At 39.5% G+C, this 956189-nt stretch overlaps 6 protein-coding genes and 2 long non-coding RNA genes across 17 annotated transcripts; 2 read left to right on the forward strand and 6 right to left on the reverse strand.

Moving 5' to 3' along the window:
- Window positions 1-13786: 13786 nt before the first annotated feature.
- Window positions 13787-15769, reverse strand: MAP1LC3C (microtubule associated protein 1 light chain 3 gamma). The gene is made up of 4 exons (XM_009092871.4): window positions 15686-15769; window positions 15543-15598; window positions 15329-15435; window positions 13787-14331 (listed from the first exon to the last, which is right to left on the reverse strand). Exons 1-4 carry the CDS (start codon window positions 15741-15743, stop codon window positions 14121-14123), a joined length of 432 nt encoding a protein of 143 aa, XP_009091119.3. The 5' UTR covers window positions 15744-15769; the 3' UTR covers window positions 13787-14120.
- Window positions 15770-38836: 23067 nt separating this feature from the next.
- PPIL4 (peptidylprolyl isomerase like 4) lies at window positions 38837-57292 on the forward strand. Its single transcript, XM_009092872.4, has 13 exons — window positions 38837-38983; window positions 39459-39526; window positions 39612-39676; window positions 41434-41551; window positions 43175-43317; window positions 43692-43788; window positions 45197-45313; window positions 46248-46372; window positions 48458-48524; window positions 49421-49532; window positions 51050-51146; window positions 51786-51924; window positions 57017-57292. The coding sequence occupies exons 1-13, from the start codon at window positions 38914-38916 to the stop codon at window positions 57236-57238; spliced, it is 1440 nt and encodes a 479-aa protein (XP_009091120.1). The 5' UTR covers window positions 38837-38913; the 3' UTR covers window positions 57239-57292.
- Window positions 57293-63850: 6558 nt separating this feature from the next.
- ZC3H12D (zinc finger CCCH-type containing 12D) lies at window positions 63851-78636 on the forward strand. Its single transcript, XM_018917106.3, has 6 exons — window positions 63851-63930; window positions 67607-68063; window positions 72360-72499; window positions 73501-73735; window positions 74364-74470; window positions 75146-78636. The coding sequence occupies exons 2-6, from the start codon at window positions 67693-67695 to the stop codon at window positions 76120-76122; spliced, it is 1830 nt and encodes a 609-aa protein (XP_018772651.2). The 5' UTR covers window positions 63851-63930; window positions 67607-67692; the 3' UTR covers window positions 76123-78636.
- A 13200-nt stretch (window positions 78637-91836) lies between these two features.
- TAB2 (TGF-beta activated kinase 1 (MAP3K7) binding protein 2) lies at window positions 91837-152893 on the reverse strand. Its single transcript, XM_050972374.1, has 7 exons — window positions 152472-152893; window positions 111595-111784; window positions 104793-106305; window positions 97982-98142; window positions 97263-97356; window positions 95974-96054; window positions 91837-93799 (listed from the first exon to the last, which is right to left on the reverse strand). Exons 2-7 carry the CDS (start codon window positions 111694-111696, stop codon window positions 93654-93656), a joined length of 2097 nt encoding a protein of 698 aa, XP_050828331.1. The 5' UTR covers window positions 111697-111784; window positions 152472-152893; the 3' UTR covers window positions 91837-93653.
- An 18988-nt stretch (window positions 152894-171881) lies between these two features.
- Window positions 171882-196152, reverse strand: LOC127059472 (uncharacterized). The gene is made up of 3 exons (XR_007777368.1): window positions 196070-196152; window positions 172311-172407; window positions 171882-172031 (listed from the first exon to the last, which is right to left on the reverse strand). It is a non-coding gene; the product is annotated as an uncharacterized LOC127059472 (long non-coding RNA).
- A 22505-nt stretch (window positions 196153-218657) lies between these two features.
- UST (uronyl 2-sulfotransferase) lies at window positions 218658-371146 on the reverse strand. Its single transcript, XM_030236339.2, has 8 exons — window positions 370494-371146; window positions 315603-315646; window positions 298876-299031; window positions 291545-291624; window positions 275480-275633; window positions 251364-251461; window positions 249116-249273; window positions 218658-221777 (listed from the first exon to the last, which is right to left on the reverse strand). The coding sequence occupies exons 1-8, from the start codon at window positions 370747-370749 to the stop codon at window positions 221494-221496; spliced, it is 1230 nt and encodes a 409-aa protein (XP_030092199.2). The 5' UTR covers window positions 370750-371146; the 3' UTR covers window positions 218658-221493.
- Window positions 371147-376965: 5819 nt separating this feature from the next.
- Window positions 376966-392736, reverse strand: LOC127059394 (uncharacterized). The gene is made up of 3 exons (XR_007777143.1): window positions 392528-392736; window positions 381025-381270; window positions 376966-377293 (listed from the first exon to the last, which is right to left on the reverse strand). It is a non-coding gene; the product is annotated as an uncharacterized LOC127059394 (long non-coding RNA).
- A 15159-nt stretch (window positions 392737-407895) lies between these two features.
- LOC103818534 (SAM and SH3 domain-containing protein 1) lies at window positions 407896-937966 on the reverse strand. 10 transcript variants are annotated; one of them, XM_030235969.2, is made up of 21 exons: window positions 597558-597680; window positions 549202-549308; window positions 506136-506264; window positions 469725-469775; window positions 469555-469604; window positions 458229-458269; window positions 456870-456956; window positions 455476-455588; window positions 453781-453882; window positions 439538-439670; window positions 435118-435464; window positions 430994-431065; window positions 428485-428628; window positions 426223-426358; window positions 425182-425351; window positions 423879-424088; window positions 423027-423177; window positions 420386-420499; window positions 413607-414745; window positions 412908-413039; window positions 407896-412092 (listed from the first exon to the last, which is right to left on the reverse strand). In XM_030235969.2, the coding sequence occupies exons 2-21, from the start codon at window positions 549202-549204 to the stop codon at window positions 411832-411834; spliced, it is 3585 nt and encodes a 1194-aa protein (XP_030091829.1). In that variant the 5' UTR covers window positions 549205-549308; window positions 597558-597680; the 3' UTR covers window positions 407896-411831. The 10 variants fall into 10 exon arrangements, with proteins under 10 accessions (XP_030091829.1, XP_050828965.1, XP_050828964.1 ...); XM_050973008.1 differs by lacking the exons at window positions 549202-549308; window positions 597558-597680 and adding an exon at window positions 937381-937966 and having other exon boundaries at window positions 456870-456947; XM_050973007.1 differs by lacking the exons at window positions 549202-549308; window positions 597558-597680 and adding an exon at window positions 937381-937966.
- Window positions 937967-956189: the final 18223 nt, after the last annotated feature.

Here is a 956189-nt window from a genome sequence, read left to right on the forward strand (position 1 = left end):
AGCAAAGGACAATATTGTGGAGATGTGCAGCCCCAGTTATATTTTCCCATGCAAAGTTATACAGCTATAATTAAGCACTAAGAGACTATAGTACTAGATGCCTGAGAAAGTTCTATTTTTGAGGTGTTTCAAAAAAAAACCAGCCAAACTTGCTGAATTTGTTTCATGTTTGCCCAGTACTAGGTGTAATAGACCACTGACCTCTGGTGAGTATTTGAAAAACAAAATCTTTCAAATTCTGCTAGGAAAATCTCATTAAGATCTGTTCCAAATCCTCTTCAAAAAATACAGCACAGTTTAAGGCAATACAAAGTAAGAGATGGGGAGGTGTTGCCAATGATTAGAATTAATATTTAGACTGCACGGGTCTAGAGCATTCACTAAGACTATTTTCGTAACCAAATATAAATACTAAATAACATGTTGCTACATGTAAGGTTTTAGAGCCAGTTGTGAAATCCAATTAACAGGTGTTCAATTGCCTTTCATGAAGCAGTGTTTCAGTATAAAAGTACAGAGCACTTTATTTTGCACAGTAAATCAGAGCTTACCTCCTGATTTGCTGGCATGCCTTGTAGTAAAGGAAAGGACATATTTACAAACAAATCTACACCTGAAACCAGCTTTCACAAGGAATGACTCTGAACATACATCTTCAGCTGAACTGTTCAAAAAGCTCCCACCAACTATCACCAATTTTAAGCCAAATAAAGCAGTTCTGAAGTACAAACATTTTATGCAGAATGTGTAAAGTGCTTCTTCCACTCTCCTTGACACTCTCCAGTAGCAAGGAGACTGTTTTGGGCACCATACTTGAAGAAAAATGTAGACACCCTGGAGACAGTCCAGAGAGAAGTAAAAAGAATGAGCAACAGTCTAAAGGCAGTATGAGGGAGGGTGGAAGGAGTTGGCATTGTTTAGTCTAGAGTAGGGAGAACTAAGGAAAGATGGGATGTCAGCCCATAAACAGTGAACACTGTTTCTGCAAAACAGAAAATATCAACTATAGACTGGGAACCAAGCAATGAAAAGTAAACAGCAGGAGAGCTTCAATCTTGTGGCTAGAGTAACTTTCCTTAAATAAATTGGTTTAACGCTTAATAAAGTTTTTTGGCTACATTTCATTTTCAGTTTAAAAATTAAGTACTGGTATCTGCAAAGATGTAAAGCACAAGTAAACTCTATATAAGCTGTAACTTCTAGGCCAATTCAGAAGCCTTAACAATAAACTTTCTAGGGTGTCTAGAAGATTGTTTTGTTAAACAAGTGCCTGCAGTAAGTCATGCCCACTTAGCATGACAGGATGCTAGTTGCTGAATGCAACAGAATTGAACAAATTAGTGCAAAGTTTATAAGTAGCTGGACTCTAATTTCATTTGGGTTTTTATTTCATTTTTCAGACCAGCAAGAACTGGTTTCCTGGGGTAAAAGTGGTTCCATCCCAATTTTTAATAGAATTATTTTCTTCTTGTGGACCACTGAAAAGAGGTATTAACTTTGCTCACAGTTGGTGTAGTTAATTTTGTGTAAGACCTGACCCTCTTTCTATTCTGAGTCAATAATGTTTCCAGAATTGAAAAGTGGCTTTAGCACTTCTAAACCAGCTGTTCTGAATCTTTTCATGGTTAATGAGGAAACTGGTTTTCCCTTTTTGTATCAATCTTCTTTAATTCTGAATGTTTTGGACCTGAGTTTTCAGCCCTGTCTTCTTGCTTCATTCCTACTCCTTTCTAGGGATCTAAATAATAAATTCACTAAGTAAACCAGAACATTACATCTAGATATGCACATTGAAAAATCATAAAACTAAAGGATATTTTAGGCTCATATCCTTCTGAACTGAAGCATGGAACTTTATACTTCTTGAGTGGGGAGGAGTAGTTATATCACTCACATTTATTTTATTTGTGGTTCTAGAGACCTGGTAGCTTGGAAGAGACCATTTACCAGTGTTTTGCAAATGCATCATCTAGTCAGAAAAGAGGACCAACCTGGGCTCCCCTTCCCAGAAGGCTACTAGAAGTCATCAGATAGAGTAACTTCCTCTACCTGCCTATCACAATTGTATTTTACTTTACTTTTACTTTATATAGTTTTCTGGAGTACTTGCCTCCTTGATGGAATACATAAACATACAGCTGTCACATACAACTGTGGTGAGAATAAATTCTGAGTTGCAGTCATTTATTGAGACCCATTTCATAGGTCTCAATAAGAGATCTCAAAGCAAGAAAGGTCAACAGTACTGTCTTTTTTTTAAAAGAAATAGAAACTACTTTGACTGGCTTGGAGGATTAGCCAATGTTCTCCTATCAGACAGTGAGAGAGTTAAAAATAGCACATAGATACTTTAAATGACAGTTCTGCACTGCAACAAGGAGACATCATTCCTGAAATCACCTGAAAGCAATGAAACTTTATTATAAGACTACTACTGTGAGCTTCTGCAGTGGGTCACAGATGATCAGAAAGGAATAGTATAAACATACAAGCCCAGAAATGTCAATTCATAAGGTTGACTATAAACTTAAAATCAGCTTTTAGGAGATCTAGTAATCTGCCTCTTGATTTATTTTAAGTTCTGCACCAGAAAAGCTAAACAAGGGGAGTTGAATAATAGGGATATGTAAAAAAAGAGGAGCAATGTCCAGCCAATTAGAACTCACCTCTAATTCCAAGAAAAAACATTAATCTCATTACCCTTCCCAACTGGCCCTGCTTGCATATAAACAGGTGATAAAACAAAATTCTTTGAGAGCAGCTACATTTCAGCTGGAAAGCAAAGATGCACGTTTGTTCTGTACAATACTAAATGAACAGACAGCACAAGAATGCATCAGTGCAGTGAGTTATACGTCTAAGCCTCCATTGTCTGGAGTATAACTTATAAAGCTGCTTCTGCACTTGAGACATGTGCCTAATATAGCTGTGGGTGAGAGTGTCTGAACATTCCTCAGCTGTGCCTGCAGCAGGAGGAGTGCAAAAATGTTGAATCTCCCACATTTATAGCTGTTGTGAAATGCTGGCATGCTCTAGCAATCAGCATTAATACTTGAGTTTGTTTTGTGGATTTCTTATTTAAATTGTTTGAAGAACTTAAATCTCCTATATGTGATGTGTATTTAGATGTGAGCTTGCTTGTGTCTGTATGAATGTTGGAGATTAAGAGGCTGAACTAGGAGTTTTCTACAGCTCTTAAATATTTGTGGGTCAGCCTTTAAATATTGCACATGTGTAATTAACTTCTCTAGTGCTGCCTTCCTGGGCAGCTGCAGGCTGTACAAATGTAGGTTATATGTGGGTACAAAAACAGATATTATACAGTTGTTTCTATGATGCCACTGAATTCACACATTCCAGAGTTTAATCATCAAGATAAATATTATAACTTAATGAAAATGAAAACAGAGATGACTTCTGAAGCGAGGCACTGCAGTGTATTTTCATGTATGTGATAAACTATTTCAAAGAAATCACTAGCCAGTGAAATCACTCAGTTGGCTCCATTTGTCCTTTTACAAATATAGATTTGGTGTTGTGCACTGAGAAGTCTATTCCAGTTGTGCTGCATGAGAATCCATTATTTATAATGGATTTTTAGGGGGAGGTTTTTTCCAGGACAGATTAAATACTTGGACTTCAGGACTGTGGGAAACCACACATCAGTTGCAATGAACGTCTGTTGTTTAATTCAGGTATTGGCCTGTATCCTGGGGAGTGCAGCATTTGGGAACTTTGAATGTCATTCAAAGCTACCTTAGAACCTGACTTGACTGGACCAGAGATTCTGGCTCACAAAGTGTCTGTGCAGCTTGTGGAAGGTAAAATAATCCCTGAAAAGCATTGTAGAAAAGATAATTGGTGGGGTCTTATTTGTATCTATATATGTGGCCCACTGAAGGTGAATATTTGCTGGAAAATATTAACATCTGGCAGATTTATTTTCAGTCAGAAATGTATCTTATTTTTCTTTGTGACTGTTTTTTTTCAAACAAAACCTTACTGTTTTCAATTGTTAAGTGTTTGAAATTTGCAAGAAATTTTGCTTTGAACAATTCACAATAAAGCTGGACATTTCAGAAAACATTTAGGAAAGGTAATTTATACTGGGTAACAAGGGAGAGTAAATGCTCAAGCTAATGCATTCTATCAATGTTATTTAGCATGCCTATGAAGGAGAACTCTAAAAAATGACCTTTTGCCTCAGCTCGACCAGATTGCAAATGACTGGCCTCATTAATCCAGAATGCTAAGTTAGCCTTTGTTCCAAACTCCCTCTGATGCACAGGAAGATATCCTTGGCCTTTGTTATGTGGTTACTTTAATCTCCCAGATGTCTGCACTGCTGCCAGAAAAGATTGGCCTTGTTTTTTCTTCTCTCCAGTAACCCATTGCCTTTTGCCTGCTGGTTTCCATGTCCCACCTCTAGTGTGTACCAGCAGCCTTTTGAATCAGGCCAAAGAACATTATTTGTTTGAAAACTGGTCTCAAGGTAGCAAAAAAAAATCAGTATGCTGACATACAATGGTCATACATTCATCTGCTGGACTGAAGAACCCATTATCAATTCTTCCTGCCTAAACTATTAAGGAGAGAAAATTATTTTTAAAGAGAATTTTAGCCATCTCTTATCCATAGGTAAAGTAGGTGGGCTTTTTTCCCAATGCCTGAATCATTCTCTTGACAATTTTTTGAACTTTCTCCAAGTTGCAACATTGAACCTGAATTGTACCTACTAGAATGAGTGTAGCAGCAGTCATTCCATTGCCAGGTACAGAAGTAAAGTTAAAATTCTTCTCCCTGTACACATATCAAAAGGATTGTATTAGCCTTTTTTTATGACTGGCAATACATGGTGGCTACTGTATGAATATTCTCATATTTTTCTACAAGACAAGGCCCAGCAGCATCTCCTGTAGTTACAGCTGTAGTTGGATTTTATACAACTGTTCTGTTACAACTGTATGTGCTCACCTTCACAGTACCCACTAGCAGTGATCTGACCTTCACTTTTTATCACTGTCTGTTGCCCTGCAAAATATTAACAGTGAGATAGTTCTCAGTCATTGTTTCTCTAATTGTAATTGTGCCGTTGTGTTTCTTTTGAACACATAGAATCCAGATACAGAGCCTCCATGTTTCAGATGAAGAACAATATGGGCAGGTGGGCAGTGTCTAAAAAGCTCCTTTCTAATACATGAGTAATCCATGGCACAGGGGCATTGACATTCTTCCCCTTCCTTTTCAAAGAGCCTTTCATTTATGAGGAATGTCATGTCCCTTTCTGAGCATTTTCTTCTTGAGGCTAAACAACCTCAGTTTGTGCAACTTTTGTCATACTAATTTTCTCCTCCTCATCAATAATCCTTGAATTCTCAAGTGGTTCATATTCCTCTTAGTGTGCAGTGCCTAAACTATACACATATTTCAGATGAAGCCCTGCTGTTGTTGAGTACAGCACAGAACAGGCACATTTCACCCATTTTGCAGGCTCTACTCTTGGTTAGAAATCTCGGTGTTGTGTTTGCTTTTCTCACAACAGCATGAGTGTGTTGACTTCTGCTTAGTTTGTGATCAGTACGTCCCATGGGCTCTTTTAAGAAGAAATGCCACCAGCCACTTATTTTCCACCCTATATTTATGCAGCTGATAATTGTCCTAATGTAGGGGTTTACATTTATCTCTCTTGAATAGTACCCAGGCAGTGATGATAGCCTTCTTCATCTCTTGATTGTTCCAGTAAGAACTTTGCCAACATTTTTGTGTTTCTTATTGCAAAACCCACAAGATACTCAGGACTAGCTATTCTATGGAATTTTTTTGCCTTTGGATTCATATCTTTATTTATTTAGGAGGCATAGTGAGTAAGGGTGTTAGATAAGCACCAGCTCTATTAGCAAGTAGTTTGTATGTGGACAAGGAGACAAGAGAAGAAACTTCTCAATTTGTGGGGTAAACTCTATAAATTCTGATTTGTTTAACCAGAGATTAAATGCAGATGTGAAGCAAACAGCATTAAGAAGAAAAAGGCAGGAGCTGACATTGGTTAAACCTTTGTATAATTCCATGACGTCAAGTAGATGATTAGAATTTCAGTCAGGAGAAAGACCTCCAGCATGTATGGATTTCCTTTGTGTTCCCTTGCAGTGCATTTATGACTTCTCGTGCAAAGTCATCAAAGAATTAGATATAAACAAAACATCACTTCTTAGTACTTTGAAGAAATAAGTTTATACAGTGTTTAGCTCACACTTAATAAGCAAAAATAAATAACTCTTCAGCAATTTATGCTGGAGCCAAAACTGGTTCTGAGCAGTCCTGAGAATATGGCAGAAATAAGAAAATGTGTGTAAGTAAAAGTATCATTAAAGGTGAGTCAAAGCACTGTTTATATATCACAAATACTTTTACTGATAAGTTAAGCAGTTGGGTTTAGTAGCTGATTAAATTTAGCATGTTTGCTTCAAAATACAAAAAACACCAGGATTTGTTTTGACCTCACTTCTACAGTTTTGGAATCACTGTTAAACTACTCTTTATTTAAATTTAGTAAACCAAAACTGGGACAAAATGTGCTTTGAGCACTGAAATGGGTCTGAGCCTTGAATTTTAGCCTGCTCTAGATGCAGGGGTTTTGTTAATCTCTGATTCATTTCCTCTAGTAACCCAGAAGCAGACAAGAATAGCTTTGAAGCACCTATTTTTTATTGTTTGTATAATATACCATTGCTCAAAAAAATCAGAGTTATTGATTAAGGTTGTGTAGCAGACTTCAGTGTGACTTTGATAATCACAGAAATATAAGAAACACTATTCATGGACCTAGTCACAGGGTCAGAAAATACAAGTATAGAGAAAAATTCTGTCCTTTCCAAAGGATTTTATTTTCAAATTTCCTAATACTCGCCCTGCAACCTTGACTCCCTATAGCATTAATCTCATAAAAACTGAGGGTTTGTAAACAGATTTCCAGAAGTGTAGGCCCTACATCAAAGTGAGAAGATATATACACACAGCCCTGAAGGATTCAGTTTGTAGTATGACTGTCTTTTTGAAATTCATTTTGACTGTAACATCCTCCAAAGAGTTTCCCAGCAATAACCTACTGAGCTTCACAGTCCATGATAAACAGGTGATGTACTCTTGCTCTTCAGTTTGCTAACATACTGAAGGCATCCTTGATTTAGTGTTTTTTTACTTCAGTAAGATCATAAAACCTAGTCCAACCAGAATTGTGTGTATCTCATTTATATGTAACAAAAACATATCCAAAAACCCCACAAAACACAAAAAAATCTGTGCTGAGAATTAGCAGAAAGTTCCACCTGATTTTAAAATGAGACATCTAAAATGGAATAACCCCTCTTTTGGCTTTTCAGGGTTACCTGAATGCCTCTTGGCACACGTATTGCAAGTTTTTATGGCAGTTACACAGGTATCATTAACAGTCAAAAAGCTTTTTTTTTTTTAATTCATCTTTTCTCCCATATAATATAAACTGAGATTTGGCTTTTCCCTTCTTAACAAACCAGCTTAAGTAAAATTAATTTGATGGGGAAAAATAGTTTAGTTTGAATCAGGAAACAAGACACATGGCAAAAGTGTATTTTGAAGAAAAACTTGACAGAAACGTAAACATAAAATCTTTCATGTCTGCTAGGGTGCTTGACCTTTCCTTCTCTCCATTTGCTGTGGATATGTGCTTCCTCTCATGAATTGTAACATGTAGCTTTAGCTCTGCAGCCTTTATGGCTCCAGCCACTAATTTCAGTGCCTGTCCCAGCTTCTACTGGAATTGCTTCATTTATTTTATAGAGTTTTGCCTAATGTTCCACTAGTAAAACTGCAGCCTCTCACAGATCCTGCAGTTGCATAGTTTATTTTCAGAAAGAGAAGGTAGGCTGGGAGTTTACTTTGAGAGCTGGGTTCAAGCCCCATACCCCACACCTCTGCTGTCACTCTGGGCTTTACCTGCAGAGGCCCTAGCTTCTGGCAGCAGAAGTTGATTTGCTGTGCTGGGTCCTTGGAGACAGGAGCTACTGGGAGTGCACAGTGTGGAGTTTGTGGCTCAGCCTCTTCAGGGAGAAAAAGGAATCCTAGCAGGGTCTCCACAGTTCTTTATCCATTGAGGTATAAGGATAAGGAATATAAGGCTTCTCTATGAAGCACATGACAATAATCTTGCTCAGCACTTCCCTTGTGGACAAGCTGCCTTGGATGTCAGAAACAAAGGAAACCTTTCTGAAAGGAAGGGTATTTGTGTAAGAAGGCCTGACATAGACTAGCCTGCAGACCCATATAATCTTCAAGGTCTACCTATATCAGCAGCAGTTCCACCCCTCAGTTTCTTGTGACAACCCTCCTCTGCACCAAACCCCTCCTGAAAACTGTCACCTCTCACCAGCCTGCAAGGCATGGCATCCTGCTTCTTTGCCAAAATCATCTGGATGAGCTGGGACATGAAATTAAGCTGCTACATTAACCCATCTTGTTGTACCTCTAGCAAAAATGCTTCCATTGGTGAGCAAGGCTAACCCACACAGCTGTTCTTCAGCTGACTCAAGAAATTCTGTCTCAACAAAATTCACTGGAAGGGGGGATTACTCAAATAGCAGTAATGGCTGCAGCCATCTCATTTAAACTGCTGCTCCAGCCCTGACAGAGGCTTAGAGAGCTGAGTGACTGAGGCACAGCCAAATTTTGTGGATTCAATGTAGACTGAATTACAATAGCAGAACAGCTATGAATTATCATGCAAGTTTGTTACATGGCAAGTAAGGTCATATTATTTATAATTTTCAGCAATCTTGGAACCTGTACCCAGGTTCTGCTAGCACAGAAGGCCTGGTCCCTTTCCAAAGAAAGAATGGGAACAAAGTCAGTATGCAAGAGGATGGCTGAAAGAACTGAGGTTTAAACCAAAGCCAGCTGCCTCCTAGGAAAATGCAGTTTCTCCTGAAGCCTCTCTTGACAATTTTGACAGGTTTATAGCAGAGCCAATATCATTTCCAACAGCAAAATTATCTATTATAACCCTTGCAATGCTTGGGTTACCCTGACAGTCTAGACAGCACAGATGTGTCTGCACTAAGCTGGTGATTCTGCCCTCACCTGCAGCACAGCAGCTGTTTTTTCTATCGATGGCTCTTTTATTTTGTAGGTGACTAATGCATCAAGCTGCTGGAAAATGAGTTAATCTTCCTCAGCCACTCAGCATTCAAATATGCAGTTCACATCTCTATCTGATTTTTTAATTTTTGAGCACAAATGCAGCATTTCTGAGGAGAAGGATCAGACAGAGACCATACTACTATCCATCACTTGACATGAAGTTTTTAAGTTCTCAGAGTAAGGGCCAAGTTGCCTTGTGAAGTAGTGCCAGCACCAAGAATAGAATTTCTTTATTTGCCATGTCTGCCTTTCAGCACCATTCTGTGTGGTTTTTTTCCGTTGACAGAGTTCACGTTTTGTTCAGGAAAAGGCTATATCCACTCTCCATTTGTGAGCATGTGTTTCTTTCTCATAAGTTCTCTTTGTAAGCTAATGGGTGTAATAGTTGCCTTAGTGAGTTCACACTGAGGCACAGGCTTTCCAGGCAGTCACAGGCAGGCTTGTGAAGAGTACATGGTTGCAGCTGCTTTGGGTGGGAGCACTGATATGCATGCTTAAACCCCCTGGCTCACTCCTTCCTCTTTCCTCACCCACTGGTTAGCTGACCTAAAAATTTCCCTAGAAATCCATGTGTCAGGCTGTAAAGTCTTGGCTCTGTTTTTGAGAATGAGAAATAAATTTTAGGTCTACTTAGGCATGTCTTAGTCAACAGGATCAAGGACCATGCAATCAATAGCATTTCTGACATAAAACAGGTTTGAGCTGAAGGTCTGATTAAGATCGAGACCATGCTGTTATATACAGAAAGAAAGTAAAGGCAGGGTCTTGAAATATTTGCAAAAATAAACACCAGCAGCCAAGCCCACCCTGCAACAAATCATAGGCAGCCTCATAAAGGCCCTTTACAGTCCCTGACAGACATGATGTAAGTGCTGAGTGGCCCAAGCAGCCCCTCCTCAGTCCCTGCCTGCCTGCCCTGGAAGCTCCATGTGTACCCAGGCAGGCACACTCCCTCCCTCCTGAGGGGAAAGGACAGTGCTGCTTTTTGAACTCTGGCATTGAGACTTGTCCTGTGTTCTTCAAAACCCACCTGCACTGCCCCAGTTGTGTGCCACAGGTACATTACATTCACAAGGGAGGTACCACATCAAATACAGGAGGCAGGGAGTTGTATGACTTTCTGGGGACAAGCTTTAAGGGCATTACTAATTTTGTTAAAATTATACTCATGTCCCTCTAAACTGCCAGACTGTTATTTATCATAGGACCCAACTGCCCTTACATGTTGTGGACTGTACAGGAACAAGTAGTAGCTAACTTAAACTCCTAAGAAGCAATCTAAAATCATCAGGGGAGAGAACTGGGTAGAGCTAACGCTATAAAGCAACAAAGCACTTAAGGAAAGCTAAAGAAACTAAGCACATATTTATAGGCAGAAGTCTGGTTTGGGGGTGTGGGGATTCTTTGGTTTGGTTTTTATTGGATTGGTTTTTTTAATTCTCTCTCTCTTACAGGTTTATTCAAAACTATGAAAAAAAGGGGCTATTTTAAGATTCAGGAGATTTGTCTCAAAATATTTCTGGAACAGTGTTTCTTGAGGGAAGTATGTATGCCATTACTAGTTTTGTATATTGGCACTGTGACATATGAAATCACATTTCTCAATCACCCTCAGGGATCTCTTGGAGGTTTTCCATAGAAACCCTTCCACTCTCCCCTGTTCTACTTCAGAGTGCATAGGTTAAAATGCATGTTTTTAAAAAAATGTGTTTTCTGTCCTGCTTAGGTTTTTTTATTTTCTCCCTATAATTTCTCTACAGGCTTTCTTGAAAGAAGAATATAGCGGGGCAATTTGATGCTGAAGGTAAAATATTCTGTCCTTTTATCTCATTTTACCTTCTTAATTTACTGTACTTTACTGAAACAAAGAAACTTATTTGCAACAGAGGATACCATCTGTCACTTAGTGTGTGTAAAATATTAAAATATTTTTATCCTGAAACTACCACCATCTGGAAATAGTTAGCATGGGAAAACAATAAAAAGCCCATCTAAGTTCACAAGTGTTATTGCCTTGAACAAGAAGATTAGTGTTCCCATTCATTTATTCTACCAAAACATAACATTAAGTCATGTTTAAATCCAAACAGTTTGCAAAGCTCGTGATGTTGCTTATGTGTGCTAAAGCCCAGGCTGAGGTTATCATGTTTGCCTTGCAGCAACAGATGTCAATTTGCACTCCATAAAGCATTGTGCACAGGTTGTAGGTGGCTGCAGGACATACTTCCCTCAAGGACCACTGTTCCAGAAGGCCCTCATACCACTCTGATATTCCATATCCTTCAGGCTGGTTTGGTTTATATTTGAAGTCAGAGCACTGAGCATCTTCTGGGATTGAGCTGGTAGTCTATGGAAGAAACAGAAATATCCTCAGAATGTTTTCTGTTCTCTGGTGGATATCTTTGATATTAATGAACACTAGTCCATATCATGAAGATAAAACTTTTAAAAATAAACGGCATCTCTGCCGTCTCTTTTTACATTAGTGGCACATTGGAAAGAAGTATAAAATCTGCTTAACACAGCATTGTGTCCTTCATTTAAAAAAAAAAATGCCTGTTTCTAATCAGTAAGTATTTGCTTGAGTAAATATTAGCTCTTCAAACAGCAGCTACATTGGAAGTAGCTGCAGCTATCTCAGCTGCACATGCCAGTCAGAGAAAAGTTTTTTCTCTTTGCTTGTTTTCTAATCCTTGTTCTTTGCACTACAAGAGAGAATAGGTTAAATTCAAACCTTCTAATCATACCAAGGCAATTCCACAAGCAAGACAACAGAATTATTTGGGCATGTACCTCCTAGTTTATTCTTTTAAGACTTCATAAAAACTGTCTTTGATAGTTAATATCCTAACTTCTTCAACATCTGATAGAAAAGCAAGTCTATTGCTATTACCCAATGATGCTTTCCCAATACACAGGACGTCTTTCTAGGTTCATCAGGCCAGTTGAAACAAGTTTATAATGATGCTCTTTACCTGCAACTGACCTTCTCCTTGTGCAACTTTTTTGGCTGGATCTGTGACTCAGCCTGTAGACACCATAGCCTAATGTTATTAAATGCTGGAGGGATCAACACCTACACCTCAGCCACTACATAACAAACCAAAGAAAGCTGGCTGTCAGACAAAATTGTTCCAGCCAAGAAACTAATGCTTGTCTCTTCATGCACCAAGTATCACAGGACAGGAAGACAGAGGAGCCATTGAAGCAAAATATTAGCCCAACTCTGGACTGCCAAGAGAGCTTAAACACAGAAAGTCTCCCTTGCTCCTCCCATCCCAAGGGTCCCACAGCTGTTCAGCATTTCTGTGTGGTGCTGCTGCCAAGCAGGTGTCTCTGCTTCCCTGAAGGGTTGGTGACAAATGACTATTCAATTTCTGCAATGGAAACTGTTCCATTACGAGTATAAGTGAAATATATCCAAGCAACTGATTCTGGGATCCCAAAGCCCACATGTTTTTATAACCAATACCAACATAGCCTTATCCTTTCCAAAGGTCAGTTCAATGATTTCTTTGTTCCTCAGCTCATGAAACATGAGTTGGCAAACATCACTCCACTACAGCAGGTACTCCTCTATAACCCCTGGTTTAGAGGCTCAAACCCAGGTCTGCTCAGAACTTCATGTTCAAGAGATTATTAATGCAAGGGAACCACTGCAAAAGGCTTACACACACATTCCTTCCTTATGCATAACTTAAATACTGTCAACACTTCTTTCTTTGCAGTCTAGTTATTCCTACATTAATAATTCTGCAGTTTAGTACTGAACAGAAGAATTGCATCATATTGTAACAATTTGACCAATCCTAAACTGAGGCTGCCAGAGGCTGATTAATAAACTGCAAACTGACAGATTTTTTAATTACCTGGTGTTTTTAGTTGATCATGCATGATCAGAGCATTTCCAGCTTTCCAACACATTCCTCACATACAGGGAAGACAGCTTGAGCTGTACTTCAGAATAAGGCTCATACATGTTTAAGTATGAGTAACCAAGCCTGTATATTAAGATGAATCCACATATTACTACATGGTATTTTTGATATTTTCAACATTTTCCAGAAACACTGGAATATCTCTTAATCACAAGGTACATGACTTGGCTCTGTTGTTGAGGAAAAGCTCACTGAAGTCCTTCAGGGTACCTGACCAGCAGGTGCTTGTAGGGGATGGATATGACCATAGAGTAACCATGCTAGCAAAATTCAGCAGCAATAAAATAACTTTTGGAACTTGATTATCCTTCAAGTCCTACGATCTGCATTTCAGTTAATGCTGACTAGCAATCAGGTTGTTTATTTAAACAAATAGTTATCTATATCACGGACAGTGTTTTCTGTAAAAGCTGACAGTTTATTCCAGTGTTAAACTTAGCACTGCTCTGGCACAACTATTAATCTCACAGCCCAGATGAATGAACCTTAATGAACTTTTCACAGCTATGGTTTTGTTCATGGGTGACACAACTTAAATTTTGATATTTCATTGAGTAGCTGTGCAAGCAGTGTTTCATTTAAAAGGCATTGAGCTCAAATTCCCAGAATTATTATAGGATCTTCTCCTAGAAAAAATTTTCCATCTTTCCCCAGATTAAAAGTAACATTCAACTCAGTACTTAAAAGGTTCTTTATTTTTCTCTTAGACTTAGGCTTTCAGGAAACCTTAAAAATCAGTTTCACAACAAACACTGATATTGCAAAGCAGTAGAGGTGCAGTTCAAAAGAAAAAAAACCTAACCCATAGTGTCTTCAATATAAAAATATATATCCAAATTATTACCTAGGGAAAGTGTACCACCATTTCTGTCTTAAGCTGGTCCTGCCAGCTTTTGGGTCATAACTCCCACTACAGAGCTCAAGAGCTCACACTGGAAGGAGCATCTCAGAGGTTCGTGTCACAGGCATGATTCAGAGCAAACTGCTTTGCTGCAGCATATGAACCAAATCTTAGATTTTCTGAAAGCATTCCACAGTTTTCCCTTGGACAGTGGGTAATAAGCATCCAAACATCTCCTGGGAAGCATAGGTCATATACACAAAGCCATCTTCATCTTTGTAGTCCCTGTACACTTCTGCCATTGTCAAGGACATACTGGCTAGGCTTTTGTTGTTCACCAGCAGATAGAAAGCTTGTGTAGCTGTCAGAGCCATCCTGCTTCTAATTGAAAAAGAGACGAGAAAAAGAGGATTAAACATTAGCAAGTTGAATATGGTTTCAAATTCAGTCTATGACATACATTAAACAGAGCAGTTGCATGAAGTAGGTACAAAAAATGCTGCGTAAAGTTATTATATGATTTAATGTCTTAATCAGCAGGAGGTTAACTGGAAGCTCAAAGGCCTGTGCTCTGAGGTAAGGCTTACAAGGCTACACCAAAGGTGCTACTGAGCATGGGCTTAGAGTTCCCAGTTACCAAGGAAAAATGTGAATAGAAACCAAAAGCTTCCACAGTGCAGATTTTGTAAAGGATTCCAGCTCCAGTCTGTTACACTTACTGTCTACCTTCAAAAAACAAGTCCTTTTCAGAGACATTACATGCAAGGATTACAATCTAGTTTGTCCAAGAGCCAAAAGCCTCTTTTACAGAAGTTACAATCTAGAAAGATCTTTTTCTATACTTTAAAAGGTGTGCTGAAAAACATAGCTTTCACATTTTTTCAGAAAATACCACTGAATATTTTGTGTGACTTCTTTGCTGTAATGTTTCATAAAGAACAATTCAGCAGCACATTTCATTTCACTCCCATTCAAGAGCTGCTCTGAACTTGAGAAAATTCAGCTAGGTGCAGTAAGAGAGCAAGGCAGTGACAGTCATAAGCAGAACAAGATCACAGAGCCCCAGTACCCATTCCATGAGGCAGGAAGAGAGCAGAACAAGAGTCTTATATAGTCTTTTTTCACTACAGTTAGGGAGAAGGGAGAGGACTGTGAACCCAAAAAAGACCACATTTTTCCCAGTACTACACCTGTGAAAACATCTGTTGATTGTCTTCGAACACTTGCAAGAGAAGGAAGCCATTACATTACTAACACCCTTATCCTACTACCCACTGAAGGAAGCAAGATGTCCCAAACAACACACTAGGAAATGCCTCCTTGGGGAACAGCAGCCAAGCCCAGGTGCAGCTCCAACCCACCAGTATCCACTACCCACCTGATGATGGTTATGAACTGTGCCATGGTCAGCTCCTCGGGAACCAGAAACTTGGTTTTGTCCAAGAGAGGAAGGTATTTCTCTTTATGGTATCTCTCAACAATTACCTGTTTTAATTAGAGTCATACTTAGCAACACCTAAAATATCCAGGTCCCTTGCCCTCCCCTCACACGCTTCTTTTCTTAAAGAGTGGATAACAAACCAGAGATTTACCGGGATTTTTGTCGGGAACTTGGCTCGGATCCCCGCTACTTCTTCTCGCCGGGTGGCTGCGGGGCAGAGGAGAGAAGAGAAGCGTTACGTGTGCGCGCAGCCCCTCCGACCCGCGCAGCCCTGCGCGCCCCCGCCGCCCCTACCGAGACTCTTCCTGAGCTTGAAGGGCCGATCCGGCTGCGCCCCGGCTGCCGCCCGCATCCTCCCGCCTCGGGGCCGCCGCTGCGCCCGCCGCGCCCGCGCCTCGCACGGACCGGGACCGCCCCGCCCCGCCCGACAGCGGCGCCGCAGCCAACGGGAGAGGCCGATCCCGCCTTTCCCGGCTGTCCCACAGCTCCCGCTGCGCGCTGCAGCCCTGGGGATACCCGTGCTGCGAGGTGTTCTGGCTGCCGGGAGGTGCGGTGATTCGTGAGGGGTCTTTGGCTGCCCTGCCCAGTGGTTTAGGGGTGCAGCTCAAGGCTGGACTGCCCCCAGCTCTCTTGCCTTTGCACATGGCCAGCCTTCTTCATACCGACAAAACCGCTTTCGAACGATGTCTTTGGTTTTAACAGAGAACGAGACAGCCTACCCCACGTACGCAAAAAACTCCAAAAACCAAAACCAAAAAACCACACCCCCATCCAAAACCCAACCACCCGCCCCTGTCATTTTTCGTCTCCTCAGGCTACCAGACTGCTTATTTTCTGAATGACTTGAGAGCTGAGTTTTAGCTGTGGTTTTGTCTCTGAGGCACAGTTGTGATTTTGAGGGGCTTCAAGCAGACTTCAAGTCCATCCGTTTGGTAAATATGATCGGACAGGTTCCTTGCCTTTTGGATTGCTGGTTCACCTGCGTTTACTTCAGCTGTCAAGATGGCTTTGCAGACGAACATGGCTCAGCAAGGAGTAGAGTTGACTCCAGTCTGACGGTTGTGTTTATAATTCATCTCAGTGGGGGTCTGGAACTGATCCTCATTACTTGTTTGCTTTACTTATCCCTTTAAAAGATAGGAATTTTCGTTTTATTTGATCTATCATTCTGATCATTATCTAGTTGATGTGGCACTTAGGGACATGGTTTAGTGGTGGATTTGACAGTGCTAGTTAATGGATGGACTCGAACATCTTACAGGTCTTTTCCAATTTAGATTCTATTCTTTTACCAGGCTAAGGGCAACTGGAATTTGCAAATTTTTACGAGTTACAGTTTATAATCTATGGCAAAGTCAATGACTGTCACCCAATTTTGAAAAGGAACATCTTTATTAAAGTATGTGTGCACTATCTATGCATGTGTCAGGTTTTTCAACCAGCCTCTCCAGAACACAGTTTCCAGTAGCTGCAGTCCTCTATGCTGCTGAGCTGTCCCTTTCTCTTGATCTGGAAGAGATAGTCACAGCACAAGCTCCCCCACGTGGCAGCACAAATTTTATTTTGCAGAGTAGCAAAATAAATAGAGTGGGTTTGAGGGACTTATAAGCAAGAGCTCTGAACTTTGAGAAAGGCTTTGAGCCTATGCTGGAAAGGTTTGGGTACAGCTCATCCCTATGATTTGATCTTTGCATGAGGGCAGTTAAGCCTAGGGTTTGGCTTGAGTAGCTGGGTCTAGCTTAAGGTCTTTTGAGTAGAGATGAGGCGACAGACTGAGGAAGTTGGAGTGAAGGAGGATGTGTGCCACAGAATTGACATAGTGCCATAGCTCAGTATGGTGAATTGTATTTAAGAAGATGAAGGAGAACAGGAATAATTTGAGGAGTAAAGAAATAGCATGGACAGCACAGGAACAAAACCTGTAGGAGACAGGAGGATGTGGGGAGACCACAGAGTGTTTCTTTGGAGCTGTGGTCAAGCAGGGGCTTTCCAAAGCTGTTCAGGAAGTGTATCAGTTCTTCCACACCCTTGTTCTGGTTTCTGCCCAGTAGATTCAGTAGAAAGATCCGTGATCCTCTTTGTGTAGAGAAGAGGGAACCTGCTACACCAGTGCTCTGCTTCCTTCCTTCCACAACCTCTCACTGCAGGTGAAGTACAAAAGTGTGGCTCCACCCAGGTATCAGCATCCCTGCTCGCAGGGAGAGGTGGTTTCTCTTCATGTTCATACACTCCTATGGCAGCATCTAGAGAGGAAATGAATACCTGATAAGAAGACGAATTCCCAGCAAGCCTGGTGATCATTTATGGCTGTAATAGTTGTGAGAGCTAAAAGTGAGCAAAAACCCAGGCTTTAATTAGCATGTGCTAACTAATAATGTAATAATTTTCAGGAGGTAGAGAGAATGGGATGTTGAATGTGTCTGCATAACACCTACACTTGCTTCTGCAGTGAAATACCCAGTTTCAGACCTAAATGTGGAATCTATTCCTTCGTACATCCTTTCCCTTGGAAGTTCTTCTTGCATGCACATAATTAATGAACTGATAGAATAATTTTGTGTAGAGAATAGAATACTCAGAGGATCCTATTGATACCGAAATAGAAGGATGAAAGGGAATTATTATTCTATTTCTACCTGCTTGAATGTCCAAAGCCAACACTTACAGGCATCCTGTAAGTGCCTGAACATTAAAGAACAGACTCAGAGTTCTGTATCTTATCTAGTCCAGTTTCATTGCCATATTCACAGCCTCTTCCAAAACCCAAGGTCTGCAGCTGTGTAGCTGAATTCTCATGTGTCCACTGTCTCCACATTGAAGTGATCTGCTCTGCAAGTGCTCTCAAACATTCCAACGTGTCCCAGGGACTCAACATCTTAGCCAAAAGCAGGCATCTACTTTTTGCAAGTGCTGTGAGACTTGCACTGCTTGCATCTGGATCCGTGAGCTACTGTGGAGGTAAGGATCAAGCTATCTGTAGACTAACAATTTAAATATGAATGATACAGAGCTAGAGGGACTGAGATTTATTTATTTAAGCAACCTAACTGAACAGGAAGAGAAGCTGCAGCATGATGTTCTTAGGGGAAAAATGTGACTTCGCAAAATGAGGGCTTATTTGTCACACTGTGAAGTTCTACAGTATAATGCATACTTATCATAAATACATGTTTCCATGAGGGCTGTAAGTGAACCATGAGGCTGTAAGTGAAAATACTCAGGAGCTTTTGAAGAGCCCTCAAGCAGTCAGGCTCAGCCAACCAATTTAATGGGTTTTAAAAGAGACATCCTAAATATTTGCACACTTCCTGAGCACAGGTAGTTGCAGATGGGGAATCCTTCGCTTCCTTCTTCTCTTCTGCAATTCTGAATCTGTCTATATCTCCTCCTGTGACACAGAAGCAAGCCCCCTCTTGTGGATAAGCCTGAAGTAATGTGTGCCAGTAACTAAAGTTCTGAATTCATAACTCTTTATATCAAAAAGCTAGCTGGAGTATTATTATGTTTAAGGGGATGCTTAGTACTCTTAGTATCTCTGATTTTGGTCCAAACTCACCCACTAATAATACTTAGATTATAAATTTGTCTCAAAATGCTGAGATAAGTTCAAAGATCAGCAGTGGTATTTCTCAGTTGATTGGCTAGGGTTTGTAACTACTTCTGGCTCTTTTTCTTTGTCTCTTGATTTTTTAACCCTTATATTGAACCTAGATCATAACTCTGATGATTTTTTGGTGTAGCCACAGGGATTATTATTATTATGAAATTATTTATGTTACTTTTAAACCAGAGATTACATGACTGTTTTGTACCAGAGCTTGAGGTTTTGATTTTAAAATGTCTCTTCTGCAAAAGAAACTTCAGTTAGACTCAATAATTGTCTCTTATCTGTACCTGTATGCCTGGTGGTCAGCTCATTGTGATGGAATAGTTTCTTTAAGCTAGTATTTGGATTCAAGTGCACCAGTTGTACTTTTCTCGAGTGCTCTGTCTTTCAAGATTTTTTAAATCACTCTTAATATTAATTAATTAAAATTTTAACCATACTGAAAGAGCTGAGCTCTGGTGGGGTATCCTCAGTAGTGTTAAAGTACTTTCACATGTACATGCTCCTGGTTTAGCATTTTAAATTTTACAAGAATTTGAGACCTACATTCTCAGTATTGAGAAGAAGAATTTGAGTCCTAAATTCTCAGTATTTTTCATTGCTCAAATTGGTGATTCTGGCTAGACATAAAGCCAAAAATAAATCAGTGCCTCCTTTTGAGAAAAGCTGGTGTGAGCTGCCAACCTGTTGGTCAAGGTCCCTTCAGGTACATCTTTGACTTTCTGTTTCCTGCTGTACCAGTGGTTCACTGGCTTTTTGCCCTACAGGGGCTGAACTCAAGGTCTAAGCAAATGTTAAAAAGAGAAAAACATTATTGGATCTTCCTTTCCTATCATCTGGTCTCTTGTTATCCATAGTAAGATGCAATGTTTATACTTTCTGTCTACAGAAAAAACAGAATTGACATTGTTGTTACTAGGTTGATGTTTCCTTGATCATCTCCTTGAGAAACTAAAGCAGTGTTCTTCTTATGGACTGAAATTATGGCACACAATATCTTTCTTATCTTGTTGTGTCTGCTGTTTAATGTGGTAGAACATTTGCACTCTGGTTTGCTGGTTTTATTAATGCTCCTACTATGAGTACAGGTCTTGGTGCTGGTGCCTTGGTGAGAAGTAACACCATCACTTGCTCTGCAAATATGGATATAAAACTTACTCTTTGTCCAAATATGATCATAATATTGTTTGAAGTGGTTTTTCTTCCACATAGGGCTTTAAAGTATTTTGTCCAGCATAGTTCAGTTCTTTTCAGATAGGATGTTTTTGGCTTTTATGTCCAGACTTTTCCTGGCCTCCCTGTTGGTGCTCCCAAGAATGTGTCAGACAATGCCAAAAGTATCCATTGAGTTTTGGTTTGTAGATACTGGAAACTGGTTTCTGTTTTAGCCTCAAAAAAGGGTGTTATAAATGACAGGCAGTAGAGGGTTTTAAAAATAGCTTCAACATGTCACTGTGAAGCTGGCAGCTTTGTTGTTTGATCCTTCTGACAGAAGGGTCAGGAGAGTCAAGCTCTCTGTCAGGATTGAAAGCCTCATCAGATCAGGAGAGCAGTGCCAGAGTTTCCAGGAGTGAACGGAACTCCTTGGATACCTCTTTTCTCAGGTAGATGTGTAAGAGGCCTGATCCCTACTGGGAAATTCTTAAGTTCTGTCCTTAATGAAAATGTGGACTCTTAAAGTACCCCCATTTAGGGACTCAGAAACTGTGGCTCACAGGACTTGAAGTCCCTTTTAAATTATTTCACCAGAAATGTCTAAGGCTTAGACAGGTCCAAATCCAAACACTGCAGAAAAAAAAAAGTCTAAGTATAAAGGAAAGATTAGATTCCTTCTCTGCAGTGTCAAGACTGTTACTTTGTTTCAGAAACCTGTTTTAGGGAATTTTTAAAGTTATTAGGAAAAATGCCAAGTATGTAAAAGAGAGGGATGTTGCTCAGCTATTTTTGAAGAGGGACCCCCAGATAACTATTCTTGGTGGCTCTACTGAGCCACCTACTCTACTTCTGTAATCTTAAACAAGTCCTGGGAGGCTGGCCAAGTCCCTGAGCCATATCACATACTTGGCTGCATAACAAATGCATTGCAGAGCTCAGCTCATACTCGTGTGCTATGAGCGAGGCTCTGGAGAAGTGCGAACAATTTATTGGATATAAAAATGCTGACAAGTGCTGTGGACTGATATGGGATTACTGTAAATCATAGCCCAAACATGTACATTAGCAGATACTCAAAATTGTCTGCTTCAGGTGTCTAACTGGGGATGATGAGGTCCAGAGCCCTGTTTTCTTAGGTTCTGTGTATGGCCAGTGGAGAGAGGGAGAGAGAAACTCTTCCATTTGGAAAGCAGGTGCTGTTCACTACCTGTATGCTTTCAGGTTCCCTATCCTCTTTCAAACAGCATCTTGAGAAGCAATGCAATGCCAGTTTCACAGTGCAGCTGACAAGAGCCGAGGTCAGGAGTAGATCTACAATTTTTACTGTTGGTGACTCTGGCCATGCAGTGGCTGCCAGCACCAGAGAATGGCCTCTGCCCTGACACCTCAATGTTTGTAAGGGAGACTCTCAGGCAATGGGAAATACTGCTGAAGAGGATTTTTTCCATGTTTTAAATTAAAGATTAGGTAAAGCAGATCTGAGATCTGATGAAAGTCTCATCCTATAAAAAGACACAGATGAACAGGGTAGATGTGGTGGCTGGCAATTGTGGAATATTGAATGGCTCCTGTTGGTTACCTCAGGGAGTCCATGCAGAAGGATCAAATGACTCCGAGTATTGGTTTCTGGGTCGCTCAGACCCAGGTTTCTGATATGGATCATTCATGCCCCCAATATCTCATATCAGTTTGTCTGTGACGAAGACCTTTGGAGCAAATCCATGGGATAGTGTCACTTTGGTTTCTACAGTGCTCAAGTACCATAACGGAGGACAAGCACCAAGTGTACATTTTCCTCTAGTTTTAAAGAGGACTTCTCAAACACAAGGTTGAACCACACTTAGAAAATAATGGTCCAGAGGGAGACACCGGAGTTGCCCACAAGTTGTTGTGGACAAGTGTTATGTCCATGGACCCTCCTGACAAATGCAAATCCTCTCCCCTCACATGCACACTTGGATGTTTGCACCAGCATGATTGATGTTTCATGCTGCTACCTAAGTCTCTTGGGCTCAGCAGTAAGATGTGTTCATGTCTGAAACTATCTCTGCTTGCAGGGCGGGGGTTTTCATTCAAACAAAACAACTCCAACATGGCTGTGATCAGACTGCAGAAGGTCACATTAAGCTTTTAGACAGCAAATCAAGAATTGCCCCTGTTATTCTTTTTCAATACATCTTTAAATATTTAATCAGGTGCTTTTCTGAGTTTACAGAATTCTCTCCTTCAAAGAGCTTTTCCTTTTTCCATTAGTTCTTCATATACTGGCTTTCACATCTATCTGTGAGAACAGTGTCTTGCTACACTGAATTATGTCGAATATTATCCTGAAATATAAATACTGAAGTGTATTTCCTTTTATCACTCAGAGCTTATTGGGAAACCAAGCTAGCTTTGCAACAGCTGAGGCATTTATTTCCATCACTTTTTACTGTGGAAAATCAAACCAAATTACTCAGACTCACTCTTGTCCCCATTCCTTACGTAGCATTGACTCCATGCAACTGTTAAGTGCAAAACCTGAAAATAAATGTTTTATTAACATAAGAACTCTTCCTGCCCTTTAAATTTCAGTATCCCCTGTGACCTGAGTTAATTCTGTTCTTGTATTTTCTTTATTGTAAGATGAGAAGCTCTAATCACATCAGACATTGCAGATTTTTTGTGTGCATACTTGTATATATAGATATTTGTTATTATACATAATTCTAAGTACATACTTATACACACAGATATATATAGATAGACATATAGGTATATATTTCTATATATATGTGTGTGTATGTTATTTCTTCTTTTCCACTGACAATATAAAGTCAGATACACACAGTGGATTAAATAAGTTGCTATGGAAGTAAATGATACTAAATGATTAAACAGCCCAGCTGTCTGTGGTCAAATGCAGCATCTCGCCAAACACTTCTCCAAAATAAAAATTCTTCCAAGGCATGATTTATAATTTAGACCTGTAAAAAGGTTTCCTGGATAGCATTTTTTTCCCATGTGTAATGTGGTTTTAAATCTACATTCTGATCCAACTTTCTGCAGTTGTCTCTGAAATGGGCTTGGTGACAGATGGTGGCAAACCGCCTAAAGATGAGTAGATATTTTGACTGTCTAACATTCATCTCCAGAGTGGTGAGTTAGTGTCTAGAATGGTAATGTCACAAAGAGGAAGTGGGCTGAGAGAGTTGCTAATCAAGAATTACTTGTGCTGGACTCACAGAAAAAAAGCTAGGCAGCCAACTGCCCAGGCTGATTCTTCTTATTCCATGAAGATTTACATCTCTATTTAGGAGAGGTTTTGTTCCAGCAGAACATCTTTTGAAGTTTTTTTTTACCTGAACAAGAGCAGGGTCCATGTCCTGTGCACATTTATTCCCACTGGTGAGGATACCGATACGTGAAACTGCCTTCCCTCTCTCGGGCCAACACAACCTCCAGTGCAGTGCAGTTTGGTAACTGGTGAAGATATTCTTACCACTACACTCCATTGACCTGGACATCTTGCCACTTTTGTATGGCTCTTTTTTTTTCAGTTTCCCATAACTGCCAGTACAGGAAACTAACCTTGGCCAGTTCCAGCCCATTGTGAGCTGGCATTCTGGCACCAGGCAGTGATCCTCAGAAAAAGATACTTTTGTCTACCAGTGAAGAATTAGCACAAGAAGGGCTTGCCTTATGTGAAAACTGAACTTTGAGACTGGATTAACTTCCTAATATCACTGTATCACAGTCAACCTGGATGCCTTTGGAGCCCCTTTCACTTCTGATGGGGTTTTCCACAATATCTACAAAAAAGAGGCGCCAAATTTCTCATTTGTACGTAGTGCAATGATTAGCACAGTACTACTTTGTCCTCATTTGGAATACACTTAATCTCTTGAAATCGAAAGAGAAAGAAGTAGATATTATTATTTACTATGCTCAGAATTGAGGCTATCCTATGAGTATTCTCTCTAGAAGAATGATCTTGAGATGTCAGTTTCTCCATTAAAAGATATAGCTGCATGTTATGACATGTGCATGTGCTTTTACATTATGGACTAGGTAATTTTTGTCTGATTGTTTTGAATAATGAATAAATTCAAGGAGATTGAAATCTATTCAGACACCTAATAATGATACAAGGGCAAAATTCATCAAGGTAAAGGTTTACCGTGTGTTATTTTCTGTGTTTCAGAGAACTGTGTAAATTGCACACACCAGTGAGTCTCCTGGCTGACCTACAGTCCCTTCTGTGCAGATGCCATGTTGGTGTCTCTCTCCCTCCTCTGCCTCAGGTCTCTTGCTGGTGGCAGCATGTGATCTTCATGCAGCATCACCGACATCTCAGTCCAGTTGCCTTCCAGTTTGTGGCTGTGGCCAGTATCAGTGGCCACCTGTAGCCAGCACTGCCTTTGAACCATGTCTTCACTACCCACCAAAGTTGAGAACACACTATGGGGCTAAATGGACCTTGGGTGTGACCCAAACATTTTTGACCTAACATTACTAAAATGTCTATGGGAGCACATGAGAACATGAAATTATACTTGTCAACTCTCTGCCATTTGAAGTGCAATAATTTCCTGAGCCAGGGATAGCAGTTAATACCCTCAGACATCTCTCTATGGCTCTGTCCAATACCATTTTTTATTATGCTGGTATAAACTTAAGTATTTGCAAAAACCTGCTAGCAATGATGCCTACAACTTAGCTACATGTGGTATGAGGAACCACTTCCACTTGTTTATTCTGAACCTTCTGGTTTTTAGTAGTTTAATCCAATGAGCCTTCATTGTGGTTATTAAGGAAAGGACAATCATCCCTTGTTCACCCAGTCTGACATACCACTCATCTTTGTAAATGTTCCTCCAGTGTGAAAATAAAACACTGATTTTATTCTCGGAAATTACAGTTGAAACCAAATATTTTTTACCCTGGATGATCAAATTAAGCAACAAGAAATGACCTACCTTTATGAAGCTTGCCCTGCTCTTTAGCTTCCAGATAAGACTGTTGATTTAGGTACAAGTTGTTGTTCCTGTTTTCTAAATTTGAGTGTCCAAGTTATAAGAGTTTTGCATACTGTTTGATTGACCTTTCAGGGTTATTTAAAAAAAAAAGAACATGGGAGGTTGTGGTTTTCACAATCAGCACTGACTCAGGCACATGAAAAGCAAGTCTGCAGAGGGAGAAGGAAGAATTTTTCATATAAGACGTTTTCTCACTTTAAACATACTGGAACAGACTGTAATGAAAACTCAAAAAACTTCAGTCAGCCTCTGGCTTTCTGCAAACCTACAGGGGACATTTGTGTTTGCTTGATAGGCAGAAAATAATTTAGAGGCTGGGAGTTTATTCCCTGGAGTTACTGAACTTCCAGAAAGATATGAACAAAATGTGAGCGTGTTCCAGAATGATTTGGACTTCAAGCATACAGTGAGTAATATTTTTTTCAACGAGAAAAGTGGAGTAAGACGTCTTCCTACATGAAGGTCTTTAAAGGACAGAGTCTTTAAAGGACACAGAACATTTTTTGCACAATACAGGATATCAGATGCAAGTTCAAGCAATCCAGGATATATGTGCTGCAGCCCAAGGTTCAGATATGGTTTATTCAGGATAATTGCCCAGTAGGATAGCTGTCCCTTTCTAGAGTGCACTGGAAAATCTAAAAGTACTAGAAGTATCATCTTGTAAGTTTTCTGAGTACCTCTGCCAAGATTACAAATACCTTGAATTTTCCCTGGCTTCACAGTCAGCAATCTGCTAAACCTCAATCTCATGCCTATGAGTAATACTCTTACCCGAGAGCTGGACTCCTAATTAAATCAAAAAATCCCTTATATCTCCAAAATAATATAGCTGAATGACCGCCTGTTACAGAATTATATATGTTGATAATGGTTTTAATTCATGGGGGGAGGTATTACTTGTATTTTCTTCTTGTTAGTGTCAGCTGAGTGCTAAAGACCCCTCTTGTGCTGGGTGCAAAACATACTCTGTACAAAAGGAACATCTTGCCATAGTTTCCACCTGAGCAGTGGAGAAGTTTGTTGTGTTTGTAAGGGGCAAAAGAAACAGTAAGATATCTGGGCACTGCCTCATATGGGACAGTGGTTTTGGAGTGCAGCCAGCTGAAGCTCAGCCACTCTCAAAACATCACACTTGAAGAGAGACCAGAAAAAGAGTCCTGACACTCAAGTATGTTGTGGGAGTTTCCATAAATTGAAACTTCAATTCCCATTGTTCTTGGTGCTATCAAGACTGCACAAATGGTTCTGTACCCACTGCCTTTCTCCTTTGTGTTGCGAAAATCCGTGCCTTACACAGAGCTTCCAGATGAAAAGATTAGGTTTAAAGTTTCCTCACTGAACAAATTTTATTTTATAGAGTCCATGTTTAAGAGTCTAAAATTTCTTGCACTTGGTGAACTTTTGCTGAATGTCCAGAATCCTGAAGTAACCCCAGAGCCATCCCATGGGAGACAAGCCAAGGAGTCAGGGAGTCTGGGAAGCCCCAGCCTTCAGTGATGCTGATACCTGGCTCGGCTGTTGGTAATAGAGGGAGCTTAGTTGAGCCGTTCCAGTGTCTGAGCAGCTTCCTGCTGACTGGAAAGAATAAAAAGATTTCATCTAATTCAGACTGAAACCAAATTCTGAAAAAATGAAGTTTCCAGTTAGGAGGAAACCCCCTTTCCTGGCTGTCCTCCGTTCTAATTTGGATGACTTCATTCTCTTATCTAAACTCAGGATGCTTGTGCTTCTTGACTTTGGAGTTTCTGTACACAAAGGAAACATATAAAGGTAGTGGATTATAATGATTGATCTAATGAGAAGCACAGAAGGGAATTACCTACATTTAAATTCCTAATGTTTCCCAATACTGTTTCTCTCTAAATAAGTGGATAAATCAGACTAGGTTTTAACAGATGGTGTTACATATAGCTCCAGAAATGAATAATCTGACTAGTGTAGTTGGAAGGGAATTTACTCTGTCAAAGTCTAGACTGGCTTTTAAATCAACAGATCTATAGTTATATATCTATAAAATATGTAGGCCAGGAGCAAAAGTTAGGTCTATCCCTCTCACATCAAATGTAACACAGGCAATAAATTTTTCACCTGTTTTTTCCCACACTTATAGCAGCCATTCCTAGAGCAGGAGGAGGCTCCTGCAAAGTGGTGAGGGTGGCTCTTGTGGGAGAGGACAGAGGCCTTCCACACACCAGGGGAGGAGGAACTGTTGCAGGTAGAAACAGCTTGGCTCCTGGCCAAAAGGGAGAACTCAGAATCTGCAATGGTTGCTAAGTTCAGCAACTTTATCATCCTGTGATTGAAAATGAAGGACTCTTCCTTCAGGATGCTTATTAGAGCTCCCAACAAAGGTAATGTGCTCCCGTGTGTTTTGGTAACAGGACTGAGACGAAGGATTTTGATGAAGCACACTACCACCCACTAGAATTAATAAGCACATGGAATACCAAACTCAAATAATTTAGGCATTGGTTCTGTGTTGCACTGTAATTGCTGAATCATCAGTTGTATGTGCTGTTCACAATACCTTGTAATTCTTACTCCGCTATCTCCACATTCCACAATCTTTTGGGATCTGTCATTCTCTTCTTCTCTGGATGTAACCTACTTACCACTCTCCTCTTGCTCCATCAACCTCTTCACCCTTTGAATACTATTGTTTATGTATTGAATAGTAGATATGCTACATATTCAATTATATCCTTATGAATTATTCTTCCATTTTATTCCATGTTGTTATATGATGCTTTTTTTCCTGGCTATTCCAGATAAAACATTTTGTACAGGTGTTCCCTTTAGCCAGGGGCACTTGGATTTGAAAGGTCCTCCATCAAGACTCAACAAACATAGGTTAATCCCACTGTCACAACCTCTACATGAGCTCAATTTCCATGAAAGAAACCAGAGCAAGACAGAAATGAGGGGCAACAACTTAAAGAAGATGTAGCATCTTTTTATTACTTGAATGACTCGACATGCCAAAAACAGTCTGTGTTCTGTGCAATGACATAATGTAATAAAATGAATGTAATCTGCAAAGGAAATTACATGGCAGCAGAAAATATTGAAAAGCAGTCACAATAACAGTTCAGGGTAATGAGAACCACTAATAACACCGGTATAACTGAAACTTCTCAATAGCAGTCCAGCAAGTAGAAGCATTTGTATAAAACAGCCAAAAATTAAATATTTTGCTAGGTATTTGATCTTATTTGATTTCTGGAACACATGTTGAGAAATTATAACATGTATAAATGGAGAAACACCATAAAAATTTGATTAATTTGATTATCCTAAGGGTCGGCCTTGGCATATTTACTGGAAAGGAAATTTTAGGAGAAATGGCAGCTAATACTAGTTTTATTACTTTCATTTGAGTACTGGCACAAAGGAAAAAAAAACTTAATCCAGGAGTTGTACCTGTGCTTTTTTAATATATTCTTTTGAGAGTTTTGCTCTACCTGACCATGAAATATTTCACAAGAAGACACAGTATATTTTCATGCATGCTGAGGGTACACCAATGATGCTCCCAATCAGACACAACAAAAACAGACCATTCTCAAAGATCTTGGAAAGGCTGGGTGATGATGGCTTAAAATCCAGCTGAGAGAAATGGAAGGTTAGTGCTGGATATGAGATAATAAGCAGATTGAGGAGAAATGCTGATTTATTATTGATCATTACTCATCAGTAACAACTTGAAAAAAGGTATACTAAAATGATACAGGATTCTGGAAATTTATGCCCAGTCTACCTGCTGAAAAAATTTTAAGAGCTTTCTTGTAGAAAAATACAAAATGGACACAAGAGGTGAATCTGAACTGAGAGCTTGAAAATGTCAGTGATTAGAGAAAGCAAACACATATTCCCAGAGGCTCTGATGATACCAGGCAAAACTGCCAAATACTTCTAAGCAAAGCCATAGGGCAAGACTTTCTCAAAAGCAGGTCAATGACTATAAACACATGGCTTGTGCTTCTGGCACCTTCACTTGAAATGAAGAGCAATGCTCAGAACAGAAAGAGCCCAGCACGGGTAGAAGAGCTTCCTGTTTCTGCCTACAAGACACACGTTGGCACAGACAGACTGCAAACCATTGCTATCAGTAAGAGCTCAGCAGGCACTTTTTCTATTTTCCATTGCAGCTTTATGAGTGCCAAAGAGAAGGCAGTCAAAAAAGACTTCAGCAGTAGCTGGCATTTAATCTGCAGGTTTTGGAGAAAGTCCTCAGGTGGGGTGTGCAGGGAGGGGTGAAGCACCCAATCCTGACACTTTAGAAGCAGCTGTGGTGAGGTTCTCTAACAGAAATTTTATGTCATAGGGTTAAATGCTCAAAAAATTAGGAATTTATACTAATGCTCTGTCATAAATACTTCAAGGTGAAGTATACCCTATATTTGTGTACAGAGAGGTATGTATGGCACTTCCCTCAGTTCTCTGTCATAATGGTTACTTTTCAAGTCCAGAAGGTTTGGCAGTCAACTTCCTAAGCTCAGAGGCACTTAGCCTGTTGAGAACAACTTTTACACCTTTAACAAGACCAAATTTCTTTCTTATTTCCTTGTCTTCATCCCGACACGATTTTTCGTAATTTCTTTTTTGCAAGTCTTCTTTGGATGGGAATGCAGTCTTGCTGAGGAACTGAAATGGGAAAGAGTAGAACTTGACTATCAGGAAGTGAGTGTGGAGTAGTCATTTTCTTCCCACCCCAGTTTATTTTCATAGCATTTTTTCTACAGTGTCACATATCCTGGGCATGTGGCTTTGCAAGAATAATTTAATTCAGGAGGGATCTTGCATGCCAGCCCTGCTCTATTCTTTCATTGTTACTTTAAAAAATTATCATGATGGTACTCATCACCTGTTTTCAAAAACCCAACCTTCTCCCTTGGGAAATATCTTGCTATTATATTAAATTTTGCCCTACTGTTCTCTAAATAGCAATGGACCACAATGCTTTTGTTCTGTTCAAACACTAGAAAAATCTTGGTATAACTCAAGACGTACTTTTTTCTCAGCATTATGTAATTATATTTTTTTAAAACAGTGAAGTCTTATAGGCCTGCAAGCCTTAATGTGATTTCCTCTACAGTGATCTTATCCGCTGGACTTCTGTTTAAATTCCCCAGAAAAACTGAAAAAGAACAGATCACTCATCTTGCACAGCCTGCTATCAATATTCTGAATACTGCACTTTGCATTCAGCTATGTCTAACAGGAGAGCAATTTACTGTTCATACACAGAGGCTCACCTGATCATCATGGGTTACCACCTGCTGCCTTTTCCCAGCAAGACAGGAGCACTCCTCGGGCTGAGAGATTGTAGTCCTCTTGTGTGAAGAGAAATGTATTTCATTTGATGTTTTCTTTTGGGCTGGGGGGGTAGCACAGGCTGTAAGACATTTCATGTTCTGTGTCACAGCATCCTCTCTCAACAGCAGTGGATGTGAATCTTGGAATGTTAGCTTACGGACAGAACGACATGTAACGAGCCAAACTATGGTCTTCATAAACAACATATGGTGGCCAGATATTTTCATTTCTGCTGCCAGGTCTTCATGCCTCATTACATATAGAAAGTAGACTTGACAATTATAGATCATTAGAGCATGTCCCTTAAAGAGAGGAATTTCCAGTTGCTCTCCAATAGGACTAACAGATGAAAGTGGTAACATAAAATCCTTATTCTTGATATTGGTGAGTGACTTTAAAATTTCCGAAACAGCATTGTTAGATGATTTTACAATAAGAGGATAGAATCTTGCTGTTTTTCCATCTGGCTCTTCTTGCACAAGCTCTTTCACTGGGGTTATTTGGGAACATGTCTCATCTTCAGTTACATCAGGACTAGAACAGGGTCTTGTTAAGTCTGGGCTGCTTGGAATTAAAGACTTTGAAAAATTGTGCCAGAAGGATATGGAACCCTCTTGCATCTTTATTACTGGCCATATGTAAATTACAGATTGTGTTTCTGTAGCTTGCCTTGCTTCAGAGACCCTTCTCGCTGCAGCTACAAGGAGTTTCTGTAGTTTAGATGGGAAAAAAGATAGTGGTATTGATGTGACTTTGGCATGATGTGGTATCTCTAGATCAGGTTTTAAAATCTTTGCCTGAGGTTCTTCAGTAACTTTAAGAGGATCAGAGATTTCAGAAGCAGATACTCTGTCTTCTTGGTTAGCATGACTTAGTGAGAAACCTCTTTGCAGAGAGGGCCTTGCAGCTAAGTTTTCATTACTTTGAGTCTTAAAATCAGTTGAGAACTTTCCTCTGCCAACAGAGGTCATTACACTATTTCCTAGCATGTTGACATCTTCTTTGCTGCTCATTTGCTGATCCTCTCCCAGCAGGGCAGGTGTAGCCCTGGCATCCTCCTCCTAGTGAGCGCTGTGGTTTGACTCAGTGGGCTCTGTTTGGACAGATAAGCTCTTGTGAGGGGCAGTTGTACACGTTGGAAAGGCTTCTGGAGGAAAGAGAATGCAAAAGGACTTTCAGCAGGTCTCATCTATTTTCACCTCTTTCCTGAAGGGCTTCACTTGTGCAGCCTGGCATGCTTACAATACAAGTGGACAGAAATTAACATGTGATTACATGATTGTAAATGCACACGGAGATTTTTCTTCATTACCTCTAAGAAAATTAATAAACAGGAACATATTTGTAATGTAAGTATTAAATACAGCACATCTAGCCAGTAGAATTTTTCTGCAATAGCAATTTGCTGTCAGATACTTCCAATCTTGACTTAAGTTGGCAGTGAGTTTCTGCTTGATTCTATAGGAATTTACCCAATACTGCAAGCTGCTGGTGGACAGGATCTCTTTGGTTTAGATGCAGCACTCCCTCATGTCAGAAGATACAATCTTCTTAGACACACCACCATTGAAATCAACGCACATCTTTAATAAAAATGGTCTTAACCAAAGGCCTTTACAATCAGTTCTGTACTTTACTTGCAGAATGCTTTGACTTCAGCAGTCAACCCCAGCCTACCCTACTCTCGGCTGCAGCAGAATCAGACCCAGTAGCTTTGTCATGGCTTATAATAAAGATGTAAAATAATAAAAAAACCCAAGTTCAGATGTTTATCTGATACATATTACAATCTTCTAAGCACCAGTGAAACTGTAAAATGCTAAACAATAATAAAAACTTAGTTGAATGTACAGGAGAAGGAAACATGAAATTTAAATTTGTAAATTTGAGAGAAATCAACAAATTAATTTGAATTAACTGCTGTTTCTCAGTGGTTATATTTTCCTAGGAATAACCTACTCATCACTACAGACTTGATTTTGTAGAAAGGAAACATACACACTCACGTTATTTGCATGTCTATCACACAACTCTAAGGTGTTTTTTAGCCTTCCTAACCATTTAAAACCACAGTGAGTTTCACCTCCATAACTGAAGAGGTTCTACTACTTAAATTACAAAAAAAAAAATGTAATAAAGACAAGGTCAGCCAACTTCTGCTTAGGATCAGGAAAATTAAATTTTCTGAGTCCTTTTATCTAGCAAAAATGAATAAACTGAAAATTAAAATGACATTCTGTCCTCATCTAGTCCATATGTCCTGCATTTATGATGCATCCATCAAGATGTAATCACCCAGTTCCAGGACTCTAATCAAGAATAATCAGAAATAATTGTATCAATTGCCAGCAAGTTATTTGAATAATCAATCGTACATATAGGATGAGTAAGGAGGCCTTCTGTAGAGCAGACTCTAAATCAATTCCTTTGCTTTATCTGATGAGCGGGGTCTTTTTTGTTCTGCTTTTTCACTTCTGATGTTAGGGGTTTTTTACTACATCCAGCACTGCAGTGTGATAAAGCTAGGGCCAATCTTCTGATCTAGAAAGTCTTTTAGCATCTTAAAAAATGGAAAGTCTCAGAAACCTAGAGACACACCAATTAAACTAAAATTAAAAAAAAAAAAAAGAAGAAAAAAAGAAAAAAGGTTTGTATTTTTGAGCTAGAAAAATCCTAGTTAATTGTGAAGCCAGGTGAAAAAGAGGCAAATATCACTGCAGAAGAGAAAGTCTCTGATTCCCAGAAGTCACAGGTCAACTGTGAAAGCTCTGAACTGATTGATGAGGTGATGGAGCTCATCTAATATAGTCTCCAACTTTGATGAATAATGTACTGTACCTTACAGTGCACATCTTAATGTACAGTACTGACCTTGGTTGTGTCATTTTGTCAGTCCTTAAGAGTTTAAGATATTAACCCTTGTGTCATGGGTCTCAAGGTTCCAAATAAAACTGAAAAAATAATTACTATATTTACATGCCTTAAAATGTCCTTATTTACACACAAAAAAAAATCTGAAAGAAATCTTTCTTCTTCCACCTTAAAAGCTGCAGCCTGCCAAGCAGAATTTCACGCTTACGAGCCTAGCAACACAGATTTCCCTATTACTTCGATTTATGGATATAAACCTTTTCCATCTGAAGTGGTCTCACAATCTCCTTTTTATGACTGAGGCTCACCATTGCCCTATCTTCACCAGAGATGAAGACAGCAAAGAGTCTCAAGAGTAAATGAGTAAAATTCACATTTCACATTTCCTTATTTTTTATAAAAACGTGTCATGCACATGCAAGGGGCTCTTCTAGCCCAGGCCCTACCCCTGATGGCAGCCAAAAGCGAGGGCCACACACATGGTGACAATTTCCTGGGTGCCCCCAGGCTCTGAGAGTGGGAGGCACAGGGCCCTCCCAAGCCAGCAAGGCTCTCTCCATGGGTTTCCTGCTGGCACCAGGCCCTGCTGTAACACCCTCGGTTTTCCCACCAGCTTTGACCCCACAGTGGTGCCCATGGGACTTTGTCTGGGCTCCCAGTGTGGGGTCAAGCCTGGCTCTCAGCAGGACAACCAGGGTGGGCTGGAGGAATGGAACAGGGGGCTGAGGTTGAGTTACCATTACAGCCAGAGCACAGGCACCGGGCTGGAAGTGCAGCCTCCAACTGCAGCAGCAGCTGCTGTGGCAACTGCCAAAACTGCAGAGAGCCTTCCAGAACCTTCCACGGGCTGCTGGACACCTCCTGCATTAACTCGGGGGGTGGGGGGGGGGGGAGGGGCGGGAAAGAAGTGGGCAGGAGACAAAGAGACCACTCACCCAGCCTTTCATGTGACAAGAGAGAAAGTTTATTCCCCAGCCCCGCCTTATAAAGCGAGTTTGGAAAGCCCAGTCTGAATACTTTCATTGGTCTGATCCCTCCGCCCCTTCAGGCCCCGGCCAGTGAAATGCCTGCAGCCTTGGGAGCGATGGGACTGGGCGAGGGCCCTGCCCATCAGCCCAGGGGCTGGGTAACTCACACAGTGCTAGCAGGCCTGGGCTGTGATACATGGCTTCATCTCACCCTTCTGCCTTCATAAAAATTGTCATCTGCTCTCTGTCACCCATCTGCAAGGGCCCTTTGCAAACAGGGGGGCAGAAGACAGCAGGGGGATGATTTCCACTGGAGCTGCAGCATTCACATCCAGGATCTGGCAGGCAAGAGCCCAGGTTAGCATTGGTCACAGGCTTATCGCTTACAGGTTACAACTTCCCTCTAAAACCAAGAAACTACTTAACTTTTAAACCATTTATCCCTTAGAGAAAAACCCAACTACTAGAGAAAACAATCTGTAAACAGAAAAACAGTTTGTAAACAGGAAACATAATTTGTAAACAAATCAAGCCCTTATGTGAACTGACTCTTCAAGAGTCCTGGACTTCCATGGGATAGGTCCTTGTGGTGTTTGTTAAGGGACATCAGGATAAGCAGACATCTCCAGCATGTTCCAGTGTCCATTGAAACACATTTATCATAGGTTTAGGCAGTTTATTATCCGTAGGATTATTGTGCTGTTAGATGATTGGTCAAAAGACATGAGAACGTAAAACTACCTAAGACTTTAAGGGGGGGAGTGTACATTTTTCCCAATGTACACTCCCCAACCTTTTTCCCCTTTTTTATTTTGTATTAAGAACTAAAAATAGGAACAAAAACATGGACTTTGAACAGTATTAATAAAGTAGGTGGTTGCTGAGGGGGTCTCTTTTTCACTGTGAGGACTTGAAGGAACCTCTTCCAGACAAGGCTTTCTCATTCATCTCAAAGGAAAAAAGGTTTAACTTTTGTAAAGTTTGTCTACTAATATATTTTTCTTAGAGGTTTTCTGTATTTTTTTAAAAAAACAAGCTTGTGGTAATATCTAGTGTAAACCAAAATTTTTAACACAAACAACTTATGAATGATTGAAGAAATATAGATATTTTAATTTTCTAGTTAATATGGTAACATTGCAAGCGATATTAACAAATGACTTTCAGGTTTTTGGGTTTTTTAAATGATGACAGGTGGCAAATTCTCAGTTTAAAAGAATTTTGTGACTGAAATGTGCTTGTGATATTTCTAAGTTAATGCTCTATGTATTCTTTAGTGGATCTAGAATGTTAGGATGATTATATTCTTTGAATCTTCCTGGTCAATCTAGATATACTAGAAGTAGAAATACAACGAGAAAATATATTAAAATACGTTCTAGCATCTCTTTAGTGCACTGTAGCCTATGTCTGAGACAGAAGCGTAATATTTTCTTACTAACTGTCACAGACTCAGTTATCAGAGGCTTATTAATTTTTGTTTTAGCTAGCATAAACAACAATAATAAATATTGTACTGTAAGTTCTAGGACATACTTCTGTCTTGGATTGGAAAGACAGGTGTCTGCTAAGGAAGGTAGGAGCCTCCCCTGAACTGGCAACTGTAAACCGCCTCCCTCCGAATTGTTATAAATTTGAAATTAAGGGGGGCTGTCAGGCAAAGATATGGGAGCAGAAATAACAGCTCTTTATTAGGGAAGAAAATAAAAATAAAATAAACAATGCAGTAGACCAAAACAACACTGACAGAGTCAGAATACGACCTGACACCTTGCTGGTCAGGGTGTTTGTAGCAGTCCAACTGGAATTATGGCTGCAGTCCTCCTGGAGTGGCAGATGTTCTGTTGGAGCAGTGATCCTGTAGAAGGATGCAGTCTGCCTCTGAAGATCCAGTGCAAAAGGCAGCTGCTCCTCTGGGAATCCAGTGGAAAGGCTGTTCTAGTGCCCCAAAATCGCAGATTATATCCAGTCAGGAATGCTTGCTTCCTCCCTCTGGGCAGAGCATCTCACAATGGGTTGCAGTAATTTTTATCAGTCATGCAGTGACATTCAATGGCCCATTAAGAGCAGATGTCTCCCCAGAGGGAGGATTGGTTTGTGGAAGAGATAAAAAAAACTGCCCAATTAACAGAAGGTAACTGCCACGCCTCTAACAGATGGCAAACAGAATACACATTGCCTTGCAATCTAGCACAACTTAGGCTGTTGTGCAATTTTGTAACCCTTGTGTGACACTCCTTCAATATTTTTACCCTTAGCACAAGTTATTAGTCTGTTAGAGTCTGTGGAATATGAGAACCTTTCAGAGGGGGACTGTTAAGATTAGTTGGGGTTTGAAAAACTTGGTCTTTGTTTCCTTTTTCACTGCCCGCATGCTGGTTTCTTGGTGAGAGTGGCCCTCTCTTAGCTGCTGTGGGATGGCTGTGCCACGTGGTCGGCACCATCTTTTCAGGACAGCTTGGTTGCTGTTATTCCCACAGCTCCGCATCCGAACACATCTTTTTCCACTGCTTTTTGCTGGTGGGCCCCTGCAGGTGCTTTTCCCATGCTCTGCTTCTGGGTCTGGTGTCTGCAGCTCTTCTCAGGGGTCAGGGATGGCAGCTCTCCCTATGGCTCACCAAACGTGCCCCCACCTTTCCTAGGGGAGCACTGGAGGTTCTGTCTGAGCCCTTCCCAATGCACAGCCTGACCACAGGTTCTTGCATGGTCCACAGGTCCTTCAGATGTCCCTGTCCTTGTCCTCCCACCAGGGCTCGGTGGCTCTGGAAGGGAAGGCATTAGCAGCCCCAAGCCTCCCTCCTGGCCTTTCCTGAGCACCGTTTCCCTTGCATTGCCAGGCAATGCTCAGGAATGAAGGCAAAAACAAGCCCTGGGGCCAAGGTGAGCAACGAAACTCTGTCCCTGGCACACCTGCCCCTCTGTTGTGGCCCAGCTCAGCCCAGCCCTTGAGGAACCTGGGTGACAGCCCATCATCGCTTTCTCTGTGGCCAAGGAGGCTGCAAACGAGGTGTCCCTTACCTGCTCACAGCTTGAACAGGGGACAGAAGGTTTCAATATCAACCCCCTATCTGGCTTTTTCACACTGATTTGGGAATATGACCCACCATGTTAGATAATGAATAGATGTTAGACTTTATATTGATTTTTTTTTTTTTTTTTGCCTGCACAACAGTTTTATTTAAATGCCTAGCAAAAAATATCAAATTTATTTCAGTGGGTTCTGGATCAAGTCCTAGCCTATCAAACACTTGCTTATAACACACTGTTTATTTATCAGCTTCAGATGCTGAGCTTGACATATAAATATGATATATACTGGACCGATTTTGAAAATAGGTGGTTTTCTTCAGCTTGGGACACACCTGTTTGGAAACAGTGCATAGCCTCCAAGGGGAAACTTGAATAGGAAAAGGCAAGCACCCCTGTACAGCCTAAGAGAGTAAACTATGACCACATGTAGCACCACAACAAAGAACACCACGCAGATATGCTTGTGGGCGGGCAAGGCAGCAGCTAAAGTCTGCACATGCCTCAGAAAAATGTGGGTTTGTAGTATTTCCCGCGAGCAGCTATGCCCTGCCAGCATGCTGGAACGCATCAGCCGTGTCAGATGGCAGCTCTGTGGGTGTGAGGTGCCCTGCACAGCTCCTCAGTGTGTCAGCACATCCTCCTGAGCCTCTGCTGTCAGGGTTCTTCCACCACCCTGGGCTCCAGGGCCCCTGAGGTGCTCAGTTCAACAACAAGCTGGCAGTGTCCCTGTTCTTGTAATGTGTGGCTGTTAGCAGGCTGTGGCACAAGAGACTGAGTGGACTGCCTGCACTCCTCGAGCAAGATTTCTGGGGCCTTACAGCAGCCTAGAAGGGCACTAAGTAAAGCAGATGCTTGGGAAGCTCTATCTAGTGAACTGGAATTCACTTAATCTCATTATTTCTATGCACCTTCCATAACTGAACAGATGGATTACATTAAAATATCTTCCTTTTTAGATTATTCCACTTACAGCAGTCCTTAGCTGATCCTCATTGATCAGCAGCTCATTGAGCTGCTCCTCACTGATTTTACAGTCACTAACTAGATGCGTCATGGTCACCAGCTGTGTGAGGAAGACGGGGGAATTATGTCTCTCAGCATTAATGTCTGATGTCTCTCAGCTTGGGTCTGCCAGGTTTTCAAGATTGTAAGTCCAGCTTCTCGTGCTCGGGCACAACAGTTCAGAACGACTCGGTAGCTTACAAGGGGATGGGCCGGGCTAAGGACCGCCCAGGGAGATGGTGGATTCCCCATCCACGAGGGTGTTTACGGGACGACTGCGTGTGCCTTATCTCTCAGCGCGGACTCGATCTCAGAGGGAGGTCTTTTCCAACCGGATTGTTCTGTCAGAAAGTATACCAGGATCTCACAGATCAAAGAACAGCCTGCCTTAATTTTTTACACATTCCATATTTTCCACCGCGCGCGCCCTCAGGACTGCGGGCTCGGCCCGTCCCGCCCCTGAGGGATCCCCCGCGGGGTCCTCCGCGCCGCCAGAGGGCGCGCCGAGCGCGGGGCCGGAGCCGAGCGGGCCGGGCTGTACCGTGTGCAGCCATGGCGGTGCTGCTGGAGACCACGGTGGGCGACCTGGTCATCGACCTGTACACGGAGGAGCGGCCCCGCGGTACGAGCCGAGCCCGCCGGCACTGGTTTTCCTTGGCCCCGCCGGTACCGGGCTCGCCCCTGACCCCCCGGCACCGGCTTTCCCTTGCGCGGGCGGGTGGCGGCCTCGCTGGGGACAGAGGCCGGGGAGTGCAGTCAGCGCTTTGCGGCCGCAAATGTAGTATCTGCTAAATCGAAGGGCTACCGTGAGCTTCTTTCTCAAATGTTTGAAAATAAACGGGGGAGGGGGGAAGAAAGTATGTTCCATAACCAACCGTGTTTAGGGCTCTTGGAATCGCCGGAGATGGTTTGTAGGAGGGGAGGAAGTGTTATGCCTCTTTCGAGCATTTCTGTCAGCGTTTATAGGTTGTACCCTGATAAGTCTCGGTGCAGTCTGCTCCAAAACCACTTTTCAGCACGTTAAACTAGGGCTCTGTTATATCTATTCTTATTGTATCTGGAGTTTCCTTTGTAAATGTTGGTATGATTTCTTGCAGCTTGTCTGAATTTCCTGAAGCTCTGCAAAGTCAAATACTACAATTATTGTCTTATTTATAATGTACAGGTGAGTATTCTCAATTCCTTGTTTTTTGGTTGGTCTAAATTCACAAACATGAAAGCAATATCTTATGTATTCTCCTTTGTGACAGAGGGATTTTATTATACAAACTGGTGACCCCATGGGAACTGGTCGTGGAGGGGAATCCATATTTTGGTAAGTGTTTATGTATAAAAATGATACATATGTATGTATATATCTATATATATATATATATATATCTCAACAAAGAATTTGTGTAACGGAGAAGGAGTTCCAGTTAGATTGTCTTCAGCTTTCTTGGGGCAGAATTGCTGGTGAGAAATAAAAATGTTGATGCATAAGCTTCTTTGGTTTTCATACTTAAAAACTTTTTAAATTTCTATGCTGCCTTTGGCCATCCATTGCTTTTTTTCTTGGACATTGTTCTGTCTCTGACCTTAGAAGTGAAGTTACAGGTAGCAACTTGTACATACATTTCTGTCTAAAAGCTGGCAAATAACTATGTTCAATAGGAAAAGTATCATGACCAAATGCTCTGTAGAAGACAGAATCAATTAGCATTGTGAATACATTTAATATTATAACAAAATGTACTAAATTGAGCATGAGTGGAGCATAGAGGCTATGCTTGATTTCCTCTTTGTATAAGAAAGTGATCTCCTTACTTGAGCTTGTTTTAGCCACATAGGATGTTTATAAGGAAATTGCTTTTCTTAGTTGTTAGGAAGTTTTCAGTGGTCATGGAGACAAGAGCTGAAGAAATCATTCAAACAGCTACAATGGAGTTAAAGTGCGTGTGTTCTATATGATTCATTTGAAATAGTTATTAAAAGTAGAATTAAAGTTACAGAGCAAAACTGACTACTGGGGAGATGCTGGGGAACACAATATACTGCAATAAAAGAGTTCACTTGACAGAGACAGTGTTTCTAGAGTAGTGTTTGCTTTTGTAAGTCAGTCTGTCAGAGACTCTTAAATACAAAACCTGGAACTCATGGATCCATGAATCACCACTCCAGGGGTCCTGGAAGCAGTGTACCTGTGCTAAGCAGATGCAAGTCTAGGTAGGTAAACTTGCCAGGCTTGCCTGTCTCTGCACACAAGTAAATTAAGTTTATTTTGATATGATTCAAGTCTCCTAAGAATTACTGGTATGGCAAATTGTACAGTGTGATGAGAGAGTGTCAGATCCTGTCTGGCAATAGCATGGAGAATGTCAGTTTGTCTTTTGTATCTGTTTACAGCAGGTAGAAAACTCCATTCCATGGAACTGGAGTTTCTGTTCTTGCAGGCAAAGTTTAATTTGAATCCTCTTAGCACCTGCTTAGCAGAATGAGTTTAAACACAGCACTGTCCTTACATTTGGGCAAATATGGTTATTGATCATGCAGCCATCATGGAATGAGACAAAATAGTGATAGCAGGGTTAGACATAAAAAATTAATAAGAATGCAAAAATTTGCTATGTCCTGTATATCCCAGATTACTGTATGTAGTCTTGTCTGTATGATGATTTTTGCTTTTCTGTTTTTCTTGGGAGATAATTTTTTGATGGAAATAACTGCATTTCTTCAGTGTGGAATAACTTATTTTTGCAGAACCTACTTAAAATGTATAGTTCCTTCATGCATCAGAAAAATGTTATAAACTGTACTTAAAAATATGTAAGTATACCCTTCCCATCCCCAAAAAAGGCTCTGTGAAATGGCCAGAGAAAAATCTGTTGTTCTTTGTAATATAAACTGTGGAAGTGTACAGGTCCATAAATATGCTCATGGGTGCAATGTAAAATATAGGTTTATTTGAAGGCCTAATATAAATGTGAAATGTAAAATTTTTTGAGATGTTGTTTACAGTTTTAAAATGTTTGGTTAGCTCACTTTTTAAAATTCCTTTTTCTTGTTACATATATGTTATATTTGTTTTTTTAGTCAACTGTATGGTGATCAAGCCAGATTTTTTGAGGCAGAAAAGGTGCCAAGAATCAAGCACAAGAAGAAGGGAACTGTGTCAATGGTGAACAATGGCAGTGATCAGCATGGATCACAGGTCAGCACTATGTTAATACTTTGATGTGATTTTGCTACTGTATAAAATGGTCAGGAAAGAAAATTTCTGTAGTTATACGGAAGCAAAAATTAAGGAAACTGAGTTTTGAAATAATGTTGATATTTTCTGGTTATGACTTTGTGTTAGTTTGGAAATTGAAATCCTATCACAGTTTCTCCTGTATGGTTACTTGAAAGTGCAGTTTTACCCCAGTGCTGGTATAAAAACAGTTTTTGAAAGTGGTCTTGTTCTGTTTGCTGTTCATGTGCACAAAGATTTTGCTATAGGTAATTCTTGTTACTTATTTTGTAAGGTTTTTTTTAAAGCTCATAGAACACTATTATTTCTGAACTATTACTATTTTAGGTGCATTGTCACTTCTATGAATTAAAATGCCTCACTTTTAATATCCATATATATAATTTTTAAAAAGAGGGAGTTTTGAAAATAAGAACAATTCAAAAAAAAGGTAGGGTTTTATTTGAGCTAGAGCTTGTAAAATATACAGGTAATTATGGTGCTTCCCTGCATTGTATATATAAAATGGCATGGTTGGGGTGTGTAGGAAAAAGAGATGACATTTGAATTTATATTTAAGATGCAGCCTGCTAGTGTATGTGCAGGCACGTGAGAATGAATGCTGATCCCAGGAACGTTATTGCAGCTTCTTCCTTGGAAAAGAAAAATTCCAGAAAGCATCTCCATGGAGTTGCCTTACAAGTATAGTGTAGCTTAGTGTAATCTTTACCACTTACTAACCAGCCTTAACTGTGTTGTAGAGAGAATGAGGAGTGGGATGTTACCAGTCTGACTGTAAGGTGTGGGTGCAGCAGCTGTGTTCTGTTATTTGTGCATATCTGCCTCTTCCTCCCTCCTCCATTACCAAGTGCCCTCTATAATTTGTTACTAAATTCTCAGCTGGTATAAACTTTCATAGTTTCATTTTTGCCTTAAGGTGAAAGATCTGATTTGTTATAAGATACAGTGCCAGTTCGAGTTGATCTAAGTCAGTGTATGTTAGTTCTTCTCTCAATGCTACTGCATCCTGTTTTTCAGGAGACAAGGGTTTGTGGGAAGAAAGGAAAAAAGTCTGGATAGAATAGGTAAAGATAGTAGGTAAAGGTAGTACTATGAGAGTTAGGTAAAGATAGTGCTAGGGAGTTTTTGCCAAATTTTTGAAAAAGTACCTGCTGAATGCTGCTTGGTGAGCAGGTGATTTGAGCTCAGCTCACAAGGGGTAGCCTCGCTCTTTCTGTCCTCTCCTTTCATCAGCTGTGATGATGAAAGGAGAGGACAGATGATCAACCTTTGCTGGTCTTGCTCACCAGACCTCCCCAGCAGAGATCTCTCTGCTCCTCCAGTGCCCTTGTGCCTGATTACCAATTCACAGAAGGGTCCTGTGAGCTGCACCCACAGGCTTCTGCGGAGAGAGATTTCCTCAGGCAGTGGCTGTGAGCTGTACATTGGCTCACCATGTTCTCATAGCAATCTTCTACAAAAAGTGGGAAGAAGTTTTTTTATCCCCCCACTGAATTTTGTGAGAGTGTGTTAATGTAAAAAAAAAAAAAAAAAAAACCAGAATTTTTCTATTTACTGTTTCTAATTTTGTATCTTCTTTTGTAGTTCCTCATTACCACAGGGGAAAACCTGGATTACCTTGATGGTGTACATACAGTGTTTGGAGAAGTGACAGAAGGCATGGATGTATTGAAGACAATTAATGAAACCTTTGTAGATAAGGATTTTATCCCATATCAAGATATCAGGTGTGACTGCTTTTAACTTTACATTTTCAGGAATACTCTACTATTGAATGAATTTACTTCTTTTGGAAACTAGATGAATATCATGATGTCAGGTGACCTGTATGTGCTATCTTAAATGCTTCCCACCCCCAACCCTAACGCCCCCCCCTCAGTATTAGTGGCAAAATCAACAAGTGCTAAATAAACAAGTATGTACAAAAATATTTAGCCATGTTGCCCTTCCAAAAGCATCAGTGCTAGAATTTACAAGCACACAGGATATTTGGCTGTTTGGGATACAACTGAGATTCAGTGGGGCTGGTTTGCTGTTAGTTGGGTAAACCAAGTTTTACTTGCATGTAACCAGTGCTGATCTTGACTTTGTTTTCTCTAAGGATAAATCATACAGTAATTTTAGATGATCCCTTTGATGACCCACCTGGCTTGTGTGTTCCTGATCGCTCACCAGAACCTACAAAGGAACAGCTCGATGTGAGTGTTGGAGGAAATAATTTTAAAAGTTTATCTAAATTAGTGTCCAGCACAGATTTGGCCAAAATAAGAAATCAGTCTTCAAGATTTTATGTCTCAAATCTGTGTCCTATAGGAGCTACACTTTTTTTCATGCAGGAAGTTCTTCTACTGCCAGCTTGAGTTCTGATATGTCAAATGCTTGTCAGTTATTTGGGGCTACTGCTGTGCTTAATCAAATACAGCTCCTTAACCTTACAAGAGAAGGATAAAAGCATGACTTGGGTGCTCTCCTCTGTGGCTCCAGTGGAGTTGTGTTTGAAAGCTGAATTTTAGATTTCTGTTTACAGTGTAGATAAGCAGAACGTTCAGAATATTCAACTCTAGTATTACTGGTTTTCTGTATACTTCTACTGGTAGAAGAAAAAATATAACTAACATTTATTAATGTTAAAGTGATTGCTGCTGTTTTCCTTTTAAATGTGAATAGGTTGTGTTTCAGTGGAAGTAATCTTGGTCATTCTTAGAGTTACATGTGCAGGCACACATACTGCTGTGGGCTATTTGTTCAAACAGAAGGAATTTTATAAAAAATAATTGCAGTTATTAATAATTTACTCATGGTATGCAGTTACGGAAATTGTATGTGAGATTATTCCCTTGTATGGAAACAGTTGTTTCTAGTAAAAAATAAATTAACTAGAGAAAATATTGTTTATTTTTAACCTTAATAGATACAATTACAAGATTGAAATTAGGGTTTCGTAGTATGTGTGCACAGTGGTTGATCTCTGATGTACCTACAGATCTGTAAAGAATAAGGTATTTAATGGCTCTCTGGCAGCAGCATAGAGATGTGAAGACTTGTACTGAGGTTTTTTTGGTTCATAGCCTGTCTGAGGATGCACCTTTTAGCATAGAAATGTCTGTAAGAAAGGCAGCATTCTAGAGATGCTGGTGAGGAGAATAAAATAAACTTCAAGTCCTGCCTAGGTATAGATGTATAAAAAAAATATATTATTGTGCTGTGCTCTATTTAACGTCTTGCTAGACACAACAAATATTTGCAGTGTTCCTTACCTTCATTTGTGGCAGGAGTTACCTGGATGAGTTGACACTTGTGAGATGTTGAGTGGGTGGGTATATAGAAAAGAATTTAGAATACCTCACTGAATATGGTTCAGACTAGTCACAGAAGTCTAGAAATAGTTCACAGTGCCTGAAATATGAGGATAACATGTTCTCTTTTTTTCCTTTGTTCTAGTCTAAGTGGGAAGAACAGAATGAAGGCCCAGTTCTGCAGACAGTGCTTAAGCATTTTTCATGTCCTGAGTGGGGAGGGAAGAGGTTGTCCAAGTAATAGTTGGAAAGTGAGAAAGAGTTTTTGGCCATGGCTTGGTAATAAATAGCCTTTTCCTTCATTTTTCAGAGTGGCAGAATAGGAGCAGATGAAGAAATTGATGACATGAAAGGACGGACTGCAGATGAAATAGAGGAATTTCAGGCAGAAAAAGAAGCAAAAACTCGTGCAATTCTTTTGGAAATGGTGAACATCTTTCTGTATTTACCTTTTACATCTTATTCCTGTGTGTGTGCGTGTTATTAAGTCTGGGAGGATGTGCACTATTTATTTTGAAATTACCTATCTGGTGATGATGTAATGTTTCAGAATCTGCTATTAAATATCTGTTGTACAGTGGAAGGATTGAGCATGAGCACTCATGTTGTGGTTTTCTGATAAAACCAGTGATACTTCATTGTCAGAGTGGGCCAGTGGAGGCTTTCTAAAAGCTTGCTAGAAATTCATCCAATTAAAAAATGTAACAGACACAGTATGCTGCTGGAATACCTGCAGTCCTGGAAAAGTTTTATCATGTGTGGGAGAGAGTTGAGCTAATATGTTATAAACTCCTGTCAGTGCATACAGTGGTAAACTCCATAGTAACAAAAATTGTAAACATGCTTAACAGGCTTTGAAGTCCTTTTTTTTTTTTTTTTTTTTTTTTTTTAAGAAAAAAGGAAAAGTAAATAAAAAATACACATCATTGAAAGATGAGTGAATCCATCCCACTTCCTTACAACTACCAAATTCAAATTTATGGTGAACAGTTTGCAGCAGAGACTTATTCCAAGATCAAGCCAGATCTGACCACAATGTTGCAGAAGATTTGTAGGGACAAGAAGGGTGAACTTCCACCTTTTGAAACTGTCTGGTTTTATGCTAAGAACATAAAAAGCACAGTAGAACGTAAATGTGAACGTTCATGAAGTCCAGCAGTGGAATTGCAAATAAATAATAAATTTTAGGTGCTATAGGAAACACCTTTTTTTTGTGACACTGAGTAGCAAAAATATTTAATAAAGTTTTGGTTTTGTGATAGGAATATGAGATCACATAAAAAAAACGTGTTTCCAGTGTGCTGTGCTACCTACAGAGAGCTTTAGGCCAAAGTGATGAATGTCTTCTTTCTGTCTCCCAGGTGGGAGACTTGCCAGATGCAGACATCAAGCCACCAGAAAATGTGCTTTTTGTTTGTAAACTGAATCCTGTGACCACAGGTGAAGACCTGGAGATAATATTTTCACGATTTGGTCCCATTAAAAGGTAATTATGATAAAAGAGAAAACCTTCTTGGTTGAAATGGTACTTGATTCCTCCCAGTCTGTTTAGGTTTGGCTGTAAAGGAGAAGTCTGGTGAGAGGAGATTTATGCTCTGTTTGGATAGAGTCCACAACAATGAGGATACAAAGGCAAATCTAGCTAGATAAATATCCTGTCCCCAGGAGTGGTTTTAAGGAAAGCCTAAGGAAGTGTAGGAACCAAGAAGGCAAGTGGCACTTCTCTTTGCCCCTGTCCTCTCACTCCCTTCAGCAGTTTTTATGTCAGATGCTCAATGAGCTGGATGGAGTCTCTGGGTTTTTCTTTTCTTTGGGAGTATTTGTGGTTTGGGATAAAGCACCAAACATCTGTTGCATCTGATACACTTCTTGTAGGGTGTTCCTCATTCCTGCTGCCCTTCTCAGTTTTGATCTTGGCTTCTAGTAGTTTCAGCTGATTCCTCCTAGTACTGCTATCAAAAGACCAGATGGGCAGTGAAATCTGCTTTCCTACACTCCTCTATCCTACACCCCAAAGTTGTTTTTTTTTCCTTGCCAAGAGCACTAAGCTACATATTCATGCTTCTTCATAGCAGAGACTTAATTACCTTGTTTTGCTTTTCTTGTCCTTTTCCTGTTCTTTTGTTTTCATCTCAAGATGACAGAATCCAAACTGCACACAGTTTTGAGGAAATTGCAGATTTATAGTGGAACAGTTTTGTTCTCTTAACTCCCTTTCTAGTGAATGCTAAAGTTGTTTCTTTCATTGGGGTTTTGTGGTTATTTTTTTTTACAATATACAGTTAAGGTTTAACCCCCGCTAATCTTGTTGCATGTTTATCGATGCAGAGATGTTCCTTATGCCCTTTCTGCTTACTTTCCCCAAAAGCCTTTGGTTCAGGAGATTATTAGAATTTGCAGAGGGATTTCAAAAGACTTCATGGAATGGATCATCATCATCACCACACATGAGCATATTGACTCTGTTAGAGCACTTCACTTAAGTTTATTCAGGTGGTCTGGAGTAGGCCCTGTGTATTGAGATGGATGCTAAGTTTGTTCTGCTTGGAATTTCTAGCAGTCTGTGCAGTACTGGCACACAGGTCTGCAGGCTTCCAGATCCTAAACTACACTGTCTCTATGTGGGGGTGAAATTGGCATTGTGTGCCATTCTTACTACTCCAGCATGATTTCTCTATGCCGTAAGGATTTCTAATTTTTTGTACCTCTGTCAGAGTTGTCACTCTTCTGCAGTCCTTCCACTTTCAGATAGGTTCTCTGAATAATCTATGAAGGAGGGTTCTTGCACAAAATCATTCTGCTTTCTGCTGCAAAGAATTCCTGTAGTTTGTCTGAATAGCCTTACAGTTTATTTTTTTCTTTCCCCCCCAGAGATTCTTTTTTCTTTCAGCCTTGATCATCTTTTGATTGTGGATCCTGATTTGTCACTTTCTCTCTACATTGTTCTCACCTTAATGCCACATATCCTGCCCTTGTTCCTGTGTGCCCTCCTCCAGCATCCTGTAGTCAGAATTCTTACATCCAGTACAAGACTTGTGCAATACTGATACAATACTCTATTCTTCCCATGTGCCCTACTTACTTAATACTTTCAGGCTTCTTATTTTGCCCAGTGACCTTCATGATAAAAAGTTGAGCTGCTGAAGAGGTGCTTGCTAAGAAGAGAAAGTTTGTCACAGGATATTTGTTTAAACTTTTGCTTAAAATGACAGAGAAAACAGAATGTGAAATTTCTGGTCTTGCATTAGTGAAAAGCAAAAAATTAAAAATAAGCAGTAATGTTGGAAAATATGTTTTGTTTCACTGATTAGAAATTAATCTCTAGTTTTGTGCTTCATGGTAACCACGTGTGAGTTCAGTATAATTGCTCAAAGCAATGTCTCATGCATTTTTTTCTTGCAGTAGGGGGTCTCAGGTGTTTTAATACCTTCAAGGTGTTTAGGTTTTTTGTGGGTTGAGGTTTTTTGGGTTATTTTTTCAACACTTACTCTCCTTTTTAAGCAGTGCTTTCCTACCCTACATTTTTTTGCTCCAACAGTGTTGACATTTTAATTTCCTGTCATTTTTTCAGTTGTGAAGTGATCAGAGACTGGAAGACTGGTGAATCTCTTTGTTATGCTTTCATTGAGTTTGAAAAGGTATGGGTTTTAGATATAAACTGTATGTAGATCCTGCTTGTAAAAGCCCCTTTTTGGGATACTTCCATTTAGGAAAAACACTGACATCTTCAAGTGTGGAATAGCTAATATTTTCTCTTACTGAGAGAAAGTATAACTTATTATGAAAGTTGTAGGTCCGAAATGAGGCAAGCATGTAAGTCTGTCTCTGTTTGAGCAGCCAGTACAAAAATGTGCTTAGACTGTCCTGAAACCAGTGGGAGGGGATCAGGCCCTTTTTCTCCCCAGAAAAAGGGATTAAGTCTTGGAAGAGTTAAAGAAAGGAATGCTAGGAGCATGCAGCATAAAGAAAGGAGGGTGTAGGGAATAAGATGGATCCATGTGCCATGGTACAATCCATGGTACATGTGTCATGGATCCATGTGTACCAACGGTTTTCTCTTCTGGGCTTGTAAATGATGCCCACTGTATCAACACACTGCCCTTACTGTGAGATGGATGGCAATAGTTCTCTTGGTGGTGCATAGCTTTATGTGTCCTGGTGTCTCTCATCTGTGAGGACAACACTGGAAAATGGTCTCACATTTCTTTAGATTACTTATGTAGTTAAAATGGAACTTTTATCAGTTGTTCCGTTTTCCTTTTTTTTTTCTTGAATGTATTACATGTGCCAAACATGTAGCTGGATTGGCAGTTTTTTAAAATACTGAAATGAACTGAAGAATTGGGAATTGAAATGCTGATATTCAGAGAAAGCATAACTATTTCTTTTGAAATGATGCAATTCAAGAACTATGATGCTTTAGGGAATTTCAGAAAGAAATGTATGCCACTAAGCAGTTGAATTTGTGTTTGAGCTTTTCTGTGAATATTCCTATAAAATAATCATGACTCAAGATTTTCCTGGTTCATATCAGGAGGAAGACTGTGAGAAAGCCTACTTCAAAATGGACAATGTGCTGATAGATGACAGACGGATACACGTGGATTTTAGCCAGTCTGTTGCAAAGATTAAATGGAAGGGAAAAGGTAGGTATATTTGCAATTCTTTGATCCTCGGAACTTAATAAGCCATGACTTCTAAACTAAGCATTATATAAAGAGTTAGGAGTTTAAGTCATCTCATCTTCAAGCATATAAATGTTCCTGGTACTGTAATAAATAGAGCAAAGACAGTTGTTAGTTCTTCCCTTCATTTGTTTCATGAGAAAAAGTAGAAGGGCTTCCTTCTGTTATATTAACATTGCATTACCACTCATTGCCTTTTTAGCCAATGTAATTTTGCCACTAAACATTTTTTTTCATCTCAAATTTGGACAGTGATATTTTTTTTTTGGTATATATTATTTACTAGCAAAATAATATGCCAATACATTGTTATTTTCTAGTTTCTTTATTCACTGTATGACAGCCAGGTGCATACAAGAAAAAGTCAGTTTTCAGGCCAGGGATTTCTGCTCTTCACCTCCTGTAGGTCCAACATACTGCATGACAGATTGTATGTTACAAAAACCCAGTTTCAGGAGTTTGAGGATATTTTGGGAGGAAAAGGGTGGTAGAAGAGGTGGATGCAGTGGTTATTTGAATACTGGGGGCACGAGAAAAATACTGCAGTTAGAGTGGTGTCTGTGCATTGCATTGTTGACGTTCTTGTGTGTGATCTTATAAAAATGCAGTCAGCTCTCTGTTGGTGTGCAGTTTCTGCAGGTAGGGTTGTGCCATGAACACTGAAATGGTGGAACTTGTCCTGCACAGAGCTGAGATGACTCTGTATTCTGTCTATACCGGGTGCCGTAGTGCATCCTGTATTGACTGCCTGTGTGGGGAACTTTACCTGAGCTCTAAATTGTCCAAAATACTGGAAAGCTAACTGTAATGTCGTCTTGTGCTTGTATGGTTCCCAAAGAATGACCTTCCATCCTCGGTGGTGGTTTCTGGACTGGCCAGTGAGCGTTGCAGTTTTAAGCGTGGCCGTGAGAGGGCAGCACGGTGCCGTAGTTCGTTGATCCGTGCATTGGTGCTTCAGTGAGTGGAAGCTAAATCCATCATGTCCCTCTTTAAATCTGGACGTGAACATTTTTTGTCATAGTCTTCCGTTTGAATTCTTGAGCTGTAGCTGTCTCAGAGGTTTCCCTCTGTGCAGACCAGAGCAAAAAATCATTTAATAATGAGAACAGTCTGTGGGCTTTCATGGTAACAGAATTTTAAGTAGTGTGATATAGGACCTGTAATAGAAGTGAGACTAAGCCAGTTGCTGAATCCTGCTTTGTGATCCTCTTTATGTGTTGTCTCCACTGGACATGAATGAGCAGAAAGCTGGCTGTTGTTTAATAGAATCTGCAAGCAAGAGAAGGGCAGAACATTACAACTTGTCCTGCTCTCTTCTACTCTATCATGCAGATGTCAGTGTTTCTGGAACTGTAGCCTGCTCTGGAGCTCTCTGTGGTTATAAAGAGCTCCTAAATCATCATCAGACCTTAATGATAGTTGTGGGTGTTGGTTGTATTTGTGGTTAGGGTGAAATGAACATATTTTTTTGTGGACAGGTGGGCGGTATACCAAAGAAGATTTCAAGGACTATGAGAAGGAACGTGACAAACCTTCGAAATTTGCCCTGAAAGAAAAGATAAAACCAAAGCAAGAGTATCCTTTTCTGGTCAAAGGTACTTTTTGAATTAAGTAGAATTTATGAAAACAGCCTGGAAAAAACTTCTTATTTTTAAAGCTTGCCAAAATGGATGTTTCCCTTCTAGCTCATATAACCATTTGGTGTTTGAGATGGAATTTAATATTTTGTGGTTTTCACTTTGGTGAATTTAGTCAAATCAAAATGTGCTGTTTCACTTCCATGTTGTATGCAGGTGAATAAGGTTCCTAGTCCACAGCCCTGGAATGACATATGGCATAACAGAGATCTTAAGTATTTTCAGAGAGGACCTTCTGCATCCGAAATGAGACCATTCTAGTAATTAAATCATTCTCTATTATAGTTTGCTTGTGGTTAGCATGAGAGAAAGCAACATAGGTTGTTCAGATATCCATAGGTAGAAAAGAAAGGAGAAAGCAGCCTAGCTGTCTTGTTTGACAGGACAGACTTCTGTCATTTTAGCACAGCAGCTGATTTTTTTTTTTCAATGTGTACAACTGTGTTCTGACTGAACTATGTCTTTGTTAAGTCTTGGTAAACTCTTGTTAGATAAACAGGGCTTTGCTTCCCAGGCTGTTGTGTTCTGCTCCTTACTGATATTGGGAAACAGATCTGTCCTTAACCAGCACCATCAGTGCTAAGTATGACCTTGTGCTGGATGAAGATGTAGAAGAGTCTCACACAAGTCAGTCACACTTGGCTAAAAAACAGAAAAAGAAAAAGCACCACCACTCTGAAGATGAAGATGATGACAAGAGGACCAAAAAATCTAAGGTACTTGACTCTTCATGCATTAACTTTATACCTGTTCATTGTTTTCCTCATAAAAGAAGCCAGGAAGAGAGTGTGATATTGAATAAGGACACGGCGTGCAAAGTCCTGTGTAACATACAGCAGCTATAAACTTACAGAAGGCTGATGTTAATATTTGATTATGAAAGAGGGTTTCCTCATGGACTTTTGTAGCTTGGCAGGCCTAGATGGTTTTTTGCCAAAACATCGTGAAGAGGCAGTGTAGCCTCTCGTAAAGTAGGGGATCTTCAGCACTTTGAACTGGTTGTTCACATATTGCTAGTCATAAAGTAGTAGTTAATCATATTTCATGACTGTAGATTATGTCTCATTTTCTTGCCAGACCATAATATGTTGGACCTTTCCTATGTGGAGTTGGGAGAACAATTACATTATCTTTACATTATCTTTTTGTATTTGTCCTTAACTGTTTTGGAAGTGTTTGTGTAAAATCTGCATGTAGGTTTGCTTGCATCTGGAATGTGCAAGCCTATGGGGCTGTGGAGGACAGCACCAGGAGACAGTAATTCTGTCATTCATTAGTTCCACTGCAGCCTGTCAGGACAGCATTCCCACATTTCTGTGAGCTTGGGATGCTGAAGATACAGTGTTTTGTGGAAACAAAGTCTGCAGTGAGAAAGTGGTGTGTTAACCACCACTGAAGTGAGCATTAGGAAGAATTGAGCTAAGCTGGAAAAGAAAAAAGAACAGACCCCAGGATTTTAACAGTGCAAACTTTATGAGTGAGAACAAAGCTGTCTCTAGCATCTTTGCAGAAAGTGAAAAAGTTTCAGCCACAGTAAATAAGGCTATTTTCCCATCCTGAGTTTTGAGTACACAAAAGCATACATGATTCTGTTGTTATGCATCACTTCTTGCTGAGATGCTTGAAAATTGTTTTTCTCATGAGCATCAGCAATTGAAATCTTTCAGTGCCAGCAGTGAGCCCTATTGCTCATTCATGAACCCAGTCTTTTTGTCACTGCACTAATTCAGTCAGGTTCCTTTGAGTGGAGGGGAGGGGCTTGTTCAGGTAAGTGAAGTCCTGACTGCAGTGTGCGCATACAAGAGGTGTAAACTAATGTTGGTTTAGACTTTCTCCTGTCTGATTGAAAATGTTGCTTTAGATTTCTTGAAACAGGTATTTTTGGTGGCAGTCTTTGTTCCTGATGGTTCAGGAGCTGCACCCATGGAACTGGGCTGGTTATGCATTATCAGCAGAGAACATTTTAAAATCATTTAGAAGCCTTCACCCCTGCAGGTGGCACAAGTGCTGGCAGCAGTAGGTTTTTACATCTGTTCTAATTGTTGTAAATGGATCGTGAGATTTCATAGCACAGAAACATGAATGAGAACAGAGGGATTCTTAGTGCTATTTTCAAGTTCTGGAATAGAACATATTCTAATGCTTGTCTATGTGATCTCCTCTGTGTTTATGTGTATCTTTTCGTGATTTAGTCACCTGCTCCTGATGTGGTTTGTTCTTGTAATCTGCTGCTGCTGGGTTCTGGTGTCTTCTTTCCCACAGCTTTCTTCTCTTAGTCACCTTTACCCATTTTTCTGTAAGTAGTTTAGCTTTCTTAGGCTCAAAATCACAGATGGAGGCATACTTCTATTCTCTGATGGCAAGCATCACAATTCCCTATTGGAGCTGGGAAAATTAATTTCTGGGAAGAATTTTTCTCTCTGGATTTGAATGTCCTCGTCATTGTGTACTGTACAGTATGCATATAGTTAGCAGTATGTACTCAGTCTCACACAGACTCAGTGTTTTGGGCATGCCCTCCCTAGTGAAATCTGCAGCTAGCTTAGGTGACAAATCCTGCTTAGCATATACAAAATTTTAGTTTTGTTTTATTTTTTACTATTCATACTTCGGGCATAATATGTGAAACTAAGGGGAATCAGGCATGTTCCTGAGGTGGAATATATTCAGGGAGAATATTGAGTCCAACACAAAGCATAGCAGCATGGAAACTTTTTAGTGAATGCCTATATTCTAGTGAATGCCTATTTGCCTATATTTTTAGTACAGGCAAAACATTCTCCCTTTACCCTATTTTGTGAATCGCTGAATGGATTTGAGGTAAGAACTTTAAAATGAAACAGCAGCAAACCTTCCACAACTCATCAGCCAAAGACCACAGTAGCCATGCTTCATACAGAAACTTCCACCATGAGTCCATAGTGTGGCAGAGATTTTAATTAAGAGAGATATGGGGCTTATAATGGGAAGTTCTGGCAACTGGAGCTGCAGTTTGTGCTATCAGCTCTAGCTATGACTTGAAGGGGTTTTATTTTCTCAATAGTTTCCATGATGTTGAGTTGTTTTTCTGTTCTCTTGCTGGTGTTACTTTTTTTCTTTAGTATATTTTGACTCATCCTTTTCTTAGTCTGATACCCATTTCCTGAATCTTCAGCCTCTGTGTTGATGTTTCAAGAATATATTTTTGAGTCTTGTGCTGTTTGACTTCATTCCAGTGGGTAGAAGAGGTAGAGTGCTGTGGCTTGCTTTTAGTAAGTAACAGGATGTGGGTCTGGGGCAGGAGGGTGGACTGTCATGTGGGTTTGTGAATAGGATTTGGTAGAGTTTTTTTGAATACAGGACATACTTCCGCCTGAGATCTCTATTATGACTTTGTTCACCTTCCAGTTTTCTCTGTTTTCTCTTGGATTTTATTTTTTAAGAGAACTGGATCTGTGAGGCCTATCCAGTAGATTTTTGCAAGACATAGGGACTTCCCTATTTCAGATTTCTGTAGTGCATGGTTTTGGCAGAGGTACTGATTTTTCTGGTTTTGATTTCCTGCTTTTACTGCTTATTGGACACTGTTCCCTTCATATTCAGGGTCAAGTTTTATCAAAATCTGCCCCCAGAAAAGGCTCTCTCTATTTGTTTGCTCCTTTTAACCTTTAACTACTGTGTTTAATGTATTGAAGAGATGGCATATGCATTTTACTTCCGTGGCCAGGATATTTCTGGCTATTTCACCTGGGACTGCTGTTTAGCCAGTTACTATTTTTGGCAAAATCAGCCATGAACTTCCAGAGAAGCATCTTTCCCTCTTTCCTTATTTCCTTCCTCATGTGTGTTCCAGCACAGTGCTGGATTTAGAATTGGGGTGATCATCACTTACTCATTGACTGATGAGAGGCTGTGATCCTGCATTGATATAAAAGTTTCAGCAGCAAGAGAGAGCCTGTTTTTAAGTACAAATCTTTTTCTTCCAAGGCATGTTTTTGACTTTTGGGCATAAAAATTTGGTTTCAAAATACCATTATTTTTAGTAATTTAGTGTGTTTTAAAAACTGACGTTTTTCCATGCCAAAGACTTTAAAATGAAAAATCTTATAAAAGGGGAAATGTAACTTATGCTAGCAAGAAATAAAGATGCAATTCATTCTATTAATTCAAATTGCACTTTTTTTCCTTTACATTGTGATCATATTAGCTACTCTGGTGACTTTGTTGTGTCACTTTCAGACTTGTCCCGAACACCTTTACCTTAAATGCTTTTGTGAAGGTCACTGTTGGCATTTAACTCAATGCTTGTATGACTTCTAATCCTTTCAGCAAGTTGTCCTTTTCTGTGGCATTCAGCTTGGGCCATTTATCTGTAGTTTGAAATGTTTACTAACCTGTTCCCTGTCCCCACTTGGCCAGTAGCCTTGTCTCCAGTGTTTACGTGGTTCAGCTGAGTGCTGCCCGGCTTTTCTCCTGTTTCTCCCATGTTCTGGGAGGAAACTCCACCAACAAACCAGTTAGAAGGCAGCCATACACCAAGCCCACCATTTGGTTTTCTGGCCATTATTTTTTGTCTTGCTCCTGTCTGCCCCTCCCCTAGCATGTCCATTGTCTGATGTTTACTCAGAACTTGTCACAGAGGGGCTTGAAACCTATTGCCTTTTTCAAACATACGAAGAGTGAGGATTTTGGGTACAAGAGTAGTAGTATGGCTCTGCATCATTTTGAGAGTAGATGGACAAAATTCTTACAAGTAGCTGGAAGCATCACTGAGACTCTTTGGTGGATCCAGATTTTAAAATCTGTACTGAAATAAAGTCCAGTAAAGATGTGGACTAGGCATTTGGCCACCAGTGAGGTTACTGTACCCAGCAGTAGCAGAATGTTTTTGTTACAGATCAAACCTGTGATTATTCGTGTGTCTGTTTATCCAGAGGGTTTGTGTTGCTTATTGTAACCCCAATACTTTCAGCATTATCAATGTCATTCTAAAGGTGGTGTTTGCTCTGGGAACCACCCCAGTCACTGACTTTCTCCATAAAATCTCTGTTTAGAGTTTTTTCACCATTCTTTTAAATAAATGAAGTTTGCTTGTTGATACATGGAGTGTAGGTTTTAACCATACAGTTGTGAAGGCTGCTGTCATGGTACATCCTAAGAAAAATTATACCTGAAATGAGGAAAGAAATACTGTGTGATTTAATGCAGACATTCTTCTTAATTCATATCGATCTGTGCTTAACTGTATTATTAATAAAATCCCATAAAATTGTATCTCTCTGTTGGCACATGTAGTGATATTAAACTGTCAGGTTGTTCATTTTGCTGAAGCCTAGAATTTAGGCCATTAAGAATTTTTACAGGTAGGTCTTAAAATATGTTATGCATCTGCATAGCACTGGAATGCCTGTTGTGCTTGAACCAAAACTTATGGAAATATTTGGATTGCTTAGGTAAAAAAATCAGAAATCTAAATCTAGCTTACAGACATGTTTGATGCTTGTGAAGAGTTTGAAAATATCCATCTGAATGGAATCCCAGATGTAACCAGTTTTGCTAAAGCTCCTTAGGCAGTACAAGAAGCATACCTGACAGCCATGCTTTTTTCCATAAACACTGTCAGAAACCTGTAAACTTACTTCTTCAGATGGTTTCAGTGGGGTATTTTTGTGTTACCTTCTTCAAATCACCATGGATGTGAATCTCTTTAAGGTACTACCAGCTGTAGCTAAGGAACCAGCCATGCTCAAGTTTTCTCTAGCTCTCTTGGTGCCTCTGTGTGTTTTCCCCTCTCGTTTGTAACTGCATTTTTTCCAACTCCTTTGTTAGGACTCTGACCGGAAGCATGAAGACCGCTGCAGGGAGAGGACCAAGATTGAGAAGAAGGACAGGCATCGGAGCCGCAGCCATTCTCAGGAGAGAGATTACTCTTACAGCAGACAAAAAGACAAATACAGAGAAGACAGCCGAGGAAGAGACTGGGATAAAAAAGCAGACAGAAGCAGAAGTCCTAAGAAATCAAAAGACAAAGAGAGGTCCAAGTACAGATGAAGGACAAGGAAAATACAGAGGGGAACTAAAATAATAAATTTAACTTTTTTCTTTTGTGATAGTGTTTTTTCTGTCATACTTATTGTAGTGTCTGACTGCAATATGCAGTAAGATTTTACAGCTTGATACCCTTCATTGGAACATGCTAATTCTAAAATTCAAGGTGAATCACTGCAAATTACTCTGCCCTGAAGTGCCTGTGGCTGGATAGAGTATTTCAGTGGACTGTGAAGAAAGATAACTTCTTACTGATTATCTGGGAAGGCAGATATTTAAGGAACATAATCAGCTGAAACTATCCCATGGCAGAAAATTCTGACTAGGCAGGGCAGGCGGGATGGTTGCAATCTCCAGACCTAAGCTGAGCAGAGATGCTGAGGGTATTTAATACAGGACTGTGCTTTCCAGCACCATTTGCCCTTTGCTTTGGTAAAAACAAAGCTGGAGTCCAACATCTTTGGTGCTTGTTGTAATTAGAAAACAGAACAAAAAAACCCCCACCTTCCTGTAATGTTGAAAATAACATAGAAAATGCTGTAGCAGAAGCAGCTTCTTCACTTTGACGTAGCTGAGGCCTGTTTGAAGGGGAATGCCTCATGCTTCGAGGCTCTTTGTTCCTTAGCCGAAGGCTTAGAAACCAGCTCCTCAGGGTTTTCTATTGGATTCCTTTACTTGCAACAGCTTAAAAATGTGATGTAGACTCTAAATTGTTTTATTATATGGATTTCAGTAAGTTTAAGTTTGAGACCTATTTTGATGTCTTGCATTATAGTTCCTTAGTTCTTTGTAGTCTTGAGCTTGAGTCCAAGACTTAAAGTGGGCTTGACCAAATACAGGAAGTGTACTTGGCTAAGAAGCTGCCTCATGATGAAACTCTTACTTTTGTGTCCTTCAAAGCTCAGAACTAGAAATCCTGGGCTTCCATAACTGTCTCCTGGCAAAACGTTTCTAACTGCCTGAGACCCTGCAGGGGCTGATGCCATCCTTGCAGAGTCTGAGCAAGAGCCCTCTGTCCCAGAGGAGAGGTAAAAGGGAAGCCTGTTGCTGGAAGTCTCCCGGGGGATCTGGGGCTGAGGACTGCTCACTATTCCTGTCAAGAAAATTTCTGCCTTCTGTCTGGGCATAACAAGACTCCAAGGAACTGTACTAGGTCAGGTGATGGTACCTTTGGAGTAGTGCTATGGAGGCAGTAGGTTGTCTCGAGCTCCTTCCTGCTCTTGTCCTGCTCTGTTAAAGAAACAAGGATTGCACTGTCCTACTGTTCTCAGTCCTGCTGTCCTCCATACAACATTTTTAACTTGGAAGAAGCACTGGCCAGATTTGACAAGGATGTGGAGATAGTGAGGCAGTTGTGTTCTTGCTTTCTTTAGGAAATGGCAGTCATAGAAACAAACTAAAGCTTCCAGCTGGAGAGAATGCTGGATTCTTGCTGAACATCACAGGTCCTCTTGTTTGAGCGTTGTGACTTAACATTACAGAGTTTCAGCAGCCATTCCTAGGCTTCAGCTAGCCCTCAACCACCTGTAGAACAGAGAGGACTTACCAGTGTTTAGAAACAAACACCCTATTTCAGGTGAATGTGCTCACTTTTCTACAGCAGAAATGGCTTTTCTTTTATTTGCAGCAGATAAATCCTTAACACCTGAAAGTTTAAATAAGTAGTATATGGAAGTAAATAGTCCATTTTCATTGTTGGCCAAAGAGTCTTCAGAACTAAGGGTTAAAAAATCAATGCATCCAAAAGGTTTCGAGTTTCTGATTTTCAGTATGCCTTGGTGCTGTTAAAAATGCACAGTACCTTCAGATTAGTGAAATTACCCGTTTGTATTTTTTAGGAGGAAGCTTTCAAATGTGGATGTTCAAAAATAAGGTGATATTAATAGGTGATTAAATGACAGTATAGAAGCTCCCAATTTGGGGGCAAGTACTTAATTTTAGGGCTGCATTTCTAGGCTAGTCTGCTGACACTGGAGGGGTCACAGTTCACCTGGCACATAGACAGCAAAGCACTTGGGTTAGATGGGATTTACTCCTCCTGTCATTGGAAATTATGGTCGTGTACATGTGGTTCTCCTGGGAATGGCACGAACAAGCTGGAACCACAAACATTTCCTACTGTACCTGTCCAGCCAGAGGTGTTGGAGTGGATAGGACTTTATTATCTGGGAGCTGAAGAGTTGACTTGTTTTAATCTAATGAGAAGTCACACTTCCCTGTCATTTTCTTTTCGTCAGTGCTTTCTCCAGCCTCAGTTTTGTTATTGACCTTTGGTGCTTGTGGTAGTTGAAAAACAGAACCAAAAACCTTCTTCCATGATGTTGAAAGTAGCATTGAAAGTGTAGCAGAAGCATCAACTTCTTCACTTTGACTTAGCTGATGCTTGTTTGAAGGGGAACACCTCATGTTTTAGGGCTCTGTTCAGTGGTTAAAGGCTTAAAAACCAGCTCCTCAGAGTTTTCTATGGGATTCCTTTACCTACAACAGCTTAAAAACGTGATGTAGACTCTAAACGGTTTTATTCTGTGGATTTGAGTAAGTTTGTTACTATTTTGCTCTCACATGTTGAAGTTTTTTAATTCTTGGTAGATCCCTTGAGTTTGAGTCCTAGACTAGGAGTGGACTTGGCCAAAACCATGTTATGAATAGGATCTGGTAGCAGAGCACTGAAGGCAAGTGAGAGGGAGGGTAGGTTGCAACAGAGATCTCTCTAATCTCATGGACCTCACACAAGTCAGAGGAAGTAGCATAAATGTTGTGTCCAAGTGGTTGGCATTGCAGGATGGGAGTTACCCAAACCTGGTCGTGATACCCCTGGACTCTCTGGAGATAAAGCTCTACCTGCTTCCTTCCACTTGTCAAAACCACACCCAACCCTAACAACCACACAAGCAAACCAAACCAAATTCTCCCCCACTCCCCTCATCTATTAGTTATTTGGACAAGCATTTTTAAATTTTCCAAGAAGTTTAGAACAGTTTCTGATTCTGTTGCTGCTGTTATCTTTGTCCTTCTCAACCTGCTGTAGCCTGATTTTTTTTCATGTAAAACTTGTATGTTATTAGCAACAGGATTACAGGTTTTGCTTTTAAGCTTCCTGGAGCGTGGGTAATGTCTCTCCTTTTCTATCAGTCACCTATTGCACACAGAGGAGGTGCAAGCAATTTGAAAAATGTTAAATTTCCATCAGATTTGTGTAAATACTTGCTTCAGGGTGGTATTTTTGTGTAAAACGCTTGGTCTGGCCACTGATGGAATGTGCTTTTTCTCAGTGAGCAAGCCACTATCACCTTGGTTAAATGTGGTAGCTGTGTTAAAAGGTACCAGCAAACTGTGTGTTGGTTTAGGTCTTATGAGCTTACAATAAATCATTGAAGCTGAAAGACAGTTCCAAGAGCCCTCTGAAATCTCAACCTGAACGGCAGTAAACTTTTGAACTTGAAACTTGTTTGGGACTTTCTGACTCTGTAAAAGGTACTTTTTTATTTTAAGTCCGGTGGAAAACAACTTGACTCATAGCAGTATCTTGTTATATAAAAGGAGGAAAAATAGATATTTTAGGCCAGCCAAGTAGGGATCCTGCTACATCAGACATTGTGGATGGGGTTGCAATTTTCCAAGAAGTTACCATTGTTTGCATTATTGGAATTGGTTTTCCTGTTTTTTGTTCTCTCTGTTCTGTGGTCAGATGGAGTGCTTGCTACAGTGGCAGAGTTTTGGGGAAGCAGGAAAGGTGGTCATTTTGGCAAACATGTAGACATACCTCTTCTAAAGATAGTGGCTTTCTGCCAGTGTGAATACAAGATTGTCTGTCAGGAACTGAGCTGGTACTCTAGTAGGACCTGCTAAGTTAGTGATGCAGGCTTTTGGGGTGAACACCTGTCTCCAAGTCAAAATTTTCAGTGTCTCCAACAGGGAAAGAAGTTCACTGGCAGAAAACATCCAGATTTCTCCCAATTGTAAAAAATTGTAATTAAAATCAGGAGCATAGCTTATAGCTATGCTTATACTGCTGAGAGAGCTTGGCTTGAGGGTCTGACCTGAGCCTTCCTGAAGGGAGCAGGGAAATACTCTCACTTGAAGCAGGATGGAGAATATATTAGTTCCACAATTATTAAAAATATTCCTGGCAATAGATCTACATTTGATTTAGCACATGCTTTATTCTGGCTGTGTTCTGCTGGTTAGGGGCTAAAGAATTTCCACTGTGTTGCTGTGGCCACATGCTTGTTTGGTAGACAGCAGGTAAACTTTTCAGATGAGGAAGAGGCTGATAATGTTTCTCTCTTGTGCTGATGCAATAGTGAGTGTTTCCTTTAGCAAAGCAAATACTTCACTGAGGTGTGTAGACCAAAACACCTGAGGTGTTCCACCAGTTTCAAGAGAGTGGTTTTTCCATGCAGGAGTCTAACATCACCAGGAAAGAGGTTTTGCACAGGGAGCCTTCTTCAAAGTCGTGCTTGGTTTACTCCGTAGCCTCCAGGAGCAGCTGCAGCAAGGCTGCTTGTTGAGGTTTGAGGTGATTCTTTGAGGTTGATGGTGATTCTTTCTGGTAAAGGTCTAGTTGTTACACTGATCAGTAAATCCTCAGTCCTCAGCACTGAAACATCCATTGGTGGGGAGATCTTCCCCTCTGAAAACTTCTCCTGCTGCAGCTCTTTCCCTCTTCAGCATAACAATGGCCTTGAGCAGCAATAAATCTGCTGGGAAAACTCAGCATGCTTGTCAGCACAAGGGAGCACAGCAGAGAAAGGAAACGTCTACAAAGCCACAGCCTTTGATGCTCAAACGTGTGTCTGTGCTGCTGAGTGAAAGGGTGTGAGGCCATCTGAAAAGTTGAGTTATTTCTCATGGTCTTCTCTCTGGTAGCTGGTGATCACCTCAGTAAACAGGTTTCAGGAACTAGCAGAGGGTCTTCCTGGCTGCTTTCAATTTGAATGATGTTGAAATCTTTTGCTCATGGCTTTTTGCAGTAGATGGGCATGGTCATTTCAATAGAAATGAGATTCCTTTTATCTAACTGGCTTATCTTTTCTTTTTATAATTTCTAGTTTGTTCCTATTCAGGTGGTAAAACCCCCATTTTACTGAGAAGTAGGGGTTAAAATACCACACAGTGCAGTGTGCTTTGCTCTGTTGCCTGCCTGGGTTAAAAATAATGCAGCAACTTTCTTTCCAGTAGTACTGCTAGTGGAGGTCTTGTGATGAGGCGTGGGGTGTTATGAAAGCTTAAATGGAGCAGAGAAGATCCCTCCTCTCCAGGGATGTTTGGAGTTTAGGTTGCACTTGATGATCTCAAAGGTCTTTTCCAGCCTAGTTCATGCTGTGATTCTGGGTCCAAGGAGTGAGGAGTCAAAGGTTGTTCTGCTCTCGCAGCTGTTCTGGGCAGCAGGGAGCTAGCATGTTTCTTTAGTTGTGGCTCTAGGAACACTTCCCTGTTTCTGTAGCCTTAACCTGCCCAGCTTTGTGGGTTAGAGGAAGTGTTGTGCCAGAAGTAGGATGGAGGCTGTGTCCTGCCCCTTTATCCTGTGACTGCCTGAGCCCTGCTTTACACAACAGCAGGGCATCCTGGCTCCCAGAGGGTTTCCAGGAGTCTGGGTGTGATGTAAAGGTGCAACCATCACTTGGAAAAAGCGAGGGTGAGGCTTGCAGCAGTGAGCAAACACTCTGGGTTAAACAGGATACCACTACAAAGGCTTTGGCCACCCTGCTTACTCCCACAAAGTGTGCAGGGAGTGGGATTTCTGACTGGGAAAGGTCAACCCTGCTCTGGTGCGTTGCCTTCTGACAGTGGCAGAGGTTCTCTCCTGCCACAGCACGGCACCCCAGCCATCCCTCAGGGCAGAGGGCACTGCACATGCAAGAGCTGTCTGAAGCATCCAAAAGGTCCCAGAGGATGACTCCTCTTAGAGTCTCCAACCCATCTTGCTACCTAAAATTGGATTTTGGGTGTATTTCTTCACAATTTCTTCACAGTGAGGTAAGGAAAAAGCAGAGGAACACCTCAGGTTTCCATGAAGTGCCTGTCAGACTTTGCTGTGGATAGGCTGAGCATCTCTGAAGCAGTGTTTCAGTTGAGGCACCAGCAGGCTAAAGGGGGTTGTTTGGATTTTGATATTTCATTGAAACGTCCCAGAGCAGGTTCCTTCAGATATGGAAATGTTTGAATGAGCCTTTGCAGTATCAGGTGCTAAGCAAAATGTTGATTTTTTAAAAAGTATTTTTCCCACATTTCCCCAGAGGTCAGGAATTTGCCAGATGCATGGGAATGAGGCTATGCTAACTTGGCCCAGCAACCCTGGTGGAAAATTTTTCACTTGACCCGGAATTCATATGCAATGTTCTCACTGCCCAGTGTTCTGCATCCCTGCTGGAGTGAGTCTGACTAATTTTTGCCTGTGACTCAGAACAGAGATGTGTTGGGAACCTCTTCTATTTTTTTATTTTTCCTTTTGAAAACTGAAGTGAAAGTTTATCAAACTATGGTTATATGAGAGCATGGCTGGCCAAATGAGGAAGTAAAACCTTCCTATAAAATGAGTTCTGCTCACTGCACTTATTTGCCTCAGTTACATCAGCCTTACCTCTAAATACAAGCTGGTGACTTCCTGGTGAGCCTGGTTCTGCTCTGAATCCAGCTTCTGGCTGGAGGATGGTGGGACAGCACTTCTGGGCCACAGAAAGAACAGCTGCCAGGTAAGGTACAGAGCAAGAGGGATTACCTGTGGGCACAGCTCACTCCCTGGGGAATTTGGCTTCATTATTTTTAGCAAACTGGGCAGGGAATGTGGGGAAGAAAAAGGCAAATATTTTCTTAGTCATCAAGACAACAAATGTCTGGTGTTGCTGTGAAGAGTTTATGAAGAGTTATGTGCATCTTTCATTTGTGAAAATAAAAATTCTTACTTTTCTGAAGGTAGAGCAGCCCCACCACATGGCAGGGCTCCAATGGGCTGTGAGTCTTAGGTGGTTTGCAGTGTCATTCTCAGGGGTGAAGGAGGGACAGGGGCCAAGTGGTCCAGCCCTGAGGTGTGAGGGGCAGCCCTGTGGTGGCAGGGAGCTGTAGCTGTGCTCCCTGTGCTGCTTGGCATACACATGAACTTTAGAGAAGACCTTATCCTGCTCTGCCTTGACCAGGTTGTCTGAGTCCCCTCTGCCTCTGCTTGGGCAGAGCAGGCCTTTGAGGGGGCTTTGAAGAGCCCTGTGAGTCAAATCGGTCTTTACTGGGGCTCTGTGCCCTGAGGCTGCTGGAGGTGCTGCTCTGACTGGTCAGAAGAGGAGCAAATACCTGAGGGAAGGAAAAATTATTCTCTAAAGTCATTCAAGATGTAGTCAACCAGTTCTTTGGAAAAGTGCTCTCAATTATAATTTTCTAATCTTAAAATTGAAATAGAATTTTGGAAATCTGACTGAAGCCATTTCTTCTCTGTCTCTGTGTGTGTGTGTGTGTGTGTGTAAGAGGAGTCACAAGAACACAGAGAGAGTGCTTTTTGAGTTAGAACATAGGATGGGCACACCATTATCTATGGATAAATTATTCTATGAAATGAGAAGATTTTGGCTTTCAGTGAGTGAAAACAAAACCAGATTCCAGTGGGATCAGCTGAGATGAAGGGAGGAAAGTGGCAGGAGGAAGTTGAGGCAGTTTGCAAATGAAGGTCATAATGTTTATAAATGGAATTTCACAACCTGTTTGTGATAGCAAAATCTGGACTCTGTGATACACGATTTCTCCTCTTGTCCTGTTTTTTATGCTGGTTATAAGCAGCCAGCTACATGCTGGACTTGGGCACACTTCTGACTGTTTACTAATGTGTAAGCCAGGGATTTTATTGCCCTTTAATTCCCCCTTGGGAAGCGTGACCTCAATGTTTTCTGTGACCAAGGCTTCCATCTCAGTTTTTCCAAATTATCCTCTCTGTGGTGAAAACCCTGCAGTGCCTGTGTCACCCATTTATGATGTTTGGCCACACTGCAGCAGAAATCCAGTGGTTAAATTTGCAGAATTATCATTCTGCTGCTGATGGCTGATACTGCATCCCATCAAGCCCAGACACCCACCCGGAGCTCAGCGCTTCCCAGGATCTCCAGGCCAGAAGGATTCACTGCTTGCACAGAGGGACCAAGCCTTGCAAAAAGAAACAAAGTGTGCAGACATGGACCACGGGCTTGGTGCTGCCTGGGATGGAGCTAGGAATGTGTTGTGTGAACAACTTTCATCCAGCACCTGCTCATGTGTCCTGGAGGCTGCAGGGTGGATGTGGCCTCTGCCCCCTCTGCAGCTGGTAAAATTCTAAAGGATTGAATTGAACCTCATTTCAGGTGAAATCCAGGACAAACATCCATGCAACACAATGTGGTGCTAACATGGGAAATTGTTCTGATAGTAAAAGATAAGGGGGAGAAAAAAGAAAAAAACCATCAGAGTAGACAGAAATACAGGTCTGAAAATAATAGTAATGGCAATCAAATATGTGGTAAATCTTTTCATCTGAAGACATAGTAAGAAAAGTTTTAATTAGCAATTATTTATTTTTGAAAGTCTAGGCATTTAAAAAAAAGGAAGTAGCACACTTTCAGTGTTTGTAGACCCCTAACTGCATACCTGGAAGTAGGTGTGACTGTGGTGCTAGCCCAGATGTGACTGCATCTGCTTTATTTTGTTACATTGATGTATTTTAGCTCAGACAGTAGCTGTTCCAAAGATGAGAAAACATTTCAATAATGAAAAAGCACTTTAATTTTCATTTTTAGTCAATGAATTAAAAACAAGGATTAGATGTAAAAAAAAGTTACAGAGTGCACTGTGAGGAAAACAGTCACTCACACAGACTAAAATAAGCAATGCTTTAGTTTAGATGGAAAAATGCACATGGCAACTGTTTTCCCCTGGCAGTTATAACATATTTAAAATATGCTTTATTTTATTGATGATGTTCATCATTTTTAATCGAGTGCCAGATTTCTCCCAGAGAATTGCTGAAATTTATAAAGCTACACAGAAAAGTAAAAATCAAAGTTTCACTAGGTGAAGTTATAACTAATTATCATGTTTTCCTGCTGAACTAATCAGTTTTAAATTAACTGAACCCAGCATGGATTTCTTCCCCACAGCCTGAGAAGGCTCTTATGCCTTAGGGAGGAGCTTCTCTCCGAACCCTCTCCCAGATCCTTGCTTCCAGTACCTCCATGCCTTCTCCCACATGGTTGCAGCCTCTGGCTCCTGGGGTGGCTCCTGCTGGGCAGGCAGTGGCTGGCAGGCTGGGAAGGGCAGCTGGGATGTGGTTCTGGCTCTGGGCTCAGCACGGAGGTGGTTGTTTGGTCAGTTAAATCTGGATCTGACTGCAGTCACAAAGGGGGGACAGCCACCCTTACATCCCTCGGGTGGGTAGAAGAACCAGACACAGCTTTTAACCAGGGAGCACCAGTAATTTCAGCTTTGTGACAAGAGATGCTTCAGTGCATACAAGCCAACCATGGCTGAAGGTGTTGGGCTTGACAGAGGAGTGGTCACCCTGTATGTTCTCCTGTGTCACCCTTGCTGGGCTTGGGCAGCTCTGGGTATCCCTGACTGTGCTGCCCATCACCTTCATTCACTGGGTAGACCAGAAATTTACGTGGAGATTATGAAATTGCTTTTTGCTACTTTTGCACACTCATTTCTGAATTACCTTGCACTAAACGTAAGTGAAATTGAAGCCGCTTTCTGGATCACCTGCTTCTGACTGCTTTCAGAAAAACAATCTGCTTCTTTGAAACTAAAGCCCTCACCAAAATAGCAAGTAACAGGAAAAGAGTAGTCAGGCATCATTAGAACTGATGAGTGACAGAATTTCAGAATTTATGTCCGTATACACACAGACAGACATGTAGTAGGAAAGAGGAAACTATAAAAAAAATAAATCTATTTCCAGATACTTTGCAAACAGCCGGTTTCCTTAAATCACTGGATGAAATTTGGCTATACTTGTTAAGTTGCTATGGCATCTGAGCCCGTCCAGTAAAACTTGACAGATATTTATCTGGGGCTGAGAAACCACCCAGCAAATTGAAAATCCCCTTTGTGTCATTTCCTGTGAGATAAGTCTGAAGAACCAACTCACGCATGCAGCCTGCGCACAGGCAGCCTGGCACAGCTCACCAAGTCAAGTGACACCTGTCTGACATAATATTTGGAGAGTGACGAACATCGCATGGGACACTCTGGTGCTTTTATAATTAAGAGCACACCAGAAAAATGCTTTAATGCTGAGAGAAGGCTGGACAGTCTCCTCAGAGAGAAGAGCTAATCTGCTGGTCTCTGCTGTGCACTAGGCAAAGGACTGAGATAATTGCATGTTCTTCCTTAATGCTTGTGTTTTGTTGTTGCTAGTCTTTCCCTCCCTGAAGCTGATGCCTGTGGGACACAGCTGGGAAGAGAGGAGCATCAGGCTTAAAGGAACATAAGTGCTTGCTAAAATGGCACTGGCCAGTTCAGTTTCTAGCAAAGCAGCACCACCACACTCCAGAAAAGTTTCTGCAGCAGGGGTGGAAGCGCACCAGAGCAAGATGGATTTTTTCTGCAAGCTGGGCTATGGTAAGCAGGACATCTGCAAAGTGCTGGAGAACCTGGGCCAAGAGGCCCTGGAGGACGATGTGCTGAAAGAGCTGATTCGGATGGGGAGCAAACCTCAGGCTCTGGAGAAGCAGGCTCAGCCTTCCCAGCTAAAGCTGGTAGCCCGTGGATCGTGCAGCACCACAGCGGGGCTGAAGTGGCTTGGAGAAGATGAGAGTGATTCTTCTGATTCCCTGAGGCCCATTGTGATCGATGGCAGCAATGTGGCCATGAGGTAAGCTCGTTTCCTGACAGGCACCTCTCCTCCTCTGAAGCTCTTGACTTTTAAAACTGATGGCTTGAAGTGTGTTTTTCCTTCAGGTGCATCGATGCATTTGGACTATTGCTTATTCCTGTTCTTTGGCTGATGCACAGCTTTTCAGGAGCTGCTGGCTCAATGCCCATGAATATGCACATCACATGCAAATACTGGCTCGATCTGCATTCTGACCTTCCCTAAGGCAAACTCTGCCCACTCTTTGTGGCAGTGTCTCTCCCTTGGAGCTCACCACCCTTTCCAAATGGGCACCTAGGATTTCTAAACCTGAGATGTTTCCTGGAAAAATCCAATGAACAGACAGACAGACCACCCAACAAATCTAAGGAGAGGGGAAATAAAGTCAGGTGACTGTGGTTTCTAACAATATCACACTTTTACTGCTTTGTTTTGTTAGTAAACTCCAAAAGTAAATGGAAGCCAAATCGAAAACCCACAAAAATTATACAAGCTGGGAACATTTCCAGGCTTGTATAACTTTTGTTGGTTTTTGATTTGGCTTCCATTTTAGGTAAATATCAGGGAATTGATAGTTGGCTTGTATGGAATAGATTCATTTCCCCCTCAGTCACTCTGTTTCTGGGAAACGCCGCATCAAGCCATGCTGGCCAATCACATTTCCTGAGCACAGCCCTGGCTCTGTGAAGGTGCTCTTACAGATGGGGAGCCTGGCATGTCCCTGTGGATGGGATGTCCCAAGGCAGCAGCGAGCTGGCCCCTGTTTATCCAAGCAATATGGAGCCAGGATGCACTGGCTATCCATCTGTTTTCTCTGTTAACTTCCCTGTCTGCTCAGCAGGGCCAAGCCCATCCCTGCAGGCTGGGACAGGGCAAAGGAAGGCTTCCTCCTTCTCTTGGCTGTCTGTGAGATGAGGTGACACCACATCCCCACCGGTTAGAGAGAAAAGTGGCCAAGCACATCCAGAACAACCGGAGACTAAGCAGATTATGCCATCTTGTGGGTGAAGGGAGAAATCCCAGACAAACTAAGAGGTTCCCTGCTCAAGGCAGCTCGCTAGGAGTGGGAAATGCACAACAGGGCAAAATTGTTTGGCCTTGTCTGGGCCATGGGCTTGGTAGCCAGGTGTTAGAATCTGCCCTGCTTTGCCTCTTCACCCAAGCCCCTCCTCAGGGGCTCTTTCTTGCCTCTGCAAAAAAACTCAGTGGGCACCCACTGAGGCAGTGTGGCTGAGCTGATCCCCCACCCTGTCACTGTGCTGGGGTCAGCTTTACCCATGGTGAGCCACGGGCTCTGTTCTCAGCTCTCCTGGCACAGCAGCCTTAAGTTTCAGAAAGGCAGAGGTTTTACAGCTCCTCTCAGAGATCCCAAACTCTGCCTTGACATCGAGTCTGTGGATGGTGGAGGAGACTGTTGAGATGTCAGTTCAGCTGGTACTGAAAGGGAGCAGCTGCTTTCCTCTCCTGGATGCCTTTCAACGTGGTGCTGAATGGCTTTGGCTGGTGGGGTAGTCCTGGTCAGTGCTTTCAGTATCCTTGCTTTAATTTCTCTGCTTTGCTGCTGACTGACAGAGAAGGACTGTTTGCAGATGTCAGGGGAAAGGGTTGTTAGGTTCCCTTGCTGGAGAAAACTCCATCATCATCAATACCAACAACCGCAGAAGTGCAGCAGAAGCAGAAATTTAAGAATTAAACAATTGAGAAGTTAGAGCTCCAAGGGGCAGCTGTCTGTGTGGGGAAAAATATCTCGAGCATTTATGTTTATATCTCAGGATTGCTGTTCCTGGGGCATTTTGGAGTTGGCACTGAGGGCCCACTGTGGAGTGCAAGGTTTTGAGAAGGATGGATATGCCCCAGGGTAATAAAGCAACTGGCTGGGCAGTCTCCAACCATCAGTCAGGGAAGCTGAATGGAAAAGGACCCTGCCTTCAACCAGTCTCACTCATCAGGCACCTCAGTACCCCGGTATTTCCATCAGGTGTAATGAGAAATCTCACCACCAGCCAGCCTGTCCATGGGAAGCTGAGCAAGACTGGTGGAAAAAATAAATGGAGTTGTATTAATAGAAAAAGGGAAGTGTCATAACCATATTCTCTGCACACTGCTATCTCCTCTAGTGCTTGCACTCCCACCTGGTTTTAAAGCTGTGGTAGCTACAGAGGCCCCTTCCCAGCCTTTCTGACAAAGCTTTGGCTGAGGTTGTGTCATGACCGCGTGGAGAGGGGCCATTTGCAGTTTTCAAAAGAAGTTGATTTGCCTAAACTAGCTGTCACAGGAGTTGGAATGGCACAAATTAAAAAGGATGCTGATGATGGATTAACTGCTGGAGTCACAGAGATGCCAAACTGCTGCTCCATCTCCTGAGAGATGGGCCCTGCAGATCTGTGACCCAAGCACAGTGTACCCTGCTGCTGGCAAGGGGCAGAGATGAGACTGAGTTATGACAGATCATGGATGGGTTATGGTCCATGGACTCCTGGGTTCTGTGGGGAAGGCAGGAGCCAGAGTGTGCCCACCCAGGGAGGATGGGGAGCTCCGAGAGCCCTGTTCCATTGCACAGCAGTCACTGCTGTTCCGTGGGGACCTGCAGCCCCCACACGTGCACAGACTGCTCAGGTGCTCCACAGGTCTGGCTGCAGCTGTACAGCAGCAGCTGGATAGGCTGATCATGCTGAGCAGCAGTTCCAGGTGCCTCACTTTCCTTGCTCCACTCAGACTTTTGGCTGACCCACTTATGCTGGAATACTTCACTTTCTGCACAGGATTATCCATACAAGTTGCCAATATTTAAGAAAGATGTTGCTGAACTTTGTTTGAGTCATGGCATCAAAGAAGTATCTAGACTGCCTTTTAAAGGCAGTTGTCTGAAAAAGTCACTCAAACTTCCAATTCAACAGTCCAGATGATGTTATGAATATCCTGGAATGATCCTATCCTTTAAAACCATTCTAAAATGGAGATTAGCTGTGCCAAGCACATCAGACCATTTGTATTGATAAGAGTTTTGGATGATTTCCTATTGCCTTGGTAGGTCTTAATAGGCAGCCAGGTTTCTTCCTACAAATTGTGCTATTTTTCATCTGTGGTGACCATTTCAGGACAGAAATTTTTATTGGATGTAAAACCAGCTTTGGTTATGAGGCTGGTGTAGACAGACCCTAGAGATTAATCCCTAGGAGGGTGGTAGGACACTCATTTAAGACTGTGCCTTGACTGGTCTGTCAGTGCAGGGGGGTGGAGCAGCCAAGAGAGTCGTTCCCAAGGGCCTTTTGCAGAGGTGAAAGCCTGAGTGAGACTGGCAATTTCATGCAGAAAGGTCAAAGGACAAGGATGAGCATTCTGTAGGTACTGTGAAGGCATTTATCCACTTGGGACTTTGTGTACAGTTCATTTCAGTTTCCCTCTTAGGGAGGCAGTTCCCAAGCTACCTTCCTTTACACATACACTGTGCTGTAGTCAAATTTCAGATAAGTGAATGCCAAGCAGTAGGAACTTTCAGGGAAGGTGGGGCATTTAGAAGGATGTCACCCCCAGATGTTTTCCTTGAGGTTATTTTCTGTCTGATGCGGCATACTGGATTCTTCAGAAGTCACCTTGCTGGCACTCCTAGAACACTTGTCTTAGGGCTTTCCTACCTCTCTGTGCAATGAAGAAAATATCCATCAACTAGAGCAAGGCAAAAGTGGGCCTGAGATGCCTCTGGCTATCTCCACTGATGTCTTGTCCCTTTTTTGTTCTCTACATTTCCTATCCTGCCTCTTACAGTTTTTCTTCCCCTTTATTTTGTCTCATGTTTCCAAAAAAGATCACCTGCGATCATACCTGCAGCCACTTCAGCCATTAAAATCTCCAATGGCCCTGTTACCACAGAAGAAAATTCCCAGATTTTGTTTCTCACAGGAGCCTCATGGGTTTCTGCTTGTGCAGGAAGAAACTCTCAGCCCTCAAACCTTTTTCAGGCAAGGCATGCCAAGTGTTTGACAAGGCTTAAGATCTTGTTGGTACTTTAGAACTTAAGTCCATCCAGATACAGATGGAAGGAATAGGCTTGGGTCACAGAAATGGGGGATAGGACACCTCTGTTTTTAAGCATCCAAACTGTTTCAGATAAATCTTTGGCTCTGCTGGAGGAGCTGTTTGGATCTGTCCCACCAGGACACCCTGCCAGTTGTTTTCTTGGAAGCTGGTGAATGACACAAAAGCTGTTTATTTTGCCTTTTTCATTACTGGCTCAGTTCAAGAAAACTCTAAGCTTGATGAAAGCTTTGCCTCATCATCCTCTCTCTTTCTTTACAGCCATGGAAACAAGGAGGTGTTCTCCTGCTGGGGGATCCAGCTGGCAGTGGATTGGTTTCGAGAGAGGGGGCACACCTACATCAAGGTTTTTGTCCCGCTCTGGAGAAAGGAGCCCCCTCGACAAGACAGCCCCATCGCAGGTGGGTCACATCCTGGTGGAATTTGGCAGCCATTAGGTGCAGTTTGGAGAGAGGGGCTGTGTGAAGAACCCAGTACAGTTGTTTTTCCTGTAAAAAGCACAGAGCAAGTTGTGTATCAGGCTTCCCTAACTTAAATGAGTCATTAATTCATTGCCCCATTCAGTGCTCCTGGCGAGCAGCTCAGACTGCTTACAAGGCTTTGTTACACTGCTTTAAACCTTCTGCTTAACAAGCACAAGGTGCTGCCAAGCTGGGTTAAAGAAGGAGTTTGTCAGCTTGCAATGAGTCTATGGAGCCTTTGAGGCCTGCCAGGAGACAGTGATGTTCATTAGTGGATGACTATTATCTGTCAGCCTGCTACCCAACACAGAGGGTGCGTGGGCTCCCCTTCCAGGAGAAGAAAATGCATCAGCAGAAGTCTGTGGAGGGGAGTGAGACTCGGTTTGTAGAGAAATATTTTGTCTGGGAATCAGCCAGGTTTGGGCCAGCAGCCTGGTGTCTGCAGATGAGGTGGATGTGCCTTCCTGCAGAGAAGGAATGGCAAGAGGTCAGAGTGTCCTCAACAGCAGCAAAAGAGGTTTATTTATGTATTTTATCACACAAGTTTTATCTATCTCCATGTGAAGCTTACATCAGGGCTGGTTATGAGCCTTCTGGCATCTAGCAGGGTAAGAAGGGCACTGCAGGGATTCAGTATCAGACTCTGCTGTAGAATTCAAGGCATTCTTTTACAGATAAGACTTAAAAATCAAAAAAGGGTGTCTCAAAATTTACAGGTGAGGTAAAACCTCTTTGTAAAAGACCTAATTTTCAAGTTGCCAAATAACCACTGTTAGATATCACTACATCTGAAAATTTCACCATGAGTTTCCTAAAGTGCTGAAGTATCTTTATATTCCTGTGGGTTTCTAGCAGACATTTGAGACCTGGCCATAATTAGTTAATTTGTTTCTCTTTCATTTTTTGCTTCCCTCCTCTACTTCTGCCAATCCCCTCACCAGATCAGCACATCCTTGAGGAGCTGGAGAAGCAATCTATCCTGGTGTACACCCCCTCCCGGAAGGTGAAGGGCAAGCGGGTGGTTTGCTATGACGATCGCTACATAGTGAAAGTGGCTTACGAGAGGGACGGAGTCATTGTTTCCAATGACCACTACCGGGACCTCCAGAACGAAAACCCCGAGTGGAAATGGTTCATCGAGCAGCGACTACTCATGTACTCCTTTGTCAGTAACAGGTAGGAGATGATGGTGTTATAGAGTTTAAACATTATGGGCCAAGTCACCTCCAGCATCAGAGCACCTCCCATCAGCAGCAGAATTCATGAGCCTTTTTATGAAAGGAATTTACAGCAGCTTTTCTTATCTCGTTTCTTGAGTGTCCAACTCCCTCAGCTTTGGTCTTAAAACCTCCCATGTCACTCTTCTGTGAACATTTCTACTTGAATGGCAGCATTAATGACCAGGTTTCCTTCTTTCCAGTCCAGTTTGTGATGTTGAACCAAGGGCTGGTATCTTTTAATTTCTGTTTCCTATGAGAAGCAGAATTAAATCCATGAGAGTATTTTTACTTCACCTACACGACAAAATAGGACTTTTCCCTTTGTTTCTGCAGCTGTAGCTTGCTAGAAGAGACAAGAAGCTGGTCTCTCTGGCCCTTCACCATCCCTGCTGAGAGAAGGTTTTCATTCTTCTACACGCCTGCGAGGCTGAGCTGAGTGCTCCTCAGTGTGTTCATACTAACCTCTCTTCTCTCCTGAGTTTCCTAATAGCTGAGGTGTCCAGGGGAATCACACTTCCCTGAGAGGGAACAGCCATGTGCTCACAGCCATGTGCTCCCATCCAAGGCTTCTTTTACTTTTCCAGGTTTATGCCTCCAGACGATCCATTAGGTCGGCACGGACCCACCTTAAGTAACTTCCTCAGCAAAAAGCCAGTGCTTCCTGAGAAAAAATGGCAGCCTTGCCCTTATGGTGGGTTTCTCCCCGTCCTGTGAGCTGCCCCTTGCTTCCCAGCAGTGCTCTCCCTCGGCTAGGGGCCGCTGCAATGTGCTGTCCTGCTTTGTGTGGTGAGCTCTTGGCTTGGAGCTGCTCTGAGGTGTGATGCTTTTCCCCCTCCTGCTTGAGTGGCTGCAGCCTCAGCAAAAGCAGCAGATGTTTCTGGCTCCTCCATCCTTGCCTGCACACAGCACCCCCGGGCACTTGGCTGTGCTGGCTGTCCTGCCCACACACACTTCTCACCTGGTGGAGTGGATTCTGCTGCAGCACTTGGGAATGGCCATCCAAACACTTTCCCTCTCTCCCCACCCGACAGTCCCCAGCAACATGCAGGTTTCTCAGAGGTAAGTCCCTATGCCATTTTTTAAAGCCACCTTCTGCAGCAGCAGGCCTCCCAGCCCGCTGAGTGCAGGAACTGAAACATGAATATCAGACACTTCCAAAATAGCTGAGACTTCCTTTCACTGCTGCTTCACCCTGCTATTAATATCAGCAATATTTAAATCTGGAGTCAACAGTACTGAGTTTGAAAATAGTACTTCCTCTTTTTTCTGCCTTTGTCACACCCAGCTCTGGGGAGAAGCGATGTGTGCATTAATTGAGGTTGGTGCTAGTGACAGCTTCCTGTCTGATTTGCTTTTATCTTTTCAGGTAAAAAATGCACCTATGGCAATAAATGCAAATTTTACCATCCAGAGAGACAACATCAAGCTCAGCTTTCGGTTGCTGATGAGCTCAGGGCCAAAACAAAGGTCCCGCTAGCCCTGGGGAAAGAGGAGGAGAGGTGTCAGTGCTCCCCGTGCGATGCCTGCACGGAAACTCTGCGGGAAGCCAGAGGCTGCTCCGGGCCCTCCTGCTGCCCGGGCCGCTCCCAGGGCAACTGCTCGGAGCAGACATTCCGTGCATGGGCCAGCAGTGCCGGCTCTGACCTGCGGCTGGACCGGCGCTTGCCGCAGCCGGAGCCGCTCCTGGAGAAGATGTCAGCAGTGTCCATCCGTGAGGACACCTACGGCTGCAGCTGGTCCCGATGCACCGCTCGGGACAGGGCGGTCGCGGACAGCCCCCAGCCCTGCTCCGCCCTCAGGCACAAACTGCTGTCGCTTCATCCCCCTCAGGGCTTGCAGCGCCCCGGCTCTCCCAGGTGCCCTTTCCAGCGAGGAGCGCTCCCGGCCGTGCCAGGCGCGATGTGCCCGGAGCGCAGCTGGGCTCGGGAGCGCCCAGGTGTGCACGGAGCGGGCCACGGGAGCCGTTCCTTCCCTCTCGGCGCTCAGCACGAACAGGCCCTGGAGAGCCAGCCCCGCCTTTTGCTGCAGTGCCCAGCTCTGTGCCCTGCCCGGCTGGCCCCGCTCGGCGATTCCCAGCCCCAGCGCTGTGTGCCCAGCCAGCCCCCGGGGCAGCCCCCGCAGCTGGAGCGCAGCAACAGAACGGGGTTGTTCCAGACAGCCCATGCCTACCCCAATGCCTCTTACAGGGACTACTGGCCCACCCCAGCTGCAAGGCCACCCTCTGCCCAGCAAATAAACATCCACAGGGAGCTGTGCTCCCCTTATCCTTACAGTGGGATGAGCCAGGTCATAACTCTGTACCCCAGTATCCAGGATAAGGGGACTGGAGCTCCTCCCCTGTGAAGACAGGCTCAGGAAGTTGGGGCTGTTCAGCCTGGAGAAGTTTGCATGGAGACCTCATAAAAACCTTCCAGGATCTGAAGAGAGCCTACAAGGAAGCCAGAGAGGGACACTTAATCAGGAACTCCAGTGACAGTACACAGGGGGATGGCCTCAAACTGAGACAGGGTTGGTTTAGATTAGATTTTAGGATGAAATTCTTAATTGTGTGAGTGTTGAGACAGAGCTTGCACAGAGAAATTGTGAATGCCCCATCCCTGGAAGTGTTTAAGGCCAGGCTGGGTGGGGCTCTGTGCAATCTGGTCTGGTGAAAGGTGTCCCTGCCCCTGGCAGCAGGGGTGTTGGAACTGCATGATCTTTTGTGTCCCTTCCAACTCAAACAATTCTGTGATTCTATGATATTGCCTGCTGGGCTTTAATGATTCAAAGACACAGAAACTTGTGAAACCTCCAGAGCAAACCATTCCCAATCAGCACAAGTCCCAGGGCAAGAAGATGCTGAGGCTTAACTAACTGAGGCTTATTCTGAGGCTTAACTACCTGTTTTTAGAGGGTGTTATGGCAAGGATTACAGCTGCTCCAGGAATACAAGTACAAGATCCAGTCTAGGCAAAGCTGTCATCCACAGCAATGGGATTGCATTCCACCTCCCCTGAAAGAGAACAGGAGGGCTCAGGGTTAGTGGGCGGTCAGCATTTGAAGCTCACTGGTGCCTGGATTGAGGATGGCACAGGTTTTCATTAATGCCCTGAAACACTGGATGTGTTTTTAGAGTCCTAACCTACGGTTCGACTTCTGTAAAAGAGCTGTGCTTGCTCAGCCAGCACAGGAGGTGATTTGGCCTGATCCCCCAGCACAGGGCTGTGCTCTCTGCTAGAAGGCATCTCTGGGTCCCTGTCATCACCTGATTCAAGCCCAACCTGCTGCCAGCAAGCTTTCAGAGCAACACCTCGTGCTTCTAAAGCCATGCTGAGCACACACAGAACCCCCAGCAGAGGGGCTGGAAGTGCACCAGAGCACCTGAAGGAAGACACAGGTACATTTCTCAGAAAAGGGACATACAGAGCATAAATAAAATATATCTTCAATGTAAGTCCTGGTGTGGACTGAGGGCTTGGGGCTGGTAATTTAAAAAATCCAGAAGTCCAGATGATGCTAAAGAGGAAAAAAAAAAAAAAAGGTTGAAAGTGTCTCCTGTGTTGAACAAGGAAGCTATTGTTGACTTAACTCTCAATTACCAAATGTGGCCCCATGATGCAATTACACAGTAAACCATGTTCTGTTAGGACATGTTTGATTTTCAGTAAGCTGTAAAGCTGCTAATCTCTGCATTATTCCACCGAATGCTTCAGGTTCAATTCAATTAGTAAGGTTGATCCTGAAGGCTTTTTGGCACTATACCAAAGTTGAAGTATGTCAGTATGACATGTTTTAAAAATGTTTTAACACATTATAAAATGTTCATCTGTAACACTTTGTTCTCAATAATGTCTTCATTTTCTGGGTTTTACTTACGTGGTGGGGTTTTTTTTGTTGTTATTTTGTTTAGGTTTTGGTTTTGTTTTCTTTTTCCCCAGTCCCAGTCATCTTAGAAGTGATGCTTCAATATTCAGGTGGGATTTTCAAGCTCTCTGACCCTGCAGTATCTCATTTCTCTGAAGTGCAGGGCTGTTAGTTCCATGCAGGAATTAAATGCAGTCCTCAATGAGAAGTTGGAATTCTGTTGCTTTTGCAAACGTAGCAGTAATTTACTCTTAGTGACATTATCACATGATGAATTTTTTGAAAGCTGTGATAGTTTGACTTGTTTCCCTCTGGAAACCACCACTAGTTTTTGGTTTATTGGGTTTTTTTTTTAGATGATGGTGTTTGAAGAATCTGCAGAAAATAAGTATACTGTGTCTGTTCAATTTCTTATGCCCCTGTGGCTGGCTCCAAGAACTAGCAATTTGGATTTTGGAGGTATGATTTATGTTCACAGAACATGACTGTTTTTTCCATATGTCCTATGGATTGTCAGAATGGCTTATAAATTTATCCACTACATATTACATAAGGATTAGAAGTTCTAACAAACCAGAAGTTAAAACAAAACTATGGAAAAAAATTCTCTGTGACATGCCTCAAAAAATATTGGAGACAAAGTGTGATGCTGAGTGGAAAAATGCCTTCCACCCAAACAAAGCAAGTCCCAGATGGCAGCATCCAGAAAACACACACACAGCAATGGAGCAGGATGTAACTGTACGTGTCAACATTAATTTTCATGTCTGGCATGTTACATATTTCAATACACAAAGCATTTAAAAATCCATGGAAAAATTGGCACACTGCCTTTACATGGTGCCCTCGGCTTGCTGGAGATGTGCATGAACTTTTCTCCTCTTCCTTTGAGGATGCACAGGAATTTGGTGGTTGTCCAAAACCCTCTCAATGTTTAATTTTTTTTCCTTTTAATTTCTGTCATATTTACTGAGAAATCTTTTTGTAAAATACATAGAATGTGGACTCTGCTGAGAAAGTGTCTGAGAAAATAAATCAGACTTTGGTGCTAAACAGAACTTGATTTCTCTTGGCTCTTGCTCTCACCAGAGGGTTTTTTCTCATGGGGATTTTGTTGGAAGGGCAGCTCAGCAGCAGAGCTGTGTCACTGCCTGAGAGGAACTCTGCTGCTGGCCAGGACCCCACAGAAAGCAGGGAGTGCTTCCCTGTTCCACCACAGCACAAGCACATGGGGCTCAGGAGCTCCTGCTGCAGGGCCTTTTGCCCTTTCCAAAGCAGGGATTTCTATTTGCCTTTGTCAGCCCCTGGAGCAAGGGAAAGGGCTGAGAACAGAAAGGAGGCGGCAGCTCTTGGACAGAGGGCTAAGAGGCTGTTGCTATTTGGTATCTCTGCTGAGATGCATTTGAGGCCAGCTCTCACTGCCAAGTTGCAAATGAGCCCATAAATCTTAACAGGCTCAGAAAGCCCTTGATGTTCTTTGCTTTTTGGTTGTCAAGACTCTTTTAGAAGAAGCTGGAAGCACTGAGAGCAATCTTCTGGGAGATGGGCTGCTTTCCCAAGGGAGATTTACAGAGTTGCCAAGTTCATTTTAAGAAAAAAAGTCAAGAAAAAAAAAAGGCAAAAAAAAAAAAAAAAAAACCAAAAAAAAACCCAAACCAAAGCCAGAGAAAAAAAATCCTCTTACTTTCTCTACACTCAGCCTTCCCAAAAAGGCAGAAAGCCAGAGACACCCTCCCTTGCAAAGGGCTGGGGAATTAAACACAAATATTTCACTGACAAGTCTTGGGTCAGCCCTGCAATAGCTCCTCAGCATAAGAAGGGGGAAGGAGGGTGCTCTTTGCAGTCCTGGGCACCTCAACACACCTCCCACCACCTCTGCTAAAGTACAGAACCCTCTCCTTCACAGAGCATGGGTGACAAGCCTGCTAATGGGGGGAGCTGAGGTACCATAAGAATTAATGCCACAAAACAGTTTTTAAGCAGATACTCTTGCTGGGTATCAAACACTTGTATTTGCCAATAATTCTGAAAAGTTTTGATAATGTTTTAACTCAGTTCCCACAAGAGATGGCACATTTTATAAACAAATATTTGAACAAATATTGAATCACAAAAACTAAATAGAACATGGCTTCTCTCTGCCTTAAGAAGTGTTGGGAAGAAGAAGGCCTGTATTTCACCAAGTGTGACAGACCTTTGCACTCACTCATGGACACACAAGACTGCTGTAGGATCTATCTCCCATGCACGGGGGGGACTGGGATGCTTTGAACTCTCAAGAAGAGTTTAATATTACATCATCATTAGCATTATTGAGAAAGTGCAATGACTTGCAATTGATAGCAAAGGGATTTTTTTATAGTATTTTAGCCACATCCCTTCTCCACCCCCAGCTGGGCTCGCTGTCTTGCAGTCTTGCAGCAGGCTCAGAGGAGCTCTTCCGTGGGATGTGTTGATGTGCTGACTTTGCAAACGCAGCCCAAAGGACACGGCAGTGGAGCAGAGCAGGGAGAGAAGGCAGCCCATGTGAGGCAGTGAGCCACAGAGTCAGGACAACCCCTGCAGGGCTGGCAGGGCTTGGAGTGCAGTCAGGAAACTGGATGATGTGCATGAATGGTGGCATCAGGATTGTTCACCCTAACCACACTGCCAGCTCCTCCTCTTTCCCTGAGGCAAACTGTTTCCTCATCTTCCCTTTCCCCTCCCATCCTTGTTGGGCTCAGGTTTTCCATTGCACCTACAATTCCCTAGTTTGGGCATTGAAGGGAATTACTAACACTGCTGTTACAGAAGGGAATTACTGATACTTCCATACAGAAGACAAAGGGGCATCAGCACACTTGATGGCAGAAGAAAAACATAAACTAAGAGCAGGCAGCAAAATATGGATGGCATAAAAAAATGCCACACTGGACAAACAAGTAGATTTTCTCAGAAAAAGAACAAGATTACAATTAATTCCAATTAATTAAATACAATGAATGAATAGTAGAGCCTGAAGAAGCAAGTACTGAATGTCACATATGGTAGGATGAACCTTGGAAAGGACCTGCTGTGCAAAGTAAGACTGAAAATGTGCTTGCCCCCCATCTGCACATTTGCAAGACAGAGCAAAGCAGGCCCAGCTCTCCTGTGGTTCTCAGCTTGCTGAATTTAGAATCTGTAATTTAATATCTGCAGAGACTCCAAACAACTGAGAAAAGTGCTAAATAAGAAGCAGCATCAGCTGTAGTAACCAAATGAGCTACAACACTGAACACAAAGTCAAGACAAAGATAACTTCACTGTCTGGTGATTTTGTTTCAAGATTTGACTTCATTTTACTACAGGAATTAAAGTTCTCCTGGCATGGTTGGGAGGAGAGCTGTGCAGAGACCAGAACTGACTGCCTACAAGGACTAAAGAACAGCCAAGGCTTGCCAAGGGGGCAGCAGGAGAAGCCCAGAGGAATGTGATGGCTTTTACCACTTGAACTGGTAAACAGCAAAATGCACTTCATTAAATAATACTACATTCTCCAGCTACAGGGAAATCTAAATCTTAAGAAGTGCCATGATGCCCTGGCAAAGATTGCAGTTCCCCCCCCCCCCCCCGCAACTGCTCCAAAAGTGGTGCTAAGGAAAATTTAGCAGGGAAGCAGATTTGTTATTGCCAAAATATACACAGCCATTGGCAGACAATTAGAAGCTTTACTCAAAACCATCATCAGAATGAGAAATACTGAGTTCTCCCCACAGGAGGTCCTGTTAGGAAGAGGCTGAAGCGAATACAGAAGCTTGTAAAAATGTTATTTCCAGCAGGGAAACATTCTCAGAGAACTTCAGCATCTGCATATCCTTTTGTTCATAACGTAATGTATGACATGTGGTGGATTTGGAGCCCTGGCTTCACTTAAAGAAGCAGATGGAAGATCTTTAAATCTCTGGAGCATCTTCCCTAGGTCATATTTAAGCCTTGCAGAAGGTGAAAAAAAACGAATACCAGTTTAAATTGAAGTAAAATAAACAATATTATAGAAAAAAAGGCAGAGAATCCAATTTTCTACATCAGTAGAAAAAATAATCAAGTTATTTCTTTTATTTCTGTTCATCTTCTATGATATTGATAAGCAACTGGGAATGGTATTTGGGAGACACTGGTTTAGGTCAGCCTCTGCATTTTGCTCTTTGATGTTGTAATGTTTGAATTTGCCCACAGCCAAATGGAAGCCTCTAGGGACGTCCCGCAGCCGACATCCCGAAGGCGCGCACCGATAACCTATTTCCAGAAAACAGGGCGGCCAAGGCCGCCACAAGGTGTCAATGTGGCAGCACTAGGAGCAGGATTTGCTGCTCCGAGGCCGCTTTGACACACGGCGGGTGCCGTGCGCTCGGGGAAATCCCGGCAGCAGGAGCTGCCCTGGGAGCAGCGGGAGCAGCGCCGGGCCCCTCACGCCGCAGGCTCCGCGGGACGGGCTCGGCTCTGCTGGGCGCCCGCGCTGAGCCGGGAGGGAGCCGGCCTGAGAGGCTTCCCCAGGCTGAAAGAAACCACGGCTGAGGCTCGATCTGCCCGGCCAAGCCAGTCCTGCTGCCTCCCGCGACCTGGAACAAGCGGCGCGGGCATTTTACAAGATCTACCCTTTATTCCATCTCTTTATTCTCCCCTCACCTGCAGTTCAGGCTGTGGCTGCCCTGCCATCGGCCGCTCAGGATTTATCTTGGCCGGGGCCCAGGCGCTGCTGCCAGGCTTTCCTTTCAGGGCAGCAGCCCTGGGAAAGTCACTCGGGGTTAAGTTTAGAGTTCCAGGTTGGCACATTCTTAACGCAAGCCAAAAATAAGTGTGAATGGGGATCAATTTTATGAATTTGCTGAGCTGCCAATTATATTTTAAAGCTGAAATCTGAAACTAGGTTTGCCAGTGGATAAGTATCACAGCCAATCCTTAGGCAGAAATTAATTGAAAAAATACTCTGCAAGCCCAGATAGCCTTGCCTTACAAACGTTATCTCCCATGTCTTTCCAGGTGGACCTTGGACACTGGCAGCCAGTCAGAACACAGGGGATTTTAACTAAGTTTATTTTCTTGTATGTGTCAATCAGCAGTTAGGTGGATATGCAACAAATATTCCCAGCATGTGACTGTAAGGCAGCATTGGGGGAGAGGGGGGTGCAGGGGGAACTTTCTCCCGAAACGAACCAGCACAAGCTCCTACTGCTTTCCTTTTATACCTTCTTTCCTTGCATTTTTGGGGAGCAGGGTCACCACAGCCGTACAGTTACCCAAAGCCAGGCAGTTGGGTTGTGCACCTACATCTCAAACAGAACTGAAAATAAAATTCTCCACTCGCCAGGCAGAGGCTGGATGTGCAACTCAGCACTTGGAGCCGTGAGCTCACAGCCATCTGAAACCTGCCTGCAGCCTTGTTTCTAAGCTCCTTGCCAGAGGCACAAATAACCCTGTGGGTCCAGCTGTCACATCAACAGCGGAGCAGCAAAACTGGCTTGAAGGCAGGATTTCCTGATGGAACCTCTATTTGTCCACAAGCCAGCAGATGATTCCCAATACTGTGCCACACTCCATTTCATTTACTCAGGCCTGCTTGAAAGGCTTCATTTGTGGTGCCAAGCTCGTGGTTTTCAGGGCTCAATACAGCTTTGAATGCAGTTTATCCCATTTCAAGGCGGATTTACATCAGAGCCATTAGCACTGATATTACAAAAGTTACACATGCTTTCTAAACTCTGCCATATGTAAAATAATCTGTGAAAAACAGAAGACATCTCCATCCTTCTTGAACAACTTCTAAAGCAAATCTTCCAGAGGACACAGACAAATTTATGATGTACAAAATGTATAGGTCTTATTTATAAAATATATATATGCATAATAAAATTTTATTATTAAAATATGTGAAATAATGTATAAACAGGATGTTCCATTGTATTGACACTAAACTGCAATCCAAAAGGACCCACCTCAAGTGCTGCGTGCAGTTTTGGTCACCACAATATAAAAAAGGCATAGAGCTATGAGAAAGCATCCAAAGAAGGGCCATGAAGGGCCTCCAAGGGCATCCAAGAAGGGCCTCCCAAAGAAGGGAGGATGGTGAAGGGTCTGAGAGGAAGCCGTATGAGGAGCAGCTGAGGCCATTTGTTCTGTTCAGCCCGGAGGAGACTGAGGGGAGACCTTGCTGTAATCTTCAACAGCCTCACAAGGCAAAGCAGAGGGACAGGCACTGATCTCTTCACTCTTGAGACCAGCGACAGGACCTGAGAAAACAGCCTGAAGCTGCGTCAGGGGAGGCTTAGGTTGGATATCAGGAAAAGGTTCATCACCCAGAGGGTGCTTGGGCACTGGAAGAGGCTCTCCAGGGAAGTGGCCACAGCACCAAGCCTGACAGAATTCAAGAATTTGGACAATGCTCTCAGGCACAAGGTATGTCCTGTGCAGGGCCAGGAGCAGACTCGATTCTGATATTTCCCTTCCAACTCAGCATATTTATGATTTTAAACACTGAGGCTTCTCCTGGAGCATCCCCAGGGTGCTGCCATGGCCCAGCCTGGAAACACTGCCCTGCAGTACACAGCCTCTGAGGCGCAGGGTAACCTGCCCTGAGAGCAAAGGCTTCCTCAGGCTGGCCTTGACATGGTTCAGAAGGAAGCAAGAAGCACCAGCTTTGCTCCTGCCTGCCTAGGGAGCAAACACTTTACAGTGGGTTAAGTGTACAATAAAACCTTGCCAGCTCAGGGGTGACTCAGCAGCTCATGTGCATTGCATCAAGCCCTGCATGATCAAACACACTAGCAGGGAAGTCAAGAGAAAGTGAGGAAACACTTGGTTTAGGAGCTACCTGTGGGTATAATGTGGTATAACCCCTCACAGCACTGCAGCAGGCTTATCTCCTCCTGACTGGAAAGTGCTAAAAGGGCAGGCAAAGCAAACTCCATTGACCCAGGTACTGGAGGCTTGTGAAAAAACATCTGGAAAAGGTCAGCAAGCGTGCTGGCTCATGTTACTGCTAAAGGACATGCAGAGAGAGCTAACTGTGCCTGTGTCCTGACAGCTGGCAGACATCTCTCAAAACACCACATGAAAACAGACAGAGGCAGCCAACAAAACCTGCAGGTATGGAGCAGCTTTTGTAGCTAAACACACAACAGGAGGGCTTGGGGTAGGGGAAATCCCACACAAAGCAAGCCGCGTCAAACATGAGTGACGGCTGATGCTTTAGAGGATCACACAGAGGTTGCTAACAGATGAATAATGACTGACAAAACAAGGCTCTGAGCAATCTAATTTACGCCACCTACCTCAAGTCCTCAGCCACAGCTTTTTCACTGGTCTGTTTTATTCATTGGTCTTTATAAGGTTGGGTTTAAATGCTTTTACTCTTAAAATGAAAATAAAAACAATTAGGTCATGGCAGTAACAGCAGGAGCCAATTGTGATGTTAAATGAGCTGTGTTACCTTCCTGAGACTCATCTGGAGTCATAAAACCAAAATTCAGAAAAAAGTATTAATCACTGCTTGCCAACGTCTTCCTTTTGGCCACAGAAGTGAAAGCCCTTCCACACTAGGCAGGAAACAGCAGCTGTGACCAAACGATGGGCAATGCCAAGATCAGCCATTCCCTGTCAGCCCTAGGGGTGTGCCATTCCGGTGCCAGAACACAGGATTCATAGCTCATTAACAGCTCCACAGAGAATGGGAGCATCCTGGAGTGTAGCCCTGTAAACCAGTAACAAGGACACCTCCAGCTGGGGGTGATGCAATCCCTGCTCTGAAGCATTACTAATGCATTTTGTCTCAGTTTCATGAGATGAATTTCACATGTGAAATGAAAAGATACCAAGCTGAAATCACCACATGGCAGCCCACCACCTTCTGGGCCAGTACTATGACTAATACAACTGTTTCAAAATCCAAGAGAAAAGCATGCTTGCCCTGGGGTGGCAGGCTGATGAACAGGTGAGGTCTAGATGCTGACTCAAGCCTTGAACTCAAGCACTGTGTGCAATCAGGTATCAGTAGGTTCAACCCTGCTAACAAATACAGGGATTGGTCCAGGAAAAGAACAGAAAATTAAATGAAAGAGAATGAAAACCAACATGAAGCAATAGATCAGGAGATGGATGACACTTTTCTATGCAACTACGTAAGACATACCTTTGCATGCCACCTACGTTATATCCACTTTGAACTTGGCTGGGCTCGAAGTCAGAATGCAAGTTTCCAACCAAGGTATCACAAGCTACAGCCATGCCTGACAGTTGTGTTGGGAGCAAATAGTAAACAATGTCAGCAGCAAAGTATCTCTCTCCATCATTCAACCCTACTGTTTTTTTCAGGAAGCACTGAGAACTGGGACATGTGACAATTGCCTTGAAAAATGATGAAGCCTTGTTTCCTCGGAGCAAACTCCACACCTGCAGTGTGGAGCTTGGTGGCCACGGCTGTGGGGCTGGCAGAAAAACACTTCCTGGTGAGATCCATCAGCACAGCTGTAGGGTCCATCAACAGACAGAAATTCAGCTCCTGGCCATGCTAGCTGGCTGTTTTTTCTCATTTAGTCCAGTGTCAGGGCCAGAAGTGAAGGTCATGGGGGCAGAACGGTGGCCAGGCAGGCCAGCACTGGTTTCCTTAGGGCTTCAGAAAGTTTAGGCCATTTAATTTTAAAGCACCAAGCTCAGCAGGAAAAGTCCACATTACTAATTATTATGAAAGAGGGAAAGTTTTTGTTATGTCCTTCACCTCAAAAAACACTAACAAGACATTTTCTTTCTCACATACAGGGCAGCTGTGCCAAGGATTATGAAGAGTTCCCAAAGCCAAGCATCATGCTGCCTTTCCCTCACCCCCTGAAGCCCAGCAGCAGCTCAGCTGGAGTGACACAGTAAGATTTTCTACTGAATGGCCTCACTTCTTCGAAACCTCAATACTCAGGAATATGCATAGTAGAAAAGATGTACGCACCTCCAAATGCTTCCTCAATTGCAGCAGAATTGCACGACAAGCACTGCAAGAGGCCAGACTGCTGCTGTGGATCAGACAATGACCGGCACAACTTTCTCCAAGGCACCAAACAAGTCTGTGACAGTGCATCAAACTACAAGCCATCAAGTTTCAAGCTGGGCATCCAGTGACAGCCTCCAACATCCTCTCTATGACAGCAAATATGAACTATAGACATTGGATACCAAAAGGTTTTTCTTGCTGGCAGAAAAGATGCCACATGACAATCTTTTCATAATTGTGTCAGGTATCTCTGTCAGAAGACAGTAAATTCTTTCCTCAGGTTATGTTTAAATTTTATTTCTGGCCCTGTAACACAGAGGGAAGAGAAAGGCTCATAAAAAAACCCCCAAAAGATAAATCCTATTTCTAACCCAAATTTGCACTGTAGCTACAGGATAGTTGCACCAAAACATAGGAAACTTGGCCTGAGTGGTTGTTCAAGTTTCTAATTGGAGATGGAGAAAAGGAAAACTGAAAAGACAGAGGCAGAGATGAAGGCACAGCAAATAGCAAAATCCTGGGGTCACATTCTGCACACTGCCAAGGCACAAGAACAGAGCATCTTTTAGAAGCTGAGCCAGTGACACAGCAATATTGCTGAGAAGGAAAAACCAAGGGCCAGGCTGGATTGGGCTTTGAGCATCCTGGTCTAGTGGAAGTTGTCCCTGCTCATGGCAGGGGAGTTGGAACTAGATGAGCTTTAAGGTCCCTTCAACCCAAACCATTCCAAGATTCTGCAATACCTTTGGCCAAATGCCTTTTAAGGCCTAAATGGTATTTCATGCTTTTTCACTACTGTCCAGAGGCTCATACTCAGCACCAGCCCCAGAGCAGTGGGATGGAACACAATGCACCCAAACATGTCCTCCTTCCAAACAGCAGCTCCCCAGATGGAGCAACAGTAGCTCTCCATGACAACAAAGTAAGACACAAAACAAGGACAAATAAGAGCAAAGCTGCAAAAAGATTCTGTAAAAAAAATAAATCCATCCATCCTACATCCAATTTTGTTCTACACAGGATACCTGTGAAATAGCAAATATTAAAAATAATTTAAAAAGCCAAAATAACAATCAAAAACGGGCCAACTCAACATTTACAGCTAACTATGAAGTACAGAGCTGCTACCATGAATAAGTAAAATGTAAATGAAATATTTTTTTATATCAGTTGATGAGACATTAGTATGTTCAAACATTGCTTTGCTTGTAATCTTCTGTCAACATAAAACTGCTAAAAAATCAATTCTTTAAATAAAGTTTTTGAGACAATAACTTTTGTAATCAAGTTTTCATTACAGACACACATTCATTCTCTCCTCTGAATCATGTTTCCTGCCACCTCAGAAGAGCGATCAATATTTGTTAACCTCTTTCAAACTCACTTCTAGCTTTACCACTCGAATTAGGAACCACTTTTATGGGTTCACTCTTGCAGTAAAATGGTACAAAGGTAACCCAGAATTAATGATGCACGGGCTGCTCTTTCGAGAGTACAAAGTGTCTCTTTTAAGGAATCAGTGTCCAACATCCAAAACCACGGAACAGCCTCTTTTACAAGCAGACACCTCTTCCCTTTTGTGGGTAAGCAGCTGTGTGTGTACCAGCCAGATGAAGAACTCCAGGGACTCGCTTCCAACTGTCCTTTCCTCAGGAAAATGTTGTGAATGTTTCCTTGGCACATAATGAAATGTGGCAAGTGCAAGACCTCAGTACACAATGGAGACATGGCTGTCCTGTCAGCAGATACACAGTGGTGACACCAGCACTTCTCTCGTGTAATATCTCAAGTTCCTGACTCCAACAAACCCTATCCAGCTTTGAGGCCTTCTGCTTGCCACATTTTATTTTGCATCTTGCAGTTAGGTGCAGGGAAAGCAACACCACCTGTTTCTGTATATGGAGAACAAAGGGCACAGCATTCCTCAGTCCATTTCTTTGATGTCTCCAACACCGCATTCTTTAATCTTGGACCTTCAATCACTTGCAAGGGGAACCTGAATTTAGGTAAAGTTTATAGGCATTATAAACTGATAAGGTCTGCTGATACCTACTAATACTAAAAGCACATTAAAATGGTTAATATGTAGCATCTCCATTTGTTACCACATCAGCTACATCAAAACTATTTCAGCACCATGCTCCTGTAAACAGTGTGGAAAAAAAACAGAATTCAAAGCTGTAACAATGCACCCCCTTAAAAAGTGGAACTGGTTTTAAAAGTGACTTCAAATGCTCTAGAAGTACCCAAATTGAGACGTTATTTTTCACCTTTAAAATCTCCAATCACATGCAATATGATAGGGTTTTATTATTTTAAATGAACTTGCAAATCATAGGCAGTTTGAACCCCTGTAGATAATCAATCATTTTGGCTCAATGTCCTCTGTAAGTACACATGGGTATCTGCAAATCAAATCAATGAAGAGAACACGACACTGCGGAAAATAATCAGCTGAACGCATGCCTGCAGCAGCACTGCACTGGCTGAAGATTATTGTATTTTGATTAAATATTAAAAGACATTTGCATTTGTGATGAAAGCATAATTATATGCACTGCTGGAAATTAACATGCATGAAGTCTTGATTGAAGCAAGAATTTCTGACACTTTTACTCAGCGCTGCCTCTGAAGACAGCACTGTTTGAGCTCTACTGTAGATGCCATCCATACAGAACTCCTCAAAGAAAAAAACTAATTAAAACTAAAGAATCATACCAAAAAGTCAAAATTGAGTCTGATCATATAATTTTCAATGTTCACCACTACTCCCAATTGCTCCTATAGCACTTAAGCTTGTTATAAAACCTAAAGCTCCCAAACATTTCATACTAACTCTTCCTGTTCTCTCTCTGTACTTTTAAAGCAGTTTACACAAAATATGAACCTCAAAAGGTGTTCTGGACTACATAAAATCAAAGATTGTTCCTCAAAATTAGCAATAAAAGAGCTATTCAAGCAATCAGGATTGAAAAAGGAATGCAGTGTAATTATTCCACTATGTGCCACTGAAAGTAATCTAAAGTTTAATTTGTATTTGCTGTTCAACTTATCAGGGCACTTTTAACAAACATATCAAATGATTTTCTTGCTAAGGTTAGAATTAAACATAAGTAATAACTGCTGCACATTCACAAGCCGCACTACATATTCTGTTAACTGTACTGAAAAGTTTCTGCCACTGCTTTGCAGCAATACTCCCATTTTAGAACACCAAAGGAGTATTGAAAAGAGTAAATAGTAGATTTCAATAGATGACTTTTCTCTAATATCTCTTCTACACTTTTAATCAAAGACTTTTAATCAAGTCTTCCTTTAATTTGTGTCCAGGCTCCAATATACATTCAAGTGAGAGGAATTTGACTGAAGGAATACAGTACTGATAAGGACACTTTTCCCCCAGTCATCTACAAAACATACTGAAGGTAGATATTTCAAGATCACAAAACTGATTAAATTCATATAAATTAAGCAAATAGACAGGCATGAATACTGACCACACAGTTTTAAAGCCAATCTATCATTGACTTGAGACTGAAGATACTGAATCTCACAATTAAACTGAATTTCATGGGTGCCACACCTGGCCACACTCCTGGACAAAAGAACAGCTCTACTGATTGCAGACAGCACAAGACAAATGTTTTTTCCAATATATTTAGAAAGTAGCAAGGTGAACTGAAGTCAGTTCCACAGATCTCATGTCACACAGCAGTCCAGTCAGTACTAGCTCTGTTTACTTGCTACATTTCCAAAGTTATCCCAATTCTCAAATTTGACCAAGTGATAATCTTAAGCATTCACAAAAAATAAACAGGAGTATCTCTGAAAGCCAGGAAGGGTACTCCCTTCTTGCCCATATGTACTTTTTTTTACAGAGATCCCTGACAAACAGTACAAGAAAGTAAAAAATCATAAATCAGCATCTAAGATAAAGTACTGATGTCAAAACACAAAGTTTAACCTTGCTGCAAGTATTTATTTTTTTATGTTCCATGAGGAAAAAAAATCCAGCAGTGAAATCTAGTTCTACTTCATCCTTCAAACTGAAACCCATAATGACACACTGCATTGATATGCCACTATCCAATGATATACATGACCTGAAGTACACAAAGAACATAAAACTCTTGAAGGGGAAGGTAAAAGTCTGGAAGAGACACTGGAGACATCATTTCTCTTACCCCCCTGTTTTAGGATAAGTTACTGAAAAGGCTATCCAATACAAACTCATGTCGTGCAGATGGCTCTGCACGCCTAGCTGGAGCAAGGAGGTAAGTATTTTTTTTTTTTCCCTTCAGAAAATAAACACTCAAATTCAGGGAAAAGATTAATTATGTATTTCATAGAATGAGGAGGATTCCATCTCACCTTTTTCTCCAAATATGCTCTTTTCAGCCCTCAGCTGACTGGCGTTTCCTTTATAAATTCAGTTGCCCCCCTCACTCCAACCACTACTTCTCATATTGCAGATTATGGCACACTACTAGAATAATACGCATTAAGGATTTTTTTTTTCCTGGATCAGTAGCTTTTTTTTTTTTTTGCTAAATCCGTTTATAGATGTCTCCTGAAGGCCTTTTATACAGCATCAGTATGTCTCAGGAAAGCTCAACTCCACATAACAAATATCTGCTTCAACAGGGTCCATGTGGGAAAGACAAGTCAAGGAACACTCCACATTTCACAGCATTTATATCCACAGCACCAAGATACAGTTTAACCATATTCATCCTTAAACTGTGCTTATATCAACATAAATTTCTCATCTGTCACCACAAAGCAGTTGCCCATTTTGATTTAGAAAAACATTTAAAAAATCATAAACCCCAGAAGCAGGAAGTAAAAAGGGACTGTGTCTAGCTTATTGCTTCATGAATAAATGAGTGGGTCTTTGGTCAGTAAACAATCTCACCAGTGCAAATTTATGAAATACATTCCTTATGCTCCACTGAATTGGAATTAAACAGAGTAATGCATGGCAAGAGAGACAAGGTTCAACAAAACAAAGGCTTAAATAAAAACTCTGGTCATAAGAAATCAGCCTACTTTTAATACTGTTAATGCTTATTGTTCCGTTGAGTATTCTGTTGCTCCATTGCATGGAAAAAGCAAACAAATCACAAAAGAAAACATTAGAATATATTTTTTTTTAATTTTTATAAATAACTTATCTGTTACAAAGGCAGTTTACCCAGCTAAATCACAAAACCATCAACTCAAGATATCCAAATTAGGTTTTATTAATAAACAGGTAAAAACTGATTTGTCAATCTTCACATAGAACTGCAGATGAAGCTGAAAAATAAGGCCTCATTTTATAAACAAAATGCATTGAATGCAATTGCTTTGGGTCTACTGCCTAATTACCTGGGATCGACATTTTCTTCCCACATAAAAAAAATTGCAAAGCCTTCAAAACAAAGGCCTCTGTGCATTCACATAGATCACTTGTAAAACCCCTAATAAGTGTCCACTGGCGGATGTTTACAGTGGGTGACAGTCTACTTTGTCTCTTGCTACATGGTTAGCACTCCCTCCAGCCTCACGCTAAGTGCTGCTGCTACATAATTCTTTGTGTGCCGACTTTCATGCATATTGTACTGGAATTCCATTTTCTTGATCTCGGTTACATACATCCCCGATCATGTGAGTATTTTCCTTAAAAAAATAGATCATCAAAATAAAAGAGATGCTTGAGGTTGCTTCAGTGTTCAAGTCTGTTTGATTTCTCTTTTCCAGCCTTTATTTCAGTTGTCCTAAATATTGCTATCCTTGTTTTCTATAAATATGAGACTTCACCACAAAGTCAGGTTTAGAAACTGGCTGCCAAAACAGGAAAGCATTTAAAGTCCTTGAACAAAGCCGTACGATGCTGCTGCTGTTGATTTTGGCACTTTATGTACTTCCCCAATGAATCTCTCTTCAGGAGTCTGCAAGACACCCAGCAGATGAAGCAAGCTTAACTCGGATGCTGATCTGTTGGTGGGTTGAAAGTTTCCTAGTATAAAGTTTCCTCACACCAGACAAAATGCTCCCTTTGTGTCACCCACCGTAAAACTCAGTGTACAGAGTGAACTATATGCATAACTCTTCCAACTTTTCCTGCACTTTTACCACGCTGCATCTGCAGGTCTTCACAGATCATCAGCATTTACAAGAGCAATGTACAGAACGAGCAGAGGAAAGCTATTTTGTGCATAGTTTTTTTACTAATGCTCTTTTTTTAAGGCATTGTTTCTCTCAGATAAAAGCTTAAAAAAAGGGACATGATCGTGCTTAATCACTTAAAGGAAAAAAAAAAGAAAGTTAACAAAAAGACTATTACACTATACATACAGAAGTACAAGAAAATAATAAAGGTGAGGAAAAGAAATCACTTAAAGCAGGCTCTAGAGCTATGTACAGTAGGAAAAGCTTTGGGGTATTTCACTGTGTGTATTGTACAGACAACGCATGCAGTTTTTCCTTTTCATCTTTAGATGTGATTGTACTGATTTCTGGCTTCACAGAGATGTTTTCAGGGAAGACAAGGCAAAGAGTACCACTGATTTGTGAAGTTCTTCCCTTTATCAAAGGCACTATGTGGCAGCAAACAGTTTAAATATTTAAACCTTGTTCCTTTTAAGATCTCCTCTGTGCATGTAGTGTTTCACTGAAAGCTCTGAAAACAAAAACACTAGCACTCTATTCCTTTCCCCTGTCAAAATTCAGTAGTGACATTGGGGCAGAGAAGAGGATGGGCAACACCCAGGCACTGAACACGGTGTGTGTTACTGGTAATACTGTACATGGTTCAGGCAGCTGGCGAGTCTCTCAGCAGACTGACCTTCAGCCGATCAGTGTCAGCTGCCTGTGACACAACTCTGAGGTATTGCTTGCTCTGTGGGCTGACATTTAACAATAGCAAAACACCATCTCGTCACACTTTCCATTTTATAAAATCCTATGCATAAATGCTTTTTTTGCCCCCATATGCCTGGACAATTCCTTGTACGTTTGCTATGGTTTTAGGGAAGGTAATGGGCCTGTTGGCTCAGAAATGCCTGGGCATTTCACACTGTTCACAGCGATTTAAGGCCGGATGATTTAAAAAAGTACAGGCGGTACAACTCCACTGAGCTCCCTCATCTTCATCTGTGTCTGGAACAGTCTTTGGTGTTTTCACAATGGACCTCTGATCTGTGACATGGAAGAGATAAGATGAAATAAGCAGTTACTAACAGAAAACAGCATGAAAAGAATTTTGAGATTTTTTTTTTTCTGGTAACTGAGAACTATCTTGTTCCTCTGAGAACAGCATAGTTATTAAAAGTGACAGAAGCAGCTTTTTACCATCCCCTTGACTACAGCTTCATTGTAGGTCAGCCAAAAGGCTCAAGGTAAAACTACAAAAATCAAATTTCCCATCCCCTAACTCTGCTTTCTTCCCTCAGTTCAAAGCTACAGCATAAAAAGGAGATAAAATTTGCAAATTAATCAGCATGGGAAACATGGACAAGATTTAAAAGTCTGAGGTCTAGGAAGTGGTCTAAAATTCATTATGACAAGAAGTATGTGCTTTGTAACCCTTTGATATGTCAAACAATTTGATTCTAGAAAGAAGGTAGCAGTTCTTCAAGCCAGCTCAGCAAGCAGATGTACTGAAGAAAAACCATTGCCTGGCTCTGTCACGCTACAGAGTAATCATCCCTGCTATACCAACACATTTTTTTGCATGATGTGTTAGACCGTAATCTTCAAGTATTTTAGAAGAGAAAAGAAGAAGAGAGAAAAGGAATTAAAAGGATGAAAAGAGAGATGAGTGACTTCAAGGGTTCCCCAGTCTAGGCAACTGCAAAATCCTTTCAGCCCATTATTTTATCTGGAAAACATCTCATCAGCAACGGCAATTGCTGCAAAATGACAAGAGCGCCATAAGTACAACAGTACTGATCACAGTTATAAGAATTATTTTTGTTCTTTTGTGAACAGCAGTAATTCTGTTTTAAGTCAAAGTCTACATGATAGCTAAATTGAAGCTAAAAATGAAATTAAAGATAATGAAGAACAAAGATACAGCGGTGATACTTAAAAAAAAAAAGAAGGAAAGAAAGATAATTGATAGAGGGACTTTAGAGCTTTATAAACCAATCAGGGTAAATTTTGTATTTTCAAGACAGATTGAATGAAATACTTAAATTTGTGAGTTCCTAAAAGGTAAGCGAATAGAAATGTTGACAACTACTCATAGAAAATTAATTTTTCTTCTTTGATAGGTTAGTTTTTATTTATCATAAAAGGAACTACATAATTGACAGAACCTAAAAGTTCTACATGGTTCAGTTGTAAAATGTGTCTAATAGGAATGTGTATGGATTTAACTTTACTCCGAATTTTCACTACCAGCTCAGGTAGTGGAAGGATAAAAAGTGCTTTTTAAAGCATGAAAAAGAGTATCAGTTTGGAAATGTTGCAAAAGATCTGCAGGACACAAAGTTCAATTTATCTAGACCATTTTACAATGCCAAACTGTCAGAAATCTCCAAGATGAGATTCTGTAACAACAGTTACTGCACACTCCATGGACAATTAACCAAACACATCTATATTATGTGGAGAACTTCCAGGACAGAAAGACTGCACAGAAACACCTGTGGATTATCTCCATGTTTCATGAAGTGGTCTGCCTAAAGTCAAAGTACAATGATGTTCCAAACAAGCTGAATTCATTCTCTGCTTTATATAAAACACAACAGGTAATTGTTCTGCTCTGTTTGACACCCTGAGAGGGAAAAAAAACAAGTAATGTGGACACTAATGATAAGTAGAATGCTTAAGAGTGGCTAATACTCAGCAATACTGACTGCCCTACTGCTCTGCATTACTTTCCTGTCCAACCAGCTAAAACTATATTTACCAATAGTCAGAAGAGGCTTTAATGTAACTTGTTGCTACAAATTCTACAGTAATCATGAATTCCAGTGAGGGTGACCAACCTGAGTTGTTACTACATCTCAGTAAATTTACTCTTTGCTATGGATAATGGCGAAGTAATGTGAGTTTCACTGGTCCCTAAGCAATGCTCATTTTTAGAAAAAGGTGGATGCTTCTATTACATAAACTGCTTTACAATATATTATCCATTCTTTAACATAACCCATTTAATATACTTCTCTTTCCTGAATATATGAATAGAGAGGAAACAAGAGCAAACAGAAGCATACTTACTGCCAATACAAATAAAATGCAAGGTCTGTATGCTTTTGAAGTAATCTATTTCATAATCAACACTTAAACAAGACTTGTAAATTAGAACTTGATATTAGATACAAACCAGGTATTTGTATCAAATCCAAATTTTATCAATACAATACCTTTGGGTTTTGGTGGCACGGGACCAAGAAATCCAATATTATCGTAAAAATTATGAATAGCGCTGGGATTAAAATGTGGTCCTAAAAATAAAAAAAAAAAAAGTGCAGCAGTTTAAAAAAATAAACTTGAGTAGGGAGGCATATAATTTTTTTCTGGCAGTAATTCTGTAACAATACTATTATTCACTTATCACCTTTTATATCAAAGTGTCAACACAGACCTAAGTGAGGTATTGGTGATTTCAACAATACACTTTAATAAACTTATTGCCTAAAATATGCAATATAAAATAAAGTCAGAGACAAGATCTAGCAAACTAAACTCCTTTAAAGGTATCTTTTTCTGCTACTCTTTAAGATTATTTTGTTAGTCAATCTTATCTGACTTTTTCTAAACTGTAACTACACTCAGAGATATCTTACCTACTATACAGTCTATCATACATGCTTAGAATTAAAAGCCAAGAGGAAGTTCTAAAAGCAATTTATCTATTTAAGGTCAGGTTCTCAGTGTAGCATTACATTCAGCACACCTGTCTGCCTTCTCCTGAACTGCAGGTACACTTCTGAAGCACAACTTTTGTGGCTCCTGTCCCAGCTGATCTAACAGCTCACTGCTTCTGGAAGTGTGAAGCATCAATTCCTTCCCTCTCACTATCTCAGTTCTCCCTTCCTGTGCCTCTCCCTCACATCAGCTATAGCAAGCTTTTCCAGCAATGCAAGTTTTAGCTTGGCTTGTGAACAGAATCAGCTCTGCAAAGGGTCTAAAAAACTAATACAGAGCCAGAGCTCAGTAATTAGCAAGAGAGAAAAGGAGGAAGTGAGAGGCTTTTTTGTTGGCAGTTCTTGAACTGGCTCAGCTGTCTCATAATTTCACCCCCGGGACCAAAGGCTGTGTGTCCCTGCAGACAAGGAAAGCAGAGAGCACACTAGAAGTTATAACCACATTTTATATTTTCTAGCTTGAGAGGCTAAATACAGACAGAGGTGGAAGACAGAAGAGAGAGATGAACACATATGTATAGATGTAGCATTCAAAAAACTTACTCTCTTTCTTTGATACTCAGATAATCAGATTTGTATGAAACAGGACTGTGGAATTAGGAAAATCATATGGCCAACAAAAACAACAGGCTTTAAAGATAGTTACTACCATGGTTTCACTCAAACTAATGTGATGATGTTTCAAAAAGTGTGTATATCCATCATTTATGACATGAACCTTTTTGAAACATGTGGACAGTGAAAAAAAAATCAACATTTACAGTTACTAATGTACTAAGACATACCTCTTGCTTGAAAAAGATCAATCTCTTTGGTTAGGCAATCTATGTCTATCTGCAGCTGTCTGTTACAACTTCTTAACTGTTGCATTTCTTCCAGCTGAAAAAATAAATCTGCCTGTTAGACTAATTTTCCCAGTTTATGAACACTTATCATTCACGCACAGGTAGACAACATTTAATTATTTTAGAAATTATGATAAAAGAATCTTCCCTAATGACCACCTTTCTTTTAATTCAAGCATAATCTTAGAAAAAGCTTCCAGACCTACTGAATAGTTCTCTCTCATCAGACTTCAGAGAGGACTGAACTCCAATCTTCAGACAGGGCACAGCCAGTGGTCTGGTCCACCAGATCAATGGATGACCATCTAGCACTGAAAACTGGTGCATTAATTGGTTTCTTTGAGCTCAGTATATGCACCAAGACCAAAAAGTACTTGGTGTGATGACAGTGTGAGTATTAACTTGTAAGGACTATCACATCAAACCTTTAGTGACGGCCTTTAAAAGCAATTCTTCAAAAAGCAATTAGCAAGCTTCAAGGCTGTGGTTAAATGATACATTTTTAGTCCTTATTCTAAACTCCACTGTTCACCAGCTTAATTCTAACTATACTGTCTGTTCCTAGTATATTGTCAATAGATGAACAAGTCTTCCTTCAATTTATTGTGACAGACCACACTTGTGGTTTAGGTTTATACCCTACAGACGTTTCAACTTACTGATGGAATTTGTGAAACAGAATTCGATCTTTTCAGGCGCCTTCGTGTTAGATTATTCTCCATTTCATTGACCTCTGATTTTAGTTTATCCAACTTTTTCTTTTGAACCTCAAGTTCTCGTTGAAGTCGCTCCATCCTGGCCTTCTGGTGTACCAGTAAAGCTGCAATACATAAAGTCCCATTTTATCTACTTTATTATCCTTCACATGGCAACATCAGATTAAGATGCAAGTTAGTACTCTTTTTGGAAAAAATAGAAAAAAACACTACTACAGACTGCTTTTCCAATTTCCTCACAAGAAAATCTCTGCCATAAGACAGAAATTGCTGCATTTTTGCAAACAGCACAAGCTAACTACAGAAAAGCAAATATGAGGAAGCCATAAAATGTAATAAATGGCCATGCAAAATTTAACTGTAATCATAAAAACCTACAAGACTAACTACCCAAAGGCAGGAACAAATACTTCTGTGTGTATTCATCTTATCCACTGTAAAACAGGTAGCATGAAGAGGATTTCAGACAACTGCAATATGGAGCACTACATATGCTTATTACAATTAGGATTGGATCCAGTGTTCATCATAGTACGAACCATCAAGTGAAACCAAACTAGAAATAAGCACACCACCAGCAAACTGATATTTGTCAAAAGCTGGACTGTATGCCACTTTACCCATAAATTATGGTGCAGAACCATTAGCTCAGCTTCTAATTTCTAACAATGGTTATTATTTATAAAGCAAAAGGCACAAGGAGACCTAATTTGGAAACAATGAAGTCAGCAAAACTTCACAATTGCAAACCACAGGTTTTTAAAGGCATAAAGAAACTAAGTAGCAGATGACACAAACTGATGCAATCTAATGATTTAACTTCACTGAAGGCAGTTTTACTATTAAATATCATCACAAAAGCAGATATCACTGCTCAAATTAATAACCACCTTCTATAAAAATGTATTCAATTAAATAAACCAAAGAATCATTTTAACTTCTGCACAGCCATTCATTCATTCATCCATTAAACTAGTAATTCTTATAAACTGTGATCATTTTCACAGACTATAAATACTTTTATATCATCCTGGAAATTATAAAGAAGTAGCAATAACAAGATATTTTAAAAAGATTGAATTTGCCTCAAAGTCTTTGAACCAAACTCTAGCTGGAACATGATGTTTAATTCCTCACAATTTCTCCAGGTACCAAAAAATTAGAAGCACTCAAATCTGGTTGCCTAGGTTTCCCAAATAGTAGCAGAGGGAAAAAAAAAACCACATCAAAAAGATGGAATGCTTCACATCTCTGGCAAGCAGAACTGTCTTCTCCTGCAGATCCTGCCTGCTCATTCATTCATTCACACATTGCATTTTGTCTTCCACAGGTTCTTTAAAAGGAGGAACCATGCCAAACTATTTTTGAACAGTGTTACAGACTGTACTGAGATCAAGCCTAGGGTTTGAGTCACAAATGTGCACAAAGCATTGAAATGACACCTAGCTTCTGCTACGTTTTATTCAAATCACAGAAGTTTTCATGAACAGACACCTTTACTCTGGGTCACAGTAGTTGCACTGCAGTAAAAATTGCAGATGTGCTCATATGTAAAATAAAAATGCAGTAACTGAAATCTCAGTATAAAGATTTTGTTGAAGACTTGGAATTATCAGGTAAGTAATCTCAACAGACAGCCTCTCCTCTTGAAAAGCCTTTTACATACAGCGAATAAAGCTGCAAGTCTAAAGAAAGAAAATCAAAGACTAGTTTGCCTCTACTCTGGTGGAGAGTGTACAAGCCCTTTTTCTTCCTACATTTTATTTCCACTTTTAGACAGACTTTTCTGTTTTCATTACCTTGGTAAGCCTGCTGAGGCAACACAGCCATGCTCTACTGCCCAGACCCAGAACTCTTCAAACCTGTCAAATGGTGGATGCAGGCTGCAGGCAAGTAGCCAGTGCTGCTGGATGTGGCAGGTGAGGAGCATTGTTACCATAATAATAGGTTGTATGCATGGCATGGCATGGCCTCAAGAGTTCAATTATGACCAAAACTTTGCCTGTGCATCCCTCATCTCCTTTTCTAAGCTACTCTTGTAAAGGAAAAGAACCCAGGATTTCTCATTTTGATGTTCTCCCACCTGTGAGATTTAGAAATTCAGCTGCTAGTATGGACCTGTACAAGGAGGAGGACCTGTACAAGGCACTGATGAATGCCCCCAGCATTACTACAAGCTTTTCATTTTCATGTCATGTCTGGAAAGTCATGCATTTTATTCTCCTAGGAATACTTTGGGACTACCATCTCACAATTTCAAATCCCAACAGGTTTTAAAAACACACATTAAAAACTACCATTGTGATTAAAGAAGAATCACTTGATACCACTGTGCTATTCTTTTACTATTAAAAGTAACTTTGATAAGGAACTTGAAAGAGATTGCTGTAAGTGGAGACTTTCATATATAATTTGGTAATTTTGCTTTAATACCAATTTAGTAGCTGCAGGAAAACAATGGTGGGGGGAAGACAAAACCCTCCCTTTATTTCAGGGTCGCGTTTATGAATGGAAAGTGGCAATTTAAGTATTCAGCTCCCTCTAGTGTTGCTCAGAGCAACTGAAAACGTTCAGAAAAACACTGCAGTTCAACTTCCTAATTAAGTGCAAACAGGGTATTTGGCACATTTAGTTTTTTACACTTCTGCACGTTTAAATTCAGCAGAGTGCAGTACACTTCAATGCTCTGGCAGATGCCACTGTTTCCTCTGACATCCAAAGTGCACATTTTTCACATAAAAGCTGTATATCATTATAATTACAGGAAGGAGCATAAAAGTCTGGAGGACAAAAATTGACTGTTCCTCTCCCAGAGACCTTCTTAGTTGGGCACTAAATATACCTTTAAGTTTGCAAATGTATGCATAATTGTTTTATCAAAGACTATGTGAATTTTAACATTAAGAGTGTATTTTATTATTTTAAGTGTTTCTAAGATAAATTCTAATCTAGGAATACAACAATTTAACCCTATAGACCTAAGCATTTTTAAAATCTAATTTGTCAGATATGGAGGGGATTTCTGGCAATGCAATTACAGTGTGGCAGGAGATTCATGGGAGTCCCAAAACACACTTATGCTTGCGCATGTTTTCTAAACCTGTATTTGAAACTGCACAGAATTCAGTCATCTGATATGCAACTTCAATAGTTCAAACTGATTTCTTTTGTTCTCTCTTTTCAATAATCTCTTCACCTAATTTTTTAAAAAGAACATCAATGAAGAGTGGGACCTGATATACAGAGCCAAATATAAGGTGGTATTTTTTCTCAGACCACATGATGCAATGGGCTCAGAGCCCCCTGGTGCACAGGCCACAGCTGTATATATTCAAGTCTTTTTTCTTAAACATCTACAAGGACTGCCTAAGAATGAAAAAAAGTTGTTTCCTGCAGCTTTATTTATTTTTAAGTTTTAAAAAGCTTTAAGAAACCAAAGCAAGACCTGTGCAAAATATTATTTTTACTAATCTAGTTTATAAATTAATTTATTTACATTAAAAACACGGTGGCAAGAATTGCTAAGCAAACATGTATCCACCTATGTATCTATAGTTGCTACCAATGATTCACTCAACTTTGTACACCATTCTCTTTCAAGTTAAAGAAAATAATAAAAAAACATCAGGCAGTCAAAGCTGTGTAATATTAAACCTAAGGACTTAAGTTCCCTAGGAAGAAAACATCTACCTAGTGATTTTATTACACAGTTATGGATTTTCTTGATGGGATGCATTCCCATTATACAGATGGAAAGCTATCTGCAGAATGAGCAACTATTAAATAACTACTCATCATATGACATGCATACAGAGCATACATCACAAAAATGTATCTGAGAATTTTCAATTTCTAATAAGATTCCAATTTTTCATCCATAAGAAACATTATACTAACCTAAATTATTTATTGAAATCCCACTTAGTTACTACATATTATTAAAACTAATTTTAAATTGTAATCTCTACTAAGTAAGGGGAATACTCCTGCACATTGACAGAAGTGATACTGAACACATAAAAATGCATCTTCTTTTGGCTGTCCTTCTGGGCATGCATCTAGCATTACTCTTCTCACAGAACCATGAATTCTTACTGACTTCAACAGCGGACACATGCACTCAACACTTCCACAAGTGAGTCCTTCAGTATCTCAGACTAGAATCCTAGAAAATGAGAAATATCCCCCAGCAACCAGTTCTGAAAAGTGAGTTTCTCAGGATCACAGAGTCAGTGCCAGAGATACAACCAAGCATTCCAGGGAAATGACATTGATCTTATCTGAGCAGTACCCACTCCTTTACACATTCCTCCAGGTTTGGCAGAAAATAAGACAGATCTGGGGCAGCTTTCTACTACCTACTTCAACTTTCTTGGGAGGGAAACAAGAAAAATTATGGAAGGAGACTAAGATGCCTACACACACTGCAATTAAGTAAAGCTTCTTTGATGGCAAGCAGCAGCATTTACAAAGAAGTCCAACACATCTGTTCTCCTGGATTGGACCATGTATATAAATGTAAAATAAATAAAAAGAGCAAAGGAAATTTCATTTGACATCAAAGCAATTCCATCTTCCACCCCAAGGTTTCTTTTTCCCCAAAGCCAGTTTCAGTTCTCCCTGCCAAGATAAGGAGCATTCTGGCAGAAACAGAAAAGCTGAGGAAAATACATTTTTCTCTAATCATGGCCAGAGAAACAACTCATCTTCTCTGGCTAAAATTAAAATGAAACAAGCACCTTGCATGGAAGGATTCTGGCAGTCTGGCTAAATCATAAGCAGTTTAAGAATACAGAAAACATCAAGTAACTCAAATGCCTTTTTGTATGTAAGACAAAATAAACCCACTGCTAAGTATAAGAAACATGTTTAAAAGCAACAGTTAGGACTTCCAAATATCAATATCATACAAGTAAGTCTATCACAGACTTAAATTTCCAAATCTTAATAAATAACAATAATGTAAGAAACACTGCACTTACTGCAGCAGAAATGGAGCACACAGGCCAGGAATGCAGAAGATCTCTACGTCTAAAGAACTTCAGAAGTACTAAGCGTACTTTCTAATGAAGGACACAGAAGGATGGTGATTTCCTGAGGTCCCTAAAGTTGTACCAGCCCACATCACAGATCTACATATCATCTAATAGCTGCTGCTTAGCTTCAGGAAGAGCTGGGTTCCACAGCAGCTACGAAGTCAATGCTTCTGGAACTCTAGGTTGTCTATCAAGCTTGCCTCTTCTTGATAAACTACATGCTGATACCTGCAGCTTGTAGAGAGGTTACAGTGGCCATCACTACCAAGGGTACAAGAGATAAAAAGGCAGACCTGGTATAAGTCAGTATAAGGTATAAGCCCTTAGAAAGGAAAAACAGACAAAAGGGACAACGCCCCAAAATGTACAGTTTTGCAAACCCCTAAAAAGTACTCAACTTGCTTGGGAAGTAAGTTCATGACCTAAAAGACTGTTTAAAGCCTAAGGACAAGATTTCAATTGCTTAATTTCTGGTATATGAAGTTTTCCAGGACTAAGACTAAAACAGACAGCTAAGACTCCCTCCAAAGAAAGAAAAGGACATATGATCTTGGGGCAATTTTTTTGCTTACCTACAGATGAATTTTCTGAAGTTCTTTATGCTGAACATAAGAACTTAAGGATGATTAGCTTTTTGGTTTTGACACATAATCTTTAGAAACTCTTGAGTTAGGATTGACTACTCCTCACTGAAGATATTTATACGCAGAAGTAGTGCACAAGCTAGAATAACTTTTGATTTACTTCATTAACACAGTACTCCAGATGCAGCCCTGGCTTCCAGTGTCCTGATCACTGTACTTACTTACACAAAATAAAATGGCTAAGTTCATCTGAAGAATCTTTACACTGGTCGTGGAACAGGTCAGTTTTTTAAATTCAGAATTGCTTGCAAGGTCCAGAGAGGACCAGTGAGGTCAAAGACAAATTATTCTGACAACCTATTGTGAATACTGCTAATATCCTAAGACTCATTTAACATTTTTATGTAAAAAGCTTACAGGAGCATTAATAAACCATCGAGTTGGTAATAAAAACATGCAAACCCATTAAAACAGAAGAAAAAGATTAACAGGTTATCTGACTGTATCACATATTTTAAGTTTTACCCCTCCATTAACACTGTATTCCTTAAAACAGATTCCTTTGGCTTGGTTCACATTCCTTTTCACATTTTAAAATGTAACAGAAGTAAGTATCAAGACTTTAAGGATTTTATTGTCAGGAACATAATAGGAAACATGGAGGCCAGGCCAACACTTTGTGCCATTAATTGCTTTTGAAGTCTGCTTTTCTTTCTTCTTAAATAACAATTGCAAAAAAAAAAAAAAAAGTATCCAAGTAAACAGTATCTCAACAGATTTAAAAATCTGACAATGGAATTGTAGCTTTAAATCACTAGGACAAGTCGAACAAACGTAAATGTTTCTTTCAGAACAACATAAAAATGAAGATGGTATGACTCCACTTCATTAAACAGATAACATATCTACTTAAGACAAACAGAAGAATATCTCCAAGTATTCAGTTACATGTCTTTACCATAAAAAGAAATCTATGAATTGCTTATAAAGTGCTTTTATTTATTTAGGAAACACAAATGCTAAAATTAAAGACACGGTATTAACATCATAAAGGTTACTGTTTCCTGTTCTGCAATCTACATGCTGAACTGACAACCTGGTCAAAATCTCTACAATTTATATTAAGAATATTACCTTGCGTGTAGGCAGCATCATCAGATCCCATACTCAATTTCCGTGCATCACTGATCCTATCCACATGTGCTAAAACAGGGTCAGTAAGATGCTGGATACCCTCTGGTTCAACATAGTGATCAGGAAGGTTTAGAAGGTTTGTAGGTTCAAAAGTTGGGGATACTACCCCTGGGGAAACTGCAGGGGGCTTATTTGGAGAAACTGTAATTTTAAAAGTATATTTTGTGTTAGGCTGCGTAACAACCACTCGAGGAGAAGTTGCAGTGGTGCTGTTGCCCACTGCTCGACTCTTGGGTGGATGGTGATGAATAAATGCAGGACCCATGCTTACTTGACCAGACATATTCCTAGCAGTAGCAGATACTCCAGGATTTGTCGATATGAAAAGCGTGGGCTGGTTCCGCACAAGTTGATCATCTCCTGTCGTGGCATTTGCTGAAATGTAGACCTTGGGCTGACCACGTGTGATCACTTCATCAGTATTTGGAGGACTGGCCGATATGTAAACAGTGGGTTGACTTCTACTTAATGTCTGGCTGTTGAGGGAGGAGGGAACAGTGGAGGTGCGAGGGCCAGTTGAACGCAACTTAGAAGAACTGTTTCTTTGTGGCGGTTCAAGTTTGATTTCAATTTGATTTTTGCGAGGTCCTGTGGATATATTCTGAATGTTGTATTGGCTATGAGCAGAAGATTGTGAGCTACCGGATGAATGAATCATAGGTGCTTGTGGAGTAGTAGGAGAACTGATAGGCATGTACACATGAGAAGTCTGGTGGCCTTGCTGGTTTGGCTGTGTTGAGTGTTGCGATGAGGTATGTGGCGTAGTACTGGATGTAGGAATAGTAGTCCAGGGACTTGGCTGTGAAGGCTGGTAGACTTGCTGAGGGTGCATGGGATTAAACTGAGATGCCCAGCCTGGCTGCTGCTGTGTTTGCCGAGTGGTACCACTAGGAGCTGTGATGTAAGGCCTAATATAGATAGAATTTCCCTGGGGACTGTTAAGTACAGGAGGAGGTACACCATGTATGTGCAAAGACGTTGGGGTATTGCGACCAGGCTGAATGTTTGGGGCTAAAGTTACCATAATGGGGTTGAATCTGGGTGTTTGTTGAGACAAGTTAGATACTCCTTTGCTGCCTAGGTGAAATCCAAGATGCTGCCCTGGATTAGAAGCACTAACTGTATTAGCCATCCCAAAGACATTAAATCCTTGTGGAACCTGGGCAGGTGCTGTCTGTGGTTCCTGCTGAAACAGTTCATTGTTGGACTGACTGGTTTGAAGGTGTCCATCACTAACACTGTGAGCTAGAGTCCTACTTCCATTCATTCTACTTCCTTCTCTTCCATGGTGATAGACGTTCTGCGACTGCAAATCCAAATTAAGAGATGTCATGTGATTTCGTAGTCCAGGAATCCCAGAATCATCCGAAAAACTCAGGTCTCCTTCACCGTAGAGATATTTTGTGCTCTCTTGAGAGAGAACTGCACAACAGGCATCCAAATTATTGTTATTCTAAAAGAGACAGATAAAAGTTTGACATTACTGATAAAATACTGTCACAGTTATGTATGAATACATCCAATCACAACTGAAAAAATAAACAATATAGCATCAGATAGAAAGCTTTAGGAGGCTGGCTAGTGTAGCTGCTCTATACACACAAGGGGCTTGCCTGTGAAGCTCACTGCTCTGGGAACAGTGACTGAGCCAGTGGCACCAAGGGTAGAGGTCTTCATTGCCTCTGAAGCAGTGACAGGGAGATCCTGCACCTTGGAAAGCTAGATTTATACAGCATGATACACCTTGGATGAATACTTTCCCTATTCCTTCTCAGTTTCAGAACCATCTTCAGCAGAGACCAAAGCTTTAGGGAGGAAAATGACAGCAGGAATGGAAAACGACAGCATCTTTATAGTATTGATTAATAACTTTAAAACAAAAATAAAAACAAATGTTTATTTTAAATGTTTTCCCAAACACTTCAATACCAGTTATGCATTACCTCCTGCTGAAAACAAAGTGAATCTTAGGAAAAGAAGAAACATGCAGACTCAAGAAATTGTACATGACTTCAGAAGAAATGCAAAAATTCAGTTTATACAAAAGAATATATTTTTGATGTATTTGTAAGATCACAACTATTACTTAAAAACCCAGAGAACATTTGTATTTTCATTTTAAATCACCGCTTGCAAAGCTTTGAAATACTTATATTTGTACCTTTTAAAACCAGTAACAGGATGATTTGGAGCAGAAACCACAACCTAGCTAATTCATTTTTTAAGAACATTTCAGATGCAAACCGCTAGTCTCTTCTCCTTTTTCACATGTGTAATATTGTACTCTAATCTTCCCAATTGTGTTTCCTACATAAGGATTGTTAGAAAGAGTGAAAGTGCATCAGTGACCTAATTTCTTCATACTGTGCTCCATCTTTATCACTTTTCACACAGAATGTCCCACCCCTCAAGAAATAAAGGTTAATACTTTCAGCCAGAAGAGCCCCTGTTCAGGCCCATGTTATTTACACTAAATAGGTGGCAAATCCATCCAGCACATAGAAACAGTTACTAGAAAAAAATGCATGTGATCAAGGAAAAAAATTGCATGTGCCAAGTAGCAACATTATCAGTTAGTTAAAAACTAACACAATCAGATAAATTGATTCATGCTACATGCTTTCTATTTTGTCTTTTTTGTTAAACTAGCAGACATTTCTCATTCTTCCACCGAGATGAAGGTGACAGTGTTGTGCAGACATAGCAAGACTGTCTCTACCTTACAGACTCACAAAAAACCCCCACAAAACAAAAAAAAAACAAACCCGGAAAACAGAAGTGGGAGAGGGCAAGGCTAAAACTAAACTTCACCCACAAAACCAAGACTATGTGTTCATACAGACCAGACACAGTTCTGAATTCTTCCAAATTAAAAAAAAAAAAAAAAAATCCCAAAAAAGCCCTAGCCACAGAACTTTTTGAAATGACAGGATTCTCTGAAGGCTATCTATCAACCCAGCTCTATATAAGGATTGCTGCAAAAAAGTATTCAGCGATATGAAAATGGATCAAATTGATGATACACATATTGGCTCTAGTTTGGAATAAGCACCAGAGGATGAAGTAATCAAAGTAAGTTAGTAGTGAAGAAAGGAAACACACAGACACAACAGTGGGAAGATAAGAACAATAGCCTGGTATTTGTTGCAAAGGAGAAAAGGGAGCCAGAAAGGGGAAAAAGATAGGATGCCACAGAAAAACAAGCTAGAAAGATCTCAAAGGCAGATTTTGCATGAAGTGAATTAAAATTATTAACAGAAAGGCCAAAGATACCAAACCAAAAAGGAACAGGCCAAGCTTGCAAGGCCCTTACATTCAGCTTGAATGCATTTCTTTGGACAATTTTTTTTTTCTTTTTTAAGACTGCATCCAATCAATTCCAAAATTTCAGTGACGTCAATGAGAAAATTGGAGAACTCAAAGGGGAAACGGGGGCACATGGAACCCCTGGCATCTTCTGGCTGGCAGAGGCAGAGTTTCAACCGCTTCTAGCTCTTTACAGATCAGAGAACCGGTTGATGGCAGAACTGAGCATATTCCAGCAAAACAATACCCCTCATCTTATCTCTGCCCATGTCCCATTTGAGTTTAAAATGCTGGCACCCTGAAAGAGAAAGAAAAAAAAAGAAAGAATAAGAATGTTGGAGGGAAATGAGGAAGGACGGAGAGGACGTAGACTTGAGGAGCAGGCATAGAATGCTCCGAACACAAAAAACAGAATAACAGGGAATAATGTCCACTGACTGTGGGCACTGCAGTGATTCCTTTAAATCAGGAGAATGGGAGAGCTGAATGCAGGAGGCTTCTTGGGAAGAACAGAGGGATACAAAACTTCTTAGGAATATTCAGTGCTGTCAGCCCAAGACTTCTTACTCCCTAGATTAAGCTGGTTTATGTTTCCTCCTATTAGCTCTTTGGTGGTCCTCTGCTGTTAGCATGCTATATATTGTATAGGTATTTCAACAGTGGGCTATTTACTTTGAGGTACTTGCATATTCTCTTTATCCCTAATTTTTTCATTATAAGCATATAATGCTATAAACCCTCCTTTAGAAACAGCTGTTTTTGTTTACAAAGAATTCATGGAGGACGACTGAAGTATCTGTACATTTTTTTCTGCACAATTTACAGTGATTCAAAGAAATTTTCCTTGTAATAAAAGCCTCATCAGTACTATCAAAAACTACATAATTGCTTATATTCTTTTAGATTCTCACCTGGGGTATCTTATAACTCCTAGCTTAAAAATAACTTCACCCTGACATATGACGGCTGCACATAAGGTACTGTGGTGGCAAGGCATTTTGCATACCAAAAGTCCTCAAGTACTTGTCTTTGACCTGAACTACACTTACTGCCTTTACTGGAAATTCCACTGTGTTCAGCTACAAGGTGGCAGAACTCGGGATTCAGACACTGTGCCAGCAGCATTGAAAACATGTGCACAAGTACTCCGAAATGCTGCTTTTCAATCTTTCCTATCAGTCCAAGTACAAAATTTGTTGGTTTGAAGAGGTCACCTTAGGCAGCTTTTATAACAACAACAACCCCAAACAAACCAAAACACAAACAAACAAGACCCCAAGCCAGAGAGTAGCAAAACTAGAAGGTGCATCAGAGAAACCAGAGCTCATGAAATTTCAAAAAACCATCAACATGACAGGATTTTCTTGGTGAGTCTTAGTTCACAAAAAAGGCAGCTTTCCAGTGTGACAAATTAGTTTAATAATACTGCACACACAGAACATTAATTACTCTAGACTGTTTTTGAAAGATCCTCTTATGAAAGTTGACTTACAACACTTCCTCAAAATTTAAACTCTTCCTCGTAAATTTGTCATAATATGAGCTGTACAGTATCTTTTCTTCACAGGTATTAGGCTCTATTTATTTAAAGAAATCCACTGTATTCAATGTTACAAAAACCGCTGACTCTATTAAAGACAAGCATTAGTTTTTAAATTTATCAAGAATTACATTCAAAAGATTACTGATGCATTCACTCCATCAAGTCCACAGACCTTGCTGAACAAGCAGCTCTCATGTTCGAAGAACAAAATTGTACTTGTAGCTTAAAGTCCTAAAGAGCACTAACAAAAATAGCAGTGTACAATCCTGAGAACAAGTACAGGCAATTTATAGTCTGGTTCAGTTTCCTTTTCAGCTAAATAATGAGAAAGAAAGGACTGGAGAAAGCTTGAAACCTCATGAGCCCCAAGCAGAATTTTGCCATCTTGCATATCAAAACCAATTGTGTTGATGAAACGCACTTTTCACAGCTTCTTACTCTAGAAAGACTGGAGAGTCTTGATAAAGTCTTGGCAATATGAATGTTTGTCACAGACACTCTCCCCAGCAGTACGAACACTTTACTAGGATGTATGTGTGTGTGAATACACATACATATGTAAGTATAGAAGAATATGTATTTCATACATAAAAATACATGTAAATAGCAAGACAAAAAATTAGGATATAAAGAATGTTGAATCACAGCCACAGTTGTTCTAGCCATAGTCCAGAGACAGTTAGCTTCTGGGAAGCTGTAAAATAATTTTTCCTATCAGTATATACTGATAATGAGTATTACTATTTAGATAATTCTCTTATTAACCAGAGTAAATCAAATGTTGAATATCTTAGAATGAAAAAGAAAATCAACCATTATGGATGCTTTGAATAGATGGAAAATGCAAAGCAAACATGCTTAAGCAACATCGTTAAATAAGTCAAATCTACCAACATTTCTTAACTCTAGGAATTTAGGTGTCCCCCTTAGGCTTTGGAGGAACATTAATTTATCTTCTGAAGTAGCTAACATGATGTTACAGAACAAGAAGCTGATACAAAATACGGTATGTGTTCTGATAGTAGCAGTATTAAAGACTGACAGCTGCATGTAGAAGTTGAGTATAAGCAGCTTTAGCAATAACTACAGCACTGGTCAAAAATGACTTTTTACTACAAAGCCCAACAGAAATCAAATAATTAATTACACAGACTCCAAAGGTACAGCAACAAAATGAAGCCCATCTGTCAGCCAAAGCCTGGGCAGGTGCACACAAGTGCCCCACCCCTGCCTCCGGTCTAACACTGGTGGAGGTGAGGCTACAAGCACCTCATCCTGCCTGAGAGATCCCAGCTTGGAGCACCTGGCTGTGCCTGCACCACACTCCAGGCTTCCTGCTGGAGAGGGTACCTAAGGCCACCAGTGCTGGCTCTGCAGGCCAAGGGAGCTGGGAATGGAAAACATTGGCGCCAATCTGCATGCAGGCAAGGGCCCACCTTTAAGACTGATGGAGACCAGATAGCAAAGTTGCTTCTGGACCTGCTTCAACACTCAAATATATATTAAAATAAAATTTTAAAATGCTGCTCATTGTAGCATTGCCTTAAATTGTCCCTGCTGGACTCAAGTTGGCTTTGCATCCCTCCTTTTGCCACAGTTAGTTTTGGCTCTTGAGATGGCCAAAAGGCATGAGCATACTGATTGGTGTGACAGTAGTCTCCATGCACACACTGATTACTAATCTACAGGCTGATTTATTTTAGATCACCCCTGATTATGGATGGAAAAAGAGAGGCCAATTTAACACTTTGCTTGTTGTGCCATATAAAGAAATGGGCTGAGTCTCTTTGCCTCATTTATAAAGAAAAACATCTGCTTTCAAAGGGGATGCCCATACAGAAAGCTTAAATTAGCAACGCAGCTTACTCGTACAGAAATGAACAGAGCACTGACCTGTAACATGCATCTGGATACAACACCTTCAGGTACCTCAGGAAACTTCTGTCGCAGGTCATGTAAAACCTGAATATCAATTTGCTGGCTTCCTTGGGCCATTCGTATATTGCCTGGTCAGGATTGTTTTTCAACAGGCAGTTTCAGGCCTTAGTAAAGGGAGTACTCATCTCTTCTGTCCCAGCATTTTCTGGAAGAGAAAGGAAAGCTTTGTGACACAAAAGGCAGGCACTTCTGATGTAACAAAAGAACACCCCACAAACTGAAACACACATAGAAAATCCCTTTTCAGTCATGCAGCCAAAGTCTGTACTTTATGTTGATGTTTTCCCATGTGATACTTCTTCCAAGTAATTGTCCTTCACACACTCATAACCTTGAAAATTGCCCATTTATAGATATCTGGCAGTCAGTTTCCTTCTGTCTTTGGTTTTTATACTGATATTATACAATACATTAAGAATTAAAAAATACTTAAAGTATTAAAATTATTTATACTTTATTATAAATAATAATATATATTATTATAAATATTATAAATAATAATATATATTATTTATACTTTAATATTCTTATTTTGTTTAAGAACAGTATTTTTACTTATTTTAAACACAAGTGAACACAAAGTAGTCCACATCAAATTCTGGAAAATAGTGTTTGCTTGACTTTTGCATGTACCTGCATTTTTACCTTTACCATCATTTGTTTTGTTTACTGTCAGGATATTGTGGATAGAAGTTCAATGTCTCTAAGTTCCAGAATTTACTAACAATTGTCTACTTGGTTTTCACCCAACATACTTCAGAATATTCTGAAATTATTACTAGAAGGAAATAACACTGCAACTTAGGCTTCTTCAACTAATTCTGTTCCTGCTTTGAAAGAAATTACGAAGAGCTATGAATAAGACTATTTCACAATCACTCAATCAACACATTCATACAAATGATCTGTCCAGACCATATGATATCTACAGGCTTTTACCAAGAAGAATTTTGACCAATAAATCTTCAGAGAATGCACCTGTGTGTTAAGCAATGGAATGGTATATTCTTCATATAAACTAATATTATAAATAAATATGACCATATGGTTCATAAAACTCCTAGCACAGTCAACTCCAATGAACATTTACCTCTTAAATTAGTAAATCTTATTCGAGCATCTCCATGAATTTTATTTACTTTCTCTGTGGCAGCAGTAGAGCAATTAAAAAAGTTACTTAGTCTCACTAGAAGTACACGCATGTTACTTCTTCAACAGTTTACAGCGCTAGACTAATTAAAGCAGTGACAAGACTACTGATCTTGCACCTTCTTTAAAGAAATAAGGAAAAACACTCTTCAAATGAAACAACTAAACAATTGCATTGTTTATCAAAAACTGTACTGCAGTACTTCTCTAATTAAACTTCAAACCCAACAAGATCACAGCAAATCCACAAAACCAGAAGATTCTATTAACAAGAAAACTGGTTTAACCAAGCTCAGTATCAAATGCCATTTTCCCACTTCTCTTCTACTGAGCAGTTCATTGAACTTCTTGCTAAATTTTTAACTCCCCTCAATCCTCCTAAGATGGCTTAATTTTTTTTCCAATATCTCTAACCTAGAATAGCAAAATCTGGACAGTACAGAAATTTTGTATTTACTCTTTATTTAAATTGTATCAGTAAAAAAGCACCTTCACAGCTGCCACAGCAAAAACTCTATTGAAAGAGAATTATCCAAGTAGTCTTTTCAAAAAACCACAGAGAATAAATAAAAAAACCCCAGTATTTAAAACAAATGCTCCACATTGTCACCCCTGTGCTTCATTTCAATAAAGTATTTTCTGTTCTAATTTTTCAGTGTCTGAAGTCTTGACAAAACACACAATGACCACAATTCCCATTTATTACTCCAAAGCAGCAAAGTATTGTAACAATTACCTATAAGTTCAAAAGTGATACAGAAAAACCTGTCTGCATCTTCATGAGTCATAAAATGATTTATGGTCATCATTCAATGCATGCAAAGTTCAATTATCTTTTGGGAGCATGCAGAACTTGGGACATTGCTTATTTTTATTTTTTTCTACTGTACTTTTAAGTTTTGGTGGCTTAGCACCAAGCAGATGCCTGAGAGCAACAGCACTTTACTAAATTTGCTGATAAATTTTTGCACATCTGCATCAAATGTCTCAACATAGCAAAATATTTTTACTGTAATATGGGAGGAAGTAAACCAAAGAGGCTCTGTCGCCACTATTTTAACTCTGAGAAATATACTCCAACACAAAAAGAAAGAAGTTTTTTCCCCTTAGTTTCAATTACAATAGGCAACTGATATGGCTTTACAAACAATTTAACATATGAAAAATGTATTATATGAATATGAAGGTCTCATTCTAACCATCACTTCAAGAAGAAAAACCCACTAAAGAGCTCAAAGATACCAAAAGATTATAAAAAACCTTCAAATTAACCTTAAGGAAGGCTGAGGTGAAAGGTCATGAGGTCTTTTGAGGCCTCTCTAGTAAAGACAGATGAAAAGGTTTTTTTCCCAGTTCTTGATGTTGCAAGAAACTACAAAAAGGAGTCAGGATGCATGTCCAGAGGCAAACTTAAAGGAACTGAAAGTTACTTTGACAGATGGAAGCTTAAGGAACAGACACACCACACTGTTGACAGCCATGGAACTCAGGATCATCCAGAAAATTGTTGAGAAATATTCTCAGAATATTGTTAGAAAGCTACATATGCAAGTGGAAAACAAAGGCATGAATGCAAGAGTGAATAGCCAAGACTGCCAATAATAAAGACTGTAGAAGAAAAGGGTATGAACAGGAGGCAAAGGAAACTTCTGTCAGCAACACTTTTGCTTCATTCAGAGACTGGCATAAAAATCAAGGCAATACAGCACTACAGAAGTAATCAGAAAAATCTATTCAAGAAATTAATTATTGGAAGAAGGAAAATTCAGCACTGGTGACCCAGAGAAATAATTCTTCCTAAAATCATTAATATCAGTTTAATTACAAAGGGACACTTCTAAATGCTGACATGCAGTACAATATAAAGTTATTCATATAGTAAAGCCCATTTACTAATAGTTTTACATACTGCTTCTAGCTATTAAAAAAACCCCTCAAAACAACCCCTTTAATGTGACTTTATAATGTTGAAGAGAGACAGAGATCCCAGTGCTCATTTATGCCAGAAATACTAAGTAACCGGAAGAATTAATTAGCTGTGTTCTTTTTCAAAGAGTATTGGCATGATCCCCAGACAACTTAAAAGGCCTGGCAATTGTATCATGATGGAGCTCCTGTTGAAGCTTTATTCTGTGAAAACTATTGAAACCAAAGTAAACAATGTGTCATCTCCCAAAGACTACTCAGAACCATGAGTATGAGACAAACACTGCCTCTCTTGTTTATGAAAATATTCAAAGACAACTTAATGTGAAATATAATTCAGATGCCAAATTCTAGGCTGTTATAGTAATGAACAAGAGCTAGCTAAATACATAATTTTCCAAGTCTCCTTTCTTCTGACAGGGCACATATTTAACATACCACGGACTTTCACGGAAATTCTTCAATACAAACCTTAACTTAGTATATCACGTTGACTTTCCACAAAATATTTATAAAGCAAGTGTTCTTCTGAGTAGATTCTGCCAAAATGGATTTCATGAAACAATTAAACCTGACAAAATCTAAACAGACTAGAATGTTATCTGCACTTCTTGTTCATTACTAATTTCTTCCTACTGCAAATTCACATGCAGTCCATGCCACAATAAATATCAAAGATAATTGTACAGATTTTAACATAACTGCTGTATTTAATAATTCCCGTTGAAGTTATGATGCACTCATTATGACTGAAGTCCCATTTATGGTCAGCTACCATTTGGGAAACAACCTTCGTGCGTTCAAGAGAACAGCTTTTGGAAATATGCAGAACACTGCTACAGTAACCAGCATTCCCTTCACCTTCTCAGAACTCAAATCAATGCAGCCTTTATAACCAACCCTTGTTAGTTCAGCTACATCTAGTAAGTGAATTGCTCATGTTTTTCTGTGGTTTTAATCTGATCACATCTGATTTGTGTTTTACTCACCTGGCTAAAATGCTGTAAAAGTAATTTATTTAAAAGCTTATTTTAGAAATCAGGCTGTAAATATTTCTTAGGAGAGAGAACGCAGAAACAGGAGAACATTTTCTTGTAGCGTTAATGGAGCAGGGTACAGACAATGTGCATAGGACTGCTGTAATGACAGCAAATCAGATGCAGCAAGTTGCAAAGCAAGCCTGGTATAGGTTGCTAAACCAACAGCAGAAGCACACAAGCAATTAAAAAGGTAACTGAAAAAAATCCCAAAACACAACAAAACCCCAAAAATAAACCACCCAATCCCTCTATACTTATCTCAGGCTCCTTCATCAGGACTAAGACACACAGACTATGTAACCATGCATTGGGTAATTCCAAAAAGTAAAATGTTCTTCACCCCTCCTCAGCCCATGCCTTCATGAGCCATACCTTTTACCTCCCGCCATATATTTAGCTACATTTTTTCTGTTATCTTATCCAAACACCTATCCAGGCACCAAGCCAACAAATGTGAAACTTCTATGGGCCCTTCTTTCAGCCAGACCTCAATTCTGATGTTTCACTCCAATTATTCAACTAAGAACTAACCTTAGTTCACTTTCCATTGAGGGATTCTTTACACTGAATTGCTTGAATGACAAAGTATAGCTGATATTAATATTGCTAGCATTTCTTTCAGCTTACTTTAAAAAATATAATTTCCTCTCCAGTCTACAAGACTGGCAATCACATTATAAATGAATTATGAATCTCTATCCACAGAAGACCCCTTCTAAGCAGAATCTCCATTCCTTTGACTGCAACAAGCATTGCAAGCTTATTGCCAGTTTGTACTTACTTCTGTGTTAACACTCCCCTTAAAATCAGCAGTATGTTTCTGTATCCCTTTTGCTTAGGAAAAAAAAAAGATCATCAGATAATAAATGCCATATTGTTCTCTTGCAACCTCCCTCTCCAACCTCTTACATTCCAATTTCCACACCTATTCTTCCTTTTCTTCCTCACTTATAACTGAACACTCTTGTTAAACACGAGACTAGAAACTTGGAGGAGCAAATGGAGAGGGGGAGAAATTAAAGAGTTACCACTGCATGTAAAGCCAACTTTCCTAAAGAAATTGGTTCCAAGCTACATGCAGGACAGCACACTTTTAACTCTGTCAATGACACCTTGCAAGCAGGAAAAAAGAAAAACCCAAGAAAAACAAAACCAAAATTGTCTGGTTCTCTGAGAAACTACAATACAAAAAAATTAGAAATTAAACAGCAAGGAACAATTAAATTATTTTCTCCCCATTAAGCCCTAATAGACTTTTTCTGAAAGCCTACATGGAGCGAAATATCATGCAGCCTGAACACAAACTTGTTTTTATTAAAATTAAAATTTAGAGTAATTTCCTAAGGGCAAAAATATAGAAACAAGAACATTCTACCCCAGAGTCCAATATTCTTTCTGAAAAAGTGATTGGGCAGTGACAGGAAAAAAATCTAAAAGCTTACACTAACACTTTAAATGCATATTTAAAAAAAAAAAAAGTGTGAGAACTGTAAGATGGAAGCAGGTTTATTCAATATTCCTAGTATAATTTAATTGTTCTAATATATTATTCAGCTTTTCCATAGCCAATTTGAACCATTTCAACAGTTCCTCACCAGTATCTCTGCTTAAAGAATAGTATTATCAAATCCAGATGTTATACTTCACTCATTGCCATCCATCTCTTAAATAAATAAAGAATGAATAAATTTAGCCCATCACAGTTGTGTTTCCCATCTCATCCTCAACTTATGATACAGTGATACTTCCTTGTAACTGTTTGCCAGATTTGTGCTCTACACTCTTCTGAATCCAAACAAGAACACGAAAGATATAAACCTGATATCATTGCATGACCTTAAAACTGAAAAAAAAATCAGTACTGCAAATAAGTATCACCAAGAGTTTTCCCCAAGCACATTACTGAATTAGATCAAACCAAAAGACTTCTATCAAATAATTAAAGATGAGCAAGGTCAGAGAAAAATGGGAAACTCTGGAACAGTTCAAAGAAGTAATCTGTTCTTATGGAAAATTTATTTTAGTGACCATACCTGGAAGCAATTCCTACCTGGAAGCACAACTGGGTATTTTTTCTTCCTCCAAATTCATTACAAAGAGTAATTTCCAGAAATAAATTTTATTTAACACATTTCATAATGTCTTTTAAACTCCTGGCCAGAATAACAATGTACTTTAATGGGTCCCACAGCAAAAGTGCACACATGAAACATTTAAAGAGGTTTAATCTGTCAGGTATTCCTTGGAAACTATGAGCAGTCACACAATTTCTTTTTCAAGGGAAATTAGTTGGGGTTGTACGATTTTCATGTTGAGCAAATAAAAAAAAGAAAAGGGTTTGGTTTTGTTTGACTGAATTTTTAATTCTTCTGAGTTCAGCAATGCTAATGCACACATTAAGGGATTCAGCTAATGGATTTTACCTAGGTTTGGGTTGGATTTTTTTCCCCTTTTCCTTAAGAGAATTAATTAAAAACAAAGCCGCCTCCCTTTACTGTAGGTCATTCTGTCAATTCTATCAAAGCATAGCTGACCTTTTCACAGCTCAGCAATATGTTGGCAAATCTCATACATAAGCACATTAAAAATGAGGTTTCTCAGATAATTGTAAAAATTTCCTCAGGAATATGGTTTTATTAGAGAAAAATCTATCACAACAGCTGAGCTTGCCTTAAGCCACTGTTAGGAGTTGGCAGTTTGAAATTTGACCTGTATTCTTTGCACAGTATCTTAACAACAGAAACTCAGATCTGAAAGCTTTGAAATTTGTAAAAAGGGTTTAATTCATTTTTATTGGAGATGAACTAAAGATGAGGAAAGCAAAACACCTCTAAGATAGCTGAGAAGGCATTTTCAATTCTTCCTACACTTACTCACCAAGGCACACCCAGCCATTTAACAGCAACACTTCTCATGCGCTCTCCTGTCCGCACAGTTCTCACAAGAGCCCTAAAAGCTCTACATCACTACCCATTAAGTTACACTGGAAATATATGTGAAGATAACCAAATATATGTGAAGATAACAAAAGAATTACAAATTCTGAATTACAGGTCTATCTTAAATACAGTCTGATGAAACTCAGAATTAAAGTCCAAGAATGCTATAAATCTATCCTTATGAACCCTTTTCTTCACCTTAGTAGCAATCATATGTTTTGTACGTGTCTTGTAAAACCCGTTTCATGGCAATTGTAAGACGTCATATGGAGATGAAATACACAAAGCTAAAAGTGCATTGCATAATCCAGTCAGGGTATTTTTAAAAATTATATTAATGAACTCCACAGTAACTCTAAATTCTGCCTGCATTAGGATTCCAGTCCTAATATTATTCATGTCAGTTTTACCTAGATAATCAAAACTCTGTACCTTTAAGGAGATTTATTCTCTTTTTTATTATGTAAATGTGTACATTTGCTTCCGTTTGTCAGCTTCTCAATGAATGAAAAACCCATTATTAATTCACAGGAAGGTCAAGTAGCAAGTATCGATCTTCACATCCCCACCTGTGATTGTATCAGGTTTCTTCCACAGATTAACAATATAAGAAAGCTGTCAACTATTTTATTTTCATTCTGCATACTTAATTTTTTTGTTGCTGCAGTGTAAAGCTTTCATAAAGATAATCCTCTATGAACTCTCTGAAGCCAAAAGCAGGTGTAGCTATTTTGAAGTGTATGCACTGTTTCCAGGGCAACTGTTCTAAGAGTTGATGGAAGAGAAAAAAACTTAATAAAAATGCCAATCAGAGGAAGAGGTGGGAAAAACCCTTTAAGAGGCAGCCCTCGTTAAAAAAAAAATCTTGAAAAAGTAACTGAAAACAGTGACAGTCTACAAAGAAACATGATTAAACATTTTTCTTTAATTCACTTGACTGTATCTCCTTTAAAATCTGCTGTTTATTTATGACTGACAAAAAGATAAGAGGGCTTCCTAAAATGAAGCAATGATTTTGAACAACCAGTTGAAATCTAACTAGATGCTATAATCTCTCACAGATTGTCTAATCACGAAGTGCACTAATGGAAGAACATAAATATCCTACTGAGTCAAAAAAGGGTCATTTTAGCTCAGTGTTGTTTGCAAGAGTAGCAACAAAAAGCAATATTCAGGAAGAACATGTAAGCCTAAGCCTTTTTTGAGCACATTCCTCTCATTCTCTCCGTATGTACATGTACATCTCTGTGATTGAGGAAACTTGAGAGCAGTGCCCTGCCTATTCTCTCTACAGACCTGTTGACGATGTATTAATCAAATTCCTTTTCTTAACCTACTCAAATTATCTGCTTCTCAGATACATTGTGGCAAAGAATTCAAGAAGTTTACTACTCTGTGCATTTTGACATAATTTGAAAGCAACCAGAAGATCTACCTCAGACTTTTTTCAAACCTCTTGTCCTACAGGTCCTGAATGGTACACAGTTCCAAGCTTCAGGATTTTGTAACAGTTCTGCATTCACCACCTGCATTAATTTTCAAGCTTCACTCATAAATCCTCCTACAATCTTCACCTCTTCAAACTGGTAAGTCTGTAGTCTAAATGCCTCCTTGGAAGGCAAGAGCAGTTGCCATGATGAAAAATAAAATAATATCCTCTCACTACCTTCTCTAACACCAACATATGCTCCCTGAAATACCAGGACTGTAGGCCTTGGTTCTCAAGGGGAGGGCTTACCAGGGCTTCACACAGGAATGGCACCATTTCTCACATCCTCAGTATCTTTCTGATGATGCCCAATAGCTCTGCTGGCTTTTCCATCTGCTCCTGAACACTGCACCAAAAGTTTTACATAACTCCTCACAAATCCAAGATTGCTCTTCTCAGAAAAAATGAGTTATGAATGTAGTACATATAGTAAGCCCAAACCAAACTGAAGTCTTCCTTGAACAAACTGCCCCCAAAAATCTGTAGATGTTCAGGGAACTCGCCAGTAACCTACTGCCAACAGCAGCAATAAAATGTACATGAATGACAAGTTGAGTAGCTTCAGGAACCTCTACAATAGCTCACTCCAGGCCAAAGGGGATTACCCTGCAGCCTAAGGACACAGAAGCCCATCTCAAAACCCCTTGGCTCTAAACACCCTTTCAACAGTATGAAACCACATTCCAACTGACCTGGATCTGCAGAGCTTGCAGACTTCTGGCTCCACCACTGAAAACCAGTCCAGCATGACTGGCTGCTTCAGAGCTGTCAATCTGAACTCTAGAAGCATCAGTCCCATGATAGCTTCACTGAACCCAGGGAAGATTCAGCTTACACTTGCTAAGCTCATATTTAAAAATCTTCACATAAATGAAATAGACATCTCATGAAACTAGAATCATGACTCCTAGCAACCTACATACTTAGCAGTAGTTTTTGACAGTGATTTCCCAATTTAAAACTAAAACAAGACAGCACACACACCAGATACCAAACCTTTCAGTAAGAGATGCACAATTACTACTGAAGAGCCATCATGGGACATCAGTGTATAGAAGTGGGCACATATGAAGGACATGATGTTTTTTATTCTTAAATGCATGATCAGGAATATCTCTGATTTTCCCAATGTAAAGCTCTATTCAAATCATACATTAACACCTTATTTTCTGAAAACAGAAATATTACTTAGAGAAATAAATTTAGATCGAAACAACTTGAAATTGCATTTAACCAAGCACAAAAAGCCTCAAGTCTGCATTGAAATACTGAAGTACAAAAGCACTGGTGAGTTTCATACTGAAATCTCACCTACCTTAGCTTTCATTGTAAAGAGAACAGCGAGAAGTGTCATTGCTTCAATTCAGAACTAAATAAGAGTGCAGCTAACACTACACCCTTTCCCATGACTCAGAAAACTGTATCAGAGAAACACTGCAAACCTAGCTGGTCTGAAACTGCAATAATTCTCAGATTTATCAATGAAAAAAAAAATCTCCAATTTCTTTATTATATTGCCAATTAAATGATGAGAGAATCCAAAAGGCTAAAGAAATGCAATTACATGCCTGACATACAATGATTTTGTTCTAATTTATAGGGACCTCTATTGTGACCTACAGTTGTTGCATGTAAAATTATCCTGTTGTTTGTCACGTTTCCCCAGTGCAGAGTCTGAGAGTGAACTTGGTGCCCTTTTAGTATGTTCCCAATGACAATATTACCATCTTTCATTAAAATTCATATGAGAACATAAACATGTTGTGCCATGTTTTAGCAGCTTTCCAGGTAGTTCAATTTCTGATATGTACTTGGGGTTATTCAGTTCACAGCAGGAAGCTCTGGAAAGCCTCTATATCTAGGCAAGTAGCTGAACTTCAGAAGTTCAATACAGAAGCCAACAACAGCATTACAAATCTCAGAGCTTGCATTACGTAACCCAATCTTCCAGTGGTTTTGTTGATGACTAGATTGGTATTTGAAGGACTTACTTCAGTATTTCATACCGATACTAAAGCAAGTACCTCTAAAAATGCTGAGAAGTTCCATTATCCTACAAGTGTAAGCCAGAAGTCAGAGACCAAGGGATATGACAGCATTTTAGGGAAAACATTCCAGAATCAAAGTATCTCAATTGCCCATAGCCAAAGTAAAAAACTCATGAGGTAATAACTTTAAACTAGAAGAGCATATATTTAGATTGGCTATAAGGAATAAATTATTTGTGTTGAGGGTGGTGAGACACTGGAACAGGCTGCCCAGGGAATTTGTGGGTTCACCCCTCATTGGCAGTGAACAGGTTAGGTGGAGCTTTGAGCAATATGAACCTCTGAAAGGTGTTCCTGATCTTTCAAGCCCCTTCAGACCTAAAACATTCTGTATCCATGGTGTCCAAACCAAGGACAATTAATTGGATTTTGATGCAGTTAAGTAATGCCTTTTGGATTTTTTTCATACAATTATACAATGTTGCTGAAGTCAGGCTGTATAGCAAATTAAATGCACACAATTACATTAAGAAAAACATACAGAAATCCCAGCAGTAACAAGGCATGCCAATCGTTGTCTTATTCACATTACAGGATGTGTCCTATTTTCTAGTATTTGCATTACATTTTTCCCTAGAGAAAAAAAATGGCTTGTGTATAACATTGGCCTAAAATGCTGTTGATAGCATAAAAAGTGAGAAACAAAAAAGGCTTGTCACAGATAATTTCTAAATTATGGTTAATGTTCCTTATTGCTTTGACTGAAAAGATTAATTTATGGGAAAAACTCCTAAGACATTTGCATCTCTCTTTCCTTCTTAGGCACACATAAGGTACAGGCTGTTTCCTGATCTTATAAGAAAGATTTTCTAAGTATTTGCCTGATTTCATGGAACCATTCTCTATTCTTTACTTTTTAACTTAAATTTCTATATTCTTAGTTGTGCAAGCCCCGTCTATACACTGACTCATTTTGTCACAACCTGGTCACTGGAGCACAGCCCAGCAAGAGCAGCGTCCACTGTCAGAAAGCAAAGATCTGCAAGTCATAGTCCAAGAAATCCCGGTTCTCAAATGTTTGTGTGACTATAAACAGAAAAAAGCACACATTTCAAGTTCAGTTCTAGCTGCACCTTTGACACTCTCTCCAGTTGTTTGAAACTCAAATCAAAATATACATGTTCCTATTTGGAAAACATTTATATTTGGCGAGTATTTTTATTATTTTTTTTCCCTGTTCCCTTTATGTCTCTTGAATGTGACTAAATGAGATAAGTAGGTAAAAGAATTGTCATTTAGACAAGCAGATGGAACAAATTCAAAAGATGTCAGTACAGCCCCACCTGAGTGACCAATACAAGTGGCCAGAAGTTGTCTAAAGATTGACAGTTCAGTCCATCCTCTTACTGAGGACAAAAGTATAAGGTTAACTATAAGGATCTACGGAACACAAAGGATATAAGGCTAACTCTTGCCATAAGCAGGAGCTCGGGAACATTAATCCAGGTCTGGAAAAATGATTTGGAGGAAACTACCATCTCTGCACTAAGATTTAAATTAACCTTGTTTTCTTAGTAGTTCCCAGAATAGAGCCAACTAGCCAAGAGATTTCTCCATCCTTCATTAATTCTATTGCTCTAAAGGTTGTTACTACTGCAGCAAGGGCATCACTACTGGCAATGCTTTTGAATGCAGCTGTGGTACTGAGCAGAAACCTCCTCAGGCCATGGAGTAAAACATATTTTACTAAATTTCTAACTCAGCCAATGAGAGACAATAACATTTCACACAGCAAGAGTGGCCTCCAGCTTGAGGAATTCTCATTACCAAATTTTAAAACTGAGCTTCTAACAGTATATTATACTAACAACAATTTTTAGAAAAGTATTTTAAATTCTCATTTCCTGCTACAATAAGGCCACTATGAACAATAACATTCTTATGAATATTGCTGCAGTGTCTTTGCCCTTGTAGCCATGTTATGTCTGTTCATCATATTCTACAAATGAAAAGCCAGACCAACGCAGTAACTGAATAAAAGGCCTCAAAAAAGCATGACTATACCAAAGGCAAACTAATAACTGTGATACTCTGAATAACATGTAACTGCAATGCTAGTTCAGTCATATAATGACAGCCAAACTCTAGTAGTAGTACCTTCTTTAAATATATCTTATTTTCCATTAATTATTTTTCATTTTTATCTAAAACCAGTGTGTACTTTTCAATAGTTGACATATCTACTACAGAGCAGCCTATATTAATGGTGACTTAAATGAGAAAAGATTTTAAATACACATAAAATCACATTACTTTTGCGGAAAAAAATCCTCATGCACTGGGAAGTTAAGAGTAAAAATATTAGTAACATCACAGCTAAGCCTGATGTGCTTTCACACACACATTGCTCAAGTCCCACCTAACATCCTGCAGGAAATCCATAGCACTGCCAGGAAGGGAGCTGCACACTCTGAATTTAACACACTGGAACACAACCAAAGAGACAATTTCTCTCTTATCATACTCCAGCTCATTCATCATCTTTCTCTTGTCTTGCAGTAGGGAAAACACCACATTTCTGAATTGTATCATCTTCCAAACACTTATCAATGCAGTCTCCTTGCTGATCTCCTTTTAAAACATAGCAGGAATTCTAACTTGTTGAAACAGCAAGAATTTTTCCAGGTCACAGGGTCGAAGTCTCTGATTCCCCATATGCTAAGCAGGCACTTTAGGAAGAATATTAACATTTTGCAAAAATTTACAGCAAGGGCTCTGTCAGCACTTGTATACAATGCACTTGCATACAAAAACCTCCATTCAGCTTGCTGAAGCCACATTCATACAGTATTTCACTGTGATTCACTGGCTACTTTGAGAATGCCTGGTTTATACAAAACATCACTCAAAAGAAAGTGAAAAATTCCTGAGCAGTAAACTGGCTTTAGGGAGATTATCTGCTTAGAGAAAAGCAAAGATACCAAGGATAGCTTGAGCTATATATTTTGAGCAAGTCTGTAAGCTATTACAAGTTACAAACCGTATGATTTAACAGCAAAACAACTTCATTGCCTTCCATTTTCAGTGCTCTTTCCTGGACACTACAAATAGTTACCTGTACATCCAAACGTACCTTTGACACCACACACAAATGTACTTGGAAGTTTGGTGGGGGAATTTGTAATCCCATTTTCATGAAAGCCATAGCATAAAGCATTTAATGGATCAGCAATCCATAGCTGTGTGCACTGCACTAGAAGGGGAAGAAACAAGCTGGTTTATTTCTCCCTAGCAGTCATGTACAACCATGAGACCACACAACTTCCTCCTAGGAGGCATGTGTTAAAATACACCATTTACAGAAAAACTGGAACTGGCTTTGGACAGTTAAAGGAAGCACCAAACAACAGAAGGAAAAAAAAAATCAATTTCATATACACCAGACATATCAGACTTTAATGTTTCACTGATATGTTAGAGGCAGTTTTGCAAAATCATCTATCATAAGTTTATAACTCTTTAGCCATATTTCATTGAAAGTGCAGTCTGAAACCTTATTAACCAAGCACTACAGCAACTAACACAAATACAGATGCTGTTGTGTCACAAATAATGTACATCTGTGCTTTAGTCCTCTGGAGCAAAATAACAGACAACCAAATAACAGAGAAAGCTTTTAGATTTTTGGCAGGGACCTTTTTCCCTATGGATAGAACAGGCTGTCCCCACAAAACTGGTACTTACCAAATGTGGCTTGATGATCAAATTACACTTTCTCTGGTATTTACAAAGTAGTGAATGCATGTGTCACAAAAAAGCCACAAGAAATCCACAATGCTGAAGAGTAACTTCAAGTATTCCCTTTACTTTCCCCAGATACTCTGTTCAGAAAGCACTCTCAATTCCATGATCTATATGCAAAAAGCCCCTTATTTTTTATATTCGTATTTAAGGAACAAAATTTCACTCACACCAATTAAAATCACCTAAAAATATTCGGGTAACACAAATAATTGGTCCAGGATGGTAATGATACTGATTAGAATGTCTCAAAAGCAGGACCTTTCTCATAATTGAGACTGCCAAACTAAGAGCATCATGTATGGCAAAATCTATATGCATGCAAAAAAGAAAAAAAAATTAGTTGCTAAAGAGAAAGTTGTGCTCATTCAGATTAAGGACACCACAGGCAACACTTATCTCACTTTTCTTCTTTGTTCTTTCTTAATTAAAAAACAAATAAATACTAATGCAAACAGTTAAAGTTTTACCAAAACTAAATATTTAAGGCCCTAAGCAAATTATACTGTTAACTGCCCTACGCAAATGATACTTGTAAATATTTAGACAGAAATCTACTGGCTTGAACACAAATGAAAGCTGGCAATTCAGCCAACTGAAAGTTTTTTATGTTTCAACTCTTCAAAGTAATTCCAGAATTAACAGTCTGGCCTACTTTCTTTTGGAGAAAAAAGTAGAAAAAAAAAAACAAACTTTCAATATATATGTCTGAAATCTCTATGAACCTTTTCAAATCAGGGGTAATAGCCACTCACAGTTCCAGAAGCAAACAGTGAAGCCCCAGAACTCAGATTATTAGATCTGTCAGCTGCCTCCTGTGGCACAAGGCTGGTGAAGAAACCACCTTAGTCAAGAAAGCACAGGACTGGTTCCTTTAGCTATCCTGAAGACCACAAGTTCTCAACCACTCTCACTCACTGTGAGGATAAGATTATCCCATGAATCTTCCTCTGTGAGAAGACTATGAGATGCAAGTTAACTGTGTAGCAGTAACAGTCAGCCTTGCATGCTCCATTAGTAATGAAGTGCTTACAGATTTAGGGTGAAACCACAAGAGAAAGCTGAACAGACTAAAATCTTCAGTATATCTTACCTTTCTTGGCACTCTGCTCTTAGACCCTGCAATTCTGCCCTCTTTCTTACTCTGGCCATGATATTTGTCCACCTCTTCTCTGTGACAAATTCAAGAGATCAATCTATTAGAAGATAATACCTTTCTTTTTTGTTGGATTTTTCTTTGTGTTTCAGCAGCGATGAGCTGCTGTATAAGCTCAAACCATCTTGGATACATTCAACTGTATCACATCCAGCAGATTGGAAGATCCCATCAAGCAGAACGCCTGATACGGCCTTATTCTGAAATCAGAGACTTTAGAGCAAAACTGAAAGAAATAATGAACTAGGCTGACATAAATTACACCTGCTTTCCAAGAACTGTAATTAAGAATCTGAATTACAGACCCTGTAAGTATGGCTAGACCAAAAGCTGAATTGGAGCAGTGAGTTATGGGCCACATGCTGCAATTTCAACAGCCAGCATTGGATCAGTGCTATGACTGGATAATTTTTATATCCCACTCCTATTATAATCCCATGGGACTACATATTAAACCAATTCTACACCTAGAACAGGTGCAGAAGAGCAGTGACTGCCTAAAAAAAAAAAAAAAAACAAAAGCATTTCTAAGAGACATGTAAAAGCAGATTTTAGGAAGCAGTAATCTCAATTCATGGACCCTCAAAAGAGCTGTAACTATATAGTCTAAGGCTGCTCTGTCTTAAAGCACTTCCAACAGCATCCCAGACAAAACAGTATTGATCTAGAATGTTTTCTAAACTTGGGCCTATGATTCTTGAATACTCTGTAATAAAAACCAACTCTACCTTCACAGAATTGCTGATAAACTCAGGCTGGAAGGTACTGACACAGGTCAACAGCTCCAAACACTATTGAAAGCCGGACTTTACTTCAAGTTTAAACCAGGTGCACAAGGCCTTGGACAGGCAAATCTGAAAAATCCCAAGGATGGAGATTCCACTAGGTTTCTGAAAATCTCCTCCACTGATTAATCACACTCACTAAGAGCAACTTATTCTTTATATCCAATTGGGATTTCCCTTGTTGCAATCTATTACTTGTCATTTTGTTTGCTACCTGAGAAAGACATTCTTGCCCCATCTTGCCTGTAATTCTGTACATCAGTGCATCTTTAGAACACTCTTCCCCACATGAAGCATGCTGAGGCTCCTCAGCCTCTCCACTTATGTGCCTAACCATCTTTTACCCCTCAGCTGAAGCTGCTCCCAGTTGTCAGCATTTCTTGCAATGGCAGGCTCAAGGCTGTCAGTTGCACCCTCACAAGTGCTGAAGAGAAAGAATAATCACATCCTACAGCATACTGCCTATGCTATTTCTTATGTTCACTTCAAAAAGCCCTTTTGCCATTTTGCTTATCCTTCAACAAGTTGAATTATTGAGAAGTACATATTGAGAAGCCCATTCACAGCTGCTGTTTGAAAGATACTTTTTTTTTAAAAAAAAACAAGGTTAATTAACTTGATGCTTTTACAATGATTTTGCACCAGCAGTTGTACTATAAATCAAGTAAAGCTAGGTATCTAAGCAAACACAGTAACTGGTATAGAAATACTTAGAAATACTTTTTCTCTACTTTTACAAGTGTAATACACACATCTCCCACTTCCACAGAACACAGAGAAAACCAGTCAGGTTTGACACCTGCCTACATAAGAACTGAAATGGGGAAAATCACACAGAGGGAAATTAAAGTTATGGATTAGAATATGCTAGGAGGAAGAGCAAGAGGAAGAATTATAGACCTCAGTGCAATTTGTGACACTGAGTCCAAATTAAATTCAAACATCTGTGCCAAGTATTTGTCTGTTACTGTTGGGCTCTATGCAAACCCTTAATCAGTAGCTTCTGTGAGTCCCAACACTTTTTTTCCAGACCTTTAGATCCCTCTCCACTAACTAGATGCTTACATACCTCAGTGGAATTTGGTTTCATTTGAGTAAGACTTATTTCTTTTTAGCTCAGACACATGTCCTCTCTAGACATCACAGAGAACACATTTAAATATTTGAAACTGAAATTTGAAAATGCCAAACTTCTTAATGCCAAAAATCAAAGCCACTGCTAACGTTATTTGCACAGCAGGAAAGTTTTGATGCCAGTATAGACAGTGGAAAAGCTTTTTCAATATCATATACTGAAGTTCAGAAAAAATTGTCAAGCTCCAACTCCTCCCACGTCATCACAGCTGGCAGATCTTGCTCTGCCTTTCTGAGAAAATGCAGGATGGCCATCTATTGGCTACGAGAACAGTGAGCCTTGCAAATGGAAAAGCATATAGGTATCAAAAAGGGCTACTTGTGAGGTGCTACTGGCACCAGTCATTATGAAACTAAGGAAAAAATAAAAATCCAAACCAAAACCAAATGTTTTCAGATGGACTTCTAAACTTCATTTTCCCCTCACTGCCCTGAAAAGCTGCTTCTCACCAACAAGAAATGGAAACAGCTACACTTTCCACAGAACAGAAGTTACCACCATGTTGCAAATAATTTGTTAGCTTTTTAAAATCAAGTGGTATAGTTAATTCCTTATGTGGAAATAAAAAAAAAAGATTAAAAACATTTGAAATGCTCTGGCTTCCTCTTAACCTACAGATCTTCCAGAGGGTCTACTGATTAATCTAAAGACTGTCATAAAATCCCTTTTGGTCATTACACAAGAAGTCCTCAGAACAAAAGCCAGTGTCCTTCTACTTTACCCGAAAAACTACGTTCAAGCTGTAAAAAATGTCAGTGATCTGTCACTGGAAATGTTGTATCCTCATTTTGACACTGTCAGGGTACTCTTTTGCACATCTTAAAAAAGCAGCTCCCTCAGTGACTGAACCACTGCGGAGGCCTTTTCTCCACTATTATAATGCAGTAGTTTTAATTGCACCAACAGAGACATCTTAACCCTTTCACTGAGAGGCACAGAGGACAGATACAGCAGTTTAGGTGTGACAGTAACCAACTGAATCACACTGGGACAAATTTTCAAGAGATCACAGAAAAAATTTTGACCATACTGTGCTATTTTATATCAGTGAGAGATAGATATGTTTAGAATACATGACTGATTTCAGTCTTCCAAAGAATGCACTGAACTGTCATAATACAACACAGGTTATAATAAATAAATTAATAAATCTAGAGCCATTTAACTTCACAATGTTAAAATATATTCTTAAATATTTTCACTTCATTCATTGTTTCAGCTATAGTAAAATCAATGCCTTTTTATCAGCACCAAGTCCTAAAAGGATTGATAGCTCAGTCAAAAGAATCCTAAATGCCACCAATACCACCAATCTGAAAGGCCTTATGTCTTTCAGGAACAAAACAAAACAACACATTCTAGAACAATAAAAGTTTCTGTGAACACTCCATTTCAGTCATACGAATTTAGAATGAGGAATTATGAAATGCTCCTATGTATAGGTTAATAGTGAAATTAGTATGTGTAATAGTAGAATAAAACACGTGCTACCCACTATAATGTTTCATAGCAAAAATTCATCTAACAATTAGTTACTTAAAACTCTACAATAAGAGTTTTAAGTAATTGCCTTTTAAGAAAATTATTCCTTGTATCTCAATTTATAAGAGATACAAAAAGACCCCCAACTCTTCCTGTAACTTAAAATTCCATAAAGAAAATTCCATTACGAACAACACTGGACGTTAGAAATGTATTTCTTATCGATTCAGCAAAGAAATCACTATTAATTACAGTGAAATGCATTGCCCATACTCCTTTTTCCAACATCAGAGGAAATTCTGCATGAGTGGTCTTTACAGTTTCCCAACTACTGCATAATTTTCTCAAATATCAGTGACTGGAACAATTTCACTCATGCACAGATAAGTAAGCTTACCCTTATATTAAAATTTCTCTTCAGTCCATACAAAAGCTACAAACAGTCAGCAAAAAAAATGTCTACAAAGAACAGATTTGTGCTTCCTTTCCAAGCCACAAAATGTAGAAGTTTAGGAGCTGCTTTCCCCCAACCCCCCGCTCCACTTTAAAGAAACCTTAAACTTTGCATAATTACAAAAAGCTCTATGCAGTTTTTGCCATAGTGTATAGTGAACTCTTAAAGGAACACACAAAGCACAAATTTATACTGTACCATTACCTTTGATTTCTCAATAGATAAGTAATTGCTCAACTTAAACATTACATGATAAATACATGATTATATACAAGGATATTTATAAATGGAATTGGGTAGAAAGCATTACAAAGACTCATTACCAAATGAAATAAATGAAACTGTTCTACAGCCACACAAGAGCTTAGATATTTGCCAACTTAAAGAGTAAAAGCCATGAAATACTGCAATTTTTTTTTTTTTATCCTAGAAATATACTGTTAGGCACACATGACTCAAGGAAGCCCACCTTAGCAGAATGATACCAGTATACAAAGAAATGTAATATCAGTTCTTTTATTCTACATTCTACACTATACATGCCAATATACAGAAATACAAAATTTAGAAGTAAAGCAGCATGAAATTCTAACTAACAAGTCTGAGTAAAGGAAAATACTTGCCTTCCTCCCAATCCATTTATAACATGAGACTGAGAACTAAAGCTGACATCTAAAATTATTCAAAAATCTTATCAGAAATGAAATTAAAGAATTGAATTGTCCGTGTACAGGATATTTGACAAGCAAATTGAGCCAAAGTTTCAGGATAAAGAATGAAAGTATTTTTATGCTTCCTTTCCCAAGGGGACCCATAGTTACAAAGATTCAGCAAAGACCCACAGATGCATAAGAAGGAATTACTATTCTTAGCACATTATCTCCTGAAATCTTAAATCTGTTCTTCAGATGTTTAAGTTTCTTATCACATCTATTAAAAAACTGTGAATTTCATTTCTTCTAAGACTTTCTGTTGCTCTCATCTTCAAAAATAAAGGCTGAATGAACTGCAGGAACACCACTGTTGTTGAAGATGGAAGCAACTATCTTAACATTACATATATTCTAAGAAGACAGCATAAAAAAGCAGAGGATGTCTTGATTTTACAGTTCTTCAATTTTCTAATGATCCATAGTAGTTCAAATCAGTTTAAGTAAACTATAACAAATTTTACACAGAACTGTCAAGACAGGTTTTATAGACGTATTTTGACAACATAAATATATCAGAGCAAATTATATACCCCACAATTATAATTTTCTCCATTCTACAGTCAAACTGTGCTAATAAAAGCTGTATCTGTGTGAAGAATATTTTGGCAGCATAGTACAACTGTACCTAGAACACACAGATTAAGCTATAGTTTCACAACACTTTTTCCACTACAGTACCAGCTTAAGCAGTCTCATTCCTCAGCTGTGCTGGCACAACTGTTTGTGCAGCTGAGCAGTGAGGCCGGTCAGGGAATCAATCCAGGTTAAAAATAATATTTTTCTGATGGTAAATTCCACAATCTGCTTTGCTGCAAAGCCACCTGGCACATTAACTAGTTACACCAGCACAACTGAGGGGCAAGGCAGGAACAAGAAGCTAAGGTCAGGGCAGCCCATGCCAGTGCTGACATGGAAAGAAATACTCATGAAACTACACTCTTGGTCTTTAAATGTTTTGGCATTCCCTGATTAAGTGCATTATCCAACTACCACAGAATAAAAGGGAATACTAACTACTACCTCATAAGCATGTTTAAAAAAAAATAAAAAGGAGGTTTCCACCTAGTTTTGAAGAAACTCAAAACAAGGGTTACAAGAAATTGTCTTAGAAACTCATTTAAAACACAAGTTTCAAACTGCCTCCCCCCATTCCCTCACCAGGATCATTTCCTGTCTGTGGAAGAGGTGAATTTTATCATTTACTGTTTCTTTCACTTGTTGGCACACAAAACTTGATTTTGGTTCTCCATCCTTCAGGAAAAAGGCCAAAATGTAACTGCATTTGTCCTCTTGACAAATCCTAGGCAATGGAAAAGGAGGGGGAAATAAACTCTTAACTTTGATTGTAACAACTGTTTACAGCCCCTTTGTATGGAAGAAAATTGTCTCTGCTCATACAGTAACAAGACTAAAACAATACAACTTATCTCACAATATTGGCTATCCTATTTCTGTAGGGGCTACACCCTAGCTCCTTGGTAAGATTTTAAGCTTCCGTAGCAAAAGGACAAGACTTTCCTTCTGTTAGTGATCTACTGTACTCCAAGTTTATTCAAAAAGATGCCTACAAGTCCATGAAAAGGGATGAACCTTGTTGGCTGTGCTCTATTGATAAGCATTTTTATCTCGGGCACAAGCTATTGGCATACAAATACTCAGGTTTACAACTACATGGCTAAAGCTTCCTGACAGAAGCTGGTTTAGATCATGCTAGCATGGCATGGAGCCATACTCCACATACACAGGGAGCACATGTGTGCTTCAACTACATTCAAAAGAAGCATCCCTGGCACACAACCTTCTACTTCCTGCTGGTTACAGCCCAATTTTTGGGAGTACTGCAGTTAATATTGAAAGAAAATATGGTTTTACTTTTTCTTAAAAGGAAAAAAACCACTAATTCTGGGAACATTCTATTATTTTGTTTTTTATCTGATTCACACATATGTATTTCACACTTAGGCAAGTCTTTGAACACATATCAGAAAAGTCAATAAAATAAATGTGTCATTCCAAACATTTAAATTTAAATATATCAAACAGCTATGTCCAACTTTTGTAGCTTCTTTCTATGAACTTGCTTCAAAGCATCCATGAGACATTTTTAACACTATTAACTTAGAGAATAAAGAATAAATGTATTTTTTCACCTGTTAACTTCAAATGTTTATCATCAGATTTAATTCAAGATACAGTTCAGAATTTTTGCTAAGAAATACTGTAATTGAAGAATAAGCCTTATAATACTGATTTGGAAGAATTTTTAACATCAAGTACACACTGTACTCTATCCAGCCATGGTTGGGCAGGGTACTTCTTAGAAACGGGTCATGAGGAACAAGCCTTGTTTAGTATTTTGATTCTTTATTTACCTCCAAACAGATATTACAATATGGCAAACCAGTAACAATAATACACAAAAGCCTGCTGACTCTGGACTACTTAAAAAAAAAAAAACAAACCAAAAACAAACCTCAAGCAGGAATGACTATAGTGTCAAACACTGACACTATAGGCTTAATTAAGTTTAAGACAGAATTCCCCTCTCACCTGAATACAACTTAGCACAGAATCAGTCATGCTGGAAGGGACCACAGGGTCATCTGGTCCAACCTCCCTGCTCAGGCAGGAACATTCTAGAGCACATGGCACAGAATGGCATCCAGATGGTTTTTGAATAGCACCAGGAGGGAGACTCCACATTCTCTCTGGGCAATCATTTCCAGTGCTCAGTCACCTTCACAGTAAAGTTCTTCCTCATGTTCAGGTGGAACTTCCTCTACATCAGTTTCTGCCTTTTGCCTCTTGCTCTATTGCTTATCCCCTCCCAGGAGTTAAGGTTGTGCACTTCCAAATCTATTTTTAAAAAAAACAGCCAGAAGCATGCACTTCTTCAGCAATTAAGAAACACAAAAGAATGATAAGCAGTGCATTTGTCAGACCTTGCCCGAATGACCCCAAATTACTGATCATCCTGTGGTACAACAGTAGTTCATATCATGTAGGAAACACTACACTGAAGTTTTGAGACAGCAGCCTGGCTTCTCATCTGGTCTGAACACACCTCTTCAGGGGTCAAGTTTCACTGCATTACTGTAACAGTATAAATTCTGATAAAATCATGGTCAAACTGTAGCCTGTGGGAGCCCACAAATATACTTTATTTAGGTACTTGTTCTAGCACCTTACCTGGTCTTGTATCACTCTGATAAAGAGTCATGAATTTTGATGTGACCAAATGTATCCCCCAACACACGTACTACCTGTTTACCTTGCACAAAAAAGTACACAGTTTATTTAAAAATGCACGTCCCCTTACATACCTCTCACTGCACAATTACAGTAAAACAAACGGGCCTAAAACAATCTACCTTCTCAGAAGATCCTACAATGAATAGCTGAGAAAACAACAGAAGCCTGCTGTCACTCAGAGGGGTTCCTTTCTAAACACCACTCCAGAGCTCTTTTGACAAGTGTTCTGCACCACATCTTGTTGTGCAAAGGTCTGAGAAAAATGGTTTAACAGTTATTATTATTGTCATCTATTCAAAACTAGCAAGCTACCTTCAGTGAAGTTTCTTCATCTATTTATTATTTACCAGCCATTTTTCTGTGCCCTCACACCTCCAAACCAGCCCGGCTCAACAGGTTGCTGCTGCCACCTGCCGGAAGAGCTTTACTCTCTCCATCACAAAAACTTCCCTGGATCTTCTGCTCACTGGACACTTGAAAAGGGGAAGAACATTTGCTAGGTGATCAGCAAGTGATTATCTGGCAGCCTGAATCTGTCTGTAGCAAATGGAGCTGGTTAGAAGAGGTACAAGAGAAGTGCAAATCCAAGCCCACGTGTAGGGGAAGGTACACTTCTTTTGTTAACAGGAGGGAATTCTTATAATGGCACTGTATTATTTCCAGTGACAGGAACAAGCAGAATGACTGCTGAACTCTCAAAGCCAACTAGCATGATGCTTGTTATAAATAAAGCCACCTACTGTTATCATCAACAAAACTAACCACGTCAATATTGCTTACATAAACGATAAAACAGATGATTTCTCAAGTCCACCATTTACACATATACATTTAAAGACACTTGGGACTTTGAAAACCAAACTCTTAGCTGATTTTAGGCACCTTCTAGAATTCTTGGTCTTGCATCCCTTTGCAATGAAGTACTGAATTAATATGAAGTAAAGATCACACATATTCGATTTCAAGCTTTCAATGAATCTTCAGGGAGCTGAAACAAACTATTCCATGTTAGCAACTCTGCTAATACCCATCAGTCTGGTAAAAGAGCAGAAAACCAATTCATCTGTCCACTAAATTCATTCAAATTTGAATTAAGTCTCCTGAAGTTGCAAGTGAAGTAAGGCATGAAGCATAAACAAAGCAATTGAGTTGTACAGGTATCTGGTAATTCATAAAGATAACTTCCATAGTGCCATGGCAATGCATTAGCTTAGATTGGTACTTCATCACTCAATTGTGAAAGCTCCTCTGAACACCAAACATTCCATTGGGCAGTTTTACATTTTTACCTTTACAACAAATGTCACTTTAGATTAATTGTAGTTATCAGCAGCATGAAGCTTACTGGAAGTCTTTGGAATTCCAGTTTTAAAAGTAAGAAGCAGTCATCAATATAGATGACCACATATAAATGGTCATGGAAGACTTCAGAAGAAAGTCAAAGAAGAAAGAAATAAATTCTTATCAGAACAATTTCTTTTCCTTTCTCTCACTTTGTTTCATTCAAAATATTCAGAAGTTATGTCAGCTATGTTCTTCAGTCTTAAAGGACAGAAGACTGTGGTTTAAGAATATTGAAATTCTAACTTCAGTACTGGGCAAGCACCATGCAGCTCATTGTAAAACCACTGGAGTTGGCAGAGGGTTTCTTCTCCTACTTATTCTTGTCACTTCTTCATGCACATTCTACCAGGTAACAATAAAATATATTCAGAAACCAACACTTAAATAACCCTACATTCCTTTTTGTCTAATCTTTCATCTGTTAAAGAGCAATCTTCCCACAGTCAGCAAGACCAAACCAGGTAAAGACGTTGTATGAAATAGGTCTGGCACTGTAGGCTGGAAGAATATGCTAAAACAGGTATAGAAAGAACACAGTGCAGATTCCCTTGTAGAACACTCAGGTAAATAAAGTAAGGAGGAGAAAGGTCCTGAGAAAAAACACACTAACGAGAAAAAAATCTTGCGCAGCAGACAACCAGTTTAAACAGCAGATCTTTGGAGAGGGATAGATGAGTCAATTATGCATACTACAAACAGGCTCTGACTACCCTCTGCTGAATTCCTTTAAAATATATTGCTACAAATCCTACCAAGTATTGTATCAAACTACAACATTCTCAACATAAAAATCCATATGCCTGCCTACAATGACTTGCTGATCAGTTCTTAGCAATTTCATCTGCTCTTGAAAGTTATGTTTTACTGCCTGCTCTGATAAAACTTTTATCTACCTCAAAACATAAGACCCCAGCATAGTAAGACTCAAAGCTCAGGCTCTCCCCACTCTAATTTCAGTAATTTTCAACATCTTAAATTTCATTCTTTAAGTCCAAGCTGCCAAGATAAAACTGCTACCCACATGAAGCTGTACGATGCATTTTGCATGTTTGGAATAATAAAAACAAGAAAGTCCCTTTTTCTGTCAAGGAACAAAGTAATCACACATGATTCTAACCAAGTAAAGAGGAGTAAAAAATTCAGACCAGATTATCAGAGAACACTTCCCCATGCACACACAGACTCATGTTCCTCACTTGCTATTTGCTCAAATAAAAGCAAATGCCTGCTTTTTATGCATGACATTAAAGGTAAAAACCAAATACCTGGAAGCTATAATCATGGTCCCTTAACAAAGCAAAGATACTTACAACACCACTCTCCCTAACAGCTGAAGAAAAATGAGAGAAATAAAAAAAACTTCTCCCTTATGAACATCTGTGCAAATCAGGCTTCTCAAAAAAAAAAAAAAAGGTTAAAGTATTGGTGGCAAGAAGCTACCAATTCCTTTAACTCATTTAAAAAGTGAAGATATTCAATTAAGAGATTCAATTAATTATTTAAGCCTAATTGAAAACCAGTTTGTTCAGAATATCCAGGCAGAAAATTAGGTTCTCAAGCTTTTTAAAGAAAATAGTCTCTTGTTTGTCTTAATATGATTCACACAGACCATATTTCTTTTGCTGAAGAACATCTTCAATTAAAATGCTTCAGATTACAGATAAAAACCATTGCAAAACACTTATAACTACACTTCAATCCAGAAAACAAAGTCAGTATACTAAAATGTATACATGCCATGGTGTTGATTTTTATCAAAGTGAAAGGCAGAAGTGAAAGTGAATTTTTGCTAAGGCAAAAACTTTGATTGCTTAGAAAATGACTGGCTAATGCAATTAGTCTATGCTTCTCTCATTTTAATGAAATATAAAGCAGATTTGTTCTAACAGAGGCAAATAGTTTTGGTTATTTTAAGGATTTGGGGACATCTCCACCCAACAGTTCATTCATATGGGTCATATTTTGAGAACAGCAAGCTCAAAGACATAGTAATAACCAAACATACAATTAAAAGATATGCTTGATGATTGAATAGAACAAATCTTCAGTTTTGCACATTGCTGTACTTCATTTCACCCATATTTTCCTGAGAAAATGACTACAATTACTAAAGAAAATTCCTTGAATTTTTCTTGCCAGGCTTCTAATCCAAAATAAACTCTCCTTTTTTCATTTTGGCATGCTTTAAAGTTTTTGCAATTACATGTGAAACTGGGACAGTAGGACAAGCCTCAAGGAACCAACAAATGCAACTCTTTCACTCTCCTGGCATGATCACTAATACCTTGTCCTACACACTCCAAAATGGTGAAATCTCTTATGGTTAACTCCCACTCCATAGAGCTGGGTAGGTGGACAGACTCTAATGAGCAAAGAAAAATGTCCACCCACTCTTTGGAAGGACACCAATCATTTTGAAAACACTTGCACTTTTCATAATATAATGACATCACCTATCACTACCAAAGAGTCAAAACAGTAAAATGTGTGCCCACTATCAGACATTTGGGTACTGCTTAGAAAGCCCTGTGGTCCTAATTCCCACAGAAATAGACGCAAGCAGAATGAAAGGTCTGAAGCAGCTGGGCCAGGGAATATGCAGTTAGATAACTAAGCAGCCAAGTACCATGAGCTCCAACTTCCCTCCTGTTCCCTAAAGATAAACCAAGTAACTAAAGGGCAACTTCTACTTCCTTCTCATTTACGTTGCGTGACTCGCCTTGAGAAACATCTCAGTTTATTTCAGGAACTTTGAGATTTGATTTAATTTCCCAGCAACGCTCGTGGTACCCTCTCCTGATCAAGGAGCACAGAGGATTGTGTCTCACACATGCTTTTACTTCTGGGCTGATTGAATACTTTCCCTTACTTCTGGGCTGGCTGGGCTCAGTATTTTCTTTTCCATTCTTCCACCCCTTACAAAACTCAAAATATTTCTTTAATTGATGGGAGAGATGCCACTGGTAAATCCAGTATTTGTGTAAATACCTACTGGAAGCCAAGACTGCCAAAAAAAAAAATTCCTTTTTCATATTAATCAAGGATTTCACTTGTTTACCAATATATCCTTTAGTCATAAAATTTTAATGACAGTAAGGCTGGGTACTTCAGCCAATCCTTAAAATGCTGTCCCAAAACAATTCAATACTGCCACTGTCATTCCTCCTGTTTCCAGGCATGCATTCCCCCTCTCCCTCTCCTCCTGTGAATGCCCAATTCTGGCACTCATCTGATTCTCCAGCAAGCTAGTTCATGGAGCAAAATCAGAACAGGGAATAATGTCATGTTAATTTTTTGCTAGTTTAGCTTTGAGTCAGATGAATGTCAGGGTGAACACAGGGAAAGAAGCAGAGCAAACTTACACTGATCTACAAATCACACCCTTAACATTTCCTAAGGACAATATTGGAGATGGGACAAAAATATCTATTTTACTCAACACTAAATCAGACTTTTTTGATTTTACATTACCTTAGCACTAGAATAAACACTGAAAAAGTTAAAAACCTAGCCCAATCACACAAAGCTGCTTCTGGCAGCTGTTATAAACAAGCAACAATGTAGGCCTGTAGGATAAGAGGAAGGAGGAAACATACTAGTTCTAGAGAAGCTACACAAAGGGTAAATAACAGCAAACCACTTCCTTCAATTGATAGCAGCTATAATTGGAAACTCTGTCAAAACACAGCACCTGAACTTACAGGCAGCAGAGAAGTTTCAGAAAGACTGGTAGGACAACAGCAAAAGAGAACCTCCCACCAAGAGTTAGGGAAGAATAAACCTTTAGCTATTTCACACAGTATCATAAGCAAAAAAAATGGCCACAGAACTCCCCTTTTCTGACAATCCTGTCCTCCAGAAGGTCAATTGAGATCCTTAGATATAAAGGGTTTCCATATTAGGAAGAGACTCACAGCTGGACTGCCATAGTTTTAGGCTAACAAAGCTTTACTTTGTATCTGCAGTTATCTTCACCTGTGAAACTACACTGGCAGAAATCCCTGGGGTAATAGTGGAGGACTTTTGACAGCTGTCAGAAAAAAAGGGGGAAAAGAAAGGGTGAAGTGTGGTAATGGAAAACTAGTTGCTATTTTCTTTTTCTTCTCTATTAGTTCCCAAACCAACACATATAAGGACAAACCCAAGTGTACCACTGCAATATTTGGGAGGAAGTCTCTAGTTTCCACTTATTTTCTGCCAAACTTGCAGTAGTAGAAAATAAACAAAAAATCCATCCAATAATCTCCACCAACACTAAGATGAGGTAACAGACACTGAAAGGCATGCGTTAAATAGAAATACTCATGGTGATGCCGATAGAACTTGGTTTTCTTGTTGATTTTCTTCCAAGGCCCTATCTGATGCACAAGAAGAGAAAAGTAACAGACAGATATCTAAGCAGCTATTCATCTAGCTCCCAGTTAGCTACCCATACTTAGCTTCTTCTAGATTAAGATACAGATTTCCCATCAAGAAACTGATCATATATAATTTTTTAAATTGCTATTTTTGTAGGATCCCCATGTTTCACTATGAGCTATCTTCAAGGAAGACAAGAGTGCTAGTTGTTCTCCATCCTTTTGTTAAGGAAAGGACAATGTGATCACTGCACTTGCTGTTATGTAAGGGACTAATACCACTGATCTTTTTTTCTGCATTTTACTCCACACAAGATTCAGGGGAAGGGGATTAACAAGGAAAGAGGAGAGGAAAGCCAGGAAGAGCTGAAAGGCCTCCAGCATTCACAGCTTCCCAGTACCTATTGTTTCCTGATGTTACAACCTTTAAAATATGATTACTAACTCTTTTACAAAATAACCTATCATCTAACTTTTTTCCTACCTTAAATAAAATTCATTACAAGAAACCAGACAACAGATACATACTAACAAGAAAACTAGCTACTCAAAAGGAAAAAATTAACTAAGTAACCTGCTCTGAAAAAGGCAGACAAGGAAAAGTAACAGGAAAGCTGAGAACGAATAGAAAAGATGTCTCATGGCACCCGGCAAGTATAGAAGGTCTTCCACTTTTTTACATCACTTGAGAAGAAAAAGAGTCCAACGGCAGCAGTAACTTTAACATGACTAAAATTGACATCAAAAATTCAAAGGACTTGCAACTAAGATTTTGTCCTTGCGTGATCCCAATTCCAAGCCCTCTCTGTAAACTGTGGACACAGAAGAAAAAGAGAACATGAACATTGTTTATTGTAATGATGTCATGAACATCATTACAATAAACAATTTCTACTCAGATTTTGACTTCTCACTGTGTTTTCTGGATATTGGCTGGATATATCTTCTGGATATTGATATCAGGAAAAAAAAAAAGAAAAAAATAAAAAGAAAACAGGAAAAAAAAGAAAAAAAAGGAGAAAAAAAAAAGAAGAAAACATAAAAAATACATACAATTAGGAAGAACTGCTAAACCTCAATGTTTATCTTCTAACCAGAGATATAGCCAGAGATTGTGTATTTTCAGGAAACTAAAGAAAGCGGAGAACCCATTTTATGAAAATAAATATTAAACAAGAGCATGGTGAAAAAGTACCTCTACTAGTCCAGATATCTCTTCACAGCTTTGACATACTAATACATTTCTTGCATTTGCAACAAAGATAAGAGGCCTGTTAATAGAAGTAGACCGACTTTTGAAAGATAAAATGAACAGTGTCAAACAGATAAAGCAGCAAAGGATTTTTAACTATTTAGCGCTATATTTCACAAGAATTGAATTTTTACTCATCCCAATTTTCTAATGCTTGTCCTGCAAAAACAATAAGCTATAGGTTACAGGCAGCATTTTTTAAAGGCACGCATAATTTAAAAAAGCAAATGGGGACTTTTCAGAGGAACTGGCAAGAACCAATGTATTAAAAAAAACAAACAACCTCATGCTTTAATTTTGTGATATCACCAGTTTCCCCTATAAATAAATAGCAAACAAAGTACTATTCCTTCCAATTACATTCTAACAAGAGGTTCAGAAAGGATGATAAAGGAGTGACAACAAATTCTTAAGTTCATAAGGCAAACAAAGCTCCACTGCTAGGCTTCTCCTAAATCAATTTAAGATCCCAGTCAATCCATATATACCAGAAAACAAAGCTACAATAGCCAAAGAAGGTGGCAACGGTAAAACATAAAATGAGAAAGGGCTTTTGAAACCAGTGCATTTTGACAGTCTGCACAGTCACTGCAGGCATTCTGCAGCATTCATTGACATGACAGTGTAAGGTGATGACTTGCCCTTATCACAAACAGGCAGCAGCTTGAAGTCACACAGACAATCCTGAAATATTGTTTTGTCCAAGACTCTTAAAAACTTCAAACATAAAGACAAATTTATTTTAACTAACAAGATTCTATGCTAGTATAGCTCTGAATATTTTTCTAGATGATGTATTCCTCTAAAACTATATTATGTTGAGGCATGTTGCAGGTCTCAATCTCATTTGCGTTGGCAAGAATTTCCCCACTCATTGATGGGGAGTGGAAAAATCCTTCCAGAGAGCTGCCCCTGGCTCTGCACTGAAGAAATATAAGCTTCAGTTTGGCCCGTTCTTTTGGCTGGTTTCAACAGGAAGGAAGCCTGTAGCTTCATCAACTCTGCTAACTCCATTAGGTGGTACTTCAAGATACTCTCTTGACACAGCAATACAACTGGCAACCAAAACCCCTAAGAAATCAAACAAAAACAATATAATAAACACAACAAAGAAAACATGTCAGAAACCACAGCCTAAGCTTTAGCCTGAAGAAGTTGTTGGTATCTGCCAGCCAAGAATCTGAACATGAAGGCCAGATTAGCAACTACTGCTGAGTTCCAAAGTCCATTAAAAATGAAAGAAAGAAACTGAAAGAAAGAGAACACCTACACACTAGTTTTAATTTACTCATCTTTAAATGAAGCTTTGTATTCATTAATATGTTTGAATAGCAGATTATAATTTAAGAGATTCACTAGCTTTGTCTTATAACCATTAAAGGTTATGAAAGGCTCCAACTTCATACTACAAACAATGCTCCCTTTGTAGTACACAGGTGAAACATGAACATCATTACAAAACATCTGTTTTGCTAGCCTAATTTAGCCACATTTTTCTCAAGAGTCAACAAGTGCTGCACCTTTTCTCTGAGTCTTTCTCTTAGTTTGCATAACTCATTGCACTGACACTTACCTATTAGTCACACTTTGACTAGTTTCAGTGGGACCTGATTTCCTACTAAACTGTGAAACTAGACTTCAGCATTTAACGATCAGAAAACCTTAGAAAAAACTCTTATTGACAAAGAGAAGACTGCTAGGATTCTTGCAGGCACCATCACTTGAAGCTAATTAAAATACAGTTGTTGAAAACATTTAAGACTCCTTGATTATGTCCAGTATTTACAGTATGTCCAGATATTTACAGTAATTACTGTAAATTAATTACTGTAACCACCTTTCATCCAGGTAGGTCACTAGTGAAGATTTTAGCAGTAGAATCCACATACATGGGTTCTGTGGTGAAGTTAGTTTAACTAATTAAATTAGTTCAACTTATGAAGTTAGTTCTACTTTTTGAAGGGCTAGCTTTTAATTTATACCATTTCAGTATTTCATTTGGTGACTCTCTGAACAGCTGCAGTGCCACAGCGCATAAGGATGAATCCTTGAGCGGGTCTTCTTGCTTCTCTGTCATAGGACCACTCTCAGGTCTACAGTTTCATAAGGGGCTTTCATCATCCACAATACCAGCTAAACCAACCCTTATTTCTTCTATGTATCTATTCTTCTGGTTTTCCTACCATATCTCAGTTTTGCAGAAAAACCTATTTGTGGGCTGATACTAAAACCACATCAGTGAACTCAGAGGAAAGGATGGCAAGTCCATGCCCTGTCACTGATGTAGCACAAAACAACCCCCTCAGTGTGAAGTTACAGGAGGCTACCAGACTGATCCAGCAGCTCCTTGGCACCCAGGGCTTAGTCTCAGCCCACAAGATCACTTAAGTTTAATAGCAATCTGGTTAATTTTCTATCCACCCATAGAGAAACTGCTCTGGCTCACAGACAGATGAGACCAGAACAGGGGACCAGCTGCTTGTGTCAGTGAAAGCAGTCTTCCCTGTTCAGTCACAGCAAAATATCAATGGCCCCTGATGCTCACAAACACTTGTGTTCTTCCATTTTTTGCTCTAAATCTCCTATCTCAAAGCCATTTTTTTATATTACTTCAAGAATAATTAATGTATGCAGAATACTGATAAAATAGCGAAAGCGTTCCTTTCATGGCAGCTAAGGCCTATTTTTGTATTAATAAACCAAAACTACTCACTCAACATTGCAGCTCTTCCAGAAAAACAGCGCTATTCTGCACATGTAACTGCACTACACCAGCAATCTCTCTATGCAGACTGCTGCACTATGGAGGGATGACACTTTCATCCATCCAAAATCATGCAGCCATGCTGGTACCTTTCCCAGCTTTGACAAAACCAATAGCATCAGAACAGCCAAGGTACCACATTGTCAAACTGATATTTTTTCTCCACAGTATGTGTATGAAAGCACTACTGGCAGAAACTATATTTTCCTTTTGATCTGGAAACCACAGGGGTTTTCAGCCCCATGCAGGGGAAAGAAGAAACAATTAATGGGTATTTTCCCTGAACCTTGCTGCTTAACACAAGAGACTGGAAAGAACAGGAATTTCCACAATTCAAACGACAGCTTTCACCTGCTGCTTACAATTTATTTTATTCTCCTTCACCAGATATTGTGGAAGAGGAACAAAAAAGTGTTGCACTTACTTTATGCATGGAAAAGAAAGATCAACATGTGCTTCTTGTAGAAGCACAAAACCTGATCCTTTAGCAATTTTTTTACATATATGTTCATACTAAGTTTTAACTCAGAAACAAAACACAATTAAATATGTATTTTAAAGAAGTTGCTTGTGGTCAAATTTTCCTTGTATTCAACTCATTTTCTGAAGAAATTAAGACGTTGTCATTCAGAGTAAAGCCCCAAGTGTGTCACAGATGTGATCCACTCTGATAACCTTCAACTCTCAGCTTTGATACACTGACCTCTACCCTAAGCAGCTACCAATGAATACAAGCTAGTGAGGGTCTAACTCAAGCAATTTCATACCTCTTCTATGAGTTTTCCAGGCAAATATTAAAAGTAACGTCAAAACATCACTAAATGAATTACAGCTATCAAAGACAGTTTTAATTAATTTTTAAAGACTGGAACAATTTTAAAATTACTGGAGAACTAACAGGCCTTATGAATTCAAGATAAAATACTTTGCTAAATGTCTTTGTCTAATCCAATATATGTACCTAGTAAGCAAATTTATTATTCATAGAACTGCAAACTCTTCTAGGACTGACTTATTTGACAAATATTTATACACTGCTTTGCACAAAAGGGCCTAATACACATTAAACTCTAGTCAATACAATATAATAATCCGGTATTGGCAGTTATTACAGCAAGACAGTTTTAAATACACAACTTTTTGCATACAAAATAATCTTATCCCCATTTACTGAAGACAAGAGTGGTACTTAAAAAAAAGAGAGCAAGACACCAGATTTTTTTACTGCTATGTACTTATCAACCTAAAATGCTTTTTTAAGCACACTTTTGCTGAGACCCTGGAGATTGTCTGTTCCCAGGCTTAAGGCCGTTAGACTTAAGAAGGCTCTTTAAGATAGATAACCTACTATTCCCTTTGAAAAACAAATGCTTGTTCAGCAAATGGAAAGTTGGAGTTTGAACCAGTTGAATGAATAGAAAGAAATCCAAGTACAGAACTCAAAATATTTTTTTTCCCTATCATTCTCTCAGGAAAGCCTAAATGAAGCAGGGGCAAACTTGGCAATGATACTGTGCAGAAGAGACAAAATGGGAATGAAATGACAAGTGCTGAATGAGTCTCTTAAGAAAGATTAGAACAAAAAGAATGGCAAAGTCATGTATAAACAAGAGGGCACTAATGCTTCAGCTATAAAGTATAGATCAGCACACCTCGGCAAGGTAAATGGAGAGGATACGAATGACCAGATTTCCTCTTTTCTAGCTTGCCTACAAATATGATGTCAGTAAGGTGGCTGGAAGAGATAAATTCTGCATGACACAGATATTTCAAAGAGTAAAGAAAAAATAAACAGAAAAACCAAAGAACTATGAATGCTGTAAAAAGACAGGAGAGTACTGCAAAGAGATGTATAGCACCGCACAGATGCAGGGAGGGGTGACTTCAGCTCTTAAGAGTTTAAACACAACATGAATCAACAAAAGATGCAATTACAAACCACACCGTACAACTTAAATATTTCTTTAATTGTGTGCTTTTTCCCCCTATATATAGGTAAAACAGTTAATTTTTTTCTATCTGGGGAAATCAGGCTTAGGACTTACACATGGAAAGACTTTTCTGCATTTCTAGCCTTCAGTACAAAACAGAAATCACTTTCCAGAACTCAAACAGCTTCAAGAAAAGAGGTGATTTATCTGAATGTACATGTCAATCACAGCTTCTGAGGCATCAGATCAGTAACTAATGTCTATGGTGTGGTTAAATTTTGAAATTTACTGCATTTTTTTAGTTACTTGACTAAACCTCTCTCATTTATGCTGTTAAAAAAGGCATTCTGAGAACACACTGATAAACTGATGGATCAGCATGAGATTTTTATACACAGTGTAATTTCCTTTGAAAAATGCATTCTAAAGCCCTAGCTTTGACAGTCTCTAAGAATTACTCCCTAAACATATTTATGCTTGATCTTTCTACAAGTCACTTATGAAAACACCTGATAACAGGAAAGCATATTCTTGAAAAATAAAGATAGGCTGCAGCAAATAAAATTAAACAGTTGCTGTTAAAGAGTATTTCCCATCTGCCAGTGATTTCTTACACACTTTTACTAGAATTGTGGACAAAATAGAGGTGTACCAGGCCAATACTTATTTCTAGACTCAAAAAACTCCATAAAATCTTTACTCTGTAATAAATCTATATTATAAGCAAATAATTTCAGGCTTACTAAAACAATTTGAAACTACCATGGCTCACCTTCACAAAAAATCAGTCAGACCTGGGAGTGTATCACATGTACCATTGCCTGCAACAGCCCACAGAGACACAACTGAATCATACTACCAGCATGCAACCAACATGTAAGTCACATTATCTAAAAAACTCTAACTATACATGATGTAACAATAAATTAATGGTTTTGATTGTGTATGTTGAGAAAAACACTTATGTCTTACACACTTACGTAACTCCTCCCTTACTCATGCACATTCTTGCCCCATGCTGCTTCACACACTGTGCCAGTCTGGGCACTCCTGTTGAATCAGATCCACACAAACACAAGAGCAGCCGCAGCTCAAGAGGTTCTGTCATGAGTGGAAGCAACAATATCACCAAACCTTTTTGTTTTCAGTCTTCATCTTCTTAAAAACCTATTTTAACATGATTTTTGTTCAGGGTGCTGTCCCAGAAAGTGCCAAAGTAATATAGTCCTGTTTCCCACAGATTTTCTCTGTGTCTCAGCCATGCCCTTGTGCTCCAATTAGTCACGTTCCACCTCAATCCCAGACACCTATTATCTTACCACTCTCTCCCAAGCACTGGCCACAATATACTTAACCTCTCATGTCCTCTAACTACTGACTGGAGAACAGAGTACAGTACTTCATACCTGGCTCTTACCCCACAGACAACTGGCAGCTAAGTACAGGTAACTGCTAAATTAATGCAAAACTTTCCCCTAAAGAGATGGTCTTAATGAAGCCATCAACTTCAACAAGTTTAATTTTTGTTCAACATTATTATAATGTAAAATCTTTCACACCTTGACCCTTGGCTAATTTCTCTGCTGAAATTATGATGAGCTCAAAATTTACTGAGACACAAGATTAAATGAAATATGGTTGCTCAAGATTTGTGACTTTAGAAAAGCAAATTAAAGACAGTTTATACACTACACCAATATACAAAACCAACAACTATTTCTTAAAAACCCCTACAGAAAATAGGTGCATCTCAACATTTTATCCACAAGAGAACAGCTGATTCTGAGCTCCCAAACTGCAAAAATTTATTTTCTAGCATGTCCAGTTAACTAAGGTTTCTTAAAGAAATTGCATTTACGTGTTTTGTTTGTCCTTTTAATAACTACTTGCATCCTCTGATCATTTTCAAGTGCATTTTAAAGGATATACAAATCACAGATAAAAAGGGCTGTACAACTTTTGTGAAAACTGGCAACTTTGTAGAAAAAAGTAACTTGAATTTCAATGACAGAAAAAGCAGGCTGAATTCTGCCTTCTCCATTGGCAGCCCCAGAAGACCAGCCAGCCAGCACCACACAGCACCAAATTTGATTAATTCTGGAACAAGCATAGGATAATTTACATTTAAGTGGTAATCCACCTTAAGTTAATCATCAAAGCAGTGTGCATATAAAGTGGCTTTGTCCCATTTTTGGCAAATTCTAGCAAACCTAACAATATCATGACTAAAAGGTTTACAGTCCTAGTTGCTTGGGTGATCATATTTTAGAAACTCACATATACAACCTACATTTTTCTTCTGCCAGTATTCCTAAGTTAATGCTTTTTTAAACACTAAATGGAGCACAAGGTTTAAATCCATGCTGAAATACAAATTTTTAAATAATGGAAAAATTAAATTCTGTTCATAGTACAACCAGGATCTGAAGGAGTTTTAAACCACTCATCACTAAAGACAGCGAAATCTGATCTTCATCTGGGTTAGAACAGAAAAGAGCTACACATTTTGCACATTGCTACAAAAATTGATTCCACATAGCATTTTTCTAAGGGTAGAAGGCATATTTCAAAACAAAAAAAAAGTTTTGTGGTAAAATTCCCTGACTAGGTATTAGCTTACAATTTATTTAGCACATTACCATATTATGCTTGACTTCTTGCAACCAACAAAAAAATCCAATACATTCTAAAAATATTATGTATTTAACTATACCTTAACTTCACCTATGGCAACAAGAATACAGCAAGTGATGCCGTTCATTTAGCAATGGTCGCATTCCAAGAATACCATGATACTACACACAAACCCCACAGATCTTTTAACTTTACTTATGTCAAGCTATTTCACTTGGTTTCACTAGAATCCAATTACTATCAATTAAGGAACACCACCTAAAGGCAGTATAACAGAGACCAGAAAACTCATTAAATGTCTGTATAGCATCTGCAGTAATTTCTCGATTGAGAGTTTTACTTGCTGATCAGCTCAATAAAAATAAATCCCTTATTTTATAATTAGGATAAATGTCTACAAAAGCTTCTGTAAGGGAAAGCTTCAATACTATGTCAGTGATTTTTTGGTAAGCATTCTCAAGAGAGGGTGAAACTGAAACAACTATTATACTGAAAAATGCCTGATGACATTGGATAGTATTTTTTATAAACTTTCCAATCTGACAGCTTTCTTGCTTTCACACTTGCATTTATATATGTGAAATCCAAACCAGACCAGGTGCAAAGAAAGATTCAAGATGCCTTAGAGCATCCAACAGCATTTCTCCTCCTTGAAACAGAAAGCACACACTTGCTCAATTGAGATAACCTACTACACCAATGAAGTGAGAAAAACCCAACTTGAATCACTGTATACATTCGTGGTAAAAAAGTTACCTTTCATGTCAAGCATTTAAATATTTGAGTTTTGAATACAGCTTTAAAAAAATCCAGTTCTGAATCACTGGAATTTTTGTTCTGTTTTCTGTAAAAGCACCAACAGTAACATCGTTCAGCATTCCGCTTGCAGCAGTTCAGAAAAGATCAGCCTGATCCCGCAGTCCTAAATTTACAGTCATTTCATAAACTTGAGGTCACATCTGACCAACTTATTTCTTCCACTGTTTCCAACCATGGAGATCATGATAAGGAAGGCAGCACTTGCAACAGGATGAACAGTAACATAGTTTTACGTTTCAAAATACACTCTCACAAAGAAATAGTTTGCCAATAGCTCTTTAAGATTCCTAGCAAAAAAAAAAATAATTCTGAGAATAATCTCTTCAACAGATGACAGGTTTAATTCTACAAGACTCAAAAAACATACCAGTTACCTATAACACCAAAAACCATTACAAAACAGCATAGCCTTCAAAGCAATGCCATGGTGCAGAAAACCACTATCTTCTTCTGTTCTGTCATTGCTGGAAAAGAGAAGTTTCCACCAGGACACTGTCATAGGAAGAGTGCCCATTTTCAAGAATTCTATTACTCTATCAGCAGACATAAAAGAAGAGAGTAGAACCATTTGACTACTCTTATATTGAGAAAGATAATGGTTTGCATTTCACAAAGTCTTGAAAAGCTGGCATAAGCAAAGGTAGCAAAGCACAGCATAGCAAGATGGCACTGCCCCCACATGTAATGATAGGGATGATCTTTATCAAGTATCTCTTAAACACAAAATTGGGATGACCCAGACTGAGTACCGCCCCCAACCACCTTCCTTAGTCTTACCCTTTAGAGGCTCTCTCCCCTGAGAAGCAACATGAGTAAAACCACCCAGGTCTTCTCAGTTTTTGCTAGAAATTGAGACTTAACTGAGACTTCATTCTGCTGCAGCACAAATCAAGGTGTAAGAATACCCAAATTTAACATGTGGATCACAATCACAACTGACTGGAATTTTCATTTAAAATGGAGATCAGGACTCACTGAAGCTGATGACATGTCTTTCCTAACATGTCCCTGGAACTTCCCTCTTGCCAAAAGCAGGTATCAGAATACAGTTACAGTTGTAACTGTATACAAAAGAACAAATAATTGAAATTTGTATGTGAAACACAAATGCCTAATTATCTGGCAAATCAATAGCTAAGCTGAAAATAATTCCTGATTTCAGCAAATTGTGGCCAATAGTGAATCTAATGCTACGGCTACAGCATCATTAGCCCTCCTTATAAAGCAGTGTATGAACAGTACCATTTTCTTGGGTAAAACCGTGACATGAACTAATTTGAACTGTCTAAGACTCTGACTTATGCTAATGCTTAGAAGGCATATGTTAAGAGTATTGAAAATTATATGCAGCACGATTTTCAGCATTCTACAGGTGATCTTCAGAAACTGCTTTATCAAGTCTGTATCAGATATCCTAAACTTATGACTAGAAAACCACACCTGAAACCCACTCCTTGCTCAGAAGCATCACTTTGGAATTCCTTTTTTATGTATGTGCTTACCATCATTAATGCGGAAACACCCACAGGTCTTGGGAAGAAACCAGGCCCTGCCGAGCCACCAGGCACAGCACAAAGAACACCAGGTTTCTGCCCCGAAGGCCTTGCCTACATCTAACAGGACTGAGCATTCAGACTTTTCATACGAGCCTTCCAATGAATGAGACAGAGTATTACACACCTCCGCAGAGCGTTCCCACGTCTCCCAGAGGGACAAAACAGAAAAAGGGAAGAAAACGAGAAACACTATGCATCTCCCCTCTGCAAAACCCCTCTTATCAGAGCCATTTCAAGAATTTTTAGTCGACAACTAAATTGACTCGAATAATGGAAACTAACGTCCTAAATATACTATATATGGAATCGAGCCTAGCCAGCCCCCGCAAAGACAAGGGGCACCAAAAACTCCCACCTCAGACACACTCAAATGGCGGAGTCTCGCCCAGCGCACTCACACCTGTCACCTGCCAGGCGCCGGGCCAGCCCCTCCCTCTCTCTCTCCTCTCTCTCCCCCCCTCCCTCCCGCAGCCAGGCGAGCCCGCTGGCAGCTCCCGCCCCTCCCCGGGCAGCCGCAGCCCCCCGATCCCTCCCCGCGTCTGGAAGCTCCAGCGACTCGCGAAGGAAAATAAGTTTCCATCTCTCTCTGAACGCCCCGCTGCGCGGAGCCTTCCCGTCCCCGCTCTCCCACCCCGCCCCAGCAGGCCGGCAGGAGCGGGGTGCCGGGGCTGCTCCCTCCCCTCGCACAGGCCTTCCCTGTCTTCCTCACCCTAGCACAGCCCGGGACGCGCTGACCGGCCGCGGAAGCCCCGGCCCCCCGCCCCTGCCGGCCCGCTGCGCCTCTCCCTGCAGCCCCCCGGGGATGGAACCAGGAAACCGGCCCGGGGAGCCGCCACCAGGCCCGTCTCGGCGGGGTCAGCCTTACCCTGCTGCCGCTTCTCCTCCTCCTCCTCCTCCTCCTCCTCCTCCTCCTCCGCCGCCGCCGCCTCCCCCACCACCAGGGCAGCAGCCGCCGCCACTACCGCCGCCACTACCGCCACCAGAGCCGCCGCCGCCTCCGCCCGGCAGGGGGGACCCCGCCGACCCGACCCTCTCCGCAGCCTCCCGCCGCCGCCGTTCCGCTCCGCGGGGGGAGGAGGCGGAGGAAGGAGGAATAGGAGGAAGGAGGGCAGGGGGGTCCGTGCTGCCGCGGCGGCGGGCGGGGTGGCGTGGGGGTGTGTGAGGGTGTGCGTGCGGTGGCTGTGGCGGCGCCGCTCCCGCTCAGCCGGAGCCGCCGCTGGGGCCGCGCGCCGCTCCCGGCCCCCTCCCCCCGCGCTCTCTGCGCTCCGAATCAAAATAGAGCGACAATATGGCGGCGGCGGCCCCAGCATCGCGAGACCGCGCCGCGAGCGCTAACGGGGATGCGCCGCGCGCCAATGGGCGCCGGGGCGGGCGTGGGGAGGGGGGGGCGGGGGGGGCGCGGGCGGTGCCTCTGCCGGCTCCGCCCTCAGGGCGGGGCGCGAGCGCGAGCGGGAGCGGGGCCGCCGCCTCAGCGCTGCCGGGACCCCGGCGGGACACCGGGACACTGGGGGGCGCGGGAACTCTCGGCGGCTCCTTCCTGCCCTGCCGCCACCGCTCCACCTGGCCCGGAGCCAGAGGAGGGAGAGGGGGAAGCGGCGGTGGCGCGTAGGTGGGCTGCCCGCCTGGAAAGCAAGCAGGGTCTGAATGGGCTGGGGCAGCATCTGCGAGGGGAAAAAAAACCCCAAAAAAATGAATATTAATTAAGCCCTCCCTCTCCCAGTTAATAAACAAACCGGTTATTTCGAGGGAATTGCCAGACGCTTTCTCTCAGAAATAGGAGCGCTTACTCCACATTACTCAGAGTACGTGCTTTCCATCATCCCTCTGAGGTAGAGCTCTGTCCGACTAATCATCTCCCAAAAATGTCTCCAGGCAAACAGGGCCCGGAATGCTGCTGTATCCCTCTTCCCCTCTCAGCTCCAACAGCACCCTGGCCCAGTCCACAACAGGCATCCTTAATTTTAGTTGGCTATCCAAGTAGGTCTTTGTATTTCTGTAATTTGGGAAGTCTCAGCTTCAATGAAAAGACAACTTTCTCATGATATAGTAAAATCATCCAGTAAATCAGTTGAGTTTCAGGGTTGTGATACCTTACACTGTCTACTCCTTATTCTTCCTATATTTGATTTCTTCCTGCATCCCTTGAATCCTCCTCCCTCATCCCTGCAGTGAGCAGGTGCTGCCCATGTTGCCTAACAATAGTCCATCCATCCATCCATCCATCCATCCATCCATCCATCCATCCATCCATCCATCCATCCATCCATCCATCCATCCATCCATCCATCCATCCATCCATCCATCCATTCTTGTGTCATCTTACTCTGAAAAATACAGTCAGACACAGAAATAATTTTAAAGTAATTGTTATCATCTATTGCAAGGAGAAATTGCCTGAAACCCTGCAACCTAGAATGGGACCTGGCAAGGGATGGGATGTGCTGACGCTTTCAGGTTTTCCCATACAGTAGGCCTAGGCTGGAATCAATACAGAGAAAGGTTTTCTCCACCACCTTAACTCCCAGAGGCACCAGTGATTTCCTGAAGATGTCAGTGTGTGAAACGTACGGGCAGGCCACAATCATCTCAAACCTAAAAACTATCCCTTGCACTATCCATTTCAGTGGTGTGACAAGAGAGAGCTGCACCTTCTCTATAAGACCTAAGCTGTTAGACTGGCCAATTAACAATTGCAACACTGAACGACAGAAACTGATAAAAAATCTAGCATGCTGTAGGCAGGAACTAAATTACTCATGACAATTTAGGCTAAGTGTTCTGTTACAAGAAATAAAGACATCCTTGCCATTGAAACAATGGATATTTGAAGAAATGATTGGAAATGCATTTTCCAAATGAAAGTATTAACAAGTGAAAAAATCCCTCTCAACTACATTTAGTTAAAGCTGTCAGAATCCCAAAGGAAGCAACTGCAAGGACTGACTGCTTGGAGTAGGCAGGGAGAGAGAAAATACCAAGGAGTCTAATAGTGAATTGTTATGCTGTGGTGGGGAAAAAAATAGACAAAAGGGGAAGAGGAAGGCAGCTTTTTTCCCTCACAAAATGTGGAAATATAGGGGTGGGTGGGTGTATGTATGTACATTCCAGTAAGAATCAGTTGCCTTTATAAGATGCAACAGAGAAGTTTGCAGTTCTTTTGTACATCGGCAGCATGGAGCATGAAATGCCTGTGTCCAAACCTTATTACTCAGCCTGTTTTGTGTCACGCTTATACAGGGTTGAGAGTCACTGAGATTGGTTTGTTTATTGTAAACAAAATAGTATTTCCCCAAACAGACAGAAATTATTGCAGTCTGTTACAGAAATGGGTAATGGGGCACCTAGAAAGAAGGTGCAGTGGGAGCATCAGGTCACAGCTGCGCCAGGGGTTGCCCCACTCCAAGTGTTTGGGTACATGAATAAAACCTTTCTCTTTTGCCACCTGTGCTGTAGACATTATCTGTAGCCGTGGTCTGCCAGGTCATTGCTCAAGCACCCTGCTCTTCAGCTCTTCCAGCACAACTGTTTCAAACTCTGTTAAGCCATTCCCGACCTTTCAGACAGATAGGATAATAAACTTACATGAATGTGTTTTTTGCACAAGAAACTCAGTTTATTTTGCTAAGTTTTATACCAAGTTAAATATTTGACCCTTTTGCCTACAGTTGCTAAAACAGGGATTTACCACAGGAAAGTGAGACCACTTCTCACTGTGCTATCAGCAGAATTTACTGAAATGTTTAAGCACTGGGATCACATGAGTGAGCTGCACTGTCCCTCCCCTCCCCCCCTCCTTTTCCAGGCTCCCCACACCACATCCATGTCTGAGCCTGTTGCTAAAGTAGCTCTTCTCCTATAGCAGCTAATTTGGAATCAGTTTTTAGCACCTTTCCAAAATCTCACAGCACAACTATTTAGGAAATCTGGTTTTTGTAGCAAGATTCAGAAATGAACTGTTTTCCTGTGAATCTGAAACAAGAACCAGGCAGATCTAATAGTACATTCTGTGTGTAACTTACTGTGGTGCAAATCAAAGCTCTGTCACCAGTGAGACACAGGTGTTGCATCTTTCCCTTAAGATTTTAGAGATTACCCCCCTTTTTGCCATAGAAGGTATGAGTTCATGTTTTTTAAACCTTCATCAGACTGTTTATATTTTTCCTGCTAGAAAATGAAATTTTGAGTAGGTTTGGGGAATTATTCTAAACATATTGTACAGAAAAGCTATTTCTAGAAAGTACAGTCAATTTCATCAATTTGCTACTGACAATTCTGATGCTGAAATTTCCTGAGAATGCTCTTTAGAAAAGGTAAGAGGAGGAGTATCCACAAGAACTAGCATAATTATGTCTGCAATTGAGTTTAAAAGTCATCTTCCACAGCAGAAGGTAGCATTGGCGGCTTTAAAGACACTTTCCCATTGAACATTCAACTGGCAATTTGTTTTTTGTTCTTCTAGATAGGAGGTCAGTCAGTCCTCCTATTGGAAGGGTGACAAAAACAGAAGTAGCATTCATTGGCCAAGAACAGTCCTTGCAAGCTCCTAGCCTGAGGTTGCAACCACAGCTTCTCCTACAAAAACAATTAGAATTTGAATTAATGACATGACAAGGAAATACAGAAATTCACCTTATTTCACAAGAAATTTCAGGCACCGTACTTCTCCCATTCCATGTGGAAGTTACCAGCTGTGTGCAGTTACAAAAAGCTGTTGTGCCCCAATGTTTTCCTTTGCAATCTGCAGAACACAAACAGCTCCTGTTATTACTGCTGAGACTCCCTTCTTTTCCAGGTTGCTGCTGTCCTTTCTTCAAGATAGCACTGGCTTTTTCCCTTCCTAGCAGCTCATCTGTTTGGGAGTGGAGCGCAAACATGACATTTGTGATAAGGATGTGATTAAGAGGTGCCTTAGTGGTTCATGAGTTCTAGCAGCTTCACAAGATTTGGATAAGGCCTTTGCTGAAGGAAAATCCATTGAGCTTTTGAGGACAGCCAGCCTACCCAGGCTTCTCAGTGGTAAAAGCACAGGGACCTGTGTTACAGCGGAGCATTATTGTGGTCTATGTACTAAAATGACATATAGAAATAGCATGTTTTGAGATTTGGTAAGATTTTTTTAATGCATTAAAAAAATCCACAGTTATTTATATTGCTCATGAGCATATGGGGAGAATGTTTACACTTGAAGGAAAATATCTTTGTCTACCCAAAGCAATTCTGATTTTTTTTTCAAGAATTGTTTTTAAAAGTGGGAAAGATGGTCATAATAAATCAGTCGTTTGAGTATGTAGGGAAAAGTGCATCCTTGACACATCTTTCAGTGCTCCGAATAAGAGAATTAAAAATGTGTGAATAAAAGCTCATATGCTCATACAACATACAGTTGGGCCAGTAGCTACTAGGGAGAAAAATTTAGTATTACTTAATGCTATGATAAACCTTTTATTTAAACTATTTTATAATAATTCAATGACATAAAATATAAAAAGCCAAGACTTCAGGAGAAACACTGATTATGTTTCTTCCCAAATCCACTGTTTCCTGTGCTTTGTGGGAAATGGAGTAGAAAGTAATGATAAATATTTATTCCACCTTTCTTAAGATCTATGTAATACTGGTATAGAGTTCCTGCATGTCTCTAGGGTCTTGATCAGCAAGACACCTTTAGTCTCTTGCTAAAGTCCATCTTTATTCAAATACTTTTCAATCACTTGCTTAAACTTTATGCTGTGTTGAATCCGGAGACAAAGAATGGATTTAAGTGTTTCTGGACAGGTATAACTTGCTAAGTTGAGACAGGAAACCTACCTTGAAGTCCAAACAAATGACTTGCCTGTTCCAGATACAAATCAGGCATGAATGTTTTCATTGCAGAATGTCTTACAGCTATTTCTTTCTCTAGCTACTGATTTTAACCTCTTCTGTCTCGGTGACTTCAGCCAAATCCCTTCCCTTTACACATTTTGTAAATGTGAGAAGTGAGAGTGAAAACTGCAAGATACTTAATCTCACTACATATGTTAACACACAAGGTGCAATAATTATATTACGTTTGAATTTCCCTAAATGTGAAGGAGGCTATTTGTAGGTGGCTAGTATATTTTAAAAAAGAACCCAAAGTACTCTCTAAACCAAAATGTTTCATAGCATTATTTCTCTGTCTTCTTCTGGCCTTCTGCCCCACCGTTGTAATTATCTTATCACCCAATAATAAAACTCTCTGAACAAATCTTGTGCCTGCTATTAAGGAAAATTAAAGCTTAGTACAAATTCTCTGCATTCTTCTCTTCGGCTGCTGTACTTGACAGCTTGCATGGTACAAATGAAACACAGAAAGCCTTTAAGCCATCCCACATTAAAAAAAAAGGCAACTCAGAGCTTTGTAATGCTGATAGGTATTAGACAAAGTCAATTTTGAAGAAGAGGGTACTGGGTCCCCCTTTTGAGTGGAAAACTCACTAATGTAACAAAACAATCAGTCATGTGAGCTTATATACGCACTGTACTGGTTTGTTTCCTTCTGGGTCTTATGCAAGCCCTTGTAAGGAGAAGGCAGCTTATTCTGGGTCCACTGTGTCCTAGGTCTGTATGAGATTGCCAGCAGAAGTGAAAATATTGGGGATATATTTCTCTATGGAACCAGTTGTCCTCTAGTTACTGCATCAGAATCCTCAAGATCCTATTATACTTGTGTGACTTTCAAGTTCCAAACTGAGCTGTGTTTCAGTCATAATCTCCTGTGGTTTCACCCTTTCTGTGGGAAAAGATCACTTGTGTCCACCCACAATTAAAAATGTTTCAGTATCACAGAACAAAATATTAAGAAATACGAAACTTCCAAATCATCAGCTCACTAGCATGAAGAAAGATCACCTCTTTTCCAAGGTAAAATTCTTGATACAACTAGGAAAACCGATACAGAAAAGACAGTGATCATTTGTGAAAACAATCAGCTGCCACTGCACCTGTTTTCAGCTACTACATCGTCACGTAGCAGAAGAGGAGGAAATTGTGGCAAATTTGTTAGAAGATGCATGACATACATATTTAAAAGAGTGCATTCATCTCCAAAAATTTTAGTGTTCACTTGGTAAGTTTTTCATCTCAAGATCTTCTGATAAATAACAACATACTTTAAAACTCCACAAAACTCTGCTCTTCCTTCAGGAGGGCATCCATTCTGCAAAACACACAAAGCCCTCTAGACCATAACCTAGAAACTATAACCCCAACTAAGCCAAACACAAATTTGTACTTAGATTTAGGCATAGGAAAGTTTTGTTGGCTTTATTCAACTCGCTTAAAATTAAGCATATGTTTTAACACTTTACTGGATTAGGGCCTATGTCAGCAAAATAAATTTCTTGGGAAGAAGTAATAAAAATGTAGCTTGCAGTGAGGGACAGCAGAGCCATTCACAGTCACAGAAGCTTTAAACACTAGCTGGTATTTATACATTTAGAAAAGAAATCAGGCGTGAAACAAAACATTTTAGATAGCAAACTAATTAGTCTGATACAGAATCACTTTTTAAAAAAATTTCATTTGAAGAAAAACATTTTTTTGTATCCTTGCACCCCCAAAAGCAAATTGATTTGCACATCAAGGAAAAACATTTTTTTGCAAGCAGAAGTTTCAAAAGCAATTTCTCCACTGTTTGGTAACAGCTTGGCTGTTCCAGATATACCATTGCATTCCCTGGAGAAGAGGACTGACAGGAGGCCAAGCTTTTTAAACACAGTTTCATTACACACATGCACCTGAATTTGCTCATTCAAGTTCACAAAATTGCATATATACTATAAATGTCAGCTAACTAATTCTCTTGTATGCATTTTGCACTGGTGTGTATTTATTTTTTTATGCTTAGAATCTCTCTGAATATTTGATGTTGTAGGTCTATCCTTTAAAGAGAACTTACATCATTCTCAAAACCAGAAGGAATACAATTCTACCAGACTGTGTCCATGCTAATTTTAATTTTTCCAGCAAAACCTTTCTGTTGCTAACAACAGTGGGGCAAAGTATGAATTCTAGTGTAGGTGTTTGCTTCTTTGGCATTCAAAGCACAGGGCTATCTGTCATCATTCAGAGCTGCTCTATCTTGTGTGAAGGGCCACGCACCCTTCAGGAAACCCAGACCTGGGAGGGGCAGAGCTGGAGTTGCCCTCTATGTGACAAGGCAACACTCAGATTGAATCAAGCTCTGTCTTGGGTGGGTGATGAGCAAGTCAAGAGTTTATAGGCTGGGTTTAAAGAGCAGACTGGTAAGGGTGGTTCTCTGTGGTGTTTGCTGCGGGCCGTCTGATTACAGGGAGGAAGTAGGTGGGGCCTTTTACAGACAGCTGGAAGCAGCCACAAAGTCACAGGCATTGGCTCTTGTGGGGGACTTCAACCACCCTGACATCTGCTGGAGGAACAACATGGCAAGACACAAACAGTCCGGGAGGTTTCTGGAAATTGTTGGCCACAACTTCCTGATGCAGGTGGTGCAGGAAAAAACGAGTAATGGTGAGCTGTTCAACCATGCACTACCAAACAGGGAAGGCTTTGTTGCATATGTGAGGGCTGGGGGCAACCTTGGCTACAGTTGCCGTGAGATTCAGTATCATTCATGGGGAAGGAAGGGCAGCAAGCAAGAGTGCAACCTTGCAGTTCAGGAGAGCTGACTTTCAGTGACTTTCTTGGAAGAATCCCATGGGAACCAGCCCTGCAGGGAAGATGGCTAATCAATATTCAAGCACTACTTCCTCCAAGCTCAAGAACAGTGCATCTCTAAGACCAGGATCATAAAATCATGCAGGTTGGAAAAGACCTCTTGGATCATTGAGTTCAACTGTTAACTATCACTTGCAAGTCCAGCACTAAACCCTGCCCATAAGCAGCAGATCTATACATTTTTTTTTACTTCAAGGGACAGTGATTCTGCCACTTCCATGGGCAGCCTGTTCAAATCCTTGACCACCCTGTCACTGAAGAAATCTTTCCTAATATCCAGTTTAAACCTCCACTGGTGCAATTGAAGCCATTTCTTCTTATGCTATCACATGATAGCAAGGAGAAGAGATCAACCCCCCACCTATCTACAGCCTCATTCAAGGTAGTTGTAAAGTGGCAAACCTCCATTTCTCCAGACTAAACAACCCCAGCTGCCTCAGCTGCTCCTCATTGGACTTGTGCTCCAGATCCTTCACCAGTTTCATTTGCAAAAGTTGGTGAGTGGGAAGTTTCACCTGAGCATGAGGAAGAACATCTATACTATGCAGGTGACTGACCACTGAAACAGATTACCCAGAGGGGTTGTGAAGTCTCCTTCCAGGTGATATTCAAGAAGTGTCTGGACACAATTCTGCGCCATGTGCTCTGGGATGACTTTGCTTGAGCAGGGAGGACCAGATGACCCTGTGGTCCCTTCCAACCTGACCCACTCTGTGATTTTGTGATTCTGTATATTAAGGCACCAGCAGTCACAGCAGGACTCTGCATTAACACTTTGGCACTTCCCAGCAGCAGTGGAGATGTACCAGCAACCCCCTCACTAATATCCTCAACAGAAAATGTGTTAGACTTCCACAATAAATTTAGCATTGCTTCACACCTGAATCACCAGGCAATGCACGTGCATTGTGCTTTCTGTCTTTCCAAAGGGAAAAACCTTCATTCAGAAGACATCATAATTTGTTTTCAAATTAGGTCCTTTACTGATCTTTAGTAGCTCTGTCCTTATAGCCAGTCTTCCAAAGGTGCAAGATTGTTGAGAGCACAGCCTGCAGGTGTTTGTGGTCATTCTGCATTGCCAGCTAAAGCCCCAGAGCCCATTGAAGAGTTTCAGATAGACATGTTTCTATTTTGGAACTTTTTCAGAAAACAAGTGTCTGGGCTGAAAGTAGTATCCTTACAAAAGAGACAAATGAAGATGGATCTTATCTCACCCTTATGACACATGAGGGAATCCACTGGAAACACCAGCCTTGAGACACATGAAAAGCAAGTTTCATCACTCCACTGTTAATAAATTCCTGATCTGACTGGATTTTAGAACTCAGGATCTGCAATCCTCTTTTCATGTCTTATTCACAAGGCCCACAGCTCAGTGAAGACTTGGTCATGGTCCCAACGCCCTACAGAACAAACAAACATTTAACAGTAAGTTTATTGACTGCACAAAACTTATGAGATCACAGATGGTAAGAAAAATAGCTCCAAAGGAATGTTTCCTGCAGTAATCCTTACGGATAGTTATGGGATTCTAATTAGTAGGGTTTGTTAAAAAAAAATAAATCCATTCTTCCTAGCAGTTATGTCAGAGGTTGCTTTTTCTTCAAAATTCACCTCTTCTCCAACTCTTCTGAGGTCCAGTGTTGATTTCTGCAGTGTTGTGTACAGATACCACTAATCAGGTTAAAGTTTTTAATAAATTTTTAAATTGCACACTTCTGGTAAACCTCAGTGCCACCTGTTCAGCTGGACATAAACACAGTGCAATCCATAACATCAGAGAGAATAATGTCACATATGAGTCACATCTCAATTCTGCTGCATGGCTGTCATCTGCTGCTGATGGGCAGGAGACAGGAATGCAAATTGGAATTATGCAGGTTTTGTGTTGAGACAGGACTGCCAAGGAGCCTTAGCAGTCAGCTGCACATTGACTGAGAGTGTGGCAAAAAGGGAAGTTTCATTTGTTGGCAAGAGCAGCAAATGGCTTGGTCAAGTTGGGCAGCCAAGTTAAGATGTGCTGACCCACAAAAGAAACCAGCTGCAGGGAGCAGGCTAAGGTACGACATGGCTAGAGTGACAGTTCAGGTTCACCAACAGTTAACTCAGAGTTGTGTGTTTAAAAGAGCTGTAGTAATGGAACCATAAAAACTCCCACCAGTTGAGATCTCAGTTTGGGAGCTTCCTAATGCATTACATATTTTAAAGTTTAATCATCAGCCCTTCTCCAAGCTGAGAAACTCCTACTCATTTCAGTTAATCTTTGTCAGAATTAGTCCCAGCAGTAGTAAACGCTCTGCAGTACAGCAAAAATAAGTTTCTAATCACAGAAATTAAGTTCTGAAATAGTCTTCCAACAGTAATGGTGAGTGAAAACTAGATTAAAAATGTAATTAAATGTAATAAACAGGTATTATTGCAGCATCATAGAACGATGTGCAATGAACCATAGAGGTTTATCTGGTTCAATTTCCTAACTATCAAAATCCAATACCTAGTAGTAATCTGAAATTTGTACATGCATTTAACTGTTATTGATGAAAATAATAGTCAATAAAAAAAATAATTTAGTGATACCATCTTCCTCAGAAAAAAAAAAGAAAAAGAGAAGATTTAAACCACTGTTAGTAACTTTTTCAGTAAGTAATTTTTCAGCTTGTTTATAAATACTTGATGCCCAACACCATAAACAGACTTTGTTGCCTATTTAGAAAGTATCGGTTTAATTTTTAGGAATAGTATTTCTATCCAGAAATATTGCTACAGTACCATGCAGAAATTTTTGTTCTGAATATGGAAGGTCTACAAAGGCAATGCATGTATTAAATTGTCAAAGAATCTGTGTGCTTTTGAGGCAATTAATATTCAAGTAATTAGCGTGTGTCAAGTAAGATTAGTACTCATAGAATCTTAGGGATTTTAAAAATCAGTGCTTTATATCTAAACTAGCTTTTTTGCATCAGCTTATATAGGAGAGAAGACACTCCAAAATAAAATAAAACCCTCAGAAAAGAAAATAGGTTTTAGTTATTATTTTGATTATGATTATCCTAACCCTGAAAAAAAACCCAAAGGAAGATCACAACAAAATAAAAACAGGTGTGGAAAACAGTTAAGAGGTGGTGTTACAATGCTGCAGCTGAGATTCATAAGGTACCTGTATAAAGAACAAGTAACAGATGTGCTGCGCAAGAGGTGAGTCTTAAAATATGTAAGTCAAGATGTTCTAAATAATTAGCTTCCTTTTGATTGTTCACCTGTAATAAAACATTAATTTAATTTATCCAACTTTTATTTTAGGAATGTATGTCATTAATTTTGAGTTGTGATTTCATCTAATTTAATCTACAGCCTTTCTCATAACTGCAGTTTAGATAATGCAGCTTCAAAAAAGGAATTACATAGACCACATGGCCATGTAACTGGGCAATTTAATTACAAGTGCTCTCTGTTTCTTTGAGGTATGATACATTATCAAAGAAAATTATATATATGTAGTCACCCTGAAGCAATGTAGTGATAAAAAAAAACCACCTGGTATAATTTCAGAGTGGAATCCAATAAAAAGGAGGATTGTAAAAGGGAGGAGAAAAAATTGTAGCACAGTGTGTAATTTTTTTGCTGAAATGAAAAACATGCAATCGTCAATGATGCAATAAAATAATAGTGTGCAATGTTAAAATGCCATGCATTGCAATAAAGGAGTTGGCTTGCAGACAGCATACCTATGTTTCCTGTAAGGTGTATATTGCAATTGTCTCTCTCAGATCAATAACAGTGAGAAGCGCTGCCTTTTATTTGTATGGATTTGTAACAATTCCTAGAGAAAAAGTAAAAATAGATAATTTTGAAGCTGCAATAATTTGATAAAATTTTTAAGAAAAAATGCGTGTATCACATTGGAAAATACTTTTAGAGTATTGTGGTGGCACAACTTCTAGGCACTGAAATTAGGCTGAAAATAGCTATTGAAGTTTAGTAGAGTTGCTGTATCCATATCAGTTTACATCTTCTTCAGATAACCCAGTGCCCCACCTCTAAATATGCAGATCAGATAATCACTTTGTTAAAATGTACTCTTAAAATACTTTTCTGAGCAGAGCTCCAGTGTCACTGTGATGTAGTTAGCAGAGATGCCTTCTGTTCTGGTTACCTGGCTACATATTAAGTTCATACAACTTTTAAGCTTGGTTCTTAGAGGGAGGTATCAGTAGTTAAAAACCCCACTGTGTTTAAGAAACTAGTTTTGCATATTCAGAGGCCTCATTACTGCGTGTTTTAAACAAATAATAAACTTTACAAACTCCTCAAAATCAGCAGTGCTGTGAGCACTAATTCCTGGTTTAGTTCTAGGTAGGAGAGCATTTCAAATGTAAATCTGAAGGCTCTTAGTCCTTGCCTTTGTGGAGCTGACTAGTGTAAATTGTAGCAAGGCCTAGTGTTCATGGCTTTACTCCAGGTGTTACTGGGAAAAATTGTTCCAAGCATCATCCCGGCTGCAATGCTATTCCAGACCACACTGTGCAAGCAGGAACTCTTCCATCTGCCTTATAGCAACTGTGCGGGAGCACAAAGCTGCAAGAAGAACCAAGCAGCAGTTTGTGGCGCACAGCTACAACCACAGCTGGCTCTGCAGCCCATCTCAAATAGAGCCCTCATTAATCAAGATAATTTTATGAGCAGAGTTCTTTCATGTCTCTACTCAACACAGTACCTGGACTATGGTGGCAACAGGTGCCTTAAAGATACCTCTCTTAAGAGTGATCAACAGATACTGAAAGTTGTACCGTGAGTCTTTTAATCACATTGCATAATGCACAGCAGTTACTTGCATGTGATCTAAAGCAAGTACTGTTTATGATTCCTTCCCCGGCAAGGTAAAGGGGGCATTGTCATGTGTTTATGGTAAAAACAGATAAGAAGTAAGCAAGAAGTTTCTGTCAGGTGTAGGGCCGGAAATACTGTTAATAAAGTAATGTACTTAGGATTGTAATTCCTAATAGTTTAGCGCTGTAGGAAGATGCCTACATTTAAAGTATTACTTAAATACTTATTACTTTACTTATTCCTGTGGTAAGAAAAGTAAGTGCCATGCACCTAACTTGGAGACATTAGAAATGCCTTAATTAAAAGGCAAGCACGTAGGACAGCACAGCAACTGATTTGTTACAAACAGATCTTGCATGTAGAAAAAACTCCCCAAAACCACAAACATCAGCAGAATTAACCTGGGCAAAGGCTGGGTCCTTCCCCCTCCTGCAAAATGAGTTCTTTGGAATGCAGGAAGAAAACCTGGTCTGAATGTAAGCACACTAGTAGCATGGAGCTGTTGGCTTTTGGCATGCATACGACACAAAACAACCTGGAAACACAGAACCCCATCTCAACATCAACAAAAGCTGGGAAGTAGGTCAAATGCACCACTGCATTATTTCAAATTATGTAACAGTTCCATTACATGAACGCTTTTTCTCTTCCATGACACACTCAATGTAACATTTCTCCCTTCTACTAGAAAAAGTTAAAACTATTACTAAAATTCCTTTAATTTCCAATATGTGGAAAACAAAATAAATTAAATATTCTACTCATGTTTATTGGTCTATTTCTACTAGGGTATTTTCCCTTGACTAAGTTCCAGAAATCTGAGATTGAAATTTTATCAAGCAACAACTGTCCTTGTTATTTGTGCTTTTGTGTTTTCCTTTAAAACTCAAAACCTTTGCCTTTTAATTGTGTGGAGTTTTTTCTTCTTATTAACAGATTCTTTAAAACCTTTCTACTAAGGACCAGGTCTTTCTCACCACTCAGATTAGTTTGTTTCAGTTCTTTGTTTCGAAAGTGCCTGGCTGATCCATGTTCTTATCTTTGGGAAATGATCCTTTTCTAAAACAGGAAGAACTTCAGAATAAGCAATCTCATATTAGGCTTTACCAAAAAAAAGTCAGCAAAATACAGAAAAGTCAGCAAAAAACAGAAAAGTAATCCTGCCCTGCTCAGCACTGGCTTAAGTGAACCTTTCTAAACAGTGAGTGCAACAAAAGCATTGCAATGGCTGGGGTAGTTCAAATAGCTCCACCTTTGGAGATAGATACCTACAAAGGATTTACAGTGCAAACGTGTCAGGAATGCCCTAGGGTATAGTTCATCCATTAGGGAATAAATGAAATTGCTTCTCTAAATTCCTCTCCTGGCCTATTTCTATTACATTTGATTCTGGTTATACAATAAAAATGTGTACTTAAAATGCAAATGTTTGTTTATCATAACTTTTACCCTTGTGATAATCTTATTTTTCTCTGTAAAACATTACCATGTTAGATATATGCAAAAAACACTGCCCAATGTAACCAGAAAAAAAAAATCTGCCTTCTTACAGAGTCCTATGGTTCACAAAAGGCTATACCCTTCTTTTCTACATCTTCCTTCAGGGTAACAGGTGATAAAGGAACAAGTCCCTCCATTTCGTAGTATTATTTGGTATCCGAAATTATCATCTGAGGCATTATCAGTAAGAACACTGGTAGACAAGTATTCCAGTCTATTAAAAAAGGATTGGAAAGCATCTCTTGGGTCACCACAGTCAGCCTTTCAGTCTACAGTTTATCAATCTTCAATATGTTTGCAAAGTTATGTCCTAAAATGCTACTTCTATTATATTGACTGGGCAGCTATTCTCCTTTCCTCTGATGTTCCAAAATTTCTGAAGTTTTCAAAGTATATTTGTTTAGGGCAGTTTGTGTTACTTCATTCTTGTGCCAGCACTGACTTTTTTGTTAAATATCAACTTTCTGTCCACCAGAGAGGGAGATAGCAATCCTAACCTCTCTATGGTTTCTTTGGTTTAAGGTTAATTTTTTTTTCTTGGCCTCTTCTTTCGCTGGTCTGTTAGCCACCTTTTGTTTTTTTCCTACAAATTTTCATCTTTAATACATTATTTTTTTTTCCTTTATGTGTTTTTTGACATCCAAAGCACTTCAGTCTAATGCTTTACTTGTCAGCAAGAAGAACTTGATCAGTGGTAAAGATATATACCTCATCACTATGACATAATCTATTCCTAAATTATATGTTGGATCTTATTTTAAATTGTTCTCAATATTTTTAGTTATACTTCATTCAATATTTACAAGTTGAGATCTGATCAATGGATTCAACTACTTACATACATTTTATTCTTGCTTCATCCTAATCATAGGAACATATTTGCTATTTATGCCCTGTCCTTACTATCTGACCAAGTTGCAACCTCTTATTCAAAATCTTTACTTCTAGATTCCATTTCATGTGCTAATTCTTCAAATTTAGTGATTGTTTTATTGTATTATCTCTGCCCCACCCTTCAAAAGAGCATCTTCAGGTCTTTAAACTTTGCTGCTATCTTAGGTGTTCTCATTTTCATTTCTCAGTGTTAAACACCCTTCTTCTTAACTTGTGTATTTCTCAGTAGCTTAGAGGTAATACAATTTTTTACCTCTACTTTCACTTCCTTTACTTGTTTCCATGCATTATCTCTCCTCAAATTGTTGATTATTGGCACTTATTTAAACCAGTGGACACCAGCTACATTTTGTGGAGTAGCCTACAGCACTCACCAGAAAAGAACCAACTAGCATGTGGAGTCTTCCTCAACCAGAGAGGGTCCAAGTCATTCCTACATCCATGCTCTGATCACCCACACCACCTATAGGAAATTCTCGCACAGGGCCTCCTGCATCCCACCTGGTACCTGAGTTACTGCATAGTTCAGATAAAAAACCCTTCTTCTTGGCACTCAAAGTGGACAGAGGAAGAAAGAGTTTGTGTTTAAAGCCCACTGTCAGGGGTTTTGTCAGAGGTGACACCTGAGCTGTAGTCCCCAGGCTGGTAGTGCATTTCACCCTGAGGCAGAGCAGTACCACAGCACGGGCTGGCTGTACCAGCTCTTTGTGGATCAGATGCACAGAAGTGGATGTTCCAGGATGAGATTCACAGCAAACCCTGGATGAATGGTAAATCTCAATCCCATTCATGATTCAGTGCCAGCTGATTGTGGGAGAGAGAGAACATCACTGTGATGCAAATTATCCTGCCTTCAGATAGAGGCAGGAAAAGAAGCTTACAAAATTACTTCTTTAGCAACAATTTGCAGATAAAACTTGAATCCAGCCAAACTTTAGGAGAAGCTTTATGGCTATGGACTTTTTTAACCACTTCAAACTCCCTAACCTCTGCAGCTTGCCTGTCTGTAAAGGAGCAGTAACACCCTAGCAGAGTTTATGTAACTGCTACTCAATATTGCATTAAGCTTCCTCCTTCTGACATGTAAAACTTCCACCTGCTCAGTCACCCAAGTCCTAACTTGAACTAATGACTTTTGATACTACTGAGCTATATTTGTTCCCAGCAGGCTGATAACAAAGTGTACAGAGGCTCGCCTGATCCAATTTATGCTATAGTCTGAGAGAATAATTATTTTACACTGGCTGTTATTACCTAGCAGCAGAATCAGCTTAAGTTTGGTGCACTCTAGAGAAGAAGGAAAATGCAAATGCAGCGAGAAATCTATGTGCAGTGGTATTTTAAAATGTCAGAGAGCCACTACTGTATCATTAGCTATAATTTTAAGCTTTGACAATGCTGTCAATGAGCCTTGGTATTTTGTCATCACTGTACTATTTGAAAAAATCTGTTTCTCTCCATTGGCTTCTTTTTAATCTCTGTGGTTGGCAGAGTTGTTATTTGTTTTTCTCTCTAATGGAAATTCTAGAACTACTGGTAGTAAAAAGAGTATCATTACGAAAAATACATTATTTTCCCTCTTCAAATACATCTCTCTTTCTCTGTTTAAAAAATAAGACTTTACAATGTAAATGAACACTGCTTCCTCCCCCTCCCAATTTGTTCCAAAGGCAGCAGGAGCTTTTAAAATCTGTTTTTCCCTAGACTTACCACTGATATAATTCTGAGTCACTGTAAAAAGTTTGTTTCTGTCCACTCCCTTCTTTTTTACACAGAGATGTCTTCACAAATCTCCTGTTATCAGGCAGTGCTGAGAGTAGAGCAACTGTGGAGTCTCAAAATGCCAGCAAAGATGATCAAGTTTGCAGTGGTGAAGTACAGAAACAAACAAAACATTGTAGCACACTTTAAAGATTCAATCTGCATTTGAGCATTTTCTACGCCTGATCCACACAAAATAAGTATAAAATTGGCCAGCAAGTACAAACTAAGTCTGTGTATTCCTCTAGAGCAGAATAAAAAGCTCACAGGCTTTCTGTTTAAGCCATTGTAACGCCCTGGTTACCAGGGAGGTTCCAAAGCTTCTAAATCTGGCAATTTTTGTAATTACTGTTATGCTTATTTGATCTTCCATTATTTTATTAATTCTTTAATCTATGATCTAATCTCCCCTGCCCCTCCCTTAATGCATGTGCTGATCCTGCTACTGTATGCAGAGTCAGCTTTCTGGATGTTCCCTCAAAACATACAACACAGCTCAACTTGCCATGTGTAGATAGCTTTATCTGCTCCAAAACAACTTGTATCTAAAGAGAAATGATGAGAGAAAGAGGTCCATTCACCTTGCTGGAAGTTGGTCACTGGAAATCCATACTAGCAGATCCACAGACCAGAAGATCCTTGAGAAAAGTGGATCTGGCACTGCTGTCTGTGCTGAATTCAGTGTATCCATGTGAAACCAAACCTCTCAGATGACCGGGGATGAACCAGGTGAATTCAGGCTGAGGTTATGAGGAAGCAGCAGTGGAGAAGCTCAGCTGCACCTGTAGCAGCTACCCTGAGCAGGTGACTAGAAAATTAGCAGAACTAGAAAATTAGAAGTGCCCAGGCCTCCTTAGGTGTGTTTTGTGGATGGCTCATTAAATTCCATTTCAGTAAAGTTTTACACTTTTCCTTTTTGGTGTGGCACTGCATCAAAGGAGCTGCATTTTTCACTTTGTCTAGGAACTGCAGAAGAGAGGTAGGGTAGAATGTGGCAGTATCACCTTGGCTTCTCCTGCCTCCCAGGTCATTTACTGGTGTGCACTCAGTGGGGATTTTAGCCATAGGTTGTGCCACAAAGTGCAGGCTCCAGTCCCCAGTGGATGCCCCAAATTCAGTTCCTCCAAGGAGCAACTGGATACTTCAGTTCTGATCCACAGCTAAATGACAAAAAGAACAAGCATAAATCATGCCGGCAGCTTTAAGCCCATCCTTGGCACTTTGACTGCAGTGTGAAAATTTCCAAGAAAATGCAGAAGACAGAAATTCAGGAAAAATGAGAAGGCATCATGCAGAAAATGACCCAAAGTCACATGCCTGAGTGCTAGATTTCATCATCAGGGCTCCAATTTAGATTACAAGTTTGGTGATACTTTAGGTAACCCCACAATCTGCTATTCCCAAAGTTCTCCTGCCCCAGCTCTCAGGAAGCATATGAATAATAGGCACATAGGATTAAAACAAGGAGTGTGTAATGAAATGACATCTTATTCTGTTGATATTAGTAAGGACTTCATAAGGAAAGATTTTATCTTGTCAGAGTTTTGTGCCCAGGTTACTTCTAAACTGTAGCATATATCTATGTCCCATACAGAATGGTGTGTCTGTAAGCAAAGGCCAGAATGAGTATTTAAGAGAGAAAACCAGAAATGTATCAATGTGAAAGAACAGGACTGTGGAATAAGAAAGACGGTTTGCTTTCCTTTTCTAGAGGCACAATGAAACCAAGTGCTTTGCATTAACTACCCTCTCAATAGCTTAAAAAGATTAGGAGCAGGGCATTCTCTTTGTACACATGACCTTTTCAGCAGCTTGGCAAATAAAATAAATAAAGAGAATAGGCCAGACCCAGAGGTGGGTTTATGTTTAAACCCAAAGTTTACATTCAAGTTCCTAGGAGAAGAGTTGGAACAATGTGATGTAAGCTTGGATCTTCTAATTAAGATCAAATTGCATAGTATTTTTAGACTTTGAAACAACATGTTTTGACCCAAAATGCAGTTCAAGTTTTCTTTTCTCTTGGATCTATTGTGAATTATTAGCACTTGACATTCTGTAAACCAGGTCTGGCACAGACTTCAATGGACATAAACCCAGAGTCAGAGGGGGGCTGCTGGGTTGGGTTTTTTCTCTATTCAGTAAACACAAATTTATAATGTGCCAAAAATTCTACAGATCCCTTCAGTCCAAAGTCATGGGGGAGGCTTTCAAAACATTCTAGACTTTTTTATTTGACCCACCTTGTAGCTTTTTGTGTAGGCATTCCTTCCCAGCAAATAGCACAAGAGCTAGCATGCTGAACAAATAAATATAAAAAGGTTACTGAGTGCATAATACTTTCCCTCTGAGCAGCCTCCCTCTACCTTGCTGCACACTGCAGGTTTGAATTGCAAGTGTAATTTAATTCCCCCAAAACAAACCAAAGAAGGCCCCCAAGGATTCAGAAAAAAAATATTATGGAGTCATGGCAACTTGTTTCATGTGTGAGCTTACTGAAGATATAAAAGTTCCAGAAATAACTTCTGCTTGTTGGAACCTTCATTTAGACCTCACCTTAACATTCACAAGCTGCTCCTGTGCATCTTGACCCCTCCACAGGCAAAGATTAAAAGGTTACTCATGGAAATACCAAGTTCATCTTCTTGCGAGGTTTTTGGACTTCAGTAAGTCTCTAATAAATGTACCTGGCCCTCGTGGCATCTTGTTCAGTGCTCTTGTTTTAAACCTGAGGCAAACACAACTTAATAAGGCAAATAATCCTGTGCAGTAAGGTATTTTGTAAGGTTTTTCCCTAATCCTAAATACACGAGGCAGACTTTGCCTCTTTGAAAGTGAAAAAACCAAACAGTTCTCACAAAAACGTTGCTTTCTGAAGCACACATCATGCTTCACTCACATAGTTTCAAAACCTCTCATTCTCAAAAACCAAGCTCACTTTTTTCATAACTTGCCATCTCTGAAGCAAGCAAACACATCCAAGGAATTAAAGCTACTTGCCACTTACCCTAAGTGGACTGATTAACTGTAGTAGAAAGATGAACCTTTGTGCCATAAAAGTGATATACTTTTGGGCTCCTAAGGACTACACCAGCAGTCTTCAGCTTAAAAGAAAGAGAGAAATAGAAGCATCATTAGCACAGTGTTTGACAGCACCATATCCATACACAAGGTTCACAGCCGGTCCAAGTCCAATGATAAGTGGTGATCCTAAGCAGGCTATGCATTGTCAGGAGGCAAAAGCCACTTCCTTGTGTATGTGCCCAGAGCTCTGTCCCAGCTTGCACAGGAAGAGAGGTGAATGGGTTAAACCTCTATTTCCACTGCTCCTTGACAAGGCTATATGAAGGCTGAATGTCTTAATGAAACTTTTCTAAGACTTTATGTCAGATCTTGGCTTCCTTTTTTTTTTTTTTTTTTACATTGTTCCAAATAGAATTCAATCTTTGGAAAAGATATTTTTATAGCACTTAAAGCATACACGGTTAGAAGACTCTGACCTAGATTTGAAGGTTTCATGTGGAACTGATAAGAGCAGACTCTTACTGAATTTTCTTCTCTCTATGAAAATGACATTAGGGATTCACATCTTCACATTTAGATGCAAAGATGTGTCAAAGATTCTCTATCTACCCCTTAAAGCACATTCACCATCTCCTCTTTCTCCATGAGACTGTTGCCTCTTCATGTCTGCTTGTTTGGATGGGGGACATCATTGACAGGGCAGGCATGACTGGCAGAGAAAATGGTCTATGCAGCAGTCACACAATGTGATACACCCAGGGACTGCCTTGGAGAGAGCGGCTGTATGCACAGGAAATCCTTAGTGTTTAGGGTTTGTTGTTACATTTTCCCATGAAACCAGAACTGAAAGAAGACACAGTTAGAAAGAACCTTTCTAACGTGGCCTAACAATCTTGAAATTCAGTATTACTCTGGGACTTGGAAAGAATGAGTATTATGTCAGATGATACGGGTATATAAAAAAATGGTACTCTTTTAATTATCTCTGTATTCACTCCTATACTGTAGATTTTCAGAGTAAAGACTGGTAGGGACCTATCACAGTGCAGCACAGGCATTTAGAAGAAGTGGTATCATTGCTTAAGGGATAACAATGTATCTAAATGATGTGAGATCTAACCCACTTTTTGCCTGTCAGTGAATGTAAATACTGCCACTAGTGTCGGGACAGATTTCTCATCTCCTTTGCCATGTTAGTGTTGTTCAATGATTTCTCACATTACTTTCTCTACACTGATTTTCGGTTTCATTTATTATCTGACTTTGTATATTCCCCAAGGCTTGAGCTGCTGTTCTTCCTTTAAACAACAAAAATACTAATTTTATTTTCATTTCCCACTCGCTCTCCATTTGTCTTCTATTCTCAACCTCATTTCTTCCCACTATGCTTTCTACTTCCCATTTCTGTGTCTCAGTTCGTGGCCTTTGTTTCCATCCCATCCCAGTCTGTTATCTTGACTTCTGCTCCTTCTCTCACCCCTTGCTTTCACAGCCTCTCTTCTTGATTTTGCCTCAGTAGTGTGTCATTTCAGCTAGCCTGCTAAGCTCTCTGAGGATACATACATATGTATATATGTGTGTATGTATATTCACACACATTTTGCTGCCTAAGTTAATTGCCACGGGCTGCCTTGGGTTTCCCCCCATTCTCCATGACAATTCAACTCACCAGTCACTTTGGGACTCAGAAGTGCTAAGGAGGCTAGTTTTGAAAGCGCCCAATAATAAACAAAGTCTTTTAACTTTTCCCCTTTCCACAGACTGCTGCTTTTGCCTGTCAGAGCTGTCTTTTAACCCATGAGTCTGCAGATAAACCTGCTCCCTGATCTGCTGTACTGTGCTGGTAGAAGTCCGTCCTCAAGTGGCACCTGTACATGATAACCACATTCAAAGAAACAGGCGAGAAGTGCATACTTTCTCCCCAGCTGAGATGTTCTGGGGTTCCTGATCCATGCAAACTAAGCACTAGATATGAAATTATCTGGTCCATAGTTCACATCAGTTCCTGTTGTCTCTCTAAAATGATCCAAGTCATCTGTTTGGGTTTGTCCTCTTGCTACCTCACTGTGTCTCCAAGCCCTGGACTCCTTGGAAAGGCTCCATTGTGCCTGGCTGCAGTGGGAACATCCCTATTGCTATGACTACAAATGCTCATCGTTGTCTTGTCCCCACGTTCATCTCAGCTACTCAGAAATGAAGGCCCCAAGAAGAATGAATAGGTCCCAAATCAATCCTTTGAGCTCAGTGTAAATACAGCCTGGTGGGAGAGAGAGCTGGATCTAGTCCTTAATCAGGCAGTGAGCACAGTAGCGTGGCTAAGTATAGAAGCCACTTAGTTTACAGTACAGTGACCCAATAATTATGCAAGATAATACTGTATGCACTTCGCTCGCCTGTACCATTCAGAGCACTTGCCAATAACACACGAGCATATTTCATTATCTCCTTCCCCAGCTCAGGGCTCTCTATAAACAGTTTGTTTTCTCCCCCAGATTGCTGGAGCTACGGCCCAGGGCACTGTCTAGGTATATTTAACCCCGCGGCTCATTCCAACATGCTTCTTTAAAAGAAGATCGTATTGTTTTTCCTGCTTTCCATTTTTGTAAGCCTGGGCTTTGGCTGGAGGGTACTCAACATATCTGGCTGTAAATAGACTGCTTGGAGCCAAGCAATGCGGTGCCTTGACTAATTTCAGCATTCACTTAAGCTAAATTATTTATGATACTCTCTGCACAGGCTTTTCTCTGTTGTTGTTGTTTTAATGTCGTAATCTCAGCCAGAATAAAGGGATAATTTGCATGCGTTTTCAGCTACTGCAGTAGCTAACACATGGCTCTGAAAACTGAAGCCAACTACAATATATTCAAAGTCTGAACTGAGTGGCCAGAAAAGGGAAATCTTGACGTGCCACTAAATCATGTTCCTAATGGTGAGAAAGCTTAACGTTTTTACTTAAGCAGCTGAAACAACATCAGAAACATTTTCCAATGATACAGTTATTCACTTGTATCAAGAGCTCATCACCTTTGCTGCAAGAACGTAAATCAGGAGGATGTTAAGCTGTGAATGCTCTATTTTCACCTCTATGCTGATATTACGAGTCCAAGCTCATTGCCAGCAGAGCATGTCTTCATCGTCATAAGAATGTAAAACACCACGCAGGCAGAAGGAAGAAATACAACTGTGTTTTTAAGGAGCCTCTGAGTTTCCCGTAGGCACCAGGCATAAGAGATAAGAAAGAGAATAAAAGTTAGAAGGGAGCTCAGAGCAGAGAGGTACCTCCTTCTCCACCAGCTGGCGGCTTGCCAAAGAAAACAACAGAAGTGAGGATTAGAGTTTGCAAGGTTGCCCATTACAGGAGGGTTACCTATTCCCTGCCTTTTCTCCTCTGAAAAGCTGCCATGTGAGGAGAAACATTCCTTTTATTATTTATGGGGACAGCCCCTCTTGTTTATTATGCTCATGTTACTATGCTACATGCCAAGTACAGGCACTCTTTTTCACAGAGAGGTTTTTCTTTGTACAGAGGGGAAAAAAAAGGAAACATAACATAACCGCCCCCCCCCCACCCCACTCCGTTTGTAGGATTGGTGAGGAAATTAAAGTCAGGGTAGTTAAAGGAGATTTTTCTACAGAGTTGCGATTTTGCTTAGAAAGGTGGCAGCAGCAGAGCACTGCAGTGTCCTGACACCATCGTGCTCTAGGGGATTAGCAGATCTACTTCGAGAGCATTTCTGTTTGCCCCAGCACTGCTCAGGCAGTCACATCCCTTAACAGCCCAAGGAGTGGAGAACTCGCAGCAGAAGAAAGATGAAATAACCTATAATCTGAACATCAGTATTTGTACAGCTTGTAGGAGGTGGATATTTTCCCTCCCTCTGAGTTTGGAACAATGTTGATAGGAAAGAAAGAAAAACAAGTTTATTCCTCACCCCCCCCCTGTATTTTTTTTAAGGCAGCTGAAGGACAGCTGACCTATTTTCTGAGTTGAGCAACAGAGCAGGCTCCCCAGCACCTGATCACTTCTTTGTGCCTGTCCCCTGAAGCATGTTTAATACTGAAAGGCCTGGCTCTGGTCAGTGATTGCAAAGGAGGAAACCCTCAGCTGCACTTGGACTGCAGCCTTTGTGTTGAATGCAGGCAAGGATTTGAAGCAATCCACTGAAGGCAAAGTAAATCCCAAGGCAAAGGGAAGGGAAACTAAGCAACAGTACTTTCTGTGGTAGATGGCAGTGGATTTATTGCCTGGCAGTTCACAAACTGCCTACAGCTGGGGGAAATTGCTAGTTCAATTATCCTGTGTTTAATGTGATTACTGGTACTGGTTCATAGGCTTAATTTCATTCCTTTAAATTCCTCTCCACTAACAAAAACAAAAAAATCAAACAGAAAAAAGGTGCAATAAAATATCTTCAAAAATACAGAATATAAAATGTATTTTTCAAACCAGGAAACTTAATTTATTCTGTCATCAGGGCTTTTCTTATTTTTAACCAAATTATACACAGAAGGATCTTATTCTGATGAAAAAATCTGCCATGTTGTAACAAAGGAGGAGAGATCTTTCTCCTTTCCCATTGGGGTTTTAAAAGATAACACTCAAAGATGCTCTTTGAGTTTAGAATCTAAATTAAGTATTTAGATATGGCAGCAAGATAATCTATTTGCAGTGGCCATGTAAAAACCTGACTTAGCTGGATGGTGAGAAGACACAACTCTCCCCAGCTAAAAGACTGGGCTAAAAATGAAGCTCCAGACTTGAGCATAGCAGCTCCCACACAGAAGCTTGGTTCTGCCAGGAAGGGATAAGAGAGCAAACACACGAAAAGAACAAAAAGACTCCTATCTCACACATAATTTTTCAGATTTTAGCCTTAAAATACAGGATACAGCCACTTAGTTCTGTTTCAGAAACTGTGTATTGCTTTACAATGGCCTTAGAATAAGGTGCTGAGCAAACATTTTCCTATTTATCAGCAACATAAATACCATGTGACAACAACAATACTTCAGGTGGAGCCTTTTTCTTTACTGGGCATGATCTGAGTCATGGGACAATTCCCAAGAGCCAAAAGAAACATACCATAAAGAAATGGATTCCAACAAATCACGTTTTTAATGCTGCAAGGCCACTATATAACCACTGTAAACAAACTATAAGCTTAACATGCCAATTTACCCTTGTTTGCAATAGGTGGCTGAGCTTACTTGGATTTCATCCTTAATATGATATCAACAGTTCTTGTAAACAACGTATTTTATACCTTATCAAGACAGGTTATTGAATCAAAAAACAGCTTTCCATACTCTTTCAGAGTTGCTGTGGTGAATTTTGCAGATATGGTTTCTTTCACAGAAAGAACACGAATGTTCTAGTTTTTGTTTTTCTCATGAAACAGCAGGAATCATTGCTTTTTTAGAAACAAAACATCTGATATATGGCAATGCAATACTGCTCTCCTAGTGCCTTTACTGACTTCCAAGCCCACTGCAGAATGCTGTTTTCTTGCTGTTTTTCTTACCTGCTAAATAACTTTTTTGTCACTGAGACTGTCCACTTAACTTAATTTACATCTCACTCTGCAACTATTACATTATTTAAACACTTATAATTCTGTTTGCCAATGACTGTTTCCATGTTTCTAATGTGTTAACTTACATTTATAACATACCTGATTATATTTTACTATTGTTGGCTTAATTTACATTGAATGAACCACAAACAGCCCTTACCAGTTAAGCTCATTACAGGAATAATATTATGCCACTTTTGATGTAAAGCTACAGTTAATAACTCACTTCAGTCCCTTCAGCTTCACCACCAGCAGCCATGGAATTATCCTCCTATATTGGTGTCTCTGACTGCACAGGCCTGCCCAAGGCAGACATTATCCACCAGGTTTAAAGACTAATTATGTTCCAGAGATCTTTTTTGCATCATCATCCTATTCTGTCATTCCCTCTCTGTCCTCACCTAATCAACATCACACCAAGTCCATTAGCTTCCAGGGAATTACTTTTATTTTTATCGGGAGATGTCTGGGCTTTGTGATCTCCACCCTTCTGCTGCATCCCTACATCCTTGTCTCACTCCACTGCCCCAGCAGCCTTAGCTACTTTATCATTTTCTCTAACTTCAGACTTACTTCTGGCTTTCTCCACTTGTACCAGCTGAGCCCTCACAGTCCTGCCCAGTACTTCTTTTCTGGCAAAACCACTGATCCCTGTTACTCAGTCCCGACATTTACACCTGCATTCCTTCTACTCAACGACTTTATTACTTTTGTAGTTACTGTATTCTAATTAAAACCTTTCCCCCAACCTCTGTGTATTTAAGAAAATCACAGATTTCATTTCTGCTGTCCTGAGATTATCTTCCCTCCAGACTGTCTCATACAGAAGTGAGTAGGTGAAGAATTAGTACGTGAGGAAATCTCTTCCCGGTCTCAGTGGACCTAATATCTTCCCTCCTTCCATTAAATTTCACCAGTTCTTTCTCAATCCCTCCACAGTCTCAAAATAGACACTTTTCTCCTTGAAGTCTTCCCAAACTTTATCCACTGGTATAACTGGTTATCTGACTTAGCTTTTTTTTTTTTTTTTTTTGGCTTAAGCTACAAATCTGCGTAAGTTCTTGGCTTCACAAACCCTTTCCCTTATTGAGGGCCCAGGTTGGTGACTCCTATTGAAGCCCTCACAAGGGAAGAAACGTACCCAGGCTCCCAGAACAGTGGCTGGACCTTGCCCTTCCAGCCTAGGTCCTTCCTGTCCGGGCAGAGAGGGTGACACACTGTGGGTTGGCCATCAAACAAAGCATCTGCTGATGCCAGGCTCCAAATTTCATGCCCAGTTGGGTTGCTGGGGCACTGCTCACACTCCCCAGATCCATAGCCTAAAGGTACAGAACATACCTTCTCCAGAACCCAGTCACTGGCCACCTCTGCAGGATGACTACAAGCCTTTATTTGGTCTGAGAAATGCCCCCTTCTACTCCAAGAGGAAGAGATAAAATGGTGTCCCCACAGCATGCAGACCTGAGTCTTTGCCAGCAGTTTTCCCAAACCCTCCCTGGTTGTGTTTGCTCATAAACGTACCCTAAAGCCTGGATGTGATTTTATTGTACTGCACTTCCTGGCTCCAGGTCGGCTGACTGTGTGCTGGGATTCTTCATGGAAGGAATGGTATCAGCTCCTCTGTTTACGAGGCTTGTACGTGCGCTTACGATCGTCACGGGGAAGATCTGGGCACCACTACAGTACTAATAAATGGTCAGTAATAATAAAAATAAAGGAATAAACTATAAACAAATAGCAGCAGCAGGAGCTGGCAACAGTCAAGAGGCTTGAATGTTTTCTTTTCTTTGACTTTTTATTAAAGTTAGTAAAAAAATTGCATATGAGGAATCTTTTCCAGGAGAAAATGCCTTTTTTTTTTTTTTTTTGCTTTTCCCAGAGTGAAAACTCAGCAAACAGAAACAGAAATGCTCCTACACTGCTATAAACAAACTTAGTTGATTCACAGGTATGTTCATTTACTGAAAGAAACCATTTTAGGCAAATGCAAGCATTTAATGGGATTTTTAAGGTGGTCCTTTAATAAAGTTTAATAAAAATTATAAAAGTGAAGAAACCTCAAAACTTAATAATTTTATTTACTGTCACACAAACCCAGTTGCACAACTTCTGCTGAAAATTTGCAACATCTCTGAATAGACTGAATGCATAAACGTGTGTACATGTGTACAAATATATACAAATACCTGCATGTAATTAACTGTTTCATGGCCTTAAAAAATTGTCAGGAGCTCTCAGATGCCAACACTCACTGCACTTGTCCTGAAACAAAGTCTCTGGAAAGACAGCACCTGTCAATCTCTCACACTCTGGGCTATCATGGGGTATATAGAACCTAAATGGGCTGTTTTCTGTCAAAAGTTCATCTGTCTTGAAATGGAAATGACAAACGCTTTGCTACACTGAAACTAGAGCTGCTGGTTTTCACTCCATTTTGCAAAGGGCCTCAGTTTGCAGCTTTTCTTGCAACAGAACCTTGTGAGGGCCACCCATCAGCCAGGTTCTGCCCTTGAGAGGGATGCCTTTTCTCCTGAAGAACAGTAATAATTTATTCAGTGGAAATTGACCAGTTGAAGTAGTCTATCAGACATGGACCTCACCCCATTTGAAAACTTTCCCCACAGGCTATCATCAGCATATCTGTCTCAAAGCAGCCTTAGGTGACTGCTTCATCTCATGTCTGAATCTTGTTTAAAAGGGCTTTGCCAGAAAAATCCCACATAACTAATTTTCTGTTACCAGGCTCACATTGTCAGAGACAGTCCATGTTTTCCACCAAAGCACTCTTCCTAGTTTTATTCTTTCCTTGTTTTTCCTAAGTGTGTCCCTATGGGATAATTTAACTCTTTCTCAGAACTCTGAACACCAAAGAGAGTCATTAAAGTGAAGCATTTTACCTTTGCAACATCCACAGGATCTAGACCAAGTCAGTGAACCCAAAACCCCAACCAAAATTAAGAGTAGAACTCAGCCAAGCAAACTGCTTCCTAGTTAATCTTCTTTTATTAGAGCACAAACACAGCAGATCTTCATATGGGAGAGACCTCTGGGAATCCCTATGGTTGAAGGCATTTACTGCCCTAAATTCAGATCTCTGTGCTAGTTACCTCCCTGGCTCCTTCACCATATGCCCCTCTAAAAGCCGAGCTTCTTCCCTGTTTGCAGCAACTATTTTCTGCACAGCTACAGTGAAATGACACATTTCACCCCTCAGCTGCACCTCTTGGCTCATAGCTACTTTTTGGTCCTTGTAGAGAGCAAGGCAGCTGTGAAGAAAATGATCACAGCAGCCACTACTTAAGAATCTGGGAGACAAATAACCATCTGAAAAAATAATTTCAAAACCTACCTCCTCTTGGTTACTGATTATAAAGTTACTAATAAAATATTAAAAACTTTATCCTAAACATAGTGGCTATGGATACCTACAAGCTGAGATGAGCTGGGGCAACACCCAAAGCCAGAGGTGTTTGGGTAACCCATAGGACAAATCATCAGTGTCTGAGGGCTGGGATCCCCAGATGCTGAGTTTTAGGGAAATCCCTCCTGCAAGTACAGAACAGCTCCTCCTTAGCTGTCAGAAACCAGCAGAAATGGTCTTTTTGCCTGGAGAAATCAGGTTGCCACATATTCTAAACATATATTAAAAAGGGCTTTGTAAGACTATACCCTCATTTTTGAATAGTTAAAGCATAAGACTAAGGGATAGGATCTAATTATCATAATTATTATGTGAAGATACATGGCTTAGTTTCTTGTAACCATTTCTTCAAAAAGGAGCCTATGAGACTATTTTTAAAGGACCTTTTAAAAGCAAGTTGAGTAATTTAACAGGAGAAATGCTTATTTCAAAGACTTTGAACCCAAAAACTACCCTAAAAGAAAAGGTAGTTTTCATGGCCACAATTATGCTACATGGGTCCTAGAGGAAAACAAGGCAAAAAGCAGCAGCAGAGCACCAATGCAGCCACCCCATTCCAGGGCAGGCAATCCCACACTGTGTGAATCTGAGCTGGTATTCACCACTTGGCTCTGGAATAATAATCTCAAATTGAGGTCATTACACTATTTGCACATAACAAGAAAATACTTCAGGGAAGACTCTCAAAGCAATTTACGAACACTGAGCTTCCAGGGAGCCCAGTGAAATTCCTGTTAAGAGTTTTGGAGATAATGGAGCAAGGTGCTGTAAGTTTAAATTACTCATTCATCATCACAGAAGTTATTTAGCAGCAGAAGCCCAAAACCCAGAACCCTTTCTGATGCTTGGTAAGCCTGTAATAAATGTTATGAGATGACAGAGGGCTCCTGAGGCAGGGGCCAGGAGCTGATAAGGCAAGAGTTGCATTCCAGCCCCCTATCTTGTGTTTACTTCAATCTGACCACTGGGCAGCATTCTTTCTAGTGGAAGAACAAAGTGCAAATCTCCTTCTTTCCTTCATTCTTAAGGGCCAGCTCCATTTCTGGGCAGAACATGAAGGTTTACCTTATCAGGAGAAATTCCCACATGGCCAGCCAGACAAGCAGCTCAGCCATGTGCAACGTGCAGTCATGTGCTGCAGTGAAAGGAAGAGCTGGTGGAAGGTGCACTACTCTGCAATATCTCGGGGACAGATAATACTGTAATGACAACAAAATCAAGCCTGAATGGTCTGGGAGCATTAATGAGTTGTAGCAGAGCTCTCCAGTTGGGATAATGTGGTGACAGAGTTTGCATGGTCTTCATAGTTCAGAGCATTCCCCAGCACCTCAGTCCCTGCCAGGCAAACAATGCAGGTCTTAAACTCTCTAGAAAGCACTTTCCACGTGGAAGTCACTGGCCAGGGCTTCCCACTCTTTTTTTTTTGAATGTAGGAGGAGATGGCATCTCCTACTGATTGCAGAAATGAGTCTTGGCCTTGCGAGGAATTGTTTTTCTCAGAGCTGTCAGGAAATCTTAGTGAGAGCATTGGCACCCTGGAAAGGTCTGAGGCAAAGGCTGTGCTTCTGTTAATGTGTTGAGAGAGGCAGTGCCAGCCCCTGGCAGAGCAGGAGGTGCTGAGTGTCCCAGGACATCAGTTAGAGGACAGGAAGGCTCCCATGAGCCCAGAGTCCTGGGATGCACTCTGTGCAGTGGATCCAGCTGGTTTGGTTGATCTCACTGCAACCATAGTGTACGAGAGCTTTTGCTCAGCTGGGAGGAAATTCTCCTACCTACAGCTGTGTTTTGGCTCCTTTTCAGGACCAGCACTGGAAGAGCCCCTGCCTGCATCACACTGTGCTGCAGAGTCACTTTACATCTGCTCATCCTCTAGCTAAAAAAGTCCCCAGATCAGCTACGGTGCTCCAGCCAGAGAGGAATGATTTTTTGACTTAATGAACATGGTACTTGGGTTTTGCTACTCTTTGTGGATTTTTGTCAGTTTATGAGAGGAAAGACCTAACTTTTGATCTGTATTCGAATCTGCAGAGATGGGAATCAATTTCAGCAGGAGTCTGTGGGCTTGTGCAACATTGACACATAATTAGGCACATTGGAAAGTGCAAATAACAGCAATTTTTCCTTTCAGATTGTACAGTGGTATCTGTCAGGCTTTTCCAAATGTGGGAGCCAAGGTGGGATGCTCTAAAAACAGTAGCAACTGCCTATTCCCAAAACCCTTTGAAAAAGTCTACAATATCATCTGTTAAATGGATCTGGAAAATCCACCTTAAAAAAGCCACACCAATGAAATGGCCTGCCAAGCTGCAGCTTCCCAATCCTTCCATTATAAAGAAATTTGCTTATGGTGCAATTTATGCAGGCTCCATATTCCAGCAAAAATACATCAAGTGGTATCAGGTTTCTAGAATCAGTCCTAAATCAACTGTTTCCTAGAAGGGGAGGATAGAAAAATGAAGCAGCAGCTTGCTTCACACTCAGAGAGTAGTTGTGACACAGGTCTACCAGGAAAGCAACAGGAACATGAGAAATGATGGTGGGGGGTTTTGGTTGGGGGTTTTTCTGTTTGTTTCCTTATGAAAGCCTAATGTGGTGACTAAAAGCAGAGGAAACACCCACTTTTCAAAACTGAACTGTTATCAGTTTTTCAGCAAGGACGATGTCTCAGGCCAGCAGTCTATCTGCCACAACAAAACAATGACATTAGTAATACCCTTCCCTCATCTTTGAGAAATTTACTGGAAAATACCTTTGTTATATCTTAATCTTCAAACCCCCTTGTTTGAGAGCTTTGATGACCAAAATGTTTTGACCCTCTGTTTGCAGTCAAAGAAGCTTCCTGAAAGTAGATCTATCACTACAACCTCCCAATCACCGTGGATAAACTTGTCTTCTGTCTTCCAGCAGAAACTTACCATTTCAAAGACAGAATCTGACATAAAAGTAAAGGTTTACATCTTTTGCTGACCTGCTTAGGTTTTACTGTAAGGGAAGAAAATATTAGCAGAAGACAATGCAGCTGCTACAGAGGTTTGGTGTGGGTTTTTGTTGTTATTGTTGGGTTTTTTTGTTAGGAAGGTACATAGATGCATGCAACAAAACTAAACCACATGTTCCATTAGAGGGAGTTAAAAGAGTTTCACTAGAATCCACAATCATATATTCCCCAGCTGAAAGCACCAGTTTTTATACAGGGAATTTTTCCTTACTTTCCCCACTTTCCTGGAGCAGAAACGGCAAGCTCAGATGAAAACTTGAGCCCAGTCAGTTCCTTGTTTCAGAGATTAACCTGAGTAGCAGAAGAGCACAGTTGCACGAAGTGGAAGTGACCTACTTAATGACTGTGACTCATTTCCCTCTTTCTTAGGCTGGTAGTTAGCTGCCATGCCCCCATTCCCCACACCCCCCAAGGAAGGGATCTTGTTTTGCTGAACATATGTATACACCTTTAAACATGAAGCATTGCAAAATGTGCTCTGGAGAGAAGGGCAAGCCTGAGGTACCTACATAAAACTTCAGCTTCACAAGAGTCTCATTTCGGCAGGCAGTAATCCTGCAGTTACACAGATGGGTATTACATTGTCTTCCAGAGTACTTTGAGGCAGGCATGTGCTTGTTTAGAACACTGTAAAACATCAGATCTGCAGAAGATACTGGCTCCCCTGCTTTCTCAGCTGATGTGATCACCTGCTCCCATTACCGGATTTCTTGAGCAGTAAGAACAAGGTGATCCTCAAGAGGTGACACCCATGTGAGGTATTTAATTTACATACTGGCAACAGCAGCTGAATTTTTAGAGTTGAGGCTTCATTATGAGTTAGGATAAATGTGAGTAGGAGTGTGACACTGAGCAGAAAACTTGAACAAGGCTGCAGCCTGCTTGCACTATCCAAACTTGCCCCTCACTTTTTTCCTGTAGTCAAGAAATCCCAAACATGCCTTTTAGTTTCAGGATACTTCACTGTAATCCCCTCATGAATAGTCACTATGCATGCGGAGGAAGAGATTAAAAACCAAATGGTTGACTCACATCAATCTAAGGCCTGGCACACTGCAAACTCATTAAGGAATAGCTCTCCAACCTTCCCACACAAATAGTTGCCATGTGTGACTCTGCCCTTTCTGAGACTCCTAACCTGCCACTGTGACTTGCAGTTGAGTATCCCGTTCTTCCTCACACCCAGAACTTCCACTCCCCCATAGAAACTCTCAGGAACCCTCCTCAACCTCGGCCTGACCTGGTCTCTGTCTTGCCACCTCAGCCACTGGTGGAACATCATCTGTTCTGCTGAGCCACACAGGCACGGATCTGTCATTGCTGGCAGAGCCAGGGACGGGGCTGGGTTTCCCTTTGCTCAGCTGTCTGTGGTTCAGGGTGGAATGGCCAAACCCTCTGCACCATTTTCTATGCACACAGTCCTTTCGAATCAAAAAGAAAAGAAAGAGAAGTATACAAACATCTTTCTTCTTTCTTTTCCATCTGGAGCCACTGCTTGAAATATGTTCTGAGAGACTCTTTAGTACTTTTCTGTACTAAACTCTTTCAGTACTTTTAAAAGCCAGGACTGAAGACTAGAGCAGTCTTACAACAACAAGTGGCAGTACATGGCACTAAACTGAATGAACTAAGAATTAAAAAAATTAATCTTTTTGTCTCTTGAAGATCTTCACTAAAGAAGTGCCTATGAGCAAAGTTAATTTCTTATGTTAACATATATTTACCAGCTAATTTCCTACATGAAATTTCCCTTTTTAGAAGTCAACATAGGATAAAAGATTATAATTATAAATATCTTACAGTATTTACAATATTGCTCCAAAACCTCATATCATATGGTAAAATCATCTTTCCATTTCAGTTTGTCTTTCTGCCAGCACTTCATGCTTCTTCACCTCATCTCCAGCAACCCTGAAGAACTTAATTAATCTGTCCTTCTCTGACAATTACAGCAATCTCTTCTATGGGTCAGTTCTTCCAATCATCCCCTGTGCACCTTTTTAGGTATTAAACATTAAAGATAAATAAAAACAAAATAAAAAGGAAACAAACCCTAAAAATATAGAGATACTTCTCTCTACATGGAACTCTTTCACCAAGTACGTTCAGTGCCAAGTTGGTCATAAAATATACTTCCTTTGATGGTTAATATCCTCCATCCCTGCCAGACAGCTCCCCTCTTATCAGCCTCTTTCATTCTTCTGGTGAGTTTTTTAGGTATCACACAATAGAAAAATCTAGTTAAAAAGCAATCAAATTTTAATACTTGAACACTGAATAAAACTGAAAGACCCTATGCTGAGGGTGTGAGAACTCAGAGACCGGCAAGGTGCTAAGAAAAGCAGATACAGAACCAAGCCTCAGTGATGGGCTTAGTGGTATTTTAAGAGTGATAGTTTCAAAGACCTTCTCAGAGGAGACTTTGTTGCAGTACAGAAAATTCCTGAGCTTCTAAACTGAGAGAAAGCCTAAAAAAAGGACCTTTTCTGCCAGGACATAGCAGGCAAGAAGGAATTTGGTTTCCAAATGCTTTCATTTCTGTTTTGTCTCACTCTAAGTTTTATCTGTTTTTCAAGATATGGCATCTAGCTTCTAGTAAAATAAAACTTGGGTTTGTATGTAAAAGCTCTTTTACAGTTTTGAGAACAGTTAACTTAAGAAAAAGACTTACTCAGATCTACCTCAAGATTCTAGCCAGCTTGGAGTCCCATCACACCACCTCAGGCTGTGAAGAGCACATCTATTTTCAGTGGAAAGTAATAAGAAATAAGCATTTCTAGATGCCACACTTTGTCAAAGTGCCCTGCAACTTGTGAGAGACATCTGTGTCTGCCTTTAAAGAGCTGTGGTATTTTTGTTTGGGGAAGAGACACCTGCTTCCTCTAGTGAAACACGACACAGGTTCTGCCTCAAAACTTTCAGAATACTCAAGATACAACACTGTACAAAGCACACATCAACCTTTTGGTCTGTATTTACTTGCATGACTTTTACTGATCTTTTCCCATGAATCTGTATCTTGTATTACATTGGGAATCAGAATAAGCATTGGAAGAATGAACAGATTAATCAAATGGCTTATTCAACCAGTTAAAGACAATGGGTATGGATCTAAAAATCCTATTTTTGCACAGAAAGGCCAAATGATGACTCTTGTTCCCTGATACACTGCACAATTCCTCAATTTGCAAACGTGAAGTCATTTGTACTGGACTTACCACCATCATACTTGACCATCAGAGACTTTTCTTTTTTACTTGGCAGCAGCATATCCAGTTCAAAGGATGGCTGGGTGCCTCCCATTTGTTAACTGAAAAGAATATGCCTTTTTAAGACATAGCCATTTATGGCACAACATTAACATAAAACTCGTTCAGGTTGGAAGGGACTTTTGGACAAAGCAGGGGTAACTTCTAAGGTTCTTAAAACTTCAACAAGTCAAGTTTGGAAAGCCTCAAAGGAGGCATTTCATTTCAGTCAGGAGTTCCCCATTCCAAAGCCAGTCCCTTGCCAGGGCTAGTAATTTCTGAGTACTTCTAGTCCAAAGAGATTCTTGGAGATCAAACAAATGTAACCTCCTTCACAGTGCTCTATGACAGGCTCCCATGGTACCCTGAAGAAGATGAAATCTGCTCTCCTAAAGACCAGTATAATCACCCTGCCTTCCTTTTTTTCCTCATGGGCTTGAAATTTACCATCTCGTGGTCACAGTAATGTCAAATTGTAATGCAAAGCAGGTTACCAGGTAAACAGCAGAACAGTCACAATATCAGTTTATTTTATCCTTTCAAGACAATCCTTCATAATGCAAATATCAAACTCTTAGAAACATTACCATGATGCAAGGCCAGTGAGAGTGACCATTATATATCTTCATATTACTTGTCAGTCCAGTTTTACCTTGCAAGTTTTAACCAGCAACAATATAGTTAACAACATTAAAATGCACAGTGTGCATCATTTAAGTAATTACATGCCATTAAGATGAATAGCAAAAGTTCAGATCTTGTTCCGCCTGCCTGTGGACACCTTTGTATTGCTTATCTTTAGCTTGCACTTTCACAACCATCCTTGCAGCCATTTGAGGGCCAGCAGGATGTTTGTGAAGCATTAAAGCCAGAGGGCAGAGCACAAAGTAGCATCCTCTGTGGGACAGATTTATCTGGTGCTGCCTGTGAGCCAGCTCAAACTGCCCACACAGGATGTGTCCACATGATTTATTCACTTCTCTTGGGTCATACACTCCCTTGCTCCTCCCCTCATCTCCTATAGTTTCTCATAATTGCTTTAAGAGCCATTTGTACAGATGGAACCACAGAAAAGCTACACTTAGAACAGATGGGGCATTATCTCACCTGTGAAAATAAACACATGGATATATGCTTCTATATGTATGCACATTCAAGTGTTAATTTAGTGATTCTTGTTTTTGTGCCTTCCCACTCCTGCCTGGTTGACATCCATAAAGATATTGCCATTAACAATAGTTTGGAAACTAGCGAGCGTGAGTGTATGAATAGAATTTCATTGCTGGGCTGTTTTGTCAGTACTTCATTTTACATGCCATCCATAACATCTCCAAACCAGAATCTGACTGACTGAATATGTTTCAGCTTCAGCTAATAATAACTATTCAGTCTTAGAGATGCAGACCATTGCTGCTAAAGCGTGGTCCTGACAAAGGGTTTGAGGATATCAAGGTCTTGATTTGATCATATGAAAATGGTGAAAAAACCATCTAGAACATGAAGTTACTTCCAGTGTATATATCACATGTAAACCACAATGCAAACATTATGAAATAGTAAATAAAAGTGTGAGAAATTCCCAATAGCATCCTGAAAAATATTGACACATCAGCCTTTCCTGCTTCCTCTCAAACTGGAAGAAAAGCAGTCTGTTAAGAAGTAGCTTAGCAGACTGCCTGCTCCTTTTCTCTCTCTCCAGACTGTGGCTGAGATGTCAAAAGTTATTCAGGCACCTGAATAACTTTTGAAAGATCTTGGCAGTGATTTCTTCTGTCAGGGTCATGTAGATCTCTTTAGAGCTCCTTTTAGTTGGGGTCCCCTTTTCTTTTTTATCTATCTTCATAATTTACTATTTGAGTTAATTATTGTTGTATTTATCACAGCAGCATTTGTGTTAGCCAGTGCAGAGCTCTCCTGAATACACAGACATAGGCTTTCCTCCTTGCCTCATCCATCAATGTGACTGAGTGGTGTTCCTGAAGCTTTCCCAAGTCCCATGGCAGCCATGGGTGGATTGAAAGCCCCAACTTTAAAGAGGTGTCAGCTGACCCCCCAACCCACCTCTGTCAATGCAATAATCATGATCTGTTTTGTTCCCAGAAGCCCACTAAATGCTTCATCTACATCTTCAGCTCTCATCACTGCATCGCTCACAACTTCCAAATCTATTATTGTAACATGATCCTTTGAGCAATTGCTATTGCTTTTAAAACCAATTTATTCCACCCTCAAGGCCTCTTAACTCCCATAATATCCAGATCAGTGCCTGCACATTAAACTCTAACAAAGGTTGCTAACAAAGGTCTCAGAAAACTAGCTGGCTACACATTCAATATAGTGAAAAAATAGTAAAAAGAGAAAAGGGGAGAGACATCCAAACTACACTGACTAGTCTATCTTCCCAATTTGAAAAATTCCCACTGCTCTAATTCAAGGACAAGCAATTCCCCATACAGCTGTGCAGGATAAAGGCTGTTCAAAAGCTCTTTCTTACCATTACCCAGTGAAAAATGGGGGATCTAGGAGGCAATGGGAACCCAGACCTAGCAGGACCCACCTCCCCAGACAGGGCCCAAATGAGGCAAGCAGGACAAACCTGGAGATGACAGCTGGAAGCAGCCCAAAGCCCAGCTCATGAGGCAGGGTCATGATGACAAAAAAGGTCTGAGGTCAAGCCAGAAATTCAGTCCATAGGTCAGGGCTAAGACCACATTTAATTAGGTCCAGAAAAGTCCACAAGAACCGGGCTGGATTAAGACAGGATCTCAGACTGCTGGTTGAGGTCTGGATCAATAAGGCCCATGGCAAATAAAAGGCACAGCGACAGACAGGGATAAGAGAGGAGCATCCCTCCATTGCTGCTCAGCCAGGGCACCACAACCCTGGGCTGGGTTGAAATGGGGCTTCTTGGCCCCGTGGGTGTGGCTGGCAGCTCCAGCTGAGGCTGATCAAGGCTTATTACTGCACCCAGGGGCCCAGCATATGCAAACTTGATGAAGAAGATGGGACATGGATCAAAATGGTGGCATGGGGCAGTTGAATCTATTCAGCAATTTCAAATAACCAGTGGTAACACCCCACAAACAACAAATGCATACTCTAGCCCAGAGGCTTGTGTGGCCAGGCTGAAAATGTGCATTGAGCATGGCTTGCTGCAGGGGTGGGAGTTGCATTCTTCTGCTCACACTGCTGTTGTCCTTGCATTTCCCCTGTGAAAACACACTGGGAAAAGCAGGGCTAGTGTTTTGTTAGCTTTAAGACTTCCTCAGGCCTATCTGAGTCTTACTTGAGAAAAGATTTAAAAACCAAGAAGCCCAGTTCAAAGAGCCAAATTCAAAGAAGCCCTCTTCAAAGAGCCAAATTCAAATTCAATAACCCATTGGTGCAGGTGTGCTGAAAACACACACATGCACCAATGGGTTATTGAATTTGAATTTACAAATATAGATCCTGTGTGAGGCAGAGCTCTCTTCTTGGGACCTTTTTCCTACTGCAATTAATTTTGATGTTTACTGAAAGGATAAGAATTATATCAGTACTGTGAGAGTGATCATGTCAGCTAGTTTATTATATGAAAGTGACTACGTTATAAAGCTTTTTCTTTTCTCGTGTAAGCTACAGAAATGTGAGAAAATTCAGGCTTGAGCTGAATTGCTGATTCTGTTATTAAAAGTGCCATGTCTCTGTGTCAGCCAAACTCAGGGCTCAGCAGAGTGTTCACCATCTGCCCCCTGTGCAATACTCATAAATGTTGCAATCAATATGAAATGTGGGATGTGTGGGCAATGCTGGAAGGTAAAAATATTCTTTCTTTGCCAGATATATGGTAATTGGTTGTTTCATTTTACACATATGGGACAGTAAAATGTATTTGTTTTCTTGCCAATAAAAGAACATTTTCCTAACTCCTTAGTCACAAGGTATCTACAAAAGGAGAAGGCTCTGATGTTTCCTGTTGGGTTTATGGTTTACATTACAATTCATACACAAATGCTTTTTGGCATCTAAATCCTGAGCTAGAAGTATTTTTAAAATTATGTCCTGAAATAGGAACTTCAGAACACTGTGTCGGCATCTGGCAGATATCTCAGGGGTGCCATGAACTGTTACTACTTGAGGAACTTGGCAGGCTCTCCGTGAGCCTTGTGTACCTTACGAGTGTGTAGGAGTCCAGCTCAGTCATTGAGCATCTGTGTAGCTGGGCTCTGGAGTGGGCAAATGTCCACCCACCAACCTCAAAAACACGGGCTGGGGTGTCTGGATTTCACAGGATACCTCTGAGCCCCTGAGCAATGAAGGCTGCTCGCACACGAGTGACAGCAGACCACTGTTTTATAAAAGCATTTCCTCAGGACAAACCTTGAATCACTGATCAGTCTCAGCGCTCAAAGAATTTGGCATGAGTGTTTCCACCCCCATGTGTTTCACAAAGTGCTGATACGCATGCTAAGGCTGAAAGCCCTTTATAAAGTGTTTGGGATCTCACGTCCAAGAGTGTTTCCTGGTAGGAGAGCACAGGAAGCATTTCTGGGGCCCCTGGTGGTGACCACCACTCTTGCTCCAGGATGGAAGAGGCACCCACTCCTGGTAAAAAGTGGCACCGGGGTGGGACTTTGCCCCCATCTAATTGGCATTGCAGCCATGCTTCATGACTGCTCAAGAGCAGTAGCAGCTGTGTTTGTAGAACAAAATTTGCCTCTAGAGCAGGTTTATATGTGTCTGCTTAGTGAGGCCTTCACAGAGGTCTTTTGGTGGGAGTTTTGTAAGTGATGTCCATCAGAAGCTCTCCAGTCTGCAAACATGCTCTTCCTGGACAAACATTTGCTGCTTTCAGAAGTCACCCATGCACCAAAGGCTTCTGCACGTTAATGACAAGACAAGACTTTTGCCACTTTTGAGGGTCTTCATGGAAAAAGTTGCATAAGTCTGCACAAAAATGTTAATATTTTTTCATGGTTTACTCATAATTCCGGCACAGAAACCACATAGCTCCAGCACAGAAAACAATGGCTCTGGCACTGCCTGAGCCAAGGAGCTAAGGGCTGGAAGCCCAGGAGCCCCATGGGGGTAAGCAGTGGCACCAGAGACCCAGAAGGGGAGTCGAGGCAGATCCCCAGCTTCAGCTCGGGCATGCATGCCGTGGCAAAGCATTAGACAGCTTTTCCCAAATGCCTCAGTGATAGTTGATTCCTGTGCCTCTTGGTGCAGGAATCACCCAAATTAGAAAGAACACAGAAATCACCCAAATTAGAAAGACTTCTGAAGAGAAATGCAGAGGACAAAGTATAGACCATCAGCCCCAGAGCCCATCTCCCACAGAGAGCAGGACAAAACCAGGGAATGGGAAAGGCAGGGCCCAAGGGAAGAGGTGAGTGCTCCTCTCAGTGTTGTGTTGCATGCATTTATTTATTCTGCTGTAGCTGAGCACCTTATCTGACCCACCCTCTCCAACAGGTGCCTTGTCTGTCCTGGGCTGTCCAGTTTTTCTGTCCCAGGGTTAAAATGAACCAGAAAGCTCCTGGTGTCTGTCTCTGGGCCTGAGCTTCTGCACCAGGCAGGAGAACTTGCTCCCCGCAAGCCCTTGGCTCTGGGATTTATTGCTTCTTGACACAGAGTTTGAACAGTTGTAGAATGTGTTGTAAGACAAAACTTTTAACTCTGGCCTTTATTTAATTTGACACTGGGTGAGGCCTTCATTCTACATCTTTCTTTAGCGGACAGAAATGTGTTTGGGCTACATTAATTTTTTGTTCTGTACCAATGGTTGGCATTGGTTGGTTTCATTTTATTCACTATAAATGTTAAAATAAACAAACCAAGGTCCCAAGTGGTGGTCAGGGATTTTGCCAGACCATGGGAAGTAGTGGGCCCCGAGAGGCTCTGAAAACCACCCAGAGAAAGATCTGCACCAAGCAGGGATAATAATCTGTTCCAGAAGCTAGAAAATATTTTCCAGGAGACTTGGCAATTGTGGCTTAAGATGGAGAAAAAGATGGATCAAGAGAAATTGCCCTTTTTCCAGGAAAAATGGAGAAATCTGAGAAAAGAAAAGCCCTGGCTCTTGCAGGGTATTTAGCCACAAGGACAGATTGCCTGTGAATCTCCAGAGATGCAGAGACAGTTCCTTGCCCACTTGTGGAGTCCAGACAGACAAAAGCTGGAGAAAGTCTTTGTTTACAAGACAGATGACAAATAAGGCTGGTAGATAAGAAAAAACTTAAACTAACCTGTACCAGTCTCTAAGACACACAAAATGATGGCTAGGGAAGTCAGTAAATTCATCTGGTCTGAATCTGAGTTGCAGTCCTTGGGACGGGCCATTAGGTTTGGACAGTCTTTCCCATTAGGAGCCAAAGGACTTTTTTAACAGAAACTCATCATTTAGAAACGCCTGGAGATTTGATGTGATGATACCTCGATATGAAGAAGCAACCACTTTCTTTGGCAAATTGTTTTAAAGCTTAATCTCATTGTTAAACATTTCTGTTCATTTTCTCATTTGAAGGTGCCAGGCTTCCATTTCCAGCTATTGGCATTTGTTGCACATTTCTCTGCTAGATTAAGAGCTCCTTCCTCCGTGACATTTCCTGCCAGGAAACATTCTCTGTAATCAAACAATTTCTCATTTTTTATAAGTCTTGATTAACTCAACAGACTGTGCTCTCCAAGTATTTGCTATGGCCTTTTTCTCTAGCTCCTGTACAGTGTTTTGGCTGTTTTCCACACCCATGCCAATATTTCAACAACCTCCTAAAACCTTGGGTGTTGAAAGAGTATCCCTAATACTGTACACAGATAAAAGCATGTCCCTGCTCAAACTGGATTGGGGTAGTAAACTCTTCTGTTTCTGGGATTTTTTTGGTCTCTGTCAGAAGCTGGCCTGGATGCCATTTACCAAGGAGGTCCCACTCTCTTTGGTGCTTTGATGGTGTCTCTTGCTCACTTACTTCAAGTCATAGGGATCACCTGACTTGGTTTTCAAGGTCAAATCATCAAGGACATTTGTGAAGTTTTTATCCTATTTTACAGCAGAGATCAGTCGTGTGCCTCTCACCTGAAGAGTTTCTTGCCAGTGTGGTGAGATCGATTCTGCCTTGCTCTTGCCTGTGACCTAGAGCTGCTGATAGAGTCTCTGTAGCAAACCCCAATTTAACTGCTTGTTGGCTCAGCCTGGTTACACCTCAGCAGCGCTGAATAACCTGCTGCATACAGACAGACGGCTGCCTGGAGGGACCCAGCAAGAGGGCTCTTTGGAGGGGCTTCAAGCCCTAGGTGAATCCCTTTGGAACAAACCACACAGACACTGTGTATCATTAGTTCCTCACAAGAATGCTATCTTGTAAACCAGCCTAGACTTCTAGTGACTGTGTTCCCATTTAATTTCATTAACAATTCATTCTTCTGCTGCCTAGGATCCCTTGTCAGCCAGACCAAGCTGCAGCGCTGTCAAGCATGCTGGTGACCTACTGTGATGTTGGCTGAACACTTTGCATTGTTCTAGTGTCCTTCTGGTGTTTCAGGATTCACTAAAAATGATCTGCTCCTTCATCTCTGTAGGTGTCTTGACTGCAAGTTTTCTAGATCTGCTGATTTTCAAAAACATTAATTCTGAGTCAGTGTGTTTTAATATAATCCTGCTTTATGAGTGGAAAGAAGGCATTAACTCATTAACTTTCTGGCTTCCAAACAGAGATAAGAATTAAATTAGTCATATTTTCTACATGACCATTAATAATTTTACAATTTTTATCTATCAAAGGGCCACTTACCTCTTGTAGTACACCTTGCATCCTTGCAAAGCAGTCATATTGCTGCTTCTGATACAAGCATGGCTGCCCCACTCCTGCCTGGGTTCAGCTGCTTTTTACATCTTCCACATCACCAAACCTCCAAACCTTTCTCTTTCTCTTTTTAATGCATAGTTAATTTCACTAGTGTATTGTTCCTGATGGCTGGACAAAATTTTCTGAGAGACACTACAATATTCATACAGACTGAAGTTTTGGCATCTGGGTCATGCCCTAAAAGAATCAGTGTTTTTTAGTAGAGGATTCAGGCTCTTTCGTGATGTGCTCTGCTTTACACCACATTTTGAAAACCTAAATAAGAGCCAATGTTGCAACTGTGTGGATCACTGTGGATCAGCTTTTGGTCCTAGTTTATTTTCTTTCAACTCAAGATTTCCTCCTCTCTTCAGTTTTATATGAACATGTATGCATTTGTCTTTAAGTTAATTATCATTATTCTTCTATTTTTTTCTCCCAATTCTTCCCAGTTCCAGGAAACGTTTTTTATGAAAATATGCCTACGACTCGTCAGCAGTGTCTTCCATTTGCCCCTATTGAGCATCATGCTGCTACAGGCAGGCTACTATCAAGTTTCATCCAGTGACTAATTATCTTTCTCTTGTATAAAGAAACCAAATGATTTACCTCTTTGGACACAATACCCTTTTGTTAGAAATTCTTTTCAGACAAAGATTATCTTGTAAGGAAATCTTACCTCTTCAGAACTTTTTTAAAAATAAAGCAGTTAACCATATCTGCTCCTCCTCAGCCCTTCCAAAGTCTCCATCTGAGGCCTTCTGCTGGAAACAAGAGCAAAATGGGAGAAGGAGGGGTAGAGGCAGACAGGTGGAGTATGAGTGACTGAGAGACAGACAGTGACCTTACCTTATGGGCACTCTTCTCCCTAATCTATTGTTTGTATTTACCCCAAGCCTTGTGTACTTGACACTCTGTGTTATTAAAAACTCAGAGCAGTATTGCTTAGACTGTTTTTAGTGTTGACAGTATCTTCTTCAGTGCACAAATCTCTGGTACTGTTTAATAGCATTCTGATCATAACTCCCCTCCCCCTAATTAATAGCATTCTGATCATAACTCCCCTCATTGTCCTGTGTTACAGGAAACACAAAACCAAAAACCCTACACAAAGTATTCTTATCAGAATGAGGAGTACTTAAAAAAAACCCAGTTGCTGTTTACTTGTGTCTGAGTTTTAAGCCCCATACTGGAAAGCAGAAGAAATAGAAAATGTAATGTTGTTCATCCAAATTTTTGTGTAAATAGACATAGCTCTTCCATGATGCCTCCAGCTAAGTAGTTTCCTTAGTTGCTGTTGAAATTGAACATAAAATTGTTTCCTGTACCCTGCATATCAATATTTTTTCTACCATGGTGATGATAGTTAGGGAGTCATTAAATTCAAAAACAGGAATGTAACTGGATAAATAAACCCATGGAATCCCAACTCATAGAGAACTGGTATCCAGGTATTCAGCCAACTCAAACTGCAAATGTTTGTGTAAGAAAAGGACTTGGATTTCTTGTTCTGTGCCAGGCCCCAGGTAATTATGTTCCAATACAAAACCCTTCATTCACCAATGCTGTGCACGTGTCATGTGGAGCTCTTGCAAAACCCTTGAGCAGTCCTGAGCCCAGAAACAAGAACAAGCTTGAGTCATCCAATGCAGGTGTGATGGAGCCAGAGGAAGCAGAAGCGGGTAGGTGCAAGGAAAGAGAAGGGAGACAGGACAAAAGGTACAATTCAGGTATGAGGCAGCTGAAAGTAAAGAACTTGTGGCAAAAACAAAGCAGCAAATAACCTTAAATCCCAGCAAAAGGTCATCTCCAAAGGAGGGGACTGAATCCCACGCAATTACTGACTAAGGATTCACACTGACACAGCAGGGAACACTCAAACACTCACATGCGGACAACTGTCTGGTGGACAGGACTCCACAGAGGAGGAATCAAAGCCAGGAATCCCACTGCCTATTGCAGATGTATGATTGCATTCTTCTCCCTGCCTCCTTCCTAGATCCTGAAGGCAGCAGGATGGGCAGGTGACACCAGAGAGCACCTTCTGAGATGGTTGTTTTATTGTTGAAAAACTGAACAGTATTTTGAAGCAAAGATTTGGGTAGCCAAAATTGAAGGTACTGAGACTTGCCAGAGCCAATGAAAAGCTGTCACAATCTCTTATGCCAAGTAGTTTGCACTTCCAAAGTAATCAGAGAGCTGTATCCGTAAACGCACATAGAGTGTCTGCAGGGCCTTGCCGCAGGAATAAGGAAGGAAGGGAAAGTCACTTACTGCGGGACCAACAGTGTTTGCTGTCTGGCAGACATGGTCTAAAACAAGCCTAGAATTGAGAAATTATCTATTGTGCCTTTTTTGTTTGTTTTAAGAAACATTTGCCAAAGAAGATGCCATGTTACCAGGAAATGACTGCTTGACACGATACCGTATTTTCTGCCGACTCGTTCTGGAAAAGTGACTGGACTGAATGCCTAGCTCCATGAAAACAATGGAGATCAGGCCTCCTGATACAAGGGAGCCATTTTCCACAGACACAGGCTGCTTTAAAGAAATATTTAGGAAGGCACAGTAAGCGTAAGTGACACTAGAAAGACCGGTGCCATGAATGCTTCTAACATCTGTTGTTAAGCTTTTCTCAACATAAGCCTCTTCATTGTATCCCAATGTAACGCCAAAGTGGGAACAGCCACTTTCTCTCCCTGTTTCACATGAAGCTGCTCTCTGAGCTTGACCCCAGGCACAGGGAGGTTCTTGGAAGACCTCAGTAAAGAAGATCTCTCTGTGCTGCACTGGGGACAGAATTTGGCCCATTCAATAGCAGGACAGAAAAATGGGCAGGCACAGAGGCACATTTTTGCTTGGTGTTTTAATTTTGCTGGTTCCTCGGATGAATGTAAACAATCACTGGCCAAGATAAGCATGGAGAGGGGAAGCCTGCTGATGGACATGTGGATATACCTGGGCTGCCTAGAAAGGGTGGCAGCATGACTTGTTCACTTCCACCTTGTGTGGGTGAGCTGTCGAGTCCCAGCTCTGCTTGCAGAGGGAGTCCCACACTGGGCATGTAGATGGGACCTACACGGTGCTCCTTGTGGAGTGACTGCCTCACAGGTTCCACATCAGCTTCCTTCCCTATCTGCTGCAGCTGAATCCCCAAGAGCCTGCCAGTGCTCTCTCACGGGCCAGATCCAGCCATTCCTGTGGGAACCACCGACAAGCTACTACCCACATCCACAGGGAAGGAAAGACCTTGCACTATAAAGCAGTAAGAAAGATGTTTGTCTGCCCTTCAGGGATAAAATACTGACTGTTGTTAACAAAGAATAGGTAGAAAGAGTACATTTTGACCAAAGCGCAAAACATGAACCGAGTTTCTCTTGCTAACAACTTTCATAGGATCCATTTGGGACATATCTATCACATTTTCAGTAAGTTGCTAAAGATGTACCTATTCACCGCAGAGGCTAGTTCTGACACAGTTTCCTTCTCACATCTCAGTCATCACATAGAAAAAAACCCTAAAAATCACGTTTCAAGATTAGTGCACTCTTGATGTCCAAGGAGCGAGAAGATTTAACTGGAATACACTAAGAACGAATATGGTTGTGTATTTTGTGTGTCTTTCACATCTGGTTCGCAGTGAAAGAAGAGTTATTTGAGTGCTTTCCTATGTTTCACAATAACTTCGAGTAGAAGGAGATAGATTTGACCTTCTTCATCAGGAGTCAGCTATTTCTGAAAATGGTGTTTGGCTAGTTTGCTCCAGTGACTTATTTGGCTCGCTGTAAAAAACGATCACTTACCCATAAACTTGGCAAATGTCAATTGCTTCCATTCTAGTCTGGGAGGTTTTATTGCACTCTTGAGAAGAGTGGCAGTTGGGTGAATAAGGCCTTTTAAGTCCCACTGGCAGCACAGAAGGCCCTGTAAGAAAGAGCAGCAATTTTTATGGTTCTTAGAGGCCGTCTTGTCACTCAGTCTTGCAGGCATGACCAAGAATCCCTGCCGGATTGTTATTTCCAGATTCTGAGAAAACAGCTTTGAGGGACAGCAAGTGTCTGCTGGTATGGAGCATCAGTCAGGGCCATGTGGTGGGAGCAGTGTAGGTAGAGCAGGCCATGTGAGCTGCAGATTCCAGAGGTGTGGAGGTGCAGGCACTGGAACATGAGTGACAAAAGGAATACTACCCATGCTGAGAGAGACACACACCTCCATCTGCTCAGCAGAGAGATCAGCTGCATAAGACCATGGGCTGGTATCAGCCTGTCTCCTCTGCTGATTGGGTCTTTCTGAGCTAAACACAGTGCTGGCAGGCAAATGGAGTCCTTGGGAACAACAGAGGGAAAAGTTTCACTGGGCCTTAGAAGCTGGCTTTCAAGCATTATGCACAGTGAGATTTCTTCCTGATACTAATTTAACAACTCAGCAAACATAAAGCAAATAAGCAGATGAAATATGGATAATTTCCAAGATTAGCCTGAGATGAAATGTGAGCAGTGGTGTCTGTGGGGGAGGAAGCAGCCCTCTCTTGTAGCAGCTCCTGCAATTCGGTAGCATTTGGAGGGCTCCAGTCCAATCCCTGCTCTGTCACACTAGGGTTTACTGGTATGCCTGAGATGTCAGCAAAGAGCTCACAGGCCAGATCCCAGCCCTAGGACTGCTTCTAACTCCCAGCAGTTTCTTGTTATTGGTGGGAGTAAAGGGAATAGGAGCCAGAGCAGCAATACAAGACATTGTGACTCTGAGAATGAGGAAACTGTTCCCACAACAATTGTAGAAAAATATTTTTGATGCCAGCATCAACTATAAGAATAGAAATTTTCTTGGGGCACAAATCTGTTAGTCCTCTAGGATGAGTATGCTATATTAAAATATAGTGATAAGAAATTCCTGTCCGCATTGCCTGAGATGGCACATGGAGAAGGGGGAAGGCAAGAGAGGTAATGTTAATAAATCATTGTCCTGTCCAGCGCGTTTCCATTATTCATAGAGAAGGGCAATTACGAAGGCATACCACTGTCCCGCTTCCAAAGTTTAACATTCCTGTTTGATATCTGATCTAGCAAACAGTGTTAGGAGGTATCCAAGCAGCATGCACAGCACTTTAAATGATTAAAGGAGCAAAGTGCTTGGGCACGTTGGCATTCTAGGCCATAGCTCTCTGGCAATTAAAGACATACATACATACATACGTGTCTCCTTAGGTATTTATTGATACAACCCAAACTTGTTTTCACTGAGAAGGGAAAACCACATTCCAGGCCCAGTGTTATTGGTATGAAGTCTGAGGCTGCTGTATCCCTGAAACAGGTAGGGTTATGCTGCTGAAATCAAAAGCTGCCTCCACTTCTTTCATTTCTAAAGCGGTGATGGTGCTCCCACTGGACTCCAGCTCTCCACATCTAGGGAAAGGTCACTGAAGTATTGGCAAGATCGAGTGGACAGTTCAGACAGTCACCTCCTCACCCTCCACAAATAACAGGCTGGTTGGCTCCAAGTCCAGGATTTTAATCCTACAGGACAGATTCCAGCCTGGAGATACTTTGTGCCCAATTCAATGAGTGTAATGTCTACCCCTGAAAATAAACCACAAAGCTACCAGCTTACTTCAGCACAAAATTTCAAGTACCTCAATTTCTGCATTAGGATGCGTTCCCTCCTGTTTCCTGTGACCATTGGAGGGCTGAGCATGAATTGAGAAACAAAAATATTTTATGTGATTGCATGTTTGCCCATCATAACCTCGTTGATGCTTTCTCCAATGGTTCCAGTAACCTCTGATAAATTGGAGAATGCTGTGCCATGGGTCAGAGGTTTAACACTTACCTGGGATGCTTCTCGTGGATCTTGGGAATGAGCTTGGCATCCTACCTTGGCTCTGAAGCCCAGATACAAAACAGGGATATAAAGACTGATTTGACTCACACAAGTGTGCATTTCTCTGTGTGTGTGTGTGATGCAAAACACGGCACCAACATGGAGATAACATCTCCTGGTGTTGTACACTGGCAAGTGAGAAAGGAGTTAGACTTATTGAGACAGATTTTTATAAATATGTACTGGGGCCCAGCTGACTGTCGAGCACAGTATGAACTGGGAGCTGAAACATCACATTGGCTTGCCTGACCTTTAGACTTGTATTTTTATTTATGGTTTGAATCACCTCCTCCTCCCAGTATGGTCAGGATTTAATCACTTGAAAGAAGAGGACACTCAGAGTAGCTCTAACAGTGACTAGGTAAGTGTAAAAGCCAGGCAAGCTTTGCAGGGAGAGGTACTTACTGTCTGTAATTTCCTTCAGCTTTTGACTGTTTCAACTTTCCATGCCACTTCTGGGTCACACACCAAACCTCCTGTGGGTTCAAAACTAATTTACAGAACAGAGAGAGAGCTTCCAGGAGCCAGCATCTCTATATTGCAGGTCAAATGCTCTGTGGTTCATTTGATGAGTAGCATGGCCCTTCCCTTGCTGCTGTGCTCTGAAAGGGAACCCACAGTGGAAATACACAACACGGACATAGGGGGTTTCAGCCGGCTAACTCTGAGCTAGATAAAGCTGATGAATGCCTTTCACAGAACCTCACATGTTGTTAATCTCATAGGCTAAGCTTGCCATTGATTCTCTGACCAAGACATCCATTTCATCCAGCTGCTCCTCCAGGGGTTTTTGAGGAGGACCCGTAGAAAGCCTCCCTCCTGTACACAGACCCACTGATCTACCCAGCCTGTGTTGATTCCCCTCAGTCTGTCTGTTGCAGATACCCTCTTTCTCAGTATTTTAGCACAAGAAAGCACAGGGCTGACTCTGGTCTGAGGGACAAGGTCTGGGCCATATCAGCAAAAACCAAGGGTGGGGATCAGTGGAAGCAGATGCCAACGGAGCCTTCATCTCCTTGGCATTTGCAGCCACCGATGACTTGTCAGTGCGAGCTGGAACTTTTGGCTGAGCTCTCAGGAGAAGTACTGACATGCAGCACCTGAAGGGAAAGCTTTCCTGATTCTAGAGACAAAGTCGTGGGTGAAGCATCTGATATCCAAACAGGATATGCAGTCTAACCCAAAGCAACCTCAAAATATGGGCTGTCCAGGTCAAGCCTTTATGTTCACTAGACACATTCATGCATGCAGATGTGCATGCATCCACCCACACACTGCTAATAAAACAGAATTAGTTTTCACACAAAACACTAAATTGAAGAAGAGCCCTTTCATTACTCTTAGGCTCACAAAAAACTGCCTGAAATTCTTAATTGTGGCTGACCAACTGTTCAAGATCAGTTACCCTGTCACTGGCTATTTATTTCTCTGTTGTATAGTGGTACCACTGCTTCCACTGTGAGGTGCACAGTGCAATCAATAGATGAAGATCTTTCCTGTGCTGCTGTAAATTGTGGATATTCTGCGCCTGAGAGCTCAGGGCACGCTGCTGAACCTTGTCCACTGAAACCCCTTCCCCTAACAGAACTGCCTGTATTTTAATGGAAGGCAAACCATTTTGAGTTATCCTTACTCTTTCATGCCTGAGGAAAAGGTGCTGGTTTATACTTCATTTTCTCCAGTCAAACAGCTTGCTCTGCAAACTAGCTTCTGAGCACTTCTGTTTTAACCACTGCTGACCTCCAAACCCCATAGTATTCACTCACAGATATTTGGAATGACTCAGTGAAACGTACTTAGCAGAAATGCCGGTATGAGAACTTTGTTCCAGGATGCAGTTTCTGGGATGGTTAAATGGTTTTACCTTGCCAACAGTGGCAATTTGGTTTTCATCACTCAACCTCTTTGCCTCAGAAGAACAAATGCATAAATTGAATTTTGGCAATGTGCACCAGAGCCCCATTCCAGAGGATGTTTATTAGCTGTCTTACCAGCCAAAGAGCAGAAAGAGGCTTTTCAGAGAGGTTGCATCCTGTCCTCTTGAGCAATCCTCAAGTCATTATCTCAATATCTTACATTTAAAATACTGTAATAAATGAGCTTATTCACCAGTAAATGGGCAGTCAGTCCATTGCCACCTTCTGGTATCTCTGACAGTGTTCTTAGTGGGGCAGGCTCAGTCAGTCTCTGATTTGAACATGGGAACCTTTTTCCTTTTATACAGCTGTAATAGATCCATTGTGACAGTGGAAATGTCTCTGGACTGCCTGTACTTTCTTGGAGGTATAGGCTCAATATTTCCTCACAGCAGTGAAGAATTCTCTGATAAATATTTGGATGGTCGTCTCTCTCCACCACCCCAGAAACTGGACTCCCTTAATCCACCTTTACCTTGGACAGGCTTTCCATGGTCTGGTGAAGTGCCACCATTCGGCCAGAATTTCCCAGGCAGGGATGAAAGCTCCACTACCAGGGACCAACACCCCAGCTGGGCACACATCAAATTGTTCTTGATGTCTTTTGGAAGAAAACATGGCAAGATAAGGAAGATCAGCAGAAGCTGACATTCTGGCTCCTGGATTACCTGGAGTGTGCAGCTGGGTGCAAGAACGGACTTCGTGTCTTCTATCTATCAAGGGATGGAAGAGCCTTTTCTGAAGAGAGGGTTATGGGGTCACTTCTGTGAGGCCAGAATTTTACCCTTCTCCTTCTGGAAGCACCCTGTGAAAGAAGCAGCAGCCTGAGAAGTGGTCAGGTGAGAGACAAGGCTGCTCCACTACTGCTCCTACACCAGGGATAGCAGTGGGCTGAAGGCACAATGGGAGCTGCCAGCCTGCTGCACTATTTTCAGCTGAGGAGATCTCTTCCTCAGGTCCTGCTCAGTGAGCTCCATGTTTCCACACTGGGTTCAGAAGTCTTCATATTTTCTTAGCAGTAATTTCCATAAAGAAAGGACTTTATGGAAAAACCACATGCAATTGACTTAAGGGCTGATGCTACCAACACCTGTAATTCCTATTTATGCCTCATTTTAATATCTCTTTACATAATGCTTAAATAGCACAATCTCTATTCTACAATATCCTTCTTGAAAGCTAAACTTTGCCAAGAAATTTCACACAACCACATATAGAAATAATCAGATAAATCTCCAGTAGAAAGAGATGAAGTTTTCTTTGTACTTTTTGGTAGCTTGAAAAGCTCTCTCTGACCTTAACATCCAGGGAGATGACAGCATCTTAGGAAGAGAGAGGGAAGTTCTCAACAAGCTTGCTGCCCATGGGCAAACTCCAATGCCTGAAGCACGGCCAAGCCTCTGACCACTGCAGCTCCTCACAGGGAATGACAGCTCTACCTGCTTGGGAATGTGTTGAATTTCTCTGTACTGACCAATTACATCCCACCAGCTGTGAATGACTGATCCCCTGAGCCATTAGGTGCAGAATAGCATTGTTTTCCTGCAGGAGTCAACACCAATTTTTCCCAAACCAAATTAAAAATCTTGACTCCTAGCTTATTTGTAGTGGCACTAATTACACTTACACTTACATTAATTTATAGTGACCTAAATAGCAGGATTCACAAGAGTGTTACTTTTAAATTTAAACATAAATGAAACAACCTGTACTTGAGCTACAGTGATGTTAACATCTTATAAATGCTACACGAATGAGATCAGTGCAATGCAAGCAAGAAGTTTGCCTCCTTCTTCCTGATAAAGCAGCTTTTACATGTTCTTCTGTTAAGTGCTTGTTGAAGATGAGGTTTTTTAAAAAAAACCTCCACAGCTATTCAGATCACCTGCCTCAGTACATCTGAGCTATGTGACTCCCCTTTCCTGACAAAAGAATCTCTTTTCCTTGTTACCCTCCCTTTGAAGCTGCTGGATATCAGCCACGGAAACTACACCAGATTCTCCAAAGTAGGTTTGGTGGTAGCTTGTCACAATTCAGTGGTGACATGAATCTCAGCTTTATTCCTGTATTTTGGAGCAAGTTAAAGTGCTATGTGATATTTAAGGAGCCTTTGGTCCTTAAATCAGTTTGCCATTGTGTTTTGGCAGCTTTTTTAGATACCAGCAAAAAAGGATTTCTATGGAATTCCTGAAGTCCTGAATTCCTGCTGCTTGTTTCTGCTTTGTAATGGTGGAAGAAGCTGTTGGGTCTTGCCCTGCCCAGGTGAACCTGACACCTGCTGGTAGCTTTGGCTTTCTAGCTGCTGCATGCAACTGCGCCTTCTTTCCATAGTTCTTTCCATTCCACTTTCCCCAGTGCCTCTGGCCCATATTCACACTCTGTCTTATATTGCCAAGATCCCTTCTCAAGCAGCATCCAGGTGACCCAGGTCCCCAGCTCCCTCTAAGGTCTATAGCGAGGCTGTTGTGACAGCCCTACACCTCTTGAAACAGTGGTTTCTCTATCCCACCTTCAAAACCCAAACAACCCTGCTTGCCTCTCTTTCCTGTGGTCCCTTATCTCTACCCCAGGCACGTGGTGCTATTTCCATGCTGCTTCCCAGCTCACAGCCTCAGAAGGACTGGCAGAGGAAGGCAGCAGCAGAAGGGCATTGCAGGGCATGCTCCTCCCCAGCAAACAGGAGAACTGATCCCAGGGCACCCCTTCTACATGGAATAGATGACAAGAAAGGAAAAAAAAATCCCTTTATGGCCTGCACCCTGCAGAGACAGGTCCTCCCTTTTGTCATCCCTGCAGGCCTGGAGACAGGCTCCAACATAGAGAAGCTGGAGATAGAAGCTAACAGAAGCGGAGAACCAAAAGCTCTTTCCCCCTGTTCTGTTTATCCCAGAGGCCATGAAATACATGCCTTTCAAAGACAGATATTGCTGACACATTCTTCCACTAATATAAATTAGTGTAGGCCCCACACTTGATCCTTCTGGTAAATTCAATGTATTGTCTCAGCTTCTACTTCAATAGGACTCTCTGAGGTCTTGGATGCTGGCGAGTTTCTTTCAGCACTCAGTGCCATTGCTGCATGAGAGCAATGGGTGAGGGCAGTGGCTGCTTTACCCAGATCCACCTTGCCACAGAATTTCCATTGTCATTTCAGGAAAACTACAGACCAACCACAACACCTTTCACCACAAATTCCTTTTGTTATCAGGCGACTGTATTTGCCAAAATGTCCGAGAGCTTGGGTGCTGCCTCTGGAATTTGGAAGGATGAAATCACCACACATCCCACCACCCTGCTCTCTTTGAGACATTTCTGACTAGGCTCACATGATGTGGTTGCCTCCAATTAGGAGGGACTGGGATCAGTGATTCAGGAGGTCACTTCCAGTCCTGCAGCCCTTAAATAGTATGGAAAGAGTTACTCTGAGCTTGCCAGTAGAAAGCAATGGTAATTGTTAAAAATGGCTCAGGGCCTGGAAGTGTGTGACTAGGGCAGGACAGGGGAGGTTCTGGTCCCAGCTGCTGCTTAACTCAAATCATTCTGTTTGGTGGATCTTTAATACTGCTGTCCTTTATGATCTGAGGGAGTCTGTCCCCTGGGAGCAATGGCTCTTCCCAGCCTCTGCAGGGTCCTGTGATCTCTGTGTGCACTGACTCATGCTGGCTACTGGCAGTCAGTCTGGGTCAGCAGCAGCACACAGACTGACAGAGTGACTCAGTGCCATTAGAAGTGGCCAATATCCAGAGCTGTATCAGTTGCTCTCCTAGGTCAAGATGGATGTACTTGTGATGTATGTAATTTTCTCTTTCCTGCACTCTGATTCCATCCTGGGACCATCTCCTTGCAGGATGCAATAGGCACCATTGCATCTTCTGTCCAACCCTCTTCAGGGCAGTTAGATACTCGGGAATATGCTTGCATATTGCAATTAATTGGGAAGGCTGCTTTAGGAGCCTTTGCTTTTTCAAAACAAACACAAAAGCCAAGCAGTCTAATTGACTACCACAAAATAAAGCCCTTCCCTTCTTTCCCACATGCATAGCCAATATTAAATAACATCCTCTTTTCCAAACTGGGACAGATCCCTGTTCACCTTGAGCACATGAAGCCTTGAAGGATCTTTCTTACACAGGATATTAGACCAAAAGTACTCATGCAGAAACATGTTTATATGGATGTGTTTATATTCACACGTAATTATGTAGCAGTGAGGCATTTTATGGTCTTGTCCTCTCTCTGTCTCCAGCAAAGACTGCCTTTAATGTCTCAGGGATGTGCCAATTCAATGTTTACCTCCCCCTCAATTGTGAAAGCAACTGTGGGATGTCTGACAGCAGTATTTCCTCTCTGTTATAAGCAGTACCAACAACTGATTTTCATTTCCTTATAGAAGAAACTCACATTTGTGCTCCCCAAAGGCAAAAAAAAGTTGTATAAAATGTGTTTCCCAAGTAGTAATTTCTGGGCATGATATGATGCCAGCCTTGAGTCCTGACGCTGGAAATTGTTCTGTAAGTTATTTCTGCAAGATCCTCCTTTAGCCTGCAGCTGAGAGTGCACGTACTAATAACTCAGCAGAATAATACATGTGGTAAGATATTCAGTAATATTCAGCTTTACCCATGCATTCCTTCTCCTCTGTTTTTGTACAGCGTTCCCCTTCTTCTTACAGTTAAGCCTGGACATATTTTTTCTATTTTAAATTTTCCAATGATTTGTACAAGAGAGTATTAAATTGCTAAAGGGCATATTAAGTATTACTGCTCTGTTAAACTTGAATGAAGCAATGCATGTCTGGAACGCATTTAATAAATCTGCAGCCCGATAAGGAAACTCTCTTCACCAAATCTGACATTCCTTTGCACTAATCACCTTTTGTGAACCAACTGCCTCTAATTCTTTTATTCTTTCAACTTTCTCGCCCCAGAACTAAAACCAGCTGCAGGCTTCCCCTTCTCTTGGCACCATATAATTTATAACCCTTTCCACAGCCTTCAGAGGAAGGTGTGCAGGAGCTGGGCACTGTTGAGGCTGCAGATCTGTCCACATGGCCTCGCTGGAGCACCCCTTGCTTACATTTTTCCAGGGTTTTTTTAACTGGAAAATGAGCACATAGCACAGTCAGCTCTGAGGAGGGCTCGTGGTGAGTATGTGGAAGCTGTACCAAGAAAAGACCTACAGCAGTGAATGCAGGGGGAGGAGACCAAACCAGGCCATCCAAAATTGCCTGGGAAAACTTGGAGATTTAACACTGACTATTTTTCTTTAACCCGTTTTTTGAAAAATTACTCTTTCACTTGAAAAGCTCACAGGTCATCTCCAGGGTGATTGACCTCCTTAATTTGACCCACAGGGGGAGTGGCCATTGAATTAAGCCCCATGAGGAAAGAGTTTGTGAAATGTGAAACCATTTCAGTGGCGATATATGGTGACAAATCAGTTTTGATGGATGACAACTCTTCTAGATGGCTTTGCTTTACATTTCAGTTCCTTCTGGTAGTGTATCCCTTCAATGCATCTGTCCTTCTCACCTCACAGAGCTTTTCTGGCCTGTCTGCTGCATGCTACACTCATGTTTAGCATTTTAAATAAATTAAGTCAGGAAGATTATGAAACCCACTTCGACAGAGATTTCAACCCTTGTGAGAAGCCTGCATAAACTCTCAGGCCTGATGATAAAAGAACAAGGAGAAAACTTCCAGGTCTCTGTGATGAAAGCTTCAGCTTTCTCATATCATATGATAAATAACCTTGTTGTAGTCAACACTTCTTGTCCATGATAGCCTCTTGCACAGCTCTGGACTCACTCATGATCCTCACTTGGAGGGAAAAGCTGACAGTGGCATGTACAAGGCTACACTGTACCTGCTGCCATGCTCCTAGAACTGCTCCTAACAACTGCTCATCTACCTGACAACTTGCCCACCCATGTGCCACTGTACCCAGGTATCAGCTGGGCACTCAGCCTCATGGCCAGGAAGAGCTGGGGAACGAGAGAGAAGGTTTAAGAGGCAGAGGAGATGATGGGCTGTCTGCCGGGTAGCAGGAAGATAGGACACCACCTTTTATTCAGGAGAGAAGGATAGATGGTGAAGGTAAAGTAGCGGCCACAGGATTGATGGCTGAGCCCTGGAGCCTAGTGAGAGGAAATTGTGTGTCCTTCTCCTTTAAAGTGAATGTACAGTAAAGGGTACCCATGCTGTGTGCCAGACTGGCAGGACAGAAAAGGAAAGCCGGTCTGTGTGAAGAGGGCAAGTACTGTATTGACAGCAGGAGCACAAGGCTCCTCATACTTTTCTGATGACACGTTTCAACCCAGATCAAGCTCTTTAGGAGTGAGCTGCCTCATGTGTCACAACCCTCAAATCCTTGGCCTCTGCACTGAGACTACCAACGAGAATGCCAGCTATGATGGTGGGTTTATTTTCACTGGACTGAATGGACTTCCCTCTCATTCCACAGAGAGCACGAGACAGCTGTAAGTTAGCAACAGCTTTTCCTTGGAGAGGGGCCCGAGGCATAAGATTTAAACCACCTAATCTCTCTCTGTGCCCATGGCCCAGAATCTATGTTCTGTCCGGACAAAAATAGCTAAGAAGGAACCACAGGCAAGTTTACCTAACAAAAACTGCACATACCCCTTGAGGTGCTGCTGGAGGAGAGGTAATGAGAAAGGGGAGGAAAATACAGGGGAAGGCTCCTGCCTCAAGTGAAGGAAGAGATCCAGGTTCCCACTCCTGAAGCGAAGACTGGGTATGTCATGTGCCTCTAAATGTGCCCAGCAAAGCTGGGATTATGACAGTGAATGATGTCTCAAGAGAGCGATAAGGTTTAGGCTATTCATCTTTTTCTGGGCTTTGATGTCACCAGAAGAAAGGCAGCATCTTTATGGAAGTTTATTTGGTTCTTCCCGCTGCCAAAAGGCAATGGGAATATGTTTTTGCAGGTTTGATGTTTGTTCACAAAAGGTTGACACAGCCGCAGCTTAAAAACGAGTTTTCACAGCCTCGGCTTCTTTGGTTGGCTTTTGAAAGCAAGCTGCATATTATCATTTCACTCTGATTTCAGCTGTATATTATCATTTCACTACTCAGCAATACGCGTCCTCCTTCTTCCTCTCTCTCCAGCGCGCCTGGCTTTTGCCCAGATCACGAGACGTGGCCGCTCCCTGGTTTTCATCTTCTAATATCCCGCCACATCTCACACCACCTCCCTCCTGCAATCTGTGCCAGCCAGAGCCACTCGTTCGGCCGCCCGGCCCGGCCCGGCTCTCCCGGCCGCTGCCCCGCAGGTGCCCGCGCCGACAGCGAGCCCCGGGCGCTTTTCGGGAGCCGGAGCCGCTCCCGGCGCTGCTCCACCTGCCCGGGCCGGGGCCGGGGCCGGGGCCGGGGCCGGGGACAGGCGGGGATGGCCGCGGCCGCGGCTCCCTCTAGTGCTCGCCCGGCTCCGGGCAGGGCCGAGCCCGCGGCGAGCCGGCATCGCCCCCGGGCAGCTTCGCCCCGCCGGCCGTGCCTGGGGGGCATGGGCAGCGCGTCTCTCCCCGAGAGCCCCGCTGGGGACATCGGCTCTTTCCTCCAAGGCAGGAATTCCGGGGAAAGAACAGAGTCCGCCCCAAAAGCGCTGGGGGAAAGGAAGACCTTCACTTCTTGCATGGAGAATTAGTTTGCTTTCCACTGCTTCTCATTATAAATGCTATTTTTCCCAAAACAGGATGTTGGGCCAGGGGAGGTAATATAAACAGATGCATTCTTTGAAAGCTTGCGGTGCATTTTTGCGGAGCACAGGCTCTGCACTGGAAATGCAGAGACCCACGAGATATGGGAACAAGGGACCATAGCAGCAGGAGGAAAAAATCCTTCCTCTGACAAAAGTGAGTCAGCCCAAGGCCTCCCCTGACTTTATAACTTTTTCTTGAGAAGCAGAGGGCACAAAGTTGAGACTGAGAGGTGAAGAAAACCTCTAAACAAAGCTGATATTGGTAGCTTACTGGAAGAAAGCTTCAAACAGTATTATAGGCAGCCTTGCCTCCTTTTAAAAAACGTGCAGCATTAGTTAATTTACACTAGCACTCACCTTTGATGACCACAACAAAAAAGGATGAACAAAGTCCATCTCTGCTCCAGCACATGAAAGCCAGTGACTGCCAGGGTTATTAAGCAGTTTCACCTGGACCCATCACTTCATCTGGGCACAGGTTGAATCTTTCCCCCATTGCTGTGTGCTCCTGTCCCTTATCAGGCTTTTCACCATCAGGGGCAGAGAAAGTGGATCCAGAGAGGCTGTGATTGGCCTTTTTGGCAGCTCCCTTATAATATCAAGCTGCACAGAGAATGCCCAATATCTCTACCAGGAGTAGCTTTCCTCAACCCCTCTTGTAGGGGTGGGGGTTCCTTATACCCCACCTGTTTATCATCTCTGTTTTAGTTTCTCTGCTCTGGTCTCTAATACCTCTTAAATCCTCCAGAAGCAAAACCCTTCTCTCCGTTGTTCTAACCCCTCTGCAGAGTTCCAGAGGGCCAGAGTGTTTGGAAGCTATGCACACACACTTGCCTGTGCCCCCATACAGTGCCCACACCAAACACACACTGACTGTGTCACTGCAGCACTAGGCTGGGAACTTGCCATTGCTGCGTGGGCCAGCCTGGTGTTGCTCCCCTTGGTTGTTTCACATTGTGATCCCCTTTGTGGTGGCACTTTCAGACAGCCTCCACCAGCCCTGAACAAGATCTCCAGATTTTGTCTCTGAGCTTGCAGTCCTTACAGCCAATGCAGTGCTTCCCCAAGAATGAGCTACCAAGTACTGGTTCAAGGTTCTGGGCTTGCCCACACCATTTCTCTGCCAGATCTCCCCTTGAGCAGTGCAAATGGGAATGATGAGTAAGGGAGTAATACCTTTTGACTCACTGGACTAAAGCAAACTACTATTGGATGGACAGGCTGGAAAAAACAGTGGAGACTTAGGTTTGGTTTGGCTTGGTAATTTTTTCTGTTTCATCTAAACTGAAATGACTGGCATGCACTGGAGAGGAAGGAAGAAGGGGAAAGCTGGCTATTCCCAGGCACTGAGCACTGCAGTCCAGGCCTCCTCAACAAGAGGCTCCCACAGTTTAACCTGCAATCATCCCTTTCCTGCATAAGGCTTCCTCTGCATGCAAAGCATCTTTCTTCCAGAATCTACTGTTTCAATTGAGCATCACTGTGAGGTAAACACAACATTGTTATCATTACTATTTGTAATTACTATCACAGTTTTATCTTAAATATTACCAGTAAGAGGAGTCTTCAAGGATATGACATGTGACTGCTGGCTTCACAGTACATAAGAGCTGGCCAAAACCTGATGGGCTATTTTGAAGAAGGTAGACTACCTGTCCTGTTTCAAATTACTTTTCCTAGCTCACTATCTGGTAGGAAAGCAAGGAAGTTTTTCCCCTGGAAAATTTCCCCAGGGAAGTTCTCAGGACCTCCTTTTTATTTCTGGAGGAAGCCAAACAAGTGCAAAGTCCCAGAGTGGTTTAGAGAGCTGCATTCAGCTGGTGCCCATGCTCTTTGCTGAGCCTGGGACTGAAAGGAGAAGGAGGGAGGTGGAGGGCGAAGCACTGTGGGCACCGAGCAGCTGTACCTCAGCTGGATTGTGAGGGGTCTGGGGCACTTTTCACAGACACTGGTGGGAGGCAGAGGAGCACAACTCCTCCCTGCAGAGACTGTGTGTAAATAAGGACAGCAGTGCAAGCCTTTGGGTTTGCATAGTCTGGCTCTGCCGCAGCTATTGTGTTCCCTGTTATTCAGGAATTCTACAAAACCTTACCAATTTTCATACAAGTTTTGCAGAGTAGATAAATACTGCACTCTGCATTTGCAGTGAGGGGAAAAGGAAAGCTTTAAGCAATTAGGCTGGGCCACACAGCGATTCAGCAGCGGGCTGGGCTGCCAGCTGCTCAGGGCTCCCAAGGCATCCTCATCTCTACCACAGCACCAGCATGGCCCCACGGCCTGGGCAGCTCTGCCAGGGGGCTGGGGAGGGGGCACTGTGGGACCACATCCACTGTCAAGGGAAGAAAGGGTCTGTTCTTCCTTATGTCAGCTGGAGCAGCAGCTTTTGGAAAAGATGCTGACCTGCAGCTAGATGCGTTTTCCCTGGATAGCCCCAGCGAGCTTTGCTATCTATTTTGTGCTTTTCTATTTTGTAGAGAAGTAAGAAGCTCTTAACTTTGGTCAGAGCTGTTCTTGGCCAAGGTTTTTCTGATGCCTTTGTTCCCTTTCCAGTGGTGAAAACAGAGAATTGGGCTGGGTCTCACCTCGCCTTCCATGCTGGAGCTGGCTGCTGTAGTGCTCTACCTACAGGAGACAAAAACACTTTAGGCTGCTTTGGGTGGACCAGTCCATAAGGATTTAGAGTAAGTTTGAGAAGAAGTCCAAGTCCCGGGGCAAAAAGAGGACATTGTATTTTCTTTTTGAGAAGCAAAAAGCTTTTTTAACTCAAGATATTGTTTTGGAAAATCAGAGCTGACTGCACTAATTCAATCTCCTTTTTGGAGTGATAAAGCATGCATGATGCTGCTTGACACTGATATTTGTAAGACAAAGTAGAGGTCAAATTTGCTGAATGTTTTCCAGATTCCAGTGAGGTTTATCACAAAGAGTCCCATGTATAGACCCAAGTGGCGTGACTGACAAGGGCTGGATTGTGGAGTCACCAGAAAGCTCAGTTTCCAGCCAGTGCTGATGTTCTTTGGGGCAAAACCTGATGGAAAGCCACAACTCTGCAGAGAGACTGCAAGGAGTTTTCATGGCTAAGTTTCTGACACCAAACTCCATTGTGAAGAGCTGGGTTTTCATGCTTCAAGGAAAAAGTGCTTTCATGCAGCACTGTCCTCTACTAGCTCCGTCCTGCCTAGGTCTGATGAGAAAGAGCTCGGAACTCAGCCCCTGTGGGGCAGGCAGGAGGCTGCTGCTTTCCCTCCCCCACACCCTGACATCTCCCCAGGATCTCTACAGCCCCTATGGAAGAGAAGCACTGCTGACTTTTCTTTGCCAGCTTCCCATCCAAAGAAGTGCAGGAAAAAAGTTTCTTTTCCACAGCAAGTGCTGACAGGACTAGCAGAAACTTGTGCAAGGGAAAGTGGCAGAAGTGCCCACCAGTATGCCATGAGTGAGGAACTGGCTCAGTCTCCCCCACTCCACTCAGACACCAGCCCCCAGGGCTGCTGCTGGCACTGAGTGTCTCTGCTCCCACTGGAGGACTGGCACTATGGAGGCTTCCTTGCACCCTGGTGGGCTTACCTGCCAGTGCATTTCAGCCTCCCAGCCCAAAGCCAGAGGGGAAGGATTTGGTACTGCTGAGCCTCATCATTTCAAGAGAGACAGGCCAGCACTTGTCCTAACACTCAGAACAGACACTACATCTGGAGCAGGAACAAAGCTGACACCTGCAAGGTGGGCTCAAAATTAAGAGCCTTCCCCCACTATTAAAGTTTAGAGCCAGGCTCACAGCTCATGCATCTCCATGGACACTTGGAACAGAGGATTATGTCCACATTTGCACAATCTTCCTTAAGACACTCCCCAGAAGATATAGGCAAAAGCTGTAATGATGTGTGCTGTCCAGGTGAAGGAAGGACAGGGAAGAGATGAGAGGAAAGCACCAGATCTCTCAGGTGAGAGGCATATGACCCTGCCTGGTAAGCAGAAGGTATCAGAAGTTCAGGTTTATGAGTACATCAAACAAAACTGACTACTTGGGAGCTGTGTGAGAACTCTTTTCACTCTGTGGTCGTTGCTGAACAATGAGGCATCACTTCTTTTTCAGGGTTTTTAAGCACTGTGGAAAACCAAATGAAAACACAGCTTAGAGCACGTACATGAACACAGGTCTGATGCCTTTTCAGGTAGGCTACGAGTGCCATATATTGCAGGAGAAAATGTGACTGTATTCTTGTGAATGGCTAAATATACAAGAAGTGACTTCAGCTACCTATCTGCTTATCTCCTCCTAACTGCTACAGGAACACTGTTCCCAAACACAGTGACATCTTATAACCATACCATTTCTGCAGGTCTTTAGTATGCAACTAAACAGATAAAACTTGGAATTAATCTTTGTCCCAAAAGGAAATAAATGGTCTGCAGAAGGGCTAAAATATCATTCACATTTAGGCAGTTAACTGAAAGGTTTCCCCAGTTTTAAAGAAAAGAGTCCAAGTAACTAAAATTTTCCATAGCAGCTGTTTTGCCTTTTACAATCTAGGGCTGATCTTACAGCAGAAAAAAAAGTTCAAGGACTAAGACACTTGGCTAAATTATCATCAGTTCTTTTTCACAATCTTTCTGTGTGACATTTGGAATATCACTTACACACTTGCTGTATCCATTCCCAATGTATGAAATGGGGATAACAGCACTTCTTTACCTCCACTGTGGATCAAAAGGATAAGCATATGAATTATTTCATTAAACAATATGGTTCACGAACAAATACCCTGCACAGACTGACCCTGGCAAATGCAGCCAAACAGAACCAAATGGAGAAAGTGAAAATGGAAAAGGCTCACAGCTCTTCTGTGAAGCACAGGTTCCTCATTGCCACTTCTTCTAGCACGTTTATCCAGCATGATCTTGAGAATCTTGTCTTCCCTGAGGAGTCAGAGACTAACAACTGCAGCTGACTTCCTCTCCCTGAGCTTTCCACCGCACCAACTAGATAGGAAGCTTCAAGAAGAGAAAGCCCTGTTTGCTGTGGGAAGCCCTAGCCTGGACTGCCCCTCTTGTGTCTGGTACGAACTGTAACCATCTCTTTTTTTCCTGCACCTAACCTGGAGATGATCTTGAGTTCAACACTGTGACATGCAATTTGCTTTTGCTACCTGACAGCGGTCCCATGACCCTTGAGGTTATCCCAAGTGTCCTGTAGTAATCTGGAGAACTACAGGAATACTTTCCCTTGTGGCACAGTAACTAAATATTACCCTGCCTGTTAGCAGCAACACTGTGCCAAGGATTTGTTTCACTCTGATCGTCACTTGCACTTGGAGAGAGGTTTGCAGAAGGATCAAACCTGTGTGTCTGATGAGCTCCTGCACATCAGATACAGGAATAGGCTGAGTGTTTATGCTCTGCCAAGTTTGTGAGGTGAAGTGGCAACTTGAAAACATAAGGAAAAAGTAAAAAAATCCAGCACTGTCCTGCTTAACAGTACAAATCACAAATTTGAAGAAGCATTTCATTTTTAAGCATGGTATCAAGTTTTCTAGATAAGACAAAGCCACAGAGTGAGCAGCTTGTGTGCCACTGCTGCTGGTTGCTCTACATTATCCTTGCGTTTAGACCAATAACCTTATGAACAGCATCACCTCCATGTATTCCTGCTAATCTCTACTTGTCACAGCACCAATTGCCCTGCAGTATAGCTGAATTCTTTCACTTTTGTTTTTTTGCCCACTGCATTGAAAGAAGAGAACAGAGAGATGACAAAAGTGTGCATAAAGCACACTCTAATGGGCCTGCCTGACAGCAGTTTTACTAACTTACCCTTCTAGCCACAATCAGTTAAATACAAAACCAACTCACATTCCTCCTTTACACACTCAGAAAAGGAAATCCACATGTTTATATTCAAAATCTGCATTTAAATAATGGTCAAATCTTGCCATCTTATGGTGCCTACAAGACCAAATTTGTATTTGCAGAAAAGTTTCCCCTTCCCCCATCCCACTACCCCCACAACAACCTTACTGCAGGCTCTTCCAAGATGACAGGGTCAGCCATGGGTTCTGAGGCAGAGCCATCACGGTGTGCTGATGCTCTCCTTACACACACACTGATCTTCTGAAGCTGGCAACTGAGATCCGACGTTCACGGCACGCTGCAGCTTGGCATACAACGCCACTTCCAGACAAACCAAAGAAAACTTACCACTGTTTCTCAGCTGTGAGACATCAGGACTTGATTTATGCTGGTTGCAATTTAACTTCCAACCTTCAAACTAAGATCCCTTCCCATCCACTTTAAATATTCTGCAGTGAAGTTTTTTACCCTCCAGGGACCATTGGTCACGGAGTTGCCTTCCGGCACCTTCCTGTCATACCCGTGGGTACTTAAGCAGAGCCTAACTTTGCCAACCCTCCCTTGGGACAGATCCTGCAAAAGTTGTTCCAGTGATTCCATTGCCAGGAGACAGGCACTTCCAAGGCTCGGTAACACCCTTGTTCTTCCCATGGAATCTGTGTGTGGAGGTCTATATGTAGCAACACTCAGCTCTTTACTCTGGCCTTGGCTCGTGCAAGCAGACTGATCACCAGGGCTTTAAGTGTCAGCTGAACTCCTTGCAAAAAAGGCCGAGTCCTTAAAAATAAAACAGAAGGAATGCTGTGGTACTGTATCACAGTATTTTAGCTCTCAAAAATGTTGCTGTGTTGTTTTAGGCTAATGTTCTAACATCACAGATGTTCCCTTTCTTAAAATGGAGGGAATGATCAGAGCACCATTACTCTTAGATGGGAATTTATTATCAGGTCTTTATTTTTTAAAAGAATGTAGAATTTTATTCTTTGGCAGACAATGTTATTTCCTTTGATAAGAGGATAAAATTGGCATGCAGTGTGGTTTCCTTTGCTAGTCAAAAAACATACCTGTACACTCAATTTAATTGTATCACATACTGAAAGGAGGAAAAATTTCATGGCTTGAATTCACAGAGGTATTCTCCAACTTTTAAAATTCGTGGCTTTGCTCGTGTGTTTATGCTACAGTGTACCATTTTACATCCTAACACTCAAATGATTCATCAAAGAGCCATGATAGAAGAACTGCAATGAAGCTGGAATGCTTTAAATACACCATCAGGTTAATGGTCTTTCAGTTCTGCCAAGCTGCTTCTCTTCAGACAAGTAGAGAACATTTGAGACACTTAGACTTAGCCCTGCATCACCAACAAAATTCATGTGGAAGAGAAGTAAATTGAACAGAAACAAAAAATGGCACAATTTGTCATTGTCACTTGAAACTTAGGACTAAAATTTATTTTTTTTCCAATGCTCATTTTAACAACAGTTGATTCTCTCTTTAGTGTGAAAGCACTGATACTTCACCTACATTGTAACATCACTCTGACTACTGAAGCTTTTGTGCCTGGCCATCAAACACCATATCTAGTAAAAATGCAGTGTATGGAGACTGAGTTGTTTCTCTCCTGGATAAAACTACTTAGCAGCCATGGAACACTGGACAATGTACTGCACTGTACTGCCCACACATCTCAGGTGAGTAACACAATTCAGACCTCAGCTCACACCTCTGGACAGCCTGGGAGATGGAATAACCCAGGAACAACCTGCTCCAGTCTTACTGCTCAAGTATGACCTTCAGAGGATGCCCTGGGCCATATCCAGCCCTGCTCTGCTGGGTGCAACTCCAACATCCTACCCACAGCCACTGCATCCAGGCAGGAAAACTAGTGTAAGCAAGAGGACTATGGCACCAGGAAGAAATGTGCAAGTTTTATTTTTAAACATCATTGGATTGAAAAATAAAGACTCATATGGCTTATTGGTATTTCAGGAGATAGTAGTGAATAAGTTAAAGAAGATTTCATTCCAAAACATATGTTGCTTCATTTATAGCTAAGCTAATGTAGACATATATTTTCTTATTTTTGTAAGTGTTGAACAGCCACCTTTTCCCCCCAAAAAAAGATCTCCAAGTTGGCACTTTCTACAAAGCTGTTGTGGACTAAAGGCTTACATATAGTGATTTGTTTTGAATAAGAAATATTCATCAGACCCAAATATAATTATTTAAATCAACTTCTTCCTGAGCAACTTAGAATTTGGAATGTGCTGAAAAGTTTCAATAAATAAGTCAAAGATTTATCGGCTTATAACGTACCTTTTAAAAGTTAAGCAAAATATATTTAATTACAGAGAAATAGGCCATAGGACCAGGAATATTAGATGCTATGTGCCAGATAAATTTAAGAACTACCATTTGAGGAGGGGAGGCCAGGTTGATTGTTACGAAAATACAACAATATTAAAACCTAGCGAGTAAATCAATGAAGCAGCTTCTGTATTTAGATTATAAGTAGTGATGGCTGAAGATACCATTAAATAAACAAACAGATAGAAACAGACTTTACTGTAAGCGGCAGAGAACTCTCAGGAAGGGTGAATGTGTTAAGTGACTATATTCTGTTAAAACGTTGGCAGAAAAAGGATTCAAACAGAATTTCAGAAACATGAGAATACTAGTTCTTTCCAAAATATAACAACTCCACAGTGTGTAAACTAATCATTACTCTTTCAATGTAATTTCATAGAAACCACTTAAAATATACAATGCAGCAGATTCATATTTTAGCTAATATGTTAGTTACTATCTGTGTCATTTTCAGCTTTCTTTAATGTGCTCCCCCACAGCAGTGCATTGCTACCACCAACCCGGGATGTTAATAATGAGAACAGAATCTTCTTCCTAGTATTTTCTGTAAGTTAGCATCTTGTCTTAACTCTCCTTTATTTTCATTCTCTGTGTATAGGTAAAGACTGAGGGGTGAAGAAGATAGATCATAATTTCTATTGGCTCTCAGCAGGCTCATGGAAGAGGAAACCCTTGAAAAGCCCATTTGAGCTGATCCCGAGTTTATGCGATTCATCCATCACAAAATAACTTTTGCTTGATGTAGCAACCTGAAGTATGACCTTGCAGATGGCAGCCGTGGAACAGGAACCAAAAATTTTCTGGTAGATGTTTGAGAAAGGATGTGAGAAAGACAGAGGTGGATTGTTCTCATCCTGGCAAGCAGCTGCAACATCTTGTACCTGCTTCTTTCCCTTGCTCTGGGGACAGGAATTTATTGCTCTTATTCTCTATGAGTCCAGCTTTATCTGGCAACAATGGTGCATAAGAGGGCAAGGCTTCATCAAGACCCCAAACTCCCCCCTATTCTGCTGTGTAGCAGAGGGCCAAGGAGCTCTGCCCAGGGCTGCCTGTGGGTCTGTCACTTCTGCACCTCCAAGGCTTGCGGGCTGGCCAACAGCCAGCACACCCACACATCCCAGGGAATCCCACTCCAGGGACACCCAAACAGCTGAATAACAACAGCACCTCACATAGCAGTGCTACTCCGCTTCCACCAATCCCTTTTCTAGTGTTGGCAGATAATATTTGTAGTGATTAACAATTTTCACAGTGACTCTCTTTCAAACCTATCACTGAATCAGCTTTGGTTTCAGAGAGTGCATCTTCTTGTGTTTGTTTGATGATTCTGAGCTATTTCAACTAGAAGAGATGTGTATCTCACATTGTTAATTTTCCTTCTAGCCACACTAAAAGCAGGAGTTTGGTGTTTGTGCTGGTGGGGAAGCTGCGTTCAGATTCAGATGTGAACAATTAAAATCTGCAGTTGCAGAAATACAGGTCATGCTCAATAGGAGCTCCAGATCACCTGAGCTTTTTGATGAGTAGCTTTTTCCGCATCTCTTTGGATTTGTGACCCAAAAGAATAATAAAAAAATCTAAAAATGTTATTCTTGAATGCAAACCCCATATATTACACCTTTTCCTTTAGAGTCTGATAGAAACATACTCAACTGCTGACATAAGTGCCTGGCACTTTAAATTTGTTGTTGCCATTCACTGACCTGGTAATGTTTCCCACTCTATGAAGTAGAAGGTGTTACCAAAAATATCTGATTCCTGTAGCTTGCCTTACACTCACTAGTACTGATTTGGCAGAACAGCAGCCCTGCTCCTCTGGCACAGGTAATTAAAGGAGCTGGTACCTAGCCTCTTTCTGAGCCTGGTCTCCTTGGATTTGAAGACAAAGCAATGGCTCTGACCATACCACTGGGATATCAGTGTGCTTTGGATAGAAAGAGGCACTCTTCCCAAATGGCTCACAGCCTGTAGTTCATGCCATAGTGTGATGCCATGAAGAATTTTTTTCTGGTCAAAGAGAGAGATGAGAATCTGTAAGATTTGCTTTTCAAGAATGCCTAACCTATTCTTTTGCATTTTGCAGTTCACAAAGGACTACTGTGTATTCCAAAAGTTATTTTGTGACAGATAGTAGGTACTTCTCTCTTGAACTATGCTGTAGCAAGGATGCTATAGAGCCAACATTGTATAATTAATCAAACCTGCAAAATCAGGTATCTCCCAATGGCTCCAGCATGTGGGAAATCTCTTCTGCTCCATTTCAAATCCGCTGCGCATTAAATCAGTTCCTTAAGGAATTACTTTTAATAATAATTAAAAAAAAATCTGAAGAAAGCTGGAGGGGTCACCAGAAGAGAAAGGATAGCTCTTCCATCCATCACCTTTTATAGATATCCTCTAGCCACTTTTCATCATCTTCTTCCTCATCATTTATTGGTTCTTCTGTTTCCAGGGGAGAAGGAATGAAGAACTCAGGTCTGGGACTTGGTTTCCTGATATGAGACTTCAGTCCAAACTTGCGCTTTAGCAGGTGGAATTGTTCTTTGACATAGTAATAGAACTCATATTCATATCTCATGCGTTGGTAGAGGATCTGTATTGCTTCTGGAGAGGGGACGGTCTTTTTCACTGTCACAGTCAGATTGCCAAGTTTCCTATGTTCTGTAAAGAAAGAACAACAAGCAACATGGTGGGTGCTGATTACTGAGGCCAGATGCAAACTTTTTAATTCAAACATTAAGACAAGGCCCTGCTACATTACTGATACAAATGAATTGAAGTTGTCTCTAACAAAAGATTTACTTTTAACAAGATATGAAAAAATACAGATGTTTGAAGTTGGACTTGCATGTTTAAATATGGCTAGTTCACACAGGTCTTGTCTGCAGTCAGCAAAGAGCCTAATTGTCCATGGTTACCTGAAAATGCAAACCATGTCATATGAACTATGAGCATGAGCTACATGTAGAGAAACCCACAATCTTGCCTAGCTTTGGAAATTAGACATCAGGTATGCCACCAAGCTTAACTAATCAATTATTTCCTGTGTGGCATATGGTGACCTGTCTCTGTTGTGCTTTATAAATATAAACAGATACCTGTCAACCTGAATCCATCTCAGGGTAGCACCGAAGGATTGTTGATGACACCTTAGGATGAACTGTGCCTGTTAACTTTTTCATCCTGTTATACCTGCTAATGGAACTAGACTCATCTTCCTGTCATGCCCTGGAAGATTTCACTCCTTTTTTGTTCACCCTGACACTTTTGCTTTGGCAAACTGAAATACAAACCTTTTATTGTTGATAAGGAATAAGACTTACTAACAAAAATACTGAATTGTCTCTTTGCCTTCTCTCTCAATAAATGAGTCTATCACTGGAGATGAATGCATTTATAAAAGTATAAAGCAAAATCTGAAGGCAATAATTTTGCTCTTTTCTAGATGGCAATTGGCTGCCAAAGCATCCCAAGAATTTTCATCCTAAATATATAACATGGGAACCTAATTCTTATTGTAACACCAGTTCTTCAAGTCAGAAGTATTCAAAAGGATCACACCATGAAGGACAGCAAAGAAAAAGCTTACATGGAGGAAGCTTTTTGTTTTACTTACAACAAAGAACATTAAATGTTTCCAGCTGGGTTCCAGTGGCAGCAACCACCCTCACTTCCAGAGGGAGTCCCTGAATCAAAATGTGACTTTACCATGGGCAGTTTTCCTCATGTGAGCAGAACAAATGGAGGGCTTCTGAAGCACCTGCCAGCAAAGCTTAACAAATGCTTAACATCTCTACAGAGAAACAGATTTTCACAATTGCTTACACATAAAGCTAAGGGATGCAGCACTGGTTCCTAGCACGAAAAGAAAGTTGTTCTTGGGATCCCACAAGCGATATGTTTCTCCATAGGAAATAATCAAGAACAGCTTTTTAGGGAAGAGAGGAACTTTAAACAAAGACAAACCCTTCTATCCCAAGAGGTAATAAAATACTAGTAAGTCCATCTAGCAAGCACAACAGCAATGATCTTTAGACAAAAAGTTGGTACAAGATTTTAAATCTTGAAAAATACAACAGACGGGCAGAGCACAGCACTGAACATGAACTGTTTTCTTTAAATTTTAAAAGATTAATATTCATATAGCTTAAGGTATCCACACTTGTAAAAAAGTTCAATTTTCAGTCCGTGAACGCACATTTTTCTCCTTCAGAGTAAAAGAATCAGAGAAAAACAACTCAGAACATTTTAATAATACTACATGAGACAAGTGCTGCTGGGGTAGACATCCTTCTAATCACTGGACTTCATTGTGTCACACCCACCTGGTGCAGAAGAAAAAAGTTATATCTAAAATATCTGTATCTGAAATAGTTTTGCTTATCAACTGCAACAGAGTAATTTGAAATGCAGGAAGAATGATACAAAGAGAAGACATGTTGACTAGCTTACCCAATGCAACACTGTTCTAAATAACAAAAAAATTATTTAAAACATTAATTCTATTTTGCATCTATACTTTTAATTCCTTCTCTAAAGGAAGAATGGTTTTTATTAGTTGGTAACTATTAAAACATACTACTTTGTAATTAAATTGAATTTTTTACACCAAAGTTAGTAGTTCTTTACACTGAAATCTGTCTCTACTCATATATGAAAGTAATTAAACAACTGAGTACACAGAGTCCCCTGTTCTTTAATACAGTGATGTGAGGTGAAATATGCTCTATATTTACTGACTGTCTATCAATTTGCTTAGTTTTATTTAGGTAGTTGTGAAATTATTAAAATATACAAGAAAACCAGGAAGAGAGACGCAATTTTTAACATGCTATTTAGCTAAGAAAAAGAGTAGAGGAAGGATCAGGAAATGCTTGCATTTCAAACAGACAATGGCACAGAAAGCAGGACCTGTGGTTAGTGAATAATGTGAAGTATTTTTGGTGAAAATATCTGAGTTCCCCAAGAGCTTATTCTCTTCTGCACCATCTTCACCCACAGACCAGAACAGACTAAGAAATATTTCATCTTGTTAAATTTTTAGTCAAGTTGTTCAAGTTACCTTCAAATTGCCATTGATGGGTATGAGATGACTACATTCCAGAAAGGCCAATGTACTCAGTCTGTCCTCGGGTGAGAAAACTTTCTTAAGATTACTGAGCACTTCAAGACTCTCCTCTTTATTGTGCTTAACTGATAGCTCCTGCCAGCTTTGCAGTCTGGTATTCTTTACAAATTCAGCTGCAAATATGCACTACTAAATATTGCATTTATTAGCTTAAGCCTTTATACTGCCTGCCAACTTTGTTTTTATTTTATGTAAGTTATTTCTGCTACAGAAAACTCCATTTAGCTTGCTGGAAAAAGCTCTTTACTTATATGGTCCCTCCAGGACTGTAAGTGGGGAAAGCCACTTTCACAGCTCCAGCTCCCTTTGGAGGCTGCTCTCCCAGCAGAGAGAGGCACTTGTGCTTAGCCCAGGAGCACTGCCAACAAGGGGAAAAGCACGAGACTGCTTTCTCTGGGGGGCAGCCTGTGGGGGCAGGAGCAGCCAAAGACAATGTCCTACTGGTGTGCCAGGCAGGGAGCAGCCCAGTGCCACCCTGGCAGCACAATACACTCCTCTGAATTTGCTGCTGTAGTGGCACAGGGGTTTCTGGATGTGTGCAATTCTCTTGTGTGTGTGTTCTGTTCACACACCTATGACTACAGAAGCACACGTCCGAACAGACAGGAACAGCCACGCTCTGGAAGGCTGCAGGGGCTGTGTAAATTTTCTGGCTCCTGTTTGTTTGCCTTGTAGAACAATCATTGGAACAGCAGAGCATGAAGAGCTGTGAGGTGTGGGCTGTTGGATGGTGTGAGTTGGGCCTGTGCCTGGCTGCAAGCTCAGCCTTTTGATAAAACAAGTGAACTCTGCTATTTTTTGTACTTGAACTTTATTTATACTATGTTGGAATCTTAAATACTCTTAAAAGGCTCTTTAATACGAATATGGATGAAATCACAAAACTGACCCTTGAAGTCACCTCAAGTACCTCTTCTCATCATAGAGGCAAAATGGAAAATTAGGTAGATCTGGCTTAAAGCCAAAATACCAATCTGCATATGCTACATAAACCACGCTGCCCCACCAAAGGACCCCCATTTTATGACCCTTGAGACAGCTAACCAGATGGAGGGCAACAAACTATACCATTTACTTCTTAGGGTTATTTTTTTAAAAATGTGTTTGCTTTGGCATTATTTTAAATTACTAGAAGAATGTACTATACAGTAATGCACCTCCCAGGGCAGCCTGCTCATACCTTAAATTAAGACTAAACTGGTATGCAGATAGGAATGAAGAAAATTAAATTCTTTTGGGTTACCACTTGATGAGTGTTTACTGTTACTTTCCACACTCTCACTTTTTTTTTTTTTTAAAAACTAAGAAATGGACATTACTCACTGCAGCAATCCAAACTATAGGGAAAAGTGAGTTTTATAACTTGTGGCTCCAAAAACCCAGAATTGCCATATTTAGACAAAATGATCCTAAAGGCGTTCTCCACCTCAGAAGAAACTTTCAGAACGATGTGCTCTCCAGCGTCCTGCTGTTTTGCGGGGTGCCACACAGAGGCTGCTCCCCAGTGCTCTCCTGGATGAAGCCACAGGGAGCCAGTGTCCCTGGGGCTCCCCTGAGGAGAGGTGAGGCAGGCTGGAGGCAGTGCAGGGCGGCTGCAGGCCAGCAGAGCCGCGGGCTTGCCGGGCTCACAGCCGCAGGGGAAGAACGCCACGCCGAGCTGCGCTGCTCCCACGGCTGTGAGCACACAGTGGCTGTCACAGACACAGCAAACTCATCCCTGCAATGGGCAGGGAGGCCCCACGTCTCAACTGTGTGCAGCTGAGTTACAGCACACACCCACTTCTCCAGAGTTTTAAATGGAAAGAAATGTGTGTCACTGTGGTTAGATGTGACGTTGGAAGGGGTGAGGGTCTCTGCTTGGTCTGCCTCTCATTGCTCTGGTGCCAACCAGGGCTCTGATGGCTACGCTAGAAATGATCTCCCCTGGAATGCTCAACTCCAGCTTAGCAAAAAATTTTCTGGCACAACTGATTTGCTTTACAAACTTGAAATTTTTAGCCTGGCACATGAGGGATATCTGGAAAAGGACAGTTTGGGGAGAAAGGATGAGACACTGATGTGCTGGGCTTGCATGTCTTTCCAATGGCCACTGGGCTACTGCTGCACAGGAGTCTCAGCCCAGGGCAGGTCCCTGGATCCGAGCCGGAGGAGGGATGATGTGCTGCAGCCACACTCTGCGATGGAGCACCTTGCTTTGGCTCATGTTTCCTAATGGAAAGCAGGGATGGTGGAGAAAATCTAACAGGGACACCGACCAGGCAGAAATATATTAAAAATCAAAACTGATGTTTTTAAGCTGCAATTTGTCCCACAGTACCTACAAACTTCATCTGAAATACCATGAATCCCAATTATTAACCTCTTTATCACTAGTTTTACTCTCAGTTATTCACACCAACAAAATATGGTGTAAGTTTTAACACACATAGATAAAGACTGGACCCTCATGGGCATGCTGGGGACAGTTATGCAGGCTCACAACAATGCTTGCTTGGTTTTAGCACTTCTGTCCTGAATTATGGCGGTGCTTTGCTGACACAGAACAACTCCTAACTCCAGGGGATTAGGAGAACTCTCACACACTGGCACACAGCCATTTCCTATCTCCTGAAGGTCAGGTACGGATCTCTCTGAAAGAGAGAGCAGCTTTCCAGAAGTCACGGTAACTCTCAGAACTTCAGGGATCTGCAATCCTAGGAACATCCTATTATTTATCAAACAGGGATCTTGGGAGCAAATACACCAGCCTGTAATTGGCCCAGACACTGTAAAATGATGGAACTAGGTGAGACAGCAATGTTCTTTCTTCTTCCTTGCCCCTACAATGAATAAAGAAACTGGAGGAATGAATAACCTTATATAATTTCATTATTTATATTATCATATATAAAAATGCAGGAAGCTCTAATAATCACAAGGTGGCACAGAAAAATGGAGAGATGCCAAAACAGAGATTTGCCAGGAAGAGTTCAAAGAGATAATCTTAAAGACACGTAATCAAACAACTACTGGTGTTCAAGGATGTAAACACCAAGGAGGCATGATATAAAATCACAGCAAGGAAGAAAGATGAAGAAAAATGGAAATAAAAGTTAGTGGTAAGTGATAAATATAAGGAGTACCTTGGGCTGATAAGGCCATAAATCACAAACATCTTGTTACTCTGTACAAATAACATATATTTAGAAAATATTGCAGTGGTCAGCACTGCACTGGTCTGGCTGTCAAGTGGACAATGCAACAGTGATATGAATTCAACAGTGCTCTTACATAACTTGAGCTGTTAAAGGCATTGTATCACTATCATGAAACACTTGCCATTCAACACACTCAGCAATGCTAATATATAACCTTCTCCAGCTACTACTCTCTGAAGTCTCTTCTCCAATCAGCAAGTATTACAAAGAAATCTCTAAACGCTCCTCCTGGAAATGTCACAGTGCTATGCCTTTGCTCCTACCAGTTCAGAGCTCTGGATCCAACAACATGGATTTCCAGCTGCATGGAAAACTTCAGCCAACCCTGCTGTACCACACACTGCCTCTGATGCTGTCCTCAGCCTGGAAATGTGCTGTATCTCACACAAGATCAGATAACAAATCTCAGCAGGATCTTCTGAGAGACTCCTTTATTTGGTGTATTTTAATGTTGCATTCCCAGTTCAGGCAGGTTAACACAGAAGAAACAGAAAAGTTGAAAAATAACCCACACTGGTAGAATGAACAAGCAGATTCTTATGAGAATGTGGTCAGGTACTTTTATAGCTATTAAGCAACTTTTAAGTGGAACTAGACAGAGCTGGAGGTGCCAAAACCAAAGTCATCTGCAGAGGAAATGCCAGGATTGTCTAGTTTGAGTTGCCGAAAGAACTGCTATGGTTGCAGCTCATACCCTGCAATTTCTAATGTATCTTTTACAGCTGTTTAAGAGTTACTGAATGAATCCAGTCAAATCTGGATCTGACAAAACCACAAGTTAAAAATAGGTTCTTACAGATGGCTTGTGAACAGTGCTGCATAGTAGGTTAATCAGACACTAACATTATCACTTTTTTGCAGACAGAGGAGAGAGTTGCAATGACCGAGACAAATTTCAGCAGTGCTTATGAGCAGGAAAAGCTTCACCACAGCTATGTAATGCCTGCAGAAATACAGCCCAGGACTTGGGAATCTAGAGCAGGCATCTTGCCTTTGCGCTTCAAGTCATGGTAGGCTGCTATCTGTGATTTTTGTCCACAAAAAGGAAATGATGAAGAGGCGTGCTGTGCAAGCTAAGATGTCCAGAGGGATGGAGAGAGGTGGAGGTACCTTTATTTCCATATATAGTATTGGTGAGTGAAACACTGGCATATAGCATCCGGTTTTGTAACCACATCCTAAATCAGGAAAAGTATGAAAACAGCCTCAGAATGAACACTGGGCTTGAAAGGGACACTTTAGAGAAAGATGATAAATTTGTTCTGGTCAGCTTACCAAAAAAAAGACGATTGAGAGGTGACTTGTTTACAGCATCTGCATATTTTCATGGTGAGAAAACTACGGGTACTGAAGGGTTGGAAGCAGGAACCAGACAAATGAGGACTGGAAGTAAGGCACTGCTTTCTTGAAGTGGTGAAGGTGATTAATTGTTAGTACAAAACGAGCACACTTGATTGGCTATCACTTGATAACTCTGCATCAATGATGGATAACCTATTGAACTCCAGATACTCGTCTCTATGCAGAAGAGAGACTGTGAGGCCTGCAGCACACAGGAAGCTAAGCTCAATGACCCAATGATCCATTTAAATCTTTCACAGATTCAAGTTTTGAACACCTTGCTTGTGTCAGCTTCCAAGTCAGAAGCACCACATGCAAAAGCCCTTTTGTCACTGCATTTCAGATACCTAAGTGTGACTGTCTTTTTTGGAAGATGTCTGAACACTCAATTTGCTAAGTTTTCCACTTCTTGACTGTTCAAACCTAGTGGTCAGCACCTTGTAGTATCAGGCCTTGCAGGAATGGGAAATAATCCTATATATTTTCAAAAAAATGTTGACACTATAGCCTCAAAAATTGTTAATTCTTAATGCAGCCTCTTATGCTCTTAGCCTCTTAGACTTAAGCCTAAGTCTTCCAAGAGCATACATGTGACTGCTTATTTCTTTATATAACTACTGAAATGAAAAATGAATGCAAAAATACTAACTAGGATACAAGCAACTTCCAGTAATAAAACTCACGCACTGCCAAGGCAAAATCACAACTGACAGGAGCTACAGAAGTGGGAAGATGGATATTACAGTATGAAGGCTGCTATTAAAATGAGGGGAAAATGGTGCTATTGGTTCTTTTCTCTCTTGTGAGAAAGTTGCCAGTTCCAAGAAGATTTTCTCCCAACCATGTCTGCACACACACAACTGTAAGCCCCAAAATGGTTTTGTTTCTTATTCTTTCAAGTTACAGGCGGTCAAGAGAAAATTGTCTCTTTTGCCCTTAGGTTCTTTTGTGTATAATGAGTGACTGAAGGCAGCCAGGGGCCGAGGCACTGCTGAAGAAGGAAGAATGCTACCAGAGCAGAAACAACACACTGTTCCTTTCAAGTTCACCCCCTCCTGGCCCACATCCCGACTGCCTTGGCCAGCTGCCAGGATATCGGGACAAAGCCTTCCTCCTCTGGCCAAAACCGAGGAAAAGGGTCTGTTGTTTAACACAGGCAGACTTGTTTCAGCAAGAGAAAAAATAAAAAGAAGGGGAATTATATTAACTAGAAGCCCTGGGAGAGGAGAGTAATCTCACAGTGTGGTTAATGCAATTCTCACCCTGTGCTTTTCCTGGAGAGGGAACATCTTGATTTTCTACTGTTCAGGCTTGGAGGCAAAGTATAATGTCCCAACAGGGCTAAGCCCTAAGGCTGCCAGGGTCTTCATGTCCCCTGAGGTCACTAGGAACCAGAAACAAGAATCCATCTTTCCTCCTTCCAGGAAGCTCCAGGCAACCCATTCTGCCCTCCACGCCTGCCCTAACAGGCTCACATGAATGGCAAGTGTCCTCACTCACAAAAAGACAGTAATTCCTTTGCACCTAGGAGACCTCCAAGAGTCTGACAGATGGATAGATAAGCCAAACATTTAGCTATCTCAGGACTTCACAGCGACCAAAACTCCTGCTGCATTTCCACAAATGCAACCCAAGTCAAGGTGAATTCATGCCTGGGTTTTTCACTGCCTGTGTTACAGAGCCCACAGCCATGTCTGCAATGAAGAACCTTGGGATTTGCTGCAATTTGAGAGTTTGTGTCTCTCCTGGAAAACTTGGAGGCAGATGCTGTTGCAGAAGTTACAGAGATACACCGGCTCTTCGTGCCAACCTCAGCACTTCTTTAGCAGCTCAGCCACAGGTGAGGGATGGGGGCTTGAGAAAGGCAGAAGAAATTCCCTAGGTCTGGTGTGACCTGCTTGGTCCCAAGCACCAAAGCACTCCCTCAGAGGCTGTATCACAGGATGTAGTGTCTCAGTGACCTGTGACAGGAGACTTCCCCTGGCAATTCCTTATATGCATGAGAGCTTTTGGAAGCAGGCCCCAATTCAAGGATATGTATAATTTTAATCTGTTTTGGTCAATATAAATGACTACAAAACATTTTTAGGTACTTAGAAGCTGTTCAAACACCATTAAGATTTACACATGCAGGCACTTGCTCTATATTCCAAGCTCTATATTTTCTTCCAGAAGGAGTGTGAAAACAGCATTTCTGACATACTTACAAGACTAAGATCTTGGAAGATAGAAGCACTCCATGCATCAGTATGGAGTACCAGCCAGTAGCAAAGACAGATGCCTCTATAGTAACTCTCACCTGTCTTCTGGGACTGACACGATCAGCTCCAGCACACCTTTACCATTCTTGCTTGTGGATCAGCACCAAGAACAATCCATTGAGGGAACAGAGCTTGCTTAATGATCTTTTTTAATTCAACTCCTATTGAACATTAATGTACAGACAAGGAAGAGATACATGGGTGCATCATTTTGCCATCTATCACCTTGTTTTCAGGAAGTATATTCTCAGCAGCCTAAACTCCATTGCTTGTTAAAGGACTTAGCTGAACACTGAAAGCACACATGAATGGGAATGAGAGACTTATGGGGTATGAAAAGCCATTGCTCCTGCACTTAATCCTGTAAATTGTCTTATGTCTGCTGTATTTCAACCAGTAGTTTCATGCCAGTGTTAGAGACTGGCTAGTATCAGAGTTCCCAGGATAGTCTGCACATTAGTTTAATGACAATACTAGACCTGACATAATGACTACTGTGCTTCAAAGTTATACTGCACAAAACTTTCCCTTGTGATTAACAAAGCAGGAGATAAACTGATCTGCTGTCTTTTTCCATTTCAGTATTTACAGGAACTCGTAAATGTTAACACCTCTGAATAAGAATAAAATGAGACAGAAACCAGGCACAATGACAGCAATTAGGAAAAGCTCTACAAGATAAATCAATTTTGGGAGAGAATGAGGTTACTAAAAGGAACACTATGAGTGCAACAACCTAGGCTTTTGTTGAAGAACACTGCAATTTTCTACAATGCAATCTTCAGGAGTGGTGGAATAAAGACATTTAATGTTACTCACAAGACATGCAATATTTGCAGGTTGCAAGTTTTATCAAGATAAAGAGAGAAACCTGTTGAGGCAGGCTGGGCATAGTCAGCAGCCAAGCACCCATGTGGCCAGTTGCTCTCTCCTGCTGCTCCCACAGAGGGAGGATGGAAAGAACAGGAAGTACAAAAGCAAGAAATCTCGTGGGTAGAGATAAGAACAGTTTAGTCTGGAGGAGGTGGGGAGGGAAGGAGTGATGCAAATGACATCCCTTCCCCATTCCCCAGTCACTGCATAAGCAATGGCCATCCTAGAAGCCAAAGATCTCACTCCTTTCTCCACCTCTACTTTTATTGATTACTGAACATGTTGTTACATGGTATGAACTGTCTCTTTCATCAGTCTGGGTCAGTTGTCCTGCCTGTATCCTCTCCCAACCTCTTGCCCACCCCTAGCCTACTCACCAATCTCCTTCCAGGTAGTTGTAGAGAGCTGCAAGGTCTCCCCTGAGCCGCCTTCTCTCCAGCTTGAACAAGCCCAGCTCCCTCAGCTGCTCCTCATATGACTTCCCCTCTAAAGCTTTCACCAGCTCTGTTGCTCTCCTCTGGACACCGTCCAGCCCCTCAATGTCTTTTCTGCAGTGAGGGGCCAAGAACTGGACACAGCACTCGAGGTGTGCCCTCACCAGCTCCAAGTACAGGGGGACAAGTCCCTGCCCTGGTTCTGCTGGCCATGCTGTGTCTGATACAGGCCACGATGTCTTTGACCTTCCTGCCCACCTGGGCACACCCTGGCTCATGTTAAGCCAGCTGTCAACAGCACTCTCAGGTCCTTCTCTGCTGGGCCACTTTCCAGACAACAAAAACCTACTGGGGAAGTTGTCCTCTGCAACTGGGTGTGCAGCTTTGGGAGGGACACACATGGAGCTATTGAAGGAGGAAGGGTACACCCAGCCTAACCAGTCAGAACAGCAGAATCAACCCTGGCAGTCAATGTGGGGACAGATGCTGCAGCTAGATTGCCTTCACATCCAGTCTTAGTGCTGAGTATGCAGGTCCTGGAACCCAGTTCGATGCCTGGATGGGGCCAAGTTCATCAGTAAACCCAGAGGTGCTGGGAGTATGAAATTGTGACTCTGAGGTCTTTAAAAACACACTCCTCACAGGCTGCTCTAATGTGTGCAGTGACTGTGGTCATCAGCTTCTAAATAAACAAAGTAACCTGGGCACATCACGTTCAGCTGAAACTTCATCCATCTGCTTGCCATAGCGGCTGACAGCATTTCTGGCACATTCCCATAGCATTTAATTTTATTAAGTACATTTACTGAAGAAATGAAAACCCTTAAACTGAGTAAATATAGAGTTCTCATAAATATAACTACGTTTTTTCATTTTGTTTGAGCAACAGTGGGAAATGAAAAACTGCAAGGCTAAAGGAAGTGAAGGGGCTATTTATGTAGCATGGGAAAAATTAAACTGAGATTCAACACTTTAAAGTGGGTGACATCCGTTTATCAAAATACTTTTGTTGTATCTTTTGCTTTTTGTCTCTTCCTGCTAAGACTCAGAAATGGGGATGCAGTGCTGGATTCAGCCTTTGATTTTAGCAGCAATCTGGGCGAGTTCTGCCATTATTTCAAAAGCAAAATATTGGTCTGCCAAATGCTAATAAAATACACTAATGTGTCATGTGCCATTTCTTCACTAAATTACTCACACGTGTGTATGCAGTATGAAAAGATATGTGGGACTAGGAGTTTTTCCCTTTTTGCACATGAGATACAAACTGGCTATGTGCTTAAGTTTTTATTACTTTTGAAGGAGTGGGATGCACACCAAGATGTGGTCTGAAAGGGTAACTGGAGCAGCCTGTGAACTGAGTAGATGAATTCAGCAGGAACTCAAACCATTGATTCCTACAAGTAGTTTGCAAAAACATGCACACCAAGGAAAATAATTTTCAATGATTCAATGCAGAACCTTTGGCTAAGTGGAATATCTGCCCTTAAACTAGGCTAAATAAGGTGTTCTGCAAATGCACCAAGTACTGGGGCCTGCCAGGGACCCAGTACCATATTCCACCAGCAGCAGAAGACAGTGCCAAGTAAATTCTGAAATTTAATATACAGACAGATATGCTTTGCAGTTTCACTGATCTTCTGTTAATAAAAGCCCAAGATGAACTGGGCTGACATCTTTGGTAAACTGTTTGCTAAAGTGTAAGACAACAGACTGAGTCTTCTTGCTATCAACCACTTGCACTGGCATGTCAACACCAAAAGGCAAAGTTGTATAATATACAATTTGTTCTTGTTATTTTCCACTAATAAGAGCTAAAAACTGCTGACTATAAAAAGGCTTTAATGTTCTCCAGGAGCTGTTCTTGGTACATCTGGATAAATATGTATGTGCATCAGGATGTGTGTATGTGTATGCCCATGATAATTACGTGCTTCTTTCAAGGGCTTGGAGCACTCATCTCACCCTTTTCACTATGCTGATTGGAAAGAACAATTTGCCATTTGCAAACAAAACAAAACAATCTTGACACAATAGATTGTTTCATCACGCTTAAAAAGAATACACACCCTCCATGCTTAGCATCTCACCTGGTCATTACAGAAAATCAATGAATTGCACACACAGTCATGAGCTAGACTAAGTACCGAAATTCCAGAAAGAATATGAACTCTTCAAAACCCTGTTTGGTCTGCAGGATTCCCAGCTGATGTCCTGACTCTAATAGCTTTGAATTGCCATCACAGACACTCGAAATTTACCACTGAGTTTACCACATACTGAATTAAATAAGAATGGAAATATATAGGATAAGAGTCTAGAGTGGAAAAAACCCCACACCAGAAATATCCATAAATCCTGGCATCATAACTCTAAGGAAAACGTGGGAAACATGTGATACTTCTGTGGTGCAACTGGACAAACGCTGGTCTCTATGAACCAGGATTCAGTGCAGAAAAACAGACTGAGGACTTCTCTAACACCCAAACATTAGCTGTGGGCAGTGAGTGGCCAGAGATGGAGCTAATCCAAAAATGTGCTGATCCAAAAATCTTGGAGAGAATATGGAGGAAGCAGCTGGTGAAATTACCTGACCACCAAATACCTGAACAGGTTGGTTCAACCATCATCCCTCATCCCAGCTGGTCCTGCCATGCTTCACTCTCTTCAAGACCCCTTCATAGTTTTATTGTCCAAAATCCTTCCCCAGGTTCCCATCCTCTGCAGTTCATTCGCTCTCTAGGAGTTGCTTTGATCACCATGCAGGGGTTTCTGGAGACTCTACTGGAACAGATCTTCCTCTTCATTCACCTCCTTTGCTCTTGGTAAGGGAGTCCTGGGCTTCTGCTGTGTATCCTTGCCCCACAGGGGAACTAAGGTTATAGACTTTGCTCCTGGAATCACTGCAGAAAAATATAGTGGGGTGCCAAAAAAGCCCCAAGTGAAGCCTACAAATAAACCCCAGACAATTCCACCAAGACTTAAATCAAACAGCACTCAATGATGCACAGATCTATTGGACAGGCAAGAAAAGCACTAAGAAGGTTGACATAAACTTTGGTTTTGTATGCATACTTCATCCTTGCTCCTACAAACCCTACTGCATGTCAACTCCTAGCCAGCATCCCTGTCTACCCTACTGTGTACCAGTATGGAGCATGAATCAGGAGTACTCCTGCTGATGAACCCCAGACAGCCACTCAGGGCACCAAGCAGCCATTTACCTCTCTTCACTGGTCATATAGAGAGTTCAGTCTCCCCAATACACAGTTTAAGTACTGACATGAAATAATATCAATACCCAGTGAAGTAGGGCAGGTTTGTCAGCTGTCTGAAGACCCTTCAAGGGTGAGTCATGGCTACTGTGAAATTGGCAGAGCACTCATGGAGCAGTACAGAGTGGAAGAAAACTTAAAAGATAAAAATAAGACTTCAATGCCCAGAAAATAGTTAGTGGTATTTAGGATAAAACAGAGTTCTTGGTGAATATTTTTATTCAATGTTTTAAATAAATTTGCTTTGGCTATGCTGTCACTTCTGTCATGTCCAATTTCCACTGGCTTTTGGAAGATGTATATTATATATCAGTTACCCATTAATTCCCCACTCTCATTTTATGTAACAGAAAAAGCATGTGTTCGTGCCCAAGCAGAAAACCTCCAAACTTGGTAACATCCTAAAAACCACAGGAGCACAGCTCTGCAAAGCACTGCAGGCTCTGGTTGACTGCACACACCCATGGCTCCCTGCATGTACCAAATTTTGCTGCAGCAACATCCATGTGCTCCCTGTCTTCCCTCCACATAGGCCCAACACAACCACTGGGCTCTCCCAGTAACTTGTCTTGCCCTTTCTTCTAGTGAGAAAGAAGTAAAACCTGAAAGAGCCCACCTTTTCTGTTCCCTTTTCTTTGCTAGATCCAACAGTACTCTTCAGCAGTTTCCTTTCCCCCCCTTTCACTCCACAAATACCAAGAAATAAAACAATGTAGGTGATGGCTTGGAAGTGAATCAAAGCAGTCAAGGAGCAGGAGAAGCAGAGAGAAGACAAGCACACAGTTTTTGTTCTAAGCCCTACCTTTGCATGCTCTGCTACACCGAAGATGTGACACCCATGACTTACAGGTACATGTACCCCAAGAACAGCAATGCACCACACACAAACACAACTTCACAGGCCCTTCAAAATTCAGTCGAAAGGAACAAAATGGAAGAAGACAAACCTCATTCAAAACTTGCATTACACAAAAGGTATTAAATAGAACCATACAGAAAAAGGCACAACAATAAGCTATATTATTTTATCATTCATCTGTCAGAACACAAGAAATTAGGTTTTTTCCTATGCTGGATGCATAGAGCTGAATAATTCCACAATTACAAGGAAACCAGCCCAGAAAAAACAACCACGAGGAAAGCAAACTGTGAGGAGAGTATTTCAGGGCCTGAGAACAGAGCAGGAGTGGTTGCGTGGGCAGACAACATGCTGCTCCAGCAAACAGCAGAGCAGGGAGGATGGGTAAATGCTGGCATTTACTTGCTGTTTTAACTTAAGCAGTTGGAGGAAGATAACAATTTAAGACACTGCCTCCCGGATAGCTTTTGTATTTCTCCTGAGTCTCCAATCATTATAGTTTTCTCCCTCTTCAATATCCTCCTTTCCCCTGGGTATGCACTGACCAGCAACTTGCATTCTCTAGAAATCCTCCCACTAGCTATCTGGAAAGAAATTTATGCTAGAGGGCATAACCCTCTTCTAACATGTAGATGCCTTTAAAACCACAAGTCATCTTCAGAAAGCAAATTGCACAGAGATGCATAAAGAATTCCTCCAAGACCTATTTTGGAGGCAAGTGAATTCAGCCAACTCACAAACATCAGCAGTAATTTCAATTGAGCGAGCATGACTGGCATTCTCAAAACCTTCGCCCAAACCACACAACCTCCTTGCACGTGCACTTCTTCTAAAAATATTTCTTCTTGCTCTGTTTTTGTGCTCACTTTTTGCCCTCGGCCTTTATGATAAAAATTTTCTGGGTGAGCCCTGGAGAACTGAGCAGACCAAACACTAATTCTCATATGGAATTTATTTAGAGGGGAAGAAAAAAAACCCTTAAGTTGAGTAGTTACGTTATTTTGAACTGGTTTTATATTTTATGTGTACATAGTGGAGCTGGAATTTCAGGGCTGGCTTTTGTTTGCATTCATCATGAAACATTTGTTATATGAGCTGCTGCTACTGCTACCAAAACAGCTGCTGCTCACTGCTAGAAAACCAGAGGCCAACTCAACAGTTTCTTTCTTTCTCTGGTGAGTCTAGCTGGAAAATGAGGCCTGGTGTGTCTGCAGAAAATTACATTTCTTTGGCTTCACTGTCATCCTCGCCCCTTTCGCCTACCCAGAATGCAAACTTGAAAGAGAACGGATAAATCAGAACAAGAGCAGGCACGTTCTGATGCTCCTGAATCACCTTCCATGAAACACAAATCAGAACTACAGCTGTGTGAACTCCCTGCTTTGCAGCTAGGGCAGCACCTCCAATGGGAACGCCTTTCTTTCAGCTGCTCTTGCAATTCAGCCAGGATTTAACCCTTCTCTCCTGCATCATCATTTTCTGCCTTCTGGAAAAATTGAGTCATGACTTGATCTAGCTTCACACAAAAATTTCTTCTGTAGGTGACTGCTTCCCTGTGCAGAGAAAGATATCCATCCATATGATAATCTGTGCACTTTCCTACCAAGCTCCCTACGGATCAGGACTCAGAGCATCTGTGGACTGCAGCTCTGAGTGCTGAGGACAGACTGCAGCTGCACTTCAGTGACCTGAATTTTAATGCTTTGCTTTGTTATGATTAGTAAACCACTTCAGTGTTGTTTTTGTTGCTCCCTGGTAACATCATATCAGCATGGTCCTCTCTTACCTCAGACACAGCTTTTTAAGAGAACATTATCCCAGGCTGGAGCACAGTCCCTGCAAGGCTTCCCTGCTTTTTTAAAGTAAGCGGACACTACGAAACAATGAATGCCTACCTCTTTCACCAGCTTTATCCTGCAGGAGACCACTCTTTCTCTTGTCCTGACACCCAATTTTCTTAAAGAACTTTTGGACAGAGATCTTGCTGAAAATGACACCTGTACCATCTCATATCCCTGTGCTTGCTGAGTCCTTAAAGATTTTACAAATGCCATGCTGACTTTTCCCAACTGTCTATTAATCACATCCTCAATTACAGCTCCTCCCAGTATGTCAATTTGATTCTTTCATCTGTTGGGGTCTAGGTGACAATTGCAGCCCTCTAAAAGCTTGAGATTGATCTTACCTATACTTCCAAAATAGCTGCTGGTTGAATCAGGGGACACACCACAGAGTTGGCAATTTCAGTTTCAAAGAAATCCTTGGTGAATACTTGCTCTCACAGCAGCATCCCTAACACTGCCAAGGAGTAAAGACAGCTGTGGAGTAAAAAATGCCACACCCTAACATTTACCTGTATTATAGATGGCATCTGCAAGTAACTGAAAAGATATTCAGAGTGCAAACAGCAGAACTCAAAAGGTAAGATTTATACAGTGCAGTAGCAATGTTGGAGATAGGCAAAGAAAAGTGGAGAGAAGATAGTAATAAAAGAACACAGTGGGAATGCAGCTTGGAAGGGGAGGAAACTGGGAAGATGAGCCTAGAGAGAAACAGAGGAGAGGATTCTCTTTCATGCTACATTTGAAAATTTGTGATTCAACTCCAAGAACAGAGAAAAAGAAGAAAATCAGAATCTTCACAGCTATATTTAGTAAACCCCTCTTTTCTTGCATAGCTTCTAGGAGAGCAAGTTTTTAAGAGGGACAGATAAAAAAGGCTGGGAAATTCCAACACTGAAAGGCAGTAGGGAACATAACTCCAAGGAAGACTTTTGGAAGAGCAAGGGGTCAGCTCTCCAGCACCATAAACTGCCTTCAGGGCGGGTAAAGCAAAGGGGTTCACAGGAAGGAGCACAGGCACGGTGTGAAGCTGTGTTCAAGTGAGGAGTGGTGGCTGGGAGACACACCAGCTGAGAGCTGCACTGCTAACACATTTACTTCATTTTAATTCTTACAAATTTTGTCATCAAGAGCTGACCCTTGCACTTTGCTGAAATTCACGTTACTAGTTCTTTCCCTTCTTTTCTAATAGTAGCAACAGTGTCCTTAAGATGATTTTAGAGCACAATACACTGTGTCCCCTGGGAGCAAGTGCTCCCTTTACAGATGTACCCTGGGGATGTCTCTTTCCTGTCTCCCTGCACTTCTCCCAGCTGCCCACTGTTTCTCTCTCCCTGACTCTCTTCTCAGCCACCTAGCCCTGATGTGGTTGGAAGAAACCCTTTTGGTGTTAGCTTTAATACCTTTTGCAAGTTGCATGCCAGGAAGTGTCTTGCTATAATTTCACACCTAACTTGTCAGAATTTATGCTCTCTCATGTCTTCCTAATTTTAATTATTATAACATTTTAATCACTATAGCAGCTGATTTGCATCACTGTAAAAACCTGATATTAAATTGCAATGTTCATGTGAAAATCTAAGTAATTCCTAAGGGATGGCTCCTTGTCCCCGCTGTACAAAAATTACAGGTACAAGTGTTTTAACATCTAAATTTCTTTTCTGTAGCTACCCTATCTTTAATTTCTGGGCCATCAAAGATACTGGCTCATGGTAGTTGCATTGTTCTTGCAAGATGCCTTGGGAGCAAAAATTATCAATTTAACCTACAGCCCATTCTGCCACTGATACAGTGATTTAGTCTGAGAAAAAAAGTACAATAACTTTATTTGAAGACTGAAAATAAGATTATGCTCCTAAAAGCTAAGTGAATAGTCAGCTCTGTGACCTGCTTCATATTGCTCCTGTGTCTTCCATGCCAAATATGCTTTGTTTTCAATTACAAGAAGCTCCTCCCCAAATACTGGCCCCGAAAACATACTGTGGGATATACTGATTATTGAGCTAAATTCTCTGTAGCTTTAGTCCTATTATTAATAAAAGTTTTTTATATTCCAGCCTCAGCCATCTTGTGCAGCTTGCTTGTTTCCATGTAGGTGAAATGAAGACCTGCTCACCTGGGAACAGAAGCAGACCTATTAACTGGGATTTAATGGCTCCTTCTCTATGCCTTCAGTTGCCTGGGCAGAGGGCAAAGTTGTCAAAGAAACAATCTTCATAATCTGTTACCGCTGTAATTTTTGTTTAAATGCTATTTTTAAAGCAGAAGCAGTAAGGGAGGTGTAGCTGAAATGCTACTGATTAAAATAGCATTATGATTTTATTTACTAAGTCACTCAGGAAGGAATGAACTGTCATTGCAGGCTTTAACCGCCTGTCATTAAAATGGTTGTGGTATATTGTCATCAGTAACCCTGGATTACTTATGAGATATCACTAATGCTGTATCTGAATGCAGATCTTCTTCTGTGCTGGAGCTTTAACAAAGCTGGCTATCCATAGGTTTTTCATTTTGTGACACCAGGAACAGGAAATATTCAAGAGATGCATCGGGGAATCAAGCTCAGAGGAGCAGCAGGAGCACACTTATAAACCATAACATCTTTAGTGACTGATCTGCTCATTAAATAAACATGACTGCTGCTTGGAAGATATCAGCACCAAGCCTTCAAAATGATCTCCTGACATACACACACACACACAAAAAATATACATGGATTCCTGATGTGTGAGATGTAAGGACTTGTTCGACTGATCCCTTGGGATTTAGAACATAAATAGTTTTTGTTTTTACTGCAACACAGTATGAAATTACATCTTTGAGGGTTTAATCCAAACCCAGACAGCCCATCGATAGAGCTGATGAAAGGAAACTGAATGCAAGTGACAAGAATAGGTGGGATGAAATGCAAAATCTGTAGGCTGAAGTCTTGGAGTTGCACTAAAAGATGAAGATGATGCATTAGGTGGTCTCAGTCTTCATAATCCTACAGACATACAGAAACTTTAGAGAGTGGAAACTGTTAATGAGAAAGAGGTTCAGATGAGTATGCAAAAAAGTAAAATTTGTTTGGCTGCAGGTAAAGGCCCTGCCATTTGACAGGAAAGAGAAATACAAGTAAGGTGGAGGAGAGGAATAGGAAAAAGGTAGCAGATTGCAGAGCACAAGCTATGTTTAGGCATGCATTATAGCTCACAGAAAGGGAAGAGTAAGTAATTCTACAAAACACACTCAGCATATCTCTACAATACATTGCTGTTTGTCAGAGCCAGTCTCTGAGCTCATGTGACCAGAAACTGTATTAGAGGAAGAACATTGGATCCAGGTTTTTCAAACAATGCTTTAAGGGAACATGGATTTCACCTTCCAATACAACTGATTCTGAGCAGAGCCTTTACAAATTCAACACCCAGGAAAATCCAAGCCAAAAATAAGGATTTAAAAATCAGTACTGTAATTAGCAAGAAGAGAAACTATATCCTTCTTTGCCATAATCAGTGGTGAGATCTGGAAGGCAGCCAACATCCTTGAATGCCAGAAGTGCTGGAAAAGGGAACTATGGATCAACAGTAGCCTCATTCCCCATTTCTCCAGTTCATTAATCATGCCCACAATCCTGGCCTGCCAATAGGAAATATGTAAATTTCTCACCTGATCTAAATGATTGTTGCTGGTGCTGCTGTGCTCACCAAGTCAAGCACTGCTCTTGACTCCAGGAGGAAGCAGAGCCACAGCAATGTCTTTGGCACATGGAAATGTAAATCCCACCTCCCTGCACCGCAGGCTCAGGGAGCAGATTCACCCAGACCGAGCACCAACGCTGTGTCAGGCTGCCAGCTGCCTCACTTTTCATCTCAAAATGCCATTCATTTGGGGCCACAAGATGTACTTACAGGCAACTGCTCTGCTTTGTAACTCTGCACATTTGAGCTAACTCAGTCTAACAAGTACACGCTAGCAAGGAAGAGTAAATAGTTAGGACTTGAGCATGGATGTACACAGGCTCCATGTGGGTTGGAAAGTGATCCCAAGCTCACCTGCCACACCTTTACTCCTGATGACACTTTAGCAATGAGACTGATACTCTCTTGGATAAATCTTTTGGTGCCATGGTTATGGTTTTCATGCCACACACATATTGCCTGGAGTGGCTTCACCTTCCTCATCAGAACAAGAACCTCAGCTGTTATAAGCTGTAAAGCTTTGCTTCAGAGCTCACCACAGAGAAGTTTTGACAAACCTGCCAAAGACCTAGTAGTTCTTTTGAAAAGCACAGTCATGAGAGAGCCCAGAAGTGCTCAAATCCTTCCAAGAGCTCCTATTCTTAAAACTACTTTGTTTATCCACAAAAGGATTGCAAACCTCTGGAAGACAAAACAACATACTTTTCTTTTGTGGGACTGAAAAAGAAAGGATACTTTCACTGACTATCCTTACCACTCATTGGTGTATCCACTAACTTCAAGGCATCCTGGAGCAGGCAGTCTGGTGTTGCAATAGGACACGAAATGAACGACACGCACACGCTGCAACGTCTAAGGCAAAAAAGCGTATTTCTGACTTCTTTCTGACTCCAATATTTATAGATTTTCCAAAGTGATTATGGATTGGAGGATGAAATTGCTACTTCTCTAGTGACACTGGTTAAGCCACCAGTTTATCAAATTTCTCCTCCTTCAAAAAAGAATACAAAACAACCATTATTTACATAAAAGTATAAAAAACTCCATTATAAAAATATAAACACCAGAAGGCTTTAAAAAAAACCATAAAAAACCAAAAGAAGTCTGGATTTTCCCTGTTTTGTCTTGTATCTTCATGGCTGAAGAGCTAGATAATGTATCTACAGCTTTTGATAGTACCTTCAGTTTTATAAAGCAAGCCAAAGAACAGATTAGTTGTGCAGAATGTCCTAGATGCTATCGACCTAACAAAACAGAAATGTCCTAAGGGATATGCACTGTGACTCTTCCTCTTTCCCTGACCGTCTTGCAGACAGAGAACAGGGAATTTGTTTTAGAAGAAACAAAAGCACAATTAAACACTTCTCCTAGATCTTAAACTGCATGTTTTAGCATTCACGTCGTTTTACAGCGTTCCTCTGTGCACTATTGAAAGCTGAGACTTCAAAGCGGGGAGAAAAGAACGGTCTGCTCACGCTTTCTATTTCCAGCAGAGGATGCAGGGCGATCAGAAAAGCCCCATCCCCCCGGCGGGATGTGAATCCCTGTGCGCGGGGAGCGGCGCACAGGCGGGCGGAGCGCTCCACCTGCTGGACACGGCGGCGCTGCTCGCAGTCTCCTCAGACACCGGGGTGTCTCACAGGGACTTCCCAACTCCAACCTCGTGTTTTGGCTCCACGCGACATTTACAGTCTTCTTCTGTAGGAAATTTTCATAGTCAGTGATTCCTGTTCAAAGCATTACACAGGGAAAACACAAAGATCTTCTAGAGTGCAAGGCAAGAGAAAAGTCGGTCTATTTGGAGTCTCCAAAGCTGTTAAACATTTGAACGTGTTTGAAATTTTAGAAGTGATAAAAAAAACCCACAAAAAACCCCACCCAAAACAAAACTGAACAACAACAAAAAAACCCTCAATATTTAAATTAAGACTAATCCACTCTGATTTTATGCTCTCATCAAAAGTGCAGATGCTTCTAGGAGCAAAAAGGGTTGGGCACTTCAGCACAGGAGATGAGCAAGTGTATTCCCTTCCCATCTACCAGTCACAGCCCTCTCCAGAAAGTACAGCTCACAAGAAGCCAGCAGACTAAGAAGCCTCATATAATTTGTCCTAATTTCTTCTTTCCTTTAATTTTGTGCTAAACAAAGGCAGAATAAAAGATGATAAGATGATCAACATTTAAAGACACTGCACAAAAAGCACTGCCTCCTTCCACTAGAATTCTATGATCATTTCTTGCTCAAAGCTTTTGCCCTTGGAGGTGGTGCCTGTAAACACATTCACTACAAATTTCTCAGAGGGAAAACCCCCTTGTTCCTGAACTTTTCCAAATGCATAGCATCTGAACCATCTGAAGGCACGTCCCACATTCAGTGCTGGCCTGGCACAGGAGTGATCTTCAGCACAGCACAAAGACTGCTGAGCTTGATTTCACCCTTCTCCTGACCCCATCAAAAATGCTCTGCTTCTCAGGACCTCAGCTCTGCCATAAAGACAACTGGCAGCATCTCTCCTTAATGGGTTTAAAGAGAAGGGGAAACTTGTCAAGACTGTATCATTAACATTCATGAACACAGGGCTTATACTACCTGAGATAATATTACTGCTACAGTTTAAGACATTCCCTGTAAATGCAATTCTTATGGGAATCACATTTTCATTGCATTAAAAAAACCCCTACAGTTTACGTAAACAATACGTTTTTTTCAGCTGACAGTGTGAGTTATTTCATTGCACTCAATAAAATTCACTGTCTGAAAAGCCTAAAGTCAGGCTTCTTGTTGTAGAGTATGACCTATACATTCCCCACACTAAATGCACCTTTCAGGAAACAAAGGGGTTTTTTCCTAGTATTGGGAAGAAATGTTTTTATAGGGCTTCTGGTGCCAAAGAAAATTTATGAACTCCTGAGGTGTGAGGATATGGCTCATTTCTGAGGTGCTAAAAAACCATTTTATTGCCTATTGTTTTACACTGGATGCTGTTAACTTTTACCCCATGCCACAGAAATTGACAAGACAGAGGAAAACTCTTGTTTTGATGATTATAGCAGGTATTTTTTGTCTCAAAACCACCAAAGATATGAAACCCACATGCGCCCATTTCAAAAGAAAGTGTGTAAATGCTCTTTGTGTTCTGGCTACAGCCAGCAGAAATCAACACGACTGACCAATTCTTTTTTTCTTTTACACCCTGAGAGTGAGGAAAGATTTTACATGTCAAGTTTTGTTATAACTATTTCAGGCCTTTCAAAGAGTTAAAGAATACTTTCAAATTTTGCAATAAATATATTCTAAGGCTCTGCAATTGGATGCTATCTGCTTCAATGCTGGTGAAAAAAAAGACAAAATTTTACTGTGCAAATTTTACTGTGTTAGCAAAGAAAGCTATGAAACATAAAAATATATATTTAAAATTTATTCTACCCATCTATTCATCTATCTATTGATTTCACAATCTGCTGCCCCCATTCCTGCCCTTTTAATCTCTTGTCAAAGCTAGTTTTGGCTGCCAAGAAAAATTTGTAACTTTGGATAAGAGAGGCATCAAAAAAGAGAGTCCTTTTGCAATTCTTGACTTGGCATTAAGATAATGCTTAATTTCAAGGAGAGAGTGGAGGCACCGAAAAACAGGAAGCCTATAGCTTTAAAGTACTGTACAAGATAAAACCAGATTGGTTCCAATAAAAACTTTAGCACCACAAAGAGCTTTCACATTTTGTCACACTTTGTTATAAAACACACAAGTCAAAATATTTGGCATATGGAGCTGAATGCAACGTTTTTGTTAATGCAATGAAGGAAGTTATCCTCCTTGTGTCCTCTGACATTAAAATTTTCTGCCATGATGAACTGCCAAGTTTTTTTAACATTTTACCTTTCTTCACAGTTTCCTTCTGCCAGCTTATATCAGACAAATCATTAGCATCAAAAAGAAAAGCACTCAATTCACTCTTCTTTTAGCAGTTACCTGTGTCATCAGCTATGCAGACAGACAGTAACTCTCTGATGAAAATTCACACTATTTTATCATAGAGCCACAGTTTAAATCATCTGCTTCAGAACAACAGCAGAAAAATATTTTTGAAGGTAAAACAACTACAGGTTTTGTTTTCTCCTAAGAGAACGCTGAGCAAGAGTTTCTTGACAAATGTTATCATAGTGCTTCAGATGAGAAATTTTACTACAGGCACAAAAGAAACTGAGAGCTTTGAATATGGCCTGTACAGTTCAAAGGAACAGAGATGAGAAAAAGTTTCTAGATTTTCCGATTTCTGTATTATCAACTTATGCTGAAGGTTTCCAACACTAAGAGGTCTGCTTAGATGGGATCTACAGTGATCTGGTGACAAACCAAAGCAGCTGTAATGAGTGAGGGGAGTCCCAACTTCAGGAAGAAGGGTTTTAATTCACAACCCCTGCAGATGTATCTTATATGCACATGTGATTTTATGCATTTGATAACATCAGGCATTTTGCTTCCCATAGCAGGAAGGTGCTTTCAATACCATTTAGATTTTGATGTTGGTGGGACAGCAATTGCCTGTTTCCTACTGTGATTTCTAATCTATGTAATCCACTAAAGCAACAATGGATTGAAAATGTCTATCTTCAGCTACTTTTTGCTTCAAGGCAGCTTTACAAATGCTGTTTCTGAACTGCCTCCAATCCAGAACTGCTTGTTGCAGTGCACTCTGGTGCAGATATTCACAGACCTGGAAGTGAATCACCTTTCTTACATGTCCTTCTCTCTGTTTTCCTCATCTTGTTATATTCAGCTGACAAAAGATAAGTTCTAGAAAAACTTTCCTTCTTTATGTGGAAAGAGGAAAGAAAGACTGCCATAAGAGAATCTCAAGTGGAGCAGCAGGTCAGCAGACAATACTGTAAACTCTACAGATTTACTCTGCAAAGGTTATTTGCAACAAAAGGTCAGTTATAGCCCAGTTTATCTTCTGCTTTGTGGGACCACCACACAGCTGGCAGAACAACATGTCTTCTTCCAAGCACTTCATGATGCAACAGCAGAGGGTGTTGCAGATCACATCTAAGATGCCCTGAGGAGAACAATGTAGGATTTCTTACACACTGCTTGAGTATTTTTTATTTTTCTGGCTGATTCTGTAAAAAGGTTTTTGTTTGGTTTTTTTTTTTTTTTTCCTAAGTATTAGCACCAACTCAGAAATAACCAGAAAATAATTATGGTAGGAAAAACCCTCAAACATATGCATGTATGAAAAGAGGAGGAGAGAGTTAACACAAGGAAACTGCCTTTTTACTAATATGTCCAGTCAATAAGTGAATGGGAAAGATAAAATAAAGGTCTAATCCACCTAGGGAATACTGACAGAAAGTGGTGAATCTTTAGATTGAAGACCCATTTTTCACATGAAATCCCCGAGGAAATCATTGTCCTGTAATAGGTGATCAAATTTCCTCCTGATACTGGAAAATACAAAGAGTGGAGAAAGATTACCCAGCACTTAATGATTCTGGCAGATTGCTTATTTCCCACCTGACAATTTCTAGGGCACCCTGATGAAAAACAAAACCCCATGTGCTGCTTATTACCTTCCCCCACTGTAAAAGAAATGAAAATGTATGGTGCACAGAACAGCTGAAGAAGTCTTATAAACTCAAAGAAAACTCTCATGGCAGAGAGTTGATCCCCCTTCTATTGATCCCCCTGCCTTCCTTTTGTCTAACATCCCATGGGGAAACCTTCAAGATCAAATTGTGCAAACCTTTAGGATGACTTCCACATACTACAAACATCATCATTTTTATTTTTTTAATTTATAAAACCAAGGGAAATACCTGATCCCAAACTGGGCATTGCTCTTATGTCAGTACAATACTCTCTGTTATTAAGCAAAACAAAACTGCTCTATGGCTGGATGTGGCACCACAGAGTTACAGTCCCACCTTGCAAAGAGCTGCATTAACTGCCTGCTTGCAAGCAGACAATGACCCACTGCAAGCATGTTCAGAGAAAGAATGTCATACTTCCCCTAGTGCCTGTATCACAGCTAAATACAGAATTTCCAAAGATGCATCCTAGAAGAAGGGTTTGATGGACAGTCGTGCATAAATCCCCCTTATGGACACAAACCCATAATTTCTCCAGAGTGACTTGACTGACTACTGCAATAGATGTTCTCAGTCAGAAGCCAAGCCCTCAGTTGCATGCATTACAAACTAAATTTAATCTTTGTTCCATGTGCTTTGAATATACAGCTTGGTACAAAACATATTAACGGCTGTAGGCATTTCACACTGACACAAATGCAACTGAGTCACAAAGGAAGAAGGGAAGTTTTACCCCTGCTTGGTGCACACAGTGTTGATGGGCCAGTCAAATGTAAGCAAGAAATCAATTCTGCTGGAATGACATGCCCAGCCCTCCAGAAGCATCCCATCTATTTTTAGCATAGGACACAAGACTGCCTTTTAAAGAAGACAACAATAAATCAGTGTTGGAGGGATGGATTGATGCCGAGAACCCTTTCAGATTGACCATGGGGTGCAAATTAAGGAGTAGGCTGAGTGCTTTCCATTTTCATTTCTCAATTCCAAACTCCTAAGTCTTTTTCCTCAGCATGCTTTGTATTGGAAGTACTCTAAGTGCACATTCTTATTTGTATTCTACCTAAACTCAGCTCAGCTGAAGGTTCATTTCATTTCAACTCATAGTCAAGTCTGAGGGAAAATAAATAAACTGGTCCTGGAGGATCTCCAGAGTGTCCAGCTCCCCAAACCATTTCTTGAAGGTTTATTTAAGTACGTATTCCTGACACCATTTTGACAGTATTATTTGAGAACTGAGTATGATACAATTAAAAGAAGAAGCCACTTCAGTGGAAAATGGGAAGCTTTCTGTTACGTGGAAAGATCACTGAGCAAAAAGTGCAGAAAAGGAAAGAAAACCACACAGTAACATTAAAGATAAAAGTGGAATATGTTACCTTCCCAATCATCAAATCTGCTCCCTAAGAGGGAGACAAATTTCTGCATTGACTGAACAAGAAAGAAACATGTACCCTTCAGCAGCCATGCAGATTTAGCTGAAGTTTCTGTAAGAATAGCTTTTTAATGGAAAAAGTTACCTGGATTTTTGTAGATGCTAAGCACATCCTTGAAATAATGAGGTAAGAATCTTTCTAATAAAAGCAGCACATCTTCCAACTCCTCCAGAATGCCCACAAGCAGAAAATTTTCATTAACGTTCAGCTTTGCTCTTTCAAGGGCCCATTCACCAGGCTCCCTGTATGAAATTGATGGGGGAAGATGGAGCAGGGAAAAAGAAAAGTTAAAAAATGCATTTACTTCACAGATTCAAGCCAAGAACACATGTGAATAAAAAATATTCAGTGCTATACTTAGAACAAAAAAGACCCCCCGCCAAACCCGAGTAGCTTACTGAGCTTTTCCATGCAACATCTAAAATTGGATTGGCATGTAAAAACAGGATCACATTAAAAGGAGGCTAATCACTGTGTGAAAGTACTCCATTCTAAAGAGATCTGCTGCCAAGTTGTTTATAAACTCAAACTTGTGAACTTTGGTATTTCAACTTGGAAGCACAATCCATCTGATGGGAGGGATGACTGCCCTTGGTATTGGAAGGTGCTGAGGGGTGGTGGTGTCTCTGAACTACATCAGGAGAACTGCTGGGACCAAGCACTGCCTGCTGTAATTTAGTGAATCCTACCATTTTCCACCTTGTCCTTCATTTTAACTTTTTTCAGTCTCCAGGAGGTTCCCTTTCCCCTGTCATTACCCCCAGTCGCCCTGCAGCTTTGCTACAGGATTTGCATTTTTTGGCTGTGACTGATACTGGTTTTGAAGAACAGTTTAGGGTTCTTCTGTCTTTTCTCCCAGCAGGAGAAGCTGCCAGGACTTCACTACATTTTTATGCTTCTCAGTTTCCCAAAAGCACAATGCAGTTAGACAACCATACAAATCCTAAATCCCTTATAATAACTCATATTAGTTATGTTCTGGGAGCAGCAGCCATCATTCATACTGACACAGGATACAATGCCAGCGTCCCAGGCTAAGGGAATCAGCTGCCCACACTGACTGGGAGTGGCTGTAGATCACACCTCTTCCATGACTTCATTAGGTTATTGTGGATCCTATGCAATAGTGAATTTAACATTTGTCTGAAGCTCTTTCTGTGTCATGTGGAAAAGCTTACGACTTTCCACTCCTACTAGAGCAGACTTGTAGCAGGTTTTTCATGCTCTACCACCTTCTGGGCACTGATCTGTTTTCTGCAAGAGCTGTGTCCTAACAAACACTATGAGCCTCCTGTTTGCAACTCCTCATGGGACTAAGAAGTAGCTGAAAGAAGTACAAGGGCATGGCAGGAGCCAAATCTACAACAAGGTACAAAACAGTACTTCAATACGCTGCTTGGGAACCTCACAGAGATATTTTGTGAAGGTATTCAGGCATGTGACTGTTAATGGGATTACTAGTGCATGCAAGTTGAATGTGCAACCATAAGCATTTGCAAATCAGGCCAAAATATGTTTAAAAAAATGTGCAATGAAAATGAAGTCATTAACCTGTTTTGTTTCTTATACATAACTTCAGTTAAGAAAAAAAAAGGCAGGATTTTACAACATAGATACTTAGAAGTAACACATTTTCACTTGTTATTACTGCTACAAAGAAGTATGGCTTTTAAAAGAAATCCTGGAAAATGTGCAGTTGTTTCATTATGGAGAAGCCTAAATAATACAGAAACAGAATACCTTGAAGTTGAACACACCTAATAAAAAACATTTGTTACCAACAATACTAAAGTGTTTAAAGCCAAGAAAGTATTTTAAATTATTCCAATATTATTGCATAAAAAATTACTATGGTATCAGTAATACAGCAATATTAGAATGGTGTACACAGATGTTAAAAATGAGGTAGCTCAATTAAAGCAGTAGAGGGCTGTATTTTACATGGTTTTAAACATGAATATGGTTTCTCACATGGACACAGAAACCTGTATTTCTCATATAGACCTGATAGAAGTATCTGAGCAAATCAGAAACATGTATTACAAGATTGCAGTGCAGATAAGATGAGTAACCCAGAAAAAATTACACATAAATACATTCATATTTGATGAATTATTCATGATATAAATAAAGAAAAAAGAATAGTGCTACATTTGCAATGCCCTACTTACTTCAACATATAAGCATGCAGTTACCACATGCAGTTGTTCATTCCTTGTACATTCATTTTTCTCTTGTACTTCAAGTAATGTCACCTCTTTTTTACGGACTTCTGACAAAATGTTGGCAATAGCTATTGCTGAACAAATTGAAATACCTTGCATATACTTACCTGCATCTTGGATGCTGTCCACAGAAATATGGTATGATGTAAAATAACCTGGGATTAGAACATTCAGGGTAGTTTTCAAGGATACATACATTAATATCCTGTGGGGGAGGAAAAAAAATACTGTATTTTCTGTTTGCTATTAGCAACTGTTTTCTTTATCTCATACTTTTTATAGTCATCTCAGGGTCAAAGAACTGTGCCAAGGCTATAACAAATACCTTAAAATTCATCTATTGGTCCATTAATCTACTTCTAAATATCAGCAGGGGAAACAAAAAGTTATTTTGTCCTAGAATGCACAAAGCAATTTGTTCCTCCTTGCTGCAAACCCCACAATTATTATACTGAGATTACTGTATGAGTCAAAGTGGGACACATTAATCAACATTCATACTAAATAACATTTAAAATATTCAGAAGATTATTTTCAGGCTCTTCTTTCTTCTAAATACACCCTGGAGAAAACCTGAAGTAGCCAGAATAAATTAAATTGAGACAACAATTATTACTTGTCCTCCCACTTTTTTTTAAAATTCTGTTGCATTTAGTGACTGGAATGCACAAATATAAGATGTAATTTGTACATCTCACTCAATATTATAACATACATCACTTTTGGTTACAATTCTGTAAACTTCTCAGATTTTCAGAACTGAACTGTGCAAAGCCTACTGAGAAAACGGGTTATTAGAAAGTATTCATCATTTTCATGAAATATCATTCATCTAATTAGAAGCTATTTATCATTTTTCAAAGACTTGGCATAGCTACTGAACCCTGAAGAACTGCATTTCATTTATAGCTTTACTTCAGCACAATAATAAACATGTGGGACTGAATTCCATTATCCTAATCTAATAGAGCCTTACTCTGCAAGCAGACACACCCTCTGCAGAGACAGAGGTAAAAAAATGGGTAAGACAGTTACAGCAAGGATGGAAGGATCTCACCTGTGCAGAATCAATCTTCATTATAATTTAGATATGTGCTTTCACAATGCCATAGGCGCTGTACACATCAATATCAAACCAGCAACTAAACAAATCCATAATTTATCAAGTCAATAAAATGTGATAGAGAACATTCCACAAGACAGATGTGCTTGGCAGCATGGAAGACATGGAGGGCATCCCCTGCTCTCCCCAGAGAAGGGCAGGGTACAGGCCTCCAGCCACAGCATCTGCATCTGAGGCCTCATCAGAGAAAAACTCTTCCCAGAACTTCAGTCCTCTCACCTAACTTCATTAGATCCCCATTTTGGTCTGTAAGCCTTTTAAAGTACACTTCTGATTCCTACTCTGTCTCACAGTCACGTGAATCCAACTTTATAAGCATACCAGAAGACTCTGGGCTAGGAAGTAAATCACATGGTGAGGAATCATTAAAGAAAACAACATAGAAATTGCCAGCTGGGACACAAACAATCCATTTCCCCTGCTCCCCACAGTATACTCAGGGCTTGCCTTAAACACATACCAGAAGATTTATGGTCAAGACCTGAATTTTGCCATTAAAGGCTCTGAGCAGAAGCTAACCAGCCCCCATGCTCCATGCTATGATTGCTAAGAAATCTTACTGTGGCTGTGTAGATTGCACAGGCAATGTGTCTCTCCTGTCATCCCAACAGGATTTTTCAACATGAATTACAAATTGCACCTCTTTAAAGGCTTATTGTGCTTTTACTATAGACACCACTGGAGATGTATTTAGTGACACATATTTTTGGCTTTCATAAGAACCTGAAGACATGCAAAAAAATTAATAAATCTCTTGGATTTGAAAAAAACCTGAAATATTGCTCTGACAGTACTTTATGTCCAAGCTGGCTTGTACTTGGTAGACAGATTAGATGGAAGGTGGGTAGAACAACTACATAAGACTTAAAAATCTCTAGGAACACCCAACTAAGAACATTTTCTCTTTTCTCCCTCTCATACAAAGGCAAAAGGACACTAGCTCTCAACAAAGAAGCTTACAGTTTCTTTATAAGAATAATGAATAAGATGAGTTGAAAAATATTCCCTGAGATGAGTATCAATGCCCAACACAAAAGTGTAACTGGGATCTTCTTGTAATTCAATTCAAATAGTGAAAACACTATTTGATTCACACAGCCAGAGAAACATCTGTACAATAAAAGCAATGTAAATTGATGCGGAAAATCCTGCAGCTTTAGCAAGTAGACAGCTGATACTAACTGAAAAAGAGATTTTTAGTGTCCTTTTCAGGGTTAGCTGATATAGGATTACTGAAACAACCAGGCTGGCTCTAATCTAATCTCATCTCCCCCATTCCTTGTTGGTAATTTAAGGTTTAAGATAAAGGCCAGGTGAGCTTTCACACAAACTGTCCTGGATTGTCAGGCAAGTTGTGTTCTATCTATTTGCCATCTGTATGGAAGTTGTCTTCTGTTAATTGGGCAGTTTTCCTTATCTCTTCCACAACCACTCCTCCCTCTGGGGAGACATCTGCCGATAACAGGCTATTGAAAGTCACTGCATGACTGATAAGAACTAGAGCATCCCATTGGGAGATGCTCCGCCAAGAGGGAGGAGCCAAGCATTCCTACATGGATATAATCCTGAGATTCTGAAACACCAGCAGAGCTTCTCCACCGGATTTCCCAGAGGTACAGCCGCCTCTTCTTCCACTGGCTCTTCAGAGGAAGAGTACACCCTTTTCTACAGGATCCCTGCTCCAACAGAACCACACCTGACACTCCAGGAGGATTGCAGCCACAATTCCAATTGGACTGCTACCACCACCCTGACCAACAGGGTGTCAGGTTGTATTCTAACTCTGTCAGTGTTGTTTTAGTTTACTGCACTGTTTATTTTATCCTTTTCATTTTCTTGCCTATTAAAGAACTGTTATTTCCTGCTCCCATATTTTTTGCCTGAGAGCCTCTTAATTTAAAATTCATAGAAATTCGGGGATGGGGGGGTATATTTTCCATTTCAGGGGGGGCTCCTGCCTTCCTTAGCAGGCACCTGTCTTTCCAAACCAATCTTTTGCCACACAAGGCCATGCACTTCACCCTCCTGACATCAGAAGCACCAGGCTTTCTCTGCAGTAGAGGCCCTGCCCCTTCCCAGGCTTTGTTTACTACCTTTGCTATGATCTGTACTCCAGCTGCTCAAGTGTCCTTGTGCATTTGCAGCCCCTGCTCACTCCATGAGATGTGAAATCAGTTGTCAGCCAAAAAGTGGGTGAAAGAAAGGTCAGCCTGAGGTGAGCTTGTCATTACAAAACTTAAACACACCTACAGGAGATGCTTTTTGGTGCCAGTGGCACTCAGGAATTTCTGGGTTTTTTTTCCCAGCATGGAAAGTCAAGGTGAAATGACATTATTCTAGGCAGTGTCACTCTGCTAGCCTAAGCAACATTAATTAAGCCACATCTCCAAGTAAGAACATGCTTTCTCAGCAGAACACAGTTCTTCTAGGGCAGAAATGCTTCTACGTGAGACAAAAATTTGCAAGGTGACAGATGACAGCCTTGCTCATTTAAATGACTGGAGGAGCCTTGTAAAAAAATTATTTTAACACAGTCAGGAAAGATACAGAAGGAAACACACAGAGCTACTTTGATCACAACCTTTCAAATTAAAGAAAGCAGTATTTTACTTCATACCTCAGCTCCTGGCTACAATTCATATCAGTCACATCCCACAGGGCTTGTGTCATCAATAGGGCAGTGGCAGGCCTGGGAATCAGCCCTGCAGCTCCAAGTAACAACAGAAACTTTCTTTTAAAATATACTCTATTTTTCTACTCATATAACAATTTTGTCTGAAAAGTTAAACTGGTGATTTCTGCTTCCTTCTTCAGTAAAATTGTCTTTGAAATGAAAATCACAACATGCCTTAATCTAATCTATCAATGAGTCGACTACTGATCGGAAATATATCAAAGCTGCATTATTAATATGGTTTTTGAGATTAGTAATAAACTATTTCATTTGCCATAGTGAGCTCAGACGTGCTATAAGAGAAGTCAGCAACTGATTAAAAATATTTCATAGAATAATTGAACGATCAGGTTTGGAAGAGACCTTCAAGATCATCTAGTCCAACTGTTAACGCAGCACCACCATAACCACTCCTAAACCTTATCCCCAGATGTCACACCCAGATGCCTCTTGAACACTTCCAAAGGTGGTGACTCTATCATTTCCCTGAGCAATTTATTCCAGTGTCTAACGCCTCTTTCAGTTAAGATTTTTTTTTTCTAATATCTAATCCAAATCTCCTTGATGTAATTTAAGGATGATTTCCAATCATCCTTTCATTTCCTCCTCACTAAAACTAAACTACTACTCCTTTCAGGTAGTTGTAGAGGGTAAAGGGCTACAAAATTCCTTTGGGAATTTTAATTCCATCACAAAAAGAGCAAGCTTTAAGGTGTTCTTCTTCAAAACAATAAGCAATTTACTGAAGCCAATGTCTTATGACAAATACTGTACTGTATACAAAAAGATGTGACACAAGATTTGAGAACTCTTTTCCTCCTAATACAAAATCCTATGAGTACTGACAGAAATAATAACTTGCTTTTTATCCAGTCGAAGAAACACACACAAAAAATCATTTTGGGTTTTAAGGCATTCCCTATTTTTTTGATTATGAGTGTCTCAACCAAAAATTACAGAAACACCACATTCTGCCCTGGATGCATTAGAATTATTAGTAGTGCTGACAATTAAACATAAGAAATCATAACTCAAATACCTACATGCCTTGCAAATAATTTCCTTTCCATTTCCATCTGTTTATGTATGGAAAAACACAAAAATATCCCTTCTCTCACAATCAAAACAAAAAATACACATCCTCTTTCCATGCCTTGCCCCTCTGAGATACCACAACTTCTGTGGAACCAGGATACCCTGCTCACAGCCCAGGAACAGTGCAAGCTCCTTCAGGCTGAAGATGTGCAGGTGTGTCAGCAACAACCTAAATTTCAAGTTTTCATAAAAGGAAATGAAGTAAAAAGATGTGGAAAACCAGTGACTGAGCCCAGTCTAGAGTGACCTCTCCTGCTTACAAGGCTGTTCTTCATACACCACTACAGTCCTGTCCTCACTGCTGCCAGCCAAGGAAAATTCTTCTGCTCTCCTGAGAGCCACCAAGAATCCTCTCGCAGCTTGTAAAGTGTTTTCTTGCATAGTTGGTGTTTGTAAAGAGGTCAAACTGACCATTACATCCCGAGGACAATGTCACATCATATGAGCTAAACACAACCGTGCTAAAAACCCCCAACATAATTTCCCACCTTCTCTGGCCCCAGCTGGGGAGCTCCAGGTGGCCTTAGAGTGATTGCAAAGAAAATGTAAACATGATGTCTCAGAAAAGGGCTTGTGAGTACAAGTATGACATGAAAGAAGGAAAAGTACAACTTCCTACTTTGGAAGGCTGCAGAAAGACACTCAAAAGTGAAGGTACAGTTGGCATGAAGATTTCCAAGTATAAATGTAACATAACTTACTAAATATTATTTTGGAGCATAAATTATTTACACATTTTAATGAAACATAAGATAAAATGCAACACATTTTTAACCCTAGTTAGAGAGAGTTTTACTTCACCAGGTGATATTTAATGTTTCTGTTCAATCTCAATAAAGTATTTGGATAACTAGAGCCACAGAGCAGCAAAATGACTTCTTTCTTTCAAACATATTTGGTACCTGTTTGTGTATCGATGCCAACAGCACTGGCAGCAGAGTGCTGTGGGCTGGGTAGGTGCTGGGCATTGCTTCCCAAATCAGCATTGCCAACAGAGACAAAGCCAAACGTTTCCCATGCTGTGCTGATGTGGCACTGAGGCCCCCCATGGTGGGCTGTGCCAAGCTGTGCAGGATGACTGTCCTCTGGAGATGACAGGAGGCTGGACAAGTTTATTGGGACACCAGTGGCAGGCTGCAGAGTGACCAGTGGGCATCTTGGGGAGAAGCTCCACAAGATGGCAGAGCAGATCCAGCTAAGCCTAGAATGCAGGGTTTCTGTCCCCAAATGCCCCCCGCACCAGCTGTGATTGCTCCTTAACTTCTGTGAGGCCCAACCAGCTCAAAAAGCAACAGAAACCCTTTTCTGTTCCTCCTCCACTGCATTCTGGTCTTCCACCAGAAGACTGAACAACATGGGGCTTGCTCACATTGCAACCACAGCGCTCCAGCTGCACAGGGCAACACAGGTCACCGTGGATGACTTCAGTCACTGCATTAATTTCTTTTACAGCCTCCCTTGGCCATCCACCCTCTATAGTCTGGGGTCCTCCATGGACTGCAGGTGGATCTCTGCTTCACCATGGACCTCCACGGGCTGCAGGGGGACATCTGTCTCATCGTGGTCCTCACCATGGGCTGCAGGGGAATCTCAGCTCTGCTGCTGTAACACCTCCTCCCCCTCTTTCTCCATCAACCTTGGTGTCTGCAGGGCTGTTCCTCTCATCTACTGCAACTCCTCTCTTCTCCAGCTGCAATTGCTCCTGTGCAGTAACTTCCTTCCCTTCTTAAACAGATTATCCCAGAGGTGATATTGCCATCACTGAGGGGCTCACCCTTGGCCAGCAGTGGACCCCATCATGGAGCTGGCTGGCATTGGCTCCACTGGACATGGAGGAAGCTTCTGGCAGCTTCTTACAGAAGCTACCCTTGTAGCCCCTCTGCCCCCCAATCCCCCACCACTGCTACCAAAATCCTGCTGTGCAAGCTCAATACATTTTTGTAGAGGATAATTCTGGGGTTTCTTTGAGTTGACTTTCCAATTTCTTCTGGCAAAATGCATGTTTTTACTTTCCTTCCCCCACCACCACATAAGTAAATAGGCTGCCAAGTTTAATTCCCATTTATTTTTGGCTGGGCTAATTTGCCTGGACTCTTCTGCCTGGGCAAATTTGCCTGACTTTTCAGCCAACAATGTATTAAGCTCTTTTTTTTGGCATCTTTACAAGTGAAGTGGCAGCTAACAAAACAGCATCTTCTGCTAACCATCTACATTTTCATTAAATGCAGACATAAGTTATTCATTCATATACAAATTTTTGCTGGCATTGACATAGCAAAAGTGATGAACTATGCCCACAATGCTACTATTTAGATGTGACAAACATGAAACACATTTGTACAACACTATTTTCTAACTTAAAATTACGCACAACATCAGGAAAATATATGTGGCTATATTTCTCTCTATTCTGTTATCAGAAATCGTGGTAGTAATTTGTCAAAGAAGTTTTACTGTTAAGAATGGAATCACTTCATAGTTGTAAGCAGGCACCTTATCATATCTTGCTTTTCCATTGCTTTTGTATTTTTCACCTCAAACCATCTCAGTACAGGAAATATATTTAAAAAAAAAATAGAAAGAAATTGCCAAAAAAAGGATGAGTGGCTGCCAGCTGGAAGCAGTGTGTAAGCATTAAACAACCATCCTGTTACAGAGGGCACAGATCCAGGGAAGACCAAAAATGAAGATCATTATACTGTAATCAAGAATGAATCCCACTGGCAACTAACAGGAGGGAGACAGTACATCTGCTAATTCTGTTTACTAACACTTCTGCATAAAAGAAGCTGGAAAATTTGTCTGCTTGGATAACAAGCTTTAATAAAATAAATTAGGGATGGCATATATTCAATTCTGCAAATGCCAAGCAGGAAATACCTACCACCTCAAGAACCTTTCAGCCCTCCCTAATGGAGGGCACGTGGAGTGTAGCAAATTGATGCCTATGAGAAAAGCAGCAAGTCACAGAACAGTTTGGGCTGGAAGGGACCTTAAGATCAACTAGTTCCAAACCCCTGGCAAGGCAGGGACACCTTCCACTAGGTCCAGTGTATCAATGCCTTACCCAGCCTGGTGTTCTGAACACTTCCAGGGATGGGGCATCCACAACTTTTCTGGCAACTTGTTCCAACAACCACCACAGTAAAGAATTTCTTCCCAATCTCTAAACCTGCCATCTTTCAGTTTAAAGCCATTGCTCCTTGTCCTGTCACTATATTCAATTTTTAAAAAGTTTCTCTCCAGCTTTCTTGTAGACCCCCTTCAGGTACTGGAAGGCTGCTCTAAGGTCTCCCCTTCCCCAGGCTGAACAACCCCAATGCTCCCAGCCTGTTTTCATAAGAGAGCTGCTCCAGCCCTCTGATCATCTTCATGAACGTCCTCTGGACTTGCTTCAACAGATCCATGTCCTTCTTCTGTTGAGGGCTCCAGAGCTGGACTCAGCACTCCAGGTGGAGTCATAAAAGAAAAAGTCATAGAAGGTGGAGTCTCACCTCCCTTGACCTGCTGGCCACGCTGCTTTTGTTGCAGTGCAGGATACCACTGGATTTCTGGGCTGCAGGTGCACATTTCTGGCTCATGTCTAGCCTCTGATCTACCAGCACCCCCAAATCCTGCTCCCCAGGGCTGCTCTCCATCTGTTCAACCCCCAGACTGCACTGATACAGAGGAGTTGTCTTGTCTCAGGTGCAGGACCTTGTACTTGGCCTTGCTGAACTTCATGAAGTTCACAAGGGCCCACTTCTCGAGCTTGTCCAGGTGCCTCTGAGCAGCTCCCTTCCCTCCTGCATGTCAGCCACACCACAGAAACTTGCTGAGGTTATGCTCGATCCCACTGTCAGTGTCACCAACAAAGATGTCAAACAGTGCCAGTCCCAACACTGACCCCAAGGAATGCCACTTGCCACTGATCTCCACTTGGACATTGAGCCACTGACAGCAACTCTTTGAGCATGACCATCTGGCCAATTCCAACTAATCCGTTCATCAAATCCACATCTCTGCAGTTTAGAGACAAGAATGTTGTACAGGACAGTGTCAAAATGCTTTGCACAAGTCAGTAGATACGTCCAGCAATTTATGCTCACAAAAGATAGTTCCAGAGCACAAAGTTAATTTCTGACAGGCAACAGCCTCAGCCTGGAGCTGACTGTGAGGCTGAAGTCAGTGGACCAAAAGTGGACAGAGATGCCACTGGTGGCTGAGGGTGCTCCTGTAGGGTGGTCTCACCACACCTGGTAATGCTGTGCAGCCTTGGCTGCTCCTGTCCCAGCCAGAAAGGCTGCTGCAGAAGACTCAGGTTGTTGAGATGTATTTTAGCCCAACCTTTGCTAAAGGAGAAGCAGGTTTATACCAGGTTACCATCTGTCCAATCTGTTTAAAAAAAGTTCCTATCTGCTCTAATTCATAGCAATGCTTTACTGCTCCTACTGTCAATCTTTACTGGTATCTGATACAAAACCACCCTAATGTAATTCAGAAAACTGCTTTGTCTTGATCTTGATAAACTCAAGGAATAGCTGCAGGATATCTGCTTCATAGCACATTTTTTATTCACCTGAAGATTTATATTTCCCTACAGCAATTCATTTTTAAGACCATCTTCTGGACTCTCTTCAATTTTTCAGAAGTCCTAGAACAGAACAATTTTTAACTTGGGCTTTTTCAGTAAAACCAGAAAAGACCCTGCCAGTGCCCTAGTAAGTTCTCACCAAACAAGGTGGTGTCATGAATTAAGGAATAATTTCACATTTCTGGCTCCTGGAACCCAGCATCTTTTGTTTAGCTTGAAACGCTGTATCCAAGAAACTTGGGCCAAAACATTAAAAAAAAAAAAAAAAAAAACCAGATTGGAGGAAGTACAGAGGAAATATTCATGTAACATGGATCACCACCTCCATGATACACCACTCTTTTAATGTTACAAGCATCAATGTTCAGCCAAGTAGACTGTAATACTAAGACTCTGTGACCTGCATTAAGAGCAAGTCCTGCTCACAACTGAGCAGTAATATGAGTGACCGGATTACCCAGAATGAAAAATCATGTAATGAGGAAAACCACAGGACATCATAGAATCATAGAATGGTTTGGATTGGAAGGGAAGTTAAAGGCAAATGTCTAGTTCCAACCACCCTGCCATGGACAGGGACACCTTCCCCTACACCAGGTTGTTCACATACAGAGAAGGGCTCTCTAGAAAGAGCCTAAGTCAGGAAAAATAGTCTTGAACTGAAGTGACAGTCAAAGACACTTTAGAAAAAAATGGATAAAATGAACAGAAGATTGCCAGAACTTAGCTAGTATTACACAACACTGTAATGAAGAACACAATCAGCAAGGGGAGGAACCAGCAGCAGCAAAAAAGCCAATCTATCTTCCAACAAGTCTTTAATCCAGTCACTGAAGATGTGATAAACGTCCTTTGTTCCCAGTACAAAAAAAAGGGAAACAAAAAGAAAGGATAGGATGATTAAGGACAGGAAGCTAAAGACAGGAATAAAATAGCTGGGTTTTTTAATGAAATGAGACACTGAGTAAGGTTGCACAGCACCTGGGCTGAGACAATTCTTGAGGATAACAAAGAAGGGTTAACAGAGAAGAAGCACATTTTTCAGGGAATATTAATGGGAGCAGATAAGAAATCTGACCTCAAGGAGACACAGAAGGACTCTATAATGCTGACAGACATTCAGCATTAAAAACCATAGATCCTTACAACAGGATACTCTGATTTAAAAAGAAAAACCCAAATCACCAAAAGAATAACTACAATAAAAAATATAAAGTATGTATTTATATTACAGTGGTCTTTCAAGGGCTATTAAACACAGATATGGCAGCAATGTCAGTGGGTGAGCTGAAGGATGCCAGACCCTGGAAGGGCACTCAAGGGGAAGCACTTTTTTACCCTGTCCCCAGATTGTACCGGCTACCCCCTCTGGGCTGGATGGTGCTCATGTCTCAAGAAGAGCAGAAAGTTCACCTCCACACATATGGCACAATATCATTTGCACAGCTACCAAGGATTCAAACATTTCAAAATATTGCAGTCCCTACAATATAAAAAAGTCCATTTAAATAATGAGACATTTCTGTAGCTCACATTTTTCTCCCATTTTCTTTCCTAGGTCAAACCTTCCCAGTCTGTTAAAACCTGACTGGATACACAGAAATTATACTCAGCAGATTTTAGCCCAAACCTCAAAAATGCTTATATTAACAGAAACACATTTAAATTCTATGAATGCCTCAATATCTTGAAGCTAGCATTACACTTTGTTTTTAGCAGAGGTCCACAAAAGTAGTTTAAACAATACAAAAGTTTAAGAGAGGCTTATTAGAACAAATGTCAAGAGTTCTGTAGACTAAATATATCACCAGAGAAAAGAAATCCATGAGCCAAAAGAAAATTAATTAAATATCAATGAGCATTAGGTATTGTTGCTTTCATACAGCCCAACAGGACAGAGGCAAAACAAACAGAGATCATTCCATTTGCCTTTTTTTTTTAAATAGGACTTCATGTGACAAGAATTGGGGAGGAAAATCCTTACTTTCTGCAATATAAATCTTCAAAATAAGAGAGTGAAGAGATGGAGAAGGGAAGACATGCCCCACAAAAAAAAAAATTATTGCAGGCATCAGGAAAGAAAAAAAATTTAAAAATTATTAAGCATTCCCTAATCTGCAGATGTAGCAAAATTCTCATTTAACAAAATAACCACTTGCTAGCTAATGCATGTTTTATTTCAACATACTGCTCAGTTACAGCTTAGACTATCTGCTGCCACAAATTCCAGTGACACAACTCCCTTTTGCTCAAGTTAAAGGGAGAGAAGCTGTATCCAACAGCTCCTGATAGGTCCCTGAAATAATCCAGTCACATAAATACACTGTCTAGCAAAAAAGAAAAAGAAACCTGCTGCTGATGTCTGAATTAAAAAAGAGAAAATATACGATTCATTATATAGTACACGTCATGAATTTCTCTGGGTTTGACCATTTTTTAGGTCAGATGGTAAATTTCAAAAACTACAGTACTGCCTTTTTAGAAAAAAGTTCCTCATTGTACCAAAGTCTCGATGTCTTTTACGTCCCCTTGACCCACCACATTTATGTTGGCACTTTAACACAAACCTGTTGAATGGTGAGAAAACAGCTAGAAGTTTGAGTTGTGGGCTAATTTTACCTTCTTATCAGGCTTCTGCCTAGTGTTGACTGACTTGGAATCACTCCCTTCATCTCTCTGGGCTGAAATGGAGAAGGAGCTGCAGAGCAGAGAAGAAAATCACTCTGCTTCTGCAGCTTCCCTGCTGCTACAACTGGAGATGGTTTCTGCTCTGCTGCCCCTATCTAATTTCCCTAGTTAGAATCTTCCCCTTGCTGAACAGTTCTAATGCTTTTCTGGAAAATTACGAATACTTTGCATTATTCATAGCACTGCCATTCTGAATAGCATACACAAAATGGGACATTATTGATTCCACTTTTCAGTTGGACAAGACTATCACCATACTGACAAGACCAATATTAAAAACCTCATAAAATTAAAAGGTTCAGAGACATAAATAATGCACCTATTTGCATTTTTTTTTTACTTTTTTAATTTTCAGTCATTGCTGAAGTTCTTTTCTATGACTATGAAAGAAAAAAACATACTCCCCTCCCTATACAGAAACCTAAAATCTCTCAATGCTTTCATCTCAGGTGCTATGGCTTCAAAAAGCTCAGCAAGCAACAAGATCAAGTACAAAATCATGAAGGTTAATAAATCTGTTAGGAAGAGGGAAAAAAAGTGTCAAATGTGCTTCCCCTCATCCCCCATTCTTTTTATCAACTCTTTGGATTACATTCTGAAGAAATATTTAATTTTTTTCCGTCAGCCACTGATGAACACTTTAGTTTTCTTTTTTCCTTTCAAAGAGAACAGAAAATTAATTTTGAAGAAAATAATAAACTCATTTAACAATCCATCTTCACCATGGAAAGTTTCCTATTTGCCACTAGTTAGTGGATTTTTCCCCATGAAAGAGGAAATTACTCTTGACAAGCTCAGTTATGAATAGTGGCTGGCTTTGCTTGGATCAGAGTCCATAGGAAAAAAGTAGTGTTCAAGGTAACCTGACTAGTCTGTCTTTCAATAACTCACTAAGCAGCAGCCAGATTTGCTGAAACAATGGCAGTCCATTTTCCAGAGTCTAGAACAACAAACAATCAGCCTAACGCCCTTTGTTGGGCTTTTTGGACAGTTTGATTTTGATTTTATTTAAAGCAGCTATATTTACAAGGGATAGAGGAGCTTTGAAAATTCTAGAAAACAAGAAAAAAAATGTTTGGAATAACAGCCAGAAAAAATGATCACTGCTTTTACTTTAAAGGAGAATTTCACTACTTTGTTACATAGGGAATGTATTTTCTCAGCTGACACTGCAGGTCTACTGCTTATCCTGAAAGATGGAGTTACCATTTCATTCAAGACATGCACCCACCATCCCAGATAACTCACAGCCGTGTAATATCATCAGCAAACTCATCAGGGACATGTATTTTTGGAAAAGGTAATTCAACTTCAAATAGCCATCCTAAGGCAAAAACCAAAACCACCTTTGAAAGAGATGATTGCCTGTTTCTTGGGGCCTTTTTTTTTTTTTTTTAACATTTTTTTCTTTAAATAACGTAGAATTACAAGGAAGACATAAAAAAATATTTCCTGGCAGCAGTACCCTTCTTAACTTGACTGATTATTAATGAAAAAATGGGGGAGGGGAGGGAGAGGGGAGAGGAGAGAGGAGAGAACTGTAGCAATACTTTTAGGCCAAGAAGGAAAAACTGATTTCTGGAATACCTTACACCTGAAGAGCACTCCTGAAGGAAAACACAGCAGCCACTTGCCAGGCAGGGCCAAGCAACCAGAGAGAACACTACAACCCATCTGCCAACACAAACCTATGGCATTTGGTTGTTTTTGGAGAAACACAAACACACATCTCTCCATCATAGGAGCATACTGAAGGAAACGAAGCAAGAATAGACAGACAGCACCAGATTTTTAGGCAGACTGTTCCCCAGTTCAGATCTATTCATTCTGTAAAGAGAAAGAAACAAAACCTAAATGTGCACCTCTGGCCTTCATCTTCACTGCTGTATTAGGGGTTCTTTCCCTGCTGGGTGGGCTGGCTGGGAAGAACCTGCCAACCTCCTAGCCAGACAAGCAGCCCAGATGTGTCCCACAGGATACTCAGGCACCCCACCTGTGCTCCACAGACATGAGCCTTGGTGCCAACCAGAAAGGAGCAAGCACACAGTGCTCCAGCAGGCCCTGGGGTCCCTGTGAGCTGGGGCCAGGATAAGGCACAGGATTTTACTCTGCATGGTATAAGCCTTAAAAACTTCAGAAAAACTAGAATAAACTAAGTCTTGAATACGTCTGGGCACCGATGTCCCTTTTTTTCCACAAAATGCCATCTCTGCTTCCATATGGTTTCAACATAAACTCCTTCAAGTCTTAAAAATACAGACTTGACAAGAGTGACCCAGCCATTCTGCAGTCAACAGAGGAGTCCACACCACCAAAAAATTACACTGTAGGAAAATATTTTGTTGTCAACAAACACCTAAGGCTCAGGACAGCTTTGGATGCTCGTATAAAGACATGTCTATCCCTCACCACGTCAGCCACGCACCATGGGCGGGCAGTTCTCCTAATTCTACCGCCCTGCACTCTCCTTGCCATCCATCACCTCAAAGCTCCAGCTCTGCTTTAGGAGAGGAAGTTCTAGAGATCAGGATCTCTGCTTATTTCACTTTGCTGGCAGCTCTGACAGCCAGAAAACTTGGGTATAAACCACAAAAAGGAAAGAGGATGACAGACAAGGAGTAAAATGGGCTAATAAATTCAGTTTTATTTTCATGGGCTGTCAGCTCCTGCAGGTTTTGACACCTACGGAGTGAAGTGAGTATCTGACTGCCTGAAATTACATTATCATGCCACAGCCTGAACACATTCAAGATGCTGGCAGTAGGAGGAGGGCTGTCTCTCTCTGTCCTTCCTCTGTCAGGAGAAGTAAAAGGTTCTGCAGTTTCTTTCCCCATTCTACTGCCAATAAAAGAGTTTTTATTTAAGGTGGTTAAAGCATAACACAAGAAGGAAAAGAAAACAGGAAAGGCAAACTCCCAGCAAGGAGTTTTTATGGTATGGAGTATAAAATCTTACTTAGGAGGTTCTAGAGTATGGTTTTCTAGGGACAGCTACCGTGATTTCATCAGACAAGTCTTCAAAAAATTGTTAATTAAACATAATTTCAAAAAGTCTTACTCCTACTCCTAAACACACATACATACCTACATTATTACATCATATTTTTAATATTTGCTGGTCAATGCCCCATCTCCATTATTTATGCCATGTACAAACTGTAACTTTAAAAATAATTTTTTAAAAATTTGCACTAACAGAAATTGAAAGAATTCTTTTTTTCTGGATGACAGAACATTCCAGTTTTAAAAACCATTGTATTCCAACTGAAAGACAAACAAAATATCAATCAATAATTAGTTTTACCTGATGACTATTGAACGCTGCTTTTGGGTTCATAATGCCTAACATGCACTATGCACTGAAGATAACATTCATATCACACACAGATCCTCTTGTTTTCATTCACTTGAAATAGTTACTTGTCAGCTAATTATAATTGTTAAGTCATCCCTTACTGGGAATCATGCAAGTGTTATCTGCTTAGATGAGTGTTCCTGTTACTTTCACATTGACAAAGTATGTGAGAACTGAAAATGCAAATATTCAACTTGAGGCTTACACAAATTAACAAACACTTGAAATTCACCCATACTGAAACATCAAACCAAAGAGACTTTGCATTTCTGAACAGCATGAAACAAATGACAGCACTGAAACAAATGCTTTATCCCTCTGTTTTAAGGATTTTGACATCTTCTCTTCAGGTACCTTTACTATTACAGTGCACAATGTGAAATCGTGGATGCAGTTTGTACTTTAAATGCATTTGTATCTTAGCTTTTAACAATAAATTTGAGAATAGTCATGACAGTGTTAACAATTAATAGCTTCAACATCAATTTGGAACTTAAAAAAAGGAAGTAGATGTAGGAAGTCCTACATCTCTGCCACTTTGATTGGCAGAGATGTAGGACAACAAAGTCTTAGCTACTATGGCATATACCCAAGAACACTCAACTATTTTAAAGTCAAGAAACAGCATTCAACTGGAAATGTCTATAACTGTAACTACCTTTTATAAATCACCTAGTAGTAGAACTCACTTGTAAGCATCTAAGTTTCAAGTTTGCTTTTGAGTTTCCCACAGCAGAAACCAATTTTAGAAAATCACTACTGGCTATGAGGAACATTTACCATAAACACAGGACCTTTTTCTGGGTACCCCTGAGGCTTTAAATTTTTACTGATCAGACATTTTCTGATGAAGAGGTGTTGCCTTGGTAATTAACAGCCCTTGGAGGCTACATAGCTGCACATAGAATAGAATAGAATAGAATAGAATAGAATAGAATAGAATAGAATAGAATAGAATAGAATAGAATAGAATAGAATAGAATAGAATAGAATAGAATAGAATAGAATAATTTCAGTTGGAAGGGACCTACAAGAATCATCTAGTCCAACTGCCTGACCTATTTAGGGCTGACTGAAAGTTAAAGCTGTTGTTAAGGGTGTTGTACAAATCGCTCTTAAACGTTGACATGCCTTGAGCATCAACCACCTCTCTAAGAAGCCTCTTCCAGTGCTTGACCACTCCTTCTGTAAAGAAATGTTTCCTAAAATATTTCCTTTGTGAATCCATCAGAACTTATTCACAACAATGACCAGAAAGGACTTCCATAGCTTCATTACATGTTGTCCAAACCATCGCATTTTCTGTTTTTTACTGGATCCCATAACTACCCATTCCAATTGTAAACTTCTATTAGTTTTACACTGAAACAGCTCAAAAGCAATCATCCTTCAGGCCACTTTTTCATGCCTCCCAGAAATCTGTCTTCTCATATTCTTTCCCTTGTTTACTTCTTCCTTAAGAGCCCTAGCCTTTGTCATTCCTCATATGAAAATTATTTAATGATTTCTCCCACCCATTTGTGAGGGTTTCTGGTTCTTTCAATCCCATTTAGGGAATCGGAGATGTCCTTGTTTAGGGCAGATTTGGGAGGAAATACCCTAGGACAGGAAGTCACAAATGCCAAATGAAAGTAGTCAAGTGCAGACACAATGGAGATTTATATACAATGAAGCTCTCTGTATTGCTCTCTATTGCTTTTGCTTTGCCTTTTTTGACTGCTACTGGGAAACAAGCAGATGCCACGGTAGAACCACCCAACCCACACAGAAGATCTCACTCCTAACCCTGCAAAAGGCTTGAGAGTCCATCAGTTTGTAAGTGAAATAAGGATTATCCCCCTGCAAACTGCTTTCCCGCCTTCACTGGCTTTTGTCCCTGGGCTGCACAAGAATGCTTTTTCTGTTCTTGTTCAATGATCCAAAAATATATCTCCTTAAAATATAACACAGACATACCCTCTTCTCTTATACAGTTTACAGGGCCTTAAAAAGCTGGCATCAATATATTAGAATCTTTGTTCTGTGGTTGGGATTTTCCACTCTACAAAAAGGATCTTCCTATAGAGAAGCTAAAGAAAACTATTTCCCCAAGCTACCACAACACATACAACCCAAAAAGCTGCACAAGAGAGAACATCAAGAGCTGTCCTGTATTCATGCTCAGAAGGCACAAATAAAAAACATGGCAAAATCACCATAAAAACGAAGATTCATTATTTTAAACTTAATACAGCAAGGTCCTTTAATAAAATATCATAAGTTCTTATGTATATAAATGTCTTAAAAAGTGCTACTGAAACACAGTATATGGTAAAACCCTGTAATAATGTTACATTTAAATAAGATTGTGGGTACTTACTGCTGGGACCTCTGCTGCTACTTGGCTGCTAGTTTTCTGTGCAGTTCCTTAAAAACTGCAACAGCCAGAAATTTTCAGACCACTACAACACTACAAGAAAAAACCCCTCACTCTTTACCTTCTGAAGCAATATATTGTTGTTATCCTGTGTCCTGTCTCCACAAAAAGGAGAATGGCAATACAGAATGGTATCATTAAAATAAAAGCATGGTATTAATCTTACATTTTCTATGAATATAGGTATGTATTGTGAATTACATAGAAATTTTTAGTGTTGCAATCTTAACCAATGCTATATTGCATATTTACCATGTGCAACTGACTTGGACTACTGAATGAAAACAGATTTGGAAGGCACATTTTCTTGCTTTTGTATAAATGCGTAATGTTGCAATGTTTGGAATGCAAACTCCACAGGGGAACATTAAAAAATATTGGTTTGTAAATTAAAGTCATTGAAAAGCAAATGCCAGCCATGAAAATATTTCCTTTAATACTATAAGTTGTTTAATCAGTCCCTCCTCCAGCTGAGGTCTGAATTACCATTAACTTTGTGGTTCAATAAATTATTAATACAAAATGGGAGAATCTAAGGGGGAAAACGGTGTTTTAGAGCACACACAATAGATGAAGAGCTGCAGAAATGGGCCAGAAATTTTGCTGTGAAGAGGTAATGCAGCAAAAGGGAACAGCTGGAGACTATTAAAAGCACTCATTAGAGGGAAGAAGCAGCAAACTGTTCTAATTGGGTCAGCTGACAGGTGGCTGTGCTTCAGCAGCGCTCTGTCCCGGGCACAGGGATAGGGATCGGCGCTACCGTGTGATCCCAAAGCCGACCTCAGCTGCAGAACTGCACTGCTGCACGTCCAGGAACCAGCTCAGCCACCTCAGCACCAGTGCATAACACAGGCAGGAAAATGACTGCTGTGTGCATGGGAGTATGTCAGGGAAAACACTGAGAGTGCACAAAATGTTTAGTCTCTTAACTACAGCTCAGAACACAGTACGTGAAAAATGTTCTTTTTAATTTCTAGATTTAACTCCCCAATATCTGGTCTGAACTGCACAGACAAAGGCAAATAATTCTAACCTCTGCAGGCCTCAGGTTTCCAGTCTAAACAATGTTAACCAACTTATCAAAGCCTCCTCAAAACTGCCCAGGTTCAATCAACAGACCCTGGTAGCCCCGCTTGTGAGGTCCTCAACATGAAAATCAGAGTCATGAACCCTCTACTCCCTCACTGCACCAAACCTGCAGGCAGGCAACTCTCTCCCAGCCTTTTTTTTTAATAGAGAAACACACTCATGAGAGTGACAGTCAGAAGATGAAGGTATGGGCTCTACACCATGGTCTCTCCTGGAGACCACGTGTCAGGCAACTGAAAAGCTTGAAGAAACTTATCTGAAGTCACAAAGGATAAATCTCAACGATGACAACTGATGATGACAATTCATAATATAATTACCCAGGGGATTATGCAGATAAACACAGGAAATAAGACAGCCAGCTGCTGTCTGAAAACCAGTGTAATTGGTAAAAGAATATTTTTCACTGTAGATAGAAATTTGAGGATATAAATAATAAAAGTAGTTAAATATATTTAGTGAATATTCTTATATTAATGAAAACCATGGAAATAATAAAAGGAAATTCTCAAGATTGAAGACTAAAAAAAAATAATGCTCTGTGGTGTTTACCCATTCTCCCAGTCACCTTTTACTATTTTGTTTGAAATTTATGAAATAACCTAAAAAACATTAGTTTAAGTATTTAGCCATAAAAGCTAACATTGCAAAAGGATTTTTTTCCCTATAATGAGAAATTTGATGTGAAAGTTCCCTGACATCACTTGAATTTTACTTCCCTTCTTTAAAGTAATCTTAATACACCTTTAACAATTATTTTAACATTTCCTTTAAAAGACAAAAGGACAGATGCTCCTTTATGGGATCACTTGCATGAGTAATCTTTAACATAAATGAGGTTGAATATTGTTAGAATATTTTCAATTTTTGCTGAGAAAAGCATATTAATTTTCAGAGATGAAGTTGAAAAACTATGCAGAGCCATCCAGATAAACTGTGCAAATGTAACTGCTAATTATAATGAAAATTTGAAATATCCTATAGGAAGGTGACAAATTCTTATCTTACTGAATGATTTTTTGAATACAAAAATTCTCACTTATGATACATTAGCTCAGAAATCTTTTGCTGGAGTGAGCCAGGAGTCACAGTATTCATGAGCCTAACAGAGATCAGAATTCCCTGTGACCAGATTTGCTGCAATTCAGGCAACAACACACAGCCCATGCTGCTTCAAACACTCATTCAGCCTGAGCAGTCTTAGATCAAAGTTTTACCAAGTCCTAAGAACATATGAAACCTCTATACATGCCTTTTTTAATATTTGATATCTCAAACTAAAGCTATAATAAACACTAGATAATTATAAACAAGTTTTCTGGAAGGAACAATTTTAATATAAAGCATTAAAATATTAATAGTAGTCCCTCTTCATCAGGGTGCTTCCTAACTTCTGCACTTCCAAGCCCTGAACTAAATCGTATCTCAGGCATGGTTTTCTTTTGCTTGGTACCTGCAGCACTCACAACTGCACTGATTAGGGTTTGCTGGCTTTATTGAAGCATATTTACTCTAAGAACTCTAGTTCAACCTGAAACACATTTACTACAATGGATTTAAATTAACTTTTGTGAATTTATCTCATCCTACAGGACCATAATGTAGGGCTGACAGTCACATCGGTGTGCTTGAGACTTGGCTCAAGGTGCTCACCATTAATCACCTCTCTGCCTTACTCCACACTACCATGCTGCCTCTATTTTTTGAGGGGAAGCTTAGAAGTGATTTCTTCAGGTGACTAACAACAACTCACTCCAGTAGTGAAAGTGCCAGGTCAGGCACTGCAAGGAGCTGGTGGATCTAGGTAAAAACTCACACATGGCAGCAGCTGCCTCTGCTGTATCTGAGTCATGAATAAAAGGCTTGTTTTTTATCCTGACTTTTAATTAAATTTTGGTAAACACAGACATTTACCAAAATGTTTAGAACAACTGATCTGACTCCTGAATGAATGGTTGTGTTTCCTGGAACAAAGTCAAAGCCTGAAGCTCTCTTCAGAGAAAATTTCAAATTATCAGTGAACGGCAGAAATTTCTGCCTCTGTTTCTGACCTTTGCAATGTCAGCAATTCAGATTTTCAATGCTAAAAAAACAGCATGCAAGGTACTACAAGAGTTCAAGATAGTATGGGTTTTTTTCAACTCCCTTTTTTTCTTAAGGATTAGAATCGAGGAGAGGGAATGCTTCCATCAAGGGCATCACAACCTGGAACTCATCAGACACAAAACCTGATCTTAAAATGTTTTTCCACCCTTAAAGCCTGCCTTCTAGAGCAGCTGAGCTCCCACACCTTCACCCTGCGGTTTGAGGGAATATGGATGCGGGCCTCAGCTTTTCAATGGAGATGGCCAGTGCTGGCAGCTGTTGATGAAGATGCCAAGATGGCCTGGAAAGGTTCCCAGTTGCCCACACCACCTACCAAGAGATAGGAAGCCAAGAACATCATGGCTGATGAAAGCACAATTAGCCTCTAAGACCCAGTTTCCAGATATATATATATATTTTGCCTGCAAACCCATCTCTTCTGATAAAACAGAAAAGTAATGTATAAAGCTTTTCCAGTCCATTTATAAGTCTATAACTGCTATCACACAATATCAAGTACTCCAAAGAGCTCAGTGTCAGTATCAGTACTCCAAAGAGATCAGTTAGCAGTTATGTGTTTTCCTGGCTGATGGAAGAAGAAAAGTAAAAGCTCATATTCTCCCTCTGCTTTCATGTATCTCTGCTCGTGGTCAGGCACACCTGAATATATTAAACTTAGGTTTAATATTGTGATTGATGTTGAAACTATTTAATAGGCTAAATCTAAGTTTATCCTTAAATAGTCCCCTGTAAAAAAAGAGAGTAACATTTCATGGTGACTTTTGCATTTCGAAGAATATTAGGGAAGAATTGCAAAAGTTACGAGACCTGCAATGAGGCCACCCATCAGTCCTGTGATAAAGTGGCCTACTGGCTCATGCTCAGAGGTAAAACCAACTGCTTACTTTCTTGACAGCTAGACCTGACAATTGATTTTGCAGATTTCTGAAGCTATGACTCCAAAATCCCCAATACCTGATTTTTAAGAAATATGCCAGCTGATTTTCTTGCACCACTGAGGAAAAGATTAAAATGCAGGCATGCAATATATGATGTGGTTGGATAGTGCAAGTGTTAAAAATGCTGAACATTCAGAATGAGCAGCTTTCAAGACAATTAATTTCACTGGCAAGTAACCTATGTGTTACTTCACTCTCTTTGAGCAGGGCAAGTGACTGCCAAAGTCTGCCAAGGAAGGACAGAAAACAGGTTCCAAAAATGTTTCCAGGATTCTAACACTGACTTACCAACCAACAGCGAAAATCAAAATGAAAATGCAAAAATAGTTTTTTTTAAGGTTGCTAATGGTGCCTCAGATCAACAAACTGCCTTTTCAACAAAATGATTACTGACCCGTCAGACGCTTTTTATTTCTTTTTCATTATAGCTTTTGTACTGATCTGTGTATGTACAGATATCTGCATATGCATATAAATAATTAACTTCTTAAAGAACATACCAATGCCAATGAAAATGCAAGGTAATTTCTATTAGTTTTTAAACCATGACAGTATGAATTGGATCTATTAGTTTCAGTTCTGCTTGAAGTAAAATTTCACTGACTATATATATCAGGTCTTAAGCTGCACAGTCAGTACTGAAATAATACCACACCCAGTCGTAAGAGATGCCAATCACTGCACTTCAAATGAGAAAGCACTCAAAGTAAAGTACAGGCTCTACCACTCACTTTTAACATTTCCAAAAAAGAAAATGCAGTAGAGTTACAAAGCTGCAGTAAAATCCCCCACCTCTCATTAGTTTCCTCAACACTCTTGTCCATTCAGAGATGATGAAGCAGAAGTCCACGCACACACAACATGCAAAACCTTCCAGCTCTGCACACCAGGAGATCAAGACCCACTCAGCCAACATAGGGAACTCTTTGGGATCTATAGGCACATAGCAAATAAGAAATCCTTCACAGTTTATACCTGTACAGGAGATATCATTAAGTTTAAGGCTATTAGACTGTTACACTGATGCCTCCCCCTCCAATTACCTGCAAAGTACAAGCTTGTCTGTTCACAGGGCTCTGCATGATCAAAACCAGAAGAGAAATGGAATTTAAACAGCTCTGTAATGCGGGAAAAAACCCAGCCCACCCTGGATTCATCTAACTTCTGCTAGGGCAGAAAGGTGGTGTGTGGCAGTTGTTCAGAGCTGTGTTCTCTACGGCTCATCACACATCTTGTACTCTATAGTCTCCTCAAAATCTCACAAAAACATCCTCTCCTTCTCCTCCAAAAGCCACAGACAAATCTTGTTTTGACATTATGTCTGGCCTGCAACATCTCACAGCAGACCATCAAGCTGTCCTGTCACTGCTGTTTCACTGAACTCTCTGCAGTTCAAGCATGCCTGAAGGCTGAGTCCAATCCAACTGGATCTCTGTTAGAGAGAGAGCAAGAAGTAATTCCACCATTTTGCCTTTTTGAGAGGTGTCTATGTACAAGCAAAGTGATCAATTTAAACCAAACTAGACACCTTCCTAGCTTTTCAGTTTCATATTTAGCATTCATTCAACACCTACTGTCATGGGGTCTTGGTATGCAGCAAAAGCTGGCAGGTATTACAACAGTTCAGCAGTCGTACAAATCTAAAACTTCTTATGAATAGCTTATTCAGCATTATTGCCATGATCATAACCCAAAAAAGACAAAAGGCAACAAAACCAAAGCAAGGACTGAGATTAGAGCCCTGGTGTAAATAACATTACTAACAACTTAGCAGCAAGAACATTAGAGATTTGAGCTTCCTCTGTTTCTCAATATTCTCCTGAGGCTGCAGAGTTACAGACATAGTCTGAACCTAAAACTCTGTCTGAATATTCACAGTGATAAATATAGGCAGAATTATTACATTACTATGCAGTGCAAATACAACTCAGTGTAAGGACCACAATTCAGCAGTGAAAATCTGGAAATTGCTGTCAGCTTAATCAAGATCAAACTGAATTTACTGGCAACACTCTCCACAGTAAAGCTGAGGACCAGGCAAGAGAAGACAGAGGAAAACCACAGGATGGGAGATGCCTCAGTCTCCCACTTTTCACACATCCAGTTTGAATAACATCACTACATAATGAAGGGAAATTGGTAATCAAAACCTTTTATTTAAACATACCAGGTATCTTTCCTCCTGCCTCATGTTGGGGGTACGGATCATGTGATTCTGTTCTCCTCTCCAGTCTCCAAAACGTCGAAAAAAATAATTGGATAGGAATCGGTTGACAGGATCTCTAATGATATTGATGTACACGGGCTGGTCTCCTCCAAACCTGGTGGGAAGAAAAATGGGTGAATCTCACCACAGGCTCCACACAAACACATATCTATTATCTCTCATCTGAATGCTTTTATATTACTTCCTACAGAAATTCAGAGCTTTTACAAGATGAGGAGTGAAACTGAGAACCTTACAACCAGTTTCTAAACCTTTGTAAATGCATGTGAGATCTCTTTATGGTGAACAGTAAATATGGAATCACATTAAGCTATATGTGTACTACAAACAATTTAGTGGAAAACCACTGTGCAACACTGTATCAACAGTTTTGCTTCTTGAGATCTCTCCTTGATGTATTCAGATGAAGAACCTTCAGCAGATGAATCAGAGAATGAACATTTCTTCTTCCCAACACACTTCTTATCTGGGCAGTCATGTTAGAACAGGCACCACCCAACAGCAACTGCGGGAAGGCAGCCTTGGATCACCTTTGCCTGCACAGTAATGTGCAAAGGATTTTCAGCTTACTTTGAAAGCTTTTTTCCAAAAGCTTCCTCTGGATGAACTGACAGATATGCATGGTATTTCCAACTTTTTATTTGCTGGAACTTGTGCAGAACCTCGTCCCCTCATCCCCAGTCTGCACCACTGGCTGGATTTGAGGTTATTTCATGGTTATGCAATACCTTATCCCTGTACTGCACTTCATGAACTTATTTTCTTTTTTTTTTTAAAGTCCATATGAAAATTCTTGCTTCAAGAAAGAAATGAGGTATCAATCTCAAGAACATGCAAGTCCAAGGAAAAGGAAAGGGTAAGAACAGCTGTGACCAGGCTTGCACATCAGCAAAACGTAGCATAGATATCTGCAACTTAGAGATGAGAAGACAAACCAGAGCAACTTCACCACTTTGGCTATACCCCCATGTATGTCTCCTCCTGGAGCTAAGTGTAAGCACCTCCTGGAGCTAGCATTTTCAGTTCAATAGCTGGGATACCAAAAGAGGAAAGGAGGAAAAAGAAGCTTGGGAAGGTTTGTGACTACACTGTATTTTTAGAATGTTAAAACACTGACTGCATATTTTATATCAACACACAGCACCAAGAGAGCAGGCCTAACTGGAAAAAAAAGGGGAAGCTGCTTACACTGTACCATAGTCAAAATTAAAAAATGGACATTCATGGAACAGGCTTATGGACTACAAATTCTGTGAGATAATAAAATAAAATCTCCTGGACTGAGAAGTTTATAGGATAAATTCAGCTTGGAATTTTCCTCATATAAGAACATGGATTATGCTTCTCTCTTCTGTTTCCCCAATTTAGGTGAACAATTCTCACTTAAGCAGTAGTTTATACTTTATTTTTGTGAGCTTGAGGACATAGCCATATTTAAGTATTTAAATGGTATTCTGATGATTTTCTAAGTCACAATTTATATAGTTTCTTCTAAAATGTAAAATACTAGATTAAAGAGAGGAAACAGAAGACACCCTTTAAATTAAAAAAAACCCTTTCAGTTTCTCCCCATCTTTTGAGGCAATGAATAATTGAATTTGTATAATAAAAGATCAGGGCTTCTCATAAATATTAAAGAGGCAGCAAAATTGTTTAAAATTATGAATTCCAGTAAAAGACAAGAGAAAAATCTCATAGAGTTTAAATCTGGTTTTTCTTCTGCATGATTCCCCAGACTCCTAAATACAGTCTACAAAGGCTTGTCTCATGAGTAACTATGCCTATCAGTAATCTCATTGACCTCAGTGTTGCAGGATCACTGCCATAATTTGAAACTGCACAGACAGCATAAAATTTTAAAACAATCCAATTATAAAGGCATATGCTCCTTGCTTCCTGATTAGTGCACAACCCAGTTTGGACATGGACGTGCAAGTTAAGTATCCTGAATTTAGTACCCTGAATTCTTCTCTAAGCTTATCTGTGCTGCTTTTTATCTTTATACAGATATAAAACGTGCATTTGAAAAACAAAGGGCATTCCTGCAAATACCACAGGACAATGTGGGCACAAAGCTCCAACAATATTTACTCAAATAGAAAGCTTTGAGTGGATGCCTTGGCCTCGTAGTTTTGAAAACTAAAATTTTCAAGTGAAATTGCTGGAAAGAATGGATTGCATCTAAATTACTGAACACATTATCCTCCTGCTGCTTGATGCAGATAGCAATAATCAAAAGACAGAGGTGAGTGCAGGAGAGCAAAGAAAAGAGAAAGCAGTAAATAGTAAGAAGTGATGACAGCAGCAAGCTGTCTTAAGATAAAAAGATCACAAGATTTATAGAAGCAAGAGAGCAGGGATGTCCTGCCCCAGGTTCTATAGAGGATGTTAAACCTAAATGCTCATCAGAAGAGCAAAAAATGAAAATCAGACAGCTAATAGCTATCTTGATAGAAATTCTCAATACACATTTCTGAAGTAAAAGGAGGGGTGAGATTGGATAACCAGCCCACCATATTCCCAGCCCACCCTTTTGCTGGTAAATTCATGTTTCTGAACATGAGAACAGTAAATTCAGGACCAAAAGCCCTGAGAAAAGAGGCTCACACAAGCTCAATCACCCCAAGAGGACAGCTGAGATGGGAGGTCACTCTTTTACAAATGCTACAGAGGAACTTCCATTCCCAAAATGCAGCTTATGCATGCACCCCACCTCCCCAAACACAGGGCAGCTCAAATTTCTGATTTTCTGCACAATGTAACCAGCTGCTATACACCCAGCTGTGGGTTGCTCCACCAGGCAACAAGCAAGGAATTATTAGAAAAATCAAGTCTGTTCTGGTCCTTATTCAAATGTGCATTTTTTTTTTTAAACACAGTTTATAATACCTCAAATTCCAACCACTTGTTTCTATGAACTGTGCTTGGAGTCATTTATGGAAGCTAAGCAGCACTCACAGAGCATAAAAAATCCTAATGGTTAAAAAAAAAAATCAAGTACCTTAAGCTATTTAAAGAAGAAAAGGGCAAATCAATGCTCCATTTGTTCAAGTATGTTCTGCATATTTTTAGATACCTATCAATCACAACATATTAAATGCTCTCCCAAGTGAAACTTTTCAGATTAACAATACCCACATGAAAGTGCTCTTGCAAAAAAGAAATCTGCTCTCATTATACATCACATCACCTTATTTGCACTCAAACCCCTATTGTGAAGGATTCAAAATGGGACACGATCATATTTTCTAGGCCTGAGTAACAGACCTACCTTCTCTGAGTGGAGTTATGAGTGGATCCTGCATGATGAAGTTGCATTAATGTTCTCATCTCCAGCAGCACATTGACACGACTGGGAAGAGCGGGTCAGGATACCACCACTCCACCAGAGCACTGCAAATGGATACACCAACCCCCACAACGTTCTTCCTGTACTTAATGTCTCCTGATTTATTTTATATGTACTAGTAAATCCCATTCATTTTAACTGATCTGTTGTTGAAGGTGTTTTTAGAGTCCTCATCAAAAAAACTATTTGCAAGCTTCAATCAATGAAATTTAGCTTCATTAATAATATAGTCCCCTACATCTTTTTTAATAAAAGAAAAAAAAAAAAGCCTGAGAAGAATGTGAGCTTGCCCCTTCACATTTCTGATCATTTCCAATTTTATTATTTACATTACCAAAATCTGAATTTAAAACCATTGACAAACCCTTTGCAAGTTAGAGGGTAGAAATCAACAGAAGTGATTTGCTTGGCTTTAAAATAGAGGCTCTCTTAGCTCCTATTATTTTTTGTTTCATTTCAGGAGGCTGCTGCCTTTGTATTCAATACAAAACTCTTCACACAAGTAGAAGATGGTTTCTTCATCCTTGCAGGCAAAGCACAACTCCTCAAGGAAACTTTGTCTGCCTCTTACTCTTTCCACACACACTGTTTCCCCTTAAACAAAAAGGGTGGTTGCTTGAAATTCAGTATAATGGAAGCAAACAAGTACCAACAGCCACATAATATTAATAGGAACAGGCACAGTGTGTCCTTCTGATAAAGCAAGCACAGTTTCCTTTTCCAGTGCCATACAAGTAACAATCACATGCTGAGAGTGCAATTGCCCAGCCATCTTTACTCAGCAATTATGTTAGAGCTCCATTACCTGCCCTGCAGCACAGCTTCACAGGGAGGTCATGTAAAAACACTAACATAGAACCTTCACCTTTTTAGGACTTAATTAGATGCATTTACCTCAACATTTATCTTCTGAAAAAGTTATTTTGAAATACTAGTTTTCATAACATCTTGCATCAGCATGAACTTTTGCCAAAGCAATCCCCTGCACACAAGGCACCAGGCATTTCTGGGATGCTCCAGTGTTCCTTCTCAAGGATGAGATGTAAAGAGGAATGGGCTGAGGTACTGCCAGCTTCCATAATCAAGAGTTTATCTTCTGCTCTTTTCTGTAGTGCCTCTCTTGCAGCCTTCACCCTCTGCTCATGACCTCTTGCTGTGGTGATGCCTTCAACCTTTTCTTTAGAACTGGTGGAGTTGATATAGGGCATTTCTCTACTGATGCACCCACGTCACTACTGGCATAGCTGAACAGGTACAAGGACTATCTAGAGCAGACTTCAGGGAAAAACTTTGGCTTCATGAGGCCTTTTTCCTTTCTTGGAGAGTACTAACTAGGCTGTCTCTCCCCAGCAAGCTGAACTAAAAGTTATGCCAGCTGCTTTTTTGTTATCGCTCTCTAGTTTATTCCAGACACAAAACAAGGAATGCAGACAGGTGATATAATTATCATCCCTGGAAGCATTCAAAAAACATGTAGATGCAGCACTTAGGGACATGGTGTTAGTGGTGGACTTGGCAGTGTAGTTAACAGTTGGATCAGATGACCTTAGCAGTCTTTTCCAACCTTAACATATCTATGATTCTATGAAATAAGTATTTTCATTTCTTTATCTTTGACTTTACCTTATCAAACTTTATCTTTGACTGGCCGGCTCTCCAATAAGAGGTGTGTGTAGGGATAAAAAATGCTCAGTGGCTCAAGATTAACAGTAAAATGTTGAAGTGCACACTCCTCATCAATCACCCCTTCTGGACCTGAGATTTCAATAGTAGAAATTTCAGTTTCTGAAGTGATGTGTCTGGATCACATCACTGTAAAATTACAACTGAGTCCTCTAGGAACTGTTTAGTAAGCTGCCTCAGACCAGTGAATGGCTAAAAGATAACACTGTAAAACCCCTATTTCACTGTCCTGTAAATCTACCAGAATATTTTAGGCTGTACATTGTCAGTCATTCATGGATGCAAAACAATTAGGGTCTTTCTTCTACCCTATACTTTTCATTCTCCCGATGATATCAAAGTTTAATATGTAAACTCACAATGAACAGCACCAACATGCATAAGTATCCTGCATGGGTCCCAAGTAAAGGAAAATCTAATTATGTTTTCATTTATGTAATGCAAAGTTACAGCCGGAAACAAGTAGGGGAGTAAACACTAACTCTCCATAAAAGACTAACAGCAGCTAAACTCCACATTTTAATTAAAATCACCTAATTCCAGATACCCTGTATATAAGACTTTCTTCCAAAGGTCTGGCTCAGGAATTCTCTGGACCTCTGATTAATGTCTCACTGTAATTCAGAGATGCAAATGTTATGCATTTGCACAGAGAAGAGGAAAACTAATTACAAAGTATTACAATAAATTTCCCGCAAATAGTAGAATAGCTGATACAGCTCTTTGGAAAGTATTAAATCAACAAACATGATAGGTAGAAAAGATGTATTTTCAAAATTGAATGAGACCACAGATTTGGCTGAGGTAGTTACATTAGCATAAAATCTTGGGGCTCGACTTCTTACTTCTTATTATGCAAAGGATGCTGCAATGTACTCATCATTGCATACCTGACTTCCTGTATGAATACATTTATCAAGGGGAGTATGGTGACACCAGCCATCCCGTGGAAATGGCTGTTGCAGAGAGCAAATCAATGTTAGGAATGTCCATATGGAAACTGAAACACAGTGAACTGTGTGTAACAAAAAAACCCCAAAAAACAACAAACCATTGTAACTCAGCAGAGTATATCATGTATGCAATCTATAGAATATAAAAATCAATGTAAGTGAAAGTTATAACGTGGCTGCCCCGCCGCAGATGTGAAAATCTGCCCTCAGAGAGGGACTGTGGATGCTACTCTGCTTGAGGCTTTGAACCTACACAGTTTAATGTGATAATCTGTCATTCAGAAGCTAAGTGCAAAGTGATAATATTTTCAGAAAACAAAGCTGCAAAAGGAGGGAATATTGAAGGGAGTGGTTTGCTGGTAAAAAGCCACTTGAGCCACCAGGCAAGAAAGACATAAGAAAACATTTTGCTCTGTAGTATGGCAAGTGAAACCCAAAGCATCTAGAACCTGAAGCAGAGCATATTCACAGGGAAGGAGTAGCTCTGGCAAGGACATCCATACTTCCACATATTATCAGCAGTGCAGGAAACCTTACAGGCCAGAATAATAATCCTAGTTTCCCTTTTTCTGAGAAGCAGGAGGAGAGAGGAGTAAAGGCCTGACAAGGCACTCGTGACCATTCACAGAGTCCATTTTCAGAAAAACATGAACAACGTTCATGCAGCATCACAAAAATGATGAAGAAAATTAAAAGCCTCCAGCTTGCAAAGAGAATGAGAAGGAAAAAATACAGAGAAGGCTGAGAGCTGACTGCATGAAAGTGTGTAAGAAATTATACATGAAAGTACACAGGAGAAAAATTTGATGAGTCTTTACATAGTGGACAAATGCACTCTGAGATCCAAGGAAAATGAGTCAATTGAACTTCTCTGAAAAATTAGGAGGAAAGATAACTCATAATTTATTATCTGAGACGACAATTCACTATTGAAAGAATTTATCAAGTGCAGCAGTTTCTCTATCACTGGTGATTTAGAATCAAGACTTCCATTTCTTTTCTGAAAGATGGAAGTTTCATGTTTAAACCTATTTATCAAGGGTAAAAAAGCTTCCAAATTATTCAGAACTGTCACTGTCCATCTTTTTTGTCTGAAGGCAGGATCAGCAAAGCAGCTGCCACTACCAGCTTCAAAATCCTGAAGTATAATCTATTCTGTTGCTTTGCTGCCCTTGTTGTTCTAAACTTTTCCTAAATGTCTGATCTAGAACTGGATACAATTCCACTCCGCCACTTGTGTTATTATTCATTAAGAACTGCACAGTCCCTTTTTCTCTGCAGAATCTTTTAAATTAAAAAAAAAAAAAAATCAGAAGTGTTATGACAGTCTCCACTTTCCATGTCTTCTTTGTTTTTCTTTTCCTGTGATTTTAGGTAAATTTTTTTAAATCTCAGATCATTCTTCTTATTCTCTTTTGGACCCCTGTGGACTAATCAGCATCCTTCTAAATCAAGTTACTCCCAATTTGATAATCTGCAGTGTGACTGTGAGCATGGAAGCTGAACACCAGTAAAAGCAGGATAATTGAGGAGTCATGCCTGACCCCAGCTTCAGTCACTAGATTTCAAGCAACAATCTCTATTCTGAGAATATCATGTTATGAGCTGAATGAAAGAAAAAAAGTGCATTATACAAAGAACACAGGAAAACTATAGGAATAAATTCTAAATTAAATTATCTTAAAATGTGTGGAAAAACTCACCAGAAAGCAATGCTTAAAAAATAAAAAAATAAACCCCCCAAAAAACCCTGCTTAGATCACATAAAGGTCAAACTGCACATGAAATTTGTGCTTAACCTTCCATCAAGTCACAGTTAAAAAGCATCATTACACACTCACATAATTAAAAAAAGGTAGTATAAAAAAGGAAAAAAAAATATGTAGGAGGGATTACAGCACCATGTGGCCATTCATGAAATGTGTACTTCACAAGGGAGACCTCACATGATGGTAGAAAGTGTTTCATGATGTGTTAGCAAAAAGTACAGATTATAAAGAACACACATAAAGACACAGTGTTAAGGCCATGCTTGAGTTTAGCTGACATTTCGCTACTTTTAACAGCTTGCCCAGAGGGCAGCTTTTTTTTTGCTACCACATTTTTAATGACATTTACCTAAGTGTGTATTTTTTTTAAGGAGGAAAAAACCCTCACAATATAAAATTACTTTAATAGATAATCTTAGGCTGCAATCATTGTTTCAAGATGTTGATTCAAGAAGGCATTGAAAGAGCCCAATCCCTCCCATAGCTGAGCTGTACAGAGTCAGTGCAAGCTGACCCAACTACTGCTTTTTGCTCAAAGCATACCTGAGTTTGCATTCAAAGGCTCCTGGACATTTAGCATCTTCTTATGCCAGCTCCACGCATTTGCCCAACACACTCTTTTCAAATGCTAGTGGAGCATGGTAAACAGACATAATAAACATGTTCTATAAAACATGAACACGCTGTGTGGCATTAATTGTTCCAAAGAAAAGAACAAACAACAGTCCTCATATTACTAAAAAAAATCTGGGTGTCGGGACAAAAATCGCATGACTTTAAGACAATGAAAACAGCATCACAGAATCACTCTGGTTTTACTGACCTCCAGTGAGTCTATAAAGAATTGAAATTCTATTTCCAAATCAACGGACTGAAGACATACATACATAGGTTAAGTCATTGCAAAGCAAGATGTTTATTTGCCAAAAAAAAAAGGTTGTAAATGTATCATCCAGCCCTTCCAAATTATCAACAAGCTAACATGCAAGCCTTCCAAACAAGAGCTGCCAGCACAGAGTGTGCTTCAGCTTTCAAACACGAAACTTATTCACATGACAAAGTTAATTCATCCAGATTTACCTCCTTTTTGTTTGTTAGCTATAGACACATTTTGCAAGAGCAAGAGAATTGTGTTATATCGAAGTGCTGTGTTAAAACACAATTTTTAGAGCTGCTTCTGAATGAGAAAAAACACAGAACCAACGACTAACAAAAAGAGCTCAGCAACATTCAGGAATCAAATTTCCTTTTGGGCTTATCCAGACTGAATTTCTCTGTCCATCCCTGCCTTCACATAGCATGTGATTTATTGTTACCCATAGGTCAGAATTCAGGTCAGAGTTGAAGGAAAATTGCCAACCTTCCAGCACTGCTGCATGTGACACTTTCTGGCTGCTACAGCAGCTCAATTTATTCATTTTTATTAGTTAGTGTTGGCCATTTTATCTGTGCAAAAAAGTAATAAAAAAAAAATTCAACAATGTTGATACAGACTGTCTACCAAAAAAGGCTTGTTTCAAGAAAAACAAGAACTTTACACATGAACTCTGCTAATGAAAAACAGAAAACTGGAAATATTTCCTATGCTGATTCTAGGGACTAAAGGCAAGCTCCTTTCCAAGCAGAAGACCCAACAGACCTTTCTCTCCTCCCCCAAACCTGTCTCCCCACACCTCTTACATCAAGCAAGGACACAACAGAGCCTTGGGGCTGGCATCCAAGCAGGGCACAGGGAGGTGAGTGCTGGTGAGTGCTGTGGCCCAGCAGCAAGTCCACCAGCTCTGTTTTGCATGGCTTTTCCTTCAGCAGATGTACCTGCAGTGTGGCTGTCTCACAAGTCTAGTGACATACCCAATGTGGCTTCAAAGCAGCCAACATGTTCAGAAATTACTTAGCAGTTCAGGAGGGGAGAGGATGGAAAGACAGGTAGGACACCTGAAACTGCTGCACGGCTCTCATTTCTTTAGAAACTTATGCCAAAAGTGAAGTGCTGTCCCCTCCCTCAAGCACATGCACACATGCTAAATACACACTTCAGATATCAAAAACTGCAGCTGAAAGGAAGAAGAGGGCAGCAGCCTGACAGCACAGAAAGGATGACTCCTGACACAGCAGTGCTGGGTGGTAATTCATCCTGACTCTGAACAAGTGAGATATACTGAACTGAATTATGAGACCTAATTAAACTGGATAATTGAGTAGAATAGGTGCTTTATCTCTCAGTGGCCTATAGCTACTGCAGAAAGTAAAGGATTCACAGCTCCAGTGAGACATGAAAAAGCCTGTCTCACTTTCTGGGTGGTTGTTTTAATGCTTCTTCTTTCTCTGACTTCACCCTGCCCTGATCAGCCAGCCTTCAAACAAGCAAAACTCACCAGTCACTGACAGAGGCATGCCATTAGATTTTTACACACTCACCTGCACCATTCACTTACCCCAAGGCAGGAAGGAATGCCCAAGCTCCCTGCTCTGCCCAGACTGAAGAGGGAAGAGAAGAGTTTGATGCTGGAGAGACATGCTGCCTTTCCCCAGACCAAAACAGATGTTGTGCAATTCTCCACATCCCTGACTCATCCTCACCAAAAAGCACGGCCTTGCCACCCGCCTCTGCATTCCTGCAAACATTCTTCCTGCTTCTCTGAAATCTGTGACACTTGGAGCACTCACCAAGTGTCTTGAGTCACTGCCCAGTGACTGTTACAGTTAATTCAGCAGATTACTGAGAAATCAAGGGGGGCTTTTCCATGAATTTGAAGCTTCTTCCTGATTAATTTTTCCTTGGACTAAGTAGATGACAACAGGCACTTATGGTAATGCACAGTGAACAAATTGCAGCTATTCTGAAATAGCTTTTTATCTCTCTGAAGGTTATTCTGCTCTTTCACTCCAACACTGTACTCCCTGGATCTACGAGCAACACCTGGAATCTCAGCAAATATATCAACAAATAAAACTTTACCTGCTTAGAGACATTATTTAGTATTTGCTCCTGATTAACACTTTGGATGTTTTTCCCAGCAGTATTACTATACAGACTTCAAATCAGAAGAAGACAATGAACATCCCCAAACCCACAAAAAACCAGCACCACTTTCTACAAAATAAACAGTCTTGAAATGAACTGGGTGGAGTAGTCCAGAAGCACAGGGTCATCTTCTGAAGCTAACCATAACTGCACTGAATAGACTGAGAACAGAAGCTGCAAAACACTTTGAATAAAAGCTTTCTCTGTGACAAGGGCTATGTAGAAATTCACTAACATGAGAGGAGAACAGGAAAGTTTTTTATCTTCTGTTTGAAGCTGGAAATAATTTGAGTTATGTCTGTAAAAATTCACATAAGATTTGCTTTCATGTCTCCTTTTAATATTTATCTTTTTGTCTGCCTCTCTGCACTACTTTGGATTGAGAAAAGATAGTATTGAATCAGAAGATGAAGATGCAGTAAAGGGGGATTCGTTTACTCAGATGAACCAACAGGAACTCGTAAAAAACTGTTCAAGAATGACAGGAAAATGGCCTTGGCAAGCATTCAGGTCAGGATGAGATTTTCAAGGTTTTAGAACTTTGTTCAGCAAAACTAATGGGGCTTCAGAAACATGCATGTACTCAAACTCACCACTGAAGGCTTAGCTCACTTGCACTGGAGATTTATTCTGGAAAGAAGATACAGTCTTTGTTTTTGTTTTCACTTGGAAACAATCATAAGTAAATGCTTTTCTGAATAATCAGAGAGCTTTAAGTGCTGACAGGTTTATAAGTGGGTACAGGGCACAAAGGCAGAAAATTCAATTGATTTGTCATTGCTGCTATTCACATCAGCAATGTTAAAAAAAACCCAACAAGTTGATTGTTTTACTACTGTTTGGGAGGCTCAGAAACACCAACAAGGATGAGGAAAAGGCTAAGGTATTTAATGCCTTCTTTGTCTCAGGCTTTAATAAAAGACTAGTGATTTTTGGGGTACCCTGCCCCAAGTTGAAGACAGAGACAGGGAGCAGAAAGAAGTCCTCTTAACTCAAGAGGAAAGAGTCAGTGAGCAGCTACACCAGTTAGCTACACACAGGTCTATTGGGCCAGACAGGATCCACCCAAGGGTACAGAAGGAGATGGCAGAAGTGCTCACTGAGCCACTTTCCATCACTCACCAACAGTACCAGATAAGCAGGGAGGTCCCTGTTACTGGAAGTTAGCCAACATGAGCCCATCTACAAGAAGGGCTGGAAGGAAACTCCAGGGAAGCACAGGCCTGTCAGCCTGACTGACATCAGGGCCAGGGAAGGTGGCAGAACAGATGATCCTGTGTCCCATCACAGGGCACACACACAACAAGCAGAGGATCAGGTTCAGCCACCTTGGGTTTGTGAAAGGCAGGTCCTGCTTAGCCAACCTGACCTCCTCCTCCTCCTCCAAGGTGACCTGCTCAGTGGGTGAGGGCAAGGCCATGGATGTTGCCTGCCTGGACTTCAGTAAAGCCTGTGACAGCTTCCTCCAGCACTCTCCCAGACACGGCTGCTCATGGCTTGGATGGGTGCACAGTTTGCTGGGTGAAAAACTGGACAGCTGATGGTGGCGAATGGAGTGACATCCAGCTGGCAGCCAGTCACAGGTGGTGTTATCCAGGGCTCAGGATGGGACCAGCTCTGTTTAACAGCTTTAATAATGATCTGGATGAGGGGATCAAGTGCACCCTCAGACAACACCAAGCTGGGCAGGAGTGTTGATCTGCGGAGGGTAGGAAGGCTCTGCAGAGGGCTCTAGGCAGGCTGGATTGATGGGCAATCGTGTAAGGCTCAACAAACTCTGGTGCTGGGTCCTGCACCTGGGTCACAACCACCCCAAGCAGCACTACAGGCTGGGGGCAGAGTGGCTGGAAAGCTGCTGGGTAGAAAAAGACCTGGGGGTGCTGGTCAACAGCTGCCAAACGTGAGCCTGTGTGTGCCCAGGTGGCCAAGGCCAGCAGCATCCTGGCCTGTATCAGCAACAGTGTGGCCAGCTGGACAAGGGCTGGGATCTTCCCCTCTATTCAGCACAGGTGAGGCCACACCTCAGTTCAGTTTTGGGCCCCCTCACCACAAGAAGGACACTGAGGCGCTGGAGTGTGTCCAGAGAAGGGCAACAGAGCTGGTGAAGGGTCTAGACAATAATTCATATGAGAAATGGCTGGGGTTCTTTAACCTGGAGAAAAGGAGGTTCATGGAATATCTTACTGCTCTCTACAACCATCTGAAAGGATATTTGCAATCAGGTGGGGCTTGGTCTCTTCTGCCAAGTAACAAGTGACCAGGCAAGAGGAAACAGCCTCAAGTTGCACCAGGGAGGTTTAGACTGGATATTCAGAAAATTTTTTTTCATGGAAAAGGTTGTCAGGCATTGGGACAGGCTGTCTGGAGATGACTGAGTCCACATCCCTGCAGGTGTTTAAAAGACACATAGATGTGGCACTCAGGGACATGGCTTAGTGGCAGATTTGGAAGTGCTGCATTAACAATTGGACTTGATGATCTTAAGGATCTTTTCTACCCTAAACGACTCTATATCTCTATTTTAAACCAAAGTAAATCAGATTCACATTTTTCATGACTCTGCTTATATTTTCTCTGCTTGTCTAGTACCTTGGTGATATGCTCTAAATGGCTTAATGCAAACCCTACACATCTTGAAAACACTCAAGCAGAGAGGTGCAAGGCAAGCAGAAGAGACTTCTTTTGTTCCTAATGTGACCAACCAAAAGAATAGCAAAGTAACATGCCTTCTAACTTCTACCTGTCTGCCAGCTCAATATGTACAGGAGGAAGGAGAATAAATTGCTTCTTATTCCTTCCTGAGAACAAAACCTTGGTTTCAAAGGTATAAAATGCCGAACAAGAGAAGTGAGTTACTGGACTGATGTCCCAAAAAGGCTGCTCCTGCAAAAAATTCACAGATTCCAGTAATGGCTCTGCTGCAATGGCATGTAGAAAGCCTCATGCCTTCTCCTGGAAGGGAACATGAAGTTTCAGCAAAATAGGGTTCTTTAATCTTCAAGCTGATCTTTGAGCCTTTCATAGATCTAGACCTGCCCTAAACCTGCAGTCAGGAGTCAGCTGTTGTCTCCTTCCCATCCCTGTGCATCTGCCCTGCTCCCCACTGTGCTGGCTGCTCATGCCAAGCTATTGTCTGAGGTCTTCAGCTGCCACCCAGAAAACACCACATCAATATTCTGAACCCCATTTTTTATTGTCTGAGGAGCTTTGTATGACTTTTAGGTTGAGCTGGCAGAAAAGCTGAGGCAAATTGGAAGAAAAGTATTCCATAGACAATCTGAGTCCAGCTAACCACTAGAGGTCGAAGGTTTCCACAAAGAAATTGTTTAAAGAAATCCAGCAAAACTAGAACACTTTTATAAAATTGTAATATTTATAATGTGTATTTAAATCACATCCTGAAGTTTCTGTAAATGCAATATTTGACAATCGATTTCCTAAAGAAACCAGTTAAAAAAAACCCCACCCTAAAATTAAATAACCAAGTAAATATAAAACATGCTACTTCATTGTTAAGTATAACACTGCTAATAAATTTTGAAATGAAAACTGTTTAATTTATCAGAAAACACTAAGAAATGCTGAACACTAGTATGCAACGTTGCTGCAATTCAATGCTGTCTGATTTAGAAGACTCATCAGCCTTTTCACTACTTCACACTTACTAGGAAACCAAGGATACTCTCAATAAAACAAAAGGTATGTTTTCAGGTTTGCAACAGAGCCAAAAGAGAAACTACAAATAATTTTATACATCTTATGTAACTGTTTTATTTTTGCAGATTTGTATTGCAAGAAAAAGGAAAATACATTGTAGATACATCATGTATACACTACAGAAGAAATGTGGTACCTTAGTGGTACCATAGGTACAGAAAATGGGATCCAGAGGGAGAAGCAAGAGGTTATATGACTGTTGATCTTTTTCTCTCATACCTGATGTTGAGTACCATCTCTGTAAAACCAGTCTAATCAGGACCCATCCCTTTGACCCTCACATGTGGCTACTCTTTTGGTCTTGCAGTTTGGAAGAAGAAAGAGATAATTTACCAAAAGTGTGAAGTCCTAATGGTTTTAATTTTTTATTTTATTACCTTTTTAAAGGTAATACATTAGAAATGGAACTCTCAAGGAATCAGAAGAGAGAACATAGAAGATCAAAATTTTGTTTAAGTCCTCTTGTTTCCATATAAAAATCATGCCCATAGTTAAGTTCTGTATCAAGTGAATTTCCAATTGCTCAAAATATTTTATTTTCCAAGAAAACAAAAATAAACACGCCCTGCCCTCAATTTTATAATTTCTTACTACCCTGTCTACAGAAGCCTGAAACCATGCACTCACAATACCATGCAAACAAAATGTACCATGCTGTGTATTTAGGCAAGCTTTGGCAAAGATCTGCAGTATGATCATAATTCTACAGAATTAAAAAAAAATCTAAATGCAAGAAATCCAATCTGGTGGCACAGACAGCATGGTTCCTGAATATACTTTCCAGATTAAATTTACAGCCTGGGCAATAACCATCTGCAGTCAGCTTTAACCTCTGCATCCTGGCTAAATGCTAACTGGCATCACTCATTCAAGTCCTTCCAAAAATTGCTTAGAAGTTTCATCCAAATTCAATCTTCTTCACATTCCGTGCTATAAAAGTCTCTAGAGTCTTGCTGCATACTTTTAAATATCTGCCAGAAGAAACAGCACTCCCATGATACAGAGTGTAATCTGTTTGCATGGTTTAAAAATACTTCCATAGCCTGTGGAATCGGGACTATTTTGTCAGAGCAAAATTAAATGGGTGATATTGGTGAAGAGTCATTCCAGGCATAAAATTAATGAACTCAGTGCAGTTTTAGGTCTCCTTTTAGTGTCAGGCTATACACAGATGAAATGTTAACAGAAGTGTTCTGCCACTTTTAAAATACAAGTGGCACAGTTTAAAGACCTAAATTACCATCTCTTGCATCTTGACTGGAAACATTGTAAATCACAATAATCTCAAGAGGCAAAAGCATATAAAAGCATCCTGGCTTTTCACAAACATACTCACAGAAAAGTGAGTGTGGGGGGAAAAAACCAACAACTTCAGAACATGAATTCTAGTGCCAGAAGGAAAGAAAAAAAGAGCATTGTATTGTTTACAAGTAAAAGAGGGAAAAAGTTTTATGTATTAAAATTAATATAAATCAATGAAAAATATTTTTGACCAAAAAAATGCCTTACCTTGAGAAGTTGAGGAAATGAACATGTCTAGTGAATAAATAGGGCTGCTCAGCAGTGCTTATGTTTTTAATCAATTCCATCTAAAAAGAATTAACAAATCAAATTTTCCACGTTACATCAACGCACAATTTGAGACAAACATAAAACTTTCAAACAACAGATGATGATATAATTTTCAAGTCTGAATTACTCAGGACCTCCTTCCCCACTATCCCTCCCAAACACTGTCATCAAGATAACATGATGAATATTTTATGTCTAAGCAAGAAAGGTTGAGCTGCAGACACCATTCTGCTACCATGGAGCATTTGTACTTCCAAAATACTTCCAGAAGTGGGTACCAGTTTAAACAAAGGCATAAACTAAAGGAAAAACATAAACTCTTTCTAATCTGCAAGAGCCTTCCAAATGGCAGCTACCCTCTGAAGACACTAGCTCTATTCACCCCAATGCCAAAAATGCAAAATGTCTGTAACAGAAAGCAGGAGCTGAACCAATGGTCATTTTTGTGTAACAATAAACGCTGCCAACACAGTCAAGACACCAACTGATTTCCTTGTTTAAATATAGAAATCAGGACTTGCAATTCCTTTTCCTGGTACAACAAATTAGGAGTACAAACTGAAGGCGTACTTTTATAAAGATGATGTTAAATTCTAGTTCAGGCCCATTCACATAATGTTATTTTTTTCAAAAAAAGAATTAAATAATTTGAGTTTTCAGAGCATTAAGACAGAATAATGTAAACAACACCATAGATATGATAATCTATTTTGTGTGAGCTGAACTCTAGCTATGATTTACAGGAAATTGGAAGTATCTAGTGAAGCATCATGCTAGAAAGTCAATGTTTCAGTTAATTTTGCTTCCTTCTTATTAATTTCCTAAGATTTAATTTCCAGTTTTCTCTTGTGTGTTATGGACACTGAACAGAAATACACTTGAAATGACAGATTTATTGATTTTGCAAACAGGGTAGTAAAAAGCAATTTATACACTGGATAAAAAAAGAGGTAAGCCTGTGAACTACATGTTCTGATTTGAATCACATTAATCTATGTGAGGAGACAGTAACTAAAATATATATTTCTTAAAACTTGAATGCTAAAGTTGACAGAGATAAAATAAGCAAGAACATGTAGTCCAGCCTGTTGTGTAGTCAAAATAAAGTAGCTGGCATATGTGGAGTTACTAGCAGCAAAAAGAGCACGGTAAAAAATTCTGCCCATGCCATAGCAAATACCAAACCACATTTAAGAGACAGCAGTTGCCAAATTTTTCCCCCTTCTAATATCCAGTTTCCAATGGACTGATATTTTGCCCTGGTTTTTGTAATTTGTGTCACATCTTACTGCTTCTTACCCATCTTGCATCCTCCACTTTTTCCCAGTGCACATACCCTGCCTTCTTCTTTCAGCCAACACAAGCTACAGCCATTTAACAGCCAGAAAGAAGTGCGCACACTTAGAGACTTTGTCTACTTTCCCTCTGTCTTCAGCAATGCTATACACACATGTGCACTATGACCACTGAAGCAAACAGTTCAGCTTGTCCATCTTCTCAGGATGGACCTTTTCCTGTCCAGCTGGTTTGAGTACATCAGGGTATATGAGGTACAGACCTTATACAGCACAACATATCAGGTTTGAGAACGTCTAGCAAGGTGTGTTACATCTAAAATAGGCTGAAAACCCAAAGAAATGGAATGCAAGATGAGATCACCAAAAGGGAAAAGAGAAATGAGAGAACACGGAGAGAGGATGTGCAATTTAAAAAAAATTAACACAAGGAATTTAAAGAAATAGTCAGGAAGGGAATAGCATCCCTTCCTTAGCTACTCATATATGGAGTCTGGACTGCTTGATTCAAGCATAAACTGGTCTTTGCTTTTTCAGTACAATATAAATGCACTGGGCAAGAGCAAAACTTGTCCAGATCAGAATTAGAAAGCCCAGGAAGCTTTGCAATACTTAGCACAAAGGAACTGAGTATCGTTTCTTTGTGCTCTGAAGAGACAAAGGCTTTCCTAGCAAACCAATATGTTGACATTTCTTTAGAACTAGTAACTCACTCTGCCAAAAAATTATATTCTTCATTCACCTTGCAGAATCAAACAACATAAGACCCTCTAGGCCGTGTATCAGATGTCTCAATTGGATTCTGTGATAGTCAACCTGCTACAGTTTACGGGTTGTTTTTGTTTGTTTGTGGGGGTTTTTTTGTGCAAGGTTTTTTTTCTTTTCTTTTCTTTTTTTTTTTTTTTTTTTTTTTTTTTTACTGAGACAAGTTACAGGAGAAGTGAAATTCTCAGAACTGTGAGATAAAGCCTGATGTTATATTTTGCATTTTACTGTGTTGATCTATCTGCATGAAGTCATGAATGAAGACAGCAGAAGGAAGTTACTGATCTGGTATCAAAATTCTGTTCATGCCCCTATGGTCCTCACTGTAACTCCATCTTGGCATAAATGAAAAAAACCTTACTAGAGTATAATTATGGAGACATAAAGATACTATATTCATACAAAGTAATCTCACTAAATCTAAAAACACAGGCAGCTCTAGGAAAATTCTGCTAGATAAACTTAGCTGGGGGTGTATGTGAGTGTTGCGAAGTACCACATGAGCCTCCCTTGGCTCCCTGCTGTCCCCAGGGCTGGCACCCATTTGCTATCAGGAAGCAGACACACATCACAGCACTGCCACATTTCTCCATTACTCCATTTCACCTGTGTCAGTGTCACATGAACCTGCTACTGGACAAGCACAGGCACTTCAGCCTCAGGAGCAGAGGGAAGCTGGAAAGATGCACACAGTGCAGGGCAGCATCTGGCTCCTGGGTTTTTTTTTTGATCTCTTGCTACCAAACTCAGTCTCTTGAACTAAAACAACAGCTTGCTCTAAAGCAGAAACAGAATTTTGTTTTGACTTAGAGTACCTTCATATTTAGACACTTAATGATCAACTGGACTTGTAAGCAGATGTGGATAAAGCTACAATGTGCATAAGAACAAACAAGCAAAATCCATTCTTCTAAAAACCCTGCCAAGAGGGTAAGTAATGCTCAACTGAAATGACACACAGATGTCAGGAGGGAAAAATAAATAACTGTAATGGCTCATGGCCACATGCAAATTGTGGCCATATTTCCCATGGGCCTCTCCCTCTCTCATTGGGCTGTCCTGAACTGCTTTCAGGCTAACAACCCAAATGTATTGCTCAGAAAGACATGGTGATCCCTCCCTCTTTCTAAGATTATGTTAAAAAAAAAAAAAAACACAACCGAAAGAAAAATCTCCAGTGTCTCTCAGAAGAATACGTTTGGTTGGTTGGTTTTGGTTGTTGTAATTTTTTTTTGTTTGTATGTTTTTTTCTATAAGATGAAACAAGAAAGAAAGAAAGAAAATAAGACATAGAGGACCCGACCCACAGAGAGCAAGAGTGAGCAGAGGATGAGGGCTGAAGAAAACAAGAGCTTTTGGATGAAATGAGTGATGAAGGAGAATGACATACAAGTACAGATGATCATATCACCCTAAGTTTGACAAGAAATAAAGAGATACAAGCAGCAGAAGATAAACAACCCTGGCAAACTCTGCTAGGGAAGAGATGAGTTAGAACACATCCATGATTGGAGGGAGAAGCTGTAGAAATATTTAGAGAAGTATGAAAGGAGCATGTACCTGCTAGGATTAGGGCCCATAAAGAGCTATTTCTCTCTCTCACTGCTGCCCAGAGCTCTCCTGCAGGAATTAGGCAGCTTCAGTGAAACATTCCTGAAAAATTCACTAATTAGCTGTTGAAATTAACTTGCAATGGGCTGGTGCTGCATTGCAAATAACGCTCCAGCAGATGGCACCGTGAAGTGACTCCAGGAGGGCTGGATGGGGATGGATTTTCTCCAGCCTCAGCATTGTTCCTGCACAAAAACTCAACTCTGGCCTTCGAGACAGGTCACCTTTCTCTTTTCTGGAGATGGCTAGCCCAGTCCCGGTGCTAACCACCCAGGGAAGTCCCACTTTGTTTGAGGTTTGCAGCAAGTAAATTCTACTGGGAACAAAAGGAAATAATCTGGTAACGATCCCACCCAACAACAGTCAAAATGTTACTTTTTTTTTTTTTTTTAAGATGCTGTATTTCAGTGTGAGAATTTGAAGTCAAAATGTATAAAAATGGTGAGGGCAACTGGGATTTTCCAGTGCGGTCTGCTGTATCACACTATCGTCTCCACTAATATTGACACAAAAAGGATAAAAAAACCCCTCTGTACCTATCTTCCCTGTGAGCTCTTTATGTTCTTCCACTGCTTTCAGTCTCTACTGAAGGCATGTAGAGCTCAGGAGGCACAAGTACCTACAAGAATTTTGCTATATCACTTTCATCTCGGTACTCATTTCCATAAACAACTCACAACTCCCAGGAATGAGACTAGATCTTCATTTTCAACTCTCAAAAGCTTGGAATGGTTTCAAGAATTTCTCCACCTCCCCAAGCTGGTATGACCCATTTTCTGTCTTTAAAAGCATTTTAGAAAAATTAGTGATGGATTTTTAGTGCGTTGAACCGGAGTTACATATTAAGTTGGCTGCACAGCCATAATGATGGGTGCTAGAAGGAAACAATTTGAGGATAAACTACCAATTACCCTTGTGTGTGACTGGCATTTCTACACCTATAAGCATACTCATTCTTACTTCCCTGAATGCAATAAAATGGTAGTGGAGAACAAAGTCAGGGCAGGGGAAGACTTGATTTTGCAACAGTTTGAGTGACATTTTAAAGCCACATCAATTAGTTTAATATTATGTGTTACTTCCTGTATTTAATTTACTTGAAAATATTATAGCAAATGGCAAGCCATATATTAATACATCTGTTTCCAGAACTCACTCCCTTATGCCCACAGATGTTCAAAGGCTGCACTTCTAATTGCTGGCAGACACACATAATTTGGGAAAATTTCTTAGTAGGAAGCAGACTGGAAAAGGCAATGAGAATATGGATTCCAATTATGTGCAATCCCCACAGTTATTAAAAACACCTACATGCTTAACTTTATTTAACAACAGCAGACTGCATAAGCTAAATATTTACAGAAAAGTCTTGGCTGGATCAGGGCTTTAACCAAACACAGGACACAGAAATGACAGAAGGAAGAGAGACATAGCATCTCAAGTGAGAAGCCCATGCTCATGCTGGAAGCCTACAGCCCAGCCCAGCCTTCTTTTTTCTTGTTCCAATGCCTGGAGCCTGAGATCATTCATTGCCTTAACTTCCTCCTGTTACACCACATTAAAGGTGGAAAACATAATTTATTTTTTTCATATTCTGCTCTTAAAAATTGAGAAGACAACTAAAAATGCCCTGAACAACTGAATAGTTACTGTCTCCAAGCATGTTCTCTGGTGATCAAAGGCGCTTTTCAGCTAAAGTACTCAATAAATTATGAGCCTATTGTAACTATGGAAATAAACCATAAATAAAAATAAAGAGACTCAAATTATGGCAGGGAAATCTATAGAGTAAATCATCTGCTCTGTAGCAATACTTCCAGCACATTTGCCGTTAGTAAATTAACCACTTGGGGAGTGCAAAAGGTAATGCAGATAATTATTTGTCAGTGTATCAAAAGTCTGGGCCTCTCTGAAACCTCCACATGCTGGACTAAAGCACAGAAAAGTGTGAAGAAGGGATCTTGTATCGTGTTTTAACAAAGGAAAATCCACCTAGCAGAGAAAGACAGAACAGAACTGAAAGGAAGAAGCTGATCAGGGTGAAAGCTGGCGATTACTAAATCTGAAAGATTTTTGGGATTTATGGTATGTCCCTCAATCAGCAATGAAAATTGATGAAAGATACAAACAAAACTCAAGCAGTCCTACCCACAGAAATCCCCTATCCCAGCAGAAAAACTAAGCAGACAGGCTCTGTAGCACGGGATATTTTGACTCCTTTCTGACGGGACCATACTGCAACCTTGGCAGGCTGCTGGTAGGATACACACGGGGATGCTGCAGCAGATGCAGAGCAGGCATTTCCTTGGCCACAAGCAGGGGCAGTGAGAGGACACTGTCCCCCTCCACAGCCTGTCACTGGTGTGCCACATCCAACCATGCATAGCAGCTGTATTTGGGCTGGCATGCCAGCCCTGCCCAGCTGGACCCCACCTCTGGCTGAGCTTGACTTATGGAGTGTTAGGTCAGCCAGCTGTGGTGGGACCCTATGGACACCCTGAAGGGAAGGAAGGTGGGACCTGCAGGAGCAATATCAGCTCCTAAATTTTCATTTGGAATGAACTGCTGCATCTAAAATAACAAACTTGTGCTCACGAATAGGCTGCAAGTAAATGACCCCCAATCACAGCACAATGTCACTGGCAGGCCCAATCCATATTTTCATCATTGCACACATCCTTTTGTGGTTTGCAGGCTGCTATTTCTAGAAGTGACACAGGCAGCAATTGCAGCCTTTACCTGATCAGCAGCTCAAAATAGCATCCAACTACAGATGTGCACTTTGAGTCTGAGGTTTTCCTGCACCACTTGTATCAATCTACTCACAGAGGTGATACTTACAGTACATACCCTGGAGAGAAGAAAATTTAAATAACTGGATCTGTCATAGAAACAAAGCTGCAAAAGTAATCCTTCTACATGTTCCCTTAGAAGGCATGTTCTACATCCCTTCTAAGAGAACATGGAAAAGGGTGTCTGCATAAAGAGGTTTCATGCAGTATTTCCACTTCCCTCAGGGAGGGTTGTGCAGCAAACATGAAAAAGACAGCTAAGCAAGAAGCTGAGATATGATCAAGGACATGACATATTATAGAAACATGGGTTAGCATGGCCCTGGGAAACAACTTTTTGAAACAACTGATTATTAGAAGTGAATGAAGAAAGTTATTGTAAAGGACCTTTTTGGTTATTATTTACTCCTGCTCCGTTTAAGACCCAAGCTAGGTCTGAATAAGGTGTCCTGGTTATGGCTGCAGATACATTAATACATGCCCCAGATCTGTTTGCACTTAACTTCACTCTACTAACCTTTCTTGCCTTGCTGGTAGTCTAACTGCTGTGCTGACTAAATTCAAGAGCTGTCTTACTGGAAGTTAGTTTTTCTGGTTAGCTGCCACATCATGTTGTTCTTGGCTCTGCCACCCATTTCTGTTATTAAGTGAAGTCACTTAGAGTACGATGAATTCCGCAGGATTACTCAGGACAAAGCAGCAACACATCTTTTCAACAGGATTATCTGCTAGCATATGCCTTTGTTTCTTGGTTCATACACTTGCAATAAGAAAACAGGATCTAAGACAAGGAGGAGTAACTTACCTGCTCATTTTTGGTCAGTCTTGTTTTGTTATGTATGTCAGATGTAACCAGGTTGAATCCGTGTTTCTCTGATAAAATCCTTAAAAGCAAAACCACAGTTCGACTTCCACACTTTCCAACTCTGTTGTAGACCACCTGACTGGGGAAAGGAAGTACCTGAACAAAGATTGAGGAGAAAATGGAGTCAGTACATTGATGTTTTGTTTCTGTGTACTTCTCAATCACATGTTTTTACCTTAAGCCAACAGACATACAGAGGACAATTTCTAGGTCCCAGGTCAGAAACACTCACTTCCCCTAGCAAGGTGAAGCTCTTCAGAAGAGAAACAGCATGGCTCAGGGAGGTGGCAAGGTGAGATTTCCCCCTTGAGATGCAGTTAATTGTAACAGATTGGCAACTACTCCAGAAATGTTGGTAAGTAGGATTATTATGTTGATAATGATCTTGATCTCACTGCTTGTAATCTCAATGCAAATACTCATCTTTAGTTGACCATCTCCCATAAAAAGAATTTAAAGGAGTGAATTTGCACTACAGTTAGGGAACTTGAAGTGAAGCTGACATAATGCAGGAAGAATGAATGCTTGGATTGCAAAACTTCAGCTTGAAAAGAAACAAAAGAAACCAAATAACAACCAGTTGCACAGAGCTAAAATTAATCAACCCTCCTAATTTCAAATATAAACATGACTCTTTCAAACAGACTCAGAGAACAAATCACGCCACCAGTCAAGGATCTATGTGCAGAATAATCAACACAGGGCCACAGGGGGCCTGAGGCCAGCTGGCACAGTCTGATCACCTCTGTACAGGTAATGCTCATTAAATACCAAAACAGAACAGCAACATCCAACCTGGCCACTGGGAATGGTGTCCAGCCCACACTAACTCTTGCACCCCGCTCTCCTCCCCAGGAAACTGGAACAAGCAAAAAGCAACTCAGTGGCTCACAGTATGCCAGGTGCAGCCCTGTTTTGTTCCTGGATGATGTCTATGGGCTACTGTTTCAGCAAAAGGCTTTCTGAAGTCACACTACTGCACTAGACAAGCATTTTCTGTATAGCCTACAGCAGCATGTGATAACACAGGCCAGGGGAAACTGTTTCCAAGCCTTTTAGCTGGCTAACAGATTCAGGAGCTCATAGTCCCACCCACAGTGGTGCATATACAGCACTTAAGGAAAGATCAATTTTCTATTAAGGCAATGGCACAAAACATTTCCTGACATAGGGCCTGCACCTGGGTTCCAAGGAACCTGTGTTCAGCACCAGGAATGGCCAAAGTGGTGGCATATCTCAACATATAGCTACTGCTGCTGTTGATGCAATCGTGTTCTTCCAGCAGAAGGAATTCTAACACAAAAGCAGTCAGATGAGGCATATGGCACTTTTCAGTGCAGAGTACTTCTTCACTGCATTTGAACTGCTAGTAGATCTTCATCAGGGAAGCAAAATGATTTGTCAGGCAACCCTTCAGACTACTTTCAAAGAGAACTGCCAAACAGAAAGGAAAATAATCTGTATTCCCTTATATTTAATGGGAACCTACTCACACTTTGCTCTCAAAGTAACATTTCATAGCCAAATGAACATTGCTGCTGTTACTGGTTGCATTGTTTAGGATATCCTGCACTGCAACATGAATGTGGAGGCCATTTTTCCCCAAATTACTCTGGGAAGGAGTAAGTATTGGGTGATCACAGCCTCAGCTGAGCTTTCCAAGTTGCAGGACATTGCATCTGCTGATTTAGAAAGCAAAGAAGGGCCTCTCAAGGCCCATACAAACCCCACACAGTGCAGTAAGTCTTCTTACTATCTTGCAACATTTTTATTGGGTTTTCTATCAGAAACATAGTCCCCATATTTCTTTATCAATCTTTCCTTCAGAAGCCTTGCTTCCTATGAAATGCAAAATCTCAGCCTCAATTATTAGAGAACACTAAAGGTGATGAATTCATCATCCCTGTGCTACAGCTGCAGCTGACCTTTCCCAAAACTACTGTTAATGCTGTCTGAAACAATTGAACACATGTTATTATGTTGATTATCACAGCCTAATGAAAAAGAACATGAGCCCTATTCTGGATTGTCCCCTTTTTGATTCATTTCTTTGCATAACAAACACTAGCATCACTACTTGTCCCAGTCCTGCAGCACCTTCCACACATCACTGTAACTTGTGGGTTGGGAATTACTCCTCTGCTTAGACATATGCTTTTGTAATGATCTGCTGTGTAAGTAAGTGAAAGCCTCCAAGAGACATGATAAGTAGATGCTGACAAGTGCCAGTGAAGGAGCATGAGCACATACACTACATGTATGCATAGCATCCCAGAAATTAGATGAGTGATAAGAGTTCGTAAAGTTATGGAAATATTTTTAAATGGTTCATCATTATTAACTGCTTTGATTTTCCTAGCAGTTTGGACTAGGCAAGATAGTGAGCAATTTTTTTTCTTTATTGGTACTTCAGTCAAGTACAATTTTACTGCATAGAGATTACACTCAACTTCTAATTAAATCCTTGACTGGATTATCCAGGAACTTTGAGTGAATCTTATAAAAGTAATTCTTTAAAAACTAGATAAAATTAAAGGAGGCCTTTGTAAATTCTCTATTCTAAGTGCAAACAATTTTGTCAGCCTGGAAAAATGACAGTAGTTACCAAATTTGGCCAGCTCTCACATTTTCTGAAACTCACCTTCCTAGGTAGGACAACTCTGTTCTGCACACAAACCACGGTAACACCCCCAAAAAGACAGGACAGCAAATACTCACTGCAGATAAAGGAACCTGAAATAAAGGGCTATTATTTTCAGACACTTGTTTAGCTCAAAGGAGACCAATGTATCAATGCCGTGTTTCAGTGCATTCATAGTGAATGCGCTTAGGTCTAATCAGAGAAGATTCAAGATAAGCGCTGCAGCTCAAAGCTCACTTCAGAACCACAACCACGAGTGGTAACCAGAACTTCCCTTGCAGCTCTGCTGAGCATGGGCGGCTTTTGGGATGCTCTCCTGAACCTCTGCTCACGTTTCCCCCGTTGACGTCACCACTGCACTTCTCACACCCAAATGCCCCACAGGGCGTGTCCAGTGCACAAAGCCAGGCAGCACACAGGCTTCTGGTGTACAAGCAAGTGTTTGTTTAACGTGACCAGCTCCCTCAGGACGCTGCAAATCTGCTTGCCGCATTCAGAAAACATTGAAGTTATGTGAGGAGAAGAAATACCACTTTGAAAAACATGAGTTTGTATCAGGCAAAACTGAAAATGCAAGAAATGGAAAACTTCTCCAGAGAGGAACTTTCTTTTCCCCCTCATGATACTCACAAGACACTCTGCCACCATCTCTTGTGTTGTCTGAGAAAGCACTTGGAAAGAAGGCTCCTATTGTATTAGCAGAAACAAGGTGAAAACCAGCAGTTGGACATTTATAAATGCTAATTGGATTACATTTTATTATTACTTACTACCTAAGAGTAGGTATCATGTAGACTGACTAACTGCTGAGATGATGCCCTGTCAACTTGATATTCATGTAACAATACACACAACTGCAAAATAATTGCAGAGTGACTTTATTGAGCACTGCATCAAAGCCCAGAGGTAATATAAACAATTTAAACATATAATTCACTTTGGAGTTACACAAATTAGCACTTACAGCCATAAAAAAGTAAAACACACAGTATAATTACAACATCTTTCTGCAAGAGTTTGGAAAGTTATATGACAATTTACTTGTCAGTTCAAGCAGGTTTTTTTCTTTTGCTTCATAGTTAAAGAAGAACCATTGTGAAATGAAATCAAGAAGAAATAGCAAGTTTAGTCCCAAATGAGCTTGCATTACAGAAAATGACTGCCCTCTACAGAAAAGTACCTCTGCAGAGAGGTCTGCCAGTCTCAGAAAGGCAGCCATTCAACAGATAACCTGATAAAAACCTAGGCTTTCATCTTCAGCGTAGGCTTCTTCTACAAATAAATCTTTGCAGCATTAAAAAAAAAAATAGGCTGGATAATTACTTGTAGTGTCAATGATGTAGGGATTCACTCATAGGCATAAACTATTCCACTTTTCATGATACAAATCCGTTACATTTTTGCCCCTTTGCCAAAAATCTCCCAATCCATGTAACAAGCTGCCCAGGTGTCAAGTCTCTGACTCATTTCAGGAGTCCAGTGGATACTTTATTCACACCTCCTGCAAGTAAGTGTCCCCTGCCCTTACACACAAGTGGGGCCAGAAGCAGATGCCAGAAGTGGCTTCTCCTTTCTGAGCAGACAGTGCCTGTGGTCGGGCAGTGCTCCATGGTTATCAGCTAAGTAAGGCAAACCAACACAAAACGTACTGATAAGACTATGGAAACAATGAAACACTTGCTGGCATATCTTTATACAGCATTACACCTTCCCAGTCCAACTTCTTTATTTTATTTTCCTGTCCAACTGAGACAGAATTATAAGAATTAAAAAAATTACTTAATTGGTCCAAGGAATGGCCCATTTGACTGATGAGAGGAGGATGTTACTGATAAGGTACCTACAAACCTGAGAGCTGGCAGGAGCCCATTTCCCTCCAGTGTCCCCATTAATTATATATGGCATGTTAGAAGGCACATCCTTCCATGCTGCCTGAAGGATTCGTTACACAACTTGTTCCAGAATTTTGTTACCCACCATGCATTTAATTTTTAATTAATCTTCTACGATTTCCAGAGAATCTCTCTTCTCACATTGTGGATTTCATGAAGACAGATCAGATAATTCAGTCATCAGCTTTGAAATCTTCTTAGATATGCTGGATGCTCTTTTTAACTGCAGTGTTTCACAAGCCTGCCACAGTCTTTAAAGACAAACCCAAAAGCCACTAAGAGATAGCCTTCCAAAATTAAGCTCAGGAATTGCTGCTCAAAAATCTCTTTTCAAACAAGTATCAATTTGCTCACTTTTAAAGCAATCACAATGAAAAGCTGCTAACACAAACTTATATCAGAAAACCTGACTGAAGAATGAACAAGGGAGTAAACAAAATCTATTACTAGCTGGAATCCTTCCTCCCCATCTAAACCACACAATTCCAGTTTTAAAAACAGTTACCTGTAGAGTTTAGTTAAGCTAGACAGAGACAAGCTTTTTAAATCAACTTTTTAATCAACTCTAAAGCAGACCAGACAGCATGGTCATCTCTATGGGTGACTGAAAATACACCAGAAACCACAAGAAAAGGTAAAAATGAAATTTGTTTGTTTTCAAAGTTTAAATGCCGTACAGATGTAGCGAAGCATTGAAAATAAGGCAGAAGAAGAAACAGAATATTCTTCCATTGCATTCTCATTAGGAAACTAATTTAATTGAAAAAGGGTGACTTCCTTCCCCAACACCACAAACAATGCATTTCATCTGTTAGACAGATGACATGTTTGGAAGACCCAGTTAAAATGTGTTCTCTAATGGTTCAACATCCCTAAGTACCAAACTAAATTGAAAAACATAAGCATGGAGCACCAGCAGCAAAAGGAAACGGTTGTAGACAATCCTCGAATTTATTAAGACTAAAGAAAAGCATTACTATGAAGTGCCTGCCAAGGCCTACGGTCCCTGATGTGTCCCACAAGACAGATCTGTGTAGCCAAAATGAAAACTTGCAGTAATTTTCCTGTGAAGAAGTACTGCACACTTACAACTCTAAGAAGACCTGAGTTCAAAGCATAGTAAAGTATGCCCAATAAGTCACTGATCAGGTCCTATTACAAGATACTGTAGCTATAGAAACAACAATAACACCAGTAATAGCCTGGGAAAGTTACAAAGAAAAGGTCAAAGATCCAGTTTCTAATGTTCAAAGTTTTGGATGCATCTTGTCAACACATTTGAGTTCGCTCACATTACACCCTACACCTGATTTACTCATCTACAACAACAGGTTGCAGCAGAGCAAAACCCCTGCACCTCCAATCTGCTGCACAAGACTCCCCACACCACAGGGCGTGCAGAACCAGGCTTATTTCAGGCACGTGAAGTTAGAGCCACATAGCAACATTCAAACTCGGCACATGCATGCCCCATCAAACAGGTTGGTAGAGAGCACAGGCCCTGCTCACTCAGCACTTTCAGGTACTCGTTGATATCAGGCAGCCTCTGGAGGTGTGAGAGGCACTCCCACCTTTCATCACTCAGCAACACTCACTTGTACTTAAACGACGGCAGCTCAGTTCCAGCTCCCTCCAGGGATGAAGCAGGTGACAGGGAATGACCCTACCAAATGGACAATTGCTTTGGGATGGGGTACAAGCACTACCTCTAGACTAGTAATATCTTTTCCTTTTGGCCCTTATTAACATTGCACTCTTTTCAACCTCTTCTTCATTCTTCTTGGTTTCCTCTGCAGTTCACAACTTGTTCACCTCTTTTGGGGCCAAAATCAGATATAGTGCTGTATCTTGTCTCCCTGGTGCCAAGGAGAACTAAACAGTTATTGTTTGTGTCTTGGAGACATCTCTTCTTAATACATCTCATGATAGAATTTAGAAGAATCAAAGAATATGGTATTGTCACTACTATAGATGCAGAACAAAGCTACTGCTCTTTTTTTTCTTTACCCTACATGAGTGAATCCAGATTATAACAGAAAAAGAATTGGAAGACCCCCATTAGCTTTCTTATGAAAAGCAGTATATTTATCTCTTTTTAAGTTAATCACATTGTGGAAGTTATCTTTCTGATAGGCACCTACCTCATAAGAACATAAAGGAGATGAATTAGCTAAGAACATGATACTGGTATTTGTTGAAAGAATTAGCATGAGTCCAAGTAGGTTAAGAATTTTAGTGCCACTTTAATTACCCCATTTTCCACTGGAAGGTTTAACATACAATATCAAAAACCCCTTAAGCTGCAGAATTTGTGCAAGACTGATTTTAACTCCAGAGCAGCATCACATTATATGTACCTTGGAACTGTAAAGTTAAATCTGCCGTTTTTCCTCTGGAGCCCAGGGTTTTGTACATTCTGTGATGTGCTCAGAACACACTGGCACAGTTATTCTCTGTTTAAGTAGTAAATCCTATCACATCCAACCCACATGTTTATACTGGATACTTGCAAAATGAGAGATATTAAGTAACTAAGCCTGGTTTTAAAACTTTGCATAATACTTCACAGCACTGGCATTCCCTTAAGTAACCTCACTACCTTATGGTCTTCTAAGGCAATATTCACAAATTCACCCTGGGAGCCAATAATATTGGATTTGAATGTGGTGAGTGGTAGACTGAATAATTTATTCCTTTGTATGCACTTGTCTTTCTTCACATTCAGGTTTAACTTTTTGGTAGCTATTGTGGTTGACTATTGATTGGGCTGCAGCTAGGGCAGCAACTTGGTTTCACCAATGCCAAGGACCTGTCATGCTGAGTTTCAGCTTGCCCTTTACTTTAGGCTCCCTTTCAGTGACTCCACACTCTATTCTACAGTCTCTAGAGTGTTTGTCTTTTCCACTGTACTTTGCACAGACACTTCATAAGCCACACTGTACTTTGCACAGACACTTCATAAGCCAATCACAGTATGAAAGAAAGGTTGTTTATAGCCATAATTGGATTTTGATTTTGTAAAACAGGCCAGTTCTGATGGACTGTAACCCACACACTCATCACCAATGAGCTGTCTCTGAGGTGCTCTTGCTCTGCATGCTTGCAGGAACTCAAAAGGAGTTCCACCATAGCTCCTGCAGGTAACAGATTCAAATCTAGTTTGTGGCATGTTGTTACCTGGAAGTAACAACACCAAGAAGCACCTGCAGAAAGGACAACATGCTGCTAGCCAACTCTTCCAGCAATTACTCAAATGCCCAAAATACTTTCCCCTACAGACTATAAACCATGTCCTGAATCACAAATGAATCTTGTGGTGCTGAAGATGGCACGACAGAGTCAGTAACAGAGGAGGCCCAGCATCAAGTGCTTTACTCTTCGGCACTTTGAAATTATTAATCTGACTTGATCAGAGGAAAACCAAACCTCATTCCTGCTGACCAGGGAATGACTCCTTTCCATTTTAACAGAGGGAGCTTCTCCTTGTTTCTACTGAAAATCCCCAGTAGTGCCAAGCCACAAAGGTCTCCACACTCCCCCAGGATGTCAGGATGCTGTAGGTGCTGTCCTAAGAACTACCTTGCCCAAACTCCTCCTTCACCCTAATCACCGTGGTACTGCCACTCTCACACTGACTTCTTCAGCCCAGCCATGAAGCCCTGTCCTCTTTGCCTGATGCTTTGACTCTGCTTTTGCCCACATGTAGGCATGTTCACAATCTCATGTCTGATTAAAGCTTAGGACCCTTATCAGAGTACTTAACTCCTATTTACAGTTTCCTGAACTAAACTTTATCCTTTCTTAAAGCCCGAGTAGAAGACTGGCAGGACCTACCAGCTCATCTTAAAAATCACGAGGCTTTCAAAATTATAATAGAATTCTTACTTGGTGGTTGTTTTTTCAGTTTTGTAAGACTCCCCAGCATCCAAAGTTTCAGATTTTTTTTTTCCTTCAAACATCAGAGCTAAGAAAATCCTTTCAGTTCCGGATTTAAGAATACCATTAACAAATGTAAGACGTGTGGTAGAAACTTGAGTGATACTCAACGGAGTCTCAAGCCTCACAAGATTAACCAAATCTATTTGTCACTCAAAAGGTACACCATCATGTTACCCCTATGCAGAATGGCTGATTTTTGTTTTTCCACTGAAGGTTTAGGTCATCCAGACACAGCTGCAACTGGACTTTGGTATTTTAATCCAGCACTTTTTAATAAAAAGATAATGAAGGAGGTTATGATTGAGTTTCCAGGGCCTTCTCATATACTATGCTAGTTTATGAATACCTTCCTATCATGGAAAGAAGGAAGAGAAGAGAGGAATGTACTAGATAGCTGGAAATCTAAAACTGTAATATCTAAGAGATATTTATGTGCTGTGTAATAATCTGCAGAGATTATTTGCAGGTGAACAAAGATCATCTCAGAATGGGTTATGTCCTAAACTTCAGTGAAAGCAAAGAGCTTTACTAGCTTCAGAAATTGTGATTATGCCTTGTGTACTTTTTTAGCTACAGCGTGTGACATTGAACAAAACCTACAGGTTGAAAATTTGGGGATATTAGATTTCTTTCTATTTTGGTAAATACTGGGTAGGCTGCTGTGTTAATGCCAGAGATAAGGAAGATTCACCTTTAAGCACACACACAGTGGGACAATTAAAGTACCAACCAAAAGGCAAAACATTTTCAAAGAATCTTTGAAATTAGATAAAAACTACAGACTGCTGCAGTAGTCACAAAACCTGCATACCTGTGGTCTAAGTCTTTCAAAATTTAAAGGCTGAAAATGTCAGGCTTAGTAAAAATCCAGCTCACTACTGTTTAAATTTTTGCAGGACATCAGCATGCACAATAACCGTCACAGATTTATCTTCTTGTGACAGGCAATCTGACTTTAATTTCCCCCAAGTCTCTCTGTACCTCCATTTATAATCAGTCATCCTCTCCATATCAACAACTTTCTGATATGCAATACACTGAAGATGTATTAAAAAGAAAGTAACATATCTATTTTGATAAATCACGGAATCAAGTGATTGTTTTATCCTTAAGATTCTTGAGCAATAAATTAAAATGAACAAAACAAACAAATTAGTGCTCCGGTATAATTCATATATTTTTATGATCCAATTCACACTTAACAGTAGAGATTCAATTCCGGCTTTTGGATCTATCTCCATACTACTATAGTGCTGTATCATTCACCACCTGCTTCAGAAGAGCTGCAAAGAATTATGAATAACAGACAATGGGAAAATCCCCCGTAAAGACCAGATTTTTCTTCCCTTGAGAAACTGCAATTTAGAAGGAATGAAAACACAGTTTAAAAAGAACATGAACCAATTATTCTACAAAAATTTTACACTGTGTGCTAATTTTAGCTAGGGTAGAGTTAATTTTCTTTACTGTGGCTATTATGGGACTGTTTTGGATTTTTGCTGAACATAGCACAAATACCGAGATCCTCTGTTATAATACAGAGACTTTTGTTATTGCTGACCAGGCCTTACACAGAGCCAAGGTCTTTTGTGCTTTTATTTTGCCAAGTAGATTGGGGGTGCTTGGGAACTGGAAGGTGATACAGCTGGACAGCTGACCCCAACTGGGATATCCAAAGGGATGGTCCAGACCATATGACATCATGTTCAGTATATAAAGTGGGGAGAGGAAGGAGGAAGGGATGTTTGGAGTGACATGCTTTGTCTTCCTAAGTTGCTGTTACACGTGATGGGGCCCCACTCTCCTGGAGGTGGCTGAACACCTTCCTGCCCATGGGGATCAGTGAATTAATCCCTTGCTTTGCTTGTGTGTGTGGCTTTTAATTTCCCTATTAAACTGTCTGTATCTCAGCTCAAGAGATAAACCTTTTATCCTTCCTATTTTCTCCCGAGTCCTGCTGGTGGGAGAGTTGAATGGCTGTGTGGGGCTTGGTTGCTGGATGGGTTAAACCAGTACACACTGTTTCTAGTAAACAGAGGGAAGTGGAGAAATGCTTTATGGTTTTTAAATCATAGTATTTTATTGACTGTACTAGGCCTAAAAGCTCAGTTTTACTGTAAAACTGCTTCAAACTATAAAAGGGATCTTTGTGGTTAAGGGACTTGGTGAATTCTCTCTTCATATTTTATCAGCCAAGTCTGGTCTGGTAAGTAATCAAGTAAGTAATTTCCTAATCAAGTAAGTAATTTTCCTTAGGAAATAACTTACTGTATTTTCGTGTTGCTAAATTCTGATGATTTTTGCTAGCTGAAAATTTGTACACTGCACAATAATCTCAACTCTTCATTTTATAAGAAGGATAGAATATTTTTTTAAATCACTAAAATCTTTCCCAACCTACCTTGGAAGGATTACTTTAAAGATTATCCACCCATTTTCCAATTAAAGCTAGACAGACAGTTTCAACTCTATGAAAAACAACACAGTACTGTTCATGCTCTTAAAGTCCCTAGCAAACATATACCTAAAAAAACCCAAATCTTGCTTGCTTCTAAGTGTTGTGGAGTTTGCAGTTTATTTTTTTAATTGGTTCTTTGTTTGTTTGGTTGGATTTAAATCAAGAACTCATCCCTAACACATCAATCACCTAAGACTGTAGAGGGCTGAAGGGTTAAAACCATGTTCTCCTAAGGGATGGTTAGAACTAAAACACTAGTTCAACTGAAACCTGAAGTATCCACTAAAAAAATAAATAATCAAAACTAAGAAAAAAAAAACTACACAGCTCTTGGCCATTACCTTAATGCTGCTATCAAAATACTAGGAAAAAAATTAACTGGCATAAACTTGATGAACATAAAACTCAGTGTAAAGAGGCCAATGCTGAAATAATCTTTTAGTAAGATATAAAGTCAAATAAAAAAGAATGAATAATCTAGTTGACAATGAAGAGTTGACTAGGACTGGGTACGGTATGACACACCAAAGGCCATGCAAGGATTCTGCTACCTTTTCCCACAGCGGTGAACACGGTGTTGGCTAAGTTAACAATTGGACTCGATGACCTTAGAGGTCTTTTCCAAATGATTCTATTATGCTATGGTGTATGGTATATTCTATTATGCTATGGTAGTCTTGCTCCATAAGAAAAACAAGAACAATAAGCACCTAATTACTAGCTAAGAACTGAAAGAATGGTGAAAAGAGTACTTATCCACTTTGCAGCTTTAAACCATTAAAATTGGATAAACTTTATTTTGTGTATGCCTCTTATTTAGATTAAATTTGACCTGATCCTGACACCCATCCATTTTTGTATTCATTTAAAGCTTTGAAGCACTGTCACACATGCTAAGCATACTGTCTTGCTGACACCTAAACAGCTGCCAAAAGACAGACTGAGTCCATGACAGGCAACCCAAGGGAAAACCATCAAGAAAAGGAGAATAGACTACTTCAGTGTAATTTATCTGTAAGCTATGTGCACAGCTCCCCCACAAATATATATGTCATCTCCACTGAAAGAGGGACATATCTTGATGCTCTTGCCAAGTTCTCAGGGAAAAGCTTTCAATCAAGAACAACAGTAGGTCTGATAAAGCTCATATCATTTGTCCTCCAAGGCCAGTTTCACCATCCTGGATGGAACAAAAAATCTTGGGAGGATTTGATAAGGAAATAGCTGGTCTAAATACTGGAACAAAATACACCCACATTTTTCGCAGAAATACCCAGACATGAAATATATCCAGTGAACACCATCAGTCATTAAGGCACATCCATTTCAAAGGTGTTCTCAAAAACCAGCTAGCATCATCTTAAAGGCCTCACTTAAACACTAATCTCAAGAAAAAGGATAAACAAAGGATCTTAGCAAATATTTTAAAATTTACGCTTTGAGATGCTTATCTAAAAAAAAAAAAAAAAAAAAAAGCTAGGAGGAAGTGAGATAGAGATTTGAAATAAGAAAGAGTCAACTTTCACTAGCAGTGCAGAACCACCAGCAGTGGCTGTTTGGTTCACTGCATTCCTTTTCTTTCTGTCACATACTAACACCAGAAACACCAGAGGTGTGCTAGGGCTACTGGAGGCTGCATCTACCTGCAGAGTAGCATAAACAGATCTGTCTCAGAACTCATGAAAAGTCAAGGATTATTCAGTCCTCTGAACACAAATGTATACATGGCAAAGTTCTGCTATTGCCGAGGGGACTGCAGGAGTGGCTTCTGTGAGAAGCTGCCAGAAGTTTCCCCCATGTCCAGTGAAACCAACACCAGCTGGCTCCTAAACAGACCCACTGCTGGCCAAGGCCAACCCAATCAGGAATAGGCAGTACTTTCTCTGATATGACATATTTTTAAGAAGGAAAAAATGTTATTGTGCAGAAATAATTTGTGGCCAGAGAAGAGATTAAAATGAGCCCTGAAGTTACCCAAGTGTGGGAAGAAAGAGGGGTAGGAGGTGCTCCATGTGCCCACGATGAGCTTCCCCTGCAGCCCATGGTGAGGACCACAATGAAGCAGCTGTGCCCCTGGAGCCCATGGAGGTCCACAGAGGAGCACAGGTCCACCTGTAACCCATGGAAGTTCCTGGAAGGACATGTTGATTCATAGAGAGAAGAACAGGTTTCTCAGCAGGATTTAGTGACTCATGGGGGATCCATGCTGGCTGGATCAGTCTGCTCCTGAAGAACTGCATCCTGCGGAAGGAATCCACATTCGAGCAGTTCATGAAGAACCAAAGCCCTGGCAAGGACTCATGCTGGAGAAGTTTGTGGAGAACTGTCTCCCATGGGAGGGATTGTGCACTGGAGAGGCAAAGGCCTCCTCTCCCTGAAGAGGAGGCAGAGGCAGAAACAGCATGTTTCTAATCCCCACTCCCTGTTTCCCTGTGCTGCTAGGGAAGAGGTAGGGAATTGGGAATAAAGTTAAGCTTGGAAGGGAGGAGAGGTGGGGGAAAGGTGTTTTGTTTTACTTCTCATTATCTTACTCTGATTTTGATTGGCAGCAAATCAAATTAATTTCTCCAAGGTGAATGTTTTGCCTGTGACTATAATTGGTGAGTGATCTCTACTTGTCCTTAGCTCATGAGCCTTCTGCTGTATTTTCTCTCTCCTGTCTAGCTGAGGATGGGAGAGACAGAAAGGGTTTGGTGGGTGCCTGGCCTCCAGCCAGGATCAAACCACCACACCTAGACACATTTCCTTTGTATCACTGGCAAGGATAACCACTGCTAATCTTCAACAGTCAAGTAAACCTTCCCTTGGGGAACACCATAAAAGCTGTCTCGCCTGGTCCTTCAAGGAAGAATCAGAACCACACCAGCAATGCTTAGGTACAGAAGTGAGCCAGGCTTTCATTCTTTGCTTGCCCTGAGAAAATTGCTGCTGCCACCTTGATCTGAAAAAAACAGACTAGTACGCTGTTCTCCTGAAATGTGATGATGCTAATTCCTTATTCAGAGAACAAGTGCTATTTTCAGTTCTTCCACTGGGGAAAAAAAAAAAAAAAAACCCACACGGGTATTCAAAAAAATCCAAACCTCTGGCACCTAGCCATGACAAAGAGCCAAAACTAATATGATTTCCTACAAACACTGGAATGTACTCTGCAAAGCAGCTAATGGTCCAGTGCATATCAACTGCTGGTGGCCTCCCCCTACAGCTAACTACACACTGCCCATCTTAGCTACCAGCCATTTCAACCTCAGGCAATGCATTGTTGCTCATTATCTCCACTTCTAGCTTTTAAGCATTTTATAATGAAATATTTTAAATGTTGGACTCGGGATTGATTTCTTCTGATGCATTTTTTTATGCTGAATTAAAGCATGCATAGACCTTAACCATCTGTTAGTTTAAACAAAGGCAGCTATCAAGTCATGTGAATGGAGGCTACTTGAAAGATGACAATTATAGTGAATTTCACTCACACCCACAGAGTTCACAGTTCAGATATGAAGCTGTAAAGAGGGTAAATAACTGCACTTAGCCAAAAATGCAATGCATGAGATTTACAATGCAAGAGCATCTTAGTTCAAAACATGACCCCAAGCAAATACCAGGAATTATCTTGGGATCTATCAATCCCCACCCATATTTTGATCTGAGAAATAAAAACCAAACCAAACCAAACCAAAAAAAAAAAAAACCAAAAAAAAAAAAACCCCAAAAAAAAAACACCCAAGCCACTTAAGAATAAGCAGGTTTGTCCAAGGGATGATCAAAATGATCCCTATTTTATCAATGTTTTTGAAACACGGGCAAATACTTCAAAAAGCAAATTACTTTAAACAAGCCTATACAGCCTGTTACTCTTTTGAGCTTTTCATCAAGTTTCCAGGAGTGAGGATGATCACAGAGGAAGCCCACAAACTTTACTAACTGTAGGTAGCTAATCAAAGAGTATCTACCCACCCAATCAATTGTGTAGATATCTATTCAGCTGGCCCTTCTACAGACAACTGAGCTGCAGCTGGATGAGGCTGTGTGAACACAGCCCAAAATTACACGTTTAGACAGGCAAAAGATATTTTCACAATGTAAACAGAAAAGTGTCTGGGTTGGATAAATCTGTCCAACTGCTACTGCCCATTGCAGTACGGATCCCATCCACAGCACCATTAATTGGTAAAGCAAAATTCCTGAAGCAAAAGAACCAAAATCTGAATAAAGTTTTCAAGGTTAAAAACTCTTATCTAGATGGAAGCCTTTTCCCTACCAGAACAGCATGGCATTTCTGAATGCTAATTCAAGCATGAGAAATACAGGTTTGAATAAGCATTGCTTTAGACTACAAAGCAGAGTGCTCACTGTGGAGACACGACAAACATAATTCTTTATTTAATCAGCCTGCTGTACTCTTGGACAAGAGAAGCAACTGGTACTAAATTTAAAAAGCAAGAAAGAAAAAAAAAGTAAAAAGAAAAAGGTATTTTAAAAGAACCAGAGAGCACTGAACAGATTTTAGTGTGAAATATTTGTTTAGCCTTAGAATACCTGTGTCCTATCTCAGTTTGCAGTGATAAATATAACTGGTTGATTTTGTCACTTCTGTCTACATCCATTTGCTTTTGTAATTGAGTAATTTTTGTTGACAGGAAGAAAAGCAAATGTACATCATTCCTCCAAGCGAACCATCTGAACTTAAAGTACAAATACTCACATATCAGCTGAAAATTGCAGATTTTGTTGGCCTGAAAATGGTGAAGAAACCCAGATTCCTGTCTGTTTTCACTAATCACCAAGCTAAGTGAAATTGCTTTCCACATTATCCTCCTCCTGCTGATCAGAAGCCAACTCTGTCACCACAGAGGTGCACACGTGGTTGATCACTTCAACTCAAGGCCTGTGGCTCAGGATGTGACTTCATGGTCAGCTGAACAGAGATGAGGGAGGGCTACCACCAGAGGTAGTGGCTACTCACACCCACCCCTCTCTACCTACTCACTGTCACCTGCTGCACTAGCATCCATGGTGGGCCACAAAAGGGAGATAATCTGCCCTTTCAGTGCTGCACTGTGCAAAATGAACTCTAACAGGCTGCAAAGACAGGCACTAGACAGTAGCAAATTGTGTTTAGAGAACAAACAACACGGTAAAACAAACAAAAATCAGGAGACCCTAAATGCCTACTTCCACTTTTTTCCTCTTGAAGAAACTATCACAGTGCCCTTCCTAACCTGAAATGTCAGGAGGTGCCATGATGACAGAAGGGAAAAGCTTATGCAGCACAGTCCCATATGATAGGAACAGTGAACCTTATTCCTAAACAAGGGCTCATGACTCACATTCATTAGATTTATCCTACTGACCTACTTCTGTAGGTAGTAGGATAAGTACTGTTTTTGCAGCAGAACCAGAGTTCCAGAAAACGCTGCTAGCCAGAGGCTATCTTCACCTGCCGGCTTAGTTACATCTGCAGTGTCTTGGCTTTCTGCATGAAAGTGCTGACAGACAAAACCACTAAATCCCTGCCTCTCTTTACTCCATGAGAAAAATCCCATTAGCTTGATGCATTTTAACCCAAGTTACTCACAAACATCTGGAAACACCAGGGGTGTAAAAAATCGGAAAGAGCACTTGCTGTTGATGTAAACCCAGCAGAGTTGCTCGGCACATGAGTTAACACACAATGAGTTAAACACAAAAGCCAAAAAAGTAAGAATTAAGCAAATACAAAATAACAGCAGCTTACCTTTTGAGGTGGTGGTCCGTGGTCATCCAGATAAGTGGAATTTCCTACAAAAATAAGAAGGTTGGAGATAAACAAAAGCCATCCAATAGAACTTCCAAACTTTCCAATTCATGGAACCAGTGCATCTGTATTCCACAAGCCTTGTGGTGTCAAATAATTCAAGGAAAATAAAAATTCCCTCTGCTTTAATTTTTGATTAACTAATTTATTTGACTACATTTGTAATACAGCATTAGATGCACATTGTCATTTTACCAAAAAATTACATGTCCCAAGGCAGCTTCAATTAATCAATCAGTATTCAGTTATTTGTATGGATAAAAATCGCCAGCTGCATCCTTGTACATTTTAAGCAAGTGAGCATGGTTAACTTCAAAAAGTTTTCTTAAGTAACCAAGTATCAAAGGCCTTTATCAAATTTTGGTCTGATGGAATTGACAAGCATTCACGTTTCTCTCTTCTAAGTGTATTTTTCCCAACTTCCAAGCTACTTTTTTGTTCCTAAACAGCACTGATTGAATGGGAACGGTATTCTGATGTAATTGTACCTGCCTTTTCAAGATGTTTGCTAAATTCAGACAAAAAGCTTCAGAAAAAAAAAAAAAAGCTTCTAAACAAGTTCACCCTTCTTAGCTACAATAAAAAGGCAACAATTTCAGACTTTTTATCTCTCCCTTACAAACACACGCTGGTACATAAAATACACACTCCCCCACACACATAGGCTATCTTCTGTGACTGTCCCTCTCGAACCCTTCTCCAAAAGTATTAATCACCTGCTTTCCCAACTCCTTCCAGCAGATGATGAAACCTCAAAGCAAGCCTAAAATTTCCCCTTGGGCCATACATGCCTCTCCTCTCAGTCATCCTCCTGCCAAAGACAGAACAAATACCTCTGCTCTAACCTTACATCAGTATGAGAATTATTTTTACAGTACCTACTATACATCCTAAAGGCACATGGAAGAGGACTTTACAGAGCTTGTCCTGCTCCTGAGCTCCTGGGGTGTTGAATAGGCAACAGAAACACAGGCTAGTGGGATAAAGCATGGTTCAGAACCAAAGGGCTTTTCTCTTTACGATCTGGCCAAACCCCTCATTTCTCCAAGTGCCAAAACTTGCCTCCCAGAGGTTTCTGGATCCAGGAGGCGGGAAGGAGGCGTTTGTGTCTGTGTGTTACAGTTATAGAACAAGGAGGTGAAGCTTTACTGTGGAATATTCAGTAGCACACTAGTGCTGGGGGCTGGTTTCAGCAGGAAAAGCAGGGGGCTGGAAGTGGAAAGGCCACCATTCCCTTACTGGACTCTTGGGAGAGGCAGCCACCAGCTGGACCACACCATCTTGGGGTGAGAGAGCCTGCGGATCACCACCGCTGCTGCAGCAGCATGATGAATTTCTATGTACAACAAGAAGTTAGGATTACTTCTCAGAAGTATTTTGCTTTCTGCTTTTCCAGCACATATTACAAAGCCATGAAAATTTCAGTCAAAAGGCTTCCAACTCATCTAAAGCAAAGTCCCAACACCCCAAGCATGTTTTTACAGATGTATGTACCTTGATCTTGCAAGAGTTTGTGCAACTAAAAAAACCTGAACAGTAACTTTTTTATGGTCATCTGAAATCACAGATCATCTTCTGAAGCATACCAGAAACTCATCTCTCTCTACATTTGACACAAACACCCACCCTTTGAACAATCCAGTGATTTAATTTAATGCCATAAATAATATGGCTGATGCCCTACATTTCTTTATTCATCCCTCTGACATGATTTAGATTGCTAGGGAAGAAATTCAGCTCCCAGACTGCTAAAAGAGTTGGCAGCCTGGTTTTCTGTTAAGAGTAGATACTCCACACACAGTGACACAGAGTTGAAAATAAGCATTTTCAAGCCTTTCTCCTCCCACTTAATCTGGGATGAGAGCAAGGAAAACTTCTCATTCAGAATTTACCTCTCCAGTAGAACCAGGCTGTTGCTAGTTCGCAGCAGCTTTCTCCTCTTTGCAATTTGGCAAGCAGAAAGATTGACACCTATTGATAAAAACATTACTTACAGATGTCTCATTGAGTCAGGAAAATTGTTTCATTTTGATACCTAACAAAAAAGTGATGTTTGTTGTCTAAACAAGCCACACACTAGAGAAGTCAAACATTAGAATAAAACTACTATTTAAAAAAAATTAGCAAAACTTAAGTTTCATAATTGGTATTAAGGTGGTTACAGGAGTAACAGTTTTTTTCCTTGTCTCCCCAAAACAAACGTCATTTATGCTTACCTAAATAAAAAGGAATATTAATTACATATGTATTAACTATCTTTACCAATCACAGCCAACGTCACAGTAGAGAAGGTCTTGAATTACTAGTCAAGAGTTTACACAGCATCTTATAGTGCAGCATCAAGAGTGTCAGAGTTATACTACAGAAACATTTTTGAGATATTTCTTAAAATTAAAGAGCTTATTACTAATTTCACTGCTCTGTGTCTGTAATGGATATTCTTAGTATGGAGACTGCATTCTTCTTCCTTGGAAATTTTCAAATTATCAAAACAACATGGAAACATCTCTAGCTTTGAACATATGGCTTATAGATGTGATCCCAGTAATCAAAATGTTATTTTTTCACAGCACGGTCTAGTTACTACTGTACCCACTTAGAAGACAATAGTAGAATTACAGGCCATTTTAGAATTGTTGTTTTCACAGCAGTTGCTTGCTGAAATTCAGAAGCTTCAAAGTGACAGAAACTAATTGCCAGTGCAACACAAGTGAAGAAGGAAACAGAGTACCGATTTGAAACCTGGTCAGAATTGCTCACAATGAGCAGAGGATGGAAAGCTGCAGACAGCTCCACAGCCCTACACTGCCCCACACTCCATGTGCAGAGCTGGCTACTGTCACATGCCACAGCTCCTCCTTCTGCTCCTCAGACACCTGAGCCACAGTGAGTCTCAGTGTTCACAGGTTGCCACATCAATTTAACATTCAGAATTCTTTTGGGTTCAAGTTTTAATTGAGATTTTTTTTTTCAGTAATAAAAGCAAAACCCTTTGCTGCATGATCCATACCATGCCCTAAGCAAAATACACTACAATAACTCCACAAATCCAGCTGCAAAGGAGTGCAGCAGCAGCCTGTGAGGTGCACCAGCCAGCTCCCTTAACCCCATGAAGCACAGCAGTGACCTCACTGATCACTGCATTGCACATCTCAGCTTGCTTCCCCTCTGTCTGCAAAACAGGGGCCATGCTACAGGAGCCACAATGCATGCAGAAATGTAATGAAAAGCATGCAAAAGGCCTGAAGGAAAGAGGATGACTTTCTAACACTAGAGGTCATGAAAATCTTATTAAGCATGACTCCCAGGATGGGTGTTTGCAAGTTTAAAAAACTTAAAACAGGTTGCCACTTTTACACATAGGGCCACTTTTCAGACAATACATATGAAATTAGGTTAGTTTAAAAACAAAAAAAAATTTCAGCATTATAGAAACTGCAACCATTGGAAAGTAGAAGGTAAAGCCAGTCTATGAACTGGCTTTACCAGCTACTAACAGCTGACATAGTAGGAGCATTGCACAGTAAAAATCAGAGACTTAGCAATGGATCCCAAAGGCACCAAAGGCACTGTACATAATCTCATCTGTTTATTGCAATTGCATTAACAAGCCTATCTAAGATGGAGAACATTATTTTACAGCTTTTATATGCCATGGCACAGACAACATGTGTTTGATGTCACTACATGCCACAAGAAGACAAGAGGCTTTCTGTGGTAGAAAAGGTGAAATGATAGAAGAGAGAATCATCTTTCCTCACTAGGAACCTTGTCCATTGTCCCAAAGCAACCTATGGCATTAAATTATTAGGATGACTTCTCTCAACTCCTTTAATAAAGCTCTAATAAAGGCATGATTGCTCTTGTCTGCTAATAACAAGATTATTTTATTTTTTTTGTTTTGGTTTGGCTTTTTCCCCTTGGAGTATTTACTCTTCAAAAAGGAATTTTCTGCCTTCCTGTAACAGCCCAAAAGTCTAAGGCATTAGAAACAAGTCAGACAAAATAATCAAGTCTCAAAACAAGCGGTATTACACATTCCACAAACATGCTCAACAGCACACTTGGGCTGGCTGAACATGTCTCCTCCACACTCTGCCAGAGATGATTAAAAAAAGAGTCAGCTTTAGTATAGAAAATGGTGAATACATGGAGGCAGTCCAGATTTTTCCATAATTCATTATCTTTGAGGTTAAGTGAATCAGCTGTATGCAAAATCTTTGGGGAAACCTTGTGGTTATGTTCCTTTCTTCTTGGAATCACTGAAGTGTGGGGGTTTTGCTTGAAGCAAGCCAAGTTTAAAGAGAGAAAGATGGTCAGTCAACCAGGATTAAGGACAAATATTGCTGTGTACAGTTCAGAACCACAGATGAAAGTAACTGCAATTCTGGAAAAAAACCTTTTCAAAAAATACTGGAGAGCCCAGGAATAGGAAGTAAATGGACCTAGGTATGAACTGAAGACCCTTTGATAGCAACTGAAACAGTGTGACTCTACTTGAACAATTCCGATATCCCACGGAAAGAATTGTGTAAAGATAGGGAGAGAAAGCCAACAATGAAAATGTGGAGCTTGGATTATTTTTCTGGAGCAGGTTTTTCCATTGTAGGGAATCACAAGCAGCAGCCTAAGGGAGCTGGGATCCAGCTAAGGACAAATTTCATTTGTCTTGTGAAAATCCTTCTTTGCTCTTTTCACTCGGTCACCATCTCAAACTTCCAGGCGCCAATACAACCTCTGCTGGCAAACAATCCCTCAGACTCTCTGATGTTTAAAGGAAAGGAACAGTTCAGTACTTGCCTGAGGAGCCTTCTGGTCTGGAAATCAGACCCTGAAGAATAATTTCCCCACCAAGCCCCTCATAATCATTAAGAGCTGCACTTTCAAAATAAACTGAAGTGCCAGTGAGTTATCAGAAGATGTTAAATTCTGCTGTGCTTCCTTCTTTATTCTTTTTCCCACCCAGTTAAGCAGCAGACGCACTTAGAAATTTCATGGATGTGTCTACATCTGAAACAATATGATTTTCTTAGTCATCATGTCTTGGAGCCCTCTGTGGTCCAGAGGCAGGGAGGGAGTTAGGAACTACAACTTGAAAACTAGCAGATTAGCAGAATGATGTTGCCCACAGCTCAAATCAAACCTAAGAGGAAAAACACAGCCAATGCTGAGGTAGCACAGCCACACCAGCTCTCACAAAGGAAAGTTTTCACAGAGGTGGACAGAGAACATTAACACAGCAAAACTTAGCAAAACCCCACTGACATTCTGCACTGGAACACAAAGTAACTTACTGTCATTTCTTCCACCAAATGTAAAACACTGCGTACCTACAACTGGTTTCCTCTGTGCAAGACTATCCTCCATAAAAATTTTCATTTTTAACCACAAAATAGTTAAAGCAAACATTATTTTTTAAAGCATTCCAAAATGGATTTTTTCCTTCTTTTCTTGCCTTTAAAATCATTTTAGTTATTCCTAATTTTTAAAATCATAAACACAATAAAACCAACCACAACAACAAAAGCCAACCTACAGTCAAAAAAACAAAACCAAACCAGCACAAGTCCACATTTAATTCACTCTACATCACTGCACACAATGAAGGAAAAATGCTGGAACATGACAAAAATACCTAGTTTGCTTTATTACCCAGTGACCTGAACCCTAGAAACTTCATCATAATTCAGATTTGATTACCTACAAGTTTCTTACTTCTAACACAACTAGGAGAGAAGCTGGCACATTTAAGGAGAGCTTTGGAAAACTTACTGGCAATTCTGCATATATATTCTATATGGAAGTACCACTGGAATACAGATATGAAGGGTTTGAATAACAGGAGGTTCTAAACCAGTATAGGATATAATATCCATCAGATGGCCCTCCTCTTGCAAAGAGAGGAGAAGAAGGCAAAGCCACTCCAAAATCACAGACCCTCTCTGAATTGTGAGGATTTAGAAATGTACAGACAGATGTTTGATTTAATTGTTTTGTCAATAAACTGCTTTATTAATACTACGGGAAGGAAGGGGGGGGGGGGTGAAATTAACATTTAATCAAGAAATAAAACAGCCCCACCAGGTACTTTCCTGCGCACAAAGGAAAAGCACATATACAGCTCCACTGAGACACTGCAGAGAAAACCTAATGACCAAAAAAAAAAAAAAAAAGGAGCCATTAAGCCAAACTTTTATTTTAATTCATTTTGCTATGTAAACAAAGACTGTGATCTATCTTTGTGGCCTGGCAGCTCTATACTAAATGCACTTCAAAGACCCATTAATCTGTTGCTAACTTTAGTCTACTTTTCAGATGGTTCTTAAATTCAGCGTTCTGGTATCACACAGCAAGTGGGCACAGATTAAATATGGTGTCCTTTTTTTTTTTTTTCCTCCTGAAATATTATTTTACCTTCTGTCAAAAAGTGTGCCAGATATTTTGTAATGACTTCTATTCTTTCCTTAATTTCCTCAGCAATATTTACCTTAACAAAATGCAGAGTCAGTTCTATAAATACACACAGGTGTTCCTGAGGGAAAAAAAAAAAAAAATCTCTCAAGATGTGTGGTCAAAGAATACCTACAGCTACACAGCTACCAACAAACCTGTTCAAAATTTGAAGGGGCAAGCTGGGAAAGCTCACAGTTAAACAGCTGAACTGCCATCCACTGAAATAACACAGACAAACATTGGTCTCTGACTTCATTTCTTAGCTGGACAATGTGAGAATAACAATGGACACTGTATCAAATTATTATGGCTGAAAACAAAAATCATCAGAGCACAGAAACCAGCAAGTTAGAGAGTAATTAGAAACATCTGACAGTTATAAATAAGATTGAATCCATGACATCCAGGTAGCATACTTGGGAATCTGCCTGCAGAAGGCTGCAGTAACATCTGTATCTGAGCATTAACAGGGATTGAATGAGTCAAAATACAGCTGAAAGAAAATTCTCTGAAAGTAGCTATCAAAACCCAACACTCTTGAACTGGAAACAGAAAAGTGTTGCAACAATCAGGGGATGAAGACTGGACAGCACTGAAGATACCTAAGAGGAAATTAGTCAAGCATCTGCCAGGAATGACCCAGGTGTTATCATGCTGCTTTAGAACCAACAGGCAAATTAAACCAGGTCCGATTCCAGCAATATTTCTTTTTAATGATTATCTCTTTTTGTTTGTTTGGGGTTTTTATTTGTTTGTTTGTTTGTTTTTAATCAGGCAAACTTCCCTTGGGTGTTATTCTGGATCCCATTACTCAATATTCTCATTCATTACTTGAAAGATGCATTAAAGAACACCTGTATCAAATTTGATAACAATACCAAATGAAGGGACTTAAAATCTGCTGAAACTGAGGAGAACAGAAACATACTGATCCGTTAAAGCAATGGTCTGAAAATACAAGATACAATCCAGTAAAAACAAACATACAAATTTCAACTTGGAAAAGGGCAACATCTTCATAAAAGCAGAACAGAAACAAGGTGGAAAGGTGCAGAAATGAGCCATGATAGGAGGTGAAAATCAGTTCCCCTCCTTTGGATCTCTTTGAGCACTTTGTGAAAGCTGTTCAGGAAGATCATTCCACTCCAGCTGAATGTATAGGGATAGTTTCACTAGCTTGGTAAGAAGTTTATTTTAATTGATTGTCATATGAAGAAACTTTTTAAGACTTAGGATTACTACATTTTCCCCTTTTCCTCCTAAGTGAGAGATAACTGCAACAATATTTGCAAGCCATCTGACTTCTTCAGAGAAAACTTCTTTCCCCTCTGCTGTGCAGAATGCATGCACAGCAGAGGGGAAATGCATGCATGATGCAGAGGAAGAAACTCCATGGGAGTGATGGTGGCATGGCCACAGGACTTCCCCTTTCAGTGCACACATTCTGCCACACAGGGAACGGCACAGCCAACACAGGAGACCTCCCTCTCCCTGCACAGCTGAGGTACAGGACTGCAACTCCACAGGTGAACCTCGTCTTTACAAGGCTCCCCTTACCAAAGGGATGACACTGGGGCTGAGGGATGGACATAGGAGACAATGATGAAGCTTCAATGAAGACCTTGTCAAGTACAAGGTCTCTTCGTCTTGCTTTACTCTGCCACTCAGGCTACAAACTCCAGGAAATCTGTATCTGACCAGACACCTTCTCAGTCAAGAGTTTCCTCTTACATCAGTGCCAGACATCAGCTCTGCTCCTGCACATGATATTTTCCCAGAGACAAGAGTTTTATTATTTAAACTTAACCCAACTTGCAAGCTTTACTCCTGTCCGCTGCATTTACGCAGATATATTTCTGTCCTTTCCCCCTGCACAGGCAATCTTGGCAAACGGCAAGTCAATGAATTTTGGACAACACCCAGCTGGCAAGTCACCAGTTATTCAAGGAAGACTTTTATTACTATTATTAGTATTATTAAGTACTACACTGCAAATGCTATCCAGAAGGAGTGGTTTGTTGGGGGTTTGGTTTGAAGTTCCTGTCCCTGGAGGCACATTTCCGAGAAGCTGCCGAGGTCTGTGGTCTGACCCCAGCAGCACCTTCCCAGCGGAGAAAAAATGAACACTCTTCACAGAAAATTGGTCACATAGATCTCTAAAGAATTATTCATATTTTTATTGTGCTGAAGCCAAATGAGTTTTCCTTGAGTGTGCTTCTCACAACATCTGAGTCATACGGTTGCTATGATTTTGTCACACGTCTTTACAGAGGCAGCTGCATTTAGGAAAATGGACCCCCCATATGAGGTAGCCTGACAAGATCGAGCTGTATGTCTGTTTTTCACTTTCTCCATAATTCAGGTTCTTATAGTATCTGATTTTTAAAAGTACAAATGAAAATTTTAAAAAAGAGCCTTTTTACAAGTCTGTCTCATTTTCCTCCTAACCAGTTTTTTGTGCCACATCAGAACTACTGTACAACTCTTCCACATACTTATATGCCTCCTGAAAAGCAAGAGCACTTTATGTAAGAAGCAGCTATCTTTGTATTGCTTTCTTTTCTGAATACAGAATTAAAAAAAAAAAATTACAAATTGTTTAACCATTATTAACTTCCCATCCTCCAAGATCTTAAGAGACACAAAATTAGAAGTAGCATTTCATGCCAAGTCTGTTAAGATGCCTATAACTGTAAAATGGAGCATACAAGTAGGTCAGATAAGGAACATAATGTACCTAAATGAGCTATTTCTTCTTTATGACACATTAGCATAAAATTTTATTAATCTCTACTAAAAAAAAATACTGCAGCTTCAGATGGCTTTCGAGACTTCAATATGATTTAATAGAAATATTTTCCATTACTATAAATGCTTTGGCCAAGCTACTCATTTTTCACACTGTCCAGCTTTTATTCATGAAGACATTTTAACTCCTCCCTACCCCAGTCTCAAACAGAAGCATCTGAGTGACACAAAGACTTCTCAGTGCAGGAGTTTTCTATTTTAAGAATTTCTGTATAGAAACTGCCCATTCAAAAACAAGGGATGAGATTTAGCAAGCACAGTGAATTGCACTAGACTTAAACCTGCATTTCAATTTTAGCACCCTTTCATCTCCTGCAACTGTAAAAAAGAGGATTAACCCCATTGCTGCCATTCCAAACCCTTGCAATACATAACTTCCACTTCAGATTTCAGCCTTTACTGAGAAGAATCATTTTGTTACATGGACTTTGGTAGCTTAAAAGGTAACTTAAAAGGTAGATTAAAAGTCAGTATTTCTGGAAGTACTTTCTTCCTCTACAAAGCACTGCAAGACTCCAGCACAAACCTTATGATTTATGTCTAGAAATATTACCTTTTCTGCCTTTAGCCTCATTTCTCATGATCTGAAATAAGATTTCTACCCATTTTGTATGAGCGTGTGATTTGTTAGATTGATTTGTAAATATTTGGTAGGATGCCCTATGAAAATAAAAAAAGGAATTAATTGTTTTGCTCTTCAATATCTAATGCTGTCATCATTACTGCAGCTGAGGACCCACTATACATAAACCAGGCTTAAACCTGTGTGAAAGACTCAGCCCTCATGAGTTTCATCAACTCAGGCATATCCAGCAGGAAACACAAACATGTACCAGTTTGAAACAGCAAAAGTTTGGCTATCCATTTTTTGAGAAGCATTTTGTATGCTTTCAATTTTCACTCAAGTTTGAGTGAAAACCTTTAGAAGACAAGTTTTCAGATGTATTGATTAATTTTTGCTGCCTAAAGTTCCCCAATGACTAAAACAGCATTGTAGAAGTGTCAGCAATGGCAGGTTCTGCATTAACATTGTTATGTGGAAAAGGTAACTACCCTTGTAGCAGTGCCATAAAACTACAGAAGCAGACCAAGTGTCATCAGCCTCAGCAGAAGCCTTCAAATAAATCAGTATTACTCCTCTTGGGCTCTCTAGCTGTCCTGGAAAGATTTACACTTTATTTATCTACTCCTAACCTAACTGGGAAGAGCTCAAACTTGCTGAAGGCAAGAAGACCTAAGAGGACCTAAAATGTGTTTGGACTCACTGGAATGACTGTTTACTCAGGACTGCTCTTGGATGCTTTGACCGCACTCATGAACTCTGAGCTGCAAACATTCACTACTGGTAACAATTACCTAGGCGTGCTCTTTCTTTTTATATCATTTTCCTGTGTTTTATTTAGCTTGGAGAACCACATCAGGATGCCACCACTGAGATGTGGCAGTTTAACAGAGCTCTAAACTGCCACTCACCAGGCCTCCTGCAGACACTCTTTCTTACAAGAGACATCTTAAAATATATGAGAAACATCTGTGCCATGTAGACTGTGACAGTATAGTAGTCATTATCTAAATTCAACTTCTCAATGTACACAGGGATTAAAGTATTTTTTCACTGTATCTACATATAACTAGCTAAATATATATATATATATATATAAATAAATATATATATATATATAAAAGCAACAACCTCTGCTTTGTTTCAGTGGTTCAGAGATTTCTAGACAACATTAAATTAGCTGTTTCAAAAGCGATAGCAAAGATATTCACATTGTCACATCCTACAGACCAGTATAAATTAGATATGCTATTACATTATGTTAGGATGGTATAACATTTTAAGGACATGCTTGTCAACCTTATGTTTAAGAGTAAAAATTATTTTCTAATGCCAGAACTTTATGACAATGCTTTTTGATTTTTGCTGAAAGGTGAGAATAGGCTTCTTGTTCTAATTATACAGCAGGCAGAGTGGTGTTATTCTGCATTTCACAGGGTAATTTCAGCAGGAGTTAATTAATTAATTTCTACAATTTTCCATTGAGCTTGGCTGAGATAGAGTAAAGAAAATGCAGCATACTGAAATCAATGTTCAGAAACATGAAAAATGCAATCCTTTGTCCTTTATTCTGCATTAGAGTCTACATTTCTCTGAAAGATGACATTAAAAAAAATATAGGGAAATCTATCTAGAGAAATCTAATCTAAAGAGTTGTTTATATTGTTTTACATTAAAAAAAAAACTTGAAGATCCTCTAGAGCTAAGCCAGGCTCCTGTTCAATGCTGTCTGTCAACAGTAACTGTGGTACTAGGAAAAAGTTATTATTAACTACTATTTATATAGTATATATTTAAAATATTAACCATTAAATGTGTCCTTCTCTCTGTTTTATCCCCAAGAATACAAAAAAAATAATCATATACAAATGTAACACAAGAAGCATGCTCTCCCCTATTACTAAGTAAAGAGTTGTGATCTTCTGTGCTTTAGAAGCTTACTATTACAATACAATTACAGGTAAGTTCACACTTGCAAGTTATGTATTTCCTTAAGTAAAAGCATTCTTACAATGCAAGAACATCCAGATCTCACTCATTAATTTTCTTATGGCTTTGTCTCTCTTCACATGGGATTTCTGTCCCTTTACAGATGAGGTTCTCTAAGTATTCCTGTAATTGGTAGCAAGTAACTCTGAAGTTAAATTATTGAGTTCCCCAGGCAACAACAGATTGCAAAACTGATTTCTCCTAAGTAAGCCCCATCTAGGATGCAGTCTTCACTCAGGAAATGTGTCCACACAAGCACTGCAGAAACAAAGTCAAATCTCATTCCATGTATTCAAGTGTTCACTGCTCACAGGTTTTGTTTGGTGAACTTTTTTGTATTTTTTACTGGGTTCTTTGTTGGTCGGGGGTTTTTTAAGACTTGTGGTTTAAACCCAGGTACTTAAAAATTAAGGAACCTAGAATCAGCAGACATAGAAACAATGATCTGCAGTGTAAAACACATGAGAACACACAAGCAGCTATGGAGTTGGTGCCTGCAGTTCTGACACTAGTTATTCACAGAGAATTTACCACTTCTCTAAGTTATCCTGACCTCTGATTCAAAGATGGAGGTACTTTCTGAAGAATAAGGAACTCTACCTTTTGAACAGACTCCTGTGGGAAAGAGATTCTTGAAAAAAAAAACAAACAAAACCACTCAAAAATCAGTATAATGCCAACACCAAATTAGTTCCCATCTGATCACAACCTATGCACTTGAAAAGGGCACATTCAGTGGGCAGCACTGCCACAGCAGTTTGCTACTCCGCCATGAACGTGGAACAGCCTTTCAGCAAATTGCGGGAGTTCGCTCTGGGCTTCCGTGTCTTTTGGCCTGACAACACTCTAGGCTTTGGGACACGTGTCAGGACTTTTGGGGCATTGCTTTCCTCTTTAGACCTCAAAAATTCATCTCAGACTTCCTACCACAAGTCATTTTGTTCCAGGTCTTGACATCCTTATGGATCTGCTATCGGCAGCTCTCATGCTATGGTCAGCCAGTGTCAGCTCCTCAGCTCCCCTAACTCCAAACAAAATACAGCTGTGAAAATACCTCCTCTCTGCTGCCACTGCAGCTTCACACAAGCTGTTTAAGAGGTCTCCACTGTTTTCTTCTTGTTTCCCACAGCAGTTTCCACTGTATTACATTATTTAACAATCAAGAGTCCTCCAGAATTTATATTTGTCAAACTCTAAGAAACAAAGTAATTCCCCTAGCTGCCTTTTCAAAAACAGAACATTATTTTTTAATAAAATTGGAACAAACATAAAAAAGACAACCCAGCCCTAGACATATTCCTGACAAGGAAAATATACCAGCCTAAATTATTGAAAATTAGAAAGCTGAAAATGGGACCTTAAGAAAGTAAAAACTGAGGCAGAAGACTTGACAAAATGCCATGGTACTGGGATTACCCATACTTGTATTTCAGAAGACACCAGTGTATTTACTCAGGCTGAGATTTGAGTTTGCAGCCAAGGCACAAGCAATAAAGTGCTTCAAATGACTTGACTGGGCCCAGAGCTCCTGCTCCCATGCCAGGCAGCTTTCCTCCCTTCTCTGCAATCCTCCTTTAAATTAGACACTTCAAACATCTCTAATAGCAATTTTGTCTTCAGTCATCCTTAAATACTCCTACAAAACACATCAACAATTTGTAATAGAAGTGAACCATTATAAAAGTCCTGTGATGGGTTACTTTAATAAAATAGTTCCTGGAAAGACATGAGAGGACCTGATATTTTAAAATGAGGTCTGCACCAGCAATGCTTGCAGAACTGAGCCTTAAGATTAGCACCTCTTTGGAAAGAGGATACAGCCTTCTGACACTCATGTAGGGCCCAGCTCTCACTAACTTCACTACTAACTAAAACACATCAAGTTTCCCACATCCCTAAAAGTTTACTATTCACTTATTTAAGCCCAGGACTTTATAAACTCATACACTTTTGACTCCTTCACTGGCATGTAAACAAGCAATGCATTTAGTTCCAAAGAAACCCTGTAATATACTGCCATTTTAGATCATGGAAACTTAAAGAAAGAGGCATAAATAGAGTGCCATCAGCTGGAACATGCATTGAGGGAGCACAAACAGGATTTTGCATATGCAGCTATATGAGGCATATATAAAACTACAATTTTACAGCAAGACAGAGAATCCCATGCATCATCCCAAGCGGAAACCAGGGTGGTTGTGTCAAAACAAAAGAAAACTTTAGTTTTCTTTTTAAAACAAATGGCCTGGTACATCAATCACAGAACAAAAACAAACCATCATCCTACCCCCCTCAATAAAACCAAAAACTCTAAAGCCAGACAGTGGAACTAGGAAGACCAGTTTTGTGTTCATATATCCTTTCTGGGTTTGGTTTGTTCATTTTTTCTCTCCTATCTCACCTGCTATTTTAGAAGTGTCTTTATTATAATGGAATATTATTCTAGATACAATCTTGACTGTAAGGAAAAAAACTCTGCATAGATTCATCATGTCGTATTAAGCTACTACATTTCTGCTTGGCCTGGGAAGGATACCAGTAGGGTAAGCAGACTCCTGCCACCTTCACTTAAGGAAAGAATTTCAGAGCCTTATGCTTCTTTCTACACTCAACAAATCATAGCTTTGAGGATATTCTCCCTTTTTATAATGCAGCTGAATGACAGAATCCATTTTCACCATGTAGTCTCATGGCACTTGCTGAACACTTAGTCAAATTTTAAGTGCAACACCTGAAAGCTATTAACTAACAGATGTCGTCCCTTACGAATTTGCCCACACAAGAAAAAACAAACCAGCAGAAACATGGATATCAGCACCTCATCACTGACACTACAAAGTCTCAGTCTTATGCTGCATCCTCCTGGGCTACTACAGGTACACAGATCCCAGGAAAAGCCCAGACCCCATGCAAAATGCCAGCATTCTTCAAGGGATCAGGCCATGTCCTCAACCTCTTCCACCATCACTGGGAGTCTGGGAGTCCTACCAGCAACAGCAGGACCATTTCCTTTAAGTTAAACACCTACAGAGTCTGAGACAGAGTTCACAACTGCCAATATCCAGAGCTCCCAGGAGTCACAAGCCTTGGTGGAGACTGCAGAATCACAGAGCCATTTTGGTTGGAAAAGATCTCTCAGATCATTAACTCAGTACTGCCAAGTACAACACTAAACCATGTCCCTAGACACCACATCTACACATTTTCTAGTACTGCCAGGGATGGTGACTCAACCACTCCCCTGGGCAGCCTGTTCCTATGGTACTGTTTCAGTGGAGAAATTTTTTCTAATATCCAATCTAAACCTCCCCTGGTACAATTTAAGGTCACTTCCTCTTGTCCTGCAGTTTGTCACTTAGAAGAGATGTAACACCCCCAGCTTGCTATAACCTTTTTTCAGATGAAAAGTGATAGGGTCACCAAGCTAAACAATGCCAGTTTCCTTAGATGCTCCTCATAGGACTTTCTCTACACCTTTCATCAAGTTTGTTCATCATCTTTGATGTGTAATTTGGACACATTGAAATGTAAACACATCCAGTGTAACTCTGGGAGCCAGCAGAGGAAAAGGGCAGTGCACATCAGTGCCAAGAAATGTGGAGTGAAACATTCCAGCATCAGGTGGATCCCCTTCCTCTTTCAGCACAGATGAACAAGAAAACAAACATTAAGATGAACAGTGTCTAAAAAGGTTTTGGACTTCCATAGCCGTTTCTCCAAGTTGTGGATTCAACAGAGCCAACCCTATTCACTGGCCAACAGTGGTACCATTGCTGGGCTAAGGCAGATGATGCACCAGAAGCAAACAGGTTCATCACATTAGATAATGGTGCTCTAGACACAAATCACAAAAAAAAAACCAAAAAAAACCAACCAAAAATAACACCCATAACCCAGAGAGAGAAAACTAATGAAACCCACCATTTACCTAGCTACGTATTCCTGATGCTGATTTCTCAGCTGTTCTGCAGAACAGATTCTCAAATTATCAGAACCCACATGAACATTCAGAAGAATTTCTGCTGGAAGACAGTCCTGAAATCATCAGAAACTTTCAGCTGCTTAAGTTTTGGTTACTCAGAATAGTTTCTCCTCTGAAGGAAAGGGGGATTTCCTGCAGAAATCTGAGCTGTTACAAGGTGGACTTTTCTCACACTTTACTTTTTGTACACTATTCTGACAATATTAACACAAAATACCAGGCAATCAAGGCATCCTTTCCAAAGCACCCATACATCTGTAAGTGTACAACACAAATAAAAGACAACTCTGAAGTTTCAAGAACTTTAACATGCTTGTATTACTTTATACTTCACTGCTAGTCAGCAGTGACTTCACCCAGGCAGAATAGGATAGCAATGTATGTTAGTAGTAGCTAGGGAAAGCTGGGAAATGTGATTTCACAGTACAACTAAAGTCTAGGAACAATTTAGTCACTCCAAGATCACAAAGGGGAGAGCAGTTTTACTCCTCCCAGTTGCTGAGCAATATCCTGGATGAACTACAGTTTCTGTTAAAACGATCGCAGAGAAACAGGCATTTTACAGTCTCAAAAATTGTTTTCAGTACAGAAATAAGTGAAGGCAGTTCACACTTTTCAGGAAACTCTTAAAGGCAGTACAAAAATATCAGAAACCCAGATATGATGTCTTCAGTGATCAGAAGTTTTTTTGCTGTTACAAATGGAAGAGTATCTTCACATTTAACTTAACGCTGTTTTCACACAGTTAAAATTATAGTCTTTTTTACTTCCTTGCAATCTGGCACACAATCTGGTTTTTTACTTGACTTCCATTCTTAGTGTGTCATTTAGGACCCAGAACATTATGCAATTTTGGCAATTTAACGATTTTTCTGCAATTATGACAGTTCCATATTTTTTTCCACAACAGACCTGTTATTTACTGTCAATGTATTATTTCTACATTATTCTGAAATGTGTCTCTGCCCTTACAGTATCTTTGCTTCAGCACCTGCAAATACAATCAGAATGTTACATCTCCCCTTTCTAAGCACTAAAACAGATATTGCTCAAAACCAGAGTACTGATCCTTAATAGACACCTTCCTTAACATGCACATGTCACAATAGATGTAGCACCACAATATATGAAAAATATTATACTCATATACTCAGCATTCTCATCACTAAAGAACTTCTCCTAATGGAGACTGAGGGTTAAACACAGTAATGAAAATGTATTTCTATAAAATACTACTCGGTTTCTGATTATAATGGCATTATTGGACTCTAGCACACCCTAAAGAAACACAACCACACCCAGCAACCAGTCCCTATTCCAAACTATCACTGCCCTCAGCATCCCACGAGACCATCACAACCAGCCCACAACCATCCCTCTGCCTTCTCCAAACCTGCCCTGAGCTGTACCTGGGTGCAAGCATGGCACCTCTATCACTGGGCTGCCGGTGCCACTCCGCAGCCCTGGCGACACCCTGGCAGCAGCCTCCAGCCACCTCGCCCAGTCACAGTGGCCAGCCCAGAGAGGCACCTCAGCAGTGCCACTTTCCCTTCTTGACCAGAACCACATGGGAAGTGCCACATCTCACACTGCACCAGTGGCTTTCACCACGACCTCCATGGAGAACATGGAGATGCATCAAATCCATTATTCCTGGCATACAGCATTCACCCTCTGGCTTTTCCACCCTTTGTGTAAAGCACTTAAACAGCAACGTTTTTATGGCTGATAGCAAACTGTGGGACACTAGAAACAATGGTGGTTTTAAACTTGAATTAATGACTAAATCAGCAAATGCATCTTTGGATAGGCCAAAACAAAAATGTATGAATACATGAAATAATATATGAAACAATTCACCGAGATACAGTTCCTGACTACATTTTCATTTGTAGCAGCTCTGAATTGAAACAGTGCATTTTGAAAGTGGAATCCTGAGAAGCTGCTCACTTCAGAGACTTCTGTTTAAGTCTTGCAGTATGGAAGAGACACAGGGATTACAAGCTGCTTTGAGATTTTCTTTTTGCTTGCACTGAAACCTGTTTGCTTTCTCTTCCTACTGCTGCTTTTAGAAAAACTCAAATCCACACTTTTATTTAAGCTCCTGCCTTCACTTTAGTAGAAACCCCTACTCTTCAAAATACTTTTAAAAATAATACTTCTTGACTCATAAGAGCATCCTGTGCAGTACAGAGGGAGATCTGTGCTAGTGCTGCTGATGTGCTTCTTCCCAAAGACCCTGACACTCAGTCATTCATCTGGTCAGCAACAAGAGGGAGAAACAATACAAGGAGAGAGAACATTCAAAGCCAAAGTTGAACAACCCACTACTACTCAAGGGCATCTGAGATTTTGCCAAATTAAACAGAAGGCCTGCTAAGTTGTTCTCTCAGTATACTCCATCCTCCAGTCACATTTCCAGTGAACACTTGAACCGTGACAATTTTGCACACCTTCTTCAACTGCTAGGAATGCTGTTTTAATGAAATAACAATAAAGAAAAGCCCCAAACCACAACTCCAACCATGCCATATCTAAGACTGACAGCCTTCTGTTGCAAAACAAACCAAACCTAAACCTCCAAACAGCCTCTTGCTGCCCATCATGGCAAGCGAACAACCTGTGGCAAGTGGGCATCAATTCATCCTTACAGTCCCACCAGTACTTTACCTGCCTCCCTATTTCACATCAGAAAGTGGAATCCCCAGGTGAGCTGTTGGCTCTCCTCCCAAGGGCCTGCAGGAGCCAAACCCCACAGAGCCCTGGCTGGCAGTCCCACAGCAGCATTTTGCAAGTCTGGCCACGTGGGACCCTTGTGCCACCACAGAAAACAATGTTCCCCATGCTCACAGATGCCTGCAGGGATCCCTCTCACACAGAGGCACCGTGGCTGTGTAGTAACTCAGACCTGTTGCCACCTTGTGTTTGCAGCAGCCACATGGGCAGTCACAGCAGCCACTATTCTGAAGAAGATCCTTCAGGAGAAGCCAAGGTAGGGATGTGTCAGGAAGCATGCAATCCATGCACACAGTGGCTGCTGGGCTTATGGAACAGTCAATAAAACAATCTTCCAACAACTCAAAGCAAACAAATATCCTGCCTGAACTACAGCTTGGTGCCATTTGTGCAGCTAAAGCTTCCAGAAAACTGACAGAAACATCTTCCTTTCCAGGTCCAGAAGATGGGGAACATTCAGTTTGCAATCACCTGCAAAAATACTGACAAAAGCTGGGATTCATTCTTGCCTTTGCAGTGGGTGCTCACCAGAGCACCCACTGCAAAGGCAAGAACGAATCCCAGCCTCCAGAGGGGCACTGGGGCTGCCAGTGGGAGGCTTTCCTCTCCCACCCTCCTGCTCTCTGCCACTCTTGGGACTGGTCTCACACTGGCACTTGATGAAGCCAATGGCAGCCTGGCCCCCTGCATCACTGATGCAACAGAGTCCTGCACCCATTCTCCAGCTTCTCTACTGATTTTACTTCCTTAGTCCTTGGCAGCAGTCCTGATGGCATATCAGAGTGCCCAGTGACTGCCCAGGTGGCCACAGGAGACCTCCTGCTCTCAGTGATCTTCCCAGGCTCACAACAGAACAACTAATTATGAAGAGTGACTACTTTTCATGAAAACAGTGAAGGAAGCATCACCAATATTTCAACTATTGTGCATCTGCAGCTTCACATGGCACTATTGCAAATAAACACCCACTTTTATTCACCTCCAGCTAAAACATCATTTTCATACTGCCAATACCATTTCTGGCACCAAGTAATGTTAAAAACAAGGTCAAAGTGAATTGTTAGAGATGACATTATTTTCTGCAATCTAAAGACACAATTAAACATTTTCCTTCTAAAATCTCAAATTTTTGAAGACTTGTAAAAACAAAACGCCTATTTTGAAACTGACTCTGAAGCATGACATGGAAATTAGAGCTGGAAGCATAACCTGGGTTTTGACTAAGCAGAAAAAAAAGTAAAGTAAGAAAATACAAAATCTTGATACTGTGCTACCCAAACAGTTTTCAGGACACATAAGAAACACAATTATACAACAAGAAATAAAGAAATTAAAACTTAAAACCTCACCTTTTCACTGAACTAAAATTTATCCTTTCATGTGCTTAATTGAATGTTCTCCAAACAAGACATCTGAATTCAATTAACAGAAGTTTTGGTTTGGGGGTTGCAATTTTATTTTTTTTTAGTGGCTTTGTTTTGTTATTTTAAGTACTGAAAATTTAACTATGTGAACTCATCATTGTTGAATGTCAGAATCACGGGATGTGAAAAGCATAATCCAAGTTTTGAGTAAGTCTTTAGGAAAAGTTGTGCACAAATTAAAAGTGGAATGTGATCACATGGATATACTGCAGTAAGATGTAAGAGTCATGCTGTTACTATTTCATATACCCTGAATTAAAGTAGTTGTTTATCCTCAAAGTCTTGAGCACACAGATGATGTGCTAATTTGTTCCCAATTTAATGACTTTAATTTAGAAGATAGATTAACATTCACTTCGTCCTTGGCCACTCAAGTAAATCCAAAAGCTTGAAAAATGCATGTAATTAAGAGCTCTTTTTTGCCTAATATTTCCAGATACTGTTTTGTACCTGACACGAGGATATGGATACACAAAGTTCTGGTACAACAACACAGAAATAGTCTGAAGTTTCTTTCTAATATCACTCACGACAATCTGGGTTTCTCGGTAAGCCCAGCTCTGGTGTCAACTTTCCAATTTTATTTGATGTGTCTCAGAGGCAGCTTACAGGTTGGAGCTGACCTACAGGAGGCTTCCTTTAAGAGGTGTGGATTTTAGCTACTGGTGCACTCAAGTCATTCAACACAGAAGAGACCTTCATGATCAACTGCTTCCATCATAAAGGCCTCATGACCTTCATGACCAACTAGTCCAACTGTGATAAAATACCTATTTCAGACATTTTCTACACTGATTATTTTATTAACAGATCATAACAGACTTTTTAGTTGTGCTAACCTGGATGACACTTGCTATGTAATATTCCACATCATGACATCCTTGCTCTTCCAGAAGCTGTACTCACAGAGATGTCTCAGGCTGTTGTGCCTCACACAGGAGCTTAGGAACAATGCCTATTTATTCTTAGGGGGAAAAAAAAAGCAGCATTCTCCTTTCTAATGTCTGACAAAAATATACCAAAAGATTTTTACACCACAGATGCATGCTTTCCCAGAAGTATTTGTTCATAAACAAGAGCTGAGACAGAGGTACAGATCTTACCAAGAAGAGCCTGAGAGCAAGAAGCCTTCCAGCACTGACCATGTAAATACTTTCCTTTGCACAGCCTGAGACCATTAGCTTCTTTTGTTGTCTTTACACTGTCCAATAAAAGTAACTAAATCCAGTCTCATTTGTGGTATCCCATTATTTAAATGAAGCCATTTATGCCTTTCTTTCCTCCAGCTTTTTCTTGCAAATTTTTTTGGCCTAATAAACTGGTGATCCTATTAGATCTCCAGCTTTATGGAAATGAAAGGCTGGGTTATGAGAGTGAGGATTTGCATTTTTTGATCTTTGACTGCACTGTAAATACCTCACAAAGTGCACGACAAAATACTCAGACACAACAATATCACAATATCTAACAGCCATGGTAAACCAACCCCTATTGTAAGGGATTATTTTTTCTCCAAAGTCGCAAATATCAGTTTCAAAATAAACAGATTCAAAATATGAAAAGCTGGTTCATGCTCACTGTAACCAGAGCACACATATTCAAATGAGATGATCAAGCACTACAGAACATCATTAACCTCTACATTTATGTAAAGAAACCTTGTATCATTTCTTTTGGGGTGTTTTTTATGAGAAATAACTACCATCACCAAGTTCGGGAAAATAATTTCTCTGCCTTGTTACACACAGTTTCAAATGGCAAAACATTTCTTTCCAAATTGCTACCTCTCACATCTGACTTTCACATGAACAAGTATGTTTGTTTTTCTAAAACCACTCTATATATAGAAAATTAGCTTGTTTGGTGACCCCAAGCCAAAGCAAAACAACTATCTCCAGGCACATGACCAGCTAACACTGGTAATGCTAGGCGTACACAAGCCCTAGAATTAACTGAAATACTGAGGAAGAGAAGCTGGGATCATTCAGCTGTGAAAGAAGGCTACTTTCCTACTCTACTTCTCCCAATATCTTAAGACTAAGAAATTTAGAAGGAAAGAATCGTCACTCAGTAATTCTAGTCCTGCTGTTCAAAACACTGAGAACAGAAGTATAAAAGACTCAGCTACCATTATGAGAAAAGACTGACTGCAGACCATCTAAAGAGAACTCAAGTAATGGAAGACCAATTCAGAAACAGGGTACTAACTCTGACAATGGCATTTGGTACTGGTTTAGATTTGGATGAAAATATGTAGTGCTTTGGGGAGTTATATGATATTAAACTGGACATCTGCTCTTAAACCGCAAGAATTCACATGCTTTGGGTTTGGATTTTCAACTCCTCTTTTCCAGGAGGTCAAACTCCCAATTCAATGCAATGCCAACTCTCTTGCTGTTTTCTATGAGAAGCTCAAGACAGAGATCCAAGAAAAGCAGAAGCAAATCTTGGCCCTGGCATGTACAAGAATTTCCCAGGAGCAGCTATGATTGTTTCCCTGTTCACTTGGCTCCACTTCTGGGACAGTCCTGCTCCACCGCTGCTGTCTGCTGCAAGACCTGGCTGGCTGGTGTGACCAAAGACAGCCCTCACTTGCTGGCTGTGCTCTGCAGCACCTCTGCCAGCCTCCCCAGCTCTCGCTGCCTCCTCCCCAGCCCCCTTCCCCTCTCTGCCCTTATCTGCAAAGCCCAGCTCAGCTCCATCAGCTTCAGGCTCCGTGAATCACCATTCCTTGCCCACATTTCTCCCCAGACATGTTGTGCCTGCAATATTTCTTCCTCCCTTGCAGTCAAAAGAGATGAATCTTGCCAAAGAAAGAACAGATAGATAGGAAACCATTCTCATTTTAAAAAACCCTGCTCAGTGAATATTTGCACAGCTTTTTCAGAGCTCTCTTGAGGAACTCTTCCATGACATCCCTGTAGATCTCACGGTAACAATGTCTGCCAGAGCCCATGAGTTCTGCTCTGACTCCCACACAAGCTTCTTTAATGCTGTTTTATGAAAGCTATCATCCACAATTGTTCATAATACCAAGCCCCACTCCAAGCCCCTTGTTTTTGTAAAGGGACCGAGTATCCAGCTCAAGCACACCAAGTATAAATAACCCTTGGGCAGAATACAGAGAGTGAACAAACAAGGCCAAAAATACTGCATAAAGTTCAGATTCTTTCCTGAAATCAGACTTCTCTTCCCTCCCAAAGGCCAGAAAAAGTTATTCTCGTATCACAGTCATGTACAACAGGTCAGGAAATTTTACTTCCAAATTACTGCCCTCTTCTCCCACCTGCAGAGGCTTTCAAAGCATTTACATAATACTCCTCCTTTCATGAGATTGCCATTTTGAAGGCAAAAGCAAAGCCATTGATCCTTCTCAAACAGCTTAAAACTATTTTGACAAAGATAATTAGGATTTATTTCAAAACTAAATTGCCACAATGAGGTTGCATTACAATGACTGATTTTTGGAGTGCTAAGTATTAGAACTCTAGCATTTGCCAGAACATTTGAATTTTATTTTTTAGAGAAGATGATTCTTTGAGTCTTTGCCACAAGAAATGTTTTTGTCCTGCATTTTTGATAACCTCCCAGAACATTTTCTCCTCCCTTAATTAAGAAATGTGGGGGTTTTTCCATAGCTTCTACACAAACAGGATATGAAATGTTTCTTGTAACTTTTTACAAAGAACATGCTACCCATAATGACCTTCTTACAGACAGATTCTCCACAACATATTTTTCTTGTCACATATCTTATGATTGTCCCCAGTTCTCCACATAATCTCATTATCATAGCTATTTCCAATTCAAATTTATCTGACTGCAGCTTCCAGCTATTGCTTCCTGTTATTACTTTCTCACATACTGTAATTTCCTTGGAATTTTCTCTCTGCAAAGGTACTTGAACACTGTGAGCCAGTTACATCCCAGTCTTCTTTATGCAAAATCAATACCAAGTTTCACATTGCAAGGTATTTTTTTCCAGCCTTCAAATAATTTTTATGCTTTTCCCCTCCCACTACTCTTTACCATTTTTTATACCCTCCTCAAAATGTGGCTTTCAAAACTGCACTATGCACAGAGGTAAGTGTCATTTCACTATTGAGAGGTACATCTCACACATATTATGTGAGAAGCATTCCTCTAGTACCAGAGCATCAGTCTGAGGGGCATGGTGATATACAGGAAAAAGACAGGTCAAGAAAAAGTTTTATCTTGAATATTGACCTACCCAAATGCAGAATTTTTTATATTTAAGTATTTGCAAGTATTCTAAATCTGAATGGCACAAACATACTAGTGAAATAGCGAGTGTTGCTTAGGCCATAATTCTTAAACATGTATTTAAATATATAAAATATTAATTTACCTCTGCAAGACTGAGATGATTCTTCAGACTTAAAACAATCAAATCAAGTTGTACTCGTTACATGGTTATACTTGATACCAGCAATGCTTTCCAAGTAGTAGTGAAGGAAAGCTTAACAGGACCATGGTGTTTTATTAGAGTCTACAAATAATACTTTAGTGTTTAAATATTCTGCTTCTGACTTAGGGATTTGGACCAATTTCCATTTGGCTACAGACACAACACTTAATATCAAATATTTTAGTGAAATACATAGCAGGTACTGACTGATTCCAACCAGACACCTCTCTGTAGCATGTTAATAACAGGTGCAAGTTAAAATTGCTATTTTGTCAATAGCCATTTTGACATGACAAAATGGCTAATTTTTCAATAGCCATTTTGATAATACTAAGTATTTTTGAAGTGAAACAGCACATCTACATTCCAAAAAAAATGAAGTCTATAGCAGCAGATGTCAAAGCATGACTTTGAATGAAAACATCTCTGATCATCATACAGGCATCACCCTTTGTATGAAAAAAAAATGTTTTACAGAAGAACTGCATATATCTTCCTCACACATAGATATATGTATTTCTGCAGAACTTATCTTCATGAGTTATGGAAAGTCTTCCTTTCTTATGGAGGAAATATTTGAGTGGCTATAGCCAAAAAAGATACATTGTCCTTAACACCAAATAACTTTATTTGTAGTATTTAATTATTTTACCATTCTGCAGATTCATTCCCCCCCTGCTTCCTTCCTTCCCATACATACATTTCAACCATCATCCTCATTAAAAAGAAACCGAGAAGTCCTTGACTTACTCTAAGCGCTACTTAGCGCAACAAAATGTCAGTGTGTTATCAACACTATTCTCATAATAAATCAAAAAACACCTCACTGTATCAACTATTAGGGAAAAAATAACTCTATCCCAGTAGTAATATCCTAACTACTACTACAAATAGTAATCGCCATGGACAACCACCATCACAGCCCCCAGGGTAAGCCCGTCAGTGTGAGCAAAATCACTTGTGTAAACAAAGACTGCAAGCAGGCTGTGGGAAGGGAAAGGAGGTACCACACCCCCTGAGAGGACCTGCCACAATGACAAGTGCCACATTCTCTGCAGCCTGGTCTCCTAGCATCTCCTCTTGCACCTGTGTGAGCTCTCTCCTGCAACAGCCAGTTCAGTCACCTCTTCACCCACCTCAAGAGTATAAGAGTGTGACAGCATTTTATTGAAATAGGTGTACCCTAAATAAAGGATTCAAATTTTTCTTCCTTCTGGGAAACATTAACTGAAGTAGTAACTTTAATTATTATGCAGTCCCTATGTTGTAGGCAAATTATTTGTGTCCACAGTAAGACCTTTAGGCACATGCATGAAACCCCACAGCCTAAGGACTCCAACAGGCTGTACAGTTCACTGCCTCTTTGTTGCTATTGTAACTCTCTTACCTAATCCTCTAACAATGAAAAACCCAGCACATGTGCCTCATATTTTTGTGTATCTTCAGGCCCCTTTGACCTACTTCATAAGCAACTGCAACCAGCACACTAATAGCAGAAGAGCTTTCTGCTGGCTTCACACAGTAGTCATTTTCTAGAGAACCACCAGTAGAGGTGACTGCACTCTAGAGTCCCCCCCCTTTTCTGCCACGCCATACTAGAAAAACTAATAACAAAGAAATAGTAACCTGGAAAGAGTAAAAATCTTATTTCAAGAGAGGAGGCCTTCAACTGTTTGACAGTTGAAGCATCACTGCTGATCCAGACTCACTGCTGTTTAAATCTTTCTCACCACATGCAAGTAACCAAGAGAAGCACATAAGAATGCACAAGCCAAAGCTGCATGTGGTCAAACACTTGAAGGATTGTTACAACAAGGACAAAATCTCTACTGTACTCTCTACCTACTGGAGCACAAAATTCTCTGCATCAGATAGAGCAGACTGCCAGCTGCTCTAATTCCCTGTTCGGAATGAAAGCAAGAGAACCTGATGGGACAAACCTGCAGCTCAGTTTCAGAAGTACCGAGCAGACTGCTTACATCTTTCAAAAAACTTAATGCACTTCCCAGCATCTAGACAACTTTTTTATCATTTAACAGATAGAAATAACTGCTGAAAGAAAGCAAACAAAAATCCACCTCAGGCATTTTAGAAAGTTTTCTAAGAGCAGATGTTATTTTCTAGCGGCCAACTGCCATGTTATCATTGCTTACTTCAACAGGAGGAACAAGAGCTGATACAGCCACTCCAGGGCTACATCCTAATTAGGGTGATTTAGGCCAATCTTGTGCAAAACATATTTGCAAGTTTCTTTAACATGGCCTTCTTGCCCCAGAATGAAACTCATCCTACCTCTCCCTCTACCTCTAAATTCAGGGACAAACACTTCCTATTTTCAGCACAAGAAAACATCATAAAGCTCTCCTTTGCAATAAAACACACAGGTACTTCGGCAACCTTGGAAAACTCCAGGAGGGAAACCAGACCACCCACACGTTAAAGTTCTACACAAAGTTTCCCTTGCAGATGTGCAGTCCTTTTCCATAACAGAAAATGGGTTTTATGAGTTAGAAACATTGATCCTCACCATGCACAGTTCATTTGCTTCAGCAGGCATATAAAAATAGGAGGAGACAGAGGTCAATGGTTAGAAGTATGTCATATTTTTTAATGATGAAAAGAAAGATACTTTGATATCTCACATAAATGACTCCATATGTTCCTCAGAAAGTCTTCTGAAGGCAGCCAATAATATCCAGAGTCAGATACATTATGTTTTGTACATGGAAAGGGAAAGATGAGCACTTTACACCTAACATACTAATATTTTACTTGTGGTATTTATTCATAAATGAAAACAACAGATTCAGAGAGATCTCAAAGCAACTGTTGAAATGGCTTCATACCACCAAGAAGACTTTCCAGCACACTAAGGCAAAAACCATTTCAACCCTTTCCCTAAATCTAAATAACATACAAAGAAACCACGACACCAGGTAAGTATTGCTCACATTTAGTTCAGGTATCCTACTCTTCATCATGATCTTTTGAAATTGTGGATTACAAAACTAATCTTCCTTTAATGAGGTTTATCAGAAAACATCATTTGAATACTTTAAAATTAATCAGAAAAAAACATTAAATACCTCCAGATGTACTAGATGTAATTAAAAAAATAACAGTGCTTCATGTTTCTGCTTGAGAAATAAATAACTAATGGCTTGACAAATCTTTCAAGATCCAGTCAGAGCAATCACCCATTCACTAATGTCATCCTTTGAACTCCTGCGAGCTCTGCCAGGTTGTGCCAGGAATGCACTGGACACAAAAGCTACCACAGAGCATCTTCAGGTATAGGGCAAAAAATACCACACAAAACAGAGGAGAAAAGCAATGGCAGCACCTAGCTCAAATTAGTCATCTTAAGAGCGTTCCCTGCTGTCAACCACCTCAGACTTACACAATTTCCATTTGTGCATCCATATATTACAAATACATCTGCAGCTATAAATAACTGAAATAGCAAATTCAAAGGGAAGAACTTGTTTGATCTTAGTCTGATACTCCTAGGAATACAAAATTGTCACAGTTACATGTATTTACTGTAAATGAATACCAAACCAAAACACAACAGAATTTGGGCCTCTGCTCTGAACTTAATCAATTCTACCCAAGAAAGAGAGAAAAGAAGTTTGTAATTGTGTAAGAACCAAAAGCTGCACCACCTTAGTTTGGACATGTTGCAGTCTATAATCAAAATGGCATAATTTTGGTAATTACTTTGGAACAAAGGTTAGGACAGCCACAATGATGCTCCCTGGGACACAAAGCTAGAAGGAATTGTCATCAGAAGTGGATTACAACTTGATCAATGGAGAACTGTGGCAATGCTGAGGATTAGAATAACAGAAATGAGATGCAACTAACTACAAAACTTCACACTGAGAAATCCTCCCTAACAGAACACGAGCTTTCCGCCTGGGAGAAACAGATTGATAACAAGTCCATATCTAGATGAAAATCAATGTTAAAAAGGCAAACAGGAACACAGTGTGCCTCAGGAAAGTTACTTCCAAGTGGAAAAAGGAAGAAGTAACACCACGCAAGCTTTGCGTGAGGTTGTATATCAAGTACTGTGCAACATTATTGTCCATTTTTCCAGAAAGTAATTCACCCTTTAACGGGCACAAGAGGTGTTACCAGCACCATTAGAGGAAAGGAGGAAGTCCTGCTGGAAACTAGAAGTGTTGTTTTGGGGTTTTTTAATGAGAAAGGGCTACATTGGCTTTTACAGGCTCATAGAAACAAGAGTTACTTAAACTACGAAAGGACTGTGGCACAAAACCAAAGATAAATAAAGATGCCAGAGCAAAAAGTTGGGTATGAGAGGAATTTTCTAAACATCAGAGCAGTGTTGTTTGGAGACAACTTTTCAATAAGAATGCAGAACTAAACAAATCTACCTTGTTTTAAAATAGTTATTAAATTGATTATAGGAAATAATTGCTTTCAGGAATGGGATTGCAGGGTCTTACCCTCCTGTATACCTAGCTTTTATTTCTGTTTTACACCCCTCATATCTCTAGCTCTATCCTAGAGAAATACTAAAATAGCATTCTACAATTTCATCATTGCAGTTTGGCAGCTGGACAACCTACCTGATATTATTATTTTGCCCAGTAAGCTGGTCTCCATAAAAACACCCTCAAACAGAGAATTTAGGAACAAGCCTATAAGCTTTATTTCACAGAATGTGCTGAGTTCTAAGAGACCCATCAGGATCATTGAGTCCAACTCTTGGCCCTGCACAGCACCATCCCAAAGAGTCACATCCTGTGCCTGAGAGCATTACTCAAATGCTTCTTGAACCCTGTCAGGATGGTGCTGTGACCTCTTCCCTGGGTAGCCTGTTCCATACCCAACCAGCCTCTGGGTGAAGAACCCTCTCCTCCAACTTCAGCCCCCTGACTCAGCTGCAGGCTGTTCTCTCAGGGCACCACAGAAGAAAGGTCAGTGTCTGTCCCTCCTTTTCCCTTCAAAAGGAAGTTGTAGACTTCAATGAGATCTCCCCTCAGTCTCCTCCAGGCTGAAGAGACCAAGTGACCTCAGCCACTCCTACCATGTGACTTCCCCTCAAGGCCCTTGGCTTATCTGCATTGTTCTCCTCTGGATGCTCTCTAATAGCTTAACATAATCTCATAACTTGTTGATTTCTTTATGGATCATGAGTATTCTTAGAACAAAACACAAGGGCAGAGATTTCAGCTGCAGGGCAACACCCACCCCATCCAACTCCCTGCATAATCTCATGCTGCTGTTCAGGTAACACCAGGTGTTAAAAGACCTGCCCCAAAAAGTTTAGCCACTATTACTGTTACTACTAGTGTTGACAGCTGACTGCTCCATCTATACCTAAAGAGACAGAGCAGGGACTCAACACAAGATCATCACACACCCAAATCAGTCCTTCCCCTAACAGCTCAATCAACACAGAGGCATCAGTTGGTACAAAATGCACTAAAGAGCCACAGCTGCCTCAGAGCTACAGACATTAATCTCCACTTCAATAAAACTACTTCAGATACTTCCAAAATATTTATCACCAAGTTTTTTTCTTTAACTTGTGCTCTCTCCATTATTTTCAATCTGTAAATAATGTATGGTGATCAGCAATTAAAAAAAAAAAAAAGAAAAACTAACTTGTATCAAGAAAACATTACAAGTTTGCAGACTCCAGATGAACAGGGCCAAAGGGGTGAAAAGTCTCCTCAAACACAACACTTTGTTTATGCCATTGAAAATATTAATCAAACTTGGCATTGGTTCAGCATTAAATTTTTCTTTTACTTACAACTTTCTTCTCTTGACACCACAATAACTAACAAACAGAAAAAAACCCCAGCAAATTATGCCACATCATCTTGAAGCTCCAGTTGAATTTTAAAATTCAAGTGTAAGAAGACAAAGTCAACAACTTCTGAACAGGCAGGTTTGCTGATATGTGCTATTAAAAGCTGCTTATTTCAGTCCAATTCAGGCAACACCAAAAGAGTAGGTTTGATAGTGTTCAGAGCCTTTCCAGTAATTACAGATCTAGAACCACCACAGTGCAGTTTACTATTCAGAAACAAACAGCTCAGCCCATACGCTTATCAAAAGGGAAAATAGAGGTAAGTTATTTTAAACAGCATACCAGATATATCCAGTAGTAGAGGTATATATAGGACGTGGGTTGTCTCCCCCACCCCAAGCCTCTAATCATGTTTTCCCTCCACTGAACTGTTGCCACAAAAATTCCTAAAATGTCAACAGCCCTAACATAGAGGAAAAAAAATTGAAACAAAACATCTTAACCACAGTATTGCAAAGGTTTTGGTGTCTGGGCAGATGCCCATGACAGAACACTGCTTTCACTCATAGCTTCAGCCTACAAATGCTCCCATAATACTACTGTTTGATGCACATATTTTCAATGCTTCCATAGAATGGGTTTAAAAATCCGACATCTGCAAAGTTCAGAAGAAAAGACAGCCCTCCAAGGGAACCTGGCAGTACTCAATTCAAGAAGTTTGCTGTAATCAGGTTTCACCAACCTAAATAGCATCTCCAAAATTCAAATTCAGTTTAGCACCTCCAGTTTTTGTAAATGCCATTTTCAAGTTTTGCAAAATGGACTCAGTCATTCAGTGTAACAGATTACTTGAATTTTAAATTCCCAGTTTTATTATCATCACAAAAAAACCCAAACCCGAGCAAACATTTACCTTTGCATTCAGGTGTTAACACAATTTGAAGCAATGTGATGAAACCATCTAGGACACATGGGACCTGGTATCATAATCAAGGCCAATCCCTTGCTTTTTGACAAGCAGAAGATTTTTTGTTTAAAAAATTCACTGTTGTAGGCTCCCAACATCTGCATCTATCCAAAGTTAAATGTAACTAAATACAGTTTACATATTCTATATTTAGCCAGCACATGGCTTATTCCACATCTCACAAAGTGACCCAGCAAGTCTGTTCTGTGGCTTGTTAGTTTGCCACTGGAAACTCCATGACTTAGGATAGGAAGGAAGAACCTAGTGTGTTTCAGGACTGATGCAGGCATCCAGGTGTTGCATCCATCCTCTTGACAGCATCCTCTTCAGCCCCCAAAACCAAGAAAATTGTCAACTGCTTCTAAACTCACTGCAACATACAACTTATTGTCACACACCCCCATAAAAGGCTGATGTAGAGCTATGGGGTACTTCTCCAAATGCAGTCGGTGCCATTCTGAGAGGCACTGGCTGGCTGTCCAGACTCTCAGTCAGAGCCCAGAACAGACAGGGAACCTTTCACAAGAGGCACGAGCTGTTTTGGAGGAAGGCCAGGATCTTGCATGTAGCTTAGGTCTACTGTTGGCAAGACTGAACAAACACTTTCTGGTCAATAACCCACAAAGTCCTTGTGTGCTTCCTCTCACAGCCCTGAAGACATTTTTGGTGCTCATGGTAGCATTCAACAGTGGAAGAACTACACACAGCCTACAACATCTCCTGTTACTCTGCAATAGCCAGCAAAAATTACTCAGCCCCCATCCAACTAGTATTATTCAGCCAACATAACTCAATACTTTAACTCAATACTTTAACAGATAATACTGATTACACTATTCCTAAGCAAGTTGTTGGCACTACCAGAAAAATCACAGCTCTGACAGGCAACCTCAGTCCAACACACACCACAGGTATACTCCAAGGGAAGCTGGCTTTCCCTAGCACCCATCGCTCTTCTTCCAGCTCTACAGGATATGCTCACCAGCCACCATGACCAGGACATGGCCCACAAGAAGATATGGCACAGCATGTCTAAAACAATATTCTGCTCAATATTCTACTCTGTTTATTCTGGTCTTAAAACATTTGTAATTTTTTCCAGCTGCTCAGTATTACTAGAAGCTTTACTACAAAAATCTGTATTACATTATTTATATCAGTTCACAAAACTTAAGAGCTTTCTAATTTGTCCAAGATGTACCTAGCCCAGGAGCCATCCAACTTCTAGAATGTCAGAAGAAAACAACTGAGTGCATACTAAAATTCAGGAACAGACAAAATTCCCAAATCACTACAGTTCTAGAACACTGAAGTAACAGAAAACAAAGAATCTGAAATAAAATATTAATAAAGCTAAAATGCTGTAATTTCTGAAAAACCTTCAAAGCTTTATCTTGCTGCTGCCAACTTTCTCTTTTCCTTTTCTTCAACGTTGCTTCAGTGTAACTTTTATGACTGCATCTGCCATTATAACATTTTTAAATACTTTTCACAGAAAACTAGAAGTGCACAGTAATCAGGTTGTTTTTTCCCCTATGACTAGAATTCAGAGAAAAAGACTTACTCATTTTCTTTCTTCAGATAATACTTTCTGTATTCATATAAGAAATGCAGATTTCCTATGAGGCATAGTACTAAAATAAAATTACTAGTTTTGAGTCTTTTGTAATTGTATTTTTTTCCTCTCTTCCTAAACTATCAAATGCTGCAAATCCAATGGTACTGCAAGCACAAATGATGGTGCTAATTAAAAGTAAGTTTACCTTAAATACTCATTTTGTCCCAAACTACCATAATCGTGATCTCAGAAGACTCATTTAAGACACTGTCAATTGAAATACACTTTCAATTAGGTTTACAATGCATTGCAATGTTCACAGAAGTCATTACTAAACCCAGATGCCTATGTTCTACATATCCCTTGAAAGATTTATTACCAATGACCAAGTTAACACTGCTTGTTCATCTATGGGGGAATTTAAACGTCTTAGGTCAGACAAAGTGTCCCCAAAACTACACTCCACGATGAGGTCCACTGTTCTGACCACAGGGTGCCTCACAGCCAGTGCAGCAAGGCTAGGGACAAACTGCTTTCCTTGCTGCCACCTTCCCATCAAGGAAAGACTTCCCAGGAGCAAGATGTCAGTGAAGGAGCCGACAGATTCTGGCTCCATGTTATTGTCCCTGTGAAAAAACAATGTACAACATTATTTTGTATGCTTGGCAACAGCAACACCCAAGTTTCTAAAAACAGCAAACAAGTTGCAATTGTCTTGCCCTTGAAAATTACCAGGTTTTATGCAGAAAACAACACACCATACGCTCCCTAGAAGAGTAAAGCCTACTCTCTCAGTAAACCAGAGCTTTGTAACACGAACCCAGAAACAAGTCACCTCTTAAGAAATCAAAACAATACACTACACTTTTTTTTCCTGAGTAAAAAATTATAGTCATACTACCTAGAAAATACAAGTGTTACACCCTTTCTAAAACACAGTCCACTTGCTAAGCCATAACAAACAGGAAATAAAGGCTCTTGGCTTGATGCAAACAAAGCATTAAGGCTTATTTTTATGGAGTTCAAAAATAAGATACTCTATCATGTGTCATCTGGAGCAAAACACAATAGCAATAGAGACAAAAGAGAAGTAACTGAAGGACATTTTACTACACAAAAACATAGAGTCACTTAAAGAGTCACTGGAGTCAGATTTTATGGCAATATTGAATTTATATTCACTAGAACAGTTTGTCATAGGTTTCTAGTGGCTAACAAATTTCAATCCCTGTGACAAGCTTTATGTGTTCCAGTGAGATATAGAATGATATCTGGCACAGCACAATGCATAGAAAAAGCTGCATGAATGCACACCTTCATACTTACTGCTCTTCATACTCATCACTTTAAATTGTTTCTGTTAGTGTAATTGACCTGATTTTAGCCACCACTTGCTATCTTATCTTGTGTCTGCCCCATGCAGATTCAGCTCCAGTCCCACCTGAAACATGACACACACACTATTTGCTCCCTTATGAGGGAGTCCTACTACCCGTAACATAGAAGCCCACCAAGCAGAAATATTTTATTAGGTACCTGTGACCTATTTCTAGATGGTATTCCTCAAAACCCAGGTGAACCAGGCACAGGACTTTTTTGGCCAACATGCACTGACCAAGTAGACTCAGAGATGCTGTCTGCATAATACTAGACCTACAAACCCTATTCAACAAACACTGACTGCTACAGAAATTTGTAAGAAATGTTAAAAGTACAAAGGTAAGAAAAAAATGTATGAAGTTACTTTTAAAATCAACATGCTGCTATGGGTTTTTTTTTTTCCTTTCTGAGAAATCCATAATCCTACAGATCCCTTAGAAAGGCTTACTTACACATATAAAAGTACCCCAAAATATATAATTCTAGCCTGAAACCAAATACCAGAGGAGTTGAGGCGGGTGCTGCTGCCTTTGAGCTATGTTGTTTTTCAGAGCGCAGCTGTTCCCTCTCTCGGTTCTGTTTGTACATTAGCTGGCAGCTACAGTCAGCTGCATTTTTTAGAGAGAGAGAAGGATTTTGATGAGAGTCCAACAGTAAGCAGTAGTTATTTGTTCTCTTTAGATCATGGGGTTTTCTTAACTGTTAGTAGTCACTGTCAACTACGTGATGACAATTCCAATATATTTCAAAATTAACAGACCATATTGATATTTACTTTTGGAAAGCCAGATTCAAATGAAGATCCAAGATTCAAATTATTTCTTTAACAGAACAGCAAAAGAGATATTCAAAAATTCCTACAATTTCAAACATTCCTCCTTGGAGCTTTAAACACCATTAACTTTTTGGAATACCATTTGATTCACAGTTGTTTCTCTAGATACTTGTTCATGTGGTGCAGAGAATAGCACACTGACAGAAATAAGCTTAAAACTTCAGTAATTTCTCATTCTTCCCTACAGCTATAAAATGTACGTCTTTTGTAATTCTTGTCTATCTAAAACAAAAGTTTGCATTTAATAATCATGAACATTATGTCAAAACCCTTTCTTCTTTCTGCTCTCAAACACTCTTTTCAGGATATAGGTGCCAGGTTTTCAGCATTAGTTCTGATAAGCACTGCTTCTACAACATTGCTCTGATTACTTAGATTTTCAACTTCAAACTTCTCCCTCCAGCTTCTAAGGAAATTACAATCTAATTACAGCACAACTAATTTAAAAGAAAAAAAATCTCCCATGTGTAACAACAAGAAGTCCCATCGGCATTTTTTGAAATAGTAAAACTAAGTCACAGTGTAAGGTGCTGTATATGTATTAAGTAGAGCAATTTTTAATTTGTCAAGAAATCCTTTGTCCGATTGCTGATGCTCCTGCCTTCCCAAAAAGGGGTAGAATAGAAAAGCAAACACCGTGGTTAAGGAAACGCTCATTGTGAGTGTATCAAAAAGCTGCCATCTCAAAATGCTAAGAAACTACTAAGGAAAACTTTGGCTAACAGGGAAATTTCCTATTACTTGCAAAAGCCTGTATAGTTCCACAGGGCAACAAAGCACAGCCTTGTAAAAATGGCATACAAATCTACAGCACAAAGCAGGATTTAATATTCAATTTACAGTAGCAATGTTTGTCTTTACTCCCAACTCTCTTTATCACCACTCTTTACTTTCAGAGCAGAGCTTTAAAGGGCTGCTGGCCGAGGTGCAGTACCACAGTTCCCCCTCCTTCTCAAGGAGACCCTCTTGGTCTGGCTTGTGCTTACATTAGCACCCAGTCTGCAACTGAGGTTTGCATCAAAGGGAGTGAAAAAAGCAGAAAAACGTCTAATTTAATTCTGAAGGAGGACAATGCACCCTACTAAGATGTACATTTTGCATGGCCTGCAGCTAAGAGTGAGTGTCCCCACTGCCAGGTGGGGCAAAATGTTTTAAAGGAAAATGACACAGGCCCCTCATCTGAGAATTGCTACCCTCTTGTTCAATCTACTTGATTAAAATTTTACCAGACAGGTCCCTTTCTGCTGAGGTCACAAGACATCTTTTAAGTATTCAATCCTTTTTACTTTCCTTTATTTCCTAGTTTTGGGCTGTTGATTTTTTTCAGAACTCCTTCACCTGTCATCATCCAGTGGTGATTCAGCAGCAGACTCCATGTTAAAGGGTGAGAAGTGACTATCCACTGGTGTGTCCTACTCAGTTTTTTCAGAGGTTCAGGCAATCAGTAAGCAACCCAGTGGGGAGAGGTGCATCACCTTTTAAAAGTATTTGCTATCTGTTTACATGGAGACTATCACAATAAGACTTCCCTAATCTATTTAGATACTTGAGGAAATGAGAGTGGGCAAAATGAAGAAAACCCAATTAAATGCAATTATATACCTCGATTCTATGTCTTAAATTATTCAAATCAATTCTTTGTCAACTTGCAACATCACAGCAGCCATTAAAGTTCTGCAAAGATATCAGAGTCTGCCTTGATCCTTCAAAGATTTCCTTTAAAACTTCTTCAGAATCTCTTTGCCTGTTGACAAGATCTACTTAACACACACAGTTAGAGGGGAACTGTAGGAAAAGGAATGCACAAGTATTCAAATTACTGTTCCTTCACTCCAGCAAACAGAAGTGCTGCAAAAACCAAGAAAATTTCCTTTACATAGGAATGCTTACCAGTGCCAAATATGAATGTCATTTGAGTGAAGGAAAATCTCAGAGTATTGCTGCTCATCTTAGTAAATAAATTAACACAACAGCTCTCAATTCACATGCAATTTTAAGATCAGTTTGCTCAATTTTTTTAGAAGTTAATCTCTAATTGAAAAAAATCTTTGTTTTCTTTTGTCTCCTTAAGCTTCAGGACTTCCATCCTTGGCACAGCCACCTGAATTAGATCCAACTTGCCAGAGGTATCAATTTCATTGAAACAAATCTGCTTCAACATTTTTCACTTGGAAGAATTAGACCATTCCTTTGTAAGATAAAATCACATTGCAGTAAGAAGGAAAAAACCCAACAAACAAGCAGGCTAGATTCTGTCTATCTTTCACTAGGAGACTAAGGCATCCTATCTTTTGAAGTTAATACATCCTAGAAGCACAATGGATTTACTGTACTACTTCCCTGTTCTAAGAAACTGCTCTCCTACTGACCCAGAAGGGAAAACACACCACAAAGGGGAAAAAAAGCAATTGTGCTAAAAGTGGTAAATGATAACCAGCATTGCTAAGGAGCATTCTCTTCCCAGCACAACCATATGCATTCTCTCTTGGAGTAGCTATCCATTCTTTTTCTCCCTAACACTCAGACATCATAAAAGACTCTTTGGAAAAACTTATTTCTGTCAAATACATACAGAACCTAATAAAACATCATTTCTAAATGTTTTCAGCTACAGTATGTTAGAAGCATACATTATCCTGATTCCTAGGCTCAAGTCCAACAGGATATTTAATTGTGCATAAAGCAAACTCATGATTTTTTACCAAAGTCACTATTCATTTTTCTCTTCAGCCACTTGCTATGTCTCCTTCCTTGAGAATGACTCAATGCAAGACAACAGGCAGATCTCACACAGACACTAAAAGAAACCCATACAAAGGACACCATGATCAAGAAAAGTTTGAAGCAGCATATTCCACCTTCTAGCCTACTACTTAGCAAGTAAGATTTGTAGTGTCTAAAATTATACAGTTAGCAGCCAGGTATTTACCTTTCCTTCTGCAACACAAAAATCATGTTCTTACATGTTAATTAATCCGTTCCTAGAAAATAATTTTCCAGAGTCCTGGAAAAAGAACATCCTAGTCTTACAAGTGATTCATAAATGTGACATGCAATTTTGACCTATCAATCTCCTTCACACTGAGACTGACACAAAGACCCAAACTCTGTTCCTAGAATTGGCACTAATCAGCAACATATCTGTCATGTTCCACACCTGACACTAGAGTTGAATCTTCGCTCCTACTCCTAACCAAGTTTCTAAAAGGACAGCACATGCCATGAAATCCCAGGCACACAGTCCCACTGCACAGTGGGGCAGGAAGGCACCTCAGCAGAGCCACCTGTCCATTCCAATCCCCTGCTCAGAGTGGGGCCAGCCAGACCAGGGATCAGGAATTGTTTTGCATATCCTGGGGAAACCTGTGTTGGGGTTCAATCACCCCTGCAGGAAAAGGGGTTTCTGATGTTTCAGTGGAATCTCCTGTATTTTACTCTGCCACTTCTGTCTCCTGTCCGGTCACTCTGGGTATTAATGGGAACAATCTGGCCCTGGCAATGGGTCTTCCTTGCCTGGGGTTTCTGAAGGCAAATCTCACCAGTAAAGGCTGAGGTGTAGGTGGCTTTAAGCACCTCAGCCTTTTCTGAGGCCCTGTTCAGCAGCAGCCCCTCATTCTCCTCACTCTTGCTTTTCCTGCTGATATGGTTGTAGGAGCCCTTCTTGTTCCCCTCTGCATTCTTTGCTAGATTGAACTGCAGGTGGGCTTTGGCTGTCCTAAGCCCACCCCTGTATGCTCAAACAACGTCTCTGTACTCCTCCCAGGGTGAACTCAATACAGAGCTTACCAGAAAGCCATCAGTGAGCTTCACTTGCAAAAAAACTCATGAAAATATTTAAGCAGTTGGAAGCACAAAGAACATTCCTTGCTGCCCAAACTCCCAAATTGCAAGAGAAGGGCAACCAGAACAACGAAAAGTTACTTTCAACAGCACATCATACCAATTTCTTCATAGGTCCATTGGCAGATACCATGATACATAGATCCCAATGTAGATACATTGGTATCTACATTCAACCTGGCCATTTCCACCTTGAGAAGAACTCGTATGAAACACATAGAAAGCATTTTGGAGCAATCTACTGAGTTATTTAACTCTTCTTATCCACAGAACTTATTAACTACTCCAATCCTTGCTCAGTAATAGCTATTACCAGAGATGCAGGAGAAAAATCAAAACTGTCTCATCCGAACCTCATGGATAAAGGAGATCCAGTGGTAGGTGTTTTAATTCTTTATATCCATTCCTTATTCATTTTTACTTTACTAGGAGGACACAAATTCTCAAGCAAGGTCAGGAAGAAAGATGAAAAGGTTTAAACAATTCATTACATCTGCTTCAGCTTCATGTCATGCATGAAAAGGGGCATCCTTACCATGTTGATAACACTATGTGTAACCTGGAATATTATTCTTATATTCACACACATGTATTACTGATCTTGTTTTCTCCAGAAGGAGACTATGTCTTATTTCTCCTACAGAAAAAGTCCTGTAGTAACACAGCATTTAAGCTCTGAATTACCTCTACACTAAAACACATGCAGGAAAAATATTACTATTCATGAAACAAATCTAGCATGCCTTCCTCCTAAGAAAGAAAATACGGCACTACAGACTGATCTCCAAATAAAACAAACAGAAGATAGAGTTACATAAATAAAATAATATTAAATAATGAAATGCAAATTCTAAGAAATTTCAAGATATGCCAGTATAATAACCCTACTTTGGTCATACACTAGTAATTCTAGTAAAAGAAAATAAATATCAGGCTCTACTGAACCGTAAGTCTTAGCAGGAACCTAACTTTTGTGTCACAGACAGACTGAAGTTGGTAAGGCTAACATAAGAACCATCAATGCAAACTCTGACTTTCATGGCCAACTGCAAACTTCCCCAATTTGAAACTATTTTTCTTTCCAGAATTAAGGCAGTAAAGCAATTCCTTTTCTTTCTCAAAGAAATTGCAATGAACGCAGGAGAACACAAAAGAACATTCCATGAGTTTATACTTTCATTAAACTGTTTTTTGTGGTTCACTAGTAAGAGCAGCTTCAGGAGTTTGAACACATTAGTGCTACCATCACTTTGTTCTAAGCGTCCATAAAGACATTAAAGGAAGGAAAGTGAAAGAATCCTTACTATTCTCCTCTTCCTTGTTCTTGCCTCCCACCTCCTTTCCCAGCTGAGCAGGAGCATTTGCCAAACCACAGCTATGACTGGCACAGATTCCAAGGCTCCGTGCAATAGGACCAAATGCAACATACAGGTTTGCACTAAGAAATCCCACTGCTCGTGTGGCACCAGGAACTAAAGGTTCCCCATTCTGCAATGAATGAACCATCCATTGGCCACTAAAGTAAAAGAGATTAATTGAAAATAGGACAGATGCCTTGCCAGACCCAGAGCAGTCAGAGATGAGGAGTGCAAACAGGCTAGAACAGAAATGAAGAATGGGTGCTTGGAGAAAGTATAAACCATACTTATGATGTTATTTATAGAGTATGAGTAAGGAAATATTTTTAACCAGGGCCATATTACACATTATATTTAGCTGAATAGCTAAACCTGTCATTTTTATCTCAGATTTAACTATATATTTAATCAGTGCACATTTCTTATTTTCTTTGATGTTGACCATATTCACTAAGGAATTGCCTGAGGCCACCACATTTATTTCTCACAACCATTAAATTTCAAGCTTGGATAGGGATCCAGAGTAGTCTGTGTGAAAATTTTCTGTTTCCAGGCTTTGCGAGCCAAAACAATCATGTTGCAAGAGCATCAGCCATTCAACTGATCTTCCTTCAGTTCCATTATTAATTTGTGTTTGTGGCATGGTAATGACTCTGTTAGAGTGCAAGGTTCTCTGGTCATTCTTTTCTTACAATGCAAAAATTACCTCAGAATTAAAAAAAAAAGTGGATGTACAATTTCAGTTAAAATAATCAGAGAGCTTAACAGATGGATGAAATTCTCTTGAGCAAATCACCTCCCTTGCATTATGAACTCCTTTGTATTAAAAATATTTTTGTCTTGAGACTAAGCAAGTTAAAGAAACATTTCTGAAGCTGACTATACAGCTTTCAAGCTGTGCTGTCTGTATAAAGCAGCTGTTTTAACATCAACTCGTGCCACAAAAACAACTTTTTCCACTCACAGTAGAGGCTTTGGTGAGCAAATTCCACAAAGGTGCTGAAGACAGCTGCAGAAAGGAGCAAGAAATATTTTTCAATAAGAATAGGTGGCACTTATCACTTGTCTGCTCCCCCAGTACTATTCCTGTCTCTCAAAAGCTCTTTTTAAGCAGAATACATTTAAAAGTATGCTTTTCTAGCTTAAATCAGGAAAGTTTTGCCCAGCAACCTCTGCTTCTCTCACCCCACTTTTTCTTTTCCCAGCTATCACTCCCTCCCACATGCTTCCCTGTCATTTTGAGAGTCTCAAGCCCAGCATACAGTTCTGCAGTAGCAGGCTCCCCTGCTGAGGGAAACAGGATTTAGAAAGACTATAAAATTCTGCTCCTCAAAGACAGGAAAATATGAGTTTCTATGCTGGGGCTGGATGGAGGCTCTGCTGGGCAAGAACTGCTCACAGTTGGGTAGACCTGTTTTCACACTTCCCTGAATTACCTTGTGCCTCAGAAATCCCCTCAGAAAAACAACTCCATTACTTTTCAGGAACACTGTACAGATATAAAGCTCACAAACTGAACAAACTCAAACCACCCCAACCAGGAGAGGCAGGCAAGTGCTGAAGAAAGGGCAAGCAGAAGCGTATCTGTGTTGCTGAGCATCAGTGTTTTGTTGGACATGGTGCACAGGTTTCTAGGAAAATCCCTGCCCTCCTAAGAGTGCAGAGAATCATAACCCTGTTCCTGATACTGCTATTAAAGGTACATAACCTCTCTATGTTCTTTAAATGAAATAAAAGTGTTAATAATTATCTTCCTCTTTGACATGCTAGATGAAAACTGAGGCATGAGGATAAAAAAACAGAGTTGTACACTCCTGTCAGTAGCAACTGAGTGAAGAGGAAGCAAGAAGGACACTTAGTAGCTTTTAGAGATGATGGAAAAATTTTCTTTGTTTAGGACACTTGAGCAGAAAATTTCTGGCTTGCCTTTTTTTTGGGGTAAATAATAAATTTATCATTTCTACAATAGCTCCAAACAAACAAGCCTAACAATGCAGCAGGGTAGTACAAAGGAATTCAGCATACAGGCACAGCTCTTATCTTGGGGATAGTTGGGTCCCCTCCCACCCCCAAGCTTTGGAACCCTCATTAAAATCTTTCCGAATCTCAAGCCCCTCTTGCATGAAGCATGAGCAGCACACACATCATCACTAAAGCCACAGCACATTTAGAAAGAGGGAGAGAAGTGCACCAGGCCATTGGGAGCCCTACCACATGAAAGCCATTGGATCCTCCACTGGTGCTACACACTCTGACACTGGCATGACATGCAGTATCCTTGAGCCAGCAGAGCAAAGAGGGGAGTGGCAGTGTCACAAGCACCTCGATGAACTTGCTGCACACAGCTAACTGAACACCTCAGCACAGTAATAACAAGATCCCCTTACTGCCAGCCTCAGCTGTATTTGAGCTGGGGTCAGAAGGTGAAAGATACTATATGCTATTTAAAAGCCTTTCAGCTTCTAAAATCCATAACCAAAGAGTTGCAGAGCAAAAAGAACTGAAGCTGTCAGCTGTTTCCATGTAGCATAATGCAAAAAAGAGACAACTGCTGAGCTATAAAGAATCACAGAGCTTTGCCAAAATTTGCTTCATTGATTAGATGAGACAAGTATCAGATTCAAAACTAGACAGGGAAAATGCAACAGGCCTAATGAAGTAAGGCTGTTCATCAGAAGATTAAATAACTCATGCTGAATTTGACTGACTACACAGAAAAATACAATTGAAAATATCATTGATGTAATAGGTATTGATATTAAGTAATAGGTTTGCTCATTAATAATGAGGTAAGGTAGAAAGCCCACAGTTAGACAATGAAGCCTTTTCTATTTCAGCTTTCATTTAATCACACTTCTGAAAATCTCTACCTCACAAAAACAATCCTCCCCCACCCCCAAAAAAAGCCCCAAACCAAACCAACCCCACCCCCCCAAAAAAAATGCCTGAGATAAACAGGTGGTAAGGTTTAGGCTCCACTGCTTTGTTATTCATCCTAATTTTCTCATTGTGCTATCTCCCAACAGGCAACACAAAAGAAATCTGCACGTTTGTATGGGGAGTTCTGCTAGAAAAAGAACAATCAGCTGCAAACATGAAAGGAACTGAGAAGTCAGCAATTTCACAGCCTTTGCCTTGCAATATCTGCTGCAACATTTCAGATCGTATCAAAGCTGTTGCCGCTCACCATTTCCACGGAACTGCAAGAGCTAGGGAGAAACAAACATGGCACCAAATCCACCCATCAAGCAGGGATAGATCCCTCCATGGTGCTCTTCTTCCAGTGCCTTATGTAGTCATTATTTTATGCATCCTAAGCACTCAGTTTCAGTGACCCACTGACAAAAATTAATGACCTTTCTATTAAAAAATTTTGCTAGTGTAACTTCCCAGCTCCTCTCTCCCTGGCCCATCCTTCTCCCCTTTCTCTTTGGAAGCCTACCACTGGTCATCAACGAGTGTTTCTCAGAATAACTACCATGACAACTCAGATCCTTCCCACCAAAATCCAAGTATTTCTCTGTGCTTAAGTTAGGGATTCTGCCATCACAGACACATAAGAAGCTGAGCTAGTTTTGGGAGATACCACTGTCTCTCCCTGCTGACTTCAGAGGGAGCTTTTGAAATGAGGAGTAAAGGTCTTACAGACAAGCCATGTGCAGTCTAAGTCTTGCTTAACTTTTTCTAATTAAGATACTTGTCTGTCCCCTGCTCCCCCTATAGCTCTCTCCTGTTGAACATCCTCTTCTTGGCACTGTATTGCCCAATCTGAATGCAATTTCTACCTGTAACCTCACCAAATTTGTAGAGAGGAGGCATACCAACATCACCTCTCCAAGATCTTGCTGTGAATTTCACAGCACCCCAGTAGCCTTTTTCCTTACCTTTTAAGAATGCAAAGGCATGGGCTGCTTATGGGACACTTCTCAGATCCCATTTTTTTCTGATTTTCAATGCAGAGATTCAGGTGGCTCTTCTCTAGATGCAGGCCAGCAAAAGAGGCAAGAGCATTTGCTCTATGATGCAGGCCACTGAAGAAAGAAAATCTTGTTGAAGGAAATAGGACCACCAGCAATTCATGATTAGGAAATCACTATCTGCTAAACATGGTTTGGTGTTACAGAGGAACAGAGTAACAAAAGGACTGGGAAACTATAAATACAGGGGCAGGGGAAGGAAAAAGAGGTGCTTAGAAGGTAAGAGAAAAAAAATAAGACTGAACAAAGAGACAGCATTAAGTATGGTCAATATGGATGTAATCTCCTCCTAATTGTCATGAGATAAACAGAGGCATAAAGATTTATCAATTACACTAAACATTCACAAAATTACTGTCTTCTGAAATCCAACCCAAAATTCTATATTGTGAGATAATTCTCAAACTCTTTCTGAAATAACATCATAAGGCTGCCCATGCCCCAACCCCTTCAGGACTCATGCCCATTTCAACACAAGACACTGCCATGAAGGAAAAGCATAAAACTTCATAATCTGTATAGAATAAAAAAACCCACAGAACATTCAGAGAAGTTGTGCAAACTCTAATCTGCACAAGAACTTCCAAATCCTACAGTATTTTACAAGGTAAAAACACATCTAACTGGAATTTCAATTTCAAAAGCAAGCTTTGAAATCTGGGCTAAAACACCATGTAAAGATCTTTGAGAAAATCAAAGTATCCTCCAAAGACATCTGCCATTACATTCAAAGGCCAAGCAATGACAGAAGCCTCACCAGAAGCCTCACAATAGTCTCCAGCAATAATTAAGCAAAAGTTAAGAAACATTCATTTATTCTAACAACTCTGTTGTATGTATTTCAGAATAATCTATTAGTGAACTACAAGAAGAGCTGTAATGAGCAAGTCCTCTCCCAGAAACACCCAGAACACTCCACATCAGGAAAAAAAAAAAGAAAGAAAAGAGTGGAAATAATAAATCAAATCTCCTTGACCAGCAACTGTTAATCCAGGCACCAGCAGCTCATCTCCCAGAAATGTCACTTGCTAGCAGTTAGTAACCTTGTAAGAGTACAATGTTATGCTGGCGTCCTCTCTCTGAGGCAGCTACATTATACTGGACTAACCATCCACTTGATCAGCAGAAGTTTTCAAAATAAACACTCTCAGGGGTGCTGAAACATGCTATTTACTTATGGCAGAGACATACTGCTGCTTCACTCAAACAGGCACAGGCACTGTGATCTCCAGCCCGGTCTCCTGATGACTTCTACTCTGAATCATTAAGTATGATAAGTAGCAAGCCTTGGCAAGCATCCAAATGTCTATTTCTAAAGCATTAGTACTCAGAAACCGTAACACAAACCTAATCACTGCGCTTCCATGCTTGCAAACAAAGCCCAACATCCATTTTCAACACAACAGGGTCTGCTCCCTTCAGTGCAGCTTTAAAGAGCAAGAGAGTAAAATAAATTTCAGTCAAATAATTGCTCTCCACTTCCTATCCACCCATCCAGTCTCCAAACATCCTCTAACCCAGATTCTAAAACAAAGAAAAACAAATGCCTCATTATATAAACACAAGTTATGTTTGAAAATCTACTTGCCTGCTCACCAATAACGATGAGGAAACATTTCTTGGTGGAAAAAAAAATTAAAAAATCATGTCATCCCTTTCCACAGCTTTCACTTGGAAAAAAAAAAAAACAACACCAAAAAACAGAGAAAAAAAAAAAAAAGAAAAAGAAAAAACCCAAACCATAAGCTAAACGCTTGAGGAGCCACTGCTGTACCAGTTAGACTTGGTCTTTCAGGCAAGCACCTCTGCTGCCCAGGGAAAGGCAGTAGCAGCCCATCCCAGCTTGGTGATCCCTTCTAAGTTAATGTCAACAGGCTACAGAAAACTAACATTCCCAAAAAGGGCTGATCCTACTTGTATTGTGTCTGTAATAAACTGTAATGGCCTGGAAATGGCTCTCTCCCCTCACTGACGAGACAGGAAAAGCAGACAAATAGCTGAGAGGACCATGAATCTTATAGCAAGATTTGAAGAGGAACTTAATTCTTGCCAATTTCAAAAGGATTCTTGTCTTCCCTGCCCCCATGGTATGAATAAACAGCACCCAGACCACTGCACACCCTAGCTTCAAAACTTACTGGTCCAAGGAAAAAAAACCAAATACAGCACAGAAGGGGGATAGGAGGACCCCCCCTTGCACCCCAGTTCTTCAGGAGAGAAACCCAAACAGAAATATTCTCAGAAGTTATCTGACCCCATAACAATGCAGTGGCTGATTTTTCTAAGTGTGTTTCATACATACCCACGTGAGCACACAGAGTGGCTATTGACCTCTTTGGCTGTACTTGTAACAGAGGAAACCCAGGGCTTTCTTTCACACCACTGCAATTTAAAACAGAGTTCAGAGGGTCAGCAGCAGGTGCAAAGTCACAACTTCAAAAAAAAAAACCCTACAACAGCCTTGTTTGCCCAGTCCAAGATGAAAACAAACTCTTACATCTTACCTGAAACCTGTCTTTGCAGAGAGTGACAACTATGAAAACAAAATATCCAGGTCTTCCTGAATAGGTTACAGGAGCCAGAAGCTAACAATGTGCAACTACTTGCACATGAAACTATGAAAACCACCCTGAAAGAAGGGCTCCCTTATGTGCTCAAGATTTCTGTCCAAAACACATGGTGATGATCATAAAAAATACACTGGAGCAATTTCAGTAATCCTAGATTTTTCTTAGACACAAGAGACAGCAGACACACTTTCTATTAACATACAAATTTAAATGATGGGAGAGAAAGGACCAATTACCATCTGGAAACTGAGTGACAAAAGGATACCTGCTTAACCATTTTACAGAATATTCCTTCCAAAAATTCTGTCAAATCCAATTCCCTCTGTTATACCTTCATCATATGTTCTACGAACTTTGCTAAAAGACCCCTGTGCTTAAATAACAAACAAAGGATTTCCACTTACTGTCAACTGGTGATTTTGACATGTGCTACTGATTTCAAAACAGTTTTTATCAGGCATCAGTGTAGTAGAGTTAGCAGAGATGTTAATTAATCCCAAACCTCTTATTAGAGGTAAGGGGGAGAAAAATTAGAGAGCCCTTATTTTCCCCACAGAGCATGAAGTGTTGTAGCTTCTGTAGGAGTTACTTTTGCTACAGTGTCTCATTCTAGCACCCTTGAATGTTTATCAGTCTTTGTAAAACCCCAAGCAAAAGCAACATTCCTTCTCCCTAATTTGGTGTGAAAATATGAGAATCACTGCAACAAACACTTTTTTCCTCCTAACAGTCAATCCCTTTTGGCTGCATACTCTCCAATAGAGAACTTGCCATTCACTTAGGATGAACAAGGCTTCAAGAAACTGCATTTTTACAAATGAAGTCTAAGCAGCACTATGGGAAACAAGAAATAAATTATTTGGTAACTTCTGTGGACATGAAGACACATCAAAAAATTGAAGCCCTCTGTCAAGACTCTGGAAACCAAATACAATAACTCCTGAAGTAAAACTGAACAGAGACTGTGATAGCCAACAGTGGTGACACCCTTGAAAGAACCACTGACTTCGCCTCAGTCTCTACAGGAGCTTCCTTCTAACACTCTCTGCTTTATCTCTTTGCCGCAGCCAAAACCTGTGCACAACAGAAGGGTTTATCAAAAGCATCTTTTTCCTCTCAGAATTTCTGTGGCTATGACCACCACACTATCTCAGACTATCCTGCTCTGTCACACATTAATCTTCAAAATGTCATTTGGACAAAAAGGGGGTTAGAGAGAATTTCTACATGATTTGTTCAATGTCACATGAAGTCTGTCAGGGCAGAGAACTGAAGCCTCTCCCATCTCCTCTGGCCCAAGTGAAACATCCCATTTAACCAGCAGACTTGTTCTCACACAGGTGTATATACCACACTGTCATATAACCTGAAAGTAAACCAAAAAAATAAAAATTTTGAAAAAGCTGTAGGAATATTCCCTCTCATCAGGGACTGAATTAATCCTTTAAATCCCTTGTCAAATGCCAAAGTGGACAATAAGAAAAAGAAACATGTACACAGACACCTATATGAAATTCCTGATTCCCAGACTGGAGTCTGACTTTGAAAGCAGAAAATACATGCCTGAATAAAAGCTATTCAATTTTCCAAATATATTTAGTATATTATCACAACATATTCACACAAGCATTTTTTGCTATGACTTCACTGCACAGAATGTTTTAGCCAGCCAGCAAAACGTAATCCAGAGACCACTCAATCTTTTTGAAAGGAAAAGGCTTGAGGTTTATGACCTTGGTTATAAAATTAGTTGCATTTGGTTCTCCACAGAGTATTTCCTGACATCACCTTGTGTTAGGCAAAGCTTTGTTAATCTTGCCATCAGACAAACTGTAAGTGATGAGCAGTCTTTTAACAAAAGCTACTTGGAGATGAGGCTCCTCTTTTGTCTTCCAAAGCAGCTCACTTATAACTTGAGAGTTCAGTAACCTAAATGGAAGTCCAGACATACTTTATCTGAGAGATAATATGTATGGCTTTCACAACAGCAAAATGAGGAAGTTCAAAGAGGACAGAAAAGCTAATTAAGAAAGATACAGCTACATACAGACTTGTGATTTAGGTTCAGACCATCTCTTTTCAAAGCTTTTAGGAAGCAGATTCCAAACTGATCTTTCAGTTCCCTACAACGTTAATGAATTTTGAAATGTAATTAATTCCATGTGTATTGCAACTAAATAATCCTCTGAGAAGTCAGACCAAAATGAAAATGCTTTAGAGTACAGAAGAGTGGTCTCTTCTGAGAACAATAAGAAAAAAACCTTGTCAGTAAGAACATAACCTAGGCCTTTTTAAAAGCTCAGGCATCTCAGAAATGGGTACTGCGTCACCACGGTCAGCCTCACCTACAGACCTGACTGTCTTTCCTTGAGTGTGTTTCTCCTACTCACACACCTGAAGGCCTTCAAAACAAGTAAAGGATTCCTGATCCATGCATGTGCAAAACAAAACTGCATGAGACAACCCTTTCTGGCCATGTAAAGGCAGCATGCTGTCTACCTGTAAAAATAAAGCATGATGGGTGCTTCTACATTTTAGAAAAGCTTGCCCTGAAGAATTGTGTGCTTTACATTGTTCTAGATATAAATGTACTATTACCAGAATAAAAATCCCAACCAATTCCTCTCAAAAACTCCCTACTGTTGTCTCTCCCTTCTACAGCTTATAAAAAAATTTGCATACAAAACACTGACACTTAGATTAACTGCCTTCTTTGGATAGTCGGGTTTTCTTTTTTATCCCTCTCTTAATAGGTTAAGAAGAAAAAAAATCAGATAGGTAAGGAAAAAAAGAAAACAAAACCAAACCAAACAAGAAAATCCAGCAACAACACCCTACCAAAATAAAGCCAATTCACACTAGCTCGATTTAAATAAAAAGTTTCACTTGCTGTTTAGTTTCTAATATTTTGAAGATATTTGTAACAACCTCCCCAAATACTCAGATTTCCTTCTCCTTCTTTTATGGTTATATTCCCCGATGTGCCCAAAATAAACACAACTGTTGTTCTGACAACTGTAAGGCTACCAAGACATCTTGGCCAAAATACCTGAGAACTTCCAGAGTCATGAAGAGGGAGAGCAACACAGAAATTGTTTGAAGAACACAAGTGGGCACTTAAGACTTTTGCCTTGATAGGAAACCACAGGAAAGGCAACTTTCACAAGCAATCAAAGCCGTGTACTTATTGTACCGGCTCCTGGAAAGTTCAGCAGGAGAAATGTTTTAATTGACATGAACAACAAGTTTGCACAGCAAATACTGAGGATACAAAGGTTTTACATTTTTATTGGCCATTAGAGGGTTGCTACCAGCCCTTGGAAGTTCTCATTTCAGTAGTTTGAAGTGTGTATATCTCACAAGGCAAAGCAGAGAAGAATAAAGCAATGTAAAACCACTGCAGTTGCAGGGGAGTGGAGTCCCTAGTGCATTCCCCAAAAGCCACTGGGCTGTCCAAGATTTACGATTTGTGTCTTACTCATCTAAGGGAAGACTCTTCTCACTTCCTTCCACTGCTGGAGTTGGTTTTCAATTAGTGAGCCAGGATTACCTTGGCAGAATCAACAAGCAAGATCTCATTTGTGCAAATCCCAATACTGCAGTTCATTACTGGAAAGCCTGGCAGTTTTTAAACCTTCCTGGTTTTTGGGGCTCATTTTTGGTCCAGGACTGGTATTCACCCCCACATAGCAAATTTAAGCCTACTGGCAACAGATACACTTTCAAGTATCTTCCATAGTTTCTTCAGAAATAACCCTCATGTGCCTATGCCCTCCCCAATAATTTAATGCTGAAAACCAGAGTCCCTCCCGATGGGATGACTACAGTGGGAAACTTGAGCCCTGTCACTGTGAGCCACATCCAGAACAGACAGCAGAAACATCAGCCTTCCACAGACCTTCTGTACTCTGAATTACTGTGAGCTTGAAGTCAGAACAGGATAAATAACAAAGCACAGCCTCATATCTACTGCTCTACTCTCATTTGCTCGGGATGACTCTGCTATAAAAGAAATGGAGATGTCAAGTGGAAATACTGAATACAGCTATTGTCTACCCCACAAACTGCCATAATGTTTTTCCAAGATTCTCTCCAATCAGTATGGCAACCAAACAAAAGGAGGCATATATGGACAAGACACCAGAGAAGTCAGTCTGGGAGAGAAAAAAAAAATACTAATAGTCTGAATGTTATGCAAACACATTCATCTTCCCCACCTCCAAAGGAAAGTTAATAGAACTAGCAAACGTTCACACTTCATTCCCTTGAAAATAAATGTATACCTCCTCCACAGCATATGAGGCAGGCCTAATAAAAAAATTAAAGTTTTTCAAACCAAGGGTTTTCACACTGTCTTGATTTTCTTTTATGCACACACCTGCCTGATGCAGGCATGATTTCTGTCCAGACCACTACTGAAGTTTGGTGTTGTTGCTCAGGAACTTCCTTTCAAGTTCTGAGGTAAAAAAAATCCAAGCATTCCCCTCACAATAACATAGCTAAACATGACCAATGCACTGAAGTTTGCAAATGCAAACAAAAACTCTGAAGTCAGACAAGATGACCCCTCCCACACTATGGAGGGCACAAAACAGAGAAATCAATATTCCATTTAGGCTACTCCTTGGTTTCTGTAGATTTAAATACAATAAGGGAAACTGCAAACTTCACATTGCAAACATGGTTTACAAACTAACTGCTCATTTTTGTTTGAAGATGTGCATTTTAGCACCATAAATTGCAGGTTGGAAGGACTACAAGAGTTGCTTGTACACTGCATCTGTGGCTTCAGGGGGGGGAAAAAAAAAGTTGTTTTTTTTTTTAACACCATGTAACTTCCCTTTGCTGTATAAGACACACATTTACATGTACAGCTCTGGTAGCCAGCAGGATGGGATGCCCAATACCTATTCCTCCAAGCAGTTCTGTTAGCTCCCTGGAAGACAATAAGCCTTCTAGTTACAAAAAAAATATTGTTCCTAATTTGAAAGTCTTCCCAGCTGGATACCTAAAGGAGTAGTCACCACTCTACAAAATGAAAAAATAAAATGTTCAGCACAATGTCACTCACATGGATCAACTCTGACAACCCAAATGAAACTGCAGACCAAGGAGGTATAAAGTAACTCCATAAAGTTGCATGCAAACAGACACAAAATATATCCCACTTGTCTGCAGAGGCAGCAGCACCACTTCCTTAGTGGGTACTAGGACTCCAGCCAGCCACGAGGACCCTGCTTCCCTCTCAGCCACTAGCCTGGTACAGGATGTTAGCCAAGCCTGTAATTCCTTAACATCCCAGGTCACTCAGGCACAGAAAGGAAATTCCTACACTAATTCATGTAACAAGTGCAGAAGTTCATTAGCAGAGATTAATAGATCTGTCTGCTTTCTCCCGCAAGAATCCCAAACTTCAAAAGAACCCCAAAACGTTTTCAGTAAGACAACAATTCATCCCCAGGGGCTCATCACGTTCAGGCACACACAACAAAGGCTTTTCTGCACTTGCTGAGTACCTCAGAAAAATTACTATGACCCATTCTCCAAGATGCAGTGGTTTCCAAGCCTTTCATCTGCAGGCCTCAGAAGATTTTCCAGCAGACATGCAACTACTGGCTAGAATGGTTAGGGTAGTAGATCCTAGGTTTTTTTCCCCCATTCCTCAAAAGCAGTCAAAAGGCCACAAGGTGAGTAACCCTGCATTTCTTGCAGTCTATTTTCACCCAACCTAAGCAACATTTATTTCTGAAGAAGAGGAAAAATTTAAAAATTGACAAAAACTTTTGTCTGAAACCAGAGATTATGTTTAATCCCACTAAAAGTACCAATCAATTGCAAATAAAATCTTCTACCAGCGTGGGCTGTGCCTCTTTAGTCCAGAAAAGAGAAGACAGAAGGGATCTCATTAATGCACATAAATATCTCAAAGGTGGGTGCTAAAGGATGGTGCCAGACTCTTTTCCATGATGCCCAGTTACAGGACAAGGAGCAATGGCCATAAACTAAAACACAAGAAGTGGCAGAGCACTGGAACAGGCTGCCCACAGAGACTGTGGAGTCTCCTAGTCTGCAGACATTCAAAACCCACCTGGATATGTTCCTGTGTTGACCTGCTCTAGGTGACCCTGCCTTGGGATGAGAGGTAGACGAGATGATCTCCAGAGATGCCTTCCAACCCTAACAATTCTGTGATTCTATGGTGGAAAATTTGTCAGTTTCCTCTTCAGTGGAGGAATTTCTTCCTAATTGTAATATTAAAAGAAAAAAAGTCATTAAAAGTCAAGCCAAAATTGCTGTTGTGTTTGTGAAGTAATACCCAAAACATTTTTCTTTGCCTATTTTCACTTGAATTTTCACTGATTTTGTACAGCAGATTTACAGAATAACATTATCTGGAAGTGACTTCTGTTCTCCTGGTCCTATTTCCCCAAGAAAACGGGAAAAATTTACTTGGGCTGCTCAGAGGCTAGTGCAGCTGAGTTCTGAATATCTACAAACACATCCCAACCTCCCTGGGTAGCCTGTTCCAACACCTGACTTCTCTCACGTTGAATTTTTTTTTCCTGATAGCTCATTGGAATTTCCCTTGCTGCAACTAGTGTTTGTTGTCTCTTGTCCTACTGCCTCTCCATAGTCTCTCACTAGTTAACTGAAGACAAGGGATAGTTTTCCCATAAGGAAAAGCAACACACACACATAAGGCTGTATTCTTAAAATGTTCATAAAATATGGACACATAGAAAAGGATCTGCAGCTTATTTTTCTGAAATACATGAACTGTATTTTTGTTTGTAACCTAACATTGTCTCTTACTGCTTGTACCTCTGCAGCAAGTAGCACCAAAGCCTCACCTTCACACACAAGTAAAGCAGAGTGGCCAATGCGGTAAAAACTTACACCACAAATTATTCTGTAGCAATCCTCCTATATTGAGAAACACTCGGTTTTTGTTCCCTATTTCATATCACAGAATGGAACTATATGGTCTTTAAGGTCCCTTCCAATCTAAACCAATCTCACCGCAATGGGCAGGAAACATCTTCCACTAGACCAAGTCGATCAAATCCCCATCCAACCTGGCCTTGCACAATACCAAGGCTGGGACACCCACAGCTTCTCTGGGCAACCTGCTCTGGTGCCTCACCACTCTCATGGTGAAGAATTTCTTCCTAACAGCTAAACAAAATCTGCCCTCTTTCAGTTTAAAGTCATTCCTCCTTGTCCTACCACCACCTGAACTAGCTCTGCCAGCCTAAGGTACTTACTCGACCTCACGATAAACTCTTTTTCACAACTTCTCTGCTGAGCAGGGAAGCAAAATTTAGCGATGTGGACGCTAGCTACAAAGAAAAGCCACGTGAAAACTTGTGATCAGCATGAGGGTGAGAACTACAGCCCACAGTGGGGCTTTCTCCCGCTCCACCGGGGCTTACACGGGGGCACCTCCTTCGGGATTACGCAGGCAGCCAGGCTGGCAAGGCACCCCAGTGAGCTCGAGCGTTCGAGCGCTGCTGCACTGACCCTGCTAAGCACACCCCTCTCTCCAGACTCCAACCTCCTGCGCAAGGATGGATGCTTGGTTCACAAAGTGCATCTGGGGTTTTTCGTTTGGTTGGGGAGTTTTTGGTTTTTGTTTTTTTTTTGTTTTTTTTTTAACAGCATCTTCTGCTGTGGCCCATCCGCACCCCGCTTCTCCTCTCCGGGGCAGAGCACTCGGCGGGGAGGCGCTGACAGCTCAGGGCGGCGGTGCCCGAGCTCCCCCGGTGCGCGACCCGCGCCGGCGAGCGCTGCCCTCCGCTCCGCTCCTCCTCGGACCGACCTGGCGGCCGGAGGAGCCGGCACACCGCCCTCTGCCACGGCCACGGGGCACACAAAGAGCCGCCCGCGGGCGCACAGCGCTACCGGGGCTGAGAAATTCCCGAGGGGACTCCGCTTTGGCCAGCAGGAACTTGTGGCGGGGCGCGCCCCACGCTCGGCTCTCGGGGCGCCGCGGCCGGTCCCACTCCGGTGTCAGCGCTCACGGCGCCGCGTCCCGCCTGCCCATCCCGCCCGGCAACCCCGGCCGCCCCAGCCCCGCGGCCGCGTCCCCGGTGCGGAGGGAGGCCCAGCCCAGCCGCCACAGGGGGTGAGGGAGAGCCGCAACAAGTCTCCGCCGCCGCCGGCCGCCCTTACCCAGACAGTGCCGCAGGGCCAGCAGAAAGTGCGGGGGGCCCCCGTTGAGCTGGTAGAAGAGGGAGCCCAAACAGAAGAGCAGCAGGGTGGCCATGCAGAAGACGTAGTCACGCAGCGAGAGGAAGGGCAGCAGAGAGAGGGGCCGCCGCCTCATCAAGCCCGCGCCCTGGCTCGGGCCCCCTCCCGCCGCCGCCGCCGCCGCGGGGGGCCAGGGCGCTGGGCATTCCCCGCCGCCGTGCTGCTGCTTCTTCTTCATCCTCCCCTTCGCCGCCGCCAGCTCACGCAGCCCGCCGAGGGAAGCGCATCCTCCATCCGCCTGCCCGGCTCCGGCTGCCCGCGGCCGGGAAAGTTCCCGGGAGCTCAGGGGATCCGTCCCGTCTCCATCGCCGGCTGCCCCCGGCTCCGCGGCAGGCGAGAGTCCCCGGCGCTCCTACGGCGGCGGCGGCGGCTGCTGCTGCTGCTGCTACGGAGCGCCGCTAAGGGGAGGGGAAGGAGGTGGTCACCATCCCGCTCCCTGGGGCTCCTCTCCTCCTCCGCCGCCGCTTTCGCTCCCTCTCTCCGCTCGGCCTCTCGCCCCGGTGTCAAGTTACAGCCAGCACTCCGCCGCCGGCCGCCGGCAACTCGCGGCCGACTTATGCGCGCCGCCCGGCCCCACCGCCCCCCGCCCGGCCCGGCCCCGGAGCCCGCCCACCCCGGCCAGCCCCGGCCCGCCCCGGCCTCCGGTCCCGCCATGCGTCCGCCGCCTCCGCGCCAGCGACCCCTGCGGGCGCCGCCGCCGCCCGGCCCCGCCGGCACAACGCACCTGCCCCGGCCCGCCGGGCCCGCACGTCGCGGGGTGCCGAGCTACGTCTAACGCGGCGAGAAGGTCCGCTGCCTTAACATGGTGTAAAATCGTTTGTGGGGGACGAAAGGGATCCCTCTTTTCCTTGCAGCCTTGCTGGGGTGATTAAAGCAGAGCTGTTGTCTGCTGGGGACAAGGCGTTAGACAAGTACAGAAATTACAAAATTAAGAACGCAGACAGAACCTTAATATGACCCCTTTGTACATATAGCGTATGACACAGTCTCAAGTTACTCGATCATGCTATTTTTCCTAGACAGTCACTGGCGGGTGAATGGCATTCAATCAGCACTGAGCTGTGTAATAACTTCATCCTCTTTATACAACATATGTCCCCAATGTGTCCCGATGGCTTATTTGGAGCTATTCTTGTTTTGGGCATTGTTTGATGTAGAAATACATTTCATTCCCCATGCAGCTATGTTGCCAGCACAGCAGTGGAGTGAGGAAAGCTTGGGGTGGTAATACTGGTTCACCATTTTGTTTTATCGACCTGATTGGGGATTTCCCAAGATCCTGCTCATGCCATCATATGAGATTCTTCATTTCTAAGAAACAGAAAAATTCTGTTGGCTGTGGTTTGTCAGAAAAATTGGAAATCAGAAGCCAAGTGTAACTCACCGTGTAAGAAATTAAAAAGCAATCACACTTTTCCTTCTAAGGCTTAAAAAATAAGTATTCCTGTTTAGGAGATCTGACTTTTAATCTTTTCACACTTGCAGCTGGAAATTTTGCTCAGGAGACTGCATTCAGATGTTTTGCCACTTGTCCTGAAAGGCTTGGGTAAATTCTGCCTATGCTACTGACTTTGACTTTTTCTTGGCAACCAGCAGCAAAGGGTAAACTATGGAAATTAATCTTTCTGGTGAGGATGAGAGGGCGAAGACAGAGTCTAACAATAAAGAACCATTCTCATTGCATTCCTTGATTAAAAATACTCTCATATTGCCTGAAAAACAGGACCTTCTTAGTTTGGAGAGAAGTCTCCTGGTTTTAGTTACACAGTTCTATGAAATCAATGCACGGATGCTCCACAGTCTAATATGAAACCTGTAGCAAAGGCAAATTGAGGTATGACATATCATTTCTGAAAAAGAGAAAGTAACAGGATTAAAAAAAATAAGCCCACTCTGGGCTAAGCCTTTAGGGCTCCAGTTCACTTAAAAACAAAAATAGCCAACACCTTTCACCACATAAATTCATAACTCTAATTGCATGGTTAAACTTCATAATTGTCATGAATATTTCTTTGAAACTCTTAGGAAGTTCTGAGGGCCTACCTACCTTACCATACTCTGCTTCCATGAATGTTTTAATGTTTTATATTCTTTTGAACACTTCAGTATCTACTGTCTTACTTGGATGACGACATTGCAGTTTTGGTTAATAGTGCTAGTTGCTGTTGCAGATGAGAAACAGATAAGCTCTTATGCTGAATGTTTGAGAAAAATGGATGCTTTGATGAGAAGACAGACAACACCTGTAAGGTGAATCAATAAATCTTTATTTTTCTGGTTGCAAAGAATGTCTTTGATCTCTAGGCAGAGGTTAAAAAAAAAAAAAGGGATGGAAGAAGAGACCAATCAATGGAGCAAAATTTAAGTGGGAAGGCTGTATTGTTGAGAGATCTTGCCGTATTTCTAAGCATCAACAGATAAAAAACCCCATCTCTTGGGAAGAAGAAGAAATAGAAATCTGTTTTGTTAAAACATATGCTTAAACATGACAGCTGTAAAATTATTCACTTTCATATATGTGAACTATCACACCTATTATTACAATTCCAAGCTAGGGCAATGTGCAGGAAAATAAATAAAATTTACTTTGTGCCATAGCTTGATACACTGAAACTGTTTTTCCTATTTTTATTTTTCCCCTATTATTCATCCACTTAAAAAAAAAGTATGATTTTGCATGCATAGTGTAAAGCAATTTATATTATATATATATATATATATATATATATATACTTAAATTATTACGTTCTGTTCACACAAAAACCCCCAAAGAATTCAAAACACAAGCTGCACGTGAAAAGAATATTATGATTTAAAAGCCAAGCATTGACACTAAAGGGTAGGCCAAAGGTAAGAGTTTTCAGACAAGCTTGTTTTGACTTGTAGAGGAAATGACTTAAAATTTAGCCTTTAATGGTGTGATGTTACTGTTTTGCTCAGAGGACCACTGCCTTGTAGAGTGCATGGGACAGACACTGTTTCAGTTTACATTTAATCTCTTTTTCAACATATGTCCTCAGGCTTTGTTTAAAGCTGTTTAATCCTGCTTGTAGTGTGGAAATATTGATATTGTAGCAGGCTTTTTTGCAGCATTTATTGTTACAGTACCTTGAGCATACAATGAATGCTTATGAATTACATTCATGAGATGTGGGGAATATCAACATTTTACTTACTGGGAAATGAGACAGAGAGATTAAGGTTAAATATGCCTATTAATTTTGGCTGCCAGCCTTGAGATGACTGGGGTTTGCCTTGGTGAAATAGTTAGCATGACACAGTGCTTTGTACGTTTGAAGCATAGCTCCCTTTGACTTCAGATGCAGCTGTGAATGCTAACTACTACATATCAGACCCCAGGCTCTCAAACCTAACACCAAGTGTAAAGAGAGCACTTGGTGGCCACCTGTAGCTCAAGTAATGCACCTGACATCATGTGGGAGTGGTCTGGGGCTAGCAGACACAGAATCAGTCATTTTCAGAGTGGTACTCACTGCAGCAGTCCTCATCCTCTGCTTGCCCTGACCTTGTGTTGCTGTTTTTCCTCACCCTTCCAGATCTGGTCTCAGCTCCAAGATCTTTGTCCAAATCTGTTTTCTTCCATGACCTCATCCAGACTAGATCCAGCTTTTGCTCAGACTGAATCCCCCTCCTGGCTGCAACAGTTGCAGCAAGGAGGACATTGTGAGCACAGGAGGCACTTACCCCAGGGCTGGAAGAGGATGCTCCTCCGTACAAAGGAACAGAGAGCATAGCTGCCTAAAATTTCCAAGTGAGTCCACAATCGAACTGTGCTAAATATTCCTGCGCTGAATCATAATTAAAAATGCATGGATTCAGAAACAAATTCAACGAGTGAGATAAAGACTGCAAGGAGGTTGTGTGTCTGGCAATTCTTTGCAGAGAGACTCATTTGGCCAGATCGGGATGGGTTATATTTGGCTGGTCAGTTCTGCTAGGCAAAACATAGTTTTCTTATTCCTAGGAACATCTGAATACCTTTTTTAAAATTATTATTTTCTAAGTAAATTCTTGAAGTAATCAAAATTTCTCAGCTGTTATATTTCAGAGTTGGCAGTTGGCAAAGGTATAAATAACTAGAAAAGAATAAGATACAGACTGGGCCCTAGTTTTCATGAGACAGTAAGGATAGAAGAAATCTAGATATAAGGCTTCACTGAGTAAAGGTTCACTGGTATAACAGAATGACATAATGTCATCTGGGAAGCACCCATGAGAGATTTCAGAGTTCAATTCCTCCAGCACTCTGTAATTCAGAAAGGGTTTAGAGTAAAACAGAGTAATTGATGGCAACTATGCAAGCTTTATTTTGTTTTATTCAGCAACAGCTGATAGTTTGATGAAGATGAAATAAGGATGCACCATACTCTTGCATTTAATTCATATAGAATTCTTTCAAATTTAATCTGCCTTGGCTGAACAAGAATTGCAGCTCTGTGCTGGTGGTATTAATTTCTGTCCTTTGTGGAAGGTTCAGGAATATATGTGCCTATGAAAAATATGATAGTAAATATCAGAAGACAGGGAAATGAGCTTGTGTGCCAGATTGATAAAATTTAGTGACACTCTGATGGAGCAGGTCACTGCAGAAGAGAAATTTATAATTTCTAATTGAAATGGTACTTGGAATTACCTTAGTATGTTCTATCAATATCACTTGGAGTATGATGGATTTGTCACAAGGAATTTATATAAATTCTTTAGCATAGCTGGCTATCTCCATCAATGTGCTACTTACAGGGCCATCTTAAGTCCTGATACCATTGTTTTTATTTGTTTGGTTAATTTTCTCAGAAAATGGGTAACATGAGAATTCAGCCAGTTTGCTTTCCTTTTTAGTCAGCATGCATATCATTCAGAAGGGGCAATCAAAACTAGATAGAGAAGAGGATGCTCTATAGTATACAGTCTTGATGATCAATCCTTTCCCCTCATAAATATCCACTCAGAACACCCGAACTATGTTCAGTTTGTCTTTGTGTCCTCTTTGTATTGATTTTCGAATAGCAGTCTAATTCCTGCATTTGTCTGCAGAAACTACTAATAGAAAGGCAGAAGTTTCAGTGTGTAAACATGACTTTTCACACAACAGACCCATTAAAAGTTTCATTTGTTTAGACAGTTAACAGAGTAACACTGTATGATGGACTGGACAGATTTAGACATGTGAAGATGGAGAGGGTCACACGGGGAGAGCACAGTACTGGTGCTAATTAGGTACCAATTAAACTAGATAGGCAGGAATGTCTAAATCCAGGAAATGCAAAATAGGATGGAAACACACAGTTACATCCAAAGTAGTTGGTGCATGCATGCAACCCCATGCAGTGTTACAGCACTGCAACACCAGAGAGCAGCAGTGACAGGTTAGCACGGGGCTCTCAGCAGGACTAGACAGAGCGGGCAGGGAGCCATCCTGGCACTGATTTACCTCAGCCAGTTTGTGAGACATTTTACAGCTTCCCGTAGAGCACCACATTCTGTAGCATAGGAAAAAGAAAAGTGTATTAGCATACTTCAGGGAGAAGTAAGCTAATACACTGAGAGGTGTGCTGGTGTTGGAGCTGGGAACACTGTGGGAAGATGAAGCAGCTACCTAGTCTAGTCTGTATGGAACCCCAATCCAGATGTCTAAAACTACTCCTAAAATTGATATTCTAACTCCCGATATTATACTAAAAGTAGTGCTACCCCTATGGTCTTATAAAATAAGGGAGACCTGAAAACAAGGTCTCTGTCACAGTGTGAGATGACTCTCCAACTTGTTTGGCTTTAAGGTTTTGGGTTTAGGGGCAAGGAGTGTAAGGAGAAGGAAAGTGAAAAGCCAAAGTGAAGTCAAAAAAGGAGTGGGAAGCAAGTTCATATGAGGGACTGGAAAATAGTGGTCCACCAAAGGCAAAGATCTACACCTAGTGTGGTATGCAAGGTGGAGGGGTGGTTTGTACTTACAGAGAAGAAGGAAATTCTTTCCTAGTGGAGTGGGAAAACAGCAGGTGATATGGCTTTAGTGCTTAGCAGTCTCAGAATCCAGACAGGGTTTTTAAAGGCAGCTGTCTGAACAACAGGAGTAAATCCCTCAGTAAATTTTGCCCTGTTTTTATTTCAGCTCATCTCAGACCTTATGTATGAAAAAAGTCACAAGCTGAAAGTTATTTTACTGAATTATTCATAAACAGATTGGATGTAATCAAAGTATTTCTGAAAAGCTGTTCACGTATCAAGAAGTCATCTAATGTCAAGTTCTGTAGCATGGATCCCTCGTTTGGGAAAGTCGTATTAACCAAAAATAGAGTTATGCGTTGGCTGCTTTTGTATAATCTGCCACAGGGATGTCATTACATATGTCACATCAAATTTTGGAAAAAAACAGTGTACAAAACAGGACTTACACAGAAGATGGAGTTTATTGTAAAGCCTGTGAATCAGGTTGTTTCATCTCCTAACCTCCAACAGTGGTGGCCATTCAGGATACGTGTTGTGTGAAACTGCCTTTGCTCCTCTTTGGCTGCCCATGTCCTGTTGCTCCCAACCCCAAACCAGAAGCACACCATACTTCAGTGGATCCAAGCCTCCCTCCTGAGCCACAGCCCAGGGGCTGTCCCTCAGAACTGTTTGCATTTGCTGCATAGGTAACTTGGTCTTCCAGGCACTCAATTCTATCAGGAACCTTTGACTGCAGAGTGGTGATGCATGGCTGAGAACTGAAACGGAAGGTCAAAATTTAAAAAAAGCAAGCCAACAGATTAACATACGAACTGCATAGCAGTATCTGATAATTCCCTCCTCAAATGAGGGACTGGTAAATAGTGGAGCACTGAAGATGAAAACACTGTCCTGTATACAAGTATGCACACACATATTTGATGTACCTATACATGCAAAATGCTGACTTAGACTGGTTCAGGCAGCTTATTCCAACAGCTCAGAGATGTCTTTTTCTAACTCAGTTTTTTGACTCATTTCTGAGATGGTTACATTTAGAATCTTGGGTTCCCATCACTTCCTTGACACACACACATTTAAACCTGAAGGTTTTGAAGTTGTATGTAAAGTTTCATTTTGATTCTATACAGTCAGATTAGGAGTTTTAGTCAGTGTCTGCTTGCAGAATAACTGTGGGAAATATGGAATTTATTAAATTTTAAAATTCAGTAAGAATAGCTCGCAGTAATTAATTCTTGCTACTCTTGCAGTTTCATGTTGTTAAAATGTGAAATGTGCAAAGCAGAAAGTAGATCTGCATATCATAAAGTACTTCCATGTTTAAATTAGATTCTTTGGCAACAGTACTTCTGGAATGCGGCATGCATTTCTTTTGAAACTATACAAAGTACATCTGGTAGAAAATGCTTATGAAAGTGCCTGTTGAAAAAGTATACTATATAAATCAAATATTTAGGACATCTAAAGTAGAGCAAAAAATCTGTAAAATTACTAGAAAAAGATAAAATGTAATTAACATAGTCATGAATGTTTACACAAAAATAGCAACAAAGCAATTGCAAGGGAAGAAAGAATGTAATTCATTTATATGAAAAAGGCAAATAAATCAAAGTCTCCTTGCTCAATTTATTGAGTCCTATTCAACATAGGTACTTCCTCAGAACCAATATGATTTTTGCTCAGTCTTGTCTAGAGCCACATGACTGGAGCAAAACTATGAATTGCTTTAAGCACTCCCAGATGCTGGAGTTGTCACTCTTAGATCATAGCACTTCCAATTCTTGTGGAAAAAGAAAGCATATATTCTCATTATACTGGGCCTCCAGCTGAGTAATCTTCTGATTTAGAGACTTGAGTTAAAAAAAACCAGCAACAATTATAATCAACTGGTCTGATTTCTGTTGCTTGATGAAATTAAAAGAATTACTCTGTTCTAACTGCTGGTATTTTGTTGGCACTATGGTTTATTTCCCTGTCTCTTGCTGCAGCACCCTTAGCAGTTTCAGTGGGACTGCACATGTGCTGCTGATTGAGCTAAGCCAGACGTCAACATCACACCTTGGCAGCTCCTATTGCCCTAATGGGAGACTCTTTCAAAAGATGTCACCTTTTTTTTTTCCTTTCTTTTTATCTCCAATTAACACAAGCAGGCTCAACCATATGTCATTTGCATTTATAAGAACTGTACACTGATCTTTTGAAGATCTGCCTAAATTGTATTTTTTTGTATTCACAGCATACATAAAAAAGACTATAAATGTTTGTAACTTTAAGAAAAATGTTAAATTACTGGGAAAAAAAGATCATTTTGCCTTCTTCTCAGCCTTGCCTTTTTATTTCATTATATTTATCCATAGAAAGCAGGGTGTTTCAAGGACTGTGTGTGACAGTCCCTGCTTACACCCTCAGATATCTGAGTTACAGACCTCTTACATTTGTAGTCTTATGCTGGCTCAAGGATGGGAGATGACAGATGTGCATCTGGGTAGGAAATCTCACCCTGAATTGCATTATGGAAACCCCCAAATACATATGGAGATTATATGGTACGTAAATCCCCCTTTCCTTCAGGATAGATAACCAGAAAAGAGTGGCAGGACAAGGCTATTGCTCCAAAATCTGCACATTGCACCATCTGCATCTCTTCTTTTCTGGATTTCAGCCTGTGTTCCTTGTGCCAAGCACAATGTGATGAAGAATTATTCTTGCTGCAATCATCTGTGTCTGATCTCAGGTCAGGAAAAATCTACAACACTGAGCTGCACGTGTATGAAATGCAAGTGCTGTGGAAGAAATTATGATACAGGATCAAAAGTCTGATTCTTCCATTGAATTAAAAGATTTGATTGGCTTGTTTGTCTCCATAAGAGTAAAATTCTTCCTTAAAATTACATTTTAATAGTTAAACTTTAATTGTTATTGGCTTGAGTGGTCCATACATTTGTTGATCCTATAGCAGTTATAGGACAAACACACCTTTTATCTTAATTCGAGCTCCCCTTCCAAGTGACAGCTTTGTACCTCTAAATGTTCTCAAGACGGAAAGCTAAAATTGTCCTACTCTGCATGACTGCTGGTACTGCTCACACAAGTGACCAAAATGTCTGTCTTCTATAACAAATAAATGTGGTATGTTTATTCAAGCCAGGGGAAGGAGGTGCAAAGCTGAACACTGATGTCTTGAAAATTCTTCTCCTTTTAACCAGAAACATAAATATTAGGTGGAAATAAATAATGATTAGACCAAGCTCTCAGACAAAACAAAAAAGGAATGTTTACTGTAGGGATGAGGTGCAATTTTAGAAAAATAGGGCAGTCAAAAGTTGGGTTGGGTTTGTTTTGGTTTTTAATTTCCTGATGCTTTAATTCTAAGCTTCAGAATTGTAGAAACGGCTTCATTTTTAGCCTTTGGATGTACCCCAGACATTATCCCTCACAAGGACAAGTGACTGTGTATTGTATATGTACACAATGGACCTAATGTTAGACTAATGGGGGGCTGAAGGAGGTGTCTGTGGCCCCTTCATTAAACTAATGACAAACATTCATCTCTTATGACAGAGGATACATTCTCTTCCATTTCCCTTTTGCAACTCACTATATTTTCTATTTTTTGCAAAGGCTTTTCAGATATATTCTCTGAAATCTCAAGGGTGTATATGATGAAGACTATTACCCATTAATTACTTATTTTCTAATACTAATAAGAAGCTGAAGTTCATGTAACTGCACCTCATCCTATACCATAGCTAAGACATTTCAACTTCTCTAGGCTTGTGAACGTGGAAGTCTAAATCCATTTACATATTATTTGCTGTTGGGGCAGAGCCACTCACCTAAAGACAGTCACACATATTTATCTCAACTGGACGAATGTACCTACCACTAGGATGCCTCTACTTCTCACTCCCTGGCTCTGGTTTAAAGGTCTCTTCCATTGAATAGATGGAATGTAAGTAAGAAAACAAAGCTAGAAGGGGGTGATGATAGTAATTTTACATAAGTTTCACAGCTGGGAAAACTCTGAGAAGCCAAAAAAATCAGTATCGTTTCAGAAGACCTGGGATAACATTGCTTAATGGTGGGAGTTATTAAATGTGGAATGGTGAAGGCACATGAGTACCCCACGTGCTGTTTTTGTGCACAGCTCAAGACCTTTGTATATTAAAGCAGGGCTGGAGGATCCTAAAGAAGTTTGGCAGGGTGACTGTGAAACATTTTATAACATTTACATCATTGTCCTATGTTTTTCAAGGGAAATTACTCATAGTGTGATTTTTACAGTGAGTAGAAATCTACTCTCTCCTGCAGCACTGCACGCTAACTTAGAGAGAAGAAAGATCAGCTGATCAGCAAGGTGAGAATTCTCAAAGTTTGTCCAGTGTCTCCACAGTTAAACTCTAACTGCCCTTTACTGAGTGAATATGCAAACGTGTTAGTGCCTTGGGGATGTCTGTGGTGAGAAGTTGAGATGAGACGCTGAACTTACCATCTACAACTCGGTTCTTTCAGAGAGGCTGATGGATGTTTGCACTCTGAGAGTGCTTTGTAGCAGTTTCCATCTTGAAAGGAGTAATCATGTACCTGCTTTGGAATTTTTAAAGAAGTTGTTTCAGGGGCTGCAGTGCTTCAAAGAAAAGCCTTTGAGAAAATACCAGAACTCTTGAAGTGGGCAGAACGCAGCCATAATAATAAAAAAGGGAGATGAGCTGTATTCTTGCAAGCAGAGTGCTAGCTGAATGAAAGCAAAAGAAAGAAGAATGCAAAAATAAAGTTACAGTAGGAAAATTTCCAAATTCAGAGCCCACAAAACTTTCCATCACCACTATTTTCCAACATTTCCACATTTTCTTAATTTTGGTAAATACGAAATACACATAATGTCATTTTATCTTTTAAAGAGACATTGATTATCAAATAAACCTCAACTGTCACTGCAAAGTTCACTTTTGAGCTGTCACCTCTGGGTGATGCAACACATTCCTTGCACACTTGCAAGTAGTAATAGAAAACTTATCAGGAAGAAAGGACTGGTTCTCATATTGAAAGCAAGTGTTACTTTAAGAGGCAAAGCAAAGCCTACAGGAATTCTGCAGTGGTTTATGTTATGCCGTAGAAAGTGAGAAGAAACTGCTGTCATTGAAACTGTCAAGTCCTGTTGGGATTTGGCTGGCTGGTAATTGAAGAATGCAAATAACGGAGGATTGAAGAGTATTTTAAGAAATTGCAAATGCATCATGTTCAGAACGTGTGTAATTTTTGCAAAAGCCAGGCACAGAAAATCTGACACAGTCCCCAAACACAGGTTCTCTGGCTGGCAGAGTGGTAAATGTGCTGCAAAGGCAGCTGCAGAGTATGTAGGATTAAAAAAGGGCCCCATGTGGAGACCACCTTCCTGGAACTTAGTGCTTCTTTTTTAAATTTTCAATTTAATTCACTCTTTTAAATAATTTGAAATTTGTATTTGTTATTAGGTGGACTTTCCAAGCATGTAATTGTTACATTCTGTTATTAGATTGGTAGATTCTGCAGCAGTCCCTCATGCTGACATTTTAATCACTAGTACTTGCTGTTGTGAAACTTCTCACTGGCAGAGCTGATTTGTAAAATCAAATCTTACATCCTTTTATGGGGTTTGACATCTTACATAATTAACTAATCTACTATACACCATAGTTCATTGATTTTGCCATGGAAAAAACCAGAAGTTAGATCAAAATTTGCAACTATTATCTTATTCCAATGGATCATTCTGCCCGCCATAAATGTTCGTTTTTTTTTTTTCATTTCCATGAAAGGAGTTTTGTTATTGAGATAAATGTGTCATGGTCATTCTGTTTAGTTATTGCTATTTTTTTTTTTTTTGGTAGAATTGCAGTTTTTATTTCTGAATTTGTTGAAGTTGTTAGCCCCAAAGCCTATCTGAGAAAAGGATGCTTCATATCTTCTCATTTCAACCTTTTCATAAAAATCAACACTGTCTTTCTATATGAATTATGACTAGCTTACTGAATAACTTACCTTGCTGTCTTGGTTCAACATAGCTCGATTTTTAGTTTTTCTAACAGGTTTTTCTTACTTCTTACTATTATTATTAATAAAAGCAAAAGAGAAAATAAAACAGTGTTTTCTGTCATTTATGTGTCAGATTAAAGTAGCTCAATGACTGGATGAATTTTTCTAACTCAAGTTCTTCCAAAAACTTCCAGTTTCACACATTATGGAAATATAAATATTATGCATTGCATTTTAATTCCCTTTCCACTATAAAAAGGTAGCTTGTTTAGCACCATTTAGTATATAAATTCTCTCTTTAAGATAATGCATATTTGGTTGAATATAATCTAGCTGATTAAAGAAGTAACACAGGACTACAGGACTACAATTCCTTTGGTCTTTTGATATTACAGATAAACCTACCATGGAAGTCATTTCCGAACATAGAAAGAATGAATAAATTAATAGGTGATAAGCAGAACTTACTTGTACATTAGTGATGCAGATCAAACTGTAATACTCAGCTTTAACCCAGGGCCTTTCCTGTGTTAAAGGGAGTCAGGAGTGATTTAGAAACAATAATGCTCCTTTAAAAGTTTAGATAGCCTAGGTTCCTGCTTACAGAACAGGCAGGCTGCCCATCTCCTAAATCCAATGCTGGGTGCAGAACTTCTCAGTGACCAGCCAGATGCTGCAGACATTGCTGACTCTGCCTGAAGCCAGGCACTCTCCAGCATTCACAACAGGCTTTGGTTCCTTCCTCTCTCTCCTCTGTCCTCCCCAGCTTTCTGTGGACACAGTTTTCTGCCTCTGCTTCTCATTTCTGGGCAGTGTGAGCTATGGTCACAAATGCAGTTACTGTGGGTTTGTGGTCTGGCAGATTCACTTCAGACGAGTCTCCTGTCCAATCTGCAGCCCATCTTCCTTGCACTTCATAGACCTTCAGCAGTTCATACAGTAGAAAAAATTACTGTCATCCTCTGTGTTCTTTTCCTATTTTCTTCTTCAGGCATTTAGCCAGCCTGCCAGCCTCTCAGGCCTAATATCTGGTGTTATTTCTGAGTTGCACCTCTTTCACATTCTACAGCGTAGGCTGTTCCTAAACATTCCCAATTCTGAAAGCTGCTCTGCCTAGCCATTCATTCAGCTTAAACAACTCATGGTACTTATTTTCTATCTCAGTTTTGGTAATTTTCATTTCTCTGTCCTTCTCTGATCACAGCTAAAGCAGAACTTGGGAGGAGGCATTAACTATGGACTTAAATCCATTTTTGTCCCTTGAAAATATAAGCTAATGGAAGAAAAGGAAAAGAACTATTAGAAAGAAGACCAAAAATTTATTTTGTTGAAACAAAATACTGATTTCTGAACTCTTTCATCTAGTCATAGGGCAAGCAAGACTCTGCCCCAAGTGGCTTTGGATGGGCTGAGTCTCCATATGAAGACCCAGGGTCCCATTGGCACTCAGCACTCCTAATAAAATGCTCAGGTGGAGTAGAGTTTCCTCACCTCATGCCCTGATTACTGTTTTTTGCTCTGGTCAGAGCTCTTGTACATAATGCTGTTGATCTTTCCTGGTTACTTTAAATACATCTTTACATATTTATGCATGTTTACCTCTTAATCCTTCTTTGTATGTCCTGCTCCAGTCTTAATTTGTTTCTATTCATTATTTTTAGAGACAGCTATTCAACACATTCATTTTACTCCTCTTGACCATTAAAGCCATTTAAAAGGAACATATTTTTAAAAAATTGCAAGTCATGTCTGTTTTTCTTTTCCCAAGCCATTAGCACCTATGGCTCAAATAAGCAGCCATTAATGTAAGCTGGGGGAAAAAAAATTCCTACAGCTGTCTGTTTTCCCTCATGCCAGTCTTCCTCTGCAGCAATAAAAATACTGAGATTTCTCCCCAAAAGCTGCCTGTTGCCTCCTGAGACCTGAGTGCAGCAGACCCCAAGGAGGTGCAGGGCAGAACCCTGTGCAGAACATTCTGCTCAGAGGGAATCTGAGCATCAGGAGGACCAGGACAGGATGCATCTTGTATTGCTTCCTGCCACAGTTATTAAGCAGTACAGACATAACCAGCGAGGCTTGCCCAGAAGCAGCTCAGAAAAGTTGTTTAATTGTAAATACAACTCCGCACACATAATCCTCTCAGTACTTCTTGGGAGGAGTAAGTAATGGTATGCAGAGTTGTGGGTGTAGTTTAGATTGTAGTAAATCCCCAATTTCTTGCCACAAAAGTGGACTGCCAGTATCGTCCTCAGAGCTCTCAAGTGCCAGAGAGACATGCAAAGAGGTTTTGTTTCCACTGGTGATTCCTATCAGGCTGTCCAGTGCATACACTAAACTGAGCATGAGGGCTCAGTTCCCGCTCACTCACGGTGTCATTCCCACCAGGATCCTCTTTACAGGTGCTCCACTTTGCATAAAGACTTGAAGATCCCTGGGCCCAGGGGCAGGGGCCAGCAGGCTCTGAATGAGGGAGCTTTGCAGAAAAGTGGTGAATCCAAGTTTAAATTGTTTTAGGCAAGAGGAAGGCTCAACATTCATCTCCTACACCTTGCACAGAGGGTATATGCTTCCCTGTAAATCAAGTACTGCAGTGTTATGATCACTATATATTTTAACAACAAGTGACAAATTGTTTGACAGCAGCTTTAAGGACAGGCAAACAGATTTTAATCTGGCAAAGCTTCTGCCAAGTGACTAATCTATGCCTTGTTATAGGCAAAGGTACAGAATTGTAGATTACATCAAGAGAAGAAAGATATGAAATACATTTATTCCTGCAGGAAAATAAACTGCTCTTCTGAGTTAATAGTCACAAAATGACACATTCTCTCTTGATATGTATTGTAAAACTCTCTGGTTGACCAGAAACACAGGCCTTTGCTTACAAAACACCAGCAGCTGTAATTAACACCTGAGAAACCCAAGCAGGAGCATGCCTGTAAGGCTTGTGCAAACACAACCTACTACTTACTTCTGTTACGATGTAAACAAAAGCCATATGCCTCAGAATAAAAGAGTGTAAGAAACAGCAATAAATATTTCACAGAGATGGAAATAAATTGGCAGGAGGAGCTGAGAGATGATAGCTGGAGCTAGCTTTCTGCATAAACAAATGCTAACTTGAACTTAAGTATGAGCGGGAGAAAAGAAGGTGGAAGGAAGAAGGGCATGTTCAGTTGAATTCTTAAATTTCTTGTGCTGCATACTCAAAGTATTTTATGTAGTTACTAAATTTGTTGTCAAGTCAGTGCTCTGAATTCTCACATCCCCTTTAAAATAAAATTATATTTCTCAGGGTCAGGGCTGTGAAGAAATCATTGAAGACATGAATCAAACAGGACTGATGTAGTCTTATGTTTAAGAGACCAAAGACAATCAAAAGAATAATTTTCTATCTGTATGACCTGTTCATCCCTTTACAGTACTGAATCTGAAGATGACAGAGAGAATGTGAACATTGTTAACTGTTCAACTGCTGATAATTTTAGTCATATTACCTAATAAAGAAAATATACCTAAAGACAAAAATGTGTATATGTTCCACTTAGAGCACTGAATTAGCCTGCTTGTACAATCAAACTGATTTTTACTTGGTATTTCTGAATAGAAAAAAACTTTACCAAATATATGTTCATAAGTTATTATTTTCTGTATATTTGTGATGAGCTCAACAATTTTTTCAAGGCCATCTAGAAAAATATTTTAGAATTGGGAGATGGAAATGGGTTCATTTATCCCAAAATGAAAGGTGATTTCTTTTGGAGGTTTATTATTATTTAGTCAGTACTCTCATGTGAATCAGCCGGTCCATGGATTTTAATAGAGTTAGCCTCGGTCAAAATAACTCCTAACCCACTGGTGTCCTTCAGCTGGGCCGGGCATCTGCTTCCCAAATTATTGTGACATGCAAAGAAGACAGGAAGTGAACTTTGCCCATTAAAACAGCAGCAAGACCCCACCAAACCAAACCCCACACACAGAGTACTTTGGTCTTCATATGAATAGTCTAGGCTGACGACTGCAAGCATAATATCTTGTTGTCATTGGCTCAGAAATACAAATGTGGAATGCTAGGTAGTTGTTTAGGGTTTATATGAAAAAAAAAAAAAACATTGGTAGAAGAGAAGATCAGGTGCAGGAGAGAGTGGAGAAGGGAAAAGTTTCCACTTGGAATTTTAAACCAGCACCCAGAGCTGGAGCTGACAAAACCAGCACCTAAAGACCTGGTAAGGCAGTCACAAGAGCTCTCCTTAGACCTTTATCTTACAAGGTAGGAAAGCTTTAAATATCTGGAACTTTTGAGGCCAGCAATCCTTCCTCCTTGACTGCCAGAGGCACCTAATACTTAATCCCACAGCAGTGACAGAACCACATGTGGTTTTCTCCAGAGGGCATCCAGAGCCTGAAGGAGTTGGAGCCAGGACTTCTGAACTAGCTCCATTTTCCTCTTCAACTCAGAGATTTCAGTACCAACATTTACATCCATAATATTGTTTTTAAAGTTTCTAAGACATTCTGTCCTTCTGGAAATATAAGAGTTAAAAGAAAAAAAAGAAAAAGGCTGAGTGGAGATCACTATTTTTAGTTATGCAAAACTGGCGGTAATCTCTCCTGAATGGATGTGGAGGTCAGCAGCTCAGTTTTACTGTTTCACTCTGAAAATAGCACCTTTCAGCACTGAGACAGTGGGAAATGTCATCTACTGAATGACTGGTGAAAATGTGGTGCTTCCATGTTTTTCTGATGCCTCCTACCTAGTTCTGCAGTTTCTTGGCTGATGAAGGTTGACATTGCACTTCCAAAAAGGCTGGCAATCTCCAGCTGCTGAAGACAGTTTTTCACTGTGTGATTTTGACCATCTGGATACAGCATCCTTATTTACTTTTTTTTTTTTTTTTTTGGAAATACTTCCTTTCATGCATTCCCAGGAAATTGGGTTTTACTCTGCTGCTTGATTCAAGCTGACAAAATCATCTGTTGTCTTCTTCCAACTGGTTAAGCTTTTTCCTTCAAAATCTTTTGGCTTTGGGACAGATCATTCATCCCAGATTTTACTGTGTCTCACCTCAATCATCTATAACCTGCCTTTGAAATAAGTTTCCAACAGTTTCTCTGCAGGCTGCCTCCTTCCTATATAGAAGGTTTGATCAAAATGAGTGGAAAAGTGTTTTTTGTTACCTAAGTTGTCATGTTCTCTCTGAAGAGAATGCAGTGGCCTACATTTTATAATGCCAAAAGTAATTGTAAATGATTTAGCACTAGCACTTGAGCTTTAAACCACCAATTTTATCACTAAAAACACCACAAGGAACATTATTTCTCTTGGCAATGGATGTTCTAGTGTGCACTGCGAGCTTCAGTGATTAAGAAAATGTAAAGAAATACCAAGAGGCAGTAAGGCATACATGGGAGGTAGAGCTTAGGCAAAATGATTAGGTCATTCATTGAAAATTATCCAAACCTAAATGCCAAACTACATGTAGGAATGTATGTGTGCAGTATCCTTAGAGTATATATGTATTCTATAGTGGACTATGCTACCTCCTTTCTAATAAAAAAAAAAAAAAAGGTTAGTTAAAAAAATATGCTAGACTCCTATATCACCTTTTTATTTGCATGTTATTGGCTATTAACTGTTTTTTTCAATCCATTTTTTCAGGTGGGGTCTGTCTCAGGTTTTAAATAGGGATAGGAGAGACACTCAGACACAATAAAACAGATAATTAAACAGAGATCTAAACATAAAAAAAGCCCAAGAGGTAGTCTATTTGTCATTGCCTCTCATAGATTTTCCTGCATAATTTGCCTAAAGTTAGCATGCTGCTAGATATCCTGAACCCTTATCTGCTTTTTCAATGGGAGAAATAAATCCAGCAATCAAGCTTTGTGTTGGTTTTGCTGAATACCTCCTGACTCTGGCTTTACTCCTGTGCCAAGTACAAAACTCTGCAACCTCCATGGTATTCAGCATGATTTGATAGAAAAGAAACATACTTTGCAGATTTCTCCAGACCCCATTTAATAAAAAATATATCTGAGTAGGTTCATGCAGGACCTTCTCTCAGGAGATCCTAATGTGTTTTTGGAGGCTGTCTCTGCACCTCTTCTTTCACACTTACTAACCTAAGGGGAAGGGAAGAGTGGCCACTAGCTAATGCTCTATCATTTGGGAGCCCTTAGGGAATTCTTTTAGCATTTCCAACATAGAACAGGTAGTCAGGAAAGATCAAGATGGACACTTGCAAGAATCTATCTGAAAATAAAATGGCTGGCATTTGAAATGTAGCCTCAGGAGCTTGGGGACACTACATGACACAAGTCATGGATGAAATCTCTTGCTTAGTGTGCTGCACTGTGTAGTCTCTTGGATTTGTCATTACATTGTGAGCAAGGTTCCTCAAACTCTTATATCCAGCACACAACCAGAAGCATTACAGAAAATGGATCATGACAACACCATTTAGTATATATGTATGTTGATCCATATATACAAAAATTCATAAATTCCCAGAGGGCTTGAGTCTGGTATCAAGAAGAAAAGTCAGTATGACCATAATGGTTCAGTACTTCTAGAAGTGCAGCAGGGAACAGCCTTATGACCGAATTCCTGTGGTTTTGTGTATTTAAATTATGGGTCGGGTCATTCCCTTCAACTGCCCCACTAACACGGCACTGCCCAGCTTTGGGGAGACTCCAGCCAGGAGTCCTGGGCTAAAATGTTACCAGTACAGCAGAGACTTGGGAGTATGACACAGAGACAGCCCAGCAGCTCAGGTCAGAACCCAGCCAGGAGCTCTTACACTCAGTGACTGGACACTTTTGCTGTGCTCTGATAGCTGTCCAGCTCTGCAGGGGCCACCGCTGTGGTGCAGAGCATGGTGTGACTCCCTGGAGCCTGTCTCAGGGTAGGAACACCCCTGCTGCAGCAGGGATGTCACAGCTGTGAAGCACAGAGCAACCTGAGCAGCTCTGCAACTCAGCCATGGAAGCAGGCTAAGCACCAGTGTGTGGTCCTCGCTCATACTTCAGCACCATCCATATCCCAAATCTCCTGCATTCCTGCCTGCGGAAAATGCTCCCACTGTTATCTGTGTTTTTCATCACACCAGTCTTTCTTCAGGTAGGGGAGAGGTATTTCAGAAATCACAGACAGCACACGTAGCATGATGGTGCCCAGCCTCTTAATTCTTCTGTCAGGCCCTGGTAGAAGGAGAGGGGCATGAATTGTACTAGAAAAGACTCAGTTATTCACATGGAGACCCACCAGCTCCTAGACATTACCACAGTCTGTCCTCCCTGATGTTAGGCCCTTTTTTACTAATGTGTCCACTTAAAAAAAAAGGAGAACCCGAAAAACCTCAACACCAACATCAAAACACCGCCAAACACGAGTCCTGTGGTAAGTTTCAACAAACTCCAAGCCAAGATATGCATGTTTCATATGTTAATACTAGAAGAATGTTGCATGCCTTCTGTATTACAATGAAAGCAGGTTTTTCCCACAATACAGAAGATTAATAAAGTACTCTTCGATGGAATTAACTAAACAAAAGCTGTTGTTTGTTGGCTTACTGTAGGTGTGTCTCAAATCTTCAGTGATTGATAGAGAAAACTCACTATGTCTGTTCTGCATTTCATAAAAAGATGCTTGAAATATACTCAAGTCCATTAAATATGACGACAAACAACGGATGCATGATTTTGTTGGTTGCCATCAGAAGACAGCACTTTTGTGAGGTAGGAAAGAAACCTTTGCTACTTCTGGCTTTTTTTGATCAGACTGGATTCTAAAGATGCCTTTTAGAGTTGAAAGCAAGGGGAGAAGAGAGCATAATTTTTACAGTTCTTTACTCAACAGGCTTATTTAGGAGAGAGAGAGACTTGGGGGTGGGGAAAAAAAGCAAAGACACCTGTTTTCTATTTTTAAAGAACTCTCTTCTTAAAACATGGTAAGTATGTTCTCAACACTCAAGCTGTTGAGCATATCCCAAGAAGGCTGGCAGGCAGGATGGGGGTGTGTGGTGCTACATGAGGGGGTGTCAGTGGAGCAGCTGAGGTGTTGTCTAGCCAGGTTGGCAGCACAAGCAAGGAATGCCTGTTGGTGGGGAGAGCATCTGTGAGTGCTGGCAGAAGTTGAAACTGGTTGCAGCTCCATCCCCAAAAATCTGTACCCATCTCCAGACAGCGTTCTGGCTCTACCAGCCTGATCCTTTGATATCCTAGACTGGGTCTTGACAAGCAGCATGTTCTGGTTTAAATCAGACAGATGTTTTTGTGAAATGGTAAATACAGATGGCATTGGATTAGTGGATTTGCTGGAGAGCTCTGGAGACACAATCAGTGCTGCAGAAGGGAACAGAATGAATGTGCAGTGCTGATACCTCTGTGTGGGAGAAAGCTACAGTTCTCTCCCTTTTCTTCTTCTTACATCCCAATCTCTTGTTTCAGCAGATGTGGCGTTTAAGCATTATCACTGTATGGGCAATGCAAAGAGCATGTTTTCTATACTAGTTCCACCACTGTCCACCAAAAGTCAAACTGTCGCAGGGCATGAAGAGTGGAACGAAGGTTAAATTTCTTTAGTCCCTCTGCTCTCACTGGATTTCTGCAGCTGCCAGCTACCTGGCAGTTATTACCCTCCAACAGCACTACATATAGGAGAAGTAATTCCCACATGTAATCCATCATCATCTGTTTACAAGAGCTGTCACTTCGAGAAATGATGCTCTGGTAAATCTTCCTAAAATAAGGGACGGTAGAAATTACAGCCACCAATAGCTCAGGTCAGGCTGAGTCAATGGTCTTGGGCTCCCTGGAGCTACAACAACAATAAAACAAAACCAACAAGGAGTGTAGTCTTCATCTATCTTGTGAGGTTAATTTTCCCCCTCTTTTGAAAAAACCTTCCTCCAATTTCCACCAGCTGGTGGGAGCTCAACTTCTTTTTTGTGCCATTGGTGAGGTCAAAAGGGAGGCTGGTCCCACACACCTCACAGCCACACACTTTATCCTACTTAGAAGGCATTACTTTTCCTACTTATAGCCTCTTGCTTTCCACTACAGCTTCCATAATAACTTTTGTTGTTGTAAGCATAACCCTGTTTACTGAGATTTAAGTGAATTACAAGCAATACACATATATGCGTACTCCGAGAACCTATGAAAAAGGCTCAGATGCCTCTTAACCTCAAAATAAGTCTGAAATAACTCCTTCCTGGTTCAGCATTGTGCAAAATATGTGCTTACAGTGCCAGTGACCATCTTAAACTTTTACATACTGAAGATGTTGGGGATGGTTTAGTTTTTGTAGCTTAAAGATGACAATGCATTTAGTAGTCACACAGCAATTCTTCACTGTGGCTTTGACACTTAAAACCAATTTGTGATGAATTTGATGGCCTATACGAGGCAGATATGGCTCCCTTCAACAACAGACTTCACCCACTTAAAAGCATAATTGTACTGACATTATTTAATAAATAAAGCAGCTGACAAATTTTTTCCTCTCTAAAGTGGACTGCTTGTAAAGCTATGGGCAGTTATTCAGCAAAATAGTTTCTTATCAGCCTACTAAGTGAGAGCACAGATCAAAACAGTTCAGAATAGGTCATTTATGAACATTTGTAATGCAAGGAAAATGACCTTGTGTGGCAAAGCACTGAACTCTTAATTACAGGCAAAGTCACACATCCGTGGATGAGAGAGAAAAATTGCCACATTCCTGAAGGGGCAAAGCAGATCTAGAAGTGGAGATACCGTAGACAAGAAAAATAAATTATTCAAAGAAGAACAAAAAATAAATACAACATATTAAAAATGAAAACAGGCTAAGAGACTTCCACCAATGCTTGGGCAAACAGAAAGAGTTAAACTACAATGAAGGCTTATAACTAAAGCTAAAAGACCTTAAAACCTGCTCACCCTCCCTAGAGTAGAGACCCCACTGCACAGTACCTTAACACCAGCACAGAGCTTACCTTGGCAAAACCAGTTCAGAGTTCTCCCTGCTTGTCTCTGCCCAAGCCACAAACTCTCTACAAACAAGAGCTAATTAGCAATTATCACACGAGTCATGCCCACCCCCTTTTTTTTTTTTTTTTTTTTAATTGAGCCCAGCTACAGGTGCTACTGTGCTTGTGTTCTCAGCTTGGCTCCTGGCACCTGCTTCAGCTTTTGTCCTCGCTGTTCCATGTTCCAGCATGGGCTTGGCATTCCCCAAATATATTTAGTGTCTCCCAGCCTCTCTAGCAGCAGGGCCCAAGCATTTCCTGCTGATAGGCCTGGTGGTTGATGGCATTAGGGTCAGGCTGGTGGCACCCTGGATGGCACATTGTCCTTATGGCTGTGGCCTCAGGCTCAGCTCCTTCCCTGGGAGTGTCCTTGCCTTTCCCTGGTATGCTGTGAGAAAGCTGTGAGAGATCTGTCTTCTGAGATGACTTCCCATTAATTTAAGTGACACTACTTACTTTCTTTAAATGTGGTCATGAAACCACATTTAAAGAAAGTAAATAGTGTCACTTAAACTAACTACCTACCCATGGAGATGTTTCTTCCCTCCAGCAGGACTTTGTGGTTCATGTAATATAACTGCACTGTCTCTGCTGAGAGGCACATTGGAGAGAAAGTCAGAGGTGTTGTGAGGGAGGTGGCCCAGCTTGTTAAAGGGAGAATAGTGACCTTTTCCCTTAACTGCCTGATGAACATGTACCACCACTCCCCTCTGCTCTTGGGGGATGTAGCACAACCTCACGTGAATTCCAGAGTTCTTCAGCTGACCAGCAGATTGAATGCATTCAGCTCATGACTAAAAAAAGCTGTTTTATAGGACTGCCAGCCCTGCAGACCCTCTCAGGGCTGTGAAAGACAGGCTGTGTTCCTCCTGGCACTGACAGCCTCATCCATAATCCCGTCCCACTGAGATGCCTCACAGGCGCAGTGAAGGTACAGCTGAAGCCTGTGAGAGATGATTTGTGAGTCAGGTGCAGTTTAAGCACCAGCAGCTAGAAAAAACATTTTTTTTTAAGTGAGCAGATCTGAGGTTTGAGTGACTTAGAACCAATAAATATGGATTTTTTTTTACAGAGTAACATTTCAGAGTGGAGCTGGAGTTGGAGCTCTTAACCTCAGAAGCTGGGACAGAGCCATACCATATATTTTTATGTGGCAGAACAGGAAGAAAGGTTATCATGTTTTAGTTAGCTAAAAGAAGTCTGAAAAGTTACCTTTCTGCTAAAACCTAACCTCAGCACCTTCCTCTCCCCTAAGACTGTGAAGCAATTTCACACTATAAAAATGTGAATTTTGAAAACACAGCTGTTTGCCCTGACTCCCTGGTTAGAGTAAAACTGTGCAAAAACAAATTTAGAGGAATTTAAATGTTATCTTTTTTCCTATTAAAAATTTCATTGGATAGTCTGCCAGAGTAACTGACCTCCAGAACAAGGGTCTGCAGGTGACAGTCTGTTTGTCCTTCTCGCTCCCTGTGTGACTGCAGGCATCATTTTCACAGCCAACTCCTTTGGTTCATGGGGTTCACTTAGTGATGCTGCTCTGGGAACTGCACATCTCTGACAGCAAATCCACAAATGTCTTTTATCTGAGCACAGATGTTTTCCTCCCCAGTTATTTACAGAATCCCTAAAAGTGTTTATCAGGAAGTTTCAAACAGTAAAGTATTTCCAGCTAAGAGTAGCCTTAACCAAGGGTTCTGCTTTTTCAGAAGTATCAGCCTACAAGCTTGCTGTTGAGGTAAGAACAAATATCCCACTAGCACATTTAGATAATCATCATTGTCATCCTCAAAACTCAGCGGCTTGGGATCTTTTAAAAATAATAAATTGTCAGAATTTACCAAGATATTGTGAGAAAATGATTATTTAAACAGAGATCTGATTCTTGTAGTAGCCTGTTTTGGGCTATCAGATTTATGGGGTTTCTGGTGGTCTTTCAAAATCTATAGGGTATGGAGTTGCATAATATCAGGTATAATTTAATAAATTTTCTCTATTTTATACTTGTTTCTATATGACTTATGTGTTAGTATCGCAGTTTTATAGATCAGTTGGTGTGAATTTCATCTAGTTTTGCCTTGATTTTCAACCTGCCATGTGGCAGTAACCCACTTGATGAGAGGAGTCAATCTTGCCAAATTAAAGCAAGTTGTGTAATGGCTCCTTATGTACAAATTTTTGTGTCAGCTCAGCTCTGACAAGTGCTCTCTTGGAAGTTGAACACAGGACTCCAGGATGAGTGTGCTGTTCAGACAGCAATGAATGAGAAATCACTGCTACGCAGTTAAGTTTGTCTGGCATCTGTCTTGACATTGGCAGTTTGAGCAATAATTTCCTCCCCAGATGCTGTGCAGAATGAGAGAGTTTGGCTTAAGAGGTTAAAAAAATAATGGTCTGGCAGTAAACAGCTTTTTAGAAGTACTTTTTGGAGCCTTACTGAAAATTGTGCAATGCTTTGTCTACAGTGCTAGGAATCATAGTAAGTAACATATTAGATAAACAGTATGTATCTTTGAATGATCTACCTGAAAGAGACTGCTACCTGCTGGACTTTCAAAACTTTCTCCCATGATACAACTTTTTCATCTTTTTTCCTTATATCCTGCTTAAATCAGTGGAAAACATGAGCTGAAAACTCACAAACTTTGGGAAAACTTGAAGCTGGCTCTAAATGTCAGGTTTTGGTTCTGTTCTGCAGATCTGTGAATTTATTTGCCCATAAAGAAATCTCACAGCTAATAAACAAAATAAAGAAATGTTTAATGATCTTCAGAACAATAAACATCAGCCAGCTCCATTTCCTTCTTTCCCATCAAATTCAATCACTATGCTAAAACTGGTTTCTTTAAAGTCAGTCAGTAAGAGGCAAATTTTCCCCTCATGAAGACAAACTATTACTCAGCCTGTGCATTCTGATATTTAGCCTAACACTTGGCCCTGGCCGCTCTGCGTTTCAGAGGCAGCAGTGGGGAATGAAGCATTCTTCAGCTCCTCGAGGGGTCTGGACCACTGGAAAGGTCAAGCAAACAGAGTTAAAATAACCATGAGGCTTGCTGACCAGCCAGCACTCTGGGTCCAAGATCAGCGGTGCTGCTGGTGGTGACTAATGCAATTAAATCAGCTCTGGGTCCTGTGCTGCGGGAACGATCTTAGAGCGGTGCGTGCTGCTGCCAGATGGATTGCTCAAGCTTGGAAACCTCTCTCATGCGCACATACTTAATCGCAACAGGCGCTTTCCATGGAAAAACGTGGCACCAGCAGAGGGATTTTTAGCCTCTTCCCTGCAGGAAACAATGGCAGGGAGCAGAGTCCAGTGTGCAGGAGTCTGTGGGTGGTGAGCATGGGGTTTTTGGGCTGCAAAGAGCCATTTATTTGTTGGGAATGGTGACAAAGCAGAGCCTGGAGGAACCGGTACCAGGAAGACTTGCTGGAGAAGGGGCCAGCGAGCACTGTGGGCTGGCTGCCAGTACTAAGGATGCTCCACCAGGCGTCCCCCTCCAAGCTGTGACAGCCCCCAGCTCCTCCCAGAGAGGAGTTAGATGTCTGCTGCAGTTGTTTCTCAATTGTTTCTATCCTGAAAGATTAGTAACTGGAATAACAGCAAGAAAGTAGATATCTGGAATTTGTCTGGATAAATGGCATGGATAGTTTCTCTGTTTCCCACTTTGTGAGGCATTAGTGGAAAGCTGGAAGGAAAGGGTGGGAGGTCAAGGACAGCATCTGATTCCCATTATGTCACCCACTGCAGGTGCTTAGTTTACCAAAGTCTCCCTGTGGTGAGGTGACCTTACAATGAAAACACTTCTGCTTCCTTTTCTTCTCATCAGGTACTCCTGGCTTTGTCACAAGCTTCATTATCACATGCAAGGAGAAAAGCAGCATCTGTTTATGGCCATATATTAACACTAAGTGCCATAAATTGTGTATGAAAATGGAGTGTCAGCCAGGAGAGATCATCCTTCAGCTGCTGCTGTTGGCAACTGCTGAAGTTTGAAATGTCCTGTAGGGTAACACAGTAGTGAGCTGCTCAGTTTTTAATGGAAAGGCCCTTTCCTGTTCAATTTCAATTCTTACAGGGTTCTGGACAATTAAACTAGGGTTTGAGGTACTACAGATTGCTCTTAGGTAAAAGTGACCACATATTTGACCACTGTGGCTAAATTCAAGTTGTTACCATTGGTCCTAACTATGGAAAAAATGAGATACAAGGAAGGAAGCATGAACTGCACCTTTCAGTCTTCCAGTAAGTCTCCCAAATTCATTAACATCAGAACAGTTGTGTTAGGTCAGACTAAGGGTTTATTCATCCCAGTATCTTTCCTTCAGATGCATCTTAACTACGCTTGTAGAATGAGTATGAAACCTTTTCCGCTGTACATTCTTCCAGCTCTCTGTGGAATTAAGCTTTGTTTATGATTGCTAAAAAATTATGGTTGAATGCAAGCTTTACATCAGGACATGTTTAAACCACAGTCTCCTCAATTTATTAATTCTTGTGGCCTCTGAAGCAGTTTGCTGTAAACACCACCACAATATAACTACACAGTCATGAACCATTATTTTCTTTTGCTGATCTGATATCAGTTGTTCACTGCATTGTGAAGACCCTGAGCAAACTGTTCTCCATTCACATTTTCCCTCACCACCATCCCTTCACTGCTCTTCATCTCATTCTGCATCAGTCTCTCCATTCAGACCTCAGGGCTGTTTAGCCTCTCTGTATAGGAAAGCTGTGCTGCACTGACCATCCCTGCTCTCATCCTGTGCTGTATCCAGTTCTGACACAACGTTTTCTGGGATAGCAGTGACCTTACTGACATTCAGTAGGCGAGATATAGATAAACATGCAAACTCCACAAGCTTTTAAGTTAGGAAGGAATTACTCAATTAAATATTATTAACTCAGACAACTGAAAGAGCAATGTCCTCAGTGCTTTGTTGGAACCCATATTTGCCTTACAGCAAGCCCAGAAATCACTTTTTGGGCTCTTCCAATTGTGCCAAGTCCTAGATTTGCCCTAGCACAGAGCAAGGTTTGCCCAAAGCCCATTTCCTTCCAAGAAAGGCAGCCCTCCAAAGACATGAGGAAGGCAGGGGCAGCCTGCATGGTAGTGCTCTGTGTGGGGAAGAAAAGGAGCAGATATCAGGGGTAGGAACTTCATGGGGTTAATTTTTAATACAGTTGAGGCTAAAATAGGGTTAATACTTTGGAGGGAAATTACTGAGTGCAGGGTTAATGATAGTAGTTATAGTAGCCTAAAAGAAAGTGTGTAGGGTCATTGGAGCCCCTGGAAGATTTAGAGGAGGATAGCTACAGGGAAGCACTATTTGTGCATAAAGAAGGCTGAATATTTTAGGTGGGAAAAGTCTGTCTTCATGTCCTCAAGAAGGCAAAGGATGCACAGGATAAACAAACAAACAAATCTGCAAACCCATGCTTGGTAATTACATCAAGATAAATACCAGGCTTCATTATGACACCAGTGCCAGCAATAGGTTGGTTTATCATTTTTATGTATCAGAACAGGAGAAATAAGTGCCTGAGTTCAAGGCAGCCCATGGAAGTATATATAGAAGAATATCAGTATGTTTTGTTGCTGCAAAGAGAAAACAAAAACCTAAACAAAACCTACAGGAATGGCATGTAGGCTTGGCTGCAGTCTCTGAATAAGGCAATTAAAAGATTTTGCAAAAAGTAGTTGACAGCCTTATTCTCTGGGTGCTTCTGTAAGACACTTCATCTGCAAGGGACAACTGGCTATCCAGGTGAATTGCTTTCCCATCTCTACCACAGAGGGAGGTATGAGCTGACTCAGGATGAGGCAAGAACAACATAAACACTCTTTTTTAGACAAATATAAAGTAGCCCCTGCAGCAAGACACAAAATCAAGACAGTGATAATTTGCTGTTAAGCCCAGATTCTAGATCTGAGGACAGGGAAGTGCTCTAGTAGACATGGGACTTTCCTCAGTTTTGCACCTTCTTATCAAACTTGCTGGCTAATGGGGCTCTAACTGAGCTGCCAGCTGTGCCAGCCCTGGCCTGCACTCTTGGGCTGGAGGGAGACACTCAGGGGGCACAGGTGGTGGCACACATGGGCATACATGGCTGGCTAATGTGTTCCTGATTCTTGTAGGAGCCACAAGAAGCAAATAAAAGGGCTTGGCACAGAGCTACATGAAATGTTATTGAATGACAGGACAGTGAATTGCAGATCTTTTTTTGCTTTGTTGTTTTGATGCCACTCAGAAATTTTATTGGAAAAAAGAAACACACTATTATTTATGACATTTCTATCTCTTCCACGCTGTCAGAGCTGCTTGGAAACCTCCCCAGTTCCCCACCCTGTTTGGCTTTTTGTCTCTGTTTTCAAGAAATGCAGTCTCATCAAAATGGAAAAATATCCAAACTGCTGCACAGAAAACTGAGCCAATAGACTGGTCACCTGACTTGGAGCTTGGAGGATAACTGCACTAATAGCAAACTGATTTGTTTTTATTTTTTCCTTTCAGTCATACGTTGCTCAACACTGAGATTTACCTGTCTTAAGGGTTGCTGCAAAAGTCAGACGGTGTTGCAGATTTTCTTCAGAGAGGTGCAGCACACCAGTATGAGATGCAGAGACTAAAGCATGCTTTGTTTTTAAGGAAAGGAGATTAGGAGAGATGTACTTACTTCTTAAAAAGAAATCTCCAAATTAATGGGATAAATGCCATTCTAATATGTATTAGTGTCCAGTCCTGGGGGGCTGGACTTCCCTGGTTAAGCTGCAGGCTGATCTGTTTCCTCCTGAAAGAAAATTCATTCAACCATTTCAAGAAAAAAAATTAGGGAAAATTATATAATAGCAACAATAACAATAATCCCTCAACTGTACTTATTCCTCTTCCACCACTGAGCACTTGCTACCTCATTGCTTTAGGACCACAGCTATTGGCAAAGCCTGGGTCTCATTCTTTCTGTTCGCTTTCATGCTAAAATGCAACAATTAAACAATGAGAAGATTTCACTTATTTTGCACTGAAAATGGTCGAGCTCAAAGCAAGTCTTAATGCTGGCTGCAGCCACTGTGCACCATATGAATCTGTGCAACAGATTTGCCATAACACTGCAGGATCTGTATGGGATGTTCCCCAAAATGAGTTTCTCCTGCTGCACCAGCTGAGCCTCAGCAGCAATGAGTGAGTTGTGTTGAGTGAAACACTCAGGGCTGTGGTGTTCAACAGAGAGGAGCAGACTGGAACAAGTGCCTCAACAGATGATCTAATGACAAGGTAAACAAGGAGAAGCAATGAGGAGAAAAGGGGGAGTGAAAACACAGAATCATCAAAGGACAAGCATAAGGAAAGATGGGCAGGAGGCAGGAATGTGCAGGGTGTGCAGAAGGAATAAGAGCTGTGGTGGCTGCAGCTCATTCCTCTTGGAATACAGCTGACTTTTCAATAATCTTCATCTGTCTTTTTAAACAAAGTATCAGGGTTTTTTTCCTATTTTCTTTTACAAGCATGACTCAAACTAGCTTCAACTGACACAGCCATGAAACCATTCTTTCTCTTACTGTACTTACATGCCTCATTTGATATCTGCCCCAAGCTTCCTCGTAATGTAGTCCACAGTCCTACAGATTTATTTTTCCCCAGATTCTTTTAAATCTGCCACCTGAACAGGATCTGCAAGTTCTGCAATGAATGAGAGGAGCATCCTATAGGAAGAACATTCAGCTCCTCAAGGCAGTTGTAGTGCACTAGGTAGGGTGAGTTGAGGCTGTACCACAAACTGTAACTATTCTTTTCTCTACCTTCTAAGAGCATTGGACTTTATAGTCTTTAAAAAAAGTAAATGGAAGGCAGCAAGAGATTACTGTATATTAATAGGCTTAAATACACAGATTCATTTCACATAAAAAAGATAGAGGAAGAAAGCTTTAAATGTTTCACTTTGATTTGCCTTTGGCATAAATTCTGCCAGCAGTTTTATCTCCCAGTAGTAATACTATTTAGCTGTCCAATAACCATTCTTACAACTGTAAGAGCACAAAGGCCACACAAATACAGAAGATCAGAACTATGAAAACTTTAATATTTAGCAACATTTTTACTTGCTGCTTATCCAGTAATTCCAGCTTTCAACAGATTATATATGCTCATTTTGAAGAAACCTTTAAAAAAACTTTTTAAGTGGCTCATTCTAAAAGTCATATTTATGCAGTCTAACTTTGAAAATAGTGAAGACCGGAAGCTGCTTACCATCACAGAGAAACAACTTTATAGGCCATCACAGACTTGTATTAATTGTACAGAAGCAGGGAAAGTTAAAGCCAAAAATGCAGACAACATAGTTCCCTCACTATGAAACAGCTGTTTATTGGATTTTATTTCTTTACTCTCCAGTAGATGGCAATCCAGCACTTGGCCAATAAAACAGTCATGTGGAGACCCTTCTCTGTATACAAGTCTGTGGGGCTTTAGTTATATATTCTAAGTCCAACTTTGGAATGAAAACTTTATCCAAGTGAATAATTCGAGTAGAGTTTCATTATATTGCTGGTCAGTGTGAGACAACACACATGAGACAGAACAAGTAAGACTTGAGAAATGAATGTGGAAATGACCTTTCAGAGCAGGACAAGATTTTAATGTCTTTAATGGTTGCTTGTTGTTTTAGTTATGTCTCTTACTTGGACTTTTGGAAGACTTGGGAGGTAAAATTGTAAATTTTGGTATCTTCTCATTTGGAACTTTACTTGCTCTTGGAGTATTCCCTGTGCTTATTAAAAGATTATGCACAACTCCGTGAATTCTCTCCCTGCTGACTGACCCTCTCTCCAGAAGGTAGCTGTGTGTCACAAGAGTGTCTGTGTCTTGCCTGCTCATTCACATTACTCCAGGGACACTTCTGGGGCTGTCACTGGAAGCTCAAACCCACAGAATATGTCAGATTTGGCACAGACCCTGCCTCATCTGCCAGCCTGCCTACTCACCTGTCCCACATGCCCAGGTCACCAGAGCCTTCTCCAGGGGTTAGGGTGGGTGCAAGTAGTATTTCCTTTCAGAGCAGGGAGCTAGGGGAGGTATGGATTTAGGGGCACCAGAAGGGAGATCAGGGGAGTTGACACCAGCTGTGCATTGCATGACACAGGGATGGCTGAAGTTCTCCTCATCATCAATGGCTGTGTCCCAGCTCAGGGCTGCACAATCAGGGAGACCCATTTTCCAGTGAGGTTACCTGTAGGACACACCCTTCTGTGGAAAAGAGTGACAAGTCAGTAAGTAACAAAGTGAAGGGAAGGCAATAGATTCAAGTGTATTTTGCTAATATCTCTGAGTCCTCATCGCTTCATTTATGCATTTATGCTTCATTTATGCATTTATTCAAATGCTTCATTTATGCATTTGTTCTGAAGATTTGTAATTTCTAAAAGTATGGACTGATAGGGGCAAAAATGGCCTTTAGTCAAATATTTGTCCCTTGTGTAACAGAGTTAAAAGCAGCAGCACTACAGAACAGTTTACATTTTCAGAACCTTGTACCAGACACCAATTACTATTTGCACTCCACCTTGAATCAAGCTGGAGCTTGAAGGAAATTGCCGGTTTCTATGGGATGAAGATAACGGCAGCAAGGGGCAGAGTTCCTGTACAAAAGGGGCTCAGAGAGGCTTACACTGTTTTCTTGCTAATTGGCTCTCTAGTAACAAGTGTGGGACTGCTTATTTGGTCTGCTGTCTTTATTTGGGTTTTGTTTGGTGGGTTTTTAAAAAGGCCTTGGGTTTTGGACATAATTGATGCAAAGGTGATGCCAAACCTTGTAGTGGCTGCTTCCTTTATAGGTTAGCCCAGTGAGCAGAAACAATATGTCTGGGAAAACTAAAAATGTTTTATGTTCCCTCTTCTGGGTGTGAGGGAGGATGAATTGGATGTTGCAATTCAGAGTTAGCTACAACCTGCTCAGAACAGCACAGAAACATAGAACAGTGGCCCATGGCGAGAGCCTCATGTCTCACCTTGTCCAGTGGTAATTGTCCTGAGCCAAGAGATGCCTCTTCTGGGGGAGAACAGCATGTAGCTCCCATAAGAGGAAGTAAAGGAGAACTTTCTTCTTGTCCTTAAATTCTTCATATATTTTTAAGGAGTTTCTCTTTCAAAAAATATGCTTAAACTACCTTATTAAATGCATAATAAGGCAAGGCACAACCTCACCTAATTCACACCAAATATACGCCTGAGAATGTCAGACCTCTGTGTTCCCAGAAGGTAAGAAATGCTGCTCTTGTTTTTAAGACATTCATCAGTTTTCCCCTAATTTCTTCATCCAGCCCTTCCTTCTTTCCCCCCTGTTTCTCCCAGTAAGCCTCACTACTACCTCAGCTGTTCCATGAGCTGGCTGATCCCTTTTCCTTCCTCCTGTGCCCTTAATGCAGCCAGAGCAAACACATGCCAGGAATACTACAGAGATGGATTTTCCCTGTGGCTGCTTGGAGGGACTGCTGTGCTTGGGTGGCTCAGGCACACCTTGGGAGGGCATGAAGGAAGAAGACAGGCACAGCCTGTAAATGTTATTCCCACAGCACACACAGGATTAAACAGAGGTAAGGAACCCTTTGGGGCTGATATTGGAAATGACTGAAAACAAGTAAGAGAAATCAAATGTTTCCTACTCTGGCACTGTGAAAACCTTGCACAAGCTTGTAGTTTTCTCTAAGGATTTATCTAGATTTACTTCAATTACATCAAGAAGACAGTATCTGTAGGATTTCACTGTTAGCCACTAAAGCTTCCTGCTTTCCTGGGCCTTTCACTGCCTGTGCTTCAGGACTCTTTCTTCCAGTAAAAGCAGTATTTCTCAGCATTAAAGAGTGCATCTGGTATGGATGCTCTCTCAATTACCTGACTGAATTGACTTTCTCTTCTCCAAATAGTATCTTTAATTCACAGAACTTTACGGAAGTTCTCAGACAAGTAGATACACCTGGAAAAAGGAGCAGAAATAGTCACCAGCATGAAGTCTCCAGCTCATTGGTTTGTTTTCCTGCCTCCCTTTCTGTTATACCCAGGATCTTCGTGAGGCCCTGAGGAGGTATTCACCAGATCAGTGTCATGTTAACTGTGTTTTCCCAAGGCCACTTACATCTCTTGGGCTACTTGCACCAGGCATCTCAAGCCACTTTTGCTTGGGGACACTCCTAAATGAGCATCAGACAATGACCAGAACTTGAAAAAACCTTGGCTTTGATCTTCTCACAGGCCAAACACATAAAATGACAGGAGAAGGCAATAGGATGCAGCCCACAAGGATGCAAGGACTGAGGCTGAATCTTGGTCTACTGTGTATGCAGACAAGCATAGAGAAATTTGTTTGTGTGTTCCTGGGCATGAAACAACTCTGAAGCTTTGCCTGAAAGGTTAAACACTGTGTTGCAGACACCTGCCAGCTCCAGGGGAGACATATCTACACATAGGCATTGTGTGGAAGCTTGGGCCATTGCTTGTGATGTGAATTTCCGTGAATCCTCACAAACTCAGGTAGAAGCCTCCCATATTCCTGCAGCAAAACACAACTGTCAAAACTGCGAATATAGTCACAAAAGAAAAAACAAACAAGTTTTTGAATGCCTTTCAGAGGTTTCCTATGGGCCAAAAAGCAAAATTTTGACTCATGCTCACATGTGTATTAGAAAGTCAGCCTAAAATCTTTCTTTACTTGGTCATCAGGCTGAGGAGAAAAAAACTGAGAAGGCAGCAATTGGTCCCAAGGCATGCTCTAAATCAAAAAAAAAAGTCTATTTCAAAAGGAACTGGTTTAATGAATTGAGAGAGCCTCTCATCTGTCATTTCATTAAGCACATGACTTTATTAAGCACATAAGTGCTTTTTTGTGTAATTGAATTGATCTAAGCCATTCTTCTGCTCTCCAGAAAATGCACTGCTCCAAATCCAAAATACCTACCTTTCTATGATGCTTACACTTTGATGTTTATAAGGAAGTGCAGCCTGTGCTGGTCTGTAACAGCAGCAGATCTGATCGCAGTGGGAGGCATGAGGGGGGCAATCCTGCTTCTAACTATCAGCAAATGTGAGCTGCTCAGCAGCTCCTCTGGATGGCAGGAAATTCAGCGCTGCTAAAAGAAAACAAAAAGGTATGTAGTGCTTGCCTGCAGTCTCAGTGTACTCAGAAGTGTCACTCATCCTGGTTTCAGATAGCCAGTGCCAGCTATAAAATTGCTCCCACCTCAGGGTATAGTAGATGGTTGGCAGGATTGCAAATTCTTTTTTTTGGCTCTGTAGGATTGCTAGGACCTGATCACACCTGCAAGTTGAACTAACCTTAGCTCTCACTACCAAGCTCATTCCAGTGAGAATGAGCTTGATAGTGGGGCCTCAGGACATCAGAATGGAAGACAGGCTACTGTCACACTGCTAGTGATGTACAGGAGAAGCTCACCACAGGGTTGAGGTGGCATTGCAGGGGTTCTTTAATCAACACTGAACTTGCTGGAGAGAAATCCAGTTCCACTCTTTGAGGCAGAGAAATGATGGCGTTTTTTTTTTGTTTGTCTAAGTGCAAATGCAGCCACTTAAATCAATTAAAAGTGATTGCTAGTATTAGGTTAGAGTTTAGTCATGCTTCAGTAAAACATTAAAAAAAAAAAATCATTCATTTTTAGTACCTGGTGAGTATTCATTACCATAGGAGTTAGTGGAGCCAAAGAGAAAGAAAAAAAAAAAAAAAAAAGCCGTAGATTGATAGTCTAATTCACAAGGGTGTCCCCTTAATACAGGATTTGTGGACATGAACACCAACCTTGTTCTCACAAACTTGCACATCCATGTATGCAATTTGTGGCACATCCATGTATGCAACTTGTGGGAATTTCAGAATAGCATACTCATAGTAGCATAACGAATGCAGAATTTGTCAGGGATGCAAAGGTCTCTGCCTACCTGGAATGGATCCACCTTAGGAGAGCCAAGTCCAGAACCTTCAAGGCTATGCAGGATTCATCTCAGAGATGGCAAACTTAACCAAATTCAATAACAGCAAGGTGGTTTGGAGGATGAAATTATAATCCCAATTTACCTTTCTCTCCTACTCAAACTTGTCTAGTCTTGGAAGCAGCTAATCCCACCAGGCATCTTTCTGTTTGACCATAGGCACCTATCTTTTCCACAGACTTCAACTGCAGCAGGCTGAGAAACAGTATTTCTTTGAAATAAAACCTATGGCTTTGTTCTTGTCTGACTCTTTTTGGAAGAATACTAATACAATAAACGTCCTGAAAAGTTTTTAAAGAGGGCTTGGGGTCTTTTTGGTGTAGAATATTAGTAAATCCATTTACACGTGCAAAAATTCTTCTGCTTGGAGAGAGGCCCAAGCCCACTGGAAATGACAGAATCTCAGTAATATCAGAGCTTTGGGACTTGAACAGTACCGGTATACCTACAAACAAACTCCTGCAGGCACAAGCTCAGCACAGACTACTTGTGTTGCAGAATTGAAGGAAACAAATAATGATGTCCATTCATGCTGTGAAAGACTGCAGTGCCTGAAAAAGAGCAAGGCTAAGAACTAGTAAGAATCATAGAATCACAGAATATGCTGAGTTGGAAGGGACCCACAAGGATCATCATCCCATCCCTGCACAGCACCATCCCCAAGAGTCACACCATTTGTTTTGCACTGCTTCCTGAATGTTAAAGAATCATCCTTTAGTGGACTCCTGAGGTCCAGGAGGTAGCTCTGGTGGTACATGTAACATTATATTCATAGCTTTTAAGTCTGTGGGGGCTTACACATGAACCCTCTGCTCAGGCATGAAGTTTCTTTTTCTAAGTATTAGCAGCAAGAACTTTTAGCGCGTTTCTCCCCCATCTCGTTTTCTGGTGCAAACACATGTGGAAAGAGAACTTTTAGAATAAGGATAGGTATGTATATGTTGGGGGTGGTGGTGTTTGGTTTTGGCAGCAGCTACTGTGGTTAGCACACATTTGGATCAAACACAGCAGCAAAACGCTCAGAGCCATAGATGGGGGCTTTGTGTTTCAGCTGCTCCCAACGCAATCCTGGACCACAGCAATCTTGGAAGGGAAGCAATACTCCTTCCAGCTGCAGAAATGGCAAGCGCCCTGGCTTCTCATGTTGTCCAGCGTTTGTTTTTATTTCTGTTTTGTTACTTGAGAGACCCTTGGAAACAGCGGGTCCCGGCGGCGCGGCGCCCTCTGCCGCCCTCGCCCCCTCATGACCGCACACAGCCTTCACCCCCTCAGGGCCGCGCAGAGCCCTCTCCCCCTCATGACCGCACACAGCCTTCACCCACTCAGAGCCGCGCAGAGACCTCACACCCTCAGAGCCCTCACCCCCTCATGGCCGCGCAGAGCCCTTGCCCCCTTAGGGCCGCCGGGCGCTCGCCACGTCCCGCAGCTCCGCGGGGAGCGCCGCCCGGGGTGGACGAGTGCTCAGCTGTCTGGATCCAGCCCAAAGATTCTTTTGTTTTCCGCGTTGTGTCGTTTCCTGAGTTCAGCTTCCGGTTAACGACTGCTCGTGCAGACGCAGCCCCCCTCGTTCCTTGGGGCTAAACCCACAAAGGATTAACCTTGAGCTGTTGCCAAGAGGAGCTGGCAGCACGCTGTTAGGCAGCTAAGCACACCCATTAATTACACAGCAAATTTAACCAGACCAACAAATGCTAAATAGTCAGCAAGAAGTTACTCAAGTGAGCTGGAAGGAAATGCCAAGAGTCATGTCCCAAGGCCCCGAGCTCTGGTCATTGGCATCATATTCCAGACTGGAGACATTACCTGATTGCTCAGGAGTTACAGCACCTCACCAGCCAAACAAAGCAGAGCTGCTTTTGCAAACCAGGTTTGAAATCCCTTCTTGCAGGCACGAGTTATAACTACAACTCCACAACATTGTACTCATGGGCGCTTCCTCTGGGTTCACCAATTATTAATTATTCCACTGCAAAGTGGTAAAGCTCCCAAGGGGAGACCTGGGAGGCCTCTCACACGTATCTCACTGAGCCCAGCAGCTGGACACTCACAGGATATGACAGGACAAAGTTTGGACTGTGCTGATTTCACATCATATAATTTAACAGCTGCTTCTAGTCTTGAATTATCAAGGCTTTTAACATTTTAAATTTTTTTAAACCTTTTCCTCCTGCAGTAAATGTGTTGAGAGTGTTTACAAGGAGAGGAACTAGAGGCTTGGTAAGCTACAGGGTGAGGGCCAAAGAAATACACAAAAAAATTACATCACTGGACATCACTATGTAAACACTACATAGAGGATCTGCTATGACAATTAAAAACAACAACAACAACAACAACAAAAAGAGAGAGAGACCATGGAAATTTATTTACTTTTTATCTATGAACAGTATGACATATAATTATAGACAAGTTTTGATACACAGGAAAACCCTTTTGTCAACCTTTTTTTTTGCTAAATGAAACAGCACAATAATCTTTACACATTCATATTTTGTTTTGTTTTTTTTTCTTTACAATACACAGCTTTCTTGGGTTGAAGCAAACTGCAGGACATATTGAGTACTGGTATATTACAGCTACTTACATCGTTTAAGAACAGCAAATGGAGAAAAATAAGTTATTTAAATATTGATTTCATATACAGAAAGTGCAACTTTGTTAGTTGTTACGTAACTTGCTTGACAGTTTTGATTCCCCAAAGGGTGTCAATTAATGCTAAAAGTATCTTGGACTGAAAGTATTATTTATTCTAAAAATAATACAGTACAACTGCACAGCTGTGACTTGGTGAAGCGACCACTATTGCTGCTCTTAGACATGATAGCCTGTTTGAATAATGCAATGTTTAATGCTTCTGATCATGCTCCCAGTCTGCATCCACAACCAGGCTCATAGAAGAGCACAGGGAATTGCCACTTGGGTAGCAACAGCAGGTTATTGATCAAAGCATATGATTATGATGGCATTTGGTAATATTTTGGGCTTGCTGATTCTATTGTTAAATAGCTGTTTGAGTTACTAAGATACAGTGGATAGATACTTAACATGGTGAGCCTGAGCAGAGCAGATGAAGATTCCAGCAGCAGGTTTCTTCTGTGCTTTCCAAGAGTTAATGAGTGAACTTTTGCTTAGAGCACTGAAGGTTGCAAGAAGATGCAAGAGGTTATGGCTCTTGCAATGTGCCACCTCACCTGCTTGGGGACTGCCACTGAAACCACAGCAGGGAAACTCAAACACTGAGAAGCTTAAGGCTATTTTTTATTAGAATAGAAACTAAAATTGTAATTCAAGTAAGACTACAAAGCACAGTTTATAAAAGCAAACAAAACATATATTAAAACTCATAAATCTCAAACTGCTCACTCCAGTCCTGATGGGTGTGATTTGGTTTCCCTGCGTCACATAATCATTTAAAAAGAATGGACTTACAAAGAGAGTTTGGCAAACAGGTTCAGCTTATTCCCATAATTCTCCTTCTGTTATTAAGAGAGGGGGAAGTGATTAATATGGGAGAGCTTTATTATATGACTTGTCTTCCCTGCAACACAAGGAAATTTATTTCCTTTTTTATTGCTATAGTCAGCTTGGACTTTTCCCTCGCTGCAATATAACTGCTGTCCACTTACTTCTACTCTGTTCTGGTCCTTGCTAGCAATCCCAGGAAGTCTCAGTACTCTTTCAATCTCCTGCTTACTGATAGTCACCATGTAAGCCTCAGAGAGGAACAAGAGAAAAATAATAATTATTAAAAAAACTTAAAAGAAATTTTTCTTTTATTTTTTAGAATCTTAGATTATACTGAGCTACAAAAGGGAACCCATCGAGTCCAACTCCTGGTCCTGCACAGCACCATTCCCAAGAGTCGCACTATGTACCTGAGAGCGTTGTCCAAACATCTTTTGAACTCAGACAGGCTTGGAGCAGTGACCATTTCCCTGGGGAGCCTGTTCCAGTGGCCAGCCATCCTCTGGATGAAGAACCTTTTCCTGATAGCCAGCCTAAAATTCCCCTGACTCAGCTTCACACTTTTCCCTTGGTTACCAGAGTGATCAGTACCTGCCCCTCTGCTTCCTCTCATGAGGATGTGCAATGAGGTCTCCCCTCAGTTTCCTCCAGGCTGAACAGACTCAGCTGCTCCTCACAAAGCTTCCCCCTCCAGACCCTTCCCCATCCTCATGGCCCTCCTTTGGATGCTCCCCAATAGCTTAATGTAATTTTTATATTCTGGTGCCCAAAACTGCACATGGGACTTGAGGTGAGGTTGCACAGATTTTCACCAGCTGTACAAAACATGTCTGCTCTATCTCTCCTGATTCTGTCATATCAGAACATGCTGCTTATCAGACACCAAGGAGAATATTAAAGAGCTTTGCTTGAGAACAATTTCAAGTTGCATCAGTGACTTAGTTGCCTTCATATGACAGTGTGAGTAGACACTGGTGAAGTACAAAATGTGGGAAGTAAACCCAATAGCTATCAATTCTACCAGAAGGCAAATTAGTTATCATCTGTAATAAAATGCATATTCATCCACTTAAAACATGAACCGTGAAAGGGCCAGATATAGTAAGGAATCATGGAGTAACCACAATCTTTCATTCAGCAATCTGACAGCATTTTATCAGAAGTCATTAGCTCCGTATGAGACTGGGATAATTGCGGCACCAGTGAAGTGCTTTGTCTGGTTTTATACAGTAAATTGATGTCAAAACCGATACTGGAAACAGCCACACATCCTGGTCTGTGCCCAGGTTTCTATTCTATCTCCCTTTACCTGCCAGACTAAGCTTGCTCTGTCTTCCATGGAGCATCTGCACTACAACAAGAAGGTGAAGGACACGCCATATATAGACCCCAAAGAAAAAGCTGGTTATGTGCTATTCATTTGGTATAGAAAACATGTACCCAATATAGAAAAATAAAATCTGTCATTTAGTCACATATGCGACTGGAATGTTTCACATGAAGCTAGGCAGAAAAATATCATTGCATCATGAAAAATGGTTCATCACATTTGCCAGAACAATGCTCTTTTTCAGTGAGAGGTAATAGTAATGCAGTGGTGTGTTCTAAAAATCACAGTGTTATTCATGAGACTATCTAGGAATTTTCTTGTCCATTCAATGGAATTACTGGGTCTAATGATTTCTATGGGACACAATTTTGCTTTTTAAATGCAAATGAACTTTCATTTGCAGAAACCCACTGTTTGGAATCAATATGGTCAGGATACCAAGTCAAAGCTGTAGCATAATGATTGACAATATAACACAGTACACAGATTATGATTAAAATGAAAAGCAGTTACATATATACAAGGCAGTATATCTTGGAACAGTTTAGTAACAACAGTAAATGCAAACTGTAGTGAAAGAGGAGTTAACCTGACAACCAAAACCTAGCATATCCCTGCATTTGTAAAAGCACCTCTACAACACAGGAGATGTTATGATGAGGCATTTTATAGAAGCTACTTTAGCTGGAAATCACCCTAAATGCAACTTAAGTGTGACAGGTTGAACCAAGGCTTGGGAAATGTGAAAACAGGTAAAGTGAACACTAGGTAACTGCTTAAAAGCTTATTTTAAGGCAAATAAAAAGCTGATTGCTAGAAAGCAGTTATAAAAATGACCTCAGCTCTGTACAAATAAAAAGAAGCTTTCTGACTCTCTGTGGGTTAATTGCAGTGAAGTGACACAGATGGACCACACTGAAAACTAATTTCAGTCCATCAACTTCAGCCTAGCTAAAGACTTCGCAGCAACTGGGACCTACACCAAGCAACAGCAAAGATGACTGGGAGGGCTTTGTGTTTACCTCTAGACTGCTGAAATAAACAAAAGACATTTGCCAAACAGCTTCTACTGGAATTTGCACCTTGGTTTGTACCTGGTCTTTAGAACTGATTTCAGGTACCTGGAACCTAGATGTACAAAAGACCTGTTACTAGTATCACTATCACAAACTTGAGGAAAATGTGCAAGGGTCCCTTAATTATGTGAAGCTGTCTGATTCTCAGGCCAACCCTGTGCAGTTTATGAAACAGGAATACTTTAGATGGGAGTGAGGGGGGAGGGAAGTACCACATCTATGTTACCTGGTGGTTGCCTCTCTTCTCCTTCAGTGGCCAAATACTTTCATATCCTTTGAAGAAGATATCTGCCTGTCCTGGGGAGCCACTTTCTTGATCCCTTTAGCTATGTGAAGTGATTAGAGTGGTACTGGTGCAGGAAGAAGCAGTGGATTCTTGACCAGGCAATGTCACACTATGGAGCATGTTAAATTGCCTCTGGATCAAGAGGTTTGAAGAGTCTTGCTGCTGCCAGGAGCTTGCTTATGTGCCTTTCCTCTGTGATGCCAGCTTTTTGAAGGCAAGTTTGTGACAGAGAAGGCACTTTGCTCAGTGTGTTGAATCCTGCTTCTGTGAGCAGGCTGGAATACATAGGCAGACCAATGGAAATCAGCCAGTCAGACACAGAGGTGATGAGTCCTGGCGATACAGGTTTACGGCAAATTTCTGTGAGTCCTCCACTTGGAATCTGAGGAGTGAAAAAAAGAACAGAGAACCCTTAATGTTAAATCTGCTAGTTTTACAACAAGCATTTTTTTTTGTTTGCCTTCTTTTTTAAACTGGTAGAATTTCATAGCAGATATTCTAACTTCTCTCATGTCACATTTGTCAGTATGAGAGTGGTGTGGACTGAAAGGCTCAGATCCCTTGGCCAGAAGCACTGACAACAATTTTGGCAATACAGACACAGTGGCAGTGTCCAGCTGCTTGGCTGACTTCCGTGTACAATTCGGAATTAGTCTGAGATCAGTAAAGAATACCCAGTAATAAGACTTTTCAGAGTGATCCATTTAATTTCTCAGTAAGGCAAGAGAATACCAATTTTGCCTATTACCTCCTCAGACAGACCAAGTTCTCTCAGAAGAAGCCATTGAAGTTTTTGATGTTTTCTCCCTTCTGCTTTTGCTAAGGAGAAGTGGAACTAGTATAGCTTAAGAAATGAAAAAGGAGTGTAAAACCTTTCAAATTTTAATACAGAAGCATTTAATACATGCCATCCTTAGTGAGCAAGTCTCTTTTACCACTGCTTGCAGTCTGCTAGACTTTTAAGATTATTATTTGGTCAAGAGAAGGCTATCAATTTTCCTCTTAACTACTGACTGTCCTCCTTTGGGACTGGAGGTACCTCCTGCCCCTGCAATACTTCTACCTATCTTGTACCTGCTGGATGAACATAAGAAGTACTTCTGTACCAGGACTTCTCAAGTATCTCCTTTTACTACTAGCCAGTCCTTTTAAAAGCCTGCTCAGAAAGAAGAAAATCTGTGTTATGGAAATACTCACAGCCATGCGATGCTGTTTCCTCAGCTGCTTTACCCGGATTTGGTCCATGTTTGTAGCCACATCCTTTTCAGCTTGCTCTAAGTCTTCAGAGTACCTTTGTACCAAAGCCTCAGGAATGCCACAGCGACCATGCTGAATGTTCCCAGCCAGACACAAAGGAGAGAGGACTGATTAAAGAAGTGTAGCTGTACAGACCAACCAAAGCAGCAGAAAGAGAGCAAGGATGGAAGCAAGAAGGAGCTTTCCTCAAGGTTCCAGGAAAACTAAAAAACAATCCCTAAAAGGCTCCTTCCTTTCCCCCACTATAAAAAGATGTACTAATTGATGCTATCAATTCAGAGTTTCTTGGAAACAGAAAATCTAATCATTACATCCTTTTTTAGCTCTATTCCCCCACATTAGCTGAGAAAGATTCACACATTCAGCACATTCCCATGTCCAGTGCCACCAAGGAACCAGTGGTCTGAAAAGATAAAGGTTCAGAATAAGTCTGTGGTTTCTGAGTCCCCTACAACACAAGAAATACTTTAGTCATAAAGTCTGATAGCAAAGACAAACAAGAGCTGTAGAATGTCTAATGTCCCAATGATTGTTGGTTTATCTCAGCCAGTTACACACAAAAAATGACAGATATAATGAATGACAGACTATCCCTTGGAATGCTAGTGCAATAAAACCACTGCAGTGATTACCACTTACCTTGTCTGAGTATGGCTCTTCAGTAAGATCAATGTCTTCAGATTGCAGCTTGTTTTCTATCACCATTTCCAGATCCAGCCCTCTGCTGCAAGAGACTTTCCTTGCTGATGCAGGACCAAGCTTTACCACATGCTGCTGAACACTAGCAGTCTCTGGGAGCTCCGACAGCCAGGGTGGCAGCGGGCTAGGAGGACTACTGGGCTCCTGTTCAGAAGATGTCCTATGGACAGGTACTCCATGACAATCAATGGGACTGGATGAGCTGGTCTTTTTTACTGGCAAACATGGTGCTTCTAAACTTGAGTGGTTTCCACTTGTGGTCGTGGGAGGATGATATAATCCATTAGAAAGGCGTTCTCGGCATTTTTTGGCAGGGACAGGCGGTGGCTGAGAAGGATTTTTTGGTTGCATTCTTGCCTCATTTGTGCTTTTTTGCTCAGCTTCTAGACCTCCCTTGAGGACTGGAGCATAATCAGCCCGTGCAAGGTCATGAAAACCTTTACTCTGTATTTCCAGAGATGTCCTTGTTGCATGATGCATCACTAAGGCAGGCTGAGCTTCACAGTTTTTCAGGGGGAATGGAGCAGGCTTTCCACCTGCAGTCTCCATTACAGAGCAGCTCAATTCCGTAGCTCTTCCCTTCTGAGAATTAGCAGCTCCTTTGCCCTGCTTAGCCATGACATCATCTACCTTACAGCTGCCTCCATGAGACTGAGGCAGCAAGGCAGAGCCAGTTGCCTTTTTAGCCATATCCAGTGAATCCTGAGGAAAAGAACCTACTTTCTTGTTAGCATCCTGTAAGCTGGTATTGGGTTCTCCCTGGAGATCATCCAGTGAGTGAGATCTTGGCCATGTATCTACACCCTGGGGGCCATCCAGAGTTTCATAGCTTCGACACACAGCAACTGGTAAACTTCTGCGGTTCTTCTTCAGAGCCGTGACAGCTGGAGGCTTGACAGAGCTCTTCAGAGCACGATGTGCACAACCCAGCCGGCTTTCTTTTTCCCCAGGCTGCAGAGTTTCTATTGACTTGGTCAGTGGAAGAGTGGGATAATTTGATAGTTGGTTTCTGCTGAAATCCCTAAAGCTATGCTCAATTGCTGATTTAGAGGGCGGAAGACAGGTCCTTCGCGTTTTACCTAGGAACAAATAAAGCCACCATTAAAAATAAAATCTGCAGCATAATAACAGATCCCTGTCAAACACTTCTGAAACAAAATGATTTATTCCCTTTTTGTTAATTCTAACTGTAGAAGAACTCAATGCCATTTCAAACATAAAGATTTGATTTGTACTTCAGCTTTTTTCCTAACTGTTATCTGTTAAGCAGAATACATCCAAAATACTTAACATCCTTCCTACTCTCCCATTGGCAAAGATTTGAGGTTTAGCTCACATAAACCTTGCTCAGTGTAGAAGTACTGAATCCTACCGTTAGAACTGATACCTTATACTCATTGTATGAAGTAGTTTGACAGGTCCCCTTGAAACACATCAAAAGATGTACATTTTTTTCTTTGTCTCTAATCTTAGTATAAAAATAATAATGTTCATCTTAACCGTTTGCTGGTTTACATAGGATTTTTTTAAAACACCCTATTTATGGGTTTTTTAATAATATGCCAATAGAGTTACTTCTGCTTTTAAATGAGCAGCAAACTATTCACAATGGAAAAATAGAGAGCAAGAAAGTGCATGAAGACTGGTTTTGCATCAGCCCCTTTGGAAAGCTACTTGCAGCAACAGCAGAGTTTTACAGAAAAAAAATCTTATGAGATAAGTGCTTCAAAAAGGATTTTCCAGTGTGACTAACGTTAGTCTCAAGTCATAGTGTGTACTTTTAAGCAATAGATGCTTTCTTCTTGTACTGTTTGTCTTCAGAGCTTTATCCTGCTAGAAATTCAGTGTTTGGCTTTTAGATAATATGCACTGTTCACCTTGCATGTGAAAGCACCTGTTTAACCTAAAACAATAAATACGTTGCTTTCTCTTGCCTCTTACTCTGCTTAAGAAGTTTGAAAACCAGAGTATTCAGAAAACTAGCAAAGATAATGGAGGTTACACTCAAGGAGATATAAGGAAAACAGTCCCATCAAAGACAGTTAAAATCAGGGTGAGCTCATAAGGAAAAATGTGAGCACACAGCAACTCCTTTCTCAGAAGCTGTACTGCTCACACTTCAACTGAAGCTAAATATCACCATTTCCCCAAAATGCTTACAGAGACACATCCCACATGAAGTTTTCTCCTTTGGTGCTACCTTGAGTTCAGGTAACTCAGAAAAGTAGCAGAAAGAACCTCTCTGTCTGCACCCTTCTTGGAGCTAGGCCACCGCCTACTGAAAATAACTTGCGATCACATTAGAAAGATGTGTAAGAAATGTTACATTCATTTTTTTAGTGCCTCCAGGCACTAATGGCAATATTTAATGAGCATGGAAAAGAGGGTTCTCTTTCCTTTATTTATATTTGCTAGCACATGCCTGACTTGTGCAGTAATTCACCTTATTGTCTGGGACTTGCTGTCACAGCTCATGCTACAGAATCCATGTGCCTTCTTTTCAATCTGATATTTGGATCAGGGGTTCCACTGATTTTAGGAAAGCCCACTCAGGAACCTCAGCACTAGAAGAAAAGTTGTGAAAAACCCTACTGCTCTGCAATATAATCTCTTACTGAAGCCATTATCTAGTAAGCAGCACTTAATTTCATTAGAAATGGGATATGTCTGTGTAAAGCCAGACATATCCCATCCTGTTCCTCATTTCTTTTTTTTTTTTTTCATTCCAGCCTGGGAATGAAAAAAAAAAAAAAGAAATGAGGAACAGGAAAATGAATTAAAAAGGAAAGAGAAATTTTGTGGAAGTAAAATAAAATAGTTCATTCCAACGCTGTTAGGCATACATATACAAATGAGGTGAGAATGGGAGGAAATTATTTTGTCTGTAACATATATAACCAAATGTGTAATCTTGAAGCTTCAAAATGGTTTAAAAGATAGTGCTGGGCTCAATGCTATTGCTTTGTACAAAGGACAGTCACTGAGAATGTAATTTCTTCTAATGTGATTTAAGTGAAGAGCAGTATCAGGAGGGGAGCTATGATTTATTTCTCTTTTTTCATATATTCCTTCGCCTCTCCTGATTGTCAGGTATAATTTCATTATGCTTCTGAGACACTAAAACAGGAAGGTAAGATTTCCTGAAAACAGCTTTTTAAATTTATTTTAAAGTTGTTTTCACGAAGTGGAGCGTTATAGAAATAATGTCCACAAATGCAACATTCCCTACCTTAAGGAAAAAGAAAAAACAACCTGAAAGGGTTAAAGAGTAAACTTTAAATCACATTTTTAATGTTACAATTTTTGATAATAGATCATGTGATTTTTGATAATTTGGTATTTTGGTAATAAATCTTTTGAGCCCCTGGTATAGTTATGCAGACTAATGCCTTTCATAGGGCTGTTAACCATAGAGGCATATCTGACTCAAATGTGTGCAGAGTGACACAGATGTGTGGGTAAAAAATAAGACTGCAAAGGTGGTCTTTGCACAGAATCAATGCAAAGCTTAAACTATTTCCTTATACTATAATTTCAAGCTATAGGCAATACTTCAACTCTTCTGTTGGATGTTACAGTGCAATTCTTGCTTAACAAAGCACTGTTCACCTCTTATGATACTTCTTGCTATTACAGGGAAGGAACTTTTCCTTTCCTTACCATCATCTGCTTCAGAAGAGAGGGGACTATCTTGGGGAATCTTTCTGGAGGTACCATAGCTACAGCATAAAATTTTTAGCCTTTCTCACAGTATTTTTTCCTTATGGAAGATGGTCCTCAGAAATTTAAGTATGCAAAACCAGACACAGAATGCTGTGTCTCAGCATAATAAAATCTCAGATTTTATTAACTTTATTTTGGTATTGCTTTCTGTGGCTGTATTTTGGGTGCATTTCAAACTGCTTTGTTGACACAACAAAGATGATGGCACAATATACTGGCCTCATTGCTTTTTCTATTGAATACAAACTAGTAGAATTGCACATTACATTAGGCAATGTGGCCACCAGTTCTTTTGCTTCCTTTTCTGACTAATCAGGACGGAATGCTGAAGTGCTTAGGTTGCCTGCCCAGAACTATGGGAATCTGGGCATCAGTTTCTGAACAAATCAGAGAACACCCTTATCTCAACCTGATAAAGGCCTGGTTTATCTGCTCATTCAAGACTGCACATTTGCATGTGCAAATCCTTTCTCTTCACATCCCCTTGAAAAAGCTACACAATATAACAAGTAAAGGTTCAAAGAAGCCAGGCATGAACAGTGATGGGAATGACCTATAGGGAATAATTAATAGGCCTTCTCAGACTAGCAAAGAGATGACTTGGGAGGGAGTATGACAGAGGTCTATATGCAGATACTGTTGGGTATGGAGGTTCTACATCCCTGGAAGACCAGGGACATTCATAAAAAGTTTCAAGAAAATTGATGAATGCAAGGAAACAGCACCCAAATTCTCAAGTCCTTAAATGAGTCATTCCCCAAGACTGTCCTGGGAAGCATCAGATATGCATGCTCTGTTCTTATACCATTCTGTAGCTATCTGCTTTTGACCAGTCCTGTGAGAACCAGATTTCTGATATGGTTTCCAAATGCACCTCAGTCTGTTGACACCTGCATGCAAAACAAGCCAAATAACTGCACCATTGTCACAAGTCATTGCTCTCTCTGCCCTGTTCTATATGGACTAATTGCCTAATCATGGATGGTTACGTCCTGCTCTGGGGTTTTTCTGTCTAACACTAGATAGGTCACAGACTACATGCTCCTTGCTCTCTGTGAATTGAAATAAACCCACAATGCTGCTGCAAGATATCTAAGAGAATATCCAAGGATTAGTGCAGTGGGACCCAGAAAGGTACTTACAAAAGATACTCTGCTATAGTACATAGCAAACCATTTTCTAGCTAAAATGTAAGAGCAGCTCGGAAATGTTGAACTTATGCCAAAGGATCCAATATCAGCCCCAAACTGAACACTGTACTAGTCATAAAAATATTATGTGTAACCATTCCCAAGAAAATCTGAAGACTGGTTTCTTCTCAGAATGCACTTGCCCTTTATGAAGAGCAGATCTGCACGTTATGATATTTAGACCAGACAAGTGACTATCCTAAATGAGAGCATACTGTACTTTGAAAAAAAAAATGCATATGAACAACTATGGATCATGAACTTTGCAAAGGAGGTGGAATACTTTTCAGATTAAATAGCCTTGACAAAATCTCTGAATGAATCAAATGTTCTTTTCATAGTGGTTTTCAATACAAGCAGTAAATGCATTTGTGAGCAAAAATGATGCAGAAATGCAGCAAGTCATACATAAAAAACAATACAAAAATAATCAGCATTCACATTCTGAAAAACTCAGACAGAAATATTAGTTTAAATTTAAGTATCCAACCAGACAGGCAATGCCAACTGCTTTCTAAAGATTTTATTATATTGTTAAAATAAGGAAAATGTACAGGCAGCACTTTAACTTCAGTGTTACAGCTACCACTATGATTGTACTTAGAGATAAAAAGAGAAGAAAATTGTCACATATGCCATATATTTAGCTATGATTCTATTCCAGCATGTCTAGTGGATGCGGATTCCTATTCAAGAAAAAAGCCTCCCCAATTTCAGGGATTTAGTATACTGTCAATTTCAGGCATTCAGCTTCAAAGCAGATTGCAATTTTCTTCAATGAATGTTTATTTTTTAGGGGCAGACTAACAGAAAATGTACATGCTAAGAGTAAGATTCTTAGCTCTTATTTTAAACTGGAAAAATGGCCCCTATAAGGGGTGTACAAAATCTGTTTATACTGTTCTTGGTGTCCGATTTCTGGTGAATCTTAGCAATGAATCCAGGCAGTCTGAGGCCAAGACATGGCTCAAATGCTTGGAGTGAAAATGCCCAACTCAAAACCATTTCAACTCTTTTAATATTTCATCCCTAATGACAAGTTTAGACCATCCCTGAAGTAAAACATGCTCAATGAGCACAATAAACTGTTTCTTCAGATCAAAGACGGCAATCTCTATTAACATCATCTGTCTTGGTAATTTTTCAGTCCATCACTTTTCACTGATGCAGGCTAAGGCAATGGGAACTGATAGACAATGCTATCATTAGCATTTTTTTCATAGTTTATTTCCTTGCCAACTTGTCAATAATTTAACTTTCTAGAGTTCATACACTAAAAAGTCATAAATCTCTGCAACTGGGTTATGATAGAGGAAAACGCAACATGCAACCCAAGGCAAACAGAAAAATATGGCCTAAAATAAAGAACATTTTTTTCTTAACAGATTTTGCATGGATTCAAAAGAAAGCCTCCTAATCTCAGTAAAGCTCAGAGACTTCTCCATTGGTGGTCTCAGACTTGGGCCATCAGTGTGCAACCAGTGCAAGCCTCACGAGGCACGGTGACATGAGAATATGATTGGGAGTGGAGAAGGCAGGGGAATTCAGTGAGAAAGACTGTTGCTTTAGAGACACAAAACAAAGACTCTTTGTGAAAGGGGACTTGTCTCCTACTAATGCAAATAAATAAATAAATAAATTAGCAACAGTAGCAGTGAAAACCAATGGCTCAAGCCAAGAGGGAAAGAGGTAGAGCAAAGGACAAAGTCAAGCAGGAAGTGTTAGCTAGGGAAAGGAGCAAAAGTATATGAAGATATCTTCTGAAAAGACTGCAGGAACTATAAGGCTCATTGCTGTCACCATTACCATTCTCCAGGTTTTCACTGCTTTCGTAGCAGCCAGAATCCCGAGGAGAGCATCCGCTTAGGCCTTGGCCTTCAATGAGAAGTTTCTCCTGAGATCCTGACTGGTCGCTGTTACCTAGAGGATGTGAGAATATAGTGAAAAACAGGCAAACAGAAAATGCAGCTGAACTTCTCAACCTTCCATTTCAAACACCATTATCTTGTGTGTTCAGAGAAGGGCAACACAGCTGGTGAAGGGTCTGGAGTTCAAGCCTTATGAGGAGTGGTTGAGGGAGCTGAGGGTGTTGAGCCTGGAGAAAAGGAGGCTCAGGGGAGACCTAAATGCCTTCTATAATTGCACTTTTGTAGCTAGGTGGGGGTCAGCCTCTTCTGCCAAGCAACAAATAATGGAACTAAAGTAAACGGCCTCAAGTTGTGACAGGGGACGCTTAGTTTGTGAAATAAGACAAATTTCTTCACTGAAAAGGTGATCAGGTACTGGAGCAGGTTGCCCAGGGCAGTGATTCAGTCACCATCACTGGGGGTATTTCAAAGATATGTAGATGTGGCCCTTAGGGACAGGTTTAGTGGTGGACTCGATTGGACTTGCTGTATCTGAAGATCTTTAGCAACCTAAATGATTCTATGATCTTTTCTTGTATTACTTGTATTACTTGTATCAGAAAAGAGTGAGCATTAGGAAAAACCATCACAAATGCTGGAAACATTCATCCTCTTCGGTAAATTATCAACAATGGCCTCAGAAAGAGTGTGAGAGAACAGCATGGTACACAATGAAAGCAGAATGGAATTCCTGTGCTCCTCAGCTGCCTTGGGGCCAACTTCTCACCACAGAAATTTATTTAAAATGATTGTGTCAGAGTTCTTTCTAAGACTTAAAAAAATTCTCCAACACCCAAAGCAGAACAAAAGAGCTGAAAAGAACCAAGTCAAGTAAAAAAAAAAAAATCCTAACTCTGAATTACCTTCCAGAAGACCTGGAGGAAGGATTGGGACTGAGTCTGGCACATTAGATACTGTCCCCTAAGAAAGGATGAAGGAATATGAAGCAGACTAATGGTGCCAATTCCTTCCTTCCTTGGTCTATGTAAAAAGCCAATACTCAAGTGTGGTCCATCCAGCTTGCATACACTGGACTTCAGGAATTTACCCAGAATTTTTGTCAGGAATCATATTTTGCAAAGAAGCTAAATCTGGAGCAGAAGATACAGAAAACCAGTGTCATGATACAAGAATACAGTTTATGCTGTGGTAATTTTCCCTCATTTCTGCAATGAAATGTCAGAAATGGCTACTCCAATTCCTACTCTCAGCACATGACAGGTAATTATGGGATAGAACTATGTGCTGCTGCCCCTCCCAGATTCCATGTGTCTGATCTCCATTTCTCTTTCTCCTCATTATCTTGACTTGGAGCTGGAATTTGTAGTTTCCAACCACCAAATCTTCAAGTTTGCAAACCAAAATTGAAGGGTCCTGAAAAAAAATATTACTTCAGGGAAGTTTAGCATTCTAAATATGTCTGCAAATAATAAAAAGAAGCTCATCTTAGGTGACAAAAAGCTACTCCGAAATAAGTGAAAAGAAACAAATTCTGTAACTGCAACCTTATTAGTAGCTAGAGAAGGGCAAGGAAAGAGTGGATGCCTCTTTGGGAAATGAAGAAGAAAACTACAGAGGCCACACAGCACTGTCTAAAGATATTCACCACACATATTGCTGTAATTGAATTAAGCATTTCCCAGTTAATAACAGCTGTTTAAATAGCTGCTATGGAAGTTTAAGCTAAAACATAGGAATTTGCACAGAAGCAGCTGAGAATGCCCTCACACAATCCATTCCACTGACTCTGCTTGGTGGATACCAACCTTCTACCGACACTTGGGGAGGCAGGACAAATTCACTCCTGTCTTATGTTGCTGCAGCTAGGCTCTGCTTATGCCTGTGCAACAAAGACACCCTTGCATTTTACTGCCATGGCTTATTCCACTTTTCCTTGTCTTTGCAACCACTTGCCCAAGACCACATGGTTCAGTGAGCAAAACTGCACTGCTGTACATAGACAGGTGGGTCACTGCATTTCACTCTTTGCACTTGACTGATATATTTGCTCCCTTTGAAAATTGCTGTGTTGTCATGTACACAACATGAAACTACCTTTACAATCCTGCAATTAACAGTCCAAGAACCAAAACTATGTGCAGATGAAATTTATTCACATTACACTTTCTCCACAGCCATCTGGGCTTTGACTTTTTGAACTCTTGATATTCTTAATCTCTTCCCTCTAATCTGGAAATTTCTTCTTTCCTACTCTCTATGTCTCAGCCTCCTACTTTAAGTAGGTAATCTCAGGATTTATTCCTAAACATCAGTATTCTAAATCGTTATGTGTTTCACACTTGATATTAATTAAATAAGTTGGGTGGGAAGGTTTATGTGAACAGAGTAATTCCAGCAGAACAAAAGAAGTCTTAACGTCATCTCTCAAAAATTTAGCATTACACAGGATTGCCCTGGAAATAACTATATTAGGGAAAAAAAAAAGATCAAAATCCTGGAACAAGTTTTCTGGTTTAAGGGGTTCACAAGGTTCTTGGCAGAGCTCTAGTAAAACAGAAAACCTCAAACATCCCACGTACTATCATATTCCTGAAGAAGTTCCACTGCTGTGAGGAGAACAGCTCTGTGCTCAGGATCTCGGATGTTCAGTTCATCCAAATCTTCTTCTTCTAAAAGTTTAAAGGTATCCAGATCTTCATAACCATTGAACAGAAAAGTGGGCATGTGCTCCTGCACAAGGGGAAAAAAATGAGTGGTAAGACAACATATTTACTCAACTTATTTTGTCAATAAAGATACTAAAAGAGATTTTTGCAACCAACAAGAAAAACAGTAAGTTAAGTAAGTGCAAACCAATGCACAACAGCAAAATTATAGCATTGTAGTTTGCATGAAAACTGCTCTGAGTTCAGGGAGGTAGCTGTGCCAGAACTAGAACCATGCACGTACTGTTGTGTTTGGAATGCAGTGTATTAGATGGCCCGGGTATCATGCAACCTGAAGGCACAATGGGGCATGGCTCTGTATGAGGGCACAAGTATGAACGGTGAATGACAGCCACACCAATTTATCCCAAGCACTTCTGAATAGAAATGTGGAAAAAATGTCCTCTTTAAAGACAGGATAACTGCTGTTATTTTACACTTTTTGCTTGCCTCTGGAGCGTGCTAGCCTGTGGTCATACTGTGCAACAATTTACGGTGTCTGAGTGTACACGACTCACAGCCTGCAGCACTTCATCAAGCCTGACAGGCAGTTCTGCACTTCAGCTATTTTCACTCTGCAGCTAAGACCTGATTCTGCTAAGCGGTGTAACAATCCTTAGGATTATGAATCTAGTGTGTAGCCTCCGAAACAAACAACTTCAAAGGTGTGGCCCCCTTCCTGCAAGAAAAAGTGAAAGGGTAAGCAGAGAGAGAGAGACTTTGGACCTTCAAATTGATGCGATCCAAGAGATCCTCAACTGACTTGGGCTGGGGTGGTCTGCTTTTTCGACGTCTCCTGGTGGGCCGCTTCGGCTTCTCTTCCTCTTCATTTAGCACATCCACATAGATAAATTTGAAGGTGCCAACTTTGTTGTTCAACAGACCCATCCAAGTGCCCATGGGGGGTTTGCTGATTATATCAATGATGTCACCTTTCTGCAGACCAAAGAAGTACGAAAGCCATTTAGCTTTCTGACAGGTATTTAAGCAAATGCACCTACTTGCATTCCATGTACATGGGATGGACAACTCACTTCAGTTTTCAAAAGGCTAACCACAGCATTTGCAAAGATGTCTGATTAAACTTGTTTTACAAATGGAAGAAAAAGGACTTAGGTGAGTCAACAAAAGATCCTGGAATGGACCCCAACTGTCCAGATTCACAAATCTGCTGACATCTCTGTAGAGCATCAGTGCTGTTTGGTACAAAAGTCTCTATGCTTGCAACTACCTGAAATTTGTGCAAACAAGAGTGCACTCAGTGTTGAGCAGAATTTGTATGAGCAGAATTTCAAATCAGATCTCCTGAGCAAAGGAAGCCAATGCAGAGGGAACCAATAAAGTTGCTTTTCCTAATGTGCTCCTGACCATAACAAAGAAACGGACATGCAACTGCTTTTGCATGCCTCAAGAGATTACCTTACATACATCTGCTTTCATAGGAATTAGCTGCCTCTGGAATTTTAAGTAATGAATGTAAGGAGTCAGATAGTTTGAGGTGACTACAGCATAACTAAAAATAATCAGAGCTGATATCCAGAAAAATTAAAGGGCAGTGACCACTCAGTTAGCAAAGTAATTCAATATTAACTCAAACCAAGTTATATTAACTAAAATGCCTTTAAGAGACACTGTGTGCAGGTGCATGTACATTTCTTCCAAGAGTTCTGAAAATTTTTCCATTGAGGATTATTTCATTGTGGCAGACAAAGTATTTTTCCAATCTTTCAAGCGAAACCCTTGCAAAATGGAAATAAGTTCATGGCACACCTTTAATTTTCCAGAAACTAAAGACACAAGTGTCTTTCCATGGATGCAGAGAAACACTAGTAGTTACTTACGTTCTACAACATTTTGCTATAGTTCTATAATTGCTATATAAGGAAATCTTAAATGCTGAAGACAGGTTAAAGATCTTCAAAAACAGATATAAATTCATGAAAGATTAGGAATTCTACAGTTATTGTAAAAAGGTCCTAATTTTAGGAAAATAAATGTTTGACTCCTTAAAAACAAATACAGCTGGTACCTTGAGCTTCAGAGAATCTGTATCATAAGGACTCGGAGTAAAATCAGTGTGAACCCTGGCTCTTCCACAAAAAGGTCCTCTGTAAGGAGGCTCTTCATCATCACCATCTTCTGATTTCACACTCTCCCTGTTGCTGGTTGAGGAATCTGTTGTACTCACTGTTTGACCACCTGTGTGAGAGACATTGTATCAGTTCACAAAATAGTTTTTTTGTGAAGAAGCTTCACAAACAAGAAAGAAAATGGGTCTTCTTTCCCAAACACGGTAATCAAAGTTAAAAGCCCTCAAATGCTCTACTTCTTACACACACATGTGGATGGGAGAGTTAGCAAATCTACTCTGCACTCCTGCTTTCCTGAATTCACCCCCCTCAATATTTAACCAAGCTGTTTAACAAGTGTCTCATCTATGGCACGTCACAAAAGATTGATGACATCTTTCTGGGCAGTTTTGCTCACAAAAAGTTTGTGAGGAAAATAAGCTCTGAAACCTGCAAGGCTGTTCCAGAATCCCTCTCAAGCCCAGAAATTTGGTGAATAGTGTAGCAAGTTCACATCGCGTATGTGGCTGTTCCATTTAGGCTGTTTCTTGTAGAGACAGAGAGGTTTTAATTACTACTCTTCCTTTAATTAGTTGATGAGAGAAACTCAAGGTTTCTCTCAAGGGATAGTGGAAGGCCCTTCTGGAGTGCTCAGGAGAAACCCAGTGGAAAGATGAGCCTGTTTACTACTTGATCAGTAGTAAACAGGTTCATTATTACATTACATTTATATTACAATATTTATATTGTAATAGCAGGACCCAGTAGATAGAAAGCAGGATTTCATTTTTTCAGAGTTCTGTATAAACATAAAGCAAAAAAACCCCTGCCTTTGCACTAAAGAACTTACAGTTCTTTGCAAATCCCTAATGACTAACCCATCAGTCTTTCCATGTTTTAACCACTGCTTCTGCTTTGACCTTCTCTGACTCTGCTTACGGTGGAGATCTCTGCTCCCTGAAGCCACAGAAATGGAGCAACACAATCACAACTGAACTTACTCATTGAGCTCTGACCGCTTAAGGAACTCCTCAGGCTCTCCACTGAGCCACCAGCTTTCAGCTTGGGCTTGTCCAGGGAGTCAGTGTCTGGTGGTGGTGACTGCGGGGAACCCGGCACAATCCCAGGGCTGGACTCCTGAAAGGGATTGGACCTTTAGAGTTTGAGAAATTAACACAGGCTCTGACGGGAGCTGCTTGTCCACCTCCAAGGAAAAAGATTCTGTTTTCTTGCTCTTTATCAGACAGGCTGAAAACTTCTGTCTACTTGAGCAGTACCCAGCTGCGGTAGAAACTCCCCTTTATTAGGCATGATAGTGTGATGGGAGCAAACAGACCAGTCTAAAATAGCTAGCATTGTAAGTACAAAAAAAAAACCCAAAAACCTTACGCAAAACTTTCAATTCAAAGGTTTTCATGACACATTATATTTTTACCAGCAGTACTTGCAAAACAGCTAGTGCCAAATTCAGGTCTCTGAATCAGAATTTTGTATAAAGATGAACACATACAAATCAGACAATGCAAGTGAGACATGAAGCAATCTTTTTGGGGTTTTTTCAGTTAATTTTTTTATCATTGCTCATTTATCTATAAGAACAACAACAACAAAAAAGAATTAGCTAGAAAATGCAGCCTGTGTATAGTACAAATACTCATAAGCATAAATATAAAAAGATTTTGCTATTTGTATGCCCTGGTTGCTACAGTGTACAATAGTTGAGACAATTTCTTTTCATTCAAACATTACAGAAAATCAAAAGGGTCTTTCCTAAACTGAAATTCTGTCAGCCTTTGTGAAGCACAGTTAAAACAAAGCAGAAGATATTTGTGGCCAGCATAACTTTTGTTTGTTTAATGCATGCAGAAAGAGATATTGGAAAGACTTTGAATCATGATGCCCAAAAGTTATAAATAATCTAAAACAGCTGTGCCATAATGTTTGTAAACAAAAGAACTGTAGCTTGCATACAAGAGTGTTCTGTGGAGATGTATGGCCATAAAACTTTCAGATTAACACTATTATTTGCATGCTGCAGAATCATTAGGAAAATCTCATCCCAGCATTATGACTTCAGAGGTGAGGTCAATCTTAAGAGTGACAGAGAGCAGAAGTATTGCTAAATCACTGTAAAGGAATTTCTCAAAGGATCCCTTTTCTTTGGCAGACTTTGCAGAGGGACACTGGAAATCCAGACAGATACCAAACGATCATTTTATAAATATCAAATCAAATATTTTAATTGTAAGTTCAAATAACCATAAGTGTAGCACAGCCCTGGTTATGAATAAGTATGGCTAATAAACGGTCCTACAGGAAATGAATTCCATAGTCACAGAGCATGCCATAACACTGGCCATATTTCTGCCTCTCTTGGTGCCTCTGGATTCTTCAGTTTGGGGTTGCTACTCCGAATGTTATGAAGTGCTCCTTTTACAGGCACTAAGGCTTTGCATTAAGAGCAAAACTTCCACTCCAGATTTCCCATGACTGCGAGCATCCCCCGCGAGCGGTGCGAGCCCACTGGGGGGCGGTGTTAACCAGGAAGAACTTTGCTTTCCCAGCGGCTCTCCAACCTATTCCTTACACAATCCAAGTGGAGAGCCCGGTTTTAAACAAATGCCGAAGATTTTTGACACTCCACTAAAGGAAAAGGGAAAAAGACAGCAATTGTTTCTAGGCCACTGAAATTCAAAGTCTAATTTAGAACTAATGTACTTCAGGTTTGCCTTTAAGAATAGACAATAAAAATCTGTAATGAAAGAATAATAGGAAAATCTTCTGTCAGATGCCTCTTTTTGACTAGACTGGGCCTTTGTTTTAATGGGCTGCAGCACAGGGCAAGCTACGATGGAGAAGAGACCTGTAACAGCAGAGAAGAGCTGTGTACATGTGAAGTTATGCTGGGAATTTAAACTAGGGTGTAAATTGCAGATTAAATGCATTACTATGACCCTGTGTCACAGACTGGTTCCCCTAATAAATTATTATAGAAAAGAAATGGAAATAGAGAGTGAGGTGTGTAATGCCATCAACGATAGACTTCTGATGAGCTACTTAAATGAAAATCTGAAAGTGCATTTTCCATGGTACTGGCATCTATAGGAAGCCATTTCACAGTGAAGGATTTTATAAGAACATAGGAATAAGTCACACCATATAATCTTGTTAGAAATTTCTTCAGAGATGCCTTGATGTGTGAGAATCAATATTGATTATCACTTCCCCATTATTAAGTGGATTCCACTGCAGACCTTACATACCTGCTCAGACAAAGAGCTGCTGTATTTTTTTGACATCCTTTTCTTCATGGTTTCTTTTACAGACTTCACCTTTTTGCCCAGAGATATACGGGAGGCAGAGGGTGATTTGATCACTTCTTTATAAACAAAGTCTCCTTCTTTGCCCTGCAAAATAAATCAGGGCTTAAGCCTTTAAAATAGAAGAGCCATTTTCTCCCTCAGCCAGCAGTTATTGCAGAGATGTCCAGGCAGACACAGGACAACAGTACACTGCCCTGTTGCCTGTTTCAAATTCACTGTTGAGACCTTCTGCAAACCACTGTAGCAGTCCACTGTTGCTTACTCTTAAGGCCTGATTTGTGAAAGTATTGTGTGAGGATGTGCTGGAGACTGTTAGGATGCCTTTATCCTTTGAATTTCAGTAAGTATTTGATCTGATAGAAAAACCCTATGTTTCAGGCTAAGCCATTCTAACAAGACACACAACAGTAGTTGTGGCTCATGTTGTTCAATACTACAAAGAGTTTAACAGGAACAAAGGTACCTCTGAGATACTAGCCAAATATATGTCTGTGTATTTATATATATATGTGGATATCTATATTTGTCTACCTAAATTTACTTTTTATTTTCAGATTGGCATTCTGCTAACCTCTGTGGTTTTACTTTTCACCCTAAAAAAAACAAAAAAACCCAAACACCACAAAAAAAAGTACTAAATCCATCAACCATGGTAGGTTAAAATTGCACTGCTTTTTAAAGGCACACAACAGGGTACTGACGAACTAAATTAGCTGGTCCCTATATAGTGGATGACGAAGACCAGCTGCTTTGAATTCATTTAAACTTTTCTAAACCAGCTTGAGGTACTGAGTACTTACTTGCATCACAAGTACATAGTTAACATGGATTAGCTGACATTTCACCAAACTTGCATGATTCAGCCCTTATTCAGATTGTCCAGGCAGGACATTAAATACGGTCTTATGTTCTACTCTGTTTCAGGAACCACTGAGCAATGCAGCTCTATTAGATGTTCTCCAGCACCCTCCATCGGAAAGGGTGCACCAAAAATCACAGCACAAAAAAGGACCAAAATCCATCTGGCCAAAGAGATTAACTACTGAGTTTGGTCTCTGAACTGGTTAAATTTCACTACAAGAATATAGCAAACCCTAAAATAAATGTAGTATATTTTACATTAAAGATTTATCTTTTTTTTTCTTTTTCATTTGTGTATGTTTTCTACTTCATCAAAGCTCTTATAAAAAGTTTCTCTGAGATTCAACTGATACTTCATTTCTTACAATCTGTTGTTTTTCCCCTTAAAAATTGTTAATAATTACAACTTCCTTGGTAATTTTGATCTTTTACCAGAAATTAATGTCAGCTTTTTACCTAATCCTTTTTGAAAAAAAAGTTCTACTGAATGGACTTGTATGTTTTCAAGAAAAAAAACCTGCTTTGATCCACATGTATTGATCTAGTGCACTGCATCCCTCCCACTTCTGATGCTCCCAGGGATAAATATAACATCTAGACTTCACACTTTCTTATATTAAAACCAATCTGATCTAAACAAGTATCTATGTTTAAGTTCAGAAGTTAATTTGTTTGCTGAGTTGAAAATTGATGACTAAACTAACCACCCACAGATTTAGTAAATTTAGGGGTAATTTGTGATGTTAAAAAAAATAAGGCAACAAAAACATGCCCCAAAACCCCAGCTGACATAAAAAATAATATAATGGTTGGCTGGCATACAAAATGGTTGACAATTTAGACCAGGTTGACAATGGTTGACAATTTAGGAAGGTTATCAAATCCAATTCTGAAACAGAAAAGAAATGCATATATGGGCAAAAGGAAAAAATATGTTCACAATTTCATTTGATATTATGTTCTGGCTCATTTCTGTTCTGTTATTTTTGGCCACAGGCCAACCAACAGTAACAGTGGGATCAACATGACTAACATAAAATGGAATTAATTCTCAGGGGAGATGTGGTTTTTTTTTTAAACACAAGAATGTTCTGAGATCAACTGCACAGCACCCAGCCCAATGGGATCCTGGTCTACTCCAGAGCTCTGAGATACAATGAGAAAACTAATAATGAACTTCTTACATAATGACTTCCATGCAAATAATTTGCAGATCTTCAGTGAAGTTAACCTCATCATTCCAAATAGTAAATGTTTTTACCAAGGAAGTATAGCAAGCACATATTTTGCCTTGGGTGATGTTCTGAGGAAGTCAGATGTAAGAATAGCCCACAGATGTGCCCCCAGATCTGTGCTTTGATCACTTGCTCCCACCTCTTTACCCATATTTTATATAAATACTTATACACACATGGATATGGGCGGGTATGTTATTCTCAAAGCTAAGGAAGTTTGAGGTTAACAAAGATGCTCTGTTTTCTTGGATTCCCAAACTATTATTACAGACCTAAATTACACTTCAGTCTGTTATAACTCTACTGTGCATTTCATTTTATGCTATTTCAAGTCTGCACCTTCTCAAACTCACCATTTGGTCAGAACTGTTTCCAATATGAAGGGAACGATTTGTCAAATCAAAGCCTCCAAAGCTACAGGTTCTCTGCAAAAAAAAACCCAAGGATAGATAGTTTTATCACCATGATTAGCTCACTTAGAACATCTGCAGTTTGGAGAACACCAATTGAAATACAAATGTCTGCAAAAATGGAAAGAAACAAACAAACAAAGGGATGAGAGATCATAAATCAGGAAATCTGTTGCAAGGCAATATGAGTCTCTCTTTTCCAGAGACAACTCCTTGGCCTAAGGTCTGCTGCTGTTGAGTCATCTACTGCCTACTCCTCTTTTAAAAAGAAAAAAGACTTTTTGGTCTGAGGAAACTGTTGATCTTATGCATCAAGTTTTCCAAGGTGCTGGCAACTCCAATCTCTTCACTCCCATCTGTCTTCATAAGTAAGTCCACAGCAACACTGAAACAGAGAACCACCAATCTTCTAAATCTTTTAAAGCATTGCATAACCTACCTTCTGAACAGCTGCATAGGCTGAAATACAGGGAATCACTGGAAGCCTAGTAGGGTAAGCCCTTAGTAAGAGGAGGGAAAACCCAGCCCAGCTATCCACAAGCATTGTGTCCCCAGAGACTCAGCTGATTCCAGATTAGTCACCTCCAGCTTTTTCTGTAAGAGGTAATAAAACCTGACCAATGAACAACTAGCTGCACAGCACTCAAGTAACTGGCCTTGGCAGAAGTCTCATGAGGCAATGCAGGGAAATGAAGGTATGGCCATCACAATGAACTTGCACAACTTCAGCTCTGGGCTCTGAGTGTGGTTTTGAAGACAGGCAGATGCCTGCTGTAAGTATTCTTTTCAGAGTCAGAGCTGAGATAAACAGGAGGCAGAAAATCAACGCTTGTGAACTAAAAGTTCTTAGGGTCTGAACTACCCAACAGAGTAATTTCAAAGACACTTTAGGAATCAATTAGGTATTGATTAGGTATTGGCTCAGACCTACAAAGGATTGTAAGTCAGTGAAAACCCACCACCTGAGAACTACCAGCCCGCTTCATCTATTAGGAAGAAGCAAGCTGTATAAACTGTGACACTTAATAAACAATTATAAGAAATCTTATTTTTAAAGTAAACATTCTTCCTGTTCACCACTTAAAAGCTTTTAAAAGGTTTTAATAGCTTTTAAAAGGTTTTATTTATAGTTTCTTGCTGCTACACCCAATAAACTTGGATGACAGTTTCTGTACCCACTACAACTCAAGTGGAACTCAAAGCCAGCTTTGTCTAGGCCCCACGCACATTAAAGAGAATGCTGTGATGTAGAATTTTTCTAAGTTTTTTTTTTTTCAGAAGGCAATGTGACTATGGCACAGGTCTTAAAAATTGTTTTTATAAAACATTTGAGACCAACCACAAGTAATAAGATCAGTTTCTTAAGCACAGCATGCTTAGCTAGGAGTAATTTGGTCCTTCTGTGAAGAACCATTATAACTAATCCTACAGTGTATGGTAATCCCAGCAATGAAGAGAGGACATCTGGAACTGCTCTGAGCAAACTTGTCTGTCAAACCAGCCAGAGCTCCTCCTAAAGAAGTCTTCTTGCAGATTAAGACAACTGTTGGCTAAAAGCTTCTGAGTAAATGCACCTTATTGAGGCTGCTTGTTTCACTATGGACCTCCCCATACATTTAACATTTAACTTCCATCTTCAGATTCCAGCAGGGACCCTGGCAATCCTGCAGCAAACAAAAGGTCTGTGGATGAGGAGAGGGATATTCAATGGAATGGCCATGCAATCAAAAGTATTATTCTTCTGGGAGAAAAGAAAAACTGATGCCATTTGAAAATTTCATGCATGTCCAGGCCACTGAAACAAATATAAATGACAAAAATGAATGGCAAGGCAAGACAGAGTGACCAATTCCACTGAATACAGAGGCATTGCAATTTCCCTGAGGTTGCAGCAAACAAACATTGAGCATTTCTAGGAAGGAGCGGCATTAGTTGAAGCTTGTCAGCTATCTGCGGTTTCAGGAAGTACACTGAAAAAGTTAGTAAGGGCAGCAGGGCTCCAACATTTATCCCATTCACACAAGGCTGGAGAAGCAGCTGACTGAGAAGCTCCTCAACAACAACAACAAAGCACTGTCCATTTCTTTATCTCTGTATCTCTGTGATTAAGCAAAGGCCAGTGCAGATAGTTTTCATAATGAAATTATTATGGTGAGACAAGACTAACTTATTAGAAGAATCCAAGAGTTGTTTCTGTCATCCGTATTTACCAAGACAGTTTTAGAGGGTATTTTTCATTATGGGGCATCTCTAGAACATCTCAAGTATGCTTTTTGGTTCAAGATAACCTTATTATTCAACCCACAGAAGGATGAGCAAGGTTTCTCCTAACATTGCAATAGCCTAACAGGAAACAACATCTGAGTACAATGTCTGTAGCAATAACAACTACCCTGTGAGGGGCAGGGTGAGCAGTCAATGCAGAAGAAACAGTAAAGCTGCCAAGAGAGAATGCTCATGGTATTGGGTAGGGAAAAGCCCCCTGTATTTTGTGGCCGAAGAGCAAAAAGTGAACCATGAAGACTTGGTCCCCTCCCATAGGCTATTCAAGGAGACCGCAGCTGTCACTCTTGTACCTTATATCAGAAGAAATTAAGCAGAGACCTCTCAAAAAAAAAAAAAATCTGTTATTAAGAGGGAAAGCTGTTTCTACTGCATTGTTCACTGGAATATCTTGCTTAATGTTATGGGTGCACTGCTGTTTCCATTCACTAAAGCAGGGAATATTGTCAACTAGAAACCAGACTAGCTGGCTCAGCTTTGGATATCTGGCACCAAAGGCAAGTTCCTAGGAAACTCAGAATCATGGTTAACGGAACTGTCAAACTGGGTCATTTAATCAGAAAGCAGCTTTGGATCCCTCTGGAGTGTTCAAATCACTTAAATTTCTCACTGTAAGCCCAATTTCCTCTTTTGGCCACCCCTTGTTCCCTTTCTGTAATGCCCTGAGGGAAGGTACCACCTTCATTCCGTGCTAGAAAGAAGGAGCAGCAGTGACAATTCGGGTGGTGGTAAGCAGCAAGCAGTGATTACCTAATGCCAAACTCTCTATCTTTCTGCAGCTGTGTATGTAGGGGACAATACTGACTGGGTGAGTGAACTGAGATGCAATCTGAGAAGAGAAGGGCTAATTTAAGGCAATGACAGCTGAAGAGAAATAGAGCTCAGCTGAATAACAATTCTCTATTACTCTGAAAATCTTGTTCATATCTTGGTACCCCTTGAAAAGAATACTGACTTCCAAAGCATCACAAAGAACATATTTGTAGCATCTCAAACCTTCTATGTTCACTGGTGATCTCTACTTCTGCACTAGGTGAATTAAAAAAGCAGAATTTTGTCATATATGCCCTCTCTCACTGAGTTATTCTGTACACAGAAACAGAAGACTCAACAAAACTCTTCTCTGGCAAGAGTTTATCAAGCTCTTCCCTTACACGTGCATTACAGCGCTTAAGAGTTTCTAATGGCAAAGGAAGCAGAAGCACTGAATTTTAGTTAAAAGTACAAAGCAGAAAGTGTTCACTGCAACCTCACAGAAACTGGAAGACCACCTTCATGGCAACTTTTTGACTCACAGACTTTTGGTGGATTCTCAAGAGAACCCTTTTAGTACAGCGATCCACTGTGGCAGCCCACTTCCTCTTGGCCTCCTCATCCTCCTCCAGCAGGCATCTCCTCAGGTCCTGCTTGTCGGCCTTGCTCAGGGTCCTGTCAGTAACCGGACGCACCAGCTGTGAGAGGTTGAGGTGACTGTACAGGCTTCTCTCCACCACATAGGTGATATTGAACTCGCTGACAGAGGTGCGCCCTCGTAGCCTTCTGTTTGGGAAGCCACAACCTCCACCCCCTTTGGTTTTGTGCCGCAGTAATTGCAGGTCGCAAGCTGTGGGGGATGCTCCTTTTCTAGCAGGGCGCTGGCAAAGAAAAGCTCTGGAACAGGAATAGTTAGTATCCATTTTCTTCAATCGGATCTGCTTCCTTACACTCTGAATCTCCTCCAGGGACACCAGAAGATGGTGCTTGTGCCTGTTGCTGTCATAAAAGCAAATGCTTTCTGTACTTACCCCATGGCTCAGTGAGCCGAGGCTCTTCTTCATTTCCCCATCTGTCAAGGAGCGGCAAACTTTCTGGGACTTCTCCTCTTCTGGGTAAGAGAAAAATGTCCCAAGTTTCTTGGGAGGCTTGATAAGGCCACGGCTATCAGTTTTGCTGAAGGTCTTCACCAGCTTCCGGTTAGCTCCCCATGTATCAAGACTGCTGGATGAGGGAGAAGTAGTGAGTGAGTCCGAGTCATCCTCTGGCTGCTTTTCACAGGAGCTGTCAAAGTAGAATTGCTTCTTGTGAACTCCAGAGTAAAGTGCTGATCTGTCATCCAGTATAGGAGAATTGTCAAGTGAGTGCTCTTCCACACCTACAGGGGACAAAAGCAGCACAATGCTTGTCATTGTTCGTAATTCTCTAAGATGTTTCCCTGTAGAGCCTTACTGTATTTATTCAAGATATCAACCACTTAAATTGGAAGAAAACTATTTTTGAAGTAAATTACTCAAAAGTTATTTTTGAGTGGATAAACTTGAGGTAGTTCCTTCCATTTGTGAAGTGAGAATGCTGGGATTAGTTAACAACAGACAGAAGACAACATCCTGTAAGTAAACTCATAATTATTTTAAGTTTCTCTCTTTCATCTGCAGCTAAGACCACAGATGTTCCCACTAACAATCCCTTAAAATCTGGAGCTGGGATCTGTTTCTCTTGTTTTTCTTCTGATACTAGCATATGACGCTCAGATCTAGTGAGCTTACAATAGGTCAGAAGTACATCCGGGTATTAAAAGCCAAACAAGTACCTCTCAGGTACAGTTTTCCAATACCTAGTTCTCCTGTGGCTGCAGAAAAGAGTATTTTTCACAGAAAGTTATGGAGCTGAACTCCAGGATGAAATTTAAAGTTCTGGAGTTTTGATGAGGGAAGACATGCCAGTTTTAATCACACAGAATTTATTTAGCAGATGCAAAACCAAAGAAGTAGGTCAAACTGTAGATGTGCCAATTTCAACAGTGTCCTGGTAATGAAAAAAACACTTAGTTTTCACCAAATTTTTCCAGAAAATATTTCACAGGAATACTTTGCAACATAAGTACTGGACATAGGCAGATAGCCAGGTTTTCTTTTTGGAGTGGAGAGAAGAAAAGAAAGAACTTCAAACTGAAATTCCTTTTAACATTTATCATATAAGAAACTTTTCTCTGGTGTTTTCTTTTGAGCAAAGTATAGGCACAGGTTTAAGATGCCGTAACAAGGTTAGAGTTTAAAAAAAAATGTACACATCCTCCTCTGTCTCCCTGACAAATTCCACAGCATTCCTAGCTATGTATCAGACACATACACACACAAATATGGCAGTATTTATTTCTTGCCAAAATAAATGTCTTAATGACGTAACTTTGCCTTCATCTTTGATTGCTTCCACAGTCTTAGCAGAGTCAAATTTGAACTGTTACCAAAATACCTACAATTTACTAAACTGGCTCATTCAATACCAAGGGACACCTCTCACAATGACAGATTAGCAGCCCTGTATAGGATTCCTGCCTCACCTTTAGTTCACTCTGTTGGCAAAACACATTTGACATACATTTGTTGAAACCTAAGATGCTATTTTACTATGATGAGGCTCATCATGACATTGAAGTGACAGTAGATCACATCTGACATGCAACTTTCACTCTTTAGAAATTTATTGGGGTAGGTCTGCAGATTGGAGCCTTGTTTTGACACCACTTTCCCTGGACTGTCCAGCTTGTGCTTCTCCCCCTCTACATCTTAATTTGAACAGAAAATAGACTTTCTCCTGGGACTGAGTATGTACTGATAAACAATTTTAGTCCACTAAGTAAATATGTTTTTAAACAGCTTGTAAAATATGCATTGTGTGTCAACACTGTAACAGATGTTATTTGGAGTGAGTCCATGACACAAAGCCATAATGACACAGATGTAGATGCGATGCATTTAAGTGCTATATAAGAATGGTACTCAGGAATAAGGAAGTTTCAGTTATTTGGCTCACTTAGGAGCAGATTAAGACAAAATACATATGGATTCAGATACTGGCAAATTCTAGTGAGTATCAGCTCAGCCAAATGTACATTCATTGTGATAACAGAGTCAGTAATAGAAATGTGGGAGCAGAATCTGAGATTAGTGTGCTTTTCTTTAAGATCTGCAGGAACTCATAAGGGAAATTCAGCAAAGTTGTTCTTTGTGAAGAAATTTTTGAGTAGGATTTTGCAGGATCTTTCTTCCAGGAAAGTGCGTGTCAGTTTTCAAAATAAGTCTACTCTAATACTAAAGCCTGGTGAACATTAATGAATTTGTTTAAATTTCACTGATGTTACTCAATCAAATATTATAGCCAACTCCCAAAACCTAGTCACCTGTGATTTCACATTACTTCATACGCATAACACAGATTCAAAGAACCATAGCAAACAGCTCAAAACCCAATCCAGTCAATTGCAGGTAACTTGGAAGGCCAGACAGCAATCCCAAACCTGACCACCCAATTTTTTGTCATCTTGCACAGCCTGTCAGAAGGCTCTCTGATATATCCAACTGGGAATACAGACCTGTATTATGAGAGACTGGGATGGACAATGTTTATGAAGCACTTTTAATTTACCATGTGAAAATTTGGGTGTTGAATTTCCTGAAAGAAAAGTCACAGATATCTACTGCTAAGGTAGACCTGGCTACTTAGGGTGCCTTCCAGTTTAGACAGAAGTTATGCAGAATTATCCATGTTGTTATTTAGCAATAATTGGTTCTGCCATCAAATTTTTAAAGAGTGAATATACAATGAAACTCAAGAATGATAGATAAAATACAAACTCAGAGTTATGGATAGTTAATCAGAGAAGCCTAGAGCTAGAGAAGACAGACAGCAGATGGGAAAAGAAGGAAGGAGAACAAACTTTTTTTTTAAATAGAGTTGCTAGTTCAGTGCTTTTTCTGCAGGGGGCAGGGGTGGAAAAACTCTAAGGAAATAAAAGCCCTGGAAGGAGTGGCACACTTCAGTGAAAGACTGAGGGAGAGAAAGGAAATAAGGAGGCAAAGCACTGTAAGAGAGGATATGGAGAGCAAGACAGATAAGTAACATGCTGAAGAGAAATCTGGTCCAACTGCAGCAAGGCATCTGCATGCCCAGCAGTCCCTGAGCTGCCTGCTCCTGTGTCTGCTCCCATCCCCTGGAGCCGCCCCCTGATTGTTCCCTGCAGCTTTTCCCAGACCCCTGGGGAGAGGAGGAGGAGGAGGAGGTAGGAAAGGCTTCTCTAAGGGCCATCTTTCCCCAGAGCAGTGGATAACCAGTGCTATTTTGTTTGTCCCATCTCAAAATCCTCATCTGTTTCCAAGGTATCTGGGCTTTATGCTCACCATATGAGGTGATAAAACCTTTCCAGACAGAGAGAGCTGCCCATTCCAGAGCTCTAGACAGGCTGTGCATTTCACACCAGCCAGTAACACCAACCATAATGTAAGAGAGGCAGGCTAGATCACAGATCTGCCAGCAGCTTCCTGCCACATACGCAAGATGCACGTGTTCTCCTTAAATGCACTAGGGAAGAATCATCAGGCTGCTCAGCTCACTGCAGAGCTGAGGGGAATTGACATATGATGCCGGAAAGGCCACCAACATAGAGAGGTGCCCACAATTCCAGTGAGGACTCAAGCATGGCTGTGCAGAGAGGCTCCTGAGGATCAGGCTCCATTAAATCTGAGTGCTCACACGTGCACGCAGGTCATCCGGAGTTAATTCTGCAGCATCGTGTTCCCAGGGCCTGAACTCTGCTTCCCTTTCCCCACCCTTCTCCTCCTCCTCCTCCCTTCTCTCCCCCTTTCTGTAGGGAGCAGGGATCATTTAGAAGCCAAATTGCAGACAGACACCCCTGGAAGTAGAAGTCACGATGCAGCCTCTATCCCACAAGAATGACTGATAGAGTTTCTGTATTTTTGCCACAGGGTGATGCCATGTGGTTCAACTGTACCACCAGCCAGCTGCTACCCTCCCAAAACGAGCAGGAGCTTTCACCTGTGTGCCACCCAGGGCCTGGGAGGAGGGAGCAGTGTGGTAATAGCTCCACTTACCTCCTTGCTGAGCTTGTGGGGCAGCTGGCTGGGATTGCTCCCAGGCTCATTCCCTCCCCAGCATGGGGCATAAAACAAGCCAACTTCTAATCTCTTAATGAGGGGCTCTCCAGCGCTGCTCTGAGAATACCAGATCAGCAGTAACCACATTCTAGGCTGTCACTTTCCTCCTTCTAAAGCCTAAAAATTCAGTAACTTTAGGCATGCACAATAGAAAACGCAGTTGTTCCTACCATCCCTTATGAATACTCCACCCCTCCCTCCCCCTATCCTCCACTTTCTGTTCCTGTCAACAGAAACATGAATTCACACAAACAGTTTTAACCACGTTGCTTTTTACCTTCTGTGCTGGGTTTTTTCATTTCTTCAACTCTGATGAGTTTCTTCCTGACTCTGCGAGTAGAATTCACCAGCTTGTGCAACCTCTTAAACTTCACCGACTCCTCTGTTTCATCATCGGATTGTTCTCTTGACTGGCAAAGAAACAAAGGGAATATTAATAAAGCGGCAGTTCCATGTCTTGCTCCTTCAAGTCAAGTTAGCCCAGCTCATCTGCTGCGTTGTGTCAATGCAGCTCTGTAACTGGTGTTATATTTTCAGCTCGAGTCAGAGAGAAACATTTAAATTACTGAGGGTTTTCTTGTTTTCCTTTTTTTTCTTTTTCTTTTTCTGAAAGCATGACATACCATTTTGATTTCTAAATCTGTGCAACGTAAGATCCTAGGCACCGAAATGCATTCCTGCCCTCGTCTTTCTTCATATGCATTGTGTAATAACTACTTCCACGTCCTCTTCCAGTATGTTTCAGGCAGGGCTCTTTTCCAGGGTTCTTCTTACCATACCAGTTATGCTCCCGTGGTTTAGTCAATCCCTGGTCTGTCTGGCATCTCAGAACTCGCTATTTAAACTTGGTTATAAACAGCTTTTCCAAACTGAAGCTGTCACTGACGACTTCTCTTTCCCCCCCCCAGTCTTCCCAGAAAATCAAAAACAGCAGCACAAGAAAGGGATGGGAAGGAAAGGAAGGAGGAGACCTCATCTGCCTCACTCACAGGCAGCCACAGCTACAGAATCTTCCCTTCCTCCTCCCTGTTCCTTACACTCCTCCTTAAGGCTCTTGAGGCTTGAATTAAGATGGACAGAGCATTCCTCCAGCACTGACCAAGGGAAAACTCTGACCTTTTCAGATATACAGTGCAGTCCATATTCCCCGGCATCCCGTTTCGCTTTGCATCTGATCCAGTATGCTCAGTTCCAGCTGTTTTCCCTCAAGTATCAAACATTACAGAGACAAAAAAAAATTCCCTTCTCTCCAGCAGCAGTGACACAACAAGCTGAAACAATCCATTCCTTGTGAACGAGAAGACAACTTCGATTTTCGAGCCAGATCCAATGTTCAACGTGCTACTTCCTCTGTTTTAATCAGTTCAGAATGTGGAAGGCGGCGGGGGGAAGGGCAGGGAAGGGGAGAGGAGAGGAGGCCAGCAGGGCTCTCCGGCTTGGCCAGGACAGCCCTGGCATCCTGCGCCGCTGCACATTCCTGCGCACAGCACAGGCTCCAGCTGGAGCGCGGTATGGATCGTATACCTTACTTTGTTTGCACTCACAGTCCCAGCCAATTCACAGCATTCCTAATGGTCAGCTCTAAAAACCCTCATGCAACTTCCTGTCAGTGCAGCTATCTGGGTTTCCACAGTGTGCTCATCCTTTTTTCTCCTTCTCCTTAATTAAACTTTTAAAAATAAAGATCCCCAAGAGATGCAAGCCAAGTAAAAACAAACAAACAAAAAAAAGCTATCCCCTTCTCTTCCCAGCAAAAATTCTGTCTGCCTATCTGGAGGATGAATAAGAGAGGCCAAAAATAAAAATGCTTTCTACTTTTGTAGTGCACTTAAATACCAGGATGAGGTACTGAACGCAGATGCCATGGGGCAGGACACCAATTAGCAGCTGCACTGGAATGCTTCCAAAGGCACACAGTGCCTGACAGAGCCAGGGCAGCTCTGAAAGCCTACCTCCCAGGCATGCACCTCACAAGGGCCCCAGAACCACACCAGAGCAAACTTCAACAAATTTCTGTAAGGGCACTGTCCATTACCAGCTTCCCACGAACTCTGCATTACTCCAAAATAAGGAAGAATACCAAACTGACCACATATGGCAGCAGGAATTATCAATACATCATCCAAGAATTGCACAAATGTGTTTACTGTGGTTACAGACTGGCTAGGTAATTAATAAACTTCCTTCGGGAAAAATAGGACTGTAAAGAGTACCAGGTTGTTTACATGAAGTAAATTAAGCAACAACATGAGTATTAACTCAGAGATTATGCCTAGGACAACTTAGTGATATGTCAAACAAGACAGACACATTTAGAGAAGATGATGAATGGATTATTGACTTTAATCAAGAAGTTCAGTCACAACTTCTTGGGCCATTAAGTGCATCCTGGCAAGAAACCATCATGCATATTCTGCACTCAATATATGTTTATTTTAAATGCAATTACTGTAGGAGATTGCTTTCCATCGTTACTTTTTGTACACCCTCAGTTTGCAAGACTACTGTTTTTGAAACTCTGAGCTCTGTAAGACTTAGAGAACAGCTAACACCTGGTCCTCTCACCCAGGATTTCATTGAAAAATAAACAGCTAGTCCTGCTTTGCACCACTGATATCTATCTGATAAGGAACTGTGCCCCCTCACGGTCATGAGGACTCAACAACAACAACAAAGAAAGAGCTTTTAAAACATCTGACACTCGCATTCACAAGTAGCACAGCAAGAGCAAGTGTAAACACAGCCTCAGCGCAAGGTACTGAAATCAATCCTGAGTGGGTGGTACAGAGGGTGCTCACCATACTTCAAAATAAATAAAGTCCAATCACAATTAAGTGCCAGCTGCTTTTCCCCAGTGCTTCAGGACTCTCAGCACCTTTTTGAGCCAGGGTCTTCCACAAGCAGCGACAGATCCTTTCTATCGCCCGTGCTTCACAGGTAGGTGAGAGCAGGTCATGCTTTATGGGTGGATGAAAGACAAAGACAGTCTCCCTCCAGAATCCTACTTCCTATCATACCAGGCAGCATGTGACAGAGAAGTCTTCTACAGTGAAAAAGGATTGACAATAAGTTTATGCAAAAAGGCCTAAAAATTGCAACTACACCAGTGGTGCTGCTCAGGAAACTTTATTGTCAAATAATGCCAATTCCTTGAAAATGAATGCATTTTCAAAAGGCTTACTCTTCACTTATTTTCTGTTTTTGAATCAACTTTTTAAGAAAGGCCTTGGAATTATCAAAAGTTTCCACTTTGGCACATGGGAAACAGAGCTTAATTTTCCAGCTCAAACAATGCTTTCTTTTACAGCTAATATTAAAGAGAAAACAGAAATGTAAAGCATTCAGGCCATAACTGAGATACTTGGAAATCATTGAACTTCCATGCTTTGACTTCCCCAACCCACTCTACCCTCCCCTCTTTCATGGTGACCAAATTGCTTTTTTTGGTAGCTGTCCCTGACTTCAGAAAAGTGGGAAAATTACCCCAGTGTCCCCAAAGCATGGTGGCCTGGGCAAATGGCTTCCTGGACAGCTCTAGCAGCAAGGCTTTGGCACAGGGCTTGGATGTAGCCAGCTGCCCCTCTTGCTCTCTTTCCCCTTCACAGGCACTTTGGTGTGCTGCAGTGCTGCAGAAGGGCAGACGTGGTCTGTTATGGAGTGGATGAGTCTGCAAGATGCTCAGCCACACACAGGCTCTCTGGCACTTCAGGAATCCATGCTGAGCCTGTCCACCAATGCCTCCTGGCCCTGGCACCTGGCTCTTCCACCAGGCCAAGCCTCGGTGTCCTTAATGTGCCAGTAAAACAGCCAGAGCCCCTCCAGCTCCCTGTCCCCCTGTGCACAGCCAAGGCAGGCCTCTCCCTGTGCCCTCAAGGGGACAACAAACAGATTTGCAGCACTGCAAATAGGAACAACTTAACTTCCATCTCCTCTGCTCCAAATTTTTCCATCCGAAAGCCCATATGGCTCAACTTTTAATTACTTTGGCTAATGCTGTATGTAGTAATTCTGTGGTGAATGCTTAAGTGTTTCATTTCTGGTTTCCAGGGCAACATTACATCAGATTGCAGACAGCTGGCTCCACAGCCCTAAACCATAGCGAATTGGCCAAAGCCGAGGCACAGAACTCGCGCTGGTTGAAAGCGAGCGCAGGGCTCGGCCGGGCTGCCGGGGACGCGGCGCAGCCCGCGGGGCCCCTTGGCGGGGCTTGCTGGGCGGGGCCGCCCTTCCCGCGCCTTGGAGCAAGTGCATCCCGCATCTGGGATGCTCTCACGGTGCGGAAACCCGCCAGCTCGGAGAGCTTGGCTGCACAAACGCGCGAAGGACTGCAGGGAAACAGGGAATATATTAACAGCATCTGGAAATACCAAGAACTGCATGCAGAGGACTGCAGCCACCACGTACCACACGGCTGGAAAACTACAGGGAGGCCAAGGCCCATACCCACTGCTCAGCTATCCACTGCAAATAAATGTGGTCACAAACAATGAAGATGCTCTTAACTCCAGAAGAAATAAATCTCCTCTGCCACCTCCGCTTCCCTTCACCTTGGAAAACTCCCGATTTGTGCACCCCCAAAGGCCACGCTTTGCATCGCCTCATATGTAAGATCAAAGTAAAGAGATTTAGGTTCAGGAACAAATAGGAAATTAGCACATTGACATTCTAGGAGCTCTTTACAGTTCTGCTCCTTGCACCCTTCCTGCTTTCTCTCCTGCTTTTCTCACACAGGCTCTTTGCTGCTGCTTGCTCGGCAGGCAGGGCACATGCCTTGCTCTGCTGCTCTCTAACATCCAGCCCATTTCACAGGCCACAGAAATAACAATCTTAACCTCCCTCTTTGAATTAGTGCTTCACAGAGAGAAAGGGAGAGTGAGAGAGAGAGAACTAACATTTATTAGTGTTCTTGGAATTAAATGGCAAAATGTAAACCAGAAGTAAGTAGCTAGCTTTTGACAGGACTATGTTTGGAAACACTTCAGAGTTATAGCAGCAGCCCTTAAAAACAGGCAAAGCTTGGTAGCCATATCCCAATAAAAATGTGTCAGAAACACTAGGACAACATCCAATTAAAGCTATCACAACTGATTAATTTGCTTCAGCTCCAGAAAAATCCCCAAACATATAAGACTTTTACATGAGCCGTGTGAAGCCATTTAGAGAGATGTTAAAATTTTACAGTTCACTTTATGCCCAGTAATAGTTCAGCCCCAAACTGAAATCTCTAAGAAACCTTCCATCTAAGAAAAAAGGAAATCTTTTAATACCTGCATAAACTTAAGCTGCAATTCTTTTTTGCTATCAGACAATTCTTGGTCAGCAAAGTGGGGCAAAAGAACACATTTAGATTCACAGACACATCACATCCCCCAGCCCTGGCTAGCTCACCTCAGAACTACAAGCTCTACAGTAAATGTGGTTTTAAAAGAGACTTTGCTGTTCCCTTTAGGAGATGTGGCTACACGTGTCCTTCTTTCTAACAGGCTTTCCATCTGCCAAAAATCCCAACCATTCTAACTTTAAAAAGTTTTTTATTAAAGATGCCTGGATAAAGTCAGAGACAGGAAAATAGAACAGAAAAGAACTTAAAAGCCCAAGGAAAGGAAAAGGAAAGCTGAGAAAAGCTATGCATGCTGCGCTGTGCCTAAGAATAACCACAAAAGCCTTTTCTCTTTCTCCCTCTCTGAAACAGGAGGCACATCCTCTCCACATCATGCTACACGCTCAGTGACTTACCAGCTTCGGCATTTATAGGCCTAAAGCTCAGTTTCGAGTATTTCCCCCGAGTCCTCAACCGCTGTCAGCTTTGTAACCCTAAAATTTAGGAGCAGACACTTCTTCTTAAGTATTGAATTTGCTCTGAGTCCTGCACACAAAATGCCTCTTCTCTCGAGTTACATTATCAGACACCAAACTGGCTCAGATTCCAGCGCTGAATATGTAAAGAAGAAAAAAGTGTGATGCTGGACTCAATTAGCTGTTTTCTGCTCACTGATTGATTCCCCCAGTTACTCGCTAGCTGCATAACTTGCAAGAAAGGCATAAGTCATCAGCTCTAAGCAAATCTTCTATTCACCACGAGGAAAAAAGGGAGTGTTGTACATGGCAAACAATCCCTGTTTTCACTGACGAAGGCTTGCTGACCTCTTGCTGGCCTCCAGTTCCTTAATTACTGTCTATGGAATTTCAGTGAAAGAAAAAAATACAGAGAATCTCTGCAAAGCCAGGACGAAGAGTGACCCTCAAACATCACCACTAGAGTGGAGGCTGTGTCTATAGGAAATGTAACTTAAATCCTTTACCAGGCTTTTTTTATTTTCTCTTTTTTAATTCTTTTGACAAAAATCCCTGGAGAATTTCCCTTTATAAATGGCTAATTTGAAAGGAAAATAAACCTTGCTTAAAAGTTTTTTAACTTGGTGAACATAGATACTTTTTTTTGATCTTTCCCCTCAGTTTCAGTGCTAGAAAAGGACATAAATAAGAACTGGAAAGAGAAATGCTGGTCCAGAAGTGGTGGCTTTATGAAGTATTGTAGAGTGAATTTAAAGTTCTCTGCCTAGGCTGGGCTTTGATCTCCTTTCCTAAGAAACAGACTCTGAGATGTTCAAGTAAGTTGGCACGCCTTTTACCAACCACACCTTATCACAAACCTCACAAAAAATCCAGAATTTGGATATTTCTTCTCGGAGCACATGGAAACAAGGACCAAGATTACTGCTTATTGGGAACACTGCTATCCAGGGGTGGAAAGCAGTAGCATAGGCATACCACAACAGCACTCTCTTTAAGCCAGGGAAGATTCTCCTTTTCAGGACCACACTGTAAGTGGCCTGCTAATCTGGACTTACTGCAAATCAATCACATTGTGAAATCTTAGCTGGACTAAACATCTATTTCCTTTGATGGCTGGCTAATTTTAATGAGGCCTCCCCAGTCAAACAGCCCTTTTCAATATCTCAAATCACCTTTTTAGTAGTGACCGTACACAGCTTTTCTACTCCTGAGTGGTCATGTAAACTAGATGGGCTAGTGTGCTGTAGCTGGGTTCTTACCCTTGAATTACTTCAGCCCCAAAACTCTGATGTAAAGCCCTATGGAAAATTCTAAGCTTCAGATAAAACCAGCTAGTGTTCTCCAGTTTCAATAACATACAAGCCCACATCAAGTGAAACATGACAGCAACTTCCTTGAAATGTATCCCAGATTCCCTTAAAAGTTCATGGCCATGAGTGAAACTGATCTAAGTTTGGGGCTTTGCAACTTGAGTTTTAAAGGTTTCGGGTTTCATTAAGAAAGCTTCACAGACCTCTAATCCTTGCAGAGGCTGTTTAAGAAAACTGCATGAAACTAAGAAGTGATAATCTGTATCGTATCCCGAAGTTACACACAACGGCCTCCAAAATTTTAAAGAAAATTAACAGAGGCCATCAATATATTTTTTTCCAAGAACATGAATCGCAAAGGCTGTGCAAGTCTAGAATGTGCAGTGTCAGACCCCATAGGTAACCACGTCTGGGTTTGGTCTGTGATTACTTCTAAGAAAATCAAGGGAGCATCCAATGGCTACTTTGGTGAGAGATATATTACACATTAGCTGGTGACGACACTGCTTGCAGAAATTAGTGGGAAATATTTGTCAAAAGTAACGAGAGCATAAAAGTTTAATTCTCCCAGGAGGTCTGTCTTGATACAAGAATAGCTGCTTAGGCAAATTCCTAGCTGTTAACTGTTTCCAGGTTTTAGTTGACTTTTGAGAAGCACATTGCTGACATTTTTATCTGCAAGCCAGACACATTTCCTCATGGCAAAGTGCTTCTCTCACTGATTAGCATAATTAATTTTAATGACATTACAACTGTACTCATGTACCACTTGTCATAGGTATATGTCGCAGAATGAAGCTCTGTACTACATTATTTTGTGTTACAATGCAACATTCTTTTCCAATTCTCCCACGGACTTCTCAATACATGGAATTAAAAGCCTTTAACAAGACTCTCTCAACTGAATCTTATGTTTTGGCAAGACTAAGAAGATTCAGGGAGGATTCCTATACTTTGGCATAGGCTGTACTATTAATGAATGGAGTACTCTACTGGCACTGGAAATTCAACTTTCGACTTCTTGGAAAACCAAAGGTGAAACAGCAATACATGAAACAGTAAAACTCATATCAGAGAAACAAAGGAAAAATGAGAACCCTTTAGTGAAGGCTGCAGTAACTTAAATTACATTCTTATAGTATCTTCAAACAATCAGGCTGTTAATGTTACCATCCAAAGCATGAGGAAGGAAACACCAGCATTGGGGAAGGGGCACAAGTGGAAACCAATGAGAGGGCAATTAAAATTTTCTGTTGTACCACAAGGAAAGTTTATTCAGCCTGCGTCTGCCAAATAGGGCAGTGAAACACATGGATTTTGAAATTCCTAATTCTTGAACTGAGCAAAGCTTTGTTCTAATTTAATAGGCTTGGGGGCAGGGAAACCACGTTATGGATTATAGCATCTCCTGCTGGCTGATGCATGGAGAACAGGAAAAAGCTAGTACCACCCCCTCACCCTCTAGGTAGGAAGCAGAAAAAATAGGCGGCTGCCAAAAGGCAAGAAGAGTACAAAAAAAGTGAACTAGTATGGTTAGAATAAATATTAAATTAATTTGCCTTCCCATCTCCCATCCTATTCAAACACATGGCTAAACATTTTGCAATAAAGTAAGTCAACAGGGCTTGTCTGAATGCATGCAAACAGAAGTGGTTACGAACACGCCCAACTGCAGCCACTGCTTGGGTGTTACTGTAAGCTCTGAGTCATGACAGAAGGAAGATTTTCTCAGAGACTTTGCAACAGCCTAACTACAGGAGAAACTCCTGCTGGCAGTGAGCAGGAGGTTTACTTGGGCTACATTCCTGCCAGCTGCTCAGTACAATCCTGTGGTGACAATGTTTAGTCCTGCGAGGGACGGACACCTAGCCAAGCTGTATCTGATAACAACACAGGTGGCTCTTGTGTGGTAAATAATACTCAAAGACATGACACAGTTTTATTCTGAATAATTTGCAGCTGTTTCTCCTGCAAATTCTGAAGTGTTCTGGAAAATTTCAGAAAAAAATAGGTAAGAAAATCCGTAAGTGTACCACAAAACCAAATATAAACACATCAATGATCTCATGCTTTGCTATTATCACTCCCCAGCACTGACCTTACTTTGGGTTGTGTCATGGGAACTGTAATGACAATTTCCATTTCTCTCATGAAGGTTTTTGTATTACTGTACACATGAGAATTCCTGCTCTTATGCATAGATAGAGGGCAAAGATCATAACAAAATATGCTGTAATTCTTCTGCTACCAGCTTTCACCCAGAGGTGCTGGACACTGTCCCTGTGATCAGTGGAAAAGGAGGGCAGCCAATACCTCCCAGGACAGGTCCCTGTGACAGGCACACAGCGTGGGAATTCACCATTACCATTTTGAAGCATGTCTTTTTATAGGCTCTTTTTCATCATAACTGTTACTAAGCACTAACAGCATTACAGGAATTTGCGTAGTAATAATAAATACACCACCCAATACAAGGAGGCACATCAGCGCCTTTCAGAAAATCTTAACAGAAATTGGGTCACTAGATTCTTTGGAGCAAAGATGAAAGCTCTGCATTCATTCACAGCCACACTCTGCAGCAGCTCCCCTCTGTTACTTGAAAGAGCATGCAGAGCCTGGAGGCAGCAGCAAGTTCTCCAAGAAGAGCTAAAACACAGAAAAAACTTCTTCTATCCTTTAGCCTTTAATGGAAAAGAAACTTTACCAAAAATGGTGAGTTCTGGGATAACAGCAAAAAACAGGGCTAACACTTCAAAATATTCACACTGCTTCAAATTAAATACTACTGTTTAAAGTAAAACAAACCTCATCCTACCATACTCTCTATGATACCCAATGCTGATTCCATACATTGACTCTGAGCTGATTTCGAACAAATTAAACTGAAAATACCAAAAGAAGGACTTTTTTTTCTGTTTATGCCAACAGTCCTATATTATGAGCAATAATAATATTAACCAATGGTTAAAAATTTTAAGAATCCATCAGTACTATGAATAAAAATCAGTTAAAAATAGCTGCATTTAGAAAGCATCCACATACTGAAATACAGTATAACCCTGAATAATGTGGATTTGCTGTACTTATGCTTAGATTTACTCTTGAGGTAATTGGTGTTACAGAAGTTACACTTTCATTATTTCTTTTCTTCCTATTCTTCACACTTACCCAACACAATAATGACTGTCATGAGTCAGAGATAATTATATCAGACTTATTTGTCAGAGTCAGGTTTGTACCATGGGTAACACAATCCTGATTCAACAGCTTCAGCACCTCTGAGACTGAAATGAATACAGCTCCAAGTCCATTATCATCTGTTACTCTGCCTTTGATGCCTGTAGCAAACACAAACCCAATTCTGCACAGCCTTTCAACTTTTATCCCTATTTAACCACTTGTTTTAAAAAAAGAAAGTACAGGAGCAAGAAATTATTATCTCAGTCCAGCTAGAGCTATTGCTGTGTGGACTCCATGCACTGCCATCTGTTAAAAAATGGATCTGCAGAAGACAGAAAAGAGAGGAACACAGGTGGGAATTGTACCCAGCATCAGCCTCACGGCAGATGCAGATGTGCACAGCACACCTACAGGTCTACACCACTGCTGCCACTCTCCTCAGAGAAACCAAATGGAGTGCCAGTTTCCTGATGGTAATGTAATGATCTTGGGAACACAAGTGTTGGGAGGGCAGGGATGTAAAACAGCTCTCCAGCCACCCCGTGCCCATGTGTGGGCCATATTGCTGGAGGGAAACGCTGCTTTTGTTCTCTCCACTCATAAATATTATGGCCTCTCTCCTGAGGCTGCTAAGGCACATCTGGTAGGTGGGGTGATGTCAGGCAAGGATGGCACAGCTCACTGTGGCACCTTTCAAATGAAGGCCAGCTACACTACCTTGAAGTTCTCTGCACGGGTGAGCATTACCCGCCGTTTGAAACCAAAATACAGAAGATGAGACCAACAAACCAGTTTGGTTCAGAGATAATTACAACTTCATTCAACTTGCATCTACAGAAACTGTCAGTGAATTTAATTAGTGGTTTGTGTCAGTGTCAGCACACATATGACACACACTTCTGTCAAGCTCCCTGGTGCTTCCTCTTCCATTTCCCCGGGCGTGTAACATGGCAAGTGGTACAATTAGTGGTCTTTAGCAGAGAGCACAGGAAAGAAACTGACTGACACACTGAACACACTGACTTCTCCTCGTGAGTGGCTCTCCAAGCTGGGCTGGTGCCATACCAGCAAGGGCTCTGAGGCAGCCCTATTTTAGATGAACTGAGAATGTCAGCCCCCAAAAGTTATCAAATGATCTTCTATCTTTAGGAAGCATAAAAGGCACCTCAGTGTAAAGAAAGAATGTGATACAATTTTGAAGTCCTCTTTTCCCCTGGACTTTCTGACTCCTGAGGACAAATAGGGCCTTATCTACAATCAAGAAAGGGACCCATTTGTAATCTGCACCTGCTTTACATCCCAATTCTTGGCACAAGGCAATGAAAGCTTGTCTAGTGTTAATGTGAACTGCTTTCATTGCAACAGAGATGAAACGTAAATATTCAGAAATAAATTTGTAAGAAATTCATTAGGCTTTTTATAGCTTTGATACATCTGAGTGAAAAGAAAAACAGTTTCAACTGCATACCAACATTAGCAAATAAAGAACACACATATTTTATTTTGAGATGGGGGTCACAGTAGTGAGACTGAAAGCTACTAATTACTCCATAGTGGCAAAGAACCAGGTCACCTACTGGCTTGGCAAGGCTTTTGTTTGTTTATTTGTGTCTTAAGAACAAACAAACAGGACACACAATTAAGAGCACAACAATGACACAGGGCTATCTGCCTTGGGATGCTGACCTTTCTGCTCCTCACTCCTTTGTGGTTCATCTTTAGGGTTTAGTTTTGTTAAGGGTATGAAACCCAAGTTTCCATTTCCTGGTAGAATAATTTAAAAAAGGAGAACCTGGAGAACAGAATCCTCAAATCAATCTTTAAAATGAGAATCTTTAAATCAACACCAGTTATGGTAGTCATAAACACGATAGCTATAAAAGCTGTTTTTAAAAAGTGGTCTTTTCCTAAAAAGGAAAACAATAACTTATGATATATGCACTTTAAATATTATTTGTATGCTGTGGGCACAGCTGACTTGAAAGGATTACTTAAAAACTTAGAACACTCCAGACATTCAGCCTTCATTTTCATATTCTCTCATTGCTTAGATTCTAACTTGTTTTTGTTTTGTTTACAAAATGATCACATTGTTTCATTAAAAACTGCCTAGTAACAACTTGGCTGTGAGACTGAAAAATAAATAAATAAGATTAAAAAGCAAACAAAACCAAAAGAATTATTGCCCAAGGACTTCAACTTCAAAGCGGAAATGTTTAGTTCAGGGACTTGAACTTTCAATTACTTTCCTAGAGTAAGTATAAGGCAGTGGGCTACCTAAAAGTATATTTTTAATATATGGATAATCATCTGTGCTTCATGGCCTATATAAAATGAGCCGGTTAATTTTAAGTTGAGGTTCCAAATATGCAGATACAAATACAAATCACACTAATGGCACTGAAACTCAAACCATTTGGGAAAGAAAGGGCTTGAAAACAGAATCATCTTTGCACGTCTCAAAAGCTGGTCATTTCAGAATAATAGAGAGGTCCATTGGCAAAAAAAATCTGCGTAAACACATATCCTATCTCTAGACATTGTCTGATACTTTTCTTTGTTTGTTTTTCCCTTTTGTCAATTACAGCCCAAAGTCTTTCACCCCAGTTAACCTCAGTTTTATTCTTGCCCACAAGAAAAAAAAAAAGAAGACTGAGTTTTGTTCTAACATGAACTTTCATTTCTGCAGATGATCCTTTTCCCTTGAAGGCAAGCAGTTTCACAGCTTCTGTTAAAGTCAACCGGGACAAAAATCAGGAGCAAGGGCAAAAGTCTTGAGAATTATCTACTGTGAGTGAATAGAGATCCCTCACTGAAGTTAGCAGGAATTTGGTTCAAATCCTACCAGAACAGCAGAGAGAGGCAACCAAGCTGTTGGCTCAAAGTGCAAAGATGGCTTAGGAAAACAACTTTAGAGAAAAGGTGCCAAGTCATTCCATTAGGGCAGAAATACTGAATCATGTTCAGTCCTCAAGAGATACACACAGCTTTCAGTAACTCAACACATGCATAAACCACTATCAAAAGATTTAAGAGAGAAATTCATTCTCCTTCTGAGATTTGCCCACGGTAAATGAGAGTTTTGAGGGGCTTATGCTATAGGTACCCTGGACAAAAGCCTTAAAAGAAGGGAAAGTTCAGTCTATAAAAACTAATGAGGAAAGATGAGACATCTTTCAGCTGGCTAAACAATCAGTGCAGGCGAGTCACAATACTTCCTTCTCTATTCTTTGCACATTTTTGATATATCAGAACAGAGTATAAGGCAACATCAGTTCCCCTCTGCTCCAATGTAACTAAAGATGGGCATATTTTTTTGAACACAAACAACAAAATCTTTCTCTGCCACCAAATCTGTTGAACATCTCATAAAATGACATTGCATTCCTTTTTTCATTTAGGAAGGAGGAGCTAACCGCCTGTTGCAGTTAGCAGGAAATTCCATTGACAATAAAATAAATAAATCAACCAATCGTCTCAAAAGCCTAGGATTCAATTATATGGGTTACAAAGAGCTTGAATTTGACAGTCAAATTTGTTCTTCTCTAAGACTTATCTGTGAACTTCCAATTAGAGAACTGAAGTGGAATAAACTACTCAGTGAAAATGAAGATATCTGGAAGGAAAAAATAATTAATTCAGTATGGCATAATACAAAGACTGTCTGGTGCCCATAAAAACAACAGAAGTTAAACAGCTCAGAAGCAAAAAAAAAGGGAGGAAAGCTGCCTTATGGATCTGACAAAAGCCACAAACTCTGGGCTAAGTTTGCAAATGCAGAGACAGAAGTGTTTGAAGGCAGCAGGCAGCTAGGACTTAGCCAGTTCCTCATCTAGAATGTATCAACAAGGGCTAGAAAAGCCTGAGAAACTCTACTGGTGAATCAACAACTTCCCTCTAAATGACCCAAAAGCCATTTTCTGTGGATTTTGAAACAAGGGGGATATTTGCCTGGGACAACTTGTGTTTCAAAAGCTCAGTGACAAAGGGGTGAAATTAAAAACAAAATAAAGAGACATTATACAATAAGACTGTTGAAGTCTATGACAATAGATTTTGAAGATTTAAAATGCAAGTAAAAGATTCTCTGCAGACAGAACAGACCATCACAAGGTCAGTGATATATTTGCTATTAAGGAAATTGCCAGGTAAATCAGGATATTTCAGTACTGCAATGAAGCAATTTAAATATTAAATGACACTGGGGAGCTATATCACAATGACAGGTACTTACATTACAATTGGAAGACCCATCAAGTGTCGAGTAAGAGCCATCAGGCCATTCTGTAGCATCTACAGCACTCAATTGCCTGTGCTGGGCTTCATACTCTTTCAGCTGAAATGTGAAAGGACAGAAAGAACATTTTCCAGTCACATGAAGAGATCAATCTTCATCAAAATAGCAAGAGTTAATGTAATTTCATTTTTTTCCCCCATATCATTGTGGATCTGGGAAAATCTGAATTTTTCACTGTGCACCTCACTTATTCAAAATAAATTGCCCAATGATTGGAAGTATCAGAAATGAGTTGCTATTTTTTTTTAGAAGGAAATGATCTGTAAATTCTGAAATTTAATGACCTATTGTTGGTAAAACATGAATTATACGTCCCTATCTCAGAGGCAGAGTTTACAATGGACAGACTAAATCACAATGACCTGCCAATTTCCTTCATAAAGAAAATGATCTGCAGTACAGACTAGGAACCATCCTTTGTAATAAAAAAAATAAAATAAATCTCTCCCATTGTCCAATAAAAGGCTTTAGACAAAACCAATACTACAGGAGTCAAAGTGTTGTAAGGATCAAGAACTGATATTTTAAAAAACAAGGCTGTTGCTAGTAGCTCAGACCACTAGAGGGAAACTCTACCAGTCCATATATAAACTATCAGATTAGGTACAACTCTTTCACCCCACAAAACTTTAACAGCAGAGAAGAAAAACTACTCCCAATATTCCAACACAGTAATTTTAAAATAGTGCATTTTTAATTATATGATTTCCAGCTAAACAATATTTTATTCAGACAATAACATAAATTTATATTCTACAATAATCTAGTTCACAATGCAGTATGTCAGTAAAGATATTTATCTGACTGCCAACCAATCTAAGTGATATTTTCTCTAATGGAGCCCATACAGAACATCCTGTGTTCCATCACAGTATTTTACACAAAGGATGTGCTGAAACTTTAACCCTCTTTTGGCTCCTAAGCAATTAAAACCTTGGCCCTATTGCTGCACAAATGCAATACTTTAGAGTTCTTTTCTTGTGGTTTATTAACATTTATAGTTTGTAAAGAAACATTTGTGACAGCCATTCCACTTATAAAAAAATATGTCTGTGTTTTACATCTGACATAATGACATATGTCAAAAATGGAAATATGAATATGTTTTCCTGAATCTTGTATAAGCAAAAACATCACCTTTTTGGCTAAGAAATAAGCATAAAAAATTTTAGCTTCAAGGAAAATACTAAGAAATATATATGTTCTGGATTGAGTAAGGCAAGCTCAGCAAAACCTGAAGCATTTCTGTCGGTTCTTAAACAAACCTATGAACATACTCAATAAATAAGAGCTAGTACAAGTCAGAGAGATTCTTCTCCCTCACTTTAGACCGCTGCAATGAAAAAGTCTACACTTAATCTTTTCTCTGATTAGTACCTTTTATTGTTAATGGAGAGAAGCAATGTTTTTAGGACTCAATTTACCACATACTGGATATCAATTTCTGGTTGAGCTAAATCTCATTTTTCTCAATAAACAAAGGAATTCCTACCTAATTTATGCTGCCTATTGCAATGAGGCAAACAGGCAGGCCTTCTCCTATGTTTTGTGAATGAAATTAAACTCCAGATTGATACATCCTACATTGTAAAACATGTTTGTCAAGGAGACTGAAGCACGCACATATCATACCCTAGCAAGTGCTTCCTCAATGGTTATCATCTTCTCTTTCACCATCATCATCAGCTGGATCCGTTCCTCATCACTCATTGTGATCTCGCTGGCCACATAACCGACATCCTCTCCTGCACGAAAAAAGCACAAATATTTTAAGCACATCTAAGAATTCATGCACAGGGCAGAGTACATTGAAACTGAATTTTACCCAGTACTCTAAAATCTGGTTGCCACGTGGATCTGGCTGGCCAGAAACAGACACTCCCTAGAGCAGGCTCATGGTATGATTTCAAAGAACTGAATGATTTCGAAGTAACTGAGCAATAAAAGGAAGCAATTTCAAACTAAAAAACAAAGTCTACTTTGATACTGAAAGTAAGCAAGCACGAAAAGGAGAAATAAAAACTGACTGTCATCACATGCTATTGACCCTGAAAGACAAGAATTAAAAGAGGTGGTGCTAATGCTGGAAAAGTCAAGCACACAGCCCTGAGGAATACTGGAATCAGCTGCCAGAACTTGCTTGTTCAGGAGTGGTGTGCTGGGCCCTTGCAGCTCTCCTGTGGACTGGGCACTCTTTGTGATCTATGCAGACTAGCTAATCACCCTAAGCTGGCACAAGGTGCCAACTACCTCTCCTTCTGCTATGTCCTTGGCATGTCAGCACAGATAGTTAGAACTTGCCTCGAGAACCAGCAAGGACTCACTCTTAACTGCAAGTATGTCCCTTTTGGACCTACTAAATGGGCTTTTATCATCTATCACAATCTACCTGAACACAGAGAGAAATGGAGAAGCATCAGTTTGCAACATAAGAAGCTAACCAATACTCATGGGGAAACAGACATTTTCTGTGCAAAGAGAAACACTTAATGCAACCCACAGCTGCATCTTTTGCAGAAGAACTAGAGAAGGACACCTGACAGTTTAAGTGGAATCAATCCTACATTTGCACTGGTCACCAGAGACACTTTTACTGCTCCTTCTAACAGTGTCTTCTACTATGACAGGCTGGATTCAAGCCTAAAGCAAACAGGTCAAAGTAACAAAATGCCAAAGAAAGGAGAAATATCCTTCTAATTTAAACAGAACAGTATTTCTCTTACCAAGTCAGGACTAGGGGAAAAAAAGCATCTTGTTTAGCTACATCTATTACTTATATATTAACTGCACCACTTCACATGTGTGCCATCACTGACAGTAAGGACCAAAGGCAGCCCAGCTTCATGTCTGCAGTTTCAAGAATTTGACAGTCATCCTGAGCACTGTCACAAGGAACCAAACCTGTGACACTTCCAGAGCCACAGACCCCAGCTGCCACACTATATTACAAAGGCCTTTTATTCCCTTGTGATGCTGCCTCCTTATGTTTTACATGCATAGGATGTGCACTATTGAAAAAGTTTTACCTTTTGAAGTCTGCCTCATTAGTCCTTTCTGGTTCTTTCGGAAATTCTGCCAAAAAAACTTATTTTTCTTTTTCCAGTCTGTTTTCCCTAATAGGAAAGTGGAGCGGGAGGATGAGGGGAAAGGGAAAAACAATTTTAGGAAGAAACATTAGTTAGTAAATTCTAGAGACGCTTTCAAACATTACATTCCATTTTTTAATTAGAAACAAGAATAAAAAACTCTCAAATTTTCTGATTTTCTTTATTTATTCCATACTAGAACTATGTTGAACTAGCAATTTCAGGGCAATGTACATTCTTTTATAATTGCCAATGCTATAGAGGATGGAGATAAGCCAGTAACTTACATATTTTGAATTATAAATAGAAAATATTTTACATCAATTTTGATGTCTGTTGAATTGTTAATGTCAAGCCTAGAAGTGTTTTTGAAGTATTTTGTTGGTTTGTTCTCTTTGACTGAATCACAATTATGCAGCCTAAGCCACAACAGGTAAGTGATTTTCTAGTTTATCTGTGCATATCTATCAAGAAATTAAATAATTAACATACACACACACACATTCTGCTACTTGGCATGAGATCATCAGCTACACCTGACTCTTGCTCTCTGTATGCCTGGACTGTACAAGGCTGGGTCTCCATGTCCACAAGTACCAGATTTCCATATGGACTGATGACCTCAAAGTAAATAATTTGCTCTAGAAAGAAAAATGGGACCTAGCTCAAGGTAAGGCATATATATCCGTGTTCTGCTGAATTAACCAGGGCACATGCTATACAGTTTATGCCACCTACAAATGAACATACTGTGCCTGATCTGGCAGAAATGCTACTGACAAAGAGCTATGTATTTAAGATCTTGCCCTGGATGACCTAGAGCTGAGCTTCCTGACTCTCTGAAATACTGCTTAAGTTTAGACTGTGTGGATGTGTCCCTAGAATAGCATTAAAAGGAAACAAAAAAGAAAAACCTCCCAAATTTATTTTTCTTTTCCAATAAGCAATTTCAGAAACAAAGAAAGAGACTCTGGCATGACACAAACAAAACTAACAAAGAACCCCTATTATTTACAATTTTTGGAATACAAAAGGACAGGCTAGCAGTGATCTAACATGTAAACATTTTCAATTCAATTTAACAAGTCAAAAGATGCATATTTATCACATGACAATGCTAGCTGGGCAGTTTTAGTGATCACTGAGTCACTCAGCATCAAACTGAAAGCTGCTGAGACTAGCCCTCCACACGCACAAATGTTGCTGACTTCTGCCAGCTCTTCACATCCCAGCACAAGCAAAACTCAAAAGCTGTTTAAGAATTCCATGGGAGTATCAAATAAAATGAAATATACTGACCTACAGAGCCTTCTTCTGAACTTGATTTATGAATGGAGAGCCTAGGACACAAAAGAGAAATGGACTTATTGATGCAGGCTTTTCACATTTCAGGGGAGTTGTCTGGTTACAGTAAATTATAGTTTCCAAACAATATATCATGAGCTGTTTTCTCTTCCCTTTTCTACCCAACGCAGCAAGTTGGAAATGAAAACTGAACCTACTGGTCTGACCACAGTAACTGAGTTTCCTTCTGAAATGTGCCTTTTGTGACCAGCATAGAAAATATATACTGACAGAAACCAACAGTTAAGGCAAAGGAGTCCAAGGATTCCTCAGAAAAACAATTATTCACATAGTTTCCCCAGTTGCATTTGCAAAACAGTACTTTTGCTGCCTTAGAAACTGTAGAACTGGGATGCTGCACTTGTTTAGCTGTACATCAATTTTCAGGCTATTTGGTTTGACAATCTGTATAAATATGTGCTCATTACACCTCCAGAAGACACCATGTGGAAGACAGCAGTAGAGATTTAAAGACAAGGTGGAGAAAGTTTGTCCAGACCCTATGAAGTGCAGCCATAACTGACTGGAGACAACAGCTTCTCCCAAATCCCTTCTGTGTGCTTTCTCACCAGTGCATGCTCCCTTCCTCAAAAGCTAGCTGGAGAGACTTAGCCAAGTCCAGCACATGGGCTTTACAAACAACTCACTAAAATAGCAAATATATCTTTTGTTCTTGGTCTTTATGTTCACTGAACCAGTTTTCCAGAATGGATTCCAACTCAGTGCCAACAGTTCATTGTGGGATCTCTGATGAGACAACATCACCCCGCTTCACTGCCTTTTTTCTCTGTCTCCATAAATGGAGCTAACATAAATTACCAAACCTTGCATTACTCTTTGAAACCTCCCTGTGGGAACTGCCATTTAACCACACTGCAGCAAGGCAGTGAAACGACTCCTGCAAGCATCAAGGGCTTTGCTGGAGGCTCCACGTGCAAAGCATCACTGCAGAGCCTTTGCTGTGGGCTCGGCCCTGCGACACGGCAATGTCCCATTGTGTGGTGGCTGTGCTGCAGCCCCGCGGGATGGAAACACACACGGCACAGCCTGGAAACACACACGGCACAGCCTACCAAGGAGACCTCAAACCAAACCATCCCCTGAATGAGGCCGGCCATACAATAACACACACATGACACACTCTTGCTGCTGTCCACGCACATTGTCTGCACGGGCTCTTGAGCTCTCTCAGACCCCCAGCAGAGGGCAATACAGAGTTTCTGATCAATCCACTAAGCCACTCGAGGGAAAATTATAGTTCAAGCCAGGTCGGTGCTTAGAAGAAACAAGCAATTACTGGCCAACATCTTATAAGCAGGAAACACATGCACATCAATTTGCGAAGGTATCATTAAAGGGGAAACGAGACAGTAGACGTTTCAGTGAGATTCGGTAATTCATCCAGACAAGGAAGGTCTGGCATAGTGAAGCTCTGAAATGCTCAGACTGCTCAGAAATTTAATCCAGCAAAAACTGCAAACTAATTGAGGCAAACAGACTTCAAATTTTTAGTGCACCGGGAGGAGGGAGACATTTAGTGTCTTATGGTGTTTACTCTTGAAGGGGGAAAGTCAATAATATGCTAGCAGATGCTAATTTTTTTAAAAGCCCAGTGAAAGGTGAAAAATAGATACCCCATACTTTACAGACAAAAATTTCCAGAAAAAGCTCTTCAACAACACCAGGAATCAATCCAGACATTTCAAAGTAAAGTTCTTAGCAAGTATTTTTCTAAATAAAGGTAAATCAGATTAAAAAAGTACGTGGAGTTGTAAATGGAGATTTTTCTTTTTATGAAAGCCAAGGTCTGTTGGAACTGACAGAATTAATTTGCTACATTTTTTGCAGATGAACATGGACTCCACCCATCGAGCAGTTACTCTATTTATTTTAAATTAATTCAGTATCCATGAAATGTACCAAATCACCATCCTTAGAAAATGAAATCTGTTAATGATCAGAACTCTGCCTCACTAGTGAAATCACCCTTAAAATGGAGAGGCAGTCTCTTGTGCTCTGCGGCCTCCAAATCCATTTTTATCCTTTTCTTATCTTGCACAGTTGCCAAAAACGATGCAAGTAAGCAGCAGGTGTAGCAGCAACATTTGTGATGTGGACATCTGTTCAGTATGAGTTAGCCTGAGGCCACCAACTCATCATAAACTGGCCTCCAAAGAAGGGAAAGGGCAGTAGGAGCAAACATCTGACCCGCCCGAACCAGAGGGGGTGAGGAGAAAAGCAGGATCCACAGCAAGCAGACCACCTTCTCATTTATAACTGATTTAAGAACTATGCTGAGTTTCATCAGAGGATGCAAATTTCAATTATCATTTCACGCATTCCTTCAAGAGGAAATCTTCCATGCCTGGGCTGACCTTGAAAATGCTAACAGCTGCTCTGACGAGATGGAAATGCCAACAAAACTTACCACATAGTGTCTGATAAGGCACTTGCTTTTTAGCTTCACCCGGCAAGTCCAATGCTTAAAAATCCTCAGTGAAATCAATCAAGGATTTTACTTCCTACATGTCCATTGAAAAATTCCAGACTACCTTGGTGTCGCTGTATGTTTGATTTGCAAATTACACTCCCTTACTCTGTTAAATCTGCAGCGCTTCTGTGAACGTGCACTGCAAGTGATTTGTGCTCTTCCATTCACAGACTGATAACTTGTACTGAAAGTTAATGATGCGGTGACACTTGGCAGAAGTTTCAGCACTGTGTGTCTGAAAAGGAGCCAAATGCCATTACTCCACCATGGAGGCCTTCATTTTTGTTGTGGTCTGATGTACAACTTCATTAGCAAGCTTTCACATGAAATGTACTCTGTCACTGCGTAAAGCAGAAGAAATGTATGGGTATATGTTCACACAAAGAAGAACAAAACAAGAGTTACAGCCAGAGGGAAGGACTATTTTCTTATCAGCCCATAATCTCTGGAAGCAGGCAAGAGATGGGGGTCAAAACTTTAATTCATTAATCTCACAAATCCAAAACCATCTCTAAGCCGGTACTTTGTGCCTCTTCAAGCCAAAGTGCTGAAATAAACAAATAAGGAAAAAAACCTCACAAACCCCAAAACTGAAATGGAGCTACTTTTGAGTGTACTCAGATATTACTGCCTTAGAGAATCGATGAGTTTGAGCAGAATTTAGTAAACTACTTCAGGCCACTCAGTGGTCACTGACACAAAATTTAGTAGCAACAGCTGGAGCAGAGAACCTGGACCAGGAACTTGTTGATTAGAAAGACTGGCTTAACAGAAATGAGTTTACATTCTACATTGAAGTGTTCAAGTGCACAAACAAGACAGACACAAAAGTCAGTCTTTCAAATGCTGGAGGTCTGCAAATGACAGCGTACCTGGGGATATCAGGTGGAAAGGGTTGACTGAGAAAAAACCTATATATTATTCCTAAAAGGCATAAGGATGGAAAATTCCAATGGCAGTACGAAGAATACAAAGAACAAATATATATGGGAATGGCTGTACAACCATCATTATTCATGCTCAAGAAAGATAAATTCATACTAGATGTGGTATAGAGAAAGCTGTTAGAATATCAAGGGAACTGGACAGCTGATCTTACAAAAGAAAGCTAGAAAGTTTTGCCTGTCAAATTGGAAAGCTGCAAGAAGATTAACTTACTGCCTATTAATAAATCAAGCACAGGAATAAACAGACTCATGCTGGAAAAAAACTAGAAAAAATAAGCTAACATTTCCTAACTATTTGGACAAACTTCCAGCAGTAGGCAGAGAAAGGGAGAACAACTCAAAAAACTTATTTAATTGCTTTTACAGGAGGCTGCTTGAAAGATAAGAGACCAGACCAGACATCTTAAACAGACCAGATGAGACATCATCATCAGGATTGCCTCTGGAGGGCACTTTTGGTTCTTGTTTTGCAGCCTGGGGGCTTTGTAAGAGCAAATGTCAAAGCCCGACATCTAAAATGGTCTCTGAATCTATCTTTCCATGAAAGTGCTGCAGTGGGGATAACAATGTTGCATCTAAGCAATACCTTTGAAACCTGGAGGTGGTCTCCAAAACTTGGTGTACAAGGAAGACCCAAGGCACACATTTGGGTCACAAGCCAGCTAAGCCTGTATGATTATTAAGACTGGTTTTAATTAGGCTACAGCTTTCCAGTTAACTCTTGACTGATTCTGATCTCAGACAGAAACACTGGGGCTAATCTTTCATAGAGAGTGGCTGATATCACAAGAGACACAGTCATATGTGCCCCAGGAACGTGCTGGTACTCCACAGAACTGGGAATAGAAACAAATGACACCATGCGCTGCTTTCATGAATGTGCCTGTTGATTTTTGAAATCTCATCACTCTCAAAACAGAACAAATATAGGAACTGAAAATGATGGGCATTTATATTTTAAATGCAGATGTGCTTTAACAAATGCCCACGTCTCATTTATGGGCCATAAAATCCACAGGTGCATAGCAGCGTATGATGATCAAACCACCACTGTTACTGCCTTCGATAAACTGATAGTGCCCCTCTCATTCCTTACCAATGATTATTTATAGTACTCTGTGGAAAATGGTTTAGAGATGGGGTTTTCAGTATACAGAATTTATGCATATTCAGAGCAGTGAATAAACCAGTGCAGAAGCCCATGCTGGCTCTGCTGCAAAGCCATTTGGTTATCCGTGTGCATTAGAAATGGCCCACTTACATAATTAGTATGAAAAACTGACAGACTTGTAACTGCTCCTGACTGAATACAAGGTAATTTATCCAACTGGAGCTGGCACAGGGAAGAAAATGGGCCTTTGGTATTTTTATCAAATTTGCATGAACCTGAAGAGAAAGGAGGCCTGCAAGGTTCTGACCTTGCTGGCACCAGTGTGAGAAAGGGATGGAAAGCAAAGAGGTTTCATTCAATTATCTTCTCATTAGGTTTCCATAGCAATGGCTCTTTAAGCAGGTCAAAACTTTCTCAGTGGAAACAAACACTGAGCTGCTTGTGGGCCGTGCGTGTGTATGTGTACTCTGCAGCATCACCAGCACGGGAGTCACCACACTGGTCCCGTGGGCTCAGTCCGCACACAGGCAGCAGGCAGACGGGGGTACACCATGTATTTACTGACAGAATACTTGCTCCCAGCCAGGGGGCAGATAATTGCCAGCTAAAAACTCTTTGAGAGCAAAGAGCAGGGCCCAATGCTGCAGGCAATGCTTCCCCTCCTATCCGGGTATTGCTCACTCTGTGCCATCTCAACTCGCTGTGACAAGTCAGACTTTCTCGTGAAATGTGCCCTTCATACTTCCTTGTACAAAATCACCAGGCTTGAAATCTTCTTCCAGCTGCTCAAAGGCACACTGGTTTCCCTCCTCACGTGTCCCAGGCAGCGTTTGGCTGGCCTCTCATTCCCATTGTGTGGGTTATTGTGGGAGTTTCCTGCCCTACTTCTCTTGAGGAGCTGTTTAAAGGCAGCATGAATAATTTGCCTTTGACTAAATCAGGCCTCAAACAAGTGAAAACAGGGCCATACACATTCACTGATTTTCTTCAATTCCTGCAAGGACAGGGTATAAAAAATGTACCTTAAGTTCAAAAAATTCTTAAGTTAAAAAAATTCTTATTTATTTTTCTTCCAGTATTCCTTTCCATTTTAAAACTATGCAAAAGGAAAAAATTATTCTCTTAGCAATTATATGCAGCCTTTAGCTACCTCAGTTTGGGGGATTTGTTTGTTTTTTGCTTTGTTCTTCTCAGTTTCTACCCTCCCTCTGCCTCACAGCCTCTTTCAGACCTACACTCCTCTTTCTTCGAAGACGAGCTTACAAATACCTGCCAGAATTAAACTGGGCACTCTGAGAAGTTGCCAGAATCTATGCTAACAGAATTTAAACCCCCTCCCCATTCATGACCTGGAGGGATGATTTAATAACCTCCTCCAATCAAATATTGACCTGCAGTTTGGATGCTGCAGGGAAAGAAGACTAGGGAATCAAGTGTTAAAAACTACTGGCAAAGGCCAGAAGATGAGTGTACCAAAGGGGGCAGAACTGAGGCTGGGATGAACCTTTCTGCAAGCTTTCACTGAAAACCATGGTGGAAAATAGGAACACTGAAATGTAGGCTCTCTCCCAGCCTTAGGTTGATACAGAGTTCCAGTTTATGCCATGGGACACTCGAATGGCTGCACTATGGCACATTCATTGCGAAAAATTCTTAAAAACAGATTCAGCCAATCGTGTCTCCTGCAGTGACAACAGATTCAATGCAGGTAGCAGCCACTTGTGCTGTGGCCTCACTGCTAGCCTGCTAACAACCTCGGAGAAAGCCACAACACCAGAGGAGCCTACAGCCCCTGCCGTGACATTCCCAACAAGCCACCAGAGATCTGGCCAGACTGCATGAATGGCACGCATGAGTGGCTTGGTACATCCTGCACACACAGGGTGACAGCCATCCACCCTCAGCAGCAGCTGAAGGAGGGAGCTGAGGTGCAGCTGCCAGAGGCACAGCAGCTCCCCCAGGCCGGGGGAATGCAGAGCCTCTGAGCGATGCTGCCCTGTGTCACCTGCACCCCACACCTGCCTGCTTTTCTCCTCCTGCCTGACACGGATGTTTCTGGCCAGTTCCCTGCTCTGGCAGAGTCTCAGATTTAGGTCTTGAGTATCACAGGGTCAAGAACATTTGAACTGTGCTGAGCCACAGCCTGAGGAGTACAGCAGGATGAATTGTGGCACTTGTTATGAAGGGTGACCATTTACTGGTCAGGAGTGCACTTGAGTGGTACAGTTCAAGAAAGTGCAGGTGATCCACATGGAGGGTGACAATTCATAACACCCACTGCCACATAAAGGTGGTGGTTATGACTGAAACATCAGATACATGACACAGCTGTTACTTCATGCATTGTTTTCATCCTTTCTTCCTCTAGCAAGAAGAGAAATATTAAGAAAATGTTAAGAAAAATATTAGTCTATAGGAATGTCTGTGTCTCATCCTATTTGTATGCAGTGCTCCTGAATTTCTCCCCCACTTCCTCTTCTTTCCCAGCAGATCTCAGATACACCACATCTGAAACACAGCCCAAAGGCTGATGGAGCAAACAGTGACAGCAAACAGATCTATTTCCAAAGAGGGAAAACACACAACTTCCTTTCTGCAACATCCCCCCCAGTTCTTCTAAAAACAGGATGAGAGTCAGGATGCAGAAGCCTGAGTTCAGGGGACTGGGTTTAACCTGGATTTCCTGGCAAACATGCAGAGCTCATCAGTCTGTCATGTAGACCTGAATGCTCAAAAATGGGAACAGGCTAAAACTTGGGTTTCATTGTTTAAATGCTCTGTTTACAATTATGAGAAAACCCTGCTCAGTCCCCTATCTGAGTAAACATCCTTGGGGTGTTGCCATCTCTTTGAAATAATAGGAATTGTATATACAATACATCCCCAGATGAACATGGTATGGGGTCAGAGAAGTATCAGTAATTGCTAAAGAACACATTTACTGCATGTTTTCTACACTAACAATTCTTCCAGCAAAAGCAGAAGTCAATGCGTCTCTACAGAAGCACCTGTGGTTCTGGGGAGATTTCTGTTTAAAATTAATATCACTGCTAAAGATGCTGTAGCCACTTTTCTGAAGGCACACTGAGAAACAGCAAAGTTACGCTAGCACCACAATTGTCAGAGAGACCACAGTTTAAAAGATGGAAATCTTGGAAAGGGCAGAGGAAAGTGGAATTTATTATTCAGAGAAGAAAGCTACAAACACCTCATTCCATGCTCTGCATTATTTGCTGAATATGACATAACTTAGAAACCTGGCAAACTGTTTCAATTTACAGAAGGAACTCCAGTAAGGCCAAAAAACCAGAGCAGTTGTGAAGCAAAGCTTGAACAAACATGACTTTGTTTTCTGTTGTTTATGGCTAGCTTTTCAGGCTACATCAGTACCCTCGCTGCTATTCACATAAATCTCAGAGGGTTTTGCCTCTGAGTGAAGATTTTTCTTTCTTTGTCAGAACCAGCCAAACAAAAGGCATATTTGGTAGGGCACATATAACACCGAGCAGGTTCACATACGCAGTCTTTTTTGGTAGCTTCATTTTATTAACAGGAACAGTGTTGCTAGCAACAGTGGAAGGTATTGCCCCAAATGACCTAGGGGGTTGTGGGGGGCAACAATGACTCACAGTGACAAACACTTCTGCCTCCAGGCTGATTTAATCCCTCCTGCCTGCCTACAAGCTCTGCTGCTGCTCATCTGTGTTAGAGCACACCACTCACTAGTCAGATGCTTGTTGAGCAACTTGCTGGACTGAGGGCATTGACTAATTCTGCACTGACTTTACACCAGACTGGGCAGCAAGGTTAGTAAGACTCAAGGCAAGACTGAACATACACTTCTTGTCCACACAAACAGGATTTTTTCCTACCACAGACCACCAAGATTAATCTGTTTTCAGTGTGGTGTACAGTGGAGCCTGTTGGGCTCTCTCTTCCAGCTGAGCAGAACAGAAAAGGAAAACCAAACCAGGTTAAAGCAAACATTGCTCTTCCCAGGTTCCCTCAAAGCTTCTTTCTGTCTGGAATGTCTAAACTCTGGCAAATTAAACAACCATCCAGATGTGTTATTTTAAGACTTTAGACTTTGGTAGCCCTAAGCTGTAGGGTGTGCCGGCAGCAGTGCTGGGTGAGGGTGCTACTGAGAGTGACCATATTCCAGCCAGACACTTGCTCTCTCCTTGTTTTAGTACAGATTTTTCCTTGGGACTGCCCTTATTTTCTAAAGCAACCTGCTCAGAACACCAGACCAGAAACAACTCATTTCACCCTAGGAAAACATTTGGACTTTCAATACGTAGAATTATGACTGTTCTTGGATAAGCTCTTACTTGTAGAAGAGTACTCAAAAAACCACTTTTTCCAGCTCCTGAAAGTCTGTGTGTTGAGTTTTGAACAAATCTTTCCTTTCGTCCCCCAAATCTTTTGTGAATATGAGAAACCAACGTACATCTACACCAAGTTTCATATTTGGCAAACTAGTCCTCTTACAACAAAAGAAGTTTTGTAGAAGGTTTACCACACATCTTTCCTGCAGCATGAGAGAGACATAAAAACTGTGTCCCCAAAGGGACAAGCTTCCATGTTTAGTAGCATGCTCATACAGAAAATTCAGATGAAAGCCCTATACTAAACGCCACAATGTTGTTGGCCCTGGGGCCAACAAAACATCCTTCCCTGAAAAATATCAAATTCAGCATGTTAGTAGCAAATACAGGTGTATTGATACAGGACGGGCTTGAGCTGGTCATTTTCCTGCAGATCAATTTTATGAACCCTGCCTCCCTGGAAGGGGCAATTTCTGTGAGAATTGAGCCTTCCAGGCTAGAGGGGTGAAACCAACACTGATGTGGCAGGCTGTCATAAATAGGCACTGACTTGTATAATTTCAGGTTTCAATAATTTGTACAGAACTGAGTAGATAAAATTTATTATTTTCAACACCTTGTCCAATTATCATGTGTCACATGGCCTTGCTTCTTATTGTGCAAGTATCTGGCACAACCTGTCCTGCACCAGTTTCATATATATGATCAGGTTAATCACATACACCGTTCTACAAAACCTCAAATGGCACACTTCCATTCTTGAAAGGTCCACAAAAATCACACGTCCCTTTCATCTGAACTAAGATAATTTCCTTTCAGTGAGACAAATGGGCTGTCTCAGAGGAGTCACTCAGGAGATTTTTTGCTGATATTGTCTCCTCACTCAGTTATTTGTGGTAGAACACCTACATAGAGGCACAACTTAGGAAGCTGGCTAAAACTGGTAAGTGAAGTTTTTTCTGAGTTGTATGCTGTTCTCTTGCAAGAGCTTCATCTCTTTATTACCTGAGGTAGGATTATGATATTTACCCATGGGTAAAGTGCTTTGAGGCTGAGAGAGAAGTGGTATGATTACAGGATAACCTTGCAGGTTTACTTCCCAGATTACAGCTCCCATCTACTTGGCACTTCTGGTTTCATTATGATGTTGTAGAGCCACGTATCCTTCAAAGATTCTTTCCCATATATGAGTATAGGAAGCACAAAGTATTAAACCCTAAGACTTCTAGGCCTTCTCTTTTACAGCATGCGATATGGGGACAGTGATGGTACCCTAGGTAATTCACCTTATCTGTCTTAGGCTGCTTTGAAAAGGAGCATCTACCTCAAGCAAACCATCTTTGCTTTTCTCTCTGAGTGATGAAGGAAGAGAAGGCACCTCTAAAAGGCAACATATCACTTTCTGAGACCTTCAGCATGAATCAGTTTCCAGACAAGCCCAAAGGAAGCCCCTAAGTGGTTGTTCACTACCACACAACTGACTTCTATATGGTCAGTTCCCAGCAAAGTCCCATACACCACATCCCCCAAAGATTGCTCTGGGAATGACAGTCCTACTGAACTAGCAAAAGCAAGAAACATTCCTATTACTGCCCAGTGATGAATCACTCGAGGATATTCAAATGTGGGACTGTGAAACCATACAAAAGCATGTCCCATCACAAATGGATTCCATGTAGTCCCTCTGAACTCGTCCAGCTGGCATGACCCCATGGAAGTGCAGGCAATTGGACATAGAGTGTCAGCTGCCTTCATGCACCACTGCACGTTACCCTCCGCAGCAGGGATCCAAGATCTTGGGATCAAAGGAAAGAGGCACAGAAAACAAGCACACACATTGCAGCAGGAGGTGACAGTAAACAGAAACCCTCTCAGTCCTCACAGAGAGGTTTTCATTAAGGACGCTAAAATTAAAGCTCCTTTTAACTTGGTTTTAAGTACTTTATGCCCTTGGCACCTTCTTCAAAAGCACAGTTACAAACTCAGGAGTGCACAGGAAAAGGAACACGATGGAAATCTGTAACTCTCCCTTCCCCTCACCTATATATTTTTGGCTGCATTTAGGTTTAGTCAAAGAAAGTAATTTTTAAAGCAGGCATAATTTGCAGAGAATGTAAAATCACTGATGTTCCTCAGAAATGACTAGCAGTCATCTCGGTGTAGGCACACCCCAAGCACTCACAGAAAAGAGAAACAATAACCCTCCCTTGACAAAAAACCACAAAATAATAGAAGGCCAAAAGTGAAGAAGAGAAGGAGGAGGCTCCAAAACAGGTTTCATTTATGGTGTCTGTATCTGAAATCTAGGTAGGTAAGTACAATCTAAAATTAATTTACTCCAAGGAAAAATAAAACATACCAAATTCCCAATCCCTCCTTTCTCACTTTCTGTGCCTTCACTTACTTTCTTTCAGTGTCAGGTGTTGATGCAGTGCTGCTGAGACCAAGTGACTCCTGCAAAAGAAGACATGCAGCACTGAGAGCAGACACTAGAGAAACTTTTACCCACTTATGCAGAATATCAAATCAAAGAACAAACAAACAAAAGTTGATGATCAAAATCTAAGCGCTTACCTCAATCTGGGATCGCAGCTGTAGAGATGTGGGGCTGGTATCAGGTTTCTCCTAAAATACAACAAATATCAAGTTAATGAAATATCCAAACACCAGAAAGAAGAAATATGAAGGGGAAAAAAAGGGAAAACACAGTAACAGAACCAAGAACTATTTCAAAACAGTTCATACAGGAAACATTAACTACTCTAGAAAGAACTGCTTGCAGGATAAATTCTGAAATAATCCAGTAAAACAGCTGATTTCATACTTATCACTGCAGAATACAGAAAGTAAAGCTGCCAGACAGAAGTCATTAAAAACAAAATAGAAAGAGGGGCATTTTATTTTCACTAGGCCACACACAATTTGTTAGATAAGTTCAAGTGCAATTTCCAAGAAATTACCTTCAGGAAAAATTTGGCATTAAAAGAAAATTCTCTGAGGAAAAAACACTGAGAGGATGCAGATACCTTTCAGAAAGACCAGCTTCTCACACAGATACATGTCAACAGTGTGGAGTTCAAACCACTTTTCTACAAACACCTAGGATAAAACCATCTACTCCAGAACTCAATTATCCAGGCTCCCTTTGCAGTTGATGGGGAGACAGAGAAACTCCTACAGAACAACTTGCCTGACAGGTTTCAGCTACCTCAAGTTAGATGAGGGAGTCCCACTGGTGGTATCTAATTGAAGACTGCAAGCCAACTGCTTAAAAGGCTATTAACATGTCTAGCTGAAATTAGTGGGAAAACTCCAGTTAGAATGGAGGAAGATAATACAGTCATCAGTACTGAGAACTACACTTTGTTGGTTGATCTTCACGTGAAATCACGGGGTAAACTATTTATTCCTACTTTATTCTCAGCCAGCCTTGGCCCTTGGGAAGTTATTGCAAAGTGAATTCTGTAACTTACTCATCACAGCTGGCTAAGCAGTGGTGTATGCACTTCAAGAAAATTTAATAAAAGGACATGGATTTGTTTCTCAGTGCTGAAGGACTTCTTGTTCATGCATTCCTCAGCCTACAAGTAAAACTCTTATCTCTGTGAAATTGTACTTCCTATTCCCATTGTTTACACAAAGGGTGACAAAACATTCGTGCGATTTAATTAAAAAAAAAAAAAAAGAAAAGAAAATCAGACACAATTTTCTGGAAATGCAGCCTTTTAATACTAAACAGGAACGTACTACTGACTGCCATGAGGTGGTGTTGGACTAACTCACTCAGGAAGTCTGCAAGATCTGGAGTAGAAAGGAGCCTGCTCTGCCATCACACAACTGAGTCAGCTTGCACTGCTGGCCAGAGGAGCCAGGGAGGGCACAGGATGGCTCACGGCCACGTCCTTGCTCGTGTGCAAGGCTGACACCAGGTCACTGCCCTGCTGGGGGATTTTGCCTGACCATGCATTGTCTGTGCATCAGCTTCTGCTGATTTTGTAGCACAAAAAGGGAAATGAAGTCCTTGAGTGAAAGTGGACACGAAAAGGCGATCACGTTCACTTACTGACAGATCTAACAGGACTCTTCCAGTCAAGCAGAAGTTGGACCAAGGCCAGGGGAATTCCAGAGATGTTCACAGATAAGAGAAATGAAAATAGCTACTTGGCACCAGGCATCCCTCTCTTTCTCCCTTAGTTCTGTCAAAATGGAACCTAAATTTTGCACCTGGAAAACGCTGCAGGCACATGGCTGAGAATCTTCCTCAGACACTCTCCAAGTCCTGCCTAGCTCTTTGCAAGGAAGGAGAGAAAGACCAGCTCCACCATCCAAACATTTGCCATTCAGGACCACCTCCTTTGTCCATGCTCTGCTGCACTAATGAAAAAAGGAACCTTTTATCAGTTTTATGTTACAGTTTCAGTGTGCCAGTCAGGAGAACCCACCATGTCCCCAACAAGGCCTTTAGAACCCAAGTTCCAGATGATTTATCTGCTGTCTTAAAAAGCTGCTTTGTTTCAAGTGTTTTGTTTTTTTATTTTTTTTATATAGCAGTTTTGTGTAAATTTGTGTAACTGCTTGAGCAGTTGCTCATGAAGCCTGAGACTACAATTTCATGAAAAGTTCCTACTTCCAGCATAAAACTACTCAGCTGAACAGTCAGCTGCATCCCATGTAACTAAATCCTAAAAAACCTGTCTGGATTTACTTTCTATTTTCTCATTTGCTGTCAAGCTCACCCTGTTAGAACAGGACCTGTTTTATAGGACCAAGATGACTGTGGAGGGCAGAAGCAAGGACAACTTGCCTCTCCCTCCTCCAGAGCACTACTTCTCAATGCTGGAATGCAAAACACCTGATAGTCCTACACTGTTATGATTAATATTCCTGCCTGACTTTCCAGCAGAATGGTATTTTTTTCTATTGCTATTTACACAAGAAACAAAAAGAAAATACTTGGGGAAATAGTACTCTCAACTAAACTTCTGGCTTAGATCTGTATCAGAGATCATAGAACTTTCATCACCCTTGAGCAATTCTATTTATTTTGGTTAAAATCCATTAAATCTCACATTAAACCTCACTTTAAAATCCACAGGTTGGGTTGACTTTAATGCATCAGGATCAGGGCCCTTTTTTACCAAAGGCTAATTCTAGAAGGTTGAGCAAATGTTGTACTGTTGGCATGTTCTCCAGCATGTGATACAATCTTTTCATAAAATATTTTTAAAGGTTAGTTTCATTGAAGTACATCTTTCATCTTTCTGAGCTAAAACTTAAAAATGAAACCAGGGATACCCTGGGCTTATAGAAACAGTGGCTACAGTAAGAGACATCCCCAGACTGCATTTCCAGAGCTCCTGTCTACACAAAGCAGGCATCAGAGCAATCGGTATCTTCTGTGAGAGCAGCTTTGCTGTCCCAGATAACTGCCCTCCATATGTGCCCATAAAGCTTTTCTGAGATGTACCAGAAAATTCATATCACCTACAATCTACACAGTGCTCTGAAGAAACCCAATGATCTGAGAAAGTATCTGACCAAGTGCACATTCCTTAAGCTACACTATTAAATCCAGTGTTTCCCAAAGGCGATTGATTTACTTGCATGGTTTCTGGATTTAAGTGGCCCTAGGCAGGGCACCCATCCTGTACGCAGAAACTGCTGGTGCATATTGAACTTGTCCAACACACTATAAACCAGCAACTAAGATCTGAACATTCTGGGGAAATTGAGATGTCCATAAATAGTACCCAATCCCCAGGGAACACATTAGATGGAAAGCGAACAGTGGCTTAGCAACAGCTTGTCCAGCTCCCCGGGAGGTCCAAGGTCAGCACAGCACAGAATCTCAAATACTGACAATAAACCCAGGAGTCAATTTTAAAAATCAGTAATGCTAATATACTGTAGAATAAGCCCACTGAATTTAAAGTAGGGATTCCTCTATCAAGTCAGCTACACCTGACCTAAAACAACCTCAGCTTGAGATTGTTTGTTTGAGAATTTTGTTCTCCCACCTTTCGTTCTCCCATTTCCCACCGCGTCCCAATAGGAATCCTTTTTCCTCCATCCAAAGCCAATACCACCAAGAGGATGGGTGCAGGACAAGGTCCTGAGGTCCTGGCAGAAGCTCTGATCCAGCAGCTGGAGGAAGGGATGGATGTCAGGCGTCCCGCTGCCCAGGAATTGCCTGGGATCACCAACCCATCCACACTGTGGGAGCCACAGAGAGCGACTGCAGAGCCCCACTAGTAATTTTGGGAGCTCTGGTGCAGAAGCACAAGCTGGAGAAATGCTTTTTACAAATCTCTTGCTTTGGAAGTAAACGTAGCAGTAAGCTTAACAAGCAAGATTTGGTGCTTACGCTTCAAACCTTTAGTTGCTTGCCTTAGGGACCAAGAAAGAAGCTTCCTTCACAGGTAGCTTTTTCTGCCTACTTTGTGAATGAATTTATATGATCATTTGCATACATTTTCTTTTCAAATTACTGCAGCTTTCTAAATATTGTGATTTTGGTTTTATATACTACTTTCCTCATAAAAATCTTTAAAACAGTTTTGCAACCATTTATGAGCTAAGTCCGAAAAAAGCAACTGTGAAGAAAGTACAAAGCACAAAATACATGGGAAAGAAGCTGAAAAACCATTTTCTGACTGGAATGGCAGGTTTGGAATTCATGAGGGACTTTTCCTTCCATGACAATTTCAGTTCACTTGTTCTGTATGTAACGTAACAGGTAAAAGGCATATCACAGCCTATCTGAAGGCGTTGCTGTTCTGCTCCTGCAATACACAAACATATAGACTTGGTTTTCCAGGGTATGGCACATTCTGGGGGAATGTGCATATTTTAATTACTTAAACATTAAGCCACATCTATGCTCCACACCACAACTTAGTTTAGGAAATTGTATTTATTGAATTAATCCCTTCTAATTAAAAATTCATGAACCTCTTCACAGTTTCTGCCACAGGAGCTGTATCCATCTGAATTATAAATTTAAGCATTCCTCTGCTGATCCCAAGACAGGATTAATCTCACTGTGCAGACAGAAAGTGTGCAAAGTGAGACACAGATGAGTGCTGGGAAAATACGATGACATAATCAGTAAAAAGGAGATGACTAAAAGGCTTATAGATGTATAAATAATTTTATGAAACCATTTCAGCAGGTGTAAAGAAGATATATAGAGCAGAAAACCTCTGTTAGAGAATTCTGCCAATCTTTTCCCCAAATGTTTTCTCTCTTTGTTCTGAACATGCATTGCATGTTCCAGTCTAGCTTCTAAAATTATTAAATGGAGAGGTATCTGAAAGACAGCAGAGCACTGCAGGCTTGTAAGAGTTTGATTTACTTTGAAAGCAATAATTCTGCCTGGAGTCCTCCACCACACGGAATTTCAGCCTCTGTAGAGGTGCTGGGGAAGAAGCAGGGAAGCCCCTGCAAAGAGACAGTGCAGGTATGCAGGTATGTAATGGAATTTGCCTATGAGTCCCTAGATATGAGCCACAGGTCAGAATAAAGAAATAAAGACCTATTCCTGTGTCAACCACTTCAGCAAGTGTTTGAGGGAACTAAAAATTCAGTGAGTTTCCAGTGGTACAGATTAGTTAAAGTCTCATTTTGAGTTTCAAACCACAACCTCTGGACCATCCCCTTAGCTGTTTCAGAAGAAAGAAGATTTTTCTGCACCATTGCTCTTGCACATTAGAGCCTGAGCTGACACATGCTAAATGATATCATCCTGCAGCAGCAGCAGCAAAACTCTGGATCAAGGAAATGAGTTAAAAAGAAGGGATGGTTAAAAAAAAAAAAGAAAGAAATTTCAAACAATAAATACTTCTAAGCACAAAACAAAAGTCCAAGTGTCTCAATGCCTCATACAAAAGTGCAGACATAAAGTAAACACTTAGCTTAACTACTGATGAAATGCAGCTTCAGCGGGAACATACTGATAGAGTACTCACATGTCTGCTTTTAGTATTGGAGAGGAAAGAAATATCCTGCCTCTCAGCTTGATGTAAACACCAGAATCTATCGAACCTAAACACATCTCAAGGCAAACACTGGACCCACTCTCTCCCATTTGCCAACAATGAAAGCAGAAGAATTTTTTCACCTATCTCAAATACTCTGCATTCAACAGTAAGGCTGGGAGCCACAGGATCAAAAAACATTCCACAATGATTTTGAAAAACATAATTCATTAGCAATTATAGAGAAACTGCAGCTTCTGTAAAGCCATGTAACAATAAAAAGTGAGGCAGTGCTAAAACATAAATTCACTTGTAACAATCAGAAGCAGAGTCCAGAAAAATTATGGCATAAACACAAAAAAACCTCAATAGAAATGGGCTCCAGAGAAAGGAAAGTCGATATGGGAACACAGCATACTGCAGCAGAGAAGTCAAATGCCTTCTGATCAATTTTCCAAACAAGATGAAGCAAGCCCAGAACTATGGCAGCTATCTTTGTGCTAAAACTATATTAATATAAAGGCCAATATGTGATTGAGACACAGCAGGCCTTTGATTGATGCATTTTACACTTGTTACTCAAATGGTACAATACTCCAGTGTTCTTGTTGCTGGCAGAAACTGCCTCTGTACTAGAGCTCTTGCTGGTATAAAAAGATGGGTAAGACCTGCCAGCTCTGCCTACAAGTCCTTACATTAGTCAGCACTGATTTTTATTGAACAGGTAAAGCCAAAAAGAACTTCTCTGAATTAATGTTGAAAAACAGTGAAAGACATGGGTTTCTAGGGAGGACTGTAAGATAGAGTGGTTTTGGCATCAAAAAGAGCTGTAATGTTTCAGTGGAATGAAAAAACCTTAAACAAACCACATCAAGAACGGTTAAATGTGAAGCCAGAGGACTCAGGATGTGACACAGACAAGGGAGGCATGAGGTAAGCCCAACTGGATACTGCCCAAATGGGGCCTTTCTTGTTCAAGAGCTGACAATGGGCCTGGGGAAGAGCCACCACTGTGGGAAAAGCACAACAAAAGGAAGAGAGAAAATAAATGAATAAACAAACAAGCAAATAACAGTTTCTACAGTGGCCCTCTGGCAAGGACAGCTAATGGCAGTGTGCTGTACCTTGGCCTCAATCACCTCCTGAACCAATACCCACAATTAATGAGGGAAGCAGCACCTCCGTGAGCCACACGTCCCTATCACCACCACCCTGCAGTCTGCTTTCTGTAACTGTGGGGCTAGGAATTTGGAGTGGTTTTGAAGTGAAGCACTCACTGATAAGATGAGAAAAGAAGCATGAGCAGCTCCTTGCCATGAAAGCCATGGCTGAATATGGCAAACCTCTTTCTGAATACCAATGGTCCTGATTTGTTTTTCTGTGCTCTTCAAGTTCAGGCCACTGATTCCTAAGGGTCAACGATGTTCTCCATTTCCCTAACTAACCCCTTTCAGATCTTACCAATTCTTCATTTTCATGTACACAAAGCTGTACTATATTTCTATTAAGATTATTTGCCGTTTTCTCATTTTCTCTTCAGTGTTTCCATGAACAACAAAAAAATATATTTTCTTTTTGAAAAGTGGAAAGAAAAAGGAAAGCTCAGATTTAGACCAATGCCTGCAGGAAAACTTCTACAGTCATGCTATAAATCCTTTCAGACACACCATAGGAAATAGATGCTAACACAGGTCCACTGCCATATTTGTATTGATACAATACTTGTGTACCTACAAGCCAATACCCATGTCTCGAGCACATGGAATTTCAGATGATCTATACTGCAAATGAATGGAAGCTTTTGTGCTGGATTAATCAATATGCTCAAGGCTCAGGGATTCTTGTAAAATGGGTTGTTACCATTACACTGATGACTTTTTGCATGTATACCCCCAATCACATCATCATTATGATTGCAAACTTTTAAAAACTATATGTTGATTTTACTTTATATTGTACCAAACAATAATTTACCGAGAAGTTCAGAAACCAAGTCCACTTTGAGTTACTTAAAAACCCTGGTAAAATTGAGGAGGAGGTAAATCAAGAGAAAGCACTGATCATTAAGAGACCTACTAACATTTTTTTACCACAGATGCATGGAGTATCAGCAATGAAGCCCCCCATTTCAGGGGGAAAAAAATGCCAAAATTTTGCATGAATTTCATTCTGGGAAAGCAGTGATTTGTTTTTATTTTGTTAAAAAGCAGACAGATTTTTTAAAAATCATAAAGGTTATGTAGTGGAACACAAAGGATATTTTAGTAAACTTCACCACACTTTTTTCTTCTTCTCTAATTTATGACAAACTGATAAGCTGAGAGGCACTTTGTGTTGAGAACTTCCATCAAACAGTCACTGCAACGTGCAGTAGAATTAGACAGTTCTTTCCCTTTTTTTACTTGAGGCCTCACATTGCTGAGACTCAAACTCAAACCCAAGTACCCATGGAAAAAAATTTCGACTCTTTCTGCTAGGTTCTTTAGCTGTAGAAGGCAAACCCAATTTTCAGAACTCAACAGCACTGTGGGCAGTGGAATAAATCCGGCATGACCCTTTTTTTCCACACCTGCTGCTCTTTGGGCTGCCTGTGGCTGCTATCAGGTTGTGCTCTTCAGAACTCCTGACCTCCTCTTCCTTCATAATCCTCTAGAAAAACCTGCACCTACATCCATGTTTCCACTTTTTAAAAGCCCATTTGTATAGATGTGCATATACCTGCTCTGTGTTTTGGTTTTTTTTTTTTTTAACATGAAATTGATCCTTTCAGAGCATGACTAAAGCCCTTATTTAATTCAAGAAAAATGATTTAAGACTTTCCCACACCCAACACAGAATTTCTGAAAGTTTTTGTGTTATTGTTCAGGAAATGGATTTAACTTTGAACCTTTTAGAGAAGTGAAAGAATCCAGTAAAAAACAAAACAAAAAAAACCCCAAAACCACAAACAACACAAAACCATGAGAAACAAGATCACAGGAAAAAAATCCCAAACCAACCCCACCAGGAAAAAGAGGCAACAAAACCATGTAACAGAGAGCTGTGCTGAGTCAGGACCTGAGCCACATTGTCCCTGACAAGTAGTCTTATCACGAGGCTGTGCCCACATGCACGTTTACTGCTTTTCTCATCTTTCCATGAAGAAATTCAAACAGCCTACTGTTGCATCTTTTTGTGCAAAAATAATTACATCAAAATTATAAACATTTGGGCAAAATAGATTGCGGCTTTCCAGCTGACAGCAACACTGTACCTCTATTTTCCTCTTTCAGAGGTTAAAAACATCAACAGCTGCTAGCTCAAAAAAGCAGACATCCTGAACTCAGATCTTTGTTGGCAGTAAGCCTTGCAGCCCAAGCTCTCAAGCCATCCATTCTTTAAGGTTGAGACTTGGTAAGCCCTTTCTGCTGATTTGCACTATCACAGTAATTTTTTTAGTTCAGTTCAGCTCCCCCTTAGTGATTTCTATGTTCATTATTTCATGAGAGGACCACAGATAAAAAGCTGTAACAACATGACATATTCTGCATATTTCAGGACTTAAAACCATGCAGGGCCGGTGGGGTCTGACCCCCATTTCAGCCACTTTGACAAGGAAAACAACAGGAATACAAATGAGAAAAGGTTTTGAAAAAAATTTTCTATCAGACAATTTATATGTGTGAGCATATTGGGAACTAACTCTGATGACATTTTTTTATGACAATAAACTCACTTTGAAGAAACAGTTTATTTCAGAATTCTTTTTAAGAAGACACTTGAAGCAGGAAAGAAACTGGTCATACTGGGAAAAGTTTTATATTAGATACACATTTAAAAAATCTTAGTTTTACAACCATTTAAAAAAGCAGAATAAATGTACAACTTGAAATTAAAATGCTTCTGTTTAGTAGGTTAACATGTGAAACTGAACACCTGAAAATTAAGACTAATTCCCTAGAGCTGGGCACTGCACTTCTTCCTCTCAACCTGCATAAACACACTCCGGGAATGTGAGTGGGTGAGGGGAGAGAGACAAAGGTTGATAGCTGGATGCTAACTTCAAAGTCTTCTACAAAGTGAGAGGAGAAATTAATTTCTTGAACAAAAGAACTGAAAACAAATTAATCATATTAATGCAAAAAAAAGACTAGACCACAAATTGCTAGTCTGTACTTACTCATTCTTCCTGATATAAAAACTACCTTTGATAAAAGAACTTTTAAATTAGCTGTTCTCTCTTTACCTTTGAAATTGAAGCCTGTATTTGATGGATGCTTTGGGCCAGAATCTTACTTAAATCTTCATCACTAGTCATCACATGATCCTAATTTCAAAACTAAATTTCAAATCAACTCTGGTGCTCTAAGTCATCATGGAAGATTGCTCCCATCTGAGGCAAAAATTATTATTGAATACCATTAGACTATCTGGCACAATTTGGTTATTTACACAGAAGATTTGCAACATCCCTATTTGAGAAAATTAAGAAGTAATTATTGCCTTCTACACATTCAAGATAAAAATCTTTATCTACACAACTATCGACAGGAATTTTCTCCGTTTTCTGTTTACATTTAAAGTAAGACTGGGATAGAAATTCATGTGCCATAGATGTAGTAGTTAAGAGGAACAGCCCCAACTGGAGGTGCAGCAAATAGGAGCCTTGCTCTATGGGATTACTGCTGCATGCTTTGCTTTGAAGAGAAATGCTGCCACAGTGACATCTGACAGCTCCAACACTGGTCAGCACAACTGCTGGAAATGGGTTAAATTAAAGGCTTCAATCAGCCATTAACAGCTCCTGCTGCTGGGCCAGGCTCCAGCCCAGCTGCAGAGCTCCAGCCAGTTTTTGAAAAGCTCAGCTGTTCTGCTGAAAACGCACAAGTGGGCTCCTGCCCCAAGACCAACAATTGGGGTAGAAGGTGGGGCTTGCTCTGGCACACAGGTCAAACAGAAGAAAAGCGCTTAACACAAGTTTCAGTGATTCTTAAATCTAAAGGGTAACAAAAATGAATTCTGAGGCTCCATCAGACAGCTGTAAAATGTTCCTTCCTTTGTTCAAAGCAGGAGGAGCAGAGATTTTCCCCAGAAGAGGACAATGGGGGCCAGAACCTTCCCCCCAGGGCCACAGCAGCCTCCTGGTAAAATCTGCTCGTGCAGTCCCTGGGCCTGACTGCTGCTCCCTCCAGCCCAGGGGCATCGCCCCACTTTCAGGCTAGCACAGGGCGCTGATGCAACATTTTACTTTGCTCTGTTGGGTTGTTATGCAACATGGGATTATCCCATCACAGCTGAGTGAGGGTCCTTTCCCACCTTTCCCAACAAATGGCCAGTTGCTGAATGATGAACAAAATTAGTACCAAGGATGACTGCAGAGAAAAAATGACAAGTGCTGCTTACAGACAAAGCATTTGAACCTCAGCAAACATCCATCCTGCAGTCAGTACAGATAACTCAGTCCAGAGGAATCTGCAAAGAAAGCTGCCACCACTGTTCCAAGCAAATCATCTGCAATCATTATCCACAACTATTCACTGGAGAATTAAGAGTACTGCAGCAAAGTCTTACAAATTATTCTCTCGAGTAATGTTTTCTCCTTGCTTATTCCTGAAATTGCTCCTGAAACAGCAACTATATCAGATTTCTTCCCAAGTTCCACTTGAAACTTCAGTCTTTTTCTCCACCACGCTTTGGGTCACACTTGACTTCAAGAGGGATGCACAAAACTAGCCTTGCAGAAACAAATGAAGCACAAGTGCAAGGCAGGCTTGCACTCCAAGAGCCACCCACAGCTTTTCAGTGACACTGTGTGTACAAGCAGCACTTGCACTTCATTCCAGCAAAGCCTGTACAGCTTTGCACTCCCTCATGCACCTTCTTTTTCCACTAATGGCCATGTTTTTCTGTTAAAGGAATGCTGCAATCACAGGTAATCAAATTAAAAAGCCCAGCATGCTTTGAATTTTTATAACTTGTCTTTCGAACACACATGAAGCAAAATAGAGACCTCAGTAATGAATAACTGCTTTTGTTCAGAGGTCCATTCAAAACCCTGCCCCTTTTTATTAGCACTAAACAGTGAACTTATGCAGGCAATCCAGCTGCACAAGAGTTGGCCAAAAGTTACAGCAATGTCCTGATGAAGAAGGCAAAGCCAGGACATTAAGGGAGTAATGCCTCACCTGTACTGCTTCCCCTTCTCTTCACCATCCCACTGCAGGGCAGTGAATACGTGGCTCTGTGGGGCCCAATTGCCAGCTTGGGTTAAGCCACAACAGTCCTTCTTGGTGCCCAACACGGGTCTTGCAAGGTTCAAGATAACAACAGGTTTGACTGGAACGTGCTAGATTGAATGTATAGCTGTGATTGCTGATTAGCTATTAATTGGCAGGTGCTTGTCTGGAGCCTTGCTTGCCTGACTGTACATGAGAGTCCAGTGCTCATTAGTGGCTGGTTTTTGCTCTCACTGCTGCTGTGCTGCTTTTTCACCTGGCTGTGCTGAGCCTGGGAGGCTGTGGCAGCAGCAGCAGCAGGGATGTGCTGGGCTGGCAGTGCCCAGGGACTCGCTGTGTGTCTGTGCTGCTGGCCTGGGCTGGCTGGGACTGAGCTGGAACTTCACTCCAAGGGACCTGACCCACGGTGGCTCCACGTGGGAGCAGCTGGGTCTGTGTCAGTCAGGACAATCTGGAGGTGGCTGTGGCTGTGTCAGGGCAGCAGCAGGAACCCCTGAAGGGATGGAGGCGCAGGGATAAGTCTGTGCTGCGGCAGGTGGATACTGACACATCAGTGCCTGTGGATAAGTCCATGCTGGAGCACCTGAAAGCGTGTGGCCATGGATAATGCCACATGAGAGCAGGTATTCCCCTGGAAGGACTGCAGCCATGGGAGCAGGTTTATTTCTGAAGGGGCTGTGGCTGTGGGTAAGGCCACGCTGGAGCAGGTGTACCACAAAGCAACTGTGACTGTGGACAGGCCCATGCCACAGCAGCTACACCCCCAAAGGGACCGTGGCTCAGAGATAAAGGCTCTGCTTGGAGCAGGCACAGCCATACAGGACTGCAGTGTGTGGATAAACCCTAGGCAAGCTAGGAGCAAGAGAAGGAATGTTCAATGTTATGGTCTGGCTCAAAGGGACAAGGGGCAGAGATTTTAATGGCTACAGGTTTAAAATCACTGTAACCCATGATTTGGGTTGCATGTCAGAGGAATGGCTATAGCAGGAACCACACAACACTGGAGCACAAGTCTTACAAAAAGCAGTTTCAAGGGTAGCAACAAACTGGTTTGAACTGGCCTTGATGCCCAAAAACTCCAGACACCACACCACCTCTCCTGTCCTCAGTAAACTCAGTGGACATTTATGGATATTTTACAGGCATAGTCCATAGGCTAGGGGGAATAATATCTGTGTATTGTATCAAGGGATGAGAAGGGGCTGGCAAATAATGAGCATGTGTTGGATAGTGTGGTACCTGAGAATGACGTAAATTGTAATGAATGAAGAGTGGAAAATGTTTTGGCTGGGATGGAGTTAATTTTCTTCACAGTGACTAGTATAGGGATCTGTTTTAGATTTGTGCTGGAGACAGTGTTGTTAATTCAGGAACATTTTTGCTATTGCTGAGCTGTGCTTACACAGAGTTAAGGCCTTTTCTGCCTCTCACCAGCTAACAGACTGGGAGTGCACAAGAAATTGGAATGGGACATATGGCATCATCCTCAACATACACAGCTGGGGGAGAAGGAGGAAGAGGGTGGGGACACTAGGAGTAATGGCATTTGTTTTCCCAAGTCACTGTTACAGACGATGGAGCCCTGCTTTCCTGGCTGAACACCTACCTGCCCATGGAAAGGAGTGAAAGAATTCCTTGTTGTGTGCACAGGTTGTGCTTTACCTATTAAACTGTATCTCAACCCATGAATCTTTTCACTTTTACTCCTCTGATCTGCACTCCCATCTCACCAGGGCAGGGGAGTGAGTGAGTGGCCCTGCTGGGCTTAGTTGCCAGCTGGGGTTAAACCACAGCACACTGAAGGGCAGTGAGAGCAATCAAGCTCCATGTTAAGCCCAGTTGATTTAAGGTCAATATAAAGGTCATCAGTTACTATCATGCTACAGAAACCTGGTGCTTCATCCTGGCTCCTACTTCATGTAACTAAGTCTTTGCAATAATCTTCTAAATAAGCGTGTGCATTGAATAAAAACAGACAAAAACCAACCCACAAAAACCAGAAAGAAAAATTAAATAATATGGGCAATGACATACCAAAGCACAAGACTAGAAGTGGCAAAAAAAAATGATGACAGCTGGGGAATTTGTAGTAAGACAGAGACCAAAGCAGACAGTACACTGTAATCCTCAAGGTAAGCAGTGTTGAGCTAGACTTCATCCTGGAGATGGATAAAATACCTGGAATAAAATATGATCAGTGAAGCCATAACAAACCCCAACCAGCTGCACAAAACCCACAAAGACAAAGGCAGCACCAAAGGTACAAAAGAAAAATAAAACTCACAAACAACTAGTAAATGAGACCCACCATTCCAGAAACCTTGGTGCCTCTCAACATTGCAGCATCACTGTGAGCAACAACAATCCTCGATTTCAATCTAAACCAAATGGCAGTCAAAGCTTTAGACTGGGGAAAAGCTAATGAAGTCAAACCACTTCAGTTAATAATTTGCTGCTAAGCACTTTCAGTTCTGCTTTGTCACTGCTGCAATCCCAGGGAGCGAGGGCACTGCGAGCCAAGGGTTTGCTGTGGGAAGGGAGCGTGCTCAGTCTTGTCTGCTCTTCCCTCCAGCAAATGTAAATTACGAATGCAAAGCTCCACGAACAAATCACCAAACACCCTGTCTTTGCAAACGTCTTTGTGTAAGCAGTATGACTCAGTTTGCTGGTAGGCATTCCAACTAAATTAATTTACCATGGTATGGAAAACCCGAGAGAAGTAAAACTAAAGCTGTACAAACACCTGCAAGAGTTTCTAAATGCTTGGGGTTTTGCAGCCAAGACCTGCTTGTTTGGGCAGGTGCTGCCACAGTTATCGGAGCGTCCGTGGTACAAATTCCTCTGCCCAACTGTCTTCAACAGGGAAAGCAGCCCAGACTTCTTGGAAACAAATCTGCTCCAGTCAGGACAGCAACAACATGTCTTGACCAAAAGCCTCTTTTATTTTTTATTTTAAATTTTTTTTAATTTTTTTTTTCCCTGCTCACACTCTTCTTTGTACCTTGGGGGTTTTTCTTCCAGGTTATAGCCCTAACATGGTTTTGTTACAACATCTTGAGGCTCTATTAGAGCATAAATTTCTTTTTAAGTTTTTATTGTTTCAGATCCAGTTCTAACACAAACTTCTCCTCAACAATACTGTCTCTTATTCAAGGTTATGTGCAGTCTGTGAATAAATGCATGCCAACGGATACAGAATTGAGTTGTCAATTACACAAGGTTTTGTTAAAAAACAGGTGAAATAAAAATATTACATTAGTAAATGTAGCTGAAACTACAGAACAATATCCCATATGCTACACTAGACTTTCACATACACCAACAGGTCCCTCTAATCTAATAGGAATTAGATTAAGTATATTGCAACGTGCTCAGCATGCTACTCACTTCGGTGAAGAAACTATGGGTTTTTGCACTTCCATTGACTTTGAAAGCAGACAGAGACACACTGAAGCCCATCAGCATCAATTTTTATTCCCTGTCTCATTGTCTCATCTGCACTTTCTTTCACTTACTCTATGATAACTCTTACACACACACACATATATATTTAATATAATATTTCAGAGAAATTGAGGGGTTAAGACAACGAAGTATTTAAGCACATGCCTGCAACAGTACTAATGTGTTTAAACCTCAGCATGTTTCTGCATGCTTTACTGCATTAAGTCCTGATCAGGACAGTACTAGCAGTAAGACAAGTTAGTAGATAATACAGGATACCTTCATTTTTCATTGCACAGGATTGCAGCTCCTGTAGAAACTGCAGCTTTTATTTCACAGTGCATAAACTGCAGTTTCTATACAACTATCCAAGCCTTTAGAGGACAAATCTTTTTAAATTTGGAAAAAGAGTATATCACTTGCTGTCCCAGCATATCCAGAGGCCACTCTTTATCAGTGCATCACATCACAAAAGGAAAGAAGACATGAGGGTGGAAACTGGATGGTGCTAAGAAAGAGTGGGGGCTGCAGCAATGATAGAGAGATTACTTGAAGCCTGTTTCATAATTCAACATTCCTTATAAATTCATGGAAATCCTAACACCCAGGTATACCCCTTCTGCACTGAAATTCTACAAGAAATAGTAATTTCGATATGACTGCAAGAGTGCATTTAACAGAATTCCTTAGATATCAAAAATCTACTGGTACTCTGCACATTTGAAAACAAACTCCAAGTCTTAAAAAAATTGTAAGGCCAAAATCTGATTAATTTCTGATTTGAAGCAATGCTTCTTTCTTGTGTTTCCCTGTCCCTCAAAAGTACTCAATTCTGGCTTCTTGAAATAATCCATGGTGAAAATATATATTATAACAGAGCCTGTTTTCATATAATTTATACGGTATCACATATAGCTTACTATGACTTTAAAATAGGCCAAAACTTAAGCTTAAATAAGGTGATAGAATTGATTTACCAAGATCTTTATCTTTAAACTTTTTAAACAGTAACCAATTTGCCACCCAGCTCTCAGCTTGAGTCAGACACTATTAATTACAAAAACTCAATTATTAGCTTTTCATATTAACACTTCTGTTTCCTCACTCCTTTGGTATCCTTCAGATCTAATTAATGCCTCCCACTGAATGGATTCTCACAATTCCTCTGCATCTGCCCTCCCTTGACAAGGCCTTGAAACGCTTACAAGGAGTCAAAATGCTGCTGCTGTTTAGGTATTAAAATTTGAGGTTATCTCAGTGGATCCCAGTCCTTTTGCTGGCTATGCAAGATACCGCCTGTAAAAAGTGTTCTTCATGGTCTCTGCCTGTTTGCCACTAAATTAATCTGTTTTCTTTGCACGTCCTGGGTTCTCTAGCACTGGCAAACACTTGTCTTTTACACCATTCCTTTCTATCACTTCAACTCTCAGTGTTAGAGGACAAAAAGACATTTTGAAGTTTACTTCAAAAAAGAAATGTACTAGATGATCAGAATGAAAAAATGAATGAACTATTTGCTTTACTATCTTGAAAATCACGTTCTTGGTAGCTCTAAATATGATTTTAATCATTATTTTCAACAAAACTAAAAAGAATGAAACTCTTGGCTAGCACTCCATGTAAAATAGGATGAGTTACAGAAAGACCACTGCAGTTTTAGGGGCTGGCATGCAGGGCTAATTTGAACCCATTTATCTTTCCAACTGTTTCTCCCATCTCTCCAGTTCCAGTTACACTATAAAGTGATAAATTTTGATGTCCTCCACACTATGAAAAGGGAAAGTAAAAGTCTTCAGAGAGAAAAAACTTTCCCCTGAAGTTTTCTTCTACATATTTTGCACTTTGATTGCCTCAAGTTAAATATTTGCCTTTTAGAGCTGTTTTACTATACACTGTCCTTGTCTCTGCAGGACCTGCTCCCCAGGAGTTTTTTCCACAGCTACACACATAAGAGCCATGATTGATGTGGCGACCATGAAACACACATTGCACTGCTACTCCCAGGAAGAGAAAAACTAATCCCAAACCTACTCAGTCTTAAGACAATACCTGCCACCAAGACAGCCACTGGGCTCACATCTGTCATCCTGCTTGGAATCCTCTCACTGGTACTGCTGGGGAGCAGATCAGCACCTAAGCAGTAAAAACTGGTCAAAGTATGGTGTGATGGCCAGAAGAGAACGAGGCACAAAGCCCAGACAGACAGGAGATGGCTTCAGAAGATGGCGTTCCTTGAGAGGAAACAGCTGGACACAAAATCAGCAGTAGTGCAGTGCTGATGCATCCAAATCAGACTTGCCATCACTCAGACTGCTGTGGTCTTCCAATGGACAGCAAGGCTTTCCTATTTGCCATAAACTAGCTCTGCGTAGTGCTGAGTGACTCAGAGTTCATCCAGCAAACCTATAAAGAAAGAGTCCTCTGCTATTTTTATATGGTCTGGCTGCAAACAAGGCCCTCCAGGATTTAGGAGCCTGAATGACCCAGACTATGACATCACAGAAAGTAAAACACAGGTCTTACTTGTGCTTGTTCTACCTTGAATTGTCAAAAACTATTTGTAACGTGCCTCCTACAGTGCCCAAAGAAAAGAATGAGAATTGTTTGTTAAATGATAAAAAGGAGCCCGCTTGGGGTATGAACCCAAGTGGGAAACCCAAACCCACCATAAACACAGCATAGAAACAACAGTGTTTTACCTCTCACTTTCTGTGAATGGCACTCCCAAAACAGCAAGGACATCTAGATAATAAAAATATTCAGTCCCTCTTCTAGTTCTGCCATTGCCTTACCGTATTATTTCAGGAAGTTAAATCTCTTGTGTCTCAATGTATTTGCCTGAAAACAAGAATTCTTACCTACTGTATTTAACAGCTTTGTCAAAGCTGCCAACACATTCAGAAAACACATATGGAGGTGTAAGTAACTGGAACCACAGCGTACATCTCCTTTCCTTGGTGTCCTGCATTTGCAGCAGAGGAGAGCACTCTGCTACAGCAACCCCCTCCTTAGCAAAACCAGCCTTGAAAGCCTCTGGTCAGATGATTACTGAGAAAGTAACCACAGAACACTCTGAGACTGCCTCCCACTCAATACCACACAAATCTCTCTCCATATTCTTAGAGGGATACATACTTAGTGTTTCTACCTGTGTATTTTCATTAGACTAAATTTTAATTAGACCTGGTGACTAAAGGCAGGGGGAGCTATCTCTAGTGGTCTGAGAAAGGAGAAGGAGACAACACAGACAGAAAGGAGCTATTCTGCACTAGTCTTTATGAAAGCAAAGTTGGTAAAAGCCCCAAGAAACAGATAAAGTCATGTTGAGTAGGTTTAATAGCTCACCCTGCCTCATGTAGTTGCATGGCTACTCTCAGGTCCTTGATTTTTACAGGAAATAACCATTTTGAAAAATAAATGGGAGAAAACAAAAGAGTACAACTGGTTTTTAAATAACATTCTAAGTCCCTGAAAACTCATTTTTCTCAATGTTCACTGCTTTATTAAAAGAGTGCTTGCCAAATTGAGATAACATCTCTTACTGTTATAATTTTTAATCAATGCAGCAATTCCTGGTTTACTCTTTCTCAGTTCTGGCTGTGATTCTGGATACACACTCAGAAGCAGCCCTGTAGACTTCATGGACTGTGACAATACTTCAAACACATAAAAACTTCAACTGAATTATCTAACAGAATTTTCATCCTTAAGCTTCCTGTGTTTTGAAATAAAACCATTTAGTAATTGTGCTCTGAAAGCAGACTTTGAGGAGAATGTGTCAGCAGTGCCCCTAATTAAACCAATACATTTATGGTCTCCATAAATTCCCTCTGCAGCTATAATATAATGCTTCTATATGTCAATTTCCTGGTATACACAAATATTTCAAATTATCAGCACTGCCTTGCTGACTGCTTAAGATAAGGCCCTCATCTAGCAATGCAAAGGAGAGTTAGGCTCTGCCACACATTAAAGAGAATAGGGAACCATTCACAGAGAGCTTTCTGCTCCTCCAGAAAAATCTCTGCTGACTGCATAAAATGTTACTTTTTGTATATTAATTAAAGGGACAGCATCATGAATATACATTTCTTTTCCTTTTTCTGACTTAGCATCTCTAAAACAGCATATCCTTAATTTTTGCTGCAACTCCTTCAAATGCTAATTTAGGTTCTTTTGGTTAAGTGCTGCTTTCTGCACTTGAGAGTGCAGAAAACACATATCATGAACGTCTTGAAACTTTCATCAATTTTGGAAAACAGACATTGCTACAACTCAACATTTGCAGGCTTAATTTATTTTCTTGCAATTTTGAGAAAATTTGTCTAGGCAAATGAAAATCCAGGAGTGGTCAAAAGCAAACTGTCAAGAAAATAAGGAAACCAAAAGCAGCAGACCATCCTATATGACAAACACCAGGAACATCTGCTTGCTGTGTCATTCCTCAGTGTCACTGAAGAAACGTCATTCGTCAAATCCAGTCAATTCCACTGTTCCATCACAGGCTTGTTCCACACCCAATCAAGAAAATAATCTCTGTCAGTAGATGCTACATCAAAGCCTAATACTTACAACAAATTACTTAACATTTGAATACCTCTGTTAAACTATCTGTAAAATGGATATTTTAGCATTCAATGCCCAGATGCACATCATATGCCACAATAATCTGTCTGCCCACACAGCAACACCACACCACCAAGACAAAACTCCTATAAAGTCTGTCCTCTTCAGAGCAGTCATAAACCACTACCTCAAAATGTGTTTTCACAAAGAGATGTTGTGATGATGAAGGACAGAAGGTATGTTACGTGACATGTCACACTTCTAAAATGATTTTTACAGACAAATCAAATGAGCACAGCAGAAATCTGCCTTCCTTCCTGCATGGTTTTAAACTTTTGATGGAGAACAGTATTTTCCAGAGGAAAGGAACGGGGGCGTTGGTGGGGAAATATGAAACTAATTTCAGCAGGAGTTTGTGAATAGGGTATTCTTTCATATTAATGAAAACCAGATCATAAAATAGTCTGTGAGCTAAGAAACTGGCAGACAATATATTAAAAATATATTAAATATACAAAACCACACGTAATATAAATTTATATGTATTTATGTATATTAATAATTACATAAAACTGTATTAAAACACAATAGAGTTTTCCCCATCATAAGACATGTTCAGGATATTGCTTTTTAAACAATAAAAAATAAGTCAGGATTCTAAAATGCAGTTCCACAGAACAACAGAATGTCTGATAAGGGAAAACAAGTTACACAAATAATTTTGTATCACAAAGCTATTACATAATGTAAATCTGTGCAATATAGGTTGTCATTTGGTATCAAAGTCATCAGGCACAGGAAGAATGCAACTGTGTTCAGTTCACAAACATATCAGGAAAATTTCAAAGCATATACAAAATATGAAGTATTATTATTATTATTATTACTACATGAAATTGAGAAAAAAAAAAAAACCCACTTAATTTTCAGGTCAATTCTTTTGAAAGGAAGGTTGGATAACAGTTATCTTATAACCTGAGTTGACTTCTTAATTTTCAAGCAATAAATAAAGCCTTCAGGGTTCAAGATCAAGTAATTAATTACTAAATTTATGGTAGGCTCTACTACAAAAATCAATAAATAGTGACTAAAGAAGGCATTATGAATAAAACAACTTCATAATACTGGTAACTCCACTTGAGAGGATGGCAAAATTTTCTACATAGCAAGTACATGCCAAATCAATCCATGTAATATAATTGGCATTGAACAAACTATTTAGCATTTTGCACATGGCCTCTGTGTTGAGACAGGTTTTTTTCTGTTTTTGTGCAAGGTGACATGTAAATACAGGGTGGTCTCTGGACCCTCCACTCTTACAGACTGACCCCTTCCTGCAAATATCCACCGTGGGATATGCTTTTCAGAAGGAGCTGAAAAAACCACCTCCATCAGTGAAAATGTAATGGGACTGGGCAATTAAAAAATAATTCTTGTCAAAGCTAGTGAAATCTATATGAATATACACATATTGGTTCACACATACATATTAGATCAATAAATATATGCTTGATCTCTGTTGAAAGATTAAATGAGAAGGTGCAAAGAGGAGATTGTTGCCTGTTTTTGTTACCAAGAAGCACAGGGCTGGAAGGTACTGACACTACCCATTAGAGACACAAAGGTTGCTTTCATTTAAGGCTCCATCCTAAAGAAATGAACATGTCAATCTACCACCACTTCTAGGGAAATGACTGAAAAAGCAGGTTATTCTGGCCTAATGTTTGGGAATTAGATGCTGGGTAATACTGAAAACTGAAAGGTACTGCAGTCAAACAGAAAAAGACATTCAGGGTAAGGAACGTCTGGGGAGCTGCCAGTTTGCTAAAAAGGATGCAGGGATTGAGGTGAATCATAAGGTAAGCACAAGCCTTTGTGCCACGTTGTTGTGTAAAGAACCACCATTGTATTACAGATATTATGAATGCTAAAATAGTTTGCCTAGGGAGACAGTAGAATTAACATGCTGGGACAGTTTAAAGACAGGTCTGATCAACATCTGTTAAGCCTGATAAGGACAGCTGAATCTGTCTTGGGGCAAAGGAGGCACCAGGTGATTTCTCAAAATTATACAACAAAGCCAAGGTAAAAACCATGAAATACAACAGTACTTATAACAAAATAGGTTCAGTAGCACACCTTCAACAACAACAACAAAAAATTCAGATATTGTTGTATTTGTGTTTCACTTCTGGTTTATGCACTTCACACATAACTACAGAGAGAATTTCCACTCTTCCTTTTGCAATAACTGGAAATTTTATCCCAGAGCAGGTGCTGCAAACTTAATCTGGTGTAGCTGAGATGCAGACTGTTTATGGTGATGTCTAATCCAAAGCTGTAAGCAGAGAAGTTAAATAAACAGCTTCACTTTTAGTTTATTCTGTGTTTCAAGGGACATTTTACGTGTGCACTACCCTCAACTCACTAGTCTTCGAGGGATTGAATTTGCATAGATTTCTGATCTTTTCTATTCTTTCTACTGCTATTCTGCAGAAGTAGCATAGCTGGTAGCACAAAGTCACTGCTCTCCAAGAGGTAACAACATACAAGCCAGGGAGACAAATACAGGAAAAGGATGGGGGAAAAGTAGGATGTAGGAGGTGTTCAAGGAAAATAAAGTTATGCATATGGGACAATGTGAATGCAGAAGGGGTGCTTTGAGGAATTTTACTCAAAGAAAATCTTGCGAAGCTTTGAAAAGGTGCATAGGTAGAGTAAAATGAGGAAGGCAGAAGGGCATAGGCTGAGCTACTAAGGAGTGGCATGCAAGGGGAAGATGACAGAGACTAGTAATGAGAACAGCCTGGAGAACAAAGGAGGTGTCACAGAAGGAGAGTCAGTCGAGAAGAAACACAGAGGGTCCTCCATAACTTCATGTCTCCTGTTACAAGGCAGTTCAGAGGCAATACCTGAGGGCTAGACGTGATTAATCTAGAACAATGTGCTGCTTCCTCAGGTATTTTATCCTCTATCTGCTCTGGGAAAGAGGCTGACAAATCCAGCACTGGTGATCAAAGCCCTTCATCTGCCACTTAGCTGCCCTGACACAGTGCTGGAAATAAAAGTCTTATGCTCAAACCCAGAGATAAATAATCCATAACATTCCCCATTTGGAAAATAGCTTGCCACTCAATATAACTGCATCTGTGTTGATCTGAAGCTGCTGGTAAGAGAAAGGGTACAAAGATTGATTTGCTTGTGTTTCAAGAAATGTCTTTCTTTTGTGTAACCCCTTTCTGCAGGCTTATAAATTCTTGCTCAAAAGAATTTCCAATGTTCTGAAGGTAATGAACAAGGATAAGAAACTGGTCTGACTTCTGTAAGTCTTGCTCACCTGTCCAGTCCTGACATGAGCAACAACCAGTAAGACCAGGATAAGCAGTGTGATTCATGCCAAATAAAGTTAATTTTCTTAGTATGATGCATTAGATAACTTTTTGCACACTCTTACTATAGATACTGAACTCTACCAAAGCCAGAGACATGGACAATCAATATATTCCTTAAAAAATTCTAATAGGCTACTCTTAATAAAAGGAGATATTAAAATTACATTAAATACTCATGGGTTTTACTTATTCACATGAAGTCTTCATTTTGTTTTCATTCCACTGTTCAGACAGCTTAAAGTGCAAACTATGTAAAACACCCTTTTAGATTTCCAAATCTCCTATGGTGTTTGTTTGGTGTGATGTGAAAAATATGTGCCATTTCCCTCCAGTTAGAAAGGTGAGACAAAGCACAGCTCATTTTGTATCATTCCATTTTGGGTGGGTTTGGGCTATGAATAATCCATGTGCTTCAGGGCCAGCATTTCTGTGTTATAAATGTTACATTACATAATGTATTACCATGATAGGATATGCATTTATATGGAAAAGGAAACAGATAAACACTGCCACCAAATTTTTAGGAAGTACTCATTGCCAAAATATCTCTCTCTGAAAGTAAATGAAAGTTGCTAACTTTCAAGGTGTTCCTAAGCTAAAAGATTAATTACAAGGAATTGCATTAGCAGTAGGAACTAGAATGGCACTGTCTAATGTATAAGATTAAATTTAGATTTTTTTTTTAAGATGGAAATTATTAGGCCTCAGTTCATGGCAAACTTGTGATCTCATACAGAAAATATTCCTGTTTTCAAGACTGATAGAGGGTGACAAGGACTGTGGTCATAAAATGATAAAGGGAAATAGGTGTAACAAAAAATACAAGAAGACATGTCCCAGAGATCATGAAAAAGATGCAAGAACACTAGCTTTTTAAGAGAGCCCCTAAGTTTATAGGTAGAGATTTGAAAAGTGCTGTGATAATCTCTAAAGAAAGCTTTCATACTTGAAGAGCTGCAACTGTGCAACCAGAAATAGCCTTTCAAAGATAATGAAAGGTTTTCAAAATGATAATGAATTATAAAATATTCTACAGTGCTAGGAGGACCTCAAGATTCAACAGAGAAGAATTAAAAAAGCCATTTATGTGAAAAGCTGAAAGGAAGCATAAGGTAATCTGCTATAAGCCCAATGGTTATGTCCTGCCCTAACTATACCCCTTTTACTGTCAACAAAGGCCACTACAGAATAATGCTTGTTTTAAAAATCTAAATAGTTTCAATCAGAAGAATCTCAATGGATCACTAAGAAGAGAAAATCAATTGTGTTCACACTATTTGGGGAAAACAATAATATTTCCTGTTGCATGTAGCATGGATATAGAGTGTTTACCACCATACTTTGCTATGCTTCCCATGAAAGTGACTTTTGGAAAAATGCCCATCTCCTTCAACTTCATTGCAGACCTCAGATGTTCAGTATCACTCACTTAGATAAAACATCTTCCTGCTCTCTTCTCCATTTGCTGGCTGAACTATGGTCAGGAAGGTATTTCTATTTTTGTAATTTTAAAAAGCAGAAGAAATGCATTTAGGATGCAAACTCTAGGAATACTCATGCCTTTCCACTCCTGCAAATGAAGCTATAATATAGTAGATACCCTCAGTAGTCTTAGATTTTTTTCACTGAGCTTCTGCAGTTCGTTTTTAAATGTTAACAATTTTAATTCCTTCTGTTATTTTGTGAATCTGGACTAAGACAGGGCTAACTTCAATTTTAGTGTTTTCAGGTGTATAAAACACTCAAAGAAAAAAACTGTCCAACCATGACATGACTTTCTTTTTCAACTTCTCTTTCCTCATTAGTTTCATCTTGGAGCTTACAGAGTTCCAGAGCAACCTATTGTAGTGGCAGTCAGAACTTTGACTGTGGCTCAGCCACTTCTCCTGCATTACCTATAATAAAAAGGTAAAAACTGCTACTCAAAATCTCCTCCTTTGACCTTGTGTCTTATCAAAGCAAGCCTGCATTATGGCCAGTGACCATGACAGATTCACAGATAAAAGAGTGCACTGGTGGGTGAAGACATTTCTGCCAAGACCTGGCAACCATTCTAGCTCTAACTTTAAACAGATCATAACATTTGTTTTACTTTAAAATGACAAGCTGTACTATGTAACTGTGGGTGTTTTTTAGTTGTTATTTATTATTATAAATTATGTTGCACTGTTACAATATTCTGGTCCATGCAGACAGTTCAGGGCTCACATAAGCACAAGTATCTTGCTGCCCTGTGACATTTTTTGCCCTTTGCAGCCCCAAGAGTACATCACCTGTTCTTCTTTACTCCACCTTAGTTTTCTAGTGACCTACTCACCCAACCTCCTATCACTTCACTCCTTACCCTTGTAAGCAAGCAATGACCAAATCTCCTTCTTTCCTCTTCCACCTGAGAAATGCAGAGAGGTCCCAGCTCCTGAGGCATCTGCTCCTGATGCTCTGGACTCCCCACCCAACAGTTTCTGCCCCAAAGCTGGGGTTTCTTTCTTGAGCACATATCTCCTGTGCCTCAAAAACCCAAAATCCAAACAAAACCTAAAAAAAGAGTGGAAAAACTGAGCCGGAAGCTCTGAAGAAGGCAAGTCCAATTGCCAAAACTTACATTCACCTTTCCTTTCTCTAAATGTCCTTTCCTACATTCAGATCAACATTTCAGCTACGAAACTTGATGACTACTTAGCTTCTGTAGAAACTGTTTACCTTAGCCAAAATGTAAAACACTGAAAAGAATGTATTTAATTTGTTTATCTAAATGTTTTTAACAATGTATGTTCCATGTCTAAATACTCCCTGTCATTCAGGCATGGAATGCTTTATGAGACACTTCATATTTCCATGATACCAAATACAAAGTGTAGAGTTTATGCAATTCTTGGTGTTATTCCAGTTCCACTGTTTAAAGAAAATTTGAAGAACATTAACATTTCTTAGCAAATTAGGATGACTGCTACATAACATCTGTATATATTGCAAATGTGAGTTTACAGGTACCACCTGCAAGTCAATAGCCACAAGAAAATGAACCCACTAAAGCTAAACATAACTCAGCTTAAAGGAGGAAAACCAAACAAAGTCACCAAGTCACTCCTAACACTCATCCAGCCTAACATTAAGCTAGTCTTGCTATTAACTTGAGAGGCTAATCAAAGAAAAAGGGATCAAGGAAGATAACTTTTCTGCTATTGTCTGTCCTACAAACAAAACATCCAAACTAATTATGGAGTAAAAAATAGCAAACAAGAAAAATAAATTTGAATTTTGCTAGAGGGTCAGCATCTTAGCTCCTTTTTAGACTATCAGTCTGATGTGAAGCAACCAAAATATATAAAATAATTTAAAATATATAAATGTAATTATTTTATTATTTATTTTATATAAGAATGTATGATATAAAAATACAAAAGGTGTCAAAAACTTTGGGCTAAGATTCACATTCCTACTCCACTCCTGTTGAACCATGTTTAAAATATCTGATTTTTTACCCTGCAAGTGAAAAAGAAAAGATTCACTAACTTTGTGAAGATGCCTACCTGGAAGATGAGACGTAGCTATTCCCACTGCTACACCAGGAACTGTTTACATATGTGCACAGGGCTGATTAACAGATAAAGTTAAGGCAGAATATTAAATTGCAGAGTACTGTGCTTCAAGATAAGAGATAAGAGTTCAGGTTTCCTCAGGCAGAGGGAAGAACCAAACTTTGTTTTTTTACAGCAGTGGATCAAACCACCACCTCCTACTACTTTGCACACCATGCCCTTCATTTCTCATGCTTTCCCACAGGTGCTCAAAATGAAATATCTCATTTAGGCTTTAATAAGGGCATTTTTTCCAGTCCTCACCAACTGACATTATGCCAGTGAAATTAACACGCTGAAGAAATCAAGCACCTCTGCATTTCTATTACCCTGCCATACGTCAGACAGTTATTCCAAGTGGAGGCAGGATGGTAGGAATGAGAGATGGTGGCAGTCAACTACTGACCAAGAGACCTAGACTCTTCATCAGACCTCCACATGCCAGCCACACAGGGAAGCTGCCAGACCAGGAACACTCTAAGAGTCTGGCACAATTTTGAAGTACATCTGAATTTTGTTTTTTTGAAGTGTGGTCTAATGGACTGGATTTGAGGCTGGAGCTGCAGGTCAGCCATAGCATGTCACCTGCTGGCCTCAGTGCTTCACTGGCCAGGATTTCTTTACAGCTACACCACTGTGTGTTATTAAGTTGCTCGGAGATTATTATAAATTTCAGGTTACTCTGTTGTGAATTTAGCTACAGAGGAGGAATTAAGGAATTACATAGGTAAATCTTCATCAGCGGCTGAATCTCAGGGAGGCGAGGCCTAAATAGGGATAATGATCCTAAAATTACCAGCTTCAAAGGAAGCAACAAAAGCTAATTAATGTTTTTCAAGGGTTTTGAGGGTGGAAAGTGCTACACAAAGGAGAAATAAAACTATTTGGTGAGCTTCTGTGTAGGCTAGCAACTGAAGGCTCCAATTATGCAGCTTTCAACAGTTAACCACATGAACAAAATAAAGCTACTCTAATGACTGACTTCCTTCTTACTTCTCATTTGTGGGATTTTCAGCACCTGGCACATGCTTCAAAACTTTAAAATCTCTCTCTTTTGTCAAAATGGACTTCAACTGGAGCTTAATCTTTGCTGGGCTACCACGATCCTGAGATTATCTCAATTGGTTAAAGCCTGCTGCCAAAAAAAAGACCTTACTAAGGTTCTGGTATCAATCCCCATATGGACTTAAGAGTTGGATTTGATGATCCTTGTGGATCTCTTCCAACTCAGAAGACTTTGATTCTGTGATTTATGGACACACCAAGACAGAAAGACAGAAATCTGTCAGAAGCCTGAATTGTGTGCCCCTGGGAAGGGAAGGGAAGGGGAGATGGGCTTCTTTCAAATACTGTTAATCAGCCTATTTTGTCTTAGAGAAAGCTTAAAAATTCTGATTTTTCATTTGCTATCTTTTTATCATCTAATTCATCTGGATGTCTCATGAGTAAAGCCTTATATGATGAAAAGCTTGTCTATTTTTCCACATCTATAAACATTGATTCATTATGATGCTATTCCTATCATCTTTACAGCCTTAAATGCACTGGGGTACACAATTCTACTGCCACTAGTTTCACATTAATTGTAAACCAAACAATTGTAACTGTGGTCTTATCAGGAATTTCAGCAGCAACAGGCAAAAGACACTGACATAAACAAAAAATTACCAGTCTGTGTTTCATAACGAGCTTATGAATTCCAAATTTTGCTAATCATTTCAAGTCTTTCTTCTTTCATTAGTTTCTAATCCATAACTGATTTTATTCATCATGCCCACAAGCAATGCAAGAAATTAATCCCTCTGATAAGAAGCTGAAATGGAATTCTTTTGAACATATTACCCCTTCATTTTCATATGTATATTTTTACAGGATTATTGCCTTTCCCAACTCTATATGCTTGAACAAGCAAAGAAGCCTTAGAATCAGGAAAAAACTCGATGTAGTAATCCCAGATTACTTTGTTCCCTTATGGCTGCAATCTAAACCATTGGGGAAAACCTAAAAACAAAAATCAAGAGGCATATGACATATGGGACTCAGGAAGAGGGATTTCCAGCTGATAGCCATTTCTTTTCATTATTTTGTGGGAACCAGATTGATCATTCACCAAAGAAATTGTGTCTCTTCAAACTGCTTGAGTTGTCCTTCAAACACAAAACTCACAGAGCTTCTTGTTTGAAATGGAGCATTTCTCTGTGTGCTTCAGGCGACACTGCTGAAACAGGAAACCTACACAACTCTCAGAGAAGATAAAGCATGGAAAGATCAAAGGAGAGTAGCTGTGGCGCATCAGAACCTACATCATGAAGAGCAGGGGCCAGACCAGCAGAAGAGAAAAAAAAGGAATCAATCCCTTTGAATTCACAGATGGAGGCCTGCCTTCCTCTGGGCTTCTTTGCTGGAAGAGTGTCCTTCTGCTGCAGAGAAACAGACATTCCAGAGCACATCCAGATGTGCACCAATACTCACTACGTGTTTCTCATTCTCCTCACAACATGCTCTTGATTTATTATTGATTAAGACTTGCTTGTTTTCCCTAATGACCTGCAAGGCTGTGATGGTTCTTACAGTGAGATTTTTCAGCTAACCTCACAACATCCATCTTGAGCACTATCCTTACTATTCCTCAAGGACACACAGTGGTGTTTCCCTGCTTGGGGACTTAGAAGAAGCACAAGCAAGTGCTACAGTTAGTTGACATTTGAAGTTGCTGCCAGCTGTCTTCAACACACATAGATGGACTGGTAAGCAGTGGCTGGGGAGCCACAGAAGGAGAGCACAGAGAGGCTGCCTGGGGAGTCAAGCTGACACTATGCAAAGACAAAGGAGAAGGAGTAATCTTAATTAAAAACATTACATCTTTTAGGTTCATTCCTCTGTTGGTTTAGCTCCTATCACATTACAGAAGTCTGACACTCTTCTAACACAACCAACACACACTGCTGTCCTCCCAGGGTAATGCCACTACACTGGGTAGCTTGGAAATCTGGTAAAGTTGGGCTGCACATCACATAAACTGTTCACTACAGAGTTTGGGCAGGTCTGAGTTGATTTGGTTTGTTAGTTTTGGTTTTTCTGGTTGTTTTGTTGTGTTTTTTTCCTCTCAGAAATGCACCTTCTAAATGACAATTTAATTTGCTCTCTTTTTAAACAATTGTATCCATTGCAATGAAATTTACCAGCATGATGCTGTACATTTCCAGTTTTGCTGTCACTTTTAAATTCTAAGGGGAGAAAGGAAAAAAAAATACATAAAGGGAGCTAAAGTTAGTCAATCAATTACTCCTTCCCTCTAGTCCTCAGGCTCCAATGAGATTAAATCACTGAGTTAATACAAATCCAGTCTGTCAGTTGCAACAGATCTGTGCCGTTTCTGGGATAAAAGAAGAGCACAGTAAGAATATATTCAACTGATCTAAGGTTCCATGTAAAATTCCTGCTGTATGTAAAGGGGCAAGAAAATGATTAAAAATGTTGTTAGAAGATTAAGAATACCTAGACACTTGTAAAGCTAAAGAGAATTTTTCCCCTCCACAATTACCAGACTGACAGAAGTGAGTTATCTTTTCTATTTATAACATAAATATTATTTTGTTTATAACAGTATTACCAGCTCACAAAAAAAACAAACGAAAACGAATTACCTTTGACAACCTATTTTTCCTGTAACGCTGACATTATCAAAAATATTTCAGAAGACCAGAAATGTTAAACAAAAGATCCTACTCCTAAAAACAAGGATCCTTCTGAAGTATGAAAGGAAGATAAGGTCACCCAAACCACCACAGTTGCAAAGTCCGCTGAGTCTCCAGCCTACAAATGATCAGATTTTGCCTAAGGGATTATTCATAAACGGCCTTCCAACAAAAATAGTGATGAAACTGCAGGAGGTCATTAGCTTGCAGAAAGTGGAGAGATTTTTACTCAGTCTGCTAGCATTAAGTGAACTAAGAATGGTTTAAGAGTGGTATTCACTTTGCTGCATATGGAACAAGCCTTGCTTTGTTTTCATGTTTAATGCTAGCTCTATATTTAAATGCCTTTGCTGCCTTGGTCTGTGATGTGAGACACTAAAAATAGCCTGTCTGTTCCAGAATTTCCATTGTGTCTACCTTTGTAAAGCTCCATTAATGATGAAATGTCATTATGAATTTAACTTATAAAGATAAGCCTAAAATACTGAGAGACTCAGTAAATCTCCATTAATTATTTTCTAGGTGAATCTATTTTATGGAACTCATACTCAGGCCTAATCCCCCCTAGTTCAATCTATACTGAGGGAAAAAAAATCCACAACGATGATTCAAAGTCTACACTTTCTACCACTACCTTTTCTTTGGCGTATCTGCCCCATAGGACCTGGAGACTTTAAAAAAATATTGGAAATCTTATCTGTGTTCTCCAGCTCTTTTTTTCTTTTTGTGCTGTAGATACCATTTAAATTAAACTCAGATGTTGTTTATACTTTGGAGGGCCTCTTACAGCCAGCAAGACAAAACAAAACAGTGGGATCCTATTCCAGTGAGATGGAGAGGTGCCCTCCCAGGATTAATGGTAACAGCAGCCAGTACTGAATTTGCAAAGCGGAGGTGATCATCTCATAGCAGGAATAAGCAGTCTATTCTAGGATCCTGAAATGTTAATGTATGATGTGAAGAATGGCAGACATGACTAGTGTCAGCTATCGAGTAGACACAGGCACACTCCACAAACAAATTCAGCATCCCAACTCCAGCTTTGGTGGCTAACTCTCTTGAAGATTTTTTTAATATACATCAATCACTGACTGTAACTATTCTGGGTGTTTTAGTGTGCTTCAGCAAAGGCTGGCTAGTTTCTCTAATAGCCTGATGATATTGCCAACCAGTAGTACTATAAGAGACAAATGCAGCTCTAAAGAGGAAAAATCATTATTACTCTATCACTCAAATTACTTATTAGTCTACTTTTGTGGCTTTTCCTCCCCTTTTTCTTGCTGGACATACCATTTATATGGGATGACATTACCTAGATGGTCAACTCCATCTGTAATCAAACAACTGGATGTTGAGCATCTTTTAAAACCATGCACAGACAAGACTTAGGAGGACTACATCGATGTTGGAAGTAGGACAAGAAACTTATGATGGTTTTATGTTCTTTTCTATTTTCTGGTTTTGCCTGTGTACTTGTGCAGGTACTGTAAAAACACCCAGGATTAGGCAAGGCAATTTTTCCAAATACATTCATTGTACTTTATCACAGTGAGCAGAGAGAGATTCTGAACACTTCCTCACACACAATGAAATTAATTACATGAATGTGGGGAAAAAAGTATGCTACTATGCCATTTAGCTCTTCAGTGGCATTGATTTTATATAATTTGCAAGACAAAAGATGGATGCAACTTCTCAGTGCCCCAACTGTAGCTGTCAGACTCCATCAGAAAACCTCGAGCCATTCTTTGACTTCAAGCTCATCAGCTCCAATACAGACCTCGGCAGCAGCACTTAGCTGGCTGCTGTCAGTGATAGATGAGACAACAGAACGCAGTTTGCTCTTTCATGGCTAAGTCAATGCTGTCCTGCCCTGCTGACAGGCAAGCCAAAGCTGCTTTTGTCAGTAAGCCAGGCAGATATGACCCCAGAGACACAAAGGAAGCAGGTCACAGAATGATTTATGTTAAAACACCTCTTCAAGATCATCTAGCTCTAACCTCACTGCAAGGGGATTGCTCAAAGCCCCATATGACCTGGCTTTGAACACTTCCAGGGATGGGGCACCCACAACTTCTCTGTTCCAGTGTCTCACCCCTATCACTATGCCCTTATAAAAAGTGCCTCTCCAGCTCTCTTGCAGCCCTCTTTAGCTACTGGAAAGCTGCAACGAGATCTCCCTGGAACATTTTCTTCTCCAGGCTGAATGAAACCAGTTCTCTCACATCTTTCCTGTGTTGGGGACCCCAGAACTGGATGCAGAGCAAAGTAGAAGGGAAGAATCACCTCCCTTGACCTGCTGGCCACACTCCTTTTGATGCAGCCCAGAGTCTGGTTGGCTTTCTGGGCTGTAAGCACACACTGCAAGTCATGTCAAGTTTTTCCTCCACCAACACCATTAAAATCTTATCCCCAGGGCTGCTCTTCATTCATTTTCCTCCCACGCTGTACCTGTCCACAGGGTTGCCCCAACACATTTGCTGGACCTTGCACTTGGTTTTTTTGAATTTCATGAGGCTTCACAGGTCCATCTCTCAAGCCTGTCCAGGTCACTCTGCACGGCATCCCTTCCCTCCAGCGTGTTGACCACTCCATGCAGCTTGGAGTCATCAGCAAACGTGCTGAGGGTGCACTTGATCCCACTCTCCCTGTCACCAGCAAAGATGCTAAATAGCACCAATCCAAATACTGATCCATAAGGAACACCACTTGTCACTGATCTCCATTTGGATATTGAGCCACTGGAGTCTGGCCATCCAGCCAGATCCTTATACACCTGAGCAGTTCATCCATCTAATTCATGTCTCTCCAATTTAAAGACAAGGATGTCATGTGAACAGTTAGAAAATATCATCCTCACAGAGTCACTTCTCTGGCCATAACTATATTTTAGCAGATGTCCACCTCAATATTACCAGTCATTATGGGTTTGAAAATCCACTCTATCTACTCCACCTGCAGTTTTTCCTCAGCCAAAAGCCCACATGGTGTACAGGAATAGGCCAAATGCTAGGAAATGTGGGCAACTCCCATGCTGTTCACAAACATTAGTGTCCAAACCCAAGCACATTCTTCATTACAAAAACATAGGCAAAACTCCAAACACAGAAATCAGTTATCGTGTTTAGGGAAACTAACAATCCTTGACAGCATTACCATTTGGAAAAATATTCTGGGTTCAGCTCCATTTGCACCCACTGTTTTGTTACAAGATACGCTGCTTTCCCAAATAATTTTACCAAGTGATTTTTTAGAACATTCAACTTCAGAGCAGGATATCTAGGCTGAAATGGCCATGGTCTGATAGGAAAGGCTGGAGAGCTGATTAGAAAGTACAATATACAATCAAGATATCAACACTTGCGCCCAAACAGCTTAAAATTATTTCAAAGGGTACAGAAGCAGCAATAAACAGTTCATATTTCTGTCCTTCCAGGGGATGTGCTACAAAGGGCAATCTGGGCGAGCCGGTGCTAAATACATGTTCCTGCCAAAGCTCTGCCAACTCAGGCATGTCTTTGTTATTACACTGCTCCTCCTGACAGGGCCTCTCTGTGCAAGGTTTACAGGATGCTTTGACTCCTGGGATGACCTGCTCTTTCTCGTTGTTCAGAGCATTCAGTAAAAGCAGCAACCTAACCTTGGCCTTTTATGTTTCTGCTAAGTATTATTATGCACTCAATACTGCATTTTCATACGGATTCAGTAACTGTCACTTCAGCAGACTCCTGAAAATCTGCAATCATATTCCATGCATGACAGCTCTGCTATGTTCACTTTGCTAAAGAGAGGGCGAAGACTTTTGGGGAGGGGAGGAAGAACTGATACACTGCCCACATCCAGCTCTGGCACAACTCCACTGTTGGGGAGACAGGGTGTAGAGACAGCACTGCCTTCTTCATCCTAGCTAGAAGAGCAAGGTATGGCAGAGCAAGGTCAGCCTAGACTAACAGACCAACAATACTGGTGCATAATAATTTTGGAGCTGCATATATTTGCAATCTGGTACATTTTTTTTCTTTGCTATCATAGCCCACCTGGGATGTGCATTGGGCATTTACCCCAGCATTACTTCCCATTCACTATCCCCAAATGTCTGCCAATACACTGCCTTTCCTCAAGGTGTATAGAGATGAAAAACAGCACAAGTGACTCACTCTTCTGTTCATCACACTAAAATCACCTTCTGGTCTACATGGCCACTTCCCCCTCTCTGTGTAGCTAAGTCAAGCCTGCCTGTTCACTGATGAGAGCAAGTTTCAGCTGCAGTCAGCACTGTTTGGATGCAGTTGTTGGGCAAGTAAGCTAATATCTATAGGCTCATATGTTATCAGCAGAATGGCTACCTTATGTATAGAAACTGTATTATAGGAGTGACAGACATAGCAAAAATGGAGCACTAATTTAATTTTCAATTGCATTGTCTTCTCTCTGACCTGGCAGTTCAAGAAGTCATCACTGGACCACTAGAGGAAGCAAACTCAGTTTCAGACGCCGAAGAGGAATCTCCAGGCTGTTTTTCACACAGACACTTTCTCTGACTACAGCTTCTCTGGAATAGAATGAATCACTCCATGGTCTGTCTTTGGTTAGCTCACATCTATTTAAACCAGCGTGAAGATCTGCACCTTTGATGTGAGTTAATTAAACTCACATGGCTTTTTCCAGCCTGCCTTCTGCAGCATCAGAAGTGAAGGGAGCCAAATTAGGCCCATCTGTCTATGGAAGGGGTCCTCTCCTGCCATAAGGCACACTCCATTACCCAGCACAGGAGCTGCCTTCCAAGAGCACCAGGAAAGGGGGTTTCATTGCTGCCAACAGCTACCGAGAATACCAGGCCTGACAGGCGTGGGGTTTTCATGAGCATCACAGCTCTGTGCCATCACTTCTCTGCACAGGAGCCTTAAGGGTCCGTCTACAAAAGAATTTCCTGCAATAGCTTTTTGTTTAACCCTTGGAACTTCTTGGCAGCAGCAGATCTGCAAAAACATTTGCCTTTTTTTTTTTTTTCCTATTTTAAAATAAAGAAGGAACTAACAACTTCAGTGAGACAAAAGATGACTCCCTGCCTTGATTCTGCTGCCATTAATTGTGTAACTGAAGTTTGTTGTCTCTACAAACTCTGGAAGCCTCTGGTATCCTGGAATCCCAAAAAGAAAGAAAGTAGCCTTAAATAATCCACATCATCAGGTACAGCCGTTCCCAAGGCACTCTCAAGGACTTGTGCCTGTGCCCAGCAAGCAGAGTTGGGAGATTCAGCTCCCAGCTGTCAGAAAAGACAGTATCAAGAAGATCTACTGGTATCTGTGGGGAGGATATCAAAATGGTGTGTTTCATGAGAACAACAGACAACAGGTATAAATTGCTATGGGAAGGCTCTCACAAAGCATTATTTAAAAACAGAAGTTCACTATGAAGATAGCAAAGCAGTATTAACATGTTTCTCAGAGACGGTGCAACATCTGCATCCCTGGAGGTCTTCAAACTCAATGAGATAAAGCCCTGAGCAACCTGGTTTGATTTCAGTGTTGACACTGCTTTGAGCTGAATGCTGGATTAGGGACCTCCTGAGGTCCCATCCATCCTGAAAAGCTCTGTGACCCCGTATCACCTGCTACAGATTCTATAATGTATAAAGTAATGGAAAGGGCTTGGCAGAACTGCTTACACTTGGGAGCCTGGAATCAGTAATTTGCACCCTGGACTTTTGAGAAGCACTTCTTTACAGTTTGTACAGCACAACTGAAAACCTGCACAGTTTCATTGTGCTCACACCGGGAGCATCTTGGAGCAAGGAAACGATGCTTTCGTCAGACAGTATCTTGCCTCTGAGAGTTGAGGATTGCAACCAAATGTATGCAAGCAAGAAGTACTCTAATTAAAGAAGAAATAAGAAATGCAGACTCCAGGCTTAATGAATCATAAAAAATACCTAGAAAAAACCTAATCCGGCTAATTCCAAGCGTTTAATTGAGTTGGCTGAGACGTTTGCATGCGTGAACACAGCCATGTACAGTTATTTCCCTGGGTAGAATTCTTCAAGCTGTAATATTGATTCTTCATCTGGAGCATGAATGGCAATTATTTGTTAATAAAGTTGTAACTGTTCTACATACCAAATCAAGGTCTTGGGAAACTCTCCTCTTGCGCAGTTCCTCCATCCTCTCACACACATCTGTGAAGCAGGTGTTATAGTAGTCTGCATACTGCTGTGCCAGATCATCAATATTTCCCAGTGACCCGTCCTACAGGGGAGACAAAGAAAACAGGTTAATCAATCTTAAAATTCTAATTTAAAGGCAACTTCCAACTATGATGGAAACCCTCGTCCCTGCAGCTCATCCGTCCCATCATGCTCAGGTCATCCTCTCCATCCCTATCCCAGAGCACACTAACAGCAAGAACAGCTGGGAACTGGATTACCAGAACAGCTCCTCACAATCAGGTGGGATTTTGTTAATTCCCACAGAGAGAAAGAAGGCAGGGACAACAATGCAGTGGAACAACACATCCTCAGGCACTACCTGCCTCAGTTCTCTCCCAGCAGCACCTGGTTCTCCCATGCAGCATCTCTCTCTTCCCAGAGCCAGTCATTACACACATGTCACTGACCTCACCAAGAGTAGCCCTGCTTTGTGACAATGACTAACTGCAATCAAAACATTTCTTACCCATACACCAAATCAGCCAGACTGCAAACAATGACACCCACAAAGACACTTTGCCAGCTGGTCTTTTAAGATGTAGTGGAGGTGACAACATGGTTTGCTGAGTCCCAAATGTCTGCTTTGCAGGGCAGGATTGCTACACTGCTAATAAAATGGCTATAGCCAGAAACCTAATTGTAATAATCTGTTAATTACAGTCCAAATTCTTACTTTAAAAATTATGAATTAAGAAAATAAGACCAGAACAATAAAAAGACTGAATTTTAAGTGTCATGAGAAACCTTTCTAAACATCATGTATGCTCCATCTGTAAAGTGAGGGGGTGGGCAGGTACAATATGCACACACTTAAGCTAGGTCCAAAAGATGGGATTGAATAATCTTGCATCCCTATTTGTCTGATTTATGACAGAGCATGTATATCACTGAGTGCATTCCTTAGAAGGTAACACAGATGAAGAAGATAGGCTCTCTATGTCTATCCTGAGAGAAGGACAAGAATACATTGCAGACTATTATTTTATTGCTGCTGTTAATATATGCACACATATAAACATAAAATTATGTCTTGATTATTAAGAAAAAGCTAAGCAAGAGAGAAATAATCTAAAAATAATTATGCTAATAATATACATAAATTGCAAGGCTGAGTTATAGCATACGAGCTAGGAGGAACTTTTAATTAGTAACCACACCTTAATGAAGCTGTTGTAACTTGGAAATAAGCACATGGTCCCACTCTCAGGGTTCTGGACTACACTGAAGGGGTAGGTTTGCTCTAATGAAGTATCACTTCCAGAGAACTGGAAAAAACTTTCCAGTTTAAGTCAAAGTGAAAGCCTATTAAATCTCAGATTCTGTGAAAACTACTTTCTACTCTTTTAAAGTGTAATTCCACAGGTGGAACAGTTATCTCCCAAAACTTTTGCAGATTTCCCCAGAAACTTTTGCAAGCTCACATTCCCAAAATTTAGAACAGCAAGCATTTTCTCAACACTACTATGTTCAGTACAGGTGGAAAACAATTTGCACATCACTTGTTGGAGCAGCAGAAGCAAAATAACTACACTAAATATATATCTACACTTTGTCCCTTGCCCCCATACCCACAATTTTTTTTTACTGTAGTTCCTATCTCTCAACCTGCCAAAGGTCTCACACCAGAGATGTTTCAAGCATTAAAAGATTGGGGACCCTACACAAATACACTTCTGGGAACATCAGACTTTCCAGAGCTTTGGACAAACAACTTCCTGTGCTGCTAATCAAATGTATAGTTCACATAGTGAAAAGCCAGCAGCTTTGAGAACACAACAGTGCTACCCTGCCTTTCTACAGGAGCCACAGTGCTACCCGCTCACAGCGGAAGCCTACGTCTTCCTACAATCACCTCCTTGAAATCCATCACTTCCCAACAAGCTGGGGAGGAAACTTGGCCTCTTTGCCTGTACCACAAGTTCCACAAATTTCCCTGTGCCGCTGGACACTCCTCAGGTAGCTGAGAGTGTGCTTTCTGGTCCTACATGGACTACGTGCTGCTTTCAGTGTTTAAACACTCAGTAGGAATAACCAGGGATGCACTGCTGGGGAAAAAAAAACGAGCACCAAACTGAAAAAGCAAGCCCAAAACTTAAACTTCATTTGCTCACTTTTGTGGGCATTAAAAGAACCTGTATGACTTCCAAAGAGATGATGTGACATCTGAATCCCAGCTATGCAATCATAACAAGTATCACTCTCTAAGGTTTATCAAAAATTCTCACTTTGGAGTATCTTACCCAGCCAGAGTCTGTTTATTCTTTGATAAGCTTTGCCAGTTAAAAATATTCAAGAAAATAAGACAGTAATGACATAAAAGCAACACAGGGACCATCATCTTACTAGAACAACCTGAAAACTGACTGATGCCTATCAGTCCATCTCCTCTCACTATTCTGGAAACCACACATTGCATAGAGTTAACCTGCTACCCATAATTTTCAAAGGTAATTAATGACTTTGAAATTGCCTGAAATTCTCCAAATCCAAACATATCACGTGAACTTTAGCTTAGCTGAGAGCCGTTCAGAGCTGAGAATCTCAGCACGCTCCAGTGCTCCTCCCCACACCTCCTCAGACACATGGTCACAGACCATTTGCAGGACAGCAATGGCACTGCCAGTGGATCAAACACAGCCAAACAAGTGCTCATTTTTCGCTTGTACTGGAGTGCAGTTCACTGTGCTATTTTTAAAGGTAGCCTCCAAAAGGCTGAAAGCTTCTGACTGTCCCTAGAACAAAATTAGCTCGATTGCAGCACTCCAATTAAAGCCTGCAGAAGGTGGGTGGCCCCGCTGCCAGCAAGCACGTGGCTGCAAAGAAAGGCCTATTCACAAGTGACCAGTGCCACCAGTGCCACTGTGTCCAGAGGAGCAGAGCTGCAGGCATCACCCTGCCTGACTGACAGCAGGGATTGCTGGCAGTGCTCAGGGCTTGCATGAGGGGGGCTGTGCTGCAAATGAAAACAAGCTTGATGTCCAGAAAAAGATGAAGGAAGTGAAACAAATGCCACAATATGTTAGAACATACAGCTGACACACAGAGGACAGACAGCTGGCACACACACTCGTTACAGCCCTGCCACATGCTTTTGCTGGGGGTCCAGGCAGAGGACAGCTATGGCTTTATGCAGTTGCCATTCCACAAAGGATGCATGCACCCTCCTTATTAGATATGGACAACTTTGGAGTCTGAAGCCCCATAGCTTCAAAATTAGAACAAAACCACAAACATTTGCATTTGCACCTCAACTTGCCAGAAAGTTGCAGTGGAAAATGCCAATTGAAGGATTTGTGTCTGCGGCCAAGAGTTGCTGTTATGAGTTTATGCGTGCAGGCAATGCAGAGAGCATTGGTTTTGAGAAAGAAATACAGATACATAAATCAACCCAAGCAAAAGACAGCAAGTGTCTCATGGCCCACAGCATTCACTCACGATTTCACGAAAGTAAATGTCATAGCTTAACAAAGGATTGTATATTTGATTTATATGACCTCAAATTTGATCTCTACATAGAGTTATCTCCATCATCCTCCTTTATTCTTCAAGCACTACTAAAACCATGGTAAAACTTAGAAAAGAGAAGATGCTTCATTCTTCTACTGCACAAATAATGGCCAAGACCTACCTTAGGTATCATCAAACCACAAGTATAACTGATCTGAAGAACCATGACATTTTGTCTGCTCTTTAAATTGACCCCCCGTGATGTCTCCAAATAAGTCTAAACTGTCTCACACAAAATCACCAGCAGTGTACTTTGCAATTCTATTTTGGTTTTGAGTCTTTAAAAATATGCATATGCAAAACATTAGCTCCAGCCTGATAAGTCATGCATTCCCTTACAAACAAAGTCAAAGGAATAGTCGGAGATGTTTTCAAAAATCTCTAGAATTAATAATAAAATAGAACACTAAAAGTGTAACTCACAATACTTTAAAAATGTTTCACTCTATGCACAAAGAGTGAGACCCAGTGACAATTTTCACAGGTTTAGACAAATGTGGAGTGCCATTTTAGTTTCACAGGTAGGAAAAAGCATACAGTTATTTGATACAAAAAAGAACAAGCCAATGTAATATATAATAAACCTTCAATCATGTACCACTATGTCCCATTTTGATACAGCTTATGCAAACAATGAAAAAGTATACAGATTTCAAATTTGTTCTTTCTGATATATCTGTATTTCAGAAACCTTGGAAATGCTCTGAACTGTCAGTAACACTTTTAAAACCAAAACCTCATAAAAAACTCTGTCATTTTGTAACAAATTTAACAGTTAAAGCACTAACATGAAGAGCATTTTACACCAATTATGTTTATTTTCATGCAAACTGCAATGTTCCCGCTATATAATCCCACAGATCATCTCTGATGGAAAAAAAAGTTTGAGAGCAATACAAATATCGAGCAGGAAAACCATTCCCCAAACACTTACTTGGTAAGAAGTTACAACATGTTTCCCCCAAGACTTCACTACAGCACAGACTCTTCCACAAAATAGTTTGATAGCCAGGAAAATACACAACTTGTTATTTATAAAGGGTTAAATGTAAAATGAAGATTTAATAGCCTAATGAAAACAGAAGTTCTCTCAGATTTCTATTTTCAGTTGAGAAGTGTGTTCCTAAATTTCCATTTTATAATGTATGCATGCAACATTTTTTGGCATCATAAAACACAGAACAAAATGATGAATTGCCCTGAAATTCCCAGAGAATTAGTTCTGATATGCATGTGAATACCAAAGGAATCCATTGGGATTCCTGTTAATGGAACGACTACAAAGAAAAGTTGGAATGATTTGGCACTTATTATAAAGTTAGAATTTATCGGTCACTGCACATCAGTTAATTTAATGTCTTGGCAGAATCCTCTGTATTTGACATCTGAAAGCGTTAAAGAGAAAAATGTTTTGCTAGAGAGCTCTGCTGGCTGTAAAATTAAGTAAAAATATACTCATATTTTAATAGTATAATAAAACCACTAATAGCTAAGGAGGAATAACAGACTTTTCTAAGTAACAAATACATTTGATGAACCCGCATGTGTACTCAAATATTAGTCACTAGCAGAGCATGCATACTTTCTGCATAAATTTCTATCCAGAACAAGATTTTTAGAAAAATCTTCCAAAAATACAACTATTTTACTCTGTACTTTTCTGTCTCAGAATCTGAAAAATGTGTTACAAAGCTGCATATTCCAGCATATCCTCCTCCTATTCTGGCAGATATTAGGAATGTCAGGAAAAAGGTCTTGATTAGTGAATACATGTGCTTACTCTCCCAGCCCCTGGGTGAAATTCATGTAACTGCATGAATCTCAGAAATGTAAAAAGATGTGGATGCTACAAGCCTGTTTGTTCAGCGAGACAGATGGGTCTCCATCTGCACATGGCAATGCAGGTTACAGCACACAATGCAACTATACGAGTTCAAAACTTAAAAGCCACTGCAGCTATGGCCACAGCACATGCATAATCTGGGATTTTAGGAATAGGTCAGAAACTGGAAGACAATCTGACATTTTTTTCCTAATAAGGTATAAATGAATGTGGAAATGGCACTGGCAAAGGCACATTTCACAACACACAGCAATCATGCACTGGCAAAGGCACATTTTTTGACCTTTACAAGCTAAGATGAGAAAAATCCATTTCCATGCCTGAAACACAGGACTACTGTGTGGAGAGTCACTGTAAACATTGGCAGTTTATTTCTGGCAGTTAGATTTTAACAGGAACGCCTACTAAAAATTTGTGGAACATGACCTTGCATTTCAATAATACCTTTGGTTTGGATAGCTTGAAGTACATAAATGAAAGCCAGAACGTGGGCCAGAGCAAACAGGCTTCTTTAGGGAAGATGGGAGGGGAGACGGATAAGAGGGAAGAGGGACAAAAAGCAGTGAAATGAGAGCATCTGCTGCAGGAAAATATATTTGTGCCTAATAAACCCAAGGAATGATCAGATTTTCATGGGACAACTTTGACTAAGATGCCACTCCTTCTTAGATATTTTTACTAATCATAAGAGCTCATAAAAGCTTGAGAAACTTTGCATGCTTCCCTAAGTGAACTTGGACTCGTGGCAGGACTCCCTGCATTCCAAAATATACTAAGACCTGAATTCAGGCTGCACTTGATAAACCTGAGACACAGTATTCCAGGTTCCTTCACAGCTCTTTCTAAGGAGGCAGACTGAAATCACATCCAAACCTTTTCCAAACACAAGAGTTAAACCTGCATCCATCTCTCTGGCTGGAGCTTGTGTCTCAGGTTACTACAGTAATACACAGAGAGGATAGGCATCTGTAGGAAAACCTGCAGAGCTCCATTCTGATTCAGTTACACATTTCTGACTCTTTTGCTACCAATGTATTTCTGCTGGGAATAGGGCTGATGATTTGCCTTCGGGCACAGCTTCAAAATGCTTGCATTAAAAATGAACCCAACAAGCTGCTAGAGAAATACTCCCTTCTATTCCTAGGGCTCAGCAAGGACAATCTTCCATTCAGCAGAGTTAACAATTCTACTATCCATGCAATGACAGGTTCAAAGCCTGTCTTGACAGTCAGCAGGGTCAGAAATGTGAGTGAGACAGAAGTGCAAGGCCAGGCAGCCAGCGCTTTCCTTGATATTCAGAAGAAGGCATAAAATACTCAGTGTACAAGTCATGACATTTTTATATTGAGAGCAGCTATTTTTGAGGATGCTGAAAAGTTGTCATGGTTCCCTTGACCTCTCTATAGCCAGACACTATGAGAACAAAAAGAACATACAGATCAGACTGATCAAAAGACTTTCCATTAATTTTTATGGCATCTGAGGGTTGAGTCATTAAACTATGTGGCTTTACAGACAGTTACAAAAATAGATGTGATACTACTGTCAAGCTCTCTGTAGCATGGTTAAAACACTTAGAGATTCTGTAGAATAAGCAGAAACCACAATGGTATACTTTGATATCAAAGATTTTGCAGCAGTTATCTGAAATTACTAATACAACCCACCAAGTTCAGAGCACAGTCACTCTAGACCCAAAAAGATCACATTAACCCACAGAGTTATCTAAGTTTATATATATATATATATATATATATATATATATATAGATATATAACTTTTCCCTATCTTTACATCAAAAACCCCTCTTACTCTTTTCAAAATTCTGAAAATAAAGTGTTTCCTTTACCAGTAGCACCACAGGTTTTTTTCCCCCTTCTATTTTCTGTAAAGCCCCAAAGTCTTTGTCAAGTATCTCTGGAAAAAACATTCTGAATGTGATTTCTCCTTTTCCCTCTGTAAATTAAAATAAATTTAAAAGCACACTACTGGGATCCCTCTCTGCAGTTTGCAACCAAGGAAGTCCTCTATGGAAAAAATAAAAATATATGAATGCTAGCAAAAAAGTTGCATCTATGCAAATGTACATTCCAACATACTTAAAAAGTTGGTATTTATCACAAGTAGAACCAGGTCTGGACAGACAAGAATATATGCAAATTTTATTCATGACAGTTAGTTCAAAGCACCCGTAATGTCCAGCGTCCCTAATAACCGTGTATTACCCTCGATCCTCCTTTCCTTGAGGTGCTCTGCACTAAGCTCATCAAAATGTAACTCAAAAACCTTGTCTACTCTGATACATAAAAGGGCACCCCCAGCCACCAGACTGGTCATCAGTCAGCTACAAGTTGCCATCGTCAGCTTGTAAAGCAGAACAAGTTTAAGCCATGTAATAGCTGCACCTGACATCACCTCTCATTAGTTTTTTCTCCCTTGCTCTCACTGTGTCCTCCTTTCACACACTCTGCTGAGACTTTTTCTCACATTGAGTGAAAATTTGTCACTTCATGTGCACCAGCTGCAGTGGGTTCTAGCCTGAGACTTGGAGCAGAAACAAATGGTAAACAGAAGAATGGCAAGGGTTAAGAAATGTACATATATCTGATAAAAACACCATTAAGGAGATGGAGGTGAATTTCCTGTTTCAGATTTGGAAAATTTAGCATATATTACGGGGGTGGCTTCATGTCTGAGACAAGTTAGTGTCTAATGAAATAGATAGGCAAACATCTCAAGTAGATGTTGAAATAAATATTTTATGGAGATACCCATATCAGCTTCAATAGTAGAGGAAGTCTCATTAAAGCTCTTTTCCTTATATTTAGTAGTAGGACAGCATGACAAATCCAAATCTGTGATATATGGAACCGCATAACTGAGGTGTGAGTAATCATTAAAAGAGTAGTCTGAAAAAATTAAACAAAAAGCATGTAAAAATATTTGGATATTTAAAGGCAAAACAAACTGAGTAGTCAACAGTATCTCAGGTCAAGTGTGTAAGCTCAGCAAGTCCTGTTTACAGTACAACCCCAAGGTGTTAAAGTTGCTCAGAGAAAGCAAACTTTGGTAATGGTCACGTGCTAGTTCCACTAACAAAGCTACTTTACAAGTGTCATGGTAGGAGAGAATGACTGCCTTTAAATTGAACTGTGCTACACTTTTCCCCTGGACAGTTTGGCAGAAGGAAGACATACTTGTCCAGAAAAAGTCAAGTTCACTAAAAAAAACCTTCTCATCCTTCTTTCTCTCTTCCCCCTACCCCTCTCCCTTGCCTCTTCAGTGAACTATTGTGCGCTCCTTGCTGCTTCACTTTGAGATCCAGGCCCAGGATCCTGGGCAGGTCCCTATGGACAGCAGTTTCCCCCAGCAGTACTGGCTTTGGAGATGCACGAGTAAAGGAGAACACTCCATGCCTTCCCTCATTTCTTACCATCCCAGCAGCTAAATCCTGCATGGGACCTTCCCCTCAACTACAACTACTGAAAGGTAGAGGAGAGAGCACAGTCCTCTCCCACTGGGCAGCACTGGGAAAGCCCAGCAGGGATGCAGTTGCCTGCCTCACATTTCTCATGGCTGGATGAGCCTATTACCTCATCTGCACTGACATGGCAAGAGCTACGGGGCAGCATGCACCTTGCATCATCACCCAGCTCGGCAGTGACAAACCCAGACTTCAGAAATGCTGCTCTTAGGAAGCTGGGTGTGACAGCAAGCACAATTACTTACTCCCACTTGTGCCATTTTGGATGCTGATTTCCAAGAGGAAGGTGCTCTCCTGCTATCCATATTAAGATTTCAGAAAGGGCAAAGGAAATGTCAAATATCTGCCTTCACTTAAAACTTCACTTTCATGTTTTTACAAAGCGTGAAAAAACACTGCTCTGCACAACAAGGCATGAGGGTCACTCCTCTTTCTGGGAATAGGTACGGGCACCAGCAATCCTGTTTGAGGTGCCCAGCAGCACAGAGCACTGTGTGTCCCAGAGATGCACAGCCCTTGATTTACTGCTGCAAGCGCAGAGGGCAGCCCAGCCACCAGCCATGGAAAGCCAGAATGCTGATGTTTAAACTGCTTTCTCAAACTCTGATATTTTTCTGGTTTTTCCTGCTAGAAATTCAGCAGCTTGCAGCCTAGAGGATACACCCAACACGTCTACATAAGCAGGGACTAACCTTGTCTTCACTCCTACCGCTTCCTGACAGGTCATCTTTTACCAGGAAAGGAAACAACTGTAATTGAGCATGGCAGCAATCCATATTTCCCCCTGTAATCTTAGCAGCAGAAGAAATTATTTCCTGTAGCTCCCGTAAGCAAGCTGTGCCCAGGCTCTCCCTCACCAATGCCGCCCATCCTGCCTGTGCTATCCCTGCAAACTCTCGCTCCTGCAGGGAACACGTGCTCTGAGCTGGCACAGAGGGGCAGCATTAATAAACTAGCTTAAGTAGACACCCCACATTCATAAAAATCTGAAACCAGACAGGCTGACTCTGCCTTAAAGCACTTCAGTGAAGCCTCAGCTTTTGACTCCTAACAGAGGTATGGCACTGTTAATAGAGTCTCAACCACTGTATGTAACGTACAGATGAACTAAATATAATTCTGCTCATGCAAAACTTCACGGTGCTGGGCTCAGGTTTTTTATTGCCTTAACTAAGCTTCCTCAAGTCTCTTTGGAGAGTGTTTTATTTAGGAACAGTAAAGCACGGTTACCAAGGGGTTTCAGTTCATTTAATTAAGTTGAATACAATTACACTCCAGTGGGTCTTAAAAATGAAGAATCTATTTAAATATTATTTAGATGCGTGTCTTTTAAGTACCACAGATTGCACAGAGCTTCATGTTTATATCAATTAGGGATATCAACCTAGCAAGAAGAACTCTATCGCTTGCCATCTTATAATCCTTTCCACTCTGGGATTCCTTATTTTATTTCCTCATTTCCCTTTATCTGTGTACAGTGAACAGGGGCTTTTTGCGTTCCTGTGTGCTCACACTGCTTCATCATTGTCAAAGAATTTCCTAATTAGGCTAAATAGGCCTCTTACACAGAAAGAAGAGGAATATTTCTGCCTATCAACAGAGCTCATCCTACAGAGCTCTGGGCTCAATAACTGTGTGGTTGCCATATCTCACAGGTATTTTTCTGAAGAGGGGACATGAAGGATGTCATGTGCTTGTTTCAAGGAAGTGCTTAATCCTGTGGCTGCTGTCAGTCCAATGGCTCTGCACACTGATAAGAGACATGAGGACATGGAATGAAGCTGCGTCAGAGGAAGTTCAGATGGGACGTTAGGAAAATGTTCTAGATTGTGGTTCATCACTGAAACAGGCTCTCCATGGAACTGGTCACAGCACAAAGCCCATCAGAGTTCAAGGAGCACCTGACAATGTTTTTAGTTTTATGGTTCAGTTTTAGGTACCCTGTGAGAAGCTGGAAGTTGGACTAAATGATCCTTATGGGTCCCTTCCAACTTAGCCTCTGATTCTATGGTGCTTTTATTGGAGACTTGAATTAGTTACTCAAGTGTTTCACATCACAGATGCACCTCGAACTGAGGCACAACACAATTTGAAAAGCCCCACATGGCTAAAGAGGTCATAAAAAGCAGAAGCTGGCAGAACCCAGTGTTAATGAAACTCACAAAAAATTTGTCTCTACAAAACCTGGTAGTTGATTCTCACTGACACAAGGCCCTGAACCATAGGCTGAAAGAAAACAATTGTAGATAAAGACACTTGGACTTGGATGGCAAGCGAAGCCCTTGAGCAACTTATTTATGCAGAGTGACATGAACATCAAAAGGAGAACATCCTGCTAACTAACCATTTGTCAGGACAGTTGTCATGCCAAAGAAAAACATCTCACCTAGTTGTAAAAGTGGCAGTAACATGAAAAGAAAGTCTCAGATGGAAGGAGTTTCCTCACAGACTGTGCTCAGATGAAAAAAGTGACTGCAGTCTCAGGGAACACCACCCCATTAGCCCAGCAAGAGTGGTAGGACAGCCTCTGTACCAGCCTGCATCTGAAGCAATACAAAACCAGGAGGGAGCTCTCTGAGCAAGATGTTGCATCACTTTTCACAGTCTGCACCATTATCAATTTCAAAACAAAGGATGTATAGTAAATAAGCTCCTTCTTTCAAAGAGAATTAGGATTTGAAAGAAAACAAATATTTTTATTGTATGACTCTTTCAAATGGAAAGGAAAATAATGTATTTTCAGATATGGCAATCTCTTCAAAGCTTGAGAGACACAAGGGCTGGTTCAGAAGGAATTACATGTGAATAGGAAAACAGGGCATCAGACTGTCTCTGGGAAAACAGTAAATTGCACTCTCATGCTCAGCTTGTTGCAGCTAACCAGCCCTCTGCTACCAATTACCCATTCAAAGCATCTGCTGGCAATACCTTGATGGTTTAGTTTTACATGACTCATACACACATCAATGGTTACCCACCTATAGCCTGCATTTGTCTCTAAGCAAAAACAAAACAAGGTGTGACCAACTAGACATGAAGGCTTACTTTGCACTATGATACCCCTACTCGGTGCCTGAAATAAGTCTTTTCATTTCTAAACCAAGCTTAAATGTCCATTATTTATTTCCCACGTGCTCCCTGACGTCCACACCATTCAGCCACCTCCTCTGGGTCTCCAGGAAGTCAGCCTGCACACTGACCTTCCCCAGCCAATGTCCTGTGCTCCAGCCATTTCCTGCCATGAAGGTGGCAATTCTTCCTTTCACATGATCCTTCTAAATCCCTCTTCCTAGCAGTTGCAAGTTACCCTTCTCAGCTGGGACTCCTCACACTTTTCTGGCCACAGAAATACAACTCTGGACACTGACTCACTGCACCTCCATCCCCTGCCATCCTCTGTTTCCCCTGAATATGGGAGGTACTTTCCTAAGACAGGCATCAGTCTAGAGAAAAACCCCGGTTTTGCTCTTTTTAAATTTTTTTGTTTTGTAAACTGTTCAAAGCTCCCCCAGCAACAGATCTGCCTAAGAAAGGCAGAAGGGTCAGCAGCAGTTAATATTCCTTTTTATCCCCCTTTCCTCCCTCTTTCTTGGCAGTTTATAAAATAATTACCTATCTGTAAGCATTCTGCAGTAGTTATTAGGTTGGGGAGATGAAAAATCAAGATTTGTACAATCTTTTGTATTCTATGTACACTCGAGACAAAGATTAAAACCCACAAGTAACTTGGCAAAGATTACTTGAAGAAAGTACCAATCCATCAGAGAGAAAAAGCAACACTGAGAACATTCACCTCTTTTTTTTCCCTCCTACTTTTGGTATTTAGGAACTCAAGCTCCATACTAAACAAATCCAGTGAGACTCATCACGACTAGGATAACAAGGATATGCAAAGGGAAGGATCCCTTTCCCTTCTCATTTATGTGTGACCACACACCACATGTGGTATGAAGCTATTCCTTATCATCACCATCATGCCAGTGATTTTGGTGAGGTCCTTGACCTTATGTTCCCTGTTAACTTCCTGAGTTTAGATAGCTATCGTGCAAAGCTTAGGTTTTACAAAGTTTAGGTTGTAGAAAGTTTATCCCTCTGCACATATATACTCACTCCCTGACACAAAATCTAAACAATGCATTGCTGGGTTTAGGCTGAGCAGGAAACAGTACACCTCACTGAACTGAACCATCCCGGTGCCCCCTCAATTCAGCACTCATTAGTACACGGCACCACCATGGAGCGGGACTGCACAGGATTAGACTCCTTTTCTTGTGTCACTGTAAACCACTCAGAATAAAGGTAAGAGTAGCTAGAGAGGAAAACAATTATTAAGGAGAGCCAGTCCTTTTCCACTACCTACAACAGAGCAGTCTCCACTGATTAAACAAGAAAAAAACCCAGATCTTTCCCGCCAGCCTCAGAAGAAAAATTTCCTCTAGAAATTTCCTCTCCCTACCAGGTTTTTTGGTTTTGAAGTACAGTATCGTTACCAGTCCTCTGATAAAATGTTGCACTGGGAATTCTTTCTTCAGCCTCTGTATAAAATATGATATATCCCCAAAAATACTCTGAAGCATTGTGTTTTTAAAGCGTAAACATACAATCATCTTGAAGATGGAAACTTGAAGACAGGAACCACAACTGACATACAACATGCCCACACCTCTTCCTGTTTTACAATGGTTATTTATGAATTCTGAGGTGGGAAAGAAACCTAATAATGGAGTGGAAATCACAACCTCCAAGTGTTGGTGGATATTATGTACGAAAACAAACATGTTTATTTATAAAATAGGATTTTTCTTATTTTAGTCCTCAGAGATTATAAACTGCAGTTTAAGTGCAAAGGATTTTTCATCAGCTTTCAGAGCTACTGCGCTAAAGTGGCCAACCACTAAAGCTCCAGAACTCACAAGTATTAAATATTATTCTGTATAACTGAAGGCTGCGTTAAGCCTATGCAATTATATTGATAACAATATGTCTGACGTGGATGGTAAAAGGAGATGACTCTTAATTTAGCAATAGAAAATAAGTATTTTCAATTTTCACTCCATCCTTAGGATTGCACTAGAAATTTCTGGTACAAAAACCCCTTTTGCCTTAGTAGCAATACACAGCACGTGTCTGCTGGAAAGCAGCAAGCACAGAATCAAAAGAGAAGGAAAATGTTTCAGAACTGTAACAGATGTAGATAAACAGATATAATAAATAGGCAGAACACAAACATCCAAACATTCCTGCAAGTGTAAAATGTGCAAAACCCACAGATTCTTCAGCAGTGGTATATCATTTCTAAAGGTATATACTATGACTCACAAGATACTACTCTGGCAAGCAGAATTCTTTAAAAGCCTAAAATGCCTTTTTTTCAGAAGTGCAACGTAATGCTATGCAATCAGCTCTAGCAGGTGTTTTCATCCAAGCTTCAGCTGTGGATGTGCATTCGCTGACAGAACTTTTAACAGTGCTGCCATGGTGCAATGAGCTCTCCTGTCTCCTCCATCGAGTTGTGCTGGGATTGCAGTCAAGCGAAGAGCAAGCTCTGCAGAGCAGGGTCAGCCTGGTGCTGGCATTGAAAGGGGCAGGAGGCTCAACTCATCTGAACTTATGAAAGAACAACAAAAGATGCATTTTCCTTTTTTCTTAAAAGCCTACAGGCCACACACTGCTCCACTATAAATAAACTCATGCCTTATGCTCCTGAAGTTTTTATGTAAACAGTGCAGAAAGTAGACCCTTATCTTTTGTTTACCTTTTGTTTCATCATACCTACCAGCACTGCACAAAGCATCTTCAGTTGCAGGTGAGAGGGTTAGGAGCATCTCACAACCAAGACATTGCTCATGTACGCTGAATTTAATATTGTAACAAGCATGCTACTGTTTCCACTATCATCTATCAGCTTTCATCACGCTTGCTGCAAAGCTTTCAAAGCATTGCTTTTATTATTATATTAAACAGTTACCTAATCTCCTTTACACACACTCCCATGCAGAAAGAACACAGTCCAGGTGGAGAACACTGTGAGATTAAATGTTAGTAGGCTGTAATCTACAAAGAGCAAAAAGCACTGTATATCATTATGAATACAGTGACAATAATGGTTTCATATAAAAGGATGTATTAATATTCTAGATAACTGTATTACCATGCTTGTCACCTTCATGGTGTACGTTTACCCATACACATGAAACGACCTATCTTCTTCATCTGGAGGCCTGATGATGCCAACTGATGTCAAGAGCATATCCCCATGTCCATGCAGGGCCACAGGGAAGTCAAATCACCAAAGTCTAATGGGCTCAACGGAGAGCAGATCTGCAACAGCACTCCAACCATATCACACTCTGATTGTGACACGGATATTAGAAACCACTTCTCCAATTTATTGTATGGCTTTCTAATAAAAAGCCTGAAAGTGTGATTTATAAATCATTATTGTATTATACTCTTAAACTTGTCCATCTGATTTTCCAGCTACACCCTGCTTAAAACTGTTTTCCAGATAGGTTATACAATCCCCACTCTTCAGCTCTTCGTAGGAAACATGCCTCTAAAACTAGTATATAGCTCAGAAATGCTTATACAGGTGTCGATAGAACCTACACCATCAAGTATTTTATTACACTAATCTCAGTTCAAATAAACCTGGTACATTTTAAGTCTGTGTTTCAAAACACTGCAGTAGACAAGAAAGTTCTGCTATTACCATAAGCCAGGAAAAACGTTCCCCTTGCCTCAAGAAGATGAAAGCAGAGCCACCATGCCCACACCTGACCCACACCACAGCAACTGCACTGTGGGAGGAGAGGGCACAGGTAGCTCCTTTTAGATTTAATGTAGTTGTTTTCAATAATAGAAATCTGTGTTGAGAACCTTTGTGCTCAAAAGGTGTTGTAATTTTTCCCTGTCAATGAGATGTCTCTTGATGTCAGGCAGAAATAAAACCCCTTCCCATCTCTTTACCTTATCACACAACATCCACATACATTTTAAGGGAGAACATGTTTTTGTAGTAGAAATCTGATTTTTAAACTTGCGCATACAAAACCCAATTTCTTCCTATTGCCCATTTTCTTAATGAAAACCATGGAATCCAGATCCTTGCAAAGCCACCTCAGCATCCCTGCAGACACAAGCACCTTCCTCCTCCTCCCACCACTAATAATGCCAGGCAGTTCTTTAGTCATCAGCTGTATCAAGCAATCACCAAGAGGAAAATTGTTAGCAGCATCCAATGTTAAAACAGGTATTGTGAAAAATCACTTTGCTGGGTGTAAATTCAAAGTAATTCCTATTCCTCCTTTGTTTCTGAACCTCCTAAAGTCCGAACACAGCATGTATTCTATGGCCATTAATACTGTCACAACAGGCTGAGCAGAAAAGGAAGAGGCCTGGGCTGCTGCATGAAGGAAAAGCTACAAGCAGAGATTCCAAATGACAAGAGGGTTACCCAGAAAGGTGCAGGAAACAGGGCTGGGGGCATGAGCACTGAGCACCCTCTCCTTCATAATGCCAACTCTGAAGGGAAAAAAATCCTGAAGGAGCATAGCCCAGGGCCAAAACTGGAACAGTTCAACCCAGGTCTGGAAGGAGACAATCTGACTCAAACTCCTTTGCCCTGGGCACTAACTGTTCCCTCTGTCCCTTGGCCCTGTGCCACATCCAGCAGTGACCCTGTGCTCCATTTCTGTGCCCCAGTCCCTCCACTCTGCTCCTGTTTGTACAGCACTTTATACAATCAGCACTAATTTACACAGGTTTCTACACAGCATCAGACTAAGTTAAACTAATCATTACCTGCTTCTGTAAAATGTCATTTCCTCTAAGATGCACTAAAAAAAAGAGGTTTTCACCTGACTGTAGAAAATGGCAGCCAACACGTGTAGCATAGTATATTGCATTCCATGTAATAAAAGTCCTTTAAGTGCTCATGTGCAACACCTTTTCTTTTTCCACATCAGTTTTCACATTTTCTTTCTCCCTAGAGACTGTCATTATTTTCATATCCACAAAAGGAAGAAGGCATCATTACCGGCAAATTCTAGCAACCTTGTATTCCACTGCTCTTAAAAAACAGAGAGAGCTTGGTTGACTGACTTTCAAAAGATAAAAAAAGTATGAAAAAAAAGAGTATTTCCAAGTTGGTATTCACAGCAAATCAGCAAGAGGAAGAATTTGCTTTCAAGAAAGAATGAAGCAGGCACCAGAACCAAAAGCTCTTATCACTCCTGATGGTGTAGGGTCTTATGGGGACTAAACTCTCTGATCGAGACATCTGTTTTATGTGCCCTGACGTGCAAGGAAAAGCCTAGACCAAAGGTTATCTCTGTGAGCTGTCTTTCCTCATAAAGGGATTAGCATTGCTAGGCACAACATTTCTTGGAAAGGCAAAGGAGATGCAACAGGTTAAGTTTAAATTATAAAATTGAATCCAACACCTAAACTGACAGCCAGTCATTCTCTTTTGACTTCTTTATTTGAAAGCAAAATACCCTCCATGGTTTTGTAAAATAGAAAAAATAATATCTGCCAGTTTGAAAGCAGAGACCAGGCCTTCTGGGTTCATCCTTATTGTTGCAAGTGGGATATGCTTTAGAAAACGTGCTCCAAATAGAAGTCGGAACAAAAATGTTTTGAATCAGAATGTCCCACAGCGAGTTTTGAGTTAACTACACAGTGCCACAGGCACTATGCTGACATGTCATCAATACAAATCATAGAAAACAAGTATATTGCATTTTCAAAAGCATATCTACCTGCAGCAGCTATTCATTTACCTGCACGTTTCCACAGAGCTGTGCTGAGCATCCATGATCTCAGCTGGAGTGGCCTTTTGGTGCCAATGTGACACCAGAAAAACAGAGTCACCCAATGAGAAACTGAGAGAGCAGCAGTGCAGTGATTTCCATAAGAGGCTACAGTTAATTAATGAGGGTTTAAGGAAGAGCAATCCTGGAGGAAACCTTGGGCTGGTCTTAGCTGCCACAACTCCTCCTGGCAGTTCTACAACTGCTTTTATCAGTTGGGGATCTACTTCCCTGATCCTTCCAGATACCCAGACTCCCTGGCTTAATATCAAATTCCTCTTCCCAATGTTAGCCCGTATCCAATTACTTATTATCACAGCAGCATTATCAGCTGGCATCTTTTTCTCTTTTGGTTTTTTTCTTTATTACTTTGATAAGAAATTCAAATAGTCACTTAAACACAGAGACCAAGATGGATTTTATATGGAAATAGGAGGGCTCCTGGTAGCCAAGTGAGCTTTATTGTCCTCAAAACACTCTGTTCACTTCAACTAACAGCAGATGGTGGGAAAGGACTGGTTTTCTCTCAGCATAACTGCAAAATACTCTTGAAAAAGAAATAATTTTATTTTGTTTCAGCTGTTATAATTGATTCAGTAGTTTGAAACAAGAAACTAGCTACTGCTTTGAAATAAAAAGCTGGCAAGACTTCTAATTCTGCGGCATCTCTTTCAAGTTTTGTATCTTTAGCATCTTGGCCATTGAAGACAAAATCTCCTCACACAAATAAGACACTTTCTTTAGTGAAACTCCTATTACAACTGATCAGTTTTGCCAATGATTTTATTAATGTCAGGATTTGACCTAGATATCTCTCATATGTATATACAAAGGAAGAACTTGGCATAAACAAGAGGGGCACTGGAATGACTTCCTTGTACTAAGGTCAATAGCCCACGTTTTGAAAGCACATCTTTAAAAGAATGAAGTTACTGATTTTAAATTCATATTAAAATTTGTTCTCAGATCTCATAACATACAAACTTTTAGACCTTTACATAGCAAACAAAAAGTTTGCTATCACCACATCAATACATGATTCTATACCAAAAGTATCCCTTTTCATAGCATTCAGTTTTGGCAATAGAGAGAATCTCTTTATTACTACTCACAGTCCATCTCACTCTAAAACATTAATACACTTCCAATATCCACTGCTGCTGTGAAACATTGAAAATTATAATTATCCAGTACATCCCAGCATGTGCTTGCTACAGACTAAGCGAAAGCTTTTGGGTACAATTTTGTTATGTAGCAAGCTCCATTAACAGCACAAACAGCTTGAGATGCTTATACCACAGCTGCACCTATGGAATATTTCATGAGAAAAGTGCAAAAGAGAAAAGTCACATTTACTTCAGCAAGACCTAGTACAGCTGCAAGTACACACCCAGTATTTATCAAGTATAGGGCTATTAAGTGACTTCAAAGTCCATAAAATACGCTCCTTACAAGCAGCACTTTACAATTATTTGCTTCCCCTCCAGACCTGGGATCTGCCATCACAGGTTCCTCCTAAGGAGGTCCTATTTTGAGGAACACAACTAAAACTACAGAAACAATGAAATGTATTTATCCATATAAATATGGAGAGAGGCTCAATTTGTATTTCAAGTAACTTCAGTACTGAATACCAGCAGGGCTGACACTACGGCCTCTCCTCCTAATTCAGCACCTAGAGCAGACACCACCACACTCCACAAGGCTTCCAGCAGGGCCAGTAGGAGGAAGACAACACCTTCCCCTCCTCCTCCCCACTGCTCTAACTTCTCAGTATGGGGAGGGAAGAATCAGGCATTTTATCACTTCTATGAAAAACACCATTTTTACCATTAGGACAGCAAATTGCTGGAACAGGCTGCACAGAGAGATTGTGCAGTTTCTGTCCTTGGAGGTTTTCAAGACACAACAGAGTAAAGCCCCAGGCAACCTCACCTGATCTCAGAGCTCTCCCTGTTTCAGCTTGAGGATAGGCTAGATGCTGCCTGTGGTTCTTTCCACCCTGCATCATCCCACAATCATGGCTTAAGAATGCATTTTTCTCTTTCATTCCATCAACAAATATCTGATGATCACCTTCTTTCTAGATTTCATTCTAGTTTTCTCCTTCCAAGATCACAGAATCATAGAATGGTGTCTGTTGGAAGTGACCTTAAAGATCATCTAATTCCAATACCCCTGCCATGGGCAGGGACTCCTTTCACTAGACCAATTTGCTCAGAGCTCCCTATCCAAGCTGGCCTTAAACACTTATGGGAATGGGGCACCCACAACTTCAGGCAATTTGTGTCAGTGCCTAAGCACCCTCACAGTAAAGAGTTTCTTCCTAATATCTAATCTAAATCTACCCTTTACTAGTTTAAAGCTTCTCCTCCATGTCCTGTCACTACACGCCCTTGTAAGAAGTTCCATGTTTGTTGTAGGCTCCCTGCAGGTACTAGAAATCTGCAACTAGGTCACCCTGAACCCTCCTCTTCTCCAGGCAGAACAATTCCAATATCTTGGCATTTCCTTCGCAGGAGAGATGTCCCATCCCTCTGACCATCTTGGCAGCCTTGCTCTGGACTTGCTCTAACAGGTCCATGTCCTTTCCTTTATTGGGGACCCCAGAGCTGGATGGAGCACTGCAGGTGGGAGTCTTACAAGAACAATCTTGTCTTTTCTCTCCTGGCTCTCTCCCTCTGATAATGCATTCCTTTGGTAGATTCCAGGCTGTTGCAGGGCCAACCCAGCCAGCATATCACTGCACCAACTTTTTCATTTACAGAGCCATCCCCTGTGAATCACCCTGGTGTCTACATCTGTGCTCCCCAGACAGTTTGAGTCATGAACTGCCAGATCCCAGGAAATTAAGACCCATGCTCTCACATAATTGACAATACAAAAGAAGTAAGCCAGCTCCACAGGCCACTGATGGGGCATCATGGACTACAACCAACCAGCTACTGACTCCCATTTGGAAGCCACAACTCCAGTTCACTGCTTGCCTTTTGCAGCACAGGTTTGAAAGAAACAAAGCTCAATGTACCACAGAGATGAGCAGTGGAAATGGCACTGGAGCTACCTTTCCCTTGCCTTCAAATAAGGACAGAGCACTAAGTAAATTTATACTCAGTTCATATTAGGACCTTATTTTGCATCCTGAAAGACTAGAAACTCTTTAAAAGTCTACATCTGAAGAAAACTGACAGCATGCAGTGAGACCTTCTGTCTTCCCTCTTATAAGAGACCCAACACAAGGTATCTTTTCATTTGTAATTGTGTTGCAACACAAAACAATGAAGTAAGAAATGCTAATAAGGCCAGGCGATGTTTGCAACTGATATAAACCAGCAACTTCATAATCACCAGATGATTCCTTTCTATAAAGCTGACCAACTCTAAGACAAATTATTTTAGCATAGTTTTACTAGAAGACAAATAATAATTAAGTAGCCCTGTTTTCCCAGGAAGGAAACTAGCTCCTATTGCTAAAAGAAACCTATTCAAATTATTAGTTGTGTGACAATCAGATCTTTTTCTGCCCTGAGCTTCAGCATGCTAGGCTGCTGGTCTGGCCTCCTCAAAAACTCCTTCCCAGGCATCCAATAGCACTTTGCTCTTACTAAATGCAGTACTGAAACCTGCCAGAAAAAGACAGAAAGAGACTGTTCATAAAGTACCAACTGTGTGCTCCTTACAAACTGGAAGAACTGACTCTGCTTGCATTCTAAGATTAAAATCATTAACAGTGAAAAAGTGTACGCAGTCGGGTGCTATAAAACTGAACATCAAGTCAATGGAGAATTTCTACGAAGAAAAGGAATAAGACAGGTTTTTGAACCTGACTTTGAATATTAACAATAAAATCCATGTCGTAAAAAAATGCAGCATAAGATGCTAATTAAATTCTCTGTTCAATTCTATAACATTTCTTCTGAATTACATCCTATGGCTTTACCATTCATTACGTTCCATGGCAGTTTTCCAAAAAATATTTCTCATAATATTCTTGAATGTCTGCTGGTTAAATGTTAACAACAAAAACTAACACGCATCAAGCCTATTCATTTGCTTTTAAAATGAATAAACAGGCACTCCACTGTTGATTACCACATTCCTGTATCGCTGGAAGGCTGCCAGCTCCAGTACACATATAACGTTAGTATTTGTTTTTTGCTGAGTGGCAGTCCTCTGCAGTAATTATCATCTTGCAACTAAAGTAAATATTATTCTCTCACTGCAAGTAGAAATAAAGGATTGACTCTTCCTGTATTTTTACTGTTTGCCATCCAGTCCGTCCTGTCGGTACGCTACGTGCCCATTAAACGTAATTCCTTGAGCCCTCGTTACTGGGGCCATCTCTTTTGTCTGTAACTAGTGAATTACGAGGATTAGTCGCTCCTCAGAAGATCACCGGCGCAGAAACTACACGGGCCGTAACCGAGCAACTCGTCTCCAAAAACTACCGGCAGTAAGAGCTCCAAAGCCGGCGCCTGGGAGTGCCGCGGGGCCCCGGGAGCGCTGCGGGCCTGGCGGCCGTGCCCGGCGACCCCGGGGCAGCGCCGGCCCCGCGCAGGGCTTCACCCCGGAACGCGTGCGGGGGGTGTAAAGACTGCAGCGACACCGCCTTCAGCCCAAAGTGCCCCGTATCGGCGGCACGCCGGGCCAGCGGGGGACAATGCGCCTATTGATCCGGCTGAACCAGCGCTCCCCGGGGCGTCCCCGCCAGCGGGCAGCCCCTGCGCAGACCTGCTCCTTGGCGGTGCTCGGCGCTCCCCTTCCGCCCCTTCCACCACGACAGCCCGAAGAGCCCTACTCCAGAGCCGCGATGCAGGCGGTCACCGACACAACCCAGGGCTTTGCCCGTGAAGTTAGTTTTTTCTGGGACGTACGCGCCCGCCCAGGGCGGGCACACTCCAACACAGGCAAACTCCGCAGCAGGTGCCGGGAAGACCCGGCGAACGCTCCGCCGCATCTCCACACCCCCCCCCATCCCAACCCCTCGTCCCGCGGTAAGCTGCCCCCACGGCAATCCGGTGGCAGACCCCCTCCTCACCACACTCACCAGGATGCCCATCACGTCCGCCCACAGCTGGGCGAACACCTCCGACGTGCCGCTGTCCGCCGGGGCGGCGGGGCCGTCCGCCCGCTCCCCCTCCATGCCCCGGCCCGGCCGTCGGATCAACGCCGGCTCCCCGCCGCCGCCGCGGCCGGCCCGCCCCGCCCCACCATCCTCCCCCGCCCCGCTCCCGCTCCGGCCCGCCCCGGGACACCGCGGGACGGCCCCGCCACCGCCTCCCCTCAACTTTCGACCCAACGACAGAGCGGCCCGCGGTGCCGCTGCGGCCCAAAACCCCTCCTTCGCCGCCCGCCCGGCGCATGTGGCCGCCCCAGGGCGGCAACAAAGGACCCAGCGCCGCCCCGGCGGCTGCACGCACCCCAAAAGTCAAGAGCGGTGTCGGGACACTTGTGGTCGCCGGCGTAGCTCTTGTCGCCATCCTCGTTACCCCCGTGCCGGTGCCTCGCCGGGAGCTCCAGCGGCCAAGTCAGCAGCGCTTTCTTAACACCCGGGAAAGACTCTCTGGGAGGAGGTGCCAGCCGCACGCTCCGCACGGCCGGCAGGGCAAGGGGCACCCTGTTGGTTCAGGTTTAGAGTTTGGGTACCGGGACCCCATCATCCTGAGAAGCGGTGGTCCGTCACCTATCGCCCTTGGGGCGGGACTGTGAGAATGCTGCCTGCCCTATGTCTGTGCCTCATGCTCCCTGGTACCACCCCCAATCCCCATTACAGTCAAATTAAATAATTACTACAGACAGCAGCAGCCATGCTCCTGCATTCTACCTGGGAAACTGCTAAGTGTCCGCACACACGCACTTCTTGAGGAAGGCACATGAAATAACAGTAGCCAAATCCCACTGCCTGTGAATGGAAGGAGTGGCAGAGGTCAGCAGAATGACCTGAAGGCCTATCCACCACCTCACACCTCACTCCCAGCTTCTGCTGTGACCAGCCGCAAGGAAGTCCTTTACTCTTAAGTGCTCATTCCTAAGCTTTGAAATGTTTGGATGCTTCTTGAAAAGCTCCTGTTTCAAGCTGTCATTTATTGGAAGCACTTGTCTGCCTGGGGTGGCAGGGAAAGTGATGTATTTAATGGATATGCAGCTGTCACATGCTGGCCAAGCATTTTGAGGTCTCACAAAGCTAAGCAGCCAGTGAATCCTCCAATATCCCTCTTGCCCTGCTTACTGCTGGGCTGTAGGTCACATGCCCTGCACCACCCAAACACAACTCAGAGCCTGCCCTAGAACCTGTGCTCCCCTCCATGCTCTCTGTTCAGCCCTGGGGTCCCCTGGCACCAGGCTCCCCTCAGCCCACTCGCAGCCCTACAGCTGACAAGACTCCCACTGAGGGCACAGCACCGGTGGCCTGGGAGGGCTGGAGCAACAAATGATACCATTTGCTGTCAGGGCTAAAAATAGTATCTGGAGAATGAATAAAGGAAAGTGTGGTTATTGCACTCATCTTCTCTCAATGTTCTCAACAATGCTCTTTTTCTGTCCTGAAAGCTAAGATTCAGTTTGTAGGCTAGCACTGGAGAGAAAAGCTGGCCAAAACACTTCCTTTCTCAGCAACTGCCACACAAAGAAAGGGACAAGACTTTTCTAAGTACTTTGTTACTGCAGCTTTTGCTGGAGTGGTTAACAGCACAAATTGAACAGAGAAAAGGAGGTGGCGAGCAGAGGCAGAAAAACTAAAAGAAAATTATGCTGAGAGAAAGTGGCAAAGAAACCACTGATGACTGACCCTCCTTTAGGATGCATATGTAGGATACACCCTGTGTAATGCATCTTTTTGACTAGTAATGAGAAATAATGAAAGACCCAAACCAGGTATAAAATCTCTTCTAATTGACCTTTAAATGGTACACAACTATAAGCCTATGAAGTACAAGACTAAAGGCGTGTCACTGAAGTTTCCCGGTACTCTGAGATGGCTTGCATAACTCAAAACTGGTTTAATTACTCAGGAGTAATTTACTGATTGACCCTCTGAAATTCATGTTGAACCACCTACAGTAGTAATGTCAATCTAGTTTAAAATATCTGAACAAGGCTCACTTGATCTCAGGATTTAAGTATTCTGGGCTCGTCATACACACTATCTTCTGTACTTCGTCTTTTTTATAGACAGAGGCACATTAAGAAAAACAAACAAACAAAACAACAATTCGGCAGCACACAGCCCAACCCCCCTCACTGTTGTGTCTTGGGCGGCAACAAAGATCAAATAGGTGCAAGGGGCAGCACTCCCACGTGCCTGGCCCCTCCCTGCCGGCCGAGGTCATTGCTCCTGTGCAACGATGATTACATCACTTACAGAAGCAGGCCCTGAATAGCCACACTTTGCAGCCTTGCAGTACAGGTAACAGAAACTAGACTGTAAATTGTGGTGGTCCCAGAGTTGCTTCCTGAGCCATTATGTCATCCCTTCTGTGGAGGGAGCAGCTTTCATCAGAGGAGTATGATGCATGGCAGTCTTCCCCTCAGCCTTTAATTTGAGACACAGAGCCTTTGATTTCAAGAAGTGAGATAAGGAAAGAAAGATCTTGCATAATCACGTGACTCCAGCAGCGGTTGCTTTAAAAGCAAATGGACATGAGCGAATCAAAACAAACCCATGGCAGTTTACAGTAGCTACCATCTTCTGTGGTCTTGCAATTACAGTATTTATGCATTTTCAGACATTCAAAACATGCCACTTTCACAAGACATTCAATGAATAGGAGATGCTAAAATTATTCCCTGCTCTTCTCTCAAGTAGAATCGTCCCCTCCTAGATAGGACAGGGTTCCTCTATTTTAATGAAGCCAATGTCCTGCAGAACTAAATCCCAGGAGTATTTTACAAAAATCATCTGCAACAAGAGTATATAAGTTTTAGAAAAAGCATGAAATCAGATCTTGAAAAGGTTTTGAAGCCCAGCTATGAGTGCAGTATTTTGTGTTACAACTACTACTACAAAATAACAAATTACTGGAAATTTGGCGTGTCAGAATACAGTTTTTCTTTGCAGTTTTATCTGTAGTTGCCTAGATGATAACTCCAGCATCTACAAGAGACTGCTCTCTAAAAGCATTTTGTGCTGAACTTCTTTATGGCTATTGGAAGAAATAAATCTGATCAATTTTCTGAGATGTTTATGATATTTCACAAGAGCTCTGACCAGGTGTGTTTCAGAAATCTTGAAAAAATGGTCACTGTGCACCTTCAGGGCAGCACAAGGCAGCAGGGCAGTAATCCTGATACGATTCCCCAGTGTGTTGCAGAGTGGCTATGAACTCCCTGTGGCTGTTCTGCAAATCTCTGAAGAGGAGATGGAAACAATTGACACATATGTGGTCAATCTAGTCTTGCCGAGTTATGGCAGATGCACTGTGCATATGAGCCTGTCCTCCTATCACTCCATCAGCTACACGTGGGTGTAAAGTTAATATGAGTTCCCCACATTTGTGAACCAGGCAGGATTAGCCAACTTGGAGAGCACTGGTCTATTCAAAAGAGATGGACTTTCTTCTAGAGGAATACTCCTAGCTCCAGGTTAAGGTGGCCATAGAGAAGGTCATCTTTCTTCTTTCTTTACTGAGGCTTTAGGGAGATGGCCTTCACTAGGACAAATTTGTTCTCTGTGAAAAGCATGAACCTCAAACACAAACCTCTGAGTCATTAAGGCAATAAATGACAAACTTTCTGTTCCAAAGCGCTGTGTGCCATCTCACACCAATGTCACATAAATGTTTCAACAAAGCATTTAATAGGGAAAAACTGAAATATGCATCAAAATAAACTGGAAAAGCCAACATGCATTATCATAACTAGACTATCACGCCTGTTGTCACCCGCATCAAAGGCATTTAATCCAAGAAATCAACAACCTTGAGCACTTTGATATCAATTTTAAACTATATGCAAAGTTGCCTTGGAAAGGGGATTATGCTCCACAGAATAAATGGACACCAAACTTCATGAGTTCCTGATAAATGACCTGAGGGAAATGGCTTCCTGCTCAGAGACCTGGCAATTAACTCTGCATGCATGAACAAAACACATGAGGTTTCTCAACATCACTAACACCACCCTGCCCAGTAGATCAAGTCCAAAGAGGAACATCAAAGCCTCAGAGAAATAAATAAGCAAGCCATTGTATGCAGAGAGGCTGGAGGGAAGGGGAGAAATAAAAATTCCAGCTAGCTCCTGCAGGTGACCTGCCAAAGCCCTAAAACTCTTAGCACAAGCACATTACAATGGAACATCTATTACCAATGATTGCATCTTCTTTCAGCTCTCTCCCTCTTCCTGCTTGGTGGAGGTTATCAAATTGAAACACACAAAGCTTCACATCACAGTCTTTGACTGGAAATGCAGCTCTTAGTGCTTGTAGGCTTCATCCCATCAACTTGTCAAGATCCATCTTAAAACAATTTTATCTCATTGTCCTTGCTACATTTTTTTTCCAAAGTTCTTCTAAAATATAATTTCTTTTACTTCTCCCCTTAAGTTCTTCCTTAAGAACTGTTTAAGTAGTATTATTATTTCTGGTAGCATGGTCCTTTGGAGTAAGGATCACCTGTGTCAGCCAAAGGGGCCAGCAGCTGCTCTCCAACAGAAAGCAGACATGCCAGCAGCTGCTTCAAAAACTGCTCTCTGCCGTGGGATAGAATGAGGACCCACAAACCTGACCCATCAGTCGATCTGACAAACAGGCTATCAGTGTCCCAGACTCTCCTAGAATGTACTCTTTCACAGTTCATGCATGTACAAGATCAATCCTGCATCCATGATCCATCCATATTTGTTCCAAATGATCACGTTTCTGCACCTGCCAGTTAGACAACTATAGAAAACAAAATATTCCTGATTTTAGAAGTGATACAGACAGTACTTATCCAATGGCTTTAAAATGAATGGTATTTAGATCACATACTACATGCTGTATAGTCAGAAATCATTATTTATTCTTTTAGAGGTTTAGCTGTCAGCTCCCAGTCTTACTGCCAGCCTCATGACCAGAGTAGCACATCCCAGTGAGAGTGGCCCACTGATAAGCCAAACAGAAACCAGATGGAGCTAGATCGGTTTAATTCTATCAGTAGAAAGCAGTTAGGAACAACAAATTGCTTTATTCTGATAGAAGTCTGAACTCTGCACATTACACCCAATCTATCATTCCCATAGATATCAGTATTCTACTAGATTAAAAAATTAGGAGGTGGGATTATTCCTGTAGTCTTAATATTTTGGGCTAGCACCACACTCAGTAGACACAGTAGTACTGTGAAGCTTGTCAGGCTTCATTTAAAATACAGTAGCTGTGACTTTACATGACAAATCATATAAGGAAATCTAATCACAGCAAGCATCACAGCCCTCCTGGAAGGATATCTTTTGACTCATAAGGAGAACGGAAAGGTTGACATCCTTCCCTTCCTGCTCCATAGAGGCCTCTCATATCCTGTCCAGCTCCCCTGTCGGTCATGGAGCACAGCATCACATTTGACTGCAAGGTGGTACCACTAGCTCAGACAGCAGAGGGGCTCTGGGAGCTGGAGCATGACTGGTGAGGGAAGCCACAGCCACGATCCTGCCTGGGTGCACATCAAGCCACTCCAGAAGTGCCTGCAGATCAGGACTCCAACTGCTTCCCACAATGTCAGGCACTGTCTGGAGATTTTCCAGACATTACTAAGACTCTTGTTCTTTGTGTTACTTCTGCCTTCTCTACCTAAACTCAGCATTCCCTCTTCTCCAACTGCACGGCAAAACCAGTCTTGATGTGTTGTTTTTTCTTGTCAGCATTGAAATAGTTAGCATTCCCTTTTTCCTTAGTTTTCTGCAGCGCTTTTTACAAAATGTTTTCTAAACCTTTATTATTTTTTCAGAAAGGAGTTCAGCATCCTTTGAGATATCTAGGGGTAGTTTCTGCACTGTCATTCACAGGAGGTTGCTCTACAGATTGAATTATTTTCATAAGCAGCTGCTAGAAGGGATGCATACAAATATTTTTTGTAAGAGACTTACAAAGGCCATAGAGACAGAAATATTTAGCTCAGTGTCCTTTGGCTGCTCTTCTTCCAGATGATATTAGAACTGTGGAAGTAAAAAAGGTGAAAAGCTAGCCTCAAAACTGGGAGTAGAACATCAGCCCGTCCTTTTTCCAAGTGTGGTGTCCTTTGATTCCTTTGTTGAAACTCTTAGTAAATTACTAATGAAAAGAAGTCTGATGATCTCATCCTAAGGCACATCCTAAAAGTAGCATAAGGTACAACTGAGTAGTGTGTGGCAACTGTGTATTTCTGAGATGCTCAGTGCTTATGTATCACTCCCAGTTAGCTGTGGTAAAATGAGATGACCAATCACAGAGTGACACCTATATTACTGCTCACTTTGTGACCAGCGCAAATTATTAAGATAAAAATGCATGCACCTCAGAGATGATGCTTATTGCATCTCCCTTTGAAAGGGAAATAAACATTTTTAAAAGCAATACTTCCTGGAAAAAGAAACCCAAGAGCTTTCAGTAATTTCAGTTTCATTAATTGTATATTTGCAAAAGCAACCAAGAATGAAATGCAAATGCAGATCTTTAAATAAAAATGTTATCTGCCTATTATGGAGAGAAAACTTTACATAGTTTCCCTTAACAAAATATTATTACAACAAAGTACGTGTGACCCAAACATGTCAACTATAGACAGTTGGAAGAAAACAAAAGAGGAAGAATTGCTTAGCTTCTCATTCAGAAGGGATCACATCCATCCAAAAGCCACCTCCTCCACACTTCGCCTAACACCCATTCCCCAATACCAATTAAATACTGCCATAAAACATAGCAGAAAAAAAATTTTTCCTCAAATGATCCTCTGAAAGTTAATACACCCCCCCCCCCATCTGAACCAGTAGAAAACACACCCTACCAAAGCCTGACTTTCAGTCCCACAAGGATTCAAAACTGAGCTCAGGCTTTGCACTTTTAAAGCCTATGTTGTAAGTCACATAAATATATTAGCAGTGAAGGAGTAGGTGGGCCTTATGGGTTAGTCCAGAAGCTGATCAAAGAAAACTGCCTGATGCTCTCAGCTAGGCAGGTGACCAGATGTGACAATCTGATGTTTGCTTGCGTATCATGTCAGCTTGAGGTCAATTCTCCCTCCTGCAGCCACTGGACAACAATGTACTGGCTTCAACCTCTTCTTTCAGATCAGTTTCTGGTGAGGTAATTCCTGCTCCATCACCAGAGCTTCTCCTTTTGCTTCCATCCCTAGAAACAGTTATTTTCCTTCACTTTCCAAACAGCTGCCCTATCTTTCCTTTTAAATGCTTTCTGCCCATTCTCCAAAGCACTAAATCTGACTGAAACAGGGGTCTCCTCCCCACATCAGAGCTGCACCCCTGACCTTTGTGCCATGCAGCAAGCCCAGATGTGTACATAAGGAGAGAGTTTATGGGAAAACAAATGGCAGTTAAACAGCAAGCAGAAAAGCAGTTGTATTGCAATTTCTGTTCAATTAGTGTTCAGAAATCACAGATGTCAGGGACCTGACTATTACACTTGCATTTAAATATAATGAAATTTTTAAAGTAAAACTTTTGGGGTGCTTCAGCTTCACTTGTCTAAGTCATTAAGGTGCACTTAGGGCTTCATCTTCATTCTTTTATTGAAAAATAAAACCCAGAATTTACATTTCCATTATTTAAAAAACAGCAGCAAATTGAAATTTTTACATCACTGGCTGCAGGTGCTAGTATGTGAAATAAATCATCAAGCCAGTGATGAAATCTGGAGTGTTCACAAGACTGACAATGTAGTCAAGATGATAAGTATTCATTTCAGCTGTGGCTATAAACACAGGCATAAGCTTGATTCACAGAGTCTGTGCTCCTCCAGAGAAGCTTTATTTTTCACTGCCCAGCAAGCTGTACCATCAATCACTCTGGACTCTCTCAAATCAGAGTTTCAAATTGCCAAGGAAAAATACAATAAAACCTGCTTTGCACTCTCTAACAAGAGTTAAGAAAGAAATTAAGAATCATATCCAATCTGTAGATTTCATTTTTCCTATATTGTTAATAGCATGTTTCACTTCATAAAACTTCATTCAATCCTAGAGAAAAGAGAGAAAGATCTCTGTACAAGCAGGCCCACACTGCACTTCATGTCCATAAATTCATTGAAGGGGCACGAGAGGCTTATTACTTCTGCAACACAGTGAGGAGGGGGAGTAATTCCAAGGAGCAGCTGCTTCCAGTTAGGGTAGCTCAGCTGGAAAGGAGAGGTGCCTGTCAAAGTAATTAAAATGAGAAGAAGCCATCTATCTGAGATTTAAGCTTTTAAGCACTGGCCAACCCCCTCCCAAAATGTAATTATAAAGAAAAAAAAAAAAGACAAGTGAAAACAGGCTTAAGCACTGCTGAAAACATACCTCCAAGCTATTCTCTCAATAAATATTTTGGGAAGTTCACGAACAGAAGGATTATTGTGACTGTGGTGGTGTGAGTGGGAGGAATTTACCCTCCACAACTCAACCAACTGCATCAATGATGATAAAACAGCCCTTGAGGGCAGTGAGCTTACTGCACTGGCTCCATGTTGATGAAGTTTTACAGGAAAGTTTTTTTGTTTAAGTATATGTAGAGTAGGCTGGTATCTCTAGTTCTCAGAAAAAAAAAATGAATTCTCATTTGCAAGGATTTATTAATTAGGCAATTCTGTTTTACAAGGCCAAATATGCTGCTTCAGTACAATGTGTATCCTGTAGCAATATATGACTAACAAAAAGTAATTGAGACTTGGGTTTTTGAAAATTACTAATACACTTGATCCCAGAAGTGCATCACATGTTCCTTTTGACTTCTGTGGGAAGATGTTATTTGTGAGAATACATTTAAACAAACAACTGTTGCTTGGCTAGATGAAGGTTAAAGGGACTGGAAAGGATGCAGCAATAATCTGAAAGCATGAAGGGTGTGTAAACACCAAGGGGAAAGCCAGATTGCAGAAAAAAGCTCAAGAGGGTGTAACTCAGGGCAATGAGATAAGTGTATGTGTTTTAAGCCCTGAAATACTGGCTCATAAAACAATCACATTATTTGTGTATACAAAATGGACATTTTGGACTGTCCTCAGTCGTGTGTCACTGAGGACAAAATATGTAAGGGAATTAAAGGGAATGAAAAAAAGTAGCTATATTACTGAAGGGAATATAAAAAAGAGCAGTAGTAACCCTATGTCTTAAGGACAAGCCAAGTGACCTTATGGATACTCTATATTTGCTGTCCCTACCACTGAGGAAGCAGCAGCAGGGATGGGTGGTGAGCACACAAGGCTTTGGGCTACGTACAATCCATGACTTAATCTCACATGACTTGCAGCTCCATGAATTATTTCGGGTGGTTTTAATGGATGATGCTATCTGAGCAATTGCCTAGAAGTCTGCAAAGCCTCTGTGGCCCTTAGGTTTCCCATGGGAACACGAGGCATTTAGGGAATACATAAGCACACAGTAAGAAGACAATTTTCATTACTCACCAAATTTCAGGGGTTTATATAGAAATCTAAAACTCCCAGAGATAAAAAATATTATATTATTGTATATTATTATTTATTTATTACATTTGTATATGTAAACTGTACGTGCAGACTGATCTAAGAAAAGATTGCCTTTTGATTTGTCAAAAAGACAAATTCCTTACCTCCTAAAAGCATTCTTCAAGTGTTGCGATACCTTTTTAACTCCTAGCATTTCCAAATACATACTAATAGACATGGACTTCATATGAATAGAAAGGAAATATAATTATCCTCTTGGATAGTTACTTAAATCAGTTTTCAGTGCATAAAACATGATTTAAACATATGTTTTCTATTGCCTGTACTTGCCTAGCTACTGTTTATGTTTGTCTGCAAACAGAAAATTATTCAAATAACCCCCAACATGCACAATATTATCCTAATCTGTAAATAGATTCCACCAAGGGAGAAACAGGTTTTAAATATTTTAGCACCCATTTCCCAAAGTGTGTACGTACACAGGTAACAGAGGTTAAATAGCCAGATTGTTTTATATGGATGCATGAGAAAGGATTATAAAAGGCTTTAGGTATGACAGAAAATTCAGGGCAGTATCAAAGGGCTAAACAGTATTAGAGTACTTAGTGAGCCTGGTGGTTTCAAGTAAGCTTAACCTGCTCATTTTCATCCAAGAACGCCCAGGCTTGGCTTCAAGATAGAAGGATTTTGGCAGTAATAATGACTGCTGTCTCCATCTCTTGTTCTCACTTCTGTGCCATGGTAATTATAAATGAGGGCCCATGAAGAATAAGAGTTCAAGAAGGCTAAGGGAGGGCAAGCAACGGGCTGGAAAGACACATGAATTATATAATGCTTCTTTTTCTACCCTATTATCCTGTAAGAGTTTTAAACAGCCAAATGAATTTGACAAGAATTAATTTTGTCAAATCAATCCAATTTCCTACTCTGAAGGATAATAGGTAGTGGATAAGAAGTAGCAGCAGCTGGAATACATATTGAATTTAATAAGGTTTCTACCTTTTACAACACAGATGATACCATTTTAAGGTGGTACACAACTTCTTGAAAGAAACACTTTCAGTGATTAGTTTTCAGTGGTTGGCACCAAAGGGAAAAAAATATATTGAGTGAGGCTTTGCAGGGATCTGTTTTTCAATATTTTAATTAACAGGCTGGCCAGTAGAATAGAGAATATGCTCATTAAATTTACAGATGACAGACAGCTAGAGTGCTTGAAAATAGCTCCTGAAGGTGTAACAAAAAAAAGTCATCTTGCTACAGAAGAGCAAGAGAGTACCCAGTACAGCCAGTAGGATACAGAACCACCTGCAAGACGTAGCAATCTCACATGCACTGCTCACCAAGCCCAAGCTGTCAGCTGGAGTTCTGGGTTGTGTTTTGACCCAGTTGTGCCCTACACGTCAGGACTGACATGGACTAATGAGAGAAAATGTAGAAGACAACCACATAAATGAGATGTTTACAAGTAGAGATTGAAAGAATGAGGATGCTCTATCCAAGGCAAAAGAAGATGGCCAGAGAATAGGATAATAATTTTCAAATAGGTAAAACGTTTCCTTCACTAAGAAAAACAAACTTCTCTATCTATTGGGGATAGGGCAGGAATGAACAGGTTTAATTGCAGCTGGGGCACTGTTCAGTTAAACACTAGAAAAAGCTTTCTAACAGCAAGGTTCATAAAAGTAATGGAATTGATTGCCTGGGGTCAGTGTGGTGCCTTCATCACTGTCTAACCTGTTCTTGAGTGCCTTCCAACATCCCATTATTTCAGTACAACGGATGCTGCTCTGGGGCTTGGAACTGACTACATAACCTGTTAAGATTTCTCAATTTAGTTTTTTTTAAAATACTTTTTGCATTTTAATTCTTTAAACCAGACTGTGGACAGTCTGGTTTGCACAGCAGCCAGCACTTACTCCAAAGGAGTCTGAATGGCACTCATGCCAAAAGGCCAAGATACAATGCTACAAGTTAGAATTTGAGTTTACAGGTAGCAAGGATACCACAAAGGATATTAAAATGCTTTGCATGACAGTGACACAAAAACAACCATTGTCACCTGGAGAACTGGAGAATTTTTATACAGGCTATTTGTAAATCCTATATTTTGCTCCTGAACTGAAGATTTATCCCAGAGTTTGCAACCACCTGGCCTGCTTTTAATATTAACATTTGCACAAGATGTTAGAGTGGCTGTGGCAGCATGTAACTGATACGACTGAGGATGGCAGTTGCCAGAGGGACAAGCTGCTGCACAAGGAAGCCAAGAATCTCAAACTCAATATGCTTCATAAGAGTAATTCTAAAAATTACAGCTGCTTGTGGGCAAGGGGTTTATTTGTTCATTTATATTCCAACTGAAATACATTAAATACTTGTTTGGATACTCCTATCCCTCTTGGTCATATCCAGTGACAACCACTGTTAATTCCAGCTACCTTTCTGAAAGTGAAATTATCACCTGCTTTCTCCAAAGAGGCACTTGCTGGGGAAACATATGTATCTTTCAGGATTTAAATGCTGGAAGCCCATTGCAAGGCTGTACACTCCCTGGCAGGTCTTGTGTACACCAGACCTGCCAGGGAGTGTACAGCCTTCAGGTGAAGTTATTACGTGTTTTTTGTATGAGACATCCATATGTGCAAGAACTGAGCATGATGGTGGCATGTCAAGATTAGCAAAAATAACTGGGACATATTTTCTTCTCTGAGACCTTCTCATCCACCAGCCTTTTAGAAAGAAGACCTCCACCACTTCTGGAATCCCCAAACTGGACATTTGCAAAATCCCTCCTTTGGCAATCTGAAAGTGGATGGAGGCATGGAGGGATGTGTGCATTCACACATCTCCAGAGGCAGCATTTCACAGACATCTTTGTGTTTTTACACATACTCAATTATGTTCTGTCATTACGGGATTTCACAGAGAGTGCTGCTATTTCAATTAAAACACATATATACAATAGCATCTGTGGCTGTACCTAATACAATGTATGGTAGCCAAGTCAACAGCAAGTGACCAATCAGCCAAAATGGCAAATTCAGCACCAAGGAGGTATGAATTCCCAAGAGGTTTCACAGGCCAGTCAGTGAGCTACCACTCTCACTCTTCATCCAGCTGTGAGTTAAACAAGCTGCTCCTGAGGAAAAAAGTGCTAAAACTCCAAGGCCCACATTTTCCAAGGCAGGATGCATGGAGAGTATAAGGTTCTGTCAATTAGAAACAACAGTAAAATGGCATCCCATCTGCTCTACAAATGTCATAGAACTCCATAGCACCTGTCTGGGGAAGAAAAAACCCACCAAACACAAAGAGCAAGAGTATACCACAGATATAAATACTTATGTGAAACAAAGGCCTCTTTGTGCTAGAGCTTTCTGCAGCAAAAGTACTTCAGAAAAGTTTGGACTTTTTTTCAGTAGTATTTTATATCAGAATGTGAAAAAAAAAACAACCAAACCTTTCCACACTTTAGCCATACCACAAAAGTCAGTCAGTTTTGTTATAACTTTGAAGGTGCAAAAACTATAGCTAAAGACTCCACTGATAGGAAAACACTCCCTCCCTCAAGTACAAATTTTGAAAGAAGAATTAAGTTGACAACTTACACTTTATGTATCTCATTTCCCTTCCAGAAGGGTCTAAACACATTTGTAGTAACTTCTAAGTTTGCACATTGCAAAAGGTACAGTGCCAATCAGAATTCACCCAGTCATTTCCCTGGAAACCAGACCAGTGCAAAGGAGCAGCAAGAAGTTTCCTTTCTCCTTCAATATCCAGGCAGGGCTCTCCCTGTTGCACTGAGCAGACAGAAATCCCAGCACTCCTTTCCTGCAGCCTCTCAGCACTGGCCCTGTAGGTTTGCTTTAAAATGTCTGAAAACTAATGAAATTTGCACAAAACAGAAAATTAGTGTTGACATGGATGCAAAGTTATGACCAAGCAAGGCTTGTGAAAAGAGCTTTGCTCCTTCCTTGGTATGACTATCTTCTCTGGTAAAAACTGAACTCAATATAAAATCATCAGTGGTTGGACTTTATCGTGGCAGAAAATTACCTTGGCAGCTGTAAAAGGGAGTTCCCTCTTTCCAAAGCAACTTGCCCAAACTGCCAGGCACCTAGAAGTCAAGATATTACAATTCTTGCAGTAATAATGACTGACAGTGTTACCAAAATTAGAGTTACCAAAGTCAGAGGAACGTATGAAGTAAAATGGGAGCTTTTGTCTACACATAAGGTTCTGAAAAGTCCAGAAATAAATAGTGCAGGAACAAATACAGAAGTAGGAAATTAGGAGTAGTAGGACCAGGTGCTGGAACCCTAGTTACTGAGAATTTTACATTTTCTGTGCAGGCAGGCACTGACCTCCAAGAGAACACTGCAAATTTTTTGTGACAAATGTTTGCCCAAATGGATCTCCTATGTTGTCTCACTTTCTAAGATGTTTTGGTACCTCTTCTAGTATTACTTAACATGCATCGAGTGTTTATTACAGAAGCATCACCTAAAGCACAAGATCTGCCATACTAAACAAAACACTGCTTACAGATTAAATGCATCTTCACTCTACATCTGAGTCAGAAATAGAGGGTGAAGATGCACAAAGTTAAAGTTATCTGCTATGAGAAACACAGCACATAAGTAATTGAGCCAAAAAGGAAATCAGGGTCTTCCAAAGTTGTGGTCCAGGGCACTGCCAAGCAGACCACGCTATCTGTACTCCTTGTGCTGTAAATAATCATGCACCAGTACAGGCTGCACTTCACATGCTCCATGACTCTAGGAAAGCAAAGATATTTTGGGAAATGATCTATTTTGCTAAGCAACATTTATTCAATGAAGCATAACAGAAACCTGCTAAAAAAATTACAGTGACAGAAGAAAATAAGCAGCTGAAAGGAGACACTCTCACAAATGGGAAGGGGAAATGCTCTGAAAGAAAGTCCCAAACCATGCCCCAAGACATGGAAGCACTTGCTGGAAAGCAGGAATTCTGTACTATATATACATGCAAAAATGCAGAGTTTCAGAAGAAACTGAAATATCGACTATTTTTGAAGCATTTTTGCAAGGAAACTTGATACATTACACCTAAAAGTATTATAGTTGGGGGAATTTTATCAGCACCATGATCATTGTGGAGGGTAACACAGCAACAGACAGTTATATTTCAATTGTATTTTCCATGTAAAATTATATTAATGATAGTTACAGAAGCAGTGGATACTACATCATAGGGAGCCATGGTCATAATTTACTAACACTGTACTGAAGATGAAGAATCAGAGAATTTAACTACAACTGCACTAACCTAGGTTTATATGATACAGCAATATCTCTTCATTTCAGGCACTCAGATCTTTCTGGATTTCATAATCTTTCTGGATTTTTGTTCCTCCATAATGAAAACTATATGCCAATATGGTGAAAGGGGGGAATGAGAAATGAGACATTTAGAATAATCTAGATCCTGAAAGCCTTTCCAGATCACCATCAGAGGAATAAAATGACTACTTTGAAACCTCTGCTGCTAATCTTTGCTGCTTAAATAGATAGCAGATGCTTTCTCTTGTTTACTAGCAGTAATGCAGGTAACAAACACGGAATTCACCACTAATTCCTAACAGATTATATCTGAAACTGAGGTTTTCCGCTTGTGGTTCAGGGACTTCTGAGACCTCAGTAAGTATCCTAATGAAGTCTTATAAAGTCATTAGGGAAATCTCTTAAGTTTTTAATACTCTTAAGTTCACCACACTGATTTGCATCTGTGCCTAAACATCTTCAGGAATACAGAAAAGTTGCAAATTACTTTTGCTGTTGAGAGTTTGAAACTAACTAGAAAATTTATGGTGTCAGATCAATGGTTAAACATGCAGGGAATGCCATTTAACACTATGTACTAATAGCCAGAGCTAATCCATGGAAAGTGCTGCAAGCAAAAAGTACATAGGATAATTGCTCATCCTGGGTCAGTTTAGCAATCAGTTCTCCTGGCAAAGTCCAAGGAGTCAGGTGACTAAGTGGCACAGAGGCCCTCAAAGGCACCATCCCTGCACTAAACTACACCATCTTTAAAGTAAGGAGGAAGGAGCAATCAAGTGGTGGAAGTGGCTACAATATTTTCAAGGAAATTACAAACACTTTTAAGATGTCACAAGATTTTTCTTCCAAGTGTTATTTAAAAACTGTTTAGAAGTTTGTTTCCCTTGGTGAGGATCTTGATTTTCTTCCCATGCTGTTCAATTTATCAGGAGCCCAGGCATTGCCTGCCTGTGCAGGAAGTGCTTCTGCTCCTCTCCAGGTGCCTCAATGCCCTCCTGCCATTCTGGTCTCTTTCAGGAAGGACAGAACACTTCTCTTACTTCAAAAAAAATGGAACAACAAATGAATAAAAACAAACCCATGTTTTCCTAGGGAAAGTGGGACAAATTTTGACAGTAATTGAGCTAATCAAGAAGGTTCAGGGGCTGCCTCAGCATCACCTTAGACCTTACCAACTCAAGTAAAACACCAGGCAGAGAGGGGCATGGACGTGTGGGCACACATGGGCATGATGGGGCTGCACACACGGGATGTGCAGAGGACACTGCCAAGAACACTTTGACTTCTTTGATCATGGAATAATGGCTCCATGACATATTCCACCCCCCACCCCCCACTATTCTGCTGTTATCCATCTAGTGAAGAAAGACAGAAAACAACAAAGTTAACTAAATTCTCCCCCTCAACTAAAACAATGCAGACCAACAGTCAAAACCCAGGCAGATGATGAAAAAAGGGGAAAAAAAACCCACAAACTTTGAAGAGGGGAAGAGAGACACTGGAGTTCACTGTAAGGTCACAAAAGGGACAAGAACAAATAGCAGATTCTGCCCATCATATTAAAAGCCTGTGTGCTAATAAAATAGCCATGAAGAATAAACCAGGACAACCGGATGTCTTATTGCTAAAAAAATTAAGATATTTAACTGGCACAAGAGAAACTTTCTTGGAATTCACACAACTGAATTACCAATGCAGAAAATGTACAGCTTGTTTGGGAATGATAGGCAGGGGAGAGGCCTGTGGTTGTATTTCAGAGGTAACCTAAACTCATCCCAAACTCAGAAAGACACAGCAGAAAGCCCAGTTAGTTTAAGGGCATTAAAAAGGGAGGAAAATAACAAAGGTTCTGATACTGTTCAACATCTACTTCAGATGACTACATCAGGTATAAAGCAGGCTGAATAAAGATTTTTCCTGAATAGTATCACACACAGCACAACCTGCTGGTGAGCAGAGACACCTAACTACCCAAATGCTGCTGGAACACAAACACCACAGGCCACAAGCATATCTTTGATATGTGAGAGGAAGTGGTCACGGCAGATGTGGTTTGGGCATGAAACAGGTAGAGAAACTGAGTCCTCTCACTCCCAGAGAGGTCACCAGAGCAGTCTGGGTTGATGCAGGCTCACCAGCCCCTTGCAGGGCTGCCCCACACTGGCACCCTGGTCCACACTTCCTCTGCCCTCCAGCTGTCATTGCCCTGGACAGCAAAATCCTCCTCCACACACGTCTGGAGAGGTCAGTAGCACAGATCCAGGCACAACAGTGCAGAGTACAGAGAAAAGGCAAGTAAATGTTTATCTCTATGGGGCAAAAGTAGGTTTCACAAGGGCCACACTGATTTTTCAGTCTGACCTAAATTTGCAGGAAGAAGTGTGAAAAGAAACACACATACTATTTTGCAAGCACATAAAGATTTTGAGGTCACTTGCCTTAGTGAGCAACTTTGTAAATTATTGTCAAATGAAGTTAACTTTTGTTCAATAATACACCTTACAAATAAGGAGGAAACAAATAAGACATAGCTACATTTTTACATGGTTCCCAATGCTGCTTCACATGGCACATTCATGAAGAGAAGGATCTACATGAAACTGTGCAGGACAGGGAAACCACCTCAAGAAGTACTTGCCAGTTGTTCCTCATCAATCTGGAAAGATGCATCAAGACACTTGCACACTAGTCAATATTCTTACAGCGTACTTGTTTAGGAACTGTTCACATCTTGAGTCTTGTGACCAAGACATGCATTTTGAGGCTCTTCTGGGGGCTCAGTGACCATCCTCTCCAGATCATGGTGCTCAGCAGAAATCTGCAAGAAGTGCCTGAGCCTGCAGAGGACAGCAGAAAGCTCTAAAAACTCTGAGTAAGAGAAGACCATGTCTATTGATGATGATGATGCAACCTGAATTCTGAGTTTTCAGACTGCAGAAAGCTAGAAAGAGCTGCAGGAGTAACAGAGCAGATTAGGTACACATATGGATATGGAAAGTGGGGAAATGGGCTAAGACAAAGGGGAATGCAAAAAGGACATATTGTTGCAAAATAGTTCACTTGGGAAGAAATAAGTCAGGAGGATGAGCAGGGGATGGGAGACAGCTGGCCCTGCGGCAGTTCTCACAGAAGGATCTGCAGGCTCCAGGCTGAGCATGAGTCAACTTCTTTCCTGCTGTCACAGAAAAGGAACCATTAAATAAAGATTTATTAACAGATGGCACGTAAAATAAATCTCTTGCTCTCCTCAGCATGACAAGACCTCCATCATCTGGGCTATGAGACTCATTCTTAACACTGCACTTCAAAAAAAACCTCAAGCAATTGTGAAGAGTCCAGAGGAGAACACCTTAAATAACCTAGAGGCCTAGTTATTAGGGCTACAAAACATGTCCATCTGAAAAACCAATTGCCTGGGAGTTACCACTAGCTCAGCTGGAAGACCTTCAACCTGAGAATTTATGACAGTTGACATTTCCTTGCCCTTCTACATGAAGTTACATAGGCTTTATTTTTTTAAATGGAAATGGAAAGGAAGGCAGAGATTTTTAGTCCTTTTGATTTTACAGCACATGAAAATACAATTTCAGCATTTTTCAAATACTAAAAAAAACCACTGAGCATAAAAAGAATAAAAAAAAATATTGGGGGAGAATTGCTTACAGGAGAATTATCATTATTCAGGAAGCCTAACCTAAACTTGAGCAGCTGAGATCAAGAATACTGCCTATTTACAACAGTCTATAAGAGGAAGAAAATTGAAAACATTAAAGATGCTCTTCATATTTTATGAAGAACCATAGAATAAGATCCAGTTTCTTTAATTATATTATTATATCTTAAAACAGACAATCTGCACTTAAGAGATCCTCCCTCCACAGTGATACCATCTTAAAAGATATTTGAAGTGGTGTACTTCAAACTCATTTAAAACAAATGTATAGCACCACTACAATACATTTCACTTTTATTGACTTTGTCTACTTTTTCCCTTCAGAGGAGTACACATTTAGCTTCAGTCCTCTTCTTTTTTTATTTAAAATTCTTATGTAACAGAATAATGTGAGATGGTCAACTTGTGGAAATCCACTTATTTAGTTGGAACAGGGGTCTCTGTGGGAACTTTAAAAATAATTTAGTTTAGGCCTACACATAATTTGAGGAATTAAGAATCTTTAGATCAATTTTATACCATCTATTATAAAGTGTATACTGCAGAGTACTATAAAGGACACTTGATACTTTCAAAGTTTTTAGAATTTATTTTACTGAAGTATAGTCTGATTTTTTTTTAAGTTTCCAAGTTACAACTGGATTATACAAAAGGCACTGCCATTAAAATAGTGACAAGTGCTCATTTCAGTGCCAGCAGAGAACCATACTACCATAAGCCTTCACACACAGAAAGTTTGCAAGTCATGTAAAAGTTCCAACTGAAAACCAAACTGATTTGCTGATTTTAGTTCCCTAAAGGCCTTTGGTTTGACACCTAATTTGATTCCCAGAGACTGAGAAGTGCATATTCTGTTGTATTGTGCCCTGGGATCTTAAAGCTCAGCATGTTGCTAACATCCGTGCATCATTGGAAACATTGGATGCCCCCAGGCACGTTTTTTCACATCTTGACTGCATTTTCTCAACTGAATTACCCCCACCCATTTGGCAGACAAAAGGCTCAGAGGTATGCTCTGATTCAAAGGCTTTACTTTGTAAGGAATAGTCACTCTTAATTGAGATTTCATTTCTTGTGCCATCCCTGGGGAGTACTAACAGCTTCAGCCACCCAAAGAATCATTTAAGTTTTTTTTAATGTTCTTCCATATGGGTGCCCTGAACAGAAAATTAGATCTAAACCAAGTGAACACATAGGAGCAACATTCAGTTTCTCTTGCCTCTAAAACAATGTCAATAGGTGACTAATTAGAAGATGTAGCAAACAGAAAGCAACCTGAATTCAAGCTAAATTCAATAAGGAACTGAATTCACTAGTATTTAGAACATGGAGAGAAAACACAACCTGCATAACTAACTTTTTATCCACATCCTACTTGTCAAAATTTCTATTTATCACTCTCATTCCTTCCAATTTAAACATTCCTCATGTTCATATTTATCCACAAATTTTAATCTATGGGATAAATTAAATGCATAAACCAACACCTGAATTTCACCTGTAATGATCATGGACTGTCTAATTTAATTTCTTACCTTTTGTTACAAGACAACAGGAAGCAGCAGAACTGTAATGCTTCTATTTCTCAGGTGAAATGAGTTTGAAAGTAATAGTCAATGCCAGGAACTACTAAATTCAGCTATAATTAACTATATGATAGATTTCTAAAAGGCATCAATGTAGTCTATAGTTTGAAGATACAATAAAGAAATATATTAAGATGGAGTTATAACAGTGACTTACCATCTAACACTGATGAACAGCAACTGCCTTGGCAGGGATTATTAAATTTATTCTTCTTTACAGCCTATTCTCCAAAGCATCTGTGCCACTCACTTCTCCATCAACATCTAGACACAGAAAGGGCAAAAAGCCCCATCAGCCATCAAAGCAGTAGGTCCTACTCCAGATGAAAAGCACCAGCAAGCCAAACAGTCCCATTCCTGAGGAAGAGCCATGTGTCCTAAAAACGCTGGGTAACCACTCCTTAAAAAACAAAAAAGTAAATTGACAGGCACATACAAAGGCTCACAGGAGCTGAGCCAAAGGCCTTGCTGACTCCCCAGCACTACATTTCAAACAAAGGCAGAGCCACCCAGCTGCAGTTGTCTGGCTGCACCACCTCTTTGAAAACACCTTCTTCCTTTCCTGCTAGACATGTGTCACTTCCACCACCACGCGCCACTAACACCGGCTGCCAGAGCACCGGGGTGGCAGGTCTGTGCCTGGAACACACGGGTTCTCCAGCCTGGGAAGGGAGCAGGCAGCCCTGCTCCCCAGCAGCACCCTGAGGGTACCCTTCACCCAGAGATTGCAGCCTCAGCCCTGCCCAGGCTGGTCCCTTCACAGCTTCCCCTCCAGACCGGACCAGCCCAAGCCCTGCCGGTTATGAAAACGGCTGATAAGGATTGTACCGCCAATTTGTTGTGGCCCTCTGAATCTTATCTAGGACTGAAAACAGCAGAAGCTTTGTAGCTGCACAAATGAAAGTGAGCTTGGAATGCAGAAAGCAAGTAAATGTGTTGAAAACTGTGTGACTTATTCCTACATAAGCATACACAGAAAAATTTCTCTTAGGCACATGCCCATACACACTCATGAAAGACTTTAAATGTTCGGCCTAGCAAGATCCCTGTATATACTTTTCTAAAATGCCTTTTTAGGTCTTAATTTGGAAGCAAATTAAAAATCCAAAATACTCTATCACTTATCACTACAAGTTCAAAAGAGGAAAAATGATTCTGAGATGGAGTGTCATATGTAAAGGCCCACCACTCTATTGTAAGTCAGTGATGCTCTCAGACATCATCCTTTCATGTTAAAAATGTCTTGATGTCCTTCTTAGAAGAGCAAAAATGGCATTGCTGTTTTGAAGTACCAGAAGGGGCAGAAAACCCCTTTCTACAGCTGATGGTGACTGATGATTTTAAATAATTGCCCCACACCCCATTACTTGCATAAGCTCACCTTTCCAACTCAGCAATTCCTGCATTTGCAAAGCAAAGCTGTGCTCTAGCAGCAGCTCTTTCCAGCTGCTATAGGTGACCTTTAATCTGCAGCTATTAAATTGGGCAGTTCTGGAGGGTCTGGTTCTGCTACACTCCTACAAGAAAAAGAGGCACTAACTCATATGTGACCTCAGTATTACAGGGACAAGCAGCACAGGCTACAACTGCACAACATCCCAACCCCACCAACCATCCCTGCTGCTGTGGGAAGAGGAACCAGGACTGAGATTAGGTGAGAGGCACACTACAAACAGCTGCCATCCTCGCAGTCCAGGCCAGGGATTTACATCCACATTTACATTCAATGGCAATGGTCTTGTGGCCAAAGTGAGCAGAAGCAGCCTAAGCCCATCCAAGCACAATGCCAGCTGTCCATGGGAGGCGAGAGGCAGAAGCACCAGGGAAAGGACAGCATGTGGGATGAGGGGGCAGGAGGGTAGGGGCTGAGCCCAAGAGCTGAGGGTCCCTGGCAGAAACAAAATGGGAAGGAAGCAGGAAACAAGCTGTTGCCTCTTCTCAGGGCTTCATTTCAAGTCTTGAGAATCTCCTGTTTTCATTAAAAGAAAAGGAAAGGAAACCCCTTTGTTTACTCCTTCTGGTATCAGTAAAAGAGATTCAAGTGAACTAACTTTAAATTCTTCCATATGCCTCCACAGGGTTTAAAATTTAGAAAGTAAATCTGAAGACTTTACCAATCTATTTTTAACCTCATGATTCAGTTGGATTCAAGTATTCAAATGTTTGTGTATAGTCAGAAAGCAACTAAATCCTTCTTAACAGGACTTCCATATGCTTTGCATGCTTGTGAACTTTACAAATGTTTAGTAACAAATATCCAATTAAAAATGAGTGTGCATTCACAAGCCTGGTTACAACTACCCCACACTAGGAAATCTATAGCATAAAAGAGACAAAAAGAACAGTATGTGCTGCACTCTGCCTTATTTGTATGGCAGTATCAGAACCAATTTGCAGTTTTCAAGCTGATCAATTTCCCCACTGAAAGCAAAGCTTTACAACTTCTGCGGAGCACCACAACACCAGAAAGAAAAGGCTTAAGCTTCCAAATTTTAAATATGAGTAGGAAGTAAGCCAGTGAACTACCTTTAGCTGACTCTCCCACCTTATATTCATTGAAAATAACAAATACATAATGAGACATTCCTGAGAAAATTGTATTGCCATCACTCTTGTGTAGTGCATTGCTGAGAATGGTCTCATTGCCTATGCTGCCTCTACAATAGAGGCATCAGACAATAAAGACATGGGGAGAAAGGGACTGGACTTCTCCCAGTGCCACACAAGAAGTTCCTGCAGCTTAGCATGGTGTCCCCATGCCACCAATCCTATGTGTCCTCCCAGTGTGGACTTCTCTAACACCTCCAGGTGTCACAACATAAGCCACGTTGCAGTTGAGATAGCCACAATACACAGAGGATCATCATACAATTTCAGAAAGCTTCAACCCATACAGAGTAAACCTTACCACTTCAGAAGGCTTCAAGCATCTGCTCATACAGAATAACATCACATCACCAGGCTGGAAGCATCTACTTTTCTTAGCCCACCCTTTTACACCCCTCATGTTCGTGCATTGCACCTGTGTGCCCTCTGTTCCCTTTGGTGGTTGGTCAGGGCACCTGGGCACTCCAGGTCTCATTGCCTTCAGTGCTGCTCTCCTGCTGCTCACAGCTGTGGCCCACTGGGGATGAGGATCAGCCACAGCCCCACTCCCAGTTACCACAAACTGTGTGCCTAATCCAGGAACCTGGGTTTGTGAGCATGAGGCACTAACTCATATGTGACCCTTTTCTTCCTGCTGTGCCTCCATCCCTTGATACTCACTGGTTGCCACAGTCTGCTCTAGATAAATTATTTGTGTGCTCCCTTATGTTCCCCATCCACATCTCCTGACCAGGACATTTTAATGCCCTCCTGTAGCAGACTGTGTGTCTGGTCCCATTTGCACCTCTTGATGGACGCCTTTGTGAGCTCGCTTCCTCATTTTTCCATGTCTCTCAAAGACTTCATAATTGCATCTGACTTGCCTACTAGAGTGCTTCATGCCTCCTCCTCTTTCTCTTAGGCACCCTCTTCCTCTTGCTGCTTCTCCATTTTCCCACCTCCTGCTGCAAGAGGAAGGCAAGAGGCATTCCTGGGCATCCAGGCACTGACTTCATAAACTGTATCAAGAGACTAACTGGGGAAGATGTTTGCTGGTTGCTATTAATGAAAATTACTCTCAATCATTTATTCATTTATCTGCCAATAAAGGTAATCTGTTATCTATTAGCTGTCAATAATGGAGAGGTATGCTGTGGTTCCCCTTAATTCCTCCACTGTCAGTTTGTTTGCTTCAGGCCAAATCCCCCAATTATTTAAGACCATGAACTGAGCTTGTCATGCAATGTTTATGCCTTTAAACAAAATCTATGCATTGTTTATGTATTTAAAGATAAACACAAATGCATTAAATGTTAAATGCCTTTAAACAATCCTGCAATGTTTAAGTGCTACAGATGTGTAAACAGAAATGCTCTAGTGGAATGAAAGACCTTCCAGGCTGCCCAGTTAAGTTGAGGTTTACACAGTCTTGAAAAGTGGAATAAGGATTTATGCTGTGTGTTCCCCTTGCGCAGGGCTTCCCTGCAGCCTACCCCTCCCCTTTCCCTCCCCAGCCAAGGGAATGCTCCAGAGGACTTCCTTGGCCAGGTGAGAAGGTTACCATGCAGATAAGAACAAAATTCTTATCCCTTGGCAGGGAGCTTGTGTACTTTCAGGTGTGTGTAACTCCATATTCTTTTGATGTATCTTTGTGAAACATCCCCACCCTTGATACTTCAGCAAGCCCAAGGACTGCTTTTCAGGCATAGCCAGGCTCTGCTGGAGTAACACAGAAAAGGCTATCTCCCAAAATCCATCTTGGCTTTTCTGTGCCCAGAATACAGTATGGATTTCCAGTCCAAACAGCCAGAAAGGGCTCCAAATTAATCTGATGCAAATTTTTGAGGCCTTACTAAGTTAGGGCTGCAATAAACTGCTGTCTCAAATTCCTGACAGCTTCATGCACCTTTCCAGCAGCCTTCTGGCCATGGGCTCCTGCCAGAAGCCATTTCCTGGCAGGGACAGTCAGGGCAGAATCTAGCCTGGCAGCCTGCCACAGACAAGGCTCCCTGCTCAGAGTGCCCAGGAGCAGCAGGGTGCATCCCTGCCACAGCCCACCCAATATCCTCCTGCCTAAACCTCACCTAGGGCTGGAAAGGAGAGGGCATTAATACACAGATGCTACTCTGTATGACTGTGAGCCACATTGGCCAGCTAAGGAAAACTCTGCACATTGAGTGATCAATGAATTAGTCTTGGTAAGTGATTGGTTATGGATTCCTGGTTGTTGGTCTGCATAGCAGTCCTGGGTGAATAAATCACAGCAGCATGTCCGACTTTTTGAGGCCCAACTGCTTTAAGAATACAGCTGGGTTCAGGGACCTGGTTTCAAAATCGTTCCAATTTGTAGCACCAAGAGAACCTTAAGAATATCCTATAGGCAAGCACAAGCCCCAGGCTGTCTCATTTGTATTATTCCTTGTTCTGCTTTCTCTTTCTTTTTAAATAAGGAACAATACAAAGAATGACAACTCAAATTCCGAGTCATGCTGTCAGGAAGAATAATAGACCTATTCTGTAGTAAAATGCCTGTATTGTTGGTTTGTTTACTTCATCTGTTGCATGGCCATGCTGCTGTCAGAGCTCTGGAGACAAAGCCCTAGCTCTGAGCCTATTTCTGGGTGCTGGGCAGGGAGATCTTTTCCCTCTGCTGCTTTTACCAGGGTGGCAGCAGCAGTGCACCCCACCCATCCCCATAAGAAACACTGTGAGGGCGGGAGCTGTGAGATAAACTGGAGACATCCAGGCTTCCCATTAAATCCAGCCCTACTACTAAGATCCAGTATCTCAATGGCACATGGGGATTTATAGGCAAAAAGCCTATTAAGCATGCAAGGGAGATAGGCATGGCTAGTACAGCTCTGCACATCTGTGAAGAGGGTTTAAAGCTCAGTGTCTTTCCCTGGAAGGGCGTCTCCAGAACTACACTCTGCTTCATGTCACCCCAGTAATGACTAATGCACTGTCGGAACATCTCTGTTAGATTGATGACAAGGAGGGGGTTTTAGAGAGTCCCAATTCAAATAAATAACTCGACCAAAATAGTCTGTTCCCATATAGCTATACCAACCACAATCTGCTAGAAACTTTCTCAAGAAAACAACAGAGAATAACAGTACTACATGAAATCTAAACAAAGAACAAAGTAAGAAAACAAAGGCAATGGGTAAAGGAAGGAGTAGATTGCACAACCTACAAAGAAAGGCTCAGCATGGTGGGGTGACATGCATATTAATGGCTGTCTGTTTTTGTGGGATCTGATCTCTTTTTAGATCTATTTTTAAGCAGTTTTCTCAGCTTCTGGAATGATAGTTAAATAAAGAAAAAGTTCCAGTCGTGGGTTACCAAACTACAAGAAAAATAATTATATCTGACCGTCAAGTTAAAGCCCAGAATGGAGAAAACAATTTCTCAACCTCGGAACAGCCTATAGAAAAAACAATCCTGCTACTTTATTCGGGCAAGTTTTAAAGAAGACATTCCCATTCCAGTTAAGCAGTCTAAGTTTCTTAAAGAAATAGTGTCACAGCAGGCCGTTTTGACTAACACAGGAATGAGTGCATTTTCATTATGAGCTTCTTAAACTGACAAGAGAAAGTTTAAATCCCACCCTCCACCCCCCCAAGCAAACCCCCCACCCAGCGCTGAAGAATCAACTGTGCTGCTGCCACATTTGTGATACAACATGTCAGTAGAGTGGAGGGGGATGATCTCTCTGCAACACAGAGCTTAACACAGAGGAGCTGTAAACAAGGCAGGGACCGAAAACAAAAACACCAAACATTTTGATGGTAAATTCGATTTAGTTGAGCCAGCTTCATGCAATGTTAATTTAATTCAGTGTTACAAAAATATGCTCTCATGTGAAGTATTTTCAAATGCCTGCAACAATGTTAGTGTGAAAAATTCTTTAACTCATCCAGTTCATTCCAGACGATGTTTCCTGCCAGCTACATTCACCACAAATGCTGTCTGGTAAATAGCAGCTGCAAAGGAAGGATAAGGATGCCAGGGTACATACACTTCAATAAACACTCATTCTCAGTGGCTCACTATATCCTGCGCCAAGCAAGCTAATATACATTCACAGCCACGTGCAAAAATCCTCAAACCTTGCTTCCGCCACTTCCCGAAGGTGAGGCCAGTAGATGAAGGGCATGCCGGCACTCTGTGCTGCCCTTGTGGGCAGGAGCTTTGCGGGAAGCGCGGCGCAGCCCCCGGGCCAGGCAGGCGCTTTGCCGGGGTGGGCGTGCTCCCCTGCTACCCATCCCGGGCTCCTGGGGCTCTGCCCTGCCTTCCCACTCGCGGCACTGAAGGGCTCAGGAATTACACCTAGCTGTTCTCATGCCTCTTCTTGTTTGCTCACCTAGCCCGTCTTGTTTTCTGAAGCCAACACCTTTCCCCACAGGCTGCCAGGCAGCAGGGAGGAAACGGGCGCGGGCCGTGCTGTGCCACAGCCAGGCTGGCTCAGCACATCCCCCTTGGCAGCGCCAGAAAGCCACCTGTGAAGGATGAGGCTGCTGTTGAGCAACACTTCCCCTAGATCCTGCCCAGAAGAGGCTCCCCAGGGAGAATGGCTGGAACCGAACAAGCCGTGATGACCGATCTGGGAGACTACCGCAGGCGCCAAAAACCAGAGGGAGAGCCAGGGTTTCCAGGAGCCACACCTGCGGGGATAAACACACATGCAGGGCAGGCAGCTCTCCCTGGGGACGAGATTGCTGCCTGCTGGCGTCACTGCCGCTCCGCCAGGGGTTATCGGTCTCGCAAAGGCACTAAGGAAACTGCCGGTGTGAATGGCCCTAATCTGCTTCTTCTGCAGCTCCTGATAACCCGGGGAGCCGCCCGGCAAACAGGGCGCTTGTCCAGAGCCACAAGGAGTTGAGGGAAAACTGCTTTTCATCAGTACAGAGGATGTAAAAGAGCAGGATCGATCCATATGCCGATGCCAAGTTATTCTAGAGCTACAGTGACCATACAGCACTCGCTTAAGAGTACAATACACCCCCCTCCGCAGTGGTTTTAGCTGACCTCGATTCTTACAGGAGCCAGCGGAGGGGATGCTGACAGGCCTGCAGCGCCATCCAGGAGCTCATTCATCCCTCAATGCTACTGACTGGGCTGCTGAAACCTCCCCTGCCTCCTCCCTGGTCTCTCCAGTTACACAATTGTTTCCCAAGGTGGATGAGTGTCAATTTGTTTGATTAACCAGGCAGTGAGCATGTTAGGAGAACTTGCCTGCAAAGAGAATTGACACAAAAGGTAAAAAGAAATATCATCATCAGAAAGTTGTATGACAGCTTCTGTCACACAGAAGGATAGCTTGGAGTGGCTGGAAGGCCTGGTCTGTCACAGTAACAGAGTAATAAAAAGAAATTTTAAAAATAAAAAAAAAAGAGGAAAAAATTAAAAATAATTAAAATTTTGTTGCTACTTTCTTCCTCTTCTGCCACCTCTCCACCTTCCTCCACAAAAAAAAAAAAAAAAAAAAAAAAAAAAAAAAAAAAAAAACCAAAAAAAGAGGGGACAAGAAGCAGACAGATCAGCAACACTTCTAGTTCTAGAAACTCACAGGGAGAAGAGCACACCTAACCTCATCACTGCATGCCTATAACCAAGTGACCTAAACAGGGGAAAAAAATTTCTATTCCAACTTGACAGACTTTTGATTCAGAAAACCCTGGTATATCAAACCTAATTCTGAGTAAATCTTAGATCCACACTCCCAGCAATAGTCTTGGAAAATAAATGGGAGGTGTCAAAATAAGACCCTGTCATTGCTGGTGCAGCACCAGTGTCTGTTTGGGCTGAGGTACCCTGGTCATCAGTATTGCACTCCATTAATTAAACCACCCAAACTCATACTAAAGAAATCACTTTAGCAGTGATAACCATCATCATCCCTGGCTCTGCTTGAATAGTACCTTATGACAGATACTTTAAAAGCAATTGACAGCAGCCCTGGAAATAAGAGCAAACTTTCCCACATACAGCAAAACAAGGTTCTCACTGATAGGTACCAGGGGAAAGGAAAGAGGAAAATGTGGTGATATCATAACATAAAATCAAATTACATCTATGCTGCAAAACTTTCCAATTTTTTTTCTCTCTTTTTAGCCACCTCTCAGATTTTAGGTTGAGGTGGTTTAGCTAGGGTCTCATTTCTAGCCTGTCACCTTTTCCATAGTTTACTAGCATTTATTACCTAAAATATAAAAGTTCAAACAGATCAAAACAAAGAAAACACAGGTCAGAAGAGCTGAACACAACTGAGAATGTGGGAGGAAAACAGTCCTGTGAGAAGCTGCTTCAGCACTAGACAAATAAAATCCTCTCTCCCTGGATACAAAGACATAACTCTTATTTATGTGAATGGGAAACATGCTCATGCACTGAGGGGGGAATAACTTCCATAGATCAGCAGAATGACTGCACTGGAGATAGCTAAAACTAGACTACATGTGCAATGAATGTGAAAATAATTTCAGCCATCTGGGCTATGTAATTTTTCACAGATGCTTTTGGAGCTGGATGGACCATGTTACCTCTCTTTTACCTGACATCTCCTCAATGTTTGCAAATTGCATTCTGTGACCTGCAGGACGGAACTCCATAAAAATTTGGTTTGTTCCTTTCTGCCATCAACCGAAGTGTTCAAACAGACCTCTGTGACCAGTTTTCCTTCCAGAAGGATTCTGCAAAACACCCTGCTCAGTCAGATGCAGACACCTGGCAGGTATTCAGTAATGTGTCCACACAGACCGCAGTACAACCACCTCCAGAGACATCTTCAAAACCCTCAAATCGCAAAGAGCTTAACTCCTTGTGTAAAAAGCTTTTTCCTGGGTACCTAAAATCTACACACCCACTGACTCAGTAATATATAGGGAATGCTCTCTCCATTGCTGTAGCTACCAACATCAACAGTCTTCCCCTCAATAGAAGGCCACCATGAAAACAAAACGAGAAGCACTTAGTACTTTTCATTCAGCTGTCTTAGGGCATTTTGTAAGTCTGAGGCATTAAAAATAGAAAAAACATGCTAGACTTCAAAAGCTACTGGTGTTTTAGAGTTTGTTAGCTGGATTTTACCCAGTGAATTTAGCTGGGGTTTTTTAGCTGTTTTTTTTATTTTTCATTCCTATTGTAACTCTTGTGCAGACTATTAGGATGTCGTCACACACTGTGCTAACTCTGGTTGTAGGGCACATAGTACTAAATAAAATAAAACCTAGCTATTTAGCATAAACCACCAAATCTGTCCAAACTTACATTTCTGGTTATAATTTGTTTTGAAGTATTTCTGAAGGATAGCTTTTTTTGTTCTGGCAGGCATTACTCCTGACTAGGAACGGTCTGTCCTCTGAATCCAGCATAAACACAAGTCTGAAATACATGCTGGTTTGCAGGTTATTTTGCAGGCTAATTGAGTAACCACGCACCCAAGTCTGATACAGGACACATCTAGGTTGCCACTTGATCGGGATCTGATGTAGTACAGACCTGATCTTAATGGCATAGGAAGCAGGATGGATGTTTGTGGGACCTCAGTGCTTGCACCACTCATTCCAAAGGTCACTTTACCTCTGGAAGCTGCTTTTTTAAAGGCTCAAAGCTACTTCTGGATGTTATCCAACAACATAATGTTGAACAACCAGTATGGTCCATGGCACTGACAACAGCCCCCACAAAAGAAACAGATCAGAGCTAGTCTCATATTTATTTGCAGTGCCCTCCCAGTTTTATACAGGTTCTTCATACACTCTGAAAGCAGCTGGCAATCTAGACCTGTGCTTTTGGACTTCATGCAGCTGGAACTGTGATTCTTGGAGCATTTCTCTGATGGCAAGGGTAGTTTAAACAGCCCTGACTCCTTCTTTAGACACTGGTGTCCACCCCACTTCCCTCCCTGTGCTCCGCCAAAGCCAACTATTTATGCAGCTGTGTGGTAAAATGTTTCAAGGAGCTGGTCTGGGCGGGGAGAAAAGGAACCTGAAAAAAAAAAAAAAATATCCATCCTGATCACTTCTGTGGTACATCAGGAAGCCACATGAACACTTTTGTTGGGATAGCCTGTGGTGGGCAAGAGCAAAGAAAGAAGGCTGCTCTATGGGAGGTGTTATTCAAACAGTGCTGCTCCTTGATGTGGAGCCACAGCCAAAGCCCTGTCCTATGTCCCTGAGAAGTAGCCTTTATGGGCACAATTCAGATATTCATTAGTAATAGCTTGGCCCCCCTTTTTAAATTTTCTCTCCTTCTCATGGTGGTGTGTGGGGAAACAGGCTCATGCTGTTCTGCTAGAATGAAGATAAAGCCTTGTAAAGCTAAATAAAGCTGGGCATGATTTTTTATAAGCTTGGTAATAGTGCCCTGTGGAAACAGGCCATGATTGTGACAATGGCAGTCTCTAACTGCATCTTTAAGTGGCGTCCCAGGTCTGCCACACAGATATTTTTGAAGGTCTTTGAAGCAAGAATGATCACTGTTGCTAAGGCTAAGCAGTTTTATATCTTCTGAACTGCAGCCATCAATGAGACAAAACTAGGTAAGCATTTTATAGAAATCTGCAGGTAGCAGAGAAAGTTAAGTCTTATTCTGTGACCTGTCACAGTTTCTATTGATCTGCATACACAAAATCAGCTACATCTAACAGGCAAGCCTGATTCATTGTGTCTACCTGTGTACAGAAAAACTAGAGGCTGCATATAAAAGAAAAAAATCCTTCTCTCAACTCCAAAACTTCAACTTCCAATTCACTGCTTTTTGAAATAACTAAAGCCTATTAGGAATAAGTCTGTGACTCCTGAGGTTAGCCGAGCTCTGAGAAGTGTCATTTCAAGTCTCTTCTGCCACAGGGAATACTGTTGGTTAAAACTTCCCAGTATATCCCTAAAGAAGGGCTCCTGTCTCAATGACAGGAACTGTTAAAGGGACAGATTGCTTTTCTTGTACAGTGTCAGAGGCCACGTGACTGAGTACAGCTGAAACCCAAGCAGCAAAAAGAAAAGGTGGAAGTCAGAATTTCCGTTTAAGGATACGGAAACACATTTAAAGGAAGAAAGGTGAGGGCAGTCCAAACATTTTGCAGCAACTGAATCAGCTACTCTCACCCTTTGCAATGTGCATCAGTTTTGCAGGTAGGACCTGAAAGACTATGGGAAGAGGAGGGCAGCAGGGATACAGACCCCAACATGACAAAGATCAGGAATCCTTCAAGAGGTGCACTTACAGTTGTTTTAAACGTGTGAGGCAGCAAGACTATATAAAACCAATAACTAAAAACCTGGTTTCCTTCTACCTCAGTTCAAAACAGAAAACAAATAATGAGCATTGCAAGCCCCTGCTGGACCACTCTTTTTTTTTTTTTTTTTTTTTAAATCTGGGAACAATCACCAACATGTAAGCACAATACACAGAATTCATTGCTCTTCATGTTGGCTGTCTTCTTATTTGAAAATAAAATACTTCTCTCTAAATATACCATCGCCCCTACAACAATCTGTGGCTTGTAAAAAGCAAGCAATGACTCTTGGAAATGTGCAGGACCTGGGCAGAAGAGGCTGTCCCTGAGATACTTTATTTAATGTGGGACTGCAAAGGGGCGTTTCACAGCCCTTGCAGCAGCACAACCCCCAGCTTGCAGATGGTGAGTGAAGGGAGCATCACTTTTGGCTGCGCAGGGCCCCCTGGAGCACGGGCTCAGAACTGGGACAGCCGAATAGCGCTGCACAGGGGATTCCGGCTCCGGCTGCCGGCCGTAATTCCTGCACATCAACATGGTTTCTTGAAGTATTCAGCTGGATTTTAGAAATTGCCTTGCTCATCCACACCACTCACTGCATTGAACCTGCATTTTAAGATTTATTCCTTGGTCTTGTTTTCATGCTAGCAAACAGATATTACCTGAATGATGTAATCTTCTCAATTAAATCTTACTGGTTTAGTACTTAGTGTTGGATTTCTTTTTCATTTTTGTAAACACCACCACCTTCTGATTTTAAAAGCTATTTTAAAAGAGCAGGAGAATGCTGCATATCACTTTTGACATGTATCTGGTGTTATCTGCAAGTGCCTGGTCCCCCAGCAACTTCCTCTGTTCCCATCTCACTTAGAAAAAGCTTTTGCATAGATGTGGTGAACTGGCAGTTACTGGTTTATGTGCCACTTTCTGAAGCTTGCAAGGAATGGGTGGTCTGCAATGCATTTGCCCTAAATTGTGGGCATCCCACTCTCAAATATTGTAGCTTGCACTCCCCTGTGTCCTGCAGTAGTTTAAATTACTGTATAAAAGGCAAATTTCAGGGTTCTTTTTCCATTTGGAGTTTTCCACCTCCAGAGTGTATGTTTTCAAATGTTTCTTTGCAACAGCAATGGTTGAATTTTATCACTGAGGCAACTTCTCATTTATTAAATGAAAGTTCTTTCCCATATAATCACTGTATTCAGCAACTAGGGATTAGTAAAAATACCAAATATCATGAGAATGTAATAAACCAAAAAAGAGACAACCATATTCACCATTTCTTCTACACTCCCACTATTGCTCTTGCTAGTGGATCTGGGCCAACAGTTTGGATAATGGAAAACATTTGCAAAGAGGTCTTCATGCTTGAAGAACACTTAACTTTTCATATAATGGAATTCAGCAATATTTTCCTGACAGTGTGGGGCACTGCTTCTCCAGTGAGGTTTGCTCCCAGTGCTTGCAAAACCTTACGTGACTGACAGAAGAGCTGCTGGCGTAGGCAACTATGGCAGTAGCCAGGTTAGTCCACTGCATTTTTGCACAACAGAAAGGAACAACTGTTCCAAAGGGGACTTTTTTTTCCTCCTTAGGGATGTAATTTCCAGTCCCCAAAGAATAAACAGAGGTATCAGCCATTTCAAAAAGAAAACATGTTTTTTTTTCCCTATATTCTTTGAGGAATACCTTCATAAAATTATCTTACCAGATGAACTTGGATATGCAAGAATAGTAAATAATGATGCATACCAGGCAAAAGGCGTATTTTTTTTCAAGGAAGACTCAGAGACACACCAGTCAAAATGTAAATTCCTCTGTGGAATAATTACTGGCTTAAGAGTGGGCAAATACCTTTGCTGTACTTACATATCTTATACTTGAATCAAAGTGCAGCCTGAGCTGTAAACTTCCTGTGTTTGGAGGCCTAATAAGAAAGCACAGTAGATGAACTGTAGGGACCAGGAAATGCTTTGATCCACACTTCAAGAGAAACCTAAAGCAAACGTGCACTGCAGAGACCGCTAATTCCTGTAAAGATCTTGTTGTTTCTCATTCCCTAACAATGTTAACTGTTATCAGGTGTCTAATATGATTAAGGTGAGTGACAAAGGGGTGAGAATTCAGGTCAGATAAGGAAAAAGAAGAGGTTACAGACTACTTAGGTAAATTGCACTTTTTCAAACAGTCTAGTTCAGGTTGAAATTTACCCTAAGGAAGCCAGAGAATTACCTGAAGCAATCTTGATGTTATTAACAGTGCAGTGGATCCTCCTGAGAGGAGGCTGACATTGAACAGCCTGTGAAAAGGCAAACACGGTGCTTCATTTTGGTGCCTTCGCTTTAGACAGAACTTTATTATCTGTCTTTCTGTCGTAAACTTTAAAATGTCACCAGTAATTCCTTTGAAAGCTTTCAAATTTAAATTCTCTTTCGGTTTGACAGCCTGAAAAAGATTATATCCCTTGCAGATCAGAGAAATTTTGGGTTTCTTGAAGCAATAATTGCAATGATGCTCACAATAATGGTAATAGAAAGAATAAATGTAACAGCTTCTACATGCACGCCCAAATGTAAATGTATACTGAATTTTAAAAACTTGGTATATTGCCAAGCAAACAGAGATCAAAATTGCAAGACTCTTGAAACAGAGTGTATAATTCTCACCTGAGTTCTTGACACTTATTTGTCCTTTATGTCATGTGGTCTATAACCGAATAAATGAAGAAAGCCTTTCTAATAGCTGCCTCTAAGGTACTAACCTGCTTTCAAATCATTTGTCATTGCTGCTAACCAGTAAAAACATATAGAGTATCCATCAATACACATCTCCTCTTTCCCTTTAGAATGCTCAGATGACAGGAATCCTTCAAAAATTATAAATAAAATAAATGCCTATTCCTGAAGTTAATGCATGAAAAAAATAAGCACACAGACTAAATCTGGGAATAAAATAAATTTTTCCCATTGAAAATGAGGAATTTTTTTTTTCTGAAAATGCTTTGATGACAAAAGCACTATACTAGATAGGGATATGCATTGATACTCAAGATATAGGAAGTTTTGGTGATATGGTCAACAAAGTGTTGTGATCAGGTTTATTATTCTTGTTCTTCTCTGCTACATTTGCCAGTCAAAACTAGACAGCTACTCTTTATTGAGTGTCAGCTTTCTGAAAAGAAGAAAGAATGCTTGTTGTTTGTAATGGTGATGTGGAAAGATCCTCGTCTCTAGGGATGGTTACAAATAGAATAAGCATCATTCTTCAGTCGCTGTAATGGTGGTTCAACACACATGAAATAAAAATTCCTTCAACCAGCCAACCAACTAAATAAGAAATAAAAGGCCTACAATGGTGGACGAAACTTGTGGTCTTCTAGCTGGATGCCCTGAAATGGTTCCAAGCGTAGTGAAGACATACATGGCTTATGTTACTTTGTTTTGCTGATAATAAACTGATGTCTTGTTCTGACAAGATACTGGAAACTGCTGTGGTGTCAGTCCAACAGGACAAATGTTCATGTATGTAAGAATAAAAATGTGGGTCATCTCAATTAAACTTTTTTTCTTATTGCAATTAAGTGAATTCTTAAATGCCATATCCTGCAAGACTGGGCTCTAGTTTTGTTAGATGAGAAAATAAGAGTCACTTGAGTATATGGTGTACCCTCTTGAGTCAATTAGCTGGTGGATTTATCAGAGCTTGCAACAGGCCACTCACCACTGCACCCTGGGCAGGGCTGGTGCAGCCAAATCACTGCCACTACATTTATGCTAAGTTGATGTATTTTTCCACAAAACATGTTCATTATCTAATCTAACAGATGACAAATGCAGATCTCTCAGGGAGAAGGTAAGGATCTTCCCTGATCTAACAGGTACCCAGTAATACTAGTTGGTGTGATGGCACGACAGCCATATCCCTTCATTGTTCTGTGTTTCTGCCTTAATCTGTACGGCACCTTCCTTTGGTCTAGTAAGGAAAACTAATTTTATCTTAATAACTTGCACCCAAAAAATTTAGTACTGTCTTGTACTGCCACTTTTGCTTATTTTTCTGCTATTTCTCCTGCTCTCTGATTATGGGATAGAGGTGACTAATGCCTGATAATACTCTGCAAAGCCAGGTCTGGAGTAACTTGTGAAATTCTTGGGATTTTGCCAACATTTGTAACTCGAATTCTGTGAATACCAGGTAATCTTACAAACACGCACAAAGAAGATAACTGTACAGAGAAAACAAAGTAAATGCAGAGAGGTTATTTTTTTTTCTCACAGATGTTGTCATGTTTCTTCTGTTACAGCATACACATAAGCCTAAATTAATTATAACAGCGCAGTACGTATTTTTTAAAAATTCAGCTTGTGCACTGGTAAAACATTTAGGTAAGAGCTTTCTTCCTTTTACATAAGTAATGCAGGAAGACGTTTCTAAGCAGAAAGAGCACATCCCAATCTCACCCCCAGGACAGAGCTGTCTTTCTGGCCTTTGCGCTCCTCTGCCACCCCAAGACTGGCACCAGCATGGCCAGTGAGTCAAAAGCAAGGATTGTGTCTTTAACTTTGATGAAAAATGAACTGAAGGACAAGAATCTGGATTTTCAGAGATGAAAGAGCTATCTATCAATCCGCTTCCTTAACTGACCCTTGACTGCCCATTGCTCAAAAGGTTTGAGACACTGGGTTAACTAATTAATAGATTAATAATCTATTAATTCTATCAATCAACAGTTTTGATATTTCAGTGAACCCAAATAAGCCACCAAAGAAACCCAAATAAAAAATCTGGCTTATACTGAGGCAAAGACAGTCCCATGGTACTCTGCAGTAATGTCTGGCATACACAAAAATCTGACATCATTTAAGAGATGCTGGCAGGTTTTCAAAACAAAACAAAATTTTGGACAACTTAAAGAACACATCACCTCCTGGCCAATGCATTATTACTTCAGTAATGAGAATCTCATGTAACATAAATTTTCTTAACACCATCACAATATTTATGATCAATGGACTTTGGAAAAATAAAGTGGTAGCTGAGTGGATCAGATTTTTCTCTCACTTTTCCAACAGCTGTAAAAGAAAGGAAGAAAATCTCCCAGTGGCTATTGTTCCAGCTTTCCAAAATCTTTTTAGCTTTCATTATTTCTCTTATAATGAATCAACAAAAATCTTTTTTTCCACTTTTGTCAGCTGTTTGGCTCCCTATCCTTCACATGGTTTTAGTCACTGGATGTAACTCATACCTCCTGCAGAGAGTCAATCTTTGATTCACAGCCTCATTTCCTTAAAAATTAGGCTTATTGCCCCCCACGATCTTGTCCTGTCCCAAGCAGGCCATCCAAAAGAAATCAACAAAGTGGTTGTCCCATCTGTGCTAACCACTTTTTGAACTCAACATATATCTAGATGATTCAATTATAATTTCTGTCACTGTTGTCCCAGATGCCAAGAAGAGACTTCATTTTACAAGAAAATGCCAAAACAATGGACTAAAATAGCCAAGTGGTGTAACTTTACTCTTTGGCTTTTCTTAGGGGAGGTGAAACAGTCAAGGGCAGATTCAGAATGAATGACTTGCTACAGCAGAATTCTCTGTGCTTTGCTCCGTCACCTCTGGCATAAGCTGGTCCTTAAATACATCCTAAGTGGATAATAATTATTGTATGCCTTATATAGATTTTAAATTATGAGATACTGACATATTGTCTTTTAATTTGCTAAAATGATGCTTCCTTTCATAAAAAAAAAGTCAATCGCACATAATGTTTAAAATGAAAAAGGGCTATGGTCAACCTATCTTTCTAAAGGATTTTTAAATACATTTTGGTGGTTATCAAAAAGTCCTAACTACTGCGTTCTCCTTGTTCCTCGAGAGAGCTAAAAAGGCTTATGATGTAAATAATTTTTTGGCTTGTACCCAAATAAACTCAATCCTAAGAACTGTATTATATGAATTAAAAACATGCTTGTGCTACAGAGTTGTAGTCTCTTACAGTGAGCAAATCTAAAATACATTTTAGACCCTGATATGATTTTATCAAGGCACCAGCATGACTAGATCTGTCAAACCATGCTTTCAGCTGGAGGAGGAAGCAGTGATGACCATTAACTGGCTGAACATTCACTGCTTTCACGGGCTAGAGCAGTCCCTGACACTCTGCAGCATGTATTTCCTTGTTACCTGCATAGCCCACTCTTTAGGCACATTATTCCTATTTTTTTACTCTCTAACTAACAGCATGAGGCATTTTTAAAGAACAAAACATGTATTTTGTATATCTCTGTTACTCAAAGGAAGAAGTTAATTGCTTGCAATTTCATCATATTTTATTTGAAAATGTACTTCCCAGCTGACTCATTTCTAGCGTATCAGTGATACTGATGTAATGCTCTTTAATGCAGATCTGTTTTCAATTCAGGACAGATGAAGATTTTTTTTTTGCAGCCATAGGGATAATCAAATTACTCTTAGCACACTGCATAAAACAGAGGAATTGATTCCTATGCAAGGCTAACTTAAAATTCTGTCAAAATGTCAGTAAGCATGTGGAAAAATTAAAGCTCATATAACTAACCAATATTAAAGAAAAAAGATGGGGTTTGCAGTGCATCCTCTTAAAAAATAAACAAATGTTACACACTGTCATTAGATACCAGACACATTGTACATTTTAAACATATTCTAACCAGATCCTGTGATTCTTATGTAGTGTAATTGAAAGGCAAGCCATTCCAGAGGCAACACTGGTCTTGCAACCCAAGTGCTATTTTCAAAATGGATTTAAATACTTTCAGTTTTGAAAATCAGGAATGGACCTCCAAAGGCTCTGGAATAATGCTCAGTTAGGTTTCTCTCTATCTTGAATAGCCAAAACTCCCAAATGGGACTCCAAAATCCCTATTTGTGAAAGTTGATACATTTAAAAATGCCCTTGCAGTAATGGATATAGAAATACTGTCATATTTCCAAAGGAACACCCTTGTGGGCTTTCTGCCTTTCTCCTCTATAGGAGAATCAGCCTCATGGTACAATATGTGCAAGAAAAAAAAGTTTTTGTGGAAAATTATCAGAATTTCTTAAATTTTGTATGATATTTTCTAATATTTTAATAGACAAATCATTAAGAACTTCTATACATTGGAAAAGGTTACATGAAAAGGAATATCAAATTGAAGATGGGTCCATGTCTCTTCCTCTAATATGTAAAACCCCTGAATTTTAAAACCAGCCATTTGACTTTCCATACTTAAAAACTAAACAATGAATATATTTATTATAGCAAGATTACATGATCTACTGAAAAAAATTATCCATTTTCTTTAAAATTACATGCAACGTGCCATCCATCTCTTTTTCTAAAAAAAAAAAACCCAAGCCCACGCCAAGCCCTGCAAATTCCCCAAGTTATAAGGAATTATGATCTCTTTACTTAAGAGTGGATTTTTTAAGGCCATTCCCGTGTGAGCACAGGCTCTAATCCCACAGCCTGAGTCATGTCTCCCGGGTGGAGCCCTGTTCTGGCCAGCACAGCCTTGCTTGCTCCCCAGGGCAGGCCACAGCAGGCTCCACACATGCACTCCGCATGGCTTTGACACATGCTCGCCTTTCTGAGGCTCCGAAGGGATGCAGCATTCCCAGAGAGGAGCTTGCACTTGTGTCCTGCTCCCTGATGCACATGATGAAGCTTGTTTACCTCCCTCTTGAGCTAATCTCCTCTAAGTTGCTGTTTGTGAAGCCCTTCATTAGCAAAACCAGGATTTCTCTGGATAAAAGAAGTATACATTAAAAAAAAAAAAATCTTCTTTTATTATTATTCGTTTGTACAAAATGGGTACAAACCCATGCCAGCATTTTTCCAATAGGGCTGGATCATGGCCTTGAGGAACCTTGTCCCTGAACACTCATGGCCTACATCACAAGAAACATGGACTTTGTGTAGTGCAAATTTTAATGGGGTCCAGCCACAAAACCCTCAGTGTTAATGCACTGAAACAAAAGACAGCCATACCAGGACAACGTCTGGAAGGGAAAGCAGTTCTGATAACCTCATTTCTACATGTTACCCTATATTTCACCTATCTGAAAACACCAACTACTTCCAGGTCTTGATGCCTCAGCATCCAGTTATCAACTCTGATGGGCTTTTGTCTGCACTGGAATTTGAAGCTGGGAGGACTGGACCATGAACTAAGTCCATACGGCAAACTTTGGAGTACAGCAAAGGCAGGAACATCTGCTGCCATCATGAGCAGCTTGTTGGCTGTGTTCAGCTACAGAGGAGTGCCAAGCAACTGATCTGCTTTCCCATCTCTCTGGTTTGGCTGGGAGACTCCATGTCAATTAATCTAAACCACCTAATACACTAAGCACTGTCTATTTCCTCTGGGAAGGACTGATCACAAAGGCATTATTTAGATTGATTTTTCCAGAAAGTGAAGATTTAAGGATCTGTCTTTGCATTCTGAGAAGCACATTCCTCAAATCACAGCGTTTTTGTCTCAGTCTTTTAACTTTAGATTTACTGCCCATTTTACTGCTGTTAGATTCTTTTTAACACAATTTGGAGGGATTTTTTCCCTGTAAATTGTAGTCATGGTAACATTAAGCCATAAATCCTACTTTCATTTGTGAAAATGGAGAATTTTTTTTATTATTTTCTGTTGATTTGTAGTTTATTTATCCTCTCTTAAGTGTTTGCTTTTTTAAGGCAAAAATAGGAACCACTTAATTAACTCATAACTTAAATATGCTGAACACTCATGCATTCCTCGAACCATCCTCAAATGATTTTTACTAAAAGCTTAAAGATACTGGATTTAAAATATGCATAATCTATAGTTTGGGTGACAGATTGCTACATCACTTAGGAGGATTGTTTTCCCTAATGATTTACTGCATGGACCTTTGGTAAAAGTGGAACCATTGTGTCTCAGTTTTCCTATCCCCTCCACAGTGATCATAATGTTTATCCCCCTACCTTGCTGAATCATTTGGAGGAATGCTAAACTAGCATACCCTTGTGCTGTGCTTTGGGTAACATACATGGAAAGGATGCCTGGCCCTGTTTTACCCACCTGTATACAAACCAAATTTTCTGGATGATGAAACTTTTTAAATGTGTGTTAAGCAGTTCTAGAATGACTATGACTTCTTCCATTTATAGCCTTAATTCCATAGAATAATTGAGCTAATTTCCCTCCGTCCTCTCATCTCCAATGCTTTTTAAAGAAAATTACATGTAAACCTCAGAGTGGAAAGTGGGCCAGCAGTGCACCCTTGCAGTGGTGGAGATTAGCTTTTTACCAGCTTGCATGAGCAAGGTAATACCCAGCAGGTCTAAGGAGAAGTTTTTTCTCTTTTCTGTAGAACCTGAAATCACGTCCAAACCACCATGGCCAGTTTGGCCACACATCACAAGAGAATCACACTCACCAAGTAGTGGAGGCTACTGCAGCAGAGGCTGGGCCCGAGCCAAATGCTGCCACGTCTGCTTACCCAGACAAAAAAAGGCAGAAGGGCAACCTAACCAGTCTTCACCTACCTAAAGCAGGAATGTAGAGAAGACAGAGCCAAACTTTACTCAGAGATGAATGACAATGGGACAAGAGCCAGCAGCCACAAATTGCAACAAGAGAAACTCTGATTAGACAGAAAGACAAAATTCTTCACAGCAAGAGTGGCTCAGCACTGAAAGGGGAGCCCAGAGAATGAGCAGAATTAGCACCCCTGAAGACAGTCAAAAGTGGACAGGGCTTGATCCATCTTTGAAATTAGCCCTGGTTCAAGTATGCAGCTTGGACTAATGGTTTCCATAAACCCCTTTAAATTTAAATTGTTATGTGATTATATAATATATGACTAATAAGAAGCATTAATAATGTTCCCATTATTTGTTCTGTCCTCTCTTTCTCCCACCTCTCCTTTCCCTAAGGGGGACATAGGCTCACTACGATGCACGTAATTGTGTAAGAATATTCTCAGAAGCACACACTAAGGTGCCAAGTATGAAACACTGGTGCTGGCAAAGAGCCAGGTGCCAAAATATAAACTTCTAGAGCTCAGCTGGATTTTTGACTTGTCAGATCTGTTTCATAATTGCTATTTATCCACATTCTTTTTTGCTGACATGTATTTGCTGTCTTTCAGTCCCCGCTGATTTAACGGGTCATTCTGTGTCTGTAAGGAATTGTATAATTAAATGTTGTGATTTAATCCCTTGAAACACATTAATGTTTTTCACCAGTAAAGTTAAGCACAGGAAAGATGACATTTTCAGGGTCTGTATTTATGTATTAGCTTTACATGTTTAAATGAATATAAAAATCTTTTTGGGCCTGTCCCCAGAGGCAAGTATATTTAAAATTAACATCATTCAGGAAGAGCTGAGTAGAAAAATTTACATTCCAAAATCAGAAGGACTAAGTTTTGGAAATTACTTAAATATACTCTCCAAAGTATGAAAACTTGGTATTAAGATGATACTCTTATTTTGAATAAGCATGTCTACCTACAGAAATTTAACCAGGAATATTTTTCTGAAATAATTATTCCTTCATTATTGCTGCATTATTACCCAGACATGTAGTACTACTCTAGGGTACATACATTCAAATCCAGTTAAAAACCTCCTGAAGTTCAAATACAAATAAGTTCACCACACTGCTATACTTTAGCACAATGTCTGATGTTAAAGGTTAGGTAATAACCTTCAGTTCCTCCCAGGGCTGATGGAGGATGCCTCCTCCAAAGGACTTCCAAGACTTTTCAGGCATTTCCAGCTCTCCCATTTCAGCCTAGGAACACAGACAACTTTTTTTGGCTTTTTTTTTTCTTTTCTTACAATTGCCAGATAAATGCAATTGCGCTATTAACAAAGCACGAGCAGACTCAGGGAAAAAAAAAAGTGAAAATCAGACTGGTAACAGTTGTATTTTTTTGAAGAAACCCCAGTTTGATATTTTGTATTCAAGGTCCAGCTCAGAGGTAGGAAAACTTTTATGGCTAAATTATTACCTCCTGAAAACAGAGGTCTGTAATAGAAATGCTGACAGACGCTCTAGTACAGCAGTGCTATTGGGCACTGCTATAGTCATCAGTTTTAATGAGAGCTGTTAATATCACCTCGATCAAAATGGTTGCCCTGGGCTGACATCTTGGGCTGTGCACAGGTGCTCTCAGCCAAAAATGTAATGAAGGTTATTACATTATCAATGAGGCACAGATGCACATCCTGTCTGAACTCAAGGTGGTGTCAGTGCCAGGCAGCGTCTCTTTCGGCAGGTCCCAGCTCTGTTTATATCAATATGCTGTTCCAGCTCAGTGAACCCAAGCACAGCCTTCTGCTTCTCTGTGGCACTGCTAGGGAAAGAAAGAGCAACTTTTATGAATGCAAGGATGATGAACCCTTGATGTCCAGGTGGGTCACAAAAATTAAAACCAAACAATAATATAGTCTTTGAACGTGGAGTTATGCATTCGGCTCTGGGCTGCTTCAGTATTTCAAATCAGTTCCTCCTTTTCCCCAAGCACAGTAACAAAATTGGCTTGAGGGAAAACCCTCACATCTTTGTTCCCTCTTCTTTTTTTCACCTGAAATCTGATGTACTATTTTTTGATTTGCATGTTTTCCAAACCATGCTTTACACTTCGCTCATCAGTGCTCATGCTCGCTCACTTCCCAAAACAGACCATGCAAGCAAGCCATGTGTCTATTTTGTTAAAGCACCTCTTGGTTTCATAGTAAATCTACACAAAATTTTAAGGCACCTCCTGAGTAATGGGATCTATAGTGGCAGATGTGGATACTATGATGGGTTACATTTCTACTGAGATAACACCTGGACATTCAGAAGCCAACTTGAAATGAGCCAGCCAATCTGCTGAGGCCATCCTTCTTTCTTTGCCCTCCTAGGACCCCAGCCTGAAGGATGCAGTAGCACAAGAGGAATGATGCAAATAAGAAATGGCATCTCATCAGGACAAAGAGCACATTTGTTTAGCAGAGACTGACTGCTCACAGATCTCCGCTGGCACAGGGATGTTACTGTGCTCCCAGAACCATACACTATAGCTGGAATCACACGCAGGAAAAGGAGCCGAGCAAGCATCACAAATTCTATTTATATGAAAGTCTGAGGGGGTGTGTGTTTGTATATGTGTGTGCAAATACATATGTGTACGTGTGTGCATGCATGCAGGAAAGAGAGAGCTGGACAAAGCAGCCACTACTGCTCAGCCATTCTAAATGTAATTCCTGGTAAATTATGCCTGGAAAATGATCAATGTTCTGCCTCCCAATAGCTTTCCTCTTCATCTTTGTCCACTTCAGTCTTCACCAACAAATGCAATCACGGTGCTGAAGTTGAACTATTTGTGGTTTCCCAGCAGTCCCTCTGTAACTCAAGGACAGACAAAGATGAACTCCCTCCACTGGACTACATCTGGGACCCCTAGCACTGATCCAATATGAATCATTGACTGAATGGGTTCCATGGCAAAATCCCTGGCACAGTATTGTGCAGGTGATACCAGTGATTCTCCAGCATTAACATCTGTGCACTAGAACCGTGCTGGAAGCTGAGCCATTACAACCAGAGAACAACATGAACCATGGATAGTGGAGGCAACCAAAGCAGAGCACAGGCTGCAGTGTGATAGCAAAAGGGAGAGATAGGTACATACATTTAGAGGTAGTGGTTAAGACATGACTGCATCCTTCAACCCTGGTCCTGGACACTGCAAGTACATACTAAACTCTGCTATTCCACCAAAACAATGTTTGGAAGTGATCTGACAAGTCAGCCTGAAAATGCAACAAGGCAAGAAATCAATGAGTTTGATGTTTTGAGCTTTGAAATACAATGTCTTTAGGTGATTATTTTCCTTCAAATGTCAGCCTTTTTTTTGGTAAATGATTAGATGACTGATAAGCAAAGCTATATATAGGTAAGCAATACTAAAACTGGGAGGATACAAGACAGGAGCTCCTGCTTGTCTTGTAGCCAAGCAGAAGGCACAGAGCACCACTTTTGAGTCAGGAGATGAGGGCTGCTTTATTTCTAACAAGAGTAAAGCTGCACTGCCTCTACTTAGTGCCTCTGCACTGTCTATTTAGTGGAATGTTTGAGTGGAAAAATGGTATATGAATGGACATGCTCTTTGCATTTCTTAGCAGCAAGTATAAGGTAATCTAGTTTCAATTTTTTCTGGCTACCCCAGCATGTTCATTTATTCTTGTCATTGTCCAAGTGGAAAGAAGTCAATTTTCTTAGTATGAACAGACCTCCCATCTGCCAGCATGCAGTCAATGTACACAGGACTACACGCCTTATGCCTGGTCTCTGTGAACATGCACACACAAACTCTGGCCTAAGTCTGAAAACAGTTCCCAACAAGATTTTAATGTTCTTGACCCATTTCTACATTTCATGCAAGATTTCATAGAAGACAGATAGCAAAACCCACTGCAAGTGACCTAATTATGTCCTGGAGGAAATTTATGTTGGGAGAAATTGCTACAAAAGAAATAAATGTTCAGCTGTCATGGTCTGAATAACTTTCAACCTGCAGCTGAAGGGTTGCTGGTGCTTCTCCACAGCTGCCACTTTTATTTGCTCTCTGCACTTCTGACTGCCACAAATCCTGTATAGTGTCCCAGAATGGGTGGAACAGCACAGTCTGGTTCATGAGAAAATTCATCAGAACATTCTAAAGTACCTTCTCCCTAATCATTACATACATGTGAAACAGGCAACCCCAAACTTTACCTATAGAAAATGCAGACCAGCACTTTAAAACAGCAGTAGCAGCAGTTAAAGCTTCCTCCCCACCCCAGTGTAATAGATTGCCTAGCAGGAAATTGCACTGTGATTTCCTTAAATGAAATATAATACCCTGATTAGCAAGCAATGCTTTGTTTAAAAATGGGGAGTTTCCAGCTCAGTTTTTTTCAATAACAATAATGAATACTGTAAGTTGATGACAGCATACAGTAATGCCAAGGAAAGCAAAACTCCTGAACACAGAATCATAGATTTATCCAGGTAGACAACAGTCACAGCCCTTCCCTCATCCATGATGTGTATCACTTTATCATGGAAGGAGACAGATTTGGTCAAGCAGGACCTGCCTTTCACACATGCAAGCTGGCTGAGTCTGATCCCCTGGTTGTCCTGTATGTGCCATTTGATGGCACTCAGGATGATCTGATCGATGACCTTCTTTGGCACCCAGGTCAGACTGACAGGCCTGTAGTTGTCCAAATTCTTCTTCCAACCTCTCTTGTAGACAGAATGACACGTACTGACCTCCTGTTTACCAGGACCTCCCTGGTTAGCCATGATTGCTGATAAATGACTGAAGTGGCCTTGATGTTGTGCAAGGAAATATTTGCTTTGGGGAGGGGCAGGAGGTAGACTGACTTTCCTAAAACTTTTACTTTTTTTCTTTCCTTCCACCTCTCATGTTCATGTCCTTCCTCTAATAGTTTAGAAATAAAGGATACAATCTGTATTCCAGACATTTCGCATGAATAGTTTTCTCTTCCCGCAGACTAGCCACTACTGTCCTTGAACAAAAGGAATTGCTCCAGCTCCCAGCTGGAGGAAGCATTAGGTTTATAAATACATTTTAACATTTTAAACTGAACCATACTACAGACTCTCTTTAGCACCAAGAAAAAGAGGTAGTACATTTATCTGCATGTTGATAAAAGGGACCACACTCAAGAATTTAGATCTGTACTGTCATACAGTAGACAGGTGACTGTGAGTATCCCACCAGCACAGGAATCTCTTTGCTGTACCAACTTCTCTGCTTCTAAAATTACATGTTGGCATCCCAGGCGTGTCCCTGCGGAACTTTACTCTACATAGGGCTGGACAGGAATGGAAACAAAGTGTGGCTGCCCTCACACCTTGCTCAGGAATGGGGGCTGCTCTTACCTCTCCAGAAGGAATAGGCAAGTGGGCATCAGCAGCACCATCCCACTTGGGGATGACAACAGCCAAGGAAGAGGGGAAGAAATGCACAATCCACTAATTTTTTTAGTAGCGTGAATGCCACAATAATATGAAACTGATTGTTTCAATGCTGTCTATCAGCTGAGTCAGGATGGTGCCACTTTATTGATGCATGTCTGTCAAACAGCTGTCAGACTCTTTCTTCCACTTGGGTAGTCCACAATGGTTCATTAGGGGGTGATTTCTCATGGATGCCCTAGACCTGACAGCTGGCAGAAAACAAACCTTGCTGTCAATCCTGAAAGAAAGAACCGTGACTTTAAGCTATATAGAGTAAAACTGGTAATTTTTGTGTTACTGTAAAAATCTTTGGAATAAACAGCTCTATGGAGCTGTATTTACAGTGGCTGAGAAACAGCTTTTTTTATACTGTGGTCCAGGAAGACATCAAGAGCAATACTAGCCATGATATTTGGATGAATAAAGAACTCCTGTTATTACTTAAGCATAAGGAGGAAGTACACAGGATATAGAAGCAGGGTCAGGCCGCTTGGAATGAATATAGAAAGGCTGTCACTGTAAGTAAAAAAGAAACAAGGAAGGTCAAACCCCATCTGGAATGCACAAAAAAAAAAAAAGCAGTACCTACTTGTAACTAATCACAGAACCAGAGAATAGGTAAGGTTGGAAGAGACAATAGTGGGGCCATCTGGTCTAATGTCCCTGCTCGAGCATTTTGCACATACAGCCTACCTACTTCAGGTACTAACATTTTGCCTTAAATTTTCCTACCAACTTCCAATCTTTCAATTACATTTTCCCTTTCCTCCTATGCCTCTTGTATCTGAAAAACCTATAAAATTCCCAAACTACCAACCCTTTCAACAGAGCTATGAAATGTGAGGCCTTTTACAAATCTATGTAAGGTTGTTTTAAATAAGCTGGCAACTGTTTCAGATGCTGAGAGCTTATGCAGTTAATTCCATGAAAAAAATCATTGTTTAAGTATGAATAAGCTATCCAAGAAAGTCTATAATTCTTTGTCATTTTTGATGGGTTGTGGCCAAAACAAATACACCTCTCCTCACAAAACTTTCCTAGTTCTGTGGACAGTACCACCTCTCTTTCCATTACTCCAGCCCACATTTGGGGGTTGTGTTTGATTTCTTCCCCCTTTACATCCAAAGCATCTCCAAGTGTTGACACCAATCTCTTCAGCATCTTCAAAATTCATTTGAAACCTTTTCATTTCCATCCTTAGAGTGCAATCCTTAACTTCATCCCTAACACATATTCCCATTTTCATTACTGCAGCCTCCACTCTTCCTGTGTGCACAAAAAGCACACAAATCAAAGTGCTGCCAACTAAACGTGTTTCTTGCCTGAAAATTCAATCACCTCTTTTCTTTCCTTCTCCCACCCCTCAATTTTTTGCTTCACCGTTATCTTTCCTTCAGAATCAAAACACACCAGCCTCCTTCAAACTCAGTATAATTCTGGGTCCTCTTAATTTATCTTATTTATATATACATTATATAAACTTCAATTTACCTTAACTTCTTGCTTCCCTCCACACCTTCCTTTTTCCTCCCAGATCTCCTACCTACCAGATTTTTGGAGTGTCCTTGTCTTTCGCCCTATATCATCTCTTCTGTCCAAATTTCCCCAAAAGCTCTGCTTTACCTGAACTTGGCAGATCCATTTCTGACACACTGCTTAAAAAGCACACCGATTGTTCAGCTGCCTTCGCAGTTTTCCAAGCTGTCATCCTCATGTTCTCAAGCAATGCCAGGCATACAGCTGGTACTCAAGCAAACGCTTAACAGCAGTGACCTGGGCACAACACTGAAAACTGATTAAATAATATGCTAGGGGTTGCAGCAAACACAGCCATCCTCAAAATACTATCAAACGTATGAAGCAAGCAAGTTGAAGAAATGCATAGAAGGAAAAATACTTCATATGCATTTAGCTACAGAAGTTTTCTATCTTTAAATCTTTTATCTTTAAGAAAAATTGCTGTTTGTTTTTCTGAAGAATATCAATGTCATCTCCACCTCCTCTAGTAAAATTACAGAGTATACCAAAGCAATTAAGTTCCCTTCCATATCTTAACCACCCTTCTTCAGGTACCCATTCCCTTTCACACCCTGGCAAATTTTATGCTAAAGCCATTGCCTCTAGGAAGCTGCTCTGGGTTTCCAGCTTCACAAGTGTTAACACAAGCTGACCCTCTTATGAGAATGGGGCCATATGTCTATGACTCAGAGTATCTACCCAAAATTTTACTTGCAATTAACATTAACCTGCTGCAAGTCCAACTGAGAATTTGCCTATTTACAACAATACAAGTATGAACGTATCCATGTGTAGATGTTCAGGCTTTAGCCTCTCTGCCAGACTCTTGTCAGGCTCCTACTTCTGTCTGTGAGCAACCCCTCAGAGTCAGTCCCATATCAGATCAACATTTGTCTCTACCTTCCAATGGCATTGGAGTAAAACTTCAGCCATTGTAGGACAGAAAGGCATACAATTTTTTCTACATTTCTTATTTTTAAAATATTTTTAAGATATCAAAGGGCCAAAAAATTGTATATTTGCTAAATTATCTATCAATCCCCTATCTATTAGTAGGTATTTCAAAAAACCCATCAAAATTCCAATTTTGGAAGATCAAGCTTAGAATACTTAGAGACCTTGAAAATTTGAACACACATGCCAATATCACATCACGGCAATTCTTTTCTCAATATGGTTTTTCATATCATGTTAAGCTATATGATTTAATATCAAAGAGCTGTCCACTTTCAGGACCATTGAGAACCTGCAGAACGTACCACCTTTTATTGAAATAAACATAATATTTTATGTTAGTCTTTCAGCCTCTGACTGTAGCAAGAGATGAGTTAAAAACTGTGTTGTCAAAAAGGAGAAAATGCATCAATCCTCCAAGATTTAATACCTCAGGAGCTTTTGCATATTTCCTCTTTTAAGCATGAGGCAGCTGTTTCTCCTGGGAAGGTTTCTGGAAGACATCTGAGATGAATGCAAAAGGCTGGAATGTAGAATGGATGAAGGAATGCCAGCACAGGACTTCCACTCTCAGGCAATATCCCCAGATCTCCCTTTAACTGCTTTCAGAGTCCTGCCAGCTGCTCAACTTCAGACTTTTTGCACTCCCACCCACCCCAGCAAATTGCAAAAACAGCTAATCCTGCTGTCAAGGGGCAGAGCTCTCCAGTGTGCACCTTCCTCCAGAGGCTGAGGAGTAAACAGAGAGGGTGGAAGGAGGCCAGCCTTGGCAAGGGTCCCACTCTGACACATCCTCACATGGTCACCACTATAACTACCCAGGGTTTCTATCAGGAACTGCACAGAGGAGTTTTTTTAATGAACTCAAGATAGTTGATTCAGAAGGTTCAGGCACAGAAGTTATATGCAGGGACAACAAAACAGAGCTGTGCTGGTAAAAAGCCATTGCATGTACTCTTGAGGGTATTCGATTTGGGAATCTTTTAAAACATATCTAGAATGACTTAGAAAAGTTAAAGACACAACTACTGAACTGGGATTAAAATGCAGTTTTGTACTATAGTAACATGGACTTGTAGGTTATTTAATTTCGGGGAGAGAAAAAAAAAACCTATGAAAATATATGAACACTTGTCTGGAAAATACAGTATTTAAAATGACAGGAACAATTGCTTCTAAAATTATGTCCTGAAAGGTGACTCAAACATTTGCTGCCCAGTTCCACGGCAAGGAGCTTGCTGAGCTCTGCAGCAGCTTCTGCGGGAAGGCAGCAGCTCTTCCTCTGATCCACCACTAGAGGGAATGGCATGGAGGGACAGAAGGAAAAGGAATCTCTCCTAGCTTTCTATGATCTCGTTGCTTGTTTATTTTTAAGCATCACACTCCTAACAATAGGAGTCATTTATGTGGCACACTCATTGTCCAGGGTGATCCAAAGAACAGGTCTCCTCCCTTATCCCCTTTCCACATCAAGGAGAAAAAGCTTTCATCAGAGGGATTGATGTCAACGGCTGCCAGACACATACCCTAGAACTAAATGTTTAGGTCTGGTTTGGGTTGGCAAAACTCTGTCACTATAACCAGTTTCACTCTTTTCCTCTCTGCAAAGCAAAAGCTTCTTCCATCTGAACTGGTGGATTGTGCCAGCAGAGGGTTAGGGGTAAGATCCAAAGAGCCCACTGGAGGCATGAAGATGGGAATGTGTGTACAAAAATGACTTAATAGGAAATTGCCTCATTGTCTCATACAACACATATAAGAAATTCCTCCTGCAGCTTTAATGATGGAGTGGGAAGCTAAACCCCATAGGAATTCCTCCCTCTATTTACCAGAAAGGCAAGATATGGGCTCCAGTGATGAAGTGTTCCATTAATATTAAAGCTAGAGGAAATAAAGTGACTTAATTGTAAACTAACGACCTCATCCTAATAACCAAATTCTAAACAGAAAAGGCAAGAAAAAACCCTACTTTTAGCCATGCTGCCAACTCATAAATTAAGCAAATGACATTGGCATATAATTACACTAATTAGTACTGATGCCAAGCAAAAACTATTTATGGATATGCATTCACCCCATTTCTAACCCCAGAGCCTAAATCTGAGCTAGAAGCTCAATCAGCACACTTTGAAAACTCAGTGTTATTGTTTATGCCATTGTGGATCTAATTTAATCAATACCATATTCTCATTAAATGCAAGGTCTGTTAAAGATGTTTTTTTCCACAGGCCCTACAAATGAACTCTATTTGATTCATCTCATTACATTACTGCTCTAGGCTTAACTATGCATCATTAACAGAAACAATACACAAGTTAAGTAAAAAGCTCTATAGATCACCTTAAAATGACACAGTCACCCATGATTATGGTCATAAGTAATGGGAATGATAAAAGCTGATGTCCGCAGTGATTGTCAGATGGTCATTGGCTCTTTCACAACAAAAAAGGATACCTCAGTGCCTGGTGCCCTTCATTGTGCCAAAAGGGAAGATAATGGAAATGGGTTCTATTACCCCTTTAGTATAGATGCTGCATATTGGATTTTTTTCATTTCCTGCTGCCACCAGAAAACTCTGAGGATGCCATTTCTTTCTCTGAATTTACAGATTTCCATGTTTCAGTCACAAAGAAAGGACTGTATCACTACAGTGGAGTGGGATTTAAGTGATCAACACATGGTAGCTCTACAGTAATATCTGGAAGAGATCAGCAAGCTCTGTATCTTAAACTACTAGAAGTAAGCATAGACTAATTTCTTCTCTTACGTCTTCCTAATTAATACCATGATGCATATTATACACATGAAGAGTGCCTTATTTAGCTTTGTGGGCTGCCTCTCTATCTCTCCTTGCTTTTAGAGATACTGTACATTTGCCACACTCACCACTGCTCTTTGTTTGTCTGTGTGCTGTTCAGTGGCAGAGAATCACACATGACACAAAGGCCTCACTGATTTACATCTGAAACAACCACTGTAGAAAATTTTTCATTCATTTTGTTATGGTGTTAAGAGACACTACTAACACTTGCACTGCCTTGCCAGCATCCATTCACTCAACTATACAGTTGCAAACCTTCAGCAAATTCATTGATCTCATCAGGTTTGGATTTTCTTATAGATTTAGGTTCTTATAGGTTTCTTTTGTTGTTTCAGCTCTTTATGCTCTTTTTCTTTTCCTAAAACTAGACAACCAAGTCTGCGATTTTCATCTAATTATTTACTGGAAACATATATATATGGATATAGAGGGAGCACATGTAGAAAACAGCAGAAGATGTTTCCTGGTCTAAATTCTTTTCTTGATATTTCTGCTGACCATTTCCATGTAGAGTTCTTCACTGATTATAATTGCTAGAAAATTGCATGTTTTTGCTTGTCCCTTTGGACAAATGGGCTGAAATTAGTGGTTGCAAAGATCTGCAGCTGACTCATTACAACATAAAGCAGCCGACTGTGGGACTTGGGGTTTTTTTGGATCTGTTATTTTAGGATGGAAATTGCTGAGTTGGCAGCCAGTCTGACCATATAAATCAACACAAACTGCATACTTTTAAAATGACATGGTGCATAATCAATTTAATATGTGAGGTTTGAGGAAAAATAGCTTTATTGGGGAAGTACTGATAATAAAAATTCAACCTATGGTTCCTCTCAGGTCACTAAGGGCAAAGTCATAAGCCAGTATTTATAACACCGGACAACTGAGTCTTTCTTAATCAGCCAGCCTTTCTTTGGATTGCTTCTGAATGAACAATAGCACCTGAAAGATTTATCAGTGACAGAAAAAGGCCACTAGTATATAACAGAGTTATTGCTATTATCATCCCTTGAGGAGACAATAATATGAGAATGCAAACCAGCACAGATGCTGTGACTCTTGAAGATCTTTCTTCCACTTTGCAATAGAAAGTCTTGAACACCTCCAAAGCATCATCCCCTAAGTCTTCTGGTTCCAAGGCTGCTTTTTGATTAATGCTTTAAGAGAAGCAGAAAGCCTGGAGGGATCATACATAATTCCACTCTCACTGTTGTGCAGTGGCAGGCACTGCAGCTTTTCTTCCTGAAGTAATCCCAAGAAGAGCATGGAGTCATGATGTCATGTCACCCTATGGAATAGCAATTGTCAAGTCAAGTCTTGGGACAAGTTCATGACATTTTATGTGTGGAGAAAAGCTCAAGCCTCACATTCACACTGGATACTCTGGGGCAGAAGTGACATAAACCTTCTTGGGAGGGTTCCTTCTGGAGGGTCTGGTAGGGAATGGTTGGAACCAAAGCACTGAAAGACAGTGCACAATCTTAGAGTCAGATTTGGACTCTAAGACACTATCTGAATATAGGAATTTTCAGATGGAAAGGTATAAAAATAAGAGAACCAGGCTGGGGGCCTGTAGCATGTGCAGAACCACAGCCCTTTCACTGTGAATAACTGCAGTGGCTCACAATTAGTAGGGCTCATCAAGCTCTCACTGTCTGTCTTGCCATCAGGTCCTGTATTCAAATCTGGTTAATGGAATTGCTTATCCTCATGCTGCAAGTAGAAGATCAAGAATCTGCTCATGTGTAAATGGAGCATATGTTTTCTATTCAATTATTTCATAGGTCTTCACAAACATGGCTGGAAAACTAAAACCAAAATTTTTCAAGGCTTTTTCAAATATTTTTTCAAGTATTATTTTTCAACTATGATTAAAATTGGCAAGGTTCACTAAAATTTGCCAAAGGAAAAGAGCAGAGAATTAACACAAAGTAAATTTTTTTGTCAGTGATTTTTTTTTTTTTTTTGAAAACTGATTAATTTAAAACCACAAGGGATTTTAAAGCACAGCTTTTTCCATTAATTCAGCGTTATGGAAAAGCATAGGGCCACATATAAGACAATACAAAACTGGCTTCTCATCTTGAAGAGACCAAGGTGGCATCCATTGTTATGTCCCTTGGGTTTTGACATCAGAGGTGTCAAAACTGAACAGATTAGATACAACCTATTTCTTGGATTTAAATGTTGAAATGGAGAAACAAGGCAAAAATCCTACAGTCATCAACATATTTCTTTGAAATGCTCCAGAGATTTAGGGGAGAGGAAGAGGGAAGAAAAATCAAGGGAACAGAAAAAGTGTGTCTGAATTACAAAGGACAACATGAAATTGACAGGTTTTGAATTTCAAAATAGCTTCTGGAGTAGTTTATTTATTTCTAACCCTGATTTAACAGCACCAAATAAATATTTAAATACATAGAAATGGGTTTTTTGAAAATTCTTTTGGAAAAGCAAAGATACTAGGAAAAACAAAGGAAAAGGAATTCAACAACCCATATTGTTTGAATAACTTCTTTTAAACTACCATATTCTGTAAGAAAACCAAAATGGAAAATCCTCACTTTTAAGCAAATGAAAGTCCTCCTGAGGACAGATATTTGCTTTAATTCTCCAGAGAGCCTAAAAATGCATAAAGTATATTTTAATGGGGAAAAAAGGTTTATTTCTAAAATATAATTCCCAATTTGCCTTCATTTTTAGTGTAGGTAATGGACATAAAACAAATGAAATGTTTAGAAAATGGCTTCTAAAAATAAAGTGCTTGTGCACCATTTTCTTTTTTTTTTGCATTAAAAACATTTTTCTCTCTTAACCAGAGGCAAAATTCTTTTAATATAAGAGGCTTCCTTCATAATCTAAACAAAAAGGAAGATTTAAGAGCAGATCTGTCAAATGCTGTGGGAATATAGCTCTGACTAAATAATGAAAATGTAGAGCTTTTAGCCTTTAGAACTGTTTGATGACACACCCCCTGACTAGGATGTGATTATTGACAACCACTGATATCCAGGAAATCAACTCTGTCACCACACACAAATTTTAAGTCTGTACCAAAGCTATTAACTTCTCTTTTTTTTTTCTTTTTTTTCCCAGCACTCAATAGTATTGCCTTCAAAAACCATATTATCTTTTCATAGCAGTTGCTTTGAGACTTCTGTTTCTACTAAGAATGCGTACCATGAAAAACAATGAATTGGTAAAATGAATAAACTTTAGGAATCCAGTGCAGGCATATCTTGTTCTTGGAACTGGTTTGATCTCAGTTATTTTAAATCAAAACTTCAAAAAGACAAAATAAGCAGTACCTGTTGATCAACATTTGCTGACTCTGTATGGTGCAGTGGAAATTACTACACGTTTGTCACAAACCTGACACTCCAGTTCAAGGAGTGTAATTAAACCTGTTATTTAAATTACACTTGCTCAGTGCATCAGCTCAGTTTCTGCCCACTCTACAGGACCAGACATGCATGTGTATAAGCATGAAGGCAGCTGGCTCTTGCTCACCTAGGTGGAGACCATTTTTCTCTAAGTTCAAAGAAGAAACTCAGGCAAATCATACTTGCTGTACCTGCTTTTAGATGAGACTTCCTCCCCTCTAAACTACTGCACTGACAATAGATGCAGAATTCTCATTTGGTACAAACGTAACTCAAATATTCACGTATTTCTTTCAAACCTTTCAATTGAATTCTCAGGATTGTTGGATTCAGTAGGACAAGTTTTACAGTAACTGAGTATATGTATACATCCAAACCCTGATGTTCAGCCACTGGCATCTGTTACAGAGGGAAGAACAGCAATCATCACATTGTACAAATATTTCTAGTGGAGTTTCTTGATCTTCATACCTTTACAACTTCAATTACTTTTACTGCTACACTCACATCATCTGTACTTGTTCTTGGAGGGTGAATTTTCTATAGTTCAAACATTTTGGAGAACTATGAAAACCTAAATACTGTTTTCATAATTATTAACATTTTTTAAAAGGAGATTTTTATCCCCAAACACTTGATAGGAGAAGAAAGTTATTTGGTACAAAAATATTTTTTACAGAGGAATAAGATGAAGCTTTCAGTTTTCTGGTGAAAATATAGTTTGTCTTGTCTAAGTCTCAGATTTCAAACATGCTTAGTGGTGCAAGGTGCAAGACAGCCACATGGCAGAATATTTAGGAAAGCTGCACTGGTGAAAGCATGCTCGAGTGATGTGGCTCAGAAGGTGCTCAGGGGAAGCAGTGTCTGACACAAGCTCAGCACGGTGTGTCTGGATATCTCTTTTCAAGGCTTTCCCCACCCACACTAAGGACCGTGAATTTTACTTGGAAATCCTTTTACTTGAAAAAAGAATTTCAAAAATCAGGTATGTATGCATGCCATTCAAAATATGTGTTTGGCTGAGATGAGAATGTCTGGACCAGTGATTTCAAGAGAAAGAGGTGGGGGGAGAAGGGAAAGAAAAAGTTTTGAGAGTTATAGAATCAAGGAATCTTTAAGGATGGAAATCTTTAAGATAACTGAGTCCAACTATCAGCCTCGAACCGTGTCCATCATTAAACCATGTCCACATTATTTGTGCATTTCCAGGGATGGTGGCTCAACCACTTTCCTGGGCAGTCTGTTCCAATGATTTACAACCCTTCCCATTAATATTTTTTTCCTAATACTCAATCTGAATCCCCCCTAATGTACCTTGAGGCCATTACCTCTTGTCCTGCCACTTGTGACCTGGGAAGAAGAGACCAATCCCCACCTGCCTACACCTCCCCTTCAGGTAGTTGTAGAGAGTGATAAAATCCTCCCTGAATCTCCTTTTCTCCAGGCTAAACAACCCCAGCTCCCTCAGCTGCTCCTGTAAGATCTGAGCACCAGCCCCTTCACCAGCTTTCTTGCCCTTCCTCTTTCGTCTCTAAGACCCTTGGCTGTCAGAGGAAGGCATTTACAGACTTGAGTCTATAAATTGAGAGAATAAAAACATCCCCATACACTGAAATGTGTAACCCAACTGGTTATGTACCCCAATTTCTTAAGCCTTGAAGTAAATGGTAGGAGGCAACTCCTCTTATTTTTCAACTGTTGGTATAAATATGGATGAAGAAAAAAGTGAGGTGGAGGGGGAGGTAAGGGATGGGAAATGAAAAGCAAAGTTATTCTTCCATGCACTAAGGTGCAGATACATTCTCTGTATGCCATGAATTACAGAGTCATGACGAGCATCTCACTGTCAGAAAGGGGAGTTATAGCATTATGGGGGAAAAAAAAATCTTAAAAAAACTGATCACAACTGATGTGTGTGAAAAATCACCAGGGTTAACTAATTTCATCTTCCCAAAGAACTGGTTTCTTTCTTGTGCTTTTTTCTTAGGTGAAGCAAAACAGCTCCAAATCATTGCACTGATTTAAAAAGAAAGAGGATGTTGTGTGGGTTTTTTTTAAAGTAATATTAACTAATAAGTTCTGATATATGTTGCCATACGTAAGGCAGCACCTGAGGCAGTCTTTTTGCTCTCAAAAGAAGAAAAGGAACCACATCTAAAAATTTACAAATTAAACAACAACAACAAAGTGATTAAGAAATTCAAAAGCACTAGCATGGGGAAAGAAAGCAAACAAACAAAAAAGATTTTTAGCTATGCTTTGAAATTAGATGGTGAACAGATGCTTTAGAAAGATAAAGAAGGGTTTCTTTCAGGCAGCACAAGTTTTAGGCAGCCTTTGGTAGGACCAAAAGGCCTCTGATGCTAGATGAGAGAGGTGAGATCAGACAAAAGCTGTGTGAAAGCAAGGTGACTTTGCAAATGAGGGTCTTGCAGGAGAAAAAGAAACCTTTTGAGAGAGGTGCCACACATCTGTCCTGTTCATGCAGCACCAACTGCATCCTGCTACCTTCCTAGCAAAGGACTGGATGGACTTTCTCTGGCTCAGCTGTCCTGTGTTTCTACCAACTCCACCCTTACAGCTCCTTGTGCTCCACAGTTCCATAGGAACCATATCAGAAAGGATTTTTTTTTTTTGTCATTTGTACCTGAAAAAGCCTTTTCAATAAGCCAAAGTGATCCAGTATGCACTCTGGAGCAGACGCAAGGATCATCACACATCAGCTTCCAGAGCATATATGCAGGGCTTCCCTTCTCCTGAATGGTGCCTGCTCAGGCTAAAAACACCTGCTTGAAATTTTTGTACATTGCATCCAAGAGCTGAATACCTTTTCTGCACATTTGAAAGGTAAATGAAACTGCCAGAAAGCCTGTCAAGATTAAAACCAGAGAAATCCTCTTGAAGTGATGAGAATTCTGTCTCTTACTTTTCATCATCCTACTACGCTGCACATAATGAACTTTCCTGCTAAAAGATAACCAAAGAAATTCTAGGAAGAAGCAACTTGAGCCTATTCAGTCATTTGCAGTAGGTGGATTTTACAATTAGTTCAGAGCAAAACCTGCCCTTTATTAGCATAGTAATCTTTCTGAACAGTATTCATCTTTTTCCCATCATTTTATAGTGTGTTATTCCTTTATCAGTCATTCAATTATAACACAGTGGCTTACTGGAATTTCATTCAGGCACTAACACAAGGTTTCTTTGCTCTTCCTTTCCCCTTGGATAGGAAATTTTGGAACATTTTGGGCCATATGCTATGAAAATCAGTGCCATTGCTCAAGCCACATTATACTGTGGTCTAGCCTGTGTAATGGTTTTCATCTTGTATTCTGAGCCCATGGGACCCAGACTCCTTAACCATAGTCCAGGGGAAGACACTACCAAGGGGCTTTTATCTGCATTCTGCATGAATTTAAAGGGACTATTTCCAAGAGTAAAGTTCAGTCAACTGCAGATATTTTCAATAAACACATCCTATGTTTATAAAATATTTCAATTTACCAAGAACACTGCTTATTGCATAAATTTTTATTTTCCATAGCAATAATTTTTTAAGGACTAACAATTTTAAATGAGAAAACTGGGAAGACAAGGTACAAAATGAAAGGGAAAGGGGCAGAAAACACAAGGAGATGATGTGATTAATTTTTTATTTAATTACTTTTAGTTCGTGAATTTATTATGCATCTTAGGAGTTAGGCTCTTCCTCCTACTTGGAGAATGAAAAATGTGTTGCAATACTATAATTTCTCACTGCATTAAAGGATTACTTCTCTATCATGAGTAGAGAAGTAATCCTTTAAAGAAAAAAAAAAAAGAAAAAAACCCTTTCCTAAATTCAGAAAGCTCTCAGGATTTGTCTGTGTTGCAGCAACCCATTGACACAAACCTTGCCTTGTTCTGACATACTGGTTGAGAAGATCATCCCTTCTTCTGATTCCTCCTCCTTTACTGAATACTCCTCTCCCAGCAGTTTTCAGAGGCAGCCCTACTGCCAGCCTCTCTTTCCATTTCCCAAGGGAACCTTGAATCTTTGCTTCATTGGTTTTTAGTTTGGCAAACGTTTTAGGTAAGCATTCCATCACACTTTTTGAATAAAGATGCCGACCACGCCTAAGGGTGGCCAGATGTGACATGTTAAATGTGGCTGAGGAGTTCTAAAGGGCTGGGCAAGATTTAACACAAGCTGTGACTTCACTCTTTAAGTGCAAGGAGAGACCAGTGCACATGGTGAGAGAGTGGATCTGTCACCCTTGGCTTTGACTTTTTAACAAACAGAGCAATTTGGAGGGAAATACTAAATGAAGTCCAAAAGTAAGGTATGTCTAAGAAGACAGGGATCCTGTTTTGATTTAAAATAAGGACAGTTTGGCACCCTGTTCTCTGCCTGAGTTTCCACCGCAGCACATCACTGTGGGGGGAGGGCCTTAGAAGGAATTTCACCTCTGTGTCTCTGAAAATAATACATAGAGACCTGGAAATAGGTACAAAGGCAGTGATTTTTTTGTTTGTTTGTTTTTTTCTTTGTGTGGGAACACTAAAAAAGTACCCCAGAGCTCCTGAAAAAATTTACCTGAGGGATGGGGTACATCCACCAAAGATGGCAAAAAAATTCAGCGTCTCTGAGGGATCACAGCTCTGCTTTGTACAGGGATTGCTGTTAAACAGTTAAAAAAAGCACTCATGAGTTGTAGTGTGTCTCCTCACAGAGAAATGCCTGCTACAGCTAGGAGAAATTACCTGACTTATCCCAGCACTTTCTTGCATGTCAATGTCTAACTTTTTAATCACAACCACCCTGCATAATATGGAAATGAAGAACATCATCATTTCCAGTAATTACCAGAAACATACACATTTTCCAACAGGGTGACATTATGTCATGAATACCCTTGTCAAGAAGAAAAAAAAGACAAAACATATCACACTTGTTTGAGAAGGCAAAGTGATAGATTTGTCATGAGGGTAATCATCTATATAAAAAAAAAATCCACTATTATCAACTTCCTGAATTTCTGAAAAGGGATTCATTTTCTGCCTGAGCTAATAATGAACATTTTTCTTCTATTCATCATCTTCAGCTTTTTTTTCTCTTGAGATTCATTTATCACTAGCTACTGAACCTGAGAAATAAAAAATAGACAACATCCCTTTTTGAAGTAATGGCTTAGAAGACTATTAAAATCAAGAGGCAAAAGATGGATTTTGAAGACATACATTTGAAATTCTTGTAACAGCTGCAGGTTTTTAACACAGGATCTGCACCACTGGTTTAGTATAGGTATTGGAGAAAGTAAGTTTATCCAGTGATAGCACAAAGAGAGGAACATTGGGTTGTTTTTTTTTCCAGATAAAATTCACTGTAAAAGGAAGGAAATTGAAGAAATAATAAGATCAATGGCATTATAAAGTGCAATTCGTGCTGCAGGAATTAATCTGGGATGATTGTTCAAGTGCATTTAAAATCTAAATTGGCCTGCATTAAAGCAGATCATGCAGATGCTTCAAGTCTTCCTAACCCATCTGCTCATGCACAGCTCTCAGCCTGTCAGATCCTCACTTGGGCCATTGACTATTTTGTGCTACTGAGAAATGGCCCAAAAGTCTTCTCCTATGGTACAGTCAGGCCTGAGGCTCCCTGAGGATCCCAGAGTCTCAGCCCTGCTGAGCTTTCCCTGCTGCTGGCATTCCTGCTCTCTGGAGGAGCTAAGATGGGACATTTCTGAAGAAAAAAGGAGGAAGACACAGCATTTGCACATCAATTCTTCTCATGTAAGATTCTGCTGTCACATTGTCTTACTATCCCCACCTTGTATTTTCCAACAAACTGAGACCTCATATCATCAGCCTGGGAAGCACAGGAAAGAAGATCCCTTACACATATGAGATGGAAGGAGCAGGACTTTCTTTGCTTTAGAGTAGATGCAGAAAGAAGACCACCTCAAATGCCCTTTTACCTCATCCCTCTACCTCAAGGTTTTCTGGCACGGCAGGAAAAACCATACAAACAATCACTGTTGGAGGTGCTTGCCTGATGCTGCTGGGTGTGCTTGCACAAGGTTATTGCATAAGTGTATTCAGATCTCTCATTGGGCCCTGGCAGAGTCTCTGGGCAAATCAACGAGTCTAACTTCCAGGAGCAGGTTTCTGAGAGGTGTGCTTCTGCAACACTAGGATTCACATCAAGGTACAGGCTTCTGACATTAACTGGTTCCATACTTTCCATGGTGTCTCACTGGGATGCTGTCCAAATACAGCTTCTTGCTCTAACTTGCTATGCTAAGCAAGTGTATGGGATTTGAGAGATTACTCTCTGAGATTCTAGCTTGCTGGTCAGAAGCCAAGATGCAGACAATACCTATGAAGTCCCAAAGCTAAGCAGTTTTAGTATGCAAGGCTGACTGTGTGCAGGAGAGGCAAATTTCACAGGCTTATACAGCTAGTAGTGAAGCACAAACCCTCTGCAATTTATTTCTGCAGTGTTTCCAAAGTGAAGGGGCAGCAGGAAGGAATGAGTGTAAATTCAGTCTCCACTCATTCCCTGCTAGGAAGCAGAGACAGCTTTCAACAGGAAATTCTCCTTTCAGTGTTGTATTAACCAAGAGCAGGACTGGAGAGGCTTTAATATCTGGTATTGAAGGTATCAAATCATGTCAGAGGTCAGCAAAAACAATTTATCCTCCAGGTGATTTCTAGACAGAGTGCTCTAACACAGTTGCCAAGAAACTTAGCTATCCCGAGGTAGCACCTTAGAAATAAATACTCACAGCTGTTTCTAGAATTTTGCATAGGGAGTATTGAAATGGATTCTCTACTTAACACAGCAGACAAGCTAGCCAGAACAAAGCATGAAATCAAATTCCATCAATCCCTTAAATTTGTTTATGCAACCCATTGTTATTGCTCATAGAACAGCTTTGGCAAGCAAAGGCCCAAAACTACAAAACATAGCTGTAGTTTATAAATAGAAATTCTTCCCATCTGCCATTTTTGTTGTCAGTTGTTTTATATTGATTTCTCTCCATGCAGTTCCAAGTTTAATCTGGGCACAGCTGCATTGAACCAAGGAAGCTGAAGTAATTTTTCTCTTCTAGTGAAGCAGAAATGGGGGAGAAAATGGCACCTACCACTTTTTTTTTGTTTTGGTAGGAATAAGTTAGAACTTCTTTGCTGTAACACTGATGTAAATTAAGCTTGCACTTATGACTTGTGATACAAATATTTCTGCTAATTTCATTTTATCTGGGATAAGCAAGATGAAATTCACACCAAAGAGCATGTTCTCAAGTAACTTCTTTCTTCACATGGGAATGAGCTGACTCAGCACATGAATTAAGGAGTCACAAATACATGGTGCCATATTACAGTGCTTAGATTAATAAAGATTTTGCCTTAACTATAAACAGCATTGCTTGGGCAATAAAGGGATTTGATCTGTATCCACCTGGACTTCTACTTTACTTATATGCTGAAATGGCTTACGGGATTGTGCCCTACAGTCATTATCAGTGGTCACAAGGTTGTATTCATTCCTGTGGGGTCTCTTCTTCAAAACCTTTCTGGTCACTGCACAGCCATGGCAGAGAAATTGTAAGCAGGCAGTGTCCTCATGGCAGCAGAGCATCTATAGCACCTCAGGAGAGGGGCAGAGGCTGTTGACCTTGGTAAGTGGAGTCTGAGCTAGAGACTTGCTCATACCAAGCATAAGGAAGAAAACTATTAAAGTTAAAAACCTGTCTCTGTAAGATGACCACAAGGGCATCTAAATTAAAGGGCTGCTGAAGCAGTGAGGTTTGGGGCTGCCAGCCTAACTACCAGTAAAGCTCAGAAAGTTCCTTCTAGTTCTTTTGTTTCTATGGTAGCTGTAGCCTTGACATGAAAAAATCCCAGTGGCACAGGACTACTGCAGATATATTAAGAAACCTGAAATGCAAATGTTATGTATCATTATATGCTGTGAGGGAATTAACCTGGTTTAATTTTAAGACTTTTCAATCAGAAGGGTTCAGAGTAACAGAAAATGTTGCTAGAAGGTGTGCTTACTTCTATTCATTGCAACGCACTCTGCAGCCGGACAAAATCCACTGGGTTTTATTTACCAGCAAACCTTCACAGCAGATAAAGCAATCACTGCAAGAAACCTGCAATTCTTCTTTGCTAATGAGCATTGCTAGATTATTGTGTGACAGAAAGGATATGTCCAGGGAATACCCTGCTGAACATTTCATCCTCCCTGGAATATGCTTTTGTGAGATAAGTCATAATAAATATAAAGTGCCAATTGTCTATTGGGAAAGGGCAGGCACATGAACAACTTGGTGTAAATATGGGAGAACCTGCTGACAGGCGTGGACGTGGTTTAAATGCCATTTTCAATGACAGCACTATAGGTAAAGGCCAGGCAGGTAGATCACTTGTGTAATAGCTGGAAAGTGTCCTCCTGCTGTGGACAGGAAGGACTGACAAGAGAAAGTATTTTCTTACAATGCCTGATACAAAAATTCAGGAATTACCAAAATGGCCAGCAGAAAAATGCAGGAAAGAAAAAGAGGTTCAAACAGGCAATTGATAGGAATTCAAAATGATTCACACTATCTGAGGAATGCAAATACATCTTTGTAATATGGAGTTCCAAGCTTTAAGCATGCATCAATGAAGGGCACGAAGTGACACATATTTTAAAGTTCTAGAGACTACCTGGTTTATTCTTCCAACTAGAAACTTCTAATTTATTGATTAGGAGAGTCAACTATTTAGAAAGTCAATTGGTTTTTTTTTTGAAAGGTTTTAAGAGCATGATTCATGTTTTCATTTTGCTGTGCACCTGACCGGAATGTCCTTCCCTTCTCTCATCTGGACAGTCATTATTGAACATAGCTTCCCTATCTGCTCCCAAACTCCTAAACAAAGCTGTCAAAGCTCTCCCCATCAGCTATGAATATAAGAAAAAAGCTCCAATGGTTTCTAAGAGGAGAAAGATAGACAGGATGTTGAGTGGTAAATGAGGATATTTGGAATACATCTGTGGACACATACTTTGTCATTCCCTACTCAGCACATCTCCAGCTCAGAGGAATGGATTCTCTTACACAGCAGCAGCTGTTACTGTTTGGATTGTAAATAGTCATAAGCCATATGGTGTGGCAGGAGAAAAAAACTTCACACTTTCTCACATGGACAAATATTATTATTGCAAAGCATAAACACATCTATATATCTATATCTATATATCTTTTCTCTGGGGAAGAATACAGTCTTCAACCTGATGCTAAAAAAATTATTGGCTTCCAGATGAGCAGATTACCTGTTAACAGTTGGTTTAGATTTTTAGAATTTGGATGTCTCAATAGAAAATAAATGTAGGTGTGCAGTAGATACAGCACTTTCAGATTGATAGATGGGGTGAAACAAAATATAAACTGAGGTAGTGAAATGGGAGAGATGATTAGGAAGGGAAAAAAGTCTGTATGCAATTACTATGGAAGAATATATTGCTATCTACTAATTAACTACCCAAACCCATCATGATTGTGGCTTATCATGCAAATGGATCTGCAGTTTCTTCATGCATGTGAATTTGAACTTTCCACCTGGTCAGTGGTGCATGAAGTCTTTCAGATGTTGGTGGATTATCTCCAGACAAGAACAGGCCTCTCAAAAAGGATGGGACTTCCGCTTGGTAAGGGAAACTGATACAATCGATGTGCCCAGAACTTGGAATAAGGAGAAGATGAAGTCCACTCCCTTGCTGTGCCCCAGCTAAGGGTTGCTTTCATTTTAAACCACAATTTCTTCTGTGTTCATGTTCAAAACCTACTAGTGCTTTTATTTATGTTATTTCTAAAGAACTGCTTAGCTTATCTTTTTGCTTCAAGCACTTTAATTAAAGGAAAGTGTGATCACATTGTGTGGTGAAGCTGGCAACACACCGAGTTAACATACAGTTCTGCAGAGCCAAGTTTCTGAACTACACCCCAGAGGTCTTAGCAGAGGGACACTGCACTTGTCAAGAGCAAACATTGGCACATTCTATTTGTATGGTTAGACAGACCCCATCACAGAACCCATGACCTGGCAATTAACACTCCTTCTGTTCCGTGCCCATCTCAACCTGTATCAAATCCTATATTGACAGCAACCGGCAAAACAGAGCGGTTCTGAATTTACATGACGAAAATCCCCATCAGCAAGAGATTTTGTTTGTGACTACTGCACCCCAAATGAAATGAGACAATGATAAGGATGGCAGGGCACTTCTGAGTCCACAGGAGTGACTCCTGACCTCAGGACACCAGCAGCCATGAAGGAAGTCAAGAGACCTTCCACATTAATCATCCCTTGATGAGAATCACAGTCCAGACCCAACCCATGGATATAAATAGAGGAAGAAATTCAGCATCTAATATGAAACAAAGAAAAAAACCCCAATCTTCCACAGGATTTGGTGCCCTTGCATCAAACAGCCATTTTGCTCTAATGATGTTCCTGCCATTACCAGTTTTCAATGAAAATTACTTTATGGTTAAATGCTTTTCTCCCACTGTTACTATTTCTACCCTGACATCATAAGCCACATTCTGTTACTATGTATTTTGTTACTAAAATTCAAAAGTGGAAGTAAAATGCCTGTGGATCAGGAGAACGGGTCCACTCTTTCCTCTGAAGCATCCAGCATGCCTCAAAGTGTTTTCTCTTTATCTTTGACAGGGAATGTGGTTCAGACCAATGATCCAGCAAGGACTAGATATCCTGACTCACTCTCGCCAAGCTGGCTGGATAACTCCACAGTCAAGACACATGGGGAACCAGTTCACCAGGTTCCAGTACTGAGATAGTCCGCAGAGTAACTTGAGATTCCCCTCCGGATCTCAGCTCAGCACAGCGGTGTTACTGCAAACCTCTCTACCAGTGTGAACACCAGCATATCTTCTTCATGACAATTAGCTGGAACGTAAAGCATTTGCTGTTCTCTTTTGAAATCACAACCAATATTTCCGGGCACCTTTCTTTTAAAATACTTCTTTAAAATCACAATGTTCGCACAAACACAGCCCCATTTTTGATTTCAAGAAAAGGGAAATCCCACATACAGCAGATTTCATTGCATCTTTTTCATGTAGTGTTTCTAAAGTTCAGTCTTGAGTGCACAACTCTGCTCTTGGCAGAGAGAGCTCATCTGAGAAGAGTACAATCAGATGATGATGGAAGTGCTACAGTTCTGGGAAAATGGTTGTAAAAACCCCCAGTCACTGCAAAAAAAGAACAAACAGAAAATTTCTCCCAGTTTTAATTTTTACAGAGATATTTAATCCACTTAGCAAATAAATCATGCAGGAGACACTTCCAAAGTGGTCACTGGACTTGAAGGTGATATAACTAAGTTGCAAAGGTAACTTCCATGCATGGGAACCTGTTCAATATATATATTTCAGACAACCACAGAGGTTGTCTTTACCCATAAAACTCTTGGTTTACAACCCGATGACATTATTGCGGCCCAAAGGTTCAACAGGACAATAATTTCCACTTGCAAACCTGCTGTCGTGAGCTAATGACATTAACACAAATCACATACACAAGACAAAAAAATTAAGAACTTCATAGCTTGAAGATGTTAGCTAAATTATATGGAAAAAGATTTCCCTAACTCCCGAATATTTCCTTAACTAATACAATCCCTAATTGTTTGTGTAATCCTGTATTTTCAGCAGTGGGACAGCCAAATGGTTTCTTTAGTCACCTTTTTTAAAACAAGGAACTACAAATAAGCCCTCACAAATTTGAACAAGTTTTATATTAATCATGCTCTCCCAACTACAGTGCTGCCCATGGAGAAAAGACCTAGAGACAGCTGAAACAGTGCCTTCAGATTAAATACACCAGCAGAGCAAGAAAAAAACACTGACATTTTAAGAATATGGAAATGGAAAGATTTTGTGGGAATAGCATACCACATGAACAAAGTACAACTCACTTTGTAAGCAAGTGTAGTAAAAAGGGCTGTACTGTGGCTGCCTTAAACTGATCTAAGGCTGCCTGTGGCAATGCCTGAGACAATAAGCCAGACACACTGATTATAAGCTTTACCAGATAGATCAGGCTCCCTTTCTCCCTCAGAAAAGAAAGTGTTCTTTAAGTTACTTCAGCAAGCCTCCAGTTGATTTTTCCTTTTCATCAGGCTAATATGAATGTCCTGATTACCATCAGCAACAAGAGAAGGCACAATAAAGTTTACTTGTCCTAACCTGCAGCTATGCATATAAGTACCTCCCTTTACATATTATTCTGTCTGGCCTTTCTGCTCTTATGGGCAAAACCAGGACTTAAAAAATCCACAGTGTCTCTTTGAATAAAATCAATAATTCAATGACTGAAATAGTAGTTGCAATTTGATGGCAAAAAAAAAAAAAAAAGAAAAAAAAAGAAAAAAAAAGAAAAAAAGAAAACAAGAAAACAGCTACTTACAGAATGTGCAGAATACTGTTCTCATAAAGAGAACAGTCATAATTAGCCACCTTTAAAAAATTTTTCCCCCATCAGAAATAAAATTATGTTTTGATTTTATTTTTCTTTTTTTTTTAAAGTAAAATACCCACCTCTTTAAAAATCAAGATAGCAATACCATAAATTATTCTGAAAATCTGGGTTACACTTATCTTAAAAGTAGCTGCTTAGACAAAATACATCTGTTTAATGAGCTGACATGTTTCCCTTTCAGATTCTTCCGAAAGCCATATGAACTAACTGTGAATCAGATTTGTATCTTGATACTAAAAAAGAAATCACATTCCACTTTACAACAGAACACAACAGCAAACGTGCCTGTAAGTGACTATAATGGCTACATTATGTTTTCTGCTTAATAAAAGACATATAACTCTGCAGAGAGAATAGCAAAATCACTTCCATCTTACTTTTCAGAAACTGCAGAATAAAACTCAGAACAATAAAGATCCCTTTTCCCCATTCACATGGTTTACTCACCATCACTTTATTCCAAAACTCAGTTTCACTTGAAAAATGATCCATAACAATGAAATGATTTCTTCCTTGTCAAAAGTATCACTCCAATCATTTAAATTACAGAAAGCAGAAAAGGAAACATAGTGCTGCACAGAGCACTCTAAACACGCTCTGTTGTTTTTGCTGATGCAATGAGGCTTCTAAGCAAACGAGCAAGTTTGCAAGCAAGCTGGGTAGTGGCATTTTCCTCATGATTCAAAAGTGAAGTATGCCTCAGCTAACTGAATGCTCACACAACGTATAATAAAGGAACTCAGGGATTCATACACGTCTCTAACACAATCATTTGTAAAACTTCTACTTGTATTACCAAGTCTAGGTCTGCCACACCTCAAAAACGACGAGCCAGATAGAAACTTCTACTGGGTGCTATGTGCGGCCAAGAGAAAGACAGCTTCAAGGCAGAGGCTTGTATTTAAAAGTCTCTGAAGTTTAAGTCCCTAAGGTGTATGAAATTACATTCCGCGTATGGAATGTAACTGTGGATTCCTGCTTGCTGCATATATAAATATGATAAAGTTCATCATAAGCCACACATTAAAAACACAGAGTCTGCCACAATGCAATTCCAGATTAATGCACAAAACTACTGTGATAGGAATAAGTTACAAAAACGTATTTAAATAGGTTTATAATTGCAACTTTTAACAATTAACACCCTCCTCCCTCAAGTGCCAAGAAAAGCACAGAAGCATTTGCACGGTAATTTTCTAAGAAATGGGGATAACAAGATCCAGGGAAAATCTAAAAGCTGTCTTCCTTTCCACAGAGGTTCAGACCGGTCTGAGCCCTGAGAAGGCAGAGTTTAGACACAAACCTCTGCCTTAAGATGAAGAGGGGAGAAATCCATAACAACTTAATGACCGCCTGATAGGTAGGAGCCTCCAGTGCAAGATGTGTCATTTATTTCATCAATCTTTAAAGCTTATGTCAGCTGCCTTGACAGGTAAACCTTGTGAAGGTTCAAAATCTTTCAAGTACCAGACATCAGCAAATAAATGCTGATGCAGACCTTTACATGACCATCAACCCTCACCGGATTCATCGAATAACCTTTTTTCCTTTGCCAGCTTTTACTTTTTCTGACACACTGAGGTCTGAGGTAGTATTCCCTCTACACCACTTGACGTTTCCTAATGAGCTGGGAGAGCTGCACGTGCTGCAGCCCTTACTGCCTTGGAAACTGCATCAAGATGAATGTTCTCCACAGCTATAAGTTTTAAGATTTAAAAGCTCAATGTTTTCTTCCAAACTGCTATCTTTAACGTCTTCCTCTGATGCCCTTGCTGTGCTGGCAGGTTCTTTTCACAACTCAGAGAAACAGGCAGGCAAAACTAGGTAAGGACATGGATTAAAGCAGGGAGTGGCTCTTAGGGGAGCCCCAGCACCCTCTACTGGGGCTGGAGTGGTGGGAGGTAGCTGGGCCAGCCTGTGGCTGGGGTGACTCTTCAGCAGCTGGGGCATGAAACTCCTTCCTGCTGGTTTTAACTGGGTGAGAGAGCAGTAATGCTACTGGCCTGATTAACTGAAAACATGAGAAAAAATTTCTGCTTTCTTACAGCCTAGGAAATTCTACACAACACCTAATAATACACACACACACACACACACACACACACACACACACACACACACACACACACATATATATATATGTATATACAAAATAGCATAATATCCACGCTACTATAACCGAAACTAGTTACACACTCTCAGACAGCATTTATTTAGATCAGGGAGCCTCAATGAAAAGGAGAATAGAAATGCTGTGTTTACACCAAATAAAGTTTCCCATGCTAGTGAAACATCCATACTGGACTCTGACTGCACACTTTGGGATATATTTGGGCTGTTTAACACAATTATTACATTTACAATCCAGCTACCTGATTTCAGATATCCTGATCTGTGCCACCCCCAAACAATGTTGAATAAATTTAGATGCAGCTTTAATCAGCACTTTTTTCCCCAGTTAATAGTTTCTGTATTCTACTTATACAAACAAAATTAAACAAAACAGGATACTGATTATCCTGTATCTGTCCAGAAATATATAACTTCAAAGGATGTTATTCAGCAATAAATCTATTATAAGTGTTTTTCAAACTCTTTGATTTGCAAAAAATTAGCAAACTGTTTGTTATTGGTATGTACCTTTTACTTGCTTTATTCTCTGAATCCTGCAACTCAGCAAATTAATATAATTCTGGAATTTCGTGAAACACAGGCATCTTTGTCCTTTTCAAAGGATCCATAACCCTCTGGGCTTTCCAGTTATGAACAGAACAACTCCATTACCTTATCTGTTGCTTTGAACCATGTTCATTGAACCCAGTGGGTTGGAAATATGTCTCCACTGTAAGTACTAAGGAATTTTTGTAGATCCATTGCATTACCATGATAAGGTTACTTTATTTTACTTGGCCATTTTATTTCGAGAGGCATTTAAGACTGTGTTATGAAACTTAATTTACATTGAGAATCACTTCATAATAGATTAGTTATTTAAAAAATGAGGAAACAAAACAATTTCCACAGTTAGAAATGTTGTGGTGAAAAGCTGTGATGTAGATGCTAAGTGACTGAGCTCTTAGTTTTGAAGTTACATTTGGGGAGGAGTGTGGAGAAGGAGAGCAGAGGGGGAGTGATGGCAGCTTGTGCACTGCAGGATCGTGTGAGCTGGCACTCGGGATAGATACAGCAAGGTAAACCACAGAGGTGAAATGGTGCATGGGAGAAGCCATCTTTAAAAGTCTATTTTGTTGCTTCTTCTTCTTTTTTTTTTTTAATCTCTTAGTTTTCATGCAACACAGCATAAAATCTTTCATCAGGATCATAATAAACATCTATCAGATATCAGAGATCTTTCTCTGCTGCCTTAACAGAAGGGCAAATAATTCAGAGACCAGTTGAAGTTCAATTACATTTTTCTGCAGTAAGCCAGACAAAGGTGGGAAGTAAATCAAATTTATGTACCCTTCCTGAAGTTCTTTTATATTGATCCCCTCCAGAAAACGTGGTTTGAAAATTTTCACATGTTCATCATCTAGCTCTGAGGTTTGGTTCCTGTAGTAAGCACAAGTATATTCTGTTTTTTCATGCCCTATTTCTGAAGCAGAGCTTGCTCCTGCAGCTACATACTCCTTTCTGAGCTGTGGAAGTGGAGCACTTCACCCCAGCAAGGGGCCTTCTTTACCCACTGCTGTCACACTTCAGAATACCCTTATCCTGTGGGTGATTAAGACAGTCCACTGTACTTCTACAGTGTTGTTCTCGATACAACAAGCACACATTTCTCTATCCCAAAATTTAAATCACACTATTCTCCAGAACCATCACTCCAATCTGAAAAGCAGAGGAAGATTTCACATCTGATTTACTTTGGGAGGTCTATGTTTTGCAACATGAAATAAGGTCACAAATGGACTTTTATTGACTGAAGAAGCACTGCACCAGCACAGAAGCCCATCAGTCTGAAAGACACCAAATTAGGTGCTCCTTTAAGGCAAACAGCTGTCTTGCAGATAACTTGCAGAAGAGTTCTATGTCCCCTGCAGCTCTTTGAAGGAAAACTGATCACCAACAAAATTCCTTTTAACTGCCCCATAGATAATAACAAAACTGAGATTATCACTGTAGAAAGTATCCTGTCTCCACAGAACTGTGGCTCTCAACTTGCTCACTCAAAATGCACTATAATTATGACTTGAATACTGAATGCTGATATAAAAAAATTTAAACCCACCCATCCAGGGCACAGGGAAATCCTCTCGTGACAGGACAACATCAGGATAAAGAGCTGCGCCAGAGCACGGCCACGTGTGTGACCTGCCAGTGTCCTGCTTCCTAATTGCAACTGCCTGTTTTGTGACTGCTGATCACATCCCCTGAACGGGGCTTGAGGAAGTTATTCCAGGATGTACCATCAGTACTCTGATATCCTTTGTCTTAATGCTTTATGCCCAAATTAGTTCTGTCAGGTCAAAGCCTTACCAGGCAGGGTGCATGTTGCTATGGGACGTGGAGAGGAATGTGAGGCACATCATGGCCCTCACTTCACTCTGGTTTGAAAGAAATGCCACTTCACAGAAGATTACAGATTTGGAAATAATATGAAGCGGCTGAACTCTTCCAATGTACACTTTAGGGGAACTATAACACAAATACAGACTATTCCACAATAAGAAGTGAAAGCACAACTGCAAGATTTATAGCCTACAATATTAATTTAATAATCAAGTCCTTATAAAATAACATCTAACACCATATGACAGAGGGAGCTGACAGTACCTTCCCAATCAGTGCTAAATAATGCATCCATAACAATTGCCTCACTTGATTATGGTAATGTAGTTGATACTAGACACAATTCTAAGATTATTGAAGTCAATGAGTGTTCTTCATTAATGCCAATGGAATTTGAATAAGACTCATCAAACTAAAATATATGAGAGGAGCTAAACGTGTAGTATGGGCTTAAGAAGCAACAGTGGTTCTAACCTTGGATATTAAAAATTATGGTGTTCTCACTAGGTACCACTGTAGTGATTCTTAAAAATAATTATTTTGAATCTTTGTGACAAATGTAAATGGTTAAACACCTGGTATAGGTCCCTGCTGTTATCTGTGCACATGACATCCTCTGACATCCCAAAATACAACATGGTCAAAAAATATCAAGTTTTGATCATAATATTGCACAGTTCTACACTCTAAGTAAACTCTCTAATACTGGATTCAATTTTACAGTAGAGAATTATTACATGAAATGGCAACAGTTCTAACTAAAAAGTCTGAGGGGTGAGAGGAATTCTTTTTGGTATTTATTGCAGAAGAATATATGAGAATACAATGGAAAGGACTCTGGTTATTAGTAAAGACAAAATGGGATAAAAATGTCTCCAACATCTCTGATGGTGATTCCAAATGCAAACTACATAGTAAATCTGGACAGAGATGTGCTAAGGGAACCTTAAATTTCACTGGTTTTTCTTGCTTGTTATGCTACAGACACTTGCAAGAATCAGAAGAAAATTTGCTTAGGAAAAACTTTATAACCTCTTTACTCAATTTTCTTCAGTGCTTGTTTTCATTAATTTACACTATAAGAGCATGGAGTCTTCAGAGGGGTTGGGACACTAATGAGGATGGTGAAGTTCATGGCAGGTTTGGGAATTCAAAGCAGAGGTCAGCATGTTCACCCTGCAGGAATCCTACACAGGTCTTCAGCATTGACATGTACTAAAATTTGTCAAGTTCCCAGCTATTTCTGCCAAAATGGAAGAGCAGGGAAATGCTGTTTTTAGTTTTCTAGCGATTTATGGTTGGGGTTTTTTTTCAGTTTTCCCTTGCAGGAACAATGATACTTTTTGAAATCAGGATACTGACAGGAAGAGCTCCCATTGCTCTTTTCTTCTTTATAGATTCTGTAGCAGAAAACTCTGGTATGAAAAAGAATTTGGAGTAGCAGGTAACCTTCCCCTGCTGAAACGAAGCTGGGACCTCAAGGTCAGTTCCTGTGTGAGATGTTAGAAACACAGAATACTGCAAGCAGAGAAGCACAAAGTCATTTCCTTGGATCAGATCTATGGTCTTTGGGGCTGTGAGTCAAAGGTAGCAGATGACATTGCTCTCCATCTGCAGCCAGACTAAAGCAAGAATTGTATCTGTGGACATATGTCCCATGCACGGACCATGACACTTGGGCATCAATACAAACAAAGAAAGGGTTTGTCTTGAACAAAGGAGAGCACATGAAATACTTACTGTATTTAAAAAATGTGTTTTTAGCTGTTTTCCAAGGAAGTGGCTCAGTATTTCTTCCTTAGCAGAGCTCACCATCTTGGGTGGACTGACAACAGCAATTTTAAGCTTACCTAACGACCATAACAAACCAAACCAGAACAAAAAAACCTTCTTTTGAAGATACCTGATGTCTGCTAACTGCCTTATTTACATCTGACCTAAGTTTTGTGTACTTTGGTTGATGACAATATTGCAGTGCTGCAGACAATGTACACAGAGTGCTGCCATTTCAGAGGGGGAAGAGAAAATCATTATACAGTTCTGTTACTTCTGCAGGAGTGATGCTAGCAATCTCTGGGAAAAGAGGGTTTGTGCTTACATGGATTTCTTATGCAGCACATTACTCCATAATTTGTCCATGCTAGAAGACAGAACAAAAAACCACTGACACTCTGCTCAGTCAGGCCTACCCACACATGGACATTTTGTGCTTTTTGGAAAATATGTAGTAAAGGTAGATACTGATTTTTTTAAAAAAGCTATCAGTTAGTTTAAAAAAAAGACAGAAAAAAAGAGGCAAAAGTAATTTTATTCTGAACTTTCCAATGGCTCTATAAATTATGTTGTTCATGTTGCTGGTTTTCTGCACAATTTTCCATTATTAGGAGGCTGCTGCCAATTACTGGGTTTACAACCCTAAATCCTCAGTGGCAAAGTATATTTCAGTCAACAAATCTTGACTGGAAACAAAAAAGAAATTCATTTGGTCTTCTGTAAATTCCCATTAAACAGCAGTAAACAATGTTGTTCCTCTCTCTTGCTCAGACTTGCAAACACAGAATGTTAAACACCATTTTCTCATGCAGCATCACTTTCTCTCCATCACAAGGGCTGCCAGACAGTCCTTGTGTCCAACTTAACATTGGGCAGCACAACAAAAACGTTCAGAGTCCAAGCTAGGTTGCAGCAAAGACTGATTACTTGTCAAAAATAAGGCAGAATTATACAAAGTATATAAATAATCAGCAAGATATCTATCAAACTCCCTGACAGTACTATTTCAAAGTTAACTCAGGGTTTGATAGTTGATAGGGGAAAAAGGGTCCATGGCTAGATGTCAATATAGTTCCAATCTGGCTCTAAGGAAAAGCAATAGCTGTGCCCACACCCCTCCCCCATCATCTGGCTTTAAAAGAACAAGTTTTAGCAGTATTTTTTGTAGGACTCATTCCTGTTTATCTATATATAATATCCACAGATGCTTTGATAACTAAAAATGACACATACACCCCATGAATAATAATACTATCATTTAACTAATATAACTTTCATAGCTTTGTACTTTCTTGTACATATATAAGCAGAGCTTTATTTTTTAAGCTTCAGCTCATGGAATCACACTATTTATGAGAAGTTCAGTTTTCATGAAGAAAATCAGGTTGTTTTAAATACTCAGGATCACAGAGAAGGGACATAAACTCTAATACCTAAAAGGTATAAAATGTAATAAGGTAAATAATTTTTTTTTTAATATCTGACATTAGCAATGGAGAAATCAAAATCTCTTAGCACCAACTGAACCCGTTAGCATTTTGTTTATATCCACAATTGTCTATCATAAGCCACAGTAGTTGCCTCATCCAGATCTGTGCAGATTATCATAACAGCTCAAGATGTTCTCAGTCTTCCAGCATTCCATAGATTTCAGAAAGGTAGTGTGGCACAGCAGAAAGCACACAAGGAAACAATTTTCCTGTGCAACAAACAGCCCAGCGATCTTGCAGTGCTTAATACTAAAATACAGTGCATGTGCTCAAATGGTTGCAAATGGGCCACCTTACAGTAGGGATCCTTTTATACAAACCAACTGTAAATGACTAATAAATCTGTAGTTTCATATCTAGGCTTTGAAAAAGCCAATGGCATAACTTCATTTCAATTATTATAAGCCAGATAATTTGAAAGAACAGCTTGAATAGCTAAATTGTTTAAGCCAGATCACCATCCTGATTGGAGGCATTTAATTTTTTGAAAAAAAAACCCGAAACCAAATTGCAAGTAGAATTGTGATTATTATGTCTGGACAAGATATCAGCTCTTTATGTTGTGTTTGTTTTGTGATCTTGTACAATGAACATAAGCAAAACATGGTTTCCTTTCTTTTTCTGCCCGTTTAAGTTGTTCTACGATTTTCTTCTTTTCTCTTTCACTCTGTTGGAGTTTGGCAGGGAAAAAAACTATTTGGCATGGACTTTTTCCGGTGGGCTTAGAGTATTCTTTCAGCAAACGTCTACTTTATTTGCAAACACAACAGCAAATGGCAAAGCCAACCCCTCACCTGATAACGCGGGAGCTCCCGGAAGATGCCACGACAGGATGGGCAGCCCAGAGAGCACCCCCCACCACCGACGGAAAGCGGCACAGTGTCGGGGGAAGCCTGGGCAGGGTCTGGGCAGTCCGACTGGGCTTTGCTGCCTTTCGGAACCCGCCCGTTCCCGTTCCCGTTCCCGAGGCGGTGCCAAGGCCGCGGTGCGCTGCCCGGCGGTGGCCGCTAGGTGGCAGCGCGCGCTCGCGGAGCCGCCGCGGGCTCGGGCCCTGCCCCAAGGTGTGGGAGCGCAGGGAACGCACCCGCGCACCTCTCCGCGGAAAACCTGCCACGAAACCTAGCACAGGTCCGGAGACAATTATTTATACGCCTGCAGAAATACCGTGTGTGCTTGTTCTGCCCTTTTTTTCTTTTTTTCCCTTAATTTTTTCTTCTTTCCCAGCAAAGCAAGTTTTGAACAGAACGTCCCCACCGTCGCTGTTCAAGCCAACACGGAGACCAAGCAAGCGCACTCATGAAATCCTACGAAACTCCGACTACTCTGTGGGTTTTCCCCTAAATAGCTTCGATTGCAAAAGCAGCTCGAGTTTTATGCACATGTCAATTACAGAATCAATTAAGTTGGAAAAGACCTCTGAGATCGTCAAGTCAACATATGAGCGAACACCACCTTGACAGCTATCCATTATACTAAGTGCCACATCCAGTCTTTTCTTGAACACCTCCTGGGATGGTGACTCCACCACCTCCCTGGGCAGCCCATTTTAGTGTCTCATCACCCTGTGATGAAATTCTTCCCGATGTCCAATCGAAATGTCCCCTGGCACAGCTTTAGGCCATGCCTGCTCATCCTGTTACTGGCTGCCTGGGAGTAGAGACTGACCTCCACCAGGCTATACCCTCCTTTCAGGGAGTTCTGGAGAGTGATAAAATCACCCCTGAGCCTCCTCTTCTCCAGACTAGATGCCCCCAGCTCCCCTCAGCCTCTCCTCATGGGACTTGTGCTCCAGACCCTTCACCAGCTTCATTCCCCTTCTCTGGACAATAATGCTTGTCAGATTGGGGTCTGACTGTACCCCACTGGGCTGCCTCCTCACAAAAAGGAGCAAAGATCTGTCACTGGCCTGAAAGCACAGAGTGCTGCTTTGCATCTTGAAGGAAATAAGAGAAACTATTTCTGGAGAATAAAAGAAAAATAAAAGAGACACTTAACCACAGGCAGCTTTTAAGAGAAAACAGAAGATGGGTGTCCCTGCCCCCACGGACTACTCACTAATCTGTAGAGGAGAGAAATCTCCTCGAAGTCTGGATAAGGAGTAAGGCTGGACACACCGTTTTGCCCCTGCTAAGTATTTTCCATCCCCCCCATCCATTACTCTGTTCAAGGATCAGAGTGGAGAGCCAGCACAATCCATGTACTGTTGTGAAGCTATGGCTTGCTCTGTCCCATCACCAGATATCCAACACTGAAAAAGCGGCACGGCTGCCCGAGGAAACGCAGGTGATTACAGATAGAGCATTAGCCTATCCCTTCCTTTTTGTGTCAGGGATATTGTGTGCCTACAGTGACACCGGCAAGCAGTAATTCTGAAACACAGAAGGTACATTTGACATCAGCATGTGTCTATGTTCATGAGGATCTCTTTCTTTCTAGGGTGTACAAATTGCAGCAGAGCACTTCCAAGCCTTTTGTAGGCTAGGGAAATGACTGCCAGATTACACTGTAGACATAAAATGCCTTCTAACTTCCAATGTTGTGTTTGGATGCCTTTTTTGCAGTTCTTTATGACACAAATTTGAGGCCATATAAAGACATTTGATTACCCTCATTGTATATCCTTGTGCTAAACTCGCAATCTGAATCGTCCCATTTGAAATGAAGGAAAGACTGGATAGTAGGATTCAAACAGCTGCCTTTATCAGCTGTATAATAAAGTTCCCACATAAGATATGCCTTTTTTTTTTCTCCTCAGACAGAGATTGCTGTAAGATAAGCAAGAGGAAATTATGCAAGATGATAAACTCAATTATTCAGCAGGTCAGGAATACCCTTCAAAACCTCACTAACCAAAAAAGTAACTACAGGCCAGACAGGCAAAGAAAGGATGCTACACATGGATGAGAAAGAAATGAAGACCAACCTAGTGTGTCCCCCTTCCTCCCCCCCCCCCCACTTTTTCCTTCTCTTTTTCATTCTGTCTCTCTGAGTTTTTCTCCAGCCAAATCTCACTGCAAGACAAATGACCTGAGAAGTTTCATGAACCTTCTTCAAAATCAATTATTTCTCCAGGCTGTAATAACCAGAGGTCACAAGGGGCTCCAAGGGGCCTTATCTCTGTTAAGAAAGATACTTTTGAGTGCATTAGGGCAAACAGAAACATGGTTTGGGCAGTTAAGGCTCTGGACAACTGCTCAGCAGAAAAAGGGGAGGGGGGGACTAGTTCTGCATTTGCTCCAGAAAAACAGGCTGGCTGGGGAATGAACAACTTTTCAGTCTATTTCCTGTGAAATGCAATAAAGCTGAGATACTGACACAATCTCTCCTCTTGCACAACCTGTATAACTCACCATCTCTAACATAGTTACCACAACCTGCAACTCTCCACAGAGCTGTGGAAATGCTGCTCCTCACCCTTGCAGGACAGAAATCAAACTGCAGAGAGACTGTCTCATCCAAGACCAAACAGAAATTCTGCAGCAAAGCAAGGACTTGAAGCCAGATAGCCTGTACTTCCACCTACTCATCTCATGTCTTTCCTAACCTGTTCTTCAGTCAGGAATCATTCTGTGGCCAAGGGCAAGGTGGAGAAAAAGAAGAGTGGCAGCAAAGGATCAAACTTCAGAAGCCTTGCTGAATATTAACAGTTACATTCATCTTTTTCTCAAATTGAGCTGCAAAAGAAAGCTGTGATTGGGGGTTTTCAATGGCAGCTGGAGCTTCTATGCTTAGGGAAGTAATTTGACTTGTGATTTAAAATGTTTATTTTCAGGGCATTGATGGGAATGTGTGTCCTGCCTAAGGCCCTGTCACAACTCAGCAACTTTTTCCACCGTGAGCAGTGCTGTCCTGAGCATCTCAGATGGAAACCACCTGGCACACACCAGCTGGCAAATGGCCTTGCTGTACTCGTAGGGCAGCGTGCTGCTGGGGTTACTCTGCTGTAAACTCACTGCCTGGGTGCTCCTGAGACAAGAGTGACTGAGCAAGGAGTTTTACCTGTGTAACTAGAGCAGTTTAATTACACTGGCAAATTTTCCCTGCAGATAAGCACCAAGACAGCTCATTCTGACTCTTTTCCAGGAGAAAATCGCTTTGGATGTCTCTGCACTTTTGTGAAGTCTGAGTATTTACAGTGCCTCCACCCATAGCAGGAATAACCTGCAACCCTGGACTTCCAAAGTGCATATCACTTTGGATCACACCTGAGTTTCTCATGCTCCTACTTATGCAATAAGTATTGAAAAATATAAATACTAAAAAACCTAAAAAATATCCACCTCCAACATAACCCCACCAACACCACATAGCTAGAGAAATGAATGCAATTTTTCACTATTGTTGTTGTAAAAGGCTAATTTATTACCTATTAAAGCATTTCCATTCTCTTCAGAGAATTACAGGAAGCCAATAGAGAAACCAAGGAAACTGATAAAAAATCCCCAGTCCCCCAAAAACCAGTCCCACAGTACCACTGAGGAGGATGTATGCAGCTTCCTAACAGCACCCCCAACTTCTCTTCCAGCCTGGCAGTGGTCCAAAGCAGACTCAACTGCCACAGCACATGTCAAGCTGTGCCACGAGCTCCTAGCAGGTCTCAGGTGATCCCCTGACACTTCCACTTGTTCCTACTTCTTTAAAGGCAAGCAACCAAACACATACCCCCAGATCTTGTGCCTGAGCCTGTTCAGCATCCTCTGTCATGATATTAGAAGCAGACCAAGGAAGATTTGAAGAAACTTTATGCTGGATGTTGCACTGATGCTGGCAGTTATGACAGAGGATTTTACACCTCCTCCAGTCAGCAGCTTTCAAGCAGTGCTGGGCCTACCCAAAATCTTGAACTCTAAAAGGCACACCAAATGTATCAAAGATAAAATTGTATTTAATTTCATCAGACTACATCCAATTTAATCCTGCAAAAACATATGAAAAAAAAATCCATACTTGTACAGTTGCACATTGTTATTAACCAACTTGGAATATCTAGTAGAGACTGAGTAAAGGAAAGGTATCAAGCTTTAGATAAAATAACCCTTTTGACTGGAATTCAAAGTATGAACCCTTGGTCACCAATGTGTGCAACACACGGATTACTTCTTTCAAGGAACAGAGGTATTTGTGGGGGAGAAGAGTGCCGATTCCCATATGGCCTGGGAGTTTGAGCAAGTAAACTGCTTATTCTTTAGTGCCAGAGTTTGCTGGCACTATTCCTGGTTTGAGATGATAGCTTCTGTGCTAGGGAAACATAAGAGTATATTTGCTTTCTCTGGAAACTAGGTAGGGTTTGTCAACAATCCACTTTAAGGAAGCATTATGGGACCCTTTTCCCTGTTTTTTCATTTCTTTACAGGTGAAGAAAAAGCCTGCTACCATTCACCCCTAAAAGCACATTTAGAAAATAACAGAAATAAGCATGACTAGGGCTAGCCTGAAGGAAATGGCAACACTGACTGCATGCACTGTACACTGACAAAATTACAGGGGGCTTACATGCAATTACCAAAACCTGCAGAAATACTCAGACTTTGGGCCAAGCCATGATTCATACTACAGTAATTCTACTCATTCCATTGGATCATTTCAATTCCAGAATAAGTTTCTTTTTAGGTTTTTACAGTTCTCCCTATCATTATGACACTCATGTATCTTCCATATAATGGCAACAAATTCAGACAATAGTTTTCAAGTTTTCAACTGACATTTTCTTTTCAAAATAAAAACTATTTTGGCAAGAGTAAAAGGAGCTAAGATTTATGAATATAAGGCAATGCCAAGTAAATATCTTCTTTTGACAGAAAGTAGTTTTTCATGGTGAACAATGGTCAAACTAGATGTTCACCTAAATACTTGCCTTTCCATGACCAGATGTTCTTGACTTCCTCACAGAAGCTCATTGATGAATACAATCTTTAAGGTGATGTCATTATAGAAAAATGCAAAGTAATTACTGCTTTTGAACACCCTTCCTTGTGTTTCGGCTTTGAACTGGATGATTAAAAGATTCACCTTGTTAAAGCAAGGTAAACAGACAATGCACGTGCCTGCACTGGAGAAGGGAAGCAGAAGGGCTGCAACTATGTCTTCTCAGATGGCCCTTTGAATTGGGCAGGGAGTTGCCAAAAAGCAGTAAACAAACCTAAAACTAACAAGCTGTTGCTGCTGTCACTACACTCTTCACACAGAAATGGGCACCAGATCCTTGTTAGCAGGATTAGCAAGGGGTGACTAAAGCTGCTGGAAGGAGTCCAGCCTGAGCGCAGTCCAAGGGGCTGTCCCAGAAGGCAGCTGGACAGCCTGCCAGCTGGGAGCTGCACCACATTTTCACATGCAGCTACAAAGCCTATAAATTAGGATTGCTGAGCCTGGAGTTAGCATGTGCATGCTATCACAAATATTTATTAGAGAGGAAGGAGTGACATCTCCAAGAGAGCCTGAAGAGAAAAAACAAAATCAAGGCATTGAACTTTTGCGGAGAATCAAAAAGGAGCTTGTGCTTCTCACTGCTCAGCTGAATAGGGACTGAAGGACCAAAGTAAAATATTTGTTTAGCTCTTCTGTGTTTAGCCTTTCCATCTAGTCATTTTTATGTTTGATCCTTCTCACCCAAAGCCTGGCCTTGTGTGTATATTTTAGCATGCTAGAAGTGGGGAAGATTCCTGTCATTTGGGAATGCACCAATAAAGTCTGTGTGGGTCTGTTTTAGTAATTTGTGATACTTTTATGAGTAATCCACTGGCAGTTGACAACAATTTTTTTTTCTCTAGTTCTCCCAATATACACGTAGAGAAATTAAAAAAGGAATTATTTGAATTGACATACCTTTCCTTTCTTTCAGTTACCATTCACCCTCTTTAATCAGATGACAGACTTAGTTGCTTGAGCATGCACTTGTTAGTCTGATGAATTTATTTTAGATCAGAACAGCTTATAAATGTATAATCCTATTTATTTAAGGTGTTTCCATGAAAGTTGAAGCAGAATATCTTTCCCTTTTCAATAATGTTAGAAGTCTCTCCATTAGCTAAACATGGGGAACAAGACACTGGCTATTCTCTTTCCCCATCTAGGTTGGTTGGAATTTTACTATTAGTCTGCTTCAGTAACACTTTGTTACTGTCAGGTAACAATTTTATTCACAAGACAATTGTACTGCAGAGCCACAGCCCAACTGTCTAGTGGACTCTTCATTAGCTGATCTCAGTTAATGAGCAGTAGAAATTATCCAGGCATTTAATTACAAAGCACTTGAAAGGGAAGAATTATTTGCAGTTCTTTAATTTTCCTTTTTCATTGTTCTTCTGCCATTCTATGTCATACTTCAATGACTCTTCAATAATAGTATAAAGGTGTCTATTTTAATGAGGGTCTAGTGTTTTTAAATCACCGGTCCTGAGTATTGCTGTCACTATGCCCAGGTCTCGACTGTTCTAAAGTAATGCTTTGTTTTTCCAAATATATGTAACCACTCCTCCAGCAGCTGAACACTCCCATCAATTTAAGAACCCTTTTTTCTTTTTTAATCAGGGCTGCAGCCACTCTACAAATACAGTAAGAATTACAGTAACAGCTTCAGTTTCAGATTAGGTAATCAACAAAAAATTGCTTACCATATATACCACTCACTGAAAGAACATTTTTCTTGCTGCAGAGGAGCAGAGAGGCAATGGACAAGAAAGACTTAGAATATGAGAAATCAGCAGCTCCAGGCTGTGCCCACCTGAACCTGAATGCTATAGGGCTGTTCTCTTCCTTCTGCAGACATGCCAATTAATTTTTATAGCTCTGATAATCATCATATACCTTAATGACGGCATTCACACTTGTTGTAAACCTCCTCCTCTACACCCCATTTGCTTTTTTTTCCTCACAGGTACTAACTGGTTAGTAATTCACTGGCTATAATAACAGAATGTCCTGAGTTGGAAGAGACCCACAAGGCTCATCAAAGTCCAGCTCCTGGCCCTGCACAGGACAGCCCCAGGAATCACACCATGTGCCTGAGAACATTGTCCAGACACTTCTCGATCGAGAAGACAGACAGTAAGCAGCAACTTAGGGCTTGTGACTACAATCCCTTGCTAAAACAGCCCCCACTATTCCAACAGATATTCTCTAGATAGGCTGTAACTCTGCTCTCTCCATCAATGCTTGTAACCTTGTCTGTCCTATCAAAAACTGCCATTAGGTTAAGTTCCTTTCAGTTGTTAAGAGAATGAATACATCAACTTTGAAAACTCTGACCTAATTCACTGAAAAAAAAAGAAAAAGAAAAAGAAAAAATCCATTCTACTGAGATAAAACTAAGGACTCAGGAATAAATATACTGCATTTTTTCCCCTGATCACTGTAACTGCACAGTCTTCACCAATGCTCTGTGACAATTTTCCTTTCAAGAGATTTCTTCCTACTCACCCTTACAGTGTATTTTGTGTCCTCCAGCAGAAGTATTTCAAGGCACCTTCTCGCGTGTGAAACACATCTGTAGATCTGTAGTATGTAAAATAAAGTTGCTGCAGTGCAATGACCCAAGGTGCCCATGTTTGCAATAACCTCTGTGAGCACATGAAATGCCTGCAGCTCCAGGGCTGTCTGAGCCTGGCATGAGCTTGGCCACTCTGCTGACAGCACAATGCATCTCCTGCAAGATATCTCTCTGCTCCAGGCAGACAATCCTCAAATACAGAGTAACATAAGCAAGTAATGGTCTGGGTACACTTAATTAGTTGTAAGAAGGATATAAAACATGTATCTTTTCTTCATATCAGCTTAAATATTCTTCAGTCTGGGAATTAAATAAAACCAATTTACTATATCTGATATCTGAGATATCACTGATAACTGTGTTAAAAAAAAAAAAAAGAAAACCCTGACAAGAAACTTTAAGTCAAACCTTCTCAGTTGCATTGCTCTGAAAGTTCAAATAAAATTGAAATAAAAAAACTTTGGTTCATTTGGAGGTTTTGCAAAACCAAACCCTGATTGACAAGGTTTTACAAACCTGGAAGCTCCCTTGAGGTATCCTTTAAGTGCTCTGATTTATTACAGCTTTGTAGCTAATAATTACTTTCAGAGGGAAAAAGAAAGGTAGTTCCAGTTTGTAGATTGTTGCTTTGTGATGTAGAAGAGTAACAATAGCCAATATGCTTTACTTAGGTGTACTGTTAATTAAAAAATTACAATGCTATTTGTTTAGTCAGTTAAAGCTGGTCCTGTAAGGGATGGCTTTAACTCCAAACAAATCTCTCAGACCTGAGAGAGCTGCTGGACAAAGAGCAGCACTGCCTACCTCACTGGAGATGAATGCTTGTGGGTAGGGTGACAGCAACCCATAAAATGGATAACAGAAATTACAGGTGCTATAGGAATCTGTTGATTGATTTACTTCTAATAGTTCCTGAAAACCCCGTGCACATCAAAGACATATAAAAGCAGCATCCAGATTATTTTCTCAAATAAGGTCTTAAGCAACATGATTTTTTAATCAGGATCTATGCACTACACATATCAAAGACACAGGTGGGGAATGTGTAGTGTTGTTAGAGTGTGACCTTCCTTCTTCACATCAAAACAAATCACGTTCCTAAATAACAGCTATGGAGTTAGAAAGGTTTTGGACTTCATTATCAAATGCATCATGAAAGAAAATGGCATACAATGAGCTCTGCACACACTGCTTTGCTTTGGGCAATCATTCATTCTCCTGTGTTATGAGAGTAACTATTACACAATCAGAACCATTAACAATATTGTATTTATGGGAGCTTGATTCCAACCCTAGCACTGGTACACAGCCCCCAATAAACACAGTGTTTGGGTTTTATCTGGTGTACATAAACTGCTGATTTTAGAATAACTGACTGTAATGGTTTATAAAATCCAGTAGAGAGGCTGTTGCAGAGTGGTGCCTGACTAATGGATTTATGGGAAAGCAAATGCAAGAATACAGACCCTACTGAGAAAAGCAGCAGCCTGTTTGGTGCTTGTACATCTAAAGTGTTTTAAACTGCATGAACTAATAAAAGTCCATCTACTGTCTCGGTGTTTTTTCAGGTTGCAAAGACACATAGTTCTGATTTACTGTTTTGAAAACACAGGGTTTTATTTCTGTATGAAAATGATTCAAAGGGTTCATAGCTTTATACTTTGTGTAACGGCTTTTGTCTGCAGAAATTATTTCCAAATCACAGGGCAGCCTGCCTTAAAGGATTCAGCACAGAGCTTTCCAATAACTAGAATAAGGAAGTGAAATAATACTTATTACTATTAAAGCAAATATTTCCCACCACAAAACGTCAAGCAATCATCTAATCACTCTAGGAAGGACAATAGCTGCTCTAAAATAATGCTTATTCCCTTAGTCCTTGCTAAGAAATTGTTTATGTAATACCAGAAAGAGCAACGTTTTTCAGATACAATCTGTTAGAACTGCCTTTCTTAAAATGCTTGCGGTCATTATCAATTTAGCTATAAATTAAATTATAAACATCAGATAAACATCAACATTCCCTTCCACAGAAAAATAGCAAGTCCAACCAGACCAAGTAGATGAAAACGTGGTAAGCAAAGCACATATATGTAGGTCCCATGGGAAGAGTACCACCACTTTATCTTTTGCTTACTTCAAAGCAAAATAAATGTTAAAATTTTCTCTTCCATAGAGAGAGCAACTGTTCCTAGGACATGCCACAAACCACTACAAATAAAGCTCTAACTCTTTGCTATGGGCCAACTGTAGAGGGTATTCCCAAAGGAATTATACCTCTACAAGCAGTAGGTTTCTTTATATGAAAGACAGTACTACCTAATAAAGCTTGCAGGCTGGATAGCAAATATTTTATAATCACAAATTGAATGTAATCCAAAGAGTTAAAAATAAAACAAATGAACACCCCCCCCCACAAAACAGTGCAGTGATTCAAAAGAACAACCAAATTTTCAGAAATTATAATATATTTGAGGCTATTTGGTGAGCAGACAGAGGCTAAATTCATCAAGAAAATTATTCACTCAGCATTAGCATTACAGCTGTGTTTTGCCTCCCAAGACTTTTGCCTTTATTTGCAATTGTGTTGATTATGCATATGCAAAATATTTTATCTATTCTATCTATTCCCTTTCCCTCTAAATGGTGCACTAATCTGTAATGACAGGCATGGTGCTGCACATAGAAAACTCATCTTCAGGGCAGGCAAAGGAACTTGGCTCATATCTAGCAACTTTAAAGATCTGAATGTAGGATGAAATGGGTATAAATTTTCTCTAACAATATAAATGTGGCATTTTACACAAGAATAATGCTCCGGTTTAAGGAAACAGTTGTGGTATGTAGCTGAATTCATTACTGATTATTCCAAAAGCATGACTGCAGCAGCAAACCAGCACTTCAATTTTAATTTGTGAGCCTTGTGTGGGGTGACAGACATTTGCATAAGAGTGACAGTAACTTTAATCCCCCTATACCCTTGACTTGTGCCTTGGTTTCTTTGAACACATTTCTAAATCAGCAAAGCTTCAGCCAATTAGGAATTATAATACTTCATGAGAAAGAAAAGACGTTTTCAATCCCAATACAATTTTCATGAAATAAATTATTTGCATAGTGCACAGCCAGTGCAAGTAACTATATTAAAATGCCATTGCTAATTAAATTGTATCCTTTAAAACTTGGCAGTTTGGAACAGAAAAGGAGGGGAAAGTGTTAAATGTATGTGTAATTTTAAGCAATATTCTAAACACACTTTACTTGACAAATATTTGCTGAGTATTTCCTGACTAAGACACATAGTGATAGCTATTTTCCTATTCCGTCATACAAAAGGGCAAGACAACAAAAGCAGCTGTCTGATTAGGGGCACTGTTGTCCTGAATCAATTACATCCCCGCAGCAGAGAGCTCCACTTATGCACCTGTTTTTAAATAAAAAGCTTCTGTAGCTCCCAAGCCTTGTACAAGGGAGATGGGGGTGGGGCTGGGGGGAGAAACTATGAGTGAAAGAAACAATAATTCTTCTGAAGGTCAGCCAGGGCATCCTTCATCCCTCGCTCTCCACATTCACTGATTGCCTCCGAATAGGAAATCCGCCCAAATCTTCTGTTACAATCAAGAAGGGGGGGAGGAGATCTGTGTTGAACATGTGCCACTTTCACTGGCTTTTGAAGGAATATAATTATTGTATTTAACTGACTGACTTATCTCTTTCCCAGAGCTTTTCAAGTCGAAGGGTGACAGAGCTGAGGAGCCTGAGAACTGGCTGCTCATCCTGATTGCAGTGTGCCTCAAGGTACCCATTAGTGCCTCCCCACCTCGCTCCCCTCCTCTCCTACCCCCCCAGCCAGGGCTGCTGCTTCAAGTTCTGCTCACAGCAGCAGTACCCGGGTCCTCATTGCCTCCCTGCAGTTCTTGCTGACACTAGGTGGGACCTATTTACCTTCCATCCCGAGGTGCTGTTCCCTGAAAAACGGCTGCGGACTTGGAGCACACAGTCTGGGTATTTTGATGAGCTCAAATACCAAACAAGAATCTTTCTGCAATTTATCCTGTCTCATAGCTTCTGGTAGACACCTTTCTATAAGAAATTCATTACCATTTACCACACAGAATAAAAAAGAGCCTGTTTATGCAGTCTTTTACTGCATGCATAAAGCTTTCCTTACAATGTGAAATATTTCTCTGAAGAATTTGCATTTAGTACATCTGACCCGTCTAAGCACACTTTTTTCCTTTAATAATAATAAAATCTTAGTCTTTGATGCATACATACTTCTTTTTTTACAGGACGAAGAAATTAGAATACATTGTTTTCTTATTATCTGAATGCATGAAGAAAAATGCAATTGAACTGATAAAAGAGAGTGGGTTTTGGCCAAGGCAGCTGTTCTGCAGTGGGTGCATATGTTCTGTTTTCAATTCCAGCTCTGAAGTGAAAAGTGTCCAAGCCCCTGTTTCCTTGCAGACATAGCAGAATATAACTAGATAGCTATCCTCATGAAAACTGCCACACAAACACTACAAAAGGAAGATCCCCTCCAACGTACATACAGGTATGTTTTAAAATAATTTAGGAATGATTTTAATTATTTCCATTTTGCTTTTACATGCAAAAAGGAGTCTGCAAGGTCTTTCAGTATTATAGGTATTTTGCAATAAATACGGGCAATAAAAATCAGGGCTGAAAAAGTTCCTAAATGTCATTTTGTTAATGCTTACTAGCATTGGATTTTTCAGGCCTTAAATATCAAATTACTAAGTAGATAAAATAATTTTATTTAGGCAAAAATGCAATTTGATATTTAACTGCAGCAGCACTATGTAATCTAAAACTGTATAGAGCACAAGCCATCTAGGAGGTATCTGGATTGCATTGAAGAATTCCCTTTGTGATGGATCTGTCTCTGTCTCCAGATTTCCAGCTGGGGAAATCTAGGATACTCTATTTGACTACATGCTTAAGATGACTAAAGTTGAGAGAAGTAAAATATGATGGAGGTAGATTAACAGATGCTTTTAAAAATCTCAGTGCTTGCATAAATCCTTTGGTACCCATGCAGCTTTAGAAGCCTGACCTGCAGTGTCTGCCATATTGGGAAGTGAAATTCAGGTTCTTCAGTATTTTGGTCTCAAAGATCCAAGTTTTTGTGCATGTGCATACAGACATAGCAGAGTTTCTTACCTCCAAAGATGACCTTCAAATGCCTAACCTATGTAATTGAGGGACTGTGTTTATGTAGAAATGTTGTATTCTGATAGGACTTAGATGGACAGGGTGTCTGTAAGAACAAATGTAAAAATCAGCCAAAACAGAGGCTGAGAGTGAAGAATGACCTTTTTAAAAGATACTGGTATGAAAATAAAGCCTTCCATTAGTTTGTGTTTTGTCTGTAAAATTTATAAAAATAACTTCCATTGCAGATAAGCATTTCTTAAAAGCCTAAAACAGAGTCTGGCAGAGTAAGCAATTATTTATCGAACAAACTATGAAATTTTAGTACTCCTTTTCAGAAAAATCTCCCTTTACTTCTTTTATTAAATGATAATTATCATTCATTCTGATTTTCAGTCAATAAAATTAAAGTGAAAAGTCACTCATTGGAAGAAGACATTCTGATCCAGTCAGTCAAAAGAGCTGTTTCAAACATTTCCGAAGAACAGGGACACAGAGTGTCAGCAAACAGCACTTAAAACACGGAAACAATACAGATACTTCTGAAGTAAAAGGCCAAATAAGGAAACAAGTGGGCTCTTTTGACTTGAGTAAGGCTTGCAACACATCTCCCACAATACTCCTGAATCCATGATAGGATGTTACAGCCTATGGAGGTACAAAATTTACTGTCTGGTTGGGCTCAGAGCGTTGGGTCAATGGGTTGTGCTCTGCCAGGAGGCTGGTTAGATGCAGGTGTCTTCCCTGGGACATGTTGTAGTTAGCAGTGACCCAGTTAATCAGTGACCCAGAGGAGGTAGCAGAGCTCACTGCCATGAGGCTTGCAGCTCACTCCAGAGCAGTGGGAGCCATCAATATGCTTGGGAGCAGAGCTGCCTTTCCAGGAAACCTAGACAGGCTGAAGGAGAGAGCTGACAGAAGCCTTATGAAACTCAATAAGGACAAACGAAAACCCCTTGTACCTGGGGAGAAAACTCCTGCAACAGTAATGGCTGGGGAGCAGCTCTCAGGGCACTGGCCTTGGGTGTGTGCAGGGATGAGCTGACCAGAAGCCAGCAGTGTCCTGGCAGCAAAGACAGCCAGTAGCAGCTAGGGTTGCAGGTACAGGAACCCCATAACCACAGCCCCTCTCTCAGTCAGCACTTCCTCTGATACACAGGAGACACTGATTAGCAACCAATTTCAGAAGATAACTACCAGCATGGTCAGGCCTGGAACACCTGCCTCATGAGGACAAACGGAGGGAGCTAAACTTGTTCCATCTGGAGAAGAGACAGCTTTGGTGAGACCTGACAGCAGCTCCCGGTACCTACAAGGAAGTTATTGAGAAGATGAAGCCAACCCTTCATAGTGGTGTATTATAGGAGAATGGGAGACAATAGGCATAAACTGAAATGAGAAATCCAGATTGTGTATCACACAAAGGGTTTTTTTTACTTCTTGGACAATGAAGCAGTGCAACAGACTGCCAAGAGAGGCTGAACAGTCTCTATCCTTGGAAGATTTCAAGACCAACTGGAAAAAAATTCTGAGCAACTTCATCTGAACTCATAGTTCACCCTACTCTGAGTAGAAGATTGGAGTACGTGCTTCCTGATCTTTCTTCAAACTCGAATTATGCTGTGATAGTTCACACTTCAAAGAAGGAAAACAAGACCCATCTATTCTTGAATATTAAGCCAATTAAAATTTTCTAAACTAATGACAGTATTCAAATCTTATGTCAATAATACTTGCCAAGAAATAAAGCACCTTGCTAACTTCTCACCAACTGCCATGCAAAATCTCACATTTTATTGAGAACTTAGACCAGAGGCAAGACAAATGCACCACTTGGAAAGAAGAATACATTTTGACTTTTCCTAAGATTCATGATAAGATTATTTTTTTCATCGTTTTCTGCCTAGTAAAAATCAGTAAGACTGAGACCTTTCGTGTGTTTTAGTGCCACATATTCTAAATTTGTGCAGCATATACAAACTACACGTCAAACTAAACTACAAAGGGCTCCTCAAAGCTCCTATTATAGTAACTGCAAATTGAAAGAGGGGATAGTCTGCTTGACTAGATAACAAGAAATTAAGTATAAATACGTGTGCTTTTATGCAGACAGACAATTTAGATCTGTAAGCATTTTGCCCTAACACCAAACAATTTAAATATTCTTGGCATTGTGTTTCTATGCAAGATTTTTTTTTTTCCTTGTGTTTATTTTGCCATTTGGTATGTCAGTCTCAAATGTTGAAATTTTTGGGCTTGGGAGTGCCAAGCAGCACACAGCCAAAACCAATATGCAAAGACCAGAGTTAGTTCAAACAGTGGATCGCTCACCCTCCCACAGACAAATCTAAGAGGCAATTGGTACTGCACCTGTTTTAACACGCATGATATCACAACATTGCTGTATGTAGACATAATAATTTAGGCAAAATGTCTTATTGCAAGATAAGTCCCCAAATGACTTAAAATATAGAACCATACTTCAAGAATAATACGTATTCGTATCATTCATTCACTGGAAAATAAGCAGTTTTGTAGCTCTCTTTGTAAAGGGAGACTTCTAGTTGCCTATTTAGGCAATTTGAGCTTCAATCTTTCTAGCAGATGATAACCAACATTCAGCACTAACTGCAGCAGTCTAAATTAGAAAAGACATTATATTTCCTAGATTATTTTTTCTGCTCATCCATAAACACTGGTTATAATCCATGCACATGTTCAAGAGCAGACCAAGTGATTGACAAATTTGTAAAAAGACTTCTAAAATATTTTGCAAAATCTATTCACACCAATCCTTGGAGGAAAAGAATCCCCATGATGCAATAACCCAGGTATAATTACAGTTCCCTAGCTGGGACACGTAGCTCGTATTTCTTTATACTATCTGCCAAGTGAGCAGCTGACACAATCACCAAGTGCATCTTAAACAGTAAGTGGCATTTGAGACTTTCAATGACTCTTCATTAACTTAGTGAAAGGAAATGAATAGAATAATATTTTCTACTTTAATCATCTGTACATAGCAACTATTATAGCAACTGCGCTACTATTTACTTTTGCTGTAACAATGATGAAATACATCACAATGAAATGAAAATAAATTTTACTAAAATAAGGCAGACAGTAAGAAGATGAAATAACCCTTGAAATTACAGCTTGAAAGCAATACCTAAAAAGTCATTCTCTCAGTGGGGGACTCTGAGGCTGGACACACACCAATGACTGTATGTGCATCACATGTGCTGCCATCTGCATTCTTAAGGCTTGTTTGACCTGAGGTTGCAACAGTATCTGTATTTGACCTGGAAGAAAACTGTGCAGGTGCATCCAGTACTTCTTTACTCCTGCAGAGTGTGATAGCCTAGGTTTTTTTTTTTTTAATTCAAGTGTCCCTTTGTGGGAAGTTATGCCTGAATCGCAAAATAAATTGGAGAGACTGGCAGCAGGTATTTGCCAAGGGGCAAATTAATATGAATAGAGAGTTAATAAGATTCAATATTGCCCTTCTATTAAGCTTGTACCACAAGCCTTGGGACTTTCACTTGAATATCAGGTATGTCCTCATCGTTGCAGTACAAGTAGTTGCAGTCAAGCGAGCATTAAATTAATCAGGAAATGAGTACTGTTAGCTAGCCTGCAGTATTTGGTCACAGCAGCAAATGCTGATCATGATCTAAGCAGGATGTGTCTCAGGGCAGGCTTCTCAGGCAGTGCTTGGCCCTGTGTGGGCACCTGCCCCCAGGGCTTGGAGCCCAGCTGGTCTGTGATCCACCCTGGAGCACAGGGCAAGCAAGGGTTTATAACCCGAAATTCAACTACAGAAACAAACCCCAGAAACTGACAGGTTGGGATTAATCACTGAAGAAAAGATTCTCTGCAGACTGACGACCCATTCCCTGGCTGAACATATTTTCTGTGCTCTGGTGGATTAATATCACCATGCACAGGGATCATCTACACCCGTTTTTTGCTACTTCTCTCAGACAGCAAATCTCTTCTTTCAGTGATATATGAGGATGGAAAACATCAGCAATAAAAGATGATAACTACAATGTCTCAGTCCTGACAAGCTTATGTTTTTTCAGCAATTTACACTATTTACGAGGGAGCCCAAAGCAGGTCCTTTCCTTCTAGAATCATAGAATAGTTTGGGTTGGAAGAGACATTTAAAGGTCATGTGACATCTTCAGCTAGCTCAGGTTATTTGGAGTCCCATCCCTGTGTTTTAAGAATGGGGCATCTACCACCTCTCCGGGAAACCTGTTTCAGAAAGAAACTTCTGTAAAAAACCTTACCGTAAGAATCTTCTTTGAACTGTACGAATCTTTGAACTAGTCTAAATCTTTTAGTTTAAAACAATTACCATTGGCCCTATCACAACAAGCCCTGCTCAAAAGCCCCCTTTTCTAAGCCCCCTTTGAGTACTGAATGGCCAACTCTCTCAGTCTGTCTTCTTAAGAGAGATACTCCAGCCCTCCGACAATCTTCAAGGCCCACCTCTGGTCCTGCTCCAACACATCCATGTTGTTCCTGTGCTGAAGACCCCAGTTCTAGATGCAGTACTCCAAATGGAGTCTAATGAGAGTGGAGCAGAATAGCAGAATCACCTCCCTCACCCTGCTGGCCATCCTGCTTTTCATGCAGCCCAAGATCCAATTGGCTGTCTAGGCTGCAAATGCACATTTCCCGTTCATGTGCCTCTCATGACCTCTCATCCACTAGCACCTGCAAGTCCTTCTTGGCAGGACTGCTCTTGATCTGTTCATCCACCAGCCTGTGTTGGTATGGGGAGCTGCCCTGACTCAGGTGCAGTACCTTGCACTTGGTCTTGTTAAACTGCATGAGATTCCCATGGGCCCACTTCTTGGGCTTGTCCGGGTCCCTCTGGACAGCATCCCATCCTTCAGGTGTGCCAACTGCACCACACAGCTTGGTGTCATCTTTAAACTTGCTGAGGGTGCACTCGATCTCACTGTTTATGCATTGATGAAGACCTTAAACAGCACTGGTCTGAACATGGATCCCTGAGGAACACCACTTGTCACTGATGTCCATCTGGACTCTGAGCTGTCGACCACTACTCTCTGAATGTGACTATCCAACCAATTTCTCATCCACCAAGCAGTCCACTCCTCAAATCCATATCTCTCCAACACAGATGGATGTTGTCAGGGACTCTGTCAAAGGCCTTAGAGATTCCAGAGAAATGACATCCCTGGCTTCTGCCCTGTCCACTGAAATAGTAATTCCATCATACAAGGCCACTGAGATGTTTAGGCAGGACTTGCCTTTGGTGAAGCTGTGCTGGCTGTCTTGAATCATGTCCTTGTTCTCCATTTGCCATAGCATATCCTCTGGGAGGATTTGTTCCATGATCTTCCCAGGTACAGAGGTGAGTCTAAGGTTTGTAGTCCCCAGGGTCTTCCTTTCTACCTTTTTAAAAAATGCATGCAATGCTTCCCTTTTTGCAGACACCAGTGACTCTGCCTAGAAGCAGCGAACAAGTTTGATGCCTGCCTTTAAAGTCAAGTTTCATTTCAAAGCTCCTCTTCTTTTCTCCATGTAAATGTGTTACGCCTTCTAATTCTCTGTACTCTTTTCAACTCTGCTGGTTGCAGCTCCATTATCTCTGGAAGTTGCTTTAACACCTGCCTCCTGCGCCAGCCAAAACAACACCATCTGTTGCACAGCCTGAAAGGTCTATGAACCACAGTGTTTTCTGGTTTGCCTAAATTATAATGAATTCTTTCTCCCCAAACACGCCCAGGCCACGCAGCCTTCCAGGGGCTCTGACAGGTACTTGTTTTCTCCCCTAGTTCCCTTTGTTCCCACTTGGGCATGGGGGCCAGCCTCACTGCAGCTGACAGCACTCATTGCTTAAGAGGTCAGAACAAAAGCTCCCTGAAAACATCCTGCAAGCACGTGCCAAAACCACAGCCAAGGCTGCATGAGGTTTCTAGCTGTGGTCCGTGGGTCATTACTCTCCAATCGTGTTTTCCAACAGATGTCAGGGGTAGGTGAGTGGCAGGCCAGCTCTCACTGTTAGTGGAAGGTATGTGAGGGATGCAGGACCAAGGCTCACCTGCACTGCTCTGCCTTCGCATTCAGCCCATGGTCTGACTCCCTGGTCACTTCCTTCCTTTTCAGTACTGCCCTTCTCACCTGCAGTATCCCAGGCCTCTATCCTTGTCTCACTTTAAGTGACACTTGAGTAATCAATTCATCTATCAAGACAATAAAAAAGGAAATGGGTGGGATGAGGCAGCTGATACTTTCAAGTACTGTACTACAGACCATCAGGAAGATGATCCTGATCCCATGTCTCAGGATTGTCCTTGAATTATCTGAAGATTTTTCCTTTGTCTTACTGTATCAAACCTCACTTTCAGATTTGGGAAGTTTAAGTTCAGATTATGTAGCAGTCTGAGAAATAGTAGCATTCTAGAGAAAATAAAGGTTTAAACAAACCAGCTGGATGTTAAACACGAGTGAGAAGCCTAATCCATTCTCATTAGTGTGTCTCTGGAGATATTTTTATTTGCTGTCTTTTCTTCCTATTTATCTCAAACTAGGAAGGACAACTGGAGGCCAACAAGACAAACAGCCAGCTCAACTACCTACACTTTTTTCCTTAGTGGAACAGGGGTAAAGAGGTGTTTAAGATAAAGTTCTGAAAGGAAACTATAATTTTGAACATCCTAATCTTCATTTGAATTTAGTGATTTATCAAATATATCAAATATTACATTTAATAGGGACAAAAATTATGGAATTCAGTTTGTCTGAACAGGCAACATTCAGGTTAGGATAAAACAATGTAAGAATGAGACTTTTCAGAAATGAGCAGTACTTTCAATGGAAGTGGAAGTCAGAGTTCTGAGATGAAAATAAATTGTCAGAAACAATTATTTCAATAAACAGACTTTTCTGCTTCAGCCCTGGGTACCATGTATTTCTTATCTGAAAACGCAGGATTGTCAAACTTTCCATCTTTGCCATAATGAAGGAAGCTCCCAGCTACATGTAAGAGAATAATCCCTGAATACCCACAGTTATTGGGTAAGTAAGGATGCTGTCATGTGCCACCATTTCTCTCCTACCTGTACTCTTCTGACTTTACATTAAGCACAAAAGGAGACCACCAAAAGCTGCAGGACTCCTCCCGAAGATCATGCAACTTTGTGCGCATCGGAACTCACAGATGAGGAAGTCTGTGCAGAGACATCTGTCACGTATGGAGGCTGTTGACATGTTCAGCTGGCACAGTTCAGAGGTAATGGGGAAGCCTGTGCTTCAGCCTCAAACAAATTACTCTTCTTTAACACTAAGGTCCCAGTTTTCTGTACATCTGGCCCAGATTCTCGACTGCTACCCACATAGGGGAAATTTAAACCTGTTTCTCGCTGCAGCTTTGTGTCTACATCATCTGTGATTAGTAAACAGCAATCATTTTTAATGTTCTTTGGAAAATGTTTTGGCTGCATTTCAAGGGTTTTTATGTATTCTCATCATGATCTTTTTCTGTAATTAAATTTAAGATAATTAGCATTTTCCTTAGTCTGTATCTGCACATCTTTTTACCCATGTCCTAGACCATTAAATTACATTTACTAAAGCCTTCATTGTGTCCTAGAAAACAACTGAATCACTGAAGGTCAAAGTCTTATTTTTATTCAGTGCAAATAATAAATGATAGTGCATAAAATAATGCAATATTTACTCCGAAGTCTCAAATGACATTTGACTGGAAATTGGTTTTACATACCTATTTACTTCCCTTAATATCTAAGATATACCAAACGTTCTTTGTAAATACTGAAGGTGAGGTGAGTCACTAGTTCAACAGAACAACCCACTGCGGTATTGACGATAATGCAACTAACCCTGGTACTGCTACATTTCTTTAAGCATTAAAAAATCAGAAGTGGAAAATTCGGTGTCATCAAAAAAATCAATAGACACATCAGGAAAAACAAAAAATGCAATTACAAGCTCCAAAATTTGCATATTTCAGTGTTAATATTTATCTAATACATATTTAATACGTGTATTTTAATGTCACTTCAGCTTTAACAGATTGCAGCATTTCCAAAAGTACTATTATGAATTGTCTTTGTTGAAGCAAAGCTTAATTCCTATATCCTTATTTAAATTCACAGACTTCACCCCCATATTTACAAGTCTTGTAAACTAATTGTCAGCATAATGGCTCATCTCCATTCTACAAAGCTCTAAAGCAAATGTCTACTAGTAATTTTAAGAATAAATAGTTGATGAATGTGCTATATTTTAAAAAGAAAAATTTCAGAGTGCTGCTACTACCATTATGGAAGGGAATACTTTGTATAAACATCACTGATAATTCACTACTGGGGGTCAACTAGTCAAACCTCCCTGCTGATATCACATGACAAACTCAGCCATTATGACTCTTATAAAAGGTAAAATGTTGCTCTAAAGAATCCACATGGCACCCTGTATTTTCCTATGCGCTTTTTGCTATGGAAACAAATAAACAAGTAGCAGCAGCAGCTTGCCATCTGCTGACACATTTTCATCTGACACCGTCCTTTGCACCACGTTTTATCTTTGTATTTGCATAGGAACACCTAACCACCCTCCTCCTAGACCCAGTGTGACAGTGTCACAAATGTGCCTGTATGGAATGCATGAAGTAAGGCAGTAAGTGCTCCTCTAGCAACACCTTGGTGCACAGGCAGGCAATCACTTCCATTTGGGATTCTACCACTTGTTTTCCTGGCTGGAGAAAGCGAAAGATCATTGAAGCTGGAGAGCCATCTCTTGAGGTGAAGTGCCCTTCTGTAAGGCCAGAATGCCTTTGAGCCACAGCCAAAGTGAAGTGTTAGGAGAAGAGAAGGGAGGAGGGAGGCTGATGTTTGGAGCAGTGGAATGTATTCAGAGCAATACAAAGCAGTAGCTCTTAGTAGCAGATTTTAAAAAACGAGATCCAAGAGTTGCTGGGATGACTCACATACACGTGCCTTTCAGTGAAGGAAAACCAGAGTGACATTTTCACAGCAGAAAGAAGAAGCAAGCTGAACGTACACAGGAAAGAGCAAGGAATCAAAGACACGCTATGGCTTGGATAAAAAGATAGTTGCAGAATTCTGATGTAAATGGTTAATACCTGGCTCTTTTTGGGCTGATGAGCTCTGCAGATGTCTCACAAGGAATGAATTCAGTCTCACCTTGGCACATAAACTGGAGAAATACTGATTTGTTTCTACTATGGCATAAATACAACCTCTGAAAAAATCCCCTTAGGGACATGCTGTAGTGGGATCTTAACATGATAACTGAATAACTGTTCAGCTGGGGGAATTTTAACAAGACTGTAATAAAGCTCTTACTATTGTTCAGTCTGATCTATTAGAGAATCTTTTCTCCATCTAGCTTCATTTAAGCTTTTTTCCTCACTGCTCCTCTGCCCCTCTGTCCCCAAGTAAATCCAATCAACTAAGCAGCCATTTAGTTAAAATCCTCTGAGGGTCAGAGTCCTCAATTCCTTCAGGACTCTTACAGTCCTATCATCATTTCTTCAACTCTGTTTTTCTAGATCATTGATTATTTTTTTCCCTTAGGGCTTTTTGAAACTGCTCCTCTGGTGCTATTTTTGCAATAGCCTGTTGTGCAGTGAGCATTGCCCAGGTCTGACATACACAGTTCTGTGACTCTGACAGGCCATTAGAGCCAGCCTCCACTGTGGGGAGAACTGCATCAATTTTGATTGTTTTATTTAATTTTTTTTCCACCTTTGACACTGAGATTAATGCTGTAATTCTCTGAAGTCTGTTGGATAGCCTGGGGAACATGTATGGGTCTAGCTGCTATCTTACAGCTGGCAGTTGACTCTCACAGTAATCCAGTGTGAAACTGGAGGGGCCACTTAGCAAGAATTCACACAGATGTTTCTGGCACTTCAGTATATCCTGCATCTGCACAAATATCTGATCTAAAATACAGGCTGAGGAGAAATTCTCTCAATAGCTATCTCATTTTGCTCAACCAAAAACTCCAAAGAGAAGGCATGCGCTGCTGGAAACCAACATCAGACACAGCCAGGACTTGCAGCAGCTAAGAGAGAAGGAAAAAGCAAAACCATGTGGCTCCTGGAGGCTGTCATGAAAACAAAAGCCTACAACAGGGAATGATGACTGCTGATAGCAGGACATCACAAGAAGTTGGTGGCATAGCATGAACTTTTCAACCAAGACAGGCCCTTTTAATATGGAATTAGGTAGTGGTATCTTTCCTGCATCCCGGGAAAGCAGAATGCTGTTTTGGTCAAGGAGGTCTCAGGTGAGAACCCTGCCAGGTGAAACTGCTAAGTTTGAGGCACAAAGCAGAATTGCCACAGTGAGGCTGCTCACACTCTGGTTTTACTTCAGGGTAGCCCCGTCAGTCATCACAAACAATGCAGGACTCCTCAGTAACTGATTACGTGCTGTCATTTGGTAAGAACTGATGGATGGATTGCAATTGCTCTCTTGTGTTTTCTAGGGGTATTACTGTTGTGTTTGGCTGGGAGATAAAAATGGGAGAAAGTGCTGTTAATAGGTCCTGGCATGAGCTAATTGGAACAATGTGTTATACAAAACTGCTTATTACACTGCACTGCTCTGCCTGTTTTTCTGGTATGGCACAAAGTACATCTGCCAAGAACCTTGGTTCCAAGTAATTACCCCCTAGGAAGAGAACACAAGTAGCCACAGCAGAATTTGATAGGCTTTAGCACATTTGTAACTCCAAATAACCTTCTCCCATTCAGCTACGTTTCTGAGGCAGCACTGAATGATGAGCTACAGGTTGAATTTTTTCCTCTCTCAGAAAAAGTGCAGTAGATTAAAACCTAGGTATGTTGACAGAAATAGTGTCTTACCACCATAGTTAAATTTTCCAGTCTTGCTGGCATTGCAGTGGTCAGCTTGGTAAAGTCTGACTGGCAGTCCTTAAAAAAAAAAAACGCTTTAATGCCATACTTAACTTGGGATGATAATAAAGTTGATTAATTTTCACAAACTCACACGAGAAGAAGACTAGATGAAAATACTGTTTTAGAAGCAGGGATACAATCATTCTGGCTGCATGGCCATGTACTCAGAAGCATTAGGGCACTGGAATTTACTGCCCATTACTTTTTTCATGTCTTGAGTATACTACATTTAAATGCAACAATGAGCTAACATCTGTATATTCCACAAAGAAGAAGGCTGATAAATATTAATGAAATTTGCTCCTCATGTATCTTATGAATTTTTATGTATCCTTTCATCTAGGGGCATCATCGTACAACTTTCACATAAATGACTGCAGAGATCCCATTTCAACCTTGAATTTCCACTTTGCACACAGGCCCCTGCAGAGGGAAAGCAAACAGAGCACTCACTGGGCTGACAACTCTGACTACTGAAAAGCCTCTAACCCTTCACAGAAGTGGCCTTTCCCTGCCTCTTTAGAGATCAGTGATAAGACAAATTCTCTCCCTAAACAGATTAATTTTAACTCAGCAGCACTGAAATGAGTCCTTACTAGATTGCCTTCAGCTAGGCACACTGCCCCCTGCACCTCCCCATGCAGCCAGGCACCATAAACACCATGCAATAGATCACCAGTACTAAGCCACATTTCATGGTGTCTAAGAGGAAAGGAAGTAGAAAATCTCTACTGGTAAATAAGGCTATCCTTGAATAGACCAATATTTCTCAAGTGCAAAATGCTTACTAGTTTCTGTATTTTTCTCCATTCCAAATTCATGAGCTCTGTGCTTGTGAGCCTTTATACAAGAAAATAGCAAAAATCTCTTTAGATAAATGCAGCACACTTCAGAATGCTGTGGCCATCTGATCCCTGCAGAGAGAAGCTTAAACAAAAAATCTGAAGTTAAATGTGACCAAATGCAATGTGTAGCTTGTAGATTTCATTTATAGGAAACAAGGTTCACTCTCCACAGAACAACTTTAATAAGCATGAAAGTATGTGGGTTTTTTTCAAGCTCTATAAAATACAGTAACTATCATGGTCATTTCTGCAGTGTCTTCTGAAGTTAAAAACCAATCTTAGCATTAAAAATATGCAATTTAAAAATTACTGTACACAAACTTATATGAAACCCTCAAGATTTATTCCACTGAGTATTGATTGCTGTTCCAATTTTTCCTTGACACTGGTTAATCGTGGCAGTTGAATTCTTTAACCCTAGAGAGCAGAACTGGGTTTGGGGTGACACTGAGCATAAAATGTCCTCATCACACACCATCTTACCCTTCACCTTGAGTGAGTCCTTTTGTTTGGTCCTTTCATCACCAGGTGAAACACATGATGCACATGAGGGAATTATAGTTCTCTATTCTTTGTTACTTTTCTTTTTCATTGAATTACATGATTGTTTTGCAAATAACAAAATTATTGTTTGTCTAAATTCAAGCTAAGACTCTGAGCAAAGTCCCAGCCATGCTGGGACCAAAGTAGCTCAAGCACACAGCTGGGAAAAGAGCACACCCCCCTGAAAAATCTAGTAGAGCCTACAGGAAAAGGCCACTATGAAAGTAATAACTTCAGACATCAGAAGCAGACCTGCTGATCATTAAAGAATCAGAGCAGACAATTAGGAATCTCTGTAAAGGCATCTGCACACACATCTTAATGAGTAAGATTACAAGGGAGATCTTCCTCGCACATCTTTAAAATACAGGCACTCGTACAGAACTTGCCAGCTCAAACTTCTGTTATTGTACCATGGTGTTTGCAAGGCATCATGAGCCTGAAGAAAGCCTAGTGGAACTCAAACAATTGAAAAAAAAATCCCATGCCAATAGCTATAGAACAGAAAGATTTCTTACACAGTCATGGCCTTACAGCTTGTTAAAGAACTTCTAGCCAGGTTCAATACTTAGGCTGTTGGGTGATGTTTATTTTGATACAGAAATCTGTCTCTTCTAAAAAATGCAGTTTGATGCAATGGTTTAAAATTGCACTGATCTCCACCCTTTGAAGAATATTCCTTCTTTTAATGGAAATGGATGAGAAAAAGAACAGTTGTCTTACTGCAGTATTCAGCCCACCACTAAAAAAAAATTATTGAAAATTATAAACTCATGGGCAAAACCTACTGAAGATCTTTCAGCAAATTCTAAGAGGCTTTGATTTTTAGTTCTTCCAAACTGAAGATGCTATCACAGTTTTTGCACAGATATCGTAGTAATAAAAAAATTTACATGAATTTTCATTATCATAAATGCTGAAGTCTGCCATATTAAGGACATGACCTTTTTTAACAAAATAATGGCTGTACAACTGTCATTGTCACTTATTCCAAGGAAAACAAAAAGGCAAAAAAGTAATGCATTGATATATGTCTGCATGACTTCCAGTAACGGCTGGATGCTATGTTGGGGAAGCAAGAATGCCTAAAAAGTCCCTGATACTCCCATGCATGAGGTGCCAGCAAACCCAGGTGCACTCTGAGCTGTAGCAGAAATGGGGCATTTCTTGTGCTATTAGCTTGTTCTCTAGGGTAACTGAGAACAGAGACGTTACTGTCAGCCAGCCATTGTCTTCTCTCCTTGCTATCACTGATGTCTGCCACTGAACTGAACCTCTAAACATTCCTCAGTTGCCATGGAAGCTGTGGGAAGAGCAATATTACCCCAATACACTGGGAACTGACAACCAAAGGTGCTTATAGTGGGCTTCCTATCTGCTTTGAATAATTGAGCAGGTCAGATTGAGGGAAAAATACCAACCTGCTCAAACATTCTTATCTGCTGACATTTCCCAATATGGATTCTCTAGTTAAAACTGCATCTTAATTTTCTCTTTAAAAAGAATTTCCTTCAAGGGCACTAAAATGTTTCCATTCTTTTTGCTGATTGTGATTTTTTTTACTGTTGTTTGTTTGGTTTGTTTTTTTATTTATTTAAGCTTTAGGTTCACAATGACTTTGGTGCTGTGCTAACCTAGAAGATTTTTAGTAAACTGATTATTGAGTTGGAAAAGCCATTTTAGAGATGAGTTTGACTCTGAAACCCAAACTCATTTCAGAGTTGAAAGGCCACATCTTTATACAACCTTCACAAGTGCTGAGAAATCATCACCACAGACCCAACCCTAATAGCAATGGAGCTGTCAGATAGCACATAGTGTGCACAATAGACAGCATGTGCAGAACCTGGATACACAAGAATCTTATTTTTGCATAAAACCAGTGTGTAACAGCTGATTTAAACATACTTAACAGTATGAATAGTTCTGTTAGGAACATATTTGTGTTTTATAATGATGAGAAAATAGATTTCTTAATATAGAACACATACTGCCCAGCTCTTTCTTTATGCTGTTACATATTCATGAGAAAGCAGCATCAGCACTACACTATCAGAGAAAAATTTGTGTTAGAAAAATCAAATCTACAGCATGTAAACTATTCAGTGTAATCTTAAAATATGCCATTTTATATAAAAATAGATGATGGTATTTTTCACCACCTTATGGTACAACATAGTTCTTGCTTGTAAGATCATTAGAAGGTTTAACACCACCTCCCTACCAGTCCTGGAAAACTGAAGCCAATGTAATTTTCTTTTAAAAGACTGCTTGTGTTTGACACCATTATACATGTTAAACAGTCTTTCAGGCATGCATTTATACTGAAATTCGACATAGGATTTAGAGTTGGCAACTGTGGCCAGTCCCTGCAAGTTCAGAATCTGTGGGAAGTCAGAAAAAAAATTAATATTCCCACAGTGTGCCCCTAAATTGTCTAATCCAAGATAGCTACTAACCTAAAGTCCTAGTAAATGAAATAATGTCAGCATTATAAAACTTATAATTTATATCCATTTGAACTTACAATACCCTTTTGATTAATCATTCCTGATCTATTGCACATCAATAATTAAATGTCTTCTGAAATGTCAATGCTTACCAGAAAATTACTTAGTTGGGAACACATTAGCCTCATAATTTACCTAATATTTATCTTTAACACTTCAATTTATGATCCTATTTCTTATAAAGATTAGTAGTGAATTAGATGTTTAAAACTTAGATCATGAACCTGCAAAAAAAAAAAAAAAGGTGCATAATGCTCTGAAGAGAGCATCTGAGGTGTGTTTCAAAGGATTAGGGAATGAGTCTTACACAAAGAATTACAGGAATACCTGGAACAGGCAAATGAAAAATAGCAACATTAAAAAGAAGTCTCAAGAATATTCTCTCTAGCAGCAACAAAATTTATTCAGTTTCCTACAACCAGCATGAATTATCATGCTTGTCTTTCAGCTGGAATATACCAGGCTAGTCATGAAGAAAAATACATTTTAAAATTATCAGTTAGATCTTGTCCTGCTTTGAAAACAGAAAGATGGTTTTTTTTTAAAGTTGAATTTCTATTTTTTGAACAGCCACTGTGCAGAACTGACTTTTAAAAGACCTAATCTTGCAAAAGGATTAATAAAGGGATTTGGCATTTATAGGACTAATATGAAGATCTCCAATTACATTAAACAGAACAGAAATACTTCAAGGCATCCTGTGGTTAGGAAAGAACTTTTCCTTAGAGCAGCTTATTCCATAATTGTCCACTGTGGGAGTTTTAGCACTTTTCTCCAAGATCTAATACTCTCCACTGCTGGAGACAGAAACGCTGGCACAGATATATAATTGTATAGATCAAATTTGGAAATACTTAACAAAAAAAAAAAAAAGAAAAAGAAAAGAGGCAAAGGCTTGACTAGCCACTAAATTCTTTGCAGGAAATCGCTCATATTTATTTTGGGGACTCAGACCAAACAGCAACTCAGGTCTGCTACCAAAGTTGTAGGCATAGCTGCCCTCCCGGCCCCTGCCATTAGTTAGAGCCACTTGTCAGCCAACTCTCAATAAAATGAAGGTATTTGAAACAAATGGCACCACTTGCAGCTGGTTTATACCATTTACACACAGATCAGATGAAGATTTGAAATTCAAAAGTCGCTCTCATACTCAGGAGTTTCCTATTTTTGAAAACTGGAAGAGAGGGTATACAAACTGTATGTCTGAGAACATTATTAATTTCCTACTCATTTCTCAAGTGTATTTTTGTTTACATTAATCAGAAGCCAGCCCAAATTCTGGCACAGTCAATATAATTTTAGAATATTCTTTTTTTCCTCCTTCCCTATTTCTCAACCTGCTAAGAAACCTCAAGTTGGTAGTTTTTGCTGTTGTTGCTGCTGCTGAAATTCTAGGGGGCATTCATCAGAAAATGTCAGGACAGGCAGAGATGTAGCTAATGAAAATGGAAGTTATTATTGTCTTGTTTGTATTCTCCTCATTGTAAAAAAATATACTAGTGCAAACATCCCTGTTTTGTAAAAAGAGCCCAAGACATTAAAACCTCCTGAGAAATAAATATAGATATACTCACCATACCTCCCAGCCCTGGGGATTAAATATTCTGATGCTTGCTGAGAGCACATGCCTTTTTCTCAATTCTGAACATGAAATACTGCAGGCACTCAACCACCTTTATTAAAAAAAAAAAAAAAAAAAAAAAAAAAAAATCACAAGCACAGCTGCATCCGTAGGCCTGGAGAAGGCTCAGGAGACTGCAGAAGAAAGGATTGTTTTCAAGAGATCCATGCAATGGGTGTAAGTGAATTGTAGAGTGAAGGAATGGACATCAGGAATAATTATTTTAAAACTCCATGTTTAATTAAGGTGGGGAGCTGGACAGAAGGCTTTATACACCTTTATGTAACCAGTAGGGCAGTCTAATGATAACACTTCAAACCTAACAGTGGCACAGACTTGTTTGTCAAGTAGGATCTGTGACAGGTCTGAAAAAAGAAAGAAAAATAAAGCTCTCATGCGCTTCTATTCTCCTTTGTCCTCTAAGACAGCAGCTTCAAAGCCCAGAAAAAAAAAAATCAAATAATTACTCTCACAATGTATATTGCTATTTCTGCACTCAGATCAAACCCAGTCAGGATCTGACTGCCCCAGATATCCAACACAGCCTCTGTGCTTAGCAAAAAGAGAATCCTCTGGAGAGCCTGGAAATACAGCATTACACCATAGTAAAAAAGAATGGAAAAATTAAAGAGCAAGGTGGAAGGTGCATCATGGAGGATTTTCTTAAAGAATTTCATATGAGGTTAGAAGGAACCTCTGATATTCCTACAACTAAAGTATGTTTGAATTTGAAAATACTGAGTCAAGTTCTACCACTGATGTCATTCAGAAAATCTGTCCTTGCTTGTGGCATATTTTACCTATTTTAATCACTGCATTTCTCTCAATTTTTGCTAGCTTTTAGATACATTTGTCAGCTGGATGACAAAGCCCTCTAACATGACATTTCGGTTCTCTGTGCAATAATAATTTAAAATAATCTGGTTCTTTCTTAACCATTTCCTTGACCAACTGAACCAATTGAGATACTTTAGAAAGTCACAGCAAAACTCTCACCCGAGACCTTCTCAAATTTTCGGTTTCATTCTTGTACTTCAGGACCATACACAGCTCTCCAGAAGCAGTCATTCCAAAGTCAATATCTAAAGGTGGCAATTATCCTCTTATTAGCCTCTCTGCTGCCTTGGGAGATTATGTTCAGCTGATAGCTGCTGTGACTGAGAGGTGCAGCACTGCTATTTGCCCTGATAACATAACCCAACAAGGTGAACTCTGCATACATTCCTTCTCTTCACCATTTGAACTCCCCTGCAAGGGAAGGGAAGATTTTGTTCTACTTACTGCAGTTACACATTCATCTGTTTGTTCACCTGTCACGAGTTTCTTCTGGCAAAGAAAAAACTGACCAGCCTGAGACTCAAAAAGTATGAGGCTTGTTGAAATTACATGTCTAACCCCCTCGTAACAGGAAAATCCCTGTGCTTTATATTAAACAGCAAGGCACTTGCTCAGCACTGATAAGGAAAAAATACCCATATGAAAGAGGGGTTCTTATGACAAGGGCTGACAAGGCAGAGGAATGAACAGATAAATGATATTGAAATGAGTCTCATTCATACAGAGCTTTTCAACAAATTGCTGAACTAATGTCTTAAAGGCTAAAAGAAAAGTTTTTCTAGAGGCGAGGAAAAACTTCAGCAAATTAATTTGCTTTCACAATTAAATGGTGTGTAAGTTGAAAAATTGCAGGCAATTGCTGGAATATTCTACAAATGGAGCAAAGATGAAGGCATATGGTATGGAGAAAAACCATTGTTATGTGACCAAGACAACTCCATAAAATACAATGTTCCCTTCTTCCATAAGGCAGGTAGCAGACTTACAACCTAAAAAAGTCACTTACTGACACATTTATGGCCACTGGTTTGGTACAGCCAGGCAAGACACCAGGTGCAACCCACATATCTGCATGAGGATGATAATGAAGTGTGTGCACAAAAGAGAGGGAAGCTGAATCCAACTCCCTGTGCCATGACAGGGACCATCCACCACCAGGAGATGCCCACGCTCATGTTTGCAACTTTTTGAAAAGCTGAATTTTGAATTCTGAATTTTGAAAAGCTGGAGGATTGCTGTAGGTGTAACTAACACTACTTTGTGCTCAGACTCTAAAATAAATACCGGTCTGAGGCTGGTCCGAATCTCCCTCAACCCATCAAGATCAACATGAGCAGCGCTGAAAGCAGAAAACCTCATTGCTGATTTGGAGTGCTCAAAATTGACAAGAAGCACTTTAAACCCAAGAAAGCAAATACTAAGCAAGAGCTTCACACTGAATAGCAACATTTTAACAGTTCAAGAAGGCTGCAAATGTACCTGTTAGGGGATTCTGCAGTCACTTGCCCAGGAGGGGATGCTTCAAGAGTGTACAGTCCTAACTTGATGTTACACAGCAAAGTACAGTCCCAGTGCAGCCCAGTTCCATTCTTCTCTTTCCAAAACAGAAAGTCACTAACACTTTGCGTAAAATCCAACATTTAAAAGCTTGGCATTTCTCCTTGAAGTTTCAAAGGTAAAGAAAAATCCAGGGCTTTTGTTTTAAGTTATGCTATTTACCTCTTTTCTTTTAAATTATAAGGGACCTAAGCTGTTGGGGCTACACTGTACTTGTTGGTGTAATTTTTAATGTGGCTGAAGCATAATATTTTTCAAAACAGAAGTTTTTTGATATTTATGAGCAAAAGGATTTTAGCATGCCTACCCCTGCAGAGCAAAAACCACTATATTCAATACTGCCCATTCACTCTTCTATTACTTTTTAACCAACTGTCATTCATTGTCCTCAGGGTGCTCATTAATTCTGAAGTTTAAAAGATATCCATCAGCAGTATCATAAATTCACAGATAGCTACAACAGGAATCTCTCTCTCTTTAAGCATGACTTTTCTTTTATGGTTTAACCTCTGTGATTAACTCCCATTTTTGTGTCTTGTGGCATCTTTTATGCAAATGACAGAATTTCTCATAGAAAGGCCTTTCCTTAATATTTAACACATCCTTCATTGTCACTGGTCTCCAGAACACATAGCAATCACATTGTCTAACTGGCAGCACAGCAACTGTGCATGTCAATACCTAGTAAAATGTGCTTATATATTGGTGAATTTTCACTGCCACGTCTGGATGAAATATGCCAGAAGAAAGTTAAAGCTTTTCAAAAACAGTCTGCAAAATTTTAATTAACCCATGTTTTCAAGCCATCAGATTGTGACTTACAAGATGTGATTACTATTTGGACCATTAAAACATTTTTTCCCAAGTTGAAGAAAAAACGGTTCACATAGGAGAGTATAAAGACTATTAGAATGGCTCAATGAGCAATGTAATAAAAAAGAAAAAAAAGCATCCAGTAGTTTTGTACACACCTGTTAAGTTTCACAAAGTGAAAAATCTGCTCCTCTACTCCAAAGACACAGCTGAGTCACTCTGCTTTCTGAGTACTTGGTGCTTATCTCCGCAGGTGAACCTAAACTGCAGCCCAAAACTGTGCATCTCCAACTCCCCAGATCTGCCAAATTCTAGTAGGATGTGTCAAACAGTGGCATTCAATATAAGCAATATTCAAACTGCATGGCCACCCATCTACTTATAGACTGATATTGTAAAAGAAGGTTGCTTTTTCTGCCAGTTGAGCTACAATTTCAAATACTTATTACCAGAGATTACAGATGGTGGAACTGTAATAGTAGAGTGTTATTGTCAACTAAAGGTGTAGCAACATAATTATAAAAGCTACAAACAGCATCTATATTTTAGCAGCACTAATGCAATCAAAATAAAACTTCAATTTCAAGCAGGGTAACTATTAAATAGCCATTCAACAGCATCTGAGGGGGCGGGAGGAACAATTCCACAAGGCTCATCCATGTTTCAAAATTACCAGCATGTAATTTTCCACCTCTCAGTGCTATAATGCTTTACTACATACCACTGATGAAAATTTTTAAACAACATGAAGGGCTAGCTCATGTTCAGTGAGGAAATACTGAAGGCAGTGGTGCAGCTGTACAGCCAGAGCTGCACAGATTTTCCCCTAGTTTTGTGTTTGCTTGCAACTTAATTCTGGAATGTTAAATTATTTTGAAATACCCACACATGACAAACACAGCTTTCCCAGCTTGAGACCTTCGGCTGAACAGCTTGCTTCAGTTCAATTATTATTCAAGCACTGATACCCAGCATTATCTTAGATGAAATGCAAACCAAGTGAGAAACAGATTCCACATAAAAAACCTTGAGAGCTGAAAGAAAATGAAATCAATCCCCAGCCTTTCAACTCCTTAAAGTGATAGGCAATAACAGGGATGTCAAACCAGGGTAAACCCGAAAAGAAACATTTTGCAGCCCATGATTGAAAGAGAACATAAAAGAATGTCAGGTAGATGGATGCTTTATTGCTATTTTATATTTGAAGCCAGAAAACAAGGCCAGGTTGTAGCTGAAGACGTGAAACTGCAACTCTTCCATCTATTTTAGGAGACCTGATTGATACTGTTAACCTTGTTGTCTGATCATGATCACACCCCTTCATCTTCCCTATACATTGATCAGCTGTTTCCTCTGAGAGCAACTTGTCATTAACACCTCCACACATTTATATTTATATGCATGTCCTTTTCTCCCTGTTAAATTTTTATTGCAAGCAGCCAACAAATACAGCAAATATGTTAGTAGTAAATATAAATGCGTAGCAGGGAGGGGCTGACACCAAGTTCTTTTCTCCAACAGGAGAGCCTTGACCTTTTACACTTTTAGTAAGTTAGGTAATTATGGACTGTGGTGGGCTAGGGCTGCTTGGAAGCTGAGCTCCCACCCAGTCCACTTCATCACTGCCCCACAGTGGGACAAGGCAGAGAATCAGAAAAGCAAAAGCAAGATAAGCTTGCTCTCAGTCTTGGTGGTCAAGATAAAGACTGTCTGCTACATGAAAAAGAAACTGAAACAATGCACCCCCTCCCCTCCCCCCTGCCCCCCCCCCAAAAAAAAAACCCAACGAAAACCAAAACAAATCCAAAAAACAAGTGCCAAAAACTGACACTTTTAATTTTGTTTAAGATTTCCTATTCCCCCTCTCTAGATGACTCTCAGCTCAGTACCTGTAGAAAAGCTTCACTTTCAAAGCTTAGCACTTTTGACTGTCAGGTTAAAAGTGTTATTCATTTTCACTACTGAAGAAAAAACCTCATCACTTTCTCTTTGACATATTGCCCAAGTAGTGATGTCAAAAACAAAAACAAAGAAAAACCTCCACAGATAAAAGAAATGGGAAGGTTAAAAACCTAAGAAAGGAGACAAAAAAATTGGGAAAAATAGAATTTGACATTTTAGTTTGGAAATTTTGCAAGACTTTTAAATGAAAATTCCTTTTCAGAAAGTGGTAAACCTTTTTCAAATAAGAGTTGTGAACAACTAAAGAATCATGAGAGTCTTTCCGGACAGTTTAGGAAGTCCTAGATCAAGGTTTCAGATAGTAGACTAGGAAGGAAAAAGCAAAACATGGCTGGATATCACATCTTTTATTCTACTAATCTAAAGCAAGTGAGCAACAGTCAGTGAGTCTCCACAACTCGACTGAGACTTGGACTGGATTTCTAATGCTAAATTGATAGGTGTTCAGCTACCAGTGTGATAAATAGGCTATAAATACACACAGGCTGACAGCTTAAATAGTTTGCTAAAATAGACAGCTCTAGGAGCTATTCTGGAAAACTGTTTATCTATCCATCCATTCATCCATCCAAGCTCACTCTTCTCAGCTGTTGGGCTGAGTTTTCAGACAGGATATTCTAGTGGGATAGCTTGTTGAAATGTTGGTATAATAAAGAGATGGCCAAAACAGATATTAAAGCTGAATTAGATACTTGGCAATACAGAGAGAGCTCCAGGAACTGTGGAGGGAAACAAAAATAAAGAAGATAAAAAGGTGAGTATGGAAAACTGAAGAACAAGTTCGCACCCTAAAAAAGAAATAGAAATAAAAATCCAGCTGGTAGCAACTACATTTTCTCATAGCTTTCTGCTTTGGACAGAACATGCCTTGAAAATCCATCTTCAAAATCACCCCAATCCAATTCTCTCAGCATTGACTCTGGTGCAGATATACCATTCCCACACACAGCATCTGGTATATATTTTTCAGGTCTGTTTTTTCTGCAGCTTGCTGTATTTTATCCTTCTGTAATATTTACCATGTGGCTTCCTGCTCACTTATGACAGTGCAAATATGTCCAGTGAAACATCCATATCACAGTTTGGAAACAGAAGTTCCAGAACACAGTCCATCCCCTACTCCCATCCCCTTTCCGTCCTTCACAGACTCATATCCCCAGAGAAACCTTAAAACAATTAAAGCCATTGCAGGATTTTACCAGCTAAATGGAGTTCTAGGTTTTGAATAAGTTTGTGCATTCAATAGTTACGTTTTAAAGTTGCACTACATCACAGCTAGATAGAAGAAGACATTTAAAAGTCTTTTTTATAACAAGTTTATAGTCGCCAGCTGTTTTTCTGATATTTATGGTAAATCCTGCACTGAAAAATAGCTGCCTAGAAGGCAGGAGCTGATAACAATTTGAGTTTACTAGCCATTTCTCTAGACCAGATGCCATCACCACCAGTGGAATCAGTATTCCAGTCACATGCTTATATTTTTCCCTCTTGGAAAACACTTTGCAAGAAATTACATGGAAATATATATATTGCTAGGCTATGGTTATGAATGCTGTGTTAATCCATTTGCATACTTCAGCACAGCTTTCTACTGGACTATATGTAGTATGCATACACACTCTGCATCCTACCATAACATAAGACTTTAATATACCAATTTTTTATATAAATGATACAATAAAGGTGTTCATTTAGTGGATAAATACCTGTATAGTCACTGAAATTCCACTCCTCCTTTAGAAGTTCTTTATAATTTTAAATATAAAAGAGCATTACAAATATAAGATACATATAAAGCAAGAGCTATTCAGGTACAGTGTTGATACTTAAGTTTTATTATTATTCTATACAAATCAATTCTGAGACAGACTGTTTATGGATTTGCTCAGCAAAAAAACCAAACTAGTGAGAAACAAATTACATCTGATTAATATAGAGAGCGGGAAAGATAAAATTGTCTTAAGATGCCATTGTTAATTTGAGATTACACATCGAGCAGAAGAAAGCTTTTGAATTAGAAAATGACCAATAAAAATTTTGTCTTTTGACAAACCAAGTTACATCTCAGTGCATTGTCTTCAAAATCTTGACCACTTTCATCAGCGAAATGCATGCACTGATCAAATGAATACCTTAGAGGTCAAAATTTCAGAATCAACCATCACAGCTAAAAAAACTAAATATATAAAAAACCCCTTTTATTTATACATCTATAGAACACAGAACAAGATAAAAAAGATTTAATGAGATATGTACATAGTTCAAAGATGGTTAATGTGTTTGTTTCAGTTCTCAGATAAGGCTTTTAGCTAGAGAATCTTGAGATACATGTGTGCTTAGATATGAATGGCACACATGAAACATATCACTGTTTAAAAATAAACCACAGAAAGAAGGTAAAAAAATATGGAGTAAACAAGGCAATATTCAGATCCGGTTTGTCAAAAATTAATTTTGCAACATTAAGAAAATACAAGTCACAGTTAAAAAGAAACCAACCTTTTGAAGACAGCAAATCATTATGGGGTGCTAAAGATTTCTGAGTATATTAGCTTACCCTTAGGACTTATTGAAAATAATCTATTTCAATTTTCTTCTCCATTTTCTAGCACAAATAACACTGCAGATTAGATCAAGGCATTTTTTATGCTAGTAGTATTTTCTGTCAATACCCACTAAGGGGTAGAAGCCTGAAAGGAGGAGCAAGTCATAAATGAATTGCATGATCTGCTTGTGAATTCTGCAGTCTGTGGTTTAATGTAAGCTTACCCCATGAATGCAACAGCTAAAGAAGGACAGGAAGGTGACTGGTTAGCTGCAGTTTTTACTTCAGTGCATTATGAAATCAATATTGACCACTCACTAAAGGCAGTGGAATTTCCAAAATCAGAAGTATTTAATGAGCTCCTCTGCCCTCCTCAGTGACTGAAATGTTCAGTACATTTCATTTTACCTCCAAGTTATAAAAAACTTGGCATCTTGGGTCTACTGCTCTAGGGCACTGCATTGCACACATCACCATCCCTCTGCATCAGTTGTTCATGCTCAAGCACACTTACAAACTCCATTGCTCCCACCCTCCCACCCTTTTGCACCACATCATCCCCCATCTCTTGCTCTTTTAATAATTCTGGACTTTGCTGTGCTTCTCACAGGTACTTTCTTTGTGCTTCCCTCTTACTGTCCCTTATGCATGAAGTGCTTTCACTGTAGGACCATGAACTGCTCTTCCTGCAAAGCCCACTCCATCATGCCAAGGTACAGTTGTAAGGTGAAGGAGATGGTTAACACAGAAATAAAACCTTATTTCTGCATTTTAAGTTAATTTTAGAAATGGTTAAACAAGGTACAAGAAGAGCCTGCAACTAATATTAATACTGCTAAAGATATTTAGGTCCAGGGTGTACTGAACCACAAAGGTACAAGGAGGAAAAGCAGCATGTCTGAAAAGGAAGCTGTCCCCTGAGCTGGAGTTCATTCAACTGCAAAAGCCTGAAACTTCTCACCTAAAGAGGAAACATCTACAGAAAGGGTTGTGGAACAACATTACAAAACAAACAGTAGTTCATTTAAGAGACACTTGCAGCTATTTTTCTTTCTTTGAAAATGGGGCTTTCCAAAATATGTTTAGCAGGAAACTAAGATAGAAAGCTGCTGTCAGACTGTATGTATTCTAAAAACTAGAGATGGAAGGACATACTACATCAGTCTTTCCTTCTGTGGTCACTGGTAGATTACTCCCTATTATATACTCCTGAGCTCTTTGTCTACTGTAGTTTTAATGACTCAAGTGCCTGGACCTCTATCACTTCCCCAGGGAGACTTACCTATTCCACAGTCTAATAGATCTCACTGTCAGGAAATAGCCTCCATTTGCCTTTTCTCAACCTTATCCCATTACTCCCAGTTATGGCAGTTTTCTCCTGTTGTGCTCTGAAACACCCTTATAATGGCTCTTACCCCAGAATCACAGTGACATAAATGGAAACCTCTCACCTTCCATTAAGAGCTCCCTTGTCCCCCCGCTGCCACAGCCTGGCACAACTCCCCAGGAGAGGCAGGAGCAGTTGCAGCGAGCAGGACCTGGACTAATGCCACCTGGGACAGGCCACTGCACAAGGCTCAGCCATAATTACGGCACAGTGGGACAGAGGGAACAGTGTGGCATGAAAGCGGTGTCAGCAGGCAGGGACATCTCCTTTTAACCCAGGCAGTCTTTAAGTTGCATGCTCAATTTTGTAAATAGCCCAATTTTGTAAATGGGCATTAATCATCTTAGTGAAACGTCTCATCAGCACCGGTGGTGTGCCTGTCTCTGCCTCACTCCTCCCTTCTCAGCTTCCTGCTGAACTGCAGCCAAACACTGCCCTGGCAACTATGTGACCAAGCTTTCAGTACTATTCCTGCCAGACTGAATCCAAAATCCAGAGCCACTCACCTTCCAGCGTGGCAATGGTGAAGGGGTGTACTAAGACAGCTTCCCGGTTTTATACGGCAGAGATGGGTGTTTGTGTTAGTTAAGGGTCATACTTTGATTTTAAGACATTTGCTTCATCTTTCCTTGGTCTCGAACAGTACTGACAGCAACAGTAATGCAAAGAAAGTGGATGGCACAGGAAGTCCCCAAATCAGCAAAGAAAAGCTCAAAAACATTGTCAGATGAAGAAAAGACTGCCGTGCTCTAACAGGTATAAGCCTTTCTTCTTCATGTGAGATGAAGACACAATGTCACCCATGAAACAAAGATGGCAAATCCAAAATTTAACTACCAGTTCATGCTTTCTGCCAGACTGATTTTAGGCAACAAACTAGATGCAAGTAATTTTATTTACACCACCAAAAAAACCAAATCAAACCAACAAAACAACCAAAACCCCAAACAAAATAAAACTAGCGGAGAAGAGAAACCTTACAAAGATTTCTCAAGATATTCAGACACAAAAAATTCCATTTTACTTGTGTTTTTCTAATTGAAGACAGCTTCAGTCACTTCTGCTGTTCATTTCTTTCTTTCATTATGTTTCTTTTAAGTATTTTGTTGAGATTTTCTTATTCTGAAGCTTACTTATTTGCAAGACTATTTTTTGGACAGTTTTTGTTTACGTCCTACCAAAATCCATTTTGATTTCTCTGCACGTTTCCCTGTGGTGTCCTTGGAAATACTCAATCTGTATATTATAATCTGGGGACTGTCAGAGTAAAAGAAAACATAAATATCATTGCAGAGTTATCTGCAACACATTATACTGGTTTTTTACAGACCTATATTTTTATTAACTCCTGCACTGCTTTCCTCTTTCATGTATGGAAAACAAAGTAACCAAAGGAGAGCTACTGGAAATTATGTGCTTGAGCTTTATTTTAGGCCCTGAATAAAAGCTATCAAAGCAAAGAGTTTATGCAAGGCCTCTCTCTCATTCATACAGAAAAAAAATCCCAGGTATTTGCCAGCCAAATTATTTCCCACCCACTGAAAAGCATACAAAGTCTTTGTGTAGCAGTACAGAAGCCAAGCTATTAATTGTCAAAGGCAATTTTTTTTTTTAATTGCAAAAGTCAAAATATCTCAAAAAAAAAGATGACCAAAAAAGATCCTAAAATGGGAATGGTCCAGGCCAAGATGTCTTGCACTTGAAATGTTGCACAGGCAAAGGAAAACAATCCTCCCAACACTCTCAATTCCTGATATGTATTTTCTTAGGTATGTTAAGAAACAGCCAAAACACAAGTAAAAATGTTTTATGCTCTTTCTCAGTCTATTTCATCAAAAATTAAGCATGATTGCAGATAAAAATAGTCAACAAAAATTTAGAAGGAATTATGAATACATAGTCAGAGAAATTCCACCAAAATAACCTCTCCTAATATGCAGTACAACTGGAAATACAAGTAAATTAGTTTTTTATTAAGATAAGCTTTTTTAGGGCTACATATTTCACATCATAGTAATGTTCATTGATGGTCTGAAGGCCTGAAATATCCACATTCTTTTCTCATCCATCTGCCAGACACCCCCTCATTTTCCTTCAGAGAAAGGTGACTCCTGTTCACATCAAATCCAACCACTAAACTTTCATTATTTACACTTGGCATAAGGTCAGATCTATAAGATTCAACAAGCAAATTCTGATGTTGTATTAGAAAAAAAGATGCAGCATGACTGCTTTATGTTTTGGCTCCTTAGCTTAGCGTGTCTGGAGGGCACAATTTCACAACTGCTCTCCCCTCATTTTCATTCATTTACAGCCTTGCAGTTCAGAAATGCAGCAATGTTGTTGTTTTAGCACCCTGTTCTGCTTCTCTGGCACACCTAACAAGGAATAAACACAGTCCTGGTTATCCGTGTATTTCTAACTCCTGTAAGCACTTCACACGTACAAACTACCTCAGGTGCCATTGCCTTGCTTCCCTTTGCTCACCACTACACAGGAATTTGGGGTTACCCACGATCCAGGCCCATCTTCCCACAGCAGAATGATGGGGTAGGGTGGGATCTGCACTTAAATGGGGGCTATTCCACTGCAGAGAGTGAAGCCATTAAATTAGTGGATAACTCCCCCTTGGAGGATTTGATGACTTGATGTGTGGGTGACCTGTCATATCAGTTCACCTAGGATTTGCAAACTGACTCTGGTTTTGATAAGAAAAATGGGAGGTGTAGCCCAAACCAACAGGCAAAGTGTATTTTTCTTTTTTTTTAACACAATTTTTTACATTTAGCTGATATGTATAAATAAATGTGAGAACACTGTGGTAGACTTCCTTATTAGTCTAGTAGAAAACACTGTATTGCAAATATAAGCTTCTTTGCAGAGATTGCTCCTGACTGGCCAGCAAATCCAATAAAAATATGACTTTTGATTCAGCTTAACCATATAATACACTTTATCACCCAGTGTCTTGTGCAATAAATGTTACTGAAAAGACTAATTTAGGATCTGAATTTATTTTCATTAGTCTTTGTAACACTGCAGCAGATGTTAGCCTGTATAAAAGCAAACCTGCACTTGTGAGGAATCTCAATGAGAAGGCCCCAACATTTGATTTTCTCAAACATACTGCCTGCAACAGCAGACAGGAAGGGAGAAAGGAAAGGAAAGAAAGAACAAGATGCAGGAGGATGAGGAAAAAAGGCAGCAGAGATTCATATTGTTATAAACATGTCCTGCTATCAGTCACAGCACTGCAAGGGTGAGGCTGCAGAGCACCATTAATACCTGACAGTTGTTGTTAACTACCAGGGAACACCAGATAACCTTCCCGAGAATATCTATACCCCCATCTTGGGCAACAAAGTAATGAGTCCCAGTGGAAAGAAAGCACTGGCCGTCTTTGTTGTAGCTATTGATCTCCTGATGTGATTTAGATAAGGGAGGAAGAGATAATGGCATTGATTATTCCATTTAGGAGCCAGACTGAGACTAAACTAAAGTATAATACATAAAGAGGAAAAATCCACACTCGATCACTTTTTTGTTCTTTGCAATTCAAGCCAACACCAGGTGGTCACAGCAACAGGGAGACACATCTTAATAAACATGTGGGGTTTGGTTTCTAGGACAATTTGATACAAACTAACATATGACAGAGGGGTTCTTTTCTTTCTTCTTCATTACTTTAAAGGACAAGCATTGTTTTCATAAAGCAAATTCAAATTCATGGGAGGAATAGATTGTTTTCCTGCCAAGAAGGTTGACAGAAGTCAATGATGGAGATCTCAGGCTGACAGCAGGACATGCATAGCTAATTTTACTTTATGCTCTTTGCCCCCATTGTGAAGAGTAGTCAGCTCAGGCCAGGTATTTTACAGAGAAGAATCTTCAAAAAAGAGAAGGAATGCTTATGCCTATCCACAGCAAGATGTAATTATTCTGACAAGCCTTTACTGCAGGTCACCTGCAGACAGAGATTAGAGCCTCAGGCCTTGCCTCAGAGTAAAAAAGAATCCCTGTTGCATATGACAGCAGACACCAGTGAGATTTAGATATACCCTAAAAATTGAAAAAATAAAAAGAAAACCATTTCCAATCTTTTTAAAGCTGCTGAGCTTAAACTGCACCTAAATTTGCTGACAGGTTACAGAAGTCACTGTTCTACTAAGGGAACACAGTGAGGGGTATGATGGATTGACAACCATATCCTGTTTTATATTCTCTACTATGCTCCCCCATACTTGGAATACCATCCTAGACCTGAAAACCAACATAAATTTTTACTTCTTTCCTCAGTGAAGAACTTTAGACATCAAACTGAGGTTCTCTTAAAAATATGTGCATTTAGATTAAATATTATTAATCTTTTATTGGTTTGATTAGTAGATATATTTTGCAAATTATAAAAGGAAAACAAAATATGTAGGAGCTAAAATCAAAATAAACGTGTCCAGTTCTTGGATGTCAACATATAGTTTCTGCATGTTGTGGAGACAATATGTTCACCTGTTTGTGACCCTGCCCTTGACAGTGTCAGAGAGCTGCAATTGACATCAGGCAGAACTGCCCTAAAGATTTTTCAGGGAAATGCAACTGATCTTTTAAATATGAAACGGTAAAAATCAATCTTTATAAACTTTTTTTTTTTTTTTTTTTTGGGTAGGATTCTTGTTAAGTTTGTTGGGTTTTTTGACTGTTTTGTGTTTCTTGAACACAAAGCTGTTGAAAGAAAACAAGCCTGGCTTCCTAATAGGATTCCATGAGTTGGGTGGGGGATACTTGAGCTTCCTGCACCTGCTATGGTAAATTAAAGCTTTACAGTGAAGCTAAAGGGTGGATGTGAAGCATCCAAGCCCAATTTGACCTAATCCAAATTTTAGGCCCAAACTGTAGATTCCCACAAAACAGAAACTTTCTCTTCCTGTCACTTTTAGAGCAAACCTCTAAGACCTCATGTCTTAATTAAAATGGAAAAGATTACTGTACAAAATCACAAAGCACTCCCAACATCTCTGTGCACTGTACCACTGCTCTCCATGGATCTCTGCAAGCTCAGTGTGAACAACACACAGCTCAGACACAGAGGCTGCTGGCAGCTCTGTGGAGGGCACTCAAAACCTGCTCTTCACTGTGTGCCCAGAGCCACTGGAACACAACAACAACACACTGAGCATCACTGCTTGCACAGAGCCCTGCACCACCAGTGCCAATCTATATCACAGCATCAGCGTGAGAGGAGAGCAGAAGCAGTGAGAACAACCAACCTTATGCAGGCAGAAGCACAAACTGCAATGCTAAAAACTGCCCTTGAAAGATTAACTGTAGCTTCAAACTTCATAATTCAAACATGAACTTCAGAGCAAAACAGGCAGTGTGGGTCTAGTTGGTTTAAGGGGGAAAAGAAATCCCTCTGAATCTATTGTCAATGTAACACAGTAGATATACTGACATATTGTCTGAAGGTAAAGGAAGCATAGGTTTTCCCTTTCAAAAGGAAATCGATTGAGCCATGAAGAAAGGGTGGATTTGCCCATTTCCTTAACAGAGAAAGTTGGATCACTAGTGTCAGTGTTTCAAATAAAAAACATTTCTGTGCATTTCTGGCACTTGTGCTGAAGAACAAAGAAAGACTTAATGGTGGGAAAGAAAATGTCTGTGTGACAAAAATACAACTTGTGATTTCATTACTGCAAGTCAAAATAACAATGTACATAAAATCATCATCACAAATATTTTTATCCCCCTCTGTAGAGCTGTAAAATACTATGACTGAAAAATGATTTATGAATAATACATCCAGGATTTAGGTACAGGTTGAGGTGCCCCACAATCAGAAGTCACATTCTATATTTCCTGTGAAAGACCACTAGAAAAAGCCAAAATCCTGTACATAGAACATACCAACAATTGATAGTTTCAGATATTTACGGTTCTAAGTCATTTTAGTTTAGCACAAGATAGAATCCTAATTTCAGAGCATTTTTAGAGTAACATTACATCACCTATATTGGTCCAAACAACTCAAACCTGACCCGATAAAGCATTTAATTCTAATCTTACTTGTCCTCTGATACAGAAATGTTTCAAGTGAAAGTTGCCTTTACATGGTTTTTGTGCTTCTAGTAATTTGGAAAATGATTTTGTGAAGTGTTAAAACGAAGCTGTGGCAGTTAACCTGCTTGTCAGCAGACATAAACCAAACCAACTCATTAGATTAAACCCAAATCCCCCCCAGTGGCATCTTGGATTCCATTCAATATTTTCATGCTCTAAGGCTATCTGTGAACGCTTTGACTGTATTGACACTTCTTTTTATTTTATGGTTTGACAGATCGTCCAGAGCTAGGGGGGAAGTACTAAAGAGATAGTAAAAATATTTTAAAATCATTAAAGAAAAAGTGGAATTATTCTACTATTGTTTTAGAAATGCCTTCATACATTGAAGCTTTACATACCAGAAATTCTAATACAGGTAGACCCATTTATACCATATTTCTCAGCAACTCCTAAGTCAAGACGACATTTGCAATATGAACTGTCAAAATAAGACAGACAAATTCTAGTAGAAGTGATTACATTTCTAGCAATATATTTTGGGAATTATAATATTTCTTTCATTCCACAAAGAAAATATTTTTTCCTTTCTTCTAAATTCTGCAAATCTTTAGCAAGAATTCCCAGGTAAATGGTTAAACACAAATTGGATATCAGCTAAGCTTCATTTAGCAAAATTAACTCATGCTCCATCTTCTGCTTAATTGCCAGTAAGGTGTGGTGTCAGTTCCTCCATCTTCTGCTTCATGCTTCTGACCTGACTGATGATAACTGACCAGTCTGCTTAAGTATTTCAATTATTTACGGAGATAATTATTATCTAGAAAATACTTTTGTTGCCAGGAAACTGACAAATTTTTACAATTAGGAGGCTTCCTAATCCAGTTTGGTGGTAGTTTTTGAGCAAACAGTGGAAATGCTGTTACCAGGCACCTTTACCAGCTGCTGGGTTTAACTGGCAAATGTTCTTTAGATAATTCCTGCTGTTTGATGTTCCAGCCCTTTCTGGTTTCTAGGTAAGCTGAAAAAAATGCTGAATCCAGAACTAGAAATGTGCTTTCATGAAATTCCTTTGGGCCTGCCCTTAAGCCAGCTACAGTTGGTTGAAACCACTGTTTACTGGAGAAGAGGTTCTGATAAAGATGGTATTAAACAAAGGCATTCCTGTTTAAATTAATGTAAATTTGTTATTTTTGTGGGGTTTTTTTCAGGAAACACATCAATTGTCCTAGAACCATTCCAATAGGACATATGAGAAGTCATATATATGTAAAATAAACCCAAACTTTGAGACACAAATGTTAAGGCTGAAGAGAAAAAAAGTACATTCACTTTAAGGATTTTTGAGAGGCAGGGAAACTGTCCTAGAAATATGTATATTCTTTCTACTTCTTAATCATTTGTGGTAGATATTTTCTTGTGTAGAGAGAGGATGAAAATAACCAGAAGACAAACACTTAATTTCCAAGGGAACTGTATTTTTAGTTTATCGGGAAATGACAACTGAACAATTGCAATGCTAACATTTGTAGAAACTCAAAGGCCACACAAATGACTAACCCTATTGAGAATACATTATATATGCATGTGGTAAGGGCAATTGCAAGAGAAGATCAAAAGACACCATGTCTTAAGTTTAATAACCCATTTAATATTGCCTTTCAATTCCATTTCATGCTCAGTAAAGCAAGAATAACTGAATCTTTCACTGATGCTGGCCTCAGATGAACAGCTTTTGTTTTGAGGGCTCTGGTTGCAATGCCTTATCATGGCTGACAATTATGGCCTTGTAGCAAATGCCAGGGACAGTGACAGAGGAACTACTTCTGCACCTAAACAAGGATATGTCTTTAATGGGCTGCTTTTCTTAACTAGGGTCATACTATCTGCTCGTGTGCGTAGGGAAAAGGACTGGCATGCACTGCCTTTGTCCCTTCCCCACCACATTCCCCCATCCTTCTTGTAATGAAATACAGCACCTGCAAATGGGCAAGGGGTGGAAAAAGGCATGACATGCTGAAGTAAGCAAAACACAGCACACTGTCCCATCAGAAAGGTTAATGGCAAAAAGAAGCAAGACATAAACTCATGACATGCTAAAAAGCCGCTTTAAAAAGGTTAATGGCTATTGCTCCCAGTGCTTGCTTAAAGAACAAACTGTGTTGGGACTCAGCCAACCGAGAGCAAAGAATATGAAAGGAATGAGCAATAGCTTGAAATCAAAGATTACAAATTGAACCGGTACCAGAGCAGACAGCAAAGGTTTTTAGTCTAGTTATGTACACAGTACAACATACCATTCTCTTACATTGTTCATAAACAAAATTATCAGTAGATCAGGGATACTGTACAGAATTCTGTATTTTGAGTCTATCCATACAGCAAAAAGACAAATCACTAATTCATCAGGAAATTCACTGCAGTGGTTTGGTATTTGGAGTGTAAACTGGCTCTAGCCAGGCTACTCTAAAGTCTTTAAAAAACTGCAGATCCCATCTTAGCATTCACTTTTTCATAAACTACTCAGGAATCTTGTGTTTCACCTTGAAAAATAAAAAAAAGTCAGTAAAATTAGGATAATGTAATATTGTAAAAGTGTCTCAGCTATCCAATGCTATCTTTATTATAACCAACTGGAAATAAAAATAAAAAAGACTCGGTCAAGTTTGCTATGAAGAGCTACTAGAAACATGAAAAATTGTTTTGTTGTAGTCATGCAGCTGAATTACAGATTTCAGCAGTTTAGAGGCTTTGCATCAGAGTTGTGCTAGGACCTAGTACAGTTGACCCACATGCTTTGCAAAAGAATGAAATTCTTACAGGTCATGTGTACCTCAGCCGACCACACTTCTGCCTTGGTTACATCATAGATACACACAGATGCCAGAGCATATCCCCCGCTGGATAAAGATTTGTCATTCATTTTCATGGAACCCTCTTGTTCTACAGGTATGGGGGTTATTTTTTTAAATCCCCACTACCTTCACAAAAAGGGGTTAACTGACCGTATCTGTATACAGTGTAATGCTTTTCTCTTTTTCTGTTACAGCTTTTCCATAAATTTTGCTTCATCCCCATCTCCTACACATTCCTTTGCACTCCTAGGACCTTCCAAGAAGACAGCTAAACAGTTAATCTGACTGCACATTCACATTTTTCAGAATGTGATGGTCCACTAAACCACAAGAGGATAGTGCAATACCTCCACAAATCCCCCCAAATTATCAGGCAGACTTGTAGGTGCCATCTCTACCAAAGGACTGTAGGGGCCAGAATACTTAGCTAAAAAAAGATGAGTGTGCATCAAGTCAGAGGAGAAAGGGAGAAGGATTATCACAACAGAAAATTACCAGGTTAGACTTTACTATACACTCAGTTACCTCTTTTTGATGCAATCACCTTGTTATGCTCTGTGCTGTGACAAATATTACACATTAAGGGGAAATTATATTATCAAACTGTCTTTAAAATATGAAGTACAATATCTGGAATACGTAAAAAAGGGTAACTAACAAAATTTTGTTTAGAGAACATGTACTAATTCATATGAAAAAACCCATGATGCTTGAGTCTATAGTGGCAACAGTTCTCTTCTTGCAGTGCTAATAGTCTCTATTAGCACAAAACCCCTGGTTCTAGGAGGGAGTGCCACCTTCAAACCCTCTGAGTAGCACAGGACAGACAGGGTTAAAAAAGCTGTTGCAATTCTGTGTGTTTAGATGCAGATTTTTAAATTTATCTTCATGTTCTTATACTGAAGCCCCAATCTCAAAATTGCTTCAAATCATGTAAAACCAACTGTCTCAACTTTTGAATAACATATAAGCACGTCATGAGGTTAAATATTAAAATAATGACTGATATGATCCTGTAACATGTTAAATCTCCCTGATCTAATCCGTGCTTTTGAGAAATACTTGACAGTTCTGACTTGCTCTGAAGTAAAGCAATCCTCCAGCTAATTACTGGGAGACACAGGAAGATTATGGGAAGGGATTTTGCTGCCTGATTTTACAGAATCCCAGAATGACTAGGTTGGAAGAGACCTTCAGGATAATTGAGTCCAACCCATGCCCTAATACCTCAATTAACCATGGCACTAAGTGCCACATCCAGTATTTTTTTTTTAAACTCATCCAGGGATGGTGACTCCACCACTTCCCTGGGCAGGCCATTCCAGTACTTCATCACTCTTTCTGTAAAAATTTTTTTCCTAATATCCAACCTATATTTCCCTTGGCACAGCTTAAGGCTGTGTCCTCTCATTCTGTCAGTTGCTGCCTGGAGAAAGAGACCAACCCCCACCTTTCTGGGAGTTGTAGAGAGTGATAAGGTCACGGACTTTCCTTTTCTCCAGGCTAAACAACCCCTACTGCCTCAGCTGTTCCTTACAGGGTTTGTGTTCCAAGCCCTCACCAGCCCCATTGCCCTCCCCTGGACATGCTCAAGCCTCTCAACGTCCTTCCCAAACTGAAGGGAACAGCACTCAAGGTGTGGCCTCACCAGTGCCCAGTGCAGGGGGAGGATGACCTCCTTGCTCCTGCTGGCAACACTATCCCTGACACAGGCCAGGATGCCCTTGGCTTTCTTGGCCACCAGGGCACTGCTGGCTCATGTTCAGTCGGCTGTCACCAGCACCCCCAGGTCCCTTTCTGCCAGGGCAATGTCCAGCCACACCATCCCAAGCTCGTAGCATTGCAGGGGGTCACGGTGGCCAAAATTCAGGACTCGGCACTTGGACTTACTGAACTTCATTTTATTGCATTCCACCCATCCATCCAACCATTCTAGGTCTCTGCAGAGCCCTCCTACCTTCCAACAGATCAACACACTCTCCCAGCTTAGGGTCATCTGCAAATTTGCTAATGAAAGACTCAACACCCTCATCCATGTCATCAACCAGCACAGACCCCTGAGGACACCACTGCTGACTGGTCCCAGCTGGATGCAGCACCATTCACCACCTCTCTCTGGGCCTTGCTATCCAGCCAGGTCCTAACCCAGCAAAGAGTGCTTCTGCCCAAGCCGTGGGCTGCCAGCTTTTCCAGGAGTGTGCTGTGGGAGACAGTGTCAAAGGCCTTGCCTGTGTCCAAATAGGCAACATCCACAGCCTTTCCTGCATCCACCAGGTAGGTCACCTGGTCATAAAAGGAGACCAGGTTGGTAAAACACGAGCTACCCCTCCTAAACCTGTGCTGGTTGGGTCTGATACCATGGACATCCTGTAAGTGCTGCATGGTGACACTTAATATAAACTGCTCCATCACCTTACTGGGTACTGAGGTCAGGCTAACTGGTCTATAGTAACCAAAATCCTCCTTCCCACCTTTTTCGTGAACGGGCATCACATAGGAAGCCTCATCACATGAGGCTTCCAGTCATCTGGAACCTCACCAGTGAGCCAGGACTGTTGGTAAATGGTGGAGAGTTGCTTCACAAGCTCATCTGCCAGCTCCCTCATCACCCTGGGATAGATCCCATCTGGGCCCACAGATTTATGAATATCCAAGTGTCTCAGCAGTTCTCTGACTGCCTCCTCCTGGATAACAGGGGGACCGTTTCGCTCCCTGACACCATCTACCAACCCTGGAGGACAGTTGTCCTGAGAACAAGCTGTCTTCCCATTGAAGACTGAGGCAAAGAAGGCTTTAGGCACTTCTGCCTTCTCCTCAGCTGCCGTTACTCAGTTCCCTCCCGCATCCAGTAGAGAACAAAGGTTGGTCTTACCTTCCTTTTGCCATTAACGTACTTGTAAAAACAACTTTTATTATCCTTTTCAAAAGTTGCCAAATTAAGTTTAAACTGAACATTTTAGGGAGCCATTAATATTTTATAACCCCTCACATTATATTGAAACTGTTTTGTGAACTCAACTATATCAGATCTGTCAGAGCACCTATTCTGAACACTGTTTTCCTTCTTAAACAAATATCTTGAACCTATCTTTTTCCTCAAGCCCAGCAGTATCTTCAGTTTTGTTCAAATGCATTTTCAATAACTGGTTTTCTTTTCACAAAACTGAATTCAACTCCTGTGTAGAGCTGTTACCATCACTGCTGTGTGATTTTAAGTTGTCACATCATGGTTTCTTTTAATATCCTCTTCTAAAAAATACAAACGTGGAATTTAAAGATCATTACATATTTGGAACCGTCCTATTTTTCTTCAGGAATTTATGTATTTGCTGCAAATCAGCTCCCACATTTGATGCAATATATTTTTGCAAGTCAACAGATTAAACCGAAGCTTCCACAATAAGATAATTTTCACTTACTTTGTAAATCAGAAAGAAAAGCTGCTATTGCTGTTATGTCAAGAGGTTAAGAAAATACCATGTTTCATAAAAGAAAATTAAGAAGAGCTGAGCAAGAGGATATTTAAAAAGATATAACTGAAATATGTAATAGTTTGAGAAATAGAGAAGTATTTCTATATTTTCCGACAGAAGTTGCTTCAGATTTTTAAAAATGAGTTATAAATCAAGAAAGAAAACTAGTCCAGGCAAAAAAATTTTCATAACAGTTCCCAGAGAAACAGAAATGAATGTACAACCACAAATGCAGTCCCAGAGTGATGCTGTTCTCATAGCAAAATACCAGCTGCAAAAATTTTTAATCTTGAGCAGCTATCTTGTCCATGCCTCCCAACAAGGAACATCCATGTTTCAGATCCCAGATGGGTACCATGCCATCCCCAGGAGGGGGGGTGGGGGGGGCGCTCCCTCCCAGCACAGAGCAGCCTTCCTGGACTACCCCCACCTTCCTACTGCTGTAAAGAACACAACTCAAGACAAAAGCCCAATGAAAATAAACCTTTGGTATAATCAACGGCAGGCGGTTTTTTAAAATAAAAACTATTTTTGTTCCATAAAACAGTAAACTCAAAATAAATCAGGTTAGCAAGGAGCATGTTTTTGATTTTCTATCTAATTCCACCCTGCAGCACTGCTTTCCTTTGTGAACTGCAAAACATGGTCTCTTCAGCAGACCTCAGTCCTGTGTAGCCCAACAGGCCTACGTATTTTACAATATAATTTGGAACCAAGACTATCTGTGAATTTAGAAATTTCTGTGGATGCATGTATGCTTCATCTGGTTGTTCTTCAATAGTAAAAATTAAATCCTCTTGCTGAAAAGAAGTCCAACTTTTGGAAAAGAATCTGTTTCAAAAAGCATATGAAATGACACAGAGACAGGCAATTAGCTTTTGTGAATACCCAGAGACTAGCGTTCATGTGAACATGGCTATTTATACTGACTTCTCTTTTTTTTTTTTTTTTTTTTTTTTCCCTTGATCTTTTGATATTTCTTGGAAGTATAACATGGCACTGAGATCTTTAGGGAAAACATGCATCATCAAGCATAATTACATTGACTTATGTTTTTGGCTGGTAACAAGATTTATTAGTCTTCGAGATATAATAATGTCATGGATTTGCTGAAGTCAATATGTCTCGTGCCAATAAATCTTGATATTGGCAAGGGAAGTCAATGCCTACTTAGGATTTTTCCAACCAACAAAGCATCCTGTTAATATCAGTTCTGCTCTCACGCAATAAGCAGTTCCTCTGATACATTATTTTGGCAATGCAGTCTGTTTTATTCAAAAAGCAAATTTCATTCCAAGTCCCATCACTTGCTTAGCTGATGACTGGCTTTCAAGCATAGAGTCAGGAAGAGAGGGCCACAAAAAAAGGTTTGCTTCCCAACTTGGAAAGGGCATGAACAGTACATTCTTGCACTTATTTCAGTGTGATGTTTTAATGTAAAATCCTCCTGTAAAGACCTGGAAAATAAAATTTCTATGGGTACGGCCAAAAACTGGAAAAGCAAATAAAAGCTCTTTTTACTAGATGATAGCCAAATTTGAAACTTCCAGAGATATTTATGTTGAAGCTGTATGATTTTGTTACAATAACATTTGCTTCAACAATGTTGTACCGTCTTTCGCCAATGCCAAGAATGCTATCTTTGACGTGAAATCAAATAATGTCAACAACAAAAATAATCTGAAAATCTTTATATCTAATGCAATTTCTCTAGCTAATTTTTTGACACTCCTCTAATTCACTCCTAGGTTATTCCTTCATATAATTGACCATATCTTAAACCTAAAATTTTCTCCTATCATCCAATCTGATGAACCTTTTCCTGACAAAATAACCTCTTCATAAGAGGTCATAATATTATTTATTATACATTTTCAAAATATAACCCTAAGTTTGCTAGGGAAAAAAAAAAATCAAACTTGGCAAAACACTTCTAATATTTAAACACTGGTTTGTAATTTAATTCCACACTTACTAATCTGTGCAACAAAATACAGAGAAATTCAATGTCTTGATGGATCACTCATGGAAAACTGAAGTAATTACCCTCATTCTAATATTCCTATTTAAATGCATGGAAAAATGATTAGCTGAAAGTTCTTTGTGTAGCAGAAATGGCATCTGCTTAATATTTATGCTAATGTGAAATACCTCTTACCCTAAAGGTTAAGGGTGATGCATGAATGAAAAATTAAAGCAAATAAAAAACAATACAAATAGAAATTCCTGCTACATAATGTCATTTTAATTAATTAATTTCTTTTTCCTGCAAGATGGGTGTGACATTATTTCTTGGGCATAACTTTTGCTGATATAGGCACAATCCTATGAAGGCCTCTTTTTAAATTTTTTCCTTCCTCCTCCTCCCCCCTCCTGTTGCTTATAATGCATGTGAGATCTAAGTTGGGTTTAATCCAATACATTAAAGATATCTGATAGTCTTTAGGGCATATTCAAAGCCATTCCTCATATGAGCCTGAGGTAAGAAATGAGTAACATTACCTGAGTATTGGATAACTCTCTATCTGTTCCCCACCATACAAGCCCAGCAAAAGAACCAAGAACTATGCCAGCAATTTTTCTCCCCCATGTCTAACCCAGCTCATCCAAAAACTTGCACTCCAGTGAACAGTACTGAGCATACTAGGGCACCTTTTTACCCCAGTATGTCCAATCAAATATTTGCTGCTATTTTTCTTTCTCTGTGCACACACCTCCAAGAGGAATCCAATTTCTTTTTCCTGAACACTCCTCCCCCATGTTTAACTGAAAATTGCAACTATATCCCTGGTTATCTTTCTCTCCTTCAAGCTTCATCTTTTTAAGATGAGTTGGCATGTAAGTTATACTAAGTAGAGAGAAGAATATTGCCTGAAATTTGGGTGAGGAGAACAGGAGTTTTACAAAGCTGTAAAAGGAAACCACGACAATTTGTTTTGACTAATGAATTAAGACACAAAGGCTGAAGTTTTCATGACAAGATCAGATAATGACTAGGAAAAAAAAAAGGATATTAAAAGAAACTATGGAAAGAAAAACAAAGAACTGGAAAAAAGATATGAAGATGTGAGCCAATCTTAGAAGGAAAAAAAAGTTATGAAACCTTTGTGCAGACTGTACCTGTATATCTGAAAACTAAATATTGAATTTTCATTATATACCTATAGCTATTATTTAAATGACTATCAATAGCAAATTCATGAACCAGAACAACTAGAGAAAAGTTCAGTAAAACAGAGGGTGACTAGTGGGGAACTAACAACTGCTGAATTTCTACATGACAAGGAGCTGAAAAGGAAAAAGAACCAGCAGAAAATTTCTTACTTACCATACAGAGTTTTAAAAATACCAATACAAAGATATAACTTAAGCAATTCCCTGAGTGTCTTACAGAAATTAGAGAGGAAACAATGCTGGCACGTAAGCTAATGTCAAAGATATCATCTGAAGCAACATTAATATTTACACACATTTACTGTTACATCATTACTTACACCTCCAGAGATTGCACTAAAGGGAAATCTCTCATAAAAATATATCACAGCATGCAGTTGAACTAAATATGAGCAATGTGCTACAAACAGCACTACCTGAGAGTGGCTTTCAGCTCAATGACCATGATGCAGAGCAGCTCCTAACTTTAACCATCACCACCAAGCTTCAGAGAGCTTAATTCAAAAGGTTTGAGGCATAATGAAGCTTAAAAGATTTTTGAAATTGCTGATAAATAAATGAAAATATTTGAAATCCAATGAAAGAATCAAATTTGGCTGTATTTGACACACAGAAGTGTCTTTAAACCAATTGCCAACACCCAAACTTTCCTTTTAGTCTTATTTAAAAATTCAAATCCCCATCCTCATCTGAGATCTAACAAAAACTTGACATTAACTGAGTAAGCAAGGGGAACCTATTAAAGACAATAAGAAAGAGCTCTTGAACATTCATGAGGTATCTCATATTGAAAAAACAAAACCAAACAAACCCTAACATCCTCCCAAACAGCAAAAAGCATAAAACAAAACACTGTTCTCCCTGCCCCACTCCAATTATTGACTATTTTTTATATACACTTCTAAGTTCTGCTTCTGCACTAAGTCCTTTATCTGAGCTAGTGCAGTGGCTTAAAAAAACCACAGCAATAAAAAAAAGAGGAAAATCCTTCCAATATTTTTACTTGTTTTTCTTCTTTAAATCTTTTTTTTCTTTAATTTTCTTGAATTAAGTACAAAACACTAACAGCAGGTGCCAAGTTTAACCTTTTACAGCTATCAGTAAATTTTGTAATGTGATCAAGTTTTTTTCAATTTCTTCTTTGTTAAAATGAAGATTTTAGATGGATCTTACCATTAGGTACACCACTGAATTTTACTACTAAAAATCAAACCCTATCAGTTTTAGAAATAATGTTTAACACATTAGAATATAAATTACTGAAACCACAATCCCTCTACAATGAAACAGTGACAGCTGCTAGCTGGCAGCTGTAATAGAATTGAAAAATACAGCTCTGTAGAATATAAGCAAAATGGATTAATATTTTATTTGCTCAAGGAGGAAAGAATTCACACAGTAATGTGCAACCCTAGAATGGATTACACTCAATGGGAAACACCTTCTCAGTTCACATGGGAGGTTCCGTGTTCTTGAGTTTTGAGAATTTATCTCACTTCCAAATCCTGGGTGTGCCCTTTAGGTAACCTCTTTCTAATCCTTCCCATTTGAAGTTAGCAGGTGAAAATCTCATAGATTTAACACCAATATTACAGTGGTAGGTCATGTCAATCATTATACCTGTTCCACCAAAGAAGTCTAAAAATCCACATCTTTTAATTCAAGTCTGCAGTCTGCTAAAATAATTATATTTATGAAAGAGTGTTTCTGTCAGCTGCTGAATTATGACTGCCCTTTATCACACACATTCTACCACAGGCAGGGTCTGGAAGGGTTAAAAAGGCTTCATATAGGTGAGGATGTTGCTCTATGAACTGTAAAATCAGTATTGAAAGCAACTTGGCAAAGGATCCCAGGCCCTGGCTTAATTAAAGTTGAGCTTGTTGTGCAAGTAAACGACACACAGTCGGGATTTGCTCTCTGCATAATTTACACATCCCTTGCTGGCTTGCTCTCAAAGCATCAGAGACTTATTCTCAGGCAAGCCTTGCATGATTTGATTCAGAGGTCATGTCATTGGAATAAAAAGAAAGAAAAATCAGTCACTGATATGTTTAGAAAAGCTTAGCTCAGAGTTTCAAAAGCTGCACACTGTTAATTGTACTATGCAGAAGAAAGCACATTTAGCTTGATACTGTGCAGTAGAAGAGTTCAAGATTCTGCACATAAGTGAAAGATTTATGTCTTACTCAGTTCAACAATAGAGTACTCTATATCAGAGATTTTTAGAGTGAAGTGTTATAACTACTTATTTTTTAATTATTATGGGTATAGATCCTTGAATGTATTAATGTGAATGTAAATAACTTAGAGGAAAGGCATTTTTTAATTGAAAACTGTATGTCCAAGTGTACCTTTCACATTTTGTGTGTCAAATGAGATCTTATATTCAAATTTCTCCAGTGAAAAAAACTGTATCATTCTATGTGCTCTCAAGCACGTGTGTCAATTTGATACTTTTTGGCTTTTTACCAAGATAGTAAAGTTATTATGCTCTCCATCTGTTGTTCCTTACACTGTTGAAGTTTGGTAACTGGCAACACTCTTAAATACACAGGGTATTTAAATACAGAGGGTCTGTAAGCTATCTGCACTTGCTGGCAGAGAAAACTATTTTCAAGTACTTCAAGCGCAGAAGAATGAAAAAAATTAGGGTGTAAATTGATCTCATGTCATGTAGAGGAAAGTTACAAATCTGTGTTGTCATCACGTTTTAGACCAGAACTATACTTTTAAATCATTTGAGAGTCATTGAAAATGAAGTTTTCACAAAGACTGAAAACACCTATACTCTTGGCTTACATAAAAGAGACTAAATTCTACCTTTGATGCAAAACCCAAGGGAGAAACTCAGAGCTGCACTTGTATGAGGCAGTAACTCAAAGGAAAGGGGCATAGTGACAGTTTTATGGCATTCCAAATCATTCCCACCTCTGTTGCAGCTCAGGTACACTGTAGCAGGAAAGGAGCAGTGAGGAAGGATTTCTGCCTCAGCTCTCATTCAGGTTTGGCAGCGCTGGTTTGCTGCCCTCTGGGTTACAACCTACAGACCAGGAGAGTGGTACAGATGATATAGGGAATCTCCTGCCAATAGGAATTGTCCACAATTTGGGTCAAAAATGAGCAGGGTGATACTTCACTAAAACATGCTTAGACTTGTGTTTGAGACATTAATGCATGAGTGCAACTGAAAGACTCTATAAAACACAAAAGAAAGAAAAAAACTCCTTCCTTTTTCTTTTAAAGGTTTCAGTGCTATAAAATAGATCCTGTGAAAATATGCAAGCAAAGATGTAAGAACAATTTAAACTCAGATAAAGAACAAAGTAGTAAACCAATTTAACTGTATAAAAAGAAGTCCATAAAAGAATACACCTCTAAGAAAGATTATTTTTTTCTACAACATACTGATCACAATCAAATAATGATTTATAAAAGAAATTTTGCAAATCGGCTTTGTGCACTGGATTGTTCTAATGGGTCATGTTTTTTATGTGACTTCAGAAACCTTTTATAATGACAAAATGTAATGTATAGACCTGGAAATTACTGCATGGTCATAAAACAAGGTGATTCCTCTTGCTTAAAATGAATTAATCTTAGAAAGCCATTCTCCTCAGGATATAAGACATACTACTGGAACAGATCCTACTGCCCCTTCTTCCGCCCTTGCTCCGTAGCTCATTGCTCAGATGGAATTCCTGTTTTCATACCAAGTCACTGATGTGAACATATTCACAAACAACTTTTACAACCTATTTTTTACACTTGCAAATGCCTGTAGACCATGTAGCATCTTAAAGGAAAGTGTCACAGAAAACGCCTTGTCATAGTAACTCTGACTGTGGAAAATTTGCCTCAATATCCAATAACAACATCATATATGTTGTTACCCCGTTCTCAGGGGTTCCACGATGAGGGAAGAGACGAGAAAGTTGACTCCATGTATCAGAAGGCTTGATTTATTATTATATGATATATAATATATAAAAACTATACTAAAAGAATAGAGAGACTACAAAGCTATGCTAAGAATAGAAAAGAATCTGTAAACGAAAAGTCTTCTCAGACCGAGACGGCCGGACAGGTGTTCTGTGATAGGCTCTTAATTGGAAACAGTTTGACGGGGCCAATCACAGACCTTCCCGTTGCACTCCACAGCAGCAGATAAGAATTGTTTACAGTTTGTTCCTGAGGCTTCTCAGCTCTCAGGAAGGGAAAAATCCTAAGTAAAGGATTTTTCATAAAACATGTCGGCGACAATATGTTGCATAGTATTTTTCATAAACAATATGCTACACCATAATGACCAGGATATTTTGTATTTTTGTAAGTGCCTCACAGGCAAGTTCTGTCTGATCAACCTAGCAGCCTACTTTGATGGAGGGACTACATTGGTGGACAAGGGAAGGGCTACATATATCATTTATGTGGATGTAAGGCCTTTGACATGAACCCCAAAACATCCCTTTCTCTGAACTGGAGGTTAGGAGTAGGTTGCACAGCTGCCTGCAGAGGGTCGTGCTCAATGGCTCAGAGTCCCAATGGGCACCCAAACCAGTGTGGCCAGCAGGGTGAGGGAGGAGATTCTGCTCCTCTGCTCTGCCTTTGTGAAGCCCCACCTGGAGCTGGCACCCAGCCCCCAACATAAGAAGGACGTGGACCTGTTGAAGGAGGTCCAGAGAAGGGCCATGAGGATAATCAGAGGGCTGGAGCACTTCTATGAGAAAAGGCTGAGGGAGCTGGGATTACTCAGCCTGGAGAAGAGGAGGATCTGGGGTGACCTTATTGCAGTCTTTCAGTACACAAAGGGTGCCTTGAAAGGTGGGGACAAATGTTTATAAGGGCCTATTGCAATAGGACAAGGGTGTATGTTTTAAACTGAAGGAGGGTAGACTTAGGTTAGATTTAAAAGGCTTGTGCAATGACAGTGGTGAAATACTGGAACAGGTTACCCAGACTGGTGGTAAATACCCCATCCTTGAGAACACTCAAGGTTGCTTTGAGCAACCTGATGTGGACAGAGATATCCTAGTGCATTGCAGGGGGGTTGAACTGGGTGACCTTTAAGTGTCCCTTCCAACCCAAACTCTTCTATGATTCCATGACTGTAATAATATTTTTCAAATAGCAATTTTGACCAAAGAGCTTAATAGACTTTGTCAAAAGAATTTATTGTTTATCCCACAGCAGTTTCTAATTTCAGGAAAACCTCTACTCCTAGAAAAAGAATGGAAAATATACTGGAGATTTAAAACAAACACCAATAAAAAGAACCCCAAAACAAAGAGATGAGGAAAAAAAAATACAAACAAAAAACCTTCTTAGTTTTGTAAAAGCATTAGTAATTTTAACTTTGCTAAATTTTGACAACATACACTGATACTTCTTAGGAAATTGCATCTAGATTTAGATCTCTATTTTAGATCCCAAAAAAACCTCAGATGTTTGAAATTAATAGAAAGAAATGTGAAATCTCACTAGTCCCTTGATTCTGTCAATTACAGCATTTCTAATGGAAGCCTTTTTATTAATACCCAGTGTTAGACATAAATGACATTTTAAGTTACAATTTCATTGTTACAGATGGCACACATCATTGATCCCGTACCTAATAATTCTCAGGTTAACAATCATCAAATACATTAGCTTGGGAAGAATAATAATCCTCAGAGTGATGGAGTTTCTTACCAACACAGTCACTCATGGCTTTTGAAAGGCATGTAGCCACTGTTGATCTCAATGGTGTTGAAGACATTGAAGATATATACATGTACAAAAGACCAATGATCCATTAGGTTACAAAGTTTTTGGAACTAGTCCAACAAAAACTTGTGGTTTCTTTTCTTAATTTGGCATGCTTAATAATAATTTTTTGTAGCCTATTACTTACATATCATTACAGAGAACAAGGAGACTCAAAGTCATTCCAGCCCACACAAACAACTGTGACCAGGCACATATGTGCCAAAACCCCACAGATTTCTAATGGGTGACATCCCACTGACTATCTGTGCCTCTTTCTTCAAAGAAAGTATTTACTCAGACACTACTGAGGGGATGTTGTGGGGACTTCAGCTTTTCCTTCTGAGGGGCAGTATGAATGAGGCAGCACACTTAATGTCCCCTTCTGCCAGGACCAGCTCCGCTGTTAGAGAAGCTGACTACTGCTCTCGGTCATGACCTCACCATAATGCCATAAACCACCACTCTGCTGGGCTGTGACCTAGTCTTCTCCCTATTTAAACATATAAAGTCCTCCCCTTCTGTCCATACCCAATGCTCACATAAGTATGTCTGGGAGTGGCAGAGGTGCCCCATAAAATCCAGGGGAGAGCAATCTGTACACCAATGAGCAATGGCAGGAACACCATCAAGGGGTTTAATGTAAATGCTGTGAACTTGAGGCACTCTAGACCTCTTTATTCTACAAGTCAGAGATCAATCTCTAACTAATGATTAATTATTGTAGGTTTGACTTCTGATTTTCTATTTCAGCATGTAACTTTCTAACACCAAGCTGCACTGCTTTGATGTTGTTGCACTAGAACTTGATATTACTAAACCATATCCTTACTACAAAAAGGGATACCCCTACCAAAAGATTTTTTAAAAAAGTAAATCTGCAATTGTTTTTCTTACCTCTGTTGCATAACCAATTTAAATCTGTTATTGCTTCTCTGTTTTAATAGTTGCTTTGCATTCCATTATTTATTTCCTCTTCCAGTTTAGTGTGATTGACATGTTTTATAAACATGGAATTTTTTTCACAAGAAATAGCTACTGAAACCATTTGCTCAGCATAGGCAGTGGTACCAACAACTCAATAGATCCTGCTTCCTATAATCAGTGCTCTGTCATTGATCATTCCGTAGTTTTCGATTACTGACTTTCAGTTTTTTATCCATCAAAAGGTATTAAAGTCAATTGGAATTATATTTTCAAGTGATATTTCATAAGAGCTTGTGATAAATGAGATGAAAATAAATATAAATCCAGATAATTTTCTTTCTTAACAACAATAATGTGATCCAGTGAAATAATACCATGAAATAGAGGCCACTGCTTTTCCTCTGGGTGGCTCCCCTACCTTGTTGGTGACTGAACAAATGAATTCATTTCAAACTTATGAATTCACCATACTAAGGACTGACCTTAAATTTCTGGAAAGAACATTATACATAATATAGTATTTGGTAACTTTTGCCTTCTCAGCTTTCAGTTACTTTTTACATTATCCAAACACAAGACTGCAGCATTAATTTTACTGAAACTTTCAACTTTCTTTAAACCAAGCAAGAGTCCAAAAACATGTAACAGTAAGTCTATGAATTCAACCTAAATTTATTTGCAATTATCTGGTCATATAATTATAGGTCTGTGTAACACCTGTAAACCTTGTTCTATGCAATGAGTTTATACCTGCCCCAAAACAGAGATCAAGCATGGAAAACCCCAAACCAGAAATTTAAGTCTGGTAAAACTATAAGCTACAGGAAACAGACTTTAATGATGGAAAGCATTAGCCAACCTTATTTCCCTGCTAGCTTGCCTAAAATTATTCCATCAGAACCAATTTGCCTATTCTCCTTCGAGACATATGCTTTAGGGAAGAAGGAACAATTATTCTATAAAATATGCAATAACACCAGACCATATTTTCTGAGAGGCTGTGATTACACCTCTTTAGAAGCCCTGCAACACAGACACAATTACCTAATATCAAATTTGGTCTGAATGTCAGTAGTTGTTACTTCTGAAAGAACCTTATGAAAGATGAAATAGAATGTCAAAACTCCAAGCGATCAAACCTGAGATTTATAACTTTTCCAAGAGGAAAAAAACCTTATGCAATCTTCTATTAATGCAATCATTTACCCCCCTTAGTCTTCACCAACCAGTTCTATGAATTGTCTCAAGCTCCTGATAGATCTACCCATCACGAACTGGCCAGCTTTCCCTGTTCCTTGACCTTTATCATGCTGAAAGAAGACAAAAAAACACTATGGCTATAAGATATTTTTCTGTGATGTTAACACTAACCAGAATATTCAAAGGGAAGTCATCTGACCAGTAACTGAGGAATAGAACAATACATCTGCCTTGTGTGCTAGGTGGGCACACAAATATCTCCCAACGAGAAGTGACCTGTAATACCATGTTCTACTATCAGTATTTAAGAAAAAAAATTGTCACAGCAAATGTTTGGCAATGCCCATCTAACCTCTTGAGTTGCCCAGCTGCTCCCTCCTTTTGGATTCCTGAAAGCTGTAGTTCTGGATACTAAGAAAAGCCTTTGCTCTTATTTTGTATCCCCTCTTGCCCCTGCCTTGCCACTTACGCCTATTTCCTCAACACTGTTCCCACTGTTCTAGTCTGTTCTTTTTCTGAAAGTGCTCCTTGAGTGGAACATTTTGGCATGGAGACAGGTATGCATCTGCTCTTCCCCTGCAGTTACCCCTATTTATAACTCAGTTGTTAGCAGCTGTGCTCTTGGAGTCATCAGCCACAGATACCTTAAGTAATCTGCAGGCCTAAAAAAATATTGCTTCAGTGAATTTGCTGAAAAGAGGAGACTGATGGGAGGGTGGACAGTTAGCAAAAGTGCTGTAATTCAGACTTGCTCTGTTTTATCTATTAATTCTTCTTTCTTGTAAACTGTCTCCAGGGAGAAATAAAATGCAAATCTAGTTTTTCTATAGACTGCAGATGACACTGAAACAGGAAAAAAAACTTCATGAAAATCATGACTATAATTGAAATTATCTCTGAATATTCATTCATTTATGCAATGTAAACTAATAATTTATTTTAACTTGTAAAAGATCCCCCTAAATGAGAAAAACCCCAACAAAAGAATAACTTGCTTCAGGTGCACTAAATCTATATCTTCCTTTTATATAATCTAGTTCTATGAATAGTAGAATTTTAATTAAAACCTAATATGTTTTTAATATAAGTTAGTGATATGCAAGTGTTTGCAATACTTAGAAAATCTGATAGATTTATAACTTGCTGTTAAATTATCATTTAGTGATCCATCTCCAGGTATTTAAGTTCTCTTAAAATGCTGGGTGTTAGATATAAGGGCTATATTTGAAATGCTTAAATACTAGTATATAACTGTCTGTAATAAAATCAGAAGCTCTGAATTTCATTGTGCTTTACTGCTGCTTCCAAAGTAATGGAAAAGCCATTTTCTATCACTTGCTTCAAGGAATCCATTAATAACATTTTTCACAAAGGACCTATCTTTTTTTAAATAATATATTGTGAAGTTATTCTAAAGTATTTAAAATCATGCAACTAATTTTGGACAGAACTTCTCAGCCTTTTAATTCTCCCTAATGGAGGTTTTTTAAAAAACTATTTCTAAACTATTTTTAGTCACAATTTTGTACTACAACTTAACATGCAGTTCAATAACAAGAATAGAATTACTAAGTTATTAATTTAATATCAACTATGACTCTTCTGTACTAATTACTCTGCCATTCTATCACCATGATCTAGCTTAAAAATCCATTTCTGGCCAAAGCTGAAGACTTACTTGATGGCTTCAAACAAATCACTGCCATCTGACTTTCACTGCAAAAACTATATTGCAATTTGATGCTTGGATATTGCAAAGAAATAAAGGGGGAGTTGCATAGGGACAAAATACACTGGCAGAGCTGTGGATGAAAACATATACAAATACTCACAGCTGGTCTGGAATATAGACAGAAGGAAAGCAAGTATTAAACCAAAGTGCAGCAGCTCTTGCCAGCAGCAATGTGCATGTCCTGAGAGCTCTGCAAAGAAGATACAGCCCACTCCCCATCTTATCACTGAAAAGACCATGCAGCAGCTAGGTAAGAGCCTGTTCACTTTCAGCAGCCAATTAACTAACCTAAGTTTTATTTTGGAGACAGCAATGAAGATTATGCTGAATGAATTTAAAAGAAAAAATGTAGACTAGAAATATAATTTAAGGGACTCTTCAGCAAAGGCTGACTCTCATTTTTCAAGAGACAGCAATTTCTTTTAACTTCTTGCACTGAATACATAAATTTATTTCAAGACCAACCCATGAGGCCTGATTCTAATCAAGATTTAAAATCTTGGGCCTGAGGACTGTGCTTTCTCAAAAAAGCAAAATTATTCACAAGCTACCCTGACTGCTTTCAGAGAGAAGAGATCCAGACTGTGTTCTGTCTTCCAGGAATTTTAATTGAAGTTTAAGGGCCTTTGGATCTTCCTCATTCAATCTAGCCATGCATAGCAAAAGTACCTTCAAATGTACTCTCCCAAATCCAACCCTTATACCAGTGGACCTAAAGGATAAGACTGCATAGACCTACAAATGCCTGCCTTCTGCCAAAGGAACTTTCCCCATTTGAGCTTCCTTTCCTACAACCCACAGAAGTCTGTTCCCATGACAAAAGGAAGAGGTGCAGCCTTTCTAATTCTCTGGGGTATCAACACATCCACTCCTTGCATATTTTTAGCTCCTTTAGTCTGAGAGGGTTAAAGAGAAGTATCGTGATGTCTCTTGCCATACTAAAAGGCAACTTTCCTTTAAACTTCTCTGCTTTTATCTGGCAGGCTGAACCCCAAATAATTGCCATATACAAACTGTCTAAAAAGAACCCAAACCATCAAAATTTATCTCAAGAAGAAAAAAAAAACATTGAGAAAGCATTACAGAATTACCTTGTGATTATTTCTTAATTCTGAGTGATTGTTTCAGATGCATTTAGTTTTACTTTTTCCTCCAAATAATTCAGTAGCAAAAGTATAAAATTGTATGAGCAAGTGGTCTGATTTCCTGCATACACATTTCTCCTAGTTTCCCGTAAAGCTCAGAGGTACTCAAGCATGGTAGAATTTCTACAGATGTAGTCAGTCAAATTCATAGTATCTTCAAAAATTACCTCTACATTTAAATGAATTGAATATGTAATGATATATATTTGTAATGTCTAGATCTATCTATCGTTCTTCTAATATATTTTGTTAGCCTCATTTTCAATAGGGAGGTGAACCAGAGGTCATGTTGTCAGTACTAGAATTATACGGAGAATATGAGAAAAGAACTTCCCAAAAATTTTTTATGGAATATAAATACACATGAACTGATTTTAAAAAGTCACAGAATTTACTAGTTTTGCTCACAAATAAAAAAAAATATTGCCTTTTTATTTCTTCATGACAAAACAAACTGGTGGAATACAAAGCATACTGATTGTAAATTGTTATTCACCTGCACAGCCATAGGCAATATTAGCTTTAAGTCAATACTAGCTTCAAGACTACAAGAGCCTTCAGCTTTGAGGGTAACATGGATATTACACACATGATACTGGTCTGAGCTATGTAGGCACAGCATGGATATCTTTCAACTTGGGGCCCTTTATGGCTGTGTTTAGAATACAGGCTTATCCTCCACATGCAATAAACTAAATTCAGATAGCATTCCTGCAAAATTCCTTAGTCTCTCGATTAATCAGAGTCTAAACCCCTAAACCTATACATCCAACATTATCAAAGAGAAAAGTAACAAGTTTCTAAAGTTTTTACGCTTGTAGGCAAATGAAATATTACCTACGCATACAAAACAGATTTAGGTATGGATGTCAGAAAGGTTCAGCAAGCCAATACACTCAGACCTTCAACATAATTATATATTGTAAAATATAAACCTGAGGACAAGCAGTTCTCTGCTGGCAGCCCCAGCACTGTTAGAATATCTCTCCTGCCTGGCCACAATTCCTAAATATTTAAACTGCTCTGGCAGATCCATTATTTTCTCACTAATTCAGAAACGGGCAGCACTTGGTGGCAACATGGCAAAGGCAGGGAAAGGTCTGAGATGGATAGCCACTGATACTTGTGGTGCTACTAAGCTAAACTGATCATGCAGTAATCAAAAAGTTTCTTCATCAAAATACTACCAAAGAATACCTGAACTTAAAGGGAAAGGTCTTTTGATATGTAATATAAGAAAAAAAATCCAAATGACCCACACAGACAACCTTTTATTTTACTGAGGTTGACATTACTAGCATTTTCTATTTAACATATCACCCTAAGACAAGAGGAAATTTCTCTGCCATTTAAATGGTCACACTAATGGTGATGTATTGTCTGACAACAATGACATTTTTGAATTGGGCTGAGCAACCCTAGAATTTCCTGCAAACAGTGGGTGTTCACATGGCTCCATAGGCAGGCAGGGCTGGTAGTAATTACAAATACAGTCAGTGATGTTCTCTGCTTGTCTGCTTTGAGGAATCTCTAAAAGCAAGTGCTATATTAAAGAATCCATGAATATTGACTGTACAAATGTTTTGACATACCACGCTACTACAATTAGTTCTTTAGGCCTGAACAGGCAGCCTGGAGCTCCAGACACAGAAAGGCACAGGCTTGTCAAAGCTTGCCCTTGACCTAAGTGGCAGTCACAGAGTGAACCACACAAACATGTGACACAAGAGAAGAAGCACACGGGGAGCGCGCTCTGCGCCGTCCCCCACGCCCCCTGCCAAAGCACTCTGCACTTCTCCAGGCAGAGTTCACCTGGACATCACACAAATTATCTCTTCCTAAGGAAGCAAGACTCGAGACCTTTCCAAGCCACTGAAATAAAAGTGCCACATCTACCCAAACTGAAGGTGCTATTAATATCTCTAAATATGACACTTATTGCTAGAGCATGGGAAATGACTCATTTGACTAATAATGCTCCACTGTGGATCAGCAAACCAACAGTATTAGCAGTACTTAAAAAGATGATTAAAATACCATGAATACTTTAACATTTTTACAGCACACAGCAAGAAAGAAAGAAGAAACATTCCCATGCAACATAACCTAATCCAAGGAAGGAAAACATCTGGAAGTAACAATAAAACTTAGAATTTATTTTTAATGACTATCATTGATTTTCAGACAGCTCAGTGAGATGGTTTCTCTACACTCACTGGTCTCTGGCACTATTGTACTACGTTTAGAGCTGCCTTAGGATGTGAGGGAGGACTGAAAATTCCCAAATTGGGACGTTAACAAATGACAGGGCTCATAAGGAAAAAATGTATCATATCATAAGGGAAGCAATAATTATTAGGTTTCTCAACCAGATATTCCATACAAAGTTCATATTATAATAATTGCCATTTTGAGATAAAATTTCTGTGCAGAAAATCAGCATCATACAATACAAATTAATCCATGGAAAATGCTATCAAATCTGTTGGAAAATCAACAGATTTGATAGCATTTTCAAATATTTGCTGGAAGATGTTTATTGACAGAAGATGCATAATTAATATAAACAAGCATTGCAACTGCAACTCATCATTAATAACACAGACAGAATGAATCAATCCATCTAGAAATGTAAGCTTCATTCAATTGATTATTATTTAAGAACATTAGAAATGAAACATCCTTTTAATACAAACACAGTGTTTGAAATAATCTCTAGATGTACCATGCATTCTAGCTAATTCTATGCTATGTATAGAGGATAGGAATATATTTTAGTGTGGATTTCTATTTCTTTTCAAATCTGGTCCTCAAGTTTAGCCCAATTTATGATTTCTTATACTACTCAAGAGTGATCAAGGTGTCTTGAAAAAAAACCCATTTAAAAATACACCCAGACTTAATATAAATTTTTTTAAACTGTTTTTGTTCTATTTCATTTTAGAGAAAAAGCTTTAAACTTTTCAGTATGCACTCCCAAAATCTGATTTCTTTTTAAAATGGAAGACAATATGCTCAAGTACAGGCTATTCTGTTTGTAAGCAACTGTCTTCTGTACTGTGTCTCAAGAAGAAAAAAATCTCCAACCAACTAAACCCAAAGTATCACAAAAACTTTCCCAAAACCCAAAAAATACAAACCACTCTCCAACCCAAACCCAAGACCCACCCACCTTTACCAGTCCTTCAATATCTTCTGTTTGACTTAAAGAAAAATAACTTTCCATTACTGTTGAGTGTTCTGTTAACTCAGTCATCCTTTGTGGGTAGCCCTACAGCTTCCATTCCTGACAATGACATAAGGCAGACAATAAAACCATCTGTCACACTGACTGCTAGCTGCATCATCTATCTTTAAAATTGACCAGATACTGTTTTACTTGACTCTGTAGGTGAAATGTGGTTGGATACCATGTACCTCCCCTTGGGGATCCGTAAAGATTACTAACACCCACAAAATCGTTGTGACATTCGTTTCATGCTTGGATGTCCCTATGAAAGCTGGAGAGATAGAAAAAAAAAAAGAGTGCAGAAAAAAAAAGAGCCATGACTTAAGGATGTTGCCATGGTGAATTTAAATCTCCATTTACATATTCACTGAGTGAGAAGACAGAATACTGGACAAAATCAGAATGTTAACTTTCATAAATAGTAAATGTTTGCATTTTACATTGTTGAGGTTTTTAGCTGAAGACGCTGGTTCTTATCTGTGGAAGTGATATGTATCCAAACTTCTCAGATGTGGATCCAAGCAGGAGCTGTATTTTGAACCAAACAGTACCCAGAGAAGCATGACCCCAGACAGATCAGGCAAATAAATTGTTATTTTGAGCTCATCTATTTTCCTCAGTTCTAGACTTCCTACTACTCAAATGGTTTTTATTCCTTTTTTTGATAAAACTCCATAAAAATAATCTATAAATGAGGATATTAATAATAATTTTTAATATTATATGTGTAATGATAAAACAACTTGGAATACTCACAAGCATATAAATTGCTCTATTTGAACTGAATAAAGGGTGGCAAAATAGGTATAGAGACTGTGCACAAAAATAGAACAGGAGAGGGGAAAGAAAAGATTAAACAGAGACCAGGGAGAAAACCCTCACAACATCTCCACATTCTTAAAAACTAAATCTGCTGACTTTATTTAAGCTACTTTAACACTGCTATTTTGCATGATATTATATAATTTTTGTTTAGTTATGACTTACACAATATCTGTATGCACACATATTTTCCCCAACAAACATTCCCTCACACTAATATTTCTAAATGCATATTTTAGTTTGTTTCACTTGCACCTGGAATTTTTTGTTTTATGCATCTGTCAGGTGCAAGACAAACAGCAGATTACAATGCACTGCACTCTCACAGCATTTAAAGCAAGAACATATGTGTTTATACTACAGTGCATTAGCAGTGTGCTGTGCAGAAACATGCAAATTGGTACAGTACCAATGTTCTCAGAGGAAGCCTTTATTTCTCCATTTCCTTCTCCTTCAACTCACCTTGAGCTGATACTGCCATTGCTGTGTTCAGTTCCACACAGCAATACAGACTGAGGCACTTAACACCAGTTTTCCTTATAGTCATTGCCTGGCCTATTTGTGAATTTTTGGAGGACAGACACGCTTGCTGACATGTATAATATCAATTTTGATAAAACTTATTTTGAAAGGGGCCTCAAGGTGTAACTATAATACAAAATATAAATCATTTTTCCTCCATTCCTGATGAAGATGGGTCAGAGCTGTTGATAAATCCTCTGGGGCTTTGCATACAAAGTAATATGAATATCAAATCAATTCAATTCCCCTCCTTTACTACTATTGCTAAAAAAAAGTGCATTTTTATGTCTTTCATTTTAAGAACAACAACATCAAAGAGCTAAGGAAAACGAATTTTGCATTAGGAAGGCTGTGTCGAAAAACATTTCACTTCAAACAAGGCACCACACAGAGCTGACAAGATGAGAGATTTAAACACTAATTAGCATCAATTTCTTTATTGAATTGTAATTTCAAGAAAATGTTGTGTGACCCTCTGATTTAAATACTGTTTTCCCTTCAAACATGTTTGCCATTGCCAAAATGGGTTCTCAGATTTAGAGGCATGGATTGCACATTTTGAAAGTTGGATTCTTAAAGATGAGAGCCCATTTCCACATTTATAAGCAAAGGCTGCGAGGACTGTATTAACCACAATATGCATATTAAAGACCAGAACTGTTACAGAGTATGCAAGAAACTGTATCTGTATCACATTTGTACCTGAGAAGGAACTTCTTCATCCGTGCTGAATGGGCAACACAAAATGTGAAGTCATTATTCTCTTTTAACTACAGGTCCCACCTTGACTGGCAGACAAACACATTCTGGACTCCAAAATTCTCCAAGAAGACTTTCCAGTAATAACAAAACTGCACATAAGCAGCTTCTCTCATACAGACACCACAACCACCCATTTGCCTGAATGAGCACATGCAGATGTAGAGATTTGTAAAAGCATTACAGGTTAATTCACACCTACCTCATGTAAATCCTCTCCTTTAATATTCATGTATGAAACACATGAAATGCAGATTACATAGATGAATGAACTTAAGAAGTGGGAGCTATGAATGCTTCTTTCTGTACAGCTTCCCTCATGTAACAAGAAAGGAGATTTACACGGGGTAGATGAAAACAGACCTAAAATAACTTCATGACAGGGGGCTGTTGACTGAGTGAATGCTCAAGTCTCAATTAATAAGGATTATAAGGTGTGTTGTGACTGAGATGCCAGAACATCAGAAAGGCACCCAGGGGACTAGATCACCTCTGTCCTAATGAGGTTTCCTTGACAAGTAAGAAATACGATGGTACAGGCCATCAATATATAATTTATGAATTCTTCAATTTTGATGTTGATATGCATTTGCTTTAAGGAGTGTGTGTCTGTGGGAAAGGGGACTGCAACACCTCTCTGTAGGCAGCAGGCTGGGGTGACGTGATTATCTCTTAACATTGCTGCGCTGACCCCGGGCTGGGAGGCTAAGCAGACTGCCTCAGTGGGCACAGTTTGTCTAAGGCTTTGTGCAAAGGAGTGCTGGAGTGGTCGATGAAGTCACCATAACCATAAATCAGCCAAGCTCCCAAAGAGCTTGGCACAACACAGAGAGTGAAGAGCCTGCTTTCCTGGCCAGTACAGTCCTGCCTAAGTACAGGGTCAGACCAAGGGGGAAAGCAAATAGGTTTAAAACACAGGGGTTCTGAAGGACCTTGAGGCAACTGGGAAAACACACTAAAGGGATTCCTACTTTTTGAAAAACTTACATTCTAATCCTGTGCAACATAAACATCTCTATAACCTGTACCCTGTCATGCAACCGTAAACAGGTAAGTTGTAGGTACAAAGCATTCAGGGGGAAGAGCACAACAGCATGTAGGTGATTTCCAGGTTAGTCAGAAAGTAAAATTCTCATGAAGGGAAAGCAAGACCATGTACTCATCAAATATGCAACTACAAACCAAACAAATACAAAAAAGAAGGAAGGAAGGGATTCGGGCCCTTCATATGCCAAGAGAAAATTCAGAGCACAGCAGTTAAGGTGAAGACCCAAATTTTGCAGAGTTACTGCAGGACTGAGAGGACTTCTAAACTTTGAAGGTGTAAAACAGTGCCTCTGCCAGGAAACACTGGCAATTGGAATAAAAAATTAAAGACATAGTCAGAAGTAGCTTTCGAAACACAAACAACTTGACTTCCTGTGAGAACACTGGGCCAAATTTTTAATTCAATGGCTTTAAGAAAAAGAAAATGGACAAATACATAAACTAGAAATCATAAACATAAACTAGAAAGCATAAACTAGAAATCAGAAATCCTTTTTGATCTTCCTGTGTGCTAAAGTGAATATTTAAAGTTTATAGAAAAAAGTAAATAAGGGATTTACTAGATAAATAGCAAGTGAAAAAAAAAAAAAAAGCCACCTCTTTCAACATAAAACACCTCATATTTCTCATATACTAAGCAGCAAATTCTGAGCTGAATTATACCAGGACACCCTAGTTTGTTTATTCAGAGTAATGAGACTGTCTTCCTCTATGAATATTCAGAGTAAGATGCACTGAGAGATATGGGGATTGCTGTCCCATCCCTAATCCTCTTGCCTTACCAGTTGGTATTACGTATTTGAAGTTCAATGTCTTTTAATCACAGAATGCCTGTTTTCTACCGTGTGTAGGTGTGCCTGGCTTTTTAAACTAGTGATCTGCAAAAACAATTAGAATACTGTTTACCAGATAACACAAAATGCTCAAATAATACAGCAAAGCACAGGCCTCAGAGATAAAAGGATTATTTCAAATTAAACAATCGTGATTCCTTCTCTGCAATTAATACCGCTGTGTTGTGTGTTAGAATATGGAAAGCCTAGGTCAGTAGTTTGGCTATAGTGAGCTTTAGGATGCCTCAAGTTATGCCTCTGTGACTTGTTTCAAAATATACAAGTTCTTTTTTCCTGAATGATACTATGGGTTTTTCTCCTCTGTTTCATTAGAAGGCAACAAAAGAAGAAAGACAAATAAAAATAATTTGAATTATTTCAAATGCAAAAGAAGAGATAAAATCCAAGTCAGTTGGCATCGTGCCACAGCTGTGGCAGAGGACCTGTTCTTCTGAAATTATCATGGATATTTAGACTTGCAAGAAGACCTAATAAAAACCCCTCCATATTTGGATGTGCTGGTTTAGGCTGGGGGAGAGTTAATTTTCTTCATAACAGCTTGTATGGGGCTGTGTTTTGTATTTGTGCTGGGAAGAGTGTTGAAAATTCAGGGACATTTTCATTATTGCTGAACTGTGCTTACACAGAGTCAAGGCTTTTTCTGCTTGTCAGCCAACTCCACCAACAAGTAGGCTGGGGGGGCACCAAGTCTTTCTTTAGGGCTGAAGGGGAAGGTTGAAGGATGAGGAAGGGGGAACATTTGAAGTTATGGCATTTATCTTCCCAAGGAGAACTTCCTTCACTTCCTTCCTTCCTTGTTATTCATGAGTGAACACCTGTTTGCTGATGGGAATTAGTGAATGAATTCCTTGTTTTGCATTGCTTATGTGAGAGTGTTATTTGCTCTACCTGTTAAACTGTCTTCACCTCAACCCACAAGTTCTCATTTTTACTCTTCTAATTCTCTTCCCCCAACCCAATTGGGGAGGAGTGAGTGAGTGTCTTTCTGGAGCTTATTTGCCAGCTGGGATTGAACAACAACATGGGAGTGTGAATGGCCTTGATGCATTTAAACTATTTTTCAACTGACAAATGAAGTGTATGCTGAAAAGTCAAAGCTGTTGTAGTAAAATCAGCTTGACTTTCAAAACACATTCAAAGCCCCACCCTGCTCTTGTTTTTGAGGGAAGGAAAAAAATTAATCCCAAACATCTATGTGTGTGTCTTATGGAGGGTAATTTTACTGCTGGAAATTGCTGAGACAAACAAACAGATAAATGCAGGCATTTATCCTATATGAAGGTAAACCCACACTATTTATGCTCAGCTTTCACTGAACCTCTAACAAATCTGATTGCTAAACTTGCCTGATTTATCCCAGAAATCCCAAGTAACAGCACTAGCCTTTAGTCAGCAACAACTCAGAAAACCAGAAAATTCTCCTACCATGACCTCATGGAGTGGTAACACAACTTGAGGAAATTAATGTTTTTTTGGTATTTGGACGAGTTTATCTTTTGGTTTTGTTTGTATTTTTCTTCCTTTTTGTCCTGGTTGGTTTTTTGTTTTAATTTAAAAAAATTATAGTCAGCCATAAAAAACTCACTTGACTTAACCCAAAGGATAGTAAGCATGAGGAATGTATCAAGATACGCTTTCAGAACCGGCAATAGAAATCAATGAACACTTTGTGTGGTATTTTGCTTTCATATGTTAATTAAAGATCCACAGTCAATACCATATATTTGAAACTTAAATAAGACACAAAAAGGTTAAAAAAAATACAGACTTCACTGAATAAAAGCCACGTATCTTTCTGGTTAAACTACACAAGATAATAAAAAAATTGACATCAAAGAAAGCATCTCATTCAGGCATTTCAAAATACTTGTCATTAAAAGATGGTTTGTTGAAACTTCAGACAGGCTAAATGTATGCCAGTTTTTTGAGTGAAAGAATTACCTTTCCAGGGTTGCAATTACAACTGTACTTAGTTGTCATGGCAACCTGGTAACATATAGATGTTGTCAAATGAAGACATCAAGTGAGAGACAGTGATCTTCAAATCACTGCATGCCAAGTGTCATTTTTCATGGGTATATCTGTGCTCAGTTAGGAAAAAAAAGATTAAAATAGAAAATTAACACTTTAAAAAATGTTTAAATAGCATTCAAATTGCAATACCAATACCCCATTTTGCAGAGCTATTTTAGTATCCTTAGATTAGTGTCTGCTTTCTCTTCCTTTTTTTTTTTTTTTCAGTTAACATGTTCCAAAAATATGACATTGGGAGCTGAAAGGAAAAGAGGCAAAGAGGTCAGGATCAGCAACGAAGGTTACCATGCCTTGGTGACTGCTGAGTCCTGCTATTATCCTCCACCTTCTCTTCCTGTTTTAATTGTCCTGCTATCTCAACATGGGTATTTTCAGTCAGATGTTCTTTTTGACCTGTACTTCAATTACTTTAGAGCCAGCAAAAGGAAAAATGGATCGTCATTGTTGAGCATGCCCCAAAGATCTGAGGCTCTGCAAATACTCCAGCTGTGATCTACTTGTACAGGTTGAGACAGAATCCAGAAAGCATCCACTACAAACACGGCTTTCAGCTCTCTTCAATGGGCAGCTCATACTGTGGTGCTGTCATCTATACTGCTATTTTTACTTCTACTGACCACAATGGCTTTGCTTTGTTTTATATTAAGGTGTACAACAAAGGTTTTCTGAATGGGCATTCAGTTTCTTCACACAGGCTGCTCACACCAGGCTGCTGTGCTCACTAATGCCAGACCGTGTAGTACCACTTTAAAGTGGGTCAAGCATGAAGAAACTTGTGCATCCTTCCATCTAACCCAAGCACATGCAAGTGTTTGTGCTGCAACAAGACAGAGGCATAGTTCCAGTTTAAAACTTGCCTGAATACCAAATAGCATAAGAAAGCAGGAAGGACACAATCCAACTGGAATCTTGTCAGGACAAAGTTATTCTTTCGGAGCTTTTAAACAAATTGGAACAGGGATAGATTGTTCACCATGGCTGAGATATTTTTGATCTAGCACTAAACTGTCTCAAACCCAAATTCACCACCTTATCAATCCCCACTTTGTTATAAATCTACCTTGAACTCACAATACAAAACTAGACACCAAAAATGCAAAGTGGAAATGAAAATTTGTTTAATTCATTAGTGAAGCATAGTTTGAAGTTACTACACTTAATGCATACAGATTCATCAAGACAAATGTCAACACAAATAAATTTGCTTTGGTTTGTTTGCTATATTCATTTTAAATGAACTCAAGAGGATTTTACTCTGTGTTGTGGCTTAGGAATGGTGTTGGTGTTCTCACAAAAATGAAATACAGTGAGCTGCTCTGCTCTACTTCCCACCCCATTTGGTCAGAGAGAGAGACAAAAGGCAGTGATATCAAGTTGATATAAGAACAATTTTTGCAAACTTCAATGAAATTAAAAAAAAACAAACAGTAAGAGCAATAATAGTAATAAAAAAATTATACAAAAGAGGGGGTAATTCATGCAGAAAAATGATCACTGACCAACTGACCAAGCACTGTGCAGCCCCTGAGACAAAGAACAAAAGACCCTCCCAGACACTCTGTTTTTCCCCCAAGCCTGAGACAATGAAAACCCACAGTGACAAACATTCCATTCAGAACCAGCATTACCACTGTTCCATTTACCATTTTCTCCCCCAGAAAAGAAACACCCCAGTCATTCTGGGAAGTGGGAATCCTCACCCTGGCTGTGACATAAGATGCAATCAAACACTTGGCCATGCCTGCACAGCTCCAGGCTCCTCTCCTTCAAGGCCACTGTGAAAAATCAACCCTGTCCTTGGCTTAAACTCTTCTTTCTAAACACTTTCAGTAACCTGAACCTTAACAGAAAATCTTCTTTCCTCTGCACAGGAAGAAACAGTCAAATCAAATGGTTAAAAACCCAAAGGATTAAAAAAAAAAAAAAAGTAAAATGCAAAAAGTACTCACCAGAAAACTATTTATTTTAATGGGAAATAGTTTTATTTAGTATGTGTAAAAAAGGTTAGATTTTTCAGAGTATTTAGACATTTCTACCTAAAATTATACGTCAAGTTACACTGAGATGACTGCTTTCAGATTTTCACTGTTAGAGCTCTGAAGAAGGAACATCAAGAAAGGCAAGCAGTGTTCCACCATATATCTTTTCAACATTATGACTCCATATTTTTCTTGTCTTCATTCCCTTAACAAATCCTTGAGAAAAAGACACCACTATTGTTAAATTTTATCACCTCTCAAGCTTATAGAAATGACAACACTGATAAACTGTAATAGTGAACATTTTTTTTCCTTCTCTTGTGCAAAGAAATACAATCTTCTTAGTTCAACTTCACGCAAGAGAAGGAAAACAAAAGGTAATCTAAGGCAGCCTCCAAGCCCATGTATCTCAGTGTGAGGTAAGGATCATCAGAAAGTGCCCATTCCTTAGCAAGCACTGCATAAGAGAAAACAGCATATTGGAAGTATATATGCACATGCATGAAATGAAAGAAGTAGAGCTCTTTTATTAGCACCAGTTCTCCATTTGGTCTGAAGCAATATTTGAAAATTCCCTTTAAAATTAAATTGTATTAGAGATTTTCCTGACACTCAGAAAATTAAATACACAATCTTGTCAATGACTACAAATTCCAATATTAAAAGACAGACAGGCCTTTCAAAATGATTGCTTTTTAAGTCAGATGTCTATATGTATTTATTAGAATACTTTTCTGTAACTCATACCTGTATCAGTTCTTTTTTTACTTCTGATTTGAAACAAAATAAACCAAAAACCATTATTTAAACATTTTGTTTTACCAACGAATGAAGTATGTCCTTATTTACGATCTTAACAGAAAGACAATTGACATCAATCCTGGCCAAGTTGTGCATTTGCCAATAAGAGAAGATACAGAGTTATGGGTATATTTTACTAGAGCCAACTCTAGTCTAGCCTGAAAGAGCCACCTCATTTCATACAAGCCTCTAAATACCCTTCAGACTTTAACAGCCCTCACTTACTACTGCTACTGTAAGGACTTGGTTATTAAGGCTTTGTGTGCTGCCATAGTCAAAGGTTATTGGCAACTTGTAGGTCTCCCAGGACTGCATTTATCACTTACATCATCTGAAGCTCTTCAACTTTCCTAGCAGATAAAATATTTCTAAAAATTTAACAAGCTTTCTTAATTTCTTTCCATCAAGAATTTTAAGAGCTGACACCAGCATTTTAAAAAGCAAGAAACCTTTGCATACTAGCCTAGTTTTGCCACAGACTAAGTTTTAAGGTACAAAACAAACAGGAGAAATGGTAGAGAAAACTCTTTCCCAAGATGGATAACACAAAGGAAAACGCAGCTGATTAAAAAATTGCTCTCTTGTATGAACAGGGAAGAGTAAGTGAAGGTAAAGTATTGCTCAACCCCTCTAATTTTTCTGAAATTACTAGGTGCTAAAATGCTATGGATGTAAAAACGAAATTACTAAGGTCCAGCCAGAGTACAGGCTAGGAGCCCCAGGAAGGAATCAGAAAGTGCCCCTGCCACTCCACTACTTTATGTAAATAAGAAAAAAACCCATATCAAAATGTTCTCAATTATAAAATAAGCAGAGATTTTAGAAAAAGTTCTTCTGTGCTCCTTTAGAAATAACCTATCTTCTCATTTTGACTTCAGAAATATTTCAGAATATGTTTAAGGAAATCAGGACACCAAGTACCTGACCAATGTGCAAAAAAGGTCTAAAACTTGAAAATTCTTCTTTCTAAACCCTTTTTTCTGCTAGGAACAAACAAACAAAAAAATCAGTATCTTCAGCTTTCTAGTGGTATTAATTTTGAATGTAATTAATTATATCAAACTTAAAATGTGGAGCTCAGCTTTGACAGTAATCGATTCAGAAGAAATTATAAAGTAGGAATATATAAAAATAAATTGATATAATAAGTGCTATTCCCACCCTTAAGACACAGATATATACACAGATATACATATGCAGTATATATAGAGAAGGAAACATTTCCAGAATTGATTAAATAAAAAAGTTCTTTAGATTGGAAAAGACTTCTGAAAGCCTTGAAACTAACTGCCAAGTCCATCACTAAATGATGTCCCTAAGTGCCACATCTACACCTCTTTTAACTACCTCCTGCCCTGAATTTTGACCTGCAGGATCTCGCAGAAAACCAAAAACCCGCTTTTAAACAAGGAAGGGATTGAAATGAGGGACTCCAGAATTTTCAGCTCCTGAAATTGAGCCTTGGAATTTCCAACTCCTTGAACTGAGCATTGAACTTTATGCTATGTTCCCCACTTCTTCCCTCTGTAAAAATATTGCTTGCCTATCTCAGACCTGCATACAAGATAACTTAGATGTTTTCAAAGTATATCCAGGGTGAAATGAAACTGATTATTGTATAACTAATGGTTTATTTAGTTTTTCTAAACACAATCTTCCCCACTTTGTTCATGCATCAGAAACACCACAGCTGTCATCTCTTCTCCAACTATCGGGAGAGATCAAATACATTATCATGCCAACAGGAATTGTGAATTATTTAAGTACCTGTGTCAAGTTTAAACTTATTTTTCAAGGCAGAGATGGCATTGGGATGATCCAAACTCCAGTGTCTGATGTATCACTTCAGTGATCAGTAGTAGTTCAGGGAGAATTCACAACAGAAATGAGACTTTTGAGGAGGTGATTCATATTAGGACCATGGCACTTGGCAGAAGGGATAACTGGTCCTGTAACTCCATGAGCAAACAGCACATATTGGCATGAGTGGGAGAAACTAGCAAGGGTAAAAGAAATCCCTTTCCTCAATACACATTTAGAATTTCAACACCTTAATTTTCTAGTAACACTTTATTTTGTCAGTATTTTTCTTCAGCTTTTATTCATTTCCTCATCCAAGTCACACTGTGGCTTTTGGAAGGCACAAGGGTCTCTGGTGTGATTTACAAAGACACCTTGGCATAGGAAGTTACAAATCATTTACGTAAGGCACAGAAGTATTTACAAGAAGCTGAGGAATTTACTAGGCAATCTCTCAATCCATTTGTCAAAGCACCTGCAGGACTCATTTGAAGGCAGGTGAACTAATAAACTTCAGAAAAGCAGCCACCAGGAGAGCATTCTGTTTTACTAAAAGCATTTGTAGCCTTTGCTCACATCCCCCACCAAAACATACACACTTTTTAACTTACTGGCTCTTATCTCACTCTCTGCTGTAATAAATCAGAGGCTGGGAAAGCTAGGGGAGAGCAGAACAATAGGGTTGAAAATCATGACCTTTGTGTGTAGTAATTGAAAACCACAGAGAGTTCAAAGTGCATAATGGACTTTTGGACACATCTGTGCTGGGAGCTTTGAAGCCTGAAATTATCCTCTCTTATAACTCTAGGCTTACATAGCAGTGTTGTCAAATTGTAAACTGGAGGTGGGTTAAATAATTATAGTTGCCAGCCTTAGTATGTAATTACAGAATCAATGATACTATATAGATATACTATTATCTTATTTAACAGAACATTTCTTTTTCTTCTCCTGGGACAGCCAATATTTGTACCACCTGTTAGGATGTATCAGCTTTAGAAGTGAACAGAGCAGCTACTGAGACTGCAGTATTTGTGAACAGCTTCAGAGGGCAGCTATGTCTTTCCATACCAATGCTACCACCATTACACTGTGCAGACAGCAATAACTTTGGAAAGATTTTTAAAAAATAAAAAAAAAAAGCATAGTTAAGGACCAGCATAACAGAGCACTTAAACCACAATCCTCTGTTACCACTTCACCCTGACTTTATTCCCCTGTACGTATCACACTAGTGCCAAGGCACAGGAACATCACTTAGCAGTGAAAAACTCCTGACACTGAACTTTTATCTTTGCCACCACACGTGAAAAAACAGCATCAGTAGCTTCTGACTCTGGCTTAGCTCACTAATGTATTCCCTGAGATCAAGGAATCCTAGAATTTAGTACTTTGGAAAAGACCTCTGAAATCATCGAGTCCAACCTATGACCTAACACAACTGTGACAACCAGACCATGGCACTCAGGACCATATCCACCCTACCCTTTAACACCTCCAAGGACTGTGACTCTATCTCCTCCCTGGGCAGCCCATTCCAATGCCTTTGGAAGAATAAATTCTTCCTAATACCCAGCCTAAATCTCTCTTGGGGCAGTTTAGGACTGTGTCCTCCCATCCTGTTGTTGGTTTCCACAGAGAAGAGACTGACTCCACCTGGTTACACCCTCCTTTCAAGGACTTGCAGAGTGGTAAAGTCACTCTGGAACTTCCTCTTTTTCTCCAGCTCCCTCAGCTTCTCCTTACAGAATGTGCACTCCAGACCCTTCACCACTTTCGTTTCCCTTCTCTGAATCATTCAACTCCAAATTACTCAAGTTAAAACCATCCCCCACCTCCCCACCAAAAAAAAACCCCAACAACAACAAAAAACTGGCTTGGCAACCGCACAATTGGAAGCTCACATTCCCTTTGTCTGTTACACCTTTCAGTTTAAATAGCTTATCCATGCCCTTGTCTTTGGAAGTAGTGTTGTCTGACTGCAACAAGCCAATTTATCACCAAAAAGGTTGAATGTCTTTTGATTTTTCATAATAATAAATTCCCTTCAATTGAAAAGACAGTCTCAGGCAAATTAAATGCTCCCAAGGAAGTCTTTTCTCTTCCTCTTCCCTGCTGCTCACCAGGAAGGTGCTAAATTTGTTACCTGGATATTTCTACAGGAAGTACTGCTAGCCTCCACTTTCTAAAAACTTAAAAAAACCCAAAAAACACCTATTCAATTGCAAACAAACTTGCTGCAAGAGAATGAAAAAGCCAATAAATAAATAGAAACAAAGGAAAAAACCCATTTCATAATTACAGTACAAAATGCAAATAATCTAAAGCTGTATCTCTTCACACCAAACCAAAATATGATTGATTAAAAAACTGCATTATTACCATCTTAGTGGTAATCAACTTCCCTCCTACTCTTTTTTTCAAATACAAAACTTCTCATGAACAGTTTGGGGAAGATATCACATCATACAATATTGCCGTAGTGCACCTTGACATAATTAAGAGCTTCATTAACACATCAGTAGGATATGTTACCCTTAGAAACACATTTAAGATGTTTGAACTTGTTGCAAATGACCACTAAAGTCAGTGCTAGATTTTGAATTCTTTAAGTTAAATCCAGAGACAGCGGTGGAGAAATGTAATGAATGAGGCTTATTATAGACACCTGTAGAAATAAAAATCATATGTAACCTCTTCAACCCCAGACTGCAAGAATATTTCTTGTCATAATTCTGCACCACAAAACCCAATCACACTTACACTCATTAGCTTTCATGGCCTTGGAATTTTTAAAAGAATTATTTTCTTCTTCCAAGGAGAAATACCATTCTCCCCATCTTAACCTTTCCTAGTAAAAGACAACAATCCCATTGTTTCAGAACAAGGAAACCATCATACCTAATGTTACCATTTCTAACAGAATGTTACAAATATGCTGCCCATCCTCTTGAGATGCATCTGTGAACTCACTTTTGACAGACAGCTGATTGTATGTCTCTCTGTGCTCTCTTTATGCGTAGCAGCTTTTGTTACATGTGAAGACCACAGCCCTAACCTAATTTAGGCTTCTGTAATGCCAGGCTCAGATAACTAACAGTTGTCTCCACATTACCATCTTAGCACCAGTAGATTTATGCCTTAAGACCTAAGAGCAGGGTCTAAGTCAGCTATGCTTTCGTACTAGCTATACTTGGCAAATTTCATTCAGTGTTGCTTGTTAAAACACCTGAGTCCATTTTGATTACAAATTTTTATAGAGTATAATGCTAGACCAGAGCATACTGTCTGTAAAGTGCAGCATGACTGCGAACACCAAGAAAGCTGGAAAACTAAAGAAACAAAAAAGCCTCACCTATGGACTGAATCTGAGTGGACTTGTTTCTGTTAGAACAAGAAACCAGAGTAACCAAAAATCATCATGAAAACACAAAAGCATTTGAGAGTTAAAAAAAAAAATATATAAAAAATATCAAAAGAAAAATAATACAGCTTTCAAGATAGAATATGGCATATGAGCTGAGCTTCCAATGCAGCATGTAGGCACACAATTAAAGGGCAATTGTCAAACCCTGACGTCAAAGATGGGAAAGGAAACCAGAAATGCTATGTTTAGAAATGCCATTGAAACAATCTCCATATCATATTTTACATACAGTTTAAGACACGCCACACAAGTTTAGAAAGAAAAAGCAGCTACATGCAATGACAAAATGCAATACGGGACATGAAAGGAATCAAGTTTCCTGTGCATGCAACCTAAGAAAATTTAATTATTTTAGAACGAGTCCTAGAGTAGTGTATTTCCTCAGACTCTGTCACACTTTTTACTAGACCATCATCCTCTCCCACAATTTAAAAAAAACTTTGAAAGAGCAATAATATATTGCTCTCTAGGAAGTACACAGACTATGTCTTTGGGAGAGACAACCATGATTTTGGGGTGACCTGATCATGTACTTGAAACACAGGATAACAGGAATTTTGAAGGAGCAGGTCTTTGCAAAGTGAAATAAAGTAATAATGATTTGAAATAAAGATGTTAAGGGTTCACCTTCAAAATTTTAGTCTTGCATCTGGCTCAACTGCATAACACTTAAAGAAAAGGCAGAGTTGCTTTTGGCCTTTTTCTTTCCATTGATAAGGAAATAGATTGCCACATGTAATGACAACAATATTAATTATAGCGAAATATGAAGAAACCAGAGCTCAAACAAAAGAGTATAAACAAATATGGTGGTGATGTGGCTGAACTGGCAACTTGTTTTATCAACAGACTGCATGGACTGATAGAAGAACAGAGTAGAGGTGAAAGAAGCAAGCAGGTAACAGCAAACTCTTACATTCTTATTTTCCAGCCACCATACCAGCCTGAATAACAGTTCAGAGAAAAGCTGGGAGGCATTAACTGAAGAAGCCACTCGCTATATTCTCATTGAGTACTTGCACAAGGCTCCTCACCAGATTCAGGTAAGAGTATGGGTGCTTGCAGGGTTTAAGACAGGCCAGAGAACAGCAGGAGCTGAGGCTCTGTCATGATGCCTATGCTTTGAGGAAAGCATTTGCAAAGGCCAGGACAAATGGCAGGGTCACTGAAGGGCAGCTCTGCTGGTGCTTTTGGAGTATGTGCGAGAATATCTCCTCTGCCCTTCCGAAAGGAATCCCCCTCCCTTACCTGAGCCAAATGTCACAAATCAGAAGCCTGCTGTTTAAAATGCCAACTGGAACAGAAATACATCCAAAATACATCCTTGACTTTACTATTATTTGCTTTAAACTCAAATTTTTTTTATCCCCAGGAGACAACATACTAGAATGTTGAAAGATTATCATATTATTCACTGATGATTAAGTGAGGAAATTTCTAAACTACTCAGCATGTACAACAACTGATACAAACCAAAGGGGACTTGAATCCATTTTTTTTTGGTTGGTTGGGGTTTTTCTTGTTTGTTAAATTTTACCTGGTACTTGTTAAGCTACAAAGCCTTTATACACATGCACATACACTTCAAGAAATTCTTCTTGAGTGTGGGCCACTGATCTGCTCTGTGCAGAGTAGCCAGTTATCTGGCCACAGGGAGGATTGCCTGTGACAATGATCAAGTTTAATATTCCAAACAATATCAAAGTGAAATGTGAAATAACCCTTAAGATCAGGTTCAAATTTATGTGATAACTTGACTACTACTGAAAAATCTTCAGTGTATGTTTTTAAAAGTACAGATTTGGCCATCCTTCAAAGTATTCCAGTATGGTGGCTGTTCTGGTATCACAGACAGATACTGATGACATGACAATTGTGCACCCACTTGACTGTTACATAGAATACCATTCTGATAAACTGAAAATCCCCAGAGTTGAAGCTACATGTGTCAGAGGAATTTTAGAAGAAAAGGCTCAGACATTAGGTGAACTAGAAAATCTACCCTTGCATATGAGCTTGTTTGATCTTCCAAATATATTCTGTTCTTTTCCTATGATCAAACAAAACACCCACGTGCACTGAAAACATGTCCTTGCTTTCAAAAAACAAATTATTTTTACACATTTACAACAATTTTCTGCATTTCCAAATCATGTCACAATTTGACACATTATCAGCACCACACCAGATTATTCTGTTATAAATCTTACATCAATCCTTGTAGCTTCACTTTATTAAAAATTGCATTATGTGATTATTCTAATTATGAAGGCAGGTAAATTAATCAGAGAGAATGCCTCAAAAGTGGAGGCTTGCACTTTAGGTATAGTCAGTGCACTATTGCTTTAACAAGCAAAGTAATACATTAGTGCACTTTAACATACAAATAATACTTTATAAATAAATACACACAAAAATATCATATTTTAAGAGCCCAGCCCAAGAAATTAGAAAACAAATTAAAGCTCCAGAAATAATCTGCCCACTTTTTTTTTTTTAAATTTTTGAGCAAGCTAATTGAGAAATAACCAACAAACCAAACTGCAAACATAGTTTAAAGTAGAAAACAATCTGATATTTCCATTCAATTTTTTTTGTTGGTATCACAAATTCTGCTGTTTCAAGATCTACACCTCTTAACTTTCCTTGCTGTAAAAGGGAGGAACAACCTGGCCTGCTGTTATGTGACCTACTCATTTCCTTTTGATGATGATGAATAGCTGATGGGGAAGCTCATGTTATACAGTTCACCAAATGTCTCCATGAGGCAAAGATATCCCAGACATTTAATACTGGAGCTGCCACCATGGCCACATAGAAGGCAAACTAATTCCAAAGGCATTCCACTTCATCAACATAGAGTCCTTTGGTGTGTTGGAGGCACACCAACACAGCAAAGTCTAGGAGAATTGAGATCTTCCTGCTGTGGCCACCAGCCCAACCTAAGAAATCATCCATGTGCATGTTAGGACTCACTGCTGCTTCTAGGGACAATTCTGCACTGTGGAACACACTCTTAGATTCCCTTGGGGATCACTAGAGCAATCAAAGACCCATGACTTTCTTAAGCACTGCACTTTGGTAAAAATATTTATCTGCAAAAACCTGGTTCTTAGAAGAGAGCACTACAGTAATTGTCAAGATGTATGCAATGGAAACATGATACCCTACTTCTTACAGAAATATGCATTCATCACACTTAAACGAAATGTCATCTATGTGGATGATAGATGAATCCTTTTTAAAACAATTAGCAACACATTCCAGTGCCTTTCTAGATGTGCAATCCATTTCCATGTGTTAAATATAAAAAATGCCCGTCAGAGAAGCTTAATTCAGCTATCACTTCAATTTTCAGGACTACACTATACCAAAGATAACCTTCTACCATTTCTGAGTGAAGTATGAATTTAACTTCATTTTCAGAGATACACATCTGCTGAGCAAAAACATTCAACAGAGGTGAGAATTGTTATCAGTTTTCTAATAATGTTCATTATCAGCAATCACACAATCAACCAAAGACCAACATCTTTGAATCAGAAGAGAAACCATGGTTTGGAGTATATTATGTAACATGCACTTAATTACCAAAATGCTGTGCTGTTTGCAGTGTTTGGCCTTCTTTTGAAAAAGTTTAGTATAGAAAATAATAGAAGCTTGAGGTGTTTATAGTGATAAACATAGAATAGGAAAGATATTGGCAAACAGGCATCTTTCTTCCTTGGCTTGTTAGGTACAAGACAGACTGAGAGAATTTTGTACAGCTCCTACACAATTAAAAATGTACATTCTAGATGCTGATGCATTGTTATTGGTCTGAGCATTCTCCTCAGTTTATAAAGTTTATAAAAATGCCAAACATTTTCTAGAACTCCTATGAAACCAAATGGAGTAATATACAAAGCACTATCATTATATACTTTCTAGTCTCTTCACTTTATTTATTACTGTTTACCAATATAATTCATTTACTCATGTTTAGCATCAAAAGGGCTCTACTGTCTTTTATGGTCAGCATTCTTATGCAAGCTGCTAAAACAGAATTAGGACTTTCATCCCTTCTTCAATCAAATTTGCTATAAAATTACAGAGGATATACATTTTACTTATACAAAATTATCTCAATGTTTTTCAGATTACTTTAAGAACACACTGTTCCTTAACATTTAAAGACCCATTAACAACTTCCCTAACTCTACACAGTTTCACTCTGTTAAAAATGCAGGCCTAGCATTGATTAAAGATTAAAACTTGAAAACAAACAAGTATAATTTGTCAGGAAAAAAATATGACATTTGAATCCTACAAATATACAAGTTTTCCCACCTCTTTTTGAGTAGAGTTCTGTTGCATGCAAAAATTACTTTAGCACTCAGGCTTCAGCTTCATCCAGCAAATACATTCACAAAAAGCATTTTCATGACTAAATCTTCACTGCAATAAAAAGGGGCAGTATAGTTTCAAGGAAGACTTATTCTGAGTCTTATGACCAAGAAAAAGAGATAACTAACAGATGAAATGTCTGCCTGATGGTGCATACAGGCTGTACCAGAACTATCTGTAACTCAGAATAAGGTTAGTTAGATAGCTCTTTTTTGGTCAACATTCTTTTCAAATTATTTCCTTTCCACATTCCACAAAATTTCCACCTATTCTAACAACAAATTCTTATAAATTTGTAGTTTTAGTTCTTTCAGGAGAAAGAAGTATAGAGTGTATTTCATTTACATAGATTTATTTGAATAATACCAATTTAATTAGATTCCTGATGAAATGTAATTTCCTGATGAAATAGAATTTCCTGATGAAATTCTAAACCACTTCAAAATTTCATGTGGATTGTCCCAAAGAGCACTAACAAGTACTAATGGCTTCAAATGGTACTTGAAACTAATGTCATTAAAGGGTACTAAACATTGCTAACATTTATCCTTTGTACACTTTGAACAAGAGTCTTTGCAGAGAAGAAGGGATATTGAAACAATTTACTACTTCTTGCATACAAAGTAATCATATCTTGGTAAAAATAAACTCAGAACTAAGCAAACAAACCCCTCTGATGATGAAGAAAAATGAAACAATACAAACCAGTAAAAGCTGTAAGTAAAAAATACACATATCTTTCATTTGCACAGCTTTGGGTGATTGACACCACATGCTTGAGGAAAAAAAAAAAAACAAACCCAAAACAAAAAGAAATCCCATAGGCACACTATCTTCTTGATGGAAGCAACAAAGAAGCAACTAATCTGCAAATATACTTTAAGTTCCCTGTCCACTTTTTATATGCAAGAGTGTGCAGCAGCAGCACAGATGGCTATCAGGGAAATGAAGCTGAGTGCAAACTGGGTGCAGATGTTTGAGAAGTCACTTGTGTTTTTCACAAAATTTTCAGAGCTTTCCATACTGAAACCTGAATAAGTTGGTCATACAAACAAATTCAAGCATCTGGGCTTTAATGAGTATCTGACACGTTATTTACAGATAATGCTAATTGTTAGGAGGGGCAGCAATAGGGCAGGGAATATCTGAACTTCAGAAAAAAATTCCTCATTTCCAGCTGTCTTCACTGTGTGCTGGTAGAGAAGCCCACCTTGGCACCCTGGGTATCCTCAGAGCTCAGCCCTTGCAGGCAATGGAAAGGTCCTCAAAAATCCTCCCAAGCCTTGAGCACAGAGGTTCTTTTAGAGGGAAATCTTGGGGAGGAGAAGCATAGGAACAGCTACAAATGATTACCAAAGCGGTAACTGGTTTAAGCAAACACTTCTGTCTTTGAAGACCTTCTAAGTCTGTGTTACATAATTTAAAAAAATAATATTCTCATCAGTAAAACCAGTAGAAGCAGGGAAAGAAAATCCTGGATTGTTTCATTGGACATGCTGTGATACACGACAAGAATAAACACTGTAATAAAAACAGTGCTTACTGAGCTTTGGACAGTCTTCAGCTAAGTTATGTTAGATTAAAAAAAAAAAAAAAAAAACCACTTGTATGTATGAGTTCAGTCTTTACCCTGGCATTACGATTACAGAAGTCCAAAAATTACACATGGTTGCCCATGACCAGCAAAACCAAAAGGAAATCATGTATGCCCACATGAAGTGCTAGGGGCCAGCAGATTAGGTAGATGCAATTTAACTAAGACAGGTTTGGTCACTGAGGACATAGGAAACAATGTCGAGGAGAAAAAGGGATCTAGATGAAACTACTATTCCTGAGAGTGAGCTTGGACAGAGGCTCCCCTCATTCCTCATGCCCACAGACACGTTTCCCTCACAGCTGGCTTCTCCCAACGTTGGTGAGTTTGCGAAAGTATTTCTAGATCACCCTCAAGAAATTCAGCCAGGAAAACAGAAAAAAAAAGCCTAGGAATGATGAGCTAGGACTCTACCTACGGTATTTTATCTCCATGTAGAAGTGACAGGAGCTGAGGCATTAGCAGCTGGTTACCTTCATTTGATCCAATTAACATTGGATCAAGGCAAACAGCACTTCAAGAGAGACAAATGCCAGCAAAATTTCAAGCCTGAGACCCCCTGCTCCAGGAAAAAAAAAAGACAGACAAACCAAGAAAAAAACCTTCCTTTATTCTTCCAAACTATTATTCTGCCACAGAAGTTAAAGAGCTCAGAAGTAGAGAGGCAAATTGAAAAGTTTTCCTTCTTGCTTTTCAGTAAACTGCAAGTTGAATCAAAGATGCAGAACTGTTTCTGAGTAAACAAGTTGACAGAGGAAAGGTCAGATCACTAAAGAATAAACCTGCTGAGATTTTTTCCTGTCGCTGAGATTCAGCAGAGAGCTTTATATCTTGGGAATGAAGAAATACACAATCACAGACAGGAAATCAGTTGAGAACAAAGTCAAGAGGTAGAGAAAGAGAGGAGATAGTTACCAATTCTGCTTGTTACTTTAATTTATAGTTTTGTTTTAAAATACATGGAATATTTAATTCTGCCACAACACAACATCTATATATATGGGGAAATTGGTCAAAATTAATTTGCAATACTTTGGATAAGGTTAATATTTTTTTTTCTATGTGCCATTCTTGTTTAGATTTTTGTTTTGACTTCAAAATAATTAATTACAATTAATTACCTTTTCTGAGCATGAAAGTAAGCATCCAGAGTGATGAAATTCTTAGTTTTCAAACCAACAAAATATAAGCAGATTTGTCTAAAAGACGTACTTATACTTCTAATGTATTTTAAGTCCTGATACTTTACATATAAAGAGACAAAGTTACCTGAGGTAAACACCATTTACTAGGCAAAAAGATGCATACACTCCATCATGTTGTTCATGATGAGAAACATAATTATACAAAGAAGCCTATGAACACTTACAGATTGCTTCTAAGATGAAAGCCAGGAATGTACCTCCTCTGTGCCAGATCTACCTGAAGCCCAGCTGCTGGGAAGGGGAAAAGAAGAAGCATGAGGAGTCCAGGGCAGCCCTGTTTTGCCCTTCACCACACATGAAGGGGGTTCAGGTTATCCACCCCTTTCATTCCTCTGCTTCCTATGGCAACACTTCAATTCCTACAGTTCTAGAGGTAAAGCAGAGAAGGAAGAATGACTGTGGAAGGAATCAGCCTGTTTAGGGCTGGATCAAATTGCATAGATGGAAGATGGGAAAATACGAGGTGATGGCCCTCTAGCTACTATTTCCCATCACTCCATGTGCTTAAGGATCTGCAACTGGTCACCAGGAGGGACACTCCCAGGCAAGGCACTGACAACAGAACTATTGCTCCATTTAGTTTCAAATGGCAAATAAGGCAGGCGGGAAACAATCTCACCAGTTATTCACAAAGGTGATTAATAAGAGTCATGCAGTCTTCTGGTGAATGTGCTACAGATTAAAGATGATAATTTCTTTGAAGAAAGATAGCAGAGGGGTTGTGCTGTTTCTTTTACTGAAGGTATTTGGATAATTGGTCTTTTCCAGCAATTAACCCAGAACTGTCCTATTTTTCAATTAGACAAGAATCTCATTTGCATGTTCTCAAAGACAACAGGATATTCTGCTTCCCGTGGCTTTTAAATGGTGCAAAGGTAACCTTAGCTGTCCCTGCAAAAATATTTCATGTGCATTTTCAAGTTGCCAGAACTTCCCTGCAACAGAACAAGGTAAAAAATGTGTCAGATACAGGAGAGATGATTGCAATCTTGAGTCCTGCACTGAATTTAATTTCCTGTCACAGCTCCAAAAGGGTACTGGGATGAAGGTGGGAGTGAAAAGGTTTAAAGTTAAGTGAAGGAATATCTGTCCACATCCAAGTTTTGCTTATAAAAATGTGAATATAAATACTTATATTTTATACCTAAAATTCAGGATTTCAAATGCAATAGTTTCCTCTAACTAAAAAAAAAGAAATTCTGTGTATGTTACTCATATAGTATCTTCAGATCACAGAACATTTAAATTATGCTCAGCCCTCCCAAAACCTAGGGCAGCTCTAATTCCATAATGTTTTTTCTTGTGATTGCAGTGAACCAAATCATGTTCCTTAAAATTTTCTCCTCTAAACAGCACATTTGAAATACACTTCACAGATGGATGAATCAACAGAAAATTCTCCTGCCTCCCTTTTGCTAAGAATTCTTCCTGGCGAGATCTAGAAACCACTTGAACTTACCTCACTGCAGCATTTGCATTCAAGATATTCTGGCATTCTGTTCTAAATATCATGTGAATAAAAGACCTGGAGCTATACAAGAATTTCTCCTTTTCCCCTTTTTCAATCTCATTAGCATTGCCTCTACCATCTCTCAGAGGGGCTACCCTAGTTCTCTCAGGTCAGCTTCAACTCTTCTCCTTCTTACAATGCTTCACTTTGAGCAAGAGAAGTAACAATAGTAGTTATTCTCCACATTATAAAATAACTGGTCATGTCACATTTAAACATGTTGTTTGATTTTCCCATTATGCAAAATTACTGGGTAAATAGGAGGGAAAAAGGGAGGCATCACTGCTGAATTGTCATGCATGTGTTAAAAAACCCTAATGATTGTAAGACCCAACAGGTTTTTTTTCTGCTGAACTGGGACCTATTTAAAGCAAAATGATACATTTAAAATGATTTCCTAGTGGATTCGATTAGAGAAATAAATTAATGACTGCTATTAAATAAAACATTTTGGCACTGAATATTATGGCAACTTGATTTGCATAATTTAACAGTTGCAGGGACTTAGGGAAATAACAATGTAAATGAGTGCTGAAAGTGTGCAGTAATGAAAAGCAGATCTTGCCATGCATAAGACTCTCCCCCATGATTTTATTTTAAGGTAATCTTCTCATTTCTTAATTACATTTTTAAATAAAGGTTAAAACAATTTGTTGTCAACACCTCTGCTGTCACTTCATTCTGGTGTTATTACAGATATGTACCAACAATGGGAAGGTTCTCTTCCCATTTCTTTTCCATAAAAGAAAAGTTAAGTTCTGACTATAGAATACAGGGAGAAATTCTCAAAGATGACAAAATAAAATCAAAACTAAAACAAACATGACCCCTCCACCATTACTTAAGAACTATAAAATAATATTTTACTGTTTCCTGTCAAGCAAACCTTGAGGAAAACAGATATTTCATATAATTAGGAAAGCACTCTTTCAAATAATAATAATAGCAAAATAAAATATTTTAGTTCAATATTTCATAAATAATTAAAAGTTGGATGTCAGTTGCAGTTCACAAATTTCACTTTGTTAAAAAAAAATCACAGTAGTAAAATGCATAGATCAATATTTAACTGGCAATCCACACTGTGATTTTTAATTTTATCATGTTCACAGCAATTAAACACTCTGGAGTTACTCTGCTCCATAAATAACACTATGGTTCTTTTATAACATCCAACACTCTTGCACAACAGCAGAAAATTTGCCTTTTATGTGTCCTCACCTCAGCTGAGAGGAAAAAAACCCCAAAACCACAAAGAGATCAAGGCTTCATAAGATGTGTAGGGCCAGCCAAGTGCTCCATTAGCATGTAAACCAGCAGATGCTGCGTTTGCATCTCCTGCTTTGACTGGCATAAATAAGGGCAGGTACACAAACACCTAAGTGCTCTCTACAGGGTCTCAGGCAAATCTGAGAGGGCCAATTTAACAAGACAGTTTGTCGCCCCTAAATCACCACACAGTGGGTTTGTACAAGGGACAGGCACAAAGTAAAACCAGCAATCTGAAACCCTGTCACACATGAGCTCACTATTATTGCTGCCATGGTGGTTCTGCTCACCCCAGCATAAAGAAACAAAAGCTCTACAGAGGATCATGTGCATCTTCTGAGAGTATACTGATTATCTCCATAGAAATTAACCCCTCACTTTCAAAATAAGGAAACCAAAGATTAAAAACCAAAAATCCCAGCCTGGTTATTGCTAAGCCTTTTGAATGAAATGTAATAGACTAAAAAGTACAATGATAAGGTTATGACTACAATCCTTCTGGGCTGGACTTCTGAATTAATGCAAATAATGCACTTTTTGCTTTATGGAATGCAATCCTAACTAATCCCATGAAAAATGAGATTAAGTATAGCTGAAGTCATGGACTACAAGAGATAAGAATGCAATACAAAATGTCTGTGTAAATAATCAGAAAGGTAATGCAGTTATGACTGTCAAAACAACAAATTGAAACAAATTATCTAGCCAGATTGTTATTATAAGCCTGCTCTGTTACATACATGTTTACACGTCTATGCACACAAACTCAAAAATGTTTCAAAACATTTAGATTATTATTTTCATGGTTCAGTTCAGTCAAAGACCCTGGATGTTTCTTAGTAGAAGTTTCTTTGAGAGACAACCTTAACCAACCTGCTGTAGAAACAAGGCAGGTTAGAAAAATCTCTATAGTATAATAATGAAAAGAAAAGTTAAATGTTACTAAACAGATTAATGCAGTGGAGGTAAATTTATTAGAAACAATCTGTTACTGCAAATTTCACATCTGTTCCAAACTACAAGATGAACTGTTTGATTTTGCACCTTGTACTGTCAGAAAATTGAGATCTTATTTGCTTCATTCTTGTTCATGAAACATTTTGAGAAACATTGCTTCATCCTATAACATAAAGGCTTATGGAGCACTTTCTGAAACAAAGTATTTTTGAAACTCTATTTTCGTAATAAGTATACAAACAGTCTAGCACAATTATTTTTTAAAGTAGTTTAAGAAATGTAGTAACTGAAGAAACCAAAACAACAGATTGCCACAAAAAACCTTTAACACTCTCCACCCCTAGAAGTTCATCAATGCAGGACTATTTCTGAAAGGGAAGTTGCCAGATGGATAAACTTTATGATAGCCTTCATTCACCTAGGAGTCCATGCACTTCAGGCATGCCTCAAAGTCACATTCACCTGAAGTAACCTATGGAGCAGGTTGGAAATGCTTTCCCCTCCCATACACACAGCAGACTTCACAAGGCTGAAGTTACTGGCATGAGTACCAAATCCAATATTTTTTACTTGAACAGTTATTTGTAATAGCTACTTTGGAACATATTTTTTGCATTTACAAGTTTTTGATAGAGTAACTTTTCATTTGGCCCCTCCTTTGGGCAGCTGCAAAAGGCTCAGCAGTTTCTTTCTGTGTTTAATGTCCTGGCTGCAGCCCTTGATGTAGCTACTAATACAGGAGAGCAAACAACATGGTAGTAGAAGCTGTAAGCTAAAGGCTTTTAAAATGTCACTTGATTCCTGAAAACAAAAGTAAACTCGAACTAGAAGAATGTAACAAGTAGTTGAATAAGGAAAAGTAAGACTAGAAGCATTTACATCCTAAAATGATCATTACTAAGGAAGCCAGAAAATCCATACTAATTAGAATTTTTGCTGTGTGTAAAGGATTGAAATCCGAATTCCCAGTTTCTACAACACTATTTTCTTTCACTAAAGCTTCCCCAAAGAAATTTGAAAGCAACCTGAGCTGAAAAGATTGAAATTGAAAAGATCTGAGTATTTGCATTAATCCAAAATTCACTTTCAAATATTTTGTTCGACTGTTGAAATACAATGCAATTTAATAATTTTACTGCTAAAAAAAAGCTTCATGTACATTGCTGTGCAATAAAAATAAGGATCACTCTGGGTAAGCAGTATTAAAAAAACAAACCAAAATCTATAACAAATTTTTAACTGCAGCAAGGTCTGCCAACAAATTCAGGTGTCAAGAACCAGCACCCCCAAAATGAAAGGCAGAGGAAGACAGACATATAAGTGCATCATTACCACTTGGAATGGAATACAGCTGTCAAGCTGTTGGATATCAAACTGTATAAGGTCATGAAAAACCACAATCACAGCTTTGCCCTGACACTGTGTCATTTCCTCTGACCAGCCTCCTTTGAGGTAGCTCTTCAAACAACATCTGGATTTGCGTGCCTCTGTCCTCCTCACAAAGGTTCAAAGCACAAGCATAAAAAGCCTATGCAAGCAGAAAAACTGACCTTCGCCTTTGCATTTTTCTGTTTTCTGATCTTTTTCTGTCCTTTCTCTTCAATAGAAAATAAAACCGTAACAGGGTTGGTGAACAGCATGGGGCACAGACTTCAATGTGGCATTTAAAGGAAAATCTGCTGTCTTTATTGTGTTTCAAGAAAAAATTATCTGTCTGCCAGGAATTAATTTTTAAGTTTCCTACACAACAAGAAGATATAATTTAAAAGCTGAAAAAGAATATGTAACTAGTGTTGACACTGATATAACTGCATTTTCAAGCACAGTTTCCTTTATGCATAGGCCACTGGCAACTCTTCAGCAGATAGTTTGTATATAATGTTACACACACATATGGCTTCCTTCCCCCTGCTCAACCAATGCAACAAGGCATGACAATTCCCATGAGGTTTTTATTCAACTTTGACATCAAATATTATTCCCTTTGGACATTTTCTACTTCTTAGAGTTGATCCAGTTTTTCTACTCTACATCACCAAGCAATAAATTATTATTTGTATTAGTAAGGGGTGATTCAATTTTTTTAGTTACTTTGATTTTTTTCTATGTGCTTTTTTTGGATGAGAAATTTAATTCATTTTTTATTTAAGAAAAAAAAGCCCTGTCAAACTGTTTAGCAAATATTGAGTGAAAAAAGGAGGAGGGAAAAGGACATTGGAAGCAAGGAAGTACTGTTTCATTATAAATTCAATTTTTTTGTAATAAGTAGATAGCATTCTTCATTAGGTCACCGAGTCCAACAAAAATTATTCGAATTCAACATATGCTATTAACTTGTTATTAACTTCTATGTTACTGAAAGGTTTCTGTAGGGTTTAAGTTATTTTAAGCACTGAAAGAATTTTGATTAATTGGACAGCATCTTCAAATAAACAGTTTATATATTTATGTATGTACATAATCACACATTGGTTGTGATTTTGTCTGTTGTGCTAGCTTCTCTTTAACTCCAGTATTCATTCTACAATAACCTAAATAACCTATAGCCCTTAAAAAACATATCCAATTGTGAACTATGTATGGTACTGAATAAATGCTTCCCTTAAGCAAAAAAACAAAAACAACAAACAAAAAAAAACCAAAAAAAAAAACCCACAAAAAAACAGCAAAAAAAAAAAAAAAAACCACCCAAACAACCCAGAATTTAAAAAAAAAAGTGTATCTGGGTATCCTCCAGCTAATTCACAAATGCCTTGCATAAAACATGAATTTTACAAGTATGGACTTAACTGTACAATGAACTTTTTTCACATAAAATAGCCATGCCAGTGTAGATGGACTGTGCCAAGCCTTTGTATTACTATTCTGAATCAGGACACATTACAGCTCTATCACTTTCATAATTTAAAAAGCATTTAAAAAAAAAATAAGAGAAGCATCACCATTGCTATACTTTTGATAAAGCAACAACACAAATAAATGGACTTCATTTGGTTGAAAAGGTGATATACTGAAAAGGAGCCGATTTATTGAGGAACTATTCTCCACTACCACAACCCTCTTTATCTGCACCAAAAATACCATCAATATAAATCATGCTGTTGGCATAGGCTAAACATGATGGATATGCTTAAAACACTACTGCTGTAAGCAATGCATTATTTAATCCAGTGCATAAACAAAATCCATGCAGGATAAAGATTTTAAATCACAAAACCTCCAAACCCCTCCAAAAGAAACCAAAACTCAAGCAGAATCATAAAGTTTAATTTCAAAGCCACAACTGAATAGATGGTGCTACAACACAGTCCTTTCAACAAGAGGAGGACACAAGTACTGCTATTCCCAGAACAATGCCAGAAATGCAAAAGGAATTTTGTCACTCCTGCAGTCCAGTGCCTCTTTCTTCATACACCAGCTTAGGGAAAAATAAAACCCCTGTGGAATTTGCATGGCCTCAACAGAAAATTTTCTCCATATCATCTAAAACACAAGTTCCAAAAAAATAGTCCATCCTTTCCTTTCACCCAGCTATGATACATTGGGAAATGGAAGTGCACAAAAGTAAATTCAAAACTTATTTTTTCTCTGAAACAAGTCATGGCTAGGTATTCAAATTCTTTTTCACATAGACATGTAATTTATAAAGCCATGTAATGTAAATTTAAAAACCACATACCACAATAAACCCAAGCCAGTTACAATCTAAACTGTGCTGCTACAAAGCAGTGCAAAATAATGTTAAAAGGAGGTGAGAAAAACAATATTTATTTCTATAGCTAAACATAAGAAATTTGGAGGACAAGTTGCCAAATAGAAACACAAATAAACCACTTCAGCTAAGAAGCTTTTGCATTGTAAGATCAAACACAACAAGCTAATGCTAAACCATAGTTACATGAGGAAAAATGAGTCAGGATACTTGCAAGCTGCACAACTGAGCAGGTCTGCAAATGAAACATCTTCTGTGTCCAAAACCATCAGTAACTTGGGCAGGAGAAACAGCATGTAGATATACATGCAGCCTCCTAGAATCCACTGCCACATGTGGAGCCAACTTAAGGTGGTAATTTACACACAGCTGATCCCTATATTCTTAGGATGAACACTTACCACAGCAATTAAATGTGGCCCCAAGGCATGAAGAGAAACCTTCCACTTACCTAAAAAGATAAAAAAGAAACAAATAAGGTTAAGATAATGTATCTGAAACTCAGTGTTAGAGATCCAATATTTGAGAGAGAAAAATTAGTTTTATTACATTTAGTTTTAACTTTTCCTTCTTTCCCTACCCTCTCACCAAAAAAAAAAAAAAATTTTTTTGCAGGGGATGAAAACCTATAGAAGTCTGCATGTACTACAACCAGCATATATATTTAATGAACACACATCTTCACCAATATGCCAGACAAATCCTGTTCAGCACGGATTGGCAGAGCAGCTGCTCTGGGTGATTCCCTGGCTTGGGGGCCAGACCCACATCTCACGCCCCACTCCCTCAGGGGGTCGTGTCAGGAACCCTTCTGCCTGAGAAAACAGCCAAAGGGTCACTCAATCACTGCACACCTGATGCAGCTTCACCCCTTTTGAATGGGTGGATTGATTTTAGTGGCCTTACTCAAAAGCAAGATAAAACTAAATTCATGCATCGTTATAAACCCAGCGACTATAAAATTGGCACAGTATTTAATCCCTCCTGCTTAAATAGTTCCTAATAACTGAACTGGTCAGAAGTCCTCCATAATTCATTAACTTTGTAAGCAAAAACTGTGATAACAAAAATTAATTCAGTGAAATATGAAATGAGGTAGTATCTGAGAGTTCCTGGGATATGAAATTTGAAAAAATAGAACATATTGTCTCTACTGTAAATGTATACAGACATTCAATTCCCTTCTAAATACCGGCATGTACTATCAAAAAAGGGATTGTTTGAGGGTACATCACTCTTCAACCTTTCAACATGAAATACTTAATGTGTAAGGACATTTAAAAGAAAGGTTTGGTGGAGAGAAAAAGAAAAAGAACAAAGTCCCTTATTTACAATTGATACCACCTTTGAACTGCACTAGCTCTTTTCTAAATTTGCCATCATAGGAAGTGTTTAAATAAGTGAATAATTTAAAACATGATGTACATTTAAATAAGAAACTTTGAAAGCCTGGTAAGGAGAAACAAAGGATTTCCTACAGAGTATAGCTGACTATTTAATAAACCCCTAATTGTAAGAAGATTTAAAATAGTTTGCATGCAGTTGTACCCCTCCAATATATATTTAAAGTGCATCCTTTTGTTTTTTTTTTTCCCCTTAACACAGCAGAAATATTCCTGTTATTTTGGAGACAGAGATGCCATCTAATTAGCACAAGGCTGTGTCATGCAGTACAGTTGTAGACTCCTTTTCACCTGTTACCCAGCTCCTTTCTCCCAAGGGAGAGAGGGGCAGATGGGTCAGGGGCCAGAAAAAATGAGTTGGGGATGATACAACAACAAAAATCCCCCTTTGACAATCCCTGTAAAGCTCTTCATTAACTCTCATTTTTTTCTAAAATTTGTATCATTGGGAAGTAAACTGAGACCTTGTAAAAAATACATTTCCCTTAAGCCTTTTGCTTAACGGTTTCATATTACCCGTAGCTAAGACATTGCTTTTCTTCATGCTTTCATCCAAAGAGACACTCTGCAGGAAAGGACTCAAATGCTAAGTCCTTAAACAAATGCTCCTAAGGCCCTAAACAAATGCTCAAATTGGACAAAAACAATCACATTCATGATGCATTTGATAAACTAGGACTGGGAACATAGAACACAGGTCTAATACTGTTTCTAATGTACCTCCTATTTCTACCACTACCGTACTGCTACAGGATAGCTGGAAACCCAGAATAACAGTTGGCTTTTAACAAACATATATAAACATTAAGAGTTACTTAACTGCAAGCAGCAGTCCTGGAAAGAGCTATCAAAATGTTTAAGTTGGGTGGGTGTCAGAGTGATTGGGTGGCATCTGATATTGTTAGGAATTATCTCACTGTTCTGCTGCTGTTGTTCCTCCTGGGCAGGTCTGCACAGCAAGCTGTGCTTCCTCCCTCCATGTCACCCTGCTGTTACATCACCTAACATGCTGTTAGAAAAATCCCATATTTTGCTTTTAAAATCAACAAAAGCAAAAAAGAAACACCATCTACTTTCTACACACTTTAGTTCTAGTAGTTCATTGCAAAGCTTATTAAGACTCTGTTCTCCCTCCAAAATATGGCATTTTAAATGTTCTGTTACTACATACATTTAACATACAGACTCCTCTTTATTAATACCTTGTGTCACCACCCTATCCATGATTTATTATGTTAAAAAACCCCACAAGCCAAACCCAAAATGTATAGGTAGTCAAGGTGCTGATGTAAGATTGACTAATATGAACAGTTATAGCTGTATCCAGAAGAGAGGAGCTGTGCTGCAAGATAAGCCCTTGGCATGAATGGCTTTCTGCCAAGCTTCCAGGCTTCAGCCTCAGAGGAAGATAAAGACACCTCAAAATCCCAGATCAGAAAAACTTGTATGCAAAAGTTAACCTTGCCTCAGAGTCACTTCAGCTTCAAGTCTATATGCTTTGCAAAACTAGGATTGTAGAAAATCAAAACCTGATTATGCTATGTAATGAAGGCTATTCTTTTTTCTTTTAAAATTTTAGCTAAAAGTAAAGCTAAATCACAGAAAATTGTGGCTATTTCACATATGAAAACACAGTGTGTTACAGTCCAGAACCAAAACAGTGCAAGCAATAAAGAGGAAACTTCTTCTGGTTGTAAGATTATTACATGTAGCAGGACAGAAACAAAGCTAAACCTGTCAACATCTACATGTATTTTATTTTAAGTAAAATCTAAAGTATCCTGAAATCAGACTATTCCTCTTCTGCCCCATCAAGCCTGAGCAGTCTAGATACACAGGACACTGCCTTGCTGCCAAATATTGCACATAAGGGAAACAACACATTTTTCCTTCTTGCAAGCTCACTCAAGAATATCTATAAGCCCTTAATCTGTATTGCAACCAACCATTTTTATTCTCCTTCATTAGACTCAGTTTAAAGGGATTTGTTTCTGCACCAGCTGTGGTGAACTCAAAATGCCTGTAAGATGGAGATAAGCTATGACCACAGTTGCTGCTCTGTTAGTTTGCTTGCATGGTGGATGTTTTTGTGATTACAGTTACTCCACGATTTAACGGTGGGAGGCTAATAGAAATGTTACTTGCTATGGTAGCAAGCTAAATCAGTTGGGGGAAGGCAAAGAAATGTGTTTACACTTGAAGATGTCACATAAAACAGTGGGAAGTTCCCACCCCTGACACCAGAACTGGCATGCTCATTCAAGGACTCATCTACACTATTACATGCTCCTTCACACTTAGGAATCTATTAACTTACAATTAATTGCATTGCATTGAGTTTATATTTGTAAGTTCTGCAGTAATTTACAGACTACTGAAGAATTTAACTGTGCTTCTCCCACAGATAAGAACTACTGATAATAAGGCCTTGGTGCGAGTTACTGAACACATCACTGAGAGTCTGGATGTTTTGCTGTAAATTCTACATAAATTACAGCAGAACTGATAGGTAGATTCTATCTGTCCCACCAAGAATTTCTTCACTGATTCCTGACAGTAATCCACCAGCAGGAAATGTAAACAGTCAGATAATGTCAGCTCAGCCTCTGAGGTCTTGTTAAGTTAGAGAGATTTAAAATAATGTAGTTATTGCATGTATTATCTCACTGGGGAGAGCACTGTTTTCTCAAAAAAAAAAAAATCAAGTGAAAGTCAAAAAAGAAAATCTGAAAAGAAGTGCATAAAATACAATTTCATCATATTTTGAGAGCTATATTGACTGTGGCACTGAAAAAATTGACAGAGGCCCAGTGATTGAAAATTAACTTCTTGAACATACACTGTATAAACTATGAGAACATGTTTTTCAGACCGATGCTTGTCACTTATTATTTGAAAAGAAAAAAAACCCCAACTTTGTAAAGTTGAGGGCAGGACGTGTCTATATTATTTCAATAAAGTATGAGCTGTTCGATCAAACAGGATTGTGGATATTATTTCTGGCATATATCTTCAATTCTTCCATACAAATAGGAAAAAAAATACTTCAAAAAAAATCAGATTTTTCATCTTTGCTCAGCACTTTGCTCAGTGACAGTGTGAGCAGAATTAATGTCAATGTTGTGTGAATCCCTTTCAGTATAAAGCATTTCACTAAATGAAACACCCAGTTCCTGATTCTGTAGCATAGAGCCATGTTACAGAAATGCATACCAGTCACTGCTAATCATACAATCCCTGCCAAACCATGTCCTTCTTTGAGGAATCTTTTGTTTCTATGTATATCTTCTTTATAATAAAATTTTTTTCTTTTCACTAATAGGCCTTCAGTACTGCATATGTCATCCTGGCACCTGAATGATCCATGAATGCATACAAATATAAACCCAAAAATAAATAACAAGCACCAAGCAGATAAAATGTAGCTATATCCCATGAAAGTAAAAGTATGGATTGTGTGATTTTGGTGCCGAAAGAATTATCTCTGTGCAGCACCTGCTGAGTGGACACTCAGAGTTTATCTTTGTGAAATTCTGCATTGTCCTGAATTATGTTTGTGGCACTCCAGCAAAATCCCAGCAGAATTGTTAAATTGGTTGTGGTCAATTATGCACTGCTCAATCAGAGAAGAATCTGAGTGGTGTAGAAGCTCTGATGAACTCTGAACCCATCTAAGAGGATACACACACACCCAAGGTAGTTGTGCAATTGGAGGCACTGAAGTTATTTACATGCAGTCAAACAAGACCAGCCAAGGCAGATGATCTACAGCCAATGGCATTAGTTCTCCATAGAGCACCAGCAAGACCCTGAGTACTTCGTGAGGCAGTGGCTTTTGGGGAGCAGCAAGCATGGGGAATGGCATGCCATAATTCTCACAGAAAAGGAGAGGCTTCAAGCAGCCTGGGCAACTGGGCAGTGTAATGGCCAAGCCTTTGACTTTCCAATGTTCTCTTAAACAGACTTTAACTCTTTAGGGGCAGGGATGAAATTTTTGTTAAAATGTAGTAATGTATTAACTCACATTAATAGGGGGCCTTAGAAATAATGCACAGTGCAAACAGTGAAGAAACCAGTATCTCTTCCAGTTATCTTAATATTCTGTAAAGTTAATTATCACAAGAAGTCTTTTGTGTAAAACTGAGAGCTGCTTGAAAATGAGAAAATAAAGGCCCCAGAGAGAGAAAATATCCCACTGGATCATGACTATCTCTTCAGTTTCAAATGCAGTCCCACCTGTCCCCATGTGCCTCCTTTCAGAATATCTTTATCATAAGCATGTAAACAAAGTACTAAAATGAGTATGACAGAATGGGGGAGAAAAGAGATCTCTTGCTTTTGATAGACCATGGCAATGTGCATGGTTGGAATTTGTACAAACCCAAATTGATGTCACCAAGATTAGGAAGAGGTCACAGACAAGCAAAATCAACATTTAACTGGACATCAGATATGATTTCCATTTGATGAAGCAGCTAATTTTAACACAGATGTTCTTTTGACATATACTAACAGCTGTAAACTGAGTGCACATATAGGTGGTTTGTAAATGTGTTTCATTGAAAGCATTTTCAATTTTGTCTAATTTTTATTAGAGGCATTGCCTAAAAGATTTATCTGAACAGTGTGGGAAAAGACACAGTTACTCAGAATTAACATTCCAAGTGCTACCAGATAATGTGCAATATGCCAGCCTTGTAAAGCCTCATACTATATTTCGTGTCTGAAAATTTGTGAAGTGTAACATTATTTGACTGTCTCATTTTTTAACAGCACATAGCCCTGCTTTCCTCCATCATTGCCTGTTGCCAGGCTCCTACCTATCTCCATAACAAATGAGCCTCAGTGTTTACTCTGATCAAAATTCATAGCAACAGCTGACTGCTGTGGTTCTGCACTCATCTACAGGAGTAAAAGAGGCTGTGGGGCTGATTAGTGATCAGCTGGGCTATACACCGCTACCGAAAAAATGTTGCTACCGACAGTCACAGTTCATTTACACCTCATTGTGATGGATGCCCAGAAAATATAAAAAGAAGGTCGGGAGCCACTTCGACATACTTAGACCATTAAATGGGCAGTGTGAACCTCTCTAGGTAAGTCACAATGAAGCACAGTAGACAAGCAGGATCACAAAACACTGGGCTTGCTGTGTGGTAGAATGTCAGCATATGTCAAGGCCATCACACTGAAAACAGAGTCACTCAGCAGCTCACCAGTCACTCCAGGCTCACTAGAGCAGGACAGAGACAACCACTGAGCCAAGGTATTTGATCCATACAGGGCAGCTGGAAGTGACTAACAGCTGTAATCTACCCAAGAGCCAAGGCAGATGTTTGCTTGGCAGGGGAGCCCAGAGAGATGTTCTCTGCTGTTGCAGTTTCTCCTGACCCCTACTTAAAATTTTGTCCATCCTAAGGAATTTCATCCATTGCTATTAAAGGACACATCCCCTCACTGTTTGTGTGGTACAGGTCATAGAGTTTATTTAAATACTGCACTGGTTTTCACTGGGGTAAAGTTAATTTTCTTCATAATGGCTCTTATGGGACTGTGTTTTGGATTTGTGCTGGGACAGTGTTGATAACACAGGGATGTCTCTGCTATTGTTAAGCATCAAGACCTTCTCTGCCTCTCAGCCCATCTCACCAATGAGGAGGCTTGGGGTGTGCAAAAATCTGTGAGGGAGCACAGCCAAAAGAGCTGACCCCATCTGATACAGGTACAAGGCATATCGTGTACCATATGCTCAGTGTATAAAGGGGGGGAAGAAGAAGGAAGGGGAGGATGTGTGGAGTGATGGTGCTTGTCTTCCCAAGTCACCATTACACGTGATGGAGCCCTGCTTTCCTGGGGAGGGCTGAACACCTACCTGCCCACTGGAAGTGGTGAATGAATTCCTTGTTTTGCTTTGCTTGTATGCACAGCTTTTGCTTTAATAATTAAACTGTCCTTATCTCAACCCATGAGTTTTCTTTCAACTCTCTCCCCCATCCTGCTGCAAGGAGTAAGGAAGCGGCTGAGATGCCAGCTGGTGTTAAATCACAGCACTGTCCAGATAAAAACTCAGTCAGGGTAATCTTCTAAGGGAAAAGAGAGCTACACTGTGGTCATCTAGAAATGATAAAGGGTTTTGCACAAACAGACAAGGAGATTGCATCTCAGAAATATGATGTATTTCCATGATATGTTTGGTTTGGAGGCAGGAACAAAACACAGAGCTTTAGGAAGGAAGGAACACCTTCCATATACTTAGAAGACTTAGTGATCCTTCCATATATTTAGTATTCCTTGCATGTACATGAGCACAGAAAAGTCATGAATGCAAGCAGGTACAAAATCAAGAAAGTTAAACTTCTAGGAGAAAAACCACAGTATTTAGGATCAGGAAAGAGCTGGAAGGCTGGGTCAGTAGAATATTTTTTTCAGAGCAAGGAGGTATCTAGAAGCATCACATCGGGCTGTGATGTGATCTGTGAAATAGCTGATAGCCATGGCAGCAGTGCCCACACAGCGAGTTCAGCTCTGTGTGAACCCAGACCTAAGAGCACTGCCCAGAGGAAACAGACCAGTTCATGGAACCAATGCTTCACGTGTGTCTCAGGAGGGCAGTATACTGACCTTCACTGTAAATATCACAAACATCAATTCAACAGTTTATTGAGATGGGCCTGTAATGAAGATCATGAAAAAGGAAGAAAAGCTGATTTTGACACTAAGAAAACTTAAGATTATCTAGTGATAAGCATTGTTAAAAAAAAAACCATACAAAAAAAAAACCAACCCCAAAAGACCCCCAAACTCTACACAAACTCTCAGAAGCTATCACAAGTTTATTTTTTCCTACAGCTCAAGCCTCTGCTACCTTCCCAATATAAAACTACAGACCAGCTCATTAATTCCCTCTGCTCTACTCTCAGAACAATAAATGAAAAGCATCCAAAATAAATAATATATTGCAGCAACCCTTTGAGGTATAGCAGCTCCTTTCTTTTGTCTGACTTCTTCATAGTATTTACTATGCTACAGACACTCTGAGTTTGTGGAATGGCAAAGGTCAGATGTCCACAGAAGAAAACCTGCACAAATTTAAAATTTTATTGTCAGGTAGCTCCACTGAAATAATAACCTGTAAATATGAAATGTGTTATAGATATTGAAAGTTGATATTTAGTTAATGAGAGTGTGCACATACTTGTACATACACAAGATACGAAACCATAAAACATTTAATTTCCTCATTTTGACTTTTAAAAAAGATTTATTCTAAATTTCTGCCTATTTTACCTACATGTTTATTCAGGAAAGAGTAAAAGTATTGAAAAATCAAGACTATAAAGTATAGAAGATGTCCCATTCTTATATCACTGCACTATGTTTCTGAATATCCACAGTTTCAACTGGTGTTTCTTTCACAAGCATTTGAGATTAAATAAATGAAGCCACATGAGTCCTGTATGTCAGAATGCACACAGCTGAGACAAACAGCTTTTCACTGAAGATTTTTGAAGTCATAAATCAGGAATAAAGGAAAGGGATATATAGGGATTCATTATATTCTTTACCCCATAAACTTCAATTTAGAGAAAACTAAACACATAAAACAAGATTACAATTTTATAACTCTATCATATACTATAAATTAAATCCTTAGAACTCCTGCTTTTCCTTATTCTGTCAGTTTATGCCTGTAGACTGTGATACCCATCAATGGAGGTGTACAAATTCTCTGTCAGTATAGTAATAATGTGTTTTGCAAATAGTATTTTCCTAAAGCAGATGTTCTGAATTCATCCTATGGCCATAAATACTTTACAGTAAACCTCCTGTTTAAACTATTCTTTTACAGCTGACAAAGGTTTTAACCCACCAGTAACCATCTATGCACCTGAAGTATCACCTTGGAAATGGTACCAAGTAGCTTTGTAGAGGGAGGGATAGAAAAAAAGTGTACCAAGTAACCTACATATGTACAAGTAGCATGGGCTACAGACAAGAAAATAGGGAAACAAAAAAACTGGGCCTGGTAAAATGCTGGGTTAGAGAACAACAAAAAACCTCTAAACCCTTATTACACCTCCACCTTCCCCCATAACTGAGACTCAAACATGTTGAAAGCTACTATTTAGCAGCATATACAATGACCAGCAGTCTTTGGGGATTTAGTGTTTATTCAGCAAGATTTTGCAAAATTCTACACCAAAGGCTCTGTCAAGGAGTTATGATTTCAGGGCTGTGCACATACTGGGAAACAGAACTCTTTTGGTGGGTGTTTTGATGGGTGATACAGAATAAGGTATCAGTTTATATCAAAAGGTATAATTTCCCACATAAATAGGCTTATAAAAGCTGTTATTTGAATACATGAATATAAAAGGAATTTTGTAGGGCACATCAGCAACAAGAATTAAATCTTTAGAGGATGGCAACTACAGGAGCATTTTCCAATTAGGATGCCCACTGTGATTCAAACATGAACTTTTCAACTTGCATTTAGAGTTTTCTCAATGTTACACCTTTAAGTAAAACTCACCAAATAAATCAGCTCATTTCCAGAACAAAAAGCCACATCTTCCTAAAGTGTTTATCTGTGAACTGACAGTCATAGTTTAATTATCATGGAGCTCTATAAATTATAACAACATGAGAGCTGAAATTGCAAAAAAGCCTCCAAGATTTGAAATGACAAGCCAAGTCATATTAAAGTGTAAGTGGCAATATTTCTGAGGCATGATAGAAAAATTGATAAACACTGCTGACTCATACAGAAGAAGCCAGTATCTTCAACAAAACCCACTGAAGCAGCAAGTGTAAGAATTTGTGCTAGATGGTTAGACCCTATCTAGTCAAGGGCATATTGGCTGCTGAAGCAAAATAAAGCAACTGCAAAGCTGACTTCATGCTTTTCATCTAAATTCTCTTAGTCTGCCTTGCCCTGGTGGCTCAGATTTGTTACTTTTGAGCAACTTGTTTTAATAATCTTCCACAAACCACCTCAGCAACATTAGCATGCAGGGGATTATCATGAAAAAAAATAATAGCATGCTTTATATATCTGCTCATTAAGACACAACATTTAGGTGCTGGCAAAGTATCCCTAGAGCACTCTAGAATGATGCAGCATTTTGGAACAGAGGACAGCAGTAATAAACAATTCTACAGCAATGAAAAAAAATCCCCGGAGTCCTTTATAAAGAGGGCACAAACACTTTGAACAACAGCATTTCAGTTCACATCTGTTTTCCAGTCAACAGCACTCACAATTAGTTATTGTCATGCTCATGTCCACAACTTCCTGTCTCAAATCATGCCCTCAGTGTTTTTAAGTTATCCAGTAACTAAGTCAAATGAATATACAAGAAGAGAAAATATGTGAAGGTGAAGAGTATATGACTTTCTCCAGCCCCACTCAGTTTATCTAAGTACAGTTGAGTTTTTATCCATCTGTATCCCTTCAGAGAAAGGAAAGTGGATAAACTCTTCCTTTATTTTTATTTTTGTTCTGGTTTTGTTAAAAATTTCATTATATAAATGAAATTTTTTTTATATACATTTCACAATGTATATAAAATACACAAAAATATCACTGTACTGTTGTATTGTTTCAGTTTGATATTTACATAACAAGAATAGAAATGGAATGTATTTCAGAAATCTCATGCCAGATCTTCCATGATGGGAAACAGAATTTAAAAAAAAAAAATCATTAAAATAATTCAGCTAAAAGAGATACTAGAATGGAGAGGGGGAAATAGGGAGCCACTTGACACCTCTATCAGCTTTAAAGATTGATATTTATCATGAACAGTCTCTTGGCCAAATCTGTAATGTGGCACTCAAGTCCACTGAAATGCACTGTTTTGGCCCACTGTTCTTAGATCTCTTTCAGAACCGCTAATTTAGAGCGTAAATTGTTTTGTTTCATTGAAACTAAATTCTATCCCCAAGTAATATGTCACTCAGGGCCTCATTGAATTTTTTTCCTGGTATTTTCCTGGTATTTATATATTTTTCCCTCCTTTCAGAAACACTGCCACTTCTAGAGGGTATTTTACAGAACTTGACTAGGTTAAAAAAATTATAGAGGTTAGCACTTAGATCAATTGTAGAAAATGTTGTTTGCCTGCAATGTATAACAAGCCTGTTGCAAATTGAGGCATTTCAACAATGTTTCCCTTTCCTTATATGATTTGCAGTTACTTAAAGAGCAATTCATTGTGTTCCCTGGTTTGATTCAATAATTTGTGATATGTGATATGCCACAGCAGTACTCCCTCCTGAGTTTTAGTAGCCAGTACATTGATATATTTGCATTCAAAAACCCATGCTTCCAAGTTATCAAAGGTTGTAGTTACAACATCTGGTGTACAGCATGTAAGTGATGCGCAAAACATTGTTTGTAAGGTCAGGAATAAATCTTTTCATGTCAGGAGTGATCCCTCTTTCTGTAAAAAAAAAAAACCAAAACCAAAAAACCCCAGCAAATGTAAAGAAGAAAGGGACAAAGATTAAAATTATTTTTCATTAACTTTTCAATAGCAGAAACTATTTTGTTGGTTTATTTAATTTTGTCAAACCTCTTGTCCTTGAAGTACAAGCATGGCAACTAAACAAGGACTAAGTTCAACATTTGCAGAGTGCTCTGACCCATTAAATACAAATTATCTAGTTCTTTCAAATGCGCCTTTAGTCAGTTGGTTTCTATCTACATGGATAACCAGCATACAGAATCATCTTTTAATGGTCTAGCATTCAGCTTGATTGCCTAATGTATTCAGGGTTAAATCAGTCATAACCTTTTCTCCAGTTCCTCAGCCTTCAGATCATCAGATCAGATTTGTTCTTCCTCCTACTTCTTATCAGTCATTGGAGTCAAGCCTAGGGGTATTATTTCCATTTGCACAGCTTTATATCTTCAGTGTGTGTTTGGAGGATGTACAAAAATCCTGTCGTGGTCTTCCCTCTTATTTTCATTCTCATTGCTAAGGATGTCTCTTTCAGTGCTTTTAGCAAACGTGCTGGCCTCAAATTCTGTTTTAATTTCTGTAGTTAACTCTGTGGTGCTGACACATCTCATGAGCACTGATGAGAACAGACTGATAAGGAACTAAAAAGACTCCAACAACCCACAGGCCTGAATGGGACGACTACATCTTAGTTAAAATTCCTAAGGGATGACAAAAAAAAAAAAAAATCATAACTTGGGTGCTTAAATTGGGACTTTTTCCTTCAGGTGAAAAAACCAGCATAAGATCAGCTGTAACAATTGCATTTTAATATCTTTTACTGCTGGATCCAATCTACAAAAACACACATTCTGAAAAATGACATTTTTTCCCTGACTGCCCAATAAATACGTGAGATTGATGTGTCTGGAAAAAAACCCAGTTATTATTTTGACCTTGTTGCTTCTTTGCTGCTAATTATGATTAATTATTCTGAATGGTGATTCTCTGAGAATGCACATACACAATGCATCATGACATAGCCCTTTCACAGGATCAGTAGTTGTCATATAATAAAGGAAAATGCTGCAGCTTAGACTGTGCTTCCATAGCTCACATTGTACAGGAGGAAACTACAAACTCAGGACAAGGAATGATGTAATGGCAATAACACTTCTCAAAGATGTCACAAGCCAAAGATCTAAACAATTCCATGATGAAAGGAAAGAATAATTTTATTATCAGTTCAAATATATTTTGGTATTTTCTTTCCCAAATGGATTTTTAATGTAACCCTCTATCTTTCCTCACATTTTATTCTTTTCTGTTGGTTCTATGGACATAAAGGGGTTTCAAAGAAGTCAGAAACATTTCCACATCACTTCAAAACAGGGACATCACTGGAAAGGTGTTTTTAACCAGGGCTTTTAAAGGTGCTTTAGTGTAATACTTGCAGCAAATTACCAGTATCTTACTATGGAAGGTGATTTAATGAACATTACTTCAGGACATTTTTGTACATGTCTGCATAGAGTTTCTTTGAACACAGTGAACTGAATTAAATCCTGTAGGATGCATCCCTTGATAGCCCTGATCAAAGACTGAGTCAGACCATCAGAAACTACTAGATGTGCTAGTTTCCATGCTATGCCTTCTCCAGTTTAAATCTGAATGTATTCAGTATTCAGCAGCTAAAAGAGAGACTTTCAAAGTAAGAAGTGCTGTTTTCACAAAACAGCATGGAAGAACTAAAAGGAGTATATACAACTTACACACTGATGCTGCTGACTTTAATTCCCCAAGCTAGCTGACTATATACTCAAGAGTATTCACAAAAGTAACAAGAAACTTTCTCATACCATCTTAAGGAACAAGAAATAATTACTTTGGTGATGGTAAAAGTGAACTAATAATGCAGAAGACTACTAAATCCTATGAGATTAAGGAGGCTGATGTGTTGAATAAATTAATAATGTTAACTTCCTTTGCCCTCTCCCCACGTATGTTTTTGTGATGGAATTGTGCATAGTGAATGATAGACTTGTTGAATGATTTGGATTGGAAGGGATCTTAAAGCTCACCTAATTTCAAACTCCCTGCCATGTCCAGAAACATCTTCTACTAGGCCAGGTTGCTCAGAAATCCATCCAACCTGCTCTTGAACACTTCCAAGGATGAGGCATCCCTCGCTTCTCTTTGGGCAACCTCTTCCAGTGCAGCCACACACTCACAGTAAAGCATTTCTTCGGAATAGGTAATCTAAAGCTACCCTTTCACTCTTAAATCATTCCCCTTGCCCTATCACTACACGCCCTTGTGAGAAGTACCTCTTCAGTTTTCTTTCAGGCCTCCTTAGGTATGAGAAGGACACTATAAGGAGTAGAAAATTCAAGAAAAGGAAAATTTTTCTTAACCTCTGCACAAAAATTTACTTAGGAAAGAAATGACAAGAAAACAGTGTGCAGCAGGGATGTATCCAGATACTGCATTGAACGTAGCATCCAACAGCAAGAATTCACCTTACTGAGTAAATCCTAACAGCTGCTTTTGTGGCTGCTTATTTTGCATCAGAATTCTGCACTCAGAATTAAAAGCTCCTTAAAGTAAATTAAATTTAGAAAGATACCATTTACTGTGGCATCCCTTCTCTTTTCCCAGGGATGAGTTTTGTCCATAGGGTATTTGTATCTCTTTTTTTATTTAGATTTTTCCTCTCTGCTACCTTCTGCCATTAAATCTCACATAAAGGTACAAAACAATATTCCATGTATGAGAAAATGAGAAAATTTTCCAAGTTACAGAGTGAGCTGAAAGTTGCAATTTCCCATCACTTTCAGAGTGCCTACAGTCACAGTACAGTCAAACTCTTAGGTAGCTGCAACTTTATGTAGACTCTTCCCTCCATGCTAAGTTTCAGGTGCGACCTTGCCAATCAGTAGCATTCAGATGCATGTGACTCCAAAATTCTGCCAGACATTTACTGCATCTTTAGGCATCCCACACATTAGAATTTTTTTCTTAATTGTGGAAACTAGCTTTTCAAAGGGGCATGGATGTGCTAAGAATTAAAGGATCACCCTGAAAATACATAAGCCTTCTGGATTCAAGTTTCAATCACATTAAGTTGACATAAATTTCATTCAATGCAATCAACATGCAGTTTTCAGAAGTTGTCTAAAATTCAGCAGTTTATTCTACAAATCACTTAAAAACATTGTTGGTTCTCACATAAAACAAATTAATTAAAGTTATAGCATAGCAGCACCCCTAGATCTCCCAAATATGAAACCCATGGAAATTGAAAGGGTTTGGAGACACATTTCTAGCTAGCCTTAGTTCTGTTGATTATGTTTCCATTTTTTTTTTCTCCACTAAATTCCAGTCTCCTGAACAATAAGTAAAAATATGTAAATAAGTTAAGAATACCTTGCTTGTCTGGCTGAATCTCTTTTCTCTAAGTAATATCCATTGTTTTCACATTCCATTGATGCAGGTGTCACCTGCTTTGAAGATACCCAGACACTTCCTAAATTACAGGATAGATAGATATTTGCATTTCAAAATTGATATACATTTTTTCTAAGAACAGATTTATACACTTCATACAGTGTAGGCAAATTAATTCAGGAATGTCACGAAGACTTCGGACCACCTTGAAAGAAGTGTGATTCCCAGCTGCTTAATCTGTGTATGAGAACACAGTTTTCATTGGCATGTTAGAATTTCTTTGAAATTCTAAATACCTATGTAAAAAACTGGCTACAATAAACACAATTAGGAAAGCTGCTTTACATTTTCTGGACCACCAACTGCCTACAAATGTTATTCCATCAGAGACTAAAGAAACCTTACATCCACCTCTAGATCCCTCCTTCAAATAAATTATCTCTTTATTCACATTTTCTTTGCAAGGGGACAAGATGGAATTGCAATGGAATTTAATGAAAATAATTTAATGAAAATAATAAAATAACATTAACCAGAGAAAGAAACAAACAAAATTTGAGGTGCTCCTGTTGAATAAACATAAAAATTGCACAAAAATTAAAGTAACAAACATACTTCTCCTAGCAGCAGCTCCTTTCTGCCACATGTTTAGCACTGCAAATCTCAGTAACAAAAGGCTGCAAATCTCCACAGGATAGCAAAAGTGACAGATATAAAAAGTACCATACTTTTTTTTTTCCTGACTTCTGTGGATTTGCATTTTTGTTCATATCTTTATGTTTTCCATAAAAATTAATGCAGCTTTTGTAAAATAAGTGAGAAGGAGAAAGGGAAAGATATGAGGAGCAATTCAATCAGAATAGAAAAAAATAATCCTGCCTTAATTCATGTTATCACATTTTTGTGCACCAGTTAATATGAATAGATTTTGCAATACTGAAAAAAATGTATTTATTTTACACAATTTAAGAGAAGAAACATTATTGCATCTATTTTTATGGCATGAATATTCAGACAAGTAATTTAGATAATTTAAGATTTGTCAATTCCCCAATTGTTAGCACACATCTGACATAAAAGGTCTCCTTACATAACCTCAGCTCAAGCATTAGAAAATGCAATTCCCCAAAGCATTAGTCACTTTCAAGAATTTAGGTCAGAGAAGATTTCTACCCTTCAACATCAAAATGCTATTTCCCTGAAAACTCAAAGGGATTATATTCCATTTCATTGAAAAGTTTTACAGAATACAACAGAAAGCAAAGTGCAATCACCAAACTTTTGCCAAGGCCTCATGGCTTCACATCAGAGAAAAAGCTCAAAGAGTGAACTCTGGAATTATGAGACCTCTCAGGTGATGTGTGTGAAGTAAGGGAAAGTATTTTGCTGTTCTTTGTCAAGTAGACTCCGTGAGTACATTTTTAAATTGCAGCCAATCTCCTCTCCACTCACCACCTTAGCAAAGCTACAGCAGATTTGACAGTGGTCTGAAGTACACTATCTAAGATAGTATTAGAAATGCATATGAATAAAAATACCTTTCCCAGCCTTTACCCATCACTCAGTTGATTAGACATATTACACTCATTCACACATAAGTGTCCCTTGTCTGTTAAACCTCCCTTCTAAATTTAGAGAAAGGGGGTGAAAAAGACAAATTTTAGTTATTAATTTTTAAATATGTATGTAAGAGGTAAAAATTCATAGAACTCAATGGTAGGTGATATTACTGCCTATTCCTGCTAATAATGTACAATTGGCAAACCACAAAATTAAAGAAAAAAACCCAAAACCGACCATGCAAAAAACCCCCAAACTAGTAGGCTGATACTTTTATTTTGTCAGGAAAGCAAATGTCTGTAACCAGCAGTACAAATGAAAGGCACTACTAAAGTAAGAACAAATCCACTTTTTTCTTTTGTTTATGCCAGTTCCAACTCCATATTGGAAGTTGTAACAAAAATCTATTAATATTTTTTTCATCTGAATTCTGTACTCTCATAATATCATCTGTCATCTTTTTAAATATAGAAACTTCATTCCAGCATTAGCTACAAATCAGACTTGAAACAAACCAACAAACAAAACCCGACCACTTTCTGTAGCCTTCAGCTTTATTCCTACCTCTTCAGCGTATAAAGTGTTAATTTAAACAGGTGGAGAGAAGTGGGGAAATGTCATGATTGCCTCCTTGAAAAAAATCTGTTCCCTCACTAGCAGTTTCTTCTTCCCTACTAAGAAATAAGACCCAGAAAAGGGTTTTGGATATCTAGGTTTTAGTGCAGATTTCAAAATCCTTTGTTAGGACTTAGCTGAGACTTTTGCCATCAGACAGAAATTTCACTCTCTATGAATCTCTAGCTTGAGAAAGATCAGCAGAGACTAGATGAAGGCTAGTCTGTCTAGTTATAGAATTACTTAAGGGAAATTATATTATAAAGACAACTGAGAAAAAAGAAGTCTATGAAAAATATGACTGAAAAGCCCAAATAATAATAATTTTAAAGCCCTTCTCTGGAGATGCACTTGCATAATCATAAAATATATAAATTAAAAAAAGAGTCAGTACATCAAAACTGAGTTTTAAGAAGCATTTGCACACCAGAGATACCATAGTATTTAACTATGACTTCAGTACTTCTGCTGCAATAACTACCCAAAAAAGATGTGCTTCCTTACATGGTTTGTCATGCACACAGCAATCAACTGTGGAGCTTACAACTTTTCCTTGAAAATCTTAGAGGAGCCAGAAATGTAATATTAAGAACCTTTTCTTTTTAAAAACTACTGAGGGACCAAAATAAAGTCTGCAGATTAATATGCCATCAGAAAACAAATGTGCTTTTAAAATAAAATTTTTGTGTAAAATGGACACTACAGTATACATACTATAAATTCATATTCGTCTGTATATATATGTATATTTGTATATATGTATAAATGTATGTATAGTAGAAGTGTGAGTCTGTGAGAAGCTCCTGATGAAGATCACACAATTTGAAAATTGACCTTTCTTTGTCTGCAACTAGCACCCTTGCATATTATTTCCTGATCCTGATGAATTTTTCTTCTACTCTCGTGCCACTTGAATTGAGGCATCTTATCAGTGGGTCACTAAATTCCAGGCTTGCTTTTAATTTCCACTTGTTCCAATCAGTTAACTGTGAGTAAAAAGAAGAGCTTCTATTTACTGTGGAATTCTCATTTTCTGCCTCATTGAATTTTTATTTGCATAAAGTCAGAAATTCACCTAAACAACCAAATTATCCTACCCAGTCACAGAATCACACATCTGAATAAATTAAGAGCAAATTGAGGTATTTGTCTACTCTTATTCTCCTTTGGTCTTTAATTTTTAAGGAAGAAAACTATTATCTTCTGACTGCTGTATTTTTATCCCTCAGACCTAAAATATACTAGTATCAGACTGTTCTTCATTCACCAAATTCACTGACACCATATCCAGCTTCTGTGTCTGTACTGTGACACTGAAGCTGAAAACCTGCCCAGAATTTACAGATGATGCCCTAGGAGGTTACATACACCATTAATAAGTACTGGTCCCTGTAGCTCTCATGAAGTTTATGACACAACATTGCATCCAAACATTAATAGTTCCTATTTGCACACTGAAATTACTTTGGTGAAAACTTTCTTTGCTGTTTTCCTTTTTTTTAAGACATAACTAAAAGGCCCAACAGGTTTTACTGTAGACATCACAGAACCATTAATTGTTTTTAGAATTAAGATGTGCCTGAAGGAAATAAATGCTTTGAACTTTAGTCATGTTTTTGTCAAAACCTGCCTAAATTTAGTCTTTGGGATAGTAGCATCTGAAATAATAGCATCACATAAATTCAATTCTATGTCAAAATAATCTGGTAAAATTTCCTGTAAAAAATAAAGTCAAACACAAAGAACTTCATCCTCTCAGACAAAAAGTTCTCCTCTAATTTTGGGATACTGTGGCTAATTATACTTCATTAAGAACAATTTCCTTATGTAAACAAATTGAGACATACAGTCAAAATTCCAGTCTACCATCATATTATATATAAATGGATAACTTTATGTGGTATAAATGTACAGATACTTTGTGGTTTGTGCTACATTTGCCCCTTGAATGATTTTAGAACACTTAAATGTGGAGGTATCTTGCCAGTTTGTCCAATGTATACATAGCAGAATTCTTTCTTTATTAAAAAGGCTTTTCTCTGTCTTCTAGGAGATTTTTATCAGATTTAAAAGAGATTTTACAATAAAAGGCACCAAAAAGTTAAACCAAAACAAAAAACTCTCAAACCCAAATCACTTTCTTTAATTTGATACTTTGTTGCATGAAACCAAAAAAGCTCAATTTTATAATTCCAAGGAGCTTGTAACTCAGTAGCAGAGAGGTTGCATTCTTCTGTCAGGTCGTCAAGCAGTCAGGTTTCCTCCAAATCTATCATACTGCTTTGAAATTGCAGACAGAGGTATTCCTGCAAAATCTTAGGTAAAGCATGACACCGTTAAGATCCTCTACAAAGCTTCATGAGAACCTGTGCCATAAATTAGGAGCTTCTGCCATTCTTCTGCACAGGGACAGAACAAAAGCCACTGTCTACCTTGTCCCCCTCACAGTGATAGAGACACAGCTTATGGTCAATCACAGAAAAAAAAAAAAAAAGTTATCTGGTAACTACTTACAGAGTAAATTGAATTCTTTGTGCAGTAAAACCACTTGATAAATAGCTTTTACTTGGTACTTCTGACTATCTTCACCTGCCCTCTGCCCACAAATCCCTCTCTCCCTTTCTCACTGTGCTATTTCTGACATCCCTAGGTACCAAGCCATAAGGCATAGATACTGTTTAAAAATTATCACCCATCTAAAAGCCAATCCCTCTTGTCCTCAAACCCACAATGTTTTCCTTCAAAAGAGCTTAAAAACCACACAGCAATTAATTTGAACACACAGAGGCATTATGGACCATCAGTAAGCAATGCTCTCAACTCTGTATCTCTGCACCTTCCACAGCTGAGAGAATGGTTGATAGAAATGTCTCTTTAGATGTCTAGAGAATGACAACTTCTAGACGATTTTTACTGTCAGTGGAAAGAAACAAACACTTTTGTTGTATTTTTGGCACTAATCTTAGGATGATCTTGACCACATCCTAAAAAAGGCTTTGTCTTTGCACTGACTACAAAAGGGGATCTACTTATCTGCTTCACATGTGAATACCTGTGTTGGGAATGCATTAAGTAAGATAGACCCAACTCTCAGTGTAAAGCAATGAGGCATCTCTATCCTCTATAGCACTGCTGTAAATGACATAGTACAGAATAGCACAGGGATAAAATACTGTGAAAGCTTCGCTTAGCAACACGTAGAGGAGTGCAATTCACATACCATAGCTGTGGTATGCAATGACTTATTATTGAAAAATACAGCTTGAGAAAATACACAGCTAAAATCTTCAGTAAGATTTCTATTTCTACTCTCACACAAAAAGGAGAAACTAATCTACAGAAAACCAGATGCTTAAGTACTTTCAAATACTGCAGGAAAATATGAAATATTGGAAGTTTTATAGCAAACCCCAATATTCTAAGATAACTCCCTACCATGATCATTAACTGTAAAAATCACATAAAGAAATATTAGGCAAACATAAACATTCTGCTCTGAAAAAAAATATCTCTGAGCAGAAAAGAAGAAACATAAAAGACAGTAGGTGAAAGCATTTTTCAAATAGCACCATATTCCTCTAATTTCTTTCTTCTTCTTTCAAATGTCAGCATAGTTAGATCCTTGTTTGTACTTCCCATGTTGTTTAGCAGGATGAGAAGGGCTCAGAAAGGAGCCAGAAGTTTATTTAATATAAAATGCCATTACTAGAAAACTAGTAATACAACTAAATTGAAGATAGGAATCAAATTTGAAAATAGCAAGTTTTCATTCTCTAAAATAACTTAATTAAAACAAAATCACCTTATTCAACATCTAAAGATAACATTGAGCAGTAGCCCATGTAATAAGACTGCTGCATAATCTTCAGAGGACAATCTTTTACCTAAAACCCCTTCTTATTCATCCTTCTTTATGCACAGAATTTAAGCAGAGCAAAAGCTTTGTAAAGCTGACTTAATAACATGCAGCAGAGACTGAAAGACCAGGAAGACAGAGCCAAAATATGAGAAAACCCCTCTTCTCCCCAAAACTTATCAAGCAGCCAGCTGCCCGTAATAAAGGCTGTAGAGAGCAAACAAACTGAAGATCGTCTTTGTGGACAGCAGCTTTACAGCACCACAAAAGCTTTAGTTCAATGTGTCTTAAAGCTGGTTTCCTAATAAATGTGAGAAAAGGTCATTTTTGACTGAAAACAGCATTTCAATAATAAGAATTACCTAATCAACTTGTGAACATGTTCTTCTTTTATTATTAAGATATAATAAGCAAAGGATAATTTGTGGAATGGAGGTTTCCATTTAAAAGATATTTTTCCCCACGTTGTATTCAAGGAAATGATCCAGCATAGCTTTTCCTGCCTCCTTCCATGGAGAATATGGCAGAACTTTAACTGACAAGTAGTGAAACATTTTCATTTTACATGAATTTACTACCTGCAAGACCTGAAAGTGATTTATTATGTAATGCATCTCACTACTTCTCTTCCCATTCTCACACATTTATCACCTTTTACCCATAGTTAAAATAGCACACTGGCTGCAGTTGTATATAATACAATTATTCTCATTCACACAGAAAAGTCTGCAATACATAAAAAGAACAATTAAAAGAGAAAAGCTGCTACACCAAATCAGCAGGTATCACTGGCAGTTTTTCAAGTCACCTGCTAAAGACTGTCTTTTGTAAACCCAGCTCCTTGCTTGTGCTTTTTCACTCTCCAACATATTTCATGGCTCTTGCAGACTTCTTAGCAGAAGTCTCTGCCCTATTTATGTGTGAGGGATCCCAGGCCATACTGGACATTTGCCATTTGGGTCTGACCAAATGGAGATACATCAGATGACAAAAACACCTGATATATCTCCAGTAGCATTGAATTAATACCACAAAGGTATAAAAATAAATACATCAGTATAAGAGAGATCTACATATGTAATCTTGCAGCCTAAATGATAACTGGAGATCCTCTCTCTCTGTACAAGAGCCTGAAAGGAAGTTGTAGCCAGGTAGTGGATCAGTCTCTTTTCCAAGTAACAAGTAACAGAAAAGATGAAAAGGCCTCAAGCTGTGCCAAGAGAGGTATAGCCAGGGTATTAGAAAAAATTATCCACCAAAAGGGTGGTCAGGCTCCCCAGTAACATGCTTCCCAGGAAAGTGGTTGGGTCCCCATCCTTGGAGGTATTTAAAAGACTTTTAGATGCGGCACTTAGGGACTTGGATAAGTGGTGAATTTGGCCATGTTAGTTTTAATGGTTGGACTTGATGATCTTAAAGGTCCCTTCCAACCATAAACAATTCTATGAATCCAAGTGGGTTTAGAGAGATTGAGTAGTTGCCATTACAACAGAATATACCATTAAAGAAGTATTAGAAGTTATAAAATGATTAATTTTACTCATTATTATGTTGTTGTTATAGGACATAGTCAATCTACATTTCACACAATTAAGGTTATAACAAGGGACAAGGAGAGCTCTCTGCACCAAAACTAGGTCCAGACACGCAGCACTTACAGGCAGGAAGCTCAAACAATGCATGCCTAAAGACCACTGCACAACATATTTAAAACCAAAGACTGCTGGATGTTTCATATACTCTTGTTCATAGACATTTCAAAGTATTTTTTTTAAATTGCATTTTTAATAAATGTTAGTTTTACAAGCCAGTCAAAGTAGGTTGCTCTGTAGACTGAAGCCAAGTTCCCCCTCTCTTCCTTCTTTCCCAATTAATATTTTCATAAAGCTTCCTCCACCAATACTTTAACAGGTCAAGGAGGGCCAAAAGATCCCCATGCAAAGTTATAAGCAAATATTGCAGAGAGAAGCATTAATGACTGAAGAATTATAGTGTCATAATAGCTAGGGTCAGGTCATATCAAACAAAGGGGAGAGAGATGGCTTTCCTGTGGGCAGAGGACTGCTCAGAAGACATCCCATTAAGACTTTACTACACATTTTGTCAATACTCTTTGCCATTTGGAGTTCTCATGAAGGTTTGTGTGGATGACACCATCTCAGAGACATAAAGCTTTAACACACTGAAAGGCAGTGAAGAAGAGCTGCCAGAACACAGAATGAACTCTAAGATAGTTGCTCTTGGTTAACAGGGAGAAAGGCATTTGTTTTTTACACATGGATTTGGAAAAAGTAAATTTCAGGAAGCTTTGTAAAGGTTAAAGTCACTACTGGATGGCTGCCATCATGTAGCAGAGACCAGGCATGTAACTGTGCCTAATTACAGACCAACTTTAATCCACCAGATGATCTGGCTGTGCAGAAGTCTGGCAGGAGCTATCAAGAAACACCACCTTGAGGGGCTTAGTACAGGCAGGCTTCAAAAGCTTTATTTCACTTTTGAAACATTTCTGCAAGGGTACCAGAAGGCAGTATAAAAATTAGCTCTGTTTTCCAGCCTAATTAAGCTTTTAAAACACTGAATTTTGGTGAGTAAATTTAGCACACACCCAGAGCCATAGAGCTACAATATGCTACCTAATGTTCTGAACATAGAGCATTCTGAATGTGTCTTCTGAATATAACCACTAGTTTTACAGATTAATTTATTATGCAGGTATTTTATACAGTATCTCTCATTTTTGACAACCAGCAGTAAATGAAGGCAGAGTCAATAGTTTCTGAACTGAGTGAATTATTTTCCTAACTACCAGTAATCATGGATATCGTATTTCCACAAAAGCAGCATTAGCACTTGATTTACTTCTATCCAAAAGCTAATGCAGTGTTATAGCAAGGAAGCATAAGATACATACTTTCAAACTTCTCTCCACACTACAACCAGGATGAAGTGAAATTCAGATAATACCAACAGCTGTCTATTTGTTAGTTTAATGTTTTTCATCCTTTCCTGATTCATAGACACAGAAGAGTGGAAGACAAGAGCTCTTTAAAAGTTTAATAGACATCTATTTATATTGATATCTAGCCTATATCTATATCATCTATATCTAATCTATATATATAACATCTATATCTATCTATATGATAGATTATGTTCAATTTGACTTTTATAACCCCCAATACACATCTGTGCCTCAGAAGCAGCACAGGACCCCCCCAAGAGGCTGTGTGTGTGGCTGCTCCTGCTAGATATGCAAACCCTGCTTGAGTTATACAAGGTCTCCTTGTTTTAAGATCCATCTCACAACTGCAGTGGTACACTTAGGATGATTTTATGCAACTAAGTAATGGTTTGAAATATAAGAGAAATGCAAAATATACTTCAGTACCTAGAGAAATGGTCAGTATTCTTCATTTTTGTAACATTCTTAATGAGGATGACTAAGAAATATATGACAACACAGTCTACTATTTTGAAGATGACTCTTGAGTTTCTGGTTTGGGTGCAAGGGGCTTTTTTTCCAAACAAAGGAAAAAAACCCTCAATGATATCTCTATTATCCAGTTGTAAGAATCTTTCTGAAGAACCATAAATCCTACAGGTGCTTAACTTACGTTCAAACAATTTCACAGGCTGATTTCACCTATGACATAACTAGCAATTAACCTCTGAATGGATCAGTGCAGAACTTCCCCATTAGTTGTCTTGGCAGCTTCTCCAACCAGGCAAATCAAGCACCACTTTTGCCCTCAAAAAATCTAAGCAGCAAACTGAGATGCATCAATAGAAGAGAACACACAACAAGCCTTACAATAAAAAACACTTCAGAGAATGACAGAGGCAATCTAGCCCTGGAAGAACACCTGTCTCAGGTCTTATGGGCTCTACTGTAGGGAAGGAAACATGAACTGTATCTGCCACTGCCTGAAGTTGTCTCTCAGCAGCCAGGCTACAGTGAGACAGATCATGCTGAATTCTACTGGCATGGCTGCTCTGCCCTGCATCCTTCACATGTAATGGTACATCTTGGCAGAGGATGCTTTTCTACTAGATCCCTCCACTGTCAATTTGCCTTGAGAGTCCCACTTGACTTAATTTTTCTTCTTGATTTTGGTTTTAAGTTGTCAGGTACACACTGCTTTTTTGGTGCTATCTTGGCATGTGTTCTTCAATGCCACAGACAATGGTGCTGCTCCTACTGCCAGAGGCACATGAGCAGCCATCACTTCTATCAATAAATTTCTTCAGAACAAACTCAAAATGGCTAAGTAGAGCTGCAGCAGGGTCTGAACCTTCAAACAGAAATCAAGATCAACAGCTCCTGTGTTTTTTCAGGCTAACTGAGAGGAACAATACTGGTGGCATCAGCTAGTTTGAAATCCAGGCTCAGTTTCAGGCAGGCACTGGGGCTGTGGATGCAGGAGGGACAGAGTGTGCTCCTGCGATTCCTACCAGCAGCGCTGCTGGAACTGCTCAGGACGCTGACCTCTCATGTTGAGGAAGGCAGCAGCCAACTAAATAAAGCCTGTCTGCAGGGTTTTACCTCAGCAACATATCACAGCTACTGACAGCTAAGCTGTTTGTGACATCTTCCTCACTCAGCTGCACTTTTGTAACTTCCCCCATGTGGAGGCTGTTCTTTTGTTTTTTTCTGAGGCTGAATATTTTAGCTGGGCTTCTTAAATAAACTTCCATTACATGGATGCAAAGAGGGAGAATGGAACAAAACTTAAAAGAAACATAAGATTTTGCAAGTAGCTTTGATGGTCTCTAGCTTTTTATTTATAGAATACAGATTAACTTCCTTTTGTTGCCATCTATTGTTGTTTTATAATGGGCCCTGCTTTGACAAGTGAATTGAAAGAGTTTACTGCAGTTCCTTCTAAGTGCCCTGTCTTGCTAAAAAGTAGGTTCTGTACAAATGTGTTTCTGACTGAGAAATGGAACAAGAAAACTTAATCTGATTTTGGATGATTGTGAAGTTGTGCTTTGAAGCTGTGAAATGTGATTTCTATTCTCACATGTAACCCATAAAATTCAGCTTAAACCTAACTCACATATGGGCATTGGACAAACATAATCAATAAGTCTACTCTTTGACTTTTTATCCCTTTTGATATAATGATATTGTTTCACTGAGACACTACAGGTTCCTTTTCTTCAACCTCTTGCATCTCTACAATCAGTACCTTTTCATAATACACTGAGAGGTTTTGCTTCTGAGGGGGATGCCTGACCCATTTTTTATCAAGTATGTTTGAAATTTTCTGTAGCTGTCTAAAACAGTCCCAGAAGTGGCAGGTATTCTGAGAATTCCTAGGATCACTTTTAAGAGTTTCCAGTGGAATTTATTATGAATGAGCCCAGGTATGTGCACTTTAGCAAGAGGGGCTACTGGATGGCTACTACTGCTTCCCTTCTTATTTCCCTTCAGACACCTCCTGCTGTTGTCACATGCGTTGCTGTCCTCAGTGGCACTGTTCCCAATGCCAGTGCTTTGGGCAGAGGAGATTTTCAGTTCAGTACTTGCACAAACTGACAGAGAACCTGAAACTCAAGTGACGAAGGTCTAAATCAGCACAAGTGCTAAGACACCTAACATGCAGTTTAAGTGGAAGGTAGGGGCCTGGATTCAGACAGGATGTTTCACAAACTTCAATCCCCACAAGCCATATTCATACCAGTAAATTAAACAGGTATAGCCTCAAGGTCTGCTGGTAGGTGTACAGCAGCTGTCTCCAGCAAAAAGTCAGAAAGCAGTCACAGATAAAACACACTTTTCAGTCTGTATCATGTTCAAACTGCCCTTTCCCATCACGTACTCCACAAATGACTCATCTTTGCCATTTTCCCTTTTGATTGCTCGTTTTCTGGTCTCCCACAGGTGCATTCAGCACAATGGTGCAGCTCCTGTTACTGACCCCACATGTCCTCTAGAGAGGTATCAATGTGCATTTGAGTCTTCTCAGGCCATAGAGGAAACTAAAGGCAGACTTGAGAGCTCTGGATGAGTGCTCCAGCTGCGAGGCTACATGTAAAGGTCAGCAACTTGTCTGCAAAGAAAAAGATCAGTTATTTGTCCATACTCAAAAGGATCATTTTCAGGGATTAATTCCAGGCTTGGGGTCATGATTTCCATCTTTTCAAGTTCCCAATTCAAGTGTTAAATGTGGCATCTAATTTGTAGAAAAAATACCCTCCTCCATGGCATAAAGTGGTAAATATTCTTACCAAAAGGGTTTTTCTCCTCAGCTATATATGATCATATGACTATAATTCTTTGCTATTTGCTTTTCCCACTAGTTGTGGGTGCAATAGCAGCATGATTCACCAATTCATCATCTGAAAACACCACTTAATGATATATATTGATCCTTTGGTCACCACAAAATCCAGCTTATTTTGCTTGGGCTTGGCTTTTTTTTTTTAATAGTATAATGAATTATAATATTTCTAATAATTTTTTTAAATTTAGTTGATTTCATCTGCCATGTGATTCCCGAATAGAAAAAAAAAATCTCACCTTTTTTTTTTTTTAATTGGTTGTATGTTCTTTAAACTATTCAGGGCTCCCTTCTCAGCCACCTCTTCCAACTAATGGACCAGATACACAAAAGGCACATTCCTTTTACTTAAGTGTAAAACCATGATATTTCCCGTATTTAATGATTTCCAGCTCAGTTTTGCAAAAATAATATTTGGGGAATTGGACATGCTTGTTAGCTGCCATTCCTCTGCTCTTTCAGCTTCTTCCTGCTCTTTTCTGCAAGCCTCCTTCTCATCTCAGCTTTTTAACTCCAAGGACTTGAACTCTATTTTTAGCCTTTGTATGAATTCCCAATCTAATGCATTTAAAGAACCTATCATAGATGTCTAAAACCTTGGAAGCAATTAATTAAGTCCTGCTATTTCCAGACTACACCAAAACAATTTGTCACTTCATGTAAAATGGTATAATTGTGTAGTATAAATGTTTTCAGACCAAGTCTTGCTATGAATTATTTAGTTCATCTCTCCTAATTACAGACCTATTGGAGGATTAATGTCTCATAACCTGGCAAACTACTTTACTAAGTAACAAATTATCCATAAAATGACCTTAAACTAAATTTATGTAACCTGAGTAGTAATTTGCATAAGTATACAAAATCCATTGAAATAGAGAAATCTGCATTCAAAAAAGGAATCTGTACCAAAAGTAAATCTAAACTAGAAAAAGCAGTTCACTGAATATCTGGGTATTTTCAGCACTCACATCCATATACATTTATAAGGACTGCTTCTGTGAACATAGTAAGACAACACAGTTATGCTGTGGAATGAAAACACAGATTTTCCATTTTCCTCATGGAAATGGAACTTTCTTTCCTCTGTAATGCATACAACACATACATTTCCTGGTGTTAGACTTTCTATCATAAGCCTACAAAATATGCTATGCACCTGAAATTGGTTGTGAAGAGAAAAAAATGTAAATGGTAGAAAAATGTAGGGAAAGATGAAATAGATCACTATATAGGTTGATGTGGAAAGATGAAATATTGGTCAATATAGAGCAACTGCCTATATTGGTATAAGGAGGAAAGCAGGAGGTAAGGCTATGCTTGTACAAATATAAAGCTCAGAATTGTTATTGTTCAGTTGTCAAAAAGTTGATAAACTAAATATTAGCAGTAAAAAAAAATAGGCTGTAACAAAAAGCAACAGCAACACTTTGTAAGATTCCCCCTCTGACTCCCAGGGCCCTGCCTGGCTGTGTTTCCAGAATTTGAGGGCCAGCTCTGATCCAACCCAACTATGTTACTGTGCCTCTGGCTTTTGAGAAAATGACTAAGTTAGGAGAAAGAGCTGTCTGAAAGAGTAGAAAGATGAGAAAATAAAGATTACAAGTGGGGACAGTTGCTGAGCTGGGGCTTGTTACCAATGCAAGAATTAGAGAGGGAAAGAAATGTAAGCTAACTTTCAAGAGGGAAAGTTGCACCAACACAGCGATGTCTGAAATCCTAAAGGGAAAAGCCAATGATGCCAGTCAAGGGAGCTGGGAATCATCAGGTCACAGCTCTGAGGCGGCAGTGACAGCAGTGGTGACAGAGCTGGTGGCAGACGGCAGCTCAGCAGCAGAGCTGGTGCCGGGGGCCGTAGGGCTGACCCTGCTCCTGGTTGTGCTGGCCCCAGGTGCCCCAGGCTCAGCCTAAGAGCTTATGCTTATGGGCTGGGGCTGAGCCTAAGGGCTCATTAAATCCTACCTGTCTTCTGTGTGCTAACTAGGCAATAATTGCTTTTTACTCCTTGTAATATATACATTTATCTTGTTTCCAACAGTTTTTTATACCAGCTCAACTCAACAAACCCATCCAAACTGGCAAAAATGCCTGCTGCTTTAATAGTTCTTCTGCTGATTACATGACCTATTTCTGCTAAGCATGGCAGATCAGGCTATGACTAGACAACTTCTGAGTCCCAGATTTTCAGACCTTATTTCTGCTTTCTTTATGTCCTACTTTTACCACGCCACAGTTTTAGTAAAATGAAAACCAAGTATCAACTTTTCTTATCCACTTTTACTCTCTGCAGAAGAAATTACAATCAATATATATGTTCCAATATGATTGGAGAAAAAAAAACTGTTTAGAGGACATAAAGAATTTATTAGGTCTTTCTGGCCTTGATTCTGTAAACTCTGCTGTTATCGAAGACAAAGCTGAGCAAAACCATCTGCTGTCACATACACCAAATGCCCCCAAGAATGATGAAAAATAACCAGTCAGAGCATCTTGGCTTGCAAACAGAAAGGGACTGATGAATTTGGATATGACTTCTGTAGTCGAGGGGAGAATGCCTAAAGAAACATATTTTACTGAAGAAGCCAATCCATAACATTTGTGATTTTAATACTGATCCAAATGCAACAGTAAAACAGAAAAAAATTAAAACCCAACAAACAGTTCTCCCTGACCAGTTCTTTAAAAAGCCTCTAAAATACCCAACCTTACAAAACTGCTTCTTAGGAAGAAAAAGGCCTTCAAGGTAATACAACAGAAGCCTCTGAAAATCATGCAATAGTTAAAAGCATAAATGTTAGCAAACCTAACTGAATGGGCTTGAGGGTTTTGGTCTGTTATACTCTAAGAATATAGTATGGCATAAGTTCCAGTACCTAATAAGGGATTTTTTTAAATTCCAGTACAAAAAAAAATGGAAGAGGTGAAAAATAAAACACCTGTACCGTATTCTAGATATATGAAAAAATATAAAGGGCTGTTAAAACTACTTGAGGAGTTTATTTTTACAAGTCAAAATAATCAAAATGCAAAATATGCTGCAATTTATTTTGGAGTAAATGCTCAATAAATGTAGAGAATAACGTAGAAAATGTATTGCCTTCAAATCAATTATACCTATCTATTTATTATTCATTCCCTATTCAGGAATGTTCTATAAAAATATCCCTCCATCTTCAGGATTCAGGAAGCATCACCTTTACTATAGGTCTCTGTTCTGTGTTTTGTATGAAATACATATGTATGTGCACAAGCCCCTCTGCAGAGAGGAAGGAAAAAAGCCATCCTGAACAACTGCTTTGCAAGATCTATTTTTCTCAGTGTCCTGGTCTTCACAGGAGGCATGTGAAGACCTGGACCCTGAGAAAACTTCTAGTTGTCCTCTACACCAAGTTGATCTTATGAGACCCAGTTACTGACTGGCAGTGAAACCCAGTTATGGTACACCTGCTCTATCTATAACACTTCTGCTCCATCCCAATAATCCCCACTACCAAGTCCAGCCTGGCACATGGCACACCACCTTCCTAACTATTTACAGAGGCTTGAGGTGAGCCAGTAGTGCAAATGAGGACTGTAAAATTCATTTCGCTGAACTTCTGTATGATTTTAACTGTTTCCAGAAGAAGAATGTAGAGTTGTGCAACTGGTTATTTTAATATAGAGATTGTATTTATAGTATGTCCATGGTGTGCCCTGAAAGTATTTTTTGAAGGTTTGATCCTACAGTTCTGGAGAGAACAAAAATTTCTTGAAAACAGCAGGGGAAAAATCTGACAAGGCAAATTTTTGTGTTTTCCACTGGGAGCTGCAAGGTCAATGCTGATTTAATTGAGATGAGGGGAGCAGAGCTTTACCCAGAGGTATAAAAGAGAAAGATGCTACGAGATTTCTTCTCATGAAAATTTCAATTCAATCAATATGAAAGCTACACATTTGGATCAAAAATGGCAGTGAATCCTCAAGGACTCTTCTTACAAAGGGTTCAAATAATCCTAAAATAGCCTTTGATAGCCTGAGAGAGAGAATTTTGTGGCTTTGAAAATATTGAAATAGCTGAAATTAATCAGTGTTGCTGGATTAATTGCACTTTAATGCCAGGCAGTGACATTTCTTACTGTTTTGAGTGTTTCCATGACAATTTTTTCTTTACCAATAAGTCTTGTCCTAAGAATGCTAAGAATTCTCAAAATCCTGATGAGGGTACTTGAGGAAGTACAAGGCAAAGGTGGAGGGTAAACCTAGGACAAGTTAGTATATTACCATGATGAGGAGTTTGTCCTAGGAAACTGATTAACCTCTCAGTATGTTTCTCTGTATCTGTCCATCTATCTCTTTTTTCATCTGTAGTATTTTGAAGAAAGTCCTGATTTTTGTCCTTCAAAGGCTAAATGGGAAAAAAAAAAAGCCAATACCAAAGAAAACACCCACAAAAAACCAATAAGCAAACATTACTTAGGTATCCTATTATAGTTGCTGAATTGAAATATTTCCCTCTATAGCATTGTCGTGGTTTGAGAGGAAATAAGGTTTTTTTTAGGATGGTGTGGTCATGCCAATGGGTGTTCAGATTTTAATACTGGCACCTGGTTTGTCCACTGAGGGCATGGATACGCCTGTGAGAACAGAGGGGGTTAAAAGCTGTGAACTCCCAGGGGAAACTCTCTTTGGGTTCCGGTCCTGGAAGAGAGCAGACCTTCCCCTGCCCAGCTCCGAGCTGGGCGGGGGGAGGAAAGCCATGCGGCTGGAGGGAGGTAGACCAAGCCTGAGCCAAAGGGTGGAAGAGCACTGCACTGCGAAGCTTCAGGCAGCCATCCCCCATTCCCCCACACTGGAGGGAGAGAGAGAGAGAGCAGCCTGTGCCTGTGATAGCGCGGCTGGCGTGAAGGAGAAGGATGCGGGGTGCCCAGCAGGGCAGCCAGCTGTGGGAGTTCATGAACCAAAGAGCCTGAGACTTTTAACCCTTCTTGGGATGATGGAAACCTTGCAAATGCTGATTCCTCCTGAAGTTGGTGAGATAGAGTGGGATAGCAAGAAAATGGGCAAGTGAAAGACATTGAGAGAAGTTGAGAAAAATCCTAGGTGGGAGGAGATGATGGAGTGGCCTTTGGCTGGACTTTTTTCTTCTATAGCCATGGCAGAACCCTTGAGTTCCTGTGACACAGAGACTGCCTTCTAGGGGGAGGCAATGGCTCAGAGCCAGGAGAGTGCGGTGATGTGGAGGTGTGTGAACAGAGACGAGGTGAGGAGGGTGGTGGTGGTGTCCTCTGTCTTCAAAGAAGAAGAAGAGGAAGATAATCTCTGTTCAAGAGACCCCTCGGCCCCAGGGGGTGAAATTTGGGGGGGGGCAGCTGTCCCAAAAGGAGAGGGACTGTGCTCTTTTTGGAACTTGACAAAGCATCCTTAAAGGGAAAAACCCTAGAAGCAGCTCTGATCCATGTGCAGTGATGAGAGCACTGGACATGGAAGGAAGAAGTCACGATGGCAAAATCACACGTGACACGGAAACAAGAGAAGTTTCGACTGTTTCCTGGCGAAGTCTGTGGTGCAAGAGGGACTCCTCTCTTCTCAAGGAATTGAGAATTGATTATCTAAAGGGTGGTGATGGACTGAGAGTGAGTGATCTAAAGGATGTTAACGGAATTAGAAATTTGGTGGGGGGAGGAGGAGGAAATTTGATGAAAGGTTTTCATCCTGTGTTCTGTGTATTTTTCCTAGTAGTTTTAGGTTAATAAAGTTTTTTTCTTTAAATCTTAAGTTAGAGCCTGCTCTGTTCTGTCTCTGATCACATCTCACAGTAGATACCAGGGAAAGAAGTATTCTCATGGGGGCACTGGCATTGCGCCAGGCTCAAACCATGATAAGCATCATCTCAGTTGGATGTCTGTTCAAATGAACTTAAACTAGCACCCTATCTGTTTCCACCTGCCCCCATTTTAGATCAAGATACACAGATTTGGATCAAAACCAAGTCTCATGTTAGTGAATGAGCTGGTTTCAATGTTGGAATATTTAAATTTGACTTGCAGTTTTTTTTTGAATCAGCTAACAGTAAGTGAAAATACATATATAATGTATGCAATATTTTAATATATTTTTCTTAAATACACTGTCTATATGTTTACATTTATAAATTAAAGTCTACTATATTAGATTTTTAATATAAAAAGTGAAGAAAACAGCTAGGTATTAAAATGAATGGTGTTTTAAATTATCTGGGATTTTTGAGCTACAACATAAAGTACCTTTAAATTTTATTACTGAAGGATTTTTACTTTGCTTTACTTATATCAAAGTTTATTTTAGAATGCAGAAGCATTGATAATCTCTTTGAAGAGATATGTGCTCAAAATCTACGACTCAAAATTCAAAACATTTAAAATTAAGTAACTGTCAAGGGGCATGTGCAATAAAATGAACATTAAAAAAAAATCTAAGCTGATTCCAAGTTTATTTATGGAATTTTCTTCCCCTGTGTGGAATAAATGGATATGCAATTTGCTTTGGCTTTGTGTTTAGATTTAATTTACATCTGAAAAAAAGGTTCTTCAATGGATTTCTGGGATAAGTAGAAAATCAGATCAAATAAAATCACTCATTCTTATCAGATGCATCTACCCTTATACTTTATATATACACACACAGACACACTTCTAGATATACCTCCCAAGCCCTCATTCACTCTGGTCTCTTCCCTCACCATAATACTGTCATCTCTGCCTCCCACAAAATGAACTTATTGAATCTTCCCTACTGGACTGCAATGAAGAAATATGAAAAGGCTGGATTGCCATTGCCCAGGTCACCATTTCCTTTTTTGGTGTTTTTTTTGAGGACTGCATCTTGCCAGAAGAATTATCTCATAAGAGGCAAATAAGTTGGACAGCATACTCAAACAAACTTTTGAACCCACACTGCATGTGTTTGAGTGTGGGCTCAAAAGACTGAGACATACTGGTGCTCCACTCTTCAGCAGTAGCGTCACCAATTATCCCTTTTTTAAACCATAGCATTTACTACCTGGAAAGCTGCATGTACTCATAGCTGACTCAAAATAACCCCAGGCAAGAATTAAACAGGAGATAGACAGAAGAGCTGTGAAGGTGTTGCTTTAAAAATGAAATATTTGTGACTTCCTTATTTTTCCAGTACCTAAATATTTCTGATTCCTTTTGAAAGGAATTAAAGGTGACTTCTAAGTCTGAAACTTGCATGGGAGGCTTGAATCTGAGGGTACACACAGCATCAAAACTTCTGAAACTCCACAGACCTAGTATGCCTAATTAAATAATAAAGAAGAAAACACCCGAATAATCCAGGGACTGAAACTTTGGTCAAGGTTTAAGAGTCACTGAGCATTAGTGATCAAAAGTATTATTGAGAGATAGTAGAATAAGATGGATAAATAACACAAATGGTGTGAGATTTTAATTTGACTAATTGCTTGAATGAAATCATTAACATTCTGTAACACTGACAGGAGACATAAAAACTCAAGACTTGACTATCAGAGAAAATACAGCCACAGCCTGAAATGCCAATTGAAAGGGGAAACAGAGCCTTTGCGTGTAATGGCATGGAAAGTACCTCCCCAAAAGTGTCAACAGATTTAAGATATGATTAGCATTAAATGACCCACCTTTTATTTTAACTATCAGCTGAACCTTTTCACAGCCCCAGAGGCTAAGTGTGAACTTTCATGCAACCACAACCGAGTGCATCTCACGCAGTTCTTAAAAGGCAGCAGTTTTAAAAGTAATAACCACAGTTAGAATCACCACAGAAAGTCTTGCTCTCCATAAGCAAAAAACCCAACCAACCAAAAAAAGAGCCCAGAAAAGCCAAAGAAACCCAACCCTACAAACAAAACCAAACCAAACCAGAGAACCTTGTCTGCAGTGCAGTTTTTACACGAGAACAATTTTTGCTATCATTCAGCTCCAGCCTTCTCCATGCTTTCTTCTGGATTTGTCAGTTTAGTAATTTGAAAGGTTTATGAATAAAGTCAATGTGTTCAATCAGTTCCAGTCTCCAGTCCTTCTTATGGAGGCTGAGACTAGGAACTGTTATTTGAAGAAACAGTAGGTGTTCTACAGAAGTAACTGAAATAACTGAGGTTTAGAAAACTTAATCTCTTCCCTTTACTTCTCTGTAGGCATGAAGTCAAAGATTTTCTCAGACAGAAAACAAGACCACTTGGATCAATTTGGTGTCTCAACTTCTTATTTTGGGGAATATTCCTTTTAACATTAATGGGGCAAAATGGGATAGTGAAGGATTAATAAGCAGGGAATAGTGAGGCGGACAGTGCTTCTAAAGATGTCAATCAGCAGGCATAAAGTTGTATATATAATTTCAATGGCCATATAAAGAGTGATGTGTGTATCTTGCCCACTACAGAACTGGTTAAGATTTAAACTTTTGTAACTGAAATCTAGTAAAGGAGCTGAAACAGCTGCAGATCTCAAAGTTTTGATGCTGGAAAAGACAAAAAGCAATATTAGAGGAATATTCTCCTTCCACTAATATAATTTCAAATTTCTTATATTGGACAAAGACCTTTGGGCCCTCCATCATGTTTCATTGCCTTGGCGGCTCTGCCACCCCACACTTCCTCATTTGCTCTCAGAATTGTGCCTATCCAAGTTGGTGGTGCAGGGGAAAGAAAGGTAAATTCCTACAGTCATTCAAGTGTGCCTTCCTGCCCAGTCCTGTACCAGCAGAATAAAATGCACAAAAGAATTGAGAATTGGTGATCGGTGCTGCCTGCTCTCAAACATCCATCTTTTTTTTTGCCCAAGTTCTCTCTGCTACATAAAGTAGAGAAATGGCCTTTCCTGACCTGTCACATATCTTCTCAGTGTGCAAAGAATCAAGATTTTCTGTTTGCATTTAATAGGATGTGAAATTACAGAAGAGCTATAATAGGAGAACATGAAACACTAAGAAAAACTGGAAGTGAAACACACAGAACAGACGGAGCAGGTCATTGTCTTGATCTGTAATCTCTTACTGAACCTTACTACTACCCCTAAAAATAATGTTAAGTCATGTAGAATATTACAGAAATGTCAGCTAATAAAAAATACAATCCCTTTAAGAATTTAAATGGCAAGAGCCTTGAGCAGTTGACGATAGGTTTCTCCCGGAGAAACAACTCATGTAGACAGAGGAGTCAGGATTACTGGAGCTAGCTGTCATGCAGCTCTGTGAACTTTCTACATTTCTGATAGCTGAGTGTATTGGCCCGTGCTGACCTTCTGTACTCTGCTTGAGGCAATCACATCAAATTCCCTTTCTGATGAGCCAATGTGAATGGCACTCTACTAATGACTCTTCCTGCCACATTTCAAGATTCATGGCAGTTACATCCAAAGGAATTATGGACTCCCTATCTTTTGCCTTCAATTAATGAAATCCTTTCAGTTCAAAGACCCTCAACTTGAATGCTAATTCAAAGGATATCAAAGTAATTGATAGTCTGCATGAATAAATCTATGTGCTTTAAAATGCTTAGCCTTCAAAAAACCCATCAATTTATAATCATGGTGCCTTAAAAAGGTGAAATCAGAAATCAGAAGTTTCACACCAGAAAATGTGTGTGCATTACATATACAGTTTATTAACCTATATTAGGAAAAGAACTTAATTTCCATACCAACTAATTTCACAGAGTAAATTCAGACAGCAAGTAACTACATCCCACTTCTTCTATAGGTGAGCTTTTACTTGACCTTTGCCTGGAGAATTTCAGCACAATGACAATTTCATAGCTTGTACTTTCAGTGTTACTCCTGATTAAAAAAAATCTCAACTAATTAGCATGTAACAACCAACATTAACAACATGTGCTGGGACTGTAATGAAGTCCTAATTTGTAAAATGTTCTCAAGGATGCTGTATTATTGATTAAAAATTAACATTTTCTCTGGCTCTAGAGCAATTAGTGAAAATGTAAGATAATGAATATTTATAAAGCTAAGGTAAAAACTTGATCATAACCTAAGACACCATTTTTTGTGTTTAAGAGCAACTAGCAAACTGCTGGCAACCAAATCTTATGTATTAGTTTTCCAAGGCAGAAGTTTGTTCATGGCAGTCTGCTTTACAGGTAGAGCTGAGAATGCAAAAAAAGGGCAATTTCCCTCACAAAGCCAAAAGGCAGCAGCAATAGCACCAAACAAAGAACAAGAAGTCAAGTCAAGCTAACTTCTCATGCATATTCCCATGTGTTACTCAAGAGGTCAAACTGTCAAGTTAGCAAGCGCCTTTGAGGAATTCAATGCCAGTTGCAGCTTTGCAGTGTCACTTCAGAAAAAATAATATGTGCATTGCACTCATTCACTGGGACTCCCTTGATGGAATATAAGGTGGTAGCTAGACATCTTTATGTCACTGGCAAAGGTAAGATTTGACCCATTCTTCACTCTCTGGAACAACTTATTTTATGAGCTGTTCTGCTAGCACTCTGCATTCATCAAACAATTATACCTATTAGCACTTTGTCTTACTATCAAATTTTTAATCATTCCTTAGCCCAGAATGACCTATCAACAAAACCTGCCTATTTTGTATTTTCTGCCTTTGATTCTCTTCCCCCAGATTTCCCAAGCACAATAACCTTCTTCTATACTTATTAATGAGATTGCCCCTGGACTTGCCATATGCAAGGCGATAAAGCAAACGTGTCAAACCTTGAAGGTTGAGATATATTTCAGATATACTAAATTCTCAGCAATTAATTACACTGGAAGGAACACTTCAAAGTAGTTGCTAATGCTAACTTCTGGGAATTGCAACTCAAAATAAATACCAACAGCTGTCATAGGGGCTTTTCCTCCAAATCAAGAAAAACATTACTGTTGTGTAGCCCATGGTCTTTAGAAACACAGAGATATGTCACCAGGCAGGGAAGGATCTGTCTGTAAAGGATGCCATATTCTGTCAAAATATAAATATATCCCTTGCAACCCTGTGTCTTCAGCCTGAGTGGAAACCTTGGCGTACAAGCAGGCAGGTGACTACGAAATTTCTTGCTTACTTCTTTTTCTGGACCAGATGGGAATTCAAACCCTTCTTGAGAGCTGCCATTTCAATCTTTCCATTAGGTAACTGGGACTTTACGTGTCATGCTGAGAGCTAAAGGCATTAAGTTCTTAATCAAAAAAGATAACTTTTCTCTTTGAGGAAGAGTCTTACATAATGGCTGTGGCAGCAGAACCTGCTGATTTCAGCTGTAGCTGCAATACACATCTACCTGCAGCCTTCAAGAAATGCTTCTGACACGGAGGGAAAAGTTGTTAAAAGCTGTGGCCATCACAAAGGGATGCGTCACAGAAAGAGGGTTGTTTTTCTAAAGCTTGAACCTTTCTGGAGCTATTTAGGTGCTTTGGTTTGAGGGCAGTTGTTGTTGTGCTGGGGATTTTTTGGTAGTTCTGCTGAGGTTTTTTTCCTGTAATGAACAGGTTATATCAATAAAAAAGAGAATTGAAAAGAATCTTAAAATTAGGCTGCAGTGTTATCTCTCCTACTTATTTGCTGGCATCATAGAGCCACAGGCTCTTCTTCTCTCAGGTAAAGCCAGTTTGTGTAATTAAAATATTGACATCCATTTTCTGACAAAAATGAAAGATTCAGTGCTTTTATAAGATAACTCAAAAAAATACCTTCTGTCAGCATTTTTTTTCCACTTAACTTTTTGTAGTACTAATAACGTAAGCTAATGTGAAGATTTTTAATTCAGTTCTCTACTGCAGAAGGGCTGACTATGGCATTACCAATCAGAAATAAATGCTGAATGACAGCTCACTACATCCATATGCATTTCCTCCTCTTGTTAACTTCAGTAGATGTGACCTATCAAAGGATATTGCTTTGTATTTCATTAACTCAGAAATATGGGGAAATCACATAAGGGACAAGCATTTCTAACTGGAGGATTTCTGCTATAAAAATGTTTTCTATATCTTCGGTAACTTTTGTAGCAAAAGACATTTCTTACACTTATGCTTAGCTTCAAATGTGCAAACCACACTGCTAATTTTAACAATAGACTTTAAAGCATCAAAATCTTTTGTCAATGTTAAATAATGCTAGAAAAATACAGTTTATCTTCCATTAAGCATTTCAAGCTCTAGTGCTTTTTAGTACTGAGAGCCCTAACACACAGTCTTTGCCATCATGCCTAATTAGAGGCCATGTTTTTTGTGTTCTTTTCAGTTTAAAAATATGATGTTTTATGGGTTTTGTTCCTTTAAAATCTTGGTGATTTTGTCAGAAAAAATAAAGAGCCAGGAAAGGAGGGTGTCTATCGCAAACAAAAGGACACATTTAAGCAACAGGTGAATGCTCAAATAATCAAGTGGTTCAAGAGATGAATTACCGCTGTGATAATTAACATCATTATAACCAAGTCAGGAATAAAGCTGTGGCCACTCTGTAAATATTCTAAGATGGACCAAACTGAATGGTAATTGTACCAACCACTGCTCTTCAATACTGCTTCTCAATTGCAGGAAACACAGCCACAGTTTATGTAGGTTTGTTTTTGAAAGGAGCTGCATATACATAGAAGCTACTAAAAATCCATTACTCCAGTCCTATGAATTTTGACAAAATTTGGAACACCTTAATCCTTGGAAAAGCATAATAGAGTGGGCAAGTAAAGCCTCTGGTTTTTAGAAGTGTTCTTTACAGAGGCAGAGTCACAATAAACGGGCAAATTTGCAGGTCTCTTTTTTCATTTATGAACTACTGACCTAGAGAAACTCAGTACTGTACTACTTCAATTTCCATAAGCTGTAAGTTACTGCAAAACAGGTTTCCCAGCAATACAACTTAGACTGTTGCTTCTTAGCTTATCTGTGCAAGTTTTCAGGAGAGCTGACTTGTTATCTTTTAATTATATATTCTACATCAGCAATGCCCAGGCTGGCTCAGCCCATGGGTTTTGCTGTCTGACTCTGACTGGAATTACTACTTTCTTTACTAATTCATGCCAAGAAAATTCTGAATGAATTACTCTCAAGGTCAGTGCCAAAGGTGCCATATAATATAAACACTTGTTTGGGGTTACCGCTATTATACTTAATTTATTGAGATAAATAAGGAATCCCTTGGCACAAATAGTATTTTTCACTACAGGGAGAAGGCAACAGTCAGCATTATGGGTTCAGAAGTAATTACTGACATAAATCAATAGATGCTGGAAATATTGATTACACATTCACTGTTAATTCTCTGGCACTGCATCTCTAGGATATGACCACCACATCTTTCACTTAAGTCTTTTAAAAAAGCCTAGAAATAAATACAGAATTTCAGGCTCTGGCAAAGATTAAATACTCAGTTAATGACTCATAAGAGAAAATCTTTGTATGTCACTGCATCATCAGACTTTGAATGTTCCATGGAGTAATTTTTCCTTCATTCTCAATTAGTGTAAGATGCTAATATGGGTTAAAGGGAACTTTCCAAGAAAATGAGAGAAATATGATAACTGTCACAGAGTTTCCTAGTTGCATTTTTCCCTGTTATGGTGAATGAAAGCTAAATGTCATCTCTACATTTAATGTGTTCTGCTTTCACTGAATTGGGCAGCAGGAATATGTTCAAAGATTAGCATTTTATATTGCTTTATGAGAGGAGAGGTTTTCAGCCTCAGTTCCTAGCACTGGGCAATATATTTGCAGAAAGGTTACGTGGAGTTAAATGGGAGAAAGGACTTAATTTTAAGGGATAAAAGTACAGTAGTTAATAAGCAGTTAATTTTTAGGTTGTTTTCTTGGTGAGTGAGAGTACGTGCACATATGTTTATGTCAAGGAAAACTTTCCCAGATGAGAAAGATAGAAATTAAACTGGGCAGACAATAATACAAGGAACCAGAGAGACACACAGACACTAGGGAAGAGCAAAAGACATCAAAGCAAACTGGTCATGTCAGCATGAGAAAAACTGAGTATATAAATAAATTTAATTTAAGAATTAAAATGAAATTACTCATCTGCATAAGCAAGGGAGGAAACCATTCTAATTAGTTTTTAAATGGAACTTGATGAATTTATTACCAATAACCCATCAGACTGTAGCTGTAATCACTGGAAACTGAAATCAGTTCTTCACTGCTAAAGCACATCCCCTGAGCTTGCTCTCCCCAAGCACATTGGTCTCTGGGAGCTTCACCCTGAAAATAGTTTCATTTTCCTCTAGAAAAACTACCAAGCCTCTTTTTCTAATGTGAATCTTCTGTTTTAATGAATTTCTTAATCCTCTCTTAGAGTCACCAGTTGTGTTTTTTGCACTGCTACTGTTTCAGCCTCCATCCTAGGTCAGGCACCCATATTTCAGCAGTACAACCCCCCATATCTTCTCAGAGAAGCATTTCTTAGCAAGCTTGCAGCAAGAATGTACTTTTGCTAAGATCTAATAGAAAGGTGAATTGATGATAACTGAAATTTTGCTTCTGTAGATGCTTTGCTTTATAGGCCCAGAGTCAGGGGCTTTCCAGAGCCATTTCTCACTTAAAGAGACCATAATTCAGCCCTATGCTGGGGCATTTTCTTAGCAGAACCAATTTATTTCCAAAAAGTTATTTACAAACTCTCACCTCCTCAAGCATAAAGGTCTTCTGTTTAGGATCTGTGTAAATGTGCAGGAATACCCCAGCGTGCTTCCTCTCTTGATTTTCACAATGCTAGTAAACAGTATTCGCCCCAGAAATAGAGAGGTCAATCTCTTCATCATTAAAAAAAAGCTATATGATCATAGCCATAGAAATATGATGAACAGTAAAAGTCTCCTCCCAATCATAAAAGTCATTTAGATCTGTGTGCAGCACAACAAAAATTAAACTGCCTTTTTAAACTGAAAATGGGACCTTATAGTATTTGTCTGACTCAATATCATGAATGTTTTCAACAATGCCTTGGTTGAAAACAGATTTTCAGCCTGCCTATTATATTTATTTTACCAGATTTATTTTGTTCATTTTAAAGACCTGGATATTCATCTCTGCCCCAAAGTGTATCTCTTCTTTGGCTCTATTGTAGCTGCATTAAAAGTAACAAAATTAAACTGCAGATTATCTCTTTTTCATTCGAATGATTCTTTCTTATATCTGGGAAAAACATGCTGCATAATGTTTTATGCCTGCAGTTTTAAACAATGACTTTATATACCTTTTTTTGTGCATTGAAATAAATTGCCTTTTAAGAATAGACCAAGACCAACTGATGCAACGAGTTAATTTTAAAATGCGCGTAAATGAAGTTCATTTGAGCTGGCAGCCTGATCTGCTGTGTCTGCCTTGTCTCACAGATTTGCTATACTTCACACTGAATAGGGCAGGCCATTCTTTTTAACTAGATGATTAAATAGATGGCATCTGTACTTTGTAGAATTTACCTCTGGCCAAAAACACTTACACCTGCTTTTGACAATGTCATCAACTACAGAGACAGTCAGGTTTGTCCTGAAAGGGATGGCAGGAACCTCACAAGCACAGCTGTGGTCTTTCCAAGGCATCTAGACCTGGATGGAATGAGAACAACTTGGGACATGAATTGTTTTCTACACATGCACCAATTCCCCAAACACCAGCTTTCCCACTGGTTGCTGAACAGAATTTACCAGAAAAGCAGTTAGGTAGCTATTTATAGCAGGTTACTGTATGAGGCAGCCTGTTACATGTGCCAAATATGTGAACAGGATTTATGGCCACTCAGGTAGCATCTCTCCACAAAATGCTACACAGTGTTTAGGACACAGTCTTTGCAACTATTTTTTTTACCAAAGCTGAAGCAATCCTCTAAACCAAGGTAAAAGATGCCCCATGTGCAAACATACTCATGTTTTACTTCATTACAGAACCTCTGTAAAAGAGGCAGCATTTGCATAATCACCAGGCATTCCCAAAGTTCCAAGTCTTTGCTCTTGCAACAGATGGGACTGAGAATGACAGGGAGACAAAACCCTCTCAAAATACTTATTTTAAACAGGCACCTCTGAAACTTTTCAAATGAAAAAGGACAACACAGAAGTTACTTTGCATTCTTACTTTGCAGATAAAATTTGGTATTCCTACATACAGCCTGCTAAATTTCTTTTGCCTTTTTCTTCTAAAATATATAGTTTGTTTGGTATTTATACTGCATTAGTAAATTTCAGTTGGCCTTTAAATTACATATTTGGAAAAAGTAAAAATAGCAATATGGGTTGTTAAAAAAAAAAAAAAGGCGAATACTTTTTTTTTTCTTTTTCCTTACAATTTTGAGTGTAAAAAAAGAATGTCTATCAATCGATTAGATTGTTATAAAGTGCCTACACAACCACAGCAGTGCTATGATTGGTTCCACAGAATCTCTTCTGCTTTCACACTGCTACTCATTTCTGAATTGCTCCAATATAAAACGATTTCAGAGAAAGAATGGATTCCTAGGCAGCAGATTCAATCAGGCTCCAGAATGTTTTGAATTCTTGCGATCGTAAATGTAGTTGATGCTGGGAACTGAAAAATCGTTGACATATTATTTGTCTCCAAGATGCACTGTGAACTGACTCAGCTGTTGCAGCCACAAAACAATAAAGCATTCTGATGTAACCTAGCTCGCTTTCAGAATCACATTTCTTTACCTCCCTCTAGAAAATCTCACCCAAATCTAAGATTTTTGTGGATTTTCTTCCTTCTTGACATGGGAGAAACACCTTTATCTCACTAGTCCCAATCACACTTCATTTTGTCTGGAACAGAACCCAGGGACTTTGTTTAATGAGGAAATCTAGCCCAATTCCTACTTAGACATAATTCATGGTCTATACTCCAACCTTGTTAACCACCCTATTCATCTACATGCATCAATCTCAATGGATGAAACAAGTACTGACACTAATAACTTTACTTCCAGTTTCCAAATGTGGCTGAAGAGAAGTAGAGTAAATGGAGCTGAAGTCTCCTATGGACTGTGAGCTTTATCATCCCCTGAAAGTATTGTACAGTGCTTCTGACAGATTCTGAATATGCTATGTTGATGTTATTAAACATCTGGTGCTCGTTTCTATAGAATTTTACATTGAAGAGGCTTTTTTAAAGCAGCAAAGATGCTGCTCTGACATCCAAGGTAACCCCCTCTAAAGTGTTATCTAAAAATCCGACCTGGAAGGATTCAGGTGGGTTCTTACATATTTTGCATGAAGGCTAATTACTATATTAATAAACTAAGAAGAGGTGGTAGACTGAGTTCCCACCTGCTGTACTCTCAGTGCTACCATTAACAGTTATTTGTTTATTTATTTATTTTAACACTGGCGATATGAACCAACTTTAGGATTGTGGCAAGCTTCCCATTATATCATATATACAATATATGATATAATGCAAATATATTATATTCGCAATATTGTGTCCTATGGAGACTTGCATATATCCTACAAATACTGGTCAATCCTTATGCTTGGTTGTCTTCCATATATCATGCCTACTATTACAGCCTGACAAGGTTCAAATACTGCTTATAACAGTAATTGCTATTTTTTTTCCCAGTTACAGACCAGCCACTATCAAAGTCTAACTGCTTTTCTAAACCATCTGAGCGAGACCTTATTAAACAAGGAACATAAATTCTGGGGAAAAAAATTGCCTTTGCTAATAAAAACATGGGTATTAGACTGTCTCAGTTAGCAGAATTTGGACATTATTTGCTTCTCTCTGCAAATTACATTTGATCTTTGCCAAAAAAGCAGAAGTACACAGTTTAATACGATAAAATAGGACCTGTTGTGTGGTAACACAGTAAAAAAAATCATAACCAGGTCATAAATGTTAAAATGCAAAAGGAAGGAAATGCCTGTTATTCATCTTGCAGGCAGTATTCAGACATTCATGAAATTGAAAGTTAATGTACCAGGGACTTTCATTATCTGACCCATTCTATACTATCCATTAGAATCCCATAGTACTGGAGACAGAGGACCAATATGTCACTAATACAAGATGGAAAAGGTCACAAAAACTAAGCATCAATAAGACATTACTTCTCTATTAAATTTCACAACACTCAGCAGAAAACACATTTGCTGAAACCAGAATGTTTTATTATGTAATGTAGCTAAATTGAGAAAAATATATGTTTACCAAGGCAAGGGCATAATGATTAGTTGTCGAGTGAAAGTAATGACTTTTTTTCTCTCCATTTCCTCATTAAAGAAATTTTGTTTGTTTAAAGGAAAAGAAAGGTACTGCATGGGTTTATTTTTGCTTTTTAAGGTTATTTCTCACAATAAAAATATATTGCTCCTTGGCTTTAGGAAAGGTTTCTTTTCACACCACTGAAAATATAATATTTATTAGTATGTAGTAAAGCCAAAACAAATTTGCTTTCCATTTCCTCTAGTGGAATATTCCATTTATTTAGAATAGCTTTCAGTAAAAACAATATCACTACTACTGCAACATCATTTTCCTGTAGAAAGATGATGTACTGATTCCCTTGAGCTTTCTCCATCCCATTTCTCCCCTAACATTGTTGCCCAAGCTGCTCCATATACATTGCTCTTACTACACAGCTGAGAAAAATGCATAGCAGGGTCTGTGATGTCCAAATAAATTACTATGAAGCAACTTATGAAAAGACTCAACTTTACCATTTGCCATTACAGAAAATATGTGAGCATCCACGATATTTATTTTAAGTGTTAGAACTAGATTTTTCATGAGGCAAAGTTTGCAGTCAATGATCTTGGGACTCACTGAGATGAAAACCTCATTCCTCATGCTCCTCTATGCAATAATAGGTAAAAAAGACTTGTCACAGTAGACTCATCCATGTAAATGAAAAGCAGGACTGCTGTTTATGTGCTGATGGACATTGGACCAGAGGATTTCATTCACCAGTCTTTGACTTGTGGGGAATGCCACAGGGAAAATGGTTACAGCTGTCCAAGTTTTACCTTAATACATCGATTCAGTGGTTCTAGGTATTTTCAGTATCATCAATAAAACATCTGTAGACTAGGATAAAACTTTAACTATTTAAGTGTAAAAAAGCACACCCAGGTCTTTCAGCAAAACAATATTTTAAAATAGTTTTAAATGGTGCAAAACCAACCTGTAGACTGGATAGAGTATACTAAAAGTCCTTGTAAAGAAGAGACAAAAATTAAAGCATGATGAAATTAATGAGATCACAGGAAGAAATTTTCATTGGGGATTCCCAGAAGTAGACTGGACAAAATTACAAAACATACTGCAGCACATGTGATGTAAAGGGTAACTCTACAGTGCCTGGGACAGAGACACAATAGATCAGCACCAACTCACTGCCTGCCCCTGCTACCCTTTTCAGTCAGAAAGGTCAGAATTTCAAGTTAATCATGCAAACCAAGAGAGTGACTGAAGAAAAGCCTGACACAATTTCAAGTCAGTTGGAGCCCTAGGATACAAATTTCTCTCTTTTTCTTCCAGCATCTATAAAGACATAGTCTTATTTGCAGTCTTAAACTGAAGATTTGCTGGGGTTTTTAATTGTTATTTTTAATCAGAGGAATTACTAGGAAAAGAAAATTGCAGCTAAAGAAATTCAAATCTGCAGAATGTCAAAAATTAAATAAAATGGCTGAAAGACAAACTCTTGCCTTGCCTTCAACTCAGCAACTCTTGGTATAAGGGTTTAAACTCCTTGCCATTGTGTCAGAGGGAAAGCCTCTCCCCTTTTCATCAGCTCTGGGCCTCAGATTCCCAGTGCCCAGCAGCTTCCACCTTTACCCAGGTGACCTTGGCTGGGACACAGAGAATGTTCCCACTGGCTGACCAGCTGTACTCTTCAATGAGTGGCAGACGTGAAAGCTTGGTTGTTCTTAGGAAAAAGAAACCTTCTCCTGCATCCTCTCCAGAAGGCTAAACTGAAGGAATGGTGATCAGGTCTAAAGGACATGCATCATTCTTCTCTCCCATCTTTCCCTAATGATTTAAGATTTGATATTTGCCCTGTGAGTAGGAAGAAACATCTAAAAACCTCTACTGCTCATCAAAGAACACCACATCCAATTGCAATATTTATCATAAGGCACATGGAAAGCAACTGCATTTACTTTAATCCTACTGTTTAATGAGGAGACACAAGGGAACATTTTAGGCATTTTTTACTCTTGCTGTGGTAAACACATTGCAGTGGACTGTGACACAATTTTTATTTAGAAAGTGGTCTTTTTAACAGTGCAGAATCAATAGTAATGCAGACAAGGTTAGCAGTTAATGGCTAACCTCTGTCCAAAATAGCGGGCCCCTGGGGCACATGGAATTTATGCAGAATCAAAGTTAATAGTGTTGAAAAAAAAGACAAAACCCTGAATCCTTGCTACTTGATGTTGCCTCCTACCCAGTATTCTGACTGTGTTTGAGATAACAAAGACAACCCCACAGTCCTTTTCCATCCTAATCTCCTGATCTTTTCTTTTTTAACAGAAGCACAAAACACAGAAAGAAACTAGGATGGGATTTTGTTAAAATTACCTTGCAAAAGACAAGGAATATTTACTTTTTTTTTTACTTTATTGAAATTTGTTGACTTTAAGTATCTGGATAAAATGGTAGCTGCCTCTCTGTGCTTACTAACCTTTCATGAGGGCTGGATTGAACTGGAGCATTGGATGTCATGACAGCTCCTCCTAAAAGAACCACTCTGAAGTCTTCAGCTCACCTTTGAAAAAATAATGTTTTTCACAAGACATCTTCTGTCTACATGTGTGCTAATATGAAGTAACACCAACACATACAGACAGAAAACACTGAACTGCAATTCAAAGATTTTAAGCTTAGCAATATGATTCCATGTAATGTAGTCAGTCTGCACACCAGATAAACTCAGAAAAACAAGAAAAGATTTCCAAGCACTGCAATTCTAAAATAATTACTTCTATTTTAGTAGATTACAATGCATCCGCACCATATGTCTTTACATAAAGAGATCAGTATCATGGTACCAAGGATTAGAACATGAAATACATATTTTCCAAAAGAAAATGACAGCTAAGAAAACTTAGCCAGCTACATTTCAATAATAGGGCAGGCCATATTGTTGTTTTACTGGGAAACAAAATATATGGCAATTAGAGCTTTGGTTTAGACTTAATGTGACTGTACAAAAATAGCTAACCTTCACCAAAACCCAAAAAAATCCTAAACCCAAAAAAACTCTTAAAATAAAGCATCACTACACAACATACAAAATACAGGACTTCACCATACTTCAGCTTGAACAGGGTATGAAACACATTCAGTAAAGTCTCTCAAGATACCTACTTCTTTATTTGACATGCTTCCATGTATTACTGTCACCATTTACTACTATTTACTTTAATTAGATCCTACTGCCAAAATTCATTGAAGAAGAATCTGGTACAATGAAGAATAATAAATTCTGTTCATTCATATGTTTTTAAATTATTCTGCTCCTATAGAACAAAAATGATACCTTGGCTTCTAGCTGAGAGACTGCAAAAAGAGTCAAAACTATTCTTTCAAAATCTTGTGCCAGTCATAACTGAGTTCACAGGATGTGCTGCTGGAGCTTCATGGAACAGAGCTGCACACGACACCCACACCACGATCGAGTGCTGTATTACTGGGGTCTACACATCTTACTGCAAGAGACACTGCAAATGTTGGCCAGGAGGGGTGAGTAACACCCCCCAAGCCAAATCCCTTCCAAGATATCAGTGCCAGAAATATGGAAAGCTCCAAATTTTGAGCTGTGCTTAATTACCTGGTTTAAGGTTCTGGAAGGAGAAGGGTGGCATGAATTACCAGCCTAGTGGCTATATAATTTGCCCAGGAAGTTAAGAGCCCTGCATTTAATTCTCTCTCCATCTAGAGTAATGGGTAATTTCAAGGTAATTGCATTAAAAGCAGGTTAAGGGGCTACTTTCTACCTACCTTGTCAAAGGAAAGCTACCATGAGAGTACTGAAAGGCTTATGAATGCCAAGCTACTAGGTATATTTAACTATATCCATTTTCATCCCAAATAGCAATTAATTGTTGAAAACAAACACACACACACATGCCATCACTCCCTCATTTTACATAAATGAGAACTAGAAACAAAAAAGTGCATTGATGGAAAAATCTTCAATCAAATTGTAGTGCAACTCTAATCAATTACTGCATTAAAATCTTTATTACATCATAGTTTTATAAATTACTATTATGAAACTGAAATACTTAACAAGTATGTATCCAGGATAATCCTTATTCTCCCATGTCAATCTGAAATCCCACTTTTTTATTTTATTCTTGTTTAGATACAGAAGAATACACATCTTCCTCTTTTAAAGGAATGTCATCTTCAGGTAAATATTGTATCATTCCTGTCTTTTTTGGGAAGAAGAAACGAAGAGACAAATTCTCAGTCCTGTAGGAAATCTAACCCATTTTGAAGCTGATGGGAATTGTTAGATTTCACTGAAGGATACAAAATCAAACTTATAATGGAAGCTTCTACTTTAATTATGGAGCAAATACTGATGCCACAAGAGAATGTTTTTTACTAGACTGTTACTGAGGTTACCATGGCTCTCAATGATATCCAAGGCGATACTGTTTGAACTTTCTCACCAAAATTCCACATGGATTAAATGGAAATATTACAAAAAATTTCAAGGAGGTGAGAGAAGACAATGAACAAAGACAGGAAATTCATTTTCCACTTTAAATTGGACCCTTACTTCAAATTAGATTCTGCAGGAAAGGTTAAAATCCCTAGTGGAGGCCACAGCCCCGCACATTTGTGGTACCCTCTCTACATGCTCCCTTTTCCTTAGGTACAGGATTGACTCCCTGTGCTAGTTCCCCACCCATGACAGGACAAAAATAACAGGTCTCTTCTGGTACTTCAAGGGATAAAGAAACCTGTGCTGGCCAAGGGAAAAAAGGACAGGTATTTGGCTTGTCACCAGGCCCTCTCTCCCTCCATTTCTGTAAAATTTCTCAGTTCATAGGGCACAGATGGAGCTATGAAAACTCACAGGAGAATTCCCTGCACGCCAAATTGCAGATTTTTTATCACCTCTTTATTTAACTTTATCATTATCTTCTAACACCATGAAAAGAACCACTAAACAAAACATCAAAATATCCTTTTTCCTGAAAGTCATGAAAGAAGAAAAAAAAGCCTTGCTACCCTTTCACATGATCTGTCTTCAATCAGTGGACTGCACTCCAAAAGCAACAAATGTGGGTAGGAGGACAGAACTAATATTAAAAAAACAAAAACAAAAACAACAACAACAAAAAAAAAAAAAAAAAAAAAAAACCAAAAAACAAAAAAAAAAAACAAAACAAAACTAAAAAACCTCTCCAACCAGCAATACAGGTGCTGCTAGAGATAGAAATTAAAGGAAGAGAAGAAAGAAGTGAGATAGCATTTATATTCTCACAGTCTACAAGATGAGGACAAGGTTTATACCGACCTTTGTGCCTCGTTCTTCTTCCTGAGCACAAAAATGCAGTTTTAAATACTTTCTGAACTGCTGAGAAGAGGGGGCAGCAGGCTTAAGTAAAGATAAATAAATGATGCCCTGAAGGCCTGCTACATATCCAGGGTGTAGTTTTGTGTAATAGCAGAGAAAACCTGAGGAAGGAGTAGAGGCCAGCATTAATTAATTTGACTTGGCCAAGGTACTAGAATTAAGTGACTTCATTTGGCTGGGTGCAATTCAATTACAAAAGGGCTCAACTGATGATTTTTTGAAGACAGAAATTATTTATTTCAGAAAAGTAAAGACACATGGATGGAAATAAACCAAAGAGGAGACAGAAATGTACACAGAGCATTTCTCATCCCTTTTAATACAAATTGACTTAATGCTTTAAATTTTGGGTTCTGGCAGATTCTCCCCTAGGAAGAATCCTTAGCAAATAGCAGCTGTAAATATTTGGCTTGCTTAAACTCTTAGAAAAACACATTTCTAAGAAACCCAGCTAAGTAAATAAATGTTCCAATTTGGAGTCAGTCTGAAATTGAGCACCAAATGGTACAATAACGATCAGATTGTGCACAGTCACCTAACCTATGTGTGGCAATGAATTCATGTTAAGAAGCAGCTGAATAATTTAAAATGCCTCTTTGAGCCCCTACTGAAAATATGGCTTCCTATTTTATTGAATTGTTAATTACTCCAAGTAGAAGATTTAATGCCAGATAAAGTCATGTGTGCATGAATTTTTCACACTAAAGCATTTATTTGTGTGATGCCTATGTTGCAAAGCAGAATAAAGCAACGCTGTCTGAATTAAATACTCCAAATGCCAATAGGTTGGATGGAAATAATTTCCTCTACATTCTTTTTGCTTCTACATGACAAAGCTAAAAATTAGCATTTATCATACACTGGCAAACAGCATATTTAGTTTGAGCAAACTCATCTCAAGCGGATGCAAATCCAAGTGCATTGGGAGCAAGAAAGACTCTGCAGTCTTCTGGGCAAGTGAGCACGGTGGTTGCTGGCACCCTTCTCTGTCACGGCACAGTGTTAAGGTGGCAGGCATTTAAGGTATGAACTCTAGAGGGTGTGACTCTGTTTCTCACTTTCATAATTTGTGTTTTCTCCAACTTCTGTGCGAGAGCAGCTGGTCCTTACCTGAGAAGACTTTTTATGGAAGAAGCTTCCTCAGTGCCAACTTCAGACAGAATTTTCAGCTTAGGGTTAATGCCAGAAGAAAAGCTAACATTGGTTCTAAATATACCTTCCTTCACCTTAAACTTGAAGGGTCTGATCCTTACATTCCTGAAAACCAATTCGTTTCACCCAAACAAATCAATCTCTATTTGCAGTCTGAGCTAATTTGTCAGAAATGCATCCACAAAATGCTTTTATTTGTCCTAATTCTGTTAGCTCATCTCATTTTCTCTTCTCCACCGTCCCCTGGCCAAGGAAGAAGATCTAATTAAGAGCCCTGTTAAAGTAGCACGATGTTGGCTGAAAGCTTTGTTTGTACCTTTGCCAGCAGAGAATGACTGACATTAATAATAACCCAGATTGTAGATGCTCCCAAGAGTTAAAGCAAAGCAATGGCTGATGCAAAGCCAGGACCAGCGTTTTTAAACAGGCAGGGAAACAAAATGGGCCCACATACCTGGCAGCAATAAGAATCCTTTCACTGATGGATAGGAATAAATATAGAGGCTGATAGCACAGTAATAAAACAATGATGATAACCTAAAATTATTTATTACAAGGCAAGAATTCTGCTGCTTGCTCAGGTTCTGCTGTAAATGGAAGCTGACATCAATGGATGACTCTCAGTGAGAAAACATGGACCATTTTAATTTGGGAAGTGTCATCTCATTTTTTAAGGTGAAAGCCATTATCAGAGGTGACAATGATCTATAGTGAATGAAAAGAAACAATAAAACCCCATACTTAACCCTTCAGTCTTGTACATTTACCACAGATAGCAACTTCCTCACAAACACCACGACCTCTTAGGAAGTTGAAAAACATCAATGACATCTTCTTGGAAACCAAAAATCTTCTTTGATTTATTAAAGAAGAGCTAGAAATCACACTGATCCAGTATGTTTTTGTAAGATAATACTATCAGCCCATATTATTCAGACAATGACTACCAGTGAATAACAGGGCACTCCATTGGAAAAAACGAAAAAGCACAGCATAAAAACATGGAATAAAGTAAAATTCTGATGAATGGTGTTCAATAACTCCTAGAGAGTCCAGTCAGCAAGGGAAACATTTCTTCTCCTCACTGTTTCCTGTCTTAACACAGCTAAACCTATATTGACAAATTGAAGAGAGATAATGTGCAAAAGAAGCCTTATGGCACATCCCATGTAAGTTCCATGGCCTCCAGTAAAATGTTACCATAGAAACACCTTTGCCACAAGGAAGGTGCACTTTTGTAAAGGGCCTGGGGGTAAACTTTCAGATTCCCATGGCAACTGTTGTGTCAAAAGGCTAAAGTACCAGGTGTCAGTTTCTTTTGGAGCAGCATGCAAGAGAAAGAAGGAAAAAATCCCACCCAATATTTTCTTCACTGGAACAGGTAGTTTTAGCTGGTAATCATTCAAGGTGATCATCCACCTGAAGGTGGAAGGGCCACAAGGGAGTATTTTGAGTTTAAAACTGTGTGTGAGTGGAAAAAACAAAGAAGAAAATACAAAAGAGAAAAGTAACATTAATTAAAATGTCAATGAATAATCTGATACATTCTCAGTGAGGGAAATCTATAGGGGCTTTAAGGTTTTTAAAGTTAGGAGTGGGACTCAAAATTCCCAGTTAAACTTAATAAAAAGAGAACAACAATTAAAAAAAAAAAAATACCCACAAAAAACCCAGTTCTTTTTGCCCAACAGATTTTATACCACCTAAGTCAATAAAGTCCTTTATTTCTGTCACACGTTCAATCACCACCACTTCCTGGGAACAGCTCTCACCAGGAGAAGACACTCTGTAACAAAGGCCAAGAGAGCAAGTAAGCTTAAGAAGGGCTACACATTTCTCATACTTCAGCAACTTTCCTATCAGCTAATACAGAGCAGCCTGTGGAAATCCTAATATACAGCAAACTTTTACTTGAAGCAGATCATTAACAGTACCTGTATACAAAAGTATACCTCAGCTGCATCTGGACATGTAGGAGACTGACAGAAAAGTGCTTGTTGATACTGAATTGGTACCTACTAAAACTCACAGTAAATGAATTATTACCTTTCTGTGAACTGTCTTGGGACTCTTATTCTCATTCTCATGAATCCTATTGGATCTAGTAAAACCACTAACCTTTTTTGTTCAGATGGAGTCACTTGTAATAATTAGATACCTGTTTTCTGAAGTCTTTGAAATGGTCGTTAATGAGAACTTAGAAAATTACCAGCATTATATCTGGTAACTGTCAAAATAATTAGAGTTCCTTGGGATCAAATACTTGGAAATTCTCAGAAAATGAACAGTGGTAATTTTTTATTTATCTGAAGTAAAACTAAGAATATTTCTTTTAGAATAGCTAAACCTGGGCTGAGAATTAAAAATTAAGAGAAATTTGAAAGGTGTCTTCAGCTGAACAATCCTGTCACTGTCACATCATTATCAACATGCTTATGAATTTTCTGTCATAACCCAAACATAACACAAAGCAGCTAGGGGAAAAAAATAAACCCAAGTGGACAGAAAGGTATTACCTTGAATCAGTTGGTACTGTGGCAAAATTAAACTCAGAGAAATGAACACAGAAGGGCAGGCTTCCTTTTAGGATTATATGAAACTTCAGGACATAAATATTGTTTTTTTCAAACCAGGGAGACTCATATTCTCTGAAGAAAAGGTTTGTCTCACCAGCTGGGAAGAGGCAATACCATGCAAATTCTCCTTCTGTTACAAAGAAACTTAAACACAATATTCAACTGGCTGACACCTGTTTGTTCTTAACAAACATAATATCCTTGATCACTTGCAATCTTAGCCTTTATTAACAGTGATTTCAATATAATTTTTATCCTTCTTGAAGATACACACGTTCATGGCATTTCAGAAGGAATTCCATCAACATTTTAAATAGTTGATACTATTCAGTACAAGAACTAGAAATACCTTATCATATGTCTTTTGCTATTGCGTGTTTTGCACAACAAAATCTCATCAGTTTTTCATAAACATCCTATGAATGCTTAATGCACTTAAGTCTATTTTATTCTAAATGATGAGGGCTCAGAATATAGCAGATATTATTATTTGCTCCTGATACACGGCTTTGTCTCTTGCACTATTAAAATCCATCTCTTTTTATTCATTTCAGCTCTTCATATTACCCACTTCATCCTACTTGTTATTCAACTCCTACTCTGCATTGAGATTGACCCCATCTCTGTTATATCAGCAAATTTCATTCGCGAGTCAAGGTCATTAAGGAGAATATTAAATAAGATTGTTCACTTGATGAACTCCTCTAATATCCTTTTTCCCTGAAATACTTCCACTTTCAAGATAACTCATCATTCTGGGAAGATAAGGAGGATACATGTAGTAGACAATGGGTCAGGAATGAACTTGGTTGCTTGAAGCCTCTTCCTGGAACAGCAATAAACTGAAACCTGTTACTGTTCTGAAGGGCATTACATATTCATGTCACTACGGAACTGGTGGTACCTGACCTATGTCTGTCTCATTCTGTAGTCCCAGATGCAGCCTGGCCCTTATGCCAAGCCTATCCCAAGCTAGGCCTAGCATGAGGACTGTGCTGGAAGCATGGCTTGTGCGCACCAGAAAAAAAGGCTTGGACCAGCAAAAGGCCAGGTGTGGGGTCAGGAGCTGCTGGATGGAACTGGAGAGAAGCTGGGGGGTCACTGATGAGAAAAAGAGTGCACTGAAGTTGCAGGAAAATAGCTGGTAACAAAAATCTCCCAGAGGAATGTCCTCACATCCACAATAAAACCAAGACTGTCTAGAAGAGAACAGCATTAGAGAGGAAAGAGACCCCCCAGATTCTTAAAACATAATCTAAGTATTTTCAGGGCATCACAGAATTGGAAGGATCATGATTCTTACTTTTTAGTGCCGGTATTATGAAATTTTCAGACAATACTATGCATGCGAGTACAATAAAATTCTTCAATTCTTAAAGCTTTGATGAAGGGGTTTTATAGCTGTGCAACTAAATATTGCCCTCTTGTCCTTTGGTGCTGAAGGTCCACAACTATTTAGCCAGTCCATTGGAGCTGGCAGGCCAATGGGGTGGGAAATTAGACACGTTCAGCAACATTCCTTAGATAACAGCCATTGCTAGGCTTAGTAAGGCTGCAGGTGAAGCCAATCTGGCACAAATTAAAGAGAAACTGGGAAGAAGGAAAGAAATTTTTAAAAAGCTAATTGAACTTCTTCAAGCATGTTCCATCACTTTTGTGCCTGCTGGCCTATGCAGATTGGCAGTACAGGAAAAGCAGGTGTGGAGAGGAGAAGTCCCTGGGCAGAGGGGAGGCCAAGCAGCAGCTGTGCGGGCTCACAGAGTGTGCTTGAGCTTTCTGGTCTGTAGCTGAACCGCGATGTAGAAAATGAAGGAGGGAAAAGAGGTGAAAGCAAAGGTAAAATGGGGAACTGAAATAGATGGATCACATCTCAGTGACCTTGGTTCAAGCACACTGCCTCGTGATATATGGAACTGCAAACTGACTTTTGAAGCATTTTGGTCTATTTTAACAGGATTTATTGTCAAAAATTGTGGTTTGGTTGCAAATAGGCTTACAAGTGTTCACACAGAAATTTGATACAGTAAAGCAAATTCTTCTATTTCTGTTGCTTCTCTGCTGTGGCACAGAAGCCCTGAGCTGGCTTAAAGTAGCTGTACAGATGCATCCCAAACACAGCCAGGTTGGAAGCTTACATACAGGAAACTGACTTATAGATTAGCCTGATGGGAAGCTTTTCCTCTTGGTCAGTCTGAATTTACAATTTGGAGTTAGAGTTAAGCTTTAAGAATTGTTATAAATTGAGTTTTAAAAGTCCTTATAAGTATCTCTAAGAAAGATAGCTATAAAATCCTGTTAAACACAATTTAATTTATTTGAACTCAGAGCCCAAGAGTATAATGGAAAAGGAACTGTGCGGTCAGTAGCCAAATGAATCAAGAATTTATCTGGGATTTTAACAGAACCAAGAAGAATTAAAAACCCTCTGAAAATCCTTTTCTTAGAAAAAAGAGGTAAGACCTTGGACTTTAAAGAAAAGTCACTTATCAACCAGTTTCCAAGAGTAGATGCTGCATGCAATGGCAAGATATCAGAACTCAAGGTCAGGATTTTGCCTAGGTAAAATCTCTTTCACTAGCTATTTTCCTTGGATATTAATCAATGTGAAAAAGCAGTAACAAAAGCCTAGAAGTTATCCAAGTGTGATCCAAAAGAAGTTTCTAATGACAGTATCAAGCACTGCATCAACATAGACAGGGTACTTGATTATAAAATCCTCATGTAAGTTCAGGACACACTAGCTAAGGATTATATCAAATACCTGCAAGAAGAGGTTAGAAAGATATACAACATTTCTTAGTAATTTCATTGTTTTTAAAACATCACACTTCTACAATGATGCCACTTTCTTTGGCCCTTCCTGAGTTACATTACAGTACTAAAAAATAGATGAAACTGAAATAAAAATATTTTGCTTCATTTCCAATGCAATCTTGCAAAAGTTTCTTAAATTTTGAAGTTGAAAAACTCTGTGTTAGTATAAAAAGAACAACCCTCACCCATAAAAAAACCAGCTTATTTATTTGCCAGGAAGGGGCAGTTAATAGGTGCTTTTTAGTGAAGGATATAGATTATTGACTGTTTTAAAGGAGACCACATCAGTTTACAAACCAGCACACAGCTGCAGGAACCCTTTGCATTTGCCTCACCCAGCACTGAAAACCTGTAGCTGTTCAAGTAAGCTATGTCATAACAGGCAAATCATGTTAGACTCCCATAAAATAGAGGCAGAGAAAGAAAGGTGGAAACTGCCTCCCTAATCAGCTTCTAAGACAGGGAAACTAAAAGGTTCCCCTATAAAAATAATTATCAGTTCTGCAAGATAGCATTGATGCAAAAAGACATCATATTCTCTGTGCACTCTTCTTAAGTTCTTTCTTCAACTGAATTAAGCATTATTTTATTAATCAACGTTTACATTTCATATATGAGACCTATTTTAGAGCAAACTATTTGTCCATCGTAGGAAAAATTCTTCAGGTGTTAAAAATTTCCTTTTGCATGTCTGCTATTTTTAACATCTTCATAAGTAAAGTAACAAGTGCATGATTGACCTCTTTATGAGAAAAATCTAATGTGTAAATTAGTAAGACATCCTAAGGTTCAGTAACTAAAAGTGACATGAAATTCCCTTTTGCTTTTTCAGCTAATTATCTAATTGATGCATTTGCTTCATTAAGCTTTAGGCTTTATTTCTTTTTTTAAGTATTAAAATGCTAGCTGACATGCATTTTAAAAAGATATCACTTTCAATGGCTTAAGACAAATTTTAAAGTAGTGTTTCTTAGAAAATTTCAGCAGATAAGGTTTCAATCACACTTTAAAACAATGACACACAACTTTCTAAAGGTTGCACAAATACTATTCAGAAAAACACAAGCTGCATTATCCACCTTGAGTATTGTGACACTAGTGCACAAAAGTACTTTTCCTATTGCAAGATGTAGAGTTTTAAAGTGCAGTTTTACAGAACTAAGAAATTAGGCAATTCAACTTAATATATATACACAAAAATTACTATGCATATTTTTACAAAGGAAAAAAATTAGTACCCGATAAATATAATTATTAAAGCCAGTAGAAGAAACTGAACCATGTGTGAAAGGCCTATTCTCTTATAACAGGTGAAAAGTCTTTTCAAATAGAATTTATGTTAATCATATCAGGATACAATGCATATTTCAATAGAATAAGTGTCACTTATTTGAGCTATCATAGGGGATATTATTTCTTTTTCACAATACTGTTCTTTTTGTTGAAACTTATTATTAATAGTATTGAATACAGTCATTAAATATAATTAAATTACATAGTAGCACCACACAGATTATTGAATCTGCTAGGTAAAAAATGGATTTAAACGTAGCAAAGAACAAAGCTGTTTTACATAAGTTTGGAGAGGTATGTTGTCTGTTCTACATGCAACTCCTTATCTACTCTACCTCTACCACTAGCAAAGATTATGGCTCCTTTTCATTGACGTTTCTGTTTCAGAAGCAATTAGAACACAGAATAGACTATAAAATATCTTAGATTTGTGGAGACTTGTATGTCATTAAGGGAATTAATGGAATTTTCAGCCAGCCTTGAGTAACTACTATTAAGGTCTAACTACATCAAGACAGACAGGCTTCCAGCTATTGCTGCCTTTTCCAATTTCCATAAATAACAACATCATTGTACAGGATGGAACCAGGTGTCACACATTTATTAATGTGGCTAAAGAGGCAGCAGAAGTGTTAAAAGAAGTCAGAATGCAAAGGAGTACTATTTTGGAAAAGTGACAAAGAGAAAAGTCTGGCTATTTGAATGCTGACTGTTGAGCAAAACCCACAAGGTGGACAGAAACCTGTTTTAAATCTGACTTCTGTGTCACATCCATTCTTAAACTATGTACATATGTATCTGAAGTGCCAGGGTGAAAGAAAAGCCATTACTTTGCTGTTCAGATCAGAGCCATTCAGGAAGGTGAGTGTTCAGCACACAACCTTACAGCAGCAACACAAAAGAACCCATGGCCTGGTTGGAGATCTGTCTTATTAGTAGAAATTAGACTTCCATTATGAAGTGTTCTCACACTATGTGGTGGTTTGATCCTGGCTGGGTGCCGGGTTCTCAACTTTATTCCTGATTCTCTACCTCCTCCCCCAGAGCAATGCAGAAAGATCAAGAGTGGGGCTGTGCTGGTTTTGGTTGGGGTAGAGTTAATTTTCTTCACAGTGGCTAGTATGGAACTGTGCTCTGGATTTGTGCAGAGTGTTGATAATAATGAGGAGATGTTTTGCTATTGCTGAGCAGGGCTTGCACAGAGCTAAGGCTGTTTTTTATTTGTTGTACTGCCACGCTGGCAAGGAAACTGAGGGTTACAATCAGTTCACCACATATTATTAGTGCTGTTGCTTTCTTCTCAGAAAGAGGAGTCCTTGCCTTTGCCTGTGGGGTCCCTCCCACAGGAGACAGTCCTGCATGGACTCCTCCAGTGTGATTCCTTTCCATAGGATGCAGTTCTTCACAAACATTACATTTTTCTCATAAAGAGGTCAATCATGTACTTATTACTTAATTATTTAGGGGAATGAATAAACAAACAAACAAACAAACAAATAAATCTGGATTGCCTTCTATGCTTTGTGGCTATTAGTAGGATAACAGGTTGCAGGATAAACAGATCCACTTCTGAACAGAAATTAGTCTGTGAGACTCCAGAGCTAAGCCTTTAATCTATATTGGCATCTATTTCTTACAGTTTTGGCTTTCCTAAATCAGATGGATTTGTGCACTTGATAATGTCTCTATCTCCCTGCTGAGTCAGCTACCCCTGTTTCCACTCCTTTACTGCTACTTTCTTTTACTGCATTTTGCTTCTGTCACAACTTCCTTGTTCATCCACACAGGTTTCTTGCTAACATTGCCTCACCTCCTGCATGTTATACAGAACTATTACCAAGCTTGAAAGTGGAGATTTTGGAAAATCAACCAGCTGTCCTGGACACCTCTTCTATCCAGGGTCATATCCCATGGTGTTATTCCAAGAAGATCCATCAACATGCAAGAGCTGTTCTCTTAAGCACAGTGTTATGATCCTGCTTTTTGCCTTGTTAAAGCTTTGCAACTTCTGTATTTCATGATCACTGCAGAAAAGGCTGCCCACCCCAGGCTTCAAATTCCCAAGCAATTCTTCCTTTTTTGTAAGTATGTGGTTCCCAGAGTGGTATTTCTGTTGGCTAATTGATCACTTTTGTCATAAGTGAACATTTTTTTCCCTACAACTCACTTTTTTCCTCCGTGATGTTGTCTCTGCACAGGAAAGACTGCAAAGCAAAACCAGCAGAATGGTAATGAATGAGAGCCAAGGGACAAGAGGAATTATAAAGCAACTGTTGGTGATATGTTTTCCTATTTGAGCATTCATGCAGCACTTGAAAAACCAGCATACATTAAAATGCAGTCAGGTATTTTCTTACACAAATTCATCTCCAGCTACTCAGCAAGCTTAAAATAAATTTTCTAGCATCTTCTGTGGTAGATACTCTGGTGGTATTCCTAAATTCAGAAATAGTGCAATGGGTGATCTGCTTATTCTGGTAATTTAACATGGCACTGTGTGATGAAGGTGTTTGTCTCTTTTTTCCATGTGACAGCTGCATCCTTTCTTTGCCCTGTTTTAGGAAGTTGACTGTGAAACTAACTGGCACTCAGTCAAATTCTGCAGTGGACCAGACAGCAAACAACAGTTCAGAATTCAGTAAGGTTTGCAGTGTGCAGGTTTACACAGTGACACCTGCCATGCTGTGCTACTGTGTTCAGCCAGCTGTTTACAGGAGCCCACTCAGACTGCCACTACATTTCTCATTTTGATTCTGCTCTTATAACCCCTACACTTGTAGTCCAAATTATGCAATGCAATAAAACATCTTGAAAGTGGGAAACAAACAAGCACCAAAATTTAGTTTCAATACCCCTTGCTGTGTGGAAATTGAATGATACCCCCCCCCCCCCCAGGGATGAGGAGATTTACAACTAATCTATTGGTGGTGTATCTAATTATATCTAATGGTGTATCTATTTATATCAATGCTACACCATTCAGATCCTGGACAGTGTGGAAATACTAGGCTCCCTATAGTGCCTCTAAGAAATTGCCTATGCTCACTTTTAGCTTTTCCACCTCAAAACCATTTTATAAGATGTAAAAGTTTGGTTCAAATCAGATTTTAGGTTTTCTGGATAAAAAGACAAAAGATCTTGGGTTTACCACTAAGCACAATCTAACTTTTAATGATTTCTTCTTTAAAACCACGACAAAAGAGAAAAAAACCCAGTATTACTCAGCATAGAAACCTTTAAACATTCATTAATCAATCATTTAACATCACTATATGTGATTCCATTGTACCAATGTAAATTTAATACGAGAAAACTTGAGAAGAATTTGGAGCTTTAAAGAAATTTAACTACATTGTGCAATGCCTCCCATACATAGCATGATGGGAAGCTGTGAGTGCTAAGATCAGACAGACAGAGGTTTGTAACTCAAACTTGTGTGTGTACAATAAGTGTATGTATGTTCTTGTTGTGGTAGGGAGAAAATAGACAAACATTAATCCCTCTCCTATCCCTTTGCAGCTTTAAATCTTTCAGACTGATACATAAGGATAGAAATTCCAACAGATTTTTTCTTTTGTTCCCTTTCTTTTTCCCCCAACATCTCAGCTATTGATAATTCCATGGCTTTTTGCTCACTTTAGATAAAACAGAATTTTACCAACTTGGCCATGGAAAGAAACCAATCTCACAATCAAAAATATGGTTTTTAAAGATGCACACACACACACAGAGCTCTTAACAAGATGAAGCCACTGCATCTCATCTACACATTAGCAACCCTGCCATGACCAGCTTGCTGATGTGTAGCTTCTCCTAGTTTCTTAACTTCTCCACTTCCAGGGCAGACATGTCATGATATGCTTCCACATAGGCAAAATATTTATACATCTTTCAGGTTTTCTTTGAAAAATTCACTTTCTTTCACTGACTGAGTCAACATGAAGCTTTTCCTGAAAATATTACAGCCTTTACCCCTGCTAGCTCCATCTCACTTCTGCCGACTCACTGTTACACACAGCCACTTCCAGGTAAGTTTGAGAAAGTGGAAATAGAGTAAACCCACGTTTGTGTGCTGTATATCACTTTTACTATGCAAATGATTGTTTAGAGAAGAATAAAAGGCTGTAAATATTTTGAGAAGTGGGCCCCCAGTGCCTCTTCAGTCTGCCAAACGGCGGCGCGTGCTTTGTAATTATGTAATATAGAGAATACCAGCTGGTTCCAATCGTTCTCAGGGGCTTTGGATGATATCGAAATGCTCGGCTCCCCCAGCGAGAGCCATAATCAAGCAAGTCATACCGTAAAGTCAGACCAAATTGACATTGAGTTGTTGGCTCTTAACACACTCTAAACCAGATGGTAATGCAGTACACTGTGATTTTAAAGTTTTTTGTCTTTTCTTTTCTTAGATAAAACATTACTTCTCTGACAAAAGAATGCTCTTGTATATAGATACTCTCTCAGATGTTGCATTTTCTGAAGAAACAGACAGGCGTTTACTTTTCCACTGCTGTGGCATATAATGAAAGGGGTACTTGTTTTGCTGACAAAGTGGTAGCTTTCTGTTGACATGCAAAAATAAGCAAGCATGTCCATTAAAAAGTTTTTGCAATGGGTTCTCTGCTGCTTTACAAAGAAATAGACACCTAGAATTTCTCCAGACCTGTGGTCTTTAGATATTCACAAAAATGTATTGTGAAACCATATTATTATACCCATTTTGTCCAATCTAATATAGAAGCTGAGAAAGGACTCAACTGTTAGCTGTTCCTACTCCTGAAGCATCACAATTAAACCACTCTCCATAGGGATTATGTCTTCCTTCATATTTTTCTTAATTTCTTACAACCATGCTGAGACAACTTTCAATTTTTATGAGAAGGCAAAGAGCTGCTTCCCTTTCCATACAACACGCTCCCAGGTCAAAGACCCTGTAAGCCAAAGAATGAATGGTGAACCACTCACCACGTGTCCTATGGACTGTTAGTGGAGCTGAACTTAACTACATGGGCTGTTCTTCTTGCTGCTTATAGGAGCAAGTTTAAAAACCACATCTCACCTCCTGCAGGTGTCTAATGCAATAGTGGGATTATCCAAACAGCAAACTGCACTTTGCAGTATGGACTGGAGGCCCAGCAATCAGCTGGGTAACCCAGCTCACTGCCTGGGTGCTCCACAGCCAATCCTCCCACATGACCACGGAATATTGTGTACAATCCCCATGCAAATTCTATTCACAATTTATAGTGCTGTCACAATGTTAGCCAAAAATATGCCAAGTCTGAAGGACGCAAGAATAGCTGCCATGCATTACATGTATCATGAGACCAGTTCAAGCTCCTCTTCATCCTCACTCCCCTCCTCCTAGCCTTAGCGGTTTTCCACTCTGATCCCTTGACAGCCATTCTGCTGGTTTTAAGCTGCTTTGCATGCTGCTGTCTGATCTGGGATGTGGGAAAGAGAGTGCTGTGTGATTACGTGTGCTGTTAGACAAAGCCACTGCATAAGGGATAGAGGTCAACAACTGCTTGGTTGAAAAAAAAAACAAACCCAAAAGTAATGCAAAAATGTCCTAACCCCCTGCTGTATATTATAATATCCCAAGGTGAATCACAGTGATATTTCCTCCCTGAAGCTCAAGTATAGCATTGTTTTTGTAGAAATGTGTAGCAATCCTTCACCAAAAATCCGTATAATACACTTTTATCCTCTTCAATAAGCACTAAAAACTCTTTTACGTATTATCAATACCCTCCTTCTAGATAGCCATGTTAAAACAGCAAATAGACAGGCCCCTAGGTAATAGGAATAAACACAACCAATTATGTTATCAATTATTCAGATGGATAACTACTTTAAAGAGGACAACACAGCTACTTTAATAATTAATAATATTTAAGACACCAACAAACTACAATGTCACTTAAGATTTTTATGGTCTACTGGGCAAGTATTTTTTGAAAGAGCACATAAAAATAAAGGAGCATTTGAGAGACTTCTCTTTGGGTTATGAAAAGATTTTATCAGTATTTCAGGTTAGATTTTAAAGGTACTTTCCACAATAACCTTCTATCCCAAATGACCTGTTCTAAAAAAAAATATGTTAGCCTTGTATTTCAATAGTTAACGTTTTGTTTTCTGTTGGGCCTATCTTTATTCTTTTATCCTTATAAGTTACTTTTTTCCAGTATATAAAAAACTGACTTTCAATCCTTTGTTTCCCAATGGGAATCCATATCAAAATGGAAACTTGTTGGGAATGGATACTGAGATAACCTAAAAATAAAATAAAATAAAAAAAACCAAACAAGAAGATGTCCAATCAGCTCTTGTATGCGTTAAAACACACAGTTCCCTTGAGGAATTCAATAAAAATATATGCAATTGCCCTTTTGTGAGTAAGATACCAACTCTACAGGTATTACCTGTTGTATCAATTTTTGTTAGTTCCATTTATCCAAAAGAGAGGAGAGATATATAGATTTTTGCTCTGATGAACATTCAAAAATGTTCTAATTTCTTTACAGGAGTTCTTAAAAAAACTAAATCTATATACTTTGATATCCAAGATGCTCAGCTTTTTAGCATGAGTAACTAACAGCAAGGCATTCATCCCCTGATAAAATAAATGAAGGTAGGATTTTATTCCATGTGTATTAAAGAATGAAAGCATCTCTAACTTAGTAGGACAATTCTTGTATCATTTAAGATTAAAATTATTGCTACTGACATGTGCCTTTTCAAGCCAAACAACCTGTGGCAGGTTCAATACACATAATTTCCAGAATTAACCTGGAGCTGAGTGTGGTATCTGAGCTACAGTTTTATTGCTTACATTTTTTCCTCTAAAAGGTAGTTATCCCCAGGTTTCTTTCCCAGAATCTTTGCCTGCAACCATGGTTCACTGATTGCTTGTGATTCAAGGACATGACTGTGCAGGAAATTCGTCACAGCAGGCTGGAAGGGTGTTCCATTTATGTTCAAAAAACCACAGACTCCACAGTAATATGTCTTCAGCCTTGCTCCAGCACAGCAACTACACAGCAAACAGCTCCTCAGAAAATATCAACACCTGACTTACAGAGGGAGCAAAAAGCAACATGATTTTTGCTTCACAATGTGAATCAAAATGTGCCTGGACTACTAATACTAGGCATATTTAGAAAAGGGCTTGAAAATGGAAGCAATTTAACTACAATGAAGTTTAAGGTAATAAAAGCTTGTTTCAAAAGATACACATAATTTTTATGTCAAACCTTAACTACCGCCAAGAGGACTATGTCATTTCTTTGACAAAAATGACATGGTTGCTTTGCTAAAATTTATTTTATTTTTACATATACTTTTCATTCTGGAAAAAAATCTGGAAAAAAATCCTTGAATTTGTGATTTTTTTTTTTGGAGAGGCTTTTAGAAACTCATTAAATATTCGGTGCAAACAACAAAATTGTAATATGTCACTGCTTTAGTAAACCTAAAAATGAGCTATATTTTTTATTCCAGCACAACTACACAGTGACTGAACTGGAACACATAATAGGTTTCAACTAGATGACATTTCTTCTTTTTTATCACCACTTCCCCAAGGGCTGTTTGCCAAATTGGAGAATGATAAAGCAAGAGGAAATTATTTAGTAGGATGGATGTTATCAGAAACATGGGAATGCAATCTAAGATCAACCAGAATAAAATCACAGATGGCAGGTATACAGCCATTATGAAAAAGGCTTTTAAGTATAGTAGCATGAGAATACTTAGCAATAGTAAAAACTTCAATTACAAATGGAAATGATAAAATTTCATGACAGGCCAATGAGACTAAGATATTCAAGTAATACTTGAACTCACAAAGAGCACAATGCAGTACTCATCACATGAGAATGCAGAAAGATTTTTTTCACTGTGTGAGTAAATTAAGGGTATAAATACACAATATGGACTAGGGAAAAGAATTACTTAAACAGCTTCTTTTTTATAATGACCTCTCAAAACTCTATGGAGATGAGTGCAGAGATATTTTAACCACTACTACCATGTTTTATAAAAAACCCTTAATATTCAGGATACTTAAGAAATTTGAAGGCAGTCTAGCATTTCATTTTCCAACAAAAGCAAACAAAGAAGTATGTGCATAATGAAAGAAAAGATTGCCAAAGATTTGATTTCTAGAGGATGGGAATACAGTTAAACACTACCATTGTGGTTATATAATGAAGTCTTGGCAGCCATACCTAATTCTACTGTTTAAAGAGGTTATAAATTGGTAACTACAAACCTGGGATATTCTTAGAATTTTGAATTGATTCAGCTGGAATCACATTAACTACAAACTAGAAAATAGTGCAACCCTAGACAAATACCAGTAGAGAATGCACAAGGCATAAAATTATCCAATAATATCTAATGATTCTCAAAATGCCGAAAATACAGTTTTGTAATATTCAGTGCTAAAGAAAGCCCTCTAATTTTTTTTTAAAAAGTATGAAAGAGTAAATAAAACAAACCCCAACAAATGAGATTGCTGATTTTTCAAATGACAGTAAGAATACTTGTAAATTCAGATCTGCAGAAGGAAGTAGTGCATAGAAACCAGTTACTGGGCAGGTAGAACATCTAGGAATCACAAATACAGCTCACAGTAACAGAACAGGAAGTTTGAACTCTGGAAAATGATGAGGCTGGAAAAGGTTCAGAGAGAACATAAACCTGCAGGTTGATGTTATGCTATAAAGTACTAATGAAATTCTTGGGCAGGAGCAAGAAGTATTAAGCAGAAATAATGACTTCACCACAGCGCTAAATTGACATAAGAGCATTTCACATGTACTTGGCATACATGAGCCAAAAAATATTTTCAGAAACTGAAGAAACTACAGGGAAAATTTTAAAAAAATAATTTGGTTGTCATATTGCTGCATAAAATGTTCAGAACCAATCCATATGTACCACACATCAAGAAACTTATTTCATGATGATCAGATAAGCAGCTTTGTAATTCTTCCCTATCCTGCCCCAGTGCTTCTATCCTATCCCATGCCTGAAAGGTGCTACAGCCTCACACAGCAGTTCTGCAAGTAGGAATCATCCCAAAATGGTGGGGTACACCCTCCCAAGCCATATATTTTCTGATCCCCTTTATGAAAAGGCAGAACACAGACTTGGACTCCTCAGCTGGAAACAACCCTGGCTGGGGTTGCAATGGCCAGAGCCAACCCTGAAAAAAGAAAGAAATAGTTGGAGCCAGACAGTTCAGATGGGAAACCAGCATGATGTTTTGACTGGGAATGAACAGGTAACAACACCACTGAGCTCAGGTGTTTGGCACTTCAGTCTCCCTGTTTGTGCCTGCTGAATGGCAGCTCAGTCTGGAAGCAGTAGGGAGAGGAGCTTGGGAGAAAGTCTAGCTGTGTTTGCAGGACACATCCTCACCTGCTTTTCATGAGGAGTTGATTCAGTATGAACTGCTCTGCAGAATCACTGATGTTTGTCTGACCCTGTTCAGGTAAAAATTTTACCAAGGGAAAAAATCTCCTCAAAAATTAGCCATGCTTTGCAGGCTATCTTTTCCATTCATTTCTGAAATGGAAAGACACAGATTGTAATGATTTTTTTAAATATTAAGAGAAAAACATATTTAGGTTTTTCTGTAATTACTGTAAGACATTCAGCATTTGCCTTACAGATTCCCTGCAAATATTACAGTAACTTTCCATCACTTACATAACAAGTGAAGTCAAGAACACCTCCCATGTGACTGCAGATTGTAGGAACTATGAATGATTATGGCCATGAAAGCCAAGGAAATTCCCCCTCAGAAACAGAATACTGCCATTCCTATTCCCAAGTCATATACTGAAAATTTAATATAGGAGACACTTGCTATATTTGAGCTGTGATAGGAACTTTTTCCTCTCTACACTTGTCCCTCCATTAATAAGCACCTTTTGATTCACTCAACTACAAATACTATGGAAGATTAAATGCTTATAAAGAATTAAGCATTAGAAGAGTTGCTTTCAGTTAGAGATGCATTAGCATCAGAAGAAATTAGCCTTTCTAATTAGGCATTTAGATATATTTTCAGAAAAAGAGATGCAAATATTTAAAAGCTATTAAATGAATAAACAGTCTTCTTTTATTTGCAGTCCTATTAAAAGTTGCAAAACAGCGTGTTTTAATGAAAAAAACCCAAAATTCAGATGGGTTGGTGGGGAATGGATTATAACCAGTTATAAATCAAATTACATTCTAAGCTAGCATACATTTTAAAGTCTTTATTCCACTTTAATTTGTTTCTTCTTTTGCACACAGAAAGCTTGGCAAAAGTGGAATTGACCTAAACCAGTACAATACACATTCATCTCAGAGTATTTTATATGTGATAACTTTTCCTCTCACCCTAGCTCTGGATCATGCTGCTTCAAGAAGCAGGATTTTAAGGACTTTGACAGCTGATATTTTAGATGTTAGGCAGCTAATATCTTTTGAGTACCTGACAGAGAAGTTTAATCTCTTGACCAATCATTTTTATGTGTACCTGTCCTACAGATTCAGCATTCAGGCTGTGCACTTTTGGAAGTAATATCAGAATGCTTCTGTGGCAATTCTTTGATGCAAAAGCTTTATTTGTTAATGCTCACATAGATTGTTTCACTTCAAGTTATAAATGAGGTTAGCCAGTATCCAAAGAACTCATCTCTCAGTAAGAAATGGTTCAAATTAATCTTCTGGTCCACAAACTGATCCTGTGGCTGGGCACTAGCTGCAGCACATATAGCCTCAGCTTTTCAGAAGTGCAATTCTACTCATACCAAGGCCCTAAAAAGGCAGCTACACTTTCATGAGAGAACAGGAACATCCTTTTATGCCAAAAATACACAATAGGAAAGCCACAAAGGAGAATGAGAAATATAGGTCTCACTTTTTTAGGACTGCTGTTAAAAACCCCTCATTTTCCATAGCTTACATTCTGTGTGACTACGAAGGAAACCCAAAAAGAGAATTAAAAAAAAAAAAAAAAAGCTAGCAAAGAAATTCTTCAAGGTTAGAAGGTCTTTCACAGGGTGAGAAAATATAAATGCCCTCTCAGATATGGAGAAGAATATAAGGACTAGAAAAGAAGAAAACCCAGTGAGATGAGGCAGAGGGTTACAAAGGCAGTACATGGAAGAAAAGCAAGCAGGTCATTTATACAACAGAAGAGATCTTGATCAGAAAATTACAGCAATATGCATATGAGAGGCAAAAATGTGTAAATATGTTGGGTAGCCATAAACTATGTAAAGAAGAAAGATGTCAGAGCTTGCAAGGAGAGAATAAACGAAGGGAATAAACAAAACTCTTGGAAGGCAGATGGGAAGGGATATTTTGAAGTGAAAGCTATCTAGGGATGGTATGAAAAATGATTCACAAGAAAAATAGCAGGAGACTTCCAGCAAAAGGAAAATAGAACTTTGGCTTGAAGGGAAATGAAAAAAAATGCTTTGTAGATGGGGTTTTTTTTTAAAAAAAGTCACTTCAGAATAAAATGGCTAATAAAGGACAATTGACAGAAAAATTGTATGGAAAATATGGGTAGCTTAAGGTAGACAGTTCAAGGAATTGGTATTGGATGGGATTTTTCCACTTGGAAAGACAGACTTTTCAAGAGAGATGTCCAAAGTACACAAGATTGGGCTGAAACATTTGAATGGGCCTACAGAAACATCAGAAGCTAAACCAAAGATGCAGAAAGTAGAGAGAACTAAATGAATGTCGTCAGCAAGAGATACTACCTGCATCCATGACAAATGGTAGAATCAACTGTAATCAATCTAAGCCTCCTAACTGAGCAATTAATCAATCAAGGCAACATAAAAAAAAATCATATTTAACAGTAGTTAGCCCCATATTTACTCAGGGCGAACAACCACAAGTTTCATCAATTTCCAGAGGTCTAGCATTCCCACCTGCTACATTCTATTTTTTTCATATGCTGCATACCTGCAGGATAAAGGGGATACTAAGAGCCTTAAGTGTGTATATCTCTCTCCAAACAGTTACCTCAAATTGATTACTGCAGTATATATTTACTGCCTGTCTAAGCTGCAACTCATATTATTGAAGGACTCAAAACAATCTTAGAAGATTATAATAAGCAACGCTACCCAGCAAGCACTTACAATTGTTTTAAGACCTGCCAGAGAGTAGACATGCACTGGGATATTGACATGAAAAGATGAGTTATTGCTTCCACTCAGTTAGCAGGAAATTTGTTGACACAATAAAAGGAAGAAAAAACATAGTGGGTTTTTTTCCTTCTCTTAGTTTGCACTTGTAAAGCCGTCACATCTTGCCATGAAAGGAAAAACCATCACAAACTCTTTGGAAGAATTTCTTTCCAACACACTACTCAAATACACATAAACTGTGCTTATGCTTTAAGTACTCGTTTTGGCAGAGATCTGAAAAGTTACTCACATCTTGCTCAAGCCTATGACTCAGAAACTGACATTGTCCTACTCCTGCTAAGTCATGCAGCTTCAGGGATTCTCTAACTGGGAGCTATTATTGCACTTTGCTCACAGGTATCCATCAACCTCAATCACCTTGGCTGGTGCATTTCTCATATTTTCAGCTCTTTCATTTCACTTTATCCTGTCTCAGCTTTTAGGTCCAGGAGTTCAGAAAAGCAATTTCTCCCTTTCACCACTTCAGAAGCACCCTGTTCGTTCAGATGACCTCATCAACCCATGAGGGATTCAGCTCCAGAGTTTAGTCCTCTTTCTCATGCAGGGCAGCACAGTACCTGAGAGATTTGTCTTTTTTATCTTCACAAAACTGAAAACAGTATCAGTGAAGCAACACATCACAGTATGTCAGTATTATTATATGGCTGCTTGTGAAAGGTGCTGACAGCAGCACAGTTCAGAAGCTCTCTGGGCTAGCCACAGAAGGCGGTTATGTTTTCATCTGCTAGTACTAATAGAGGCCATGTTGTGGCACCATCAGAGAGAGAACTATGCCAGAAATTATTTTTAGGGCAATTTTAGCTTCTTAGCTTTAACACATAAGAACTTTTGTCCTGCCTCAAGAGGTAACATGGCTGTTGAAAACCTGCCTGCTTTTAATGTTCCAAACCTGCTTTCTGCTGGCTTCAGTTCAGCCCCTCTTAATTACAGAGGAAGATGTGCTCAGCTTGGCCAGGTCACTCATGGTCCTCCTGAGTACTAGTAGTGAGCTCAACACCTTCATTTTCTCTGTGAAGTTCTGACTTTTTTCTACCCGTATCACTTTGTATCTGTTTACATTGCATTTCATCTGCCAATTCACTGCTCAGTAACTGATTCTGTAAGTTCATCTTGCAGTTGGTTGCTGATGAACCTTGTGGTTACTATGCTGAGTTAAGGTTAATAACATGAACAGACGTGGTCATATCTATATTCAGTCTCATTATTTCTATTTCTATTTTTTTCTTTTATCCATTACTGACTACTAAAGGAACTGTATAGGCAGCAACCATTTAGTCACTTAATTTCCCTAAAACTTTTGGGAAGGCACCTTTTTTAAAGCCACCTGGAAATTCTAACAATATCCTTTACCCTCATGCTTGCTAACAACTTAGAAGAACTCCAGTGGCTTTATGAGTTCATTCTATTTAAATAACCATTACAGAAGTTCATGATAATTATTCATGTGTCCATTAATTCTATCAGCTAATGACATCTCTAAAGGATTTAGAACTGTTGCTATTTCAGCTACACCTGACTGCTTATGCACTTTACCCACTTAAATTGAAAGTAATAACCCTCACAATTATACAAAGATAGAAATTTTCTGATTTACCAGTTATGGGCAGAAACTGTTTTGTATGCAGTACCTGTTGGTATGTCTCTTTCACTACTGGCAAAAGAAATTACAAGAACACAAACCTTAACCAAAATGCTGCCCAAGAATTCCTACTTAAACTTAATTGGATATGACTTCCCACTGTTTCCAGATATTGGCATAATTAGGTTCATATTTATTTTTAATTTAAAATACCTAAATTTCCATTAGAGAACTGTTGTGAACTTCTGAATCTTAACGGTCTCAAACGGAAGACTGCAAAGGATTTCACAGAACTGAACATCTGTGATGTAGATACCTGTCATCTCTGTCAGTGCTCCTTGATAAACATCTAAACAATTTTGTTCTCCCTTCTCATCTGCAACTGAATAGGTCAAGGATTTGGACTAGATGTTCATTTAGGTCCCTTCCAACTGAAATATCCTATTCTATCCATTCACTGCTAATCTGGCTTCTAAGAAATAAAAATTTAAATTATGTACAGAAAGCATGCATTAGGCACAATACAACACTATCTAAAAATGTTCCTACCAGGTTATGTTACTTTGAAAAACAACCTGTAATAATATATCCACATACATGACCAAATGGTATTTAATATATTGAAAATAGTCTGTACAATTTCATTTTATTCCAGTTACAAAAGTTGTCTCTAATAAAGATATAGTAAACAGCCTGTGAGTGAACAGAAACATATTTTCTTCCAGCCTTGATTTGAGGCGGGTCCTCTATGCTTCACCAAGCATAGAAAAGATGGTTTTCTTCCTTTCATCAGACACAAGCAAGGAGAAGATTTTGTATATGTCTCTTGACAACATTTCATCTTAATACAATCTGGTCACAGCAGCTACTGCAGAAAATTGCTCGTGGTTTGCTGGCACCATGGGAGACCATCATTACTGACAAGATTGAGAAACCCATCAAAGGCAATTCAGGACTCAGTCTAACTGTGGCATCCAGGTGCTGGGCTTTTTTATTGGGGCTATTTTCTTGCATCTCTTTAATTCTTATTCATGTCCGTTGGTCCTTGACTCTCATTGCAATTCAATGCAATAAAGGCTTCAGCTCAACTGAATTCAATCTCGGAAATCATCAAAAACTAAGATTTATGTTATAGTTTTTGGAAAACCTTATGACAGCTACCAATTCAGGTGAGGAGATGTAATCTCGTCTTCAACAGCATTATAAAGATATTTGCCTGACTCCTTCACAAAGGAAATGCACAAGGCAGCCTATTCTGTATCATGTTGTGATGACAGAAGTCACTTTCTCTGTGGATGTTGGCAGAAACCAGTTACCACCTGTGTCAGCAACTTTGTTTAATAGGTTTGTTTGATTGATTCAAAGTCATCTATGGTATGGTAGATTTTTACAAAAAAAAAAATTCTCCTTTCAGTCTCATGGTCACCCAGTCCAAATCAGACTGAAGCCATCACTGCTTTTAAAATACCACACAAAACTATTATTTTGAAAACACATGACTTGCTGAGCTTGCAAACGTGACACAATAACCAGCAGAAAGCAAGAGGTCTATTTTCATCTTGTTATTGCAGACAAGATACCACTACCTGCAAAGAGGAGAGAGAGGCATTACAGTTCTGGAAAAGTTACAAAAATACATCCTTTTCATGAGCATGGCAACAGACACAAAGATCACACTGTCTTCAGCTGAAGTTGATGCACCTGTTATTATACTGCACCAGTTCTATGGTCTTCATCTGTAATACAAATCTAGTTTCATACCAGTCTACTATTCCTTACAGTGGCAAAAATTACCAGCTAGCTTTTCCCACAGAAGAGGTAATGAAATGAGTAATCTGGATCTAGTTTGGGAAAGGAAAAAAAAAGAAAAAAGATTCTGTGATTCTTCTTATTTCTTTCTTCTTTTTTTTTTTTTTTTTTTGTACTTCTAGTCCCTATTTGAAAGTTCTCTCAAAAAACTACATCCCCAGTCCCTCACTAGTAAGTAGTAGGATATTCTAGCTTTTTATTTTCATCAGTTATTGAAAAACTATCTCTTTATACACTCAAAACACATTGTTTCCAAATTTAGTACAGATTCCCAACTTGTAAATTTCCAGCTTGGAGAATTAGTCTGGGGCAAGGAGTGTGATTGTTTTTTGCTCTTTAATGTCATATAGTCAGACATAGAAAAGAGGTTAGGAAGAAAAGTCCTTTACTGTAACTGGGTGCTGAATATACCTTCAAAAATCTTGTGATCTATTAAGAAAATCCCAAAATACCTGGCTGGCATTCTTTTGTAGCCGAAGGCTGGTTCCATCTCAAATGAAGTCATTACCAACTAGCTTCAATATGAACATCACATTACTCTATCAGGTCATTAAACAAGCAGAGTTCATTAGGCCAAGGCTAAGAATTCCTGTCTTTCATCACTACATTACACAGCTCCAAAATGAGATACCAGATCATGGTCCAAAGCCAGGATTGGCCAAAACACTAGCAACCCAAAAAGATATTACCAAACTTTCCTCTGGGAAAGCGATTCTGTGCAAATGGGAAAACATATCTGTGTGCTGAACTGCCCACATCTGAAGGGATTAACCAAAAGGAAAACTACTTGGTTGTGGAAGCTATCCTAAATTTTAGGTAAATTAGCATCCTAAGTTCATTCACTTTTCAGGTGTTTATTCACTAGCTGATTCCATCTACTATGTGTGAGATCAGAATCACATCTATCACACCTCTATTAATAGAAGCTAATTTTGGTTGTCTCTTTTACAGCTTGGAAAAAAATAGTAAATGATCACACACAGTGTAGAGAGAGAGTGCCATTAAAAGTGTTCAACACATCTAGATGCTCAACTAGGCAAAGGCAGTTTCTTTTAACCACAAATCTAATTAAAAACAGCTTACATAGAGCATCTCCAGGGTATAGTGAGACAATATGGAAAACATGCATATTTAAAATCCCTGGATTTAAATGTAGCTGAACCAATAATGCAAAAGAATGCAGAAATATTTTCAATTAAATTTGGAATCCTAATTATTTTTTATTTCTTTTTAAGGTAGGATCTTAGGTTATTTGGGCACATTTAACCATTTTATCTTTGGTCTAAAAGACAGGTTTCCTAGCTGGGTCACAGAATCTGTAGACAACAACTCAGGATGACTAATCTGGTTGATATCAACACAAATATTACTTGATAGAAGAACTAAAGCTTTACGTAATTCTGCTCCTTCTCTGGAAGATGCAGGGAGATCTCATGATGAAGCGCCTGCTCCATTTGAGAGAAATTTAGGGGTGACTGAAAACGAACCCTTAAATAAGGATCTTCCTCTCAAGCACTATTGTCCAAAGCAGTATCTGAACAGCATCTAGAACCAGAGTGGAAACAAAATTACAGAAAATAATCTCAGCAGCAAAGATGGAAACTCTGGATATAATAAAGACAACTGAAAGAAATCAAAATCATATTCAGTACTTTAAAAGTGGCTCCTGGTGAAAAGAACCAGCAGAGAATAGTCTGATAGTAGCTGATTCTTGTGTTCTTGATGTATTTTGGTTGGCAGTCAGAGGCAGCTGACTGTGCAGATGCATTGTATATGACTGAGAAGAATCATACCTTAGGTAAGACCAATATTTGTTTTAAAACACGTATGTCTTGTGCTTGATAACAGAAGAAAACCTAAACCTTGAAAATGTGTGTAGCTTTCCAAGGATTGAAAAGCTATTTGCAACTCTCAGAGGATTAGATGACATAAAAGACCAACTCTTGGTCAGTCTAAAGGACAGAAATGTCAAAGTGAGATTCAAGGACACTTAAAATGAGTTCTTTACAGGGAGATCCTCATTTGCCCAAGAACAGCCAGGCTGATCAAGCTGTAGCTTCTGACCACACAGGTGACATTAAAAATGTGATGGTATCACAAGGAAGGGCTGGAAGCAAAAAGCAAATGGAGCTATTTCAATGTCTTTTTAATAATACTTGGAGCTTGCCCAAAGTGCCAAAACTGAGAAAATGTAATGAGGCAAAAAAATAGAAGGGATGCAACTGACTTTTAAGAAAGAATACCAATATCCAGATTCAGCTGAATCACAGAAGGAATGGCGGCAGCACCTGTCTGTATGACAGCATACACCAACTGCCTACAGCAGGCTAGGGATGCAAAATAGGTCTATTTGATCATTTTCAGAAATGCATACTTGACAAACAACTCAATTTTTTAATGGCAAATGGATACAGAGAAGCACCTTAGTCTGTGGGGAGGTGTCTACCACCTAAATTTGCGTGCACCTACCTCCACCTAAATTCTCCAAGCAAATAAAGTCAGTTGGTGTGTTTAGAACAAATCTAAAAATGACTAAGGCAACCTTCCCTGATGGAAAAGGGAAGCTCACAGCAGGCAGACAAAGCCAAGCCTACCTTGGTGAGGCATCCAGTAGCTAGCACAACTGCCGGCAGAGGCAGGACCCAGGCATTCCCAGCCTGACAATATTTGAAACTCATTGCTTGGGAGGGTTCTGCTTATCTGACAAGAGGAACAACTGAGAGGGAGCTGCCTCTGCTCAGAGCTGGAAAACCAAGAATGGTAGAGGCAAAGGGCTGAAGAGAGAATGCACATGAAAAATGTTGATATGGTAGCTTTGTTCCTATTCATGGACAATTGCACACAGCTTAAAAATGGTTTTCAGAACCAGCTTCCTGAATTCCCAAAGGAATTTGTTCTTCACTGGGCTATAAGTTGCATACTTGACATTTAACTTTAAATATAATAGTCTACTATTCTAGTAGGCTGCAGTTTGCAATTTGCCTCTATAATTTTCTAGGAAACCATCACAGTAACTTATGAAAGTCTAAGCAGCAGGCCAAAGTGCTCAGTCTAGTCTGCCTAAGTATTTGACTATATCAACAAAAAAATCAGCAGCTTATGAATGCTTAAATTACATATGTGGGAGAGGATGGGTCAAGGTCATACTTTTGTACTTTACATTTCTGATTTTTACAGAAACAAAATATGCAGGGCAGCTCTCCAAAGTTTACATGTCATTCAATTCTGGTGCTGACCTGCTTAAAAACTTGAACTTTATCCTCATGGAATGACTGAGAAATCTGTGAAGCTGCATTTTCCTTGATAGTTCAGACCTCATCAAGAAACATCCAATTGCTGAGTCAGTAAGATTTTTTAAAAGCTTCTCTATAATGCAGCTCTAATACTGGATTACTTCCAGTCTACTTTTTTGACCCTTTGTTGAATTACGTGGCATGGATTTTTCAAACAAAGCCTTCATTGCCTGCCATTAATCCTTTTGGGTAAGCAAATCAGCAAGCCTTTTAATCACTGCGATTGATGCAACCACTCCTAGAAAAGCACCACAAGCCATCTGCCAATTTCACAACTATCAGATCCGTGAGTGAATGAAAGGACAAAATAAACAGCATGGTACAGAATGCCACGGCTGAATAAAAAATTAGAACCACCTCTGGAGAGACGAATTTCTACTGTGTTGTACTACAATCCATGGAGCAGTTAAATCTCAACATAAAATTTCTATTATAGCAGTCTTCTTGCTCTGAACCACAAGTCTAAGCACAAACCCTTTTCTGTGTGTTATAAGAACAGAAGAATGCAGTCAAATATGCAGCAAATATGAACATAGTGAAGGTGATCATAGGCTACCTTGCTCCTGCTGCCTACAATCACGCTTTATCTGAAACAGTACTTCAAAATAAAGTCTTTCTACACTTTACACTTTAAAATGTTGTAATTTGTGTTCTGTGCAGTTAAATAAACTCAAAACTGCTTAATGGGATATGTGAGATGCCCCTTCAAAGTGATGATAGGCCAACCAGCAAAGGCTACTGCAGCAAAGCAGTTGATAAAACTAGGTAAAAAAGAAAACCTCTGGGCAGGTCTTTTTTGTAACAGTTGAAGATGGAGAGTTACAATGGAGACAAGGAAGGGTCACCATCCTCCCTGCGCATATAAAGATTAGAATGATTTATCTATTTGTTTTATTTTAACATACTTCTTGAGAACATAATGGAGAAAACCCCTTAAAATACATTGAAATATGAAATAATTGAAAAAAAAAAAGTCTAACCATCATCACAACTTATTGGAATTAATATTTGCTACAAGCAGAACAAAAGACACAATTTGACGCTCTGCTCAAAAGTGCTGGCAACAGCACAAGCAGCTGGGGCCTCTTTATTACCTGTATCCATGTACTAATAGAGAGCACAGGCACATTTTTACTAAGGAAAAAAAAATCCCAAAAGCATTAAAAGATTTTTTTTTGTTGTTGTTTACATTTTTTTCTAAAAAGCATCAGACCATTATTGGCATTATGAAAAAATTTGATCAGTGTTTTCAAATTTGAATGGCCAAGTTCTATAAAAAGGAAAGCTGCCTGGTTGACAGAAATATAATTAAATTTCTGAAATCTGGATCCTTTGGCAATCAATTAAGTGTGTATTTCTGATGTCTAAGTGTGGACTTAGATGTCTTATTTAAGTATCCCAGTAAGACAATGCAAGGATGATTATTTAGTGTTCAAGCAGAAGATCTAAATTAAAATTATTTTATTTAATTCCATGTCTTGAAGGACATTTATCTGCAGAAGTCATATAAAAATTAAACCCACTAAAAACCAGTGCTATTCACTTAAATGTATCTATAATTTCAGTAGCAGAAGTGATTCAGCTGGCCAAGTGGCAACATTAATACAGGAGAAAGCGATCCAGAAATGGATTTCTTTATTGGCAACAGTTTTGGATTTGTGCTGAACACAGGGTTGATAATGGAGAGCTGTTTTTGTTAGTGCTGAGCAGGGCTTGCACAGAGCCAAGGCCTTTTCTGCTTTTTGCACAGCCACGTTGCTGAGGACGTTGGGGGTGCATGGGGGGCTTGGAGGAGACACAGCTGGGACAGGTGACCCAAAGTGACCAAAGGCACAGTCCAGACCATGTGACATGGTGTTCAGTATGTAAAGTGGGTGGAAGAAGGAGGAGGGGATGTGTGGAGTAATGGTGTTTGTCTTCCTAGATGGCTAACTAATGCTGCTGACCCTATTTATTGCACAACTACAGTTTTTAATAAGAGTTTGCTATATTTTAAGTTCAATTCTTACAAGGTTTACATTATTTATTTATTATCTTACTGGTGGCTTCAGGCCTTTCCTGGAAATTAGTGACCAATGACCAAACAAGGACTACTGTGAGGTGTTAACCTTTCCAGATGTCAGCAGTACCCCTATGAAGTAATTTACACAAGTTTTATTCTCGTAAGAAATGCAGAAATAATCTCTTTCTGCTTTCCGACATAACTGTTTTTGAGAAGAGCTACAGGGTTTTTTTTTTGCTGGAACCCTTTCCTAAAGCCTTTGAAAGATGTTCCCAATGTGCTGTGTCTTTCTGAAGGCTTTGAGCTCTGAAATTTGGTGCATTCAGTCTTGATTACAACGGCTATGGTTCTGCCCACAGAACCTACTCTTTTAAGCATTGGGGGGAAATATGCTTTGCTAAAGTGGGTCAACTGGCCTGCTCCTACTGGGGCAAAAGCTTTGGTATATTCACAGAAGGACCAAGCTATGATCTGGCTTTATGTTTGCTATTATCTCTTGAATCAAAGAAGTCATAATTACTTTTAAATTCTGTGAAATATTTATATAAGAAAATCCAGAATGTTACAGTCTCCTACAGGCAGAGCCTCCGAGACTTCCTAAATGGTGCTTCTATTTTCTATATATTCTCTGACATTTTATCAATGCCTTTTATCTTCCAAATCCCCCATTCAACTACCATGTCTTATCCTTTCAGCAAAATAACAAGGGGCCGATTTTCACACTTTTGAATTTGAATTTTCAGTTTTAAATATATACCTTATTTAAGACTCCTTAAAGCATGAGAAAAAAATGAATGCGTTGCAAAGTTCAAGAACTGAAGCACCAAAGAGTTGAAGAGCAAATCAGCTAATACTCAAAAAACCCCAAAAGAGATTACCATTGTAGACATGGACCAAAAATGTCTTGCTCTCACATTAATATTGAAGCATTGCTCTAACAGTGTAATCTAGACTGCAGAATAGGGTGGTTTGCTCTACAGCAATTGCAACACATAAATATTGCAGAGGCATAAACCTTGCTCTATTCGCTAAACCCACATGTCAACAAAGTCTTGTCCTCAACTCTGACAAGAGGAAGGGGAGACAGATAGACAGATAACCTGTGCAGATTCATGAATTTTGCCAGATTAAACCTGCTCTAACACCAAGACAAGCACTCCTGTCCACACAGCTGCATTCCTCTTTCCCCTCCTTCATTTGAGGGGATCAAATATCCCCTCAATCAGCTTATAAGTTTTGCAAAGGTTCTAAAAAAATCTTGAAAAATAATTAGTGTCACCGACATGTTTTATGAAAAATCCTTTCCTTAGGATTCTTCCCCTCCTGAGAAGCTGAGAGGCCTCAGGAACAAACTGTAAACAATTCTTATCTGCTGCTGTGGAATACAACAGGGGGAATCTGTGATTGGCCTCATCAGGCTGTTTCCAGTTAAGGGCCAATCACAGATCACCTGCCCAGACGGTCTTGGTCAGAGACGAGCCTTTGTTATTCATTCCTTTTCTATTCTTAGCTTAGCCTTCTAGTGAAATCCTTTCTTCTATTCTTTTAGTATAGTTTTAATATATTATCTATCGTAAAATAATAAATCAAGCCTTCTGATACATGGAGTCAACTTTCTCGTCTCTTCCCTCATCCTGGGACCCTTGTGGACAATACCACAAATTAGAAATAACAGTAATCCTGATTTAACTTAAGAAACTAAAAAAAACTAGAAGAAGAACATCAGTTAAAGAGAGCATATTTTCTGGCTGGTTTGAGAAAAATTCCCACATAGTTCAGGAGGCAAGCAGCAGAACCAGAGTAAGGATATGCAGGAAGCTGCCCAAGACAGCCCACACCTGCAAAACAGCATCCATATGTCACTTGTGGTCATGGCACTTTCATATACTGATCTAAAACCATGCTGAACATGGAAAAGGCAGCCTGTCTTATGTCTGTGCTCTCTGTTTAGTGTTTCTTCCCTCCACCCCCACCGTTGGTCACATAAAGAAAAAATAATTTAAGTCAAGCACTTAAATAAAAATAATACATATATTTTGATATCCCTAGTTCCTACAATGAACAACTACAAAACTATGATTAACAATCACTGTCTCCACATCTCAAGAGACTGCTATGCTTTTACTCATGATTACTACTGAATAAAGTTACTTAGATGCTGAAAGGATGATAAAACCCAATATAGCTGCTTTGTGAAGTCGGAGGTGCTGTTGTAAAACCATGAAATGCACTTCCCTATAGCTACTGTGAATACACTTGAAAAGAACGCAGTGTATTTATATGATAGGGTATACCATGCCAGAAATAAGGAAGAAGAAAATTGCTATCAGATTAGAATTCTTATCATCAAGCAGTCTAGAAAGTCAAAGATAACCTGTATGCACACAGCAATGTATATTTTTTACATTTTACATATTAAAGACTACTGAAAGGACGAATTTTGTATATCAACTCTGAATCCTTTAAAAATTTTCAAAGATACCCTTACAGTAACTGTATGACCTTGTAGGTTTGTTCCTTTTCACAATACAGTCATTTTCAATTGAAGATTAGACTGAGTGAAAGAACCATCAGTCAGTGCAATTTTAGAACATTTTAAAGCATTACATAAGCAGGAGTAAACCTGGTCCTTTCATGGTATGAACATGAATAAAAAGTATCACTGTGGCAGCTACAGTGCATTTCCTTTACCTTCTTGGCTTTCCTCTATCACACCTGTGCTTCCATAGCCTTTTAACCAAGCTGCTGTAAATACATGGAAATTACCTAGTCAGTCCTCTCTTGGATAGGCATTCCACCCTACACGATCTACTGAGTCTGCCACTGAGCCCCAGTGACTTACAAAGTTCCACAGTTCAAGTGCTGTTAATTGTGCTTATCACTCCTGGTATCCCAGAAATGATAAAAAGAGGGCTCAGTCATCTCTGTGAGTCCAGACAAAGTATCTCTAACTTTGTCTAAGTATCTCTAGCTTAATATATTTACGTATATTTCCCCAACATGTATGGATACCATGGCTGAGGATAGGCTCCAGTCCTGCTCCATGATCACTTACTGTCAAAGCTGTAATTAATATCTTGTCTGGTGCTTTTTCACACACCAGGTATCACGTGAGTAATAGTCTGGTTGTAGCAAAATGCAAGGGCTGTTCTTAATAGCCTGTGTAGATGAGGACATGATATTTTTTTGAGGGAAAAAAGTATACTATATGGGTAAAAACTCTGTTGTGCTACTTGAGCTTAAGGCCAAGGAGTGGGGCTTTGCCCATAGCTGCTTTTCCGACATAATCTACTTCCCTGAAAATCTGCTAAACTCCTGGTGGAACATGGCAAGAAGGCAATAACTGAGTTTCAGCAATCACATTTAACCTCTGACTGTTCTGTCTGCGGTTACTTCTCATCGGACAATTTTAGGGCTCTGCCTTCCCCATTCAACCTCCCCACAAACATACACATTCTTCTCTATTTTCTGTGAGGATGATAAATAAATGAGAAACTGTCATTGTAATAGGGAAATGCCTCTCAGTTGAAGGCCTTTTATGGCACAGTGATCACTTGGAGCCTGTCACTGCAGCAGCTGCCAATCATCTCTGACACAATTGTTGCTGTAAGCCACCCCAACAGCCAGTGAAGATGACACTGCAGAAGGAAGATTGCAATACAGAGCTAAGCCCTTGAAATAAAGTGGCAGTTTGCCAAACTGACACATTTAATTTAATTTTTCATAAACCTACATGGTTTTCTTCAGTACATCTTTCTTAACCTAAGATTCAACAAATTTGTTTTCTTCATTAACCTTTCTTGATACTACTCCCTGCTCATGCACATAGTTTTAATTGGCTTATTGAGCACCTTGCAGATATGTGGCACACACTATCCTCTTTGTCTATACTTTTTTCTTAATAGAAAATATTCAGATGTTCTGTAGAAGAACCAGTAATCAAGAACAACCCTGTTTTATGAGTACAACAGAATCCAGAAGATCTTAGGGAAAGAGCTCTTAGGGACTGGTTTTAATTTTAATTTTTAATTTCTTGTCTATCTTCCTAATCTTCTGTTATACTTCTAAATAAACCTATATAATGAACACATCACTCTTGCATACAAAAAACTATATATCAGCAGTCACAGAAAACACTGTCAGTGTCTTAAAATCCTCATTGCAGAGCAGATAGATCTCTGAAAATAGGCATACACACTAACCTTTTAGCATGAACAAAGAAAAAGAGAATGAAACTTCTAAAACTATACCTTGTTTTAAAAAACTAAATGCAAATTTCAGCTCAAAGATCCAATATACAGCTACGTACTATAACTGAGGCAAAGGCTGTCATGAGTCGCTGTCTTCAGCAAATGAATATCGATTTTAAGGATTACATGTATATCTTGCATAGCAAGAACCTGCAGTCATTGAAGATGCTGCTGTTCCACAGCAATGTGTTACAGCCTTGGTGCTGGAGGTTACTGCATCAACCTGCATTCTTCACCCACTTTGTCTGAAATCCAGCAGCTTAGCCCAACCCACATTTTCATGATAATATAAAATAAAACCACTTAATTTTGCACTCTTGATGAACACTTTCATAACCTGTTGACAGATCTAAGAGGTTATTTTTAAACTATTGCAGCTGATTACCATGTGACATGCACTTAAGTTTTTCATTGTAAAATGCTGAAAATTAAATACAAGATTAAAATTTGGACCCCAATTTGCTTCTTCAGAAACAAGGCTGATCTCTGGAGCATGTTTGGTCTACTGTGTGACTAGGATTGCTCACAAGTCTAGTACTGGTGCTTCAGATTTTCCTACAACTAGCCCAAAATTAGTACACAAGTTAAAATCGTCCGGTAAGAAAAAAATCCTTTTTTTTAACATACAGCCAGGATCTAAATTTCATTACTCAGTCTCTTCCTGCAATACACCCTAAACAAACTAATTTAAACAAGGAAACATGACAGTTATGGTTTGCCCTGAGGCAAAAGCCCTAAAGAGATATAGGTTGCAGAACTAAAGCTGTGACAATCTGTACAGCATACATAACTGTAAAACAAAGTGATGGAGTGAAATCATCAAGCATCTGAAAAACAAAAATTAAAATTCCATTCCCTACATCAGAAGTTATCAGTAGAGTACAACCAGCATACCAAGTTTGCATGATTGAGTTCAACACATATCACGTTTAGACTGGAGGAAACGAAGATGCTCGTAACCATGTCCTGAATTGCCTGAACAGTAACTCAAGACACAGTTTTCTAATAGTCTGAGTGGAGAAATGTGCTTGTGACAGGGGACCTGAGGGAAAGAAACACCATTTTCAATTATTTACTTGATGACAACCTACACTCCACAGCATAATCACTTCTGTAAATTACAAAAGCCTTACTCCTGTTGTAATGACTTGGTAATAAGTCTAAATGCATTGGAGCATGATACAACATCTAAACTATTACATAAAGTGTAAAAGATCATTACCTGGCTCAGAAATTATTATTGTAAATAGCATCTTGTGCAATTAACAATATCCACTGAATTTGAAAAATGACATGTCATTTTCAGGCCACCTACACATTGCTTCTCTAACATTTACATATTACTGTGAAACAAATACACCTTTATAGTTAGAGCTCAAATCTTGAGAATTTGGAATGTATATGTCTGAGCAAGAGAGAGCAGGAATGTCTTCCCTTCAGGAATGTCTGTCCTCTGTTTGCTGTATGTTTTGAACTCCAGCACGCGATAACCTCAGACACTGTCTGAACTGGATAAACATTTGATAATTTTCGGCTTAGCAGAAAATAGTTCAGATGTAGGCTCCAACTGTCATATTCCATCCTTATTCTTCTTATCTATAATCAAAACACATTAAACTTGTTTCATAATAAAATAAATTTGGTGGAATAGGGCTTTTATATCAGTGCATAATGAAAGTTGCCTTCTATGCTCTCTTCCTAAGGGGCACAGGACAATTTCAGGTTTGAACATCACACAGTTGGTATTTATAGGATTTCTGAGAATAAAAAATACATTTTTGTTTTGATAGTTTATGGGTTTGGATCTTAAATCATCAATGTAATTGTCCTTAGTGAAAAGATAATGTGATTACAATGACTGTGTCCAACTGTTAACAATAGGGTTCTCTATGTTCAAAAGAGACTGCCCTATTTTTAATGATAATTTATGAAAAGAGTAATAAAAAAATCCCTAGCATTTCTCAACCCTTTTATGTTGAGACCTTTAACGTCATAAAGTAATCAAAGTGACAGTTTCAGCTTCCTGTGCTTCCAGAGCACCTCATCAATAAAAAACTTAAAAGGATTTTCTCCAATAAGAGAAAAATCTAAAACAAGTTCTCCTGCCCTTTTCCTAAGTCCAGGGATGCATTACTCAGGGAATACTGCATAGGTGCTCATTTGAGTCTTACTGCATTTTGAGAAGTTTCAGTAGCCTCTTGGTTTTCATTACTTTCTTCTCTACCTCCTTTTTTTTAATGTCTCTCCATCCTTATTCTCAGTGCATAGAAAACACACTAAAAGCAATTACACCCACTGTTGAGGCCTTTTGTGCTGTATTTCAATATTTCAACATATATCTGTTTCTGAAAAGGAATATTGGTACTCTAATTATAGTCACAATCATGGAATATTAACTTATTCCTTTAAATAATTTTTGTTTAAATATTTAGTGTCAGCCATAAAATGCAGATTTGGCTTCCTGAAGAATCATGGGGCGTTTATAGAGCTATATATGTTTCTTACAAATATAATGGAATGATTTTAGGTCTTCATAATACACAAGGCCCAGAAATAACAGGAAATCAGATGTGCAACAAACCCAGTCTTGACAACAGAGAAACCTTTTCTTTTCACTGTCTCTTTATCCAAAACCCAAATCACAGTCAAACTGAGCATCTTCTGAGCTTTGAGAAGCTTGGTTAGATTTTTCCCATAAGCATTTTCTTCCCCTATGACCGCCAGATCACAGAAATACCAGACAAGTTATTGCGGTCAGACTGATGAAAAGCAGAGGTTTCTTTTCAGTTGTGCTGGACTGATTTGTGCAGTCAGTATATGCAGTGACTGAATGTTCACCTAGATTTCTGCAAACACATTCAAATTGCTTGAAATTCTTCCAGAATTAACTCTTGCATTCTAGCAAGTGCCACTTTTATTAGCTAACACTTCCATTCAAAAACAATGAAGAAAACCAGCAAGACCTATTTTATACAAATTTACGGTCAAACCCACTACCCACTTTTCTTACAATGAAGCAGCTATTCCAGATTCTTTAACAGCCTTTTTAATATGTAGCATGACTATTACCAAGACGGGTTCAAAGCCCCCTTAATGTCTTCAAGGCATTTCTGACTTGCCAGTTCCTACCCCTATAGCATAAATACCACAGTATAGCTGAAGTGCAATCTACAAAGTAATTAATTTATGACTGCATTCCTAAAATCACTCTGACAGGGTCACATGAGGTGTGTGAGACACCAGACACAGTCAGTATACTCCTGGCAGTGAGATTTCATGAGGAAGTGTGTGACTGGACTACTTCCCAAAACGGAGATTTGCTAAAGCAAAGTTATGAAACTCTGACAAACAGCTGATACAATCAAGTCAGTAACCTTCCTGAAGTCTCCTTTCAGAGTGGGTGCTGAAACCTTGTGAGTGCCTTCTTAACAAAAATAGCCCAAGATCGCAGCGTGATCCTAGGTACAGAAAAGCTGGGCACTAGACCACCTAAAATATAATCAGTATTCTTCTACTATTTACCACCTAATACACAATCATTAGTCTTCTACTCTTTGACTCTACAATTGTAGTTGTCTTCTGAATCACATATCACGCTGTAATTTAAATGACCAACTGTCCACTTTATACAGCTCATTAGGAACAGAGCAAAGCTGAACTCTCCTTCTTGCTCTATTTCCTTAATTAGCTCAAAATCTTCTATCTCTTACTGTTTTAATGTATATTAATGAGACATATTTTATTCATCTACTAATTTATTACAAAACTTTCATTTCAAAAACTGGATTCTGAAAGAAAGACTTGCAGTCACTGTTGTTTTCAGAGTTCAGACTTTTGATCATCTGATAGTCAGAAAACACAGTGGGAGATGCTTTGTATCAGGGAGGTAACAAGGGACTTAAGAAATCAGAGGATTTATTTGTAGTTAGTTGTGCTATCAATAAAACAACAGAGCTCCTGCTAAGGAAGCAGTTTGTTGGGGGCATGTAGCACAGTAGGAACACCATGTCTTTCTTTAAAGGTGACCTGAAAAAAATTATGTTATACTGCTGAGCTGTTTATTATGGGGCCTGTTCCTTTCACAGCGCAAAAACTGTCACACTTAAAAATTACTCCAAAATGTTACTCCAAAAATCCTTGTTTGAGAAAACCTGCAGGAAGGGCATAACATTACACAAAGAAAGAGTGTCAGAAGACATGTACCATACAAGTTCACACACTAATAGATGACAAACCTTCACCAGGAAATGACATCACTGATCTTTTGCTATGCCCTTCATTGCTTCAGTAGTGACACATTTTAGTAAGGCCTGCTGCGATAGAACACAACATCTTCAAACTAAAAGATGGTAGATTTCAGCTAGATATAAGGAAGAAATGTTTACAATGAATTTGGTTTGACATTGGAACAAATTGGCCAGAGAGGTGATAGTTACCTCCCACTGATGCTACATTAGGTGAGATGAGAGTACTTTTCATAAACAAATAATAAAGTATGTAAATAACTATTCATCTATCTTAACTGGTTACCTGGTTCTTCATTAGTTTAAATTCATACCAATCTCTTCTTTGGCTGAAGATAAATATCTTCACCATTCAGCTTTTAATTTGCTCAATATTCTACTATCTTCTCCCCTTCAACAGGGATGAAATTATGAAATTATTATTAGAGATTAAATAGCTTTAATATGTACACCTATGTAAAAATAAATCCTCTCTCAATGATAATGTCAGGTTGGCTGAACGGCAGCTAATGTGTGGTACATCCTAGGCTGAGGTTGGCACAGCCAAAGTTCCATTTTAAATTTTTTCCTTTTAAAGAGAGATAATCTCAACAAAGGAGAAAAACATATTTAATTGACAGAAAATGTAGGGATAAATACAATGTGATCTAACCAGGAGCTACAATGCATGTCTTTTACTCTGCATTTTGATAAATGCATCATCTGTCTATGAAATAGAAAAATGTGTGATGAGAGCATATCCCTCCTAGAATGTGGCCCTCACCACCAAGGTCATACAGTTATGAAGATGTTTTCCCTCCGTTACAGCACATTTTCATTATGATTTATGACTGCAAAAACCTTTTCACATTAAGATTTTTTTGATTGTCTGTTTCTATTAAGGGTATCATAATAATATTTTTCCGTTTTCCAAATAAATGTTCCACACTGCCTAGCATCTGCCAGACTTGCACAGGAATGTGACAGAGATTAATTTCTGTTGCTGAACTCTTTATTTCCAATAACTAATTTAGGAAACTCACTGCTTTTTAATAACTAAAAGGAATAAATTCTACAGGGTATTTTGGCTTATGTAATTGATAAAACATCTTCCTATAATACCTATAAATTATGACTGTATTATATAAATCTATCTCCTCTGAAGTGTCCTGTAGGACATGGCATTATAGGCAGCTGCTGTGCACAGAGGTATAAAATTTATACTATGAGGAATAACACATCACCACACTACTAGAACTTCTCTGAAAAAAAAATATAAAAATACTTTTTCTGCTATAATTTTATCTGGATGATAAAGTTCTGATTAAATCATATATAATAGAAACAAATTATATATAAGGTTTTTGAGACTGCTCAACATCATCTTCCCATAGGAAATAGCAAAAGCATAATTTGTATTGGGTTTTAAAAAGAAAATTAGACAAAACACTGGAAAATTGTTTGTGGAGAATAATGGTGCAGTGGCACACAGAAGGACAGGTAACTTAATGGAACTTTCCTGATATCTTAGAATTTCTCAGTTGCTGGTCCTTCCTTAGGTAAAACTCTAATCAAGCACAGACAAAGTTGGAAGCAATTGCAAAAATAAATGGTAAACTAACACCCCATTTTCAAAACAAGCTCATGAAATGATCCTTGCTTCCACATAATCCTTTCTGATAGCTGAGGCCCACATTAGAAAATAAAAAAAATTTTCTTTGTGTAATATCATATATTATATGTGCTTAAAAACAATTTAATGTTTAGAAAATAATTTGGTCATCAGATGATCAAAGGTATGCCCTACTATTTTTGAAGAAGCTATAGGAAGTTTTTTCAGGCAGTGATGAATCCAAGTCACAGTACAGATGGATAATCAGACTTTTGATCAAAATAGCTAAGAGTTTTGTTTCACCATTCCATTGATCTGCAAACCACTAAAGCCTCCAGAACTGTCAGCAGCCAAAATATGTTGGTATTTTATCAAGTTTTAATATCCATATATTTATGTTCAATTTTATAGCACCTTACAGGAAAGTATAGTCCAAGTATTTGAGTCAATCAAAGTTAAGATGACTTCCCATGCAAACATAAGGCTGAAAGTCATGTTGAATAGAAACCCACTCTGAAATACTCTCTGCTAAGAACAATGTTTCTGGGCACCTGACCAGACTATGCAGGGGAGTAAAAACATGTTCTTAAGATACTCAGCAACTATTCCTTATTTTGTATTTTACTGGAAGTCAAAGACTACAGTATTTTAATAATACATATAATCACAACTATGGTATCTGTATAGTGTGCAGGCAGGGTCATCACTTATTCATACTACACTATCTTTGGCTCTAACTCAACTATTCTTTGTAGTTGCACAGAAACTCCAGGAGCTAAGGAGGATACAAGGACACTGACAGAGACCCTTCACCTTACCATACTGGAAAGCCTCTCCAGATTTTCCATCCACCTAACCTTATATCACTTCTGCACATGCTACAACCTGCCATTTTATGTACAGGATTTTACTGTTTGTCAAAAAAAAACCCATTAAGATGTTTGTACCAAACAGCTTCTCCTGGACAAGACACAGGACTGCAGAGATTTTGTCTCTGAATATGCAACTGAATTTTAACAGCCCTGGAAGAGAAAGGGTTGAACACTCCTAATCTATTGGCCAGTATACAAAAATATTATCTGACAAATGCCTAAGTACTTCCAAGACATACTTTTAATAGCATTACTGTGTTAGTCAAATTTAACAAGAAAGTGAATTCAGCTGATGCTGTGAGGAGAATGGAGTTGTTATATTTTAGCATTCTGTCCTTTTAGAAATTATCATGGGATTTATTAAGTGCCAGTTAATCACGTCTTTCAGGGGCTGAAAGTCTTGTATATGACAAAGGCAATGTGTTGCATTATTTCTGTATCATAAAGCAATTTACCAGGTATGGAGTAGTGTGGTTAAAGAAAATTACAGTAATTCTCAAATTGACCAGGATGAATGTGCTCCTACCTTAAATACACACTGAGCATCACTGAAAAGAGAGGTCTGAATTCCAAACAAACCTCAGCATGCCGCAGCTTGCAGCTGAACACACCCTCTTTCCTCTTTCTCAAAGGTGCTATGCTGGAGTTATCACAGGCTAGACGCTTTGTTGGGGTCAATTTTGTCTTACTCCAGCCAGGCTATTATGCAGGAAAATTATAGTTTTCAAATTGCTGCAAGTACAAACACCACCTTGCTTTTGCAAACAATAATATAATTAGAGGCTATTATAAAATAATCAACTCTGAACCATAATTCTGCATGTTTTCACTGAAAATGCACAGACTATAATTTTTAAATACTGTAATTATTTTAACATTCAAATAACATTTCATGGAAACGATTTGTCCAATGCAGATTCAGAAAGACCCAACACCTTGAACAGTTACAAAGTCATAAATGAACTCACAGTTCCTGCACGTGCCTTAAGATTTTACAAAGGAAATGAGCTAAAAGCTTTGAAAAAGGCACAGATGGTATTTCACATCAGAATGGTACCAGAAGTAACAATTATTAAAAAAAAAATAAAAAAAGAGAAAAAGGAAAAAAACAAGATAAAACCCCACAGGGTAAGGAGTAATTTAAGGGGAGTAGCAATGCTGGTAACATAGATCTTTGAACAGTTTTCCAAAGGCAAAATCTGGCTAGACTGCGGACAAAACTGAGTATATCATGTCCTACAAAGGCTCCAAATAATTGAAAAATTTCTGACATGCCAACCTTTACAATATTTAAGTATATGCCATATTTTAGTTTTGCCTATAGGAATTTATCTGAGAAAGGACATTCCACCTTCATACATTGCTTTCTTCTTTAATCCAGTACTGAAAACCAATGGAAGATATGTACCTATTCCCAATCCAAGGAGTTAACTGGAATGAAACTTCAGACCTGATGGGTATCTACAGCTGAGGAATGAAGCAGCTACACAAAATGCCAAATGTAAGGAAATACTACAAAAACCATAAAATTTCTTACAAATACTAGAAATTCTGAAGCATTCTCTTTCTAGGAAAGCCTAATAAAGATACTGAAGCATCCTGTAATTTACATCTATAACTTAATCTAAATTTCAATATAATGTGTGTTTCCCTTTTAAGATCATATTATTAATTTTAACTTCAAAATAGAAAAGCAATTCAGAAAAGTTCTTCTTCACAGTTAAAGCCTTACTCTTCTGCTTTTAAGGGAAAATTGAGTAGAAAAGAACTACAGTCTCAGAATGCTACAGCCTGAGGCAGATCTCCCAAGGAAATAATTGCCAGAGCTCTTTGCTGACAAGCAGCCAAAATAATGGAGAAAAAAGTTACTGTAAATAACTGGAAATAGATTTGAGATTTAAAGGGGAGAGAAATTAAAGATATGTTTATTTTTCACATACAGATGTACTGCATGCATTGAAAATAATTTAAAAACACATAAGCAAAGCTACAGAAGGTGGATTTGAGAAATATGACACTGAAAATTATTAATACTGCCGTTAACTGCAATAGAACTAAAAATATTATTTAATTAAATTTAAAAAGATTCCTCTAAAGTATTAAGGCCAAAATTACCTCACAGCATAAGTTTTCCTTCTCTTTTAGCAGCATTACCTGGCAGCAGCATGAACAGAATGTTTTGTTACAACACTAGACTTTATTTGTTTATTAATAAATTAATTCATCCATAGGCATCTTGTGCTGTGACTAAAAAAAATCCTGATCGCTTGCCTACTTCTGACAATGAAATTCCTGAAAAACTGAGAAAAACCAGAAGACATTAAATTTTCCATGACAGTGCACTGGGCTGCTAGAGCAGTGAGTTTGCTGTCCACCATCCATGCCATGGCTACCCACCTATAGGTAGGTAGCTTCAACCTTGATGTTGACAACACAGCTGAGCCTGCTTAATCCTGGTAGAGCAAGATGAGTTCTCAGAATATTTTGATCTCTGTAACTAATGGCAGCACACGTGGAGGAGCCACCAGAGGAGCAATATAAAATGCTGTGTTAGGCTACTATAGTGCACTGATGTTCTACACGGCAGTAAAAGCTAGTTTTAATGCCTTCCTGTGCTTTTTTGGGGGAACATTGCATAACCAGTAATCTAATTTTAAAATATAAACATTCATTTATGATGCAAATATATTAATTAATATTCTTGGTTTAATTAAAACCTGGCCAAAAGTTAAGTCCTCCATAAAACTAGACACATGGTTGTCAACAAAATCTATGGCAACATGGAAAGAACTAAGCATGGAGTAAACAACAAACCCTCATTTGTTTTCTCCTGAAAAGGACATCACAGCATAACATAGTGCATGTACACAGGGACAAATTACATCTGCTATTATCCTGCTCCTTTTGCGTGTTATGACCTTTCTCTGACTTGACTTTTTGCGGTCACAAGTGCAAGCTCTGAATGGACCTTCTACCAAAGTGTGTGTAATAAAGCTTTAGATAAGATCCCTGCACTGTTTCCACATTTGGTTTGACCTTAAGCACAACTTTATCCAGAAGAAACTTGAACACCAGGAAGATAGAAGAATTTTAGAATTTATAAATAAAGAATTTATAAATATAAGAATTTAGGAATAAAACTGGACATTGCAGAACAGCTGCTCCACATCTCTGACAGATACTGCTGCTGTTCTGTTTTTAATGTGCATCCCCATATTCCAATCCAAGCTGTCCAATTCTTTTATCTTTTTTCTTCAGAATCATTACAGTTGAACTGCTCAGTAGTTTAACATTAAATGTGGAAAAAATTTGGTTTCATTTCCTGCACATTCCCTTTCTTTTTCTTTATGTCTGTCTTATTTGAAATCTTCCTCCATTCTAACTATTAATTACAGTTAGTTCCTCTTATTTCCCTTTGTTATGCAATCCTTTATTGCTCCCAACTACCATTATTTTCTCATGTTGCAATTCCTGGGCCTATCATTAGACCTATTTCTACCTCCCTCTGTGTTTCTCCACAACAATCCCTGTTGTTATCCAGCATGCTCCAAATCCTTCCTTTCTTCCATTTGTATTTCTTCCTAACACTGAAAATATGATCCCACTTTCCCAACGTTATGTATCGCTCCTACATTTTGGTTTTCCCAAATCTAAACCAGACATTTCTAGCCATCTTCAAAATAACCCCTGAATGTCATGCTGGTACTTACACCTGCCCTTACCATGGGCTAGAGTTTAATGCTTTTCCTGATATTACTCTCATGGTGGCTACACAACCAAAGAAAAAAAAGTACCTCAGCAATCCATCAGGAAAAGCACAAGACAGGAAGGCTGAATGAGCCCTTCTCTCACCATGCCAGGCTGAGCACATTCTGTGATATCCCATGGGGGACACAGATAATTAAAGCAATAGACAATTCAGTAGGACAAAATAGGAAGAACAAAAAGTAGCATGAATATTATTCAGCAGGCTGAGTAAGCCACAGACAAAGTATTTTGGGCTACAGAGAGGAAACAAAAAGGTGACACTCTCTGGTGAACACAGAGGAAGAAGTTATTTGAATATAAAGGTATCTCCTTCCAGTTGTGAAACATAAAATTACACTAGTGGATAAGAGCACAGCCTGTCCTTGTCAGATTTCCAAACTAAAGGAAGAAAAAGAGCCTTCGTTTCTGTTTCTGCTTTCAGTGCATTGACCATCACTGACATAATCTGGAAAAGGACAATGAGGGCAGTGTCCTGTTGTATTTTAACTGCTGTTTCCATGCAGCTGATGAGAATATTTTCCTAGAGACATAACTGGAGATATTTTCAGAATTATTTGAGTAACATGCTGCTGTGCACACAATTCTTATTTCTGATTTAGAGCCTAAACAGAGCTCCTTGGGATCAGCTCAGAGAACACACAATATTCTCAGAGTTTGCCTTGTGGCCTAGCAGAGAGTTAAAACCTTCTGTGTTTACTGTAAGGAGTTTACAACTGTCATTTAATAGCTCCCATATTTCAGTTTTTACAATGGAAAGTAAAAACATCAAAACGAAGGCTATATTTATGTTTTTTACAGGCTTCTCATCTCAAGAACTGTTTCAAACATTTCTAGATATGCATACTTATCTGTGGCACATGCTTATATTTCATCTTCATTTTTATATATAATTGAAGAATAGTACATTTTTCTGCTGCTAAATTTTTTAAGGTGAAAAACACCCCTCAAATGCTCTACTACAGTATATGACTAGAAGACACTGTAGCCTTAGAAGACATGACAAGCTAAGCAGAAGGAAATTTGGGACTGGATTTTGCTCGCTTTACTCAAAGGACAAGCCCAGTAATATTCACAAGCTGTGATATCTGACTTAATTTTATTTCTTGTTGTCTGGAAAGAACATATTGCTTCATTTCATTTTCAGCAACCTAGAATTTGATTCACAGGATCATAGGACAGCTGCAGCACATTCAAAGAAAATCCTTCAGCTTTTAAAGTGAGTTTTAAAAATGTAATGGGCCCTTCCTTGTAATGAATTTATATTTTCATTTTTGAGCAAATAGTACCACCACTGAGACTACAAGACCAAGAGACTACAGAATGCAATGCTGCATCAGAAAAGCATAAAGATTATTTCCTTTCAGAACTTAGTTGAAGTATATTAATGAACACATATAAAATAAAAAGTTTAGTAGTCTGGCTCAAAACAGGGCTGATCCATAACACAGTCTATGTGTGATTAGGAGAAAAGAAGCATGAAAATAATAAAGAGATAGGTAGCCAGAAAATGTGTCCTAGAGAGCCAGCAATAACATGTATTTTATTGAAAAATGTGTAAAATGTTAATTATATAAAAATGTCAGTTTAATAGATAGTTTTGTGTGGGTTTTTTTCATTTGTGTTCACATTATTTGCAAAAGATAATAATAACTTTATTTTTTACAAAATCAACTTTTTTTTTTTTAGGGGGCCCAGGAGAAAGATTTATAGACTGAGACCTTGAGGAATGGCTACCTCATTTTAGATATTAGCTTTTGAATAGCTTTTGCAGCCAAAATAATTGAGTTTTTTCTGCATTTTTGTGTCAAGTATTCTTGTTTCTCTGCCTTGTGTCAGATAAATGGAATTATACAACTACATGATGAGTTAGTTCAGTTGGCTCATCCTTTGGAAAATTAACTCTGCCAGCACAGAAAAAGCAGAAGGCAAGTTTTCTGATGATTTAACATGATCTATTGATTTGCCTTCTTGCGATACAATCACTTGATCTAATGCAAAGTAGAGAAGTGGGAATGTGGTTTTGGGAAGGAAAGCACACAGACTGTTTCATTAAGTCGTCTCTTGCCACAGGATCAGTTTTGCATCCTTCATGTACATAACCCAACATACATTCCAGTGGATGGGCCATTCCTTCAATGTTGCCATCCGAGATCTCTCTTCTCTCTTGGCTGTGACTTTGGAGTCCTTTCAAACTCCTTTTTCTGGGGAAGGTGAGATTGTTCCCCTGACTTCATTGTGCTTACACCACTGTCAACAAATGAGTTTTTTCTGTTTTATATGTTATCAAAAAAGTTGTGATACCTCTCCACAGTTATCCATGTCTACATATCTTTGCAATTTATCCTTTAATGAGTGCTTAAACTGTATTTTCAGAGGCAGACTAAGCATGGAAAGCACCTGATAAGGAGTGCCACATAAATTAGAAGTAGCACTGCTATTAAAAGAAGAAGTACCATTATTAAATTTCTGAAGTACTTCTTGCTTTCTAGTGATTTTCTGAAGTATTTTCTAGTGACTGATACTGCAAAAACAGAGGTCCAAAAGGCAAACATGTACTCCAGTTACTATGAGAGAGGCCTTGGAACAGTAGGATCATTTATGAGAACTTTCTTTAAATGAAATTCACAATGCAGAGAGCCTCAGACATCCAAGGTCTATAGGGCTCCTGAAGAACACTGGACACTGTCAGCAGATGAACTGATAATTTGAGGAAAATGCCTCCTTTATTGTCTTTTGCAAATGGCTCAGTGCATTGAGCACTGAGATCTGTGACAGAGAAGTGCCTGGAGAGAGCACTCAGGTTTCTTTTCAAAGGAACAGCTGAAAGAGGACCAAAATTATCAGCTAAGGGCCTGGATCTGCAGAGTGCCAATTTCACCTCATGCGTTTTCAAGTGCAATGGGAGCTGCCATCTTTCTCAATTTCATATCTTTCATGAAGTTTAGTAGTGCAAAATTCAACACAGTACTAACTCATAAGCTTGGCCAATACTGTGAGCAGTTTCAGCCATGATATGTGATCTTTGAGGTTGTCCTCTGCAGGGCCAGGGGCATACTCTTATCCTTGTGGGGCCCTTCCAACTCAAGATATTCTGTGATGCTCAGTGCTGAGCTACGTGGCTGGGCAAGAGATGATGGCTGTTAACACCAAGCCTGTGGAAATCACAGGTGTCTGGGTCTGAGATGCTGCGGAGGAAAAAATACCATTGTAACCATTGTGAAAAAGAAAACATTCAGACCTTGGAATAATGAGCCTAGGATCAAAAGCAGCCTTTGACAATAGCAAACTTGAAGTTTTTCCAGGCTTCTCAGCTCCTGTAGCAGTAATAAATTAGTTATTCAGCTGTGTCCAGAGCTGAGGAAACCAAAGAGTGTTACATGCTGGAGAGCTATGCAAGCAGCCCTAAAAGCCAGGTGACTAGGGATCTGCCACAGTAGTCTCCTGAAAAGCACAATCAGTAGGGAGAAGGTAAGTCTACAGAGGAATATAATGTCACTTTCTTTCCCTCTGAAGTACCAAATTTCTAGAATTCAAACAAGAGGAGAAATAAGATCCAATCACAACATGAGAATGCATCTGTCCTTCACATAAGTAAGCTCTGACATAGAAGAGACAGAGCACATGACCAGCATTTGGTTTCACACTAAGCTTGACTTGGTCTTTTGTTGTGGTCAACAACAATTTCTTCACTTGAGGTACTCTTACATTCTATGAGAGAACACTCATTTGAGACCAGATAGACATTTGAGGAACAAACATATTTACAAGTCTACTAAACTAATTAGCAAAACTGAAAGCTAGTGACTAATTCTCTTTGAAGTTTTTCCCTCTCCTGAACACATCACCTACAAACAATACAGTAATCTTATAATTTATTTGTTTGCTCAGATCCAAGCCTCTGGTTACTGTATCCTGACACTGATTTACCAGGGTTAATTCAAAGGAGCAATTTAAGATGACCTAAAAATATTTTCTAGTCTACCCTGCAGGTATACTTTTAGTTATGCTGTCCTTGCATAATTTCCTCTGCTGAGCTGATCAAACATCTCAGCTCCTCTTTTGTTGTTTAGGTAACTGGCAGCAAAAGTCCCATTTGGGAATCCTAGAGTGCCTTCTTCTGTGCGTACCCAGCCCAATGCAAATGAAACCCTAGATAACATGCAGTACTGAAGAATGTCTCAGAGGACTGCAAGTGAGAAAGCCCTCTGGATTTGACTTTGTGATTGTACCAGCACCTAAAGTCACTGAGGCAGCAGATGAAGTTATAGGATAGTGCAGATGACAGGCCAGTTTTTTTTGAGGCTCTTTCCAAGACACTGTATCTTCTGTCACAATGCCTAGCTAGAACTAGCTTATCTGAGATTCTGCAGGCAGTACACAACTGCATTTGCTCAGAGAAAGTACTCTGTTATGTAAGCAAGGGCAATCTTATATCAGGAATTTTCAAATAACAGCATCCAAGGCCACAGCTGTACAGCAGAAACCATAATAAATCTTGTCTCATGTACATCAGTCACACATTAAACAAATATAAAATCTTTGTAGACATTTATTCAAAGAGAAAACAATACAAGAATTGGCCTGTCCATATAGACTACCATAAACATCAGTCATTGGTTCTCGATGCTTTAATAATTAATTAATACTTTCTTTAAAAAAAAAGGTAGACAAGCCAGCCCCAAAATGTGAAAGTTGAACAATGTATAAAATAAAAGTATAAAATAAAATGCTATTAAAAATTTGGATTGACTAATCAAGAATAATGTTCAAAAAATACCCCAGGTCTTCCACAATGCTTCCAAGGACATTAGTATTAATGTACATACCTAACCTCATATTATGAGCTTTAAATTTAAATTACCTAACTCACTGCTGATTGTATAATATCTGCAAGGTGCTCCTGTTGTCATTCTACTATTTTCTGAAAGTTAAAGGAGAGAAAAGCTAAAAAAGAAGGAAGCAAGAGTTAGACTTGGGAAGTTGCAGGTTTTTTCTATATTTCCATCCACAATCTTTTTCATCATTTGCACTTTTGGTATTTTAGATATGCAATCTGAGCAGACCTCCTTAATGCAGCAGGAAGAATTAGAGAAAGAAGAGAAAACTGCATAAAAAGCAGAGCTATAAACAATAGTTAAGGAAAGAGCAAACATCGTAATCATGCTACATATTAGTGCAAACCTACATAGAAAAAACACTGAGTAATTTTACATTATATATAAATAAAGCATCTGCTCTTCCTACAATGATTATTTTTATTGAGAAGTCTCTCTCCTAAAAAGTTCCCAACTTTTTAACAAGTCATGCCCACTTGCCACAGGAAATCTGAAATTGAGTTTGACCTGTTCTATTGCATTATGTTACCAGTGCTGCTCTGGAACCACAACAGAGGCTATTTGTGTACCCAACAGTTTGTCAGGGCACCGCTGTCATTTCCCTCATGCCTCGAAGCAGAACCAGTAGCTGGGTGCTGCAGGTAACACTGCTAAATGAAACGTGGTTTTCCTGTTGCAATGAAAGTACTACAGCATTTAATTCTGCTTTTAGACAACAGTATCTAACTATGAAGGTGGTAAGGGCAAGGGAATAATATGACTAAATAATGTATATATTGTGGGGCTTTTTACTTATTTTGAAAGCCCGCAATATTCAGCAGATGAGCAACATACTTATGGAGAGAAAATTCTGTTCATAAGAAATGTCAATACATCTTATTAAGTGCTAGTGCAGTAGCATGTCTCTGATATTATTAAATTCACAGCTTTGATAAACAGCCTACAAATTACCTCTTGAAGGGAGCTGCATAATAATACCTGAAGCATTAAGAGAGGAAAGGCAGTTGAATTAAGTGTTGCCCAGCTAAATCACACAGATAAAAGCTTAGGAAAGTGGTAAAAATACTGAGGACTTTCATCTCTGCATGGAGATGGTAAGACAGAGTCACCAGGCAAAAGCCTGCATCTGAAAGTATACTGAGCTATAGCAGGTTATACACCATCACTTACTGATAAGCAAAAGCTCCCATTCTCATTCCTCCCTTTCCACATGCAACATTCATTTTCTCCCCCTTGTACTCAGAGGAGAAATGCAGCACCAGAAAGGAAAAACTAGTAAGGATGAACTGCATGTATCCAAATTAACATTTAATACTTAAAAAATTACACAGAGCTGTAGTGCAGTGCGCATTTAGTAGCCCAGCAGAAAAGTTTTGGGGAAATAAAAAAAAAAAACAAAGCCATAAACACAGATGGAACCACCATGGAAAAAAGGCATCAGGCTTATACTGAGGTTGGAAAGTGTACTCAAACATCTTTTGCAGAATTTATAGATTTTTAAAACAAATGGTTGATTTTTTTGCCATGATGCTAAATGCTAACACCACACGCTGCTTTCCCTATCACAATTATTACATCTTTATTAATATTAAGTATATAAGCAATAATAATATAATAAATGAAATTATTTAAAATATAAAAACTATTATGTAATTATGTAGCATATACCAATTTTTAAGTTCAATGTATTATTACATAGAATATTATCTATTAATGATTAATTAATAATATATTATTAAGTAACACCTATCTTCTAGAACTATATAACTTCCCACTAAGGAAAAAGTGAAGTACCCTAATACTTTTGGAAAGTATACAAAATTTGTAATGTATCAAGAGTCCAACATCTGTAGGAACAGGGAGATTCTCAAAAAGTGTGTAGCTGCAGAGCTCCAGTACTTACTCACTTCCCACAGGTTACAATGAGCCTGCATTTGACTTTGCCTCATTATGAATAATCCTTGACAGAGACCATTTCACAGAATCCTAAAATATCTCAAATTGGAAGGCAGCCACAAGAATCTTAAAGACAAATCCCTGCTCCTTCCAAACCACCCAGAACTAATCCATATAACTATAAGTTTCTGGATGATGCTCCTCGATATATGGTTTATTTCTATTGTCCTAATTAAACAAATGAAATTTCAGAAGCAGAAGCACGTTAACAGTCTCTTACCAAATTTTTAAAAATTACTTGTGCAAACAATAATTCAGTCACTTGATAGGATATAAATTTCTTGGCTTTTATGTCTGTGAGAAATAATTCCAATTCCTGTTTTTCCGCACCCTGATTCCTAAATTAAAATGTGCCTTCAGTAAACACAAAAGTATGTGCAATGCCTAATAGCTTGAAAACAAAGACCAGACATGAATTTAAAAGGGAGTCATTTTCATAGAAAGACCATCCCAACTACATCACACAAAAATAATCCAAGCAAATTGACACAGAAATCAAGGACTCCACACTCCACAGCAATGCACCTGCCCTACAGAAACAAGCTCAGGCAGATAAGGTAACAACTCTTGCAGTTTTGTCTTTGCCTAATGAATGAACAAAGGCTCTTTCAAGTGTTTCATGTACATAATCCCACAGAAATATTTCTTCTGAGAAATTTCATGTTTCTTCAGAATGTTGGCTATTCGAATGCAAACCTAAAGCTCCAAGAAGACAAGTGCTGGTGCTTCTGTAGTGAGTCAGGCTCTTAACGGGAGACTCAGCAGTCAAAACAGAGAAGAACTTCAGCACAAATTGCCTGTACTAATAATAGAGACAAGGTGTCATCTCCTAATTAGCACACCAACAATTGAATATTGATTAGAGTTTGTCACTTTCAAAATAATTGAATCCATTTTGCCTCTAACAGCCAAGAGTGTTAAAGATTTGTAATCTTCAGTTGAGGAATGCTTTGTCAGCTTTCCTATGGTGGTCTGTACACTGAAAGACACATTAAAAATATTTCCTCCTATTTGATAATGTTTCCTATTTTTTGGTTCCCATAGAGAAAACACCTGGGCTATTCTGGGTGCAGAGAATAATGCATATCTTCTTGCTCCCACATACAAAAGCAGATCAAAATGCAAAGGATTTAAGAGAAAAAAAAAAAAACAACTAGAATTAATACTGCTAAATGTTACATCATTTACTGGAAATTGGGATAAAATTAGAAGGGTTGCACAGCAACCCTGTGAAAGCCCAGTAACATGAAACAGAAGGGGGGGTTTTCCTGCTGGATTGCTGGATTTTTTTCCCCCCACCAGTTATATTTTCTTGGAGACAATCAAATCCTGAGAAACAGTAGTAATTGAGAAAAACTGGAGAAAGAATCTCTGGGAAGGTATCTGCCTGGTTAGCAGTAGAAACAAGTTAAGGGCATAACTGCTTGCTGACTGGGGGAAAAAAAAAAAAAAAGCTTTTGACCTTAAAATGTTTTCTTATTGGGAATGACAGGAGTATAAGGAGATGAGACCAAAATCCAAGTCCTAAAAGGACAACTGAAATTAAATTGAATACTATTCAGAAATATCCCTTTTGAGTGATTTTAGTTCTTAAGTTTTACATGCATGCCTGACAAAACATAAGATTGATTATAAAACAGTAGATTTAAAAAGAATAAGTATTTTTTCCAAGTTCCACCTTGTTACCACGATTTCATGTTTACAAGAAAGATGTTTACATAATTACTTTATGAGTTAAAATTTCACATGTGATAAAATGTATGTCATACATGCACATGTGATTTTCCAAGACTATTTTTAATAGTTATTACTTTAGTATAATTTAAATTTATAAAAAGAGCTTTTTTTCTTTTTTGAATCTCTTGAACAGAGATTCAAAAAATGCATTTAATAAAAAACCCAAAGTCATCCTGATTTCATGATCTTATACTTAACAAAACAATTTTGTGATGTTTGCTTCCCATATGTTCAAGTAACTAGAAAACTACAACTGCCTGTTCACACTTGTCAATTCTATCTTGTCCACCCTGAAAGAACTTAAAATCATTAAACCTGAGAAGCAATTTCTGTGATTAAAAGGCAATTAAGGCATAACAAAATGAGGTGTTGCTGGTCAAATAAATAAAGGTACTTATTTTACCATATTTAAGAAAACAGGAAATTCATAGTTATTCCTTTGTTATTCTACCTTTCATTATGGAATTTGCCCTCTGCAATTTGTGCAGCAGCTGGAGAGAAACAGTGACACATATCCATCAAATACACCTTTTTCTCTCACAGAAGGTGCCTTCTGTACTTGGATTTTGAGGGAGCATATTCTGGATGGAAAAGTCAATTTTTCATTAAAAGTCACTGAAGCTTATCTTTAAATTGGTGCCAAAAAAGGTTCTTGCATTGCAACCTTTTGTGTCCGGATTCATCATGTAGGGAATTTTTACAGCAAATTCCACACCTCCTGCAAAGCATGGTTTAAAATGGAAGCTCCAATACAACATTAGCAATGGCCATGCCATGATAAGAGAGTAGAGAATACAATAATTGTTATAGTTTGCTAAACTCCACCTGGAGGACCTGGTGGCTAAATGGATTACTTGCTGACTTTTCACCTCTGGGATTCCAGCCCTGACTGGAGTGACTGAAAATCATTCTGATCAGTCAAGTGAAAAAAGACCAAAGTGAAATTAGACTGGTGGTTTCAGATCAGTTCCCTCAGTGCTGTACTTCCAAATCACAAAACCACAGCACGTTGAATGCTGCTAGCAGGGGAGAAACTGAGAGGCTTTGAGGCTTAATGAGCATGAATCCAGCTGCCTATCCAGCTCACAAACACCTTAACATAGACTATAACCACCCCATACAAACAGGCACAAAGTAGAATAAATGACTGTGGATTACCATACAAATTAAGCAGGAGGAATCCCTTGCGAACTTGTATTGAAATGCCTGCACTGCAATCACAATAATAAAATTGTTAATCATATTCGATTAATTCTGACAGCCAGATGATATTTTGTAAAATGTTTAAACCAAGTCTCTAACAGTATTTCAATATTTCTATTTTAAAAAAGAAATGCCTTTCTCTTTTCATTGCACTCACAAAAACTGAACAGTCCTAGCATATCCCATGACCCATGTGTACAATAATTATTTCAATTTAAAAATGGGAAAACTGGGGAACAAAGAAGTTGGAGTGTTTTTATCCATAGATTTTTAAGGCCAAAACAGGACAATGTGATCGACTAATCTGATATTAGACCTTCCACCATCTCTGTACAAAGCTGGACAGTGAAAATCAATGCTGTTGCCATGCTAGAATGCAAGACTTCAAACCCCAGCTCAATTTCCTGTTAATTTATGGAACTAGGCATAGAAATTTTGCCTTGAAGCCAGTATTTTACTGCAGATATAACAGTCTTGCCCTGTGCTGCTGTCTTTGGTTGTAGCTCAGCCAGCAAAGACAGAAAAAAATCCCACTTTCTCCAGTGAGACAACTTAAATGGGAAAGAGAGCTGGCACACATTACATGAGTATTAATACTCCATTAAATGACTACTTGGAATCAGTCAGAAGAAAGACCTCTGTCATAGTTTGAATATTTGAGGGCTAGGTTTTTTCCCTTTGGTAATTCCTTTTTTTTCTTTGTCTAAAATCATATAAGATTGCTTCTTTATGGCAGAACCTGCAGAAAATACTCATTTGCTACACAAACACAAGTGACAGTGTAGGTATAGAAGAAACGGTGATTTTTACACTGGAGCTGAGATGTCTCAAAAAGAAGTCTCATCAAGAATGTTGCCAGTAAAAAGGAACATTTTTATTCATGAGATTACCTGGGTGTATCTAGCACATTGTGTTGATTTTCATTAAATGAAAAATCAACTGCTTTGGTAAAGGTAAAAACAGAGCCTGTGAATTTCTCTAGGGGATCAAGCATCATTCCTCACTCAAAAGTGATGTTGGTTTTGCATGGCAGAGCTTTCTCAATTCTCACATCAGAGGAACAAACACAAGTTCATATGAAGCAGCCACAGCAGCCCAGCTTCAGTTTACAGAAGTCTGACATTATTCTTCTCCCCAGCCAACTATCTTCCATGTTCTGTTTAATGAGATCAGGGAATATTAGCAAATATTCAACATTTGACTGCTGTGAAAATGTGTGAGAAAAAATTAGAAGTCGATTGAAACATCCTGTGTATGCGGAAGATTTTCAAATATGGTTCACTGCAGAAGGCTTGATTAGCTATACATGATTGCAATCACTAATTCTCTTCTTTAGGGTCATATGTCTGCTCAGATGCCCAGGAAATTTTTCCCTACAAAGAAAATGAGCTGTGTGTACTCCACAATTCTTTCACTAACCTAATACTGAAAAGCCTTCATAAATACTATTTCTGACCATAGCTCATGCAAGGAGTTTCCTGTCTGGAATTACTTGTCTTTATTTATTATTTATTGCTTTATAGGATTTTTCTTAATCTATTTTAAAATGGCTTACAGTATGAAAGTGCTTGTAGAACTTTTTTTTAAAACCTGCATTTAATGAAAGAGTATGCCAAAAGACCTTCTCGAAATCCAAAACCAATTCAAACTCCTGATAGTTATTTAGTTATTGGCACAAAAATATATGGCTCCAAATAATTTATTTCATGTATCACAGGTACCTTATACTGCAAGATCTCTCTGTCTCTACTCTTTAGTTTCCTGTCTTTAACACTGTAGAAAGGAGACAGTATCCATATCCTGGACTTAATTTTTTGGCTCAGTCTCTGACAACTAGAACCTGGAATACTTACTGTAGTCTATTGAAAACCATGTGACATTATTTTTCTCTAGGAAGTCATATGCATTATAATAAAACTTTCTCAGTGAGAACCTTGGTAAAAACTCATCTGAAATTAATTGGTCTCCATACAGACACCAAAATAAGACAAAGGAGCTGATTCACTTTATCATAAAGAAAAGATCAGAATTGCTAATGGCATTTACTGCTATGCAAAAATAAGGGGTTAGATGCAAGTTAATTGCATCGGATGTTTCATCTATTTCATTATAGAAGCTCATGTGTTCTGCCTTAGAAGAGTACCACTACAGAAGATGATGTTATCTTTCTTTTGATGCATCACCAGAAATTAAAAATGGCTTTTTAAAGAGTCTACTGGGGAACCAACATTTTCCACAATTTTTTCATCCTTTATTTCCCCAAAATGGATTTTCCTATTGATTTTGGAGATATCATACATTTTAGTTCACAGTGGCCTAGCACACTGAAATATTGCTGGGCACATCTATCTCTTTTGCTCTCTGCTATTTAGATTTTGGATTATACAGTCATTCTTCTCCCAGTGTGAAAACCTGCATCATTTTCCATCGCTGCAACCTATTAATAATATTTAGCTATACTCCCACATCAATTCTTTTTCTTACCAGTCAATCTTAATTAAAAATAAAAACCTAAAAATCTACTTATTTTTATTTTAAACAAGCCTTTATTGTTTTATTTAATGTAAAAAAGAGCATATTCATTTGATTCCTATTTTCCCATTTTATATGTGCAGCAGTATCCAAAATTGCTGCTGATCCAACAAAATACAGCTAATGGAGAAAAAAACGTTCTTACAACACTTTTTGTCTCAATACATTTTCTCTTAAGAGCAGCTGTCATTAAGTCTAGTTTCATTTAAGAGCTAGCCATGAGACAGGTACATTTTTCTTATTTAAATGCACCCTTGTTTAAGAATCTGTGCTTCTTGGCACACAAAAGGTAGTTCTTGGAGCATGAACAATCTGACCTGAGAGCTACTGCCTGTGAATCAGATGGAAGGATTTACCTTAGAATGAACTAATAAAAATGCAGGGTATTTCTAAAATGTGAGACCAAGTTGCACATTCTTCTCTCTGCCTGGATATGAGATTGCAACCTGATGCCACATCCAGGTTTGCATTTCTAGAAGTTGGGCACTGCATTCAGTCATACTTCTTATTCTCTTTGTCTTCTGTGGAAAAGCCACTGAGGGAAGAGAAGGCAACAGCATCCTTGACACCCTAGCGTGTTTGGACATGTATCAAACACAGCATCTTCAAATCAGGGCTCAGCAAAAAAGGCCTAGGAGCAAGAATCTGTATTAAGAATGAATTTGAGCTGTGATGTCATGCAAGTATCCTAATAATGAGTAACAAGATGCAATAGAGAGAAAACTATTTAAAATTAGTTAACTAAAAGAATAGGATGGTATGATCTTGGTTTTCATGTATTTTGCAATCTCAAATTCTAATATGTGTTAGTGATAAGTATTAAGGTCTAAATACTAACATCTAAACTTATACAAACATTCACGTCTAAGGATAGAGTATTTTATTCGTTCTTCAATACCTGCAGCTCAGGTTAGATTGAAAACCCACATATCCATCACCAAGGTACTGGAATCACAAGCAGGAGGAGGGGCAGGAGTGCTCAAGGTATCATTGACAACATGCCTTCCCAATGACCAGCCTCTCCAGAGTCCTTAGCAAGCAGGGAGAGAGGGAGAATACTTAAATTCCTGTCTTTGTGAAAAACAATAACATTTTTCCTAAGGGAGCCCTTTAGGTTATTTAACAATTCTTAGCTTTTGTTATAATGATCTTAGCTTTTGTCCAGTTCTTTTGCACAGTGGGATCTGTATGCAAGCAGCAGTTAGAAGCTCCCACTCCCTGAATCTCCCACTATTGTGATGAGGTTATTCAAGTAGAGGCTTTAAAGTTAGCCCCCATGATGCAGCAGTGTCACTCCCACCGGGTTCTTGAGAGGCGTAATTCTTCTCTCTCACAAAAAAAAGCCCCAATAAAACATATTTCATATGCCAGAGGAGACCATCTCCCTACCAGCTATCTTTACTAGAAGGGCCCTTGAACACCCTTGAGTTCATTTATGCAGCTGATATTGGCAAGGCTTGTTTTTTCCTCTTACTGGTGATTGTTGCTATTTTAGGGGAAATGCTGTTGGAAACAAAAGCACCTGTAATCACCGACACTTCATAAAGTGTCCTCAGGCACAAAAGCAGCCAAACAATGGATGCCTCTTCATAAATTTGCATATATTTGGTTTCTTTATTCAGAGGAAGCTATTAGACATAAAAAATGGTTGAGAATGCTGATATATCAAGACAACTGCATGATATATTTAAATTAGCCTTTCCCCCCCACCCCAGCAATACTGCTTAGAATGGTATTTTTAACATAGCACAAAAATTTTCACATAACTACACTGTCATGAACTGAGATTATAGCAGCATATCCTACAAAAAACAGCTCAGGTTGGTAGATGTCCAGACATGGTCCCTAATGAATTAATATTTCCACCAATGGGGTAGCATTGTAGGTACAACCCCTGATCCTGGGTGATACCTTGAAAACTTAAGCTTCTCTCAGTAAATTAACAATTTTTCTTTCAAAATTATAGCAGTGTTTGCTGTTTTTTGCTTTCTTAAGGAACTATACATTTGTACTTTCTTAGTGACCGCCTGCTTCTGGAATTTGTCCAGTTAGCATCATATCACTGTACAGGAAAGGAAACCATAACTGGTCACAAGTTTTCTAAAAGCAAGTGTTCCTAAATTCTCTTCTTCCCCAAATACTATCTTGAACACCTGCAAAAGGTAGCAACGCACAAAATAAAACTACCAAATTAATTGTAGAGTTGAATACTATCTTATTACTAAAATTTGGGGAAAAGGTTTTATTTATTAAACTTTGGCTAACTTAATATTATTATTTTAATACCAAGATGCGCTTCTGAAATCCACCACCAGAACTACTGCAAAATTAAATAAAATAGTGAAGGGAAAACCAGAGCATTAAATAGTGTTATATAACAAACAGGCTTCCTTAAAAGAAGACTCTATTTGCAAATATGTAAAATATTAATCAACTTCTAAAAACAATAAACAAGAAAATTGTTGCAAGCTTATAGCTCTCATGCACCCTATAAAAGCATTACTATTTTGTAGTTGTAATTAATTCTCCCAAACCAAATATATTCAGGAACAGTTACATTCATTTTGCCCTCCTGCTACTACCACCCTTTATCTAAAACACTTATTTCACTTTCTTGTCTGGTGCCTGCTCCCAAAGCAGTAATCACACTCCTCAGCATTAATTGTACTGCATTTAACAAGCCAAATTCTCTTTGTACCCTGCACATGGTGGACTTTCCATTCTTTAATTAATCTAGCTCCACCTGTCCCAGTTCAAATTCATTTTCCATGAGCATGGCTAAACATAACTGTCAGGTGAGTCCTTGCACCATGCTGTACATGGTGAATGCTCACCTATCTCTACCCAAATGCAGTTTTTGAATGCCTAACAACATGGCCTTTTTTATGGACTCAGCATACAGATACCTTTGATACATGGGGTTCTAGTAGGTTTGGATTTTTTCTAATTTGTTAATTTGTCATTGAAGGGACCAACTTGGTGCAGAAACTGGTTATGTCCCAGAATTTCTCTATCCCTAAAGCCATGTACATAGCACACAGCATAAACGTGTAAGGCTGGGCCCATATTGTATGTCCTTTATCCAAGGACACACGTTGATGACAACAGTGACAGCAACTGATATCATTTTTACTATTAGTGTTATTACTGCTAGTGTGTGAGGTTTTTTCAGTTCAACACACTCATACCAAAACCAAAAAAAGAACCCCATGTTGTAGCCCTCCACCATAGCACTTTTATGCTACAAAATGAAGTTTATCTGCAATGTGCGGCACACGGATTCCATATGAAAGCACATGGGACTGTTTGAAAGTGCAAAGCCTGTGGGAGTTCATTGCTACCAGCACTGTCCAAACTGGTTGCCAGGAATGGTATTTGGAGCTCTCTGTTTCCTAAGCCATACCGGACCACAGTCTTGAAGAGGGCATCAAAGCTCATGAGAGAGCATGCTATAAATTAGAGACCATGCTAAAAATCAAGCAGTACAATCTACACAAGTATTTAGCAGTCTACAAGTAATCCAAAGGAATGATCCTGCACTTCTTAACACTGAGTTTCATTAAATTTCTGTTATCATAATCTTCAAATTCATCATATTTTTCTCATCCTACTATCTCAATCCTTTTCCTCTGTTGACAGTAAAGAAACGTCCTAAATTTGTGTCAAGTGCGAAAACAGAACACTAACTTACTAGAATTTAATGAAAAATACTAATTATTCCATTAACATCCTAATTTTTAGGAAATCCCACTTCTGTTTCACCCTCAAACCAATATTTTTTTAATACAATCCACTATCACATCCCGTTAGCCAGGTCTTACACTTCCTAACATTCCTTATACTAATCTTCATCTTCCCTGGTTTAGTAAGTAATTTTTGTCTCTTCTCTCTACAGATAACTTGTTACATATCATTATTATTCCTGTCATTATAGATTCGCTCACAATTATTAATTCCAAACCAACAAATGTATTTGCAAATATCCTCTGAAATCTGGGGTATAAACTTTGTAGTTCTCCAGAAGTGAACACACTAAGCTCTGGAAATTCAGATGCAGTAATTCCCATTCTCATATAATCCATAACCCTTTTGATCAGTGCAGTCTTATTGAGTAGAAAATCCAATTCTTCATTACTCCTTTATTCACACAGTTGAAAAACTTAAAGCTAATGTTTTATAAGGATTTAAAAGGAATCTAAAGTGTAAATCAGTTTTTTACAGTACTACAACTTTTATTACACTTTCATGACAGTCTCTTTTGTGCTGTCTCAATACTCTTCAATTAGTTATTTAAACAGATGCTTTGGTTCAGAACCTCACAAAGATGGTAATGTAGGCTGATGATAATAAACACACAAAACTTTTTGAGCTTTTCAAATTCTGACTCTAGGGATGAGCTTCTGATGAGTCCAAATTTCATTGTTAAGTCAATCACTTGGATGATTACAGATTATTTTTCCTTAAAAAGCCATTCTATTTCAAAACTAACTTCTCAGCTGGTCTCCCTAGCCAATTCCAAGAGGTCCTGAATTTGACATAACTCTAAGAGAAGAAATTGAGAAATGGAAGGTGAAATACAGTCTCTATCAGGGGAGGGAGCAGATAAGGTCTTTCACTGATAAGGGATTTTGCATTTGCAAGCTTGTCAAAGGACTACTGGCTGAAACTAAGTGGTGAGCTCTTGATTCATTCCAGGATGTACTCCACTTCCTGGCAGTTCAGGAAGATTTTTTTTTTTTCCAATAATTTGCTTAGTGGAAAAAAGCAAACATAGTTGCTCCCTTTTCCCTATGAAGGGAATAGGTTCAACTGTGGCATGTCTCCAAGAAGCACTCCTTTCCTCCGGCAAATCTCAAACTGGTACCCCAGATTCACTGAAACTTTTTACTATCCTCAACTTGTTTTTGCCAGACACATTTGGAAACTATTCAAATGTGAATTTAAAGAGTTTTGTGCCTCTAGTTACATGATAGTGCTTTGGGTTGTTTTGGTTTTGATAGTTTTTCCTAATAGGAGAGGATTTGCTTTTTCTTCATTCATTGAAATTATAAAATACCTTTAAGAATATACTTTCTCTTTTTACCTCTTGTTCCATTAAAAGACACAGTATAACAAAAAGCATATCCCAATAAGTATTCCACAAAATAACAAAACCTCCGAGCTTATTCTCCTCTCAACAACTGTAAGAAAATAACAGGAGCTAGAGACTTTTTATGATAAAAAAGCTTTATCTCTGTGCAGTCTATGAGGCAGTTTATTCATTATTTATCCACTCTTCCATTCATTCTACCATCCCCTTTGACTATAATAACTACATCTTCAAGACTAAAAGAAAAGATTACTTTTTAAAGTAGTTTTTGATCCTTTTCCTCTGCCAGAACTTCTTGACCAAGCTTCCTCTGTCTCTCTGGAATTAAATGAAAGCCATATGCTCAAAACACATGACTTGAAGACTCCTTCAGTATTAGCAATGTTTTGACTCGCACTGAGAGAACAACACTTAGAAGAGAAAAACCCCAAAGAGCTACTTTTCAGAAGCAACTTCTGACCTACCACTACTGTGCAGAATCACAGAAGAATTGGTTTTGGAGCCAAATCTACCAAGTAATCAGATGGACGTCCCTTCTTCTCTCCCAAAGACAGCTAATTGAAGAACTGTGGGAAAAAAAATTCCCACGTTTACATTTAGAGAGGCAAAAATACAGTCTATTTATGGCCTGTCTGAAAATATCCATGTACACAGAAACATGCACTGCACCTTGCCAGATTTACTTTCTGACATCAGATTCAAAGCAATATGTGTGAGCATGCAGTTTTCACTGGAGGAATGCTTTCATAGAAAAAAAGAACCAGCAAATCCTTCAATATGCTCCATCTCAGCAATGCAGTCCAATAGCACAATGATTTCTGAGAAGTAGCCCTACATTCTCTCAGAAAAATAACTCATCATTTTATACCAGAAAGCTCTGGCCAGACTGAAATCCCTCAGTCTCAGGATTAATTCAATTGTAAAGGGAAGTAATACAAGAGATTCCAGAAAAAAAAAAAAAACAAACCCAAAACATTTTTCTACTTCAGAAAAATAGCTATTTAGGTCTTCTCTGTAAATCACAAAATTAAATTCCATTAAAGAAAAGCCACATTATTCTATAGAATATGAGAAGTAAACTCCTATCAGGTGTATTAACACTTACTATTTTGAAGTACTGTTTCCTAAATAGTGAAAACTCACTCCACTTTTACTAGAACTTGGTAATGCTGGTAAAAACCTCAGAAGTTTCAACATCTGCACCTATTTTTTAAGAGTGTTAACAACTCCCCTATTATGGTAACTCCAACAAGCAAAGTATTTTTAAAAAGCTGGTTTTGTTGCAGATTTTTTATTATTTTTTCATAAAAATATGACTAGAGAAAATTTTAGAAAAGATAGAGAGCTTTTTTATATAGGCTGTGTGTTAATGAATTATTAATATAAGTAACTGGTCATTACCACCTATAATTCTTCTTCTGTGAGTCTCTGCATCTTAGCTACACTTCCCAAGCTACTAAGGATGGATTCAGGTTCACTTCCCTAGTAGGAGACCAAAACATCTCATTTTCTTTCAGTGGGTTTTATCACAAATTACTTTTGCTTGAATGCCCTTCTCTAAAATTTCACTAAAGCTTTCCACAGGCAAAATTATTTCACCATTTATAGTTTCTCTTCTTTTAATTAATAACCTAGGATATAATTGCAATATGACATTTCAGAGAGTGCAATTACAGTTTAATAAACCATGCGGGGCATTTAAAGGCAAAGTGCCCTAGGTTTTCAAGTACTCTGCATTATTTGCATACTCTTTGACATGCTTTGTGGTTTAGTCTGATGTGGCTTTTCTAATTAGAACTAAACATAAGTTAATCATTCAAGAGGCAAAGGGAAAGGCACAGTCAGAAAAAAACCCAACCTATTTTGCAGTTATACATTTATTACATGCAATAATTTAGACACAGTTTATCCCCATTTTTTTTCTTTCTTCTAAATGGACTGAAGAAATAGAGTGACAGTGACAAGGAGGGGGGAACCCAACAAAAAATACAGAAACCTTAAGACAGAAAAATGTTCTGTTAATGTTTTTTCAGGAGTCTATATATCACCTCTGTCCACATTAGGTTTTCAGAGCAGTACCTTGTAGAGTTCTTCCACAGAGAACAATAAACACAGTTAGTTAACCAGATGATTCAGAAAGGAAGAATTTGATAAGGAGATCACCCAAGTTGTAAGTGGACTCCTCATGACTCATTTGTCACTTAAGAAAATCTATGGCATCATTCCATTCTCTAATATTTTGGGACTATCTCCAGTGGGGATAATTACTTGGGGAAAAAAAACCAATCAAGTTATCTAAGAACAAGGTCAGATGTTCAGACCACTGAAAGATTTTATTAAATAAAGCAAGTGTTTAGCTGCTGTCTTGCAGGAAGCTCAGAGAAGATAAGGAAGCTGTGAGCCTGAGAAGTTGGCTGACAGGCTTCTTAGTACTAAGCAAAAAAAAAAAAAAAACAAAACCCCAAAAAACCAAAAATCCAAATAAAGTAGTCATAATACCAAATAAATGCTGGCTTGATGTATGTAATTTAGCCTCCACTTCCAAACTACTATTTTCCAAAGTCACAACCAGAATTGTCAAGATCTTCGAGTGCTCTCAGGACATCTGACAGACATCTCAGACATTTCTCAAAATTACTACCTTTGATAATAATTTTCCCTGAAAATATGATGTTTTCCTACTTCAGACTACTTCTTAAGCCAACTATTTTTACAGTAAATGTTTGTTGTGATGAAACATGCTCTGAAAATTATTATTGGAAAATGAAGAAACTGGACCAACTTCCTAAAGAAAACTCACTAGGTATTTTTTCAAGGATAGAGAGAGAAAAATGTTCTTTTTATTCTTACAGTAATGACAAGATAGGAAATTATGTATCAACTATTCTTTGCAGTTCTCTAATTCCTTTTGTAAAATCTTACCTCAAAATATTTATTTTCCATTACTATCCCAATAAGTTGCTAATTATTCTAACTAAATGTGGGTAAATATGGGTTTTGAGAAGCATGCAGTGTGTCTTCCTTCTTGCTGTGTGTATATTCCAAGTACCTTAATTATTATTTGACCACTTCATTCTATTTCTTTTTTGGGGTGTTTTATATTTTGTCATTTAACTGTTTGCTAGAACAGGCCACTCAAGGAATACCCATTGTTCACTCAGACCCTCAACATTCTCAGCACTAATTTAATAGCCTTGAAATACAGAGCTACAAGCTATGTTTAGTTATGTTTGGCACTACACGCATTATTTAACCTTAAAACCCTTCACAGTAGTATCCCAGCCTGGAAAGAGCTTTCTTTCCCTTTTCTTCCCCCCTTCTTCAATTTTTTACTCTCACCTAATAAAGAACTTCTCAAATGCAATGTCTTTAAATCCACAGCTGCTAGGAGCACCATAGAAAAGCTTGTGACCACCAGGTGCTTACCTTATGCTTTTTCTGGGAGATTTTCTTTTGCTACTTTCCTATTAAACTTTTGATGAAGTATTTTTGTTCAGAAGGTGGTCAAAAGTAGTTGGTATTTTTATAAAGACTAAAACACACACATCCTCTATCCCCCAGTTCTAGTAAATGGAAACCAGTTGCTGTTTGTGCTCATGTCCCCAGCACCTGTGGGAGCTGCTACCAAGGCAGATGGCCAAGAGGAAGATGAAAAGAAGACGGATGAAGGAAAGAAGGAACCAGACGGACAATCCAAGATGGTATTCATCTAATTCTTCACAGCTCTATTTTTCTGTTTCTTCCCTTCTGTCTCTCTGTCTGTTCCAGACTGAAAAAATCGGTTGCCCCTTTTCAAGACATTTTACAATTTCACTAGCAAACTAAATAAAAACATTAACTCTGCTTTTATGTAGCTCAAAATGGTGAACAAAATAAGAGTTCATTGATAATAGCAAAAATGCTAAACAAAACACTTTAATTACTGAAAAAAGGGCTTTCTGGTTATGTAACTCTCCCATCATATAGGCAATTCTTTTTTTCACAACAGTCAAAAAATATTTGGAATTTATTTTCCTCAGTTCCTGATCACCCCTGCTTTTTATCTCTGCTTCTCAACCTCCTTACTCTATTCCTGAAACCTGTTCTAATACGCATGTAAACCATTACTAAAAAGCATATAATCAGACTTAAATCAACAGCTGGATATCTGGATTGTGCAGTGGCAAAAGTCAGGCAATTCACAGAAACAGCCCCTGAGGGATATCCTCTGCTGCTCCACAAGGTTTTAGGTTTTATTTTCTGCATTTTGACTGATTAATACAAAATGTACCTTGGCATTTTTGCTGCTTATAATGAAAAAGGTTTGCAACATTCAGCAAGATAGACTTACATTTGCCCAATATTTCTAATGCAAACACTACCTTAAATTTTCTGAATTACCGCAACAGATTTTTATTATTTCACACACACACACATTCTCTGTTGGTAAAAGCAGTAGCTGTTTAATGTTTTTTAATGAGAATTAAAAATCTGTTTATTTGATTTAATCAGCTCATTGAGCATTCTCTTTGTTCCTCTAATCCCTTGAATGGGGATGTCAAGGCATGTGATAGCACACAGCCGTGACAATAATCTCAGGAGGTTATCTATCGCTGCCATTTATAATAACTAATGCATTTTAGTACTAACGAGACAGCCATACTCATTACAGGGGAAATCTACTCCTCCCCATGCATAAGAGCAAGAGCAGCAGATGGCTTTGGGCAAGGAATTATGGAGGTCTTTTGGGTATAGAACCGATTTACAAAATGGGAGCTGGCTCTGTAGCCCTCTGGAAAGGCCCAGTCACTCCATCTCATCTTTTTGTTCAGCATCTAGACTAAGAAGCAAATTGCAATTGTCTCTTAGTTTACCTTCCTCCTGTTATACCACGTTCAGAAGCTGCCATGACCCTCACTGCTCTACTCTGCTACTGAGATGAATGCTATGGGACTCACCAGGAAAAAGCACCTGCCATATCCAGTCATGGATAGCTTTCAGGATATACCTGCACATGGCATATATAACATTAGACTTTGAATGAATAGGTGTATGAAGTAAAAATCATGCCCATTTTTACTTCAAAGATTAGAACTTTCAATTATCCTATGCTGCAAAAGAAACTCTGATTTTCAGAGTTGTTTAGCACCAGCAAAGACCACCAGAACTTTAATCAGGGCAAACCTCTTTTAGCTATTTCAATCTAATTTTAGTTTCTTGCACAGAAAACGAAATGTTTTTGTCCACAATCAGTTGATACATCTATGTAAAAGTTACATTAGGGTAAAAGATACCGCAACAGCAAAGAATTTTTTTCTCTCTGGAGATGAAAAATTAGGCTGTCTCACTTATTAAGAGCACCTACTACGTTTTTTTAAAGTTTCTTCCTATTTCAGTTTCCAATTCACCACAATAATCTTCCCTGATAGTCACACTGCTTCTCTTTACAAACTCATCAGTGTCTGAAGCTGTATTTTATGATGAACAAGAAAAATCTGCAATGTGCTTCAAAGGATTGCAATGCTGATTTAGCATTCATTTGAATGATGTGTGCACTCGACAAGGCAGGTAAAATAAGTCAGTATAGTTATCATGAGTGTTCAGTCAATTGGTTTGCAGAGAACTACACAATTGTTTCAAGTAAGGCAATTTTTGCCTCTTTTCATAAACTATTAAGATAGAAAAGAGTTGAGCCATTATCCTTCAGCCTTGAAGAGAGATGATGACTTGGTTTTCTCACTAAATTGCAGCTCCAAACTTTGAAAGAGCAAAGGAAAACTAGACTGCAAGGGCTATCATAGAAGGACCATAAAGTCTTTCAAGGTTTATCACTGTCAGGTTTGAATTGTGTGGGTTTTTTGTTCTTTTGTTTGGTTTTTTTTTCCTCCAAATCCAACAGCTACTTGCATTAGTAAAACTTTATTTTCTTTTATACTTTATCTTATATGGAGCATGTGGTTGTCTTTACCTACACAACTGAAAACACTTCTGGGATTTCTACTGAAGCTTAAGTCTGCTGCCATTATTTAAGCATTCATATTCATGTTTATGCTCCTTGGCTTCAGAAACGTTGTGAATATCAATCACTAAAGTCTCATCTCAAAAAAGCAGCACAGTATAACCTCTGTGAAGTGACTAGGTCCTTGCTAATTGCAGCTTGAGGTAGCAGGACAAGTTCTGTTCAGCAATATGCAGAGAAATAATAACTTCCTTAAATGCAGCAGCAGTTATCTGAGAGCCATACACAGTGTCACTGATATCAGAACATGACCATAAATAGGAGCAGATGAGAAAGCACATGCAGGGATGCTTATCTGTTTTTCCTAGAGGTGACATCTAAAAGAGCTGTTATTACAGAACTGAAAAAATAAGTTTGAAGAAATATGATATCCAAATTCCTGTTAACTTCTCCCAGAGATGAACCTCAGAGGCTACAGAATCAGACTCCCCTTTTTTGATGTGATTAATAGATGCTTTTAAGTTTTTATTTGCTAACCACATGACCATATAGCCCAATGCAGCAACCACAGATGCCACAAATTATTTTAAAAGAAAACATAATTTCCATGCCACATTTTTTGAATGGCACATTTTAATGGCTGCTCAGTCTGATGATTTGGATATCACGTCCCGTCTTTGAAGAGAGCACCATTCAGCACAGGTAATTGCACTGACTAGACACTGCATCTCCCTATCAGAACTGATTGAGGAATTAATTCACTCCATTTGGTGATTGGTTTGGAATCAGCTTGGGTCCCTGACTCACTCCATTAACTAAAGTCAGGTCACCTCCTAGTAAAAAATTCAGGCCTTCCTGAGCAACAGAGAAAAAATACGTAAGCAAATACAGTTAGCAGAAGTGTCAATTTAATCACAATGTAGTCTAGTCAGAATGGAGTTATTTCATAGATACCGGTTGTAGGCCCTCAAAAGAGCTCACATGCAAGAGAAGTTGTTAGGTAGAAGTGGGGGGTAGAAGTGACAGGCACCAGATTTGCCTTGTGCAGTGAAGCGTGAAGGGAGGGGGAGCTTCTTTTCCAGCTGTAATGAATTCCATGCAAGCACATTAACAAGCCACTTACTTCTATTCTGATTTATCTTTACCATCAATTAGATAACTTTTATTTATGCCTTAAGGCTGTGCTGTGTTGGCACTTGCTGTGCACTCTTACCCCTGTGAATTTATTAGCCAAAGATGTAATTTAATCAGTGATTTCAATTTACCACCAGCAAATCACATTTACTGTCACTATTTCTGATAATGTTTTTCAACCATGTGGTCCTTTGTTGTGCTTCATTTTTAAATAGTGTCTTCAGTATTGTCAGCCTGGTCACATTTAGCCTCAACCTGTGCCAAAGAATGAAGTAGCTTCCTGAGTTCCACCTCTCTACTACTCCACAACATATCACACATGTTAAAAACATAATTAAATTTTAAACTAATGCCCCAGGACAGAGGCTTTTCTACCTCAGTTATAGTTCTGGTACTTTCTGGACACTGGTCCCAATGGTCTCAACAAAATGATATCAACTCTCCCAATAATACCAACTAAACCTGTGTGAGTCAGGTAAGGATGACAAAAGATAATGGAGCTTTGAGCTTCCCCTCAAGGACCTTTTATCATTACTTTGCAATATTAACATTCCCAGTGAATGACTGGCATGTCTAGGACAGGAGCTGAAGTAGCCAAGGAGCAGTTACCACAATAAATATGCCATCTGATTTACAAGGTTATTCAAGTTGGTTATGCCAAAAAGCCCCTCAAGTGGCTTCCACTTTGAAGCACCTGCAGCAGGAAAGGCTTAATGAAGCTCCCACCTACCAATGCTGCTAACAGCCTTGCTTGGGGGATGGACTGAAAGAGGTGAGAAGGACCCTAAGCCACAACAAAAGAGGCCCCTACAAGGGATCCTACAGTCTCTGTAAATATTCCTCAGATATTTTCTAGGCTTCTATTTGCAACTTAAGGGTAATTTCCTTAAAGGCTTAATTCCTTTGTCCCCTGCTTTTCTGTGGCATGGGGAAACAAAGATCACTGTGATTTTTTAATACATAAAGTAACAAAACCAAAGGCAGACTGAAGCACTTCCTCCATATGAACGTGAAGTTTATAATTTTTAAAATTCAGTTCAACATGAATGTCTGACTGTTTTGCATATAAGCTCAAGGCACTGAACAAAAGGGTGCTGCAACAATGGTCTTCAAAAGAAAAGAAAGGAAAAACATGAGACGAATGGTGAAAGATGAATAAATAATGAATCAATTAGGACTTAAAAGGTGTACTCACTTATTAAAACCAGGTTCTCTCATCTTAAAATTTCATGATTCTCTTTGTTTGATATTTAAATTAGAACACTGATTACAGATTATTATTTCTAGATAATTTGCTATGTGTATAAGCTGTAATTCAGATGTTAAACATCAAGCTGTTACTGAACAGTATTTTGTGCTTTATTGGCTGTGTTGGATAAGCATAATTTTTTACTGTGGTTTTATTTACTCTACTAAGGGTTAAGAGTTGATATGGTTAATGCATCTCAAAATAAAATAAATAAATAAACCTCTGAATAACTGTATTTTATACCTTTTTTAATGAGCAAAGACTGTTAATGACTGCAGTGAGTGAAAGTACTTGGAAGTATTAATGTCTATTTGTTCTACAGTTTAGTTCTTCATGTGCACATTTATAATCAGGAAGACTTATGGAAAGCAAAGCAAAACTAATCCATTAGGTAATATTCAATTGGAATGTTCTTTTCCTGAGGTTCAAAAGACTTCTTAACTTGGTGCAAATAAATGACAACCCATTCTTGAAAGGAAAGAGATATTTAAATTCATTTGGGCAATCTGAATGTTTTCTGTAAATGAGATTTCAAATGTAAAACTTACTACACCTACAGAATGTCTGTAGGGTTCACAAGGCTCAGTCTTATTACTTTAAATAACCTTTGTCAAATCCTCAGATGCACCAACCTGCCTTTTTGGCAGGTCAGTAGGGACAGATTAGGCTGCCTGTCCTGCCTGGCACTCCTAAACTTCACCTGTCTATCACCCAACACAAGTAGTATATTAAAGGAAATAATATGGTCAAGGCTCTCTTTTACTAAGTATTGTAATCAATTCAGACAGAGAACAGACCCCAAAAAGGATGACTAGGCCCACATCAGCACAAACTTCATCAGAACCAGGAGCTGTAGTCAAACAGGTTTTAACAGTTAGAAATCTAGGCCACTGTCTTCACCTGTTTTTGTCAAGACTTTGGTTATCTGCCTGCTATCATCACCAAACTCCCAAAATCAATTCAAGTTCCAGATTAAAATTCTTCACAATAATCAAGTAAAACGACCTTTCAATTCTATGGAAGAGTCTTTAAGGCGAACTAAAGCCAATGGGGTAGGAATGAAAAGCCTTTAAAGTCCTCAGAGGACAAAACATGATTCTCTCTAAAGCTTACTTCTTAGTTCACAGCATACAAAATAGTGTAAGGGAATTGTGTCTGATTTGCTACAATTTGAATTCCTTACTGGTTTGATCTTTTATCTGTAACACACCACAAATAAAGTTCCATACAATATATTTAAATTGTCCTAGCATTCATCTTCCTATTGAAAAACAAAATAATCTTTTTTCTAAGTGCTCCTAAGATTCAATCTTGCTGTATTTATTAAAGGAACAACGAATTAAAAAAAAACCCAAACAAACAAACAAAGAATGTGCCAAAAAAGAGTGACAAACCCCCCACCAAAACCAGTTTCAGATCTTTCCAGATATCCCGATGGCACTATCAGCTGGGCAGCAAAACTTTCCTGCATTATGAGCCTTCAAAACTCAGAAGACCTAGCTGTACACATCACACAGTATAGACAGAATAATCTCAGTGCTAACCAATAATAAATTGGGTATTACAGATTTCAGAGGTATTAGCACAAAAATAACCCTTTGTACTTCATCACTGCAATCAAAATAACATTCAAAGAAATAATTTTAGTTCTGGACCTCTCAGAGGAGTGAAAACAAATTCTATTCCATTCTCAGGAAAATTTTGCCAAGAGAATCCATTGTTGATCAAAGGCCCTATGTGTTTAGGATTTGCATACATATTATGTGTAATCTGAGGGAGCTACTAATGCTAGTAAGATCCATAAAGCATGGACTAGTAAAAAGGTTATCTCCTTCAATACTTAAAGAATAAAAATGGCTTTATTAGAAGTCATCAAAATGCAAAGGTAACACAGCACCTCAGCAGCTAAATAGTGCATGACTTCCACCTGCATTCTGCCTCTTAAATGACACATTTCTAACACAATTACTAAAGTAACAATATACTGCAAGGCAGCACAAACTTTTTGAGGGCATGAAGAACTCTTATCTCCCACAGAGGACACTGGGAAGTGGCTGTGCTGTGCTCTGCACCTTGAAGGATCGTGCCTGGAAGTTTCATTTAAAACCAGTGGGGCCTGACATGTCCTAACACGGTGATCCTTGGACAGTTAAAACACACGTGGATAGGGACACAGTGAAAACGCTAAGATGCTTTTTTGAGAGAAATGAAATGGCATGAAGGCAAGCATCTGTCCAGAGGAGGACTATGCACACAGTCAGCCAGAAATAGAGAGTATGTAAAGACAGCATGCTTGCTTCTGGATAACTTTTTTTATTAAATATGGCACTGCAAAGCTAAAAGCTTCACAAATTAGTTTCCTTGAAGGGTCTTCAAAAACTTGGACTTCCAAAGCACAGTATCTACAAAACAAAAAATGTTCATCTTACAAAGTTCTTTGTAAAGATGTATGAAAAGGAAGCTCAGTCTAATTCACCACTTAGGTGGTTAAGGAGTGCTTCTTTCAGCATTCCTCTGTGGCCTGTGTCAATCCCATTATTCTTAATAAGATAAGGATGGCTTGACACATGTTTCATTTTCTGTAATAGTCAAAATTGGTGATGCTGGAAAAGCTTTTCAGGCACATGACCTCACTCTATCTAACTGCAAGTCAGCTCTTGTTTACAAGTGCTGGTATTGTGCTATGCTGGTATCATTATCTATATTGTCTGCAGCACAGGTTGCATTATAGATTTATTTTATAATGATTTTCTTTTCTTTGGATGAAAATTCTGTTTGCATGGTACTTCAACAAATCCGTCCAGACAAAACAATATTGGCATTTTTTAATTTTCCAACCTGTTAACACTATATAATATTTCATAATACCTAACTCGATATAATACTTCATATTTAGGCCATGAGTCATTCACTGATACCCAAGTGCTCTATGAACAGTAATTATGTTTCTCAACATGCTGGTGAGGTTCATCCTAACAAGAGATTAAATGACATATACAAGGATGCAGAAATAAATCAGTGATTCACAGGGAAGGTTTGAATCCTGGGTTCCTGCTTCTTGATGACCAACACTTCCTCTCCTTTTGCTGGAGAGAAATAATCATAAAAAATTTAATGAGTTATCTATTAGAGATCTAATTGTGTATTGCATAGACTACCAGTATCAGTGTGCATAAATACATCGCCACCCAACCATTTCATCTTCACTCCAAAACAAGTAACTTCAGCAATAATGAAAAAGGAGATGTATCAGAAAGAGATCAAAGGTTAATTGTTATCACATTAGACTCTAAAAATATGCTCTCCTTTAACACCTCATGACAGATGCCAGAAAAACAGACAGAATCTGCCACAAGGGAAGAAAAGATGCTAATTTGCAGATAAGCCAGCTAGAGTCTACAATAATAAAGTCAGTTCTTGTTGTTTCTTAATAACGAGCTGTCAGACAGTGGGATTACAGCATGGTTTGACACCAAACTACTTACAGAAAGCCACAGTGTTGTGACGACACTCTTCTCCTTCACTCCCCTGGGATATTTCAATTCCATTACATTTAAAATGGAACCCAATTTCCTTGGTAGAACAAACCAACTTTGAAACCCTTAATGTAATTCTGTGGGGTGAGTGGGCATGAGGGAAACCACTTCATAAGGAAACAAAATCACATTACTAAATCATCATTTCTCACAAATACACTGCCTACTCTGCCTGGTACCCTCCCTTCCTCTTGCTCCAGGGCACAACACAGAACTGTGCAGTACATTGCCTTATGAATCTTCTTCAAGTACCCAATTATCCTGGTGCACCAGACTTGTCATTACCATGACAGCTGTGTGCAGCATGCAGCACATGCTGTCAGAGGTGAAAGATTGTACACGGGCATCCTGCATTTCCATTACAACATGGAAAGGAAGACAGACACAGACATGCGCACACCCCAACAAACAACTTTGATGAAGATGCTGATTAAAAGCAGAATTTAAGATCTTTTTTTTTTGAAGAGGCAATATAATTGCCAGGCATTCCAGTGCTCTCTGTGCCTCCAGCAATAGTCCTCTTGTGTATTTTTTGTCATGATAACTGATGAGGTGGCGTAAGTACATTTTGAACACTTTTTAACAGAGTTGAATAAAACATTCCATAAGCCTGAATTTCCTCCAGAAGAATTAAGATTCATCTTTTCTTTCCTCTGACCGATTTTTTTCTTTTCAAAAAGTAAATAACTCATTACTTTTCACAAACAGAGACTCAACCACAAAATCTAACAGGGTATCTCCACAGTGCAGGATTATTAGTGCTGGTTTAAATAGCCTCCCATGTATATAAAGGTGCTCAGGAGTGATATGGGACAGTCACCCTCTAGGTGAACAATACTGGCTAAGCACAGACATCTGACCCAGGACGCATCTGGCAAAGTGAATTGTGATGGATCAAACCTGGCACTCTCATGGCGGGAAGTAAGCCCTCTAAACATATGTTCATGCAAGGTGACATATGCCCTCGGTTCCTACTAATGCCAATGAAAAGCATACCCTGGAAATATCACAGTCAATATCTCACTGCATCAGGCCTTTTAAGGACAAACCTGCAGGACAGATGAGCAGTTGCAGTTCTTAGGAATGTGGTGCAGATTTTCTAATTACACAGTGTTTGGCACTTATGTTCTGCATCTCACTTCCTCCTTCTTGAATTACCCCCAGCAATCCCTTGCCAACTCTTCACTTGATCATGCAGTTCATTACAGCTGTAAATACAAACATTATTTTTCCACAACCCATCATTATTAAGAAACCAGATGGTACAAAAATACCTAGAATAAAAGTGAGATAGGGAGATTTCTTCTTCCCTGAGTAATGGATTTTCTATTTTAAACCAATGTATATTAAGCTTGTAGAAAACAATAATTACAGAGAGTTAAGGACTTTTTTCTAAAGACAAGCAGGTTGAAAAGACTGTGTAATAACTCCTAATTAAAAAATAATTTTATCTAAATTAATAGACACAAATGGAAGCAACCTGAAACCCCTGGTCAAGTATTCTAATACCAGCACTTGAGAAGATGTATCTTTCCAGTCTGAAATGGAAGAGAAAGGGAGCAGCTGCAGAGAGAGAAGGGAAGAACTCCCACCTCTCTCCTTTGCAAAGTGGGAATGAGGCATTTATTATTCAGCATCAGCTGCTTACTTTTCACAGGATGATGTAACACACAAAGCTTCTGAACACCATCTAAAGGTAATACCCTGTGCAGACACAGCACATTTATGTTTATAGAGGACATGGGAAGCTGAGGTTATGGGGAGTCAGTGCAGAAGCCTTTCATCCCATGTTGCACATAACTTAAGGATAAACATCAGTTCCTTGGAAGAGCTGTACAAAATCTGTGCTCTGAAATCAGTGTCCTGTCGTGAAATATGATAGTGCTGTTCTCCTGTTTGGATAACACCACTCCTTCCTGAACAATAAGCGCTCAGAAAGCAGCCTCTCTCTCAGAGTCAATTACACAGAAGACAAAAACATGTGTAGACACAGAATAAGCACTGAAAGGCAAGGATTCAGAAAAATGTTAAAAAACAGGAACTGAAACACTCTTCAATATCAAACATTTAATCCTTCATAACTTTTCTCCACTGCAAAGGCCCAAGAGCATCACTCTATCACCTTCTTAACAGCACAGTCACATGGATGTCAACAACAGACTTAAGCCTGTGTGAAAAAAGATCTTTGGAGATGGTGTGGGAATTATGACAGTGAGATAAGGGAGTGAAGAAGGGTGGAAAAATGAATAACAGCAGCAATAAGAAAGTGAGTTCTAAAAAGCTAAACTCGTTATTTGTGTAGTATCTTGTAGGAGCAGCTCTGACAAAAAGCAAACCCATCAGTTATTCTGACAAATAAAAAATATGCATAATTTTTACTAGTTATGAAAACTGCAGCTGTTTTATAGCAGAAGGTTATGAATTTCCATATGGTTTAGATTATTATAATTTCTTTTAAAACCTACATAAAACTAACAACCAATTATAATTCTCATCTCTCTGATGAGAATAATGACATTTTTCTACGTAACGTGACTTGCTTTCATTTTAAATTATGAGTTATCATTTTTTTCACAAAAAACCCTAATTCTTATAAAATTTTCCAAATGCGTGGCTTATCATATATTCCTAAAGTAAATATCCTGTTGTGAAGCTGCAAGGTCAGAGACACAGGATGCACACATGATCATGTTAGTGGTAAGAAGGAGCTATAAATATCTTAATTAATTTTATTACTAATCTTACTCCCAAGCTCCTTTCAAGTTAGCAAATCATCTTCACCTTGCTGAAGCCTTGTGAGTGGGAGCTGGAGGATGTGACAACTTTTCTGTCATGAGGATATGCTGCATAATACCTGGACAGCATCTCTGTGAAGCTGGTAGGAAGGCAAAGAACACTTTTCAAGGGCATTTAGTGCAACTAAGTTCTGACTCATCTTAGCTCTGTAAAATTACTCTTATGCTTAAGATTTTATTTTTTTCCTTAGCATTTTTTAGCCCTCTGAACATTAAATCATCTGCAATTCTGGCATTAAAAAATAATTTGGATAGTCTGAGATTAATAGTCTTGAACAATGTTGTGCATTTTGGTAAACACATGAATATCTTCCTAATGTGCTGTGTAGGAAACCAGAGATGCTAAATGCAACTTTCATTCTGAAAAGCAACACTTAAAAATTGGAGTTTATGTCTGAGTTTTTCTGAAAGTCAAAAAATAATGTACTATATCTTAACAAACAAAATGAGAAATTCAGAAATCACTTGGTGATAAAAGGATCAATTTACTTGAAAGGGAGAGGAAATTACTCGCTGAATATTTATTCCCTTGCACCTCTTCATGTACTTAGATACCCAAGAACAGAAATTAAAAACACCACATTGGGAGATGAAGACCTCAAATTACCAGAACCCATGGGACCGTTCACAATCTGTGAACCACTGATATTAGCAGACGTTCCCTGCACACCAATAAAGATCTATCACAGCTCACTTTCAGAAAGTTTTCTTACTTTAATGCTGATTACAATTGAGTCTCTGATTTTTGAAGAAAAGCATATTATCCCAAGCCTGCCCTTCCATTACTATTACCATTATTCAAATTACTAATGGCATTTTAAAGGCCCAAAGTAATTCCTAAAATATATTCTAAATTATTTCATACAACAAAAGCAGTTTACCAATGGAAATAACTGTCTCTTTGATTTGAAGAGGAAAAAAACACCACATACGATTAAATTTTAAAACTATCTAAAATATTATTCCCCCATTAGACACATTTTCTTACCTTAAACTAGGAGTAGTTATTATTGCTGTCAATGTTAAAAAGAACCCCAAACAACAAAAAACCCAAAACTAATAGAGGTTAATTGAAAATGGGAGAAAAAAGTTGTAACCAAGATGTTGTACTTCATTAAAAACTGATAGTGAATGCCCTGTTTTTATAGAAAATTATTTCAAGCCTTTCAAAATTATTCTGTAGAAAATGCAGTGCTGGCAGACCATGGTGCTGTCCGGTGCACAATGTCAGCTGTTCAACCTGATACTGTACTTCAACAACAAAGAGCTACCTTTTGCCATCTTCCAACTTCCTTCAATCTATTATGTTTCATTTCAATATTAAAACTCCACTACATAAATCTACCCAACTGATACCTATAGTTCATATTCAGGAGACTGGGATGTAATCTGAGGAGTGTTTGCAGACCAAATATTCTAATAAACTTTATATGCACAAGTGAATTCATCATTTTAGCTGATTTATCAACTGTTAGAAACTGTTAGAAAAAGCCTCATTGTACATGAATGTATCAGCTATATTCTAAAAAGTAAAATTCTGCTCCTATGAGAAGTGTTAAATTCTGCAGATGGTGTTTGCACAAGTGGAACATCTCTGATGAACCAGCAATATTTTGGGGCTCTAACAGAGCCATATTGCTAAAGTACCTACTGTCTCAGAGGACTAAAAAGTGATGATCCTTCACCCCCATGGGTACCACTGAGCCCAAAGAAAGAAGCAACACTGTAAACAACCTGTATTATAGGACCATAAGGGAAAGTTCCAAACAAGGATTTGGGTCAATGGGTCAGGACTTGGAGAGTGCTTCTAAGCATCCAGTAGAAGAAGCTACATAGTGTGACAGCATGTGCCTGCAAATTGATGCAGCCCTCTTCTGCCACAGAAACAGGAAGGCTTTATTCTCTAATGCCATGATAAAACTACTGGTGGGTAAATCCTTAAAAGAAACAATTTATACAGAGGAAACACAGCTGCTACCTACTGCTTGGGATAATACACAGCACTAAAAAGGTCTTCATTATTTTATCATATCATTGTAATAATTTAAACTGGCAGAAGTTTAAAAAAAATCAGCATCATATTAGAAAGATTCTAATGTATTAGCAATGTAAGTCTTCTGGAAAATTGCCTTCATGCACAGACAGTCTTGTAATTTCCAGGTTCTTATGTGCTTTTTAATAATGCAACATATTTATACTGTCATGGCACAAAAACGTTTATTAGCAGAAACATTTGATAGTAATAAAGCAGGAGGAAAGCCACCTTCCTTCCTTAACTGTGCTGCAGAGCAGCAGCTCCTCGTTTTTTCCCATGCCTAGACTCTGTCTGTGATCTTTGTAGGAGCAGACCTACCAGTTTTCTTGGTCTCCTTCTGCTCATCGTGGCCTCCACCTCAAATATTGCTTGATGAGATTGCAAAGCCATGTGAAAAGATGGTCTGTGCCTTGCAGGGACACTCTGCATAAGCTCCCCAGACTAGTTTAATCTTCTAATACAGGATTATAACATAAACCTTTATCAACACAATCAAATCAGGGGTGGGGAAAAAAATGAAGAAATTGCTCTATCTGCAGTAGATTTTCACTCTCAAAACCACAGCTGTGTTATCAACATTACATTTTGAAGGTTTTTTAATTCAACCATCTAAGAAAATACATTCTGCATTTGTTTCCATCAGTCTGACATTCAAGAACATTCACGGGGCAAAAAACACGCAATTCTATTTGGTGCAACTGATAGGCAATAAAAGTAAAGGTAACTCATGAATTTTGAATCTAATCACAGCAGATTGCTAAGATGACTGACATAAAATGGGATATGGCTTTTTGAGATACTTTTCTACCCCATTTACAGTAAACAGCAGAAATGCTTTTAGAATTTAGGGAACGCTAAGGCTGTCCAGAAACCATTCTCAATTTAAATTCTATTGCCATTCTAAAAAAGCTGAGGTGGGAGTAGAAGGTAAAATTTCTGTATCAGAGGAATTTCATCCAAAAAATCGGAAAACAAATTATGACATGTAGCACAGGTTGTCCAGCTGCTTCTCAGTCATGGCTTGGGGCCAAGCATTGCTTGTCTGTTTCACACCAACAGCTGGACACTCTTATGCATGGTAAATGGCTTTCCTAATGAATTATGCTTAACAATATAATCTACAGATATTCTCCAAGACCAAAATGGAAACACCACAAACACTTGAGACACTTTATAGGCTGAGACTAGTCTCCTTTTCTTCAAGGGCCCACACAATAGAGGTGTGCACAGCAATTATTTCTGGCCACATAAAAGGAGATGGGCTGTGCAAGTCCTCTCCAAAAATGGGGAGGGAAAACAAGAAGCCTTCTAGCAGGACTGGCTTCATCACAGGGCTGCACAAGGAAGCACACACAGCTGCAGCAGAGTGCAGCAATCTCCAGGGTCAGAGGCAGATGTATGAGCTTCTCTCACTGGTGTGAGGAGTCACAGACTGAAAGAAAGGCCAGTGCCATCCTTCCAGCCTGCAGGATCTCATCCTAGCTTGGGAGAAACTGGACACAGGAGCTTGTCTCATGCACTGTGCTAGGCAGAAGGTGAAGGAGTGCATTTAAACGAGTTTACAGATGATGTAGAAATGGTTCTCTGCAAGTCCTGTCTCAGTGCCCTTGCAGACACTGCTTTGTCTTAGCTACGACTCTGAGTGATATTGGTTCTGGCATCCAGTACACCTTGAGGGTTTAATATCCTTTTCTCTCCCCTCCTTGTCCTGTCCATGTATGCTCCTACTTCACTGTGGTCTGTAATTTAAAGATGTACTTTAAGATATTATATCTGTCTTAAAGAAGAGTATGGCAACTCTTCAGCTTTCTTAAACATATTTTTCACATATCAGAACTTAACTTCAGCTACACATCAAAAGCTTTTGCTCCCTTTTGCAAGAAATAAACTATTATTATGCAATGACAATTGTTATGGGGCTTTTCTAGTTAATAATTTTAAGGAAATAATAAAAAGTATAAAAATTAAGACTTATTTTTAAAAGAACCTGAAATTTCCAACTCATTTTTATTGATTGTTGCCAAGAAATCTGAGCCCTTCAAAAAATGTCAACACAATCCATTAGCCATCTAATAAAAAGCAATGTTGGAAATGTCTCATAGCTCAAAATCTCCATAGAGGTTAACAATGTGCACAGTGATACATGAGTTCTTGTCTATGTGTGTGCTCTAAAAGCGGCAACGCTCAATGTGAGGTCTCTTTATCCATACAATATTATCTATTATCTGAGCAATAGTCTCTAAAAATAACTCAGAATGGAGAGACAGCAGTAGCCTAGGAAAAAAAAAATTAGTAGAATTACTCCTTGGTTACACCTACAGTAGTAAATTTTTCCTGTGCCATAGAATGTTCCTGGGTACTAAGCCTTAGTGTTCTCTACTACTGAATCACTAGAATATGCTTTTGGGCTGTGATCACCATGGTGTTCCCTAACAATTTCCTGCCACAGTTCAGGAGTTAGTACACACTGAAGACTGTTTCTAACAGGCAGTCTGCCTACAGCCAGGCTGGCCCTACTTAAGAGTACATGAAAAGAGTGTGAAAATGTATTATGAATGTATGGATATACCATAACAGTTCTGGCACGGTTAATTTAGTAATGACACTGTGTGTCAGTTATAGCAGATCCCAGAGGTTGATCTAAATACATTCAGAGCAAGCTATTAATAGACACTACATTCAGCAAAAGATGTCTCAATTTTTTGAAGTACATGTTTAACTTTGCAGAGCTGGTATGTCTAAATAGCTGCCATAAATGAAGATAAAAGATATGAACCATACTAAAGAAGTGAAATTTACCGAAAAATTTGCTTAAAATTTCAAGTAAGTGCATTAGAATCTCTTTCTGGACTCAGCCTGGGAAGGTTTATTTCCAAATGTAATTAACACAGTGGGAAAACATCAGTTCAGGGTAAAGATCTTTGTTAACAGAAAGGAGGTTTCAACAGCAGTGATCTTTTTATATGGTTGTTGTCCAACCTAAGAAAAAAAGTTCATTGCATTTGTGTGGAATAAACCACCTACTGTAACACTGTAACTGGTATGAACTCAAGGTCACTCCTTTCTGAGCACTGAGTGAAAATAACCCATACGAAAACAGAGATTCAAGTAGTGTGCTGCTACCAGATGTATACTGTCTGTGTTGGTTTTACTTGTTTAGGATATAAAGGGAGTTTTGTTCTTTAGAAGAAAAGAGAATTGGCAACATTCCACCAAATATGCTTATGTGCTGCACCTCAGGGGGCCAGTCAGTAACTTTATTTTGCTTTTGTTTTGTCTTTACATAAGGGCCTCCATATGCTTTACCAACATATCCATATGCTTTTTCTTGTTCCTCTGAAAAAAAAAAAGGGCTTTTCTTTTTTTAAACTAACAAAAATTTTGTTAACATTTATCTGATGTGAAATGAAAATTTAAAAAAAAATCGAATCAGTTTTATTTTCTTCTCTGGAAGCCCGCAAATGGATAATCTTTTGCTACTGTTCTGAGTTTTCAGAAGTCAGTTCTATTACTTAGAGTGCAGCACATGATGTGTCTTAGAGAATTTGGGACAGAGTCCTCTAAACGTTACCTCTTCAACACATACAGCTAAATTCCCTCTTCCAGGAATATATAACATTTTGGAAAAGCATGTTCATCAGAAAAAAAAGGTATAGAAATTGGCTTGAATGTCTGTCGATATTAATAGTGTTTTTGCTAGAACTTTTAAAGCAGTGGACTTAAAGTTACCAATAACGACTATATTAGCAGTTTATTACATTCAAATATACTTTTTCCAAGTCATGCATCTGCTGTGCATTTCTTTTTTGCTCAGATTTTACTACTAAATCAGAATTCTGAACTATTTACTTGAGTAATCACAAGTAAATTCTTTTCTTACAAAGTCTCTCTTTACTACAGCCTCTTTCTTAAGCACTTCCAAATAATACTCATTTGGACACAGAGAAGAAGGTGCCAAAACACAGAACTAACTGCAGATTTTAGAATTTGATATGGAAAATAAAGATGTAATACTTGGGAGACAGACCTTCTTGCATGGAATAACTTCTCATCATAAAATTGGGGTATCTGTTTTACACATATTTAAAGTCTGTTTTAATAGATCTACTCCTGTTTTTCATCCTTTGTATTCTTTTTTTTTTTCTTTTACAATCCATATATAGATATAACTTTAGTTATCTTATTACTCAGTGACTTTTGGTGAGTTCATATATATATATATATAGATATATATATATATATATATATATGCATAACCACTGAAAGAGCTACATAATATGTCAAAAAAGGATTTCCTTACTCATAGGTGGTGAGTGACTGCAGCTGGTCACACGTACACTTAACAGCACTAACTCTTGGAGAGAGAAGTTAAAATACAAAGGGCTTTCCTCTTGCATGACAATAATATCTTTTCTATTGTAAAAGAGCCTTTATGTTACATAGCTCTGTTACAGTCTGCCTATGTTTTGAATGTTTTCTTTTCCAAGGCTTAAACCCCTGCAAATTACATTTACTTTGCAAAAAAGTGCAAAATATATAAATACACAGACAATGACTTACTGTGACAGATAAATACTTATTTTATTCTGAACATTCTGGCATTTCCTTATGAGTTTTCCTTTCCAATGTTGTCTTTTCCATGATAAATGCATGGAAAAGGATCCCACAAAGGCATTGCCACTGAGTAACGAGACCTTGTAAACTGAAAGCTGGATTATGCAATCAGGCATACATGGAGATGAGAAAAGAACAAGGGAATTAATACTTAGAAATTTCACTCTGCAAGTTTTGAAATAAAGAAATGACTAACATAAGGGAGCACGTACAAAACTACATTATTCTTGCAATGAAAACACACAATTTATCTGCACATGTGCTTTAAGCTCCATTTCCCCTTAAAACATAGTTGATGGATGCTGGCAAAGTATCTCAACCATATCAAAATAAAAATACAACCAAACATGTTCATGTTCATACATCAACACAGCTCCTGCCCACCCATGACTTTTGCAGTAAGTCCCAATGACTCCCAGGAAGGCTGTGATTTCCATCACACTGATGAAACAATTTCTCTTTCTTCCCTGTCTTAAAGGACAGGTTTTCTGTTAGTCCTGTTCCACTGTCCATTTACTCCTGCAAAAACCTGGCACATTCTGGTCACTGTGAGCAAGTGCAATGGGAAATCAACACTGCTTGTGCCATTACAGCATTAATGGGGTTATCTTGCTTCTTACATTACACTACTTTAAGGGTCATGTTTGTGGAATAATGCAAACTTTCCTACTTCTTAGAGCAGCAATCCATAAATATCCAAGACAGCCAGAGAGAGCTGCAGCACATTTCACTACAAGAGCTCAGAAACAAACAGAACTCTGCAGTAACAGAAGGAATTAAAAGCTGCGTGAAAACCCACAGCAGAAGAGAATATATTTTACTCAAGTCTAGCATTCAGCAATCATGTTATTCATGGTAACATAAAATGAAGTTAAAATAAATGTGCTTCATAAAGCTCAAGGCTAGGAGAAGAATCACAAAAAATACAGGGTGGCAGATCATAATTATTTCTTATGCAGTGACTCTGGTTAAAATAATTTAGGCTTGGATTTCCATATATTCCTTTATTGGCAACAAAATAATAGCATCTCTAAGTGCTATCTGACTGCTAATTGATCTTGGAAGGACCTTTTTTCCACTTTTTTTTTTTTTTAAATAACCTGCACAATTAGTCAGCAACAAAATAATGTATTCACAGACTTCATATCTTGCAAGCAAGCAAAAAATTCTTTCAAAAAATCTAGAGAAATCAAACACAGAATTTTAAATACTCCTCTGACATTACCAAGAAGAAACAGTCCCTAAAATTTCAGAGAAGCTAAGAAGTGAGAGACATATCGGTGAAAGGGTCATCTTTTCCATAGGTGCTGCCTCATAATTAGATGTTTGCCCAAAGACAACCCTTCTGAAATCATTTGGTTAGAAAACTCTCCTGATAAGAGCAAGCTGTGGCTTTGAATCCCAGTAGTCTGTTAGGATGCTTCCAAGAAATTCTCTTTAAGCCTGGATTCCCCACACTCAAACAAAAGCCAAAATCCCCCAAGAAGTTCATCCAGCAGCAACAAGAAAAAAAATGTTTCAAATTACTATACAATATCAGCTCTCTGTGCTTGGTTAGGTCTTTGCTCCTCAGACAAGGGAGGTTCCAGCTGCATCTGGAAGAAAACTGAAGTATTTTAAACTTGACATGAGGTACTAAAATTATTTTGCTTCACTTTGAGTCAGACTTTCAGAGGCTATGTTTCAGATGAACACAGCTTCTCTGTATCTCATTGCCTTGAGAGACCTGAAATGAACTTTTTCCTGTCAGTAAAATTATTCTGACTTTGCTTCAAGCGGTTTTTAACCCAGTTCATGGTGAATTGAATTTCCTTTGTCTAAACTACTCCTGTATTTTTCACAGTATACACAGTTCTGCTCTGCACTGTTGACAGACTTCACACAGTGGAAAATTTGTCTTGTGCCTTTGTCCTATTGTATGGAAAACTGAAGGGAAAGACATAGAACTTCCAGTTAGATTTTTCCATGTCCACTAACAAAGTGCATGGATAGTATACAATACTGCAACAGTAGCCACACCTTTCCCTGTGACACCTTTTTTTTCTGCTTTTCCACTTTGTGCAAGATGACAAATCAACTGATTCTCACCATTACTGATACTTAAAACCTCAGAGTTAGTTATCACTTCACTCTTTCCTCTACAACACAGCTGAGATGCTCCAATTCTAATGCTACCTCTTTCTCAGCATCTCCAAGACCCTGCTTGCGCTTCCTACAGACAAGTCTATTACTCAGACCCTTATTAACCCTTAAAAATAGATAAGTCCTGTTCCTTGACTTGTCAAAAGACACCCCTCATTCATGCAAAACACAGCTGCAATAGCCATCTTCCTCACCTGTCAATTTGATCATGTCAAGTCACTCCCTCTTTGAACCTTTCCATTTCTATCACATCAAATTTAAGCTTCCTGTCATCACATTCAAAGCTTTAAATTGCCTGTCCCTGTCCCCTTGTTCCCTTGGTCAGTTTTCCTTATGCTCTGAGTTCCCTAGAGCAATGAAGGTCCTCCTTGAACACTTGTAAAATCACTAGTTGTATGACAGAGGTTATTACCACAAATAAATCACAAACAAAAAAGGACCCCACCAAACCTCATTTTTTATTTCACTGTTAACCTTGCAAGCTAATTCCTACAGCTCAGACACTAGTGAGATAAATTTCACTTTTCAGTTGACATCTGAAAAATTTCTAAATTATTGGCCTCAAAACCTCTCTTCCCAGAGTACCAGATAAAATTGCAACATGGAGAAACTGAGCAATGAGCAGAATGCACAGAAATGTTTTAAATAACTAAATTGAGGACTAAAGAACCAACATAAATCTCTCCAAGGGAGGCTTACACAACAGCAAACAATATGCTTTTGCTCCTAAATAAAATCCTATGAAGATTTTTATGACTCTATGCACAATATATCACACCACAAACAAATGCCTTTCCCACGTCACTTTGCAGAGTAGCCCTCTTTCTCAGGTGTCTCAAACTTGGAAAAAAAATTCACAACTGCTTTCACTGCTTCATAAGATTATTCTGCATAGTAACCCTCTGTGCTTTTTCATCTACTTTAATATAAAACTCATATGTAAGTAGTACACTTGTGTGGTGCTTGACTGACTGCAAGGAGACTTCAAAACTGGAACAACTGTGAACCTTGTTGCTGCACCGTCTCCATTTTCCATTTTCAGTTTCCCAACACCTTGCTACAAATATGCAAAAAACCTATTTTATACATGGGCTTCCTGTGAACAACTAGATTCTTTAACATTACACATTGAAAAAATAAGAAACAATTGTGCACCATCATTCAACTCTTCTCTGCGGAGATGTCATTCTGGATTTGAGACAAGGGCTAACTAGCTTACTGAGGCACTTCCCTCTTTATGTGTATTCCAACTTTCTGTGTGTTAAGACAAGCTCAATTTCCACTTGAGCTAACTTCAATATGTCAGCATCTGTAGCAGATTTAATCCCCTTTTCTGTAGCTGCCTTTACATCAAATGCATGCTATATTTTTATCAATTCCTTGCTCGCTCATGACAGATTTAAACACCCATGACAGCTCAGCTCAAAAGGACAACTCAAGCTTTTAAGAATTCCAGGAAGTGCCACTGGAAAACCTCCTTAGGCAACCACACTGCCCTACAGCCTTCAGATATCCTCTGTGACAGTATAAGTACCTGTTGCTCCTATCACTACTCCCTCCTCTCCTTTTATTACTTAACCATTTCACTCACACACTGAAAATACTCTTCAATGTTTATAGATCATTAAAAAAAAAATCAGCACCTGTTAAGTCCATGCAAATATTTTGGGCACAGCAGGTGGATTCAAATAGGAAAACATGCAATAGAAATTATTGTGCTTTTTTTTCTGGAGCAGCTACATTTCCACAATCCTGCCACAAGTTCACAAAAAACTATAAAAAAATGCATGATGACAGAAAGTCTGGTGGATGCATCTGATTCCCAGATCTCTGCTACTACTGTCTTCTGTGTACCTTTATTTCCTGATCTTGACTTTATTTGCTCCTCTGGTTACAATTTTGGGACATTATAAGCAAAGATCTGAAGTACACTGCTACTGCAGGAGGAGCTCCCAGTGTTGCCAACTAGAGCTGGCATTCCCCTGCTTTGATCCCAGTCATTTCATCTTCCCCTCATCCTCCTTTGCACCACATCAAGTACTTTCTAATTTTGCACTGGGTAGACTCATTCCTCAGAAACAAAGCCTGAGCAGAGGAACTAAAGAACTTCCTGCTGAATTAGCAGCCTAAACCTTTAAATGAAAAGTTAGGAGTCAAAGCTGAGGCAAAGGAGATGGGTAGAACCGTGTGGTTTAGGAGCAGACAGGAGAAGCAAGGGAGGACTTGTCTCTACACCTCTCAAGGAGCTCAGCTGTAACACGTAATTGCCTCCCTAGGCTGTGACTCCACAGCAGGCCAAGCAGAACAGCTACTGCTTACTTGGACTTGTGCTTCACTGGCTTGGTGTGGTGAAATGCAGGTTTGGTGAAAACAAGAACTGTCAAATGTGAGCGGGATATGCGTGGCATAGAAAGGGACAGATTGTGACTGTGGAGACAACAGTGAGATCAGCTTAAATTCCTGTTATGTGCTTGCAAGAGCTTCAGTTATTTTTCTGAGATAGGAACTTGTCTCATCTGCATTCATATGGTACAACTTTAAACTCAATAAGGCCATTAAGTGCAATCACACTGGAAAAATAATAAAACAGATAAAATAAGATGTCAAATTGAACATGTCACTTTATGATGTTTGCTGAACTAGCCACATTCCTAGTAAGTGATAGCATCAGATGCATCACAGATTTGGCTTAGAAAATACCTCTGTATATTTAGCAGATCTCATACAGATATTCAAAATGACAGAGACCAGCATAAAATGCTTTCATTTTGGAAGATCTATGAGCATCAGGAAGACAGCTATAAATCCTTTTTTTTTTGCTTCCAGACTATTTTTCTAAGACGGATAGAAGAGATGCATCAATTTAAATACCCTACACTAATGTAACAATGCGTGGGACCTTGTTTGGAAAACTGATGCTCTTTCTGTGACAATTTGTAACCCTTTTTAAAGGCTCTTCAAAGCTTAAATAAAATCTGACAGTTTTCTTCCTACCATATGTAGAGGTAATGAATCTATCAAGTCTCTTGAGGCAGCCAGCAATTATCTCTGACATTAGATACAACACACTTGCATTTAGCCACACAAACATAATTTTAACTATGGGCCAGAATAATTAAAACTTTCGAAGCTAGTATAAAGTAAGGACAGAACAGCTGGCAAAATGAAAACACGCTGCAAATAGATTTCAAAACTGCAATGTGTTGATTTTCTTCTGATTGCAGTTGTGGCACTTAAGGCTATCCATCAAAAGATGTTTAGTGAAGCGGTTTGGCCCATTCACCACTGAACAGTTTGTGCACCTGCAGACTCACTCACTAGCTCTTAACAGATCCAATTCTCTCTAGGCCTGGGGCATACCTTATCTGAATACTTTTGTGCTGCTCTGAACTCACTGTTCCTCAGTCCTTACTCTGACTGCAGGTTCCCCTGGTTCCTAGTTTTACCAATTCTCTCTAAAGAAGGGAATTATTTATACCCCTCCGTACTCTACAGGGTTTGGAAATCATAATTCAAACCATAATAATAAAGGTACTGGGATTGCCTACTCTTGTCTAATCCCAGTTTGCAGAATCTGAAAATTTCCAGTATTCTAGGGCAGGCAGAATGTCTTGTTTTCTTGTTCTCCGATCATCTTTGCACAGGGATGGTTAACAAGCTCTCGAATCCATTCTCTCTCTCTGCCATGTAGAAAGGCTAGGAAGTGTCAGATGTTATTAGTTATTCAGTGATGTTTTCTCAGAAAATTCACTATCCCTGCCAACCCAGCCAACTTCAAAACACAGTCCAAATTCAGGATCATCTTGCAATGGCTCTCGGGGACAAGCTGTCAGATGCTCCTCTCAGCAGGTAATACATCTGCAGTTCAGTCCTGGGCAAGGTTAGATTTGTTCCTGCAGCAATACAAGATGGAGACCCTGAAGTAAGACAGTGACAGTTTGACAAAGATGTATCTTACTGTCATCCTTGAAATTGGTAGTTTCAGGCCTGTATGAGTTACAGCTACACAGTGATTTCTGCTACGCAACCCAGTGAGAAGCTTCCCATCTTTTCATGTTCACCTATCAGGTCCTCAAAACTACAGCACAGGAGAAATTTGGCCTGCTTTGTCCTCTTTCCTCTCAGAGCAGATATTTACTACAGATAAGCAGCTATTTGTTTCCAGGTGACTGCATATGCTAGCCAGACCTGCTTTGTGAGTAGCTTACATGCTGTGTGTAAGGGTCAGCAGACACCTGTGAGCAAACCAAAAGCTACACAAAACCTGCAGCTCCTGATGTGCCCAGTCCTGCTCACATCATCTCCAGTGTGCTTCAGCACAGGTACAAATTGAACACTAGACCTCTTCCACAGCAGTGCTCAGTCCTGCAGTGAAGGACTATGCATACAGGACAGTAAATTCATTTTACTGCAGTGCTCTCATCTCCATATGGAAACACTGCCTTTGAATATACAGGGTCTGTTGTACAGGACTGATATAGATCAGAAATTTTGTGCTGAGACTGGAGGGAATGGGGTGTAGGCTAAAAAACAAAAGAGCAAAAAAACCCAAAAACCAAATTTCACAGTGACAACTTGCATGAGACAGCATGTCTACACTACAGCAGAGAAACAGAGCTCGATTTTAAATTACTTTAATTTCCTTCACCCACTCCCTATAAGTCATGAGCTGAGACCCCTGAAGTCAAAGTTTCCTGGCACTGAAGATCAAGCCTGCTTGGGCTTTGCTCACTTTGGAAAATCCCTGTTGTCAGCACATGGGAATTTTCAGTCTTGTTTGAAAAAAGTTGCTTTTAGTCTCAGTGCTAGAAGAAGCCTGACAGAAGCCTCCCCCACCATTCCAGAGTTAGAATCATAAACTCCCTACATGTTTGAAATAGACACATATAACCTTACTAAGCTTTCAGAATGGCAATGGTTCAAATTTATTTTGATCACCGCTACAGCTTTCTATTGTTGGAGCATGATGAAAATTAACAGATTTGATGTATACTGTGAAGGTGCATGTTAACTTCTGAGCCTGACACAGCAACTGGAGGGAGAAGCAGAACAGTAATTAACTATCTGGATGTTGTGGCAGTGTTAATTAGATACTGAAAAAGCTGATTTAGCTCCACAACAATTTTCACTGAGGTAGTCACTTCAAGCACTTCTTAAAGGGGTCTTTCTGTCAATCATACAAAAAAGATTCATGCTTTGCCTTTTTTTTTTCCTCCAAACTGTCATAACATACTTAAAAACTTGGCACACAAAAGAATGAAGATCAAACTCTGCCTCCTCTCATTTTCTCTGCAATCAAAACAAATTCAATACTTGAAACATCAGGCCTATATGACTTGGGCACAATGTGTCCCAGCATAGCCATATTTACTTAATGAATGATTTAACATATGTGGACAAAGCAAAAGTTCAGTCACTGCTTCCACTCTTCCTCAGAGGTGATCCAGGTAAAAACCAAAAGTTTTAAAGAAATCAACATATTTTCACTGGTAGAGAAAAGGAAACAGATCTAAGAAAGCAAGACAGCTTTCTCCAGGAGAGTAAAATTGTCAGGCTTCTAGCTCTTAGGTACCAAGCATACAAGATGTGTCAAGTCCACAAATTGTTGCACTTGTAGCTGGCATTTTAAAATGATTTAGGTGGGTGGATGGTTAAATGACAACAAGTACTGTATATCTTTAGCCCTCAAGGAAGAGAGTACTTGAGATCTCCTTAATATGTCTTTCTTTTTCCTCCTTCTTTAAGGTAATAAATTTTTCCAGGAAAAGGTCAGGCCAGAGTGACAGAAAATCTGATTTGAAGGCTTTTAGAAGTCATGAAAGTAACTTATCCTGCTATATTCAGCCAGGCTGGATTTGTGCAGAAACCTGCACGATGAAAAAACACAGGAGGATGTGCAGTGGAGGGGAAATTTAAAAAAAAAAATTAAACAAGGAAAAGGAAAGGGAAAGAAGAGAGAAAGAGAAAGAAAGAAAGAGAGAAAGAGAGAAAGAGCGAAAGAGAGAAAAAGGGGAGGAAAAGGAGAGGAAAAGAAAAACAAAGTTTTAACAAAGCAAGTTCTCCCAAAACCATAACCAAGAAGGGAAGGAAAGAGGTAATGATATTTGGTTTCGAATACAAAGCCTCCTATATCTACTCTAGTACAACTTTCTACCATTTTTCCACATAAAAATAGCTACTTCTTTAGATTATGTTAGAACAAGTTGGGGTAAATGTGTTTTTAATGGCAGTAAACCTTTCAAAAAGCATGGGAGCTCAACTGTGAGGTGACTTGCATCTCTTTCCTTAAAATATGTTGATGAGAAGAGGTGAGCTAATGCAGAGGGAAGATAAGCACTGGCAGGTTTAAAGCTCATGATAATTCAGTGATCTAACTCCAAGACATGTACAATAAAGCTTCTTCTAAGACTTATTTCATTGCATTCTTTACCAAACAAGGAAATCTCCTCTAATCTGCAAGTAAAGGAAATGACAAGTGTGAACAAAAAAATGAACTGGTTACAGACTATTCAACCTTAGATTATATTATTCTGAACTGTTAATTAAACTCTTTTTATAGCTCTCTCCTGAGTCTGCCTAGGGCTATACCTTTAAATTACCTTTTAATGGGAAATTGATGTGAACAGCAGGCAGCCACAAGACCAGGGAAATGTGTCCCCATTCTTAGGATGTCTGCTGTGCACATCAATGGACATGAGAGGTTCATGTAGAACTGCTACCTCTATTCTTGGCTGAGTGAGGAGACAGCCAATTAATTGGCTGTCAGGAAACGCATACAGCACTGTAACAGTTGGATGGGAAAAGAGAAAGAGCATACAAATCAGAGAAAAGAACACAAGATAAGCAGGTCAACTATCATGAAAAGTGTGGAAAGGAAAAATAGCTATTGGAAATAGATGAACACAACAGTGGCTCAAACTTTCAATTCACTGTATTTATACTGACGTAAGCTTGGCCAACATGTTTATACAATGACATATATCACACTATGATATTTTCTGGACTATTTCCAAAAGCTTGATTTACACTTAGAAGATAACCCCTGGTAGCACATGTCAGATGAATGGTGTAAATGAGATTATTGATATGATAAACTGTTACAAAAGAAAACTGAGAGAAAAAGCAATGGCTTTATGTTATAGTTTTAAGTTAGGAATGTAGGATAACCCTATTGGGGTTATGGGGTTTTGTTTCATTATTATGTGTGTCTTGTTTTGCAGAAAATACAGGACTGATGCAGCCTATAGCTTCAACATCTTAAAGCTCTTGTCAAACACAGTGTTTTCTGCTGGGTCTAGCCTGAGAAAATCCAGGTGAAATACAATGATATAAAATGCAAGGCATGAATTTATACCGATAAAAAGGCAAACTGTGTTAAATAGATCATAAATAGAATGAAACAAAATCAACACAAATATTGCCCTCATGTTCCATCATAGAAAAATCAGCTTTCACAAATGTATTCAGGGGAAATCTAACTTGGAATAAGAGGGCAGAAAAAATTTAGAATTCTACAATCTAAAGAGAGACAACTGTCACCATTTTCAAAGAAAGACTTAAAAGCAAAACTACATGAAAAAAATCACTATATGACACAGAAATGGTCAAGGTGTTAATTGAACTTCAGCAGTGATATAAATAAGAATAGCTATGATGGGACCTGAATTCATAACAGAATTACAGGTCAGGTCATTGCCCCACTGCTCAGACATCCCTGGGACTGGGGAAGTGAAAATATAATAGCTCTAAGGAACATGTACTGAAACAGTATTTTTTAAAATAGGTATTTAGCTACAGTAAATTATTCTATCATTACCTGATAAACTACTATATAGTATAAAAACCAAAAGCCAGTGCATTATTACAGAGTTACAGGACAGACATTACATTTTATTAATAAAACCAAATACATAAATGTAAAAATCTTATTAAAATTTGAGTCACATAGAAGTTGATGTTTAGAAAGAAATATCAAGAAGAACTACATCAGTGCAGCACCATGCTGTGAACTTATGTTCTTAGATCTGTTCTAAACAATCATCACAATTTTAACTAAGAAGCAAGAAGCTAATCATATTCAGCTGAGCAGAAACAGGCCTAAGATCACAAGGCTGGGCATTTTGGTTCTACAACAGCAATCCTCATAAAACAGCATTAAAGATATATGACAATGTCTATTTCATTAAATTTTTCTTAAACAGCACCCATATCTTTGGTTTGAATATACAAGAGCTGATCATGAGATTAGAAAGGCAGGTAATTCAGCATTTCATAGCCAAAACCTTATCCTCTTTTTGTTCCTCTTTAAGCAGAGCCAGCAGGAGAGGAAGCAATGATTTGCTATTCCAACAGGTTAACAGCTTGATAAACTGTTGGAAAAACTGATAGATTGTGGTTGGGCAGACAGAGCAAGGAGGGAAAGGTAGGAATGGGTCACATCCTGCTGACTCAACACAGCTCAAAAAAAGCCCTGTATTTTAAAGAAGAAGGCAAATACTCATGATGGATAAATTCCTTCCTGTTTCCTTGAAGAAAAGGAATGTGATATTTGCATGCAAATAGCATCCTCATGAATTATCATTTCCATGTATTTCCACTGTATTTCAGGATGTTGACATGTTACCTGATCTTTAAAACTTCTGAATACTACTCTGTTGAGCCATATTTGTCTCTCCTAACATTATAGTGCAATTGCCAAGAAACTGCATTTCTCGAGAGAACCTCAGCAAAGATAATCAAGTAGCACTTAATAAAAAGTTAGGGGCTGATTTCCCCTCCTAAGAAAGATGTGTTCTTCTTGAGAAGGTCACAGACCACCCAAAAGACCACAATAAACTATGGACAATTGGCTGAGGTTTTAGCCTACCTAGTAATTTTGAAGCAGGTAGATGGAACATTTTACCACACAAAATCTACAATGCACAGCTGGAAACAAAAGAGTAAGCAGGCAGCATTTAGACTGCCAAGTGGTTAAAGGCATACAGAGGCATCCAACAGGATGTAAACATACCCTGTTGAAACTTAAATAATTTAAAATGGATCCCTTTCATGGAGGGGTTATTCAGAGTGGAGTAACTCCTAAACAACATGATTTTGCTGTTTAACTGCCATGCTCACTACTACTGATAAAATGCCTCCCACAAGGGGAAAAGAAATCTTTACAGCAGACAAAAGCTCTGCCAGTGGCAACACTGAGAAAGTGAATTTAAATAGTCAGTCATTACAATTGAAACAAATGGCTGAATTATATATTTTATTTAAACTCAGCTCTAGTATCAGACTACTTTAAAATGTAATCAAGCACAATTAAGTACTGTCAGTTACTTGTTCTTACAAGTATATAGGTGTATAAGAGGCACATGTTAAAAAAAAGATTGCTAAAACACATTCTCACTCCCTCTCCCTGGGAAAGACAAAAAACACTCAAAGATCCAGAAGGAAAAGAGGCTGCTGCTGGCTACTGTTTCAAATTGTACTGTGTCACTCTTCCATTCAACTGTATAAATGCAAGATACAGAATGAAAAATATTACTGATATTCCCAGTGCACCAAAGTAGAACACACAATTTACTTGTATACACTTTCCTTGGGTTTGAATGCTGATGTCCACAGAGGCTTTACAATAAATTTTTCATTTGTTTTCCTTATGGAGAGAAAGACTGAAAGAAGGAAAATAAGGGAGAAGGGATGCACAGGCTACCTACAAAAATAAATAGAAAACCTTTCAAACTAAAAGCCCATCACTTCAGACAGCTTTTAGTTAGGAAAAATACAAAGCACTATATTCATTCATCATCAGACTTGTAAAATATTTCTAAAATAGCCCCTACCTATTCTCTTCCCTCAAATCCCCTTCAAATCCTCTCCTGTCATATCTACAGGAGCTTGATAATAGTGTAGGTAATGCATCATTGCAGAACTATTCATAACCTTGGATTTTACAGTTTCATATCAAGTGTTGTTAGGAACATACATTGATTCATAAATATTTTTCCAGACATACTGTATCATACATATTACCCTACATGTACTATTTCTAATAGAACTGATTTTTAAGCATGACTTACAGTTAGACACACAACTGTAGAACATATTTTTAAAGATAGACTTTAAAAACTTTGGAACCCCCACAATGCTGAAAGGCTGCCCTCAGGGAGGACTGTGTCAGGACGAAGGCAGCTACAGCCTAAGAAGCAAAGAGTATCTATATCCTTGGACACCTCATGTGGCACACAAATATACTCCATTCTTCCCTCTCCTCCTCCCAGATGCCAGCACAGACCCTCCCAATTGTACACTCCTACTAAACAATGTATTTGGATGTCTCAACAGTTCAGGTATTTCTTCCTTTTACACAGTCATACACTGGTTCACAACACTTACAACTTTAGTCTGATGTCTTCAATAGCCATATTAAAACACCAGCTAACAGAAATATCAAGAAGAGAACAATGACCTGAATTTGTAATTAGTGTCCAGGCACTTTTCAAATCCCTCATGGTCCAAGCAACCCTCATTTGGTTCAAAAATGCTTTTGAGTAAAAAACTTTTCCCAGGTGGTATTCAATTTAAGTAACAGTTTACTGACTTGATAGGCTATAAAAATCTTTAATTAAAAAAAATATATTTACATTAACTTTCTTTATCCACTTGTATTATCTGACTCTTTCTTCTACACACAAGGGGAAAGATGCAGGAAGCATGCAATACTAAAGGGTTTATCCTCATTTCATATAACCATTTTAAGATCAATACCTGAGGGACTTATGTAACTGCATAATAAAATATGGCAGAAAGCCCAATTAAGCTATTGCTGTTACAAGAAAATAGTCTTAGGCACTAGAGGGAGCATCTGTCTTTACAGTCACTGAACAAATGTTTTCATGTCCCTACAACATATTCTGTATTACACACAAAATAATTTTGCATCTTGTGTATAAGGTACAGGTCTTACCTTTCCCATGAAAGAAAAACAAATAAAAGCTGTACCAATATTATAAAACCATCACTTTAAATAAGTATGCCTTCTTGTCTATTTAACTTATAAAACACTAATTTTAATTTCATTTTCCTAAATTTCAGTCTCTGAAAGTAAACCTTTTCTGCAAAATTATCTAAATAGCCTAACAGCATAAGAATACCATGGCTGTACTGTTCAGGAAATGAAAGCAATGACATTTTACTTTAAGGACACAGCTTCAGACTTCTGCACAGACTTCAGACATCCACATCTTGGCTAACTGCCTAGACTCCCCATGAGAGAAGGGCATTTCTGGGCTGTGATTCACCTGACCAGCTCTAGGCAACTGACAGAGGATTAATGTGTGAATCATACTCCCCAAGCACCCCTTCTATGAACAGAAAAAGTAGCTGAACTCACATGTGGATGTGTACACCACAGATAATCAGCTCACAAGGTCTGCACCCAAAAACATAGAACACACTAAGAAAATCACGTGTGGCAACATCAGTGATTTTATACTTGGGGGGTGGGGTGGGTGGGAATTGCACAGTGGATCACAGTGGCTGGTTACCTGGAGTCTACAGGCAGAATGATCTTATTGTATATTTTCTAGTACTGTAAAACTCTTCATTCTTGCTACAGGTAACGGATTCAGTAAAGAAAGCAAAGATACAAAGGGCAGAAATCCCTTAATAAAACCTGTAAAAAATGAGTCAACTTAAACACCTATCAAACTTGCATACAGAACTACTCGAAACATTATTACACTTTCATCCCCTTGTAGTGATGACAGAGAGTATCTGTCACCTATGGCTCTCCTTAATTCCTCAGCCTTGCTGTGAATTCCCTTGCTTACCAGCAGGTTTGCATACTCACTTCAAGATAGCCCTCAGCTCTCCGCCTGTCTGGACGCTGCTAACTGAAACACTGCTGCTAAGAATCACAGCTTAGTTTACCATGGCAGTTTAGTAGCCATGGTTTTAATATCAGGCATTATGTTCCCAGACTTTGTGCCAAGCCCTGAAGCAGGAAATTCTATTTTCAAATGCATCAAATTGGTACTGCTGCAGTCAAGGTTATGAAATTATATAATTTTAGCTTGTTGTGCGGTTTCTCACTGTTGTCTCCAATGATCAGCCCAGTTAGACAGGATTTAAATTTTGGGAAGAAATATTAACTCTGCTTAAGTCCTCCAAACAAAATACAGTGACTGTGGTTCTCCAGAATTTTTATTAGAAAGCTCCTTTCTTCTTCCCCTTGGCACAAAGGTCCTTGCTCATTGTGAAGGACAATGCATCACAAAAGCACAATTGCCACAGTTTCTTCAGTTATTCTTCCAAATTTATAAAGCAGCATGATCTCCAAATAGGACTTTTACTGAAAGAAGGCAAGACACCAACAGCCTCTGAAGTTCAAAGCTAGGTTCACAAACCCACTAGTTTTGACTCTAATAAAGCTGAATATAAATTATTGTACCAAAAGGATCTGAGCTCCTGTAAATTTCAGATCTCTTTGAAAACATTTCTCTTTGCACTTCAAACGTTTTTGCAGTACTGTAGCAAAGCCATCAGAAAACTAACATAAGCATTTATCTTTAAAGCAATAATAAAAAGAATATAGAAAAATCACAAAAATGAAACTTAAAAGGTAAAATCTTGAAGTTTTTTTTATACAGGGTTTCAGAATATACATGTATATATATTTTGTACTGCAGTAATAAGGCAGTTGGAAATTCGCATCAGCTTTGAGGTTTATTCGTCACAAAAACTGTGCCTGAACTGCAGGGTACCTGACCTAAGCATGTATGGGTGCAAGGAAAAAAAAAAAATGGGACAACACAATTAGAAGGAATTAACATATGGTCTAGACTTGTCCTAACATGAAGCTGGGACATTACAAGACTAATAATTTAAAGATGAGCAGAGGTGAGGAAATTGGCTTTCATCTTTTTCACTTTCTTCATTCACTCAGTGTGAGCTTTTGCACAAACAAAATGCTCAGTTCCCTCATGTTAGGAACACAATATATTCCCTCCCTGTGCAAGAGAACAATCTGTTTTCAAATCATTTTGTGAACTCAGATTCACTTGCCAGGAGATGTGTATTTTGAGCAACTAAGAGCCACAGAAACTACAATCTTTGATTCCTGGGTATGTGGTTGGCCCCGTGGGCCTTAAGGCAGAGGTGATAACAGTACAAAGATGAAATTATTGTGGAGTCAGATACCCCTTTTTTTTCCCCTGTGAAACAAAAGTTACTGTGATCAGAAATACCATACTATGGAGGCAGAACATTTCAAGTCTAGAAAATTACTCTTTCCCATTGCTATCCAATGCAATGGCACAAAAAGCCAGCACAACTCCTTCAGTAACAACTTTCTAATGACTTGAATCTTTTTTTCTCTAAAATAAGTGAATTTTTTAAGAGCAGCTAAAAATACATGTATGAACAGTGATTGGTTCTTATCCACAAGCTTCATTCTGTTTAACTGGGACCATAAACATTAACAACTATGTCTTGTGCTGCGTGAACTAAAAAATACAGCAGACCACAGTCAGTCTAGGGCAATGTAGAAGAAAAGTCCTGTTTGTGTCTCCAAGATGTATTAAACAGTTTAAAGGATGCTTGATAACTCACATCAGCTCCTTCCCCCAGCTACCAGAACACTTTCACCCCCCAAAAGTGCCACAGTGGAGTTTGGTCCACAGGCTTCCTCCCAAGCACAATGAATTGTGAATCATGTTGTGAGAGGGAAGACTACAAATTACACACATCACTCCTCCTCCTTTCCTCGGGCTTTGTGGAGTAGGGGGGGGAAAAACCCCAATTTGGAAAAATTTAACTCCTTCCATGTTTCAAAAACAAAGCTTCAGCTACACAGGAAACTCTAATTGTTGCATTTTGGTTTTTGTTTTTTTTTAACTTAACAGTGAAATCTACTAAGGCTGTGTTCTCTTTAGAAGAAGGTCACAGATAGTTGCATCTTTGTAAGCTCTGAAAATACATAGTAGAGCCCCCTAACCATTTTCTTTACAAACTGTGGAACACTTGCTGTATCAGAAGCAATATATAAATATGTATTACTACCTTATAAATATGTATTGTGTTACAGATGAAGAAAACAACTGAGTAGAAGACCTCATAATTGCTATGGTCATTTTAAAAATGAAAACAACCCCGTGTAATTCCACAGGGAACTACTTTACATGTAAGTGTGGAAAGATAGTACAGTAAAATAATTTCTAGTTCTTTGTACTTGAACATAGCATTTGCAGGTTTCGGGCATTATTGTAAGGTTGGGCTTTTATCTATTTATTTATTTTTTTAGGTATGTTCTTTGGCTTGTTTTTGATGTTTTTGAAGTCCTTTTTGGTTTAAACTGAGGCAAAAGGAGTGCAGAATGAGCTGCTTGGTTTATTGCAAGAAGGACAGGGCAGTTTTGTATTCATCCACATGGCAACAGTACTCATGCAAGTCCACAGCACCTCGATTATTGTATTATTTTTCTTTCTAAGCTGGCAAATGCAACAGTATTCAGTTGTGATCACTTCCTGAAGCTATTGCTTTGAGTATGCCACCCACATATTCCATCTAACATTTCCTATTAGACTGAAAGAAGAGTAGACACATGACTATAATTTTATGCAAGTTCTTCTTATCAAGCAAGCTAATCAGCTATTTGAAGCCTAGCTGTATACTTTGAAATTCATAAATACAAGAAAAAGAAATTAGTTGGCTGAACTTTCCTTAGAAAAATATGCAGGTTTTCAAATTTCTTCTTCCCATCTAAAACATTTCAGATTTAAGAAGATGGCTACAGATCAGCCAGGAGCTGCACACTCCTCAAACACTGGGCAGAGGCACTGGTGAAAGAGTCTCCAGCTGTTCAGCACTGAGCTGATATGAGCTGTTGGAAGAGTCACACACAGGTCCATTAGTTTGGGCTATGGAATCCTGGATGTTAAGTGGAAACACCAGCAATCTGAATCAACAGAGAGGAAGAAAAGACCTGAAGGCCAAGACTTGCCATCTAGAAAATTAATTTATTAACACTTTGCTTTAGTGCAGAATTGGAAGGCAGAAGAACGGATTGTGCATAACTTTTAAAGAAAAATTCAACAGTGATAGTATCAGTAAATGGCAATTATTTCTTATTTTAAAAACAGAGGAATAAAAAAGATCATAATGAAAGAAGGATGCTCATTGCAGGGAGTATCACCTGTACCTCAGTTCATCAATCTGACATTATCCAACTGCATATTTTTCTATGCAAAATGGTGTCTTAAAGATATTGAAGATCTCTAAGCAATTATCACCAGGTGTTTCAGGCTGCTTTGCCAAAGGTGAGTGTAAGAAAGACTAAGAATCATAATGTAAGCAAAGCATAAAGATGGAGAGTCGAACCATTTCCATGCTCAAGGACACAGCCTTTGGACTCTTTGCCATGTGTCTTGGATGTCATTTGTAAAGATCATTATGTCTCCATTCCCAGGGTTAAGCCTGAAGAATTCCCAACCCACAAGGAAATTTTTGAGCAAATGGGGTGCTGCAACTTGGAGAATCCAGTTCAAAGTGAGCTAGTCTACTCCAGAAAGAAAACTGTAAAAAAAGGCACTAACTTCATCTGCAGGAGAAACTTGAGTTGTTCTAACATCCTTATGCATATTCAGTCCATGTGACTTTACAAATGAACAGTGAAAGAGGTCTCCAATACTTCATAACATCTATTATTCTTTTTTTTTTTTTTTTCCACACAAAAGTACTCCAGACTAAGGAGCTTTTCTAAAAAGCACGAAAAATACCAGGTAGGCTACAGAGAAGGGTCACCACTAGGAACATTACAAAAAATGACATGGTCACATGTGACTGTATCTTCCATGTAAAGCATCACCAGACTGATGCTTTCCAAAAGCAGTCAGGGTTAGAATCCTGTCTTTCTATGGAACCACCTACTCTCTTGTGGCAGAGGAAGGTTTGGGTCGTACATCTTCAGTTTTCAGGAGAAAAACAGCACTGCCATCTGAATATAACATAACACTACTGTTTAATATTCTGCAATTTAAATGAAAACAACAGCAGACTTTGCAATTCAGTAACCTGAGGTTCGAAATTAATGAACACAGGATGATGAGAGTAGAATATAAATGAAAGGGCTCAGCACTAGAATTCCCACAAATAAAGATCCAAGGATTTGAGAAACTATTTCCAAAAACACCTGATTGTTTCAATGCTATTTTTCAGTAAGGACTGGATAATAGCACTAACACAGTGCTATTTTCTGGCAATCCACTGATGTAGATATTTATTGAAACTAAGTGTCTTATTGCAAAATGAAAAGATAATTTACTGGGAGTTTATGAGTAAGAAATTATTTTACACTTTCTAATCTCCCTCCCATCCAAACACCATAAATGTTTCATTGTTCTCCCGAGAGCATGTCTCTGGTGGAATATAAAGATGGTGCTTACAGAAGCATTTTGAGACAGTTAGTAGTTAATCATATGTAAAACTGTTCAAAACTAGGGGACCAAATAATTTTTAAACCTCCCTCATGCATCCTGTAATTGTGCTGTGGGAGTCTGGCAGCCTGATTAATACTGGGTCAAAGTTTTGCAGAACACATAGTGTTGAGGTGACTGAGTAGGTAACACAGTAATGACAGCATGATAATTACAAGGAAAAAAGGCTTAAGGAAAAGCCTTAAAGGAAATGCAGACATGTAAACATGTCCCTCAGCCAGGAAACACAACCAAGGGTTCTAAAATTCAAGTGTCAGGGCAGACTCACAGAACACAAGAAGGGCAAACACTGTATGTTGTATTTAACATACCTTCTCAGTATCATATTGAAATGGGATGCAAGACTTGTCTACAACATCTCATGAGATTTTTTCCTGCCCATCTATCAGAACTGACTGCCACTTCATTTCTTAATTGTTTGGACTCTCATTTGATTCCTCTTTTGGGCTGATGTCATTGCCACTCAAACAGATGTAACATAGCCTGCAGCTCTTACATATTCAAACCATAATTAGAAAATCAGAGTAGAAGGCAAGACATTCTCTCTCAGGAGCAAATGTACTATGGTGACCAGAGAACCTCTGTTAATCACCATTAAAGGATGACCTCCATGTTCTGAACAAAGTCTCTGGTTTTTGTCCCATGTGGAGTCCATTAAGAATAGGTTTTACCTTATCTGTCTTTTAAGCAATGGCTTTAGGGACTTGACCATTCTTGGACTCAAGCCCTACCATCATTTCAAAGTTTCTGCTCATCATATAATTTGCTATAAGATTGGTGATCTTGATGATCCTGTATTTCGTTAAAAAACCCAAACCAACCCAAACACCCAACAAAAACTGGACCACAAAAAAAAAAAACCAAAACAAAACACAAAAAATCCTCCCCCACAAAAAAAAAAAAAAACAAAAGAAAACAAAAAAACCCCACCAAAACTCCCAAAGAACCCCAGAAAAACCAAAAAAACCCTCAAAATGATTCCTAAACTCATCTTTGTACAATAAGGGTAACAATCTCTAAAAGTTTTAGATTCTGTGCCTATTTCTGCTGAGAGAAGCCCAAGAGGTTGTGTTTTGTTGGTTTGCTTCAAGCATACCACAGTTAGCAGAGCAGCTTCTTTGGCTCAGAGTGAGCAAGTTCTGACTCTTTGGCTGCCTGCACCTCTCAAACATGAAAAGAATTGTATGACTTCAGCAATCAAAAGAGTCTCTGAAAGCCACACTGATTCCCCTACTACATGAGGCAATAAAACACAATCTCAGTCTCCTCCTGAAATCACTTGTTTTGAGCACAATTTATTCATAAATTGTTTTCCTATTACTAACTTGTTGAAATGAAAATTCCAGTGTTTCAGTAGGAGTTACCTATAAAGACTGTGAACTGCATTCACTGACTTGCCCAAGAAGGAAAAAGGGACAAAGAGAAGCCTAAAATCAAAACTACTTCACTTGGAGTGTTGGAAGCTCTGTCAACATTACAATGTGAGGTTTTGCAGCTCTGTCTCATGGCTTTATACATAAAGCCATACAAATACTTTTTTCCTTCTTTCCATGTTTTACAATATTTTTATGAGGTCACAAATAAACCTAAAATTATTCTTCCTAGACTTCAGTAGGCCTGATAATCTTTGCAGAGTGTCTGGCTTTTAAATGTGGAGACTCACTTTTTAAACTTTGACAGCAGTGAAAAAAATGGTTTACACAATTTATTCTTTATTTTTCATATTTTGGGAACAAAAGGAAGGTAAATTTGTAAAAATAATATTCAGACTATCATATTCAGAATTTTGGAAATGCAAAAGAGAACAGGTCTAAAATCTGACTGGGTCACACAGAAGTGAAAAACATGTCTCTACTTACTGCTCAGCTGGCAAAGCCACTGTTTGTGTGAATGCCAAGGAAAATTAAATAATGTTCATTTGGAAGCCATTCAGGGTTTCATTTCACATGATTATAATGAATTAAATGCAGACGAGATTCACAGCATCAAAGTACTCAATCAAAATAAAACAATGAGAAAACAGGCAACAAAGCTTGATGATTGAAATATGAACAATTCTATCACAAAGCAAATAATTTTCAGTGACACAGCCAGGGGAAAATAGGTAAACATTATACCCTTGGCCTTTTAGTTTTCTTGCACCTACCACAGAATGAACACTATTTGTTGGAAAATATATAATATTACATTAAAAAGTGAAACAGACTTGATTGACAGAGAGGGACAGGGATTAAAAGCCCCAAGGTTTACTAGCCTAAAGGCAGCCATGACAAACTGCTGCCAGTTGCCCAAAGCCTGCACAGCTACTCAAGCACACAATCCTCAAAATAGTAATATGTGGCTGAGGACAATCCCTGCTGTGCAGAGCTGAATTTCAAACTGGGCTCAAGAGAAGGGAAAACATCAACACAATCACACACCAGTCACTCACATCTTACATTCATTATCAGGTTTTTCAAAGGAATCCCCAAGGCAGCTATATTTCACAGAATTGAAGGTTTAAAATAAAAGAAAAGGAAAAGAAAACCAAAGCAACCCCCTCTACTCAAAACTGTATTTATTCTATTTTCTAAATGGGCAATAAAACATATGAAATAAAATTGCTCAAGTAGACTTCAAGACAAAAATGTTTTTAGGAAAGTGGAAAATAAAGATTAAGAAAATACATAACAAGAATAACACTGCTACCAGGCAATTGAATGCCATCCAATATATAAATTCTTAGCAAAATACTATATAATTATAGCTTACTTTCCAGGAAAGGCTGCAAAGAAATTTTGATTTGCTGTACAGAAAACATAGCTACCCCTCTTGTCCTTTCCTCTGAAAATTCTATCACTGCAAGTAAGTACCAAGTATCAGCAGTAGGATGTGATATGTTAATGTGTTCTAATTTTGATTACTTCAGCAGAACTGATGTGTGAAGAAATTAAAGTCTGTGCATTAGACAGATTAATAGTTTAGGATGAATAAAATACGCAATTAGAACACTGTTTAAATTAAGAGGAGACTTTGCAGAGAGGAGGGCACATTACATTCACGTGAATGGCAATCTGCTGATTTTTTGTGTGTTTTCTGGGGTCAGAATGAAATTTTCTTTATTACGGTACTCTGAAAAGAGTTGGAAGAAATTAATAAAGACTTCAGAAGGATTTATGTATATTTTACTGATCTAATGTTCTTCAAGAAAGCCAGCAGTAGTCAAAAATAAGGCAATATTTAGTAGTGCACGCAGAGAGTAAGCAATCAAAACACACACGTCTTACTGAAAAGTTACAGGTGCAGATGAGAATGTTAAGTACAGCCTGGGAGTTGGTTGTATTTATGTTCGTTTTACTGCAAGACCTCCACAGTCCTCATCCAGCACTGCCCTGGTGGGAACTCTTCTTTCACATTGCCCTTTCACTCTGGTGGGAAGTATTTAATAAAAACCCCTGAGATTAAACAGATCAGAACAGTTAGTGAGACTGACTGCAGCCAGCAATGTCCTTGTCATTACCCATTTCAATGCATTACCCATCATTCTCACAAAGGAAATGTGGCAACCAGCAAACCCTGTTTGTGTCGGGCACAGATGGGAAAGCTCCCTCCCTCTGCTAATTGTCTGGGAAGGAAACTCATTAAATGGTGGTTTTCACCTGTCACAGTCCAAGAGCAAACTCAGCAGCCCTCTCAGCTGCCCACTTGGAGGGGAAGGCATGGTGCAACGGGTTCTCCTCTGTGACTAAACAAATGCCCTGTTTCCCAACACAAAAGAGCAAAGGACCATCCCTCTAATAATTAAGCTCCAGTAGACTCCAATGTCATATGCACCATTAAGTTCTATCACCACCCCAAATAAATGTTACAATTCCTGATTTTCATAGGCAGTAAATAATGAATAATGTAGAGTATGAGTTCTGCATTTTGTTAGGGCATTTTTTCCTTCTCATTTAAAGCACTGTCAGCACAATGAAGCTTTATGAAAAGACATTTTGATTCAAAAATAAGAAAATACATTAATTGTTTTCAAAGTACTTTTACTTTTTCATAAAACAGGCCCATTATTATTTGCACTTACTAGAAAAAAATTGAAAATATAATATTGAGAGATTTTTCGGCTTTGTGCTCTGTTTTATTATCCTGCTTAATTTAATGGCAGCATAATTTTGTAAAATTCAAAGAACCAAATGCACATACAACATTGGTGTAAATCCATGCTACACCAGAAAATCTTTAATGTCCATGTTACACTGGTATAAAACAGAAGAGGATTTGGGTTTTGGCATTGCTAGAATGGTTAAAAATAGTTCCTATACACTTGGGCTACTTCACTGAGTTGTGAGATTCACAAGTGGACTCTGAGAAAAATTAATTACTGCACCTAAAAAATCTTACACAATTGCAATGTTACCTTCAAAAAGAATAGATATTGAAGCTCTCTAACAGAAGAATATACCACTGTAATTATGTATGCTTATATAGAGAAAACAGAGGGAAAAAAAAGATTAAAAAAATCCCAGGGTTATACATCTCAGAAACAATAATACATGCAATTACTTCAGAGTACAACAGCACTCAGCATGAATGCACAGCTCTTAAAGAGACATGGGAAAGAATAGCAAAGAGTTTTAGAGAAGGGGTTTGTGCAAGCTCAGACAGTGTACCCCTTCCCAAAATAAAGTCTTAAAGGGAGCTCCACTAATTTCCTGTCAAACAGCTCAGTAAAGTGGGAGAGTGGACATAAATCAAACCTGTAATCAAAATTTCTCCCACTGCTGCTTTTCCCTGACCTCTTCCACCCCAAAGAAAAACCTCACTAATGCTTATCTGTACTATATATCATGGCTAGGCTCTCCTGCACACAAACCTATCCTTGTATTTGAAATGGTTTGCAGGAAGAACAGATTTTACTTCAAAGTAATGCTGCTTTCAAAGAGCTGCTTAGCTATCAGTCTATTTTAATTTATGATTTGCATGCCAACTCTAAACCACAGAAGAATTTTCTCTCACAATGACTGGTGATAAATAATGCAGAGCTGACACTGAAGCTGAAAGAAGAATTAAGGAGAATACTCCCAAAATTAATCCTATTGATAGGAAAAGTGCCATGTGACATGGTTTTTAAGAGGACCTCAGCCACTTTTGTAATTTAGCATGTTTTTAAAGTGTTGCTCTCCTTATTCTTTCATTGAGTTCTTACATAATACAACAAACTAAAAATTTGAGTAAGATTACTCACTTTCTGCCTTAGCTATAGATCAAGATCTAACTGTAGTAGAAAACAGAATGAAGAACAAATGGATACTTCTTCCTTTTACTAAAATATTATCCATAGGGAAGGAGAGGCAATGGCATTGTAAAACCAGCAAAACAAATAGCAAGAGCCGTGCAGGTCAGCCCAACAGCCCTCTATAAATTCTGTTTTCCATAGGCCTCATTGGCAGTTTAAAGAAGGAACAGGATGGGGAGCAATGAAGTAGCTCTGTGGATGCTGAACTCTAGACAAGTATGGAAAGCTGCATGTGAGACTGTCACTGGTCAGTCTGATGCAAGGGAAAGATGTCCACAAGAACAGATTCACACTAGAGCTACCCAGTACAAAAGCAGGATGGTAACAAATGGTAAAGGATCACAAAAACCAAGCAAAGACAAGTGTCTGTGTAGTAAAGAAGGAGCAAATGCACAAACTCAAAGAGCAGCACAGTCCATGAAACAGGTCATGAAGAGGACATACTATGCAGCAACCCAAAAGGAGGTAAGGCAAGAAGCTTCCTCTGCAGAGGAAAAAGAAGGATCAATGCCTACAGAATAGCCAGAATTAAACTACTTTTGTCTTAATTTTTTTTCTGCCAGTTCCAAGAGCTGCTGATGAAGTAACAATTGGAAAACAAATAAAATATGAAGAGAGACTCACAAAAATGTAGTTTTCAGACTCACAATTCACACTTTGTTGTTTGCCTGCAGGGTAGAATTCAAGACCATGCTGCTTCTTTAATTTCTTTCCATAAAACATGATGGTAACAATCATCAGGTTAGACAAATTTGTTGCATAGACTGAATTTGCCTATTTTTCTACTTTGTGTCCTACTTTCATTGACAATTCTCCAAATAAAACTATTGTGTAAGCTCTTTGGTTTCATTGCGCTCTGTAAAGATTGCCACAATGTTATAAATCATCCAAAAGAACACACACAAACTCCCATATTGTGAAAAGTTACTTAGTCACTGCCATCCCATTTGAAAGGTTTTGTTTGTTTCTTGCTTCAGATGGAATATCCCCATTATGTTCTCAGATGTCAGACACGTCTCGTGAACACAATGCTGCCAAACTATAACGGACAAAGAATTTTATTTTTTTTCCACAGTGTGTTTTGCTTGTATGAAGAACTGGCCCAAGTATCTACTAAGTTATATCATTTCCTTCAGTGAAACTAATTTTCAAGGAAAATGAATCATGGGAAAGACAAAGACGATATCAGCTATTCTATATCCACCCTGTTCCTTCCTGTATCTGTGCCTGGAAAAACCAAGCAACATAATAACAATAGAGTAAACTCTGACCTGCGGTAGTGCCATTGAAGCCAATGATGTTACAGCATGAATGAATTTGGGGCAACAGCAAAATTTAATTTTTACCAATGCCAAAGTTTACCCCAGCATGTAAATGTTTTTCAATTACTTGACAGTATGAAGATAACATTCCTGTTAAAAGCACATCATGCTGTATCCATTTTAACTGGAATTGTGTAGGTAGGCAGGAGGCATACCACAGACTTAAAACAAAGTTAATGCTCCAGGAGAGTAACAGAAAAAGTGTTCTAACCAGCGGCATGAATGATTAGCAGGAACAAGAGCAATATATTGCCACAACCAAACAAAATCTCGTCTTGTTTGCTTCACTGAGAACGCAGACTTTAAGACAGGAGGGACAATGTCATAGCTGTGAATAAGTAATTTTTTATCATAAGTCTTCATGTCAGGTATATTCATGAATTCTCTTAGGAAGGTCATCCTTCAGAACAAAATTTCTATGCTTGATTTGTTCCCACAATTTCTGACAGTAATCTGTCATTCTTGTAAAATTGCATATATAAAAAAAAAAATTAAAAAAAAACCCAAAGAACCCAAACCCCCCAAAATAACAACAGCCAAAAATCCCTCAAACAGAACAAAAAACCCACAATAAACACCAAAGCATAAAACTGCTCTATCAGCAACATATGGATTAAAGGATTATACAGCTCCATTTATTCCTCCCCAATTAAGTATCACAAAAGTAAAATTATTTTAAATCTGAAATTTACCACCTACACCATATTAAAAAAAGTCTACATTAATGGCTCTGCACGTTTTTTTTCCCTGCATCCTGACTCACTAAATACATGCTGCGTCCAAAGTCAATGATTCTCCAAAGTTCATGGGAACACAGAGATAGAGAGGGTAGAAAAACTGTTGCAAAAAGAAAAGATAAGTATGTAGGCTTGAATCACAAGTTGTGCTGATAGACAAATGATGAGTGATGAATTTTTTTAACTTACTTTAGAATTACTTAAAGATTTTTTAAAGGATGTTCTTGTGATGAGCAGCAATCAGACTAGTTTTGAGCTTCTTTGTTTCTTCTTACCTCAGTAAAGAGTACATGATTTCCCAGTGCCCCCTCCACTGCTAACACATTCTCTTGTGCAGCATATGGAAATAAAATCTGTTCCCATGTAGCTTGTGCTCACCATTTCAATTTGGTTTCAGTAAAATTGTGTGTCACTTGACCTCAATATTATATTAGACTAGATGCCCATTTGAAATATCTCTGAAAATCTTTTCAAGTACTACCATTATTTAGTATATGCTCATAAGGCTGTAGCAGGGTGTGCAGTACTACATCCCTGGATTGCCCTAAATGAGCAGTGCCATATGAAAAATGCCTTGGCTGAGTTGCAGCACCTCTGCCTACCACTGCTCTCCACAGATTGAATTCACACCATACATAGAAACTTCTACTCCATCTTTTAAAATTAGGCTTTTATATCCTTATTGTTGAAAATTGATTTTAGAATTAAGATTGTCTAGGAATAAAGACTACTACGGGAGTCTATCAACCTTTGCCAAACTGGAAAAAAGTTTTAAACTAACAAATAAGGAAGATGGATTAGCTACAATATAAAAACAAAATATGAAGTTCAAGACAATTACTGATTCCAAAACATGGAAGTATGGAAGATTTAAAGAGAAAAAAATCTTTTATAACATATTAGGAGCAACCAGACCATTCATGCAGTGCTCTTAAATATCCAAAGAGCCCCTGAATCAATCACACTATTCTTGGCAGCAGATGGGCCAAACAGAAGATGATGGTATGCTGCACTGTGCACTGATGCTCCAGAGACTAAGTCCTGACAATGCCTCATTGACCTAGACATGTCACCTTGTGCCTTGGTTTTCCAGTCTTCAAAAGGAAGACCAGTGGCAGTAACCTTACAGACGTGGTTATGATTTCCTCAGGACAAGCAGTGCAAATGCTGGGAGCTGGGGGGTGTAGCAAGTGGTGCAATGTCACATGTTTGCAATTACACAAGCTTAACTACTTAGCATTAAAATACAGCCTTGTGCAGGGCAGTCCTGCAAATAAACTATTCTGGAACTTAAGTGCCTAAAATGGTATTGTTTCCCAAGTTTACAGTCAATTCAGGTCACAAGCAAATAGGATACAGTTTCACAGCCTCAGAAGCAGGCTGAGAGGGACAATGACTCAGTTTGAATTCTGTTCCTTGTGCTTCAGTAAAGTATAAAGTGTACTGTGTTTGTGATGTTAAAGTACACATCCTCTGATGTGTTGCACTGAGTGATGCAGAGCACAAACTCATTTGAAAATAAAAGCACCATTACCCAATTCCTTAGGTGGAGGACTTTCTTTTGTAGATCCAGTTTCTACTCTTGTTTTCCTACCAGCAGCTTGTGTAAGTGACAGTCAGCTGTAAAATGACTTCTCTATCCCCATAAAGCCATTCCCCTTTTCTCCAGGTTGCTTGCACTGTCTTACAAAACAAATCTGAGCCATGCACTGAGTTTATAATAAGGGCTGTAGTGCCTCTCTTTGCTTAATATGATATCATAAAATTTAGTTATTGTAAAAGCAAAGCACTGAATCTAAATATCTTACATAAAAAGAGCAAGCAAACCTTGTGTAAGGAAAATAAAAGAAATGCAAGAAATAAATACAAAAGTGAGGCATAAGCAGTAGTAGTTATGGTTTCAGAAAGTCGTCAGGGACTACAAAATTTTTTAAAAGTAGGGGAAAATGTGTTTTTAAATTGATTTCATAAATCTAATATGGAAAGTGTACACTACATTTCCAATTAAAAAAGGCAACAGCTCAGTCAAAATTACAGTAGAGTTACTCCCTTCAAGTCTCTGATAAAACAATGTTTGAGCTACAACAGCTCAATTCCAAAGGATAGCTCTATGTGTGTGTTTATCACTGGCAAAGACATAAAGAAATGAAGGCAGGCAGCCAACATTCACTGAAGGGAAATAAATTACAGTACCTAAAATGACTCCAAATATACACAGCAATATAGCCACAATTTTAGGGGAAATAGTGAGTAGCTAATAAAGGAATGCTTACAAACAGTTTCAGCTAGAAATCTTGCTCTTTACTTTTTGCCCATATAATGCTTGCATGGGTGCACATGCAAAATAATGGATAGTACTGAAAATTCTTTGTTTGCTTTACACTGTTCAGTAACATGCACTACCATCTTAATCATACCCTAGGTATGTTGGCAGCAGTGCAACACAAGTGGGAGTCACAACTGAATTTTCCTCTGTAAAGACCAAATCAGCCTTTAAAGACCTAGAAAGGAAAAGTTCTCAAGCAGCTTGTTATTTATGAAACAATTTGTTCTTCAACAGAAAACAAAACAAGTTCCCTTTTATTTGGAAGCCACTAAGGAACAAAACTTATTCATTGTTTAGAGGCTTAAATTGAATCTAAAAACTTTCTTAAATATCACTTAATGGTGATTTTTGCTGCATTATGAGCAGTAAGTTCACTTTACTGCAATGTAAATGCATTTACATTTGCTGAGGCGGTAACAAGAGTCCATATATTTTATTGTCCCACACGCATTGAAGCAGTTATGTATTCTTCACTCAATTTTTTTTCCAGAAGAACACACACAGAGTGTGTGAGAGTTCAGTACCTCTATGAACTCCCTTCTATACCCTTTAGCAGCATTCCAGACTGCCAGAATGATGCATTTTTCATATATATTATATTTGTTAAGTTTAGGGAGCTAGCATTATATAACACTATACAAAACATTATCATATAGTATATTAGGCAAAAAAGACAGTGTCTACCTCCTTGCAGGTGACTGAAAATCCCTAGCAAAGTTGTATTAATTTTAGTCTAAAATAATCATCCAGAGAAATAATTTTGATCCACATGAGTGTTTAATCCTAATCAGCCTTACTGCTAAATTCTTTCTTATTGGACCAAACCACAACATTAAGAGGTATTTTCTATAGAATAATACCCTGCTATGTAGAATTACTGCAATTAGCTCTAAACCCACAAAAGGTCTCATTGACTTCAGTTCAGGCATAAGAATCTGCACTGCTCTGTATTGGTAAATACTCCACACCAACAGATGCAGAGCATTACTGTAAGTTGCCTTTGATCCAGGAGATACTCCCTCCAGTGTATCTCAGTATCATTGTTATGCAAAAAAAAAACCCCAAATCCAATAAAGAATTCCAACAGGATTCTCATTTTGGGGGGGAGTGACAGATTTTGAAAAGATGCCCTTTACAGACTTGCTTGGCTATTGATGATGGATCAAATTCTGTCACTTTGCCTTCTTCTCCCTGCCCCCCAACCCCTAAAAAGGCAAGGAGGTGGTCTCTTAAAATATAGCTACTTATATCAGGCTATTGTTTCCTTTCCCTCCAAGACCACCCAGCTTTTCTAAACTGAATCTCTCTGCATGAGACAGATTGGAGCACTACCACTGCTCTCTATGCAAAGACCTGCTATGCTGCACTATTTACCAACCCTGCATAAACAGAGCATACTGTACTGGCTGAATACAAACACATAAGATACAGTAAAGGTTGGGGGGGAATCAGTGAAATCGTAGGCATTTTAGGAGGGGAGAGCCATGACTAAAGTCCTCTTCAAAGCTCAGGAGACTGCTTAAAAACAGGTCCTTTCTTTTAGAGAATATATACAAAGCCTTTATATTTTTCACACATTTGAAGTTTTGAGGCTACATCTTTAAGATGGGAGTGTAATTAAAATTTTAAAAGAAACTAGAAATTATCACATAATAATTGAATTCCAGGTTCTAGCATTTCTGCAGGAAAAAAAAGAGAAACCAAAGAGGACTTAAGTTACAGTTTGCCCTGGAGGTTGGGGCAGTACCGTGGGCAATACAAAACACAGATTCTAACTACAGCTTTCTTGTTATCTGCTTCAATTCTCAGATTATGATGCTTCAGTTTCCCAGCGAGATACTGGTATATTGCTACTCATCTTCATTGTGCTTTCAAATCTACAAATGAGAAGCAGAAAGTATGAAAGGAACTATGCTATTATGAAAAGGAAGTTGGGATGCCATACAAGGGATAGACACTGCTTCGGGGCATGGCTTTTCTAGCTGGCTTTGGCCAGTTTGAAAAAAATTAAAATGAAAGGGACAAGGTATGAGCTTTTTTGAAGACAGAAAAAATCACAGCAGGGAGTTGCTCAACACTGGTGCCTGCCCAGCCAGCTAGATTTAGGTGACTTGAAACACACCCTAGGCAACAAAATTAGGCTAAATTATTTACACAAAAACATGTCAGGCATTTTGTCCTTGGCTCATCAAAGCACAACAGTGGCACCAGTGTTGTTCTGTATTTCATCAGATTAAAAATAATTAGTTTTTAGTGTGATCAGCTCTACAAATTCTTGACCAGTCAGGAACTTGCCACCCCAAACTACGTAACTGGCACAGAAGGTATCCTACAAATCAGCAGCTGCTCAGCAGTGAAGTGGGGCAGGCACAGAACCTCCTAAGACCATGATCAAGACAGGGCCCTTCCTTCTGCTATGACATGTATCAAAGAGCATCTATAGACAGTTATGTTTGCACTAAGACATTTCATTATTAAATTTAATTAACAAGTGTAAACAGAGTGACTGGAAATCATAGAAAAAGAGGAAAAGTGCTCACTAGACTACTATCAGTAATAGCTGTCTGGATGTGGGTTTTAAATACTTTAAGATACACATTTTTTAAAAACATGAAAAAACAGATGTAACATTATTGCTCTGTTGCTACTGGTACTTAATATGACACTTTAACAAAATGCTTCAGTTTAGATGTTGGGTTTGTATTCTTAATTATCCTTCTGGTTCTCTAAAATATTATAAGAGTTGGAATGTGCAGCTCATCTTGGAAACAAGGTTGCTGGTTCTTTGTTTCCATTACACACAGCATAAATATGCTAATACAGAAAATAAGGTAGCTAAATTGGGGGTGGGGATGTCAACATGTGGAGTTTTCTCAGAAGCACAGAGGGACAGGATGAGTGACACCAACACAGGCTGTAATACAGGAAATTCCAATGAGGTATTAGGAAATAACTTTTCAAAATGCAATAGTCAAGCACTGGAACAAGGGGCCAGTCCAGTTGTTGAATGCTTATCTTTGAAGAGATTCAAAACTGGGTTGGATGAGGCACTGCTGTACTGCCTCTAGCTGCAGAGGAGGGGAGGACTTAATTCTCCAGAGGTTCCTCCAGCTTAAATTACTCTGATTGTAAAGCACCTTGAAATTCCTTGCCTTCCAAATGACCACTATGTGCAAGACATTTTAAATTATTACAGTTAACAACATGGTAGGTAATATTGTCAGCATTTCCCTGGTAGGTGAATTTCTGCTTCTCAGGTAGGCAAACAGCCCATGCATCAGTGCCCTGGGAGGCTGCCTTGAACAGCTCAAGCTTGCTTGACAAAAATTAATTTCTTCTTTGCAGTCTTGGCATGCTTCCTTCTCTCTCCATCCCTATCCACAGCTGTGGCCTATAACTAGTTTTGTGCCTGTAAAATAATCAGTGGCATTAATTCTTTGTGATAACTACATCACACATTTCCCAAGCTGCCATTTTTATGAGGTTTGTTGTTTCCTGCTTCTAACCTGGGCTTTGAAACGCTCCACGTGCAGACAAAAAAACCAAAAATTAAATGTGCTTCCGTAACTGAAGTTTAACTACCCACAAGTCAGAAAATTAGCTACTCATTGAAAATGGATGTTTGCAAAAATAGATGCTTCCAAATGTATTAGTAAATAGTTAAAAAGGAAGGTGGTAGATAGGCTTTCTACCACTCTGATACCTACAGTGGATTATAGTAATACTCCAATAAAACCACATCCAAAATCTATACAAAAATTCAGAACAATAGTATAGTTTCTGGGAGAGAGTATTCTCTGCTTTAAAACCTGCATATCTTCGCAGAACTCACCCCAACAGTAAAAGACTGTATTTTATAAACATTTATAAACATTGAAAATAATTTTTGAGTGCTAAAGTTCCTGTCTTTTTTGCCAACCCTCCATTTTCTCCTAACTTGGTAAGAAGGAAAGAAGAGCAATCTCACAGGCATCTGACACTGACAACTGAATTGGATTAGGCTTTGGACAGAGTAATAAATTATCAAGATTGTTATTATGCTGTATATTCATCAGCAACTGAGCTTTTACAAACTTCAGGAACACAAGTATAACTACAATATCACAAATACCAAAATCCATTTCCATAAATAAGGAAACACAAAAGGAGCAAAATGGAAAACAGGGAGACTTTTAAACTGTGAGAAAATGCCCAAGTGGAATAGCAGCGGTTGTGTTTAAAATATTTTAAGGCTTGAGTATATACAAGTATATCCATAGATTTATGACACTGTCTTTGTCAATTGACAGTTAGAATGTTTTTATCTCATCCATAATGATTAATTCTTATGTCTAATATAGTCTTACTATATTTTTCTTCCCTTCATGGCTTCCAGTATGAAAAGCTTACTTAACACAATATTAACACTAGACTGAGATGAAGGAGAGGGTTTTTTGCCACAAAAATGTTCATTTTTTCAAATTAATAATAAAATGTCAAAAATCCAAACATGGCCTAAAGCCAAAAGTAACTCAAAATCAATCAAAATTTTTGACTTAGATGGCTGCAATTTTTTTTCTGTTTTAATGTTAATTATTATACTGTTGAAATAAACACCAAAGAGAATGATTTCATTTAAATAGTGTTAAATTAGGATGTCACAATAATTTCAAAACTCTGTCAAAAACATTTCAAACCAGGAAATTCCCAACCACTTCCTATTAAGATTGAAGCCAGGAAAATTCTGGTGGAGCTTGCTGCTTGGGCTGTTCTTTGTGTGCATGACATGAAGTATTTCTATTATGGAACTGCAGTGAAGAGACAGCATTCCAAAGTCAACCATTTTAGAAATTGGAATGAGCTGTGAGTATATTTTTAAAATTATATTTACATAAACGAATTGTCACTGAATCAGAAGATCTTAAATAAGGAATAAAAGAAAAAAACAGAAACTGTCTGCATGTAACTATGAGAAGTAACATTACAGCAACTTATGCTTTGATTTTTAATTCATTGCTTTTATTGGAACAAAAAGTATTTGAAAAATGAGTGAAAAGCTAATGAGCTTCTGTTGTGTGTTCTGGGTAGTGAGTCAATCTCACACTAAATTATCCACAGGAATCATGAATTACAAAAGCAATGCTGTAGATCTGTGCATCAGCACTGAATTAATTATTTTGTCCCTGGATCAAGCACATTTAATCTTCAGATGTGTTACAGCTGTTTTCAAGAGTTACTAAAAATCCTTTAGATGTACAGGCCTTAAAAGTGTTTCTATGTTTTAGTGAAGGCTCTCTGGAAAAAGAAAAATCTTTGCCTTTTCAACTACTGTTATATGTGGACATGCTTAACAGATGTCCTGGTACAAACTTTCTGCAGATTTCAGATGAGGAAATAGTATGGGTTATTATTTACCTTAAAGTGTTTGGGTAGGCTGAAAATACTTATTTACAAAGGAATTTTATGGATTTTTTTCCCTTGGACACAGAATACCACTTGATCTATATGTTATCTGGTATTTATCAGCCCCTGCACAGCTGAACTACCTGCTGCCTAGGTATCATCGCCAAATTTTGAGGCACTGTCCTTACAGACCCAAGTACCTCTGCACTGCACTCTAAAATCACAGAAAAAGAAGTGCCTCAGAGACCAGCAACATGCCAGATGTCACAGTTAGCCAACAGGAACCAAAAATGCCAACAGGAGAGCCCACTGGTGCATCTTCAACCCCCCGTTCCCTGTCAGGGGAGCACAAGCAGCAATATTCCTGTTAAAGCTGCCTGGTATGTAATCAAATTTAGATACCCAAACTTTACAAATCTAAACTGTTGCTTAATGTTTTTAGGTAAGTCTCATGTCTTTTGTGTGCAAAAAAGCAGTTTCAACTGAGGACTGTCCCTCAGCCCAGATGAGTGTCATCTGCAAAGCAGGACCATTTCCTGAGTCTGGACTAACATATTCTCAGATGCAAGACAGAAACAATCTTAAATCTTTCACATCCTCACTGAGGCCTTTAAAACAGAGATGGGAAGACTTCTTCCTCATATTTTGGGGTGGTTTTTTCCTCCCTATCTTTCATTCCCATTGTAACTCTTCAGTGTGGCAAGTTGATAGAAATAATCATATGGATATGGCAGACAACTTAATGCCTAAAATCAGATCTCTCAGCTCTCAGAAAATTCTGCTTATCAAAATCTGAGTACAAATTGACTTGAGATGTGTTATTAGACATATCTTGATAACATGTTTAGGCTTCTAGATTTCTTTCTCTACCAAGTTTTGGGCCCACTAGGGTATGGGTCTCAGTATGTCACTGAAACACATGAAAATGGAAACAGGAGTGAGGCAGCAGAAAGCAGTTTTTCAGTGAACACTCTGCAAGCGTGTATAGAGTGAAAGATGCTCTGCAATGCCCAAGGACAAAGGACATCTTCTGTCACACCATGTCCCAGGGCAGAATCTTTTACATATTTAAAGTGATCGTAGTTAGGTATGCTTCAGTGGTTCCCCAAACAGAAGTGCTTTCATTTGCAGCCTGACACAGTCCTCAAAGACTGTGGAAAAGGAGGTCCAGGAATGCAAACTTTCAAAAGTACTACATCAGAACTGACCATTCACAGCTTAAACCTTTCTTAAAAGCCTCAGATGATCATTAATATATTAGATGCTTTTACAGAATTCATAATGTCTCAGCTGTTAATTAATTAACAGACTTGCTATAACTTGATCAAACACAAACAACCAGCTTTTAAAAAGAAATCATGTTCTGGAGAAAACAGCAATCTTCTTACTTGATTGATTGATACATTGGCTTTCATCTCCTTCATTTTGTTAATGAAGTTGCTATTTTGTAAGTATATTTTAGTACTAATTGGAGTAGCTGAAAAATTAACTTTAGTTGTCTCAAGCTACTAGTAAAGAATTTCAGTCCCATCTAGTTTTATAGGAGAACAGGAGCAGCACTGAAGGCTACAGGAATCTGTTGCAATAGAAGCAAATTGCTGGGGTGTTCACAGAGACTAACAAGCCATGGTCCTACTATTTTCCCAAAAAGTTATTCCCTTATTAGAAACAAACCACCTATTTCATATTTCAGGAACTGGCAGCTGTTTTTTCTGTGGGTCATTTTATTTGTTTGTTTTCTCCTCCTAGGCCATGTTTTAGGGAGATCTTTCCCCTCCTTTAACTACAGTAAGGATGAAACAGGTAGTTTAAATTGCTGAATAGCAATTTCAACAGAATTGCTGTTCATGTAAATTACCTACCCCCTGTGGCATGTTTACTAACCAATCAAAATATTTTCTTCAGACAAAGCACTGCAATAAATTTAAATGAAAATAAGGACAACCACAGCACAAGACACATAATAAGAGATTTGTGCACAGCATGGAAAGCATCTTATAAGTAAGAAAATTATGTTCACGCTTTACAGTGCAGAATTTTCAAAATAATATAGAGTATTTATCATTTGCTGCAGTACAGTTGTTTCCAACAACTTAATGAAAAAAACTCCAGTAATAAGTTGCTATTGCAATTACTGGAAATAAAAAAATTAATCTGCTTTTCAAAGCATTTGAAAAGCCGTGCATATTCTATGAGAGCAGATCTTTTATCACAATCTTACTATAAAAAACACTTACTGAAATGTACATTGCAACCCAGCCAAAAAATTCCATCTAACAATTTCTGGGGTCCGTTGCAAGTGCAGATGGAATATAACAACTCAACAAAAACTATGGGACAAGGCACACACACCAAAGCTGAACAGAAAAGAAGTGTAAATACCCTGTAAAATAACTTTACATCCCATCAACAGACGGATGCTAAAGACCCTAGTTGCTAGCAGGCTCAGAAAGTATCTTACTTGTCTTCTGTTTACTAAAGAAAGGCCACACCCAGAACAGCCCAATAAACTACAACTTTGGAAAATGCTGTCTATCCCAATCCAGGGTAGAGTCCCTCAGTTTGCTTTGTTCTGTGAACTGATAGTCCCAGCAACTTTCCCCTTTGGATTTGTTAGTATTTTACATATGTATACATATATGTGTGTGTGTATACATACACCTATATATCTATTTGGATATAAAAATGTAAAAAACCAGTACTGACATCCTGAATCAAGATACAAAAAAATTTCATCCCTCTTCAAATCCAATTTTCTGATATGCTGGCATTTGGCAGCTCACCTGCTGCCAGTGTTAGCCATTCTCTGTTCAGACTCTTCCCAACGCAGGATCCTCTAAAAGCATGAAGCTGAAGCTGATGATTGCCAACAGCAGCAAATTACTGGAGGCAGGAAAAAGGTCTTGTGTCCCTGCTATGTGCTTCCCCATTCCAGCTCTCTGAGGAGTGAGATGGCTGATGGTGATGCTGAAGAAGAGTGTGAGGCACAGCAGTGACTCCTGTCTGGGGCAGGAAAGAGCCAGACCCAGCCTCCCAGACAGGCAGTCAGCCCCAGCTCCCTTATCTGTCCCTGCCTCTCTCAGAGAGGAGAAGCATTGTTTTGCTTGGCAGGATGGGTCCAGTCAGACCTGGAGACCCACAGGCTTTGCAGCCCTATGGCAGAGCCCATCACATCACAGACCCCCCTGCACCCCCAGGCCTCAGCACCACGGAGTCTCAGGCTCTACCCCCAGCTGCTTGTGACCAGTGACTGACTGCACAGCCAGCTTGAAACACACAGCATTCCCAGAGCCTCTGGAAAAAAAAGGCATTCCCATGTGAAATGGCCAGAAGTTGTTTACCATCTGATAGTCTTTTTCATTACTACTTATTCTTCCTCCAACAGCTCCCTTCTAAACTGAGGCAGCATATTCAGACAGCAAACATATCAACAATACACTAACATACTGAGCTACCCAACCCAGGCTCAGCCTAAATCCATCCCCCCTGTATCACATCTGTGCTATGGAAACAAGTACATCATGGAAGAGTGCATTGCCACAAGCACTTGACAGGCAAGAGGCAGAAGCCAGCTGGTCCAGCAGTTCCCAGCCACCTCCATTAGTCATCCAGCCTGAATGCATGTTCATCCACCAAGAGAAGGCCAAATGTTTGAGATACATTAAGATAAAGAGGATGTCATGGAATTAGTGGGGATAATACAGAGGCAAAATAGAGAAATGTGCCACTGGGAGTACTGTGAATGGAAAAAGAGAAAGACTTATACACAGGGAAATGTGCCATGATCTGCCATAGTTCATCAGGCAACCTGATCTGGGCATTCTGATTAAGGAAAATGGGAGAAGGTTGGAAGCATTAAATTGAAGACACTACAATTTTAACTCTTTTTGCTTTTTTCAAACAAAAAACTCTAGCTAGAACATAAAAATCAGCAATTGTATAAGAAAAGAAGTTAGAATGAGTGTGACTTATCTTGCAACATAAGGAGTTATACAATTAAACTGAAGGCAGAGAAATGCAGAGGTAAAAAACTGATCAGTATTGTTTTGCAGAATAAAACAAAAAAATCAAAATACGAGCAAGGATATACCTAAAGTTTTGACAGCCGTAACTAGCACAGCTGTCAAGGATACTCAGATTTTGAGAAACCAACATAACATCTTGAAAGGTTATTAAAATCTCATGTTTTATGGGTTTAAACCTGTCTTTAAATATCTGTAATTAGAGTGAAAACAGTTGGAAGAAGAACTTATATGCCTACTGTGCCATTTTTACAACTTCAGTTTTCAGATGCTGTCAAGTACACTGTCAGAGCCAGGACACCAGCCAAGGCTGCACTGGGAACTGGTATTCCCACAAACAAAGGGCTCATTCCTCATCACTGAGGCTTCCCATAGCCATCGTTCTGCAAAGTCAGTGATTCTTAAATCAGGGTTAACAGACCAAAAGAAAAACTGGGAAATAATACTGTGCTGCTGGAACTGGATTCATACAACACAAAATTGGAAACTGCTGATCTGTATGCTGTACTTCATTAAGTAAGCTGGATTTTGATAAAAGTTTAAACATGAAGTTATGGTATACAAAACAAAGAAAGGACTTACACTTTGGAAAAAAAAAAACCCTTATGTTTTAAATTTATCCTCATTATTTTTTCTTTTTTCTCCAAACTAGGGAACATTTTAAAAAATTGCATATAACACCTTTGTCTTAAATAACTATTACAGCAGTAGGACAGGTGTAGCTATTCAATTAAAACAAGAGCTGTATGATCCAAACTGAAAAACCAAGCCCAGAGTTGAAGTAAAAAATTCTCCCTTGGAATGGTAAGAATAAAAAACCCAAAAGTTACTGATTAGTGACAGATCCTGAGGTTATTTTTATTACTATTTTGCATGGAAACTAACAGTTAGCTCAAGCTTTTTTAAAACATTGCAATCTGTGATTTATCTACAATTACAGACAAAAGAAAAAAAATTCAGTACAGAAAATTAATGAAAAATAAGCCTTGTCTTTTTGCGCTATCTATAGTTTAAAATTTTTACTGAATCTTGGCTGAAACCTCCCTACCTCCACAAAGACAGAAGGTTAACTTGAGTCTGAATATCTTGAATCCTGACTAGCTAGCACAGATGGCAGTATGGCTTAGGGCCCAGGGTCTAGTTTAAACTCAGTTAGCGTTTGCCCATTTTGTACAAGAACACAAATAAAAACACTCAGAAACTTCCAGTACCCCTCCTGCAACCCGTAAGGAAAGGTTAGCTTTAGAAAGGCTATCCCTTAAGTCTGGTTTTCTACATCTGGCTGGGATAAACTGAAGGCATCTCAGGCCTTGGGAACATAGTTACAGACACAAGGTTAGACCACACTGTTCATCAACTAGTGCAACAGCTACATTTAGAGAGAGATAAATGAAACATTAAGGTTACAAGCAAGAACTTAAAATACTTGAAAATCTGTTTCCTCATCTCTATCACTTTGGATGATAGGGTCAGGCTGTGGAGCTGATCAGATACAACTATTACACCCTAAATTAACACTCTGCCCTAATAAGAAACATTGGGAAGGCCACCAAAGAATCAGCTTTCAGATATATTGAGGCCTCAGATGAGATCAGCCATAGGAGCCCCACATCTCTGAAAACTGCAGTAGGTGGCCAGGTTTACCTGCAGCCACAGAAATGGGCTGGTTGCTTGTTCTGTAAGTGGGCATCACACACAGCCTTTTTCATCCCACATGGGCAAGATGAGGGAAGTTGAAGCAGTGCTGCAAAAGCAGCAACATTTGTCCATTTCTAGAAAACCCATGCCTGACTAGAGGCTTCAAAAATTGGCACTTACATTTCCATTAATGTCCAGTCTTTATTTGTGGAGCTCTGTTTGTGAAGTGTCTTTTGTGTTCAGCTTTATTTAAAAAATAGAAGGTGTATTCAGTCAATATCTTTTCACTGTTTACTTTCTTTTTACTGACACTGCTTGGGATTGTACATGTTTCTATTCCAAGTCTTCCAGTGGCTCTTCTGAAGAGTAAACCCAGAAAAACATGACCATTTGCAGCACTGCGCTGATTTTAAGAGAGGAATGACAACATATCAAGTGGAAACAGAAAAAGTGAAATCTAAGAATACATGTAAAATCTCAACCATTTGTATTGTTTAATATGCTTATTAAAACATAACATATACAGTAGCTTCTAGTTCTCATACCACTATTTACAAATGACTTTTAACCTTCCATTCCTTTACCATGTTTTAACCTCCAGTTAAGTACATCTTATAGCCTTCAATAAACTTGTCTTTCCACATCTGCTAGGCAGAGAAGTGCTATTCTCCCATGCTTCAAAAGTATGGTGCCTGGAAGCTCATTATTAAAACCATTCTTGTGAATGCTCAGGTTCTAATTCATGACTTCTCTGGAAGGATTTAATCAAACCAAGATGTCCGATAATCAAAAAGTTCTTCCAATAGGCAAGAGCAACAGAGCTCTCAGAGCCCGTCAGAAGATGTGCCAAGACAAGTTCCTTCCCTGTGTAATAGAAGCCACAGGAATCAGAGTTTCTGATCAAAGTCCAACACCTCAGCACTGCCAAAAGCTGACAAGCCTTTTTTCTCCTCTTTCCTGAAAGGAGCTCTGTAATCACACTGGATTTTAATAGGATAACTATCTCTTCGACTCAGACTGAACTCAGTTGTATTAAGCTATGATTAAACCATATGACAATTGCTACATATAGCATTACTTCATATATTTATTTTTAAAGCATGCTGAGATTCTTATGCAATCTACTACTACAGTCCAGGTCATTGGGGTTTTATTAATACATAGAAATTTCCCTTTTGTCAGGGACATTATGTGAAGCATGGAACAGAATATTCCAAAAAGAGCAAGTGACAATTCTGCTCTATTTGCCAGTCCAGAATATAGATACTGAATTTAATGAAGTTATTCTGTTTTGACCAGCATAACCATGAAGAGATTTTAACTGCTGGAAACAAGTTCTCCTATACATTCTTTCATACTGTGGGGCACTGCTTTGAGCTTTTTCACAGCCAAAGCACTTCGGAAACTCACAGCTACAAAATTCTTTCATCAAGATTTAGGGACTGAAATAACAAACTGACCATGCAAAAAACTAGAGCAGGTCGGGCAAAGTTTACCTGCTCATGTTTTGCATTGCAGCTTACAGACAGGGTGTTTTCAGCTCACTTGTGTGACATTTTCCCATCAGTGGGAACATAACCTGAGGCCATGTGAAATCTTTAAAATCTGAAAACACCATAAAACTGTTCTTGAGTAACAAAGAACCAGCATTAACAGGTTCTATTGCAGCCAAAAGAAAGGAGACCTATAGATGATACTCTATACAACAATTCACACTCAAACCAGAGCAGAGGGTGAGGAGGGGGAACATTGAGATCTATGCATGTGACTTTCCACAGCTGTGGTGATGCTCTGCTTCCTGTAGAGTGGGGGACAACCACAAACACAGACTACGCAAATCACACCTTAACTGAGGGACTCACGTGGACAAGGGCCACTCCAGCCAGCCAACATCCTGAATCAGTCGTGTATTTTGCTAAATAATTTCACACCACTGAAATCCATTAAAAACCTAAGGACTGTTCTCACGGATACATTTAAAACTCCTACCAGTTTTGGATGTACAGTTGACTTGATGTTATCAAGTTAGGGGTACCAGAGGAAGTAGAAGTTCAGGAGTAACATATAACAGTCTGGACTTCTGACCTCCTTGCCTCTTGTATTACTGATTTAGTATACAGCCACAGCAATACCCCAGAGCTGATTTGTGTTTCATTTACCAGGAGGAAAGGCTAAACACTGACCAAAAAGATTTAATTGTCCTCGAGAGGAAGGATGGTTGCCATAACATGCAGCCTTAAGATGAAAAGTCAGGAGAACCTCAGGACACAGAAAACTGCTCTTTCCTCAGTTCCAGTTCTTCTGTTTGAGCTAAATCACTTAAACATGTGTGCCAATGACCTAATTCTGTTTTCTATAGATGTATTACTTATGCAAGAGAGACTATAACAACCTCTTCACAACTATTCCCAGTCAATTGCAGAGTTAGATATCTAAAGTATATACAGTGCATAGTGAAATATAATAGGGAGAAAATATGCAGAACCCAATTTAGCAGAGAGATTATAACAAGTCATACTGTCAGTTACATCTCAATTCAGTAAAACCAAATCTATCAGATTTCATACTACACATTTATGGAAATTTTAGCACCTACAGAGAAATGAGTTAGCTTCCTGAGGCCCCAATATTTTTAAATATAAGATGTTATGGAGGCATAAAAATATAATCAATAAATGATAACATAAACCATTAATTTAGCATAATTTTTCTTTTAAATCTATCAGATGGGAAAGAACCTATTTTCTCTCACAGTTCTCATCACTCAATAGTCACTTATTTTCCCACAATATTCCTCAACCAAATAGGATCAAACTACATATAATAGTGGAATAATCACAGTTAATATTTTGAGAGAGTTTTTATAGGAAACAATTTTCACCATATGCTTAGACTTGTATTAAGAACAGTTCTTGTGAGTCTAATGCTTTGTGATTATGAAGGTGCAAACTGCTGACATGAGGCCTTACAACTTGCTATATTAGCTTAACTCTCAGCAAGGAGTAAATCACTCAGAGGTGAATAACAGAGGTGTATTAACAAGTTTGGCTATAACATGCCATTATTTTGAATTTTAAGTTTGTGGCAGACCTGCTAAAACTATCATTACAACCTAAACTAAAGATAACCAGGCTTTTTATGCCTGCCTATGCATGAATTGCTTCTTAGAAGCAGGAACAATGGGAACATGCAGCAGATTCCTCTGTATCTGGTGATATTTAGGTCTGTTTGAAGCAGTTCCAGTCAGCCTAAGGCTACCAGTGTGGTGCTGACCACACACAACCTCTCAGCAATTGTTGTATGAGAAAATGCTGTGGGCTTGTGCACAAGTGGAACCAGCTTTTTCCTACCCATTACTGACCTGATACTCTTCCCAACCAAGCTTTTGATTTTTGCTGACTGATTTCAGTCAGAGAAGAATTTTAATCCCCAAATACTCTCATTATTTTAGAAATCCTTAATGTAAAGATAAAACGCACAACCATACAAAACCAGAAAAAACAGTCTTCCTCTCTAAACAGAGAAATGCTATACTAGCAGAAAATTTGGAAAAAGGAGAAAACCAAGTCTAAGTTGTTACCAAGTAAGTTACCACTTTGCAGAGAAAAAGCTAATGTGTATTGCAAAACTGAACGGATTTTACTTCACACATTATATCTAAAATGTAGCTGTTCATATCCTGGCACAATCCAGCCAGACAGGAAACCATTTGCTGTCCTGCCAACAGTTACTTTATAGTTTGAACAGGTTGCTTTCCCTCAGTTTGAGCACTAATTTAGCTGAAAAAGCCAGCAGACCAAACTCTTCTCCTGGTGAAGTGGTCTTTATTCACCCCCACCACCACCCACACACTTACTTCAAATGTTACTGCTTGGCCAGGGCATAGGAAACAAGTTAGCTCCCTTTGCACTGCTTAAATGGAAGCAGATTATCCCATATTATTGCCAAATGGGTGAAACTGAAGTCACAAGATGGGATCACATGCTTGATAATGTTTGTACACATGATGATCACACTTTCTACTTAGCTAATTAGGGTATTTTGGCACATAACACCCATAAATATCTTAGAAGAAATCTATGGCTAGATATTTCTAAGAGAAATTACTTGCTAAGCAAAAAACTATTCAGCTAGAATAAATAGAGGAGAGGCAGTTTTTCAAGTTATTGCCTTTATGAAACAAAAAAGTTAAAAAAAAAGAGCTAAAGCTTAGACTGTCCTTGCAACATACCTGCCTTGAAGCCACACAAGAATCGTTTATCAATCTGGCGGACAATGTAATCCTGTAATCCCTGTGCTGCTACCCAAAAACCTATGTGCCAACCAAAGTATGTGGCTAACTCAGAATGGAGGACTGCTTGTCTTTCCACAAGACCAGACAATATTAATGCCAGTGCTGGATCTTCCTAACTACTACTTTTTTGTAGTTTAATATAATGATGAAAAAGAAATGTAAAAGTAAAGGTTTTTAAAATTCTCACATAAAGTGTTAAAACCCCAGCAACATTCGTCATGTCTCAGAATTCAAGCTACCATTTTTTAATGGGGCTTCCAACAGGAAAACACACTGAATACAGTAACAAACAAGTAAATGGATAGAGACTGCCGATTTTATGCAAACAAGAAAAATTAAAATAGGCATTGAAGAATTAAATGGGATTAAAACTGTTTTGCTGCATTTTTCTCCAACTGTATGACATAAACAGCAAAAGAAAGAAATAATTTTTTTCTCCAATTTTAGAGATTAACATGCCCTAAAAGTATCTCCACATATTTAGGCAAAATTATGCAAATGCCAAAACCTAATACTTTGTTGTTTATCTCCTGCTGGAAGACATATAAATTATGGTGAGCAGGAAACGTTTACTGTATCTCACATCACATACTTCTGGGATTAGATGTGTGTGTGTGTCTGCGTAGAAATAAATGTTCATAGTTACAATTTTCTTGAAACCTTACTAAAGCAGCAGCAACCCTGCACTCCTCACACACACATATTAAAAATTTCCAGAGATAGAGACAGGAGCTCATTAGCAAATTGAAGACAAGTAAGATGAAGCATCCTTAAATTATTATTTTCCCATTAATTGTTTTGACATTACAAGATAAAAATCTGTGAAGAGACTGTCACAGCAAAGCAGTGTCTAAAAAGCATTGTGTAAAGATAATAAGCCTTTACATATCAGATTTTAGTCTGTTCCCCAGGATGCCACCTATTTCAATTTGTCAAATAAAAATAGCTAAATAGCTAAGAAATTAAATCAGTATTAGTGTATGCTTAAATTTTTAAGCTCTGAGAATTGTTATAGATGTATTGTCAACCATGTGTTTGGTATCTAGCTGAATTATCATCAGTTTATCTGATGGTAATTAAGAATTCTCATGCGCACGTTGAAGAAATCAATTTGCATGTTACATAAGCTATAGTGCATTATGCCTTAATAAATATAAAATCCACATACACCCATTTTCTTCTTCCTACAGTGAATTATGCTTCTTTAAAAAGAAAATACTTTGTATCATGTACAGCTCTTTCTATCTTACATTAACAACGTCATAATACGCCTGATTAAAAAGAATCAAGGAATGTTTATATTTTGTTTCCCGGACATTCCAATTTCTTATCCTCTATCAAGCACAATCAATAATTCATTGCAAAAATGTGTGCTTCACATTTGTTTTCAGTAGTCATTCCATTGCCCTTTCACTAACATGAAGATGGCCATAATCCAGTCTTGACAAGTACCCATCTCATTAATGCCTTTTTAATCAACAAGGATGGAGGCCCTATCAAGTTCTAGATAAATTATGTAAAAGCACATTCAATACACAAAAGCATCATTCTCTCAATACATTTCAGTATAAATGAGTTTATTATGGTAATCTGAAATTAAAAAGCAGTGGGCAACATAGGAAAAAGTAAAAGAGAATACATAAGAACAAGGGTTTTAGTGATATGTTGAAATACCAAGAAGGGGTTTTTTGCTTTGGGTTAGTGGGGTCTTTTTCAGTTTGCTAGGCTTTGATTTTTTTTCTTCAATCCCTGTCCTCCCCAGTATCACAAACAGATATGAACTCTCAAGATTACTATTCCTTTTTCCTCCCAGCACTGTTCTGCTTGCACCAAAATGCTTCAGCCCTGCTCTTTCCCTCTTGCTTTGCACACTCCTGTCTGACAGCTTCTTACACAGCATTGCCTCAGGGGCAGCACAGGGTTCACCAGGAGCACAGCAAAACAGAGGCTATGATTTCAGTTTCAGTGCCAGTTCTTCACCCAGGAGCAGCAATTGCAGCAAAATGAACCCAGCTTTAATGATGTAGCTCCAGGCTAACGCATGTTAAGTATCTCAGGGCAGGGGGTGCTATGTGCACAGACTGGTCTGCACTAGCAGAACTAAAACACGCAGAAAAATGCCCACACACAAATTCAGAGAATTCAGAAAATCCTGAAATGAGAATTCACCAGTACCAACTTCAGTCAAGTAAGTTTTCTCTCCCTTGGCTTTTTCAAGAAGTAATGAATGAAGAGAGCAACTCAGCCAGAACCTAACTTTGATCCTTTGAATCAGTCCAGGAAAAACTTGTCTCCCATTAATTACAGAGAAGATTAACTTTTTTCAACATCTCCCTTTTGTCTCTATTCAGCCCATGCAAGCACACTTTAAAAGTTTGTAATTTGGCAAATGAATAGAAGAGATACCCCTGGCAAAAAGGCCACCTGCTCCCAAATTTCAAGGCAGTGCTCTAATTATTGATCTCAGTACATAAAGCTAATTATTAATATTATCTGCTGGAATTATTTTGAATGTAAAACATGTTTTTCTCCTCATCCTATTTCCAGAAGCCATGCAATGTTTTAGTCCAAAAACTTAAAAATACAAAAGATAAAAATTTAATCATAACAAAGATTCACATGCACACACACACACACGCACACACACACACACAAACACACGTGTATAAATGTAGCGATCAGGCCCCATCAGAAATATTACACCTTGACTGCTGTAAGTCATTCCAGCAAGGTAAAAAAAGGTCTCAAGTCAAGCAATGGAAAATTTGCATGCCTCTAAACACCTGCCACATTGAGAAAAAAGCCACTCAACAGGGAAGAATCATACAGAACAATCCATTCTCAGGGATCATTGTGCAGTGCTATTAAATGTTATCACAAATGAGCACATAGAATTTTTCTTAACCCAGACACCTATCTTCAAATATAAAACTAAAATAATGTGAAGGCTGAGAGCTCTGCTAAATGCCCATTCCTAAAACCTCCCAAAAAACCACATCTCTCCCCATCAAGACACTACCATCACAATGCCCTCAGATCAACCCCTCCTCCCTTCTCTCCTTGCCCCAAGAAAAGTAAACAGCCTTGCAGCAACATTCACTAATTCAGCTGCATTTCACCATACACTTTTTAGGTAAAAATTTATATCTTTGCTATTAGTACAAAATGGGACAATAAATATATTCAGATCATATAAAATTGTAATTCAATCCTTCATTTTAGCAGTTTCTGTATTCAAAAGTTTAACCAATGCATCTCACACCTTTTACTGTTTTTCTAAGTGTATTAAATGGCCAGATTATAAAATTTTTATTACGGAAGTCTCTTAACATCTTAAGATCTAAAAAATGCTTTTTAAAAAAGCTGCCCTGACTAGTCAAGGCAAAGCAACACATCTACTACACAACTGAAGCAAATTTCAAATAAATTTCTGAATCCCTTTCTATATGCCACTCATTTTAATACAGAGAAACTAAGACATAATATTTTTCTAATAATATATGATGAAAAACTTCTTACTGTTCTCTGTGGCTGGGTTTTGCAAAAGTTCATGGGGAGCTGATAGTCATGTGATAGCCTAAATGTTTTGAGGTTTTTTTAAATAATTAAAAGACTATGTTAATACATCCATACTTACTGAAGTCTTCTAGGCATGTCCTTGAAATAAGCTTTTGAAAATCTGCCAGACAAATGAAATTGAATATCTTGACATTGTCTCATATGACTCATGTTGGCTAAGCATCTCCTCACAAAACTGACTTCTCCCACTCAGGCTTTCTGACTATCATCCATAATTACCCCTTCCCTCCAAAAAGCCTATAATTCTTTCTTACAAATAGAAATAGAATATGTTATGCTTTGATATTTCACAAAGATGAGGAAAAAGCCCTCTAAAGAGCTCCTGCTTTCCCATATATTGCTATGTTTATTAGGTTCCATCCACCAAACTTAATGGCATTGGATGAATGTATCTAAGAAGAGAATTCAGCAAAAAGTTGTTACAAAGTATGGCAGCGGGTCAATATTTAGATTTCTCTGCCAAGGGCAATAGAATGTTGAATATATAAACATACTGCTGAGCTTCAGAGTTGTTGTATGCCAAATTATTCTCTTCCCACATATGGACCATAAACTTACTTCTGAAAGCAGAGGCAGCAAACCTAGGCTTTAAAGCAGCTTATGAAAGTTAGCCACTGCATGCTCCATTGACTGGGCATTTCATTCCTCAGCTTTCCTTCACAGTCTCCTAGCAGAATGGATGCCATACATATAAATTCATGTCCCCATACATCAGATTTCTACAATTATTCAGCTGTCTCAGTGCCTAATTGGATTTTTAAAAGCACTGAGTAATTTAAAATTTATTGATTTCAATGGAAGTATGCATTCATGTGATTACCTGAGTCTGTAAGTACACTAACATCTATAATTTAACTGGACTTACAGTGAGATCACCTAATTGGACACTCCAATTTTGTCATCGCTAGTGGTGTGACTTCCAAAGATGCTGAGTCTTAACAAATCCAAGCAACTCAGAGCTTTGTAGATGCTCAGCACTTCTGAAAAAGCAGACACTAAGCTTACCTGCCCTAATCAGACGAAGAAGGCTACCTTTGATCAAGTATGCCTGACGCAGCATGTTTATTTAAAGTGCTGAAGTGTCATGCACGGTATACTGAGAGAGTCTGCCTGAACAGGAGGAGACTAAGGGGTCCTTCCACATTCATTCAGCACAGACCTGACATTCTAGCAGCTATGTTTAGATAGTCTGGAAGAACAAAAACTGATTCATATTTCAAAGATTTTTAGCACATACATCAAAAAATAGAAGGTTTAAACTGAATTGTCTTTAGAAACCTGTCTTTGCCAAACATAGCGCAGCCTCCATGCTGTCCTACACTTTGAAGAAATGACCAAAGACACACACCCATTTCTGTGAGAACCATTTTGGAATTTATTTATTTATGCCTGCTTGGTAATTTGGCTGGCATATCCCTGTTATCTATACAGCCTGTTATCTGTATAGATAACTGTACTGTACAATCTGTATAGAATGTACTGTACTGGAGACATCGTGATGGAATAAAAGTGTGTCTAAACACTACTAACAGCTAATGTCAAAGGAATGAGCCAAAGAAAGGAAGTGAAAAATTCAAGCCTATACAAGAGTTTGTCAGGGAGATAAAGACTATTTCTTGAAATAATCTCACCTTTAAAACATGCTTTTAATCTATGCCCTTCAGGAAGATCTCAAGCCTAGCCAAAAATGGAACACAGTGCAACGAATTATCTACTTTGACCATCCTAAAAGGAAGTTTCTCATTAAGTTGTGGTGTTAGCAAAACTGTATTTCTTGAGCATTTATTGTGCAAATCTATAATACAGAAAACACTTAAACAAGATAGGGAAAAATTCTGTCTCATTCAAGTAGTCTTAATAGTGCTAGTGTAAGGTGCAGACTAACACAACAGTGATAGTTATGTTGTACTTTTTTTAAAACTAGATGAAAGAGATAGAAGTAACTATATACTATATATACTATATAGTATATATATATAATAAATGTAGCTTTAGTTAGGACACAAGATGGGTAAAAATCAAGATATTAATAGAGCCAAGATCAAAAAACAGACCTTTGCTTCCACTGCCAGAAAACATTTTCAAAAGCACAAAATACAATCCCATGATACAAACAGTCTTGAAGATGAGCAGATCTTAATTCTGTCTCTGAAAACTCCTGGATGCAGGTTTTACACTGCACTGGTCCATGGATTTGAATCCATGAACACACTGAGATCTAGGTTGGATAGCGGGATTCTCCAAATGCTTTTATACTACAGACTGTCTTGACATAGTCTTATGTGCATCTTTCATAGGAGTTGACAACTTATCACAAGTCTAACATCTTTTCAATTACTATATAAGCTGCTTATGTAGAAGAGCAACATTAGCAATGTGGTTTTTTCTTCATTTCAATGCAATTTTTAATTTTAAAAGGAAGAGGACACATACAATTACTTAGCTCTCTAAGGAACAAATACTTGCCACATCCTTACCAGACCAGCAGTACCTTGCAAACCAGAGAGTGAAAATCTTTATGACATAGTGGAAACTCAAGAAAAAAGTAGGTGAACAGTGAGTTTTGCTCATTTTACTTTACTGCTCAAACAAATCTTAGCACTATTTCCTTATATCTACAGTATATACAAGGGCTAATATAATAGCAGAGGATATTTGGTAGCATTTTATAACAAGGTAATGAATAAAGCTGGGAAGTTAGGGTGGACTATTTAGAGGGAGAACAGGAAATCAAGGAGAGGAGTGGGGATGTGTGAGAAAGAAAAATGTTTTTCCCATTTCTGATTAGCCAGATTCTAAAGATTCTTTAGTCAAAGAAAATATGTAAGATGCTTTCCACTCCTAAATCAAATGATAATGTTGTTGGTTACTCTTTGCTAGTAAATGCTTACATAGTTAGGGATTTTCCTTGTTTGTTTGTTTGTTTGGGGGGGGGGCTGGAAGGGGAAGAAGTTATTTGTTGGTATTTTTAAAGTACTTTTCAGTTATAGGAATAGAAACATAAGTTAGAAGAAAAAAAATACTGAACACCAAAATGCTACTACTTCATCTACCACTAAAAGCTTTTCAGTTAACAATTGGTCAGATTTGTCTTTTAAATCCCAGGACAAAAATTTATAGGAACACTGAGAATTCTTAAAGATGAGCTAAATAAAGCTTTCACCCTTGGAGAAGACTGAGGGTCTTTCTAATTTAAAAGAGTTTTATAGAGCTAGGTTTTCTATTTTCTTCCTTTAATAGATTCAGGATTTATTTCCTTGGTTGGCCAGCATTACTTCTATTTTCCAGATCATCCTGTTTGCTCAGTTAGTCACATGCAGACAGCTATTGATATAGTGCAACTGTAGGTTTCTGCACAACATAGTCCAGACAATGAACACTTAACAGTTATCTCTAGCTCAGCCTATAGCTAGAAACAGAATTATACCCCAGCTTGGTCTTCAGTTCCCAGAACTTAGCTGCAAACCAAGCCAATATGATCTCAAAGCCTCCTAAAATAACTGTGTTAACACTAAATAAAATGGCAGAAGCTGAAATATCAAGAACAAGGTGTTTCCTCCATAAAGCTAGTTTTGCTCAGGTCTGAATTCCTATAATGTTTAATTCAAAGCACTTGTTTCTTGTTGCCAGTAGTTTGTGTTAAGTTTGACGCCAGCTGGCAAAACCCAGCCTGTCACCTCAGTAAAACTACCTTCCCAAACAGCCCAAGCCCACAGCAAAATGTCAGCGCGCACAAACGCCAATTGAGAACATATGCCCTTGGCTCCTCTGACACTGTCCTTTCACAGAATACCACCTTCCTCAGCATGGATGCCTGGCACCAGGAAAAGCAGCCAACTCTGCATATGTTCCAATAATACAGCAACACTGGCAGCTGTGAGCTGGTAAGTTTTTGGAGCACTGTGCACACCAACACAGGAACAGAGGAGGTGTGGTTTCCATTCTAGGATTTAATTAAAATTAATACAATTTTCTTAGGCTTAAATTCCTCCTCCTTACCCTCTTTTGTACCTAATAAATTAAAAGGGAGGAAATTCTAAGAGGAAGGAGGGAGAAGAGAAATAAAATAGATCCTTGTCACTGAGGAAGACAATGTGTTAGCAAAAATGCAGCCACGGTAACTTAGCAATTACATCCCAGCCTGTTGTACGAAAATTAGAACTGACGAGGTCACTTATATCTTGGCTTCTATGGAACAGAGAGGGAAGCATGATCATCAGTTTCGTACTTTTAGATGACCACGACTTCATTACTGAATAAACTGATATTTGCTTTAGTTGTGAAAGAAAAAATTGCCAAATAACAAGTTTTAACACTCATCTTCAAAAAATCCCCTTTTCCAAATGAAGTTACAAACCAAGCAGACCAGCACAGCACACACAGTAAATCCTACATATTGCAGTATGCAGAGAAATGTTTTGCTTTTTTTAATTTCTCAAACCTGGGCACATAGTGTGTGCTCAAAACAGTTCTCATTCCTGTCTTATAAATGGTCAGATTGAATCAGACAGGCTGACTTTGCCAGACTTGACCCAAATGACAGCACATTTTCAAGCTGCACTGCAAGGCAGCATGCCACAGATAAGAACACTGTGGTAAGATCATTACTTACTGTCACAAGGTAAGTAGTTTTTGAAGTTGAAAACTATTGAGCTATTTGCATGTTTGTATGGTAACGTTCATTCCTGCACGAGCTTTTTCTGGATCATTGTAAAGAAAGAATTTGAATACCATTCCCTTAGATTTTAATGAGACTTTATCTAGTCACATATATGTCAGATGAAAAATAACCAATGAAAATAGCTTTTTACTCAGAGGAAAAAAAAAACAGCTTTAATAAACCAGGCTCCTGCTTCATATACAACCAAACAAATGAAAGATTCTAGTTCTTGGTTTGCAAAAATCAACAGCTAATATTGCTGCTCAAGGGACAGTATCTCAGTAGACATCTGGAAAACCTACTGATTAATTAATAGATTCGTTAATTAGACAGCTGTAGTGTTAGAAGAGAATTTAGTTGTCTGGATTAATAATCCTACTAATTGGTCCTAAAGAAAATCGTCATCTACCCATGGAGATGAGAAAACACTAACTTCCTAAATGCCCATCTGCATGATTAACTTCACATTTCCAGAACATGTTAACCAGGTACTGACAGACTTAAAAGACTGTATGTGCCTTAGGAACATCCAGAGCAATATAAAAGCTGTGAATTTTCTGGTATATAGCATATACATACATATACACATACACACTCCACTGAAGACAAATGCTACTAACGATAATTTACCTATTTCTTAATTCTGAAGTATGACCCTGACATAGAATCTGATAAAAACAATTATAAACATTACGCTTGTGTGGGGGTACAAAAAACTGAGGCAGCCTATGAAGATTACTTAATTTAAAATCATCAAGGTATGCAAGTGACACACAAGAGGGAAGAGGAGCCTATGCAAAACCATGGCAGGGCTGCAGGGTTTGTGAATAATCTTGTCTTATCTCATCAAGATAGACATATCCCTTTTTAGAAAAGAAATGCTGAAATTATATGAGGTATTTCATACAAGCCATAATCATCTACAGAATGTGACAGCCAGCTTAGAGTTCTATTTAATAATGAGCTAAAGACCTCATTGCAGAATGTTCCTGTCAACAGAGCTGAATCTGACAGTATGTCTGTTTGATGTTAAATATGCTAAAAATTCTCATGCTGGTTTTCCTCCTTTGTGTCTAAGTTGCCAAATGTATAATGCAGGTAGTACATCAAGGAGTATCACTAAAATAAATTAATGAATTTTGTGAAGCATGAAGGTGCTTCACTGTCATTCACCTCAAAACCCCACAAATAAATGGATCATTTTGCATGGAATTTCATTTAGTTAGGATAAAAACATGTATTTGGGATATAGAGAGGAAAAAACATTTTGCACATGAAACATCCCACATGATAAAAAAATTTACAAGCAGTTGGAAAATAATTAACTATGAAATAGCTACACAAGATAGAAGAGGAGATAGGATAAAGTAGTTAAATTTGCAAAGGAAGCCACAACTTGACTTTTTTTCCCATTACGAGTACTTGCTTATGCAGACATAAAATTCTCTCTCTTCCTGCATTCATGAATTCTTTAGCTTTTTAGGTCTTTGCATGCTATGGAGTTTTGGAAAATGAAGTTTATTAGCTAAGTCAAAGACTAAAAGAAACCACACCACATATCAAATTATAAAAGCTACTTAGTTACAAAAAAATTCATGGAGTTCCTTGTAGAATCTTAATGGGGAAGAAATACCAAGGATGTTTTTAAAATTCTACAGCATCACTTTATGCACAGCTTCCTCTGAGTAAAATACATCTTTTAATGAATGTGTGCCAGATAATTATAATAAACTACATGACATTAGTAAAGAAATCTATAGCTCAAGTGAAACTATGACTTAAATACATAGAAATCTTTTTGTTGTTAGCTCTGGCCAGTGCTTATTTTACCTGCAATGTAATGTTTGATTACAATCAATATTTCTTCTCACTAACACTTACAAATTCTGCACTTGTATGTTAAATCAGAAGTTCCTTAACAGAATGTTGATCAAGTAAGTTTGGCCATAAACTTCCATCCTACCAAATACCTACACACTTGAGCTTCTAAAACCCACTACAACTCACCCAAAATGCAATCTGCAGAGCAAGAACTGAATCGAGGGTGGGAGAAGCACATAGAGAAACCTTCAGGCTGCTTGGATAAGGATGGGGTAGAAAGATGTGGTTGATTATGTCTGGACACCAGGTATCCAAAGCTGCCCATGGGTCAAGGTAAGGACAGGGAGAGGTCACCCATCAGTTACTGCCGTGGGCAAAACAGACCTGCCTTGGGGAAATTAGTTTAGTTTATTACCAATCAAATCAGAGAAGAAAAATGAGAAATAAAACCCAGTCTTGAAAACCCCTTTCCCCAGACCTCTCTTTTCTTCCCAGCATTAACTTCACTCCTGATTTCTCCACCTCCTTCCCATGAGCAATGCAGTGGGTCAGTGAGTTGGGACTGTGGTCAGTTTATCACACTCTGTCACTCCTTCCTCCTCACAGGGAGGATTCCTCACACTTTCCTTGCTCTAGAGTGAGGTCACTTCCACAGAAGACAGTCCTCCATGAACTTCTCCCACGTGAGTCCTTCCCACTGGCTGCAGCTCTTCACAAACTGCTCCTGTGTAGATCCTTTCCAGGGGTTGCAGTCCTTCAGGAACAAAAAGATCCAGTGCAGGAGCCCACAGGGTTACAAATACTGCCAGCAAACCAGCTCAAGTCTGGGCTCCACTCTCCACACATGCTCATAGGTCCTGCCAGGAGCCTGCTCTAGTGCAGACTTGACACACTGTCTCAGCCTCCTTCAGGCATCCCCTTGCTCTCCACCATCACATCTCCCCAGAGCATATACTAATAATCAAATTATAGGCTAGAACACACTAGAACGTTTCTTGTCCCTTGTTGAACTGTAGCTGCAAAGTTTGTCTCTACAATGACCCAATCAGGTCTAAAAATAGAGAAGGGGGACAGAAAAATGAAGTAAATAACTACACAGTCTAAGACAGAGACATCCATCCACTATTCTACCAACCAAAGCATTTTCCCTACAGAATTATTTGTTTTATGCAATTATTATTTCTATTTGATACAGGATAAAGACTCAGATAGCAGAATAGAGACCCACAATACTGAGAACTCCCCCATTAAAATTGTCTATTTCATTTAGAAACTTTCACAATTCAAAGCCCAACTACAACTAAGTGAAGAAGTCCTCTGAATAACCTGGAAAGAAGATAAATGATCAAAAAATTAGATGGATCATGTACTGGGATGAAGGGAAAAGCCTACTTGCTTCAGGTTCCTTTTATATCACGTTTATAAAAAGAGCAAATGATTTTCACCTAACAGAAAGAGAAGAAACATGAATTTTAAGAAACAAGTAGAAAACATAGCAAAATATGTTCAGAGGAATTTTGTGTGTGGGAAGCCACCTTCCTGCCTTCTCTAAGTATACCAAAAGTTAACAAAACCGCTCTAGAAAAAAAAAAAAAGAACATTGAAGCCCACTATAGAAAAATTTTTCAAGTAGATTTATTTCAGGGATAAAATCCACAAATTCCTATTACGTGGTGTTAGAGAAAGACAGATATCTCTTTAGATTGTGGTGGCTGCAGTCAATAAGAGTATTTCATCACTGCTGCTGCCAAAACAGACAGCACAGAAATGTGTCTGACAACTGTTAAGAGAACATGAATGATTTACTATTTGCGTTACATTAATAAGTTAAGTGTCTGAAGGAAGATGAACCAAGTGGGATCAACTGGTAAAAAATAAATCATTTGCATTGCATTTCTAGAAATAACCTTTTTCCATAACTTATCAAGTGACTTTTCATATTATTTTTTCTTCTGCATTGGACACCCTTTCCTCTTGATGCCTATTTAACAAAGTATCATATATAGTCAATGATTCTGTTTACATGAGAAACATGAAAAGTCCCCTAACATAAGAGTTACCAAACCATACATTTAAATTGCAAACATCAACTAAATGTAGATTATTTTATGAGCACGGAAAAGACCTACTGAACAGAAAAGTAGCTTAAAGAAAAAAATATTGAACCAAACTACTAAAATTAAGCAAAGAGCACAGGACTGTTCTTGATGGCTTAAATAGCACCTCTAAGGCCCTTTACCTTTCCCTTTGTCCTTCTTTGGCATTTTGACATTCTAAAAAATAAACTACTCAAACTATGTAATTATTTAGGGTGGTATAGAGAAAGACAATTACAAGTCTTTTTTCACCCATTGAGTATTAGGAGAGAAGACAACTTCTAGCTATGTTGAAGTATGACTGCATTCAGCCTTTAGTAGTTGGTCACCATCAGCAGATGACAGGTGATCTGTCAGTCAGTAGATTAATGGTAATGCCAGAGGCCTTTGCTGCTATTGCAAAAGATTTCTGTAATGGTCTTAAAAATATACTGAAAATATTGTTATTGCTACAGTTCCAGCTATTGAATCCCTCTTGCAGCTGAACTAATTTTTATTAAAACACCATCTCCTTAAATTGTTTGCAACATTATGCTGTACTGAGAGCAGCAAAGTGCAATAAAACCCAATCCACCAATCCGACAAACATGTATTTGTTTTGAGAGGCTAATTTTTATAGTAAACGATGCAGAAAAAGGAAAGGAAGTTAACACGGGGAAAGCAATGGTCATATAAAATTAAAAAATTAAGAACAAACCCATATGGAAACATAAAATTGAAGACTGGAACTAGAAGAGAGAAATCTGGAAAATGGGATTTTATACATATGCTTGACCATAGCAGAAGTCTTATGACATGAGTGTATTTGAGTGCGATTCTCAATTCTTTGTTCAGATAGTAGTGGAAAGAACAGAGTTTGGGAGGTGTTTGGTCTTTGTTTGGGTTTTTTTTCTCGTTTTGTTTTTAACATGCATGTCAGCCAAATAATTTAGAGTGTCAAAATATAAATGTCAAAGTCAGTCTGCCTTTCTGTCAAGAACACTCAGAGAATATGAGCACATTGCCAACTTCTACAACACTGTCAAAAGTATTAACAGCACTTTTTTCTCCCTTAAGGCATAACAACCCAATCAGCTTCCATTTTTTAATAGTGTTATTTGCGCTTAAAAAGCACAAAGGCAAAAATAACAGACTGAAGTTAAATGATGATAATACAGTGACAACACAGCTGTGGTGGTCTGGAAGAGCTAAGAGTGAGCTATTACATTCAGTAAAATCTGTGGATGGCAGTGCCCTAATTAGGAAGGAGCTGGAGTAATGAAGAATCACCATTAAGGGGACAAGTACCACCAACATGAACGGCCTCAAAGTCTCAAGTCTGTGCTCCTCATGAGATCAAAAAATCATGGCAGCTCCTCAACACATCCAGCACACATGAGATTCACTGCAGAATGAGGGTGATGAGTGCAGTCAGTTTTGTGCAGGCCCCTGCAGCACATACCCTCCACTACCCAAAACTGGGTTAAATTATCCCCACTGCTGCATGAGCTCTACTATTCCTGAGAAGGCAACTGAGATTTTTCTGGAAAGAACTTGTAAGGATTTCACAATGCTGTTTTTCACAACCATTAAGAGCTATCTTAATGGCTTAAGACACACCTACAGATGTGATACTTTTTTTCCCTTCCTTTTTATTAAACAAACATGTTTGTGCTCATGGGCTTGAAAAAGTCCTCAGCTCCCAAAGAGAGCAGAGAGAATGGAACTGGAACACCATCAAGAAGTCCTAAGGACAGCATCCTTTCCCCCTCATTCACCTCAGCCTCTTCCATGGCATGAATTCTCTGGCTGTGCCCTGGGTAACAAATCTGGCCCTGCTAAAAAGTAACACACGTTTTCCCTCTTCTCACTTTATCTGAAGTACATCATGATTTTTGACACATACAGTTTTGGAAAGAATGCCACAGCTCTGCAACAGATTCTCATCTCAAAAGTCCCAGATCTTTCCATCGGATTTTCTGTCAAGGGACTTCAATGGAAAATAAGAAAAACTGCACCATAACAAATACATTTACATCTCCACAGTGCACAGGGCTTATTTGACGTGTACATCAAGCATAACCACACTTTCACCACTTGCTTTACATTCATATCACAAATGCATGAAAATGTTAAAAACTACGATAAAAAGAAAAAAATACAATTCTTGAATGCTTTAATTTCTCATTTTCAATTTGCATTGGCACCTATGTGTAAAAGCAGCTTTTTTCATAGCTCTGCAGTGTGGAATGGAGGATCTTATACTGGAACGTATAAATCAAATCACAAATATATAAATATAGTAGTGTATTACAGATACAATTTGTTTTGCATAAATCTCCTCCACATAAGAGACTATCTTTGTATATTTTCACTGTGAATTATTTAAAAAGATGAAAGCAAGCTAAAAACCGCAAAAGCACCAAAAAAAACCTGCTACCACAACAGGCTGTTTTTCAAGGTTTAAGCAGATATTCAAATAGACTCCCAAATATACAACATTTAATTTTTGATTCTTTTTAATTGTCGCAAGTTACACGACTTTTAATAAATAAGTGTCAATAAAAAAAAAACATTGAAGAGGAAAGGCATTGCATTTAAAAAAAGATCTGAAGAAACTATTGCCTTTAAATTTAATTGCTCTGGACTTATTTCTATTTAGCTGTAGACACTACTAAAGCCACGGGAGTTCTGTACTTCTCACGTAAGTTTCAGTCACTATATCACAGGCACATCAGCTTGCTTACTGCTGAAAGTACAAGCAATAGGATTTATGGCACATGTGGAAAATAGCAACAAACTCCAAAACCCTTGAATCAGCAAAGCTATTTTTTTTCAGGAGCTACTAAATGATCAAAAAGTAATGGAAGATACCTTTTGGAGTATAATTCTAGCCAGCAACATTTTCACAACCATGAATTTGTCAGAACATTTCTTTTCATTCAGGTACCAGATAACAGAGGTAGATCTTTCACAACACTTGCACCAAAACATTTTATTATTCCAATGTTGTGACACAGTATATTCATGCTGTAAGGGATTAGTGTGTGTTGCCTCCTAAGTGTACTTTTCTCAGCAAACTGTTGTTTTCCATTTGATGGCATCTCTCTGTTGGACATCACACTGTTTTGGCAACGTTAGCCCAGGTTGGTCCCAGGTTCTGCTCTACTCTTCTTATTAGAGCTCTTAAGTGTTTTCTAAACTCTTTTATGTGGTGCTGTTCATGCACCTCTCTGCTATCCACAGATGCTTCTCAAATCCCACATGCAGATAATCCTAGACCAAAAGAACTCCAACACCTCATACATTCTTACAGCTCCATGTTTCTGGGCTTTTTTTTTTCCTTGTTTTTTTTCCTCTCCCCCTTCATTTCGTGCTTCTCACGTTTTTGAAAAGCATGAGGCAAAAACTATTTTGTCAGGAATTCTTAAGTCTTCTTAAAATTTTAATTTCTTTTCTCCTCTTGCTCTGGCATTTCTTTTCCCCTTAAGTAGGATGATGGCAGTATTTTATATTGGAGCATGTAGCAGGGGAAAGAATGGGTTTATAGGAAACCATTCTATTTCAGTACTACAGATTCCCATTATACAATTTATTCTTAGGAGCAGTAACTCACAGATTAAAGTAGTAGATACACATTCAATCTCAGGTAGAAGACAAGATGTAAATTTTAGTTCTGAAATACTGAAAAGCTGAGGGTACTATTTATCCCTCTGAGCCAATTTATGAGGACGTGGCCAAGTAGGTCCAAATCAAGGAGGAGACTGAAACCAAACCCATGTGCCACTGTTAAGTGTTGCCAACAGTGGCTGTGAAAGTGTTCCCCCACCAGTCTTAGGATTTCTGCATAAAAAAACCAAAGCAGGTGCCCTCTCTCAGCTGAGCTGGCTCAAACATCTGACTGACAGCTTGCTGCCTTTAATGAACTGGAAAAACATGTCTTTACTTCTGTAGATTTGGGTAAGTTCTGCTCTGAGAAATCATGAGCTGCTCTGGGCCCTCTCCATCATCCCACTCCTTTCAACAGTCCACTTTGAATAATTAAAAGACAAAGGCTTGTTTAACATTTCCAAAGGTTTTCTTGACTCTTAAGACATACCACTTTATCTTCCCTGATGCTTTGTGTCATTCAGACAGAAGATTCAAATATTTGGAAGCTATCAGGCCCCCATGACAGAAGCTTTTATTCCCAAATGAAATGGGATCTTGCTTTTTCTCCTTAATATGTGTTCATAATCATTAGCAAGATTACATTGTTTCACAAAACTGCATCTATAGAACGTAGCAGATCACATGCACAGCACTTACACATTACCAAGAATTGTGCTGGCTCAGGACTGCTGGAGCTGATATCCACATTCTGTGTAAAAGACATTACGGAATAAAGATAAAATTAGGTGATGGGGATCTCAGTTAACTCCAGGTTTTTGGGGTTTTTTCTTGTTATGGTTACAACTAGGAAAGGCATTTTGATTTTAAAAAGAAAGACAGGAGGGAAAGCTGTTTCCTGAGCAAAGCACTGCAAGACAGTATGTGAAGGTTGCTATGATTCTTCCTTGCTGTGAAATTAAATTAGTCTCAATGTAGAGCTGATTAACCACTGCAACTGGTACCACTTAAGTGTGCAGCAAGAGTCTTAAGTTCATATCCCATTCTACTTTATGTAAAGTTGTCTTTAATTTTTCTTCTTCATCCTTCCTCCACTTCAGCAGTTTTCTCCAGTCCAGAACACATTTCCAGATTAGTCTGCCTCATTTCCTCCTGGCAGCTTTTCCAAGAAGCACATCTCTGCAGTGGCCTGAGTAAGGATTTTCCTCCCAGGGCAGAAGAATCTCCTTCTGACACTCCTCTTGAAGATGGAGCACTTTACACAGGAGCTTGCAATGGGCCCCTGAAATCCTTACAGATCATTTCATAGCTGCTCAATGAGAAGAAACTCTGTTTGTGATGAAGGTTTCTGAATCTGTGTCCTGACACTAGAATAATAATAAAAACCTTCTGCTCTTAACAGCTGCAACCTCAAAAATCTGTGAGTGACTGAGCTCACTGGACCTCAAGCCACACAATTCTAGATTTCCTCCTTTCAGTAGTTTTCTTTCCTCTGGTGCATGAAACATCCATTCCCTCCAAAAGCCCCCTGTGACATCTGTTGAAACATCTGCTTCATTTTCTATTCTGTATAATATCCATAAAAAACATTCAAAAAACCACAAAAAATCACTTGCATTTTTAAACTGAAAATATAATAAAAACACACATCATTTGGAGAACTTTTAACAACTTGTTCTCATTTTGAGTAACATAGTAACAAACTTTACAGGGAGAAAAGAGTACGCTTAAACACCAGTATTCCCAGTGTATCCTATGACATTTACTTTTCTCTTCCAGTTCCAAAGAAAACATGTACATATATGCTGTGCAACAGAAAGTGGAAAAAAACCCATATCTCATAATGAATCCATATTTGCAATACTGCCAAAATAAACATAATCAAAGGTAACCTAACACTCCTTCTTTCATCATAACCCAGCTTTCTTCCCTCACGTGTCCTTATTCCTTTAGCATACAAGGATAAGAATCCAAGGCTTTTTCAGCCAAAGTCTTTAGCTTTCTGCGCTCTGCTTCATCCCTAGAAATAAAGTGAAACCAATCATTATGCTTATTACACACTTATAAATCACTTCAGAAGTGATTGATCTTCACGATATTTTAGAAGCAATGCACTCTTGAGAAATCCTATATACTGTTTTAATCTGAGTCTAAAAAGCAAATTTTCACAATTAAAGGCCCATTGTTCTTGTTCTTTTAAAACATATTTTGTAAGAATTAATCTAGTTCTTAGCAAAGATATTATGTTTGCAGTTCTAAAACAACCATGACCCTATCTACAAATTCTGACAGAGGAAAAAATTGAAGTTGCAACCCAGAAGTTAAAGGACTTTATCATCTTCCTGTAAAATCCCTTGCTTCACCTAAATATGTGAAGGGAAAAGGGGAACAATATAATGTGGCATAAGAAGATTAAATGCAGAAACAGCTTCTCAGTAAAACAAAGAAATGTTTTAAACATGGAAATATTAGAAACTACTCTTAAAAAAAATTGATCAAATGAAGTTTAGCACTAAAGAAAATAATGTCACCTGCACCTACACATCTTCTTCAAAGAGAACAAGAGTATAATTCTCCAAATTACACTCTTACCCTTCTAGATCTGACAAACAACTACCAAAGTAAGCACAATCCATTAAAATCCCACATACCCTGCACTTGCATCACATGAACACAGCTTTTTTTAGGACCATCACACCAGGAGACATGCTCCATAGACTGTAGCTCTCTCAGGAGTTGCCATTTCTAGGATTTCTAGGCACTGAACAGAACAACTTTGGAATAGATGTCCTGCCAGGCTTCCCAGAGCAGAGCCTGCAGCACAAAACATAGCCTGATGCTCCTTGGATGTGAGTCCACACAGATCCAGAAAATCTATACCTTTGCACTACCCCATCTAGGTCATGTTACTTCTCTAAACTGCATTTCAAACCCTGCCATAATATTATTGTGAGGAACATATGATTTGAAGCAAGTGGTGCAAGGTAGATTCAATGCTGATCTGTATTGTGCTTATATAAAAAACCATAACTAACGAGAAAAGACTGTCTGCTGGAAAAACTCAGCCCTTTAAAAACAGCCCGAAGTGCTTCTAGAATTTAAAAACTTTAGACATTCTTCTCTGGATTTTGAAAATAGGATCTTTTGAGACAGCCTCAGGAAGAGCAAGTTACAGTCAGCATTAGAAAGTTATTCACAAGCACATAACTACACACTATTATGGCCTTGTAAGTGTACACACTTTTTCCCCCCCACCAAAATTCCCAATGAGATTCATTTGCAAGCCCCAGCTTTCTCCTACAAAACAGTATTTTCTACTACAGCACACAGATTTTCAACTGAGAAGAAAACAAAGCAAGAATCAATTTTGGTATTTTTCACGTTCAGCTAGACAAATTTTGAAGACTAAAACCTGATGAGCTGTAACCTGTTTCTTCCATATCTACCCTTACAAACATTTTCTCCTGTATATACCTTTAAATAAATTCATATTTTAACCCTAAGAATATATAGGGTTAAACTATATATATATATATATATATATATATAAAAGAAATATATATATAATGATTATGGGATTATCATACTAAAACATTTTACACAGTTTTTCATTTTCTAAATCAACACTCCACTAACTTCACTCAAATAACCTAGGGATTTTTTTCTTCTTCAAGAAAAATTCAGAACTATTACACAACACAATGTGCAATATATGACATCATAATATCATATATTACAAGTAGGTTTTTCACCCCAAGGATGGTTGGGCACTGGAACAGGCTCCCCAGGGAAGTGGTTACAGCACCAGCCTGACAGAGTTCAAGAAGTATTTGGACAACACTCTCAGGCACAGGGTGTGACTCCTGGGGATGGTGCCATGCACGGCCAGGAATTAGACTCGATGAGGCTTGTGGGTCCCATCCAACTCAGGATATTCCATTATAATACACAAAATGTTAATTATACTGCAAGGCTCCCTAGTAATTGCTGCAAATAAATCTTTAAACCAACTTAGCAAGATTTCTGAAGTCCTTACTAAAGGCAGATGTCAACTAATTCATTTTGACAAGTGGTAGACTGAAGATGAGCATTTTGAAATACTGTGAGAAATAAAAGAACACAGGCTTGTGTAAAGAGCTGTATTTCAGAATGCTTTATACACTAAAAGGCTGTCAAATGCAGAGTTTCTCTCTTTAAATATAATCTACTTAATAGTTCTATTCATTTGATGCATTTGATTTTTTTTTGCAATCATTTACCTAATATTCCTGTACAGGTCTCAAGGGTCTCAGTTCTTGGCTATTTGTATGCAACCCAAAAGAATTTTAAATTAAACTTCTGTTTTAAACATATTGTTTTGATGTAAATGCATCTATGTCCCTTATATTTGTTTAGTGCTGCAGATTGACATGATATTCCATTTGCTTTTCTTTTTTATTGTCTAAAAGGCCCTTTTTACCAAAGTTGTTGCCTTGATTTTAATGAAGTGTGCAGTTCAAAAAGCAGTAATATACAGGGTTTGCAAAGAGTCCAAGCCACTGTACAACTAGATTTTTTCACATGACATTTTGTATGTGCACACAAGGGAGAAGCTTGAAGTAGAAAAGACTTCTGTTTTTTTATCAGTTTAAGTAGACTATATTCAGGTACTGCATTAAAATCATTCAGAATGACATTATAAGTAACCACAGTTGTCATGTTCATATTCTGCTTTTTGAGATAGAATTAAATTCAAACACAATTGTGTACATGATTTTCTACTAAATCTGCTCTTATTTTTAAACTTAAAGAACTGCAATAAGTTTATTCAAAAGGTTACAGTGTTAAGAGACACCCACAAGACTGTTTTTCAATATATTTGAAATATTACAGCTCAGTGGAAACATTGAGCAAAATGGTTGTACCCACTGAAGCAGACACAACATAGTATCAAAACTTATGAACTAAATAAAACCTCTAGATAGCAAATAAGAAATGACTTCTGGATGAAATGAGAGAAGAGATACAATTAACAACATAATAAGTAGAGGAGCTAAAAAGGGAAGGTGAAATGATGGAAGCGAAAAGGACACAGTATCCATATAAATTGATCAATGAGACATAGGTACAGTCTACAGTAACACAAGACAATCCAATTTAACTCTTCTTAAAATACACCAGGAGCCTGAGAAAAGATCTAACTATGTCAATTGTGCTACACAATTGGTTTAGAAGAGCTGCTGTCTTTCATGATAAACATTGGATGTTAGGATGGCTGAACCTCCAATGCACAGAAGTTTGCTTTCACAGTAAAAGCACACATATCTTCAGGAAGGAGAAACGCTACAGAATTTTTTTTTTTTTTTTTTTTTTTTTGTTTCCAAATGTGTTTCTAAGTCCAGCATCACACACTTTTTTTCATTTTATTTTTTCCTACATTTGTAGGTTACTCAGTTTTCCTACCACACTTCATAAGGGAGATTACAAAACAGAAGATGGTACAAATGGCAAACAAAGCAGCATCCGCAGCTCCCATGCAGAGTTGTCTCCAAGGGCAGCCTGTGCAGCAGAGCCCCTCCAACCTACTGCCCAGAGGTCTGTCTGCTCTGTGGTCAAGTTAATCTCAAAACTGGATAACCTACCCTGGGTTAATCAAAAACAGACCTTAGCAAATCAAGAGCTACAAATACCATTTTGTTTTATACAAAACCCAGGTGGAAAGATTCAAGGACCGGGGTGGCGGGGAGAGAGGACAGGGAGGGGAGGAGAAGGAACAGGGACAGGACAACTTTCAAGAACAGTCAGTATTCAGTGTTTGAACTTTTCTTTCAGGAAACTAACATCTCAATAAAAGTAGTATTTTCTTCTCTAGAAAACCAAGACCCAGATTCTCTACACCCCCTGAGATGGTTGTTTAGTGTCATCTTTTACCTAATATTGACAGACAGCATTACCCTGCAAAACCAAAATGTTTTCACCACCATGGAAGTTTGTTTGGTTTTTGACTATTTTTTTCATTAGAACTACTGAAAATAATGCAGTTATCTGATTTTAATATAACAACTTTATGTGTGTAGTCCAGTTCAGAAACAAAACGAGCACAGCTTTACCAAGTCAGTATTAAGACGCTGATACTTTTTTTCTAATGTTCGTGGTGGTTTAACATGCACCTTTAATTACAGAAACGCCCATTGCTCCCAAGCAAGGTTGAAAAATGATTTATATTCATGTTTACAATTGTTCAAGTCTTCTTCTTTATAGTTAACCCTCTTCTAGCAAGCAGATTATATATTAGGCATATAACAGTATGCTATTTAATCACTTATTGAGTTGTATGAGGCTAGATCTTGAATCATTCCAGCGACATAAGAATGTGTAAACAAGTGCATTCTGAAAAACATTCCACAAAATATTAAAAAATTCCATGAAGTAACATGACATGTAAATCTCCTAACAATTATAAAGATAACTGCTATTTCCAGAAGACTTAAACATTTTAAGAACACTTTATTTTATGCTTACAATTCATAAAACAAATTCTGCTCAACTAATATGATCAAATTATGAGAAACTGGCATTTATAGAAGTAAGTAGTATTAGAAACTGAATTTATAAACTTAATTGAAAAAACTTGAATTTCATCTAGGCAGTATAGGACATACTGCATCATCAATACAAAACAAGCAAGATGAATTGAGATATTTTAAATAAAGAGTATCCAATACAGTAAAAGGATTTTCAGGAGGGGAGCAGAAGGGTGTGGAGATGTAAACTCAAGGTTTCTAACTTAAAGAAAACCAATCACATCCTTACAACATGCATTTCAATAATACTAACTAGATAAACACAGGCAAAACTCCCTGTGCTCAGTTTCAGATCATTTTGATTAAAGTCTCATCTCATTAAGTAAAATACACTCTCTACAATTTGTCAGGGAATGCTGCAACTTGTTTCTGCAGCTGGAATTTTTCATCTCATCTGTTCTGTACACTGTATGGTAATAGGAAAGAACATGGCATGTGACACAGGTATTTCAATGAGATAGATGATTTCTATGTTATTTTAATTTTCTACTTCAACAACAAGCAATTTGACTAGATAGCAAAATAAGTTCATATGTTCTTCAGTACATGTTAAAGTTTATTGCATAGACCTGTTTTCTCCCTTTATTTAACATATTCCCCATGGAGAATATTTTATTATTTTGCTTAAATATTGTTCTTATTTCTGGAACTTTCAGATGCAGCTCTGCAAGCTCTTCTCCCCTCCATCTCTACCACTTTCATTTGGAAGGCTGAAAAGTAGGTTTGCCTTCCATTTTCCAGGGGCACAGATTCTTCTGATTACTTCAAATATTTAGACTTTTTTAAATTTTGTGAAGTTTTTTGGTCATAGATTTTGGTATTTTCTGGTTTTTGACCTCCTGAGTCTTCCGGAACCACACTGAGAGTGAACCACAGATGCAGATAGGTTTTGCTAGAATATAGTATGGAGCTATGGAAAAAGAAGCCTGGAATTGCATCATTTCACAATGGCTTTTTAAACAAAATTGGAACTATATAGGACCCTCTCAAAGTAGGTAAAACTGCACCATGTTGAATAGAATAAAATCAATAAACCACTACCAAAGGCTACCAAGGCAGGGGCTTGCAAAGCAGGACATCTGGCTCACCTCCTCCTTCCTGATTAGAAGCATTAAGGATGTCTGTAACACTCAAGTGTTATTGAGAGTGACTGCAGCTACAGCTCAAGTGAGAGAGTTTTATCCATCCTTTCTGGAAAATTATCATTTTGGTTGAAAATACTTTGGTTTACTGTCAATTAGAAGAATACTTAGTTTATGATAGACTCAGCAGAATTTATTGGAAATTGTTTCAGCTGGAAGACTGGGAATTGGTTTTTTATCCTCTTCTACATCCCAGATGACCCCCTCACTGAACATGCAACCCATTAGTCTAAGAAGAGCAGAGGTTGAAATACTCTTTCAGTTCACAATAGACTTGGAGGCCACAATCATCTGTTTCTGCCTCTAGAACAACAGGCCTCAACTGTATGTCTAAGGCTTACCTTTTCCAGTCAATCAAGTAATTTCCAGTCAAGCAGTAATTTTAACATCTGATAAACTTACCTTGTTACTAATAAATACAGGGCCTCCCACATCTTAACGGTACATGGCTGCAGACCACTGCCACCAGCATACACCTGCTTTGCCCACAAGCACATTTTACTTTCAGTTGCTGTGCAATAAAAATTTCAAAATACTTCAAAGATAACATGTTATTCAACGGACATAATGGCATCAAGTATTGCTCTACTGCCACTATGGCTTTAAGTAAAAAGAAAGGAGAAAGTAACATTTATGCTGTCTGAAAAGACTAAACAGAATCCTTCAGAGATACATGTCCCTCAAAAAACCCAAATCAACAGGGAAATATTTTTAGAACATTATTTAATTAAAATAAAAGACCTCACACACTCTTATATAAGCACTCGCATTGTTAAGCAAGCGCCAGAATGATTTTTCAGGGACTGGGCAGATTTCCTATTCTTAGAAGATTTCACTGAATTAAGCCATTAGCACTAGTTCCTGGAGAACGTTAAACATTTTGAGCCATAAAATGAATACAGAAATCAGTGACATGCGTGACATTCAGTCCCAGGGATGGTTCTTTCTTTTATCCTGTACATATTTGAAAGACTGTTTCACTTTTGAAATAATAGATGTTGTCATTTTTATAAAAATCATGATACAAAATACAACCATAATAGATTTTTCCGGTCTTAAATTATGTTTAAAAGTTTATTTCCTTCCTAATGTTCCAGTGGAATGACTTCTTGGCAGAGCTAGCTGGAAAGTAGAAAGCAGATTTAAATGCAGAGCTTAACCCATTTATTTCTGATCTGAAATGAGTACTAGTATTTGTAAAATTTAAAAGTCTTTTTCAAGCTTTAAGTTACTAAAATAATCCTCTTTAAAATAAGCACTTCACCTTATTTGCCTTTTGATATTTTTTTTCTCCTGAGAAATTACAGAGAGATTATTTGGGAAACTAACTGAAAAGTCTAACTTTCCCTTTTTTTCCAACTGTTAAACTTATTTCTTCATAACTCTCAACAACCTTTCCATTGGGAGAAATTCCTCCCCGACTGACTCTGAAGTGAGCTGTTCACTGCAGCCGTTTAGTGTTTTTTCTCAAGTATTACAGAAACAAGGATTAGAATTAAGCACATACATTTATTAAACATCCATGTAAAACACTCTCCATTTCATAACAACCTGATCACTAAGGCATGCACTTTTTGGCCCAAGACCAAATGGGGGAAAAAACTTAACTAGTTACACTCCACAACAAAAGGGAAGATGCCCAAGCCTTGAACAAAAGAGGAGTATCAGTAAAGCACTTGCAGCACCTTAAACCAAGAAATACTCCCAAGTATAAAAAAGACAAGAAAACAAAAAACAGAAAAAAAAAAACAACTCAACACACAGAAAAAAAACCCCAAAATCATAGTCAAAACTTCCTTTTTCTCCAAATAAGCATTGTCTGTCCTGTGGAATATGCAAAAACTACAGCAATAGCTGTTTTATACCAAGTCTCATTCCTGAAAACACTTTCCATGGGACTAACACTTGAAACATTTGAACTTTAGAGATGAGTGAATGATCCTTTTTCTTCTAGTGGAACTTGACTAAAAGTAAGTTAACACCATTAGAGTTTATAGACCCTCATTGTACAAAGCCAGTTAATTGCTCAGTGTATCAGTTTTATTAGTGCACTGCAGCTTTATCTATATCCTCCACTAGCTGGAGTCATTCCCACAGTGCTGTATTTCACTGTTAGCTGCTTGCAAATTTCCAGAAGTTAATGCATCTCTTCTCCTAACCAACTTTCCCTTCTATATTACAAAGGAGTAAATAATATAAATTGCAAAAAATCCATTTTATAGGCAATGATAGCTGAAATAAAGGCAAGCTTTTGCAACTTTACATGGAGGTTCTGCAGCTTTTCTTGGGATCATTCAACACAGGGATCTCCAAATGTAAGCATATATTTTGGTATTAATTAAAAATTCAGTCGGAGCTCTACTGTACAGCTTCATCATATGATGTTGTCACTTGTTGAATTTGATGCTAGGAGTTTGTACAGGGTGCATTTTCTTTTTGTAGAAACAGTACTGAAGAGAAAAGAGAAGTAGTGATGATGAGTTTCCACAGAGAGACTATGAGAAGATATCAGTCAGATCATTGCATGTAACTACCCAGGGCAAAGCAGCTCTAGCCTTCCCTGCCTCACAAGAATCTGGAGAAGGAAGTAAGTTCTTTTCTCCCATGTAGATTTAATTTGGACTGTCTTGCTGTTTCAGGAAGTTAAAAGTCCTTTCTGATGGGCACCTTCAAGGAAGTACATAAAATGGGTTATTGCCTTCATAGCCAGTGCAAATTCTCCACAGCTTCATTTGTTCTTTTTCAGATGTTCCCACAACAACATGACTTACCAAGAGCATTGCAAGCTCAGCAAGTGCATGCACACGTGCTGCTGCTGAACTTCAGTTGGCATGCCACTGCCATACTCTGTTCTATTGTTTTAACTAATAATATACTTAGTACTCTACTGCTTGAGGATGGACAACACACACACCTCAAACAAAGGCAAAATTTTGATGGTCACACAGATAAGTCATTTATTGCAATAAAATTGATTCTTGTCAGAATCTTATAGGTCTATAAATGTAATGGATGTGTGTGGATAGGTGTATGGACCCATTTTTGTAATAAATAATTACTGAACACTTCTAGAGCAGCCATATGACTTGTACAATAAGAGCTATACATTCTCACTATAAATCCCTCCAATCATGTAGGGTCACATAACTAAAGAGCTTGAGCCACTTAAATTGAAATAGTCAAATAAAAACAATCCATGGCTAATTGGCACCTGTGTCTTCAAATAACATTTTTTGTATTTAAAACTAAATGGAAAAAAAACTCCAGTACACATCAATTTCAGGAATTACTTCATACATTTCATGACCAATTCCTTGATGATTACTTTATGCTACAATACTCCATATCTTTTTTCATTTCAAAGGATTTTGAAAGCCAGGAGTCTTCCACAATTTGGTTTCTGGCATTTAGTCTTTCTGGAAGAGCCTTTCCAAGGGATCATTCCTGCTACCTTCCTCCCCCAAAGAAGAAAAAATTATTTAAATACAAGGCCTTCTCTTCTAGAAGAATAAACAAGTATCACAAATACCACTAACTGGTAATGGTATTTGCTTCTATGTTGCACTCAACTAAAAGCAACTAAATTAGTGAAGAATATAAAAACACCTCTGCTATATATTTTCTTCCTAAAATCTATCAGAAAAATACTGAGCAAGCACTAGAAAATGTGCATGTAAGTTACATAAAATTATGTGCTGCAAAATCATGGCATATTTACCCATGACACTGTAATTAATAATCAGCTGTCAACATCCTGGAATGGCTTTCCAAACACATTAAACATAGGATGCTCAAATATTTTTAACTTCTTTTGTTAACATGCATCTTTGAACAAGCAGAATTCTTTTTCCAAAGCACTGCATTATAATTAACGCCTGAATAAGAGGCTTTCTTGAAATACAAGAGACCAAGTGGATTTCATCTGCTATGTGGGAAGCCAGTGCTGTTCATGGGCTTCTCAGGTTTACATTACATTCATTATCCACAAGCACTGTTAGGTGTTGACAGTTCTAACTGCCTTCACTGGAACGAAAAGCCCTGCAAAACTGAACGCATGCAGAATTTACGATTCACCGCCCATCTGCCAAGGCTGAGAGTCAGCCCTTCAGAAGCACATGTCACAGCAGGCACATCTCCCCCAACCTTTCTGGGGAGGTGAGAAGAGGGAGTCAGGGCCAGAACCAGGAGGGGGGCTGGGGAGAAGGCCCTCAGCAGTCCCCTGTAAGCTTCAATTTCACCCACTATACGGTCACCAATAAAAATCTTACTAAGAGGTTTACACATAGTTTAAATGGCACTTAAGTCTGTGCCTCAACCTGCTATGCCAGAGGAGTCAGCATAAGTTTGTAATATGATACTGATTTCCAGGTCCAGAGGAGGACCTCAAAAATGATATAGACAGCTGAAGCACATCTCTTGTGAGGAAAAACAGAGTTGGGGTTGTTCAGCCAGAGAAGAGAAAGTTTCAGAGGAACTTTTTGCAGCCCTTCAGCTCCTAAAGGAAGCCTACAAAAGAGCTGAAGAAGGACTTTTTAAAAGGGCATGCAGTGACAAGACAAGGGGGAATGGCTCCACACACAGTAGGTTTAGACTGCATGTTAGGGAGGAATTCCTTATTGTGAGGCTGGTGAGGCTCTGGAACAGGTTGTGCAGTGAAGCTGTGGATGCCCGTCCCTGAAATGCTCAAGGCCAGGTTACAGAGGGTACTGAGGAATCTGGTCTAGTGGAAGGTGGCCCAGCAGGGCAGGGTGGGGGTGGAACTGGACCATCTTTAACGTTCCTCCCAACTCAAACCATTCTAAGATTCCACAAAGAATACAGAGACACAGGTGAAATTAGGAGAAATTCATTTGTCAAAACATCTTCATGTCACTGACAATCTCCTTTGATGTTCCAAAACCCAGGAACATCTCCTCTTGGTCTTACTATTAAAAACAATCAACATTCTGAAATATTCCTATTCTAGACTTTAACTTTCCCCTTTCCATAAGGAACATAAATTTTGTCTATAGACCAAAATTTTATTTCAAAGCATACTCAGATACATTAAAAGCATACTTATATCCGGTATTATTTTCATTATGCTAAAAAAAGAAGTCACACTTCAAATGAGTCTGATGGTGCCAGTATGTAACCATAAGGCTGTTATTAATTGATTTTGTGTCCAACTCAACTGTGTAGTGCAAGCACAAAATGCTAGACAGATTACACAGAGAATTTCACTCATGCATCTTTTCAAACTACTGCTTATGCAATGTTTAGAAAAGGAAAAATATATTAAAATACTGAACTAAGAAAAGTAAAGTGGAATAAGTGGAAAAAATAGACCAATATTTTAAATACATATTTTAAAAAGACATTGTGTTGCTCCATACCAAAAAAACCAAATCACTGTGCAACCTTAGTAGAAAAATTCTTTGACAAAGAATAAACTATATGAGGTTGAAATTGAGAGACAAAAGTCAAATGATGACAAGTGAAAGCTTTCAACAAATACAGTGTTTACAGCACATGTTGCATTTTTTTACTTTTTTGAAACATAAGTGAAATACCAAAAAAAAAAAAAAAGCCCTGATGTTCACTCTTGAAGACAATGTTATGAAGTAGATAATTTTCAGCAGTAACTAAAAAATGTTTTGGGCGGTATAGAACAAAACCTACTTTGACTCAGTTTTCAATAGCAGAGGATAGAGAACACAAAGGCAGGAGATACGAACAAGAGAAGCCTGAGCTCTTAAACTCATCAAGGCAGAGGCTTATGCTTGGATTTGGAGAACTAGATGAATAGTTAGCATGAGCAGGAATAGAAGTCATTAGGTCAGTGAGAGGATTTTTGCACAAAGCAAACAGATCATTTGTTGCAGAGGAAAAATGTTTCAGTGGTTTAGACCACTCCACTACCTATTCTGTCCCTGGCAGCAGCTGCAGTGGGAAAGGGGTTTTAGAATAGGCATGAGAACAGACAATTTGTGCATTTTTAAAGGTTCCTGATTTGCTGTGTCAGGCAAAGTTTCTTTACCCATTTTACACCTATGACCAACAAGTTTTGAGTCCACCGTAGTTTTCACATCACAAGATTTGGTGAATACAAATACCCTCTGTCAAGTTGTGATGTTTCTAAATCCAATCTGACACTTCCAAGGTCAGAAACTGAATTGGGAACTTTTTTATTGCTTCATGTCTTTACTTCCTATACTATTGCAACTTTTTCTACTTTCAGACTTCACAGCTACAACCAGTTCTAATTTCTGTATTCTATTTTTAAAACCTACTTCTACAACTTTCTAGAAATCATCTTACCTTTACTACTTCCCACAAGAAACAGGTAAGCCTGGTTTGGATTATTCTTCTGCTCAATGTACTGCTTATCTTTAGTGCAGAACAAGACATATCTGATGCCTTTTACCCACTTAGTATTGTGAAGCTCCTCCCCAAAGCCACCACAGAATGTGAACACTCAAAAAAAACCAAAAAATAAAAATAGCCCCAAACTCACCCCACATCCACTCTCAAAAAGAAAAAAAAAAGACAGCTCAAAATCATCAATTTCATTAGGGATTTAATATGAAAAAATAAGGAAGTTTCTGAATGTTAAAAAGCATAGAAAGTTCCCCAACACACAGGAGGGCCAGTGTCACACAGAACAATTAACTCAAGGATTACTGTATGGAAAACAGACAAGTAAAACACTTGAAAGGCCTGTTTATATCAAAACACTAGAGACCTGTATTTACATCAAATTGTAATAAACCACAAGTGCCACCAGGACAATCCTACCCACAAGAAAAGCAGATGTAATACAGTGATGGATCAGCAAAATATATACCATGGAAATATTTTATTGCAGCTGTAATAAACCAATATATGTATATGGGACTTTTATGACAAAGATAGAAAAAGTTTTAATGCCACTTTGGATTTTCTTGCTTTGATCTATGCTAGAAACCAAAAATAATCAACCTTAAAAAAACCCCAAAACAACAAATCTCCATGAAGAAGAAAACTCACTTTATTCAATAAATTAAAGCTCTCCTCATTCTTTTAAACCGTAGAGATTGATCCTGTATTTGGAGTAAAGACAACTTTGCCTGATTAAATTTAAAAATTATATTAGCATCGTAGATAATTAGGAATATTAATGATATTTAAAATGTATAATAAAATATAACCTTACAGAGTTAGAATTGATGTTTGCAAGGAGCTATGCATAGGCATGCTCTATATATAGCACCAGCTGCACACATGTGTGATACCTGTTACCAGTATCAGGAACTGCCATCTATTCTTTCTGGGGAAAAAAATCAGGAAAAAAAAAAAACCTGCCTGCACAAGAAAGTTTTGGTTTTTTTTTTTTTTACTGAAAAGAAAATGGGAGAGCAGCACAGGAATATTGTGGTTTATTTCCAGATCTTCAACTGATCTAATGAGCACATTCAGGTGATTTAATTTGCTATTATACATAAGTTTCATCACCTGTAAAATGGTACTTATTTCCATTGTAAAACACTTGAAATGCACTGATGAAGATCTCTACATAATCAAGTACTTTTATTTTTTAGTTCACTAAGTAGGCATGTAGGTCAAGAGATTACAGAATCTAAGATTTAAGGAACAAAAAAATTATCGCATGTAATATTAAAAAGTATTCCCACAGCCTTGAGAGTATCACTGCTGAGATAATACAGATAAAACCCAAAACCCTACTAAACTAATTGTTCCCCATTAGGAAAAAAATTTTAATGGAAAGTGATTCATTTGATAAAAATGATAAAATTTTATCAAATGATAAAAATTATCTATAGCTTTCTTAAATTAAAAAAAAATCCCATACTTCAGTTTAAGCACATAATAATTTAGATTTGTACATAGTCTTCTTCTACAGAAATACAATTGCACTGGCTAGAAAACAAAAAACTTATTTACTATGAACTGGCTCTTTCTCAATTCCTTTTAAAATCAAATTGCTGGAATAGTAAACATTAACTTGAAATAATTGACACTGAGCAACAATGTTACTTAAAGTAACAAACAGAAACAAAAGCCAACTAGCCCAGAGGAAAGTGGTCTGCATCTATGATTTGCAGAACTACAGTGTTCTTATCTTTGGGGAGATATTACCAAGCCTTTGCTTAATATAAAGATAACAAAAGCATTTTTGTCAATTATTTTATTCATGCTCAGGTTGCTCTATCACTGAACACAATTTATATAACACTCCAAACTTTACATTTCCTTTGTCATTGAGAGTTTACAGGAACCGGGAGGCTGCCAGCCAGCTCATCCAGCTGTCACTTCTACTCCTTCCTACCCAAAAAGGGAAAACAGGAAAATTCTTGTCGTGTTTCAGCAAGATAGCCAAGCAAAATACAAAATTATGTCATTTGGTACAATGGCAGCCCCAGAAGACTAAGTGCAGACTATATCCCCCTAACGTATGAAGCCATTCGGCTTCACACATTCACAAAGAGGATTCCCCCAACAAGACTACAAGGCTGCTGAACCAAGGACAGGAGCTGCTAAAACAAAGGTCCCTGTTTCCCTTTTTCAACAGAACTTTGAAGACCAGCAAACAACCTGGAAAACCCAGTCCCAGTTCAGCTCCACCTTTCACAAATTTTTCTGTTTTATACTTCATCTTGCCCACTCAGATGGCTAGACCAAGAGCTCCTCGCCACAGCAGCACAAGATAACTTGGCATAGAGATAATTCTCACTAACAAATATCACAACACTCAGTACCAAAATAAATACCGTCAGTATTTAGCCTGACACCTCAGGTCATAGATTCTATAGGCTAAGTGGGTGATACTCACTGTATCACCTCTGGGTGAGACAGAGGTATTAAACAATAAATTCAGATGATCTCCATGAGGTTGCAGATAAGTTTTTTGCCAGTAGTCTTCCAAATCACTCACTGTTAGCTGAACTTGATATATCTAAATTATAGAGGATATTTTACCTGTCGAATATTTTCTGCAATAAAATATTTGCCTACAATAATTATACATTGACTAATCTTGGAGTTTCGGAATTTTTCTTTATTTGGTTGTTTTTTTTAATGGCACTTGACTCTTTACATTGATCACTTGGTTGAAGTTCAGAACATCATTAATTTCCCCCCCTGCAATTCTTTCATGAACAGCTTGGTCCACTTTAACCTCCAATTGCTCCTTCTACCATCCTTCAAAATTTCTTATAATTTGAGACCCCCTGTTTCTAGCTGGAAAAACCAATACATGATGTACAGAATACTCTTGTGCTATCTGTGAAGTCCTGGAACCAAAGTAGTGTAAAGCTGATTAAAAACACATATACACCCACATTACACAAATACATATGAAGCATCCCATTCAATTGCAGTTGTGCATCTACTTTCCTGACTCCAGCTCCAGGGCTTCAAACACAGTCCATCAATTGTTTAAAGATGGAACACCTCGGTGTCTTTTAACTTAAAGGTAAATGAAAATTTAAAGCAAACATGTCCACTTCAGTAAGCCTTCTTATTATCACTTTTTTAACATTCAAGAAAGAATTTTCACTTTCAAATGTTTTGCTTTTTCACTTACAGGGCAATGAGGAATTCAACCAAGTCTGCTATTGTGAAGGGTTTTTTTGGTGTTTTTTAGTACAGAATTGAACTGCATCTGTTTATCTCTGTTACAGCCCTTCTGCCATCTGTGAGAGATCATATTTCTTGAATTCATCATCAGAGGATTACTTGTTTCATATGTTACCCCTTTACACTGCTGTACATGCATTCCAATAACTGATATTTTACCTCTAGGAAAGAAATCCTTGGATTTCAAGAAGCAGAGGGAGGCTAATGACAGAGCCCTCAGCAGGACTCCAGCTCCTCAACACCAATCAGGGATTACATTTCCTGCCTTCCACTGCAGCAGGAAAGCACCAGCTGAGCAGTTCAGAGGAGATCTAAGTAGTTTAGAAAAAACCCTCAGAGCCAATCACAACTGCCTACTGGACACAGCGGTCACAGAGAACTGGATTAGTATGCAAAGCAGGAGGAAGATGCAAGTTATTTATTAATTCAGTCATCTGGGTGCCTCAAACTATTAGAGAAGAGGCAAAAGAGATAGAAAATGACAAAAAATACGTTAGGAAAACATCTCCATCTTCTACAACAACAACTAATTTGATTAACACAGTAATTCCAGTATCAGGGTTCTTAGACAATTGATGCAACTCTGCTGTCTTATCTCCACACAGATTTCTTTGAAGGCCAAAGAGACCCAGAACATAGCTCCCATACCAAGCACACCAACCTACACAGAAAGGGCAAGGGCTGAAACATGAGGGCCTGAGACCCCCGGCCAAACAGCCTCCTGAAGAAGAAAAGGTTGTCATCTTGTCTGGACAAATGTAAATCTTGAGAGAGGCACCATTCCTAGGTTGGGCTATGTTCCTTCCTAGCATGTCAACAACATGCAGCATCTGCAGTCAAGTTTCAAACCAGTATTATGAAACAGGAGATTCTCACTCCTGAAATGATCAAGATAAGCAAGAATGACATGGAGAGATTTTCTGCACATCACATACAGGATGGTACCAAATAAAAAGCACAGTAAGCTCTATAACCTGCAATGCTGATGGAACTACAGTATGTGATCTCAACATTTCAGTTGAGAAAAATGCAGCAGCAAGGTCTGCTGAGTTGTGATAACGTTACAAAAACAGGTCTATGCCAACTTTGCGTGATCCATAGTGCACACTGCTGTAGTAGAGTCCTAGCTTTGAGCACGTGAAGGAAGAAAGACAATGGGGAAAAAGGTTGCTCTTATTCATCACAGAATAGAAGCAATTAATTGCAACAAATCCTGACCATAAGGAGGGTAGGTTTTCAGCAGAGGGACAGCCCCACAGGTATAGGTTGTCAGCAGACAGACAACCTGTCATGGAATGCCAAGACCCAAGTTTATTTTGGAATACCAATATGAAAACCTTAAGGGTATAAACAAATGTGGAAAATGTAGATGGGCTTTAGAAGATCCCAAAGCAAGTCACTTACCTACAGCAAGTCACTTTCTTATCCACCAGCATTTAGCTACTATTCAAAGATTCAACAACAATAACTTATCAGTTTACATGACAGGCCACTGCTTTATATATTCCCGATAATATGAAACTAACTTTCCCAAAAAGCCACCATACTCACACCCACAAGGTTTTGTACTTGGGCATAGGATGCCTATACTAACCTCTACTTCCATCACAGCCTTCTATGTCTTTACTCTGCTACATTTCCCTCCTAGTTTTCAATAGACAAAGAATAAACTTGCAATAATTTTCCTGCATGGCCTCCACTCCATTAAATCCCTTACTTCCACCTCCCACATTCCTTATCTTGCAACTCTTACACCAAAACTTACTTTGTTTTCCCCAAAGTCAAACTATCACTTCAATTTTCCAAAAAAGAGTATCACCATTTCCTTAGGGGTTAGAGACAAAACAAGGCCTAAAACACAACACTATTTTATTTTAAAAACTCTGTACTTCAAATTAAAGTAGTCTATTCTACACTGACCATTTAAGCTCTTGTTTAAAAACTATGACTGCTGTTTTTTTTGTAAAAAAACAAAACATTAAAAAAAACCTCACATACTTCATAAAAAACCCGCTTCCCTAAAATATTATCATAAAAAATGGAATCAGCTTTATTATCCAAGTAAGTATAAGAACTGGTTTTAAAATTAAGAAAGGGAAACCAGAAGATTCTGAAGTTCTGGGATTATAGTCAGAAACAAAAAACCCTGCAAAAAGAACAAGATGCGAACTCAAAAGAGCTCATTTACCTATCAGCAACGACTAGCAAAACAAATAAAATGTAGCCACTCACAGCAATATACATTTGACACAACAACAAACTCCAAAGCATTTTCTCTAGTTCTCCTAAGGCAGAGTGTCCTGTTTGTACCACTCTCATCCTTTATACTTGGAACAAGAGAATAATAAAGTTCTGGCCTGCCTTTTCCTCAGTTAATGTATTGCTTCTATTCACACTCATGAGATGTCCTTGGCAACTAATGATTTACCTCACCTGTCCAGACACAAGCTGATTGTAATAAATTAATTTGGCTTTCAACACTACTTCTCCCATCCATATGGCCCCTACTATACAATCATCATTAATCTACAGTGTTTTCTGAATCAAGTGGTGCTGGTGAAGGAAATTCTCACACAGTAAAACAATATTCCCATTTATTTTCAATGGGCACAATTTAGAATTAATATATTCAGTACTGAAGCTTAGCTTAGTCCTAGGACTGATCAGTCACAAGTGTCTGGATCCAACTGAGACCCAAATGTGCACCTTTTACAATTATATTTAGGCCATTCACTGAAATAGTGTCTGCTACATGCTGCTTCACAGACAAGTGATAGCACTATTGCTGTAGGAACCAATACACAAAGCATTAATAATGCAGACAATTACTATGATCTCAATCACACTTGGAATTATGCAAGTCCATGCCAGCTGCTGACATTTCATGTGTTCTCTTTATTGCTCAATTACCCTAATTTAATAATATTTTAGAACGCACAAGTAATTCAAAACATAAAACTATGCCTTATCTCCCTTTCCCATCTTCACCATATAAGCCTCAATATTTTGGTTGCTCATGTAGGGCATTGCACACTTTGGTACTGCATGCTGTGAAACATATAATAAAGCCTCAAAAATGTTTAAACAGATCATTTGCAATGTATCAAGAGGGAAACCAGTAAGGAAAAAAATGGTATGAACTATCCTCTCTCTCTCACTTAATCACAACATTACAAAAAATGACTATAAAAGCCTATTTACACAAAAGTCATTCTAGGACAAAGAAATCAAAATTCTGATTCAATAAGAAACTGAAGAAGGTATGTCTGAGATGCAGTTCTGTTATTATAACCAAAATAATTATCCCAAAGCAAATAATGAAGTGGCTCAGTTTTCCTAGACTCCATAAATCTATTTTGTGATGCTATGATTTACCACACATCATGCCTCAAAATTTACAGTATCTACAGCATAAATCTATTTGTTTTACTCAAAACAAATAGATTCATAAAACAATAGTTCATCTGCTACTACTGTTTTAGTATGAAAAAAGCCACACAAAACAAAACATACCAAATTCAACTCTGCACTGACTCTGCTAAAGTTCTGTGACACTGGTTGCAGACCCTGCCCCACATATTTTGTGAGCAGTCAAGCAAAAATCCCAACCCTATACACTGTTCTCAGACAGGCACACAGACAGAATACATCTACATCCTCACAGAAGCAACCTGACCTAGAAGCAAGCACCAGTCCCTTGGACAGCCTGAGAAAATCAGCACACACTTGCGTATGGTGACAGCAGCACATCGTCTACCCATACCGCACATGGATGTGCTATGAAAGGGCCTGGAAGCCCAGGACAGCCTCAGGCTGCAGGTGCAAACACTCCAATAGTGCAGGTATGCTGCTCTCAGACATCAGAGACAAGATGCTGCTCTACCATCAGCCAACTGACACTGCCCAGACATTGAAAACAGATGAATGTGGCAGCTTTCATGGCTGGCAATCTCCAGTGTCCTGAGTGCCATTTGCAGGCACCTAAAAGCTTCCCATGTAGCCTGCATGGAACTCGTTATATAAAAAGATAAAAGTGACTGGACTTTTTGTTGATAAGTTTCATTAAATGATCCAAACAAGTTACACTCCAATCTCATACGCAGTCATAGCAACACAGTTCAAACTCATGTTTTGTATTTGCCACAAGGAAAACTGTTCATATAAGTTTCATTTAAGTATTCATACGAGACAACTGTACATCCTATCAGGCTCAAGGATCTCCTTTACACATACAGACTTAACCCACCTGTACCTTCAGTAATTTCCATATAACCTTTTACTACTTCCAAGATTAATTTTAGAAGTAGTCAGTTCATCCCTGTTTACCCTAGTTTAGTCCAGGTACTTCAAATACTATTTTTGAGCCCAAAGGGTTACCCAGCAGTCTGACTCTACAGAACAATGAAGACTTAGCTAATTATGCTAATTAATTAAGCTAATTAGGCAGCTTCAACTAATGTATGTAAATGCAGCTGGTTTCAGAATATTTCATTTTAAAAGGCTAACATAATTCAGCATGACTTAAGGCAAACAGACACTTTTATAGTAAGTGTTAGAAAACAGCTGTAGTGGGTTGTTTTGCACAGGAAACTATTGCTGTCATACTCCCACAGAGAGAAATGCTCAGGGGACTCAGCATTACTTAACAAATCGAAAAGACTAAACTCATCTCCAGGACAGTGAAAGTGTAACTTGTACATCTACCTAACATATGTGCCTTGCTGTCCAGAAAATTCCCAGCAGAATTTCAGAGTCAACACCCAAGTCTGAACTGTGCTAACGCTATCACCTTGTTAGCTTTAACCTGAAACAGCCTCACTTTGCCTTTGTGCAGGCAGAGGTCATGATCGTAAAAAAACTCGTGGGTCTGACTTGCCTTTTTAGACCATAAATACTTTATTCAAGTTTCACAAGCTAAACCATCAAAATAGAATTAGCAGGATATAATACACTTTTTACATGATATTCTACTCCAAAAGGGATTGAATATGTAAAAGTATCTCAGGGTTAAATATGCATTAACATTGTTAGCAAAATCAAAGACTAAGATTAGCTACAAGATTACTACTGCCCCATGAAGGTCCAAAGGCCTCAAATGTAATTTCTATTGCTAGGCTGAGCTTCAAGTGATAGATTCATCTGAAATCTGGCTTACTAAAATGTAAAATGGGCACTCACATTAGCAAAGTATACCTCTTTCTCATCTTGCTGCATAAAAACACTAAGACCCTATTAAAAAAATAATATGAATACCTGGTGGATAAGCATAAGCCTAGAGAAAATAATTGTCAAAAGAAACAGCCAAATTTAAACTCTAACCTACATTCACTTTGGGTAACTAGCAGGGTCAAAGGCCGACAGCCTTTAAAACTAGAACTAGGGAGTCTGTATTTTGGTAAGAAAAAAAGGTAGAGATTTTTGCAAGAAAGAATTTAACATGACAATTATGATTAAATAAAACTAAGAGCTGCAGTGTGCATACTAGCAGTCTATCCCATTTTGCTTGCTGTTTATCTTATTTCCTTTTCACTAAGGAAATGCCTCTTTTCCCTACATGGAACTGTAGTGACATTTGACAAAGTAATTAAGAGAAGGATGATCATGATCAGCTGCCTTTGCCCTGTTACCAAACACAGTCAATACACAGTTCATGACTCCAGCAGATGTTCGTGCTTTACAGACTTATTGGAAACTTAAGGTCTTAGTTTTTCTGTCCTTCCTGTATTACATGGAAAAGATAATCTAAACACAGAAACCACTGAATTACTAGCAGCAAGTATTAACCCATCCAACACAATCTACTGTACTAATCACCAAAAAATAAACTGCCCAACAGTTTTATCTTCACAAATACAGAGCTATTATGAAACAGGCAAGCTTGAATTCTCTTGACAAATGGCAGAAAAGCTTGTTTGAGCAAAGGACTCTGTCAGGGTCCTTGGCTACTCATCCATCACTCAGTACCCCTCCCAGTTAATACTTGGCTAAAATAATCCTGCTCACAAAAAATGAATTTACAGTGCAGAGGACAAAGGGTCACATAGTATAATGAGGCAGAGTCAAACTCTGACTGTAAAGAGGCATTTCTGAATTCCCCCAGCACTTATGTCTTCATCTCTGCCTCTACTCCATCTCCATTTGCTACCCATCTTCATGTGGCCATAGACTTGCTCACATCACAGGATTTATCCAAATCAAAGCTAACCCTTCTCAAAGGGCACAAAGAGGAGCTCTGCGTATGTGTGTCTGTGCTCAGACAAGATGAAGGTAGTAGAAATTAAAAATTACCTGCCTAATAAAAAGGTTGGGTTTGGGGCTTTTTTGTTCAAATTTCTTATAAAATGAGGCTCTCATTCTAATACAGACTACAACTAGTGCAGTGAAAGAACAGTAGTTAAAATCTAATTTGGCAAAAGGCATCTCTAGTCATGCAAGAATGAAACCTGAGCAGCTATGAGTATGAGTTTACAGGATAAATGGCTCCTAAGCCAACTCCTCCTATCCTGACAATTTCTGGGCTTCAAACACTGGAGTTTTGGCTACACCTTAGAAACCCATTTGGGCTTCACAAATATATCAGAGATCAGCTGCAGAAACTGGGGACCGATACCAGCTAGGGATTCACAGATCTTCTAGTGAAGAACCTGAGAAGGAGAAATGAGCAGATGAGGCTTTACAGATCAGAGAGATTCTGCAGGGACCCTGGGCCAAGTCTCATTAGAAATCAAATGTTCACTCAATATGGCAGAATATAAATGGAACACTTCAGATATTTAATTTTAACCAAAAAAAATCCAACAATCTCTAAACACAAATAGACTGTGTTGAAAATTTTTTTCAGGTTCAATTTTGGTTGGCATCTCTCCTGCTTGATTTTACAAGTACTTAAGTCCTTAAGAAAAGAATAAAGATAAAATCTCACTATTTTCGATTCCCAATGCGCCCTGTCTCACACTATCATAACCACTAAAGGTGCCAGGCGGGAGAGAATCTGCCAGAGTGTGCAAAAGCTAAAGCAACCTGTACTGGATCTCTGTTGCACTTCAGAATCATTCTTCATCTTTCTGATGAAGAATCTTAATATAGAAAATTTCTAAAGACCATTCTTAAGAACATTTTACATCAGTGGTATTAATACAAGTGTTAATTCAACACAGTGACTGAAACCTTAAGTAGAATTCCACATTAAACACAAGCTAAAATAAAATACTACATTTATTCTTGTAACACTTGGTCAAAAATAATAAAGGCCCTGCATGAGAGCATGTAGAAACAAACCACTCTCATTCAAATTTTCAGAAGCCTCTCTAGTTTTGAGGGTTTTAGTCAGTATTCCTAAATAACAGGTATATAGTAACTATAGGAGTACATTTTACATCGTGACTTGACTGCTAATGTCCCTGATCACTATCTTATCTTAGTTAAAATCCAAGTTTAATAAGAACAGAAAAGTGCTCTCTATGCTAATGCTCAAGAATGTTCTCAAGAAACATGTTATTTTTAAAACAGCTTTAACAGAGTTCCCAAAGCCCAACTCAGAATCACAGAATGGTTTCTGTTGCAAAGGATCTTAAAGATCATCTTGTTCCAACCCCACTGACATAGACACCTTTCCAGGTTTCTCCTAAACCAGGTTGCTCAGAGATCTCCACCTAACCTGCCCGGAACACTTCCTGGGATTAAGGATCCACCTCTCTGGGCAATGGTTTGCAGTGCCTCACCACCCTCACAGTAAAGAATTTATTCCTAATATCTCATCTGAACATACTCCCTTTCAGTTTGAAGCTATTCCCCCTCAACTTGTCACTACAAGCTCTTGTAAACTTTCTCTTCATTTTTCTTGTAGGGTCCATCCAAAGTAGTTGTCTGTTCTTGAGTTTTGGTGCATGAAGGCACAAAAAAAAACAAAACAGAGAACTGAGAAAATGGACAGAAAGAGGAAATGTGAGCAAAGTTCTATTACTTATTCTATGCAAAAGGCATTCTAAAATAATTGGCAAGTAAAACAGATCTTCCTTCTTTTTGTATGATTTTAAGTACTCAAAACTTCAGTATATAACCTACCTTTCCAATAACTCATCTATACCTAGATATGCATTTAGGGTATGACAGTAAGGAGTGAAGAAAAGTGCTTAGTTTACATGCCAAACAGAAAGGAGGCTGGCAGCTAACCTTAAATTCTTGGACCATAATAGAAACAAAGAGGAAAAAACCCACATGCATATGTATGTGACTCTGGCTAGTGCAGTCCATCTAAGTCATTTTAGCTGTAGTTAATTTCTAGCAACAAAAGGAGATACAAAGGGCTACATGTGTACTCTTTAATATACAAGATTATAACTAATATAAATTATTTTTAAAATTTACTGTTATCATCTACTAAAGAATAACTAATTTTACAGCTTTCTAATGTGTAGCTCTTAAGCTCTAAATCACTGACCATAACTAATAAGCAGTGTAATAGCATGAGTATCTGAAGTAAAACCACAGACTGCAATTTCGTTGATTGTAAATCATAATCATTTTAATGCAAAAGCAACAGCAAATCTCTGTAATTACTGGGTGCATTTTGAATCACTTTTATGATTACTGCTCTATACCCATTAAAAATCCAAAACACTGAACTGCACAGGGTATAAAACCAGAATTATGATATACTACAAACAGTAATTGAAATCCATAAATTCCCTTACCAGTGTTCAAAATTATTTTGTTGCCAAGAATTTTAGCCCTGCAAAATTGACTTTACAAACATTTACTTTATCTAAGAAAGCAGTAGGGGCAGGGATAGTAGCCATTGCTTTGAGATATGTAAATAAAAAATTAAAACCGTCAAGGATCAGATTTGGCACCCCTGCTTGTTTATGTAATACATGTGGCTACCAAACTCACCAATTAAAAAAAAAAAAAATTGTTCTAAGAGCTAGAAGCAAAAAACTGAAAAGGTCAACAGCGTTATACACACATTTTGGACCTGTAATTAAAAACTTCAAGACACAACTTGTAACACCTGGGATAACTTACCACCTGCAGCAGTGTCCAAGAATATTCCACAAAGTAGTGAAACACTGTACATCATTTTAAAAAAGGAAAACAAAACAAGAAAACAAAGAGAAAACAAAACCCTGGAAACAAAAAAGGAAATGCTTACACATTACTTGAGCAATCTACTGCATTTCCTCAATAATAAAAATTGGCTTCTAGAAATGTATGCTTCTTTTAGGAGAGGTGGACAGGAAATCCGGAAAATTAAATAACTCATAACAGGAAAAGACTTTAATGTTTCTAGAGATATGAAAGTGTATCCTAGCTAGACATTACCAGATTAAAAATTCTGAAACAAGCCCACATTAGAACTTAAATGGGGTTAGCAGGAAAGGGATTTCAGAATATTTTTGGTTGTGGGCTATTTGAACAAAGAGAGACCAGGAGAGCTTTCATTGTTTCAGCTATCAGAACAAGGGCATTGAAGAGATACACCTGCTGTTACTGTGCTGTGAGTCTGGGCTATCCCTCAAATGGGGACTGTTGTTGCAATTAATCTCTTCATGCAAGGAGATTCACCCATGTTGGAAAGTATGCACAGGGCACTGTGTCTGGGTTGTTCTATTGCTACACAATAACCTACTTAAAAAGGCCATTTGTATTTTTTTAAAATATGAAGAACAAATACACAATAAGTGTAGGCTGAAAATTAGAAGACAGCTTCTATTAAAAAAAAAATGAAAGAGCACTTTTGATGATCTTGCAGAGCTTCTCTTAGGATGACTGATAAGAATAAACTAGTTGCTAAGTCAGAAAGATTCCTCCACACCTACATACTGATATCATTGTCTGCTTCAAATGGTCACTGAAGTGTATTTTAGTGTGTAATAAAAATTGCTTTTTAATCTGGTGAGGGTTTTCCTCAATTAATGACACTGCAAAAAAAAAAAAAAACCAGTACGAGACAACTTGCAGATCCTTCCTGAAGAACCTCCAGGGATAGAATTTGAAAAGAACAAGGTAAAAACTATACTTTGCCTTTTCCTTTCCTCCCTACGTACCCCTTCATCCCCCAAATTCAACACAGTAATTTCTACATGATCAGATTACACATCCTATCTTATAACATCCTATAATGAGCCAGTGCCATGGTTGAAAAAGTATTCCTTAATTTAAAAGCCCCTTCGCACAAATTTATAACTTCCTCTAAGTGATTTCCTAATTTTCCCAAAGCTCCAGGCTAGGAGCAACTGCAAAATGTTTGCCCTAAAAGCAATATATTGAACAGTTTGTTTTCAGGAATTGTGTGGTGAAAGTGGTTAATATCAGTATTATTTAAGAATGTTTGCTATTTATAAATAAACTGTTGAAAACACCAAAGTTCACATGAGTAGAGGAATGTGTGGCTCAGCAATTAAGCACAAAAAAAATCTCCACTCTGCTGCAGCTTGCCCTCTTCTCATTAAGATCAGCATTTGTGAATCAAAACATATTCAGTCCATTAGGATGATAATGCAGACAAACATTCAAAGACACTGCATGTGCTCCCACTACATTAAACAGAAGATCTGCTGATTGTACAAGTAGAAACTAAGATATACAGCACTACAGAGATGCAAACATGGGGATTTTTCTCATGTATCCCTTCCATTGCTAAGGCTTGAGGCAACACAAGAGTGACATTTTTTGCTTTCTTTTCCCTTGCTCGTGCATTTGAACTGTCCAGGGTTTTTCAATGAACTCGATTCCTTTTGTAGCACATCCCTTCCCATAGTTAAATCACTGTGCAATGTTTCATGGCACTGTGGACAAAGCCTTTGCAGACTCTGCTTTTGTACACGCACATTCCTGTAGCACTTAGAGGTGAATCCTGCCCAGGCACAAAGTGTTTAAAGTAGAGAACAACGTTACCTCAGTTTCTTCTACCCACCAGAAAACCAGCAGGAGCTGAAACACGGAGGACACACAGGTGGATCTGTCTGACAGACACTGTCATCCATGCAGGGGTGAACAGCTATGCAGAGGCAATCACCTACAAGGCTGGGTTTGTTGTCACAGCACGGGGGAAACTGAGGCTGCATGCAAGGAGATGGGCTGCTGCTCAGCAAGAAAACATGCCACCCTTGCCCAAAACTGGTGGTGTAAGTGACCAAGAGCGGTGACTTTTTGGGTAAAAAAAGATAACAGAAGGTTGAAACAAATATTTTGAAACAAACAAGATTTTTATGCTGTACAGAGAATACTTATTAATCCTCCCACATAAAAATGCTTCCATTTCATTAATCAAAAAGTGACAGGATGTTTAACAGACAACCTAGACTTGTCTGGAATTGATTATGTCAATTCAACCTAGCTTCTCGGTATATCAGACAACAAATTGCCACAAAAAAATGAAATAAGTGGGTGCCAAAAATCTTAACTTCATTATATTTTCTGATATTGTTTCACTAGACATTTGGATTAGTAAACTAGAGAAGTAGAGTATAAATCAAAATACCAAATGAGTACAAAATAGAGGAAAAATGTATTTTTAAAAATAGAAACTTCAAGAGAGATCAAGACAAGACTTGCAGGGGTCTATCCTCATTACAGCAATAATCACTGGTTTTAGTACTGATTTGGGTAGAGAAACAGTTATTTATATCAGTAGGCCACATTCAACTGGATAGAGCATTAGTGTACAGAACAACAGGTTTAGACTTCCAAATGGCTTACACTGGAGGGAGAGCCTGGTAAATACAGGAGTGTTATTCATCAGGGACAACAGCAAGAAAGCACAACTGACCACAAAGCATTGCATACAACAATGACGTAAAATAAACGTCTGGCTCTGTTACCCAAGGTCTCAGGGCCTGGTGGATACAAGGCATCAATCCACTGTATCACAAAATTAGAAAAGGACAACAGCCTCATGGGGGCAAACAAACCAAACTGTCAATTAAGGCCCCAATGGGATTCAATGTCCAGAGCCCCTAAGTCCAACAAGGGAAGGGACCAACTTAAAAGAACAAGAATTGACCTAGCAAGTAAAACCTAAAAGAAGAATTAATTAACCATCTTTATTAGTTAAGCAGACACCTTTAGGTAGAACTCAGTAACATCCTTGGGCAGCTAAAGCTTGTCACCAGAAGAGAAGACAAAAACCTTTATTCTCCATGACCATGACAGACATGGCAAGAAGTAACAAGTTAAACTGTTGCATGGAAGATCCAGGAAAAAAATATAACAGCAAAGCCAGCTTAGTTTTGTCAAACAATTAATAACCAAGATTAAGATCAGTAATGTGACCTTTGAAAAGTTATACAAGTGCTTGTCAGTCATCAGTTTCAAAATCCAGCTTACAATTGAGGAAAAAAAAACTTACCAGTCTACCACCTCTACTCAAAGGTATTGGACAAGTATTACAGACACAAAAACTTACAAGGGTTAGTGCTACCAATTAGCTGAACAGCAGAAGGACATTTAACTCCTTATGTAGATCTGATGTCACATAAACAGAATTATTTTTACAACTCAGGCAACTTGATCAAATCTTAGATATATTAAAAGGGAACACATGGAAAAGGGCTGAACCACTTTCACTCCTTTTTCTGGTACTTAGAAATACACATTTCCATGCAGCGCTACCACTTATTTGTACAGGGGAAAAAAGAAGCTTATATAAAACTGCAAGAAACATTCTTCGGCTGCAAGCTGTCTAAACAACATCCAGAGCTGTGATTTAAACATGAACCTCTGAAAAAAATATGCTTTTCTTTTCTATTTTTTCTTGTATTTGAAAGACACTGACAGTATTTGGAAAGCCAGGGTTTAAATATTCTTTATACATAGTTTTGTGGATATAGAAAGAAAACATCCTTAGGGTGTTATTAGCACACCCTTTCAGACCTTTTTTTTTTTTTTCCAGGCTGATGGTCTACATGAGCACAAGCAATGGGCTCACAGGTCTAAAAAAATGTGTGTATTTATCAGAGAGAGAGCTGAAACCATAGATTCTGAAGAAACAGCAAGGGAGCATATGGGCAGACAGCCAAAACTCCCCTGAACACATGACTTTAAATTAAAAAAGAACAGGAAACTATTAACAATGTCAGTAAAATTTCCACCTTTAGGATTGACCAGACACAAAAGCAAACCAATCTACTGATCTCCAAATAAATCCCACCCCTTCACCAAAGTCAGAGTGATCTTGTCCTTGGGGCATACAGCTCCAGAACAGCAGGATACAAACCCACAGTGCAAAAACCCTTCTTTCCTCAGTCTGGCTTTCTTGCAGTTTCTTTACTATACCGCCTTCATACCGCCTTTTCAAGTTTTGTTCCTCCCAGGCAGCTTAAGTCTAGTGAGGCACCAATAATTAAAATATGAAATTATTCTTCTTAAATAGGTTAAAAATCCTTTTGAAAGAGATATATAGGATCAGTAGATAATTATAACACAATTATCAATTTATTCCACTTCTTGACTTCTCAATATTTTTGACGTAACAAAAAATAAAATCTCATTCTTACTGACAACATCTTCTATCTCCTAGCTTCAAGCTGAAAAATGGAAAACCATCCAGAATTTCACAGACTGTTTGACAGGCTACAACTTAAGAGCCTCCAAACCGGAAAAAGAAAAGGGTGGGTGGGCATGGGGGGAAGGGGAGGATTGGGTGAGAGTGAGAAAGAAAGAAAAAGAAGCAAACAAGCAGAATAAAAGAGATACAGATTGATTCAACAGCTTTTGGCTAACAATATTAAGGGCAGGGGGGAGGGGTACCCACAATCTCAGCAGCTCATTCCAAGGAGAAGGGACTTTACCAGCTTGTGAAAATAGCAGCTAATAAAAATATGTTTTAAAAACCATTTAAAACTAGGCAAGATTTCAACCAGAAGCCATAATGGTTACATTTTTTATTTAGTAATTTGAAAGCACAGTTGTAGCTCCTTGGCAAAACCCTCAGTTCATTCCCAACAAAATCAATAGCAAAATTTCCACTAAATCACATGATGGGAGTAATGGCCACAGCCTACAAACCTGAAAGAATCTAGTGTAAATATGCTTTTAATTTGAAAAACCTACTATAGAAAAGATAACTGATAACACTTAAACTGCAGAAACTTCCTCTTCTATCTAGGAGCCATTTACCCAGCATCATACAATTACATAGTCTGTAGGTCTCACCTTCAAGCAAGTAACGAGCAGACCACAAGAAAGTATAGCAAGACAAAAATTCAATTCTGTAGTCTGTCGGGTTCTAGTTTAGGGGTTTTTGTAATGCTTTTAAATATTCATGCATGTCCCTAAACCCATGTAATATTAAAGCCATAAATATTTCTCTGTTAGCTTATTATAGTCCATGAGGTAAACAGAACCACTAGTAGATAATTACTAATCAGATACATATCTGAAAGAGTCTAAAGAAAATGAGGGGATTTTTTTGGTAAATGGATCATGCAGTAAGCAAACACACACTAAAAAAAAAAAAGAAGAGAGCTCAAAAAGAGAAGGAAAAAAAAAAAAGGCAGATAAACTACCAGAGAGCACATATGTTCTGGAGGGGCTGCATAAAGTAGCAAGGTGCTAGTGATAATAGCCAAGTCATTCTGAAAGTCATTTTTGGGATGCCAACTCCAAAAATTTAGAGCAGAATTTAGGTACCATTATTGATTTGAAGGCACATCAATGCTATCACTTAGCTAGAAATAAAACACACAAACTTTCAATTAGACATCTATGAAATGAAAAACTATCAAGTACATGAAGCATATATTCATACTGCACAATCAGGAAAAGCAACAACAAAAAAGGAAGATTTTAAAGTTAGAATGGGCTAAGTAAAAGTATCACATTGTTCTTGTCTAGTTGTATGGCAAATTCAAATTAGCGAAAGACACTTTTCCATTACAAACATGACAAGAGATACAAGGAGAGGAAAAGAAAAATAAGCTCTTGAAATTCCTTCACTACCTTCACCTTGAATTTAATTCATATTCATTGTAAGTACAAAGCTGCTATTTATTATTGAGATGATACTCATTTCCTTGTCCCTGTAGGAAGAAATATACTCAGCACAAAGGAATTTGTGCCTTATTTTCCAAAATGAGATCAATAATATTAACTATTACATCAATTTCAGCCACTGAGAGGAATATAAAACAAGTTCTATAAAAACCTAGACAAAACCATGCTTCTTCCAAACCCATCACACACATATAGAGGAAGGATATACAGCAACAGCTTATTTTCTGATAGACACCATAGGAATTGACTTAATGAATCCAGTGGTTGCATAAACAGTTCTTTTTAACACATGTAAGTAAAGAATATAAATTTTCTTTTAAGTGTGTTTCCAGCTCTCTGATGAAACAACTCCTTAGGGAAATATGTCAATCCTTCACAACCTCTCATAGAGGTGAATTAATACCTGCTACTGAAGACACATAGGAAAACCACCCAATTTCATAAGTCATACAATGTTTAATAAAAAGCACAACACCCAAACCAGTACATACTTACTACACTATCAGCATAAGACAACCTCCACAAGAGATTCAGACTACCTCTTATTATGATAATCCCTGCTTTCAAAGACATGCATAAAACTTACCTATGACCAGAGTCATTACAAGCAAAATTCCCTTGAAAAGATACTCTGACACAAATCAAGGTTATGCAGCTCTATTCGTATTTATAGAGGTAAATGAGCACTGAGGCCACCAGCCTGGGAGCACTTAGGAGCAAGCCTGGCTCAGCTGATTTCCATCACGGCCTGATAGCAAATAAGCTCCCTTTTTTTCACTTGATGGCACATGCATGCCTTTCTACCAAAGAGAAAAAAAAAAAAGAAAAAAAAAGTCCTGGGGAACTATTGTATCAGGACCCAAAACACTAGTGAAAAAAGAATTTTTCAACATTGCTTCAAACTAGGAGTTTTTAGACCACAAGCCTGAGAAATATTGAAGAATTTAGCCTTAACCTTTGCTAGGGATACAAATGTTACTTCTTGAAGAGATATAAAATGAGTGACTGGGGGGTTTGTTTGGTTTTGACATTACTGGCAAATGTCAAAACCAAACACATTTTACACAAAATACACATTTTATCACTTCTAATCATTGGTTCTATGAAGTACGTCATTACTGTGTGTAATTTTTAGAGCAGGACAGAAACCAGCTAATAGTATTCTTGTCAAACTTCCTCTTGTTCCATCCTACTCCACAAAATATAGAGCATTATTTTTAACACTGTGCAAATACTAAGTGCATGTGAAAATGCTCTCTCTGAAACTCCCTCTTGGCAAAATCTTATTTAGAAGTTATCATAGGAAAGTCCAATAACTTTTCTTCACATGAAAACTGCAGGTTAAATCAAATTTACTCTTGTTTTAGTCCCTTTTCCTTATTTAGTGTTCTCTCCTCTTTTAATGTTAATACCTTAAAAGGAACAAATCTTCTTGGTTAGCAATTTCAATTTCCACTATTAGTTTCTTCAAGTTAGTGTTTTAAAATGAGATCCCCTTCTGACATTTGGTATGATGTGAGAAAGAATACAGACTCAGATGCTGAAATAACCATTTGCCCTTATATTTAGGTTGAAGTTTTTATCTTAGGAACTAGCACATAAAGACCTATGGTAGTCTTGACGATTCTTTATTCTGTTACTTTTCATTCTCTAACTGCAGCAAAACCTCTGCTAAACTAATTACTGGATATTTAGGGGGAAACCTTAACTGCGAGGAAAACAAGATGACAGAGATGCATTTGTATAAAAATTCTTAATGCCGTGCAATGCAAGCAGTTATAAGTAGAAAAGGTTTAAATAAAATCTCAAGAAAAACATTTTGGCAAACAAAAAACAATGGGACAAGAATTCAGAGATGCTGCAATTAGAAGCAATTATTATGATCATACTATTTGAACTAGAAAATTATGCAAAAAAGAAAAGCCTTTCAAAATTTTTGCATTGAAGGCATTTTGTATTGAGGTTACAACTTATTTTTTTAAGAATACATTGAGTCCTGCTTCAAAAACACCAAATCAGTCCCATACAGCAGTTCAAAAGCTCTTATATATCCTCCTTTTCCTAGATCAATCCCTTCTTTCTGCCACAAAACTGGGGCTGGAGGGACTCTGGAGGACTGCTGCTTATGGCAGTTTGAAGATTCAAATTTTTAACATCAAAGTTTAGAGCTTTCGTTTTATGAGAACAATCTGGGTTCAGCCACCTGTGTAAGTCAGTGGGAAGGCAGCCGGGGACAGTGACCACAATGGGCAGACTTTGGGGAGATAATTTAGGAGGAGTCAGGGAATGGGTAGCTCTGGGGTACACAGAAGGCTCTGGGAAGGGCTGGGAAATGTGGAGCCCAAAGGCAGAGGTACCACTTTCAGCAAACTTCTCTTTTCACAAACTAAGCACACTGGTGCAAAAATGGCACACACTCCTAGTTTTGTCTAGAGGCTGCTTTGTTATTTCCTCTATGGAATATACTTACTAAGTTTTTGGTTTATACTGGCTTTTGGCCTTCTTCACAGCATGAACAGCCTAGTTACAGAACTCAGCCACTGAAGTTCTCAATGCCTTTTTCTCCTAATAAAAATATTTCCTTCTGTGCATGTGAAAGCATGGCCAAGTGGCCACTTAAACTAACTCTGGGAAAAAAAAACAGTACAAGCTTTCCTTAGCCCCTGACTGAAAGGCAAGGGATTTTTTTTCCCAGACATTAAGCTGTTTTCTTAACCAGGCCTAGTTTACTATGTATTTTTTGAGGCACAGACATCAGAACCAGACTTAATTTCCCCAAAAGATTGACATCATATGCAGTGATAACACCACATGCCTGCATCAGGGTGTGTTTCCTCAAAACCAATGCAGCTATTCTAGGAAAAAACCCAAATGTGTAGAAGGCATATCTTTGTACCTGCCTAAAAGCTTTATTTGTCATATATTATTGCTACTTCTCCCTGATGTCAATTTACTGAGAGGACAGCTGTAAAAAACTATGTTAGCTCCAACTAATACACATTAGTGGAGATTTCAGAGACTATTTACCAAACATTTATTCTAGCACAGATCTGTAAGATCTATGTTCAAAAGTCTGCCTCACTACTGTTTGAGCTGTTAATGGTGATACTTAAAGACCTGAAAAGTTCTGATTTTTTTTTTTGCTACTGTTATATTTACCATTCTAAACTCATGTTATCCTGTTATTGTCCACCACCACAATTACAGCCTGCAGGGGTATGCTTGTTAGCTGATTTAAATTTGAACACCTCACTCAAAAAGCAGCATCAAATGAAATCCCTGGCAAAATCCCCACTGAGTTCACTGGGAATGAGACCAACTGGAAGAACAGGGCTCCCACAAGAGGCATGAATCACCGTCATTCCCATCCTGCTGAGTTTGTGAGAATGAAGTTGAGATACTGAGGCCCTTCTACTTGTGTTTCACGTGACACGCCACTTCTTTTTGTTTTGCAAAATCATAAGAAAAGTTTTTTTACTATCTGCAAGTAGCAAACTGAAGAAGCTGGATGAGTCACTGGAGACAGCTTTGGGCCGGCTTGGCTCACAGACTGCCCGTGTCATGGAAGGTTCACCCGAATCTCCCCTTCCTGCTGCACAGCCATTCCCAAAATAACGTGGCAGTGCTAAAGATAGCCATGCTGTGCTCTTTTAATAAAAGACAATTCCTGCAGGGTGCACAAGCCACCACATTTGTCAAGATAAGCACATCAATATGAGATGTCATATTAGCCTAGACAAAGAGATTGAACAGATAGCTTTGTCAAACACAAGCAGAGGGGCTCATTCAAACTGACAAAGCAAGAAATTCAAACGTTGAACCTACATTCTATAGTATTAACACATTCCATCCTCTTCTGCTGTAGAAGAGTCTCAAACCAGTAAGTGAGTCCCTGTAAATGACATAATAAATTTATTCCTAATCTACAATAATAGTATTCCTGTCAATTCAAACCTCTCTGCTGCACTTATCACAAACTCTGTAATGGCTGTTAGTATGTTTCAGGTTATGTTTGGATCTATACACCTTAGTGGATAGGGACCCTCCAGAATGACATATGCAAAAAGGGTATAACTAACATGGAGAATGGCTGCTTGCCATGCAGCCAGGCCACCAGTTATTCCTTGATCACTTTCGTGTTACTTACACGTAAGGAAGTTTACTCTTAATCCTAAGGAAACAAAGACACTGCAGCAGTGGGTCCCAGTGCCTCATCTGTCTAAAATCTGTCATGACTTTAAACAATTCAATTATTCAATTTCATGTCAGAAATCAGGGACACAGCTGCCCATATTATGGAATTCATATTGGTCATATGCAAAACTAGAAAAATGGCTCACAAGATTACTTCTTTAGTGAGAAATTATCTTGGGTTTTTTTGTATTCCACATGTATAGTTGTGTGTATGGGCTACATATGATAGGCAGAATCTATGGGGGTAGGGTTATCAACATAAATATTTTCCTCAAAATGCATTTACATTTCAGAAAGACTTATGATCACCAAACTTACTTAAAACAAGACAGGTTATGGGTGTGTGGAAGTGAAACTGGTAGACAGACTTTTATCACACCACAGGTGGTGTCCCTCTTGAGGTGCAGTATTTACACAAAATCCCAAAGTAGGTGGCAAAAATCAGTTCAGCTTTGCACTGCAGAGCTCTGACTGAATCAAGTCCTTTAGGGGAAGGAAAAAGCTCTCTAGGAACTACCAGAGGCTAGGCATTTCTCTTTTGTCAGGAACCTTTAAGTTTAGCTTTTCCTTCAAAGTAAGAGCCTTGTGGAGGACGTAGGAAGGATTCCCCTTGCGGGTCAGCTGCTCAGTCCCACACAGCTCCTCTGCCAGCCCACACCTCTATCAGAGCTCAGAAATTACTCTTAACACAATCGTGGAAAGGGGGAAAGACAGCTGTGGAGTTGATACTATCCTCTCTCAGGATGCCACCTGTAATGTACCCTAAAGAGATTTTCCTTCCCTCTTAAATGAAAAATAATGAAACCCATGAAGATTTGCGTTCAACGTTTCCAGAGGAGATTGAATACACCTTAAAATATTCAGGAAAAATTCAAATTCATATACAATATAGTACTGTATTGTTCAAATTCTGCAATATTTTGCTTTAATGGGCTGATTGGAAGATCTTTTCCAGTTTTTTTTTGTGAGTTTAATAAACTGGGACTTTGAAACAGCTGCCAAATATATGAGGTGCTACATTTTCTTTAAAAGAAAAGAGTTGTGAAGTCAAAGGCAAATTCTGTGGTATCTTATATAAAATACCTTTTCACTTCCTGAACATTGCCTGTAGCTTTACTAATTTATTGCCATGAAAATATTGTTACTACTTAATGCACTAGTACTTCTGTCAATAGGCAGCTTTCCCCAAGGCATATTTGAGAACGCTCTGCTAATCAGAGTTGATGCAGTTATTCTAAAGCAGCCAGGTCTTTAGAAAAAGGTTCATTTTTAATTCCAATGCAGGTGAGTGTTGTCATTTCTTCAAAGCACAATATTTTTAATTTGCTGAATTCACTTCTGTAGATATCTAAAGTACTGCTTACATTATCCAGCCCCAGATTGAACCAGTGTATTTCAAAGCAGAATTGCTGGCTTCTTTACCTCTTAAAACTTAACTTTTGTGAAATATTCCTCATTTTGTCGGAGCAAGGATTAAACAAAGCCTTAATCAGAACCACAAATCTGTGCTATATTATCAACACATAACTTAAGAATGTGTTTGGGTGTTTAAGCAGATACTCACTCGGATCTGACATTTTACTTTTATACATCTGCTTGAACTCTTGAGATTATGATCTCATGTATCTGAATTTTTAGTGTTTGTTTTCCAAGCATGCTGATAATCATGAAGAGCTCAGAGTGTGACAATGAGGTCACGTACACATACATATGTCCCACTACAGTTTTATTCTCTCTAATAAATATTGAAATCTCCATGACTATAACTTTACTGAGGCTAAGCAAATAATCTTAATTGGTATGAGAGATTTAATGCATGTATGTTTTTAATGTACTTGCAATTCTATGCAGATGAAAAACTGAATAAAGTTCTTCAAGAAAGAGGTCAGGCCATTTATTTAAATTAGAAATAATAATGAAATTACAGTAAACTATTAAATGTCAGTTAATGTACGTTCAAGATAAATGGAGTACTAAATTTCTCTTGGCATGTTCCACAACAAGGTACCCTACTTGTCTTTTTATTGACAGAATTGAATGCTGCTTTGCTCTCTCTTCCACAGTGACATTTAGTGACTTTACTCCTTCTCAAACCCAGCACGGACATTATCCATTTTGGAATATGCCTACCAAAGAAAAAAGTGGTTTTGTGTGGAGTTGATGGCTATACTTCACAGATCCCCTTGGTTCAGACCAGTGCTGTGTTTTCCTACATTCATCTTCATTGTAATGCAGGGGGTCTGCTCATTTTGGTTTCCTTCTGCCATCAATTCATTTCCCAAAACTTCTAGGGGCAAAAGACTGTCAAAAGTCTTTCTACATTGCGCATAATTCTCTTCCTAATTAACGACAGAATTATAACCATCAAAGATAATTTTTTTGAGCAGTTAGATGTTTCAAGATGGCAAAAAGTTTCACTTTGTCATGGGCTCTTTTTTGAAGGGCATTAAATCCCATCACCTCCAGAAGAAGTTTCTTAGACATGGGAGACTTCTAAGGCTACCAGCCAGCAATAGCAAGCTCGGTGAAAAAACTAAAACATAAAACTTTGAGTACTATGGAGCATTACCAACAGGGAAAAAAAATCTGACTCCTCTGGAGTTTTCCTCAGTTATAGTTATGTTCCTTGGTTTACCTAAAATACACATAGGATACAATATAAGGAGGTGAGGCCTCATTCAAATTCTCCATGGAAATAATCAAGATGGCTTATGATAATTCTCTGTGTCTGAAGTCACCCACACACATGGCTTCAATTCCAAGACTGCACGTCTTTCAAGGGATTTATATTAAGCCCTGCAAAGTAGCTGTTAGCCATTTCTGCTGACTGAAATCAAACTAAGCTAAACTAAAATTGACCATAGCAATAGATTTCTATTCTGCCCACTCTGTTGTTCCACCTTTCATCTGAAACTACAGAAAAAAGGAAAGACAGCAAAAGGATGCTTTTAACATCTCCACAGCTACATACAATATTAGTCTTTGATCTTTTGACATGTTTACAACTCAGCCAGCTAGCAAAAGACTCTGAAGAATCCAGAGGAGAAACACTTCCAGTTCTCAGGGATGTTTTCTCTTGCTTGAGAATAACTTTAGTGAATCCAAGAACCAGTCCTCAGGAAACAAGTGAAATGCACATATACACGTACATGTACACACATATACATACCAGCAGGCTCCTCCTTAGACACTAAGTTCTATGCATAGATATTAAGAAGAAAAGATGGCATTCTCCATGTAAGCCATGGAAGTGGAAGACTAGTATGCACCTCAGCACAACCAGAAATGCAAATAGTTATTGAATAGGCCAGTGGTCTAGTGCCTCAATCCAGAATGCCCACATGACAAAAATGAGTGGTAAATGTCTACAAAAAACCCCATGACATAAACTTCAAGTTGATTCTTCAGTCTCTTGTGCTGCAGAAAATATATTCAATTTCTTTTGACATGCAGAAGCCTCTATATTCTACATATGCTGTATGTTCTATATAAAACTCTAATGCTTAAACTATACCCACAATTTTCTAAAGTTTGGCTTTGTTGGCTTCTTTAGGTTTTGTTTTTTCTTAAGAGACACTGCTATAATATGGCTCTTTCCCAAATGCAAAAATACAGTATTTCATCTTTCTTGCTCTAAAAAACATCCAATGAATAATGTGCAGTGACGTGATCTTCTGCTATTTACTTTAAGCCATTTTGGAGATAGATTGCTACAGTGGGTGGCATTCAGAATAATGCATGTTGAGCAACACACACTCAAATCTTGCCAGCTTTATGCTTTCTTACAACATGCTTTCTTACAATGTGAAGTGATTCACACAGAGAAAAGTTTTTTCTGTTACAGTAAAAAATGATGTTATATGCATTTATTATCCAAAATAAATACATTGACACCACAGTCTGAAAAAACAAACTAGGAAAGTAAACTTCGTTTCTCTTTATATTTCAAAATATTACACATAGATTTTAAAAAATTAAAGCTGAGTGATGCTTTCTGTGTAAGCCAAGCTTGTCCTGACAGTTAATCCACATTATTATCAGACTCATCAAATTAAAATAAAGTGAGCTAAAGAAGAAATCACTGCCAAGGATTTGAATTGCCTTGATGTCATATGCTGGCATCTTATAAATTTTACAATTCCCGTGAAAAAGTATCATAGAATCATTTAAGTTGGAAAAGACCTTTAAGACCAGTGAGTCCATCTGCTACCCTGCACTGCCAAGTCCGCCACCAAACCTTGTCCCAAAGAGCCACTTCTGCACAACTTTAAAATACCACAGAGAGAAGGCAGATGATCCACTTGGAAAGACTGAATTGGTAACTAAGAACACACACAAAGTCAAATGGAAGAAGTGAAACACAGCTGTGGAGGTGGTATTGTGGTGCAGCTACACTGACAAGCCATAACTTCCATGGAATTTCTTTTATATCAAACATGTATTAGTAATTTCAATCTAATGATGTGTTACTCCAAACCATGAGGGGGGGGAAAAATCTCTGCAAAATGACACAGTAACTTTTGGAAGATGCTGTCCTTAGACTATATGTTCATGAGTGTTAAATTTGACATAAGGTCTCTTATCATGTCCTCAGCCAGAAGCTCAGGAAAAGGGAACAAATAAACATCCCAAACCAGACAACTGTGCTGTACTTGAGGAGTGACTATGGGCCTCTGTCACCTAGATGTTAAAAAATTGGAATACTGAAATTTGCAGTTTTATTATCTGCACCTTCCCAATGTTATCCAAGTTGAATTTTGTCCATTATCCTCACAGCCATGTCCATGACAGCAGATAACACATTCTCAATTTTAATTCCTCAGATTTCAGTAAACCCAGACTTGCAGCCCTCCCCACCACCTTGCCTCCATACATTCATAAGCATTTCAGAGAGAAAAAATACCCACAAGCTGAAGGTCAGCATCAACTGCTCAGTCTTTCTGAAAAATGAGATTTCAAATCATTGAAAAAAATATAGGCAACTTGGGTCATCAAACTACTCTGAAGCATTTCACCCTGAACTCATAAACCCCCATACATTATAATACCTTAGTTTCTTTCATAAATAATTTTCTTCTCCATGGTATTATTAATTTTATTCTATTGTTTTACAAATTCTGCATATTACATTTCCAGCAGGAAACCTACCAAAAATTTCAGACAAAACAATTTCAAACTTCCAAATCTGATGAATCTTGCATTATAACCTTTACAAAAGATAAGAATTAGGTAAACATTGAGGTTTCATCAGCCAGGAATGGACTCTACTGAGATGTACCCTTTTCTGGTCGTTCAGCAGACTGTGCATCCTGGAGACTGACTGACCTGATTAATAGTTTTGACATTCACCAGTCACTACCATATTCCAGCAAATAAATCCAGCAACAGTTGGACTCAGCTGCTGGAGTTCTTCCTCCAGCCAGATGACCACTTATTTCAGGAGCCATTTCAACAACAGAAACTGACTAAATCAGGATCACTAACAAAAGATGAGAGAAGCCATCCCTCTTGAACACAATGGAAAGTTTCACAGAAAAGACAAAGAAACACCCAAACCATTAAGACCATCCTGTCAATTTCCACTTTCCCACCTCAAACTAAACCAGACTAAAAGAAACGGTTAATGGAAAAAAAAGGGAGGCAAAACCAAAACACAACAGCATACCATACCACCAGCGCCAAAACGTGCTAGTGGATCTGACATTTGTTGGCCCCACTACTCTTCACACCTTGCTGGCGCTCAATCCCTATCAAATTCCCCTCCAAAACGCCACTGGCGCAACTGGAGAAACTTAGCACCGGTACATGGCAGAGGCGGGACCAGGCCCTGCTGGACCCCTCCATCTCCAGCCCAGCCGCCCCGCTACTCCCGACAGTCACGGCTCCTCCGGGAGTGGCGGCCGGCGGGGACCCTCTTACCTTGTTGGAGTAGGGCGGCTTGCTCAGGTTGATGCCGTCGCGGATGAGCTTGTCCCGGATCATGATCTTCAGCTTCAGCCTGGGGTACGCGACCAGCCCTCCGCCACCGGCCGCCCCCCGCCGCCCGCCGGGCCGGGCCCTGGGGGCCGCCCCCCGCCGCGGCTCCTCCGGCCCCCCCACCCGGCGGGGGCAGCGCCCGGCGGGTTCCGGGGACGGCGGCGGCGGCTCCAGGGTGAAGTAGAGCCCCGCCGCCCTCTCGTCCGCCTCCTTCAGCCGCCGCACGGCTTCGTGGATTCGGCGCCGGTGGTGGGGCACGGCCACGCCGATGGCATCCAGGTCCGGGTCGCCGATCTGCTTGCAGACCTCGAGGTCGTCGTAGCCATTATCGACGAAGGACTCCGCGTACTGGGGGAGCTGCAGGGTCTTCAGCCACTCGTAGACTATGTTGGTGCACATGCTGGCTCCAAAATAATAACGATTGCAACTTTCAGCACTGAAGCCAGCCTCACCCCTTACACTTTTCGCCAAAGGACATAAAGCCACAAAAACTGCAAGTAAGAGGTCTCAAAATCAAGGTCAAGAAAACATCCACCAGGAAAAGGAAAAAAAAATTCCTTAAAGCAGATCACTAGGGCACCGCAAGCACTGCTGACCGAACCCCTCCTGCTTATTCCTCCTCTTGTACTGAGTACAGCCGCTTTCTGCCACAGGAGAAGGGAGGCTCGGACTGGAGAGAAGCAAAATATAAGGGTGCATCCCCTAAAATCCCAGGTCGCTGCTGCACAATATCCACCCACTTTCTCTGGAAGTAATTCGCAGTCGCTGTCTTTCTTTTTCTTTTTTTTTTTTTTCTTTCTTTCTTCCTTTCAGTGTTAGTTTCTGTTTCTGCTTCTATCTCACCTTCCTGCGCTCCGTAGTATGATCAATCTGTTTACTATAAGCAGCTGCTTTGGTACACGATGGTGTCAGGGGAGAGCCGAGCGCAGGATCCCGCACCCTCGCCCAGCGTGGGCAGGGGTGCCGGTGTGCAGTGCGCTCCTTTCCCGTGCTTCTCCCAGCAGCGGGCGCACACGGCGGCTTTTGCTTTCCTTTTAAACGGCTCTTTACGGATTAGGAGCAAAACAGAGGGAAAAAAAAAAATCCCACTCACTTTTCCGAGTTACTTTCTCAGTTTCCCTTCGTCCCCGTAATGCTGGTTAAATGCGCTTCGCTGGCAGCGAGACCAAAAACTCTTTCCAGCCCCACTTTCTCCTCGTGATGCCGGCGGTGCCCTCCTGCCCCAGCGGGGCACGCAGCCCTACGCCCGGCCCGCACAACTTTCCCCGCGTTCCCCTATCTCTGCTGGCACTCCCGCCGCTGTCCGCAGCCGCCCTGGAGAGGAGGCGGCGGCGGCGGGGCCGTGCGGGCGGCTGGCGCTTCGTGCATCCTCCAGCGGCGGCGGATGAGCTGATCTGCGGCAGGTCACCGGCGCTGCCCCCGCCTTCCCCGGATGCCGCCGGAGCTCTCTCTTCCCGGCCACCGGTACCCGGAGCCGTGCTCCCCGCCCGGGTCCTCCCTCTCCTCTACCCCGGAGGAGCCTGATGCGCCGCCCGCAGATCTCCTCCGGCTCCTCCCGGTGCGGCTTCTCCCCGCTCCTCCTCCGCGCCCGCCACCCCGCTGCCAGCCCCCTGCCCCGGGTCTCCCCCAGGCCTTTCCAACTTTCCCTGCCGGCAGTCCGCGGTCTCTGCCGCCTGCCCAGCCCGACCCGCCGGGGGCGCGGGGAGGCGGCGTGCAGCCGGCCCGGTGGGCAAGGCAGCCTTGCAGGGCAGAGGCTCGGGGCTGTCACCGCTCCGTGGGCTCTCCGCCGGGCTTGCCCGTCTCCGTTTTCCCCACGGCAAGGGAACGCCAAGGGGGTACGGCCCGGGGAGCTGCCCCCCAGCGCCCTTGGGACAGCCGGGCCGACGGCGGCGCCGGCTGCCCCGCGTGGACAGCGAGCCCTTCGCGGTGGAAGGGGAACCCTTCGGGGGTCGGAGGGGCGCAGAGCGGCGCTGTCCTGGCAAGCGGCGCTGCCCGGGAAGCGGCGCGGGCAGGCGGGAGGCGCCGGCCCCGCTCCCCCCGCGCCGCCGGGGCCGCCCGGGGCCGCCCGGGGCCGCTGAGGCGCCGCGCGCTGCCGCCAACGCCGAGCTCGCAGCGCCCCCGCCGGGCCGCCGCGGGAAGCGCCGCCGGCACGGCCCGGCCCGGCCCCGCCGCCCGCGGCTCACCTCGCCAATCCCCAAGGGATGCGGCGAGGACCCCCTGCCACTTTCATTTTAAACTGCTTGAAACTTGTTTTCCTGCCGAGATCCCTCCTCATGGCGGCTGGAGGGAAATGGGGACAGGCGGTGGGCACCCACCAGCCTCCCGCAGCACAGGGCTGCCAGAGGAGGGGCACCCTTCCTCCAATTTTGTCATTTGGCGGGGGCATTATTCGTAACGGGTTTCCCGAGGGATTTTTTTGAACAGAGTTAGGCGCACATTTGTCCCCGAGCTTCATGTAGCTCGCCGCATGATTGCGCAGCAGAGCGGCATTCTCACAGAAAGCATTGCGCTGCAAGGTGTTTTGGAAAGGTTAGCTACTTACCAGCAGTTAAATGCAGCCTCTGGGTATGAAGCCTGGGCTTCACAGGTTCGTCTGCTAAAGAGAGAGAAAAGGAGGAAGAGCATTTTACTCCTTTTAAAATCTCTGTCCATCCTTTTTTTTTTTTTTTTTTTTTGCCCTGAATTTTATTTTTCTTCCAGACCACATAATATGTCAAACTCTCTTCTCAGCGAACAGACAGATTGATGCAGCAATTATCTTCTCTTCACAGATCTGGTGAAAGACTGACAGCACCGGCAAAACTAGCAAGGAGGTTCTGTGATCTGGAGCTGGAACTGATGGTATGGGAGGCAGGAAATCTGACTGATGCAGGCCCTATTCATCGCTCCTATTGACAATACATACTGAATTATACCATTTTTATGCGTGCATTTTGGAAGGGTCTTGAAAGGCTTTTAAGATATTGCAAATGTTATGATTCAAATGTGCTTGGTGGAAGGGTAAGACCCTTCTGATGGGGGTGCAGGAAAAGTGGTGCGCTCCCATGGGACTGTGGAGGCTGGCAAGGTTGCAACATTGTCAGCCTCTCTGGTGGTTTGGCACTGATTTTGGTTTCACAAAATTAAGTCATCTGTCAGCAAATATAGTAAAGTTTTATGGGACTTTAAAACATAAAAAATAAACAACAATAGAAAAAAAGAAAGACAATCAGAAGTCCAAGACACAAAAGACTGGTCTACCTCACCTCAACTCCACAGAGAAATCTGGGGCAAGTCATTGTGAAGACTTACATCAGATTTGAGTGGGTAGTTAGAAGGAATGTTCCTCAGGGTTGATACTAGTGCCAGCACTGTTCATCATTGTCACTGATGCTCTCAGTACCAAGGTGGAATACATACTCAGGGAGTTCCCAGACAACACCAAATAGGGGGGAGGGTAGTCAATATGTTGGGAAGGTAATTCAAGAGTAAAGAAGGAAGAAGGTCAAAAAAGTGGCAGAGCAGAAAATAGAGGCATGTTTTAATTGGTAATAGCAAACTCAGTTTGAAGAAGTCCTTTATGTGTTTTTTATTAACTGCAGCATTGTTATTCAGGGACACTTAGGGTTGTTTATTTTTCCTGTGTACAAGATTTATTTGATTTTTGACACATTAAGGAAGAAGCATGGGTATTTGCTCTGGATACCTGACTACTGTTCAGTGTTTTGAGTCATGCACTCACATATTTGATGGTCAAAAAAAAAGCTAGACAAGAGCACAAACACTTAGAACTGGGTACTCACATAGTGGATGAATGAATACAATTCCAACAAGATATTTGTGAAGGTGTTCAGGTAGAACAGGAAACTCAGATTCACACAAAGAATGAGTGCCCCATGACGATATTGCAAAGAATAATGTGCAATGAACAAGTGGAAGCTAATATTTCTGTGGGTATTTTTAAAAGAAGAGAGGCAGACTCTAAAATATTTCTCTAGGGTTTCCACTAGGGCACAAAGTGAATGATTTACTGGAACTCCTCATACACAATGGCAAATGTTTGCAGAACCTGGCTATTAGTTCAGGTAAATAGAGCTTTTTATACTTGTGTGTAAAATGTTGTGATTATTTGTCTGTACGTGGTATACATTGGCAAAGAGTCCAGAAAGAAATAACAATTTCTGTGAGAGCTTTGAATGTATCCAATATCTTTCCCCAACTGCTAATCCTAAAAAACATAGCAAGATAACTCAGCATCTAAAGGAAGATCTGGCCATGTAAACTCTGCAGAGAAATAAACTTAGAACTTCAAAAACTGGTATACATCAGGTCGATTCCCACAGCTGTACTAACTCTAATGGAAAGTACTATCTGCTAAGCGTTCTGGAGGTTGACTTTTCCTCAGTAAAAAATCAGATGGCCATTATTTAAAGTACTCTTTCATAGAAGATTAGGAAAATTTAGTTTGGAGAGGACCCCTGGGAGTCACCCAGTCCCAAACCCTACTCAGAGCAGACCTAGTTGCAAACTCTGATCAGGTTGCAGATGGGTTTGCCCCATTGACTTCTGAAAATCTACAGGGGTGGAGGTTCACCAGTTTTTCTGGGTGGTCTCTTCCAGCACTGATCTACTCTCACCATGAAGAATTTTTTCCTCCTGTCTGGTCAAAGCAATTGTAATCTTTGTCTCATGTTCTTTTGCTGAGCACTTGTAAGAATGGTTTGGCTCTGTCTTCTCCATGGCTTTCCCCACAGGCAATGAAAGACTGCAGTGTTATCCCCTTGACTTTTCATCTGTAGAATAAACAAACCAAGTTCTTCTAGCCTCTTCTCATATTTTGTCAGCAGACAAAAACTTGAAAGCGTGTTTGTGAGGTATGTAAGTAAAAGTTTTATCATGGAAAAGAATAACAAAAAAAGAAGACTAATAAGAACATTGCAATCAGGAATTTATATGAAATTTAAATGTAAAAATAGAACTGTTTACAAAACAGATTTATCACTTAGAATTTTATATAAACAAAGCAAGGTTTTAATTATAAAGGAAACTTTAAAATACACAAAACCATGACCCCACTCTAAATTTACTCACTATGTTTTTAATAACTTAATGCTCACTGAGTCTACAACAGGGAATGTGAAAGGATCTAGGTGATTAAATATCCATTTTTCTTTGTTGTATATATTAAATTAATTTTGATTTAAGAGTACATTTGAAACAGAACAGTTACTTTATTTACTGTGATTCTCCTTTCTTGTAAAAATTTACAGGCATTTATTTCAGTTTTTTTTAATAAGAGATTTCATCAGAACAAGTCCTGTAACAAGAATTCAGTCTAAAAATTACCCTCTTTTTCCTTAGTAACAGAAAGAAAATTGATAACAGCCAAACTTCTTCCACAGACTAGCAAATCTAGCAAATTCTCCGTTAACCAGTCAACTTCAAACACTTTATTTTTGATATCACAGTCCATGAGAAAGTAAATGGGCTTGCACAAATTTTACCTTCTTGGCCTTTTGTAACAAAGACTCTACCCTTAATTAAAACAAAAGTATCCTAAACCAAAACAAAAATTTTGTGATTATTTTACCAGACACCTATTTTCACAAATCAGTGGTTCCCTATAATAATTCAGGTGGGTTTGTCTTTACAAACATAAACCACTGGGCAGCTCTCATTGCGACTAGCTTTGAGCCAGCAGGTAGTGCTGATAGGGTGTGTGTATGGTTGAATTTTATCCAAACTCAAAACATTTTGCTTCACACTAAATGCTCTTTAAGTGAGCTGCTTATCGTAGATAAATATAAGAAATCCTGAATGATTACAAATAGTTGCATTTTACTACTCCATAAGTTGTGGAAATCCCTACTAATACCAGCTGAATATCAGCACGGTGGATAGAAAACTGTAAATTGTGAGGGTGTAAATGTTTATTAATCTAGTTCTCCCATGTGATACTGTCTGGAAATCATAATGAAAAAAAAGCTTAAAGCTTTGCTCTCTTGGTCATTTATTTCCGGTTCTATTTTTCTATGAAGTTCTGCTTACTCATCTTCATCAGGAAGAGCTTCTTCATAAGACACATTCATGAATCATGAAACAACAATCTTTATGGGGCTTTAAAGTTGGAGGTTTTTTTCCAGTGAGAAATTTAATTTAAAGCATTCGCTAATGCCTAACAAAATTGAACTCACAGTCAGTATCATCACATGCCTTAAACAAATATGTTGTGAAAATCCACAAACATCAAGCACTAGGTTTCCAGGAAACCAAAAAGAAAAGGGTTTAATAAAATGGGGAAAAATAATTTCTAATTATTGTTCTTTGTATTATTAATATTATCTGTAAGTCTTGTGCAAGAGAAAGCATATGACAGGGAAGAGGAGAACCCTTCAATCCTCCAGAAATTATCCTCTCCCTTCCAAAAGGGTCCTCTGGTGGATCCCAGGGAAAGAGTCCTGCCATTCAGTTCAGACCAGCTCAGCCTTCTGTGTGGTCCCAGAGCAGTGTCATCCATTCATCCTACAGAGCTTCATCAAAGCTGCCCTATGACACACAGGTCCTAGTTTGTCCCATGTTTGTTTTTACTCTGGCTCTCTTCAGAAACATAAACACAAAGGCCAAGATTTAGAAAGTACTTAGGAAAAGACAAATAGAAAATAATGAGATTTTCAAAATTACTCAAAACCCAGACTCTCTTAAGTAATTATGCATTACAAGTGTGTCCTTAAACTTCTTTCTGTTAGGTATATAGCTGATAGTAGACTGGCTGTTCCTATTACCCCTTGCATGTGTTCAGGTTCCCTTATTCCATGGGCTCTTTCTCTGACTGCTCCATTCTTCTATCCTTCCTCCATATTTATTATCCACAGCAATTTTCTGCAGTTCTCGCTGCCTCATGAACTGAATTATTTTACCATCTCCAATTTCCACAATTCCTCCCCTTTTCTTTTACACCATCCCTTCTGAATAGCTTTTTTGTTCACACTTCTCACTTTCAGTTATTTTCTCCTTCTCTTGCTGTGTCCAGATCTAATTCTTTCCCCCTACACCTCCAACAAAAATAGTTAAGTGATAAAATTTCCTTGTAATGTTTTCGCTGTCCGTGTACATATATTTTACTTAGGTACCTGCTACCTAGACAAAATACCGAGTTAGAGAGGCTTCACATCTGATTCAGAATGGCCATTACTAGGTATGGTTTTTGTGAAGGGTGAAAGGACCATCCTAGCTTTGCCTCTCTCTCTTAAGCTCAGCTACTGTAGATGGTATAAACACACAGAACTTCCTGAGTGGTGCTTCAAATGCAAGGTCTTAAAGCAGGAGCTGTGCAAGGTAGAAATCAGCAAGAGCAAAGAAGCAAATAGTTATTCTATTTCTTGAGGATCATTGAACATAAAGTGCTTCCTCAGAGGAAGAAGGTAAGATTATTACCCAGGTGGCTATCAGGTAAAAATTACGGGAGTCAAGAAGTACTGCAGGTTAGCAGTCAGGATTTGTCCTTATGGACCTGAATCCATCACATCAGCAGGACCGTAAGTCCTGGAGGAGGAGACGGAACCAGCTGGCATTAAAACATGGGCTATGTATGTTAGACCATCTGAAACAGCTAAGGATTTGGCTCCTGGCTTTGAAATAGAGAGTCCTGACACTGCTGCGACTGTGAAGAACTTCCACGAAAGTCAGAAATCTTTCTCTGTGCCATTTCAGAACAAAGACAGAATAAAATGTTTGGATTTGTGCAAAAGCTTTTCTCCAAATAATCAATGTTTGAAAGAATCAAATATTTCCCCTAATTCCCCCTAGACATCCTGATTCTGGATAGTAATGATAAATTAATCATCCTGTCAAAATAGATGCTGTGAGACCTTTTAGTCATGCTCACCCCTCTCACCATAATAGATTTTTGTCAGTCATTCAACTAGGTGTCCCGAAAGACAGCGCTGCATCTCAGCTCCTGCCTTTTGTATGGTCTTTTTTTTATTTTCTGCCTAGGACTAATTTCAACATTCCTTGTTATGTCAGGAGTCGATCACACATCACAGGAGCCCAACCCATCACACTCTCCTTGCCTCCACTGACTGCCACAGCACCACACTGCACCAGCTCTTCATTAAGTCAGGGTTGATTCCAGCCTTCCTGCAGCTGATACCCAGGATCTTCCTAACACAAGCACACACAGCTGGTGCATCTGTGGGGTTTTAACTTCTTAGATGGATAAACACAAGGCTAGCAGAATATAATAAGGTCAGGGAATTACCAAACAAGAGTTCTCACAGTCATATGAGTTCATTTACACCACATATATTACACCACATATATTTCTGCTAAAGTTGATATAATTAGAAATGTGAGAAAGAAAAAGGAAAATGTAACTTGCATTTACTCTTCCTCAGAGTCATGATAACTAAAAGAACCTGGAGTTTTTCTGTAAATACAAAATTGAGATGATGGGTTTTATCTCCAGAGAACACATCCATTTTAACTTTTTGATGTCTTAGATTTTAATTCTTTTTTTAACAACCAGTACCTCAACAGAAGTTTTTTTATCTTTGTATTACTTGGTCTTCATTTCTTGATAGCCTGCATGCAGTTTCCATTAATGTACAAACACTTTCATTAGCATGAATCATCATCTATCTTTAATTATCAGTTTATATTTGAAGTGAATCTGGGAAGACTGCTGAGGGGTAGCGACCTTGGCTGCAGAAAGAAAGACAGATCTGAGAGTTAACCTCTGCAGCTCTGGTAGGAGAAGACATGAGAAAAATGAGTTAAAAGCAAATAACTTTCAAATTTAAAAAATACCATATGTGTAAATCGCTGCTGTTTTTTAACCATGGAAGTGTTGGTAGGGGTTGGAGGATGTTTTCTTTCCTTCTAGGCATCTGTAGACTTTCACATCTCACCTACTTCAGCTGAGTGTGCCATACAGGAGTGTTGTGGAAGTGGAAAGGGGCTGCACACATGAGATAATCCAAGCTGTGACACCAACTCTGATCTAAACATGGGTCAAACCCTGGCCCAGAAATAGCCTCATTGATAACACTTTGGCATTTGTCAGCATCCTGATTTTTGTTGTCATTTCAGGCTGTGACATTCAGAAGACAGTTTTAAGTCTATAGCCCTGGTTTTTAAGTATCCAGGAAAGGGTCAATCTTAGATTAGTGGACCAGGGACATTTCTGTGCTCCCAGATTCTGTGCACATGAATTCTCCAGCTGTGTCACAACCTCATGCCAGAGTAGAATTTGGGGGTCCAGTTAGTTATCTTTGCAGTAACTCTTATGGTAAGAACTGCAGTCACACAGTCTGGAAGATAACTATTGCATCCTAAACCTTAATTTGGATGTTTGAGACAACAGGAGTCCAAAGTGACTTGTGATTCATGAAACCCACCGACCTTTCCATCTAACAAGCCTCTGCAATCCTGCTAGCGATTTGAGACAGGTCAAATCATGTTCTCAAAACTCAGGACTCTGATTTGGAATTAAGAGTCAAGATTTGATCTAAAGCTAACATAATGATGAATTAGCTTATTTTGGCTTAATCAAATATTAGACCAATTCCTCTTTCATTCAAGCCCAGTTGAAGACCAGGTAGAAGATTAATGCATCTTTGTCTCTTACCAGTGTTAGCCTTAAAAAGCTGTCATTGGTTCAGGCTGGTAAGGTAAAGTGTTAGAAGTATTCTGAGGAGATGTGCTGTAATGAAGAATTTTTCCTTTTTCCAGAAGATATAAAAAGCTAACTCTTTCTAGTGATGCCAGTCAATAGGTTTCTGAGGCAATCTGTAGTCTACCTTTCCATTAGCAGACATATAAGATAGGGTTGTGGGCATTCCCTGTCTTTTTACAATAAAAAATCACTTCTCTTACAGCTCCAAAAAATCAAACCAAAGGAAGCTTCATCAGCTCCAGCCCAGGCAAAATGCCATACCTTCAGTGAAGGGTTCATGGGTTTTGTGTTACAAGCTTTTAACAAAAACCCATGTCACACAGATGAGCTCTTTTACTTTCAGAAAAATATAGTCCTCTATGGATGTTTTCAATGAGAGGTTTTAAACTCTAAAGTCCCTATTTCATGGATGTTTTCTCCCTTAGTCACTGCTATGCTGAACTACCCACCACCTGTCTACTGTAATTGTAGGAGGGAGTATTGGAAGTGGCACATTTTTGAAGGAAGAGACAGAGAGGTGCTAAAGATTCTTGAGAATTAGATAAGGAATATGAAATGGAAGATCCTATCAATGAGATCAAAGAAAACTGTAGAAGTGGGACATGTATATCTCTGTGTTCAGCCTAGTAATTCAATCTTAACCTTCATGAATAGAAATTTTTATATATAATTCATTTAATAAAAACCTTAGGTAAAATTTTGAGGGCATTTTGTACAAAGCATGCAGATAAACCTTTCTTATTCTAGAAGACTTCACTGAACTTCCAAAGTAAACTAAATCTGAACACTGTCTCACTCCTAAGTGAGGTGCATGCGAGTGAGCGTTCATGGATGCCAGACCAATGATGCTGGGGGCTTTCAGAGCTCCAAAAAGTAAAGGTAGAACATCTTATTACGTTCATTTTGCCCCTGCCTGAAGTAGAAATAGAAAAATGTGTCTTCTTACACTGCAAACTGAAAATATTCAATGCTGCTCTTTTAATATTTTCTAATCTAGCCTGTGTTCCAACAGTCTCCACAGTTCCCCTGAGACATAACACCCCTAAAACATTGCTGCAGTTGTCAGTCAAAGACATGGCCTCTAACGTGCTAATTCTGATAGCTGTTTAAAGACAAATTACTCTGCTAACATGTCACAGCTGCTTGTCACACATGCTGGTTTGTACGCTAAAATAAATAGAAATAAGGAAATTCTGCTTTATTTACTTACCTTCCCTCAAGGAGTGGCAGACACCTCATACTCATGGCATTGCACATCCACTGGAAATTGTCATGCAGAGATAGCAGCAGTGTATGTGGTCCCTCCCTACTTGTCTTTAATGTAATCATATTAAAAGTTTTCTGTAGCAAGATCTTATTATAGCAAAAAACAAACCAAAAAAGAAACACATTGAGCAGGAATACATACCATTTTTTGTCAGTGTACAGTTCAACATAATTTTAAAGATTTTAATTTCACGAGGAAGAAAGTTAAAGCTTCCTTATTTAAGCCGGTTTTTACTGCTAGAATGAACAAGAAAGAGAGAGGTCTTGCAGCAATCATTCTTGACAGCAGAGCACTAAAAATTATAATAATATTTATAAACTGGTAATGCCAATATTTTTATTTCATTTTACAACAGGGACACCACAAATGCATCTGCCTCTGTTAATAGCAATGCTAGTGAACCAAAGCAAGTGACTGAAGCGTAGATTCTGAAGATCACTAAAGTGAGTTAAGCATTATAAATCCAATTCTGTTTTGCTTCCGTTCTTTTCTCTATGAAAAATATTTTTCAAGTTTTTGAAGTCCTAACCCAGAAGTTTAGTTGATTTTATTTTCCTTTTTAGTTGCAAAACTAGCTCTTGCAGATTGCACTGCCTAACCAATGCCATTAGCAAATTATCTCAAGTACATCTTGAGCAGTTCTGCATATTTCAGCACAAGTTTTCTTTGAAAAGATGACTTACATAGATCCATCTGCAAGAAGAAGCTAACTTGGTGAGTTTGACTTCAACAGATACTTAAATGTCTAGCAAAATAGAGGCAGACTCTGAACCTGAAGTAGTTTCCTTTCTGAATGCTGCTAGATGATTGTTATTGAGGAGAGAAGGAAGGAGGGGTAAAACATGCCTGGAAAACATTGCTGGTCACTAGCCTGTGCTGCTTTGAGAATTAATCACTCACTTCAGCAGATTTTTTTCTCCAAGTACTCCAGAGATCATACAGATTTAAAGCACTTTCAGATCAAGTTTTTGGCTTTGTTTAGCCATCTCCATTTTTTCAGTGTGACACTCAGACCACTACAGAGAGCACAAATAATTATTCATAGTTTTGAGCAGTTGAATAGTAATTACTTGATATTTAATTCCTTCAGTAAAATGCCTACTGTTCTTTGCCTCTGTAGCAACCATTGTGTTTTCAATCCAGAATATTCAGAAATTGTGAATTATGTCTGACATTTGATGTCATTCATATGGTTTTTCATGACAGCTGGTTTTTTTGCGGGGGCAGCTTAGAGTGCAGAGGAGCTCCTTTTCTTTCCATTTTTTTTAAAGAAAGAAAGATTAAATTTTCACAAAATCCCTTGCTTTGGTGATTTGGAGTTTTAGTAAATTTTAATAAACTTTGCACTGCCAGCAGCATCTCAGCAGAGCAGAGTAGAGAGGCAGAATCATCTCCCTCAACCTCTTGAAGCATCCCAGGATACGGTTTGCAATCTATTATTGTAGTCACTGGAAACAGTACAATATTACTATATTAGCCATCATTGCTCCCCATTTAAATTAATACCCAGAGATCCCAAATATAAGAGTTATATATATAATATCCTACATCTTATTATATATATATTATATCCTACATGTGCAGAATCCCAAAAAAGGAGTTATTTGGGATCCTGCCCATGGTCGTGGCAGGCTGTGCTAAGCCAAGGCCACCATGTGTCTTCACCCCACGGGTGCCCAGCACAGACAAGGGGCTCTGTGTAGCAATTCCTCAGAAAGGATAGAAATAAACATTACTGCTTCCCTGCCTTCCCTCCACCACAAACAGCCTGACAGTCATCTGAGTAACAGGGACTTGTCATGCCTGCCTTCATCAATACAAAATTAAAATCTTGATTGCCATTAAAGAAGCTTTTTTTTTTTTATTTTTGCTAGACTGTAACAAGCATTTCAACTGTTCATTTGTGTTAATGTTGCAAGATAGGGTGTAACCTGTAGGCTAACTAATTAAATGCTCTTTGATTTTGAGTGAAGTGTTTGGTACAGTCTAGACAACAGAGTCTAATTAGCGCTGGATGTTTAATGCAACTAAAGATCCATGAAAAGCAAAAGGTGCTGAAATAAAAAGTCAGTGAGAGAGATGTGAAGATAAATGAGAGTGAAATAATGAAAACAAAATAACTCTTTGCTATGCTAGAAATACCATTCCCTCAGACAAAACCCACTATAATAATTATGAAAATTTGAAAAAATCCAATCAACTTCAATGTCCAGCTGTTTAGGGTAATATAATGGAAAGCTATCCAAAACACACTATGTCAGCAAGGAACAATAGGCATTTTGCACTATCTCACTGCATTTCATTTCTTACAGGCAACAAATTCACCCCAGTATTTTTACAATAGAATAAAAAACCTCATGTGTATTGCTTTGTGAGCAATGATTCACAGCCTCTCAGCAGGAAATTGAATGTTTGCCTTAACAGTACCTTCCCCTGTCTGTAAATGCAGCCAATTTGTGGTTTTCCTCAGCTGACAAAAATGTGGATGCAACTTTTGATTAGTATGTAAAGTCCATTAAAAAAAAAAAAACCAAAACACAATACAACAACAACAAAAGAAAAAAAAAAACCAAAAAGAAACCCCAAAAGCCCCTCAATAGATTGGTCAGCTTTAAACCAATAAACTTTGATTCAATGCATGTGTTCTCTCTAAGAAGGGATTAAACTGGATGGGTTAGGAATAACCAAGCTAGATTGTCCTCCCAGCTCTGTACTAATTCCTTGGTACTATCATCTGCTGAAGAGCTGGGAGCAAACTTTACCTAATCAATGCCAAAAGCTATGGCCCATTTCATTCTTCAGCACCTCTCATTCCTAGAAACCACCTTGTTTTGCAAAGGGAAGTTAGTTTTAGGTTTAGGTTTGGCAGCTCACTTGGTTTTCCCCTGTTTTCTTTCAGGGCTTCTCAGTGTATTTCCATTTTATTTATTCTGAAGGAAAGCAAGTGAACAAAGGAGTCAGGAAGCCAGTGATACACTGTACAGATACTACTAACACTAGTTGCTGAATAGCATGGTTTAGAAAAAACCCCAAACTAAAAAACCCACCAAAACACAAACTTATTAACTAAGAAAAAGCAAATACCCACAACAAGCGCAGTACAAAACCAGATCCCTTAATCCTGCAGCAGCACATCAGTAGATTTATAATCCCTTTCTTTCTAAGAAGTAACATTTGCCTGGGGTATGCAGTAGGGCAAGGGTCCCTCCAAGGGCGAAGCTTCCTGAGGAGGGACCTGTGCCCTGTGCTCTGTGGCAGACTGCTGGGGAGCAGAGCTGTGCTGTGGATCAGTGCAATGCAGAAGTGGCACCTGGCCCCTGTCAGACATGAAGAACAGGAGCTTGAGCAGCTCAGACTTTGCTTAGCTGTCATGGGGCAGGAGTAAAAATGGCTCAGTGGTTCTGGAAGGCCCTCCTGCCTCTGAGCTCTGTGGCTTTTCTCCTCACAACTCACTGCCCATATACAGTGTCAGATAATATTTGCCTTCTACACAAAGCTACGGTACCCTATTCCATCTCTTCAAAGCATAGAAACCAGGATAATGTATTCCTGAGCTGGGCTCCTGTGCACCACTGAGACATGCTTTATGGGAGAGGTCCCAGTAACTCATAGCCACGATAAACTTGGTAGAGATTAGCAAACACTTGGTGGGCATCACAGGTCAGCCTTGGAGCACTGGAGTTGTTATCCTTCTGGTCAAAAATAAACTACATTAAATGAATTTAAAAAAAAAAAGAAAACTACTACTTCAGAAATATATCAATGTACTTCATCTGCGTATTGGAGTTCATCCCCGGGGACTAGAATCAACCTATTTCAAAGCAGCCTTCCTGACTTGGGTATAGCCTGAAAAGCAGAAATTTAACACTGAGTGTTTCTCACTTCCAGTCTCTTTCTATTATATTTTGCAGCTGCAACCACATTGCTCAGATGGTGGGTTAAATGCTTTCACCTTCTCTACTTGTCAGTCCTGAAGCTACTGCTTTTGCTGAGAAAAGGAAAGAACTGACTCAGCAGTCACAGCAGCAGGGTTTCAAATAGATCAGCACAGCACACAAGGTGGCACCATATGTTCCTGCCCTTCAGCATCTAACAAATATCAATTAATTCCAGCAGGCACCAACACAGAAGCAAATACTAATCAGAGATTTGGAGAAAATGGTAGTATTAGCAGTCTAAATATTGGGGGAAATTCATGCTATGCTTAGAGGCATTTGAAGAAGGACAAACTGAAGGTCATTTGCATATTTGCATTTAAAAAGCTGTGATAGCAGTCAGCCACCCCACAACATGCTAAACCAGAGTTACCTTGGTCAGAAGAGATTTGGAAAACAGGCTTAGAAGTTCATATTGGGTTCAAGGAAGAACAGGCTCTTGTGTGAGTGGCTAAGAAGAAAATACTGAGTTAAAAGAAAGATATCTTACGCAGGAGTTTTGAGAGTGTCTGGATGCCTAAGTGGTGCTGATCCATAACTAAGTAACAGAATAAGAATCATTTCTTCAAAAGTACAAATTTATGTAATTAAATTTATTTTTGGGAATCTACTCCTTGTTATATACAATACATTTTACTCAAACATACTGCAGTCTTTATAAGGCATTTATTCTCTATGATGGGGAAGCTTGCATGGTGACAAGGAGGAGAGGACTTAAGAGCTATTATTTCATAGACAGTGACAAAGCAGAGATAGATCTTACTTCTTTCTTTTTTTTTAATGGGATATTTACTATATCTACTAACAAAACCTGCTGTTTTTTTCTAAGTCTTTTAATTACTGTGACTTGATGACTGGAATGTACTGCCAACAAGGGAGTGGAAGTTGAAGGTAGGGGCTCTGCTTAAGTGAGCCCTAGAAGTGGTTTGAAATACTGTAAGGTCAAAATTCAGCCTTAAGAGTTTGTGCACTTAAGCTCCTTTAAAGATTCCAGTCCAGAGCTTTAGAATGTCAGAAGCAGTGACATAATCCTCAATCTGTGCAGTTGATAAAAAACCCAACAAGAACACCCACCACAAAACTAAAAACAAACAAACAAAAACAAACAGAAAAGCTCACCCCCCCCCAAAAAAAAACCCTACAAGAAAAAGAATCAAACCCAATACAGATTTACATGCAGGTCTGTATTTTGAAAGGCAGCAAGAGGGAGCAGGGCCAGAGTGCCTAAAGCCATGGAAAAGTAGCTTTCATAACACTGACTACAACTTAACAAAGCCATTGACTCTTGTGAAATCCCACCCCACCACCTACAACCTATCAAGACGATTTCTACTACAATGTGTGCTAGCAACCAGAACTACTTGCACAGAAATAAATAGAGAAGAAATAATTATTGAGTGTTGTCATCATATTGCAAAGCTCTCATACCTTCTCAGTGATTTCTCATGGGCAGCTCCTCACAGCACTGACTCCTTCACAGCACAACCAACAAACCCCAGCTCTCCTCACAGCACAACCAACAAATTCCAACAAGTCTCCTCAACCACCTAACCCATTCTTTTGTAGCACTCTTCTTATTGGACACAGCTATTAAGGGCAGGTCTATTCCTAATCTTTGGGGATTAGTACAGCTGCAGTTCCTCAGATGTGAGACTACCTTCTGCACTATCTTTATTTTCTTACATTCTATCCCTCCACAATTGAGTTTCCAGGTGTATTTCCATAGAATTTAGAGGTTTTCTTTTCCTCCAGTGCCAGGGCAAACTAAGTCTCTGGAGGAAAATATCCCAAGTATTTCTTTTGGAGCAGAGGAAAATCATACCACTGTTGGCTTCTCCTTCTCCATCAACTATTCTTTGTTTTCCAAGGTAGGTGAGTGCAGTCCTTTGTTTTTCTGCTTTGTTTTGATTTCAATTTCTTTCTCTGTAGAAACTTTGCTATTGCTGGATGTAAAATGACAAAAGCTTAGAAGGTGAGAAATGTGGAAAATTTTACCCCAAGGCTGATTTTTATGACTGATTAAGTAGAAACAAGTGGAGCAACAAGACTACTGCAAGGTCTGCATGTCATCTGCTATTCACATGGATTAGTGCTGAGAATGAAGAAATTAAATGGATGGAGCTCAGAAAGGTAGAAAGTGTCATGGCACACTGCTCATGGAATTATTCAAAATGAAGCTCCTCAAATGTGAATTAATATCTGATGTTGGGTGTTTTCTGAAGTCATAGCTGTTTCTTTATAAGGAGGAAGGCAAGGGGAGAGATACTTCTGCATTGCTGTTTGTGCTTAACTCACCGCAGCAGTACCAGATCTCCAAAATGAAGTCATGGCCCCAAAGTATGGCCTTTTCACTGTCATCAGTTCGCATTCCTTTGAAGACTGTCCGTGGCAAAAGGTCACTCAACTTCAAAAAGCATACAAAAAGCCCATTAAATGCTTACAAGAGAGAAAGCACTGAGATTTGTGAGAGAAACTTTTGCACCAAGGACATTCACAGGAGCAAGCCACTTTCTAATCCTGAAAAATTGAAAGGCATGTGAGACAAAATTCAGGACAATTTAGTGGTTAAACAAAAATGCAGACAAAATATTGAAACAAATTTTCATTATACCCATAATTGACTATAGTTTCCAGTGCATTTTTTCCCTCTCTCCTTGCCTTTTTCAGCCAAGTGAATAATTTAAATATCAAATAATCATAAAGGCAGCTATGACCTGACTGTGTGCCATTGTCACTATAAGTAGTTTTCCTACTCACCCTAACAGCCCCACACTGATTTTCTTCTAGCTCAGGTCTTCTTTTAATCCAAGGACTCTAAAATTCCTTGCACTCAGCTTTGCTGGACTTTTGAAAGAGCAGGTAATAGTCAGATAATTTAACTGACCACAGTCTGAAAGTGGTTTAGGGCAAATTTAGGTTTAGGCAAATCCTGGTTTAGGGCAAATTTAGGAGAAAACCTCCAAAAGGGGGCCCCTCCCCCCAACCGGTACGGGAAGGATTCCTCAGAGAGAAGTGGAAAGAACCTGTTTATTTAACAGGCACAGCACCCCCAGCACACAAAATGAACAATACCGGATGACACCACTCTTTCACTGCTCTGAAAAAGATGACAAATTCAGAAAGTCTCTCTTAGGGGTGGTTGCTCTGTTATCAGTCCCTCTGGCACTGGGGCAGCTGCTGCAGCCACAAGGTGCAAACTCTCGGTGTTTCCCAGGTCCCAGTTCGGAGCAGGTTCAAGTAGGTCCAAAAACAAAAGGAGAAACAGTCCTGGAAGGAATTTGGACTGTTCAACTAAACTAACTAATGAACAGAAGCAAAAAAAGCAAGAGCAAGCAGAAGCAAAGCAGAAGCAGGAGCAAGAGCAAAGCGAAAAAAACTGGCAAAAAGCAAAATGTACTATGTACTGTCTCATCTCTGTGTCCCGCCAGCCGTGGGGGAGCAGCTGATAAGAAACCAAAACAAGACTTTCACTCTTCAGAGCCAGTCTTGAAGGCACAGAACATAATATCCAGCATAAACAGAACACACTAGTGGGGATACAAGCATCATAACGTCATCCCAGGACATTAGGAAAAGACAATATTCAAAGGATGGCCAGAGCCTGCTTTACATTCTTAAGACCATTTTATTCATGACCCAGAGGAAAGAAAAATCTGAATCCCTATCGGAAGGTTAAGTGCATAGACAGAGAGATCTGAGAGGCTCTGTGTGTCATGGAAAAAAAAACCGATCCCTAAAACTAGAAAACAGTAATGGATGCTACCCCTCACTGGGATTTTAAAAAACATCCTAGCTTCTAAGCCTGGCCTTCATCTAAGCCTGTTTCATCCCTGGTGAAACAGGGTGGAAGACAATGGAGAAGCCTGAACAGTCAAAGGACTTTTAAACAATGAAT

The sequence above is a fragment of the Serinus canaria genome, chromosome 3, assembly GCF_022539315.1.
Source record: "Serinus canaria isolate serCan28SL12 chromosome 3, serCan2020, whole genome shotgun sequence".
NCBI classification, from domain to species: Eukaryota; Metazoa; Chordata; class Aves; order Passeriformes; family Fringillidae; genus Serinus; species Serinus canaria.

What these genes read in the sequence shown, in the direction of transcription:
- TAB2 (XM_050972374.1), bottom strand. Translation starts at nt 111,696, where the DNA reads ATGGCCCAAGGAAGCCAGCAAATTGATATTCAGGTTTTACATGACCTG. An exon ending in CTGTTTCACAAATTCCATCA is followed by an intron (nt 97,357 to 97,981) that starts GTAAGTTGAAAC and finishes TTATTTTTTCAG; the next exon opens with CTGGAAGAAATGCAACAGTT. An exon ending in TGATCTTTTTCAAGCAAGAG is followed by an intron (nt 96,055 to 97,262) that starts GTATGTCTTAGT and finishes TTTTATTTTTAG; the next exon opens with GACCACATTTTAATCCCAGC.
- PPIL4 (XM_009092872.4), top strand. Translation starts at nt 38,914, where the DNA reads ATGGCGGTGCTGCTGGAGACCACGGTGGGCGACCTGGTCATCGACCTG. An exon ending in CTTTCATTGAGTTTGAAAAG is followed by an intron (nt 48,525 to 49,420) that starts GTATGGGTTTTA and finishes GGTTCATATCAG; the next exon opens with GAGGAAGACTGTGAGAAAGC. An exon ending in AAGATAAAACCAAAGCAAGA is followed by an intron (nt 51,147 to 51,785) that starts GTATCCTTTTCT and finishes CAGCACCATCAG; the next exon opens with TGCTAAGTATGACCTTGTGC.
- ZC3H12D (XM_018917106.3), top strand. Translation starts at nt 67,693, where the DNA reads ATGGCACTGGCCAGTTCAGTTTCTAGCAAAGCAGCACCACCACACTCC. An exon ending in ACAAGACAGCCCCATCGCAG is followed by an intron (nt 72,500 to 73,500) that starts GTGGGTCACATC and finishes TCCCCTCACCAG; the next exon opens with ATCAGCACATCCTTGAGGAG. An exon ending in TACTCCTTTGTCAGTAACAG is followed by an intron (nt 73,736 to 74,363) that starts GTAGGAGATGAT and finishes TTACTTTTCCAG; the next exon opens with GTTTATGCCTCCAGACGATC.
- UST (XM_030236339.2), bottom strand. Translation starts at nt 370,749, where the DNA reads ATGAAGAAGAAGCAGCAGCACGGCGGCGGGGAATGCCCAGCGCCCTGG. An exon ending in GACTGACCAAAAATGAGCAG is followed by an intron (nt 291,625 to 298,875) that starts GTAAGTTACTCC and finishes AATTCTTTTTAG; the next exon opens with ATGGAATTGATTAAAAACAT. An exon ending in GGACAGCATCCAAGATGCAG is followed by an intron (nt 249,274 to 251,363) that starts GTAAGTATATGC and finishes AATTTCATACAG; the next exon opens with GGAGCCTGGTGAATGGGCCC.
- MAP1LC3C (XM_009092871.4), bottom strand. Translation starts at nt 15,743, where the DNA reads ATGCGGGCGGCAGCCGGGGCGCAGCCGGATCGGCCCTTCAAGCTCAGG. An exon ending in CAAGCTCAGGAAGAGTCTCG is followed by an intron (nt 15,599 to 15,685) that starts GTAGGGGCGGCG and finishes TCTGCCCCGCAG; the next exon opens with CCACCCGGCGAGAAGAAGTA. An exon ending in CAGTTCATAACCATCATCAG is followed by an intron (nt 14,332 to 15,328) that starts GTGGGTAGTGGA and finishes TTTTTCAATTAG; the next exon opens with AAGCAGGATGGCTCTGACAG.
- LOC103818534 (XM_050973007.1), bottom strand. Translation starts at nt 937,836, where the DNA reads ATGTGCACCAACATAGTCTACGAGTGGCTGAAGACCCTGCAGCTCCCC. An exon ending in TTCAGAAGAAGGCTCTGTAG is followed by an intron (nt 456,957 to 458,228) that starts GTCAGTATATTT and finishes CTTTCCTATTAG; the next exon opens with GGAAAACAGACTGGAAAAAG. An exon ending in ACTTCTTCAGGAATATGATA is followed by an intron (nt 420,500 to 423,026) that starts GTACGTGGGATG and finishes CACATCCTCTAG; the next exon opens with GTAACAGCGACCAGTCAGGA.